This window comes from Eumetopias jubatus, unplaced genomic scaffold, assembly GCF_037043125.1.
Source record: "Eumetopias jubatus isolate StellerSeaLion01/CBP00866 unplaced genomic scaffold, mEumJub1_p1.0 scaffold_3, whole genome shotgun sequence".
In the NCBI taxonomy this organism is placed as follows: Eukaryota; Metazoa; Chordata; class Mammalia; order Carnivora; family Otariidae; genus Eumetopias; species Eumetopias jubatus.
In genome coordinates this window covers 23,297,238-24,361,803 of record NW_028274809.1, presented here as the reverse complement: position 1 = coordinate 24,361,803, position 1,064,566 = coordinate 23,297,238, and the positions used below count along the sequence as shown (strand labels likewise).

At 35.2% G+C, this 1,064,566-nt stretch overlaps 1 protein-coding gene, 1 long non-coding RNA gene and 4 pseudogenes across 3 annotated transcripts; 3 read left to right on the top strand and 3 right to left on the bottom strand.

Moving 5' to 3' along the window:
* The first annotated feature begins 72,776 nt into the window (after positions 1-72,776).
* Positions 72,777-75,174, top strand: LOC148164674 (uncharacterized). The gene is made up of 3 exons (XR_015767926.1): positions 72,777-72,968; positions 74,709-74,728; positions 74,918-75,174. It is a non-coding gene; the product is annotated as an uncharacterized LOC148164674 (long non-coding RNA).
* Positions 75,175-94,577: 19,403 nt separating this feature from the next.
* LOC114215969 (uncharacterized) lies at positions 94,578-95,375 on the bottom strand (annotated as a pseudogene).
* Positions 95,376-110,635: 15,260 nt separating this feature from the next.
* SPAG16 (sperm associated antigen 16) lies at positions 110,636-1,061,816 on the top strand. 2 transcript variants are annotated; one of them, XM_088022037.1, is made up of 17 exons: positions 110,636-110,762; positions 116,668-116,678; positions 120,846-120,890; positions 121,998-122,093; positions 124,673-124,791; positions 131,024-131,161; positions 147,622-147,729; positions 160,642-160,759; positions 166,400-166,469; positions 173,091-173,200; positions 254,486-254,613; positions 550,621-550,764; positions 591,531-591,716; positions 665,334-665,460; positions 747,294-747,359; positions 789,506-789,632; positions 1,061,641-1,061,816. In XM_088022037.1, exons 1-17 carry the CDS (start codon positions 110,636-110,638, stop codon positions 1,061,814-1,061,816), a joined length of 1,896 nt encoding a protein of 631 aa, XP_087878163.1. The 2 variants fall into 2 exon arrangements, with proteins under 2 accessions (XP_087878163.1, XP_027968016.1); XM_028112215.2 differs by lacking the exon at positions 116,668-116,678 and having other exon boundaries at positions 120,844-120,890.
* LOC114215978 (Parkinson disease protein 7 homolog pseudogene) lies at positions 232,435-233,004 on the bottom strand (annotated as a pseudogene).
* LOC148164673 (formin-1 pseudogene) lies at positions 420,324-421,661 on the top strand (annotated as a pseudogene).
* LOC114215938 (Y-box-binding protein 1 pseudogene) lies at positions 692,353-693,289 on the bottom strand (annotated as a pseudogene).
* Positions 1,061,817-1,064,566: the final 2,750 nt, after the last annotated feature.

The window sequence follows — 1,064,566 nt, the reverse complement described above, 5'->3', positions numbered from 1 at the left end:
AATAAATAATTAATTCAGCAAATAAATGTATTATTAAAACATGTATTATATGTCAAAGTGTCATGGTAAGGAATAAAGGAGTCAGGGTAGAGGGGTGCTACTTAGGTATCACGGAAGGTCTCTCAGAGACTACAACATTGATTTTTAGAGAATCTTCTTGACCCCAGCTCTCACCCCCAGCTACCATGGTCTACCAACTTTACAGCTATTTAAGATTCATATCCCTGGTTAGCCTTATTCCCAGCTTTTGTAATCAACAACTGGTCTCCCCACACCCAGTGATTTCCACCACTAAAATCTCCTTTCCTTTCCTGATTTATCCCTTATGTCTGTCTAGTCTCCAGGTCAGCTGACATCCTTAGCTGATTTATCTTATTGCCACTTAAGCCCTCATGATGATATTATGAGGGTGGAAGTTTGTTTTATTCAGAAGAACCCAAACATTCATAATAAATAAGCCCAAATATCTCAGTGATGTAACATTAGAAGTTTATCTGCTGCTCAAAGTGTTTGGTGAGATTCAGGACATTTCCAAACTTGCTCAATCATCCCTTTCGGAGATTGGAGTTCTCTGCTGGCTTCTCTGGATCTGCCTGACAGACAAGGAAAGGGAGGAAACAAGATCATGAGGGAAGTTTCTGTGGGTCAGCCACAGAACCATGGTGCAGCCTTTGTGCCCACATTCCATTCGACAGAACTCAGTCATATGGCATACCTAACAACAAAGAAGGCTAGGATATAGCCTAACTGTGTGCCCTGAAGGACAAAGGAAATAGGTTTGGTGAGTACAACAGTATATCTTTTTATTCACCAAAAAAAAGAAAGAGAGAAAGGAAAGAGAGGAAGGAAGGAAGGAAGGAAGGAAGGAAGGAAGGAAGGAAGGAAGGAAGGAAGGAAGGAAGGGAGAAAAAGAAAACCATTCCACTCTTTTTCCCACACAAAGAACTTAGTCCTCATCTCCCAAATGAGATCATCCAAGGCCCCATCCAGTCACTGAATCTGTTCAAAGCCCAGAATCTCCAGGCTCATGTGTATTGTGGCTCTCTCAAATCCAGGAAGGAATGGTCTCACAAGTGTGTGGTGTGTGTGGCTATATGAGTCCCCACACTCAGATGGGTCCCTGCAAGTTGGTTTAATGCTCTGCTCTCACTTCATGAAATTACTAATAATATTACTGTTGAACTTGTGTTTTATAAATGAAGTTCAATAGGATAATGGAGCATGCACATGAGCACAGCAGGTATGTGCAATATGTGTGTCCTTTGTTCCTTGCTGCCCCATTCATATGCAGTTTGTGTTGCTCATGAGTGCAGAATGCTGGAGGACCTATGATGCTTGGGAGTTTAGCAAGACTCAGTGTTGAGTACAAGGTAAGCATGCTATATCTTATGGCTGTGTAAGCAGGGCATTGATAGCCCTGAGAGACCATGATTTCCATTTGAACTAAAAACTTGCTTTGAACACAGAAAGAAGGCAATGGCATTCTAAGAAACACAGAAGATCCAGGAACTCTATTATATGCTTTTTCCTTATGCTATCTTTCCCTGTATTAGCCAAACACCTACACTAATATGATGTCTTAGAAGGAAAGAGAAAGATGGAACAACCATAGCTCCTTCTTTCATTCCTTTCTCACTCATCGGTAAGCCAAAGGTAGAGAGTATTGAAAGAATGTGCGCACATGGAGAAACAAATTAAAAACAGTTCCATTATTGTGTGCAGCATTTCCACTTCTCTCCTAAGAACAAAATGCATATGCATGCCACGAAGTAAGAATTATATAATTTCATTAATTCCACATTTGAATTCAGTGCTCTTATATTTGCATTTAAAACTGGCATAGCACACTAAAAACATTAATAGTAAAATTAAACATTTCTTTATTTAGAATGACATTAATCAGCAAATTTAAAATACCATGATAAGTCAAAACATACTGTAAAAGAAAGGATAAGGTACTTTCAATGGCAACTTTCCCCTGCTTCTTGAACAAGGATCCCAAATTTTCATTTTGCACTGGGGCATGCAAATCATGTAGCCTTCCCTGGGTCCCGTGCTCTGCATCCTTTTCCCACTATAACTGCAATAAAAGCTTCCAGTCAAAAAAGGGAAGAAGAGGATACACATAGCAGTCAATGACCTGCAGAAATTATTAAATCCTTCTGGAAAGGCCCTGTGTAGGGTGATTAGCCAAGATGTGAATAATTGCTTGTTCTGTCCCTGATTCTTCTTTCTGTGGCCCTTGGCTCCTCTCTGAGAGTTTCTTCATTAACCATTATCTTTCACAGAAATATCTGAAATGGTTGTTGAAGAATATCCTCTCCTTGTGGACTATGCAGCTTTCATATCTCTCTTCCTCTCCAAGGGTGATTTTAAGGTCTTTTTTTAGCCCTGGCTCATGGTTTCATTGGCACTACAATTTCTTTAAAAATTTTTTTGGTAAGTTTCTGATCTATTTACTTTCAGTTCCAGGTACCAAGGTTTTTTAATAGTTATTAAACTTGGTTTATTCCTTGTTTTCTGGTCCCCATATGTTTTTCTTCCACTTAGTGGCAATCTGAAACCATATGCTATGAAACAATATGCTAACCTCTCTGATGTTTACTGAAGGGCTGAGTTGTTTGAGAAATCTCACTGGCCCTGTGTCATTTGAGGCCATTTTTTTATTTCAGGTCCCAAAGCTATCAACTTTTCTACCAAGGAAGGCCCTTGATCCCTGAACTTTCTACTCTCACGATTCTTGGCTTGAAAATTGGCTCAAACTCCCCTGAGCTACAGGCTTTTCTTGCATAAGTGGTGGCCAACACACCATCAAGCTGACAGGTCCAGCTACCTCCCCCGAGCTACAGGCTCAGATTTGTGGTTTGCCTTCCATGTTCTGCCATGACAACTTTACTGAAAATTTCCTGAAGCACAGCAGAACTCTCTAGACATCTAGCCTGCTGTATCATATCCTTACCTTCTACTGGCTGGTCTCTAAACGAACGACACTTATCTTGGATTTGTTACAACAGAAGTACATGTCAAAGTACCAATTTCTGTACTTACCAAGGGAGGATAGCTCCTATAATCAGTGCCTTAACACACAAAAGTTTATTTTTGTTCACATTACACATCATTGTGTGTTCATGACCAGTGACGTACCACTAAATGATTAAGAGAACTAAGCTCTTTCCATCTTAAATTATTTTATTTTGTATTATCAAAGCTTATATTTTTTAAAATCTCTGTTTAAAACTCTGCTGCAATAATCAAAAGGTCTATTTAGAAGTTCAGTTTATTTTAATGCTTTCCTCTAATAACATATTATGAGCAACTATATGCCAACAAATTAGGCAATCTGGAAGAAATAGATGCATTCTGGGGTGCCTGGGTGGTTAAGCATCTGCCTTCTGTTCAGGTCATGATCTCCAGGTCCTGGGATCTACCCCCATGTCAGTTTCCAGCTCAGTGGGGAGTCTGCTTCTCCCTTTCCCTCTGCCTCTCCCCCTGCTTGTGCTCTCTCTGTCTCCCTCTCTCTCAAATGAATAAATAAAAAATCTTTTTTTCTGTTTTTATTTTTTTATTATGTTATGTTAGTCACCATACAGTACATCATTAGTTTTTGATGTAGTGTTTCTTTCTTTCTTTTTTTTTAAAAAAAGATTTTATTTATTTATTTGACAGAGAGAGACAGCTAGAGAGGGAACACAAGGGAGAGTGGGAGAGGAAGAAGCAGGCTCCTGGCTGAGCAGGAACCGCAATGCAGGGCTCGATCCCAGGACCCTGGGATCATGACCTGAGCCGAAGGCAGACGCTTAACGACGGAGCCACCCAGGCACTCCTGACATAGTATTTCATGATTCATTGTTTGTCTATAACACCCAGTGCTCCATGCAATACGTGCCCTCCTTAAAAGAAATGAATGCATCCCTAGAAATGTATGAACTACCAAAACTGAAAGGGAAAGAAACAGAAAACTTGAAACCAGCAAAGGAAATTGAAGTAGTAATCAAAAATCTCCTACTGCTTTCCTTTAACAACTGAAAAAGACCTCTCACAATTAGAGGTAGAACCAAATGGAAGAAATATTGGCTTGCACCAAAAAAAAAAATTATGATCCTTAGTTTTCAGTCCAGCTCAAGAGTTTACACAAAGATTTTGTTGAAATTTTTCTTGTAAATTTAAGTTTCCATCTTCCCTGATGTCAATTAGTAATTCTTATAAAGCAATCAAAAGATTGACTATTTTGTTTTTGACAAATACACTTCAAAGTCACTGAAATATTTTTAAGCAAGTCAGAAAATTCTGTCTTTAAATTTTCTAGGTATCAGGACATGAGAGATATTTTTAAACATGGCAGATTTACTCACACTGTTTCAGCTACAAAAAAAAAAAAAATTATAGTAAAAATCATCCCAAAAGTTCTTTTTCCAAATGTGTGCCCTCCACAGCATGAGATTTTTTTTAAAGTAACTACTATTTCAGTCATTGTTTAAATATTACCTCAACCATGAAAACATTGATTATATTTTTGCAAGTGTCTATTAGGCACTTTTGCCACTGGTTATCACAGATAATGTCACCAACCAGAAGCTGACAGTGTAGCCCACTAAGGTCAGTCTTTCTGGGCAGTGAGGAGAGTGAAAAGGATGAAGGTATAGCTGGAGGAGCGGAAGACACCTGGCATAGCCATAAAATCATACTCATACCCCTGTGAACTGCAAGAGCCTGAAAGTGAATGAATGAATGAGAGTACCATGGTCAAAGCATCTAACTGTGGAACTCCTATACCTCCCTCAGAAAAACTTGGTATTATCATGTGATAAAAGATTGTTGGGGTCTCTACTGGGGCCTCTCCTCTTCTTTAAACAAATTGTGAAATAAAATGATATGGGCATAGGAAGACAAATTATCATTTAATTACTAAAAATGTAGATTAAAGAATGTAGCTTAATATGAGAGCCAAGTGGACCAACAGGGCCCCAGAATTAGCAGACTTGCCCATTCAGTCTAGGCATTGCCAGATTAGGGCTGGCCTCCCCAAGAGAGAAGACTGCTCAGGTAAGTCTGCTCAAACTGGATCCCAGTGGTGGAAAGACTACAGGTTTGCCTAGGAAAGTCCCTTCTAATAGAAGCAAGATGTGAGAAAACAATGTTCTCTTTTACCAAAGTTCACTCAAATAGATCTAGTGAGGGTGTCACTGTCAACCCATATATTCAATATCAGTACATTTCAATGTACTTCTTTTTAGATAAAAATACATATAAGTACAAGTTCTAATGTTTTCTTCCTTTAACCCAAAGAGACTTTTCTGCAGACCCCTTAGGGTGCACCTACATCACTTCAAAACCACTGGGCCAAAGAATACACTGTTGGACCACTGTTGGTGAGTTCAGTCCTAGCTCAGTTCTTGGTAAGCATCCTGCCCCAAAGCGGGAAGAATTTCATACTTTGCGCTTAGTTTGCCCTTAACACTATTTTGATTCTCATCCAGGTGAACAGGAATCAGGTTTAGCCCCAGTCCCCCTCCTAGCCAGGCCTCATGCCCATCTTCCAGGGAATGTGTTCCCTGGCCCTTTGTAGATAACCCAGAATCCAGCTGTCACTAGGGCTCAGCTCTAAGCTGAGTGCTATTGACAGTATGTCAGCCTTATGATTATATATGAGGGACAACACATTATGTCAATGCACTTAAGTCTTTTTTTTTTTTATCTGCTATGAAGGTTAGAATGACTTTTATTTTTCTTTCTCGGCTTGACTCTCAGCAAATCAATTAAGAAGTTTTAAAAAGAAAAAGAAGAAACATCTTAAAAGGCAGTTTATACAGTGAATAGGATATTAGGTTCCTACCCAATGGCTTCATAGTAGAATGGAGTCTGAAGCAACAGAAAGACTAAAATGGGAAACAAATGACACCTCTACTCTCTTCTAGCATTTTCGGCCAGAAACATTTTTTTTTAAGTTTTATTTTACAAAATTTTAGATTTATGGAAAAATAGTTGCAAAGATGGTACAAAGAGTGGACTATTTAATTCTCAATAGGTCTCAAACTGATTTAAAAATTCTTTTGTTTATTTGGTTGGATTTGATTTGTTTTTTATTTTTTGAAATTGTGCATTTAATGTAACTTCAACAGCTTAGGACAATAATTCTAAGATTTGTGTAAGAAGATACCACTGCCATATTCCAGGGATTTAGTTAGAATAAGAATTCAGAGCTTTGATCTCTGGCCTCCGTAAGTAGATTTAGGGGAGTTGAAAACTGCCCCTCTGGGCAAATACTTTAGTAGGAGCTGATGAGCACTCAGCTTTGTTTAAGATACCACTCGTCATCAATATACCCAAGAGACCGACAATTTCTCTTTATTGCTTCTTGAGAGAGAACCTGGAGTCTACTGGAATGTCTTGTCAGCACAGGACAAGAAAAAAAGACACATCTTAAGGAAAAGACCACTCTTTGAGAGGCTAGAAAGGTCACCAGTCTTTGGATGAGTTTGTAGTAGCTTAGAAGCTTGCTGCCCAATCATCCAAAGAGAAGAATAAATAAACACAAAAGAAGGGAGTGAGTGTGGCCACCCCTTTGCCACTCAAACCTCATGCCTTTGGAACATAAGCTCCTTGGGGGCAGAGGTCCCTAATTCTCCATGTAGAAATAGGGCCTGCCACATAGTGGGCAGTCAATGGAAAAACTTGGTAACTTCTGCTCTGTGTTAAAGAGTAAGAAGAGGCCACTGAATTGTCAGCAGAAGAGAGAAACTTGAGGAGATAGAAATTCATGATTAGCTCCCTATTTTTAAACCTGTGGATTATGTAGGTAAAATACACTAAGGGTCCAAAAAGTGAACAGAATTCAGTAGCTCTTGCATAGAACATTGTAAACCATTTCTTACTGAAATCTAGAGCAGCTACTTGTAGTAGAGGTGGAACTTAATGTAAAAAAAATGCTTCTCAAAAAATGCTGGAGAATTCTTATTGTTTTACATCATGAGACCTGATGTCTTTGCAAACTACCTGCTGTAAAATATACATATTAATATTTCATGTAATAGTAATTGGCATGCCTTGGGGTCAGTGTGTACCAGTAAAGAGTATTTTTCAGTTTCTAGGCAGCCAACTAATCATATAGTAATTCATTAGAGCGATAGGTCTTCTTTATATTATGGATATCTGATAATAATAATATTTAATATTTCTTGAGCACTTAAGTGCTCAGCAGAGTACTTAACATTCTGCTTTAATCTTTAAAACAACCCCATATGGTTGGTAGCATTACAATCTCCATTTTAAAGATGAGGAACTAAGTCTTAGAGAAAAGTTAAGACATTTGCCCATCCTCACACATTTAATAAGCTTGGATTCAAACCTAGGTTTTGTTGATTCTAGAGCCTGCAAGCTTGATTACTACATCACATTCATGGAAAACTTAATATAATTAACTTGAGTGGTTTCTTTTTATATTGTTCTATTATTCTGTCACTAAACCATATAGTTTACACAAAATGTAGTATAGCCATCTGATAGAAAACCTGAATTAGGGTTTGCTGCATTAGAACCAAGTTTTTCTTCATTTACTTCATTCAACAGTCCTGCACTATGCCCTTCTTTTGCACTTAACACTGGGTAGAGGATACAACGAAATATGAGACATAAACCCTACCCTCAGGGATCTTATATTGTTGAGAATAATAGCACATATATACAAATGACAAATTCAGTAATCATAAAATCTATATGATAAAGTTCCAAGTGAGTAGTACAGACAAGTGCCATAGGAGTTCAGAAGAGAGGGGCCACTCTGCATAAGTGGGCTGGGAAAGTCATGTGGAGGTAGAAATTGAGTGATTCCTTAGAGAGTGAGTAAATTTGCATAGACATAGAAGTAGCAGTAACCTACTCCCACACCTACTTCTTCCTATAGGAAAGAGGGTGGACAAAGATTACAAGGTAAAAATAATCACTGATATGTTCAGGGGGTAGTAATTAAACCAATTTAGATAGAATGTGTAGTTTGTGTTGGAGAACAGGGAGAGAGCATGTGAAAATTAGAAACATGTAAGGAAAGCCAGCCAAATCTTCACCAGGGGGTGGGGCGTTGGGAGAGACCTGGCACTTAGAAGGTTGTAGCAAGAAGGGTCAACTGGACCAGGAGAAATAGAAGGGATCAAATGATGAAGCTCTGGATGAAGGGGGAAGAATAGATACTTGGAAGAGGGATAGATGGCAGGTAAATTTATGGGTCAACAAGAGAGGAACTAGTCTGAAATCCTGATGAGTCTGAACCCTGTGAGAATGCCATCTGTAGAGAGCTGGTCATGTTGGTGGAAAGCCATTATGGAGGAGATATAGAGCTTAGTGAATTTGAAGAAAGCAAAGAATTTGAAATTAATTATATAAGGTGAGCTTTCAGCAAAGAGTTGGAAATTGTTGAGAATGACACCCAGTTTTAAATACCAGGAGAAAAATATGAGCCCAATTCTGAAATTCCGAAAATAACAATCAAAGATCAGCATCTTTTGGGAGGTGGAGGCAGAGAAAAAGAAAGAAACGCAAAAATGTTAAAAAGTGGTTAACTTGGATATTTAAACATCAAAGGAAGGAAAATGGAATAATAATGATAAGTTAAGGATCTGGAGACCCCCCCAAACCAGTCAATTTCTCTTTTCCCCATTGAGTGATATGAGAAGGGCAAACAAGGTGTAATCATCATTAGAGGCTAAAAGTTGCAGTATTTTCTGAAGAAATGCAGTCTTGCTTAAGGTGAGTGGGAAATGAAGTAAGGTCAGGAAATGATGGCTTCACTTTGACATGTTTTGGTGACAACTATAAATAAGGAACTACAAAAGGAGAGTTTAAATAAGTGAAATAGAAATGTATAAGACATGGTAAAAAGAATGGACTCATTGTGAGAAATGGAAACTGAAGGATAGAATTTGTTTTTCAAACAAATTTGAAAGTTGGGAAGTCGTGGCAGGGGGAGTTTGGACTTCAGACAGCTAATGTAAATGTCAGGAATTAGGGGAAGAAGTTGATTCAGAGGCTTTTTGAGAGCAGGCACCGGATATCAGAAGAGGCAAGCCTCCCCACAAACATGGGCACACAAGGTCCAGTTTTAATATCTAGAAAAGAATGTCTCATAGCGCATTAAGCAGCCACCCTCACCCATAAAACTGGTCAAGTTTCAGTTTTGGAAAGCTTGACTTTGAGTGGTTACATGGAGAAGTGGGGAGCAAAAGGGGAAATTCTTGGTAAGATAGAAGCCAAAACAACTCTACCTCTAGGAACAGCTTTCCCTCTCTGAAATTGAATGATTACCCGGGAGACTTGAAAAACTGACATTTCATCATTTCTTCACTCCAGGAAATTGAATGTAATGTTGTCCTTAACTTATAAAGGTTTTGAAGTGCCTCATGAAATCATTAAGAAAAGAAAGCTTTGTATTCATTTTTCTATTCTTCGGTGGCTTCACCTCAAATGCCACCTCTTCCAAGAGGGCTTTTGTATGGGAAGGAGGGTGTGTATGGATGCATGGAACAGACTGCAGTGAACACAGCTGGCTGCCCCCTCATATTCTTTCTACACTACCCTCTTTGTCTAGAAGCCACATGGTTTGAGTGAAATTAAACCAGTTCAGCTCCTCTAAGATTGAACTCTGATTAGCTGTTGCCCACTTGAGTGATACAACCATAAGACCTGGTATAGTAGAGATTGGCTCATGGATGATGGGTCATGTGAGTCAAGGCCTTAGGCTACTTCATATATGGATTCCCCTGGTCAGAAAGATTGGCCAAGGGTCGGTAGAGGACTTCAGTGTTTCAGTTAGAAGGAAGTCCAAGACTTCAGCTGGTATTTGAAGAAAGAAAATCAGTCAATTATTTTCTCACTCTCTTTCTCCCTCCCACCTGCTTCTTGTCATTGTTGGTAACCATTTTGTAATGACAAAGTTAACTAGACTTGGATTAAATTTGCCGCACTAGAAAAAAACTGGAGAGAGAAATAAAAAAGCTCCTTGGTGAATGCCATAGAGCTTCTGCATCAAGCCTTACCTATGACTTCCACTACTAGTGATATTTTGAGTTTGTAAATCAATAAATTACCTTTATTGTCAAAGCTAGTTAAGTATCATAACTGAGACACCTTTATGAATTACATTTATACTCACCTACTAAAATATTTTATTTTTCCTGTTTATTTGAATCTTAGCACATACTGACTTGCACTGAATTTGCCTACATTTCTTATCTTTCTGCACAGATTTGAGCTCCTTGAGGGCAAGGACAGCAATTTACATATTTCCATGTTTTTCCTAGCTCTCAGAATACTGCCTTGCATATAATAATGTTAATAAATACTTGTAAAATGAATAAATCAAGTTTATGAACTTGTGCATTTAATCTCATTATCACCATGCTGTAACTAACACATATTAATAATTCTAAAACTGTTGACTAAACTAAGTATGAATCCATCATTGTTTTGTCATTTGAATTTTTTTTTTGCTTGTTTCTCTTCTTTGCTATTGGAAATGCTATAACATTATTTCTGTTTTTTTTTTTTTTTTCTTCCCCACGGACCACAAAAATTTCTAAAATGTCAGGACAGTTCATATAAAGTTCTAAATATTAGCAAAAAACAATCAGTGTTATCAGTTCTGTTGATGTAATTCTACCAAAAAGCTAAGTATCCTGAAATTTTAGTTAGCTAATGCAGATTCATCTTGGGTAAAGAAGAGATTTACATGAGGATTTGGATACACTGAAGGTAGCTGAAGACCAAAAGAATTCTGCCTTGCTTTTAATTTAAACCTTGACTCTTACTGGATATTTTGCCTTGGCAGAATTAATTTTTGTTGGTCTCAGTTTTCTTACCTATAAAATGGAGATAATTATACTATTAATCTTATGAGATTGTTATAGAAATCAAATAAATTAATAAAGCAAAGCCCTTAAATTGATGTCAGATATAAAAAATACTTCACAGGTGATAATTGGGTTTTTCATCTTCCTCTTTTTCTCCTCCTTCTTCTTCTTATTGTTCTACAATATTGTTCTAAAATTATTGTTGTTACCATCCACACTGGGAAGCAATTGCAGTTTTTTCCGATCACTTATTCTACTTTCAGGTGCAATAAAACATTGTATTTGCTGCTTCATAATTTTCCCATGTGCCCTGCTATAGATAAAACCTGGCTGGACTCTTTTTCAGTCACATGTCCATGCAACAAATAAGTCTACTTATGAGGAAATTAACAAATAGATGTGCCCTTAAAGAGAGTAACAAAGTTATAGAAAATAAGATAATTATATAAGTTACTTTCTCAATAAAGTAAACAGTGTGGCCTTTAAAATGAATTTAATACATGAATTTTTTTTAATTCATAAAATGTAGATTGTAAAAACTAATTTGATTTTTATTTCACTTTACTGTTTAATAAAGCTAATTTAAAATTAATTACCTTTTATTGAAATTTTCATTGAGATAATTATATACAGTCTGCACTTACTTATAAGATATAATATAATCCCCTATACACTTTGTTAGTTTTCTCCCAATGATAACATTTTGCAACAGGATGTTGACATTTTTACATTTTTAGAAATCTTATTCAGATTCCCCAGTGTTATGTGTCCTCATTTGTGAGTGTGTGGACATGCCCATGCCCATGTGAAGTTCTTTATAGTTTTCTCACCTCTGTTCATTCCTGTTTCTACCACAGTCAAGATACTGAACAGTGGCAACACCACATCCATCTCTCTCCATTCCTTTAGGTACTTATTTTTGGAACCAAAAATGAGTTAATGGAAAAAAGAAAAAGAACAAACCAATCTTGTGAATCAAGTATCCCAATACATGCTAGTCCTTCTACTACAAATTCATTCACAAATAGTCATGCATTTCTGATATAAATTTCCCAGAGAAACATTCATTAATAGGCACATCTGACTATGTATTTCTATGAATGTACATATATTTCTTTAGCATCTCTACACATGTTTTCTGTCTTTAGAACAAAATTGGGACCACAAGGACTCATTCATTTATTTACTCCATACTCAATTGTCATTTATTTGAATTGCAGAGATCTATTCAATATAATTAAAATCAAACCAGTGACTTTGCTATCTGACTTAATCACTCCCAGTGCTTATTTCACCTTTTACGTAGAGTATTTCACCCATGTTTATCAGATGTACATAACATTGGAGACCATTTATGGAAAATATTAAAATATAAATACATACTGTCTTTTATTTTAAGTAGACAAGGTATTACATGTATTTTGAATATAAAATATAAAATACAATGTATACATAGAGTATCGATATTCTCTAAAAGTAAATTTGTAACCAAAAGTACTTATTAGTCAGTAAATACATTAGTCAAGGAGTGAGGAATTACAGAAAATTTGAAATTTATGGCAGCAAAAGGGAAAGATAGGAAGATGAAACCAGAAGCTGTGTACCCTTTAAATAATTTCAGTGCAAAGAAACTAGGCATTCAGGAGCTGCTTTGGGGAATACTTGCCTAGCTGTGTTCCCTTCCAGTCCTAGGTTTCGTCAGCTGAGATCTCTGGAGGTTCTCTCCCCAGGAAATGGAAATAAGTCTATTTGGATGGAAATGGAATTCCATTTACAAATGGAAATATTTGTGAGATTAAATATTGATCACATTTTATACTTATTTCATATTAAAATCTATATGTATAAGTATTTCATTATTGAGTTCAGTCTCTGTATGATTGTTCAGTTCAAAAAGCAACACAATATAATCTGTTTCTATTGTTATATAAAATTAATACATCTCATATAAAATGATGGAGATAATTTTTTTTGTCATTTTGTGAGGTGTAATGTATCTGATGAGAGATTTAGCTCTCACCAAAATAAATAAATAAATAAATGTTGATAAATGAATGGCCAACATGATAAAATATTGTAGGCAAAATAACTGAAAAGAACAAGCAAAACACTTACTCAAAGCCCTGTGCCTCAGCTTCTTCCTTTGTAAAATGGCAACATAATAAAATCCACTATACAGAGTTGTGGTGCAAGCTAAATTAGTTGACTTGTGTATAGCACTTAAAAGATTCAGAACTATATAATAATTGCTCAATAAATGTGAGCTGTTGTTAAGCAAGACATATTTTTAAACTGTAATCTCAACTTTTATTCTGAGTATCTTCATTATGTACAATTAATGCTGAAAAAATGCATTTACAATTGTTAAAAAGGGAATGTCAGAGATCTTGCAATAATACTCTGAAACAACCATCGAAAATTAGCTTATTGGGGCGCCTGGGTGGCTCAGTCGTTAAGCGTCTGCCTTCAGCTCAGGTCATGATCCCAGGGTCCTGGGATCGAGCCCCGCGTCGGGCTCCCTGCTCGGCGGGAAGCCTGCTTCTCCCTCTCCCACTCCCCCTGCTTGTGTTCCCTCTCTCACTGTCTCTCTCTCTCTGTCAAATAAATAAAAAAATCTTTAAAAAAAAAAGAAAATTAGCTTATTTTGCTATTAGAATGACTACTTCTTTCTCATGAGAATTAACAATAAACGACACGATTCATTGTGTACAATACAGTTACAGTGAGACACATGTATAAGTTTGCTAACTGACCCCCCTCCTGTAGATGTTGGTAAGAAGTAACTATCAGAGATTTCAAAGTGTTGCAAAACTTTACAAATAAACTGTGAGTGTAGTGGGAAGATTGAGGTAGAATGATTACATGGGCTGTTAGCCTTGGTATGATATTTCTTTTCCCTTTCTTTTATTTCCGCTGTCATCATTTCTCTACTCGACATTTCCCAGCACCTTGCTATCTGTTATTGCTTATTTATCATATACCATATTTAATACCAAGCATGACATTGTATTGATCAACCCATTATGTCTTTCCAGCTTGTCCATCTACTCTGTTCTGATGGTTTTACACATTAGTTTTTTTGAATGATGGTGCAATTTGATTCACAGTCTCCTGGTACATACTACTTCTTGAGATTATATTAGGCACCTCAGTCAACTGTGTTAGTTCTTTCTGGGCAAACAACAGTAGGTTTTGCTTTTACTGCTGACCACTTCTTATTCTCCTTTGCAAGATTTTCTTCCTCTGCCTGTTTTGTACATGTTTTCTTCATGTTTTTATCCTAGATTCTTTTCAATTCTTAATCTTCATGGTTTGCTTGGATGATCTCTTCTTCAACAGCTCTAGTTATTAGCTGTAGAGTAAAATGGCTCCAAAGTCTACATCCCTAGGCTAGACCTCTGTATTACTGCCTTATGATAACTTCATGTAGATGTCCTACAAACATAAACTCAGCATGACCACACAGAACTAAATCTTTCCCAAGCCAATCTATTATAGAGAATGACACCCATAACCATGTAAATTATCCTTAACTCCTCACTCTGCTTACCTCCCACAGCTAATCAGTGATCAACTCCTAGGAATCCATCTTTAAAACAACTTTTTAATTAGTCCTTTTCTCTCCTTTTCTATGGCCACAACCCTATTCCAGGCCACCAGTCTCTCTTGCATAGATTATTGTAAATCTTTCTAAGTAGTTTCCCTCCCCATCCAAAATATTCTCAAGGATTCTGTCAAAGCAGTCTTTCTTAAGTGTGAATCTGATTGTGTCACTCTTCTATTTAAAACCCTCCATAACCTCTTGTTCTCAGAATAGAATTCAAGCTCTTTGTTTTGACTCCTAAGGCCCTTCATGACCTGATGCCATCTATGAGTGAAATTGTTTAATGGTGAGAGCATAAACTTTGAGATTACATGCCTGGATTTAGATTTTAACTGTCCATTTATCTATCCTTCCTTTCTTCCATCTAGCCATTGATCCATCAATCGATGGATTGATCCATCCATCCATCCATTATTGAGCAATCACTGTGTGCCTGGAACCTCTTACCTCTCTGGACACAGTAGTGAAGAACACAGACAAAGCCCACCCTTCTGGAGCTTTCATGCTAGAGGCACAAGATGAACAATTAACAAGAGAGCAAATAGAGTGTGTCAGATAATGATAGACTGCTCCAGAGCAGTGGTTGTGATGAGATTGATGTGCACATATAGTAGCATCAAGACAGATGGAAAAAAGAGGGCAAATCTCCAAGGTGGAGGAGCACTGAATAGTCTTTTTTCCCCCAGCTAAGATCATCTTAGGGCTAAAGTATCTGGGGCACTTTACATTTTATTTATTTTAGTACCTAAAAGAATCTCTAGTTGCTGCGTGAAGAAGAGACTATGAAGAAACAAGAATGAAAGCAGGGAGATAGTTAAGGCTATTTTCAATCATTCAGGACACAGGATAAAATAAGAGTAGTAATGATGGACAAGGGGAGAAGTGGTCTGATCCTAAGCATATTTCAAAAGTAAAGCCCACAGGACTTACTCATGGGTAGATTTAAGGATAGGAAAAAGGGAGAAGTTTCAAGGACTGCTTGAAGGTTTTGACTTGAGCAACCATACAATGGTGGAGCCATTCACTGAGATGGGAAAGAATGAGGGGAGATCCTATTTGGATTTCAGAAGGCAGAATCAAAGATAAGGAATTTCTTATGTTTGAGATTCCTCATACATTCCCAAGTGGAGATGTTAAACAAGCAGCTGGATATGACAATATGGAGTTCAGATGAATAGTTTGGACTGGTTTATAACATTGGCTGTTGTTCTATATAATGGTTCTAAAGCCATAGGCCTGAATGAGGATATTGGGGGAATGAATGTTGATCAGGAGGAATGTGCTAATAAATATTTAATGAATGGCTCTGCATAGAAAAATGTGTGTGTGTGTGTGTATGTGTGTGTATGTGTTTACACCAGCACATTACTCTTCTCCTTTAGAGTAGAGTAGAACTTGCTCTCTTTAATTTGTCACTGTCCCCACTACCCACTTGACTACACATATACACTTACACAGGCCCTAGTCTTCCATCTATTCATTCATCTGGCTCTTTTAACATTGGAGTTTGTTAAACAGCAGTAGTCCTTCTTTCTGGATCCTTTTCATTTTTTAAAAATATATTCTATGCCATATTACATGCTATCTGTCTCAAATGTTACATTTGCTGGGAAAATCATGTGTCATTAGTCCCAACTTTTTTAGATCCAGACCAGTGTCAGTTATGACAGTAAAAGGACAAGCTAGAAATATTCCACTTTCTAAATATGTTTTCCAATGCATGTAAAGATTATCTTTATTACCTTGAAATTCTTTAATTTCTTCTTGTTGGACTGAGAAGTTGGCACACTGTATGTAGCTGCTGGGGTGTGGTGGCTCAGGAGTCGTTTTTTCAAGAGACTACCAGGTTGCCTTGAATAATTATATACATGCTTTGGGTACCTTCTTGGGGAGGACAATAGTGGTATATAAGAAATATCAATATGTTAGTTTTGATCAGTCCTCAAAGTCAAGACTGACAGGTAAAAGGAGATTTCTAAAAATCCTTTTCAAGATATGGTAAGGAAGATTCATTTTACCTTAGTTTTTTTTAGTAAAGCAATAATTTCAGATGTAATAAAAAGAGCCACAAAAGTAATTTATTATGGAAATGATTCACTGTAGAAAAATCATATTCCGAATAGTCATGAACCAGATTTGTCAGCAGGTGAATGTAAGGATCACAGGGTTACAACTGGATGCTAAACACTGTCTGAATTAATTACCCTCTCACCGAGGGCATGAGGTTAGCTTTCAGCCATATGCCATCATTTTTTAAGTGATTTTTTTTTCCCCTGGAAGATGTATGAAATAAAACTAAATAGCAGTGAAAAATATTTCATATTGAAACCAGAACCATTACTTTATGGTGAAATAGAAGTCATAATTTTTTCTCTTTTTAAATTTTTATTCCTTTTTCTGTCCTTTTTGTTCTGTTTTTGCTCAATCTGACTTTCTTTTCACAGGTTTACTTGTCTTGTGATATTTTTCTTTCTCCTGCAGAGCAGAGATACAATTTCCTGTGGGGCACTCAATATCACCAAGACCGAGGATGCTCCTTGAGAGGCATGGTACTATTTTGAGGTAAGTTATAGCATAAAACTGCATTAGCTACCTCATTTGTGAAAATTATACCAAATTCCCAGATATGTGGTAAGCAGTTGCTGGTAAAAACACAATCCTAATGGTTTTCATAATTGATGTTTTCAAAACCAGAAATAATTCTGAACATGTTGCATCCTCCTTTTAGGACTTTAGTGGTGAGAAAGGATTCTGTGTTTTATGAGGCTTAGTATTTAGACTTTTTTACTGCTATATTTTTATAGCAGAAATTCTTAAGTTTTTTCTTATACTAGTTTGTGAAACACTAATGGAACATAAATATATATTTTTTTATATTAGTTGTAGTAGAATTCCAGGAATTCATTTTTGTAGCAGGCAATTCCACATAGAATATGAGCATTTTTCAGCTAGTATAATCCCTTTAAAAGAAGATATCATTGGGCGCCTGGGTGGCTCAGTTGGTTAAGCGACTGCCTTCGGCTCAGGTCATGATCCTGGAGTCCCGGGATCGGGTCCCGCATCGGGCTTCCTGCTCAGCAGGGAGTCTGCTTCTCCCTCTGACCCTCTTCCCTCTTGCGCTCTCTGTCTCTCATTCTCTCCCTCTCAAATAAACAAATAAAATCTGTAAAAAAAAAGAAGATATCATTGCATCATTCTGTTTACCTTTTTTCAATAAAATACACAATTCAATGAAAGCTCTTCCAGTTAATTTTTAAAGTATTTTGTCCTACTTTGCAATAGCTTTTGGAATTAAACGTTCTGCAGCGCTTATTGGTCTACACATTAATTATAAACTGCTTGACCTTAATCAATTTCTCTTCTGTCTATTAGTCCAAATTCATACTTAGTGTTTAAATAACTTAAGGAACATGATCTGACTCATGCAAAACTTCCATTGACCTTTACTGGAGTCAGTGAAATTTTGTCAGACATCCAGAGTCTAATTCGTTGCTATATCCCAGAATACAAAACTGCAAACGAGAAACTGGTGAACTTTGTGCCATATAGCAGGTTAATGTTCTTTTAATGTTTTTCCTGGTCTCAATGGGATTTTTTTGATAAATATGTAGCATTTATAATGACATTTAGATTCCTGGTAGATAAGTATTAATTTATAATATATACATACACTTACTGGTTTTATTATATAAAATATTAAGTTAACATTTATTATTATCATTACTGTTATTTTTCTTTAACGTTAGTTTCTAGGCACCTTAGTTAAATGGGGTCTGTGTACAGAAACAATAGATTTTTGCTGATTGCTCATTTCTAAAATATTTAGGCATATTTTCATGGTGATATTTGGTAGTTGAAAAATGTTCCTCATGTAGATACCAATAAATTAAAGATCACCTAGACTTGGATGAAGTAAAAAGAAACTCACAATTCCGGAATGATGGTGGCCTAAGGACACACATCCTACCCCCAACAAAAAAAGTACCTTTTGATCAAAATAAAGCAATCCCAGGGGTCAGGTGGAGGGGGATGAGGGGGGGGACGTTTGCTCTGGAAAGGATGTCAAACACACACCACAAATGACAAAGATTTCCTTCCAAACAGAGTAGAGTTTAGAAGCAAATTAAAAGAAGATGCCATTTCTTGAGAGAGTCCTATGGGAAGTGGAGGAAATTCTGGCAGCCTTGTGAATATCAAAGATCCCACGGGCTGCAGGCTGGCTTTGAGGAAGGATGGGGCCTCCGTGCCTCTCTCATACCAGAGTTCAACAGCATTCCAAGGCCCCACTGGCATCCCTGGAATGCAGAGTGAGCACCGGGGCCCTCCTCGCTGTTTCTCTGGGATCGGGCCTTTTGATAGTTCCCTGAGTTCCCTCAGAGGAAGGAGGGTATCCCATTCCTAGGAAGGGGTAAGTCTGAAATAGCGACAGGAATAAGGAGACCAATGGAGCTGGAGAAAACATATGGACCACAAGGCAAAACAAAAAAATAGAGGACACTGCATGGAAAACTGGAACCAAGATAACAGAAAAATCTCGCTCTGCATCAGGTATCCTGGGTCGCCATCCTGGGTCACTGACTGCTGGACGTGTGCTACTTAACAAGTTTCTTATCCTGTTTGTGCCTCAGAGTCCTCATCTATCATATGAGATGATAAACATCCCACATGTGAGGATTAAATGATAATATATCACTTCTATTAAAAGGGAATGTGATAGTACCTAGCACATACTAAGTGTCCCATAAATGCCAATTGCTTGTATGAAATGATTTAATGCGTTTCCTTTAAATTATTAAATCTAAATGAAAATGGGCTTAAACGACTCTTTTCTTTAAAAAGTGCACCCTCAAATTAGGTCGAAAACAGTCTCTAAAGTGTATAAAAGAGAAAACTGAAACAAAGTGACTCAAAAGTTGGTAAAGGACAGTGGGATAGAAAAGCTAATTGCTATTACCCGGTTACATTCACTCGGTACAATACTATCCCTTGCCTCCGGCTACAGCAGGTTGGCCCAGAGATGGACACCTAACCAAGAACAACCAAGCCATGCTCTGGCTGGTGACTAGTGGCCTGCACCGTGTCATGGCTGAAAAAGGTTTGGGAGAGGATAGGTTCATTTCTTAAGTTGGGGGATTAAATGAACCGAGTGGAAGAGCGTTGCTGGAGTGCCCTGGTAACTCCTTGTAGCCTTAAATGAAGTAGAGCAGAAGGGATACATAGAAGGAAGCTTGCCTTGGGCTTGGGCTACCCTGTAGGGAACAGACAAGAAAATGCATGGATATAGTACATTCTGTTGCAGGAAGTGGTTTCTACCCCTGCTTCCTTGTTGAGCCCACTTTGAGACAGCAGCAGAGTCCTCTGTGAAAGCTGTGGGTTTTTTTTTTTTTTTTTTTTTTTTGGCTAAAATTGGGATCCAGACAGGGGAATAATGTGATCCCGGAGAATAGGCAGAGCTGGGAATTCTTGGCACCCTAACCTCTACAAGGTACTTTCCAGGGCAGATCCCCTCCCAAGTGTGATGAGACTTCCCTTTATACAAATCCATCCTGTAACCAAAGCTTGGAATGCAGCGAGGGCTTTTGGAAGTAAGCAAACGCAGATTAAGGAAGAAAGGCCCTTTACTACTGATGTTTTCCTTCAGGGCCCTGAGGCTTAAGCCTTTATTTCTAGAAGAATGGGGAAAGGAGGAGCTAGTCCCATTTGTTGCTAAGCAACCAAAGCTTTGCAGGCCTGTTCTCAGGTCACGTTTGCAGCTACTGAGAATCAGTGACAAGGTGGATGTAGCAATGCAGGGAGAAGCCTCTCATTTCAACATTTCTGGTTCTGTATTTTAAAAGATGGCGCTCTCAAGAACAAAATTGATCGGAAGCTTATCGAAGTTCTCCAAGAATGATGTTTTTAGAAATAAGCCAGACCTAAGAAGGAGGGGTAGATTTCAGACTCACACCAACTCCGCAGGGCATCTCATCTTCCCATGCAAAGTCCAGGCCCTATACAAAGGAAACCAAGAATAAACTCAGCAAGAAATACATACAACCTGTATGAAGAAAAAACAAAAACTGATCAACTAAATGAAGGATCTCAAAGGGCATTAGAATGAAAGCAAAGACATTTCATGTCCTTTTGGGGAGCACAGATATTGTAAAGGCATGAATTTTCTATGAATTTATTTGTGAATATACCACAGAGGTGCCTTCTGTTTTTTGTTTGTTTGTCTTGTGTTTTGTTTTTACATGACAATATAATCCTCATTCATTTGGAAGAGGAAATATGTAGGATTATTTAGAAACATTCTGAGAAAGAAGAGTAATGATTAGGAATTTGCCAAAGACATATTAAACCATATTGCTAAGATGTGACAATTGAAACAGTGTGATAGCAGCATAAGAAGAAACAGGCATATCAATGGAAGAGATTAAGGAGTCCAAAAGCAGATACAAGTGGGAATTTAGCAAGTACTACAGGTGACATTTCAAATCAGTGCATTTAATGCATTCTCCAAAAATCTTTTAGAACAAATGGCTTAGCATTTGTAAAAATATAAAGTTGAAACCCTTCTCCCATTTACACCAAATACATCCCAATTTTATCTGACATTTAAAATTAGAGATTTAAACTGAAAAAATAAGATCATAAAGCATAAGATGAAAATTTAGATTAATAATATTCTAATCTTGAGGTGGGGAAATGTATCAGTCTGCTCAGGCTGCCGTAACAAAATACCACAGCCTGGGTTGGCTTAAATCACAGAAATTTGTTTCTCAAAGTTCTGGAGGGGAAGTCCAAGATCAAGGTACAGGCAGGGCTGGTTTCTCCTGAGGCCTCTCTCCTTGGCTTGCAGATGGCTGACATTTCACTGGGTCCTCAAAATTCGTATGTGGAAGCCTAACCCCCAATATGACTTATTTGGAAATAGGACTTTTAAAGGTGTATTTAAGATAGTGAAATCATAAGGGTGGGGCCCTAATCCAATATGATTTGTGTCCTTATAAGAAGAGGAAGACACACGAGAGATGCATGTGTGCAGAGAAAAGGCCATGTGAGGAAATAACAGGAAATGTTTTCTAAGTATTACCTCGAAGGCAGAAAACAGTCATTGATTTCACAAGAAATAAAAGGAATTCAAAGAAAATAATAAAAGCCTTATTTTTCATTAATCTGATTAAAAAAAAAAAAAAAGTCTACAACCCAGGATTGGTGAGACTATGGAGATACAATTATATACAAGTACTCTCCCACAGTGTTGTTCCAGGAGTAGGCTGATATAAATCCTGTGCAGGGTAAATTGGCAATTCGTAACATAGTAAAAGAATGTGTAATGCCTTTCCCCATCTTACACTTCATCCTGAAGATACAGTCTTGTGGGTGAGCACAAAGGTACGAACAAAAATGGGAGATTGTTTCAGGGAATGAAAATAGAAAACAAATTTGATGTTAGGAAATATGGGACTGGATGGACTAATTAAGGTATCAGTTATACAGTAGAATACTCTTCATTTTTTTTATAATTCTTTTTTTTAAAGATTTTATTTATTTATTTACTTATTTGAGAGAGAGAGAGAGAGAGCGAGAAAGAGCATGAGAGGGGAGAGGGTCAGAGGGAGAAGCAGGCTCCCCACTGAGCCAAGAGCCCAATGTGGGACTCAGTCCCAGGACTCCGGGACCATGACCTGAGCCAAAGGCAGTCACTTAACCAACTGAGCCAACCAAGCACCCTGGAATACTCTTCATTAAGAAATAACCAGTTCTCTGGGTTATGGACAAGAATTTCTAGGAGGTAATGTTAAATGGGAAAAAAAAAAACAGGCTAGAGTAGGTTCCCATTTTTGTAAAAAATATAAATAGAAGTACATATGTTGAAAGGTGGTTATTTATAGCCTGAACTGTTTACATTGAACATACATATTTTGCTAATCAGAAAAGAAAGTTATCTTTATTTTTTTAGAAATCAACTGTTTGTAGAAATTAAAAGTATATTAAAATATGTACTTAAAGGGCACCTGGGTGGCTCAGTCGGTTAAGTGTCTGACTCTTGATTTTGGCTCAGATCATGAACTCAGGGTCGAGGGATCGAGCCTGGTGTTGGGCCCCATGCTGGGCATGGAGCCTGCTTAAGATTCTCTCTCTCCTTCTACCGCTACCCTCTTCCTCTCTAAAAAAAAAAAAAATATATATATATATATATATATATATATATATATATATAAAGACCATGGGTTTAAACATTTGGGGACCAAAGACTTAAAGCTTTCCTGTGAAAGCTTTATGCTGTCTGTAGATGAAATGTGGTAACAGAGAAGGGCCCCCTTGACATTTATGAGAAATATTTTGAGAAATACAGCTGGGTGGCAGAGGAGAGGCAACTTGCCACCAATGAGGATTTGCCCCACAGTGTTTCTCTTGAAGTTTATGTCTATCCCTGAAGTGGAGAAGTGTGCATCAGATTTTCAAAGGTGGTAACACCAGCTATTAAGATTAAAGAAAGTTTTGAATAATGTCTCTCTTTCCCATTACATGAAGTATTGCTTGCTTGCTACATGAAGTATTGCTCACTAAGCAAGATTTTGAGTTCCTTTTTTTAAGGGACATATTTGATTTTAAAAGATCAAACATGTCCATATTATATACAGTATAGAAAGTTCTTTCTTGGTAATCTATTTTTAAAAATTTTTTATTGTTATGTTAATCACCATACATTACATCATTAGTTTTGGATGTAGTGTTCCATGATTCATTGTTTGTGCATAATACCCAGTGCTCCACACAGAACGTGCCCTCTTAAATACCCATCACCAGGCTAACACATCCCCCCACCCCCTCCCCTCTAGAACCCTCAGTTTGTTTTTCAGAGTCCAACATCTCTCATGGTTCGTCTCCCCCTCAGATTTCCCCCCCTTCATTCTTCCCCTCCTGCTATCTTCTTCTTTTTTTTTTCTTAACATATATTGCATTATTTGCCTCAGAGGTACAGATCTGTGATTCAACAGTCTTGCACAATTCAAAGCACTTGCCATAGCACATACCCTCCCCAGTGTCCATCACCCAGCCACCCCCTCCCTCCCACCCCCCACCACTCCAGCAACACTCAGTTTGTTTCCTGAGATTAAGAATTCCTCATATCAGTGAGGTCATATGATACATGTCTTTCTCTGATTGACCTATTTCACTCAGCATAACACCCTCCAGTTCCATCCACATCGTTGCAAATGGCAAGATCTCATTCCTTTTGATGGCTGCATAATATTCCATTGTGTATATATACCACTTGTTCTTTATCCATTCATCTGTCGATGGACATCTTGGCTCTTTCCACAGTTTGGCTATTGTGGACATTGCTGCTATAAACAGTGGGGTGCACGTACCCCTTCGGATCCCTACATTTGTATCGTTGGGGTAAATACCCAGTAGTGCAATTGCTGGATTGTACGGTAGCTCTATTTTCAAATTTTTGAGGAACCTCCATGCTGTTTTCCAGAGTGGTTGCACCAGCTTGCATTCCCACCAACAGTGTAGGAGGGTTCCACTTTCTCCACATCTCTGCCAACATCTGTCATTTCCTGACTTGTTAATTTTAGCTGTTCTGACTGGTGTGAGGTGGTATCTCATTGAGGTTTTGATTTAGATTTCCCTGATGCCGAGCGATGTTGAGCACTTTTTCATGTGTCTGTTGGCCATTTGGATGTCTTCTTTGGAAAAATGTCTGCTCATGGCTTCTGCCCATTTCTTGATTGGATTATTTGTTCTTTGGGTGTTGAGTTTGATAAGTTCTTTATAGATTTTGGATATTAGCCCTTTATCTGATATGTCATTTGCAAATATTTTCTCCCATTCTGTCGGTTGTCTTTTGGTTTTGTGGACTGTTTCTTTTGCTGTGCAAAAGCTTTTTATCTTGATGAAGTCCCAAGCGTTCATTTTTGCCCTTGCTTCCCTTGCCTTTGGCGATGTTTCTAGGAAGAAGTTGCTGCGGCTGAGATCAAAGAGGTTGCTGCCTGTGTTCTCCTTTAGGATTTTGATGGACTCCTGTCTCACGTTTAGGTCTTTCATCCATTTTGAGTCTATTTTTGTGTGTGGTGTAAGGAAATGGTCCAGTTTCATTCTTCTGCATGTGGCTGTCCAATTTTCCCAACACCATTTGTTGAAGAGACTGTCTTTTTTCCATTGGACATTCTTTCCTGCTTTGTCAAAGATTAGTTGACCATAGAGTTGAGGGTCCATTTCTGGGCTCTCTATTCTATTCCACTGATCTATGTGTCTGTTTTTGTGCCAGTACCATACTCTCTTGATGATGACAGCTTTGAAATAGAGCTGGAAGTCCGGAATTGTGATGCCGCCAGCTTTGCTTTTCTTTTTCAACATTCCTTGGGTTTTGGGGGTCTTTTCTGGTTCCATACAAATTTTAGGATTATTTGTTCCATTTCTTTGAAAAGAGTGGATGGTATTTTGATGGGGATTGCATTGAATGTGTAGATTGCTCTAGGTAGCATTGACATCTTCACAATGTTTGTTCTTCCAATCCATGAGCATGGAATGTTTTATCATTTCTTTGTGTCTTCTTCAATTTCTTTCATGAGTATTTTATAGTTTTCTGAGTACAGATCCTTTGCCTCTTTGGTTAGATTTATTCCTAGGTATCTTATGGTTTGGGGTGCAATTGTAAATGGGATCGACTCCTTAATTTGTCTCTCTTCTGTCTTGTTGTTGGTGTATAGGAATGCCACTGATTTCTGTACATTGATTTTATATCCTGCCACTTTACTGAATTCCTGTATGAGTTCTAGCAGTTTTGGGGTGGAGTCTTTTGGGTTTTCCACATAAAGTATCATATCATCTGCAAAGAGTGAGAGTTTGACTTCCTCCTTGCTGATTTTGATGGCTTTGATTTCTTTTTGTTGTCTGATTGCTGTGGCTAGGACTTCTAATACTATGTTGAATAGCAGTGGTGAGGGTGGACATCCCTGCCGCATTCCTGACCTTAGGGGGAAAGCTCTCAGTTTTTCCCCATTGAGAATGATATTTGCTGTAGGTTTTTCATAGATGGCTTTTATGATATTGAGGTAGGTACCCTTTATCCCTATACTCTGAAGAGTTTTGATCAAGAAAGGATGCTGTACTTTGTCAAATGCTTTCTCTGCATCTATTGAGAGGATCATATGATTCTTGTTCTTTCTTTTGTTAATATATTGTATCATGTTGATTGATTTGCGGATGTTGAACCAACCTTGCAGCCCAGGGATAAATCCCACTTGGTCATGGTGAATAATCCTTTTAATGTACTGTTGGATCCTATTGGCTAGTATTTTGGTGAGAATTTTGGCATCCATGTTCATCAAGGATAGTGGTCTGTCATTCTCCTTTTTGATGGGGTCTTTGTCTGGTTTTGGGATCAAGGTAATGGTGGCCTCATAAAATGAGTTTGGAAGTTGTCCTTCCATTTCTATTTTTTGGAACAGTTTCAGGAGAATAGGTATTAATTCTTCTTGAAATGTTTGGTAGAATTCCCCTGGGAAGCCATCTGGCTCTGGGGTTTTGTTTGTTGGGAGATTTTTGATGACTGCTTCAATTTCCTTGGTGGTTATAGGTCTGTTCAGGTTTTCTACTTCTTCCTGGTTCAATTTTGGTAGTTGATACATCTCTAGGAATGCATCCATTTCTTCCAGGTTATCTGATTTGCCGGCATAGAGTTGCTCATAATATGTTCTTATAATTGTTTGTATATCTTTGGTGTTGGTTGTGATCTCTCCTCTTTCATTCGTGATTTTGTTGATTTGGGTCATTTCTCTTTTCTTCTTGATAAGTCTGGCCAGGGGTTTATCAATCTTGTTAATTCTTTCAAAGAACCAGCTCCTACTTTCGTTGATCTGTTCTACTGTTCTTTTGGTTTCTCTTTCATTGATTTCTGCTCTGATCTTTATTATTTCTCTTCTCCTGCTGGGTTTAGGCTTTATTTGCTGTTTTTTCTCTAGCTCCTTAGGTGTAGGGTTAGGTTGTGTATTTGATACCTTTCTTGTTTCTTGAGAAAGGCTTGTATTGCTATATACTTTCCTCTCAGGACTGCCTTTGCTGCATCCCAAAGATTTTGAACAGTTGTGTTTTCATTTTCCTTGGTTTCCATGAATTTTTTAAATTCTTCTTTAATTTCCTGGTTGACCCATTCATTCTTTAGTAAGATGCTCTTTAGCCTCCATGTATCTGAGTTCTTTCCAACTTTCCTCTTGTGATTGAGTTCTAGTTTCAAAGCATTGTGGTCTGAAAATATGCAGGGAATAATCCCAATCTTTTGGTAGCAGTTGAGACCTGATTTGTGACTTAGGATGTGATCTATTCTGGAGAATGTTCCATGGGCACTAGAGAAGGATGAGTATTCCGTTGCTTTGGGATGGAATGTTCTGAATATGTCTGTGAAGTCCATTTGGTCCAGTGTGTCATTTAAAGTCTTTATTTCCTTGTTGATCTTTTGCTTAGATAATCTGTCCATTTCAGTCAGGGGGTGTTAAAGTCTCCCACTATTATTGTATTGTTGTCAATGTGTTTCTTTGCTTTTGTTATTAATTGCCTTATATAATTGGCTGCTCCCATGGTAGGGGCATAGATATTTATAATTGTTAGATCTTCTTGTTGGATAGACCTTTTAAGTAGGATATAGTGTCCTTCCTTATCTCTTATTACAGTCTTTGTTTTAAAATCTAATTTGTCTGATATAAGGATTGCCACCCCAGCTTTCTTTTGGTGTACTTTAGCATGGTAAGTGGTTTTCCACCCCCTCACTTTCAATGTGGGGGTGTCTTTGGGTCTAAAATGAGTCTCTTGCAGACAGCATATCGATGGGTCTTGTTTTTTAATCCAATCTGATAGCCTGTGTCTTTTGATTGGGGCATTTAGCCCATTTACATTCAGGGTAACTATTGAAAGATATGAATTTAGTGCCATTGTATTGCCTGTAAGGTGACTGTTACTGTATATTGTCTGTATTCCTTTCTGGTCCATGCTGCTTTGAGGCTCTCTCTTTCCTTAGGGGACCCCTTTCAATATTTCTTGAAGGGCTGGTTTCGTGTTTGCAAATTCCTTTAGTTTTTGTTTGTCCTGGAAGATTTTTATCTCTCCTTCTATTTTCAATGACAGCCTAGCTGGATATAGTATTCCTGGCTGCATATTTTTCTCGTTTAGTGCTCTGAATATAACATGCCAGTCCTTTCTGGCCTGCCAGGTCTCTGTGGATAGGTCTGTTGCCAATCTAATGTTTCTACCATTATAGGTTACATATCTCTTCTCCCAAGCTGCTCTCAGGATTTTCTCTTTGTCTCTGAGACTCATAAGTTTTACTATTAGATGTCAGGGTGTTGACCTATTTTTATTGATTTTGAGAGGGGTTCTCTGTGCCTCCTGGATTTTGATGCCTGTTTCCTTCCCCACATTAGGGAAGTTCTCTGCTATGATTTGCTCCAATATACCTTCTGCCCCTCTCTCTCTTTCTTCTTCTTCTGGGATCCCATTTATTCTAATGTTGTTTCGTCTTGTCGTGTTCCTTATCTCTCGGATCTTGCCCTCGTGATCCAGTAGTTGTTTCTCTCTCTTTTTCTCAGCCTCTTTATTTTCCATCATTTGGTCTTCTATATCACTGATTCTCTCTCCTGCCTTATTTATCCTAGCAGTTAGTGCCCCCATTTTTGATTGCACCTCATTAATAGCCTTTTGATTTCGACTTGGTTAGATTTTAGTTCTTTTATTTCTCCAGACAGGGTTTCTCTAATAACTTCCATGCTTTTTTCAAGCGCAGCTAGTATCTTTAAAGTCATGATTCTGAACTCTAGGCCCAGCATCGCACTAATGTCCATATTGAGTAGGTTCCTGGCAGACAGTACTACCTATTGTTCTTTTTGTTGAGGTGATTTTTTTCATCTTGTCATTTTGTCCAGAGGAGAAGAGATGAATGAGAGAATAAAATGCTAACAGGTTAACAACATCCCCAGAAAATATACTCTAAACAAATCAGAAAAGACCTGAAACCAGGGGAAAAGAAAGGGAAAGGAAGAAAAAAGAAAGAGAAAAAAAAGAAAGAAAAACATAAAAACAAACAAAAACAGAACAAAACAAAAAAAAAAGAATATGATCAAATATGATCAAGCTGGTGCATAGATCAGTGCCACACACTAGATTTTGTATGTATTTTAGTCTGTTAGAAGAACGTGCCTCCTAAAATCTTAAAGAAAGAAAGACTTATATATTTACAAAATAAGGGTTGATATGATGAAGGGATGGAATATGATTGTAAAGATGAAAAGTATAAAAAATTTTAAAAAAGGAACTGATAAGAAGATGTTTGAAAAAAAGAGAAGAGGATTAAAAAAAGGAAAGAAAGAAAAAAAAGTGGGGGAGAGAATATGATCAGGCAGGAGACTAGAACAAACCCATACACTAGAGATTTAGGGTATATTTTGATCTGTTAGAAGAAGCTGTATCTCAAAATTTTAACAAGAGAACAACTTATATATATATATATATATATCTGCCAAAAATAAGGGTAACTATTATGAAGGGATAGAATATGACTCTAAAAATGAAAAATTAAAATGCTTTTTAAAAAAGGGATTGATAAGATGTTGGTTGAAAAAGGGAAAAAGAAAAATTCAAAAAAAAAAGTGAAAAAATTAACTTTGAAAGACTAATGAATCAAGGTAAAAAAGCCATGAATTCTATGTGCAGTATTCCCCTAGCGCTGGAGTTCTGCCGTTCTCCTTGATCGGTCAACTTGGTCTTGGCTTGCTGGCTGTTCGTGCTGATCTTCTGGGGGAGGGGCCTGTTGCCATGGTTCCCAAACGTCTTTGCAGGAGGCGGAATTGCCCCGCCCTTTTCGGTCCGGGCTAAGCCATCTGCTCTGGTTTGCTCTTGGGAGCTTTTGTTCCCTGCAAGCTTTCGGTGCAGCTTTGGAGGACAACAGTGAAAATGGTGGCCTCCCAATTTCCACCCCAGAGGAGCTGAGAACTTGGGGCCCCGCTCCTCAGTGCGCCCCCAGAGAAAAGCAGTCACTCCCGTCTCCCCGGTCTCCGGCCGCACTCCGTGCTCACCCGGCCTATGACCCAAGCATTTCTATCTCTGGCACCCGACCCCGTGTGGAGTCTCCAAACCCAGCAGATCCCTGTGGTGAGCTCCCGCGCCGCTCCTCCCGGGGGAGGAAGGGGAGTCTCCCCGGCTCTGCCGCTTGTTGGGTCCCTGCTGGAGGAGCAGTGGCCCGACTGTGTCGCCGATCACAGTTTATGGCAACCCCGAGCTGAGAGCCTGCTCCTCGGCTCCGTCTCTGCAGCCGGCTTCCCCACTCCGATACCTGGGAGCTCTGCTGCACTCAGGTACCCCTGGTCTTTCTGTGACCCCGAGGGTCCTGAGACCACACTGTCCCGCGAGGGTTCCACCCCCTGCTTAGCCAGTGGAGCGATGTCCCTCCGCGGAGCCGACTTCTAAAAGTTCCGATTTTGTGCTCCGCGGCTCTATTACTTTCCAGAAGCGGCTGACGGAGGCCCCCTACCCCGCCGTCTATCCTCCCGAATATCGCCTCGGATTCACTTCTCCGCACATCCTACCTTCCAGTGGGTGGTCGCTTCTCTGTTCAGAGAGTTGTTGCTTTCTTTTTTTCGATCTCCTGTTGAGTTCATAGGTGTTCAGAATGGTTTGATCCCTATCCAGCTGAATTCCTGAGACCAGACAAAATCCAGTTCTCCTACTCCTCTCCCATCTTGCTCCTGAAACCCCTTTGTTGGTAATCTATTGCACCCTATATTATGTGACTTTTGTAAAATTTTTAAAAATCTTTTTTTTTTTTGCTTCCTAACAAGTATATTTAAAAATATGCAAAGTTCACTTTTTACGGACTTAATACTCAGTCTGTTGTGTTGATCCCACAACATACCCACGATGCTAAAAATTCCATGCTGGCATTTCAGATGGGAGTGAAACAGCATACTAAACTACTTTCAGCAAGCCTAGTGCCAAATAATGAAAAAAATGTTTTTTTATTTATCATGAGTCCATTTAAACACCAACATGTTTTTGCACTTAGTAGTGAAGAGGAAATAGACAAGAATAAAATGATTATTAGGTTTTGTTTACACATCATACTCTCCTACACCATTGTTTTTGTTTTCCTTCAAAAGTGGCATGTGCAGATGTGCAGCCCCATCTTCACGTTTTGCTTTCATATCTGTTGGATGAAGTGTTTTGGGAATAAGGATTCAGCAAGAAGAGGCAGGGGAATTTCTAACATAGAGAATGAAGTGCATAAGGGGCTATAGACCCCTTGGAAGGTGAAATACATATCCTGGAAGCCAGAAATAAAAACAAAAACAAACAAAAAAGGTTGGCAGATGGGAATTGATAAGTGCAAGGGAAGTTTAATATTTGGAAACTTCTTAACCACAACTACTGCCTAACGTTTCCTCTAACACATATCCAACAGAAGTGCTTTGCTTTTTCCTGAAGAATGTATCATTTTAATTCATGACATTTTGAGTCAAACACTGTACTGAAAAGTTCCATTATATATGTCTTACTTTTTAGAAAGATAAAAAATTGTTCCTTCAAATATATTATACATAGATCTAACATTAGCAAAGAGAGGCAGAAGAGAGACCAAAGAAATGTCAGTTGCTTAAGATATTAAGACATTTAAAAAGAAGCAAAAAATACAAAAGTAATTAAAGCAATCCAAAGTAGGATTTAATATGGGAAGAGGTATACATGTTTAGAAGATCATAATAGAAGGAAATCACAGGATTCATATCACTCTCTTGTTTCTTAAGTTATATATCAATTCTTAAATAAATCTTGCTCCCAATAAACTTATCATAACGATCTTGCATTAAAATAACTGTTAAGGAATTACAAAATAAAATTTATATAAAGGCAAGCATATACACATATATTACTAAAGAAAAATATTTAAAACCTTCAGCAAAATTGAATAGCCTCTATAAATCAGCTTGGTACACTTGTTAGTGTAAAAATTTGTCTTTAATTTTTTTAAAAGGTTTTAGGAGATCACAGTTTCGCAATCCATTTATACACTTCTTTTTAACAGGGAACTTAAAAAAATGTTCCACTCCATACTCCTTTTTTTTATGTAGTAAGAATGTCAGCAACTTTAGACATTTATGATCAGTCTTTCCAACTCCTCCTATACTTATTTAATACATGTAACTTGTTATTCAGAATGTGTACTTGCCCTTTAAAAGCACTCCCAAATGTATAATTATCCACAGTTTTCAGATTATAATATATGTTTATATATATGGTTTCTTCTTTTGAGGTAATTGATAAAACTGATTTAAAAAAGGTAAAAGATAACCTTTTAACAAAGGAAAGTTTCTAAACTTGAGAATGTTAGAAAATATAAGTGTTAGGTGGAAATAATGATAATTATGTACCCTAAGAACATTTTTAAGTAATATTGAAAAAAATCCCAAATAAAATATCTATGAACTCAAAATTATTCCCGAGAATCAATGGATTTTAAACAAAATTTGTAAATGATTACATTATCTTCTTTTTTTAGGAAATAAAAACTCTCTCACTCTGACCATTTGGGTGTATGGCTTTATATCTTTGATTCTCATCTTGTAATTCTATAACAATTAACAGTGTTCAAACCCCTCTCGTATGTTTATATAATTTTACTATTATATCACATTGTTTGGTTGAAATATCATCCTCATCTTCAAGATGTGAAAACTGAGAGTTATTCATCTTCTCAACCATCATATATTAACTGAGTTTTTTAAATATGCCAGATGCTGTGCTAGGTCCTTGACTCCAAAGATTTAACAACCATGATCATGGAATATGAACATATAAAGATAGCAGTATGTATGAGACGTACTGGGAATACATAGGAAAGAAAACAAATTCAAAGTTGGATCAAGAAAGGCATCTTAGGGAAGATGAAAGCTGAGCCAAGTATCATGAATAGACATTAGACAGGCAGACAACCAAGTAGAAGGATGAGACAATTTTTGTGGAGGTAGCAACCTGGGCAGAAGCACCCATGACAGAGTATATTGCCCGTTCTGGGAACAACTGAAGAACTACAGAGGCCCACTTTAGGTTGGGATGGGACAGGGGAATGAAAATGGTGAGGGATGGCATAGGAGACAAATCCAAAGGCTAGACTATGAAGAGTCTTGCCTACTCTGTTCAATGGAGTTCATACTGAAGGGTGTGGAGAACCAGGCAACTCATCAGATTTGATTCTTTAAAGAAAACCCTACAGCTTTGGAGAGAAGGCAAGATTGTAGGGTATTGATTCTTTTGGGGAGGCCACTGTAATAAAGCAGATAACAAAAATCCAAACTAACATAGCAGTAGTGGGAATAGAAAGAGACCATGTACAGTATATTCAAGACATTAAATACTTGTTTAATTTGGGAATAAAATTCACAGTGGAAATAAGTCAAAGTGAAAGATACATGAACATCTAGTTCAGATATCTGGAATCACTTGTTAAATTTAACATATAACTAGGTTTTTAGAAAGAATGATTGTATAAGAATAGTAAAGAAAGTTTTAAAAATGAATAAAGAAAATAGGAATCTAGTATTAGAAGATATTAATTAGAGCACTATAAAACTATCATAATAAAACAATATAATTTTGATACAGGAAGAACCAGATGAATGGGACAGACCTCTAAAACAACAACAATAAATGTTTGTAGGTCCAAAAGCATCATAAAGAAAATCAAAAGACAAAAAACTGGAAAAACGCATTCACCAAATAAGAAAGAGAATGGATTTATTCATAACTTTAATGAATAAAGATCTCTTGGAATTACATTAAAAAATGATATAACACTGTCAAAGCATATAAACTTTTCTAAATATAAACAAGTGGACAATAAGCATGTGCTTTTGAATAAAGTCTAAATTTATTCTTCAATAGAAAAACAAAAATTAAAACAAAGATATATCATTTTTTACACATAATTACAGAATAATAAAAAATAATGCCAATCATTAATGAGTATGTGGGGAAATGGCCGCTTTCATATATACCTCATTACGATGAGAATGCATGAGAGTGAACTGCAAAATCTTTCTGAAGAACAGCTTTGGCAATATGAATTTAAGTCTTAAAAATGTGCTTTGAGGGGCACTTGGGTGGCTCAGTTGGTTAAGCATCTGCCTTTGGCTCAGGTCATGATACCAGGGTCCTGAGATCGAGCCCTGCATTGGGCTCCCTGCTCAGCAGGAAGCCCGCTTCTCCCTCTCCCACTCCCCCTGCTTGTGTTCCCTCTCTCACTGTCTCTCTCTGTCAAATAAATAAACAAAATCTTTAAAAAAATAAATAAATAAAAATGTGCTTTGACTCAGCAATTTCAGATCTAGGAATTTATCTTAAGGAAACATAAATATATGAAGAAATTTAGTGTCTTTGCCTGTGTCCCCCAAAAGCAGACCCTGAAACAAAGTTTTATGGGCGAGTCCTTTACAGCAGTGTTACCCTAGGGAGCAGGAGTGAGGGCAGGGGAGCAAAAGAAGGAAGGAAGGAAAGCCAGCTTGAGGATGCAACATTAATTCAGTCACCTTTATGGGCAAGAGGTTGCTTGATGGTGCAAGGTCATCTGAGAAGCCATATGAAATGTGTCTCGGGCTTTCTATCTTAGGGGAAAAGAGGTAGCATGTATGTATCTGTTCCTATCTCTCATTGGGCAAATGTTCATCTCACAGGGGACTTAGCTCTACCACATTTCCAGGTTGCACATGTCCATCCATCCGCATCCTAGTGTCTCAAGTCCAGCTTGAGGATCACTCCACCTGTGTCTGAGGTGAGGTGCTGTCAGGTTGCACTTGTCTGAAGCTTATCAATGCCTTTGAATTGCCTGGAACGTGAGGCTGAGAGGATCTGATGTGGTGCATAGGAGATGTTTAACCAGACCCATTTCTTGCAACATAGATCTGCTCATATCCTCTATTACATACATCTCCCCTACTGTGACATGGGCCTTCTTTTTTGTGAGAATAGGTTGTCTTCACTTGTTCCTTGAAAGAGGAAATGTACAAGTCAAATTTGCCATAGGCTTTTTGAAGGTGAAGGACAGCTACATTTTCTACAAAGACTTTACAGAAGATGAGTGAAAAACAAACACACCACACAAAACCAAAGCAAAACACTTCACAATCTCCACTAATGCCACTCGTCTAGGGGTTGTAATAGCTATTTATCACTTCCTTTCTTCATCACCAGCTCAAGATTTCCCTGACCCATAGCCAACCCTTGGCCCTCGAGTGGAAGTGGACCCAAAGTAATCAACCTGTAATAAGCCACCAAGCTTATCTCAAGGAATGATGCTATATCATGTGTTGATCTCTGCTGCTGAAAGTTTGGTCATTCAGCAATACAGTATTGATTAAAGAGAGGCCATGTATAGTCTGTACCTCTCCACAATAGCCACTGAATTCCTAGCACTAGTATAGTGAAGGACAGAGTGGAGTTGATATTCACAGAATAAGTCATATATTCTTTGTGGTGGATGTGCTCTGGGGCACTGATGTCAGATACAAATCTTCATTCTTTGTGCCCAGTGCATAGGCCTTTTTCACAGATTTACTTGTCATCAATTTTCTAAACTTGTTTTTAGATCACTGAAAACCCAGCCTAGCCATTTGCCACTGCCTAGGGCTCTCTCTATATCCTTACCCTGGGTCACCTTTTTTTCTATTTGAATTAAACAACTAAGTATACTGCTCACTATCTTCCCACTGGGAGAGTTTCCCTTCACCAGTGTCATTTAGGTCATCCTGAGTGGTGCTATAATACGGCACAAGTCCATTTTTAGTTAACATCAGAGTATTGTGTTGACCCATCTGTGAACCAGGCCCAATTACTTTCCTCCTGCACCAGTTGCTCTATAAGACCTTCTACCCCTTTGAAGTCACAGGTTGGTGATGATAAAGAGGTATTGGTGAAACAGAGTGATTCACATAGGATGTCTGGTTCACATGCTCATGTCTTTACTTAAAAAGGTTACCCTAACATGCCCCCAAATCAATGGGCCCAACAAACTTTATAAATGTGACAAGATCCTGAATTTTTGTGGGTTTTATTGTTCAACCTTTGACAACCATGGCTCTCTCTAGGGAATCTAGGGAATCAGCTCTTCACCCATCGGGTCCAACTATACAGTTGGACCCGGTGGGTGAAGAGTATAGTACAGCAACTAGTGATGTAACCTCAGAAATCTTGTAATGTCGATTCTACTGCATTCTATTCATGGAAACAGTCACAAACCTGCCCAGATTCAAATGACCACCTCTTGATGGGAGGGTGGCAAGTTCCTAGAATCAAATGTGGGATAGGAGATAATGGTGTGGCCATTTGGGGGAAATATAATCTGTCACATGCATTCTCTGGATTCACATCATAAATTCATTTTTGCCTTCCAATCTTCATGAACTTTTTAACCACTTTCTTAATACCATTCCAAGAAAATTCTAACATTCATAATCATCTCATTTGCTTTAGTGCAAGCTTCAAGAATCCACCCCAGGAAAGTATTTAGGACCAGTTTCAGATATTCCTGATAAAACACTGAATCCTGAATTACAGGTTATGGCTACTACCCCTATGTCAAAAAATTTTCTGCAATCTCTATATTCATTCCAATACCTTCATTATTTATGCCAAAGAGCCATTCTTACATGTTCTCTTGATTCCTGCTTATACATATTATCCAGGTTCTGCAATTTCTTGGTGTTTAAGCTATTTCTCCCAAGAGCAGGAACTATACATGGTGGTCACTCGGCAGTTTGACCCTGGTTACCGACTTGGAGGCTAAGAAGCATTTCAGTGGCAGGTCTTGCTTCATCTTGCAAGGCACCAGACTCAGATGAGGTCATTGCAGATTCTCCATGCAAGGGAAGAGTCCTCTCTTCTGACAAAGGTGCTGCCTCAGCAAAATATCAAGTTGAGAATGTGAGAGTGTGTGATTCTTAGGCTTTTCCATCCAAATGTTCTCATTTTAGTTCTGAGCTCCAAGCCTTTCCCTATCAGGGCCCAACTCTGATATAGAAGTTCTCTACAGATGCTGCCTCATAATCTCATTTAAACTCTGCCACCTTTACAATTATACCTTAAGCCTGATTTTCAACCAAGTGGGCACTGTAACTGGAGGAGATGAGATTTTCCTTCAGAGCTGCCATAGAGGATCTCTGAGTTTCAGTTTGCTGGAGTTGACAGTTAGCTATTATGAGACTTCATTTTCTTTTTTTAAGATTTCCAATACAGTAAACAAAAGCTAGCCTATACCACAATCCTTACAATTATAACTGTAATTATAATTGCCTTCATATCTTCATTCAGATGTCTCACCTTCTAATTATACCTCATCTCAATCAACCAAAGGAGAAAGCCTTAGTAATTAGGATGCCATCAGTGTGTATGTGTGTGTGGGGGGGGAGGGGGGAGGTCCTTATTAGTGTCTGACCATTGAGTAATCCAGCTCCAAAATCCTATTGTGATGATCTGATTCTAGGGTCATTCCTAATACCATCTTTCTTGATTTTTTTCACCCAGAAAGCATAAAACAAAGGCTTATGTATACATGTTTATTTGGAGAGGTTTACACAGGGAAGCAAAGAAGAGAAAGAGGAAAATCACTATGGACAGCTGGTTGTTAAATACTGTAGACCATCTGAGAAGTTTGATAAAATTCTTATCGTGTCTGTCCATCCTGGGATAGAAAGGTGATAAGCCTATATCCACCAGGTTCATTCCTATTGATCAAAATTTCATCCCATGAGGCATGGGCACCAGGAGATTTCTTGGAATCCCATGCCTTCTAATCAATGGAGAATTCTTGGGATAGGAGTCAAGAGACTCATCACAGGTGCCTAAGGAAAGATGCTATCTGGTAGCATCTATGTGAAGCCGGTTAGACCTTGTACAGAAATGGTTGTCACAGAAGAGTCTGTGATAAAACAGGTAAGAATTAAAGGATCTGAAGGAGTGCTTAAGAGGTGTCCAATACTATGGTCATAAGAATATTTATCATATCATTAAACAAGGGAAAACAATTGATAAATTACTATCAATTCAGGATTTACTCAAAAATTGTGGTAAGTCTGTTCAGTGAAACACTGTGGATCCCTAACAAAAATTACAATAATAGAAGGATATACAGTGATATTAAAATATTCACAATTTTTTTAAAATTTATTCATTTGAGAGAGAGAGAGAGAGCCAGAGAGAGAATGAGCAGGAGGGAGGGGCAGGCGGAGAGGGAGAAGCAGACTCCCCACTGAGCAGGGAGCCCAACGTGGGGCTCGATCCCAGGACCCTGAGATCATGATCTAAGCTGAAGGCAAATGCTTAACCGACTGAGCCACCCAGGTGCCCCAAAATATTCACAAAAATATGAAATTTAAACTTCTGGTTATATCAGCAATGTATGACCTGATTTTATAAAATCAGTTCTGTTTTGTCTAAATCAATAATTTTCTCATTCTTCAGAATGACTAATGTACTTCTTTATTATTTCTTTTTTCCCATGTATTTTGCTATTTCCTCCTGGGGTTCTACTCAGGCTACAGAAGACCTCACTTTCTCTCCAGAAATTATTTCTAACTTCCTACTAAGAAAGAATTTCCACAACAGCAATAATTCTTCTCCTTCTCTTTCTTCTGCTTCTTTTCATTCTTGTTCTTATTCTTCATAGCACCTTCTTCTGCATCAGCAAGATGGAGAATTATGAATTAATGTTTCTTCTGGATAAAAGCCTCCTTCTCTGAAATTTATCAGTTATCTTACTGGTTGTATTAGCTTAAACAATAGGAATTTATTTCTCACCGAAGTCCAAGATCCAGGTGCCATTCAATTAGTCCCTTAGTGAAGGGTCTTTCTTCCTGGCTTGCAGGTGGCTTCTTTCTTGTGTCCTCAAATAGTGAAGAGAGGGAGGAAGCAAGCTCTCTGGTGTCTTCTTACAATGGCACCGATCTCCTCCCCACCCTCATGACCTCACCCAAACCTAAGTGCCTCTCAAAGGCCTCATCTCCAAATACCATCACATTGGGGGTTATAGCTTCAACATAGAAATTTTGGTGGGACACAATTCAGTACATAGCAGTTGTTATAATTAATTTTATAGAATCATAGATTCTTAGGCCAGGATGAAATTGAGAAAATCCAGTTCAACCTTTTACTCAAAAGGAGAGGTCCTGGCTATAGGATTCCTGAGCAGTGACGATGCTACTTTGTATTTATCTTAATGACTTTTTAGGGCAGGGAGTTTACTAGCCAGAAGAATCTTTTCAAATGGTATATTTGTTTCTTAGAATGAGCACAATAATAATAACAATAACAGCAAGCCCTTATATTGCTCTTACAACATGCCAGGAATAGTTCCAAGCACTTTTCAAATGTTGTTACATTTCATCCTTACTCTAACCCTATAATGTAAGTGCTATTAGTATCCTCATTTTACAGACAAAGAAACTGAGGCACAAAAAGTTTAAATAACTTGTCCAAGGTCACATGCTGAGTAAGTGGTGGAATTGGGGTTTGAACTCCAGCCATCTGGCTCCAGAGTCTGTACTTTTAAACATGACATCAAGAAAATAATTTCCAGAGCTCCCACTTTTATTTCCTCCATTCTCATTTGCCATTGCTCCTTTATTTTTCATAAGGTTTCTATGATCTCTAGGCCAAATGAGATTCCAAAAATAACAATTTTAATCTTCAAATCGAGGGCATGATTTCTAAATGGACCAAGTTATTTTTGTGAACCCTACATAAAATGCAGGAACAGAACTTTGGAAAGGAACTTCCAGATGGCAGTAAATCTTCACAGTTCAGTAATTAAGCCTTTTGAGAATGTTAGTCTGTTATGGAGCCACTGCCTGATTAACTGTACAATATCAATTATAACAAACGGCACTACTTTAATTCTGTCAAAATTTAGAGAAATCTGACATGCTGACACGAGACTCTGTGAAGTGTGATAATGAGCTGCCAAGTGTCATAAAGTGCCATGGGGGGGGGAACACCCTTGCTTTTAGAAGAAAGGTGGGTTTTTTTTTCTTTGTTCCTATTAGGGTATGCTTTATTAAATACCATGAACATCCAGAACATTACACACCTCTACTGTTTCAAATGAACAGTCTAATTTTTAGTTTTTATGAATGAGGTTCAAGTGATAATAGACAAATTTATAGAAAAAATAAATATAGCTTATGTTTTTGGTTGAGAGAGATTATATATCTAGGAAATTAGGCCCTTATACTTTTGTTCTCCCATTCCTGTGAAGAATGGTTCTCAGAAAGTTAACTGTAACTTTCCAAAAGTTAAAAGTTAGACTTGCCTAATTTTACAGTGACAGACACTTGTCTGGTCGTTAAGGACAAATCCAGGCTGTTTAAATAGCAAAGCTGGAGTTATTAAGTGACAGGATCTTTCAACGAAGTTTGGCTTTCTTGAAAAGAAATGTCTTTTTCATGAAGAATAGAAGGGACTTTATTATAAATATAATGGCTATCATCAAATGTAAGAGCTTAGAGTTTCATCAATGAAGGAATAAGAATAATTAAAAGGCATAGGCCACTCTGTTTTGATTTTTCCATCATTACTTTAATGCAATATTTAAATATTTAAATTTTCTTTTTGTGACCTGAGGTAGACAAAAGGAAACTTGCATTATGATTTAGAGAGATGTACGTGTATCATTAACGAACATTTACCATGGAGAATTTATTCCGTTTCTTATGTTTGGTGATCATCTCTTTCTGAACCATTGCCACATCTTTACTCCTTGACCTCCTTTTAACCTCCTTTCATGCACTTCCTGTTACCTTCTGGACTTTTCCATCTGGAAATCCCAGCACTCTGTGGAACTGCAATGTCCAACCCATCAGTTATCCCAGCCCCTCCCACTGACCCTCCCTGCCCCTTTCCCTTAGTTAGGAGAATTATCATCTTCCAAGTTGCCTGAAGTTGAAACCTCAGAGTCTTCATTATTTCTTCTTTGGTTCGTCCTCTTTCAGCATTCTGTGGATTTATAAGCTATTTCTTGCACCTTTTGAACTCAATAGTATACGAACACACAAAAAGGTTTTCTCTTATTTTTTTAAAATTACTGCCTTCTATCAATAGTAAAAACTTTGCCATCCTTAATGACATTTGGAGAAGATTCTATTTTCTGGAGCTCCCTGCACCAATAGGTTTTTCCTTTTCCAGAACACTTCAGCCCTTGTGATTATCCTCCATGGCTACTCTCTGCCGATCTTCCCCTTTCTTGTCAGGCTTTCCCTTCTTAGGTACCAGCTAGATGGAACAAACGTTACATCTGTGTTTCTTGGATCATAGGAAACCTAGCGAGCCCTGCAATGATAAATGATAGAAGAGTTGGCTGCCACATTCCCTTCTTGTCTTTGTCCAGTTGTCATTTTCCAATCATATTTTTCTTGGCTGTGGTAGGCTCAACAAAACAACAAATACATCAGCTGAACTGGATGGGGTGTCACTCTCCGATTCTGATGGGCACTTTCAATTGTTTATGAGTGATTTTCTTGGAGTTCCTCTCTTATTAGTCTTTGGGAAGCAAAGCACCCCTCCCACCACATTGTCTTCTTCCACCTAAGGGTTGGAGGTGGGGGTGGGAAGGGTAAATAAAAACCTTAGCACTCACTCTTCCTGTATTTTCTCTCTATATAGACAATAGGGAAGACTGCAGTTGAGATTATAGCAGGGGGAGGGGGAGGTTGCTGATTCAGATGCCTCTTATATCCAAAATAGGTATGTAGCTCCTACTATTTACTCAACTATTTGTTACTTTATTTAGAGTGAGCTTACTTGAGGCTACTTTTACCTGAACTTTGGGTCTTAGTAACCAGTTCTGGGGCAAAAGAAAGGGTCCTTCTTAAGATCTTATTACAAGTCACCAAATTGTCCTGATATTTCCCCCAAAGTATTTTTCACATTCATGATAGTGACAAGAATGTTATCTTAAGAACTAGCATCAGATTTTTTTGTGCACGTGTGTGTGTGTGTGTGTGTGTGTGTGTGTGTGAGAGAGAGAGAGAGAGAGAGTGTGAATGCGTATGGTGGGGGGTCACGGAGAACACTTTCTTGTTTAAGAAAACTCTCGGATGTCTCCAAACAGAATACACATTGCAAATAAGAGATATAGCCAATCTGTACCTCTGCTATCTACTAGGTAATTGTGTCTACTTAGCTTTAGGACTTCAAGATCCCATCATACCCTTGGAAATCAGCAAGTGCATTTCAGTGATGGTACTTCTCACTGACTGATATATAAGCTACTAATAAGGATGGAGACACAGGAAGATTGGGATTAAAACATTCTAAGTCTCTTGAATTGTTTGGGAGAAGAGGTACTGGTTAATCTATTTTAAATCATTATTGCTCTTTTTGAAAATCATATATGTGTTGTATAAAATTCAAATGTATAAAGGTATTCAGTGAAAATTATTTTCAATTCCCACATTTACTCCACATGTGGTGCCTATTTCCTTTCTCCAGAGGCAACCACTGTTACCAACTTCTTAGGTATACTCCCAGAGATATTTTGTACATTCATTCATTTGCATATGTGTCTGTATATGCAAAAATAGTAACACATTACTACGTAATTGTTCCTTCCTTTTTCTTATTAAACTGCGTAATTGGAGATTGTTCTGTATCAGTACATACTGGGATGCTTTTTAAAAAAACATTTATTATAACCTATCATTTGAAGTAAAATAAATTATTTAGTTGGTCCCCTCTGTATAATGATTACTTTTAAATTTTGTTAATCAATTAAGTATTTTATGTAATAAGGATAATCATTAAACATATAGAAATAGAATATATAAACTTCTAAACAAGTTAAGGGAAAATAGGGAGAAAGAAAAATCATCCACTCATTAGAAGGCAGTAAGAATGGAAAAAGTAAGAAAGAAAATGTATGATAAATGGAAACATAGGACATACCGTAATATAATGTAGTATAATAATATAGAAGAAACAAATCAAAATACACTGGATATAATCATCATGATGTATACTAGTAAAACTAGCAAGTTAAAAAAACAAAGCTTTTAAAGCCAGATTTTTTTGAAAACCCAACTAAATGTTGTTTATAAGAGATTCATTTAAAATGTGATTGCACAAGGGGCGCCTGGGTGGCTCAGTCAGTAAAGCGTCTGCCTTCAATTCAGGTCATGATCGCAGGGATTGGGATGGAGCCCCAAGAGCCTCAGGTCCCCCAGGTCGGCTCCCTGCTCAGCGGTGAGCCTGCCTCTCCCTCTCCCTCTGCCTGCTTCTCCCTGTGCTTATGTTCTCTCCCTCTGTGTCAAATAGAGAAATAAAATCTTTAAAAATATAAATAAAATGCGATTGCACAAAACATTCACTTAAAACATGACTGATGTATAGAGATAGAAAAAAGAATCACAAGGTAATTACCCAAATTAATCTGGCATAGGTATATTAATACCAGAGAAAATAGACCTTAAAGAAAAATTATTATTGACAGGATATGTATTTAATTATAAAGTTTCAACTCACCAGAAAGACAAAACATTGCTGAGTCTCTAGGTGTAGGCATATAGTATAACAACATTGCCTCAAATATATAAGGTAAAAACGGACAGAATTATAAGAAGAAATTGGCAGATCTACCACAAAATTGAATAATCTGTTTTTCTTTTTTTTAGGGGAGAGATCAAGCACACAAGCAGGGGCATTGGGGGTGGTTAGGGGCAGAGGAAGAAGGAGAGAGACTCTTAGCAGGCTCCATGCCCACATGGACCCACATAGGGCTTGATTTCATGACCTGGGATCATGACCTGAGTGGAAATCCAGAGCCCCATGCTTAACCAACTGAGCCACTCAGGTGCCCCCATAATTGGATAATTTTAACACCTTGCTCAAAAGTCAATAAATTCAAGCTAAGCAAAAAATGGTGATTATAAAGAAAATTTGAATAATAAATTTAGAAACCTGAACTGGTCAATTATAGACTCTCAAATAGAGAATACAGTCTTTTCAATTACATATTGGTTATAAAAATAATCCACTATTAGGTTCAGAGGAAATCTCTATAAATAACAAGAAATTAATATCATGTAGATTGCACTTTCAGATCAAAATGTAATTAATTTATAAACTAAATAAGGAAAGAAAGCTCATAGTCCTATCTTGGCAAACTAAAAACCTAAAATTCTAAGCAGTTGCGGGTCCAAAAAATAATTAAAAATATAAATTATGACGTTTAGAACTAGATTTCAGTGAATGCACTGTATTAGATATTTGTTGGACCCAGTAATAGAAGTTCTTAGAGAGACATTTTTAGCTCTTTGTATAAATACCTAAGGGAAAACACAAAAGATGGAAAAAATAGTGAGGTAATCATTGAATTTTGGGAGTTAGAACAATAGAATAAAAGCAAGACAGTAGAGAATAATAAGCAAATGCACAGATTGATGAAATAATATATACACAATGAAGAAGATCTATAACATAAAAACTAATTGAGAGTGGCAAAATTAAGAACAAAAGGAAAACAAATAACCGGTATTAGGAATGGAAATGGGGATCTAACTAGAATAAATTAATGATGTATATTTGTCATCTATATGAAGGTACAGTTAAAAAATAACCCTACATCTTATACTAGATTCTTCTTTGTTGTTCATTTGATTTATGCTTGTTTTGAAGCTATGAAGAACTGTCAGATTCTCTTTATATGGCACTGCCTCATTGCCCCTGACAAACTATCAGGCTTTTTGGACACACACATTAGTGCTGTCTTTTGGTATATCTTCAAATACAACTTTAATGTAGTGCAGTTGGGATTCTATATTGGCCTAGGGACAATTGAGAAGTGATTGAATTTTGTGTGTGTGCAGGAGATTCTACTTTTCCTTTTGGGGTCTATATAATCTTTCATGATGCCATTTTTCCAGTGTTGAAAGATTCGTCCGGTGACAACCATTCTCAGATAATTTATTTTGCTTTCAGTGTCTTCTTCCATTTACCAAAGACTTATCTCAAAGAATTGCACAGTTGAAAATAAAACAATAAAGTAGTTCATAACTCGTCATAGTTTACTATAATAACTCCTCTAAAATTATTTTCATATAAATAAGAGCCAGTGGTTTAAAATGAGATAAACTTTGCTTTAATGGAATTACAGGCATCAAACATAGTAAAATGGATACATATTTTTCAACATATGGAAGTTTTAAGTGCTCAGAAACTTTATGAAAGTTGTTTTAATTTGAGATAGGCTTTGTAAAACTGATGTAATGAGGTTCTAATGCAGTGTTTCTAACTCACCCCACTCCAGGTTTTATGACTTACAAATACAGAGAATTTATTCTTGGAAGAAATTATAGACGAATGAGTACAAATCCACCTACATAACTAAAAAAGTAACAGGTATAGTCCACATTAGAAATCAAGACCAGCTTAGTTTAGGTAATCTCCCGGCTGGCTAACGCAGAAAAAGGAACCACCAGAACCAGTTTGGGCAAGTCCAAGTGTTAAGTGAGTCACCAGAAGCTACAATGCTAATCTTTTTTTTTTTTTTTTTCTGAAATAACTGATTGTTTTCCATTCAGGTTTGTTCCAGGGTCAAGCAGAGTTTCAGCATTCCAAGAAGAGGGATGGAACTACCTCATTGTTGTAGAACACTTTGTCTTCATGTCACAAATATTCATGCATATACTCAACCAACTGCTATTTCCTGACAAGACGGTGTTTTAAGACTATCTTTTCTATTTACATTTCACATGAAGAAAAGAGTACTGTTCCTTGAGAAAGCTATTTCTTCATTAGGGTAGGTTCCATATCCAATCATTTGGTAAACTGTGAAAATAAAGAACAAGACTAAATAATGAAGCAATGTTTGTGCAGTAGAATAGACTCTCAAAAATTTCATTAGAGGTCCGTGACAGAGCTGAAATTAAAACTTGAGTATCTACATATATGGAGTAATCTTTAGCTTGAGAGGATCATATCCCCTAATTTTTTTTCTGCTCTATAATGCATTGCTGCTACTTTTGTGTTAACTAAGGGATCTTAGTAAAATATAATTGCTTAAAATGGAAGAATATAACTGCATATTTTTCTAGTTATAGGTAGCCTTATTTTTGGTATTTAGTATCTCCCAGCTATTGAAAACGCATCAATGTGTAATCCTCATACAACCATCATCATCATCTTCATGCTACAGATGGGGGACATGAGGCTTAAAGAGGTTAGGGAGCAGGACTTCCAGAATGACAAGAACTCTCTCCCAAGCAAATGAAAAAATAACTGGTGTATGTTACGAAAAACATTTATTTAAACTTCTGGAAATTGTCCTAAGAACATACAGCAAATGGGAAAGGATTTATTCAAGAGAGTCTTAAGAACAATGAGATTCTGTAATATTTGAACCATGACCCATTCTGTTACTTGGCTTAGTGTTGTAGAAGCTCTACCCCAGTGTGTAGAGCTCCCATCTGTCTCTAAGATGGGAGCTCCCTATTCCTCCAGCTCCCTGTTCGGAGCCATAAATCTTACCATGAGGAGCTGACTGCCAGAAGTTCTTATTTCTCCCGGAGCCATATTGTAGAAGTAGGCATGGCTGAGAGGACATTCCTCCCTACCCAATCCCCATTGTTAAAGCAGAAGCTCTGCTCCAGGGACAAGAGATTGAGAACATTGAAGTCCTGATTATAAACTTCCTCCTTCCTCCCACCACTTCTCCCACCTCACTCATGGAGCTGAAGTTCCATGTTGAGAGAGTCAAGCCGAGAAGAGCTGGGGCAGTCACCACTTGCCCCTGTGACCACTTGTAGGGTAGAAGTATCACTCCTGGAAAAGCAGACCCCCAACCCCAGCTCTGGTGCAATGGCACAGGGATTCTGCCCAAGGGGTAAGGCAGGCCATAAAGAGGAAGAGCTTGGCAGTTTTACCTGAGGGGACAATTCTTATTTGGAACAGAAAGAGGAGAACTCCATCCCTAAGGGTGTTGTCATGCAGAATGGCGATCCTGGTGGAGAGCAATTAAGAGGAGGCTGGTAGTTCTGATGCAAACAAAATTGCAGAGTAGTCAGAAGTTCACTAGACAGAACCAGTGAAAGAGACAGCCAAAAAAAGCCTTCCTGGGATCACACTCAACTGTGGGAGTCAGAAAGGTTGTGCACATATGGAGGCTGCACATACTCAGGAAAATCAATCTCAATTGCTTGGGACAGGTGACTCATTTCTTTCTTCCATTTGGTTACTCCTTTCTTTCTTCAACTTTCACCTTTTTTTGAATGGAAATGACAATAACTATTATCCTATGCCTGTCCCACCACAGTATTTTGGGAGCAAATAACTTGTTTTCTAGATACATAGGTCCAGACATAGAGAAGAATTTTGCCCCAGAATGGATCATACTGAACATCTTAATCATACCTGATTCAGGTGATTTAGATGATTAGACTTGGGACTTTTGAGCTAGTAATATTTAGATAATATTTTGTACTTTGAGTTAATGCTGTAATGGGTTGAGACTTTGGGGGATTTTGGATGTATTTTGCATGTGAAGTGTACTTGAATCTTTGGGGACCAGATGGTAGATTATGGTAAGCTGAATAGTGGTCCCCACAAAATGTCACACCTTAATCCCTGGAACCTAATAATATTACCTTATATGGCAAAAGGACATTGCAGGTGTGATTAAATTAAAGGTCTTGCAATAACAAGGTTCTCCTGGATTGTCCAGATGGAACCATATGCAGTCACAGTTGTCTTCATAAGAAGGATACAAGAAGATCAGACAGGGTGATAGGCAAGAGGATGTATAATAGAAGTGGAGACTGGAGTGATGGAGCCACAGCTCAAGGAATACGAGCAGCCTCTAGAAGTTGGAAGAAACAAGAAACTAATTCTCTCCTGGAGCTTCCAAAAGTAACCAGCCCTGCTGTCATCTTGATGTTGGTCCATTAAAACTGACTAGAGAATAAATTTGCATTGTTTTTAGCCATGAAGTTCATTGTAATTTGTTACAGCACCTGTAGGAATCTCATATGGGAAGTATGTAGGTATGTAGGTAATTATAAAAGAGAATGTAATTGCATATTTATTCTCCCTTCACCTCTTGCATGATTTTAAAAGGAATTGCATAATACAATAGGAATATAATTATATTTGGGGGTCTATAACAGAGAGATGTATTTGATAATAATGGCATAAAGGAGAAGGGTGTGAACAAAGCTATATCAGAGTAAGGAAGTGACAATAGATGATAATGTACATCTGGTAGAAAAAAAATGAAGAGAACCCCAAAAGATAAATAGGAAAGTTAAAATTACAAACTCTGTAATTAAATACTAGGTTTCTTTCTTCTCTAAGTTTCTTTAAAATACATAAGGGTATATAAAATAATAATTAGAACAATATATTGTTGGATTTACAACATGTGTACACTTAATATGTGTAACAGTAATAGCACGAGAAAAAGTGGAGAGAGAACTAAGCTACATAGGAGTGGGGTGTCTAGATTTTATTGAAATTAAGTCAGTATAAATCTGAAGTAGATTCTGATAAGATGCACTTTGTAGGCTCTGATGCAACTGCTAAGAAAATAACATACACATATAATTAAACATATCATTAAAGGAATTAAAATGTTCCAGTGGAGAATGTCCACTCACTGTAAAATAAGGCAATAAAGGAGGAATATAGGTGCAAAAAAGACATGAGATATATAGAAAATAAAAAAACAAAATGACATGTAAATCTAACCATATCAGTAACAACACTAAATGTGAATGTATTAAACAATCCAGTAAAAATAAGAAATAGGAAAATTATATTCAACAGAAAAACAAAAAAAAATCAAACTATATGCTACCTATGGGAGGTACTATTTGGATTTAAAAATAAAAAAATATGTTGAAGGTAAAAGAATGGAACACATACATGTAATGCAAACAGCAACCATATAAAAGAGCTGGAATGGCTAGAGTAACATCAGACAGAATAGACTTTAAAACAAAATATATTGCTAGACATAAAAATGGGTTAATAATGACAAAAGGGTCAGTCTCCTAAGAAGATACAATAATTGTAAACATATATGCATCCAACAGCAGAGCTCTAAAATACATGCAGCAAAACTGACAGAATTAAAAGGAGGAAATAGAAAATTCAACAATAATAGTTAAAAGCTTCCATATTCCATTTTCAATAATGGGTAGAACAACTAGACAGAAAATCAACAAGATAGAGAATTATTTAGCCATAAAAATAAATGAAGTACTGATCATGCTACTACTTGGGTAAAACATGAAAATGTTATGTAAGTGAAAGAAGTCAGGCACAAAAGGTTACATGTTATAGGACGCCATGTATATAAAAGAATAGGCAAACTTTTCTACTTGAAAGTAGAAAAGTTGCTTAGGGCTGCAGGAGTTGGGAGGGTTCAGTGGATTAATGGAAGTATTTGCCACTGGATTTCATTTGAGAGTGAGGAAGATGCCCTAAAATTAGATTAAGGGACCTGCATGACTCTGTGAATGTATTTAAAAACCTTGGACTGTATATTTTAAATGGGTGAATTGTTTAGTAGGTGATTTAAATATCAGTAATGCTGTGTTTTAAAGAAGATACAGGGGGAGCAGGGGTTGGTAAGCTTCAGCCTACCCGCCAGTTCTGTCCCTTTGCCTTTTTTTGTATAGAATGTCAAGTTAAAAATAATTTAATTCTTTTTAATAATTGAAAAAAGTCAAAAGAAAAATAGTATTTCATAACACGTGCAAATTATGTGAAATTGAAATTTCAATGTTCACTAATGAAGTTTTATTGGAATACACACATACACACAAAGATAAAATGAGATCTTTCAAGTTATTTAAATAGCAAATGGCAGAGTTGAGTTCAAACTCAGTTGGACCTAAATTAGAGCCCTGTAACCTAACCACAGCAAAAATCTGTTAGGCACAGAAAAGAAATGAGACTTGATTCAGATATATTCTGAGATTGAGAACCATCATCAACCACCATCACTGTGATGTGTGTTGGGAAAAGGGACGACAAAATGTACCAAGCGGTGACTGGCAGAAATTTTGTATAAGAGAGGAGGCAGGATAGTTTTAATGGCTTTATCTTCTACAAGGAAATTCTTGAACTAAAGAGTGAGCCAGCAAGGCTCTTTAACATACTGACCCCATGAATACACAGAACAGGAATACCCTTCACTGTGGAAGGTTGCTATGCAACTGTGTCTAGCATTCCTTTTTAAGTTGCTCCTTCATGTAAGGGATTTTTGCATATTCGTGAACAATTATGCACCAAATATCATGTTCTTTGTTTTACTTAACTGTGCATGTCTTTCCCCATCTCTGTTCAATGATGTCAGGTTGGTAGCTTGAACTTGGCTATGGCAGGAGTATTTACACAATGATAATTGGAGGGCTGTTTATCAAATGTTTACCAGCACAATACTGGTTCAGGGCAATGACCTATAAAATGCATTACTAGCCTTTAAAAACACCTTGCATAAGCCCTTCACATCCTTTCTTGCATCTTCTTCCATTTTGATATGGGGATGTGATGGTGCTGCTAAAACAGCCTTTTTTTTTTTTTTTTTTTTAATCCCACGAAGGTAGGAGGACACTGGGTCCTTGATGACTTCATAGAACCATATTATTTGTTGGCTAATGCAGTTGGTCTGGAAACCATACTTTGAGAATCACTATTGCTTTGGATTTTTTTAAAAGATTTTATTTTTAGTTATTTGACAGAGGGAGACACAGTGAGAGAGGAAACACAAGCAGGAGGAGTGCAAGAGGGAGAAGCAGGCTTCCCGCAGAGTGGGGAGCCTGATGCGGGGCTCGATTCCAGGACCCTGAGATCATGACCTGAGCCAAAGGCAGCCACTTTAACCGACTGAGCCACCCAGGCACCACTCTTTTTTTTTGTTATATGCAGCTGAATCAAATTATATATATATATTTTTTAAGATTTTGTTTATTTATTTTACAGAGAGAGAGAGAGAGACAGCGAGAGAGGGAACACAGCAGGGGGAGTGGGAGAGGGAGAAGCAGGCCTCCCGCCCAGCAGAGAGCCCGATGTGGGGCTCGATCCCAGGACCTGAGCGGAAGGCAGACACTTAATGACTGAGCCACCCAGGCATCCCTCAAATTATAATTTATACTGGTGGGAAATTCTGATGAATTAGAGAAAACATGCTTCATCTGAAGGCGTTCCTATTCAGTTTTTTAAAACACTGAGCTGACCAATAATACAGTTGACAAACTGGCCTCAGGAAGTTGTGGAACAGAGAAGGAACTTCAGCTTTGGCCTATCTGTAGCACTCTACTGTCAAGAATTTATATCCCCCCACTCCAGGATGCATAGAGAAGACCACATATGTGTAAATAACATTATTAAATTTTTAAAGAGTTTATTCATCCGTTTGACAGAGAGAGAAAGAGAGAGCACAAGCAGGGGGAGTGGGAGAGGGAGAAGCAGGCTTCCCGCTGAGCAGGGAGCCTGATGCGGGGCTCAATCCCAGGACCCTGGGATCATGACCTAAGCTGAAGGCAAACGCTTAACGACTGAGCCACCCAGGCACCCCTGTGTAAATACATTTAAAGAAGAATAAAGATAGGTATTAGGAAAATAAGTTGAAACAGTAATCAGCATGGAGATTGGAGCAGACATGGTCGGTGGTGGTCGGTGCACCACCATAGCTTGCTTGGATCCTTTTTCATTCCCGAGCGCACTGGCTCCAGGTGTGTTTCACTCTTAAGTGGCCAGCACTGTGTCTCTTAGGGGGTTGGCCTCAGGCTGCTAGAACTCATTTTGCTTCACTTTGTTAGAAGTACCTGGGAGTTGAAGATAGTAGGAAGAGAAATACGAAGGTGGGGAAATCGGAGGGGGAGATGATCCATGAGAGACTATGGACTCTGAGAAACAAACTGAGGGTTCTAGAGGGGAGGGGGTGGGGGGATGGGTTAGCCTGGTGATGGGTATTAAAGAGGCACGTTCTGCATGGAGCACTGGGCGTTATATGCGAACAATGAATCATGGAACACTACATCAAAAACTAATGATGTAATGTATGGTGATTAACATAACATAAAAAAAAAAAAAGAAGTACCTGGGAGTTTATATTGTCCCAGGGACAATTCTTAAACAATGATTGACAGGTACAGGAGAATAAATATTCCAGCTACTTTGTCTTGGTCAAGATAAATCTGAGGTGTGGCCTACCTGTCTTTAGACATTCTTTGTGGGACAGAGTCAAACTGACTCTTCATGAAACTTTGCTTGATAACATATCCCTCCTTAGTCATCTAGCTAGTCCCGTTACAACCCTCATGATTTTTCCTGGGAAAGCTTCCTATTAATTACCTTCGCATGAGTCCTCATTTCAGAGTGTTTCTGGGGAACCCAACTTAAGACAGAGAGAAGAATTTCAGTCTTCTCAGAAAGCAGAAGAATAAAAGGAAGGTCAATTATCCTGTCTATCTTCTTGCATTTGAGCTTTCTCCACTGACATGTCTCAGATATCCAGATGTGCTTGGGAAGAAAATCAACTCATTTTGGATACCCAGGTTCATTTAGGAAGTTGGAAATACATGTCTGGACTCCAGGACAGAGGTCAGACCCGGAGATATATTAAATTTAAACAAGCTGGGTTGTCAAATCATAATGTATGAGTTATGCTGATTTACTTTTCTATGAACTACTTTGTCCATTCTCATCTAATTTTAAAATTCAGTACAGCTGTGAGTTTCATTAAATGTTTATGATCCTATTATAGGATATATTTTTAGCCTTAATAAAAGGAAGTTGATAAAGCTTCATTATCTGTCGTTTCAGAGGAAGACTAAAAAATCTAACATCTACCAAGTGAGTCTATAATATGTCTTCATAAATCTTCTATTTCCCAAGCCTTTGTCTCTCTTTGACATCAAAGATAAATGACTATTACTAGAATTAATATCTCTTAAATATATCATGATTCTTCAACATTATTAGCCAAAAGGCTGTTATGAAAACTTCACTAAAATAGAATTTGATTTTCTTTGTATGAACTGTAAGGGTTACTGTGAATTTTTAGTACCCTGTAGTGGAAATTCTTCCCTATTAACTCAGCAGGTTTTCTTAGGGGAATAAAATTATTTTATACGTGAGAAAGGAAATTACAAAATATCGTGGCAAAATTATTGTTTTTTTATCTTTTGAAAATTGTGATCATTTAAATCACTTAGCAGAAGAGGTTAGTATTACTTTCAGAGTCTGAATCTTGCTTTAAAGTGACACAAGCTTGCTAGCAAAATAATACAACGTAACTGACCAAGGGAGAGTCCTTAAGAAACATCCTCGAGATACTTGAACTACTCCTATCTCTCCTACCAGATGCAAGAGATAATTTTAGTGTAAGTTTCTTTGCACTATTGTGAGTTCCAAACGTAATTTCTCTAGAAACGTGTGTCCATGTAAAAGCTCCTTTTGCAGTTGCTAAGGAACAGTTCCTGACACTTACATTATTAAGGCTCATTTTGGATTGGAAGGGAATACATCTGTGAGACATTAAAAACTGCTTCCATAATTTGGGGCTGAGGAAGGAAAAAAAAAATGGAGAGTGGCTGAAAATGACAGAAAGTATTTGTAAGTATCAGTTACATGAAGATTCTATGGTTTAATGGCAGGAGTGTCAGAAAAGCAAGTATTATACAGGATTATTTCCTACATCGGCATCAATGAACAGATATTTTAAGTTCTGGAATTATGAGATTTTTATCGTAGAAATTATATGATGATTTGGATATATAGTCAGAGCCTAAAAATACTGGCCTACATTAAGTTTTAGAGATTTGCTCCTTTCTTTTTTTTTTTTTTAGGTATATACCAGTGGAAACAAAACTGGAAAATAATTAAAGAATTTTACCTCCCTTAGTTATTTAGGGATTTTTTTATGTTTTCTCTACTCTTTTCTACTATGAAAACCTTGTCTCTGACAGCAGAGATGAATACGTCAATTCACACTAAGATGGGAATCATTGCCCGTGGAAGAGCTTATACCCAAATACAACACCATGCAATCTGTCCACCAACCCTTCCCCTGACTTCGTTTTATTTTTACTCTCCATATTTTTCCTCTTCTTCTGACTCTCCTACTTATTTTTTTCTATTTATTTTGGAAGCTGCCTCAAACTTAATTTGACATGAATTGAGTTATGAATACATAAATAAAACTAAAATGAATGAAAAATGAAGACTATGCAATAATTAGCATCAAATTAGTTTTATAAATGAGAAAATTATTAGAACAGAAAGGTAAGTGACTTTCCTCAATGTATTAGCAGTTTTTTATAGCTGCAAATTAGGACCTAGAACTCAAGCACTTCTGATTCTGGACCCAATATTCCTTTCCCTGGAAACCTGGCTTTTCTGAGGACATTTGTGAAGCCAGTTTGATCATAATGACCATAATAGCAAGTGTCTTCATTTCTTGTTTTAAAAAGTAAACTATTCACTTTCTGAAACATCCTTTTCCAAATTTGAAATCATAGGTCTTAAAAGTAGGTACTTTTAGTCTGCTTTAGTACTTCTACTCTGCCCTGAGGATAAGTCCCTTGTGGAACAGAACAAAGGTGAATCCTATCACATTAGGTGGCTGACAAGGAGGAAACACTTGTTAAAGTAGTTGACCGCCATTACAAAAACCCAGGGGAGAAATGCTGAAAAGAAATGGTTTTCTTTATGTTGAAATCATTACCTTTTTTTTTTTTTTTTGAGAGAGAGTATGTGCATGCACAAGGATGGGGAGAGGTAGAGGGAGAGAGAGAATTTTAAGCAGTCTCCACGCCCAGCATGGAGCCCAACTGGGGCTAGATCTCATGACCCTGAGATCATGACCTAAGTTGAAATCAAGAGTCTGAGGCTTAATTGACTGAGGCACCCAGGTGCCCCTATTTTTCTATTATGTCATTGTCAAGTCATCCCACAAGCCCCAGTTTGCAAATTTTTATTCTCAGAAATTATGTATATAATGTGCAATGAAATTTAATTTCCTTTGAGTTTACTTTTTACCTTTGAGTTTTATTTTCAATATGATATCAGATGCAGGAAAGGATATGCATTGGGTTATAATTAAAGCTATATCATATGTGAAACTTCAGGTTTTCCACAATTTTTAATTTTCTCAGTCTTCCCTGATACCCATTTTGACCTGCTTATGCAAATTTTTGTCATTAAATTACAGATTTTGAAAATGTTTCTTCATAATGCTCTGGTTTTTTTTTTTTAAGTCAATGCTTACATTTAAAACCAACATATTTTTTATGAAATGTATCAGTAAATTACACTTATGGCAAATACAGTCATATCTTGGAGATATTGTGGGTTCGGTTCCAGAACACTGCAGTAAAGCAAATATTGTAATAAAGCAACTCAAATGAATTTTTTTGTTTCCCAGTGCATTTAAAGTTGTGTTTATACTATACTGTAGTTTATTAAGTATGCAATGGCACTATGCCTAAAAAAAGTACATATCTTCATTTAAAAGTATTGGTGTGGGGGGATGGGTTAGCCTGGTGATGGGTATTAAAGAGGGCACATTCTGCGTAGAGCACTGGGTGTTATGCACAAACAATGAATCATGGAACACTACATCAAAAACTAATGATGTAATGTATGGTGATTAACATAACAATAAAAAACTTAAAGAAAAAAAAGAAGGGATAGATTTTGACAAAAGAACTGGAAGACAAAGCGACAATACTGATATTCCTCAGCAGCACAAAATTATTTGTAATTGAGATGCTTTCTGGTGAATGTAGTAAATGGATAGAGAATTATAAGCCAAATAAAGATGACCCAGGTTGGAAGCTAACCATCATCTGAGCTTTCAGCAAGTCACGATCACTGATCACAGATCACTAGAACAAATGTAATAATAATGAGGAAGTTTGAAATATTGCAAGAATTATCAAAATGTGACAGAGACACAAAGTGAGCAAATGCTGTTGGAAAAATGGCACCAATACACTTCATTTGCTTTGCACAGGGTTACCGCCAACTTTTAATTTGTAACAAACAAACAAAAACCAAAAAACAAACAAACAAACAAACCGAAACCCAAAAACCCATATCTCTGAAGCCCCAAAAAGTGAGGTATGCTTGTAATGAATTAAACAACCACGGGCAACGGTGTTACCTTATCAAATACAGTGTTACTAGAATGAGAGAAGAAATCTGTTCTATTTCCAATTCAGGAAAAGAAAAACTAATAGAGAAAAAGGGCTGTATGCTTTCCCACTGAATACATATTTCCTGTTGTTGAGATTGCTTTGAGAACAAGGGTTCTATTTTTATTATTCTCCTTTTGCCTACATTTGAAATTTTTAGAAAGGATTCTTCATTAGAAATGCTATAGAATTTTTATGTACACTGTTTTCACATTTTCACATGTATTTTCCAGAGCACATGCTGTCTAATTCCAGTAGAAGTTTTTACGTTACAAGATCTAGTCTTTCACCCATTCTGAATCTATCACTATGGATATAATTGAAACAACTATAGCCTTAGAAACTCAAAATGCAAAATAATAAAGGGATGTATTTTAAATGTACTACCTATTTAATTGGGAAAAAGATGTGGGAGAATGGTAGTTAATATAATTAAATTTAAAACCAAGTATCATTTTAACTATTGATCACTTACTGAAAACATTACTTTAGAAAAACAATTTAAGGAACTGGTTGTTTAACTATAGGCAGATCATTTAACATACGCAAGCATCATCTCTTCAAAGGTAATATAAAGTGTTAAATTAGATGAATTCCAAAATATCTTCCAACTTTAACCTTACAAATGACCCTTCTTCAGTATTTTCACTTTAAAAATATCTAAGATAAGTAATAGGAATATAAGGGTATACTCCTCCCTGCATTTGTCAAAACCCAGTATACTTTTGAGGGAGGTAGTTTAGATTAACTTGCTCAGGTCACCTTTTTTTTTTCTTCCCTGTGCATTACCTAGGGGCCAGAATAGTTGAAAAACATGATTAATAAGCAAAATGAAACAGATTGTGATATGAAAGTAAATATGATCTGAGAGGTGAGAAAGGATGGAATTCACTACTGGAAATGCACCATGAAAGGATATGATCATTCTTGGTTCAAAAGAAACAGAATTGTTATTAAGAGAACAGAGTATAACTGTGTGCCAAGAAGATATATTCCTTCATAAAAATCTGGAGAACTGAGGACAGTATTTGTGTGAAGATAAAAGAAGATTAGAAACAAAATTAGGTAGTGCCATATCATAGTGGTTTTAAGGCTGAACTTGGGAGCTGGATTGTCTGAGATCCTACCCTGAATATGGCACTTATAGTTGGGGACCTTGGACAATTTATTTAATCTCTCAGTGCTTCAAATTCCTTGTCTATACAATGTGGATTATGGTTGCTGTGAGAATTACATGAGATTAAACATAAATTTCCTGGCATAAAGGAGGCGCTCAATAAATATTAGCTATTATTATCACTGTAGGAGTGTACTACAGGGACCTGACTAAAGAAAGTGAATAAATTAAATTCACCTGGTGGGAATGACAAACTACAAGTACACATTCAATTGAAAATCTCATTTCTCAAAAGCAGAGCATTTGATAAATTCTTGTCTTATCTCACTGATAATTTCATCCAGTAAAAGGTAAAGAAAGTTATTAGGAAAATTGGTGCTAGCGAACTATGCATTTTGCATACTGGCTGCAAAAAAAAAAAAAAAAAAAAAAAAAGAACAGTGTTGAAAGAAACCAGTGTAACTTCCCAGGAACTTACTGACAGGATCAGATTTTAAATTGGTGAAACACAAGAAGAAAGGCCACATACTTAAATATTATGGTGATACTGACTGTCAGGATAATGTCAGAGGTGCTAAAGTCTAAAATGAACTATGATGTCTGAAAAATGTTAAGGTTAACAAAAATTTTAAATTATGTAAGGGGATTTCCAGGGAAGCAGAATTAATATATGTGATGTATATCCTTTGGCAGAGACTACTAATGAGCAAAACTTGAAGCCTGCTGGTAAAGAAGGTAATCAAGCCCAACTGTTATTTGGTAGGAAAAGGTTCAATACCCACACCACTTCCAGTTGAAATTCAAAGTTATTGAAATTTGCTAGGATGAGTTGAGGTAGCCTTGACCTTAGGCTTATACTGTATAAAGGCAATTGCTCCCTAAATTAAGGATAGGAACAAATGGGGGTGCTAGACTGACCCCAATATCAGGTCAGGTGAGTGAATGATGATTCTGAATCTATGAGGCAATGGAATTCACCAGGAACGGTAAACATATACTGTCCCTATTAACCTGGGGGCAGGTTATGTAAGGCAATCCAACAAGTATGAAGACTGATGACCCAGGCCGAGGATAACAATGGGCAAAGGGTGTTGGCAGTGAAGTTTTCAGAGAACTATAGGGGGCAGAAATCACACTTACCCTGACAGCCCTGGTGAGGTTTCATCAGGCAGGGAGAAGATGCTCTAGCATTAGTCATAGGAAAGCCAATGGAAGTAGGACTTCTGCAAGCCAGATTTAATATACAGCACCCGGGCTTTGTGTCTGGTGACCCTACCAGTATCATGGCCTCCTGTACTCGTGTGGTTACCCATCAAGAAGTGACCATGATTCCTCCAACCTCAAGGGGGCAGGTATGAGCTCTGGCTAGAGTGTTGAGAGAATAAAATCAAGACTGAAACTTTAAATAAGAATAAGCATGGGGATGGGCGCCTGGGTGGCTCAGTTGGTTAAACGACTGCCTTCAGCTCAGGTCATGATCCTGGAGTCCCGGGATCGAGTCCCACATCGGGCTTCCTGCTCAGCAGGGAGTCTGCTTCTCCCTCTGACCCTCTTCCCTCTCGTGCTTTCTATCTCTCATTCTCTCTCTCTAAAATAAATAAATAAAATCTTAAAAAAAAAAAAGAATAAGCATGGGGAGATTCCATTAGGGGAAGGAGAAGAGAGGCTCAACTTCCTATTAATCAAGGTATACGTAGCTTGGAGCAGTACCTCTCAAACAGCAACCTTTATAAAATAGTAAGAATGAATTACTTGAAAAATGAAATTTAAAAAAATATATAAAGCCCTATTTTTTGAGTTGGAATTCAATAAACATAATCAGAACAAACGCAACATAGGGAAAAATAATTACAAATCATATAGGTTGCTCATTGAAAGGGTATGTTCCTGTGTAGAGGTGATTAATATACTTACACATTGACCTAGAACAGTGAACAATGTCTTAGCCCGTGCCTCACTTGGGACATATGGTAGGTTGAAAATGAGACAATTTAGGCCACCTTAGGGTCCCCCTGGCGGTCCCAGGACTGAGAAACACCTCTAAGCCTGGGGGGAAAAATGAGACTAAGCTAGGTCTTGCAGTCACATAGAAAATATACTGAAAGAAAGCTTCTCTTGCTCTCTTTCTGTGTGTGTGTGCATGAACGTTATGAGAAAGAGCACTTAATTACAATCCTTATTCACAGTCTCACTCTCTGTGATCAACTAATTGCAGATGACATTGGAAGCCTTGAACAAATCTTGTTTTACATAATATAAATGGCTAGAAACTTGGATTAATTTGCAGATATGAAAAATTCTCTTATGAAGAATCTGTACTATGGAAGTGTAGGATGCTTAGCACAACCAGGAACCAATTTTTAATGTTGAAATTCTTTTGCTGTATTAAAATACACTCTTCTTAATATATTACCCTTTATGTTAAAAAAAAGTTAACATTAAATTTTATTTATGCAAGATTTTAATTTTACATTTAGTTTAATGAGCAGTATCAAATTTTACAGTCACTGTTTTTCAATTTTTAAGACTCAAAGGACATTGGTAATGTGCTGACTTGACATAAGGCGCTCCTCACAGCAAATGGTGTGATCAGGTGTGGAACTCTGGAATACTATAATCCCAAAGCAAAGGTCTTGTCAGATAATAAGAAATCAAGATCTTCTTTTATCCTCTTCCATGACTCAGTCTAGATGATGCCTATCCATATGACAAAAGAAGTCAAGGCTTTAAAATGCTGGGAATTGAGAGTAATAAAGCAAGTTTATGGATGCCGTCTGTGAAGCAGGGTAGATGAATGAAATGATCAAATGCACAGCCAAGTGAGAAGCACTGGGGGAAGATGCTTCAGAGTGTGTGCTCTACGGCCAGAGTGTCCGGATCTGTGTCCTGCCTTCACCTCTTCTTATGTTATTTATTAAATGGTGACATTATCCGTAGTGACAGCATCTTTCCTCATAGCCTCATTCTGAGAATTAAATACACTTAGAGCCTGGAGAACAGTAAATGCTCAATACATATTGGGTATTTTAACAACTCCAAATCAATGCAGGCCAAAATAAAATGTACAGAAAATATTTCTGATATCATTAAAATATATCTTATTCTAATATACTATTTGAGGAAAGATGATCAGCCAGAGGCTATTCCGTGATTGGCTGCCTTCCAGTATTGATAACAGAGAAGATAAGCAGTCCTCTGAGTGTGGGGTCCTTACCCAGGTCTCAAACAGCTGTTAGGCTTTCTGAAATAGCAAGGGCTGATACTTACTGCGCACTGGCTATGTGCCCTGCAGAGAACTAAACATTAACCTGCACCCCTGTCTCTTTTAATCCTCACAACAACCCTGTGAGATAGGAGTAATTTCTTTTTAAAGAGGAGGAAATGATAACCAAGATTTAAGTAATTTGCCCAAGGTCAAAAAGGTAACAAATTGCAGAGCTAGTATTTAAACCTGGTGGTCTAATCCTGGACTTCCTACTTTTATTCTACACCGTGTTGCTTCGATGAATCTCTTAACGTTTTCTTCTCCAAGATACGTTTTAGGAGTGAGAGCATGAGTTACCACTGGTCTCCACGGAGATATCTTTCCTCTCTTGATCCGATCAATCACCTGGAAGAATTCCAAGTCAATCCATATTTAAACAGAAACAGCTGAAGTATTAACTTTTCATTACCTTCAGGAATATGTCCAAAAAAACCCCGGGTTTTCACTTGGTAAGTCATGAAACCTCAGGTTTTTGTTTTTGTTTTGTTTTTACCTATCAACTGGGAACAACGCCTCTCTTGCGGGATCATTGTGACTACTTAAAACATTCATGTTAAGTGCCTAATCGTGTGCTTGAAATATAATAAGTCGCTGTGGTTATTGTCCTCCTCGAGCGTTCCATGTTTCCTTGGAGGGAAGGTGGCTTGGGGGGTAGAAAGGAGATGTGAAGGAACGCACAGTGGTTTGAAGGGAACACTTCAGACACACACATGCTTGTGCCATGAAGATTTCTACTCCATTTAGGGTCACACAAAGTCTCTCTTTTCTGCTACTCTCCTTGCTGAAAGCTGTGTCCTTTTAAAGCATATGGGTAAGCATCATATTGTGTGTGAAAATCAGAAAGGCAGGAGTCTAAAAATATGTAACCTGGATTCTATTCCTGGCCTAGCTGCAGACTCCCGTTAACTTATTAATATGTGTATGCCTCAATTTCTTAAACATATATATAGAATTAACTCTTTCTCCTCCCCTTCCCAGGAATTCTGGAGTGATGATTGAGCATCCTCACACCCCTGAGTTCTCTTAAAGGGAGCAATATGCATATACAAGGCTTATACTATTAAGTCACATAGGCTTCAGTTTGAAAAGTGCTTTGGTGACAGAAAAGGGGTTCTCTCTCTATGTTAACAGGAAACAGTGTTTTCTTCATTGGAATTTACTTTTTTGAAGAATTTTTAAGTTCTCACATGAAAAGTTTCTGATAGTTTCCTTTTACAGAATTGAAAATGGTTGCACGCTGGCAAAAGACACTTAGCAAATACTTATTTTACCATGGTGACCTTATGTTAGCTCAAAGAGGATCTGGATATCTAAAGGCACAATTCAGTGTATTGTTGCATTGAGTTTGTTAATTTCAGGTAAGTAATCTTAAGTCTCAATTTTGGAGTTGGGAAAATGAAGTATATACTTTTGAAATTATTCTTTTTCCACCGGGTACTTCTCTTTTTATTATCCTAGATTTCTCTACAAATATTTTATAATCAGGGCATGATAATCCCTTGTGGAGATTTAAATATGGACATATACTTAATATATCTATGTGCACTAGGACTTCACCCCCAGAAATTCTGATTCAGTTTGGCCTGCCTTGGTATCTGTAAATTCAAAATGATCCATAGGTGATTCTAAAGCATGTCCTTAATTGAGCTATCAGATGGCTTTCACGGACCTTTTTAACATAACAGTAAGAGTAAGGTTAGCTTTTCCCTAGCATTGGCAGCTACATCTGTAGAGAGAACATGCTACTGATTTCCCAGAAATGTTGTTTTCCAATTTTACGTATATTTAGATAGAGTGAAAAATAAGGATGTGGGAGAGAAAGAATAGCCATCTTGATTTATGTGGGCCCTAGCACCGAGTTCACCTGTGTGTAACTAGAGCTTCTTTTGTCTTACATTTATTCCTCATGAAATTTTCCAAAAGGGGTGAATCATTGATATACTTGAATCACTAGCATTTAGGAATCCCTCTTAGAGTTTGACAGCATTCAGTGGTAGCTCATTGTAAGGTAGCAAAACTATTTTTATGGTATGTAGTGTTTTCTTGGACTATAATCAATTTTCTTTGATTATAGTACTCCTTAAAATTAATTTAACATCCAATTCAGAGGACTGTCGTTGCAGAAAATGTGGTTATGAATGAGCAAAGCATTTTGTAATCTGGAAAGTGACATACAAAAGTTGAATGTAATTAAAAAATCACCATCATGAATTTAATGATCCAAAGGATGCTGATCCTTGAAGCACATTTTATTACGTAGTTACTTAAACACCACCTTTTATAAAAAGTTAAGGCAGTTTTTTTTAACTTACTAATCTTTTTTTTTTTTTAAGATTCTATTTATTTATTTGACAGAGAGAGACACAGCGAGAGAGGGAACACAAGCAGGGGGAGTGGGAGAGGGAGAACCAGGGGGAGTGGGAGAGGGAGAAGCAGGCTTCCCGCGGAGCAGGGAGCCTGATGCGGGACTCGATCCCAGGACACTGGGATCATGACCTGAGCCGAAGGCAGACGCTTAACGACTGAGCCACTCAGGCACCCCAAACTTACTAATCTTTTTATTCAGATACCACATGAAACTTTGCTTTTGTTTTTGGCAACAATGAACTGCATTGAAGAAAATTAATTGAACTTTGAAATTTTCAAAATGCTCTTATAGCAGAGGTAAATAAAATTGTTTCAAACTGCAAATTGTTTTACATAAAATCTAGGGCAGTTTTCTGAGAGAACAGAGTTTACCTTTATGAGAGGAGATTGTTCAAAGTAACTGTGAAAAAAAGGCTTTAAAAATAATTACCATGCTATTGTATGGTGATTGTAACAAACGCAAGCAGTGCAGAAATTGAAAAAGTAAAAGGAGTGGTTCCTACTCTACCCTGCACCCCAAGCTCTAGAGACAATAACTATTAATATATTGGTGTGTATTATGCCAGTATTTTATTTACACATATGGATGCCAGGGTGCATGTACACACACACACACACACACACACACACACACACACAGTCTCTATCTCTACCAGAAGTTTATTTTTCTTTTAACAAAGATTATCCCTTTTTACATATGAAAGGTGTTCTCAACTAATGTTTTAAGGCACTTCTGAGTTAGATGCCTAAAGCTCAGGTAAGGCTGTGCTTGTGCTAATTTTTTGACTCCGAGGATATCAAGAGTGAAAAGCTGTTCGTACACAGTTTTTCTAAGTGTCAGGGAAATGTACACCTGTTTTTATGTCTTTGCATCTCTGTGTCTCCCCAGGGGATAAAGCTTTTACTCAGGGGATTTCTGGTTGGGGAAAAGGGTCTGCACCACAGTCTCACTCTAAGTGATTATTATCACACCGGTAAGTTTCCACTGTGGCTGCTGGGTGCATGCTGTGAGCACATTTGAAGTCAGCAGGGGACCGTTAGAAACCTCCCCTTTGCTGAGAGGAGCGGTAGAAACCTCTGCTTCATTTAAGCACACTAGCAACCTGCGGTCAGTTGCTTCTTTTTTCATGCAGTGCTGTTTTAAACTGTCTTCTATCCCACAGAGCAAAAACACACTCGACAAAAAAAAAAAAAAAAAAAAAAAAAAAAAAAGTACAAACAATCCCCCTGAGTGTTTTTGCATTTTCCTCTGCTAATCTCATTGTTAATGGTATGAGGTCTCGCCAGGAACCCTTTGTGGTTTAGGCACACTAAATAACATAACATTCGCACACTTCAAAACAATTAATACTAAGTAACAAATCAAACGCTATTTGATACAAAACCTAGACTATGAAGTTGGCTTTCTGTCTTAGGAAAAGAATCTTTACAGATTGCTGAAGTCTATATGCGGAGGCATATTTAGTAACCTGTAGAAGATACAGGACACTCTGCTTAATGACATAGGTGCATAAATTGTATACTGTGAGGTTTGCATATTAGATCATCAGCAAACGATTATCCCGTTTAAAATAAAAACACTCTCCAGTAGTTAGTGAAAAGTGATGTAAGTCTACATCCCTTATCTATGCTTGTCCTTTACTGGCAGTGAACTTAGCAGCACTTAAATTCCTATTCAGTACAAATTGAAATGATGTTGTCCTTCCTTGAGAGCATTGACTTTTCTACCAAATGGAGTTTAGGTAGAATTACCATTTATAGTAGGAATTTTAGAACGAATTCAAAAGTCATAATAATAGGATCTCACAACTATTACCCCTAAGCCAGCTAGGACTAATTAATCTCCTATCAAAAATATTTTAAAGTTTGCATTGTATGCAAAACATGGTATTGAGAAGTCTGTGTCGTTACAGATATTATTCCTCCTCTCAAGGAGTTAAGAAACTAATGATAGAGACAAATCCCTTCAGCATATGGTTAATAAACAATTGTAGGTTGTGGTGATGAGGTACTTTCCCCCAGGCTATTGGCTTTATTTATTTGTTTATATATTTCTTGTCCTGTTACTAAATCATAATAATAAATTATAAACCTTAAAATATTGAGAATAGAAAAATTTATAGCAGTGACAATTTTATCACTTTCACTGCCTCAAGGGACACTAGAACCATTAGTTAAGTAAAGAAATGATTAATTTGAAAACAAAACTATCAAAAAATATTTTTGATATTTTTGGGGGCACCTGAGTGGCTCAGTTCATTAAGCATCTGCTTTTGGCTCAGGTCAAGATCTCGGGGTCCTGGAATCAAGCCCCGAGTCGGGCTCCCTGCTTCTCCCTCTCCATCTGCCTGCCACCGCCCCCCTCCCCAGCTCATGCTCTCTCTCTCTCTCAAATAAATAAAATCTTTAAAAAATAAAAAAACATATTTTTTCAATGTATTGGTTATTAAAGCTGATATTTGATTAATTTGATCTCTGGCATTTGCAATTAAAAGTACTAACTTCATAATTTGGAATGCTAAGGTTGATTATGAGGATTTAGAATTTCATTATCACTTTTGTGTGATTTTAGGCCAAGTATTCATCTTTCTGGGCTTTGTTGGTCTCCCCTGAAACAGATACAATTATTTCCATCCCATGGCTTTGCTTTAAGAATAAGGAAAGCTAGGGGCGCCTAGGTGGTGCAGTCGTTAAGCGTCTGCCTTTGGCTCAGGTCATGATCCCAGCATCCTGGGATTGAGCCCCGCCTCGAGCCCCGCATCGGGCTCCGTCCTCGGCGGGGTGTCTGCCTCTCTCTCTCTCTCCCACTCCCCCTGCTTGTGTTCCCTCTCTCGCTGTCTTTCTCTCTGTCAAATAAAATCTTAAAAAAAAAAAAAAAAAGAATAAGGAAGGCTTCTGAGCAAAAGAGGAAATTGTACTCCCTTCCCTCCCAAGGGGAGACAGAGGCCTCTATCCCAGAGGAGGAGGGACAGTTCTCTGACTGACCCTCTTTCAGTCATTCTTGATGTTCCTGATTCTTATGCTCCAAGTACTCTTTCTGTTTCTTCCCCCTTTACCACTGCTCTTCCTCTGTTGCCTCTGGCTCTGTTGGATTCCTGGAAGCTCCGCCTTCAAATAGTTGTAAAATATGCAAGATCTGATGCGAGAATAGGAGACAACTCTGACAATCTTAGCAGGCAATTCATGTATAAGATAGTATTTAGGTTTTTCTGGTCTGAGGGCTTGCATCTCTGTAGTTGGGGGTCCTTGGTGACAGGGAATAGCACGTGGGGAGAAAGAGGTCTCCGAATGAGCGGGCTGCTCCTCATCATTTCTCAGTTTATTTAACTCAGCCTGTACTAGGAGGAATTCCTTCAAGAGATGTTCAGTTAGCTGACAGACCTTCTTAATTTTCTGTGTTGTTGAGAAATTACATTGTTGTGTTTCCATGGATATTCCTTTGGGAAATATTTCACTGGAAAGGCAGGGGAGTTTGAATCACATATGGTTAAACCGACTGCCAGAATGAACCCAAAGTATCTTGAATTGAATTTAAAAATATATATTTTTAAAGATTTATTTTGATTTTAAGTAATCTCTACACCCAGCATGGGGCTCAAACTTACAACCCTGAGATCAAGAGTCACAAACTCTACCGACTGAGCCAGCCAAGTGCCCTGAATTAAAAATATTTTTTGACACAAGTAATACATATTTATTGTAGAAAAATTAAAGGACACAGAGATGATCAGAAGTCATAAATATATTTTTACCATTTTATACAACTATTGTTCAAATCTTGTTGTATTATACTTCTAGAATATGTGGCTTATAGGCCGATAGATAATTTATTTACATTAATATTATCCATTACTATTACATGTAATATTATATTACTTATTCTATGTTACATGACATAAATAGAATAAGAGACTCTTTGATAGGTCTTTAAAAATTTAGCAAAATACATAGTTTTTTCTATGTCAATAAATGCATTTTTATAGAAATATTTTTGTTATATTTCTGTTACCTATTGTTTTTGTTTTTCTCAACCTTGACATATATTTTTCAATTTATTGTTGATGCTGCCATTTGATTTGGCAATTATAATTAAAGTTTTAAAACATAGAGATTCTTTTTAATACTTGGATTCCTTGCAATAAATGCATGTCATGTTCAGTATCAGTATTTAATACATTATTTAATTTCTTTTTTTTAGTGGTATTAATACTTGCCTGTCCAACTTAAGCAAAGTGTGGGGTTCAGCCATTTTGTCATTAGGGATCTGCATGTGTATGTCTCTATGCATTTGCGGGTGAACTCTCCAACCCACACATTCCTGAAGTCAGCCTAAAGTCATGTTTGTTTTGTGCTTAACTTGAAGACCAATCAAAATGGATAGAAATCATATAAATCCTTACATATAAAACAGAATGAGGAAAAAAGCAAGTGTTTATTAAAATCAAATTTTTCTTTTGCACAGCTAATTGCTAAAGTAATTATAAGTAATTAGATAGGAAGGCTTTTTGCTGGTTCAAGTTATTATGCATGTGGATATATATTTCTGTCCCAAATCGCTGAAGTTTTTCACTTAGTCTTTAAGATGAAAATAAGTAGGTTTTTATCACACAATGAGTGCTATGAAAAACAGGGCTTCTTGCAGCATTTTGAGATACCTAAAGAGAAGACTATATCCATGAAATGTCGGATCTTGATTTATTCTCATTTGGTTCAACTCACCTCCCTCATGGCTCACTGAACCACAAGAGAATGGATTTCCTGAAATGGTAACTTTGGCTTTCAAGGAATCACTTTGTGTCAAATCATTCATTATTCTGAGACAACTTCTGGCCTTCTTCTGCTCTTCTCCAGTCCTATTGAGTGACCCAAACACCTTACTAGGGGTAATTCTGAGTAACTAACCAAAAAATTGGTTAGAGTAAATGGGTCTTTTCTTTTTGGAATAAGCAGGTGCTTTTAGGAACTATATTCCTATTGGAGGGAGGAATATTAACTTAAGAAAAATATAGTAAGTGTCATTTTTATTTTTGGTCATGAATTAGATTTCTTTTTCAAATAGGGATGGTTGTACAATTCTCACTTTTAAAAGGGGTTAGAGAGGTCATAGGGGATCATTTGAACACATTTGATGGTAAATTTAAGGGTCCATCTCCTCCTCCCAGCTCTGTGTTTATGCAACTAAGAGTGAAAATAGATCAATAAACACACAAAACCTTTTGTTTCTTTAATTAATCTAATGTTACTAGTGAGGAGACCTTGAATGCACTGAAATTCCTTTCACATGCTGATTAGTATACTTTTATATCCTAATATTCTCTTTTTTTTAATGGGGGGGGAATAGTGTCTCAGTTAAACCTGTGATATAAGAGGCTCTGATACAATTAAAATGAGCCAAACAGCTGTGGAGATATTTCTGCGCCTCCTTGATGAAGAAGTAATCTAGTTTGATGGATGTCTTTATTTCTATCTTAATCACAGCATGCAAGATTAGCAATACATGTGTTTCACTTCAGTTAATTACTCAGAATGCATGCACAAATACAGGGCTTTATTTCCATTAATTACTTTGAATTTCAATGAACTTAAAAGAGACCACACCAAAAGTATCCATCAGAGTCCTTAGAAAAATCTAATGAATGTTAGAGAAATTTTGTATTAACAGCTTCCTCCAAGTCTAGATTTTTTTGCCATCATATTGAAAAATCTGAAAGTATAAACATGTAGAACTTATAACATTAATCAGATAACTGTGTGACCTCATATCCTGTGTTTAGCTGCACTCATTACCTGAGGGTTCGAAGAACAGTGAAAAACTATTAGATTAACCGTGCCGTGGTTATAGGAAAAAATGAAAAGGCATAGGTTCTTACTCATACATTGATCCACCATTTATGACCCTCAACATACATTTTATTAGTGACTAATTCTGTTGTGCTGCCCTTGGAAAGTTTATGGGTTGAAGACAAGATTATTTTCTCATTTTCATTGTATAGACTAAAATTCCAAGTTCTAAACACGTTCTGATGAGAGGGTACTGTGTAAATCAACTACTGGAGTTCTCTTTATACTTAGAAACGATCCTTTGATGGACTCTGGGATTTTAGAAAAGGTTCAAAATTGAGAAATAATGATGATGATAATAATAATAGGATGTGGACTAAAAGGAAACAGGCAGAAAGGGTACACATAAAATAAAAAGCAGTGTAAGCCTCCAGTTTATTTATCAGAGACCAAGACTGGTAGCTGGTTAAGTATCCCCTGGATAGAAGACAACATGCCATCCAGGATGCTGGAGTTCACAAGAAAGGTACCTTGTAGAGACATAACACCCAAAGTAGCAGAATCATGTGAAAACCAAAATTTATTAGAAATAAGATTTGCTGGGGAAAGAGAAAAAGTGGTGAGAACAGCAGTAGAAAAGCTATTTAAAATTAGGTAAAGAAATCCGCTAAAATTTTCGGAAAAAAAAGTAGTGCCTGAGAAGAAATAATTTTGTGGCAGGGATACGGTTAATTCACTATAACAAAAAACTGAGAACTGTGCAAATATATGTATTATAAATGTGTCTATAACCAGCCTGATACTTTTCCGTGGGTGGCATTGTAGATGTCTCTATGAAAAAAGGAAGGACATATTTTTTCCTATTTTATTTTAAAATTTATTCCTATTTCTAGGAGAAGTGTCAAATCTACTGAACTGGGAGGAATCCATCAAGAATGCTACACAGATATATAGTCTTGGTGATTATTTGTCAGAGCTACTACTGAAAACCATTTGCTCTATAAACCTATGCCTGATACAGCATGTTTCCTTAGGCGCTGAAAGGTACTACAAAATCCAAGATGAGGAAACTGAAGCTTAGAAAGTTTCAGTAACTTCCCCAAGGCTACACAGCTAGACAGGTACTAAATACTCTACAGAAATGATCACAACAGCTCTATACCATGGATTTTATGGTTCCCATTTTAGAGAGGAAGAAACCAAGGCTCAGAAAGTTTTGACTTATCCAAGGTCAAGCTAGAGAATGGTGGAGCCAGAATTCCAGCCCTCCTGTTTGACAGCAAAGTCCTTACATGTTAATGGGACATTAATGAAACTACATTTTCTAATTCTGCTTTAGGCTTAAAGATCTCAGACGTTGTTTTTCAACCATTTAAAAAAAATTGTTCTATATTAAAAAAAAAAGAGTGCTACACAGAAGTTAGTATCAATTTCCCCTCTCTAAACTTCAGGCATTTTCATGATAAGTAAAGATGCAAAGGATGCAATGTTATACACACACACACACACACACACACACACACACACACACACACATATGCACACACATGTATTATATACATATACATTGTATATACATATATGTATAAATTTATCAATTTATACCTAGATAATCATATATAAATATATAATATACATATAAATATACATATAAAAGTATATTTATTTATTTAGTACCCTAGCAGCAAAACTCAATGGAGTTAGCTTAATTTCTGCACTTTGTTAGAGGATGTATCCTAACTCCATTTGTATCCTGTCATAAGGCAAAAATATTCACACAATAGGGTAAGAGCCACAGGAATTTTAAGTTTGGAAAACAGTCTTAAGGAATTGCCTTCCTAGTTCCAATTTGACTCTCTTGCTAAATGAACATTTAAAAGGTATTTTAAAAGAAAGCAAAGCAAAATAAAACAAAAGCAATCATCGAGAAGCCCCCACACCTTTCAAAAGCTCTACTGAAAAAAAATAAAACTATTGACAATAAACAAGGAAAAGAATAATTTGTCAAATTTACAACTTAACAGAGGTTAAGTTTACAATATAATACAAGTTCAAGAACCCCTTCTGAAAAAACTGAAGAGATGAAAATACTTCACACTTTGCTGGTATATTCTTGAGAAAGATAAGTCCAGTTGAAAGAACAGTTGCTTTCTGACTTCTCTTAGAAAATCTAAATTCCAACATAGTTGTTAGATGAAACTATATGGTCCAAACCTCCTCTTATTGACAATGGAATTTGGCTTTGGGTAAGTGATTTCATTACTCATCTGTTAGTTATTCTTTGAACAAAAGCAGTTTTGTTGCTCAACCTAGGATCTGAACAGATAAATGTCTAACACCCTTTTTGCACTGAGGCTTGGGTGGTGCCAAAGCCATCTCAAGGGCTCAAGAGTAAGCGCCACAATATTAGAGGATCTGAATATCAGATTCATTCACGTTTAATCAATGTCCACAAGCTGCAAAATACACAAATAATTGCTTCTCCTGAGATTACTCAATTTTAAACTTTTGTGTGGTTACCAAACTAGAAAGTTCAGTTTTTCTAAAGTCAATATACTCTATTGTCATGAGAACAATTAGAAATAACACATTATAAGAGTGGAGATTGTTCCAGAATATTTTGGAATGAGACAGAATGTAATGGATCATTTCTATCTCTGAATTATAATGAATTATCCAGGTAACAAATAAGACAGTTTGTTTTTAGTGTACAGTGATTGATAAATGAAAGAAAGAGTTGTAAACCAAGTCCTCATAAAGATGCAAAAAACAAGATGGATTTCCCATACTGTGTGTTTAGAAATCAGGGACATGTATGAAAGCTTATTGTTATGTCAGAACAATGTTAGTGGCTGAGGAATTTTGTTTTGATTTAAAACTAAGCTTTAGTTTTGATTTAAAACTAATTCCATATATCAAAACATGGAATAAAATAGACAAAAATAATTACTTAGTTGTTGGCTCCATTTCCATATGACTTAACACCTAACTTTTAAAGATACTGAGCCTGCAAAATAAATGAATGTTTGTAGCTAAAATTGCTCTCTCCTTTTGAAAAAACATTGTTTAGTACTGCCTATTTTTTTTGACTTTTCTACTTTAAAATATGGTTATTTTTGTAAACGTCCTGCTCATATATACCACATAGAATGTGGAGATATGCTTCAAGACACTGAAAAAGAGTTATTACCTAGAGAAACTTTTGTTAGGTGAAAATCAATGGGCGTATCAGTCCATATCTATGCACACACGTACACACATATATACATAATCCATATGTATATATAAGCTCACATTAAGCCAAGGGAGATGAGAAATAGTATGCATTTTTCAACAGAATCTGTTGCCATTCTATTTGTATCTGAAGTACCTTTTATTGAATAATAGTAGATATTCAATAAATATTTATTGAGTTTCCAAAATTATTTAAGTTTCATATACTGAAAATAATGCCCAGTATTCAAGAGGGATTTCATTTATTTTCAGATACCACAGATTAATTTTTAAAATGTGTTTCCTGTATTTTAAAACCATTGTGCCAAGGTAGCTCAGTCTATCCATAATTGAAAGGAAAACATTTTAATTGAAAGGTGATCCTTATTCTTAGATTTAAATAGCATTGGCCACTGACAGTCCAGCTTTGGATTTTCTCCAGATCAAAAAGAAAAGAAAGCTTAGTTGAACGAAGTAATATAAATTGGCGCAGTTGCTTGTCTACCTTATTTGTTTAATACTTCTCTGCAAATGGTAATGATCATTTTCCTGGGAGAGCTTAGGTCAAGGGTAGCAAGTTAAATGCCTCAGGCGCCAAGCTTGTAAGTACCTTCTAAAGTTGCTGGGTGGAGATGAGACTTGGCAAGAGACGTTGGTGTACTCTGCTTAAAGGTATTTAAGTTCTGTCTTCACTTTTTAAAACAAACAAAACCATTTGCCTCCCTAACATTTGGGGCAGAGGGGCTAAATTAAAATGAATATACAATAATGATTCTCCCGTGGCCTCTGTGGAAAGGAGGTGCAGGAATGGGAATGACTGGATGAGTTTGTTAAGGCAAATTCTAGTTCACCTTTGGAAATTTTAACTCCGTAGACGCGGGAACCCATGCTTTTATGCACAGACCAGTGTATATTTCTAAGACTGTATTGCTAAAAATACACAAACGATCATAAAAATCAGATGCACATTTCAAAAATGATCTGGTCATCAGAAATGAAAGCAAGTGACTGAAGAAGTAATGTTTGCTGAAATGAGAGGTACCAGATGAGAGGCAATCCTGGCATTTAATATTGGCTTGTTTTACACATTCTTATCTATTACATTTGTTCTCTTTGAGCTTTGCTTTTGTAAAATACAGGCAGAGTGTGCAGTAGAGGTCAAGGAAAGGAAATGATGTGAGTATATGGATTAATACAAGTAAGTCCTCAATGGTGTGCTGCAATTTGTTTCTGTTTTTCCTGTCCGTGTTTTCTCACTTATTGAAACAAGCGTTTCCTAGAAGATACAATGCTTATAAATATTGACACCTAACCGAGAAGCAAAAGTGGAATGAACTGTGGGGAGCTAAACTCTTTTCTATGATCTCAGGATTGATATCAGCAGGCAATTGTTTAAACTATGTTTGTTTTCCTAATCTCCTACTTTTCAGAGTGATTACGTTTGGTAAAGAAAGCATTTCGACTCAACTTTTTTCACCTGATCTGTTTGTCTTGCTGGGGTCTTCTCTTCAGTTTGTCACCCTCAGACCAACCACCATCTAGTGCCCCCCACTCGCAATTCCAGGTGAGTGTTAATTTAACACCTGTGTTGTTTTCATAGGCTGATTCCTGTGTGGGGCCTGGAGACCCTGCAAAACTAAGACTGGCCATGTGATGAGCAATGAATTCTTTGCAGTGGGTGGAGCCCAGGCAGATGGAGCAATCTCAGAATCCAGAGGATTTGGGCAAGAAGCATTAGCCCACAGCCCAGGCAGTTCAGAAGTCAGTGGGGAAGGTACTCTGGTCATGGGCATGGGGATTCAGAACAAAGTCCTAAGTATCAGCAGTGTGTTGGGGGTGATAACTCTGCGTTTCAGTCCTGGAGCAACTCCAGTCCTGAATGGGATCCAAGGCAGAAGCATGAGCAGCAAGGGAGAGACAAGAATCCTCTACCAGCAGTGGGAATAAGATGTTTAGTCTTAGAAGTTCTTAGACTCTTAATCTAAGAACCTAGTTTTCAAAAGCTGGGTTTAAGGTCAGAATGAGATTTGATTCTGAACTGGCCCTTGGGATTCTTAAAAATCCCAAGACTCTTGGGACTCTTGAAAAAATCTTCCTCCCTAGCATCAAAGATTTGTCCCAGAATCAGATACCAGAAGTCAGGGAATTTAGTTGACCTGTTCAAGATCATAAGCTAATTAGCTGCTGCCAAAATTAGATCCCAGGTTTTCAATTCTAGACCATTCCAGAAATGCATAAAGAAATATTTAATTGTTTTTGACATATTCACTTGTCATTGTTTTTTCATAACAATAAGTAGAATTAATAATTAGGGACAGGTTACTGGAGAGAAAACGAAGCAATTCACAGGCATATCTAGTAAAAATATATACAAATTTGTCGTGGATTTTCAGAAAGCCTCTGAATCGACTGATTTTTCTAATTATTATTTATATATATCTCTATGATTTGATTATAGATGGGTTCATTCTAGGTTATCAGCAATCATAAGATTGGAAAATTCCATTATAAGCTAATTACTGAAAAATATATAATTCCATGTATCTATTTTACTGATAAAATTTTCTTTTCTTTCACTCTCCAAACTTAGCATTAAAGACATTTCTTGAGGGGCGCCTGGGTGGCTCAGTCAGTTAAGTGTCTGTCTTAGGCTCAGGTCATGATCCCGGGGTCCCGGGATTGAGCCCCACATCAGGCTCCCCACTCAGCAAGGAGTCTCCTTCTCCCTCTGCCCATCCCCACACTCATGCTTTCTTTCTCTCTCTCTCTCAAATAAATAAATCTTTAAAAAAATAAAGACATTTCTTGAGATTTTATATTATCATGGTTTGAACATTCCTGGCCTTGAATTGACCTAATTACCTAATTTGAAGAAAAGTTTATACAGGGTAGATTTCTGTATTATTTGAAAATTCAGCCATTAATTTGAAGCTATTAACACTCTATCCAGTCAAAATTTCATTGATATTTTTGCTTTCTGTTCTTGCCTTATAACCTTCCAAGTTAGCAAAGACCCCACTTTTCATATTTGAAATCATTGTTTCCCCTCAGTCTTGCAGAACTGATATAAAAGGAAAAAAGGAACTCATATTAACCAAAACATAAAAACAAGTATATTTCAAAAATGTATCAGCTGATATTGCTCGGAGATGAGCGATGGTATTACAGCCCAGTTGTTTTAGATATCCCGGGGTTTTGTTTGTTTTAAGCAGAATTTTGATTTTTTTTTAAATAGCAGTATCATTGAGCTTTCTGATGTCCATGGGTTGAGGACATTGACATTACAGTTTCATTTACTCCACAGAATCACACTGAAAACTTCAGGTGAGCAGTAAGCCTGACATCAGGGGGCTTCTGACATCAGCGGGCCTGGGGAAGCTGCAGGTATGGGGGAATGGGAGGAGAATGGGCCAAGGCAGGAGAGATTTTTGAGCAAATTCCTGGCACTGACACTATAGATTCAAGCAATACAGAGTAACATGAGATTTTTATTTTATTTTTTTTACCACACAGGAAGAAAGAAAGAGTTAAAAAAAAAAATGAATGTCATGTCCAGGGATTGGGGAAAATATCTGGAAAGAGGAGAAAATATCATGTGGTATTTATAACAAGAGGAAGTTCTACACTCTTGCTCCTGAAACGCATGATTCAAGAACTAGGGGTGTCCGCACCAAACGGGAACCAGTTAGAGATGCAGTCTCCTGAGCCAGGATGGCCTTTTAACAATATGCCCAGGTAGACAGGATGTGATGAAATGTTTACGATGAGAATTTGGGGAGCCTGTTTTTTGACATTAAAATGAATAAAATATACATTCAAACACTATCAAAATTACTTAGGAAATTATTCTTTGAAATTTGAATTTCACATTTTAAACTACGGGAAAATACTAGAAATCTTACCAAATTTGTTTTTTACCCTGGTTCTGTCTCAGTTTTCTTCTTGTGGCATATTTAAGTATCAAGGTATTTATGAAGTATGCATGCAAAGAGTCCTTTAAGTGTTTTATTATAATATTAAAATATTTTTTAATGCATTGAAATGAATGATGGGCTTGCTGTTTAAATTGAAAATGGCATTCTTTCCCGGTTTTTGTTGTAATTGGATGCTGCATTTTTCTTTTACAACATTATTTTTAATAAGTGTGTGACTATAAAGCATTGAGATCGCTTTAAAAACTCTACTTACATGGTAATAGTCTCTTGATCTCGGTATAGGTGACATGGGTGTGTTAAGTTTGGTGAAAATTAATGGAGCTGCATGCTCGTTATATATACAATTCTGAACATGTGTGTGTATGTGTGTATAATTCAATTTCAATTATAAGAGAAATCTATACCAGCAGAGCACATCCACTACCTTTAAAGCAGGAGTCTGGTGAGACTTTATACATATTCCCAACGTGCTGAAATTACTCAAATTATTTGGGAAATGCCTCTTGTGGTGTAAGGAAAGTTTCAAAATAGCCTTTTAGTGTTAATTTGCAACTCCCTCACCGCCTCTATCACGCTTACTGGATTACAGTCCCACACATCTTATTTTATGTTGTTTTGTTTGGTTTAAATTTGTTCATTACCCAGCTTAACCCAATTACCCATTAGTCTTGGCTGCAAATACCTTTTAATGTTGTTTAAAAAATTCAAATCTACCACCTAAAGCAAAGTTTTGCCATAGAAACAGATATTCAAAAATGACAAGTTCCAAAAAATATTTCCAGCAAGGTCAGAATCAATGGGATAAATGTTAGTTTCCCTGGTGTCTGCTTTCAAGGAGTTTACATTTAAACCTATATATAGTTCTGATATATTTGATAAAATATTCATTTCATTGCCTTGAGAATATATCAAATAACCAAAGAAAGGGAAAACGCTAAATTCAAATTGTACCACTTTTCCTTAATTATACATGAAAACTTGAGTCAAAGGTAGAAACAGGGTAAAGCAGTTCACCATAAAAATGATAGAAGGTTCTAGGTCAAGTTGGCTATTGGAAATAAAGCCACTATCATGTTTCATCAAATATTAGGATTCAATGCCAAGGGTTTTCATTATATACAGGGTACAAAGTACTTTATAAATCACCATATCTGCTGACATTCAATTACATTCAGTCTTATTAATATGAACTGCAGAGTGTTTTTAGGTGTCTACAGGCAGTAAAACTGGCCTTTTCATTAAAAAAGCTTGGCATTCACACATGGCCCCAAAGTTCACATAACACCTTGAAACATCCAAGGTACAAATGCTAATTATTTTTAAATGTTTCAAACTACAGACTAATTACCTATGAACCTTAAAAATAACCACTTGTCCATATGCAGATTAAATAGCGTAGCAGACTTTGTACAAATCAGGTAGTGATTTTCCCAAGAAAATGTAATCCTTCCACATCTCTTTTTCTAGGATATTTATTTCGCACAATAACATTTTTTTTCTGAGTGAATCTGTTGCGTTTGTAAAATAGTCTCAAAGTCTCTAGGAGAGAAAGCGCCTGTCTCTGTTTTTGTAGTTTTGCGGTAACAGCCCCTGTGCAGAACATGTCCTGCTGAACGATCAGACTCAATATTTTACCATTCTCACACTTCCAGGTAATGTGCACTCATCTTTTGTTTCTATTTTATATATTATTTTCCAGCTGACGAATCCTTATGATGCCTTTTAGATCAGAGGTTTGAAACACTGGCTGTATTGGAGTTACTTATAAAACTGTAGATTCCTGCACCTTACCCTGGTATTTTGATTTAATGTTCTGTGGGATGCCCGGAAATGGTATTATTATTATTATTAATTATAATTATTACTGTTATTATTATTACTACCACCATTATTATTGTTGTTATTATCCCCTGGCAATTCTAATAGGCAATCCAAAGTGAGAACCACTCTGAGATCATGGCTGTTAGGAGATGAAAAGCCTCTATATAATTTTGTAAGTAGTAGAAGAGAGAGGAGATATTCTTAGAAGATGTTTTTGAGGCTACCACAATATTTATGGACATTTATATGAGCCAAATGATTTTGAGATTTATTTGCATGTATATATTATACTGTATATACATATATATACACACACATATATACTTGGATATATGCATATATGTACATATATCCATATATACTGGAATGCATGTGTTACAGCCCCTAGTTCCATAGAAATAAATATTTTATTTAAATTTAGCTTAATATCATCTGTTCAAAGCAAGGCACTTCAAACCTTAAAAGTACTCTCTCTGTTATGAAAGCACCTTGATTGAGAAATATTTATTCATGACCACAAGGGGGTGCTAATGATCTGCAAATGGGAATGGTGTAATTCAGAATTAAAGTAAAATTGGTAATTATATATGCAACTTGAAATCATTTGCTACCCATGAATTTTTCTTTTCCTGGAAATAAGTGTTATGATTTATAGTGACAGTAACAGAAACTGCTTCCTATGCTGTCTATATAATTTCTGCCTGCCCACAATGAAGTAAAAGATTCTTTCTGTGGAAAATATTTCCCCTCAGAGATGTTACTTAAGTTTTCAAATTTTAATGCTTAGCTATTGTTATAGTACAGATTTGTTAAATATATTTTAGGGGGACATATAGAAATGTTTCTAATATGTAATTTTCAAAATATTTCTAATGTCTAATTTATTTTCCATGAAAATATTATAGTTTTACCAGAATAAAAAGTAACACTTATTTTTCTTATGGCTATGAATGAAGCTGAGTAGATTTAATTCTTCATTTGTTTCCTAATTTGTAAAACTCAGAATGTGCTTAAAGTTGACAAATAGTCAAATTTTTTTTGTAGTTTTAAGAATTTGAGGAGATAAACAATTCACTTGGTTTGGACGTTAAATAGTTAACTGCTTCCCAAAAGTTAATATTTTAATGAAAGAACATTCTAAAATATAAACAAATCATCTATAGAATTTACACCAATAAACGTTATGCATGCCTTTTATTTTGAGGCAGAAAGTGTCAGGATTTCATGAATAAAGAAGGCAAGTTCCCTGTTCTCGAGAAATGTACAGTTTAGTGGATGTGAAAGTCTTACTATAGTGGAGATTCACAAATTTGTGATTTCTTCTCCTTTTCGTCCCTTCCCCCAGGACCATCTTGTTATGCCTCAGGATGACACAGCTTCCTATATGGGAAGACTCAAAGCCTCCTCCTTTTGAATAGAATTTCCATGCAGCATGGTGAGCTTGTAAGGCAAGCACGAGTTATATCTTCCAAAAGGAGATACTTGACTCTTTTACAAAATACAGCTCTGAGGAAAGCAGAGAAGTGCCTTTGAGCTAAACCATGAAAACATATTTTTTAGTATTCCAAAAAGAGTTTGCTTACTCTGGAACAACTTCCTAGCAACCCTGTCCTCCAGCAATCAGACTGAGTTTTTCACCAGTGTGTTCAACTGCTTCCCTGTTGAAGCCCTCCAAAGACCCTTCTGTTGGAGATATCAGAGCCCTCCATAGCATGCTCCCTTTATGGTAACACTTATCTCCACTGCGTACTTTCCCATTTTTCATCATGTGCCCATTTATGTGCGTTTCTATTTAGGAGGATGTAGGCTCAATTTACTCTGAGATCTGTCTATGCATCAGAAAGTTAGTAACATTAAAAGTCTTCAGAGATGAGGCTGAAGATAGTTATAATCATTGCTATTTAAATCAAGATTTTCTTGCTGCTGAGATTCTAAGACAATTGAGAAATAGCTACATGAATTTTGGTCACTCTTGTCTGGGACTCTTAACTTGGGCTCCAGGATTCTTATCACTGAGTCTCACTCACAAGCACCCTGTTATATGATGTTATATGGTGACTTGCCTAGATATGTTTCCCCTTACTGTTGAGTCTTCTGGTCGATGTTTTGACTTCATGAATCTGTTTTGCCATCCTATTGGATCCTATGGATACTGACACTTGTTTAACTTTTTTGACTTGAGTTATTCCTTCGATGCAGAAGCTCCCTCTAACTTGATTACCCAGTCTTGAATTGACGTGACTTCCCCAGTGACCGCGTGATGCTGAGACCTACCTGGTTAACTGGTTGCTTCTTGTCTTGCAGTGGGGCTTCCCCACCTTTCTCAGGCCAGGCTCTCCTTTGCTCCAAATGCAATGTGGTCATTCTCCTACCTGTGCTCGGATGCCAACATTTCCCCTTATTTCATCATCTGTCGAGAATGTAATTCGTAAGACACGATTTCCAACTCCAAAAGCTTTCATTTCACTAGGATCTTATTATGCATGTAAACACAGAATTTTCTTCTGCCCCAACATCTGGAAGATTCCTCTCTCTTCATATCTGTCTGTTTCTTTGTTGCCCAGTTTTGAGGCAGCTTTCCTTCATTGCTTTCTAGAGCTGATAGCCTTATCTTAGTGTCAATCCTGGGAGCAAGTTATTAACTTAACAGGAGTCAATTAGAACTAAGCCTGCTGCCTGCATTTGATTTTATTGAAATGAGATTTGTTTTAAACTAGTGAATAATCTTTTTTTTAAAGATTTTATTTATTTATTTGACAGAGAGAGACACAGTGAGAGAGGGAACACAAGCAGAGGGAGTGGGAGAGGGAGAAGCAGGCTTCCTGCGGAGCAGGGAGCCCAATGCGGGGCTCGATCCCAGGACCCTGGGATCATGACCTGAGCCGAAGGCAGACGCTTAATGATTGAGCGACCCAGGCACCCCAACTAGTGAATAATCTTGCAGATACTCGCAATCAGCGAGTGCACCAAGATTACGCTACACAAGTTTATAGTGGATAAAAATTGACAAGATAGGAAACAAACAAACAAACAAACAAAAAAATAGGAGGACTTTCTGGTTAGTTTCTATTATAGTTCAGGACAGATCCATGTGACCATAGAAGGTGATTTGAAGGATCAAAAATGTGAACCAAAAAAGTGAGATTGTAAAAAGAAATGAAGCTGTTAACCCTGCACACTAAGTCGAGTTGACCTCTGTGACTGGTGAGCCAGGGGAATTTTAAGAGAACCCACAGGGAATAAGTTTTAGTCTTAAACACCCCAGGATTTCTTTTTTTTTTTTTAAAGATTTTATTTATTTATTTGACAGAGACACAGCGAGAGCAGGAACACAAGCAGGGGGAGTGGGAGAGGGAGAAGCAGGCTTCCCGCTGAGCGGGGAGCCTGATGTGGGACTCGATCCCAGGACCCTGGGATCACGACCCGAGCTGAAGGCAGACGCTTAACGACTGAGCCACCCAGGTGCCCAACACCCCAGGATTTCTGAGTAAAGCTTTGGCTTGTGGTCAGTGAAGTCAGAGTGAAATAAAAGGAGAAAATAAACTTTGGGGACCCTCAAGCAAGGTAAAAACTGGTCTAAGGTTGTGGAAATGGGTCGAGAGATTTTATAACTCCTAGAATATCCAAGTCAAACGTATCTTCAGGTAGCAAAGGCAGGGTTTTCTGCTGTATATCAGCAATATTCCTATGTAGTTACGACTTACACTTCCCACTCTTTGCTGGATTTTCTATACCATAGTAAGTGAGTTTCTGAACTTTCATAATAGTGACTTCTTATGGTGTTTATGATGGTCTCCCAAAGAAGACTGGGATAAGTAAGGAGCATAACTGTGCTCTTTAACTGGCAGAGAAGGTCGTGACAATAGTCAAATTCATTCCGGCAGGGACATATGAGAATGTTCCCATCCCTCCTTCATCACAGCCTATTATACACCTTGTAAATATCCTGCATTTTAAAGAATATGGCAGAGTATTCTTCATCCCAAGTTTTTAAAAACAGACTTAAAGGCAACCAACTAATTTTCTTACTACTTGCCCAACTGTAACAACTATGATATCAATAGGTTTAGCAAGTATAGTATGCTACTTCAGGTCAAATTTTGTGTGTGTGTGTGTATATAGCTGATTGTTTTCTTCTAGGCCTGGTTAATTTTTGCTGTCCTCTAGGTCTATCTGAGCCCTTCATGACTTGTATAATAACAAAAGCAATTAATCTCTATACCTTTTAATTAAAATTCCATACGTGTGATCTGTTTATTCAGGGACTTCAAACTTTCTCTTTTCTATAGGATAGTTAATATAGAAAGTACATTAGGAGATTTACAATTACCATTTAAAACTCATTATTGGTAATGCTCAGCAGCAATACAGTAAACTTATAAACACATCTATGTGCTTCTTTTACTATCTTGCTTTGTGTAGTTGTCTCCCAAGCAAGTTCCTCCAAATTTAACAAGGAAAATTTCACTGCTAATTAGATTTAGAAAATAGTCTGGAAACTAATGAAAAAAATAAATTTAAGAGGGGGGGTAATTAGTCCAAAATTATCCACAAAATTTTTACTGCTACCCTGTAAGTTCTATTTTCAATTTACTTTTTATATGGTTTGTAAAACAGTGTTTTAAATAAGATATAAATGTATACAAAAATAACTGGTGGAAAAGGCATTGAATGAAGTTCTTGTTTATGTGGCATGTCCTTATAGGATTTACACTTATTATCACATAGTTTAAAGATTTTTATCACAGTACTTGAAAAAAATCTGCTTGTCATTCTGATATGAGTGATACCTCACTTCGACAGTAGATGGCACTATTGTCCTTTTCTAATAAAGGGCAGCTTCCAAGCAGGCAGAGGCTCGCGCTAGGGACACACTGTTTCAACTACCATCCAAGAATCAATCTTGAAAGTCATCATTAATTTGAAATGACATCAAAGTTTCATTTTTTTGCTACTCTCTGTTTTAAAAGACCAAAATATCCTTTATACTTTTGTTATTAACTGTTCCATTGGGGTAGCCTAAAATTCTTTCATGTGTAATGATTTTTTTTTTTTTAATGATTTCAATGCTTTTGCCAGCACAACAGAACAAAGTCTTATGTAAATGATGCTAAGGAAAATCTATCTCTTTATGATAAGGATAATAATACTCTTTATACCTCTTTGATATTTATTATCCCTTTTCAATAATATGACATGCATGACATGGCAATGATCATAAAAGTTAGTCAATACGGTTTTCATTAAGAAGATGCTCCATATTAACTTTTTTTTACAGATCACTGAAATTGCCCCCCACCAGCTCTTTTGTCAATCTCATATCCATTTACTTCTACTTTTTATCCGAAAACAAATAAAACAATGCAATAACAACAATAGAAACTTAGTTCACTATTTTTCCCTGCAATAGTTGTGATTTTTCTATTGTCCGGCTTTGTACCAAGTCTGCTGGTAGTCTCTAATGGATTAATAGCTTGAAAGGGGGGATGTTATTGACAGGCACAAATGGATTTCTAAGCATTTCTCTTAAACTCCTCACTAATGTTCCTTTCACAGGAGCCATTAAGCATGTGAATTCCTTCTTGGAATGTTTTGGTTTTGCTCCAACCAAAGAGATAGGGTTTGCCGTCCTTGGATTTTCATTTTACTTTAATTCTGGAGATCTAGTTTCTTTCCTAGGATTTTCAGGGTTGCTTGATGGTGTGAAATTATGCATTGATAAAAGAATAATTTGGAGACAACCACAGGGAGATCATCTGTATTTGTTTCATTTGCTGTTGAGCTTCTCGCTAACTCAGAAAATTGATGGATGACAATTATGTTTGGGCCTGTGTATATGTATATATAGTTTACTTCAACATGCTTGAGATGTCTTTCATCAGCAAAAAGATGTATTTTATTCCAGCAATTTGGGTACAAAGAGTGCACCCTATGATTCCCCCATTCATTACATCTCATCTATTATGAGAGGAAAAAAAAAGCTAATTTTTAAATATCTGATTTGTCAATCTCATATTTAAACAGAAATAGTGTAAATAAAAGTGAAACATATTTTCTAGGAATATGCAAAGATTTGGACATTGTGTTTTGTTTAGAAGCCTAGTGCCTTTCAGCTATACTCTCCTGTAGGTCTTGCTGAGTCAGGACCACATTACTGCTATCCTTTATATTTAGGATTGGTAGTAGATGCCAAATAGCCTGCAGTTGGGTGTTGAATGCTTCAGCCTTATCAGTAACTAGAGCTATTTGAGTCAAAATCATCTCTAATTTCAATCTCAATTTGGTTTATGTCAATCAGGTTCAAGGCTTTGACCTCTTTGTGTTCATCAGAATCCATATGAGACATGACTTTTATCTCTTTAGGTACTATACTGCAAGTAAACAAGGAAAAGCCTTTATGTACTTCTTGGAGTCAAGAAATGTTCTTATTTTTCTTTGTGTTCCATGATTAGTATGATGCCTTTACAGGCTAGTGTGTTGCTCAGCAAATATTTATTCAAGCTTTAAACAGGACAGCTGGCTCTCAGAAAAGCCTCACACTTTGCTCTTCAAGGTTTAATCTATCAGTGGCTTCCCAGTGGCTTCCCATGTCAGTCTGTCTCCTGGGCAGGGTATTGATTCTCTCTTCCTCTCTAGGGACCAAAAATTTCCCTAAAAACAGTATTCTGTTCTACTTGATTTACATGCCTTTCTTTAAAAAAATACCTCAAGATTTTTGTTGCTGGGTTACATTTATTTTTTCAATTAAAACTTCATCAAGACAATACGAAAGATTCGTTGAGAAGTACAGAACCATACATACATACACATGCAGTGTGACTGTGAACAAGCCATACACCCATAAGTGCAGTCATAAAACTAAACTTAGAAGCTGTGATCTAGTTATGTCCAGGCAATTTTAATTTAATCATTTCTGAGATTTCTCTTAGGCATTAGAGGTTTGAACTCAGTTAAACTCAGGATTTTACCTCCCTCTCTCCTTTCTGTCTGAATTTGATTTTAAATCATGGAGATTACACAGGCTACAGGAGGATGGGTGTTAATCAATTGTCTTCAGGCCTCCGCTGAAATGTACAACAACTCTCTGCCGTTCTCAGGTGGCAAGTTCCTTCATGATGACACGTGCTGAAACAGCCTAGACCTCATATGCTGCTGAGGGAGGGGACTGAAGCCTCTCTCCATTTGGTATCTCCTCCCCACATCTGGATGACATCTACCAGTTCTCTTCTGTCTCTCTCTCTCTGTTAACTCTTGTGCTTTCCTCATGGACACTGGAAAGGGACAGCCACTCTCAAGTACTCCTCTGGGGCTATGAAAAAGTTACTGGGGCTGCCTCAGGTTGTCTAGCTCTCCCTGCAGCCATTTTTGTTCTCCTGCTCCATGGCATGGTGGCATGTGTGAGAAGCTATAGCTTCTAGAAGTTTCAGGGAGACAATAAATCATTCTTCTTTCTTCTCGGATTATCAACCTCATTTAGAGGTCCACTCTTCTCTCTACATCTCCCTGCTCCATCATCACCCACTTGACCTGAAGGAGAAGACGACCCAGGACTTCCCAGAACAGTGTGTCAGTCTCTCAGTTAGACTCCTTTGGTTTCTCTTTTTCCATCCAGCTTAGAAGCTCTTCTCTGATCTACAACGTAAGCAAAAAGCAAAGCAAAGCAAAACAAACATCTCCCTCCATAGGTATTCTTTTAAATATTTTGCATCGAGCTTGACTTTTTAAAACTGACAGGTTAAGACTTTGCTCTAGGTTTTCTGGTTTTCCCACTGATGTCATCTGGCTATGTTGGCCTTCAGGGTCAAAAGCGAGTTGGGAGTGTAAGGCAGAAAGGAGAAGGGAGTTCATGCCTCACATATCACCCCCATCCTAACACAATATTGTGAACTCTAGGAGGAAAGGACACTCTGCACTTAAAAATAATGTATCATAATTCTATAAAGGATTATGATTTCCTTGTTAAGGTGACAAGCTTGAGATTTTGAAAGATAAAGATGTCATAAGAACAAATTAGATAGAGAGGCATGATGGCAGTGTGGTATCAGTAAAAATTTTAGTCACGAATGTCAGGCAAATAGATTTCCTAATTCTGGTCTAGTTGTCTCCTGCCATCACCCCGGATCTACATCATGGGCTTCGACAAGCTGGGAGGGTCCACAAGCTCATTTTGATTCATACTGATCCATGTCAGAATGGCTATTTCCTTGTCTCAGCACTGATCTAATAAGTGCAAGTTCATCTTCTGTCTGGCTTACTTAGTATAGGTCAGGGTTTCTCAACCTTGCCACTGTTGACATTTTGGACCAGATAATTCTTGGACAAATTCAGATAATTTGGAGAGCCGTGGAGGACTGTCTTGTGTATTATAACAGCATCCTTGACCTTTACCTACTAGATGCCAGTAGCATTCCTTCCAGTTATGATAATCGAACATGTTTCCAGACATTGCCAAATGTCCCCTGGGAGGCAAAATTGCCTGTACCTCATTAAGAACTACTATATAGGTTTTTTATCATCAATTTTGTGATCTGCTGTACTATACTGTTCCAGTATTATTTCTCTTCTTTACCCAAGACCTCAAAACTCTGTGTAAATGCTTATATATATTTGGGGCAGATTTCAGTTTTGTAGGGCTCTAAGCTTATATCATTTTGGAGTCCTTCCTTAAGAAAAGAAAAACAGGATTATGAATAAAGCTAAGCATAAAAGTTCATAATTATTTTGAATGAGAAAAAAGAAATTATAATAAATCACAAATTTTTAAAAGCTGGCAAATACAAAAAAAATCACAAAATCCAGGAAAAAATACAATATATTTATTAATTGGCTGTTTATAACACTCCTTTTGGCCTGTATTTTTGGCTACTGATTCTTTGCTAACCTCTTCCAATGATGAATTTTAACCTTATTTTTTATAAAGGGGATAGATAATTTAGGTTTTCTCTATCACGGTTAAATTGACATTTGTTTGTTCTTATGGATATTTCAGAAACGTTTATTTCAGCCTTGCAACTTGTCATGCTTATATGTATTGCAATGCACAAAACATACACTTTTATAAATAGGCATTTTTCTGCTTTCAGTTACTGCTACAGGTTGGTGTCCAGGACAGGGATTCTGATGAATTCTCTTTCCCATGATTGCCATAAAAAAGAGGTAAAACACAAAGAGTGTTTAATAGTAATTAATAACAGTAAATGTTGTATTGTTGAATTGATTCTTGAGAGGAGGACATTTCTGTTTTGGCTAGTCAACCACGAGAACTGAATCTTTTGCTCACAGTTTTACAGGTTTGATTATTGAAGGATTTTCCATAGACTTGCTTCTAGATCCACACATTTCAAACCTTTTTTTCTTCTTCCACTCTGCACATTCTTTCAATTCTTGGTGCCATAGGACACATTCATATAGAAATAAAACCTCTACCTTTTCACTTTACTGTTAGAATCCTTGGTGAGTAAACAAGGGGATGTAGCAAGCACAGTATACCAGAGAGGCTAGAAAGAACTTAATTATACACAGAAATGACTGTGAACTGTATAAACATAGACTGCTTTGCCCAAACTAAATATATTCTCAACTCACCTTGCCCTTAGTAGGATCCCCCAAATACCAGCGGCCCCTGTAATACATCTTCAACAAGACAGAAATATCACAAGTGGGATGTTAGAGTGGAAACAGATGTGTTCATTGGTGTTGTTAAAACATCTTATTTTTTGGCCAAGTTTACAAAAATTTACTCCAGTGAAAATAATTCCTTTGGTCTCTCTCAAGGCTTTGGAAGTGACATGCAAATGAGAGGCCCTGAAACATCAGCTTCCTTAGTTTAAAGCAAATGCATTTTAACTCTTGCTGCTGCCATAGGGGAAGATGATGGGCAGTGAAGGGGGAGAGCAGATGGAGGCAGATTGATATTGTGTCGCAGGAAACAGGAAGAGAACAAAGAGTTCATGTTTTCTAAAGAATTGGAAGGAATATTTTTCAGCAATAATCAATGTAGAAACTTTACTTTTCCTCCTTAAAGCCTGTAGACTTCCAGGAGGAGGTCATAGCAGTACAAAGACTTTAGGCAAGAACGATATGGCTTTGTCCACAGAACAGGACGAAGTTCACTGTAGCTGGATTGAATAAATGATGGGATGGGCGGACATCTTCCCCAACACAACCCCCAACCACCAAAGAAACAACACTCGAACTTGGAGTGTATGGGGAACAGTGAGGGGTGAGGTAGAAAAGGGGTTAGTTTGTGAGAGTGGAAAGTATATAACAAGAACTGTCTTGTGTGTTTAATGCAATTATTATAATGACTTTTTAATTCTTCCTTTCTGCTATTGTCTGAATGTTTGTCTCCCCCCACCCCCAATCATATGTTGAAATCCTACCACTCAAAGGTGATTACATTAGTAGGTAGGTGTTTGAGAAGTGCTTAAATCATGAGGGTTGAACCCTCATGAATGGGATTAGTATTTTATGAAAGAGGCTCAGAGAGATCCCTAGCCTCTTCCCCCATGTGAGGCCACAGTGAGGAGGCACCGGGCATGGACCAGGCCCTCATCAGAACACAACCATGCTGGAACCTTGATCTTGGACTTCCCAGCTTCCACAACTGTGAGAAATAAATTTCTGTTGTTTAGAAACCACCCAGCCTGTGGTATTTTATGACAGCAGCCTAATTGAACTAAGATACTCTCTCTATTAATTCAATGTTTCAACCCAATGATTTTCTTTACCAGCAATGGTTTCTTTCCTTTCCCATAAGTTTACATTCCTCAAGGCAAGTTCAAAAGTAGATCCTTCATGAAGCCTGATGAGTTCATCCTCTGAATTCCCCAGAGTATTTGGTTTGTACTTTATGCATCTGTTTTCTGTGTTTTCTAATTGTTATTCTCACAATGGATTGCTAGAAGGCAGCAATCCTGGACACAGCACGGAGAGATTGTGTGCCTGATAGAGAGTCTTTGTATCATGGGGTGTGCTCACGCCATGGTTGAAAAAAGAAGCATAGCTTCAACTTTGTCTCTCTGATGCTTAGCGTACTACCAGGCATACAGAAGGTGCTCAGAATAATTTTAAATAAATAAACCAGTTATCAGTATTATTATAATTTAATAGAAATATTGTATAAGGTTTAAAAAAATAATAGTTAATATGGAGAGGGTAAAAGTAGTAGTGATTCGGCATACTTCTATGTTTTCACATTTCATACGAGTGATTTTTGTATAGAAGATTTTATTATTTCCTAGAGTTAATGGCTTCTGTTGAACACTTTAGAATTAAAATTTAACTTGAGAATATTTTCTTAATATGAGATTTCATCTCAGCAATATTGCTTGTCTTATCTATTCTTATCATTTATTTATTATTTAGGGTAAATAAATTGCTGTTGTTATTAAAAATCAAAAGAATACTCTAATCACCAGGTCATGAGTTATATTAGTGCTGCATCTTGGCCACAGGTGGAATGTGGGCACAATAATTTCACACCTTCATCCTTTTAGGGCTAACATTTGGACTTATGGCCAAAACCACTTCAGGATTGTCTTCTTTAAAAATAACAACATATAACTGCCTGGATAATTTTGACTTGAATTATTAATCACTTTCATGTGAATTTTAAGTAATGATTTTGTAGTTCATAATTCACCCTGTAATCATTAGTTTTGTTATAGTTATACCAAAAACTTAGTGTATGCTCATGGGAGCAAAAGGATATTGTAGTTTCAGGAATAGCAACTGAAAGTTTGGAAAGAAAGAAGGAAGAATATAATTTGAGGAGTGATAGCTCTTTGGGGGATCCTTGAATAATCAAGGGGCACTGAAGCTGTTTTGTCTCATAGATTTATGTAAACTCTTAAGACTTTTACATATTCATTATAAGTGGATAGATTTATTGGGTACATTTAAGTGATTTAACATCGAAACAATTTCATGTGAAATCAGTATTTCAGTATTTTTTATTTTCCTTGATTGGCCCATTGCCAAAAATGTCATCAGTTTCTAATTCTAACAAGCTAGAAACTGATTTGTGGAAATGATACATAGAATGATGTGGGGGAGAAACTATCCATGTTAATCACAATTTGAGTGCTTCTCTAGGCCTGCACAGAGGCTTTCTAATATGCCAACCCATCTCCAACGGAGGCTGGTTGAAGGCTAAATTTAAGGATATTTCTTTCAAAAGATTTGGGAGGTTGAATTGGATCCCAATTCTTCAGTCCTTTATATGGCCTCATGGCAGGTGATTTTTTTACTTGATCTTTGGACTTCAGTTTGGATAGATTTTTGGGTTGGATTTTTGAGTTTTACTTTGGTCAATGGGGATTTTAAGAGATGTGACATTGTTACGTGCCACTCTTACCCTATAGATAATCAAGGCTGTGTCTGGGCTGGCCTTTGTCGGTCTTATGATTATGAGGCACCCTCAGCAATTGGCATCAAGAAACTTTGCAAAAAAAGTTTACAAGTCCTGGTGCCATACAGTGAGGTCATGGGGGAGAGAGAGAGAGAGTGAAAAATAGAGCAGGCCTGGAATTCTGCTTTTATTGGGGTTGAGGGTGGGGACCTAGGGTTTTTGGCTCACTCTGTATTGGTGAGTTTAAAACAGTGAACATTTAAAGCACAGGAAGAGATAAAACAAGTAGTCAAATAGTTATTGAAACCAACCAAGAGCTCTAAAATTAAGGAGCCTTAGGGGAGTGGGTGGACCACCTGGTTCTTTTTCTGGTCATGTGGCTGGCAAGGTGTTTATTGGAGACAGCCATCTTTGAAACAGGTGCCTTGGCAATCGAAACTTAAGTCAGGCACTTTCATTACAAAAAAGAGAAAACCCAACCATCAGGGTTTACACTACAAACACGCACAAAGACCTGATATGCTTGAATGCTTGAATTTGCCCTCTTATGCTCTTTCTTTTTTTTTTTAAAGATTTTATTTATTTATTTGAGAGAGAGAGAGAGCACATGAGAGGGGGGAGGGTCAGAGGGAGAAGCAGACTCCCTGCTGAGCAGGGAGCCTGATGCAGGACTCAATCCTGGGACTCCTGGATCACGACCTGAGCCGAAGGCAGTTGCTTAACCAACTGAGCCACCCAGGCGCCTTTATGCTTTTTCTTTTTACCAAGAGAAGAACATGTAGCATCTTGTCAAGGAGGATGAAAGACACCTGGAAAATACTTGGATTCAACCCAGACTTTGGAGTCAAGCTTGAGTAAGCTGAGCCTCGATCAGCTGAACCCCAGTTGACTCACAAATGCATAAGCAAAAAAGAAAGTCTTACTGTTGTTTGCTCCTGAGTTTTGGAGTGGCTTGTAAGGCCTCAATTTTGTGACAATAGCTGACAGATAGAGTTTAAGATGTTTTGACAGCCCAGTAAGAGCTTGGGCTTCATTTTGCTAATGAGAAAAACGAGACACTAACTGATTTAAGTAATTTTCCTGAGCTCAGACCAAATCTCAGAAAGTAATGTGAGACTATCTGTGTCAACATTACTTTACTTTGAGCCAGGAAATTTTAAATCAGACTTCAAACCCATAAACATCTTAGTTGTTTAAACTAAACAACTTAGTTGTTTTAAAACACTTGCAAAGCATTTTTTCTTGACAGTTTTCTCATCTGGGCAAATAACTCGTCAGAATACCAGTTTGCTCGCCTGAATAAAGAACTTACCTCTTACAACATCCATTAGTTTATTAAGACTACTTTAAGACTTTCACCTCAGATCCTAAACTATTAAGGCACGAACTTTGTCCAATTCTAACTAGATCCCCCTGCCTTGAAAGACTCACCTTAAATAACTTGAGAGAAGACTCCAAAACTCTATAAATATTCTTCCCTATCCTCTTTCTTTGAAATATTACTAAGACAAGATAATAATATCCCTTGCTGAAGTAAATTTAATGCACTTAGCTTTGCTTGTCAACAGCTTTGTTCTTGTTTTTATTTTATTTATTTAGTTATTTTTGGTGGTCTTTATGTGAGAATTGACAGTTGACATAATTAGGATTATTCTGTTGAGCATTAATTAATACATATATTAATAAGAAGAGCAAAAACCTAGGTGTAAGTTTATTGGTTTCCAGTTCTCTTTGCTCCACCGTTAACTCACACTTTGATCAATGCATCAGGCTGACATCTATGGAAGAAAGGAAGGAAGAAAATCATCTTTGAAGTTTCCATGCCTAAAACTATAATTTTAAGATTCTGAGATCAAACATACATAAAAAAATTACTGGAACAATTTTTTTGTTTGTTCTTGATCTCTCTTAATAAGTGCATAAGTTGTAACATAAATATGATTTTTTATTGTTTTATTTTTGTCTATAAGTGCATTTAAAACACTGGTATAATTTATCCTTTAAATTAAAGAGTTTTTTTGTTATATAAATTAGTCTACATTAAGAGTCTGAATCTAAATATATTATTTTTCTGATGCTAATTGTATTTTCCTAAAATGACAATACCTATTTGGAATTTACTGGTTCGCAATATTACCTAACCCAAATAGAAATTTTATCTCCCACTAAGTGGCAAATAAAGACAGCCTCCTGCTAAAGAAATAGCACCTAGCTTAATGCCACCTTGTTTCATTGGTCTTCCAGAAGATGTTTATTATTATTTTGCACACAATTCTGGCAGGTCTTCTGCAGATTAAACAAAATAAACTCTAGGATGATACTTTATGTAGACATGCTGATAGCATGTAGAAGAGAGAGCAATTTATCCTCAAAGAGGAAACCACATTACTACTGAAAGCTGTTGTAGAACTACAAAGTACAAAGTCTAGAGACATTTAAAATAGGCCAGTCTTACACGCCTTTGATTTACAGATAGTGAAATAGCAGATGTTCATAAAAATGATGTTCCATCATCTGGAAGCTGACTTAAAGTTTCAGCAAAATTCTTTATTTAAGGATTGAGAGAAATGCACAATACCTTTTTGAAACAGTTATGTACCAAAATTTTGATCTTTAACTTTCAGAGGTAAAACATTATATGCCTGTAAAATCTGAGGGTCCAAAATAATAAAGCATTCAAAGAGTTCCAGATAGCTGGGGTTTTATAATACTTAGCTTTTTGAAATATTCTCTAATGTTTTCTGGTTTGCTTTCTCTTAGCTTAACACCAAATTTCATTAATCCAAGGTTTGATTTATAACATATATTCCTTGACTATTTTGTAAACAATTAAAATTTTCACACTGGCAAGAATTAAGTTCTGCCTTTTAGTTCCATCACCAGTGTTATTTCTATACCCTCCTCTTTACCTTTCAAAACTCGTTATTTCAAATATATCAGGAGGATCTTATATGTGATTCACTGAGCAAAGGTTAACTCTAGGAAAATGTTCCACTTTTGATTTAATCAGTTTTTGGTGTGGAAATAAATTCAATTGAGAGATTTTTTTCTTCCAAGTCAAAAACTTTCATTTCTTATAAATAAGATATAGATTGATTACATTTTATGCTTCAGTTGTAATGACTCCATAGCCTGAGCAGAAAATAAGCTAGTCTCTTTGGATGGATGTCACATTAGAAGGTAAGTTTCAAGTCAGGTGTTGCTGGCTTTCAATATTTTTGGCAGCTTAACTGCAATATCTTTTATATGTGAAATAATTAGGGTGTTTACACAACTTACCAGAAGCTTTTCAATAGTGAGTGCTCATACTCTTTCCTGCTTAACTTAGCCCATGAAGATGAATATGAAAATGGATGAAAGAATAGGTAAGTAGAAACTTCGTACTTTCAAACAGATGATAGATGAGATGAATGAGAAAGGGAAGAAGTTATATTTTTGAATTTACAAATGGAAATTTTCTACACAGTAATGATGGCTATGTTAAAAGGAAAAATTCATCAATCAAAAACAGTGTTGATATATTTTGGTATAATGCTGATTTATTTTTTGACTTGTCTGTTTCAATTAACAATGGTTTGGGCAATTGATTTATTTTTTGAATTTTCTACAATAATTAAATCTTTTCTGACAGCCTGAATAATAACCTGATAAGCTCCAGTTCAGTAGCTCTATAGGTATACTGTTGAATTAGTTTGAGAGTAAATATACTTTAAAATAAATGAAACAACATACTAACTTCTACAAAATTAATCACTAATCCCCATTTTTGGGATGGTGTCATACTATACCTTTTTCTTTTCTTTTCTTGTCTTTTTTTTTTTTTTAGAGGGACTGGTTCTTTATTTCAAAAAGACACTTGTCAATTTTCAGTATCAAAACAGTTTGTTTGCACTATTGGTTTCTTTCTCTTTCTTTCTTTCTCTTTCTCCCAATCGGCCCTCAAAGAGAGCACACCAAGGAGAGTGCATTTTAAGCCAATAAGCTGCAGGATGCACACCTAACAGGTGCATCACAGAAACTTCACCAAAAAGAGGAACTGGGGAGGGAAAGAAACTTTAAAAGACCAGCACACAGTTAGCCCACAGACTGTAGAGAATTCTCAGCTAGACAGGATAGCTAATGTGCCCCAACCCTAAAGAAGCAAAGTTTCAAAATAATATAAAATTTAAAAACAGTTTTGTACATAAGCTATTCAAGATTTCTCCAGCACTAACTGATACAAAGCACGAGATGACACTTTTAGAGAGCAGCTTTGGATCTAGCAAAAGGTGATGAGATGAGTTTGTTTCATATGGCTAAATCAGTGGCAAACACATAATTTTCTTTTTTTTCCTTCAAGGAGGCAGGAGAGCAAATAAGTGGTCACCTCAACATAAGGGGAACATGATCCATTCTGTGGGCAGTTAGGGTAAAAAATAGGATAAGGGCTTGGTCTCAGAAGTCTCACCATCTTAATTTGTCACTTCTGATGGAAAAAAAATTACAAATAAATTTGCTCAAAGATACCTTAAAGCTGAAACCCTGAACCACACTTTTTTGGCCACTCCTTCTGGAATCACCTTTCTAATTTGGCTGGTACTTTGGCCAAAGCAATGAAGCCCCCAGAGTGGGTCTCTTTCTGGGCTCTGGCTCTCAGTAAGGCAGGCCCCTGTGGCTTTCCCTCCTCTGTGGAGAGGACAGTATGCACTAAACTGAAAGTTACTTTCCAAATGTGAGGAAGGGGTTAGACTGCTGCTTCAGACTGTGGAATTATTTGGAATGTTTTACAAATGGTCACTACCTCAACAACACCAAAGAAGGTAATTACAAAATGTGTACATCGCAACACGCTTTTCAAGATACTTTGCATTGTGCTCACATTCCCTTAAACATTGTTCCCAAAGGTGCTCAGCCTCAAGCCCAACTGGAATCTCTAGGGAGAGGCAGAGACAGTTTGGTGAAAAAGACACAGGGGTTGGGGTGGGAGAGGCGGCAAAAGGAGAAAGCAGCCTTCCAGTTAGAGATCAGCCCTCAGTTTCAAGGTCAGCTTCGGGCAGGGGCAGGCTGGCCTCAGGCAGAGTCTGGGTCAGAGGGACGAGCAGCGGCAGGGCCGGACTGGGGTGCTCGACATGTCATTCAGGTCAAGCAGAGCCTGGTCCAGCATCCTTTGTGTACAAAGGTGCTCTCCTTTGGTGCATTTCACTTATCTTCCAAATCATCAATTGTCTTCACCAGCTTGGCTACTGATCTCTCAGCAAACTCAGCACGGGTCTCTGCCTCCTTGAGTTTATCCGTGAGAATCTTTATCTCTTCCTCATATTTGTCTTCCCTTTGAGAGTACTTTTCTTCAGCAGCCCTCAGACACTTAAGGTTCTGGTCCGTCCGTCTGATCTGCTCATCCATCTCCCAGCAACGGGACTCTGCCAGCTTGGCTCATTCCTCTGGGCGTTCCAAGTTCCCCTCAGTAATCACCAACTTGCTAGCCACTTCTTCATACTTCCGATCTGCCTCTTCTGCAATGTGCTTGGCCTCTTTGAGTTAGATTTCCTGGAGTTCCATCTTTTCTTCATCTTTTAAGGCTCAGTTCTCAGTAACCTTCATACCCCTTTTGCTCTCATCAGCGGCTTTCTCCGCTTCCTCCAGCTTTTGCAGGGCAGTGGCCAGGTGCTCCTGGGCGCGGTCCAGCTCCTCTTCCACCAGTTTGGTCCTACGGTTCAAGGAGGCCACCTCAGTCTCGGCCTTCTCCAGGGCCTGCCTTTCCCCTTCCACTTCCCACTGCAGGCGCTCGGCCCTCTCCTCTGAGCCATCTCCTTGCTGCTGCAGAAACTGGATCCTGCGCTTCACCTCCTCGATGGTGGTGATCCCGGCCATGGTGCCCACCCAGCCCCTGCTCGCGCTCGGCTGCCTGCCTGCTCCACTCGGCACTGCAGCCGCTTCTCTACCCTTTTTTTTATAAGTATATTTTCTCCTTCTTATAACAAATACTGTTTGTGTGTACACATTTATTTAAATATCAAAATGAAGGGAACCCTCCTACACTGTTGGTGGGAATGCAAGTTGGTGCAACCACTCTGGAAAACAGTATGGAGGTTCCTCAAACAGTTGAAAATAGAGCTACCATACGATCCAGCAATTGCACTACTGGGTATTTACCACAAAGATACAAATGTAGGGATCCAAAGGGATATGTGCACCCCAATGTTTATAGCAGCAATGTCCACAATAGCCAAACTGTGGAAAGAGTCAAGATGTCCATCGACAGATGAATGGATAAAGAAGATGTGGTATATGTACACAATGGAATATTATGCAGCCATCGAAAGGAATGAGATCTTGCCATTTGCAATGACGTGGATGGAACTAGAGGGTGTTATGCTGAGTGAAATAAGTCAATCAGAGAAAGACATGTATCATATGACCTCACTGATATGAGGAATTCTTAATCTCAGGAAACAACTGAGGGTTGCTGGAGTGGTGGGTGGTGGGAGGGATGGGGTGGCTGGGTGATAGACATTGGGGAAGGTATGTGCTATGGCGAGTGCTGTGAATTGTGCAAGACAGCTGAATCACAGATCTGTACCTCTGAAACAAATAATGCAATATATGTTAAGAAAAAAAAAGAAGAAGAAGATAGCAGGAGGGGAAAAATGAAGGGGAGGAAATCGGAGGGGGAGACCAACCATGAGAGACGATGGACACTGAAAAACAAACTGAGGGTTTTAGAGGGGAGGAGGGTGGGGGGATGGGTTAGCCTGGTGATGGGTATTAAAGAGGGCATGTCCTGCGTGGAGCACTGGGTGTTATGCACAAACAATGAATCATGGAACACTACATCCAAGACTAATGATGTAATGTATGGTGATTAACATAACAGTAAAAAATTTTAAAAATATATCAAAATGAAATTATGTAGAAATAATTCTGTTTTTAGAAGATGACTATCAGAAAGAAAAATGGATCCTTCCTGGGGTCTCAGGAACTCAAGACTATGAGTTGATTAACTGCAACATTGTAATTCACATTTCTAATTTGTGATTAGATAATTAAATGTTTTCACATATTTCCAGTGTGATGAAATCCATGTTAAACTCAGTATATTTGCTCATTCACTGTCATTTAATTTCACCAAATTTGGAGATGTTTATTTGAGAAGTTGTGGAACTCTCACTGTTAGAATATTTTCTTACGGAGGTTTTAGCTCTATTGGGGAGAATTATCTTCTATTTTAGAATAGGTATAAATAGAAATAAAGGAATCATGTTAGTGAAATTTACTTTGATTGGCACACACTTTGAGAATCAATGCCCTCAGGCTTCCCGTTCTTGCTTGCTCAATTCCCCAAGAAGTTGAAAGAGAAACTCTAGGGCTACAGAAATCTAGCAGGAGACATCTGGGAGTGCTTCAGAGGAAATTTGCTCTGCTTTATCATTGCACCTGGTAGCTGAAATTTGACAGATCTGCTAAACCCCAGGAGGCATACCTGTCTTAGATTAGTCTATAAAAATAGTACTATATAAGATTTACTGAGCTCTTATAATGTTCCAGAAACTTTACTATATCTCCATATAAATTATTTTATAATCCTGTTTTATGGATGAGTCATTGAGACTCACAAGGGTTAAGTAACTATTCCAGTGTCACCCTGCTGCTAAATGGTTGCTTCAGAGGTTGCACTATTTATGACTATGCTGTAGTCACTAATATTCTCTTCTTAGTCTTGGGTTTTTCCTGAATTTCTTGTGCATTATGACACTGACAGGCATCAAATGCCAGTTCAAAAAGTTGTTTCTACATCTTCATTTGCCTTTGTCCCTCTTCATCTGGCAAGAAATGATGATGAAGCTCTAACACAGATGATAAAATTCATGGTTTGGTTAAGAGACATATATGCCTATATTTTTATTTAAAAATATGTATTTATTTAAAATATGTAAATTGTTTTTTAGCCTTAAAGTTTGTATTATTTTACTTAACACTCCTGAAAATTTTGCATGGATGAAATCAATTCAAATATTCCCTCTGCACTTATGTGTATCCTTTCAGTAGCAAAAGGATTGTTTGGGTTTCATTTGTTCTCTTGTTTGTGTTGCTTAGGTTCCCAGCTCTTGAGGAAGTGTCATTCAAGGCTGTTGAAATACATTCTCTGTGTGTGGGTATGTGTGTTTATGGACTACCCATTGCCATTTGTCTCTTGGACAGATACCCCCAGGGCACTGTAAACCATAACCATTTTGGAGGTGGAATTAAAGTCATTGTTTCACTTTGAAGGCAATGTCATTGAACCCTTTTTGGGGAGTAATTAAAGCAACAATGGGCATAGTTATCTACTGGGAAAAATTTCTGTGAATCAGAAGTAGAAGTTGTGGTAGATTATCCAGAGATCAAAATTTGATAAGGAGCTATCCTGAACATGCTGGTGACTTCATCAACTACTTAATGACTGGCCAGAGAAAACTGGAAAGCACTGTACCAAACACCTGTTTACAAGCACCAAGTTTTGCATCTTTACATGCATATACATTGAAGACACCTATTGGAAACTAGTTGAAAAATGTGATAAGGCAATGGTTCTTAAACTTCAGTGTCCAAAATATTTTGGGAAGCTTGTTAAAACACACTTTACTGGCCTCACGTCAGAGATTCTGATTCCGTAAGTCTGTGTTGGGCCCTAGAATTTGCATTTCTAATAAGTTCCCAAGTGCTGCTGCTGGTTTGAGCACTGAGCTTAGAGAATCACTTGCAAGAAAGAAGGTGGTTTTACACCTTGAAATTTATGACCAATTTACAGTTTTAAATAGAAAGTCAACTATGATACCATAATTTTTTTTTTAAGATTTTATTTACTTAAATGACAGAAAGAGAGGGAACACAAGCAGGGGAGTGGGAGAGGGAGAAGCAGGCTTCCCGCTGAGCGGGGAGCCCAATGTGGGCTCCATCCCAGGACCCTGGGATCACAACCTGAGCTGAAGGCAGATGCTTAACCGACTGAACCATCCAGGTGCCCTGACGCCATAAATTTTTAAAAACTTATTTTCAAAATGTATTCTATGTTGTCACACAGTCATGTACCATAGAATCCACTTTTCCTCTTTTCATTATTTGAATTTTTTTCTTTTTTTTAGTCTTTGTTTTATTTTTAACCTAAGTTGTGTCTCCTCCCCCTTCTCATTATTTCAGTAACATTTTCTAATTTTATGCTGCTATATATTTCTGGAACAGTCATTTTTTTTTCTTAAATAATTTTTCAAAGTAGAATTATCTATTAGATTGTAAACTCCTTGGAATAAGGAAACATGTGCTATTTATTTTTGAATCTCTAATCCACTCTTCTCACTGATGCCTAGTACTGAACATTGTGCATGGAAGAAATCAATAAATATGTGTTGCATTGAATATTGTGTTTTTTACTCTACTTTCCTCCCAAGACCAAAAAAGTCACATATAGAGTTTTAAATCATCTGAAATTTGAGTATTAGGAAGGCAAAGAAAAGAAGAAGGAAAGAATTGAAGGTAAATAGGAGCCTGTAGGAAGAAAAGGTAGTATGCAATAATCAAACCTGAATAAATTTGGATGTTAACCTATTAAATACTTTATTTGAATGTACCATGTTTCCTTATTTTTTGATATTTTCTGGTGCAATATATCAAGACAAAGCAATCAATACAAGTTTATTGATCGAAAATGAGTTAGAACAGTACAAAATATTAAATAGAATTTTATCTGAAAATTGTAGAGAACATTGATTAAATTCAATAACTATTAGATAAATCAAATAAAATGAAATCACAGATAATGCTTCACAAGACAAAATGAAGTGGTTTAAATCAAGGAACTCCTCATAACTGGGAGTTGTTTTATATAAAATATTTTCTTGAGTGAAGAATCATTCAATTTCTATAAAATGTATATAGTAAATAATTTATCATACTTTATATACCTTTGGAATAGTTCATGATATAAAAATATAAAATCTTATTGATGGACATAAAACAAAATTGAGCAAATGGAAAAGTGTACTATGTCCTTCCACAGGAAGACATTATTAGGAAGTCGATACTTCTAAAATTAATATACATATTCAATGCAGCTCTTGTTAGAATTCCAAGGTGGTTTTTTTTTTTTGGGAGGGAGGAGGCTCGTATAAATAATATGAATGTCTATTGCCCCAAATTTGCTAAGAAAAAAGAGGTATAGGAAAGAGGTTTGATGTTCTAGATATCCAAACGCTGTATCTGAAAAAAAAAAAAACACCACTAAACATGAATCGGTATGGCATTGGTATAGAAAAAAACAAGTTACAAGAATAAATATTTCATAAATAAATCTCAATATAAATGAGAATTTAATATATAAAATGATATATTCAATGGGAAAGGAGAAATTATTTTAAAAAGTTCTGGTATTATTAACTAGCCACCGGGTAGGAATCTATTTTATCTCTTATACAAAAATAAACCATAGATGAATTGAAGACCAATATGGAAAATAAAAAATAAGAACATTAAGAGTTTTTAGGATTTAGGAGAGTGTTTATAATATCTAAGATTTGGTAAAATATTCTTAACCAAGACTGTACACCCAGAAGACATAAAAGAAAATATAACCATAATTAACTACAGGAAAACTGAAAGTTTTTCATTTCAAAATATATTATAAAGTCAATAACAAGATGATAAATGTGGACAAATATTTATAATAGAATTTATAGACTAAAACCTAATATCAATAATTACAAACAGCTCTCACAAATTGACAAAAAATATAGAAAAGAAGAAAATAATAAAAGAGACTTCATATAAGTTGAAATGACAACAAACATAAAAAGACACTATAGTTCACTACTTGTCAGGGAATGAAAATTAATGGTTGAGAGTGCTGTGAGTGGTGGTGGGCTCAATGGCCTTCACAGTCATAAAATCATATAGGAAGAGGGATTTTCAGAAATATTTTCCAGATTACTTTTTACTCTCAGAAGCTAAAATTGTGAATAATCTTATGGAAAAGATTTTTTTTCACGACTGAAGTTTCTTAGAAAATAAAATATTTATTTCCTTCTAGATTCAAGTATACAATCCAGTAGCCATTGGACATTCTGATATATTTATTAAGAATTCTTGATCATCTAGTAATAATTCTCATCTGAGAACAATGGCCCCTACTTAATGTTCTCTTGCTGCTAAGTTCAGTCATAAGAATATTTTTATATTCTATTTGTTTTAATATTTCAAATGTTTCTATGTAAAAACAAAAAATTATTGCAAGGTATTGGCTGTTTATATAAATATGAAAAGTATTTTCTGGATATTGGAGTTGTTAAAGAACTTAAAAAATATTCTGTAAATGCAAGAGAAATGTTAGTGGATATTGGCAGGATGTCAGTTTCCATAGATCTCTACTTAAAGTATGGAAAATTAGAGCCTTCATAATTGTTAGCTTAGTTGTTGCTATCCTTGCTCAGATCCTGTTTCTCCTGCTATATTTTGTCATCAAGCAACTGTTGTCATTGAAATCCCTCTAATATTTTTGTAAAACATAGATTATTTTTCTCCTGCAGATACTACTAAAGCTTTAGAAGCACCTCCTTGTGCCTGATTAATTTTTAATTTATTGATTAGAAAAACAAAATATGTAAGTGCTCAAAATCATGGTGTGTCTGTGTGAGGTTGGAGGAAGGTGCATCTGCAATTTAGGTCAGTTTCTTATGAACACCAAAAAAAAAATCTAGATTAAAAAATAGATATTTTCAATGCTAATATTTCTGTAGCATAGAATAAATATGAGTATTTTTATATCTTCTCTTAAGCTTAGTGTTGTGCCTGACACAAAATAGTTCTCTAATGTAGGTATGTTCAATGAGTAAAATGCAATTAATTAGTTAGAAATTGCGATCTTTATTTGTTTATTTACAGTATGCCAAGCATTGTGCTTCGTACATATTAAGCTCCTCTGAATTCTTATAATAATGGCATGAAATAAGTATTCTTATTTACCATGATAATTGCAGTATTTACCAAAAGAGCAAAAATGACGGAACTGGGCGGCTGTGGGGGAGCAGATGTAGGGTTTAAAGCAAGCATGGATAGTGAACTGAAGAATTCATTTACCATAACATACACAACATTTTTCATTACAATAATTAAAATTTGACTCTTTTATGTCTTTTTTTTTTTAAGATTTTATTTATTTATTTGACAGAGAGAGATAGCGAGAGCAGGAACACAAGCAGGGGGAGTGGGAGAAGGAGAAGGAGGCTTCCCGCGGAGCAGGGAGCCCGATGCGGGGCTCAATCCCAGGACCCTGGGATTATGACTTGAGCCGAAGACGCTTAACGACTGAGCCACCCAGGCGCCCCCAAATCTGACTCTTTTAGAACTGACATATGTATCTTGGATTTTTATCCATTACCCTTCATTTAATCCATTATTCTCATTTTGCCTGAGTCTGTGATTTGCATGGCTCTGTGTCTTGTCCCTGGACACTCAGTTTACACTCAGCCCTCTAACTTTGATAAATCCTTTGAGACACAGCTCTCTATCCCAACATTCCCCCAGACTGATCATTCTGAATACAATACCTAACCGGCTTATCTACCCCCAGCCCTACTCTCCTAGTGGAGGAACAACAAACAATAAAGGGTTACCTTAAAAAAAAAAGGAAAATTCAAACTCTGTTTCCCATATTCCCCAAAGAACTGAGCATTGCAGGTGTATGTCTAAGAGGAAGGTTTTGTTTTATTTTCATTCTTTCCTCTCCCTCTCTCCCTCCTTCACTTTCTTTCTTTCTTTCTTTCTTTCTTTCTTTCTTTCTTTCTTTCTTTCTTTCTTTCTTTTTCTTTCTTTCTTTCCTTTCTTTCTTTCTTTCTTTCTTTTCTTTCTTTCTTTTTTCTTTCTTTCTTTCTTTCTTTCTTTCTTTCTTTCTTTCTTTCTTTCTTTCTTTCTTTCTTTCTTTCTTTCTTTCTTTCTTTCTTTTTCTTTCTCTCCTTCCTTCCTCCCTTCCCTTCCCTTCCCTTCCCTTCCCTTCCCTTTTTCCTTTCCTTTCCTTTCCTTTCCTTTTTTTCTTCCTTCATTATTTCTACTGGCATGGACAACTGTGGAATGCTAAGAAATATTATAACCAATCAGAGATTACAAAACACTTTAGATGAATCCGCTTCATTGTTTTTAGTTATGGAAATGTGGCATTTAAACTTGCAATGTCTAAAAGAAAGCTCCAACTAACAAGGCTGTCTTGGAAATTGTTCTACACCCCACTGAATATTGGACAAAGGAATTTCCACAGCAAGCTTCCATTGTTTGATGTGGGCATTAGATGTGCATTTAATGTTCACTGCTGGAATTGTCATGATGGTCTCCCATGTTGGACTTCTTTTCTTTTTAAAAATTTTTTTTAAAGATTTTACTTATTTATTTGGCAGAGAGATACAGAGAGAGAACAAGTAGGCAGAAAGGCAGGCAGAGGGAGAGGGAGAAGCAGGCTCCCCACCCAGCAGGGAGCCTGATGCGGGGCTCAATCCCAGGACACTGGGATTATGACCTGAGCCGAAGGCAGCCGCTTAACTGACTGAGCCACCCAGGCGCCCCGGACTTCTTTTCTACCTACCCCTTCTCCAAGTACTACTTCCAACTTGCACTGTCCTCTCCACAATTTCTCTTTCCAATCACTGCCATTGTTGTTGCCTTTGACTTGGCCACTTCTTTTTATTATTATTATTATGTTACATTAATCACCATACATTACATCATTAGTTTTTGATGTAGTGATCCATGATTCATTGTTTGCGTATAACACCCAGTGCTCCATGCGGTACGTGCCCTCTTTAATACCCATCACCAGGCTAACCAATCCCCCCACCCTCTCCCCTCTAAAACCCTCAGTTTGTTTTTCAGTCCATAGTCTCTCATGGTTCGTCTCCCCCTCCGATTTCCCCCCCTTCATTCTTCCCCTCCTGCTATCTTCTTCTTCTTCTTTTTTTTTTTTTAACATATAATGTATTATTTGTTTCAGAGGTACAGGTCTGTGATTCAACAGTCTTATACAATTCACAGCGCTCACCATAGCACATACTATCATATGATTTCACTGATAGGAGGAATTCTTAATCTCAGGAAACAACTGAGGGTTGCTGGAGTGGTGGCGGGTGGCCAGTTCTTTCTATCTTTCTCTTTTCAGTCCATAGATGAAGAAGTATGTGACCAGTAGACAAGATAGAAGAGGGTGCCCTGGACTTCTAAAATAGCTCATCAGTTTTCAACTATATCTGAGAAGAAACTGTGTTTTTTCCATCTGTGTGTTAAATGCACATAGATATGTTATATCAGACATTTTTTACAAAAAAAACCTCATAGTAGTAAAGTATATCTTTAAATAGTGTGAAAATAATAAAGATATATCAGCTCAGTCTTGTTGAATGGCAAGTGACAGAAAGCCCAACAGAAATTTGCTTAAGCAAAAGTAATTTATTGTTTCAAGTAACAGAAAGATCAAGGTGTGAGTTTTTTAAGGGCATTCATTACTAGAGTTATGATTTGAGTAATTTTTTAATGAACTTTTAATTTTAGAATAGTTTTAGATTTATCAAGAAGTTGTGAAGATAGTATAGAAAGTCCCCATAGACCCACACCTAGTTTTCCCTGTTATTACCATCCTACATGAATATGGTGCAATTACCATGTATAATGAATCAATATTGATATATTATTATTAGCTGACGTCCATACTTTATTCAGATTTCTTTAGTACTTACCTAAGGTCCATTTTTTTGTTACAAGATCTTACATTACGGTTAACCATCATGTCTATGATGGTTTTTCACATTTTCCTTGCTTTTGTTGATATTGACTGTTTTAGGGAGTACTGGTGTTTTGCAGAATGTCCCTTAACTGAGATTTGTCTCATGTTTTTCTCATAATTAGCTTGGGGTCATGGTTTTTTGAAGTAGTTTGCCAAGTTTCTCCATTGTAAAGTTACTCTTTCCACCCCCTCCCTTCCATATTGTATTCTTTGGAAGAAAGTCACCATGTGCATTACACACTTAAGGGGTGGGGAATTAGACTCCACTCCCATAAGGTGGCACATCTACATATATTAATTGGAATTCTTCTTGATAGGAGATGTGTTCATTCTCCTCTGTTTATTTATATAGGTAATCATTTATTTATATCAAATGGACACATAAATATTTGTTTTATACTATGGGTTATACTCCAATACTACTTTATAAATTTTGTTGTTCAAATTGTTCTAGCTTTGTATATTTTGGGGAACTCTTTCAACTTGCTCCTGTCCTCATTATTGTAAGTTTTTAGTGAAGGGCACTGTAAGATTCTCTAGGTTCATTACATACATTCTCAGCTCAGCCCTAGATTTGGCCATTCTCCAATGGCCATCCCTTTTATTGGAAAATGGTATTAGAAACCAAGATTTTGTGCTAGATGTGCTCATTTTTATAGGGGTATTGTTGTTTCTAAGTTCTCAGCTGACAGAACAAGGAAATATATATGGGTGTACTAGAGGTTCAGGTGATTTTATCTGGACTTGGGTTTTCTTTTTTTTTCACATTGACTCAATTCTTGGACAGAAACTTTCTTCATACTTGCAAGGTAGCTATGGTAACTCTGGAATGTGAGTCCCAAGGAACGGAGTAAGTCTCTCTACCAGAATTTTCAACAAATTCCCATCAAATATCATTGGCTACTTATAGGTCACATGCCAACTCAGGAACTGATCACTGTAGTTGAATGGAATGAAATATTCTTATGAGGTTAAACCAGGGTCATGTGATCCTCAGAGTCAGAGGATTGATCCTGTTTGACAGGATCGAGAGTACAGGAGACATGGATTCTCAAAAAGTTGATTGTATAAAAAGGGGAAATATAGCTGTATGCTTGAAAAATGATAATTTCACCACAGTCAATGACCACTACTTCTTATGAATTCTGAAATTCTAAAACTGACTACTACTTACTATGAAGTTTTGAAAGAAAACAAAATAGTTACTTTTATAAACAGATGCATCAGTAAATGGCTTGGGTTCTATTGGAAACACATTAACACTCATACTTGTGAAAATTGAATAGTACTTTATTATCTTTTTGAATATGAATATTTTCTCCTTTGAAACTACAAATAGGGAGAGTAAATCCATTGTCAAATTACTTCCTGGTTTTGCTTTTAAAAATAACTTCACTTTTACAAAAATGGAGCATTTAGGCTGGGATCAAATAAAATTTGTTGTCCTTTGTACTTGTTGCATTATATTGACTGTCTCCATTGGTTTTCTTTATTTACCTCTTTCAGGAACATATTCAAGAGGAAACTAGAGAGCTTGCCATTCATTCATCAAAATGTGAAGCTACTTTCTTTTTCCCCACTTCAAGGAAGCTTGTAAAATATTTTTTAAAAGGAAGGACTGTAGAATAGAAAGACCACATAACAGCATTATAACTGAAACCACTACTATGATCTGATGTTTTTGTTTTTTCTTAGTAAGGCATTCACACTCTTTTTAAATTAAACCAGCAATTAACAGAATAATTCCAATATAAAAATATTTTAAAAGTCATCCCTTGCAAAGACATACTAGTTTTAAGATATTAGCAGTTGCTACAAAATTTGTTTTTTATCTGTTTTTTATCCTGTTTTTTATCTGAAGGCAATTATTGGTTCTGTTTACATTTGTTAAGATTATTTTTGCTTTTATTTCATTGATTTAACAAATTACACATTTATTGTAGAGATCTAAAGGTTAAAAAATATTAAAGATGTTTCTAATTTGAACTTTTAAATATACTGTAGTGTATGTCCCTGTGAAATGTGTTCAAATTATATTTGAACCAAAAATATCTTGGGTGACTTCTCAATTTAAAATCCATGAAATTGACATAATCAAATTGGGAACTCTGAAGTAAAATTTTGGTTATTTGGAACTTTTAGAGAATGAGACTTCTAGATTAAAAAAAATTTTTTTTTTGAGGAGGGCAGTGATGATACTTCTTTGAGGTACAGTTTTTTTTAAAGAGCTCTTTTATCTTAAAGAAAATAAAAAATAAAAAATTCTTTGACAAGAATCTTTCCCAATTTTCCTCTACCTGAGGTGGTGGATAATGGCCATTATTTATTTACTTTCTTATGACTCTATTAAAACCTTCCCCTTTTTTGAGTGCTGTGTGTTTCTATAAAGGTTTTTTTTTAAGATTTTGTTTATTTATTTGACAGAGAGAGAATGAGAGAGCACATGTGTGCACAAGCAGGAGGAGGGGCAGGCAGAGGGAGAAGCAGGCTCCCAGCTGAGCAGGGAGCCCCATGTGGAATGTGGTCCTGGATCCCAGGACCCCGAGATCATAACCTGAGCAGAAGGCAGACACTTAACCAACTGAGTCACCCAGATGCTCTGAGTGCTGCATGTTTCTAAAAACATTTAAGTTTTGTCTTAAAAATGTTCCTATATATGTAAGTTTCTTACAAATATAATATCCAATTTGGGATCAACTCAACATTTTCAGTCAGTTTTATTAGCAATTATTTATTGAAAATATTTGATATACTAGATATGGGGATAAGTGCTTTTTATATATTCCATTTCATTTACTATTATGTATCTTTTTAAAGTTTTTCCTTTAAATTCCAGTTAGTTAACATACAGTGCAATATTAATTTCAGATGTACAATATAGTGATTTAACACTTCCATACACTTGTTGTGATGAGCATCACCTGTTTAACACATCTCTCCACCTACTACCATCTGATAATCATCAGTTTGTTCTCTATAGCTGAGAGTCTGTTTCTTGGTTTGCCCCCCTCTCTCTTTTTTTTCCCCTTTCATGTTTGTTTTTTCTTAAATTCCATGTATGAGTGAAATCATATGGTATTTGTCTTTCTCTGACTTATTTTGCTTAGCATAATACTTTCTAGCTCCATCCATGTCATTGCAAATGGAAAGATTTCATTCCCTTTTATGGCTAAGTAATATTGCATTGTGTGTATATACCACATCTTTTTATCCATTCATCAGTTGAGGCTGTTTCCATAATTTGGTCATTATAGATAATGTTGCCATAAACATTAGGGTTCATGTATCTCTTTGAATTAGTTTTTTTGTGTTCTTTGGATAAATACCTGTGTGTGTGTGTGTGTGATTGTTGGATCATAGGGTAGTTCTATTTTTAACTTTTTTGAGGAACCTCTATACTGTTTTCCAGGACTGTATTGGTTTGCATTTCCACCAACAATGCAAGAGGGCTCCCCTTTTCCCACATCCTCATCAGCACCTGATGTTTCTTGTATTATTTTTTTTATTTTTCACAGAACTAGAACAAACATTCCCAGAATTTGTATGGAACCACAAAAGATTCCAAATAGCCAAAGCAACCTTGAAAAAGGAAAGCAAAGCTGGAGGCATCACAATTCTGGACTTCAAGTTATATGACAAAGTTGTAGTGATCAAAACAGTATGGTACTGGCACAAAAACAGATACATAGATGAATAGAACAGAACAGAAAACCGAGAAGGGAACCCAACACTCTATGGTCAACTAATCTTCAACAAAGCAGGGAACAATATCCAATGGGAAAAAGACAGTCTCTTCAACAATTGGTGTTAAGATAATTGGACAGCAACATGCAAAAGAATGAAACTGGACCACTTCCTTACACCATACACAAAAATATACCTGAAATGGATGAAAAACTTAACTGTGAGACCTGAAACCATAAAAATCCTAGAGAAGAACACAGGCAGTAACCTCTTTGACATCAGCCATAGCAACTTTTTTCTAGATATGTCTCCTGAGACAAGGGAAACAAAAGCAAAAATAAACTATTGGGACTTCATCAAAATAAAAAGCTTCTGCACAGCGAAGGAAACAATCAACAAAAGTGAAAGGCAACCTACAGAATGGGAGAAGATATTTGCAAATGACATAGCTGATAAATGGTTAGTCCAAAATATATATAGAACTTACACAATTCAACACACCCAAAATGAATAATCCAATTAAAAAATGGACAGAAGAGGTGAATAGACATTTTACCAAAGAAGAAATTTCATATACTATTTATATTTTAGTAATGTAGGTATTAAAATATCTGTTTTAAAGAAAAGGAAATTAAAGCTCAAAGAGCTTAAGTTAATTAAGATTATACAGAAAAGCCAGGATTCAAACCTTCTGTAGAACATGACACATATTACATCTAAAAGCTAAGAAAAAGAACAGCCAAGAACCGATGTAATACACAAAAAAAAAATCAAAGTAAGCACTAATTGTTCAGAGAGGCCTTCCTTCCTGGCTCTCTTATGCTCCTTCATACCTTGTTGGGTGTGCAGAGCCCTCACCACTCTTTACCCAGGCCATTTCTCAGGCAAGTGTTTACAGAAGAAACTTGAGGGTATGAGGTAATGTCTTCTTTGGAACAAAGAGCAGACTTTCTATAAAAGCATTAGATTCTCTAATTTCAGAGCTCCTCTCCTGTATTTTTAGTCCCTTATAACTGTTCCTTGCATTTAATGAACATCGAGGATATGTTTGATGTGAGACATCAAGAGTAAGTTATTAAAATAATAGATACAAGAAATGAGGGAGTATTATGACTAATTGCGACCCTTGGCTATTCTAAAAAACATAACAAACCTAAGCAATTAACTTCAATAGAAAAAACATCTATTTCTTAGTGTCCACTTTGTGCCTGGTAAATTCTTAATTCTTTATATTTTGCCCCTGCAACAATGCTTTGTGGTAGATTATGTTATTATCCTCATTTTACAAATGAGGAAATTGAGGCTAGAGGCAGTAAGTGGTTTGCCCAAAGTTTCTTAACTAGTAAGTGTTGGAGCCAGGCTCTGAATGCAGCCTCTCTGGTTCCAACACCCAGGCTCTCAATCACCTCATTAGGAAAATACCACTATTATTTTTTTGATAATAAATGGGAGCTTTCATAATGAATTGCTCTTTGGCATCCAGTTTTTTTTTTTAATTTAAATTCAATTAGCCAACACATAGTACATCATTAGTTTCAGATGTAGAGTTCAATAATTCATCAGTTACCTATAACACCCATTACTCATCACATCACGTGCCCTCTTTAATGTCCATCACCCAATTATCTCCCCTCCAGGAACCCTGTTTGTTTCCTATAGTTAAGAGTCTCCCATGGTTTTTCTCCCTCTCTGATGGCTTCCCATTCAGTTTTCCCTCCCTTCCCCTAGGATCCTCTGTGCCGTTTCTTATATTCCACATATGGCATCCAGTTTTCATCAAGAAACATAGCATGGAAAAGAATCTACAAAGAAAAAGGCCCAGCAGATGCCTCCTATATATACACAATACAAAACTGAGGAAGAGTTTGTCATTGCAAAAGGAGTGCACATGATTGCGCAAATATCATTTATAACACATTGTGTTAGGACGATTTGTACCTCATAGTTCTTATGAAGTGTCTTTCTTTTCACGAGTCAACACTACAAATAGTCTTCCAAGCCCCAGTGTATGAAATCGAAGTCAAAACAGATGTCCAGATAAATATTTTAAAAGAGCCCAAGAAGGAAATCGACTAAGGTGACTACCCTAGGTCTTTATTGCTATGTGACTGAGGTTAGTTCCCCTGAGTCAGTCTCTCAATAATGATTTCTATAACTTTTTTATTTTTCCTCCTGGCTCTGAGGTTCTTTCTCTTTTCCAGAAGTCTTCCCTGGGGACAACTGGGGGTCTCCACACATCTAAAATTAAGGGGCTGATGATGGGCATGTAAGAACCAGGAGCAAGGCAACTTAGGGAAGAAAATGAAGTGAGAAAGAAATGCCAGGGTCGAAATGGACAAAAAAAGAAAAAAAAAAAACCCAAACTGGTTCGGCAAGAAAATGTATATGTAATCCAAGCCAACTTTCTTGCTTCTCCTCTCATCCACTCCAGGAACTGCGTTCCAGGATAACTAGGCAACAACGTTGCCGTGGTAACTTGTGAAGGTCAGAGGGCACCAACGCTTTTAGGGCGGGGGCAGCCCTTCGGAGCGCGGAGCTCGCCTGGTGGGAGCAGCGAGAGGAGTGTCAGACTATCGCGAGAGCTGCGTGCGGTTGCTTGGCAAGCGTCTTCGCGTTCGCTCTCAGGGAGGGATCAGGCTGTCCGGGGGCGGGGCTCGGGAGCGCCTCCGATGGCTGCTAAGCAAGGGACTCCCGCCTCCGCTCTGAGGGTGCTTGAAGAAGCGTTGGGAATGGACTTGACGGCTGCTGGGGACACCGCAGAGGCGGTGGCCGCCGAGGGCGCTTACTACCTGGAGCGTATCCTTACGTGTAGCCGCGGCCTCCAGGCGCTCCCTTTGGTAACGGGTTTGGGGGCGAGGGCGCGGGCTTCCCACCTGGGGCGCCCTACGCGGTTTGTGGCCTCCCAGCCGGCAAGACACCTGTTGGGCCTCAAGGTGGCGTCTCCGCCGCCGTGTTCCCCTGATGGCTACCCGCTGAAAAGACTTTGCCTTTTAGGAGTGTTAGGCTGCTGGGTTCCTGTTGGAAGAACCTTTGGGACTCGTACTTAGTAACCACTCTGCAAACTTTGGATGGAAGTTTTATGTTAAGGTGGCACAACAAATTAATTCAACCCTCCTTTCGCTTATAAGCTCCCAGCCTTCAGAATACCGTGGGAATCAATTCAGGAAAGTTAGGAGACAGGGAAAGACCTCTCTGCCTTTGGGCTTTAATGAGCTGAACCTCAGAGTGTTCAACCTGTGATTCTGTAGATGCTTCAGTTGTCCAATGCTTAAATGATTTGTAAGCATCAACTTTCTAGGTAGTTTTATTTTATTGTAAAGCCACTAAATGATGACCTGGTGAGCTGAAAGGCTCAGAGATGTTAGGAAGAAATGAGACAGTGATGAACAATTATCCATGGAAATATGAAAAAAATGGAATAGCAATATGTGAATAATTAGATTCACTATTTCTTGGTAAGGCTTTTGAGCTCACCTCCTCTAGGCATTTACACTTAATTGTACTGGAGAGATCGGAGATTCATGAGAAAAAGATACCTACTTTTTTCAGGCTGGTAGGAGAGAGACGATTATCTGTTTTATCTTAAAGATATCAAGGAAACTCCAAAATCTACCTTATTTTTTGTCCAACTATGAGTCCCCCAGTTTTAAGTCAAGACTTCAGAGATCTAACAGTGATTCATTTTCTGGGTTTTGGCAAACTTTCACCAGTCCTGACTCAGGCTCTGTACACATCAGTGCTTCAGGGAGCTTTGAAGAACTTAGTTGGAAAGATCAAAGAAAATATGTAGTATTTTATTCAATGCAAACATTTTTATAGGAATATAAGTTTGAGTAGTTCAAAATCAATTTAAATGAACTCTGTGGCTGCCTTAGTGTCTTAGATGAGGCTTTATACTCTTTATAGCTCTAAATAGCTGCCTTTTCCAGTAATATTCCTTTTTAAATTCAGATATGAGTCAACAATTCTTTCAGAACTTACATCAAGTATGAAGTTATCTAGTGTCCCTGGTAGTGAATAGTAACCAGGCATCTTATTTTTGTCTACATTAAGATGATTCCTGTAACACATAGATTAATTGTTGACATGAGATAAACACACTGAGTTAACTTTTTTGCAAGTTGTGGGACTTCAATATAGCACAGCTCTTAGGTTTAGTTAATTTTCAGGGAGATTACTGAGTCGCAACTGCCAATATATAGCAGTTTGCACAAAACTTGTCTTACAAAGAATTTTCCAAATAATCACATTTGTAAATATAAGCAACTCTAACTTCTTAGGATTTTATTATCCAATTTCTGAATTATCTGGCCCCTTTGCCTTTCTTCCATCTTTCTTTAGTTGGCTAATATTTTGAGTTTCAACCAAAGGGTAGTCAAGGGTTAGCAAAACTACATATTTTGCCAATTTTCCTACATTCAGTATTTAGGTAAGAGGTTTAGTCATGGGAGAGGCTTTAACTCTTAGTTAAAATGAAGTTTGAAGATTACTTTAGAATACCAATTATCCCTGTATCCCTGGGCTCTCTTAACATGCATAATTAAGAGTTGACTGTATAATGTTATTTGACATTGTTTCTTAAGGCAATTAGGATAGTTGCTGAAGTGAGACTTTCTTGAGTTTAAAGTCTTTAGCTCTCAGGTAATTTAATTGAGCTATCGCAGTGGATAAATAAAAGTTATAATATGCACAAATGAATCAGAAATCTGATGTTCTCTACCTTGCACATATACTTAATCACTTCTAATCTACTGCATTTGGTCTTGGGCTTCCCTTATTTATGACTGAACAGATGCTCCGTAGAACACTAGACAACAAGATATGAATATTAAATATTAAATCTTTGAAAGAGGTTGACTCTAATTCTGCAGGAAGTCACCCTTTTCTTTGCTGTTAAACATTTGAACATAAAGAACATGTGCAGACTAATAGGGCCCAAACCAGAAACAGCCAGGATCCACCATGAGGGGGATGGCTTCCTTAGTAAAGGCCCCATTATGAATTTAGAGAATGTGTTCAGGAAAAAGAATTCTTAACCCTGCAACATCCCTTCTTTGTAACCTGCTATCTGTAAAGGTAGAAGTTATCTGTTTCTCTTCTGAAGCAGTTCAGGATACCTTTGCTTTTATGTTTTAAACTTCCAAGAGGCAAGATACAAACAGGCACATAGTTCCTTTCTTAGCTATTTCCAGAGTCTTTAAGAAATATATTTACAGAGTATATGAGTTCTCTGGAGAACTCTTCATTAGAAAGATATTTGCAAGGGCGCCTGGGTGGCTCAGTTGGTTAAGCGACTGCCTTCGGCTCAGGTCATGATCCTGGAGTCCTGGGATCGAGTCCCACGTCGGGCTCCCTGCTCAGCAGGGAGCCTGCTTCTTCCTCTGACCCTCTTCCCTCTCGTGCTCTCTATCTCTCATTCTCTCTCTCTCAAATAAATAAATAAAATCTTTAAAAAAAAAAAGAAAGATATTTGCAACATTGTAAAATATAAGGCTAGGTTTTAACTATGTTTGTAAAGGGTCGAGTGTTTGTAAAGTTTGGTTGTCTTTTGTGAATGATTTCTGTATTAGAAATCAGTACCACTTGGGTAAAGTTTTCAGTTGCAATAGGAACTGCAGTTAATGTATGGCTGTGGACATTTGGGAATGCTCAGTCTAACTGGGAGATGCAGGCTGGAATGAGTTGTACTAAGAAAGCTAATTCTTAATTGATTTGGTTGCTATTTGTGGAAAGACTTGTTCAAGGAAGAATAATGGACTACATGGACTCTAGGAAAGTGGACCCCCCCAAAGTATTGGTTTACGTACCTCCTTTTACACTGATTCTCTTTTTCCCTAACTAGATTTTGATTATTTTATCTTTCAAGGCATTCCAACATTAAGAATTTGGCTAATTAGATCACGGATGTAAGTTTGCTGGCCACTGAAAAGGCCTCCTTTGGCCCCAACAGTAATTTCTGAGGGTTGAGTGAGTTTAAGCCAGTCCTTTGAAGCTAATCAACTCTGAATGCAGTCCCAAAGTCAATTGTTTATGAAAATGCAAAATTAAAGATTCCACTAGTCACTTGAAATATGGTGCTCATACTTAGATAGCCCACGTAATAAGGTGCTCATACTTAGATAGCCCATGTAATTAAATGACATCCTAGACAATCTTTCATTGCAATAGTAGTGTTCACTAATCACTTTGTTTAATTAAAATTGAATTTTTGTCAGGTGCCTGGGTGGCTCAGTTGAGCGTCTGCCTTTGGCTTGGGTCATGATCTCAGGGTCCTGGGATCGAGCCCCTCGTCGGACTCTCCACTCAGTGGGGAGCCTGCTTCCCCCTCTCTCTCTTCCTGCCTCTCTGCCTGCTTGTGATCTCTCTCTCTCTGTCAAATAAATAAATAAAATCTTTAAAAAAATTGAATTTTTGTCATTTAAAATTCTATTTATTATTTTTAACACTCAGCGATTTTTTCCCTCATCTGTTATATTACTTCTCTGGAATGTTTATAGTATCGCGTGAGAAGATATTTTTAAAAGCCTTAATAATCATTATGTACTCAGGTCATCTATTTCTTATTATCAGTGGAAAAATGAATTTGCCCCTGGTGCTTAGTTGCAGCCTACATATATTCAAATAAAAGGATAGACAGTCTGAATGTAGAATCTAGACCAAAAAACATATTACTAAACCTGGAGTGCTGAATTTTACCTGCATGAAAGAAAAAGTTGTATTTTGTTGTGTGTCCTCTAGTCTAGGCAAACTTTAATGTGCATACGAATCAAAGAATATGGATGTTTAAAAGAAGACTCTAATTCAGTAAGTCCCAGTCAGGGCTGAGATTCTGCATTGCTAACAAGCTCCCAGGTGCTGCAGGTGCTGCTGGTCTAAGGAATATAATTGAAATAACAAGGCTGTAGGCAAATTTCTTAACTACTAGCCTTATATTTTCAGATAAGAGGTATAATATGTAGAGTTCATATCTTTGGATCTCCTGGCTTAGAAGTTGAAAAACTTAAACCACCACCCACTATGAGAACAATGAGACTTACATTTTGAAAAAAGGTTATTTTCCAGCTTATGAGGCCGAAGATGGCAGTGGTGTCTGGGGCAGGAGTAGTCAATAAATTTCCACTCTTGCTGAGTCTGTTGAATTGATAGTGACTCTCTGGTATGTGGTGTTAATAAGAGTTCTGAAACCTCCTGAAGACTTGGTGGGAAAGACTGCAGAAAACAGACGATGGGGGAAGTGGAAGCAAGTCTGCCAGTTATTTGCCATCTCTCGTATATTATTCAGTTAACTTCCATTATTGAAACTGGCATTCCTAAGAAAGGGAACCCTGACTGTGATGTTTGCTATTTACAGTACTTTTATTTCAATTTAGTAAGTAAAATGTTGATTATGGAGGATCCAGGCAGATTTTAGATCGCCTCTGTGTGTATCGGCTCTGAAGTGATGGCAAGATTAGAAAGCGATTTCTGTCTATAGTCGCTTTGGGAAATCATGTAAAATATAATTAGCTATATGTTTCACTCCAGTTCTTTATAAAGATGCTGCTGCTGGCAGTGATCACTACCTCCAGTGTAGCAGTGGAAGAGACCAGTGTGTGAGGATCTTTGTATGGAGCTCACATCTGAAAATTGCTCATAGCTTCCTGGCTCTGGTCCATTTGCAGAACCTTGTTTGTGACCCTGATGTATCAACTGTGACCTCAAGCTCGGCTCCATTACGCCAGCTGAAATGCTTCTCTGAGGCTTCTTGCAGTTGTGTCTTCTGTGGTGCTGTGATAGATTTAGGGTTTCCTGGCAGTTTCAGTGTGGATGTATACTGGCCTATTTTCTGATAGGATCTACAAGGTCAGGATCTGGTACAAATTCTGCTAGTGCAGAAACTACCAATTAGTTCACCCATGGTGACCAAGTGCCAGGGAACGGATTCATTGTATGCAAAATCACAAATCCTACTAAATTTCTTCCGGAGCAAGTGGAGATGTGGAGTGAGACCCTTGGTCTGAGTGTTGTAGGCTCTGACTCTAGGATATGGAACCTGGCCTAGAAGCAGGTGCTGCTATGGGCTGTGGCTGCAGGTCAGGCAGGAAGGGGAATCACAGACTGTACCCTGGGCAAGCGCAGACTAGAAAACCAGGCACAATTTTAAATGTCAAGTTAACCTCAAACAGGCTGAAAGGCAATAACTATATCTGAAGGGAATAGAAAGGTTGGAAAAAATGAACTTTAGAAATGGAGTTCAACAATGTTCTTTGAAAGAATAGTTGGCAGATAATAAGAAGGGAGTTTTATAAGGGCTCAGAATCAGGTTGGCATTAGCAAACTGATTTTAAGCCAGAATTCTGGCTTATTCTGCAATGGAAAAAAAAATCACTTTGCCTGAGGACTGTGACCAGCTTAATTGTATGGACGTTTCCTGGAGAATAGGATCACCTAAGAGATTCGATTACACATGAGAAAGTTGTCCAGTAAAAGTAGATTGAGAGTGCAAACAATGAATCATGGAACACTACATCAAAAACTAATGATGTAATGTATGGTCATTAACATAACATAATAAAAACAGTGAAAAAAAAAAGAGTGAAGGGTTTTTATCATTCAAGCAATTCTTGGTCAATTGCTTATTCCTATGCTGGCAACACTACTTTAGAGCAGTGCTTTCCAACCTCTTTTACACATGGTGTTCATAAGATCTTGCTTCACTCAGTCTTTCTGGCTGTCCCAAGGGCCAAGGGAATCAATATCTGTATAGTCCACAGTGTTCTCTTTATGAGAACTGAAGAGTGTAATTTCTCTCAGGCTTCAGAACCAGAAATTGGTGTACATCTGCTGAGAAACTCATCTGTTTTCATTGGATGGATACTGAATTGGTATCTGATTACATTCCCCTCTTTACCCTGACTGCTGGGAAGCTTTGGGTCAAACCTGTGGCTTATATTTGACAAAGTTCATGAGACTTTATGGCATACACTGCAGCTTTACCTTTGTTTTATTTCTCTTCTTTTTCTTTCTCTTTTAATTTTCATACTTACTTATTTTTATATTTTGTACTATATGTGTATTTGTAAACTGCCATACAGTCGTCTGGGGATTCACTTGTGCATTTGTCCATGTGTTGCTAGCCAGCTAAGCCAGATAGACAGATGCATACAAACATACTTGCCAAAGTACATTTATTTCTTCAGTAATACTGCAACATCACATTTCAACTCAGTTGCTCCTGGGAAGATTTTCTGTACAAATCATTTTTGTGGATACTGAAAATACCAATCAAGGAAAACAGTGGTTCCTATTTTGGATGTTTGTCCTCTGCCTGACCTTTTGTCTCATTAATCTATTGCCCTTGGCTGATTTTATCTTTGGGTCTGTAGCCCTGTAGCTCTTTTATACCTCTCCCTCCTTTAGGGTCTTCAAATTGAGCTATTTAAATGATTTGATTTAGCTGTTGGTAATATAACACTTGAGAGTTTGGAAAATAAGTGAGGGTTCATTGCCTAGGATTTTGGTAGTATTGCACATTCTTTTTGTGTCACTATAGAACAGCATAGAAACTGTAGAAATATGATATTGTAGAAAATTCCTGATCTTTTTATTCCAGAAACTTGTCTTTGTCACTAATAGGTATAAGATTTTTGGTAAATTTCTTAATCTCCCTCTTTCATTTTCTTTCTTTTTTTTTTTAGATTTAAAAATGACTGTATCTGTGTTATTCAATCTTACAGATTGTTGTGAGAATAAATATGATAGTGATCCATATGACAATACTTTTTAAGCTTTATAAAATGGTATTTTTTCATTCTTTTTGATTTTGGGGAAACAGAATATATTATTAGGGTTTGAAGCTGTTGCCTCAAGTATTTTCTGGGTAGCGGTGTGGCAAGTTTGATATTTCCAAAGCTTTGAGGACAAATCACTTTTTTCTTCCTATATATTGCCATGTTTAACAACCTATGCTTTGGTGTTTCTTCCTCGCATTAATCTTATCAGTTGGCTTACTTACAATTTTAAAATCTATCCAAATGATTTTAGAATATTTACTTCTTGTAAAATTTATTATGGTATGATCGGTGATGAAGGATGGCATTGCTTTTCTGGAGACTTAAAGACAAGTGATTTCTTACAAAATCAAATTTTAGTAACTGTCATGCAGAAGAGGGCATTCCTTTCCATAAAAAAAGAGACCAATTCCCTCTAGCTAAACCTCAGGAAATTTTATCTAATTAAGTGAAATGTATCAGAAAAATATAAATTTAGAAAGGAGGAAGATTTAGAATGTGTTTTATTAATCCATTCATCTTAATGCATGGGGGAACTGGGCCATGAAAGACTTATGAGACTTCTCCATAGGTGCTCATCTCTTTCTAGAAAAGGAAAATAATAACAAATACTTGCATAGCATTAACTATAAGCCAGGCACCATTCTAAATGATTTACATACGTTAACTCTTTTAATACTCCTGAAACCCCTTAAGGTATTATGATAGCCAGCTTTCAAAATGATGCCCGGTGATCTCCACATCGTGGTCCTCATGCTCCTGTATAGTTCCCTTATGTATTGAAGAGGGTTGACTTACGTAACCAATAGGATAGTGAATAAATGATGATGTGTGACTTGGTCATAAAAGATATTGTGGCTTCCACTTTGTTTTCCTGTATTTCTTATTCTGGGGGTAGCTAGCCACTGTATCTTGAGAATGCTTAAGAGGCTTATAGAGAAACCCACATGGGAAGGAATTGAAACCTTCAGCCAACAATGTTAGAGCCATCTTTGAAATGGATCCTGTTCCCTCCGTTGAGCCTTCAGAAGACTGCAGCTTTGGCTGCCATCTTGACTGAGGCCTCAAGAGAGACCCCAGATCAAAATACACAAGCTAAGTCATTACTGAATTCTTGACCATGGATACTGTGAGATAATGGGTGCTTATTGTTAAGCCTTAAGTTTTGGGGAGTTGGTTATGCAGCAGTAATACGAAGTACAGATTTTGGTACCTGAAAAGTGCGATTCTAACATAAGAAATACTTTAAAGTATTGGAGTGGTTCTGGAACTGAATAAAGGACAGATGTTGGTGAAAGCTAAAATACCTTGAACAGACTATTAGTGGAAGCCTCATGGTCTTTAAGAAGACTGCTGGCAAGGAATTGGAGAGTGAGGTGAGGCCAATGCTATTGGAAAGTGTTCCATAGCAGTAATTAAGTAATGTAGGTAGGTATTCAGTCCTGGTATCCAGTATGGGTAAGTTCAAAGTTACAGGATCAGCTGCAGGTATGCAACTTTTTATTTCTGTAGTAGTTTAATCTACCACAGTAGTTTTTAATTAGTCATTTAATTAGTTATTTTAATTAGCTGTTTAATTAGTTAAATTGGCTAGTTATTTTAAATTAGTTTTCACCATATTTTTGGGAAATACATTCTTGTTTGACAGTGTCAGGTTCCTAAGGATTGGTCATAACTGAACTAGGCTTAAGTGTCTCCTCAAGTGGATAAAGCAAACAGTGAAGACTTACAGCTTATGATGGAGCTGAGTAACAAGACTGCATAACCTATCTTCTAGAGGTTTAGAACTGTGTGCAAGATAATTGGCAAATGCTTCAAGTGTTTACATAGTATAGAAAACGAACATGGGATAACAAAAGGTTTAGGTGTAGCGTCGTGAAACCTAACTTCTAGGGTTGATTCCCAACTGTGTTATGTCCTAGCTGTGTGACCTTGTGCCTGTGAGTCCTGATCTACAAAATGGAGATGATAATAGCTTGTAGGTAGGATGAAGATGAAATGAGTTGATTCATCATGTAAAGCCCTTAAGGACAGTGCCTGGCTTCTATTAAATACTTTTTAAATGATATCAGTTCATACTAGCATAAGTTGTCATATATGCTTTTAGTTAGCTCTTGGTAGAGGATTTCTCATAACCAGCAGCAAGATGAAAACTAGGCTAATCTCATCTTTGATTTTCATAACCATTACTGTATGTTAAAGTATTTCATACATTTTGAACTTGGCATAATCACGTGTGTACATTAGGAAAAAAATGTAAACCTACCAGCCAACAAAATAATGTTATTGGTGTATGTTGTGATTTCTTTCAAAATTAAATGTTATCTTGAAGTTTTCATTTGTAATTAAAGTAACTTGTAATTTTTGAAAGTCTTACAGCAGTGCTGTTAGAATTTTTTTATTAGAGTCATTTCCATTGGTATTTTAATGCTTATTTCTTGGTAATTTATGAACTACTGAAATATGATTACTGTATAGTTTACATTTGCTTAAAAATTAGGCTTCCTTTCCTGAGAACAAAATTTAATTTTAAAATTGAAGTATATAATAAAAAAGTAGAGATTAAAGTGACTTTTATTATGAAAACATTGAAATATATTTTTTGCTTATATTTAAATACTGTTGTGCTTTTGAAAAATTCATTATACTTTAAATAAAGAAGTCAGAGTGCAACTATGCATGACTCAGGAGCTCTGGAAAATTAACTTAGTTTGAGATGGATTTAAAAAATTTACTGCCATAGTTTTCCTGTCCATCATTTTTCTTATCTCTTTCTAATTTATGTTATCTTATTATACCATGTACATTTTTGTAAGCCTTAGAATCGAATTGGAAATCATTAGATAGTAAATAGACATATGGGAAGGTAGTTTTTCATGGGTTTGGGTTATGTAGAACAATGATTTAAAGTAATAATGAAAAATATTTTGTTTTGAAGTATCTTTATTTGTAGGTTGTATGGGGAAGAGAAATTTGAAAAACAGTTTAAATTACATTTACCAACTTGGTAAGATAAATGGATCTGATACTGAATTTTAACATCAAATCAATTTTAAATAAATCATTTTTTCCATATATCTTGAGATTGACACTTGACAAGATTTCAGAGGTCACCATAACTGAAGCATCTGAAGATGATTATGAATATGAAGAGGTAATTTTTTCATTTTAGGTATTTAGTCTGTAAATTCACTAGTCATTCTTATGAAACCTTCCTTTTATTTTATATTTTGTTTTCCTTAAGAGATGCTAGTTTTTCAGCTGAATTACCTGATACCAGCTATTTAAGAGTGAAATGTGAAAGTTCTGTTTGGGAGTTTGGATTGGTTAAGGCATCTGGCTCTTTTGGTTTTCCTGTTAGCTGTGTTTCAAAGGTAGCTCCTTCTCCCTTGCTTTGTAGGTCCTTACTCTAGACTGTTGTCTCTGTCCAGCAGGCACTCCCTAATATCCATTTTGCTCTTGGATGGGTTTCCTAGAGTTCCACTACTGGCTGCAACTCAGATCCCATGCTTCCTTTCAGCTTAACTGTAATTCTGTGTAGTGTAGTTCCTGTCTTAAATCTTCCCTTTAATTCACTGTTCAGATGGGACCTATCATTACTTCCGAGACTTGGTGCATAGAGTCGCTCCTAGGTGACAGACATAGTAAGTACAACTGTGGAAGCAAGCCAGGCACTTTGTGGCCTGGGCAAGTAAAAGACAGAACAAACAGTAGATAAACTTTTTATTAGTAGTAGTTAAATAGAGATAATATGAATATGTGCCACATGAAATTACTGAAGGTTTCAGATAAAAGGCATAGAACTGATCAGCACATAAGAAGCACGTGCTAAGTGTTACCTATCATTAATGTCATAGTCAATTGCATTCTTCCAAGAGCCTAACATCTAGGCAGTGAGTTTTATTTTATTTTTTTTAATAAACTAGAGATTGGCAGTTGCTAGTATTTATGAAAAAAGAAGTGGCCTTACATTTTTTCAAAGCAGAGTTGTTAGACTACATTTGTCTTTATATGTAAAAGCGAATACCCATAAGCTGATCTTGATCTTATCAGAGGTGACATTGAGTGATGTTTACAAGGAAGTCAGAAAGCCTCCTGCTTGTTAGTTATTCATTTGTCAGAGAACTTCAGAATGACATGGTGTCTTACATAAGGTGTGTTTTTTTGATTCATTGTTTTGTGAGAAAAATTATTTCTGAAATGAAGTAAAGTGTTTTTATCGTCCTGCTTGCTCTTCCTGTCCTTTATCTCTTTGATTTAGATACCAGATGACAATGTTAGCATTCCAGAAGGTGAAGAAGATCTAGCAAAAGCAATTCAGATGGTCCAGGAACAGGCTACAGATACTCAGATTTTGGTGAGAATTGAACACAACCTATTGTTTGTGTAGTTTGAACACAATCTATAGTTTAGCAGTGAGACTTGAAGTTTTACTGGGTGAACTTAAGTTTTACATAGTAAATGCTGTCCTATCACTTGTTATGCCTTTTTCTCTTCTGTGTCTTTATCATTACACCTTCACTTTATTTATTTTTTTAAATTTTTAAAAATTTTATTGTGTTATGTTAATCACCATACATCACATCATTAGTTTTGGATGTAGTGTTCCATGATATATTTTTTGCGCATAACACCCAGTGCTCCATGCAGAACGTGCCCTCTTCAATACCCATCACCAGGCTGACCCGTCCCCCCACCCCCTCCCCTCTAGAACCCTCAGTTTGTTACCCCAAAGATACAAATATGGTGATCCGAAGGGGTACGTACACCTTCATTTTAAGTAAGTAGTCATATTTATTCTTTTTTGGATTGTCATTTTCTACATCATGGTTACTCTTGCATAACTTCACAACAAATGACACCTTCCTTCAGAACTCTGCTTATTTAATCTCACTGGATATTAAACCAAGGATTTTTAACACTAATGTACAGAATTTGTTATTGGATACAGATACTAAAATGTGTTTTGTAACACATTAAATAAAAAGAAAAAAAAATAGTCTCTCTTTCCTCCCTTTCCTCCTGTATTCCCAATTCCTTCAACTGTCATCCATCTCATTCTAAATATCATATTCAAATTTATTGACCAAAAATGCCAAGGTAGCATTTATTATTGTGTAATGAATATTTACTTCCAGCCATATTATACCCTTATCAAGCAATTATATGTAATCTTCCACCATAATTCAGACTTGAAGGCAGGGATGCTGTATTCTGCTACCCTGGCATCTTCCATGTTTGATATAGGGTCCTGCACATAATCAACATTGTTATATAATCTTTTACGATGACCTTAGGAGGGGCACCTGGGTGGCTCAGTCAGTTAAGCGCCTGCCTTCGGCTCAGGTCATGATCCCAGGGTCCTGAGATCTAGTCCCACATTGGGCTCCTTGCTCAGTGGGGAGCCTGCTTCTCCCTTTGCCTGCCTCTCTCTCTCTCTCCCCCCCACCACTCTCTGACAAATAAATAAATTAAAATCTTTAAAATTAAATGACCTTAGGGAAGATATTCCAAATTATCTTGCTTGAGTGTTAAAATTTCATTTTAAAACCCTAGTCATTTGTCAGGAAATTTCGGTAGCCTCCCAAATTTGCTTCATCTGATCATTGTTTTGAATGTTGTAGCAGCTACTAGTAATTAAGATCAGCATTAAATTATGTATAGCACTTTTGAGAAGAACTTTTTAGGGCAAAAGAGATTCTTTCCTTACTGCATTTCTGTGTAACTATTACCAGGTATGTAACATTTACCTGGTCTGTAACCATTACCATGTTAAGAGGGGAAGGAGGAAAGAAAGTCTGCTGTTGAGTTTCTATATATGAAAATAGATCTGTCTGTCTAAATGATCAGCAGTTAGATTGGTAAGTTCTTGCCAATGAGAAGAAAATGAATGCACTCTGGAAACGATGCTTTGATATTTTTAAGTGTCTACCCATTATTTGACTTATTTTATACATTGACTTATGGTAGTTTTATGGCTGTCCTAATTTCATATCTCACTTGCTGAAATATCTCCACTTTTCTAGTTCAGGGGTCTGCAAACTTGTTCTCTGGGGTCATATAGTAAATATTTTAGATTTTGAAGACCATAAGATGTCTGTTGCAACTCACTTCTCTCATGTAGTATGAAAGCAGCCATAGACAATATGTAAGCAAATGGGCATGGCTGTGTTGTAATAAACTTTATTTACACAGTTAGCTGACCCCGATATAGCTGATAGACTTCCATTATGAAATGGTAGGATAAGCCACTCCATAGCACAGAAGAAAGCACATAATTCTTCTGTATCATAGTGTTTCTAAAGCTTAAGGCACCAAAATTCATTATATTTCTTTTTATAATGATAATAATTGAAAGAATTTAAAGGTCCATACTTTTTTTTTCTTTTTTTTAATGTGTTCTATGCTATTGAAAGGACAAGCTGACCTTATTGTTCTTTAGATAATCTAGTCACACTCTTACATCAAGGTCTTTGTATTTGTTGATGCTATAACTGAAACATGATTCTTTCTGTAGATTTATGCTCAGATTCCACTTTATCAGTGAAATCTTCCTTCATTACCCTACATATATAGCAGCCCAGCTCCACACACATATCTGCCCTACATTTGGCTCTCTCTCCCTTCAGTCCTCTGCTTTTTTTCTCCCAGGCACTTAGGACCATCTGCCATATTGTATATTTTTAATTTAGTTATTCATTTTCTTTCTCCATCTACTTGACTATTAGATATGAAAACCAAGTTTTATCTAGTGTATAAATTCATTACTGCTTTATCCCTAGTAATTAAAATAGTCCCTGGAACATAACACTCAACAAAAATAGATGAAAAAATGAACAAGTGAATGAATAAATGAACAGCTTATTTGTACCAATAATCAAAGCTTAGTGATGATTTTATATTTTCAAAATAAATAATTGCACATTTAAATTTCAGGAACAGAAAACAGTCCTTCCTTCAAAGCAACCAACACCTGAAGTGATAGAAGACTTTCTCTGCAATTTCCTAATCAAAATGGGAATGACCAGAACTCTCGATTGCTTTCAGTCTGAATGGTAAATTCATTTATTTGGATAAATAGTTACCTAGGGATGCTAACATGTACACTTTTAACTGTCTTAAAGGACTTGAAGTTGCTCAGCTTATACAAAATGGATGAAATGGATGGAAGCCTTTCCCATCCCTACCACACACACACACACACACACACACACTCTCTCTCTCTCTCTCTCTCTCTCACATAATTAAGATATCAATGTAAGAGAAGTTTTTATTAAAAATACTTTCTAAATATTCAAATCTGAGTGATTTTCAAAAATCAAGAAAATGGAATATCTCCCAGGATCACATAATACAAAGCTCTTTTATGAAATGCTTTTCTAATATATTCTGCATGATTATTAAGGGTAATATTTCCTGCATTAAGACATCCTACCAAGATTACTACTTCATTTGTTTTACTTCTAGTGTAATGGCCTGCCTTTCTCTACTCACACAACTGATTGATTCTTTTTCTATAAATATTTCTTCATTTAGAAATAAGCAGAATTGTGGTGCCTGGGTGGCTCAGTGGTTAAGCGTCTGCCTTCAGCTCAGGTCATGATCCCAGGGTCCTGGGATTGAGCCCCGCATTGGGCTCCCTGCTCAGCGGGAAGCCTGCTTCTCCCTCTCCTGCTCCCTCTGCTTGTGTTCCCACTCTCACTGTCTTTCTCTCTGTCAAATAAATAAAATCTTAAAAAAAGAAATAAGCAGAATTATATTTTCAAATGATGCCTAAACACAGATTTTCTTGTTATAATTGAAAATTTTAATAACTTATTGGTTATGAAAATCAGCATGTGGGGCGCCTGGGTGGCTCAGTTGGTTAAGCGACTGCCTTCGGCTCAGGTCATGATCTCAGGGTCCTGGGATCGAGCCCCGCATCGGGCTCCCTGCTCGGCGGGAAGCCTGCTTCTCCCTCTCTCACTCCCCCTGCTTGTGTTCCCTCTCTCGCTGTCTCTCTGTCTGTCAAATAAATAAATAAAATCTTAAAAAAAAAAAATCAGCAGGCATGCTGTCTTTATTTCTTTACAATGGTAGTAATGTCAGCAGGCATGTTTTCAGAGGCCCAACATTCCTTAATGAAATATTATTTAATAATTGGATATAAAAATATGTTTGAGCCATTTTAAAAGCCATTCCATATCATGGGAAGGGAATAGTATGATACAGAAACATGTTTGTAGTGTTTTGGGACTAAATCCTAATTTTAAATATAAGGAGCAATTTGTAATTACTACTAATCCGACTGTGATGTAATTTTTATTTGCTGCTCTTTTTGGTTCTCATCTACCGAGACCATGTACATAGACGAAATCACTTTTATTACTTTAAATTGCATATCTAAAGTTAATAAATTTAATGAAGAGAACCGTTTTTCATTAATACAGTTTAGGAAAAAAACAAATTTGATGGTAGTAAAATAATAGTGTTCCTATTAAATTTGGAAATTGCGTGAATGATTTTTATAAAAATGTCCCTAAGAAATAATTACAAATGTATTAGAAAATACATTTTTGTAAAAGTAGGTAGATGATTAATTTACAATACTAATGAAATGAAAAATTAATGTGGCTCAGTTCCTTTTTTCTTCTAAGAAGGTGTGTTAGGACATGTAGTACTCACATGTTTGTCCAGCCCAAAGTGTGAAATGATCATCCCATCGAGAAATCTGGAACCAAGTACACTCTTAACAATTAAGTGCTTATTGTACCATGTTATCCTTTTAGATTTAGCAGTTTGAATTGAGATGAAATTTCAGGAAACTATAATAGTATTAGGACTTATGGAACCCCTATATAAGCATGCCACTTAGTATATTACAATAGTTTTAAAGTAAAGTTCATATATCTCTTTATTATGTGGGTTTAGTAATACTGTGGTTCAAATGATTGTATCCTTGTCCCTAGCTGCTCGCTTGTTATAAACCTACAAACCGTTTGTAATAAGATTACACAGTACTGAGTATTTTTATTTCACACGAAACATTTTTTACTTTGATCCAAAAGCTTTGCTTATTCTGCATAGTAGGACAATAGGAATATCAAATATATTTTTTTATCATTTTTTATTATGGAGAAAAACATTTATAGTATTCATTGCTACGAATTCATTTAATCTTACAAAAGTTGACAAATAAGTTTTCCCATTGCTAGTTTGTAAAACAAAAACCTCAAAATTACCAAAAAACCTGGGCAGTAAAATTGGACTTGTTGTCTTTCAATCTTCAAACAGTAATTGCAGTAAATTCTTTAAATCTAAGGTCAGCAAACAAATCTGGCCTGCCTCTGTTTTTTAAATAAAATTTTGTTAGCACATAGCCATAATCTTTCTTTTAGGTATTGTCTATGCTGCTTTCATGCTATAACAGCAAAGTTAGTCAGTCACAGTGGAGACCATATAGCCCAGAAAGGTTTTTTTTTTTTTTTTTTTGCAAATTCTAAACTATTTTCTGTATGTTTCCAAAAAAAAAAAGATTTTGTGTGTGTGTGTGTGAATGTAGTAGGAGTTTTTTCAATGAACCATAAGAAAGTCTGCACTGTGGGTTAGCAGTAGCTAACAGAATTTTGTCTTTGTTGGTGAAGTATTTTCCCTAACTCTCCCTGAAAACATGGAGGAAAAATTCTCATTTGATATTTGTTATTATCTAGGTGATTGTTTTTCTGTCTTTTATATCCTATGCCTTGGGTGCCATCAGGAAGGAAAAATAACCCTTACTCTTATGATGCTTGATGTGTTTACTGAAATTCTCTCATGCTATTTGTCATTTGTGACAGTGGGCCTTAAACTCTTTTGGTATATAAACAAATATTATGAAAGCCTTTGTACTTTCTCCCTGAAATATGTGTATTTTCTGTTCCTATATAATTCTAAGTAGTTTATGGACCTTATGGTAAAAATGAATACCATTAATGTAATTTTATTGGCAGGTCTGTTGGTAGTAAATTTTATTTCCTGTTCCTAATAGTTATGTAACAATCTTTTTCCCATTTGAACACTTTTCAGTCTTATTCTAAGTGTGAGTGAATAAAGAGGAAGAAATAAAAAGGCCAGGATATTTCTTTAACACATACACACATGAAACAAAACCAAAAAATCTTATGTAGAAAATGCTGGTTTTACTGAGAAATGTATTAATGTATTTCTGGAGTTTGTAGATTGATTCCTAATTATCTAATAGTATTAGAATAGTTTTAGTGAGTTTGAAGTCATCTTTGCTATTTTTACATAGATTACAGAAATTTTTCTTGATAAATTATTTTTCAATATCCTCAGATATATGTGATATAGTATGTGATATGTTGTATTATGCTTGATTTGTTTTTATTTTACCACATATTAGTTTATTTACGTAGCATTTAATTTAGAGAAGGACTACATACCACTTTTTTCTTATCAAAATAATTTCTTTGGTGATTTTTTTCTTAAATAAAGCAAGTTGCTGAAAACCAATTTTATGGTCAGAAGAACTTTATGGTCTAATACTTTAATCAATCCTTGCATCTTCTCTTTTGAGATAAGTATAAATCACATTCTACATATGAATATAATAGTGAATTTATGATTAAATGTTTATCTATTTTATAAATTGTGGCAAATATTACTTAATATTGATTCTATTTTCTTAACATTTTGGATATTTCACAGAGCTTGTCTTGCTGTATTTTTTTTAATATCAGATAAGATATATAACACAACCATATGGATATTAATGTGTAATATATTAATAAAATTAAGATTTATAATATGAAAATGCTGATAATTAAACATTTTTAAAGAAATGTTTAGCTCATCTATAGCAAACTCTGTAGGGATTTCTTTGTTAATAACTTCTTTACTGAAATGTTTTTCTATGTTTGTACTGTTTTTTATTTAGTTTTATTGCTATATATATACATATCATTAAAATTATAATTATTTACAAATCTGTTAATGATTCTCTGATCTTCCTTCTTAATTCACTGAGAAAATGGAAGTTCTGTGACTCCTGCCTCCCTCTCTACTAACCTGCCACCTCTGTTCTCTGGCCTCCTTCTCCATATGTGTCACAGAGGCTGAGCCATGCATGCTGTCATCTAAGGCCAACCCTCCAGTTGTCTCCTGGAGCCCAGCTCCTCTTACCTACTCAAGGACATTGCTTTGGCAGTTGTCCCCTCTCTCTCTTTTTCTGCACTCTAAGCTTTTTCTCTCTCTGCTGGATCATTCCCGTAGGCATACAGATGTACAATATTTCATATATTTTTTAAAAAGGCAGAAGACAAAAAAACACCCTGAATGCCACATCCTCTTTTAAGTTCATCTTAGATTTCCTATGCTTCACTTTATCATGTCTCCTTGAAAGAGTATGTTGCCACTTCCTTATGTCCTACTTTTATACCTACTCTGATGGCACTATCATCTCCATGACTCTACTAAAAGTTTTTTCAGTGCTTCACATTGCCAAATTCAGCGACTGATCCTTAGTACTCCCCCATTCATCCTGTATGCAGCATTTATCACTGTTGTTCATTTCTTCCTTTTCGGAACACTTTATTTACTTGGTTCCTGAGCCACAGTGCTCTCATATTCACTCACTACTTCACTATCCCTTCTCATTCTTAGTCTCTATTTGTTAGTATTTCCTTATCTTCCCAGTCTTGAAACAGTCCAGGAACTTCACTTCTCTCTTTACTTCACTTCCTAGATGGCCTTGTCTAGTCTTCCCCAATTTGAATTCCAAGTCCTGACCTTTTCCCTGATCTCTGGACATGTATACCCAGTATTCATCTTCACTTGATTACCTGGTAGACATATTGCATGGAACAAATCCTTAACTTCTCCAATCACCCAAGTCCTACTGCATTCATTCCCATCTTTGTAAATGGGTGGCTGTTCTACCAGAAACCTTGGAGTCATCTTTGACCTCTTTTATTAACCAACTCTTGGCAGATGATTCATACGAAAATCTTCATTGGCTCCACCTTTATAGCATGTCCAAAAGGGACATATTTCTCATAATCTCTGCTGCTACCAATGTTGTTCATGCCACCATTCTCTCTCTTTTGGACTACTGCAACAGCCTCCAGACTAGTCTCTTTGATTCTACTCTTGCTCCTCTAGAGTCTGTTTCTTCAAGTAGATGCCAGACTAATCTTTTTTTAAAGTTTCGTTTTTTTTTTAAAGGTTTTATTTATTTATTTGACAGAGAGAGCACAAGCAGGCAGAGTGGTAGGCAGAGGGAGAGGGAGAAGCAGGCTCCCCACTGAGCAGGGAGCCCGATACGGGACTCGATCCTGGGACCCTGGGATTATGACCTGAGTTGAAGGCAGACGCTTAACCGACTGACACCGACGCCCCTTTTTTTATTTATTTATTTTAAAATTTAGGTAATTAACATACAGTGTAATGTTGCTTTCTGGAGTAGAATTTAGTGATTCATCACTTACACACAACACCCAATGCTCATCGTAAGTGCCCTCCTTAATACCTGTCACCCATCTACCTATCCCCCCACCTCCCTCCAACAGACTAATCCTTTTAAAGCAAATCTGACCAGTATCACTTGTTTCTCAAAAGCCTTCCAATGGCTTCAGTCTGATTCAGGTAAAACCACATTCCTTTCTCCTGCTTCCTGCTGTCTTCCTGACCCATTTCTTACCACTCTCTCCCTTCCTCCAGCTCCAGATACTCCAGATATATAGGATTTTTGCTTTTAATTGTACATGTCATACACTTCCTCTTTTCCGGGTCTTTACATTTACTTTTCTCTTAACCAAGAATGCTCCTCTCCTTCATGTCCCCATGACTTGGTTCCTTATTTCTTTCATTTCTCTGCTCAAATAGCACTTTGCCAGTCATACTTTCTGTGCTCAGCCTATATAAAATAGCACAAATGCCCCCATCACTCTTCACTTCGGTCTCCCCCTCTGATCCTGCTTTATTTTACTTCATAGAACATAGTCACTCTCCACACTAGAATGGACGGGGACTTGGGCTGTTTTGTTAATTTTACTAGTGTCTAGATTAGTGCCTGGAACATACGAGATGTTTGGTTATATTTTATGTACCATGATGATATTAGTACCTAGCAATGATTTTTTTTTAATTTTAAATATATATTATGAATTTTGACATTTTAATTTACAAAAGTAACACCACAACCTCATTTCTATAAATATCCCCTAGGACTTAACTTTTTGAATTGTACATAAATTAAGCCAATTTAGTAGAAAGAAACAACATTAAGCCTTTTGTTTGATTTTACCCTAGGTATGAGTTAATACAGAAGGGAGTAATTGAACTTAGAGATATTGGGAATGTTCCAGATGTCTACACGCAGAATATGCTTTTAGAAAATGAGAACAAAAATTTGAAGAAAGACTTGAAACACTACAAACAGGCAGCTGAGTATGTTACTTTTTAAATGACTTTTTTTTTCTTTTGGACTAAATAGAAGAGTTGAATGAAGCTAACTGTGGTTAATGTACCAGAGCTTTAATTCTGAATTGAATTATATTTAAATTCTAGTTGGAAAGAATGTGAAAGGCTTCGGTAGCAAATTAATTGAACAGATGATCAGAACTCTCACAATTGCAACGCACCAGGAAAAGTGGAATGAGGGGAGTTGTATAGGAGATGGTTAATTTGTTATGTAACACTCACTTTCTTCTGGTTTTGATAATCTTTTCATGGTTTGTGGAAATCTTCCCCTATGAGGATAAGCTAATTTCTGAAATAATAATAAAATTATAGAAGACAGAGGAAGGGAGGAGCTAGTGTATTCCTAGTTAGAGGAATTTTGGTGTTTGAAAATTCCCCATAGGAAACTGTTATTTCATCATCTCCTAGCATGAATTCATGCATAGAAGAGAAACTTAACAGAAGCCTAATCTTTCTTTCTGAAATTAATGGAAGACGTAGTTTTTGGCAAACAAATTTAGATAAACACTGTTATTCTTGCATAGACAAATATGTGAATGTGTTGACTAGGGATGAGTCTACTCATCTAAGACAATGTTAGATGGAAAATCAATGCTTAGATATGGAGTAGAGAAAGTTCATGCTTTGTTCATTATTTTTTATTAAACATACGTAAAGAGTGGTTTTTTTCTGTTAAAGAATCATATTAAGACAAAAAATTAGCTAAGCAGAACTACCATACAAGAACATAATATTTTTGAGGTCTTTGTAAAAACGTTTAATGTAAAGAAACAGGACTTTGTATTGCAAAGTGAAGGAAAATTTAAAAACTCCTACTTTTAAAAGGTGGTGGTAAATAAAAGATAATTTGTAAGATCATTTATTCACTTATTACTCAGAAATGTTTTTGCAAATTATACAAGTTTCATATTATCTATGGGTGTACTGTTTGACATTTTACATTTTAGAAAGAAGTGTATGATGATCCATGGAATGATAAGTTACTAGACCCAGCATTCTCTCTATTCTCAGTTCATTTCTCAGAAGTGGTTTGCACCATTGGCCCTGATGCTCACTGTGATATTGTATAGACACCTAATGGATGCACTGGGAATTTGACACAGCAAATTTTTCAGAGTGCTGTCTGGCATACTGTTTCAGTTCCTGATCTTCTTTGAATTATTGCTTGAGTTTGCTAATTTTCTTTTGAATAGATAGAACCTCTTTTTGCAATGAGTTTTGCCATACTGATATTAAATAATCATTGTTGATTACTGGTTGTTTATTGAATATTATATTTAATAACTAATCAAAATCATATAAACTATTACCTATGCAAATTATTATCCCATAATTAAAACAGATATCACTGAAATGAAATCTGATTCTTATTTGTGTTTACTAAACTATCAGATTACTAAATGTATATAAAGTTTACTATATTAAAATACAGTTTTAGTTTCAAAAGTTATGATTATTATGTCTTAAATATATCTTATTTGATATAATTAAATTTTAACAGATTAGAAAAGGAAAATATTTATTTGCTTTAATCTCCTTGACATGGAAAATTTGAAGGAAAGATGCTTGACCCTTAGTAGGTACCTACTATTTATATCATTAAATGAATATTAAGCACATCGGGCTCTCATGACACCTTTGGTGAAACATATCTCTAGATTCTGTTGGATACATTTTCGAAAATGAAGAATGAAGTTTTGTAAAATACTACCAAAACTACTTTTGTCATGCTATAAGTTTGCCCTACACTGTAATGTTTTATTGCACAGGTTTTTCAGTTTGACTTTTGAAGATATTTTTCAAATAGGGATTAGTAATAAACATGGGATTCCTTTTATAGAATTTACCATAAGGTTTTCCTTTTCGGGATTAAGACTGTTTCTTCAAGCAAGATAAGTGTAGATGTTAAGTACTTTTCTAACAATAACCAATATTTAGTATGTAAAAAGAGTGAGGTTTACAGATATGTTATATATTGTCCTGATTATACTGGTAGCATTTAATGATGTAGCTAGAAAAATCAGAGAAATCATATAGCTATAAGCTTAATATTTATCTAGAGAAGAGAATTGCCATGGAAAGAGTACTGAACTTAAGGTTCAAATACCTAGCTTCCAATATTCTGCTACTTATCAACTCAGTTTTCTTATTGTTAAACTGGGAGTAATTATACACACTATTAACTCCTAGGGAGTGATGTGATAATTAAATAAGACAATCTATATTAAAGAGCTGTGTAAATCACAAAGTGCTTTGAAAATGTCAGCTATTATTATCAATATCTCTAAAGGCTGTCATCCTTGGATTTTTTTTAGTCATCACATCATTAATATTTTCGAAATTCAGCAATGATGAAGCATAAAGGAAGACATGAAAAGGGAAATATTTCACTCTAAATTTCATTTGAATTGCTATAATTAAAAAAAATGGTCCTTTTCTCTTTTGTAAGCAATGCCTATTTTAGAACAGAGGTTTTCCTTATCTTGCTACAAGTGTTGATTATCTTATCTAAAATATAGTTTCATGTATGATATATGTATGCATGTATGGTATGGATGTTAACCATACTTATTGTGTTCGTTTTGCACTATATATGAATGTTGAGTCATTATGTACTTGAAACTGGTACAACATTGTAAGTAAATTATACCTTGATAAAAAAGAAAGTTTTAGAAATAAATGTTTGGAAAATTTCCTTATACATAGATGATTTAAGGGAAAGAATGTACTATTAAAAAGTGTTTATATTTACTTTGAATGTAAAAGTATATACTAGATACTGGAGAGGAATAATATAGGTAGTAGTTTGATAATCTTTTTTTTTCTAAAGTGTATTAATTAAAAAATGTTTATATACTGTTTAATATGCAGATTTTAAGTGTACAGTTCAATCTGTTTTGATTAACATATATACCCATGTAGTCACTAAGCCAAATCAAATATATAGAACATTTCCATCACCCCAGAAAGTTTTCCTGTACCTGTTTCCTTAGGCAATTATTGTTGTGATTTCTATCACCATATATTGGTTTAACTCAGTCTTGAAGTTCTTTTGAAAGGAATCATACAATATGTACTCTTTTCTGTCTACCTTCTTTCACTTAAGATTTTTGAGATTCATCCATAGTTTTGGTATATCCATAGTTCATTTTTTTATTATTGAATAGTATTGCATTATGTGAATATACCACAATTTGTCTATTCATATTTCTTTTGATGGAAATTCAGGTTGTGTCAAGTTTCTGCTTAATATATGATACAATTATGACATTCGTGTGTAAGACTTTTTATAGACACATAATTTCATTTCCCTTGGGTCATGGGGTAGTTCCATAAAAACTGTCAAACTGTTTTCCAGAATGGTTTCCAAGTTTGATAAACAGTTACAGAATATAACTGTACTTTTATAATAAAATGCAGACCATTTGTCATTTTATTTATCTATTTTTTATTGTACATACATTGGAATACTCAATTTTACTTATTTTTTATTCTTTTTAATACTCAATTTTAAAATTAAGGTCATAGTAGATAAACATGTGAAAATCCATTTTTGGAAACTTTTGACCAATTATGCAATCAATTAAGTTGAATAAATAAAGAAGAATAAATAAAAATTTATTTCTGAATTACACATTTGTTTGTAATTTGGTCATTGTGACCACTTCAGACACGTTAAAGAATAGGCAAAACATCCAATGCACTTACAAAATTACTACTGTATACTTAAATGTATTTTGAAACTCAACATCCTGAATTTAATTCACTTTCTCATTTTCTTGACCTCTGCTTCAATAATTCTTATATTTAGAATTACTCCTGTTTTTGATATTCCCCAATGGTTTCCTAATGTTATTTTTTATTAAGTTTTTATTTTAATTCCAGTATAGTTAATGTACAGTGTTATATTAATTTCGGGTGTATAATATTGTGATTCAACAGTTCTATAAACCATAACTCAGTGTTCGTCATGATAAGTGTACTCTTAATCTTCTTCACCTATTTACTCATTCACCCACCCCCCTGCCTTCTGATATGCTTTATTTTAAATGAGTTTCCTCAGTTAAAGTAATTATTATTATTTTTCAACAAGAACATTTTTTACTTGAAGCATACTTCAGAATACATGGTTCTAAGAATATATATGTGTGTGTATATATATATATAAAACATTCCTTCAAGAAAAATAGAATACACATTTTCTTCAAGTACACATGTAAAAAGAGACATAACGAATAACACAAATTTAAGAAGACTGAAATAATGCCAAGTATATTTTCCAACCACAATGGTACAAAGCTAAAGATCAACAATAAAACAAAATCTACAATGTTAAGTATTAAATATTTAATATGTAAAGATTAAACACCCTACTGCACAAGCAGTGGGCCAAACAAGAAAACAAATGGTACATCAAAATATGTCTCAAAACAAAAAAAAAACACAATATTCCAAAACCTATGGGATGCAACAAAAGCAGATGTTAGAGTGAAATTTATGCTATAAATGCTTGTATTAAGAGAAAAAGTTCAAATTAACAACATTACACACAAGGAACTAGAAAAAGATGATACTTAGCTGAAATTTAGTAGAGGAAGGAAATAACAAGGAAAAAATCAGAAATAAAATAGAGTCCAGAATAAACAATAACATAACATTGAAAGTAATGACCAGTTCTTCCAAAAAAATAAATAAAATTGGCAATGCTTTAACATTAACTAAGAAAAAAAAAAAGAGAAGACTCAAAAACCAAAATGAGAAATGGAAGAGAAAACAATACAACAGATAACCACAGAAATATATTATGTGGTAACATTGCTATGAACAATTATATGATAACAAATCAGATAACTTAGGAAAAAACCCAGATAATTTCTAAAAATGCAAAAACTATCATGATTGAATCATGAATCTTGGATCCAAGAAATAGGAAATCTTAGACCAATAACAAGAATGAAAATTGAATTAGGAATAAAAAATCTCCCAGCACAGAAATGTCCAAGACCCCATAGGTTCCATTGGTGAATTCTACCAAACATTAAAAAAAAAAAAATGGCAATCTTTATCAAAATCTTAAAAATAATGGAATAGAGGCCAGTACTATCCTGATACTATCCTGATACCAAAGCAAGATAAAACCAATATAAGAACAAAAAAGTCTAGTTTGTCCAATATAAATATTGCTACTCCAGCTTTCTTCTGACATCCATTTGCATGATAAATGTTTCTCCACACCCTCACTTTCAATCTGCAGGTGTCTTTAGGTACAAGAACATAGGGAAAAGTATTTATTTTCTCAAATGAGCTTTAATTCATGGCTCTGGATTGCTACCTAACTAATTTTTTAAATAATTTTTATTTGAGTATAGTTGACACACACTGTTGTATTATTTTCATGTGTGCAACATAGTGATTCAACTTTTATGCTGTGCTCACCACAAATGTGGCTATCATCTGTCACCATACATCACTATTACAGTATCATTGACTGTACTCCCTATGTTGTGCCTTTTATTCCTATGACTTATTCATTCCATAACTGGAAGTCTGTATCTCCCACTTGCACCCATTTTGTCCATCCACCCCACCGCCCTTACCTCTGGCAACCATCAATTTGTTCTCTGTATTTATAGGTCTAATTCTGATTCTTTCTTTATTACTTTGTCTTGTGTTTTAGATTCCACATATAAGTGACATCCTATGGTGTTTGTCTTTCTCTGAGCAATTTATTTCACTTGGCAGAATACCCTTCAGGTCCATCCATGCTGTTCCAGCTCATCCTTTCTTATGACTGTGTAATATTCCTCTGTGTGTGTGTGTGTGTGTGTGTGTGTGTGTGTGTGTGTGTGTGTGTGTGTGAGTGAGACATCTTCCTTATCCATTCATCTGTTGCTGGACACTTAAGTTGCTTCCATATCGTGGCTATTGTAAATAATGCTGCAGTAAACTAGGGGTGTGTTTATCTTTTTGAATTAGTGTTTTCATTTTCTTTGGGTAAATACTCAGTAGTGGAATTAGTGGATCATGTGGTATTTCAATTTTTTATTTTTTTGAGATTCCTCCATACTGTTTTCCACAGTGGTTGTACCAATTTACATTTCTCCCAATAGTGTATGAGGGTTGTTTTTTTTCTACATCCTTGCCAACACTTATTATTTCTTTTGTTTTTCATACTGCTTTCTTTCACACCTGCTTTCTGACAGGTGTAAGATGATATCTCATTGTGATTTTGATATGCGTTTACCTGATGATTAGTGATGTAGAGCATCTTTTCACATGTCCATTCGTATGTCTTCTTGGAAAAAAGTCTATTCAGGTTCTCTGCTATTTTTAGACTGGCGTTGAGTTGTATAAGTTCTTCATATATTTTGGATATTAACCCCCTATTGGATATATCATTTGCAAATATCTTCTCCAATTCAGTAGATTGCCTTTTTGTTTTGTTGATGGTTTCCTTCACTGTGCAAAAGCTTTTTATTTTGATGTAGTGTTAATAGTTTTTTTTTAAGATTTTATTTATTTGAGAGAGAGAGAGAGTGAGCATGAGCGGGGGAGGGGGCAGAGAGAGAGGGAGAGGGAGAAACAGACTCCTTGCTGAGCCGGGAGCCAATGCAGGGCTCCATCTCAGGACCACAAGATCATGACCTGAGTAGAAGGCAGATGCTTAACCGACTGAACCACCCAGGCACCCCTCAATAGTTTATTTTGATATAGTCCCAATTGTCATTTGAAATGGAGAGATCTAGAATTTAAGCAACCTGCTACACATTTACAGAGTTGGTTGAATGAAGACTAGAAGGCATCACTTGGGGTTATCATCTTTTACAGTTAAGACATTGTTTCATAAACCTTATTTTATTGGGTAGTTGACATGCCACAATATTCACCTCAGTCTGAGGTCCACAAAAGCTACTATGAGTTTCATTAATTAAGAACTTGTTTGCTTGATCTTGTTTTGTATCTTGACCTAGTGCTTTATGTCTTCCCGTAATGTAGACATTGAAAATATTCTCATTTGGATGGTTTACTCCTAAAAGCCTCATTGTACTTGTACATTAACATCCTGCAGTCTGGCTTCCACCCCACCTATTCTGCTCAATTGTGCATCCTATTCCACTCAATTATACATCTTATTTCATTCCTTTTTTCCTTCAGCTTCTGTGACAGCATGCTGTTCTACCTCTTCTTCTAACTCATTGACAAGCTTTTTTTTTCTTACCTCTGCACTGTTAACACTCTCTAAGGCTGTGCTGTCCAATAAGATAGCCACTAACTATATGTGGATGTTGACAGATATAACATGTGATGGCAAACTCGAGGAAGAAAAGTAACATGGTAAAGGAGACAGAGATAAATGGGGTGCAGTTTTATATAGGGTGGTGAGGGAAGTCCTGTCTGATATCTGAAGGAACTGAGGGAGGCCATGTATAAACTTGGGAAAAGGGAATTCCAGGCAGAGGTAAAAGGAAGTAGCAGAGCCCATGGTGGGCACAGCTTGGCTTGTTAGGGGGCCAGTAAGGAGACCATAGTGACTGGAACCAGGGGATAAGTGGTAGAGCCCTTTGTTAGAACTTTGTTTTTTTTCCTCTGAGTGGGATGTGAGGCTAATGGATAATTTTGAAGAGAAGCCTAATGTGAGCTTGTTTTTGTTGGAAAACAGACTAGATTGAGGGACATGATGGAAATATGGAATACGTTATATCCTGCTTAACTTTCTTGTAGGTTGACTTATCTGGTTACAGCATAATAATGAAGTCAAACAAACTTTTTATGGAACAGTTAGGTTCTTGAAAGGCCAAAATTTGCTGTTATCAAACTCAGCATTACTAACCCCAGTCAAACTTTAATTTAGAACAGATATTGATATCAGGTATTATGGAGAGAGCAACACAATTACATGATACCCTACCCTTTACTAGATATAATAATATAATTATCACTCAGTTTCCTCCTATGTAAGTGGGATGGTATTATCTGTCCTTGAGGGGAATCATTTTAAAGTGTTTAGCCAATGTCTGTCACATGGTGAGTGCTCAATAAAGATTAAACCAGTATTCTATATTATAGCACCCTTTTTTCCTTTCATAACAGTCACTAGTTTATGGTTATATAAGTTTATATTTTATTTCCTTATTAATATTCTCTATACTCCTGTGAACTTGATGAAGGCAACAATTGTGCTTGACTTACCCATCATAGGATAATGAACATAATACCTGATATACAATATATGTTAAGTAGGTAGAATAGCATCATCATCATTATCTTTGTCAACCTTATTATTAGCAATAGCAGCAACACTGAATAAACATCAAAAGTAGTATTTTTTCCAGAAGACATGTACATAGCAATTTATTATTTACATATATTAACCTAATTCTGAAAAAAATCAAGGATTTAGAAATGATCACATGGGCCTATCAGTTTTAACATCTTTCTGCCATTCTTAATTCATCTCTACCCCACCCACATCCTACTCTACATCTACTTAGTATAATGCATTATTTTTTATAGTTCTTTTTTTGAGTTATAATTTACATAAATTGAGATGTCCAAGTCGTAGCTACATAGTTTTGACAAACAGATAAACTCTTGTCACTTCCATACCCATCTTAATGTAGAACATTTCTGTCTATCCAGAAATTTCCATGTCCCTTCTTAGGTATCCCTGCCCCTGCAATCAGTGTTCTGATATATCAGTGTTCTGATATTTGATCAGTTTACCTGTTCAAGAGCTTCATAAATGGAATCACAGAATGTATGTTTCTTTGTGTTTGACATTTTACATTCAGCATAAACTCTGTAAAATATATCTGTGATTTTTGAATTTATCAGTAATTTGTTCCTCTTTATTGCTATGTAGTCTTCCGTTGTATAGTGTATGTCACATTTTGTTTATTATTTTTCTATTGGATTATTTTCAACTGTGGTACCTAATGAATAATACTGCTATGAAGATTTGTGTACAAGTCTTCTTGTGGGAATGTGCCTTCTTTCTTTTGGTTAAAAACTTAGGAGTAGAATTACTGGACCAAAGGGTAAGTGTGTATTTACAAGAAATTGACAGTCCATTTTCCAACATTTCGTTGGGTCATTTTACATTCTCAGTATCAGTCTATGAGAGTTCTAGTTGTTCTACATTGTAACCATCATTGAGTATTGTTAGTGGTTTTCATTTTAGCCATTTTAGTAATCGTATAGTAGCAGCTTGTTGTGGTTTTGATATGTATTTTCTAATACCTAATGATATTGAACATGTTTGTGTGTGTGTGTGTGTGTGTGTGTACTTAGTGATTGTTCATCTCTCTTACTTTCTGTGTAAGTCCTCCCCTTTTTTGGTTGGATTGTTTGTCTGATTGTAAGAGTTCTTTACATATTATGGATATAAATCTTTTGTCAGAACATTGTGAATATTTTCTCCCAGTTATAGCTTCACGCTTAAGTTTCTTTATGGTGTCTTTGGGTGAGCAGAAATATTAAATTTTGATGAAGTCTAATTTATTTTTTAATAGTATTGCTTTTGATATTTTGTCTGAGATACTATTGCCTACTCCGAGGTCTCAGAGATATTAGTCTATGTTCTCTTCTAAAACCTTTAAAGATTAAGAATTTTTATTTCAGCCTATAACTATCATTCATTTTTGTATATAGTGTAAGGTAGGAGCTAAAGATTAATTTTCTTCTCTAAAGGAATATCCAATTGTTCTAGCACCATTCTTAAACAAATTTCATCCATCATTGAATTTCTTTGGAATTTTTATTGAAAATCATTTGACTCTATAATTGTGGGTCTGTTTCTAGACTCTATTTTGTTCCATTAATCTGTTTGTTTGTCTTTATTCTAGTACCACACTCTTGATTACTGTAGCTTTAGGTAATTTCTTGAAGTCAGGTAGCATTAGTCCTATAGCTTTGTTGTTCTTTAAAGATAGTTTGGCTATTCTGGGTCCTTTGTATTTCCATATAAATTTTAGAGTCACTTTGTCAATTTCTATAGAAAGGTGGGGGTTTGAAATTGAATTGAATTTATAACATGACTTGGGAAGAATGTGTGTGGTGTGTGTGTGTGTGTGTGTGTGTGTGTGTACACCTATATTTACATATACATATATATTTTTAAGGATTGATGTATTCATAAATTTTAGTCTTCTATGGTATATCCCTCCATTTATTTAGATTATCCTTAACTTAATACTGTATATTTATGAAGGAGTTTGAAATTTATGCCTTTGCATCTAATTATCTAATGTATATATTTTGTTGTTATTTTGTGAGCTCTGTATAATGGGAGTATCTTGTGCTCAACATAACCCCAGGGTCTACCTCTGACAAGTAGGAGGGGCTTAAGTGAATGTGTGCTATTAACATTTTGGCTTTTTAGTTAAGCTTTTAATATTTTTTTAGAGTAATTAATTGATAATTTTGCCCCTTTTATACCATTCCTTTGGAGTAGGCATCATTTTCCCTTCATAATGGAATTTTTAACAGCTTTCCATAAAGTTAAGTCTTGCCTCATTTAGAGTATTGCTGTCCTTTGCTGGGCTTCTACATAAAAGAAATATGATGCAGACCAGAAAAGTTTTATTGAGTGTACTGAAGGTTTGACAGAAAATAAAAACTGACTAGGATTGCTAATTAGAAGATTAAAATGTACCATTTTAAAAATAATGAAATACTTTTTTTAAATCTTCTGCCAGAAAATATGGACATAAAGAAAATTAAAAAGCAATTAATATTGAGGAAAAATTAGGTGCTTTACTAAGCAGCCCTAAACTTCACTTACAAAATTCACTTCTACAGAAGGTCAAAGAGTATCCAGCTTTTCCAGAGACCCATTTAATTTAATGACTTTCAGAAACAAACACTGTGGAAATAGAGATAATAATGAGGCCTATAAAATTTTATGGTTTAGTGTTTAGGTAATTGCTTGTTAAATTAAGAAGGTATTTTTTTCTGGACATGGGTATACCCCTTTCTTTTTTGGTTAAGTATATAATGAAAGTTTTCCTCGAATATGATAGAACCCATTGTGGCTATCCAACAATTATTCAAGTATTAATATTAGTGAGTTAAATGAATTCATTTATAACCAGTTGAAAACAATGAAATAATTGGTTATTATGTAATACTGTTACCAGAAGTTACTTTGATTTTTGTTTGTGCATGAGAAAAATACATGACAAAGATGGCCTACTTTGGTGCAAATAAACAAGAAAATGTTTGTATGCTTCCTTTTAACAAATTATAATAAAATAACCCAATAAATCTATAATTAAGTGGTCACTTAAAATACTTAGTTAAAACTTTCCAGTTAACAAAATTGTATTACTGGGGGCATTCATTTAAAAATAATTTTTAAGAGCACACTATTAAATCAGATTCATAATTTGAAACATGGAGTTTTGGGGACAGTGCTTTTATAATATGATAAAAATAGGAGTATTTTAATATTTCATACTTTAATTGTAGATTTTGGTATGTTGGTTTCCTGAAGTGGGGAAATTAGTCATTCTGCTATCTCATTAAGAAAAAGCAGTAAGAAGTATGTTCTTTATGATAAATCTAAACAGAATGCTTCATTGAATAACTTTTACTTCATTGTGCTTAAATAGAATTTCTGGTGTCTTAGTAGAAGATTTATTTTTAAATCACAAAGGTGCTGTATTAATCAGAAAATATTGTATAGTTTAAAATATTAATTGCTTATAAGAATATTATAAATTTTATTTTTTAGTGCAATTTTTATTTTCTTTTTATTAAGCAGATGGGCAGCAGGAAGGTCGTAACAGAAGCATCACCATGAAATGAATCTAAATTGTTTTACTGAGTAGACTTCATTTGTGCAAATAGAAAGCAAGTCCCTGAAAACCAATTTAATGGTCAGAAAACTTTAAGGTCTAATACTTCAATCAATTCCTATGCTTTCTTTCCTGGGATAAGTACAAATAGGCCTATAAATGTATATTTAAAAAGGGAGCTGATGCAATGCTGCACATTTGTAGTTCTGCTTAAGAAACTTTTTATTTTTCTAAGTTTTTTTATCTATTATGGGTTTACATTTCAGATAAGAGAAATGAAACATTAGCTCATTTATATAACTCATCAAGCTGTTGAAAGTAAGACAGCTTTAGTAGACTCAAAACAGATGTTCATAAAAGTTTAAATCTTTTATAAAGTTTTACAGTGTTACTAATAAGCATGTATCCTGATATTTTTTGTCCATTAGAGGATATTTATCTACTGGCATGCCCCCTATTTTAGGTAAATAAATCAAGCTGTTAGAGAAATTGAATATATTTGTTCTGCTATACTAATTAGTAATAGTGATGTGATGATAACAGTAACATTTATTATTTTTATGTACAAGAAGATATGTAAACCACTTTACAAATGAATGAGAATTCCTGTGGTATTCTTGTGTTTTCACAACAAAATATCAACTCAGCCTTTTATCTTCTTAAATCACTCTACTTAAACTCTGTCCTCCCTCTTAACTCACTATTCATTAGGCAAATGGTGGCAGAGGGATTCCCTCACTTTTCATCTATCTTCATTCACACTGAGGATTAAAACCTGGACAGAATACATTGTTTGTTCATCTCCTAATTGACATATTCCTCAGATGATTTTTCAAGACTGAATATTTCAGTCAAGCATTTCTTGTACATTCAAAGTCGTTGGCATGGAAATGAAGTTGAGGGTTAGATGGTGGTAGTAGCCTGTGAGGCCTGTGACACATTGTTTATTTACTTGTGATAAAAACTACAACTTTGGCAGTAAAATAAAGAACATGTTCAGAAAAAGGTCATGTTAAAAAATGGGGGAGGTTTGAGGATTTGAGGAGAAGGGAAGAAAGAAACTTGGAAGAATGGATGAGACACTTTTACCATACGCCACATGGGACTTGATCTTGCAGAAGTCTCACTGATCATAATATGCCCCATCAGGGGCCTGAAAACCTAACCTCATCCAGCTTTTTTAGCAGCATTCCAGTCTCTGCTCCTCAGGGATTGCTTTGACATAGCTCTTCATGCAGAAATATGTATTTTTTGCACCTATTTTATGTGAATCTGTATTTTGAAATTCTGTGATACCTCTGATTTATTCCACTGTGACCTCTTATGAGATGTAAGCACCTGAATTCAGTGCACCCATTTTTCAGAACATGGGAATCTCAATGCAGTAGCACTTTGTCAGTTAACTAAGACTGTGACATAGCTACTTTTTCATTATAATTATATTTTACATTATTATATTGAAACTAACATATATTGAAACTAACAATTCCTATTAATTTTTTACTGACTAGGCTTAGAAAGAATACCCTTGTTTGCTTTCTATCAGGGGTTTGTGGAAGGTATATCCAGTTGAAGAATGCTTCTCTGTTACAACACTGGTACTAAAGAACCTTTCTCATCAAGTTACCAATTATTCTACTAATATGATCTACAGGTGGTACATATTTCTCATATGCATTACCAGAATAAAATCTGGGTTTCCCAGAACATATATGCTTTCTTTTTCACAATTATCAGAACTAAGTAACCCAATACATTGTCTTTTAACCATATATTCAAGCAAATTCAGAATTAAATTTTGTAAGTCTTTTCCTTTATTTGTAATTATTTTGAATTATCCTGTTTTAAATATGCATTTCAATTTTGTAAACAAATTCTTTTTGAAAGTAGATGGATTATACATTATTTTGGCAACATATATTTAATTTCCTTTTACTTAAATGGTGTGTGAATGAATATTTTTGAGCTATAGGTGGTGTCCCATTCATTTCCCAACCCCATATGCACTACGTTGCTTAGAATCCTTCAATGTGAATTAGAATGGAATCTTTGTTTTTTTAAATTATCTTTAGAATTGTTCAATACTGGATTTGAACTGATTACTTTTTTTCAGAAAGGAATAAGAAATGATTTTTAAAAAGTTTTTATTTAAATTCCAGTCAGGTAACATACAATGTAATATTAGTTTTCAGGTATACAATATAGTGATTCAGCACTTCCATACAACATCCAGTGCTCATCACCACAAACACACTCCTTAATTCCCCTCACCTATTTAACCCATCCCCTCACCCACCTCCTGTCTGGTAACCATCTGTTTGATTTCTATAGTTAAGAATCTCTCTTTTTTCCCCCCCTTTGCTTCTTTGTTTTATTTCTTAGATTCAACATATGAGTGAAATCATATGGTATTTTGCCTTTGTCTGACTATGTCACCTAGCATAATATTCTCTAGCTCCATCCATGTTGTTGCAAATGGCAAGATTTCCTTTTGTTTTTAGGGCTGAGTAATATTCCATCACATGTATGTACACCACATCGTCTATATCCATTCATCAGTAAACGGATGTTTGGGCTGTTTCTATAATTTGACTATTGTAGATAATGCTGCTATAAACATCACGGCGCATGTATCCCTTTAAATTAGTGTTTTCATATTCTTTGGGTAAATACCTAATAGTGCAATTGATGAATTGTAGGGTAGTTCTGTTTTTAACTTTTTGAGGAACCTCCGTATTGTTTTACAGAGTGGCTTCATCATTTTACATTCCCACCATCAGTACAAGAGGGTTCCCCTTTCTCCATATCCTTGCCAACAACTGTTGTTTCTTATGTTGTTGATTTTAGCCATTCTGACAGGTGTGAGGTGATATCTCATTGTAGTTTTGATTCACATTGCCCTGATGATCAGTGATGTTGAGCATCTTTTCTTGTGTCTGTTGGCCATCTGTGTGTCTTCTTTGGAAAAATGTCTATTCATGTCTTCTGCCCAAATTCTAACTGGATTATTTGTTCCTTAGGTGTTGAGTTGTATAAGTTCTCTATATATTTTGGATACTAACCATTTATCAGATATGTCACTTGCAAATATCTTCTCCCATTCTGTATGTAGGTTGCCTTTTAGTTTTGTTGATTGTTTCCTTCGCTGTGCAGAAGCTTTTTATTTTGATGAAGTCCCAATAGTTTATTTTTGCTTTTGTTTCCCTTGCCTCAGGAGACATATCTAGAAAAAAGTTGCTATGGCTGATGTCAAAGAGGTTACTGCCTGTGTTCTTCTCTAGGATTTTTATGGTTTCAAGGTCTCACATTTAAGTCTTTCTTCCATTTTGTATTTATTTTTGTGTATGGTGTAAGAAAGTGGTCCAATTTTATTCTTTTGCACGTTGCTGTCCACTTTTCCCAACACCATTTGTTAAAGAGACAATCTCCTTCCCATTAAATATTCTTTCCTGCATTGTGGAAGATTAATTGACCATATAGTTATGGGTTCATTTCTGAGTTTTCTATTCTCTTTCATTGATCTATGTGTCTGTTTTCATGCCAGTACTGTAGTTGGGATTACAACAGCTTTGGAATATAAGAAGTCCAGAATTGTGATGCCTCCAGCTTTGCTTTTCTTTTTCAAGGTTGCTTTGGCTATTTGTTGTCTTTTGTGGTTCCATATAAGTTTTAGGATTGTTTGTTCTAACTCTGTGACAAATGCTATTGGTATTTTGATGGGAATTGCATTTAATGTGTAGATTGCTTTGGGTAGACATTTTAACAATATTTTTTCTTCCAATCCATGAATGTATGGAATGTCTTCCCATTTCTTTTGTCATCTTCAATTTCTTTCATCAGTGTTTTATGGTTTTTAGAGTACAGATCTTTCACCTCTTTGGTTAGATTTATCCCTAGGTATCTTATGGTTTTAGTGCAATTATAAATGAGATCGATTCCTTAATTTCTTTTTCTTCTGCTTCATTATTGGTGTATAGAAATGTATGTTGATTTTGTATCCTGTGACTTTACTGAATTCATCTTTTGGTTCTAGCAGATTTTTGGTGGAGTCTTCGGGGTTTTTTGTCTAGAATATCATGTCATCTGCAAATAGTGAAAGTTTGATTCTTCCCTTCTGATTTAGATGTATTTTATTTCTTTTTGTTTTCTTTTTTTTAAGATTTTTTTATTTATTCATTTGTCAGAGAGAGAGAGAGAGAGAGAGAGAGAGAGAGAGCACAAGCAGAGGGAGAAACAGGCTCCCTGCTGAGCAAGGAGCCCAATGTGGGACTCGATCCCAGGATTCCGGGATCATGACCTGAGCCGAAGGCAGACGCTTAACCGACTGAGCCACCCAGGCGTCCCTTTTTTTTTTTCTGATTGCTGAGGCTAGGGCTTCCAATACGATGTTGCATAAAAGTGGTGAGAGTGAACATCCTGTCTTGTTCCTGATCACATAAAAAAAGCTCTCAGTTTTTCCCCAATATGGTTGATATTAGCTGTGGATTTTTCATATATGACCTTTATTATGTTGAGGTATGTTCCCTTTAAACCTACTTTGTTAAGGGTTTTTTATCATGAATGGATGTTGTACTTTGTCGAATGTTTTTCTGGAATTAGCAGTGATTTTTTTTAAATTATTATTTTCAGCAAAGCTAGAGAAGATCTGCTGAAAATGCAAAAAGAACGTGATTTTCACCGAATGCACCATAAACGAATAATCCAGGAAAAAAACAAATTAATTAATGACCTCAAAGGGTAAGCTGCTAATATTTGTTGGCATATTTATTAAAGAGTTATTTAACATTTAAGTAACTTGGTTATGGCATAAGGTTTGAGGTAAAATAATAATTCAACATTTACTGAGTCTCTACTGTATGCTATACTATGTGTTTGAAATATAAAGATAAGTAAGTTTAGGCCCTTGCTGTCAAGGTTCCCAGAGACTACTAGGATGTGTGATAGGGGAGGAGTTAACTGAAATATTCTGCATGTTGCTATGCCAACCAAGGGTGGTCACCCTAACCTTTAGACTGGGGTATGAGAGGGTTCAGAGACCTATTTCTAGGAATTCTGAAGTATAAGTTAACAGAGGGAGAGGGAGCAGGGTGTTCTGGACAGACAGTACATACTGTGCAAAGGCACCAAATCATGAAGGAATATGGCATATTCACCATATTGTATGCATAGAGAATAAAGTGCAAAAGCTGCTTGACAAGGGTAAGGTGGAGGGGGGGCATATGCTGAATGACCTTGAATTTATGCAAAGGTTTTTAGAAATTATTTAAAAAATATTCAGTTTTATTTTCCCTCCTCCCTTCCTCTCCTACTTCCAAATTAAAGAAACTCCCCCCAAAAATAAAACAAAAAACAAGAAAATAATTTATAATCCTTAATGAAAATTTTCCTTTATTTGCTCTAGGGCAGTGCTATCCAATAGAACTTTCTGTGATGTTATAAATATTCTATATGTGTACTGTCTAATACAATAGCTACTAAGTCACATGTGCTGTTAAGCACTGGCCATGTGACTAACACAATTAAGGGATTCGATTTCTAATTTTGTTTGTTTATTTATTTATTTAAAATTTTATTTATTTGACAGAGAGAGAGAGAAAGCACAAGTAGGAAGAATGGCAGGCAGAGGGAGAGGGAGAGGGAGAAGCAGACTCCCCGCTGAGCAGGGAGCCCAACGTGGGGCTCGATCCCAAGACCCTGGGATCATGACCTGAGCGGAAGGCAAACACTTAACCAACTGTGCCACCCAGGCAGAAGTTGCTGCGGCTGAGGTCAAAGAGGTTGCTGCCTGTGTTCTCCTTTAGGATTTTGATGGACTCCTGTCTCACGTTTAGGTCTTTCAACCATTTGGAGTCTATTTTTGTGTGTGGTGTAAGGAAATGGTCCAGTTTCATTCTTCTGCATGTGGCTGTCCAATTTCCCAACACCATTTGTTGAAGAGACTGTCTTTTTTCCATTGGACATTCTTTCCTGCTTTGTCAAAGATTAGGTGACCATAGAGTTGAGGGTCCATTTCTGGGCTCTCTATTCTATTCCATTGATCTATGTGTCTGTTTTTGTGCCGGTACCATACTGTCTTGGTGATGACAGCTTTGTAATAGAGCTGGAAATCTGGAATTGTGATGCTGCCAGCTTTGCTTTGCTTTTTCAACATTCCTCTGGCTATTCGGGGTCTCTTCTGGTTCCATACAAATTTCAGGATTATTTGTTCCATTTCTTTGAAAAAAGTGGATGGTATTTTGATGGGGATTGCATTGAATGTGTAGATTGCTCTAGGTAGCATTGACATCTTCACAATGTTTGTTCTTCCAATCTATGAGCATGGAATGTTTTTCCATTTCTTTGTGTCCTCCTCAATTTCTTTCATGAGTATTTTATAGTTTTCTGAGTACAGATCCTTTGCCTCTTTGGTTAGATTTATTCCTAGGTATCTTATGGTTTTGGGTGCAATTGTAAATGGGATCGACTCCTTAATTTCTCTCTCTTCTGTCTTGTTGTTGGTGTATAGGAATGCCACTGATTTCTGTGCATTGATTTTATATCCTGAGAGTTTGACTTCCTCCTTGCCGATTTGGATGCCTTTGATTTCTTTTTGTTGTCTGATTGCTGTGGCTAGGACTTCTAATACTGTGTTGAATAGCAGTGGTGATAGTGGACATCCTTGCCGCGTTCCTGACCTTAGGGGGAAAGCTCTCAGTTTTTCCCCATTGAGAATGATACTCGCTTTAGGTTTTTCAAAGATGGCTTTTATGATATTGAGGTATGTACCCTTTATCCCTATACTCTGAAGAGTTTTGATCAAGAAAGGATGCTATACTTTGTCAAATGCTTTTTCTGCATCTATTGAGAGGATCATATGATTCTTGTTCTTTCTTTTGTTAATATATTGTATCACGTTGATTGATTTGCAGATGTTGAACCAATCTTGCAGCCTTGCAGGTAAATCCCACTTGGTCATGGTGAATAATCCTTTTAATGTACTGTTGGATCCTATTGGCTAGTATTTTGGTGAGAATTTTTGCATCCATGTTCATCAGGGATATTGGTCTGTCATTCTCCTTTTTGATGGGGTCTTTGTCTGGTTTGGGAATCAATGGTGGCCTCATAAAATGAGTTTGGAAGTTTTCCTTCCATTTCTATTTTTTGGAACAGTTTCAGGAGAATAGGTATTAATTCTTTTTGAAATGTTTGGTAGAATTCCCCTGGGAAGCCATCTGGCCCTGGGCTTTTGTTTGTTGGGAGATTTTTGATGACTCCTTCAATTTCCTTGGTGGTTATAGGTCTGTTCAGGTTTTCTATTTCTTCCTGGTTCAATTTTGGTAGTTGATACATCTCTAGGAATGCATCCATTTCTTCCAGGTTATCTAATTTGCTGGCATAGAGTTGCTCATAGTATGTTCTTATAATTGTTTGTATGTCTTTGGTGTTGGTTGTGATTTCTCCTCTTTCATTCGTGATTTTGTTGATTTGGGTCATTTCTCTTTTCTTTTTGATAAGTCTGGCCAGGGGTTTATCAATCTTGTTAATTCTTTGAAAGTACCAGCTCCTAGTTTCATTGATCTGTTCTACTGTTCTTTTGGTTTCTATTTCATTGATTTCTGCTCTGATCTTTATTATTTCTCTTCTCCTGGTGGGTTTAGGCTTTATTTGCTGTTTTTTCTCTAGCTCCTTTAGGTGTAGGGTTAGGTTGTGTATTTGAGACCTTTCTTGTTTCTTGAGAAAGGCTTGTATTGCTATATACTTTCCTCTCAGGACTGCCTTTGCTGTATCCCAAAGATTTTGAACAGTTGTGTTTTCATTTTCATTGGTTTCCATGAATTTTTTAAATTCCTAATTTCCTGGTTGACCCATTCATTCTTCAGTAGGATGCTCTTTGGCCTCCATGTATTTGAGTTCTTTCCAACTTTCCTCTTGTGATTGAGTTCTAGTTTCAAAGCATTGTGGTCTGAAAATATGCAGGGAATAATCCCAGTCTTTTGGTACCTGTTGAGACCTGATTTGTGACCTAGGATGTGATCAATTCTGGAGAATGTTCCATGGGCACTAGAGAAGAATGTGTATTCCATTGCTTGGGGATGAAATGTTCTGAATATGTCTGTGAAGTCCATTTGGTCCAGTGTGTCATTTAAAGTCTTTATTTCCTTGTTGATCTTTTGCTTAGATGATCTGTCCATTTCAGTCAGGAGGGTGTTAAAGTCCCCCACTATTATTGTATTGTTGTCAATGTGTTTCTTTGCTTTTGTTATTAATTGCCTTATATAATTGGCTGCTGCCATGTTAGGGGCATAGATATTTACAATTGTTAGATCTTTTTGCTGGATAGACAAACCTTTAAGTAGGATATAGTGTCCTTCCTCATCTATTATTACAGTCCATGTTTTAAAATCTAATTTGTCTGATATAAGGATTGCCAACCCAGCTTTCTTTCCGTGTCCATTAGCATGGTAAATGGTTTTCCACCCCCTCACTTTCAATGTGGGGGTGTCTTTGGGTCTAAAATGAGTCTCTTGCTGACAGCATATTGATGGGTCTTGTTTTTTAATCCAATCTGATAGCCTGTGTCTTTTGATTGGGGCATTTAGCCCATTTACACTCAGGGTAACTATTGAAAGATATGAATTTAGTGCCATTGTATTGCCTGTAAGGTGACTGTTACTGTGTATTGTCTGTGTTCCTTTCTGGTCTGTGTTACTTTTAGGCTCTCTCTTTGCTTGGAGGAACCATTTCAATATTTCTTGTAGGGCTGGTTTTGTGTTTGCAAATTCCTTTAGTTTTTCTTTTTCCTGGAAAATTTTTATCTCTCCTTCTATTTTCAAAGACAGCCTAGCTGGATATGGTATTCTTGGCTGTGTATTTTTCTCGTTTAGTGCTCTGAATATATCATGCCAGTCCTTTCTGGCCTGCCAGGTCTCTGTGGATAGGTCTGTTGCCAATCTAATGTTTCTACCATTGTAGGTTACATATCTCTTCTCCCGAGCTGCTTTCAGGATTTTCTCTTTGTCTTGGAGACTTGTAAGTTTTACTATTAGACGTCGGGGTGTTGACCTATTTTTATGGATTTTGAGAGGGGTTCTCTGTGCCTCCTGGATTTTGATGCCTGTTTCCTTCCCCACATTAGGGAAGTTCTCTGCTATGATTTGCTCCAATATACCTTCTGCCCCTCTCTCTCTTTCTTCTTCTTCTGGGATCCCAATTATTCTAATGTTGTTTTGTCTTATTGTATCACTTATCTCTTGAATCCTGCCCTCGTGATCCAGTAGTTGTTTCTCTCTTTTTCTCAGCTTCTTTATTTTCCATCATTTGGTCTTCTATATCGCTGATTCTCTCTTCTGCCTCATTTATCCTAGCAGTTAGTGCCCCCATTTTTGATTGCACCTCATTAATAGCCTTTTTGATTTTGACTTGTTTAGATTTTAGTTCTTTTATTTCTCCAGAAAGCATTTCTCTAATAACTTCCATGCTTTTTTCAAGCCCAGCTAATATCTTTAAAGCCATGATTCTCTACTCTAGGTCCGACATCGCACTAATGTCCGTATTGGGTAGGTCCCTTGCAGACGGTACTACCTCTTGTTCTTTTTGTTGAGGTGATTCTTTTTGTCTTGTCATTTTGTCCTCAGGAGAATAGATGAATGACAGAACAAAATGCTAACAGGTTAACAATGTCCCCAGAATATATATACTCTAATGAAATCAGAAAAGACCTGAAACCAGGGGAAAAGAAAGGGAAAGAAAGAAAAAAGAAAAAGATAAAAACAAAAACAGAACAAAACAAAAAAAAAAACAGAACATGATCAAATATGATCAGGCTAGTGCATAGATCAGTGCCACACACTAGATTTTGGTTGTATTTTGGTCTGTTAGAAGAAAGTACCTCCTAAAATTTTAAAGAAAGAAAGACTTATATATGTACAAAATAAGGGTTGATACAATGAAGGGATGTAATATTACTGTAAAGATGACAATTGTAAAAAATTTTAAAAAAGGAATTGATAAGAAGATGTTTGAAAAAAGAAAGGATTAAAGAAAAAGGAAAGAAAGAAAGAAAAAAAGGGGGCAGAGTGTGATCGGGCAGAAGACTAGAAGAAAGCCATACACTAGAGATTTAGGGTATATTTTGATCTGTTAGAGGAAACTGTATCTCAAAATTTTAAAGAGATAACAACTTGTATATATATTTGCCAAAAATAAGGGTAACTACTATGAAGGGATAGAATATGACTCTAAAAATAAAAAATAAAAATGTTTTTTTAAAAAAGAGATTGATAAGATGGTTGAAAAAGGGAAAAAGAAAAATTCAAAAAAAAACAGTTAAAAAAATTAACTTTGAAAGACTAATGAATCATGGTGAAAAAGCCATGAATTCTATGTGCAGTATTCCCCTAGCGCTGGAGTTCTGCCGTTCTCATCGATCGGTAAACTTGGTTTTGGCTGGCTGTTCTTGTTGATCTTCTGGGGGAGGGGCCTGTTGCCCTGGTTCCCAGATGTCTTTGCCGGAGGCGGAATTGCCCTGGCCTTGCCGGGTCTGGGCTAAGCAATCTGCTCAGGTTCGCTCTTGGGAGCTTTTGCTCCCCGCAAGCTTTCCGTACAGCATTGGAGGACGAGAGTGAAAATGGCGTCTCCCAATCTCCGCCTGGGAGGAGCCGAGAACTCAGGGCCCCACTCCTCAGTGCAGCCCCAGAGAAAAGCAGTCAGTCACTCCCATTTCCCCTGTCTCCGGCCGCACTCCGCGCTCACCCGGCCTGTGACCGAGCGTTTCTATCTCTGGCATCCGACCCCATGTGGAGTCTCCAAACCCAGGAGATCCCTGCGGTGCGCTTCCACGCCGCTCCTTCCGGGGGAGGAAGGGGAGGCTCCCCGGATCTGCCACTTGTTGGGTCCCTGCTGGAGGAGCAGTGGCCCGACTGTGTCACCGATCACAGTTTATGGCAACCCCGAGCTGAGAGCCTGCTCCTTGGCTCCGTGTCTGCAGCTGGCCTCCCTGCTCCGATACCTGGGAGCTCTGCCGCACTCAGGCACCCCCAGTGTTTCTGTGACCCCGAGGGTCCTGAGACCACACTGTCCTGCGAGGGTTCCACCCCCAGCTTAGCCCCTGGAGTGACGTCCCTCAGCGGACCCGACTTCTAAAAGTTCTGATTTTGTGTTTCGCGGCTCTATCACTTGCCAGAAGAGGCCGACGGAAGCCCCCTCCCCCACCGTCTATCCTCCCGAATATCGCCTCGGATTCACTTCTCCGTAGGTCCTACCTTCCAGAAAATGGTTGCTTTTCTGTTCAGAGAGTTGTTGCTATTCTTTTCTTCAATCTCCTGTTGAGTTCGTAGGTGTTCAGAATGGTTTGATCCCTATCCAGCTGAATTCCTGAGACCAGAGGAAATCCAGGTCTCCTACTCCACCATCTTGCTCCACTACCAGCCTAACATGAGTTTCTTATGAATTTACTTATTTTCAGAATTATCAATATCAAAAGTTAGAACTTATAAGCAGATGGATTATGAGCTACTTATGGAACTTACAAAACAGACACACTCTTTCAGACTGACTAAACAGAAGGTTTTTGTTTGTTTCAAGTTTTTATTTAAATTCTAGTTAGTTAACATATAGTGTAATATTGGTTTCAGGAGTAGAATTTAGTGATTCATCACTTAGATATAACACCCAGCGCTCATCACGACACGCATCCTCCTTAAGATCCATCATCCATTTAGCCCAACCCCCTCCCACCTCCCCTCCAGCAAATTTCAGTTTGTTCTCTATAGGTAAGAGTCTCTTATGGTTTGCCTCCCTCTCTCTTTTTTTTCCCCCTTCCCCTATATTCATCTGTTTTGTTTCTTAAATTCCACATATGAGCGAACTCCTATGGCATTTGTCCTTCTCTGGCTTATTTTGCTTAGCATAATATACTCCAGCTCCATCCATGTTGTTGCAAATGGCAAGATTTCATTCTTTTTGATGGGTAATATTCCTTTGTGTGTGTGTGTGTGTGTGTGTTTATGTGTGTGTACACACATCTTCTTTATCCATGCATCAGTCGATGGTCATTTGGGCTCTTTCCATAATTTGGCTATTGTTGATAGTGCTGCTATAAACATCAGGGTGAATGTGCCCTGTAGAATCAGTATTTTTGTATCCTTTAGGTAAATAATAGTAGTGTAATTGTTAGGTCATAGGGTAGTTCTATCTTTAACTTTTTGAGGAACCGCCATACTGTTTTCCGGAGTGGCTGCACCAGTTTGCATTCAGACCAACAGTGTAAGAGGATTCATATTTCTCTGCACCCTTGCCAACAGAAGGGTTTTTTGAATGTTGTTTCCTTGTTATATTCTAGGGGTATTCTACATGATGCTAATTCTTGGGATAAAGGATTATCAGCTCATATCCCATGAATGAGTTAGATGCTAAAGTTAGTAATACAGGGAAAATTGTTCCATCAATAATAACAATCCTTCCATTTGTCTACAAATTACAGCACACATTGTTTTGTGTATATAACTCTGTAGCTGAATATGTGTTTATAAATACATAATATTCATGGAAGTGTGTAGTATACAGCAAAGTGTATATTTAGCACATTAAATGGAATGGGGGATAGAACTGTACATACTACTTACATTTTTATTTTATTACTCTCATGCTTTGCTGAATATGGTTGAATTTTAATACATATTATATATATATTAAATGTATATGTAACTTAACTTTAGTGCTTAGGTTTTATTGCTTTCAACAATCTGGTATAATAATACATTATGTTAAGATAAATATGACTTACAAATCAGTGACTTTTATAAATACTTTCATGAAAATATTGTGCAAAACAAGGACTCCTTTTATTTTTTTAAAGATTTTATTCATTTATTTGAGAGAGAGCACACAAGTGGCGGGGGGAGGGGAAGGGAAAAGGACAAGCAGACTCCCCGATCAGCATACAGCCCAACTTGGAGCTCCATCCCAGGATGCCAAGATCATGACCTGAGTGGAAGTCAGACTGAACCACCCAGGCGCTCTCTTATTTTTTTAATAGAAAAACATTTAAAACTATTTTGGGGCTGTTCTGCTTGCATCCATGTCAGAGTAACTGGTATAGAACTAGCTTTCCAACTGGTAATAGATGGGCTCTTCAACTGTAATGAACTGCAAAACTGAATAAAATTTTTGGCAGCTGTTTTTTTAGATGTTGGAAAATTGGCAGAGTAGGACTGTGATGCCTAAGAGAAGGGAACCATTCAGTGTGAGTGGCATGATTACCTCAGATTTTGGTCCAGAAATACGATTCTGACAATAGTGTGGCCACATAGAACACAGTCAGAACACAGTAGTCTTGATTAACTGATGAGGCAGGGCTGCGAGGGGGCCGGAATTTGCAGGATAGTGTACACAAAAGGTGGGAGGTGCCTGAAAGGAATTTAAGAAATATTTGTAGTCGTTCCCTTTAATCTTTGACCAAAGACTAAGTTTTGGAATAGTGAGAGAATGATGCCTATAAAGAACAGCTGCTGGGAAACGATGAGTTAAATGGAGATTCCAGAGTTTGCAGATGTAGGAATTCCGACCAGCTACAGTGGAGGAACCTCACTAAAAACTCTGAACGTTCAGTTAAGACCCTTGATAAACGTGGGTGGCTCAGTTGGTTAAGCATCTGCCTTCCGCTTAGGTCATGATTCAAGAGTCCCGGGATCCAGCCTCCCACGTCAGGCTCCCTGCTCGGTGGGGAGTCTGCTTCTCCCTCTGCCCGACCCCATTTGTGCTCTCTCTCTCTCTCTCAAATAAATAAATAAAATTTTAAAAAAAAAGACGCTTGATAAACCATGTCATAGGAGCAGAGCTATTCTAGCCCTAGAGAAGGAACTACTTTAAACTTGTCTTAATAAAAGATTAAAAGTAAGCTTCGAAAAGCTCAAATTGCCCATCAGTAAATTAACTCTCTGCCAGAACAAAACTCTTTAAAGAGACCAAAGTTCAGATAAATATATGTCCAACATATGATAAAATATATAACATATATAGAAGCAGGAAAATGTGTCCCATACATATCCAGGAAAAAATAGAAACAGACCCAGAAATGACAGAAATAACAGAATTAGTAGATGAAGACTTTTAAAACAGCTCTTACAAAATGTTTAGAATTTTAAAGAAAATAATGAATATAATTAGTGGACAGTTGGGAAATAGCAGAAGTGAAATGGGAACTATAAACAAAGAACCAAATGGAAGTTCTCAAACTGGAAAACATATTTGCAATAAAAAATTCACTAAGAAAGGAAGCTGAAAAGAGTTAACAGAACTTCAGAGAAAAAAAGGCTAAAAATAAACAGAATTGTGCCTGTGAGGCAATTTCAAGTAGTCTATCCTATGTCAGAAGAAGACACTGGAGTGACTTTCTCAACTTTGATAGCTTACTCCAGCTGCTTCATATATCAGTTAAAATTATTTATTCAAAGAATCTGGGAGTGATCATTGGGTGGGTACATGGACCAAATAAGCCCACTTTGAGCCAGACCTTAGCCATGATGCTACTTATTCTCTGGCTTCTGTAAATCCCCTTTCTAATATAGGGGCTGTGATGTCACTCTGGATTTGTGGATATTAATAATAACTTCTTAAAATATACTTTCCCAGTACATCGTCACACAAGTAAATGGCTATAGGTAATTTTGTGGAAGAACGGGGACTATCATCACGGTGTATAATTGCTGTGGTGTTATGGAGTTCCTTTTCTACTCTTTGTCACTAGGGCAGCTCAAGGCTTTTTCACTTTTCTGAGTGTTAGCTATGACTTTTTCCAGGTTTCCGAGAGTCACCTCAGCAGTGACTTTGTTGCATCCACTGCAGTACTTGTTTCAGTACTTGTAAAATCCAGTGTCTTAGGCAAATTATTGTTTATCCAGTCTTAGGTTATAGCCCTTTTAGCATCTCAAAATCCAGTCTCTGGAGTGCTTTTTTGGTTTCTGTTAGTATATGATTAATTCTTACAGCAGTTTGGATGTATATAGTCTCTTTTCTCCCTTACCAAACCATTAGCTTGGCAGTTAGGAGAGGAGGAAGTAGGGCCAACTTGAGGAGGGCATCATTTACCTTTTGGGGAAGATAGCTCTACCGCAGTTTTTAGCACCGCTGAAGTGTTAGCTCTCTCTAGGGAAGGAGAGCCACCTCTGCATGCCCACTGGGCCTAAGGAGAAGGGGTACAGAAACAACATCCTCAGTGTCATCCTGAGGATCAGAGAAAAAGAGGCCATTTCAGTAAGATAAAAAAGTCAATTTATCAGGAAGTCATAATATACATGACTCTAATGTAAGCACTTCAAAATATATGAAGCAAAATCTGATAAAACGTAAAAATAGATATTTCCACAGTTACAATTGGAGGTTTTAACATTCCTCTTTTTGCAATTATTAGAAAAAAAGGCAAGAAGTCTCTTAAGCCTATAGAATAAGGCCTCAGTTAATTGAGTGTAATTGACATTTCTTGAATTCTACTTTGGAGTTTTCATGTGCACAAAATAGATCATATGCTTAGCCATAAAACAAGTCTCTATACATTTCAGAGAATTGATGTCATACAAAATATGTTCTCTGACCACAGCCAAATTAAATTAAGTCAATGACAAAAAGCTCTCTGGAAAATTCCCAAATATTTGGAAATTAAGTAACATAGTTCTAAATAGTCCATGAGTCAAAGAAAGAAGTGAGAAAGTATTTCGATCTGAATGGCTGAAGATGCAGCATATTAAAAACAGTGGGATGCAGCTAAAGCAGTGCTTAAGGTAAAACTGATAGTTTTATTTTCTTAATTTTTTTAAATTGATAGTTTTGAATGCTTAGAGAAGAAAATTTTATACTAATAATCTAATCTTGTACCTTAGATGCTAAAAAAAAAATGCAGAGAAAGAAAAAGAAATGAAATAATAAAAAGATCAGAAACCAATAAACTAGCAAAGGGATAAACAAAAATAAACAAATACATAAAAATAAAATCATATTGGTTGCTTGAAAATATAATAAAACTGATAAAGTTGATAATAAAATTGACAAGACTACATAGACTAATCACCAAATGTTGGTCAGAGAGGTAGAGTAACCAAGGCTGTCATATATTGCTATTGGAAGTAGAAGTTAAAACCCAGCAATTCAACTCCTAGGTATTTTTTCCGAGAAAAAGAGAACCAAAAAATATCTTATATGACTTTGTGTAAGAATGTTCATAGCAACCTTATTCATAATGGCCCCAAGCTAAAATCAGTTCTTCATCAGCAGAATATTGAATAAACACATGGAGAATATACATACAAAGGAATACGACTCACAATAAAAAGAAATGAATTACTGATACGCACAACAGCCTAGAAGAATCTAAAATTATGCTGAGTGAAAGAAGCCAGTTTCTGGCCTCATGGAATGAATTTGGAAGTTTTCCTTCCTTTTTTATTTTTTGTAATAGTTTGAGAAGAATAGGTATTCTACCAAGTGTTTGGTAGAATTCGCCCATGAAGCCATCTGGTCCTGGGCTTTTGTTTTTTGGGAATTTTTTGATTACTGATTCAATTTCTTTGCTGGTTATCAGTATATTCAAATTTTCTATTTCTGGGGCGCCTGGGTGGCTCAGTCATTAAGCGTCTGCCTTCGGCTCAGGTCATGATACCAGGGGCCTGGGATGGAGCCCTGCATCGGGCTCCCTGCTCTGCGGGAAGCCTGCTTCTCCCTCTCCCACTCCCCTTGCTTGTGTTCCCTCTCTCGCTGTCAAATAAATAAATAAATAATCTTAAAAAAAATTTTTTTTTCTATTTCTTCATGATTCAGTTTTCATAGTTTTTATGTTTCTAGGAATTTATCCATTTCTTCCAGGTTATCCAATTTGTTGGCATATACTTTTTCATAATCTCTTATAATTGTTTGTATTCCTGTGATGTTGGTTGTTACATAAGAGAACATATTCTATGATTCCAAATATACGAAGTTCTAGAATCTCCTGAGGCATTAGAAATGCTCTATATTTTGATAACAATGTGGACTACCTGGGCATGCATGTTTCTTAAAACTCTAAACTGTAACATTTAAACTCTATATTTTACAACAGGTAAACTACACTTAAGTAAAAAAGGTTTAAAAAAAGTATTTTGAGGGCATTTTCAAATAAAACAGTTTCTTAAAGGTGCTTATATGTTGAGTTGAATTATTCCTCCTATGAGATAATGAAATATTTTTATACTTAATTTTCCTAATGTAAGTTAATTAGACTTGTTTTCAAGACCATCCTTTAGTTTATTTTGATGTGAATGACGCCTTTTCTGTTTAATCTTCCATTGTTTGCAGTCCTTGTCTTTTTGACAATTGTTTCTGAATTGATTAAAGAAACTGCAAGTTTTTCTCTCAATGAATAGCAATCTTCTGAGTACATGCTTGAATATAGCAAAACTGTTGGTAGGAAATAGAAAACTAGTTAACTCAAAAGAAATCTGACTTCCTCGTTCCTACCATGTTTAGAGAAGTAGCATACCAAGTAATATTTCTGGCAATTCTTGGCTTGTTATGTTGACCTTTATATGATTATTCATTTTTTATTTGACTGCAAAAAATAAGAGGAAGAAAAAGGTTTAGAAGTTAGATGGAAATCACTGATTTAACTCAATTACCCTTTAAGATGCCCTTTATTTTTCATAGGTTAAAGTTACATTATGCATCGTATGAACCGACTATCAGGGTGTTACATGAGAAGCACCAGGCTTTACTGAAGCAGAAAATGCTGACCTCTCTGGAAAGAGATAGAGCAGTTGGACAGGTAAAGAGGCCATTAAAGCCACCTCAAAATGATTTTTAACCATTTATTTTTTAATAATATAAGTAGAAATATTGGTTTTATTTCTGAGATAAATTTAAAAAGGTTTTCAACAATTATGTTGTTAAAGAGATTCATTTGAAAATATTCATAAAAATTATTTTGTTCATTTTAAACCTATAAAGATTATTATTAAGCTAAACATTTAATTAAAACATAAATTTATAGGAGATATAAAGTGTAGTTAGAGGAAAAAACTCAACTATTGTAGTCAAACTTGGGTTTATTTATTTATTTTTATTTATTTATTTATTTACTTGTCAGAGAGAGAGAGAGCACACAAGCAGGGGGAGCGGCAGGCAGAGGGAGAAGCAGGCTCCCCGCCGAGCAGGGAGCCCGATGCAGGACTTGATCCCAGGACCCTGGGATCTGACCTGATCTGAAGGCAGATGCTTAACCGACTGAGCCACCCAGGTGTCCCCAGACTTGGGTTAAATGCTAACTTTGACACCTCTAAACATCGACTTTAAACACTTTGAACTCAGATTTTTCATATAGTATAGCCACAATGACCTGCCTTTTTTTAATATTGTTGTGAAACTTATATGAGATAATGAAAAAAAACTCCCTGGAATTTACCTCCAAATGAATATTTGACACCCCTACTTTTGGATTTAATTTAATTTGCTCTATTGTTAACACCCTTTTCCATTCTTCCTAGGGGTTTTTGCATAGGCATAGGAACTTCTGGGATAGAATTCAAGGAGGGTAAAACAAAATGTTTATGGGCCATTTAAAAAATATGTAAGTTTATTAGAAAATATAAAAGTGCAACTATGCTTAACATTCTTTTATTGTTTTCTGTAGATTTTTATTTTTGGCCAGACTTTCAGAAACTACAATAGCTTGCATGATGGTTATATTCATTCTTGAATAATTTTATTGTTAAGACATGCTTTAATCAAGTTGTATTTTGTCTGTTTTTGAGTGTAATTCTTAGCTGCTAAAATGCAAAACATTACTTGTGTCTCCATGCTTCTTTGTGTTTGAATTTTAATTTTGTATTCTTGAATGTCTGTATTGTATTATTGGTAATATTGCATAAAATGAGTTTAATAATAATTTACATTTTTATGACATGATATGTCAAACCTTCAGACTTTCATCTCCTTGCTGCTTTTCATCTAACCCCTCTCCCTAGCATCCCAACAAAAGGCACAACTCTTGGAGTACTTCACGCTATATTTAGTTTGCTTCTATTTCTTATCCTGCCACAGGCCGTGCTTAGACTTTTGCTTACTTACTTAACTCTCTTTATTCCCTGGTCTCATGCTTATCTCACTATTGTCCTTCTCCAGGGAGGAATCCATCTGTGATATGACCATATAGTCCCAAAAGATCACGTATACTTTGATACCTCTGACAGACCACTCAGACTAAGTTTCACTATTCAAGGATACTAGAGTCTTCCAGGAATCCATGCTGGCAAGGGCTTATACTCCTCTCTCAATTGTTGAGTTCTATATCTGCAACCTGTCCTACAGTGGATCTACACTTATCTTATGTGTAATTAGGGCTAAGTTATCTTCCTGAAAAGGCCATCAATTCTCTATCTTTTTTAAAATTTAATTTAATTTAATTATGTTATGCTAGTCACCATTCAGTACATCATTAGTTTTTGATATAGGGTTCCATGATTCATTGTTTTCATATAACACCCAGTGCTCTGTGCAATACGTGCCCTCATTAATACCCATCACTGGGCTAACCCATCCCCCACTCCCCTCCCCTCTAAAACCCTCAGTTTGTTTCTCAGAGTCCATAGTCTCTCATGGTTCATCTCCCACTCCGCTTCCCCCTCCTTCATTTTTCCCTTCCTTCTCCTAATGTCCTCCATGCATTTCTTATGTTCCACAAATAAGTGAAACCATATGATAATTGACTTTCTCTGCTTGACTTATTTCACTGAGCATAATCTCCTCCAGTCCCATCCATGTTGATGTAAAGTTGGGGATTCATCCTTTCTGATGGCTGAGTAATATTCCATTGTAATATGGACCACATCTTCTTTATCCATTCATCTGTTGAAGGGCATCTTGGCTCTTTCCACAGTTTGGCTATTGTGGATATTGCTGCTATGAACATTGGGGTGCATATGGCCCTTCTTTTCACTACATCTGTGTCTTTGGGGTAAATACCCAGGAGTGCAATTGCTGGGCCATAGGGTGCCTCTATTTTTAATTTTTTGAGGCACTTCCACACTGTTTTCCAAAGTGGCTGTACCAATTTGCATTCCCACCAACAGTGTAACGGGGTTCACCTTTCTCCACGACCCCTCCAACATTCGTTGTTTCTTGCCTTGTCAATTTTTGCCATTCTAACTGGTGGAAGGTTGTATCTTAATGTGGTTTTGATTTGAATTTCCCTGATGGCTAATGATGATGAACATTTTTTCATGTGTCTGTTAGCCATTTGTATGTCTTCTTTTGATAAGTGTCTGTTCATGTCTTCTGCCCGTTTTTTGACTTGATTATTTGTATTTTGGGTGTTGAGTTTTAGAAGTTGTTTATATATCGAGGAACCACAGAACACTCTTGAAAGAAATTGAAGAAGACACAAAAAGATGGAAAAATATTCCATGCTCATGGATCAGAAGAATAAACATTGTTAAAATGTCTATGCTGCCCAGAGCAATCTATACCTTCAATGCAATCCTAATCAAAATTCCAATGACATTTTTCAAAGTGCTGGAACAAACAATCCTAAAATTTGTGTGGAATCAGAAAAGACCCTGAATCACCAAGGAAATGTTGAAAAAGAAAAACAAAGCTGGGGGCATCATGTTGCCTGATTTCAAGCTATATTACAAAGCCGTGATCACCAAGACAGCATGGTACTGGCACAAAAACAGACATATAGACCAATGGAACAGAATAGAGAGGCCAGATATGGACCCTCAACTCTATGGTCAAATGATCTTCGACAAAGCAGGAAAAAAATATACAATGGAAAAAAGACAGTCTCTTCAATAAATGGTGCTGGGAAAATTGGACAGCTATATACAGAAGAATGAAACTTGACCATTCTCTAACACCATACACAAAGATAAACTCAAAATGGATGAAAGACCTCAATGTGAGACAGGAATCATCAAAATCCTAGAGGAGAACATAGGCAGTAACCTCTTTGACATCGGCTACAGCAACTTCTTTCAAGATACATCTCCAAAGGCAAGTGAAACAAAAGGGAAAATGAACTTTTGGGACTTCATCAAGATAAAACGCTTCTGCACAGCAAAGGAAACAGTCAACAAAACAAAGACGCAACCCACAGAATGGGAGAAGATATTCGCAAATGACACTACAGAAAAAGGGCTGATATCCAAGATATATAAAGAACTTCTCAATTCCCCTATCTTTAATATAAGTTGAATTTCTGAGGTTAGATCAAAAGCCATTTTGGGGACATATTTAGGTCACATATACTCTGGGTTTCAGATTGCTTTTTACTGTTTTAGTTAGAAGAACTAAAGATTGGGAGTGTACGTATGAGTCCCAGCTGTGCTGCACAGTAGCCATATGAGTATTCAGGTCATTTTACTTATATATCTGTTTTCTTACCTATTAAACAGAGATCAAATTACTTGCCTTATGTTTGATATGTATCTAATGTGGAAACTTGTTTGTAAAATTAAATCACTGTCTGTATGAGGCAGGGTTGAATTTTACACTGTGTGTAAAATTAGCAAAGAATTGTATTACCTGCAAATTATTTTACCTTTGAACCCCTACTTCTGCTGAAGACAAAGAAAAAAGAACCTGCTATTAAAGACTATCCAGATCTCCCTGGGTTAAAATAGTTTCTTTGAGTTTAACCCTTGGTATCTCAATGCTATATTAACTATTGAGCTAAAACGTATCAGTGTTAATTTTCTGTCTTTGAATCACATCTTCCATCAAGTCTGGAATTGTGATGCCACCAATTTTAGTTTTCTTTTTCAACATTCCTTTGGCTATTGGGGGTCATAAAGACCCCCAATTTTATCATATGATTTCACTCATATGTAGAATTTAAGAAACAAAACAGAGGAGCAGAGGGGAAGGGAGGGAAAAATAAAACAAGACAAAATCAGAGAGGGAAACAAACCATAAGAGACCCTTAATCATAGGAAACAAGCTGAGGGTTGCTGGAGGGGAGAGTGGTGTGGGGATCGGATAACTGGGTGATAGGCATTAAGGAGGGCACATGATGTAATGAGCACTGGGTGTTACGTACAAGTGGTGAATCACTGAACTCTACCTCTGAAACTAATAATACACTATATGTTAATTAATTGAATTTAAATAAAATAATCAGAATAATAAAAAGAAGACATGATGACTAAATGTAAGGTATCCTGGATGGGATCTTGGAACAGAAAAAGGATATTAGAAAAGTCTTGGGGAGTCTGGGTGGTTCAATCAGTTAAGCATCCGACTCTTGATTTCGGCTCAGGTCATGATCTCAGGGTGATGAGATAGAGTCCCACATCAGGCTCCATGCTCAGCACTGAGTCTGCTTGTCCTTCTCCTTCCCCCACCCACTTGTACTCTCTCTCTCAAATAAATAAATAAATAAAATCTGAGAAAAAAAAGAAAAACCTTAATGAAATTAGAATGCAATATGGACTTTGTTAATAATAATGTATCAATATTGTCTCATTACTTGTGTCAAACGCACTATGGTAATGCATGATGTTAGCAGTGGGAATAAGGTGGTGGTACACAAGAAATCTATTACATTGCAACTTTTATGTGAACCTTACACTATTCTAAATAAGTGCCTTTAAAATTTTTATAATCCATTTTGGCATCCAAGAATAGATACACATTTTTTACTTTTTTTTTTTCCAGCCAGGCATTTCATGAGCACTAATCTATAGGTTACAATTTATTACCTGCTATTTTCTATTAATAAAGGAATCTTACTACTCAGTGATAGTAGGAAAGATGTGTATATCCATATATAATTAAACAGATGGTTTTTTGTGTTGGTATAATAACATGCAATGAGGGATGAGAGAACTCTGTAAGGTTGAGTTTTTAATTCAAGTCTATTGTTCAGGAAATATAGGTAAATGATATGCCACCAAACTAACAAATGTTCTTAATTATAAAACATGTTTAATAAAACAAAGAGTGTCCATGGGTGGAAAATGAGCTAAGAGTTTCAGGAAAAACAACAGTCTCTTCATATTTTACTTTCCAACTAATACTTTCCTCATCTTTTATAAACAGAAAGATGAATTAAGTTGTTGTGAAGTAATTTCAACAGAGGAGAAACTTCTCTCAAAGTAGAATACTGAATAATTATCATTCAAAGTGTGCAATAAGTATTCTTGATTCAGGAAATGGTGCTGTAAAATAAATGTTTCAGATGCTTATTTATAATGGATACCTAATAATTCTCCATGGAATTGAATTTAAACTTAAAATTATGTTTTTCTTTTGTTACAATTCATGTTTAAATTTTTTTAATATATAGGAATTAATCCAAGAGGTTAATGTTTTTATATCTTGCAGTTGATATTTAAACATTGCATTTTATTCAATCCTTTTGGGTCATTTTATATATAACCCCATGTCTTTTGATTTTATTTTTTAGATTTCTGGGCTTCAAGCAACACTGAAGCATATGGAAATAGGGCATAATCATCATGCTTCTGAAATTAGAGGTAAAAGTAAAATGTGATAAAACTAATTTAATATTGGCTGGTGAGTTTTAAATTTTATCAGGGCTCCAAATGCTAGAGATACTTAAGAGTAAATAAATGATGTGGTAACTATTTCATAAATTAAAATGCTAATGAAAATATCAAGAGGGAGTATAGATACAGTACTGTATAGATTAATTTTAGAGAAAAATATGAGTAAACTATGATGGGAGGACTTCTGTTTCTGGCCATGATGGAGTATCTGGTACCAGACTAACCTTCTTTCAGTAAAAAACTCTTAAAACTAACTATCTATAAGGCAGCTACTTCTAGGCATTGCAAAATAGCACAAGTCACAGAAGGTAAGTGATAGAAGGAAAATTTTGAAGTTGAGATCCACCATCACCATGGCTTTGTGCCTGCGGAAATTTCCAAACCAAATTCCATGGAAATGGAGGTCTAGAAGAGTATGCCAGTCCTGATGAACTGAAAAGGCAAAGATCATAGTTGACAGCTGTCAAAGCAACTAGAATCTGTAGGAAAGTGCACTAGATAAAAGGGTGCTGCAATGAGCAGTGGTCTGGTTTGTGAGGACGTTTACTATGAATCCTTAGTTGATAACCAGGCTGTACATATAGACTACCGGAGACTTACCAGAAAGAGAAGGCTTTATAGGGCTCAGAGAGGAAGAAGGATTCTAGAAATCAAACAGAGATGGGAGACGTTGAAACAGAGATGGGAGATGTTGCCATGCTTGGAATGGAGAGACCTCATTAACATCTTGGTAACACCTACTAACATTTAACATAATCATATTAACATAACACTTGTACTGCCCTATGAAACCAAAAAGCTAAGCTTACATAGAATTTCTAGGGAAGACAGAATTTGGAGTTTGAATCTTGCCAAGTTAGCCTTGGGAAAAATGTAGAGCTTTGCATGGATCCACCTTAATAAAGCATAAAATTAAGCCTAGAATTTCAAGGTGATCATCAAAAAATTAAACTGCCTGCTAGAATAAAAATCAATACCCTTTAAAGGAAGGCAGTTGGCCAGAGTCTTTATAATCTATTATCTATACTGCACAGTATGTAATTAAAATTTTCTATACATGTTATAGAAACAAGAAAAAGTGATCCACAATCAAGACAAAAATCAATAAATGGAAACCTACACTGAGATGGCCCAGGTGTTGGATTTTGCAGATAAAAATGCTAAAGCAGCTATTTTGAATATGATCAAGGACTTAAAGAAAAATATGACATTAATTGAGGAGATAGGGAATCTTAGCAGATACACAGAAACAAAAAAAGGAAATTGAAATTCTAGTACTGAGAAATATGGTAGCTTAAATGAAAATTTTATAGTTCACAACAGATTGGAGATGACAGACATGTCAGTGAATTTAATAGACATTAATTAAAACCTAGTCTGAAGAAGAGATAAGAAAAAAGGGAAAGATCTGTGATGTTTTGAAGTGGCTTTTGGTCAAAAGGAATAAATTTCAACCCAACACGAAGAAATAGGTTCTTTTAATTGCAGAGTCCCAACTACCTGAATAAAATTATTCCTTAAATTCTGTACTGAATAATTTTATGATCTTTATAAACATGCATTCTGGTGTTAGGTATGGGACTTGCAGTACCTTTTCCCAAGCTTCTGGTTTTAGCATTTGGCTGTGTCATGTCAGACTCTATCTCTCTGACTGCCTGATTAACTTGGAACCGTACTTAGCCAGGAACTCTAATTTGAAGAGAAGTTGATTTATTGGTTAACTGGTTGTCTCTCATAAATACTGTCATCCTTCATAATATGAATTAACTCCCCCTCCATTTGCTCAGTTTAGTTTAATTTTTAAAAACTTTGTCTATCTGTCATCCATATAAAAGTCTACCCATTTATTTTGGGCAAAGGTTGGTATGGCAGTAGAGATTCTTAAAATTAAATATTATTCACTCTGTACTTAGGGAAAAATGAATTGATCATCCTTTACTCTGAACTTTGGGAAAAAGACAAATTGTTATTCAATCCAAATTTAGGGATAAGACAAAAATTGAACTGATTTGGAGTAATCAAGTTATTTTAAATATACCATATTTTTTATTATAAAAGTGATATGCCTATTTTAGAAATTATCAAAATGACAAACTTTATTTTTTAAAACTATCCATAGTTATACTACCCAGAGAGAATATTAATACTACAGTACTGAACTTTTTCACCTGAAAATGGTTTTTAATTCTACATTTATTCTTATATGATATGTAGAATAATAGAAAAATTCCTAGGAGAAACTATGAAATAGTGAATTATTATTGATTAGATATTTGAAGTGACAATTTTGTACTATTTTTCTTTATTATGAAATATAATATATATCAAATATTTACAAGAAACTATTCAGAAAGCACATTAATATTATATATTATGAGATAAAAGTAGTTTTTGTACAAATTACTTAATTTCAAAAAAGTTTATGAATATGCTGATTTTGATATGTTTGTGTAAAAAGCAAAATATTCCATAAGGTTCTTAGCTTAATAAATTGCTGCTTTTTAAGTTGGATATTTTGTTGCTGCTCAGAATTGCATTATGATACCAGTTTCATATGACTAAATGGAATATATGGCCTAGATTAGAAAGTAAAATTAAAGTAAAAATACAGTAAATTTAAAGTAAAGCCTCTTCCCCTTTACCTCGATTGGCCTTTTTCTGAATTACAATTAGATATGTGCTTGATCTCCTTATTTTAGCTTACATGTGTCCTAATCTCTTAGATGTTTTCTGTTTAGCTCTCTGGGCCAGATTGTGGATAATTTCTTCAAAACCTTTTTTTCAGGTTTTTGTTGAAACATTATTTATGTTTGCATTTATAATTTCACAAAATCCTGTCGATAACTCTGTCAAGGTAACTACCTTTTGTTCCCCCTTATATATGAGGAGAATATATATATAGTAATATCTATAGGGAAGTAATGAGAAAGCAGTAGAGAAACCCAGGATTCCAGCAGGTAATTCTGAGAATATGAGCATATCTCAGGTAGCATGCAAAACATGACTTAAGCATCACTTCATAAGAGAAATAAAATAAAAATGAAGAAGCAAACAAACAAAATGTTAAGGATAACAAATGAAAGTCAAAAACCAAAAAGGCTTTGGTTTATAAGTATATGTAGTTTTTCCACAACAAAATGAAATTACAAAAGTTCACACTTAATCATGTTTAGGAAAATATTCAACATTTGTAACCAAAACATGAGAAGAAACATTGCAGAATACATGTGGAATTTATATTTGTTGAAAATTATTCTCTTTTCAGTTGGGTTTAATTTGTAAGTGAGTAAGTGGCACAATGTAGGTCCTTAAGTATTTATTTTGTTAAATGAATATATTCATGCATTTTTTTTATTGATATATACAAAATAGGGATATTTATTGGAGATCTGAAAATAAGGTTTGGAAGAATTGACACTAATGATATAGAGTCTTCAAATCCATGGGCACAAAATATATCTCCATTTATTTGGATCTGCTTTGACTTGCTTTATCAGTTTTTTGTAGTTTTTCGCTTACAGATCCTGTACATATTTCTTGGATGTATATGTAAATATTTAATTTATTTTGATGTTGTAAGTTTATTGTGTTTTAAATTTCAGTATCTACTATTCATCACTGGCATATAAGAAAGCAATTGACTTCAGTTTATCTGTGATTTCACAATACTTACTATAAGTTTCAGGAGATAGTTTCTGATTATTTTGTGTTTTCTATACAATCATGTCACCTATGAGTAAAGGCAGTTATTATTTATTCTTTTCTAATCTGTATGTCTATTTTTTTTCTTGTCTTATTTTACTAGGTAGAACTTCTGATACACTGTCGAATAAGAGTGGTGAAAGGGAAAATTGTTGTCTTTTTCTTGATGCATTTTTTAAATTTTTTTTATTTTTTATTTTATTCTTTTATTTATTTTCTTTCTTTATTATGTTCAATTAGCCAACATATAGTACATCATTACTTTTTGAGGTAGTGTTCAGCGATTCATCAGCTGCACATAACACCCAGTGCTAATGCCCATCACCCAGTTGCCCCATCGCCCCACCCTCCTCCCTATCTGCAACCCTCAGTTTCCCCAGAGTCAAGAGTCTCAGGGTTTGTCTCCCTCTCTGATTTCTTCCCACTCAGTTTTCCCACCCTTCCCCTATTCTATATTCATTCATTTTTGATGTTTAATGAGGGGCCTGAACATATTCAGTTAACACTGATTGAATGAATGTGTGCATACATAAAGGAATTGTTGAAGGATGAAATATAGCACTGGGGGTACAATAAACAAAATCTCTATAAGTGAAAATGTGTTTGATGTTTGCTTCATTTCTCTTAAGAAATTATACTTTCCTTAAGATGTTGATTGTGCCCGAGTAAAATCTAGGAAACTACACAGCACCAATCAGTAATATAGGCCTGTCATTAATAAGCACTGGGTGTGATAAACATAAAGATGCTATGATAGAGACATGGAATTCGCTAGGGTATTACTAAACATTAAGAAACACTATGTGGAATTTGAGAATTATATGCACTTAACCATGAATGTGATAGACATTTATGTCTGAGCCTATTCTTTTTTTTTTTTTAAGATTTTATTTCTTCATTTGAGACACAGAGATACAGAGAGAAAGAAGCATGAGCAGGGGGAGAGGCAGAGGGAGAGGGAGAAGCAGGCTCCCACCGAGCCAGGAGCCCAATGCGGGCCTCGATTTCAGGACCCTGGGATCATGACCTGAGCCGAAGGCAGATGCTTAAACATCTGAGCCACCCAGGCGCCCCCTATGTCTGAGCCTCTTATTTGTTCTGCAAATCTTTGTGCAAGTGAAAGTGATGTTTATCTGATGGAGAGTGGAAATCATGTTTGTACTTGCTACACCGAGAAATAATTGAGAAGTGTTATTTCTCTGCTAATTCCACATGTATTCTGCAATGTTTCTTCTCATGTTTTGGTTACAAATGTTGAATATTTTCCTAAACATGATTAAGTGTGAACTTTTGTAATTTCATTTCGTTGTGGAAAAACTACATATACTTATAAACCAAAGCCTTTTTGGTTTTTGACTTTCATTTGTTATCCTTAACATTTTGTTTGTTTGCTTCTTCATTTTTATTTTATTTCTCTTATGAAGTGATGCTTAAGTCATGTTTTGCATGCTACCTGAGATATGCTCATATTCTCAGAATTACCTGCTGGAATCCTGGGTTTCTCTACTGCTTTCTCATTACTTCCCTATAGATATTACTATATATATATTCTCCTCATATATAAGGGGGAACAAAAGGTAGTTACCTTGACAGAGTTATCGACAGGATTTTGTGAAATTATAAATGCAAATTGTTTAGACCAGTGGCTGTTATGTAGTAAAAGTCAATGAGGCATGAATGCTCATTATTATTATTTTAAATTATTATCATTATCAGGATGTCACTGTTGGTTGTTACAAAGGAGAATATAATAAAAGAGAACTGGAAGTGAAAATTTTTCCTTGATGTCAGGAAGCTGTAATTGTTGCCTTTCCCCCACACTTTGACTTCCTAGATGCTGTAGGGCTCTAACTTTTAGCACCATTCAGGGAGGATAGGCAGTCTGGATACCCAAGTGTTTGAAGTCTTTTAAGTACTTTCATGTAGAACTGTGTTATTCAATATTCTGTTTTTATGTTATTGTCAGTGTTATTTTGGAGATTTTCTCCTTTTTCTGAAACTGGTACTGAATAGGAAAAGTCAGATCAGAAAGAATCTAAATGCCAGCTATGTGTTTCCTTGCCTTTATTACCTCAGAATTCTTTAAGAACCTGGACTCATCCAGATATTTTTGTGTTTATCTTTTCTCTATTATAATCTAGTGTTATATTTAGAACATTTGGTTATTTCTTTTGTTTAAGGGTTAATGATTATAACTTTATTAGTTATTTGCAATTAGTTTCCTCTTTAGAAATAAAGGGGGAAATTATGTAAATTATGTATATATTAAGGTATATATACCTTAAGTAGGTATATGTATATGGAAGGATGTGTAAAAGAAAGAGACTTTCCCTGTCACTTTTGTTTTTCCCTCAGGTGGTTTTAGTAGGACTATTCTTTATGTCCAGAAGAGTTTGGAGACAAATGTTACAACTACATTGGAGTATTACCCAATGTTTTCCTTTCTGTTTTTCTCAACATTGAGAAGCATAAAGAATAATATTTTATTAATACAATATTCTTTTAAAAATCTGTTATTTATTATCCAATTCCACTTGGGAAATTGTGTCATTGCTTACCATTCTCTCCTTGACCCTTTTCACCTTTACTTGTATATACATTAAGCCTCATGACAGGAATTGGATATAATGTAATTGGAGATTGGCTCCTATGATCTCTAACTGGCTCATCATGCCATTTCACTTGTCATGACCTTGCAGTCATGACACTCCGAATTTGGGGGAAATGAATTTGACAGCTCACTTAAAACATTTTGGTGGCATTTTATTAGTTTAATACTTTAAAAAATACATGTATCATGACATTGGCTTTCATATGTTTGGTTAAAATTATATTTATTGTGGAGAAACAGAATAGATACTAAGAATAAATTGTGTTTTCTTGTAGTCATTCCTAATTCTGAAAAAGAAAACGCACCAGAAGGTCCTACTCAGAAAGGTCTTCGTGAAGCCAGGGAAAAAAACAAATGTAAAACAAAGATAAAAGCTAATACAAAGGTATGACTTTTTGTTCTTGTTTCCATTAATTCATACTTAGCTCTCAGATCTTCAGATCAATGAACTCATATGGTATCATTATTTTACTGGAAGAGGAATTTAGAGGTTATATATTCCAAGGCCCTTGGTTTATAGATAAAAATGGAGGTCCTCAAATGTTACTAATATGTGAGGGACATATGCTTATTGGTGGCAGAGACAACTTGGTGAATCAGTCTGCCACCTACCTCAACTTAATCACAGGCATGTGTGCTCACCTACTCAGTTTTCTGCTTACTCTATCCAAAAGAAGTAACTCCTACATCATCCCTTATTTCTTTTTTCATAGTATAACTTTAAACTTTTCTTAGTTTTCTTTAAAAGTAGAATGGGAAGAATTATGGCCCATTTAAGAATCTCCTTATATCTGAGTACCTTTGCTTTGCAATCAGGCTGATAGTTAAACACTTCTCTAATGATGAAAGAAAAATGGTATTTAAATGTGAGGTCAGAGATCAAAAATGAGGAAGAAAGTAAAGCACACAAAACCTGTAAGGTGTTTAATTTCTTGTTATGAAAATTGCATGAAGGTCTAGCTGAGGTAATGAGATTTCTTACAAAGTACATAGTTTTGAGTTCTAAAATATCTGATATTTATATTTACAAATTAAAATACTTACAATTATAATATTTTTAGTAGTAGTAATTCTATAAGAACAATAGATTTTTATGAATTAAAATAATGCAATAAGCCTTTTATTTAGCTAATAATATCAATAAAGTTTTTTCTTCAAAGGTATGCCTTGGAATCCAGTATCATATATAATATTGAATAAACTACAGACTAAATAATTTTAGATTATACTTAGGCTTTGGTAATTACTTTATAATATTCAGATTAGTATTTTACTGTTCCTCTATTATCACTATTAATTTAGGATTTAAGATGTTTGGGGTAGATCTTTTCTTGTCAGTGCCTCCAGCTTCCCTGTCCCAACAACCTCCCATCAGGATGGACCTTCCCTTTTTGCCACCATAAAGCTTTCTCACTCCTCTACCTACCTGCCTTTGAGTCTCAGCTGAATGCAAGTAGTGGTAGTGGATGACTCTCTTGCTCTCAACAAGTAATTCTTGTTCTCATTTGGGAACAGAGGAGCATATAAAGCACCCCAAATAAAGAAAAAAAAATCAGTTAAGGATTTTCAGTGTGTTGGTGGTGATTGTCATCAGGAATATTTTCATCTTCTAATGGCATAGGCATTCTCTTTAAGGTACTAAGTCATACTTAGGAATGATTTGTTGATTCATTCACTAAGTGTTTTCGGCTTGTAAGACTTTACATTAGTAATGCCAAGTTGGCTTTTTATGTGACAAAAAGCTACTAAAATATAGGACAAACACATTAAATATTTATGCATAGTATATTCTTTTTCAGTGCATTAAAATATTTAGCATAATACCTACAACATGATAGAAAAATTGGGGCCTTACAAAAGTGCTGAAGTGCAGAGTAAAGTGGATTCCTCCCCTGTTCACCAAGTAATCATTTTTACTAATATTTCTCTTTTAATTTTTTTCCCTACAAGTTTATACACTTTGACCAACATCTCCCCAGTGTCCCTACCCTCCAGCTCCTGGTAACCACCATTCTACTCTTTGCATCTATGAGTTTTTGCTTTTTTAGATTCACACATATAAATGATATCATACTATATTTATTTTTTGCTGACTTGTTTCATTTAGCATAATGTTCTCAGTGCCCATCTATGTTGTCACAAATGGCAGAATGTCTTTCTCTCTCATAGCAGAATGCTAATCCATTGTGTGTGTGTGTGTGTATACACACATCACATCTTGTTTATTCATTCATCCATTGACAGATGGTTAGGTTGTTTCTATAACTTGGCTATTATGAATATAGGGAGTGCAGATATCTTTTGGAGATCCTGTTTTCATTTCCTTTTGATATATGTTCAGAAGTGGAATTGCTGGATCGTATAGTAGTGCTATTTTTATTTGTTTTGAGGAACTCTCATACTATTTTCCATAGTCGTTGTACCAATTTACATTCCCATCAACAGTGCACATGGGTTACCTTTTCTTCACATCCTTACCCATAATTGTTATCTGTTGTCTTCTTGATAATAGCATTGAAACAGGTGTGAGGTAATATCACATTGTGGTTTTGATCTCCATTTTCCTGATGATTTATGATGTTAAGAATCTTTTCATGTACCTGTTGGCTATTTGTATGTGTTCTTTGGAAAAAATATGTATTTCATTCCTTTGCCCATATTTTAATTGGATTTTTTTTTTTGTTACTGAGCTGTGTGAGTTCTTTATATATTTAGATTATTTACCCCTTATCGGTCATGTGGCTTGTAAATATTTTCTTCCATTCCATAGGTTACCTTTTCATTTTGTTGATTGTTTCTTTTGCTGTGCAGAGGCTTTTTTTGATGTAGTCTCACTTGATTTTTGCTTTTGTTTATTGTGCTTTTGGTGTCATATCCAAAAAAATCATTGACAAGACCAATGTCAGGAAGTTTTTTTCTTATATTTTCTCTAGGAGTTTTATGGTTTCAGGTCTGATGTTTAATCGGTTTTGAGTTAGTTTTTGTGAATGGTGTAAGATAGGTATACAATTTAGTTTTCCTGTATATGATTGTCCAGTTTTCTTAAAACCATTTATTAAAGAGACTGTCTTTTCCCCATTGGATATTCTTGGCTCCCTTGTCAAATGCTAGTTGACTGTGTATATGGGAGTTTATTTCTGCACTCTCTATTCTGTTCCTTTGGTCTATGTGTCGATTTTTATGTCAGTACCATACTGTTATGATTACTGTAGCTTTGTAGTGTAGTTTGAAAATCCGAAGTGAGATAATACCTACAGTTTTGTTCTTTTTTCTTAGGATTGGCTAGTTGGGGTGTTTTGCAGTTTTATACAGATTTTAGGATTTTTTTTGTGAAAAATGCTTTTGGAATTTTGAAAGAGATTACATTGAATCTATAGATGGCTTTGGGCGGAATGGACATTTTAACAATATTATTTTCAATACATGGGCACAGAATATCTATTTTTTGTGTCTTCAGTTTCTTTCATTAGTGTCTTATAGTTTTCATTGTACAGATCTTTCACTGCCTTGATTAAATTTATTCCTAAGTATTTTATTGTTTGTGATGCTATTGTGAATGGGATTGCATTCTTTATTTCTTTTTCAGTGATTTTATTGTTTGTGTGTAAAAACACAACCAATTTTTGTATTTTGATTTATTTTCTGAAACTCCACTGAACTTGTTGATTAGTTCCAACAGTTTTTGGTTGTCTTAGGATTTCTATATATAAGATCATGTCATCTGAAAAGAAGTTAATTTAGCTTTCCTTTCTTATTTGGATGCTTTTCAGTCCCATTTATTTCTGGCTCTTGGGGCAGTGTCATCTTTTCAATATGAAAAAAGGGAGCAAATTCAATACAAAAATAGAAATCTGAAGCGTAGAATAGGATGAAACCAAGGGCAAGGAGGAAAAGGCAAAAGCAAAAGGAAGAGATGAGATGTTGCCAAAAGACAGAGGCTCTCCTGTCCCCTCTCCTTTGGGAAATGACTTAATTATTTAGGTGGCAGTACACACCTTTCCATATATATATATATATATATATATATATATATATATATAGCCGGGTTGGTATTTTGTGGGCAGAGGGGAGTGAGAAAATTTGAGGGTGGAGAAGGCCTTTCTAGAGGCTAGTCTCTTCCCACTCTTGACCAGCCTCTGGTCGATGAAGGAAGGAATCTCTTTGGATGCTTTCTATTTCTTTATCTTGCCTGATTGCTCTAGCTAGGACTATGTGGTGCAAATGGGCACCTTTGCCTTGTTCCTGATCTTAGAGGAAAAGCTTTCAACCTTTCACAATTTAGTATGATGTTAGCTGTGGGTTTCTTGTATATGACCTTTATTATGTTGAGGTATATCCCTTCTCTACCCAATTAGTGAGGGGTTTTCCACTATGAAAGGATGTAGAGCTTAGTCAAATGCTTTTCTTGCATCTTTTGAGATGATCATATGATTTTTTTTTATCTTTCATTCTATTAATGTGGTATCACATTTGTTGATCACATTTGTTGAACTATCTTTGTATCCCGGAATAAATCCCACTTGATCATGGTGTGTGATTCTTTTAGTGTATTGTTGAATTCAGTTTGCTAGTATTTTGTTGAGAATATTTGCATCTGTATTCATCAGGGATATTGGTGTATGGTTTTCTTGAATTTTCCTATTCTAGTTTTGGTAGGAGGGTAATGCTGGCCTCATAAGATGAGTTTAGAAATGTACCATCCTCTTCAATTTTTTGGAAGAGTTTGAGAAGGACTGGCATTAACTTTTTTTAAAATATTTGGTAGAATTCATCATCAAAACCATTTGGTCCTGGCCTTTTCTGTGTTGGGATGTTTTGATTACTGATTCAATATCCTCATTTATTATTAGTCTGTTCAGATTTTCCATTTCCTTATGATTCAGTCTTGGTAAGTTGTATTGTTTTTTGGAATTTATCTATTTCTTCTAGGTTATCCAATTTGTTTGCATGTAATTATTCTTTGCAGTCTCTTATGATCCTACGTATTTCTGTGCTCAGGTGTAATATCTCCTCTTTCATTTCTGATTTTTGAGTTTTCACTCTTTTTGTCTTAGTCTAGCTAAGGGTTTGCCAGTTTTATTTATCTTTTCAAAAAAGCCACTGTTAATTTTGATCTTTTTCATTGTTTTTATGGTCTCTATTTCATTTATATCTTCTCTGATATAAATGTTCCTGTTACTTTCTTCCTTCTGCTAATTTTGGGCTTAATTTTTCCTCTTTTTCTAGTTCTTTGAGGTATAAAGTTAGCTTGATAATTTGAGATCATTCTTTTTTCTTAATAAATGCATTTGTCACTATAAACTTCTCACTAAGAACTGCTTTTACAGCATCCCAAAGATTTTGGTGTGTTGTGTTTCCATTCTCATTTGTTTCAATAATTTTTTATTTCACTTTTTAAAAAAGATTTTGTTTATTTGAGAAAGAGAGAGAGCACACACAAGTGGGGGGAGCAGAGGGAGAGGGAGAAGCAGACTCCCCATTGAGCAGAGAGCCCAACATGGGGCTGGATTCCAGGACCCTGAGATCATGACCTGAGCTGAAGGCAGACGCTTAACTGAATGAGCCACCCAGATGCCCTATTTTACTTTTGATTTCTTCTTCAACCTGTTGGTTTTTCAGGAGTGTGTTTAGTTTCCACATGATTATAAATTTTCCAGCTTTCCTCTTGTTGATTTCTAGTTTCATACCATTATGGTCAGAAATGATACTTGTTATGATTCCAGTCTTTTTTAAATTTGCTGACTTGTCTTGTGTCCTATCATATGATCTATCATGGAGAACGTTCTTTGTGCATTTGAGAAGAATACACATTCAGTTTATGTATGTTAGGTATACTTGGTCTAAAGTATGATTCAAGTCTGATGTTTCCTTATTGATTTTCCGTCTGGATGATCTATCCATTGCAGAAAGTGAGATATTGAAGTCCCTTATTTTATTGTGGTCTACTTGTCCCTTCAAATCTGTTGATTTTTGCCCTGATTAGAGTTTTTTATCTGGTGAACTGACCCATATCTTTAATCTCAAAGGGTCTGAGTATTTAGTAACCCTGCTATCTTGAATTGTTATAGTTTTCCATTGACATCTACTAGTTAACATGGAAGTAATAACATGCGCCTCAGATTGTTTGCTGAGTTCCAGAAGGTCCTCTCCATATCCACCATTTAAGCAGCAATCCTGTCAGTGTCAAACTATTACAGAGATACCTGAACCACTAGATGGCAGACTTAACTTTTAATTTAATGGTGCCTTCTATATGTGCCACACTAGAAGCATTCTTCCCTTTTGAATTAAGCCATCCAATAGCAGAGTCCAAAGTTTCTGGACAGGAAGCAACATCTTTGCTGGTTGGTTATTAGATGTAGTGATGAGAGGGGCTACTTCCATTTCTGTGAACTCTTGATTTCCACGGACTATGTAAGAACAACTCTGCATGTTGTTGTTTTTAGACTAACACTGTAACCGAGTTTTTAGTAAACTGGAACTTAATAATTCCACTCTTCTATTTGGCCAGCTGTTTCTGGGGCATGGTCTACCAATTCCATGGGTGTTAGCCTATAAATATAGATCCTTTACTATAAAATGCATACTTTGGTCATAAGCATGTATTGTGTGATATTCCATGACAACGAGTAAGGAAATTTGTAAGCTCGTGGATTGTAGTGCATTCAAAACAGTGAAGATAAATATCCAATCTGTAATTATAGATTAGACTTTCTCAATTTTACAGTAATCTACATTGAGTTTCTAAGACCAATCAATTTTCAGCTAAGATCAAACAGGCAAGTTTCAAAGGGATGTGATGAGTCTCTATCCTCTATATCTTTAAAATGTTTCTTGTGGTACTAATTTCTATAATCACCACAGGATTATGCTTTGCTTTTGGTTTACTCTCTTGGTAGAGTTCAGAAAGTCTAGAGCTTCCACTTGATCCTTCCTACCATAGTAATATTTACTTTATAAATCAGGGAGCCAATGAGTAGATTTTACTAATTGACTAATATGTTTAGTCCAGGTATACAATTAGAAACTGGGGAAATAACCAGGGGATGGGTCTATAAACCCACTGGTCTTACTGTGAAACAGACATGGGGCAAAACACCATTTATTACAAGGCTATCATTAGCCCCTAATTTAACTGTTGGATATGTTTTTGTGTTCCCAGGAAAGGGTATCCTTTCAAAGCTAATGTCTAATTATCTTTAAAAGATAGAAATAAAATAAAAAGAGTTTCCCTTATAAATGCCTGCTGTCCCTTTGGGGAAGGCTTGAAAGAAGATTTATAGTCAAATTTTGGTTTTCTTGAATGAATCCTGCATGATATAATGAATATATATTTTGTTCAGTGTAAACAAATCACTAACCACTCTAAAATGTAAGAGGGGCGGGAGAGGGGCAAAATGGGTGAAGAGGAGTGGGAGATACAGGCTTCCAGTTACAGAATGAATAAGTCATGGGAATAAAAGGTACAGCATAGGGAATACAGTCAATGGTAATAGTATTATATGGTAACAGATACTAGTTACACTTGTGGGGAGCCTAGAATAACACAGTTGTTGAATCACTGTGTTGTGTGTCAAATATACTCAAATAAAAATAATTGAAAAATTTTAAAAATATAAAATTTTAAAAATCAAAATGGAGGGGCACCTGGGTGACTCAGTGGGTTCAGCATCCGACTCTTGATTTTGGCTTAGGTCATGATCTTAGGGTCCTGGGATCAAGCCCCACATCAGGCTTCCCACTTAGCAGGGAGTCTGCTCAAGGATTCTCTCTCTTTCTCCCTCTCCCTCTCTCAAATAAATAAATAAATCTTTAAAAAAATCAAAATGGAAGAGGTCCAAGGTAATAAGTCTAATATCAGATAACTGGCTGGTTCCTTGTGGTAAGATGCCATAACAAGGTTCCATGTTGACTTCTGCTGTTGGCAAGCTGGACATTCAGCATTGAGTGTTAGCAGGATCAACTTTGCTTAGGGAAAGTCCTATGTATAGTTTCTAAGCCTATGTATAGTTTTCCATACTTGATAGCTTCTTAGGCCAAAGCAGCTGAGGGTCCAAGGAAAAAGGACAATATTCACAGGTTAGGGCATATTTTTGACATAATTATTGAACATCTTATCTGTAGTGGATGTCTTTTAATGAGTATACCCATTGGACACAAATACTCTCATACTTTTCTAATTTTTTTTAAAGATTTTATTTATTTGACAGAGAGAGAGAGAGAGGGAACACAAGCAGGGGGAGTGTGAGAGGGAGAGGCAGGCTTCCTGATGAACAGGGAGCCCGACGCGGGGCTCAATCCCAAGACCCTGGGATCATGACCTGAGCCGAAGGCAGATACTTAATGACTGAACCATCCAGGCACCCCTACTTTTCCAAAGATTTTATTTATTTATTTGACAGAGAGATAGAAAGCACAAGTAGGCAGAGGGAGAGGGAGAAGCAGGCTCTCTGCTGAGCAGGGAGCCGGATGTGGGGCTTGATCCTGGGACCCCAGGATCATGACCTGAGCTGAAGGCAGCCGCTTAACCAACTGAGCCACCCAGGCACCCCAACTTTCCCAATTGTAAGAGGTCCAGCCACTAACCATTTCTCTAGATCTTATTGCAAGTCTTCCAATCTTATTCTTTCTGTAAATCCCTAACCAGTCAGCCAAACTGATAGCCACTATTTATAAGTACAGATCCATTCCCCATACCCCATTTCTCCTTCCAGATAATGACCAGATGACCAGATATACTGCCCAAATTTCTCTTCATTGGAAGGTTTTCCATTCACCATTGTCTTTCAGAGCCTCCCTTGGCGGAACTATATTCAGTGACTGTCCACTGGTACCTGGGATGGCATGTTGTGAAAGCCCATCTAGAAACCAGGCTATTTTTTTTCTTTCTCTGTTATCTGTTCATGATGAACTCCCCACAAGGCCATAGGTATAGTAGGACATGTGGTGTTAAAATAGGAATAGAAGTTTGGAATTCTAAGCTACTTGCTCATGCAATTTACTTGTGCTTTTCTGATGTGCTCAAGCACAATTTCAATTATAATTATTCCTTTTTAAGATTAACTGCTTTTTGCATGTCCAGAATCATGGCTTTTAGGACAGATAGCATTCCTGGTTCCTAAACAATACACGTCATATAGTCGCTTTGTATTATAAGTCCTCATTCTCTACAAGAGCTCAGGAGCATACTCAGAGCTGACTCCTAAAAGGAGAATATATAGGAATAGTTATCAAAGGAGATGGGCGTGGCTATTCTCTAGAAGTCTAGAGGTGATTACTGGAGCTTATTATCAGCTATAGAATCCTTATTTCCCACAGATAGTTTGAACACTGTTGGATCTATTGGGCTGTAAGACCCAAGAGGCAAATCTGATGTCTTATAACATGCTCTGGACCTGTTGCAAAACTTTTCTTGATCCAAATATCATTTAAACTATGTTCTTTCTTCATGATGGAGGATACAACATGTAGCAACTTTTTATTTAGAATTATTATCTCAACATGCTCTAGACATCAGGATTTTCTTAGTGTTTATTTCTTCTCTGGCACAATGTATCTTTTTAAGACATCTGGGATACTTACCACTTTCTGCTTACCAGACCCACTTAGGGTAATTTCAGTAATATAGTGGAATGTAAAGATGATTAGGATTAATATTTTGATAGAAAGCAAAGTTTACGTGAGCCTGAGGCAGAGGAGTTGAGTTGTACCACTGTTTCTGCCATGTAAGGGCAACTTGTTTTTTTTAATCTTTACTGATCTTTTGATCTGTTCTGACCCTACTTTCTTTTCTGATAAGACAAAAAAAAAAAAAACTCATCTTCAGATCAGTGGGGACACACTGTGTGCCTGAGGACATGTTAATCTGCCCTTGCAAAGATACCACATAAAGCAGAAAAGCCGCAATTGAGATTTCGGCTACAGTTTGGTTGAGTTTGCAGGAGTAGTCTCATGTCATCTTCTAGGATATCTGTTTCTGTTTTGTTTATTTAAGTTTAACTAGGAAAAGCATCTGATTGTTTTTATTGTGATAAAATATACAAAATGTAAAATTTACCATTTTAAGTGTATGGTTTAGTGGAATTAAGTACATTAAGTACATTTTACTTGGTGTTTTCCACTGTAGTACCTCTTATTCCACAGGTCAAGAACTAATGTAAGAGTTCATCAAACTATCAAGTATGTCCTTTTCAATTACTTATTTGGAGACTAGGGAAATGACCACAAGTTGGGTTCATGAATCCCATCTCACTGTGAGCCAGACCTAGACCAATACTCTGTTTATTATCTGGTTGCTACATTCCTCAACTCTTCTCATGAGGGGCATCATAACACCACAAGTCCCTGAGTATCAATACCATGCTAGAACCTATGTCAGTGGTCTCAAAATGTTTGGGTATTCCTTCTTCCCTAGTGTGTATAGTTACCTGAGTAAATGATTATATATACTTGCCATGGTGTTGTGTTGCAGGATACTTCTTCCTGGAGACCTGGCCACTTCTTCAGTCAGTAGGTTCAGTGTCTGAAAAACCGGCTAAGGTCTGGAAACCAGGCAAGAGATTGTGACTTTTTATGGAGTGGCTGCCCTTAGCATCCTAATAATTCATTGTTGATTTCATCTGGTTATACAGATTGGAATTACCCTTGTTGGCTTCCCATCTTTCTGGCCTTTGAGGTATTACGTTATATTAACTATCTCCCTGGCTCTCTGTGGATTAGGCTCTCCTGACAGCTACTCTACACTTTTTCATAATTGTGCCTACCATACTTTTGACCTATGAGTGCTCCCTCCCAGCCTCTCTTCATCAGGCTCCTATCATTCCTGTTGCTTTAAAGGAGCCTCATTCTCTAATAATATCTACCATCATTCAGAGGAGAGCCACAACTGAGCTTCTCAGTAATGTTACTGCCCCTCTTACAGTTACAATCTTTAATGCTTTTGTAGTTGGTGTATCTTTTGGTCATTCTGTGGCTATCTCGTGGGCTTTTCAGCCTTGCATGGTATATCCACTCTCTCATGCTCACTTCTCTTTTTTGATCCTTCTTGCATTATTTGTCATGCATGGTAGTTTTGGCATGTCTACTTCATTTAGTTAGGCTGTCATTTTTTTCAAGGTTTGTAAGAGCTATCCTAGCATCGTATTAACATGGGGGTCCTTGCCAGGATACTAATCCATAGGAGAATGCTTTACTATTAATAAACCCTCCCTTGTACAACTTTATGTTCTACCTCCCTCCTTTCAAAGCCTCAGGGTCCAGACCTGCCATATTCTCTTGACACCCACAAGTACATATTGGCTAGTTCCTGTAGTTCCTTTGGGTGTAGTTCTTTTTCTCTTGTAACAGAGGCAATACATCCCTGGCTAGATTTTATTGTGACTTGAATGGATTTCAATCAGTTAGCCAGAGAGGAAGTGGGGAATACATTGTAAGAGGAGCATGAGTTGTCTTGCAAGGCAGAGGATAAAATTGCCTTTGATCAAGGAAGGCATACTAGCCTTTAACAGGGAGGAACAGGTTATTTTTGCAGGTCCAGAGAGCTTAGGGAAATCTGAAGACTCAAGATTTTCTAGTTTCAGATTTCTCCGTAGTAATATCTGCTATTTGTTTTTCCTCATGCCTTTCAACAAAATTATGCTGTTGCTATCAAAATAAAACTTCAAAAAAGAAAATTATTTCACAAGTACTGTAGATGGCTCAAATTAAATTGGATTGTATTCTGAAACTCTTTTTTGGAACTCAGAATAAATTAATTTTCTCCATAAAATCTGTGTTATAATTAGAGTTGGTTTTCCTAAAATGAATTTCCTAACTTATAATCTATTTGCAATATAACTTCCTTGCTGATGATTTTCAAACGTTCATATTACTATATTGTAGCTTTATAGCAATAATTTAGCTATCTATAGGAATTTACATTTTGAACTATTACCATTACCTCAAAATTAACATGACTTAATTTACAAATCTCATCTTATTTCCCAAATAAGCTAATTTCTTCATTTTTGAAATGGCTTTTAATAGTGTCTGCATTTTACCAGTTCATTCCGTTCAAAATTATGGCATCACCTTTGATCCTGTCCTTCTGGCATCTCCCACGCTCTCATTAGTGTTGATCTCACATTACTTGACAAGTTCTGAGTTTCTCTCGGGGGATGGAGGTGGGGGGCGGAGAACTAGGAGTTCAAATCTTATTGCAAGGGGCCTAAGGAACTTATCCAGAAGTTTCACTTGCAGAACAAATTTACTTAAGTTAAATGTTTATTTTGGTTGGATTTGGGGGATCTGATGGAGATTATGAGGGACTTCCTTTTAAAACCACCAATTTCATTGCTTCTTTTTCCTTTTAATTTTCCTTCCCACCATTCTAAAACTGGTCATCATGGACTACCTTAGCAGCCTTCTAGGCTGTCCTCCAGTAGTCCCCTCTGTGTGGCATTAAATATTTCTTTCTGAAACTTGCTGCTATATACTAGTCTTCTGTAGACAATTGTATTTTTTTTTACTTCTCAAACTAGTTAAGTGTGTGGCTTCCTGATATGCCATATTAATTACATTATGTAGTTCTATAACATTATAAAATTCCTTCTATAAAATTGAGTTAATATGAGATTATATTTGGGGCACCTGGCTGGCTTAATCAGTGGAGCCTGTGACTCTTAATCTCGGGGTTGTGAGTTTGAGCCCCACGTTGGGTGTAAAGATTACTTAAAAATAAAACCATTTAAAATGAGATTATATTTTAAAGCTAATTCTTATGGTTTAAACTATTTTTTTTTAATTAAGGAAACAGTTCGAGTCAATACTGGGAAAGCAATTTTCTCTTGTCTTTAAGGTAATCAGTGAGTTACTAAGATAGTTGATGGGTTAGTTTTTGTAAAGATAACTATACATTATAACATAATTTCCTTCTATCTGTGAAATATATTTAACTCTAAAGGAATCAAGAGCAATTATACAATTAATTGGATACTTTGCAAACACATAAGTCACAGTTAAGAGAAAAATTACTACTTTATTGAGACTTTGAATGGTTATTACACATGTGAAACTTTCAACGTGCCAATGTATTTATTAAAGAGAAGTAGAATAGAACAATTCCGTGTAGATTTTAATAGTTCTGAAAGGTAATATTTATGTGTAGAATTTATTTTTCATTGTAGAGGGAAAAACAGTTATATGACATCCACTAAAGTTCAAATCTGTTGTTTTAATGACTCCCTGAAGCTTACAAATACGATTTTTATATATTATAATTTTTATGTATTAAAAACTTACTACTTACCTTGTGTCTTGAACTATGTATTCAGTGATCATTCAGGAAAAATGAAAAACAAAACAAAACAAAAACAATACCATTGAAAGTATTTCAAGAAAATGGGGAGTAAGTTAAGAAAGATAAGGGATTGCTACCTTGCTCCTTCCATCTTTTTACTACCTGATTTAATGCTTATTCTCTTTTGGATTGACGTACAGACATTCTTTTCTAAATGAAAAAATCCTATTTAGGTTATTATGCTTCTACATGAAACAGATTTATATGTTTCTGCTGGAAACCCTGTTTCAAAGTATTATAAAGATATTATAAAAAAAGTAGATATTCTCCAGATGGATAGGAACAGAAGATATGTTCAAAGTTAAGAGAAATTCTTATTGTATTTTGCAAAATAGTCACATTATCTTCATATTTAAAGAAATTTAAAAATTTTATTGAAGGAGTAATTTAAAAACCTTTGCTAAAATTATTTAGATTATTTACCCTGGCAACATCTGGTTTAGCAACAATTATTTAGAGCTTATTATAAGGAAAATCTTTAGATAAAATTTGTGTTTCCATTAAAATAGCTTTTAATTGCAGTTAACATTTTGTTACCTTATTTTTTAATCATTTAATTTATAAGTTTATTAATCAATAATACATGTTATAAAAATAGCTTTTCACAACTTAGCTTATACTACCAATATAGCTATTAAACTACTTTCTCATAAGATATGGATGAGTTTTCATATTTTCCCATTTGTCTTCTTTTGCGTCTTCAGAAATGAGATATATATATATATCTTCTGTTAAGGGAGCAAAAAGATATTTTTTAGCCTTAATTTAGTACTTTCATAACTATCCTTGCATAAGTTAACTACTGTAATCCTTTTTCCTCAGCATGGCCTCTATTAACATAGTGTAGTATGTACTTTGGCAGAAATGTTTTAGATTATGAATTATTTTGAAGCCTAATCTGTATCTGAATTTTAGGTCTCCCACTATATTACTTGTACAAACCTGGGCAAATTACTTAACTTCTGTGCTTCCATCTCTGTAAACTGGGAAGAATTCTATGTGCATCAAAGGGTTTTTGTCATGATGCAATAAAATAATATGTGTAATATACCTAGCACAGTACCTATTATAGAATTGATACTTACTAAAAATATAGTTTTAGTAGAAAAGATTATTTACCAAAGATAAATAATGATTAATTGTTAATACTATTTTATTCTTTTATGTTAAATATGATATTGGTAGCACTGAATAGAAGTCTGTCAAAGACTTCTAAATTCATTCCTTTTAAGAATTTTTCTCACTTCATTATATAATGACTAGAATAATTTTGCAGTGGCTTTCTATGATTGTCATTGTGGTTTCCCTAATTCAGTTTATATACAGAGATATGGAAATTAGAGCATGATGATGCTAATCCTGATGTTCTATTGTTTGCCTGTTTCCTGTTACATATTTGAAAGTGCTGGTATAGCCATAAAGATTATACACAACTCTCAACTTCTTTAGGGACTATTCTATATTTTGGTTCACTTAATTAAAAAATGATCTTAATTCATACCTTTGTCATAACATCCACCAATGATTATATAAAATAGATTATAGTTTATTAAATATAATGACAAAATGTGAAAAGGAGAGATAGGGTTCCTTTAGCTCTGATAAGACAGTGTGTGTCATCTTGTGTTATGCCACCCTGGGCATGCTAATGGTGCACTTCAAGAGCAGTTAGACACAATTACATGCAGATACCTGGTATTAATTAGAGTGAGTCTAGTTGCATTTTGTATAGTATTCTTGAATAATGCTATACAGTAGTCATTATTTTTTGCCTAAGCATCATTTTGACTCCAGCATTAATCAAGGATCTGGTTGACATTTTGCTAGTAATTGTGAATCTTACATTAGGATGTTAAATCAGTCTATTAGACATAAAGTTGCTAAAAAAGGAAGTCAGTTTTGCATTTTCTTTAAAGTTTAAAAATGTGGAAGGTATTAAAAAGTCTATAACCATGTGCAAATGGGAATTTTAATGCCTATAATTTGATAATGTTGAATGTCTTCAACAGTTGAAATAATTCATTAAAAATCCCTGAGGAAATATGTTAATCAAAATATTTATTCATAATACCATGCCATGTTAAATACATAAGGATTAAGACAACTTGTTTGTAATTCTGAGTAGAAAATCAAATAAATAGAAATACTTACATTATTACACTAAATATGTTCTGTTTACATAAAAAGAAATAAATGTGAATCAGAATAAAAACAGTTAAGAAATACCAGTTATTCTCAGGTTTTAAACTATACTATTTGTTTTGAATTATGCATAAATATGGATCATTTAGAAAATACAAAAATGAGATTACAATGAAAACATGCTTAGGATTTTATATTTTGAAAACTTCAGTCAATATCTGTATTATCTATATTTAAAAGTAACACTTTATGAAAAATTGTGAATTTGTGGATTAAGTATACCACAATTTTAAGTAATATTTAATTTAAATATATTATATGTATATTTGCTTATAAATATGTATTATATATTTATCTATAATATATGTAACTATATATTAAAATATATAAATAACATAAATGTAATTTACACACTATGTATTAGTCTTCTGCAAGTTGGTTTTTCATTTGGCATTTGTTTCTAAGATTCTTCCATGTTGCCATATGTAGCTGTATTTCATTCCACAATATTTACTTTTCTGTCCTGTTATTAACACATATTCAGTTTGTTTCCAAAGTCTTGCTCTAATAAACAATGCTTCCATGAATATTCTTGTATATCTCCAAATGCACGTATGCAAAATTTTCTGTAGTATACTAATATAGGAGTGGAATTGCTGTGTTATTGGGGATGAGGATTTTACTGTATAGTATCATATTCTTTTCCAAATTAGTTGAACAAGTTAACAAACCCACACACAGAGTTTCCATTACTCTTTCCTTTCCAGCACTTGGTATTGCCAATGTTCTTAACTTTTGTCAATCTAAATAGTAAAATATGTTACCTATTGAGTCTTAATTTTTCTGATTAATAGTTAAATTGAACATGTTCTCTTTTATTTATGGGTTATTCATATGTTAGCTTCTGTGAAATGTCATTTCATAACTTTTGACTTTTTCAATTAGGTTATTGGTCTTTTTAAGTGTATTTGCAATATTTCTTAGATAATAATTCCTTGATCAATCATACGAATGCAGGTATCTTGTCCCAGATGATGACTTCTATTTATTTCTTCATAGTGCCTTTTAACCAATAGTTCTTCATTTTGTCATGCTTTATATCTTAAATATATACAATTTTATTTAAGAAAACACAAAAAGTTCTTTATTTTAATGTAGTCAAATTTATTAATACTTTCTTTTATGGAAGACTTATTGACAGTGCTTAAGAGATTCTTTCCTATCCCAAGGTCAAAATGCTGTGCTTGTATGTTTTCTTTTATTTGCATATTATTTATTTTTCCCTTTACCAAATATTTCAGTATATATTTCTAAACACATAGACCCTCTATTTCATTAACACAATATAATTATTTAAATCAAGAAATCAATATTGAGGGGTGCCTGGGTGATGCAGTCAGTTAAGCACTGGACTCTTGGTTTTGGCTCACGTTGTGATCTCATGGTTGTGAAACAGAGCCCTGCTTCGGGTTCAGGCTCCACACTCAGCGTGGAGTCTGCTTGAGATTCTATCTCCCTGTCCCTCTGCCCCTCCCACTCATGTTCTCTCTCTAAAGTAAATAAATAAATCTATAAAAAATCAAAATTTAAACAATACTATTAATCTACAGAATTTATTTAAATTTTACTGTGTTCCACTAATATCTCTGTAATTTTTTTAGACTAACCTTTTTATTTTGAGATAGTTGTAGAATCGTGTGTACTTGTAAGAAATAATAAAGAGATCTTGTGCACTCTTTGTTTTCTTCCAGTGGTAACATCTTGAAAAACCAAAATACAATATCACAATCTGGATATTGACATTGATACAATCAAAATATGGGACAATTCCGCCACCACAAGGTTTCCTGGTGTTGCCCTTTGTAATCATACTTGTTTCCCTCCACCTTAGTCCCTCTAATTCCCAACTCTAGACAACCGCTAATCTGTTCTCCTTCTTTATACTTTTGTCATTTCAAGGTTGTTATTTAAATGTAATCATGTGGCATTTAATTTTGGGGGGTTGACTTTTACACTCAGCATAATTCCCTTGAGCTTCATCCAAGCTGTTGTATAGATCAATGATTTTTCCTTTCTTTATTGCTGAGTAGTTGCTAATTCTTTTAAAAATATTTGGCAGAATTCTCTAATGAAACCATCTGGGGGCGCCTGGGTGGCTCAGTCGGTTAAGCCTCCCACTCTGGATTTTGGCTCAGGTTCTGGGTCTCAGGGTGGTGAGATGGAGCCCTGCATGGGGCTCTGAGCTCAGTGTAGAGCCTGCTTGTCCCTCTCCTCTGTCCTCCCTCTGCTCGTACTCTCCCTCTCTCCCTCCCTCTCAATTAAGTAAAATATTTAAAAACCTTTAAAAAAAGAAACCATCTAGTCTTGAGGATTTCTTTTAATTATAAATTCAATTTCTTTAATAGTTTTAGGACCTCAGATTATTTCATTTTAATTGAATTTTGGTAGTTTGTGTTTTTCAAGGAATTGGCCCTTTCTAAATTGCTAAATTTATACTCAGCATAAAGTTCTTTATAGTATTCCCTTATTATACTTTTAATGACTACAGGATCTGTAGTGCTGTTCTCTGTTCCATTCTTGATATTGGTTATTTCTGTCTTCTCCCCTTTTATTTTTGTCAATCTTGGTAGATTATCAATTTTACTAACTTCTTAAAAAAACTAACTTTTTATTTCATGATTTTCTGAATTATTTTCCTATATTCAATTTTATTGATTTCCGCTATCATCTTTATTATTTCCTTTATTCTTCTTCTACCTTTGAGTTTCTTAATGCTCTTCTTTTTCTGCTTTCTTGAAGTAAAAACTTAGATTAGTGATTCAAGACATTTCTTCTTCTGTAATGTAAGCATATAGTGCTATAAATTTCCCTCTCAGCCTGTCTTAGCTGCCTCTCACATATTTTGATATGTTGCACTTTCATTTTCATTCAGTTCTATATATATTTTTTTATGAGACTTTTTTCTTGTGTTACTTATTTATTTTTTTTACAGGTTAAATATTTTATTTTTTATTTTATTATGTTATGTTAATCACCATACATTACATCATTAGTTTTTAATGTAGTGTTCCATGATTCATTGTTTGCGTATAACACCCAGTGCTCCATTCAGTACATGCCCTCTTTAATACCCATCACCAGGCTAACCCATCCTCCCATCCAACTCCCCTCTAGAACCCTCAGTTTGTTTTTTTTATTTCATTTGAGACTTCCTCTTAAACCCATGGATTATTTAGAAATGTGTTGTATAATTTCTATGCATTTAAGAGATTTTCCTTTTGTCTTTTTGCTATTGATTTCTGGTTTGAATTGATCATGATCAGAGAACATATTACCTTTTTTTGCTAGGTTGGGATTTGGACCTGTATCATCTTCTTTTCTCTGGGTGGGAAGTAATAAAATATCCTGCTGCCATAGTATTTCTCCAATCCTGGCATCTCTAACCATTTATCTCCTTATTTCTACTCTTCAGAGTTCCACTTTTGTTGTCTTGGATTATTTCAGGGTTTATAGTTGTACTTTGCAGGGAAAAATAGGAAGAGAGATGAATCTATACTTTCTAGTTTAGACTGGACATCTCTTCATAAAATTTTGCTTCCTAATTTAAAATATTTAATTACCTTGAAATCAGTTTTTTAAAAATGTGGAATGAAGTAGGAATCTAATTTTTTGGGGTTTCATTAAAATAATTGTTTGTCCTAGTACAATTTATCATATGTTTCCCCCCCCCCATGGTCTGCAGTATCAACTCTGTCATTTAACTAGTTTCCGTGGGTTTCTAGATATATGTGGCTTTGTTTTCTATTATGTTTCATTGTTTACTCCTGTGGAAGTACCATACTTTTTAATTATTGTACTTTTTAATAAGTTTAAATATATCTTAGAGCTTTCTCTACCTCTCAACCTTATTTTCTCAACCTTATTTATGTTCTTCAGAAGCATTTTAGTTATTCTATAATTCTCTGTACATTTTAAAATAGATTTGTCAGATTCCTAAAAAAAATTTGAGGGACTTTTGTTGAAATAACTTAGGTTTTATAGATCAATGTAATGATAATTAGCATCTTTATGGTACTGAGTGTTTTGATGCATGAATAAACATGGTTTATCTCCCCATATATTTAGATTTTCTTTAATATCTTTCAATAACATTTTTATACTTTCTTCAGATCTTATACATATTTTTGTTAAATGTAATTCCAAGTGCCTTATAATTTTTTGCAATTATAAATGACATTTACAAGTAGTTAAAATAAATAACCTGTCCCTTTGTTGGCTTTGAGGCCTCCTTCAACAGAAATCAAGAAGGAGCCTCTGAGCTCAGTGCAAGATCAACATTCTGTCCGACTCCATGCCTCCTCTATCAGCAGGAGTGGAGAGGGAACTCTCAAACTTGGAGTAAGAACACACCTCTGCAGGACACCATTGGCAGGAGACAACAGAGTGCCCAAGTACACAGAATAAGACTGCCCATCTACAGGATATGTTTCTGTCAGAAGGAGCCAGATGGGAGATTCTGAACAACACATGTTCCTGGCCTGCTCATCCTTAATCCTGTCTTTCTTCAACACTCATACCTTGTATCTGTGTTCTTTTTAGTGTTTATAAGGAGTTCAGAACTCCCAGTTCATCTGCTCCAGGATTATGATTTTCCTAAATTTCTTTATATCACTTTTTCTGACCCAATCTCTCCTTATTTTTCCTGACTCCTGAAACTTTTTCTCTGTACTGTTTACAACTCAAGATTACTGGTCAGCAAAATCCTCTGTATTTTTAACTTCTACTGTGAATGTTACCTTCCCCTTCTGTGATAATGGAAATCTAGAGTTTCCCTAGTTACAGTTTCTCCTGCAGCTGGTGGGTACTAGTAAATATTTAACAATCAGCTCTTTGGAAGAAGAAACAAACAAACAAAACCCTTAATTTGTTGTTTTTTCTAGTTTCTGTGCTATAAATACATCAAAATCATTCATCTCCCATCATAATTTGCCAAATGTGGAGTTGGAAATTGATGTCCACAGTCAGCAATTATAAGCCAGTGTGAGCTAGGGACACCTGGGTGGGCAGTTGGTTAAGTGTCTGACTCTTGGTTTGGGCTCAGGTCATGATCTCAGGGTCCTGGAATCGAGCCCCACAACAGGCTCCACACACAGCAGGAGTCTGCTTGGGATTCTCTTTCTCCCTCTGCCCCTCCCTCTCATGTTCTCTCTCTCTCTCTCTGTCTCAAATGAATAAATAAATCTTTAAAGAAAAATAAACCAGTATGAGCCAACTCCAGCTCACCCTGTCCTGTAGCATTCTTAGGGGTAAATGTTTTCTCTCCATTCAACCATAACACTGGATGTGGAGTTGAGATAAATGTCCCCTGTGCTTCTCATTTCTGCTTTCAAGTCCCTTTCTCCTCTTTCCTTCATCAATACAATCTGCCTTGACTCTCGTATCATCAGATTATCCTCCTCACTATAACTTTTAATACAGGCACTTCTCAGGTCATTTTTTTTTTTGGTAAATTAAAAAAAATCCCTATGACATTGTCACTTTCTTAAAAATGATTTCTGCTATAATTTTTCATGATTTATAATTCCTCATGACTCTGGACTTTCAGTTCCTTGATAGCCTCTGCTTTAGTGATCCTATTCCATTCTCAGTCATTCACTGTCTGGTTATTTCCTAGGCCTTGCTATTGGAGATAGGTGCCATAATTTTTCATTTCTTTTGCTGTTTGAACCTCATCTCCCTAACTCCTGCATGTTGAGGTGTTCCAGAGCTCAGTGTTCTAGGGTCTCTTCTGTTTGCTGTCACCACTCCGTAGGTGATCTCATCCAGTCTCGTGGTTTTATGTTACCTATATGTTAACAACTCCTTAATTCACATCTTATACTGATATCTCTTTCTGAACTCTAGTTTTGTATATCCAACTCCATATTTGACATGTGCAGTTAGATATCAATTCTCCACTAAAGTTCTGTCTTCTGGAGTTTTCTCCATCATAATTAGTGGAAATTCCATTCCTCTAATTACTTAGCCAGAAAACTCTGGAGTTATCCTTGAGTCATTTCTCTCTTACACACTTGACATCAGATATGAAAAGAAATTATTTTGGGTCTATCTTTTTTTTAAGATGTTATTTATTTGACAGAGATAGCAAGAGCAGGAACACAAGCAGGGGAAGCGGGAGAGGGAGAAGCAGGCTTTCTGCTGAGCAAGGAGCCCGATGTGGGGCTTGATCCCAGGACCTTGGGATCATGACCTGAGCCGAAGGCAGATGCTTAATGACTGAGCCAGCCAGGCGCCCCTATTTTGGGTCTATCTTTGAAAAATATCCACACTTCCATCTTTCCTTGCTACTAACACTATTGCTCTCTGTTCTTTAGTTTTTGTTTTCATCATCTCTAGTTTGGATTATTGTAATAGTGTTTTAATGGGCTCTCTGCTTTGTCTTTTTCTTTTGTCTTCTTTGAACATAGCTGCCAGAGTGATTCTCTTAAAACATAAATCTGTCCATAACATTTCTCTGCTAAACATTTTCTAGTGGCATTCTATCATAAGTGAAATTGTTATGGCCTCTGATGCTTTACATGATGTGGCCTTGTTTTAACTCTCTGACCTCATTTCCTACTATTCTTCCATCTTTGACTCAACTGTGGCCACACTGGCCACCTACCTGTTTGTAGAACACTCTACACATGCCCCTGCCTTTAGGATTTTTACTTGAGATTTCCTCTGCATTCTTTCCTAAGACATCCAAATGGCTCATCCCCTCATTTCCTTTAACTCTTTAATCAAATATCTCCTTATAAATCAGGGGTATTTATCTATTTTATTTACTGATATATTCCCAGTGCCAAAAGCATGACTGGCAAATAGTAAGTATCCATAAATATTTGTATTTGAATGAATGTATAAATGAAAAAAAATGTTACTTGCTGTTAGACATGCTATAGACATGAAAATGATTACTTTAAGTTGAACTTAAATACAGTGACCTTGCTAAAGTTCCCCTTTCAAAAGTTTGTCTCTGTTTTTTTTTATTGCTTAAAATGATATCATCTATGAATAATGATGGTTGTGATTTTCCTTTTCCAAACCTGCAAAATTTTATGTATATTTATCTTTGTGCATGGTCTAAGACCTCTAGAAAGTTGTTGAATAAAAGTAGTTGGAGTAGGCATTCTTTTTCTGTTCTTGATTTTAAAGGGAGTGAATCTGATGTTTCAACATGAACAAATAATATTAATTATAAGCCTTTGGTAGATATTCTTTATCAGGCTAAAAAAGTTAACCTTTACTTCCATGTTTGCTAAGTTTGTTTATTTGTGCTTTATCATGAGTTAGTGTTAATTTTGGTAAAAATAAATGAATGGTAATTTTTTTATTATGTTCATGTGTTAAAATTTATTTTATTATGAATGAATATTGAATTTTCTGCTTTTGAGATGATTTTCTCCATTAATATTTTAATGTGATAAATAACATAGAATTTCTAATGTAAACATTCTCTTTCACTCTTGGGATAAAACTGAACTTACTCATTATATGCTATCTGATTCATATATCATTGGATCTAATCCACTATTTTTTTTAAGGATGCTTACTTCTATTTTATGAATAAAATTGGCCTTTAATTTCTCCTTTTAGTCACTGTCTACTTATAACTTTAGTATAATTGAATGAGGTGGGGAATATTTCCTATTTATTTATTCATATATTTTAATTTAAAGTTCTAGTTAACATGCAGTATAACATTAGTTTCAGGTGTAGAATTTAGTGATCCAACACTTGCATGCAACATCTGGTGCTCGTCACAAGTGTACTCCTTATGCCCCATCATTTATTTCACTCATCTCCGCACCAGCCTCCCCTCTGGTAAAACCATCTGTTTGTTCTTTATTAGTTAAGAGTCTGTTTCTTGGTTTTCCTCTCTCTTTTTCCCAGTATGATCATTTGTTTCTTAAATTCCACATATGAGTGAAATCATATGGTATTTGTCTTTCTCTGACTTATTTTGCTTAGCATAATACTTTCTACCTCCATCCATGTCATTGCAACTGGCAAGTTTCATTTTTTTTATGACTGAGTAATACTACATATATATATATATTATATATATATATACATATATATACATTGTCTTTATGCATTCATCAGTTGAAGGATATTTGAGCTCTTTCCATAATTTGGCTGTTGTTGATAACGCTGCTATAAACATCAGAGTGCATGTATCTCTTTGAATTAGTATTTTTGTGTTCATTGGGTAAATACTTAGTAGTGTGATTGCTGGATCATAGGGTAGTCCTATTTTTAACTTTTTGAGGAACCTCCATACTGTTTTCCAGAGTGACTACACCAGTTTGCATTCCTACCAACAGTGTAAGAGCATTCCCCTTTCTAGACATCCTTGCCAACACCTGTTATTTCTTATGTTATTAATTTTAGCCATTCTGACTGGTGTGAGGTTATATCTTGTAGTTTTGATTTGTATTTCCCTGATGAGGAGGGATGTTGAACATAGCTTCATGTGTTTGTTGGCCATCTGTATGTCTTTAGAAAAATGTCTATTCATGTCTTTATTTTTATTTATTTTTTAAAAATATTTTATTTAGGGGCACCTGGGTGACTCAGTTGTTAATCGGCTGCCTTCGGCTCAGGGCATGGTCCCAGGGTCCTGGGATCGAGCCCCACATTGGGCTCTCTGCTCGGCAGGAAGCCTGCTTCTCCCTCTCCCACTCCCCCTGCTTGTGTTCCCTCTCTCGCTGTCTCTCTCTCTCTGTCGAATAAATAAATAAAATCTTTAAAAAAATATTTTATTTATTTGGGGGGGGGAGAGGGAGAGAGAACATGAATGGGGGAGGGGCAGAGGGAGAAGGAGAAGCAGGCTTCCCGCTGAGCAGGGAGCCCAATGCGGGGCTCAATTCCAAGATCCCAGGATTATGCCTGAGCTGAAGGCAGATGCTTAACTGATTGAGCCACCCAGGTGCCCCTTCTCCCCATTTTTAATTGGATTATTCAGTTTTTGGATGTTGCCTTTTATAAGTTCTTGATATATTTTGGATGCTAACCGTTTATTAGATATGTCATTTGCAAATATATTCTCCCATTCTGTAAGTTGCCTTTTACTTTTGTTGATTGTTTCCTTTGCTGTGCAGAAGCTTTTTATTTTGATGAAGTCCCAATAGTGTATTTTTGCTTTTGTTTCCCTTACCTCAGGAGACATATCTAGAAGGAAGTTGCTATGGCCGATATCAAAGAGGTTACTTCCTGTGTTCTCCTCTAGGATTTTTATGGTTTCAGGTCTCCCAGTAGTTTTTCATCCATCTCAGATTTATTTTTGTATATGGTGTAGGATGTGGTCCAGTTTCATTCTTTTGCATGTTGCTGTCCAATTATCTTAACACCAATTGTTGAAGAGACTGTATTTTTTCCATTGGATATTCTTTCCTACTTTGTTGAAGTTTAGTTGACTGTAGAGTTTTGGGTTCCTTTCTGGGTTTTCTATTCTGTTCTATAGATTTATGTGTCTGTTTTTGTGCCAGTACCATACTCTTTTGATCACTACAGCTTTATAATATAACTTGAAGTCCAGGAATTTTGAAGCCTCCAGCTTTGCTTTTCTTTTTCAAGGTTGCTTTGGCTATTTGGGGTCTTTTGTGGTTCCATACAAATTTTAGGATTGTTTGTTCTAGCTTTGTGAAAAATGTTGTTGGTATTTTGATAAGGATTTCATTAAATGTATAGATTGCTTTGAGTAGTATAGACATTTTAACAATATTTGTTCTTCCAATCCATGAGCATAGAATGTTTTCCCATTTCTTTGTGTCTTCTTTAATGTCTTTCATCAGTATTTTATAGTTTTTAGAGTACAGGTCTTTCACCTCTTTGGTTAGGTTTATTCCAAGGTATCTTGTGATTTAATGCAATTGTAAATGGGATTGATTCCTTGATTTCTCTTTCTGATGCTTCATTATTGGTGTATAGAATTGCAACAGATTTCTGTACGTTGATTTTGTATTCTGTGACTTTACTGAATTTGGTTATCAGTTCTAGCAGTTTTTTTGGTGGAGTCTTCGCGGTTTTCTATAGAGTATCATGTCATTTGCAAATAGTGAAAGTTTGACTTCTTCCTTGCCAATCTGTATGCTTTTTATTTCTTTCTTTGGTTTGATTTCTGTGGCTAGGACTTCCAGTGCTATGTTAAATAATGGTGGTGAGAGTGGACATCCCTGTCTTGTTCCTGACCATAGAGTAAAAGTTCTCATTTTTCCTCATTAAGGATGATATTAGCTGTGTTTTTTTCATATATGGCCTCCATTATGTTGAGGTATGCTCCCTCTAATCCTACTTTGTTGAGGTTGTTTTTCTTTTTTTTTCGTGAATGGATATTGTACTTGGTCAAATGCTTTCTCTGCATCTGTTGAAAGGATCATATGGCTCTTTATCCTTTCTTTTATTAATGTGGTTTGTTGCGTGGATTGATTTGCAAATATTGAACAACCCTTGCATCCCTGGAATAAATTCCACTCGTTTGTGGAGAATGATTCTTTTATTGTATTGTTGGATATGGTTTGCTACTATTTTTTTTTTTTTGGAAGATTTTATTTATTTATTTGACAGAGACAGCGAGAGAGGGAACACAAGCAGGGGAAGTGGGACAGGGAGAAGCAGCCTTTTTGCTGAGCAGGGACCCCAGTGCAAGGCTAGATCCCAGGACCCCAGGATAATGACCAGAGCCGAAGGCAAACGCTTAATGACTGAGCCACCCAGGTTTGCTACTATTTTCTTGATATTTTTTGCATCCGTGTTCATCAGGAATATTGGCCTGTAGTTCTTTTTTAGTGGAGTCTTTATCTGGTTTTGGTATCAGGTAATGCTGGCCTCATAGAATGAATTTGGAAGTTTTCCTTCCTTTTCTATTTCTTTTTGGAATAATTTGAGAAGAATATGTATTAACTCTTTTAAGTGTTTGGTAGAATTCTACTTTGAAGCCATCTGGCTCTGAACTTTTGTTTGTTCGGAGATTTTTGATTACTGTTTCAATTTCTTTGTTGGTTATCAGTCTGTTCAAATTTTCTATTTCTTTCTGTTTCAGTTTTCATAGTTTTGTATATTTCTAGGAATTTATCCATTCTTCCAGGTTATCCAATTTGTTGGCATATAGTTTCTCTTAATTTTCTCATAATTTTTTGTATTTCTATGGTATTGGTTGATATTTCTCCTCTCTTATTTGTAATTTTATTTATCTGGGTCTTTTTTATTTATGTTAAGTGTGGCTAGGGGTTGATCAATTTCATTAATTTTTTTCAAAGAACCAGCACCTGGTTTCATCGATCTGTTCTATTGGTTTTGTTTGTTTGTTTCCATATCATTTATTTCTGCCCTAATCTTTATTTTTTCCCTTCTTCTGCTGCCATTAGGCTTTGTTTGTTGTTCTTTTTCTAGCTTCTTTAGGTGTAAGGTTAGGTTGTTTATTTAAGATTTTTCTTGCTTCTTAAGGTAGGTTTAAGGTATTGCTATGTAGTTTCCTTTTAGGATTGCTTTTGCTACATCCCAAAGGTTTTGGACCACTGTGTTTTCATTTTTCATTTCTTTCCATGTATTTTTGTAATTTCCTCTTTGATTTCCTAGTTGACCTATTCATTGTTTAGTAGTATGTTGTTTAACCTCCATGTATTTGTGGTCTTTCCAAATTTTTTCTTGTGGTTGACTTCATGTTTTATTGTGGTCAGAAAATATGCATGATATGATCTCAATCTTTTGGAGATAGAAATCTGTAGTTTTATTTGAAATCAACTTTAATAATCAATACTATATTTCCTCCTGGTATTTTTATGCATATATTTATACACATATATAAAGTGTATATTTAAGTAAATGAAATTGGAGTAACATTTTATATAGTTTTTTCCAGTAAAAATCCTAATACATTTGACACATTTTATATACAGTCTTGTACATTCATCTTTTACATAGAATAACATAGGACTGTATATTCTTCAGAAAACTAGATTTGATGTCTTTATAATGCTTCATTATTTGTATAATTTCATAACATATTTTATCTCCTAGTATCTACTTGTTTTGGTTCTTAACATTGTTTTGTTTTCAAATAATCCCATGAAGCCATCTTTGTAAATAAAACTGTTCATAGCTCTGATTATTTCCTTGGGATAAACCTAAAGAATTGACATTATTGGGTCAAAGATTATAAATAAGTATTTGTTCTAGAATTTGTTTTGAAAGTGAAACATAAATCTTCTGTAAAAAGCCTCTTTAAAAAAATAAAAACTTTTTATTTTACTATACTTTGTATATGTATTTTATTGTACATATTTTTTCTTTACCTCAAATTTTTCTTTTTCTAGTAATACTTTGTCTTGTGGTCTGTTTTCTATTACATAGCTACTTCTTTCTTTGATTAGTATTTACTAGGTACATCTTTTCATTCCTTTATTTTCAACATTTTTGTGTTATGTTTAGTTGTTGTCTTTAGTGAAAAATAACATATAGGTGATAATCTCTTTTATTTATCTGGTAATTTTGCTCATTTACATTTATTTGTTTTACACTTTTGTGATTATTGATATATCACCTACCATCTTTTTTTGTGTGTTACATTCATCTTTTCATACTTTTATTTCTCATTCCTTGCTTTAAAATACATTGATTTCTTTCACCATGTATTTTTCCTTTTTTTTTTTTTTGGTGTTGACCCTTAAAAGTTTAACATGCATGTGTAATACAATCTAAAATTAATTACTTGAATAATGCAAAGATCTTCAAACTCTTTAACTCTGAATGAAACATTCCCAATTTACATACATATTTGGTCTGGCATTTAGTTCTGTTTTTTAACGTAACAAAATAGACAATATTCTTGTTATTTTATAAAGGCAATTTCTAAAGATAATGCTTATGTAGATATATTTACAAATTTATTTAATTTGTCTGACTGCTTTTAAGATTTCATCTTTGTCTTTTTTGTCGAGTAGTTTGTTCATAATAGGCATAATATTATTTCATTTTCCCATGGAATATGTTATGATTCCTGTATTTGGGTAGCATGTCTTTTGTCATATCTTAAAGATTCTACTCATTTATTGCAGTTAAATACTGCCTTTCCTGCATTAAAAAAAATTGTTCTATCCAGGGCTGCAATTAGATATAGGTTATGCCATCTCATTCTGTCCTCCATATTTCTTAACTTCTTCAAATTTTCTCTATCCTTATCTCCCTGTGCTGCATTCTCAGAAATTTCTTCATTGTAGCTTTCTCTCTATATATGTTGAATTTCTTTTAAAATCTATCCTTGTGTTTTTATATGTAAACAGTTTTATACTTCTGAAGGCTACATTTGGTTTTTTAAAGACTATTCTTGATAATTATTGCTAGTTCCTTGTTGCTTGCACTTGTTTGTGTGTATACTTTTTTTTTCTTTAAATGTTACTAAGATTCTGCTTCTCTATCTTATGTTGGTCCTCAAGCTTAGTCTCAGAATTGCAGTTCTGGTTTTGGCATTTGTCATCATAGCAACCCATCTTTTACATATGTTTGCTGCTAATAGCTTATATATATATATATATATATATATATATATATATATATATATATATATATGCTGTTTTTCCTGATTTTTACCTTATCTCATGTTGAGTGCAACAATGTAATAAAATTATGTTTTACTTAGGTTTTAGTTGTGTTTTAGTGGAAAAATTTTTCCCAAAGTATGTAATCATATATTGCTGCAATCAAAAGTCCAGTATTTAATTTTAGTAATTATGATTCTTTTTTTTAAGTAAATGGTAATCTATTTTTAATCTGTGAAGTAAAATCATAACAAATTTAAATGCTTTATATTTTATATTCCATGGATAATCTCATCTTTTCATTAGAGTTGTCCTAGAAAGGATAAGAGGAGAAAAAAAGATGAGTTTGGGAAGTACATCTACTTAGTATAGGGTCTGTAAGTGTTTAAGTAATGTCAAAAAGGAGCTTTAAATTTGGCTAACAAGAGGCATAATGTGAAATAAAGTTATAGGTAATCAAAAGGCAGCTTGCCTTATGCTCAATTTCTTTCAACTAATGGCAAAAGAATAGTGGATTAGTCTATCTGGTATATAGTATTAGTATAGTTTGTATATTAGTATATAGTAGATTATAGATACCATTTTCTCAACATTTTCCAGTAGTTTTCTATTTCCAATTTTTTTAACTTTTTCTCATGAATCAGATAGTGGAGGCTTAGTAGTAGAAGAATAAGTTTATAAACTGCATGCATTTACTTTATTATTTCATCTCTCATTGGAGGTTTATTCAATACATGCATGTGGGAGTTAGTGGGTAGGAATGGGGAAGAATGGAAGAATCTTGGTTTTGAGGATTTCACATGATAGATCAAATGGTTTTTATACTCAGGAAGAAAAATAATTTTATTTTCTTGATTCTAAACTGCCGGCTTCGGCATGTAAGTGCATATGTACTATGTGAAAGGTAATGTAGTATCAAAATATTTTATTTAAGCATATATTAATGTTTATCATTTACATTTAGGTAACTTATGAGTTAATTTTATGAACCAAAATAATTCAAAGCATTGGATTTTAGTTTTTAACAAATAAATTATCTTAATGATTTATCTTAATAATTTAATTAATAAATTATATCATAATAAAGTATTAGATAAATAAAACACCAAATTTAATATTTAGGTAACATCTACTTATCAGATAGAAAATTAAGTTATAAATTAGCATATTCACTAAGAAAATTTGGCATTTATTTAATGGCTCTAAGACAATTTTTAATATTAAATACCTTTTAAGACTTTTTTTTGGCAAAATTTTAGGTTCACAGAAAAATTGAGAGGAAGGTACACAGCTTTCCCATATATTTCCTGTCACAACACATGTGTAGCCTCTCCCATTATCATCATCCTCAATGTGAGTGGTATGTTTGTTAAATCAGTGAACCTACCTTGACACATCATAATTGGCCAAGTCCATAGTTACGTTATGGTTTACTCTTGGTGTTGTTTATTATATAGGTTTGACAAAGGTATAATGACATGTATCTGTCATCATAGTATCATACAGAATATTTTTACTGCCATAAAAAATTCTCTGTGCTCCACCAGTTATCCCTCCCTCCCCCCAACCCCTGGCCACCACTGGCCTTTTTACTGTCTCTATAGTTTTTCCTTTTCCAGAATGTCATGTAGTTGCAATCATACAGTATGTAGCCTTTTTTAATTGGCTTCTTTCACTTAATAATATCCATTTAAGGTTCCTTCATGTCTTTCCATAGCTTGATAGCTCATTTATTCCTAGTGCTGAATAATATTCCATTTTCTGTATATATTACAGTCCCTCCATTCACCCACAGAGGGACAGCTTGGTTACTTCCAGATTTTGGCAATTATTAATAAAGTTGTTATAAACATTCATGTGCAGGTTTTGTGTGACATAAGTTTTCACCTCCTTTGGGTAAATATCAAGGTCATGACCGTTGGATTGCATGGTAAGAGTGTATTTATTTTTCTAAGAAACTGCTAAAATATTTTCCAAAGTGGCTATACCATTTTGCATTTCTACCAGCATAGAATAAGAGTTCCTGTTGCTCCACCAGCATTTGGTGATGTCAGTGTTCTGGGTTTTGGCCATTCTAAGTAGTGCGTAGTAGTATCTCATTGTTTTAATTTGCTTTTTCCTGGTGACATATGATATGGAATATGTTTTCATATGCTTATTTGCCATCTGTTATTTTGTGAGGGATCTGTTAATGTCATAGGTTTATTTAATTGTGTTGTTTGTTTTCTTATTGTTGAGTTTTAAGAGTTCTTTGTATATTTTGGAGAACAGTTTTTTTTTATCAATGTGTGTTTTGCAAATATTTTTCCTCAGTCTGTGGCTTATCTTCTTATTCTCTTCACGTTGTCTTTTGCAGAGCAGAAGTTTTTAATTTGAATGAAATCAATTATTTTTTTTTCATGGATCATACCTTTGTTGTGTCTGAAAAACATGGCCATACCCAAGGTCATCTAGGTTTTTACGTTTGTTATCTTTTAAGAGTTTTATTGTCTTGCATTTTACATTTAGGTCTACTATGATACATACTGAATTAATTTGTATGAAGGGTACAGTGTCTATGTATAGATTCTCTTTTTGTTTTGTTTTGTTTTTTGCACGTGGATGTCCAGTTGTTTTAGCACCATTTGTTGAAAAGATTGTCGTTACTCCATGGTATTGCCTTTGCTCCTTTGTCAAAGATGAGTTGGCTGTATTTATGTGTGTGTATTGATCTATTTGTTTCTTTTGTGAATACCATACTATTTTGATTATTGTAGCTTTATAGTAAGTGTTGAAATTAGGTAGTATCAGTCTTCTAACTTTGTTGTTTTTCTTCAGTGTTGTTTTTGCTATTCTGGGTCTTTTGCTTCTCTGTATTAATTTTGGAATTAGTTTTTTAATAACTACAAAATACTTTGCCTGAATTTTGAATGGTGTTGCATTAAAGTTAAAGATGAATTATAAAAAAAATTGTTATAATTTCTTCCTTAAGTGTTTGGAAGAGTTTACGAGTGGAACCCATCTGATTATGCTTTCTGTTTTGGAATATTATTAATTATTGATTTGATTTATTTAATACATAGGCCTATTCAAATTGATGTTTTTGTGTCAGTTTGGCAGATTATGTCTTTCAAGGGATTGTTTCATTTCATCTAGGTTTTCTATTTGTTGAGCATAGGGTTGTTTGTATTAATTTTTATTACCTTTTTAATGTCCATGGGATCTGTAATGATGTCCTGTTTAATTTCATTTAGTAATTGTGCCCTCTCTTGTTTTTTTCTTAGCTTATTAAAGACTTATCATCATTATTCATCTTTTAAAAGAAACAATTTTTGGTTTTGTTGATTTTCTCTATTGATTTCCTTTTTTTTTTATTTCAATGCTCTAATTCTTACTTCTTCTGGTTATGTGGGATTTAGTTTGCTCTTTTTTTTTCTAGTTTTCTAAGGAAGTTTAGGTGATTCATTTTAATTCTTTTTCTTTTTAATATATGCATGTAATGCTGTTCTTTCTTTCTAAGCATTACTTTCACCACATCCTATAAACTTTGATAAGGCATTTTCAAATTTCATTTAGTTTAAAATATTTAAAAAATTCTCTTTATATTTCTTCTTTGACTCATGCATTATGTAGAAGTGTGTTGTTTAATCTCCATATATTTTGGGATTTTTTTCAGATTACTAATTTGTTTTGAAGTCATACTGTGTGCTGGTTGACTTTGGCATAGCAGTGAATAAATGAAACACAGTTCCTGCCTGTATTTGGCATATATTCTAAGCCTTAGAATCTAGCAATTGAGAGGGAAATAATTACAAAGCAATTATTGAAATTTCTCGGATGAAGAAATTAAAGTAATGTTAAAGGAGCACAGAGAAGCATACAATTCATCTACATTTGAGGGATCCCAGGTTTTCTGCATTAAGTGACAACTAGGCTGAGGCCTGGGGGATTAATAGAGCAAGCTAGGTAAAGAAGAGGAGAAATTCTGGTAACGTGTGCAAAGACCTAGAGGTCAGCCCCATACTTTTCAGTGTAGCCAGGAAAGCATGCAAAGAGCATGCAGTGTCCACAGCAGACCTTGGCCAGGCCATGGAGGCCTTTTGAAGCCATGCTGAACAGTTAGCACTTTATCCCAAGATAACCCCTCAGACTCTTACTGAAGAGGCTGTGCTTAGGAACTTTGTATCTGAAAAGATCATTTTTTAGCTCACACAAATTGAGTTAAAGTGGAGCAAATCTGGAAGCAGTGATGCCAGGTCAGGGATAAATGCAGTTTCTAGGTAAGAGATGGGTACAGTTTGGCTAAAAAAAATAACAGTGTAGGGAGAGGAGTTGACAGTTTTGATACTGAGGAGGCAAACTGTGGGTCTTCTTGGTTGGATTACTTATGTAGTTAGTGTGTGAGAACAAGAGAGGAAATTCCAAATATTTTGGCTTAAGTAGCAGAATTAACAGTGTTCTCATTCACTGGAAAAGAAGAGCAGGAGGAGGGGAGGATTTTGGAAGAAAGAATATTAGTTGGTTTGTGACATGATGAAATTTGGGTGTCTGTGAGACATCTGAGTAAAGCTGCCTAGTTGACTGTTATATACATGGGACTGGAGATCAGGGTAATAGAGAAACCTCAGAATCTTTGTGGTATGATGAAATAAAGGGCCTCCATTGCTATGAGAGAGGAGGGCCTATGGGTTGGGGGATTCGTTCCAGTTATGGCAGAAAACTAAAGGCAGTGCTTTGTGAAGTTGTTGAGGACATAGAGTTTGTTAACCACAAAATAGGAATGACCAGAAGATGCAGTGAGAAGGTTGATCAAACATGAAAGAGGATGATGAGGTGAAGAGAAGGAGAATAGAAGGCCAGAAGGGGCACACATCTCAAGTGGCCACATGGATGAGCAGGACATCATATGTAGTGAGTTTGCTGTCCTGAAGTTGTCCGAAAACATCAGTACCAGAAGCCCCTTACTTAATGGGGAAGCAGGGGGTTAGTGAGGGGAAGGGAAGTGGGAGAGACTTTAAGTCCTTTCAGGAGTCTGAATAGGTTATATTCCAAAGGCCTAGTCTGTAGTAAAGGGGGAGACTTGGAATATAGCCTAATTTTGTCACATACACATGAATTGTCTGTGAGCCATATACTTCTGTTTACACAGATTCTCAGAATACATTAAGGCCCAGATCTTTGTGTGATGAGGTTCTGGGGTAGTCATTATTATTTGAGCAAATAGTTAATTATTTATGTGGCAATATGTGTGTTAAAAATACACAATTATTGGGGCACTGGGTGGCTCAGTCAGTTAGGTGACTGCCTTCCGCTCAGGTCATGTTCTCAGGGTCCTGGAATTGAGCCCCACATCAGGCTCCCTATTCAGCAGGGAGTCTGCTTCTCCTTCTCCCTCTGCCATGCCCCCCAGCTTGTCCTCTCTGTCTCTCTCTCTCTCTCTGTCAAATAAATAAAATCTTTAAAAAAATACACAATTATTAATGCACAGTTAAACATATGCATTGCTTATTTTGGTTTTGCAAAAATGGGACCATATATATCATGCCTAATTTGCAAACACCTTTTTCACTTAATGTGTTTTCATGTGAGTAAAGGTATACTTGATTCTTATTTAAATCAAAGATCTTTCTTTCCAATGTAGTGGTTTTTTTTCTTTTTAACAGAGTGAACTTTGAAATTCATTGTTCAATTGTTAAATGGCTAGGAATTGGTAAAAAGACATGATGTAGAGCACTAAAATACTTATTATTTAAATAAATTTTATAGTATTATTTTAATTTTGATTTTCAGTGATTCATCTGTTTTAGAAGAATGCATTGGTAAATCAGACATGATATCAAATTAAAATTTGATTTCTTGGATTTCTTATAGTGCATGTATCTATTTTAAATTATTAAAATAATTTGAAGGAACTTATTCATTTGAGTGTTAATTATAATTATTACATTATATTATGAAACACAAGTTCAAATAGTACTTTTTGTGGTTATATTGACACAGAGGGAAATGCCACAGTAATCTATAGATTATGCATTAGGTTTTGTTTCTCTGAAATTAGATTATTTGGTAATTCAGAGCTGTCCTGTGGACTATTACTGAGCATAGAGAAGAAGGAATAAGTAATATTTTAATAGTTTGTAGTATGTGCCCAGGACCGAATTACATGCTTAGCATATATTATCTCATTTTAACTTTGCAAATAATTTCTATTTTAGAAATAAGCTCCTCTATAAAGAATATAAAACTTAGTTGGAAATATACCCTTACATACCAGTAGTCCCCACAAGTATGTGATTATTTTATCTAACTATATTATATAATATGTATATTAAGTATGTGTATTTAGTTGGCTTCATAGGCATATTATTTTATGTATAAACATAACATACAAATTATGAAATATTTATATTATAGTTTTGCACATTATGCATACACTGTTAAACATGAATATACATAAGTATGCCACACACACACACACACACACACACACACACACACACACACACACACACACACTACTGTATCAAGAGCATCCTCTGCTTTTGCAGGAACTGGCACCCCTGAAGGATGATCCCAACTCATTTTAGAAGATTTTCAGGATGTGGTCTGAAGGGTTTTTAGGAAGAGGTCCAACGTATTTTTCCAACTTTCTTTGTGCCTCTGTTTTTCAAGTTTGCTGTTATGCTGGGCATTTGGGTTTTCTGCTGTTAAATATTTTTGAGTGTTTTACTTACTCATGGGTTAAAAAAAAGAAAAAATGAATTGTACAGAAGAGCTTATAAATACCCTATACCCCTTTTAACTACCTCAAATTTTGCCTTCGAGAGACATTTATCTTTAAATATCTATATTTGTGCTTCTTTTTGTAGTTAACTCTCATTTCTTACTAATATTCCCATATTTTATTTTTTGATTTACCAACTTCAGATGTTATTTATTGACTTCCTGATATGTTGGTTTAAAATTTAGGTCATTTACTATTTTAACCTTTTTGTTCCTCTCTTGATATAGTTATATCACTATCTAGTTTTCCTTGTAAATGGAATAAAATACTTATAGTAGCTGATATACTTTAACCTTTATGTTTAGATTCATGAAATGGAGTATCTCATGTATTTCCTTTGTAAGATCACACTATTACAGCTCCTCTCCATTCTTTTACCTCTCATTCTCCCTTCCATTTCCTAAAATCTGTCAGCAGTGATTTTATATTTTTTTAAGATTGGTAACATTTGCATTCTAATCTGCAACCAATTTTTAAATCTTTTGCTCTCTGTCTCTAGGTTGTTTATAAAAATTGAACACTAGTGAACTCCACTTACATTGCTATCATGATGTAAATATTGTTTTTTTTTTTTTTTTAATAGAGCCATACGGTGTTTTGTGAATACATATTTTTTTTCTTTATTTCAAAGCTTTGGGGCTACTCAGAATAGAATGTCCACACATAGGGTCCTGTTTTCATGCCCCAGTAAATACTCAAAATTGAGCCAGGTATTAGTTTTCTTTTTAGAAAAAAAGAAGCATTAGCATGCTTTTTTTTTTTTTTTTGGTATAGATTTTCCACTTAAATCTGTAATTACCTTTCTAGTTTCCTGTAGGAAGAAGAAATGTATACTTATTTTCTGTACTTCTAATATTTATTATGTCTACTGCCTGGACTACATTACATTTTTCTTTTGAAGACCCCTGATTTTCTGTTCTAATGACAATTGGTTGCTTTATATTTTGACGCTGACTTTCCAATGCAATTTTCATTTTTTTTAAAGTTGCTTTTTGCCTTTGTATTTCCTCTTGTTCTGTTCTTTTATTATGTCCTAAAGTTTTTCTTAACTCTCAGTCATGTCATATTATTTATATAGTGAAATCTGTTCTCCACACACTCTGGTTTCAGGATTTTCCTGGAGATCTTTCTTCCAGCTCTGTCAGGAGTGGTTACTCATGGTTACTCTCTAGGTCTGTAGCCCAGATGTCATCCTGATATTTCCATTTGATGCTTTCTTGGGTGGATATTTTGTTTCCTTTTTACTGGGGTTCATTTTCATTTTGCTAATGTACTTTCTTACATAATTTCTTTTTTTTAAAAGATTTTATTTGTTTATTTGACAGAGAGATAGCACAAGTAGGCAGAGTGGCAGGCAGAGGGAGAGGCAGAAGCAGCCTCTCCACTGAGCAGGGAGCCGGACGTGGGGCTTGATCCCAGGACCCCAGGATCATGACCTGAGCTGAAGGTAGCTGCTTAACCAACTGAGCCACCCAGGTGCCCCTCTTACATAACTTCTTAAGAAAATATGCAATTTTTATTAATCTAAATTTTGACCAAAGATGAAATTCCAGATTGAAAAAATTTTGGCTGAGAACTTTGAAAGAATTGATCTGCTGTGTTCTACCATTCAATGATGCTAATAGTGAGTCTGAAACCAGTCTAATTCTCTTTCCTTTTATGATTCTTGGTTTTCTGAAATTTCACTGTGATAAGTCTAGATGCTAGTTTTTTTTTTTTTCCTTTTTAAGTCAAGTTACCACTCACTAGGCAATTTGATTTTGTAGATTCTTATGTCTGAGAAATATATTTTACATTTTTATCTGTTCTCTTTTGCTGGAACTCTTAGTTGTTTGTTAGTCTTCCTATATTAATCCTCTGTTTCACTTATACTTTCTCTTGTACTCCATAACTTCATTTCTACTGAAAATTTTTGAGAATGAGACATTTGATTTCAGTTAGTTCTTTCTTGTTTTGTAATTTTTTCCATCGCCTTTTATTCTTGCTTAGTTGATCTTAATGAATGCAGTATATTCTTCAGGGTAATTAGACTTTATTAATAATATCTTTAGATCCTGGCACTACTCTTTTATATGAAATCTTGCTATTATTTTTTAAAATATGTTTTGCCTTCTGTAATGGTACAAGATTCTCTTCTTAAATGGCTTCTGATTATTGATTATATGTTTGCTTTTAAGAATGATTCAATATAAAAGCTGAGTGGGACCTCTTGGTGGATTAGTTGGGTTTGAACTTTGGCAAGGCTTGGTATAGGATGCGTGGGTGAACAGCTGATCATTGTTGTATGGCTTTTAAAAGCCAGAATTTAGGGGGCTTTGCTTTGAGTACCAACATCTATACTAATCATACAAATTATTGGTTGACTTAGTCCTTACTTTTCCCAGCAATTTGATCAGTTCTTTAGAAAAGAACATTTTTTCCCCTCAAGATCTTAATTGTCTGGCTCCTGATTATTCGATGCTACAGGGATAGTATGGTAGGGAGAAGGATAGTGATGAGAAATGGAAGTAAAGGGAAGTTAACTGTTAGTTGTAAATCAGTGAGTCCTATATTTTTAGCCCCTTTTCTCACTGCTGGTCTAAAGCTTGCTTGCTTTTTCCTAGTCCCAGTCTCTCTGTGGATATACAGATCAAGTTAATTTTCTGAACTGTAACCCCTCCATGAAAATTCTATGCTGCAGTTCCCTTTCCTTCCTTTCTCAATGTTTTTCAATCACTCTCTCTTTTCTCAATCTCTCATTTTGTTTTCTTTATCTCTGTGGAATTATACCACTTAATTTTCCTTTATATTAAATATTTTAACTATTGCCCTTCCCACTTGCCTCCTCATTCTACCACCATTTTTCTCCTTAATATGCTCTTACAGAATATTATTTTAGTAGCACTAATTGAGCTCAAATAAAAATAAGGAGCGACAAGGAAGATATTTATAGAAAGAATTATATTCTGAACTTTATAATATTTGTATGGCCCTTGTGACCTGATGGGCCTTCAAGAAATAATGAGGTCCAATAACATTTAAAATGTGCATATTTTTTGAAAATGAGTATTATTTTTCCCTTTAAAATAATTGTGCATTAAAAAAACTTCACTACTATTTTTTAAAAGAGCCATTTACATTACAAATATGCTAATTGTTGTTGCTTATTGTTATATGGACTACATTGTGGTTTGGTATATTAGGTTATAGGTCTTGAACTGAAAGCATCATTTAAAAGAACATATTGAATATCAAAAATGAAGATAATTTAATAACATACGAGATCCCTTTAACAAGTCATGCTAAGGACACATTTTATTTCAACTATTGCAGTAACTTGGTCTCTATGTGGGACTTTTCACATTCAAAAGGATGGATTAGGGCAACTAATTATATGTAGTTTTCTTCCTGTTCCTAAAGCAGATTAACAAATGACAAACTGCATTTATAGTAATTCCTAAGGATAATATTGCTTTCTCAGCTGATACAGGATAAAGTTAAATTATACATTTATTTTATCGAACATTAAACAATAGTAAAAGTGATGTACATTAGTTAAAATTTTCACTTATACTGTGTCTTAGTTACATTATTGCCTAGCATGTGACATATCTCCCACTGACATTTGTAATGCATGTCAAAATGGCAGTGATGTTTATTGCCTTCTTTTGGAACTTACTCTTCATGGAAAAATAAACCCTAGATAAATGATGCATTTGATCTGATGATGAAAGATAAGAGCAGTTGTATGTATTCTTTGGAATACTCTATCACAAGACACTGTCAGATAATCGGTAGAGAGTGTGCTCATATTTTATATGCTGTATTTTTCTTCAGAGACAGATATTACCCATTTTTGAGATGACAAAAAGCAGAAGAAAATGGTTTGCTATGTGAAGCAAAAACGAGTGCATTATTACTCACAAATAGTGTTATTGTAAACTGTAAGACATATATACACACTTTTATTTTAAAAGACAAAGGCCAAGAAGGGATTTTAGAACTTACACAGCAATGAAGGATGTGAATATAGGAATAATATGGGTTGCTTTAATACTCTTGAAAGAATTAAATAAGTTTCCCAAAGTTATTTTGTGCAACTATATTATTGGATTATTCTGTGTTACATAAGGCTCATATAGTTCTTTCAATAAACTAATACTGTTATAGAGCGTCTGGAAGCATTAAATATTTACTATAGAATGGCTCCTGGGTTAATTTTAGTAATTTTTGGTTCATTTTTAAAAATTATTTTTGAGCGGCGCCTGGGTGGTTCAGTTGGTTAAGCATCTGACTCTTGATTTTGGCTCAGGTCATGATTTCATGGTCGTGAGATCAAGCCCTGCATTGGACTCCATGCTGAGTGTAGAGCCTGCAAAAAATTTCTCTCTCCCTTTTCCTCTACTCCTCCCCCTCTTGTGTGGGTTCTTGCAAGCATGCTCTCTCTCTCAATAAAATAAAATAAAATAAATTTTTGAACATTTAGTCATATTTTTCCATAAGCACTTAGGAAAAAAAGAAGGAAGCAATATACCTAAGCATACATGTTCACATACACAGAGAACCAGCTGGCCATTTATTTGGAACATGGATAGGAATACCTGAAATTGTACCAGATATCACAGAGCCACTTCCTTCTGTGACTGCCTCCATATACCCAAGTATGACATTTCTAATTTCTGACCCAACATAGAAGATTCCTGTAGGTTGTGCATTTTACTCCTTGGCTGACATGGAGTTAATGTTTCCTCTAGATCAAAGATTAGCCCTCTGGGTACCATCTTTCTCATCTTGGTACAAGCCTGAGGTCTAGCATTTGATCTCAGAGTCTAAGCAGAGGTGGAGATAACATTACCAACAGCAGTCTCAGTCTACGGTGACAGCTCACACTTCTCCTCCCTGCCCCAGCTCTTACCTATCACAGTAAGGCTATCTTCTTACTAGTCCTTCTCTCTCCAGGCTGTTGCCTCAAATGAGAGGTGTGTCTTTTAGTGACTTATTTCCTCATGAGACTCAGGCAGAGGGGTCATGGTTTGGTTACTATTGGTTTCATGTCTTTACCTCATTTGGGAGATAGATTAAATAACCTCTGGGTTTGTTTGCCCAGAAGAAAATTGTCCTATTTTTTGCTACATTTTGAGCTAATACATTCTTGCTACCTAAAACTTGAACATTTCTCTGGTCTTGGCTTCTATTTCTCCAAGGATAGAAATGAATATACAGAAGGAAATTCCCATACACTGACCAAACATTGCTTTACTTTCTTTTTTTTTTAAGATTTTATTTATTTATTCATGAGAGAGAGAGAGAGGCAGAGGCAGAGGGAGAAGCAGGCTCCCTGCAGAGCAGGGAGTCCGATGTGGGACTTGATCCCAGGACCCTGGGATCATGACCTGAGCCGAAGGCAGACGCTTAACAGACTGAGCCACCCAGGTGTCCCCTCACATTGCTTTACTTTCTTTATGTTCAACTCCCAATATTAGGCAAAAAAAAATAAATATTAAAATATTTCAATAAAACGCCAGGTTACCTTAAAATTAATGACATAGTATAGCTGGGTCTTGAAGAGCAAAGACTCTGGAGAGAGAGATAATGCTTGTACTCAGATACTAGACTGCTCACAGCTAGTAGTTGTGTGATCTGGTTTAATTAAGTAAATCCTTTGTGCCTTCATGTCTTCATCTCTAAAAAGGGGCTAGCAATTGTACCTACCACGTATTGTGGTTGTGAAGTTTAAACTGTTTAGAACAATTTCTATCTCCATTGTTAGCTATTATCAATAGAATTGTGATGCCAATATGAAACTATTGAAATATAGACAGTAAATAAGTTATTTAATTTTGGTTCTTTCAATAGTCATATTGAAATACATTATTAAAACACTCAAATAAAATGAGCAGTCTTCTCTTTATAGCCAATTTATTGAGGGAGTTATCTTTTTTAGATATTAGAGCTTATTTTAAAGTATACTTCTTTATTTAATAACCCATAGTTAACTTTGAACATGTTAATTTCCTGACACCTAAATGACTTTAATGACGTGAAAAATGCATGGTACATTTATGTACCAGTATGAGCTGGCTGATGTTCTGTTTATACAGGTGGGGACCCCCTCTAGAGATGCCATATTCCTCACAGTTTTTTTGAAGATATCCTTACAGAAGTTGACCTTTGAGAATCTGGGATTTCAGGGGTCTTGTTCAGGGTTTGTCTTCCTCCTAGACTCTGGGGCTTAGGAAAGAAACCTCTGGCAGGCTGAGAATCTGGCCTCTGAGTTTTATTGATTTCTTTGCCATGGACTTGGGGGAACATTTATAGTTTGGAGAGTCTTTGAAAACAAGCAGGAATTGTGGCCTTCGATATCAGGAATGTGTCTAGTGTTTCTGTCAGAAATAAGGGATACACTCAAGGCAGGAGGAGAATGTATGGTTGATGCATAAGCTTGTTGCAGCAAAAGCTCTGTTATCTCCACTTTTACTGTAATACCAACATTCTGTATACTATTCTATTAACATTTTATATGATTTCTCAATATATTAATTTCTCAGTACATTAATAAGATTTTAAAGGTCTATAATCTTATTTTATATGCTGATACGGTACTTTAATGTGTTAAAAATGGTCGTATCCATTCATCAATGTAAGGAGCAGGGAACATATATAATGAGCCTGTAGTATACTGTAGTGTCAGAAAGCAAAGGACAAAAACACGTGGGCATATCAAGGGGACATAGGACATAGAAGTTAACCTGAAGGAGTTACCAATGACCAAAGCTGTAAAGTTTGAAGAAATAACATGGTACTATAACTCCAAAAATAATAAATAGACATGAGTTAATACTAATATCAGTAAACTTAAACAGATGACTAACTAAATAAACATAAATAAGGGAGAAGGGGCAATTCTTTATTATAGAATTCCAAAATAATATAAGTACATCTTTCTATGTCAGTCACTGTCATTTCACAGAATTGTTCTTAGTGATTGCCCAGCATGTCATTATTCGGGTGTAGTATAATTTATTTAGAACATGCATCTTTGATATTTAAGCTTTCTTCTCTATTTCCTTAATATTGTAAATAATTGCCAATCAAATCCTTGCACATATGTCTTTAGTCAATTATTGATTTCTGTATCATGGCTTTGTGGTTATAAGCATCATGAACAGTCAACTTGGTGAAGAAATAACTATTGGAAGGAAATTAGTAAATCATACAAATAAAAGTTTGGAGGACTAGGTATTGGAAAGAAGAGAAGCCACAGTATTTTATTCTTGGGATGACTAAGTTCTGTTGTTTCTCAGTATTTAGGTCAACTGGCTCAGTGATAACTTTCTACAGAGAAGGTATCTTGGCAGCTTAGCTTAGGTCAGTCCTTGAAAGGCAAGGTGTCTTGGATGACTTCTTTCAAGACTGCTTGCTAATATACTAATAATTCTTTCAAGCACAACATGACTCTTGAAACTAGGAGAAGGGGAAATGGAGTTGAATGGCAAATATGAAAGCCTTTGCTACATTATCATAGCATAACCTCCCATAATTGGAATTTCTGTGTCCAGCAGTATATTCATGTAAAATATGCATATTCTGCAATATCTACCTTAGAAGATAAACCAGCTATACTTCCTCTAAAAATGAGGAAGTGCTCATTTTTCCATATTATCATCAATATGTGTTTATCATAGTTGCCAATAGGACAAAAGAAAAATATTTGCTATTGTTATTTAATTAGCATTTCTTTGATTATTAGTGAATTAAACATTATGTTTATTGGCCATGTGCAGATCTTATTTAATGAAATATCTCCATGTGTCCTTTATTTTCCTACCTATGTAGCTTATAAATATTAGTTATTCAATAAGGACACTAACTTCCTGTCTTCCATGTACATTGCAAATAATTTTGTTGACAGTTTTCTACTATTCTTTTAAATTGGTTTATGTAATGCTCACGAAGGAAGCTTTTAATATTTTGTTAAATTCACCTATCATTTTACTGGATTTTTTCTTGACATTTTCATAAAAATTCTTCCTCATCCAAATATTATAATAATCACAAAAATTTTCTTCTAGCACTTTTATAGTTTTATATTTTACAATTGTATCTTTAGTTTATCTGGAATTTATTTTGGCATATCTGGTGTGATGTTAAAATCCAGCTCTCTTTTTTCTTATGGATAATAAGTGGCTCATTTTTCTCCAGTCTATACAGATTTAGAAGTCTACAATCTATATAGACAAAAATGCTCTTAAATTTGTATTATGCATTAGCACTGCTGACTAGTTTCTATAATGATGATGGATATGATGTATCCATATTTTTACTTCTCTTTCTAGAAGGCAGATATTATAACCTTCTCTTGTACTACCATTATTTCTATAAATTGTCTCTGTAAGCTAATTTTTAAAAGGTTAGAACTGGTGTTCTAACCTATATACATATATGTATGTATATATGGGAATATATATATCTCCTACTTTAAAAAGCCACAGTCATTAAGATATTTTCTTTGATACTTTGCTCCTTGAATGAGTGGCCAAAATTTCTTTTTTTTTTTCTAGTATGAATGGAGTTAGATTAAATTTCAAATAATTCATATTGGATTTGTTTCCCCAAAGCAATGAAAGTAAGGACAATGATATTACTCTCCAGGGATAATTGCTATATTAAATTGTAGGGATCTATTCCATGGTATCTCAACTCTTGTTTCAAAACTGAGTATCTTGTCTGCTTTATAATGATTGTTTATGAAAGATTGTTCTGGCAAATGGCTATCATTAAAATATCCAGTGCAAATTTAATTTCCTTTGCTGAATATAAAATTGATCTAAGAAATAGTGCATCTTATTTTCTAGATAGTGATTTTGAGGGAAATAGTACAGAATGGAAAATAAAAGCCCATGTCTCTTATTATGTAGTTAAACAAATAATTAAAAGCTGATAGAGAAAAGCAATGAGTTAAAATGTATTTAGTGATAAATGATTGATTAATTTAGTTATTTGGGCATTGTTCATCCATATGGAGCTCAATATAATTTAATATTTATTAAATCTAAAAAGGCTGAAAATTGTATCACATTACACTAATTGTTCAGGACTGAAAACAAATCTGAGCTCCCTTGACTACATCAAATTATTTTAATGTGTTCCATCAGATAACAACGTAATACAATATGTATTTAGGGCCAGAGTTGGCAGTCTTTAAGATGTGTGTCGAGGCACTCTTTATAATTCTAGTACTACTTGCAAGCTCTGGAATCTTGGACAAGTAATTTAACACTGGTCTTTGAAACCAGTTCATCTTTCTCTTAGTTACCCTCTTTCACTTTTATGAAAGACAGATATGCCTTTTATTCCCTATATCCTTTATGTCTTTTAATTCCTATGTGCTGATGAACTTAGATTTCTGAGAACTAACCTAAGTCATTCTCAAATTTCTGGTCAGTCAGATGTAGCTGAAAGTACATTGTCTTTCAGTCGTAAGTCCTGAGTTTTAGTCCAAACTGTTTATCAGCTGTTTAAATTACTTAATCCACATTTTGCTGCACTTCATCAGTGATGTTTAGGATGTGAGGGGGACTAAATTGGGCAATTGATAACAATGTTAAGGGTTTTCATACTTGAGCTAGTGAAAAGAAATGTCTGTGGCTAGTGGAGACATTGAGTAGGAAGGGAAATGACACAAAAGATCAGTGTTGCTTTCTTCTGAAAACAGATTTATTTGAGCCCCATATGTCAAGCAATGAACATATTGGGCATTTAGAAAAATGTGTAGTATTGTAGACTTCTGGTACTGTGTCATTAAATCTATATAATTTAACACAAATAAAATTGTATTATTAGATTGTTTTACTCTTATCATGCCATTAAACTTAATGTCTTATTCAATCAATGAGTTATTTGAGGGTCAGAAGTACTATTTGTATTGTATTATATGTTGAATTTTCTCATGTTACCCACAACCAGCAAATCTTTACCTGAAATGACATTCCTTTCCTAATACCATTTAATTCCTTTTTAAATACCATTTAATTCCTGTTCTTTTATGGGAATATTTGCATTAATCATCACTAGTGGTACCCTCAGACTAAATCTTTTACGTTTCTTGATTTGAAGTCTTTTCATCCTCGGTAGAGCATGTAATACTATGCAAAAATGGAAACACTTAGTCTTTAAGCATTTCGATGAAAAGTAGATTTAGAGTCACATTGCCCATGCCTTGTTTCTTACTAATTTTAGGAGCTTGAGCAAATTAATTTCTCTGACCTTCAATTTATCACCTATAAAATCAGGATTATAATACCCTTTTAAATAACTTTTATTAGATTTAAAGAGTAAAATGTCTGCATAGCATTTAGTCAGGTGCGCAGCACATGGCAATCCTTTATATTATTATTATAAATAAGAATCTATACTTTTAAATTGTTTCTTAATATTTTATACCTTCATTTGGTAAGTCTTGTATTCTTTCTTTTTTTTTCCCAAAGATTTTATTTATTTGTTTGAGAGAGAAGAGAAAGAGAGTGCACAAGTCAGGAGAGTCAGAGGCAGAGGGAGAGGGAGAGGGAGAGGGAGAAGCTGGGGAGCTCCATGTGGGGCTTGATCCCAGGACCCTGGGATCATGACCTGAGCTGAAGGCAGATGCTTAACTGACTGAGTCACCTAGGCACCCCTATAAGTCTTGTATTCTTTCTTAAACCAAATTTATTCTACCACAGATCCTTCCACAATAAGGGTAACTTCAGGGATGCCTGGGTGGCTCACTTGGTGATGTTTCTAGGAGGAAGTTGCTGCAGCTGAGGTCGAAGAGGTTGCTGCCTGTGTTCTACTTTAGGATTTTGATGGACTCCTGTCTCACGTTTAGGTCTTTCAACCATTTGGAGTCTATTTTTGTGTGTGGTGTAAGGAAATGGTCCAGTTTCATTCTTCTGCATGTGGCTGTCCAATTTTCCCAACACCATTTGTTGAAGAGACTGTCTTTTTGCCATTGGACATTCTTTCCTGCTTTGTCAAAGATTAGTTGACCATAAAGTTGAGGGTCCATTTCTGGGCTCTCTATTCTGTTCCATTGATCTATGTGTCTGTTTTTGTGCCAGTACCATACTGTCTTGATGATGACAGCTTTGTAATAGAGCTGGAAGTCCGGAATTGTGATGCCGCCAGCTTTGCTTTTCTTTTTCAACATTCCTCTGGCTATTCGGGGGTCTCTTCTGGTTCCATACAAATTTTAGGATTATTTGTTCCATTTCTTTGAAAAAAGTGGATGGTATTTTGATGGGGATTGCATTGAATGTGTAGATTGCTCTAGGGAGCATTGACATCTTCACAATATTTATTCTTCCAATCCACGAACATGGAACGTTTTTCCATTTCTCTCTGTCTTCCTCAATTTCTTTCATGAGTATTTTATAGTTTTCTGAGTACAGATCCTTTGCCTCTTTGGTTAGATTTATTCCTAGGTATCTTATGGTTTTTGGTACAATTGTAAATGGGATCGACTCCTTAATTTCTCTCTCCTCTGTCTTGTTGTTGGTGTATAGGAATGCCACTGATTTCTGTGCATTGATTTTATAGCCTGCCACTTGACTGAATTCCTGTATGAGTTCTAGCAGTTTTGGGGTGGAGTCTTTTGGGTTTTCCACATAAAGTATCATATCATCTGCAAAGAGTGAGAGTTTGACTTCCTCCTTGCCGATTTGGATGCCTTTGATTTCTTTTTGTTATCTGATTGCTGTGGCTAGGACTTCTAATACTGTGTTGAATAGCAGTGGTGATAGTGGACATCCCTGCTGCATTCCTGACCTTAGGGGGAAGCTCTCAGTTTTTCCCCATTAAGAATGATATTTGCTGTAAGTTTTTCATAGATGGCTTTTATGATATTGAGTTATGTACCCTCTATCCCTATACTCTGAAGAGTTTTGATCAAGAAAGGATGCTGTACTTTATCAAATGCTTTTTCTGCATCTATTGAGAGGATCATATGATTCTTATTCTTTCTTTTGTTAATATATTGTATCACATTGATTGATTTGTGGATGTTGAACCAAACTTGCAGCCCAGGGATAAATCCCACTTGGTCATGGTGAATAATCCTTTAATGTACTGTTGGATCCTATTGGCTAGTATTTTGGTGAGAATTTTTGCATCCATGTTCATCAAGGAGATTGGTCTGTCATTCTCCTTTTTGATGGGGTCTTTGTCTGGTTTGGGGATCAATGGTGGCCTCATAAAATGAGTTTGGAAATTTTCCTCCCATTTCTATTTTTTGGAACAGTTTCAGGAGAATGGGTATTAATTCTTCTTGAAATGTTTGGTAGAATTCCCCTGGGAAGCCATCTGGCCCTGGGCTTTTGTTTCTTGGTAGATTTTTGATGACTCCTTCAATTTCCTTGGTGGTTATAGGTCTGTTCAGGTTTTCTATTTCTTCCTGGTTCAATTTTGGTAGTTGATACATCTCTAGGAATGCATCCATTTCTTCCAGGTTATCTAATTTGCTGGCATAGAGTTGCTCATAATATGTTCTTATAATTGTTGGTATGTCTTTGGTGTTGGTTGTGATCTCTCCTCTTTCATTCGTGATTTTGTTGATTTGGGTCATTTCTCTTTTCTTCTTGATAAGTCTGGCCAGGGGTTTATCAATCTTGTTAATTCTTTGAAAGTACCAGCTCCTAGTTTCATTGATCTGTTCTACTGTTCTTTTGGTTTCTATTTCATTGATTTCTACTCTGATCTTTATTATTTCTCTTCTCCTGGTGGGTTTAGGCTTTATTTGCTGTTTTTTCTCTAGCTCCTTTAGGTGTAGGGTTAGGTTGTGTATTTGAGACCTTTCTTGTTTCTTGAGAAAGGCTTGTATTGCTATATACTTTCCTCTCGGGACTGCCTTTGCTGTATCCCAAAGATTTTGAACAGTTGTGTTTTCATATCATTTGTTTCCATGAAATTTTTTAATTCTTTAATTTCCTGGTTGACCCATTCATTCTTCAGTAGGATGCTCTTTAGCCTCCATGTATTTGAGTTCTTTCCAACTTTCCTCTTGCGATTGAGTTCTAGTTTCAAAGCATTGTGGTCTGAAAATATGCAGGGAATGATCCCAATCTTTTGGTAGCGGTTGAGACCTGATTTGTTACTTAGGATGTGATCTATTCTGGAGAATGTTCCATGGGCACTAGAGAAGAATGAATATTCTCTTGCTTGGGGATGGAATGTTCTGAATATGTTTGTGAAGTCCATTTGGTCCAGTGTGTCATTTAAAGTCTTTATTTCCTTGTTGATCTTTTCTTAGATGATCTGTCCATTTCAGTCAGGGGGGTGTTAAAGTCCCCCACTATTATTGTATTGTTGTCAATGTGTTTCTTTGCTTTTGTTATTAATTGGCTTACATAATTGGCTGCTCCCATGTTAGGGGCATAGATATTTACAATTGTTAGATCTTCTTGTTGGATAGACCCTTTAAGTAGGATATAGTGTTCCTCCTCATCTCTTATTACAGTCTTTGTTTTAAAATCTAATTTGTCTGATATAAGGATTGCCACCCCAGCTTTCTTTTGGTGTCTATTAGCATGGTAAATTGTTTTCCACCCCTTCACTTTCAATGTGGGGGTGTCTTTGGGTCTAAAATGAGTCTCTTGCAAACAGCCTATCAATGGATCTTGTTTTTTAATCCAATCTGATAGCCTGTGTCTTTTGATTGGGGCATTTAGCCCATTTACATTCAGGGTAACTATTGAAAGATAGGAATTTAGTGCCATTGTATTGCCTGTAAGGTGACTGTTACTGTGTATTGTCTGTGTTCCTTTCTGGTCTATGCTGCTTTTAGGCTCTCTCTTTGCTTAGAGGACCCCTTTCAATATTTCTTGGAGGGCTGGTTTTGTGTTTGCAAATTTCTTTAGTTTTTGTTTGTCCTGGAAGCCTTTTATCTCTCCTTCTATTTTCAAAGACAGCCAGCTGGATATCGTATTCTTGCTGCATATTTTTCTCGTTTAGTGCTCTGAAGATATCATGACAGTCCTTTCTGGCCTGCCAGGTCTCTGTGGTTAGGTCTATTGCCAATCTAATGTTTCTACCTTTATAGGTTACATATCTCTTCTCCCGAGCTGCTTTCAAGATTTTCTCTTTTTCTCTGAGACTCGTAAGTTTTACTATTAGATGTCGGGGTGTTGACCTATTTTTATTGATTTTGAGAGGGGTTCTCTGTGCCTCCTGAATTTTGATGCCTGTTTCCTTCCCCACATTAGGGAAGTTCTCTGCTATAATTTGTTCCAGTATACCTTCTGCCCCTCTCTCTCTTTCTTCTTCCTCTGGGATCCCAATTATTCCAATGTTGTTTCATCTTATGGTATCACTTATCTCTCGAATTCTGCCCTCGTGATCCAGTAGTTGTTTATCTCTGTTTTTCTCAGCTTCTTTATTTTCCATCATTTGGTCTTCTATATCGCTAATTCTCTCTTCTGCCTCATTTATCCTAGTAGTTAGTGCCCCCATTTTTTATTGCACTCACTAATAGCCTTTTTGATTTCGATTTGGTTAGATTTTAGTTCTTTTATTTCTCCAGGAAGGGTGTCTCTTATAACTTCCATGCTTTTTTCAAGCCCAGCTAGTATCTTTAAAATCATGATTCTGAACTCTAGGTCTGACATTGTACTAATGTCCATATTGAGTAGGTCCCTGACAGACGGTACTACCTCTTGTTCTTTTTGCTGGGGTGATTTCTTTCATCTTGTCATTTTGTCCAGAGGAGAATAGATAAATGAGAGAAAAAAATGCTAACAGGTTAACAACATCCCCAGAAAATATACTCTAAACAAATCAGAAAAGACCTGAAACTAGGGGAAAAGAAAGGGAAAGAAAGAAAAAAAAAAAGAGAGAGAAAAAAGAAAAGATAAAAACAAACAAAAACAGAAGAAAACAAAACAAAAAAAAACAGAATATGATCAAATATGATCAGGCTAGTGCATAGATCAGTGCCACACACTAGATTCTGGGTGTCTTTTGGTGTGTTAGAACATAGTGCCTCTAAAATTGTAAAGAAAGAAAGACTTATATATGTACAAAATAAGGGTTGATACAATGAAGGGATGGAAGATGACTGTAAAGATGAAAATTATAAAAGATTTTATAAAAGGAATTGATAAGAAGTTGTTTTAAAAAAAGAAAGAAAGTTTAAAAGAAAAAAAAGGGAGAGAATGTGATCAGGCAGGAGACTAGAACAAAGCCATACTCTAGAGATTTAGGGTATATTTTGATATGTTAGAAGAAATTGTATCTCAAAATTTTAAAGAGAGAACAACTTATATATATATGCCAAAAATAAGGGTAACTGCTATGAAGGGATAGAATATGACTCTAAAAATGAAAAATAATTTTTTTTTAAAAAAGGGATTGATAAGATGTTTGAAAAAGGGAAAAAGAAAAATTAAAAAAAAACAGTTAAAAAAATTAACTTTGAAAAACTAATGAATCATGGTAAAAAAAGCCATGAATTCTATATGCAGTATTCCCCTAGTGCTGAAGTTTTCCCATTCTCCTTGATCAGTAAACTTGGTCTTGGCTGGCTGTTCGTGCTGATCTTCTGGGGGAGGGGCCTGTTGCCGTGGTTCCCAAATGTCTTTGCAAGAGGCGGAATTACCCCGCCCTTGTGAGTCCGGGCTAAGCAATCTGCCCTGGTTTGCTCTTGGGAGTTTTTGTTCCCTGCAAGCTCTCGGTAGAGCTTTGGAGGATGAGAGTGAAAATGGTGGCCTCCCAATCTCCTCCTGGAGGAGCCGAGAACTCGGGGCCCCGCTCCTCAGTGCGCCCCTGAGAAAAGCAGTCAATCACTCCTGTCTCCCCGGTCTCCGGCCACACTCCGTACTCACCTGGCCTGTGACCAAGTGTTTCTATCTCTGGCACCCGACCCCGTGTGGAGTCTCCAAACCCAGCAGATCCCTGCGGTGCGCTCCTGCGTGGCTCCTCCCGGGGATGGAAGGGGTGTCTCCCCGGCTCTGCTGCTTGTTGGGTCCCTGCTGGAGGAGCAGTGGTCCGACTGGGTCGCGGATCACAGTTTATGGCAACCCTGAGCTAAGAGCCCGCGCCTCGGCTCCATCTCTGCAGCCGGCTTCCCTGCTCCGATACCTGGGACCTCTGCCGCACTCAGGCACCCCTGGTCTTTCTGTGACCCCGAGGGTTCTGAGACCACACTGTCCCGCGAGGGTTCCACCCCCCGCTTAGCCACTGGAGCGACGTCCCTCAGCGGAGCAGGCTTCTAAAAGTTCCAATTTTTTGCTCTGCGGCTTTATCACTTGCCAGAAGCGGCAGAGGCCCCCTCCCCCGCCGTCTATCCTCCCGAATATCGCCTCGGATTCACTTCTCTGCACGTCCTACCTTCCAGTGGGTGGTCGCTTCTCTGTTCAGAGAGTTGTTGCTACGCTCTTCTTCATCTCCTGTTGAGTTCGTAGGTGTTCATAATGGTTTGATCCCCATTCAGCTGAATTCCAGAGACCAGACGAAATCCAGGTCTCCTACTCCTCCGCCATCTTGCTCCACCCTCCCCTCATTGTAGTTTTGATTCATGTTTCCCTAACGATCAGTGATGATAATCTTTTCATGTGTCTGTTGGCCATCTCTGTGTTTTCTTTAGAAAAATGTCTATTCATGTCTTCTGCCCACTTTTTTAAAAGATATTATTTATTTATTTATTTATTTGTCAGACACAGGGGTAGAGAGAGAGAGAGCCTGAGCACACAAGCAGGCAGAGCAGCAGGCAGGGGGAGAAGCAGGCTTCCTGCTGAGCAAGGAGCTCAGTGCAGGACTCAGTCCCAGGACCCTGGGATCATGACCTGAGCCAAAGGCAAACACTTAACCAACTGAGCCACCCAGGCATCCCTGCCCATTTTTTAACTGGACTATTTGTTGATTGGGTGTTGAGTTGTGTGAGTTTTTTATATATTTTGGATAACCATTGATCAGATATGTCATTTGCAAATATCTTCTCCCATTCTGTAGGTTGACTTTCACTTTTGTTGATTGTTTCCTTCACTTTGCAGAAGCTTTTTATTTTGAGGAAGTCCCAATAGTGTATTTTTGCTTTTATTTCCCTTACCTTAGGAGACATATCTAGAAAGAAGTTGCTATGGCTGATGTCAAAGAGGTTACTGCCTGTGTTCTCCTCTAGGATTTTTATGGTTTCAGGTCTCACATTTAGGTCTTTCATTCATTTCAAATTTATTTCTGTGTATGTTGTAGGATGTGGTCCAGTTTCATTCTCTTGCATGTTGCTGTCCAATTATCCCAACACCAATTGTTGAAGAGACTGTCTTTTTCCCATTGGATATTCTTTCCTGCTTTGTTGAAGATTAGTTGACCATAGAGTTTTGGGTTCCTTTCTGGGTTTTCTATTCTGTTCTGTAGATCTATGTGTCTGTTTTTGTGCCAGTACCATACTGTTCTGATCACTACAGCTTTATAATATAACTTGAAGTCCAGGAATTGTGATGCCTCCAGCTTTGCTTTTCTTTTTCAAGGTTGCTTTGGCTATTTGGTGTCTTTTGTGGTTCCATACAAATTTTAGGATTGTTTTTTTTCTAGCTCTGTGAAAAATGTTGTTGGTATTTTGATGAGAATTGTATTCAATGTATAGATTGCTCTAGGTAGTATAGACATTTTAACAATATTTGTTCTTCCTATCCATGAGCATGTAATGTTTTTTACATTTCTTTGTGTCTTTTTCAATTTCTTTCATCAGTGTTTTATAGTTTTTAGAGTACAGGTCTTTCACCTCTTTGGTTAGGTTTATTCCTAGGTATCTTATTGGTTTTGTACAATTGTAAATGGTATTGTTTTCTTAATTTCTCTTTCTGTTCTTCATTATTGTTGTATAGGAATGCAACAGATTTTTGTATGTTGATTTTGTATTCTGTGACTTTACTGAATTTGGTTATCAGTTCTAGCAGTTTTTTGGTGGAGTGTTTGGGGTTTTCTGTATAGAGTATTATGTTATCTGCAAATAGTGAAAGTTCGACTTCTTCCTTGCCGATTTGGATGCCTTTTATTTCTTTTTGTTGTATGATTGCTATGGATAGGACTTTAGCAAAGAAATTAAATCTGTAATAAAAATACTCCCAAAAAACAGTAAGTCCGATGGCTTCACAGGCCAATTGTACCAAACATTTAAAGAAGAGTTAATACCTATTCTTCTCTAACCATTCCAAAAAGTAGAAAAGGAAGGAAAACTTACAAATTCATTCTACAAGGCCGGTATCACCCTGATACTAGGGTGATGCTGGCCTTGATAAAGACTTCACTAAAAAAGAGAACCATAGACCAATATTCCTGATGAACGTGGGTGCAAAAATTCTCAATAAAATTCTAGCAAACCAAATCCAACAATACATTACATGAAGTCATTTACCATGATCAAGTGGGATTTATTCCTGGATTCAAGAGTGGTTCAATATATCACTATGATATACCACATTAATAAAAGAAAGGATAAGAACCATATGATCCTTTCAGTAGATGCAGAAAAAACATTTAACAAATACAACATCCGTTCATGATATAAAACTCTCAATAAAGTAGGAACAAATCTCAACCTAATAGAGACTATATATGAAAAACCCAAAGCTAATATCAGCCTTAATGGGGAAAACCTCAGAGCTTTTCCTCTATGGTCAGGAACAAGACAGGGAGGTTCACTCTCACCACTTCACTGTTATTTAACATATTACTCTAAACATACTTTAAGTATAATATGCATTCAGAACAATAGAACACAAAATTATAGCTAATTTCTCATGGCCCCTCCTAATTTCCATCTCCTTTCTTCTCCCTGACACTAACAGCTATCCTGCCATCAAACACTGTAGTCATGTTTGCCTATGTTTGAAATGTGTAGAAATACATGTAGTATGTATGCCTTTGTGTTTGGCTTGTCTTACTCAAAAATATGTTTGTGAGATTCCTCCATGTTGCATGTAACTGTAGTACATGTATTTCTATTGCAGCTTAGTATTTTATTATATGAACATACTAGAATTTGTTTTTCTGTTCCTCTGTTGGTAGACTTAAGTTATTTTCTCTTTGGGTCTATTAAACAGAATGTTGCTATGAGCATTTTTAAATATGTCATTTGGTTCTATGTCTCTTTGTGTCTCCTATAGTTTTGCTTCATAAAGGTAGTTGCTATGTTAATTTGTGCAAAGATATAAATGTTATATCTTTGCTGTGAATTGTGGCTTTTAGCATTAAAAAGTTCCTTTCTTTGTTACATTTAATGCTTTTCACTGAAATTTTACTTTGTCTGATATCAGGATCATTGTTCCTGCTTTCTTACTTTTTAGTTTACCTGTTATACTTTTGTTCACCTCTTTGAGTTTCCTGAATCACTTTGTATTAGATGTGGTAATTGCATATTGTGTCAATGTTGCATCTTGATTTGTGATCCAGATTGAAAAAAAAAATTAATGTAAGAGTTATGCCCATTTTTATATATTGAAATGGGTGATGTGTTTGATCTCAACTTTGTCATGATATGCTATAATCTTGCTATTCTTTCTTCTTTAGGAGATGTGTATTTTTTCTTTCAAAAAATATTTCTGTCTTTTTTTTGCAGTTTGTAATTTTCCCCTTTGAACTTAAAACTTTTTAAATCAACTTATTCCCATTTTCACATTTAACTTATTATCTTTTTCTTTTATTTTTTAACTACACCCTTTAGTTTTCCCTACTTCCTATACCCATTGTTCCCAAAATATGCTCTGGGGCACCACAGTAAACTCACAGGGACTCTGCCCTATATTTTCAATTTTTAAGGAAACTTAGTGACATTTCTTGGATTCTGCACAAACTGCTGGCATGTTCATCCTTAGATGATGGCTATAATGATTTCAATGATGCCATATCTTTGCAAAAGTACGCTCAGAGAAAAAGCAATGCCTGAAAATCAGTGTGCAACTGGAATTGAGTGTGGTAGGGTCCAACCTGATCGATCCAAGGTTTGAGAAGTGGTGTTCTCCCAATGGGCCCACAGTGCAATTACTAAGTCATAGTTGTTACTTAGGAATGAAACAAGTTTTTTTTTTTTCTTTTAGGCTCTGTGATTTTTTTTTCAAATGTACTATTATTTTGTTCAGACATAAATACTAAGTTGTTTGGACCTAACCTCTTAGTAAACAAACTATAATGTGTTTCTTTTGGTCTAGAGCTGCCTGAAAAGTTCTTGAGGCACTGAAGGAGCCACAAACTGAGAAACTTTGGGAACATCTGTCCCATTCAGCAATCAGTGTGCTTATTCTATTATCTTCTTTCTTTCTGTTCCTGTTCTCCATTTTTTGGTTGCTTCATTTCTACTTTCTCATTACATATTCTATTTATACATCAGTCATTCATTCTTCTCCCACTTTTATTTTAGTCTTGTATATATTAAAATACCACCTTCCCTCATTTTGCTGAAGCATTTCCAGTCATCTATTGGTTGACTGAAGCTCTACTAGATTCTTGAAAGGCATATGGGTACAGAATTCCCTAAATTCCTCTGTATTTAAAATTGTTTTTCTACAATCTTGATATTTGAAGGATGGTTTAGTTGCATTTTAAATTTTGGGTTCCTACTTACCGTTATTGAACTTTTTTCTTTTTTAACTTGCTGCACCATTGATATCTCACTTTTTCTTTTATTTTTTTAAAGGGTAATGCCAGTATACTTTTTTTTCTTTTCTAAGTTATTTGATATTTTTCCTGGGGACCTTGAAGTTTTTGTTTTTGTTTTTGTTTTGTTTTTGTGTGTGTGTGTGTGTGTGTGTATTTGTTTTTGTTTTTGTTTTTTTGAGTTCTAATAATTTTACTAAGATATGTGTCAGAGTTGATATATATTCTGGGTTAATATTTCCCAATTCTCATTGGTCTCCTTTCAATATGTAGGTTTGAGCTTTTTAAAAATTTATGGAAAATTGTTTTGGATTTTAGTCTTAAATATTATTTCTGTTCCATTGTTTCGTTTTACTTCTCTAGAGATGTAGTTATGCAAATGTGATTCCTTCTTTACCTGTCTTCCATTTCACCCACATTGTTTGAAATTTTGAACTACTTCCTTTCCCTCATTTTCATCCCCTTGATTGTTTCTCTACCTTTCTTCAATGTTTCTTAATAAATGTCATTTTGAATCTGTGTTCTCCTAGGTATCTTGTAACTTATTTGCTATATCTGAGGTAATTTTGTCCTTTTCTTCCATTTCTTCCTTGAGTTCAGTCAACTCTTTATATTTCTTTTTTTCATTTGTTTTTAACTTTCAAATTTCCAATTTAAGATGCTTTTCCCTCAAATTCTTCTTTGAATATATTTAGTTCAGTTTTAAATTGTGTCATGCAATTTTCTTTTGCTTCATGTTTGGTTTTTTTTGGCGGGGGGGGAATTTTCATCAGTTCAGATGTGACCAATCTTTTTTATTTTCCTGATTTTTTGGTAATAATCCTGTATGGATTAATTTTTTCCCCTCTCTTCATTTTTGTTGATTTGAGGTTGTTTACAAGATTTTTAATTTCTAATTCCACTAATGCCTTTTTCTATCTATACATTAAATCTGGTTTCTTTAGTGGATTTTTTTTTTTTTTCAGATTGTGGGTGGGGTTATGTGTCCTATATTTTGGTTCTCTTTGTGTTGTAGGATCCTAAATTTTTTGACTTGTATTTTTATCTTTTCATTGTTAATCTGCCAAAGGCCACATCTCCCTCTCTTTTTGGCCTTCTCTTCCCAGAAACATTGCCCTTTGAAAACCACTGCTTAAAGTTGCATGTTTTTCTAATTCTGTTCCCTGAGTCCCAATTCTTCACCAGAAACAGTTTTACTCTTTTATCAGGAAGGATGGACTCTATCTGAAGATGATTCTGCCTTATCAGCACTCCTCTTTCCTTGCAGTTTTTCTCAGCTTGCCCTTGCTCTCTAGGAAGGTTTACAACATGGGAGAAGCCGAAGAACTGGCTTGCTGGAATTTGGCTTTTTTGTCTTAATGCCCTAAAGTTATTTGTAATTTTGAGAAGATTGTGCTGAAGGTTTGATTTTTGTGGTTTCTTGTTCTTTGTGCTTTTCTGTATTGTTTTCGAGGAGATATTGTGAGATACTCTCTTGGGTATAATAGGTCTTTAAGTATTTGAGATTTGTATTTTGAGAAAATGTGCAGAAATCTTAGAATTATTATATCTACCCAATGAACTAAATTTATTAATACCATGAGTGTCTCTTTTTACTTGTCTTAGACTTTTGTATGAAAGTCTGCTTATAGTATCTTAGCCAGGCCCAATTTATTTTTGGTTTGCATGGTATATATTTTTTCTTTCTTTTCCACCATTTTTGTTTCCATATATTTTAGTTTCATATCTTAAGCAGCATATACTATACCTGAATTTTGCTTTGACTCTTGGTCTGACAGACCAAATTCAGATGTAGAATTTAGTGATTCATCACTTACATACATCACCTGGTGTTCATCACAAGCACCCTCTTTAATACCCATCACCTGTTTAACCCATCCTTCCCTCCCCTGCCCCCCTCACCTCCCTTCCAGTAGCCATCAGTTTGTTCTCTGTAGTTAAGAGTCTGTTTTTTGGTTTGCTTCTCTTCCCATCCCCCATGTTCATTTGTTTTGTTTCTTAAATTCCACATATGAGTGAAATCATATGGTATTTGTCTTATTCTGACTGACTTATTTTGCTTTTAGCATTATACTCTCTAGCTCCATCCACGTTGTTGCAAATGGTAAGATTTCATTCTTTTTTATGGCTGAGTAATACTCCATTGTATATATGTACCACATCTTCTTTATCCATTCATCAGTTGATGGATATTTGAACTCTTTCCATAATTTGGCTATTACTGATAATGCTGCTATAAACATTGGGTACACATACCATTTGAATAAGTATTTTTGTATCCTTTGGGTAAATACCTAGTAGCCACTGGAAAACAGTATGGAAGTTCCTCAAAAAGTTAAAAATAGAACCACCCTATGATCAAGCAATTGCACCACTAGGTATTTACCAAATCAATAGTAAGTGTTTTCTTTTCGCACTTTTCAGATACTGTTCCATCATCTTCTGGCTATCCTTGTTCTGTCAAGAAGTTGACTAATTCTTCCTATGTCTCTTTTCAGTACAATATATCTATATTTCCCTCTGGCTTCCTTAACGATTTTCTCTTTATCTTTGACTTTCAGCAGTTATATTATGATATACCCACATATGGTTTTCTTTTTTTTATTGGTATTTTATTTTTTTTAAAGATTTTATTTATTTATTTATTTGACAGAGAGACAGCAACAGAGGGAACACAAGCCAGGGGAGTGGGAGAGGGAGAAGCCCACTTCCCGCTGAGCAGGGAGCCCGATGTGGGGCTCAATCCCAGGACCCAGGGATCATGACCTGAGCCGAAGGCAAGTGCTTAACCGACTGAGCCACCCAGGAGCCCCTTCATTGGTATTTTTAACAGCACATTATTCAAATGGGAGAAAATCACAAGCTTCTTAAATCTTTGCCTTTACGCTTTTCTTCCTTGCTGTGTCAAATGTGTTCACTGCTAGTCTATCACAGTAGCTCTATCAACAGTTAACAGATGCAAGTGAGGCTGATCATGAATTTGGTTTCACACATACCAACAAGGGGAAACCAGCGATAAACAAAGTAACAGTTGGTAGTTTGCTAAATGCCATTTGCTCTGCCATCAAGGTTCAGGACCGTGGAGACCCGGGCGCAGGCGGGGAAACTCTGCACCGGAACCGCGCATTTTGCTTCAAGCGAACGTGGTGAGAATGATTACGAACGGCCTGTTTCTCTACTTCTGATCAAAGCTGTCTGCTCTAATCTTTAAGAACGAGCGGGGCCTTCACTTGGTCAGCCACGTCCTTGCCGTTCAGTGCCTCGACGATCGCAAGAGCGAACTCAAAGCTGGTTCCAGGCCCGCGGCTCGTGAGGATCAAGCCGTCCCTCTCCACACGGTTCTCGGAGTAGCTGTAATGACTTCCATTCATCATTTTGTCTTTAGCAAGTGGATGTGTTGTAACTTTGCTTCCAAAACCTATTTCATGAGCCAAAAGAGCCGTAGGACCTGCACAGATGGCAGCTATGAGGCCCTTCCTTTTTTCTTGTTCTTTCAGTATCTCCTTCACAGCAGCAGACTCAGATAAATTCTGCGCACCCAGATTGCCTCCCGGCAGAACCACTACGTCATAAGGTCCCTCTTTTTTTGCATCTTCCAGATGGGCATCAGGACAAATGACGTCGTCTCGGCTACACTGTACTGGGTCTTTCCCAGCCAGACCCGCAATGGTGACTTTAATTCCAGCTCGCCTCATGACATCTACGGGGATGACTCTCTCCATGTCCTCTGCTCCTTTGGCCAGGATGACCAGAGCTCTTTTTGAAGCCATTTTTATGTTGTATTTTTTAAAGGCTTACCACAGACAAGGAACCTCGGCCCCATCGGCAGCAATTCAGTGCTGGGGACGACGGAACCACAACCGGACTCCCTACATATGGTTTTCTTGATGTTGCTTATCAGTTCGGAAAATTCTCACCCATTATTTCTTCAAATATTGCTTCCTTACCATTTTCTTTATATTCCTATGGGATGCCATTTTACATTTTTGTAGATATTTTTCCTTTTTTTTTTTTTTTCTGTATATTTAACCTCTTCCTATGTTAGCTAGGTGGTTTCCTTTGGATCAGTTTCCCAGTTCACAAATTAACACCTATGACTGATTTTCTCCATCATCTGTATTCCCTGCAGATGAGTTCCTAATGTCCAGCATTTCTTTGGGGTTTTGGTCACATTGCCTTGAGTTTTATATGCCTGCTTTTGTTTCTTTGTCTTGTTTTTTTTTTTTTTTTTGAGCATCAGAAAATATTTCTTTAAAAAAACAGAAGTCTGATTTGAGGCACAGGAATGATATTATCTTTTTCCAAAGAGTATTTATGCTGACATCTTACAGGCAGCTGTACTGGAAACACTATTAATTGCATTATTACCTTATTCCAATTAGTAATTGAAATGATTCTAAGTTTAGCTTTAGTCTTTGGAATGTCAAGTCTATTTCTAATTCCCTCTCATTCCTCAGAGTTTTTACCAGAACCCATACTTGGGGCTCTCAGCTACATTGGTCTTCTTTGTCTCAGTCTTTTAGCCTCCTTTATCAAAATTATCTGAAGCCAAAGCTTCAGGAGGAAACAAACTCCAAATGCCAGGCTAACCTCCATGTGTGTCTCTCTTCTCTTAGATCTTGACTCCATTATTCTTCACTACATGGTTAAATTCTCTGATGCTTTCAAATACATTTTCTAAAAATCATATTTTTATCATATTTAGTTGTTTTCAACAGGAGGCTTGTTCCACATAACCTCGTTTGTCATTACTGAAACTCTCTTCTACTTTGAGGAGAAATATTTATAAGCTTAAATTTTTATGTTTATATACAGAATATACCACCTATCGAATAATTTAAAATGGAATATTTTTGTTGAAAAATGTGATATAATTTCTTAGATCATATTTTTGCCCAGAAATTTCAGTGCCTCCAGTGTCTGTAAAAGCTAAATTATCTTTTCTTCCTGTTTCTTCATGGTCTTCTGCCATTATCTTTCCAGCCTTTCCATTCTTACCTACTTATACCTTCCATTTATGTTTTCCCTACATTTGGGTTTCTCATTCCTGTACTCTGTCTCTAAAAATACCTGCAGAACTAGGTTTTGATTTTCTATGAGCACAAATTCTATTTTAGATTCATGCATGTTGTTTGCTACCATCTTTTTTTTTCTTTTTTTTCTTAACATATAATGTGTTATTTGTTTCAGGGGTACAGGTCTGTGATTCATCAGCCTTACACAATTCACAGCACTCACCATAGTACATACCCTTCCCAGTGTCCATCACCCAGCCACCCCATCCCTCCCACCCCCCTCCACTTCAAAAACCTTCAGTTTGTTTCCTGAGATTAAGAGTCTTTTATGGTTTGTCTCCCTCTCTGGTTTCATCTTATTTCATTTTTCCCTCTCTTCCCCTATGATCCTCTGTCTTGTTTCTCAAATTTCTCATATCAGCAAGATCATATGATAATTGTCTTTCTCTGATTGACTTATTTCACTTAGCATAATACCCTCTAGTTCTATCCACGTCATTGCAAATGGCAAGATTTCATTTTTTGATGGCTGCATAATATTCCATTGTGTGTGTGTGTGTGTGTGTGTGTGTGTGTGTGTGTGTGTGTGTGTTTATCACATCTTTATCCTTTCATCTGTTGATGGACATCTAAGCTCTTTCCATAGTTTGGCTATTGTGGACATTGCTGCTATAAACATTGGGATGCACATACCCCTTCGGATCACTACATTTGTATCTTTGGGATAAATACCTAGTAGTGCAATTGCTGGGTCATAGGGTAGCTCTATTTTCAACTTTTTGAGGAACCTCCATACTGTTTTCCAGAGTGGCTGCACCAGCTTGCATTCCCACCAACAGTAGGAGGGTTCCCCTTTCCCCATGTCCTCGCCAACATCTGTCGTTTCCTGACTCGTTAATTTTAGCCATTCTGACTGGTGTGAGGTAGTATCTCATTGAGGTTTTGATGTGGATTTCCCTGATGCCGAGCGATGTCGAGCACTTTTTCATGTGTCTGTTGGCCATTTGGATGTCTTCTTTGCAGAAATGTCTGTTCATGTCTTCTGCCCATTTCTTGATTGGATTATTTGTTCTTTGGGTGTTGAGTTTGATAAGTTCTTTATAGATTTTGGATACTAGCCCTTTATCTGATATGTCATTTGCAAATATCTTCTCCCATTCTATTGGTTGTCTTTTGGTTTTGTTGACTGTTTCTTTTGCTGTGCAAAAGGTTTTTATCTTGATGAAGTCCCAAGAGTTCATTTTTGTCCTTGCTTCCCTTGCCTTTGGCGGTTTCTAGGAAGAAGTTGCTGCGGCTGAGCTCCAAGAGGTTGCTGCCTGTATTCTCCTTAAGGATTTTGATGGATTCCTGTCTCACATTTAGGTCTTTCATCCATTTTGAGTCTATTTTTGTGCGTGGTGTAAGGAAATGGGCTGTCCAATTTTCCCAACACCATTTGTTGAAGAGACTGTCTTTTTTCTGTTGGACATGCTTTCCTGCTTTGTCGAAGATTAGTTGACCATACCATCTTATTCAAATACCATTTTCTATCTACAAGACTGTAATTCCCTGGAGCTTGAAATTAATAAGTCTATATCCCTAAAACAAGCCTAGTTATCGTGTCAGGATAGATCCATATCTGGAACCCCGTTCCTTCCTAGTTGTCTCACTATGCTGAAAATCATCTGGCTGTAGATAAGTGTGCTTCACACCCTTGTGTGTGCCTGCCCATGTTGCAGGGATACTCAAACAGGAATGAAATAACCTTTGGCAAAGTGATTAAGCTCATTTTGACCAGAAGACAAATGTTTGAAATCATTAAAACACAAATTATCTTGAATTATTGCTACTTAATCTTTGACTTTGTTCTGAATGCATAGTACATTTGGCATATGTTTGTATAGCTAGAAGTCAAAAGATAGAAGTTACATCAGAATCTCTGAAAGGTATCACTAAAATATAAATGTATAATGGCTTTAAAAATCATATTAACATGGTATTACTGTTGGTAACTGTAAATCAGCGATGCCTTTTTTGGAGGCACTAAATCTTTAACACTCATTATCATGCCAGGTGCAAAAATGAATGATATCTGCAGCTAGTCTTATATAGGATTTACCACCTGGTGACTGAATTAGGTAAATAAAATTCCTAGGTAAGTCCATGCATAGCAATATAAAGTTATTTTAATATCACGTCTACCTTCAAGAAATATATTGGCTCTGTTCAATGAATGAGATATGAACAATACATCGACTTTTGAGAAGGCCACTTGTTCACTAAATAGACATTTATAGAGTGCCTGTTATGTGTAAGATTCTATGTGAGAGAGACAAAAGTGAATCACGTGCCATACTTGTCTTCTAATAACCTCATAGTTGAATGAAGGGACTGTGCAATGACACAATAGCAATAATGTCTAATAAGTACATTTGTACATTGATAACAGATACAGCACAAAGAAACATATAAGGTGACATGGCTGTATATTTAGGGAAGCAGTGGAAGGTGAAGTTAGGGAGGCAGGCTGGGGTTATCCCCATGGATGACCTTGTATCAAAGGAGTTGAAACTTTACCCTGTGGACAGTAGGGAGTCATTTGATGGTAATACATAGAGGAATGATATATGATTTTATATGCCTTTTAGTAATGCCATTTTGTGTGGGGGCTTCCTTAAGCTGAGAGACATGTGATAAGCTGCAGCAGTCTCTTATGGACAGTAATAGAGACTTATACTATGAAAGGAACAAGAAAATACAGAAGAAGGAATGAATTTTTAAAATGTGGTTCAACAAATGTTAGAATGATGCCAAATTTCAGGCTTGCAAGTGAAAAATATTGCCATTAATCATGATCAGGAATTCAAAATAAAACTGATTTAAGTGAAAGAAGAAAAAATGTTTAGCACTAGACAGTGAGGCATCTGTGGAACATCTAGTTAGAGTTAATTGAATCTAGCAAACACATTATGGTAAACCTCAGGACTGGACAAAAATGCTTCAGGATTAGGTGTGGAATGAGAAAAGAGAAGGGCAGTATGGACTTTGGAGGAATTCAGTGTTTAAAGGGCAGGTCTACATATGTAGCCTTCTGCTGACTAAACTAAATTCAGTGACAGTGCCTGGAGAGGCCAGAGAAACTGATGGCTGACATTGGATCATCTGTCATAAATGAGGCTTTGGTAAATGTTGAAAAAATATTCCAAAACTTTAGATTCTGATGGTTGCTTAAAGTGTTGATAGTGAGATCCATAACAAATGAATAAGAGGCAAAGGCGTTCTGTGGTGCAGATTTTAATAGATCGACTTGTTATCCAGCCCCATGCTATCCAACGCCACTTCTAAAGAATTGATAGACTTTGGGGATGGCATATGGAATTCCTACAGTCAAAGGCAGAATTTTGCATCAAACAATACATCCAACTGTACAGCTAGTATGTGGAATTAATTTCAGCTGGACAGACTATATTCAGCCATTTATAATTGACACCCATAGCCATAAAACAGCCTCGGCACAATTCCTAGAAATTGATTGGCATCCCATTCTAGGCCTTTCTTAGAAGGTAGATACAAAGTAAAACCTGGATTGTATGTGGGGGAAATAACTCGTTAGGTGGGGTTATGTATCAGGAGTCTTATAAAGATTAAAGAAAACCAAATGAGTACACCTAATTAATTCATTTGAATTATTTTCTTGATGCCTGGCTTTTGAATGTCTGATCATGCTCTGTATAGTCACAACTGCAACCTTATTTAAAATTCAGTGATAAGAAGGATCACTGAAACATATATTAACAAAAAGAAGGTAAATATTATAGAGATCATATTAATTGTAAGTACCTTGAGTAACTTAGAGTGGAAGTTAGTTATTTTACTGTGGAGCCTCGTAATGTTGTAAGTCAAAAAAGCACAAGCAGATTATCCTTGTAGAACTCCAGGGACAGCGAAAAAGACAGCTAACATAATATCATTTTAGGCACAGGCTTGCATTTGTATCTGGACATGTAAAACAAACGGATGCCTATCAGTTGAGGCAGAAGTATTAGACACGCCTCCTTAGCTGCTAATGCAAATAAATTTAGCTTGCTACAACAAAATTTTGCATTGCCTTTGAGGAATGGAAGTGGATAAAACTAGTGAGGAGAGATGTCAATAATTATCCATACTTTCTATCCACAAAACGAATTGGAAAACTCTTGACATTTATCCAGAGTAATGCCATCAGTCCAATAGGTGAAAGTATGATTTAGTCATCCATTGAAAACAGAGCCACCATTTTCAGAAGTTGTTCCACTTATTGACATTTGCATAAAACATCGTCTAGCACTGCTCAGTGTCTGGCAGTGTCCGAAATGGTCACTGGTATCATCATTATGGTGCACCTTTCTTAACCTTCATGTGCTTTGTGCTACCTGTCTCTCCATTTCCTTCACCCTCCCTTTGAATGTTTTTGGGTTTACAACGGTTTTATGTGATTATATGGTGTTAAAATTTATAATTTATTGTCTAGGAATATTTTACATGTAATATATTATTGATGCTTTTTAGGTATTTGCATTATTGCATAACAAGCCTTATCAAAATGAAAAATTAGATGACAATATTTTTTTATTAAATTATAATGATTAATTTAACAACATTAAAGTCAGGATAAGATAGCTAAGCTAAGTGTTGCAATTTCAATTACAAAAATGCATACTTATTCTTCATTTTGGAAGCCCGCCAACTAGAGAATACATTAGGCAGTGAATGAAACTAGACAAGTCATCCAATTCAGCAATTTCTAGCTGGTCAGATATATCTTCAGGCAAATTTAACCTTTATAAGACTTATTCTTGGTCTCTGCTTCACAGAGATTACACAATTGCTTATTTTAAATGAAAATTATAGTGAAAGGGATATAATCTAAAAGTCATTGAAATTTCCATGTCTATCAATTTTAGTTTACATGAGGCTAAGTGAGGGGAATTAATAAGGGCTTAGAAATTCTTCATTCATTTTAAAATAAAACTGTTAGTGGAGAATTGCCTTACTTTACAAACCTAAATAGATTATGTTCTTTACTGGCAAATGTCCAATTCATTAATTTTTGTCATCTTGCAATTAACTGCTTATTTTTTTGTGTCAAAAAATTTTAAAAAGGTGTTATAACTATTTTCTTACAAGAGTAAACTGACCTGTTTTAAAACTGTTGGGAAAATAAAAAGCTATATTTTAATAGCTACACATAAGCAATAACTAGATACTATGAATGACCCCATGACCTCCTTTAATCCTGCTTGGATTTTGATTAGCATCATTTTTTAGCTTCTTGGGGACTATGGGAGTTACCAGGATGGCTTCCAGAGAAATAGAAGGATAAGAACCCAGCTGCATTTGAAAATGCAGAAATGAATACAAAATAAAATAAAAAGCATAAAGACTTAGTTACTGTTAATATTCTGACACACTTTCTTCTAGTCCCACTTTATTTGTATTGATATGTCATGCATAAACTCTCTAAATTACATGGATACTTGTCTATGTTTATAAATATTCTTTGTGAATACAGTTATTAATAACTATGTAGTATCCTATCACCTGGATGCATGGCATTCTGTAGTTCATTTTTATTACAAGTTAGGTGTTCTGAGTGTTTCATAATAATAAATAATGGTTCATAGGTATCTTCATGTATTTATCTTAGCACATTGGTTTGAATATTTTCTTAGAATATATTTTTAGAAAGAGACTTACTGATAAAAGGTATTTGGTCATTTTTTAATTATATTTGATATATATGGCTAAATTTCTTGAAAGTTTATATCAATTAATATTACTACTTGCAGTGTATGAGAGTAACTGCACCAATGCAATAATCTTATTTAAAAAAAATAGTTTGCCAATTTGCAAATGAATAACACCTCACTTGTTGTTTTAATTAGTATTTAATTATTAGTGAGACAATCTTCTCAGATGTTTACTGATGACTTTTTGGGTGATTTGTATATCCATAATTTCTATACATTTCTCTTCAAAAGAGTTTAGTTTTTATGATTGATTTTAAAATCTCTTTGTATGTAATTATATTGCTTTTACACACCAACATTTTTCTTGCGGTTTTTTCTTTTGTTTTAGAAGTTTAAAAACCTATTTAATCAAATATAACTGTCTTCTACTTCACAATTTTTTCCTTAATGTTATTGTTAAAAAGCGCTTCCACATTCCCAAATCATATAAGTATTTAGTTGTATGTCCTTTCTGTGGATTTTATGATTTCTTTTTTTTTTAACATTGAAATCTAGTTCATCTGGAATTAATTTGGAAGCAGGATAAGATGCAGTGTTCTATATTTTCTTCTCAAATAGTTAAACTAGTTTTCACAACAACTTCTGTTGCATAATTCGTATCGAGTCTTTTCTGGAGACTTGGTCATCAAAAATGTAGACTTACACTCCAAGGAAGCCAACAACAGGGGATCTCACCAGAGACAATGACCTGCATTGAAAACTATTACACTACTGGGTAGAAGGTCCTAATACAGAACCTTATTGGCATAGTTAAGATAATGTTCTTAATAGTGTTCTTAATAGATTTAGTTGTGGTATTTTGGGGCCTATATGCAGATTAGAAACAGCAGGAAAAGGGGATTAAGAAAAGGGCAGGAATTAGCATAATTATTATAGTTAGAAGACAGAAAAACTAAAAAGTAGGCAAAGTTGTATTACTCAGTGGTAGTGTTCGTAATGATTACCATGTTATTAAGATGTCATGATTTTTACACTCTTCTAATTTGATATGGATCAAAGTAAAGAAGGACTGAGTGATAGCTTTAACATGCATTAAAACTATTTTGCTCGATATAGTCATGTAGAGTAGAAACTTTAGGGGTGCCTGGGTGGCTCAGTTGGTTAGGCATCTGTCTTCGGCTCAGGTCATGATCCTGGGGTCCTGGGATCGAGCCTTGCACTGGGCTCCCTGCTCAGTGGGGAGTCTGCTTCTCCTTCTCCCTCTGCCGCCCCCCCCCCACGCCGCTTGTGTTCTCTCTCTCTGTCAAATGAATTAAAAAAAAAAGAATTATTAAAAAAAAAGAAACGTTAAAGGATAATTAGAAACTGAGGATATTAGATAAAAAATGCTTAAGTACAAGTGAAAACAGCATTTTGCAAGTATAAGCCTTCTCCCTACAATCTAAGACCACATAATACAAACAAATATATAGGTCAAGAAATTGAACAAATCTCTGAGTAAGGAGGGTTTTCCCTGACTCACTTCCATTTTCATACTTCGACTGTGAATGTCAATTAGCTTAATGTAGTCTTGCTGATAATGTCAGCTGTCAGTCATTACTAGATGATGAAGTGTGAAGTTTGTCAGCAGGCATGGACTATGTGAGTGATAAATAAAATAATGAGGGCACAGAAGCCTGAACAAAACTTCTCCATTTCGAGTAAATGCCTCTCCACATGGGGATTTAAAACAAGAAGAGAAAAAAATACATTAAAATCTGTTTTAATGTGGTGTTTCTTTAATGCAATGTCTACCTTAAAATATTCATCTTTTACCTTTAAATTTTTTTATTATGTTATGTTAATCACCATACATTACATCATTAGTTTTTGATGTAGTGTTCCATGATTCATCGTTTGCATATAACACCCAGTGCTCCATTCAGTAAGTGCCCTCTTTAATACCCATCACCAGGCTAACCCATCCCCCCATCGCCTTACCCTCTAGAACCCTCAGTTTGTTTCTCAGAGTCCATAGTCTCTCATGGTTCGTCTCCCCCTCCGATTTCCCCCCCTTCATTTTTCCCTTCCTACTATCTCCTTTTTTTTTTTAACATATAATGTATTTATTTCAAAGGTACAGGTCTGTGATTCAACAGTCTTACACAATTCACAGCACTCACCATAGCACATACCGTCCCCAGTGTCTATCACCCATCCACTCCATCCCTCCCACCCCCCACCACTCCAGCAACACTCAGTTTGTTTCCTGAGATTAAGAATTCCTCATATCAGTGAGATCATATGATACATGTCTTTCTCTGGTTGACTTATTTCGCTCAGCATAAAACCCTCCAGTTCCATCCATGTCATTGCAAATGGCAAGATTTCATTCCTTTTGATGGCTGCATAATATTCCATTGTGTGTGTGTGTGTGTGTGTGTGTGTGTGTGTGTGTGTGTGTGTGTGTGTGTCTATACACACCACTTCTTCTTTATCCATTCATCTGTCGATGGACATCTTGGCTCTTTCCACAGTTTAGCTATTGTGGACATTGCTGCTATAAACATCAAGGTGCACCTATCCCTTTGGATCACTACATTTGTATCTTTGGGGTAAATACCCAGTAGTTCAATTGCTGTGTCGTATGGTAGCTCTATTTTCAAATTTTGGAGGAACCTCCATACTGTTTTCCAGAGTGGCTGCACCAGCTTGCATTCCCACCAATAGAATAGGAGGGTTGCCCTTTCTCTACATCCTCGCCAACATCGTCGTTTCCTGACTTGTTAATTTTAGCCATTCTGACTGGTGTGAGGCATTATCTCATCGAGATTTTGATGTGGATTTCCCTGATGCCGTGATGTGGAGCACTTTTCCATGTGTCTGTTGGCCATTTGGATGTCTTCTTTGGAAAAATGTCTGCCCATTTCTTGATTGGATTTTTTGTTCTTTGGGTGTTGAGTTTGTTAAGTTCTTTATAGATTTTGGATACTAGCCCTTTATCTGATATGTCATTTGCAAATATCTTCTCCCATTCTGTCGGTTGTCTTTGGTTTTATTGACTGTTTCTTTTGCTGTGCAAAAGCTTTTTATCTTGATGAAGTCCCAAAAGTTCATTTTTGTCCTTGTTTCCCTTGCCTTTGGTGATGTTTCTAGGAAGAAGTTGCCGTGGCTGAGGTCAAAGAGGTTGCTGCCTGCGTTTTCCTTTAGGATTTTGATGGACTTCTATCTCACAGTTTGGTGTTTCAACCATTTTGAGTCTATTTTTGTGTGTGGTGTAAAGAAATGGTCCAGTTTCATTCTTCTGCATGTGGCTGTCCAATTTTCCCAACATCATGTGTTGAAGAGACTGTCTTTTTTTCCATTGGACGTTCTTCCCTGTTTTGTCGAAGATTAGATGACCACAGAGTTGAGGGTCCATTTCTGGGCTCTCTATTCTGTTCCATTGATCTATGTATCTGTTTTTGTGCCAGTACCATACTGTCTTGATGATGACAGCTTTGTAATAGAGCTGGAAGTCCAGAATTGTGATGCCGCCAGCTTTGCTTTTCTTTTTCTACATTCCTCTGGCTATTTTGGGTCTTTTCTGGTTCCATAGAAATTTTTAGAATTATTTGTTCCATTTCTTTGAAGAAAGTGTATGGTATTTTAATAGGGATTGGGTTAAATGTGGAGACTGCTCTAGGTAGCATTGACATCTTCACAATATTTGTTCTTCTAATCCATGAGCATGGAACTTTTTCCATTTATTTGTGTCTTCCTCAATTTATTTCATGAGTATTCTATAGTTCTCAGAGTACAGATTCTTTGCCTCTTTGGTTAGATTTATTCCTAGGTGTATTATGGTTTTAGGTGCAATTGTAAATGGGATCGACTCCTTAATTTCTCTTTCTTCTGTCTTGTTGTTGGTGTATAGAAATGCCACTGATTTCTGTGCATTGATTTTATATCCTGCCACTTTACTAAATTCCTATATGAATTCTAGCAGTTTTGGGGTGGAGTCTTTTGGGTTTTCCACATAAAGTATCATATCATCTGCAAAGAGTGAGAGTTTGACTTCTTTGTGATTTGGATGCCTTTTATTTCTTTTTGTTTTCTGATTCCTGTGGCTAGAACTTCTAATACTATGTTGAATAGCAGTGGTTATAGTGGACATCCCTGCCGTGTTCCTGACCTTAGGGGAAAGCTCTCAGTTTTTCCCCACTGAGTATGATATTCTCTGTGGGTTTTTCATAGATGGCTTTTATGATATTGAGGTGTGTACCCTCTATCCATATACTCTGAAGAGTTTTGATCAAGAAAGGATGCTGTACGTTGTCAAATGCTTTTTCTGCATCTATTGAGAGGATCATATGGTTCTTGTTCTTTCTTTTATTAATGTATTGTATCACACTGATTGATTTGTGGATGTTGAACCAACCTTGAAGCCCAGGGATAAATCCCACTTAGTCGTGGTGTGGTGAATAATCCTTTTAATATACTGTTGGATCCTATTGGCTAGTATTTTGGGGAGAATTTTTGCATCCATGTTCATCAAGAATATTGGTCTGTAATTCTTCTTTTTGATGGGGTCTTTGGTTTTGGGATCAAGGTAATGGTGGCCTCATAAAACGAGTTTGGAAGTTTTCCTTCCATTTCTATTTTTTGGAACAGTTTCAGAAAAATTAATTCTTCTTGAAATGTTTGGTAGAATTCCCCTGGGAAGCCATCTGGCCCTGGGCTCTTGTTTGTTGGAGATTTTTGATTACTGCTTTAATTTCCTTAGTGTTAATAGGTCTGTTCAGGTTTTCTATTTCTTCCTGGTTCAGTTTTGGTAGTTGATACATCTTTAGGAATGCCTCCATTTCTTCCAGATTATCTAACTTGCTGGAATAGTGTTGCTTCTAATATGTTCTTATAATTGTTTGTATTTCTTTGGTGTTGGTTGTGCTCTTTCCTCTTTCATCCATGATTTTGTTTATTTGGGTCCTTTCTCTTTTTCATAAGTCTGGCCAGGGGCTTATCAATCTTGTTAATTCTTTCAAAGAACCAGCTGCTAGTTTCGTTGACCTTTTCTACTGTTCTTTTGGTTTCTATTTCATTGATTTCTACTCTGATCTTTATTATTTCTCTTCTCCTGCTGGGTTTAGGCTTTATTTGCTGTTTTTTCTCTACCTGCTTTAAGGTGTAGGGTTAGGTTGTGTATTTGAGACCTTTCATGTTTCTTGAGAAAGGTTTGTATTGCTATATACTTTCCTCTTAGGATTGCCTTTGCTGCATCCCAAAGATTTTGAACAGTTGTGTTTTCATTTTCATTTGTTTCCATGAAATTTTTTAATTCTTCTTTAATTTCCTGGTTGACACATTCATTCTTCAGTAGGATGCTCTTTAGCCTCCATGTTTTTGAGTTCTTTCCGACTTTCCTCTTGCGATTGAGTTCTAGTTTCAAAGCATTGTGGTCTGAAAATATGCAGGGAATATTCCCAAACTTTTGGTACCAGTGGAGACCTGATTTGTGACCTAGGATGTGATCTATTCTGGAAAATGTTCCATGGGCACTAGAGAAGAATGTGTATTCTGTTGCTTTGGGATGGAAAATTCTGAATATGTCTGTGAAGTCCATTTGGTCCAGTGTGTCATTTAAAGTCTTTATTTCCTTGTTGATCTTTTCTTAGATGATCTGTCCATTTCAGTGAGGGGAGGGGGGTGTTAAATACACTATTATTGTATTGTTATTGATGTGTTTCTTTGCTTTTGTTATTAATTGGCTTACATAATTGGCTTTTCCCATGTTAGGGGCATAGATATTTACTATTGTTAGATCTTCTTGTTGGATAGACCCTTTAAGTAGGATATAGTGTGCTTCCTCATCTCTTATTATAGTCTTTGGTTTAAAATCTAATTTGTCTGATATAAGGATTGCCACCCCAGCTTTCTTTTGGTGTCCATTAGCATGGTAAATGGTTTTCCACCCCCTCACTTTCAATCTGGAGGTGTCTTTGGGTCTAAAATGAATCTCTTGCAGACAGCATATCGATGGGTCTTGTTCTTTTATCCAATCTGATCCCCTGTGTCTTTTGATTGGGGCATTTAGCCCATTTACATTCAGGGTAACTATTGAAAGATAGGAATTTAGTGCCATTGTATTGCCTGTAAGGTGACTGTTACTGTGTATTGTCTGTGTTCCTTTCTGGTCTATGTTATTTTAGGCTCTCTCTTTGCTTGGAGGACCCATTTCAATATTTCTTTTAGGACTGGTTTTGTGTTTGCAGATCCCTTTAGTTTTTGTTTGTCCTGAAAGCTTTTTATCTTTCCTTCTATTTTCAATGACAGCCTAGCTGGATATAGTATTCTTGGCTGCGTATTTTTCTCGTTTAGTGCTCTGAAGATATCATGCCAGTCCTTTCTGGCCTGCCAGGTCTCTGTGGTTAGGTCTGTTGCCAATCTAATGTTTCTCCCGTTGTAGGTTACATATCTCTTCTCCCGAGCTGCTTTCAGGATTTTCTCTTTGTCTCTGGGACTCATAAGTTTTACTATTAGATGTCGGGGTGTTGACCTATTTTTATTGATTTTGAGAGGGGTTCTCTGTGCCTCCTGGATTTTGATGCCTGTTTCCTTCCCCACATTAGGGAAGTTCTCTGCTATGATTTGCTCCAATATACCTTCTGCCCCTCTCTCTCTTTCTTCTTCTTCTGGGATCCCAATTGTTTCATCTTATGGTATCACATATCTTTCAAATTCTGCCCTCGTGATCCAGTAGTTGTTTATCTCTGTTTTTCTCAGCTTCTTTATTTTCCATCATTTGGTCTTCTATATCGCTAATTCTCTCTTCTGCCTCATTTATCCTAGCAGTTAGAGCCTCCATTTTTGATTGCACCTCATTAATAGCCTTTTTGATTTTGACTTGGTTAGATTTTAGTTCTTTTATTTCTCCAGAAAGGGTTTCTCTAATATCTTCTATGCTTTTTTCAAGCCCAACTAGTATCTTTATAATCATCATTCTGAACTCTAATTCTGACATCTTACTAATGTCCGTATTGATTAGGTCCCTCGCAGTTGGTACTGCCTCTTGTTCTTTTTTTTGAAGTGATTTTTCCATCTTGTCATTTTTGTCCAGAGGACAACAGATGAATGAGAGAACAAAATGCTAACAAGGTAACAATGACCCCAGAAAAATATACACTAAACAAATCAGAAGAGTCATAAAACCAGGGGAAAAGAGGGAAAGAAAGAAAAATTAAAGAAAAGGAAAATAAAAAAAAAAAGAATATGATCAAATATGATCAGGCTGGTGAATAGATCTGCCACATGCTAGATTTTGAGCATATTTTGGTCTGTTAGAAGAAACTGCCTCCCAAAATTTTAAAGAAAGAAAAGCTTATATATATACAAAAATAAGGGTAAATAAGATGAAGGGATGGAATATGATGGTGAAGATGAAAATTATAGAAGATTTTATAAAAGGAATTGATAAGAAGTTGGTTGAAAAAAGAAAGAAGAGAAATTAAGAAAAAAAAGGGAGAGAATATGATCAGGCAGGAGACTAGAACAAAGCCATACACTAGAGATTTAGGGTATATTTTGGTCTGTTAGAAGAAACTGTATCCCAAAATTTTAAAGATAGAACAACTTATATATATATATATACCAAAAATAAGGTTAACTACTCTGAAGGGATAGAATATGAGTCTAAAAATGAAAAATAAAAAAGATTTTTAAAAAAGGGGATTGATAAGATGTTGGTTGAAAAAGGGAAAAAGAAAAATTGAAAAAAAGAAAAAGAGAAAAAGAGAAAAAAAAGAAAATTAAAAAAAGTAACTTTGAAAGACTAAAGAATCAGGGGGAAAAAAGCCATGAATTCTATGTGCTGTATTCCCCTAGTGCTGGAGTTCTGCCATTGTCATTGATCGGTAAACTTGGTCTTGGCTGGCTGTTCTTGCTGATCTTCTGGGGGAGGGGTCTGTTGCCATGGTTCCCAAGTGTCTTTGCTAGCAGTGGAATTGCTCTGCCCTTGCTGGGGCCAGGCTAAGTAATCTGCTCGGTTTGCTCTTGGGAGCTTTTGTTCCCTGCAAGATTTTGGTACAGCTTTGGAGGACGAGAGTGAAAATGGCGGCCTCCCAATCTCCAGCCCAGAGGAGCCGAGAACTTGGGGCCCCACTCCTCTGTGAGCTCCCAGAGAAAAGCCGTCAGTCACTCCCAACTCCCCGGGCTCCGGCCGCACTCCGTGCTCACCTGGCCTGTGATGAGTGTTTCTATCTCTGGCACCCGACCCGTGTGGAGTCTCCAAACCCAGCAGATCCCCGCTGTGCACTCCTGTGCCACCCCTCCCATGGGAGGAAGGTGAGTCTCCCCGGATCTGCCTCTTGTTGGGTCCCTGCTGGAAGAGCAGTAGCCTGACTGTGCCGCGGATCAGTTTATGGCAACCATGAGCTGAGAGCCCATTCCTCGGCTCCATCTCTGCAGCCGGCTTCCCCGCTCTGATACCTGGGAGCTCTGTTGCACTCAGGCACCCCTGGTCTGTGACCCTGAGGGTCCTGAGACCACACTGTTCCAGCGAGGGTTCCATCCCCCGCTTAGCCACTGGGGTGACGTCCCTCAGTGGAGCAGACTTCTAAAAGTTCCAATTTGGTGTGAACGGCTGTATCACTCACTTGCCAGTAGTGGCTGATGGAGGCCCCCTCCTCCCGCCATCTATCTTCCCAAATATTGCCTCGGATTCACTTCTCCGCACGTCCTACCTTCCAGAAAGTGGTCGCTTTTCTGTTCAGAGAGTTGCTGCTATTCTTTTCTTCGATCTCCTGTTAAGTTCTTAGGTGTTCAGAATGCTTTGATTCCTATCTGGCTGAATTCCTGGGACCAGAGGAAATTTAGGTCGCCTACTCCTCTGCCATCTTACTACCTTTAAATAATGTAAATGGCTGATGATTAGTCATAATCATTTCCCAACTATATTGGTCAATGTAAACAGCATTAGCTGCTTCAAGAGATAAGATTCAAATCCAAAGCCCTTTCACAGCAAAGGTTCATTCTTAACTTGTGGATGGTGTGACTGTGTGGCTTTCCTCCATTCAGTGACGCAGGGATGTGGACAGCCATCCGTCATCTACACCGTCTGTCATCTACATGGCCCTCCAAAGTGATTGTGGCAGGAGAAGAAAAATGGTGAACTATGTCAGGATGTTTAAAGGCTAGGACTGTAGGTGGCTTACATCATTCCTGCTCATATCCTGTTTCAAAACTCAGTCACTTTACCTCAATTTAATTGTAAGGGAGGCAGGGAAATGCAGAGGAGCTTTCAATAGTCTCTGCTACACCTACCAAAATTGGTTTATTTAAATAGTCGTTTGAATCTAGGTATCATATCCAGGTAAGTGATGGTTTGAAAATACTTGGTACAGGGACACTTGGGTGTCCCAGTTGGTTGAGCGTCAGGCTCTTGATTTCAGCTCAGGTCATGATCTCAGTGTTCTGGGATCAAGCCCTGCTTGGGCTCCTCGCTCAGTGGGGAGTCTGCATGTCCCTCTTCCTCCCCCTCTGCTGCTCCTCTTTCTCTCTTTCTCTCTCTCAAATAATAAATAAAATCTTTAAAAAGGAAAATATTAGGTACAAATTAAAGAGTGTTTTATACGTGTAGGACTAGTTTCCTTATATACATTACTTTATTTGAAAATTTAAGAAAAAAAACAATACATGCTTATGGTAAAATATTCAAACAGTAAAAAATGATATAATATTAAAAGTAAATGATTCTCTTCCCTTTGTTCTGATATCCATTTACCACATCCATTCGTGACTACTGTTAGGTTTTTCTCTCTCTCTCAAAATGTTTTATACATACATTAGTGCTTACCTATGTAGATCCTTTTTATTTTATAAAAATGGGATGATTTTTTTAAAGATTTTATTTATTTATTTGAGAGAGAGAGAATGAGAGATAGAGAGCATGAGAGGGAAGAGGGTCAGAGGGAGAAGCAGACTCCCTGCTGAGCAGGGAGCCCAATGTGGGACTCGATCCCGTGACTCCAGGATCATGACCTGAGCCGAAGGCAGTTGCTTAACCAACTGAGCCACCCAGGCGCCCAAAATGGGATGATTTTATTTATATGCTATTGTGTACATTTCTTTTTAAGTTAATAATCTATCAAAGAGCTAATTCTCCATAAATACATATAAATTTAGAGTGATAGTCAAAATATTTAATAACCATTATAACATGGGCACTGACCAATCAGAATGGATGCTGGATGTGGAATGGGAGAAAGGTCCTGGAGGCTCAGGTGTGCTAACAATTACTTTAATTAAGGCATGATGGTGAATAAGTTGGGGGCAAGGGTTAGTACCCAAAGAAGGGGCTAGGGTTGGTGGAGAGAGAGGAACATGGAGGATATGCTCAGAGTTTCAGTTGTTTGCAAGTAGTATGAATATCTTTCAGTGTTTTAAGTATCAGCAAAGCCATACTGGTGCACTAGGGTTGTATCAGTCCATGGAATCTATCAATATAATGACAGTATCTGCAGTTAGTAATCTTAATTGCATATCTACTTCATAGATTTATTTGCTTATTTTTTCACCTTAATATCTTTTGCATATTTATACTCTAGCTTTTCTCAATGATGTAATTTTTCATTTATGCTGCTCCTTCATGAGATTGTGAGTCCTTCAATGGAAGGAGTGTATTCTACTTTTGTTTTTGGTCTGGTAACTAACACAGTACCTGATACAGAATAAACATTCAAATGTTGAGTCAGTAATCTTGAACTTCAGGTTCAAAATTGGTCTGTGTGATTCCCTTGAATGTTAGATCAATGAAAGCAAAGAACAAGATAGAGAAGCAAACGTGAGTTGAATGACATAGATACAGGACCTGAAAGACACCTGGGTGCCTAAGAGACTCCTGTGGAGGGAGGCCCAGAAGATAGTTTGGCTTCCTAATCAGGATAGATTCAGGGAATGCCTAACTGATTCATCACTGAAATAGCAAGAGAGTTACCCATCCGGTTTTTCATCCTTTGAATACATAGGCAGGGAGAATATATTTGATTCCTACTGGCTGGCCAGTGAAGCAAGAGTTCCTTTTATTATTGATCTTGGAACAGAGATAATCAACAGTTAACTAGATATGGGACCGGGATTCTGACAGGTGGGATCATACTAAAATCTGCCTTAATCAATATCCCAGGAGAATATTAAACCTGAAAGTTGAGTTGGATAAAATATTTTATAATAAATAAATAGAGAATAATATAAATCATAATGAATTTATTAACTGGCTGAAATTAACATGTGCCACTAAGTGCAGCAATAATAATATCTGCAGAAATAGCTAATGATTATTAAAGATTTATTAGGTGCCAAGAATGTGATTACTGCTTTATAGAGATTATCTCATTTAATACCCACAGCAGCCTATTAATCAGGTGTGATTTTGGTTGTATTTTACAGATAGAAAAATGCATCCTAAAAAGTTTGTTAAATAGCTTGACTAAATTCACATGCTAGTATGCGGTGGAACTCAATCCCTAGGGAAAGCCAGGATTTTTTTTTTTTTTTTCAATTCTGATTTTTATTTCACATGGGGAACTTTAAAATAAATACCAACGTCAGAGCCTTACCCTAGGAAATTATTACTTAATTGGTCTGGGGTGGGATCCAGTGATACTGGTATTTTCTAAAAAGCTGCCTGATGATTTCAACAGGTAGGCAGAGTAAAGAACTACTGACCTATCAAAGTACATTATTGGGAGTTTAGCTTTGCCCTCCGGTTGTACCTTGTCAATACAGAGAAATGATAATGGTATGTAGCTTAAACGAATAGTTTTTAAAATTTATTTTACTCTCTCTGTTCTCTATGCACAGTCCTTATTTATGTATCCCGCATTTGCCTCACTGATCCTGCCTGCCCATTTATTTGCTTTTGTTTCCCAGAACATTTCAGTATACATGCTGGGCGATGGAAGGGGTCTTACATTTTGCCTCTGCAAGTGCATTTATGTTTGGATAGGATTGCTGTTTCTAGGCCTTTGCTGCTCTTAAAAATCTTCCTTTAAATAGTTGTTCAGGTATTATTATGTTTTCCTGTATTCTCAGCTATACCAAAGAGGCTGTAGCTGATTTGGTTTTATTAAGCTTAGTTGATTAGATTTTATTAAATGTCTCATTGTTTTAGTTTTATATAATGATTGGTTTAATAGTGTTTGTAAAAATTGCTGTGGATAAATAGTTTATGGTTCTAGATTTTTCCATGTAGTCAAAAAATTATATCAGACTAGATTCTGATTCACCTTGCTACATTTTCTGGCATAATAGTTTACCCTCCCTCCATTTCCAACCCAAGAAACATTATTAAAATGAATTTTCAGGCGCCTGGGTGGCTCAGTTGGTTAAGCGACTGCCTTCAGCTCGTCATGATCCTGGAGTCCTGGGATCGAGTCCACATCGGGCTCCCTGCTCAGCAGGGAGTCTGCTTCTCCCTCTGACCCTCTTCCCTCTCATGCTCTCTATCTCTCATTCTCTCTCTCAGATAAATAAATAAAATCTTTAAAAAAATGAATTTTCATCACAATGATAGTAAAACGGACAAAAGGCATAAACATACATTTCAGAAAAAAAATGCAGTAAAAAAAAGAAAAAAGAAACACAAAAACTAAACCTAATCAATTTAAGAAATGTCAATATTGTAGTTTTTATATGAATTAGCAACAATTTTCCCTAAGACTTTTTACCTTATAGATATAATTTACATGTTTATCAATTTTATCATCCGTGGTGTCCTCATGCTAGAATGCAATCTCCAGAAGGAAGGGCATTTTGTCTATTTTGTTCAAAGACATAAGAGTAAAACCAGTGTCTGTCATGAAGTAGACATGCAATGATAAATATTAGTCAAAGAAAGAGTTTACTGAATGTATTATTTTATTTCAGTTATTTTTTTGTTTCAAGTTTTTATTTAAATTCTAGTTAGTTAACATATAGTATAATATTGGTTTCAGGAGCAGAATTTAATGATTCATCACTTACATACAACACCCAGTGCTTATTATAATACATGTCCTCCTTAATACCCAGCACCCATTTAGCCCATCCCTGAATGTGTTATTTTAAATGTAAGTGTGTGTCTGTATGTATGGATAGCATTAACAAAGTTGTGGCGAATTGCACACAGTATTATATGACGGGCAGTATATAAATTCCTATAACATTTCTAAAGAGCAATCTGTGAAGAGGAATCATGTTTTTTGTTAAGTATTTTATTCAAATTATTTATTTATACTTTTAGAATTGTGCTTTAAGAATATAATCAGTGAAGTGCAGATTTATAGACAGAAAAGTCTGTTCATAGCATTGATAATCATAAGGACAACAAAGATAACTGAATGTTAAATAAAATATGGCATTTATTCTTTCAAAATAGACTAAATAGAGTGAAAATATAGCGGTACAATGTTAAATGAAAAATGGAGGGTGGATAATAGAATATGGTCTCAATCTTATGAGGGACATATTATTACATCAAAGTGCTAATAGTAATTATATCTATGTGGTGAAAATAAGATTTCTTTTATTTTTGTTCTTTGTAGTATATGGAATGCATGATATTTCTATATGAATATGTGTTACCTTGTTAATCAGAAAAATACTTCATTCATAAAAATTGGTTTCATCATTTTCCAACTCTAATATAACCTCCACAGGGGCAAGACTTTTTATCTGCTTTGTTCATTGGTGGATTCCCTGTGCCTAGAATAATGTTTGGGATAAAGTAGCACTTACAAATATTTTTTTAATGAATGAGTACACAAACAAATGATATACCTCCCTCTCTAAAGGCAATTCCAAAGCATTAAGAATAAGTTGATTGATTACTTCCTTCTTTTGTAGCATTGAGCAATTAATCCATCCATTATTAAGTGTTAATTAAGTGCCTGTTTATAGCATATTTTCCTTCCACTGCTACTTTCTTATGGACTAAAAATGATCTTTGATCTCCAGTTACAATTACTTGGCAGATATGGATTCTACTGTATGTGAGATTTAAAATAATTATGACAAATATTTTACCTTTAGTAAGTGCCTTTAAATTAGCCCTGTGTTTTCAGGTTTAAGAAGAAAACTATAATTAATCCAATAACTTATGTTATTATTCTTTTTCCCAATACAGTGTTTTTGGTTCACCATTTATAGAAGACAGAAGGGGTATAAGAATAATCACAGATTTTGCGACATTACTGTTGGGGTTGGAAACTTATTGAAAAAGGACAATTGACCAATAATATAAGACAATACCATATTGTATTTCATTGTAATTTAATAGGAGGTGTTTTTAAATAATTTTTCCATGTATCATGCAGTTTAGACTTATGCAAATAGATATGTGCCTTATTTAACATTTTATCTTTTTTGCATGCTTTCTCAAAACTGGAATAGGAAATGAAGGACTTAGGGTAACTCCTGAGGGAATACAATAGTAATATTTATGTTGTAATTTAATATTAAATAAGATGGCATCAATGTGTAGTGTACAGTGATATGGCTATTTTACACATAGCTCTTGCTTTTTCTTTTTCCTCTAGGATTCAGAATTTCCCACAGATATGCAACCAAATCCAAACCTGTATTTATGTAAAGAAAATATTGGTCCAGCAAAATTTGACTACAAGCTGAATAACATTTTTAGACTTCATGAGCTTCCAGTGACCTGGTAGGAATCTTGATGTTTTATTAATGCCTTTGGGATTTTATTGTCACATCTAAATTGTGTTGCTCTTATAACCATTCATGGTCAAAGTGGTTTGTTCTTAGCCTGTTTCCAAATTGCTACTCATAACAGCAAAAGAATCTGCTTATAGCTGCTGCAAGAATCTTAAAACTAATTGGTTTAGGCACTTGGTGGCAGTGCAGACTAAGTGCACTATTGTGTGTATTTATTGTAGAGGTTGTAGTGTAGGCTTAAAGCACAGATTGTTTCTAGAGAGGTTTGTAGGATTTCTTTTAAAAGATGGGATCTCAGCAACTATGCATTTCATTTGATTATTTTACTTACAGTTTTACCAATTAATGTTTTTTCCTCATTAACAAATCATTTATTTTGTTTTTGAAGACTATAGTTTTGTGAACCATAATCACATCAGTTTAAAGACAAATCTTATCACTTGGTATTTATTAAAATGCACTATTTTATGAATCTGCATACTTATATATATATGGGAAACTTATTTTAAGTCTTATAAAATTTTTACTCATTGTTTCCAAGAAAAATATTAATATGGACAATCTGTATATATATATATTCTATCACATAGTTCTGTGGTATATTAAAATTTTAGGAGTAGCTTTTATATATGATCATGGATATATCATTTTAATTATGGTTTAGGTAAGTAATATTATTTTCTTACATTTGTTCATATATTCCCAAGTTTATGTCATCAATCTTCAAGAAATTTTAGATTTGTGAAAAATATGTGGCAAACGTAATTGCTCCTATTGTATTTAATGAGGACAAATGTCTCAGAATAAGATGTTAACCAACTCTAATAACTTACATACAGTAACCTGTGGCGAGTATTTTTTTTTCTTTTGCAAACTTTGCTCCCAATGACTGGATGTGTTATTTATTTTCTAAATCCTATGTGTTTGATTATTTCCATGTAGCAAGAATATTTATTGTCTGTGGTATCTATGAGTACAGCAGATATGATCTTATCTGCCCTGATCAAAACAAGTAAGTTAATTAATTGAAAGGGTCTGTTAGTAAAGGAAGCTATAAAAATGACATACTCATACCTGAAGTACTCTACTTGGACTTAAAACAATGCGTTTACATTCCCTCGCCAGTCTTGATGGTAAGGCCATGGCTTTTTCTTTGATTAAGTGACTATTGATTGGAATTCTACACCATATTTCTTGCATAAGCTATACAAATAATGTATTGTTTACAGTTTCAATTTTGTGATTTCCTTAATCTGGAACAAGAACTTGAGACACCCCGAAGAAGATCCTCTCACCTTTCCGTAGCATTAATTTAATTTTCATTGACAGCTCAACTTATCACCCTCATATTTCATCACCTTGATTAATCTTTAATTACATTACAATAGCAAGCACAACTGGCTTATAAGGAGGGTTAGTAAGAAACTCCTTGGAACTCTGTGTAATCGTGGACCTTAGCTGGTGGGCGTGGCCTGTGCTGGTCTCCGGGGGCATGGTCTGAGAATTCTGAGCAATCAAGTTGCAGTGAGCACAACTAGTGTGTTTTACAGAGAAAATAAGAAATACTGGTCAATCCAACAATTAAGTTGAGGTTAAGGGAAAAACTTCTATTAAATGAAAATGAAGAGAAGATAAGGAGGGAAATATTTAACTTTTAGTAAAAGACAAAATCTGGATTTCAGCTTCATCTCCAGCCTTTGGAAAGACAGCTGCCCTGGTAACTACTACTACAGCTACTACCAGGGAATAATTTCTCTGTCATAATTTTCATTAGTTAGCCCATTGGGAGAGAAGACTAACATTATAAGTTAGGCAGTAAAAAAAAAAATCAATCACTAGTAGAAAGAATAATCACTAATCTTCTAGAGTAACATACCTCAAAGGAGGATTAAGCTATGACTTTGGGACAACTCATTTACCTGACCCTTTTCTTGCCTGTCTTCTTCATTTCCAGTTTGTCTCAGTTGCTACTTCCTTATACCACCGTTTCTTCATTGTCACATGCTTGCTTCTCTCCCCACTATTTTATTCTACTTCTTTCTCTATACTGTCGTTCTATGCTACCAACCATTAACTAGCCCTAATATAAAATTCAGTTATAAGTTTTCAGTGTTGCTCAAATAACTTTGTATTCTCTATTAATTTTAAAACCAAATCACTCGCTCCCTGACCCCACATACACACACAGAAAGGTTTGGTACTTTATGGTTCTGTAATAAAATGTTTATTGACTTCTTGATATGTTTCTTTATGGAATAAAGAAAAGGCTTTTGTTTTATAAGTAACTATTTATTTTTGTTTGTGAGTTACCATCAACAGAAATTAAGTTCTTCCTCTGTGTGTATAGATTTCTTAATCAAAATAATAATAATAATAATAATAGTATCAGTAATAACATTAAGCATCTATAAATGCTAGAATTCAGCTGGTTTATACATGCTATCTTTAACCTTTGTATTTCTATAGGGCTTTTATTATTTTCCCACATCTCTCTCTCTCTCTTTCTCACACACACACACACACACACACACACACAAATGAAGCTCAGAGATTTTGAGAGTCACGGAGAAAGAATTTGTATCAGGTCTGGTTAACTCAAAAGCAAACCCCTAAACAGTGAATAAGCCATGTAATTATTTTAAAGAAAAATACTGAGGAAATAGTGTCTATTTTTACAATCAGGCATACAAGTTTGCCAGTAACATACAACCATATAATGTATGAGTTTGGCCAATATCCTCTTTTCCCCTGATAATTGCTTTGAACTTTGATACTAAAATAATTAATTAGATTGTGTTTATATGCAGAATTTGTTAATTACATGTTTTTTCCTTGAAAAACAGCTATATTAAAATGTATTTTTACTGTTTTTCTAACAAGTTCAAAATAAAATAAATGCATATTAAATTCCAGATAATTTAAAAATTCTTAATGTTGTACTAATTTGCATTTTTATAGAGTGCAATTTCATAGGTCGAAGAACCAGAAGGATTTTAAATCAGATTAGTTAAGAGAATTTTTAAGTTCTGATTTTAGGTAGAAGTCTTTTTCCTACTTTCACAGGGTGGTTCCTTTCAGCATAGAAAATGTCCTTCAGTAACTCCTGTTAGTTAAAAATACTTTTTTTTTTTTTTCTTGGCCAGACAACCCCCCACCACACCTATTCTGTTTCCTTAGAAGCTGCTCTGCTCATTTTCACCAAAAAGGTTGGCAGCAGTGTGGATGGAACTAACATCCTCTACTTGTTCTTTCTGTTCTCCCCTCCGGTGGAGTTTCCTTTCTTTCCTCTGCCCTGAAGCTACTTTTGTCAGGCATTTGCTCTTTCAGTGCCAACCACCAGTCCCACTTAACTGTTCTTGTTTTCTTTACCTCTCGGGTTCAGTCAATACAACCTACCACACCTGCTTTTCCTCTCCTGACTCCCATTATTTGTATGGTCCTGGTTTTCCTGCTGACTTCCAAGCTGTCCTGTTCAGCATCTTCGGGGGGGGGGGGTTCCTTTCTGCCAGACTTCTGGTTGATTGATTCAGCCTCCCTCCACTCCTTCCTGGCTCAGCCCTACAGCTTGCTCTTCTCACTGCTACACTTCTCCAGGTGGCCTCTCCCATCCTCAGGCTATAAATACTCTCCATATGGTGATAGTCCCCATGGTGATCTCTCTACCATTGACTTCTCCTCTGAACTTCGGTATCTAATAAATTTCTCCAAATTGTCATGCCCAGAAAGAATTCTTTTTCTTTTTCTGCCAGAAAACCTGGTCTTCTAATCTTCCTCATTTTTGTAAAAGCAAAATGTGAACTTCTGTGAATTTACTCAAGCTAAAGGCCTAGGAGTCACTGGGATTGCTCATTCTCTCACCTTGCATTTCCCACCATTAAATCTACCAGTAAGTCTGATAGGCACTTCCTCCAGCATACATTTACATATTTTATATCTCTTCTATTGCAAAAGCCTACTAATTCACCCTACCTCACCCTATAATAATTCACTCACTTCACAATAACCAAATAGATCTTTTAAAAATATAAATCAGGCCGTAAGATTCCCTGCTTTAAATACAATAATGTCTTCCCCTTATTTTAAAGTAAAATCCAGACTTCATCATGTGGCATACCAGGCTCTGCAAGTTGTCTCCTGCCAACCTCTGGCCAGATGCTCCCTCCCATTCCCTGCCCAGTACCCTCTGCTACCTCAGTCTTTGCACTATTCTGCAAACATGCCACATTTACTTCTGCCCCAGGTCTGTGTACTAGTTTCTTCCCTCTACTTGTGTTGTTACACCTCTCATTTTTGCATGTCTGACTTTTTCATCTCTAATATCTCAGCTCAAATATTACCTACCCAGAGAGGCTATTCTTAAAAAATGTAGCTAACACTTCTCTCTTCATTCCTCTAGTCATGCTCAATCCCATCATTCTACTTTATTTCCATCATGGTTCTCCATAGGCATGCCATGCATCATAAATTTTAAAGTACTTTATAAAAGTAAAAAAAAAAAAAAAAGATGAAATGTTAGTGCTTTTCTAGTGTATGTGTGGCAGACTGGCTAGATGCTCACCAACCCAGTTTTCTCTTCCTTGGGCCCATTAGAAGATTATATCTCCCAGCCTTCTTAACTAAGCTAAGCTGTGTGATACCAATTCTGACCAAAGCCAGTGTACACCACTACCAGACCCATCCCCTAAGGCTTCCATTGGTATTATGCTGTCTCCATCCTCATTTTCCTAGCTGGAATCAAAGGACTTTGAAAATGATGAATCACATGCTAGAAGGAACATGTGTTCTTGAGTCATCTGTTGCTTGGTGAGTTCCTGACCTTCATCAAGCTTTGTCTGTGGTACTGCTTTAATTGCCCTGACCAATGCACTATATTTCTGTGTAAACAGAGGAGTTAGGCTATGTAAGATGAATGAAATAAGATTTTAAAAGGCTGATAGTACTTTCATATTTACTCATTCATTCAAGAAAAATTTATTGAGCGTTTATCAGGCACTATTGTGGGCAATTAACTAAATACACAGAAATCTGTTCCCAGGGAGCTTGTATTTGTTCTAAGGAACAGGTAATAAACCAATAATGAACACATCTATGCTATGGTATGTTTGATGGCCATAAGTGCTGGAGAAAAACATAAAGCAGGACACAGGGAAATGGAGTGCAGGGTGGCTTCAGGTTTAAAGAGAGAAGCCAAGGCTGTTCTGAGAAGGTGACATATAACGGAAACCTGAGGTAGGTGAGGAAGTGAGACATGCAGAGAACTAAGGAGGGAAATCAGAGTTGGGGGTACAGCAAATGCAAAGCTCTTAAGATGGGAACATGTCCAAGATGTTCCAACAAGGAGACTAGGATAAACAGAGTAGGTGGGCTTAGGAAAGAGGAGGAGAAAATGAAGTTAGGTACTTGGAGACCAAAAAGGGTTTGACTTAAGGGCCTTCTAGATGGCAGTAAAGAAAACATTGAATTTTATTCTGAGAATGCTGGAAAGCTGTTGGAGGACTTTGTAAATTACCTGATTTGATTTACATTACAGGATCACTATGACTGCTGTGTGGATATTAGACTGTCATAGGGGTTAAGGGTAGATAGAAGCTGGCAGACTGGTTAGAAACTATTTCAATAATCCAAGAGAGTTATGAAGATTTTCTGGGCTAGGATGACAATGGTATAGAGACTAAATGGTAAGATTTTTATTTTTTGATGAGAAAATCAACAGGATTTTCTGATAGGCTGGATGTGGAGTGAGAGAGGGGATTTAAAGATGAGTCAGTCCAAGGTTTTTGGTCAGAGCCAAGGAAGATACAGTGGCCATTAATTTTTAAGGGAAAAGGTAAGGGAGGGGAAACTTTGGAATCTGGAGCTGGGCATTTTATGTTTGGGATGTCTATTAAACTTCCAAGTAGGCTTAGATTTGGATGAGACCTCTTAGAGTGTACTGTGAACACAATCACAACTGTGTGCACCATCTGGCAAGTGGTTAGATTCATGTCAGTTCTATTCCATGCCCTTCCATGAAAGCAGACACCAGAAATAAAGATAAAGTGACTAAATAACTTCTAATGCAAAAAAGGGGGCATTGTAGAAGTGTAATTTTTAGACATGGGTCAATATAAAGCTTAATTTCTCTTATTGTTTTGGCTATAAATTATATATGCTTATAAGAAACTGCTAGTTATATTTTAAAATGTGAGTTTTCAAATTAAATATTAAATTGCTTTTGTGACTATAAATTTAACTAGTATTTTATAACATATATTTAAAATAAATTTAAATGGTATTGTAGTGGGTATGGTGTTTATATTCTCCAAGCAGGCAAAGAACTTGCAGTTTTTTGAAGCTTCAAGAAAATTCTCCTTAGGAAGATAATAATTATATACAGATAAAAAATGTGTGTAATCACTATGTATAAGTAGTGTACAGAATATTTGAAAACACTTTTTACACTATGAGGATATGTTCTGCTGGTTTTGTAATTTACAATATAATAAGGTATTCCGTTTACTTCCATTAAATAATGATAATATTTATGCCATTACCTTTAAGAAGGAAGAGGTACATGAGTTTACAGTAAATGTAAACATGCATTTTAATGATCTGTTTATGTTTTTTGGGTGTGTTCCATGAATAAATATATCATCTAATTAGGAGATTAGATTTTCAATTTATTTCAGATTGTCTTTAGTGCCCTTGCACGTATCTGTCTTTAGCTTTAAACTAACTTTGTCTAGACATTTTGGGTTTGTTGAGCAGCTGTCATCTTCCAGAAGGTGTTCTGACTTGTTTTTTGGGTCAACTTACAGCTAAAATTATGGAAAGGTCTTTTTACTGGTCACAGATGACGCACAAAGCATTTTCAATTCTGGTGTTTCATAGACTCAGAGAGAAGACAGTTGCCCTTCTGGGGCTATAACAGTTTTTCATTCTGTTTTAATTATCTAGATCCATAGTAATAACCACAGTGACTTACAAGAAGGCATTGCTGGACATATTATAATTATATATAGCAATTGTTTGTAGTCCCAAAAATGTATAAAAATTCCACCTATTAACTAAGCTTGGTAAAAACAAAACTATACTTGTCTCCCTTAGGACATCCATGTTTCAGTTTTTAGAACAAGCAAGTCATTCAGTTTTTGCATAAAACTTTTCCTGGAATATATTATTATGATAAGGCAAGTCAAATTTCCATGAAATGACATTGCAGTAATAATATTCCAGTAAATATGGAAACCATGTCTCACTCCACTTTCTTGCTTAGCTAAATACTGGTATTGCCTATTACCTACTGTGAGATAGGGAAATGAAAGTTAAAAACAAAGGTAAAAAAACAAAAACAAAAACAAAAAAACAAAGATTAATCTTTGTAATGTAGAATGTCAGGGAAGATGGTTAGAACAAGTACCAATATATATGTTTGTTTTATTTAGTATTTTATTCAGATTTTCAAACTACATTATATTCACACAAATACTTGTAATTCAGTTTAATTAATTAGAGGTGGCAAGACTCAATGATGTATAAGTAATCAGTGGTTCCAGCAATTTCTGCCTTTACCTGATGGGTTGCCTCACTTAAACTTGCCAAGACCTTATCTTTAAAAGTTGATGCATGTGGAATGGTATCTAATAATTTATTTTTTCTTGCTGTTCACAATTATATGGTGAATGGGTTGTGAACATTAGTGCTTGTGCTGATGGGTTTAAATCTTAAACAATTTCAGCAATTTTTTATATGACCATGACTAGGTTGATATTGTCATATTCATTTTATATTATTACTTTTTTCATATCAATGGTATTTCACAATCTAAGAGTAAATAATAGAACTTTTTATTAGATTTATGCACCCAACATATTTAGCAATATTTATGCTCTGAATTCAGCTTCAATTTAAAATGACTGACATTATCTCAGTGTGATGACTGTTAATTCAGAGTACCTCATAAAATAGGACATTCCAACTTGCATGTTTTGTGAGCACCTCAAATTTAGCAGGTCTCAAAGCCAATTCCCTATTCCACCATCTCCTTCCCCTCCACCCTCACCTTCTTCTTTCTTCCATTTTGGTTAGTGACATTATCATCCATATAATCACCTAAGATGATCTGTGAATCTTAAATCCTTTTTACCACTTACTATTACATTCAGTCAGTCACCTAAGACTGTATATTCTATATCCAAAATGAGTTGAGCAGCCATTTATTTCAGTCAAAGTCCATCATTTGTCACTAAGTTCCCCTAATAGCTTCCTACTAGTCTCTCTGCCTCCAGTTGTTCCTCCAAATAGAACTTATCTCCTCTACTGCCATTATAGTTATCTTTCTAAAAATGACTCGATATTTTATTTGTTTTAAAATCTTTAACTGTATTTTAAGACCTCAAGACACATTTGGCTCTTCCCAATCTAGCTCTAGCCTATTTTTCTAGCTCTGTTGTACCCCTTGCTTCTATACCACTATGTTCTACATTCAGTGAAATCTTTCCACATGTTTATATCTTGGCTCACATTCCTTTGGCTGGAATGTATGTACCTCCTTTTCGCTCTTTTCAAATACTCAAACAACCTAAAGAAATCCCTATCTATAAACCAAAACTCCTTTCTGTTCTCTTGGTCCTAGATACATAATATAAGGGCACATATGTCCTGTTGAATCACATCGTATGTCTATTTCTCCCAACCTCTCATCAAGGACTCTTGAGGACATAGATCATGTCTCCTTGTGAATAGCACCTGACATATAGGACGTGCATAATATCTGTTGAAGGAATGAATGCATGGATTTGAGTGAAAATATTATGTGCAGTCATAATTCTCTAGCCAACTTTTAAAAATATAGTATCCACTTATAATCTAGGTATCACCTGATGGCACCTTGTTCTTTAAATTTAATTTCACTTGAATGTCCAGTGATTTCTGTGAATGCCTGTGATCTAAGTTTCCTACTTAAAGTCATACTCTGTGCAAACAGGGAGGCTATAAACACCACTCCCACAGTTCTTAGAGTGACTTTGGTCATGCACTCACAGATCAGTTCTCTCACATTTGGTAGGAGGTACAAAAGAGGCTGCTTTAATACAGCCTGCTTTATTTGCCGGACACTGGTTTCCTTGCTCTTGCATGTCTGTCTCCTCAACAGTCAGCCCCTTATGCTCATATGTACTTTCTTCTCCCAGTTCCCAGACATCTGCTTTTTTAGAAGTATTCCTAACACACTCACTGGATTCTTGACTCTTCTGCTTTTCCCTCACATACTTGGCCTCCTTGATTTGCTTCTGAAATCTGACAGCTGAGTAACTTTTAACCCTGACCTTGGTGACCCAGAACTTGTGCTTTCGCTCAGTCATCTTCCAGATCAATTCCTTAGTTGTCCAACCTGATTTTCGAAATTTTTCTCCATTTGAGGAGTGAGGATATTCCTGACAAATCTGAAGAATGCTTTTGTGAAAAAATTGAACCACAAATATAAATTTAGAATATATTGCCTATTCTTGTTTTTTAAGATTTTATTTATTTAAGAGAGGGGGGAGAGAGAGAGAGAGAGGATGAAAGAAAGCATGAGAGAAAGCACGAGAAAGGGGAGGGTCAGAAGGAGAAGCAGACTCCTGCTAAGCAGGGAGCCCAACGCGGGGCTCAATCCAGGGACACCAAGTTCATGACCTGAGCCTAGGGCAGAGGCTTAACGGACTGAGCCACCCAGGTGTCCTATATTGACTATTCTTAAATGATTCCATGTACTGAGGACTTTTCAATTGATAAAGAGTATGTGAGAAGGAACATTAGGCATTTTATGTATCCCCAACATATGAATGTCTTAGTACAGGGTAGGGGACAGTAAAAATATAGTCAAAATCTCCTTCCTTTTCCAATGAGATCATTACTGAGGAGGAGGGGAATTGATTTGGTCAAGGCAGAGGACATGATTGGGTCACATTGCTGAAACTTGGAGCTATATGTGAAAGGAGAATAAGCTGTTTTCAGTTGGGACCAACACACCCTTCCCCCTTGATTTTCTTCATTACTTCAATAATTATATAATCAATTCCCACCATGTATCAGACTCTGTTCTAAACATTGGGAATGAAATGGTGAGAGACAGAGAGACAGATTGATTTGTTTCCGTGTTTCTAGTTATCATTACAGCAGTAAGACCTAAAGACCTAATTATTAACTGTGAGCCTGGAAGAAGTGGATGGAAGAGGATTGGTGTTATTTTAGGCATTAGGGCAGAATTGCAGGGAGGACCAAAGGAGTCCAGCTGTCACATGTGGGAATAGAGATTAAATGCTTTTGAATTTACTCTGAGTGTTCTTTCTGAATATTTTCTCCAGAAGAAGGTACTGTGTGCCTGAGTAAGGATTTGGGCCTTCTAGTTTCCAAACAGCACTAGTCCCTGATCACATCAGAGCAATGTCAGGGAAGCGTGGTGGGGTGGGGCAGGGGTGGGGGGAGGTATGTGTAAATAGTGTGTGTCGAGCGTAATGAGAAATATGATTTATGATATAGAATGAAGGATTTTACTATATAAATACATGGGTAATTCTAGAGGAGGAGGGGGAGAGACCTTTTCCATAGGGAAAAGGTGACTTTAAATTTCTAATCTCAGCATGAAGTTCTAGATTAAATTTTTCAAACTTGTGGTGTCTGAAACAGTTCTTGAAACTGCCATTGCTATTGTGTAGGTCTTAACATTTTTATCCTATTACATTAAACTAGATTCATATCAAAGATTTCTTAAGGGGCCTCACAAATTGGTGATAAGTTGAGTAATACCTTGATTTACTAATAATATTGAACATTTCTTGAACTGTTATTAACTGCATAAGAAATTGTGTTCTAGGAATACAAAGAACTTATCTGCATTTGCTTTACTCTTATGCTTAAGGAAATACGAACAACCAACATATCACTTGGTGAAACAAAAAACTATATCTATTTCTAAAATTTTCCATCTTTTCTTCCTAATATTCTTTTATTTAAAATATTGTTAGGAACTACCATAATAATGCAAGCCAATTCCTCAAGAGGAAGCCAAATGTTCTGTGTATTTAAGCAGGAAGAGTGATTGCTAAATAACTGTATCAGAATTTCTTGGCAGTAATTTTGAAGCTTTTTCTTTTGGGAAGAGTATACTGCAGTACATTTAAATCTAGTTGTCTATTACATAACATAGAATATTTTTTTCCTTTTGTGCTTGGTAGAAAATATACCTTTATTTTTATTATTTTGGTAGGTATTGAAAATAGATATTGATTATACTAAATTCTTGTTATTCTAAGAAACTAATATTATTGATGTAAATTTTTATTGCTAGCTATCTTGAGATTTAGCTGTTTTTCATTTTAAAAAGAAACCAACAAGAGAAAAATGATGAAAATTGTTAACTCACAGATTTAGGTACTGGATTAGTCCAAATGAAATGAGGTCTTAAGCTGTAAGTGATTTAAAAATTATGTGAATTTATTTTTGTTCAGCTGGGTATTTCTAAAGTGACTCTTCATTTAAATAATGTCTTTTACCCTGGAGTGGTACATAGTAACCAAAATATTTTTTTTCGCATTTCAAAAGTTTTACCTTTTATACAAGGAGCCACAGTAAATAGTTTATTTTTTATTGATTACCTTACTGCAAAGTCATTTAGCTCAAAGTCTAACCTTCTAACTAATGGGTTCAATAAAATAATGGTTTATGAACTAGTCTCTCTTTACTGTAAATCAGCTAACATTTGTTCTTATATCTTGGATGCTGCCTATACAACAATACTCACAGTGAACATCTATTGAGAAGTTGAGCCCATCACAGTATTAAAGGCTTCTCACATATAGTCTCAATTAATCCACATTAAAATTCCTTAATACGGCACTTGTTACTTACCTGTTTTATAGTGGAGGAATCTGAGATGTCAGAATGTTTAGTACCTTACTCTTCATTGTTGCTGTGTGTTTGTTTCATCTGTATTCATGATTTATGTGAATCTTTTATTGTTAAAAAGCATAAACTTAGGTAAGCAGTACACGTAGTGGTTAAGATTACAAAGGCTAGTGTTAGCTGGCCTGTGCTCAAATTGTGGTTCTAGTCCATACTAACCCTGTGACCTTGAGTAAGTTACTTAACCTATTTATTTCTATTTCTTTGCAGTAACCCTATGACCTTGTACAAATTATTTAACCTCTATTTACTTCTAATCTAAAAATAATTATTATGCCCTATGCCACAGGGCTATTATGATATTTAAGTGAATTAATATTTGTAAATAACTCAGGACATTATAAATTTTAAATGTTACTTAATAATAAATAGTTTAGGGCACCTGGGTGGCTCAGTTGGTTAGGTGACTGCCTTCGGCTCAGGTCATGATCCTGGAGTCCCGGGATCGAGTCCCGCATCGGGCTCCCTGCTCGGCAGGGAGTCTGCTTCTCCCTCTGACCCTCTTCCCTCTCATGCTCTCTATCTCTCATTCTCTCTCTCTCAAATAAATAAATAAAATCTTTAAAAAAATAAATAGTTTAAAGATCTAAGAAGAGTGGCTAAATTATATCACTTGTATTAGGAAATTACTGAAGGTAGAACAAATTTTACAATTTTCAGTAAGGAACACTCTACATTTCAAGATGGCAGTTTTCTGGGTTTATTGAAGAATTTAGTCATATGAAGCTTGACTTAAAAAGAATTTTTTTTAGATTATTTTACCACAGTAGTTTAAGGAATTAAGAAATATCATGATCTTACCCAAACTAGTGGAATAAAAGTATACCTTTACTTATAGTCAACATTGTCAAAAATTATTTAAAAGAGTTAAAATATACATTTAATATAGTAATTAGTAAAATTTTTAAAAAGGAAAAGTTGGAATGATAGTTTTTTGTTCTTTAGGAAAAACTCGGTTTTTCTTTCCTATGTAGGAAGAAATCCAGTTCTTTCTACCATATATTTCTTCCCCACTGTGTGTTTCTTCCCCGTGTGTCTCCTTTACCTTTATAGAGAACACTTCATTTCTGGCAGTTCTGTCCACAAATTGTGTGGAGGTTTTTCCCCACACCAGGCAATTCTCTGTGACACCAGAGTATCCTATTTCAACTCAATTCTGACACTGTCTCCTCGGAGATAGTATCAGATTCCACAGGGTAAGTTTTCAGTCCTACAAGACTATTTTCCTCAGACCCCCACACCTACCCTACTCTCCAGTTCAGACACCAATGACAAGCCCATGTTGTTTGCCTGTACTTTGACTAGCTCACATTTGATTAATTTGCTAGGGTGGCTTACAGAACTCAGGGAAATACTTATATTTACCAGTTTATTAAAGGATATGATAAAGGATACAAATAAACATCCAGGTGAAGAGATACACAGGGCCAGGTCTGGGAGGGTCCTGAGAAAAGATTCTGTCTCCATGGGCTTGGAGTGCATCACCTTCCCAGCATGGGGAGGTGTTCACCAATCTGGGAGCTCTCTGAACCCTTTTAGGATTTTATGAGGGCTTCATCATGTAGGCATGACTCATCATTAACCGCATTTTCAGCCTCTCTCCCTTCTCAAGAGGACAGGGGGGTGGGAACGGTGGTGAATATTCCAAGCTTCTAAATATGGTTTGTTCTTTCGGATGACCAGCCCTCACCCAGGACCCATCCAGGAGCCCAGAGTTACCTCATTAGAATAAAAGACTGCTATCACCTAGGAACATGTATGTGTTCCTTGTGTCAGGAACTGGGATCAAAGACCAAATATTAGTACAAAAGATGCTTCTGGTATTCTTACCATGTAGGAATTTCCAACGGTTTTAGGAGCTCTGTGGCAGGAACCAAGGACAGAGAACAATATACATTTTCTATTATTTCACAATTATACAAAATCTATATCAAGTGACATTAACCATTTTCTGTAGATAGACCATAATTTTGACTTGATATTTTTAGCAGTCACCCATTGAAAAAAAGAAGAAAAGGTCCACCACCTTTACATTCTCACCTTTAGAATCTCAGGAAAAGAAGACATTGAATGGGAAATTCAGCCTTTGTCCTTCAGTTATAGGTTAGCTCTTATTAAAGAATCAGTTTCCATTAGGAGCCACCTACCCTAGAGTTGACAAACCTGGTTCCTCCAGTCTGGGGAAAATCCCATGTAGCTTAGCTAATTTGATTCTGGTTACATCACTCCATTCTAAAGGACCTTCTAAGAGTACCCATTGTCCACAGCAAAGAAGTTTAAACTCTTAAATGAAACTCCTAAGACCTCTTTAACTCTTTGTCCCTACACGCTATACATCAGATGTTTCAGCAACTGGACCTCTTCACATCTCAGCAGCTGAAACCAAAAACATTAGATTCTGTATATTGATTGGGCTCAGCTATCTGCTTTTGTTTTCGGTGGTTCAGCTGAGGTCACTCACTCAGCTACACTCAGCAGGTGGATGTAAATTTCCAGCTGACATGTTTGGTGTCTCAGTCTCCTATTCCCCCTCCTCCTCCTCTCTTCTCTTTCATTCTGTAGGATTTCTTTATGTGACCCCCATCCCTCAGCAAGGTTTTCTGGATTTGCCTTATAGTATGGTAGCTGGTTTCTAAAACTTAGGAAACAGAAGTTAGTGCTCCTCTTAGTATGTGGGCCCTGGACCTATAAGTCCCAGAGTGATTTTTGTTAAATTCTATTGGTGAATCACAGGCTAGCCAAGATTCAAGGGGTGGGAAATAGATACCTTTTGATGGATGGAGTGGCATATGCACACACTGAGAGATGGACTTTTGCACCATTTTTTAATGTTATCTACCCTACCAACCATACTGATTTTCATTAATTACATTCATTTCCTGAACATAGCACTCTTTGTCTTAATTTCAAGTGTCGTATAATCTGCTTCAGCTGCCTAAAGCACTTGTATTCATAGTTATCATGTCCTTCAAGAAACCTTACATTACCTAACAAATTTAGATTACCTTCTCCTCCCCATGGGATCCCACAAATGGTAGTCATTTTTTTAAATCAAAGTGTATATCACAGTTACCTACTTACACATCTGAGTATCTGAATCTCCTTCTGGTTATCAGTTTCTTGGGAAAAGGTCCAGGCCTTCTTCACCATAAAATCCTAATGCATAGTATATAGTTTGTGACACATAGATGTCACTTAAAACCTAGTTGTTAGAAGAATGAATGAAAAAATGAGTGAATGTCTAGAAAAAAGGAGAGATTACAGGTTTTCTGACCAAGTCATGTGCACTAGATATGGAGGATTTTTAAAGACTCTTCTGATAGAGATAGGAGTTAGCCAGTTTCTCCACCTTAGATATTTTTTCCCTGATTGCATCCTGTGCCTTATGAAATTTTAATCATACAGACACACTGTATATCTGTTTATACACTCTGGCCCTTTAGAGGTCCATAAGCCATTGTAATATCTAGTAATTTTTCACTCTCCCCCATGAACCAATTTTTGCCTTCTTGCTGGGGGACAGTATTACCCTTGTTGAGAATGCTAGGTAGGCAATGGGTGAAGACATTTCAGTGTTGATTCTCTCAAAAAGAAGATGGTTGGGGTTTTGCTCTTTGACTACCTTCTCTATGTATATTGCCATCTTACTTTCATGACAGTTCCTTTTAGGTCTCTTCATTGAACACATAAGAAATGTTATGTTGACGTATTACCTTAAAGTGTATTTAAAGGTACCACTTTGGGGCACCTGGGTGGCTCAGTCAGTTAAGCTTCTGCCTTCAGCTCAGGTCATGATCGCAGGGTCCTGGGATCGATTCCCTCATCGGACTCCCTGCTCAGCGGGGGACCTGCTTTCCCTCTCCCTCTGCCTGCCACTCTGCCTACTTGTGCTCTCTCTTTCTATCTCTCTGTCAAATAAATAAATAAAACCTTTTTTTTTTTTTTTAAAGGCACCACTTTGGAAGAATGTTTGATGGTGAAACCACCATTCTCATTGCTCCTTATCATTGTTTATTTTCCACAGATCTATTCAGGCCATAATTTCACCTATTCTGATGTGAAATTGGCTTTTTCTTTTTGGGGAAGCCTTTGTGAAAAGTCTGAGGACCCATTTATGGATGCCATACGAATGTTGCAGGGAAAGCTGAGGGACAAAATCTCTGGTGTCCCTTATTTGGAGGAAATTTTCCCATAGCTTAGTGCTATTTTAAAAAATAAATTCTAGGGACGTCTGAGTGGCTCAGATGGTTAAGCATCTGCCTTTGATTCAGGTCATGATCTCAGGGTCCTGGAATCAAGCTCTGCATCAGGCTCCCTGCTCACCGGGGAGTCTGTTTCTCTCTCTTCTTCTATCCCTCCCCCTGCTCGTGCTCTCTCTCTTGCATGCTCTTTCTCAAATAAATAAATACATTCTTTAAAAAAATTAAAAATAAATCCTAAAATATCAATTTTATAACAAGGAATAAAGGGGATTTTTAAAATGATAGTGAAATAGTAAAATTTAGAGGTTTAAAAGTTTAAAAATAAAATGTGGTGATAGAAACATAAAACATGTTTAAATTTCAATCAAGGAAAAATTTTAAGAAATAAAGATGAGAGATATTAAATAAAAAACCTAAAAGAAGAAGCCATAAAATAGAAAAGTTAAACTAGAAGGTTAAAAATAAAAATGATAAAAATGGTTTTCAGTGTGAAATTGAAGATAATTAGAGGTATTTTCTTTGTTTTTTTCTTTATAGGTTTTTCTTTATGCCTTATAAACAACAATATATGTTAGGTAAAGATAAAGAAAATCAGGTGGAAATAGGGAGACTAAAGATAAAAGATACAGTGAACCAGTTGAAGTTGGGGAAAAGAGTAATTTAAAACAACCAGTGAAAATCAAAGCAATTGGAAATACTAAAAAAAATAAAATAAAATAAAAGGCAAGCTGCTACTGGGTGATAAAATTGTACATTCTATAATGATGTAAGAAAACAAGTTTGACAAATGGGGAAAAATGGAGAGTGTATAAAAATTCCAAGATATAGGCCAGTGAAGTTGAATCATAGATAAATGTCCCTATGGATATGTTCAAGATGCACCTCTCTGTAAGAGCCTGTGCACAAACTGCCTTTTTACTTCACCCTGACCATCTATCAGTGAGACACAGACTTGTCCTTGTTGGCAAAAAATTCAGACCCTTTGGACGTGTCCACAGCAATGTGCTCACTGTCCTTCAATCTTTTGGCCTCAAACTTGCTCTACTGCCTAGATAAAAACTTATTTCCATTCAAAGAAGAGCATTAAACACTGCTGTGCATTTAAAATATCAGTTGTATCATCACCATTTCAGAATTCCTTACTATTTATAGCAGCAAGTGTTTTGTATAAACATAAGTGTATCTTTCTACTTACAATGTGACCTTTGTCACCTGGACAATATAGATTCTATATATTGGAGATTTGGATTAAAGATGTTATACAAATGAAAAGGAGGTATCAATTTCAAATGCACAATGTCAAAACTACTAGCTGCAATTGAAATGAAATTTGTGTGTGAACAGCATATTTTCTTATTATAGTTATACATACACATAATTTTCTTTTTTCTACTTTTAAGTTTTTTGGAGATTTGAGTAAAATTCTGCTAATCTATATCTCAATCATATCATTCTACATGACTTGATCGCTTTTTCTTGTATTTTGAAATGTTGTATAATTAGAATATTGGTTATTGACAATATGGATTTGTCAACAATAGTGTGTATGTATTATGTAAAACATAAAGTAGTGCTTGTTTGGTTATAGTGAAGGAATTAATGATAATAATGACAGTTTCTAATTGCAGGAGAAATCACTATGTATTACATAATTAGGTATGACTTTTGGCAACTTTGTAAGTTTAGGTATATTATTTTTTTAATGGAAATAGCTTTTTATTCTTTTGTTTTCTTATTCCAAGAATAATCATGTTCCCCCATGATCCAGCCCTCAAATATCAAAACAGATAAGCACTAGTAACACTTTAGGTTAACTATTATTCTTTCAGAAATCCTTTGAAAGCTCTATCTTCCCTCTCTCATCCCCCATCCCCATTTAGAATCATATTATAAGAACTGTTCTAGAACTTGCTTTATGCAATAAAGACAGTGTGGATATCCTTGTATATTAACTATTCCATCCTTGTTTATATATCCAATTAGTATTGATACCTCAATATATAATAATTATTTAATCATTTCATTATTTTATAAATAGCCCCACTATGATTATATTCTACATAGATCTTTGTATGCTTGTTTGTTTAATTTGAATTTTTATTATTGATATTTTGCATTTTTATATCTATATTAGATATTTATGAATGCAGTACATATTTGGGGTTAAATTATTTTATAGAGTTAAACTACAACCTATTTCTATGAGTTTTCCTTTACTACTCAAGAATTAAGGATACTAGGGGTGCCTGGGTGGCTCAGTCACTTAAATGTCTGCCTTCAGCTCAAGTCATGATCTTAGGGTCCTGGGATTGAGCCCTGTGTGGGCTCCCCACTCACTGGGGAGTCTGTTTCTCTCTCTCTCCTTCTGCCCCTCCCCACTGCTTGTACTCTCTCTCTCTCAAATAAATAAATAAAATCTTTTTTTAAAAAGAACTAAGGATACTAGACAAGAAACTAGTTAGTTATGGATGCAATAATAAATATTTTTATCTTAAATTATGAAAATTAAGTTTTCTTGATCTTAAAGTGAAAATATGTTACTTATTCCCTAATTTTCTTCTATGACTTTTTCACTCATGGACCAATTGATCTCCCTGCAAGGTCACTCAAACTCATGATAATTAGAAACCTTCCCCCATAATACCTCCTGCCCTTATCTCAACTTTTCCTGCACTGGGGCTTATTAAATATCTTTCCTAATGGCCGTTTTGGAGACTTTTTATCACCTGAGCCATGCTGTGATACCATCTGCTGCCAGTGTAAATTGGGACACTTTATGTTGAGAGTGACTGAAAATACAACATAAATTGGTTAAAAGATGAGAGGAAATATTGAATCAATTAACTGAAAAGCTCAGATGTAGGAGTAGCTTCAGATCAAGCTTGATTCACTGTTTTAAAAACATCACTAAGTGCCCGATTTCACTGTTTTTCTATTCTGTCTTTTGTATCAGCTTTATCCTTAGGCTCCAAGTTCTTCCTTCATGGTAGCAAAATGGCTGAAGCAGATCTAGATTTCATATTCTTTCACAATACCATCCAAAGATACAGAGAGTATCTCTTTCCATACACTCAGAAAAAGAGAATGAAAGTTCTCTTTCCTTATAAATTTAGGGGAATACTTATATGTGTTTAATTGACAGATTAGATTAAGTGCCATTCCAGAGTTAAAAGCTAAGATCAGGGAGAATGACCACTCTCTTGACATAAAACAATTAAGACCTAGAGTTGCACATGATAATAGAAGGAGGGCAGTTCCTAAAAACAAACAAACAAAGAAACAAACAAACAAGCCTGGGGTTTTTTTTTGCCAGAGACATTAGGAATGGATGTTAAACAAGTATCCACTGCAGCATACAGGTTTTTATTTCTGCTAGGCTTAACTAATAATCAGACAATGCTAGCCCCTTTTTCCCCAAGTTGTAGTATATTCCCATGTGTTTCAACTGGTGTCTCTGAATGTTTGCTCTGTTATTTGTTATGAAGGTCCCGTTTTGTAATATTTAGGATTGTGTAATAACAAACAAAAGCACAGATATCAGGCATTCAGCCCTTTTTTTGGCACCATTTATGTGCTGAGGACATTGTGTTATGTCTTGGACAGATCAAGCAAAAGAAAACACTTTTCAGGATTGCAAGATGGTAAGGACTAAAGGAAATGATTTACATAGTACTACATGACATGATTCCTGGAGCATGGTGTGTGCTCAGCAGATGTTGGTCTTTAATTTCTGCCCATTTGCAGTCTCCCTATTCTCTTATCAGTTCTCCTCCCACCAGTGTAGTGACCTGAGATAGTGCCTTTGTTACCTATGAATACATCTTTAAAATGTTCCCTAACTACTAATTTGGACCTGTGAGTATTGCTGTACCTGTTGAAACTCATCTGTGATTTCTGGTGATGTTTGGAGATTGAGTTAATTTGTGGATAGTACGACTTGCTCTCCCAAATGAATCTCTACTGCAATATGCTTAAGCTCTAACCTTTGTGATTCTAGAAGGCAAATATTTTTTCAGCTCTGACCATTCTCTATTCCTTCATTTCCACTAAGTAAACAGCCATGAATCAATAGTGTATTGTCAGAGATGACAATTCTAGATAAAGAAGTAGATTACTCATTTGGCTGGAACAGAACAGCTGGATCTTTAGCTACAATAAATTATTTACACATTAAACTTATTAAGTCGAAACAGTATTCATCACAATGTGTACTTTTCTTTTTTAGTTTAAATGATAAGTAAAAGTAGTAATTAGAAGTGTCCTATAGCCTTTGACTGACTGATGTTGATATCTTCTATAAATATTTCTGATTGGAATAGATCAAAATAACTTACCATATTATAAATATGCTTCATAAATAAGTCTGAGAGATTCACTATGACTTATTAAAACTTTGCCAGAAATCTTTAGTACACTTAGAAAGAATTAAGATAAAAAAATAGGAGAAAAAGAAATGAACAATTTTATCAAAGATAGAAATGATACATATTTTCCCTTTAATGGTTTATAGTTTTCTATTGGATTATAACGTAAATAATGTTCAGTAGATTTGCATGTGTAGTGGATTGGAACAACAGCCATGTTTTAGATACTGATGATACAAGTATACCCTTATTTTCAGAAAAGGTACATGCTTTTTGTTATATTATCTATAAAATATCAAATGGTTTGGTGTGGTATATTTCTTTGAGGGCAAAGTTTGGGTGGAGGTGGTCAATGTGATGCACATGAGTTATAGGTGCCTGGGAAATATTAAGCTGGTATGAATCTGGAGTTCAGAGGTAAGACTATGTGATTCATCTTCATATATGTGACAGTAATTCATAGAGATGGAGGAAATGTTTGAGGGAAAGAGTTAAAAGGGTAGAAGACCTTGAAATAAGGGTTGAAGGATAGTCAAATGAGTTTGAAAAAAGAAAGTAAAAGAGAAGTTAGAGAGAGGAGTGGATTCAGAAAGCAATATGTTATGGAAAACTAACTGGAAGGCATGGCTAACAATCTGGAATGCCATTGAGAAGTCATGTCAGTGTGGTTCAAAAAATACCGTAATATAACTGTAGGTCACTCAAAATATTACTGAGTCACATTTTCATGGAGATAACAGCAAAATGAGATTGGGCTTGTTTAATTATTTAATTGGAAATGAAAAAAACAGATACAATGAGCACAGTCAATTACTTCTAAAATATTGCCTTGGAAGACTATAAAAATAGGAGATAGTGAAGTAGTTGGATGGGAATGGGATTGGATGAAGTTCTTAGTTGTTTGATAGAAGAAACTTGAAAGTGTGTACAAGCTAAATGGAAGTATCCATTTTAGTGGATGTACTGGGTTCTGGTATTCACTCTGCTTCAAAACTTTGTTGCTTCTGTAAATTAATAAATATATGTATATATTACAGTGTTTATGAGCTGGGTAATGTAGATACATTGACAACTGTCTTTCTAAGCTAAAAAAACTGCAGTCTAAAGTCTGGAATCTGATGTCAGAGCATTTCTATGTTGTGAGCCTTTGTGCATCTATCTAGCTGTTTAATTTTCATTTTACCCAAAGGCATGCTGTCTGACTCATTCTGTGTTTAAAAAAAAAAAAAGGTAGTTGTTTTAAAGGTCTTAAAAATTTCCCTACTTTTTCTCTCTGATTTAGTGTATACGAATTTATTCAAGAGATTCACACACATACATTGGTAAAAGATGATCATAAGATATTAGGTTTAATAGAAAAATATTAGACAACAACTCATACATCCAATAGTAGTGAATTGGTTGAATGATGTTTTAAAGAAATTTTTAAGCAAGTGGGAAAACACCTATGGTATATTGCTACATGACAAAGTTGTTTTAATAAGCAGTATATTCATTATGATACCAATTTTGTAAAAGACAATGTGTATTTATGTGTATACACATATGTATATATGTGTGCACATATGCATCCCTCCATTCTCTATCTATCTATCATAGAAGCATAAACACCAGCATATTAATAATGACTCTCTTGATGGTAGAACATGTATTTATCATTGATATGCCAATTTTATTACAATTTGAAGCCAATAAAATGCCAATTTTTTTTGTTTAATTTTATGTGTCATGACCATAAAATGAATTAAAAAATAACCGTCATTTTTTTTCAGGAACAGTTTTTTAAAGAACTTTAAAAAGGATTATTTTTGTTGACTTGATAATGATTTTTATTGGTCCCTGAAAAATTTGGACATCCCTCCTATAGCATTTTATGAAACCTGACATCTGAATTATTCTCATATCATGTGGAACCCTTCCTAGAGATTTCTGGTCTCTCTATAACAGCACTAAGATTCTAGTGTAGTTAATGGTGATTTAATGCTCAACCATAGCCAAAGGACATAGGTACAGTTTGGCTTGATTTTATCCTGTTTTATTTAGGCATGATGGTCACATATATTACTGTAATATGTTGTCACCTCTTAGGCATACTATGCACTTTAAAGTTGGATTGTGATTCTTTAAAGTCTATGGAAGATAGAGATTTATATTATATTTGATATTAAACTTCAACACAATATGGAATATATTTGACTCTGGATATGTGTAACTGAAAATAACTTATACTTGACTATTTGTTGGTGCTCAGGGACTAGCATTATAGGTTCTGTTGTTACACTGCCTGGACTTTATCACTTGCTTTTGGTATGTATTAGGCTGCTCAGGCTGCCACAACAAAATACCATAGCCTGGGGCTTAAACAACAGAAATTTATTGCTCACAGTTGGGGAGACTAAAAGTCCAAGATCAGGGTTCTAACAGGGTTCAGTTTCCAGTAGGACTCTCTTCCTGACTTGCAGATGGCCATGTTCTTGCTAAGTCCTCACATGACCTTTCTTCAGTGCATATACACGAAGAGAGAGAAAGAGCTCTCTGGTGTCTCTTCTTTTTTTTTTCTTTTTTTAAAGATTTTATTTATGTGACAGTGACAGACACAGCAAGAGAGGGAACACAAGCAGGAGGAGTGGGAGAGGGAGAAGCAGGCTTCCTGCCAAGCAGGGAGCCTGAGGCGGGACTCCAGCCTAGGACCCTGGGACCATGACCTGAGCCGAAGGCAGACATTTAACCGACTGAGCCACCCAGGCACCCCTCTGGTGTCTCTTATTATAAGGATACTAATAATACTGGATCAGGGCCCCACCCTTATGACCTCGTTTAACCTTAGTTACTTTTTTAAAGGCCCTATCTTCAAATATAGTTACATTGGAGGTTAGGGCTTCAACATATAAATTTTGAAGGTTCACAAACATTCAGTCCATAACACTGTGCAGCCTCTGGTAAAAGCTGAATTTCACTCAGGCATGATTTTCTCACCCAACAAGTGATCTTGAACGTAGAACATCAACTTTACAGAATTATGTGTGAATTAGTGAGAAATATATTATGTGTCATATAATAAGCACTTAAAACAATATGCTTATGAGTATCTAGCTATGATGAATATGTAATGTTGCTTATATCCCTAATAATTGAATATATTTTTAATCCTGAAGCTCATGTATAGTTCATTTTATTGAAACCAGAGTTTAAAATATTTCTGTTCTTATTTAGTAATGCTTAAATTGCCATGCAAATAAATTTGGTTTATAAGAATGTCTCAGTCATAATAATAGCATTTTAATTTTAATTTTTAAAGCCACTTGAAAAAATTGCTTTTAATCATTAAAACATAAAAAAATAATAAATGGTGTATGGGTGTAAGTACATGTAAGTGTAAGGACTAATAAAACTTATTTTTCCCCCATTCTTACCCATCACTCAAGGTTCATCTTAAGTGTCACTACCACAAACAGAGCTTCCCTGACCCAGAAGGAAATAATCCACATTATTTTCTTTTAAACCTCAAAGCTCAACTTATTTTTAATAATTTGTCTCCTTCACACAAAGGTATCCTATTTGATATTCAGAAGTTTACACATTGACTTATATTCAGACTGACTTGAAGAGAACATTTTCATATGATGTTATTAACTTTTTATGTCAACTAAATGAGGGTAGACATCTCAGGTAGGGGTCTGGATTTCTTGAGCAGGAATGAATTTCAAATGCCACCACTTTTGAAATATCAATGAAAACACTCACATGATTTGAAAGGCAGTTTGAGAGAAAATACCATTGTTTCTAGATTTGGAAAATATATATAGATAAATAAATCACTTAGTGTCTTCTTGAACTATAATTCTGCATTTTTGGTAATAGTGTTTTGAAATAATTTGGTTCTAAAAGCAAAATCTGATTTAAGAAAATAAATGTTAGATTCTTATATTGCATAATTATTATTTATTTTATTATTTTATTTCTCTTTAACCCTGAAGCATGTTGGAAAGGATTGTTGCAGCTTAAAAGGAAGGGCCTTTGTATCACAATGAGTTTTTCTCAGAGATACATATTCTTGATATAACAATACCTTTCTAACATTATATTTTAAATTACAATTTTTCTACTATCAAGCTTAAGTGATTCTGGTGATACTTCCTACCTTTCAAAAGTATAGTATTATATTTCCTTTAGGGTCTCAGATTCATTCTTGTCTCATCTTTGATAGATATAAAGTAATAGTTTACACCTATGTATAAAATAGAAGACTAACATATAAATAATAAAATATAAAATTATGGTTTTTTTTCCCCTAAACTCATTTTTTAAAGAATATTTGTATTCACAATACTTTGATTCTAAGGCTTTGTCTTCTTTTCTTTAAAAGTTATTATTTTTTTAAAGATTTTATTTATTTATTCAGAAGAGACAGAGAGAGACAGGCAGAGGGAGAAGCAGGCTCCCCGCTGAGCAGGGAGCCTGATGTGGGACTCAATCCCAGGACTCTGGGATCATGACCTGAGCCGAAGGCAGACACTTAACGACTGAGCCACCCAGGCGCCCTAAGCTTTGGAAGCCTGACAAAACATAATTATAAGTGTGTAATTTTTCACCTTTAGGAGAAAAATGAGATAAAATATTACATTCTTGTTTTACAGAAGTGCAGATTGTATTTTAGTTTGATTAGTTAAGATGGTTATTAATGTATAAAAGTTATACTTAGAGTCTGTTATTCCAGTGATGAAATAATTTTTCAGTGGCACTGTAAGTTAATGATATTTAGAAATGCATATGAAGGGGAAAGATGGTAACTTAAATAACAAACTACACTTTTGGATAATGTCTCATATAAATTTACTGATTCTACTCCAAATATGTAGCATGATAAATGAAATTAAACAGAGAATGAGGGCAAGAGAGAGAGGTAGAGAGACTCTAAATAAAGTAAACTTCACTTTTAAATTATATTGCAAGAACAGGTTATTCTCCGGACTCAAGCTGCAGAGCCCTAAACCTATCATGTGAGAGAACTGCTTCATATATGATTACTGAAAAAAAGGATCAAGGATTGAGAGCTGTTATTTAGCATCTCCTGGGATAAAGTTTGTATGAATTGGCATTTTAATCTGTAGTTCTAGAAATTCTGATGGAAGGGAGAGCTTCCCTTGGTTGTGAGTACAGGAAGAATGGGTTTTGGCTACATAAACCAAAGGGGGACAGTCTAGTGTTATGCAGGCCAAGTTGACTCCAGTTTATTGTCCCTCGCTGTTTTACCAAACACTACCAGGATTTTCCAAAAGTAAGTATCAATCCCTCCTGCTGAACAGAACATGGGGCACCCTCTTCAGGAATTCCTTGTATTTGGTGGGACCTGGAAGTTTTTAACTTCCATTGCCTTTAAAGGGATGACTAACACGCATCCCTAGTCTTTATGGCTAGCTCTTCATTGCCCATCAAGACTCAAAATAGCCCCATACTGCTACTGGTAATTCCCAGTATCCTCAGCATTTCCCCTTCCATCTGCTTTAGTTATATCAGCAGGGGTAGTTCTTTGGAGCCCTCAGAGTGCTCCTGGAACCTGTTAAGGTTGGTTAATGGATTCTGGTTATAATGCCTTCAGCTAACTATTTTTATTTTCTTTAAATTTTTTATTGTTATGTTAATCACCATACATTACATCATTAGTTTTTGATGTAGTGTTCCATGATTCATTGTTTGTGCATAATACCCAGTGCTCCATGCAGAACGTGCCCTCTTTAATACCCATAAAAGGCTAACCCATCCCCCCACCCCCTCCCCTCTAGAACCCTCAGTTTGTTTTTCAGAGTCCATTGTCTCTCATGCTTCGTCTCCCCCTCCGATTTCCCCCCTTCACTCTTCCCCCCCGCTATCTTCTTCTTTTTTTTTTTTTCTTAACATATATTGCATTATTTGTTTCAGAGGTACAGGTCTGTGATTCAACAGTTTTGCACAATTCACACCGCTCACCATAGCACATACCCTCCCCAATGTCTATCACCGAGCCACCCCATCCCTCCCACCCCACCCCCACTCCAGCAGCCCTCAGTTTGTTTCCTGAGATTAAGAATTCCTCATATCAGTGAGGTCATATGATACATGTCTTTCTCTGATTGACTTATTTCACTCAGCGTAACACCCTCCAGTTCTATCCACGTCATTGCAAACGGCAAGATCTCATTTCTTTTGATGGCTGCATAATATTCCATTGTGTGTGTGTGTGTGTGTGTGTGTGTGTGTGTGTGTGTGTGTGTGTGTGTGTATACCACATCTTCATTATCCATTCATCTGTCAATGGACATCTTGGCTCTTTCCACAGTTTGGCTATTGTGGACATTGCTGCTATAAACATCGGGGTGCACGTACCACTTCGGATCCCTACATTTGTATCTTTGGCGTAAATACCCAGTAGTGCAATTGCTGGATTGTAGGGTAGCTCTATTTTCAACTTTTTGAGGAACCTCCATACTGTTTTCCAGAGTGGCTGCACCAGCTTGCATTTGCACCAACACTGTAGGAAGGTTCCCCTTTCTCCGCATTCCTGCCAACATCTGTCATTTCCTGATTTGTTAATTTTAGCCATTCTGACTGGTGTGAGGTAGTATCTCATTGAGGTTTTGATTTGGATTTCCCTGATGCTGAGCGATGTCGAGCACTTTTTCATGTATCTGTTGGCCATGTGGATGTCTTCTTTGGAAAAATGTCTGTTCATGTCTTCTGCCCATTTCTTGATTGGATTATTTGTTCTTTGGGTGTTGAGTATGATAAGTTCTTTGTAGATTTTGGATACTAGCCCTTTATTTGATATGTCATTTGCAAATATCTTCTCCCATTCTGTCGGTTGTCTTTTGGTTTGGTTGACTGTTTCTTTTGCTGTGCAAAAGCTTTTTATCTTGAAGAAATCCCAAGAGTTCATTTTTGCCCTTGCTTCCCTTGCCTTTGGCAATGTTTCTAGGAAGAAGTTGGTGTGGCTGAGGTCAAAGAGGTTGCTGCCTGTGTTTTCCTTTAGGATTTTGATGGACTCCTGTCTCACATTTAGGTCTTTCAACCATTTGGAGTCTATTTTTGTGTGTGGTGTAAGGAAGTGGTCCAGTTTCATTTTTCTGCATGTGGCTGTCCAGTTTTCCCAACACCATTTGTTGAAGAGACTGTCTTTTTGCCATTGGACATTCTTTCCTGCTTTGTCAATGATTAGTTGACCATAGAGTTGAGGGTCCATTTCTGGGCTCTCTATTCTGTTCCATTGATCTATGTGTCTGTTTTTGTGCCAATATCATATTGTCTTGATGATGACAGCTTTGTAGTAGAGCTGGAAGTCCGGAATTGTGATGCTGCCAGCTTTTCTTTTCTTTTTCAACATTCCTCTGGCTATTCAGGGTCTTTTCTAGTTCCATACAAATTTCAGGATTATTTGTTCCATTTCTTTGAAAAAAGTGGATGGTATTTTGATGGGGATTGCATTGAATGTGTAGACTGCTCTAGGTAGCATTGACATCTTCACAATATTTGTTCTTCTAATCCATGAGCATGTAACCCTTTTCTGTTTCTTTGTGTCTCCTCAATTTCTTTCATGAGTATTTTATAGTTTTCTGAGTACAGATTCTTTGCCTCTTTGGTTAGATTTATTCCTAGGTATCTTATGGTTTTGGGTGCAATTGTAAATGGGATTGACTCCTTAATTTCTCTTTCTTCTGTCTTGTTATTGATATATAGCAATGCCACTGATTTCTGTGCATTGATTTTATATCCTGCCACTTTACTGAATTCTTGTATGAATTCTAGCAGTTTTGGGGTGGAGTCTTTTGGGTTTTCCACATAAAGTATCATATCATCTGCAAAGAGTGAGAGTTTGACTTCTTCTTTGCCAATTTGGATGCCTTTGATTTCTTTTTGTTGTCTGATTGCTGTGGCTAGGACTTCTAATGCTATGTTGAATAGCAGTGGTTATAGTGGACATCCCTGCCATGTTCCTGACCTTAGGGGGAAAGCTCTCAGTTTTTCCCCATTGAGAATGATATTTGCTGTAGGTTTTTCATAGATGGCTTTTATGATATTGATGTATGTACCCTCTATCCCTATATTCTGAAGAGTTTTGATCAAGAAAGGATGCTGTATGTTGTCAAATGCTTTTTCTGCATCTATTGAGAGGATCATATGATTCTTGTTCTTTCTTTTGTTAATGTATTGTATCACATTGATTGATTTGTGGATGTTGAACCAACCTTGCAGCCCAGGGATGGTTCAGTTTTGGTAGTTGATACATCTCTAGGAATGCATCCATTTCTTCCAGGTTATCTAATTTGCTGGCATAGAGTTGCTCATAATATGTTCTTATAATTGTTTGTATGTCTTTGGTGTTGGTTGTAATCTCTCCTTTTTCATTCATGATTTTGTTGATTTGGGTCATTTCTCTTTTCTTTTTGGTAAGCCTGGCCATGGGTTTATCAATCTTGTTAATTCTTTCAAAGAACCAGCTCCTAGTTTTGTTGATCTGTTCTACTGTTCTTTTGGTTTCTGTTTCATTGATTTCTGCTCTGATCTTTATTATTTCTCTTCTCCTGCTGGGTTTAGGCTTTATTTGCTGTTCTTTCTCTAGCTCCTTTAGGTGTAGGGTTAGGTTGTGTATTTGAGACCATTCTCCTTTCTTGAGAAAGGCTTGTATTGCTATATGATTTCCTCTTAGGACTGCCTTTGCTGTATCCCAAAGATTTTGAACAGTTGTGTTTTCATTTTCATTTGTTTCCATAAATTTTTTTTAATTCTTATTTAATTTCCTGGTTGACCCATTCATTCTTTAGTAGGATGCTCTTTAGTCTCCATGTATTTGAGTTCTTTCTAACTTCCCTCTTGTCATTGAATTCTAGTTTCAAAGCACTGTGGTCTGAAAATATACAGGGAATAATCCCAATCTTTTGGTCCCTGTTGGGACCTAATTTGTGACCTAGGATGTGATCTATTCTGGAGAATGTTCCATGGGCACTAGAGAAGAATGTGTATTCTGTTGCTTTGGGATGGAATGTTCTGAATATGTCTATGAAGTCCATTTGGTCCAGTGTGTCATTTAAAGTCTTTATTTCCTTGTTGATCTTTTGCTTAGATGATCTGTCCATTTCAGTCAGGGGGGTGTTAAAGTCCCCCACTATTATTGTATTGTTGTCAATGTGTTTCTTTGCTTTTGTTATTAATTGCCTTATATAATTGGCTGCTCCCATGTTAGGGGCATAGATATTTACTATTGTTAGATCTTCTTGTTGGACAGACCCTATAAGTAGGATATAGTGTCCTTCTTCATCTCTTATTACAGTCTTTGTTTTAAAATCTAATTTGTCTGATATAAGGATTGCCACCCCAGCTTTCTTTTGGTGTCCATTAGCATGGTAAATGGTTTTCCACCCCCTCACTTTCAATCTGGGGGTGTCTTTCGGTCTAAAATGAGTCTCTTGCAGACAGCATATCCATGGGTCTTGTTTTTTAATCCAATCTGATACCCTGTGTCTTTTGATTGGGGCATTTAGCCCATTTACATTCAGGGTAACTATTATAAGATAGGAATTTAGTGCCATTGTATTGCCTGTAAGGTGACTGTTACTGTATATTGTCTGTGTTCCTTTCTGGTCTATGCTGCTTTTAGGCTCTCTTTTGCTTAGAGGACCCCTTTCAGTATTTCTTATAGGGCTGGTTTCGTGTTTGCAAATTCCTTTAGTTTTTGTTTGTCCTGGAAGGTTTTTATCTCTCCTTCTATTTTCAATGACAGCTTAGCTGGATATAGTATTCTTGGCTGCATATTTTCTCATTCCTGCTCTGCATATATCATGCCAGTCCTTTCTGGCCTGCCAGGTCTCTGTGGATAGGTCTATTGCCAATCTAATATTTCTCCCATTGTAGGTTACAGATCTCTTCTCCCTAGCTGCTATCAGGATTTTTTCTTTGTCTCTGAGACTCATAAGTTTTACTACTAGATGTCGGGGTGTTGACCTATTTTTATTGATTTTGAGAGGGGTTCTCTGTGCCTCCTGGATTTTGATGCCTGTTTCCTTCCCCACATTAGGGAAGTTCTCTGCTATAATTTGCTCCAATATACCTTCTGTCCCTCTCTCTCTTTCTTCTTCTTCTGGGATCCCAATTATTCTAATGTTGTTTCATCTTATGGTATCACTTATCTCTCGAATTCTGCCCTCGAGATCCAGGAGTTGTTTATCTCTCTTTTTCTCAGCTTCTTTATTTTCCATCAATGGTCTTCTATTTCACCGATTCTCACTTCTGCCCCATTTATCCTAGCAGTTAGTGCCCCCATTTTTTATTGTACCTCATTAATAGCCTTTTTGATTTTGACTTGGTTAGATTTTAGTTCTTTTATTTCTCCAGAAATCGTTTCTCTAATAACTCCCATGCTTTTTTCAAGCCCAGCTAGTATCTTTAAAACCATGATTCTGAAATCTAGGTCTGACATCGTACTAATGTCCATATTGAGTAGGTCCTTGGCAGACAGTACTACCTCTTGTTCTTTTTGTTGAGGTGATTTTTTCCGTCTTGTCATTTTGTCCTGAGGATAATAGATGAATGAGAGAACAAAATGCTAACAGGGTAAAAACGTCCCCAGAAAATATATTCTAAACAAATCAGAAAAGACCAAAAACCAGGGGAAAAGAAAGGGAAAGAAAGAAAAAAGAAAAAGAAAAAAAAAAGAAAAAGATAAAAACAAACAAAAACAGAACAAAACAAAACAAAACAAAACAGAATATGATCAAATATGATTAAGCTGGTGCATAGATTAGTGTCACACACTAGATTTTGCGTGTATTTTGGTCTGTTAGAAGAAAGTGCCTCCCAAAATTTTAAAGAAAGAAAAACTTATATATTTACAAAAATAAGGTTTGATACAATGAAGGGATGGAATATGACTGTAAAGATGAAAAGTATAAAAAATTTTTAAAAGGTATTGATAAGATAAGAAGTTGTTTGAAAAAAGAATAAGATGATTTAAAAAAAAAAGAAAAAAAAAGGGGAGAGAATGTGATCAGGCAGGAGACTAGAACAAAGCCATACACTAGATATTTAGGGTATATTTTGATTTGTTAGAAGAAACTGTATCTCAAAATTTAAAGAGAGAACAACATATATATATATATATATTTATATATATATATATATATATATATATATATATATGCCAAAAATAAGGGTAACTACTATGAAGGGATAGATTATGACTCTAAAAATGAAAAATAAAAATGTTTTTTTTAAAAAAGGGATTGATAAATTGTTGGTTGAAAAAGGGAAAAAGAAAAATTAAAAAAATACAGTTGAAAAAATTAACTTTGAAAGACTAAGGAATCATGGTAAAAAAGCCATGAATTCTATGTGCAGTATTCCCCTAGTGCTGGAGTTCTGCTGTTCTCATTGATCAGTAAACTTGGTCTTGGCTGGCTGTTCTTGCTGATCATCTGGGGCAGGGGCCTGTTGTCGTGGTTCCCAAATGTCTTTGCTGGAGGTGGAATTGCCCCGCCCTTGCCGGGGCCAGGCTAAGTAATCTGCTTGGGTTTGCTCTTGGGAGCTTTTGTTCCCTGCAAGATTTTGGTAGAGCTTTGGAGGACGAGAGTGAAAATGGCGGCCTCCCAATCTCCGCCCTGGCACACAACCCCATGTGGAGTCTCCAAACCCAGCAGATCCCTGCGTTGCATTCCAGCGCTGCTCCTCCCGGGGGAGGAAGGAGAGTTTCCCTTGATCTGCTGCTTGTTGGGTCCCTGCTGGAGGAGGAGTGGCCCAACTGTGTCGCCGATCATGGTTTATAGCAACCCCGAGCTGAGAGCCCATGCCTTGGCTCCATCTCTGCAGCGGGCTTCCCCGCTCTGATACCTGGGAGCTCTGCCACACTCACGCACCCCCGGTCATTCTGTGACCCCAAGAGTCCTGAGCCTACACTGTCCTGTGAGGGTTCCACCCCCCCGCTTAACCACTGGAGTGATGTCCCTCAGCTGAGCCGACTTCTAAAAGCTCTGATTTTGTGCTCCACTGCTCTATCACTTGCCAGAAGTGGCTGATGGAGGCCCCCTCCCCGCCGTCTATCCTGAATATCGCTTTGGATTCACTTCTCCGCAGGTCCTACCTTCCAGAAAGTGGTCGCTTTTCTGTTCAGAGTTGTTGCTATTCTTTTCTTCTATCTCCTCTTGAGTTCGTAGGTGTTCAGAATGGTTTGATCCCTATCCAGCTGAATTCCTGAGACCAGATGAAATCCAGGTCTCCTACTCCTCCACCATCTTGCTCCGCCACCCCTCAGCTAACTATTTTTAAAGCTATGCCAGGTTTAATGCTGTCTATTCCTTGACCCTTGTGTGCACTATCATCTCTCTCTCTCTTTTTGAAGTTTATTACCTAACTCCCTGCCCTTTTATTCTTGACTTACTGTTTTGTAAAGAACTTAGCGTATACATTTTTTGTCCTTCTCTGTGCTCTACACATGTACAGACTCATTCCAAAGCTAAAAACATCATTCACTGTGGCAGATTCATTCTCTACTTTCAAGGGATGCACCACTTTGAGGATATGGACCTACAAGCTCTCCAGAAGTCTCTTTTTATTTCTGCCTCTAAATATTTAATTGCTGTACATGTCCTTGGCAGTTTGAGGTTCAGAAACTTTTTTTTTTTTTTAGATTTTATTTATTTGTAAGAGAGAGAGAGCACACAATCAGGGGGAGGGACCGGGGGAGGGAGAAAAATCCCAAGCAGACTCCCTGCTGAGCACAGAGCCCTAGAGCCCAATAGGGGGCTTGATCCCACAACCCAGAGACCATGACCCCAGCCGAACCCAAAAGTCAGATGCCCAATGGAATGAGCTACCCAGGTGCCCCACCGACCGAGCTATCCAGGTGTCCTGAGCTTCAGAAAGTTATACAATAAAAGTTTATTTCTCACCTAAACCTAGTCAATGGAAGTTTTCCCATTGGATAGCTTTTCAGAGCATCTCTTTTCCAAGTTGTGACTCAGGGACTATCTCAGGGATGTAGATTTTTTTCTGTTTTTGTATAATACTGACATCTTTAACACATAGCCTTCAAGGTTCTGAGACAGGTGAGAAAAAAAAAAAGTGCAATATTCTCCTGGGAGTTTCATGGCCAGCCCCAGGAGTATCACACACCACCAGAACTTAGTCACATGGGATATTTGGCTGCCAGGGAGGCTGGGTAGTGTGTGCTGAGGTTAGTAAGCTCATAGCAGAATGTCTGTCATGTCATCTTTCTATTTTAGGCTGGTTCCCTTCATGTTTATGAGTGACTGCAGCAGCAAATGTCTAGTAGGAAAGAGAAAGACTCTCTTCTAACCATGGACAGGTCTTCCCTTACAGCTTTGGTCACAAAGCAAATTACTTTATGGCAGAGAGTTGAATACCTGAGAAAATCAGGATTCTATAAAGGAAGGAGAAGCAGTGAATAGAGACAAGACAGGTCAACTATGAATATGATATAGAGCCAGGGCAGGATGGTTTTTCAAAACCCAAGAGGAAAGAGAGATTTGAAAAGATAGTGTGGCCAGTCTTTTGCAAAGAGTTCAATAAGATGAGTATTTTAAAGAGGCTGACCTTAGAAATTAATCCTTAATAAATTCAGTATTAGTAGTCTAAAGAAACCATGTGATTATTTTTCACATTGTGGTTTATTGAGGAGTGCATAGTTGCTGAGGAAATGGGCCCATGGTATTCATTCATTATGTTGCCCTCCATGCAATTGACTTTCTTTTCTAAATGAATATTTCATTCTCAATGAAAATTTAAGCTAAATACAATGAACACTGAACTGTAAAGATAATATAAAAATATTATGATAATTATAGTTTACTTCATTAAAAAGTCAGTTCTGTTGAAATTCAGCATAATGGCAGTTTATTATTTGTACTTTTTAACTTTTTCAGTTCGCATAGGTCCAAAGAGAAATATCATTTATAAAATTGAAATTATTTATAATAGTGCAGATTCATGCCTATGCTAATTGCTCTAATAACCCAGATAATTAATTATTATGCATTCCTAAAATGGAATCCCATTAAGTTATTTTACTATGATAGATGTAATCATTTTGATAATATAAGTAATCTACACATTTTTCTAGATTAATCACAGATGCTGTTTTAAAGCTGTTTTAATGTAGTGAATTATAATAGTTTACTTATGATCAGCATCAAGTGTCTTTAAATGCTCTTAATCATATTCAAAGTTTATCACTTATAAGTAAATTGATTTTTTTATCCAAAGTAACATATCTAAGATGACTTATTTTCTACGAAACAGATAACTTGTATGTAATCATGAAATGAACTAAATAAATATTCAGGCTATTAAATAAATAGTTTATATTGATAAAAGCCACATTATCTGAGTCATTGTAAAGTTACTTAAATTAGGTCATTCTGATTTCCTACTTGGACTCAATAGGCTCCTACTAATTTATCCTATCTCCAATTCATTCTGTGTCACTAAATTCTTCTTCCAAAGCAGGAAAACCCACCATGTAACATCCCAATTTTAAAATCATATTGATAACTTACTTTTACCAAAGGATGAAAACCAAATTCCTCTCTACTTTGATTCCTACTTCCTTTGCTAGCTAGCTTCATGTCCCATTGCTCTCAAGCAGAGTGCTTCCTGAGCCATGCTTGTGCATCTGCTGTGTCCCCTAACACAAGCATAAGATATGAGTCAAAGATATTCTTGAAATACTAACTGATTTTTTTTTACCATGGAAATTCCTTTTTTCTGTTGCCTTTATCCATCTTTTTTTTTTAAGATTTTATTTATTTGCGAGAGTAAGCGAGAGAGAGAGAGCACGAGCAGCAGGGAGAGTCAGAGGGAGAGGGAGAAGCAGACTCCCCACTGAGCTGGGAGCCTGATGCAGGACTCCATCCCAGGACCCTGGAATCATGATCTGAGCCAAAGGCAGACGCTTAACTGACTGAGCCACACAGGCGCCAGCCTTCATCACTTGAAGTAATTTGGTTCTGCACTTATGCCAAGGGGGAAAAATATGACAGAAAAAGTAGAGAGAGGAAAAAGAAAATCTTCCTTACTTAGGAGAGATTGGACACTTAAGGGAGCAGAAAAGGCTCATGGCATAGTTAAAACACATCACAGAGACATAATGAGTTAAGAGCAGAGCCTACTCCCTTTCCATTTACCTCTAGATAGCTTTATAGGGTCCAAGAATATAAGAGATCTGCCCTCCATTTCCTAAGTACAGCCCTCAGGATAGGACAAGACCTCAGCAAAGAAATTGCTCAAGATGTGTCTAGACAGGTAGCATCACCAAGTGTCAGCCCTCCAGCATGGAGTATGAATTGCCAAATGATTCCTGTATTCCCAAGAATGGAATAGAAGTAGCAGAAAGAGAGCTACTGAACCGAAAACAGGCCACAAGACAAGAGCCAAAAGTTTTCATTGAAACTTTTGCAGACTATTAACAAATTATTTTAGTGATGCCTATAAAGCCAGAAGGTATTTAGGTTCTTAATGGTCTCATCCCCAGTGTTGATACAAAATGGGAAACCCTAAGAAATTATACTCAAAGGAGAAATTTAGTTATGACAAAGCAAGATAAAAAGGCTGCATTTCTTGTGCACTTTGAAATTGTACTCCGAAATTCACATCAGCTATGGAAATTTATGCCTAGTTCTTTGTGTATATTTAAGTAATTGTATAATAAAAAGAATCCTCTACTAAGGTCCAGTCATATTTTCCTTTAATAGGTGCCCATACATTTTATTAATGTTTGATAACAAAATGAAGCCTAAAATTTCTTTTTTTTCCCTTGTATTTTAATGCCTTTTTTTTTTAACTTTTAAAGAAAATGACATACATTTCTTACTTTCTTTGTAAGGAAAGTCTCCAGGTTAAATGTTGATCTATAACTACTCATAGGTCTTTCAGTCATTGTTTTATACATTCATTTATTCATTGATTCTAGAATACCTATTTAGTTATTAATATGTGTCAGGTATTATTATATATGATGCAATTATAGGAATAAGGGCAGTCCTTATCCTCAGAAAACTCAAAGTGTAGTAGGGTAATGTATTTAGAAAAACAATATAATAATCACATTAAGGGGTCCCTTATAGCAAACTGTGAGGTACTGTGGAATATCAGAAAAGCTCCCTTCTGAATTGGCCTTTGAGTATAATAAACATTGAGAAATGTGTACATTAGGTAGGGGAAATTTTTTCAAGAAAACGATTTGGTTGCTTTTTCATTAAATGGAAAAAATGGAAAAAAATTCAATGTAGTTGATTTTCATATTAATGAATTTATTTAATGCACTGTGATCTACTATCAGTTTTTTCACTAGAAACTCTCTTGAAATATTGAATATAAAGCTTGTAAATTTATGCCAACTCATCCCCTTACATTTTCTTATTGACTTAACCTTTCGTCCTTGAGCTATAATTAAAACTATGTCTAAGAATTTTAAGGTTTACTCCTAGGAGCAATCTCTCTTTACCAATGTAGAATGTCTTGATATTTAATTCTCCTGCAGAATCCATACAAGAAAATAAAATTAAACATATTTCTATAGCATAGGGTTTGTTTTGGGTTATATTATGTTCCTCAAAATGATATGCTGAAGTCCTAACTTTGGGTACCTATGAATGTGATCATATTTGGAAATAAGGTCTTTGCAGATGTAGTTAAATTAAAGTCATACTGGATTAGGATGGGCCTAATCCAATATGACGGTGGTTTTATAGAAGAGAAGAGATAAACACACACACACACACACACACACACACACACACACACACACACACACAGAATACCATGTGACAATGGAGGAAGAGATTGAAGTTACGCTACCACAAGACAAAGGATAACAAGGGTTCTGAGCAACCAACAGAAGTTAGGAGAGAATTATGGGGCAGTTTCTTCTGCACAGCCTCCAGTGGGAACTGGCCTTGCTTTCATACTTCTAGCCTCCAGAGAACTGTGAGAGAATAAATTTCTGTTCTTTTAAGCCACACACTTTGTGATTCTTTGTTATAGTGGCTCTAGGAGACTAATACTGTATTAATTCCCATTGCCTTGGTCATAGACTTTTTGGAAATGAAATTCTCCCCCCCAAAAAATTCCACAAATTTTGCTTTTATTGTTCATTTAAATAGCTTGTGATTATTATATATAACTTCCCATGTAAATTATTGTCACAGCAGGGTTGTTCGGAAGCAAGCACTCAGATGGAATTTCAGGTCTGTTTATCAGCAGCCGGTATCACCCTTCTAAGGGCAATTTGGTCCCCTGCTCTTGCCCTGTGCCTCGCAGGATCCTACCATTTAGAGTGACTCCCTTGAGAGTTTTAAGTCCTCTTCTGATATCTGGGAATGTCTGGGGCTGGCAGTGCCATCTCCTGGACAAAATAAGTGGCAGTGTCCATCCCCATTTCCTCTTTTGGGGGTCTTATCTGATCCTCTCTCCTGTGTGTGGATTCACCAGATTCCCCGAGGGGCTCCTGAACTTGTACCTATGAGGTCTTTTTAGAACCCTGGTGTCAGCATCCTGGTTCCAGGAAGGTGGCCTGGTCAACAAATTGCTCCTGCTTATTGGTATGGTAATTCTTCCACAGGATCACATTAGGATTGGGCTGCCAGAATGATGGTCTGGATATGCTGATTTAGGGTGACTTCTCACATTAAACATAAGACAATTTAGGGATCTGAATGAAGGCTCTCATCTGTCTATATGTGTGGTCTTCCCTGTCCATCTTCTGACTTGCAGTCCTAATTCCATTCTTTAGTATTCAAGGACATTCACCTCCTCAGGCTTAGAAGCATGTTTCAGGCAGTCTTTCAGGATAGCAGGGCCTTTCTCCTTTTGAAACTGCTTTTGAGACTGGTGCTGCACAAAATTGATAGGACCTTCCAGTAGATGACCCTTTTTTGTCCAATTGATGTGGTTATATTATGCACTTCTGAGTCAGCCTTAAGCCGTGTCAATAAGAGATAGACATTTCTTGCATGAGTGGAAATGTGCATGGACCCCTTGCCTATCCTCCCTGCTGCTGGTAGTATGTGAAAGGCCAGGGTCAACATACAAAGACATGATATTCTAGAAATGCAATGATTATTGCCTAAAAGTTCAACAGTAGTCATGTTTAAAAATGTGTTGCTTTACATTTATGCTACTCCCATGGTATAATGTGATGCTTTACATTTTTGTGTTACCATTCCAAATGGTAAAGTTAGCATGACCACAAAATAAGCTAATGTTCATGGTTTTCTGCATGCTCTGAGTAAGACTTGCATTTGTGGTCAGTATCAATGAAGCATAGTATATCCCTTGAGAGTGTCACTGGAAACCAGTATTCATGATGGATGATGCAGCGTCAGGAGCAATAATGTGAGCATCAAATAATAAATAGAATTAGAGAACGGCAGAGCCAAGAATATCTATATTTCTCAATATAAACAAGTTCCAAAGAGCAATGACATTGTGAGTAATAATAGCATAGCTATCTTTTTCCTGTGACTGGATAAAAGAAATTAGTCATGAATGGGGCATTTGAGAGTAAAGAAAAAAGAGGTGGTTCCAGAATCTGAACAGGAAGAGATGGAGCCTGGACACTGTGAAAAGTCTTTTAAGTTCACTGATTAGATAATAAATATATAAATACTTCTCTATTCTTCATTCTAAATCTATTGATAAATCATTGTACTTCACAGGACAATATATTGTAAATAAAATTGTTCATATAGACAGGAGCCTTCCAAAAAAATATTTGCCCTGGACCACATATCCCCTAGGGTGGTCTTGTCAGTAGCAGTGACAGGGAGGGGTTAGAGGAGCAGTATTGGGTCCAGGGAAAAGTGGACTTAACCTTAGCCAATGCAGCCGGTTATGCCCCTCATTTGCCTGAAACAGTCTTGCCTTTAAGCCCCTGTGTCTCTTAGTCACTGGCCCCAGGAAGGATAGGACCTTGGGCAAGATGGCCCTCTGCAGTGGAGGCAACCCCTGAAGAAGCCAATAGGTGGAGACCATATGTGTTATAAAAGAAATAAATAATACTTCAGTTAAAAAATAATAAAATAATATTTTTGTGCTCTAGTCCTCCCCACCTCAAATTCTCACTATCTGAAACCAAGCACTTTTACCTACTTATTTCCACATTTCTAAATAACCTCCTTTTAAAATTAGATTTTTCTATTTTAAACTTTGTTTATTCATTCTTAATATAGAAGATCTACCTTGCTTAAATCATTACAAGCTTCTTTCTCCTCCACCTGCCCACACACTCTTTCCCTCCAGCTTACCAATATATTCTGTATCCTATCTTTACAATAATTCAGTATTAAGTACTGACATCATCTGGCTATGAAATTTTTGTTTTCAGCTGAATAAAGTTGTGATGATATTTCCTTCTTTGTACAATCTTCTTTCCTCTTGGAGAAAGACATCATTCCTGCAATCCTGTGTTCTGTTCCCGTCTGGATCACATGCTCCCTGGGGTGGCTGCAGAACTCTTATCTTAGAACCTCCTTTTAGCAACATGCTAGGAAATTGTTTGGCCTGTCTCTACTGAATCCCATTTTCTGGACACCATATATACAAATGCATTCACTTTTAATATTGCATGCGCAGAGACATCACTGGAGAAAAGAAAGGGTGAGATTTGAGAACTTAAATATTGTCTCCATGTGGGAAGAGTCATGGAGATACAGGCCAGTTAGAGTAGACTGTAAATGATTTTTAGGAAAAGTGAATAGGAAATATGACAGTTTGTGACAAAGTTTGTCTGGGCATGGTAATGAGTTCTAGTCTTCTTTGCTGTGGTAAGTCAATCTTCTGTGTGGTTGTTGACATTCCTGGGGAGGGGATTTATGACACTTGAGTTCCTTTTGGAAGATCTGTCTTCAGGCAGATATGGGGAATTCAAAGAAAGCCTTCTTTCTGTATTTACTGTTTTCAGTGCCTTCAGCTCAAAATAATCCTTATGCCACAAAGAGGCATTATTTAGGTAGCTATTCTGCCACCCTCCAATGTTGGCTTTATGAGAAAGAAGACAAAGAAGAAAATTTTGAGAACTTGGAATTTTGAAAATATCTTTATTCCTCATATTTGATTATTTGAGCAAACTCCTAGGTCAAAAATAACTTTTCCCAGCATGTTGAAGTATTCCTGCAATGTCTTGTAAACTTGAGAATGTGTATTGTCTTGCCAAGAAGACCTCATCATAAAGGTGGGAAACCTCAAAAGATCAGTATTTACAGGTGTTTCTTTAAGCTGAGTTGTGTTTTCTAGAGAAGGCCCTGCTTTGGCTGAATGGGAAAAGATGACTAAAGAATCTCATTCTTCAAAATTTAATTTCAATTAATCCTTCTGTTGCCAGTGTAGATACTCAGCAGTACCTGGTATCCTTGAGTTCATGTCCACCATTGTTAAATGTAAACATTTTGTCTTCTGTTAAGGAGTTTGTACAGGCTGGAAAGGGACCTCAGGGAAACTAGGGAGTCTAACTCTTGCTGATGTAAACTTTCAACGACTCTGCCAATTTTCAGCTTTACTCAGTGCCTCGGATTCCCCCATATTTCAGTGTCTGGAGAAAAAAACAGTCTTCCTTTTGGGCCTGTTACCCCCTGCAAGTTGCTTGCTTTCAGCCTTCTTTGGACTGCTTCATCAGTTAACATTCATACGCTTTGTAGTTTCCAAAATTTCATCTTTTCTACTTTTGTTTTTTCATATTTTTTATGATTTTGTAGGATTTTATTTATTTCTTGTGATTTTAGTTCAGTTTTAGGGAGAGGAGTTAAGCGTGTAAATTCAACATGTCATTTAAATCGTATCTTCTGATGAACAACTTCAGTAACATTTCCATCATTTTTTCTCTCTGCTAAAATATTTCTCTTCCGGAAATGGCAAAATAGTACAAAAATTCTGATCACATATGGTAGAGTTAAGATTTTTATTTCATTTTCTATTCTAAAAGTAGTCCTAAAAAACAAAAATGATACATAAAAAACCATACAAACCAAAAAAGACACCAATTTTAATGACATTGAAATCAGCCACAACTCAAAAAGAATACTGTAAAGAAAAGCTCAGAAAATATAAGAAATAATACAGGAAAAATGCAAAAATTGTGGAAGTAAGGATGCTAAGAGCATACACATTTTAAAATTAAGTCTTGCAGTATGCACAATTTTCCAAAGGTAAACTCACTATAGAAACGAAAACTAAACTAGAGGCAGCAAAATATATCAAGTTCTGCTGAAATAAATTCAGGGATATGAGGTGAGAGGCTTGAAAAAATCAATAAAAATGTAAAAGTAAGTGAAGCTGATTAGACAAATGAAAGAAGAGTCATGCTATAAATACCAAACAAGGTGGATATTGATAGACTGTAGACTTTCAAAATGTGATAGAAGATATGTAGCCTTTGTAGGATTCTAATTTTTAACAAACCCAAATTTTTAATGGGATGACCATGGTTTTAATCTCTTCTGTGGTCAAGGGATACTCTATGTAGTGGGCAGTTTTCAGTGGGAATAAAAGTCCAATATTACATTGGAAATTTAGAGAAAAATAATTTGTTTCCTAAGATATTAAGACGTAGAAAAACTCATCGTTTGGGAAGGAAAGGTAAGAACTGAGTCACATTTGATGCTTGAAATGGAACTGTGATAAATTTTTAGGTATCATTTATTTTTTAGAGTGGGAAACCTGTTTTGGTTTACAAAAGTAATAAGCATTAACTTTCTCATTTATATACATATATATGTATATATATTTTTATATTATAATATAATTCAGTTTTGCAAACATCATAACCACCCTGAGTGAATTCTTTTATTATTTAATTGCTTTCTCAGTACATAAAAATTTAACTAAAAATCACATATGTATGTGATTTATATAGATTCAAAGATAATAAATATTTATATATTAAAATTATATATTATGTATATAAAACCATATATTTAGTCATATATATATATATATATAGACACACATATACATACACACACATTCACAAGTCACTTGTTTCCCTGCTGGAGACTAAGCAAATTTAGCCTCACTTTCCTGTTTTGTAACATGGGCAAGTTGGGCATCTTTCCTATAGTTCTTTCTTGCCTCTAAATGAAATAAATTTTAGAAATACTATTCTGAAATGATAGATACTTGGAAAATTTCCTTTCTTAGCAGACAAGAACGTTATGTAACATGTTACTTTGTATGAAGTTCTAATAATGAGGATATGTTTTAGAGTAGATTTAAATTGAACTTCAGATGCTCAAGCTGATAATATTTCTGTGTGGAATTTAACATTTTTATAGACACTTTAATAAAACTATTCTCTACTTCAGAGCAGTAGGAATGTAATAAGTCTGCTATTCTAAACCTTAGGATGCTTAAAATGTTTTTAACATGGTAAGTGCGGTTACCATAGATATTGTTCTTTATGTTCTGACCGCTTCAGAATAAATAGTGGTCTGCTGGTTCCCCTCACCAAAAAAATTTTTTAAAAATTTAAAAATTGTAAAAATTAAAAAATAAGCCCTGCTTGGTAACATTTGCCAATTTCTGTGGTATAAATCCTTCCATCTGACGTCACTGAAGGCAGAATTGGGAAGAGAAGTCCACAGTGGCTCTTTGGCTATATGAACCAGCACCAGAATAACACTGGATTAATATATTCATTTCATAAAATTTATGTTTTTACCTCAAAATTAATGCTTTTAAAAAATCAAATAGAACAGAAAATGAATGAAAAAATGAAAAAAGAAAAAGAAAAGATTCAAAGCTCACTCTCCTGACCCTAATCTTGTTTCCTGGAAGTTACTCCTTTGAACTGTTTCTGCTTGTAGTACTGCTGATTATTTCCCTCAAAATCTAAGTTACTTACCAATATGGCTATTTCTTTTTATTTTTACTTATTTTTTTATTATGTTCAGTTAGCTACCATATAGTACATCATTAGTTTTTGATGTGGTGTTCAATGATTCATTAGTTGCGTATGACACCCAGTGCTCATCACCACACATGCCCTTCTTAATACGCACCACTGGCTACCCCATCCTCCCACCCCCCTCCCTTCTGAAACCCTCAGTTTGTTTTCTGGAGTCCAGAGTCTCTCATGGTTTGTCTCCCTCCCTGATTTCTTCCCCTTCATTTTTCCCTCCCTTCCCCTGTGGTCGTCTATGCTATTCCTTATGTTCCTCATATGAGTGAAACCATATGATAATGGTCATTCTCTGCTTGATTTATTTCACTTAGTGTAATCCCCTCCAGTTCCATCCATGTTGATGCAAATGGTGGGTATTCATCCTTTCTGATGGCTGAGTAATACTCCATTGTATATATGGACCACATCTTCTTTATCCATTCATCTGTTGAAGGGCATCTCGGTTCCTTCCACAGTTTGGCTTTTGTGGACATTGCTGCTATGAACATTGGGGTGCACGTGCCCCTTCTTTTCACTACATCTGTGTCTTTGGGGTAAATACCCAGTAGTGCAATTGCTGGGTCGTAGGGTAGCTCTATTTTGAACGTCTTGAAGAACTTCCATACTGTTTTCTGAAGTGGCTGTCCCAGCTTGCATTCCAACCAACAGTGTAAGAGGGTCCCCCCTTCTCCACATCCTCTCCAATATGGATATTTCTTGATTTGGCAACAATATAGACACTTGCAACTCTTTCAACTAGGAAATTTTTCTATTGTTGAATAACTTTCTTCCTTCCATTTTCACTATTCTCTATAATTCCTACTAGCTAGTCATAATGAATGATAACTCTGTCTTTTCTTTCATAATTTTTTTAAAGATTTTATTTATTTATTTGAGAGAGAGAGAGAGAAACAGCATGAGAGGGGAGAAGGTCAGAGGGAGAAGCAGGCTCCCCGCTGAGCCAGGAGCCTGATGTGGGACTCGATCCCAGGACTCTGGGATCACGACCTGAGCCGAAGGCAGTCGCTTAACCAACTGAGCCACCCAGGCGCCCTCATAATTTTTATTTATCCTTTTTTACTGTTTTAATTCTTCCTTTGAGTTTTTTTAGCAATCATGTGATTTGATACTTGTGCTTTTTCTATTTTTTTTCTTAGCATTGTCTTCTTATTTAGTGGATAAAGTATACTTGAATCTTATGATTCTAACTAAAGATTTTTATAATATTTCATACTTCCTGAATTATTTTTTCTTTTAGGTTTTTATTTCTCAAGGTTTATCTTTTGTACTGTTGTTTTTCATATAGCTATTGACCTTCCTTGTCTATTTATATTCAGTAACCTGTGACTGGGTTGATTTGTCTACTGGGTGATTTGAGTGTTCTCTCCATTTCTAATATGAAGTTCTCACACTAGGACTTTCAGCAAGTCTTTCAGCACCTGTCAGAGGTGGGCAGAGTCTTCAGGCTTCAATTTGGGATCATCCTGGGGTACCCCTAAATGCCAGAAAGGAGAGAGCTTAAACCCCATCACAGAATCTTAATTTGGAAGTCCTGGTTCTGCTCAGGCCATAATTTAGAGAAGTTGTGTGTATTTAGAGGAGGGGAGTATGTGTATGATTCTCCTTGGCAGTGTATTCCAGGGTGCCTGCATTCTAAAATCGATGAGTTGGGGAGAGAGAAGAATGGATGGGGAGGAGACATCTGGGAGAGCAGACTGGTGCTGTTTGTTTCATGGGAGGAGACTGCCACCAGTCCCTTCTTCCTGCTCTCAACCCCAGTCTTCCAGACTTTTCATGGTACATGCAAATTCCAAATCCAGTGCCTTTGTAGAGTTCTGCTAAGGATACATGCATTTTTCTTTGGTGCAGACTGTTTCCATGCATTCTGAGTTGTGACTTCATTTTTATTTCATTCAATGAAGGCTTCAGTCTGCCTTTATTTTCCCAGAAATGTCTGAAATCATTTATCCACGAAGGATCATTCTTTTTTTTCCCCTCATTTTTGTGGATTTATTTCATTTTTTCTTGTTACAATATGGGTATGAATTGGAACTTGGAATGCAAACATCATTATCATTGGACCTATTGAACAGCGAACCCATTTGGAATCTTACCATCAATGAACCATCTCAATACCCTCTTTGGTTGCTATCCACATTGTACTTGTATCTATACATGGTGGGGTTTTTTGTTTGTTGGTTTGTTTATTTGATGTAACCACTAGCTAAATACTGAGCAATACAATCAGGGTTTTGTTTGTTTTGGTTTTGTTTTTAGGAAAATATCAGTATCAGGAAATTATTTTCCTCTATAAGCGTACCCATTTGTAAAATTCTTATTCTAAATTTTGGTTTGTAAAGTTCTGAACAGTATATATTAATTTGGGAATACATACTTCATTTGGAAGAACAAAACAAAATCTTATAAGTTATAATTTTCTGATGCTGGATCTGATTTTGAATTTTTATCACAATGAAAACATAAATTTGCACTCCTTACACTCCCTTTGGTCAAATAATCTTAGAAAATATTTATATATTTATAGTCAGATTATTTTAGCCCAAACTATAAGGACTATTTCTTTAATTCTCTATTATATACTCCTGTTACAAAAAATTTTTTGATTATGGAAGGAGCGTGGAAACCCAAGGCAATTGACATTATCAAGATGAATTCCATTCATTGACTAACAGTTTCACTTTATGTTGGCTCAATTGAATTTCCAAAACTTGAATGTTATTTTAAGATAATTTATAATTTTATCTGAGTATTTTAAGCCAGATAATACAACTCTTACTCTGCTATATTCTAACCATTCATAGTTATATCACTGATTAGTTATTTAAAGACTAACTCCGTATTTTAGTAATATTAAATAGTTTATGTAAGAAATACGTGTTCAAAATTTCCAGTGAATTATAGAACTAATACTACTGGACAAGAATATAAATATTATTTGTCTCATTCATTTTTATGTATACTGCTATGAATGCAACTAATTATTTCTAGAATTTTGGTTGTCTGTATTATAGAATAAATACCTGTATATTGTGTGTATAGCTTTAGTGAATGTGTACATAATATTAAATATATACATGCATGTAAGTCAAATGTAGTCACTAATGTTTCAAGTATACACAAAACATAACTCATATGTAGGTGTAGATAATGTATACACATGTTCTCTTTGTGTATATATGTATATGAGTATTTTCAAGACCAGATTAAGCAGAATGCTTAAAATCCTCCACCCACCACTCCATGCCTTATTATTCTGCACCGCACATTCAGTTATACTGAGTGGTTAGGGTTAGGCTGACACTTTTCAGGCTGAAAGGCAGAAACATTGATCTTCACTGACAAACAATTTGGGAGCATTTTCCTTGGGTTGCAAGAAACTTGATCTAACACAATTATTCTATTCTATTATGAAGCCCCTGCAACATTTGGCATCTTCTTACTGAATTTGCATGTAATGAACCAAATGGTGTCCATGGTTGATTGTAATATATGTTAAAAAGTTTATGCAAAATTTTCCATCTTTGAAATTTAGATTAATGTGGGGATTATTTTGTATACTTTTTTTAGGAAGAAACATTATTGATTTTCCTCTGAATATAAATGTAATATGTGTTCATATTAGAAACTATGAAAATATAAGAAAGTACCAGAAAAAATAGTAGTGCTTAAAATCTTACTCAATCTTATTATCAAAAATAATAGCTATTGATCATTTATGTGTCCTTTAATCATATTTATTCATTAACATGCATTATATATATTTGATAGATGTATTTGGAACCATGCCATTTATGTTTGCAGACTTTTTGCTTAATTTTGAATGACATTTTATGTCATTTGTTTTTAATGGATGCATGATATTCCATCCTATGTACATTCTACCATGTTATCACCCTCTATTGTTTGGTATTTATGTTATTTTCATTTTTTGCTATTAGAAATTACACCATGATAAAATTTATTTTCTAAATTTTTATGTATATCTACAATTGTCTTGGCTATTTTATTTATTTTTTGTGTGTAATCTGATCATGCCCTTAGCACATTTTTTATATCTCAAATATATGTCTTATTGATCTAGAAGGGTCATTTTTTTTCTATAATGGTATTAATTTTTGGATTATCCTATATGTTGCAAATGATTTCTCCTACTTCAATTGCTTTATAATAAGTGTGATTATTTTTGATATGTGCTTTAGTTTAAAATGTCCATTTTAGTACGGTTTCTATGGAGAAGTTGGCAGTTTCTCAAAAAGTTAAACACAAACATACTTTATTTATTATTCAGCAACTTTTCTCCTAGGAATTTATCTCAAATAATTAAAAACATACATCCACAAAAGACTAGTACAAAAATGTTCATTGTAACACTCTTCATAATAACAAACCATTGGAAGCAACTTAAGTTTACACCAAAAAAGAATGAAAAAAAAATTGTGGTATATTCATAAAATACTTAGCATTAAAATAAATGAACTACAGATTCACACAAAAACATAGAAGAATCTCAAAAACATTCTGATTGAAATAAGCAAGACACAAAATAATATATATACTGTGTGATTCTATTTCTGTGATGTTCAACAACAGCTATAAATAATCTATAGGGTTAGACATTAAAAGAATTGCTGGTTGGGGGCATCTGGGTGGCTCAGTCATTAAACGTCTGCCTTCGGCTCAGGTCATGATCGGCTCTGGGATCGAGCCCCACATCGGGCTCCCTGCTCCGCAGGAAGCCTGCTTCTCCCTCTCCCATTCCCCCTGCTTGTGTTCCCTCTCTCTCTCTGCCTCTCTCTGTCAAATAAATAAAATCTTAAAAAAAAAAAAAAAAAGAATTGCTGGTTGCGTCTGTGAAGGGGCAAGGGAGAAAGAATGGAAAGGGACACAGTGTTACTCTCAGAGGTTTTGGTAATGTCTATTTCTCATTTGGGGCATTGATTACATGGGTTATATTAGTTAAAACTTAAGAAACTCCACTGTCATGGACTGAGTTGTGTTCCCTCAAAATTCATATGTTGAGGACCTAACTCTTAGTACCTCAGAATATGACTATATTTAGGGATAGAACCTTTAAAGAGGCAATTAAGTTAAAACAAGGCCATATAAATGGGCTGTAATCCAATATAACTGGTGTCCTTGTAAGAGGAGAAGATTAGGAACAGACATATCAGTGGAAGACCATGTGAAGATATAAACAGAAGACAGCTATCAAAAAGCCAATGAGAGAGACCTAAGAAGAAACCAAACCTGTTAACACCTTGATCTCAGACTTTTAGCATCCAGAATTGTGAGAAAATAAATTTCTATTATTTAAGCCACCCAGTCTGTGGTGTTTGTTATGGCAGCCCTAACAAACTAATACATCTACCTTCTAGATTTGTGCATATTACTGCAGGTTATTTATTTTTTTAAATTATTTTTTATGTTATGTTAATCACCATGCATTACATCATTAGTTTTTGATGTAGTGTTCCATGATTCATTGTTTGTGTATAACACCCAGTGCTCCATTCAGTACGTGCCCTCTTTAATACCCATCACCAGGCTAACCCATCCCCCCACCGCCCTCCCCTCTAGAGCCCTCAGTTTGTTTCTCAGAGTCCATAGTCTCTCATGGTTCATCTCCCCCACCAATTTCCCCCACTTCATTTCTCCCTTCCTACTATCTTCTTTTTTTTTTTTTAAACATATAATGTATTATTTGTTTCAGGGTTACAGGTCTGTGATTCAACAGTCTTACACAATTCACAGTGCTCACCGTAGCACATACCCTCCCCAATGTCTATCACCCAACCACCCCATCCTTCCCACCCCTCACCACTCCAGCAACTGCAGGTTATTATATTAATAAACAAACAAAAACGTCAACTATTAGACTTCTATTTATGACCAACTTGCAATAGCAGGGAATAAATTGCTTTCCTGACTGAAATAATTAGTAAAGAACAGACAAACCATATGAATCAGTGATTTTCAAGATATTCATCATGAGCCAAGGAAGATGGTTATCATTAAAGGATAGGAAATAAATGAAGTGAGCCCTACAGTAATTTTCTGATTCCTGCTTGAAGAAAATTCCAGATAATTTCACAGTTTGAGGGAATCTATGCAGATCCTAGCAGTCTTCCTGAGTGGAAGAGATGGAGATCTTGAAATTCAGAGTCCAAAAGCAGCTTGGAGGTTAAGAGAGTTATACATAGAACTTCAGATATCTAAATAAGATCTCTGGAGAATCCATCTGAGTACTTATCAGTGCGTTATGTGTGAAGGAACTACTAAAGCTGGGAAGAGAACCACCCATATATTAGAGCAAAAAAATCCCTAGAGTTCATACAGAACTGGGAATACTCCCAGAATGGAAAACCTCATCTTTCACAGGGCATGTGGTGATCAGAAATGTTTTCTTTCATGAGTTGGGCCAAATTATTTTAGTAAACACTGCCTCTCTAACACAGGCTGAAAGCAAACTCCCCAAAGATAAAACTGTTCCAAAGGAATGTAGCCATATTCCAGAATAATGATCAAAAATATTTATCAAAATTTAAAACTATCCAGAGCCTAACAAGATAAAATCACAATGGCATCCAAACAAAAAATTAGAATTTATGCAAATAAGCAGAAAAACACGACCCCAAATTAGTACAGAAACATCAGTCATTTGAAAGTGATATGTTAAAAAAAAAAAAAGATAGTAGGAAGGGAGAAATGAAGGGGGGAAATCGGTGGGGGAGACGAACCATGAGAGACTATGGACTCTGAGAAACAAACTGTGGGTTCTAGAGGGGAGGGGGGTGGGGGAATGGATTAGCCTGGCAATGGGTATTAAAGAGGGCACGTACTGCATGGAGCACTGGGTGTTATACGCAAACAATGAATCATAGAACACTACATCAAAATCTAATGATGTAATGTATGGTGATTAACATAATATAATAAAATAAAATAAAAAAGTGATCTGATAATGACACAGGTGTTAGAATTAGTAAACAATGACATTAAAATGTTTATTATAATTTAATTACTTATGTTCAAGAAAATGAAAATTTAAGCATGTTAAGTAGAGATCTGGAAGCTATATAAAAACTTCTAGTGATGAAAAATTCAATGTCTGAGATGAACCATGTCAATTACATATATGTTTTCCTTAGCATTTTTGCTAAGATCATGTCCCGTTCTGAGAGAATATATTCACCCAAACTTCCTTTTAATTTCTTTGCAGTTTCAATTCCATATTGAAATGTCACCTGAAATGTATTCTGTGTGGTATGAAGTAGGATCTAATTTATTTTTCTATATTATTAAACAATATTCAGAACACTAATTATGTTACCTGTCATCGTATCATTGATTTAAAATCCCAGTTTTTAACATTTATGAGTGTGGGTATGTGTTAATGAGTGTCAGTCAGAGATTTTTCTTCTTCCACTACCTCTATTTGGCAGAGCCATCTTTTTTTTCTTTAAGATTTTATTTATTTATTTGAGAGAGAGAGAATGAGAGATAGAGAGCATGAGAGGGAAGAGGGTCAGAGGGAGAGGCAAACTCCCTGCTGAGCAGGGAGCCCGATGTGGGACTCGATCCCGAGACTCCAGGATCATGGCCTGAGCCGAAGGCAGTCGCTTAACCAACTGAGCCACCCAGGCGCCCCGGCAGAGCCATCTTTATCCAAGACGTTTTTCTGCATCTCTATTTTGGTTTGGCTAGTTTGCAATCTAGGTATTCATTGTAGTTGTGTTTGTTCTGCATCTGATATTATAGTCTATTCCATCAAAGAAGAGAATGTTAATATCATACTATCCAGTTGTCCTCTGGCTTGGTATTTGGTTTGGTTGTATTTGCTTGAGTATCTCAGGACAGATCTTCATTTTGTAGTTCACATACGTGGCAGTGGGTTTTCCTCAGCTCATGTTTAAATCTAGCTATCACTTCTTTAATTCAGGAAGTGTCAGTGGGGTTTATTCACTCATTCTTTCATTTTTTCATTCACTCCTGTGTTAGTTCAATACTGAATTAGATACAGATAATAAAAAAAAGATGCTGTCTCAGGTATATGAGGTTTTTAACTTTCACATTAGGCTCATGACCACAAAATAAATCTATAAAGCAGTATTTAATTCTAACTTATGGTGAGTGAACAATCTTCTTACAAACTTAAATCCACTTTGTCAGACATGGATATCTGGCAGTGACTCTAAGTGTTATCCTTCAGCGTGGTCCCAACCACCCTACATAGTGCATAAAATTCCTTGAAATATGTTAATAATAAATTTTTAGTTACCAGAGTGAATCAGAGTATTCCCTATTCAAATTCCTTTGATTATTTCAGTCAAGATTTAAGGAGGATGTAATGTTAGAGACTTATGTTCACATTGGCATCTTACATCAAATTTACTATATGTATTCTTAAGAAATTAGGGTATATTTTAATGAAAATCTTCCTGTCCTATGAGTGTATTTTATGACTTCTATGAGTAACTTCCATGTTTTAAAAGAAGACTCATTTTTTTATAATAACATTTTTTCTAATAAAACAAACTTAGAGAAAGTCATTGAACTTTCTGAAGGAGTAAATTAATAAGCACTTTTTAAAAAAGAAGACTTCAAGGGCACCTGGGTTTAGCATCTGCCTTTGGCTCAGGTCATGATCTCAGGGTCCTGGGATCGAGTCCTGCATCGGGCTCCCTGCTCAGTGGGGATAATATCCCTCTCCCTCTGCTGCTCCTCCTGCCTGTGCTTGCTCTCTCTGTCTGTCAAATAAATAAAATCTTAAAAAAATAAATAAATAAAAAGACTTCTGCATCAATGTATCCTACAATCACCTTAAGTCTTTTCTTCTTATCTTGCCTTTTCTTTGTTGACAAATAGCTTTACCATTGATTTATTTACTATAAGGTATTTTGCATTTTTTTATTTTTAGTTCATTCACAAAACCTACTACTTACCCTTCACAGGGTCAGAAATGTTTGTGTTAACAAACATCTTTTAAGATCTATCTGACTATCTATCTATCTGTCTATCTATCCATCATCTATCTATCGTCTATCATCTATCAATCATGTATCTATCATCTATCATCATCTCTCATCTATCTGTCCACACACAGACACATGTGCATAGTCATCATTAATATTTAGGACAAACTACCTTCTCTTTGTAGCCTTCTTTGGTTAGATCTCTCCTCTAAACATTTATCAGCAGAAATATACGATATAAATGTGACTGATATATAAAACGCATTTTATTTCATTCAGATTTTAAAATATGCATATATACTGGTGTCTTCTTTAGATTAAGACCAGTCGTCTGGTACTTTTAGGCAGGGTTTGAACAATGTGTTACCTGATTGAATTTGCAGTGAAGTGGCAGAAGTGCTCTTAAGTACTGTAAATTTCACAGATGCATAGCCCAACACACTCTACAGTGTAGGTAAAACCATCTCTTTAGAATTGTTGGTTTTAGTAATAGTAGTGATGATAAAATCTGTAAGTAGTTTTTCTTTTTCTTTTTTTTTTTTCTAAGTAGTTTTTCTTGTGGTAATGGGATACTGCCCCTTATGGCCACCTTCCAAATCTCCAGTATGCATTTTATCTGAAATTACAGCATGTGATGACAATGTTTAAATGCTTATTAAGCACACTGACTGAACATCAAAGTTCAAAGTAAAACTTAACTGGCTTAAAACACACTACTTGAATTTTTCTTCCACTTTATAGCTATTACTAGATGTTTATGAAACAAGTCCAAACAAGTTTTCACTATAGTAGTATTTGTTTCTTTGTACCCCTCAAGCCTATTTTGATGACTGGCAAACACAGCAGGCAATTGTGATTTTTTAACTTAAAAAAAAAAATGCATGAATGAAGGAATGACTTCCCACTACAAGAGTAATTTAGTGCTCCACTGGGTTGTAACCTGACAAAAAGTATGTGCTACAGTGGTCTTTTTTAATAAACCATACTATTAAGTATAGAAATGTTGTTAAAAGCTTGATTAAACAATTAATAATGTATACCATTAATGGAAATTATTTTTAGATTGTTACTGATATTCAAGAATTAAAGAGATTATAATTTTAAACAATTTGCCATAGGACAGAAGTTAAAATACTAAGTTTGGCATCATGAGTTTTTTTTTTAATTTCATCTTTTTACACCATTATTTTAATGCACTGACATATTTTGCATGTCAAAATCACCTTAGCACAATTCAGATAAATGAAGTGAAATAAATAGAGCTTTCCTATTAGCACAATGATATTGTAATGTTGAGAGCCGAATGAAACGAGGTCGTTAATAATAAGCCCACAAGCAACTTAAGTCTATTTCTCTTTCCAGTTTTTACTTAAAAAAAAAAAGCTACATTAAAAAATCATTTTTCTTCTCGCTGCAGCCTTTTATTGCACAGTCTGAAGTGATCCAAATGACACTATATTTCTTAAACTTGGGAATATGTGTATGTACATATATTTGTTTCTACATGAATATATATTTATGACATTATTGTTTATTTTCATAAATGTAAACATTACCCTGAAATGGTCTGTCTAGATTAACTTTTTATAAATCAATAACCATTTCACATTTTCTTATATTACATTTGTTGTCAATTTTTTTATCTTTAATTTGTAGAGGTTTCTTAGCTTTGAGTTAATTGTTCTGTTAATGATCTTTCAATCAAACAGAGGCATTAGAGGACTTTAATATTTAAAGGAATATTTTCATATTAGAAAATATAATACCTACTTCTAAAATTTTTTAATTTTATGATTCTTCACAATTTTGAGAACTAGAAAAATGTTCAGTAAACTAGCATATAATTATGCATTTTAAATCGTTGATGCTGATTTAAAAAGGGGAATATTATGTCTCCTTTGTTTCAATATTACAATATTATTTACCCAAAACTCAAAATAAAAACATATTTATCATTTAAACTTAGAACTTTTTTCCCCAAATTCTTATGCATATAATACAATGTGAATTATCAGGTTTAATAATAACACATTCATTTGTTATTTTTATTGCTGAAGACTGAAGTTGTGTTAATTTAAACCATGCTGGCCCAATTAAAAACCAAATAAAATTTTTAATTTCCCCAAATTAATATTCAAATGGTCTATGTGGAAAAGTATTTAATATTTTATTTTTTTAAAGATTTTATTTATTTGATATATATAGAGAGAGCGCAAGTAAGCAGAGCAGCAGGCAGAGGGAGAGGGAGAAGCAGGTGCCTCGCTGAGCAGAGACCCTAATGTGGGACTCGATCCCAGGACCCTGGGATTGTGACCTGAGCTGAAGGCAGACGCTTAACTGACTGAGCCATCCAGGTGTCCCAATATTTTAAATGTTTGTGCTTGCTCTTAAGTGCTCAGTCCTAGGAGATTCAATATTAATCTGTTGAAGGAAGCCTGGTTGTCTTGGTAGAGCATGTGACTCAATCTTGGGGTCGTGAGTTTGAGCCTCACATTGCGGGTAGGTTTTGCTTAAAAACAAACAAACAAACTGAAGTGTAAATATTATCTGTTGATTTATTTTTTGCTACTTATAGATGTAGCATAAATTTTGGGAAGTTATGTTCCAGGACTTCCCCAAACATTTCTAGCACAACAGAACCCTGGGGTAATGGTCATATTTACAGAGATAGTGATACCTGATTTGGGGGAGTCAGTTTTATAGTTTAGAATAAAAAATTATCAAGAAGGTGTAAGAATTATAGTGTGAGGAATTTAATCACTTATATTGTCTTCTTTTGGTTCTTTTGGTACCAAAGTAATTGAAGTGTTTTAAATCCCAAATGTTAATTTCTCCTAGTCATCCTTTCTTTTAGCTAAACTTTCTTCTAGCTAAATTCTTTGTGTTTCCAACACACAAAGGTATCCTGGCATGCCAAAAAAGGCATGAGTCTCCTGTTTGAAAACGTTGATTCCCAGGTCTACTCAGGAATCAGAGACTGAGGTAGATAGCAGTCCTAAGATGAAAATGAAACCATATTTCACCACTTTTTTAAAGACCATTTGATGACCCAACAAGGACATAAATGAACATAATAGCACCTGAGTAATTTTGGTAATTAAATAAGGATGTGTGAAATAAAAAAAAAATAAAATAAATGGAAGAACAGACTGGAGGGGTAGATCCTGGGGCTCTAATTTGAAATAGAGTTTGGAATATATCAAGTTGTTTCCATATCTCTCCCTAATTTTTTATATTCTCATTTTTTTGTGTGTACTCATAGAGTTAATTAAAAGTAAAGAGTAGAGGTGGCTAACGAATAGTAAAACCCTAAAGAAAGTACAGCTATATTAAAATAATTTTATTTACCCAGTTTGATGTAACAAAAAATAGAAATGAGGATAAATGACTGTTACTATGTTTGTCATCTGGAACTTCACTTTTGCCCTATTCTGTAATGGGATCTCTGAGCTTAGAGCTATACTATTAAATTTCCATAAACAATATATCTTACAACTCTTTGTGTGTGTTGAGGAATGGATGGGACCAAGGACTCTCAGATCTAGTGGCTCCTTAAACAGACTGAGTCAGTTCCACTGTATATTGGACCCTGCCTTTCCTTGAATCTTTTACTTAAACCTTTCTCCTCTTTGTTATCCTTCCCTGTAAGTACTTAGGTTTGCTATTCTCTCTGCTAAGTCATTGTCATTTCTTCATCTGTCTCCTGTTTCTTATATTGGAGGTTGAAATTAAGATGCCTCCTCTTTTGGGGCACCTGGGTGGCTCAGTCAGTTAAGCATCTGCCTTTGGCTCAGGTCATGTTCTCAGGGTCCTGGGATCGAGCCCACGTCGGGCTCCCTGTTCAGCGGGGAGTCTGCTTTTCCCTCTTCCTCTCCCTTTGCCCTTCGCCCTGCTCATGCTATCTTTCTCATTCTCTTTCTCTATCAAATAAATAAATAAAATCTTAAAAAAAAGATGCCTCCTATTTTCATCAAGCATAGTGTATATGTTATTGCTCTGCTTGCTTTTTTTAATTTAATTAATCTGACTTTTTAAAATTTAAATTCAATTAATTAACATATAATGTATTATTTGTTTGAGGGGTACAGGTCTGTGATTCATCAGCCTTAAATAATACCCAGTGCTCATTACAACACATAGCCTCCCCAATATCCATCACCCAGCTACCCCGTTCTCCCACCCCCCTCCCCTCCAGCAACCCTCAGTTTTTTTTCCTAAGATTAAGAGTCTCTTATGGTTTGTCTCCCTCTCTGGTTTTGTCTTGTTTCATTTTTTTTCTTTCTTCCCCTATGATCCTTTGCCTTGTTTCTTAAATTCCATACATCATTGAGATCATATGATAATTGTCTTTCTCTGATTGACTTATTTCACTTAGCATAATACCCTCTAATTCCATCTATCTTGTTGCAAATGGCAAGATTTCATTTTTGATGGCTGTGTAATATTTCATTGTGTTTGTGTGTGTGTGTGTGTGTGTGTGTGTGTGTGTGTGTACATACACACCACTTCTTCTTTACCCATTCATCTGTCAGATATCTGGGCTCTTTCCATAGTTTAGCTATTGTGGACATTGCTTCTATAAACATTGGGATGCAGGTGCCCCTTTTGATCACTGCATTCATATCATTGGGGTAAAAACCCAGTAGTGCAATTGCTGGGTTGTAGGGTAGCTCTATTTTGAGCTTTTTGAGGAACCTCCATACTGTTTTCCAGAGTGGCTGCACCAACTTGCATTCCTACCAAGAGTGCAGAAGGGTTCCCCTTTCTCTGCATCCTCGCCAACATCTGTTGTTTCCTGACTTGTTAACTTTAGCCATTCTGACTGGTGTGAGGTGGTATCTCATTGTGGTTTTGATTTGTATTTCCCTGATGCCGAATGTTGTTGAGCACTTTTTCATGTGTCTGTTGGCCATTTGTATGTCTTTTTTGGAGAAATGTCTGTTCATGTCTTCTGCCCATTTCTTGATTGGATTATGTGTTCTTTGGGTATTGAGTTTGATATGTTCTTTATAGATTTTGGATACTAGCCCTTTATCTGATATGTCATTTGCAAATATCTTCTCCCATTCTGTCGGTTATCTTTGGTTTTGTTGACCATTTCCTTTGCTGTGCAAAAGCTTTTTTATCTTGATGAAGTCCCAATAATTCATTTTGCCTTTGTTTCCCTTGCCTTTGGACATGTGTCTAGCAAGAAGTTGCTGTGGCTGAGGTTGAAGCAGTTGCTGCCTATGTTTTCCTCAAGGATTTTGATGGTTTCCTGTCTCACATTGAGCTCTTTCATCCATTTTTGAGTCTATTTTTGTGTATGGTGTAAGGAAATGGTCCAGTTTCATTCTTCTGCATATGGCTGTCCAATTTTCCCAACATCGTTTACTGAAGAGACTGTATTTTTTCCATTGGATATTCTTTCCTGCTTTGTTGAAGATTAGTTGACCATAGAGTTGAGGGTCCATTTTTGGGTTCTCTATTCTATTCCATGGAGCAAACCAGAGCCAATTACTTAGTCTGCTTGCTTTTTGATCATCTTTACCTTGCTGTGATAAAACCAGAAGTCAAAAACATGTATTTTCCATCATGCATTTCTTCATAGTGGTCATCTTTGTTTCCACACATAGGAAGCATTCTATAAATGTTTCAGATGAAGGTATATATATGATAACATAAACAAACACGTTGTAATAATAATTTAACTTAACAAATATTTTACCAAGTGTGCTAGGGAACAGGGGACTACATTCTTGTGGGTAAAAAATAAATAAATAAAAACTGTATGACATCTGAAATTATTGATAAGTGCTATGGAGAATAATATAGCAGATAAAGTCACAAAACAGATTGGAAGGCTATTTATTTTTTTAATTTTTTTAAAGACTTTATTTATTTGAGAGAGAGAGAGAGAGAAAGCATGAGAGAGGGGAGGGTCAGAGGGAGAAGTAGACTCCCCGTTAAGCAGGGAGCCCAGTGTGGGACTCAATCCAGGGACTCTGGGATCATGACCTGAGCTGAAGGCAAATGCTTAACCACCTGAGCCACTCAGGTTCCCTGGAAGGATATTTTAAACAAGTTGTTGAAGAGAGCCTCTTCCTTATTTAAAATTTCTTTTTTAAAAATATTATCTTAGCACAAGGATCAAATGAATCACTAAAAAATTCACTTAGAGATAAAAAAATACTTGTAATGGTTAATAGTGATGATAATTACTTAACAAGAAGCATATCTCTTCTAGTTTTCCCTGCTCTTGTAGAAGTGGAAAACTAAAGCTATTTAATGAATGTGTGGTTTAAATACCCGTTGGAAATCTAAGCTGCTATTGAAAAAAGATGTATAATGCAGTTACATTCCTTTGTTTATGGAGCTAGAGGAGAGAAGGAAAGAAACCTGAGGCTAATAGAAATAGATTACATCTCACTTATGGAACATAGTTTTAAAATGTATTTTATTGTGGCTCTCCCTTCAGAATTCAAACTGAATATCATTTACTTTTTCTATTTAAGTAATAGCCTCAGGGATTTTTTTAAAAAATCATTATCGGAAGACAACCTAATGTATCATTGATATAGTTTCTTATCACAGTTTTATTGACAGAATATCATGTTAGCAATATCACCTTTTATAGTTTTGAAGTGATAAAATAGAAAAAGTTTCCCCAAATGCATTTTTTCTAATAAAAGTAATCTTGGAATATTCTTTTGTCCTGTTGTGTCTTATTGAACTAGAAGCAATATCAAATACTTTCCTGTGCATTGCTATGAAAGTGAATATTTATTTGGCCTATTAAAGTAATATTTTATTATCTTTTGAATATTTTGTATTTATTATATAATAGTGGTTTAATTTAAAAGAGTTCTCCAGTATCAGTATTTTTCTACTAAAATAATGAAACAAAGATTTAAAGAATTTACCTTATTTTTATATCTATTTTTCAAGAACAGTGTATTTGACATATAGAAAGAGTGTGTTTTTAAAATGAAGAATATTTTTAAGTTTGGAATTAAATCAGACATATGGTTCCATAATTGAATGTATAAAACTAGGCACACAGTGAAATTCCATCTCCTTCTGTAGTCCTGCTGAAGGGACCTTGTGGAGGTAAACATTTACTGTATCTTTGTATCTTTCCAAAGGTTTTATTCATATACAAACAAGCTTGAAAGGTTTTAGTCATATACAAATAAGCTTGAATATATATTCTTGCTTGCCCTTATGTACCTAAAATTTAGCATATTTTAAAATTGTTCTGCATATTTTTTATCACTCTGTCATAAAGGTCTTTCTATATTGGTAATATAAAGAACTTCTTCATTTGTTTAATATCTACATAGTATTAAATTTTCTATTACACCAATATTCACTTATTTGTCTCCAGTTGATGCTTTTCTAACTTTCCCACAATCTTTTGCTACTGCAATAAGTGGCAGGAATTTATGATGTTTTACACATATAAATACATAGGGAATAACCCCAGCATTAGAATTCCTGAATATAAAGGTCCAGGCTTTTGTAATTTTGATGAATATTAATATTGCCACACTTGCCCCATTGTTTCATTTTGTATTCTCCACATCAAAAATTGAGAGAAGTTATTTCCCAGCAATATTTTTTCAGATTTTTGTGTTTGTACCAATATGATAGGTGAAAAATAATATTTCAGGCTATTTTCAAGTTTTACTTTTTATATTATAAGTAAGGTTGGGAATCATTTTAAAAGCTACTATTTGGGGGCACCTGGGTGGCTCGGTTGGTTAAGCATCCCACTGGATTTCGGCTCAGGTCATGATCTCAGGGTCCTGAGATTGAGCCCTGTGGGGGTGGGGCGAGCTCAGCAGGGAGTCTGCTTCTCTCCATCTCCCTCTCCCTCTGCCCCTCCTCCCACTTGTGCATGCTCGTGTGCTCTCTCTCAAATAAATAATCTTTAAAAAAAATAAAAGCTGCTATTTGTATTTCTTTTTCTACAGACTCTTTATTCATATATTTTCACCATTTTTCTTTAGGGCTGGTTTTATCAGTTTCTAGGAACTCTTCATGTATGAGAGAATTTATTTATATTTTCTGTGCTATAAATTAGAAATATTTTTCCCAGTTTGTTGTTTGTCTTTTAAGTCTGATTACGGTCTTAATTTTTAAATTTGGAGTCAAAAATTTAAAAGACTTCTCCTTCAAAGTTTTGAAGAGTTATTCCCATGACTTCTGATATTTTTATGTTCCTACATTTTACATTTTAATATATTATATGTTTAAAATTTATCCTGTTTTTTTTCAAATAAACTGGGGATGCCACTTAATTTTTTTCCAGATTCCCCTGAGTTCTTACAACACTATTTTTTCCTTCATGTATTTAAGATACTACCTTTATCATAAGCTATATTCTTATATGTTTTGGGTTTCTACCTAGGGTCAATGGAACCTATAATTCAGTTTTAATGTGACTCATTTTCTTTATAATCCTTTTTTTTTGCATTTTAAAAAATAATTTGAGAAAAGATCCATAATATAACATTTATATAGGAATTCCAGATAGGATAAATTTCAAGTAATTTTTCTATAATTTATTTTTAAATTTTATTATACCCTTTTCTCTAAATTATTAAGTTACAAATTTTATTGATGCATTATTAATGAAATCCTAAATTCAGGGGTTATTTTAACATTTTTAAAAATAGTTAATTTTGACAGATACCTCAAATCTCATCTAAAATTGAATTTATTATTCTCTCTTAAGATTATACCAGTGTCAAGACTCATATCTGGGAGTTATTCTTGTCTCCTGCTTCTCACTCACTAATCCTATAGATTCTGAATCCTAACAGTCTCTTTTCTCTAACTTCTCTTTAACGCCAATCTTCCTCTCTCCATCTTTGACGAAATTGCCATCGTCACTCACCTGTGGTCAACAAGTCCTGCATGAGGCTCCCTGTGTAAGTAAGTTCATTCTTCACATGGAAGCTAGAAGTCTTCTAAGAAGGCAGATGTCATCTTGTTTCCCACCACCACTACCCAGTTAAAGCCCCTGAATTGCTTCTCATATTTACTCTTGTGATAGTAGATGCTTTTAGGTGTTTTAATCTGTTCAGATCTACTAGTATCTTCCTTAGATGGTGAGTGTATGTGTGTTTTTCGCAGCTCTACTGAGATATTATTGACATATAACATTATGTAAATTTAAGGTGCACAACATGTTGATTTGATACACTAATATTGCAAAATGATTGCCATTATAGCATTAGCTAACACTTGCATCATGTCACATATACCATTTTTTGTTGTTGTTGTGATCTAATTTCTTAGCAACTTTCAAGTATTTAATACTGTATTAGTAACTATAATCACTATGTTGTATATTAGATACCTAAAACTTACTCATTTTATAACTGGAAGTTTGTACCCTCTGACCAGACCAGCATCTTTCCTTTTCCTCCATCTGGGAGCCCCTTGTAACCACCATTCTAGTCTCTTTCTATGAGTTCAGCTTTTTTATATTCCACATATAAGTGAGATCATACAGTATTTGTCTTTCTCTGACTGATTTATTTCATTTAGCATAATGCACTTAAGGTCCATCCATGTTGTGGCACAATAGTCTGTTCTAATGGCCAAACAGTATCCCATTGTATATACACAGACAACATCTTCTTTATCCATTCATCCATTAATGGATACTTAGGTTGTTTCCATATCTTGGATATTGTGAATAATGCTGTAGTGAACACAGAAGTGCATATATCTCTTTGAGATCCTGTTTTCCTTTGCATTCAATATATTTCCTTTCCATTCAACCCAAAAGTGAGATTCCTGGATCACACAGTAATTCTATTTTTAATATTTTGAAGAACCTCCATACTGTTTTCTCTCATGGATGCACCCATTTACATTCCTACCAACAATATACAAGAGTTCCCTTTTCTACATCCTTGCCAAAACTTGTTATTTCTTGTCTTTTTGATGATAGCCATTCTAACAAGTGTGAGGTGATATCTCATTATGGTTTTGATTTCCATTCTCCTGATGATGTGTAACGTTGAACATCTTTTCATGTTCCTATTGGCCTTTGTATGACTTTGGAAAATGTCTATTCAGTTCCTCTGCCCATTTTTTAATCAAACTTTTTTCTTTTTCTTTAATTGAATTGTATGAGTTTTTGGTATTTAAATTGGCCTCCACATCCTGATACTCCAAGTTTGGGTGCACTCCCCCCACCTCTTAATTTTTTTAATATCAACTCTTTGTGGAAAATAAGGAGGATGTGCAGAGATATCCTCTGCTTTATGGGAAGCTTCTTTCTCCTCTCTACTCTTTGTTTATTGTTTCAGGCCAAACATAGCTTAGGCACCCTTATTTGTCTGGCCTGACTTTTGTATTCATACACTCTGCACCCTATACCTAATGGAGATGAGAGTTAAATTTGCATTTTGGATTACATATCCTACAGGTTTAAAATTGCTTGATTTGCTCAGCACCTGCCAACTAACTACGGCAAGTATCTACTGTCCTTTCAAGCTTCTTTATGCTCTGTACTTGTTTTCAGAAACTGCTGGGAGTTTCATTCACTTACTTTCCTGGTGGGATTCCCCTTGTCATACACTCTAGTTAGATGTAATTCTTTCTTTCCTCAATTCAGTTATATTTCCATCTTGTATTATAGAAGTTACCATCCATTGATCAACTCTGTTTTTCAAAGCATATACAATTTATTAATTTAACAAATATATCTGGCTGGTATTTGGAAAGAAAAGAATAAACGTATAAGCTAAATATGCCATTTTTTTTATTTGAAGGGGCACGTGCACCCCAGTGTTTATAGCAGCACTATCCACAATAGTAAAAACATGGAAAGAGCCCAAATGTCCATCAACTGGACAGGAAAACAGGATCTCAAACAGATATCTGCACTTCCATGTTCACTATAGCATTATTCACAATATCTAAGATATGGAAACAACCTAAGTGTACATTAATGGATGAATGGATAAAAAAGATGTGGTATATATATAAAATAGAATATTACTCAGCCATTAAAAAGAATGAAATCTTGCCATTTGTAATGACATGGATGGAACTGGAGGGTATTATGCTAAGCAAAATAAGTCAGTCAGGGAAAGACAAATGCCATATGATTTCACTCATATGTGGAATTTAAGAAACAAAACAGATGAACATAGGGGAAGGGAAGGAAAAATAAAATAAAGACAGAGAAAGAGGCAAACCACAGGAGACTCTTAAATATAGGGAACAAACTGAGGGTTTCTGGAGGGGAGGTGAGTGGGAGGATGGGGTAATTGGGTGATGGGCATTAAGGAGGGCACTTGATGTAATGAGCACTGGGTGTTAAATGCAAATGATGAATCACTAAATTCTACCCCTGAAACTAATACTACACTTATGTGAACTAACTTGAATTGAAATAAAATCTAGAAAAAAAAAGATATACCTTTTTTAAAACAAATTTAAAACAAAAATGTTCCAATTGATACTTTTAATTCTCAAAAATATTTTGATTTTATGTGCTTATTTCAAAATTATGCCAGGAATATTGAAGGTAATCTCCTATAATTTTGTAGATATTTTCATATAAAAATTTAATTCACTTAACAACTTGTATCAAAATCCTTTACTCTGTCCCTGTCTTGCTACTTAAATAATTTTTTTTTTACTATCCAAGTCTCTAATTTCCTTTTTCCCAATATCTCTTTATTATAACTTATATCAATATATTTCATTAAGCAAAGAATGTGGCTGTTTTTTGAGGATTGATTCATTTATATTTATATCCAGTGGGACATCAGATGCCTTCCTTTACCATCCACAGCCAGATGCCCCATTCAACTCTGAAATAATGAAAGCCTTGCCTATATTTCTTTATTGCCTCAAGATTCCTTTCTTGCTTCGTTGTTTACTCTTGCCTAGAGTAATACCTCTCTTTAGTGAGATCATGTTTTCATGTGATATAAGTATTTATTCAAAACTCTAAGTGGCACAGACATAAACCTATTTATACTTTAGATCTCTGGTTGTACTTGTTTCATTTCTTCTTTCTCCCTTTATTTCTCAATTCATATATCTGCCTGATACAAAGTAATATTCCTGATAACATTATATCAGGAAATCAAAAACATATTCCACTGAGATAAAATAAAATCATGATCAGTGTATGTAAAATTAGTATAGCTTAATCTAAAAAAGTCATACTTCTATTATTGGTGGTTTTCCCTCAGCAAATGGATTCTCTTGCCAAGGTAACTGAGTAATGAACATTGTTAAAAAGGAAAATATTGTCTAAAGGAGAACATATCTCCTTTAGAACTCTCGAAATATACCAGCTGATGGTATCTCCATAATAATGATCTAACCATTTTCCTTTTTAATTTCTTAGTTGTTCTATGCTTTTTTCATTCTGTTTTTGTTGTTGTTGTTTCTTTCTAAATACATGTGTGCACACATGCATACCCAACCTCCATTCCCTTCAATTTTATGTATTTTGGGGCAGTTTTGAATAGTCGGAAAATTATCAACCTTTCAATACATTTTTATGAAATATAATGATATGTCTGTGGGACAATATTAATCATTAAGAATGAAATATTCTTTAAAAAGAAATAATATGATTAAAAAATGGGCAGAGGCCTTGAATAGACATTTTTCCAAAGAAGATATACCCATGGCCAACAGACGTATGAAAAGATGCTCAACATGGCTGATCATCAGGGAAATGCAAATCAGCATCATGATAAGATATTATCTCATACCATCAGAATGGCTACTATCAAAAAGAGAAGAAACAAAAACAAGGATGTAGAGAAAAAAGAATGCTTCTGCACTAGTGGCAGGAACATAAATTGGTGCAGGCACAATAGAAAACAGTATGAAGTTTCTCAAAACATTAAAAATAGAATTACCATATGATCCAGTAATTCCATTTATGGGTATTTACCCAAAGAAAACGAAAACACTAATTCAAAAAGACATATGTACCCCTCTATTTGTTGCAGTATTATTTACAATAGACAAGACAGGAAGCAACCTAAGTGTCCATCAATAGATGAATGGAAAAGATATAGTATATATACACAGTGGAATACTACTCAGGTAGGAAAAAGGATGAGCTCCTGCCATTTGTGACAACATGGATGAATGAAGAGAGTATTCTGCTAAGTGAAATAAATCAGAGAAAAGCAAATACCATACGATTTCACTTATATGTGGAATCTAAAAAACAAAACAAATGAACAAATAAACAGGAAAAGCAGAAACAGACCCATAAATACAGAGAACAAACTGTTGGTTGCTGGGGGTGGGGGACAGATAGGCAAAAATGGATGAAGGGGAGTGGGATGTACAGACTTCCAGTTATGGCATGAATAAGTCATGGGGATGAAAGACACCTCATAAGGAATACAGTTAATGGTATTATAATAGCATTGTATGGTGACAGATGGTAGCTACACTTATGGTGTGCATACTATAACATATACACTTACCGAATCACTATTGTACACCTGAAATTAATGTAATATTGTGTGGTAACTATATCTTAATAAAATATACATGTATAATATCAAAAATTATATATATATATATAATTCAAAAAAAGAATGGAATATTTTGAAAACTTAAAAATTGCTGATTCTTCTCAGGATATGATATATGGAAAAATCAGAATGGGAAGTAAGGACAAGGAAAGTATAAGTGGTAAAATAAAAAGCAGATGGGGCACCTGGGTGGCTCAGTCATTAAGTGTCTGCCTTCGGCTCAGGTCATGATCCCAGGGTCCTGGGATCAAGCCCCGCCTCGGGCTGCCTGCTCAGCAGGAAGCCTGCTTCTCCCTCTCACATTCCCCCTACTTGTGTTCCCTCTCTCGACCTGTCTCTCTCTGTCAAATAAATAAATAAAATATTTAAAAAAAGTAAAAAATAAAATAATAAGCAGATAGATTATACATCTTTCATGAGTATACATTTGAAAATTCAATAAAATCTGCATACTCACTTGTCTAATCCCACTAAATTAATTTTCTTCTCAAGCTTAAATGCATTTGAAATCCATTCTTTTGGTTTGTATGCACAAACATAATCCTACTATCTCTTTGCAGAAGTTTTTTTTTCTTTCCTAATGAGGAAGAAGTCAGAAGAATAAAGTGCTATTTATAAGTGTTTTATGAGTTTTTATTTCTAAAGAATATGTTTTCCACTTGAAATGTAAGAAATTTTCCTTTGAAAACAGCATCCAGTGTAACAGATTAAATAGTGATTATGTAACTTAATACTTTATCAATTGTAAAATTGTAAATTTTATCATTTTTTAAAGCACATTAGCACTTGAATAATATATAACATATTAGTGACTGATAAAGTAACAATGAGAATCAGCTCCACAGCGATTCCCTTTTACCTTCCATAAAGCATTTCCTGAGGGGGCTAGCTATTGTTAGGAAAAGGTCATTAGTTACTGTTGAGTAAAAACTCAGTCATGAGGCCCTTCGGATGTACATCAGTCGGCCATATGCTTGGAGGATGATTACTAACATATATCTTAGCAGGAAGAGATAAAGGAAGTTTCCAAAGGAATTTTCATATGTTAAAGAAGACTTAAAGGGTCCTGGGGGGGTTAGGATAATGTTAGCTAAGATTGCCTTTGCCCTTAGCAAAGTGTCAACATCAAGGCAGCTAAGTTCCTAGAGGAAGGTCTGTCTACCTGTTTCAGTGACTTGTCAGGGCTGTAGGCAGTAAGGAAATTTAATTTTTTCTTTACTTTTGTTTTCCACAGCACAATGAACCTCCATGTACCATTATTCAGCTTCAAAACTATTAGCTTTATGTCATTTAAATTTTTTGTCTCTACTCCCCTTCTATCCTTCTCTGTATTCCTTCTTTCCTGAAATGTTTTAAAGCAAATCCTGACATCATATCATTTCACTCATAAATACTTCATTATATTTATCTAGTAGATAATAACTTTAAACAATAACCATAATAGTATTATTGCATGAACAATAATTACTTAATATCATCTAAGATCTAGTCCTCATTCAATTTCCTTCAGCTGTATAGAATTCATTTTAGCTATACAAACTGTGAGTGAAATATTCAAGAAATAAGACTATTAATTTTATCCTTTTGTCAAAATAAGAAGAAAATCATGGATCCAGTTTTCTATGCCTTTATCTTCTAAAGCAAAATAACAACTGTCATCCTACAGAGATCATGTCTTAATTATCTACACAATTTCTAAATGGAATGGCTGTGTTTATTCTCATTTCAACTTAGAAGGTCAGCAAATGCATAAACTTCTTGCTTTGTGATTGCAATGTGATGTCATGCAGGTTTTCAGAGAAAGAATGCAATTAGTGTCATGTGCATCAAATCACTGCAGGTAATTGCCATCATTTTTAAGGAGAAGCAAAAGGAAAGAGAAGTCTCACAGACTTAAAAAAAAAAAAGTTAATTGCTATATGGCAGCTTACATGGGCCCTTGCTATTCAGCAACCAAATTACAGTGGAAGGAAAGATTATAACAAATTCAAATGTATTACATATCTAAAACTCATATTCTAATTTAAAAAAATGTGCTTGTCTGAATACTTACAAATTTATCTAAATCACAAATTATGTTTTATATTTTGAATGTTGGTCATATTTTAAAAGATTACCTCAATATATTTGTAAACCTATAGCACACATTTTAAGTTCAGTTATTTTCACAATAAGAAAGGTGGTGGTGTTGGGAAAATTGGACAACAACATGCAGAAAAATGAAACTGGACCATTTCCTTACACCACACACAAAAATAGACTCAAAATGGTTGAAAGACCTAAATGTGAGATAGGAGTCCATCAAAATCCTAGAGGAGAACACAGGCAGCAACCTCTTCTGCCTCAGCCGCTGCAACTTCTTCCTAGAAACATCGCCAAAGGCAAGGGAAGCAAGGACAAAAATGAACTACTGGGACTTCATCAAGATAAAAAGCTTTTGCACAGCAAAAGAAACAGTCAACAAAACCAAAGACAACCGACAGAATGGGAGAAGATATTTGCAAATGACATATCAGATAAAGGGCTAGTATCCAAAATCTATAAAGAACTTATCAAACTCAACACCCAAAGAACAAATAATTCAATCAAGAAATGGGCAGAAGACATGAACAGACATTTTTCCAAAGAAGACATCCAAATGGCCAACAGACACATAAAAAAGTGCTCAACATTGCTTGGCATCAGGGAAATCCAAATCAAAACCTCAATGAGATAGCACCTTACACCAGTCAGAATGGCTAAAATTAGCGAGTCATGAAATGACAGATGTTCGTGAGTATGTGGAGAAAGGGGAACCCTCCTACACTGTTGGTGGGAATGCAAGCTGGTACAGCCACTCTGAAAAACAGTATGGAGGTTCCTCAAAAAGTTGAAATTAGAGCTACCCTATGTATGACCCAGCAATTGCACTACTGGGTATTTACCCCAAAGATACAAATGTAGTGATCCGAAGGGGTATGTGCACCCCAATGTTTATAGCAGCAATGCCCACAATAGCCAAACCATGGAAACATCAACAGATGAATGGATAAAGAAGATGTGGTATATATATACAATGGAATATTATGCAGCTGTAAAAAACAAAAACAAAAACAAAAAACAAAATCTTGCCATTTGCAACAATGTGGATGGAACTAGAGGGTATTATGCTAAGCAAAATAAGTCAGAGAAAGACATGTATCATATGATCTCACTGATGAGGAATTCTTAATCTCAGGAAACAGAGGGTTGCTGGAGTGGTGGGGGCTGGGAGGGATGGGGTGGCTGGGTGATAGACATTTGGGAGGGTATGTGCTATGGTGAGCGCTGTGAATTATCACAGACCTGTACCTCTGAAACAAATAATACATTATATGTTAAAAAAAAAAAAGAAGATAGTAGGAAGGGAAAAATGAAGGGGGAGAAATCGGAGGGGGAGATGAACCAAGAGAGACTATGGACTCTGAGAAACAACCTGAGGTTTCTAGAGGGGGTTGGGGGGATGGGTTAGCCTGGTGATGGGTATTAAAGAGGGCACATATTGAATGGAGCGCTGGGTGTTATACGCAAACAATGAATCATGGAACCCTACATCAAAAACTAATGATGTAATGTATGGTGATTAACATAACATAATAAAATAAAATAAAATAAATAAAAACCATAGCTAAAGAAAAAAGGTGGAACATGATAAAAAACATCCAAAACCTTGTAAATTTTTATTGTTTTCTTTCCTCTAAAGATATAATTTCCCAGTGGGGTATTAAATTAAGGATTTATAGAGATGATCTTTTTCTAATCATAAATATGTAAATACATATTCAGTTACTTCAAAGACTAAAACCTGGGCTAATGACTAACAAGGGAACACTTAAAATGAGTCTTACATTCCTTTATGAGTGATAATAAGTATTTTAAACATAGTATTCTGCTAGGATGCTTATAATTCATAAAGGTATTTTCTTGCATTTTTTCTTTTATTAGGCCATAAATTGTACATACATTAAAATCAACCATAAAAGTTAAGTGAGATTCAGAGGTAAAATTGGAAACTGTTCTATAAGCTACCCAGTCTGGATATAGACACATATTGCTTATATGTTATAAATTTTGAATTGTGTATACAATATTCACTGAGGAAGCCAAATGTGTGAAATGATATCATCATGTCTATTCTAATTACCCTTTTATTTGTAATTTTTATTTTATTATGACATCTCTATAGGAGAAAAGGGATGTTGAATAGGTTTGTGGATCCCAGACAAAGTCTAGAACATAATGAAGTATTAGGATATGGAGAGTCAGAAACAATAGTGGAATGTTTATTTGAAAAAAAAAAAGCTAGAAACCATGTTACAAAATTTCTAATTAACTTGAACTAACAAAAGGAATAATGTAGCATTTTTTCCTTCATAGTGTGTGTGTGGGGGGATTTCCTCTACCCTTCAGAGTCCTTCCAGCTGGACTAAGAATTAAATTGACATGAGACAGATTAATAGGAGAAAATCAAATTTAATAGCCTATGTACAAAGAATCCACACAGAAATGGAAATTCCAAAGACAGTGATGTAAATGAGCTAAGGACTGGAGGAGGGGTCTGAGAATACAAAGGGGAGAAAAACCATTAGCAGGAAGTTAAAAGGAAATGTTTGGAAAACATGTGCAGATAAGTTTCTTAGGTAAAGAGGAATCTGTTAATAGATCTCTTCCTGATACAAACAGGCAGTTGAGGGGAAGATAAAGAGCTTTTTCTGAATCTGCTAGGTTTGAATTGCTTTTAACTCAAAATAATATCCATGCCAAAGTGGCCCATTTTAGGGCAGCCTGCACTTGGCCCCTATAATAGGAAAAAAAATCCACATATATCTCAAACAATTCTGGCATGATAAAGAGAATCTACTCAGGTATACAAGTAATATTAGTGGAATAAATTTCAGCCAACCTCAAAACAATTTTATAATTTTAATACATGAGATGCAAATAAAAATTTAAACAGCATTAAAGAAGAAAAAAAAGTAGTAAAACACTCCCTCTTAAGCCAAATAACCAGTTCTGTTAGAATAGGCAGTTAGTTAAGCTTTAACAGGATGCCTGGAGGCCAGCAAAGGGGTTTTTGAGGCCCATTATCAGGAAAGTTAGCAACCTGTCCTGGCAGCATTCCATAAACAAAGCCAGGAGAAGCCAGACAAAACCAGACAGGTCCAAGACAAAGAAGGCCGAAGACCTTGATCAAGTAAGGGAGAAAAGGTGTGAAACTCTGTTCTCAAAAGAAATCGCCTCCCCAAAATAATAAGTATCCCATCCCTTAGTTTACAATTGTCAATAAAAGAGACCCAAACCCCAGGTGCAACTCTCCCTTGAGTTTGCCTGTTCTCACACCTTGAGAGTGTACTCTTTCTTTAATAAACACTCCACTTAAGCCTCTCAACCACTGTCTAATCTGTCCTTGCATTCTTTCCTGTAACCTCTAGGTGATGTCCTGGAGATGGGCTGAATGGAAGCTTCAGGGCCCAGAGGTCTCCCCAGTTCACCCAACAGCAGTTCCTTTTCTTACATGTAGCTACTTTGGACCATCTCTATTTTTAGTTCTTTTGGTCATATAAGGTGTGTGTGTATGTGTGTTTCATGATATACCGCCTCTGAGCAAAATACACTGTTTCCAAAATGGAAGATGAGAATTAATTCTCTTTACTCTTTGCACTTTCTATCCCTTAAGAATTTATTTTTTGTTTTTGTTTGACCAGTTGGAGATAAATTTATAAATTCATAATAAATTTAATTAATAAAAGTTAACCTTTATTTCTGTATCCACCTATTTAAAAGTTATCTTTGACTTCATACAATGAATGATGAGGAATTTAGCATCTGTTAACTTTTTTCCAATCTCCCTCTACATCTTAAATTCTGCCTGATATGATAGTACTTTAATAATTTCAAGTATTAAAATATGTATCAGCTATAATTATCTTTCATTTTTACTGTAGATTCATTCTGAAAATGGATTTCAATAGATAGCATTTTGTAGCTACTATAAACTAGGTAATGTGGTTGTGTTTGTGGGTAAAGAGTATAATTCTTTATCTGTAGCCAAATTTTCTGCCTGCAGGGGTATGTATATGATTGCATATAGAACAATAGGAATCTCTTCTCTTAAATTTAATCTCTTGCTTAGAATTATGTCATACTTCCAATTGCTATATTTGAACAAGGACTTTCTAAAAACAATGTCCTGTTTTTCCAAGAATTTCCACCTACACTTTTATTTTTTTGTCAGGAAAAAAAATTTTTTTTTCTGTAATATTACTAATATACTCTGGTTCTTTTATCACATTATATCTTGAATGTGCTAATCAAATCATTTCTTACTAGATCCTTTGGTCAGCTGTCATTCTGGAATTTCTCTTTGTTTGTATTCCTGTCTTACATACAGTTTCTTAAATTTCAATTTATGCTTGTCAGTTCCTCTCTTGAGTTCCTCCTTCATTGTGTTTGAGTAAAAATGTCTTCCAGTAATTTAAAAGGAAAAAAAAATGGAAATATATTTTCTGAATTCCTACATGTTTGAAATCTTTTTTTGCTTTTGTATTTCATTGATAATTTCATTGCCAGAGATTTCAATATTCAAAATCATTTCTCACAAAATCATTTCTCATTGAAGACATTTTTCCTTTGTCTTTCAGAATTCTGAGTTGCTAATGAGGTATCAAATGCTAACTGACGTTTTCTTGGGAGGATGGAGAGGGGAAGGTTCTGTATGTTTTTAGAATCTTCTCTTGATCTTTGTTCTGAAATTTAACCAGATATGTCTAAGTACAGGAAGTTTTATTTTGCCCTTTGGGGCATCTTTTATTATGAAGACGCCTATGTTTATTTAGCTAGAACAATTCATACAATTTCTTTAGTTATTCCTCTCTTACCTCTGTTCCCTTTTTCTGGGAAACAAGTATGTTTATTGATGTTGACTTTCCTGAATTGATCTTCTGTGTCTCTCCTTCTTTGCATATGTTCTGTTATTTTACTCTTTTCCTCTACATTTAGGGGAATTTTTCATTCTTTAGTACTTAATATTGATTTTGTTTTTATATTCACAGTTATAGTTTTAATTTCTACAAACTCTTATTCTATGATTGCTTCTTCGAAATGATAGATTTTTTTTCACATATGCAGTATGTCTTTTTGAATCTCTCTGAAAATGCTGATTATAATGTTTCTGAACACTGAATTATTTGTTTCCTTTCTTACCAGTATGTTATCTTTGTCTTTTTGTTTTCTCTTGCTTTTGTTCCATTCATTTTCCTTAATGTTTATTGTTTGCACATATTTATGAATGAAGAACTAAATGGATTACTACAGGTGACTTGTTCTGGATTTCTCTGCCATTATGGTACTGTTCTCTGAGGGGTTGTGCTGATTACAGGGCCCATATATGTGGAAGTACATGTAGATTGGCAAACCTGCTCCTTCTGCTCTTCTTACCTGTCAATTAGGGGGAGAGGGGAGGAAGGGGAGCTTTGTCACTAAAAAGGAAACAGCATCCATCTTCATTAAGCCTTGCCTTCTCTTGTGCTGACCTTATGTATGACTCCCTTTGCTTGGGTTAATCTGCTGTGCTATCCCATTCACATTCTCTGCACTTGAACAAATGAATTTTGTTCTTGCTGTTATTTCAGTGATTAAAAGATAGGAGGAGGTAGCAGAGGGCAAAACATGTGCCCAGTCGATCATTATGAACCAGAAATTTAAAACATATTTGAGAATGTTATTAACTTTTTATATCATAAAAAATCTGTGAGCTAACTTAATATATGGGTGAAATAACTTAAGTGGAATTACTTGTAAATTATTGCAGTGACAATTTGTTACATAAGTCTTGCAGCACATGAGATAGAGAAATGGTTTGTGATGTAATAGCAACCATTGAATTCTAACATTTATTGAACATGTCTTGTGTCAAGCGTTTTTTGAGTACCTTGTATTTATTAGCTTTATTCATATAGACAAGACTCCTGTGAATTTTTACTATTAACGCTATTTTACAGAAACTGAACCTAAAACAATTAAGAGACCTATTCAAGGTGAAACAGCTACTACATGACAGAGCCAAGAGTCAATCCTGTAGTCTAGTCTCTGAGCCTGCATACTTAATTACATCACTACTGTGATGAAAATAGTATAATCACAAAAATAAAGTTATGTTGAAAATTAAAAATTTACTGGTTGTTTTATGGTCACTAATATAAAAATATTTATTTTCAATAAATTTGATAATAAAAAAATTTTTTTGGAAGAGTTGTTCAAATGTGAGATGTCAGTATTACTTTCTGTGGCAAGAACATTAGACCTAGATCTACCCCTAGTACTACCACATGCTAGTTGTACAATTAGTATCTATTTATTTACCTTTTTGCTCTTCAGTTCTCTTCTTTGTTACATGTTCATTTCATTCCTCATGAAATATGTATTAAATGCTACTTTCTGGGCTCTATTCTAGGAACATGGGAGATAGGATGAACAGAGGACAGAGTTATTTTATTCAGGGAATTTATAGTCTAGAGGGAAAAACAGTCCATTAGTCAATAGAAACAATATAGAATTCTGCTTTCAGCAGTGAAACTAGCTTGTTTCTTCTGAGCAATTCTTCCATTCAGAAATAGTAACCTGGGCAAAATATAAAATATCACTTGTTAGAAGGCATAGGGCAACTACCCAAGTAGCAAGATTTGCAGGAGTCAAATTCCTAGAGAGATGGGTACTCTAAATAGGGGAAACTGACAGTTGAAGCTGTTTTTCTTCTTGCTAATTTCACTTGTAAAGAAACTGTTAGGAAGCTAAGTAGCTGAGCAGGAAGTGGAAGCTGAAAGACTAAAAAACAGACCAAGGTTTTCAACAATCAGAAATTAGAAATAGGGGCACCTGGATGGCTCAGTCGGTGTAAGTGGCTGGCTCTTGATTTCAGCTCAGGTCATAATCTCAGGGTCCTGTGACTGAGCCCTGCATTGGGCTCAAGGCTCAACTGGGAGTCGGCTTGAGGACTCTCTCCCTCTGCCCCTCCCCCCAGCTCACCTGCTCATGCACATGCACGTGTGTGCTCTCTCTCTCCCTCCCAAATAAATAAATAAATCTTTTTAAGAAAATTGGAAATAATCACGGCCTCAAACCAACAAGCTCCCTTACAAACTCCGTGGCTTTCAGCCGAGACCCTGAAGAATTATAGCTTAGAAGTAAGAATCAACCAATAATAAGGCTTCACAAGGACTGAGACCAGTTCTGAATCAGCTCAGGGCCTTGAAGATAATCTATTCCTAGCCCAACTGAAGGCCAGAACTAAGGAGAGCATATTGATGGTTCTGAGCAAAGATAGAGATGTTTTGATGAAACAGAGTGTAGAAAGGAAAATTCTAGTCCTGTTGAAGGTTTGTTCAATTAACATGATTATATGAGATCTGTATTGAATTGGGGCGTGAAAGCAAGAGAGGATTCATAGACTGGGGATTTAGGAATGGCTTTTAAAATTGGAGGTCATGGTGACTGGATGCAGAAAGTTGTGATCAATAAACTAGTTTTCCCAACTGAACAGTTCAAGGACTAAGTGATAACAAACTTCAGATGGGGCAAATTGTTGCTGGGGTAAAGGAGAAGATAATTGAACAAGAAACCATACAGTTAGGTAGTTGGCAGAATTATCCAACTTGGATGATGTAGTTGCATGGAATGCTGGCAGGAATTAAACTGAGAGGAAGTCAAGGACTCTTGGAATCAGAAGTATTAAAAAAAGTTATGTAATTCATATCTTCTCTAAGGAGATTTGAACTTTAACATGAGAAACATTCAGAAGGGGGGGAAAACCCCAAAAGACCTTATCCTTTAGCTACTGATCATTTTTTCTTCCCTTCTCTTCAATATTTTTATTCTTCAATCCTTAATTTAAAAAAAATATATGATTTGAGGAAGAAAATTTTACAATTACTTTGAAATTTTAGACAAGTATTGAGCGGAGAAAAAACCTTAAATTTTACAGCTATTATTTTATTATAATCATAAGTGAATTGCTATTCTTCACAGTAATTTTTGACAATGGAATAATGACCTAAGCTCACTGTGTAACATCTCGTATACCTTCTGTTGACTAAAAATCAATTAGAATTTTTAATGATTTTTATGCAACATCTGCATAACAATCTGATCCAAACCCAAATTAAATGGTCTTTCTGGTGGTGGTATAGAAACATACATTCATGGCTTAAAAAACTGCCTTCTTCTATTTTTTTTTTTTAAAGATTTATTTATTTATTTGAGAGAGAGAATGAGATAGAGAGAACACGAGAGAGGGGAGGGTCAGAGGGAGAAGCAGACTCCCTGCCGAGCAGGGAGCCCGATGCGGGACTCGATCCCGGGACTCCAGGATCATGACCTGAGCTGAAGGCAGTGGCTTAACCGACTGAGCCACCCAGGTGCCCAAAACTGCCTTCTTCTAGAGTGTACAATTTTTATTTGGCTTATCTTTCCTGATTTTGTTATCAGATTTAATTTATGTGGTTAATAGTATACATTGCTGTATTTTAACTCTAGCACTTGATTTTCTTTTCAAACTGTTTTTAGAGTTTGCAAACAGTTTCAAATAATCCCCATACAATTAATTGCTGATGTTGTAATTTTCATCCTTCTGATTTATCTTGAGCCATTGCCATTGTTGTTGAAATCTTCTGATTAGGAGAGTCAGATGCAAACCAAAATAAAATGGAATGACCAAAAATTCTGGAGGCAAAGTTGGAAGCTCTTTTCTAATCAACACAGATTCTAATCAACTCAGATGTCATTTTTTTAACCCCAGATTAATTATATTAATATATAGCAATCATTTTTATTGCTCTGTGATAATTTTTGACATCTTTTTTTCAATAGGGTGCTATTATTTAAAAAGAAAATGTAAATAAAACTCACCAAAATTGACATTAATCTGTAGATGATTAGTGCATGATATTGACCTCTATTGCTCATATTCTAAATGTAATTGATTTTGATTAGTAGAAGCCATTTCTCAATGTGAAAAGCTCAGCCACTAATTTTGTTCTTAAATAAAATTCTCTTGACATATTGCAGTTTCTGCTGCTCTGATTGCTTTGGGAATATCCTCTTTATGTATATTTTGTAGATAATGTGTCTGTGGTCTGTGATATCTTCTACTTTTTCCAGAATTTTAAATTCTCATAATTTTGTCATAAATTTCTATGCATTTTTGTTTTGCTGGTACAAAAAAAGTACAAATTTTTTTTGATGATTTCTTAAATATTTCTAGAGGCTTTGACTAGTCTTAATAATAAGAGGAACATATTTATGAAATATATGAAAACTCCAAAGTTAAGGCTAATCTAAACCAGTGTATATCAAACCTTAATGTGCATACTTGTCATCTCGGGATCTTGTTAAAAAGACAGGTTCAGATTTAGTATGATTGAAGTGAGGTCTGAGATTATGCATTTCTAATTAGCTCTCCATGATACCTATGCTGCTGGTCCTCAAGCCATAATTTGAGAAAAAAGATATAAATAGCTTTATGTTTTGATATGCTTGATTACTTTTTCATCAAGTAAAACTTTGAATTTTAGCAAGTATATTAATTTTCTGTTGTGGATAATATACTATTCTTATATCTTTTGACTATAAAACTTCTTAGGAAACAATCTAATCTTGTTTATCCGGTTTTTCATCTACTCTGCTGGGACCACTTACAGTCAAATTTATACCCACATTACTTTCCATGACTATTCTTTTAATGTTTTGGATCATCTCACTTATCTCCAAACCAAAGTTATTTATGTTCATTGCTTATAGTGAATTAGGGGTAGAGGGCAAAACTAAGCTTTCAAGGAGACAAGGAACGTTCTATGTCAGAGTAATTGTGACAAGAGAATCTGTAGTGCAAGAAATCTTGGTATTTAAGGAGCTGAACATGGTGGGAAGAAATCCCATGTGCCAAATGGATATTGTGGAATGAACACCTTCAGTTTCACATGAATATGTTCTTGTGCTGCTAGATAATGTTAAACCACACTAGTTGGGTCCATATTAATACCTCACCCTTACTTGGGAGGGTTACCATATACATATTATGGTTGTGTATATTGTACATAACATATAGTTATCAAGGAATTTTTTTATTATGTTAATCACCATACATCATTAGTTTTTAATGTAGTGTTCCATGATTCACTGTTTGCGTATAACACCCAGTGCTCCATTCAGTACATGCCCTCTTTAATATCCATCACCAGGCTAACCCATCCCCCAACTCCCCTCCCCTCTAGAACCCTCAGTTTGTTTCTCAGAGTCCATAGTCTCTCATGGTTCGTGTCCCCCTCCGATTTCCCCCCTTCATTTTTCCCTTCCTGCTATCTTCTTCGTCTTCTTTTTTTTTTTTATTTAACATATAATGTATTATTTGTTTCAGAGGTACAGGTCTGTGACTCAGCAGTCTTACACAATTCACAGTTCTCACCATAGCACATAGCCTCCCCAATGTCTATCACCAAGCCACCGCATCCCTACCACACCCCACCACTCCAGCAACCCTCAGTTTGTTTCCTGAGATTAAGAATTCCTCATATCAGTGAGGTCATATGATACATGTCTTTCTCTGATTGACTTATTTCGCTCAGCATAATACCCTCCAGTTCCGTCTATGTCGCTGCATATGGCAAGATTTCATTCCTTTTGATGGTTGCATAATATTCCATTGTATATATATATATATACCACATCTTCTTTATCCATTCATCTGTCGATGGACATCTTGACTGTTTCCATAGTTTGGCTATTGTGGACATTGCTGCTATAAACATTGGGGTGCATATACCCCTTCAGATCACTACATTTCTATCTTTGGGGTAAATGCCCAGTAGTGCAATTGCTGGGTCATAGGGTAGCTCTATTTTCAACTTTTTGAGGAGCCTCCATACTGTTTTCCAGAGTGGCTGTACCAGCTTGCATTCCCACCAACAGTGTAGGAGGGTTCCCTTTTCTCCGATTCCCTGCCAATATCTGTTGTTTCATGACTTGTTAATTTTAGCCCTTCTGACTGGTGTAAAGTGGTATCTCATTGAGGTTTTGATGCGGATTTCCCTGATGCCATGATGTGGAGCACTTTTTCATGTGTCTGTTGGCCATTTGGATGTCTTCTTTGCAGAAATGTCTGCCCATTTCTTGATTGGATTATTTGTTCTTCGGGTGTTGAGTTTAATAAATTCTTTATGGATTTTGGATAGTAGCCCTTTATCTGAGATGTCATTTGCAAATATCTTCTCCCATTCTGTCGGTTGTCTTTTGGTTTGGTTGACTGTTTCTTTTGCTGTGCAAAAGCTTTTTATCTTGATGAAGTCCCAAGAGTTCATTTTTGTCCTTGCTTCCCTTGCCTTTGGCGATGTTTCTAGGAAGAAGTTGCTGTGGCTGAGGTCAAAGAGGTTGCTGCCTGTGTTTTCCTTTAGGATTTTGATGGACTCCTGTCTCACATTTAGGTCTTTCAACCACCTTGAGTCTATTTTTGTGTGTGGTGTAAGGAAATGGTCCAGTTTCATTCTTCTGCATGTGGCTGTCCAATTTTCCCAACACCATGTGTTGAAGAGAGACTGTCTTTTTTCCATTGGACATTCTTTTCTGTTTTGTCGAAGATTAGTTGACCACAGAGTTGAGGGTCCATTTCTGGGCTCTCTATTCTGTTCCATTGATCTATCTGTCCGTTTTTGTGCCAGTATCATATTGTCTTGATATTGACAGCTTTGTAGTAGAGCTGGAAGTCCGGAATTGTGATGCCGCCAGCTTTGCTTTTCTTTTTCAACATTCCTCTGGCTATTCAGGGTCTTTTCTGGTTCCATACAAATTTTAGGATTATTTATTCCATTTCTTTGAAAAAAGTGGATGGTATTTTGAGGGGGATTGCTTTGAATGTGTAGGCTGCTCTAGGTAGCATTGACATCTTCACAATATTTGTTCTTCCAATCCATGAGCATGTAACCCTTTTCTGTTTCTTTGTGTCTCCTCAATTTCTTTCATGAGTATTTTATAGTTTTCTGAGTACAGATTCTTTGCCTCTTTGGTTAGATTTATTCCTAGGTATCTTATGGTTTTGGGTGCAATTGTAAATGGGATTGACTCCTTAATTTCTCTTTCTTCTGTCTTGTTGGTATATAGCAATGCCACTGATTTCTGTGCATTGATTTTATATCCTGCCACTTTACTAATTCCTGTATGAGTTGTAGCAGTTTTGGGGTGGAGTCTTTTGGGTTTTCCTCATAAAGTATCATATTATCTGCAAAGAGTGAGAGTTTCACTTCTTTACCATTTCAGATGCCTTTTATTTCTTTTTGTTTTCTGATTCCTGTGGCTAGAACTTCTAATACTATGTTGAATAGCAGTGGTGATAGTGGACATCCCTGCCATGTTCCTGACCTTAGGGGGAAAGCTCTCAGTTTTTCCCCATTGAGACTGATATTCTCTGTGGATTTTTCATATAGGGCTTTTATGATATACACCCTCTATCCCTATGCTCTGAAGAGTTTTGATCAAGAAAGGATGCTGTACTTTGTCAAATGCTTTTTCTGCATCTATTGAGAGGATCATATAGTTCTTGTTCTTTCTTTTATTAATGTATTGTATCACATTGACTGATTTGCAGATGTTGAACCAACCTTGCATCTCAGGGATAAATCCCACTTGGTAGTGGTGAATAATCTTTTTAATGTACTGTTGGATCCTATTGGCTAGTATTTTGGGGAGAATTTTTGCATCCATGTTCACCAAGGATATTGGTCTGTAATTCTGCTTTGATGGGGTCTTTGGTTTGGAGATCAAGGTAATGTTGGACTCATAAAATGAGTTTGGAAGTTTTCCTTCCATTTCTATTTTTTGGAACAGTTTCAGAAGAATAGGTATTAATTCTTCTTTAAATGTTTGGTAGAATGCCCCTGGGAAGCCATCTGGCCCTGGGCTCTTGTTTGTTGGGAGATTTTTGATGACTGCTGCAATTTCCTTAGTGGTTATAGGTCTGTTCAGGTTTTCTCTTTCTTCCTGGTTCAGTTTTGGTAGTTTATACATCTCTAGGAATGCCTCCATTTCTTCCAGATTATCTAATTTGCTGGCATATTTACTCATAATATGTTCTTATAATTGTTTGTGTTTCTTTGGTGTTGGTTGTGCTCTCTCCTCTTTCATTCATGATTTTATTCATTTGGGTCCTTTCTCTTTTCTTTTTTGATAAGTCTGGCCAGGGTTTTATCAATCTTGTTAATTCTTTCAAAGAACCAGCTCCTAGTTTTGTTGATCTGTCCTACTGTTCTTTTGGTTTCTATTTCATTGATTTCTGCTCTGATCTTTATTATTTCTCTTCTTCTGCTGGGTTTAGGCTTTATTTGCTGTTCTTTCTTTAGCTCCTTTAGGTGTAGGGTTAGGTTGTGTATTTGAGACCTTTCTTGTTTCTTGAGAAAGGTTTGTATTCCTACATACTTTCCTCTTAGGACTGCCTTTGCTGCATCCCAAAGATTTTGAACAGTTGTGTTTTCATTTTCATTTGTTTCCATGAATTTTTTAAATTCTTCTTTAATTTCCTGGTTGACCCATTCATTCTTCAGTAGGATGTTCTTTAGCTTCCATGTATTTGAGTCCTTTCTGACTTTCCTCTTGTGATTGATTTCTAGTTTCAAAGCATTTTTGTCTGAAAATAATGCAGGGAATGATCCCAATCTTTTGGTACCAGTTGAGACCTGATTTGTGACCTAGGATGTGATCTATTCTGGAGAATGTTCCATGGGCTCTAGAGAAGAATGTGTATTCTGTTGCTTTGGAATGGAATGTTCTGAATATATCTGTGAAGTCCATTTGGTCCAGTGTGTCATTTAAAGTCTTTATTTATTTGTTGATCTTTTGCTTAGATGATCTGTCCATTTCAGTGAGGGGGTTTTAAAATCCGCCACTATTATTGTATTGTTGTCGATGTGTTTCTTTGCTTTTGTTATTAAGTGGCTTATATAATTTGCTGCTCCCATGTTAGGGACATAGATATTTACAATTGTTAGATCTTCTTGTTGGATATACCCTTTAAGTAGGATATAGTGTCCTTCCTCATCTCTTAGTATAGTCTTTATTTTAAAATCTAACTTGTCTGATATAAGGATTGACACCCCAGCTTTCTTTTGCTGTCCATTAGCATGATAAATGGTTTTCCACCCCCTCACTTACAAACTGGGGGTGTCTTTGGGTCTAAAATGAGTCTCTTGCAGACAGCATATTGATGGGTCTTGTTTTTTAATCCAATCTAATAGCCTGTGTCTTTTGATTGGGGCATTTAGCCCATTTACATTCAGGGTAACTATTGAAAGATAGGAATTTAGTGCCATTGTATTGCCTGTAAGGTGACTGTGACTGTATATTGTCTGTGTTCCTTTCTGGTCTATGCTGCTTTTAGGCTCTCTCTTTGCTTAGAGGACCCCTTTCAGTATTTCTTGTAGGGCTGGTTTTGTGTTTGCAAATTCCTTTAGTTTTTGTTTGTCCTGGAAGATTTTTATCTCTCCTTCTATTTTCAATGACAGCCTAGCTGGATATAGTATTCTTGGCTGCGTATTTTTCTCATTTAGTGCTCTGAATATATCATGCCAGTCCTTTCTGACCTGCCAGGTCTCTGTGGATAGGTCTTTTGCCCATCTAATGTCTCTCCCATTGTAGGTTACAGATCTCTTCTCCCTAGCTGCTGTCAGGATTTTCTCTTTGTCTCTGAGACTCATAAGTTTTACTATTAGATGTCAGGGTGTTGACCTATTTTTATTGATTTTGAGAGGGGTTCTCTGTGCCTCCTGGATTTTGATGCCTGTTTCCTTCCCCAAATTAGGGAAGCTCTCTGCTTAATTTGCTCCAATATACCTTCTGTCCCTCTCTCTCTTTCTTCTTCTTCTGGGATCCCAATTATTCTAATACTGTTTCATCTTATGGTCTCACTTATCTCTTAAATTCTGCCCTCGTGATCCAGTAGTTGTTTATCTCTGTTTTTCTCAGCTTCTTTATTTTCCATCATTTGGTCTTCTATATCACTAATTCTCTCTTCTGCCTCATTTATCCTAGCAGTTTTGCCCCCATTTTTGATTGCACCTCATTAATAGCCTTTTTGATTTTGACTTGGTTAGATTTTAGTTCTTTTATTTCTCCAGAAAGGGTTTCTCTAATAACTTCCATGCTTTTTTCAAGCGCAGCTAGTATCGTTAAAATCATCATTCTGAACTCTAGTTCCGACATCTTACTGATGTCTGTATTGATTAGGTCCCTGGCAGTCGGTCCTGCCTCTTGTTTTTTTTTGAGGTGATTTTTTCCGTGTTGTCATTTTGTCCAGAGGCAAATAGATGAATGAGAGAACAAAATGCTAACAGGGTAAGAACGACCCCAGAAAAATATACACTAAACAAATCAGATGAGACCTTCCAGAAAGTGGTCGCTTTTCTCTTCAGAGAGCTGTGCTTTTCTTTTCTTTGATCTCCTGTGGAGTTTGTAGGTGTTCAGAATGGTTTGATCCCTATATAGCTGAATTCCTGGGACCAGACTAAATTTAGGTCTCCTACTCCTCCCCCATATTGCTCTTCCCCCCATTTATCAAGGAATTTTAAGCTGTGTCAGATCACCCCTATTTTCCCCTTGGTCAGTTGTGAACCAAAGGATAACTTATGATGTGCAGCACACGTCAGCATCTAATCAATAGCTCTTTACACACACACACACACACACACACACACACACACTCACACATACACATGGTTGTATTTATATAATACACACTATACACACACCCATAATAATGGCTCACACCAGTGTCTGCAGCACACCTTCCCATTTGATTGGTGAGGTCAATGTATGTACTGTTTTCATGGCTATTACTTTTTATTTCTCCTTTGGCCTCCTTCTTATTAGTCCTGAGATTCCTTTGCATTGAAAAAGGGCTTAACCAGTATAGCCCTTTTCTTGCTTCTCCCATAAACCAAAACCCCACCATCAGCACAATGCTACTAATGTCTCAAATCCTTGAGCTATAACTGTTTATATGTGAAAATAACATGGAGAAGAGACTGACAAATAATACCCATATTCCAGATTGGATGCAGTAGTTTAGATATCAAGATATTACCCATGAAAGTGTACCTAAGATTTAATTGCAATTGAAATTGCTAGGTTATTTTCCCAAAGATTGTGGTGATTTACAACCCCACCAACAATGGATATAGTGCTATTTTTTTAATCATTGCCAGCATACATTTTATCGTTCTTTATAACTTTTTCACACTCAGAATGGAAAGTTATTCATTGTTGTTTTTAGCTTGCTTTTCCTTTACTAATAGTGAAATAGATCATCATTTGACAATTATATTGATGACATACATTTCCTCTTCTGTGACAGTCCTACTTATATTCTTGCTTAAATTTTTTTTGTTAGTTTATTTTTTTCATATAAATGTATAGGTATTTCTTGCCATACATTTATTTATATACCAAGGGTTTTTCAAATATTCTCCCAGCCTAACATTGTTCTCTTTTTTCCATTTAAACAAACTTCACGTAATTAAGTAAGCCTATTGTTTCCTTTATGGATTTCTTTCTGTTTTGCTTAATAAGATTTCTGCTAATTTAACTTTTTAAAAAATATATTTTACATTGAAATGTGAGGGTGTCATGCAGTTTTATAAATGAATACTAATTTTGTTGAGTCACTCTATAGCTCTTTTCAATTAGTAATCATAGTTGCTGTATTTATCATAACTATTGTAATATTGTATGGCATCTGCTTTATTGAACATCTGTTATCAGATGTCTGACAACCTTTTACCCTCCTGCTATTTAAAGGCCCTAAGTGTTCTTTAGTAAACCACCCTTTTTAGCCATGTACTGTTGATCTCTCTCCCATGGCTAAATTAATCTTGATTGGAATAAACCACTTATCACATCTCATTTCTAGCCAAGAGCCAGATCTCTAAATGTTGGGGTGGAAGTGGGAGAGTAGCAAGAAAGAAGCCTTTCAGTTTTCCTCTTTTCATCGTGCTCAGATGTAAAACTTAGAACATCTGCAGCCATCTTGCTATGATAATGGAAGACCCTGAAGATGGATCTAGTACCCAAAAAAGTATAGCTTAGACATAAATGCTATGATATGTGAGGTGGGAATTCAGCCCCACCTAAAGCTAGCTCTGTTAATAGAACTTTCAGTTAAAAGAGCCAAATAATTCCACTAAACAATTTTAAATGGCTCCTTCACCCTCCCCTACATAGAGTCAACAAAGACACTCTCCAGATATGAAACATGTACTGTGGAATGAAGGGAGTATCTCCTACTTAAATTTCTAACACTATCTGCCTTTTGAGTTTCCTTAATCTGAATTGTATCATTATATTTAATTTACAATATAAAAACTTGCCTTTCACTCTTAAAATACTTTTAAAGAGAGAATAGTTACTATGTAGAATCTATAAATGGTACTTGTGATACTATCCAGAACTTTCTCTAAGTCTTTCCACTTTATAGTTTAGATAATATGACTCTTCCTCCTATCGTGTATCCCTCATAAGTTATCTTTTAGCATCACCACAGATCAGATAATTTTATCTTACTTTTGTGCATAGCTTTAAGTTTTTAATGGTCAAGTGTGGTGGGAAGAAAGAAATAGTTGTTTTTAACAATTGGCCTGAATTATTCTTCATACAAAAGCATTATCTAATTGGAAGGTGCTTTATGCACTTTAGTGATTAACTATGAGGCCCTGAAGTCATGGCCTGAAAGACAGGAAAACAAAAAGGTAGTTGAAACTGTGCTGAATCTTAAGTTATAGCCATTGGAGATTAGGGAAAGAACCAAGAAAAAAGTGGAAAATAGGGGACTTTAAAAATAGGAGTTTTTAATATTCAGTTTTATTTTCTGTGCTAGATAAATATGTTTTAGAAAGGGCACTGTGTGCATAGGATGGCCTGTTGTTCAATGTATTGTAGTAAATTCACTTACAGGGAGTCATTAGGTGATTCCCAGTAGCCATTGAAAATCAGTTTTTTTTGTGTGTGGAGAGAAGGAACATAGGTTACTCTCTTTGGTTCAGTCTGCTTACATTTTGGTTGGAGGAGGCACTGTTCTGCAGTGAGTGCAATGTTCATTTTTATTTAGAAGTTCTTTGTTTAGGCACCAGTGACTAATTTCATAAATAGCCAGAACTTCAATTTCTGGGAGCAATCCTTAAATAACACTTAAGTTTTTTTTAAAGATTTTATTTATTTACTTGACAGAGAGAGACACAGCGAGAGAAGGAACACAAGCAGGGGGAGTGAGAGAGGGAGAAGCAGGCTTCCCGCCGAGCAGCGAGCCCGATGTGGGGCTAGATCCCAGTTCCCTGGGTTCATCACCTGAGCTAAAGGTAGACACTTAATGACTGAGCCACCCAGGCACCCCAATAACACTTAAATTTTTAAAAAGATAATATGAAACTGTAACTCCAATGAAAACACAAAGGAGGCATATTCATATTTATTAAATGTTATTTCATATTTTATTTAATGGCAAATTAATAGCTATTCATTTTATCAAATTAGGTCATTGTTTCTATATTTTATTTCTGTTTTTTCAAATATTAGTATGGTATATGCACCATAAAGTGGAGTATGTTTTAAAAGAAAAACTCAATACACTATATTGATATATAAATTAAACTGACAGCTCTATTTTTATTTTTTTTGCTAATAATACATTTTCCCTGAAACAAAACAAAACAAAACAGGCTACTTTTTTTTTAAGATTTTATTTATTTATTTGATAGAGAGAGAGATAGCCAGAGCAGGAACGCAAGCAGGGAGAGTGGGAGAGGGAGAAGCAGGCTTCCCGCGGAGTGGAGGGCCCAATGAGGGACTCGATCCCAGGACCCTGGGATCATGACCTGAGCTGAAGGCAGACGCTTAATGACTGAGCCACCCAGTCGCCCCAGCTTCTTTCCAGATGCAATGAAACACATACCAACTTGCCAGTGCATAAATAGTATAGATCTAGTTTTGAAAATAATTAGTTACACTGAATCCAAGACAAAAATATACGATATACTATTTAATATTTTCTCAAATATTTGATACTGGTTGGCAATTTTGCTTTAAGTATTTATTACAGATGCTGTTGGAAATATAAGTTGTATTGCAGTATTTTTCCAAATTCTTATTAAGCATTTTGCCCTTTAGAAATAATAGAAAGTAGGAAACTATGTTGCATTTTTCCTCAAATGCTGTATAATGCTTTATACATTACTAAATCTTTATGGAAGGCAGAAAATAAAGAGATTTTGTTGAAGACAATTACGAAGAATAGATGTTGGTATTTTTTCAGGTAACTGAGGTAAAAAAAAAAAACACAATCTTGTCTGAGGTTTTGCCTTTTATAAGGAAAGAGATGGGTTTTCCCTAAAGTTTTATTTTCCTCTAAATTTGATCCTAATTATAATCTCTTGGTTATTTTTTAAAAAGGAATACAAGTAGACAAAGAGAAAAGTTTCTTGGAAAATCTGAATTTTTCTGATTTTTTAAAAACAACTTGAGATTTTTATAGAAACTATTAGCAAGATGTTAAAAATAATTTTAGGTTTCAAAGAGTAGCAATAGATTACAAAAGATGAGTGCAGACTCTTCCACACATCACTTGGCTAACAGAAAAAAAAGCACCTGACATTCAAACATTTCATGAAAAATCATGGACTGTTCTATTTGTAGAACTGTAAATTTTAATAAGATTATAGTATCCTTGAAGCTAGGGATTATGTGACAGTCCTGTTCTGATGTCCTAAGTCACCCAGCAGAGTGCCTAGTCCTTAACATAGTCTTGGCTAAATCTTTTCAAATTATTTTTATCCTGTTAGTAATTTATGCTTTATTAGAGTTTGTTTGTTTGTTTGGGGTTTTTTGTTTGTTTGTTTTACTAGCATTTGAAGTCAACTTCTAGGAAATGTATTGGGTAACTGACCTTGGAGCCTTCCAGCTGTGATGGGAATGTACTGTGACTGGAATAGAAAATGGGGAAACAATGGTGAGGTTAAAAAGAAATTTGAGGTTGAAGTTCAGAGTTTTCCAGGAAATTATTTTTCTACTATATGAAAAACAACAAAAACAAAAATGGAGAGTCCAGAGAGTTTTAGAGAAAAAATAAGAATTTTTTTGCTCATTAGTATTTTCTACCCAAGAGAAAGTGTCAGAAAGTAGATAGTAAAGAAAAATGAAAGAAAGAAAGAAAGAAAGAAAGAAAGAAAGAAAGAAAGAAAGAAAGAAAGAAAGAAAGAAAGAAAGAAAGAAAAGGGAAAAAAAGAAAATTAACTGCACATGGGTGTCAGACAGGCCCTTGAAGGGGGGATTAGGAAAGGATATTGTATAGCTAGCTAGGTGATATATTCTTGGATGAAGGAATTTGGCCATTTCAACAACTCATCCATAAGCATTGTTCATTGATGTCTTCTCTTCAAGGATTTATTGGCAGCTAAGAAATATATTTTAAAAGTAATGAGTCCAGCTAGCATATGTTTTGGTGTGTTGGAGAAAACATGACTAAAGGGAGCTCTTATCCCATCTCTCTTTTTTAAAATTTCCTAACTGATTAATAATAGCCTTTAATGGGCTCTTAAAATAAAATTTCCTGACTTTTATTTGTGAATGTGAAAGATTTTTCAGAAGTGTAAAGACTCTGTTCAAGGACAACCAAATATGATCCTGTATTTCTTGCTAAACATAATCCATGCAACTCATAGCATTCACCTTTTTTAAAATATACCAAGGTTTCTATGCCTAGAGAGGTAAAATACAGCCTCTGTTAAATCAGTAAATATTTGTAAATATTTACATTTGCATGAGTTTACCCTGACGAATAATTTTTGGAAGTGACAACATTGTCAGAACTAGTTTGAGTTACAACTTTAGTCCGTGACAAGGAAATAGTATCAAACAGGATTAAAAGGGACTGCTTTTGAAACATTAATACCAACCCCATTCTTTTTTTTTGCAAGTGAAAGCATTTAATGTAATCATCTCCATAACATATTATGTCTATAGTGATGAATGTACTAAAGTATACCATACATTCAGATTTCTATTTTTAGGGATTACATAGAAAGAAATAGTACATATAACACAAATCCTTCTTAGTATAGTAATCTCTGTTATTTGAAATCTTATCCCAAGATAGTTTTTCAGTAGACAATTGGCTAATAATTGAAATAAAAATTTACATATTAAAAAGCCAGCATAATATTAAACCTAAAATTCTCTATTGATAGATCCCTTAAAAACTTTAAAGGGGTATGCAAGGATGGAAAGTTTAGAATGACTGATTGATCCAGAAGATCCTAGATTGCAATAAGATAAACATATTATTTCTCTAACTATATTGTGGGATTTATTTAATTTTATTAATGCTTTTTTTGCCTAATCTTGAAAAGATTTTCTATTTAATAAAAATGATATATAAAATGAAGTGTAATATTCGATTTGATTCTGAGATATCCTAAGATTAGTGGTTATTTTAGAGGGTATTTTAAAGATTTATTTGTTTATTTGAGACAGAGAGAGAGGGAGAGAGAGCACACGAGCACAGAGGGAGGGGCAGAGGAAGAAGGAGAGAGAGTCTTAAGCAGATGCCATGCTGAGTGTGGAGCCTGACCTGGGGTTCAATCTCATGACCCTGAGATTAGGACCTGAGTGGAAACCAAGAGTCAGATGAAACCAAGAATCAGACACTCAACCCCAACTGGGTTACCCAGGTGCCCCCAGTGGGTTTTTTTAAGATTTAAAAGTCCTCTCCCATTCCAGGGTATAACATCTGAATACTTTTTTTTTTTTTAAAGATTTTATTTATTTATTTGACAGAGACAAAGCAAGAGAAGGAACACAAGCAGGGGGAGTGGGAGAGGGAGAAGCAGGCTTCCCTCTGAGCAGGGAGCCCGATGGAGGGCTTGATCCCAGGACCCCAGGATCATGACCTGAGCCAAAGGCAGATGCTTAACGACTGAGCCACCCAGGCGCCCCCTGAATACTTTTCTTTTATAGCTCAAGAAAATTAGTCTTGCAGGTAACCTGCCCAGCTAGTAGGAGTACAAATCATGTTTGAATTGGTAACCTCCATGGGTACAATCTATTTATGCAAAACTACCAGAGGGTGCATAAGTACATGTTTTTTCAATTAGAATTAAAAGAAGTTAGTCTGGCCATAATGCTGTCAGTTCAAAATATTTCTCCAACTTAAATTATACTTTGGGGGAGGGGTGAAATAGATGATGAGGATTAAAGAGTTTATCATGATGAAAAAATAAAATTATATATATCTTGACAAATGATTGTACCTTATGGTTCTAACATAAATCCTAATTAAAATATACAACAGCCAAATATTTGTATTTTCCATCTAGAAAATTTAAGAGTTTTAAACAAGGAAAAGATTAGAAACAGGTAAATTCTAAAATGTATTGGTATAGGCAGTCTTTCAGCTATTTGTTCAATCTCTAGAATTATAACTTTAGAACACATCTGGATATTTATATTGCTCTGTTTATTAAAAAAATGGTACCTATAACTTAAACCCTTTCAATAGCTTCCAGTTGTTTGAGGCATTTCACCCTCTCACATTCATTCCAGCTGTTTTTCCTTACCTTCATAATGTGGCAGCCACATAAATCCATTTTGGAACCCTAAAATGGGGACCACTTATGAGAGTTGTCAAATACTTAAGCTATTGATACTAAATCAGTATATAATTTGTGATCATATGAACTGCACTAATACTGTTTAGATAATTTTAAGTGACACATTTAGCATAAGTTTTTTCCGATGAACACTTAGTTAACCAGAACATCCTATATCCATTCTGTAAACATCTCTTAAAGCAATGAACAAAATCGTCTGTTCTTTTATTTCAGTAATTCAAACTAGTATTTATCATTATTTTACGTTAGAATCTTCATAGCTGTTCTGTTTATAGTACTACCACCATGTAGAGAACGTCTATCTATAGATATGAAATAAAGATAAACTTAAAAATGGAATGATTATTAATGTTTGGGATAATTTTATGTTGCCTAACTTTTAACAAATTCAATAATTTCTTGAAGAAATTTAAACATTTTTAAGATTTTGCATTTATTAATATCCATTATGTACTGCTGAGTTCCATGCTAGCTTCTAGGTATTCAGACATCAAGGGTTTGGTCCTTGACCTTCAAGAGTTTATAATAGAAGTTTCAGAAAGATCTAGAAATGTTCAAAATCATGTTTATAGAGAAAATTGCAAGAAAATGAATATGTTGGAAGAAAACTAATTGTAAAAGAGACCTAAAAGACATTAAATATTATTAGAACAAAATGTAAATGTAAGAGATAGATTAAAATGGTGGGCAGAGGCCAAATCACATTGGTGCTATATGCTACTCATAAAAAGGAGTTTGAACTTGGAGTCATTCATTGATGGATTAGAAACAAGGGAATGACATGATGTCATACATTTTAGAAAAGGGGATGGGTTAGAAATTATTCATATTGGATGTAAAAAGACAAGATATAATAGAAATTCTAATGAGAAGCAGAGATCCTACACTAAGATAACTGTTTTGGGGATGCAAGAGCCTACACAATTTTTTTTTTAAGATTGTATTTATTTATTTGAGAGAGAAAGAGAGCATGCATGAATGGGGGGAGGGGCAAAGGGAGAAGCAGACTCCCCGCTGAGCAGGGAGCCCCATATCGTGCTTGATGCAAGGCTCCACTCGGGGCTCCATGGGGGGCTTGGTGCAGGCTCTGTGAGGGGCTCCATCCTATGACCCTGAGATCATGACCTAAGCCAAAGGCAGATGCTTAACCAACTGAGCCACCCAGGCACATGGAGCCTAGACAAATTTAAAGAGATTTTGGGAGAAGAATCAAATTGAATACTTAGAGTGAATATGAGGGAGAAACCTTGGTATCTTGCTTGGTTCATTGAGTGGATGGTGGTATCATTCCTTAAAATTAGAAGCACAAGAGGAAGATGGGATGGTGGAGGTGGGAAGAGAGATAATGAGTTTAATGAATGAAAAGTGAAGATTACTAGTAGAAAATTGAATAGATATATATACCTGAAGCTCAGGAAAAATGAGCTTTGAAGATGTAAATTTGAGATTCACCTAGTGTTCTTATGTTTATTCCTGTATATTTCTATTATTAGATAGGAAAAATTATTCTCCTGTGCAGGTTTAAAATTGTCACCTGAGTAATGTGTGAAAGGGATTTTTTTCTTTATTTAAGTAATATATTAAACATCAAAGGCACATGAATAATTTAAAATGATTTCAGTTAGTTCATTTCCTTCTTTTTATCTTTTTAAATAGAACATTTATATGTTGTCCATTACTTATCAGTCAAGAAGACACATCCTCATATGCTTATATTAACAGGAAATTGAATATGGACCATTACAATGAAGGCCTATAGTAATTTAATATAATGATGACTTAGACTGTTGGAAAACTTAAAAATTATTTTTAAGCAAAATACTAACCATCTCATATATTTGTGATTTATTTTGCAAGAAAACCGAAAAGTACAACATGATGACATTGCACTAAAACTTTCTATTCATTTTGAGGTCCTATAATTGAATGGCAAAGTATCAGAAAGTGCAAACAGTTCTTATATCCAGGTTCTTATATGATAAAAAATTGCTGGTTTAGGAAAATGACCTCAGAATTAAATGATAATCCTGATTTATTGTTTCTTGAAATGGAAAACCTTGTTGCTAATAATGATTTTTTAACATTATTTATTAAATTTTGTAGAAAAAATAAAAAGTATAGTAAACTGTTTATTAGATTCAACAATACTCTTCTGTGGACAAAAAAGAAAGAATGATACAAAGTACTTGCTTGATAATGTTCATATCAAGTTTCCTCAGTTTTGTTGGTTTCATGTAGATTGCCCAAACTTCTTCAAAAAGCAGAAAATTAGATTATAATGTGGTTGAGCAAACAGAATTATCTCTCCATTTTGACTTGATAAAACCAGAAGCATAAATAGACCTTCATATTTGAAGTATTTTGTCTACAATTTACTTTGCTAAATATTTATAGGTATTTTATTAATAAACAAAGGGAAGGTGCTAATTTTTCAAGTCAATTAAAAGATTTCTGAATTTTGATTAACTATCAAAGTTGACTTCTAAATCTTCCCAATATTACACCTTGTAAATTGCTTCAGATTTTGTAACATGCATTGGAGCAGATGGGACAATGATTATAGCTCTGAGTGCAGCAAACCTAGTTTTTTAAACATTTCTTGTGCCAGCTTCATCTTTCCTTAAAAATAATTTCCCTTGAACACTGGAGATGTTGGGTGCTCTTTTGAGTTTACAAATTTTGTCATCTATACCTCAAGAATAATAGTATTCCCTCCCATTTTTTTCAGATCCTGCATAGTTATGTTTGAAAGTATTAGTGCTCCTATCCTAATCCTTAACCAACCTGATAGCAGAAAAAGACACATTAACATATGAAAGGTCAGAGCATTTGCTATGAAAAACATACTAGAAAATGGCTGGTTTCTACAAAAGCTAAAACACCTGAATTTCAACAGTTTTATAAATGTGTATATTTTTGTTCCATATTCTGGTCATCTTTATCTTCTAGGCTATAGGAAGCCACCACCATATATCATTTAAGCTGTATTATGTTCTAGATAGAGTACAGTTTGAAAACCCATTCATTATTCACTTACGTTAAGGAAAGATCATTTAGTGCTGACTTTGAAAAGACCCTGTTTTAAACATTTTTAGTATTCATAATTCTAGGAATATTTCTGTACAAATCCTAGTTTCTATGTTCTTTGCGACTATCAATTAGTAGTAAGATTTATGCAACTTTTTAGTGATATGTTCCAAAGAAGAAAATACCTTTAAGATAGGAAGGCCATGAAGCTCAAAATTAGAGATTAAAATTCCAGTATATTATAAAATTTAAGAGTTAGTCAGTTATAATAGTTTTATGTCTATTAGGCCATTTTAAAAAAAATTACTACATTTAAAATTCCTTGCTCCATTTCTCTCATTTATGTTTGAAATTTTATGTATATTAAAGAAAGTAATGCAAAGAAAAAGATTTCATCACTACAAGGTTAGGGCTTATGCATGTGAAAACAATTAAAGAAAAGACCTCTAATTCTAGAAGTATGATAATAAAACTATGCTTTACTCTGGATACTGAAGTGTAACTATATAAAATCGGTAAACAGTCACATGCATCCATCGACACATATACAAAATCATAAAAAATGGGTCTACCTCCTTTAATCATGTAAAAGGAATCCTTTTACAAAGAGTCCTTGATTGAATCACTCTAGTATTTTAGCTTTTTGTTGTATTAGTCTGGTATTTTAGCTTTTTATTAGGAAAAATCAAATAAAGGATTTATAATTCTATATACTAATGATTGTTTTGAAATATCCGCTTAGAATTAAAAACTTTATAAAAGCTGCATGGCCAGTAAGTCAAACTATTGGTTGAAAAATGCAAATACACTTAAATATAATGTATGTATTCTTTCACTATCCCCTGATGTTCAATATTCTGTGAAGCATCTGGAAAATTTGATAATGAAGGTAATAGACTAGATGACTTTATTTTTCCCTTTCAGCTTTAAAGTTCTGTGGAGACCTGAAGGTAGACCATGTTTACAGGAAAGATCTTTGTAAGAATTGTTATTCATGTCTGTTCTTCAAGACTAGTGGAATTCCAGTGTTTGAATGGTGCTAATGAAGCCCCCTGCTGTGCAATGCAGAGCAAGCAATTTGAGTCTGTGGAGGTGAATGGTTCTCTGAAATGGAGTAACCACTTTGTCAAGCTGAATGTGCTGTTCTTGTAGCAGGTAGTACTCAGAGACCCTTTTCCCGTTTTCTTCCATTTGAAGGCTGCTCTTCTAACAGACAGGTAGAATGTATTGTAAAATATTCTAATGCTACTTAAAACTACATCACTCTCTAATAGATACCACCCCACCCCCATCACCACCATGTTTGTCTGACTTTTCTGTATTTCTGCTTTCATCAGATTCAGGAAAGCAGCCTCAGTTTGATATTTTTCTACCTTTAGAGAAGCACCTAATTTACCCATTTCTCATTCAAAAGTTAGTGTCTTCCTGCAAGCTGCCTCAGAAGTAAGAAAATCGGGTGTAACGCATTTGGAGCTCTATTTCATGGCATACATGCTTCTTGCTCTTGTTGCCTATGACTTCTAATATCCCTCTCAGATATAACACCTGGATATTTTCCTATAGGTCATGTCTTTTCCTGACACCTGACCAGATTCTGCATACTAAGTTGCTGTGTTGATGTTGGTCGAATTTATGAAATGATGATCACAGCTTTGATCATTTAGAAAATGCCTTTTTCCTTTTCTCTATTTTCCATCCAATCATCTTGTCTCACTTTTGCTCTAGTGCTCTTAATATGACTTTGCTCTTAAGTTAACCAACTAATTTTAAAGATGTTTTTACTTGCAAAATCTTAGGTATTTTACTTTCAAAATTCAAAAATGTGAGGTGTGTATTGTTTATATTTGGATACTTCCTGAATATTTGCTTCAATTTCGTAAGTCATCTTGTTTGCCAGTTTAATTGCTAATATTTTCTCTGGAACTCTTTAGAATGATTTCCTTCTAGCATTCGTGGTATAGTGGTAAGCATAGCTGCCTTCAAGAATGATTTCCTTCTCTTTTCTAGATCAGCTTTTTCTTCTATATTCCCAAACCAGAGAATCAAAGTAAACTCCTGCTTCATCACTCCCCTTAGGTCTTTTCAAACACCAATTCCTGTAGCTTTGAATCATATACATTTTTCAGTGTGTCACATTCTTTCCATGTCTACCAGCACTGCTGTGTGTCAGACCCTCATCATGTCTCACACATTATTTCAGGGATCTTCTGTCTCTCTACCTTCAACCCTTCTTCTTCTTCTTTAGTCTAATCTCTGCTTCTCACCTAGTGGCATCTCTCTCAAAGATCCTTCTTTCAAATAAAATCTCTTAGAGCTCCCCATCATCTACACATTTAAGTCCAAATTCCTCAGAATACCATATAAAGCTCTCTGTGTCCTGGAGTTGGGCTAACATAAGGTAACTCTTCCCTGTGCTTTGTGTTTCATTACCAGCCTCATGTTTGGTTATAAGACAACTACTTGGTGTCCTTCTCTATGACCATGCTGTTTCGCATTTTCTTATGCTTTCCTCTGCCTGCATCTCTCTTGCCCCTCTCTTACCTGGCAAGTCCCTACTCATCTTGTAAATCTCAAGTGGTGTTTCTTCCTGAAAATGTTTCCATATCCCTTTGGGTTAAGTAAATGATCCCTCTCCTGCGCTCCCAATAAATATTGCAGCAATTAATCATTTTACATTTCTGACAGTTTCAGTTCTTGAAGAAGGACTTGACATGTATGCATATCTGGGACCTGATATACGGCCAAACACATGGGATACAATAGCCAGATGTCTATTGAACTGAATCAAATGAACTTTTCCATTCCATTTAAACCTTCATCTTGAATATATATGCTATTTTAAAATATATTTTCTAGTGTTTTAATATACCTTTTATGTGTGTCTGAATAGCATAAAGATTATAATAATTTTTGTAATTCCCTTAATGTTATAGTATCCATATTCATGTCTATCTGTTTACCAACCTACCTACCTACCCATCTATCTAAATTACATCAAGGTTTTAGAGGGCTCCTTTGACAGTCAATGTTTGACACATATAAATGTAATGGCACTGGTAAGTTTAATAAATGGGTTTCCTGAGGGGGGCAAAAGTATACTTAAATTTTAGGTGATGATCTAGAAACATGATAAAATTTAACTTTTGAAGTGTGCAAATGAGAGGTTGCTATCCTATCAAAAATAAGAATAACAAACTTGAATAATCCACGTTCTCACCTATGAACTCCTCTTATCTCTGTCACACAATTAATTAAAACTCACTGGGATATTGTGGTAAAAATTTAACATCATGTGGTTAATTTCATTAATAATATCATTACTTTTTGTCAAGTTTAATAATAATTGAATTTATCCAGCTGGAAAATGTTAGACAAAGACAGATAGACAGGTAGCTGTTTATTGTCAATTAGTTTAAGAAAAAATGCTGCTTTTCTTTTAACATATATCAAACTTGACACATTTTGCACTTTCTAGGATTACTTTAAAATGTTTCCTGTGGTAACTGTCAGAAGTTTAGATAATTTAAGTTTAAAGTAGTTACAGAATGAATAGTTTTAGAATTTTCTTGTTTTACCACACAAAGATCTTTGTACCACCTATAAAGTTATGTAATGCTAGAGTAGAAATATGTATTTCTAGACATTGAATAAATTATATTGCTCTTTTAAGTGAAATATAGAACTTTCAATTCCAGCTAGGCTACCAAATTTTAGAATTTAAAATGTTCTGAGGTTTGTTTTACTATAGTCCCTCCAAATATTATGTAATCCTTGTATATAAATAGCAAACATCACCATTGTTCAAATAGATGACAATTTTTATTAAATTTAAATGTATTCTGCAAGTTATTGCATTTATTAATCATTTATATTCTAAAATGTACTCTGGTCACCATTGCGCACTTCATCAAAGTGCTTTTGTGCTTCATTAATTAGTAGCTGATTGAAAGTTAATGTTTATCATGTGTCAGTCTCCTCAAGATAGATCATTTAGCTATTTGATGTCAAATCACAAAATATTATACATTACCAGCAACATTCCTTAGTTTATTTCTTATTATAGCAAATTTAAAGATCAAACTGATAATATATCAGATAAATAGAATAATACATTTTAATTTAATAAGCAAAAGGCCGAGCATATTTCTCTGTGGGGAATAATAACTTCTCGACTGAAAGCAGAAGGACGTAGAAGCTTTTGGGTAAAGGTGTAGAGCTTTTATATGCTGATTCCAACCTTGAACAATTGTGTAGTAATCTTGTCTCTCTCTTAAAATATGATTTATTTTAAAATTTTGGTTTCTTTAGGACACTTAAGGGTTAACTTTTATTAAGTTGGCATTTTAGATTTCTATTCACACAGACTCGAGTTGGTTGTAATCTTCAACTCAGATCACACTAGCATCATGTCAGAACATTCTTTTGAGTATAAAACCTGAAAATATGAGATTGAAACACTCTAAATCTGAAGTCTCACCTAAATTTTGGATGATATTTTTAGGACAGACATGTAAAAATATAACTAAACAAAATTTCAGATGGAAACAAACAGAGTACAACATTTTTAGTAATTTTGGATGTTCATTTGCTTATTTTTGACACTGGGGAAATTATGGTAAATTATGATTAAGGATTCTAGGAGGTACCCAAGGTTTCTAGTGGGTTGTTTGGTATTAGAAATTAAGGAAAAGGAGATTTATGAAAGTCAAAGTCACAGAGTGAGCTCTCAGATAGCTATGCACCAATTATGGAGACAATGCAGTTGGCTATCCTAGTTAATGTTATTAGACCTTTAAAAATAAATACAGTTCTATCAATCTGATTCCATAGTCACTAAACAAACTTCTGATTATTTGACAACCCTCATCCCACTTACTTTCATTCCTTGCAGAGAATGTCTGGTCCACTAAGCAGTGGCTAGCCAATCACCTCCCTGTTTATGAAAGGGCTGGGAATTACAAAAGCATTTTGCTGAGACTTGTGAAAATAAAATTGCCAGAGTGCAAATATAAGACATTGCATTTCAAGATACCAGATACTGACTTTTTTATACAGGCACAAACTGAAATAAAATTGGTATGAGAATCTACCTCAGCACTCAGCCATGTTGCCTGGTTTTCCAAACTGAAGATAACAATTCAGTAGAGCCTTAATCACTGTAGAAGGTTTAGGTGCTTAAACTCTAATTTATTTTGAAAGGGATTCACTTATTCACTCATTTATTTATATCTTTATTCATTTATTAACTCAACACAATTACTGCCTGCATTTTTTTGTCAAGTCACTTTGTTGGTCACAGGAGATACAGTGTTATCTATACATTCCAGATCTCTGTCCTCATGAAGCTTATAGTCCAGCTGTGACATATGTAACATATAGATAAAATATATTTTTATGACTTCCTCTTCATTCTTAATTTACCTTAAGTCTTTGTACTTGGTAAGTACAGTTCTACAAATACCAGAATTTTAAAGAACTTGTTTCACAGTTATGAAAGATATACTGAACTTGTTTCACAGTTATGAAAGATATACTGAGGTACTAAAAACACACACAGAGTAATTTTTAAATTTTAGAAATTTGCTAAAAGTTAGTATTTTAATTAAAACCTTTATTTTCATTTATTAGATTTTTTCTGAAGTTAATTTGTTTCAGTGTCACTTTTGGCTAATTATATATAGTAATTAAATGAGCTTTTTTTTTTCTGAGATCTTGACAAAGGCCCTATTTAATAACCAGGAAGATATCATTACATATTATTTAAATGATTCTTATCAAATAGTTTCCAAAGACGAGGATTAACAACAATGTTTTATGTATACATGGGGTGGTCTTATATGGCTTTTGAGGTAATCAAATTAATCTTTACTAATAATGTGTCAAGCTATATGGTATTGGTCACAGAGCCAAGACTGCCAGATGCCAGCTTCACTAGAGTGTAAAATTTATAATACTCAGCACTGATGATCACCGGAAAGATTTCCAGATAATTGAACACTGTGAACCCAATTGACTTTTGATACTTAAATGTAGTGTTATAAGAATGATAGGGACTACTCTCATGAATTGCTTTTTTTTTATATTCTATATGGCAGTTTTTGGTTCAAAGAAAATTTGTCAGGCTAAAGTCAATTAAGATCTCAAATGAAATAAAATTAGAATTGTACATACTTTTTGTTTGTAGGGGTGGGTATGGCCATGTTTTGATAATGACACTAAAAATGAAACATAACTGAATTTTGGTACAAGTCATGATATTACATAAACTTTGGTGGGAAAACAAACTCTGTGGACAACCTAGTTACTTATTGTCTTTGAATATGAAATATTTGACTCAGAAAGTTGACCTTTAGAAAGCATTAGCTTTATGTCATCTAAATTGAGCAAATGTGTTTTAGGAAAGGTTATGTCTCTTTAGTGTCATTCTGTTATATTATCAAATACTTATGATCTGTTTATTCTTTAAGAAGAAATAGTCACAAGTAAAATATTCTTTTCAGAATTTAAAGACAGTAGACAAATATAATTTTAAAACTCAGTTTACTTGTAATAATATGAAAATGTAAATATCCTGATGATTGCAGAGTGAAGAAAAGGAGGAACAATTATTAATGAAATATTTCTGGAGAGCTGTGTGAGAATCTATACTTCTTGCTGCTCTCTTAAATATCAACTATTGATTACTTATAATTCCAAACTATCCCCAAGGCTCACTGAAATAAATGGCTGAAAGGTCACCCTTAAATTTTCTTTCTCTTTACCTTTTTCCTTCTAACTCACTTTAATTTGATTTTATATAAAACATTGAGGAAACTGAATAATCCTTGTAGTTTCTTAGCCAATCTCTTTTCCCCAACTTTCCATCTCAAGCATGTGTAGTAGCATTCTAGAAACAGAAGCCATAGGAGATATATGATTATGTAATTATATATATGTAAATATATATAATTTTATATATATATTACATAATTATATATATAAATAAAATAAACATAAAAAGTTTATTATAAGGAATCAAGATCTGGAGTCAGCAAGCTGGAGAGTGGGGAGAGCCAGAGATAAAATTCTAGTGTGAGTCTGAAGATCTGAGAAGCAGGAGAGCCTATAGTTTAAGTTCCATTGTGAGTCTAAGCCTCAAAGCAGGATAAAACCCATGTCCCAATTCAAAGACAGCCAGAGAAAGTGAATTCTCCCTTACTCAGACTTTTGTTCTATTTGGGCATTCAATAGACTGGATGGAGGCCCACCCATTTTGAGGTAGACAATCTGCTTCATTCCATCTACCCATTGATACCTGGGTATCTTGTGATCCAGTCAAGTGGACACATAAACTAACCATCACAAGTCCCCCCCCCCCCACACACACACAATGGAGTTTGAATTTCCAATATTCTAGTTTATTCTTCTTCCCTGAAGAGTGCTTCAGAATCTTGAAGATTTTCCAAGTTTCAGTAATATATTCTCTATATCTTTTTTTTATCTCTTCCTTTTTCCTAAGTGATTCAAAACTATCAAGGTTAGAATTAATTTTGCTTCACTGCCATGAAGACTTGGACTTCTGGGTAAGCTCTGAGGAGGCATCCCTCATCTATTTGCTTAACAAATATTTATTAAGTTCTTCATTCACCAGGCACTGGATCTGCTTTATCTGACTAAATGGAAGTGTAGAGAAGTTGTCTTTCAAAGCTAAGTGTCTTTCATTAATCAACTTTATATGTCTACTTGTTGCTATAATTTAATTGTTCATCACAATCTGGTAAATAGGAATGATGATGTACTGTTGGTGGAAGTATAAATTGCCTGAAGAACAATTTGGCAGTATTTAGTGAAATGAAGCATGACTATCCCTTGGAATCCACCTGTTGAATTTTCACCCCAGAGAAATTTTTGCACAAGCACAAAAACACACAGTCTCTCTCTGTGTGTATGTGTGTGTGTTCACCACAGATTTAGAAGCTAGATACAACTTTAAATGTGCAATGCTAAGATTTATGATGAACTACTATGAAGCAGTTAGACCTAAGTATTTGTAAAGCAACATAGATATTTCTCAATAATGTAGGTTTTTTTTTAAGATGATATTTACTTTATTTATTTATTAGAGAGAGAGATTGAACACTCATGTGCATGCTTGAATGGGGAGGGAAGGACAGAGGGAGAGGGAGAGAGAAAACCCTAACCAGATTCCTCCCTGAGCATGGAGCCCCACATGGGGCTAGGTCCCATAAACTTGAGATCATGACCTGTGCGGATAACAAGAGTGTGACGCCTGACCAACTGAGCCACCCAGGTACCCCTCAATAACATAGTTTTAAGTAAAAAGTATCATCCTCCCAATTCTGAGCACCTTAAGTCTGAAACAAATAATTTAAAAACAACAATAGAAAATTAAACTGCTAGGGTGCATGGGTGGCACAGTCGGTTAAACATCAGACTCTTGGTTTGGGCTCAGGTCATGATCTCAGAATCGTGAGATGGGGCCCCTAGTGGGGCTACCTTTTCAGCATGGAGTCTGCTTGAGATTCTCTCTCCTTCTCCCTCGGTCCCTCCTATGCTCACACTCTCTTTCTCTCTTAAATAAATAAATAAAATCCTTAAAAAAAAAAAAAAGAAAAACTCCTATTAGGTAACATTTTCCATTCAAAAGTAGGCAGAAAATAATTTGTACTAATTACCTGTATATTATTCATCTACTGGTGGTTTTAAATGTCATATATTTCTCTCAAATGGTTGCCCATTTCTTAGTTTGATAAATGGTATCCTTCAGGTACTTGCTTAAAAATACCTTCCCCTCTCTTAGGTTAAAATAATATTCTTCTCCATATTCTCTTGCATTTATGGCTTTCATAAATTCATATTTGTATAAATGTGCCACAAATATATTTTTTCCACAAAAAGTAAACAAGGACTTAAAACAGCAAACTTAAAACAGTTTCTTGTACATTTATATGAAGAGTGTGGGTCAGCCCTGATGGGCTCTGCCAATATCTTTTGACGTTGGGTCCCAGGCTGAAGGAGCAGCCTCTGTCTGAGGAATGGTGGTGGTTTCATGAAAATCTGTCTCCTTCTAGTCTAAGTTCCTTGAATTCAGGGACAGAGTCTGTATTTTCTCCTTCCTGTGAAATTCTTGCTTATATCTTTTACATTTTTTCCCACTCTTTTATGATTTTATTACTGATTTGAAGGACATTTAAAAATATGCTTTTGTTGTCATATGAGTTTTCCACATCTTCTCCCAAACTTGACTTGTCTTGTCACTTTGATTTTACTATGTTTTGATGAACAGTCATGAGTTTTCTAATGAGGCTGAATTTATTAGTAGTTTCCTTTGTAGGTTATAATTTTTATCTAATTGAAGGAATTCTTCAACTCAAAAGCAACAAAGATATTCTCCAATATTTTCTGATAAGAGGTTTAAGAAAACTTTCCTTTTCACACTTTAGTATTCTATCCTCCTAGAACCACTTATTGTTTAGCCATTTTGTTTTTGGTGTGTTTGTGTGTGAAATGAGGCAGACATCAAATAAACTATTTTAAAAAATAAATGGGTAATATGAGGTCCATTCTTAAAATGATTCATTGGTATCCCGTTTTACTTACAATAAAATCCAAACTATTTTCTTTGATTCTGCACTCTCTGGCCTACCTCTTTCACCGCATTTCCTTCCATTCTTTCCCTTGCTCATTCATTTCATTATACTGGCTTTAATTGTTTTTCATATATTAACCTCTTTCCTTTCTCTTTCTGTATTGTCCACATCTCACCTCACAAAAACTGTCTCTCTTCATTCTTTGTATGTCAGCTTAGATGTTATGTTTAGAGAGGCATTTTCTACCTGATCTATTTAAATTGGCTTTTCCATACATTCACTACAACATTTTGCTGTTGTTGTTGTTGATCTTTACAGAACTTATTTATTCTTTCATTTTTTTATTTGGTTATTATTGATTTCTCTTCCATCTATTCAAGCTTTGTAAGGGAGAGATTATATCTACTTTATTTACTACTGCTCTTTGGAGTCTATCTTAATTCCTGGCATTTATAAGTGTTGAATGAATGAATGATGGAATAATGTGCTCTGTTTCTATTTTTTACTTTAATCCAATTGATCACTATATTGTGTAGATTCAATATCTTCCATATTTTCACATCAGTACATTTTGTTACAAATTTATTTCTACTGCCATATTATAGATATGTATCATTTATTACTTTGTTCTTTATTTTTTTCTCTGTCATTTTTCCCTCCTAGAATTCTTTACACAATGGATTTTCCTAAAATTTTAATCAAATGGCTTCTCTGATCATAGTTCAACTCCTGTCCATTGACTTCAAGGAGAAAAACCCTAAATTTATGATATGCACACAATATTCCTTTAATCTTATATTTTCTTCCAGCTACCATCTCATTTTTCACTTCTCTTCACTGTAAAACTCTACAAAGAATTTTCTGTACACATTGTATTTACTTTCTCATCCTCAAATCTATCAGTCTATCTAGATTCTATTATGTAGTTGTTGTTATATGGTTTATTTATTTTTTTAAGATTTTATTTATTCATTTATTTATTTATTTTAAAGATTTTATTTATTTATTTGAGAGATAGCACGAGAGGGAAGAGGGTCAGAGGGAGAAGCAGACTCCCCGCTGAGCAGGGAGCCCGATGTGGGACTCGATCCCAGGACTCCAGGATCATGACCTGAGCCGAAGGCAGTCGCTTAACCAACTGAGCCACCCAGGTGCCCAAGATTTTATTTACTTATTAGAGAGAGAGCAAGTGAGTGAGCACATGAGTGGGAGTGGGGGAGGGACAAGTAGACTCCCCGATCAGCAGGGAGCCCAACAGGGCACTCAGTCCCAGGACCCCAGGATCATGACCTGAACTGGAGGTAGATGCTTAACCTACTGAGCTACCCAGGTGTTTTTTATTTATTGGTTGGTGAAATATTTCAAATATAAATGATAACAGCATAATACACTGAACTTCGTGTACTTACTAAGAGTTAGTGAAAACATGGCAAATTTTGCTTCAAGTATGCTCACTCAACTACCCCCACACACTAAATAATTTTGAAGCAAATAGAAGACAGATTGTTTCATCTATAAATATTTTGTAATATATATCTAAAAGAAATTTTACATATAGTAAAGTACACAGATATTAAGTATGCAGCTTGGTACACACACACACACACGCACGCATGCACACATTCATATAAACACAACTTTCAACAGGAATATAGAACATTGATACCACTCAGAAGTTTTCTTCATATATCCTCCAGCAGTAAATAATATTCTGATTTTAATGAACATAGTTTTGCCTTTATGAACTTAAAATGAAGCAATTGACTAGTATCGCTGTGGTGCCTGGTCTCTTTCACATAACATAGTATTTCTGAGTTTATCCATGTTGTTATATGGGTATTTGGTAATTCATTCTTTTTTTAGTTGTATCATTCCATTATATAAATGTATCACAATTCTCTTGAAAGCCATTCTTGTTTTTTTTTAGTTTTTGGTTATTATGAATAAAGATGCTGTGAACATTCATTTATGTGTCTTTTGGTGAAAATATGCTGGATCATAGGGGAGGGATATGTTCAAGTTTAGTAGATTTTAGTAAACCATTTTCCAATAATCTCACAAGTAATATATCAGAGTTCTAGTTGCTTCTCATCTTTGCCAAAAATTAATATTGTTAGTCCTCTTCATTATAACTATTTTATTGATGTATGTTGATATCTCATTGTGTTTTGACACTTTTCTGATAACAAATGATTTGAGCACTCTTTCATGTACTTTTTGGATATTATTTCCAGGCTTTTACTAACTACAAGTAATGTGGCCACGGACATTCTTGTAAGCGAATTACTGAATGTCCACCTGAACCTGGTTACTAACTTGTAGCTGGACCTACTACAGGTCATGATCCCTAGTCTCATTTTCAAACCTGGATTTCATTATTTGCATCTGATTCTAAGCCTTGCTTATCTAGCCTGATTTCAGCTGATTACTCTGTCTCTCAGTCCGTGTTTAGCAACAAACACTTCCCTAAATTTGGAATCATCGATATCCTCAGTGAGAAACAAAGCTTCATCTGCTTTGTAGCGCTACTGTCTTCATTGGAACAGAGATGATGGTGAACCAATTAATCCACAGAGTATCATAGGAATCATCAGATAAAAATAAAGGTGAGAGAAGGTATTGATAAAGAAGAACAGAATAGTCTCTGGGAAGAAAAATGACCATGAGCATATTTTACATTATAGGTTTTTTTTATTTTTAGAAGACATATTTGATTGTTAAAATTTTAAGTACATATACTAGTTAAATATTTGTGTACTTCTTTTTTATTGAACTTTCCTATTAAAAAACAACAAAAAATCCTTGAGCCATGTTTTTCTCAGTGCCTAAGTAATGAATTAGGTATGAGTTAACTTTCTAGATTAATATTGGTAGATTCTCTGCACCTGCACCTGTGAAATTTGGGAAGATTAAGTCCATTCAGCATCTGTGTTGGAACCTATCAGAATTTTCTCATTCATGGTCTAATTTAATCATCTACTTTTTGTACAAAGAAAGAATGCTATACCTGACAAAGAAATTATTCAAATTGACTTAGCTAGTAAGGGCCTAGCTTGAACACACACCTGAGTCTACTGATTTGAAGCCCATTCCTCTGTCCACTGTGAGTTGTCTGCTCTATTTACTAAATGATCTACACCTACATGCATTTTAAAATCCATCTAAGATAGAGTTGGTGTTCTGACCAAGAGGTGTTTGTTTTCTTTTGCTCATGGATTGCAAGGAATACTTACATTTTTCTCTGGAGAAAGTTGGTAATTTGTCAAGTGCAACTGCCTCCAGTTTCAGGAAATCATTTAAATTTCCCTTCCATTAAGGCTAATAAGCACCTTTCATAGTTGTTTAATTTTGTGCTTTCCAGACCCCAATCCATTTTTAATATTTTCTCAGGTACTAAATTTACTATGGTCCTTTATAATTTTTTCAGTGAGAAGTTATCTCTACTAATTCTTGAGACCACAGATTGAGATCTATGCCCATCAACTCTTCCTAATTTTGTTTTCTGAAAATGTGTGTGTGTGTGTGTGTGTGTGTGTGTGTGTGTGTGTGTGAGTGTGTGATAGGAGGGGAATAAGGAGGTGGGGTTCACAACCATGATAGATACTGTGCTTTTAAAGAGGAGATAAAATCCACTAGTAAATAAAAGTAGGCAACTTTTTTAAAAGAACGGCTCTTTAAAAAAATTATGTATTTTGCCATTTTGCAGAAGTGAGAATAAAACTGGTTATTCATTGATCTCAGAGGCTTGGCTACAGCAAAAAATCAAGAGCATGAACATTATCCAGTGAATTCATCCATTCTGAAAATTAAAGCCAGAAAAACCCCAGACCCTTAGCAGCTTCCCAGGAGCCTTTTTGTAGCTATCAGCTTGATTTCCTACATTTGTTCTAAATTACTGGAACAGTGGTTTATATTTACCATTCTTAACACTTACCCTTGCTTTTGACTAAATCTACACTTTACTTTAGAGAAATAGTAACCTCTTTGACTCTACATTCATATATTTTGTATATACCAATTCTTCTGTGCCACTGTTGCCATCCTAGTGTTCAAGGCTTTTGTTTTCTTCCCTGGATATTTTAAATATATCCTTCTCTGTTTCCCTATGTGTGGCCTTTTAAATTCATTGTGAATACTACATCTTCTCGTTGCTTGTTTAGTTTTCTCACACACCAGAGTGATTGGCCAGTCCTTCTCTTGGACTTCTCAATGACAATCTCTTGACTTCCATATCTCACCAACCATCTTTCTAAGTCCTCCAGTCAAACTCTGGTTATGTTAGCTGTCTTTTCACTTAGGGCCCTGTCCTCTCAGGACATTTTTCTGCCGAATCCCACCCCCATTATTTCCTTTTCAGTCCAAACTGACATGATTTTCATTATTCAAAGTGAAGATCAATCCTTATCATCCCTCAGACTTTCCTAAGAAAATTGAATGTTGCTCTTTAGTTTGGCTTTTAATGATAGCGGTGATGGTTGTATTCTGGAGGTATGTGTGCATGTGTATTTTTATTCATAGCCTTTCAGGTTCCAATCCTCTAAACAAAACTGCCTATTCAAAGTCCATTTAATGTAACTACCAAAGGCACAGAAAAAACAGTGCCCAATTAAGGCCTAGTCAGGTTGGCTCATGGTTGTCTGAGGCTCCTGGCTGGAGCTCCTACTAGCTCCTCTGTCATATCTCGGTGTTGTAATTATGACCAGTTTTATTAAAATATTCCTGCCACTTTTATTTCAAAGTGTATTGTCTGGTTTGTTTTGGCTTCCTTTTCTTCCTATTTTAATCACAATATTCTTAAATATTTTACTATTAAGTATATTTTTGGTTGGGATAAAATAGTCAAGGACATTAAGATGAAAATCACTGAGTATTTATTAATAGTGTGTCTTTTATTATATGATTTTATATTCAGGAATCTGTTCTAATACTATACTACTGGTAAAATAAATGTAATGGTTACCACATTGAAGAACAAAAAAAAGCTTAAATATCTTGATAAGCTATGTTAGATACAGTGTAAAGGATTTCAATCCATTTTTATTTGCTTTGTTTGGCTTAAATGGAGTGTTTAGTTAATAATACTATGAATTATGTCTTCTATTTTATTTACTTCACAGATATCTACACCATTAACCACCCCATTTTTTTAGGAAATTTGCTATGTAAACCACTAATAGAATTCCCATAAGAAATAGAATTTTCCACTATGAGACATATTTTTTTAATTCACATATATTCTATTATGTTAGGTAATGATATGTGGTAACCTATGCAAGTATATAAATGACGAAGCACTAGGTTTTATTTTAGAAATGTATAGAGATATTTGTTTCATATTCTTGACATTTTACCATTTTACAATTGAAACCAGGAATTATCTTGGTTTTTTTTTTCATTTAAAAGCAAGCTTCCCTACTTTGGTTCACAGAAAGCTCCCCATTTTTAATACTGCTTTCTAGGATGTTCCCCATAATCAATATTTTGTATAGGTGGAACACTGAAAGCAATGAAGCAATGGCTTGATGGTATACTCATAATGACAATAGTAATAAAAGTTGCAGTACTTTATATATACACACAATGACATTTGTTTATTCATCTCAAACTTATGTCCATGTATGTAGATTATACATTCATACAAATTAAATATCTACAGCAAAAATACACTGAAGGTTTGAAACAATTGGTAAGTTTTTTCATCTGAACTGTTATGTCTCTAGTTTAGATATGCTAATTGCCTTTATTTTTCTTAACTAACAAACATACTAATTAACTAGCAGGTGTTTCAATAATGTTCAGAGGGGGAAAATCAAGATTAATACATTTTGTACATAAGATTTATAAATATATAAAATTTTAAGTGCCTGATTGGAATTTTTCCTTTTTTCCCCAATTAGAATTATATCCACTCTTAACTTATTGATTTCAGATGTTTATCTTCAGCCAGGACATCTCCCCTCAACTGCAACTTCCACTTTACATCAATTGGATATCTAAAAGACATTTCAAACTCAGTATGGCAGATATAAATAACCCTCTGAACCCACTTCTTTCCTATTTCAGTTAGTTTCCTAACTCCATTCTCCCTGTTATTTGATTCAAAAATCTTGCAGTCATTCTTGAATCCTCTCTTTCTTCCATACTGAATAATATATTAGGGAAACCTATTGGTTTTCCTTCAGATTATATTCAGTATCTGACCATTCCTCACCATCTTCACTTATAGTTCAAGCCAACATTACATATCACCTAGATTATTATAATAGCTTCCAAACTGGTCTCTTTGTTTATGCCTTTTTTCCTCTTCAACCTCAGCCAAGTATATTCTCAAAACAGTAGCGAGAGCGATCCCATTGAAATACAGTCAGATCATTACCCTTCTGCACACAAAAACCATTGGCTCTTTAGTTAACTTAAAAGTTAGTCCTTAATAACCAACAAACTCTTACATGATGTGGAGCCCTGTTAGTCTCTGACATCATCTCCTGACCTTTTATTTCTTGCTCACTCTACCTAGACATATTGGTTTTCTTGACTTGCTTTGAATAGCCAGGTAATTTCTTCATCAGAGCCTTTGCAAATTGCCATTCTGCTGCCTAGAATAATCTTCCCCCAATTATCTGTATGGTTTTTTCCTTTGCCTACTTTAGGACTTATCTATATGACAGTTGTTCAATGATGCCTTTCTTGTCAAAATATTATAAACATCCTCTGGTAATTCTTACCTACTTTTTCTGCTTTTGTTTTCTCCTTAGCACATATTTCTCTTTAGGCTTTTATTCTCTGTCTCTCTTCTAGAATAGATTTTTTATAAAGGCCAGGATTTTTTTTCTTTTTTCTTTTCACTTTTCATTACTGTTCCCTACTGTTTGACACATAATAGATGCTCAGTAATATCTGGTGGATGCATGAATAGTTTTTCCTATTCCTCCGCCTATAGGGAGGAAAATTTGGATAGGGTGGGAGAGGATTGCTTAGTATAAACTAAGAATGGAAGTACTCAGCTCAAGGTTCTAAATAGATAACTGTGAGTTACAGTGATTCCTACCTTTCAATCTCTTTTTCACAGTGGGATCAAGGAGCAAGAGAACCTCTAGCTTTGAAAACAGGATAGCAACCCACTTTAAAATCCCATTCTTATGTTTTGTTGGAAGAATAATTTTTGTTTGAATGGCAGGTATGGTAAATAGTGTCTCCAAAACAGCTTACTCATTGAAATCTTGTTGGCTAGGGGATCTTTGGGATAGGGGAATTAACAAACCTGAAATTAACAAAACCAGGTTTGGTTTGCTAACGTAAAATTGTCATTATTCACTAGAATTTTTAATTCTAACATTTAATGCCCTGCGAAGCATTAGGTTCTCATAACATCTGGATTTTTATAACAAATTTCAGTGTGAGGGATGCAGAGATCATAATAAGATACATGGAATATCTCTTCCTTTTCCCATCTTATCCTAAACTAGAAACACTCAATGATGGGAATCAATAGCTTTGTCAATCTGAAGCAGAAAGTGTGGAGGCAATTGACTTAAAATTCTTCTCAGTTCAACCTTTCATGGCTGGCCTATTGTAGATGTCTGGACCTTTCTGTCATCAGTCCTCTGGAGGCACCAGAAAATAAATACCCATCACAACAGTCCTGTTATTTTCCTTGAAAACAGGATGACTGTATCTTGAAATCACAGTATGCAAACTATTGATTGGCTTGATCACAAAGGTTGGGAAGAGTCCCAGGTAGGTCATTACATAAATTTGACATTATATTTTGAGAAGATTTACTCCTCTTTTAGTTCAGGTATGAAATTTCCTTACTATGCTTTCATAAGACATTATGGGGCATTAAGATATGAAGATTAGTTAATATTGCACTGTCAGTGCATAATTTATGCTTATAGCAAAGAGAACTTATAGTTGAAATTATGTTAGAAAACACCAATACAGGGGTGCCTGCGTGGCTCTGCCTTCAGCTCAGCTCATGATCTCTAGGTCCTGGGATCCAGCCCCACGTTGAGCTTCCCAGCTTAGCAGGGTGTCTGCTTCTCCCTCTCTGTCTGCTTTCCCCCTGCTTGTGCTCTCTCTCTCTCTGTCAAATAAATAAATAAAATCTTTAAAAAAAAGAAAGAAAAAAAACACCAATACAGGAATTTTTGCAGTGAGTACCATAACATTTTACCCAATTATGGAGTAGAGGGTGGGGCAGAGAATCTGTGTTTCCTTTGAAATTCTCATTGTTGAAGGTTATGCTAAGTGTTTTTTACATTACATTAATTTTTAAAACCATTCTTCAACATTGGTATTAGAACCATTTTACTGACCAGTAACCTGAGAGTCTCAGAGTAGTTAAGTGGTTCCCCCAAGATCAAGCGGACAGTCAGACTATCAGTCTGCAAGTATTTATTGAACACTGGTGGGCATAGCTATTCTTGTAAGATAATACAGACAGTTGCAATCCTCATGATTTGCTAGGTGAGAAAAATCCACCAATAAGAATACCAAAATTGTTATTAGGAGTAAATAGTGTATTAGAATTTTTGAGATTTTGCTCATTGAAACTATCTTTAAAACAAAAGTTATTTTGCAAGTATAGACATGATACTCTAAAATCTTAAATAAAAGAATCAAATTCAGCTAAATGATTTATTACTTAACATTAGAAAATACTAGTTTGAATTGGGTAAATATCTACCCATTAAAGAAGAGAGAACAGAACTAGAATATAGCTAGCATATAACTAGATAATAGAATATGTGTTGTTATATGGTTTACAACATGATTGTTATTCTGTGCAATTATTACAATAATTCTGTGAAATTAGTTCCTTTTTCCATGGAGGAAATCTGAGATCAACCTGGTTAATGCATATTCAAAGCCACACAAGCAGTAAGTGGCAGAGTGAGGATTCAAACCCACATCCTCTAGTGCCATTTTTGGAGCTCTTTTTCAGACACCAAAGGAATATGTAAACTCACTTCCCGATTCTCTGTGTGTGGAAAGAAATATCCTCCAGCAAATTGTTCTGTTTAATTTTATTGCATAATTAAGCAGTTTATAGGATAAATTAATGTGTTGGCATAGTTAACTATTTCTTATTTACTTTTCTTTCCCTGTGGAGTCTGCTACTCTGCAGGACGCCTTTTAAATGGAAACATCCCATTAACTTTCTTAACACAGAGGTGGGGAGACAAACACAGCAACTAATACAAATGCAGTAGCTACCCATAGGCACCTTGAAAAGATGTCACCTCAAATATTAGAGAGCAGTAAATCATAGATGGAAGGTGACAGTAGGGGGAAGCCAGAAGATAGTCTTACTTATTCTTTTCTCAAAATGTGATCTGCTTCAGAATCCTGAGGGAGTTTATTAAATATGCAGATTCCTGGGCTCCAGCCTATACTACTGAATCTGAATCTCACAGCTGGGTCCCAAATGTGTCAGTTTTTAAAAGCCCCCTAAGTGATTTTTTTTCATTCAGGCACATTAAATATTAAGACTCTGATAATCTAGTTCATTCTGAGTCAACAAACTTCAGGTAGGATGCTTTGTCTGCACTAGGGTACTCTGGCTAATTTACACACGAATTTACTGAAAGATCTCAAAAGTTAATTGAAGCAGAAGAAGCAGTCCCAGGAAAAGGAAGGAACTGAGTTAATCCTTTGGGTCTAGGAAGAGCAAACCACAACATGAAAAATCTGTTCACAATATTGTAGCTCAATCTGGATAGATACCAACCATTTTCAGGGTTTTTGCCTTTCAGGATTACAACAGGTCAGAAGCAGTCCCTTATCTAATGGTAGCTGGCCCCCCAGACCAGGCTGGATTCAATGGGGAAAAGATCATCCCAGTAAGGAATCTGACTGCTATTAGAAAGGGGAATTAATGCTGAACAGTCTACATACAACTGCCCTCTGTATAGTACATACGAGTTTAGTTTCATTATTGACTAAAGCCTGATATGGCATTCTGCAGGCAACCCCAGTAAGATCTAGCTGGAAGGGGCCTCCACTTACAGAAACAATAGAAAACAATTTAATTTATATAACAATTTATAGAAAACAATTTAATTGCTAATTATGAACTCTCAAGCCATCAGGTGATGGTGAGTGCTGGAGCTTTAAAGGGTCTCAGTCTAGCCTACCTCAGCCCTTTTGTGATCCTTCATATCCTCAAAGCTTTCCTTATAGATACCTAATCATTTCCTTACCCTCACTACAAGGGAGCCTGTCAAATTCTAGGTGATAGCTCCCAAGTTTGATTAATTCAATAAAGTTTTGTCGTGAAAAGATAGAAGAAATGATCACTTTTTTATGGAATAGTACCCACTTTACTTACTGACTGAAGTTTAATTATTCATATAATTATAATCCCTGTGCCATCAGGTTTCCATTGTCTGCCTGCTGCCTAACATTCCTTCTACCTAGAATACTCCTCCAGATTATCACATTTTGGGGTCCTTATCAGCATTTACATTTTAGCTCAAAGGAAATTTTTTAAAGGAGCCCTTTCCAACCATCAAATCTCCATATACTGCTCTTACCTTCCACCACGCCCTCCCTGCCTGATCATTCGCTAGTTCATTACCAGGTGTTTCTTTCATAGCACTCATCATTATCTCAGATCATGTACTGGCAAATTGGTTTACCTGTCTAATATTATTAGAACATTAACCACCCCCTTCCTTGCCACACACATACCCAAATAAACTGGAAAGTACTTGCCTTCATTTTGGCATGCCTGAGACCACATCTTATTTTGAGTAGGATGTAATGAATTAATATTTCTTACTTGAATACAAAGTTCTCATAATGCTACTCTCCTTAGCAAGGGGCACGGAAAGCTCTTCTTTCCTCTCCTTTCTTTAACCACATTTCACCATCTACTCCATACTTTAAACACACCACTGTGATGTAGAGTTTGCTGAGTATTCGAGCTCTTCTGTTTTCTAGGAGGATGTCTGTGTTCTTTGCCTTCCCAAAGTGTTCACAGAGAGGGACAGGGAGAGAGAGGTCACCAGTTGGACTGGGTTGCTAGACCGTGTGACACTGCATGATTTGTCTCTTTTGTTTATCTTCTTTTTATTGCTAAATTTTCTTTCCAGACTTCTTTGTCTTTTCTTCTGTAAAAGTTTTGTACAATTGTACAAATTCATTCACAAAGCATTGTACAATTCAGTAACTTAAATACAACTGTTCTTAGTAACTAGTTCTAGCAAGAGGTTAGCTGGCTCACATCAATGAAGTTAAGCATGTTATTTTAAAACAAGTGTTATTTTCTGAGTGTAATCATTTTAAAATAACCTAAGTAATTTTGAATATATTGAACCATAAATGGAAAAATTATTACAACTGTAAAGCAAAATGTAAGTCCATTTCACCACAAGTCATGAGTGTTTAAATTTTAGGAAATGATTGGGGAAGATGAAAGAAGTTAGACCTGAAACATACTATGTTGATTAAAGTAGTATTTACACTTTTATTGTCAAATATAATTATATATGTTTTATATAACTAAATACATGTAAAACTAGTTTATATATCTAATATACAATTATATATAAGCATATAATTATAATATATTTAATAGATATATATCAATTATATTCAATTAAATATTTTATATATATTTTCATATACTTAATATCATTTTATTTTATTTTACTTTTGCTTATGGTAGGACCATTAAACTCTGCAGATAAATTCCACTGCCTATGAAATTCAGACAACCAGGGTTTTTACATTCAAATGCATTGGTCCTCCTTCAAGGGAGTATGTAAACCCCTTCTTAACTATTTGGACAAAAGTTACTCTCTGTTGATTTCTACCAAGTTTGATTTGTCTTTTATTTTAACTGAAAGCTAGTTTTATTATTTATCTCTAATCTTAAAAGGAAAGCTAGTAAGCTTGTTTAACTAACTTTATTGAAATGAATTTTATATGAATTTACAATTTCAAAAATAAAAAGAACTTAGATTTCATTACTTATTCTAAAAAAATTGATGATCAATATTAAATCTATCTTCATTTGTGAGTCAATGAGTTCTGACCATAAGTGATCATGAATTTCCAGTGGAAGTATTATGATAATAATGTGTTATTTTTTAAAATTTTTGCTATAAATATTTTATGATCCTGTGCATTTGTAAAATTTGGGCGAGAGATCAATGAACATGGTTTAAGTGTGCTAAGTTATCCTTAGATTTCTAGTTACTGACATAACCAGTATTTAAAATTTAATTATCATTTTGGAATGATAATTGTATTGAATTTTAATTATTACATTTTCAGTATCATGATTACTTTTCTCAAAGAAGAATATGAAGTAGATTATCATTTATCTTCTAAATGTATTAATGTTCTTGGGAGTGAGAAAATTAATATAGAAAGTATTTACTTCAATTTATGGAATTAGAACCCTATAGTGAAAATTGAGTACACTGACATTTTCTATCATAAAGAAACATACATATTAAAATGAAAGTAAATATTATAATCAGGAAAAATAAGACTGAGGACATTTAAGGCTAATTATGAGTCAAAAAATAATAAAATGAGTTAACCTTATCATACATTTAAAATACAAATTTTCATGTGTAATGTATGTATGTGTATTGGTGTATTTGATTTATAAGGTATATTTTTATTAATTAGTGATATTCTTATATTTGAAGAAGAGCTTTATTTCTATATTTAAGTCACTGAAGTTACAGAAAGATGCTATAGGATCATAAGCCTTTAGAGCTGACTATTTGGGCAACTGCAACATCCTCTGAAAAGATAAAAAACAAGGCAAATAATATTCTTCATAAGTAAGGCAAAATATTATATATAATGTCAAACTCTTTTTAGAAAGGAGGTGTTTTGTTATTAGAAGAGGCTACTGTTTGTTTGACTAGTTTGAAAAGTTTGAAAAACTTCATGATAGATGGATGATTTTTAATGGGCATAGAAAATTATTCAATATTATTAGGAGGCAGAATATTGATGGATGTGACTTTCAAGAAAGAGTTGATAGAGGGAGATAGAAAAGGAAATAAAAATGATCCAGGACACTGAGGGGCTATGAATATGACCAGACAGGATTAATTGTGTATAGAACAGTGAGATATATTTGAAAAGGTAATTTAGGATAGATTGTAGGGAATTCTGAAGAGTTTAAGTCCTGGAATTGTATACCAGTGGTGGGTCATTTAATAGATTTTCAATCTTTGGAAAACTGCTTGGAGAGAAATATTGGATATATTTGTTTTCAAAGTGTGTCTACAGATGGACCTCCTGATAAAATTATCTGGGGGTTGCTAAAAATGCACGTTCAAGGTCCTAAACCCCAGGCTTCTGATTCAGTAAGTCTCAGAGAGATCCAGGATTCTGCATTTTTAGTAAGATCTCCTATTTCTTATTTCACAATGAAGTCCCAGAACCACTGGAAGAGAGACCTAGCCAGTGGAGTTCTACTTTGGGGTTGCTAGAGACTCAGTATCTCATCCCCTTTCCAGGGCTTTTCTTCAAATGCAAAATGTCTCAAACATTCTAACTCAACAATATAGCTGAACAATAGAAGATTTTTCTATACTAAATCTGAAATGACCAGAAATTGTGATTCTCATCCAACCTGTGTTCAGAGCCAAGGTCCCCAGAGAACATCAGTGGTTACCTTTATTAAATTGTCACCATATTAATCAGGACTCTCTCGGTGACATGAAATAGAATTCATAGAATATGCCAACTCAGCAATTCTATTTCTGTTACTATGGTAGAAGAAAAGTTACTTCTTATGAATAAGTTAGGATTTTCACTGAGGATTTTGTTCTTAAGGGTTTTTATATTTGCATTTTTAAGTAGTGTAAGCTTAAAACAACATTTAAGAAAAGAAATGCAACTCCATACCTTTAACTTTTGATGCATCCATTTGAATCATTTGTATAATGCCATGTTAGTCAGTCACATGTGGAATGAATGTGAAGGATAATAAAGCCTTCAGTTTTTTGTTCAAGAATCTGTAAATCATCCTCCTTTATTTTTCTCCTTTGAAAAATCAAATCAGTGCCCCTTGGTATTAATCAAAAGGAGTTAAAAACATATGTCCACAAAAAACCTACACATGGCTGTTTATAGCATCTTTATTCATAATTACCAAAGCTTGGAAGCAACTCAGATATCCTTCAGTAGGGTGAATGGATTAATGGATTAATTATTAATGGATTAATAAAAGAGCTATCAAGCCATGAAAAGACCTGGAGGAAACTTAAATGCATATCGTTAAGTGAAAGAAGCCAATCTGAAAAGGTTACATACTATATGATTCCAACTATATAACAATATAGACAAGGCAGAACTATGGGAAGAGTAAAAAGATTATTGGTTGCCTAGGGTTGGGGAACAGGGTTGGGAAAGGGACAAATACATGGAGCATAGAGGATTTTTAAAGGCAGTGTCTAAAGGTGGATACATATCATTATATATTTGTCCAAATGCATAGAATGTAGAACACCAGAAGTGAACTGTAAGGTGAACTGTGGACTTGGGTAATTATGATGTCTCATGATAGGTTTATCAATTGTAACAAATGTAGCACTCTGGTGGGAGATTGGAGAAGGCTATGTACACTGGAGAGCAAGGGGGTATATAAAAATCTCTGTACCTCCTCTTAATTTTATTGTGAATTTAGATTGCTCTAAAAAATATATCTTAAAAAATTAAACTATTCTCATCTCTTGTATTTGCTAGATATTAATATTCAGTACTCAAAGTTTCTGTGCCCTGTGACTGATGAGTGTAAGTGATATGGAAGATGCCATGTACAGTTAAATGCTGAATTTGTTTTCTCTATGAATTGATTGCTCATGTAAAATCAGTTTTATTACTACGAATATTTAAGGCATAAACTGATCTGAACTGTTTTTACTCACAACAATTTCTGACACCAAGCGTGTGAGTTTTTTTCACATCAACAACCAGTTCTCCAACTCCCTGGACACTCTGGTTGTCCTATAATTCAATTCTATCTTGACCCTAAGTACCCAAGAGTTAGCGCTGACCCCACAGGATAAGGGTTCAGTCTCACAAGACTGCGCTCACTCAGATACCAGTTACAAGTCCCATGTTGCCACCTGTAGTTCTGACCAATTGGCTGTAAGTTTAAGGGGTTCCTATAATTCCCTCTTCAGATTTGATTATTTGTTAGAACAACTCTCAGAACTCAAGAAAGTGCTTTACTTACTACTGTTATTACTTACTGTTATGGTTTATTATAAAGGACACAACTCAGGAACAGCTAAATGGAAGAGATTCAGAAGGCACAGTATGTGGGAGAGGGGCATGGAGCTTCCATATCCACTACAGGTGTGCCGTCCTTCCACTGCCTTGATGTGTTCATCCACCCCGAAGCTCTCTGAACCCAATCATTTAGGGAGTTTTATGGAGTTTTCATTATATAGGCACAATTGATTAAATCATTAGCCATTAGTAATTAACTCAATCTCTAGTCCCCTTGCCTCTCCCAAGAGATCTAAGTGAGACTAAACGTTCTAAGCCCCAATCATGCCTTGGTGTTTCTGGTGCCCAGCACCCATCCTGAATCTATCTAGGGACCCCCAGACACCAGTCATCTCATTAGCAGGCAAAAGACACTCAACACTCTGGAAATTCCGAGCTTTTAGGGGCTGTGTGCCAGGAAGCTGGGACAAAGATCAAATAGATATTTGTTATTGTTTCAAACCCACCACTTAACTTTGCTTTTAAAAAAATGAACACTGGTTTCTCATGTGTATGAAACCTTTTCACTATGCACTACATTGAAGGTAAAATTTTATGGTTTTGCCTGAACTGTGAATGTTTATACTTCCCTTGAGATAGATAAAATAAAAATAGACAAGTAACATATTAGAAGACTCTGGAAAATATTCATGAAACTTTTACCTTTAAGCTTCTATGAAGCAGTCAGGGTTTCTTATTAGTATTCTACTTTTACATGATGTACCCATTTTATATCATGCTTTTTATTCCCTTGCTTAAATCTAAAGAAATGGTAGCTTTCTACCTAGCAATTAAACTAGTCTCCTTTTCTTTTATGGAGAATGTGCATTTATTTGATCTACTTTTATAAATAATAATTTAAATGGATGAAGAGGCAGATTGTTCTAGTAATAAATATTAATGAGTAGTGGGTTAGGTACTTTTAAAAGCTATAGTAATGCATAATTGAATAATATTTAAAAACATAAAAATCATAAATCCAAGACATACCGGAATAAACATCAATAAATCTGCCCTCTTCCAATCTTAACTTGTCTCTTGATTATCCAAATTCTGTAACAGTAAATATGCTCTCAAGGGTGAAACTTAGGCATTTGTCAGTTTCTCTACTAGAATATTATATGGTGTTATTCCATTATTGTACATATTTAACAGTGTAACAAATTAATAAAATTAAAAGGTAGTTTATTAGATTAATTACATGAGGCTGAATTAGTAATTATATTAACTATGGTATAACATTTATACCAATTTAAGAAAAATTTTTTTATGTATCTTTAATTTTTTTAATATATCTGAAAACCTTGTAGAATTTAAACTAGAGGAAATATATCTGCATTCTGGGTTTTGATTATCAGTATTCTAAATTACAAATGCTTGTGCTTGAACAAATTATATTATGGTAATTTTTTCCTTTAAAGGGAGAATATCAATGGTTGAAGAATAATTCAGGCTATTTATCATCATCTTTGAAAAAGTAAAATAACAAGAAAGCCCATTTAGGAGACACATTAATCTCCTGTGTGACTCTAGAAGCAAGCAGAATTTTTAAAAAGCATCTTCAAAAATTAGATGGAATATACCTCTTCTGTTGTCTAACGATATATCTCTAACATTCTTCTAAAAAGTTAAGACATTTAGGCTAAGGCAGTGCTAGATGCTGATGCTTCAGGAAGTGACAAAAAATAAAAGTTTTAATGAAGTTTCCTTCCTGGGGCCTTGAAAGGAAATCTGGGAAAATGTAAGTAGGGGTATAGTTAATTGTGAGGATAAAAATTATGTCTTCCTTTTGCACTATTATGTGAGAACACAGATTGCCAAGTGACAGAGCTGGGATTTGAATCCAGGTTTATCTGAATCAAGTCCCCTACACGTTTGACCACAATACCTTGATAGTAGTCCCCCTCTTATCTGTAGGGGGTTTGTGCCAAGACCCCCAGTGGATGGCTAAAGATGCAGATGGTACTGAACTCTATACATACAATATTTTTTTCTTATAAAATACATACCTTCGATAAAGTTTATAAATCAGTGACAGTACAAGACTAATAACAGTAACTAACAATAAAATAGAACTATAACAATATACGGTAATGAAAGTCTTGTGAATGTGGTCTCTCTCTCTCTCAAAATATTATATTGTTCTCACCCTTCTTCTTGTGATGTGAGATGCTGAAATGCCTACATGACAAGATGAAATGAGGTGAAGGATATAGGCATTGTGACAGAGCATTAGGCTACTACTGACCTTCTGCGGATGTCAGGAGGATCATCTTCTGGGCTTCAAATGCCCATGGGTAACTGAAACTCTGGAAGGTGAAACTGTGAAGAAGGGGGTCTACTGTATGGCTTAAGAAGGTGTTTTGTTTGCCAGATCACCTGGGTCCAAAGCCCTGCCCCCTTCTTCCCAGTGCGTGATTGTGGGCAAGTTAATTAAAGCCTGTGTCTCAGGTTTTCAGTTCTAAATGGAGATCATAATGATGATGATGATGATGATGATGATGATGATGATAGCACTAGTACTCACCGTACAAGTTTTTGTGACAGTGAAATGAATCAGTACATTTAAAGCACTCACAGTTGTCAGTGGGTCGTAAGAAGTGCTCAAGTAATTTAACAAGTCCATGAATACAGTTAACTAGGAGTACGTTTGCAATGCATCATAGAGTGCTTCCTGGGAATTTATATTGTTCATAGTTACATACTTCATTTTTTAAAAATGCATTTACTAGGGCGCTGGGGTGGCTCAGTTGGTTAAACGGCTGCCTTCAGGTCAGGTCATGATCCCAGGGTCCTGGAATCAAGCCCTGTGTTGGGCTCCCTGCTCAGTGGGGAGCCTTGCTTCTCCCTCTGCCTGCTGCTCCCCCTGCTTGCGCCACTCCCTCTGTAAATAAATAAAAAAATTTAAAAATGCATTTATTGCCACTTGAGTACAATTTCAAGAGGCTTCATTTTTGTTTTGTTTTTTGCATTTTTTTCTCTGTATGTTTTGCCATTTCATAAACCAGCAAGTACAAGTTTCTGGTTCAGAAATAAGTTTTTCTCTCTTGTTCTCAAAACAGTCCAAATTGTTCCAATTTGACTTGGCACAGGCTGTTGCTTTACCAGTAGTGTTCACCTTGGATTTTCATAAAGGCATCTCTCTCATCATTCAGTTCTCAGCTTCATGTCCCCTTTTTAGAGTAGCCTTTCCTGAGCATCCAGTCTAATATTCTGCGATCACCATAGCAACCTCATCTTGTCATCACTCTATTCCACTGCTGTGTTTTATTTTCTTCTATCATTTACTCTAAATGCCGTTCTTATTCATTTATTTGTCTCTTTATTACTTCTTTGCTTAGAGGACCCCTTTCAATATTTCTTTTTTTAAATTTTTTTATTGTTATGTTAATCACCATATATTACATAATTTGTTTTGGTGTAGTGTTCCATGATTCATTGTTTGTTCATAACACCCAGTGCTCCATGCAGAATGTGCCCTCTTTAATACCCATCACCAGGCTAACCCATCCCCCTACCCTCCTCCCCTCTAGAAACCTCAGTTTGTTTTTCAGAGTCCATCATCTCTCCTGGTTCATCTCCCCCTCTGACTTCTTTATTGTCTCATTTCCCTGCTTGAATGTAAGCTCCTTGAGGGCAGGGATCATGTCCTAGGGAGTCAGTTCAGCTGCCTCTTGAGGTGTAAAGCAGTACTTCTTTTTTTTTTTAAGATTTTATTTATTTATTTGAGAGAGAGAAAGAGAGAGAGAGTGAGTGAGTGAGCGGACAAGCAGGGGCAGAGGCAGAGGGAGGGGGAGAAGGAGACTCCCTGCTGAGCAGGGAGCAGGGAGCCTGATGCAGACTCAACCCCAGGATCCTGGGATCATGAGCTGAGCCGAAGGCAGTCGCTTAACTAACTGAGGCACCCAGGCACCCCATGTAAGGCAGTGCTTCTAATGGTCTGATAGGTGCCAGGGAGAAACATGTTACTCTGCTCCTTACTACTTACTTACAACTTTGTTGTATAGGAAAATACATTTTTGGAGGTCTCTGAATAGTTTGCAGTTCTATCCATTTTTCTAGATCTTCTTTATTTTATTGTCACTTGTTAACTAGCTGTCATCAAGCTGGGTGTCTGAGATCATTTTGCTACTGGTAAAACTGTAGAATTACTTTTACTGAACTGTGTTTTCATATTACGTCCTAGCTCAGACGGAGGTATCTTATAACAGACTATAAAATTTACCATTATTATTTCAGAAATGGTGTAATTGAGGATTTGACTTATGCTCTCAATATCAGTTAGTCCACGAAAACAGAAACAACCTAAAGTACTAAAAACAGACGGGAGAGAATTTCATGCAAGGCAGTGGTTTTATGGGTGGTGGAAATACTGAGAAGCCAAATGAGACAATGAGGCAGATGAAAAAACAGTGACAGAGTAGCTGCCACCCCCTAGGCTGGAGGAACAAAGTGAGTAAGTGACATTCCTGAGTCCAGAGGGTTTAAAAAAAGAATAGAAAGCTCAATCATATCAAGTGATTAAGAAGACGTGAGTCCTCAGGTCTCTTCTACATTGTTTCTTTAAACATAAATTGGTTCAAATGCTTTGGAAAACAGTTTGATATTGTGCGTAGTGTTCCTTACCTTATGATAAAGTAATTCTGGCTAGATATCCAAGGGAAAATCTTTCCTGTGTACACTGGAGACATGTACAATGATGTTCAGAGCAGTTGTCTTCACAAAAGCAAATAGATGGAAGCAAATCAAATGCTTCCATAGCAGGAGGGAGGCTGAATATAGTGGAATAGACTGTTACCAGGCAATAAAATAAATGAACTGTAATAGTTTGATGGTTAATATTATGTGTCAGTTTGACTGGGCTAAAGAATGCCTAGATAGCTGGTAAAACATCATTTCTGGATTTTTCCGTGTTTCTGAAACAGATTGGCATTTGAATTGATAGATTGAATAAAGAAGATTGCCTTCATATCTGAAGGTAGGCGTCGTCCAGTCCACTGAGGGCCTGAATAGAGTGAAAAGGTGGAAGAAGGGCAAATATGATCTCTCCACTTTAGCTGAGACATGAATATTCTCCTCTCCTCATACATTAATCCTTCTGATTCTTGGGCCTTCAGAATTGCACAGGGATTTACACCATCAGCCTCCTTTTCCCACCATTATTAGGCCTTTGGACTTGGGCTGGGACTTACACCATTGGCTCCCCTGATTCTCAACCTTTCCTATTCAGACTGAATTATACCCCTGGCTTTCCAGATTCCCAGTTTTCAGACAACAGATTGTGGGACTCCACAACCTCCATAATCACATGAGCCAATTCCTATAATAAATCTCCTCTTATGTATATCTATGTATGTCCTATTGGTTCTGGGCAACCTTGACTAATAAAAATGGTGTGTGCATAAATCCTTGTTATAACAACCTGATCAATTTAAACATAATATAATTTAAATTAAAATAAATTTTATTAAGAAATATAGATGGTTTCTACTGAGTCTAAAAATCTCTTCATATGTTTATTGCTAAATGAAAAGGAAAGAAGGGGAATGACAAATACAGGCTTTAAAAGGGTTATTTTCTTGGAAAAAGGAAGAGAGAGAATGGAATGAGGGAAGACCACGTAAGTAGATACAAATAATTGGTGAGAGCCTACTTTTTGCATTGTGTATGGTGATTTCTCAGTTGCTAATTACACTACTCAAAGAGATGAACGAATAAATAAAAACAGGGCCATGCATGGATCAGTTATGAAAGTGTCTCTCATCAAGGCATATGATTCATCAAATTTTGTATACCATGGTGTGGGACAAAAAGTTGCTATTTCTTTACTCCAGAGTGTTATTTTTCTAGAGACTATCCTTTCTGCTTTGTTTTGAGCCCTTGTTAGGAGTATGCTGCTACTTTCGTGCATTTGTTTAGGACTCAGGTCCAGCTGCTGGTGTGCCTTATGTGGCAATGATCCCTAGAGTGGTGAATGATGCATTGGCTCTGCTCCTTTGAGTCTTTGATTTAGCAATGGGCAAACTGAGAGTTCCTCACTGAGGCCCCAGAAGAAAGGCATCTCTTCTCACCAGTCTCCTTGTAGTTTCCTAGCCTCTGTCAGGTAGTGAACCTTGCTGCTCCTTTTTAAGCTCTGAAGACAAGCCAGACAAGGCATATTAATGAGACATAATGGCACCCCTCCCAACTCTGAGGATCTCTATAGACAAAGCACTTGCCAGGACCTGCCTCAGCCTAATCCAAACCATGGATTTCTCCATCACCTGGTTCCAGGCTCAGTTGGCCCTGAAAGATACAAGTCTGTCCCAACTATCTTTATCAAAACCAAAAGAGACCTGAAGGCTCAGTTGCCTCCTCTAATTTATCCCTCCCTTTGGCCACAGCAGCTTCTTGGCTCATAGGAAGAAGATGTCTTATACTTAGAAGAGGAGCTAGGAGATTTAACCATTGCTATTTGCCCAGAAAGGTCTACTCTCTGAAAAGAATCTTTTAGTTTGACTACAGTTTTCATTTCCATAGGATTACCAGCTCAAAATTATAGAAATTTTCTATTTTACCTATTTGTCTATTCACTCACTCATTCATTAATCATTTTTATTCTCCTTCATTTGCTGGACCTGAATACTTTTCCATTAAGATTTTGCAAAATAAAGGAAAGAAAAAGCTCCAGGAATAGCAAGTAGTTTTAACATTTATAGCTGGCAGAGCAGGTTTGAGAATAATCTAACTTTGTGAATGACTACAAAGGGTGTTAATTAAGTAGCAGGTGTTTTATCACCCATGTCTATTTGAAAAAAAAATGCAGCACAGATGTAGAAAGCTTAAGTACATCTATAGTTTGTATAACAAAACTCTATATTCATTGGGTTCCATCTGTCACACTAACCTCAAACTACGCTTAGTGCCAGCCAATTAACACCTTGATTAAGCTCTAGCCCACCTGCAGCTTCAGCAATGTAATGAATTTACTAACTTTTTTATAAACTCACTGTAATACCTAGATTAAAATAGCATAGAGAAAGGGGAAAAATTCACACTTCAGCATTGGCATGTTCACAAATGCACACACATTTACTAAGTCATGCACATTCGTTGTTTCATCTCTGCTTCTCTTCATTTCTTCATTCTATCAGACACGAGATATTTGGTGGAAGGCCTGTCTGGCTCACATAAACTCACAAACTACAGACAGAAAAAAACATCACATCCTATCCCTCAACTCAAATTTGAAAAAGCCCAGGGAAGTATTCCCGATTTGCTTAGCTCAGGTCACATGCTGTTCTGAATGGGATTGGGTACCCTGGTTGACCCAGTTTAGATTAGTTGCCTACTCCTGCGGCCACAACAACAGAAGCCCACCATAATCATGTGGGAAGAGCAGGTGACCAAAGTATTTTGGGGTTCAAAAAAAATAACATAAATGAACAATGTATGATAATTGATGCATGCATGTTAGATGTACAAAGTAAATTCTCAAGTCTTCATTTTTCTTAATAAAATTTGCATTGTCAGTTATAAACTGTAAAGTAGATTTTCTTGTCATACTAAGAAAAAACAGTGACTGTCCATTAAAGAAAACTAAGATATCAGTTAAAATATTTTTAAGCAGAAAAGTGACATTTTGAATAGTGAGTTTCATTACACCTTACCTCGTAGCAGCTTGCAGAATTGATTGGAGGGAGGAAAGCTGGAAAAATAAGATCATTTGGATGAAATGTTATAATGGGAGAATAATTAGAGTAGAAGGATAGGTCTGTGATTCTAGAGAAAGGTTCACAACCAGTGGGGAGGTAAATGATGACTAATCTATTCATTCTGCCTCAGTGGTTGCAATAGTTGTGGATGGATTTTTCTCAGTTCAACATGAAAAATCATGCTCCTTTATAATAAAAAAAATCGAGGAGAATGCTGGAAAATGGAAAACAGAGGAACAGCAAAATAAACTAGAGTAAAAATATATTTGACTTCGCACAGCTCATTTCATTAAGAAGTTCACTGCAGAATTAGTCATTCAGGACAAGAAGAAAAAGTTTCAGTTATTCAGGACTCAGCATCAGAGTGCATTCTTATTAACATGGCCCAGAGACTGTCATGACCCTAAGTATTATCATTCCATACTCATCCTTCTATAAAGAAAAAGAAAAGGAAGTTCCTGAGTTTTATTATATTCTACTTTCTGGAGAGAGAGAGTCAGTTTTTAGTTTAATGTATTTCAAGTCTAGTAAAAGTTAATTTAAAAGTCTTTTATTTACCTTGAAATCATGTTTGGATAAATGTAAAAGACCAAAAAATAGTCCCTGAAATGTAATGGAATAAAGGATTTGTAACAGGAATTTGGCCAGATGCAATTTTTGCAGTTAATTAAATAATCTCTATAAGTCTGTTGTTTTAGCATCTGATGTTGGAAGTTGGAGTTTTCAGGACAGTCAGTTGAAAAGGAAAGATGGATATAAATTGAGGGAGAACAAAAACAAGATAGAACACATGGGCAGGAGCTGGAACCCATGAGGATGGACAGAACATGTGTCAGTTTTCATTGCCTCCAGCCTTAATGATGTGGATGTCCTGCAAGGGAATCCAGCACCCTTTATCTCAGAGCTAACCAGGTACCTGGCTCAGAAATTGAAGAAGGATCCAAGGGAAGTTGGAGCAGTTGTGTGGTTGGCTGCCAACCATGCCAAATTGATGAGCAGCTAGATTGACAACAATGTGTATGACCTGCAAAGGTCTCTAGTGACCCTGACCTTAAATTGAGAGGGTAAGAATTGATATGACTGGAGCTTTTCTTCTGTCCTCAAAATCTTAGAGGAAAAATATACCTCTTGTGGTCCACCCTTTGATATCCTATAATGTATAGCAAGATATATTTTGTTAACTATGATTAACACAATGCATGTTAGATGATAGTTGAATGGGAAGAAACAGTATTTATTTCATACACATACACACACACAGCATTCATTCATATTAAAATAAGAAAAACTCAACAATTATAGCTTTGCAGTTGTAATTTCTGAGTTGCTCATGTGGTTGTAACAGATATTTCCATTCTCCTTCTTTCATTACCTATTCCATTTTCTCAGCTGTCCCTTGCAAGGCCACTACCTCAGGTGAGGCCATTACAAGTTCTGCAGGCAAGGCAAGACTAACTTTCCCAGGTTTGAGCAGAAGGGATGCCTCTGCTGGCAAAGCAGGCTTGACAGAATTTGAGTTCAGTGTTCTCATTCCATCCAAGTTTGCTATATGTCCTATGTTAATTTTCAGGGTCCTATTCTTTCCATTGAATGCCTTAACTTTAACAAAAATGATCCTGTGAATTCAATCTGCATCGTAATTAGTCATTGTGACTAGACTTTGGATTTGGTTTCAAATTGATCAAACTTGAGGCTACAGGAGATAGGCATTTCTTTTAGGGCAGGCTTAGAAGTTCAGGTCCCTTATATGAACTTCAGCTAGGAATTTAAAGCTCTGAAACCATTTTCCTTTGATACTTACCACATACTGTATTAGTTAGAAGCAAAATCACTGGAGGGTTGCGTGCATGTGAGCACACATACACACACACAATTTTGCAAGGATTTGACCACATGCAATAATGGAAGCTGGCTACAACAGTCTCTGTAAGCCTATTGATTTTGCATCTGGTGCTGGACCTGGCAGTCTGTAGGGTAGGCAGTCAGGAAGGAAAAAGAAGAAAGATGTAATGTGAGAGAGAACAAAGACAAAGTAAAACCCACAAGTATGAACTGGATTTCATCAGTGTCAGTTCTCACTCCCTCAACCTTAATGATATGGGTGTCCTACAGGGGAAACTGGTGCTTCCTTCTTGAAGATGAGCACATACTTATCCCCAGGGTGTGAGAAACTGAAGATATATCCAGGAAAATGTGGAGAGGTCATAGGCTCAGCTACTGCTCCATGCCAATCAGTTGAGCCAGCAGATGAGTGACATGTGTGAGCTATGGAAGTACCCCTTGACTCGGTCCCAACTTTTCTTCCAAGCATAAGAAACTTTTGGCTGCTGCTTCCCTCTAAATCACACCCAAAAATGTTTCTTATGGCCCATACTAATATGAAACATACAGGGAAGGGGATTATAGGAAATATAGAGTTTTGCCTAGGCAAGTCCATACATTATTAAGACCACAAGATATCTTTAGGCTGTTTAGAGTGTTTGTATACTGTGTGTATACAATTAATAAATATTTCTAAGTTTGGTTTTGAAAATTAACCTAATTTTGGTCAAGGTCAATTTCTTATAAGTTCAAACATTTAGAAATACTAGTAAGTTTTGGGACAAGTGCTCTTCATTGGCCCTTTGAAATATTAAGCACTATAACTTTAATAATTTTTCCTCATTGTTCTGAAAATTTGAACTCACATTGAGTTCCCTACCTCCTCCCTCTCTTACTACCTCCTTCCTCTACACAGATAGTAGCTATCTTTGAAGATATAATTCAATTTAGGTAATTTATGACAATATTTAAATTTTTTATTCTAATTTACACAGGTTGATACCTTTTCTTGATTTTTAAGGCTTTAACAAGGACTTGGTGTTGTATGAGCTGCTATTTATTGAGTAAAACCTAACTTTGAGAAAAAAATAATGAGTATAGTGGCAAATCCTAAGATTTATTCATCTCTCAAAATTGTGCAAAAAAGTATAGTAACTTTGTACTTCAAAATACAGCCAATCCTTCAAATTGGCTACGAGTGAATTTTTTTCTTTCTTTGGAGGTATAAATAATCACTGCTTCTGATTAATTTCTGTCATATAAATCACATTCTTTGCTTTGTACTAATTTCCTTGATATATTCTGTGAATAAAACATAAGTTTGAATGTAGTTACTATTTCCTTTCCAACTGATAATTGGAGGTATATTTGAACTATTAGAAAAACATGGCTAAGTGTGACTTAAGAGAACCTTACATTTTTATGATATTCTTTTTAATAGAGTTTCTTAATGATAATTTGAAACAATTTGAGAACAATAAAATTTGTCATTTTGTGAATATAAAAATCAATTGGTATACTCCATTTGATAATTGTAGGTTTGTAGTTTAAATTAGAAATTCTGCTGCATTTTCCATTCATATCTGTGACAATCAATATTAAATCAATAACTTGAGTAATATAAGCCTCCAAAATTGCCTTAATCCATATATTCACTTATTCAAACATCACTAGCCTGAATCTTAAATTACTGAGAACACAACCAAAACTCAGTATGTCAATATAAAGGGCTTTGAATGTCTAAATAACATATTTCAAAACCCACTGAATAATTCTCGAGAGAATCACTCAGGTAACCTGAAAATATAATGGACATCTGTTTTTCTAATGTTCACGAATTAGAAGTCACAATATAAAAACAGAAAAGGCTTTAAAAACAGGAACCCTCTTACAACTATATAAGTGGCACCACTATATTTATTATATTTGATGAGGGGGAAAGGGAATAATGCAAATATCATTGAAAATAATTTAAGAGGGCTCCTAGGTGGCTCAGTCAGGTAAGTGGCTGCCTTCGGCTCAGGTCATGATCCCAGGATCCTGGGATGGAGTCCCACATCAGACTCCCTGCTCAACGGAGAGCCTGCTTCTCCCTCTCCCTCTACCTGCCTCTCTGCCTACTTGTGCTCTCTCTCTATCTCTCTGTCAAATAGATAAATAAAATCTTTAAAAAAAAGAAAATAAGAACGTTAGCAGTTACAGAGAACTTAGTTTAAAGGGAAAATAAACATTGACACAGGGATTAAAGGTGAGGAGCATAGTAGAACAAAATATTTAATAGTCATAGTGACAACGTTGAATCATTACAAAGTACAAAGTAAACATTATATTCTGATTTAAAAAGCCCTGATAATTTAGTATACAGTTTAGGATGTTTGTTTTTGTTCTTAACCTCAGCTGATCAAAATAAGAACAAAGTACATTTAAAGAGATATACACAGTATTTAAAATGTTATTTTCCTGAAAATTTATCTTGACATTGCTACATAAATGAGTACTTAAGTAAATAAAGTTTAACACATAATCCTTATAATACTAATCTCATATAGTTGACATTAAAATATTACTACAAATCACATTTAAATTACTAGTATTGAAGGTATAAGAGAGCAAACCAGGCATCCACAATATGAAAGGTAAGATCTCAGAGAGGAAGGGAGTACATTCAGGGGAATTTTATATTCATGGCATCTTTTCCCCCAGGACCATTGAAAACCAAATATTAAGTATTTGACTAACCTGGTAGTCTCCCTAGATAAGAGTACAGGACCATGAAGAGAACCAAAACAGAAGGCCAAGAGCCTTTAGTAAAGGGAATCATAGAGTAGCAAGCTTAACATTTTACATGTAATTCTTCCCCAAGGATTTTGCTGACTCCTAAACTGCACATGTGTTAGGTAAACACTGAGTAAAAATGAGAGAGAAGCTGCTGAGGCCAAGACTTAGCCTTAAAAGTTAAGCAGAAATTTTTTCAGTCTCACAGCACTGAGGAAACAAAAATAACAGATAAATGCTTGAGAAATAAGAGGGCCTTTTTTAAAAATGCTATGGGCTTTTTAGTTTATAACGGGCCATAGCCTCAAAAATAGGGCAAAGAGGCAGTTGTCAGTATTATGAGTATCAAGATGACTGCCACAGGCTGTACTTGCCTCCCAGAAGAAAATCAAATACAAAACTTCTAATAAAAAAAATTATCAAGTATGATAGGAAATAAGGTCAAATGACCCCAAACCAAGAAAAAAATTAAACATTAGAAGAGATTCGAATGATGCAGATAATGAAGTTATCGGACTTTAAAATGACAATTTTTAATATGTTAAATGTGGGAAAAGATGCATAATTCTACCACAGCACTAGAGCTTTAAAACATCAAGGGAAATCCTGTAAATGAAAAACACATAACTGAAATTAAAATTTCAATAGATAGGCTTGATAGCAAATTAGACAAAGCAAAATGAAAGCTCAATGAACTGGAACATAGGTCAATAGAAAAATATTCAGATTAAAAATGATGGAAAATACCCTCCAACACAATAAAAGAGTTTAAGAAATCTATGAGATATTTTGAAGACCTAACATATTTGATACTGGATTCCCAAGAAGAGAAGAAATAAAAAATGTGGCAAAAGCAAGATTTGAAGATAATCCAACCCCCAAATAGCTCCAAACTGACAAAACACATTTAACATAACAATATATAATAAATTCAATAATGATCTATAATAAACTATAAAGGTTATATATAGCATACAACATGAATATAATATATAATGTATATTATATTACATGCATACATATATTCATGTATATGTGTACATACATGTGTATATATAAAATGTATATTACATGTGTGTATATATGTATATATAGTTGTCACCATAATAAAACACATTTTCCTGATGTCATCTATAACTATATAAAATGCATTGTTGTTGAGAGGGTGAGATTCGGATCTGAGTTCATAATACAATTCCTGCACTTCCTGGATATATTCTCTTAGTTTATTTACACACTCTAATCCTGAACCTTTTACTATTTTTATGGGATATTGTATATAATATGATATACAATATACAAAAATATATATATTATGTTATCTCAGAAATTGGTTGGCACACAGAAAACAAAATGATGGAGAAATAGTGTACCTCTGAAACAAATAATGCAATATATGTTAAGAAAAAAAAAAAGAAGAAGATAGCAGGAGGGGAAGAATGAAGGGGAGTAAATTGGAGGGGGAGACGAACCATGAGAGACGATGGACTCTGAAAAACAAACTGAGGGTTCTAGAGGGGAGGGGGTGGGGGGTTGGGTTAGCCTGGTGATGGGTATTAAAGAGGGCACGTTCTGCGTGGAGCACTGGGTTTTATGCACAAACAATGAATCATGGAACACTACATCAAAAACTAATGATGTAATGTATGGTGATTAACATAACAATAAAAAAATAAACAAACAAAAAAAAGAAAAGAATTATTATTTGAAGCCATTTGGGCTGGATATCAAAGGCAAGAAGAAAAATGAAATGATTTATCCTGAAGCCTTGGTCCCTAATTCTAGATTATGTAGTTATCTAAAAACAATCAACAAAAAAACTACTTTAGCTTATCAGACTGAATTATCTGTCCTCCAAATACTCCACAATTTTAGCTAGTAACATTGGATGGGAATTTGCTCCATATGTGGGTATAAATGACATACCGGGGATGGTATGATATACTATTGGAGGTTAGGATAGTGATCACTCTTTCAGGTATAAAGGGGCATCAGTCTCAGTGGTAATACTCTGTTTTTCAATCCTTGGGCTGGTCACATGGGTGTATTCAAATTGGGAATGAGCCTTCCCTCAAAATCTGTACTTGAATCCATTTTTTGCTCACCTTGGTTGATCAATTCCCATCAGCTGCTTCATAAAAATATCATTTAATTATGAAAAGTTAAATGCATCTTATCTTTGATCATATGTAAGAAAAGTAAATAGGACTTAACTGAATCTGAGCCAAGTTCCAATTTTATAAGTTGATGTTATGAAATGATGTTTCATTAGTTGATGTTAGCTTCATATTAAAAAATACACAAATAATTATTTGGAGGCTCCTTTAGAATTTCCTTGGCGTTTATATGAACTATTTGTGGTAATTTTTAAAATTAAATGTGGTTACAAGGCAGTATTTTTGGCCATGCAGTTCTTTCTTCCTAATAGCTAGTAGTCATCTTTCGAGATAAAATAGCTCAGATATTGTAAACTTTCTTCCCAGTCCTAATATGCTATCATAGACTAAAGTGTATATATTTAAGAAAATATACTTCATTCAAAAGCACATTGTGCTATTATTAGAATGTAATTATCGATTGAGTATATGCCTTTTTTATTATCACTTGAATGAATTATTGGACAGGTTTGCACAGTGTTTTGCCTTTACATACATCAGAAGAGCCTGGCTTTGTGATGTGTTTGTGTTCACACATGTTTGTATATGCCATTTCCATTTTGTTTGCCCAGCAGGCAAGGAAAGAAACTAGGCCTTCAGATAGTTCAGAATAGTTCGTGGAGAGTCTCTGAAATCTCAGAAAGTATCTGTTCCATATCAAACAAAACAAGTGGCAGATACTATTTTTTAAAATATTTTATTTATTTATTTGTCAGAGAGAGAGAGAGCACGTAACAAGCAGGGGGGAGCGACAGAGGGAGAAGCAGGCTCCCTGGTGAGCAGGGAGCCCAATGTGGGGCCTGATCCCGGGATCCAGGGATCATGACCTGAGCCGAAGGCAGATGCTTAACCGACTGAGCCACCCAGGCATCCCAGTGGCAGATACTGTTTAAAATTAGATTTAGTTAAGACTTTTTCCATGCCTATCTGGACTTTTTGTTTCTTTAGATCTTGACATCAACGGAATATTCATATTCTCCAACTCCTTATCATTTTACTGAAATTCCCAAATACTTGACACAATGAATTCTTTCAAGCCTAAAGGTATTTTAGAGACCTATGCAGTTCCTTTTCATTTTTACCAAGGCTATAAAATAGAGTTTGTTAGGTTTATGTTTTCTGTTTCTATATCATGTTTTCTTCATATTAATGTATTAGTTGATTCTATAAAATGATAAGTACAAGTGCAGTATTGAATATATTATATAACCAGTTGAATTTGTAAACATACACACATATATATTTTATATATATACACATATATATTTTATATATATATATACATACACACATATATTTTTTAGAACAACATTGTAAAATCCTAACAACATTGAGTTTTTTTTAAAGGTGTAAACTCCATGGTCATACTTCAGAGATTCAAATATCAGTTTAACCACTTATGAGTGGTGGCCTTGATCAAGTTACTTAATTTCTCTCTCCTTCAGTTCCCTTGTCTGTAAAATGGGGATGTAATAATGTCCACTTTACAGGAGATGAAGCAATATATTTACGATCTTAGCATGGTGCTTGACAGAAAAGTGCTTACTGAACATTAGCTATTTTGTTATTTGACAGTGATACTGAATATTTGACTATGTATATGATAGCTTTAAAAATACTTTTTTAATAAATAGAAGATCATAGGAATTTGAAGTGAGGCACAAAGGTTGCTTTTTTTTTTGTTTTGAGAGCATATGAGTGGGGGAGGGACAGAGGGTGAGAGAGGATCTTAAACAGACTACTGCTGAGTGGGGAGGCCAGCACTCAGGGGGCTCCATCTCATGATCCTGAGATCATGACCTGAACTGAAACCTAGAGTTGGATGCTTAACCGACTGAGCCATCCAGGTGTCCTACAGGTTACTCTTCTTAATTTTTTGTCTTTGTACAAGCTTTGGGTACTTTTAATAATTTTCCAAGTCCTTTCAGTAGCATGTTCCTGCAGAGTTATTAGTTTCAGGGTCCTGAAATCTTTTCCTTGGGAAAATCTTTACAGAAGGGAAGACAATGATCATAGAAATTTGTGATCCTAAAATTCCTCTTAAAACCTAAGTTCCCCTTTTTAATGATTTACTGTCACTCTAATCTTTGTAAAGAGAGAAAAGATATGGACCTGTATTCATCCTAGTTTCTCTGTAAATATTTCAGAAGGGAAAGAAACAGAGGAAGAGTTAGTAGAGGTTTCAGTATTGATAAAGATCAAGAATGAATCTTTTCACCTGAAATTTCTTCTATCTAGAAGAAAAATGTGTTGTACCATGAGAGTTACCACTCAAAATGCATTCATAGTTCCTTTCTCCTTTGTCTTTCATGACTTTACAGAGTGGAAAGCTGAAATTATTGATTTCCCCAGGTTCCTTACATCTAGGGTTACTCATTCAACACAATTCTGGTCATGAGAAGGAGTTTATTTGCTAGTTAAAAAGGCCATAGTTCACCAGGAGGAAAAAAAAAAAAATCCTTTGCCCTCTCTCGTTTCCCTGAGTTAGACTCTTACTAGACCACTTCTCCGATCTAAACTTGAGGCCTCTTCTCCTCTCTCTGACCCACAGGCTACCACTTTCTCTTGCTGGAGATATAACATGTGACCAGAATACCCTCCTCAGTAATCCCCACCTTCTGGTATCAGTTTCCTAGTTTCTTATTCATGATGCAACCCTCCTTCTCCCCCAACTCCTCCAGACTAGATCAGGCTCCTTCTCACATGAATTCCTGTGTAGCCCTCATCACACTTTCATGTACGTGATGAAGTATCTGGCTGCAAACCACAAGCAGCAGGAACATCTATCTTGTTTATTTCTGTGCCATAGGAGCCAGTATTTAATAAGCCAGGCATCGTAAGGCAGGCAAAATTGCAGCCACTGAGTATGTGCTAATTTATGCTGTGTTCATTACAATATCCTATTCTACCGGTGGAGCAACTGAGGGAGTGGTGAGTAGGTGGCAGAGCTAGATGCAGTACAGATAGTTTGCTTTGGAGCCTCTGTGCTTAACTACTATTATCTACTACGGCTCTAGAAATGTGAAGAGCCAGAGGGAGTTGGGGTATTTTTTATGAAAAACAGCACTAAGTTCCACTCTTGTGTAATTAAAGCATGTTTTAAATGATGTTTAAGACTTTTTCTGTACCATTTTGATTCATTCTTTAGTATAATATCTCTAAATATTTATTAATTTTACAAATTCTTTTGCTACATCTCTTGTGTTATGTTTGAAAACAGCTGTGCTCAAGTATTAAAGTTTGTGATAAACACCACAGAACCCATTAGAAAGTATATATATTCTCCCCCCTCCCTCCCAGATATTCTGATTCAGTAGTATTAAGATTGGAACCCAGTAATCTTGATTAAAAACAAAAAACAAAAAAAATGATAAACATTTAGATAAACAAAAATGCATTAATGATATGATAAAGGTAAAACATTTTGTGTCAATTAAAAAATTTTGTGATTATAAAGCTAGGATATTCTTACTATCAAAGTTTTAAAATATAGAACCATCTTTAAAATATATCAGAAGCCAGCTATATTTATTTTTAGATTCCCCTTGGATGATACAACTAAAAATGATACTATGAGTATTGAAAACCAAAGTGAACTAATGAAGGCTCCTAGGAAGTAATTTTTTGATTCACTAAGCAACCTGCTGAACTTTTAAAACATAGTTAAGCACAATAAACATACCATTTCAAAATGGAATTTTTCTATTCCAATAACAATATATTAGGTTTTTATCCATTGTCTATTGCACTTATTTTATTGATGTACTATTGATTATATTTAACTCTATAAATATGCAAAGCTAAACAAAAATAATTGTTCCTTGCTATTTATTTATGTATTTATATATACATTTTGAATGTATACATGTATGTGGGTCTGTATGTATGTATTTACATATGTGTGTATGGATTTAAGTGGTTTTAGTTCATGATGGTGCTAGGTCTCTAGGCAGTGTTTCACCGCTGTGTTTGTGCAATATTACATGCAACTTTCTATTTTAAATATATGTTTGGTGTCCATACAGACTACCTACTTATGAAAATAAAAGTTGGAAAATCTTTGTGGAATATGCCTCAATTGACTAAATGAAAGCCTTTATAGATGTGAATAAATATTTACCTGGGTTCTCAATGATACTGTAGATTTCTTTCTCACTGATAGAACGTTTTTCAGATTGGATAAAAACTGAAAACAAGTATATATGCTAATAATTATTGTAATGTGTATATTTTAATTAAGATCCACTTTTAATTTGACAGGTTGTATCCAAATATTTGTCCTTCTCTAGCATGAACATTACTCTAGAAATAAACTTGTTGGATTTCTTTATCATACCTCAATTTATTTTCAGTTCTAAATAAATTGATCAGTATGTAATGTGCCCCAATGTGTGAAAATAGGATATTTTGATTTGTTTCTTTTGATTTAAAAACAATGGATTTTGAAGATCTCATGTCAAATGAAGCCTTAAAGTTCTAATGCCACTTTAATCCCAAAATATCCTCCATCACTCAATTTTGCCTTTTGTTTGAAAGGTCATTTTAAAAGCAATGACATTTTAATGACAATGTAATTATTTTTCCCTGAAGGGTAATGCTAATTAATTAAAATCTTTAAAATATTCTAGCTTGTGGGAAATAATATTTATGTTCTGTTGTCAGTGAATAAAATACAGAAAAAAATACCTGAATTACCCAAGAGAACTTGATTTCCATATGAGGATATGTACTATCCTTCTTCCTTCTTCTTAAAGATGGTACTATTTTTCTATAAACATAATGGTTATGGTTATTATGTATTACTCTGGGTTATTTTTCCAGGATTTATAATTCATACATATATATATTATACTATATATATATATATATATATATATATATATATATATATATATAATCTGTGCTAGGTTTAGTGGTGCACAAATCAGATCCTCTCTTCACTCATCAACCTTACAGAATTGGTGGGGGATGGGTTTGAAGATAGACACCAGTCATTACAAGATTAAATATAGAACTGAAATCTGAAGTATGAATAGCACTTCATAATTTGTAGGAGGCAGGAGGGGGAGCTTAAGATCTCCCCAAACAAAAGGATTAGCCTGTGAAAGACCTGAAAGGCCATGTAGAGAATGAGCACAGAATATTCCAGGAATTGAAAGAAAGCCAATATGGAAAAGAGCCAAAAGACCAAAAGTTTCAGAAAGGGCTAACACATTAAGCTAGAGTGGCTGGCAGAGGCCACACCGTGCAGGTTCAAAGACACTGGATTAGGGATTTTGGCTGCTATTTCAATAGTAAAAGAAAGCCAATAAGTGTTAGTTAACAGTACAGTTAAAATCTTTGTGGTAGCAAATAGGAATATAATGATTGAAGATATGGTTACCCATATATCAAATACTAAATAAGGAGACATCATATGAAGTTTGAAGACAATACTTAGGGAAAATTAATTAATAATTTATATGTTCCTTTCATAGAACTCAGTAACAATTCTTTTTCATAAGGAGCTTGTAATTTAGTTTGGTAAACTGTGTACAAATAATTTAATAAGTGAACAAATATAAGAAATATTACAAATTAGCATCAAATAAATGTAACAGATTATGAGTTGCTGAGTGCTAGGGAGAGTTTGGAAACGAGGAATAAAATAACAGAACTGAATATTCCAACAGGCTGTACAACCTATAGTATATGTGAGTTCAAGAATGAGTGACAGGTTGATTCTGAGAAGATGGTGGAATGGGAATTACTGCAAATCTGTCTCCCCATGTATACAACAATTGCACTGGCAGAAACCATCTAATGTAACTATTTTGACAGTCTAGAGTCTGTTGAAGGCTTGCAGCTTCCAGGGAAAGGCTCAGAAGATAAATTGCATTTGATTTTGGTCAATTTCAACTCTTAGAATAGTAGCAGCTATCCATCCTCCACTCTCCAGCCCCATGGCAACAGTTATGCATGAATATTTTTATAATAAAAAAAGGAAATTTTATAGTCAGTTCTTAATTTCTCCTGTATACTATGACTATAGCTCCCATAATTTTTTTTAATCAAGTATGGTCTTAAGTTTTTATAGATGGAGTCAATTTAGGTATATAAGAACATATAAAATTGTATTAATATGATAGTATTTGACAATCTGTGCTTTTCAAATAAGTTAAACACTAAATAATGTTTAAAGATAGTAACCAAAGTAAATTAAACTGATGCATTTCATATATAAAATTAGGTCATATTTTTTTAAAATGAGAAAAAGGCTTTTATTATTTTAAACCTAGTGGAATTGGTGCTCTCAAACACTCTTACGTTGAGATTAGTAAACTTTTATGGAAAGCAATTTATAATATATGTACAAAGAATCATAAAAAACATTCATCTTGTTTGACCCAACAATTGCATTCTGATGACCTTACACAAGAAACATTAAAACATTATGATATGGATTTATTAATAAAAATGTGAATTATTTTTATTTTTTAAATAAAAGCTAACAACAACCAAAATGTCTAAAACTACAGAGCCATTTAAGAGAATAATGCTTCATACATTTGATGGGCTACTATTCAAGCCATAAAAATAGTGTGTGCAAAAATTTTAATGTCATAAGAAAAGGTTCATGATGTTAAAGTGATGGAAGAAAATAGGAAATTAAATTCTATTTATGACATGCATATTGTATCAGTTTTCTATTGCCATCACAACAAATTACTTCAATCTTAGTAGCTTAGAACAATAAAAATTTATGGTCTTACATTTATGGAAGTCAGAAGTCTAAAATCAATCTCCGTGGGCTAATAAATCATGGTGTTGCCAGGCTGGTTCCTTCTGGAGGATCTAGGGAGAATTTGTTTCCTTGCTTAGAGTTTTTAGAGGCTCTCCTCATTCCTTGAGTCATAGCCCCTCATCATATTGCTTTTTCTCCCTCTACTTCTGTTGTCACATCCTCCATCACTAACCCCTCAGCCTCCTTTTTTTAGGACTCTTGTGATTATACTGAGCTCATCCAGGTACTCTGGGATTATCTCCTCATCTCAAGATTCTTCTTTTTTAAAAAAGATTTTATTTATTTATTAGAGAGAGAGTGCACGCACACACAAGCAGTGGAAGTAGCAGAGGGAAAGGGAGAAGTAGGCTCCCTGCTGAGCAGGGAGCCCAACACAGGGCTCCATCCCAGGAATCTGGGATCATTACCTGAGCTGAAGGGTCTATATATGTATATATAGACCCTTTTGAGTAGGTTCTCCGTGTCTCTTTAATTCTTTTATCTTTTCTATGTCTTTAAAATTCTGATATTTATTCCATTTGATTTTCCTATTTACAAATTTATGTATGTCATCTTGGCTGCCATCTGGGGCTGTGGACTCTGATTATGAAGCATCTCGATGTTTTGCACAATATTTCCTATGCTATGGCTTCTCTTTAAATATTACAATATTTCCCTTTCCATATTTCAGCTCCTAAAAACTTATAAAAATTTCCAGGTCCCTGATGATGCTGTTTTCTGTACTTAGTTTTGATACTAATTTTTTAAACCTTTCTACTGTGATTTAAATTGAGTTTGAGGAACATATGTTATGTTTGCATTAGCTTTCTAATTTGAAGCTAAGTTATGGTGGCATATTATTTCACCATATGGCTAATTTACCCATGAATTTATTATAAGTTGGTTCTACTTTCTTAGCTGTTATAAACTATTCCATGATGGAATATATATATATATATAACTGGGAACACATCTAGATTATGTCCTTTCATTAAGGGTGAAAGATATGTTGACTTTAGGCCTTTCTTTTCCACAAGAAAGGTTTTACATTTTAAATTTCTATTAACTTGGTATGAGAATGCCTACACAGTTAATTCTCCATATCCATCATACTTATGTTCTATAAAGTTGCTGTGAATACTGAATTGGTGAATACTAAACTGTTGTTCCTAGGGGAAATACTGGGTTATGTTCCTGAGAGCCTCTGGTCACATTTTCATCAACTGATCAATACATAACCTCATTTATGTGTGTTTCTATTTAAAGAAATCATCTTATTTAATATAGATGGTTGATTGTTAACTCACTGTCAGCAACACTATAACTCTTGCCTAGTTGAAGCTTATCTAATACACATATTTTGTCTGTAAGGCACATTACAGCCTTCTTGCACATAGGAACACTAGCCAGCACTTCATCACTATGCCTGGAGGCTGAAATTGAACCATTTAAAACAGGGAAATCACCAACAAAAAGCAAAACTATGTAATAAGTGTGGCATTATAAAGTTTATGAAAAGAACATTTGTTTACAGTATTAGAACTGAATAAGGAGGCAAAGTGTTACCTTGTTGAACTTCAGCTGGGAGTATGTGGGTTGAGTGATTTAAAATTTTTGCTGTTCTTAGAAGGTCCATGAATAACCATGAAAGCACCAAGAGTATTGATTTGAGGTTACAAAAAGTTCTTAGTGAGTAGGCAAATTTATAAACATAGAATCACTAATAATATTAGGAAGATTTCTTTCTACATATTCCATAAGACAAATTAACTTGACAAAACAAAAATAAATCCCAAATACCTATTTTTTCCCCCAGGAAGTAGCTACTTTGTTTGTTTCAGGGAGGTCTCAAGTTTCTTGTTGCTATAGTCACCTATAATTAAATTTTTCTTTCTTGATCAGTCATAAGAAAATGTAAAGTTAGTACAATACTATATTTTCCCCATTTGTAATAAAATTACTATGTAATAATTTCTTCCTCAAAGGTATAATTAGTTACATACAAAATTTTTTTTGCCTCTTTTTTAGTAATAAAAATTGTTACTAATTGATGAGTGCTTTCTACATCTTCTCATATGTATATAAGAAGAGAAAATTAATTCCATTTTATAGATGTAGAAGCTGAAGAGTAGATATACTAAATAACTCATCCAAGTTCACCCAGTCAGTAAATAGTGAAGCAGAAGTCTTATCCAGGTAGTTTAATTCCACAATGTACCCTTCTTAAAGTATTACTGTTCTTTCTTCCTGGTGGAGCCAATTGAATTTTTACTTTTTTGAAATGTCTTTATTTTCTGCTTTTTTAGAGGAAAACTTTCTTTTCAAGATGACCAGGTTTCTTTGTTTCCTTGCTGAACATTTTAAGTCATACATGAAAAAACTAAATACTTGTCTCAAATGCCCATTAGGTCATCTGTTTGGTTTTTCTGTGTACTGGGTTAGGGAAGAAGAGTGAGTATGAGAGCAATATTTATTAAAATTTTATTTTGTGATGGATAACTAAGGTAAGGGCTTCATGAAGTTCTTTGGCTTAATCCCCATGATAAATTTGTGAGATTGATATTGTGATTCTCCATTTATGAAATAGGAAACTGAGGTTTTGGGAAATGTGGAACACCTAATTTCACTCAGATAATAAGTGCAGCTTCCCATTTGCATGCAGCTCCCTCTGCCTGAAGAACCCATGCACTACCTCCACACTTAGCATTACTTGGCAGTGCCTCTTGAGATTCTGCACTATACAGTAAAATGGAAATATCTGGAAAAGCTAATTTGTTTAGTAACTGTTTGAAAGCCAAATTATTTTTGAGCTGGAAGAGATTTTAGATATCAGCAGGTTCACTTCATTTTACAGATGAATAAATAGGACCAGAGAGGTTAAGTGTTTCATCCAAATTCACACAACATAGGTGTGGCAGGACTGGAATTCAAACTTCTTTCTTCACCATTTCATTGTTCTTTCTACTAAACTTTGCTGTCATATATAAAAATTAGAGTAATTAAATTAGTAAAATCTTAAAAATCCAACCTAATATAGGAGAATAATTAGTGAAAAAAGTTATACAAAATGACTATTACTCAGATTTTCATTCTTGTTTTACTTTTGAACTTTTGGATTTCTTTCTCCCCTCTCCCCACCCTACACTTTCTAAATCTTACCAGGGGACAACTGGGAAGTTAAAGGCAATTATGTTAATTGACAAACAGTGATAGGGAATGAAGTAATGGGGAAGGAAGAATTTCTCAACATCGAGAATAGAAGAAAAACAGAATTGCATGGCAAGTTTATGGAATAGGAAATCATTCAGTTAGACTGAAATGAAGATCAGAACAAAGATGGTACCCTGAGAATTAAGATATTTATTTTCAGGCTTCAAAAACAACACTCACCATGCTCAAAATACCAAGTTTTCTTTATCTGCATAACTGCTCTACACTGTCATTTATCCCCATACAGTTTACTTTTACTGTAATATAATTAAAATATTCAAATCATACATAAAAAATAAAAATTTGCAAGACTAGAAAAAGATAAGAATTTATTAATATAATTAAATTCACCTGGACATGTGTAACTATTACTTTGTGTAACCAAATAAAAAAAGTTGGCAATAACAGTAGGCTATAACTAATTGGATGATTGAGATTCTTCCACTAAGCACTGTCGTTGTGTTTTTCAATATTAGAAAGTTCTAATGGGTTTACTCAAATGGACACCAAACTGGAGAATAATCTTTTTCATAAAATGAAAAAAACACAAACATCATCATTGTGATTTAAAATTTTTTTTTATTAATGGCGCAGAGAGTGACTTTGGTTGCTGATTAGGAAATGGGAGTGATGTTGGGTGGGGCCTGGAACTCTGAGGGTGAGCAGGCTGAGTGGGGAATGTTGGCAGCTGGAGTCAGCACCGCATGCGAACCAAGGCTCCAAGCTTCTTGCGTGTTATTTTCATCCTATCAGACTTTAGTTGCAAAACAAAAATTCGAGGATAACATTATAAAGAATTTGAAGATGACAACCATAGAGCATTAACAGGGCTCTCTCCTGAATATGGGACTCTGTGTGAGTGTGCTAGTTGTATGCTTGTGAATCCAGCCCTGAGTAATAGATGCTTTTTTTTTTTTTATTCCTATCTGCAGGAAGTCTTTAGTGATTAAGGAAGTGTACTTTAGTTAGTGCACAAAGTTTCTTTCTGCTCCCATTTCTTAAAAATCATCTACCACAGGGCTGGTAAACTATCCTGTTTTCTAGTTTCCACCAATGATCTGATGGGACAGGATGTTATTTTTGAGTGGGGGAAATGAGGAAGCTACTGATGTGGTCCTTAATGCCTCGGACTGATGTATTTCCAGTACCCTTCAGTTGCTTCTCTAAGATTGAGTCCTGTGAATATTCCCCAACAAAACTTATCTGTCAATAAACAAGATATATATAGATATCTCAGACGTAGATGTGTTAGTGTTTATTAATCTATTTACTCTTTCATTCTTCAAGTATTTTTATGTATTGTAGTAAGCACCAGGGAAGCAAATATAGAAAAAAAGACATATAATATAGTGATGTTGAAAAACATTAATGAATCCAATATCCAAAAAATGTATACTGTAATTACACATTTCCATGAAAGAAAAAAAAAAGTGTTGCAGGTAATGAAAAAGTAGGATAATGACTAGAATTCGGTTGGTTCTAGGACTCTGAGAAAATACTGTTTTAGTATTAAGAGGGAGGAGCCTCCAGTCAAGGAGAGTTAGGGAAAAAAGTATTCCTAGTGAAAAAAAAAAAAAATCAAGTGTTAAAAGTCCTAAGATGGGGAGGAACTCAAGTTCGTTCAAGAAATAGAAAGAAAGAAAGCCAAATTTATTTGGACCATCATGATCAATGGGGAAAATGGTGAGAAATCATGTTGGAATGCAGAGAAGCGTCAGGACAGCTAGTCCATGTTATGGAAATTTGATTCATTCAAAGTCAAATAGAAAGACACCAAAGGTTTTAAGCATGAGCATCACATTGTTTGATTTTCACTTTATGATATTACTTTTGCTGTTGTGTGAGTGAATAAGAGGGGGCAAAATGGGAAGCAGGTAGACCGTTATAGGCTAAGGTAGCAGTCCAAACTTGACTAAATTAAGAATAGTGAGAGGTGGATGGATAAATTTGTTTTAGAAAGTAGAATTAATAGGATTTAGTGATGAATTTTTGAAAGGTTCTTCTAACTTGGTCAACTTGGTAGATGCCATTTATTGAAATCATGATGACTATTCAAAAAAACATTTTGAGGGAAGGATATGAGGTAATCAAGAGTTTAGATGGGGCAAGTGCAGTTTGAAATTACTGTTGCCTTACAGTTACCTAATTAATATAATATAATATAATATGGTACTGAGGGAATCCAGGAGAAGTTTTGAAACAGAGCTTAAAGGGTGAACTACCCTGGGAGTCAGGAGGTCTCAGAGACCCAAATCCAAACCAGGTTCTCACAGCTGCTCTGGGAAATTGAGCAAGTCCAATTCTTGGCTCTTCAGGTTCTTCATTTGTGAAGTGGCTTGGGTAAACTAAGTGATTTCTAAGACAGCCCTCTCATCTAATATTCAGCAAGCCATAGTTTTAATAGAAAGGTAGGAAAACTGTATTCTAAGTACCTGTCTTAGATACAATAAAGAATAAAGTGATAGAACTACAAAGTCAAGGACATTGACAATTTAGTAGTTCTTTATCACCTTAAGTGTCATCTTACTAAAACTAAGTTATAGGAAATACAAGTAGAAAGGGTAAAGGGAAATCTTTATATGCGGAATATAGCAATAAGTATTTGCAAATCATGCCTCACATATTAGGGATGAAAAGAAATGTGATCAGTGGGTATTATTTTTTCTATTTTTACAAAATTATTTCTTTAATTTTTTTCCAAAGTGTGGTGAGGTACATAGATAGGGTAGCGCATATAATTAATTTTATATAAGTATAATTGAACATATTTATTTAAAAATCCTATTTTTAGAAAAGCACATCTTATCCATATTTAATTTTCTATGTTTTAGTATTGATTTGGGTGTTTTCCTTTTTTTTTTTTAATTCACACACTATTGGCCTTAGAGACACAAGGACACATGCTAAATTCTATTAAAATAATTCAGGAACTCATCCATGCATGCAATAATTATGATCGTGAGCATCTAAGGAAAATTAGTGTGTAATGTCTTAATTAAAGCTAGGCAACACAATTTTATTTACAGATTGTATTCTATTAAATCTTTAGAGTGGTATATTTTCATTTACTCTTGTGTAATTAATATTTAGAATAGCTCTTTGGATAGCACTTTGCATTATTAATGCACATTTTGTGAGAAATTTATGTTAAAAAAGTCTCTTTGGAAGATAGCCCATAAATTTTGTTATTATATTAAAATGCAAATTTTGCCTCTTGCTTAACAGTTTAAAATACTTATGAGTTGCATATTTTCTGGTTTGGAGGTATTAGCTGAGAAAAATTGTTAAAATCTCTTTGATTATGTTTGGATGGGGATTTGTTTTCACATTTTTTAACTGGAGTTGGGAATCTTTCCCAGTGGCATTCTTAACTCACAGATATGATGTGAATATTGTATTTGCCTTAATCTGATCTTGTTTTCTTTAAGAAAACTGTGATTCATATTAGTAGCATATTACCAAAGCTACATGCCTATTAAAGTTCAAGCCTTGGGATAGAAAGTAAAAATTTCAAATTCTTATTACTGCTCTTGTCACAAGACGTTTTTGTTTTGGCTGTGGTATTCCCTCTAAGGCAGCCTCTAAGAAAAACATCATTTATCTTAGTTTAGCTATGAGAAGTCTGCAGAAATCCTTTTTTCATTTTTAAAAATGAGTTTTCAGAAATATCCACAAATAGAAAGCTAATAGTTAAGCACAAAATCCTGTGATGTTTGGTAACACCAAATAAATGTTCTGCTGAGCCTTTTTTATGAACAAAATAAATGAAGAAGAGAAAGGTGCTGAAAACTCCCCAAACTTTGTATTTCTCAGTATAGGACAACATAAATCCTCTACTGGTCCTAGTGGTTTTCAGATTAGGCATGAAAGGCCCCGGAGTCTAATGAGAGGTATTCTGTGGAATGAAAAGGAACTGGATTTCTTAACTCCAGGCAGTAGCTTATTAACGCAGTATGCTTCTCCCTGCAGACACCATTGCCTCATGAATCTCTCACTTGCTTCCCATCTTTCATGCCCACCTCCCACAAAAGAAATTGTGCATTGTTAGAAACTTACTGATTCTTATGTTCCTGGGTGCAACTTGAGGAAACCAGCCTTTACTTAGCAGCATCTGATTTTGTTCTGCATTCCTCCTGGTTGATTAGGTTTAGGAATCTGTGAAAATTAGATTCCTTACTTTTCATTTGGCAGATGTGTTTTCTCTAATTCTTAAAATTTATCTGAAAATGATTGTTGAACAGGTAATCATGTGTTGCATAGAGTGATTTCATTATTGGTAAGTAATTTTTTAAATTAATACTAATAATTTGCTTCATGTCACAAAAGTAATATCTCTCACAAATTGTTATAGCAGACTTATATACTCTAGAATTTGAGGAGAGCATTTTTTTTTGTTTTAAATTACTGTGGTTTTTTTCTAAAAGGATATTTTTCCAATGATATTTAGCTCTTTGAAAATCAAAGTTTTTCTTCTTGAGTTTAAATATTTAGTATGCTTTATGTGTCCTAGGAAAAATAAGAGACTTTTCGCATACTGATAATATATACATTAATATTCCAAAGCTAACTCTACTGCAGATTGATCATCGGAGCCCTCATTTGTTCACCCTATGCATGCAAATATAAAACTTCTCTCTTGTCTGTGTTACTTTTAGTTTTTAATGTGTTTGCAATATTTTAAAATGTTAGGGTTCATTTTGGAATGTCTCAAATCAGCAAGCTAAATGAAAGCCATTAAAAAACTAAAGCAAAATTGGAATTTCAAGACATAAATGTAGATCATTCTCATGTGATAAACCAAAGGATGTCAGAGTTGTTTCTCCAGTTATTTCCAGAAGGTGGCCCTACAAATTAGAAACCACCACATGGTTACTACAGAGTGTCTTGAATTACGAAAACAACTATGAAAATGATTCACTGCCCTCATCCATGATCAATTCCTAGATTATTTTCAGATTGAAAGAGGCCCAAAATTACATAAAATAATTTTAAGGGGTAGGGGACATGGAATAGTCTTCATTTTGATAATTGTGTCTTTATTTTAACATACTAGAAAAGTATGACTATTTATTTAAAAAGAAAAGCTTCGATTGACATTGTTTAAGATAAAGCTAAATAATATAAATGCAAAAGTAAGTCATTTTAAAGAAAACATTAAGGAAAATATAGGACAGTTGGAGCTGGGCTATGGTAGCCATTCTGAAGGTGGTACATGACTCTTGGAGGTCTTGGAGGTTCAGGAAGTGGTGGTCCAATGTAGCCCTTTCATCTCCAGAGATGTTAGTTGATTGTAAGGAGCCAAGGTTTCTCAAAGGACTCTTGGAGCAAGAAACCTTGTTCTAGGGAAGAAACACAGTATTGGGGTGGAGATTAGAATAGTAATCAAGACTTTTTGGAGCTGCTGGTTTTACCACCTCTTTGCTGAAAACATGTTTTCTCTCCCTGGTTTCTGCTGCCTCCCATTCCCTGTCATCTCCTCCATAAGATTTCTTTCTCTATCCACCCTTTCATTTATACAGTGAAGGATTGACTCATGTGATTATGGAGGCTGAGAAGTCCCAGTTTGTTGTTTGCAAGCTGGAGATCGAGGAAATCAGAGGTGTAGTTCAGTCTAAGTTTGAAGGTCTAAGAATCAGGTGAGCTGATGGCAAGAGAAGAGCAATTTCCCAACTCAGGCACTCAAGCAGAAGAGGCAAATTCTCCTTTCCTCTGCCTTTTGTGCTATTCATGTCCTCAGTGGATTAGATGATGCCTACCCACACTGGGGAGTACAATCTGTTTTACTGAGTTTATGGACTCCAATGTTAATCTTGTCTGGAAACACCCCCACAGACACACCCATAAATAATGTTTAGCCAGATATCTGGGGACCTCAGGATCCAGTCAAATTGACACATATAATTAACCATTACACTCTAAATTTAGATGGCCTTGAATTAGTCACCCACTCTTGAAGTACTAAGTTATGGCCAGGGTGCTGCAAGGATGCCAGATCTCTGCAGAGCCATGAGTAAGGCATATTCATTTAGACAGGCTGTGAGCTGAAGAGAACTGTTTGGTGTCATCCCTAGGACATCATTGATGTCACTGATGCGTCAAAAGCAAATGAGTGCAGATCTAAGACCTGAGCCCAGTTTTGATTAAGCTCACTGTGGATCAAATATTATCACCATTTATCCAAAACCATTTATTATAGATGAGCAGCACATAAAATATTAAGTGACTGAAAACAATTTAGACATATATGGGCTTTTCCCTTTGAGAAACTAATGTATGAAACGGACCTCAGTAATGTGGAGGGGCAATTAAAGGACTATAGGAAGGAATGGCCTCCTAGATGTTGTGAGGAGGTATTCAACATCAATTTCTGAATCTGTTGAATCACTCTATTTTTCATTTCCCTTTATGGTTTTCCTTTTGCTTCCAGGAGCCTATTATTATCCTGCTGTGCCCTGGTCTAGAATTCCCTTCTTTTTCTCACTCAATCCTTGCTCCCGATAGAATAAATGCTTCTTTCATCTCTCTCTTTCTCTTTTTCCCTTTTTCTTTTAACTTTTTTTTTTTTTTTAACCATTTGACAATTAACTCTTCTTAGGTTAAGACTTTCTTCCTTGGAATCTCTAGCACTACATTTGTTTTTCTTGTATTATTCTTTTGCTCCCATTTTTTTAGATTCCCTGTGTCATCTTATTGATTGCCTGCAGCTATTCTACTAGAGCTCTCTTTGCTTTTCTATCCTATTGTCTATTCTCATAGCATGCATTTTTGTATCTCCTCACCCTATAATACCTAATCCTAATCATATTTCCAATTCCTTGGGAAATACTTACATTGATGTCTAACTATTGCCTCACTTCATTATATTTAGGAATTAAAGCATCATCTGCCCACCTCACAGTAAGGCTCTTCCAAATGACGGATTCTCATCAATGATTAGGTCTATAACTTGCTCTTTTGTTTCCTCTTTCTCAAATTTCAGAGTTTTGCCACTTTTTGCCTTTACTGATAATGGTCATATACATATTTGTTTTGTGAAATATTCAATTTCTTTTCTTTTACATTCAAACTCATCCATTGTGTAAGGATGCAAATATCACAACACTCATGAAATTATCTGACTGGTACAGTCTTTTATGATCTTCATCTGTGACTGTATTTTACTAATACCATAGAAACTAGCAATTGTTAAAGAGGTACTTTAAAAATAGGAAGTTATATTTCTAGAAATAGAAAAAAAATTTTACAAAAGTTACTTTTCAGACTAATTAAATGTATGGTCATTATAATGTTACTGTAGACAGAGAGACTTGTTCTGCTAATACATTTTCAATTTCAGGTTCACTTTAACATATAATCATTGGGTCTAGATATTAGAGTGATGAAATCTAAGTTTCCATTAATAAGAGATTGGAAAAAATAAATTATGATACTTCCATGTAGTGAAACATCACCTAGTTGAGAAAAGGAAGGATGTACCCATACTGGCTTATGATCCACAATATTATTCAGTGTGGGGGGAAAAAAAGCATATTGCAGAGGAGGGTACACAGTTTAATATCAAGTGTATACAAAACTGTGCTCATACACAGATAAGGACACTATTTTATATATGTATATATATATATATATATATGTATACAGGGAAAGTCTTGAAAATTATTCACCAAATTGTCAACAGTGGTTCCTACTAGCAAGTGCAATGGCTACTTTATACATTTCATTAAATTTTGAAATTTTGTGATAGGCCTGGATTAATATTATATTAAAACTAATTTGTTACAAAACAACAAATCAAGGAAAGAAAAGAGGAGTTGAGAAATACGTATGACTTCAAAAGAAATAGTCATTCTACCCCAAGGTGTTGAATTATTGGAAAAGTGAAAAAGAGTCTCAAATGTTATAGTACATTCTATATAAAGTGCCCATAGCTTTCATATTTAACAGTTACAAGTGTCATTAACAAATAGAGATATTTTAAAAATTATTTCATTAAATTGTCCCTGTTTCTTAAGATTTCTAAAGTTATTCGTATTCACTAATAAAAAGTATGTAATATTTGTCTTTACCTAGGAAGTATTATAAACCTTAAACAAACTTAATTTACTATGGGTATTTCAGAACAGGGAAACTCAATCAAATAATAATAATAAACTCTGTATCAGTCCAAATGTTATAACTTTGTAGTTATAGTATTTTGTAATTTGAAATTTCATCCAATTCTCTAAGACAACAGCCTTGATTCTTTCGTGATTAGATTTTGGAGCAAATAAGATGTGATAATCATTCTTATAAGTCATTATAATCTAAAATTATTAGTCATTTTAATCTAAAATTGTCCAGACCTTAAACAACCTCAGTGTCACTTGAGGTCAGTGCCCAGTCACTGCTCCCAGAGCCACCTAGAGAGAATACTGTTTTCTGCCTATGGTTCTGTCTTTTGGCTCCCAGAGCTGCAAAACAGAAAGATTGTTACTGGCAGCGTTGCCTTTTGGTTTAACCTTACCAGAGCCCTGCTGTCTGTAACACAGAAATGGGCAGGGACACACTACTCATCAACTCTTCAGATCCGTTTATGACAATGCGTGTAAGGCAGTTCCTTTCCCTACAACCACCCTCTAGCAGGGCTCTGGTGAGGTTTAGGCAGAGGCTGCACTGGGAAATGTGCACCTTTCTGTCTGCTGCTATTTCCTTTTCTTACTTCCTGGCTCCCTGCTTGCAGGCATGCATCAAACATACTCTTTAGTCCTCCTGAATGAAGGATACTTTTCCTGGATGCAAATAAGCTTTTGAAAATGGATACCTGGAGGTATCTCCATTTTTAAGGTAGACCTAAATATCAATTTAAGCTTAGCCTGAAGTTCTGTGACATGAAACAGATTTATAAGTTTCCTTAATACTATCTACACACTATAATCATCAAAAATTGCTTTTACTGGAAATTTTACAAGAAACATTCTTTACTTACAACCTTGTTTGTTTGTTTGCTTTCTCTCAGAATTTGAATTGCTTTTTTCAAGAACCAGGTAGTAACTGAATATTTATATTCTTTTGTAGTCTTGCTACAGCCTGTAAATCTAGTACTCCAGAAAGTAAAATCAGCCAAATAAATAGTAAAATTTGATTTAAAATTCATCATTAGTCCTGATACTAAGAATAATTGTAATTTTGCCTTAATTTCCTTTTTTCACACTTACCAGATGGCATTGAAACTATAAATAAGTTTAAAAAGTATCTGTGGAGAACCTTTTTCACTTTCTAAATCTTTTGTCCCAACTATATTTCACAAGTCACTGTCCAGTGATTTATGTGTTTGCCATTTTATCTATGATGAAAATGTAAAGTTACCTTGGCTAGACAGACTATCCATTAATTTTATGGCTATATGTTACTTAGATCTAACATTTGTAAATGAATGTGATAAGGATATTAGGGAAATATAGACTATTTAAAAATTATTTTTTTTAACAAGTGCTTGTTAAAATTTTTAAATAGTCTAAATGGCAGGACCCTAATACACCAAGCCTATAGTGTTCAGATACATACACTAAAGGTTTCAATCCTTGATGAGAAAGGGATTCTCACTTGGATTATGAGGATGGCCAAAGACATGACATCCACCTGAGATCCACAGCAAATTAGCACATTAACTCATAGCCTAGGGAGGAGGGCACAGCATACAATTTTAGGCCACATGGGGGTTGTAATCTGGAACAGAGTGAACTAACAGGGGCTGTGGAAGGCAAGTTTTATAATGTTAAGAGGGTAGGGTGACCCCTGGTTCCTGAGGGAGGATGTGGTTGGTTTCTTTGAATAGCTAACAGGGAACTGAAACCCATGACTCAGGGCTAAGCAGAAACTGTACTTATCCCTTTGATAAGATTTGTTTGGCTAGAATACCTTATTCAGGGGAGCAGAGTTGGGAGGGGTGCTTACAAGTAGGCCATTCAAGGCCTTCCCAGTTTCACCAGATGTCATGACAGCACATGGTATCAGGGCTTAGTTTTAGGTTCTATGATACAAAGTGACACCATGTCATCTTCTGTTTGTGAGGAACAAATACCTCTCTGGTTGTTTAAAAAATGGTGTTTTATTATAAAGGCAAAACAGAGACTCAGGAAATCCAAGGCCCAGAATTATAGCAAGACACCAGGAACCAAATTTGTATTCTGTGTTCTTGAAAGATGGTCTCTCTTTCCCTTTATCATGGATTATCTATCTGCTCAACTATGTGTTTCTGATGTTTGCTCTCTCTGTTGACTCTACCTCTTCCTAATAATCTTGGATGCTCCTTAGAAGAGCTACTTTCCTCCACGTGGGATGTACTTGACTGTCTAGCTCTAAAGCCTGCTAACAACAGGCAACCTCTTTCTGTGCTTCCGGGTTGAAATTCTTAAGAGGGTATGTATCTTAAACTTTTGAATTCTTGCAGAGGCATTAACACCAGACTAAGTCATATGTTTACGGCAAGTTTATGAGTAACATAAATCAGGCATCCACTCTGATTATACTTAACCTTAGCTAATGTACATGTGGGGATATATGATAAAACATGGCTAAACAATTGAGCAGATACTGAAAGCAAAGATTTCCTCAGTGAGTAAAGGTATGGGAAGCAGGACCTTCCAGAATGTACATAGCAAAATACCTCACAGCATTAAATCAGGTCCCCTCTGCAGTTTTCTCTTTCAGAAAATACAACTGTAATATCTCATCCATCAAGTCAAATTAGTGAATCACCCTGCCTATTTGCTCTTTCTCCTGCCCTCTGCCTCTCCTTCTCTAAATGTTTTTTTTTTCTTTCTTAATATTTATCTCTCCTTTTGAAATATACAACAATTACCCTGGTCCAAGCTTCTTTCCTTGCAGCGTGGGTCTGTTACAGCTGTCCTCTGACTCCTCCAGACTGTCTCTCTGCCATCCCCTCCAATGCCCAGCCCAACTGATCCTAATGAAACACCAGTTTCAACAAATCCCTATCCCTCCTGAATTGTCCTCAAAGCAATACCTTGAATTCATTTTTATGTTATGTATCTGCCCTACCTCTTGACAAAAGGGAAAATGGCTGTCTAGAAAGTTCTACATCTACATAAAAGACTGAAATTACAGGGTAAGAGATCAAGATTTTAAAAGATAATAATAACCTTTAGGATTCATATATGTTTTGTTGTATTTGTCTGTTTTCCAAGCCAGATTATAACCCCTGGAGGGTAGGAATTAAGTCTCATGGCTCTTTTTATCCCCCATAACCCATTCAATCATATGATGATGGTGATATTGTTGATTTCTTTACATTTGGTTATTTGATTCAACTGCTTACAAGAAATTGAGTATAGCTATTATGTTTTATCTAATGGAATTACAGAGTAGAAAAACAGACTGGCTTAAATGTGACATCAACATCTTAAAGCCACAAACTGAATGGTGAGTCCCAATAATGAATTCATAATCTTTTTAGTGATATTACAAAGAGTTCACTTGTTGTTTAAAGTGTAGGCAATGACGTGGATGGAACTAGAGGGTATTATGCTAAGTGAAATAAGTCAATCAGAGAAAGACAAGTATCATATGATCTCACTGCTATGAGGAATTTGAGAAACAAGACAGAGGATCATAGGGGAAGGGAGGGAAAAATGAAACAAGATGAAACCAGAGAGGGAGACAAAATGAAACAAGATGAAACCAGACAGAGAGATTCTTAATCTCAGGAAACAAACTAAGGGTTGCTGGAGTGGAGGGGTGTGGGAGGGATGGGGTGGCTGGATGATGGACATTGGGGAGGTTATGTACTATGGTGAGCACCATGAATTGTAAGACCGATGAAACACAGAACTGTACCCCTGAAACAAATAATACATTATTTGTTAATAAAAAAATGTATTGAATATTCACAGTAATAAAAAAATAAAGGCAGTTATTGCCATTAAAATAAAAATAAAGTGTAGGTAAAACTTTTTATTATAGTGGAAACAGCTTTTGATTAAAAAAATAGGTTTAACTCATAGAATTAAAACAATAAAGTTATTCCTGGGGAGAAAAACTACCTAATAAGGAGACATGATCTAAAATATAAGTTTGAATTAAATAAGTAATTACTACTTAACATGCAAAGTGTGCATTGAAAGATACATATATGCCATTAACTATAAAATTTATTGAAATCAATGAATTATTTTCTATATATATACTTTTTCACATTGAAATGTATTTTATTCTTGTATCACCTTATTTTCAATTCAAAGGTGAAGACCATACATATGGAAATCATATCTCAGGTAGAGAATTTAGGGCCTTTTAGCTTCGTTATGTACTATTACTGATCCTGTATGCATGTATACATGATTTGGTAGATATTTAGCAATATTACATTTTGAGAAACTAGGGCAACATACTATGAAAAGTTTTCATTTGATTTTTTTCTTAAAATTTGAAAAAAAATCCTTAAATATTTCTAAATATGTCAGGATTAACATTTAGTTTATAGAAAATCTCAGAATATTCTAATTTCAAATCTAGGAAAGGATTCTGTTTTGTTCTAACCATAACTTCTTTCTTCAATTTTGTGTTTTTGTAAGTACATAAAAAAAATTCATCCTGACTCCAGACTGACAACACTGAATTGACAGCTGATAAAAGTTGTCAGCATTGCCTGTCATATTGAAATCTAGCAGAGTACAAAAAAGCTGTAAAAGCTTCAAGTTATCCTGTCAATACTGGCATTTCATTAAAGATTAATTAAGCCAAATTTGCTTGTTAATAAAGCTCAGAATATCAATCAGGTATAAGCACTAAAATGTGGTCCTAACTTGTATGTTATATGGTGTATATGCATATTCATGGGTAAGACATGAGATAGTATAGGTCTTTTTTTTTTTAAGTTTATCCTAAAGGCAAGCAGTATGCAAAGAAATGTGGAAGATTTTTAATTAAAACTAGATCAGAGCATACCCATGGCCAAGACTAATTTCAATATGGGCCACAACCAGAAAATATAGGGGACAATTGAAAACCATTCCAGAGTCGATTTTATACTTAACGTTCAAATTGATTCACATATTAGAACAAAATTAATTTCATTTGAAAAGTGAAAATAGACCACTTTGTATGTCCAACTTACTGCAGTATAATATAGTGAAAAACTTGTTAAAGTTCTATTTAAATTATATAATTAATTAATCAATGGATTAATTTGCCAGGCCCTCATGATTTTTCTGTTCTTTTACAGCAGTAATAGAAATATCTTTTAAAGCTTTTGTGTTACTTGAAATCATTAACTAGCAACTTAATTAAAAATAAGCTTATTCATTATATAACAAATATTTATTTATTTTTAAATTTTTTTTTATTATGTTTCCAGCAACTCTCAGTTTGTTTCTGGAGATTAAGAATTCCTCATATCAGTGAGATCATATGATACATGTCTTTCTCTGATTGACCTATTTTGCTCAGCATAATACCCTCCAGTTCCATCCACGTCATTGCAAATGGCAAGATTTCATTCCTTTTGATGGCTGCATAATATTCCATTGTATATATGTACCACATCTTCTTTATCCATTCATCTGTTGATGGACATCTTAGCTATTTCCACAGTTTGGCTATTGTGGACATTGCTGCTATAAACATCAGGGTACACGTACCCCTTTGGATCACTACATTTGTATCTTTGGGGTAAATACCCAGTAGTGCAATTGCTGGGTCATAGGGTAGCTCTAGTTTCAACTTTTTGAGGAATCTCCATACTGTTTTCCAGAGTGGCTGTACCAGCTTGCATTCCCACCAACAGTGTAGGAAGGTTCCCCTTTCTCTAGACATTGGGGAGGGTATGTGCTATGGTGAGTGCTGTGAATTGTGTAAGACTTGAATCACAGACCTGTACCTCTGAAACAAATAATACATTATGTGTTAAAAAAAAAAGAAGATAGTAGGAAGAGAAAAATGAAGGGGGCGGAAATCGGAGGGGGAGACGAACCATGAGAGACTATGGACTCTGAGAAAAAAACTGAGAGTTCTGGGGGGGGGGGATGGGTTAGCCTGGTGATAGGTATTAAAGAGGGCATGTATTGAATGGAGCATTGGGTGTTATATGCAAACAATGAATCATGGAACATTACATCAAAAACTAATGATGTAATGTAGGGTGATTAACATAACAGTCAACAAAACCAAAAGACAACTGACAGAATGGGAGAAGATATTTGCAAATGACATTATCAGATAAAGGGCTAGTATCCAAAATCTATAAAGGAACTTATCAAACTCAACACCCAAAGAACAAATAATCCAATCAAGAAATGGGCAGACATTTCTGCAAAGAAGACATCCAAATGGCCAAAAGACACATGAAAAAGTGCTCAACATCGCTTGGCATCAGGGAAATCCAAATCAAAACCTCAATGAGATACCACCTCACACCCGTCAGAATGGCTAAAATTAACAAGTCAGGAAACGACAGATGTTGGCGGGGATGTGGAGAAAGGGGAACCCTCCTACCCTGTTGGTGGGAATGCAAGCTGGTGCAGCAACTCTATAACAAATATTCATTGACAATGTACTATGTTCTCTGTATTCTGCAAAATGATAGAGATAAAATGGTAAGCAAACAGACACATTACCTATACTCATGGATTTAACAGTTTACTGAAGGGAGATGTACATATTTCAGTACATATTTCAGTAGCAAATTTGTAGCTCTGACAAGTGTTATGAGGGAGGGTTTCCAAGACTGTATGAGTCTGTGATCGGGGGATTTGACATATCGAAGGAAGTCAAGGAGGTCTTGAAGAGGTGACCCTTGAGTTTAATCTGAAGGATTGGTAGGAGTTATTGGTGGAAAGAATAGGAAAGGGATCTGCCGAGGCAGAAGAGCTGCATGAAGGCCCATTGACAAAATAGAGTTCAATAAACATAGAAACCATTACAGGTTGAATTGTGTTACCCCCAAAAATATGCTAAAGTCCACATCCCCAGTATCTAAGAATGTGATCTTATTTGGATATAGGGGCTTTGCAGATTTAACAAAGTTGAAATGAGGTTATTATAGTAGGCCCTAATCCAATATGACTGATGCCCTTATAAAAGGGGGAAATGTGGACACAGATGTGCAGAGGGAAGACTATGTGAAGAGACACAGGTAGAAGTCAGCATTTAAGTCGGGGAATGCCTGAGGCTCCCAGATGCTTGGAGAGAATCCTGGAGCACATCCTTCTCAGGCATTTCAGGGGGAACATGACCCTGCTAACATCTTGATTTTGGACTTCTGGACTCCAGAACTGTGAAACAATAAATTTCTGTTGTTATAAGCCATCCAATGTGTGGTACTTTGTTACAGCAGCCTTAGAAAGCTCATATAAGGGCTGTAAGCAGGTTAGTTATAGATGAAAGGGGAGAATAAGAGCAAATCTGAAGAAAAGATGGAGCAACAGGTAAGGAGGACCACATTGTGGAGAGTCCTAAAGGCCATTTTTAGGAGTTTTGTTTTTATTCTCAGAGCAAAGGATTTAAGCAGTACAAAAAAGAGATGATAGTAGCTTGGACAGAGTGATGATAATGGCTATAAAGAGATGTCAGTGGGAACAAGGAAGTGGATTTAAAATTATAAATAAACTACAAAAAAGCAAGCTTACTCAAGGACATACTCCAGAAGTTTTCTCCTCTCTTTTACCATTCATTTTTCAATCTATATTGGATCATTTCCTTAGCATCAAAGCATAGTGCTTCTTCCATCTATTTCTTTATTGATCTTTGGCAACAGATTGATTGAGATGTAGTTGACATATAAAGTACATATTAATGTAAATTAATTAATTAAACATGTAATGTTTAATAATTTTGATTGATTTACCATGAAACTATTACTGCAATCAAGATAATGAACATATCCAAGCCCCAAAGTTTTCCAATGCCCCTGTATAATGACATCCTTTATCTCTGGCAATATTTATTTCTCTGAAATCTATCTTGTTTAATACTAATATAGCCACTCCAGTTTTCTTTTGCTTATTGTTAACATGCATATTGTTTTCCATTGTTTTATTTTTCACTTATTTATATCTTTGCATTAAAGTGGGTTCCTTGAAGACAGCAAATAATTGATTCTTGCTTTCTTATCCAATCAGATAATCTTTGCCTTTTAATTGGGAATATTGAGTTTATATACATTTAATGTGATTATTGGCATAGTTAAGTATTAGTCAACTATTTGCTACTTGCTTTATGTTTGTCTTATTTATTCTTTGTATTTTTCTCTCTTTCTCTGCCTTCTTTTGGACTGAACATTTTTCTCCCATTTTATGTGTATTGCTGGATTATTAGCTATGATTATTTAGTTATGTTAGTGATTGTTTCTGTCTTCAAGTAATATAAAGTGATGTATCGCATCACAGACAGTGTAAGTAGCTTATTAAGAATATGTCACTCTTATATTTCTCTTCTTCTGACCTTTCTGTTATTTTTGTTATGCTTATTATTTCACACATGTAAAAAAAGCACACATCTTTGGAATATATTTAAATACCAAGTTCTGGATTGTTTTTGGCTGATAAGTTTTTCTCTTCATTATGGTTTAGATTTTCTTACTTCTTTGCATATCTGGTAATTTTTTATTGTATGCCAGGCATTATGATTTTTACCTTTGGGTCATGGATATTTTTGTTATCCTATAAATATTCTTTAGCTTTATTCTGGGAAATAGTTAAGTTACTTAGACACAGTTTGATTCTTTTGGGTCCTGTTTTTAAACTTACATAGAAACAGAACATTATTTAGTTTTGGGCTTTTATTGTCCCATAGGCAGTATCTCTCTGAGTATTCTGCTCACCTTTCCCCATGAATTATGAGTTTCCTTGCCTGAAAAACACTTACTATTCCCAGACCTCTGTGAGCTCCAAATATTGTTTCCTCTAATCCTTCAGGCGGTTATTCTCATAGGCTTGGGTTGTTTCCTCACAAACATGTGCTGATCAGTACCCAGCTGAATACTCAAGGGGAAATGTGTGCAAATTTCTTGAGTTTTCTCCCTGCTGTTCTCTTTTCTTCACTATGCTATCCTACAGACTAGCTACCTTGGCCTCTTCAGACTCCGAGGTCTATCTTCTGGAAAAATTGTTTATGCTTTCAATTACATAACTTATTTTCTCCTTTAAACCTCTTCCAATCTGACTTCACTCCCTCTGAACTTCTTATCAAGTCACCATTGACCATCATTGTGCTTAATCTGGTGGTTGATTTTTGCTCTGAGTGATCTGGCCCCCATAATGTTTGCTCTCATCTTACTAGTTTTCCCTTCACTCACTGCACTACAGTTCTCTTTAACTCCTTAAACCTGTTAAGTATGGTTTTGCCTTAAAGCATTTACACTGGCTGTTCCTTCTGCTTACAGGGATCTTTCTTCAGATATCTGCCTGCCTAACTCACTCCCCTTTTTAAATACTTAACTTTTTAATAAACCTGATCATCTTACTTAAAATTGCAACAACTTCTTATGATAACCAGTCTCTAAAGATGACCTTCAATGACCTTTGTGTAGCCTCCCCACCTTGAGTTTGGGCCAGCCTGTGACTTGTTTATAACTAATAGAATGTATCAGATGTGACAATCTAGAACTTCTGAGGCTAAATCAGAGGGAGCTTTGCAGCTTCTATTTTGGCTTCTTGAAATACTAGCTCTCAAGATGTTCACTGATAGCACTCTCACAGAATCCAGCCTCCATGTTATGATGCCACAGTCACATGAAGAGGCCACCTATAGGCTCTTTTGGTTAGTAACCTCAGCTTACTTCAGCTGCTGGCCATGTGATTGAGCCATCTTGGACCTCTAGCCCAGACAAGATCCTTGGCTAATATCTTTCTGCAAGCACATGAGAAACCCAAGCAAGAACCAACTAACTAAGCCCAGTTAAAACACGGTACTGTAGAAGGTAATAATAAATTGTTTTAAACCACTAAGTTTTGGAGTAGTTTATAGTGAAGAATAACTGAAAATCTCTTTTGTCCTGTTTAATTTCAAATCCCCTGCTCTATTTTTCCTTTTTCCTTTGAGCAGTTATTATTCTTTAACAGAGTGTATAATTTACCAATTTATTATGTTTCATATTCATTTTTGTCTGGTTTTCCCAACCAGATTAAAACTCTAAGAAGATGCCAATCTGCTTTCTTCCATAATATATGTCAATTATCTAGAACAGTATGCCTGGTACACAGTTGGGATTTGATAAATATTTTTAGAAAGCATGAAGGAACAAGGCAGTATTCTGTCATAAAAAGTTAAACAAGAATCATTCTAGAGATAATCACAAATTCAACTTAAATGTGGCACATTCTGAAAAACAAATGCTAAAATAAGACATCAACAAACATCACAGAGTGTCTTCTAAATTAGGGACTTACATATAGCAACCTGGAAGGTAATTGTTAGGAAAAATAGAAACTACTTGAAATTATTTTCAAATATTAGAACATTGTAAGACTCTTGGTAGTGATTTTATATTAATATAAAATTTTATAGAGTCATCATGAACAAAAGATGTATCTTTTTATTCAAAAGTATTCAAACAAAATTCAAAACAAAATTTAAAATGAAAAGCATGTAGCCATAATTTTTTAATAGAAGGCTTTGTTGCAGAGCCTTTTTTGAGTGATTAAAGAGTTAACATAATTTGAGTTATACATGTTTATTAACATCAGTTTGGCATTATTTAATGGAATGCCTGCTGGAGATTGACCGGCATTTGTGCTCAAAATACATAAAATATATATTTTTTTAAAAAGAGAAGGGGATAGACATTGATTTATTATGTTTGGTGTCCAAAAACAGCTCAAATTGCTTTTTGTGAAAGAGTGATGTCTTACTATTTCTTTAAAGACATTTTATCTTGAAAACTATATTTCAATTCTTAGTTAAGTAAGTGATAGGAAGAATGGCTGATTTTTTAAGGAAAAAGTACTTTTTAAGAATGTTCATTGAAAACCTTTTAAAACTACAGGGTCTGAATTTTAAAAACATTTAGGTAGATTTATTTTTGAATATATAGTTAGACTCTTTAATAGCACTGTAAAAGAATCATCAATATTTGACTTCTACTTCACATGTCAACATGCATTTCTAAGCAAACCAGAACAAAAAAAAAAGCCGAATATCCTTCTGTAAGCTTGGGATGTATGTAAATTTTATATTAATCCTCTTTGACTCCTTCTCAACTTGAACATCTTACAAGTCTGATTGGGCAATTTATCAATTCTCATGCTCAATGAATTTAGTCATTGGGCACATGCAACTTAAAGCGATGAGGCATAACTATTGGGGGTACGTAGAAACATCAGTTTGGAGAGATAGCACAGACTCAGCATACAGATTGAGATTCATAACGTGAGCAAAGGGCACAGGCTAAAATCTAGCCTTATATTTGGAGCAAAACCAAAGTTAAGACCAGAATTTACTGCAGCACACTAAAACTCACATTTTACATGTTTGCTCTATAGACAGGAACTATTTCTCATTTATTTACCTTTGCACCATACAACCTGCACGTTAAATACACACACACACACACACACACACACACACACACACACACACCAAAACAATGGCATTAAACAAGAATACATGATGTCCTTTGCTAAATAATTTAGTTATTTTAAAGTGCTGCTAGCAGATTCTAATCTAACATTACCCTTATCCTATATTCTTTTCCTTATAGAATGGAGTATCATGACAACTACATATTAAGTAAAGTCAATAAAGTGCCAAGTTGCCCCTGTGGAAATGAAGCTTTATACACAGAGTGACTTGAGATTATATAGTATTTGGTGGTAGAACACTTCTTTAGTGTGATACTAAATAGTTGCTTCTCCAGGTTTAATTCAGAGAAACCAAATGCACAGGGCCTGAGACAGGGTGAAATGAGTGAAGTGAACATAGTGGGCACTTGTAAGCCCTATCTAAATGGGGCAGCTACCACTCACCTCTACTAGATAGTTGCCATGCTAGAATGTGGGTTGAGGGATGCCAGGTATTTTATTCATGAAAGAAAACCTGGAAATATGTATTTATCATGTCAAATCTCTTAACTAATAAATATTGAAATTTACTTCATTCTTTTGTGCTCTATGTAAGGCAAAACAAACAAACAACAAAAAACCCAACACACGCACACACACACACACACACACACACACACATCTGTAGATTAAATTTGGTCCAGTTTACTAGTTGGAAGTCATGGTCCTACTCTAATTTTTTCCAAACAATGACCATCAGGAGAAACTCTCTAAAATTTCTTTAATTTCCTCATCTACCAAATTATCTACACTAATAAAGTAGCAAAGAAAAAAATGCTGTATTTGTACCTTAAGGCTAATTCCTTCAACCATGCTCAGTGTACCAGCTGCCAAAGCCTCCATTTTTCATTCTTTTATTTTATACCTATTTATTGTCTATTTTGTATCTGGTACTGGTTTAGCTTCTTGGCTCACAGGAATGAATAACACGTATCTTAGTACCTTATTTTCAGAAAGCTTATATTCTGTTGGAGGAGGAGAGTTGATAGAAAAATGTGATTAGTTTCATTTAGTAATAAATGCTTTGAAAAATACTAAGATATTAAGACAATCTATTAGATAGATTGGTCATCTATTAAATAATGGGTACCTGGGTGGGTCCTTTTATTTTTTTTTAATTTTTATTTAAATTCCAGTTAGTTAACATATAGTGTAATATTAGTTTCAGGTGTACAACACAGTGATTGAACACTTCCACACAACACCCAGTGCTCATCACAAGTGCACTCCTTATTTCCCATCACCCACTTAACGCCCCCCTCACCCACCTCCCTTCTGGCAATCATCAGTTTGTTCTCTACAGTCAAGAGTCCCTTCTTGGTTTGCTTCTCTCTTGCTTTTTTCCCCTTTGCTCATTTGTTCTGTTTCTTAAATTTCACATATGAGTGAAACCATATGGTATTTGTCTTTCTCTGACTGACTTATTTTGCTTAGCATAATACTCTCTAGCTCCATCCATGTCATTGCAAATGGCAAGATTTCTTTCTTTTTTTAAGATGCAATCAGAGTTAAGTTTTGGGCATGTTAAATCTGAGATGCTTATTAGACATGCAAGGGGGGGGGTTGTCTAACTGGCAGTAGGAAATATGAGTTTAGAGTTCAGAAGAGAGGTCAGCACTGGCCATTAATATTTGAGACCCAGTTGCATATGGGTTGGTAAGCCATGGGACCAGCTGAAATGATTTAGGGAGACATTAAGAAAAAAAGGGGAAAAAAAACATCCAGGGCATAGCTCTGGGACACTCCAATATTTAGATGAAAGAGGATTTTAGATAATAGAAAAATCAATGAAAGGAACTGAGAAATACCTAGTGAGACAGGGGAAAAGCCAAGGAAGAGTGATGCCACAGAAGCCAAGAAAAAATAGTTCAAGAAGAAACAAATGGTCAACTGTTAACTGGAGATCAAGTAAAATTAAAACAGTAAATAGCGGTTGAAATTAGCATTTGAGCATGGGCGTCATTTGTTCCAAGAGCTATTTCAGTTGAATGATGGAGTCATATGGGGAGAGACTGACTCTGATTGCAACTTTATCTTAAAATTACTCCTCTTTTATTCTCCTCAATTCAGTGAATGCTACCACAAAATTATTCAAGTGGGAAAAAAAAAAAAAACCTAGGAGTTACTCTTGTTCCTTTCTTTTACTTACCTCCTGCATCAAATAGATCAAGTGTTTTTGGTTCTATCTTCCAAAGTTATTCTTAATCTGTCAATCATTATTTTTCTCTTTCTCTGTGAAGGAGAAAAGATAGACAATAGACAATGTCTCCCAATAAGTGGACCAAGAAGAGGAATAATAGCTGCAGGGAAGTGTGCTTAGAAAAGCTGGTTTTCTAAAGTAAGATTTTAGAATATGTATGCTGCTAGGATTTGATTCATTGAAGATGATGCAAAAGAGCAGACAATTGCAGGAGCCAAGTTCATGAGAAGTGAGCAGCAGTGGGAGCTAGTGTACAAATAGAGAGGTTTGATATGAACAGGGACATTTCATTTATTGCAAGAAAAAATAGGGGATGGATAGAAGTCTAGTTGCAGGTAGACAGGTACATTTTGTAATGAAAGTGGGAAAGCTTTACATGGAATCTATTTTATCAGGGTCATCATTTGAGAAGAGAGAATAAGTGGAAAGGAGGTGAGGCTGGAGATAAGGGCATCACTGGACAAAGAAGATTTGAAATACTCATTTTGGATAGTGTCAGAGTAAGTATACAGTATAGTGGAATTGTGGAGTATTAAAGAATGCCATTTGTCACTCATGGTCATATATTTAGAGTGAGACAAGAGGACATTATTGTACATTATAAGATTTGTACCATGTGGTAGGCAGAATAATAGAATGGGTGGGTCCTCCCAGATATCTAGGTTCTAATCCCTGAAACCTGTGAATATTACCTTATATGACAAGAGGGACTTTGTAAATATGATTAAATTAAGGATCCTGAGAGAGATTATTTTGGATTTTCTGAGTCTGTCCTAAATGTAATCACATAAAGATTACAATGTAATCTTACAAGAGGAAGGCAGAAGGAGATTTTGTCAGAGAAGAGAAGGTGATATGATGACAATAAATTTATTTTATGCCACAAGGTTTGTGGTCCTTTGTTATAGAAGCAATGATAAATGAATATACTGCTATGCCATGAAGGCAGGGAAGATGATACAAAACTTAAATGGAAAGAAAAGCCTAAGGAGGTCTCTGGCTTTGTCTTTTATTTGGCCTCATGACTCCATTTTGAAGATGTGGAAAATGAGCATAAGGAGGATGCTGTTCAGGAAGAAGCCTGACCACAGCCCTACTGAAGAGGATGAAGGACTCCAGGCAGACTCCAAGCTGTCTGACCACCCCCAAAGACAAAAGACACAGAAGGAAAAGTGGGATTGAAGTACACCGAAGCAGAATACCAAACTGCAATTTTACACTTGAAGAAGGAGCACAAAGTTGAACTTTAGGCATTTCATACCCAGGGTGAGCCTGCAGTTGTTACTCATGGAAACCTCAAACAGAAGATAGACCACTGATGGCGAGGAGGATGTGAAAAGATGAGAGATGCGTGTATCTCCACTGAAAATAACAGTTCTCTAGAGACCTACGGAAATGTGTTCATCCAGACAGAGAGACTTTCCTCAAAACCTGTGAAGGTGAGGGCAAGATAACTAGAAGTAACCAGATAATACCCCAAAAGCTGAATATCTCCTCTTTAAGCTAACTCTGTCCCCCAAATGACAACAGAGCCGCCAGATATCACCAGTTCAGTCTGTGGAAGGCATCTCACTAAGTCAACAAAAGTCATCACCTCCCCTTCCTGCACCACCCCTACCAGCAGCCAGCCCTCCCCACCCCCTCCTTCTCTCCTACTGGGACTTGGACCTTTGCTACCAGTACCTCCACCACCACCTGTAAGTGCTAGACCGCCACCACCTCCACCACCTCCTCTGCTGCCAAGTGCTGGGCTTCCTCCACCTCCTCCACCACCACGTCCCAACTCCGCTGCTGTGCCCAACAGTGGGAGGCCTCCTCCTGCTCTAACACCCACAGGACTTGCATCCCCACCTCCTCCTGGACTCTCTTTCAGAATTGGCCCTTCTTCTAGCCAATGTCCTTGGAGGCCAGCCATTGAGCCAAGTTGTCCCATGAAGCCTTTTGACTGGACTAGAATACAAATAAAAGATAAAAAAAAAAAAGCCAAAATGCTACACCAACCTTTTGGGATTCCTTAGAAGAACCTGCTATTTCAGGGTACTAGTGAGTTTGAGTATTTATTTTCCAAAGACACAACTCAGCAGAAGAAAAAAACCTCTGTCAGAGATCTATGAGAAAAAGAACAAGGTTGAAAAGATCATCAAGTTATTGGATGGAAAACAATCTCAAACTGTGGGACTCTTGATATCTAATTTGCCTTTAGAAATGAAGGATATCCAGCAGGCCATTTTCAATGTGGATGACTCTGTGGTTGATCTGGAGACCATGGCTGCCTTATATGAAAACAGAGCCCAAGAGGATGAATTGGTTAAAATAAGAAAGTGTTAGAAGATGTCCAGAGAAGAAGAATTGAATTTGCTGGATAAACCTGAGTAGTAAAGACACTTGAACACTTTCCTGTTAGGCCAAAAGGAGAAATGCAATCTCTGCCTTCTTGCTTCCCAGCTCCAAATAATTGCACCAGAATTGTTAGGGAGCTAAGTCATAGCACCATCATTCCTGTGACCTATTGTATATAGCAGAATGAACTGACTGCTGGGAAAAGCAGTCAGGAGACTTGTGTTGCTGGATACGATACCTCTCAACCCCTCCCCCCCCCACCCGTCATGATTCCCGTTTCTCTTTTTAGCGGCTTGTTAATTCCTCCTAGACTAAACACTCTGGCCAAAAGGGTAACCGAGGAAGGAAGTCATGCTCTGTTTAAGGTTCTGCCGATGCAGTTAAAAAGATGTCAGAATTCAAACTGATTTTTCTAAATATTGTATCCAGTAAATGTAGCCTGAATGTGCCCGCTTTCCCCCAAATCCCTACACCTGCTCTGTCCAATTGACATGTGACCTTTTCATCCTCTTTGCGTGTGCTTATTTCTCTCTCCATTCACTGTCTAGGGTTGTTTGTTCTCTGGTTCAGGCTGTCGTGCCACAGCCTTTGAAAACCTAGAACTCTAATGAGGAACTGAATGACTCTTGCCTTGACTGGACTCTTGGGGTCTGCAAACCACAGATAAGCATATGGGGCACTGCAGCCCCTGGGCCCCATACAACCTTTCATGTCCCAGGACTAAGAATGTGGAATGGGTCCAGAATGGACAGAAAGATTCTTTGCCTGTTGTCACCTTGAGTGTTTCATGTCCAATTCAGGCCACTCTTCTCAGTGTGGAGATGAGGCAAGGGATAGAAACAAAGAAGAAACTAAGCAGTCAGGCTTAGGGTAGCATGTGAACCCTAGAGACATCCAAGTTGCTATGGCTTGTATTGAAATTTTCATGCCTTGCCCTTGGGTCCACTAGAATGTCCCCCTCCCCTTGGATATCTGGGCATTCAGGTCCAGAAAAATATTGCTAAATGACTGGGTTGGGGATTTCTAGGTTTACTTAGTTATTGACAAGCTTTCATGATAATTTTAGGAACCTTAGATGAGTTATTCTCACATGGAGCATAGGCCAGGAACAACTCTCTACCTCCCCCCGCCACTGCTCCCTCCCCCACCAGCTCTAAGTGAGTTTATGAAGCCTGGGAATATTGTGAATCAATGCAAATGGGGTATAATGTAATATAATATAATTAATTCCCACTAAAAAAAAGAAACTAACATATTCCATTAATTAAATAATTTGTCTTCCTGTGTATTTTTAGCATCTCCTTATTTCAGGCTATTTCCTATTAGCATGTAAAAACATATTTAAAAGTCTCCTTTAGAAAGCAACGATATTAATAAACAAGAACAAACAAAAATGTTTATCTCCACACGCTCAGCTTTAGCTACCAACCTATTTGATAGAGTACTTTTTACAACTACAGGCTTTTATTTTTACCTTCTCTTCATCACCTCTCATCCATTCCTTAATCTTCTGCCCACTGTCTTCAACATTTTACTCTAATAAACTACTCTCAATATTCAGCACCATGCTTTTATTCCTAATTCCAGTGTACTCTGTTCACTTCGATTTTTCTTACCTTTTGGTTCATCAGTTGACTTCCCAATTCTGGTGATATTCTCTCCTCTTGGGTTCTACGATACCACTTTTTTCCTAGTTACTATTTTCCCTTCTTTGTCCATTCTTTAGTCTTTTTTCATGGGCTACCCTTTTAAAATTATTTCCCTAGTGTTCTTAACACAGCTTTGTTTTCTTCTCGTTCTACACACTGTCTTTGAGTAATCTTGCCTTTTTCCAAAACTTTCATTACCACCTGTATACTGATCACTACAGATTTTCTATCTGACAGAATACTCACCTGGTCAAATATACTCTGTTCCTCTTTTCCTTGCTGTCACACTGTGGTGCCCTGAGTGGAGTGACAGCCTGGGTTGTCCTGCTACACAGCACATCCGTACTAGACTGCGGCAATTCAGTATATTGGATAATGTGTCACTGAACTGAATTTGAGTCTGACTTTGCTCCTTTCTTACCTGCAATTGCTTGGGCAAATGATTTGCCATCTCAGTCTATAAAATAGAACTCCTCTAAACTGTGATGATTAAATGAAATAAGGCACATCAAGTACAAGGGAGAATACCTGGCACACAGTAGGGGATTAATAAATGTTAGCAGTTATTATGACTGCTAGCTTTCTCTTTTCCTCTCTAGGTAATGCCGCTGCTGGTAACCACCACCATGGCACTTCTGCTGTGTATTGCAGTTGCTGTGGTAGTTCTCATCTCTTCCACTTTGGATGTTCATGGCCTGCCATTGCCACCCTCACTCCTCCTGCCTCTTGATCACTTTTCTTGTCACTCCTGCATTCTCTTTTCTGTTTTCTTTCACTTTCCTTGTCTCTACCACACTCTTATTATTCTGATAAATGATATTTATCTTTATTATTTATAGTAAAAATGGGAGGGGAATAATCAGTATAGGCCTGCAGGCCTTCCTTTACTGAGGACAGCCTGGAAATGAAATTTCTTTAAAACATGTTAGTGACAAGACGAACAGCAAACATTAATGGTATGTGCCCGTGGGAGAGTCATTATCTATGGACTGCCATAGCAAAATGACTTGGGTGCTTATGGAAAACAAACCTAAAATCTATGAATTTATGTGGCATGTCCCCGGCAACCAGAAATGTCATGTATACTATGTCACACTCCTTATTTAAAATGGATATGGTCCATGCTAAAATAGCTCCTTTTTGGGTAAGTCACATGATTGTACATATCTCTTAGAAACTTCATTTGATAATATGGGCTAGTGTGTCCTGAGTGATAAGAAAGGCCTGGGAAGTTGTATTAGTCATTCTAGATATTTCCCTGCTTTGCCTGTGCTGTTTGATTACATGTACCCTTGAAATCATTAGTAAAGCTTGTTACTGGGTAAATTTATGATTTGTGTGAATCTGATTTGACAACTCAAACCTTTGTGTTTTCTCAATATATATGGTGGGTTTTGAGGTGATTGAAGTTGCTAGAAAGCTTCTCTCTAGATATCTGAGTCAATACTAGGCTATGATTCCAACATAACTATCTATAATAGTTACAGTTCCCTTTCAGGCAATACATTATCACATGTAATTCAGCAAAGGAATGTGTAGACATGTGTATAATGCAATATATAATCAATATATCTCTGGGTCTGCATAATGCCGTAAGAGAGCAAATACCAATTTATCCAATGATCTGCTATTATAAAACTTGTAGAGTTTTTGACTATTAAAAATTAGAAATAATTAACCCATTTGGTCTATTTTTTTGAAGATTTTATTTATTTATTTGAGAGAGAATGAAAGAGCAGGGAGGGGTAGAAGGGGAGGGAGAGGGAGAAAGAATCTGAAGCAGACTCCACAATGAGCATGGAGCCCAACACAGGGCTCGATCCCACTACCGCAAGATCATGACCTGAGCTGAAACCAAGAGTCAGATGCTTAACTGACTGAGCCACCCAGGTGCCCCCTAGTCTCTAACTATTAGAGAAATTATTTCTATAGAAATATATGTATTTCTTCACTAAAATACATATGAATGAAATTTTAAAATAAGGTTAGCTCATTTTCAAAGCATCCCATCTTCTTTTGAAATATCTAACCTGAACTCTTTAGGTATTATTTATGAGATGTCGAAATATAACACAATATATTTGTGTCTTTTTCTAAAGTTTTGGCTGTTACAATGAATATTACATATTTCTCAAGTGTGTTATTTTCGAGACAAATATGTATTCCATCATATTGTAATTAGGACCACAACATTTCCTAGAACGTTGCTTACATCTTAATGAAAGGATAATCATGCTATGAAGCTTTATATTTTAGACATTACATTTATTTCTCTGTTCTTTCACTTTGTGGAAACAATTTTAATTCTTTTTCATTTTTAATGCATCATGTACCATATGAAAAAAAAAGTGTCTTAAATGAAACTGAATGTTGTCTGTTGATAACAATTCCAATATCTGCATGAAGCCCCTTTTCTCTCCTCTTTTTACAGATTATTTAAATTCTCCATTTCCTTTTATCGAGGATTTCTTAGATATTTCTTTAAAATTGCTTTTCTTTCTGCATCTTTTTCAAGATGATCTATATGTAGAGAGGATTACATCTGTAGGGACATGGGAATCTAAGAAACCATCTGGGTTCAAAAGAAAGTGCAATCAATACCAATTACAATGTAGTAACAGTAATAGTCCACCTTTGTGTAGTCCTTTTAAATTTTAAAATATTTTTCATCAGGGCACCTGGGTGGCTCAGTCTGTTAAGCATCTGCCTTCAGCTCAGGTCATGATCCCTGGGTCCTGGGATCGAGTCCCATATCGGGCTCCCTGCTCAGCGGAGAGTCTGCTTCTCCCTCTCCCTCTACCTCTGCTGTTCTCTCTGCTTGTTCTCTCTCTGTCAAATAAATAAATAAAATTAAATTTATTTATTTTTTTTAAATTTTATTTATTTATTCATGAGAGACAGAGAGAGAGAGAGAAGCAGAGGGAGAAGCAGGCTCCCAAGGAGCAGGGAGCCTGATGTGGGACTCGATCCCATGACCCGAGCCGAAGGCAGACGCTTAACCATCTGAGCCACCCAGGTGCCCAATAAAATTAAATTTAAAAATAAAATATTTTTGGGCGCCTGGGTGGGTCAGATGGTTAAGTGTCTGCCTTTGGCTCAGGTCATGATCCCAGGGTCCTGGGATCGAGTCCCACATCAGGCTCCCTGCTCCTTGGGAGCCTGTTTCTCCCTCTGCCTCTCTCTCTGCCTCTCTCTCTCTCTGTCTTTCATGAATAAATAAATAAATAAAATCTTTAAAAATAAATAAATAAAAATAAAATATTTTTCATCATATCATGATACTTCATCATGTATCATAATCTACAGCACACAGAAGCTGAGGTCTCCACATGTTACAATTTATTGAATATAAGGGAGAGCAATTTTACAAAACTAAAATTTCAAGGTGGATTTTCTTTTGATTCTTCTTTGGAAAAACCTACTTCCTTAGTTGATGTAAGTCAAGAAGATTTAAGATTGGCCCTAAATAAAATAATTCCCTCATGGGAGATGAAGTCTGACAATAAGAGATGCTGGCACCCATATGCACGGATGTGGGCTCTTCCCTGCGTTTTGTCATGGACTGTGTTATTGTTCACCTGTATGTTCTATCCTTCTCTGTGGAAAGATTATACCTGGCCATAAAATTGAACTCAGATATACCCATATGTTGTGTTTTGGTCAATGAAATGTGAGCAAAAGTGAAAGATGTTACTTACTGGTAGACTCTTTAAGATTTGGCACATGCTTAGCCATTCTCTCTTTTCGCCTCTCCTATGATGAGGGGACATATTGTGTCCTAAAAGAAGATGATGTGGCAAAGCTGCAGCCAACCAGCAGTGGACATGTATGATGAGTGAGAAATAAACCTTTGTGTTCTAAGTCACTGATATGTTGGAGTCATTTGTTACTGAAGCACAACCTAAACCGGCTTTGCTGCAACACAAGTGTGTTCAGGTTATTAGGGACTGCACTATCCTGTTCTCTAGTGCTATACTACTTATTTCCTTTGTAACATTCTGACCTAATGTGGTCAAATGGCACTCCTGTTGATCTTCCATTGCTGAGAGAACCAACATTTAAAAGACTTTACTAAAACTAGGTGTCAGAAAACTGTGAAACAAACCCAGAATCTAGTGTGATTCCTCATAGTTTTACTGATTTCCCAGTTCCATATGGAGCCCCAGGATAAAAACATTTTGATACAAGTCTAGTCTTTCATTCCTACTCTTGGCTAGCAATTGAGTGGCTCTTACCATCTGTGGCAGACACTGCAGACATGCAAAGATCAGCTCCCCCTTCAAGAAAGGACTCATTGCCCAGCTGTGAGAACCATCTGTTAAGATTTTCAGGTCCACCTCAGTTTGAGCTGGGGCCATCTCCTCCTCAGAGTAGCCTCAGTAAGTGACTAAGCCAAAATGTCCTGCAAGCGCCTCGTCATTTCCTTTCAACAGGGGACTTCATTAATGGGTGATCTCTGCTCTGAGGCTCCCAATTGGGCTGGCAGAGACTGTCAGATCTGCATTGCTGTCTGGCAGTTCTTCCTGCCCAATCCTGCTTTCTCCTGTTTCTTCACAGATACTACTTTCCAAGATAATTTGTACTCCTCACTTTGGCTTGGCATCTGCTTCTCGGGGGAACAAACTTGTGCAATATTTGCCTGCTTTATGAGAGTGCCTTCCTAGATATAAAGTCAGGACTGAACAAATAAACAACAACAACAACAACAACAACAACAAAACAAAAAGAATGCCCGCCCCATTCTCTTCTTCTATGGCTATTCTCAGTGCCTGTCTCCTGTCTGTGTTTATTCACTGGGCAGTTTTACCATCAGCAGGATAATCATGCCTTAACACAAAACAGTAACTTATATAAGTCATACAACAATATATCAAAGTGTATATGCTTGGTTCTGTCAAGATTTTGAAATGAAATATTCTCCTTGATAATTTTCTCAAGTGTAAAGTGAAGATAATAAAAGTAACTTCCCCATAGAGTTTCAGGAAGAATTAATAGCCACTGTTCCTTAAGTGCTCACTTTTTGTCAGATTTTCACGTGCTAATTTGTTTCACTCCCTCAGCTGGGGAAGCAGGGCAAAGAGGATTAGTAACACACAGCTAGTAATAGTTTAAGCTGGGACTGGAGCCTAAACAGTGACATCATAGCCCATCACTTAACCACATAGTTCTACTATCTCTCAGTGAACTTTGTAAAGAACTTAGCAACATGCCTGCCATGGATTTAAGCTCACCATTTGTTGCAGTAGACATTTGATAAATGTTAAACACTATGATTATTTATTCATTTTCAAAGTTGAAGGAAAAATAATTTGAATATAATTTGAAGGAAATAAAGGACATTAAAAGAAAAGCCAATTCAGTGAATTTGGACTTTATCTTGAGGGCATTGAGGAGTTATTGAGGAGTACTAAGATGGGACTGACATTCAGATTTATATGTTAAAAGGGGGACTCTACTTGTAGTATGGTCAGTGAATTGAACTTGGCCATAAATGTAGGCAAGGAAATGGTGGAATTTATTCAGACTAAAGATTAGGGCAATCTGAACTTTGGAAGTAGCAAAAGGAATTGGAAAAAAAAATTTGGAACAAAATTTAGGAAACTCCAATTTAGACTTAGCCTTGAGAGTAAGTTGATTCATGTTAGTCTGGATATTTAATCCATCTGGACTTTAGTTTATTTATCTGTAGAAAGGAGTCATTTGGATGAGGTAAATGCTAAAGTTTTTTAAATTGTGTGGTATCTATTTGGAGAGAATGAGGGGAAATTTAGGGGAAGGGGAGGGAGGGATCAGAGTAGGTGTAATTGTAGGCATGAATGTAGTGAAAGAAATTTGGAATAACTGGTTTAGAAGCTTTGTGCATTTATGGCTTTCTTAAGAAAGCACTTTTTTTTCAGGCAAAAATCTAAATAGAGGGTATTTAACATCCCACTTTATGTTCTTCTAGTCTTCCAATATACTTTTAAACTCCCTTAACATAATAAGTATATTTTTAGTCGAAAAAAAGAAAACTTATAACATCTTCAAACTGTCACTTAAATATGAGGAAAGAGGTCAATCATAGTAGGGATGTTTGGTACTTTATTGAAAAGCATTAAGCAAGCTCCCAATAAAACCAGCTTTCCTTTAAAAAAAAAGATCTAGGATTTATGCAAATCCCCAAAACACTGGCAATCAAAGAAAATAATTTGCCATAGAGAATAGTGAATTGAATCGATTTCTCAAATAATACAGATAATTGTAGGGAAAGTAAAGAAGCAAGCTCCACTTTACTCTCTTGTGCTTTGGCAAATTGTGTTGCATCTGCTACAGACCTGGCAAAGTAAAGTGTATCATTTTGGAAATTGCTGCTGAGTGTGGTTATTGCACACTACCACAGCAGAGATTTCCAAAGTCATTGCAGAGCTGAGGTGACAGGGTCAGTAGGTCTTAGCACTTTGGGGGCTCTTTGTCAGTCTGCTGAATAGCTCTGACATCAACTTCAGGAGGCAGAGTCTATTTTCATTTGGCAAAGCTTCGACAAATAATGGCTGAGCGAATAAAACTTTTGCTCACTTGTACTTTTATGATGTTTCTTGAGTGTTGAATTAAATGAGAAGTCTAAATGATAAATTGATTTTAAATTTTCATTTGTTATTCTAAAAATTGTCCAGAAAGAATCCATATTTTATTTTTAAAATATCAGTAAATGTAAATGTAGCAGTGAAGATAAATGCAATAATATTAAATATTTATCCTAGTTTAGGGCACCATCCCTTCTTGTCTGAAATACTAAAATAGTCTACTTACCTCACATTTTGCTTTTTTGTAGCCTTTCTACGCAATGTAGCCAAAGAGATTTTTCTGAAATTAAAATCTGATCATGGCATTCCATGTTTAAATATCTCATTGTCTCACCTATTTAAAAAACAAACAAAAACAACAACAACAAAAAAACTTTAGTAGGTTAATTCATTAACTAATGCTATATAAGAAATCACATCAAAACTTTGTTGCTTAAAACAACAAAAAAACACTTCCTTTTCTTCATCATTTCCGTGGGTCCAGGATTCAGGACTGGTTTGGCTGGATGGTTCTGGCCTGAGGTGTCTCTGAGGTTGTGGTGACTTGGCTGAAGCTGCAGGTAGATGAAAGCTTGATTGAGGCTAGGGTATCCACTCCTAAGAAGGCTCACTTATGTGGCTGTGAAGTTGCTGATTATAAGCTGGTTTCCCTCCATATGGCTGCTTGAATGCCTTCACAGTGTGATGGCTAGTTTAGCCCAGAGTAAGTGATTTAAGAAAGCAAGGCAGAGCTCTTCAATGATTTTTATGACCTAATTTCAGAACTTACTTTATCACTTCCACCATATTCTATTGTTCACATAGGTCAACATTGACAAATTGTGGGAGGGGATTTCAAAAGAATGTGAATAATAGGAGGTAAAGATCGCTGGGTATCATCTTGGAGGCTGGCTATCATAGTTGGTTTTCAGTTTGAGATAAAGTCCAAACTTTAAGACATTGCTTACAAAACCTTTCATGATATGACCATTTCTTATACCTTCATCCCTGCTACTCCCTGAATCATGCTCAAGCCATTAAAAAAAAAAATCCGTATTCAATTCTTCTAATATACCATACTATTCCCACTCTCATCTCAGTTCTCATATTCCCATCCTATTGATAGACTCATTCCTACTCATTCTTAATGTTAAGTTATTAGATATTACTCTTTTCTGAAAATTTCTCCTTGATTTCCTATTCACTGATGGGTGGCTTGGTTCTGTACCTCTATAATATCTTGTCTTTCTTAAATTATAATCTGTACCACAATTATTTTTAATGATTACTTTTTTTCTCCTCTCCATATATGCTAGTAGCCTTTGAGATCTATGAGGGAAGGGGCTTTGCATATTTTGTTCATCATTTTGCCTCACTGCCCATCCCATGCCTGAAATATAGAAATATTTATTGAATGAATGAACAATTATACAAATGAAAATAAGAATATCTTGACTCTCAGTAAGTGACATTCTTCTAATTTTATAATAAAATGGACACAATCTAATAGGTAAACTCATTTATAATTATTTTCTTTTTTTCATTTATAATTATTTTCATTTAACTTAACTCTCTTTATAAACATTAAAGACAGAAGAGAAAAATCTAATGTAATATATATATCAAGACTAGGTTTTGATACTAGGTTTGTCTGATAACACTGGTAATTTGTTGATTCCAGAGATACATGTCCTATATTTTTCTTCCAATGATCAATGAAAACTAATGAAAATGATTTTACCTTTCTCAGTTACAAATTGGTACTCTGACATGAGAATCAATGAAAGCCAATTAAGATTTTCTACCAAATTAAAATATTTTTTCTTTCAAAGTTTGAAATTACAATGTTGTGGTTAATATAGATTGTCAAATTTTTCATATCTGTGTAAATTTAGTACCACCTGTATATTATTTTTATATTCTAGTTTTAAGGATGAACAAAACATCATTTAACAAAATATAGTGTTATTAATTAACTGTACAAAACAAAGATCACTTAAAGACAACTCTATGATTTTGAAATGTTTTCATTAAATGTTACTAAACATGTCACTAAATGTAACCAAATCAGTATTCACCGTAAAATATTCTATTCAGCATAGCACTTACATGAATAGTAGCACTTAAGAAGAGTACTTAAATGATAAAGTTTCAGTGAATGTTTTTAATATTTTAACAGCATTGGGATATCTATTTCTCCTGAAATGTTAAATGATAGATAAATGAGGGGAAACATGGAAGGGGATAGTTCATGTCCCATATTACTGATTGGGGTCTCTGAGTAAGTTCTTCATGTAGATTGATGTGACATCTGTAATACCAGCTGACTGAGCAGAACCTGGCTGGTTACTTGTCTTGCTTGTACTGATGTTTCTAGTAATAATGGCTCTGGAGGTCACATTTATCCTTTGCTATATAGATGGACTTATGTAACAGACACTTTCATAAAAGTTCCCCAAACTAGAACAATTACCTTGAATTTTACCAGTGTAGCATTATATAGAGCAAAAATTAATACTTTATTTGATAACCAATTCATAGTAATCTGTGACCCTCTAATATATTGGCATCACTTACACATCACACAACCTGAATTTTTAAAAATTAACCTTTGATCATTTGTGGTTTGAGACATGGATATTGCAGGTATAACTGAAAAGGAAAGTATGAGCCTCCTTTCTATCTATGATACTTATATAAGTTCTATTTATAGGAGGGACCATTTGCTTCCAGATTTGAGGTATTTGTACATATTCTTGCAAATTCAAAAATAAGTTATGAAATTTTAAAAAAGGGAAAAAATCCAATATTTTGAGTTATGCCTCAGCTCATCAAATTTTAGACTATGTGTCACGTACCCATGATAAAAGTTTTAGCTGATTAAACAGGGGTTCATTTTACTCTTACCAACTTAATGAATATTACAAAGAAATCAAGATGCTAGGAGGAAAAACAATACTACCAAAAACTAATATCATGGACCTAACTCTCTGGCTTTTGAAGTTAAAAAGATAGAATTTTATTAACCAATAAAGAAAAGTTATAAACAAATACGAAGAATATAGGGATGAGTACACACACACACACACACACACACACACATACACACACACACACACAAAAATCCTCATCTTCCAGCTCCTTCTAAAGAATCAAGAGAGTGTTAACGTGCATTTCCTTTAAAAGCTGATAAAGTATATTTGCTTTTATCATTTTTAAGTGCATTTCTTGGAAATACTAATTAGTTTAATCATAGCCTAAATGCAAATTTTTAACTCAAAGAATGCATTTTATTTTGAAAATAAAATTTACTATATTTTGTGTATATTGTTTTGTTATTGAAACTACCAGTATGCAAGTTACTGTGCAAAACTTTCAAAGTTATAGGAGATGACATAAATATTGAGGACAATTACAGAATTATATTTAATTCATAAGCAGTTATTTCATAATTTTAGCCTAGTTTATTATATCTAAACTTAAGATCTCTTATGTCTTTAGCACCAGATTGTGAATATGTATGTATGTATTAAGTAATAATGTAACATTTGTCATATGCATTATAATTCAATATTCAAAAATGTACTTTGGGATGTGAATCACACTGTATGGATGTGCTGTGTTCATATGTTATTATCAGGACACTGACAAATTGCTACTGCAAATCGTTGTAAATAAATATGATGTAATTCTCTTAATAGACTCCAGTGAAATGGGTGTCCTTCTAAGGTCTAAGATTCAATAGTTTTTCTCTGAGGTGCTCTTAGTTTCATGGCAAAACTGCAGGGATCAATAAACTCAAAACTCAAGAAATCTATACTGTTTGTGTTAAGAGTTCATATTAAGTTCTGAGACGAGTATCGAAGTGACTCAAAATGTTGACAATGTGGTCAATTTTCTTTCCTCTCATCCTTATAGGATGTGATTGAAATTTACCATTTAGTAAGTTTTTTAAATCATTAACTAATGATCACACTGTTTCCTCATTACATGCTAGACAAACAGAAGGTAAATAAATAGCTTATTTTCAGGAACAATCTATTCTGGTGATTTTTAAAATTGCAGTGATACAAGAATTAAAAAAAAAAAAAGCTGTGAAGTGACCAGAAATGTTTTAGTGTGTTTGCAATATGCTAATTATTCTAGATATTCCTTATAAAAGACAGTTCAAATAAAGCTTCAGCTTCAATTTCAGTCAATAATTTTAGCTATTGATGTTTCCTTGGTGGTGCAGGATCATAAACAACTAAATTAGCATAGCCCAGTCTTCCAACTTATTGCCTGTCATCCAATTTTCAAGTTGATGGATTTTTTCTCAGGTGTTAGAATGTGACTCTTGGATAAATTGTTTCGGCTAAAATTATCTTTAAATATTGGGTGGTAAATATGTGTTGGCTTGATCTGAAAACTTAAAATATCAGTATCTTAAATAATTTAGAATGTGTTTATTTTTCATTATAAAATTCATGCATGCATATATAAAGAAATATTTAGAAGTAAACAGAAAAATAAAAACTCATTTCCAGTTATCTTAACAAAATAATTATTAGCATTTAAGTACAATTTATTCTAATTATTTTTCTATGTTTATATACATTTTTCATATACTTGTAATCACTTGTTTATTTTACATATCTCTGTAGACTTCTAACACCATCTGTATCATCTAACACTACTCCTAATATATAGTAGATATTTGACAAGTATGATAAATTAAAAATATGAAATATATCCAGATGCCAAAAGAATGCATACTTATGCATACAGGTAGTAGGTGGTCCAAGGGTTTTTACAATTCTAGGACATACTGTTCTCACTATTATCTATGTAAATAACATTTTCAAGACCACAATGTGAATGGTGTCTCCTAGAATAGTGTAACACTGTAGCCATGTATGCATATTGATGTGTAATACATGGACAGATATACATAATACATAAATCACATACATGCATACATACATACATACAATAGCCGTAGGAGTGTATCAATTTATTTATAAAACTATGGATAATAGCCTCAAAATCAAATCCATTTCAATTAATATATTATTTATTTAATAAATATTTTTGTGCACTCATACTGAGCCAAGGCCTAGGAGAACAAGGTACTAGCGAGACAAATACTATTCCAACGCTCTTGAAAATATCATAGGTAATAGTGTAAGAGTGTTAAAAGGAGACTTCCACTGATATTGCAGCTTTAAAATGCTTAGCAGCTCTATGACTTCAGAGAGTAGTCAGGATACTTATCCAGACTGATACATTCCAAACTGAGATGTTGAATCATCTCTGCCAGAATTGTAAAAGGTGATGAGAGAAATGGTTCTGGTAATATCACCCACTGTCCACACTTAATTAAAAGAAGACTGAGAATGCATTCAAATTTGAGATTTAGAAGAGAGGATATTTTTGACAGAAGTGAGAGTCCTGTGACATTTGCCTTCCTTTTCCTCTAAGTTAAGAGGAAGTCTCTCTCTCCCTTCCTGCTATACCACATGAGGTTATCTACAAGAAGATTATTCTGAGAATTTGATTGAGTCCTCTAGATGTGGAAGAACATTGAAGCTAGTTCGTGATTTACTAAAAAAAATAAAAATCAAAGTGTCTTGAGGCAAGAGAATAGCTAGCTGCCTTACTTATCTGATGGCAAGGCAGGGAGATACTGCCCTAGGTATGAAGGGACTCTTCTTGTGATGGAAAGGGAAGGGTCATATTTCTTGTAGCTTGGTTGTGGATGCCACACAAGAGAGATAACATGAGAAGTCTTGAGAAGAGCTTTGTCCTGGATGACCTTCTAAAGGGACATAGTGACCACAGCAAAAAGAAGCTGGAAACAGAATACTAAGGGACATTATAAGTTGCCTATATGGAGAGGAATCACAGTCTTAAAAAATAACAAATGGAGGTCACCAGTGGGGGACTCTGAAGAAATTACAAGTACCTAAAAGACAGAAAAAGAAAAAAACAAAACCAGATTTTGGATCAGTCACTACAGGGTGTCAATTACATGACAACTGTACCAAAACTTCCTACCTTGCCCATTTCAAGCCAAACTGAGAAAGAAAATTTAAAGTGGATAACATATCATGGTTTTTATATTAGAGTAGACTCAACTAGACATGGTATTTTTAATATTTTAAAACCATGAAGTAACTTGAGAAGCAATGAAATTTGATTAAAACCATCTATCACAGGGAAATTGTGAAAAAAGTATAGAGTTGTGTTATTCTTGCACTTTCTCCAGCCTATTTCACTCTAGTAACTAGTCACAAAAAACAATGACAACAAAATATCACAAACTCTGTGATATAGGAAATATAAGATGTTATAGGAGGACAGGAAGCTTTGTTTCTAGGTACCTAAGCTATTCTATGAGCAAAGAGTCCATGATGGTAGGCGTGAAGAGGAAGTAACCTTGGGTCCATAGTAAATCCTACATAAGATACTGACTATAGAGGTGTAGTGTCTCCAAGAACTGGGTGGAAAGACAGAAAACCAGGGGTTGATTGGGGTCAAAAAACTAGAAGGAAATCTATTTCTTATTCCTCGGAGGGTACAGTGGAATATTCTCAATGCATTCAACTTTCTCCCATGGTGTCTACCAAGAACTCACAAAAGCATCCATAAGGAGGAAGAAAGCTTTAAAAACTTGTCAGGCTAAAAAATTGCTAAACCATCTTACAATAATTCCAGTCATGTAAGAACTTTCATGCTCTTCTCATTTTTCCTTTCTTACTCCTCTTTGATCCTGGAAGGGAGATAGAAATAGTAGCTAACAAGTGCTAGGGGTGGGCAGTAAAAGATCTTACAGTTGAAAACAAACTTGGAAGCCTAAATTAATTGTATGGTATAGGGAATTTATAATTACTAAATCAGTGTCTTTGATTTTGAAGTTACCCAAATTTTTCCATTCCCTAGAGTGGGAACTAACACATGAGGTCCCTATTATATGCCAACATGGTTTTAAGAGCTTTTACCTCTACTAACTCTTTTAATCCTCACAACAGCCCCAGGATGTAGGAATTGTAATATTCTGAATTTTATAGAGGATAAAACAGAGGCATAGTTACATGACTTGCCCAAGGTTATATAATTTGTAAGTGACACACACAGTTTGGGAGTTAAAGCCAGGCAGTCTCGTTCCAGAGTACTGTACGTGATCCTAACCATTTTTTTATGTGCTAGAAGTAAAGATAAATGTCCTGAATCTGCTCCAATTTTCATCAAGTACCTGACATAGGGAACCCTGCTTTTCCCCTAAGCAGGTTTGAATATATAGAGAGAAACAATAATAAAGTGGTTTCTACAATTTTAATTCCTTATTCAATGTACAGATTGCTTACTGGTCCTTCAGCTGATAGAAGCTTTGAAGAGTTCCAAAATAATTTTTCCTATGATGGAATATGCTTTTTTGTGTGTTCACTCTGACTACTGTGTATTTTGGTTTGGAGGGGTACAAGAGTGGAAGAAAATAGGTAGGTTAGAAAGACTACTGTGGACTGATAAGTGTCTGAACTAGGTAATGGAGATGGATAGAAGAGGAGAGATTCAAGATATAAGTATGAGATAGAATAGATAGGACCTAAAGATTGATTGGATGATGTGGGGGTAAGAAAGAGTTATGTGTGTCATTGATTCTTTGGGTGAAAGAATACATCACAAAGTCAGAGTAAGGATTACATTAAATAATTCATGACAGACATTTAGCACCATGTACTATAAATGGCTAAGAAAGTTTGCTGAAGTGGGAATAGCCTGGGTTCTATCACCTTGTGCATGTCCTAGGGAAAGTGATATAAACCCTCTGGACCTTCTCTGCCTTTTCTATGAAGCACCAGTACCTTCCTCATCCTCTATAGAGGGATTACGTGAAAGGATTCCTATTAAAAAGATTAGCACAGTTCCTGGAATACAAAAGCTCTCAGTTAATGCTAACTTATTTTTTACTAGACCCTTTTCTTTTCATCTACCTAACATTACCAATATGGCCCTTTGAAGTAATTTCAACAAATCACTAAACCATATGGCTATTCTAAAAGAGAAAGCTGGTATCTCATCAAGATAGTTCATTGCTCTTATGTAAATAGGAAAGATCCTTTAGATTTTGTTGTCTACTGACAAAACTGTTGTTTTGGCATGATACAAGTGCAGAGGATACAAGGATGTCACCCATTCCACATACATAATGGATGAAAATAATTAGGTAAGTAGGAAGATAATCAACAACTAACTACAATGTGCAATATTGTGTCAAGTAGGAAGTGAAAAAAATATACCAAGAGTTAAAATTTCCCACGTCTGTCTATTTGAGGCCTCTGACAAAGGTGTCACATTCTGGGACATTTTTGATATTTTATTTTCTGTATTCCATACATGTTCTCTAATTTGGTCCTTTCCTTCATATTTAAACATACAGTAAGTATCCTGAAGTCAAATTAACACTTTTAATTTTATTTCATTTTTATTTCAAGTGTATGACATACTTATTGTTAAAACTTTGATTTTTATAATTATGTAATGAGTTAACATGCAATAAAATATTCAATTTGTTGCAGAAACACTGTTCCACATACCAAAATGGTGACAGAGATAAGTGACTTATAGATTGATACACAACTCCATCATATCATGACTTGAACCATTAATTAGCTGATATACAAGGTAATTTGTAGGTGTCAGTGAATAATATACAGAAGTGTAGGCAATAAACAAATCCCACAATTATAAGTTGAAAAGTGCTTGATTCTAGAAGAAAACCCCAAATTTGGATTCAAGGAAAAATTATAGGGGAGAAAGAGGTGACCAAAAATGTTTTCTTTAACCAAGATGGAGAACAAGAATCTTCCCCAACCAGGAAGTTGGTGTCTTAAATTGCTATTGTTGTGGCATCATTTATAATCATTTATAACCAACTGCCTTTTGAGGGTAAATCAGTTAATCTTTTGGTAGTAATTCGTGTGAGGGCAATTTAACTTCTTTTCTTATTTTATCATTCCTAATTACCTTCAAGATTAACTCTATACAACTTAAATTGCATTTTGCTACACTTTATAGATCCTGGGATTGTCTTGCCACTACGTTGTCATCCATATAATTCTGAAAATTTTATTTGCAATCTGTAGGACCTGGAGTAGTAAACACAGCCAGAATTAAAATGTATTGACAAGTGAATATGAGTTCTTTGATCTCAGTGGAAAAAGAGAAATGCAGTCATATATTCCTGAACTCCCCAGTGTTTTCACATTCTAAGCCTTTGAAGTTTGCCTTTTCTTTGCTGTACATCCTTTGGTTCATAGTTTGTGCTTTATTTTTTTTTCCTGGTAGAGTTGGTTGATATTCTTACAGTTGAAAAGACAGAGGTGTTGTTTACTAAAGATAGATTAATAAAGATAATTGTTTCTGCAAAGCCAAATACAAAAGCCAAAGAGAGTTCCACTCCATTAGACCAACTCTCCACATACTCCTATGGTGTGAAGCAGCCCTTTTTGAACTTCAGTGTGCATACAAATTCTGACTCAATACTCTGGACTCCTTGAATTCTGTTTCTCTAAGTTTCCAGGTAGTGCTCTGGGAATCATACTTTGAGCTGTTAAGATAAATAGGACAAAGGGAAGGCCAGGAGAATCCGAAATATTTTGCTTTACCGCTTTCACTATATCAGACATGTTAACATCCATTATCTGCTAATGACCTCCATAGTAATTCTAGGAAGTGATGTTATCCCTAAAATGTGAGAAAATAGGGGCGCCTGGCTGACAGTTGGTTAAGCATCTGCCTTTGGCTCAGGTCATGATCCCAGGGTCCTGGGATGGAGCCCCACATTGGGCTCCTTGCTCGGTGGGGAGCCTGCTTCTCTCTCTCTGCCTCTGCCACCCCCCCTGCTTGTGCTCTCTCTCTGTCAAATAAATAAATAAAATCTTTAAAAAAATGTGAGAAAATAAACAGACACAGATACAGCAATTCATAGTACGAAAGTGATCTCTCTATTCAGTAAGCAAGATGTGCACTGTTGAATTACATAACTTCTGAAGGTCTTAGTTTCCATTTTGTAAAAAGAGAATAAAATATTTACCTCACAGGGATGTTGGAAGGGGCTAAGATATATGTAAAGTATCTAGCCCAGTGCATGACCCAAGTAAGTCCTTAATAAGTTATCTATTGTTATTGTTATAACTCCAATTTTAGCAGTATATTTTGCCAATCGACCAAGAAGAAAACTTAAGTGCTTATATTTCATATTTAGTGTTGGCCATTAAGAGGTGATATAATTTGAATTATAGGTGTAATTGATAAATTTGTACTTCCATTGACCTGATTGGTTAAGATACTTAATTATATAATATCATTCTCCCTCTATAAATAATGAATCTTGGTAATAACCATTCACTGCAAATTATGAATGTCCTGACTTATTCATAGTTTTCATTAGTCAGCACTGAGGCTTACTAACTGTGTATTTTTTTCTTATCATGGAAAAGTACAAGTCAAGTAGTGAACCCTAGTATGCCAATCACTTAGTAATTTCAAGATTGCTAATTAGCGTCATATTGAAGTGGTAAGAGTATCAGGGTATAATGTATTCATTTATGTTAATGACCCCTTATTTGATCTTATACAAGAATCACAAATTTCCTTGGAAACAGAAAGAATGAAAGAACCACTAGAAGCTTTTAATAAAGTATTTGTGCATTTAAATATGTGATTGACTTACAATCATATTGCAATCCTTTATTTTAAAGGAAATGATATAATAAAATGTAAAACATTATTTATAAAAAGTAATTTTTTTTCTTTCTAAATGTAACTGATATTTCTTTCAGTAACTAAGATGGAAATTACCATAGTATAGGAAATGTCCTCTGCCCTCAAGGAGAAAAAAAAAATCACACAAAAGTGATTAGCGACTAATTATAGTTTAAAATTCTGTGAAAATAATTACATTCAAAGTAACAATTTTTAAAAATGGGAGATAGTGGGGAGTAATTATAGAACTGACGAGTGAGACTTGACCTCAGATTTGAAGGATAAGGTACAGGTGGTTAGAGGACAGAAATGAACAACAACTACTTAGAAAATCAATCCCTTCCTTTTTTGGAAGAGCATGGGATTAAGGATCAGAAAAGCTGCATTTAAAGTTGGTTCTAGTTTGAGCAACTGAGTATACATTTATTGGACTACATCATCTCATTTGTGAAATGTGAGATTTATAAAAGATGTCTTCCTAACTACTCCACAGTTCTTCACTTCTAAAATTTAGGCCTAGTTATCCAGGGCAAGAAATGGAAGGGTGTGCACAGACTGCATGTATTAGGCGTTAATAGGAAATAGGACTGTGGACAGAGAGTGGGCCAAAAAAACTGTGGCAACCTTTAGCACCTAGTACTTGTAACAGAATTACTACCTGCTGCTGAGAATGGCAATAAAAAGGTCAGCTTAAAAGGTCAAAATTGGAATGTGGCTGGACAGGGGAGTCAATGGACATCAAAAGACTGAGAAAGAAGTCAAAAATAAATGACAACATTGCAATAACTATATGAGTAACATGCAGAGATTGTCAGGTCAGTGTCATGTGTCATCCAAGCAGAAGAACTGAGCTCTGTGTGGAAGTTGCAGAGCTATAAAGGAGAAATTAACTGTCTAGACTTCAGTCCAGGAAACTCGACACAGTAAGGGTCATTACCAAGAGGCAAGGAAACATAAACTAAGTACTCAAGCAAAAGTCTAGGGTTGAGAAATGCTGAAATCCAGGCATGGAACCAATGACAAAGGTATTAATCCTGATCCAGTATTAATGTACTAAAAAGTTGGTGACAGAATCAGCAACAAAGCTAACCTAAATTTTGGATTAAGTTCCCCTGAACTAGTCCGCCTTATGCTTTTTCTCAGGTCTTGAACTGGGAGTGGGGAGCATTTGAATTAACTAGCACAGCTGACTCTTTGGGGAAGTGGTCATGCATTTGGAAGGATTTTGAAAAGAGGAACATTCCTGATCTTTTCCTCCACCCCTCACTTTCTCTGTATCCAGGGCTGAAGAATGAATTATCTGATTGGTAGTTTGAATTCCTTTCTTGCTCTTAATTTTATTTTCAGATAAGCTTTCTGAACTGCTCTCTCTCATTTAGTAAGGAGCCCGTCCCTGAAGAGTTGTCCTGTGATTGTCTAGTTTAGTCATTCAGTGATATTTCTTTTTTTTTTTGCATGATCTTTATCTTTTTTTTATTAACATTTAATGTATTATTTGTTTCAGGGGTACAGGTCTGTGATTCATCAGTCTTATACAATTCACAGCGTTCACCATAGCACATACCCTCCCCAGTGTCCATCACCCAGCCACCCCATCCTCCCCCCTTCACTGCAGCAACCCCCAGTTTGTTTCCTATGATTAAGAGTCTCTTCAAACCATGAGAGACTATGGACTCTGAGAAACAAACTGAGGGTTCTAGAGGGGAGCAGGGTGGGGAGATGGGTTAGCCTGGTGATGGGTATTAAAGAGGGCATGTACTGAATGGAGCACTGGCTGTTATACCCAAATAATGAATCATGGAACACTACATCAAAAACTAATGATGTAATGTATGGTGATTAAGATAACATAATAAAATAAATTTTAAAAAAAAGAGTCTCTTATGGTTTGTCTCCCCCTCTGGTTTCGTCTTGTTTCATTTTTTCCTCTTCCCCTGTGATCCTCTGCCTTGTTTCTCAAATTCCACATATCAGTGAGATCATATGATAATTGTCTTTCTCTGATTGACTTATTTCACTTAACATAATACCCTCTAGTTCCATCCACATTGTTGCAAATGGCAAGATTTCATTAGTCATTCAGTGATATTTCAGTAGGAACTCCAGATAAGGGATGAGGAAGCCTTTGTGTCTGTGTACTGTATGGAAGTCATGCTCTATAATCTAGGCTACTCTTTCTATCACAATGTTCTGTCCATGTTTCTGAAATCTGAGGGAAAGATGGGTGTTATTGTTGTGCCTTGAACTTGCACAAAAAGCCAGATTGTCAAATCAGATTTATAAAATCAGACAGTTATCCTAATGTCAAATTTTACCAATAGTTTCAAGGATATAAGCAATCAAGGACATGGACAAAAGAAAGAACAAAAAGAGAGAGAAAGAAAGAAAGAAAAAGAAAGAAAGAAAAAGAAAGAAAGAAAGAAAGAAAGAAAGAAAGAGAAGAAAGAAAGAGAGAGAGAAAAAGAAGAAAGAAAGAGAGAGAGAAAAAGAAAAAAGAGAAAGAAAGAAAGAAAGAAGAAAAGAAAGAGAAAGAAAGAAAAAGAAGAAAGAAAGAAAGAAAAAGAAAGAAAGAAAAAGAAAGAAAGAAAGAAAGAAAGAAAGAAAGAAAGAAAGAAAGAAAGAGAAGAAAGAAAGAGAGAGAGAAAAGAAAGAAAGAGAGAGAGAAAAAGAAAAAAGAGAAAGAAAGAAAGAAAGAAAGAAGAAAAGAAAGAGAAAGAAAGAAAAAGAAGAAGAAAGAAAGAAAGAAAGAAAGAAAGAAAGAAAGAAAGAAAGAAAGAAAGAAAGAAAGAAAGAAAGAAAGAAAAAGAAAGGAAAGAAAGAAAGAAAGATGGAAGGAAAGAAAGAAAAAAGAAAAAAAGGAGAGGTCTAGGACACACTATATGGCTTTCCAGGTCTTTATTTGTTGCTCAGACATGCATTCCAGTCCAGAGTAATAGATGAAGTTTCTAGAAAGGATTGAAAATCACCTCACCTAGCAGGGATTTTTAGGTTATAAAGTATCTATATTTTACAGCCAGATTATTATAGGGCTTATATGACATTTTCCAGAGAGCTATGCTTCAAAACCCCACAAATTCTAGGTTTGTCTATTGTAAACAAACCAAACCAGGGACATTCTGGTGAGAGAATTCTATAGATAAGAATTCTTTTCTAAATAAATGTCATTCTTTTATTTACCAGGAAATGATTTATCAACATGTTTATAAGAAGGGTAACCCAGGTCACTTATTTTCTTTCCCTGAGTGTGTCTCTTGGTAATTGGAGAGAAAGATAAATCAGAAGCCACTGCTTTCATACCTTCCTTCTCAGATCCATAAAATGTCCACAGATTGGGGTAGAGAAGTATAAGAGTAAGAATAGACATAGTGCAGTTTGTGGCTAAGCAAATAACTATTATTACTCATTATGAGCAGCAATAATATAAGGAAACTTTTGTCTCAGGAAGAAGAGCCTGATCAGACATTATAGAAAAGCTTAGGAGTGGTAAATGGGGATAGATTGAGCAATCAAAAGGCATCAGATAGCTAGTCTGAACTTTACAATAATAACAGCAGTGGGGAGGAAGGAGTGAAACCCAAAGATGTTTTAAAGAAAAATGGCAGAAGCTGGTAATTTTAACACTCAGAATAGAATAAAGGTAAAAGCAAAAGGTTTTCCTAAACTTCTAGTGAAGGGAGATGACACTGAAAGTGGTAAAATTAAAATAAATGGCATATTGCAGAGTAGGTCAAAGTCATGAAAAAAGGAATACTCTGAATTTAATTGATGAGTGAGAAGATATGATAGTCATCTAAAAGGAAGTAAGCCAGATATATTGGGGGAAAAATAAAAACAGGATTGAAGAATATGTGAAATTTAGGAATTAGTTAGAAAATTCTAATAGTGATTCAGTTAACAAATGTGCACTGAACACAATATTCTGTGTTATTTCTAGGCATAGGGAATATAGATGTGAGCAAAACAGCTACAAACAAAAATCCATGCCTTTCATTATTCAATTCTTGTGTGCCTTCCTAATCTCTAACTACTCCCAGACTCTGACCTCAGTGATCCTGTTAACCCCATGGGAAAGTCTGTGTTGTGTGGATGGAAGTCTTGGTTCTTGGGAACTCCCGCCAAAGAGTTACATGGGGATCTGTGCTCAAATAAAGACAGCCAGAAGGAAAGTGGGCACTCTCAAGGTGGGAGAGCTGGCAGGCCCAGAGGTAGCAACTGCTCTGAGGCTACAGGGGCCCTTTCTTTTTATGTGAGGGAGGGGGGAAGTCTTGCATCTCCGATGGCTTGCCCTCTAATGGATAGCCTCCAGTCTTGTGGGATACTCCTCCCACAGGTTGGGAAGGGAAGTTTTTGACCCAGAAGATTTGTACCAGAACTGTCATGGCAGCCTTTGTCCAAGGCGAGTGGGACTATAACTGCCATGCAAATACATTATAATGGATCTAGGGGTTACCCTGGGGCAGAGGTGGAAGAGGAGAGCATACGCTCTGCACCTGTGGCTCTTGGTCTGGTAGCCCCATGGTCTTATAAGCCACAAGGTCAAAATGTTGTGTCCCTGGGCTTCTAATGTATAACCTATTTATCACCATCCTTGCCTCTAGCTCATGTCTAACTTCTGCCTACTTCATCAGTACAACCCACCCATGTAGCAGTCAAGAAGTGATGGGGCATTAAGCCTACTAGGAGCAGCCCTCAATCAGTGATTGGCAGTAGTCAGTGCATAAATATTTCACTTGCCTCATCCCTAAAGTTAGATATCTCTGAAGGGAATGTGTCTTATACTGCAGAGGTTCTCTAGCAGAGTCCCCCACAGTGGCAGCTGGCTTAAGTACCCTTCATTAGCCACCTTTGCTTTCTTATCTTAGATTTACTATAGGCAAGGATAACTGAACACAACCTTTCCTACCCAAAATATAACTTACTGAATGTATTTAGCTATGGGAATACTTTAGAGATTATTAGTAGCTAATTTTTGCTTTGAAAAAAAAAACTAAGAATTTTAGCTGCTGAAAGCCATTGCAATTAATTATTGGGCAATATGAAAATTTGTTGGGATCTTGGCAGTTTCTGTCAGAAATGTGCCCCTACAGGCATCACATTACACTGGTCACTAATTGGCATTTGGCATTCACTTTGAAAGTTTCAGGAGTTATAACAGAAGCAGCCAAGTCAAGGATGTCAAGCAGTCATGACATCACACTACTCATGTCAAGATGAGTTGTGAAACTATTTGGTTTCACTAGTGTGATCACACTCAGGTTGTTTTAAAATGTCCAGTGCTGCTGGAGGAACTGATGAATCTGACAGAGGGAAAGCTCTTTATAGGGAAATTAGGAGTCTGAATGTCAGAGGCAAGTGTCAGATTGTTTTGTTCTAATTCACTCCTTTCAATTTAAGGATTCTCAGAAGATATTTGATGATATATGCATACACTAGACATCCTGCTCTGCAAGTTTATGTTTAACATATAATTGAGGCAGAATTTTATCTTTGGAAAAGTTTAGGGACATTTTTATGCATTTAATCTTGATATCAATCATAGTCTTTATGGTTGTTTTGATATGAATCTAATATTATCAAATCACTATCCTAAACTTCTCAGGACATAATGAACATACACTAAAATTTAAAATAAATTTGCTTGCCAGACATGCCTAAAGGAAATATGTCATTAGATTTTATATTATGTAGACATGTCAGTTTTCTAGCCAATTTCATTCACTTATTCATTCAACCAGTCATTTATGGGACACAGGTAGAAATACAGCAGTGCCTGAAACGTACAGTATAAAAACACCTGCCTTCATAGAGATTAATTCTATAGGAGAAACTGGCTGTTAAAAAATAAAAATGGTGACAAGTGCTGTGGAGAAAAGTATATAAATGAAGGGAGTGTGACAGGACATGGTGAAGTAGGTTTGGGGGCTTAAATAGTGATTTAAAATAAGGTGGTCAGGGTAAAACACCAAAAAGATGATTAAGCAAAAACAGAAAGAGGTGAGAAAGTGAGTCATGCCAGTATCTGCTTGTAAGCACTTAGCAAACAGAGGGAAAGTGATACAAAGACGCTAACATAGCAATATTTCTACGGAGCAGTTAAGCCAGTGCCACATGGAGAGAAATTAATGGGGAAAGGAGTACTAGGAGATATGGTCAGAGAGGTTGCAATGGGCCTGATCATCCCTTTCTAATGTCATGTGTTCTTAATGTGAGCTATGTGGGAAGCCAGTGGAGGATGCTGAGCAAAGGAATGGCATGAACTGACTTAAATTTTAGAATCATCCATCTGGCTAAATGTTAAGAATAGAAATGGAGTGTATTAGATTAGGCAAATGGCTGTAAAAATAGATAACCTTCAAGTCACAGTGGCTTAACATAATAGCAGTTGGTTTGTTTTTTTTGGGGGGGTGGTTGTGTTTTTTTGTTGTTTTTTTTCTTGTTCAAAGAACAAATAAATATGAGTCTTCAGCAGAGAAGCACTCAGGGTAGTCAATGAGGGACTCAGGTTTGGGTATCTTGCAGCTCCCTCAGTCCCAGCCCCAGAATGTCTGCTGCTTCTCTGGTAGTCAGAGGAGGAGAGGAGAACCCCTGAGAAGCATAGTATTTTCACTAGTAATTCCATCAATAATTCACTGGCTAGAACTCCATCACGTGGCTGTACCTCACAGCAAAGTAAGCTAGGAAGTGCTGTCTAAATCTATGTTCAGGAGGAGAAGGAAGTGGGTTTGGAGAACAAATTAGTCTCTGTCACAGGGAACAAGGGTGGACAAAGGGACCGCAGTTAGGAGCTTGTTGCATTTATTCGAGAGAGAGAAGATGGCAGCCTGGACTGCAGTGGTGGCAGTGGTTATAGTGAGAGTGAAGCATGGAAGAATTTCCAAAGCTCTTCTTACTCTGTTTTTGGTAGTGAGCAGGGGATATTAGTAGATGCTATATGACAGATTGTTTCAGAGATCAAATATGATTGAGAAGTGCTGGATTTTTCTACAGAAGGTTTCTTACAACTTTTATTAAGCTTGCTTAAGAGTTTTTTGTTTGGGGGCGCCTGGGTGGCTCAGTCGTTAAGCGTCTGCCTTCGGCTCCGGTGGTGATTCCAGGGTCCTGGGATCGAGCCCCGCACCGAGCTCCCCTGCTCCGTGGGGAGGGAGCCTGCTTCTCCTTCTCCCTCACTTGTGCTTTCTAGCTCTCTCTGTTATCACTGCAATAAATAAATAAAATCTTTAAAAAAAAGTTTTTTGTTTGTTTTATCGCTTAAAGATAAATGTAATAGGCAGTTGTTTAAAAGAATTCTCCAGTAATTTTTTTAATAGATAATGTCACATAGCTAATATTCTATAGAAAATTCTTTGGGAAGAGAAATGAATTATTGTTTAGAAGATAAGTGTTTGGTCTTTGATATATTTGGTCTTCCTGTGTGACTTTAAGTGACTCTTACCCTCTTTAAAAGTTACTCTTTTCTCTTTTTTTTTTTTTTGAGCACTATTTTTTCTTTTATCTTTCCATGATAAGTGCACTCCTTAATCCTCATCTCCTATTTTCCCCAACCCCCCACCCAGCTCCCCTCTGGTAACCATCAATTTGTTCTCTATTGTTAAGGGTCTGTTTCTTGGTTTACCTCTCTTTTTTGTTTTTGTTTTTTTTTTTTAACCTTTGTTCATTTGTTTTGTTTCTTAAATTCCACATGAGAGTGAGATCATATGGTATTTGTCTTTCTCTGATTTATCTTGCTTAGCATTATATTCTCTAGCTCTATCCATGTTGTTGCAAATGGCAAGATTTCATTCTTTTTTATGGCTAAATAATATTCCATCACATCTTTATCCATTCATCTATCGATGGACACTTGGGTTGCTTCCCTAGTTTGGCTATTGTAAATAATGCTGCAATAAACATAGGGATGCATGTATCCCTTTGAATTAGTGTTTTTGTATTTTTTGGGTAAATACCCAGTAGTGAAATTACTGGATTGTGGGGAAGAATTTACTCTTCTTGATTCTGAAATGGATATATTAACACTCAGATGGCTCTCCTTACAGAGTTATACAAATTGAATAAAACATTGTACATTCAAACAAGATAAACATAAAGGAGTGTTATTATAATTCTTGCTATAGCTAAGAAAGAGCAGAGTACATGGAGATACAGAGTTTTTACCACAAGCAGGCTGGATGCCTGATCATCAGGGAGTCTTGCAAGATACTATCATCTTGACAATAGCCAGGTGGTCCTTAGCCTTTTACACCTGGAATTGATTAAACTAGATTTGCAAAGCCAAACTCTACTTACCAGCTCATAATATAAAGCTGTATATAAACAAGACTTAAAACTTATAATTTAAAATAGTCTGGGACCACTATGCTTATGTTTACCATTCATGATACCCTCTTTCCAATATAAGGGTATTTAAGAATGCCAAGTAAAGAGTTAGACACTTGTTTAATGAACACAATGGATCACAGAGAAACAGAGTAAGTTTGCTATGGTGGATATTGTCTTCAGGCCTTGGTGAAAACTGAGCCAGATAGCCCTCAGCTCTAGAGTAAGCATACCCCCGACATGGTATGTCTAGATCAACTTTCCATTATTGGTCTGAGAGGATACCTCTTTTCTAAGCCACACAAACTGAGCAAGTTTTTCAGCTTAGACTGTCTTGCTATAAATTGGACAGAGAATCAATGATACGATTTTCATTTGATAAATCATAGTCTCTTTCTACTTGTGGTTTCTTGCAATTATATTGGGTCATCTGGGAATGCCTAGTGGCCTGAATCACTCATTCACAGTTGATTAATCTGTAACACCAATGAGGGAAAGACCCGGCCAAGGAGGAAATGGTAGTGGTCATGATTGATGCTAAAGTTAATGAAATATAAGAATTTTATACTGCAGGGGTGCCTGGGTGGCTCAGTTATTAGGCATCTGCCTTCGGCTCAGGTCATGATCCCAGGGTCCTAGGACGGAGCCCCACATCGGGCTCCCTGCTCAGAGGGAAGCCTGCCTCTCCCTCTCCCACTCCCCCTGCTTGTGTTCCCTCTCTTGCTGTGTCTCTCTCTGTCAAATAAATAAAAATCTTTAAAAAATTTTAAAAAAAGAACATTATAGTGCATATAAGGGGAGTCAGGAATCAAAATACAAATATAGAGCAATGATTAGCATACTTTGACTATAAAAGCAACTACCTGCCTTCTGTGCAGTATAATGTCAGACAATTGAATGGCTTGGCTGCATTCATTCCATCACTTCCATTTTATTTGTTTCCCTTTACTTTTAAAAATAATTTTACTGAATATGGAAGCATTAATTGGTGGCTTTTTCTTTCAACACTTTCAGTATTTCACTCTGTTTTTTTCTTGCTTGCATGGTTTATGACAAGAAATCTACTGTAATTCTTACCATTGTTCCTCTATAAGTAAAGCATTTTTCCCTCTAGTTTCTTTCAAGATCTCTTTGTCTTTGGTCTTCTACAGTTTAAATATGATATATTTATCCTATTTGATGTTTTCTGAGCTTCCTGGATATTTAGTTAGGTGTCTTTCATTAGTTTTGGGAAGTTCTAAGTCATTATTATTTCAAATGTTTATTTGTTCTGTTCTCTCTTTCTTCTCTTCCCAGTATCCCAATTATGTATATGCTATACCTTTTGATTGTCCCATAGTTCTTCAATATTCTGTTCTGGGTCTGTTTTTTTTTTTTTTTTTTTTTTTTTTTTCATTTTTCTCTCTTTTTGCATTTCAGGCTGAGAAGTTTCTATTGACCTATCTTCAAGCTCACTAATTCTTTTTGTTGCCATGCTGAATGTACTGATGAGCCTAAGAACTAAAACAAATAGGTATTTAGTGTAAGGATTTATATTATTCTGGCTAGATGTTGGGCTGTGTTTAAAGTTTGATGTAAATTATAGCCACTAGAGTACCAGAGACTTCAAATTCCACTAGAGAGTTCTTTTTTTTTTTTTTTTAACTTTGGACTTTTCTAAATACTCTCTTCACAGTAAGCCTGTGTTTTGCAACTTTTTCAGCTGTAATCCATTATTATTATTCTGAAGTCTTGTTGGTGTGATCATAATGTATGCAGGACGTAGTGCCTTCTGTAGTCTTTGGATTAAATCTCAGTTTTCATGTAGTTTTGTGTTTTGGGATGTGACCCTCACAAACAAGTATGTCTCTAGTGATGTAGGTTTTTTTATTCCCCACTTCCCCAGCCTGTTACTGTCTTCCTTGGCTGTCATATTCCAATATGTTTCCTTGAATCCCACCTCATCATGACTATGTTCCCCACTCTTTGATGGGACCAGAAAAATGGAAGAGGTTGGAATGGGAGGACTTTTCTTTCTCCACTTAGGATTTAAAAAAAGATCTAAGAAAGTGTTTTTCCCTAGAGAATAGACCTGAGTGTACTTCACAATGATTATACCTTCACTGTGGGCTAGAGGCATGAAGGGATTTTTCTAAAATCTTCACTGTGAGAACATGGTGATGATCCTGGAAGTGAAGCCAAAGAAAATGTGAATATATCTCTATAGAACTATGGCTCCCAGGAGTTTCTCACTCTCAAGCTAGTCCATACTTAGCCTCTAGCAATTGACCAATATTACCATTTAAGTGTTTTTAAAAATCAATTTATGGCTCCAGGGGCTTCTGTTTCAGGTGAGATTGTGGTTGTTTTCTTCTGGATGAGCCTGTGTCTCTGGATTTAAGTAGTTTGTCCTGTGACTTCAATTTTCTGATAGGCCCAAGAAAAATTATTAGTTTCAGTTTCTCCAACTTTTTCTTGTTGTAAGGAGGAATGATGACATTACCATTACCTCTTTACAAAACAGAGATAAAACCAGAAGTCTCTTATTCCTTTTTGTAGCTACTATTGTCTTCCTTGTTTGGGGAATGGGTCTCTAGAGAAAGAAAGAAGTTCCTTACTAATCCTGAGATTTACTAGGGATAGACGTTAATATCAAACTAGACTTGCCATGATTCTCTGTGGATATAACTTCTGTCTCTTCATCATCTAAATTCTGGGGACAGTCCAGTGTAGGCCTACATTTTTGACTTAGACATTTAAGCACCTGGTTGTCTAACAGGTAGGTTATCTAATAGTTTTTATTCTTGACTGAGCAATGGGAATGAGGATTGTAAGTATAATAAAAGGAAATTTGCCATAAACAAGGCCCAGCAAGCAAAGGGAAGAAGTGCTAGGTGAAAACTTTCATTTACCCTCAACATGTTAAATTCAGTTCTTAGCTGTTGGTTATCTATTCCTATAAGTGAGAAATTACGTTTGTCCCCCTCTTTTAAGTAACACTTCTTTTAAATGAGCTACTAAAACATAGGCAAATTAGAGATAAATTATATAAAGAGCCAACATTTTTCCTTCTTCAAAAAATGAAACTGAAATAAAATAGTATAAAATATGCTACTAAATATGGACATGTTCTTTTAAAAATACTAGAAATCATATGCTTATAGTATAAATCTTTAACTTTGCAGATTTTATAGAATCTTAAATTTTCAGTTATAAGGAATCTTAAAGGCCAGTTTCTTTTATGAATTTAAATCATTAGTTTTATCCAAGTTGTAATAAATGGGCTATATGCAAAAAAAATCAGTATGTTACTTATTCTTCTTTCTCATTATTTCTCATTCTTTTATGTGGATTTGATCATGCCTTTTTGATGGGAACATTCATTTCTTCAGTTTCAGTATCATTATGAGCAGTGTGCTACTGATTGTTCAAGTGATTTTTAAGTCTCTGGAAAAGTAGCATTTAATCCAATAAATTCTGTAGTAGTTAAATCAGATAAATAAAATTACTGACGAGTTACATATGATGTTAAAATTTGACTCTTCATCCTCTTTTTCAGTATGTCTCAGCCTTTTTTTTTTCATTATTACCCCATGATACCTCTCAAGATAGTTTTTCCTGATCACTCCATCTCCCATAAAGTTCTATTAGTACTACAGATATACTCTATATCTGTGTAGTATTGTAGACCCTGAGAGGCTCAGAAACCATTGTAATATCTAAGAGTTTTGTCTCCTTTCTATGAACGAAGTTTCATGCCCTTGTACATGCTATTGTCTTACTGAGAGTACATGCCCTATTTGACTAGTAATAATAATTCATTCATCAAGCATCTAACAAATTTTAAGTGCAGGTTCTAGAGTCAAGCTATTTAGCATTCTAACAACTAATTAATCAATGTGCCATCATGAGTGATTTATTAGCTCAATATTCCTCAGCTTTTCCAATTTAAAATAAAAATAATGGCACCCAAATTTGTTAAAATAACACTGACTGCTATAACAAAACATCTAAATGTCTGCTGTTTCAAATATGATAGAAGTGTATTTCTCACTGTTGTGAATTCTAAAAAGAGTTTTTCCTGAGTGTCATGTTAGCTCTGTGCCAGATACTGGCTTCTGCCATCATGGGCTCCACCCACCAATTTTAAGCCTAGACATAGCTTCCAAGATTGCCTTGGGAGTTGATATCCAGCCCTCAGTCAAGACAAGATAATTGAGAATTGCCCATAGGAAGTCTTATGGGTCAGTGTGGAAGTGGTACATGTTACTTTTGTCCACATTTTATTGCCCAGAACTCAGCCATATAATCACAGCTAACTGCAAGGTAGGCTGGGAAATAGGTTTCATTTCTATGTGCAAGGAAGAGAAGAGATGACTTTGGTTAACAGCTAGTCAGTCTTTATGATGGCAGCTATTTTATAGCATTGTGGGAGTTATTGAGCTATTTAAAAGATATATAATGTTTAGAAGAGTCTAGCATTGTAACTAGGTTCTTTAAAGGGATATTTTGAGAATTGTGGATGGAGTATAGAAAGTAAGTTTAAGTACCATCTGATACAGATGGAGTTGAGATTTATAAAAATTAGGTAATTTATTTGGTGTTACTAAGGTAGAATTTGAACCCTAGCTAATCGAACTTTAAAACTTGTGTTGTTTTTTCATTATACTGTGCTTACTCCACTCAGTAATTACCTTTATTTGCTAAAAGGCACTCATATTTTCACTAATAAATCAAGGGCTCCTTAATAATGTGACATAAATATTTAGACCATTTTATAAAATGTTTTGGATTATCATAATAAAGACAATGCAGATGGCATTAATTCTTGAGTTTCTACTTATTATAGGTACAGTTTTTAATAAGATAACAATTGTGGAGAGTATGTTCCAGAGAGGTAATACATAAAAACTACACATTTTTAAAAATGAAGGTCTTAGTACCAAATTGAGAAATAAAGTTCTCTGAGGATATAGAAATTAATCTGAGGTAAGCATGTCTTTAAAAATTCTGTTGATCTTTTTAAAAGTCTCAATATAAGGAGCCCTATAAGGTTACCTAACATTTTATCAGTTTCCAGTTGGCTCACTGTGTCATCAAGATGATATTTTGTTATAGATTTAATTTTACTCATTTTCTATAAAGATTCTGTTAATTATGAAAATTTTACAGCTGCTAACTTTTCATAAAAATTCTGATGAAATGAAACTTAAAGAATACATGAAGATAGGAAAAAAACTATACCTTAACAGTGATATATTTACCTTCTACTAGTTTTCTTCATACATACATGTTTCATATGTCTTTATAGTGCATTTATAGCACTTACCTCTTTGTATTCTTTGTTGTTTTCTAGTATACAATTGACCCTTGAATAATGAATGCAGGGGTTAGGGGTGCCACCCCCTGTGCATTTGAAAATCCATGTATAACTTTTACTCCCCCAAAATTTAACCAATAGCCCATTATTGACTGGAAGCTTTACCAGTAACATAAACTGTTGATTAAAACGTATTTTATATGATACATGTATTATATACTGCATTCTTCAAATGAAGTAAGCTAGAGAAAAGAAAATATTATTAAGAAACTCATAAAAAGAAAATATATTTACAGTACCATAAAAAAAATCCATGTGTAAGGTGGACCCATGGAACTTAAAATTGTGTTTTTCAAGGGTCAACTGTAATTCTGTATTTCTATAAGGTCTTTAAAATGGCCATTTTTAATGGCTTTAAAACATTCCCTTATGCTGTTGTATAATTGGGCACATTTAACAATTTAACCAATACCAACTTTTTTATTTTTCATCACTTATTCTCAAGTGTAGACTCTTTTCTTAGCATTAATAAACATAGTTTGAGAAGTTATTTTCAATTTGTGTCAGCATGACACTTTGGCTTAATTCCATCTTTACTCTTCCTAGGTATTGCTACCTACCTTATTTTTTTTTAAATAAATTTTTTGCTGTTTCTTTCCTTTTTTTAAATTTTATTCTATGTTAATCACCATACATTACATCATTAGTTTTTGATGTAGTGTTCTATGATTCATTGTTTGCATATAACACCCAGTGCTCCATTCAATACGTGCCCTCTTTAATATCCATCACCAGGCTAACCCATCCCCCCACCCCCCTCCCCTCTAGAACCCTCAGTTTGTTTCTCAGGGTCCATAGTCTCTCATGGTTCGTCTCCCCCTCCGATTCCCCCCCCTTCATTTTTCCCTTCCTACTATCTTCTTTTTTTTTTGACATATAATGTATTATTTGTTTCAGAGGTACAAGGAGGGTATTTGCCATGGTGAGTGCTGTGAATTGTGTAAGACTGATGAATCACAGACCTGTACCGCTGTTTCTTTTCTTAGCTATAATTAGTCATTCATGGAATTTCTTGTGTGATCCTCTCCATTGTAATTTTCATTCTGTTCTCTCTCCAAACACTCTCCATGAACTTTAGCTTTCAAACAATATCCTGTTTTTTGCCTTATAGTGCAGTATAATCTGGGTTGCACTAGTCATGATTTTGTTGCCTGTAAATTGATTACATTCCAGAATCTCACTGTTTATCATTTTGTAGAGCCGTTAGAATTAAGTATAACATGTTGAATTGCTTACAGAAATTGTTCAGAAGATAAATAAAACATGTAAGGTTGACAAGTGATTTACCTGTAAAAGATTTTTCACCTTCCTTAAAATATAATATACATAAAGATTTCACATTAATTTATTTTAGGGGTAATTTCATAATGGTGTTAACTTAATATTTTTGGCATATGAAAAATATAATGTTGGGAATTACCACTATAAGGTTTTAAAAAGTAGAAGGCATGGGATATATATCAGACCTTATACTTAACATAGAGATACCATAAAATGTTGATCTTAGAGCTTTAAAATTTTTATCATCAATTTCTGGTATTAGTTTACTATTTATTATTATTAGTTTGATGCAATTAAAAGTTAACCCAGTGAAAAATATGGTAGTTATAATGCTGCTCATCTATTATTGCCAACTCTCCATTTTCTGGGCACATGGTAGGATTATACTTTTTGGCTCCTTTATTATGGGGTAGGGCTATAAGACAGATTTTGGCCAGTGAATTTGAATAGAAGTAGTATGTGCCACTTCTGGTCAGATTTCATTGACAATGTGAGATTTTTATTTTTGCCTTTGACACCACAAATAACCTTGTTACAGAGCATGGTTGCTCTGTCATCATTGGTCTTTAGGCATTTATAGGATAAGCGAGAAATAAACCTTAGTTGATTTAAACCATGTGACTTTGGGATTTTCTGCTACTACAACATAACTAATGATTTTCTGCTTATTACAGAAAAGTCAATTGTTGGTTATTTTTGAATATGTATATATAGCATTTTGCTTATCTAATTATTCCTAGTAGCAATTTATGCCAAATGATTAATGTAGAGTTCAGATTTCAAATTATTGATTTCTTTCCTCTGTAATCTCAGTGAGAAAAGATGGTTTGGTTAATTTGCCTTCCTATAACTTATTCTCTAAGTTAATTTTATAACTGATTATTTTATAATATAGATTTCATTGTTTTTATAAACTTTGGAATTAAAATGTATCTTCTACCTAGCAATATTTCATTTGCAGAATAAATGCAATAATTTAATGAATGCACACCTATTGCTTTCTTTTTTAAAAAAATTAAATTCAAGTTAGTTAACATATAGTGTAGTATTGGTTTCAGGAGTAAAATATAGTGATTCATCACTTACATACAACACCCAGTGCTCATCACAAGTGCCCTCCTTAAGGCCCATCACCCATCTAGCCCATACCCCCCACCCACCTGCAGCAACCCTGAGTTTGTTCTCTATAGTTTAGATATGGTTTGCTTCCCTGTGTTCTTATTGTATTTTTCCTTCCTTTCCCCTATGTTCATCTGTTTTCTTTCTTAAATTGCACATATGACTGAAATTATATGGTATTTGTCTTTCTGTGACTGGCTTATTTTGCTTAGCTTAATACCCTCTAGTTCCATCCATGTCATTACACATGGCAAGATTTTATTCTTTTTGATGTCTGAGTAATATTCCTATATATATATATATATATATATATATATATATATATATATATATACCACATCTTCTTTACCCATTCATCTCTTGATGGACATCTGGGCTCTTTCCATAGTTTGGCTATTGTGGACATTGCTGCTATAAACATTGGGGCATGTGCCCCTTCAAATCACTGTGTTTGTATCCTTTATGTAAATCCCTAGTAGTACAATTGCTGGGTTGTAGGGTAGTTCTATTTTTAACCTTTTGAGGAACATTCATACTGTTTTCCAGAGTGGCTGTACCAGTTTGCCTTCCCACCAACAGTGCAAAAGTGTTCACTTTCTCCACATCCTCACCAACATCTGTTGTTTCCTGGGTTGTTAATTTTAGCCATTCTGAAGAGTGTGAGGTGGTATCTCATTATGGTTTTGGTTTATATTTCTCTGATGATGAGTGATGTAGAGGATTTTTTCATGTGTCTGGTAGCCATTTTATGTCTTCTTTGGAGAAATGTCTGTTTGTATGCCCATTTCTTAACTGGATTATTTATTTTTGATGTTGAGTTTGATGAGTTCTTTATAGAGTCTGGATACTAGCCCTTTATCCAATATGTCATTTGCAAATATCTTCTCCCATTCCTTAGGTTGCCTTTTAGTTTTATTGATTGTTTCCTTTGCTGTGCAAAATCTTTTTCTCTTGATGAGGTCCCAATAGTTCAGTTTTGTTTTTGCTTCCCTTGCCTCTGTTGAGGTATCTACTAAGAAGTTGCTGTAGTCAAGGTCAAAGAGGTTGCTGCCTGCTTTCTCCTCTTGGATTTTGATGGTTTCGTCTTATATTTAGGCCTTTCATCCATTTTGAATTTATTTTTGTGTATGGTATAAGAAAGTGGTCCAGTTTCATTCTTCTGCATGTCACTGTCCAGTTTTCCCAACACCATTTGTTGAAGAGACTGTTTTTTTTTCCATTGGGTATTCTTTCCTGCTTTGTTAAAGATTAGTTGACCATACAGTTGAGGGTCCATTTCTGGGTTCTCTATTCTGTTCCATTGATGTATGTGTCTGTTTTTGTGCCAATACCATACTGTCTTGATGATTATAGTTTTGTAATATAATTTGAAGTCTAGGATTGTGACACCTCCCACTTTGCTTATCTTATTCAACCTTACATTTGCTATTTGGGGTCTTTTGTGGTTCCATACAAATTTTAGAATTGTTTGTTCTAGCTCTATGAAAACTTCTGGTGTTATTTTCAGAGGGACTGCATTGAATGTGTAGATTGCTTTGGGTAGTTTAGACATTTTAACAATATTTGTTCTTTCAATCCAAGAGCATAGAATGTTTTTCCATTTCTTTGTGTCTTCTTCAATTTCTTTCACATGTGTTGTATAGTTTTCAGCATACAGATCTTTTACCTCTTTGGTTACATTGATTCCTAGGTATCTTATGGTTTTTAGTGCAATTGCAAGTGTAATTGTTTCCTTGACTTCTTTTTCTCCTGCTTCATTATTGGCATGTAGAAGTGCAACAGATTCATCCATGTTGATTTTATACCCTGAGACTTTGCTGAATTCATGTATCAGTTCTAGCAATTTTTTTTTTTTTTTTTTGGTGGAGTCTTTTGGGTTTTCTACATATCATGTCATCTGCAAATAGTGAAAGTTTGACTTTTTCCTTGCCAATTTGGATGTCTTTTATTTCTTTTTGTTGTCTGATTGCTGAGGCCAGGTCTTCCAGTACTATGTTGTACAACAGTGGTGAGAGTGGACATCCCTGTCATGTTCCTGACCTGAGGATGATATTCGCTGTGGGTCTTTCATATATGGCTTTTGTGTTGTTGGGGTATGTTCCCTCTATCCCTACTTTCTTGAGAGTTTTTATCAAGAAAGGATGCTATATTTTATCAAATGCTTTTCTTTTCTTTTATTAATGTGGTATATCATGTTGGTTGATTTGTGGATTTTGAACTACCCTGCAGCCCAGGAATAAATCCTACTTGATCATGGTGAATAATCCTTTTAATGTACTGTTGGATTCAGTTAGCTAGTATCTTGTTGAGAATTTTTGCATTCATGTTTGTCAGGGATATTCGTCTATAATTCTCCATTTTAGTGGGGTCTGTCTGGTTTTGAAATCAAGGTAATGCTGGCTTCATAGAATGAGTTTGAAAGTTTTCCTTCCATTTCTATTTTCTGGAACATTTCAGAAGAATAGGTATTAATTCTTTAAATGTTTCATAGAGATCCCCTGGGAAACCATCTGGCCCTGGACTCTTATATGTTGGGAGATTTTTGATTACCGATTCGATTTCTTTGCTGGTTATGGGTTTGTTCAAATTTTCTATTTCTTCCTGTTTCAGTTTTGGTAGTTTATATGTTTCTAGGCGTTTATCCATTTCTTTCAGACTATTCAATTTGTTGGCATATAATTTTTCATTATACTCTCCTAGGATTGTTTGTATTTCTGTGGTGTTGGTTGTGATCTCTACTCTTTCATTTGTGATTTTATTTATTTAGGTCCTTTCTCTTTTCTTTTTGATAAGTCTGGCAAGGGATTTATCAATTTTGTTAATTCTTTTGAAGAACCAGCTCCTACTTTTGTCGATCTCTTCTACTGTTTTCTTTTTATTTCTGTCATTTATTTCTACTCTAATATTTATTATTTCCTTTCTGCTGGCTTTAGGCTTTATTTGCTCTTCTTCTTCCAGCTCCTTTAGGTGTAAGCTGTGTTTGAGACTTTTCAGGCTTCTTGAAGAAGGCCTGTATTGCTATATACTTCCCTCTTATGACTGCCTTTGCTGCATCCCAAAGGTTTTGGACTGTCATGTTTTCATTTTCATTTGCTTCCATCTATTTTTTATTTGTTCTTTAATTTCCTGGTTAACCCATTCATTCTTTAGTAGGATGCCCTTTAACCTCCATGTATTTGTGATCTTTCCAATTTTTTCCTTGTGTTTGACTTCAATTTTCATAATATTGTGGTTCAGAAAATATGCATGGTATGATCTTGATCTTTTTGTACCAGTTGAGGCCTGATTTATGACCCAGTATGTGATCTACTCTGGAGAATGTTCCATGTGCAGTCGAAAAGAAAGTGTATTATGCTGCTTTAGGATGAAATGCTCTGACTCTATCTGTTAAGTCCATCTGGTCCAGTGTTTCTTTCAAAGCCATTGTTTCCTTATTGATCTTCTGCTTAGATGATCTGTCCATTGCTGAGAGTGGGGTGTTAAAGTCCCCTACCCATTATTGTATTATTATCAATGACTTTCTTTAAGTTTGGTATTAATTGATTTAAGTATTTGGTTGCTCCCAAGTTGGAGGCATAATTATTTACAATTGTTAGATCTTCTTGTCGAATATACCCCTTTATTATGATATAATGCCCTTCTTTATCTCTTATTACAGTCGTGGGTTTAAAATCTAGTTTGTCTGATATAAGTATGGCTACTCCAACTTTCTTTTCATGTCCATTAGCATGATAGATGGCTCTCTACCCTCTCACTTTCAATCTGGAGGTGTCTTTGGGTCTAAAATGAGTTTCTTGTAAGCAGCATATCTATGGGTCTTGTTTTTTTTTTTTTAAATGTATATATTCTGATACCTTATGTGTTTTGAATGGAGCCCTGAGTCCATTTACTTTCAGAGTAATTATTGATAGATACGAATTTAGTGCCATTGTTACCTTTAAAGTCATTGTTCCTATATATTGTCTCTGTTCCTTTCTAGTCTTTGTTGCTTTTGGTCTCTCTTTCCTGCTCAAAGATTCCCTTTTAACATTTCTTGCAGAGCTGGTTTAGTGTTCACAAACTCCTTTAGTTTTTGCTTGTCTTGGAAACTCTTTTTCTCTCCTTCTATTCTGAATGACAGCCTTGATGGATAAAGTATTCTTGGCTGCATATTTTTCCCATTTACCATGTTGAATATATAATGCCATTGTCTTCTGGCCGGTCAAGTTTCTATGGACAGATCTGCTGATAATCATATGTGTCTACCCTTGTGGGTTGAGGATCTTTTGTACCTACCTGCTTTCAGAATTCTCTCTTTGTATATTTTGCAAATTTCACTATGCTATGTCTAGGTGTTTACCTGTTTTTGTTGATTTTGAGGGAAGTTCTCTGTGCTTCTTGGACTTGAATGCCTGTTTCCTTCCCCAGATTAAGGAAGTTCTCAGCTATAATCTGTTCGAACAAACCTTCTGCCCTCTTTTCTCCACTCTTCTTCTTCTGAGATTCCTATGGTATGGATATTATTGAGTTTCATGGATGATTTTCCTAGGTCCGCCTTCATGATCTAATAGTTTTCTTTCTCTCTTCTTTTTGCCTTCTTTATTTTCCACTATTTAATCTTCTATATCACCTATTCATTCTTCTGCTTCATCCATCCGCATTGTGATTACATTCAATCGGTTTTGCATCTCAGTTTTAGCATTTTTTTTTAAATTATTTTGGCCTCACTGGTGTTTAGGTCTTTTATCTCTGCAGCAGGTTTTCTCTGGTGTCTTCTATGCTTTTTTCAAGCCCAGATGGTATTCTTATGACTGTTGTTCTAAATTCTTATTCAGATATATTGCTTATATCTGTTTTGAGAAAAATCTCTGGCTGTGATTTCTTCTTGATTTTTCTTTTGGGGAAAATTCCTCCATCTTGTCATTTCATATGTTTTCTGTTCCTGAGAGTAATGCTATATTAAAAATGGGTAATACACTGTCCACTGTCTGGCGCTTCAGGTAGTGTTTCTGGTATATGCTGTGTGCACTCTGCTGTTGTATTTTGGCTGCTCTTTCCCACAGGTCAGTCCTATTCAGAGTTCCTCCTTGCTTGCAGTGGAAGTGTTTGGACATTTACCAAGTGTGCTTTGATTTGTGTGTTAAAATAAGCCTGGTAAAGAATACCAAAAAAACCCCCAAAAAACCCCCGATCCAAAGAAAAAGAGAAAAATGACCAAAAAACCCAAACATAAAGACAAACAAAAAACTATAAAGTCTGATTCCAAAGAGAAAAAGAAAAGAAAAGAAGAGAAAAAAAAAAAAGGAAAGAAAGAAAGCCTGGTCCTATTTCCACTAGAACTGAAGCTGATGGTTTGGAGCGCTCTATGATCCGTAGACTTGGTGCCTACAGGGTGCCTGTGTCAGTGTTCTGGGGAGAGGCCTGCTGCTCCAGCTTATAGTCAGACCTGTCCTAGTAACCATGCACTTATAGGGCACAAGTGGGTGGGGTTTGGTGTAAGTGGTTCCCACCTCCTTGGGGGCACTGTGTTTTTCACTGAAGTACAACTGTGTTGGTGGTAAGGGAGAAAATGGTGCCACCCCACTCTCTCCTCTGTGGACAGGGGACTCACATCTGCTGCTGTTTAGGACCCGCTCCCCTCCTCTGGGGGAGAGCCTCACCACACTGTTTCTGGTGTTATTTTGTCCACCCCCAAAAACCAGTTGCATACCTGTGCAGGTGTCTGCGGTCTACGGTAAAGCACAGCAAAAAGCAGCATGTGCTTTTTGCACCTCTGCATGTGCCTCTGTCCCCTGCTGATGAATGACAGCTCACTGGCACCTACAGGGTCTTTTGTATTTGGAGAGGACCCTCTTCCAAATGTACTCCAGGAAGGGGAGCATTCTCTCCCGGTGTGATGCAGGGTACTCTTACACCATACTCTCCACTCCCAGGCCTGCACCCTTCTCATCCCCTAGAGCACATGCCATGGTTTATCTCTGGCAAAAGTCACACACTTCCAAAACCTCAGAAATTGAGCTCTACAATCTGCTCAAGATACTCAGTTCCTCTCAATGCCCCAGTCGGTGGTTTTAGGGAGGGGGTTTTTCTTGCCCGAACCCAACATGCTACTCTCTCTCCCCATCTCTTTTTCTCTCTCCACAGAAAGGGCTTCCTCCCCACGATGGCACCATGAATTTTCTGTCCCCCAGTTCATGTTTAAATGGCTCATACTCGCTACATTCTCTTCCTCTGAGATTGCAGATCATTCTCCCAATCCTCAGGTTGATTTACTAGGTGTTCTAAATGATTTGACCTTAACGTGTGTTCAAGGAACCAAGCAATCCCAGGGTCCCCCTACTATTCCACCATATTAACTCCTCTCTGCTTTATTTCTTAATTTTTCTTCTCTAATTTCCATTTCTTTGTAGTTTAATTTTATAGATATCCACAAGTTTATCAGGAATTCTTTACAAACCAATCTTTTATCAGTTCATCCATGAGAATATTCCAGGCATGTATTATTCAAGGAAACATATTATTCATGGGAAGATTTTTTTTGACACCATGTTACAGTGTATACTCATTTGATATATCTGCATATTACTTAAAACATTAAATATAATTGGAATTTATATTAATATATTGAATTTCAAATACACTTAGAAGATATTGCTTTTTAGGACAACATTACTATAAATTCTTTCAGAGAGCCAAGATTTATTTTCTTTGTTAAGATTTTATAAAGTGACTTTCCTTAGGGTGAAAAATCAGCATCATATTTACCCTAAAATTAAAGTTAGGATCAGAATTAAATTTAATATCTTGTTAAATCAGAGTTAAATCTGTAAGATGATTTATAACTAGAAATTATTTCTGATCATTTCTTCTGAATAAGAACTAGATTGGTAATCAATATCATCTCTATTTTGAAGTTTAAATATTTTTTCCAGGAATATAAAATCTAAGGTAAAGGCTATATTAGTTGAGCGAAAGTTTTCAGGCTCTATTAAGAGTAAAAACCTGAAAGGTATAATAGCTCTTTACCAAAAATGAGTGAGTCAAGGTTGTGACTGTGGATAGAGTCAAGTTTCTTTTCAAGGAGTCAATTTTAGGTCTTTTAGAAATGATGGTGATATAAGCACAGACCTTCAATATTTTCCTCCCTCTCATCACACTGACTGAAATGATAAAATGAAAATGAATAAGCATAGGGGAAAACCCATATCACTATGGAGTAATATGTCATAGACTTCTGTATGTAAGACATATAGACTGTTTAAAATGAAAATAATGAGGGTAACTTACTAATAACTTTAATGAGAAAGCTATGGAAAAAGTCAGTAAGCCAAAAGAAGGAGTCTTTGTTGGCTGAATACTTGAGTGTGGAGTAAGAGATAGGACCTGAAGGTAAAGATGGACTGTGGATGAAACAAGAGTCAATCACTTGGAGTACATTTCACCATTATATATTCACAACACTCTAATTGTACTCATCAGTGATTGCTGAGGCAATGGATAACATTTTCTAAAAAAAAATTGAGGGAGAACTAACTACTCTTTTAGTATTCTAAAAAGTTTCTCAGAAGTATTCCAGACCATAATAAGAATTTGATAAGGTTGGAGAAGTTTATGTGTAGAAGAACAGGTACTGAGTGTTAAACCATTCAAACATTAATTTAAAACCCTGTAATTTTAATTAATATAACAATTAAAGATGTGAAAATATAATAAATGTTTCTTAAAGAGAAAGCTTATTACTGTTTATTAAAAATAAAAGAAGAATAAGAATACAGTAAAAATCTGAACAAAGTCAATAAAAGTGCATGTCTATAGACACTTTTAAAAAAATTTTATATTTTATATAAGCTCATTTAATCATCACAAAAACTCTACTTATTATTTCCATTTTAAAAATCAAGGAACATGTCTTCAAGAAACCCACTTTAAATATAAAAGCATATATAAATTAAAAATAAATGGATTGATAAAAAATATAACAGCACTTTCAAAAGAGAAAATAAGTAGCTCTATTAATTTCAGACAGAGAAGACTTCAAAATAAGGAAAATTGTAAGGGATAAAGAAGAACATTACATAATAATAAAAGAGTCAATTCTCTAAGAAAATATAACAATTCTTAACATGTATGCACCTAATAACAAAGCATCAAACTACATGAGGCAAAGACTAATAGAACTGCAAGGGAAATTAGATGAACCCACTATGATAGTTGGAGATGTCAACACCCATATATCAAAAATAGACAGATCCAGCAGGCAGAAAATCATTAAGGACATAATTGAACTCAACACCACCATTGATCAACTGAATATAATTGGCGTCTATAGACTATTTCACCCAACAATAGCAGAATTCACATTTTGAATTCTCAATCACACATAGAACGTTCATCAAGACATCACATTCTAGGTCATAAGATGTTTTTTAAAAATTTAAAAGAATAAGGTACCTGTGTGGCTTAGTTGGTTAAGCATCTGCCTTTGGCTCAGTTCATGATCTCGGGGTTCTGAGATTGAGCCCCATGTCAGGCTCCCTGCTCACAGGGAGCCTGCTTCTCCCTCTCCTCTCTGCTCATGCTTTCTCTCACTATCTCTCTCTGTCTCAAATAAATAAATAAAATCTTTAAAAAAATTTAGAAGAATAGAAATCATACAATGTCTGCTCTTAGATCACAATGAATTTAAACTAGAAGTTACTAACAGAAATACAGTTTAACAATCCCCAAATATGTAGATATTGAGCAATATACTTCTAAATAATACATTGGTCAAAGAAGAAATCTCAAGATATATTAAAAAATAGTTGTGAATAAATAAAAATGAGAGCATAACTTATCAAAAATTCTGAGATGCAACAACAGCAGTACTTAAAGGGAAATCTATGTACTGAATGTATATATTAGAAAAGAAGAAAGATCTAAAATCAATACCCTACATTTCCACCTTGGGAAATTGGGGGCGGGGGGGGGAAGCAAATTAAATCCAAAGTGAGCAGAAGAAAAAAATAATTATAACAGAAATCAGTGATTGTACACACACTTTGGAAAACAGTTTGGTGGTTTTTTAAAAAAACAAAAACAAAAATAAACAACAACAACAAAATACCTAAACATACTCTGAACCAAATTATCCAGTAGTTATACTCCTTAGTATTTACCCAGAGGAGTTGAAAACATATCCACACATAGAAAGACCTGCAAATGGTTGTTTATAGTAGCTTTATTCATAATTGTCAAAACGTGGAAGCAACCAAGATGTTCTTCAGTGGGCGAACAGATAAATAGGCTGTGGTGCATTCATACAACGGAAAACTATTATTCAGCACCAAAAAGACATGAGCTATCAAGCCGTTGAGAGACATGGAGGAATCCTGGGGCATCTGGGTGGCTCAGTCGTTAAGCGTCTGCCTTCGGTTCAGGTCATGATCCCAGGGTCCTGGGATTGAGCCCCACATCGGGCTCCTTGCTCAGTGGAAAGCCTGCTTGCACTCCGCCTGCTTGTGTTCCTGCTCTCACTATTTCTCTCTCTGTCAAATAAATAAATAAAGTCTTTAAAAAAAGAGAGAGAGACATGGAGGAATCCTAAATGCATATTGCTAAGTGAAAGAAGCTGAACTGAAAAAGGCTACATACTGTATGATTCCAATTATATGACATTCTGTTAAAGGCAAAACTATGAAGACAAAAAAGATCAGTGGTTGATAGGAGTGGGAATGGGGAGAAATGAGTAGGCAGAGCACAGAGGAATTTTAGGCAATGAAAATACCCTGTATGATATTGTAATGTAATAATACATGTCATGATATTGTAATATCATGTAATAATAACATATATACTTTTGTCAAAACCCATAGAATGTATAACACCAAGAGTGAACCCTTTAGGTGATTATCATGAGTCAATGTAGGTTCAACTTTGTAAAAAATGTACCATTTTAGTGAGTGATGTTGACAATTGGAGAATCTATGCATGTGTGGGGCAGAGGATATATGAGAAATTTCTGTACCTTCCTTTCAATTTTTTTGTAAATGTAAAACTGCTCTAAAAATAAATTTTTATGAAGGAAAAATATCAAGGAATTTAGGTAAAGTGATAAGGTGATAAATTTGAGTGATATGCCCACTACTCTAAGTTAGAACTTGGATTTAATCCAAAGTTTTTTTTTTTTTCCTTCAGAAGTCTGAATATACTCTATTGCCTTTAAAAATAGAAACAAGTTCAAGCATATCTGTGAGGACCATAATTCTAAATGAGTTAACCTTACCTACTAAAAGATTTAGGGAAAAAAAAAAAGTAAACTCTTGACTAAAAATTATGCAGGGAGATTATAAATTAAAAGTTAGGCAAAGATGTATTAATCAAATGCAAAAAAAAGAAAGCAGAGATTACGGGCGCCTGGGTGGCTCAGTTGGTTAAGCGACTGCCTTCGGCTCAGGTCATGATCCTGGAGTCCCGCATCAGGCTCCCTGCCTCAGCAGGGAGTCTGCTTCTCCTTCTGACCCTCTTCCCTCTCGTGCTCTCTATCTCTCATTCTCTCTCTCTCAAACAAATAAATAAAATCTTTAAAAAAAAAGAAAGCAGAGATTATAATATTAATATCAGATTTAAAAAAGAGTTAAAAGCAAAATAAAATTAAATATTTCCAATAGGCCATTTTTATGGCAGTATAAAATCTGTAAGTATGCAATTATAGTAATTATAGGAATGCGCCAAATAGTTCAATATGTATTTTATAATTCTGCTTTATATATTTAGAAGTTATGTTATTAATTTCCCTCATATTTGGAATTGTATGTACCTGGTGAATTAGCCTTTATCATTTTGAAGTTATTCTCTTTAGGATTTCCTTTCCTTAAAATCTCTTTTGTCTGATATTAATATAGTTATACTAGCTTTCTTTGGCTTTGTATTTGCATGGTAGATCTTTTTTCATTCTTTTTTACAAACTTTCTATATAATTATGTTTTAGGAATCTTGTGTAAATTTCTTAGAGTTTTGGTTTTTAAATCTAGTCTTCAACTTTTTAAAAATTAAAACATTAAATTAATTTACATTTTGTATAATACTAATGTGTGGTTATAATCTGCTCTCTGGTTTTGTACTTGCTCTTTGTTTCATATGTTCAAGTTTCTTTTATTCTCCTTTCTTGGCTTCCTTTTTATTATAAAAAATATTTTCAATTACATTTTTCCCTAAGAAGTTTGGGACTTATATAAATTGTTTACTACCTTTGGGGGGATTACTTTAGAGATTATGTGTTTCATATTTAAAAAGCACTTAAAATCTAATATTAATAAATAATTTTATCCTCAAAAATACAAGGAAGTTAAAATAATTTAGCTACATTTGCACTTCTTCTAACTTATATGTTATCGTTGTATATTTTAATTTTATTCTATTATTATGATAACCTGATGAGACATTATTATTAGTGCTTTATTAAATTAATAGTGTTTAGATTTACTCATGTATTTACCATATCCACTGGTCACCTCATATAAAATAGCAAATATGTCTACATATACACTCTTCCTCCTCTTATTTTGGTCTATTTCTTAATTCTGTAATAGCTACCAATTTCTAACATGCCACATGATTGTCTTCTTAGAAAATTATTTTGTTTGTTATATCTCTTCTCCCAACTAAAATGTAAATTCTGAATGCAGTGTCTTTTGTCTCGTATGTTCATCACTTATGTTCATGGATTTGCCCCAAGCATCTAGAACAGTTCCTGCCCCATGTAATCAAGACAAATAACATATTTATTGAGTAAAATAATTAATTTATTTTAACATCTCTTATGCTCCATCCTGACATCTATATTCTTCTGTCCGAAGTACATCTTTTAGAAGTTCCCTTTGTAAAGATTTGCTGGTTTGCTCCCTGATTTTTCTTACTTTTATTCTTAATAGATATTTAGCAGCATATAGAATGCTTTTGTTATTTTATGTTAAAACTTTGAAGATATCCATTTTCTGGCATCTGGCTTCCATTTTTGCTATTGAGTAGTAGGCTTTCAGCCTATCTGTCCCTCCTTTGTGATAATCTCTATCTTATCTCTGGCTACTTTAAGAGCTTCTTTTCATATTTGAGACTCTGCCTTTTCACAGAGTTGTGTTTGGTATGGATTTCTTTATATTTATCTTTATCTTTTATCTTGTTTATTAGTTTTCTTGAATCCATGGATTGTCTTTCATCAGTTCTGAACAATTCTCTGTTGTTGTATCTTCAAATACTATTTCTATCCCATTTTTTTCTATGCTTCTTTTAAACTTTGATTAGACATGTGTTAGACCCCACTCTGGCCTTCATGTATTTTTTCTGTTGCTGCTGATTCATTCCTGATGGCTCTCTTTGACAATGTCTTGCTTCTTGCATGCGTTTTTACTCTGAGCTGCCCTTTTTCCTCGGAGAATTATTTGTGGGAATTCTTGAGGCTAGAATGAATGTGTATTCCTTCAGAAAGGATTTGCTTTTGCTATCTAAAGGGCATCACCTGGTCTGAGGGCGGTTTATGTTAAATTGGTGGCTGGAGGTCTTTTTTTCCTCTGCTTACTTGATGTGAAATTGGATTACACATCTATGCTAGTGATAGTTCAAGGATCTCTTTCCCATCTGCTTTACACTGTACCAAGGCATCTTTTGTCAGCCCCCTTGGGACTGAAGTGGAGTACATTCATTTCTGAGTCACCTGTGCCCTCTGAGAATACAACTCTATTACTGAGAATTTGTTTTTCCACTTTGGTTGGACACTGAGTGTTGCTTTCTTTCATTCTTTCTTCCCACCCCAAGCTCATTTGCTGCCCTTCTGCCTATGTAGCTGTGATAATGTAAGCTTGAATTTCCCAAGTATGGCAAGTATTGCCAACAAAACAAGCTTCCGTGTTTGCTAACTTTCTTGCATTTCTGTCTTTACTTTTTTACTAGGTCTTTGGTGAGATATTTATATGCCCAAGCACAAAATAATATATCATCAACCTCATGTTGAGTAGTTTTCAGCTAAAGAGTCCATCTGACAATTTAATCCACAGTATCACTGTTCCACTGTTCCTAGAAATAATTTCAAATCAATGGGAATATTAGAGATTGTTTAATGAATAACATCTAGGAGAAGTCGTTAACAGAGATGTGAAGACTGTGGGAGAGAACTGACACTTACGTGTTTGACTCTAGTTACTTTTCACATTGCAACTTGATACATTTTTTCCAACACTTAATATTTTTTTTGGTGACTAGCAGTAATATCTGGGATAAAATTCGAGCATTCATAGACTTTCGGGCACAAGTTCATGCTTACTTTTGAAACCATTTTGCCCATTAAAAAAAATGTTATAATCCTTTCTTGATTTTGTGTATTGTGTATTGATATAATTAGATCTTTCCCTTCTCAAAGATCAAACATAAATTCTCCTATTTTTTTAACTATTTCCACTTTCTTAATCTCTATTTTTAATTAATCAGGATATTACTTTTTTAAATATTTTATTTATTTATTTGACAGAGAGAGACACAGCGAGAGAGGGAACACAAGCAGGGGGAGTGGGAGAGGGATAAGCAGGCTTCCTGCTGAGCAGGGAGCCTGATGTGGGGCTCGATCCTAGGACCCCAGGATCATGACCTGAGCCGAAGGCAAACGCTTAACGACTGAGCCACCCAGGCGCCCCAGGAGATATTTTTTATGTATTAACATTTTCTTTTATTCCAAGGAGTTAACCAGTTGTATAGTACAATTTATTAAATACAAATATTATGTCACTATTTTAGAATTTTGCCAATAGCATAAATTAATGTTGCCTATTTATGACTGTCTATTATATAATTATTTCTACCTATTATTAAATGTTATTTTAGTTTTATACATTTAAATTATAGACATTAATTTTAAGGTAAATCTTACCTTTTTTCATAATTATTATATTTACAAATAGGTTTATTTTTTATTTTTTTAATGATTTTATTTATTCTTTTGAGAGAGAGAGAGCATGTGCAGGGGGAGGGGCAGAGAGAGAGGGACAAGCAGACAGCCTCCCTGCTGAACACGGAGGCCTCCATGACCCAGGGCTTGATCCCAGAACCCCCGATTCATGACCTGAACCAAAGGCAAACACTTAACCAACAGAGCCACCCAGGAGCCCCTACAAATAGTTTTGAATTCCACCTATATTTTTATTTAATTATGGATATTCCTTTAGTCAGTGGTGATTTATTTAAATGCTGCAGGTATAAGAATATCTTATAATCTTTAAAAGGAGACTTTCATTTGGTCAGGGGGAAAATTTCTTTTCCTAAAGAATCAAAGTGGGATAAAAGAAGTTATCTGAAATGGTAAACTGAGCAAGTCCATGTACCTTATATTTGAAAGTGAAGTTTTATCATACATATTCTCTGGTTTATATATTCACTTAGGTAGAGTCAGTAGATATGAGTTCTTTATGTCTTGAGTTTTCAAACAATTGATTCATGCTCTGATTCTAACACCAGGGTTATAGATCTTGCCTGGTTGAAATAAACGAATCAACATTTAATTGACTCAGTTGCTCATAGTATATGCAGGTTGACTTGTGAACATTGGACCTGGAGAAACACATCTACTGAAATTCTGAGCCCTCAGAATTTCCTTCATACATATATAGTCATTACTTGAAATGTATTTCTATTACACTTTATCCATTAAAGCACTGAAATCTTCTATAATATTACACCTTTTATGTAAATACCATATGTATACATCTATCTGAAATTGAGGAGTTCTGAAATTATTGAGAATAATGCTACCTGAAAGCTGTTTTACTGATTTGGCATGAAGGATCCTTTATCTTTAGCATTTGACTTAGCTTATCTGATTCTAAATTCTTACCACAATAAAACACATGTTATCATTCAGAAGTATACTATCCTTGAGATGGCTGAACTTTGAACTTTGCTGTCTATATAAAACTTAACCATATATAGCAACTAACTTATCCAAGTTGACAGATTATTGTTAGCAATCACCCATTTATATTATTTTTATATTATTATTTTATATTATTACTTTATATTATTTTATAATTTACCAAGTCATTTCTTATTTTTAATTCTTCCAGTACCTATCATAAAGTTACAGCATGGTTTGTATATGTCAGGTTACAGAATATGGATATGGGAGTCTAAAAGTTTTATTCAACAATATTTCATAAAGATGCTTAAAAAACATATCCCTAAATGAAATAATATTTTCTGGTACATGTTTCAGAAGCACTTTTATTCAAGTCTGCTTAATGAATAGAACTTGAGTGAACATCTATTTAGATGCTTAGATAAAACATAAATGGATTTAACTTTCCTTGGGAATATATATATGCTTTTGTAAAAATATCTAAATAAAATTGCATCGTTATGAATTTATATTTTTTCTTCCTTAAATTATATTTATTTTCTTTCATCAAATTTTTAGAAATATGAAACATACTTACACCGGTGTAGATATTCAGTGTGTTTATTCTGTAGCAAAATCCATGCTTATTGTCAGAAAAATCTTGGTTGAGATATTTTTAGTCTTATTTTGCACTCATCAACTCTTCTTGCCCCCTTAGGTTGCATCCTGAGACCTGGCATTACTCTATATTTTGTGTTACAGCACACCGAGTAGAATACTCTACTGTATCCTAGAAACAATAATCATTTTTGCTCTAATGTGTACTGATAGGACAAGTATTTCAACAAACCTGAGTTGTTAATGTGGTAAACACAAAAGATACTATACAAAGACTTTGTAAAGGTTAACATTGCTACAGTTTTGCAATGCAAGCACATATTTCCCCTAATAAGATTAGTAATACCAGCTGCCTGCATTCAAAGAGGAAGAAAAGGGGAGTATGTCAGAGGGGGAGACGAACCAGACGAACCATGAGAGATGATGGACTCTGAAAAACAAACTGAGGGTTCTAGAGGGGAGGGGGGTAGGGGGATGGGTTAGCCTGGTGATGGGTATTGAGGAGGGCACGTTCTGCATGGAGCACTGGGTGTTATGAACAAACAATGAATCATGGAACACTGCATCAAAAACTAATGATGTAATATAAGGTGATTAACATAACAATAAAAAATAAAAAAAAAAGAGCACTGGGTGTTATACGCAAACAATGAATCCTGGATCACTACATCAAAAACTAATGATGTGGCTCAGTCGTTAAGCGTCTGCCTTCGGCTCAGGTCATGATCCCAGAGTCCTGGGATTGAGCCCCATATCGGGCTCCCTGCTCTGCAGGAAGCCTGCTTCTCCCTCTCCCACTCCCCCTGCTTGTGTTCCCTCTCTCGCTGTGTCTCTCTCTGTCAAATAAATAAATAAAATCTTAAAAAAAAAAACTAATGATGTATTGTATGCTGACTAACATGACATAATAAAATAAAATTAAAAAAAACAAAGAGACAATTTAACTTCAATTTCAGTATTATATGAAACGCTGAATTAAAGAAAAACAATAATAGTTAAATTCAATTGAAATATGTACCATAATTACAAATAAAGAAATTAAAGCATACCTTCATGTTACCTGCTGTGACTGTTATAAATGAACAAAATGGAATATTTGAATTTCTATTATGGGGAGCTATTTGCAAAAAATTAAAATGATATTATAATGTGAAGTTTTTACAAATGTCTTTACACTGATTTTAATCCTCTTTCATGGTATGTTCTTTTGTTTGTAAATCCCAAGAGACTAAAAATTCATGTTCCTTCATCTAAGTGGTGGCTATAGTAGACTGATGCTCATTCACCTTCATCTTTTCCAACCTGTCTGATCTGTAGAGGCTGGAAAGTTAAAAAGCTACATTTTCCAGAACCATGTGAAACTTGAGTTCTGTATGTTCTTTGAGTTTTGCCCATTAGATCTATTTGAGTGAAACATGGAAGGTAAAAAAAAAAAAAGAAAGAAAGAAAGAAAAGGAATCTGGGCTATGCATATAAGATTTTTCTGCTGGTAAGCACCGGGTGGAATTAGCTAATAGTCTAGGGTACCTTTCCAAGATCATGGTTTCCTTGATCAGAATTGTATTCTTTTAACAACTTCCTTATCATGACCAGCTTTTTGATGGTCTGGTTCTGTGGCAAAGCCCTCAGGATCATTCTGTTAAATGCAGTTTAGTGTCTGGGGGCAGACTTCACTATAGTACTGAAAGTCATTTAAGATTCCATAATGCATCTTTTTTTCTCTCTATAGGAGCAGAGTATGTCCTCTGCATTTGAATTGACTGATATAATTAACAATAATATATTTTAAATTTTATTTACTTATTTCAACTGTTATTTTTTATCAGAAAAACATATTCATATGGTAAACCAAAAAAAGTAGAGATGATCCTATAGTAAAAAATAGAAATTCCTTAGCCCACCACTCCTACTTCTAGTCCTATAACTAACAATCACTTTTAAATATTTCAGGGTTTTGTACTTTGGTTACTTCATAACTCTGGGTAATCACAACAGTCTTGATTTGCTCCTGTCAGACATGTTCTGTTGATTTTCTGCTAGATTATACTTATACTTCTTCCCACCTCTTTTCCCCACAACCACCCAATATAGTTAATCACCATTTTTAACCCTTTATTGATTATATTTGTAACTTTAAATAACCTATTCATACTTTTAGCCCCTTTCCATCAACTCTAGAAATAATACTTTGACTTTCCTCTTTGTAAGATGAAGATATATATCATCCCTATGCTCCCTGACCTCTCTCCTCTCCCACTTCTACCTTCATCCTTTTTCTTCCCTTTATAGTTCTAACTAGAGTAAATAGCACATTTTCTTTCTCTTAAAAATTTCTGTTGAACCTCAAAGGGTTTTAAACTTTCTACAAACATATTGAGATTTAGTAATGAAGGTTTTGTTTCTCCTGTGCAGTTGTTCATGACTTTATTACATTTTCTCTTGGTCATTTAATGCCTCAACTTTCAAATCAGAAATTCCACTCTAGCCTATCCTTTTACTGAAATTCCTCTATTGCTTTGGTTTTTCATTTGCTGTTCTCTTAATCTTTTCCTCTGCTTTGCATTTTGTGAAGCACCAGGAACTACACAGTACACTAAAACATAACTAATTACACTTGTCCAAAAAGAGTAGGCTAATGCTTTATTCTGGGTTTCCCAAACTTTGATAACGTTATTTAGTTTGCAGCAGAATAACTTCAGGGAACAATACACACAAACTCCTTGCCCCCTTTCCTGGCCAATAGTTGAAAATTTACAAGCCATTATTCTAGGTTTGCATATTATTTTCCTGAAATATTTTACTGTGTACTTTTTTATATTGAGGCTCATTAGCCAATTCCATGCTAACTCACAAGAGTTATGATTTTTTTTTCCATCTTAACATCATTTAGCTTAGTATTCTTCTCCTAAGTGTTTATGTCAATTGACACTTTTGGCATTTCATTGGATTTTTTTTCATGATTCCTCCAGATATTTATGATTATACAAGATACTTCCACCCCTTTGTGAGGCAGTTTTAATATATATGGATATTAGTTATTGTATATATTATTTACAATTAAATACTGTATAAAAGTAGAATATAAATTTAGATAAAGGATATTAGTTTCCTGTAATATTAACTTTCAAGAATGCTGAAGTCCCTTGGGGCACCTGGGTGGCTCAATCAGTTAAGCATCTGCCTTCGGCTCAGATCATGATCCCAGGACCCTGGGATTGAGGCCCACATTGGGTTCCCTGCTCAGCAGGGAGTCTGCTTCTCCCTCTCCCCCTGCTCATATTCTCTCTCTCTGTCAAACAAATAAATAAAGTCTTAAAAAAAAAAAAGGAATGCTGAAGTCCCAGTAATTACAGGTAGGGAAGAGACAGGAAACTGGGGGCAGGTGGATTCAGAGTTAGGTACCTTACATAGCTCTAGGCCTAGTCCTGTAGGGAGGGTCAGTATATGGATGCCAATGTCCAGTGTGGCTGCAGCTTCCTCCAGGGTAGGTCAGGATACTTGTAGGTGGATTAGTGCCTCGTTTGTAATTATAAATGGTGTGAATGATTTGGATTTGACTAGAGACATGATGACATGTGTGTCTTTGAGAGAAGGGGATGGCAAAATATGTCCAGGTTATCAGGAACGAGGAAAATGTCCCATCTTTACCAAGGAGATGCACTACAATCAAGAAACAAAAACGTAAGTCCAGTTTCATATTTAGGAAGCCATGGCATAGGTCAGAAGAGTAGACTGCAACTCACTGGGCACAGAGGTGTCTTAGTGTTTATCAAAATGGGATTTATTATGATTCCCTGGAGTTCTGGCTGAAAATCAAGATATTTAGTCTTGTTCTAGTTGTTAGGCATGAGATAGGATCCATGTTAATCTGTATTAAACTCCCTGGGAGACTTTTACAAATCTTAAAATTTATAAACACATCGTAAGCATACCAGATACCGGGCTTAGGACAGGAAGACAAATACTAGGCATTTTATTTCACTTGGTCTCTCCCCTTCACCTAAGTGTTCAGGCCAGTGATCCTAACCCACTTTCAGCCTTGTCACTGTGGGCAAAGGAGTGCAAAGACTGTGCTTATAGTTTGAAAGCACTTGTACTTGCCTTGGAGGGGAGCTAGGAAAGAATAGGACTGAGAAAGGATTGTTCATATTTACTGTCTTTTCTGTACTAATTGAATATGGCTGTAACATGTTAATTCCCATTTTGACTTTATCATATTCTAGTATGCTTTCCATGGCAAGTACTTTAAGATTATGTCTAATGGGTATAGCTTCATAATCAATGTAAAACAATGTATGAACATATTAAACATATTGCAGTTTATGAAATCAAACTTCCGTTTGTAACCTTCATGGATACAAAAAATATCTGTCTTTTTCTTTAATAAACATGAGAGTTAGATTAGTCTTAAATTAGTAAAAAATAAGTCCTAAATATAATGTTGAAATAAAATGAAAATGAAGTTTCACATTCAATGACTAGGTTCTTTTCATTCCCCTGATGAATACAAAAAACCTGTTAGTTAGAGTCAAATCATCTGAAGTGTGCTCAGCTGCATTAAACTCCAGAGGCTTTAGGAGATGTTAAATGTGATTTTGATTTCACCTGCTGACTTTTTGAAGGCAACTTATTATAAGAAACAGTTGATAGTGATATCATGCTGTTGGCACTTGAGCTTTCTGCTGGAGGTTGTAATCTAGTCTTTGCAAGGCTATAATTACTATTTCCTAATAATTCTAGGTTTTCATTGTTGAATCTGGATATGTCTAAAAGGTATTGAGAAGTAATACATAAACAGACATAGTGATAACATGATAAAAACAATTTTTGCATCAATAATATTTATTTTTTCTTATGAAATAATGGCATGCCATCAGCAGGTTAAGTTTTGTTTTGGGATGTTATTATTGTTTTTATAGTACTAAATTTATTAGTCTTTCAACTTAGAAAGATGTTTTATTCCAGTGTTATTAATCTATACATCACAGTTTTTTTTTAAGATTTTATTTGAGAGAGAGCGAGAGAGAGAGAGCTAGCAAGCACGAGCGGAGGAAGGAACAGAGGGAGAGGGAGAAGCAGATTCCCCGCTGAGCAGGGAGCCAGATGCAGGGCTTGATCCCAGGACTCTGGGATAATGACCTGAGCTGAAGGCAGATGCTTAACCGACTGAGCCACCCAGGTGCCCCTGTACATCACAGTTTTGAGAAAGAAGTAAAAGATAGTGAAATTTTAAATTTAAATGTTTGTCCCTGGTTATTCAAAGTAAATATTTTAAAATAGTTTCCTATTAATAGTACTTTGTATGGAAAATATGGAAGTCATAACATTTCTGTAATGGAATGTGAAAATCTGAAAAAAAATCCTCCTGGTAGAATCACCATTTCTCCTATGAAATATATAGACAATATAAGTGATCCACTAAACATGTAAATACTCCAAATATTAAGTTGAATTCTGCACATGAAAACATATCAAGCAGAGTACCTTTTATAAAAAATCATTTCATTTTAATGTGTTCTAAGCATTGTCCTAGGCACAAAGAATAGAGTTGTGATAAAGACAAGGGGTTTGCTTTTGTAGACCATATATTCTGATGGGGGAGACAGAAAGTGAACAAGTGAACAACAATTCCATGCTGACATGATGATGACTTGGATAATAGTTGTCAACAGAAGTGATGATGGATAGTGGGCTTTAATAGATGTTTTAAAGATATGTCCAATTATATTGCATGTGGTATGCAACTAACAGAGAAGAATCTATACTAACTCCTAGATTTTGAGCCCAAGATATTGAACTTTATGGCCAAATCATTCAGATACATAAGATAAACTAACATAATCTAAGAATAGAAAAGGACCTTCATGGTCCATTTGGCTCTATCTATCTATCTATCTATCTGTCTGTCTTCTATCTATCTCTGTATACCCATATCCATATCAAATGAAATAGCTTAAAAATCTGCCCCAGATCACACGACTAAGTAGCTCTCCAAGTTTGGACTATATACTAGATGTGGGGACCCCTAATGTCAGTCTTATTAAGCATCAGTAAGCATGAACATGACAAACCAAAAGGCTGGGGAACTTCCAGGAAGGAGTTCAAATACTCAAGCACAAGTAATTTCAGCAACATGATGGCTGTACATAGTCTAATGTATAACCAGGAAAATTTTTGGACTGTCTAAGCAAGACCTTCAGGATACTATCAGTTTGGATTTGCACCTGCAGACCAACTTTTGCAACTGTTGCCACCTCACTACACTAAGTGAATGTCAGACTTTTCCAAAGGTGTCAATAGATTATAGGATCTCTCAGAATGGGAGCCTCAAATAGTTAATTTATATCAAATTAATTAAAATTTGATGGTCAGGCTATGGGTGTGTATGCATGTGTATTCATAAAAAAGGCATTGCGATTTTTTTTAAAGACAGAAAGTAAATAAAGTCTTGACACTCATGGGCTGTAATGATTTTTATTACAAGCCCACATCTCAATGATGACATCAAGTAGGTTGATAGCGGCTAGCCTCTATTAAGAAGCATTCTTAAATGCTTGGACATAAGGAAACTTTATGTGGTTACCTTTATAGAGGAAAGAGAGGATAAAGAAATAAACTGGAAATTTGGAATAGAATTCTGACTGTGATGAAGTATGATGTTGTGGAAAGAGCACTGTACTTACAATGCAAAGATCTGGATTTAAGATGTGTTTTTTTCCTTAGTAGTTATTTTACCTAGGACAAACTACTTCAGCTCACTGACTCTCTCAGGGCTATTGTGAGAATCAGATGAAATAAACTTTACAGTAGGAAATCTTAATCCGAGAAGCACTGACCTCAGAGATATACACAATTGGGCAGCAGCAGGTCTATGAACCAAATGAAAACAAATCCATATGTTAAGGGTGAGGATTCATTTCCCTCTTCACATCCTCAAATAGATCTCTATGAGACTCTTAAAAACAGAATTGTTCCTAAATGTCATATACTTTCCCTTTTACCTAACTATTCCATTTCTTTGTTTATTATGGGTACTTTTTTTCTTTTATAATTTTTGAGACAGAACACAAGAGATTGCTTAGAATTTTTTTTTTTTTTTGCTTTGTTTTGTTGCCCCATTTTATAGGGCTTATACTGGTATGTGAGGCACTGGGCACATTTGGGGGGAAAAAGCCAAACTAAATAAACTTTAGTTGTCAGTTACTAGATATGAGAATAATCTGCAGAAGACAATAAATTGACAGTGAGCTAGAATGTAACTTTAGATTTACATTTTGCAACCTAGTAGATGATATAGTGAATTCCAAATATTGTTTTTAAACTCTGAAAAATAGAGAACCTAGGGATAAAATAGCTCTTAGGAATTTCTTTTATTTAGATAGCTAAATTATTTCTTTTTTAGGGTTGGCCTGTCTCTGAATTCAGTTCTGGTGTTATTACTTTGAATAAAAGCAAAATATTTGAAACTGCTGAGAGGAAATTGGATTAGTCCATCCAAATCGAACATCTACCAAAGAGTATAAAGAAGTTGTAAAATACTGAATATAGATTATAAATGATAGTATATTTACTACTAATAAATGTTACATAATATATTTAATATTTTAATAAATACATTGCCATATAAAACACTGATTTATAACTTTTACATCTTAATATTTCTTTTCTCAAAGACTACTGATTCTGAGAAGAAAAAATATTTTAAGATAAAAGTCTGGGAGAACATAATGACATTTGTAATTGCTCAACTTGGGCAAAAATCATTGTTCCCCCATTATGTTTGAAATGACCCTTTCTTACTATTCCATGCTTTTTCCTTTTACTGTCATTAAAACAGATGGAAAGCAAACAACAAACAAGCCAACAAAATACAAAAATAAAAAAGTAAAACAGAAACATCATTGATTGTTTGATCAGTTTAGAAGAATGGAGGGGAAAACGTAAGCGGATTCCCAGTTAGGAAATCCCTTTATACCCTTCTGAGATAATCTATGTATTATTCTTTACCTGACTGCTATCTCACATATCTCCAATGTATAGTCATCCCCCCGCCTCTGCCAAACATCTTCTCTTAAAAATACAAGCCTCCTGCATACATTCTGCATGGAGCACTGGGTGTTATGAACAAACAATGAATCATGGAACACTACACCAAAACAAATTATGTAATAGATGGTGATTAACATAACAATAAAAAAATTAAAAAATATATATATATAAATCAGGAAATTTCAACACCAGTTTGTAAAAAGTATTTTGTTGTATTTTAAGAAAAATAAATGTAATTTTCAAATATGGATAAAAAAAATACAAGCCTCCTGCATGTATTGAATGGAGCACTGGGTGTTATATGCAAACAATGAATCATGGAACAGTACGTCAGAAACTAATGATGTAATGTATGGTGACTAACATAACATGATAAAATTAAATTAAAAAAATACAAGCCTCCTTCAAATTAAGATTTTAACAGAATTGTGGTAACTTCCAGTTAATTCACAAGAATTGCTTTGTTCCTAAGGTTGAAATGCTAGGGGAGTTCTGGGTTTGGTGGTGGTTTGGTGGTGATAGAGGTCTGATAGTGTTGGAATTTAATGCTTTAGTAGTTGGAGCTATTATAGATAGAGCAAACTTGAAATAGAGAGCTATATAGATGGGTTTAGGACAGTGGGGTCAGGGAAGGAGAGATGCCAAGCAATGGGAAAGTGTTATTCAGTAAATGGGAACAAGTTAAAGTCAACTGTGAGTGATTGTAACATTTGCCTGAAACTAACTTTGTACCGGAGTGCATAAGGTAACTTCTGCTTCCTGCTCCAGGTGCTAGGAACTCAGTCTAGTGGCCTTATCACTACATTTCAGCTGCCTTAGGGGCATGTGTGTATTCTGTATTGAGGGCTCTGAAAAACAAACTGACTTCCACATGGACTTTTACAGAAGGCCACTTATTGTATAATTCCATGTACACAAAATGTCCATAATAGGCAAGTCCATAGAGACAGAATGGAGTTTAGTAGGTGGGGTGGGGTGAGGAACATGAATTGCATGAGAGAATGGGGGTTCTGGCTAACCCTATGCTTTTCTTTTTTGGGTGATGGAAATGTTCTACGGTTAGATAGTGGTGATATTCACAACCGTGTGAACATACCAAACACCACTGCATTGTACATGTTGAAATGGTAAATTTATGTAAATTATATCTCAATACAAAGAAATCTAATCATGGGTTGGGAATTCTCTGCAGTGATCTCTGTCAGGATCTTAGCTAAGCTGGGGAGAGTGAGTTGAGCTGTCAGGTTCAGGCAGTTAAAAGCAATAAGCCAAAATGAAAGTTAAGCCTTTAATCACTTACATGGAATAAGCAAGAGGATAAAACCAGAGAAAATGCTGACTCCCCCTTTTCCATTTTCCTCCTGTTGAGAGTCAGGTCGATCAGTACAGACTTGGGGGTCACTTTACTGTTGAGGAAGCCCCAAACAAAAGGCTTTAGCAATCTTATGGATCTCTGGATGGGGTGAGGGAGAGTGAGGGTCCCGGAAGGTCTAGGAGTAGAGAAGTAAAGTACAGGGTACTGAGTTAGAGCGGGGAAAAGTGCCTTTATGGCCCCAAGTGGCCCCACCCCTCCCTACCCAATAAGGAGGTCTCAGCACAGCTGCCTCAGGAAGACCTCAGCCTAAGGACTCAAAGAGACCTAGGAAAGAAGATATGTGTCTACGAATGCAAATATGCAGAGAGCGTAGCGGCCAATCCTGAGTTCGTGACTACAGCTCTGTTCAGAGGCTGCAGTGCACTACGTACCAAGTCTGGTGTGGGGAGTGCAGCTTTCTCCTGTGAGGCCCACCAGATAAAGCCTTAGTAATTGCCAGTGGTCAGCCCTGAAAAATCATGTAAGTTTTTAACGGGGGAATCAGAGTCCTTAATCTCTGAATCACTGGTTATTTTGTGAACAGAGCCAGGCATATTTTTATCATTCCTTACATTATTTGCATTAGGTTGCAAGTAAGTTAGCATCTCATTCTTCTTCGGAGGGAAAAGAACAAACAGCTTTATTATCTTCTAGGCAGTAAATTAATTTATACATTGTTGGGCTTCTTTTTACCTTCAATAATTTAAGTTGTTTGAATATGACTTGTATGTTCTATTATCAAAGTATTAATTTGATATAAAAGAAAATTCAAAAAACAACATTGCACAAAAATGTAGATAGAAGATAAAGATTTGTGAATCTTTTAGATAACTAAAGGCAGAACTCTTAAAGTATTATAGATATTTGCCTACTTTCTCCTTTGGAATAAGTAAAATTAATATAAGTCAAATTAATACAATTTTTTTAGCAATTTATTATGAGCGTGACAGTAACATGGCTGTTAACTGATAAAATGGCAAAGAAGTAACTACTGTCTCTACCTTCTTTGGGCTTATAAACTAGCAGGGGATGTATACAAACAGGCAATTGCAGTGTATTGTAATAAATGCTCTGATGAGAGAAATGCAGTTTGCTAAAGGGATGCTCTGAAATAGCCCTTAACTAAGTTTTGTGAGAGTGAGGGAACTGGGCTGGCTTTTAAGGGATAGCTATCTGGATAAAGTAAGATTTTATCCCCAAAATAAATAATGATCATAGAAAAGTAAGCAATAAAAAGGAAAGAGCAGCTAGTGAAAAGGAAGAACATGTGCCAACACCCACGAAGTAAGATGTTATCTGGGACCTGAATGGAGTATAATGTGGCTTGAGTATGGAGTATTAGCTAAGGGATTGGTGAGAGCAGGAGTTGGAAAAAGAGATGAAGACTGAATAAAAAGGACTTTCTAAGGTAGATTAGAGAACAATTGAATGTCATTAAACAGGGTGATGACATAATCAGATTTACATTTCACAAAGAGACTTTGTTATTTCAATGCCAAGAATAGATTGGAAATGAGCAAGAGCAAAGACGAAAGTTATTTTGAAAGCACTGGAATTAATTCAGGCAATATGATGATGTTCTAATTTAGGACAGTAGCCATCTCAATAGAAATTGGTATATGGTTACAAAAAAACCTTTAGGATTTAAAATGCATGGGGGCAAGTGATGGATATGGAAGAATGGGGAAAGGGTCTAAGTTTCTAGTTTGAACAAATGGGTGGACAGTGGTGTAATTTACTCAAAGAGGGAACAAAGAAAGAGGAATAGGCCTAGGAAATAATAAATTTTAGATATGTTGAATTTGTAATACCTTAATATCTATGAGAAATCCAAGGGGAAATATCCAGCGATCAGTTCTGTGTGTGTGGTGGTGGAGTGGGGAGGCTCAGCAGAGAGCTGCATTGTGGCTGTAGATTGGGAACTCTTTAGTCTGTTAGTGGTAAGAAATGTATGGCAGTAGATACGGTTATGCAGGACAAATAAATATCAGAGAGGAATGCCTGGAATAGCAACCAGATGAATAGAAACTTTAACAGAAGAAAGTGAAGAGGAGGCAATAAAATAGAGAAAATGTAGGAAAGTGTCAGAGCGGTAAGAAGGGAAACCAGAAAAGTTGTGTCCTGAAGTCCAAAGACGATTACGAGAAGCAAGTAGTCAATGGTATTAGAAACAGGTCAGAGGTCAGCTAGGAAAAGGATTGGAAAGGAACCAATTTGCTCAGCAGCAAGGTCATTGCTAGCCTTGGCAAGAGAACTTTCAGTAAAATACTGGGACTAAATCCAAACATCAGTGACACGAACAAGGAATTAGAGTGAGTAACGTCAGCTCTAAAGAAATTAAACAGTGAAGGGTTCAGGGATATATTTGTCAATTTTGTATGGCCAATTCCATCTTGAGGAGCTCATTCTCCTTTTACATCTCAGTGGGCAGTACAAGTTTCCTTCCATTATAATGAAGGCTTCCACAGAAGCTGCAAATGCCATATCCTAATTTCAGTTACAATAGAATGTAGACATGAGATGCTCAAATAAACTGAATTGAGGGCTGTCGATAAAAAAGAGTATCTTTTCTGGCAGTGGCACTGGTGATAACAGATGGGGGTATCTCAGAGTGAGAAGTGAAAGCTGTGGAACCCATTCTCAGTAGCAGTAACAGTAGCAGAGACAATGACACTGGAGTCTTCATCTATGAGTTATCTGGTATGATTTTGAATATGGTTCTGAATTCATAATCTCTCTTAGTTCCTGCTGTTTTTCCCAGCCTGGATCTCCAGTCTTCTCAGAAAGAGCTAACTACCCAATATCTTTTAAATGTCTTTATCTGTTTAATTAAAAGTCAGTTTCTATTTATTCCACTTAAGAATTCTGGTTGATATACAATTTTGGGGGGTAATTATTTACATAAAGTGAAATGCACAGAGGTTAGGTGTACGGTGTGATTGGCTTCCACAGATTTATACAAACAAGTAACACCTATGAAAACAGAACATTTCTACTAATACACAAAGTACACCCCATTGACCACCCCCCCAACCCTGCCTGAAACAACTAATATCTGATTTATTACTATAGATTTGCCCGTTCTAAAACTTCATATAGATAGAAGCATACAATATTTATTCTTTTGTGTCTGGCTTCTTTGACTTAGCATAAAGTTTTGAAAATTAATCCATGTTATTGCTTTTATCAGCGCTCTGTGTCTTTTTATTATTACGTTTTATTTAAATATATGAATATAACACAGTTATTAATCCATATACTTATTGATGGACAACTGAGCTGTTTCCAGTTTGAGGTTATTATGAATAAAACTGCTGTGAATATTCTCATACATGGTTTTTTGATTATTTTAAGTTTTTGTTTTTTATAGACATGTTGTCATTTCCATTGGATATTTATGGTATAAAAGGGGAATTGCCGAAGGGCACCTGGGTGACCCAGTTGGTGAAGCACCTGACTCTTGATTTTGGCTCCGGTCATGGTCTCCGTGTCCTGAGATTGAGCCCTGCCTCTGGCTTGGGCTCCACGCTGGGTGTGGAGCCTCCTTAAGATTCCCTCTCTCCCTCCTTCTCCCTCCGCTCCTCCCCACAACCCCCCTTTAAAAAAAAAAGTGGAATTGCTGAGCATCAGGGTAGATCTATGTTTAACTTTTAAAAAGAAACCAAGAGGTAGTTTTTCAAACTTGTAAGATTTTTCATTCCCATCAGTAATGGATGAAAGGACCAGTTGCTCCAAATCCTTGAAAACATTTGCAATTGTCAGTTTTGTTAATTTTAGCTTTTGTTGTGGGTCTGAAGTGGAATCTCATTGTAGTTCCAATTTGCATTTGAGTGATGGTTAATAATGATACTTGTTCATGTGCTTATTTGGCATTCATTTACCTATTTTCAATAAAAGATCTGTTCATATCTTTTTCTGTTTTTTTTTTTAACAAAAACCTGGTTGTCCTCTTATTTTTGAGTTGTAAGAGTTTTTATCTTAACATATTCTAGATACAAATGTTTTGTCAGAAATATGTATTTAAATATTTTCTTTCAGTTTTTGAAATGTCTTTTAATATTCTTAACATTGTCATTTGAGAAGCAAATGTTTTTATTTTTTATGAAGTCCAATTTATCATTTTTTTCTTCCATGAAGAAATTTTGTATCTCATGTAGCAAATAATTCCCCAACCTGAGATCACAAAGATTTTTCTCCTGTGTTTTTACATAGAATTTTTATATATTTTTTTGCTTTTATGTTTAGGTTGATGTTTCATTTCAAGTTCATTTTGTGTTTCAGGTTAAGAGGTGAGGTTCATATTTTCTTCATATGAAAAATGAAAGTTCAGTTGTTCTAGTGGTAGGAAAGACTTTCTCTCCTTCATTGAACTATTTGAATACCCTTGTTGAAAACCATTTGACTATATGCATGGAACTATTTCTGATCCATTTAATATGTTAGTTTATTCTTTTACCAAGACACCATTTCTAATTTGTGTAGCCTTTATAGTAAGTCTTATAGACTTATGTCTATAAGATGTCTTATAGATAAGATAAACTTATAAGATGTCTTATAGATAAATCCTCCAATTTTTTCCTCCTTTTCAAAATTGTTTTAACTATTCTAGCACTTTAGGATTTCCATATAAATTTTAGAATCAACTTGCCAATCTCTATTAAGTAAAAAAAAGCCTACAGACATTTTGATTAGGATCACATTGAATCTATATTCAATTTGAGGAAAGTTGACATCTTAGAAATATGTCTTCTAACCCATGAACATGAGATATATTAACATTTATTTTTTGAGGTCTTCTTGAATTCTCAGTAGATTTCCATATTTTCATTATAGTGGTTTTGCACATTCATCATTAAATTTATGCTTATTAATTTCCTATTGCTCTTTTTTGGATTGAATTTTTCATTTACTTTTTCAATTGTTTGTTGACAACATATAGAAATACACTGGCGTTTATTATTGACTTTGTTCAGAGTTGTGATGAATTTTTCATTCTAACTCTTGAGGATGATTTCTCAGAATTTCCTATATATATATATATATATATATATATATATATATATATATATATAATATTGTCATCTGCAAATACAGACAGCTTTATCTCTTCCTTTCAAATATTTATGATTTTATTTCTTTTCCTTGACTTCCTGTTTTGGCTAGAAATTCCAGGACTAGTTTTAAAATAAGAATTATGTTGAATTATGTCATATGCTTCTTCATCTTCTGCAGTGATCATATGAAATCCCCTTGTTATTTTAGTTAAATGAATTACATTTATTTTCATGTGAAAAAGTAAACTTGCATTAGTGGATAACTTCACGTGGTCATGATGTATTTATTGTACTTTTTATATTGTTGGATTTAATTTGCTAATATTTTGGTAAAGGTTTTTGTGTCCATGTTCATGAAGGATATTGGTCTATAATTTTCTTCTCTTGTAATATTTTTGGTTTTGATATCAGGGTTCTATGACTTCATAAAATGAGTTGGGAATTGTTCCTTCCTCCTGTATTTCCTGAAAGAGTTTGCATTACATTGGTAAAATAATATTTTGAGATGTTTGATATAATTTACCCCTGAAGCGACCTGGGCCTAGAGTTTTCTTTTGGGATTTTTTTTGTGTGTGTGCATACACTGAAGTATAATTTATATACAGTAAAATTCACTTTTTCAATGAATTCAACCAGTTGTGACAGCTAAAATCAAGATAAAGAGCATTTCAACATTTCCAAATACATTTTGGAGCCATTGGTAGTCAATCCCCTCCCACATACCTCTGCTTCTAAAAACTACAGGCCTAATATCTTTCTATACATTTATTTTTCATTTTCCTGAATGTTTTAAGGGAGATTACATAGTATGTAGCTTTTGTGTCTAGCTTCTTTCACTTGGTATAATTATTTTTAGATTCATTCAGATTGTTGCATGTGTAACAGTTTATTTTGTTTTTGTTGAGCAAAGGCTCATTACAAATTACTTATGATCTTAGTAGTTAATGGATATTTGGTTTGTTTCAGTGTGGGACTATTATGAATAAAGTCAATACAAACATTTGTCTAAAATCTCTGTTTGGACATATATTTTAGTTTTATTTGTGTATGTATGTTGGAGTGTGATTGCTGGGTCATATAGGAAGTGTGTTTGACTCTATAATAAACTGCCAAATTGTCTTTTAGAATCACTATATAATTTTTTATTCCCACCAGCAATATATGAGATTTTCATTTGCTCAGTATCCTTATCAGTGAGTACATGATATTGTAAGCTTTTTAAAAAATTTTTTAGTCATTCTTGAGGGTGTGTAGCAGTATCTTATTTTTGTTTTTATTTGTATATATTTGTTTTTATTTGACTAACGATGTTGATCTTTTCCTGTGATTTTTGTTTTCTTTTGTATATATCTTTTTTTGATTTAAGTCTCTGTTCTAAATTTATGCCTATTTTTTATTGATTGTTTGCCTTTTATTATTAATGTAAAATTATTTATATATTTTAAAAACAAGTTCTCTAATATGTGTTTTGTCTTTATATTTTCTCAATAGTATATTTTCTTTAAAAAGTCTTTCATTTTGACAAAATCAAATTTTTCTTTTATGGCTTATGTTTTTGGAATCCTATCTAAAAATAATTTTCCTAACTTTAGTCACAAAGATCTTCTCCTTTGGTTTCTTCACATGGCAGTAACTTTTATAGCTGTAGACTTATATTTAGATGTATGATCCTTTTTACTTCAATTTTTGTGTAGTACTAGATAACAGTAAAGGTACATACACATAAGATTATCATGTCTTGAATAATTGCCCTTTTTTATCATATATAATATTTCTCTTTTACCTGATAATATTCTTTGTTCTCAAGTCAATGTTGTGTAATATTACAATAGCCACAGAGACCTTTTTTCAATTAGTGTTTTTATGGTATATCTCCCTGTGTTTTAGTTCAGATGATTTCTTTTTTTTTTTAAGATTTTATTTATTTACTTGACAGAGAGACATAGTGAGAGAGGGAACACAAGCAGGGGGAGTGGGAGAGGGAGAAGCAGGCTTCCTGCTGAGCAGGGAGCCCAACAAGGGGCTTGATCCCAGGAGGTGGGATCATGACCCGAGCCGAAAGCAGATGCTTAATGACTGAGCCACCCAGGCACCCCTAGTTCAGATGATTTCTATGACTCAATTTTAAAATCACTGATTCTTTTTTCTAATGGGTTTGGTCTTATTGTAAGTCTTTCAAAAAATTCTCTTCTGATGTATTTTTCATTTTTAGCATTTTTGACTCCTTTTTATATTTTCCCTTATTATGCTAAAATTTCACATTTGCTCAAGCATGTTCATGTCTTTCATTTAGCCCTCTAACATATAAACTGCAGTTATGTTAATTTCTTCTGTATGTCACCTTCCTTGAATCTTTGAGAAAACTTCTGTGGGAGAGAGTTTCTATTCTCTTCCAGAAGCAGATGACTTGCTCATATTCCTCTGTTAGTGGAAGTCTACCTTTGCAGGGAAATTGTGTTTCTTTTTGTGTAATTTGAATAATTTCTACTGATTTGCTTCAATTTACTGATTCTTCACTCTTTCATTTTTGGTTTATACCAACTAAAAGAATTTTCATCTCCATTATCATATTTTATGTTTTAAATATTTTCTTTTAGCTTGTCTTTATATCTTACATTGCTCTATTGAAATCCTCTACCCAGTTGTTCCTGTTCACTTTTTCAACTGTCTTATACTGTAAATAGTGTACTGTGTTTTTTGTAGTTATTTTAATATCCTTTTCAGATAATTTTAACATCTGTGATATCTTTTGGTCTTTTCCTCTTATTTTCTCTTTTGATCATTGGTTACTCTTTAGTTTCCTAATGCTGCTGTAACAAGATATGACAAATAGGGTGACTTAAAACAATAGAAATTTATCATCTTGCAATTCTGGAACCTAGAAGGCTGAAATCAATGTGTTAGCAGGGCCATACTCCCTTTGAAACCTGGAAAGGAATCCTCTCTTGCCTTTTCTACCTTCTTCTGGTTTGCTAAAATCTTTGGAGTTCCTTAACTTGCTGATGTATCACTCCAATCCTCTGTCTTCACATGGCATTTTCCCTGTTTCTCTGTCATGTTGGCAACAATGACAGTCATGTAGGGCTAGGGGTTCATGCTACTCCAGTGTGATTTCATATTAATGATGACAGTTGCATTTTCTTGCTGCTTCTTCTGTGCCATCATTTTAAAATTAAATACCAAGTATTTTGTGTAAAAGAGCAGTAGATACTTAAATAAATAATACTTATCTCCAGAAAAGGACATGACCCATCTTACTTGAGGCTATTAGTGTGATAGTCTGAGTCACTCTAGTGTATATTTGATCTCGAGCTGGCTTTGTTGTAACTTTAGTTGGATTAACTTCTCCTCTGACTTCAAGTTATTTGAGGGCAGAATTACAAGTTTTTCTTTAATATGTGCATGAGATGTAAATTGCTAGATGGTTTTTCTCATGTCTTCTGTCCAGCCCCCAGTGTTCAGTAGGCTAAATACAACTATACCTTGGAATAGATCTCTCTCTGTAATCCTGCCTTGTCCCTAAATATTCTTAAGAAGGCCTATGGAAAAGAGTTTGTGAGTGTAGTTGGATTCTCTTTGTTCAACTGTTTTCTTCTTGCCCACGGCTTAAACTTTCTCCTCTTTGCACTACTCTGCTAAGGATGAAAGTGCACAAGTCTCTTCTCTTCTAGATTGGACTCCTTACATTTTAGACCTTAGCATATTAATTTTCTTTGCATCTTCAGTTCTCTGATGAGCTTTATAAAACATGGTTTTTTATGTCATCTTGTATTTTCCTATTATTGGAATTGGGTTGAAGTGTTCTTACAACTTTCTATGTCTTTGGATATAGAAGTCATTTTTTTAGATTTTGTTTTTTTATATTTATTTGTCCAATAGAGAGAGAGAGCACAAGCAGGGGGAGCATCAGGCAGAGGGAGAAACAGGCTCCCTGCTGAGCAAGGAGCTCAATGCGGGACTCAATTCCAGGACCCTGGGATCACAACCTGAGCTGAAGGCAGACACTTAACTGACTGAGCCACTCAGGTGTCCCAGAAGTCATTTTTTAAAGACCTTTGAAAAGTTCACCTTTGCCTTAGATTTATTAAGAGGAAACTACAATTTTTTGTTCATATCTGGGTATACCATCACAGCTAAGAAACACCAACTACAAACCTTTAGTCAAATTTCCATAGCTGAGGATTATTGATAAACCTCCTATAAATTAGCCCAAAATAGCTGTGTTAGCTGCTTTCTTCCCATTACCACACTGGTATAAGTGTAAGGTTTATAAATTGTTAAATAGTAATAAATATAAAGCATTATAAATTATTTTGGGTGTAGTTATGTATAATGCAAGGACTGTGGTCCAAAATAAGCCCTTTCTCTACCTCAAAGATATCTACATCCTAATCCCTGGAGCCTATGAGTACGTTCCCTTACATAGCAAAAGAATTTTTGCAGATCAGATTCAGTTTAAGGGCCTTCATTTAGGTAGATTATTTTGTATGATCTGTTGAACCCAATCTAATCATATAAGTCCTTAAAAATAGAGAAATTTTCCCTGCTGCTGATGAAGGAAGATGGTACTAAAGAAGAATGGTCAGAGAAATACAATATGGCTGACTTTAAACATGGAGATCACCAGCCAACCCATGTAGGTGACCACTAGAAGCCAGAAGAAACAAGGAAGTAGAGTCTTCCTTAGAGCCTCCACAAAGAAATGTAGCTCTGTGACCTCTCGATTTTTGTTCATGAACTTCACATCAGACTTCTAACCTACACAAGTGTAAGATAATTAACTCGTGTAGTTTTAAGCCACTACATTTGTGGCGATTTGCTCTAGCAACAATAGAAAACTAATATAAGGCTTAGAACAAAACAATACTTTTTGCATATCTATTTTTGAAAATTGTGGAGGTAAAATGATAAAAAAAAAAACTTTTATTGTCTTACTCTCCTTTCATTTGCCAGGAGATTAACACAAGAAAGAAATTAGAACACTGGAAGAAATGTTAACATTTTTATAAACATTAAGTTTAAACTCTAGAGTATAGAAATATATATTTTTTAAATCTGAAGACTCCCAAGGAAAGGAGATCTCATAACACATTCCTTCCCTTTCCAACATTGAGAAGCCCTCAAAATCACAACGTAATTCTTCATATGTGGCTTATAAATGTTCCAAATAATGTCATTACTATAGTCTTAATGAAACATCAATTTTCCAGAATGAGGCATCTTTAAATGGATCCATAATGGTGGAAAAGAGGTAAATTTGGGATTGTGTAAGCGGGAAAAGGAGCAAAACAAAAGCAACTGATTTAATTTTAGAAAAATATAAAACTTAGTTAATAAAATTTCATAGGTTTGCTGCTTCACAATTGAGAACATTATACTATGTTTTATTTTTGTATTTATACCACTTGAAAAATATTTCCTAAGGGCAGTGCTATTTTTCCTGCTGAAAACTTTTCTAACACTGTGCTAAGCCTGAATATACCTATGGTTCTCCAAGTGGCCAGTTTTTAAGCATGATTTAATTGTACTCCAATTGTACCTAATTCAGTTGCACTCCAAATTTTCTACAACCAATCCAGTTACACTCTAAAATGTCATCTTCCTGAAAAGCAAAGCATAAGAATCCTTGAAAATCTAGCTTTTTAGTTTTGCTCTTGAGATTATAAATTTCCTGGCAAAGGTGCTGGCTATACCAAAACATTCTAAATATCACCTTTATAATCCAGTTATTGATGAGTTGTGAGAAAAAAATTAAATAGGATGATTTTTACACTGATATTAAAGTTTTATACTTTTAAATATCCTGATACTGGATGAGAATTGTATAGATACCTGTATCACCAGCTCACATGATTACTGTCATTTCCAGAAGGTACTTAAAGTCTTCAATCAGAGCTGATTTTTTAGCTTACAGTATATAATTAGCTACAGTTAAAATAAGAAAGTCACTGCTAAGACTTATTTTTTTTGACCTTGACTATTTTGAGAAGTGGTACCTGAATTCCTGACAGTGAGAAGAGAATAATGGGGTAGGGTGAAACTTAAGAAATAGACCCAATAAAGTCAAACGATCTTTGATTATTTATGATAGAGGCAAACATCTTTATTCCCTTCACTTCCCAAGGCCAGTATGCAGCATGCTTTGCAACTAACCATCTCAACCCTAGCACTTACATCTGAATTATATCTTCATCCATCTGCTCCAATAATTATGCCCTAGGTTTTGTCATTAACTCTTAATAACCGGTCCTCTGACCATAAGATAAGAGCTTGCTAAGTGATTATTACACATATTTTTCTTTTCCTCAATATACTTATTTTTTTCATACCTTCTCTTTTGTCCCTACCTAAATTCATGTCTCATCACTTCAACCAACCTCTGCCACTATCCTCACTCTCTGGCCCCATTGATCCAACTGCATTAATCTAGCTGTCTACCAAGTAGTTTTTCTTATGTAACTGGAAAGGCAAGAATTAATATTAATTAATGGTCTTCCAGTGTCATATCCAGTGTTTCTCAGCAAGCCTTCTCTGTCCTCATAGTCATTCTCCCTCTTCTCTGTCCAGTGAATTTCAAAACATGTCTGCTCTTTCCCAATAACATAAAAATCATCTTAAGTGAATGTACTCAATTAACCATTCTAACTGCATAAATGTCTCCATCTACTTAAACTCCCTGCCAACTCTCCTAGTTTTTTTCCCCCACAATAGAAAGGTGCTATCTTTTCTACTTAAAGTTCTACAAGGAACTTACACCACCTTTTTTCTCTCTTTTTAAGCTGTATCTAAAACTCCTTTTTCTCCATGCAGTCTTTATTAATTTCTACAATATATGTGTACTTCTTCTATACTAGAAGACAAGAGCAATAGTAATACACTCAAAGCAAATTTTCCCTCAAATCCACATTTTGTATTCAGGTGTATATCATTTAGTATGATATTAGCTGCAAATTATAATAAACCTGACTTAAAATAGACTAAACAATAAGAAACTTTTAGCTTACATAAGATTTCCAGTCTATCAGAACTCCGGTTCTATTCTTGTGATAATGTTCTGTTCTGCCCTCCTTGATATGTTGGCTTTGTTCTTCATGGTTAAAGATGGCAGTCATCCACAACTAAGGCAACATCTAACTTGTTAAGATGCACAGGGAGGGAAAGGAACTGTCTCCTCCGATTAGGAAATAAAAATTATTCCCTGGATGCATCATCTGCCTTACAACAGGATAACTGAACTAATCACTGCCAAGAAGGATGAATTTGCCATGTTTGGCTTAGTCTACTCACATTTCTTGTCTGGAGTTCAGGGTGGGGTTAAATTCTCCTGAGTCCTAAGGACTATGTAACAGAAGTATAGATACTTAAAAAAAAAAAAAAAAGTTGTGTGTGTGTGTGTGTGTGTGTGTGTGTGTGTGTCTGTGTGTCTGTGTGTCTCCCCATCCCCCCAACATAGAGGAAAAGGGGATGTTGGAAAAGCCAACAATGGGGTCTTGACACAAAGAAATGAAGAGAATACAATGAATCCAGATGTACAGAGAGATTGCACAGAAAGGTACAGATCTAGGATCCTATGAATACTCAAATCAAATTTCTAATTTACTACTTAAAACAGCATTCTAGGCATGCTGGCTTCTGCTCATTTACTCACTCTGTTTGAGGGACTTTGCCTGAGGTGGCTTTTTGTTATTGAACCTAGGAGCTACTTTTGAACCTTGTGCTCTTTGAGAATATTATCTATATTTGGCTTAGCATTAGCTGCTATTCAACCCCCTCTAGGACCTTTCCCCACCCTGCCTCCCACCTACCCTAAACTTTTGCTGAGAGGTTCTTTTACATGTATCACATGATGTCTCCACCAAATCCAAGTTCCAAATCCATAGAATATCCTTTGAGGTTTCTAGTTTTTCTGATTCCAGGCCTCTGCCCATTTTTCTCTGTTTAATGTGCATTATATATATATATATATATATATATATATAATTTTGGACTTTTAGGCATCAACCCTGTAACCCACCTCTTTGAGCTAGGCAAAATTTTTGGAACTTTTTAAATCATATCATATGTTCTACTTTTCATTTGTTGATATATATATCAACATTCATAAGATATGTATCTATATATATATAGATAGATATATATCCTTGATATTTAGTGTGTCCTCACCTCTTAAGTAATTTTACCTTTTTCTTCTGTTATTCTTGACTATTTTTTGGACCTAATATTTATTCAGCCATGTGGCATCTGATGTTGGGTTCAAATAGTCTTCCTAAATCTGCTCCTTTGCTAAGATAGATCCAAACTATTTACTTGTTCTTTGGAATAGTTCGGATATCTTGGGAAATGCCTATTGAATTTGGATTTCAGAACTGGGGGAAAGCATTTACTTCTTTGTGCATTTGCAATAGATAATAATTTATATAATGTTTCTTTTCTGACTCATGTTCTGAAGCCTAATAATTGTATTTAGTTTCCTTAAGGATGACCACCATATTCTGTTCTCTCAGAGAAGTATTCTTATAATACCTAACCATTTATAGTTAGGCAATCATGGATTCTAAAACAAAAGTTAACAATTATACATGTAACAGTAAAGGGTGATTTGCTCATAATCAATGAGTCATTATCAGCCAATTATATATCATGTACAATATGATACTAATTGTAACCCACATAAAGCTAGGCCTTTTTGTTCCTGGCTGAACACCTATCTCAGGACATTGTCATTCTAAAAAAAACCCTGAAAAACAATGTAGGCTTCTGCAGAATTGCCCCTTGCGGAGGTGACAACAGGAATGAAATCATATGCATTGGATAACCCTCAGCAAAACTTAAGGATCCTTCTTTAGTTTGGTTTCTCCTTGATTCCCCCATCACCCAAGGCTTCTAGCCTCAGAGTTCACATTTCCCTTCTTTGGTGACTCCCATTTTCTTATGCAAAGCAATCTGTTAGCCTTTGTCTAAGACTTTTCCCTTATGAGGAGGGGGAAAGAACTATTGAGGATTTTTACATAATATTTTGTCCTTATCACTCACTGAGAAATAATTTTCTTCTGATAAATGGCATTAATGGATATAAGACATTGTCTTAATTTAATAATAAAAAAATAGAAGCAAAAACTTGGTGTCCCCCTTCTGACTCTAATCTTCTATCACCTGTTATCTAGAGTTTTTATTCTCCCAACTTCTTCCCTGTCCATACCTTCTCATGGAGGAAATGGATACCTTCCTTTATATCTCGTAAATGACTAAAACATTGTAATATGACTTGTGTTCACAGCAGTATTTAAATCCAAACTGAAGGCAATATTTTATATTTAAGAAAAGAATCTTTAATTTTGGACTTTTAGGCATCAACCCTGTAACCCACCTCTTTGAGCTGGGCAAAATTTTCGGAACTTTTTAAATCATATCATATGTTCAACTTTTCATTTGTAGTTTGATCATGAGGAAAACTATTCTTGAATTTGTTTATTGAAGAGCTTTTTTCCTCCTGTGATTGTCTTTTGTGGTATCATGGTCAAAATAAACAAAGGAATAACAAAACTTAGTAAAAATTTAGATTATAATTCAAAATCTCTAAAATCTCTTTGATAAATAATTCCATTGTATAATTTATGACTAGAGAAAACAGAGCTAACAGAGGCATGTTTTCTGTAACAATAACTACCTCCTCTGTGTTTTCACCTCTTCAGAGGCTAATAAGACTGTCAAATTGAGGGAAAGCTTTCTGCTTACTAAATTATAGCACCTCAATTTACATTAGTGTAATATGTGTCAAAAATGAAATACTATCTCATTTCAAAGTCTGTGAATTTATTTTATGACTTATAGTTGATTTTCCTAGTACTCTAAGCTGTAATAGTTCCTCTTTAGGTCTTTTTTTTTTTTTAAGAAAAAAGTAAAGAAAGGGAAGAGGGAAAGAGGAAAGGAAGCAAGAGGGAGAGAAAGAAGAAGGGGCGAGAAATCAAAGAAAGAAGGAAAATAACTTGAGAGCATTAGTGTTCTTCCTCCCAACATGTTACATGACTAGTAAAATAGTATTTTTTTTTACCTTCCCTTAATTTGTTTGAGTTAGCCTGTTTCTTTTAGTTTCTCTTAGTTTGCAATGTCACAGCAAGTTATCTTGACAAAAACATTAATACTGAACAGTAATATGAGAGATCATAAAGGGACTTCTCCTATGTCACCTCCAATGCGATTTCATGTACGTGAGATGATTTGATGTATGCTGAGATTTAATTTTGGAAGTGTGAAACAAATCTGAGTAATAAATAAGATTTCCTGGAGATGGCAAAATAGAAATGTGGAGAGGCCTATTCAAAAGAGAGACTGTCATCTATGTCCCTATGGGAACATAGGGAAATCTTAAGAGGAAACTGAGCATTTAATACCATGCAGTGTGGTACTTAATCAGAATGCATCAAAGAGGAATTATACATTCCGAATGTGACAACTCAAAAGGAATGCATCGCTATCTTTAAAAGAACACCTTAGGGGTGCCTGGGTGGCTCAGTTGGTTAAACGTTCAATTCTTCATTTTGGTTCAAGTCATGATCTCAGGGTTGTGAGATCGAGTCCCGGGTCAGGCAGGGAGTCTACTTGAAATTCTTCCTCTCCCTCTGCCCCTCCCCTCCTCTAAAATAAATAAATCTTAAAAAATAATAAAAAATAAAACATAAATAATAGAACACTTTGTCTTATGCTGTCCACAATCCTTGTCAAAAAGAAAACCCCAAACCATTAATTGATAAAAAGATACTGAAGATGAGTGGAATTAAAGAGTGAAATTATGAATATCTATATTGCTTATAATACAGAACTTTTGAAAGTGTCACAACAACCCTAAAAAATAGGTTGAGTAGATTTTAGCCTATTTTACAGATGAGGACACTGAGGCTCGGGGGAGATTCAGTGATAAAAATGGTACAAGAAAGCTGGCAGTGGCACATTGATGCTAATATTCTAAGTTTAGTGAAATTCTCACTACACCAAACTTTTTTTTTTTTAAGTCAGTGGATGCTCTTGAAGTAAGAATTAAATTCTTTCATGATTGTGATTTTTTTTCTAGAGGAGACTTATTTCCTCATTCAACACTGGGGTGGCTCTGCTGTAAAGGACAGAGTGCTAAGAACAGGAACTCCATGGTAGAATTATGTGGTCTTTGCTCTCAAGGAGATTCTAATCCAGCAGAAAGGGAAGAGAGGCAATTATGCTAAATTTCCTACACTTCCTTCTGATCGGAAGCTTAGGCCTGTAATTTTTAAACAGCTCTTTATTCTTTCAGAGCTAATTTTTGTACTTATTTGTCCCCTAGAATTCTGTGTGTAGCACTATCCATAGTTTACATGTGTTGTAATTATTTGTGATTATATTTCATAATTATTTCTAATCATGTTGAATGTGAAGGTTAGTTGAGTGTGGACTTGTTGAGTGTGAAGATTAGTACCTACTCATCCTATTCATACAAGGTCAAGCTCAGGGCTTGGCATACAGTAAGTGCTCAGTAGATATGTTCGTTTATCATATGTTTATTATTAGAAAGGTACACACACCTTGTATAAAATCCAAGCAGTATAGAAGTGTATAGTGTAAAAAACAAAACTTTTTCATCTCTCTCACCCACTTCTATCATGTCGCATGATTCTGTCCTGCATGATGTAACTGTCAAACTTTACTTTGCATTAATTTTTTTTAAAAATTGAATTAGACCTTAAAATTGATCATTTTTATTCTAATTTTTAGTGGGACAGGTTCACATATGTCAGGCACATAGGTCATCAAACACTTTTGCTGCTTACCTGATTTTCACTTTGGTCTGGTTTATCATGTATCTAACCAGTCTCTGTCAGCTTCCTAAAGAATGTTTATAAAAGTTGCCTTTCTTTTACAAGTTGCGTAAAATTCTTGATCACCATGCCAGGTTTCAATACTATTGACTTTGGGGATGAATTGCTATTAATACTAAAAGGACAGCTCTCAAATCATTTCTCAATTTCCATAGGTAAAGTCTTTCCTTTTATATTAAATCTAGGTGATCAAATTTCTTCTCTCTCCTCCTTCAGTATCATGTTTGCTTTATAAAGATTGATGAAAAACAGAAGTCTGAGTATTTTTTCTGTTTTCTCTGTCACTGAAAGAAAAATATTGGTATACTTAAAGAGAAGAAATTGAATGCTAATACTTTGGAAGGGCCATTTTAATCACTATGATTGTAGTGGAGCACTTAAAATGCATGTAATGGGATCTAAAAATAGATTTAAAAATTTTTCAATAAGTCTACTCTCTCATTTGATTACTTTGTAGTTGGAAATAAAACTATCCTTTCTTTAGGCTATGGTATTTCACTTGGGTTAATTGCTGAATAAGATGTACTCAGTTCTTGACATTTAGTATGAATCTTGGTATTTTAGGAAGCATTTTAATAAATTTGACTTGGGTGATTTATATGGTTTCTCACTGAGATTTTCCCATAATAACATTCAACAATAAGAGTGATTAATCAGTAGCTATGCTTGTTTAATAAGTAAAACCACAATCCTGAGAATCATCGTTACTTCTTTGTTGTAGTGTGTCTGAGACTATGTCTGCCATCTCTCTTCATAAATACACAAGAGATTACTGGTTGATATTTGGTTAGAGATGTTGTTTGCAGAACTTAAATTTGTTTGTCATTCTATCTTTTGATTCACTAGCAGTTTAAAAAAGAACACCATTTCAGTAAACTGCATTCAATGTTGACCATTCTGCTCCGTGGTAGCTTTATTTATTCACATGACATAATGATCCCTGTTTCAGAGATTCTCCCTGCTTTTCTCATGTTTCCACCGTACTTTATCCATGGATTCTATGATGCTTGCAGTTCCAAATAGATTCATTTTCCAACTAAAATTGAATTTCTCATATCTACCTATCCACTTTTAACCCCCAAATATCCTATTTTTCCTGAAGATAAAAATAACATGTGAAGCCTTTATGTTTCCAATTTTTGATAATGTTTTTATCATCCAGTCCATTTTGCACCAAAATCTTGATATGATTTTTACTCTTTATTTGTCTAGATCTTTCTTAAGCATTCATATTAAAATCTGCCCTCCAAAAATGACCTTTAGCATTGCCTCTCTCATCTGTTCTGCCCTTTCCTTCCACTTGTTATTGCCTCTCAATATCATTTAACTTGGTGATTTCTATTGTAATAACCTTCTAATCCCATGACCACATCCACTCCCTTGTCCTTTCCCAACACAACACCCTTTTCTTATGACCAAAATGACCCACAAATCCTGGATTTCAGTATTTTAATTTTTAAACATCATTGGTAACTAATCACTGCCTATGAACTAAGATGCATTGTTTTTCTTTTGGCATTCAAGACTTTCAACAATAATTCCCCAAACTATTTTTTGAGCTCTAGAGTTCACTTCTATGTTTTTTAACTCCCCACCCCCTAACTCTCAGCTCTCAATATTTCTATGTTGGGTTTGTTTTGTTTTGTTTTTTGAATAAGCTCTACACTCAACATAGGGCCTGAACTCAGGACCCTGAGATCAAGAGTTGCATGCTCTACTGACTGAGCCAGCCAGGTACCCCTCTATGTATTCGTTTGATCCCAATGGATCATGTACCATTTCCTGAACGTTTTTTCCTAAAGCACTATTCTCATCAGCTTAAACTTTCTCTACAACTCAGACCATTATAACCAAAAGTAAATTTTTTGGTTTGATCTTAATGTTATCTTTTCCATGACTGTTTGGTGAGTTACTTCAGAAATTTTTGTCAATTTCTACCTCTTCTGCACTTGTGGTTTTATTAATTTGTTCAAAATATTGATGTTCTCTAATATATGTTATAACATTTGTATAATTCTGTTTTGTATAATGGGTGAAAAAAACACCTGATCATAAACAACGTATACATAACTAGGAATGTGAGTATATGTACTCATGCATGCATGAGCATGTGTGTGTGTGTGTGTGTGTGTGTGTGTGTGTGTGTGTGTGTAGACAGAGGTAGAGGAATGAAGATAGCCTAGGAAGAAATAAGCTTTGCTCATTTCATGATTTTGTCATGGTCCAACTCTGAATACTCTTCATCAGCTGAAGTTGCACAAGATATCTTATATAACTCTTTTTGCCTGTTCTGACCTTTGTTGTCTCACTTTAACTCATTATATAGCAGCTGTCTGAGTATTTTGCTCTAATCTATTCTCTATTCAGCTAATTTAGAAATACTGTTTTAGATGAAAATAACATACAAGTTTCCACTGAGAAATCCCTGGTGGTTTAATTATCACTGATTTTTTTCTTAGAAGCTATTTGAAATGGTTTACAATGGTGGTTAATTTAACAGTAAGTTTTCATTGGTGCAGAATAGCATTAAGTGTTAAAATATTAAGCCTTCATGAGCTTGGGGTAGTTTTGATTGCCAAGTTATTTTAAAACAAAACTAATATAGGAGTCCTTATACTCAAGCTTCTTTATGAATCCAAACCTTTATTGAATGTGTATCTGTGTGTTTGTTTGTTTTTAAGATTATGGTGAAAAATAAAATTCTCTTTGGAGAAAACCAAAGTTTGAAAACAATTTTCATCCTTTCTATATTCCTCTCAGTTTTGAATCATGAGATATGTTCAGTAAAAGTGGCAAGCAAATACTATCACTGATCTTTAATACATCTCTTGTTTATTTATACAAAGAAAGCAGATTTGAGGAACAAAATGTTACATTGGGTTCAACTACTGAGTAGGTAATCATAATTTTTAGGGAAAACTATATGACAACAGCTTAAAGGATACAAAAACAAGAGCATTAAACCGTGTAAAGGGATTAGACTAGTGTTCTCTCAGTAATGGGATGAGTTACATAAATCTGGAACTTGAATGGGAGAGGAAATGTTTTCATCCTAATCCTAAACATGAAAAACTTGTGCTACAAAAATTCCCATGCTTTCCAACTTAATTTTACCCCACACTGTTGACCAATGTCAATTTTTCAAGTCAGGTAGATTTCCCCAGTCTAAAATTACTGTTTTGAATATGTTCTACTTACCTCCCATCTCTGAGGGTACTCCTCTAGCTTTGACATTGCTTCCCGCTTCTCAGGGAAAATATAAAACTTATGGGAACTCCTCATATCCCACATCTCTAAAACTTAACTGCGTATTGCTGGTGTTTTCATTCCTATTAAAATGGTGGTGTAGTTCCTGCAGTCACAGGAGGTCTGAATCCCACCCTCTTCAACATTCTCAGAGTTCTAAGCAAATTTTTTCTTTCTCTATCTTGAATTTCACTGAGTTTGTGTCCTTTAGATTCTTCCCATCAATATTTAAAAGCAGGTTATTGATGATATAAAACAAAACACCTAAACATGCAAACTTTAGATTCTTCCCATCAATATTTAAAAGCAAGTTATTGACGATATAAAACAAAACACCTAACCATGCAAACTTTTATTTGTGTGGGTGTGTGTATATATTATCTGTGTATTTCAGTATATATTATTTATATATACATATGTGTATGTATATATACATGCTTCAGATATCATGTCTCTTTCCTCTCATTTGAAGTCAAACATTTTTTAAAGAATTTTCTGTACTTGGTCTCCCTTCTTTTCACCATGTAGTCATTCTGAATAAATAAATCGTCAGTCTGACTCCTGCACATGTACTTTACTCTCAAATACACTTTCAAGTTGCTAGCAACTAGTTGTTTGTTTGTATGGAATAACTTTAATATCCTTTGAGAAACACTTCAAGAGAACTGATTTCAAATGTCTATTTCTGTGATTTATGTAAGACTTACAGTTTACCTACATATGATACCATAAGCACTAATAACAATTCCAAAAGAAATTTTCTGAAATATGTTAAATAGATAAAGCAAGATTTTATTTCCAAGATCAGAAATAGACAAGATAATATTCATGTTGCCTTTTTAAAATGCTCATTTCTTCCCCCCTGTAGTCCCTGTTTGATGTCCCAGAAGTCATAAAGTATCACATGTTAACACCTCTATGTACGTCTTCTATACCTATATAATTTATTGATGGACTGTGCATAAATTAGACATTTCTCAGTGGATTATGAGTATGCACTGCTTCTCAAATGGCTTAGGTTGATTTCTCTTTTAAATACTAATACCTATGAATTTAACCAGATCTTTTGTTCACTAACATCACCCATTAAATTCTTAACACTTACATCAGATCAAAATTTAAACTCTTCAAGCTTTTACAATGTATAATAAAGACTTCTCACTACATCAATGAGGTGTGTTTAAAGGGCCAGGGTGTTTTGAATTAAAGTTCAAACTTTGTCCTTAGCTGTTCATTTTCTTCCTATTCAGAAAATTCTTAATATCAGGAAATTACTTTGATAATTTTCCTATTGTATTCTAAAAGGACTAGCTGAATTTGAAATGAAAATTATTTTAATTACAGTGACAGAAAAGTCAATATGATACTTCTTTTTGGCAGTTTGTCCCATAGGAGTTCATTCAAGAAGTAAAGTTGTATTGGATATAACTTATATGCACATTATGCAGTTTTAGTATGTAAATTATAGTTGAAATTACAATGGTAGCCCAATTTTATAAGCAGTATTTTAAAACAGAGTATCTAGGTTCTCTGCAAATAGAAAGGGCTACTAAAAAAAAGGTTCTTGGTTTTTCTGCATGTTTCTTTTCCTAGTCTTGTTGCTATTTTGCTTTGTCTCCTTCCATTTCCTTATGTTGATTGTATCATTTTCTTTTAAACTCTTTCCAAGATACTTATCTCCAAAGACAGTTATTGAGATGGGAGTAATAAAATTGTTGAACTCATCACATGAAGAAGAAACTGTGTTTTAGAAAATATACCTGATCTCTCACAAGTTAAATAGGTAAATTTTATTAGTGCCTTTCAAAGCATTATCTTATTTAATCCTAACAGCATCTCTTTGAAACAGACAATAAAATTATGCCTTGCATCTTATAAAGGAAGAAACAGATTCAGACTTCTAAGATAACTATCTCCTAAGATTACAGTTGATAAAGGATTTAGAATTGGAACACAAATCTGTCTTAAAGTAAATTTCATGCTTTGATTTCTCTGAAATTACTAAAGGACATGAACTTAAGCTTTTTAGATTATCCAAAATTCATTTAAATTTGGCTTTAGAACCTTAATTTTCTTTTTGGCCACTATTAAAATGAATGCATAGTTTCTATATACCACTTTCTATGCAGCAAGTTATGATAAAAGGCTGTTGTAATAATATAAATTGATGGGAATAAATCAATGTATATGTTTTTTGAAAATGCTGGTAAGCCCCATTTAAGTATTTTTTGGTAGATAATTGAGAATTAATTCCAAAGTCTAAGGAGGTTCCGTCCAATGTGGTAGCTGTGTGATAAACTCTGTAAATATTATAAGTAATGAGATTTTATGTTTAGCAATGATTAAACATTCATATTGGCAAATCCTAGACAAGAAATTATTTTCATGATATGTTTGTACCCTTAGATTAATGTTAGATATAAGCTATTTGTACAGTACTCAGTACGTAAAATTCTATTGTGATTGATCAGTACATAAAATGGATACTAATACTATTGATTTTTATACACTTATGTTTTTGCATAGAAGAGAACTATAAATCCTTGTGCTTTCAAGCCTTTTCTATTTAGCATCAATATATCTATCATAGAAGGCCTAATGTCTGCCTTCAGAAAATAAACTTTTATTAGAAATTATTGACAATTTTTATCTGCTCATTCTTGTTCATATTTCTAACACTGAAATTCCAGAATGCATATCGTGTTTTTTAAGAAAAATTGTCTCATGACTATTTTGTAGGACATGATACATGTTAGGAAACCATTTAGTATTTTATTCACCTCCCTCAAAATATGGTTAAAAATTTTATTAGAAATCTTTCTTTGGATTCTCAATTTTTTAACCAATTTATTGAGATTTTGTGGCAGTTTTCTTTCCATGAAATTTGATCATTTTAATCCTACAACTTAATGATTTTTAGTAAATTCAGAGTTACGCAGTCATCAATACTGTCTAAATTTAGAATATCACCATCATCTCCCCCTGCAAAAAAGCCTGTAATCATTATCACCAATCCCTATTCTCACCCCACCTCTAGGCAACAGCTAATCTACTTTCCATCTCTATATATTTGCCTACTGTAGACATTTTTTATAGAATACAGTCACGTATGTTCTTTTGTGTCTGACTTCTTTCATGGAGCATGATGTTTTTGTTTTCAGTATTGTAACAAATACAGATGTCTCATTTATTATTGTGGCTGAATATTCTATACACATACACACATAGCACATCTTGTTTATCCATCTACTGGATGATGGGCATCTTCGACTTTTCTGGCTATGATGAATAAAGGTTCTGTGCACATTCATTGAACAGGTCTTTGTGGGTACATTTACCTTCATTTCTCCTGAGTGGAGAGCTAGGGAGAAGAGTTGCAGGATGATATGATAATTTTTGTTTCACTTTTTGAGAAACTGGCAAGCTGTTGGCAGCAGTGCATTCCTGCCAGCAGTGTTTGAGTTTTCCAGTTTCTTCCACCCTTGCCATCTCTTGTTATTTTCAGCCTGTTGATTATATTCCAGTGGGTATAAAATGGCATATCATTGTGGTCCTTATTTGCATTTCCCTAATGATTAATGCTCTTGAGAAATTTTTCATGTACTTATTGGCCATTTTTATATCTTCTTTGGAACAATGTCTATTTAATTACTTTGCCCATTTGTTTAGTTACTTTTATTATTGGGTTGTTTTTATATATTCTGAATACCAATCCCTATCAGATACATAACTCACAAATACTTTCTCCCATTATGTGGTATATTTTGAAGCAGATATATATATATTTTTAATTTTGATGAAGTTTTTTTTGATGAAGTACAATTTATCAATTCTTTTTAAAATTTAATTTAAAATTTTTAATGACGTTTTTAATTTTGAAGTACAATTTATCATTTTTTATTTATTTTTTCTATTTTATCTTTTTTTTCCTGAATATTTTTGATTGTTATGTTATGTTAGTCACCATACAGTACATCCTTAGTTTTTGATGTAGTGTTCCATGATTCATTGTTTGCGTATAACACCCAGTGCTCCATACAATACATGCCCTCCTTAATACCCATCACCAGGCTACCCCATGCCCCCATCCCCCCCCCCAGGACTCCAAGAAATGTATCATTAAAAATCACTTGCACTTTTGGTACAATCTAAGAAATCACTAACTAATCCAAGTCCTAAGGGTTTACTCCTATGTTTTCTTCTAAGAGTTTTATAGTTTTAAGTCTGTGATCCATTATTAGTTAATTTTTGTGTATGATGTAGGGATCCAAATTCATATATTTTACATATGGATGTCTATTTGCACCACTTGTTGAAAAAAATATTCTCTTTAATTTTCTTGGCACCTTTGTCAGCAATCATATGACCATAAATGTAAGAATTTATTTCTGGGTTCTCAATTATATTACCTTCAGACAAAGTATACAAATCTGTTTGTTTACAGTATACAGATTTGTATACTTTGTGCACTTTATTTATATGCATGCAGTGATACTCACTCTTCTGAATACCTTAGTGGGGACTCTCTATATAGCTTTTATTTCTTCTCATAGGCCAGGAGTCAGAAAACTTTTCCTCAAAGGGCCAGATAAAAAGTAGTTTGGGCCACTCAACTCTGATGATGTATCACAAAAGCATTCATTGACAATAGATAAATGAATGAACATGGCTGTTCCAATACAACCTTATTTACTAAAACAGGAGGCTGGCCCATGACTCCTGGGTGCTGTCCACTTTACTAGACTCAGTCTTATAAGTAACCCTAGTTACCTAACAAAATTTTATTGAATGAATTAAAAAAATGTTTTTCATATCCCACATTCTTCATGTTACCCTCTTTTAGAAGCTTTTTAGTTATCTATGGCTCAAGTCTTAAGCTATGATTTTGATAGAACACTTTGACATGTCCAACATATAGTGGAATTATTGATAGTCCTGTTTTGGATAGCCATGACTTTAATGCAACCTTAGTTTTTATGCAGCAATATTACAGTTTGGGCTTATACTAATTTTGTGATCACATAATCTCTCAATTCTTTTTCCTTCATTAAATTTTGTTGAATCATGTTCCTCCCACTTTTCTTCTATACTTTTCATTTATCTTTCTGTGTGTCATCATGCTAACTTCATCCCATAGTAGTGTAGTCTTAAACAAGATTTCCTTACTTTATCTAGAAATGGAATTAAATTAAAAAGATTGTTTTTTAACCAAACCAGTCTTCCAAGTATGCTCCATCCATCCAATTCTAAATCTCACCAAATTTGCAAAGGTGCTTTATAAAAATGTAACATCCCAGTCCTGCTTGAACTGACTCTACACTTCCACAAATACAGTAGTCAGCCAATATTTGTCTATGCTTTCTACCAAGTGTATCATATGTTTTCAACAGAAAAAGAAATTTTAGTCAATTCCAAAAACAGTGAAACTCAAGAATTTCTAGCACTTGTCTCCCACTGACTCTATATTTTTGGAATTTTGATATCCCATTATTATCACCTGTAGCATAAAAGCAATAATGCCAACTGCTGTGATGAATACTAAATTAGGCACACAAGATTCTGTGGTTTATGAGCAAAACTTTCTAAGTATAGAATATCCCAACAAGGAGTTAAAGGGTCAGAGCTCCCCAGCTGGTAAATTGAATGTGTATGGATTATAATAAATAGGTGACACTTGGAAGTAAGTCTATATGTATGTGCTTCAGATCTGGCCTGGCATATTTAGAAAATAGTTACTGTCAAAGAAACCATAAGAGAATATTGAACTCTGAAACAGAGAAGTAAGGAAGAATCTGTACTTTTTTTGTGTGTATGTGGAGTAAAGACTATCTGTATTTCCTAATTTATAATTCTAGGAATCAGCTGTCTTCAAGATCAGTGCATTCCTTGGCAATATAAATCTGAAAGCTGTTAATAAATTCTGTCATTTATTCCCATTGTTTTCATCATGTATTAAAAGATAAGAAGTACAAAGCTGTATTTTAGAAGATTGACAGATTCTCCAGGCATCTGCCATATTAGCTACACAGTCAAATATATGTTTTGTAGAAGACAATGTATACAATCTTTAAGACTACAAAATAAGGAACAAATCTTTCCACACTGTCCATACAACCTTCCTGCAAGTCAAGAAGACAGATGGACTAAGGGTAAATTCCAAAGAGGGTAAGGTAAAGAAAACAAAGCCAGGTTCTGAGATATTGGGAGAAAATTGGGAGTTGAAAGATAGAGCTAAATGGTGGGAACAGAGGATTTGACTTGGAAACTTGAGAACACTGAGTTGCTGATCTCAGACTCATTTACTTATAGTCATCATCCCTGAATTTGGGAGCAAATTTGGGAGAGGATGACAGTATTCTAAGCTTGGGAATAATTGAGCTCCGAACAATATTGTAGGAACCAAATATTTAATGTGAATAATTAACTTATTTGATAAGATTTGCGTTTCTCTATTCATTTAACTATTTATTCTATTTCACTTATCAGAATGAAACATTTTGTAAATGCCAAGTCACAGTGTTAAGTATTCCATGTAAAACATGGCCATTTACTTAAATATTGTGTCATTTGTAGCAAATTACCTCTAACCTTGTCAGGTTATCAATACAGAAATAATGACTAAAAACAACATGAGAAAAGGCCACATTTTTGGTTTGCATTTTTACATCGAAAGGAAAAGCTTGAGATATTTCTTCACTCCTTTTCTCATACAGTTGCTTTTACCCTACCTGCAGTGGTTTTGAGGAAATGGACTTGTTGATGAGAGGGGTTAAGAGAGGAATGTTTTCGATCATGGTTCCTCAGCAGTGAGTAGACAGAGATGAGAAGAGGGAGAGGTCAGACAAAAGGGGAGGGTGCAAGCGTATTAGAGCTTCACTGACTTTCTTAACCATTTTGCCTATGATCAGTTGTCATCTGAGTTACAGAAGTTTCTAAGAAGTCAAAATTTCTACTAAAACATACCCCTAAATGATTCATGTTTTCTTACATACATGAACTTGGAGTTCAATTTCTTACCATGCTGATTGTATAACTCAGTAATTTTCAGAGATAGCCAGCTATTATATTTTTCTAGGCAAAGTGTGGAAAAGAACAGTTTCTTTTGAGAAAAGTGAAAACAAGCACCTACCTTGATTTTAGAGACAAAGACAATAATGAATACTTTTAATGTTAAAATAAAAGAGTCAACATTTGATTCCCTAAGAGGAATAATATTAAGAATACTCATGATTTTACAAAAGAAGCAAAGGTGTTAAGAGGAATAAAATATATAAACTGTGATTATTCAGAGTTTAATTTGTACGTTTTTCATTTTGTGAATTATTCAGACTTTTTGTTTCTCTCTCTTATCTTAATGCTTTTCTTTCACCACTTGTTATCACTTCCGGAGGGGAAAAAAGTAGACTAAAATTGCAGAAACAGAAGGAAACGTCCAAATGATAGCAATGCCTGTTTTCTCTCTACTTTTCAGAATAATCATTTTTAGAATAGAAAGTTCTAAAAAACTAGTACAATAGGAACTGAAGTTACCATATAAGATGAGAGTTCTGGGCTGCTATTTTAAGTGACTTGGTAGTCTTTTGCCTCAAATGGATTATACTCCAGTGTACTAATATATAGGAATCTTTTGTTTACAATTTTAAACCTGTATCCATAAAATAGATATATCCCTGTAATATCTGTAGAAGTAGAAAAAATTAAATAACAGAAAATTTGAGTAAGCCAGATAATTCCAGAAAAAGGAGGTACTCTACAAGTGAGAAAATGAACATATTACCTTTAATAATTGCCTGTAATAATTATATAGAAATAAGGTCCATTGGAATAGGGCAAGATGAGAGACTAGACAGGAATTACAGATCCCAGGTAGAGTAGATCTTTCATCTCCTGAGGATCAATAATTTAAGATGATTCTACCATCATGTAGTTAGATGATATGAGGCAAATAGAAAAGGGAGACAAAATCTGACAATGATTTGACAGTCTTGTGTGCTAAGGGGGAAAGTGCAAAGGTGACAGAGGAGTAGAGAGACAGTTTACTTTTGAATTTATTAGAAATCAGGCTTTCCACTGTTTCAGTCCCCTCTAAGAAACTGCACATAGCCTCAAGGGGCAAAACCTCAAGAGAGGAAAAAATCCTAAATATTTCCAGAGGCCCAACTGAGAGCCTGAGGTGCTTGCTAGGTTCCTACCTCCACTTTCTCCCAACACCACAAGACTTACTAAAAATTCTAGTCTGTTTTTCTGTTGCCCTCAGAAAATTTTGTGAGAGGAAACCACTGCCAAATACTGGCCTTACAACAGTGTGCCTTTCTTCTTTCCAGAATCTCCCCCTCTCAATTTTTGGTTTCTTTGGCAGCCTTGTACTTGAATTTATTATGTATAAATATTTATTGATTACCAATTATGGGCCAAGTACTGTGTTAGGTGTTAGAGAAAAATTGAGAGCAAAAAACAGATGTGGTTTTGCCCTTTTGCAATTTAATATCTACTCAAGGGCTCAGACATAATCAAGTAATTACATAAACACAAGTAAAACTGAGGTTGAGACAAGTATAGGGTGCTGCAAAACCATATATTAGGTGAATTTGACTTTGCTGGGGGGTCAGGAGATGATACTTCATCTCTGATTAAGAATGGATAATGGGTAAAGGGAGGAGGAGTGTGAAGCGCATTCCTGGAAGAAGGAACACAGATGCAAAAGACCCACGCAGCATAGTGAGACTAGACGGAGTGAAGACTGAGGTGTCTGAATGAGAGAACTTTGGGAACTATGACATGTGATAAGGCCAGATAGGATGCTCAAGGCCAATTCATGTAGTGCCTTTTAAGCCAAACTAAGAAGTTTTATCTTCATCCTCAGAGGAATGGGAGGTCATTGAAAGATTTTAAGCAAGGGACTAACAATGAGAAATGCTTATCAGAAATGTTAGCTGGTTGCAAGGTGACTAATGGCCTATATTTCATTAAATATTACAATACCAATTTTACTGTTGAAGAGTCTAAAACTTAAAAAGATTATAAGACATGTTCATGACCATAGAGTTAATAATTGTTGGAGTTGGGACTCAGATTCGTAATGATATTTCCTGGCTTGGTGCTCCTCTCTTTAATCCAAGTTACTTTATGTGTAAAAGGAAGAGCACAAATAGAAAGGACACAAAGGTAAACATTGGGTGGTGGTTTAGTTTCATTGTCAGATGACACCTGGAGAGGAGAGGTGAGTCCTGGGATTTTTTTTTTTTTTTGCACTGCTCTAACTGCATATTACAAATTTCAGTGCATAGCATTTTCATTAGCAATCAGACTCAAATATTTTCTAACATCAGGAATAATTTTTTGACTCATAGATAATTTAGAAGTGTGTTTTTAAACTTCAAAATGTGAAATTTTAGCAATTACCTCTTAAATTTTTAACTAAACCGTGCTATGGCCTGATAACATATTTTTTTTAATAAAAATTTTATTTATTTATTTGACAGAGAGAGACACAGCGAGAGAGGGAACCCAAGCAGGGGAAGTGGGAAAGGGAGAAGGAGGCTTCCTGCTGAGCAGGGAGCCTGATGCGGGGCTGGATCCCAGGACCCTGGGACCATGACCTGAGCTGAAGGCAGACGCTTAACAACTGAGCCACCCAGGCGCCCCGTGATAATGTATTTCATATGACACCCATTCTTTGAAATACATTGACTGGCTTCATAGATTAGTAGGTGGTCAGTTTTCACCACTGTTTCATATGTGCTTGAAGAGTGTGTGTATTGTTTCAGATACATTGTTCTGTATCCATTTGATCAAGCATGTAAACTCTTATCATTTAAATCTTCCAAATCCAGATGATTTTTGTCTGCCTAGTATATCAATTCCTAAGAGATATTAAAAATTCACACAATTTGTTTTCCTTCTAGTTGTGTCAGTTTTTGAAGCTATGTTACCAGTGTATATGTTAGAACTGTTCTACCTTCCAGGTCAATTGAAGCCCTTTTCAATATGTAGTGATAGGCTTTATCTTTAGCAGTCCTTTTTACCCACTTTGTCTGATAATGTTATATCAGCTTCCTTTTGGTTACAGTATTTGTTTCTTCACTGGCGTTTGGTGAAAATAATTTTTATTAACACTTTATTAAAATATTCACATGTCATAAAATTCACCTATCAATTTGCATTCATTTTGATTGCCTATATTTTTAAATAGAAGGAAAAAAGAGAAATACCAAGTTGGCGGAGGAATTGATATTAGAGCATGTGAGGAATAGTTGAAGGAACTAGATATGCGTATCCTAAAGAAAAGAAAACATGGTTGGAGCATGTCAACTGTCCTCAAATATGGAGGAATATGAATGTATTCTACAGGCCTCCAGAGATCTAGCCAAAGCCCAATGGGGGTAAGATGCAGGAAAGTACATTTTAGATTCTTAGGAGAATTCTCTGAGGACAGGTGTTGTCAAAACTGTAGTGGGGTTTTCCTATTATAGAAAGTATATAGTCAGAGCTGGATGATTACATGTTAATGGTATTGTGGAAAATATTTATCCTTTGGGCAGATACAGGAAACTCGTGATGTTTGAGAATTCTTCCAACTCTTCAATTCTGTGATTCTCTGGTATATAATTACATGTAATGCTTCCAATATATTAAATAATAAAAGAACCCAAGTATAAAACTATGGTAAAATGCAAATGAACTTGCTCATAGTTCAAGGTATTTTTTTATTTTAAAAATATCCTCATATAACAATGGTTATTACAGTGCCTAAGGCATAATTAAAAGTCAGGTTCTAGGCAGTGTGGCAAGTTAGAAATGCCAGATTATATAATACATTAATTCCTTTAAAAGCTTTCTCAAAATATATTGATCATTAATAAGAAAAATTTAGACATGCTAGAAATTGCTGTATATGTGATATAAATGGAGAATTATTATCAAGTTTTATGTCTAACTTGATTGTTGGTAAAAATTGATGGTCTCTTTATTAGCACAAGGTATTATTAATGTGCTCAGCATGCAACTAGCAGTGTTCCAAACAACCACAGCAAGCATGTTCTATTAAAAAACAAAACAAAACTGTAAATGTTGGAGTTTTTCAAGTGAAAGGATGATAACTGCAATCTGGGAGATTAATTTGTGATTCCTCAAGGAGGCATTTTATAACCTTGGTACTGAATATACCTTTTGTTCTGCCACCAGATGGCAGAAGTAGGCATTACTTAAGTGAGAGTTTACAGTTAAAGTGCTTTTAATAATTTTTTACATAATTAGATTAAATCAAAACGGGCAGCTTGAATATTTTTAATAGCTCTTATAACAAGTTTGGTAATGGTAAAGATGGAAAATATTAGCTAAAAATTACAATATAAAGTATTCCCTTAGAATAGTATTTTTCTTTATTAAAAATAGTCTCACAAGGAATTCCCACAGATGTGTCTTAAAGCATGAAATAAATAGCAGTAAATTTAAAAGTATTAGACACATATAAAGTACAAACCACAAGAGAAGTGTATAATATAGCTATTAAATTAAGATCTATATTATTTAAAAAAGAATTACTAGTGTTACAAATGGGATATAAACAATCACATGTACATTAATATAAAATTATCTGACTGGCTTAATAAGTTTAAAAAAGTAATGAAATTCATTCATATAAACCTTAGGCATTTTTAAAAAGTCATTCCAGAGGGATATACATTTCTTTTTCTTTTTTAAGAGTTATTTTTTTAAAGATTTTATTTATTTATTTGTCACAGAGAGAGAGAGAGAGAAAGCACAAGCAGGGGAGGCAGCAGGCAGAGGGAGAAGCAGGCTCCCCACTCAGCAGGGAGCCCAATATGGGACTCCATCCCAGGACCCTGGGATCATGACCTGAGCGGAAGGCAGACATTTAATCAACTGAGCCACCCAGGCATCCCAGGGATACATGTTTCTTTACTCAATAGAAAATGTTATGGCTATTCAAAAAATGCTTTTAAAAATCATGGATGAATTAGCTGTTTTCCCTACAAATTCACATTTTTTGTTCTGGTGTTTTTGTTCAGTCCTTTAAAAATTCCACTTCTTGTATCTCATTGATTCTTCAACCCTGTACATTTGATATATGACAAAGGAAATAGTCATATCAAGTAAGTTTGTCAGGTTAGAGTCATTTGTATGGACAACCTCTTCTTTGTCAACCCAGTAGACTACTTTGATCTTAAACTCTCAGTGGCATGTGACAAAGCTGACTGTGCTTTCCTTCTTAAAACATGATTTTCCCCTGATTCTGTAATACTACATTCCTCTATGTTCCACTTTGCACCCCTTTAAAGTTTATTTTTGGGGAGGGGGTTCTGGTTCTCTAACCTGCTTGCGGATGTTAGAGATCATAGAATCATTTGATTTCTTTCTTACCAACATTTCCCTACATGATGGCATTCATTCTCTCACCTCCAAATGTTACCTATATGATAAAGTCCCCCAAATGCTTATGCTCCACCCACCACTTCTCTTCATTGACCTCCAGACTCTTAGATACAACTGCCTCCTTGAATTAAGTCTCTTTTATTCTAATACATTCCCTCGTTGATGGCATTGGTTTCATGAAGGGGTTGGGCTAGTTCTCTTGCATAATGTTCTACCTTCTGGTAAAAAATGTCAAAAAAATGCTCAAGTAAAACCACATGTGACACATACTTATCACACATCAGAAAAAATAACCCGTGTAATAGAGGGGCCAAACTATCATCACTCTCCTCTAGGAGTAGGATATTTATAAAGAGTTTTGAAAATTTATTTCTGCTCAGGGCAGTAATAGCTATGCAAGTGAGGTATGATTTAATTTATAGAAGTGACCTCTTAGGACTAAATATAAACTTGAGCCAGGGTGTATTAATGCATAAATGTGTTAATTTTTAAGTTTGCTTAAAATGAGGATTCTTGGTTTATACTGTTTTATATTAAAATACCCGTCAACTTGAATATGCCTCCTCCCTCCATACTATACTCAAAGGGGTGCAGATGTGGGATCATATGCCAACTCCTCAAAGAAGGGAAAATCTGTTTGGCCAGTAGATGAGGAGAGAGTGTGAAGATATAGAGGTCATATCACAAGAGCTTGAGAGAAGGAAGAAATATAGCAGGAAGAACACAGGGCAAAGTATATCAAAAGAATGAAAGTTTTAGAAAAATGCTTGCTTTTAGCTTGTCAATAGAGGATTCCTGGGACTGGGGCATAGTTAACTGTATTTAGAATATTTGAATTCTGATTTTGGCAAATATTCCGATGTTGGCTTAAGATGTTTGGGTTACAGAACTGGCTGAGGGTCCCAGGCAATGTCTGGCTTGGTGTTAGAAATGTGGAGGTGATAATATTTCAGAGTTCTGGCCAGAGTCTTGTTTTGCAAAAGGATAGTTCTGCTCTGAAATAATGACCAGGGCCTGGGAAAGCAAGGGTTGCTGTGAGTATTGTGGTCCTTCCTCTGGGCCTGGTTTGTGTGTAATGTGGAGAACAAGAGAGAAGTAGAGATGAAGCTAGACCATTCTGGAAATCTTGTTTTCATACCAACTTTTATTTGATATGAAAAGTAAGCAACAATTAATACATACACTTCTAAGAATTATTCAAACATGCATTAATATTCAATTTTTATACTTCTGCTCATTTTTAAACAAAGACTTCTCTCCTGGTTTAGTAGTGTACATGTTAAGGCTTGTCATTCAATATACCTCTTGGAAATGTATAATCTCTTCCATTTACTAATGACTATAATTAAGATACACATTTTCTAAAAGACCAGTAATTAGTTTCCATAATAAACATACCATAGAGATTGTTACCTGTGACAGATAAACCATAGCAAAATAAGAGTTTGCTTCCCTTTCTTTTTCCCTCCAGTTTACGCTCTCTATTAAAATCTTAAACACCATGTGTGTGTGTGCACGTGTTTGCATGTGTGTTTTTTACATGTAATATAGTCATGGGAGCAAGAGAGTAGTGGGCTTTCAGACCATTTGCCAATGGTCTTGTTTGATGACAAGCTGGGAGTTTTCCTCTTCTTTCATTTCTCTTCACCATTCCTTCTCATCCTTCTGTGCTCCTGCACACTTCACCGCCAAAAGGCAAGGGGCTGAGATAAAAAGTAAGAGAGCCACCAGAAAAAGAACAAGGGGCAGATGTCCCAATTGTTTGCTGCAAAGGAAATGCAGGCTCCCTAGCTGTGGCATTTTGTCAGGCAGGTGGTTGAGACCTGAGATGATTTAACACTGATAATTTGTATATTTTCTTTACTATCCTAATATAAAACCAGCTGCAACTATCAATCAGGAGGCTAAGCACTAGTTTTAATATGGTAGGGCATGGGGGAAAGTCAAGCAGTGAGAGGTCAGTCCTGGAAACTACACTAGTGTGGCTTTCCAACATGGGGTACCTCAGCTGCAGGCTACTAGAAGAAGTTCAGGCAGGCAGAGGGTATGGAAAGAAGTAATAAATCAATCATGCTTGCAGAGTTAGGGGAAGGTCAACAAGAGCTAAGAAATGGGCATAACAGCAGGATTCAGATGTCTGTCTGTCTATATATGTATTTGCATTGACTGATATCATTTGGGGGGCACTCAAGTCCAAAATTTGCCTTCTAGGCTGAGAGGCTGAAAATTCAGGGAAGAGTTGATGTTCCAGTCTTGAGTCTAAACTGCAGACTGGAAACTCAGGTTGGGTTTTTTTTTTTTTTTTTTAGTGTTCCATGATTCATTGTTTGTGTATAACACCGCAGTGCTCCATGCAGAATGTGCCCTCTTTAATACCCATCACCAGGCTAACCCATCCCCCACCCCCCACCCCTCTAGAACCCTCAGTTTGTTTTTCAGAGTCCATTGTCTCTTATGGTTCGTCTCCCCCTCCAGTTTCCCCCCTTCATTCTTCCCCTCCTGCTATCTTCTTCTTTTTTTTTTTTCTTAACATATATTGCATTATTTGTTTCAGAGGTACAGATCTGTGATTCAACAGTTTTGCACAATTCACAGCGCTCACCATAGCACCTACCCTCCCCAATGTCTATCACCCAGCCACCCCATCCCTCCCACCCCACCCCCACTCCAGCAACCCTCAGTTTGTTTCCTGAGATTAAGAATTCCTCATATCAGTGAGGTCATCTGATACATGTCTTTCTCTGATTGACGTGGATGGAAGTGGAGGGTGTTATGCTGAGTGAAATAAGTCAATCAGAGAAAGCCAGATTGGGTTTCTATGCTGCAGCCTGGAGGCATAATTTCTTCCTCTTTTGAAAACTTCAGTGTTTGCTCTTAAGGCCGTCAATTGATCTGAAGATGCCCACCCCTCGTTGTGAAGGGTAATCTGTTTTAATCAATATCTACTGTTTTAAATGTTAATCATATCTAAAAAAATACAGCTTCACAGAAACATCTGGAGTGGTGTTTCAGCAGACAGCTGAGCGCCATAGCCTAGCCAAGCCAACATATAAAATTAATCATCACAATTAGGATCAGAAAAGTATATACCAGAAAAAGAAATCATTAACAGTGATAAAGAGGAACATTACATGAAGATAATGGGCATATTTTGGGGAATATGCATCTAGGAATTCAATGACTAGATCATAAAACTTACATATATTCAGTATTCTCCCACAGATTTTTCTCAAATGGAATTTATTTTTCTAAGTATGATATTTGTATTCCTTTGAAGAGTTAAATTGTGATTGTTAAAAATTTATAAATTTTTACAAGTGATTAGTACTACCACCTTTCTGCTTGGCATCCTAGGAGACAACTATGCCAATATCCAGAGCACATTACATCTTTTTGTAATGGAAAGATAGCCTTCATACACATTTCTTAGGTACATAATTAGTAAGACATATTATTTTCTAGGCCTCCAGTGGCACTTTACTTTGACAATACATGATAGCAGTGCTATGATTACAGACTAAAAATATGCATATTTTTGTATTTCATCACTCTAGGAGATGTTATCACTGACCTTATAGTGAATGCAGTAGTCAGCATTTCACTTGCAAACTCCAATATTACTGTAATAAATATTCTAGAAATGTCATGAGAGGCTTGAGTGCCAAGAAGAATTGGTAGTCAAAAAATGGCATGCAAGGACTGGCTTCCCTTAGGGAAATTTGCATAGGTCTTGGGTGAAGGATTTCCTTACAAAACCTGGCAAACTTAAGAACAGAGAAAAGAAGTAATTTTTGTGTATATAATGTGTAAATACACTCTAATTACATTTATATTATTTTCCAAAAATAACTTAGGAAAGAATTTCTAATACTTTTTTTTTAAAGATTTTACTTATTTGACACAGAGAGAGATAGAGCATGAGCACAAGCAGGGGGAGCAGCAGAGGGAGAGGGAGAAGCAGGCTCCCTGCTGAGCAGGGAGCCCAATGTGGGGCTCGATCCCAGGACTCCGGGATCGTGACCTGAGCCGAAGGCAGACACTTAACCGACTGAGCCACCCAGGCGCCCCTCTAATGCTTTTTATACATCACTCAATAATGCAATTTAATAGCGTTCTTTGTGTATATAGAACATATATATTATATATTTATACACACATATATTATAACATATGTTATATATGTTACACACATATATTATAAATTGATTCCTATAATTAAAATTTCTTTTTTCAAGAAATTAAAGGCATTCAAATTGGCAAAGAAGAAGTCAAACTCTCTCTCTTCCCAGATGACATGATACTTTATGTGGAAAACCCAAAGACTCCACTCCCAAGTTACTAGAACTCATACAGCAATTCAGCAACATGGCAGGATATAAAATCAATGCACAGAAATCACTTGCATTTCTATACACTAACAATGTAACTGAAGAAAGGGAAATTAAGGAATCAATTCCATTTACAATAGCACCAAAAATCATAAGGTACCTAGGGATTAACCTAGCCAAAGAGGTAAAGGATCTATACTTTAGGAACTACAGAACACTTATGAAAGAAATTGAGGAAGACCAAAGAGATAGGAAAACATTCCATGCTCATGGATTGAAAGAATAAACATTGTTAAAATGTCTATGCTGCCCAGAGCAATCTACACTTTCAATGCAATCCCTATCAAAATATCATTGACATTTTTCTCAGAGCTGGAACAAACATTCCTAAAATACAAGGAACCAGAAAAGACCTGGAATCACCAGGGGAATGTTGAAAAAGAATGCCTGACTTCAAGCTATCTTAAAAAGCTGTGATCATCAAGACAGTATGGTATTGGCACAAAAACAGACACATAGACCAGTGGAACAGAATAGAAACCCCAGAAATGGACCCTCAAGTCTATGGTCAACTAATCTTCATCAAAGCAGAAAAGAACATCCAATGGAAAAAAAGACAGTCTCTTCAATAAATGGTGCCTGGAAAAACTGGATAGCTACATACAGAAGAATGAAACTGAACCATTCTCTTATACCATACACAAAGATAAACTCAAAATGGATGCTAGACCTCACTCAATGTGAGACAGGAATCCATCAAAATCGTAGAGGAGAACATAGGCAGTAACCTCTTTGATATTGGCCACAGCACCTTCTTTCAAGACATGTCTTTAAAGACAAGGGAAACCAAAGCAAAAGTGAACTTTTGTGACTTCATCAAGATAAAAAGCTTTTGCACAGCAAAGGAAATAGTCAACAAAACTAAGAGGCAACCCACGGAATGGGAGAAGATATTTGCAAATAACATTTCAGATAAAGGGCTGGTATCCAAGATCTATAAAGAATTTATCAAACTCAACACCCCAAAAACAAATAATCCAGTCAAGAAATGGGCAGAAAACATGAACAGACACTTCTCCAAAGAATACATACAAATGGCTAACAGACACATGAAAAAATGTTCAACATCACTAGCCATAAGGGAAATACAAATCAAAACCATAATGAGATACCACCTTACACCAGTTAGAATGGCAAAAATTAGCAAGACTGGAAACAACAAATGTTTGTGAGGATGTGGAGAAAGGAGAACCCTCTTACACTGTTGCTGGGAATGCAAGCTGGAGCAGCCACTCTGGAAAACCGTATGGAGGTTCCTCAAGCCTTTAAAAATAGAGCTACCCTACGACCCAGCAATTGCACTACTAGGTATTTATTCCAAAGATACAGATGTAGTGAGAAGAAGGGGCACATGCACCCCAATGTTCATAGCAGCAGTGTCCACAATAGCCAAACTGTGGAAGGAGCCGAGATGTCCTTCAACAGATGAATGGACAAAGAAGATGTGGTATATATTTACACAGTGGAATATTACTTAGCCATCAGAGAGAATGAATACCCACCATTTGCATTGACATGGATGGGACTGGAGGAGATTATGCTAAATGAAATAAGTCAAGCAGAGAAAGACAATTATCATTTGGTTTCATTCATATGAGGAACATAAGGAATAGCACAGAGGACCACAGGGGAAGGAAGGGAAAACTGAATGGGAAGAAATCAGAGAGGGAGACAAACCATGAGAGACTCTGGACTCCAGAAAACAAACTGAGGGTTACAGAAGGGAAGGGGCTGGGGGATGGGGTAACCGGGTGATGGGTATTAAGGAGGGCATGTGTGGTGATGAGCATTGGGTGTTATATGCAACTAATGAATCATTGAACACTACATCAAAACTAATGATGTACTATATGTTGGTTAACTGAACATAATAAAAAAAATAAAGTTTCTTTAAAAAAAAAACAGGACAGATGTAAGGAAGAGAATATGCAGTAAAAATAATAACCATGCACATATGATGGTGTAACATACAAGTAACCAGGAAAGCTCAAGATATATGAAGGCATCCGCAAATGAGCACATATGAATTCATCCCTTTTTGTATTTATGACTTTTAAAAAATACTGATTTTGTCTTGTTTCAGTGAATTTTTTTAAATGAACATGGTGAATTTCTTTATAAAATTGAGCTCCAAGATGTGTAGGGACATTGATTAACATTGCTTTTTTACTTGCATGGTCCTTTATTAAAAGCAGACTCTACAATAGTATAGTATCTGAACATTCAATTCTAATCAGGTAGTTTTGCATTTCTTTCTATTTTCTGGAAAAGGCTATTCAGTGTATAATATGGAAAATGTTTGAAAGTTTGAAAGGCCTCCCTGATTAAATTGTGTTGACTCTAAGCCCTAATGTGGAACTAATCACTAGCCAACATTTTATTACAGATCTGTGTGCTAATCTTTTTAATGTTTGTTTTCTTTCTCAGAAGGTGGATGGGGGGACTATTTCTTGTTCTCCTTTATATTCTCAATTACTAACACAGAAGTTCAATTAATATTTGTAAATGGATTAGTGGAGAGATGAATAAGAAACATCATTTTTAGAATAATTTTGAAGATAGAAACTGATCTATTTATGTTTATACTTCTTCTTTGTTGATTTTTGGTGGCATATATTTTGCAAGAAACTTTATTTCACCAAAGTTTACAAGTTCCTTTGGTGATAAGCCCCGGAAATCTGAATTAGCATCTGGGTGATTTGTTGGAAGCCTCCCTAAGAATGGATGCATGAAAAGTCCTCATTTCAGTTTCCATAGGCACTTGGAAAAAAGTCTAATCTTGGTTTACTAAGCATAAAATATGAGAAACTCTCTGAGAACACTTTATTATTTAGATTATTATATGTCTATATTTATTTTTGTCTATTTAATCCTGAAAAGAGGTATAATAGTGCCTGAAAGAGGTATAATAAAGACTCCTAAATTGTTTTAGATTTGCTATATATACTTTGATGCTATCCCATCATATATATGTAGATTTATGACATTATATAACCATTGTGGGTTATATCTTCTATCAGTATTAAATGAACCCGTGTTACCCATTCTGTCTTTTAAGGTAATTACTAACCATATGAAATTAGCACTATCCACCTAATTCTATTTACTTTTCATATGTATAATGCTTTTATGTATATTTCATATGTAAATAACTATTAAATGTGTCCTAAGTTTGCCTACTGTGCAAGGATCAGGGCATAGAGCAGTAAATGGGTACAAGGAATTGCTTTCTGAATTCTGATAAATATATATATACCCATTTTTTTCTTAACATTTCTGTATTGTGCTTTTCATAAATAGAATATATATCGGCTTTCTTTTATCCAGTCTACAAATTCTTGTTTTTTAATAGACTATTTAAATCCTTTTGACAGAAGAAGTTCATATTGTTTTCATTGTTTTTATGCATTCATGCAAAGTATTGGCTTTATTTTCTAACTTCTGACTTAAGAGTTTCTCTTGCCTTTTTTCTTCAGTAAATTGGGAAGCTTGTAGCCTCCTTCTAATTCTACCAGGGGTTATGTTTACATTTTCAAAACATTATTTAACCAATATTTTTCATCAAATAAAAATAATTACAACCTGTGAATTTCATTTTATCATTATATAAAGGTATTGAACTTAGATTATCTTTCGCAAATTATTCTTTTATTGGTAAATTATTGCTTATTGTAAAATGTGCATATTCATTTAAAAATTATGATTTAATTTTTGTGTTCTATTTTGGCTCCACATTTACAATAATTATTTGACTTTATCTTATATTTGCTTTTATTTAGTACTTACTGTAATCTGTCTTACTTCTTTCAAGGCTCACTGCTTTGAATTCTCCAAACCTGAGTTCTTAATTTTGATTCATATTTTGTTGACTTACAAATATTTTTTAGTATTTCTTTCCAAGACGTTTATTATAAGTGCCATATTTTCTGAAATGCTGCATAGTTTCCACTGGTTTTGCCTCACATTTACCTATGACTGATAACTTGGTGGAATAAGGGTCTGATTTACAATTGTTTCTTCTCAAAAGTCTTTAGGTGTTACTTCAGTTTCTTCTAATTTATTGTTGAAAAGTGAAACATGACTTCTTGTCTTTGATTGCAGCTGATATTTTCCCCTGCTAAATGCTTTGAGGTTTTTGTTTAGTTTAGCTTTGTTTTGTTGAAAAATATTTTCAGAGTATTCCTTTGTTACATTTGTGTTGAATTAGATAAATACCGTTAGCCGACATTCACTGTTCTTTGTGGTTGTCTTTGTTGTCGTGAGTAGTTTTTGTTTTGATTTATATTTGTTTGCTTGTTTGTTTCCAGCTCAGGAAATTTTTCTTCATTTGTGTCTTTGATTTTCATTTCACTTCAATAATACAAGTTCCTTCCTTTTAAGGAACTTGTAACCTTTAAATCTGATACCTCTACCCACCACCTCTGTGAACTTTCTCTATATTCTAGTAGAGAGTATGAATGCCACATGCCATGTCACTGATTTGGTATTATTAATAATAGCTAACATTTATTGTTTTACAACTTTATAAGTATTAATTCATTTAATCCTCTTAATAATTCTATATTGAAGATGTTATTATTATTTCCCCATTGTATGGATGAGGAAAGAGAGACACAAACAGTTTTGTAATTTTCCCAATAATCACAGAACTGGTAATTTTTTGCTCCAGACCACATGTTTTTGACCAGTGGTCTACATTGCTTCTGAAGTACAAATTTTCCTTTTAACTACTTATAATACAAATTGTAACTCTGCTATAAAAGTTGTATGTATATTTATATAATCCTTTTTTTAATCTAAGTCCTCTTTGAATTTCAGTCTTAAATTATTATGCTGCTTTCCCCCCTCCTCCATCTTGATGTATTCTCTCTTCAAGGCATTTTAATCCTTCTTCCTGGAAACCACATCTTTAATATCTTAAGGTATCCTAAGCATTAATTCCTTTAATATATGCTGCCCTCGCTGTCCCCGAGGGATATTCTTCCTCACCTCAAATGCTGTTTCCATGGTGGTGTATTTCTCTAAGGTCTTAAACTTGTTGTTTTTATTGCATCTGGTGTTTTCCCTTTATCCATTTTTTATGTGGGGAGATCAACCAAACTATTTTCTAATAGAGTATATGAATTGTATTAACCAAATTCTCTGCCTCCCTTTGTCCTGAATAACTCCATTTTTTCACCTATTTCTGGAGGGCAGGGGGCACACATATGCATGTGTGTGTGAGTATGTGTTTGAGTGACAGCTCCTGGTCCTAGCTAATGTTCAGATGTCATTTAATGTGCCTCTGCTGGACTGACATGGGATTATCTACCCACACAGCTTTCTTCTGAGAAATTTAAACCAACAGACCTTGTGAAAACCTACAGACTTTTTCCTTTGTCTTCCAATCTACAGGTCCTTACACGTCTCCCATGCTGAACATTTCACAGGTACTTTGCCTTTCCCCTCCTTGTAGTAAATTAGACTTAATTACAGAATCTGAACTAATATAGAAAAAGTAGTATTTATGTGCTCTTTAGTGCTTTTTTAAGGGAAGGAGGACTGATAGGTTTTATGGTTGGTTGATATTCTTGAGTCTGATTTAGAGGGCAGATAGTTGGGTAGATCGAAATATTTTTCTGGCTTCTTTTGTTCCTAGGTTATTTCATTAGATATTATTTCAAGTTGCAGAATATCTTTGAACCCCTCCACCCCCACCCCAGACTTTCCTGGTCTCTGGTTATACATTGTTGCTAGATTTACAATAGAATATTTTGGGGAGTTTGTTTTTCTCTGATTTTATAAGCCAAATTTTAGTGGGAACTTTAGAAAACCAAACTCAAAGATATTTTATCAATACACAGAAATAAAACTTAGAGATATTAAAAACTTGCCACAGGTCCTAATCTTGAGCCAGAGTTGGAACTGCCATGTTATTTCCACGCTGGTGTCTGTGCTTGTTTTTACATTTATAGCTGAAAATATTTTTTTCTTTATGAAAAACAAAACTTAGAGTAAATCAAAGAATTCTGTTTTATAATGCAATAACATTAAGCCACAGTCCTGCACAGACCATTTGCCTTGTAATTGTTTTTGAGTGGAATAGATCTTAGTGAACCCCATGAACTATTCATTGTAAACCCAAAGCTCACTGTGAACTTTACCTCTCAGATGTGTTTTCCTAGAATCTGTATTATGGTCTCTCCTGTTTGAGTGACCTATTATCTTTTTTTTTTTCCAAAGATTTTCTTGTACCCTGCATTCTTTTCCCTTTCTTTTTCATAATTGTAAGTGATTGCATAATAAGAATCATCCCAATGGGAGATTTATGCCCTAAAATTTTAATCTCCATATATTATAAAATGTATTAATTTGGCATGTAAATATTTATATTCTCATTGGAAAAAAATATCAATTTGAAGTTTACAGAACAACAAACCAAAACCATATGAATTTACACATTTGTTCTTTATTTTAATATGAAAAGGTTATGATTTCTCACATGAAGCAGAGTAAAGAATGGATGGGTGGGAGTATTAATGGAATCTGTCAAAAGCCATCATTTATTCTGTGGTTTAAGTAAAGCAAAGTTGAACCTATAGCCATTTTTACTACGTGCTTTGAAAATAACTATGTTTGTGTATTCCAATAAATAGATTTCTTTATGAGGAACAGATTCAGTGGTAATTAGATTACCAAAGGATAACGTTATCTGTTACTTATCTGAGACCAGCAGCATCTAAAAGCTTGAGTGAATTAGTAGTACTCATTTTATCTCTGAGAGCAAATTCAAACTAAATACTTAAGGTATTTTTTAAGTATTTTTTTTCCTTTTTCTCTGTCTGAGAGAATAAAAACAGCTCTGAAGCTATCAGATATATAATTACTCCTTGCATTTTTTTCTCATTAGTGGCACAACCAAGGAATATATTAACCAAAAGGAACAGTAATTTCTCCAACATTTTTTTAACTAAATATGTGAGAAACATGCTTTAGTGGAAATTTTTGGACTGTCTAAATTAGAGAAGTATTGCTAATTTTTTATTTGAAAACATTTTATATTTATATGATGAAGTTCCATATAAATGTTGGACATTATCATTATATTGACCATGAAGACCATGTTTATGCCTAAAAGATAGATATAGGAATATAGTTGTATCTTTGTTTAAATTAACCCAGTAGACATACAGAGGACTTTCTAAAATATCCATATCTTATCCTTTATCTTCTTAACATTAACAGTGCCAGGCACATAGGAGATACTTAATAAATAGTTTTTAAATGAATAGATAATAGTCATTTTATAAACAGATTAACTTTAGGAATCTCTTAAGTTAAAAAAAAAGAGTCCCTCCCACAGTTAAAAAACAAGATTCAATTTTTTAAATCTGTCTACATGATTTTCATTTAGGGAGGGATTATACATTAACAGATGGGAAAAGCAAGAATGAAAGACTGCCGGAGTTTGATGCCCAAATCCACCACATATTAGCCAATCCGTGTTACTTAACCTTTTTCCTCTTTTGTAATATGGAGGTAATAATAACATCAACCTCAGTTGTTGACTTTAGCAGTAAGAGACTTCATCCACGTTAAGGTTCTAACATAGTGCCTGGATCATGGTAGATTCTTAAATAAAAGTTGTGATTGGTGTTTTAACTGCAATTGTTGTCCTTCTTGTTGCTGTTGTCATTCAATTCATCATAAAACGTGGGCTTCAGCAGAGGGAATTTCTCAGACCATTCCATGAATAAGTGGGCCAAACTTGATGTTTGGCATCACACTGACACTCATGCTCTCAAGACAAGAGGCTGGCTTTAATTGCTGTCCTGGACTCTTTCTTAGGACTGACAAGTACAGAGCCAACCAATGAACAATTGTCAGGCCTCTAAATAATTCTTCTGTTTTCCTTTCTTTTCTTTATTCATTCTCAAATCCATGCCATGTTGGTGACTACCAGATGCAAACTGCAAGACCTGTTCTTGCCACGTGATTTCTCTCATACATGGAATTTAAGAAACAAAACATGAGCAAAGGGGAGAAAAATAGAGAAGAAAACCAAGAAATAGAATCTCAACTAAAGAACAAACTGATGGTTACCTGTGTTGCTAAAGTTTTAACAAATATATTTTTATCTGATTTAGCAGTTATATTGGAGACTACAAAATTTTGCTGTTATTGTTTTGCATTTACATTAGGTGTTATGTTGCTTCAGAATTATTTTTATTAGAATTAATGAAGGCAAAGAGCTGTCTGTTCTTTTAAAAATTTCTCTTTGCCTTCTAGCAACTCTGGTTTTTATAATGGGAACTTTGTCCAAAATTAATATTTTTATTTCCCCAACAATGCTTTCCCCTGTGTAAATCAGTTGATATTAACCCTCCTTACTTTCTCTGGATCAGCCTCCAGAATCTCCCCAATGCTGACTTTGCCAATGACTCCTCATTTCAATTCTCCTTGCTCTTATTGCCACCACCAATTATTTTCTTTTATTGTCCTGAAGATTTTTAATGGCTTCCCTCTTTTGTGAGTATCATATAGGAATGAACCACAAAATTTATTTATGTGCCCATACAATATATTACTATCTACTTGCAGGATCACCATAGTAGATAATAGTTTATTGATGTGCTAGGGAGCTAAAGTACAGACAATTTTGATCTATTTACTATATAGCCCTTAAATCAAGTATAAAAAGAGTTTTTTTGTTATTTCCTAATACATGTTAAAATAAATATCATTTAGAGCCTGACAACTTCTATGTTCTTCCTAAATGAAAAAATCATAAATGATCCCAATTATGGCAAATTGTATCTGTGCTATGCAAGGGTCGCTTTTAAACATGCAAAAGTGACTTCTACTTTTCAGAATTTTTTGTAGATTTTTAAAATGTACTTTTCCTCACAGCACCAGCATAGTGTTGTGATTTTGCAGCTAAGGACATCGGATTATTTTCGTGGCAATGTTTAAATTACCGGCATTGTAATCTTTATTTTTGCTGAAGGTAAAAAAGAATATTGTGGTAGGTAGAGTAATGCCCCCTCCAAAGATGTCCATGTCCTAGTACAATAGAATATATTACAAGTATTGAAAGCCCTTGAACAATTTAGGTAGTCTTGGGCCCCATTAGTGATTCACTTTGAATGGTTTATGCTTCTCTGAAAGGCGCTCTGCCCAAGGGTTCTGAAGAAGCACAAGGCAGACCACCAGTGGCCAGAAGGCTAAGTCCATTTAATTGGCCACTAGTTTGAGAATAATGGCAACCCCGGGAGCAGTATCTTCCATCTTCCTTACTCAGTGGTGTTGCTCATTTGTATATATGGAGGTGTTAGAAATGTGAATATTGAATATCCAGCTATCCCAGGCTTGAAAGTAATTTTTAAAAATATAACAGGGATACAAGTATGTACCCACTGATGTGTCCTATTGATAAGTGTATGGTCTGCATATAGCATAGGTGGGCGTGAGCAAATGTTTCACCAACATATTACCAGCATTACTAACTCTAAAATTCTTGGGCCCTTAACAGGTGTCTTCTCTACTGCAGCAATTCCATATTTTAGGTTCTGACACTTCAGCAATGTATTTCTAAGACGCCAAACTGAGTATCAGTTAGAATGCATCCTGCTGACAAGAGGCAACAATGACTAACAGCCACTTAAACACAGGGATTTCTTTATCTCAGCAAAACTATTATGGCATCTGACGCCTTTATCCTTCTGAGACTGTAATCCTTAGTGTGTTGCTTTTGCTTTTGTCCTCATGGTTACAAAACATGTTGCTGTACTTTTAGGTCTCACGTCTGTGACTGGTGTGGGGTGGGTGGGGGGGTAGTTAAGGTCAAAGAGCTTTGTCCTTGTCCCTGCCTTTATATGTAGGAAAGAATGGCCTGTGTCTCACTGAGTAGAAGAACCATGCCACATGGTTACTGTTACTATTAAGATAGTGTAGGAAGGTGTATTAGCTTTCCAAGCTCTGAGTACAAAAAAAAAAAAGAGAGAGAGAAAGAAAAATGACATTGTTGATAATTGGGGGAGCCGGTCCTCAGAGACTGCAAAGGACACATTTAAATGAGTGATTTCTGTAAGATGGATTGGTTTACTACTATAGATTCCACAGTTTTTCAGCCGCTGATCCCATTTAAAGACACTGAACTGCATAGAGCTTCAGCAGAAAGATGGAGAATGGCCCCCAGATTTATTATTACCTGAATCTTTTGTTCGTATTTTTCTTTGATTCAAAAGGAAAATACTTGCAATGTAGAATTTTAATGACATTATTAAAAATGTATTCATTTTCTCTCTGTATATATGAGGAAACATTTTTCATGATCTCTTTCCCACTTTTTCCCGCCCCTCAAAAAAGTTTTGGAGCCACAAATAATTCCTAAGAAAATATCTATTACCCAATAGACTTTCCCTATCAGGATCTTAGACATAACAATGATTTCAAAGAAATGATTCTTACACTCTGAAGTCTGATCAAACTGCAAAATTCTAAAACATTTTGCAGGCTCTCTCACATATAGCATCTAGCCAAAGCCAACAGTTCTAAAATGAATTCTTTTTTATTATGTATTGCAAATTTCCTTAAAAGAGAACATATTTCACAACCTAGAAGGTGACATTAATTTTGCACAGCAGTAAAGTTGATGTGTACAGTGTGTGGCATGCATCCAACCGTGTCATCCATCAATGAAATTTCAGAGGTTGATTATACTACAGAACAATCCTATAGTAGAAAATTACCCACTTTCTCAGGAGCTACCATTTAAAACATCTCTTTTGAAATGAAATTTGCAACTTCCTTCTAACAGCTATAGAAGGGAGATGAGGGGGAAATGAAGGGGAAGGCTCTTCCTATAATCAAAAGGAAGAGAGAAACATAGAAAAGGAGGAAAAGAACATTTAAATTGGCAATATCTCTAAAGAGAAAGCCATATGTTCAGCAAACTTTCCATATTCATGTTTATAATTACTCTTGAGGTTCCTGACGACTTCTAAATCAGGCCATCTCTGAAAGAAGATGTATTTTTTGTTGTTTCAAACTGAGACAATCTCTTCACACTCAGAAATTAGGAATGCACATTAAAATGTTGATAGGAAATTGAGTAGAGAAAGAATTTATATTTTTAATTATCTGACTTTAATAATAATCATATTTAGTCCGGGTCTCTATTAGCCAGTGAAGAAAAGCATGGAGGCAATTACCTTGACAATTGTGACAAAACCATCTAAAGGATATTGTCCTGTTTAGTTAGCTGGATAGTGGATAAGATGCCTGAAATTGATGGTGCTTATTCAGGAGGCACTGAACTACCCAAAGTGGAACAGAAACTTTTATTTTTTCCAATCTGTGACAAGCTCTTGCATTGGTTTCCCTTGTGATAAGAAGTTATTTAAAAGATGAATGAGAAATGAAACAGTTGTTGCTTGACTTTTGAAAATCATCTAGGAATTTTAGATAACTTGATGACTGCTCATTAATTTGGGAGGGTAAAAGATTCCATTTAAGACAGAGTAAATTCCATAAATGTACATAATAAATACACTGGAGTCTCAAATGTGTAAGAGGACAACCAGTTAGAGGAAACCAGGAAAGCCTTTTTGGAAGAAGTAATCTTAAAAACAGGATTTCTAAGTCTTAAATAGGACGAGGATTGGTGAGTGGGAAGAGGGGTAGTGTGTGGGTTATGCAGGAACAAGCAAGATATCACTAGGCAGCCCTAGTGAGAACAGAAACAAAATAAGCTTGAAAAGTACAGTGTATGCGTTATTGTGTTTGTTTTTCGATCAGAGAGTAGTGTAGTTTGATAGAAAGATACTGGAAACTATGACCAGAAACTATAATAATAATCATTACAAATAAATAAAGATGTGCTTAGGGATGCCTGGGTGGCTCGGTCAGTTAAGCATCTGTCTTTGGCTCACATCGTGATCCTGGGGTCCTGCGATTGAGCCCCAGATAGGGCTCCCTGCTCAGCAGGGAGTCTGCTTCCTCTCTTCCTCTGTACCTCCCCCCCTTGCTTTCTTTCTCTCTCTCTCTCTCTCTCAAATAAATAAATAACTAAAATCTTAAAAAAAAAAAAAAGATCTGGTGAGGCTTAGTACATAGTAGATCCTGAAATGTTTCTCAGTCTGAAAACATAGCCTTTGCTTAAGTCTCAAATAAACTTTATGGTTGTGATGAAGTTCATTTACTGTCAACTAATTTACCTAGGTATAGAACATTTTCATTAATTGTTGCAGTTCTGTCATTATTATTGTGCTTTGTTTTTGTTTTTTTAATAGACTGTCCTTAATGGAAGAGAAAAAGACTTTTTGTTATGCCCCCTCACTCCTAAAAAAAATACCCATAAGCTTGACAATTGTGGATAAGAGCAATTGACAGGTAAAGACAGACTTACGTTGGCAAGATTGTTTCTTCACTTGGCTTGAAGCTGATTGGGGCACAAGAGCAGTTTGGTGTTATACATGGTGGTGCTAGGCAAGGAAGGGATTCTAGCATCTTTTTTTTTTCCAGGAGAAATATTTTCCTTAAAAAAGTGAGTAAAATAATCACTTTAATGGAAATAGACTTAAAATTTGAAAATCATTTAACTGCAACAATAATTTGCATGAGCTTAGCATTACTCTTTTCATGCTTGCATTTTTTACTTAAGCATTGATGTATTTTTAAGATTTCATTACTTTTCACATTTAAAGTAGAGTTACATTATAAAGTTAATGAAGTATAATGCATCTTATTTGGTAATTGAGGACTTATTTTTTAAGTACAGGGAATGCTCTTTCGTGTAGACTGTAATTGTAGGTTACGTTCATTGTGTCAAATTATTCATGCATTATTAGACCTTCAAACCCATAATAAATTATGTATGTTACTGTTTGGGGGCTTTTGCTTAGTGTCACAAATATTTATATAACCAAAATCTAAGTTATATTTATAAGAAAAAAAGAACTTCTCTGAAATCTCTACATTCTTTAGGATCTAACTTGTCTTAATGGTAGGAAACAGAATATTTTAATGGCCAAAATGGGATGGAATACAATTCCTAAACAATTTTTGAATTTACAATTATAAATTTATGTTAATTTCTAGATTTCTTAAAAGTCATTTGAGAGAGAGAGAGAGAGTGCGCATGAGTAGGGGAGAGAGGCAGAGACAGAGGGAGAAGCAGACTCTCCTCTGAGCTGGGAGCCTGATGTGGTTCTCGATCCCAGGACCCTGAGATCAGGACCTGAGCTGAAGGCAGACGCTTAACCATCTGAGCCACCCAGGTGCCCCAAAAATTTATGTTCATTTCTATAGTCTTATAAAATAGGTGTTTGGCATAAGACATTTTTTTAAAGCTAACAAAATTTGAAAGCATTATAACACTTCATATGAGTTAAAAATTGTGGATTTTGAATAATTTTGTTCTAAAGATTATAATTTTCTTTCCTGAAGTCACAAAGCTTTAGAATCTTACAAAATGTAATTCTTTAATATGGAGAAGTATCTACTGGATTAGTAACACAAGTAAGGGACTAAGAATTTAATCTGAATAGCATATATTATTATTGTGGTTTATATACTGTACATTTGGTTTTTTTGGTATATTTTGGAAGTAGATTTATTCTCTTGTCAGTTTCCACAGAACTATTTGGCATTTTTTTTGTATTGCTTTTGTGTTCTTTAGTTTTTGTTTTTATTATTCTCTTAATGGTAAGAAATTGTATGTCTATATTTTTTACCAAAAATTTATATATACAATCAGTATTTAGACATCTGATTGCATTGCGTATTAGATAAGGTACTTAGATAAGTTTACTAAGGAAATGAATTGTTAGAAATAGGAGACGGATATATTAGGTTTAACATCTCGTTTGCCAAAGTATAATTTTTTAATCTCCAAACTAGATATCGTGGAACATCATTAGATTGAAAAATGAGTCATTAGTGTAATATGCTCATCTTTTTCTGCATTTGAATGACTATTGAATGGGGAGGTAAACATTCCCCTGATGTTAACATGTAAGCTTTCTGTATTTCCAGAGAAAGCTGAGAGGGAAAACTAAAGTACCTGAAAAAAAAATCCTTATGTGACTTTAAGATTATTAGAGATGTTTATACAAAATAACACTCATCCCCACTCTTGACCATTATACTCTGTTAAAACTAGTGATTTTCATGATTAGCTATGACAAAGATAGGGAAAAGACATATTATTGTTGTCATAAGGGAATAGAAAACCAACAATTCTGTATTGCATTCAGGCAGCAAAGTGCTGATTCAGGCTTTGCCTAAGAACTAACTTACAAGGAGATCCAAAGTGATGGTTCTTTGGGTGGGTTAGAATAAAGCAAGAACCCATCAATCACTTTTTTCCATTAGAGTCTACATTTCCAATGAGCATTAAAAGACTGAAAACATCAGCTGGTAGCCATCTGACATTTCCTCCGTCCCACATTAAGTACTATATATAAGTGTGAAGAATTCAGATATTTTTAAAGAAATTGAAAAGATGTTTAAAATTCAATTATTATTTGGTTTAAAATTTAAAAATTAATTTGCTGAGAAATTTGAAAGTGATTCATAAGTGTGGAAATAATAAAATAATAATAACCAACATTTAATTGAATACCTAATATGTGGCAGATGCTTTCTTTAGTGCTTTCTACGTATTTTAATTTAAATTTTATTTAATGCCTCAACATTCACGTTCTTTAAATGAGGGAATAGATGTACACACAGGTAACCCAGGTTATTCATTTAAAGTATGGAGAACTTTATTTTAGAAGTCTTAAGAAAATTCTAGAAAGGAAGAGCCTGTTTCTTATACATCTCAAGAAAACTTATTTTTCAAAGGTAATTTCTAAAAAAAAGCTTATTTTTATTTATTTTTATTTTTATTTTTTTTAAAGATTTTATTTATTTGACTGAGAGAGAGAGACACAGCGAGAGAGGGAACACAAGCAGGGTGAGTGGGAGAGGGAGAAGCAGGCTTCCCGCGGAGCAGGGAGCCCGATGCGGGGCTCGATCCCAGGACCCTGGGATCATGACCTGAGCCGAAGGCAGACGCTTAACGACTGAGCCACCCAGGCGCCCTAAAAAAAAGCTTATTTTTAGAGTTTGATGTTTCATATTGTTTGAGAAATTATTTTGTGAAGCTAGTCATGGAGAACCACATGTTCCAGTGGTTACTAATCCATGTACTTGACCCACATCAGAACCATTTATAAGTCTGTAAAACCAGCAGCAAACCTAAAAGCACAAGGCACATTAGAAACTACCTGGGTAGATACTACTACTAGGATTAAATTAACTGTGCCCAAGATTATGAAAAACAAGATATTTTAGTCCTCCAAATGCTAATGTGTGCCTTTTTCTTAAGATCTGGAGTTTAGAGAATGTAAATACATACCCTTTTTTCCTTGGCCAAGTCAAGAACTCATTGCAACCTAAACATAAGACTCTGAAAGGTGGAGATAAAATTCTAGTTTTTACTGATAAAAGTTAAATTAGAGGGATATTTTGATATGTGGCCACATTGAGCTTTCTACCACTCCACTCTTGCATATAAGCTAACCTTTTGGGGCACAGGTAATGCTGAGTGATAATTGGCCTATCACACAAGGGCCTATCCTAACAATGTACAGCACATAAGAGCTGAAAAAGTGTGTTCAGCGCAGGCAGAGAAGAGGAGAGACAAAAGCTAGAAGGAACTGAGCACTGTAAAGCTACCTCTTTACTCCAAAGTTGCCATGTGGCCACACAGATTAAGTTTTTCCTGCAGCTCAGGAGTGAATGATGCTGTGGAGAGAGGCCAGGAATGTAAGCCTTAAAGGAAATTTCTCATTAAAAACACAAGACCTGGTGACAGCCTTCCTTCTAACAATATTTTATTATTATAGCAATACTTATTATTTGCTAATTATAATAATTTTAATTATTCAGAGCCATTTGTGAAAGTTGTAGATTTTTCATAGTTCCAGAGCAGCCGGTTTGGGTAACAGCCACATTAAGAATAAGAAAGCTAAAACCTAAAGGTCAAGGATCTAGTTGCTTTCGAATTGCTGTCCTTGTATCTGTAGACTGTCAGAGAACAGGAATAGAACAAGGAACACTCATTTTGCATAAAGATTTTCTACTTCTCTTGACATTTCCAACAACTCAGTAGCATGACCAAATGAAACCTGAAATAACGGATGGGAAAAGCTAGGTGGAAAGACTATCCAATGCAAGAGTTCTCTCTTAGCCTAATTAAGATTCAAAAATCAGATGGATAAGATGAAGTCAAATAAGAACAAAAATTACAAGGAAATTGTGGTAATTGATGAAGAGGGACTATAATTGATAGAAAAGAATGAAAATGGTGATTTCAGTTATCTCTGATTTCTAACAAGATTATAGGGAGTTACAGCAAAATGTTTTGAAATTTCTAACAGGTAAAAGATTATTAGGTCAAAAAAATTAATTCACATGAAATTTGAAAATCATTTTATACAATATTCGCAGTATTTACCAGTTTTTAGAAAACTAAATTAAATGCTTCAGATTACAAATCCAGTAACACAGGAAGGATATCTTATATTCTCCTTGTTCTGTTAATTAGTGAAATCTTGAACTCATACTAAGTAGTCAATAAATGCTAATTGATCATGGGTAAGTTGTAGGCTCTAAGAAGGATAGATTATTTTTAAAATTAGTTATTCAAATATTCAGAGCTATAATCAAGTTTTTGCTATTTTACCAATGAAGGGGAAGCAATGCAATAAATAGGAAATATTTTTAAAAAACAATTTGTATTCATCTACATGTTATGTAACTCTTCTTGAAATTGATTAGATTTCCAAATTAAAGGTTGTCATAGGATAATGATAAACTAATTTTGCATACATGGCAACACAGATCAATTGAAAACATAGGACAAGTTCCCTAAATATTTACTAAGTGGCAGTGGAGAATGATGCTGGAAGTCGGTGTTGTTCACAATGCATGTATAACATGGTATACATCCAAATGGGAAGCTTTCTTGGCTTTAAATGAAATGACTATGACTCTAAATGCTATGATTTATACAACAGCTTAAACACTTTCTCTTGTTCAAACTGCCACAGAAAACACATATGATAATGTGGGAAAAAAGTGTTTAAGTTGTTAATATTTTATTTTATTAAGTAGTTAATATTTTACTTTATTCTTAGTCATAAAGAACACAAAATTCAATAATAATTTCAAAGTTATTTATGCAAGAAATGTTTTTGTTATTTCAATAGCAGTAAATGGGGGAAATGTAAAAAGAAGCTTTTTTTCTGATTTCATAAAAAGAATGCTTCAAACAGTATAATGTATAAAATAATGCATCTGTATCAGTAGTTTTTTTCATCTTAATTTGGGTGGAGGGAAAACCATAAGCCCTAGGTGATACACAACAATAAGTATTTAATGCTCAGGCACCTGAGGTAGTCATCTAGGCAATTCTATTGTTCGTAGCTAGTTGTTGGTTCTTCTGGTCTTGATGGTACTCTCATGTGTGTGGGGCAGCTGATCCTGGTATGGGATGAAAATCAGGACATCGTAGTTCTGCTCCATGTGTCTCTCATCTCCCATCAGGCTGGGGAAGGTACGTCCTTCTCATGATGATGATAAGAGGAGAAAAGAGAGAGCAAGCCTAATGATGCAAACACTCTTCAAGCCTCTTGAATGTGCCACATTTACTAATATATCATTGGTTAATGCGAGTCACAGCATCAGGCCCAGAATCACAGTTTGGAGAGATACTACAAAGTTATATTGCCAAGGGATTGAACACAGGAATGAATGGTAGAGAAAACAGCAAATATCTCAAGAGCTGATGTTTATTTATGGTACACAGAAGTGAACATATTTCAGAAGAGAAATAAATGTAAAATTTAAATGAAACTATTTTTAATTTATTTTTATTTAAATTCAATTAGTTAACATATAGCATATTATTAGTTTCAGAGGTATTCAGTGATTCATCAGTCTTATATAATACCCAGTGCTCATTACAACATATACCCTTCCCAATGTCCATCACCCAGTTACCCCATCTCCCCACTGCCTTTCCCTCCAGCAACCCTTAGTCTGTTTCCTATGATTAAGAGTCTCTTATGGTTTGTCTCCCTCTCTGAACTCATCTTGTTTTATTTTTCTCTCCCTTCCCCTATGATCCTCTGTTTTGTTTCTTAAATTCCACATATGAGTGAAATCATATGATAATTAGTCTTTCTGTGATTGACTTATTTCGCTTAACATAATACCCTCTAGTTCCATCCATGTGATTGCAGATGGCAAGATTTTGTTTTTTGATGGCTGTATAATATTCCATTACACACACACACACACACACACACACACACACACACACACACACCACATCTTCTTTTCAGAGACAAAGTGAATGAAACTATTACTGTAAAGTTGCAGCTATATGAAAAGACCCAGTTTATTCTTATAGATATTTTTACTTTTATTGATGTTGCTAAACAAAAGTAAAAGAAAAAATAGTTTTAAGACTAATTCCTAGCTATATATAGTTTTTTTTATTTAGAGTCATATATTTTCATCATAATGAGAATAAGCAAAGGTTGTTTGGGGGGGGAAAAAGCTACACATTGTAAAACATAGTCATTAGTCAGATGATTTAAGTGTGGTAAATTAATGTGTCTTAATTACTTTTTGCAAGTTAAAATATATTAACCATCATAAATATAAAAAAATGTGATTCTTCAAAAGCTTGAAAGTTATTAAAAATCATGTCTATTTTTTAGGAAAAGAGAGCTTACCGTTGACAATCAAGTATTTTTCCAATCTAATAAAACCAGTTGAAGCTGTGAGAAGAAAAGATTTAGTACATAAAAACGTATACATAATATGATACAGCATAAAATAATATGTATCTATATATATTCCCACTAAAATTACCTGTCAGAAGGGCCTAAGAAACTTCTCTTAGAAGAAGATGGACTTTAACATTTCATTGGGAGGAAATTAAAGTAGCTTATTTTACATACCTTTCTTTGCCTACAGTTTTTCTGACTTAATTACAATGTTCTTGTGTGATTCAAGACTGATAAAAGTCTCAAGAAAATCAGTCCTGGCAAAAAACTGTGTCCCATCTAGAATTTTGATTAATTTGACACAATATAATATAAAATATTAACAGATTTGTTTTTGTTGGAAACAACTGATCTAAATCAGTGATACCCCTTTATATTAAATTTAAAATATCAGAAACTAATTTCATATTCTATGAAATAGACCAGTAATGTTTTAATTAAATTGAATTTCCTTTGTTACTCACTGTAAGACTGTGTTAGTTTTCTATTGCTGCTATCACACATTACCACAGCATTTAGTGACTTCAATCAGTATACATTTCTGATCTCAAGGTTGTATAGATCAGAAGTCTGGGGAGTCTCACTGGGTCCTCTGCCTAGTATCTCACTAGGCTAAAATCAAAACATCAGCAGGACTGCGCTTTTGTCTGATGGCTCTGAGGTGGAATCTTCTTCCAGGCTCATTCAGGTAGTGGACAAAATTCACTTCTAGGTACCTGTAGAACTGAGGTTCCTTTTTCCTTACTGGCTGCCAGGGTAAGAACAGTTCTTATCTTCTAGAGGTTGTCCACATTCCGTGACTCATTTTCCCCTTCCTTCAAGTTCAAAGCAAGTAAGGTGGGTCAAACCTCATGCTTTGAATATCTCTGACTTAATGTTTCTGTCTCATTTTTTTTCCTGTCTTTAATGGCTTCTGTAAGTCGATTAGACCCACCCTCCAGAATACTTTTCCTACTGGAAGCATATTCCCAGATTCCGGGGATTTGGACATTGTTGGTCCATAACCTCCTCTGAAGCTTTCCGGGTATAATCTGAATTCAGTCCCCATACTCAGAGGGCAGGAAGAGCCTGAATAAAGAGGTGGCCCACTCCAGAGTGGTAGGTGTTTTGAGAAGCAAGGGAACTTACATACAAGGCTTGTCTTGGGTGGCAGCGATATGAGTGGATCCCTGAGACCACCTGCCAAATCTTAAAAGTTTATATAGAGAACTTACCTGGTTCAGTCAAGTATACCATGCAAGTGTTCTCAACATCACATCACTGTCTTAAGGCCATGTCCTTGGAGCAGCTCTGGGAATGGGAAAGGAAAACAGAACCCACATTCCAAGGGCTGGAGAGAGGATGAGGAGGCTGTGATTGCCTGATCCAGCTCACAAGTCAACCCATGCGCATATCTTTTGAATGACCTCCCCTTCCAGACATGGACATTTTGGGCAGACAATTCTGTTTACCACAGTAACTCACGAAATATCTACTATATGAGAAAGAGCTCTCAAAGCTATTTAAAATAATAATTGGAATAGTTAATTTTATTGAACGCCAAGAATTACACTAAGCACTATTTATGAATTATTTAATCTAATCTCCTATATGAGCTAAAGACACTAATTCCTATTTTACTAAAGAGGAAACCAAGGCTTAGGTATCTTTCAAGTACTAAGTCCAGTTACACAGACCACAGAACCTTTATAGTAACTGCTCTATAGAGCTCCTTTGCTTAAACTGTTGCTGTGATTGTCTTAACCAAAAAAGAAAATTATCATGACATATAAAATTCCTTCTATTTCTGTCAAACTTATAACAGGCTATAACAAAAATAATTTCCTTTTGGCAAAATGTTCTAGAATCAGAGTGATTTTTATTAATACATTTGCAACTTTGTGTTCAGAATTTTCAGTGCCTAAGTTTACCCAAAATAAAGTATTTCCCATGATTATCTGCCCACATCATTCTTTTCTCCCCTTCAGTTTGAATTTTGCTTTACTGCATTAATAATATTGATATAGGTGTGGGGGGAGGGGCGTGGAAGCAGCTGATCTGTTGTATAAGAGGATGAAAAGATATCACATAGAATTATAATAAAATAAGTGAAATTATTAAATCAGATGTAGTTCAACAGGTCACTGAAACCTTATATTGAGAAGAGATAAAGCAGAGTGCACAAGTACACAGAACCTTAGACTTTTACGCATTCTTACACCTACATGAGTGAGGTAAAGAAAGGACAACAAGACACAAGGGAAGCTTGAATTAGCAGGATTAAGGGTTTGATAAACACTGCAGCAAACACTTACCACCTCTCCTGGTTGCTCTTATAGTGAGTTTCTTTTCCTTGCTAAGGACAGTATAAAACACTAAATGTTAAAACATAAACTCTACAGACGTACACATGCCCGCACACATGCATACACGCACATATGCATACATGCACACATAATGCCAAAAGTGGGGGAGGCAGAGCCACATTGCATAGGAAGGCTTTGAATAATTTTCAAAGAGTCTGTGCTGCAGACATTGAATGTTGCATAAAGAAAGTAACTTGAGTTATTTATAAAAGAAGAGTTGATTAAACTGTGTGCTTCAGAGAACTGAGAATAGTACATACCTTTTATTTATCCCACTGAATTGGTAGAAGTCAGGGTAGCTAATAAATCATGGAACTGAGTATCTCTGCTGTTACTCCTGTTCTTTTTGCAATATTGGGCTGGGTAAAAACAAGCTCCGGTGCTTATCTGGGATTGTAGCAGGTTGCTGCTGGGATTGCTCTCCCTGTCCCCTTTTCTTACCCAAAGTGGGTAGTTGGATATAGAACAAGTAGCCATACCTCTTCATTTTTGTTCGTTCACATGGAAAGGAAGATATCAGCATCATTTATGATGCAGAGATAAATTCATGGGAATAAAAGATAAAACAGCACCCTCCCCATGGCAAATTATCAGGACCCATTTCCTGTCTGTTCCTTGTTTTTCTTAATTTGTCATTGTTTGGACCTATTTCTGTCTACCTCATTCCCTCTTTAGGGTTTAAGTCCCACCATCTTATGTGTTTATCAGTTCTCACTTTGACCCAATCGGCCACCTAATTCCACCCTCTGAACTTACATTTTTCATTGTATTCATCAATTCTGGCTGTATACATCTGGTTGCCAACCCTGAACTTAACTTGTTTGTGCTTTCTAAATAGCTTTATTGAGATGTTTTTATAACTGAGTTTTACTCTTGTTCCTTCATCCTCACCCATTCACTGGGAACTGATCGGGGGCTCACTCACTACAGCTCCTCAGCTTCCCTCTAACATCCTCAGCTACATACAGAGAGTGCCAAACTCAGAGTTGAGTGCCCTCTCTTGTCCCCATCACTCCTGCCATATGGTCTCTGACACAAATGAGGCAGGGTGATTTAAACTGAATCAGTCATGGGGCGCCCGGGTGGTTCAGTCAGTTAAGCATCTGCCTTCGGCTCAGGTCATGATCCCAGGGTCCTGGGATCGAGCCCCACATCAGGCTCCCTGCTTGGCGGGAAGCCTGCTTCTCCCTTTCCCACTCCCTCTGCTTGTGTTTCCTCTCTCGCTGTCTCTCTCTCTGTCAAAAAAAAGTAAAAATAAAATCTTTCAAAAATAAAAAAATAAACTGAATCAGTCTTAGCACGTTTTAATCTAGAAATTGGAAGTCAGACTGATCTATTTAACCTATGATCATTTCAATATGTTCCTTAAATTCCAAAATGTATTTATAAAAAGTTCTGAATTTACTCACTGTTCTTCAATAATAAAATAACCATAAATAATTAATATTGACTTTCAAATTTATTTATCAAATAGGTACCAAAAAAGGTGTCAAAAGTTAAATATCATAATCCTCACATTGGCTTGGTGGTTACTAACAAATTTGGTCAAGTTCAGAACAGAATTCTGTACTATATCATGTAAATTTACCTTAATTCCATGTCTTAAGTAGTAATGCTTCCAATTATTCCTTGATTATCTATCTAGGTTATATTTTTAAATATCCTCCTGGAAAAGAGATTTTGTGATAGAGCTCTTGCCATGGGGATGTTTGACTTTAGCTTAAAAAAAGCATCTACTCTGTGTCACTAATATACTAAGATGTGAAATGGAAAATATTTATATTCATAGCTACACAGAGTTCTTGTAAATTGCTGAAACATGAAATAACCAAATAAACTTTATTATTGAAATGGGTTTCTTAAGAACATAAATGTGTGTAATGTAACTTTCAAACCTGTTAAACCATAAAGAACTACAACGATTTCATAACAGGAAGCACAGTGTGTATAAAACTATGTAGCATAAAATGTTCAGCTGCTAAAGTAACAGGAAGGTTCCAGGAGGTATTTTCATAAACCTGGAAACAGTTAACCTGTTTTGATGATCTCCCTCCTTCCATTTACCTGAATAGCAGGGCCTGGCTTCCTTTGTCTTTGGAGTTTATAAATTTAATTTAGTTGAATCTGTATTTTGAAATGATCTTTTATATATTCGAAAGTTCAACAACTTCTGGAGAAAATGGAATGGTATTATTCAGATTAAAAGTACCTTTTCTAAGTTTTGTTTTATTTGGTAAGTAAAAAAAGAATAAAGTGAAGGAGACAGAATAAATGACATCACACTTTTTATGTGAGGAAGCAGAGACATAATAAATTTAAATGACTTTTGTTCAAGGCCACTGGTCCCAGGCCTTAAGAGTTTTCTTTTTGAAAGATACTTCGGAAATGGCACCACTTATGCGCTCACCTGAGTGGGAATATTCCCCACCCTGTGAAACACGGACATCCAGCTGTGCAAATGAGGTCATAGGACATTTTTAAAGATTATTAGGCTGCATATTTGCATGTTTGTTGGCTTTTTCATAAATGACCTTTGAATTGAGTGTTAGTGGAAAATCTTTACCTTTGCATGTGATTTGGAGAATTCTTTTCATATTAAAACACAATGAATCATGGAACACTACATCAAAAACTAATGATGTAATGTGTGGTGATTAACATAACATAATAAAAAAAAACACAAATTGACAAAGCTCAATGGAGCATTTATATTAGTTTATAGACATTAGTATAACAAAAATAGTATTATGCTTATTTATAAGTAGCTGATTTAACTTAATTAAGATTAGCTAAGATTGGGCTTTAACCTGAAAACTTCTCCTAGAAAACTGATAATATTTGAAATTAAACTAATACTTTAGTTTAAAAATATACATTTGTGCCATGTAATTCAAAGAAAACAAAGATTTTGGGGAAGTTGTATGGAACTGCTTCTTCACCTGGGTTGAGAAAAGCCAATTTATATCTCGTTAAAAAGGCTTTGGGTTTAGTCGATGAACTGCTTATACGTGTGTTGTTACATAATGTGTGTGTGAATTCGTTCTTTTGATATATGGCTTTTTAAATATCTATTGAGTAATCTAAGTCACTGGTGAAGGCCTTTCGCCACTGATGACCCCAGAACACACATCCAGCCCTCCCTGCCTCTTACCTGTTGATGATCGGATTAGCACTACCAGCCAGGTAGCAGGACAAAGGGAAGACTATTTGATATGCCACTGTACTCCAGATTTACTGTACATATAAAGTTGAAAAAACATTGAACAAGAAAAATAAAAAGAATTTAGCCTTTCTGGCTACCATTCAGGGCATTATTAATAAAACCATAAACTATGAAAATGCCCCACCTATTTAGTAAAAATGAAAGGAAGTTGCTACTTTCCAGACCTCGACAATATAAATTAGACTTAGCTTTGAATAAACTCTATGGTATCACAGTTTTTAAACTTAAAGTGACAGGAAGTATTAAGATTTAATATTTTCACTTTCTCTTAGCTGACCTCTGAAAATGAATGTGACTTGATATCTTATTTTGACAGATTTCTGGGTTTTTTTTGCGCATATTTGTTTTATGACTTTTATTCCATTTTACTTTGGCACTTTTTAAAGTCCACTTAATTATTTAATATTCTTTGTTGGTGAGAACAACTATGAGTTGACTCTTCCTAAAGATAATGATGAAACTATTAATATACTAAAGTGATATCTGTCATAATAATGAGGAGCTATCTGTTAAATGGATCTAAAGCCATTATTCTTAGGTTATAGCTGTATATACTTCTAGCTAAATGTCCTGATTTCTTCTCTTGCTCTGTCCTTTTCATTTTCCACATAGCAACTAGAGAGAGCTTTTAAATACTTATCAACCACATACCATTCTCCTACTTAAAACCATTCGATGATCTTAGGATATATTTTAGTCTTCTTGTCTCAGTCTATGGGGCCCTACATCTTCTGGTCCTTGTCTTTCTACTGTTCCTCATCCATCCTCAACACAGTCCTGCTTGCCTGCTCTCTGCAGTCACTCTGACCTTCCTTCTAGTCCACTGAATACATCAGCTGCTTTCAGCCATAGTGCTTTTGCACATGCAGTCACCAGTACCTGAAACCACCTGCCCCTAAATCATCCTAAAGATGCTTCTTCCTTCTTGCCATTCTGATTTCAGCTTCTTGCCACTCTGATGTTGCATCTTCGATGAGGACTCCCCTAACCACCTCATCAAAAATAGCATTCCCCCCACAAATCATTGCCATATCACTTTGTTATATTTTTCTTATAGATGAATTATTTTGTTCAGTTATTTTATTGTTACTGTTTCCCTCCATTCACATGTAAATGAATGAAGTGATGTGGGTGATGCCCCTGTCTGTTTTGCATACTGCATCATAGGCTTTTGATATATATTTGTGAAATAATGAAAAAAAGTTGCACATTAGAGTTCTTTGTAAATCCTGAAGCATATCCAATTATAAGATGCAATTATTAGCTGAGGAACAATGAGACAAGTCTTTTATATATATTTGTCCTGGTAAGCTGGATAAAAACATGTGCGAGTGTGCGCTGTCCTAAAGGATAAGTAGATAAGCGGTCACCCAAAGTTTATGGGGCACACATTTTGATATTGATTCCTTTTCAAACTACTGTGCATCTTCTGTGATGGAAATAATTACAGCCTATGAATTGAAGTGAAGGAAACATTTACAATGCTGAATAACCTCAAGTGAAGACAGGGTTATCTAATTAGTCTTTCTTGTGACAATCTTTTTTTGGATTAATATTCTTCTCTTTGAAAAGTCTAACAGTGGTGCTTATGTCATCGACTCTACTGATAATTAATAGTGTTCGCCATACACCTACACATATTCCTTCCAAAATATTCTTGTGTAATGCCACTACTGAAAAGAGCAATTTCAATTAGAGAGGAGAGCTTTTGAAGTATATATCATGTGGTCTGTTATAAGGACTGTGTCCTATTATAAAAGAAAAATCTCCCATAGAACATAGTAGTTTATGTAACTTGCCTGGGATATTGTTTAACAAAACATTTTATAGATACTTCATCAGAACATGACTTGATAAAGAAGCAGGACTAGCATTCATCCACATTCTTCTTTTTTTAAATCCTTAAGATGTTTTCCTATACTATTTCCACCCTAGTCACAAGCTTATTAACTTGGGAATGCGGTGACAGGGCCTTTGTCTTCGAATCTTGTAATTATAATTAATAGTAAGTTAAAGGGAAGCAGAAAGCTTATATTCAAAGTTTAAAGTAAAATGACTTTGTGGCACTTAGGGCAAGTGCCAGGAAGATATTAATTATTCTTATTATTCTTATTATTATTCTCATTATTCTTATTAATTAGAACTTCAGGAAGACAACTTTGAGAAGCAAAGTCATTTTATGGTTACGAGAGGGACACCTATTTATGGGCAGAGCTTGGGGAGAGGAACTGTGTTGTTCTTATCTGAGGATGCCTAGGGCCTAGCAGAGGCTTTCCCAGATGGCCCACAACTACTTTGTGCCAGTTGTATACATGAAGACAGAGATAGGAGTCAGTGTATACATACTGTCTACTGTTTCCCTCAATGAATTTCTAAAAGTCATATCATGAAATAAACAACCACAAAAACATCATTATGTTTACTTGTGAAAGTATTATGTGTGGGGGCTGCATTTTCACCAGATGATTTATCATCAAATAAAGCCCAGCAGTGGCCAATGTCTGTCAAAGTCACATGGAAACATCATTTCTCTCTAAGTATCTACAATTTTAAATACTAAATTTACTACCAATGTTCTTTAAAAGAAGCATTGTGGTTTATAGAAATTAGCTACATGAAGGGCTGGTTTACAATGAAGTGCAATAGTGTTGAATAATAATTGCTAACTTTAATGGAGAGCCAACTATGTTCAGATATTGTTTTAACCACTTTACATATATCAACTTATTTTATCCTCACAACACCTCTATGAATGAGGCTTATGATTCCGTCCTTTTCACAAATATGGAAACTGAGACTGAGAGTTTATACAATGTAATTAGCTACTAAGGAATTTGTAGGTCAATATTCAAATCTAGGCATGCTGGCCTCAGGGACTCTGTCTATGCTGTGATAGTGTTCACTGAGTGTTCATTACTTGCCTACCACTATTCTAAGTCCTGTATGTGTATTTGCTTATTTAATTCTCAAAACAAATCTATGAGGTCAATACTATATTCTTCCCATTTTTCAAATGAGGAAGCTGAGGAAAAGGCTAGTGAAGTGACTTATCTGAGGATGCCTAGCAAATAAACACTGGGGCAAGAGTTCAAACTCACATCTTACTCTGGACCCTATACTCTTAAACACTAGGCTACTTCATTCATGCCATGCAAATGCTTTACATCAGGAGTAGGCAAACTAGGGCCCAAAAGCCAAATCTGGCCCACCACCTGGTTTTGTAAATAAAGTTTTATTGGAACACAACCTTACTTTTTCATTTATGTTTTGTTTATTGCTGCTTTCATTCTACAATGGCAGAGTCGAGTAGTTATGGCAGAGACCATATGGTACATAAGCCTAAAATATTTACTATCTGGCCCTTTACAGAAAAAGTTGTCCAACTTCTACTTTAGATCATAAGTAGTTCTTTCTCAATCATCTTTCATTCATCCCCCACCACTCTGAACCTAGCCAGTGCCCAATTTCCAGAAAATAACAAGTGATAGTAATTAAAGCCTTTCAAACACCATTAGAAAAGTGACCAAAGAAAAAAAAATCAGTTCCATAGAAACTTCAAGGTGCATCTCAATAAATCCTTTAGATAGAAATAAGACAACATTAGGGTTGGTTTCTTCCCCTGTTGTCATAATAAAAAAAGGAAGGAAGGAAGGAAGGAAGGAAGGAAGGAAGGAAGGAAGGAAGGGAAAGAAAGAAAAAGAAAGAAAGAAAGAAAGAAGAAAGAAAGAAAGAAGAAAGAAAGAAAAAGAAAGAAAGAAAGAAAGAAAGAAAGAAAGAGAAAGAAAGAAAGAAAGAAAGAAAGAAAGAAAGAAAGAAAGAAAGAAAGAAAGAAAGAGAAAGAAAGAAAGAAAGAAAAGAAAGAAAAAGGCAGTTGAGGTTCTGAGCTCACTCTACTGAGAGACATGGCTTCTGTAGACAGTCCACTCATATTCATGTCCTCACTCTACCACTTCCTGGCTTCATGACCTTGAGCAGATCACTTAACCTGTATGTGTGCCATTCCCTGATCTGCAAAATGGGTATAACTGTAGACCTAACTCCTAGGGGCATTATGACCATTAAATGAGTTAATGTTTGTAATTTTGTTATCAGAAACTGAATCCTATAAAGTGTTCATTATTTCTCCTGTTGTTCAACTTCTTCAAAAGACTAATTGAGAGATAAGCAGAATGATAAAACTTGAATATACTGGGGAAATTCTCAATGAATTAAAAGCCTGTGGAATCAATGCTTGCTAAACATCCTTCTACGTTTTTCTTTACAAAGTGCGATATGAAAATAGGTGGATAAAAACTCAGTGCCCTCTGACAGCTTGAAGTACAAGTCTCATAATAGTAGCACAAGAGAATGAGATATTTAATAAAGATCTTATTAAGTGCAACATATACTACATCAGCACAGAAGCCTAATGCAGACAGGACTGTTAGAGAATGCTACTCACCTGATTTCCCCTACAGCACCAGAGCATTTTAATTGTAAATGGTTGGGTCCACTAAAGCCTTTAAGACATTCACATGTCAAGTAGTACCCAATTCTGATATATACACTGACAGTTCCTAGATGTGTCACCTATCATCCCCAAAAGTTTCCTCCCACCCACATTATTATTATTATTTAGTATAAAATAACATCTACCCTCTTAGAAATTTTTAAGTATACAATACAATATTATTGACTGTATGTTATACAATAGTGTTATATGACATAGTGTTAATAGTGACTAAATGACTTAAGCATTTATGGGAAATGATAATATCACCAATTTCTGTAATAAGAATTGTTGATGTTTAAAATACACACATATAAATAATGAACTATGAAAGACTAATACTAAGTAGAAGTCGCTAAAATCATGAACCCCAAAATCATGAGACTATCTTAAGTTCAAAGTCAGCCTCCATCCATTACTGAATGTGAACTTGAACAACTTATATAATATATCAACCTCTGTTTACTTAGTCATAAAATAACAAAACTTATAGCACCAACGTCAGTCACTCAGTCAGATACTTGACAAAATTTATGGAATAACTGCTATGCATGTGCCAGTCGCTGTTGGGGCTGAGTATACAGCAAGCACACAACAAACAAACAGGCCTAACCCACTGCTCTCCTGAGCTTTTATTCTACATGTGATAAGTAAACACTTAGTATAAATTCTGGTGCACATTCAGTTTTCATACAGTGCTAGATATCATTACTGTTAACTGATGAGGAAGAGGAGGAAGATTTCAGACACCAGTGCCTCACTGTGGAGTTTGGTAATAACACTGAACTTAAGTATCTTGGAAATATTTCTGGTCCGTGGCCCTTAACTTGTGTTCCCAATCTTGATCTTCCACACAGAGTGATCTGAGTTGTGATTTGCCAGTCTTGATCGGGGGTCTTTATTACTATGACCCAGTCTTTGCTAATATACTTATTCAGTGACTAATTCAATAATAAGTATTGATTGTTATGAAAACATTCTCATCTATATATGCTGGGTATATTTCTGTTCACTTAAAGACCATTTAATGGATGGGGATTCCTGGGTGGCTTGGTTGGGTAAGTGATTGACTCTTGGTTTTGGCTCAGGTCATGATCTCAGGGTCCTCTGTGCTCAGCATGGAGTCTGCTTCCCCTTTCCCTCTCCATCTGCCCCTCCCTCCATTTATGCACTCTCTCTCTCTCTCTCAAATAAATAAATACATATTTTTAAAAAGACCATTTCGTGGATGAGGTAAAAAATTCCATTAAAAATGGAATATCTGTGCTTGATCAAAATTTGTCTGGAATGATTACAAGAAAACTCATTTATAGATAAGAGACACTTAAAAAAAAAAAGAATCATTGTTAGAAAAGGTTTATATGAGCAAAGAAACCAGAGACTGTGATGAGTAGGATCAGACCATACAAAGTGAAAGTAAACATTACAGGTGGTTTGGAGGAGGCCCCAAATTAGAAGGGATCAGAAGGAGTCTGGAAAAACACTTTCAAAACTGAAAAACACTTTCAAAACTGATTAACTACCAATGAGGTTGTGTTTATATTTTTTCCTTAACTTCTACAAATAACTCCCTCACAAAAGTCATTTTGGAAACTTATCTTTCAAAGTCCTTAAAGACATCAATGATTTTAGTTATCTTACTTAAAGAGGGTAATTTATCATATAGTCAAGTGTGCACGTGTCTGCCAGGAAAGCTTCAAGTCAACATATATCATACTCAGTAGCTTCAAGGATTTGGTTTGCCTTATGTGTGTTTGAATATAGAATTCATTTCAATATGACATTTTTTACCTCTCATCATATTTTTCTTCTAATTAAGTTCTATAAATGTATCCTGAGCCACATTTGAGCTGTAATAAATTCCTTTCCTGAAATGGCCTTCTGAAAGTCACAAACCAACATTGTGATAAATTACAAAATGACTAATTTCCCTTTTGTGTTTATTCTGAGCAGCAGAATGCTAGAGAAAAATGAAGCAGTGTTTCACTAGAAAGAAGGTCCTGCTTGTAGTGATTACATGCCTGTAAATTGAATATTTCCAACAGTGACTGACCCCAGCAGATTTCCAAAACTGTTGAGGTCTAATGCAAGGACATAATTTTGCAGCCCCAAATTTTGGGATTTAATGGTATTACTGGAAGGGATCCATAATGGGGAAAATTTTGCTCTCATGTAAGCCCTGGAGTCAACGATGTAGGTGTGGACTGAGACCATGATGTCATTGGGAAATTGATTTCCTAAATTCTGTATAGCAGAAGAAAGGAACAAGGCCATTCATAGAATGGACAGCAGGAGAAATTAATGTGTAATTTTTATTTTTTAAGTTATTTGTTTTACTTCACTATATAGGCAAGTAAATGCATTATGTCTTTGATATGAGATGGCTATGTTGAAATTGAACAATTTGTTGGTAATATATAGGCTGGTATTTTAATAGGTGCTTAACATTGGGCACATTTGTTCCTATTACATTATAAAGCATAGATGAAACTCTATATAAATAAGATTAAAGCATTGCCATAGATAAAATATAAGGCATTAACCTTGTAGACTCTTGATTTTAGAATGGTTTAATTCCAATATTGAAATAGCCACAATGATCATAGCCCAGTTCAAATAATACTGCTTAATGTGTTAATCATTAATTTTACATACTTCTTCTCATTTCCCTCTATGCCTTTATAGAGTGGGAATTGCCTTATGCATCCTGAATTCGTTACCGTAATTTGTGTACTGTGCATTGACTGAAGCCAATTTAAGTGGCAAAATTAGCTTAGAATTTGAGCTTCTTCACTTTGTGTAGATAGTGGGCCATGGAGTTAATGTTTCATTTATAGTATTTGTTATAGAGCTATGATAATGTGGTTATGATTCATGATCTTTTCCTAGATAATGCCTGATTAAGATACACTGTAGTCTGAAAAGTATCTTGATTTTCTATAATAAGCATGGCTACTGGTCCAAATATCCTAACACCAAATTATCACTGACATAAATTTTCCTCTGTAAAAAGAAAATCAGAATTATTGTTTTCAAATCAGGATTAAGATATTCACCTAAACGAATCATCTTATTTTGCAAATGAGGAATCTGAGATCCAGTGACGTTTATTGGATTGATGGTGATCAGAAACCTGTAAGCATTAGAGCAATAGCCAGGACATAGAACTTGGCTCTTCTGATTCCCGAGCCAACACTCAGCGAGCGGTCCTGCCTTGCTGAGACGGGATAACCCCTGTCATTTCATTTATTCGAAATGTGGAATCATTTGCTCTTATCTTCCCATAACACTCTTTTCTTGTCTCTCCCTCTGCAGCATCATCATGCACCCCCGCAAAGACATCTTAGTCACCTGTGGGGAGGACCGCCTCTGGAAGTTGGTGGGGCTCCCCAAAGGCAACGTGCTTTTCACAGGATTCGGCCACACCGACTGGCTTTCCAAGTGCTGCTTCCATCCCAGGTCAGTACACACAACTCCCTGAACCTGCCTACTCTTTCCAGGAATACACTTATTTACTCTGTTTTGTCACTCTACTGGCTTTTTTTTTTTTTTAACCACTCTATTGAAGTATGAATGACATACAAAAAATTGTGCAAAGTTAATGCATGAAACTTGGTAAGTTTGAAGATAAGTATACATCCTTAAACCACCACTATAATCTATGCCGTAAACATACCTAAAAGTTTCCTCCCACCCACATTATTATTATTATTTATTATAAAATACTTAATATAACATCTACCCTCTTAGAAATTTTTAAGTATACAATACAATATTATTGACTGTATGTTATACAGTAGATCTCTAGGATTTAGTCATCTTGTATAAATGAAACTTTATACTTTGCTGCTTTGATGACACTTTTCTCTCTGGAACCCCACACCCTCCACTGAATTTTGAGACACGTAGATAAATGCTTTTTTTTGGCTTTCATTATATTGACTTTAGATTGAATGCTTTTGATATTTGGAACATTTGGAACACATTTAACAAAAGTAGTAAGTATCCCAGGACAAGCACTATTAATGTTCCTTGTACACACAAGCTCTGACAAGGCACATGGACTTCTAGTCAAGAATACATGCCAGTGTTTGCTTTGCTTCTGTTAATCTTGCAGCTTTTCCTCTTAGAATTAAGTTATCTACCAAAAAGAATCAGAAGGCAGTGATCAATTTCTTTAAAAAATTTAATGACACTCAAGATATTAAAGATAACAAAGCAAAAGTGAAAGCATCGAACTCTGTAATTGCAGAATTCACTATATTTTGGTACCCAGAGGCCAAGGGCACAGAAGTAAAGACATTGTTAAACACATAGATAATGTTATTTCTAGTGGCAGAAAGCTCTGCCCACACTTGTTCCTGGGGGCAACTCCTACCCGCAGTCCTGACTGTATTCTCTTGCTCATCGTTCATTTAACATTTGTAAATACTCTTGCATCTGGCTCTAACACTCTCTGGTCTAGGTACTCTTGGAGACTCAGTTCTTGGTACAATTTCTAAACCATTCCATTGGGAAATTTTGTTCTTAGGAGGATTCTATTGATTTATTTTCAAATTTTCAAAATTTTCAATTTTGTTTTCACAAAATTCCCTTTCTTTTTAAACTGTCTTTGTCTTATCAAATGCCAATGAAATTAGATTTAAATAAAAATAAACTAAATTGTTCAGAAATTTGTGAGTTAATGAGAAAAGTGAGCTGATTTATTTTAATTTTTGAAATGCTCCTCAAAGTGTAATTTATTTTTGGTACTAGGTGTGTGAACCTAATTTTTAAACATTTCATATCTGGTATATAGATAAACAGATTCACACCACTCCTCACCCCTTAGGAACATAAAGCCCGTCTTGGCTAGCAGAGACAACGCAATTAGTAGTATAGTCTATCACTTTTGTAGCTGCTGGGCATGCTAATCAGATTTCCATAATACCCTGTTACCATGGCAGCCAGTGACTCAGAGATTTTCTCATTAGTGCTTGACCAGCACAAGGTCCTTTTAATAGATCTTCCTGTTTTCCCACTCAATTACTGAAATTGAAATGAGGTGAAATACATCATTATTCACTCATAATATGAATTTACATTCAGTACTTTCTTTGGCAGAATTGTAGTAAAATGCAGCTACACTCTTTTTTTTTCTAGTACATAGGGTAAAAATAATGAGAAACAAATATATTTAACCTTAAATGTTTTTAAGTGAGAGATACTGAATAGCCAGTGTTCTTTTTGTAGAATTAATGAAAAATAATAAGTGATTATTAGAAACAACAAGAAAACAATCTCTTTTATATTTGGGATAGAAATCAATTCATAAAAAGTTTATATTTGAAACCTCAAAAAATTTATAATGTGAATTAACACTGATGCCCATATGCACATAATATATGTATAATACATTTATTTAGTATATATATAATGTTTATGTTTTAAAATTTGTTGAAATTTATACTTTCTGAAATTTAAATTTGTGACATTTGATTTTTCTTATGGTTTAGGTAATTTGATCAGTAAAAAATAGTTTATTGTTGAAGGTAATTTTTTTTCTATTTCTCTATATACTCATCTATAATTAAAAATTAAACACAAAATAAATTTGATTCAAATAGGATACTTCAATATTTAGTTGGATCTTTGACTAGTGAATGCAATTATAGTCTTTCTCAGACCCCATCTGTGTGATCAGCTTGATTCTGCTCCCTTGGAAGAGGCTCAGAGTGGACACACTATATACTGACACATACCTGTGTCTTCACATAGGATAAGAAACTTGTACATTTTAATTTTTAATTGTAGTTGTTCCTAGCTGCAACTAGGAAATGTAACTTAATGTAACTTCTGGTTGGATGTCTTCCTGATTACTATGACATTCAATGCAGTGTCTCTTCTTCAACAGTGACATAACCCAAATTTCTTTTGGGGGTCAGTCCTCTGTGATATGACAGTGGTATACCCTGACTTACCCAAATTAGTCTTTGTTGTCCTATTTCCTTTGCCATAGTAGACCTCTTCAATGAATAAACGATAAAGGCAACAGTCATAGTAATGTTAATATCAGGCAAAGAAGGATTGACAGATGAAAAAAATAAAATGAGAAGATGACTTCTCACTTGAGGATTTAGATAATATGATACGGAAATATATAAAACAAAAGATCTGGTAAATATAGGAAGATTCTGACAAAACTATAGTCATCAGAGTCAAAGATTATCTCAGTTTTTAATCTGTCAAGTAAACAAAATTACAATGAAACTAGAGGAACTAATGAAATAGTAAGTGTATTTAGTAGTATATGTTGAACTTTATACTTTATGAAGAGAAAATATAGATTCTTTGAAATCATTTATTGTTGGTTTTTTTTAAACATATAAATCTTACACCAAAAATTTAGTGTAAATAAGTTCTTCAGAATAGATATTATACAATCTGTAATTTGTGAGCAAGATTTAATAAAAAGAGAAAATCAATAACTAAAATAAAATAAAACTTGCATTATTAAAAAGTAAATAAGTGAATATTGTGTCACAGAGGGACTGTAAACTGTTACTACCTAGTTGGTAAACAATCACTACCACAATACTTACCAAATGTATGAGATGTAACCAAAGCTGTAGTCAGAGTAAAATTCATAGCTTTCAATGCTTTAGTATTAAACACACACCAAAAAAAGAGAAAATAAATAAATTATATATTCAAATTAAAAAATACAACTGGTCAACAAAATGTAGAAGAGCAAAAGAATGAATAAATGAAAAATAGAAATTAAATTAGAATAAAAAGAGTGAATATGTATTAATCTAAAAGGTTTTTTGAGAAAAAATGGTAAAATAAGAAACTATAATAATATAAGTAGATACCTCAAAAAAACTACTGGAAAAATAAAAGTGAGGAGACAGAAATATAAACCTTAGTGATTTGGGAGGAGTTAAAGCCACAGAGATAAAATATAGGTACATTTTGTATATATATACATACACACACACACACACACACACACGTTTGGAACTTTTGATAAAATAATGATTTCTATAAAAGTAAACATTACCAACACTGAATCAATGGAATGTTAACCCAGAATAGATTAATAACAATGGAAAAAAAAAAAGAGTTCTGGAATTTCTACCTTACATTCCTATGTTGAGCAGTTCTCTTTGTTGAGTTTTAAAACTTTAAAAAAAAATCAATTTTTAGGTTCAAGGAATTCTTTGTAGGCAAGGAAAATAAGGAAATTTTATTGCTGGTTTTAAAAATATAGCAAATACATAACTCTAAACTGAACAAATGCAGTCCCCCCCATAACTATAGGCCCATTTCACGATTATAGATGCAAAACTTTTAAAGAGAAAGTAGAAAATGGAATTCAGTCATATGTTTAAAAAAAGCAATATATAATGACCAAATAAGATTTATATTTGAAAAGTGTGGAAAACATAAATGATTCAACTCAGGACATTTTAGTATGTTATAATAGTAGATAAATATTGAAAAGTATTTTAAAATGGTTGGATAAAAATCTAGAATCTGTACTTATGGCACACATGTTTGCAAATAGTGTTAAGCCTCATGTGTTGGAATTGGCAAGGAGAATAGATTTTGGAACAGCTGGGAAACTAAGAAAATCTGGTGGGTGAATGTAGAATCTGGATGCCATGGAGTTAGATAGATCAAAAGAGGAATGGATGCTTACAGGTAATAGGGCAAAGTGGGGAACATAAAAGTAAACAGTCAAAAATACCTAAAATACCTGGGTACCTGGGTGGCTCAGTTGGTTAAGCGACTGCCTTCAGCTCAGGTCATGATCAAGTCCTGCATTGGGCTCCCAGCTCAGCAGGGAGCCTGCTTCTCCCTCTCACCCTCCCCCCTCTCATGTGCTCTCTCTCTCTCTCATTCTCTCTCTTTCAAATAAATAAATAAATAAATATTTAAAAAAAAATACCTAAAATCAACATAGGAACAAGTCCTGTCGAGGCTCTCACGTATCTGTGCAAGCTTAGTTACTTGTTGGTGTTTATTCTCAATAAATTTTAGCCACATATTTTTCTTTCCTTTAATGATAATGATTATTTTTTATTAAAACAGTTTGAACACTGGCATTTTCTAACATATTTGTACCTCACAAAAGAAAATGTATATGGAAAACTTTTAATTATAAGCATTGGGCCAATATTATACAGACTATACAACTGATGGCATTTAAAAACTTTTGTCACAAAGGGCCAGTCTCCCAAAGGCTGTATTGTTTCAAAATAATACTATATACACACTGGTCATTACCATTAGTTGTTTACAGTAGAATTGATTTTGTTTGTATCTAAGTTTCTTAGTTCCTTAGCAGGATTTGTGTATCAAGACAATTTTTAGGAATGACATAGGTAACTAATCACTGTAGCACTGGCTATTATTACATATTTACCACTAGATGGCAATCATTCATTGGTAAGGTAAAGCACCCTTTGCAATTACAGGGTAGACTAAAGAACTAGCTGTGAAAGAGATTCATCAGTTACTGAAAATGGTGAATGAGTGGAACAATGCAGAGGATGTGTGTTGGTATTGCACCGTTGAAAGAGTGAAATGTACAGTGCCACAAAGTAGAAACTAAGCATACTTCAGTGCAGGGTAGACGTCCTACTCTAAATCACTGACACATGGAATCAGCTTCAGGTTGCCCATGTTAGAATCCCAGTTTCACCTTTGCTAGTCCTGTCAGTTTTCTCTGTGAAATGGGCATAGAAATAATACCTACTTTGTAGGTTGATAATGAAGGCTAAATGGTATAGTATGTTAAAAACACAAATACTATTGCCTGATGCATATATGCTCAATAAATATTACCTATTATTATTTGTTATTCATTTATTTCATGTATTTTGAGAACTTAGAGATAACTCAAAACTTTTTATAAAGCTGGTAGCCTTAAACACAATGGGATGAGAAAGGAAGAGTATGCTGTGATGTCTGGGTCTCACCAAGCCCCATTAGAAAAACACTATCAAACCATATTTCATTATGTCTGAAGTTCTTGCCAAGTTAAACATCAAAACATTTATAAATTTAAAAATAAACATACTGTGAAAAGATGTATGTATATCTACTCTTAGCTCTTAGAAAACTAAATGTTTTTTAAAATATACCAATAAACTTACCATATTTTGTTTTTAAAGAAGAGAGAAAGAATTCTGCATATTTCATAGGTATTTTAGGTTTCAGATTATGTTTTAGGATGAAAATATCTTTTGACTAGAAACACCAAAAACAAAAGCTTTTTAAAATAGCTTTTTTTTTTAGTTTGTTTTTTGATGAACGTAAAGCATATAGTGTTTGACCTATATCCACAGGCATTTTTTTATTATTGTTGGTCCATTTAGACTAGCTTTGGGCAATTGAAACACAGAATTGCATATCAGTCTCCAGGTTAATATTAATAGATCAATAAAACACACTATGCTACCTTAATAATATACTATTTACTCTTTTCCCAAACCAGGGAACTATACCAATGACAGGTAGTTTTGAGGCAAATACAATGTCCAGTTATCTGATGCTTAGGGTTACATTTTCTTTTGTATGCTCAGAGCTTATTACGTGAAACAGCATGTATCTTCCCAAATATCTCTATAAAATGAAAGTATTTGGGATTAGTGGTTTAAACAATTTCAGAGTGCTGCATTTTTTTTCCTGAGTTCATTGCCTGAGGCAGAAATAGACCTGAAAGCATCCTGTTAAACATAACTTCTACCCTTATAAGCTGATTTGTGAATTGTGAATAAATAGGCCTCTATAAAATCCCTCATACTCTCTCTTCCCTGTACAAGCTATCTATTTGTGTATTTATATGGTGCCTAAAACCATAGTGTGAAAGTTCCTCGACAAGTATATCATTTAGTTATTAAAAAAAAAAAGAAGCATGAATAACCTTTTTTATTTGCTGGAAACATGGAGTCAAGAGTTCAAATTTCAAAGCATAATGAAGAAGTCAATGTACAATTTCCGTAAGATTGTAGCGTCCTGCTTCTTCCTGAGCTTTAGAGGTAGATACTTTGATCATCTGGAAACCTCAGTAGATTTTTATCAAGATGATTTTGAGATATACCTGTTAAATGATAATGGTCTACTTTATATTCTTTGAAGAGGTATATATTATGCTTTCCTTCTTAATATAGTAAGTCATCTTTGTATGAAGGAGATAGGCTTTAGAAGTAATAGCACACTTATTTAATTTTAAACTAATATGTGATCAGCATAGAGAAAAGTGTTAAGAAAATAAAAATTTGGTGAAAACCTGACATTTAAAGTAACATGGAAAGTTTGGAAATCACATTTCCTCCTCTCCAGGGTTTGTCATAGTTGCTGTTTGTTGTTATTTGTGTTTCTTAGTGTCTTTCCTGAAATAATTCAATAAAGTGTATATTCTTTGTTGTGTATGGCCACAGAAGTCTGCTTATCTAGATAATGATGGGAAAGGTCCTGGTTAAATGCCTTGAATCAATAAGTCATCCAGTCTTTGGCAAAGGTCTCTGTATGATTTTGGGACACATCCTCAACACTGTGGAAGTTTACAGAATGCCTTAGCCTTTGCTTCCCGCTTGCACAAGTCCTCAAGGTCAGCCAGAGGTGAGAGATTAGATTCTCCTCAAGTCTTTTCTAGGTTCTGATGCACCTCTCCAAATGCATGTGTCCTTTGATATTCCTAGGAATATGGCAATATTTCAAAGTGCCTATGGACATTTAATTCTTCTGCTTTTCTGTTTAAGAATTTTGGTCAACCTCTTATTTGACTAACTTTTACTGCTGCCTCTGGCAGCTGCAATATTAAACACATAGTGCTAATTGTTTGTTATAAATGCCCTGGCAAATAATCTATTCAAACAGTAAGTTCTGATTCAGGTCAAATAAAAACAAGCTCTGCATAGAGGTATTTCCAGGGGGTTTCCAGAAAGTACAAATAATGGCATTTATCTGAGAATGGGGCTTTGTGATCTCCAAACTTGTTCTGCACCTCTAGTTGCTGGAACCATGGCTGATTTCATAGCCACCGTGATTGTGAGGCAGTTGATTTTCAAAGCTACTGCAGAGCTGGGGAGAGAAGAATGGGAATGGGGCAATTTTTCTCCAATAAATATTCCTTGGATGGGTACAGGCCTTTGGTTAAATTCTAAAAAAAAAAAAAAATGATTGTAGCAATTTTTGCCAGTGTTCTCTCTGCTTTTATGGAGGAGGAAATTTTTGAAGATTCTTATTCTGCCATTCTAGAAGTGCTTCCCCTTATGACTGGGCTTTGAGTGAAATTTATTCTCATGGTAATATTCAGAGAAAATTTGATATTTTACAGGTTCATGACAAATGAAGAATATTAGGCTTGGGGTTCTTTTGATAAGATGATCTCATTAATAATGAATGGTATGTGTGCATGTATGTATGTGTATGTTTGTGACACTGGAAGGAACCCATTTTTTTGATACTTTGACTTCAGTGCAATAAAACTTATTTCAGAATTCCAGAATTAGAAAATAATACATTTGTGTTATTTTTTGCCACTAACTTTGAGGTAATATGTTATAGCACAGATAACAAGAAAACTAATATACAGGTCTTGCACTAGTATTGTTAAATTGATTCCTAAGTATTTTATTCATTTTGATGCTATTGTAAATAAAATTGCTTTCTTAATCTTCAGATTGTTAAGTGCTAAGGTCTAAAAATGCAGTTGATTTTAGTGTATTCATCTTGTATCAATATGCAACCTCATTTATTAGTTTTAAAATTTTGGTAGAATTCTTTGCGTTTTCTATACATGTTATCTTCACATATTACCTGCAAAGATAATTTTCCTTTTCCAATATGGATGCCTTTTATTTATTTATTTTTCTTATCTAATTGTTCAACTAAAACCTCCAGAACAATATGGAATAGACATGGCAAGAGCAGAGGTCCTTGTCTTATTGCTGATCTTAGGGGGAAATTGTTCTTTTACCATTAAATGTGATGTTAACTGTGGATCTTCTGTGGATGCATTGATCAGATTTAGGGCATTCCCTTTTATTTTCAATTCTTTAAGTGTGTTTATCATGAGAGGGTATTGGGTTTTATTAAATAACTTTTCTGCAACTATTGAAATGGTCATGTAGTCTTTATCTGACTTTTTTATCGACTGATTTTTGTTTGTTGAACCACTTTACATTCCTTGAAAAAATGCTATTTGGTCATGATATGTAACCCTTTCACACATTGCTGGATTCAGTTTGCTAGTATTTTGTTGAAGATATTTGCATCTACATTCATAAGAGATATAGGTTATAGTTTTCTCATGATGTCTTTGGTTTGGAAATCAGAACAATATTGGCCTCACAGAATAAGTTGGGAAATGTTCCCTCTCCCTGTGTTTTTTGGAAGAGTTTGTGAAGGATTGGTATTAATTCTTTAAAGATTTGGCAAAATTTGCCAGTGAAGCCAGCTGGTCCTGAGCTTTTCTTTGTGGAAGGGTTTTGAACACTAATTCGATTTGAGGAATTTGTCCATTTCATCTAGGTTATTGAATTTGTGCCACATTGTTGCCATGTTGGTCATAGTTTCCCAAATAATCTTTTTAACTCTGTAATTTTGGTGGTAATACCCTTTCTTTCATTCTTGATTGTAATAATTGGATTCTTCTCTCCTTTTTGTTGATCAGTCTAACTAAAGATTTGTCAATTTTGTTGCTCTTCTCAAAGAACCAAATTTATTGTTGATTTCCTATATATTTTTCTCTATTTCATCTATTTCCACTCTAATATTTATTCTTTCCTTCTGCTCTCTTTGGATTTCTTTTGTTCCTTTTCACTTTCTTAATGTGGAAGGTTAGGTATCATTTGAGATCTTTATTCTTTTATAATGTACTATTTATATTTATGAATTACCTTCTAAGCAATGCTATGGGGAGCATTTCATAAGTTTTAGTATGTTATGTTTTTGTTTTCATTCATAGAAAAGTATTTTCTCATTTTTCTTATAAAATTTCCTCTTTGAGCCATTGGCCCATCAGTAGTATGCTATTTGATTTCCACCTATTTGTGAATTTCCCAAATTTCCTTCTGTCATTGTTTTCTATTTTAATTCTATTGTAGTTAAAGAACATACTTTGTATGATTTAATTCCTTTAAATTTACTGAGGCTTTTTAAATTCACTAACATGTTATCCTGAAGAATGTTTGATGTGCATATGGGAAGAATGTATATTCTGATTTTGCTGAGTAGAGTCTTTGATAGATGTCTGTTAGGTCTAATGGGTTTACAATGTAAAGTTTTATATTCCTCTGTTGCTCTTTTAATTATTCTATCATTAAAATTAAGGAATTGAAGTCCCCAAATGTTATTGTTGAATTGTCTATTTCTTCCATTAACGCTGTCACTTTTGCTTCGTGTATTTTGGGTCTTGTATTAGTTTTTTTATTGTTGCTGCAACAAATTACCACAAACATAAAAATTCAACAAATGTAACAAAAACAACACAAGTTTATCATATAGCTCTGGAGATCAGAAGTCAGAAATGGGAAAAAAAAAAAAGAAGTCAAGAATGGGTCTCACTGGGCTTACCTGGATTGTAAAATGCTGCAGCCGCATTGGAAAAACAGTGTGGTGCTTCTTTAAAATGTTAAATGTACAATTACCATACGACCAAGCACTTCCACTCATAGGTTTATACCCAAGAAAATTAAAAGCATATGTCCACACAAAAACTTCTATGCAAATGTTTATATAGCAGCATTATTCATGATAACCAAAAAATGGAAATAATCCAAATGTCCATCAACTGATGAACAGATAAAGAAAATGTGTTATATCCAGACAGTGGAATATTTTTTCAGCAATAAAAAGCTATGACATTCTGATACATGCTGCAACATGAGTGACTGTTGAAAACATTATGGTAAGTGCTTACCAGGAACTGGGAAGAAGAAGAAATGAGGAGTAAACTAATGGATTTCCTTTGGGGTGTGATAGAAATATTCTCAGATGAGGACACCTGGGTGGCTCAGTTGGCTAAGCGCCTGCCTCCGGGGCTCAGGTCATGACCCCAGGGTTCTGGGATCAAGCCGCACAAAGGGGTTTCCTGCTCAGTGGGGAGTCTGCTTCTCCCTCTGCCTCTGCCCCTCTCCACTGCTTGTGCTCTCTCTCGCTCACTCTCTCTTGAATAAATAAATAAAATCTTTTAAAAAAATTCTCAAATAGTGGTGACGGTTATACAATTCTGTAAATATAATTCAAACCATTGAATTTACCCTATAAATTGGTGAATTTTATGATATATGAATTATATCTCAATAAAGTTCTATTTTAATAAAAAAAAATTGTAGGTATAGTGCAAACGACATTTATCAAAACCCTGACCTGGTGGTATGATAGGCAGATACAGAGTCACTTTTATTAAATTTTAAAGGGCTTAACATATATCCTTCTTATAAAAGTTAATCATTTCTATTTAAAAAATATTTTAATAAAAGTAATGCTACACATTTGGTAATTTTAAATTGATAGTTAATATTTTGAACATATTCCAGACATAGAAGAAAAATGAAATAATTTTTGTGTACAATCCTTACCCAAACGGATGTCCAGTTTAATCTCTGCAATAAATACATACACACACACACACACACACACACACACACACACACACACACGTTCTACCTTATGTATAAACTACACTAGATATAGAACTACAGGTATATTAAATTAGAACATATATGTAATATTCTATTTGTACCAATTCATACTCCCTTCAATAGTATGTGAGTACCTATTCTTGCAAAGTCTGAATTTTAATTTTTTCACACTCTTGGATGTATAGTGAGTATGTTATTATCACTAAAAACTGAAATTATTAGTAAAACTAATCTTTTCTTGTAGATTAGCTGTTTGCATTTCTTCTTTTGTGAATAACTTCCTTAACATTTTTTTATTTTTAAAAATTCTGTTTCTTTATAAGAACCCTTTACTTGTTAAATATAACCATTTTATGTTAGAAATACATAAAATCTCCCACACTTAATTTTCAAATAAATTTTTGCTTATGAAGTTTTTTGTTTGATAAATATCTTTCTCTATGGTTTGTTGTTGTTGTTCTTGTTTGATATTAAATCTTTCCAAAAGTTTATGTAGCATTATTTACCAATCCCGTTATTCTTATGGCTCTGTCTTTGCCCTAATGCATGTAAAAGCCTTCACCTTACCATTTATTCTCCTGTTTAATGATTCTTGCTTTCTTAAATTTCACTATTTAAACTACTTATTTTATTCTTAATGTAACAAAGGGACATAACTATTTTTCTTTCCATTAAGAAACAACATGAGCTGTAGGTTTGAATCAAACTTCTTTTTTATTATTTATCTTTATGGCAGAGACTTCTTTTGATATCAGATGCTTAAACAACTCTATGGTCCATTGATGATATTGTTTACTGGTGGTATCATTATGCCAATTTTCAAGATATTCTTTTTTTTTTCACATCTTTGTGATTATTGGATTTTCTTCAAGCTTTGACCCATAGTACTTAATTCAATGACTCATTTTGTTGTTTTGTTTTGTTTTTGTTGTTTTGGAAGTAGGCTCCATGCCTGTGGCACTCCAGCATGGGGCTTGAACACACAACCCTGAGCTCAAGACTTGAGCTGAGATCAAGAATCGGATGCTTAACTGACTGAGCCACCCAGGTGCCCCAATTCAATGACTCTTAATAAATAAAATTTTTTACATTTTTAATGAAAAATGTAGACTCTAATCTTTGTGTCTAATTCAAGGCATTTTTTATTCATATTTTAATAGTTATTTCTTATGATTCATCTTTTTGTTCTTTGTTTCAGACATTGCTCCTATATTCTATTTGATTTCTCAAGTCTGTCATCTGTTTTTATCAACTTCATCTAATTTATCCCTTCACCGTTCTCTCAGGGGTGAAGTTAAAAAATATTTGTATATTTTTTTACCTTGAACTTCTTTTGTTTGTAGCTCCCTTGAAGATTTTAATTTGATAATTATAATTTTCATTACTCTATGGAAGAGACCTGTAATTATGGTTCTTTTACTAGTCTGTAAACAATGAAGTACCATACATGTAACTCAGTTTAGGGTTGATCTTCATATTCTCCTGAAGGTAGCAGTGGCCTCTGCTACCTTCTTTTTTCTCCAGGTCTCTAAGTTGTCTCCACATCTGTCACCTGCCACTGCCAGTGTTGGGGTCCACCCTCAAAGGGCTTTAATTGGGCCAATATGAAAATACCTTATTTCACTGCCATAGAGCTGTCATTGCATGCAATCCTGCTGTTTCTACTACACATCAAGGTTTGGTTCCAATCTGACTGGTTGCATGGCAGGCAAATATTCATTTTCACATAAATAATATATTTGGGTCATGGATTCATACTCAACAGGCCTGACAACACAGCAATTTACATCCACCTTTTTTCCCCCCTGACCCGGGATATAAGAGTGAGATAGCTCAAAAGTCACATTCTTGGTGCAGCCACTCTGAGCTGCACCTTGAGTCTTCAACTAGTTGCTGATGCATATTCAGGAAACTGACACTTGCCCTATCTGACCAATCTCAGAAGCTGCTACAGTCTTTCTCTTACAAACACTTCTGGATAGATGAGCCACAGATGGTATTTATCCACTTAACAGACATTTGAATACATGGAACTGATACATTCAACTTAACAATATACATATTCAACATATATAGAAATTATTTCTAGTTTCTAATTTCTTCCTTCAGTGGAGTTTATCATCCCCTATATCTCATTTTCATAAATGTCCCATCCCCTAATACATTGCATGATCCTCATTTTGGATTTTTCCTACCTTACTTTCTCTAACTTCATAGATGCTAAGTTGTTTGATGCTCAGTGGTCTTGAACATTTGGCAAATAGGATTCAGTAGTTATCTAATTGTTTTCTTCCTTTTTTGTTAGTGAATAGATTTTAGAGAGTGCTACTTTCTTTGATTCTTTACAATTGTCCCATTCTTCTGACTTTTAGCATCATTTTAAAGATCTTATGGTTTAAAGAAAAAAACAAGATGAAGAAGAAATAACTCAATGGGAAACTAGTCTAAGTATGCTGACTATCCACTTATTTTTGTATGCCCCTTCCAGAAAGAAGCCTTAAGGCTTCATGTGCTTTCTATTTCTCTTAAACATTTGCTAAAAAGGAATGCCTACTTCTGAGATTTTATGACCCATTCAGATCTAGAGGGAGCTCCCACTGGGTATTCTACTTATAATTTAGACACTTGATCCAGAAAAACATCCCTTGCTGCAATGACCTTCTGTGTATTATGACAACTAGTCTATAAATTCCTCTCTCCCTCTGAAGAGGTATTTGTGGGGTTTTCTAGGCTTTTTTTTTTCTAAGTACTTCTTAATGTTGTTGTTCTTTTATGGATGGGAAACTGCAAACCAGACTATTATGCGTTCTTCCAAACAATTTGGCGTGCAGTATATTTAGCAAATATTTTTTGAAATCTTGGGCATTTGATGACATTTCCAAGTCTTCAAACTTAGAGCATGTTGTTCTTAATTTTCATCCTTTCCTGGTCATTCTTATAAACTCAGGTTGGGGAAAGTTAGAAGCCTGATCCATGTCATCATCTTAACTCAGAAGCCCATATTTATTTTTAATAGATGATTAAAATTGACCTTTGAGGTCATTTTTATTCTTGAGTTTTTATATAAGCAAATTTTGCCCTGAGACTATTTTTGTAAGCAAGAAGTTTCTCAGGTCAAATAGATGCTGTCAAAATAATGACTCCAAGAACTGTTAAATGTCATTAGAAACTAACATTTTGCCTCTAGTTAAACCAAAAATCATTCAACTGTATCTAAGCTGTAAAGAAATATTAGCTTGTATGACCTAACCTTGCTGATTGATGGCCTGATTAAATTACAGAGGAAAGCTTGACAGGTTACTGCAGTCTTTAGAAAATTTTGTTGCTTCACAAATATCAGTAAAGCTCATAGTTCTTACCTCAGAAAGGCATTATAATATATATGAAAGCATTCTAATTGATAGGATCTAACACCTTGAAAGGCAACATAAGCCCTCAGGTCAAAAGTTGTCATTCTGCATCTACAATGTGCTTTGATGTAAATGTGCAGTGGGACTACATCCATATGGGCAAACTGGCCCATGGCATGACTATTCTATTTATTTTCAGCTCTCTTTAAAAACTATATCAAATGCTCAGCACAATCATAGAATAACCATAGCCGTTATAAAGGCAGTGACATGACTGTAGCAGGTTTTCATACTTAAGTATTGTTACTGATAAATTGTAATGTAAGCAATATAAAAGTCTTAGTGATATATTAAATATACTTCTATTTTAATTTGGTTGGCATCCTTGTTAAAGAGACTCTATTTTTTTAAATACCATTAGGGCTTAATCCTCTTACAAGAGCCCTGATGGAGAGCCAAGGCCCAGTGAGTGGTGATAGAAGAAAACAGTGACTTATAAAGATATACAAAAGATAGATTCAGTAAGAATAGCCCCTCTTATTGCAATTGGAAAAGAGTGAGAATTTAACTTGAAAAACTAGATTTATGAGATAAAGAATATAGGTAAAGGCATACATTTGTGGAAAATTTTATAATTTTATTTGGGGTTTATTGAGTTTGAAACATCTGTGGGACATTCAGGTAGATACTTAATGTGTGAATCTGGAATCTCGGAAGAGAGATTTTGAGCTAGTGTATGAGTTATCTACTGCCACGGTAATGTTGCATAATAAACCACCTCAAATATTTTTAGCTTACTATAAGAATTATGTATTCAATTCATAATTTTGTAGGTCAGCAGTAAATATTGCTCGTATCTGGGAAGATCTCCCTCATCTGGGCTTATTCATATATCTGTTTTTAGGCCAAGTCAGCTGGATGACTCAGCTTCTGATGGTGTCAGCTGGAGTGCCTTCAAAATCTCCCACCTGTCTCACCCCCTACATATTTCTCACATTACTCCCAAAGGCTAGGCTGGGTGTGTTCTCACACAGAGGCTCAAGTGCAAGGATAAGCGAGCCTAGCTATGCCAGAAAACCAATGTGTTTGCATTCTCTTGAAGATTAAGCTTGAACTGGCACAATATTATTTCCTTCTCATTCTACTGGCCAAAGCCCAGAGTGAGAGAAGGTGGACACTAACAGAGTTACAGGGTCAAGTCTTGGATACAGGAAGAGGTGGAGAATTGAAACCAGTTTTGTATTCCATCATTTTATATGGATGAGATGACCATGCATCCTGGTTTGTTCAGAAAAGTTCCAGTTTATTCCTATTTTCCTTATAGAATTATTAATGGCACCCCTTCTTACTGTAAATATTTTTCCAATTTGAGTGACAAGTTATTTGACAGCCCCATTTTTGGGAGGGGTAGGGATTGAATGGGGTTAGATGAACTAATTGAATCAGAATATGTGAAGTGAGTACAAGAGATTAGAGTCCATGAAGGAGGTGCCAAGAAGCAGGAAATGAGCAAAGACAGAATGGATCTGAGAAAGCCAGGAAGGAAGAGATGCGTGAAAGAGGGCTAAATTACAAGGTCAATACCACCAACTCATGAAATAAGATATGCAATCAATATGTCTCTTGCATTTAACAACTAGAAGTTTTTGTTGAACATAGTTAAGAGGTTGCAATGAATTAGAGTTCAACCTTTGTTCTTCCTCTCATACCAATTTAACGTTGGAATTTTTATTTGACACTTCTGGAGCTTAGATTTAAAACAAAAGGGACTGGGCTCAGGTATGAGGTCCTTCAAGTGCTAACATTTCCAGGGGTCTGAATACTAAATACCACCTCCAGACTAAAACCAAATGTGAAAGAACCAAGATCTATACCTTAAACATCTTCCCTATCCATCATTTTTGACACTAAATAAAAATGATTTGATGTGTATTCATTAGGAATTACTCTAATTTTATATTATTATAACTATAAAATCCTTTTTCTCCATGTATTTGATACCTTAGATGGACACAAAATTCATAAGACCTACTGTAGTTACATTAAATATTGACCAGGACATTATTTTGAAACATTTGGGAAAGTGTGATATCTGAGCCTGATCTGAAATCTTATACTAAGAATATTAAACAAGATAGCTTTAAGGCTCGTCAAGATATTTTTGACAATTGTCCTAACTTTGATGAACCAACTAAGAAAATACCACAGTAGAGTTTACTTTAAAAAGCTTTGCAGATTTGACATTGTGTAAAAGTATCCAACTACAAGCAGGTGCAGACTTAATGGCGGTAAATGACATTAAATTTTTTTGAAGAACAAAACTCTCATTTGAAATGTAGGGACATAGCTGATAATGGAATTGGCTAGCACATAAAAGGACAGAAAATCTGACTAGTATTGACTTTTCACCAAAGAAAGAAAGGGAGAGAGAGGGAGAGAGAGACAGAAGAAAAGAAAGAAAGGAAGAAAGGAAGAAAGGAAGAAAGGAAGGAAGGAAGGAAGGAAGAAAGAAAAAGAAAGAAAGAAAGAAAGAAAGAAAGAAAGAAAGAAAGAAAGAAAGAAAGAAAGAAAGAAAGAAAGAAAGAAAGAAAGAAAGAGAAAGAAAGAAAGAGAGAAAGAAAGAAAGAAAGAAAGAAAGAAAGAAAGAAAGAAAGAAAGAAAGAAAGAAAGAAAGAAAGAAAGAAAGAAAGAAAGAAAGGGAGGGAGGGAGGGAGGGAGGGAGGAAAGGAAGGAAGGAAGGAAGGAAGAAAGAAAGAAAAACGAAAAGAAAAGGAGAAACCCGTGATCATCTTGTTGTTGAGTCCTTTTCTTGGCTGCTACTTACACTTTACAAACCTGTTTTGTGTGAGTGGACATCAGATTCCCTTTGGGATTCAAGTTTACTTATTTTATCAATAATAAAGCCTTCTTGTGGAAAGAGGAATAAATCACATATAAATGAAATACAAGAGATTACACCAGGAACTGAGCTTTTACCTTGACGAATTCAATAGCTTTGGCCAGATATCTCAATGTCAAAAGCATTTTAAGTATTCTACAAGGTATGTCTGGCAAAGAGAAATCAATAACGAAGTATTGGATTTGATTAAAATGTTTATTTTTTCCCTCTCCCCCCCCCTTTTTCCCAGCTAAATAGTCCTTTCCCATACTAATCGGATCTCTATTATGGTTACTGGCTGGCTTTGTTTGTTGTCAAAATGCCACAGGCCTTAGAATTCATTTGTAAATGATACAGTTTTCTGCCTCTCCATAATTTCAATATTGGGGTTCATGCTCTCTTGTCATGCCATGTGTCATTTAACTTGCCAAGAGACTTCAAAGAGATTTTAAACACCGAATTTATACAAATTATTTTTATTCTGACAACTTTATAATGCATTTTATAATTCTTACAGAAGAGAAAACATGCTTAGCAGGATAATTCTGCTCAGGTTTGCTCAGCTCAACTATAGTTTAGTCTTTTCAATCATTTTGCTTATCAAAAGCTCTTGGACATTATAAAAAAATTCCAGAAAACTGATATTTATCTAGCACATCGGGGTCTTTACATGGTCTATTCTTTCTGCTTGGATTGTTCTCCAAACTCTTCCTTCCCCTTGTTCTCTATATGGCTAACTCTCAATCTACTTTTTTTTTAAATTTTTATTGTTATGTTAATCACCCTACATTACATCATTAGTTTCTGATGTAGTGTTCCATGATTCATTGTTTGTTTGTTTGTTTTAAATAATTTTTTATTGTTATGTTAATCACCATACATTACATCATTAGTTTTTGATGTAGTGTTCCATGATTGTTTGTGCATAACACCCAGTGCTCCACGCCTCAATCTACTTTCAGGGCTAAGGGTCTTAGTCATTTCAGTTCTGCTATATAGCAAATTACTACAGATTGGGTGGCTTAAACAACATTTCTCACAGTTCTGGAAGCTTGGAAGTCCAAGATCAAGATGCTGGTAGATCAGGTGTGTCTGGTAAGAACCCACTTCCTGGTTTGCTGATGGCTGTCTTCTCATTGTATTCTCATATGGTGGGGAGCAAAGAGAGGAAACAAGCTCTTTAGTGTTTCTTCTTAAAAAGGCTCTAATCTCATCATGAGCACTCCACCCTCAGGACCTTCCCAAAAGCCCCATCTTATACTTTTTACTTTTACTTCCCAAAAGCCGCATCTCTAAATACTATCACATTGGTGATTAGGATTCAACATATGAATATTGGGAGTAGGGGGGACACAAACATTCAATCCATAGCACTGAGCTTTCAGTCACTTTTAAGGTCATCTTTCTCTGATCCTCCTAGATTATGATAATATCCCAGATATACCTTTTCACCTAACATTTTCTTATGGAATAGCAGGACTGGGAACCACAATGTTTACTGCTGTATTCCCAACATCTTGTGCCACTGAAAAATATTTATTATCATAGTAATGGTCTAGTTGTTACTTTTTGACTTGATGCTCTCATTTATGGATCATGGCACAACTGCCTTTTCTGCCTGCCTCTCTCAAGTGCATATTGTCTAGCCCTGACTGATTTTTTTTTTATAAGATTTATTCATTTATTTGAGGGGGGGCAGAGGGAGAGAATCTTCAAGTAGACTCCCCTCGAAACGTGGAGCCTGATGTGGGGCTCAGTCTCACAACCCATGTGATCATAACCTGAGCCAAAATCAAGAGTCCGGCACTTAACTGACTGCCCAGGCACCCTTGATTTGTATTTTAAAATATTGTTTTTTACCATATTACATTCTAGTGCAACCACTCAGTCACAATCTGTTAATTATGACAAAAAAAAATAAAGATGCTCCTTAGAATAGCGTTTGAAGCCCTCTGTAATTTGATCTAGATCAATTGTCTGATCTTGGCATACCCCCTTTTCTCCAACACAAGCAATTAGTGCTAGCCAAAGTAACTGTGAGACTAGATTCAAAGTACTTATTCTTGCTCCTGAACTTTATTTTTACTGTCCACTTATTTCCTCACTCCCTTTGGATGCTCTCCACCTTCTTATTTGTCCATCCAGAGCCTTCCCCATTTTGAGGTTGAGGTATATGTCATGCTTTCTATGAAGTGTTCTATGATGGATTGAGTCTTCAGTGATTTTTTTTTTTCCTTCTGTTCAATTTCCATTAAATACTATTTTAGTTATGGGTCTATCACATACTACCAACTTACCATAAGGGAACATTTTACTTTTTCTCTATCATCGTCATATTTTAAATCTTTGAAAAACCAAACAATAAACAAATGCAGAAACTGTGTATATTATCAATAAATAATTTTCCTTATAAGATTGATAACTTATGACTGTAAATGCATACTTTTTTTAAAAGATTTTATTTATTTATTTGAGAGAGACCAAGAGAGTGAGAGAGAGAAAGCACGAGCAGGGTGAGGGGCAGAGGGAGAAGCAGACTCCCTGCTCAGTAGGAAGCCCAATGCGAGGCTTGCTCCTGGCACTCCGGGATCATAACTTGAGCGTAAGGTAGATGCTTAACTGACTGAGCCACCCAGGCACCCTAAATGAATACTTTTGATCAACATGGTGCTAACATGGCATCAACATGTTGTAACAGTTAATTAATATGATTTACAAAAAGAGAAGACATTGCCGAACCACTCAGGGATATTGTAGATAAAGGTAGATCAAATAACATTTCTCTTCTTTTGCTGGTTAAAAATAAACAAAAACAGTAATACATGGCAACATAGTCCCTTAGCAGTTATTGAAAAATGAAATGCATATAACTTTATGACACAAATTTCAAAAAAAGAGTAGCTACAGATATTCTGTTACAACATTTTACCTCTACAATACTTGCCTCAATCCTACCCACACTACTAGGAAAGGAGGAAAGGTATGTTAAAATGTTTTAAGATTTCTCAACAATAATCCACAATTTGGGGATATGTAAATAAAAGGAGACTCTAGGCATCTAGGGGCAAATAAAGGAAAAATCTTAGCAGAAATAATTTTCTGCCACCACAGGTTGTCTTTAAATGTGGAAGGAACAAACTAGAGACATCTCATCTTTCAGGACCCATATGAATTGGTAGGAAGTGTCTGAGTCTTGCTATCCATAGGGAAAAACAATACTCTAAATTAAAGAGAATGAATACTTACAAGAAATATTTTTAAAGGTCAGAAAAGAAGAGCACTTTCCAGGACATCTCCGCTCTCTACCCCTTCAAACAAAAATTTACGTGATCCATATAAGTTGCTCCCCCTACACTCACCCACCCTACCCCCACACACAGATATTAGTGGCATAAAATTGAAAAATATAAAATTATTGGCTCTTAGACTCTAGATTGTAAGGGAAGACGAAAAGATCACAGATAAACCAGCAAGAGAGTTAAGGAAAATTCACTCCCACCATATAAAAGCAAAAATTTGTAATTACAGAACTAGAAATAAATTTTAATCTTTCAAGGTAGAGATGAATAAAATATATATACATTCCAAGAGAGCTTGCAATAATCACTATAACTGCAGAGAAAATAGGAAAGTAATTGGGAAAAAAATTGGGGAAAAGTTAACATTTGTGGAGGACATAAACAACTGTCCCTATGTAAGAATAATTGGTGTCATTGATATGAAACAGAAAGCATATTTATAGATTTAAAAAAAATTTCCTTGAAATGAGGAAGGACTAAATCTACACAACATGGAAATTGTTCTAGAATACACTGAAACCAAGATATATTCTTGCTAATTATTGAACTTCAAGGAAAAATAAAGTAATCCTCAAACAAGCCATAGAAAAACTACCAAAGCAAACAACAACAAAAAAACAAGGTGATTTCAGACTTTTCCATAGCAACTATCAATAGCAGAATAATCAAGCAATATCTGCAAAGTGCTGAATGAGAGAAAACTATGATACATGTATATTATGTCTATTCAAACATTGTAAATTATTCCCAAATATTAACTCAGAAAGTACAGAATCCATGATCCCGGCCTTATTGAATAAATAAAAATAAAAATCACAGCAGCGGTAGCAGCAAAAACATGAAAATGTTATTCACCCAACAAATGAATGAAGATGAAGTGACAGAGGACCAGCATAATATTCCTTGCCAGGAAATACTGGAGCAGTGCTGACAAACTTCTGAGGAAAAACAAGCAGGACTATTACAGCGGCAAATTGATCTTCTTAAATATAGTAGACCTTGAAGTCATAGGACTTGTAAACCCTTCTTGAAGAAAGATACTTGGCAATAAAAATTATCTAACCAAAAAAAATGAATCAAAGAACATCACAAGAAAAAAGGTGTGACTAAAAAACTAGTAATCATTGAATCCATTTAAAATTAGAACTGTGGACAATATGTTTATCTTATTTATATTCTGAAACTTGGAAAGAATATTACAACTATCAGAATCTAGTGATCACCAGGACTAGAAGTTTAACAATTCTAATTTTCATGAGCTTCAGAGCTGGGAGTTGGCAGAAATGGTCTAAAAATGAAATAGAATATTTTTTTTCTATTTTTAAAAACTTAAATTTGATATAATTTTAGAACTCCAGGGGAATTGTAAACACAGTAAAGAGAGTTCCCTGATGGCCTACACCTGATTTACCCTAACAAATGTTAACACTTTGCATAACCACGGTACAATGAACAGAACTAAGAAATTAACATTGACACTCTTAGCTATAGACTTTAATCAGTTGTCTTCAATTTTGCCACTGTTGCCCTTTTTCTCTTCTAGAATTCAATCCAGGATCCACTGTTCCAATTAGTTTACCTTTCATTTCCAATCTATGGCAGTTCCTCCATTTTTCTTTGTCTTTCATGATCTTGACATTTTTGTAGGGCACTGGTTATGTATTTTGTAGAATGACCCTCAGATTGTACTTGTTTGATGCTTTCTGTGAAGACAGATGATTTCTGTGAAGAATAGCACAGAGGTGGTCTGTCCTCAACACATCACAACAAGGGATGAAACCTGTAACTTTAAAAATACTAACTACTCACATTTTTCATCTTTTTTTTCATAAACTGGGGTGGAAGAAAAATGTACTTGAAGCTCAAAAATTCCTGCAGTGCCATTCCTTTTTTCTTTGGGTAAATTCAGTTAATGGTGACTTTATCAAAACCTTAGGTTAATGTGTAGAGTATGACTCTAACTTTAATAAATTATAAGTTCTATTTATTTCTAGCTGCAAACATGTAAAGAGAGAAGTCTGAAATTAATTTTGGGAAATATTGACTATAGGTATTCCTGGACAGTGAAATTTTTGTGTGTATTATTAAATTATGCTCTTTTTTTCACATGTTCTTTGTATTTTTCTGTTTTATTTTTAATTTCCTTTTATAATGAGATTATATCATTTTGATTAAAGAAGTTACATGCTTTTGAGCTTAGGCTTTTTTTAGTCATCTGCATTAGTTGTCTCAGAAAAATAATTCTGGAAAAATATAACTAAATGAAGTGCTTATCTTGAGGGTATAAGGATTGTGGGTGCTTTGGATAGACGTTTATTTTCTTATCTGTAGCTCTTAATTTTCTACAAGGATTTTGTATTACTTTGGCAATAAATTACATATGTTACTATTCTCATGGACTAAGAACTGATAATTTCTGAATGGGAGCCAATATTCTCAAGTGACAGGCTTCAGTTACTAAGTAGAGTGTTAGTTTCTTCTCTATATTGTGACATTCTTGAGAGAAAGGACAAATGGTATCTTATTTATATTAAATCTTTGGTGGTTAGCAAGCTAGCTAGCACTCTAAAAGAATTCTTTAATATTTGTGAAATTAACTGATAGCCTTTGAAAAACCCCATACTTTGAAGGACCCACCATGAAGTGGCACTGTTCATTTAAAGGATCATATAAATACCCTGTTGTTGTTGTTTTTTTGGAAAAATTTAATATTTGGGTATATTATCCAAGGCTTAAAAATCTCTTCCTATAGTTAGTCCCATATTTGAGAATTTCCATGAAATCTCCTGATGTATGAACAGGATTATCCTGTTAAAGAACAACCACCAATTGAGCCAAAAGAAATCTGTAAGTCATTTTGGACTAAAATTTAGGGCTCTTAACTTGAAGAAATCAATTAGTTTGAGTCATCTTCTCTTATGTTGCTGATGGACGTTAGGGAAAGTGATTGCTGGATAGTGATTAATGTAAAAGAGTGTAAATAAAAGAGCCATATCAAGTTCATTATAACTTGTCTGGATAGAGTGAATGATAAGAGAAGAAAAGTGCTCTTCATGAAAATAGTAGAGCCAGAAGTTAGAATGTTTCAGTGTATCAAGCTTCTTCTAGAAGAGATGGCATGTGATGGGAACCTTTGCATAACAGTGAAGAGTGCAGCCACATATCCTAGATATTAAAACAACCCAACCCTTTGTCTCTAATTTCATGTCCACCAAGCAATATTCTACCCACAAATTGGCATCTATTTCAGACTTTTAAGATTGGGAGAGAATGTGAGGATTTAGTATTCTGCTTGCCAAACAGCTCTATTTTATACTAAAAATTGTCAGTATGCTTTATTTTCATCCATATCCTGTGAGTTAGTTTAGAACAAGTTAGTGTTGACTGCCTAAACTTCCCATGGTCCCCAAAGTGTCTTCCCCACACAATCCCTAACTCCAACAAATGCTACATTGAAAGGCTCATGAGTAGCGTATCAGGCTCTCACTGACCTGTTTCCTTTCAATAGACACCACAAAACTGTGTCAGAGTTAGCAAGATTCTGAAGTTGGAAATCCTTAACCTTTCAATCAACCATTTCCTTTTAATTTTTAGCTTTTCAAGCATTTTTCTGTCCTATACAAAGTCTTCTGGTTAATTGATACCTCTCCTGGCAGCAAGGCTCTCTTTGCCCTATCCTGAGGTGTGCTTCTCTAAAACACGAATGAGACATGGGTTTTTTTTTTAGTCATTTTAAGTTCTGTGAAATGCAAACTTGAGAAGATGATCATGTACCTCTTAATGCCCCACCATATTGTGTATCTGTCTATAACCTTTCCACTAAGGTAACAGGATCTTCTGTAAATTCCTTATTTTTCCCATAGGACTTAACAATGCTTTCATTTTCTGTCAGAGCTCCTACTGAGAGGCACCTGGGTTGCTCAGTCCCTTAAACATCTGACTCCTGGTTTCAGCTCAGGTCATGATCTCGGGTCATGACATAGAGCCCTACATCAGACTCCATGCTCAGTGTGGAGTCTGCTAGAGATTCTCTCCCTCTCTCTCTTTCTCCCTCCCCCTCGCACCTCCCCCCACTCATGTGTGCATGCTCTCTAAAATAAATAAATAAATAAATAAATAAAAAGACCTTTTTTAAAAAAACCTCCTACTGAGAATGATGTTTTAAAATTAATTCTTTTCTCTGTATTTAGATGTCTTCAGTGCAGTTATTCAAATTTTAATATTGCTACTATATATTTATTTGTGAGATAATCAATGGAAATATTTTATTCTTTTGTTTTAGCAATAGTATTTTTTACTACATTATTAATTTGTCCCTCAGTTATATGTTAGAGCCTTCAGATATTTAATTAGAACTGTCTTCAGCTTGGCCATTTCTGCATGCTTTTGAGAGAAGTTATATAAGTGATTGTCATAATAAAAAAATCAGATTACAAACTAGGTCTGAAAACTGTACTCAATTGAAACTATTTTTTGATGACTAGCAGTACAAGAGAATTGTCTTAATTTTAGTTAGTTCTTTAGACAAATATTTAATGCATATTACACATTATATATTATACAAGTACATATTTTATAATTATTTTACTCTGTAGTTCATATATATTTGCATAGAAATATAAATTAAATATATGAGTGCATGTATATATAAGTATGCATATATACATATGACCAGTTATTATTGGTATTTTTGCTATGTTATAAGACAGAAAGTTTGCTCTGAATTCTGTATTAGGGAAATAGTTCATTTCAAATGGGCATTTTAATATAGCTTTCAAAAATATATGTCATGTGACCTAAAATGAAATAAATTAAACTTAAAGGAAAGCCATGATTGGGGGTCAGGCATGAGAGAGAGTTTCTAAAGATAGGGGCAACTCATTCCTAATGATGCTAGTCAGATGCTCACTGGACAAGATTATAAAATAAGATTTGGAGGAAAACACTTTTTCCCTCACTTCTACAAAGGGAAAATGCTAATATATTCTTGAATGTGCACATCCCCTTCATAGTATTGAAATACTGCTGATATGAATGACCTCTGATGATATACCATATTTATTTTTTAACATTTGTTCTTTACATTCTTAACTGATTTTAAAGCACCATAAAATACTTAAAAAGAATGGTACAGGTTTTAAAGAGACTACACCTTAATTATCTTTGCACTATCAATTTCACAAGCAATATTTGCAATTGTTGAACAATTTTACAGTTTGATTACAATATCAGTAAATTGCACTGTGTAAAGATAAACCATTTGCATCCAAAATATTAATTAAAATTACCTCTAAAAATAAACAAAGCATTTTAACTTCAGGTATAAAGCAACAACTTAAATTACCTTCTCAGTATAGAACCTAAACTCCCTTGTTAACTATTTATTCTGCATAATTTGCCTGAGAAAACCTCAGAAGAATTATTCAGATGTATAGTTATTAAACTACCAAGACAAACTTGGGCTTATGGTTATATTTCCTTGAGCAGCAAAATAGATATTTTTTCAAACTAAGTATCTTTCAAGATAGGGGAAACAACAGTGCTAGAACAAAATGTTGTCTCATGAAATATACCTTTTTAAATTTTTTTAACATTTAACACCTACTTATCTGAAATTTGATAAATTTGAGAAAAATAATGACATAGAAACCTTTCCATGGGAAGCTTCAAATCTATGAAATATTTAGACATTATACCCAAATACAATACTATTGTTTGTAAAGTGTTTCATATCCTCTGAATATAAGAATATTAAAAGTTCCCTATATTATTTGAAAAACAAATTGTCAAGGAATAATTTTATAGTCTTCTATCTATACAGATAGAATAATTATAATATTTATACATCAATAACATTAAATAATTTGCCTTGTAATTATCTTCATGAAAGATGTATAATTTGAGTTTAATTTCAGTAGACCAATATCAGTCATAAAATTGGCATCATTCAAGCCACTTAAACAATTGTAAGTCTTATAAATATTGGCAAGTTTAGTGAGAGGCACACTTTTCAGAAGATTTCTAAGCCAATGACTTCAGTGGCAGTGTTAAATACACGTGGGTTGTGTGAGGGAAAATCCTGAATACAGCAATGTGAAATCAAATAGAAAAGCTATCATGTTAAATCCAAAAGGTTATATCAGTAAATGATACATTACTTTCAGTAATCTTACTGTATTTCTCAAAGGCTTTCAATTATTTGCACCAAGGAAGTATTGTTAAGGATTTGAAAAGTGTGCAAATGTGCATAAGCTACACAATTCGTTATTAGTAAATAGTCTTTTACACAACTGAGAAGTCTCAAAAGTTAATAGAATCTCAAGTATTCCCATTGTTCTCTCTCCAACTTCCAGTATCATCACAAAAATATCAACAACTTAATCATGAATAACAATAAGTTAAAATGACTTTCATTTGTTATTTTGGTAGACAGAACAGATGGCTTTACTTCTCTTTATATCTCTTCAGTTATTTTCTTGACCATTATTCTGTGTATAGATGAATTGCATTTTCTTGCTTGTTAATTACCTGTATATTAATTTATCTTATGGAATTATTTTCAATTTGAATAAGCCATTTATAATTCAAATATGTATCTTTTTTATGAAATATTAGTATTTTTGTTTTACTTTTAGTTAAATATTGGTATATTGAATTTTGGAGCTTGTAGTTTTTGTCAACATTTTGGGGAAAAATAGAATGATTTTTTTCCATGAATGTAGAACTTAGAAATTCATCCCTCATATCTACAATTTGATTGATATTCGATGACATTTCTTCTAGTTTTCTAGTGTATTTTTAAGACTTTACTTTTTACAGCAGTTTTAAGCTTACAACAAAATGAGAAGGAGGTACAGAGATTTTTAATATACCTCTTGCCCCATTAGCAACATTGCTTACCAGAATGGTATTTTTTTTTAACCAAGGATTAACCTACACTAATCTATCATAATTACCTGAAGTCTAAGGTTTACTATAGGATTCACTCTTGTACATTCTGTAAGTTTGGACAAAGGTTTAATGCATATATCCACAATTATTTATCATACAGAGTATTTTCACTGCTCTAAACATCTGTGCTCCTTCTAGTCATCTTTCCCCACCCCCAAACTCCTTAGCAACCACTGATATTTTTATTGTCCCAATAGTTTGCATTTTACAGAATGTCATATAGTTGGAATCATACAGTATGAGGCCTTTACAGACGGTTGTTGTTACAGACTGTTGTTTTTCACTTAGTAATATGCATTAAGTTTCCTCCATGTTTTTCCATGGCTCGATAGGTCATTTCTCCTCAGCACTGAATAATATTCCATTGTCTGGATGTACAAAGTTTATTTGTCCAGTCACTACTAAAGGACATCTTGGTTGCTTCCACATTTTTACAGTTATGAATAAAGCTGCTGTAAGCATCCATATGAAGATTTTTGTGTGGATATACATTTTCAACTCCTGATAAATACCCAGAATGCAATTGCTAGATTGTATGGTAAGAGTATGTTTAGTTTTGCAAGAAAGTGCTGTCTTTCAAAATGACTTTACCATTTTGCATTCTACCAGCAATGTATGAGAGTTCCTGTTGCTGTCATCCCTGTCAAGATTTGGTGGTGTTATTGCTCCAAATTTTAACCACTAAAATTAACCATTAATTAGGTGTGTAGTGATATCTCACTGTTGTTTTAATTTGTATTTCCTTGATGACATAAGATGCAAAACATCTTTTCGTATGCTTATTGCATATCTGTATATCTTTGGTGAGGTGTCCCTTAAGGTCTTTGGCCTATATTTTAGTTAGATTGTTTTCTTATTGTTGAGTTTTAGTAGTTCTTTGTATATTTTGACTAGCAGTCCTTCATCACATGTGTCTTTTGCAAATATTTTTTCCCCAGTCTGTGGATTCCCTTGACATTATCTTTTGCAGGGCAGAAGTTTTAATTTTAATGATATCTAGCTCATTTATTATTTCTTTTATGGATTATGAATTTGGCATTGTATCTAAAAAGTCACCATACCCAAAGTCATCCAAGTTTTCTCCTATGTTGTCTTCTAAGAATTTTACAGTTTTGTATTTTACACTTAGAACTATAATCCATTTTGACTTAATTTTGTGAAAGGTGTGAGATCTGTGTCCAGATTCATTTTTTGGTATTTGGATGATGTTCCAACATCATTTGTTGAAGAAACTATCTTTGCTCCATCGTATTGTCCTTGCTCCTTTGTCAAAGATCAGTTGGCTATAATTCTAGGAGTCTATTTCTGGGCTCTCTATTTTACTCTATTGATCTGTCTGTTCTTTCACCAATACCATAAGTCTTGATTACAGTAGCTTTAGTGTAAGTCTGGAAGTCAGGTGGTATCAGTCCTGCATGGTGTTTTTCTCTTTCAATACTGTGGGGGTTTTTATGCTTAATTCTTTTTTTTTCTTATTTTTTAAAATTTTTATTTAAATTCCAGGTAGTTAACTTACAATGTAATATTAGTTTCAAGTGTACAATTAGTGATTCAACACTTCTATACAACACCCAGTGCTCACCCTTAATCCGCATCACCTATTTCACCCATCCCCCCATTCACCTCTCTTCTGGTAACCATCAGTTTGTTCTCTATAGTGAAGAGTGTTTCTTGGCTTCCCTATCTCTCTCTTTTCTCCCCCATGCTCATTTGTTTTGTTTCTTCAATTCCACATAAAAATGAAATTATATGGATTTCTCTTTCTCTGACTTATTTCGCTTAGCATAATACTCTCTAGCTCAATCCATGTCATTGCAAATGGCAAGATTTTGCTCTTTTTATGGCTGAGTAATATTCCATTGTATATACACATAACACTTCTTCTTTATTCATCAGTCAATGGACACTTGGGCTGTTTCCATAATTTGGCTATTGTAGGTAATGCAGCTATAAATATTGGGGTGCATCTATCCCTTTGAATTAGTGTTAGTACTTCTGGGACTTTTACTTCTCCATATAAACTTCAGAATAAGTTTGTTAATATGCACAAAATAATTTGCTGGGATATTGATTGGAATTGCATTGAGTCTGTCGATAAGCTGGAAAGAACTGTCATCTTGATAATACTGACCATCCTATCTATGAACATAGAATATATATTCATTTATTTAGTTCTTTGAGTTCATTCATCAGAATTTTATGTTTTTCTTCATATAGATTTTGTACATATTTTGTTATATTTATACCTTAGTATTTTGTTTTGGGGGGTATCCTGGGTGTTTTTGTGTTTTCTTCAGAGTATTTCTGAATTTTAACAGGTTGTCTTTAATTTTTAGATTGTTGATATTTGTCTTTCTAGTTTAATTTTTATCTTTTTAAATATAATTTTATACATACAAAAATATAAATTAAAAAGCATGCTAACATAATTTTGCTTATGCCTATTTATGATATTAATGGGCCACCATTATGAGTTTCAAATAGTGCTAACATAAATAAATTTTTAAAATATATTTATGGGAACTTTGAATAGAGACTAACATGAAGAAGCTTGTCATTTGAATGTATACTGTAAGTCCCCAAATGTGTCAATACTCTTGTTATCCAGAGATGAGTATAATATTTAAGTAATATATTGCAGTTTTCAAAGAGCTTTTGTCATTGTTACATTTGGAGACACCAATCACATTACCCAGGTAGATAAATCTGTAGGTAAAACAAATCTGAGATGATCCAACCTAAATCCACGCAAGTCCAACCTGCAGTTGATCAGTAGAGGTCACTCAAATTCATATTCTTATACTCCAAATGAAACATGTTTAGAATTCCCTAGTTGGTATTTTAAAAAAAAGTGATAATTATGCATAATTTAATAAGATGAATAGTAAATTAACACTGATACGTATTTGACTACACTTTGCAGCCAAATTTTAACACCATTATTCTCTCAATAAATGCATAATAATAATAAACAAGTACTATTTGGTTCTCGTGCTGCTTCTTATGCCCCCTGTGTTTCTGCAGTCTTTACTCAGAATCTTGCAGTGGTATTTCAAACTTCCTCATCAGTTTCTCCATACCCAATCATTTTATACCTATGACTTGTTGTTTTTTAAAAAATCTTTAAAGATATGAATTCCTTTTCTTTTTGTTCCTACATCCACATGCATTTCCTTAAGCATTCATCATCATACTATTTTATTTTCTAGAGATTTCACTCTCCAAGTTTCAAGGTGTCTGTTGTTAGTCTCAGGCTAAAGCTTGTACATTGCTCTAGTGGGTCACTGCCAGACACTGAGCTCATTACACACAGGGCTAATCCATATCTCAAATGATATATATCTAATTTCTTATTCCAGGTTCTGCTGTAGCTAACTATTCCATAGCCAGTAATTTAGTCCTTACATGGAATGATTGTACAGTAGGGGTTCACATTTATTCTGCTTACAAAATTCCATCTTAAAGAAAGGGCTGACTTCCTAAAAGATGGCAACAAGAGCAATCATCCTTCTAAAAAACAATGCATTTCTTACCCCTGAGTTACCTTTTTTTATTATTATTATTATTTCTTTAAAGCTGTGTGCTCCATGCAAGTGACAACTCCTCAGAGCCTATTTTATGGAGATCCATAAGTTTTATTTCTTAGTGTTCATAACTGCTTTGTGCATTATATTTTAGCAAACATTCTTAGTTTGATCTGCATTAGGGAGTCACAGTAGAAAGGCGTTTCTTTCTTTTACAAATGAGAATACTAAGATTGAGAATGCTAAGTGTTTCATAAGCAACAAGGCTTTTAAATGGCAAAGATGTGACTGAAACAGAATTTTAACTTCTGCCAATACTATAGTTTTCCTTATTTCCAGAACAATCAAGAGCTATTATTGAGTACTAAATTTAGTACACCTAAAGGATCTTATTTATTTATACTTGTAAGCCTTGAGATGTAGAATTCATACAGTTAGAAAATAAATTAATACATACTGTGATGTTTATTAATTCCTTGATGTATGGTACAGCCCTGGTGAAGGAGATCTAATCTATGAAGATGTGGCAAATTCAGGTGAAATTTGTGCTATTTTCTGGAGTTTATTAGAAATGTGATGGAGAATCTGCTAAAATCATATCTATCATTTCCCTATCCACTCCACTGATTTTTTGGCGGAACAGATGATACTCCTAGAAAGACCAGTAAAACATTTTGGTGATTATGAAACCAGAGGAAGATAGAGGACTTGGGGATATATGTGTTGTTACCATTACTTTTCTCTCTTGCCTACATTGCAGGGATGGAGGGAAAGATAAAGAGCTGGCTTTAAACATGACTTAAAATTCAGAGGGGGAGAGGAACCATGAGAGATGATGGACTCTGAAAAACAAACTGAGGGTTCTAGAGGGGAGGAGGGTAGGGGGATGGGTTAGCCTGGTGATGGGTATTAAAGAGGGCACATTCTGCATAGAGCACTGGGTGTTATGAACAAACAATGAATCATGGAACACTACATCAAAAACTAATGATGTAATATATGGTGATTAACATAACAATAAAACAATTTTTAAAAATGACTTAAATTAATGAAATTTGGATTTCTGAAAAGTGGATTCATAAACTGAAATGTTCATTCAGTTAGGTTCCCAGACAGAAAATACAATATAGCTCAGGATATTAGAAACAGCTTTGTTTGTCCTGAAACAAACTGATCATATCAAGAAAACTTCACTCTGAATGCAAGACTGGTCATTATAAAAAATAGATCTGTTGTGGAAAGGAAAATAACAATTTGAAAATGAAACACGAAAAGTAATTAGTGAAAGGATAAGAAAGAATATCTCATGCCTCAGTGAATGGAAATTACACACTGTAGTCTCACATTTCAATGTGTGGAAATACAGATAATCTTATATTTATTACCAATATTTGAAGTGATAGAATACAAGGTTGGATTTGAATAATGCAAATATATGCCCTATTCAATAGAAATAGACCAGTTATGAGTCAAGTTTGAGTGGATGTACAGCTTCTAAGATCCCTGTATACCTCTAAAGTGGAAGTAGCATGGAAAAGAATATTTGGGTGACAAGGAAAGGAAATGAATGGAATATCACTTCCAGGATATGATCGTTTTTCTTCCTCTACTCTGAAAGCTATTGAGTGAAAGAAGGATTATTTGAATTTGGAGTGATGCCAAGCATTATAACTGACTTTAACGAGGGCAAGGTTTTTATATAGAAGAAAATAAGCTCAATAAAAGGAAGACTTTATAACAGAGCTACTTAAAACCCATGAACTGAGTTTCCTGTTACTCGAACTTTTAAATAGAGACTGGGCATTAAAATGATAGAATATCTGTAGAAATAATTAAAACAAAGGATGTGTGATTAGATTATATGGATTTAGGGTCTCTTCTAGCCGTGAGATTCTGGAATTCTGTGATACACAAATTCACTTTTACCAAGCTATTTTTAAATGTATATTAATTGTCAATATGATACTTCCAATTATGGAAAACCTCTTATTTTATGCGAGAAACAGAGGCAGTGCTTCTTCTGGAACCATAGAAATATCTTGTTCTATTTACTGTAAGGCTTTCAGACAGTACATTGGCTTTGGGTGATGAAGTATGTGTCCTGCCTCTGCTAACCTTAAATATTTTGTCAAATCAGTCCTCTGAAGACTTGAACTCAGCATCACACCCACATGTTTTGGTTACCATACCATGTACTCCTGAAAATCAGAAAAGAGTACATTGAAAATTTCTGTAATCCAGGACTAAGTTAGATCAGCAGTCAAAACAAGGTAAAGAAGTAGTATCATTATTGGGGACCTTTCTACTGGAAAATTGGCATGCCCTGGCAGTACCACTTAGACTTGGAAAAATCCATTAGCTAAGTAGAACAGATAGGTGTGAGGCTGACACTTGCCTTGAAAATCATTTACCAAAACTTGGGAATGACTGTGATTATACAAAGCATAGATCTGAAAATAACTAAATTCAATAATTAAGTGCAAGCCTATAATAGAAATCACTATTAATTCTTAAATGTATTTTCTGCTCTTCCTAAAAAAAAGAATCTGGTCTTGTTATGTTCCCAGTGTTAACATCCTAAAATTAATATCTGATTATTTTCCTAACTCCTTTTAAAACCCTTCAATCTTTCCTCATAGCCTACAGATCAATACATTTTAGGATTGTAGCGAAGGTCTTTTATTATTTGGCTGTTGTTTATTTATCTTAATTTTTCCATTACCCTTTTCTTCTTTAATGCAAAATACTTAAAAATCTCTTTATGCCACAATTTCCACATGCTGAACAATCATCCTTTCTCCTTTCCTGCTTTCACACTGTGAGCACCTGCTTATTATACATACAGATTTTGTTCGGGTGTGTTCGCCTTTTTAAAGTCTTCATAACCACCATGCAAGCCTAGAAAATGTATTATATCCTTCTCTGTCCTGTCACTATATCCTGTATGTCATCTATTAAAATGCTTATGAAAATATTATAATTGTTATATGAGGTACAAAGGGCAGAGTTTATTTCAGTCATCTTTATATCTCCAGCATGTTGTGCATTTTGGGAGTTTTAAGTTATAGTTTGTATCATTCATTTTCCAAAGGAATTTAGAGAACTAACAAATATAAGAAGATAATTTTTTGAGAAATAATTGGCATGAAAGATAACCTAGAATAGGTAAACTATGATGAAGCCAAGAGTAAAGTTAATACAGAAAATGCATGTAATCTACTTTAAATTTTTTGTATTAAAGTTTGGCTATATGGGCCTTCATTAATTAATAAAAGCCAAAACATAGTATTATTTTTGCTAGAGGAGGGCTTCAACTTTGTACCTAAGTGTTCTGACAATCAACAGGAAGAAGTAGACCTAGTTAGCTATGTGATTTTCATTGTCAGTGAGAGAAATCACCTCAGGCTGTTCAGCAGTAGCAGGCTAAGACCTGAATGGCATTTCACCATTGGGTCCATATTGAAAGTATTTGATATTCTTATGTAATGTAAAATCTAATGAAGAGTAGCCTCAACAACAACCTTTCAATAAGACAGATCTTCATAGTGTTGTGCTTTAACTTTATTACAGGGCTGTGGCACAAAAACACAGGCAGCTCAGTAGAAACAATTTTACGGTGGCAAAGGGGAAGTGAAAAAAGTGATCAGACTTTTTTTTTTTGATTTACATACATGGTTTATTTTTATTTTTTTTGAATGACATTTGAATGTCAGATCATTTTTCAGTACGATTTTTTATTTTAATTTTTATTGTTATGTTAATCACCATACATTACATCATTAGTTTTGGATGTAGTGTTCCATGATTCATTTTTTGCATACAACATCCAGTGCTCCACGCAGAACGTGCCCTCTTTAATACCCATCACCAGGTTAACCCATCCCCCCATCCCCCTCCCCTCTAGAACCCTCAGGTTGTTTCTCATAGTCCATAGTCTCTCATGGTTCGTCTCCCTCACCGATTCTGCCCCCTTCATTTTTCCCTTCCTACTCTCTTCTACTTTTTCTTTTTTCTTTTAACATACAATGTATTATTTGTTTCAGAGGTACAGATCTGTGATTCAACAATCTTACACAATTCACAGCGCTCACCATAGCACATATGCTCCCCAATGTCTATCACCCAGCCACCCCATCCCTCTCACCCCCCACCACTCCAGCAACCCTCAATTTGTTTCCTGAGATTAGGAATTCCTCATATCATTTATATATAGACTTCCAACTCTCATAATTTAAGCCAAAAAAATGTAAATAATTTGAGGCATACGTGTACTTCATATCCTTTGTATCTTTTGTATCTCTGGTAAATAGTGGACACTCAGGAGGAATTAGATAAGTTAATGAGCTTTAAAAAACTCAATAATGAATTATAGCATAGAACTGTTTTGGGGAGACCCAAGCACTAGAAAAGAAATTGGGTTGTGGAAATTCCTTCAGTGTGTAAGCAGTTTGAATATAGAGAAGTTTGAATATAGAGAAGGTCTGCTGCATATGGTAAAAATATCATTTTTAATAAAGAGTGGCTTCCCTGTCCCATGGACCATGAGAAACCAGGGCCAGAAATACACGAGGGGATTGCAAATGGAGAGCTCTTACCTCTGGTGTTATGAGAAAGAGGGCTGGGTCCTGGTCTGAATGAAAATGAGGAATCTTCTGGAACTTTGTGCAAAAAGGGGCAATAGCTGGGTCTTCACATTTTAGGCCCAGAGAGATGGTAATCTGAAACTCTGCAAGGTGATAGGATTTATGGTAAGTCCGCTTCTCCCTCTCCCTCCCTGTTTGTGTCCTCTGTCTCTCTCTGTCAAATAAATAACAAAATCTTAAAATAAATAAATTAAATAAATAAATAAATAAATAAATAAATAAATAGGACTTTAGGGACGTTGGCATATTCCTAATTGTGTTTCATGAATTAATTTATTGATTCAATAGCTATGTATTGAGATTCCCTATGTTCTAGGTCTGAAGCTGGCATTGGAGACATAGCAGTGAATTAAAAAAGTTCCTGCTCTCATATATGCTACATGCCATTGGCAGAGAGAGAGACAATAAATAAGTTATGTGTAGTTTAATAAATGATGATAAGTGCTATAGAGAAGAGTAATACAGTAAAGAGTAACAGAGAGGCAAAAAGTTAGGATGATACAGCATTTTAAGTGAGATTGTCAGAGATGCCCTCCATGATAAGGTGAAGTTGAAGAGAAGGTCTCTAACTGAAGTCATGGAGGAAGCCGTGGGAATATCCAGGGGAGATGGCCTCTTAGTGCCAGAGGAAGTGTGTGCAGATATCCTGAGGGAAAAATGGTTGGTGCGTTTAAGAAACACAGAGGGATGATGGATGGAGTTGTCTAGTACAGTGCCTGGAGCATGTGACTGTGAAATGAATAAATGAATCTCCTGTGTTTTGCAGAAATTGGGTCAAAAGAAAGAAAAGAAAAGAAAGTGTCAAATGTAAAAATTTTGAGATAGCCGAAAAAAATAGATTTAATATTCTGAAAATAACTTTTTCCAGAAAAAGTCATAAGGTGTGCAGAGAAACTTAATTTGAAAAAGGATGAGAACTATATTTTAGTACCTATGGATATATATCAAAATATTATAATTACCTAGGTTATGTTTTTCAAGAATACTCCATTTTAATGTGTCACATGCATGCATATGAATGACAACTAGAGAATACTCAAAAGCATGTTGGATACAATAAGAGAATTAATAAAATAATTCCCAAGATTGAAATAGGTACTTAAAAGTTTAAGGGCATTCCTGGGCATCTCTGTCTTATTTTCAGGATCACACCATTATTCATGATCTCTGCATAAAGTTTCATAAACTAACCTACCAATTTCTGTCCTTTTGTATCTATAACTTAAACAATAACGTAAGTGCAAAGGATAAACAAAATAAAAAGAACTAGTAACATGCTAGAAGTTTTAGAATTCCAACATTTTTCTCTTCTCTATACCAAGATGTCTTACTATACATAAACTTGTTCATATATATATACCCTAAATTATGTACGTTATTCCATTCTAGTAACACAGATCTATGTACAACTGAAATCTCTCTTTCCTTATTACATACATCATTCACGCATTCACACAATATGTCTTATAAATACTGTATACCAGGCATAGGAGAGTCCACTTGCCAGCATCTTGCCATTCCTATGTAAAAGTGGAACATCCAATTGAAGTTTCTCAAGCAAGTGACAAAGGTACACCTGCAGCTCCAAGGAATACACCCAACCAAGTAAGGGCAGTGGTTTGGCAACCAGGCAGGGAAGGCCTGCTCTTTCCTGAACACTCAATATTGCCTCTCTGCTTTTGCTAGAATTTGTAATATCTGCACAGAATGCTGTCTTCTGAATTCACATTACTTGTGATTCTTGGTTGATTCTAGATTTCTACACAAAGAAGGATAGATCATTTGAGAACAAAGGGAATGGCACTTGGATGTGGGTACTGTTTACTTCAAAAAAGACCATTCTCTGTGTGGGCTGGTGTTTGCTTTACTCTGTCATAGTGCCCTCACTCACCAGCCGGATGCAGCCGGCAGCTCTGTATCAAAGGCTCAGAATTTAGAATAACTTGGACGAAAGCAGTCTTAGCCCTTTTTGTTTCAACTTTTAACTTAAAGTTTGGAGGACTCACAAACTGGGCACATTAAACATAAATCAAATGTATCTTAATGTTTTTCAAGTAATCTAAATTCTAAGTTTGGAACTTTTCTGATATAATCATTTTATGAGCTCAGTGGAACCAAAATTTTTATCTTTTACCTATAAAAAATATGAGAAAACATTTTAATATAATTTGGTTATATGTTATTCTGCTACATAAAATAATACGTACCTATTCTATAGTAACTGAGAATATCGCGACTAATAGTCCTCTTACAAATTCAGATAATCCTGTTGAGCAGATAGACACAGCTATATGAAACTATAGTATAATGGCAGTAATTGAATTTCATTCTACTATTTATGGACATATGGATAAGCAATTCCACATAAAAACTGAACTGGAGATCATAAGAGAATATTTTTATTTTTTTATTTTTTATTTTTTTTAAGATTTTATTTATTTATTTGAGAGAGAGAGAGAATGAGAGAGAAAGCACATAAGATGGGGGGAGAGTCAGAGGGAGAAGCAGACTCCCTGCCAAGCAGGGAGCCCGATGCGGGACTCAATCCAGGGACTCCAAGATCATGGCCTGAGCCGAAGGCAGTCGCTTAACCAACTGAGCCACCCAGGCACCCAAGAGAATCTTTTTAAAAACAGTATCAAGTTTGAATATTACCCAGAATTAAAAATGTGCTGTCATAAGAATTCTCTTGTTATGATTTTTAAAACAACACTTTAAGCTATATTGAACTTTATTTTTAAATAAAGACAATGAATTTCAGAAATGTTAAGTGTTAATGTTAAGTGGCCTGTCCAAGGTCACGCGGGCTGTCCAGCAGAATGAGAAGCTAACCAAATGTAAATTAGACTGATTTAGTGTACTTGCTAACAACCTGGATATCTACTTTTTCTCTTTTTTGAGGATTTTGACTTCTCTTATTTGTGTGGAGCTAAGGGAAACCCTGACTTCTGCATGACTTAGAGCACCTTTTGAATTTTGGTTCATCATTCTTTCTCTCTTTCTTGCTCCCTCGCAGTCCTCAAGTGACTTTATTTTCTTGTGAGCCAAAAGCATACAGTTTTACATATTTCAAACCATGTCTTTTGAAAAGCCAAAACATTTCAAAGAAATTCAGAAATTCATATTCTATATATTTTGGGTTTGGTTGAGTTCATACATCTGAGCAACAACCTCAATTTATTAAAAGCTTATGAGAATATTGTTTATTGTTGATTAAATATCAGTTGATGGTATTCATAAAGATGATTGCAAGTGCTTCATTCCAGTTGTAATTATTACTATTGTGATTTTTGTTTCTTTCGTCACAAAGTTTAAAGCAAGAGAGAAGAATGTAAAACTCATCTGAGTTTTCAGCCAGACAGAAATACATTACCATAGTTCTTATCCTAGAGCAAGACTTATATCCATAATAGCACGATAGCCCATCAGAAGGACAGATTTGGGAAATAGGCAAGGTTAAATTATTTTTGATTTTTATGTTTGCTTGGATATTTTTTTAAGTAAGCTCTAGGCCCACTGTGGGGCTTGAACTCACAACCCCAAGATTAAGAATTTTATGCTCTATGGACTGAGCCAGCCAGGCATTCCTGCTTGGATATTTTTAGACAAATGTATTTTTAGGTCTTAAGTATTAAAAATTAAAATTTTGGTTGACAAATATATGTACAAATAAACAACAGCTGCAAAGTAAAAGACAGTTTTAAATAACTGTCTATTAGTGATGGACTACCTGTCAGAGTAATTTCTTTTTAATTCTGCTAATCTGAAAAGTAAAATGGATAACCTTTTATAACTTTAATGAGAACTTCTTCACTCTATAATCCACCTTTCCTTCACCACCTTTAAGCTCTCCCTCTCCAGTGGTTGTTTCTTCCCTGCACTTAAAAATGTATTTCTCTCAGCATAAAAAGAAGCAAAAAAAAAAAAAAAAAAGCAAGTAAGCAAACACTCATTTTGATCTTGCCATTCCCTCTCTTGGAAATACTGAGTACCTTTCCTTATTCTTCTATGGCACAACTTCATTCATTCATATATTTATTCATTCTGGAAGCATTTGCTGAGTACTTCAATTGGTCAATCCTAGTACTTTATGCCATTGAAACAGAGAGAAGAAACAGTTCTCAATCAAAATCACAGGGAAAGAGTACAAATAAGCAATTCATTATATTCAGGGAGAGAAAAGTTACAAGAGAACACATAGAAGGAACATGCAATGCAGAAGGATGTGAAGAAACTGATGGAATTAAGATTTTCTTGGAATTAATATTTTACCAAAAAGTCCTAGATGTTTCTGCTCATGTCATTAACACCCATTCATTTCTTAAACTAGCATTCATGTCCACCACTTAAGTCATTGCTTTTTTAAACATCTACCAATGACCTAAATAGAAAATCTAATGACGCATCCTCAACCACTCAACTCTTCAAAATCTTTCCTCTCTCAAGATCTAGATCAAAATCTCATTCCCGGTTCACTTCTTTCAGCATTGAAACTGCATTCCTGGAGTATTTAGTTAATCCAAACATAAACAATGCTGGCCTGTTGTTTTGTATTGTACTATGTTTTTGAAATTACCTTAGCCGATGTCTAAAATTTCATCATTCTGAGGCTACATTATCCACAGAACCTAACACATTGCCCCAAAACTAATACATACTAAAAAAAATTACTGATTTAGTGAATTAATCTAAAAGAATATAGAAGAATTAATTTAGAAAGTGTGCAACAGCAGTTTGTCTCATCAACTTGAATTACTAAACAATACAAATAAGTATCTAATTGTACGAAGTCAAATAATATTCAAGCATTTAGTATGTCATTAGAAGCAAAAACAACTCAGATATACACACACTCAAATTACTGATAGCATATAATCACTCATAAAAAATAATCATAAATTGACTTTTTAACAAATTGCCTTTTTATATTCTTGCAAATAGTGGCAACAAATTGGCTACCTCAAGTGGTGACACTACAGTTAAATTATGGGACCTGTCTAAAGGCAATTGCATTTTGACCTTCGAAGGACACAACCATGCAGTATGGTCCTGCACGTGGCACTCCTGTGGTGATTTTGTGGCTTCTTCCTCACTGGATACAACTAGCAAAATCTGGGATGTTAATAGGTAAGAAGTACTTTAAACATTTTTAACCCTCTACATTGATAAAAATACATGGGTAATGTTTCTTTTTCTCCATGCTACCAACAGGAAACATTAACAAAAAATTTGTTTGTTGATAAAATTATAGAAAGCTACTGAAATAATCTATGTGAAATCCATTTCTAACTCTATTAATCATTGTTGATATAATGAGTTCTTTCTAAATGTAAGTGTAAAGATCAAGCCTATATAATAGGATTAGAATTGTTTCATTGGAAAGCTGTTTGTTTTAAGCAGGAGAGAAACAAATACTTACTTTGAGGAGTTAGAATTTTAGTTCTCCCTTCCACAGGATTGCTTTATTATCAACCAGCAATTTAATAGACATGAATATGACAGATATAATTACTTGCTTTATGCTTAATTTTGATATACTATTTCCCAAATTAAATGCTTCCTGTCAATTCACAAATTATAAGAATTGATGTAATTTGATATATGCAAAGTCCTGTACAATACTGTATAGATATAGAAGTTTTTTTTTATTTTAATTCAAGACAGAAAAACATTATTTTACAGTGTCAAATACCTCTCATCCATGTATTTATGTATGATTATTATATCCTGTTAAGAATAAAAATAGGATACAAAAAGCTACTCTCAAATATCCTGACTGCTTCGGCTAACCAAAGAACTATAAATCAGTCAGACTTCTGATCACTTTAATTATTGAAATAGTGCCCAGATTCCAAATATAAATGATAATGACTCCTAAAAGTTTAGGTAAACAATTGTCACTGAGCTATTGTAGTTTATTTTGTAGAAGAAAAATTGCCTCACTGTGAAGGTAAACACTATTGATTTGGGGTTATGGGTAAAACAGTACTTTGAACAAACTCTACCCATTCTTTCTTGAATTCTGGGCAACATATTTAGGAGAGAGGGCAAGTAAGGTGCTTGCAAAAAGTCAACAGATTTTCTGGGAGGATTCATTGAAAGGGTATGCTCTGTCCTATGCATAAGTTGGCGTCCTCCTAAGTCCATGTACTGGTTATTAATGCTGTTTTTTTCTCAGCGCCAAACTTACCCTCCTATACCTGTTTTTGTGATGCTGCCACGGGAACTTTGCAGACTACATATTTGCTTTGTCAGCAGACTCTGTTAGGCTTTGGCAATAGGGGGTGCTTGTAGGAGACTGCAAGGCTGGGGGAGGAAGAGGGGATTTGCTTCTCCTTGTCTCCTTCCTATGGGCTTCTTCTGAACCTGTAGTTCCAGTGAGCATCACCCTAGCAACAATTCACCTCAACAATAGCACTTCGTTCTTATCACAGCAGATAAATCCAGTTTGCAGTTTTTCTGATGCTTGCATAAAAAGCTGCATCATGCTGTCATCAAAGACATTAGCTCCAGCAAACAGGCACCACCTTCTCAGAGGTCTGTGTTCCCATCTCAGCATGGCTCCTTTTCTGAGCTGAGGAACACGAATGCCAGTATACAAGTGCCCCCTCCTCAGAGGACTAAGTTTCAGTTCTACAGGCACCCCTCTTCAAGTTTCTAGGTTTCAACAATCCACCCTATTTACTTTATTCACTAAGTCCTACAGAAAGTAGCTCTTTCCTGCAGTGGCAGTTCTCTTTTTCTCTATTTAGTCATCCAACAACTTTATACATAGGTAACAATCCCATATATTAAATTCTTACTGTTAAAATGATAGGTACAGATTTTGTCTCCTGACTTGACAGATTCAGGACATTAATGAATAAATAACATAACCCAACTGAGTTATACAGATTCAGTTAAATAATGTTTGGCATATTCTGCATGGGAAAAGACGGCTCCTAATAATATAACTTAGATCTCTTTCTATCTAGTGACAATTTAAGATGTGTTTTAATTCTCAAATGTATACCATTTGCTTATCTGGAGTAATTAATCATATGCAATTCTTAATTTTATTATGTTTCTATAATGTGATCAGATTTAATAAATATTTATTATAATAGTATACTGGAATTCAAAAAACGCTTTATTGAGGTATGATTGACATACAAAAGGTTGTACATATTAATGTATACAATTTGATGATTTTGGTAATAATAATACCCATGAATAAGTATATACCATCGCCAATCTATGACATAAACATATCATCACTTCCAAAAGCTTTTTCCTGTCTTCTTGTGTTACTATAACTATTATTATTATTGTTATTATTGACAAGAACTCTTAATATAAAATCTAGCAAAATTTTAACTATACAATACAGTGTTGTTAACTATATGTACTGTGTTACACAGTAGATCTGCAAGACTTATTCATTTCCTATAATTGAAGTTTTAACACCAGGGTCGAATTTTAATTTTTATCGCTTTTGGCTTAGATGAGAATCCTAATAGGAGATTGTGGTGCATTCTAAAATATAATATATTTCCCAATGCTTAATCATTCAGTGTTTAAAAAACACTAGTTAAAAAACTGATTCCCAGTAGACTCAGCCCTACTTGGAATGATTTCAAACATTTTGATTTAATGACTTTTCTCCAGGACCCTGATATCCAGATACTGTCTTCCAGTTGACACCCAGTAGATGTTGATATAACAGATCAAAATTGCTTCTAAATGATGTCAAAAATTCTTTATATTTCAGATTTCCCATCAATGTCAAGGGCTTACTTTCATCACCAAAGACAAATATATGCCAATTTAGAAGCTGAGGTAGTGGACGAATAATTGATTGTTTCTATAGTGGCTATTGATATATCTTTGAGTAATATTCAGAACACTGGGTTGTAATTTAAAATTACTCATGGGTCAATACTTCGTAGATATGTCTAAAACTAGTATCTCTATCATTTCATAGGTTATTGGAACTGGTTAGTGATTTAAGGGGAGAAGTTATTTGCCTCGGTAAGATGTTGGTGGTAGAAGCTGTGCTATGCTGGGTCATATACTCTTATTCTGATGCCATAAAGTTTTTAATAAAATAAATCATATTGATAGATTCTACTGTTCACCAGAGAAGGAGGGGTTTAAACTATATTCTTCTCTTTTACAATTTGCTTTTATCTTTGAGCTCCTGGCTTAGTCTTGAGCATCCTTTAGTTGTGTCAGGTCCCTAGCCTTGCAACTGCTCCTCAATTGGACATTACTTGCCAAAACCATCCACTTAGCTCCTTATCAGAAAGTTGGATAATTGACAATCATAATTAACACAAAAAATCCCAGATCAAGAGCCACATTTACTAAGCGCTAATAAGAATCTCTGAACAGTATCTGTGGTATGACTAGTTTGGATGTATTGACACTCTACAAAGTTTCTATGAATAATTAACAGGAATATTTCAATGATCTTCTGAATGATTATATAAAGTGGAAATTTATATGTGTTTCAGTTAGTGATCATTGATTTCTACCTTAATTTTCAAATATATTTATTAAAAGTCAATCTTAAAGTACACCTGCACACTTACACACACACACACACACACACATACACACTCACACACATACACACCATTGTATCCTAAGTAGGCAGTGCTTGGCACATAGTAGTCTGGTTGCATGAATTATAAAGAAAAAATCAACATATACTTATGGAGAAAGTGCTCTCCCTGCTCCTATCTACATTGAAACTAAAATTTAATTGTTCCATCTTATCCTACGTAAGTCTATGAAGTGATTAAAATGGGATAGGAAAATCAGAAAAGATCTCAGGCAGCTATAAAAAAATAGCTTGTGTTTCTTTAAAGCATAAGATTATCAATAAATATTCATAAAATGAACAGTGTTACACTGTGTTACAGATATTAGAAAAATTTGACTCCATTACTACCGTCAATGAGATTACGAGTAATTTTAAAATGCAACAATATTGAAGCAATCAGAGAATATGCAATGCATCTGCAATTTATAATATCACGTAGGGTATTCTGGGTGACTCCTAGTTGCTTTTCTTCAATGGTAGCTGGGTATTTGGCTGAGTGGCTCTACCAGACTATCACTCTGATATTTGGAAAGCAGACCATGCCTGCTTAGCTTCTAGCTTGAGGGGAAGGAGTTGGAAAAAGCCAAAATGTTACTGACTATAACTGCCCCCACTGCTATAACAAGATATTATACTGCCAAGAATTGAGTGGTTTAAAACAAGAATGGAAGGACACAGAGGTATTTGTAACACTCAACAGCTTCTGGATCCCAAACAGTGAGATATAAATCTATCTTCCTTATATCCAGGAGTATTGTTTCAGATGCCCTTAAAATTAAGTTGAGTGAGAAAAATAAAGCAGGTTTAAGAACTATGTTTAGGAAAGTAATTTGTGATTACTGCTGCATTACATTGACTGGAAGCAAATATGTTGGAAACTTTGGGAGTTTTTGAGAGAATTTTATTCTATTCTTAATAACCCTGGCTCTTCAGACTCTTCAAACTGTAAAAGGTCCTCAGGGCCCTGAACTTGCATCCAAAGGAAGGTCACTTCTAGTATTTTACAGTGTACAATGAAGGCACAGACCGTAGCACCCACTTTAGATCTGGTCATAGAGGATAATGGACAAGAAAAAAAACCTTCCATGACAAAGTCAGAGGCCACAAAGAACCATGGGCACAGAAGCTCCTTTTAGGAAAAGAGACATGATTCAATCAAAGAATTTTCTTCAGTGCCATGGCAAAGTTCCTCATGATGCCTGCCCAGGATTCTATCACTATTTAGACTAGCGACTCTTGTACGTTCCCCATTTTTCTACTTTTGTATTGGAGTTTGTGTTGCAGTTATTCTGTCCTTGCTTCAATGTACATTTTTTGTGGTGATGGAGAAGGCAGAAAACGTGCCTGTTATTTGGTTGGTCACCAGAACATGAGATGCCTCCGACCCCAGTGGAGCAGACTGGGCATCATGCAGAGAGCACGCATTGTGAGATACATGCAGTAAAGGAGTAGCACTTTGTATTGTCTCCTTTGGTGCACAGGGTGGGAGATCAGTGAAAACATGTGGAAGGAAGGATGACATAGATGTTGGGTGGGCAAAAGGCCACACTGTGGCAGAGACTACTAGCTGTTCACCAGAAGCCACTCTCTCCTTCTTCCATTTATTAGTTGGGTGTCTGGCTGACTAACTTTTTTTTCTTGGCCTCCTTTTAGTTAAGTGTGGTTATGGTACTAAGTTATCTATAACAGAGTATTAGGTGAAGTGATATGTGCCATTTCTATGTTCTTTTCCCCTTGTGGTAAGATGGGCTATCAATGAGAAGGACAAGAGTAATCTTAGAAGCCAATTACTGAAAATGACAGAGCAATCATCAGTCTGCTTGAAGTAAAGCCACCCCCATGCTCTACCTCCAGTGGGCCTGCAACATGCTCTGGACTCTTAAGCAATAAGAAAATAAACTTCTCTTTTGTTTGAGACAAACAGAGTCTTTCCAGTCTATTTGTTATAGCACTTTAGCCTGCCAGTCCAAAATTAGTTACCCATGACTATTTGTCCAGTGATATGTTTTCCCCTCATGACATAGTAATAAGGCAACTAAGACAAGCCCTGCCACTGTTCTCAGTATTATTTGGATGGAGTAGTAATAGAAATTTAGTACTGGTAATAAATGCCTATTCAATTCCCTCTACTTTTTCTCCCTTGCTCTTTCTATTTCCCATCCTTAATTCTGTTGCAATACTGTTGGAGCCTCTAAAATTCTACATGCCAGTAACAATACTTGTAAGTCAAATAATTGGTTTGCATGGAAGTTAATGCCTGTAAAAATAGTAAATTATAAGACAATATGCAACTATTAAATGTTAGTGTCTCCATTAGTGGGAAACTGATCCAATAATAATGATTTCATTTAAACAATAAAGAAATACTGAGAATCTCAATTTTATAGTAGCGTTGACTATATTTACTGACAAGAACCAGTTTTGCTGATTGCAGTCAAGCTGATAGAATACAAATATTACCTTTCATGTAGTTGACCTTACAGGTTTGTTTTTCAAAATTTATTTTGAAGCAAATATGCATTGAGCACTCTGTTATGTGCATTGTTCTAGTTACCAAGCTACAGCAGTGAACAAAATTGACAAAAAGCTCCTGTTTTCATGTAGATGGCTTTCTACTGGGAGGCAGAAAATAAGTCAAAAAATAATTATGTATTTAGAAGTCTTAAGTTTGGTAGAGAAAAAAATAAAATATGAAAATTGTAAAGGAATGGTGGGCATTAGGAAGAATTGCAATTTTAAACAGGATGGTCAGGGAAATTCTCACTATAAAGTTGCTATTTGGGTAAAGTAAGAGAGCAAGCCAAGAAGATATCTAGGAGAACATTTCAAGCTTTCCTTAGTAGTGAGCTCCCCTCTGGTGGTAGCAAGACTTACTTGACTAAGGAACAGGAAGGGGGCCAATGTGTCTGGAGTAGTGTGAGCAGATGAGTAAATGGCAGAGATAAGGCAGTTAGTTATATGGGGGTGCACATATGACACAGGATCTTGTAGCTTATTTGAGTGACTTGACCTTTATTCTCAAGGGGATAGGAAAGCACTGGAGGATTTTGAACGGAACAGTCACATAATCTGTTTTACACTTTAACAAGATGACTCTGGTTACTATGCTGAGATGGCACTGTGGCAGGAGAAGGGTGGGGGAACAAAGATAAGGTAGGAAGACTCGCTGGGAAGCTATTGCCACAGTCTAGGCCAAAGACATTAAAGGTTTGCACCATAATGGGAATAGTGAGGTTAATAAGAATTTTTGTATTCTGGATAGATTTGGAAGACAAAACCAACAGGAATTGCTGAGGAATTGTGTATTGAAAGAGAAAGAGAAAACAAATCACCCTGTTAAATTTTGAGACCCTGAAAATCAAAAAGTTCATTCTCTTTATGCTGGAACACTATCATGAACTTTATAAAATATTTTTCCAAGCAGATTCATCAACTGACATTCCAGAAAAGGCTGTAGAATGAGGAATGCCTTCTCATTTTTCATCTAAGAGGTGATTTCAATTGAAGAGACTTGAATGTTCCTTCCTGCCCACTAGCATTGCTTCCTTCTTAATTTAATAATTCATTTCTAATCATAACCCTTGGGCTGGATGAGATGAGAGAAACAGAAGGCTATGGATGAAGGGAACAGCTAAAATTAAGAAAAGGGAAATGTAAAATATTAAGATTCTCTTATGGTGAGTTATCTTCTTTTAATAATATGTACCATCAATTTCTTTTGGGCAAATAATACACCCACATTGTAGACTCTAAAAAATGGGAAAAAATTATTTTTATTATAACAATTAGTAATAATAAGATAGCAGCAAATAAATTATGAAAATGGAGTGTAGTATTTATAACATACAATATTCATTAATAATATGTTCATGTTCTTTATGATTCATTTGCAAAGTTGGATATATTAGAGATGAAGGACATATTGTACAATATTAATGGTTTTAAAACATAATGTATGCAAACAATGAATCATGGAACACCACATCAAAAACTAATGGTGTAATGTATGGTGATTAACATAACATAATAAAAGAAAAGAAAAGAAAAGAAAAAACATAATGTAAGAAGTATTAAGACTCAAGGGCAAAGTTGGATATATTAGAGATGAAGGACATATTGTACAATATTAATGATTTTAAAACACAATGTAAGGAGTATTAAGACAGGGCCTGGATTATTGGTATATTAATACCTGCCTGGTATTGTAAAGCCCCCCAGTTTGCCTTCTTTTACTTGAAAAGGCACCCAAGGTATATATTAATAGGCTGCTAAAGGAATCCTTGAAACATAATTTTGTTACATTAAAAGGAATGGTAACATACTCAAATTGACCTCTTGTGATCAATTTATCCTTTTCCATGGATAACAAATCAATTATTACATGTTCTTGGATTTTTGTTTATATTTAAATGAATAGTTTCCCCTTAAAATATAGGCTTTAAATTATACGCACACATTATCGAACATATATATAGATAAGCATAAAAAATGAAAAAAAATAGTATATGTTTTTTCACTCTCATCTTCACCTCAAAACAGTACATAATTAATAAGCATTATTGAAGAAATATCTATTTTATGAAGAAAAATATGTTAGAGCTGAAGTTCAGATGTCATTTAGAAAATTATAGAATGATTAAAAAATCATGAAGTTTTCACAACTAATATGGCTTTGTGTGTATGTGTGAAGAATGATTCAAGCAACAGTGTCCACTGCAGTGAATTTGATGTCAATGTACTTTCACATCAATGTACCTGGGTTAACCAATAAAAGAGGTAGATGTCATTAAGATTTCAAAATTTGGCCCTATACATTTATAAAACAAATACCGTTTCATATAAATGAGTTCTATAATTTGTATTTAACTTGTGCTAAGTAAGGTGCACTCTCTGTTATCTTACAAACCAGATAAACTGTATATTAGAAATAATTTGGGGGGTGCCTGAGTGGCTCAGTCAGTTAAGGGTACAACTCTTGGTTTCAGTTGAGGTTGTGATCTCAGGGTCATGAGATCCAGTCCCTCGGGCTCCACGCTCAGCAGAGAGTCTGCCTGAGATTCTTTCCCCACACTCTTCCTCTCCCTCTGCTCTTCCCCCTGCTTGTGCTCTCTCTCTCTCTCTAAAATAAACAAAATCTTTAAAAAAAAGGAAATAATTTGGATGAGTATAGATGAAACTAAGGATATTCCAATAAGAGCAAATATATTGGGGCACCTGGGTGGCTCAGTTGGTTGAGCGATTGCCTTCGGCTCAGGTCATGATCCTGGAGTCCCGAGATCGAGTCCTGCATCAGGCTCCCCGCTCAGCGGGAAGTCTACCTCTCCCTCTGGCCCTTCCCCTTCTCATGTGCTCTCTTTCTCTCATTCTCTCTCTCAAATAAATAAATAAAATCTAAAAAGAAAAGAGTGAGTATATGTATGTTAAAACATATTTTAATACTTTATTACTACCAATCAAAGCAAACAATTTGACATATAAAAAATGCAACACCCCTTTTCCATACCCACCAAAAAAGATCTGGCTAATAGATGAGTCTTAGTTCTCCTCATTGCTAATGACTAAAAAAGTGTAGTATATTTCTTCATTAATATATATTAAATAAAAATATATATTAAAATAAAATGATCTATAGCCATAGTATACATGAGCTAAAAAACTAGAATCACATGTATTTTTATATTTAAAGTTTGATCATATATATGTGTGTGTATGTGTTTGTCTAGCCATTTTTTGTCTGTATACATTTTAGTATTAATGCAGTGAGTTTAAACATTTAGCTCAAAATTGAGTTACATAAATAATTGACTATCTTAAATATTTTATGTACCTAATCATAAAATATTTATTTATTTACCTATGCTTTATCAATGACTACAAAACCAACTTGTTTGAAACCCATTTATTTGAGACAGCAAAAACTAAGTATTATCATGCCCCTGAAACATTGTTTTGAAATTACTGAAATGGTTTTCATTTAAAGTAAACTCTAAGATTTGATTCAGTTGTTATTGAAATGAAATGAATGTCCAAGTGCATCAAATCAAAATAAAAGAAGTAAACCAGATGATGTAAAAATAGCAAGCAATAAAAATTTAGGTGGGATTAATCTACTTTCTTATATAAAACCATATTATTAGATGGGAAATACTGCCTATTTGAATAATAATGAATTAGTTTTCTTAAATAAAACACTAGAGAATAAATTTTCATAGAAATTTCAAATAATTTAATGTGTGTCCTGCATAGAAAATGGACCAGACCATCTTCAGTCAAGAACATGGAATGATTACCCCCTTGTCTGGCCTTTGGTCACCTTACAACCTAGAATGGGTCCTGCAGGAAGCAATACCTCTAGGAGTAATTTCACTTTGTAAAAAAGTCATTGCTTTTCACTTGGCTTACAACTTCTTAATTCATTTACTAGATTTAGACCACAGAATCAGTAAAAATTACTTTCTTACTTAAAAATTGATTATTTATTCTTTTTTTCAGTATTTACCAACTATGTACCGAGTCTGGGGATATAGCCCTGAACTGGACAGACAAAACTGTAGTCCCAGTAGAGCTTACATTATGGAAGGCGCCACTGATTATCCACACCTTATAAATTATTAGAGAAGCTCTCTACTTGACCATTAATCTAAAGATTAATTCCTTAGCTCTAGAGATGCAAAACGACTATTACCGAGAGTGACTGGGCTTCTGAAGTATTGTGTGTCCTACCTCTCTAATATTGGAAAGAACTATAGTCTGAGGAGTAATAGTCACCAATAAGGTGGACATTTAAAATGGTGTGGAGTCTTCTCATCTTTATAAGGATGATTTTTTCATTTGCATTTGAGTTTTATTAATAGCCTGTAGGTTCCCATAACACATAAACATCCCATTTAAGACAGTTTAAAGCAGTTTTCACTTGAAGAATGAACTTTTCTTTGATGATTCTATTTCAGTTTGGTTTGGGTTATTATGTCAGTTTGTTTTTGAAAGAGCACCAAATTAATTATAAAAATTGTTTAATATTTATAAAATACAATATTTTGTTAATATATTTCATATTCTTTATGATTCATTTGCAAAGTTGGTTATATTAGAGATGAAGGACATATTATACAATATTAATGGTTTTAAAGCATAATATAAGAAGTATTAAGACTCAAGGGCATGGATTATTGGTATATTAATACCTCTCTGGTATCATGAGGCTGAGTTAAGTGTAAGGAAGAATATGGTGAATTTTAGAATAATATTAGCAAGAAACAATCTAAAATGCATTCAGCAATAACAATTAGAAATAATTGTAAGATGTGATTTATTTATTTGTTTGTTTATTTTTACCTCTGGCTAGTAAAACCACCTAAATTATATAATTTCTTGAGTATATAGACAGATTCTGAAGCATCCAAAAATTCTGTTTTCTTACTCATGCTAAGTAATACAGTCACTTAAAAATTAAGCTTGAAAGTGTTGAATGAGTTATATATAGTTATTTTATGTATTATTCTCTAAATACATGTCCCAGTAAAATTTCTTATTCATAAATTTAAGATTTAAAGTTACTGTTGGAGGGGCACTTGGGTGGCTCAGTCAGCTGTGTGTCTGACTCTTGGTTTCAGCTCAGGTCATGGTCTCAGGGTTGTGAGATAGAGCCCCACTTTGGGCTCTGCACTCAGCACAGAGTCCGCTTGAGATTCTCTCTCCCTCTGCTCCTCTTTCTCTGTCTCTCTAAAATAAATAAATCTTCAGAAAATAATAAAGTTACTGTTGGAAATTCATGGTGGTTATCTAAATATGCATTTTAAAAGGTACAGCATTTTATTTTATTTTTATTTATTTATTTATTTGACAGAGAGAGAGACAGCGAGAGAGGGAACACAAGCATGGGGAGTGGGAGAGGGAGAGTCAGGCTTCTTGTAGAGCAGAGAGCCCGATGCGGGGCTCGATCCCAGGACCCTGGGACCATGACCCGAGCCGAAGGCAGACGCTTAACCCCTGAGCCACCCAGGCGCCCCAAAAGGTACAGCATTTTAGCCTGGAAACACAAAATATATCTTTATATGAAAGCCCTAACTACTGTAAGAGAGTGAGCATTTGACATTTTTTCCCTTAATTATCTTTGCCCAGATTTCTGACAATTTTATAAAAGCATCTGATGCTTCCCATTTTAGAGATGATGTAAAACTTATTTTGTTGTCTATTCCTATAGCTGTCATGTGACAAATTAAATTTGCTTTTTAGAGAATATTAATGTCAGTATCTCTAGAATAAATTTAACTTAATTATTTTACATATATGAACTAATGTATCATAGGTATATGCAAAATTACAATAAATTATATGTCCCTGCACCAAAGATGCTGCCTGCAGCATGTGTAATATTCATTATGAATTGTAAATTTCTTACACAATAACATTAACAAACACATATTAATTATGTATGCAGTCATCTTTACTCCTTGCTCTCTTTTCCTCTTACACATTTCTAGTCAGGCTACAAAGTCCTAGATTTGAGGCTTTCAGCAATCTCTCTAAAAACAAATTAACTCTTTATTATCTGAATTATCATGGCTCTTGTTATTTATATTCATATTCTTACCACTACAGTTTACCTAAGGATCTAATCCCCAGACTGGAATGGATTGTTCAGTGTTCCTTTAGAAGCTATTGGGATTAATTCCATTAGAGTAACAGCCCTGTTTATTTGGATCACCACAATAAACCAGCTATTATATTCTAGATATTGTCCATATATACACCAATCAGACTTGATCTCTCATTTACCTCTCTTCTCCCACTGTATGCTTTGGAATTCAATACCTGTTATCAGCAAAATATTCCATATCTTCAATATCTTCAATGTATTCTTTCATCTTCTTGCTTAAACTGACCTCCCTTGAGGAGATCCAGCCCCCTTTTTAATGGAGCCTCTACTTCCCTCCTCTTAATCCTTCCCCACAGATTTATATCTCCTCCTGAATATTAAGCATGTAAAATGTGTAGATCCTACTTTTGAGGTGCATACATAAAATGTACTTTAGAGTTTTGCCCACATCATCATATATTAATCCATCTATATAAAATAGTAAAAGTTAAAATTCTTTGGAGTACTGACACAAATACCACCTACCACAGGACCTCAGTTTATTCACTAATGTGTTCTCAGTACCCAAACAGAGCTTGGATCATACTGGGTAAGTAATAAAGATTTGTTTAATTAATATATAAACTAATGGTTTATGTTCCCACCATGCTCTTCACAGTCAATTCTAGATCACTTCTCCATACTCTCACCTTCCCCCAAACCACAGCTTTGTAGAAGCACATGCTTTGAGACTATACCATTAGCCACTTCTCCATTTTATGGTCATATACTTAACCTCCTGGTCATCCCTTTTATATTTTGAATAATTTAGTTCATGGTTTACTGCCTTCATTGAGTGCAACATCAGTATCCAAGCAGAAAATTCATCTAGTACCTTGGCCTCCCAGTTTCTTCATCCCCTTACTTCCAACAACTTTTAAATTTTGATTTTAAATTTTCTATTCTGTAAGCACCATCTTCCCTCTCTCTAGCTTGTATACTCCAATATTACCACTCCAAGAGTTCTTTCCAGTGGTATTGGTAATTCAGTGTCTCCATTGTTTTGTTTTTCTTACCCTTGATAATTGCCTTCTGTTTCCTTCTTACCCAGAGTGGATCCCAATGTCCATCAGAGTGACTTCTCCTTCCCATGTAGCTTCAGTTCCCTTGGTCCTCCCTTGCTCCATATTCCTTGCCTGTCAAAACCCCAATTCTGGTTAAGCCAAATTCTCTGCCTACTATACACCTGTACCCGGTAAGCTAAGCATGACTAGAAAAAACAAAAATAAAAACAAAACAAAATGAACCATGCTGACTGGTTTCACTTTATATTTATAACATCACCTCACAAGTTGAATCCTACTGCATCTATTCTGTTGATTAACTTTCTACCAGATGAGATGAATATTTCATATTTCCTTCTCTATCTGCAAATTCCTAACAGCTTCCCTATTCCTTTTTCCTCCAAGCTGATAATCTGGATTTTTTATATCACTAAGCAAATAAAAGCACTTGGAAGAAAGTCTTCTAATCTTCCCACTACCAACTCCATCAGTGATTTAGATAGATATGATAAATGATAGATGATAGATAGATAGATAGATAGATAGATAGATAGATAGATAGATATCGATGGCAGATTTTTTTTTTCCTCTTTCTTTCTCTCCAGGTGTTGGCAGGGTAGTTGTATTCTGGACTGGCTTGCCTGGACAGTGTGGTTTAAGATGGTCTTATTCACATGTCTAAAGCTTCAGCTGGGATAGCTGGAGTCACTCTCCATGTGGGTCAGCCCTTCATCTTCCAGCAGGCTTGCCTGAGCTTCTCCACATGGTGGCAATAAGAGTCCAACAACAAGAAAGAGCAATCCCCAGTGAACAAGAACTTGTTCAAATTTCCTTTTTCTAGTGTCCCATTGACCAAACCAAACAAAATCACATAGCCAAGACCAGGGTCAATGTCAGAGGAGACTACCCAAAAGTGTGCATATAGGGATAGGAATAATAGCAACTATTTTGTAAATAATCCATCCTCTTTGTAACTTTTTATTCCTCTCAGAATCATCTCCTTGCAAATATAAATGTAGTATCTATCATACTTATATTTTAGCTATATTTTATATCACAGAATTCAGTTCTTCAGTTGACCTAGCTATTTAAATAGACTTTTATGATCAGTCTAGGAGAAAATGGAGTCTGACTTTTTGTTCCAATTCTTACAGATAAATTGTTGGAAAAGTTCTTACAAATGCATCATTGGAATAATTTCAGCTTTCTCTGTTCAGTAAATTAAAAAAATTAGATTTTATTTATTTATTTGACAGCGAGAGTACAAGCAACTATTTTGTGTTGCTTGAGATTTATTCAACTATTTTGTGTATTGATAGTACATTCCTTTTTATTGCTAAATAATAGTCCACTCTACAGATATATCACAATTTGTTTATCTTTTTGCTTCTTGAAAGACATTTTGTTTATTTCCATTTTGGGGATAGTACAGATAAAGCTGTAGTGAACACTATTGTGTACAGATTTTTGTGTGAACATAAGACTTCAGTTTTCTAGGATATATGACTAAGAGTGCAATTGCTGAGTTGTATGGTAAATAGATATTTAACTTTATAAAAAACCGCCCAACTATTTTCCAGTGTAACTATGCTATTTTACATTCCCACTGGCAGTATATGAAAAAGTGCCTCTACATTTTCATCAGAATTTGGTACTACCAGTATTTTTTTATTATCTTAACCATTCTAACAGGTGTATAATAGTAGCTCATCTGGTTTTAATTTGTGTTTCTCTAATGGCTAATGGTGTTGTACATGTTTTCATGCACTTATTTTCCATCTATATATGTTTTTTGGTGAAATATCTGTTCATATTCTGGCTCATTTTCTAATTGGATTATTCATTTTCTTGCTGTTGAGTTTCTGTTAAAAGTTCTTTAAATATTCTGAGTGCATATCCTTTCTTGGAAATTCTGTGTGAAGTTTAGATTGAGGTTTTTTTGTCTGTTTGTTTTGATTTTTACTTATAAATTACTGATTATTCCAATACCGTTTGATGAAAATTCAGAAGCAAAAACACACAAAAATTCTGTGCCATTTATTCCTCCACTAATACCATACAGTCTTGATTACCATAGCCACATAGTAAGTCTTAAAATAATGTGATTCCTTCAGGGTTTTTTTTCTTTTCCTTCTTTCTTTCTTTTCTTTCTTTTTTTTTTTTTCCAAAATTTTTCTGGCTCTTTGAGTTCCTTTGTCTTACTAACTATTTTTCTTTCCCCACATCTAAAATCACTTTAGCTGGTTTTTCTGGTCAATAAGTTGCCATATTCCCTGTCTAGTTAATATCTGTAGTTTTTTTTTTTTCTTTTCTAACCCTCACTAGTGTCTTATTTATCCCTAGTTGTTTTTTCATGCTTCTCCTAAATTAAATTCCTTACAGACTCTTCTCTAATAATCCATCCTATGTTTTTCTCTTAAAATTTCAATTGAAGATTACTCCCTCCTAAGAAGCCTCCTGGCCTAGCTTCTGATGGCCACACTTTTTTTTCCTATTTCCTTTTCCTTATTAGAGTCAGACTGTGAGTTTTTAAGGCCTTAAGCACACACAAAAAAATCACTCCTCCCACATATAATTAAGAATGAAAACAACAATAAAAGATGTGTATAAAAGTCCATCAAAATTTTATTTATCCCCACAAAAACCCCTTCAATGCTACTCTATTTACTTATATTTCAAAATATAAAACTCTTTTAAAAATTTTCTCTCTATCTCATTTTTTTTTTCCTTTTTCTCTTTGCCCTTTATCCTCCTTCCCATTTTGGTGCAGCTGCTTTGCTGGTGCCTTAGGCACATGCTTTGTCTTTCTATTGGGTAATTCAACACTGGCTTTTATGAATAATTTGTTCTATGTCACAAAGCACTCATGTTTCTGCTCTAGTTGTCTTTATCTTTGTTGTCCTTCTGCCCAATCACAATCTCCTATTTTCTCCACCTTTTCAGATACCCTCCGGAGCCCCTACTAGTTAGCTAATGCCATGCCACCTCATATTCTGTCTCACCTTATCCCTCAGGATCTACTCTTAAATCTTTGCCCCTTTTCAAAATAAACAGTTACTTTCTACAGTCTCCCATATAGGTTTATTACAATTGTTCCATGGGTTGCAAATAGTTAAATTACACCTTTGTGACTTCTCTCTCCTTAGAAAGATGTGTATCCTGCCATGCCTGAATTTAAATAAATGGTTCCATACAATTTCTTTCCATTCATTACCTTCTGCAATAAGATATCTTTGGCCTTGTCCTCACATAGCTATATTGAATGGGAACTAAAGAAATCTGAGCACCTTTTGAAACTTTCTCTCTTTGGATAATTTATTAACATCTATAAGATAAGAGTGATGAGAGAATTAAACTTAGATGAAAATACTGCCTACAAATATTGTCTTTTCTGTAAGTGGTAACACCACTCAACTATAATACTCCTTTTTAATGTGCAATTTTTACTCAACACTAGGTGAGTAAATTCTCTAATCAATTAAAACATTTTGCCAAGATGATCACAACTCTTCACTTTCAAATATGTATTATTTGTTTGTATGTGAGGTCTTTGGTACTTAACCTTTCTCAACAAAGCAAATAAATTTCACTGTAGGATTGAAAGAATATTCTCACTGAATACTTAACTCCAAATATTATTTACCATGCCTACATGTGCGCCTCGTTTTGATTGCATAATGAGGTATATGAAAGCAGGTTTGAGTCTGACAAAATTAAAGACCCATGTCTATGTACATCTATGTACAAAGATGTCTCTACTTCTATATGCAGGTGAGGAAATTCTAATCAGCAGATCCAGATTATTTTCTAAAACTAACATTAATTAAGATGACTTCTTTCTTTCTGCCCCTTTAGCAAATCTTTGCTGAATAACTCTACTTCACTGAGTACAAGCATAACATGTGTGAACAAAATGTAGCCTTTATTCGGATGACACAGAAATATATAATGTTGGATCAGAAGCAACTGAATCTTCTTTCAATGCATATATCTGTAGTTAGGTGACATGAACTGCACATATTTCTTATTCATGAGTTCAACTTCATGACAAGGAGGATTCACCTGCATCTTAAATGGTTATAAGCCATTAATGTATTCTAGCTTGGAATTAGATAAGCTGATCATATTATATCAAAGAAAAAGTTCACGCAATGGCTGCTTCACACACATCAAGCCTTCTCATTTGGATTCCCGCTCCTGTGGCCTGCAGCAGTCTTTGCAAATGATCTTTATTTCCCTTTATTCTTCTGAAAATTAAGAAAAAAATGAGATTTTGAAAAACCATTTTTACACTAACAAATTACTTTTTTCTTTTCATATAGTCATAGATTTTTTTTGGCCTAACATGTATATGCTGTTGGAAGGGTCTATAAACAGAGACACAATCCTCTCATGTTTAAATTCCCCTTCCATCCCCTTCATCTTTGTCTGTTTCAGATGGAAGAAGAACACAGGACATACAGCTCTGTAACAATGTCTTCTCCTATATGGAAGGTCTCCAGGGCACTGCACTGAAGTCAGTAGCTTCTAATGAGTCTTTGTGCCTTCCCAAGGTGTTTAAAAAACACTAGGTAGGATGGCATCTTGCTTGCTTTAGAAATGAGTTGTTTTTCATTTCCCCTTTGACAGTTTTCTTCATAATACCTTTGGCATAAGTTGATTAATACTTATTCTTGGAAACACCTTTATTTTAGTGGCCAAGACTTGTTTTTTTATTTTTATTTTTTTTAATTTTTATTTAAATTTTAGTTAACCTACAGTGCAATATTGGTTACAGGAATAGAATTCAATGGTTCATCACTTACACACAAACACCCAGCGCTCATCACAGCAGGTACCCTCTTTAATACCCAATCCCCCATCTGGCCCATCCCCTACCCGCCTCCCTCCATCAACCCTCAGTTTGTCCTCTGTAGTTAAGAGTCTCTTATGGTTTGTTTCTCCTCTCTCCTTCCCCCCCTTTCCATTTATTCATCTGTTTTGTTTATCTTAATTTCCACATATGAGTGAAATCATAGGTATTTGTCTTTCTCTGATTGACTTATTTCATTTAGCATAATACATTCTAGCTCCATCCATGTTATTGCAAATGGCAAGATTTGATTCTTTTTGATGGCTGAGTAATATTCCATTATATATATTATACATATATTTAAAATATTCCATTATTATATATAATATTTTAAATATATGTAATATATATGTATATACCACATCTTTATCCATTCCTCAGTCAGTGAACACTTGGTCTCTCTCCATAGTTTCGCTATTGTTGCATGTTCCCCTTCAAATCTGTATTTTTGCATACTTTGGGTAAATACCTAGTAGTACAATTGCTGATTTGTAGGCTAGTTCTATTTTTAACTTTTAGAGGAGGCTTCAAACTGTTCTCCAGAGTGGCTTCTGACCAACAGTACAAGGGATTCCCCTTTCTCTGCTTCCTTGCCTAAACCTGTTGTTTCTTGGGTTGTTAATTTTAGCCATTCCGACAAGTGTGAGGTGGTATCTCATTGTGGTTTTGATTTGTATTTTCCTGATGATAAGAGATATTGACCATCTTTTCATGTGTCTGTTAGCCATCTGTATGTCTTCTTTGGAAAAGTGTCTATTCATGTCTTCTGCGCATTTCTCAACTGGGTTATTTGTTTTTTGGGTGTTGAGTTTGATAAATTCTTTATAGATTTTGGATACTAACCCTTAATCAGAAATATTATTTACAAATATCTTCTTCAATTCTGAAGGTTGCCTTTTGTTTTGTTGATTGTTTCCTTCACTGTGCAGAAGCTTTTTATCTTGATGAAATCCCAATAGTCCATTTTTGCTTTGGTTTTCCTTGCCTTCGTAGACATGTCTAGTAAGAAGTTGCTATGGCCAAGGTCAAAGAGGTTGCTGTCTGTGTTCTCCTCTAGGGTTTTGATGGTTTCCTGACTCACATTTAGGTCTTTCATCCATTTTGAATCTTTTTGTATATGGTATAAGAAAGTGCTCCAGTTTCATTCTTCTGCATGTGGCTGTCCAGTTTTCCCAACACCAATTGTTGAGAGACTTTTTTCCGTTGGATATTCTTTCCTGCTTTGTTGAAGTTTAGTTGACCATTGAGTTGAGGGTCCATTTCTGGGTTCTCTATTCTTTTCCATTGATCTATGTGTCTGTTTTTGTGCCAGTACCATACTGTCTTGATCACTACAGCTTTGTTATATAGCTTGAAAATAAGACTCATGATGCCTCCAGCTTTGCTTTTCTTTTTCGAGATTGCTTTGGCTATTCCTCAGGGTCTTTTGTGATTCCATACAAATTTTAGGATTGTTCTAGCTCTGTGAAAAATGCTGATGGTATTTTGATAGGAATTGCATTAAATGTGTAGATTGCTTTGGGTAGTATAGACATTTTAACAATTTTTGATCTTCCAATCCATGAGCGTGGAATGTTTTTCCATTGCTTTGTGTCTTCTTCAGTTTCTTTCATAAGTGTTTTAGAGTTTTGAGAGTACAGATGTTTTACTTCTTTAGTTAGGTTTATTACTAGGTATATGGTTTTTGGAACAATTGCAAATGGGATTGATTCCTTGATTTCTTTTTCTGCTGCTTCATTAATGGCATATAGAAGTGCAACAGATTTATCCACATTGATTTTAAATCCTGTGATTTTGTTGAATTTGTATCAATTCTAGCAATTTTTTGGTGGAGTCTTTCAGGTTTTCCACATAGAGTACCATGTCATCTGCAAAGAGTGAGTTTCACGTCCTCCTTGCTGATTTGGATGTGTTTTTTTTTTCTTTTTGTTGTCTGATTGCTGAGGCTAAGATTTCCAGTACTATGTTAAATATTAATGGTGAGAGTGGACATACTTGTATTATTCCTAACCATAGGGGAAAGACTCTCAGGCTTCATTTGATGTTCTTTTTCTAGCTCCTTTAGGTGTACGGTTAGGTTGTATATTTGAGACTTTTCTTGCTTCTTAAGGAAAGCCTGTATTGCTATATACTTCCCTGTTATGACTGCCTTTTTGCCTTTGCTGCATCCCAAAGGCTTTTTTTGTTTGTTTGTTTGTTTGTTTGTTTAAGATTTTATTTATTTGACAGAGAGAGACACAGCGAGAGAGGGAACATAAGCAGAGGCAGTGGGAGAGGGAGAAGCAGGCTTCCCGCTGAGCAGGGAGCCTGATGCGGGGCTCGATCCCAGCACCCTGGGATCATGACCTGAGCCGAAGGCAGATGCTTAACGACTGAGCCACCCAGGCGCCTCCCAAAGGCTTTTGACTGTCATGTTTTCATTTTCATTTGTTTCCACATATTTTTTATTTATTTTTTCTTTAATTTCTGGTTAACTCATTCATCTTTCATAGGATGTTCTTTAACCTCCCTGTATGTGTGGTCTTCCCAAATATTTTCTTGTGGTTGATTTCAAGTTTCATAGTGTTATGGTCAGAAAATATGCGTGGTACATTCTCAATCTTTTTGTATTTGTTGAGGCCTGATTTGTGACCCAGTATGTGATCTATTCTGGAGAATGTTCCATGTGCACTCGAAAAGAATGCGTATTCTGCATTTTTTTGAAATGTTCTGAATATATATATCTATATATCTATCCATATATATATAATCATTGTTTTAGTTCTAGTTCAGGCATCTTATATCTGTATTGATTAAATCCCTGGCTATGAGTTCTACTTCCCATTCTTTCTTTTGGGGTGAATTTCTCTATCTGGTCATTTTTTCCAGAAAAGAAAAAAAACGAAACAACAAAACAAAAAACAGGAAAACTAGATCCTGGGTGTGTTTTCTTCTGCTTATTAAAACAATCTAGATCAAAAAATTTTAAAAAAAGATAAAATAAGATGAAAATAAACAAAAAATAAAATATATATAATATATATAAATAAAAATTAAAATGATAATATTTTTTTAAAAAGAATTGAAAAAATAAGGAAAAAATTGAAAATAAATAATAAAACAAAAAATAAAAGTAAAAAGGAAGCTAGATCCTATTTCCCCTAAAATTGAAGCTTTGCAGTACTCTTATCAGTAGACTTGGTACAAAGGAGTTGTATGTGCTCATCTTCTGGGGGAGGGGCCTGTTGCACTGATTTTCAGGTAAACTTGCTTTAGGGAAAATGCACCTCCAGGGCAGAGGGGGGCGGGGCTTGGTGTAAGGGGCTCTGGCCTCCAATAGGTGGCACTGTTTTGCTCCCTGAAGGCTTTCAATGCTGAGGGGGTGTGATGCATAGCCCTGGAGCTGAAAGTTCACGCCCCCAACTCTTCAGGGAGCCCTCACAGAAGAGCAATCACTCCTCTTATGTCCCCAGTTTCTGTCAGAACCCTGTATTCTCCCAGCCTGTGTCTGAGCTTTTTTATCTCAAGCACACAACAGAGTTTCAAAACTCCAAATTCTAAGGACTCCCATGGTGAGGACCCATGCTTATTCTCTGGGGGAGGGTCCTGCCATGGTTTTGCCATTTGCTGGCTGTCCCAGGAAAGTGGTGGCACAATTAAACAGTGGTTCAGAGTTTATGGTGAAACAACAGAAAGTTGGCACCAAGACTCATTGCTCCCAACTGGTGTCCCCACTCCTATGCTTGGGAACAGTGCAGCATGTTGGTTCCACCCATTCTTCTTGTGACCCAGGGGATCCTCAGACCGTGCTGTCACTCCCAGAACTCTGTCCCACTTTGCCACCTCAGCACCTTTAAGCCAGGCATGTCCCCCACCATAGCAGACTTCTAAAAGTTCAGATTTTGTGCTCCTCTATTTATAATAATTTGCAGTAGCCTCCCTAAGCAGGGCTCCCTTCCTGCCTCAGTACCCACAATTATATCTCCCCCAAGTCAACTCTCTGCACTTCCTATCTTCCAAATGGTGGTTGCTTTCCTATTTGTAGGCTTGCAGTGTTAGTTCTCTCAGACCTCCCATTGATTTCTTAGGTGTTGAGAATGCTTTGATAACTATCTAGCTCTGTTCGAGGGATGAGATGAGCTTAGGGTCCCCCTAATCTGGTGTTATCTTAACTCCTCCTTGTTAATGGCCAAGATTTTTTAAATGCGGGCCCCATATTCACACATACAAGGCAATGGGGCTCAATTTCTTCTATTTCCTCTAATACAAATTCTTCTATTTCCTCTAATCTAAAATTCAAGATTATTTCATGTAAACTCTGAATAAGTAAGAAAATTGAGGAACATTTTGGAAAATATAAAATGTATTTTCCTTTATATTTACAAGAACCTATAGTATTTAAAATTTGGCTACTATGATGACACAAAATAAATATTCAAATAAGAAATGTGAATCAAAAGAAACTGAATTTTAAAATCATTCTAAGTATAGCAGAAATATAGAGTGTATATGAATTAAAGGTTACATAGTAACAGGTTCCTTTAAGATAGAGAAATGTTCAAAATCAAGATAGCAACATAGCAAGCCTGCCGTGATTTCTCCAGTTCCTAATTTAAATAGTTACACAATATACAAAATACAGAAGTACATAAAACACAGAAAATATGATAAGCAAAAGAATGTCTCAGCAAGGCTTAATTTCCACTCTTAATTTGATTTATTTATATTCTTATTTTTTCCAGAAAAGATTTAAACTAGCTTACAAGGATAAACAAAATATGACAAAGGGTATAAATTAAAGTTGAAAGAAAGGGTAAATATTGAGAAGAGAAAATGGAACCAGGAATATACCAGAATTCATGCTATAATAACTCATTTACTAATGCTGAGTCACAGTTTTAGCTTTAAACTTTCAAATAGTCAGGAAAGAATTTTTCTTTCCATTTTGTATAACTGAGAATGTTTAAGATGCACTCAAACCAAGTATGTAGGGAAAAAACTCCACACAATTATTAGTACTAAGGGAGGATTTTAACTAATGAAGCTCATCAGAGAACATAGGCAGGTACATTAAATGGTATTCTCAACAATATCCTTATAATAGGTACAACAATAAATTAAAAAGGGTAGCTCCTCATAATGCATAAATGTATTCTAAGACCATCACTTATGATCAATTATTTAGGAATCAGAGTAATCCAAGGGGTAATCCAAGGGATTACCAGTAGGGAAATACCAGAATTCTCTTCAGAAAATTGTTTTGAATCAATTTTAAACTATAGATAAATTCAAGAAAACCCAAATATGATAATAAAAGACAAAAACACATTGAAGATAAATTGAGTATAACTGATAGTGAAGAAAATCAAAATAGTGATATGGAGGACACAGACTAAAGGGCATGATACAATGAAAACAAATTCATAAAATGTTTCAAGGGATTATAATAAATAAAGAGAATAGAAAATGTGAAGCTCTAAACTCCAAAAAACAAACATTTTCAAGGAAGGTCTGGAGGTGGGGTATAGGGTAAATTTAATAGATTAATCATAAGGATTTCTGATAACAAAAGATAATTGTAAACTACTCATGGAACTCTTATGATTTCTAAAATTTCTATTAAAAGGATATAAAAATAAAATTAGATCGGCACTGGAAAATCCCATGTGCATAGTCCATTATGTGGATATACCACATTTGTTTATCTATTTATCAGTTGATGCATATTTGAAATGTTTTCACTTTTTGACCATTACAGAGTATGCTGCTATGGGACACTTGTCTCCAGGTTTTTGTGTAGACGTATGTTTTCATTTCTCTTGGATATAAACCTAGGAGTGGTATTGCCGGGTCACATGGTAATTCTGCCTATTTTTAAGTCAGATTTGTTTCTTTGCTATTGAGTTTTATGAGTTCTGTATACATTCTGGATATAACACCCTTGTCATGTGTGATTTGCATATATTTTCTCTCATTCAGGAGATTGCCTTTTTATTTTGTTGATGATTTCCTTGGTTGTGCAGAAGATTTTTAATATAATGTAGGCTCACTTATTTATTTTTGTTTTGTTGCCTTTTTTTGGTGGGGGGAGTCAGATTAAAAAAAAAAAAACTCATTGCCAAGACCTGTCAAAAAACTTTCAGGTCTTATGTTCAAGTCTTTAATCCATTTTGAGTAAATTTTTTGTATATCGTGTAAGATAGTGGTCAAGTTTTATACTTTTTCATGTGACTGCCTAGTTTCCCCAGCACCATTTCTTGAAGAGACTATCCTTTCTTCATTGTATATTCTTCATCATAAATTAATTGGCCATAAATATGTGGGCTAATTTCTGGGCTCTCTATTCTGTTCCAGTGATTTATGTGTACATTTTTATGCTAATACCATACTGTTTTTACTATAGCTTTGTAATATAATTTGAAATCAGAGAGCATGATGATTCCAGCTTTATTCTTTCTCAAGATTGCTTTGGCTATTTTAAGGTTTTTTGTTGCAAGATTTTAAAATTATTTATTCTATTTCTTTAGAAAATGCCATTGGAATTTTGATAGGGATTACATTGAATCTGTAGATTGCTTTGGGTATTTTGGACATTTTAACTATTGTTCTTCCAATCCATGAATATGGACTATCTTTCCATTTATTTGTGTCTCCTTCAATTTCTGTCATTATGTGTTTTAGTTATCAATGTACAGGTCTTTAACACCCTTAATTAAATTTATTCCTGGATATTTTATTCTTTTTGATGCAATTACCAATGAGATTGTTTTCTTTGTTTCTCTTTCTAGTGTATAGAAATGCAGCAGATTTTTTTTGTATTGATTTTGTATCCTACAACTTTAGTGAATTTATTTATTACTTCTGTTTTTTGATGAAGTTTTTAGGATTTTCTATATATTGTTATATGTAACTAGTGACAGTTTTACTTCTTTCTTTCCAGTTTGGATGCTTTTTATTTCTTTTCCTTGCCTAATTGCTCAGGCTAGGACTTCCAATATTATGTTGAATAAAAGTGGCCAGAGTGGGCAATCTTGTATTGCTCCTGATCTTAAAGGGAAAGGCTCTCAGCTTTTCACCTGTATATAATGTTAGCTGTGGGCTTGCCTTATGTGGCCTTTATTATGTTGAGTCATGTTTCTTCTATACTCCCTTTGCTGAGAGTTTTTATCATAAATGGATGTTGAATTTTGTGAAATGCTTTTTCTGCATCTATTGAAATGTTCATTTTTTTTTTATTCTTTGTTAATGTGATTTATCACATTGATTGATTTGTAAATATTGAGACATCTTTGCAACCCTGGAATAAATCCCACTTGATCATGGCTTATGATCTTTTTAATGTTGAATTCAGTTTGCTAATATCTTGTTGAGGACCGTTGAACATTTTCACATGTTCTTCAGGGATACCGACCTGTAATTTTGTTTTCTTGTGGCATCCTTGTCTGGTTTTGGTATGAGGGTAATGCTGGCCTCTTAAAATGAATTTGGAAGAATTCCCTCTTATTCTATTTTTTGGAAGAGTTTGAGGATTGGAATTACTTCTCTGAATGCTTGGTAGAATTCACCAGTGAAGTAGCCTCTTCTTGGACTTCTGTTGGGAGGTTTTTGATTACTGATTCAATCTTTTTACTAGTAACCAGTCTGTTCAGATTTTCTCTTTCATCATGATTCTGTCTTGGTAGGTTGTATGTTTCTAGGAATTTATTCATTTCTTCTAGGTTGTCTAGTTTGTTGTCATATACTTATTTTTGTTTAAAAAAAGATTTATTTATTTATTTGAGGGAGGGAGAGAGAGAGAGAGAGAGAGAGAAAGAGAGAGAAAACACATGAGTGGGGGAAGGGGCAGAGGGAAAGGTCAAATTCAATATTAAGTCCCATCAAAACAAAACAAAACTAAACAAAAAAGAAGAACAAAAAAACCCAAACAAGCAAACAAAACAAACAAAGTCTATATTTAAGATTTTTTGTGGTCTTTCTCTAGCTCCGGTGGAGTAAAACTTCTAGACGCAACCAGCATTTACATTAGAAACAAAAGTTTCTTTTGCTTCATTAGCATCCAAGTACACATCAAGGGATGTTTGCAAATTCTTTTTTTTTTTTTAAGATTTTATTTATTTATTTGACATAGAGAGAGACAGAGAGAGAGAGGGAACACAAGCAGGGGGAGTAGGAGAGGGAGAAGCAGACTCCCCACTGAGCAGAGAGCTGGTTGTGGGACTTGCTTGATCCCAGGACCTTGAGATCATGACCTCAGCTGAAATCAAGAGCCAGAGGCTTAACCAACTGAGCCATCCAGGCACCCTTGGCATATAATTGTTCTAAGTGGCCTCTTATGATCTTTTGTATTTCTGTGGTATCAGTGTAAAAACTCCTCTTTAATTTCTGAGTTTATTTGAGTCCTCTTTTTTGATTATTGTTGATGAGTCTAGATAAAGGCTTGTCAATTTTGCTCCTCCTTTCAAAGAACCGGCTCTTAGTTTCGTTGATCTTTTCTATTGTCTTTTTAGTCTTTATTTAATTTTTTCTGCTTTCATTTTTGATATCTCCTTCCTTCTACTAACTTGTGGCTTCATTTGTTCTTTTTCTTGTTCTTTCAGGTGTAAAGTTAAAATGTTTATTTGAGACTTCTGTTGTTTCTTGAGGCATGCATTTATCACTATGAACTTTCCTCCTGAAACTGCATTTGCTGCATCCCACAAATTTTAGTATGTTATATTTCCATTCTTTTCATTTTGCCACAGGTATTTTTAATTTATCTTTTGACTTCCTTTTTTATTTTTTGGTTATTCAGTGGCATGTTGTTTAATCTCCACATAGTTGTGAATTTTCCAGCTTTCTTTGTATAATTATAGTTTCAACCCATTATGGTCAGAAAAGATGCTTGATAAGATTTTAATCCTTTTCAAATTGTTAAGGCTTGTTTTGTGGCCTATCATATGATCTATCCTGTAAATGTTTCATGTGCACTTGAGAAAAATGTGTATTCTGTTGATTTTGGGTAAGATATATATAGACCTATAATAGACCTAATATATGTATGGGATATATATATTCCTGCCATTCTTTATTTAGATATTTCTTTAGTAAGGGGTATATATATCCAGCTGCTCTATCATGTCATTTAAGGCCATATTTTCATATTGATTTTTTTTTTATTTTCTTATTGATTTTTTTGTCTGGATGATCTATCCATTAGGTAATGGAATATTTTAAAAATCCTACTATTAGTGTGTTGCTGTCTATTTCACCCTTTAGGTCTGTTAATATTTGCTTTATATATTTAGTTGCTACTATGTTGCATGCATAAATATTTATAAATTTTATTTGTTATTGTATATCTTCTTTAGCTACATCCAATAAATATTAATATGTTATATTTTCATTTTTGTTCATCTCAAAATATTTTCTAATATCTCATGATTTATTACTTGAGTAATTAAATACTTAGGAATGTACTGTTCAATTTCCACATATTTTAAATTTCTCAAATTTTATTTTGTTGTTGAATTTTCATTTAATTTCTTTTGCAGTTGGAGAACATAATTTATAAATATTAGCTACTCATAAATATTTTACATTTATTAATTCATTAAAATCTCACAAGAACTCTGTGAGGTAGTAGTTTCAGCATCCGCATTTTACTTATAAGGAAACTGAGATGCAAAGCATGAAGGTATTGTGCAAACTCCTACATCTGTCAGCATCTAAGGGGAGCTGCAATGGAATCTAGCAAACTTCCTGAGAGCCTATTCTCAACCATTCTTTACTTAGACAATTTTTTAGTAAGACATGATTGGACTAATTTTAATTTTTTTCACTATTATTAGCAAAGATGCCACCAGTGATAATATTAATTAGCAGTAAATAAAATAGCAATAATAGATATTGATAATTGTTTATAGTAGAAAATCTTCTGAACTAGCTTCATTGTTTCCTAAGTAGCTGATTTCCATGTCACTTATAAAAATTCACTAAAAAAGTGTCCAAGTGTCATCAATAGAATATTACAAATAGAGCACATACACACATATGCGCAAACTATAGTAATCAGAGCATTCTATTACTGGTATAGACAGACCTATAGGCCAACAGAATAGAAAAGAGAACCCACAAATTCTTGCACATATGGTCAAATATTTTTTTTTACTAGGGTGCCAAGATTATTCAATGGGAAAAGCCCTATCTTTCAACAAATGGTGTTGAGAAAAGTGGATATCCACAGGCAAAATAATGAAATTCAACCCTTCGGTTACGAAAGTGAACTAAAAATGGAACAAGGTGTAAACATAAGCGGTAAAACTATAAAAATCTTAGAAGAAAACATAGGAGAAAAGTATCATGATATTAGATTTAGCGATGATTTCTTGGATATGACCCTAACAGCGTAGGCAACAAAACTAAAAATAGATAAATAAGACCTCATTAAAATGAAAAATTTCTGTACATCAAAGGACATAAACAACAGAGTTAAAAGGCAGCCTATGAAATTGGAGAAGATATTTAGAAATAATATACCTGATAAGGGGTTATATCCAGATTATATAAAGAACTCCTACAACTCAACAACAAATAAGCCAAATGACCCAATCAGAAAATGGGCAGAAGACTTGTATAGGCATTTCTCCAAATAAGATCTATAGAAATGACCCACAAACACATGAAAAGATGCTAACATCTCTAATAATTTGGAAAATAAAAAATCAGAACCACAATGAGATATTACCTCTCACCTGTTGGCATGGCTACTACTAAAAAAAAAAAAAATGAAGAGAAAAAGAAAAAAAGTATCAGTGAGGATGTCTAGAGAAATTGAAACCCTTGTACATTGCTGATGGGAATATAAAATTGTGCAGCCACTATGGAAAATAATGTGATGGTTCTTCCAAAAATTAAAAATAAAATTACCATGTGATCCAGCAATTCTGTAACTGATAGGTACCTAAAAGATTTGAAAGAAGAGTTTTAAAGAGTTATTTGCACTCTTGTGTTCATTGTAGAATTATTCACAATAGCCAAAAAGTAGAAGCCACCCAAGTGTCCACTGACAGATGAATGGATAAACAATATGTGGTAATACATACAATGGAATATTATTCAGTCTTAAAAATGAAGGAAATTCGGACATATGCTACAACGTGGCTCAGCCTTTAGGGCATTAGGCTAAGTGAAATAAGCCAGTCACAAAAGGATAAATGCTGTAGGGTTTTACTTATGTGAGGTACCTAGGGTAGTCAAATTCATAATGACAGAAAGTAGAATGGTGTTTTCCAGGGGCTGAAGGGAGGGTGAAATGAGTTGTTTAATGGATACAGAGTTTTAGTTTTGCAAGATGAAGAGTTCTGGAGATATGACTGCAAAACAGTGTGAATGTACATTATTGAACTATACATCTAAAAATGGCTAAGGTGGTAAATGTTGTGTTATATATATTTTACCACAGTTAAAAACATGCATCATTTTTATGCATAATTATTGGCTAGGCAAGATTCAGGTTAATTTAATAAAAAATTTGTTTTTGAAGGAAAAAATAGTAAATGAAAGGAACCCTGTATTAATCTTCATACTGGCCAGAAAGAATGGATAAAATACAACATAATTTTCTGATTTTAAAATTGTTCACAAAACAGTAATAGAAAAAATGTTACTTGAATAAAATATAATTATCTTTTTCAAACTCAGTAAGTAACTTTCTTAATGCTAAATATTTAAATATATAGCTCATAAAATCAGATGTAATATAAAGAATCTACTGTAACACATTACTGGAAGTTTTAACCCATGAACTATTTTTGTAAGTTAAGAAAACAAAATTGATTTTAATTTTTTCAGGCAAACAAAAACATAATAAAATTGACCAAAGGGATTCCATAGTGGAAAACAATAGAGTAGGAACTGACCCATTATCTATCAAATATACAATGTGATAAGTAATAAAAATGTATCTAAAGCTATTATAGGAATGCCTCGCTCAGTTGGTTAAGCGTCTGCCTTCGGCTCAGGTCATGATCCCAGGGTCCTGGCATGGAGTCCCGCATCAGGCTCCCTGCTCAGCGGGAAGCCTGCTTCTCCTTCTCCCACTCCTCCTGCTTGTGCTCTCTCTCTCTCTCTCTCTGACATATAAATAAAATCTTAAAAAAAAGCTATTATAATTAAAATGTGAACTTAGATAATTAGTGAATGTTTGGAAAAGAGTAAATTTAAATCCTAATTTTAAGGACGCCTGTGTGGCTCACTCAGTTAAACGTCTGCCTTTGGCTCAGGGCATGATCCCAGGGTCCTGGGATCAAGTCCTGCATCAGGTTCCTTGCTCAGTTGGGAGACTGCTTCTCCCTCTGCCTCCTGTACCCCCTGGTTGTGCTCTCTCTCTGACAAATAAATAAATAAAATCTTTTTAAAAAAATCCTTATTTTACTCTATAAACCAAAAATGTCAATGAATTAAATAATTAAAGTATATTTTAAGTATAATAAACATTAATTTGTTTCATAACAAGAAAAATGCCCGTAATATTAGACTAGATATAAAACAGAAACAAAACCTTATATATCATATAATCCTTTTGAAAAATAAATATTAATACAAACATAGCTGAGGGAGTAAGAGAGAGAGAGAGGATATTTTTACATACAAAAGGTACATATCAAGCAGTCATCAAAAATCTCCCAAGAAACAAAAGCCCAGGGCCAGATGGCTTCCCAGCGGAATTCTATCAGACATTTCAAGAAGAATTAATACCTATTCTCCTGAAACTGTTCCAAAAAATAGAAATGGAAGGAAAACTTCCAAACTCATTTTATGAGGCCACCATTACCTTGATCCCAAAACCAGACAAAGACCCCATCAAAAAGGAGAATTACAGACCCATATCCTTGATGAACATGGATGCAAAAATTCTCACCAAAATACTAGCCAATAGGATCCAACAGTACATTAAAAGGATTATTCACCACGACCAAGTGGGATTTATCCCTGGGCTGCAAGGCTGGTTCAACATCCGCAAATCAATCAACGTGATACAATACATGAACAAAAGAAAGAACAAGAATCATATGACCCTCTCAATAGATGCAGAAAAAGCATTTGACAAAGTACAGCATCCTTTCTTGATCAAAACTCTTCAGAGTATAGGGATAGAGGGTACATACCTCAATATCATAAAAGCCATCTACGAAAAACCTACAGCAAATATCATTCTCAATGGGGAAAAGCTGAGAGCTTTTCCCCTAAGGTCAGGAACGCGGCAGGGATGTCCACTCTCACCACTGCTATTCAACATAGTATTAGAAGTCCTAGCCACAGCAATCAGACAACAAAAAGAAATCAAAGGCATCCAAATCGGCGAAGAGGAAGTCAAACTCTCACTCTTTGCAGATAATATGAAACTTTCTGTGGAAAACCCAAAAGACTCCACCCCAAAACTGCTAGAACTCATACAGGAATTCAGTCAAGTGGCAGGCTATAAAATCAATGCACAGAAATCAGTGGCATTCCTATACACCAACAACAAGACAAAAGAGAGACAAATCAAGGAGTCGATCCCATTCACAATTGCACCCAAAATCATAAGGTACCTAGGAATAAATTTAACCAAAGAGGCAAAGGATCTGTACTCAGAAAACTATAAAATACTCAGGAAAGAAATTGAGGAAGACACAAAGAAATGGAAAAACGTTCCATGCTCATGGATTGGAAGAACCAACATTGTGAAGATGTCAATGCTGCCTAGAGCAATCTACACATTCAATGCAATCCCCATCAAAATACCATCCACTTTTTTCAAAGAAATGGAACAAATAATCCTAAAATTTGTATGGAACCAGAAGAGACCCCGAATAGCCAGAGGAATATTGAAAAAGAAAAGCAAAGCTGGTGGCATCACAATTCCGGACTTCCAGCTCTATTACAAAGGTGTCATCATTAAGACAGTATGGTACTGGCACAAAAACAGACACATAGATCAATGGAACAGAATCGAGAGCCCAGAAATGGACCCTCAACTCTATGGTCAACTTACCTTTGACAAAGCAGGAAAGAATGTCCAGTGGAAAAAAGACAGTCTCTTCAACAAATGGTGTTGGGAAAATTGGACAGCCCCATGCAGAAGAATGAAACTGGACCATTTCCTTACACCACACACAAAAATAGACTCCAAATGGTTGAAAGACCTAAACGTGAGACAGGAGTCCATCCAAATCCTAAAGGAGAACACAGGTAGCAACCTCTTCGACCTCAGCCGCAGCAATTTCTTCCTAGAAACATCACCAAAGGCACAGGAAGCCAGGGCAAAAATGAACTATTGGGATTTCATCAAGATAAAAAGCTTTTGCACAGCAAAAGAAACAGTCCACAAAACCAAAAGACAACCGACAGAATGGGAGAAAATATTTGCAAATGACCTATCAGATAAAGGGGTAGTATCCAAAATCTATAAAGAACTTATCAAACTCAACACCCAAAGAACAAATAATCCAATCAAGAAATGGGCAGAAGACATGAACAGACATTTTTCCAAAGAAGACATCCAAATGGCCAACAGGCACATGAAAAAGTGCTCAACATCGCTCGGCATCAGGGAAATCCAAATCAAAACCTCAATAAGATACCACCTCACACCCGTCAGAATAGCTAAAATTAACAAGTCAGGGAACGACAGATGTTGGCGGGGATGTGGAGAAAGGGGAACCCTCCTACACTGTTGGTGGGAATGCAAGCTGGTGCAACCCCTCTGGAAAACAGTATGGAGGTTCCTCAAACAGTTGAAATTAGAGCTACCATTCGATCCAGCAATTGCACTACTGGGTATTTACCCCAAAGATACAAATGTAGGGACCCGAAGGGGTACGTGCACCCCAATGTTTATAGCAGCAATGTCCACAATAGCCAAACTGTGGAAAGAGCCAAGATGTCCATCGACAGATGAATGGCTAAAGAAGATGTGGTATATATACACAATGGAATATTAGGCAGCCATCAAAAGGAATGAGATCTTGCCATTTGCAACGACGTGGATGGAACTGGAGGGTGTTATGCTGAGTGAAATAAGTCAATCAGAGAAAGACATGTATCATATGACCTCACTGATATGAGGAATTCTTAATCTCAGGAACAAACTGAGGGTTGCTGGAGTCGTCGGGGGTGGGAGGGATGGGGTGGCTGGGTGATAGACATTGGGGAAGATATGTGCTACAGTGAGCGCTGTGAATTGTGTAAGACTGTTGAATCACAGATCTGTACTTCTGAAACAAATAACGCAACATATTTTAAGAAAAAAAAAAAGAAAAGAAGATAGCAGGAGAGGAAGAATGAAGTCAGAGGGGGAAACGAACCAGGAGAGATGATGGACTCTGAAAAACAAACTGCGGTTTCTAGAGGGGAGGAGTGTAGGGGGATGGGTTAGCCTGGTGATGGGTATTAAAGAGGGCACATTCTGCATGGAGCACTGGGTGTTATGAACAAACAATGAATCATGGAACACTACACCAAAACAAATTATGTAATATATGGTGATTAACATAACAATAAAAATTAAAAAAAAATACTTAGAAGTACAAAAAAGCTAGAGGCATCACACTCCCTGATTTCAAGCTATATTACAAAGCTATAGTAATCAAAACTGCATTGCTGGCATAAAAGCAGACATATAGATAAACAGGACAGAAAATAAGAGTCCAGAAATAAACCCACGCATGTATGCTCAATTAATTTACAACAAAGAAGCCAAGCATAGAGGATGGAGAAATAGCAGTCTCTTCAATAATGGTGTTGGGAACAACTTGACAGCCACATGGAAAAGAACGAAACTGGGCCCTGATCTTACACTAAGACTTGAATATAAGTCCTGAAATGATAAAACTCCGAGAAGATAATACAGATTATAAGATCCTTGACATCAGTCTTGGCAATGAGTTTTTGGATCTGATCCAAAAGCAAAATCAACAAAAGCAAAAATAATCTACTGGGACCACATCAAACTCAAAAGCTTCTGCAGAGCAAAGCAAACCATCAACAAATTGAAAAAGCAACCCATGGAATGAGAGGAAATATTTGCAAATCGTATATTGGATGAGGGATTAATGTGCAAAATATATAAAGAACTCATAGAACTCAACAGCAAAACACCCTATTCTGATATTTACAATGGGGAGAGGATCTGAACATTTTTCCAGAGAAGACATCCAGATGGCCAACAGACACATGAAAAGATGCTCAACATCATTCATCATCAGAGAAATGAAAATCAAAACCACAATGAGATATCACATCACAGCTGTCAGAATGGCTAAAATCAAAATGACAGGAAATAATAAGTGCTGACAAAGAAGACAAATACTGTATGGTCTCACTTGTATGGGAAATGTGAAAAAACTAAAACCAAAACAAAAGAAGTTCACAGACACAGAGAACAGATTGGTGGTTGCCACAGGAAGGGGGTGCAGGTGGGGGGTAGGTAAAATGGGCGAAGGGAGCCAAAAATACAAACTTCCAGTTATACAATAAATAAATCATGGGAATGTAATGAACAGCAAAAAAAAAAAAAAAGGTACATATCAAAACATATTTCTGAGCTAGGTAATTAAGGGTGATTTTTATTTTCTTTGAATACCTTTACCTATTTTATAAGTCTTCTACAATATACATTTATTTCTTTAATAATTAGAGAAATAAGCATTATTAAAAATAATAATGCCTTTTTAAAACCCTGAAAATGTTTGAATGAATTTAATTAAGTGCTTCTTGAATGCTTGTTTGATCATTTTTCCCATCTTCTAACTCTACCTCAGCTTACTCTTCTTGGTATTTCATCTTGATTGATATAGTATGTGATTTGCTATGGCTTCCTCTTCCTCTATTCACTAAGGGAAGCATGAAGGGAAGATGAAATTCATACCTGAGAAGTTATTTTCTTCTGCTTCCTTCTGACTCCAACCTGCTTACAGCTTGTGCAGGTCACATTAAGCTCTGGGAGATTCTGTCAAAGCTCACTTTTTGAGTAAGAAATTTAATAAAACTCAGCAGGAGGTTCTCAGACTGTTTCAACTTTTGAATAACTTCGTTCAATCTGGTTCTACTTTTTCTGCCTGGAAATTCAAGTGGTCTTCTTTATTTTTGTGACTTTTACATTAGAGCCTATTATTCAACATATCTAATGCAGCTATTCTTAACTTACACTCCACTCTAGGAACATAAAAACTGTAATACATCCTCCCACTATTTCACATCAAACTGTACTCTGACAAAATCTCCCATCAGCACCTTTTTTCTGTTTAACTCATAAAATATGGCAATCAACAAAGCTATTTATTTCTCCTGAGGTATCCATTAGAGAAATGGTTTGAATTTTATCACTTTGAATTTTACCCAGAAAAATCTCTCAAATCCAACAAAGCCAAATCTCAAGGTAAATAAAAAGATCAAAGTATAGACCAAAAGAAAAACATGTTAAACTCATAGATGAAATAATTTATAAAATTTTAAAATATTCAGATACTACGTAGCTATTTGGAGGGCAAAAAAAGACCCTCTTTGTTTGTGATTCTAATATTAATTTTAAATGGTTTTCTTTAATACAGAAAAATGTAGAGACACATTAAAGTTTACACTTAAATATAAACTCTTGTGAAAAGAACTAAGATGTAAATTCTACTCTAACCTCTGCTCTGATTACTAAAAAAGTGAAGTAAGATAATTTTAAATTAAGTTGTCATAATTTTTTATGTTTATTAGAGCTAGCATCTTAATTTTAGGTTAAATATACATTGTAGGAGTATACTGTTTTATGGGCTTTATGAGTATTTTATTATACACTGAGGCTCTTTGCATAATCACTGTGGAACTTGAAGGACAATAGCATTATTTTAAATGACAACAGAGGTTTCTAGTTGTTGTGCTTCCTTTGATGGCATTTCAATGATTGAATTCTTTAATAGCCAATTATTAATGTATTTCAATGTATAAAGATAATCTACATCTCAATCCAGTGTGTTATATGAAGCTGTCTGCAAAGCTGTTTCAATCCATTGATTTATGTACAATTTCAAAATATCAACTATTTTCATTAAGGCTGTAGTATTAGGCTTTTGTTGATAGAATAGTAAATTTACTGGGTAGACTCAGAACTGAATTCAAATTCTATACCTTTGGGCAATGATTTAAAAAACTTTTTACTTCATTTCTCTTCTCTACCTAAGTTATATAAAACAATGAATTTAAAATGGAAAGATTTAGATTTAAATCTTGGCTCCATCCAGTGTTACTAAATGTTTTGACATTGGACTGTTTCTTGATTTCTATGAATATCAGTTCCACTTTGTGAAATTAGAATCATAATATCTATTGCCTTAAGAGAAACAAGTGAAATAATGAATATAAAAGTATTTTGTAAATTTCAGAGCTTCACTTTAAATTTTGTACATAGTACGTATGTATTTAGTGCCTATTTTTATGCTGAGTTCCCTTTCCCTTGAAGTGTTCCACATCTTAGTTGAGGAGGCAAATACAGATTCAGATTATATGCAGGCATACGAAGTATTATAGGAGGCTTGCAGAGGATCAAATCTCTCAATAACTATGGGAGACTTGGCAGAGGCATGACATTTGTGGTGGGGTTTAAAAGAGAAGAAAAAGAGCTCCAGATAGAGGTAAAATCGTGAGCTTTGAATGGGAGCAAGGACTACCGCAGCTGTGGAGTGGTGCAAAACTGATGTTAGCTACAGTGTAGGGTATACAAAGAAACATGGTGGGAACTGAGGTTTATAAAATATTTTAACAGAAGGTAAAGAGCCATGGAGGCCAAGTTAGGAATTTGGACTTTTTCCTTGGTTGAGTCAGGAGCCACTGGAACTTTTTAATGTTTCTTCCTCCAGATTATGCCCCATACCATATACACCTTTTTTTGTTGTCTTAAAATCTGGTGGCAGTAGAGGATGCCAAGTCATTAATTTCTAAGACCTGAAACCTGAACACAAGGGTTACAGTTTAATGAACTGAGTGTGGGTAAAATGTGGATGAAAAAACATACTTTAACCAATCTGATTATGATTATTTAACAGTAAAAATTGCACAGTAGTAAAATGTTGACAATCAAATAATGCTAAAAGTTTATAACAGGATACTACTGATGAAAAAGGCTGAATAACCTCTTAATTAATACGATCTGCAGGCACAGTGCTTTAGGAAAATGTAGATCCTGGCCTCATCGAAATATTGGTAGATGTCCTTCCCATTATATACATGAACCCAGACAATTCACTTAATATGTACACGCATATGTTTATCATGCAGAGTAAATGCTTTAAAAATATGCTGAATGAATATATGGTAAAGAGTATATTTATCCATTAAGCTTACATAATTACCGCTTTTGCTCATAAAACTGACAGAACTGGCCTAATTTTCATTAAGCATGACTACAGTTTTCCTACACTAATCATATTAGTGCCATACTTGTTTTGATACCCAAGAAAGTAATTAGGTTGTTTTTGATGATAGTGAATATAATATGTATATTAACAAATTGGTATATGTTTCATTTCATTTTTTATTTCAATTTAAATGTAATCAGCTGATAGTGATCCTAGTCAGCTAGCTAACAATTAAGATAAGCACACTTTACCCTAAGCTTATTTCATTTATTATTTGAAAACGTGGTTTTAATGAATTTTAAAAGACATTAATAAATTTTCAAGAAAAAGCAGGTTGTTAATAGTTTAAATCTGAGTATATTGAGTACCTTTACAGTCGTAACTATTCCATCATTGGTGCAAAATTGCATAGAGCTAAGTGGATTAAGCACTTTTTTTTTACTTTCATTGAGGGATAAATGTTAACTCCTTTAAAAAACTAATGACTTATGGAATATTTATATATCTGAATCTGAACTATACAAATTCTTAGAAATTATGTCTTCCATCTTCTGCTTATAGAACTACATATACTATGTGAATTAAAATTAATGTACTAAGAGTTTTTTTATGGTAAAATATATATAACATAGAATTTGCTACGTTAACCCTTTTTAACCATACAATTTTCAGTGGCACTAATTATAATTACAATGTTGTGTGACTATCACCAGAATCTATTTCAAATTTTTCAGTCATCTCAAACAGAAACTATGCCACAAAAGGTCAAAATTTAGGATTACCAAATGATCTAGCAATCCCACTTTTAGATATGGACCCAAAAGATTTGAAAGCAGGGATCCAGATACTAGTACATATACATATGTTTAACTTCTTGAGAATCCACAAAACTTTTCCAAAATGGCTATACTATTTTACATTCCTTTCAGCAATGTACAAGGGTTCTTCTAATTTCTCTACATCCTTGCCAAAATATATGATTTTCTTATTTCTTAATTACAGCCATCTTAGTAGATGTGAAGTGTTACCTTGGGGTTTTGATTTGCACTTTCCTAATGACTAATGATGCTAAGCCTCTTTTCATGTGCTTACTGGCTATTTGTATATTTTCTTTGAAGAAGTGTCCATTTAAGACCTTTTCCCCATTTTTAAATTTTGTTGTCTTTTTGTTATTGAGTAGTAGTAGTTCTTTATATATTCTGGATATTAATCTTTTGTGTCAATCCTTTAGTTAACCCTCAGACTGATTAGAACAAACACAATAATGTGTTAATAAGGTCTATTCTGGTCTCTCCAGATCCAGGGACCAGGGTCTCACACTGGGAACACAGGCTCCCATCTTCAGTACTGCAGCCAAGCCAAGCAAGAAAGAATGCCACAACTTTTTCCTACTATTTTCTTGCTTCAGCATTCTCTTGGTTGCTTTATACCTTTGACATTTTTAGAATTCTTACAAAGTTGAATCTGACAGTTTCTGCTTGTTGTTTAATCTTTTCTTGAAGAGATGAGTGTTTGGAGCTGTCTGCTCTGTCATTTTGTTGATGTCAAGCACTGTACTATATAGTTTTATATTTAACTAGAGTTGCTGAAATTAATAAGTAACCCTGAATTAGAAGACATGTACTAAGTACTGTAAGAAATATACAGGTGGAAAACTGACCCTCAGGGAATTTAGACACTGATATGATATGCATATAAATTCCTATTGTACAAGGTAATTTATGACCTACACTAAACCAAGGGAATAGGGAAAGGATTAATAATGATAACTTTTAAGGTAGACATTGGGGTTAAGTAGGATTTTTATAGTTGGTGATAACAAGGAGAAAACGTTCAGATGGAAGTGATAGCATAATACAAGGAATGAGAAGTAGAACAGAGACGAGTCCTGTTTTACGGGTATGTAGCCTATTTGTAGAGTTTGGTGGAGGATAGAGGCAGATGATAATTACCTTTATATTTTATTCAGAAGGCAATGAAAATAAAAGCTTTTAAGCAAAGGAGTGCTGTGATTAAAACTATTGCTTCAGAAGTTTAGCTTGACAATGATGTATAAAATGATTTGAGAACACTAAAGTACATGTTTAATTGAGATGGGTGTATTTTTCTTAGTAGATGAATCCTTGTATGTTATGTATGAGTATTTAAGAATTATTTCTAATTTGAAAATTTCAAATAAATAGCTTAAAATATAGCATAGTTTATTTTTTTAAGATTTTATTTATTTATTTGACAGAGAGAGACATAGTGAGAGAGGGAACACAAGCAGGGGGAGTGGGAGAGGGAGAAGCAGGCTTCCCGCTGAGCAGGGAGCCCGATGCGGGGCTCGATCCCAGGATCCTGGGATCATGACCTGAGCCGAAGGCAGACGCTTAATGGCTGAGCCACCCAGGCACCCCAATCTAGCATATTTTAAAAATGTAAAACAAATAAAAGCCATTCTCTAGTGTTTATTAGTTATCAATCTATCACACACAGATTTTCATAACGATAGAAGGTGTATTTTTCCTCTAATAAGTGTCTGTTCCATTGACTTTAAAGGCCAATACTGAAATGTGTAGATAATTCAATACCTGCTAATTATAGCATTTTGGCTCCCTATTTAGAAATAGCTAATATTTTCTATTTTTAAAAATTCCAAAATAATAAATTCTATTACATAGATCTATCAGCTAATAATGTGCTTTGTTTGTGGCATGACTTCTAATTCCTTTTTAATGCTCTGCCATATTTTACCTATACTGGATGTTTAATAAATGTTGCTTTCCTTTTTTTTAAGATTTTATTTATTTATTTGAGAGAGAGAGAATGAGAGATAGAGAGCACGAGAGGGAAGAGGATCAGAGGGAGAAGCAGACTCCCTGCCAAGCAGGGAGCCCGATGCGGGACTCGATCCCGGGACTCCAGGATCATCACCTGAGCCGAAGGCAGTCGCTTAACCAAATGAGCCACCCAGGCACCCCAATAAGTGTTGCTTTCTGACAGTCAAATATTAAGCAATCTTTTTACTAGAAAAATTCCTCATAGGTGTAGTGAAAATGATTCTTTGAATTTGATCCTTAAATCTTAATTAATCCAAACTACTCTCCAAACTAGCCCTATTCCAACCCTTCACAGTGCTAAGCAACATAGTACAACTACAACAAAAATGCTAAGTATCTATTCGGTGATCAAGGTTTTTTTTTTTTGCCTGTATTTTGTGACTGCCTCCCATCTCCAACAGTTTGTTGCAATACCTAATGAAGACTAAAATAGATTAATCTGTCTCTGAACAGACTAGAAGAAAAATATTTTCCAAGTAGTATTGACTTACAGGCCCTCCATTCTGGGAAGCCATTCAAAATTAGTAGAACGCATGCCTGCTATCGTTTATCACCAATAGTTAACACAGCTGAAACACCCTCCACAGAATGACACTTAGACCTGACCAGCGATAACCTGTATCAGTGTGTAAAAACCACATATCAGGACCTTATCTAGTGGAACCTCAGAAATCACATGTAAGTTAGGTACAAGTTCAAGATACTGATCAGGCCTGTGAATTTTACTCTCTGAATAAAATTTGTCTTTACAATGGAAAAGGATAAGGAAAAGAGAAAATATACATCTCCACAAAAAAACTAGGAGAATGCATCATCCAAGTGCTAGAAATCTTGAGGAGTTTTGTAAAATATAGCTCATCTAAAACCAGAGTGCAAGAGGAGCAACAGGGTGCGCTTGTACAACATTAAATACATATGAGTGTATGTATGTACATATATACAATAAAAACAAAGGAGTTTGGGACTCAGGAAGTCCATACCCAGTCTGTCCCTGGCTAAGTTACCTTTCCTTCCTGCAAACATCTCTAAAATATTCCATCTAGTAATTAAAATTAATAAGTCAATAAACATGTTTCACATTCAGGTCTTTCATCCATTTTGAATTTATTTTTGTGTGTGGTATAAGAAAGTGGTCCACTTTCATTGTTCTGCATGTGACTGTTCAGCTTTCCCAACACTGTTTGTTGAAGAGACTACCTTTTTTGCTACTGGACATTCTTTCCTGCTTTGTTGAAGATTAATTGACCATAGAGTTGTGAGTCCATTTCTGGGCTCTCTAGTCTGTTCCTTTGATCTGTGCGTCTATTTTTCTGCCAGTACCATCCTGTCTCAATCACTACAGCTTTGTCATAGAACTTGAAGTCCAGAATTGTGATGCCTCCAGCTTTGCTCTTTCTTTTTGGGGTTGCTTTGGCTACTTGAGGTATTTTGTGGTTCCATGCAAATTTTAGGATTGTTTGTTCTAGCTCTGTGGAAAATGCTGGTGGTATTTTGATAGAGATTGCATTAAATGTGTGGATTGCTTTGGGTGGTATAGACATTTTAATAATGTTTGTTCTTCCAGTTCATGAGCACGGAATGTCTTTCTATTTCTTTGTGTCATGTTCAGTTTCTTTCATCAGTGTTTTATAGTTTTCAGAGTACATGTCTTTCATCTCTTTGGTGAAGTTTATTCCTAGGTATCTTGTTTTAGGTGCAAATGGGATTGATTCCTTAATTGCTCTTTCTGCTGCTTCATTATTGGTGCATAGAAATGCCACAGATTTCTGTACATCGTTTGTATCCTGTGACTTTACTGAATTGGTAAAGATGTGGTATATATGTACAATGGAATATTACTCATCCATAAAAAAGAATGAAATCTTGCCACTTGCAATGACATGGATGGAGCCAGAGAGTATTATGCTAAGCAAAATAAGTCAGTCAGAGAAAGACAAATACCATATGATTTCACTTATATGTGGAACTTCAGAGACAAAACAAATGAGCAAAGGGAAAAAGAGAGAGAGAGAGGCAAACCAAGAAACAGACTCTTAACTATAGAGAAGAAACTGCTGGTTACCAGAGGGAAGGTGAGTGGGAGGATGGGTTAAATAGGTAATGGGGATTAAGGAGTACACTTGTGATGAGCACTGGGTGATTTATGGAAGTGTTGTATACCTGTTGTACACCTCAAACTAATATGATACTGTATGTTAACTAACGGGAGTTTAAATAAAAACTTTAAAAAAAGAAATTTAAAAAAGAAGTCAGTAAACATGTAAATGAAACAGAGAATGATAGAAACAAAAGAAGATAATACTAAGTTCATATATGTTATTAATATGAATATTCAATTCCAAGAAGATAATTTTTACTTTGAGCCAGTGCTTACTGAGACTTCCTATATGCCAGGCATTATTCTAAATACTTGTAAGTGGCTGCTCAGGTAACTCTCAGCAGTAGCCTATCAGTTAGGGATCATTGCTATCATACCCATTTTATGAATGAGGAACCTGAGATAGATAAATTAAGGAACTTGCTTTGCCATGTAACCAGCAATTGGTGGAGCTATGATTTGAATCCATTGACTCGGGCTCTAGAAACTTTGACCTTAGAAGTTACATGACATCATCTAAGCCAGCAAGCATCAAATGCCAGAGTAAGATAGCATTAAAACAAAAAAGCAATATTTGTATAAAGTAACATTGGGAAAACTACCATCATCAAAATAATGATGTTCATATAATAATGTTCTGTCTTCTAAGTCCTCAACAGATCAAAAAGATAAATAAAAATTCAGACTTTAAATATAATACATACTGACAAGATATCAAACTTTTATCCAAAAAAATTGTATATATTATTTTCAAATACCTATAGAACAGTTACAAGTGTGATAAAGTGATAATGTCCTAGGGCAAAAAATTAATATTGAAAATTTTCAAACATTAGGAATATGCATGTCACACTCTCAGGACGCTGACACAAAACAAGAATTTTTTTTTGAACAGTAATTTTATTTTATTTTTTATTATGTTTTTAAATTTTTATCTAACTTCAATTAGCTAAGTTATAGTACACCATTAGTTTCAGATGTAGTGTTCAGTAATTTATCAGTTGCATAGAATACCCAGTGCTCATCACATCACATGCCCTCCTTAATGCCCATCACCCAGTTACCCCATCCCCCCACCCGCCTCCCCTCCAGCAACCCTAAGTTTGTTTCCTATAATTAAGAGTCTCTCATGGTTTTTCTCCCTCTCTGATGACTTCCCATTCAGTTTTCCCTCCCTCCCCAATGGTCCTCTGCCCTGTTTCTTATATTCCACATATGAGTGAAGCCATAGATAATTGTCTTTCTCCGATTGACTTACTTCACTCAGCATAATACCCTCCAGTTCCATCCACATCAATGTAAATGGTAAGTATTCATCCTTTCTGATGGTGAGTAATATTCCATTGTATAAAAATACCACATCTTCTTTATCAATTCATCTGTCCATGGACATCTTGGCTCTTTCCACAGTTTGGCTATTGTAGACATTGTTGCTGTGAACATTGGGGTGCAGGTGCCCCTTTGGATCACTACATTTGTATCTTTGAGATAAATACCTAGTAGTGCAATTGCTGGGTCATAGGGTAGCTCTGTTTTTAACTTCTTGAGGAACCTCCATACCGTTTTCCAGACAGGCCATACCAGTTTACATTGCCACCAACAGTGTAAGTTTCCCCTTTCTCCACATCCTCCCCAACGTTTGTTACAAAACAAGAAACTAGTAACAAATGTTAACTAAAATATTTAATCATATTACCATTTAATTGCATACTCCTAAAATAGATCTAAGAGAATTTTAAAACTTAATTATATCAAATTTCAATTATATCACTGTCAGTCATTTTAAAACTGTGCTCCATGGAGTCACAAATGTTTTAAGAAGGTGACTTCAGTATAGCTTTGGTGAAGCAAATAGAGGGGGAAAGAAACCCACATCCTCCCCATGGTTCTAAGGCCTCTGACTCCATCTGTTGCTCTTCTCCCAGACCCTCTCTTCAGTCCAGATGCCACTGGCCTCTCTGCTTCTCCTCCAAATAAGCCTATGGCTCAGCAACCTTGTTGCACCTGGAAATCACTTTCTCAGATATGCACATGGCCTATTCCCTCATGTCATTCAAATCTCTGCTTATGAATCACCTTATCAGAAAGAACTTCCTGACTACCTACTTAAATAGCATATTGTGCTACTTTTATTTTTCTTTATTGTACTTACTACAGTAAGATATCTTAAATATTTTCTAATTGCCTCCTGCACACAAACACAAGAATGAGGGCTTTATGAGAAGAAGAGTTTATCAGAATTATACTGAAGGTCCCACTGCTTTGAATATTGTGTAGAAAGTAGGAGATCTTCAAAAAACATTTGTTGAATGAATACATGAAGAAGTGGTTCTTCACATCCATGTCAACCAGTTATTATTTTTTATTTTTCTGTTTAACACAAAGGGCTTTTAAGTATACTATCTTTGTAATTAAATCTCTGTGTCTGAAAAATTTTTGAAAAAAAAACAACTCTGATTTATTAAAACCTGTGATACTAAGTAGTATAAGTTCTCAGTATATTTTTGGTGCTACTGAAAATAATTCCATAAATTATTAAATCATCTTACAAAAATAAAATAAAAACAGTTTATAAACCATCCTTGTATCCAAAGATTGCCTTATCTATTTGCAAAGATAAACCCAATTTTTTGTAGTGTCAGTAGGCTTTGATAATAATTTATATTATTTATTTTAGTAGAAGATTCATATAAACCTGAATTTTGCATTGTGAATCACTTTGTCCCAATTAAATTCCCCCACAGAGCTATGCACAAAAGCACCAAATCAAGTGGACAGAATTTAGGAGCTGGATGATGCAAAGTTCTGACTGGATGCAAACTGGAACAATAATTAGCCCTCTAGGGTGTGTGAGAAAAGAGAGGAAATAAAGAGAGAGGTTACCAAAACCGAAAAGGTACTCTCATTACTAGAAAATCATTCTAGTAATCAATTTTAACATGTAAAAGAGAAAAGAGAGCCAGACAGGGAAATGGCAGAGGCTGCTGAGGGCAGTCCGTATCTTCATATTTCATGAGCTCAGGACTTAGGGAAGCAGTGGAGTTACAGATGACCCTCCAACATGTGTTGGCCTACATGCTAGTGAATCTGCTGTGTTTAATGTCCTGGATGCTGATAAATCAAATTAGCAACTTCTCTTTCTGTAAAGAGAAATGAAGAAAAGGAGTTGTATTTCTGCACTAAAAGATAATGTGGACATGTTATTCAATAAACTATGATGATAAATACAAAGCAGGAAGTAGTAAGCACTAAGAGAAAATAGTGAGGCTTGGTGGTCCTGTGGGAATATAGAGAAAAGGTCCTTTTTCTGGGGTGACAGGGGAAGACATAACAAAGAAGGCAGGGCTAGAGATGGGCCTTTAAGGTTGAGTAGAATTTGGATTGCCCAGAGCCCAAGAAGGCATTCATTCTAAGATGAGCAAAGATGAGCCGTGGAGCAGAAATATGTGAAGGACCGATGGGTAGATAAGACTAGCTAAACTATATTGTTCTCACTATTTTTATTTCTCTGACATGTTTTATATTAATTTAGTTAATAATAAACTATTCAATTCTATCTTACATATTTGTAAAGAGAAATATATATTTAACATACTTTTGTTTAAAAATTTTTTGAATAATAATATATATACATTACAGAATTGAGAAGAAATAAAATGGTAACAGTGAAAGATAAGTTTTTCCCCCTTTCCTCTCCCCCAACTATGCAGTTGTTATATTTCTGGAAATATCACAGAATTGCTTTATATTTAAAGTTTCTAAAAATAACCATATAATTCTCTGTTGATTCTATAGCAATGATGAAAGTACACAAGAAATATATAGGCTAGATATATTTCCATATCCTGGGGTTATTTTACAAAAACTGTTGCCAGACAGCATTATCTTGTCCTTATTATTTCTTTTTCTTTTTCTTTTTTTTTAATTTTTAATTTTTTTAAGTTTCACGTTTTTATATAAATTCCAGTTAACATACAGTGTAATATTAGTTTCAGGTATAGGATTTAGCGATTCATCTCTTACATACAACACCCAGTGCTCATCACAAGTGTACTCCTTAATACCATCACCTATTAAGCCCATCCCCTGCCCAACTCCCTCCAGCAACCCTCATTCTCTATACATAAGTTTCTGTTTTATGCTTTGCTGCTCTCTCTTTTTTATTCCCCCTCTGTTCATTTGTTTTGTTTCTTAAATTCCACATAAGTGAAATCATATGGTATTTGTCTTTTTCTGACTGTCTTGCTTCGCTTAGCCAATACTCTCTTGCTCCATTCACATCTTTGCAAGTAGCAAGATTTCATTCCTTTTTTATGGCCGATTAGTATTCCATTGTGTGTGTGTATGTGTTGTTTGTGTGTGTGTGTGTGTGTGAGTGTGTGTACCACAGCTTCTTTATCCATTCACCAGTCAATGGACATTTGGGCTCTTTCCAATTTGACTATTATTGATAATACCACCATCAACATCTGGATTAATGTATCCCTTCGAATCAGTACTTTTGTATCCTTTGGGTAAGTACCTAGTAGAGCAATAGCTGGATCATAGTGTAGTTCTTTTTCTTATCTTTTTGAGGAACCTCCATGCTGTTTTCCAGAGTGGCCATACCAGTTTGCATTCCCACCAACAGTGTAAGAGGGTTCCCCTTTCTCTGCTTCCCCTCCAGCATCTGTTATTTCCTTAGTTGTTAATTTTAGCCCTTCCAACAAGTATGAGGTGCTACCTCATTGTGGTTTTGATTTGTATTTTCCTGATGATGAGTGATGTTGAGCATTTTTTCATATGCCTGTTAGCCGTCTGTTTATCTTCTTTGGAAAAATGTCTATTCATGTCTTTTGCCCATTATTAACGGGATTATTTGTTTTTTGGGTATTGAGTTTGATAAGTTCTTTATAGATTTTGGATACTAAACATTTATCAGATATGTCATTTGTAAATATCTTCTCCCATTCCAAAGGTTGCCTTTTAGTTTTGTTGATTGTTTCCTTCACTGTGCAGAAGCTCTTTATCTTGATGAAATCCCAGTAGTCCATTTGTTTCCCTTGCCTTCAGAGACATATCTAGTAAGAAGTTGCTACGGCCAAGGTCAAAGAGGTTGTTGCCTGTGTTCTCCTCTAGGGTTTTGATGGTTTCCTGACTCACATTTAGGTCTTTCATCCATTTTGAATTTCTTTTTGTATATGGTATAAGAAAGTGGTCCAGTTTCATTCTTCTGCATGTGGCTGTCCCGTTTTCCCAACACCAATTGTTGAAGAGACTGTCTTTTTTCCATTGGATATTCTTTCCTGCTTTGTTGAAGATTAGTTGACCATACAGTTGGGGATCCATTTCTGGGTTCTGTTCCATTGATCTATGTCTGTTTTTGTGCCAGTACCATACTGTCTTGATCTCTACAGCTTTGTTATGTAGCTAGAAAATAAGAATCATGATGCCTCCAGCTTCGCTTTTCTTTTTCAAGATTGCTTTGACTATTCAGGGTCTTTGTGATTCCATACAAATTTTGGGATTGTTCTAGCTCTGTGAAAAATGCTGGTGATATTTTGATAGGAATTACATTAAATGTGTAGATTGCTTTAGATAGTGTAGACATTTTAACAGTGTTTGATCTTCCAATCCAGTGAGCATGGGATGTTTTTCCATTTCTTTCAGTTTCTTTCATAAGTGTTTTAGAGTTTTGAGAGTACAGATCTTTTACGTCTTTAGTTAGATTTATTACTAGGTATCTTACGGTTTTTAGAGCAATTGCAAATGGAATTGATTCCTTGATTTCTTTTTCTGCTGCTTCATTATTGGCATATAGAAGTGCAACAGATATCTGCACATTGGTTTTATATATTGTGGCTTTGTTGAATTCGTGTATTAGTTCCAGCAATTTTTTGGTGGAGTCTTTCAGGTTTTCTAAGTATAGTATCATGTCATCTGCAAAGTGTGAAAGTTTGACTTCTTCCTTGCCAATGTGGATGCCCTTATTTCTTTTTGTTTTTGGATTGCTGAGGCTAGGACTTCCAGTACTATATTAAATAACAGTGATGAGGGTGGACATCACTGTTTTGTTCCTGACCATAGAGGAAAAGCTCTCATTTTTCCCCATTGAAGATTAAATTAGCTGTGGGTTTTTCATATATAGCCTTTATGATGTTGAGGTAATTTCCCTCTATCCCTTCTCTGTTGAGGGTTTTTATCAAGAATGACTGCTGTACTCAAATGCTTTTTCTGCATCTATTGAGAGAATCATATTGTTCTTATCCTTTCTTTTATTAATGTTGTGTCTCTCAATGAATGATTTTAAAATATTGAGCCACTGTTGCAACCCATGAAGAAATCCCACTTGATCATGGTGAATGATACTTTTAATGTACTATTAGATTCAAATTGCTAGCATTTTGTTGAGAATTTTTGCATCCATGTTCATCAGAGATATTGGCTTATAGATCTCTTTTTTAGTGGATTCTTTGTCTGGTTTTGGAATCAAGGTAATGCTGGCCTTGTAGAATTATTTTGGAAGTTTTCCTTCCATTTCTATTTTTTTGAAAGTTTGAGAAAAAATAGGTATTAATATTTCTTTAACTGTTTGGTAGCATTCCCCTGGGAAGCAATCTGGCCCTGGACTTTAGTTTGTTGGGAGATTTTTTTACTACTGATTCAGTTTCTTTCCTGGTTCTCTGTCTGTTCAAGTTTTCTATTTCTTCCTGTTTCAGTTTTGGTAGTTTTTATGTTTCTAGGGATTGATCCATTTCTCCCAGATTGCACAGTTTGTTGGCATGTAATTTTTCATAATATTCACCTAGATTGTTAGTATTTCTGTGGTGTTGGTTGTGATCTTCCCTCTTTCCTTTGTGATTTTATCTATTTGGGTCCTTTCTTTTTTCTTTTCATTAAGTCTGGCTAGGGGTTTATCAATTTTATTAATTCTTCCAAATAACCAGCTCCTAGTTTCATTGATCTGTTTCACTGGTTTTTGTTTGTTTCTATATCATTTATGCCCTAATCTTTATTATTTCTTTTCTTCTGTTGGCTTTAGGCTACATTTGCTGTTCTTCTAGCTTCTTTAGGTGTAAGGTTAGGTTGTGTAGTTGAGACTTTTCTTGCTTCTTAAGGAAAGCCTGTTGCTATATACTTCCCTGTTATGACCACCTTTGTGCCTTCGCTGAATCCCAAAGGCTTTTGACTGTCATATTTCATTTTCATTTGTTTCCATGTATTTTTCATTTATTTTTTCTTTAATTTCTGGTTAACCCATTCATCTTTCATAGGATGTTCTTTAACCTCCATATATGGTCTTTCCAAATTTTTTCTTGTGGTTGTGTTTCATAATGTTGTGGTCAGAAAATATGCATGGTATATTCGAAACCTTTTTGTATTTGGTGAGGCCTGATTTGTGACACAGCATATGATCTATTCTGGAGAATGTTCCATGTGCACTCAAAAAGAATGTGTATTCTGCTGCCTTAGAATGAAAATGTTCTGAATATATCTGTTAAGTCTATCTGGTCAGTGTGTCATTCAAAGCCATTGTTTCCTTGCTGATTTTCAGCTTAGATGATCTGTAAACTGTTGTAAGTAGGATATTAAAGTCCCCTACTGTTATTGTATTATTACCAATAGGTTTCTTTATGTTTGTTATTAATTGTTTTATATATTTGGGTGTTCCCAAACTGGGGGCATAAATATTTACAATTGTTATATCTTCTTGTTGGATAGATCCCTTTATTATGATATAGTACCCTTCCTCATCTCCTGTTATACTCTTTGGTTTAAAATTTAGTTTGCCTGATATAAGTATGGCTATTCTGGCTTTCTTTTGAAATCTATTAGCATGATAGATCATTCTTCATCCTCTTGCTTTCAATATGCAGGTGTCTTTAGTCCTAAAATGAGTCTCTTGTAGGCAGCATATAGATGGGTCTTGTTTTTTTAATTCATTCTGATACCCTATCTTTTGACTGGAGCATTTAGTCCATTTACATTCAGAGTGATTATTGACAGATATGTATTTAGTGCCATTGTTTTACCTATAAAGTCATTGTTTTTGGAGACTTTATCCATTCCTTTCTAGTCTTTGTCACTTTTGGGCTTTCTTTCCCATTCATGAATCCCTTTTAATATTCCTTGCAGGGCTGGTTTAGTGGTCACATATTCCTTTAGTTTCTGTTTATCTGGGAAACTCTTTGTCTCACCTATTCTGAATGATAGCCTTGTTGGATAGAATATTCTTGCCTGCATATTTTTCACATTCAGCATGTTGAATATATCATGCCACACTTCTGGCCTGTCAAATTTCTATGGAGAGATCTGCTGCTAACCTTATTTGTCTTGTAAGTTAGGGACTTCTTTTGTCTTGCTGCTTTTAGGATTTTTTTCTCTATTTATATATTTTGCAAATTTAAATATAGTATGTCTTGGTGTTGGGCTGCTTTTGTTGATTTTGATGGGAGTTCTCTGTACCTCCTGAATTTGGATATCTGTTTCGTTCCCCAGGTTAGAGAAGTTTTTAGCCATAATTTCCTCAAGTAAACCTTGTGCCCCAGTTTCCCTCTCCTCTTCTTCTGGGACTCCTATGATACAGATGTTACTGTGCTTTATGGAGTCACTGAGTTCCCTAAGTCTACTTTTGTGATCCAAGATTTTTCTTTCCCTCTTTTGTTCAACTTCATTATTTTCCATAATTTTATCTTCTATATCACTTACTTATTCATTCCTCTGCTTCTTCCATCCTTGTGATCATTACATCCAGTTGGTTTTGAATCTCAGTTATTATATTTTTCATTTCAGCCTGTCTAGTTATGAGTCTCTTATCTATGTGGTAAGGGTCTCTCTGGTGTCTTCTGTGCTTTTCTTAAGCCCAGCTAGTATCCTTATGATTGCTGCTTTAAATTCTGGATAAGGTATATTACTTATATCTGTTTTGATTAGACCCCTGGCCATGACCTTTTCTTGTTTTTTCTTTTGGGATGAATTCCTCTGTCTTAGCATTTTGTCTAGGTCTCTGTCTTCTTCTGTGTGTTAGGAAAGTCTGTTATGTTTCCTGCTCCTGAGAGCAATGATTTTATGGAGAAGAGATCATATACTATCCAGGGCCTTGTGCTTTTTTTTTTTTTTTTTTTCAGGGCCTTGTGCTTTAGGCAGTATCTCTCGTGTATGCTGCATGCACTGTACTGCTGCATGCACTGTACTGCTGTGTTTGACTGCTCAATCCTCAAGTCAGTCCTTTGCAGAGTTCCTCCTTGCATCTCAGTGGGGAGTGTTTGGACCTTGGCCAGAGTGGGTAAGTATTCACAACGCATACTTTGGTCTGCTTGCTAAAAGAGATCTGATACTATTTCCACTAGAATTGAAGCTTTTCAGAACTCTGTGGTCAGTAGACATGGTGGATGCAGGGTTTCATGCTGGTTTTCTGGGGGAGGGGCCCACTGTGCTGGTTCTTAGTCACACTTGCCAGTGAAAAGCAGTACCAGCAAAGCGTGGGGGGTATGGGGGTGTGGGGCTCAGTGTAAGCAGATTAAGCAGCCAATGTTGTTGTTATGCTATTTACTGTAGTTTATGCTGAGATGCGAGGGAGAGAAATGGCACTAGCCAGCTCCTCTGTTACAGGAGATGCATGCCACCTCTCTCAGATGAGCTCCATGCCACCTCTCTCAGATGAGCTCCAAAAAGGGAGAACTGTCTCTCCCATCTCTCCCATGTGTCCCAAGTAATCATCCGTCCACAGGCTACCTGCCTGCCTTCTTTACAGGAACACTGCAGGACCTTTAGGTCTCTATACCAGTCACACCACAGACCTCTAAAACCAGTCTTTGAGCCATGCTGGTTACAAAAACTCACGAAAATCAGCTCCTCTCATTTTCCCAGTCAGTGACTTGGGAAAGTGTTTTCCTTGTGCAATTCCCTGTGTGCTCCTCTCTCTCTCTCTCTCTCCTCTGTCCTCAACCAGGGCTGCCTCCCCTCTGTAGCACTTGCAATCCATTTCTCCCCAAAACCACATCTCTACATCTCCTACTTTCCACGATGTGGCTGGCCTCTTCTCTCCCTCATTGTGCAGTTTGTTCTGTCAGTCTTCAGATTGATTTATTGGGTATTCAGAATGATTTTATATTTATCTAGCTGTGTTTGAGGTATGAAGCAAGCCTAGTGTCCTCCTAGTACTCTGACATCTTAGCTCTTCCTCCCCATTTAACATACATTTTAATATAATGATTTAAAAAGACTATATTTTATAATGTGTATATTTATATCTTAGCTTAGAGGTACACTGAAATCTGTGGGAAAAAACTATGGTATATGTTAGGTAAATAGTAAAATCAAACCTCATAAAATGCCTTAATTTTAAACCTATGAAATACTAGAGTGGTTACAAAAGAAACAAAATAGTTTGTTAGAATACTTCAAAGACAGAAATGTCTTTTTGTTTGAGAGACATGTCACACTGTTTGGAAAAACCTTGCCTCCAAACAGCTTTTTGCAAAATCTTCTGAAATTGAGAAATGCTGAAATTTTCATATTTCTTTAGGAGATATAACAGGTTTTAAACCATGCCATATTACAACTTGTGAAATTGGGAAAAAAGAATTTAGAATATGTATATAACTACAATAGTTTAATAAGACATAGTATAAGCACTTGTCTTCTTAATAATGCCAGTTAAATGAAGATAGTTTCTAGTCATTTTTTTCTGCTTCTAGGCAAAATACATACACACATACAAATCTAAGAATATATAAAAAAATTTGTTTATTTTATGATCAAAGAGGAACAAAACAAAAAATTATAAAGCATTTTTAAAATTGATTCTGACATCTGAGCATACTTATTTTGCATGGGAATCCCAGTGGGAGGAAATAGAACATCTAAAGTTTATCTGTCCAAGGTCAAGATAGCCTTGTTAATTGGTCATGCATTATATTCATTCACTCATTCATCACCCATTCATTCATTCTTTCATTCATTCATTCATTTAGTATAGTCTAAACTGCCACCATATGCTAGACATTGTAGCTTGATATTCAAACCCCTTTTCACCTAGCCCTGAGCCCTGTCTTTATTTCTACTCAGGCACTGATATGACCAAAGTTTTCTGCTTCACTCACTGCCTGTCTACCTCATCCTCAACTGAACTGGATAGCTGGCAGGAGATAGGCAGGCTGAATTTTGGATCCAATACCTTGTTTAGTGGCCCATGCTACCTATGCTTTCAGTCTTAGACTAATATTCTGATAAATCAAGTTAACTTTAAAACAAACAGGTTTGATAGGTCAAGTTAAATTTTGCCTCATATTTCTGGATTGAGCTCTCTAAATACTCTAACATGCCACTGTTCACTTTCTCACCTTTAGCTCTCTCTTTTGCCTGAGTCTAGGATCATAATCCTAGACAATTCTGGTTTTGCTACTTGACCTATATTTATGTCTCAATTAAGCAATATTTTTGACACTGTGAAGTAGGGATAATATTGAGATCTGCACATATTTAAAAAAAGATATGCACATTCTTTAACCATGAAGTCTTTAAATTCTAATAAATGGTATTAACAATAGTATGTAAGTAAGGAAAACTGTACTAAATGCCATAATAGAAGAACTATATGTAATTTGAGCAGATTGTAAAAAACATTCCAGTGTGAGTGGAAACTCTATTTTAAATACATACATTTCACACTGCTGAGAATTAGCTGACTGAAATGGGAGAAGGAAGGGGTCATAAACCTAGGAAGTTGAGATGATTGTACTATAATATACAAATAGATAATTAGTGGGATAAGTGCCTAAGCTGTTTCAAAGGGGTGTTCCAATCCCTTTATATAATATAAAGTCATCCATACAAATAATTACTATGATTACTTGATAGAACAAATAGACATAAAATCAGTAAAGATTTAGAAAATTTGAACAATACTACCAAGCAAATTCCCTAATTGAGATTTATAGACACTACACCCAACAATAGCAGAATATACTCTTTTAGTATACATGGAACATCACCAAGTTAGATTGTATGTTGGGCTATAAAACAAAATCAATAAATTTTAAATGATTTAAATCATACAGAGTGTGTTTCCTGTATAAAACTGAATTAAAGAGAAATCAATAACAGAAAAATATCTGGAATATCTCCAAATATTTTGAAATTGAAAAAAAAAACACATTTCAAATAACTCAAAGGTCAAAGAAAGAATCACAAGAAAATTAGAAATAATCTAATTGGATAAAGGAACAGCATGTCAAACTTTGTAGGGTAAAGTATAATAAGGTTGCAGAATACAAGGTCAGCATGCAAAAACAGTCTTATTTCTATATACTAACAATATAAAATTATAGCAAAGTTTAAAAAAAATCTATCTGGGGTGCCTGGGTGGCTCAAACAGTTAAGCATCTACCTTCAGTTCAGGTCATGATTTCAGGGTCCTGGGATCGAGCCCCACGCCCCGCGTTGGACTCCCTGCTCACTGGGGAGCCTGCTTCTCCTTCTCTCTCTGCCCCTCCCCCCACTTGTGCTCTTTCTCTCTCTCTCTCTCTCCCTCAAATAAATGAATAAATAAAATCTTAAAAAAATAAATAAAAATAAATCTATCAGTAATGTCTCCAAAAAAATGGAAATATTTATGTTAAATTAAACAAAAAACAAAAATGTGCAGAATCTATATGCTTTAACTACAAAACACTAAAAAATAAAATAAAATCCAAGAAGACTTCAGTAATTGAGAGACAAACCATATTCATGGTTTGGAAGATTCAATATAATGAAGTGCTAATTCTTCACCAATTAATATATAATTTTAATGCAATTCCTTTCAAGTCCCCAGAAATTTTTTTTTGTTAATGTAGGCAAATAATTCAATTGTGTAAAATGGTGGTGGGGTTGGGGGTCTTATTATAAGTTACTGAAATATACAGGGCAAGGCTGTGCAGCTAACATGCCAATAATTGCAAGGGTTTGGATGCTGTTTCCAAATTTATGCTGGGTACAAGGATGGTTCTGGGTTCTATGATGGGCTGATACTACTGGGACAGTAAGAGAATGATTCCCCTGTCAACGCTTGTTTTGTGGGCCAAATCTCTGCAGATTGGGCCTGGAGAAACTGAGGACACAGTATCCCTCCTTTTGTTTTCTCATTTCCCAAGAGAGAGTCCCCCCATGTGTACTTGGCTGTCCTCATTCTTTTCTCTCTGCCCCCTCCAGGCCAGCTTACAGAAGATAAGACCTATATTGAGTCCAGTCTGCAGGAAGCAAAAACAAATGCCAATTGCATTCTATCTACATTTGCTTTATCACATGGTGTATTAGCATGAGGATTTCAATTTTTGTTTAATCTCTTGTTTTTAAAGCTCCAATTTAAGAAATTCATTTAAGCATACCCTTGATAGAAATACCTACTCCACATGACCCAACTAATTCTCACCTCTTCATAGTTGACCCACCAGAAAGATTCACATCTGGACTACTACATCCAAATAAGATATAAAGGATAGCAAAAATTATTCTTTTTTAAAAGAAAAAGATTTATTTATTTATTTATTTATTTGAGAGAGAGAGAGCTCAGAGGGGAGGGGCAGAGAGTCCTTAAGCAGATTCCATGCTGAGCACAGAGCCAGTTGCAGGGCTCTATCTCACTACCCTGAGATCACGACCTGAGCAGAAACCAAGAGTCGGACGCTTAACCAACTGTGCCACTCAGGTGCCCCATAGCAAAAATTATTATTGATGGGAGTAATCAAATTCCAACCACCCTGATAGACAGATAAGCGGTATTAATTCTATTGATTAATATGTAGCCAGCCTTTATAATTTTCAAGTTGCTTCCAGACATTTTTTTTCATTTTATCCTGATTATACATAAATGTGGAGTATATGTGATTTGCTGATAGTCATGTAAATGGCAGAATTGGTTCATAACCCAAGTCTAACACTCTTCCTATATAACATTAGGAAGTAAAGTGTTATTAACAGTTCTATAAGCAATATCTAGTGTCAGAAAACAACAATTACCCAGGATGTTAGAAGAACCGTTTATTTTGAATAGTTTTCTTCTTTTATTCCCATGATTAATGAGTTATTAAATAATTTGCCTTACTTGAAAAAGGATTTGACATGGTATGTTCTTTTTGTTTACTAGAAACGTGCCAGATCTAAACTGAGTACTTTCCCTTTTACATTTCTGTTATCTTCATCTCTTGCCTTGACATAAGAGTCATTAGAAATATATATGGTCCCAAATTTCAGAATATATAAAAATAATATGCCTAGAAATGTGATTTATACTTATACTTGAATATTATTTTATTTGAATATAGGTGATAAATTTTCTTTAGTCAGAATACTAGATTTAACTGGGGGGAAACAGCATGTTAAAAGCTGAGAGGTTAATTGCTTTTTTTGCAATTTATCCATTCATAATTTCTCTGAGAAGCTACTCCAAAAGATACCCTATATAGAATTTCTAAAACAGCTGTATAGTTTGTTATGTGAGGCACTTTTTTGTGATTGATGGAAACAACAAAACTAATACCGTAATAAAGATGGCAGCAGATGGAAGGTTTGCTCAGCTTCTTTCTTCTCTAAATCCCCTGCTCCCACCTCATGTTTGGCATCCTCCCATTGCACTTCTTCATCTGACTCCATATATTTCCCCCATCTTGGTCCTCTTGTTTCTCCTTCCTTGTCTCAGGCTGCTCTGCCAATTTCTTCTCCCAAAACTCCGACTACTGGAACTGGAACAGTCATGAATCACACACCCAGTGGCAACCAGTTTATATTTTAGAGTGATTTAAAGGCGAGCGATAATAAATATAAAATTGGCTTTCCTGGAAACTTCAATGGATAGGTTTTAAAGTTTCCTTTTCTGGGCAAGGCATTGAGCAATAACAATAAACGGTAAAGTCAATGTAGTCATTAAGTCAGCAGTTCACCAGGGTGGTGGGTAGTACCACTCCCAAACAAACATTTTGATAATTCAGAGTGCTTTTTCTTGTTTCGTTTATTCACGGGCACAGTTGAAATGAAGTGTGTGGGGACAGGGATGCCATACATCTTGCTGAGTAGGGCACTCCTGCACAATGAAAAAAATTCTTTTGTGTACCACATGACTTCCAAAGGTCCCTATGTAGATCGATGAAGTTGAAAGAAAAAACCTGTTAATATCCTTTTTACATTTTAATTTTCTCTAGAAATCCAACTCCACATTGAAAATAAACACAAAGCGTTACTTACAAACTTTTAGTACATACTGTTTTTCAGAAATCCAACTACTTTGTAAATCAAGGGACTATTTAACTAAATTTTTATCGGAACTTTACCAAAAGTTGTTTACCATTGCAGAAATTACCTCGCAGCAATAAGACCACTAGAACTTGAGTCTCCTAGATAGTACAGTTTAACAATTGGCATTCATAGCAGTGACAACCATGATAATTCTATACCTAGGTGTGAGCTTCTTGGTTCCATCATTATGTCTCCTAATCTGGTTGGGCCTGAGCATTTATTTTTGAAAAACACATTATTTTGTTACAAATTACTTACTTTCTATTTCTTTTTCCATTACTGTTAGGCGAGTATATTGATTTTTTTAAAAATTATTATTATATTTAATTTCATTTCGATATAGTAGGTTTGTTTTTCAAAGGGACTGCTAGATCTCATAGAATTAAGAATTATGGTATGATGTAATTAAGTGGACAAATACCAATTAGTAGGTACAAAAATTACATAGTAAGTTATTTTGCTGAACATGAGAAGTACTAATTGTATAAGCCTGAAATCAAGATTTGTTGGGAATAATCGATACACATATATGCGTCGACTGATATTTATATTGTGTATAAATGATGCTATGTGTAAATGATAAAACAAAGTTGCATTAAAGTTGGCCTGATAATACAGATGTCTAATGGCATATGAGTCTCCCCTATCAACTTTCAGCAATGCTGACCAGTCATGTAATGAAAATGGATGGCACCTGAATGAGAAGATAATTATGTGGCTATCTGAAGGAGGGTGGCTGTACCCAAAGGATGAACAAAATCCTTCAAGCAAAACTAACAGCAACATAATAAGCTAAGAAGTGACAGGCACAAGCAGATCGTGTTGGCTTGAAGCAAGCAGGGCTTGAGCTGCTTCACTGCCTCATTTAAACAGAAGAGTGTGCTCAGCACAAAGCTAAGAGACAGCTCACGGAGAAGGACACCCTGCAGGTAACAGCTGCTGCTAACACCCAAAGGACAGAAGATATAGAAGGCATATTTATTTATTTTTGCAATTTGTGAGGAAGTGATTGCCTGACATGAATCAGCCTTTTCTGACCCAGTCTTATGAAGAGGAAGCACCAAGGTCAATAGCCCAATCACACTGTGCAGAAGATACTGCCATACTGATATACTGACATACTTTAGTGGAATAGCTGGAAGTAATTTTAACAAGACTGTTGTGATTGTGTCATTTCATAAATATAAATAATTTGCTGATTATGGTTGTTCTTAAGAAAAATAGACATTCAGGGGTGCCTAGGTGGCTCAGTGGGTTAAGCCCCGCATCGGGCTCCCTGCTCAGTGGGGAGCCTGCTTCTCCCTCTCCCTCTGCCTGCTGCCCCCCCGCTTGTGCTCACTCACACTCTCTGTCAAATAAATTAAAAAAAAAGAAAAATAGACATTCAAAACTAAACACCCCAAAGCGTAATTTTAATGGTATTTCCCCAGAGCCTATACTGTATTCAATCCCAATTTTTATTCTGAAAATTGTACCCATATTGAGTTCAGGCCCAGGACCAAGCCAAAAAGCAGAGGACATCTGACTTTAAGTGAAAGAAATACTGACCCCATAAATATCTATATCACTATTTAAGAAAGATATGCTTAATAGAAAAACCATGATTTCTCACATAAAATCCAGGTTTTGTTTAAAAATCCAAAGATAAAGTACAGTAAAAAAAATAAATAATAGTATGTGCTTCCTTATTGAAATGCTGGTAGTTTTAAATTTTTGACATGAATAATTGGATATGTCATATATGAATCTATCAAGGAATAAAATAGAGGTCATAAAATGTAAAGACATGATAGGACTTATTTATAACCTCATAAAACAAACTGGCATTTTTAATATCTTAAGCTGGCCATTTTACTGTATTTGTATATGGGTCCTCACTAAAAAGTCCTGTCCCTGATTTGAACATTATCACATATGAGAGGTAAAAAGCACAAGGTAGATGGCAGACACAAATGTCATTCTGTTTATAATTCTCATTTTAAGTTGGTGACATTCTATCATACAACCAAGGTGATGATATATCTTTATAATAATCTGTAGGGCGCTGCTGAACTTTTCCAACAACACTTAGATCCTAACAAATTAATTTTTGATGCAGTATCAGCAGATGGAGGTTAAGAAAAGTTAGTGCAATATGGTGTTATAAAATAAAGAAAACATGTGTGTCCTTTTTCAAACATGGTTTAATATATTTTTTAGAGACAATAGTTTTATTTAAAAGCATTAATATAGTTCAGTGTTTGGGAGGTGTTATGGGAGGAGGTGTGAGTAGCCATTGTGGTGGTGGTAAATGCAGTGAGCCCTAATATGGAACATAATATATAATTCATTGTAATAATGGTGAAGAACATACACTGGGTGACATATTTTAATGCGCTAGTAAGTGAATGACCCAAGAAAAGAGAGAATTTAGGGGCATGTGGGTGGCTCAGTCAGTTAAGCATCTGCCTTTGGCTCAGGTTATGATCCCAGGGTCCTGGGATTGAGCTGTGAGTGGGCTCCCTGATCAATGGGGAGCCTGATTTTCCCTTTCCCTCTGCCCCTCCCTGCTGCCTGTGCTCTCTCTCTCTAAAATAAATAAATAAAATCTTTAAAAAAGAGAGAGAGAACTTAAAAATAGAGGCCATTGAATAAATGAAGTGGAGGTAAGAAAACAGATTCTTTTAAAATATTTTTTAAAATCCGCTACATCAAATCATTCCCATGATATTTAATCCTTTCTGATCAACAGGATGATCACAGTTTCATTAACCTGTTGGTTACAGATCAAACAAGAGATTCTTTTACAGGTTATGTCTCTTTTAATCCAGCTATTATTTAGATAGAGAAAGACAATAAGTTACTTTAAGTTGTTTAGAAAACAAGGTGCAAATAGAAAATATTTACTGTTACTACTATTAAAACATCTGCTTCCATTCACCCAATTTGAGACAGACCTTACTGATTTGCTTACACATTCATGGCTACTTTTATTAAGTGCCCTTTATAAATTTGCTTTTCATATTACAATTACAGTATAAAAGAAATGAAAATGGATGCACTTTGTTTAAAGATATCAGTGGAGGTAAATTATTTCCATAATGAAGAACAGATCTAAACACAATTATTTAATCATACAATTAGAGGATATTACAAGGTCCTGCAAACCTTGAATATTTATTTTCCCAGCAATTTACTATTTTATATATTTTTTATATGGACTAAAATTCCTGCAACTAGAATAACTGCTTTTGGATGTAGAATAAAGAAAAGGCTTTACTGTGGTTTTATACAGTATTTTTATGATATTTAGAAGGTCCCAAGACCTTACTCAGCAGTAGTAATAAGGAGGCTTTCCTAGTCATTGGTTATCAGCCTATTGCTGGGATGCTCAAAGCCCCAGTTTGGTAGTGATGTATGTTACTTTGGTGTCATGCATGGAATATTTTTGGACAAAGAGTGAGCCTTGAGCCTGGGACCCAATCTGCCACATGAGCCGTGTGACCATGTCTGAGATCTAGCCACCTTTTCCAGGCACTGCAATGGAGTGATTCAAAATTCTTTCCTTCTCACAGAGCCTCACAAGCACCTAAACCCCCTTCCCACTTCAAGGGAATCCTTCTCACTCTTTCTCCTTTTCCTTAGAAGTTGTCCAACAGCTGCTTCTTCCCTTCAGAGATACTAGCTCGAGTTTAAGGTTTTAAAAGCGATAAGAAATACCTTTGATTCCAAGTAGTTTCTGCTCTCTGTCCATCTAACATTCTAGAGGCAAGGATTTACCAAAGTAGTCTCCCTGCTTAAACTGAGGGATAAGGGGGAAAATACCAGTAATATAAGTATGGCTTGATATTTCAATAAATTATACTGTCATAGAGAAATAACTTCACGCATTGATATCACCAGACACACTGGTAATAAAGAAATTCATTCCAAAATACAATTTTAAACAAATACCTAGTTACTAAATTCTGACAAAAAAAATTTAGTCTGACTTGTACATCATTCATGTAACTATTTTACAGACACGGAAAGTAAATCACATTTAAGACATATTTGATGTATTTTATTTATTGAAAATATAAAATTATACAAAATCTGGAATGTATACTGTACTCAGTATAAAGAGATATTGAATAAAGACAGCTGTATTCTAGCCATTGAATCAGAGGTACTTAAAATGAGAGAAAGTAATGAGGAAGCTCTCTTATGAGTTATTCCCAAGCTATTTGCCCTTTCTAGTTTTGCCTGTTTTTTTTTTTTAATTTTTATGTATTTTATATTCTTGTTTGGTGGGCAGAAAGCTCTGGGGTCTGGAGAGGGAGAACATCCATTAGGCCTTTAGGTAAACAAAGTTGGACAGATTGAGAAGAAATGATCCCTATTTAAATTGTGTTTACCATTTCCAGAATTTTCATTTCTAGGGTGGATATTAATAAAGAAATGTATCCTGACTTAGGAAGTTCAAGCTGGGTTTAATTGTATTCCTTCTAGAGTTTCACATAACCTCTGCCAGTAATCCCCATCTTTCACTCTTGCTTTCACTTGTTATAGAATTTACTGAAGGGGAAGAAGAGAATAGTAAGACACACCAGGGACAGGAAAGAGAGTGCACAGATAGTTCCATACCATTCACCCTCAGGTAATAAAAATGACTCTATGAGAAGTATCACCATAAGAGGTTTTTGTTTTTGTTTTTGTTTAACTCAGAAAGGTAGGCATAGCAGAAAGAGAGAGACTAATGGGGAACCGAACTTCCAAAAGTAAACTCATTTCACCATTTCATATCAAGCCACTCTGGACAGAAGATGGTAGCAACAACAGGATAAAGTTTTGAGGAGCATTGTGTACTAGACATGTTGTAGCACAGCTGAAGGTCCACTGATAGGCTTACAATATTTCCCCACATTTTCTTTACCTATGGTTCTATCCTCATTCAAACATTTAAAAATGATTATTTTTACTGACATTTTAAACTAACGCAGTGGAAAAATAGGGCCATCAACTTGATACCATCAAGGATGGTTACCATAAGATTTATCAATTTAACACTTTTAAGAAGCTTTCATTCCTAAGGGTAAGCTTGTGATTTAAGATCAGAAGTTTAAGCCTAACTAAATTCTACTTTTACATGACAAAATAAAAACTAAAATACTGGATGTTTCTATAGCTTTTTCAGGGGGGAATTAATTCTTAGATCATTTGTGTTGCTCACACAATTCTTTCTCTTCTAAGGTAATTGAAATCCACAAAACCTCAGTAAGTTTATTTTTAAACATAATCAGTATTTTTAGGTGAACGGGAAGGATATTAGACTAAGGGTTAAGTATTGAGAAGTAATGGTATCTCTTCACAGATCATGAAGATCTGCAGTTTCATTAATAACAATAAATACTTACTGAGTACCTACTCTGGTATTCATTAAACATGACAGATAAGGCCAGAGTCTTTACGGAGTGTATAACTCTAGTCAGGGCTGATGAGGGGGAGAGGGTACAATAACATAAATAAGTAATCAAGCTAATTTCACCTAGTGATTGGTTCAGTGAAGGAAATAACAGGATGATGTGACAGATGGGTGTTCTGTGTCCATTTAGTTTTCGCCTATTTATGGTCAGAAGACACTGAGCTTTGAATGAAAGCTCTGAGCGTAAAGAAACAGCTGGACCGAAATCTCTTTTCTCCAACAATCCAATCCCTGGATAATCTAAGGGTTTTTTCCTTTCATTTCAGCCCTTCTTTATCTACTTTCTGTTCTTCTCACTGGCATCCCTATTCTCCTAGAGCCAAACTTCTGTGTCTAGAAGTCTTGCCTTTCGCCATTAACTTTAACCATTCCTGATATCTGGTTTTTGGAATAGATCTCTTCCAGGAAGTTGACAGGGGAAGGAAAAGAAGTATAAGATTCAAATGTATCAGTGTGGTTACTTGTGATTATATTATGTTAAAATTTTGTATCCATTCATCTGTTCCTGGACATTTAGGTTTCTTATCTTGGTGATTGCAGATAATGCTGTAATAAACATAGGGGTGCATATATCTTTTTGAATTAGTGTTTCGTTTTGTTTTGTTTTTGGAGTAATCCCAGTAGTGGGATTACTGGATCATATAGTACTTCTATTTGTAGTATTCTGAGGAACCTCTATACTGCTTCCCACGGTGGTTTTGCCAATTTACATTCCCACCAACAGTACACTACGGTTCTCTTTTCTCCACATTCTCTCTAACACTTGTTACTTACTATCTTTCTCATACTAGCCATTCTGATTGATGTGAGGTGATATATCTCATTGTGGTTTTGATTTTCATTTCCCTGCTGATTAGTGATGTTGAATATTTTTTTCATGTGCCTGTTGGCCATCTGTATGTCTTCTTTGGAAAAATGTCTATTCAGGTCCTCTGACCACTTTTTTAAATGTAATTATTTGTTTTTTGGTGTTGATTTGTCTTAAGTTCTTTATATATTTTGGATATTAACTCCTTATCAGACATATCATTTGCAAATGATCTTTTCCCATTTAGTAGGTTGCTTTTTCTTTTATTGTTAGTTTCCTTTGCTGTACAAAAGCTTTTTATTTTGGCATTGTCCCAGTAGTTTATTTTTGCTTTTGTTTCATCCATAATTATGTTGCTAAGGCTGATGTCCTAGAAATTACTGCCTAGAAATTACTGCCACACACACATATATATATACACACACACAACATATAGTTATATACATATTTTGTTATATATATATATATTTTTTGTTGCCTGCCATCAATACCTTCTGGGTCATTTGGTACCTATTACCCAGTCTAAACTGATTTACATATTATTTCCTCTGAATATTATTATAAAAGACAGAAAGATCGTTTCTCGGCCTTTTGGCTAAGTCAAGTGTATAAAAGACAGAAAGAGCTAGAAATGAAATGTTATATATATATATTACTTAACCATAAAAAAAGAATGAGATCAAACTGAGGGTTGCTGGAGTGGTGGGGGGTGGGAGGGATGGGGTGGCTGGGTGATAGACATTGGGGAGGGTATGTGCTATGGTGAGCGCTGTGAATTGTTCAAGACTGTTGAATCACAGATCAGTACTTCTGAAACAAATAATGCAATATATGTTAAGAAAAAAAAAGAAGAAGAAGATAGCAGGAGGGGAAGAATGTAGGGGAGTAAGTCGGAGGGGGAGACGAACCATGAGAGACGATGGACTCTGAAAAACAAACTGAGGGTTCTAGAGGGGAGGAGGTTGGGGGATGGGTTAGCCAGGTGATGGGTATTAAAGAGGGCACGTTCTGCGTGGAGCACTGGGTGTTATGCACAAACAATGAACCATGGAACACTACATCAAAAACTAATGATGTATGGTGATTAACATAACAATAAAAAATAAAAAAAAAGAATGAGATCTTGCCATTTGCAACAACATGGATGGACCTAGAGGGTATTATGTTAAGTGAAATAATTCAGACAGAGAAAGACAAATACCATATGATGTTACTTATGTGTAATCTAAAATACAAAACAAAAGAACAAAATAATTAAAAATGGACTCATAAATACAGAGAACAAACTGGTGGCTGCTAGAGGGGAAGGGGTGAGGGATGGAGAAAATACGTGAAGAGGTACAGACTTTCAGTTATAAAATAAGTAAGTTGCAGAGATGAAAAGTACAGCACAGGGAATATAATCAATATTTTTTAAATGTTTTATGATGACAATTGGTGACCACACTTACCGTGCTGAACACTGAGTAATGCATAGAATAGGCAAATCGCTATGTTGTACACCTGAAACAAATATAACATGGTATGTCAACTATACTTTGATAAAAATATATATATATTTTGTAGAGAGAAGTTAAATAGATGATTTCAGAAGTGGTTTTAGATTTAAAGCATTTAATGTTACGTATTTTGATCAGCTTGCATTTAATAGTGAGTCGCAATCATCTTTGAGGCTGATTTATTTTCTTTTTTGTTTAGTTTTTTTAAAGAAAGATATGCTTCAAAATGACCCTGTTGACCTTTTGTGCGTGTATACACACACACACACACACACACGACATTTGTGTATATATGTATATATATATATATATGATATTTGATAGTTTTAAGTCAGAAATTTTAGAAGCAAAAATTCTTTTAAAAACTGATCTAACTACAGAAAAGACAGAAGCAGCACCATATGATTGAAGTGTATGAGCTTTCACTCCTTCTTATTCAGGTCTAATTCTCAGGCACATGAATTATTGGCTGTCCTCATTCCACATCATAAGACATAAGTTCTAAAGTATAAGTAACTATTTTCTTTAGCCCATTAACTTTTCAGAATCCCAGACCAGGAGAGTTAACTCAATAATGTGACATTTCGTTTCTAGCTCTTTCTGTCTTTTATAATAATATTCAGAGGAAATAATATGTAAATCAGTTTAGACTGGGTAATAGGTACCAAATGACCTAGAAGGTATTGATGTCAGGCAACAAACCTATGCTCTGAACGTAAAGGAAGAGTTCAAGTGTTTACTAAAGAAATAGTTTATTACTGCATCCTTAAGAACTGTGGCATTACGTTCATTCTCACAGTCATCCTTACTCTCATGAGTCACAGTATCAAATGTGTTGGGTTAAAACATAAAGAAAAAAACAAAACAAAAATAAAATAGATGTAGAGGAAACTCAACACATGCATTGAGGTGATACCTGGGTTTTTAAAGAAATCTTTAATTAATATAAATTTGAAAGGTAAATAAATTCTGGCTAAGCTAAGGATATTAACATCAGGCAGTGATGTGCTTATAAACCTATTCTCAGAAAAATGCAAGTCCTGACTTGTAGCATTTGCCAGTTTCCATGGTGTAAATATTACCACCATGACAAATTACAAGTGGTGCAAAGTGAAGCCACTGAATGTGGAATTAGGAAAATATAGATACCACTGTCTTATAAACCAGTACAAGTCAACTGCAATGGACCACTGTATCAGACCCGATAACATTTATCTAAAGTTTAAAATGTTTCTAATCCATAAAAGTTGACTTATTTGGCATTGTGGGGGATAAGTTAATATAAATTAATTTTCTAGGTAATGAATATTTCACCTTTAAGCATTAGAACATTTTGAATAGTAACTATTTCTTAATGAAAATATCTTTAAAGCATATGGTACATTTTTCTGCCTACAGAGTATAATTTTATCAATGGCTGATAACCAAGGCCCTCACTTAACATTATGCTGTGCATTGAGGAAGGTTGTGTAGATAGTGGTTAAAAGTACACAGTCTTAAGCCAACTGTTTGGGAAAAAAATCTCATCTCCACCACTAAATACCTGTGTGATATTAAGCAAATTACCTAGACTTTGTATACTTTGGTTTCCTTACCTTCAAACTGGGTAAATTATAAGTGCAGTTGGTTCTTGTTATTCAAGATTGCTATATCTTATAAAAACACCAAAAACATCGGATTAGTGAATATGGAAACATTGTACCTAGGAGAAACGCAGAGTTAGTTTCCTGCAAGCTGATTTGTCAATTAAGCAATATGTAACCTAGTTTTCTGTGTGTTTCTGTTTAAAGATAAATTATTTCATATGTATTTTTGATTCATTACCATTGAACTAATAGTCAAGAGCCCTATACAGCTGATGCATGCACAAAGTTTATCTGACCATTCTCTCCATAAGTCAGACCACAGGAATACTTGCACTTAGGAATGCTTGATAACACTACACTTGGGAGCCATTTTAAACAGCAAAATCACCAAAATCACCCCAAAAAAACCCACAAAAATGTGAAAAATATGGAACTAACTAGACTGCAAAAGAACACCGTTTACAGTAGGAGAGCTGAAACAAGAAGGCAGAGCTTTACCTAGTTTCACCTCAGCAGGGAATGTGCACATCCTGTGACTTTAAACTTTTTGCCACTGCTGTGCACACATCTGTGAATGTCTGCATAAACATTGATTTTGGGGTTATAAATAAATGTTAGCAAGCAGACAGTTCACAAATACAGAATCTGTGAATAAAGAGGGCCAAGAGTACTTCACAGTGTTGTTAATATACACAAATTGCTTACAACAGTAAGTGCTCAACAGATGTCAGTTTAAACTACAATTTTAAATGTAGGAACTGTTGAAATATAAAAAAAAATATGTATTTGCTTTTGCCTTTATGAATTTGCCCCAAGTTGCCATTTTTATTTTTTTTTCTATTATCCAGTATACTACCACGTGCTGCCAAGCTTCCACTTTTTTCTCACTGTTATCAGTGCACCCCAGTCTCTTAACCTTCTCCTTGCACCCTTGCCCTTTGCAAAAACAGTTGAATTGACTACTTAGAAAATCTGAGTGAGGACTTGAGAGTATTCTGAGTGAATCCCCAGCTCTGCTCTGGTCCTTTTTTATTTATTCGCCTATTGCTTCTATTCCCTAAATCCTGCCTGTGTTGCAAGTTTTTGAGCTTGCCCGGGATCTGCCCTATGTTTTCATACATGGAGTGGAGTTTTATTACCATTTAGGGCTAAGGCTCAGATTGTATGTTTATTGTCAAGGGTTTTGACCAAGAAATTTCCTAGTCTAGGAGCTATGGCCTATTTATGATCCTTCCTGGATCCGACACTCAGACCACAGGATAGATTATTATGTCATGATAGGTTATGGTGAACTTTAAGATAGGACTTACGGGTAGACTCCCTGGTAGATTTTATTTAAATATCACTCCCTCTACTAAATGTTCAGCTGAATTCCATGGTCACAAGGAACCTATTGCATGATGAAGGATTTTATACAATTTATAATAATATAAAACAAAAGGCTCTCATTATTAAAATGCTGTTAACTTTTGAAGTCAAATTTTGGATGTCACTGGAGGATTTTGCCTTGCTGAGATGCTAATTCTGGTGGGTTTTAAAATAGCTTATATATAAACTTTAAAAAACTAAACCAAGGGATGGGAGGAATCCCTCAGTGAACTTAGATGTGATGAATTGCAGTCTAAAGATTTAAATAAACCTATTTAATCACTTATGCTCATGTTGGATTCTTAGATTTAGGTATTTCCTAAAGAATTTCTCAGCTAAGCCCTGTGATAAATTTTATTATTACATGTTGGCTAATTACAAAAACACTATTTAAAATCTAGGTATTATTAAGGGTTAATAAGATAATGAATTCCAGTACTCTTTTTTAAAACAAGGATAGATTTTTTTTTACTTTTTATCTTCATATTCAGTTAGATATATATTGCTGTTGCCTTTTTGTAAATGTTCTATAATTCCATTAACAGTTTGTTGATCTGTAAATTCATATAAGCTTGAAGTTTTAAAGGCGCAATTTCATATCCAATATTAATAGCGCTAAAACAAACACAACAAAGGAAATAAAATCCCTAAAATTTAATGCCTCACAAAGGGAAACTGTGTTAAAATGTTGTCCTCTTATGAGTTAGCATATGTATAGGAAATACACTTTAAATGAAATGTATGGGCTCTAGAAGAGTAGATAACTTTGTTTTACAATGAGCTGAAAGTTCAGAGAACTAACATTCAGTTACCAGAGTAGTAAATTAAATCAAGGGGGCAAGGAAAGAGAAGAAAGGAAATAAAGGAAAAGCAGGAGGTGAGTTAATAAAGAGCTATCGGGCGCCTGGGTGGCTCAGTTGGTTAAGCGACTGCCTTCGGCTCAGGTCATGATCCTGGAGTCCTGGGATGGAGTCCCACATCCGGCTCCCTGCTCAGCAGGGAGTCTGCTTCTCCCTCTGACCCTCTTCCCTCTCGTGCTCTCTATCTCTCATTCTCTCTCTCTCTCAAATAAATAAATAAAATCTTTGAAAAAAAATAAAGAGCTATCACTTATGAACTAACTTCTTCCTACAAAAATGATAGGAAAACGGCAGAGGGCAACCAAGAGAAAATTGCATCAAGTTTCAGTGTTTATGTTTTTGATAGAAATGTACAAATCATTTCCATCCCTTGTGGTGCTGTCATGCTCCATCACTTTAGTCCATTTTCACCTTGCAAAGAAATTCTGAATGGGGCTCCCTGCTCTGGCAGCTAATTAATCTCTCACAAGCCTGCTCTTGTAGCCTGTCTGCCTGGAATGCCCCACCTTAAACCAGTGACTCCTGAGCAGATTTCTTTCCCCCTTGAGCAATTCTTCCTTTAACTATGTGAAGACCCAGTTTTTTCCTTTTCATCTGGGAACCTATGTGAGCTATATCACTGAGGAGTTCCTCCCTCTATCCCACCACCATAAGTGAATATATCCTCAAATAGCTGAATTGAGTTTTTAATGAGCAACAAAGCCTGAATATAAATTGTCAATGTGTACAGTGTTTTACCAATAATACATATATGCAAGGATACACATGACTAGAACAATACATTTTCTGTGTATATGTGTGTTTGTTAGATCTTCACTATAATGAAACACATATAACCATATTTGTAATACTGTTGTATTTGCCTTTAAAAATACTACCAAACTTTGCAATAGGAGACTTTTTAGTGTAATGACAAATTGTATATGTTAAGAAAAATCTTTTAAGTTAAAAGCATAATCCTTTATAAGTCAAAATGCTTCAATTAAAAATAATAAATACCATATTCAGATGTTTTCTATTTAATAAATATAGTCTTCTAAAAAGTTACCAGTAATGAACTACTTACAAATAGAAATGCTTAATTTTGTCACAGATAGGACTTTATTTCAGTAAAAGTGCATAGGAGGTTAAAAATATTAATCATACTTTTATTTCTTGTTCATGCTGTTTCCAGATCAATCCTTTTTTTCTCCAATATCTAATCTGCTATTTTGCTCACTCAATAATCTCTTTATTTCACATATTATACTTATTAATTCATCCATGTTCTTCTTTTTTATAGTCTCCATTTATCTTCTGAGATTCTTTATTCACACACGCATTATAACTATCTGGGCTTTTTTATTCTTAAACATATTTATAATAGATGGTTGGAATCTTTGTCTTCTGTTATAAACATTTGATTCATCCCAGAATCTGTTTCTATGACTGAAATTTTATTTTGATTATGGGTCACAGCTAGTACCTCTTTACATGTGAAGTAATTTTTTTAAAATTACATGCTGGTTGTTATTAATGGCAAATTATAAGGAGTCTATATTAGGTGGTCTTTCTATAAAAGGTAGTGAGTTCTATCCTAGTGATTAGTTAAATTATCAGCAGATTATTTTTGCCCTTTCTGTCTTGGATTTATTCTTTGGCAAGACAAGTTTACTTTGGTTTTGAACTTAGTTCATAAAGATGACACTTACTTTTATTGTGGGGTCTTTCTGGAGTCCCAGCTGAACTTGTGAGGTGCCCAGTGAGTTCTCTTCACACTCTGGTTGCGGTTTAAATACAGTGTCTTCTAGCAGTACCTGGACTCTGGTATCATTGTTCAGATCTCAAACACAGAGCAGGAAATCTCTGCTCTTAGTCTGTAGAATTGCCATCTATAACTTGACCAAGAATTCCTAGGAAATCCCCATAAAAACTACTGCCATTCCAATGAGTTCCCTTTTCTCATACCCTGTGCTGCAAATTCCAGGCATATCCGCAGCTCCAGTTGTCCTCACTGTCCCTTGTCTGCCTGAGACTTTGGTTCTACTGGGATCCTACTGCTACATTTGATAGCAGGGAAGTGCTTCCGAGCAGCAAGTCAGGAGGGTCATGGAGCTTACGTCGTTTTTTCTTTCTCTCAAAGATTACTGTCTTGTGCTGTGTTTAGTTTAATGCCAGAAAACAGTTGCCTTATGTAAGTTGTGTAACTTTATAGTCGTTTATTGTGTGGGAAGTACAGTACTGGTTACTCTATCATAGTTGCAAACAAAAATCCTAACAGGACATTTTTATTGTTAGATGAAGTATACAAGGGGGATTGCCATAGATGAGGCAAGTGGGGGGGTGTAAATGAGGCAGAAGCTTTAGAGTTAATACAGAGCTTGTGACTCAAGGGGTTTTGCAAGAAGCTGCATCCATACTTTAAAATACAAAACTGAAGGAGAGATGAACTTCCAAGATGGAGCCACTAACACACTTGGTGATGTCTTTGTGGAAGACAACAAATCTGATTAGAAATTAGAGGTGGGTCCAATTTCTCTCCTTCTACCATTTATATTTAGCAAGTAACTATCCCATTAAAATATAGGTCATAATAAAAAGAAACCAACCCCAAACTTATGAAGAATTGCAAAAATGGAAGAATAAGTTAATATAAACTAAATTCTACTAAAGAACTTATAGTGCATAAAGAATTACTTAAGCACAGTTATCAATAATTCATAGACAGGACACTGTATTTTCAAAGAAATTACAGAAATGCTATTTTTAAATTTATTTTATATAATAAAACATCAAAAGTTCTAAAGTATTCCATTATGATTTTATAAGAGAGTACATACATGTGAAAAGTAGACTAAGAAATATCAGGAAATAAGTGAAATAGAAAACATAAAAGCCTTTGATGGCTCACACACATACATACACAAATAAAAATAAGTACAATTGACAATTGAAAAGGTGTGAAAAATGAAAACTATATATATAAGGATATAAGTATCATAGACAAAATGTTAAATGTGGAGGCAGAAAGAGAAAAACTAAAAATAAAACATAGTTGGTATTTCTAAAGAAATCAAAAGTGAAATAAATGGAAGATAAAAACCTAAAGATATAATGGAGGAGACTGTCCTAGAATAACTGAAGTGTAAGAATAATAGATGGAAATTACCATCAAGTCATGCCATGATAAAATTTCTGAACTGCAGTGTTTGTGAAAGACCTATGAGAGCTATTGCACATAGAAAGCAAATAATCCACAAAGGTAGTTGGACAGAAATAGGAGGAGAGATTAGGTTGTCCTCAGACTTTGCCTGTGGTACAAACAGTGGAACATTTCTTCACAAAAATTTGAGAACTGATGATGTCAGATATTATAGCCAGTTAAAATTGCTTTTGAAGTACTGAATGATCAAGAAAATAGAAAAGATATGGGTGCAGAGGATCAATTTAAATATATATTTAATAAAAACTGGGAGGACGGGTTGGGAGGCACTAAGCAACTATGAGATTTGTGATTATTGATCAAATATGTGTTATGATTTTTGATGTAATATTAACCATATGATTTCAAAGAATTGGAAGGTGGGTAAAAGAAAAGTGGGAGGAATTATACATTTGTTCATTTCCTTTTTTAATTATACTTTTCTATAAGTGAAAAAATAATTTAAAATAACATAATTTTAATATTTTTTCTTACTGTTAGGATGTCTTTTAGAGAATATCTCATAATAATAAAATATTTACTTGACTGAGCAATGTCTTTAATTCTGCCTGTTTTGTTTTATGGTTAAATTCTTCTTTTTAATGTAATAATTTACTACTATTTTTTTTTTCTTGAGAGAGAGAAAGAGAGAGTATGTGCATGAGTGGGGGAAGGGGCAAAGAGAGACTCTTAAACAGGCACCATGCTCAGTGTGCAGCCTGAATTAGGGCTCATCTCATGACCCTGAGATCATGACCTGAACCGAAATCAAGAGTCACACACTTAACCAAGTGAGCTACCCAGGTGCCCCAATGATATACTATTTTAATAAGATAAATATGTACTTCTTATTTTTCTGTAAAATGTCTCTCTGTCTCTCCTTAAAGCTATGGAGAACAATTACATTTCTGGAACAATTACCCTAATAGTTAAAGGTGATTATTTCAATATAATTGGCTTTGGAGTATAAACCTTTAAAGAAATGTTTTGTACTTATATTTCGGGAATCATTAGAAAATAGCAGGAAAATTTTCTACAAATGAAACTGCATTTCATTGTTTTCTTTTCTTAGTATATTCCCTTATTAGATGGGGACAATTTTTATGTAGTCATTTCATGAGAAGGAGTAAATGCCACAATATAAAGATGGCTTTACCAAGTGACTTTATAAATTTGAGGTAACTTAAATTTAGTCAGTTTTATGCTACTAATTCTATAAAGTGCTTAGGATATAAGGTGACTATAGAATTTTCCCTTAAAATGTGGTTCTTATACATTTTTGCCATTTATAAAACAACTTTTTGCCTCAGATACTTAAATTATCTTCATTAGCATTGTGTAGATAGCATAAGAAACATTTAGGTGCTAACTCCTAAAATGTGAACTCTTCATTTCTCTCTATACAGTGAAAGATGCAGATGCACTTTGTATGGACATACAGATTCTGTGAACAGCATTGAGTTTTTTCCTTGCTCCAACACTCTTCTCACAGGTTCTGCAGATAAATCCCTGTCTTTATGGGATGCAAGAACAGTAAGCAAATTATTAGCCCTTTTTCTAGGTTTTGATAAGTCTAATCACTCTTGGTCATTCTTTAGGTGCTAAGTACAACTTATAAAGTAATTGTGCAAGAATGGTAGTAGGTTCCTATTTATAAGATCTTGCTTATGTACTCCTATCTACCCTGCCTCCTAAATGTAAGGCTTATAAAAATAATGCAACTACTTCATTAAACATTAATTCAACAATTACTTATTGAGATAGAAACTCTGCTGGTACAGGGAATATGAAAGGGGAACACATATCGCTTCTCCCTAAGGATCTTGTAGCAAAGAGAAACAAGAGACTATCTTAATACAGTGAGATAGGTTTTTAAATGGAAGGACATATAAGGTACAGGAGGAAATCAAGGAGAACTGTTATCTGCCTGAAAGAGTACAGATGGCTTCCAAGAGGAGTCTGTGCTTGAGCTGAGATGTGGATTTTAAGTAAGATATACCAGGTAGTCTTGAGAAGGGTGGATTCCGGGAATGGGAAGTGCATGTACAAAGCACTAGAAATACGAGGCTGTAATAGCATGTTCTAGGAATAATGATATGTATGAATAGAGCTTACGGAAGAAGAAAGAAATGGCAGGCAAGAGTATTCAGATAGAAAAGGACAAAATCATGAAGTATCTGACTCAGGTTTTATAGTGTTTCAGAGGGAAACTGTTAGAATGTGGAGGAAGCAGGGTGGCATAATCAAATTTGCCTTTTAGGAAGGCTAATATAATACAGTAGTTGACTAAGAGAGTCAGTTATATTGAGGAAGCTGGTACAACAGGCTATGAGTGGATGGGTATTTGAACTGGGGGACTGTAACAAAAAATGAGGGAGAATGAATTAAAGACAAGAGGTTTAACTCTCAGAATTTCTTTTTTTTTAATATTTTATTTATTTGAGAGAGAGAACACAAGCTGGGTGGGGGGAGGCAGAGAGAGAGAGAGGGGGAGAAGGAGACTCCCCACTGAGCAGGGAGCAGGACACAGGGCTCAATCCCAGAACCCTGAGATAATGACATGAGCCAGAGACAGACAAGCTTAACTGACTTAGCCATCCAGGTGCCCCAGCTCTCAGAATTTGAAGAGTGATTGGAGGTAGAGATTATGGGAGGAGAAGGTGTGTAAAGTGACCAGCTGTGTCAGTTTGTCCAAGACTGAGGAATCTCTTGGGTCATGGGATTTTCAGTGCTAAAACTAGACACTTCTAGCCCACTGTTGCTTCAACAAGGAAATAGATGTAAAGAAATGATGGGTATTAAAGAGGGCACATGTTGTGATAAGCACTGGGTGTTATATGCAACTAATGAATCGCTGAACAGTACATCAAAAACTAATGATGTACTATATGTTGGCTAACTGAACATAATAAAAAAAATTTTTAAATGGAGACAGAAGGTGAAAACTGCATTTTCAAAAACTTTGGATGTGAAGATGAAGAGGAGAAAAGGCTGTAGCTCTAGGGTCAAAATAAAAATAAAGGGTCCCCCTTTGTTCAGAGAGCAAACAGGCTTATTTGCATAGGGAAAGAGCAGGGGAAGAGAAAGGGATTGTAGGTGGAGGAAAGAAAAGATATAACACAGAGGCTTACTGAGCACAGATTTTAGTCATTTGAGAAATGCCGAGATATGCAAAACAAGGTCTCCATATCCTTTCTTAGCAACATTTGTTGAGGATAACAAAGAAAACAAGGACTCCAGGAGACTATACAAAAGAGAAGAAATATCCATAGTTTCTGGTCCCTGGGTCACTAAAGAAATACAACTTGTAATTTCTCCCATTTTTCTTCCCATAAAAGACACATGACTAACATCAATAAAGGAATGTAATAATGAACATACAAATGGTGGGAATAGCAATCCAATTCAATATAGGAGGCCCCATTTAGTCTTCTGAGACAAATTAATTTGAATAGATATGAATAGATAACAAGAAGTCCTCAGGTTTACATATTATAGAAAAAGGCTACAAATGTCTTAGACACCAACTTCACATGTTGGAGAAATTTAGACTTCTGATGAAGCAGAAGTCAAAAGGCACTGGGGGAAAAGAGTGTCAGACATGACAATAAAATCAGAATGATTTGTTGTTGAGTGCATAGGTCCCTCAGCCTCCTCCTTGCTTTAAAAAAGCTTGGACCCTGATGCAGCAGAGTTTACTCAGGCTAATGGAGCATCAGTGGAAAAGCAAGATTTTCAAATGCATTTAGCCTAAATACTTAGATGTGAAGTGCATATAAAAGCAACTGGTAAAGAAAAACCCACAGAGAAAATAATAATTTAGCAGTGACCTAAATTTTATGTTCATTTTCCCTTGATTTCATGTTTTTCCCCCCTCTCTCTGAAAGTTCTATAACTGAATGTTCTCAGAAAACATGTCTCTTATTTATTTTCTCTCATATGAAAAACTGAAGCACTAATGATTGGAAGTAAAACTGTTCTTATTAAGAGAAGTTGCCTCTACACATCTGCCTTAAATGCACAGAGTTGTGTACTGATGGTAACCTTTCTACCCGACGTTGCAAGCTCTTTTTGTTTTGTTCTTATTCCCCATGGTATCTCTGAGAGCAGAAAAAAGAAATTCAGCACAGAATAGGGCCTTTAGTATATACATTAGCATAACACTGGTTTAAATGTATGTGCATGGAAAGGTTGTGAATCCCAAAAGTATCTATTTAGTTCATATATAATATAAATATATATATTAAGTTGGTTTAATGGCAGATTAAAATTTATATTACTATGCATGCTAGCTTTAAATTAATTAATTCTAGGGGACTCCTGGGTGACTCAGTCGTTTAAGCATCAAACTCTTGATTTGGCTCAGGTCATGATCTCAGGGTCCTGAGATTGAGCCCCGCGCTGGGTTCTGCACTCAGTGGGGAGTCCACTGGAGAGTCTCTCTCTCCTTCTCCCTCTGCCCCTACCCCTGCTCCTGTGCTCATGCACTTTCTGTCTCTCAAATAAATAAATAAATAAATAGATAAATAAATAAATAAAAATTAATACTAGGAAAAGGACTCTAAAATATTTTGGTGTGAATGAAATGTTCATAAATAATAGTAAATGCATCATTGATTAGAAATAAAATTCATTTGAGCGCTCCCGCCTAGTAGTCCTGCTGCCCCTCCCCATCTCACTGGTGGCAGTGGTTGGAACAGGCCGGCCCACAGCCTCCGACATGCCCTGTTCTTTCAGGGCTGGAGGGAGTTCAGCTGAAGTGAGGAAAATCCAGATATTTCATTTTTTACAAATTGAAGTTTTGTGGAAACTCTGCATTGAGCAAGTCTGTTGGTGCCATTTTTCCAACAGCTTTTGCTCACGTTGTATCTCTGTGTCACATTTCGAATCTCCCTGACTGAGGAGGAGCAAGATAGGGGAGGAGTAGGAGACATAAATTTCATCTGGTTCCAGGGATTCAGCTAGATAATTATCAAACCAGTCAGAACACCTACAAACTCAACAGGAGATCGAAGAAAAGAATAGCAGCACATTCTGCATGGAGCACTGGGTGTTATACACAAACAATGAATCATGGAACACTACATCAAAAACTAATGATGTGATATATGGTGATTAACATAACATAATAATAAAAAAATTAAAAAATCAGGAACAAAAAAAAAAAGAATAGCAGCAATTCTATGAACAGAAAAGTTACCACTTTCTGGAAGTGCATATTTTTCTGGGGTTGTTGTTAGCATTGTGTTCTCTTATTCATCTATTCTCCTCTCGACAAAATGACAAGATGGAAAAACTCACCTCAAAAAAAAAAAACAAAAAACAGTATCAACTGCCAGGGACCTAATCAATAGGATGTCAGAACTAGAGTTCAGAATGAAGATTATAAAGATACTAGCTGGGCTTGAAAAAAGCATAGAAGACACTAGAGAATCCCTTTCTCGAGAAATAAAAGAACTAAAATTGAACCAAGTCAAAATCAAAAAGGCTATTAATGAGGTGCAATAAAAAATGGAAGCTCTAACTGCTAGGATAAATGAGGCAGAAGAGAGAATTAGTGATATAGAAGATTAAATGACAGAGAATAAAGAAACTAAGAAAAAGAGAGATAAACAACTACTGGATCATGAGGGGAGAATTTGAGAGATAAGTGATAACATAAAGCGAAACAACATTAGAATAATTGAGATCCCAGAAGAAGAAGAAAAAGAGGGGCAGAAGGTATATTAGAGCAAATTATAGCAGAGAACTTCCCTAATTTGGGGAAGGAAACAGGCATCAAAATATAGGAGGCACAGAGAACCCCCCTCAAAATCAATAAAAATAAGTCAACACCTGACATCTAATAGTAAAACTCACAAGTCTCAGAGACAAAGAGAAAATCCTGAAAGCAGGTCGGGACAAGAGGTCTGTAACCTACAATGGTAGAAACATTAGATTGGCAACAGACCTATCCACAGGGACCTGGCAGGCCAGAAAGGACTGGCATGATATATTCAGAACACTAAATGAGAAAAATATGCAGCCAAGAATACTATATCCAGCTAGGCTGTCATTGAAAATAGGAGAGATAAAAAGTTTCCAGGACAAACAAAAACTAAAGGAATTTGCGAAAACCAAACCAGCCCTACAAGAAATATTGAAAGGGATCGTCCAAGCAAAGAGAGAGCCTAAAAGCAGCATAGACCAGAAAGGAACAGAGACAATATACAGTAACAGTCACCTTACAGGCAATACAATGGCACTAAATTCATATCTTTCAATAGTTACCCTGAAGGTAAATGGGCTAAATGCCCCAATCAAAAGACACAGGGGATCAGATTGGATTAAAAAAACAAGACCCATCAATATACTGTCTACAAGAGACTCATTTTAGATTCAAAGAAACCTCCAGATTGAAAGTGAGGGGGTGGAAAACCATTTACCATGCTAGTGAACATCAAAAGAAAGCTGGGGTGGCAATCTTTATATTAAACAAATTAGCTTTTAAACCAAAGACTATAATAAAAGAGGAGGAAGGACACTATATCATACTTAAAGGGTCTATCCAACAAGAAGATATAAAAATTGTAAATATTTATGCCCTTAACATGGGAGCAGCCAATTATATAAGCCAATTAATAACAAAAGCAAAGAAACACATCGACAATAATACAGTCATAGTATGGGACTTTAACACCCCCTCACTGAAATGGACAGGTCACCTAAGCAAAAGATCAACAAGGTAATAAAGGTGTTAAATGACACATTGGACCAGATGGACTTCACAGATATATTCGGAACATTCCATCCCAAAGCAACAGAATACACATTCTTCTCTAGTGCACATGGAATGTTCTCCAGAATAGACCATTTCCTGGGTCACAAATCAGGTCTCAACCAGGACCAAAAGTTTGGGATCATTCCCTGCATATTTTCAGACCACAATGCTTTGAAACTAGAACTCAATCACAAGAGGAAAGTCAGAAAGAACTCAAAAACATGGAGGCTAAGGAGCATCCTACTAAAGAATGAATGGGTCAGCCAGGAAATTAAAGAAGGATTTAAAAAATTCATGGAAATAAATGAAAATGAAAACACAACTTTTCAAAATCTTTGGGATACAGCAAAGGCGGTCCTAAGAGGAAAGTATATAGCAATACAAGACTTTCTCAAAAAACAAGAAAGTTCTCGAGTATACAACCTAAACCTACACCTAAAGGAGCTGGAGAAAGAAGAGCAAATAAAGCCTAAACCCAGGAGGATAAGAGAAATAATAAAGATCAGAGCAGAAATCAATGATACAGAAACCAAAAGAACAAAACAGATCAATGAAACTAGGAGCTGGTTATTTGAAAGAATTAATAAGATTAATAAACCCCTGGCCAGACATATCTAAAAGAAAAGAAAAGGACACAAATAAATAAAATCATGAATGAAAGAGGAGAGATCACAACCAACACCAAAAAATACAATTATAAGAACATATTATGAGCAAGTATATGCCAACAAATTAGATAATCTGGAAGAAATGGATGCATTCCTAGAGACATATAAACTACCAAAACTGAACCAGAAAGAAATAGAAAACCTGAACAGATCCATAACCACTAAGGAAATTGAAGCAGTAATCAAAAAATCTCCCAACAAACAAGAGCCCAGGGCCAGATGCTTCCCAGGGGAATTCTACCAAACATTTAAAGAAGAATTAATACCTATTCTGAAACTTCCAAAAAATAGGAATGGAAGGAAAACTTCCAAACTCATGAGGCCAGCATTACCTTGATCCAAAACCAGACAAAGACCCCATCAAAAAGGAGTACTACAGACCAATATCCCTGATGAACATGGATGCAAAAATTCTCACCAAAATACTAGCCAATAGGTCCAACAGTACATTAAAAGGATTATTCACCACGACCAAGTGGGATTTATTCCTGGGCTTCAAGATTGGTTCAACATCTGCAAATCAATCAATGTGATACAATACATTAATAAAAGAAAAAACAAGAACCATATGATCCTCTCAATAGAGGCAGAAAAAACATTTGACAAAGTACAGCATCCCTTCTTGATTAAAACTCTTCACAGTGTAGGGATAGAATGTACATACCTCAATATCATAAGAGTCATCTATGAAAAACCCACAGCAAATATCATACTGAGTGGGGAAAAACAGAACTTTTCCCCTCAGGTCAGGAACACGGCAGGGATGTCCACTATCGCCACTGCTATTCAATGTAGTATTAGAGGTCCTAGCCACAGCAATCAGACAACAAAAAGAAATAAAAGGCATCTGAATTGGCAAAGAAGAAGTCAAACTCTCACTCTTTGCAGATGATATGATACTTTATGTGGAAAACCCAAAAGACTCCACCCCAAAAGTGCTAGAACTCATACAGGAATTCAGTAAAGTGGCAGGGTATAAAATCAGTGCACAGAAATCAGTTGCATTTCTATACACTAACAATGAGGCAGAAGAAAGAGAAATTATGGAGTTGATCTCATTTACAGTTGCACCCCAAACCATAAGATACCTAGGAATAAATCTAAGTGAAGAGGCTAAGAATCTGTACTCAGAAAAATATAGAATACTCACAAAAGAAATTGAGGAAGACACAAAGAAATGGAAAAACGTTACATGCTCATGGATTGGAAGAACAATATTGTGAAAATGTCTATGCTACCTAGAGCAATCTACACATTTAATGCAATTCCTATCAAAACACCATCCACTTTTTTCAAAGAAACGGAACAAATAATCCTAAAATTTGTGTGGAACCAGAAAAGACCCCGAATAGCCAGAGGAATGTTGAAAAAGAAAAGCAAAGCTGGTGGCATCACAGTTCTGGACTTCAAGCTCTATTACAAAGCTGTAATCATCAAGAGAGTATGGTGCTGGCACAAAAACAGACATAGATCAATGGAACAGAACAGAGAGCCCAGAAATGGACCCTCAACTCTATAGTCAACTAATTTTTGACAAAGCAGGAAAGAATGTCCAATGGAAAAAAGACGGTCTCTTCAACAAATGGTGTTGGGAAAATTGGACAGCCACATGCAAAAGAATGAAACTGGACCATTTCCTTACACCACACACAAAAATAGACTCAAAATGGTTGAAAGACCTAAACGTGAGACAGGAGTCCATCAAAATCCTAGAGGCAAACACAGGCAGCAACCTCTTCGACCTCAGCCACAACAACTTTTTCCTAGACACATCGCCAGAGGCAAGGGAAGCAAGGGCAAAAATGAACTACTGGGACTTCATCAAGATAAAAAGCTTTTGCACAGTGAAAGAAACAGTCAACCAAACCAAAAGACAACCAACAGAATGGGAGAAGATATTTGCAAATGACATATCAGATAAAGCGCTAGTATCCAAAATCTATAAAGAACTTATCAGACTCAACACCCAAAGAACAAATGATGCAATCAAGAAATGGGCAGAAGACATGAACAGACATTTTTCCAAAGACATCCAAATGGCCAACAGATACATGAAAAAGTGCTCAAGATCGCTGGGCATCAGGGAAATACGAATCAAAGCCTTAATGAGATCCTACCTCACACCAGTCAAAATGGCTAAAATGAACAAGTCAGGAAATGACAGATGCTGGCAAGGATGCAGAGAAAGGGGAACCCTCCTCACTGTTGGTGGGAGTGCAAGCTGGTGCAGCCGCTCTGAAAACAGTATCGAGTTTCCTCAAAATGTTGAAAATAGAACTACCCTACGGCCTAGCAATTGCACTACTGGGTATTTATCCCAAAGATACAAATGTAGTGATCCAAAGGGGCACCTGCACCCCAATGTTTATAGCAGCAATGTCCACAATAGCCAAATTATGGAAAGAGCCAAGATGTTCATCAACAGATGAATGGATAAAGAAGATGTGGTGTGTGTATATATATATATATATATATATATATATATATATATATATACATACATATACACAATGGAATATTATGCAGCCCTCAAAAAATGAAATCTTGCCATTTGCAATGATGTGGATGGAACTAGAAGGTATTATGCTAAGCGAAATAAGTCAATCAGAGAAAGATAAGTATCATATGATCTCACTGATATGAGGATTTTGAGAAAGAAGACAGAGGATCATAGGGGAGGGGAGGGAAAAATGAAACAAGACGAAACCAGAGAGGGAGACAAACCATAAGAGACTCTTAAGCTCAGGAAACAAACTGAGGGTTGTTGGAGTGGAGGGGGTTGGGAGGGAAGGGGTGGCTGGGTGATGGACATTGGGGAGGGTATGTGCTATGGTGAGCGCTGTGAATTGTGTAAGACTGATTAATCACAGAACTGAACCCCTGAAACAAATAATACATTATATGTTAATAAAAAATAAAAAAAAGAACTTTAAAGGAGTCTTTTAGAGAGAGGAAAGCAAACCATAATTCTCTTAAGAATAGAGAGCAAACTGAGGGTTGATGGAGGGAAAAGGGCAGGGGATGGGCTAAATGAGTGGTGGATATTAAGGAGGGCACTTGTTATAATGAGCACTGAGTGTTGTATGTAAGTGAGGAATTACTAAATCCTACTCCTGAAACCAATATTACACTGTATGTTAACTAACTAGAATTTAAATAAAAATTTGAAAAAATTAAAAATAAAATTAATTTAATGAGTATTTTCTGAAAACAATTTCAAAACAGACTGTAAAAAATATTTATTTCAAAGGGAAATTCACTTATTTTATTAATAATTAGAAAATGCAAGTTATGACAACAACTTTAGAATTAAACAGAATTGTTTTACTAAAGTTGCATTAGGCAATTCTGGTGATTTTGTTTCAGATCCACCTCATTTATTTAAAATATAAAACTTTGAAAAAACTAGATTTTTTAAAAAAATTACAGCTTTTTAAAGTACATGTTATATGTTGTGAATATCATTTGAAATTATTCACTGTCTGAACCATCCCAATGGTTCATGAAGGAGCTAAAAAGGAAATTTATTTTTATAGTTAAATATTAAGTGCTATTGAAAGAGAAAACCAGGGTAGCTATAGTATCTTCTATGTGAGAGTAAAAACTACACAACATTATCGATATGGATGGCATTGTTTGGACTTATAATACGAACTGCACCTGTAGTATGCCAGTGTACTTCTTTTTTATAACTTTTAGATTGTGTTAATTCCTTGATTAATGATAAACTATCTGGATACATTGAAAATGTAAACCTAAAAGGAGATGAATGACTTCCTTCTCTTCTTAGTAAAGCAAGGACAGCCCATTTTGTCACCTCAGTGTGATCAATTACTATTGAGACATCCTCTAAAATATTTTTTGATGAAACATGAAAATGACCAGTAGATTATAGTCCTATAAATTAAATTTAAAACCTCTTTCTCCCATTTCCAAACATATACTAGTCTTAAATCATTAACCTAATCTAACAACTTATTGTCAAAGATAATGAATGTAGAGACCTCTAAGTCAGTCTCTAAGTCAACTGGACAGATCAGCTCCGAATTTTGTGGGAGATGAGGAAAGGGATATAAATCTCTATAATTACCAAATGGAGGTTATTAAATAGCTTGCAGTTTGAAAACTCATGAACTTGCTTTATTTTATAGAATTACATGAAGAAAGTATTTTTCCCTCAAAGTTATGAAACAATGGAATTATTTTATTAAAATTAAAAAAAAGATTGTAACATTGCCAGAAAATGATGTATATTATAGGACATATAATGAAAACTTACAATGCCCTCTCAAAAAGTGACATGAAAAAAATCCCAACATACATCAGTGATTTGGAAGCCCATTTAAAATAAATGCTATGAGATGATTAGTCATTCACAAGTCCAATGAAAATATTAAGCTTTTTAATTTTTTTTAAAGAATGTGTTCCCTGTATAGTAAAACAGAATGGAATAAGTAATACATCTCTGGGTTGTTCAGAACTGGGCTGGCAACAGTCAGAGTTGCTGACATTTTGTCTCTTGTGAAGAAATGGACACCAGGAGTTCATGGCCAGGACTGCTTTGGTGGCTGTACCTTGACCCCAGAGTAACTGAAGGCTCTTATCCAATCTACAATGTTGTCTTGACTTAGCTTTAGCCAGAATATCCAGTAACTGATCACTGTGAATTACTGTAAAGTGGAGACACTAAGAACTCACCAAAAAAGTTATACTGTTAGGTCCTGTCTGGTGCCTAGCCCAGTATTGACCCCATAGTTCAACCTGCACCCTACATACACGTCTTGGTTTCCCCAGATGGGATCTGGTGAACTCTCAGAGGAGCCTGGCATTATTCAGAAGCAGAATGTAGAAATAAATGCAAAGCTTGCACCTTCGCTTTCTAGGTTTTATTCCTCAGGCACATTCAATTTAGCAGTCATTATTGAAGATCTTTGTGCCAGACAACATCCTGGGTTCAGGATTGTTGACTGTGACAGAGTCCCTGCCATCAGTGAATACATGGTCTATTAATTACTATGCAGTGGTAATAAAGATATAAAGACAAGTTATTTTAAAATAGTGTAGTAATTGCTATATATAACTATAGCTTTGGCTTTTTGTACCAAAGCTCACTATTCCAAGAGGTGATTTTATGACTAACACTGATTGGACACCTCCTATGTGCTATCACTGTACCTATACCACCTATTTAATGCTTACTGGAATTACCATTATTGTCTATATTGAAAATTGAAAAAGCAAAGTCTTAGAAGAGTAAAACGTGTTGCCCAAAATCAACCAACTGGCCAGTGGCAGAATCAGGAAGTAGGCTGACTCTCAAACCTCAACTCCGTATTGTTATTTTGTGGCCTTTAATTTTTGTTGGGTCTCACTGAAAATTAGAATAGCGTTAAAATGACATTTCAGTGAGAAAAGGTGATTTAATATGCCTATATTTCCCAAAATATTGGCTTACCACAGTAATTCAGTAATTCTCAAGTCAGAACTATTGCTTGGATTTAGCAACCATCAGAGTGGCAAATGATGCCTCACAGATACAAAACTCTAAGGGAAAAAGTGCATTATGGTCTGTAGCTATCAACCTGGATACTGGATTTTCAAATTCATCCACCAGTTATGCAAAGGCATTTTTGTTAAAATTTTGCTAGGCATTTTTTCACCATATTATAGATGAAGACAATGAAGATCAGAGGTGTTAAATAAGTTTTTCAAAGGTCCACAGCTAAGCGTTGGTCTTAAGATTGCAACCCTGGGGGCGCCTGTGTGGCACAGCTAGCTCAGGGTCAGACTCTTGGTTCTGGCTCTGGTCATGAATTCAGTGTTGTGAGACAGAGCCCTGAGTCAGGCTCCACACTCAGCACAGTCTGTTTGAGATTCTTTCTCCCTCTCTCTCTGCCCCTCCTGCTCATGCTCTTTCTCTCTCTCCCTCCCTCTCTCTCATGCTCTCTCAAAAAAATAAATCTTTAAAAAAATAAAAGATTGCAACCCTCTTCCTTCTGGCATGAAAGGTCATGTCCCTTTACTGTTACTTGTTATCTCTATGTTATTTAATGACATTAATAAAACCTGATTTTTGAAAGGCATTTGTAAATATCTGTCTGTGACACTGAGTTTGGTAGTGTCCCCAATAAAATGAAAACCCTCTAAATCTAACTTAGCTTCATCACCTTGCCTCCTTTATCATAATATATGTTCTTAGGGAAGAGTAAATATATGATAAAACATAATTATTTAGTTATCCCTGTATATATCCTTGTATATCCTTATAAAAATCATATAATACATTCTAAAGTTAAATAGAGATTTTTTTTTTCATTCCTCTTTTGGATAACATAAATGACTGTTTCTTACTTTTATTCAGATTGCCAGTGAAATTATAGGGATAGATGATTGTTTGGAAGTTAAGCCAAAGGAGAGGCATGGATATCATCTTTTTTAGATGTGATAGAACCTAGGTGTGGTCTCTTGGAAAAAAATAAATTTTTGGACCGATTTGAATTGAATAAGATATGGGGTTATCCTGCAAGAATATTGAGAGCAGCTTAATCAGAGTGTGTTTGACCAAAAGGAAATCCCAGTGCATTGCCTCTACCCCTTCTGCCTTGAGTACATTGTAGAGAAAATATAGAATTCTAAGTCAGATAGAATGGAGTTTGAATACAGATTCTGTCACTTTCTAGTTGTATGCAATAAGGCATGATGTTTAACACCTGTAAAGTTCAGCATTTTCTTTTTAAATGGAAATAATTAAATCACAGTTGTTAGCACTGGGGATATGTATTTCAAAGTCAAAAATGAAGTCATTTTTCCCTTGATTGGTAGCTACTGGCAAGTCTTCTCTGTCTCTTTGGTTGATGAGTTAAATGGTGCTTAATGAAATTGAACAAGTCCATTGAAGATTGCTTTACCCAGTGTTTTGTCTGTTGCTGTCACTTTCAAGACCTCAGTGACTATAATTCATTGCATCAGTTTGTAATTCCACCATCCCTATGGTGTTTATTTGACCTATCTTGCTTGTAGTCCCCTAATTTCAGTTTAACATATAGAAATTACTTAGGAATAAGCTTGTCACTTGTTATTTATTCTTTTATGCATTCAACCCATTAAAGCTTCAATAATGATGACTTGGCTGTACTTCAAGACAGTCTTGACTTTGAATTCATTATAGCACTACATGTTAATTATCATTTTTAGGTACCATTGATGAAACTAGAAATTAAATGCAGCATCTTTTGGCAAGTGTTTCTGACATCCTACTGTGGTTGTGATCAGCGTAAGGCAAAACTACATCTCTTGTTATGTAGATCTACAGCACCAGAAAATTAACAGTTAATTAAAATGCATTTCTAATGGATAATCATGAACACTCCATATAATAATTTTTTTGACCATTAATTATACTCAAGCCTTCTATTCAATGAAGAAAATACTGGAAAAGAAGACAACCTACCTTGTGTGCCCCCCTCTTTCTCACATACACAGATTACCTGGATTCTTAGAACATGATATAAATTCAGATACTTCAGTTTCTGGCATTTATGTGTTCTCTATTTAAAAGCAAAACCATTTCAAATTTAGTCATACAACAAAATTAAATTATAACGTTCTGTAAAAGATATAATCAAATGGGCATTTGTTATTTATTTGACTGCCTAGCAGCCAAAAAATATTCTTGTCTGGGGAAAACTAGCAATATATGAAATTTGTCATAAGGTAGGACTGAAAACGTCTATTTTTTTGTTTGTTGTTGTTCATTTTTGTTAGTTTGTTTTTGTGGTTTCTGGGAAGTTAGCAAGTGGGCGTGTCCATCTAGAACTTTGAATTTGGAGGGAATAATGCAAAAGCAGAGGGCCAAGTAGGAAATTGTTTGTGGTTGAAGTATTGCTGAAAGTCCATATTTAGAAGTGTCTTAGCCAGATGGTCTTAGGAATTTGACAGTGTTTACTGTTACTTAGCTTCCTTTAGTTTTTATATTTTTATTTTTTGACAAACTAATTTTTTTTCTCTTTTGGGGGGAGTGAGGGGGTAGTAGTTAGCAAAATAAATTTCTGATGCTTATGTTCATGAATCCTAAAGGATACACACATCAAAACCCAAATAATGCCAAATGGTTAAAGCTGACTTATTAGATACTGAATGAATGTAATAAGAAAGCATAATTCAACAATGAAAAGGAACCCACAAACCATAGTACTTATGAAGGCCTATAAACCAAAGAAAAACATTTAATACTTAAACATGTATATGTGTGTATGTTCCTCCTAAGTTATTTATGGGTCAAAGAGTAACAGCATCTTAAAATTACAATAAGGAGTTCACTTTATGATAAGATTTATGAGCAACAACCAAAAATATACTTAGGAGAAAGTCATAGTGTTAAATGATTTTATTACTGCTTAAGAAAGCCTAAAAATAAATAGTCACTTTACAATATTAGGAGTAATACAATGAAATTAACTAAAATAGCAGTTAAAAATAATAAAGACTAAAGAATAATTTAATGGGGGAAGAGAAAATAGAATTTGTTGATCTAAAACCTGCTTCTTTGGAAAGTCATTAACAAACAATACTAAGACCTGTTTTGCCTTTGCCTCACTATTATTTATCATTTTACTATTTCAGTAACATAGAAAAAATCTAGAGAGAGAGATTAAAAGATAATTATTTCCAGTAACCTATTTAGAAAATCCTGAAGAACCAAGAATCAACTCAGAGTTTTAGAACTAATTAAAATGTCATAAAGTAGCCCAATACAATTAAATAAAAAAGTCAGTAGGTGTCTTCTCTGCTGGCAAAACAAAAACAAAAGTTAAAAATGCAAATTCACCACATAAATAAAAAATATACCCTAAAAACAAAAATTTTGTGTAATATATAAGAATAAAACTGCATAATGATGAGAGGCAAATAAATGTTAACATACATATAAGGACATGCCAAGTTCTTTGATCACAAGAGACAAACATACACTTAACTTCTTTATAAACTAATATATAGGTTTAATGAAATTCTAAGGAAGATCCTGATAATATTTTTGCTTTGGGTGTTTTGGGAAATTGACAAAGTGATTCTAACCTTTATATCTGGAAGAGCAATTGATGAAACTGAGAAAACAACAACAAAGATTGATAAGGAAAACTAGCTTACTAGGTATTAAAATAAAATTAAAAAATACTATGAAATATAAAACTGAAGAAAGATTGACAATTCAATCAATGAAAGAGAACATAGAGCTGTGAAACAGATCCTAACTATGTAGTATACAACATAAATGCTTGATTCCAAAAGGGAAATCTCTTTGAGTCTTGTTAAAGGAACCAACTTCATTCTCCTTTTTTTCCACTCAGCCTTTCCCCATTTTGGTCTGTTGTTGCTAATTCCCAAATCCCCGTCTGTCTAAAGGCTGGGTATCTTTGGACTTTGGATATCTGGTTAAAGTTCCATCTACTTCAAGTAAGGGTCATGCCACTGTTCAGTCAGTTCTTGCTTTTTTTCTTAAATTTATTTTTTATTATTATGTTCAATTAGTCAACATATAATACATCATTAGTTTTTGATGTAGTGTTCAATGATTCGTCAGTTGCATATAATACCCAGAGCTCATCACCACACATGCCCTCCTTAATACCCATCACCCAGTTCTTGCTTTTTAATCTTTTTTCTTTATTATACAGGTAAAATATTGTTCAATATAGAAAATGTGGGCTTTTTAAAAATACTAAAAACAACCCTGAAGATAACTAATGATAAAATTTTATTATTATAACCTTTCAGATTTTTAAAGGCTTAAGATATTGTTTAAATTAAAATTCCTATAGTCATCATGGTAGCATTGTGCTATACCTAATAATGCATAAGTTAATTTGTCTTCACTCAGTAATAGATCTTGAATATTTTAAATATAAATGCATATATATTCTTATTCTCATTATTGATGTATCATAGATACATTATAATTAATTAAATAGATGCATCACTGTTTGCTTGGACAATCTCTTACTAATAGATGTTTGGATTGCTTCTTAAGTATTTGGTACTCTGAGTAAGACTTCAGAAAACATCCTCACAAGTGCTTTTTTTCACAGTCATCATCTCATTTCATTGATATATATTTATAGGTGTTATCTACATTTTAAGAAAGGATTTAAATCATATTGACAAAGACTCTATAAAAAGTCTACTTTTACATAGCTACTTATGTATTCCCTCCAACACTCCATGAGTGTGCCCACTTTCCCACACTCTTGTTACTTTGATTTTAACAATTAGATAGGCTAAAATTCTCTTGTCAATGTTTCAATATATAATTATTAGGACCATTGAAATGCTTTACATATTTTTAAACATGTTTGATATGCAGGCTACCATTGACATTTATTTCTACATATTCTGGAATTGATGTTTAAATTATCTGACATAGAATTTTGGACAAAATTTTTTAAATTTAGTTTGGTTAACTGATTTCTTTGTTTTAAAGTCAAAGTAGTTACTTTTTTGGCTAAATTTCAGTTATTTAAATTTTTCTTTCTTTGTCTTGGGAAATTAGTGCTTCTTGGAATTTATTATGATTCTCTTAATGCTACAATTAATGATTAAGTGTGTTCTTTTAGTTAACTAAGTATTATATATAGCATATGTAATTGTACATTATATTGTATATAATATTTTATATTTTATAAATATATGTGTAATGTATATTACAAACATATACTAGTTGTATATATTATACATAATTAGTTGTATTATCACCCTCCAGTTTCCCTACTTTCCTCCCAGCTGTTTTCTGGGATTTGTAGCATCTGCCTGTGGTTGGATGATGGTGTAAGATCAAGGGAACTATCACACTATTGTACTTCAGTTCTCAGATTACACTGAACCAGGCATGTCTTCCCCTTAATTTCTGCAGTTATTCTATGGAGTTTACAGTACCTGACTGTAGAAAATGATGGTGACTTTGTAAGGAATATGACATAGAATGCCAAGGCAGGAGTCACATATTGTAAATCTTGATTTGGCTTATGGGATTTGAATCACACCTCTATCAAATGTCTTAGTTTATAGAGACCATAGGACTAGGGGTCAGTGGGCAAATGGTGAGGAATGTAGGAAATATCTTCTTTGCCTTTTCAGTCACTCACTATTCCATGATGCAAAGCTACATCCTGATGTGCTAAAGCCTGAATAGAACTCCCAGCTTAGCAAATAGGCATTAGGTTGTCCATTAGTATTTTTTTCTTTTTTTATTATGTTATGTTAATCACCATACATTACATCATTAGTTTTTGATATAGTGTTCCATGATTCATTGTTTGCATATAACACCCAGTGCTTCATGCCGAATGTGCCCTCTTTAATACCCATCACCAGGCCAACCCATCCCCACCCCCCTCCCCTCTAGAACCCTCAGTTTGTTTTTTAGAGTCCATAGTCTCTCATGGTTTGTCTCTCCCTCCGACTGTTGAATCAAAGACCTGTACCTCTGAAACAAATAATACATTATATGTTAAAAAAAAAAAAGAAGAAGAAGAAAAAGAAAATAGCAGGAGGGGAATAATGAAGGGGGGATATTGGAGGGGGTGTCCATTAGTATTTTTTAATGTGTTTGCATGCTTTAGTCTCTTTCTGCATTTTTGTGGATACTTCATATATCTTGATATCCAATTATAGTTTCATATTAAGTGCCTCAAACCAAGATTTTGATTTAATTTGCATTTGATAAAATGTTAATACATATAAAAAAGAAGAGTATTCTTCAATAAGAATTCTCTATATCTCTGATGCAGTGAAACTGAAATTGCTTTTTCTGGTATCCTGGATAATTTTATTATTTCTATATTACATATGAAATGGAATTTTGTTATTTAAAAAAATCATGTGTATAGATATAGATAAACACACAAATTTCTGCTACTGAATGTAATATGGTCAATCAACACGTAAGTATTAAATGCCTACTGTGTAGCAAGCACTAGTCTAAGTTCTATAATGCAGAAATCAAAATATAAAAATAAAATAGACAAAAGTCTCTGCTGTGGGAGAGAGGCAGATAAAAAAATAAATGAGAAGGAAAACTAGTATGTTAGATGATGATACATGTTGTAGAGGAAAAAAATCAGAGAAATAAGATAAGAAATATTTGGCTGGTAGGGAAGAGAGTTATTGCAATAGCAATTAAGATACAATTTGAGCAAAGGCCTAAAGAAGATAGGGAGGGAGCACTGTAGATATCTGGAGGAAGAGTATTCCAGAGGAAAAAATGCAAGTACAAAAACCCTGGGGTGGGAGCATGTCCAGTGTTGCTTTGAGGAACAAGCAAGGAGTAACTTGGGTGGATGAGTAAGGAGAACAGCAATTTGAAAATATGAAATGAAGCCAGGGAAGTGTTGGTAGGCAGGGAGTGAGGGCAAGTTACATTATCTTGGAAGTCATTTTGATGACTTTAGTCTTTACTCAGGGTGAAATTGGAAGCTATTAGAAAATTTTGAGCAAAATAAATGATTTTACCTCTTATTAGTCTAAAGGTTATGGAGAGGGAAAAGCAGTGGTGGATGCAAAAACATCATGTGTGGCTATTGTACTCCACTTATGCAAAAGATGGCAGTAGCTTGGACTAGAATGATAGCAAAGAGGAGAACGTGCTTAAAAAAAAGAAAGAAAGAAACACACACATACACACAAAAAGGAAAAGAAAGAGAAGAGAAAATGAGAAGGAACTCGGAAAATGTGGAAATGCCCCACAGACAAGACTCACTCACATTTCACTCTAGCTTTTCCCTTCTAATCTAAATCTTCAAAGAGGAAACACAGTAGTCACTCAGAAAGGAAAAATAGAAAAACATATAATTTATTAATAACACATTTATTTTTATTTATTATTTTGGAATTATAGATTGACCTTGCAAATAACCTTTGTCAATTTGTGTATTATTTTACATGTGTTGTATAAAGAAGTGCTGGTTTCTTAGTGCCATGGTTATGAATTTGAAGTCTGAAATCAATACTAAAAATACAAAGATTTCTATCAATGACTTAACACTTTTCAAGTGAATTTGATTCTACCAGTGTTCATTGAACAGCTCTGTGTTCAGAGATGATGCATTTGTACTGGGTCAGCCAGTAAAATAAAGCTAGGAGACTGTAGCAGATGCCATTGCTGTCCTCCCCATAACCTCGCATTCACCCGCAGCCTTGCTGGACAGTTCCCAGGGCCGTTCTCAACTTCCTACCTCAAGAGTTCCATCCTCATCTCTCTGAGGTTTCCTTCTCTGAGGGTTTTTCTCAGATGCCACAGTTCACTAGGCTCAAGTCCATGCCTCTTGGGGACAGATGGAAGTACGGGATAAATAGTTTAGGATACTGTCCCCCAGTGGGACAGCTGTGAAGCATGTTTTATATGGTTCCTCATAGTGTCCTCAGTGGGACCTCAGGGTCCTGATCCTAACTGCTCACGGGGCACCCATAGCACATCCTTTCCTGGCTTCTCCCCTCTTTGTTTCACTTTCCCCATTCCCTTGTGTGTGCTTTCGGAATTCACATCCCAAGTAAATGACTTTCACAGTATTTGTCTCAAGGTGTGTTGAGCGGGAGACCCATACCAAGCCAAGTGGAAACCCTTGAATCAAGTTTCTCATGTCTGCTGGACAAAGCAAAAGGTCCAGGAATATTCCACAGAAATTAAGCAAGGGTGATTAGTGGCCTTTTGGCTTTAATCCACCCCTCTTGGCCCATATGTGTCTCACTTTGTCCAGCATTATAGAAACAGAACCTTCAAAAGTTAGCTCTTTATGTTCCCCTCCCAAATACACTGTTAGTGTTAGCATATATTTTACAAATGGTGAATCTGTTGCTACTTCCATAATTAATCATTTTTGTCAATAGTTACAAGTGAACAGAGCCATGAAATGCAGAATGAATAATAGGGAGCTGAAAATTTATGGGCATATTGAGGAGATATAATGATCACTTGTATCAGTAACAGAGAAGCAGTAATAACAGCTGCTTGGAGCCTGGGCCAGTTTAGAGAAAAAAAGGAGACTTTGCCAGAGGATGATGTGTTTCTACCATCTAGAGCAAAGCTAGGGAGAATTTAAAGTGCCACCATCATCTGGAAGCACAACTAGATTCACAGTTTGACAAAGTCTAGGGATATTACATGTTGTAAGCCCTTGGTAAAAATCAAATCCTAAAGTTATAAGAAAATGAGGAATTTAGAAAAGACAAAAATAAAATAAAACCCTTAAGTCTATATTAATTTTTTATGTTAATGTACTTTGAAAGTGTAACAAGGGTTTCTGGTTGGGCAAATTTGAGATATAAAGGCAATGGATGAACAAATATTCAATGGTTCTTTTCTTTCCTTCTTCTGGCATAATCTAAGCCTCAGGAACAGAAATATCCATGACACAGGACACCTTTCTTTTATACAAAGAATCAGAAAGGTACTACTTATTTAGAGATCAGAGAAAATATCAACAGGAAGCACATTTCTGTGCCATGAAAAGAGTTTCAGATAGATAAACATTTATGGAGTGTCAGGACTCTGGTAGGTGTGTAGGTATGGGCAAGGGGACATGAGGCAAGCATAATAAAATGTAATACTTTTCTTATGGAATTTACAGTTTAGTGGTTGAAAAAGATATGTGAACAAGTTATTTCAGTATAGTGTCAAAAGGGCCAGGGTCCTCAGTATAGCTATCTGCAGAGCAGTGACATGATCTGATTTATACTTTCAGAGAATTTCGCTGGCTATCCTGTTGAGAATAGCCTGAAAGGAGGCAGAGGACAATGATCCAGGCAGAAGACTTTGGTAGACTTGGAACAAGACGGTAGCAGGGGAGGTGATGAAAGGTTTTATTTATTCATTCACTCATGTATTTATTCATTCATTCATATAGACATAGTTTCAGTCCTCCTGAAAAGTTACAATAATAATACAATATACACTTCACCCAAGTTCCCCAAGTGAACATTGTACTGTATCTGCTTTATCCCTTTCCCTCTTTCTGAATATATACATGCATATATGTTTTTCCAAAACATTTGAGAATTGATAGTAGGCATAATATCCCTTAACCCACAAATAGTTCATTGTGTAATACCTAAAAACAAGGCTATTCTTTTAAACAACCGTAGGGAAATTATCCACATCAGTAAGCTGGTATTGATACAATATCTAATCTACAGACTTTATTCAAATTTGTCCAACGGCACCAATGCCTATATAACAAAAGAAAATTTAAGATCATGTGTTTTCATTCAGTTGTATTTTTAGTTCCTTTTCATCTGGAATAGTTTCTCATTCTGTCTTTGTATTTCATAATATTGACATTTTGGAACAGTACAAGCCAGCTATTCATAGAGTGTCCCTCAATTTGGATTTGTCTGATATTTCCTCTTGCTTAAATTCAGCTTATGAAACTTGAACAGGAATGCCTCAGAAGTAATGATCTTTTCAGAGAATTATATCAGGAGGCACATGTTGTTGATCTGTATCATTACTGGTGATGTTAATTTTGGCATTTGGACTCTGCTAAGTCTTTCGATTCTGCTAAGTCTTAGACTATTATTTTACTTTGTAATTAATAATTATCTTGTTATTTTGAGACTGTAAATATTCTGCGTCTTCTAAAAAATTCACTTACTCATTTTAGCATCCACTGATAATTCTCACTTTCTTTGATTGTTATTATGATGGTTGTTGATAGTGATTTCCTAACTCCATCATTTCTTCATTTATCAGTTCGGTTTCTACTGAATGGAAGACTTTTCCCTTCTTCCCTCATTTTTTAAAAATTTATATCAAAGTGAATTCATGTATTTCTCTTTTATTCAATGAGTTATATTTTTATGTCATGATTTTAATACTCAAATTGTTCCATTCTTGGCTAATGAAAGCTCCTCTGTGGTGGGCAGTGTCCTTTTGAATGTCCAGTATTATTCTCTGAGCACCTCCCTCACTTCTAGCACAAGAGATTTCAGGCTCATCTTATACTCTTCTTGCTATAACACTGGAATCAGCCTTTTCTTCTAGAAGCCCTGGTTACTTTTAATGGAGAATGCTATTAGAGATCAAGATCTGGGTTCTACTTGTTGTCATGACTATGGGGTGGGGGGAGGGGTCATTGCTCCTAGTCCTTCTCAGTAAACTGAGCTAGAAATAGATATAAAGATGATCATACGCGCACACACACAACCCTGTATCTATACAGCAAACTAACTATATTAAAAATTATGGATTCACACTGATATCTCTAATTCCAATCCAATGACAAAATTCATTCTATTTTCCTCCTTTTCCATGTCTAAAATTCTCTTATCGGCCAATGACAAACACAGCCCCAGGTATCTATAATATATTTATTTATATGTTCAATCTTATAATGTACAGAAAATAGTTTCACTATTACTAACCCAGGTCTCTAAGAAAGGAAGCCTATAATTAGCATTCAATATTTGTTTAGAGTTCTTTTTGTCTTTAGCCTGAAGGTGTATAGTCCACCTACTACCCTACCATGTTTAACAGTTATTTCAGTTAGATGTTTCCCATCTCCCATTAGTTGGTGTTACTTACCCAAATGTTATTTATTTGAAATATGCTGAGTCATTTCTTTCTGTTTGTGTTCAATAGCAGGATTTTCTACCCTTCCTTATTTTATTCATTTCTTTTTTTTTCTGAGTCTGTGAAACATTAACATTCTTAAGTCAGAACTGCATTAAATTCTACTTACCTTCTTTGTGTTTTCTGTTCGTTTAGTTTCTTTTTTCATATTTCTAGATTTTTAAGCAGAGAACTTATTAATTTAGACATATTCTTTGATTGATAGTGTTTAAGGCTATATAATTTATTGCTTCATGTCTCATAGATTATTTTATATATGTATATATAAACACACATATGTACCTGTGTCTTAGTGTTTTCATTTTTATTCTTTTTAATGTTCTTTAGTTTTATTTTGTATTTCCACATTCACTCAAGAATTGTTTAATAAACATTTTTTATTTCTAGTTACAATAATCTTTTAATCTTTAATATTTTAAACAATTTCTAGTTTTTATGTATTAAATTTTTACTTGTAACATTTTTTAATTATGAAATTTCTTTTTTGTGACTTAATATATGATCAGATTTTACGATTGTCCCATGAGTGCCTGAGAAGGCATAATCTTGATTTTCCAGGGTGTAAATTTCCATGTATACATAATATCTCCTTTATTGGTTAGGTTCTGTAGGACTTCTGTATCCTGCCCTTGTGTCTACTTCATTTATCTCACACTAATTCTGATGTATTAATATTTCCTAAGGTTAATATGTTTCTTTCTGTATCTTTTTATATCTCTTGTAGTTTTTGCTTACCAAGGCATTGCTGTATGATTTTGGTGCATAGATATTCACAATTATTAGTTATTTGCTGTGAACTGAGGCTTTTAGCATTAAAAACAATTCTGTCATATTTAACACAGTCTAGTTTGAAGTTTATTTTGTTTGATATCAGTATTGGTTTGCTTTATTATTATTTCTAGAAGCCTGGTTTGTCTTTGCCCATCTTTTTTATTTAGCTTTTCCAAAGTATTTTAAGTATGTGTCTTTCATTCAGAATATATTTGGGTTTTGCTTTGTCAGCCAAATTGAAAATTGTTTCCTTTTTAATAGATGATTTAAGTCATTCATTCATGTTTATTGATATGTGAAATGTTTAATTGCAACTCATCATATTATTTTATGTAATAATTACTATGTATATTATGTTATATTTGCTATATTACTCTATATGAAATGGTTTAGGGGCTCTTTTAAAAAAAATTCTTTTAGTGTTTAGGAAGGACTGTATTTTTGTTCTATGGGCTGGCTTTTTACTTATTTTTAAAATTCTTTAATTTCCCTGCTTTTTTTTTATCATGTTACTACATTGTTTGCAGTTTTAATGACATACTTTTAACTCCAAACTATTGTCTACACAACAATAACTTCCCTCTACCTTCTCTTCTCCTGTCATTTTTAGTTGCATTATTTCTACTCTGTCAGAACATACAACACATTCTAGGTAGCACATCATAAAACATTATTATTTCACCATCCACCTCATCTTTTAGTGTTAAATCTACAATATACTAAAAGCTCACCAGTAATCCTATTGCTGAAATGTCCCAATTCATCTCTTAGTTGGATTCCATGAGTATTTAAAACTGTTTTTCACTATTGATCCTTGAATGAAAACTTAGCTGACTATAAAATCCATGATTTACACTTTCTTTCCTTGGATTATTTTAAAATGCTGTTCTACTGGTGCATTATTTTGTATGGGGTTTTTTTTAGAAGTCTGATGCCAACTAATTATCTTGCTTTTGCTATCTATCTACCTATCTATTAATTATTGGCTGGAGTCCAGTCATCTTTTTTATTTAGTAAGATTATAAGACACTATTTTTACCATCATATCACTTTGAATTGATCATTACAAATCAATGTTCATGTTATTCAGTGAGTGTATAGATTCAGGACTTCTAAGTTTCTCCTCTAAATTGATCTATCCCAGTCCATCAAAGCGCTCAGCAGTAAAAAAGTCCTTCATATCCACTTTGTTAGAAGGCGGTTATGAAGAAATGCAGCCTGTTTTTACTTTGTTAATATAATGAGTTAAAAACAATCTTAAAATCTATACTTGTTAACAGAAAAATCTCTTGAGGGTAGTCAGCTAACATAAAAGAATGGATTTTCTAATCAGATTTAACAAGAATCAGAGATCTTACCTGGTATGCAGCTTTACTAAATAATGTCAAAAAAATTTCCTAGTAGAGAGAGCAGTGTCACACACCAAAGGCAGCTTCCCAGATCCTGTCTAAACACCTTAGGCATGTACGTCTAGCCAAGAATTGTAGACAAAGTCTCTGGATGAGGATCCTGGGATAAACCCCATGCCCTGGAAACATTTAAATTATGAAACATCTCCATTTAGTATCTCCAACACTGTATCACTGACTGACAGGGAGCTAAGTAAGCCTCATGGACCCTGGGTTCTATAGTTGACCCTTAGCTAGAATATCCTACGAAGTACATTTTACAGATAAATTCTCTTCCTCCTAGAAAATATCAATAGTTTACATGCCCAAATGTCTAGTTAACAAGGAACTTGGGCTGGGTCACTTGCCAACATTCTTTTCCCTAGGAGCACTCAACTCCATAAAGGGAATGCTATGGCCAGAAGATTTGTATCTCTCCCCAAAATTTGTATGTTGAAATTCTAACACCCAAAGTGATGGTATTATTAGATGGGGCCTTTAGGAGATTATTAGGTCTTGAGGGTAGAGCCCTCATGCACGGGATTAGTGATCTTTTAAAAGACTTTATAAAAAGTCCACAGTGCTCCGTAGCCTCTTCTATCATGTAAGCATACAACAAAAAGTATGTAAGCCAAAAGAGGGTCTTTCCCCAACCATGCTGGCACCCTGATCTCAGACTCCCAGCCTCTAAAACTGTGAGAAATGAATTTCTGTTATTTGTAAGCTACCCAGTCTGTGGTGCTTTGTTATAGCAGCCCAAACAGACTAAGATGGGAGGTAATGTGCTGTAGGCCAGGTGCAACTAGAGGAAAAAATAGTATAATGGAAGTGGGATGAATAGCCCGGTCATTTAGACCATGGGCTTAGAACCATTCATTTACCTGGTTGCAGCACTGGTCTGTGTTCAGATAAATTGCAGACATCATACCTGGAGATTCATTCACCTAAAGAAACAATGCAGTGCCCTAGTTGCTTAGATAATTGCTATTATCCATGGTATCAGAGGCAGAATTGAGATTTTTATTAAGTCCATTTGAAAATTAGAAAACAATGGAGATAGTTTATATGTATAATACTGAGATAGATATCTCCATGTGATAGACATATACATATACCCATGTAAGTTCTCTTATTTTTATTACAGTAAATCAAATTTCTAGATATTATATATGTATTGCTTATCTGAACATAAACAACCATTATACTTCTCTGTTTTTTAGTCCCTAATTCCATGTAGAATAAGAATTATGACATATACTTGTCCTATTTTCGGAGCAGAAGATGTATTTTTTTTAAAGATTTTATTTATTTATTTGACAGTGAGAGAGATAGTGAGAGAGGGAACACAAGCAGGGGGAGTGGGAGAGGGAGAAGCAGGCTTTCCGCTGAGCAGGGAACCCGATGTGGGACTTGATCCCAGGACCCTGGGATCATGACCTGAGCTGAAGGCAGATGCTCAACGACTGAGCCACCCAGGCGCCCCTGAGCTGAAGATGTATTGACTTACTCCCTTGGAGTCTTGTTTTCTCCGTGTCTTCTATTTCATGTCAACATTCTTTTTTTGATGTTTTCTAATTTCTTTCAAAAGAAAGTACCATCAAGTAAATAATAACAATCCTTACATTTATTTAAGTTTTAGTTTATACATCACTAAAAACTCTAGAAACTGCTCTAAATACAATTCTCTAAGTAATAAGATAATTTGGAGAAATTCTATAAATACCCCCTTAGCCACTGTGGTTCATAAGACACCATTTGCTTTTTCTTTCCGCTGCCAAGCTGTAGTTTCTCCCAATCAGTATCAGTTGCTTACTGATATTCCCTGAGTCACTATCAGCCCTGGACAACTTGATACATGGCTTTTATTTTTTTCTTTTTTAAGACTTATTAACAGATGCTTGCCATTTGTTGATTTTTTTAAAAAAAAATCAAGTTGTAAATTTTTATTACAAATTAAAAATGATGTTCTTAAAAATCTCAACTTGAGCATATATGAAACAATTTAAAAACCTTTAAAGATGTATTGAGAAAAAGCAGGCTTAAAAAAAAAAAAGTTTGTAGTTGCCGAAAGGAGATGTCTAGGTAAAAATAATAAAAACCCCAGGCAGCAAAGATAATGCAGATAATTCTATTTATCTGGTCAATGAGCACTCAAGGTCCTCAGCTCAAATCTTTTGTTCATTTCTTATTGCTTGAATTTCATTTCTTCTTATTGTATGACTAAAGCAGATGATAGTACAGTTGGTAAACCTCAGGAGCACATGAAGTCTCAGCTAGTGAACTGGCTGCTTTGTCTCTTTGCCATCTTGTGGTTTAGGGTTTTCTTGGTGTCTATGTTGGTAATTGAATTTCAGTGTCGATACTGACATTGAGGTGGCTGCTGACCTTGGGTCTTATCTCGATTTTCCTTACCTTCTTCATTCCTGTCCTCCCTAGGCTGTCTTTGGTGAGGAGGACGCTTGTGAAGTCATGGCCTACAATCCCAATGCATATTCTGTCTCAGTGGTCTACCTTGTTCTCCTGCACCCTGGTTGTCAGCAACTCCCATCACGTCTCCCTGCACAGCAGGATTGGAAGACTGTGGTCCAAGCCCACAGGGTCTCTGCATGTAGTAAGGTGGGAAGCGTCCCTGCCATGGGGCCAGCGCTGTTAGGCCTGGCCTTCTGGAGCACTTGCTAATCCCGCCTTTTTCCCCACTCTCACTCTTCTGGCAGTTCTGCTGGGAATTGTGTGGACCCCTGCTTTATGGAGAGTGTCTGTAATGGTTATGGTCTGCTGCATATTTACTGACTTGGACTGGAGCTCCACCAGGCCCTGTCACATTTCCTACCTTCAACAACATCAAACTCCACAGTCTCTCCATCTCCTACACTGTGAAGGTACTTCCTGGGGTCATTCTTCTTTATGGTGGTTGGATGCACAAATACATCTTCCTTGGTGTCATTCATATTGATGAAACCATATCCATGTCTTACATTGAACTCTTTTACTGTTACCAAAACCTTTGTTATGATGACCTTCTTCCCCACTACAGCAGGTGCTACCTATGTGAGGCTGCCCTGGCCTCTGTTCCTTGCATGACTGTGGGTGGTGATGGACTTGGGGTGGGCAGCACTGAGGGCGCAACTGGCTGCTGGGTCTCAGCCTCCCTGCTCATGGTTGTGGTGATGGTGACAGGCCGGCAGCAGCAGCTCCTCCTGGGGTGTGATGGTAACTAGGCTGGCGGTGGGGCTGCTCAGGGCTCCTAGATGGCTTTGAAAGAAACAAACCACTTACCCATTATTCCCCAATGGTAACATCTAAGGAGAATTTAGTAGTTTAGGCATTTTCTAAAGTGAAAACACAGCAATCTGAAAAAGCTTGTCTCAAGGACTAGAAGGGAACAGTTAAGAAATCAAATGAAGTTTTGTTATATTAAAGGTAGTCTTGATCTTGATCATTTGAACAGAAACTTCTCTCCTTTTCCTTCAATATTAGGCTTTTTTGATACGGATTATATGAATGATAGCCCATCTCCTTACCCAGATTCATTTAAGCTGCTTTTTACTTTTTAACCTGTCTTATGCTCTGTGATTTGTGACATTCCCTCTAGTTTTGTTTCAGAAATAATAATGCCATTCTATGGAAAAATCATATATATAAATTAATCATTCAGTAGAAATATATGTATCTGGTTATAAATATAAATCATTATAGATATATTCCTATTCCTAGTTGATGATGTTTATACTGATGTAAATTATGACCTTTAAAACACATGATTATAAGTATTTTCCATCCATATAGTATCATTTTTCTAAGTTGTCTCAAAACCAGATTTTGCAGTTGTACATTCTATGGGCTCCATGCCAGGTAGCTGGGGACTGGCAGGCTGCCCCACAGCCATTGTGAGTTTACTGCGAGAAATCTGGAGATAGCCATGCGGAGTCCTGAGGGCCAAAATCCCATGAGGGTAAGACTGGACCGACATAGAGTTAACTTTTTAAGAGAAGTTATGTAACATACCTCAAATTACAAGGAAAAAGGAAAAAGAATCTTTTTTTTATACTTTGGTAACATACATTTTATAGAAACATCATTTGAAAAATATATAAAACAGCTTTAAGGTATGTTCTATATTAAAGAATAGAGTTGATAGAAAAAGAATATATAAAAGTTAGATTTTACTTATATACATTTCAGAGAGAATTTTTATTCTTGAAGGGCATCAGCAAACTGACCTTTCTTCATACTTCAATTCCATGTTATCAAAACTTGTACCAATTGCATTACAGTATTTTATTCCTTTTAGTAAGAGAGAAAGGGCTGTCTTCCCTATACACAATATGACTGTCTCTGTCACCAAGAAGAGGGGTGAAGGAAATTCTAGTCAAATTTTCCTTAACTTCATGTATTTAAGAGTCATCTGATGAGGTTGGGTTTAAATGCAGACTCCTGGGCCCCATATCAAGAAATTCTAATTAAATTTACCTTGAAGATCCTAGGAATGTGTATTTTTTAACAAGTATGCCAAGTAGTTCTGGTTAATGCAATTTTTCTAAACACGCTTTGAGAAGCACTCTCCCGGTTCTTTCTATGTCAGCACCAATGTCTAAATGGTCTGATTCAAGGAACTTAGGTAAACAGCAGTGAAGCTTCAAGTTATCACATTCTTATCCAACACTTGATATAATTTGTATTATTTAAATAATTGATATCCATGAAATTAGAGAAAAAAATTAAGGACTCTTATTAAATCCCCCAAACAGTATAGGTACTCTCTCTATGTGTGTGTATATATAAACATTTTATATACGCATACACACATACACATAGTTTACCTCATTCTCATTACAATAAATCAGAATTCTAGATTTATGTATTGGATATCTGAATATAAAGCCTGACAGCAATTGATAACAGGAGTGTCAGAGGTAGAGTTCATCTGTGAGATAAAAAGACTAATGGGATCAGGGGAGATGAAAAGGGCACCAGCCTAGCAGGTGAATATCCTGGTAAGGAACTACGGAGTGAGGCAGAAGCATGGGAAGGGGCCTATTATGAGCTGGATTGTGACCCCTCCAATTTCATATGTTGAAGCCCTAACCCCCAGTACCTCAGAATGTGACTGTGTTTAGAGACAGGGCCTTTAAAGAGGTAATTAAGGTTAAACAAGGTCTTATGGGTAGGCCCTTAACCCAATGTAACGGGTGTTCTTACAAAAGAGGAACTTTGGACAGAGACACCAGGGATGCATACCCACAGAAGAAAGATCATGTGAGAACAGAATGAGAACATCTGCAAACCAAGGAGAGAGGCCTCAGAAGAAACCAATCCTGCGGTACCTTGATCTTGAATTTACAGCTTCCTGAACTGTGAGAAAATAAATTTCCACTCTTTAAGCCGCCCAATCTGTGACATTTTGTTAGGGCAACCCTAACATACTAATTCGGATTTTGGTACCAAGAAGGGGGTGATGCTACAATAAATGCCTAAAATATGGAAGTGGCTTTGGAACTGGGTAAAGAGCAGAGACCAGAAGAGTTATGAGGTGCATGCTAGAAAGAGCCTAGATACCTTGGAGAGACTGTTGGTAGAAATATGGATGTTAAAGGTGCTTCTGATGAGGTCTCAAATGAAAATGAGAAACATGTGTCTGGAAATTGAAGGAAAGGCAATCGGTGTTATATAGCAGCACAGAACTTGGCCAAGATGTGTTCTAATGTTCTGTGGAAAGCAGTAAGTGACAAACTTGGATATTTAGCTGTGGAGATTTCTAAGGAAAGTGTTGGTAGTGTGGCCTGGTTTTTCCTTGCTGCTTATAGTAAAACCTGAGAGGAGAGAGATTAATTAAAGAAGTTGTTAAGCCAACAGAAACGAGAACTTAAAGAGCTGGAAAATTCTCAGTCTATCCATATTGCAAAAAAATGAGAAAGTGTGTTCTAGAGAAAACACTAAGGATGGCCTGGACAGTAATTCCATAAGGTGATTGTGGTGTGACTCAAGGATCTAATCAGCCTCTCTGAGGAAGCCAGGGAGAGAGATGGGGTTACAACAGCAGAAGCACCACCAGCTTAGACGAAAGGGGACAGGGATGGGACAAAATGAAGAAAGGCCATTGAACTTCTGGGATTTTATGGGTCAGGACAATAGCACTGTCTGGCGATAAACACATGTGATCCTCCAGGAAAAGGGAGGAATTACCCTGAAGGCAGGCTGTTTTCCTCCTCAGTTCCAGAATGGGGCTACCTCTTCAGTTATTACTGCAATAATGTCTTAATCTATTCATATACAGTGTTCCTGATACTGTATCTTGTTTCATTTTGTAGCCCTAGTGATTTTCCAAGTACATTCTGATTTTGTATATTCATACCTCCTTCCAATCCTGTCTACTCCCATTTATGAGCCATAAATTACTTCACTTTGCTCTTAGAAAAAAATTTTAAAATGTCTTAATATAAAAAAAAAAGTCTTAATATAATCTCTGAGACCTCAAATGACCTGGCCTTTACTTGCCTCTCCAACCTCATCTTATATTATCCTCTTTTTGGTCCATCTGCCCCAATCCAGCTGATTTTCCCATAGTTCCCATGCTCACCATGTACATCCTCTGCAGGGCTTTTTCATGTCTTGTTCTCTCTACTTACAATGGACCTTCCCTTTGCCTACTTAACACCTACCAATTCTTTAGATCTCACCACTGAAACCACTTCCCGAGGGAAGTTTGACTATGTAAAATTTCACTGTTATGGTCACTCATAAAACTGCAAATTCTTCACACAACACTGTAAGCTCCATAGGGAGGGACCGTGCATGTGTCTGCTCACATTTGTTATCTTTATTAGATGGGCACTTCACTTCTAGCAAATATTTTTGAATAAATGCATGCACACATAAATGAATGAATGAATATAAAATTTCAAAGAGAATATGGTTTTGGACTATTATTACTGTCTGCTTTAGTTCTATCTAGCTTTGTTTAATGCTAATCTTAAAAGCCCATGTAAACATTTTATGAGTTAATTGGTTAATTTTAACCCTGTTTCACATTCACAGTGAATCTACAAAAAAAACACATTTATTCCCATAAATAAAGGAATTAATGTAAAAGTCATTTCTTGAAAAGGTAAGAGGCACTTGAAGTTTGGTAATCTATACTACTAAACATCTTCCCCCTTTTCTCTCCTCTGTTTTCCCCTCTGTCACCAGATTATTTCCTCTCCAGAGTTACTAAAACCAGATTCATTCTCCACCAAAATCATTATGTGCTTTGGGAAAAAGAAAAAAGAAAAAAAAAGTTCAATTCTGCAAAAGAGATTACAGGGTGTGAGTCAAACCGTGACAGTCACCAGAATATTATTACTCATTTTTGCTCTAAAACATGATTGTTAAGTGCTCAGAATACAGAAGGGTGATCCATGCTAGAAAAGTGAGGTTGCTTGCTTCCCTGAGGACTAGTTTTGACTGTACTTTCTGAAACATACAATCACAGCAGTGTTTTACCCTTTAATATTGATGACACAATAGTTTGTTATGTTTTAATTTAGCTTCAAGAATATCTCTAGCAATTTGGCATTACCTCTCCAGTGGCCTCCACCCAGAATTTACCCTTCCAAGGATGACAGGCAGTGCTATTTTGCTAATGCTAGTGTTTTACAAGCCAGTCTCTTACTCAGCTCATTGTGTTTTTTTCTCTCTGAAAATATTTTATAGCAGAGAAATAATAGCTCAAAAGGAAAAGACATTTATCAAACTAAGGGTAGAAAAAGGAAGACCAAGAAGAATTGCCAAGAAAAGCTTTTACTAATGCTCCGCCTGAGGAAGAGTTACAGAAGCACATTCTGTGCATGATGAAATGGCCAGATTCAGAGAGCCTTCAGAGAGAAAAGTTGTATTAAACTCCTTTGCTTTTTTATTTGCTATTTCCTTCCCCATCTCGTTCACTTCAAAGTTTGTGTTTCCCTTCCCTTGTGGGTGCTAACTTTCATTTTGCTTTTCTAAAGGATGTACTGTATCTGCTGAAACAGTCTAATTAGGCCTTTTCCAGTTATACTTAGAATAGTGTAAAATCTCAAGATACAACATTTCTTGCACCTAAAGAGTAGATGACCCATGATGGGGAAGTTCACATAGTTGTAATTTAATAGAGTCAGCAAGAATACTGACATACCCACAGGGGATCTGCCTTCCAGAGTCTGACAGATGACGTTGCTGAGGATGATCAGCCTTAAGGGCTGATGCACATTACTATCACTTTCCTTGGGAGGCTGTTGTCAGGCTCCAAGCAGCTGCATATCATGGGGTTTTTTTTCCTATGTTGTTAGATGTAGTTGATAAATTTTTCCCTAGAGGCTGACTTAATTCTTAACATATTCCTATTTACGTAATAAAAAATAGATTTCTTTTTTCCTATGTGATTTGTAACATGGTATATTGATATTAAATGGAACATATCTGTATATTGCTTTCAAATGTGAATATACTATATAAGCTCTATTCATGTCAATTAAAACAATGATTTTTTTTTACTATTGCAAAATCATTTTTATTGATGGAACTATTTTTACATGGAGTAGAGAAGGACAGCCAATTTAAAAAAGCACCTTAAAAAATGGACATTCTCCACCTCTAGTACCTCTAGTCCTTTGTAAGTGCTGGATAAAGTAAACTTAATTAACTGGTCCAAAGTGCTAGACTGGACAAGGAGCTTTAGTGTTCAGTGGTCAGCCATCAGGTGACTTCCTTTGAAGCAGAAGTTGACCCTCTAGAAGTCTCATGATCTTTGATGTAGTCACACTGCTTTTGACTTATTCTGGTTTAACTGAGAATATGGCAAAGAAAGGAGGAAATACCTTGTCCCTGAGGCACAACTAATTCATTTCAAGATCATTCATATCTGGTAAGTTCTGACTTGCCCGTATCAGCCACGACTCCAATGTTGACTGCGGTGTTGCTCACAGGTTATGTGGAGTCAAGGTCTAGGCCATTTCTTCCAGCCTTAGTTTTAGAGAACTTTTTCCTCTTTGCATCATATATTATAATAACAAGAGTATGAATTCAATTCCAAAGAGGTGTTATTTTTTAATAGTAAACAAAAATGCCAATTTTAATTATACTTTGGTTCCACCTGTGTCTGTTGATATTCTGTCTCCAAGAAAAACTGATTTTTTCTCATACTTCCCCTCTGCTTGCTCTGTACAGCAGAGTTCCATTTAAAACAACAACAATAAATAAGATGAACTAAAAATGGAACAGAAGGGGAAAACTTTATAACTTAGTTGATTTTCTATATAACTTATTTCATACTCTAGCAGTAAAGTCAAGGTGTGCTGCAGAAAGGCAAACATAGGCAAAAAATGAAAGCCACTTTTGTGAAAATGACAAGAAAATCTGCCCACAGCCAACACTGCATAGGTTTTAACTCCATTTCCTGTTTGAGACTGCAACCCAAGTGTTCCAGAGTTCCAATGAATGGAAAAAAATGATTTAAGACATGAAAACCAGAGCTTCTGAAGAAAGTGAAAGAAAACAAGATCATTTTACCTGAAGGAGAAAGACTAAGGGGAGATATAATTCAAGCATGAATGGGGACACTGCATAAAATATGGAAGATAGCTATTCCAATTGAATCAGGGTTTCAAATTTTGTTCTATTTGAGCTAAAATTAAATTTAGTTTTAATTTATACCAGGATGAATTTGCAATTCATATTAAATCTTCTTAACCAGACCAAAACAAAGGAAAATGAAAACTAAATATTTGTTTTGTGCTGGTCTCAACTATTGCTGTGGTTGGACCAGCTGTTGTGGTCCTTATTGTGATTGCGAGATTCCTTTTAGCAACAACCATCAGAAAGCTCTGAAAAAATAAAAGTTTCCTACTTACAAGACCTGGAAATTGCACAGCATATGTGAGGCCACATAACCAGGTGGCAGGTAGAGAGAGAGAGAGCACTACTGGCTGGGGTGGGGGGGGGGGCGTTCTGCTTTTATTGGAGTCAAGGGTAGTATCCAGGGTTTTCCAGCTCTTTCCAGCTCACTGTTTATTGGTGAATTTAAAACATAAAAGTAGGAATTTAAAGCACAGAAAGAGAAAAGGGAAGTGATCCAAAGGGTCAGTAATGGAAATCAACCAGCACCTTTAAAACAAAGGAGTCTCAGTATGGGGAGGTGGCCTGGTTTTTGTCTGGTTGTGTGGCTGGCCTGGCAATGTGTTCATTTGTCTTTAAAGTGAATGCCTCTTTGAAATGGATTCCTCAGCAATCAAAGCTCAAGTCAGGCACTTGCCTGACATAAAAACCAAACCAAACCAAAACAACAACAACAACAACCAAACAATTGTCAGGGCTTTACACTATGTCATTCTTTACTTATAATTAAGAACTGACCAAATATGTCTTTGATTAATGCTGCCTGAAGGCAGAAATGTGCTGTGGATGACGGTGGGTGTGAATGCGCTTAGTACTTACAGCATGTCAGACCTTCCGGAAGCAGGAGCGGGTTGGCCCTCTGTAAGTATGACTTCTCTGTGGTCACACTGCCTTTGACTTAAGAGAAACCTTGTCCCTTGGGGACAACCAGCCCATTTTCAGATAATTCATTCCTAGAAAACTGACTTAGGGCACCAGCTGCACACCCCAATGCTGAATGCATTATTGTACATGGATGACCAGGAGACAAGGTCCAGACTGACTCAGGTTTGCTCATGCAGTTGTCACAACAATACAAGTGTTGAAACAGAAGCCCAAAGAAGTCACATGACCAGACTCACATAGTCAGGAAATTGCAAGAAGGGATGAGAATTCCAGTCTACTGATGCCTTAGGTTATGTTCTTTCCATCATCCCACCCTATATACCTACATGAAGCTTAAAACTCTTTTTCAAACTTTGAGTTGTATTAATATATGTAACTAGTGGTAGAGATAAAAGTTTTAGTTTTGATTGAGGTATTAATTGGAACTCAAAGGTTAATAATGAAACAATGAAATAGCTTCTTCTTTTTTTTCTTTTTCTAAAACCCTTTATCTCTTTATTGCTAAATACAAACTGATAATTAGAAAATCCATAGGCAATTCTTGGTTCAAGGATTTATTTATATAATTGCTCCTATCAGAGGCTTTTCAAGTGTTTCAGAGAGCATATAAGAACATAAAAGAGAAAACGTGAGAATAATGTTTCCTTTGCAAAGTGTGATGTATTTTTGAGGTCTAATGGACCCTATTATTGATTAATTAATTACTAACTAAACCCATGGAAATGAGAACATCTGGCTTACTATTTCTGTCAACTTTTTGCTGAACATGGCCTGTTTTGATGAGCAGTGGCCTTGGACTCCTCACAAAGAATCCATGTCTCTAAAGAGTCCGTGTCTCTAAATCAGGATGTATTTGTGTTCCTCTTTGCTTATATTGCTACATATATTATTTCAGTCCAAAGAGATTTTTTTGTTGTTGCAAATTTAAGGTGATTAAAATGGCTTTTAATGGCAGTAATTTTGCAGTTATAATTACAGTGTTTATTATCATGAAGAATTAATATAAATATATGGCAATTAGCAGTGCTCTGTTGGGGAAGGCTGAAAATAATTTGTCCTAATCTAGAGATTTTCTGAGATCCATAATATGCATATACTAATTCCTTTGCCCTAACAATACCACTGGGTGAAGTAGCTCTAGGGATTTTTAAAGGTTAAAGAGATGTTCACAGCAGGAGAGTGACAGAGCATGTATGGGAAACCTAAATTCTGCAGCCATTTAGGAGGATTTTTCCCCATTGAATCATAGTCCCATAAAATTAGGCATATAAAATCTCTTCATTACATTTATTTTTTCACTAGAGTTTATGTATTTTTAAAGTTCTGGGAAAAACTCCCCAAATCCTCTTCTTGTACCATACTATGTTTGAATTCCTATGGAATTTCCAATTACATATCAGTGATTTCTATTTTTCATGGATAATTTGCATACAGTACTTTAAAAATATCAATCCTACAAAATAATCCTACTGCATGAGTAGAGTTACTTTATCCATTAGCCCATCCTGCATTACTAAATGGGTTACTTTTCTTAATTAACTTGGTAATTATCAGTATATAAAAAAGCAAACAGTAATGATTTTTTAAGATATTTCTGATTTTCAAGACTTTATTCCACTTCCTCAATTCTAACCTGCCAAAAATGAAGCAAATGCCTATGGAAAAGTAATTACTTTTCTTCTTCTTTAACTTCTTCTTAATTAACTTTTAATCTATGCTGTTACACAGGGAGCATCTCTTAATACTAAATGTGTGTAAAATGTAGAAGAGATTTAAGTGATTTAGATAAACATCTGCCTAGCACAGAGGCATAAAAATTACAAAATTAGGATATGGGTGGCTGAGTGCCAATAGTAGCTGCCAGCAAAAGAAAGATACTGTCTTCATTTTTTTTTAATCTTTTGCTTACTAATGAAGCAATTTAATAAATGCCTTCTAACCGTGCCTCCTTGTTTTGGAGCATGTTTCTTGGTCTATCCTACATAAAATTCTAAAAACTTTTGAATGAGAGGCATCAGGGTGGCTCAGTGGGTTAAGTGTCTGCCTTCGGCTCAGGTCCTGATCTCCAGGTCCTGGGATCGAGCCCCACATCGGGCTTCCTGCTCAACAGGTAGCCTGCTTCTCTCTCTCTCCTTCTTCCCCTCCTGCTCATTTTCCTTCTCTCTCAAATAAATAAATAAAATCTTTAAAAAAATTAAAAATAAAAACTTTCAGAAACTGCAGAAAAAATATCTATGTAATAATTTATGAAAGACATATTTTGTTAGAGAAAAATCAATAAATTGGAAAACATCAGTATGAAATGAAGCACTATTGTTTAGTTGGAGTGGATTCTGTCAACAGTAATTTAAAATAATCAGTTCAATGATATGATTCCTGGTTGGTGTTTAGATAATTACTATACTTATGTCTAGTAATTTTCATCTATTAAATGGAGCAGAGTGGCAAGTAAAGACAGGAAGCTTTGACTCTTAACACCTCCTCTACAGTATTTGTGTAATTTGTCTTTTAATAACTGAAAGAACATGACAATAAAATCCTCACATACAAAATGGAAAAAATCCTACATTCTGTATGCATGCCCAGTTAACCAAAAATATCTTGAATTTTTTTGCACAAAATGCAGAGAAATGTGTGTGCACTTGCATGCCTTAGCTTCTCAACTACTCTAGAGAGTTAGGAAGAATAAGGAACCAGAGAATAGAGCTTAGGTTTATGTTTCTTATTTTGAAAAGAAAGAGGCAAAAATATTCTTAATTGTGGAAAATATGACTGTTTACCTCCCAAACTCGAACCCAAGAGAATAAACTGAAATAATTTTTGAAAATAATAAGAGAATTTAATAAGATGATGGGTTAATAAATGTCCAAATATCAAACAGAAAACAAACCAGAAAACAAAAAAAAGGTACTATTTATAATAGCAATAAAACCATAAAACTTTCGGAATAAAATTAGTAAGTAATGTGTAATACTTGTTATAATAAAACTACAAAATGTTATCATGATAAAAAGGCTTATGTAAATGCAAAGGTTTTCTTTTTCTTGGATTGGAATATTTAGCATTGTAAAGAGGTCAAATCTCCCAAAATATTTTTTTGTTTTGTTTTGTTTGTGGTTTCTTTTTTTTTTTTAATGAAATTAGAAAAACTGTTCAAAATTCCAACAGGATTTCTTTTTTGAGGGGCAGGGATAAGCAGAGAGTTAGAGTGATAAAATACAAAATAAATCTCAATATCTGATATTAATATTGAGAAAGGCAGAAAATTCTTTCCCAAAATAAAATATACTGTTAAACCATGACAATTAAAGTGTTGCATAGGCAAAGGAATACATGGGAGAGGTATTGGTTTTCAAGACACTGGATATCAGGCACTAAAGATAGTGGCTCAGTTGGTTAAGCATCTGCCTTCAGCTAGTTGGTTAAGCATCCGCCTTCAGCTCAGGTCATGATCCCAGGGTTCTGGGATGGAGTCCAATGTAGGGCTCCTTGCTCATCGGGGAGCCTGCTTCTCCTTCTGCCTGCCCCTCCCTTTGCTTGTGCTCTCTCCCCCTCTCTCTCTGACAAATGAATAAATAAAATCTTAAAAAAAACGAAAACAAAACAAAACAAAAGCTGTGATACCTGAGAGACAGGAAACAAATGATGGAAGCCCTGTGAGGAGTGCCTCAGTTTACTTCCTCCAGAGAGTTTTTAGACAATGGCACTGTACACTATACACTAGTTGAAAGTCCAGGGATAACAAGGTGGCTAGAGTTTTCAGGACAGAGTACTAGAGATATAAGTGATACACAGAGAGCTTTAAGGATCTTCAAAGGTTTTCCCATGAGCATTTAGCAGAGTACTGATCAGTGCCTGAATCTGGGGAAAGAACCATAAGACAAGGTTAGAGGAGCAGTTTCTAAAGCTCGTATGGCATTGGGAATTGTGCCTATTCCAACCAGACTGGAAAAACTCACAATGTGTGGGGCATTGGGTTGAGCACTCAGGAGGGTCTTTGTATATTACTCAGTATATTAGGCAGAGTTCTCCAATGAAACAGAACCAATAGAATATTTACAGAAAGACTGGGGTCAAGGGGGCAGTAGATGAATTAGCAAATGCAAAATCTTCAGAGAAGCTGGCAGGCTGGAGACCAGAGAAGAGTTGTTGTAGCTCGAGTCCAAAGGTGGTCTGGAGGCAGAATTTCCTCCTTCTCAGGAAACTTCAGTCTTTTTCTCTTTAGCCCTTCAACTGAGTGGGTAAGTCCCACCCACATTATAGAGGGTAATCTTCTTTAATCAAAGTGTACTGATTTAAATGTTGAACACATCTAAAAATACTTTCACAGAAACATCTACACTGATCTTTGACCAAAAATTGGGTACCATGGCCCAGCCAAGTGGACACATAAAGTTAACCATCACACTCAGTATTTTACAGTACTCATGAATTGCCTCAGCAGTAGGGAATGAGCAGCCTTAGAGTGAGGACTTCTCTGGACCCATCTAACAAATTATGAAAGCAAGACCCAAAAGGGTGAAGCTATTTACAAGTAACTTCACTGCATCCCAGAAAAAAATGCATAAACATATTAATGGGAATAGGAAAAACCCAGCACTCAGGAGTGTAAAGTTCTCATTTGTTTTTTATTCAATTAAGGATTACCAGGCATTAAAAGCAGGAAAACACTACCTAAAATTGGGGGGGGAGAGAGGGGAGAGATTTCAAGCAATTGAAATCAATCAGAATTGTCACAGATATTAGAATTACATCCTAAGAACATTTGATCTAATTAAAACAGTTATAACTGCCTTCCATATATTCAATTAGATACAGAGACACATAGACCATAAAAAAAGACACATAAAAATTCTATAGATGAAAATTATAGTGCCCAAAATAAAATGTACACCGGATGAGATTAATGGCAAAATAGCCATCATAGAAGAAAAGAGACGTAGCAATAGGAACTCTCCAAATAAAATGCACAGTAAAAAGAATTGTAAAAATTATGAAGAGTCTCACTGAGCTCTGGGACAAATTTGAGTGCCTTACTATATGTGTAACTGGAATTTTTTTTTTCTTCTTGTGACTTGAGAGCTAATTTTTTCAAGTTCTTATTTAAATTTAAATTTTATTTTTGTTTAATTTAAATACAGTACAATATTAGTTTCAAGTGTACAATATAGTGATTCAACACTTCCATGCAACACCCGGTGCTCATCACAACACGTGTGCTCCTTAATACCCACCACCTATTACACCCATCCCCCTCCACCTCCCCTCTGAAAACCAACAGTTTGTTCTCTCTCATTAAGAGTCTGTTTCTTGGTTTCTCTCTCTCTTTTTATTTTTTCCTTTGCTTGTTTGTTTTGTTTCTTAAATTCCACATATGAGTGAAATCATATGGTATTTGTCTTTGACTGACTTATTTCATTTAGCATAATACTCCATAGCTCCATCTGTATCATTGCAGATGGCAAGATTTCACTCTTTTTATGGCTGATTAATATTCTCTGTGTGTGTGTATGTGTATGTGCGTGTGTGTGTACATATATACCACATCTTCTTTATCCATTCATTTAATCAGTGGACACTTGGGCTGTTTCCACAATTTGGCTATTGTAGATGATGCATGATGCTGCTATAAACATCAGGCCGCATGTACCCCTTTAAATCTGTATTTTTGTATCCTTTGGGTAAATACCTAGTAGTGCAATTGCTAGATTGCAGCGTACTTCTATGTTTAATTTTTTGAGGAATCTTCATACTGTTTTCCAGAGTGGCTGCACCAGTTTGCATTGCCACCAACAGTGCAAGAGGGTTCAGGTTTCTCTGCATCCTCGCCAGCACCTGTTGTGTCTTGTATTGTTGATGTTAGCCATTCTGACAGGTGTGAGATTACAGGTGTGACTGGAGTTCTTGAAAGAGGTTGGGATAGAAAAAAATACTTAAAGAAAAAATTTCAAGGTTTTCTGAAAATGACAAACACACAGAAGGAAAAAGCTTAATGAACTCCAAGCTTAATAAACAAACAATTACACATGCATTATAGTCAAATTGCTCAAAACCAGTTGTAAATGAAAATATTAACAGCAACAGGGAAAGAAAAAAATATATATGCTATGTTTAGAGGAATAAAAATATGTATTACAGCGTATTTTTAGTCAAAAACTATGTGGATGACAATGGGGCAGTATCTTAAAGTGCTGAAGCAAAATTCTGCCACTGTTGAATTAGTATCCAGTGAAAATATCTTTCAAAAACAAAGTTGTTTTTAGACATACAAAAGCTGATGGAATATATTACCAGAGAGCTTCACTTAAAAAAAATGTTAACAAAACTTCTTCTGACAGAAGGAAAATAATACTAGACTCAAATATGGTTTTATGCAAAAGAATGAAAAGCAATGGGGAGGGTAACTGCGTGGGTAAATAATTATTTTTAACCTCAAAAAAATTTTTATTTTTATTTTTTTTAAAGATTTTATTTATTTATTTGAGAGAGAGAGAGAATGAGAGAGAGCACATGAGAGGGATTAGGGTCAGAGCGAGAAGCAGACTCCCTGCCGAGCAGGGAGCCCGATGCGGGACTCGATCCAGGGACTCCAGGATCATGACCTGAGCTGAAGGCAGTCGCTTAACCAACTGAGCCACCCAGGCGCCCAAACCTCAAAAAATTTTTTAAAAGATAATTGACTATTTAAACAAAAACAATGACTATATTGTGAGGTTTATGACATGAGTGAAAGCTCCATGTATGATAATAGTAGCAAAGAGGTGAGGAGAGAAATGCAAGTATACTTTTTTAAAGTTCTTAAAGTATGTGGGAACTGTATAATATCACTAGATGATTAATGTGGAAAGATGTACACTATACACTACAAAGCAAACACTAGAATTAAAAAGAAACAGTTATACAAAAACAATGAATCATGGATCACTACAAAAACTAATGATGTATGGTGACTAACATAATAAAATTAAATTAAATAAAAAAATAAAATATGTGGAAACAAACAAGAAACATTTACTGCTAATAGAACAATAAAGTAGATAAAATGAAAGCATAAAATCTACTTAATCTAATTAAAGAACAAAAAGGAGGAAAACCTGAACCAATATAGACTAGATAAGTAGAAAACAAATAGCAAGATGACAGACATAAAGTAACCATATCAATACTGGTATTTCATGTAGAGTTTAAGCATCCCTATTAAAAAGCAGGAATTGTCAGATTGTATAGAAATCAAAACCCAACTCTATCCTGTCTTTATAAACCCCAATTTAAATATAGAGGCACAAATCTGTTCAAAGTAAAAGAATAAAAAAAGAAATACAATTTGAAGATAACTCAAAGAAAGCTGGAGTTACTATATTAATATTGAGGTAGATTCCACAGAAAAGAATATTATTAAAGAAAAAAAGTTATTTCATAATGATAAAGAGGTCAGTTAATCAAGAGGACATAACAACTCCAAATATGTTCACCTGATAAAAAAAAAAAACTTCAAAACCTTCAAGCAAAAACTGATAGAACTGCAAGTAAAAATAGACAAATCCATAAATATAGTCAGAGGTTTCAAGATCCCTATTTCAATAGTTGATAAAACAGAAAATCAGCAAGAATATGGTAGACTTAGCAGTTTTATCCACCAAAATGAGTGAATTGACATTTACAGAACATTCTACCTAAAAAACAGCAGAATACACATTCTTTTCAAAGGCAAATCAATTATTTACAAAGAGAGACCATATTCTGGTCCTCTAAACAAGTCTCAAAAACTTTAGATGGATTCAATTCATACAAAGTATATTCTCTGACCACATCGTAATTGAATTAGAAATCAGTGACAGAAAAACCTCTTTGGAAAACAGTTTGGCAGTTTCTAAGATAAACATTTACCTACCATATTATCCAACTATTTCCATTCTGAGGTTTTATTCAAGTCAAAGGAATATTTATATTTATTTTTTAAAACATTTCATTGATCGAGAGAGTGAGTGAGAGAGAGAGAGAGAGAGAGAGAAGGAGCAGGGGGAGGGGCAGAGGGAGAGGAAGAAGCAGACTCTCTACTGAGCTGGGAGCTGGACGAGGGGCCAATTCCAGGACTCTGGGATTGTGACTTGAGCTGCAGGCAAATGCTTAACCTCACCAACTGAGCCATCCAGGCGCCCCAGGAATATTTATATTTATACAAACACTTATACTTACATATATATAACAGCCTTTTTGTAATAGCCAAAAACTACAAAGAATACAAATGTTCATCAACAGTTGAACAGATAAATTGTGGTGTATCCATATAATACAATACTATTCAGCAATAAATTTTTTAATTTAAAAAATGAATTTTCAATACATGACAATCAATACATGACAATACATGATGAATCTCTAGATAATTTTTTTTGAATAAAAGAAGCAAGGCACAAAGAGTACCTTCTATTTTTATAAAACACTAAGAAAGGCAAATTTACCCAACAGAAAACAGGTCACTGGTTTCCTGAGGGAGGTGGAGGTGAGGAGGAACAAGAGATAGGGTTTACCAAGGGGTATATAGAAACTTTGCAGCTTATGGATATATTCAGTATCTTGAGTGTAGTGATAGTTTCATAGCAGTATTCACTGTCAAAATTTTGAAAATTTTTCTCTTTAATCATGTCTGGTTTATGTGAATTGTATCTAATGAACCTATTAGATAAGAGGCAACAGACACCAACAGGAATACTTAGAATAATAATAAATGTGAAAATATGACAAACATCAGCAGCAAAATAATGTAATAAAAAATCGATGAGAAACTTTTTTTTGCTTGTCATTTGAGCAAAGATTTAAAAGTTTGATAATAGTGCCTATTCCAAATGGGTTAGGAAACTGGCTTTCATATACATCATTGTTTGCAGTATAAATTGACATACTATTTGGCAATACTATTAAAATTTATTTGGGCACATTTTATACCCAGCAGTTCCATTTGCCAAGGACCTTTACCTTAACATTGTTGGTAGAAGTAAAAAATTGGAAACATTCCAGTTGTTCTTTAGTGGGAGGATGCACAATTAAGGATGTGTATCTATGTAGTTCTCTTCTCTCATATTTGTAAAATTCCTAAACTCCATCTACTATAACTTCTGCAGCTCACTGTTCAGCATTGGCACAATCTATTATAACTTTATTTTTTTTAAAGATTTTATTTATTTGAGAATTTGAGAGAGAGAGCACATGAAGTGGGGGGGGGGGCAGAGTGAGAGAGAGAGAAGCAGGCTCCCCCACCGAGCAGGGAGGCTGACAGACATGGGGCTCGATCCCAGGACCCGGGGATCATGACCTGATCTGAAGGCAGATGCTTAACCAACTGAGTCACCCAGGTGCCCCCCATATCTTTATTTTTTGAAGGTCACTTTTAGCTTCTTACTTTTCGCTAACACAGATATGCCCTTAAGACACCAAGTTCCCTGTAGACTTCTCAGTTGGTTGCTGATTTTACTTTCAGTCTTTCTCCCCTGAGGCTGGAGGTGCCCTATCTATAGACTGTACCACCCACCATTGCCTCACCCTGAAATTTCCTTAGTTCCTGAATGAACTAGCTTTTGGCCTAGAGTCACTTTGTGTAATTCTACGTGTATAGAACTTGTGATTTACATTAGATAGATAGAGAGATGATAGATAGATAGATAGATGATAGATAGATAGATAGGTAGATAGATGATAGATTAGATAGATAGACAGATAGATAGATAGATAATCCATCCAACACCATGACCTCTCAGTTTTTGGACCTCTTTCCACCAGTGATTTATCGTACACCCTACCTCAGTCACTCACCTCATGAATATAGTCTAGTATATTGGAATTACACCAACAACACTCTCTCCACAGAATCAGTTTCATGTATCCCACTTTGATTCTGCAGACTATCTTAACAACACTCCTTTCAATGATCCAGGACCTAAAATTCACTTAACCATCACTTTTACTGTAACTTGCCTGATAACCCCTCTCTTCTCCTATTCGGCTTACTTAAATTATATCCAAATTTCTACAAACTCTGCCTATTCCTATGCAATTAAATATGGCTGGGAAAAAACACATAACCATGCTGAATGATCTTACTTTAAACCTCAGTGGGTCCTTAATGAAGCCTAGTAACTATTCATTCTCCCACCTCTCCTGAAAAAAAATCTCCAACATTCTTCTCTTTTACCTCACTTTCATCTGATGTCTCTACTTTTATTTCACCAAGAAAATCAAAGCAACCAAATGAAAACTTTAACAATCTTCACCCATAACATCCATCCACTTGCAAAAAATGTATACCTGTGTGGGGAGGGATGCCTGGGTGGCCCAGTCGGTTAAGCGTCTGCCTTTGGCTCAGGTCATGATGCCAGGGTTCTGGAATCAAGCCCCACGTGGCTTGCTCAGCTGGGAGTCTGCTTCTCCCTCTCCCTCTGCTGCTGCTCCCCCTGCTAGTGCTCTCTCTCTCTCTCACCATCTCTCTCACTCTCTCTGTGTCAAATAAATAAATAAAATCTTTTTTAAAAAAGTACACCCATATACTTAGCCTTTTATTCTGTCTTATTTGTTGTCTTCTCTTAACCATAGAGTCCTGCAAAGGTCAGCCTTGGACCTCTTCTTTTTCACACTTACCCCTTTGGTGATTTCATCAAGTCTATGTCTTTCAATACCAAGACCTATATATATGTTGTTGATGACTCTAAATTTACACACACCCACATATACACAATATAGAATTCAGAAGAAAGATAGACATATATACCTTTTCTCTGATTTCTACACTGATGTATCCAAGTGCTTTCTCAACACTTTCATTTTAATAGTTAGTAGGCATATTAAACTTCAGATCCAAAACTAAGCTCCTGATCTTCACTACCACTTCCTCAAATCTGCATTTCCCACCATATTGCCCATATCAACTGATGGCAATACCATCCTTCCATATGGTCAGACCAAGAACCTTGAAGTTGTTTTTTTTTTTTTTACTTCTCTCTTCCTCTGATTCCACATCCACAAAATATTGTTTGTACCACCTCTCCTATCATAATAGCCTTCTAACTGTTGTTGTTTCAGTCCCTATTCCCTTAAAGTTTATTCTGGACATGGCCACCAGACTGATTCCTGCAAAACATAAGTCTAATCCCTTACCCCTATGGCCAACCTCACCAAAGGCTCTTCATTTTATAAAATGGAAGCCAATATCTGTCCAATGAGCTGCGTGATCTGCCCTTTCCCTCTCTCTCTGAGTACACCTCTTACCATTCCTCCAGCTCAACACTGTCCAGTAGTGATATAATGTGAGTCACACGTACAATTTTAAAGTTGTTAGTAGCACATTAAAAAGTCAAAAACAGGAGAAATTGATTTGATAGCATATTGTATTTAACCCAGTATATCACGTATATTATCATTTCAACGCATAATCAATATAAATATTTTTAATGAGATATTTTTTGATGGTTTCCGGTACATATCAAATTGTATTAGCTCAGTAGCCACATGTGATTAGTGGGTACCATATTGGACAACACAGTTCTAGCTGGTTCCTTTCTAGCCACACTGGTTTCTTTTATATTTCTAGAACATGCCAGTTATACATTTGCTTCATAGCCTTTGTATCAGTTTTTTTCTTTTTCTGAAACCACCTCCCGTAAATATGTACATGGCTTGTTCTCTCTAGTCCTTTTTCACATGTCACCATCTCAATGAGGCCATGCCAGACCACTCTTTTTAAGACACCTACTATCTCACTTACTCTTGCATTTCCTATTTCTCTTACCTGCTCTAGTTTTAAAATATAATTTGTCACCTTTTAATAACGTATAAATTACTTATCATGTCTATTATCTGTCTCTCCCCACTAGAATCTCTCCCATGAGCGGAGGAATTTGGATTGCTTTGTTCATTTATGTATCTCCAGCTTCTCAAATAATGCCTATTATGTAGTAGTTGCTCAATAAGTACTTGTTAAGTGAATGAAAAGAATAAATGCAGTGGAATACTATGTAGTCATTTAATAATGTAGATTCATGTGTATTGACTTGAAGAGAAATATTCAAGATATATTGGTAAAAGAAAAAAACAACATGTTGAAGAATTGTATAAACATGTATCCTTTGATGTTTCAAAATAGAAGTCTGCAGATATAAGTGTAGCTCTATATAAGATCGCTTATCGTATAACATTGGATATATCATATAACATTATCATATAACATTAGTGTTATCATATAACATTAGTGTAGGATTGGCAATAGCTATAAAATATTATGAGCACTTAGTACCTTGCTCTGAAAATTAACTGATTTAGGGTGCTAAAAATTTCTTAGAGGCCATAATTGCATAACCTTATAGGTATTTCTCTAGAAATACACTGAGACCTCAGCAATTTATGTATTATTCTGTCATCTTCTTGATTATATATATAGGACCATTTTAATTCCTGAAAGTGATTTGATAAACCATTCCTCAGTTCACAGTCTTTGCAATTAAATTGTAAGCTGACCTACTGACTGAATTACAGAAACCAGATATAAACAAATGAAAAAATTTTAGCTGTCCATTTGATATAGTGATTTGAATTAGTTTTAATGGGCCCCCTGGCAATTTTCTAGCCTGTAACTGCTATTAAACAGAATTCTATAAATTCACTGAAGATGTTTAAATACTCTGAGCAGTAATACAACTGATTTGTGTTTTACACAAGTAATAACTATGGCTTGAATTAAAAAGAAAATATGCCCTAAAGAAAAGAAGGACTATTTAATGCACTTTTTATTTTATTACTTTAGAAGGTGCACATTTTTAACTCAATTTTTCTTCTGAAAAATGAAAATTTAATACTATTCTCATAGTACCTAGAATTGCCACTATGCTAAGAGCTTTAAATGTTTATCCCAAGTGATTCTTACAATAAACCTATAAGTTTGTGTTACCAATATTATCCTGATGTTTACAGATGAGAAAGTTGAAATTTAAAGAGTTAAGATAACTTGTCCATGTCCATGCAGCTAGTAAGATTAGAATCAGCACTTAAATATCATATTTGTTTCACTCTAAAATCATGTTCTTAAGCACTGTGTCACTAACATATTTACCACAGTTAAACCAGTTGCTTTTGATTATCCTTAAAAATAGTCCTAATATTACAAAGGGATTTTGACCTGAAATCTATTGTAAGTCAGTTATATAAAATACATGTGTCATTATATCACATATGTCTTATATTGTGGCACTTAGATCAACAACTGGAACATAATCAGTACACAATAAATAATTTTAAGTTAATGAAATCAGGAAAGTTTCTGTCTCTTGTAACATTTCAATCTTTACAGTGAAGGAAAAAAAATAAAATCTTATAAAGAGGAAAGAGCAGAAGCAAGAGACATGGAGAATTGTTAGCTTTTGAGAATGGAATAGACAATAAAGCTAATTAAAATTCACTTGACTGGAGTCACGTAGAAACAACAGATAAAGAGAAAGCTGGAAAGTGCCAGGATATTCCACAACATGCCTATTTGAGGTGTCAGTACCTAGAGATGTATTTTTGAATGATTTAAGTAGATAATAATGCAGCTCTACTGATTTTTTAAAGAATGGGAGATCATATGGTATTTTCTTTGATAATATTATACATCTTGAAATCGTTAAGGGCCTTCTTAAAATATGAAACACTCTTTGAAGGCCAGGTATAATGAGTGACTCATTCTTCTCCATTAAATCAGGAGACTTTGTCTTAGCCTTTGAAGTATCACTCTGACCTAGTCAAGAAAACCGATAATGCTTCATTTTCTGTTTGACCCACTCCTCCCTCCAAACTTTGTTAACAACTTTCAAAATATCTTGTGATGTTGGTTTCCATGTATATAATGATTCTCAAGTTCACCTCATCTTTTCATCCTTTCTACCCTTTAGTGGTGCAGATCACCATTTGTTGCTAGAACTAATGAAATAAACTTCAAAATTATTTATTCGTGTGTTGGAAATCCACTTTACTTATCTTCCCTTCCTATGGTCACCAGATTTATCTTCCTAGAACGTGGATCTGTTCTTAAATCTCAAATCTTGTTCTTAAATCTTAAATCTTGTTCTTAAATCCATGTCATCTACAAAACTAAGATCTAAAACTTCCTCGTGAAATTAAAAAGATCCCAGAATCTTGCCCCAGCCACCTTTCCTGGCTCACCTTCACACAACCCTCTAATACACCTGAATTACAATCGTAAAGAACACCTTAAAACAGCCCCAAAGAGCCAAGCACCATCTCACACTAACTCCTGTTTCTAAAATATCATGACCCTCCCTTTGTCATTCCTCCTCAAGCATCATGGCTTAGGAAAAAATGCCACCTCTTTCATGATGCTTTTCCTTGTCTCCCCCATTTCACTCCCAACTTATAATTAAGTATTGCATTAAACTTTATTCATGCCTCTATTTACTGCTTATCTATTCTCCGTCTCTATTTTCATGTCAGTTCTCATCATATATTTCCTTATTGAGCTTGAATTCTTTGTGAGCACATACAATGAGTTAAGTTTTTTTCCTTCAGTGCCTGGAAGAGGGCAGTATTTACAGAAAAAAAAAAATCCAACACAATAAATATATACTGTCTACTGAAATATCAAATAAACACAAAAACTGCCATAAAACATTGTTTTAAATATGCAGAAAAAGGATAGCACAAGGGAGAAGGCATAAGCTCTATATTATAGAAGTAGAACATGATAAACCTGTATTGATAACTGGGTGAATTTAGATGGATGTCTTATTGAAAATGAGAAATAGAAAAGCAGAAAGGAAAATAAATCAAAATTATTCTTTGATGTCACTTTTTCAGGGAAAAAATTATTTTCAGGTACTAAGTTTGTCTGCATTGGGAAGGACTGATTTTGTAATTTTCAGAACTGTCATCCTTTGTTACACTGTTGTCCTTCACCTACTCTGTTCTCTGGGGGTTTTCCGTAGATTACACAGCAGGAGCTCTGGACACAATGGCACAGAAGTCTTGTGGCACAGGAAGACTCTGTAATCAATTCCCACCATCCAGGTGGTGCTATTTGGCTCCATTCACATTAACTTTTCAGCATTCTATGTGAAGAAAGCCTCCAGATAGTGCAGAGGGAGGGAGAGCAATAAGACCAGTGATTACAAATCAATCACTTTTATTGCTGCCAGCCCAGGTAGCAGAACACAGATGACAGACAAAGCAATGGTTTTGTTCAACAACTGAGTTGCTTCTTGGGTGGGGGGGAGGGAAATGGAGTATTTTCAATATCCCACTCTTTTAGAAAATATGTATATTGTTTTAAACATCGTGTGGCACACAATAGAAATGTTAGTTCTGATAGTGGACGTTTTGTGAACATCAAATGCTATAAGGCAGATTTGATTAGAATTGGGGGAAGCTCAGTTCTATAGCAGGATTACAGCCAAAATATCTGTGACACCTCTCCACATGAAAAAAGGAAGGTGCCCATTCCCTAGATTAGGGGAAATTCGGGGAAGGTATACTGCTAGTGAGTAAATTTATAAAATACACTCAAAACTTGGGCAAAGATAAGAAAAAGGCATATGTGTGTATTTCTTTCTGGAAAAAAATAAAGTTATGATCATGCTATCATAATGATATAGAAGTAAAATATCTGTCTGGATTTGAATACATCAGAGTCTCTTCAAGACGAACCTTGCCAGTACTTTGTTGAAATACTTTTTGTGCTGTCAAATATTGCAAATGAGTGCCATTTCGATGTTTCTGTTTGTTTGTCCTGGGTCCCTACTTTTTCTCTCATTCTTTCCCATCATTACCACCAAATGTAACACCCATATTAGTTACAATGGGACAGAGAGATAGCATAAAACATTCTTCAGTGATTTTGGAAAGATAGTATTTACTTGAACAAGAGGATATAAAACTATAATGTGTACCTTTGTAAATAGAATTCAAATTAGAGCGTACATCTCCACTATGTTGTTTGTTTGTTTGTTTGTTTCCTCTTTTGGAAAGGTATGAGGGAACATCCAATCTGTATGGAAGCCATGCACTATAACAGAATATGTCCTCTGGTACAAGGATGAAGTTCAGAATTTATTCCCACAACCATCACTGGCTTTTATAACAATAAACTGGTCACTTAATTTCTGAACTCTTCCAAACTTATCATTGGAAATGGAAACAATGACACAGATTCTGAACAAGAGATCATGAAAATATTGGGAGGACAAATAAGATAGGACTATATTTTAGTGGCTCAATATGCCATTTTTGTTATTATTTTCCTGAAAAGATCTACTCCCAAAAGGTAATTACAGAAAATAAGTACTATTGGCATCAGTGAGCTCTTAGATATTTTCACATAAACCATTATGCTGAACTCAGAAATAGCACATTTTAACTGGACATGAGGACTTTATTTGTTCTAATAAAACCATAATTTACCCAAGTTCTATCAGTAACGATGGTTTCCACGTAGTACTCATGGAAGTGGTCATAGTTTTAATTTTCTGGTGGTACAAGGTCTGACTCAGGGCTTTTTCCTAGGAATACAAAAGGGATACGTAAAAATGTAAAAGAGGGGCGCCTGGGTGGCTCAGTTGGTTGGGCGACTGCTTTCGGCTCAGGTCATGATCCTGGAGTCCTGGGATCGAGTCCCGCATCGGGCTCCCTGCTCGGCGGGGAGTCTGCCTCTCCCTCTGACCCTCTTCCCTCTCGTGCTCTCTATCTCTCATTCTCTCTCTCAAATAAATAAAATCTTTAAAAAAAAGTAAAAGAAAAATTACTAAACTGTCCCTTGATGACTAAATGGTTGATCATAAATTGGAGTGTCTATGCAAATGAAGTAAATAATTAAAAACTCCAAGAACAGCAATGACTAGGTGGTTGATGACTGGCAATTATAAAAGCTGAATTTTTAATATGCATACATCTAAGGAGCCAGTAAAAATTAGCTCCCAGACTAATGGACTTGCCTTTCTTCCGAGGCAGAATTTTAATGAGAGCATTATTTATAACAGAGAGCCCAAGAACCAGAGTATTCTTGCTTAGTCTCATTTTTTTATTCCCTGACACCTTATCCATTAAACTCTGAACTTCTTTACAGAAGAATAATACTTTATGTGCTAGGAAGTAAAGGTCAAAATGACCTTGGAAATTAGTCACACCATATATACTCTAAAGATGCACCACTAAGGAGAAAAGGAATTACAAAGCCTGGGTTTCTAAATACTCAAGTAGTATGCACTTTTCTTATACATCTCACCTGATTAAATTACATTTCATATAGTTTCACTCTTAATGCTACACAAATTGTTACTCTTTCACAGCTTTCTATGTGATACAATTGTTACTTACATAAGAGTAAAAAAACCTTCAGGATATCTAAATCATTTTGTATATACTTTTTAATGCTCAAGAATGGTTTTAATCTTTCTGATACCTGTATATTTCTTATTTGTTGATTTCTTTAACACTATTGAAAGAGTTGCATTTTTCCCTTGGCAGGCCATTTTACTTTATTTATTTATTTATTTATTTATTTATTTATTTATTTATTCTTTTTTTTAATTTTATTTTATTATGTTATGTTAATCACCATACACCATACATTACATCATTAGTTTTTAATGTAGTGTTCCATGATTCATTGTTTGCAAATAGCACCCAGTGCTCCATGCAGAACATGCCCTCTTTAATACCCATCACCAGGCTAATTCATCCCCCTGTCCCCCTCCCCTCTAGAACCCTCAGTTTGTTTCTCAGAGTCCATAGTCTCTCATGGTTCATCTCCCCCTCCAATTTCCCCCCCTTCATTTTTCTCTACCTACTTTCTTCTTCTTCTTCTTCTTCTTCTTCTTCTTCTTCTTCTTCTTCTTCTTCTTCTTCTTCTAACATATAATGTATTATTTGTTTCAGAGGTACAGGTCTGTGATTCAACAGTCTTACACGATTCACAGCCATTTTCTTATTGGCAGCCTGCATAATAAGCATCACAGAGTTCTTCAGTGCTCTCATTAAGGTTAGATTACTACTTTCCAGTCTTAACATTTCAACCAGAGATATCTCTGGTCTTGCTTCCATAACCCCTTCCCCCATAGCTGTGACTAAGCAAGGATTGTTTGGCAGACAGCATCTCAGGAAATTTTATTGGCTCTGTGACTTCCCCCATAAACTTATGAGTCAGGCAAAAGCCTGATCCAAGAATGAGTCAGAAGAGTGGTTTACTCAGAATTGCTCTACACAGAAATTCACCAGTCCCCTTCCAATTCCATCCCTTCAGCCTTACCCAGTACCAACCTAAAATCATAGGACCAAGGGACCAGGAGTAAAAGCATCATCAGGGGAAACAAGATATATGGTCTCTAATTTGTCCTGGCATGTCCCTTTCTATCTTCTTCTTCTTCTTCTTTTTTTTAAGTCCTCAGTATTTTGTAGGCTTCTGCATTTACTCAAAGATACTGAAGAATTTGGTTTTCCTAAGAAATCTCAGGTTTTATTAAAATTCTCAGGATGTAGGTTCTCTAATGGTCAACATGAGACAGACAACAGGCAAATGCACAAGACAGGATAACCTAGATGCTCTATATCAACCAGAGCAAAGCCAGAATGTTCTCCCTGGGAATCTCTATTTAATAAGCTGGTGATTGTAAAAATGCTTAATTACACTGGATTTTGAGTACAGTTAATGTTCCTATTGGGATTTTTTTTTCTGATTAATTTGAAAGAACTCATACATTAAGACTATTACTTCTTTCCTTGCTGTAATTTTTACAGCTTATCATTTGCCTTAAAATTTTTATATTCTTAATGCATAGATGTGTTTACTCTTCTCTACAATCAAATATGTCCATATTTTCTTTAATGTTTTGTTCCATATTTTTGTGTTTAGAAAAGCTGTCCCACTCTGACATCATTTAAATATTTACTTATATTTTTCTGTAATGCTTTTTTTTTAAACAACAAAGGTAATTCATTTTGGTGTATAGCATGGGGTAGATCATTATTATTATTTTCTATATACTTAACCAATTGTCCAAAGATCATTTATCAAATGAAATTCTTTCCCTGGTGTTTTGAAATATCTTATTTATAACCTAGTAAATAACTACATACACTCTGTATGATTCTATACTGAGGCTCCTTATTCTGTTCCAGTCTGTTTATTTATTTTTACTCCAATATTAGGAAATGTTCTAGTCTCAGAATACTGTAATATTTATCAGATAGATGCTCAATTTTCCCCATTTTTAAGCATCACTTGAGCTGATTGTATAATTTCTCTCTTTTGACATCCTAACGTTTCTAACATTTAACCATTCTTGCTTTTCTAGAATAAATCCTACTTGGTTATGGTTTTATTAACACATTACTAATATTGGGATTTCTACACATAAAATACAACTGAGAATGTCCTGTAATTTTCTTTTTACTTTGTCATTTCCCAGAGTTTTGTAAGATTTTCTTTCTTGATTTATAAAATGAATTGGAAACAACAGTTCTAAGAATATGGCTGAGTGAACTAAGACATCCAATGCTACCATTTCATATGTTCTTCCCATAAACTACAGAAACAACTAAAGCATTATAAAGATAGGCAAAAACTAAAAGCCTATACCAGTACCTGAAACTAGGGAAGGAGTTTGTCCACACAGCAGACAGTATTGAGTAATTTCTGCTGTCTGTGGTGCATATAGGAACAAATGAAAGAATTTCATGATAGATAACTCACAATTCTATGTCCCAAGAAAACAGTAGGATATCTCAGGGAAAAGGTAAAGAAAATCTAGGCAGATCTCCAATAACATCCCCTCATTTTAATGGTTGATGCCTGAAAACAAGGACAGGGCTGTGGATAGATGACATTTGAAATTTCCACCGCCACCACGATAGAGTGACTATGCCTAGTAGCTATATTAGACCAACAGTCTTCAGGCAGCTGGACATGTCCAGGTGTGACATTAAAAGCTGTAAACAATAAAACAATCCAGTAAGCCATATAAAGGATGTAGAAGACAAGCTTGAGATGATCATCCAAATTTCAGAGAGAAAAGGAAATGTAATGAAAAAAAGCCAGAGGAAAACCATGCACTTAGATAACTAACCATAGAAAGCTAAGGTATTGGTTCTCTGTAGGAATCGATATGAAGTGCAACAAGTTGGACATTGTCAGTAGATGTCTCCATGTTTATGCCACTAATTATACGGGAGATGCAACTGCCAGGCAGCCTTTCCTATTTCCCTTCAATTGTTGTAATGGATTGCTAAAATTCCATTAGATTTTTTTTTTTTTTTTGTAAGTAAATGGAGTCTTTCCCTCATTTTTAACTCCCATCTTTGCTATGGATGCCTTTGCTCATTGAAGTCAGGATCTAGGCTGAAGAATGCAACTATTGCCTTAGCTCAACATAACATTTTATTTCTGCCTATTTTTAAGGCAGAAACACCATCATTTAGTTAGAAATTTATCTCCTATACTCAAAAATTATAACTAATTTTGGAATCTTTTAGGTTTTAAAAATTAACATTATTTTCCTTTGGTTTGAAAGTTAATTCATCCTGGGCACCTGGGTAGCTCAGTTGGTTAAGGGACTGTCTTCAGCTCAGGTCATGATCCTGGAGTCCCGGGATCGAGTCCCGCATCGGGCTCCCTGCTCAGCAGAGAGTCTGCTTCTCCCTCTGACCCAACCCCCTCTCATGCGCTCTCTCTCTCTCTTTCATTCTCTCAAATAAATAAATAAAATCTTTAAAAAAAAGTTAATTCATCCTAAATATGTGTAAACTTTTTTTTTTGAGAAATAACTTTTTCTTTCTTAATCCCCTCTATTTCACCCATTCCCCCACCACCACACCCACCTCCTCTCTAGCAACTACCAGTTTGTCTTCTGTATTTAAAAATCTGTTTCTTGGGTTGCCGGGGTGGCTCAGTCATTAAGTGTCAGCCTTTGGCTCTGGTCATGATCCCAGGGTCCTGGGATCGAGACCCACGTTGGGCTCCCTGCTCTGTGGGAAGCCTGCTTCTCCCTCTTCCACTCCCCCTACTTGTGTTTCCTCTCTCACTGTCTCTCTCTGTCAAATAAATAAAAAAATCTTTAAAAACAAATAAAAATAAAAAATAAAAATCTGTTTATTTGTTTATCTCCTTTTTTATTTGTTCATTTGTTTTGTTTCTTGAATTCCACATGTAAGTGAAATCATATGATATTTCTCTGACTTATTTCATATAGCATAATCATAAATCCATCCATGTTGCCACAAATAGAAAGAGCTTATTCTTTTTTATGGCTGGTTAATATTCCACTGTATATGTATACCTCTTCTTTATCCCTTCATCTATAGATGGACACTTGGGAAGTTTCCATATCTTGCTGTTATAAATAATGCTGCAATAAAAATAGGGGTGCATATCAAATTAGTGTTTTCATTTTGGGTGGAGGGTAAATACTGGATCATATGGTAATTATGTTTTTAACTTGTTGAGGAACCTCTCATACTGTTTTCCAGGGTGGCTGCACCAATTTGCATTCCTATAAACAATGTAAATATTCCTTTTACTCCATATCCTTGCCAACAGTTGTTATTTCTTGACTTTTTGATTTTAGCCATTCTGAGAGATATGAGGTAACATCTCATTGTGGTTTCAGTTTGCATTTCGCTGATGATGAGTGATATCAAGCATCTTTCATGTGTCTATTGACCATCTATACATGTCTTCTTTGGAAAAATATCTATTCAGGTCCTCTGCCTATGTTAATCAGGTTATTTGCTTTTCAGTGTTGAATTGTATAAGTTCTTTATATATTTTGGTTATTAACCCCTTATTGGTGATATATCATTTTCTTGTCTTCTCCCATTCAGTAAATTGCTTTTTTGTTTTGTTGATGGTTTCCTTCATTGTGCAAAAGCTTTTTATTTTGGTGTAGCCCCAATAGTTTAATTTTACATTTGTTTCCCTTGCCTGTGGAGATAATCTAGAAGAATGTTTCTATGGCCAAAGTCAAAGAAATTACTACCTGTGATTTCTTCTAGAAGTTTTATGGTTTTGGGTCTTACATTCAGGTCTTTAATCCATTTTGAGTTCATTTTACTATGTGGTATAAGAAAATGATCCAGGTTCATTCTTTTACATGTAGCCATCCAGTTTCCTATCACCATTTATTGAAAAGACTTTCTTTACCCCATTGTATAGTCTTGCCTCCTTTTTTATAAATTAATTGACCACATAATTGTGGATTTATTTCTGGCTTTCTATTCTGTTCTATTGATCAACGTGTCTATTTTATGCCAGGACCATACTGCTCTGGTTACCACAGCATTGTAGTATATCTTGAAGTCTGGGGTTGTGATACCTCCATCTTTGTTCTTCTTTCTCAAGATTGCTTTGGTTATTCAGGGTTATTTTTGCTTTGGTTATTCTTTTGTGGTTTCATACACATTTAAGGATTATTTGTTCTATTTCTGTGAAAAATGATCTTGGTATTTTGATAGGGATTGCATTAAATCTGTAGATTGATTTGGGTAGTATGGACGTTATAACAACATTGTTTCATCCAGTCCATATGGACTACCTTTACATTTGTTTGTGGCTTCTTCAATTTTTTTCATCAGTATTTTATAGTTTTCTGGCTCTAAGTTTTTCACCTTCTTCGTTAATTTATTCCTAGGTACTTTATTATTTTTAGTGCAATTGTAAATGAAGTCATTTCCTTAGTTTCTCATTCTGTTACTTCATTATTAGTGTATAGAAATGCAACAGATTTCTGTATATTAATTTTTATATCTTGCAACTTTACTGAATTCACTTATCAGGTCTAGTAGTCTTTTAGGATTTTGTCTATGTAGTTTCACATCATCTGTGAACAGTGAAGATTTTACTACTTCCTTACCAATTTGGATGGTTTTTATTACTTTTTCTCATCTGATTGCTATGGCCAGGATATCCAGTACTATGTTGAAATAAAAGTAGTGAGAGTGGACATCCTTGTCTTGTTTCTGACCTTAGGGGGAAAGCTCTGTTTTTCACCATTGAGGATGAGGTTAGCTGTGAGTTTTTCATATATTGCCTTTAAGATGTTGAGGTATATTTCCTCTAGACCTATTTTGTTGAGAGTTTTTATAACGAATGGATGTTGCACTTTGTCAAATGCTCTTTCTTCATCTATTGAGATGATCATATGATTTTTTATCCTTTTTCTTGTTACTGTGATGTATCACATTGATTGATTTGCAAATATTGAACCACACTTGCATCCCTGGAATAAATCCCACCTGATTGTGATGAATGTTTTGTGTGTTTTTTTTTTTTAATGTACTGTTGGATTCAGTTTGCTAATATTTTGTTGAAGATTTTTGCATCTGTGTTCATCAGAAATATTGGCTTGTAGTTTTCTTTTTTTGTAGTGTCTTTGGTTTTGGGATCAGGGTAATTCTGACCTCATAGAATGAATTTGGAAGCTTTCCTTCTCCTTCTGTTTTTTTCATTTGTTTGTTTTTGTTTTGTTTTGTTTTGTTTTTGAATAGTTTCAGAAGAATAGGTATTAACTCTTCTTTAAATGTTTGATAGAGTTCACCTGTGATACCATCTTGTCCTGGATTTTTTGTTTGTTGGGATTTTTTTGATTACTGATTTAATTTTGTTCCTAGTAATTGGTCTGTTCAAATTTTCTATTTCTTCCTTTCAGTTTTGAAAGGTTATATATTTCTAGAAATTTATCCATTTCTTCTAAGTTGTCCAACTTGATGGCATACAATTTTTATATTTTCTTATAATCCTTTGTATTTCTCTGATCTCAGTTCTTATTTCTCCTCCATCATTTCTGATTTTATTTATTTGGGCCCTCTCTTCTTTTCTTAGTGAATCTGACAACAAGTTTATCAATTTTATTGATTTTTTTCAAAGAATCAGCTCCTGTTTTCATTGATGTGTTGTATTTTTTGTTTGCATATTTGTTTTATTCTCTAATTTATTTCTGCTTTTTATTGTTCCCTTCCTTTTACTGGTTCTGAGTCTTTTTTTAGAATTGGTTCAAACTTAAGCAGACATCAACTTAATATAGACTGCTATATGCATGTTATATATGTACCTTAAGGTAACCACAAATCAAAAACCTGTAATAGATAGATAAAAAATTAAGAGAAAAGAATCCAAACACATCACTAAAGAAGGGCATCAAACCACAGGGGAACAGACCAAGAGAAGAAGGGAACAGAAAAGAACACAAAAACAGCCATAAAACAAGTAACAAAATGGCAATAAGTATATACCTATCAGTAATCACTTTGAATGTAAATGGACTAACTGCCCCAATCAAAAGACATAGGGTGACCAAATGAGTAAGAAAGCAAGATCCATCTATATGCAGCTTACCAGAGACTCACTTCAGACCTAAAGATACACCCAGATTGAAAGTGAAGGGATGGTAAAAGATTTACCATGAAAATGGAACTAAAACAAAACAAAACAAAAACTGAGGTAACAATACTTCTATCAGACAAAGTTGACTTTAAAACAGAGACTACAACAAGAGACAAAGAAAAACTCTGTATAATGATAAAGGGAACAACCCAACAAGAAGATATACCAATTGTGAAAATCTAAACACCCCAAATGGGAGCTCCTAAATAAATAAAGCAACTATTAACAGACCTAAAGGAAAAAAATGACAGGAATACAATAATGATAGGGGGGCTTTAACACCCCACTTACATCAACGGGTAGATAATTGAAACAAAAAATCCATAAGGAAATATTGGCTTTGAATGACACATTGGACCCGATGAAACTAATGGATAAAATCAGAACATTCCGTCCAAAAACTGTGGAATACACATTTTTTTCTCCTAGTGCACATGGAATGCTCTCCAGAATAGATCACATGTTAGGCCACAAAACAAGTCTTAATAAATTAAAAAAGATTGAGATGATATCATGCATCTTTCTCAGCCACAACAGTATGAAACTAGAAATCAATCACAAGGATAAGTCTGGAAAGAACACACATACATGGAGGCTAAATAACATTCTACTAAATGATGCATGGGTCAAATAAGAAATCAAAGAGGATTGAGACATATGAAAATAAAAACAGTGGTACAAAATCTTTGGGAAGGTTATAGCAATACAGGCCTACCTCAAGAAACAAGAAAAATCTCAAATAAGCAATCTAAACTTAGACCTAAAGAAGCTAAAAAAAAAGAAGAAGAAGAAGAAACAACCTTTTAAACACAAAAGTCACAAAATCAGTTTTTAGAAAAGCATGATATAGGAAAAGTTGCTTTTTATCTTTGCTGTACTTTTCTAAAGATAAATACAAGACTTAACATTTCCAGTTTTCCAATTGTCACCCATCCTTAAAATGGCAAGCACAAAATTTGTACCTTTTATTTGAGAGAAGCAAATGTCCCTTAAGATACTCTAACAGATAAATTATAGCAAAGTAAAGAAAAGCAAAATTTTAGTCATATACAAAAAGAAAATAGAAATATCTAATGAAGAATATGAGGAAAGTTGTCACTATTTCTAGTCTGTCTTTCTAATGCTCAAAATAAGTTCCATTGTCTCAAAGTCTCAAATTCTATTAAAGAAAACTGTTGGAAGATGTGTTCTTGTTAAAGATACCACATCACACCACATCTACACCCACAACAATTCCACTCCCCTCACATACAAACCTGCCTCAAAATATTATTTGTCAGGAATTTTTCCTTCAGTTACTATCTAAGACTGGCACTAAAGGGAGATATTGCAATAGGGAATCTGTTTAGCGAAATCTGCTGTTGAACTAAATTGCTACAAATTTAATAACACAGGTGTTTGATGATAGAAATGTAGGTGTTGGAAATGGAAATTTTGGTGATGGAGATGGAAATTTAGGTGACTGAAATAAAGGTATTTGAAGATAGATATCTAAGGTATTTAAAAGTTGAATCCAAGGTGATGTAAAAACTGTCATTCTTGGAAAAAATAGAATAAAATGTATTTTAATTAGGAAGCCTAGGATTTTCCTTAAAATTTAAAAAAATTCAAATGTAATGCATTATGTTGCATTGTTAAATGCAAATGCAAAATGCAATGCATTTTCCCACTTGGGGGAACCCAATTTTTAGTGATAACCAAATTTGGATTTAGTTCCCATAACATTTTAATATTTGCTTTTCTAATATAGTCATATATGTATAACCGCTCAGCATATGTGTGACTATGAACAGAAACATATTAGGGCATTGTTAGCTTTTTTTCATTAAAGCAAAAATTTTAATGATAAATCCTAGCCCTTTATCCTTTTTAGAAAAGTTGCTGAAGAAAATAGCCAATAGCAAAAACAAATAGTAGTCCTATATACTTGCAACAAGCTATTACAAAATTAAATTTAAAGTGAGATATTACTTAAAGTAGAATTTTAAAAATCCCTAAATGCCTAGCAATTCATTTAACAAAGCATGTGGAATTACTGTACACTAAAGACTACAAAATATTACTGGGGGAAATTTTAAAAGACCTAAATATCTACAGGGATATTTCACATATATACATTGGAAGAATTCAGTATCATGTCATTTCTTCCCAAATTGGTTTATAGACTCAGTGAAATAACCATAAAAAAATCACTTTCTTTTGTAGAAGGACAAGCTGATTCTAAAATTCATATGAAATTCAAAGGGTCAAAGGGTACAAACTTGCAATTGTACAATGAAGTTCTGGGGATCTAACATACAGCCTGGTGACTATAGTTAGTTATGCTGTATTGAAACTTGAAGTTTGCCAAGAGAGTAGATCTTAATAGTATTACCCTCACCCCCCAAAAAAGGTAACTAGTGAGGTGATAGATATGTTCATTGGCTTGATTGTGATAATCATCTCATAATTTATATCAAATCATCACATTGTATACCTTAAATACATACAATTTTTGTCTGTTGATTATATCTCTGGAAAAATAGTGACATGGAAAAACAGGGAGAAATGGAATTTTTACAAATGGTGCAGGATCAATTTTATATCTATTTTGGAAAATAAGATTATAAAATACAATAAATTTTTATATAATATACATGAATTACTTATACAATAAAATTTATACAAAACTCTAAACATACAAAATGTTCATAAATTAATTCCAGATAAACCCTAGGCTAAAAAATAAAATTTCTAGAAGATTAAAAAACATATTCTAATCATTTTTGACCTTTAGGTAAGTGAGAATTTATTAAACAGGCCACAAAATGTATTGCTACTAAAAGAAAAGATTGATAAATAGGAGATTACAAAAATAAAAAAAAATATGCTCATTAAAAACACCATTATGAAGAAAAAACAACCAGAATGGGAGACTGTGTTGGAAGGGAGGGGCAAAACTAGGATACAGGGGGAAAAAGAAGTACTTCTAAAAGTGATAAGAAAAAGGCAGACAATTTCCAATTAAAAAAAATGGATAAGAGATTTGAACAGGACATATATAAAAGGAGATATTCAAAGAGCTAATAAATATATAAAAAGGTATTCAGCAGCATTAGTCATCAGGGAAATGCAATTTAAAATGCAATGAGAGCAGCGCCTGGTGGCTCAGTTGGTTAAGCGGCCGACTCTTGATTTCAGCTCAGGTGGTGGGATGGAGCCCCATGTGGGGCTCCACACTCAGAGCAGAGTCTGTCTCTCTCCCTCTGTTCCTCCCCCTGCTTGTGCTGTCTTTCTCTCTCAAATAAATAAGTTAATTAAATCTTAAAATAAATAAACACAATGAGATAGTACCATGCAACCACTACGATGAATAAACTAAAAAGATGGGAAATACTATTGACAAGGGTGTTGAGTACCTGGAAAAAGAATGTTCATAATAACATTATTTATAATAGCTGCTACCTAGAATAACTTCAAATGTCTATCAACAGTGGAATCAATAAATAAGCTAGTTTCATACATTGGAATACCACAAAAAATGAAAAATAATATAATTAATGAAATACTGGTACAGACAACACAGATGAGTCTTGCAAACAAAAATTTAAACATGCAAGAATATATAATTAATAATTTTATTTATATAAACTATAAAACTAGAAAAAAACCTAATCTGTGTGGATAAAAATCAAAATAATGATTACATTAGGGGGAGACAGTGATTGGGAGGGGCATGAGGAAGACTTCTGGGTGCTAGTGATGATCTATAAGTCCACCTAGGTGTTTTCACCTGGCATGAGCTCATCCATTTAAACACTTGTGATTTCCACACTTTGATATATGCATGTTATATACTTCAGTAAAAATGCTTTCTTACAAAATAATATAGAAATATGCAGAGAGAAACTGCACAGCCTCAGGGGAAAAATAAAACATCCATCCTTAAAACAGAGGCAAACTTCAAATGCAGCCCCGCTCATTAAGTCCAAGACAAGGAAATACGAACATGATGATAATAAGTGAAAATGATTTATTTTTATCTCGATATACATCTTCATAGCTCTTTATGTCTTTATGTGTTGTGCTTAAGGAAAAATGCATTCTGATGTCTGTAGTAAGAAAGAACAGATTGTAAATTCAAGAACCGCTTGAGTTTAGACTTTTCAAAAGTATGTAATTGTTGATTTTCTTAAGTAAAGATTTCTTCCTTGATTACAACTGATTAGTAAAAGGAAATATCTTTCAGTCATATTCCTTTATATGGAATCAAAAACTTATTAAGATAAGTTAAGTATATGTCTATATTTGCATTTTGTGTATCTAAATATGTATTTTATATAGCAGAGCATATATTTAAATACAGAGTTACACAAAAATATATATATTCAATCTTAAATGAATGGAAAATAATGGTAGGTATAATCCAAGAATCATTTTCACTTCTATTTGAATTTAGAATGCCTTGCATGATTTAAGGCATATTTATCTTCTTGATTAAAGTTTGTTTAGCTCAATATTAAAATTAGTCTACACTACTTGAAGGCACAACACCTGATCTTGAAGAATTATATCTACAATATATTGGTTAACAGAAAGAAGCTATCTGGGGGTTAAGTATTTTATACCAATTTTCATCCCAAAAGATCAGCAACATACTGATAAATGAGAAGTGGCTGTAAATTAAAATCAATCATTAAAATAAGGACATGACTGAAAGTAAAGTGAAATTAACAAGATGGTCTGAAGTAAAAATTAGAATATCTCAATTAGTTTTATTTTTCTTAGTTCTATTCCTGTATGTGTGTCTGTACATGTATGCGTGTGCATGTGTGTTTCAAGAAAGAGCCTTTGCCATAATAAAAAGATCACAGGCTTCAGATTCTGACAAACAAGTGTTCAAATACTGAGTCTGTTAATTATAAGATGCCTAAGCAAGTTACTTGGCCTTTTGTAGTTCTTATAATAGTGTATACCCTGGACTATGATTGTGGGATATAAGTTAATTGTTTTTTTGTGGGGCAAACTCAATAGTAAACAGCAGTCAGATCATGAGTTAGAGAGGTTTGTGCACAAGGTAATGAATTCAGTTTGTGATATAGTCAGTGTCATGGGATCATCCAATTGTACCATGATCAATAATAGCAAGTTGAATGTAGAGATCTGGGCTGGAGACATAAGTTACAGAGGCATCATATTATGCGGCAAAGAAGCTGTGGACATGAACCAAGGCCCCTTGGAGGAGGGTGTAGGAAGAGAAGAGGGAAACTAGAATCCCTAGAATCTAGAAACCTAAGAACAACATTTAAGGAGGCCAAGAAGATATTTCATTTATGAATTATAATCTGATGGTATGGATATACCATCCATTGCTTTAGATTCCATATACAAGGGAACAAATTTGAGCAAGTAGAGAGAAACTTATTTTTTTTAAGATTTTATTTATTTACTTATTTGGCAGAGAGAGCGAGAGAGAGAGAGTGCACAAGCAGGCAGAGCAACAGGCAGAGGGAGAGGGAGAAGCAGACTCCCCGCTGAGCAGGGAGCCCGATGCAGGGCTGGATCCCAGGACCCTGGGATCATGACCTGAGCCGAAGGCAGATGCTTAACCAACTGAGCCACCCAGGTGTCCCAAGAAAAACTATTTAATATGAACAACAGGTCACAAACGTCTCTGGGTACCTAAGGGCAAAAATACAATTGTACCTTGTAAAGGACTAGAACCAGCAATAAGAGGCCTCAGGGATCCTGAGATTAAGCTCTCTCTCTTGTCTCTGTTTCTACCTGCATGTCTGTTTTATTCTTCTACAGATACACTTTTATTTTTTTCCTCTGAACATGTGTTGGGAAGAGTTTATACCACAGATTTTGGGTTTTATGTCTCATCCATCCAAGAAGTGAACTCAACATGAAAGTACAATTTAAGTCCCTATTCTGAATTTTGGAAACAGGTATTATTTCAGAAATAAATCTTACACATTTTTCCTGACTGCACCAGCCAGAGCTCTTCAGTCACTTGTATGGGGAGTGCTGAGTTCTTCACTCCCCCCGCCCCGTGCCTGCCCCCTGCAGGCAGGCTCACTAGCCCTGTACCAAGAATACTGACTCCACTGACCACTTTCAGATACCACACTGGAAGGTGAGAATCAGGCATATTACATGACTGCCAAATTACCTAAGTGGTAACACCCCAGAAATATAGGGGACTTTGATTTCCAAGAAGCAAAGTTTAACTGAATCCTATTCCTTCTTCCATCCCATGGATTATTCATAGTTTTTTTCTACATCTGGTCCACAGAAATCTTGTATGTCAGGAAGCATAACCTGCTGTGCTTTCTTAGAAGACAATAGAGTAATGCCTCATATCCTGCCTGGCCCTCAACTACTCTGTTTTCTCATCTTAGCTGCCCTGGCTATGTACCTCCCAAATAAAGCATTAGAACATTAGGTCTTGCCTCAGGCTCCACTTTCTAGGGAACTCAGTTTAAGAGAGACAGCTTATTGTTTAGATGGACTCCAATATACCCTCTGACTCTGTCTGCATGGGGCAGGAAGGCAAAATACCCCCAGCATGTCTGCTAGGACCCATCTGTGTGATTCTGCGGCTAAGTGGGCACAGGGAAGCTTCATTTCCAGAAGAGAAAAAAAAAAAACAAAACACTTCCATCAAATCAGACATCCCAAAAACTGTCTGACAAGAATTAAAAGTGTAGTGATCAAAGATTATTCTGCTAGTTATTTCTCCTCCTCTGTGGGTCTGATAATTGCAAATGTTTTCATTTTACATTTTTCCCTCTTTAAACAGTTGAATGAATCTAATCATTTGAGGTATCACTAGAAATATAATATAATTATGTGAGAAAATAATATTGGGAAATTTATTATAACTTACAGCTTTTACAGATTGAGGTAGTGACATGATATACATAGATACATGGATATATAGATACAGATTTTTCTATATAAAATTAAGTATGTAATTAGGGGGTACCTGGCCGGCTCAGTTGGTAGAGTATGCAACTCTTGATCTCCAGGTTGTAAATTCAAGCTCCTCGTTGGGTGTAGAGATTACTTAAAAATAAAATCTTAAAAAAAAGTATGTAATTAATTTGTACCTTCAATGTACATAGAATTACTTTCAAATGTAACTATATGCCCTTATCAAAATAATTTCCTTATAAGGCATATCTTTTGGATTTCCAGACACCATACATTCACTTACTCAGTTCAATTTGCCGAGATAAAGTAGGGGGGATACTGGCACAGTTGCCTTCTCTACCATAGTGGAAGACAGCAGCAACCAATGAGAAGAATGGTTAGAGCTTGAGGATCCATCCATCTTTGTGTGACCTGTGGGGTCTGTGTTTAGATCTTTCAGTGCACCTCAAATCTATGCCCTTTCATTGCTCCTTTTAAGCCTAATATACATATATCGTTAAAAGCAAAGATAATCTCAGCAAAATAGAAAGTAATATAGAAAACATAAAATATTTCAAAATTAGCTCTTCTAACTACGGAGAAAAAAGTAAGTCACTAACTTTTCTTCATTTCCCACCTCACCATCAGAAGGCACTATTTAGCTTTCTTTTTCTTTAATGTATTCAGCAAATTGTATTAAGCATATGATATGTAGAGCACCATAGAAAGGCTATAAATATGAACCAAATTATATATCACTGCCCTTGGCAATAATAATCTCACAATCTGGTAGGGAAATCACTTTGTTTAAATAAAATTTGTTATGTTCTAAATTCAAGATGTTTAAAATGCTAAACTTTACTACAGTTATCATGTTCCCTTACTCATAGCAATTCTTAAATGAACAAGTTAGAAAGTTAGAATTCCAGGCGAGGCAGTAATGCAAAAACTTAATCATTGTGTTTAAATTCTCAGTAAATTTCAAGCAATACCTAGAATCTGGCAATCCTTGTTGAAATGACAATGCTTAGGGAAAATTAAGAAAACAGCTAGGACATTTTATATTGACTAGATGAAAGACAATATAGGGGCTCTTATATATCATAGTCTTTGTTACTTATTTTTATTAATTACATTATTTTAGCAGTCAGACTTCAGACTTAGAAAATCTAGGAGCTGGAGAACAGAGCAAAGATACTGCCTTTTTTTTAACCCAAACCCCGGCACCACACCTTTTGTGCTTGCTTTAGATGAGAAAAGAGAATAGAAAAGCAAATTAATTCTGACTGGTTTAAGTGGCTATTTAAGTTTCTAAATTACACAAAATAGTGTATGTAGTTGGAGGAATATGGGCTTTGCAATCAGTCAAATTGGATTTGAATCTATTTTAGACACTTCTTGTGTAAATGTGGGCATTTTACTTAACCTCTTGGTGTCTCTGTTTCTTCATTCTTAAAAAGGTGATAATAATATTTATGATAATATTTTTTGTAATAAATAAGTTACATCATTTAATATATGATACTCATGGGGCACCTGGCATGTGGGAGACTGAGGAGTATCAGCAGCAGAATGATCTGAAGACTTGAAGCCTTAAAACCACCAATAGGAGAGTCTAGTAGGAGGAGATCCTGGTCCCAGAAGTGTCTCAAATAAGTCTTACAGAACACACAAGACTTTTAAAAGAATGCTAACCACAGGAAAGATATTCTAATTTTTTATGAATGACTTAGGGTAACAGTGTTATACTGGTTCTCTTTGTTAATAAAATTCTTCAAGACACATTATTTAGGTCAAAGTACCCCAGCCCTCACCTAACAGCTGCTTCCCTAATCATAGCAAGTTTCTCTAAGCAGAATCACTTGGTGCTCACACCAGACTCACTAGGAAGGTTTGGGGGAAAACACACACACACACACACACACACACACACACACACAGGTGACTAGGCACACCCATGGAACTCTGTTACAGTGGGTCTGAAGTGCATTTCCAACCATTTCTCAGGCAATGTTGGGCCTGGGACCACACTTTGAGAATTACTACATAAGGAAAATTTTCTTAAATGTTTTCAAATATAATGTAAAATATAAAGTAAGATAAAATAAATGGAAACATTTATTTACATAAAAATTAAATGATAAAAGAACATGTATATATTTAGGATAACCAACTGTCTCCTTTATCCATCCCCTCACTGAAAACCACAATTCAACTGAGACATCTTCAGAAGTCAGATCCTTCCAGAAGTAGGATCACACCAAGACTCTAAGCTGCATACTGCATTAAATCCTTCAATTAACTTTCTAGTAATAGCAAACCACTTGTTGTTGGTTAAATTGTGTCCCCCCAAAAGATACGTTCCAGTCCTCACCCCCAGTACTTGTGAATGGTACTGGATTGTAAATAGAGTTTTTGCAGATGTAAGCGTTTAGGATAAGGTCATACTGGAGTAGGGTGGGGTTGTCCTTATAATAAGAGGGAAGCACAGATGGCAATGCCATGTGAACATGGAGGCAGAGGTTGGAACACTGCATCTGCAAGCCAAGAAATGTCAAGGATTTCCAGCCATCACGATAAACAGAGAGAGAGGCATAGATAGAATGTATTCTTCCTCAGAGCCCTCAAAAGGAGCCAGCACTGATGACACTTTTGTCTCAGACTTCTAGCCTCCAGAGCTGTGACAGAATAAATTTGTTTTAAGCCACCCTGTGTGGTACTTTGTTATGCCAGCTCTAGGAAACTAATACAACCTCTTTACACCAGGACCTACAGGATTTTCAGTCTACCTCTTAAATTTGCTTCAAATCTCAATATTTTTTATTGTGTTTCTCTCCCACTCATTTTATTTATTTATCCTTAGGAGGGCAGCATTAAAGAAAGGATGCGAGAAGAAGGTAGGGCAAGTGTGATCATCTCAGCCTGAAATCACTAGAACTCAAGAAAGTTGTACCACTATGGAAGTAGTCTTCTGACCATTTCCCTCTGGCTCTGCATCAGGTTTCTCGAGGTCAGGGCCCTCTTTTAATTATTCTGCACCCTTAGTTTCAACATCCTGGCTGGATTACTTACTTCTGGCTCTGATTTTTGGCTTTCCTCCTGGTTTCTCTTGCCTCTTGCTCTGGGCTTTGACATCTTTTGCAGTGTCCTGCAACTGGACTTGGTAAAACTTTCCACTTGCCTTTCCATTTTGGCTCTTGCCACCTGAAGTTATCCAGTTCATCCCTGTCTATTCCTGAGTCCACTCTTAACAATGAAACAATCTCCTCACCTAAGAAGTCCACTCACCCTTGTGTTTTCCGAAGTATTTCTCTTCATTGCAAGATCTTTCACATCCTTCTCTGCTACTTTTCTTCCCTTCTCCATGTCCCCTGACTTCCAAGGTCCTGCTAGGTTGACTCTTCATGTAACTTCAGTTCTTCTCTTTTCAGGCTGTGGTTCCACTGCCTCTGCTCAGTAATCTCCCTACATTTGCCCTTTGCTCTTTCTTGTCATGTCTTCTGTCTTCAGGACATCATCCCATATTCATCATTGTCTTTAATACTTATTCCACTTTGTTTTTCCTTGCATTGTTGCCCGACACAGCAGGTCTCAACTCTGACTTGTTTGCAATAACTATGTTTCCTGTAAACGCCCGACTTAAATGTTTTCCACATGAAAACTACATGAGGCTGGTGGTTTTACATACAGAGGTTTGTTTTATTAATGCAGGAAAATTTAGATATTTTGTCAAGGGAAAGGTATTTCTACAGACAACTTTGGTTCATTTGATGCCTCCTGTTCTACCCAGTCTCTGTTCTACTTAATCACTGTGATGGATATATTGTGACAAAAGCTCATTTTCATCAAAAGACATTCCCAGAGGGTTTGCTGCTTTGATGAAATGGAATAATTAAATACAGTCTAAAGGAAAGTGGTTGGAAATACATATAATAAAAATTTACTCAGTTTTCATGCTACTGGGAACATTTTTTCAAACTCTTGCTTCTAAATGGCACTCAGACAAAACTCCATGTGAAAGCTTTTTCTCCTTCTAGAAAAAAAGCTTGTTTCTTCAGCAGTTCAATCTAGAACAAAGAAATCAAAAATACTATGTACTAAAAAAAAAATCCACAGCAGAAATTATGTAGAGGCAAGGCAAACTTAACATTAATAAATGAAGCTAATTAGACTTAATTTGCATATTTAACTCATCTTAATTACACATGGATTCAGCAAACATTTTTAAAAGCTTCAATCAATCTTTCACAGACATGGTTAGTTATTTATATGAAATAACAAAAACCAGGTCTTTGTTAATGACTATTCTGTTTCCAATTTATATGCCAGTGAGATTGTTTCAGTAATAATAATGGAGTATGTTTTTCTTTAACAATTTGTAAACCTATAAGGTTAAATTTCTTTGGTTTCACAAAGTTATTAAAAAAAGATTTGCAGATGTAAATTAGAAATAACTAGAAAATTTATTAATAATTTTACTATGTATTAAATTAAGCCACGTGAAATTGCATATGAAATGATATTTTACCATTTGAACATACAAAAAATGACAACTCTATATGACCCAATGTGTTTATTAAAGGAGAAAAAAAGGTAAAAAAAATTTGCGGAAAATGTGAATGTTATATAAATTATTATATTAAATGTTTGACCCTGTTCAATTAAAAAAGGACCTTTATAAAATTCTTGGACATTAATTTTTAAACTTGATAACTAAGGCAGTAGCTATAATAGAAATAGCTACATCTAGCTGGTAATGGACACATTTCGCTTTGTTTTCTTTGATAGTAATTTTCCTTGGTCCTAAAATTTGAAATAAAAATGCATAAAATATGGGCGCCTGGGTGGCTCAGTTGGTTAAGTGACTGCTTTAGGCTCAGGTCATGATCCCAGAGTCCCAGGATCGAGTCCCGCATCAGGCTCCCTACTCAGCAGGGAGTCTGCTTCTCCCTGGGACCCTCCCCTCCTCGTGTTCTCTCTCTCATTCTCTGTCTCAAATAAATAAAATCTTAAAAAAATATGTGTTAAAAAATGCATAGAATACAATTACACAATATAATTCTCTTTAGCTTCAGTAAGTTTTATTTAGGTAATTTTTCTTAAACATTTTTAGGTATTTTACTTTAATTATTTTCTAGAAATATACACAGGAATACTACTATGAGGAGACAGTGCTTCTGTATTGTGACATGAGGGTGTAGCAGGACTGATGAGGTGACTGAGTAGAAAGGGTGCTATGGGCAGGGGCAAAACGTACATAAAACTTTATTCTGTGCAACTGTCAAATGGGTGTGAAACTCAGTGATGAGGGCTCCACTTCCTAGAGTCCCTCTCCATGAGGATTCTTTCATAAAATAAAAAATCGTGAGAGGTTACCCCTTTCATCTGAATTGCCTTGAAAAGGTGGAGGTCATGTGGTGAAGGAAAGAAAAGTTGGTGACAGGAAAACTTATCAAAACTGCTTAGTAACTTGCCTGGAAATGGCCCGTGTGTGTGTGTGTGTGTGTGTGTGTGTGTGTGTGTGTGTGTGTGTAAACTATTTCAAAAATACTTATTGTATACCTCTTATGAGCCAACTCATCTCTGTAGTTAACATTACAAAGTGATGAAGATAATAGATGTCATCTCTGCTCTCACAGAATTTGTAATCTGCATATTGTTACTATGTAATAATTATCATTTACTGAGCACTTGGCTATGTCCCAGGCAGCAATGTAAGCATTTTACATGAATTAACTTCAGTCCTCACAATGGCACCTTCATGTAGATACTCATATTATTTCTATTTTACAGATGAAAAACTGAGGCTCACAGTGTTCCAAGGACATATTAAGTGGCAAAGCCCAAATTCACATCCAAGCAGTGTCACTCCAGACCCTGTGCTCTTAACCATTATATTATATGCATGCATAATATTCATCTGCTTAGATATATGCTCAAATATGACATAAAATTCAACTTTTCATTTTGAAATTGCATAGTAGGTCAAAGTGCATTGATGTAACATATGTAAATTCTATATACAATATAATAAATACTATAAAATAATCTCAGTTTGACTCTTACAAAAAGGTACTGTCCCAATAGCTATCTATTGCACTCCTAAGATATTTTATAAATATTACAATAAAGATATCTCTGACCCTTTGGTTTGGGCTGAATTGTGTCCTTGGAATTGAAGTCCTAACTCTAGTACTTCAAAATGTGACTGTATTGGGAAATGGGGTCTTTAAAGAGGTAACTAAGGTTAAATGAGGTCATTGGGATGGGCCCTATTCCAATCTGATGGATGGTCTTAAGAGCAGATTAGACCACAGACACACACAGAGGTGAGACCATGTGAAGATATAGGGAGAACACAGCCTTCTACAAGTCAGGGCGAGGCCTCAGAAAGAAACTAACCTGCCAATGCCTTGATCATATTCGAGCCTCCAAAACAGTGAGAAAATACATTTTTGTTGTATAAGCCACCAGTCTATGGTACTTTGTTATGGTGGCCCCAGCCAACTAAAACACCCTTAGTCCTCTCTGTGGTGTCAAAGGATGAGACCACCAGTCAGTATCTGAAACCAAAAATAAATAAATAAATAAAAACTGAATTTATCATATACTTCAGTGAAAAAGAGTTATACTAATTGAGCAGATCCAATTGCTGATTTTATATCCAGTTTTTGTGGAGAGTTAATTTTGGAAAGTTGGTTACAGAAGTAGGAGTGGGTTCGGTCAGTCTTAAAAGAGTGGTTTGTGTTGGTTATAAAGACTTACTTTTTGTCTGTTATCGAGGTGGAAGAAGGTTAATATGAGCTTTAGGAACGTGTGCACTGTAGTGAATCTTTGGCCAGTTGGCTGAATTTCCAAATCATGAGTCTGATGCTATTTGGCTTTTTGAGAAGTGTTCACAGAAGTTAGTTGTCATTGATTAATTAGTTTTCAAACCAGTTCTGGTTGTTTACTTGTAAGCAGGGCTATGGAACTGTTACTAATTGATTGGACAAGTTTAAAACTAGTTCTGGTGTTTGTTACCATGACGATGAGTCTTTTCCTAGGAAAGTGGTGATTTTTTTTTTTTTAATTCTCAGTGGCCAACAAAATATAAGTAGAAGAAATAGAAAAGACTACAAATTAATCTACAATTGGTAATATCTCTTATTTGTGTAGGCATTGTGCTAATTCTTTATACAAATTTCTCCAACTATAAATGGGAATTTAATATATTACCAGTTTCATACAGTAGAGATTAAAAGAGTTACTCTGTGCAAAGTACTTAGTGTGGTGTTTATATAAATGAGAGAGATAACAGTCACTTTCCAATAAACTGAATTCTAAATGCTGCAATTTTATTCTAGTATCACATTTTTTCTCACTACAGTGTACGACCTCCCTCAATAAAATGCTCAATAGTGTGATTTCATTTATGTAAGAATTGAGGTAGATAACATGACACAGTAAAGAAAAGTGAATGTATGTGTACAGACTATCCCAGGAAATATGCAAAAGATACTATTACAGTGGTTGCATCTGGGATGGCCTGAGATAGGAGACTAACTTCTCATTAGATAATCTCCTGTACTATTTAAGTATTCAACCATATTCCTATATCCCTTTTCTCCAATACAGTAATGCTGATAAAAAAAAATTGTTGGGATGTTTTTACTAAGAAGGGCATGAGGGTACTTGCTGAGGTGATGGGAATGATCTATATCTTAATCTAAATGGCAGTTACACAGATACATACAGATAAAAATTCTATCTATGTATAATAAAAATTCATTGAGCCCCTAAGATCTGTGCATTTTCCTGTGTGTAAGTTATATGTTGTATGCCACTAAACACACTTTAAAACATCAAAAAGACATTTTAAAAGATAGCTTTGTTAAAGCTAAAAACAAAAGCAAAAGCAAAACAAAAGCAAACAAAACAAAAGCAAAAACTGTGAGTTGGGGAGGCTTACTTTAAAGTCTGCTTTGTTTTTTTTTTCCAAAAGAATATTGAATCCATTGGTCAAATAAATAAGTCCTTACAAGGAGAAACTAAGTTAGTGAATATTAGTTCTTTAATGATTTTAGTGATGGTATTTTTGGCTGCTTAGTTTATGAATATTTGTTATTTTATGTTTTATGATTATTTTATGATTTTATTGTAGAACTAGTTTTTAAGAGTTTTTAAGCTTTTCTTTTGTCTTGAGTATTAGGCTTCTAACAAGTATGATTTTAATATTTTTTCAGCTTTTCACATTGGCACTATTAATAGTAGAAAAGTTTCAATAAGATTAAACTTCCTGCATTGGGTTTATGTCAGTCAAGTAAGGCTAGATTGTGTTACAAAAAAAACATACAACCTCTAAAACACAGCAATATTTATATCTTGCTCTGGGTCTGTGTCCTCTGTAGGTTGGAAGGGGAGGTTCTGCTCACTGACTCACCTAGGATCCAGGATGATCTAGCAGGCACCTTAATTGCTTTGCCGTTAGACAGGTGGAGTTGGAGAGAACAGGAGAAGGTTATTACATGTCATTTCCACTCACAACTCTTGGGCCAGAAATCATTATGTGGCCCCACACAACCATGGGGGGGAGGGGGAGAGGGGCAGAAGGTGTACATCTACAGAAAGGAAAAACATTGGAAAAATTTGGCAAATGGCATTGAAAAGCTGCCTCTACCTTTCTCCCTTCAAATTCTTGCACATTGAGAGTTAGATGATTTTGTAATTACACAAAGAGGAGTTACTGTCTTGCCTTTGGCACTCTTTCTCTGCCATGATGGATTAGTGCTTCTGTTTTCTCATCTCTAGAATAGGTTACAATAGTACCCACGTTGTTGAATTGTTGTGAGGATTAAATGTGATAATAAATAAAGCACTTAGCACAAGGCTTTAGTTACATAATAAACACTGAATCAATGTAAAGCTGCCTCCTTCCCCAGGAGTCATCAACTATCTCCATGTACTTGTTTAGAGACAATGACATAGTCAATGGGTAAATATGCTACTGGGTTAGAACCATGTTGTGGGAAAGGAGTTGAGAAAAATAAGACTGTGCACATTATATGGCATGACTAATCAAAATGAAAATAAATATTGGGAAGAAGACCAAGCTATTTAACCAAAAATGAGGTATCTGGTGAGGGTAGATTTTTTTTCCAATTTTTGGTTGTGATCACTCTGTAACTGTTTACTTTTTTACTTAAAAACTGTTTATCAAATCCTACCACAGCTGTCTTGGGCTTTGGGGATAATAAGACTGGTGGGCAAGACAAATTTCTAAAAAGTTTCTCCTGTGGAACTATATTCTAGTGGGAAGAAACTAACAATAAACAAGGAAACAAATTCTTAAATGATTTTAGATCATGGTGAGTGACATGAAAAAAATAAAACAGGGTGGCCTATTCACTGGGTACCAACACCTGTGGGAAGCCCACTTAATCCCCAGAATTCAGGGGCTTAACACATTGGAAGCTTAGTTCTCACTGATGGAATGTCTAGTTGGAAAGTCCTGATTGGTGGCTTTTCTCCTTATGGTAGTTCAGAAACTCAGGCTAGTTCCATTTGTGTTTTTCCATCTTCCAGAACACTTCTGTGTAGAGTCTGCAAGCAGATAACAATAAAGAGCTTACAGGATTGTGTGGGGTATTTTAAGGGCCAGGCCTACATGCACTGGACAGAAGTCAGTCACGTTGTCACAGCTGACCTCAAGTCTGCCTGAGTGCCCAAGAGAAAAAGGAAAGGGATTTTATAAAAGTTTCTGCTACTATAGGAGAGGATATGGGAGAGGAGGCAGGAATATTAGATATCAGACATCACTGAAAATGTTGTGTTTGTGTTGAAAGCAGCATGGGAAGAAGGACAAAGACGTGTATTTAGCTACATGAAAACATCCAAGGTAGAGAAAAACAGGACGTTCAAAGTCAGGAACATCCTAGGCCTATTAGAAGAAGAGGAAGGCTAATATGATAGTGTTGTTTTTGTCACTAGATTTACTTATTTATTGATCCTGACAGGAAACAGGAGGTTTCTGGATCAGTGATCAGACCATTTACTCACTGAGCAGCTTATGTTGATTTGCCATTTCCGCATTCCCCATGGAGAGAAGCTGCGAGAGCCAGGCGTACCCCACAGGTGCAGTGAGGTCATGTATCATGAAAAGGAACCCCCAAATTATGAAAGTCAGAGCCCTTGTGCCCCTCCCAGGAGGCAAGGTGATGGGGAGAGGGAGAAATCTTTGTTGGAAATGTAAATAGATCCTCTCTGGGAAGAGAAGAGATAAGCCTCTAGGCTTGCAACCCCTGAAATGTAAATGAATACCTCAGAGAGAGATGCACCTAAATTTCTCCAGAGATCTCTGTCTTTATGGTTGGATTGTTATTCAATCATCCTTTAATCCAGGTGTCGTACTGTTTGCTCAGAAAGCCCTGACCATGCAGAAACATGAATATAGTCATGCAGCACCGTGCATGAGAAGGAAGAATGGTAAAGGATGAGGTGTAATAGGCAAACAGGAGCCAAACAGTATGGAGCCTTTGGAACAAAGTAAAGAGTTTGGAATTTAGGGTGCTGGGTGGCTCAGATGCTTAAGTGTCTGCCTTCAGCTCAGGTCATGGTCCCAGGGTCCTGGGATCGAGTCCCGCATCGGGCTCCCTGCTCCTTAGGAGCCTTCTTCTCCCTCTGCCTCTCTCTCTCTCTCTCTCTCTTTCTCTGTCTCTCATGAATAAATAAATAAAAATCTAAAAAAAAAAGAGTTTGGAATTTATTCTGAGTATGATGGTAATTGTTCAGGTGGCTGTTACCAGGAGCATGGCATGATCTGATCCAGGTTTTATTGATCACTCTACTGGCTATGAGAGGAATAGATGGGCAGTGGGGTGAGAGTAGAAGCAAGGAGACCAATAAGGATGCTCCTACTGTCTTTGGGCTCAGTATGATGGCTGATTTCCTGCACAGAGTAGTAATGGTAAAAAAGGGACAGAGGTGGGCATAGTAGGGCTTTATGTTGAAGAAAAAGCTGATGTGCTGGATGAGGGATGTGTAGGGGTGGGGGTAGAAGGAGAAGTATTCTAATTCTCAGATGTGTTATTGCCTAAGGTTTTTTTGTTTGTTTGAGCAACTGGTAGTGCCATTTACTTAGAGGGAAAGACTTGGCAAGTGTAAAGATAGGCAGTTGAGAAGTAGTAAGTCAAAAGGTCTTTTGCATATTCTGTCTGACATGCCGTATCACCAGCAGGAAACAGATGACACACGAAGTAAACCCAAGTCGAATGTTTACAGAGATGTGAATGGTGTTAAGGGAACAAACACGGCACCCAAGGGCTAGCAACAATGGGAAGCCTGAAGGGGCAAGGGAAGGAGAACATTACTGGATACGGCGGAGCTGTAGTCTTGGGAGAGGGCCCACATAACATGAGTGGGATTAGGTAGAAAACAGGACCACTGACAAAATCACAGCTGAACAGGAAGGGAGCTCAAGTAGTCATTTATCTGCCCTCTATATCTTTCTGCTTTTTCATATCCTGCTGGTGCTTCCCTCTGGCTGAATCCAACCAGACGCCAGAGGGCTTGTGTGCCCACGGTGATGTGATTGGTAGGAAGCAGGGCACAGACTTAGGGCAGTGCCACAGAGGGAGTGAATCTGATGGACAAGCAGAAAGAGCAGCACTGATGCCTCTACTTCTCTTTACTGGGCTCTTTAAAGAAAGAGAGAGCTAAGGGCAGAAATGGCCTGGAAGTCATCAGCATTTCCGTGGTTTATGTTGCAGCTTAAGAGCTAATGTTTGTTAAGCTCTTACTTTGTGCTAGGCATGCCACCAACATTTCACATGCATCTTCCAATTCAATTCTCAAAACAAACCTAGAGGTTAAATACCATTACCCTGAGTAATGGTATTTAACCTCTAGGTTTGTTTTGAGAACTAAATGAGGCAAATGACACACAGCGAAGTGAAGCAATTTGTTTAAGGTCCCACAGCTATCAGGTAGCAGATCCAAGAACTAAGTCCCAGACGTTTCTATTCCCAGGACCAGTGATAGCAATCATCACTGCACGTAGCTTCTCTGAGAGAATCAAATACTGGAGCAATGACATATTGGGTCACATGGGTTTTTTCTTATAAGACTCTTCCCTCTTTTACATTTTCTTTCCACTTCTTTGAAAGAAAACAATCCTGACAAGAATTCACCAAAGAAGATATTCCAAATTTTAACATCCTGGTTTGGGTATTGCTTTTGATTAAGGCTGTTTGCAGACTAGAATATTAGTAACCCACATATTCCCTGTACCACAAAAAGAGTAGATTCACTTTTATCTTGGGAACAAAGCTGGATAGAAAAGCTTTTTTTAACTTTTCTTAATTCATGAAACATTTATCTTCAAGTCAGGTTTTGTTATAGCAGCACAAATGTGGTCCGTCAGCATTTCCATTATAGCCCCATATTTCCAGGGCTTTTCAAGAGTGCCTTAGAGATTCCACTTTGAATTAAAACTTGGCATTCAGGATTTGAATCAGAAAACTCCATTTTCCTTAACAATTAATCAAAGAGTTTAGAGATTCTCACTTTAGCAGAGCACCAAATGTAAAACTTTTATAATGCAAAAAAACATTTTGCTAGTTTAAATATATATTTTTTTAAATATTAGCACTCACTATGCAGGTGTAATATTATACAACTATATATGATATTAATTCTAAAAGAAAATTGACTATAAAAGTTCCTAAGATAATATATGAAAACTTATAATATCTTACACTTTGCCTTTTTGGCTTTGTAAGTAATTTATTTCTACTTTGGTAATTTAGAGGATTTGAAGTTCTCAGCATAATTGGTTTAAAGTTGTAGCAGCGTCAAGATAGTGAACCAGAATAACATGGGTAGGGGAGATCCTGAAAGAGTGCCAAAGTATTTCAACATATTTTTGTGAAATTTAAATTCCTGTGGGGAAATTTTGCATTCTGTGAAAAGGGATTAACAGCATGTATTAATTCTGTAAATAAATATTTGAAGTTTAACTTGCTGAACACAATGGCGATAGTGAGGACTCAATAGAGCTTAGTTATAAAACCTTTCCAACTTTGCTTAGTTCCAAACTATTCCATGAATGTCCTATAACAATGAGGAGACATGCTGATGATCCTCTATCTTTCCGATCTCATTTTGTAATCTTTTATGTAATCTTTCCTCCAGCCGTAATGGTTTAGGACTAAGTAATCAGAGTAGATGAAGCGTTTTAGCAAGCCTACTCTACTTCTCATTTATTTGTCTCCATCCACATTGGCTTCCTTGCTATTGTAGAAACACACCAGGTAAACTCCGATCTTTGAGACATTTGCTCTACCTTTTCTTTCTTCCTGGAATAGTTTTTTTTTTCTAGATGTCTTCTTGGCTTGCTTCAATCCTTGTTCAAACCTTACTTTTTGAGTGTAGTCAAACCATATCATTCTACTTGATAATTTGGTTTGCCCTTAGCCCCTCAATCCCAAAACTCATAATACCCCTTACCCTGTCTGACTTTTCTTCTTTTCACAATACTTATGATCTTCTAACACACTTTATACCTTTCTAAAATATCTATTTCCACCCTCTCCCCTTATAAAATAAGGTTGATGGAGACACAGTTCTTTGTTTTATTCACTGACAGATCCTAAGCACCTAGAATTGTGCCTGACATAGATTAATTGCTCAAAAATATTTGTTGAATGAATACATTGTTGAATTAAATCTGAAATTTAGCCCATAACAAGAATCTACAAACAATATTCCAGATATAACTCTCTCTGGTTCTTCTACAAAATTTGTGTTATTTCCCTAAGATAATTAAGAATGCCCTTTGAACATTGGTGTCAAAATGAAAACTCCCCACATTTAAAGCCCCTGTGTAATGTGTTATGAGCCCAATTTGCTTGAAATAATTTAAACTGAAATTTGGAAATTTTTGTAGTTAATTTTAATTTTAGTTATTATTTGGAAAAGATGACCAGAATGGGTAGATGTGAAATATAGTTTTCATAAAAACAAATGCTTAGTTTGTGTTAAAAATGTTTTATAACATTTTTATACATATAATGATATTAATGCCAAACTGTGGAAACTCAGGAATTAAAACATGATCTCATAATCTAAAACAAACAAAAAAAGAACCCCACATCCCCACCAGTGATGGCAATGATGTGCTGAAAACAAGCACCCTCTATAAGGGCTTCACTACTTGGCCCCATGGCTTGAAAACTATGCTAATTGCAAGATGGAGTCATATGGTGAAATTTCACCACCAGCTCAATAGTGTAAAAGTGAGGATACTAGAGTTCCAGTGCACAGACAAGCAGTGATGACACACTTACCAACATAGCCTTGACTGATTCTGAATGGTAGCTGATAGCAAAAGCTAGTATTTTCAATCATGAGAATGTATTAACTTTATTATTGGACTAAAGCAATACTTTTTTTGTGGGGGTTGAGGGGTATAAGCAGTTTATTTGGTTGCTGTCCCAGGAAGTAGAAGTGAAGAAGCAAGGAGTGAGCTAAAGAAGAGAGCAAGACCCAATAAAGGATACATTCTTGATCCATTTGCCCTGTGGGCAACTAAGGCTAAATCCTGCTGAGGATTCTCTGATGAATAATTGTAGAACACACAGCCTTAGAAGCATTCCTTTAAACAGCACTGTCCAATAGGACTTTCTTGATGATGGAAATGTTCTACGTCCACATTGTCTGCTATAATAGCCACCTGGAATATGGCTAGTATGACTGAGGAATTGAGTTTTTAATTTTATTTAATTTTATTTATTTATTTTTTTAAAGATTTTATTTATTTATTTGAGAGAGAGAATGAGAGAGAGAGAGAGAGAGCACATGAGAGAGGGGAGGGTCAGAGGGAGAAGCAGACTCCCCGCCAAGCAGGGAACCTGATGCGGGACTTGATCCTGGGACTCCAGGATCATGACCTGAGCCGAAGGCAGTTGCTTAACCAACTGAACCACCCAGGCGCCCCATAATTTTATTTAATTTCAATTAATTTAAGTGTAAATAGTCATATAAATGGCTGGCTAGTGACTACTCGATTGGACAGCTCAGCTCTAAAGGATCAGATTTTCAGGCATTAATCACTAATTCCCATCCCCCATTTGTCAAGGTATATGGAGGAAGGGGTATTAACTCTGTCATACTTCCAACCTAGTCTGCATAGAGGCTAAGATATCTGCCAGGGTTGGGAGAAATCCCTAAGGAAGAAAAGTTGAGAGGAACACTGTCTTGATATAAGGAAACTTAACGCAATACTTTAAAACAAATAAAATTAATTACCTTTTGATTTCTTTCACATATTGAATGGAATTTATTTGATTTTATTTCTGCTTTGTCTTCCTAGGGTAACTGTGAGCAGTCACTTTATGGTCACATGCATTCTATCAATGATGCCACCTTCACTCCTAGGGTGAGTTCAGTTCTCCCAATGAATACTTTTAATATTTCATATAGACAAGTTAATTTTACTGAAACAAAGTACCAGGAGAAAATGGTAAGTTAACAGGGCAAGGAGAACAAATTCCAGAATTAATTATGACAATGGAAAAAATATATAGATAGTTTCGGTTGTAGAAGTTTAAAAAACACACACAATATACAGTGGTAGGAACAATGAGGAATTCTATCTTTAACTCCACTTAAACACATTTTTAAAAGCATCTTGTCTAATGCGGGCTCAAGAAAGTAAATGGGATATAAACTTGTAAATATTAATGTAGAATCATAAAAATAATGAAAATGCTTGAAAGGAAACCCAAGAATAAAAAAGCCATCAAAGAAAAATAGACTTTCTTCAGGTTAAAACAGAGCAACCTTAATTTGACAGCTTTTCAATTACTCATTGAAAGGTTTCAAATATATCTTTTTCCAAATAAACTGATGACATAGCAGAAGTGTTTATCCACAGCTTGAGGTATTCAGATATCAGGATGATTTCACCAACTATGAAGATTATTAAACACTGCTTTGAGTCACTAAGCTAATTGAGGTTGTCTTTAAAACGGTACAGATAATACTCATGGAAGGATGATTTAAGTTTGTTCTTTCTCAGATGAAAGCTACTTGACTGATAGATGACCTCTCAAGTCCTTTCAAACTCTATGATTTAATTATACCTAACATTTTAATTTGTCTCTAAATTCCCAGTAGAGTGTAAATCTTAATTCCATACCCCTCTTCTTTCCCAATTAGCTAAAAAATCAATCTGATAGATTACCTACCTCTAACTTCAAAATGACAGCATCGTCAAAATTCTGATACTATCATGCTATTATTATTCTTTTAGGCAGAAGAAAAATGTTCACTAAAAGTATTTCTTCTAAAGGAATGTTATTTGCTCCAACTAAAATTATACTGGTGGCATTGTGATTGACACCTGGAATGTTAGTGATGGGCTCAACTACAATTATATTTTAACAAATTCATCTTATTAAGTAATTTCCATTTAATTGACTTTGTTGAGCCAATATATTATGGCTTGTTTCTAGGTACCAAGTAAAATTTTATTTTTAGCAGAGTATAGAGTCATTTAAGCACTGTGAACCCATATGATATAGGATATTTATGCTAAAAATCTATTAAATGGCTTATAGTTTCACATACCCTAAGAAAATTCAATGGAAACTAAAATGAAATAAATTATTTTGTGAGTCAGGCAGTTTATTTTGGTAAGCAATAACATAGCTAAAAAAGACATGCCATTTAACATCCCAAATAATAAAATTAATAAATATAAAATTAGCCAAATTAAATTTATTCATTTAGCAATCAAGGGACACATACATTAAGTACATATAGTTAAAAGGCAAGATGATGTATATGAGGTCCAGGTGTCCAACATCAAAGTGGCTAACCTGTTTTTGTTTATACACTTTGTCCATACCAAAGGACTATTACCACATTATTCCAAATCAACATCCCCAGGCCCCATTAAATGCTTCCATTAACTTATCTCTTCTTTGCTGTAAATGTTTAATAACTATTAAGGAAATTATATTTTATGATGATAACTGACACGGGTGAAATTTTTGGTCACATATGTTAATTGTTTTGAAAACTTTTATTTCACATACTTGCCAAAGAATGTCAAGAGATTAGGAGGTAGCAGTGACTGAAAGAGCACAAAGACTTTTACTCAAGGACGTGGCATTGTGACACAGTTCACATTCAAACAAACTATCAAACAAAGCTGTCATAATAAATGCATTATACAGTGCATATATAGCAGGAAGAAATTTGAATATTTAGAATTAGACTTGCTAATTATTTGATGCTTTAGGGAAATGACTTCAAGTTGCATTACTAGTTAAAAATGCATTTAGCTATTTATGTAAACATAATTTAGGAAAGTTCTACAATTTTAGATTTGTAAGCAGAAATCACAAATGTAAAATTCAGTGTTATGTAGCTAGCAACCAAGAATCACAGAAGCAAATATACAACATATAATGGTTTTGTATGGTCCTAAAAAGCTATGTAAATTGAATTGTATTTCTATGTTGTATTATTAGGATTCTGATATTTTTATTTCTGACTAATCTTCCCATTGGAAATAGATACTTATTTAAAACTTCTTTTTTTAAAGTAAACAGTTAATGAAACATTTTAAGGAATTATGAAAGGGCTTTACTAAGTCCATTTTGTGAAGCAAAAACAAAAATTAAAAAAATTGACAGTAATCGCTGGACACAGAAAATTCAATATAAATTAAAAACAAAACAAACTAACAACTACGTAAAAACACATAGCAAGAAAATGAGTAAGGTATCCCTATCAGAGTATCCTCCACATTTAATTTTCCAGGAAGTAGTCTGACCTGCTGGAGATTCCATCAGGCCTTCTAGTAGCTCTTGTTGCATCCCCCAAGAGGGATGTGAGAGATAGGAAGGGTATTGAAATCAGATTAGAGGACAGACATAACTCTCTGGGAATGCAAGTCTAAGTAATAAGGGAAAACCTGCTGGCTTAGAATGTCTATCCATAACAGAAATAAATATAACACATTTTGTATATCAAAATGGCCATAAAATCAAAATGAAAACATCAAAAAGCCAAATACTAATAAAACATAAAGGTACGGAAAAAGGTTAAGTCCAGTCTGCATTTTCTATCCCTAGGTATCTTTCCCTGCACTTTCTACCCTTAGGTGTCAGAGGTTATGGATCCAAGTTGTTTGATAAGGAGTGCCCCCGGAAATCATGTCTAAGTCAGCTTCGGTTTAAAGGTCATTAAGGAAAAAAATTGACTTTCAGAATTGATTGAGGGATCATGGATCAAATGAGAGGTATTAAACTCCAAATTACACCAGCATTCCACTGAAATCCTAAAGTAGATTCACTGCTGGGAACAGATTTTACTGCTTAGAACCTCCCAGCCACTTTCCCTCATTCTTTGAAGACTAGAGTTCCTAAATCATTGTCTTTCTCTATACATGTGGCCCATGCGCCACTCTGACCACTTCCTTGACTGCATTTTCTCCACCACCCTTTTTTTCCTCAGCTACGTATTCCTAAAGTCAGACTCTGAACACCTTGTCATTAACTGTAAATGTATCATGTCCAAAATCTCAATTCCAAGCACACTTTTCTGAACGTATCTGTTTGTCTTTCCACGTCTTAAGTAAATCCAGTACAACAAATTTTGTCCCTCACTGAGGGCTCTAATCTGTTAAAATCTTACTCACCATCTTATCACCCCTTCTGCCTTCACTTAGCATTTTACCCCAGCTTAGGTTCTTTAGTTATCGTTCTATCAATTCCATTGCAAAGGACTTTAGTTCAATTTGATTTCATTTCCTCTACATAGCATACTTGGCAAATCTACATTCTTTATAGAAAAGATTTAAAAATGTGGAGATTTTAAAATACTATACCATCAAACTGGTTGTTTTCTGTTTTTTGTTATTTGAATATAGTTGACACAAAATGTTACATTAATTTCAGGTGAACAACTTAGTGATTTGAGAAGTTTATACATTACGCTATGTTCATCACAAATATAGCTACCATCTGTCCCATTACATTGCTATTAAAATGTTATTGACTGTATTCCTGATGCTCTGCTTTTTATTTCCATGTCTTACACATTCCATAATTGGAGGCCTATATCTCCCTCTCCCTTTCACTCATTTTGCCCAAACCCCCACCACCCTCCCCTCTGGCAACCATCAGTTTGTTCTCTGTCTTTACAGTTCTGCTTTTTGTTTGTTTACTTTTTTTTTTAGATTCCATTTATGAGTGGAATCATATGGTATTTGGCTTTCCCAGTCTTACTTATTTCACTTAGCAAAATCCCCTCCAGGTCCATCCATGTTGTCTCAAATGACATGATCTCATCCTTTTTATGGCTGTGTAATATTCCACTATGTATATATACCACATTTTCCTTATCCTTTTGTCTATTGATGGACACTTGGGTTGCTTCCATGTCTTGGCTATTTTAAATAATGTCCCAATAAACATAGAGGTGCATATATCTTTTTTAGTTAGTGTTTTGGTTTTGCTTGGGTAAATACACAATGGTGGAATCATTGGATCATATAGTATTTCTAAACATTGCACAAGGGTTCCTTTTTCTCCACACCCATGCCAACACTTATGTCTCTTGTCTTTTTGATTTTGGGCATTCTAATAGGTATAAGGTGATATGTCATTGTGGTTTTGATTTGCATTTCCCTGATGATCAGTGATGTTGAGCATCTTTTCATGTGTCTGTTGGCCATCTGTATGTCTTCTTTGGAGAAAGGTCCATTCAAGTTTTCTGCCCATTTTTTAATCAGATTGTGGGTTTGTTTTTTGTTTTTTGTCTTTTTGGTTTTTTTTTTTTTTGATATTGAATTGTATGCATTCTTTATATGTTTTGGATAACCCCTTCTTGGATATATCATTTGCAAATATCTTCTCTGATTCAGTAGGTTGTCTTTTTTGTTTTGTTGATGGTTTCCTATGCTGTGCAAAAGCTTCTTATTTTCATATAGTCCCAATAGTCTATTTTTGCTTTTGTTTCCCTTGCCTTGGGAGATGTATCTAGAAATATGTTGCTATGGCTTATGTCAGAGAAATTCCTGCCAGTGCTCTCTTCTAGAATTTTTATTGTTTCAGGTCTCTCATTTAAGTCTTTAATCCATTTTGAATTTATTTTTGTGTATGGTATGAGAAAGTAGCCCAGTTTCCTTCTTTTACATGTAGCTCTCCAGTTTTCCCAGAACCATTTATTGAAAAGACTGTCTTTTCCCCATTGTATATTCTTATCTCCTTTGTCATAGATTAATTGACCATATAAATATGGGTTTATTTCTGGGGTCTCTATTCTCTTCTATTCATCTAAGTGTCAGTATCATACTGTTTTGATTACTACAGGTTTGTAGTATATCTTGAAATCTGGGATGTGATATCTCTAGCTTTGTTCTTCTTTCTCAGAATTGCTTTGGCTATTCAGAGTCTTTGGTGGATCCATACAACTTTTAGTATTATTTATTCTAGTTCTGTGAAAAATGCTGTTGTTATTTTGATAGGGATTGCATTGAATCTGTAGATTGCTTTGGGTATTATGGGCATTTTAACAATATTCTTCCAATCCATGAGCATGACATATCTTTCCATTTGTTTGCGTCATCTTCAATTTCTTTCATTAGTGTTTTATAGTTTTCAGAGTACAGGTCTTTTACCTCCTTCTTAAGTTTATGACTAGGTACTTTATTCTTTTGGTGCAATTATAAATGGTGTTTTGTTTTGTTTTTAATTTCTCTTTCTGTGACTTTGTTGTTCCTGTATAGAAACACTATGGATTTCTGGGTATTAATTTTGTATCCTGACACTTTACTGAATTTGTTTATTACTTCTAGTAGTTTTTGATAGTATCTTTAGGATTTTCTATGAATTGTATCTTGTTATCTCCAAATAGTGACAGTTTAACTTCTTCTTTACCAATACAGATGCCTCTTACTTCTTTTTTCTTGTCTGATTGCTGTGGCTAAGACTTCTAATACTATGTTGAATAAAAGTGATGACAGTGGACATTCTTGTTTTTTCCTGAGCTTAAAGGGAAAACTCTCAGTTTTTCACCATTAAGGATCATGTTAGCTGTGGGTTTTTTATATATGGTCTTTATTATAATGAGGTGTATTCCCTCTAATGTATTTCTTCTTTTATTCTTTTTCTTTTTAATCAATGAGAATCTATAGTGTTTTGTTTGGCTTTCTTTCTTTTTATTTTTTGGGGTTTGTGGTTACCATGAGGTTCATATATAACATTCTAAGTAAATAACTGTTCATATTAATTTGAAAATCAAGTAAGGTCAAATACATTCTAAAAGAAACACCCTTCCCCATTTTATGTATATGTTTGTCATATTTTACATATTTTTATTCATATTTTTCTTATGTCTAATTATGGTCATTTATTTTCCATTTAAAGAACTCCCTTTAATATTTCTTATAAGGCTGGTTTAGTGGTGATAAACTCCTTTATATTTTGTTTGTCTGGGAAATTCTTTATCTTTCCCTTAAATCTGAATTATAACCTTACTGGGTAAAGTATTCTTGTTTGTAGGTTTTTTTCCCTTCAGCACTTTGAATATACCATGGCACTCCCTTCTGGCTTGCAAAGTTTCTGCTTGATAGCCTTATAAGATTTTCCCTTGTAGGTAACTTTTTGTTTCTCTCTTGATGCTTTTAGGATTCTCTATCTTTCACTTTTGACATTTAAATTATTATGTGCTGTGTGTTGACCTACTGGAGTTCATCTTGTTTAGAACTCTCTGTACTTCTTGGACTTGGATGTCTATTTCCCTCCTTAGATTATGGAAGTTTTCAGTTATTATTTCTTCAAGTTTTCCACAACTTTCTCTCTCTCTTCCTCTTCTGTGACTCCTATAATGTGTATGTTTGTTCGTCTGATGTTGTCCAAGAAATCTCTTAATTTACCCTCATTTTTTAAAAATTCTTTTTTTTTTTTTTTTTTTTTTGCTGTTCAGCTTCTGTGCTTTCCATTACCCTGCCTTCCCAATCATTGCTAGTTCTTCTGTGTCCTCTAATCTACCATTGATTCCCTCTATTGTGTTTTATCTCAGTTATTGTATTCTTCAGCTCTGCTTCTTTTTAATATTTTCTATCTCTTTATTGAAGGTCTCACTGAACTCTTCCATTCCTTCCTCCAGCCCAGTGAGTATCTTTGTGATTATTACTTTAAATTCTTTTTCAGGCATATTGCTTATTTCTATTTCATTTAATTCTTTTACTGAGTTTTTTTTTTTTCCTTGTTCTTTCTTTTGGAGCATATTCCTCTGTCTCCCCTATTTTACTTTACTTTCTGTGTTTGTTTCTATGGATTAGGTAAAACAGCTACTTCTCCTAAAATTGAAAAAGTTGTGTTATGTATGGTGACCCCTATGCAGGCTGTATGTGCTTGGTGACTTTTGGTGGCTGGCTGGAGCTGTGGCTATATATACTAGTTACTCTTTTAAATTTTTTAAAATTTTTATTTATTTATTTTTGAGAAAGAGAGAGAGAGCATACACAGGGGGAGGGGCAGAGGGAGAAGCAGACTCCCCACTGAGCAGGGAGCCTGATGCAGGCTCAATCCTAGGACCTGGGATCATGACCTGAGCCGGAGACAGATGCTTAACTGACTGAGCCACCCAGGTCCCCACTAGCTACTCTTTTAAACTGTAACATGTCTCCATCTCTCCTGCTATTATCTTGCCATTCTCTCTGTCTTTGGTTGCTCAGTAACTGTTTAGTCAGCACTCAGTTCTTCTTCAGGAGAAATTGTTATATTAATAGGTTTAATCTGGTGTGTTCTGTGGAGGAGGAGAGTTCAGAATCTTCCTATGTTGCCATTTTAAACTGAAATTTTTTTCTTTAAATTAACTTTAAATTTATGACTCCAAAGTACAAATAACCACTCACTATTACTTAACATTTGTACGTATGTATGTATGTATGTATGTATGTATGTATGTATGCATGTATGTATGTATTTATATTAGTGAGAGAGAGAAGGAGGTGGGGGAAGGGGCAGAGGGAGAGAGAGAATCTCAAGCAGGCTCCATGCCCAGCATGCCCAGTGCAGGGCTCAGTCTCCCAACCCTGTGATCATGAACTGAGCCAAAATCAAGAGTTGGATGCTTGAGCAACTGAACCACCCAGGCGCCCCAATATTACTTAACATTTAGATTATATTTCTCTAGGGTGTTCACTTTTCTATTCACTTAGATTACTTTTACAACTGCTTCTTAAATATCCTCATGCTCCCACTTCCCTCTCTTCCACAAACTCTCTTCCTATATCCTTGACTCATTCTTTAGTGATAAAATAAAAACCTTCAGAGAAGAAATCTCTTGTTCCTACTTCTACATCTCTAAATATATGGGCATCTCCACTCATTGTTAGTGTCTCACCGTCAGTAATCTTAGAAGGAGTTTTTCAGTTCCTAAGAAGTTTTAATTTTTTAGTTGTAAAATAAGTTTCATTCCCCATTCTTCTTTCACTCTCTTCATAAGTTTACATTACAATTATTTCTTTTTCCCCCTTTCTACAGGACTATTTTTATCTATATATAAACACGTTCCAAATTTGTCTGTTTTTTAAGTTTGAATTTCATCTCTCAATCACTTTCTGTCTTGCTTTTCCTTACCTTCCTTCCTTACTTTCCCTCAATATACTCTTGTTTTTTGTTTTGTAAATTTGGACTTATTTAAAATTGCTTTTAGTACCAAATCTATGAAATATTCATGGAAAATTTGAGAGCTCTCTTTGAATTGCTGATTTATAATTTGATTACATTATTGTCAGAAAAAAATATCTGCATGATGTCAGTTTTGGAGATTTGGTAGGACTTGTTTGTGGCCTTGTGCATGATCATTTTTAAAATGTCCTATGGAGGCTTAGAAAAAAATGTGTGTTCTTGTTTGGGACACATAGCTGTATATTTTAGATAAAGATTGCTGTAACTATAACTGTGCAAATCATACAAAAACATGATTTTTTGTCTGTTTAAAATTTTATATTATGAAAAATATTAAAACTCCCAGCATTCTTATGGATTTTTAATTTTCAATTAAAAAGAAATCATTTACAGATTTTTATATATTCTATTTTCAAATGCCATTTTGCTTTATTGAGACTCAGTTGTTAGATGCATGTAAATTCATGAGTCATATCTGCTTCATGAAAACTTCCTTAAAGACTTATGTAAAATAGCCCTGTTTGACACAATTAAAACATTTTGCTTTATATGACTTATTTTGATCATATTTACACAATGTATCTTTTATCATCCTCCAATTTCCTTCCTTTTTTATGGTTTCATTTTATTTCTCTTATAATCGGTTTATACTGTTTTAATTTGTGTTTTTAATAAAATCTGAGGCTATTTAATAACTGACGTTAATTGGTCTACATTTGTTATAATTATTAATATATTTAGGTTTACTTTTACTATCTTATTTGGTTTATTCTATTATGGAATTTGCTTGTTTTCTTCCTTTTTGTCTGTCAAAATTTGTTACTCTTACATTTTAAATATGCACACATTTTATTTCTCTAAAATGTCTACAATTAAATAATACTGCTATTCTCCCCAGAATAGCACAAAGAAATTAAAACACTCAGACTTTTTTCTAGACATCAGTTTGCCATATTACATGTTATTTTTATTTTATATTTTGATCCCACCCTGAAACAGCTGATATTTATTAGAGCTACCAATATATTTTTATTAATTCATTGTTTACAATTAGCTTATTTATTTTTTCTCCTTCTTTCAAGGTTTCATTTTCTTCTTGCTGAAGAATACTCTCTACTAGTTCTTTCAGTGAGGGTTAGTAGGCAGTAAGTTTCTTGGCCTTTGCATATTTTATTTTCATTGTGATATTCCATTTTCTTCTGGATTTATTTTTGCCATGAAAGTCTGCTCTCAATCTAATAGCTGATCCTATGTAGGTAACCTGTTTGTTTTTTCTCTCTGATACTTTCTAGTACATTTAATATTTTATTTTCAATATCTTTGTGATGTGTGTACATGTGGATTTATCTCCTTTTTTCCTTCAAAACTTGATGTGCGTCCTCAGTATGAGCACCCTTGTATTCTGCAATCCCAGAAAATCTTCAGCCATTATTTCTTTAAATATTGTTTCTTGTCAGTTCCCTCTAGTCTATCCTTTAGACTCCTTTTATCCTTAGGTTGAAACCTTTTGTTTAGTTCCCCAAGTTAATTAACTTGTCTTTATATTTCCCATGCTTTAGTTCTCTATGCTGAATTCTGCTGGACTTCTTTAGATCTCTTTTATAATTCACTAAATTTTATTTGGCTGAATCTAGTTTACTATGTAATTTTTTATTGAGTTTTTTCCCATTTTATTTTATTATGTTATGTTAATCACCATACATTACATCATTAGTTTTTGATGTAGTGTTCCGTGATTCATTGTTTGCATATAACACAAAGTGCTCCATTCAATATGTGCCCTCTTTAATACCCATAAGCAGTCTGACCCATCCCCCCAACCCCCTCCCCTCTAGAACCCTGTTTGATTCTCAGAGTCCATAGTCTCTCATGGTTCATCTCCCCCTCCAATCCCCCCCACTTCGTTTTTCCCTTCCTACTATCTTCTTCTTCTTCTTCTTCTTCTTCTTCTTCTTCTTCTTCTTCTTCTTCTTCTTCTTCTTCTTCTTCTTCTTCTTTTAACATATAATGTATTATTTGCTTCAGAGGTACAGGTCTGTGATTCAACAGTCAGACACAATTGACAATGCTCACCATAGCAAATACCCTCCACCAATGTCTATCATCCAGCCACCCCATCCCTCCCACCCCCCACCATTCCAGCAATCCTCAGTTTGTTTCCCAAGATTAAGAATTCCTCATATCAGTGAGATCATATGATACATGTCTTCCTCTGATTGACTTATTTCACTCAGCATAATACCCTCCAGTTCCATCTATGTTGTTGCAAATGGCAAGATTTCATTCCTTTTGATGGCTGCATAATATTCCAGTGTGTGTGTGTGTGTGTGTGTGTGTGTGTGTGTGTGTGTGTGTGTGTGTGTGTATCACGTCTTCTTTATCCATTCATCTGTCGATGGACATCTTGGCTCTTTCCACAGTTTGGCTATTGTGCACAGTGCTGATATAAACATCAGGGTGCACATACCCCTTCAGATCACTACATTTGTATATTTGGGGTAAATACCCAGTAATGCAATTCCTGGGTAGTATGGTAGCTCTAGTTTCAACTTTTTGAGGAACCTTCATACTATTTTCAAGAGTGACTGCACCAGCTTGCATTCCCACCAACAGTGTAGGAGGGTTGCCCTTTCTCTGCGTCCCCTCCAACATCTGTCGTTTCCTGACTTGTTAATTTTAGCCATTCTGACTGGTGTGAGGTGGTATCTCATTGAGGTTTTGATTTAGATTTCCCTGATGCCAAGCAATGTTGAGCACTTTTTCATGTGTCTGTTGGCCATTTGGATGTCTTCTTTGGAAAAATGTCTGTTCATGTCTTCTGCCCATTTCTTGATTGGATTATGTGTTCTTTGGGTGTTGAGTTTGATAAGTTCTTTATAGATTTTGAATACTAGCCCTTTATCTTATAGATATGTCATTTACAAATATCTTCTCCCATTCTGTCGGTTGTCTTTTGATTTTGTTGACTGTTTCTTTTGCTGTGCAAAAGCTTTTTATCCTGATGAAGTCTCAATAGTTCATTTTTGCCCCTGCTTCCCTTGCCCTTGGCAATGTTTCTAGGAAGAATTGCTGCGACTGAGGTCAATGAGGTTGCTGCCTGTGTTCTCCTTTAGGATTTTGATGGACTCCTGGCTCACATTTAGGTCTTTCAACCATTTTGAGTCTATTTTTGTGTGTGGTGTAAGTAAATGGTCCAGTTTCATTCTTCTGCATGTGGCTGTCCAATTTTCCCAACACCATTTCTTGAAGAGACTGTCTTTTTTCCATTGGACATTCCTTCATTCTTTGTCGAAGATTAGTTGACCATAGAGTTGAGGGTCCATTTCTGGGCTCTCTATTATGTTCCATTGGTCGATGTGTCTGTTTCTGTGCCATTACCATACTGTCTTGATGATGACAGCTTTGTAATAGAGCTTGAAGTACAGCATTGTGATGCCACCAGCTTTGCTTTTCTTTTTCAACATTCCTCTGGCTATTCGGGGTCTTTTCTGGTCTTTTCATACAAATTTTAGTAATATTTGTTCCAGTTCTTTGGAAAAAGTGGATGGTATTTTGATAGGGATTGCATTAAATGTGTAGATTGCTCTAGGTAGCATTGACATCTTCACAATATTTGTTCTTCCAATCCATGAGCATGGAAGGTTTTTCCATTTCTTTGTGTCTTCCTCAATTTCTTTCATGAGTATTTTATAGTTTTCTGAGTACAGATCTTTTGCCTCTTTGGTTAGATTTATTCCTAGTTATCTTATGGTTTTGGGTGCAATTGTAAATGGGATCAACTCCTTAATTTCTCTTTCTTCTGTCTTGTTGTTGGTGTATAGCAATGCCACTGATTTCTGTGCATTGATTTTATATCCTGCCACTTTACTGTATTCCTGTATGAGTTCTAGCAGTTTTGGGGTGGAGTCTTTTGGGTTTTCCACAGAAAGTTTCATATCATCTGCAAAGAGTGAGAGTTTGACTTCTTTGCTGATTCAGATGCCTTTTATTTCTTTTTGTTGTCTGATTACTGTGGCTAGGACTTCTAATACTATGTTGAATTGCAGTGATGATAGTGAACATCCCTGCCACATTCCTGACGTTAGGGGGAAAGCTCTCAGTTTTTCCCCATTGAGAATGATATTTGCTGTGGGTTTTTCATAGATGGCTTTTATTATATTGAGGTATGTACCCTCTCTCCCTATACTCTGAAGAGTTTTGATCAAGAAAGGATGCTGTACTTTGTCAAAAGCTTTTCCTGCATCTATTGAGAGGATCATATGGTTCTTGTTCTTTCTTTTATTAATGTATTATATCACATTGATTGATTTGCAGATGTTGAACCAACCTTGAAGCCCAGGAATAAATCCCACTTGGTCGTGGTGAATATTCCTTTTAATGTACTGTTGGATCCTATTAGCTAGTATTTTGGTGAGAATTTTTGCATCCATGTTCATCAGGGACATTGGTCTGTAGTACTTTTTGATGGGGTCTTTGTCTGGTTTTGGGATCAAGGTAGTGGTGGCCTCACAAAATGAGTTTGGAAGTTTTCCTTCCATTTCTATTTTTTGGAATGGTTTCAGAAAAATAGGTATTAATTCTTTTTTAAAAGTTTGGTAGAATTCCCCTGGGAAGCATCTGGCCCTGGGCTCTTGTTTGTTGGGACATTTTTGATGACTGCTTCAATTTCCTTAGTGGTTATAGGTCTGTTCAGGTTTTCTATTTCTTCCTGGTAGAGTTTTGGTAATTTATACGTCTCTAGGAATGCATCCATTTCTTCCAGATTATCTAACTTGCTGGCATATAGTTGCTCATAATATGTTCTTATAATTGTTTGTATTTCTTTGGTGTTGGTTGTAATCTCTCCTCTTTCATTCATGATTTTATTTATTTGGGTCCTTTCTCTTTTCTTTTTGATAAGTCTGGCCAAGGGTTTATCAATCTTATTAATTCTTTCAAAGAACCAGCTCCTACTTTCGTTGATCTGTTCTAATGTTCTTTTGGTTTCTGTTTCATTGATTTCTGCTCTGATCTTTATTATTTCTCTGCTCCTGCTGGGTTTAGGCTTTATTTGCTGTTCTTCTCCAGCTCCTTTAGGTGTAGGGTTAGGTTGTGTATTTGAGACCTTTCTTGTTTCTTGAGAAAGGCTTGTATTGCTATGTACTTTCCTCTTAGGATTGCCTTTGCTGCATCCCAAAGATTTTGAACAGTTGTGTTTTCATTTTCATTTCTTTCCATGAAATTTTTTTAATTCTTCTTTAATTTCCTGGTTGACCTATTCGTTCTTTAGTAGGATGCTCTTTATCCTCCATTTATTTGAGTTCTTTCCAACTTTCCTCTTGTGATTGAGTTCTAGTTTCAAATCATAATCTTTTGGTACCAGTTGAGACCTGATTTGTGACCTAGGATGTGATCTATTCTGGAGAATGTTCCATGGGCACTAGAGAAGAATGTGTATTTTGTTGCTTTGGGATAGAGTGTTCTGAATATATCTGTGAAGTCTATTTGGTCCAGTGTGTCATTTAAAGTCTTTATTTCCTTATTGATCTTTAGCTTAGATGATCTGTCCATTTCAGTGAGGGGGGTGTTAAAGTCCCCTACTATTATTGTATTGTTGTCAATGTGTTTCTTTGCTTTTGTATTAATTGGCTTATGTAATTGGCTGCTCTCATGTTGGGGCATAGATATTTACAATTGTTAGATCTTCATGTTGGATAGATCCTTTAAGTAGGATAACTATATCCTACTTCCTCATCTCTTATTATAGTCTTTGACTTAAAGTCTAATTTGTCTGATATAAGGATTGCCACACCAGCTTTCTTTTGGTGTCCATTAACATGGTAAATTGTTTTCCACCCCCTCACTTTCCATCTGGAGGCGTCTTTGGGTCTAAAATGAGTCTCTTGCAGACAGCATATTGATGGTTCTTGTTTTTTTTATCCAATCTGAAAGCTTGTGTCTTTTGATTGGGGCACTTAGCCCATTTACCTTCAGGGTAACTATTGAAAGATATGAATTTAGTGCCATTGTATTGCCTGTAAGGTGACTGTTACTGTATATTGTCTCTGTTCCTTTCTGGTCTGTGTTACTTTTAGGCTCTCTCTTTGCTTAGAGGACCCCTTTCAATATTTCTTGGAGGGCTGGTTTGGTGTTCGCAAATTCTTTTAGTTTATGTTTGTCCTACAAACTTTTAATCTCTCCTTCTATTTTCAATGACAGCCAAGCTGGATATAGTATTCTTGGCTGCGTATTTTTCTCATTTAGTGCTCTGAATATATCATGCCAGTCCTTTCTGGCCTGCCAGGTCTCTGTGGATAGGTCTGCTGCCAATCTAATGTTTCTACCATTTTAGGTTACAGATCTCTTGTCCCGAGCTGCTTTCAGGATTTTCTCTTTGTCTCTGAGACTCATAAGTTTTACTACTAGATGTCGGGGTGTTGACCTATTTTTATTGATTTTGAGGGGGTTTCTCTGTGCCTCCTGGATTTTGATGCCTGTTTCCTTCCCCAAATTAGGTATGTTCTCTGCTATAATTTGCTCCAATATACCTTCTGCCCCTCTCTCTCTTTCTTCTTCTTCTGGGATTCCAATTATTCTAATATTGTTTCATCTTATGGTATCACTTCTGTCTTCTGCCTCATTTATCCTGGCAGTTAGAGTGTCCATTTTTTATCACACCTCATTAACAGCCTTTTTGTTTTCAACTTGATTAAATTTTAGTTCTTTTATTTCTCCAGAAAGGGTTTCTCTAATATCTTCCATGCTTTTTTCAAGCCTAGCTAGTATCTTTATAATCTTCATTCTGAACTCTAGCTCTGACATCTTACTAATGTCTGTATTGATTAGGTCCCTGGCAGTCAGTACTGCCTCTTGTTCTTTTTCTTTGAGGTGGTTTTTTCCGTCTTGTCATTTTGTCCAGAGGAGAGTAGATGAATGAGAGAACAAAATGCTAACAGGGTAAACAACGACCCCAGAAAAATATACACTAAACAAATCAGAAGAGACCTGAAACCGGGGGGAAAGAAAGGGAAAGAAAGAAAAAAGAAAAAAAAAACGGAAAAGAGAAAGATAAAAAAAAAGAATATGATCAGGCTGGTGAATAGATCAGTGCCTTACATTAGATTTTAAGTGTATTTTGGTCTGTTAGAAGAAACTGCTTCCCAAAATTTTAAAGAAAGAAAAGCTTATATATGTACAAAAATAAGGGTAAATATGATGAAGGGATGGAATATGAATGTAAAGATGAAAATTATAAAAGATTCTGTAAAAGGAATTGATAAGATAAGAAGTTGGTTGAAAAAAGAAAGAAGAGAAATTAAAAAAAAGGAAAAGGGAGAGACTGTGATAAGGCAGGGGACTAGAACAAAGCCATACACTAGAGATTTAGGGTATATTTTGGTCTGTTAGAAGAAACTGTTTCCCAAAATTTTAAAGAGAGAACAATTTATATACATACCAAAAATAAGGTTAACTACTATGAAGGGATAGAATATGACTCTAAAAATGAAAAATAAAAAAGATTTTTAAAAAAGAGATTGATAAGATGTTGGTTGAAGAAGGGAAAAAGAAAAATTCAGAAAAAAAAGAAAATTAAAAAAATTAACTTTGAAAGACTAAAGAATCAGGGGGGGAAAGCCATGAATTCTATGTGCTGTATTCCTCTAGCACTGGGGTTTTGCTGTTGTCATTGATGGGTAAACGTGGTTCTTGCTGATCTTCTGGGGGAGGGGCCTGGTGCCGTGGTTCTCAAATGTCTTGCTGGAGGTGGAATTGCCCCACCCTTGCCAGGGCGGGCTAAGTAATCTGCTCGGGTTTGCTCTCAGGAACTTTTGTTCCCTGCAATCTTTCCATACAGCTTTGGAGGATGAGAGTGAAAATGGCGGCCTCTCTGTCTCCACCCCAGAGGAGCCAAGAACTCGGGGCCCCACTCCTCAGTGAGCCAAGCAGTCAATCGCTCCTGTCTCCCTGGTCTCCCAGTCTCTGGCAGCACTCCATGCTCATGCGGCCTGTGACCAAACGTCTCTATCTCTGGCACCCGACCCTGTGTGGTGTCTCCAAACCCAGCAGATCCCTGCGGTGCACTCCTGCACCGCTCCTCCCAGGGGAGGAAGGAGAGTCTCCCCGGATCTGCCATTTGTTGGGTCCCTGCTGGAAGAGCAGTGGCCCGACTGTGCCGCAGATCACGGTTTATGTCAACCCCGAGGTGAGAACCCACTCCTTGGCTCCGTCTTTGCAGCCAGCTTCTCCGCTCCAGTACCTGGGAGCTCAGCTGCACTCAGGCACCCGTGGTCTTTCTGTGACCCCAAGGGTCCTGAGACCACACTGTTCCAGCGAATGTTCCACCCCCTGTTTAGCCACTGGGGTGAAGTCCCTCAGCGGAGCGGACTTCTAAAAGTTCCGATTTTGTGTTCCGCTGCTCTAGCACTTGCCAGTAGTGGCTGACAAAGGCTCCCTCCCCCCCAGTCTATCTTCCAGAATATCGCCTCAGATTCACTTCTCCGTGGGTCCTACCTTCCAGAAAGTGGTAGCTTTTTTGTTCAGAGAGTTGCTGCTATTCTTTTCTTCGATCTCCTGTTGAGTTCATAGGTGTTCAGAATGGTTTGATCCCTATCTAGCTGAATTCCTGGGACCAGATGAAATTTAGGTCTCCAACTCCTCTGCCATCTTGCTCTATTGAGCTTTTATATTTCTGTTACTACATTTATCATCTATAGAATTTCTGTTGGGTTCTTTTCAAATTTGCCTGTCTTTGTTTCATTGGGTTTTTTTTTTTTGAGTTTAGATATATGTTAATTTATTTTTTTAACTCCTTAATCCATAATTTCTTTGAAGTTTGAATGGCAGTGTTATTTTTTTCATTATCTTATTCCTACATGTTGCCCTGAAATCTCTAATATCATCTTTTCCTCAGCCATTCAGGTATAAACTCCAAGTCAAAAACTCCACTGAAATTGCTCCTAGTTTTCATCCAATGGTTATTTCTCCATTATTATCAGACTTTATTCACTGAAAACATTCTTCTTGAATCCTAAGAAGTGAAATCTCCATGGTCATTGCTTCTCAATCTACTATGCTGGATCCTTCTTTACCACTTGACTGCTAAATATTAAAAGTGTCAAGATTCAATCTTAAATCTTGTTTTTTTAGCAAATTTTCTCCTTATATCATTTCATACAATTCTATGACTTCTAATTTTGCCTACATTTGATGATTTCCAAGTAAGTCCCATTCTGCTCATTATTATTAGATTCATCATTAGCTATTTTGCTTCTCAGCCTAAATATCTATAAGTTGTCTTATTTTGTCTTATTTTAACATGCTAAAAATGAAACTCTTGCTTTCCCTTAATCCTAACATTTACCCATCTCTTAGTATCTTTGTCAGTGTCACCCTCTTCTCCCAAGGCAGAAGGTAGAGGATCAGTCATAGTTCACCATTGTCTTGGGGCTTTTTGTCAGTTCATTAAAAAAAAAAAAAAATCTTTCAAAATTGGAATACAGTGAAAAGAAATTTAAAAAAAGAACATTTTAAAATCTTATTTGACTTAATATCTCTAACATCCAGTTTAGTTTATTTTATACACTTAATGTTCAAAAATGTGATGAATGAAAGCAGAGTTCTGAACAAATGAAAAGTACAAGGATTTCATTATAGCATTGTATCATTGCATCTTATTTATTTCAACGTTATTGGCCTTCCAAGTTCTGTGGATATTAAACCACAAGCCATAAATATAAAATGAAACTTATTTAATTATCAGGATAGATTAACTGCTCCTTAGAAAGCTTCTATAGAATCATTGTGTCCTGTCACTTTGGAGCACTGGAAGATTATAAAATTTCAATTATACTTTTGGATCCTGGTTTTGCCATTCACAAGATATATAATCTTTAGCAATCATTCAGTTATTTTGTGAAAATTAATGATAAAAAGAACAGTGAGTATTAGATAATATGTGTAATGTATTTAACCTAGTGCCTGGAAACTAGAAAATGCTACCACTCCCACTCCCATTCCTACCACTGCCTCCCCCCTCCTCCTCCCCGGTGCTGCTGTGGCTCCTTCTCCTCCTCCTCCTCCTCCTCCTCCTTTTTCTTCTTCTTTTCTTCTTCTTCTTCTTCTCCTTCTTCTTCTCCTCCTCCTTCTCCTCCTCCTCCTCCTCCTTCTTCTTCTTCTTCTCCTCCTTCTCCTTCTCCTTCTTCTTCTTCTTCTTCTCTTCTCCTTCTCCTCCTCCTTCTTCTTCATGAAGCGAATGTTCCTTTTAGCATTTGCATTCAAATAAGTGGAAGTAAATAAAAGAATACACACACACAAATATGTAAGATGAATTTCTTATATCCCATAATTTAGTTGTATGTAACATAATATCAATGTTATAAACATAAATCTGCAATACATATTTTGCACTTTAACAGATATAAGAAAATGGAATTCTGAAACTATTCCAAATAAGAAACTATGCACTATACTAAACTTGAGCTGAATACTACTAAAAAAAAAAAAAAAAATGGATATAAATCTCAATAGTTTTTTTTTTATATCAAAACATACCATTTAGGAGTGCCTGGGTGGCTCAGTCAGTTAAGCATCTGTTTCAACTCAGGTCATGATCTCTGGGTCCTGGGATTGAGCCCCACAGTCGGGTTCCCTGCTCAGTAGGGAGTCTACTTCTCTCTCTTTCTCCCTCTGCTCCTCCCCACTGCTTGTTCTCCCTCTCTCTCTCAAATAAATAAATAAAATCTTTTTAAAAAATGAAACCTTTTAGTAATTAGGTAGTTAAGAGTTTTAAATTTGATCTGATATAGATTAATTGCTTTTCCTTAAGTTGCCAGTATGTGGACATAAGTGCATTAATTCACATTATCTTTTCTTTAAATCAGGAAATAAACTAATACCTGCATTGCCTATTTAAAAAAATATATATACCCTCAATCCATTTTAGCAAAAGAAGCTCAATTTCTTATTTTCTGATTTTTGTTATCCAAGCTCAAACAAAAAGTACTTTGTATCAGCCTCTGGCCATTTTATATAAAGAAATACAAACAACATTTAGGTCACGCAGCCATTGATCCTCTGAAGGACAAATGATGTCAGGCAGTACTTATACGCCAAAAAAATTTCAATTTTGTTTACTTCTTTAGCAATCCAATTTGATGTCAATTACCATTTAGCTGGGCCAATAATATTGATATTTGATGTCAGTTCTTATTCATTACTGCACCTAGATGATGCATAAGTCAAAACTTTTAGATGTGTGGTAAAAAACACTAAAGCACATTCTCTCTACCTGGGCAAATTGGAAACAACAGCAGAATAGAAAATTAAGGGACACGTAGCATGCCATTTTTATTTTATATGACATTTGAATTATTTCCCTGCTCCTAATATTCAAAAATTAACTTAATATTTTTAAACTAATCTAATGCTATATGATATTCTTAAACTAAATCTTAACACTTTGCAAAGAAAATAACTTCTGATAGAAAAATATGACACTTAAAAATAAAAGGGGAGAAAAAGGAGTTGTATAAGCAGACATTCAAAAATTTATTGGAAAATTATTTTCTAAATGTAATGAATTTTTAGAGGTTTTCTCCCTGTGTTTCTGCTTTGTTTTGTTCTTAGAAATTTAACACAGTAAATGACAAAGAAATAGTACATTTAATATTATATCACTCTGCCCTCAAAGTTTAACCTTCAGTAACTTCTACAGTTGAATAGTGATGATTTCATGCATTTGTAATTTTCTTGATAGTTCCATGAAAATTAGAAGCATTGTTATGTCGTACTTCTTAATACTTCCTCTTTGACTATAAAACTAATAATTTGTTTTTCAATGTATACATTCTTTGGACGGCTTAAAAATTTGGGACATATATGAAAAATTCAATGAAATTTCTACGTGACAACTCTGCTGAGCACCTCCTATGTCCTGGGCACTGCTCTAAATATTGAGTGTTCAGCAGTGAACGATGTCAAGTCCTATTCTTATGGACTTTATATTCTGGTAAATACCAAAAACAATAAACAAGTAAACAATAGTCTCAAGAATAATACGTGTTATCTAACCATAATCAATTAGGGTAAAAAGAGTAATGAGGTGGGGGTTGGGTTTTATAATGGAATGGGTCAGGGAGGACTCTGTGAGAATGACATTTGAGAACACCATGCAATGAGGGGCGCCTGGGTGGCTCCATCCGTTAAGCATCTGCCTTCAGCTCAGGTCCTGATCCCAGGGTCCTAGCACGGAGCCCCATGTGGGGCTCCCTGCTCGGGGGGGAGCCTGCTTCTCCCTTGCTCTCTGCCCCTCCCCCCACCTGTGCACACACTCTTCTCAAATAAATAAATAAAATCTTAAAAAAAAAAAAAAGAAAAGAAAACCTTGAAATGATCTTAAGGAAGAGAACTCAAGTAGAGGCCACAGCAAAGTCCGAGTTCCTGAGGTGGTAGTTGTGTGGGATAGTGGAGTAGCAGGACACATGGGCTGGACTAGGATTAGATGAAGTGGGTGGAACACTTTGCATCTAATAGAGAACTGTTAACTTAAATTGTTGTCATTAACCGTGGGATGGTTGAGGCCATTTTAGGATTCCAGAATGTTTATTTATACAAAAATACCCCAGCGATGGTGTGTAGTACAATTTTTAGCTGAGTAGTACCTTAACTTTTTTTTTTTAACCCCATATCACTTGGCACAATTCTTGGTGGAGAAGTTAATCAGTAAATATTCTTTGATTAGGAAATATCAAAAAATCCTGCAAGTCAGAACTCAAGAGGCATTTAAGAGGACACAGGACAGATTTTGCTGTCACATTATTAAATTTCCTTTATACTACCAATCTTAAAATATTTTAAATTTAATACACCTTTCAGACTTTCCATGTTTGTTTTGAGCATATGGCTACCAAAAATAGTTCAAAATGTATTTAGTACTTTTAATTTTATTTAAAAAAAAATTTAAAGATTTTATTTATTTGAAGGAGTTAGCATGAGTGGGGGGTAGAAGGGAGGAGCAGAGGGAGAGGGAGAAACAGACTCCCTGCTGAGCAGGGAGCCCCCCTGCAGGGCTCAATCTGGGACTCAGGGATCATGACCTGAGCCGAAGGCAGATGCTTAACTGAACCACCCAGGTGCCCCTATTTACTACTTTTATAAGAAATGATGTCACTTCTCAGAACATATAGTCATTTAGGCAAGTGGTGTTCCAATACAAAGAAGTCTCATTTAAATAGTTTTTACAGTACAAAATTATTTTAAAGAATATCAACATATTGATATAAAATTATACATTTCTTTCTAGTCATGATTAGTTGTAGTCAGTCTAAGCTTGCCTGTGATTTAAAAATTTTGAAAAACTACATGTATGATAAACAGCATGAGTTTTCTTTTTTTTCTTTTTTTTTTTTAAAGATTTTATTTATTTATTTGAGAGAGAGAGAATGAGAGATAGAGAGCACGAGAGGGAAGAGGGTCAGAGGGAGAAGCAGACTCCCTGCCGAGCAGGGAGCCCGATGTGGGACTCGATCCCGGGACTCCAGGATCATGACCTGAGCTGAAGGCAGTCGCTTAACCAACTGAGCCACCCAGGCGCCCAACAGCATGAGTTTTCTAGAGATTGTTTTACATATAGGAATAATGTCTAATGCATCATATATTATCCCCGAATCACATAATTAGAGCAAAAAGAATTGTCACACCAATTTACTCATAAGCCTAATTACAAGAACATTTGATTATTCCCTTTAATGTAATTTTCCCTACTTAATTTTGTGTTCATCGGTGAATGTGACCCCGTGAATCCATACTTCAATAAGTGACTACTAGTTAACATACAAAACTATAGGCAGAGCAGGAGAATCTGTCCTTCTTCTTCAGAAGATTTAATTTGTATATCCAGAGTGGCTCTACCGGTAAAATGTTTTAAAAGTTCCACCCCCAGCAGATGGTCTGGAATTCCCTGTGGCGGACTACAATTCCCTTCCCTTGGGCCCAGCAGGTCAATCACTACCATGCTCTGCCTTTCATCCCATCCCATTTCAACAACTATATCAAAAAATTCAACAGTTTTCTAACTAAAGGAATTTAAGCTCCTCTATTTAAATTGCACTCAGAACTAAATTTATTGCATTTTCCCTAAAATATTGAAGTTTGCATACTAATTTTTTTAAGAATTTGTAAACATCCCAAGGGGAGCCTGGGTGGCTCAGTTGTTAAGCATCTGCCTTTGGCTCATGTCATGATCCCAGGGTCCTGGGTTCGAGCCCCGCATTGAGCTCCCTGCTCAGCAGGGAGCCTGCTTCTCCCTCTCCCTCTGCTATCCTCCCTGCTTGTGCTCTCTCTCTCGCTAGCTCTCTCTGTGTGTCAAATAAATAAATAAAATATTTTTAAAAAGAAAGAAATTGTTGGTTTTGGGACATCTGGGTGGCTCAGTTGTTTAAGCATCTGCCTTCTGCTCAGGTCATGATCCTGGGGTCCTGGGATCGAGCCCCGCATCGGGCTCCTTGCTCAGCGGGGAGTCTGCTTCTCCCTCTGCCTGCCACTCCCCCTGCTTGTGTTCTCTCTCTCTCTCTGACAAAATCTTTAAAAGAGAAGCAAGCAAGCAAGCAAGAAAGAAAGAAAGAAAGAAAAAGAAAGAAATGGTTGATTTCAAGTGTACATACGTAACTACAAATTTTATAAAAGAAACCAAGTCATTAAATAATGGATTGCTTTCTGATTATGTTATGTTTTGCATAACTAAAAATGGTAAACATAGACTGTGCCTTTTGGGGATTGTAATTTTCTTTCTCCAAAGAGTATTGTATAGATACAATTTTAATTCTTTAGGGAAATATGATTATTTTAATAGAAAACAGAAACACAGTGTAGTAAAGCAGTAGTTCTTAAAAAGGCTATGAGTTTTAGCTAAATATATATGATTCTACCCTCTAATCTGTTTCTATGAATCAAGCTATAGTTTAGGAACTATTTTATCCAATCACTTCAATATAGCAGTGGGCAAATATAGCCTATCATCATAAACATGAACTTTATTTTTTTTAAGATTTTATTTATTTATTTGACAGAGAAGAGCGAGTGAGAGAGAGAGAACATGAGTTGAGGAGAGGGGTGGAGGGAGAGGGAGAAGCAGGGTCCCCACTGAGCAGGGAGCCTGCCATGGGGCGCCATCCCAGGACCCCAGGATCACAACCTGAGCCAAAGGCAGACACTTAACAGACTGAGCCACCCAGGCGCCCCAAACATGAACTTTAATAATGTAAATATTACGGTAACACAAACCTATCCATAAATTATCATTTTTTATGTATATAGTGGAACTACCCTGAATTTATGTGACTGTACTTATGTACACGTTAAGAGAAAATAAATTCATCACAGGTTTTCCTGACAGTGTTATTGCAGTGAACACTGTATTAATCAGTAATAATTGGCCACTTTAAAAGAGACTTCTGCCAAATAGAGTAACAACTTTGGTTGTTTCACAACAGATAAAACAGATTTAACAGAATTTGTGTGGTCTACATGTAATATCATCAGCAATTATTAAAAGACAGAAGGGCAAAGAGAAAAAGGATTGTTACTAAGAACAGTACTAACATGTTGCTGCCATTTTTGCTAGATGATTTGCTTTATTTCACAATAAAGTGTTAAAAAATGCATACTTTTAAAAAGCTACATCTAAGTACATATGAAATGATTATTTTGAAATTAGTAAAAATATGAAGTTGTACCTTGTTCATAGTAAGTAAGTCATAACTGACTTAGGTGAAATAAAAAAAAATTATCTTTTTTCAACAAGGAAAGAAACAGATTTGACTGGAAATTTTACAGTCTGAACCCAAGTCAGCTGCTAATGTGGACATCTGGGTCCCAAGCCCCTCTCTGACCTCTAGTCACTGCAGCAGAAGACTAGAGCTTCTGTAATTTTCATTCTCTGCCCTGCCCTCTTCATTACTCTGGGAATATAGAAGAACTGACTTTCTTCCTTGATAAAGGACAACAGATTAATGAATTTAAGTGCCTGCATCATTAAAATTGTCATCCTTGCATACTATTTCAAATGCAATTTCAACTGTGGCTAGCTTTTACTCTTCAGGGGGTCTTGTCATCTCCAGTTTCTCTTGTAAATTAATGCAAAAACTGCTCCAGCAGTATCACATGCTGTTTATTTCAAACTCCAAGTAGATTGTTCTGTTTCTTGATTTGGTAAATGGAAAGACCAAAGTGGCAGTGTGCTAAGTTACAGGTTAGCAAACAGAATATTGGTCCAAACAAGAGGTCAAAAGCTTTGGGGAAAAAAAAGCACAGTATGTATTTTCAAGTGTTTTAAACTAGAGATTCACCTGTATTTATTTTGCTCTCAATTATAAATGTTTCAAAAATATAAAGCTACCAGACAATATATTTCATTTCACTTAGGAGGTTTATGAATTAGTTTGAACAACAGGACTCATAGCTTAGTAAGGTCCATGATCATGTAGTCCCCATATCTCCTGTCCTCTCCCCCCTTACCACATTCCATCACCTGGCACAACAGCATTCTAACAGCGAATGCTTGTCTGTTAAGTATCTAATGAATGACTAATAATTTTATCAGACTCCTTTAAAAAAGGAAATTTCATTATTTTAAAAAATGATGTACAAATGTCTTTGTTTAGCTCATCATACAAAAGAAAGTAGACCAGTGGAGAGACAGAGATGTATTATTCTAGGAAAACGATGGGTTAGAGCAGCTTGATTAAATGGATCAAAAAGGTAGAAGTTTAGCAGTTGAGAAATTGGTTTTTAAAAGAATTTGAATGTCTTTTAATTCTCAAATTGGGTTACACATCATTGTGGGTTGTTTTAAAAAGTAGGATTATCAGTGTAAGTTTCATTCAAATGTAAGTAAATATAGCATACATGCTTTATTTAAAGGTGGTTGTTTAGAAGAAAATAAGTCGATGTGCAGAGGCAAAGATCTTTCAAGTTATAATCACTTCAGGAAAATATATGCTCTCTGTGTATGTGAATTACTTAGTTGGGTGATCACATTAATTCTGTAACTGTGCCATATTATAATTGCTTAAAGATTGGGGGGAAGTCTCTTGGCATGTTTTAGTTAAATCTTCTATTTCCCAGTTTAATGGAAAAAGTAACAAGAAAAATTTTAAAACTCTAAGCTCTACTGAGGCTTTTCATTGTCTGGTCACAATCACTAATGGCCACATCACCCTTCCTCTCCCCCAGCATCTCTTATTTTCCCTCTTAATTTCTAATACCAAAGTCACCCCAAAATCAAACAATAATGTACATCAAAATTAAATTAAAATGCTGTAAATAAAGACCTTTTATCTGATTTACATATGAATTTATTTCTGACTTTCTTCTAGTTTTTCTAGTGGATTTGAACTCAATTGGATTGAGTTTCAGATCCCAGCTACCACTTACCAGGTATGTGAATTAGAAGTAGCCTCAATTTTCTCATGTATAAAATGGCAATATTACCATGTACCTCATAAATTCAAGTTAATCAGTTGGATGCTGGATAGTTTTGTATTCCTATAAATATTCTTGAGCTTCATTCTGGGATGCTTTTATGTTACTTAGAGACTGGCTCTTTCAGGTCTGCTTTTAAGAGTTGTCAGGTGGAACTGAAGACATGCTCAATCTAGAACTAATTATGTCCTCATTACTGAAGCAAGACCCTTCTTTGTGCTCTAATCTACCCAGCACCCCGGAATCTTGAAATGTTTCCATCTGGCTGCTGAGAAAGGCACAATTCCTTTCCCTCATCCCTCTAATCATTCCAGGTGGTTCTTTTCAGGATTGTAGGTACTTTCCTTGTATGTGTATGCGAGTCAGTACTCAGCTAAATACTGGAAGAAGTTGCCCTACAGATCTCCAGCATTCTCTCTGTGAAACTCTCATTTCTCCTGTGCTCTACCCTGCAATCTCGAGCTGCTTTCGTCTCCCTAGACTGTCGGCTCCATTTCCTCAATTTTGTGAGTCAGCCCTGCTCCGTCTGGGTGCCCTCTCTTTGTGCTGTGGCCTAGCAGTTGTCAAGGCCGTATGTCACAGCAGTCTTCCGTGACTCACTCATTAGCTTCCTGTCTCTCCATGATTACTGTCCTTTGTTGCCTTATGTACAGTGTCTTGCAAACCATGTTTCCTATAGCTTGACCACTTTTTTTTTTTTTTTGGTTGTTTCAAGTAGGAGAGTAAACCTGATCCCTATCACTCCACTGTGACTGGCAATAGAAGTCTTTTTATCATCTGTGTTTAACTGTCAACAAATTTAACCAGAATATATGTGATTATAATGATAATAATGTTATTTTTAAAATTTATAGTTAGCCTTTCCTCCTATAAAAAATAAAGGTTGACAGTGTGAATCTGAATTATAGCCTTGGTTGGACCACAGATTTCATTTGAAGGCTCACACAAGTCCTTTTAATTTCTTAAGCCTTCATTTATTTTTTTAGTCTGCAGGAAACATTGATCTAGAGAAACTTTATATTCTCTTTCAGAAATGTATCAGTAGTCACTAATGTTTTCTTTAGAAATTGAGAAAAGCTATTGAATTTGAATGTATCAGTAAGAAGTCTTTTAAGGTAAAAAAGAATATATTTTCAACATCTGGTCTTTCTGAATTTGAAAGATTCTTTGTGACTCAGTGCTTACTAACAAACCCAACAGCAATACCAAAATCTTTACTTGGACATACATAGCAATGCCAAACTGAAATAATTTAACACTGGTCTCTCTTTAGATATTCAGTACTAAGCTTTAGTTTTTCTCCTTATCTCTTTGTTTTATTCCTTCATATTCCAATAATCCTATTGTCTTACTTTGACATTACAGTATGTAACTATGTAAATATATCATGGAAGACTATTGCAATATGACAAGCCACATCAGAAGAAAACACTAAGGGCCTTCAAGACAAAGATTTCATACATGAATATCTGAAATAATGCCAATAATGACACTGAAAATGAAGTAAACTCACATACGAGTCAGAAAATTTATCTTTAGTGCTTTTAGAAGAGGCTCATTGCCAGAGGCAGAATGCATTAATTTCATATGCCATGTTAGGAATTTCCATTTCTCCTTGACTAAAATGTTAGTCTCAAAAATTATCTTTAGAGTAGAAAGACTCTCAGTGATTTATTAAACCTTCTTTCTCCCTTTACCTTCAGAAATCCACCAATTTACACCATATTTGGCAGGCAGGGAATTAGGCCAGTCTATTCTCAATTCTATCAAAACTGTGTTTTCAATTTGTTTAGCATTTGCAAAATGAAAAGCATTATGCTAGGTTTTGTGGGAGATTCAGACAAGTAAGATATCTCATCCTTTTCCTTGAACTAGAATATAATTAAAGAATCAAAATCTATACAAAAATAGATAAACTATATCAATGTAAGGCAAAAATTGTAAGTACCAAAGATGGCTAGCTAAATATCAGTGACATTATCTGGTATAATTTTTGAGAGAGTTCAATCCCAACCATAAAGAAAAGCTTTGCTGACCATTCAGCTATGGAAATAATAACTCATTAATTCATTTATTTAAATATGTACTAAATATGTAGGCCCAAAACTGTGTACAGATGGTTTAGAGCAGTACTGTCTAATAGAATTTCTATAATGGTGGAAGCATTCTTTTTCTAAAACATCAGTAAGGGGGTGCCTAGGTGGTGCAGTCAATTAAGTGTCTGACTCTTAGTTTCAGCTCAGGTTGTGATTTCAGGGTCATGGGATTAAACCTTTTGTCAGGCTCTGTGTTGAGTGCAGAGTCTGCTTGAGTTTCTCTTGCCCTCTCCCTCTGCCCTTCCCCTCCTTTCTCTCTTCTCAAATAAGTAATCTTTAAAAAATAGTAATAAATAAAAAAAAGTTTGATATGATAGTAACTAACCACATGAGGAAATTTTAATTTTAACTAGTTAAAATTTTAAAAAAATTAAAAATTCAGTTTCTCAGTTTTAGTAGTTATATTTCAAGTAATCAGTGGCCACATGTATTGTATAATATAGGTCTAGAAGGAAGATAAGCACAGATACAGAAATTGCAATTTGTTGTGTAAGTTTTATAACATGGTTCTTTGGGAGCAACGAAGGAAAACTTTACATTCCTTAGAAATTTGTAGAAGTTGAGTTTGAACAAAGTTTTAATATTTTTAATATTTACCAGAGAAAGAAATAGTCAATCAAAATGATAAGAAGAAAAGCATGAAGGCATATGTATTATAGAGTAGAAAGCAGAGTAATATATAGGAAAGTTGGGGGAAATGGTAAGGAAAAAGGTGGCAGGTCAAAGAGGGGCTAAAATTTGCATTTGAGAAAAATAACTACTCTGCCATTAGTTTGTCAACTATGGCATTATTGATATTGTGGACCAGATAATTTCATGTTGGAGGTGGGGGTGGGGATGTCCTGTGCATTGTAAGATGTTTATCAGCATCCCTGGCCTCTACCAACTGAATGCCAATGGTAGGTACTCCAACAGTGACGCAGATGCTTCTAGACATTACCAAATGTCCTCTGGAAGGTAAAATACCTCCATTTGAGAACCACTGTCATGAAACTGGTCTGCAAAGATGTCAGGTTGAAGGCAGGGAGTTTACTACATGTGTTCATATGTGAGATGAGGAGGACCTGATATAAGGGATTTGTGTAAAGTGGAGGCCTCCTTCAACTAAACAGGATTGGAGAGACGAGAGATGGAGACTAGGATAACAAGCTCTAGTGAGGAGGTTACACTCTGGTGACTGCATGGAATGTGGAGCCTTTTACTGAAATGGAAAATACAGCTGAAGGGTCAAGTTGATGATTTTGGCTTTGAGCATGCTGACTTGTGGTACCTGCGGAACATCTAAATGGAGACGTTCTGTGGGTAGTTGGAAATAACATCTGGAATTCAAAAGAGAGGTGTCAATTGAATATGTAAATTTGGGAGTTAAAACATCTAGATAATAGTGGAAATCATGGGAATGTTTCTTCCTGCCCCCAGCAATCTAGACTCAATAGCAACTCTCATCACTTGAGCTGATCTCCAAATATAGCCCTATTCACTCCAGTCAATGCATAGCACCAGTTTTCTTTGTTGTTGTTTTTTTCCTGATTTCATGTAGAATCAAGGATTTTGAGGTCCAGCTACCTGCCCTATTTATTTTTAGTACTTCTGCCTGGGGGCCCTTGATCACTGTTCCCTTTTCCTGGATCATTCCTCTTCTGTAAACAGCTTATTTTCACAAATCTTTCTGCTCTGAAAGGCTATATTCTTAGTGAGACCCTCCCTGATCAGGCTATTTACATTTTAACACCCTTTTTTGCCAAACATTCCTTATCTACATTTTTTAAAAATATTTATTCATTTATTTGAGGAGGGGCACAGGGAGAGAGAGAGAGAGAGAGAGAGAGAATCTCAAGCAGACTCCCCATGGAGTGCAAAGCCTGGTGTGGGGCTTAATCTCACAACCCTGAGATCAAGACCTGAGCTGCTGAAATCAAAAGTCAGACGCTCAACTGACTGAGCCACCCAGGCACCCCTACATTTATTTTTATTCCCCATAAATCTTATTAACATTTAGTATACTGCATATTTTACTGATTTATATAATTTATTATATGATTCTCCCCAGAAGTATATAAGTTCTATGAGGCCAGAACTTCTGTTTTATTCACTCCAGTATATCCACCACTTAAATCCATGCCTAATAGCTAGTAGGCTCAATCAGTATTTCTTTGATGAACGAAGTGATAGATTTCCTACTGGTCCACACAAGTTTGCATGGATTCAGTCAAACTCTTGCTTAGACTTAAGGCACCACTAGAAAGCCACAGGAAAGTAATGTTCATTTATTTTTCAGGGTGTCAGGTATACAACTTACTATTCGGCAGTACCTGCTTAACTCACTGAGACTACTGGCCTTCAAATGTTCTTTTTAACATATCAATATTTATGTTCAAAATATATAACAACCTTTTTACATCATATACAAAATTCGTATTTCTCAGTGTGAGCTCCATAAACTTCAGAATTTTTACACATTGTTAACCTCATCATAAATTCATCATATTCCCCATAGTGAAATATGTTCATTTCTGCTTTTGTGCTCTGACATTGTGCCATTTTCAATAATAATGATTCCCTCCCACCTTTTTTTCACTAATATCTCTTCCTAATCTTAATCTATTTAAAATGCTGTCATTTTTTAAGGCACCTGGGTGGCACAGTTGGTTGAGCAGTGCACTCTTGGTTTCTGCTCAGGTTGTGATCTCAGGATCATGAGACTGAGCCCCACCTTGGGCTCCACTCTCAGTGCAGAGTCTGCTTAAGACCGTCTCCCCCTGGGACACGTGGGTGGCTCAATCGGTTAAGCATCTGCCTTTGGTTTCGGGTCATGATCCCAGCATCCTGAGATCAAGCCCCGCATCGGGATCCCTGCTTGGCAGGGGGCCTGCTTCTCCCTCTCCCTTGCTGTTCCCCCCGCTTGTGCTCTCTCGTTCTCTCTGCCAGATAAATAAATAAAATCTTAAAAAAAAAAGACTGTCTCTACCTGCCCCTCAGCCCCTACCCCCTGCTCTCTCCTCTCTCTCTCAAATAAATAAATCTTAAAAATTAATAAAACAAAATAAAATGCTATCATTTCTAGAAAGCTGCCTTCACTTGATGTGCCTATCCTAGGGCTACATTCCTGTAAGGAAACTCTGATGCCACAGGCTGGGGTTAGGTGTTCAATTTGTACTCTAAACAACCTTTTACCTACTTCTAGCATTTAACTTTGTGTTATAATTGCTTAACTATTTCTCTCTCAAATAACTATAAGCTCTTTGTGAGCTTATATCTGTTGTATCTCTTGCTCCTGGCTGCAAGCCAGAGACCTAGTACAGCTTGATAATTATGTGTTTCTTTATATACATTAATTATCTTCATCTATTTCTAATTATTCTTCTGCCTTATACATTTAAACACCTCCTTGCTCAATTTGTTCTTTGCTACTCCGTATTTGTTGATATTCTGTTAAAGCACTATTAACTCTTTCAGGGTGTTCTACCTCAGTTACAGAATATGCTCTTCCAGCACTTTAGTGGTACTTTACGGGATTCCAGTCCCTAAAGCAACTAAGTCAAAGCATGCAAAATATATATATATTTTTAAGAGTTTAGGAGCTTGGACACTTGAATCAGATTGGCTGGATTTGACTTTAAGCAAGTTGTATAACATTGTAAATCTTGGTTTTCTCATCTGAATAAAAGGATGGTATAACCTACCCACACAGAGGAATGATCAAATCAAATAAATATATATCACTTTGAAGAAGTTATGATGATTATGTAGTGTAGCATTGTGTACTCCAGATGCTATGTAATTATTTTTGCGATGTCCAGCTCCCCAAACCTGGGGCTTGATTAGTGTTTCAAGTTACTAATGCCTGACAGATTGACAATGGAAGACATCAGGAAGAAGCATATAGTGACAAAAGCAATCTTATCTTCATCTTTCCAATGTTTTACATTCCCTCCTTGAGCATTCCCAAATTTTACCTTCACTTTCCATTTTAATTCCACTTTTTTTTTTTTTTTTGCCTTATTTGTACCATTAGGGTATTGAGGAAATGGTCTAATGAGCTAATGCTTAATGCTACACAGGCCTGTCCTCAGAGACACACTAATGTATTAGTACTAAAAATGTTTGAAATACTAATTTTCCTCCTAATGAGCCTAAACATTTTATTATAGTTATACCTTAATACCAAGTTGCAGGTCATTACCTTCACATATTGAAAGCAGCTAATGTTTCTAGGGCTTAATGCTTCTGCCATTTGCTTGATGACCCCTCCTTCTTGCCCATTTCACATAGTAGAATTTTAGGAAATGAAAATTAGATCACTTGATGGGTATTGTGTATGATGTTTTGATTTCATTATTTATTCATTTTAAAATATTTTTTCTGATTATAAATTTATATATGCTAATTCCATGAAATTTACCTTTTGAAAATGTGAAAAGGAACAAATAAAATAAAAATGATTCATCCTAAAGATAATTAGTTCTAATTTAGTTCCTACCAATCTTATTTTCAACATATGCTTTGTGTGTGTGCATCAGTGTAAACAATTTTATTTTCTGCTTCTTTCGTTGAACTACATATGTATGTTTTCCCTTGTATTAATTGCCTTTGGAAATGCCATAATAATAGTTAAAATAAAAAAATAGTTAAAATAATAGTTTAGTTATATAATTATAGGTTACAGTTTTATGTATATACATATATCCACATGTGCGTCTGTCAATCTATTTATCAAGAATTGACTTCCTACATTTTTACTGCCCCATCTTATAAATGATATTGTGAGGAACATCTTTGTGACAAAGATTGATCAGAGTTACTGACTTATTTAAATGTATCCTGATGGGGGATATACTCAATATATTTAAACATTTATGCTATATTAGTTTCAAGAAATAGAATGTAATATATCTGTTAAAATCTCAGACTCTAAAGTCAACCATACCTATACTTGAATCCTCAATCGAAATTATTTTACCTACATAATTTTAGGAAATTTACTCGACCTCTTTAAACATTATTTTTCTCATCTGTAAAATGGGATTGTTTCACATAATGAAATATTATTATAAATAGTACTTAAGTATATTTCATGGCAATAAAAACTGCTAATTTTCACTATCAACTTGTATACCAGGAATGTAAGTCTATTTGTTTTTCTGACCCCTTATCAATATCATCATTTAAAAAATCTGTTCTAATTTGATAGGAGAAAAAAAAAAGATTCAAGTGAAAAATCCAAAATCAGAGCACCTGGGTGGCTCAGTTGGTTAAGCATCTGAATGTTGATTTGGGCTCAGGTCATGATCTCGGGATCATGAGATCAAGCCCTGTGTTGAGCTCCATGCTCAGTGCAGAGATTGCTTGAGATTCTCTCCCTCTTCCTCTTCCCTTCCTCTTCTTTCTCCCTCAAATAAATAAATAAATAAAATCTTAGAAAGAAAGAAGGAAAGAAGAAAGAAAGAAAGAAAGAAAGAAAGAAAGAAAGAAAGAAAGAAAGAAAGAAAGAAAGAAAGAAAGAAAGAAAGAAAAGAAAAACCCAAACTCAAACTAACTTAAGCAAAACTAGGATGTTCGTTGACTCATAAAACTGAACTCCAGACAGATCAGGTGGTATCTGACAATTAGATTTAGCTAAAACCAACACTCAAATGCCACCAGACTTCCTAAATCCTCTTAATCCTATCAATGTATTCACTGTGCTGGACTTGGATATTAGAACTAAGATTATGTATGTATATATAAATTACCCATTTTTAACACCTTTTGATTGGAGAGGAAAGAACTTATTTCTCTCAACATTACTTTGAAAAACATGGGGAAGTATTCTTATTATTCCTACTTGAGCCAGATGCCTTCACCTTAGGCAGTTACTCTATCCATGGAGATGGGTTTCCCTGAGGAAACCAGTTACAGTGTAGGGATAAGAGGAAGTTCTACAGAGATCACTAAAGATGGTCACTAGAGTGATCTTGGCCTGGCATGTCAAGCTAACTGAATGTACTCCATCCATAACCACTGAGGTTTTAACCTGCTATATTGAACTATATTACCAGGGTTGGTGAAAAGATTTTCAGGTGTCTCGTTAGTTTTTCCCTTGTCTTTTGGTCTCTTGAAGAGCAATTTTTCTACTGGTTTAGTGCTTTTTTTCTCTTAATTTTGTATTGTTTTTTGCAGACTTTATGGCAATCTTTTCAAAATTTATATATAAAATTTACACAAATTTTTAAATTTATATTGTTCTGGAAACTCCATTTTGCTGGAGCATTCAAAATTAATATCAAGTCCTTTGTAGCATTTTGGTGTGGTTTCTTTAATCTTTACCATATTTTAATAGTCCCCATTTCATTTCATAATGTTGCTTAATTATGACTTCTTTTTTCTTTGTCACTATTTCTTTTTGTATGTTTTTGACAAATATTTCCATTTGTCTACATGTTCTTTGCAAAGACTAACTTTTGATTTAGTTGCTCTCTCATTTTGTTTACTATTTTAATAGTTTTGTTTAATTTTGTTTTTTCTATCATATTTTAATTTTGTTTTTCCATCATATTTTAATTATTTCTTTCTACTTTTTTTTTACAATTTTGAAATGCTTTATTTTTGTGTGTGTGATGGTTATTAACAAGTCTATTTAATAAAGTTAGGATTTCAATGAAAAGAGGTGTTTTCATGAAAGCCTTCGGGGATCTGTTGTATGTCATAGGGCGGGGAGTAGCACTGAATGTGGCATTAAGACTTAATGACCTTATTTACAGCCACCAAGAAATCCTTTTCAGTAGCAATTTTTCACCGTGCTCTGATGGCAAACATACCAGCTTCTGTGCAGACACTTCCAATCTCAGTTTCTACTTTTTACAATTTCTTCTGTAGTAAAGAACATTCAGTTTCAACTGTATATTTAATATATATATTTTAAATATTTTAAAAATTCATGTAAAGTCATGAATTTCCACTGATGATGGCTTTAGCTTTATTCAACAAACGTAATATAAATTCCTTCATTTGAATTAATTCTAAACTTATAAGTTACATGTGATTTTTTTAGCTTTCAAACTTTTTTTCAATTTTAGTGTAATTTTTAATTTCTAATTGCATCAATGCAAGAGAATGTGACCTTTGTGACATCTCTTCTTTGACATTTCTTGAGACTTATTTTGTGGCTTGTCATGCTGCTAATTTTTGTAAATATTTCACATACTTGATATTACATATTATGTATATGATAAATATTGTTTTCTGTTTTAGGTCTTTTTTGTTTTTTAGTTAAATCTTGCTTTAGTTTTTTGTATCTATCAATTCTGGTAGGCATGTATTAAAATCTTCCCTCACTTGGGTAAATTATAATTTATCTTTGTAGTTAGGCTAACTTTTGTTATACATTTTCAGACTATTTTTAGTTTCATAAAATTTTATGATTGTCGCATCTTATTGATAGAGTGCCCCTTTAATTCTCAAGTAATTAGATCTAGTAATTCTTTTTTTTTACTTAAATCTCTGTTTTTTTGATATGGATACTCTTGTACCAGCTTCTTATTAATTGGTATTTAATAATTTAATTCTTTTATTTTTAAGGATAAATATTTTGTTTATTATTATTGTTTTTGTTGTTTGTTTTTAATGTTTCTCTTCTAAGATGCACATAGTTGTAGTTTTTTTATTTTCTTAACAATTTTAGTTATCGCTTACTTTCAGTTTCTATGCAAGTCCCATTTATGTGTGTATGTGATTATCTATTCATTGGTAATTATTGCTATCACAACTTATTGTGTTTTCCACTAATTTTTTTCTTTATTTTTTTCACTTATTTCTTGGGCTTTTTTGTTTGTTTTTTCTCAAATTAAGAATAAAGTTAAAGTTGAATTAGGGTTAGAGTTAGGATTTGGTTTGGGCATTTTCTCTTTTATATCAACAGTTAACTAACTTTGGTTAAAATACTTTGACTTTTCAATATCTGTGCTCACCATTATATCTTCTTATAATATGATTATTAATATTTGTGGTATTTTTTTGGCTTAACTCTGTCTTTGAGACATAGTATAGCTCAGTGGTTAGCACAGATTCTAGAGCCAAACAGGTGCAATCTTGACTCTTCCTCTTTTAAATGTATAAGCAATGGGAAAGTTAATTAAGTTTCCTGTGGCTCACATTCCTCATCCATAAAAAGGGAATGATAATAAGCCTATTCCACATTGGTATTTTTACTTTGTTCTGTTTTGTTTTGCTTTTTTAGGATTACTTGATATTTGTATATATGTGTATACAAATACAAATGCTTGGGACACTGAGTAGTGCATAGTATATGCTCAATTAGTGTTAACTATTATTTTTTAATTTTCTTATTTTGTAGCTCTATTTTTAAAATCATGTTGACCAGAAGTCCTTCAATAAATTGTTTAATTCTTCTAAAATTTATTTAGCCACAAATTATGAGATAGAATTAAATTTTGGCTCAACCTGTAGTTGTGAGAATCAGCTGTGACATTACTTATGTGTATATTATAAAATAAACTATTAGGTACTATGCCTAAGTGTATGACATCCTGTATTTATTTTAAAGTATTATAAAATAAAAAAATAATGTATTTGGCAATTAATTTGGAATAACATATAACTCTGATCTTTAAATAATGTAATTATTTATAGTTATTGTTCACATTATGGCATATGGCATAATGTGAACAATAACTATATACATATGGCAAATGTGTGTATATATATAAGGATGCTCCATATCATATTTCATGAGAGTAAAGTTAATTAAAATGAGAGATCACTATATACCAATTAGAGTGGCTAAAATCTGGAATACTGACAGAACCAAATGCTGGTGCAGATGTGGAGCGACAGGAACTCCCATTCTATGCTAGTAGGAAAGCCAAATGGTATAACCACTTTAGAAGATATTTTGACAGTTTCTTACAAAAGTAAACATACTCTTACCATACCATCCAGCAATCATGTTCCTTGGTATTTATCCAAAGGAGATAAAAAATTAGGTCTACACAAAAACCTGCACACAAATGTTTATAACAGCTGAATTCATATTTGCCAAAACTTGAAAGCAACCAAGATATCCTTCAGTAGGTGAATGGATAAACTATGGTACATCCAGACAATGGAATACTATCCAGCTATAAAAAAATGAGCTATCAAATCATAAGAAGACATGGAAGAAACTTAAATGCATATTACCAAGTGAAAGAAGCCAATCTGAAAAGACTACATATTGCATGATTCCCACTATATAACATTCTGAAAAAGGCAAAGCTATGGCGATAGTATAAAGGTCAGTGATTGCCAGAGGTTGAGAGGGGAGTGCTGTGGGAAGGTTGAATGAGCACAGAGAATGTTTAGGGCAGTGAAAATACTCTTATGATACTATAATGATGGATTCATGTCATTATATATTTGTCCAAAGCAATAGAATGTACAACACCAAGAGTACCAATGAACTTTGGGTAATTATGATATGTCAATGTAGGTTCATCAGTTGTAACAAATGTACCACTCTGGTAGTAGATGTAAATGGGGGAGGCTGCGTGTGTGAGCGGGGAGGGAGTAAATGGAAAAACCTCTGCGTCCACCCCTCAATTTCACTATAAACCTAAAATTGGCCCCCCAAAAAATAAAGTCTTAAAAAAATACAGGGCAGTTTTTATAAACATATATCTTCACTTAATCATTATACATATGTATTATATATTTTCAATCAGTGTAATCACAGTTTAGCATAAACTTTTCCATGTTTTACACTGTTTCTTTAATTATTATTTTTATACCTGCATAATAATTCATCCAGGATATTTATTCTTTCATACGTCAATCATTTATTGAACATTTACCAAGTGCTACTCAAGATCATTGGAATGTACTCCTAAGCCAAGGTGCATTTACTTACAGAATTTATAACATCTTCATGTGCATAATTGATATATAATCATTCATTTGACTTTTATCATACTGTATAACTCTTTGAGACAAGAACATTATACATATCCTGTTATTCAGCCTTGAAGAACCTTTGCAGAAAAGAAGTAATGTCATGGACCTAAACATATTTTGATTATTTACATGCTGTTGTTATTGTTCTGTAAGTTGACTTTCCAAAAGAAAAGGAGACAAATAAAGGTATAAAAGTATATATATATATAACCTAGTGAATTGAACCAAGAAACTACTTATCTGATTCATCAGGGTGAAGATCTAGAGCGCAAATTGGACCTGTGTTTTCCATAATAAATTGAGACCCTCTATATTTCTTCCTGACATGCAATATAAAGATCAGACTTTCATATAGGATACTTTTTTACTATATGACATTTCTTACCCTACTTGAAAAGTAGCCTCTTAACCCCAAACTGATGTTAATGCCCAAGCTTCTAAAATTTGTTTTTCGAAGTTATATGAAGCCATAAAATATCTTTATACGAAGGAATACTATTGGTTTATGAAAATAGTTTCTAATTATACATTTAAATTAGAAATGATCTCATTAGCATCCCAGTTTTCTCCTTTTCTTTCTTTGTTTTACAACATATAAATATGCTAGAAACCTCTGTGCAGAGAGATAGCAGTTCAGTCTGCTTGTCTTCTTGGTGCTGTTGGTGTCAAGTTTGCATAAACGGTGCCTCTAGCAGTTTTCTGGGTCCGCGAGGCACAAGGCTTATTTCTTCCATATTAGGTTATTACAGGTTTCACTTGTTTCCATTTTATTTACTTATAAATAGTGCTACATTAATTTTTATCCTATCTTTTTCTAATTTTATAATACATCTCAGAAGTATGAAAAGTTTCAAAAGTATGAACACTCGTGATCCTTAAGACATATGCTAAATGTTCTCCAATATATTTCCCGCAGTCTAGATGAAGCTAGTTTGATTTTATGGTGCTATACTCTAACTTATAATTAACTTTATGTCTATATGGCTTTTCCCACTATAAGATCTTTAAAGTGGAGGTAGAAAGGCTTTAGCGGGGCAGTAAGGAGTCATGACTATTCACTTTCACCTCAACTACACGCTTTGTCCGCTTTGCTAAATTCTACCTGCTTTATATAACTATTTGAATCTGTGATCACAAAAAACCTTTTCTTCTGAGTTTCAGCTCATTTAACGTTTCTATATTGGGGGGAATCCTTTTAAATTACATACAGTCAACATTAATTGCTCTCTGTTCCCCTTATATTCATTCATTCAATAGTTTATTCAAGATCAAATGTCAAACATGTTGCAGAAACTCTGCCAGGTCCTACAGATTCAGTGTCACAAAAACAGCCATCTATCTGAATCTGAGTGTTTTTGAGAGCTTTCTATGCAACCACCTTTCCTACCTTCTCTTCCTCAGTATCAGTACTGGTAGGAATGACAATCAGAATTCTATTTTAGCAAGGTTCCCGAAACTCCTGAGTCTTTACTTTTCTTTAAGATTGTCATACAATTCCACCTCTCTGTAAAAAATATTTTCTACAGAAATGATCTTTCTTTGTTTAAGTTAAGGACCTAACTATAGCAGACCTTTACTTTCTTACCTGACATAAGTTGTAGATGTCTGCTTTTTCCCCCAGGTTGTCAGGTAATCCCTTTTCCCCATTTCTCCAACTTCAGATCCCTCAATGCTCACACTATGCAGTTTGGCTAGGCAGTGTTTTAGTATGTTCTTCTATATCATGGAAAGAGATAGGCAGGTGGGACTCCAGTTCTCCTGAGATGGGAGGAGGAGGGATATAAGGTTTTCAGGATAATTCCAAGTTTTTGGCTCTGGGATTCTCTGCTTTTTTTTTCTCTTTTTTTTTATCTAAGTGATTCAAAACCATATGGGTTAGAACTAATATTTATCTTGAGAATGCTATGGAAGAACTTGGACTAAAATAAAACTTCTAGGTAAGCCCCAATGAGGCATTCATCATCTGTTGATTTAACAAATATCTTTCAAGTTCTACCAAGCTCCTGCGTTGCGATAGGCACTGCATCTGCCTCACTGGCTAACAGAAGCATAGTTAAGCTGTCCTTTCACTACCAAGAATCTCTCAGTTATCAAATCTAAACACAAACTTACTGCTACCACTTAATAAGTCGTTAAATTTGTTTTACTGTAATGTATACTTTGTCCTGACTTTTAAGTGCCTTGGGAAATGTAGAAATTTGCCTAAATGATGTTACTCAAAATTGTTTAAAAAGTATGTACTATTTACTAATAAATCATTTAATATAGTACTTGGTTCATTAAAAGCATTTAATAAATATTGGCCCTTACTATTTTAATAAGGGCCAATTAAATAAAATTTGATATACATATCAAACTGATATGTATAAATCAGTTGGCAGCAGTGGAAGTTAAATGTAAAAAATATTAAAACTAAACACTCATTTTCACCCCCCAAAATGATGGAACTAATTTTTAGTGTATTTCCTCACATTTTAATATTTAGTGATATAAACCACACTTTAAGCTTTTTATAACCTCCCTTATTGTGAATGAGAAGGGCCTCCAAATTAAGTTACCATTATAATATATCTATTCTGTTCTCAAAGTTGAAAAAAAAAAAAGATTTCATTCTGTCATCTCTGAAAGATATTTGAAAACCCTTATATCTGGAAAGGGTTTTTTCTAATTTCTAGCATTAATATTTCCTGCTAATACTGAGAACTCGTCTTTTCTGAAAATTAAATTCACTGATTCTTCACAATTCTTACAATACATGTTTACATATTTGAAAACATTCCAAGTTCTGCATGTTCCTTTTAAGTCATAAAAAAGATTAAACATCCCATTTATTAGACTGGAGACAAGGTTGTATTGCTTTGCCAGTGACAACTCTTTAATTTTAACACTGATGGCATTTGTTGCATTACTGACTTGTTTAGGGAAAAACAAAGAGTCCCCTTGGACTGTAATACAAAATGCACATTTTTTTCCCCAGAAAGGATAGAATCAAGAAGCAAATGAGAAAAAAAATCATGTTATCTAGTTCAAAAGGATAAGCATAATTGTACAATAATCAAGTTATTATTTTTAACATTTTAGAATATTTAGGAAAAAAGCGAGAGGATGCTTTTTGACTTGAAATTAAAAATAATTAAGCTCGGGGCACCTGGGTGGCTCAGATGGTTGAGCGTCTGCCTTCAGCTCAGGTCATGATCCCAGGGTCCTGGGATCGAGCCCCACATCGGGCTCCTGGCTCAGCGAGGAGCCTGCTTCTCCCTCTGCCTCTCTCCCTGCTCATGCTTTCTCTCTCTGTATCTCTGTGTCTCAAATGAATAAGTAAAATCTTAAAAAAAAATTAAGCTGGAACTGAAAAGGAAACTCTATATCTAATTGGAAACAATATAAAGTGTAATCACTTATCATAAACGTATGTATGAGCCTAATATGGCCAATATTCATTTTCAGCTGGACAACAAAATTAAATGATACTATGATAAGAATGAGTAAAGATTATGAGCTGCTAGACAGCAGAGACCCCTTTTACTCATCACTATATCCCAGTTTCTGACGTGAAGTGGATGCTCAATAAACATTTCCTGAGAAACCAGCAGAAAGGGTAGAGACAGACCTTGACCTTCAAACTGATGGACCTGAGCTGCTACTTCTATAATGAGAAAATATCCGCCCCTATTCCCATTACACTTGAATCCATCCACGATTCCTTTTCTATTCCATCCCCTTTAGCCACTTATCTTCTTCCTTATTCCATTGCACATTACCAAAATAGCCCCAAATATTTCTAATAATTTTGTCTCACAGATCACAATATGTACTGCTTCCTTGCCATAGATTTCACTTGGCCCCCATTCTTCTCCCACCATGATAAAAACTCTCCTTTCCTTGTGTATATTTGTTTTCCTACCTCTGTTTTATTTTTACTGTATCTGAAGTATATAAATCATCAGTGCTAACAAACTGCAAGCATATAGAGTGAGGTGCACTTTTAGTGCAATATTCTCATGTATGTAGTTTTATGTATAGATCACATATATCATAAACATTATACATATGTGTGTATATATTAGAGAGAGAGAGAGAGGAATTACGTGGGTATGTACCTTTTTATTTTATTATATATTCTCATAGAATAATCAGAATGATTTCCTGAAAAATCATCTTCCAAAATTTAGTATAGGATTTTATGTATATGTAAATTATCATTTTATAACAATTTTATGTCCAAGACAAAAATACAATGAACACTTTAGTTTAGAAGAGTGCATTCTCATGGATTTAATAAAACTGTAACACAAATCTTCCTTGTTGACTAAGTCACTATATATATATTTATATATATGTAATATATATGTGTGTGTATGTATATAATTTCTTTTTTAAATACTTTAAAGGGTCACATGATAGCATCCTGTGATGCTTGTGGAGTAACAAAACTATGGGACTTTCGGAAGCTCTCACCAATTGTGTCCATTGATATAGGTCCAAGTCCTGGCAATGAGGTGAACTTTGATTCATCAGGTAGGATCTTTTTTGTTTAATGTTTGTGACCAAGCTAACAACTTTAACATTTGTTCTGAAACTCTTTTCTGTTTCCACTCTAATTTTACTGTGTTTCCCCCTATGTAAATTTTTGTTCTAATATTATATTCGAATATATTTTATTTTACATTATATTTCTTATTATGTCACATTATGAAGACATTATATTTATCATATATATAAAGGAAGAGATAATAGAGGAGATAAGTGTGTAATGATATAGATAACCCAAATTCCTAGCAGTGTCATGAAAAATTTGGAGTCTATATCCTTTAGAATCACCATCCAAGGTAAGTAAATTGGGTTTTTTGAAGGCAAAATGGCTAAGAGTAGAAAACAAAAGTTTGGCAAAACTTAAAATACATTTTAAATGGAATATTTTAGTCTTATAATTAATAAATTATTGTTTATCTCTTAATTTTACAATTAATTCAAGATGTACATTCATCTTATTGTTGCATCCATGTGCAACAATAATTATAACTGATAATTTTAATATTATTATTTCATTATGTTTAGCATTTTTTCTGTAGTAATATAAACACTGTCAAACAGATAAAATATTTTACACTTGCTGTTAATGAATAGTGTAGCAACATACAGTGTTTCCAGTTATCTATTTAAAAGATTAAAATTACAGTTACAGCTGTATCTTTAATGAGAGTTTATGCTAGATAATGTGTATCTATTATTAGATAATATAACTTTCCTTTGCTAGCATCGTACATGTTTTAAACCTTGTGAAATTTTGTGAGTTTTTTAAATCTTTGATATTTATTTGTAGTAGATCAAAATTATAGAAATGGTAATTTTAGATGAAGAAATAAAGATAAAATACATATAAGGGAAATAATGATGTTTTATTTAAAAATTGTACATACTAATTCAATAGTCCAGAAGTATATATATACTAGGAGCAATTCTAGAGATATAAGATAATTGTGTGTGTTTTTTTAGGACTGGTTTCATAGGACTGGTTTCATGTCATCACATATCTAAATTTTAAAATTCAGTGAAGTTTGTTTTTTTAACAGACTTTAAGTTGTGTTCCCATTACATATTGGTATATGAACCATACTAATAATACTGGCTTCTTTAAAAATGTTTTTAGTAATGTTCTTGACATTAAACCATTTATGGTCTGCCAGAATTAAAAAAAAAGAAAATATTCTATAGCATAAAACATCCCATCTATGAGAATTTCATTTTATAATGTGAAGGCCTATTAAGATTTCAATTCAGGAGCGCCTGGGTAGCTCAGTCAGTTAAGCATCTGCCTTCGGTTCAGGTCATGATCCCAGAGTCCTGGGATCAAGCCCAGCATCGCACTGGGCTCCCTGCTCAGCAGGGAGCCTGCTTCTCCAGCTCCCTCTCCAGGTCCCCCTGCTTGTGCTCTCTGGCTCTCTCTCTCTCTTTCTCAGTCAAATAAATAAATAAAATCTTAAAAAAAAGATTTCCATTTATATTTACCAATACAGTGAATCTGCATTGACATCATAGTTGTAAAGGAACTTAGTTTTATTATATATGTTTAACAAATAAAAATTTACTGGTCAAAAAAAACCCAACTTTGCTGGTCATGTATTCTGATGTGAAATATCTATCTATGTATCTGTACATAGATATATAAATATATAGACATATATGTATATAAATATATATATGTATGTATATAATACTATTATTTTCAATGACAACCAGCTTCTACTTTAAGACATCCCCCGCCCCCGCCACAGGTTCAGCAATTAAAGTTAGTTAAATTAAAACAAAACAAAACAAAACACCTATGGGGTACCTGGGCAGCTCAGTTGGTTGAGTGTTCTACTCTTGGTTTTGGTTCAGGTCATGATTTCAGCATCCTGAGATGGAGCCCCTTGTGGGGCTTTGCACTCAGCGGGGAGTCTGTTTGAGATTCTCTCCCTCTCCCTTTGCCCCTCTCCCCCACTCACAGGTACACATGCACTCTCTCTCTCTCAAATAAATAAATAAATATTAAAAAAAACAGTTTTAATAAACATTTTTACATCCTTAAGTCCCTTTTTATTATTGTGAGCTACAATTCAAGTGTTCATGTCCTTGAATTTTGAATTACAAAATTCAAAAATTTTGGCTATACTTGATAATAATAGAAGTTAAAGAGTACTTTGAAATGCTGTACAACTAATAAGAGATATGTATTTTACTGTAATTAACTGTGTTGCTACTTGCTTTCTCCTGTCCTTGTCATCAGCCCAAATCTCTTTTCTATGCATAGTCAGGCAAACCTAATTTAAAATTACCTTCATACAAATCAATATCATCTTAAAGTCCTTGGTACAACAAACCTAGTTTTTCTCTATGTGACTGCTATACTCTTGATTATACATTCATATTAAGAAAAGCATAAGAATCAAGGGCAGAACAATGAGAAACATAAAAGACAGAAAGTGTAAACTAGGGACCCTGTTAATGAAAACCCTTATCAGTTTGAGGGAACATAATTTTAACCTGACCTTCCCATCCCTTTGACCCTTTCTTCAAGGAACATACTACAATTAACTTTAATTCTGTGTGTTTGAGAAATTAATGTCATAAGCCTTTTACTCATTGAATAATAGGAAATTTGTACTTCTGTAGAGGAGAAGTCTTCAGTGACTTTTCATTTAAAAAGGTTGAAATATATCAAAAGTTGATATAAACATATCAAAAGGAACTAGGGAAAACAAACAAAGCTCTCAGTCTGAGGATCTGAACAGAAAGGTGAAAATCATAAAGTAAAATGCCAGAAGTTATGTTGGTAAAAAGAGAGTAGAGAATAGTGAAGTCAAGAGCAAAACAAAATCAAAATAAGGATAAGGACACATAGTGTCTCATATGAATTTATTCAAGAAAAGATTAAACAAAAAGTATAAAAGCATATCATAAAAATATTTGGACTATGAGGATAAAATCAAATCTAACTTAATAAGCTCAAAATACACATTAATTTGACATACTTTTATCTATTCCAAGCAGCTAGCAAATAAAAACATATATAATACAATTATTTTCCACAAAAAAACAAGAGTATATTGACACTATTGACAGCAATTAACATTTATCGAGGCTCATGTTAGGTAGGTTGTGCCAAATCATGTTTTTAAGTTGAAATTCTGTAACAGAATTAAATCATGCAATTATATACAGTTAGGACTCAACTAGTATGAGATAGGCTCTGGTCTGCTATCTCAGCTATGTCCTTGGACCTAAGGAAAAGATATTGAAAACATACATGTAATGTCATCATAATATCATAAAATAAATGTAGAAGTATTGATAGCGTTCTGTTCTGTGATATTTAATACGAGGAATGTGAGTAGTTGTTAGATATTCTAAATAATCATAGAAACAAAAATTTCTAATCATATTTCTTGTCTCTGGATCAGTTTAATTGAAAGGCATCTTGAGATCGTGAGGTGTGCTGTTTAAAAAGAACTGTTTCCATATACAATGATGTATCTTTATAAATAAGGAATTTCTTGTCATTGCAAATCCAACACCATATAGAAATAAATTGGAGTAGAGGTCACTGAAAGGCTGAAACTGTTGTCCATAACATTTGATTTCAAATTTTTATGGATATCAAAATTGCCTCATGATTTATTAACCTCATAAGTAAATATTTTCATTTTGAATTTATAAAAGTAAATATGTACCATGAAATAGCACTTTCTCTATTTTAAAATTGAGATTCCTCATAGTGTATCATTTTAAAAACATATCTTTGATAAAAATATTTGAAAACCAGTCATGTAGGAAAATAATATAGACTATAATTCAGACCCTTAGTTCTTCACCACCTTTTAGGTGTTAAGCAAATTTTTTAATTTCCTTGAACATCGTGTCCAAAATAATGGAGGAAATACTTGTCTTACAGTGTTCTAATGTGTTTCAAAGAGATAATGTATATCCTATAATGAGGAAATCCTAGTCTAGTCACCTATCATGTTTTATCTTAGCTGGGAGAGGTTTAGAAGTCGTCCCATTTTAGGGGTAAGAAAAATGTGTGAACACACTGGTGTGCAAGTAAGATGCCTAAGGCTGTGTGGTACTGTAGGCAGTTTGTAGTGAAAGTATAAACACCAGTGAATGCTAAAAGAAACAAGGGCCATAAACTCCTTTTCATGTAATATTAAAAATAATTTAAATGGTTAAGAAGTGAAGTTATATGAAATATTATATATACATATAATTAAAACCAAAAGATTTAAAGATGTATGACTCATCATTTAGAATTTAGCTTTTCTGCTGCTGTAAGAAATCAGCTTCTCACACATTTAAAAGAGGAATTGTATGTGGCACAGTATTATTTACATAATTTTTTGTTTGCAAATATATTTCTTGTGACATACACAGATTATCTGTGTTTATAGATACAAACATATATTGGTATTTGTAAAGGAATAAGTGTTCCTTTCTCATTAAACTGAGTGCATCCTGGTAATATAATGCTACATATTTTTGTGAATATTCACTATCTAAATAATATCTCTCACTTGGCATATTCAAATGCCATTTGTTTTACCATTCAAAAATTTATGACTATTTCAGAAAATGTTAAATGGGATTGTGTAGTGAAAGTAATAAAAATGAAATGTAAGAGTTTATACATAAACTTGTCCACATCTCTCATTTCATCATGTTTTTATGTAGTTTAGCAATATTTTTCCCTCCTTTGTAAAAGATAATTCCAGTACATTTGCAAAAAAGTCACATCCCTAGAAAATGCAGGAGCTGAAGTTTAAGCCAGCTGGGGACTTTCCAGTAGGAAGCTTATCAGTATCACATCATCAAAATGGGCAAGGTTTCTCACCATTTGGAGACAATCCTAAATACTCTCCATAAGCAGAACCACAATATAAATGCTAAAATAGAACAAATGACCCTACTGGAAAATATGAAAAGCATCAGATCTGTCTGAAAATTTTCAAACATAATAAAATAATCTCAGAATCTTTGTTTCACATTGGATTTATCCATTTCTTTTAGTAAAAGCTACAGTTCATTGTTCTGTATTTAAAAAACAGATTGTGGTTAATTTCTTCTGATGAAAGTGGTGTAGCCTAATGGAGAAAGAACTCATATGGAAGTTAGAAGCCCTGGTTTTGAATTTTCTCTCCACTCCTTACTAGCTGAATGGTGTTGGTGAGATTTCTTAATATTTCTGAGCCTCAGTTTCCTTGTAAGTGAAATATTAAAAACCTATTGGGACTTCCACTTCAAGCCAAGATGGAGTAACAAGGAACAGATTACCTTACCCACCTGAAACAACTAAAATATATGAAACAATGGTTTTCAGACATGGAATATTGAGCAGTGAAAGAGAATAATACCTGAGAGAGGGAAAGTAAATAAGATGAACCCTATGCCTGCCCCCAGAATACTCATGGACCAATAGAAACCAAAATGAAACCTGGCAGTCTTTCAGAGTTGAGGAAACAGAGTGGGCAGTTGAGGGAGGCCAAGCCAGCTCAACTCTGCAGCACAGAGAGAGGGTTCTGGAGATTTGCAGAAGATCCCCTCCAGTCTTTAGCTAAGTAAGGATCAATACCTGACAGACTAAGGTCAGGGGAACATCTATCTGAATACTTAACAGGAAAAATCCAGAGATCATCCAAGGCTAGGAATCATTTGTATATCCACCAAACAAACTGGAACAACCTTGCAATTCAGAAGAACAGTAGGTAGAGCAGAGATTGGCGACCTCCTGCCCATGGGCCAGATTGACCTGTATTTATATACAGTTTTAATGGAACACAGCCACACCCACTTATTTACATATTGTCTACGGCCGCTTCCGCACTACCAGATCATAGTTGAGTATTTGCAACAGAGACCATATGGCCTAGGAAGCCTAAGATATTTAATATATAGTCCTTTACAGAAAAAAAATTGCTGTACGAGAGTGATTAGAAGGGTATGACCTCAGTAGTGAGGCAACATCAGCCCACACCTCTGGTTCTAGTCCCTTCGCCAATGTTTTTGAACCCTCTGAGTTAGCTCATATAAAGACCTGTTTAATCTTCTCTAAACTCAATGAAATTGTTTCAGTTGTCCCTTTTTTAAAGATGAGAAAACTGGGACATAAAGAAGTTAAGAACAAGCCCAGTGACACCTAGCTGATCAAATGTGGCATCAGAGTTAATATCTTGCAAGTCTAATTCCAGAAACTAAAATTTAAACTTTATATTATTCTGCCTTTCCTTTTACTAATAATATTCAGTTTCATACTGATATATGACATTGTTAGAGAAATGATTCATTTGCTATGAATATTGAAATAATTCCAGTGATGACCACTTAGCAGTGTTTGACTCAAAGCTGACTAAGGCACAGAATCCTGTCACTGGTTGTCAATTTGTGGTCTCTGAAAGAAAAACCACCACCACCACCACCACCACCACCACCACCACAGGAATCTCCCCAGAAAAACAACCTAGTAGTAATAACCTAATAATAATCTGCCAGGTTCCTGATGTGTCTTCTGCACAAGGGGATATCTTAAGTGCCTCTATCTTCCTAATGGGTACTAGAACTCCAAACCCACACTTCAATATAAATTCTTTTCAGAGAATCAGGCAGGGCTTGATTATGGGAGCACCTGCAGGACCTCTCTTTCTGCCATTTATTTAAATCCTGGCCTGATTAGAAACTGAAATAAGAATGGAAGAAAACAAGCTAGCTTGTTTTATCTCTAAGACACATGGCAGAGTTAACCTAAGTTGTTCCTCCTAAGAGCAAGCCCATTCTACCACATAATTTTCCCAGTAAAGAAAGCCACAAGGAGAGAGGATAAGTTATGAGAGAAGAGGTGACCAGATGACCCTACTCAATTATTTATAATCCCATTATTTTCTCTCCTGCTTGCGTGGCTCTATTGTGTATACAAATCCATTTTGTGCATAAGTAGAATATGGACCTCTCTGATACTGGAGAAAAGAACTGGGAGAACTGAGGAAATCAGATTATGTATCCCCCTTGGAGACCCAAGTGGATGATTAATGCTTGGAATGAAGTATACTATACTCTAGGAACTGGGCAAGGTGCTTGTTCTTTTAGTCATCACAACACTATGAGTTTGGTTCCATTTCTCCTATTTTAAAGGGTTTTGAGAGCTTTATTTACCCATACCTATTAATAAATATACATGTTTGTACAGTCTTGTGAAAACCCAAATTGCATTTCATTCAATCTTTAGCTCTAGGAAATTGTAAATAAAAAATTTAGAGATTCATAGAGACTGGTTATACTTTATCTGTAGGGGAAAAAAAAGAAATCTATTTTTTTCTTTTTTTTTAATGCTATTTCCTATATTAGAAGCAATTTTATTTACCCTATAGCAAGTATGGAAAATAACATGCTAATAAGTGGGAACACCTCGAAAACTTTAATTAAAGGCATATTGACAAAGATATATTAATTCATGGATAGCATTCATAGTTGTACAAATTGTTATGGCCATGAACTTTTCCAATTGGTCTACCATCCACTCTGATTGGTGGCAATGCCATAGAAGTTGCTAAATTTAGATTATCATCCCCAAAATGGACCATAAATTCTGAGAACTAAAATGCATTTGAATTACATAAATTACAACAGATTAATATAAATAAATGTTAGTGACTTTTTCAAAATATACTAGAATTTATATGTGTTACAAAGTCTTGTTCTTTCAGATTGTGTTTGAAAGGTTGTATAATCTAATGACAACTTCATTGCACAAACTACAAAGCCTCCCTAATGGAATTGTACCCACAGTTTTAAAAATAATGTTTTCAGATCACCAATACTCACCAATAACTGAATATGGATTGATTTTTAGAAACATCTAGAAATTATTGTCATCTTAAGAGTCAGAAAAGAGCATTTGAGTGAAGCACAAGATGAGGCTCTAAAAAAATCATCTATGATTTGTAACCCGAAATTGAGCAGGACACTTAATCTCTGTTGACTTCAACTTTTGCCATCTCTAAAATGAGAGGTTTGGGTAGGCGACTTAATCACCTAGGTTTATAGCCAGAGTTTCACATTATATTTCCTTGTATTCATTAGCACATGGTGTCGTGAGATAAAAATAATATTCTAAACTAAAACTTAAATGCATTTTATACTACTTAAAACTTGAAAATAAAATATCCAAAGATAAGTGAAATATTCCACTCTCCTTTGATCCAAAAGGGAAATATAATTTGTTATAGAAGTCAAGATTATTTAAAAATTGAGCCTCAAATTTAAATGAAAGCTGTATTTCTCAGCAATACAAAACTTTTATTCTTGCACTCCCAGCAATACATTTGGTCTCTGTAGCAATAGGAATTTTGGCAAAAAATGCCTAAGTCCCAACATTTTAATAAATTAATGACTTGACCAAACTCTTCTTACAAGACTATGTAAGGTAATAAGAATCTGGCCCGTTCTGGTTAAATCAGAGCAGAACATAATTAATCGTACCAATTACAGCATTATATAAGTGCAATCAGCAACTGCAATTGCTCGGATACAAAAAAGTCATATTTGTGTTGTTAATTTCTTAATTTTGTGCAGTATTTTTAAAATAAGAATAGTTATAATTATTGCTTAGCTCTGGTATAGTTGACTACATAGAAGTATAAATGTAACATTATAGGCATGTCAAAAAGGCACTTGGAAATGTTTTCCTATGTAAACAAAATGTCTCCTTGGAAGTTGTTACAAAGCTTATATACATAATTATATACAAAGAATTTAAATCTGGCACATGTCCAAATAATGACAAATTCTTAATCAGTATCATCATATTTAATGATTTGTTTTGTAGTATTAATGTAAGAAGCATTTTTCAAACGGATTTATAGTAGTTATATACATATTACAATTAATGTGCTAATGCCTCATTATTTTTCAATACATTTAAGAAATCAAAAAGATTTGTATCTGTGTAGCAAGTATGAGAAATTAGTTGCATGAAAAGCTGTATCTTAATATCATCTAGGCAGTAATATATCCCAATGCCTATAATTAGCTATGCCTGTATGTTTGCAGATATAATAAAAATCACATGTATATGCTAGCATAGATCATTTTGAAATATGACTAATGACATTTTTACACATATTTTAACCAAGAAAAATGTATTTGTATGAAGAAATAAAGCATAATCAGCCTTTGAATTTTTCTAAGGGTCACACAATTATAGTATTAAGAGGAATGTGTTATTTTAATCTAATAGCATATAATAGTGATTAGATTTTAAATGAAACAGTTAAAATTTGCAATCTACACATATTTAATGGCCCAAAGTCAAGTAGCCCAAGAATTTGTCTTCTTTTTAATAGGCTGTGTATACAAAATTGAATAGATAATCATCTTTAATCTGCCAAACTGATACTTTTTAATAGGATAATCCTTTAAGAGAAGTTGCTGTTCAACAGATGTGCAAATCAACCCAGAACAAATAGCATGCTACTCTTGGAGATGGAGCTGCACAGTTGGTACTTGTGATAACTCGCAGTTATATTTATCTAAAATTGAATTTTGAACAATATTCAAATATGATTTACTCAAATCTGATTGACCTTAGAAGTATCTTTTCTCACTTGTAATATGAGGAGTATAAATTAAAATTGTTTAAATTCATTTTCATGCAGCATCCTTTACTATGTACTCTTCCCCACCAAAAGAAAAAAAAAATTTAAAGGAAGATATAGTGTAGTACTGGTATTAAGAAAATCAGTACTCTGTTAATATTTTGAAATAATGCGTTTGATAAACACCTTGGAATAATAGATATGCATTTCAAGCCATGCTTTCTATTATCCAAGTATTTCATCATTCCCTCTCTTGTACTTTTGTTGGTCTAATGGTAGATATTATCTTAGGGCAGTTGACAAATATTTAGCGTAAGCCTACCAAGTGCCAGGCGCTGTTCTATATTCTGGGATTTGTGAAAATAGGGAAGATTGTATTTACAAAACTGAAGCAACGGACATGAATCTGCAGGTCATAACTGGGAGTGCTGAAAACTCTAAGTCAAACTCTTCCTCGTACAATATGCTACATGTGCCATCAGAGTGTTACTGATAAAGAATAGTATCCTGTAGGTGTGTATGGAACTGGAGAAAAAAGGCAGTCCCTCCTATAATGTTAACGATATAATTATCCACCTATGTTCTCATGGCCTTGGCTTAATTTGAAGTTTTGATTACTGCTTCTTCCTTTTGCTATGCCTCCCCTAATGTTTGATTTGTTCCTTCATCCATGCTGCATTAGGATCCATTCACCCCTATCAGAATTTAACTGTGACAATGAATACTTTTGCTCCTTCTGCCTTTCTTCCACTTTTGTCTATGTCCTTCATTTTTTTTTCCTCTTCCTCTTGTTTTTCTCCCTTCTCTTCAGTCATTTGATCCTCTCTTTTCTTTATCTTCTTCTTCCTCAAGTACCAAGAGCAGAGGTAATCAAACTTTTCAGTGTAAAATAATTATCATCAGAGTCCATTATTTTTCTCCTTTCATGTCCCCTCCCTACTGTCACTCTCCCCCACCTTCCATGGAAGTTTTTAAATGTCTTTGATATGTTTCCTTAGATTTATAGGTTATCTTTGAAGAATATGTAGAAATATTTTGTGACTATACATATCTATGACTTCTAAAGACTATATTTTGTTATACATTCCATTCAATCTCTTGCTTTTTTATTCTATGCTATGTTCTTAAGTTTTATTCATATTAATATATGTCTATCAGGTTTATTAGTTCTGTCTACTGGATACTATTCTATTTTATTCATCTTATCGTTTTATTTGTCCATGGTACTAGTGATGGGCACCTAAGTTCCTATAACTTCTGCTACTTCAATGTATGCTGTACTAAATATCTTCCTACATATCCTGGTGGTGGGCTTCCGTGAGAGTTTCTCTAGAGGGGACTTGCTATGCCACGGAGTATACCTTAATTTCATAAGCACTGCCACACTGCTCTTCAGAATCACTCCGCTAGTCTACTGTCCTTCAAAAAATCTCATTATCAACATTTAGTAGTACTATGGACTGATTTGTGTCATCCTTCCCCCCCCACCCTCCACTGCTAAATTAATAATGTTGAAGCCCTAACCCCAAATGTGACCGTATTTGGAGGCAGGACTTTTAGGAGGTTAGTTAAGGTTAAATGAGGTCCTAAGAGTGGTGCCATGATCCAGTAGGACTGGTGGTCTTATAAGAAGAGGCGTGCACATACACAAGGAAGGGCTATGTGAGCACTCAGGGAGAAAGCATCTATAAGCCAGGAAGAAAGCTTTCACTGGAACCTGACCATGCTAGTACCCTAATCTTGGGCTTCCAGCCTCCTGAACTGTGAGAAAATCAATTTCTGTTGTTAAACTACCCAGTCTATAGTATTTTTTTATGGTGGCCCAAACAGACTAAGGCAGGAAGTTATTCGATTTTCTAATTCTGCCAGTATAGCAGGTACTGTATACATTGCATTTTCCTAACTACTAGTGACATTGAACATCTTTTTACACATTTTTCAGTCTTTCAGGCTTCCTCATCTGTGAATTAATTGCCCTTGCCCATTTTTTCAATTGAGTTTACTTTCTCTGGGGACCTATGATTTTGTAGTAATTACCTGTATATTAATTTACTGTTAGTTTTAACTGTAGATTTCTCCCCGGGAGTTTGCTGATTTCATCTGTGGTATCTTTTATTGAATTAAAATCTTTAAATTTCATGGAATCAAAACAATTTTCTTTTTATCTTAGTAATTTTTCTTCTTTTGGGAGATTACTTAAGAATATTTTCCCCACTGCTAGGTCACAAAACTATTCTCCTGCATCTTCCTCTTTCTGTCCTTACATTTACATTTCGGGGCTTTGATTCAAGGTGCGAGGAGGTGTTATCAGCCAGTGTCTCCTGCAATAATAACAAACAAATGAAAAATAAACCCAGGATCTTCCAAAGGATTTGCTTTTTGCTCATTTACAGAGAGTTTCGGGTAACTCAGCCCGATGCATTTTTCCTGGGCTCAGCTGAACTCCATGTGTGTGCTCACTCTGGACCTCAAGCCCTCTGTGGGACATATAATCCTCAAACAGTAAGCACAGCAGGAAATAAAACCAAATAATGCAATCACTTTTAAATCTTCTTTCGGATATGACGAATATCATCTGCTTAATATCCTATTGTCCATAGTATGATCATAGCAAGTTATAAGCTAAGCCCAAAGCCACTTAGATGGGGCATATACTAATACTACAGAGTTTAAAGAACATGTCTCATGTTATTGGCTGGGAATTTTAAATCCCATTACAAGAAAGAAGCAAGTAGTTGGGAACAATAATTCAATGGCCATAGTGAGAGACTCAACGTAATTTTTCTATCCAGTAAGACAGTTTTCCTAATACCAGCAACTATACAATTTAAACCTTACCTCACTGTTCCTTGATATTACTTCTATCATTTATCAACCTCATATGGATAAATAGGCAAAATCTTTTTTCTAATCTTTTGGTAACATTATTTTTGAGCTGGTACAATTCTGTTTTTATTACTGGATGTTCTAGTATTAATATATGAATGTGAAACCACTCTCTTTTCTTTTTCAAAAGTATTTAGTGGACTTCCTGTTTCCTGGGATTTTTGAGTTATCCTTTTCAAAATTTCAAATTGTATTAAATTATATTAGAGAACGTGGCTAACTTTAGTTGATCTTCTGTGGCCTCTAGTATGGACAATTTTTCCTATGTTCCTTGTGTAATCAAAAAGAATGCATCTATGTGTATCTTTTTGGGGTTCAAACATTTTTATGGAACTCTTAGTTTGAGCTTATTTACTGGTTATTTAAATCATTTATGACATTTCTTATATATTGACTACTTGAGCTCCCAGTTTCTGAGATGAGTATGTTAAAGTCTTTAACCACAAGTGTTAATTAATTTATCCTTGTAATTCTTTCAGTTTTTGCTGCATATATTTTGAGGCTATATTTTTTAGATACATATGTTCATAATCACTATATCTTATTGATCTTGTCTTCCTTTTATCAATGTATAACACCACTTTCATGGTGATTTTTCCTTAAGTTCCATTTTGTCTCACAATAAAAACTGGTACCCTCTTCTTTTGGGTGGGGAGAGATCATATTCCCTCATAATCTTTCTCTCTGTACTTTAATGTTTTGTATCTTTTTGTGGGAATTTTTTATTTGTTTTTATTTTTTAACTTTTTGCTTTTTTTTCAATCTGACTTGTGTATCTTTGGAATGATGAGTTTAATCTACTTATTATAGTGATATATTTTTGACATCAATATGCTTGCATAGAAAATGCCTATATTGGGGCGCCTGGGTGGCTCAGTTGGTTAAGCGTCTGCCTTCGGCTCAGGTCATGATCTCAGGGTCCTGGGATCGAGTCCCACATCGGGCTCCCTGCTCAGCGAGGAGCCTGCTTCCCCCTCTGCTTGCCACTCCCCCTGCTTGAGCTTCCTCTCCCTACTAAATAAATAAAATCTTTGAAAAAAAATGCTTATATTAGTCAGGAGTATCCAGAGAAACAAACTCAATAAGGGTGTGTGTATGTGTGTGTTTGTGTGTGCAGCTTGTGTCCAAAGTCAGTATGAAGGCAGATTCCTTTTTTTCTCAGGGACCCTAGTCTTTGTTTCGTAAAATATTCCCCTGATTGGATGAGGCCTTCCCACATTATGGAGTGTTACCTGCTTTACTGAAAGTCTACTGATCTAAATATTGACCACATATAAAAATACCATCATAGTAACCTTTAGACTGGTGTTTAAAAAACACCAGATAAAAAACTGGGTACCATGGGTACCGTGGCCTAGCCAAGTTGACACATAAGATTAACCATCACAATGCCTTTCTGATACCTGTCTGGCCCTTGTCTCTTTTGATGATCTTAATTCTTTCAAGAAATATTTATTTTCCCCTATTCTAGATGCTGAGAACTGAGTGATGAATATAATATATACTCATAAATTATATATACTTATATATATATTTCTGCTCTCATGGAACTTTCTTTCTACTTGGGGGGAAGGCTCAGAAGGAGACATGATAAATAACTAATAGAATCAACACCAACATATATGCCAAATGGTGATAAGTACTATAAAAAATTAAGATGAGAGTGGAGAGTGATGAGGTGGACTATTACTTGAGAGAAGATATTCAGAGATGATTAGACTTGAAGGAATTAAGAAAATAGATTAGGTGGTTATAAAGAGGAAGAAGATTCCAGGCAGAAAGAACAGCAGTACAGTCTCTACATCAGAACCATATTTTCTGTGTGTGAGGTCATGTGAAGAGAAATATGAGGTCTGAGTTAGAGTGTTAGCCGTGGATGGTCTTGGAGGTTATGGTATAAACTCTTTTTAAAAAAGATTATTATAATAAATTATCTTAATTTTTTAAATGCATGCACATTAGATAGGGTATAGATTAATTAAAGTTTTGCCAAAAGAGAATAACACATGAAAATTAAAAGAGCCAATATAGGGGAAACAGTCAACAAAACCAAAAGATAACTGACAGAATGGGAGAAGATATTTGCAAATGACATGTCAGATAAAGGGCTAGTATCCAAAATCTATACAGAACTTATCAAATTCTATACCCAAAGGACAAATAATCCAATCAAGAAATGGGCAGAAGACATGAACAGACATTTCTGCAAAGAAGACATCCAAATGACCAACAGACACATGAAAAAGTGCTCAAGCATCAGGGAAATACAAATGAAAACCTCAATGAGATACCACCTCACACCAGTCAGAATGGCTAAAATTAACAAGTCAGGAAACGACAGATGTTGGCAAGGATGCGGAGAAAGGGGTACCCTCCTACACTGTTGGTGGGAATGCAAGCTGGTTCAACCACTCTGGAAAACAGTATGGAGGTTCCTCAAAAAGTTGAAAATAGAGCTACCCTATGACCCAGCAATTGCACCACTGGGTATTTACCCCAAAGATACAAATGTAGTGATCTGAAGGGGCACGTGCACCCCAATGTTTATAACAGCAATGTCCACAACAGCCAAACTATAGAAAGAGCCTAAATATCCATCGACAGATGAATGCATAAAGAAGATGTGATATATATATACATATATATCACACACACACACACACACACACACATACATATACACACACACACACACACACACACAACAGAATATTATGCAGCCATCAAAGAATTGAAATCTTGCCATTTGCAATGACATGGCTGGAACTAGAAGGTGTTTTGTTAAGTGAAATAAGTCAATCAGAGAAAGACAATTATCATATGATCTCACTGATATGAGGAATTTGAGAAACAAGACAGAGGATCATAAGGGAAGGGAGGGAAACATGAAACAAGATAAAACCAGAGGGGGAGACAAACCATAAGAGACTCTTAATCTCAGGAAACAAACTGAGGGTTGCTGGAGGGGAGGGGAGTGGGAAGGATAGGGTGACTGGGTGGTGAAACTTGGGGAGGGTATGTGCTATGGTGAGCGCTGTGAATTGTGTAAAATTGATGAATCACAGACCTGTTCCCCCTGAAACAAATGATACATTATGTTAATAAAAAAAAAGGAAAAAAAAAGAGCCAATATAGGGGCACCTGGTTGGCTCAGTCAGTTAAGCATCTGACTCCTGCTTTCGGCTCAAGCCATGATCTCAGAGTCATGAGATTGAGCCCCACATTGGGTTCTGTGCTCACTGTAGAGTCTGCTTATCCCTCTTCCTCTGCTCCCCTAACCTTCTCTCTTAAATAAATAAATTAATTAATTAAATATATTTTTAAAAAGAGCCAATATATTTGATCAAGTTAAAGAATAATCAGTAAATCAGTTTACTATTAATTATGGGTGATTAAATCACAGCAAAATTATGATCCTTATTTATGTCTAAAGACAGAGTGAGATGTAAGTCACAGACTCAATTATATAAAATATTACAGAAATCTAAATGTTGCAGACATTGCTAATAGGCAGCAACTAATGACATTATGATCATGGGCAATTTGATAAACTATTGTTACCTTTGCAACACTTTCTTCCTTAAAAAGCAGGAATGACATTTATATGAGCGTTGCTGAATGTTCTGTTGAGGAAGAGATAGTTCATGGTCTTGTTACACTCCACTTTCATACAATAGAAAATTTACTCATTACTGCTATGAAAACATATACAGAGACATTTTGACATCAATAACATTTAGAGGTGCTTAACTTTTACTACTATCAGACTAACAACAATATTTTGTGATTAAATTGGTTTGGTTTGTTTTTCAGAATCTCCTTGAAGATATTTGCTTCTCTGTAAGCTTACATGGGGAAAGTGTTTTCATTGTAGGGTAAAAATTATATCAGTGAGAATTTTGGAGTATTTTGGTATGCATTCTGGAACAATGAAGCAATGGGAAACTGCTCAGAGACCTCATCTCAACATAAGAGGCCTATTAGAATAATATCCTATATTTGTTTGATACTTCATCAATCTTAATATCATTCATTTCACCAGCATACCTTCTAATGCTTAGTCCTATGGGTTTTTCATGAGCAAAAATTACTTTTCTTTTAAAATATTTTACTTTGTTCATCTGCCATAGTTGACCTCCAGCTTGTTTTGAGACATTTGAATTCAGTTATATTTCTAGATTTGTCACCTCCATTCTGCCTAGACCCAAAATATCCTGTAACTTTTCTGTTTTGTTTTTTTTTCCTTCCTGAAGTTGTAAATCCAATTAAACATTGCTACTTGTAACAAAGGCTCATCCCAGCTTTGGAGTTTAGAACAACTAGTTGATTATACTGTGATGATATTGTGTTGACAGTAGTACTCAACAGCCTCATCATGTCTCAGTTAACCAGATTAAAATATTGCTCTGCTATTATCAGTAATAAAGGTAGAAGTTGTGTTAACAAAGCCATATTTTTTTTAAAGATTTTGTTTATTTATTTGACACACACAGAGAGGGAGAGCACAAGCAGGGGGATCAGCAGAGGGATAGGGAGAAGCAGGCTTCCCGCTGAGCAGGGAGCCCGATGCGGGGTTCGATCCCAGGACCCTGGGATCGTGACTGAGCCGAGGGCAGACGCTTAATGACTGAGCCACCCAGGTGCCCAAACAAAGCCATATTTGCTACAATTCAAAGTCAATTAGATTTCTCATGTGATGAAATTGTTAGATTCTCATTTTCAGTGTGAATGAAAAAGAGAACATTGTTCATACTAATTATAAAATAATAGTCAAAAATAATTCAAAAGGGCATCTTTGAACAGCAACCATGAAAAGATAAGAACTAAAAACAATTTGAAAATAAGCTTGAGCTTAAACGTGAGCTTAAGACTTGCTTAAATAGCTCATACGATGGAATACCATGTGACCATTAAAATGTCATAAATGTGTATGTAATGAAGTACAAAGGTAGATTTTCATGATGCTATTGAGGATTAAAATAGTGACAAAACAGAGTATAGGACATGATTTCACAAATAGTATCCAGACAGATGATAGATAGATAGATAGATAGATAGATAGATAGATAGATAGATAGGGGCAGGTCATTCTCCATTGGCTCTGTCCCTCCACTCATTCATTCTGTGCTCTTCTGTGCCAGCCTTTATTCCCCTGGGAAAGCTGACTTGCCCATTGACTTATATTTGGAATTGACCAATGAGAGGCACTGACAGAAGAGGCAAGGGTAGGAGGAGAGATTGGAACATTTATTCCTTCTGATCCCACCTTAGGTACATTTGTGATGATGGCTGCATTGTTGGCAGCTATAGCCCCTATCAGGCAGCCCTACTTCCAGGGCTCCAGTTCTTAGCCAGGTACCACTTAGGTCATTTCCACCCTTTGCCCTTTCAAGCCTTGTGTAGTTGATCATTTTCTACTGCTCCTAATTTATGTGTTTATTTCCTTAATTTTTTCCTCTATTTTTCCCCTTCTGTAAATAGTCCATTAATAAGTTTTTTAATATTCCAGTCTGGATATGGGTTCTGTGTTTCCTGCCAGGACCCTGACTAATACAAATGTACATGAAAAACCTGGCATTATAGCCATCAAAATGTGTATAGGCATTTTCTGTGAGGTGTTTACCCTATTTTCTAAATTTTCTAAAGTAAATACATAATATTTTTGCAATATAAAAAAGGCAGAATAAAAATATCCTTATACATGAGACAGAAAAAAAAATAACAAGCAAATAAATAACAGTGATAGGAAACAATGAAGAACTGGTATCCTTTAAACTCCTTATTGTAGTTTGCTAGATTAAGCCTAATGATTTTCTACATCCAACCCTACAACCTACACAGCTTTTCCCGAAATGAGCCAAAAAGAAAAGAGAGGGAGGGCAAGTAAAGATGATTCATCTGAAGCCAAGTTAAAGATGGAATTAATACTTATGAGAGGTTAACACTTAATCCCCTAGCCTTCACTTTTACATGAAGAAAGAGACCTAGAATATTCATAGCCCCTCTTTATTCCATCTCTGCCCCTCTATCCTGTGCAAGGGGTGGCTTGCTTAACTGGAGTTCAGAAGGAACTGAACAAGCCCCAATGAATAATTTCTCCAGCAGCCGTCTCCTTGGAAAAGTCCATCCTCTGACTACACAGTTCTTTCATCTATGGCTGCCAGCAGACTACTCTACTAGCAGAAGCCTGAATTGTTGCGACTCTGTCAATAACTGTTTGGGTAGGCTCTAGTAATTGTAGGAACTAGTAGGACACTGATGAGGCTGCATATTCATGTCATATATTTAAATTTGCCTTTATTTACATAAAGGTAATATTTTGATTTCCATTCCTATAATTCTTGTGTCTACTCCTCAGGCAGTTCCAATTGGAGTGGGAAAGGAAAAGGTACTTTACTGATGGTCTCAAATCACAATAATATTTATATTCCTTTTATTATGCCCACAAGCGGCATTATTTTTTAAGATGTGTATATTTTGTTATTCTAAATGTCTTATGTGATTATTGCTGACATTTTCAAAAAAGCAATGTAGAAATTACATAAAAGAAAAATAAATCATATGAAATCACAAATCAGAGTTAAAATATTTTATATTTCTTATGAAAACGTAAAATTACTCTAATTATATGTATAATGTAAAATTACTATGTATATCACTAAAAATAATAAAAATAATACACATATATATAGTATTTTACATTTTATATTTATATCCTAACGATCCCCCATCCAACTTTATGTCCTACAGTGTTCTAATAAAAGAGTACTTTACACTTTACATTGGGCCCTTTTCATTTTAATTATATACAGAGGCAGTAGAGCAGTTAAGAAGGCAGCGTCCAGGGTGACAGGGATTGGTTTTGAATCCATATCCTACCACCTATTAGTTCTGTAACCTTGCGCACGTTCCTTAATCTTTCTTGTGCCTAAATTTCCTCCTCTGTAAAATGAGGATAACAAAACAGTACCTGTTATGTTTTTTTGTGAGCATTCACAAGATAATCCATCTCGACATGGTAAAAAGGCTTAAGTCTCTATCCTCCCATGTTTATATTCTAATGGGAGAAGAAAAAAATTAAGTCTCCAACCGTCTCTGTATCTCTCTCACACACATGCACAACACACACCGACACACACACACAAGACATGCCTAAATTGTATAAGAAAAATAAAGCTATGCTAGGTGTGTCGAGTGAGTGGGTGTAGAGAGTTGATATTTCAGGTAAGATATTCAGGGAAGACCTCTGAAAAAGAGCAACCTTCATGAATTGGGGATGTAAGTCATGCCAAGTCTTGGGAAAAACCATTTTGGGAAGAGGGTTCCAAGGGCAGACCTTGAGTTACAATAAGATCAAAGATATCCATGTGACTAGAGCAGAATGAATAAGGCAGAGATGGGCATGAAATAACTTTAGAGAGATAAGCTGGAGCTAGGTTATGAAACTCCCCCTAGGCCCTGGTAAAAAGGCTAAATATTATCTGAGTATGACAAAAAGACTGGACCATTTTAAACAGTGAAGTAATGGAACTTGATTTTCATTGGAACAAACCAACAAACAAAAAATAGTTAGCATGGGTGGCTCAGTCAGTTAAGCGTCTGCCTTTAGCTCAGGTCATGATCCAGGGTCCTGGGATAAGTCCCACATCAGGCTCCTTGCTCAGCAGGGAGCCTGCTTCTCCCTCTGCCTGCAGCTACCCCTGCTTGTGCTCTCTCTGTCTCTTTCTCTCTCTCTCTCTGACAAATAAATAAATAAAATCTTTGGGGTGCCTGGTAGCTCAGTCGGTTAAGCATCTGCCTTCAGCTCAGGTCATGATCTCAGCATTCTGGGATCGAGTCCCACATCGGCTCCCTGCTCAGCGGAGAGCCTGCTTCTCCCTCTCCCTCTGCCTGCTGCTCCCTCTGCGCGTGCACTCTCTCTTTCTCTGTCTTTGTCTCTCTCAGATAAATAAATAAAATCTTAAAAAAAAAAAAAGAACAGTTGGCAACTATTATAAACAAACACTCTATCCAGGTAAGAGTGGAAGCAGAGGGAACAGTGAAGATGTTCCTGCTATGACACAGAATTAAACTTAGACCAAGGCAGTGGGGCTTTCAGAGAGCAATGGGGTAACGGGGTGCATTTTCTGCAGAGAATTTCAAGGTAATAAAACCATCACCATACTTACAGCAATTCTAAACATCAGTGATTAATCACTTGTCCCCCAAAAGGCAAACTGTTCCAATTGCCCCTCCACACCCTGTTTATGCCAGTGGACCTAGATGACAACTAAGAAACTGTTAAAATACCATGATGTATTTTGAAAATAGAGTCAATAGAATCTGCTGATGAATTGAATATATGTGACAAAATGCAATCTCAAGCATATTTCCTGCAGCATTTAGGTGAAATATGACTGTCCGTGATGCTGTCTTCACTATGTACACTGTGTAGTATATAATAAACTTTATATATGGTCTATGTTAGTAAACTATATACTCCACTCCATTAATTTTTCTTTCAATTAGTTTGCTAGTTGTACTCTATGATAAGGGTGTTTATTTATAATATCTTTTAATATTAGGTAATTTAAGTACCATTTAATTAATGTTGTTTTTCTAAGAGTTCTTAATTATTCTTGTTCATTGATTAATATATTAGTTAAGATGCTTTTGGCTATAAGTATGAGAAAACCCAAGTGGAACTGACAAAAAGGAACCTTATTATCTCACATAAGAGAAAGTCCACAGGTAGGACTGCCTTCAGATTGGGTGAGCAAACCTAAGGTGTTTTTAAGGTATCGAGTTCTTTCTTTCCCTTTGTTCTGCCATCCTCAGAGTCAGCAGTAAGATGACTCTTGCATCACCACAGATCATATTGCAAGAAGAAAACAACCAGGGGAAGTCATGAGACGGTCTCTTCCTGTGGCTCCTGGAAGAGAGAACACTGTTTCTTAAAGTCCCAAGTAGACTTCCCTCATGTCTTTTGGGCCAGGATTGGGTCATGTGTCGTCTCATTATGAGGCCCTAGAAAAGGGAATAATTACTTTTATATCAGACAGTGGTGTCAGTTTTCTCCTGTGCACATGGCTGCCAATGTGTGTGTTCAGAGAGGGAAGGAAGGAAGGCAAGGGGAAAGAAAAAGAACTAGACAGTAGGGAAATGGCTCTAACTCGAGCAATATGAAAGTAACTCAGGAGGCAGAGAGTATCTACTCCTGGAATTTTGGGGAGAGAGTGGAGGAATATTGCTTTGGATTGGAAAGGGAAAAACAAAGCATCAGAATGAATTTGAGCTAAAGCAGAGGCTTCAGAACTTTATTTTAAAAACAACCCACAGTAGGAAATTCATTTTATATCACAACCCTGAAACACAATCTAAACATACCTTATGTGTGTGTGTACACACATATATAAATACACATGTAATATATATTATATATTTATCATTTTATATGATATATGATATACATTATATATCATTTTCAACCTGTACTACATTACATTTTATGACCCAATTATTGGTTTCAAGCTGCAGTTTGGAAAATCCTGATCTAGTAGATCTCTTGGGCCAGTGTCTACAGCATCTCAAGATGCATACTCATCTTCCCTCATGCTGGTAATCCTTTGTATCAAGTTTATATTGTGAGTAGTAGCTTGATTTGCCTCTTTAATATTTACTCTGTGTGGCTTGTGAGGGAGTTTGGCTGAGGAAAGTTATGCTGGGTGAATTGCCTGAGAATAAAGGGAAATGAGCCCCCCCCAGGTAAGTCTAGACTCAGTTACCAGCAAACTTCTAAATGATGTATTGCTCCTGGTGAGAAATCAAAATCATGGGAAACTGACAAGTCGGCCTGAGCAAGTGTTGTTACACCAAATGCAGCTACTTCACCAGAATGATTATGCCTTTAGGATACCACACTTACACATTTTACATCACTTTAAAACTAAATAATCATGGTTTTGTAAGATGTGTTCCAATTTTTTCTATTAGTGGTTTCCAGAAACTTCTATCTTTTTGTAGGTTAGAACACTGAGTAAATTGTCATATGAAATAAGATGTGTAGAAAAAAGCCTAGTTGTATCATGTAACTCATAATTTGATAATCCTTGGGCATGTCTGATTATATTGTAAAAGTCATTATTTCTTGGACTATAGCAGTATCTGAGAGGTAAATCAATCTATTTTTTGATGCAGACCAATAGTTTAATTTTGTTCCACTTTAACTCCTCATTTTGTATCAAGAAAGGATGGGTTCATAGTTTGACTCCTTTATTCTAAAGAAGTAAATTAAATTTCAAAGTATTTAATTCAGAAGTGAGTTAGTGAATGTTTATTTTAACTTTCTTTTGAACATTTCTGTCTCAAAAGCCAGGTAGTATTTTACATTTTGGTCATTTTTCTTTTGCTGAGATAATGAGGGTGGGGACTTTTTACAACTGCAGGCAATTGCTTTGAGCTCTAAGCACTTTGAAGAGATTAGCCCCATTGATATTCTCTTTATTTTTTGGAGAGAAATGCTGCTCTCCCCTGAGTATAGGAAGATGGACAGCTATTGAATAGAAACTGCTTTTGTCTAGAGGATAGTATAGTATTAAATATTCTATTCTCAAAGACATATATGCAACATTAGAAAGTTCTCTAAAATGATTGGGAGCCTCCTTACACTGACTTGTTAATTTTGTCAAATTTAACCAAATTTAACCAAAGTTAAAGTTGGTATCATTTGCCTGAAAAATCTTGTAATATTGTATTATTGTATTGTATTATTGTATATTATATTGTATTATTGTAAATATTGTATTAGTAAGCCAGCCAACTTGGTGATGAGCAAGTTAATTATCCTGGGCAATAAAAGGGGGGAAATGGCATGATTTCTGCCAGCAAAACAGTGAAAAATATGAGTGAACTATTTGGTGGTCTGCTCACCTAGTTGGACTTAGCTGGACAGTGACCTGTCTCTCCTGTGTGAGTTCGATCAGAGATATTTTTCTTTGATTTAAAAATGTTACACTTTGCTAGAATTGAAATGAAGCCATACAAATAATGTTTTATTCCAGATGACTCCGTATCCATTATGTTATTGTTATTTCAGACAGGTTCAATTAGCAAAAATCTCAATTCAAATGACTTTTCTGTCATTAAAAAAAAAAAAAGTCTTCTGTGGGAGAGGGGTATGCGTATGTGAATATATATATATTTTCCAGGGCTGCAGTTCTATCCAGTGTCTGGCTTAAATACAAGAGCTTCCCCTACTGATTAGCTTGCTCCTGCAGACAATCAGTTAGATACTAAAATCTTTTTTTTTTTTTTAAATCTTTATGAAGGTCATCATATCCTTCCTTTTCTGAAAGAATCCCTTGAAGTTCAATGGCCTAGCAGTTTCTGTTGCCTTGTGTTCCTTGCTTTGTTATATATACATAAAAAAGAATGTTATTTTCATTCAGAGAAGGTAGTAACAACCTGCGATTTAGCAAACAGGGTTATCATCAAATAAATGTTTTATTTATGCTATTCAGACTGCCTATCTTCAGGATATCACAAGTATTGATGAATTTCAGGTCAATCGGATATGTGAAATAGAAGTGTCATACTATAAGCTCATGATTATATCCTGTGGTTTAAAACAGTGAATTTGATTACATGACATGTTGCTGTACCCTCTGTGTTCTTACTGCCTTTGCACTTGAGTTAATCTGCCTTTGCAAATTCTAAGAACCAGTTCACTGGGAAAGGACCTGTGATGTAATTCTATCCATTTCTCCATGATGTTAGAAATTAAAAACTCCTACCACCTTCATTCCTAGAACTTCATAATTCCAATCACAATAGCATCATCAAAGATCCTGGGCAGGCTCTCATTTGGCACGAGGACAGAAAAATAAAGACAGGTATGGGATTTCCTGAAAGATGTCTAGGATCAGAACATTGAAATTCTGTTTTATCTCCAAGAACACCTCACAGAACCCCAATATTCTGTGACTTCTTAGTCCTGTAAACTCGAGTAAATGAGATTTTTCCAAGATCATTAAAACTTTTATGGTGGTAAAAACCTGAAAGACCAATTACAGGCTCCTTTACATTGCAATAAGTTGTTTCCGGGTGCCTAGAATGTAAAAGTTCTCCTTTTTCAGTGTACTTGTCTCTAATTTACAAAATATATTTTGTTCCTTTGTTCCACTTTGTTGAGTTTGTTGTTTTGTTTTTTTTGCATTTGCCTTATAGATACATTTAAATAAACATTTGTTGATTGATAATTATACAGAAAACATTTCTTGAGGGTCTTTGACCCTAGTCATTATCAATGCTTTTTTGCAAGATTTTCAGATGATTTCTGAAAAGCACTCATTAAGCTGTTTGAAAGTTTAAATTTAAGCATATTTTTAGTACCTTTGCTCCACTTTTAAAGGAGAAATTTGGCTCCTTGTACTTACAAAGTGTACCAGCAAATTATCTCTACTCCTATGTTGTAAAAAGATTTTATTTTGTCCCATAGATTGAGCAGTTCCATAAATGACTAAAGAATCAGGCTTAAAGATATGGATTTACAATTGATGCTAGTGTATCAAGAGTTACTAAAGTTCCTTGAGATCAGTCAATACCATAAGTGAAAATTTATTAATGTTGAAAACATTCAGTTAATGTTACTAGCAGTATTAGTAGCAAGTAGCAGTAGATAGCACATGAAAAAAAATCAATCCCAAAAATCAGTGGCTTAACACAAAGATGTTGACTTCTCACTCACATCAGTCCAATGTGAGGAGGTCTCTACTCCAGGTGGCCATGGCCCAGGCTGGCAAAGTCTCTTCCATTTTCACCACATTGTTTCAAAGTTCGCTCTGAGTATCAACATCTAGCCAGTAGACAAGAGAAAGAAAGAAGAAAAGAAAAGCATGCTTCTTATTCATCCTTGCAGGCATAAAGAATAAATCTTTTCTACTACTAGGGCCAAAGGCCTTCAATAAATGTTCACTTCATTCAGCTAGCCAGATACATGGCTCTGCTGGATACAAGGAGAACTGAGAACTGTATTTCTGACATAGAGCCATTTTCCACCAACTCGACTCTGTGGAAGGGGTTCTAAATCTGGTGGAGAGCCAACAGTTGCCACTGCACTGTGTCAGTTACTATTTTTGCAATCAATGGAAACACTGACTCTGCTAATTTAGTTTAAGAAGGAGTAAATTAGAAGAACATGATGTGGTTTGCAGAATCCAAAAGAAAGTTTAAACTGAACAGCCAAGACTGAGAAAATACTGGAATCGGAGAAGCTACAGAGATATTAGAAATTGGATTAATGGACATGGTCTTCAGAGTACTGTCAACAAGATAAGATGGCTCCAGCCACTCTCAGCCCAGGTGTTGATTCAGTCAAGATTCAGAAAGAATCTTTGAGAGAAAAAAACATCACTTTCTCTCCCTGTGGCTGGTAGAAAGTGGGGTGCTTTGATTAACAGTTCTCCAAGATTATATTCAATGGAAGACAGGAAAATTCCCAAAGCCAAGACAATGTACAGGCATTGTCAGATGAAGGGATAATAGAGGACAGGAAGATTAAATGATATATATACTTTTAAAAAATCAGATGTTTCAGACTACTTTTAGTTCAGTAAATTCAAAGGCAAGTAACAGTTTCTGGTCTAAACAGCAAGGAGAAATAACTGATAAATCAACATCAAAATCCAATAAAAGACTTCATAATCTATCAGTTACAAAATCCTTCTCCCTTTTTTTTATAGTTCAATAGATAAAATTATGAACTCTCAGAAACTAAGTTGCTCTTTGTGTAAAAATGAAGGTGAGATGGGGCACCTGGGTGGCTCAGTTGGTTGAGTGTCTGTCTTTGGCTCAGGTCATGATCGCAGAGTCCTGGGATCGAGCCCCATGTCGGGCTCCCTGCTCAGCGGGGAGCCTGCTTCTCCCTCTGCCTCTGCTGCTCCCCCCTGCTTGTGCTCTCTCTCTCTCTGACAAATAAATAAAATCTTTAAAAAATAAATAAATAAATGTGCAGGCAAGGACATTTTCTGTCATGTGAGGCAATGGGGTTTGGCTGTGGGGATTCTTGGGTTGCAACCAACGGAAACTAACTGGGGAGTTATGGTGAAACAGCAATGAGAGTTAATATATTCATCATTTTAAGTGTTGTGATTTCCTTGGAATATTTCATAATAAAAAAGATTATTACTGTTTGTAAATAAAGCTACAATTTGCCAAAGAGATATTTGAATATGCTAATTTGTATTCCACCAAGAAATACATTTTTGGGGGGTTGGGAGGGATGGGGTGGCTGGGTGATGGACATTGGGGAGGGTGTGTGCTATGGTGAGTGCTGTGAATTGTGTAAGACTGATGAATCACAGACCTGTACCTCTGAAACAAATAATACATTATATGTTAATTAAAAAAATTAAAAAAAAAAGAAATACATTTTTTAACCTGTGTTTCTAGGGTGCCTCCAGATTATACATAGGCTTATTAAAGGATTTTTTTTTTATGGCAGCATACTCAAATATAACATTTACCCCTGCTCCCCACCAAAGAACTATGGGATGAAATAAATCCAAATGAACAATATCTAAGTGAATAAATGTTAAGATACTCTATAGGATAGAAAGTTGTTCATTTTTTTAAAAAAAGAGTATTACTAGGGTTAGAATTACTATAGATAGTTATCTCTAAAAATGAAGACAAGGTTTGAGAATTACAGGATAGACCTGTAGAAACTAAAAATTACAATGAAAAAAATCCTTCAAGCAGATATTAATATACCCCTCTAATCAGTTCACTCTACCCTGTAGTTGTAATTCTCCAAATAGGCTACTAAGTTGTCTTTCAAGGGTTTATTTCAGCAAATGGCTGCTTTGTCTATGCACAAAGAAAAGGAAATAACCCTATAATTTTGTAGATTTTTAAAAAATCAAGCTAACAAAAAGATTCTTTTCCTTTTCCTTTGAGTCCAAAGAATGTACAGTTGGGAGCTCAGTAAGACAATCTTCCTCTCACTCTTTCTTCAAGTGTCTGATATAACAATAGAAGTACAGTAATGGTCCATTTTTTTAAAAAGCTTCCGAGGCTGGTGTACTCTCCAGTGAGACACTCTAGTAGGATTTACTCTGTGTGTGTATGTGTGTGTGTTTATACATATTTTTTTTAAAAGAGTTCTTTACAAAACAATTTTTTTCTTTGAAGTTAAAGTGGTTCTTCTAGACATTATTAGCAGATCACTGGAGTTAGAATTTTATGCTCGCTTATTTGTTTCTTTAAATTTCTATTTGTGAAATATCTCTTATTTGCCTATAATTAGAGCTAAACCCTAATTCCAGGAATGCTCATAAATGTGGGACAATTATTGGAAAATTAATTAAGGTCTCATTTCAAGTTTAATGTTTGGATGCTCTGTTAATGGCAACTCTTGAATATGTTAGCATATTACATTTATATAAAAACTAGAGCAATCTTTCTTTTCAAGGCATATGAAGTTATTGTCCTATTAGACACATGTATCCTATTGCCTGTAGAAAGGAACATCCTCCACACTGTTGCCTGAGCTCAAAACCCTTGAATTTTCTTCAACTTTTTTTCTTAACATATGGAGTATCACTGAGTGCTATTTTGCTTGAGAAATAACTCCACATCCCCGCCCAACCTAGAAATGTCTTTTAAAAGGCTGACCTGATCATAGCAGTTCCCTTCTTTAAAATACTTGATGGGAACTACTGTTCTACCAGCCATTTCTTTAGATTGCAGGCATTCTCAGGACTCTACATCTTTGCCCTCTGGATTCCTGCTTTCCCCGTTTCGGCCTGGAAAATTCTTATTCATTCTTTAATGTTCTATTCACATAGTACTTGTTTTCTAATATCACTCTCTCACTTATACTCCTCAGCTCCAACCCTCAGGCAGAATAAATTTCTTCCTCATCTGTGTTCTCTCACTTTGTACAGATCTCTATTGCTTATCAAATCACATTAGCATTGATTTTTGTTTCCTCTGGCATCTCCCTTGCAGGACTGAATTCATGAAGAAAGGGATATTTGTACACCCTTGTGTTCCACATCTCTGACATTCCCCAGCTTATTGTAGGTGCACAATAAATGTTTATGGAACCACTTTGTAGTTAATTTTATGCTGAAATAGACATGGCTAAAGCAGAGAGAATTCTAGACTATCTGTGGCCCAACACATTTGCATATGATAATCAACTTTACATACAATTAGATTATAAAGTTTATCATCATTATTGCAAAATCTAAAGCATGAAAACATTAATCCTTCAACTTCAGAGCTCCTCACTTAGCCTGCCCTAAGGAGAAATAGAAGTTTGTGTACCTCAGAAGGCCAGATCACTGGGCACCCAGTAAGAATTATGTCAAAGGAGGTCTTGTGTCAAAAAAAAGACATGCTTATAGAAGTTATTATATTTGCTTTCCAGTTTGTGCTGGTGTTTTTATAGTATGACTAAATATTATATTGTGGTTTATTGAGTATTGATATTTCTGCTAGTGTCAAATTAATACTACAATTAAGTTTCACGATAACTGACAAAACCACAAGCTTCTTCTTGTAAACAGAAATATCCTCTGACTTAACAATAATTCCTAATTATTCAGAAATGTTCAAGATAAATTTTAAGTAAAAAAGCAGGATATAGATATGTGTCTCCCAATTTTGTAAAATACATATACATATATATATACACACATATCATAATAATATATATAAAGTATATATATAATATATATGCTTAAGTATATATATTTAAGTATTAAGTATATATACTGGCATATACAAACATACAGGAGAAACTGAGGGGAAACATAGGTAGTTATCTTTTCTAAATTTTCTATAATGGCCATATTTAATTTTTATTATCCATAAAAATATTATTTTTTAATGTTATTCATTGTAATATAATTAGATCTAATGAGGCTATTTTTGGAATAAAAAGTTCTTGTTTGACTGAATTATCTTTCTTTAGACAGAAGATACTAGATTCCTGCAAACACTGATATATTTTTATAATAAACTAATCTAGAAAATTGGGAGGTAAGAGTCTTGTGGTTGCTACATTATGTAGTTTGTAAAATAATGGAAGTGATGGTAATCAATGTAGAAAACTGCATATGTAAAATTGAAAACAGATGCTAATACACAGGTGGTTGAACAAAAAGTAATATGGCCCTAGTTCAGCACTCTTGTGCTGAAGGAACATCTGGTTGTGTGTGTTTTAACCCAGAGCTAGAACTTGCTAACCAGAAATAAAATTAAGAAATTGTTTGAATGAGTAGCGTTGAATAAAAAAAAAAAATGAATTTCAAGGTGATCCTTAAGTCCATGTTGCTTTTAAATGCCTGTAAATTCATGAGACTGATTCACATGAGCCATGCGTGAAGATATCTTAATAAAAAAATCTTACAGATATATCACATGTGTACATGCAACTAAGTTTGTTTTATAGCACACAGTATCTGAAGTTAGACACTCCTACACAAATATTCTGATGATTTTTATGAACAAGAGACATTATCTGGAAATATATTCTTCTAAAAGTCTTTCTTCTTGAAGTATGTTTATTATCTGTAATATGTAAATAAAACCATAGCTATGTGTCATATGTGGAATGCTTATAAAGTTTTCATTTGACTAATGAACACTTATTTAAAACCTAAGATGACCTATATGCAGATCTTTTTAAGCTTCCACCAAAACAAATAATATATGTGTCCAGGACAAGACATTACAGCCATAGAATCTGAATAGTGAAAAATATTCTAGGCTCCAATCACTTGTTTACTTCTAGAAAGTAAACTCCAGTAAAACAAAAGTTAAAAGGACAAGGAAAAAAAATTATCTCATCCCTAGGAATTTGTTGTAATAGTACTTGGCCTTTGCCACTTGCAAAATTAGAAAGAACAGATGGACCTGTGTTCAAAAAGAACCCATTCTCTGGTTATGTTTTTATAGCCGGCATTGTTTCCATTGAGTTTTGTGCTAACAGTTTGTATAATTATTTTTCCTATTTGGCCATAATATTGTGAGTGTATGAAATGGGCAATATGTCAGGAATAATTAGGCCCCATGTGCTGAAACCCCAGTGGAAAAACCCTCTTTTATAGAAGCAACTCATTACCTGTAGACCTGTCAATTTTACTTAGCAAAGGCCATCTGTTTGTAGCCACCTCTTTTCCCAGAGGAGAAATTCCTCTTCCACAAAGAACTGCTCCATGATGTCAAAACACCTTTCTCCATAAAATGGCCTCTCTTGTCTTTACATCTTTCTGTGCCCTCTAAACGGAGTTATACAACCAACGAAGATGGCTCTATATAACTTAAGAGCTAAAATAAAATTAATCTAATAGACAATGCCATCAGAGAATGGGTATATTATAAATGTGCTTGGGTGGATTTATGGCTACAGGAAGCTTTCTCATGGACTATAACTATTACAAAATATTCACAGGTACTTTAACTCTGGGTTTATCAGCATCAGTAAGCCAACTGGTAATTGTCAACCACATTAAACTGGAATATTCCAATTTCAACTTAATTTGGTATTATAAGGAACATTATGAATGAAAAGAAGTGGTTTCATGTGCCTAGAATTTTTTCTTATTATTATTTTTCAGGAAAGTGCATAATTGATGTTGGAATAGTTCAGATATTAGTAGACCACTCTGGGTTAGCGTCTGTCAGTTTTAGAGATATCCTCCTGGATCAATACTATGGAGGAATATAAAGCTGTAAATGTTCGGCATCCTCCAACCCCCACCCATTTCACAACAAACTAATTTCAATTTTACCAAGTATGAGGATGCATGTTTTAAAGGTACCAGAGACTACGGTACCTACATTGCCTACAGTTGGAGAGTAATTCAGAGGGACATTAGGAATTTACCAGCAGTCTGTGCTCAAGTTTGCATGTTTATACACATAGTGAGGGAAGAATGAAGCAGGACTGACATTTCTGCATAAGTCTTGTAATTCTCCGCCATTGTCATTGCATATTTAGATTTATCCAGAGCAGAGTAGGATTTTTTTTTTTTGTCTTAAACCTCTTTTCTCATATGATGCCACAGTGATCTGCAGTGAGTTAACAAGTAATACCTGCAGTATCTCAGTGTAAAAGGACAGATGACCATAAAAATTACCCAGAACTCAGAATCAGTATGTACTCCTGTTATAATCCCTGGAATAGCATTCAGGGGTCCTGTATTCCCAAGATGAGTTTCAATAAGCTATAAATAGATTATAATGTTCTTCCAATTTAATTACCAGCAAACTTTTTCTAGGAAGTCAGCACTCAGCCTTCTCTAAATGACAAGTTAATGCACTAAGAACCAGGCATCATTTAGAAACCAACATGCACCACAGTAATAAAGAATAAGCACAAAAGAAAGGGCAAGAATATCTGGATACTCAGAGTTGGGCCAACCATCCATATGTTGCTGTAATTAGGTACAAATTGTGCACGGTGTCTGCAATGTGGGCTCTTATAGTGGTTCCGGGGATTATATTTTTCTTATACCTAAAGAACTTTTCTGGAATAATTAATAACTCAGGCAGTGTGTGAATATTCTAATATTGTACAGTGCAAAATGACCTTTGACTTTCACCTAGTCTAAACTGAAGCTAAACCTTCCTGAATCCATTTTGGGATTTGAATGAATTTCATTTAAAAATTTGTGTTCTCGGGGCACCTGGGTGGCTCAGTCATTAAGCGCCTGCCTTCGGCTCAGGTCATGATCCCAGGGTCCTGGGATCGAGCCCCACGTCAGGCTCCCTGCTCTGCGGGAAGCCTGCTTCTCCCTCTCCCACTCCCCCTGCTTGTGTTCCTGCTCTCGCTCTCTCTGTGTCAGATAAATAAATAAAATCTTTAAAAAATAAAAATATGAATAAATAAATAAATAAATAAATAAAAATTTGTGTTCTCGCTCAGTTCAAGTCATCCTTGATTGCTTTAGTTATCAGTTTTATTAAAAATATAAGTATTCTGTACAATCTACAAGTAATTTACTTAGCATTAGTTTATGTTTTCCAACTAAATTTAGAAATGATTTTATAAAAAATCATTTCCTGATTTGACATGGCGGAAAATATAACATTTTTTTTCTCTGTCAAGGTGATCCCAAAGGAGGTTTTAGCATAGCTTCCTGTTTTATAAGCCATCTCCTTTCTCATTTCCCTACTCTAATGGCTACCAATCCTGCTATATGAACACAGTGAGGAGACATAATGGAGACGCATATAAAACTGCTCCACTCATAGACACTCTTTATATATAAAGGGCACAAGAATTATAGAGCCTGGTTCTAGCTTCACATACTTCATCTTTCCTTCCTCCACTTTTACTTATTTTTTTCACACATCTAATTTTAAATTTCATAAAACAAAAAGTCTTGTAATCCTCTGCCACTGTCACTTCCACAAGATGTAAACCTGTATATTTTAGTCCAGGCAAATATCCAGCAATCAAGCAGATGGGTTTAAATTTTGTATTAAAATATAAACAATAGGAAATGCTTAAAAGATGATTCTGATCTAGTCAAAGTAATGACTGAAAGCTTCCATGCCTCTTGCATCTCAGTGACTTGAAGTATATTTTCAGATGGCCCCTAAAACCACAACTAAATGCTATTGAATTCCACCCACCACCAACACACACATACCCCTTATACACACACAAACTCACAGAGAACAGGAAATGTAGCAATGATTTAAAACCCTACGTTATCTAAGAACTTTCACAGTCTTTAATGTTCTATATACTTTCCACTAGATTGATCATGGAGTAAAATGAACTGACAGTTTATCTCTTTCTCCTTTCTACGTTTTGCTGGAGATGAAAAAAACAAAACAAAATAAAATGATAGCGAAAGAAGGAAGAAAATAACACTGAAGATTCTAGATATATTTTATACTACATAATGAGCTCTGTAGTTATCAAAAATTTACTCAATTTCTTGGTCTTATATTTTTGAGACTATGGGTAATCAGTTTCCTCATTTTAAAAGTAAGTATACCAGTGCTTCTGGGAGTAAGCTGGACATTCATATATGGTCTTTGCCTTTTTAGAGAGTGCAATCTAAAATAGATGTGAATAATTAACAGATACACTATTTAACAGATAGACTAATGTGTGTGTTATACAACCAAGATTAAAAAATAATAAACATTTCTTGCAATTCTTTCTTCTGTTCAGCGTTAAGTGCTACAAGATGAAAGACATGTGCCTTTGGTATACATATCTCATGATAAGGATAAAAAAGACTATAAATCTTTAGTCAAAAGCCTAGTAGTTTTTATTTTTGTTTTTTACTTTTAATCTTTTCACAGCTGCTGAATAATTGTATAAGCTGTAAGGATACAGATTTACAAGAAATATAGCTGTGTGGCATATCGACACTAAGACTGAATCAAGTGCTCCTATGGATTTTGTGATTTTCATACTTGCTTTGCATTTTAGACATTTTAGGGAAATGATCTCTTTACAAGGTGCCAGAATCATGGGCATAAATACTAGATCCATTGTCCAGATTCCTTCCAAACCTCTATACAAAAATTTTGAAAAAATGAACATAATATACACTTTAAAAATTATTAAATTATTATATATATTATATAAATCATTAAATTATTATTATTACTGTGACTGTCAATTGTAAATTTCTCATATCCTAAACTATCAAGAACTCTACAAGAGATCATAGCAATTAAGTATCTGGCATATAGTAAATATTCAAATACTTGTTGGAGGAATAAATGACTAACTTTTGGATATTTTGCTAGTATAACAGATTGGTGGTAATCTTCAGTTTCACTCTTCTTCCTCCTTTAAAAACATTTCCTTGCACTTCTAGATGTCCCATCACACTGCTGTCTGCTTCTCTCAGTTTGAAAATCTAAGTGTATACTCCATATTTACAGCTGTGGCTATCTGAGCTTGGGCTTGACCATAAGTGGATCCATTTTTGTCTCTGTATGTTACCTGAATTTTCTTCTTGAGATTACTGTGCCCTAGGATCAGAAGGGAATTCACTCAGGGACAAATAGTAGAATATTTGGTGAAGAGAAGTATAAATAAATAGGAGTTATTTTTGTTCTATAACAAGCAAATAGCTATAGGTGTTCATGTAGAGGCTCAATGATCTCAGGGCATTCAGTTCTGCAAGCCCCTGGGCACTTCTCTCTTGGATGAAAGGTGGTTGCTACAGTTCTAGACTTGTTTAAGTCAGGAAGCAGGGGTAAAGGGGAGGTATTAGCAGCTTCTTTCCCCTCAGTAAAGAAAGCAAGAGCTCTCCCAGAAAAAAACCCCAACAGGCTTCTGCTTATACCCTATTGACTTGAACCCTGTTGCACAGCAAGCTCTTGCTGAAAGGGAGGCAGATAGAAGGTTGGAGGGGATAGGTTAGCTCTCCATTCCTCCCTCATTTTAGCTCAGAAGGCCATCCCAGTTGTTTGGATTTTCTTCATCCATGTAGTCAGTGATTGTGGTATCTGCCCTCACTGACTTTTTTTTGTTCTAAGAAATAAGATTTTCTCATTGTTTCTCTAAATGTACTTTTATGAAGCCCAAAGTTTTCATTGACCGTCCATGAATAGAATGCCCCATCTGAGATTATAAAGAAACAATAGCAAGTGGCTGAAGCTTAGGCCTGATGAAAAGTATATCTCTTAAGACATTTGAGGGTTTTGACATAAAAGCTGCCACATTATGCCAATATAGCCTATGTCCATTCTAAGTGTGGTATCTACTACACATTTATAGCACAAATTCTCCCTCTTTTTTTTTTTTTTTTTTTTTTTTACCTATTTATTGTAAGGAATTGGCTCATGCAGTTACGGAGGCTGACAATTCCGAAGATCAGCAGGGTGAATTGGATCAGCAGGAAAGCCAAGGTATAATTCTAGTTCAGATTTGAAGGACTGAGAACCAGGAGAACCAATGATGTCTTTCCAATCTGAAAGTCAGTGGTTAGAGACCAGGAAGAGCCAATTCTTAAATGCTTACTTTCAATTTCTTTACTTATCTCGTCATGGACCAGTAATAAAGAATGGACATATCAGCACTAGTTTGCCAACCACATGTCACATAAAATAAATATGCTAGTATTATGACACTTTGCTCTTTATATTTACACATGGTAAACATCTCTCTCTGTTTCTTTTATCTAGATGATAAAACGTATGATTTCTGGTGTACTGTTTAAACAAAATTTGATCATAATTATCTGATACTAAAAACCACCAAGGCTTATTTATGTCGCATTAATGTAAAGTTAATCGAAACCCTTTCAAGCTTTATTGATAATGCCAGCACATCCCAACAGAGTCTCTCTGTAATTGCTAATCTCCACTAGTTTACTGTAAACATAATTGTGATAGCTGGGCTAACCCATAACAGATTAATGTTTAGACTCATTTCCTTTGCCTTACATAACAGAAAAAATGTAAGCATTTCTTTTTTACCCCACAATGTTCTCAGGAAGAACTGCAGTACATTATAAGGCCAGCTATTGGTTGAATATTACTCTTGCACATTTCTTAAGGGTGACTCTGCAACCAGTTTCAAAGCCAAAAACAAAAGGGCATAATTTGATAAAAATCTTATTGCCTGATAGCTTGCAGACATCTGTCAGCAGTTTTGGTTTCTTTTAAAGGGCAACACATGGCTGACTGATCTCATAGTAGAATTTATAAGAGTAATTATTGCCATATAATTCAACAAATCACTTTTATCTCTGAAAACTTAAAGCTTTCAAATTTTCACTTTTTAGTTGTGGAGTTCCTAGGGAGAGAGGCTTCTGCAAAATAAATTTTAATTCCAAAAATAGAAAGCCTTCAGTAAAATTTAAATAATTTAATGAAAAAATAGAAATAATGATTACAAGTCTTTTTATAAATTTAGTTTTTGCTTTTGCATTTAGAATATTGCTATGGATATAAAAATGGCAGCTGGACATTTTAGGATCACATTGCTTATTAACATCAAAAATTAGATGTGCTTATTAACATCAAAAAATTAACATGCATAGCTGATTGACAATTAAAGTAGATTTGCACAAAAAAATTGACTTATGCAGAGGCTGAAAAATGCTTCAAAAAGAGTTATACAGGAATCAGAGAGCAGAGTGACTTAACCACTATATTAATAGCAGTTCTAAAACACATACACAACATGATTTCACCCCTTTATCCCTTCAACCTGTTTCTTTCTTCATATCAATTTTCACATTCTGTAATTATTTTGTTTTTCTATTTATTTAATTTACAATCTCTCTCCCCAACTACAATGTAAGTTCTATTAGGGCAGAGTCCTTGTCCGTCTTCTTCAGCATTCTATTCAGACATACCTAGCACTATACCATACATGAAATAAAAGTCAATGTTCAAAAAAGTAGAAATTGCATTAAAAAATTAATGAATGTAAACTAAAAATTAAATGATTAGTTCTTTTAACAAACTTTACTGGGTAAATTGTGAAATGGCATTGGCAAGTATTACCCAAAGAATTTCATGCTATGTTCATCCTACCACATCGTCTTCTGCCCTAGAACTGTTCTCAACTGTTCTGCCACAAGGCAGAATCATTGTTGCCCCAGGTGAAGCCACAGTATAAAGCATCATACCATTCAAGTGTAAATCTGTGGCCCAAGTGTAAGAAAGAGAGATTTGTGAGAATCTAATCATTTGGGTTTTCTTTCTCTCCTCCAAGCTAAATAAAGAATCCATGGACTGGGTGGGGGTCGGGTAGTGAAGGAAGAAGAGTATAAGAACGAAAGACAGGTTACTGGGGATTGAGACCCACAGGGAGAGATGATGATTAAGTGATTTACCAGACATACAAATTACATGGCCAAGGAATTAAATGATTTTCAGATGAATCAGGAGATGTTACTGTGGAGGAAAAACGGTGGCCAAGAACCACACAGCTTCCCCTCCCTCCTATTGCAATAACATTATGTAAGTTCTCCGTAACATATGTGCCGACTGGAAGAAAAGGGAAGGATGGAGGGAATGAATGCTAAGTTGACTTAGTATACTGAGAATTGTCAAAATGGAGTGTCCCTTATGGGATGGGAAAGAGCTTAATACAGAAACTTGTGCAATATGCAAATAATTTCTATAAAAGAGACAATGGAAGCTTTTCAAAGTTTACTCTCTCAGGAACTGCTATGATGGCATAAATTTAGTAAGTAAATTTAAACTTAAATAAGTAAGTAAACTTAAACTTAAATAAGTAAGCATACATTAATATACATCCCCACAGATAGACACAAAGTTCCTGTATATTTCTGTTCTAATCCATAAGAAACTTCTCTTGCTTTAAATACTTTTCAATTATTTCTTGACCTTGACCAAGCTACTTATCAGGTAAGGGGTACAGATTGATAACTTATGTTGTAACTTATCTATCAGTATTTTACACTGGCATTTTGGTGTTGTAAATCACTCCAGAATGGGAAAATAAAATCTTGGCAACCCAATTTTACCATTTGTTCTGATCATAAAGCCTAAGCACTCATCCTTCCACCCATCATCATTGATTCAACAAATATTTGTCTCTTTTATGAGAAAACAAGAGCTTTTCCAGGAATTATCAGCAAAATAAGTCTACATCTCATTGGCCAGATATGAACAGTATGCCTCCCCTAGATATAAGGGAAACTGGAAAAGAGTCCCTTCCATCCTCTCTAGCAGAAAGCAGCAAGGAAGAAGAAAGTTGGGAATTGTCTGGTAAACAACAATATCTACCAAAATAAATAATGGAAAGAACCTCAGGTTAAGAAAAATCTACCTAACTAAATCTTAGCTGTCTCAGATTACTCATGTAATTCCATATCTCTTAACCTTCCCCATTTTCCTGCTGAACAAAGGGGAAAAAAATGCAATCAGAAAAAAAAATGAGGACAACGTTACAGAGAATGTTATGGTTTCTAAACTTTTGTACAAAGTACAAAGTCATACTATGAGCTCTTTCCTCTATCCCCACCTCCTCTCTTTTATTATCACAGTGCATTTTTCTCTATTTTCAAGATTTTCAAACTGGAGAGATATTTAGGACATATGACTTTGAAAGCTGAGACTATATTCCAGCAACTCCATCCAGAACCATTAAGAAGCCCACAGGAGAAATTGAAGAGGTTAGAATTTCTGCCCCACTACCTCTGCCCAGACCACCCCCTTCTTTTGTGTCTCCACTTCTTCCTGAATATCTGCCTCTCACACAGCTCAGTCTCTGACTTGACAATGTGAAATTGGTTCACTAAAGCTGGAGAATGAAAATCTGCAATTGAAATTTGAGAGGCACTGCCAATAAGCATTGACTAGACATGCCATTAAGTATATTTGAAAGTATAATGAGGATCTATAGGGAGACTTATTCTTGTCCCATACAATCTCTCAAAGACATTGTGTATTCAGTCATTCAACACATGTTTATAAAGTGTGTACTGTGTGCCAAGCACTATATAACAGAGTATGTGTTCCCTATACTTGGTTTTTGTTTAGGCAGAGCCATAATGCAAACATCTGAAAATTAAGTTTAGATGCAGTTATTTTAATTATCTTTGATTCTTCAAATCATAAAATAATTGAAATTCTATATCTTGAATGAAAGGATCACCTTAAACTAGATATCAGGTTTTCTTTTTTTTTATATTTCAAAAACTAAACTTTCTTTGGAAACTAATGCACATGGAGTATTTCTTCATATTCATAAAAATGCAAACTCTTTGCAAATGTAATTGCTCAGTCTTCAGAGGCAAGATAGCTTTACTTCTAAGTCTTTCCTTAGCCTTATATTTATCTGCTATGGTCCTGAATACTAATTTTAGGAATATTGAACTCCCGTTGGTCAACATTGTTCAAATATGAAAATGTGTTAATACAATTAATCCCACACTTCTTAAATAACACATCCATCGTTGTAACTTGCCTTTTACTCATATCAGAGTCATTGACTAATTTCATGATAATCATTCCTTAACTCAAATGTGGGATTCCTCATCTCTCTCTGTGCTTCATTTAGAACAGGTTGTGAAAGTCTGAGTGTGATTTAGGAGAAAACGAATAATAGTGTTTCATACTTAGCAACATCACTTGACCAGGAAAGAGCTCAAATCTTTACATGGCTTTTTCTCTTTTAGTCATATGAATTTTAACTTTCAGAACTAACAATTCATATAATTATCCTGTATTGCTTAGATTTGTACAGTACTCCTCACAATAATGCCCTGTGACTCCTTCAAGCTTTTAGCTGGCGAATGACAGACTCACAGCTATTCTGCTTCTTAGATTAACATTAGAATGCAGAATTTGCATCTGGAAACTAGGCCTTTACTCATCAAATCAGCAAATGGAACTAATGTGGAATAATAATGGAGAGGTAGCTTTTAGAACAGAAGACTAAAAGGGATTTTTATAGAACATGCAGTTCACTTTTAAAAAAAAAATCACAAAATCCATTAAACACTGAATATATCTTATTTTTCACATCAGTTAAGGTTATCATTGTCTTTTCTAGGACATTCATGATTCTCATGCTACAAGTAATGTTGCTGAGAATTTTTTGATAACCATTTTAAACGCCAGTCATGTAAATAGTGTTTCTTGTCTTTGGATAAAATCCTATGCTCTATCTCTGCATTTTGCACATTTTAAAATATGGGCTTGAATTGGAGAATTTTTTGAGTACAGTGAAGTGTAATCCTAGGAGACAATCACAAAAACAGCAAATGCTAAATAGGACTTTTCTGTGTTAAATTCACAAATAGTTTTTTAAATATTTTTCTCTATGATTTTTTGATAGAGTGATTAAAATACTCCAGTAAAGAAAGATATTTTTAAGAGGTTCTTTTAAAAAATCAACTTTGTTATACAGTTAACTTCTTTATATGTAAATTAATTTATGGTGACTACTTGAAGTAGATGTGTGTGCTATCAAAACTGAACTAACATAGTTTATCTTTTGAATTTCCAAATCTGCCAACAATCTCCTTTAAGAACTAGTTAATACCACTTAGAATTTTCACAAATTCAGATTTTTAGTTGGAAATAATAGAATGATTAAGAATTTTAATTGAGTGAACCAATCTTCAAAATGGCCACCTACCCTGAAATTCTCTTTTATTTTCCTCTAACACATCATTTTTCTCCACCTTGATTCATGCATATAGATAAATTCAGTCAGTACAAATTACTCTCTAAACGCTCATGCTACAGTGTTTCTGGAGTTTCCTCCAGAACTTTTCTGTGTGTCTGGCTCAGTACAGACTCTACTTTTTGGTACTCCCCTTGAACTCAAAGGTAGATAAAAATTAAAAAGGAGTTTGAGTGGGACCTTTGTAGACTTCCCTCTCTTCCTCACTTGCCAGATTGTATTGTTTGCTTTGGAATTTATCTAGAAGAAATAATTTGAAAAGTTTAGAGTACCATACATTATTATTTTTTCTTCATGTATGCCCCCAAATTTTGAAAAATAATATACACTCTTCCACAAAGTTGATATCTAAAATTGCTTCATAAAATTAAGTCCTCACAAAGGGTGTTATCTCCAGCATGCTGTGTGTTGTATTTGTGCTATAAATATATTTTTGCAAAAAGCTTGTAGCTGTAGATTTAACTTATTTAACTTATGGTAAATGGTAAAAAGCCAGTCCTTATTATCAAACCAGTAAGTCAAATCAGGCTTACTTCATTATCAATTCAAATAAAAATGTCACTGTACGTTCTCAAGGTGGCTATCTCTTCTGAACTCTAGATAGGAAGATAACAGATAATAAATGATAAGTAGATATAGAGAGGATAGAAATCATCTAGGAGGGCGCCTGGGTGGCTCAGTTGGTTAGGCGACTGCCTTCGGCTCAGGTCATGATCCTGGAGTCCCGGGATCGAGTCCCACATCGGGCTCCCTGCTCAGCAGGAAGTCTGCTTCTCCCTCTGACCCTCTTCCTTCTCATGCTCTCTATCTCTCATTCTCTCTCTCTCAAATAAATAAATAAAATCTTTAAAAAAAAAAAGAAATCATCTAGGAGAAGCCTTGTACCTTGCCCTGAGATTTAGGTTTGTTTGGTGACTTTGGAAAAAGGCATAGCTACCTTCAATATCGCTTGCCAAAGCTCTTCGTTTTCCCTATAAGACTCTTCCATAGGAGGCCATGCATTTTCTAATTGTTCCCTTGGCTTGGCATGTCTGCCTTGGTTGTATCCAGACAAGTAATATACTTCTCTTTTAGCAAGGAAAGAGAAAGATGATTGAGAAAAGGGAAGTTGGAAAGGAAAAGCCAGGATGCTGTGAGCCAGAATGGTGTGAGCCAATTTTAAGAAGAATTCTGTATAGAAGCTGAGGTTCTAGAAAATGATTATCCTATAGCAGTGTGCCCATGAACCCATAGGAAGTTCTGTGTGACTCCAAGGTTACATGTGCACCGATTTTGAAAACCATTGTTTAAAGGGCCCCTTAGCTTTATTGAGATATAATTACCGTAACACTGTGTAAGTTTAAGGGCTTAAAGTGCTTTTATTTTTTAAAAGATTTTATTTATTTATTTGACAGAGAGAGAGCACAAAAGCAGGGGGAGGGGGAGAGGGAGAGGTAGGCTCCCCACTGAGCAGGGTTAGGGGCTCCATCCCAAGACCCTGGGATCATGACCAGAGCTGAAGCCAGATGCTTAACTGACTGAGCCACCCAGGCGTCCCCTTAAACTGCTTTTTTTTTAATTTTTTTAAAAGATTTTTATTTATTTATATGAGAGAGAGAGAATGAGAGATAGAGAGCACGAGAGGGAAGAGGGTCAGAGGCTAAGCAGAATCCCCGCTGAGCAGGGAGCCCGATGCGGGACTCGATCCTGGGACTCCAGGACCATGACCTGAGCCGAAGGCAGTCGCTCAACCAACTGAGCCACCCAGGTACCCCCTTAAAGTGCTTTTAATGTGCAGATTCCTGAGCTTCAAATTTAATATATTCTTATTCAAGTAGTCTGAGTGAATCCTTGGATTGACTTTGAGAAAACAAGACTGAAGAAATAAATGGCAAGAAAGAAGATAAATAGTACTCTAAGAGAAACTATGTTGAAGTATTCACCACACAGGTTGAAAGTCTGTGAAGGCATGGAAATCTATGATTCCTTACTAAGCAGGAATTTATGAAAATTTGGACAAAAAATAGAGGACTCCAAGAAGCCAGGCATCTACCTTCCCAGTGACAGTGTTTATGTTGGTGATAAATTTACAAAATATTAAGGAAGGCATATAAATGATTAATGTAGAACAAAGTAGTCATTTTCTCCTTCACTGCTTTAATGTTTCTTTTTTCCTGATGCTTTAAGAAAATAATGCCGGTGTGAAATAATTAATGAATAATGTTAAATTTGCTACTGAGTAATTATACAATGTGGTAAAGCACTCTATTTTCTATTTCTTAAAGAGAAACTAAGATGTGTGTCTTCTATTAAAGATTGGTCCTGCCATCCCCAGGGGCAAAAATCAAGGAGAAAATACTATTTTGTTTGCACAGTTTATTTAGCCACATTTAGCTACTATTTTTGTAATATATTCCACCAAAAACTGTTTTCTTCTCTCTTTGTCATGTACTATAGTTTGTTCTATTTATTGCATTTAATGGCATTATATGATCCTTTATATCTTTTAGTTTTCCAAAGAGACAGTTTTAGTATTTTGTGCTATTTGGGATATTTAAGGTTTTTTCATATATTTCTTCTCTTTAACAAGGACTCACGGGTAAGCAGGATACTCTGTTGGCCAAATTGTACCTGTATAAGATTATTGCCTTGTTGCCATAATGCATTTTCAAAATTAAGTAGTGAAAATGCAGTAAGCTTCTGTTTTACATCAGATTCCTTTAAAAGAAGAGCTTGACCCCTTGAGACAGGGATTCTTAGGCAAGAGAGTACACTTAGGAGAACCCGTAATGGAGTGAGGGAAGCAGGATCCAAGCAGCAGTGAGGTTTCAGCTTAAGTCTGGCATCAACCTGACTCATGGGGAGCTCTGGAGCATGATTAACACCGGAGCGTTGTCCAACCTTGAGGCAAAGGCACAAAGCTTTGTGTCCCCGTTTCAGTCAGTTATTCCCTACAGGGGGTCACGTGGGTATAGAAGGTGAGGCATAATTTCTCAGATATTTCCAGGCAAGATGACTTCTAGCAAAGATTTTTTTTTTTTTTTAAAGAAAATTGCACCTATCAACAATTAGCTGTCAATACTCCCAGCAGCTGGGAGATGGCTTCTGCACTGACTAGGAAAGGGGACCTGGCAGAAGCCAGAACAGCTTCTGCTGTAGCTGCTAAGCCAGTTGAATATATTTGTATAATCAAAATGTTCAGAGCTTTCATTAATTATTTTTTAACACTCAATCCAAAGTGAGATCTTCTGTGTGTGTGTGTGTGTGTGTGTGTGTGTGTGTGTGTGTGTGTGTGTGACAGAAAGTTAATTTGGTTCATTTGGTAGAGCTCAAGGTTACTACTGCCAAGATTCCAGGCAGAGTGGCTCAGTTAAAAAAATAAAGTCCTCTGACAGTAATAGATCTGTATGATTTATTTGCTGTATAACCTTGGATAGTTACTTAACTTTTCTGAATTCCGTTCATCATCTCTGCAATTGCAGTCATAATATCTACCTGTGGATTATTGTGAGAATATGTGTAAAGGTTGCTGACCAGAGGGAGATACTCACTAAAGGGTGGTTCCTTTTTTATATATTGTACAGATTAGTTTATTTTTCCCCATTTCAGGACCTCAAACACTTGTTTTGGAAGACAAAAAGTAGATCAAGTGCAAAGGTATGGCCGCATTCATGCAAATATGATCTCGGCTAACAACAACAACAAAAAAAATCCTAACACTGGGTGTCACCTCTATGCAAAAAATCAGAACATTAGTTTTATCTTTTTATTTTAAATGACAAAGTTCTCCTACACTACTGAGGGGAATAAAGAAATGCACCATTGAAATGCACATTGCATCAGCAAAATTGGTTGGCATTCTATAGATATCTCTAAAGAAGTGTTACGCCTTATATAATACTCATATATTATCACCAAACGATAAACACAACTTATACAGATATTTAAGATACTTAAGACAGTCGCTGACACATTCTAAAGCAGTGCATTATTATATAACCTATAGGCATGAATAGATGATAGACCTACACGGAGCTTTAGCTTTTTCTGCTGGTCACCACTAGTTGGTGATATATGAAAGTTCAGACTTGTTTGAAGATAAAAGTAACTCTATGGGAGTGTGTGGGTGGCTAAGATTGTTAAGCGTCTGCCTTGGGCTAGGGTCATGACCCCAGGATCCTGGGATCCAGCCCCGCATCGGGTTCCCTGCTTGGCGGGAAGCCTGCTTCTCCCTCTCCCTCTCCCACTCACCCTGCTTGTGTTCCCTCTCTTGCTGTGTCTCTCTCTGTCAAATAAATAAAATCTTAAAAAAAAATAAATAAAGTAACCCTATGGATCTCCAAAATGAGATACAGGCAAATCCATCTACCTGGATCATAGTAGTGAAAAAGTACATGTACTAATACACATATGAATAAATCTTGCCAATTACTAGAGTACTTACTAACTCCCCTACCTCATTCTCATTCAGTGGCACTATACTCTTACTTTACAAACTGTTATAGCAAACTTTGGATATCTGGTGTCTGAAACTGTAGATAAATTAGAAGCAAGAAAATGAGATAAAAGAAGGGTACCCACAAACTATACATTTTCAAATTGACCTCTAATAACTGCAAAACAATAATTTTTCAACTTTGTGTATATTTTAGTAGAACAAGACATATATATATATGCACATTATCACTTTAGATCTACACTATAGGATTTGCTGGTCAAGTGAATATTCTTATTTTACATGTGAAGAATGACCCAGAATGTTTTGTTTTGCAAAGTCACAATACTGAATTTCAGATACATATATTAGATCTACTAGGCTGTATGCTTATCTGGATTTTTTAGAACGGAGAATTTTTTTTTTCATAATTCAGGAAGCACTGCTCCTGGATCCATTTGATAAAGAGGAAAAATACTGCATGTTTACTACTGGGACTGGAATATATGTCCATATCTTTGAGTCAATACATATTTATTTACATAGCATCTGCATGTGGTAGCCACTGTACTAGACAGTGGGAATGGGAATTTGGTGGTGAATAAAACAAACCTGTCTTACCCCCCATAAAACTTAAAACTTATAGTGTAACTTGGCAGGCAGACACAATGTGAGTAAATACAAAAATAATTATAACACATTTCTGATGCCACGAAATAGAATAGAGAATGGAAGAGAGTACTTGGCATAAACTATAGGGATGGGCTCCTAAGAAGTAACATTTAAGTTAAGACATAAAATGTGAGGAAGAGTCAGCCAGGTGAAATGGTAACAATGAATTATTTGTAGGAAGGCCCTGAGAGCAGAAAATACTTTGCAAATCTTAGAAAGAGTCAGAAATGAAGCGTGAGAGTTTTAGACTGACCAGTGATGGGTGCTAAAGTAGGGGAGGTGGAGATAGAACTATAGACAGGTTGCACATTAAAGAGTCTGGGTTTTTATTCCAAGTTCAAATGAAAGCGTGATGGTTTTCAAGCAGGGGGAAGTGTTAAGACCTCATTTACATTTTAAAAAGATCACTCTAGGGGGTTAGGAGTGGAAGTGGGCTACTGTGAAATGCAATATCAGACTACAAAGGAGGCAATGGAGGTGAAGAGAAGTGAATAATATATATTTGAACAAACTTTGTAGGTAAAATTGACAGAACATGGTAATGGATTGTAGATAGGAGTGGGGGGTGTGCAGTGAGTAAGTGACTTAACCCCTAGATTTCTGACTTGTCTCAGTGACTAAATGATGTGATATGCCACAAAGGAGAACTGTTTTCCTAAATTTAACCCCATGTTGTATGTCATAACCACAAGCATTCTATGCTCAGGGAAGGTGGAAATACAGAATAAAAGAAGAAACTCTATCAGAAAAGACAAAAATGAGCACGCCATTGCAGTTTTTCCCCTTTGCCCCTTGAGCTTCCACTCTTTTCTCCTCCTGAGACCTTGGCATCTTATGATCTTTAGCATCAGAACTTAAACATGAAAGGATTTGACATCTTTTTTTTTTTAATTGAGTATAGTTGACACACAATGTTACATTAGTTTCAGGTATACAACATAGTGATTGGACAACACCATATGTTATACTTTGCTCACCACAAGTGTAACTACCCTCTGTCGCCATGCAAAGTTATTATAATAACATCGACTACATACCCTATGCTGTACCTTTCATCCTTATGACTTATTCATTCCATAACTGGAAGCCTGTATCTCTCACTCCCCTTCACCTATTTTGCCCATTTCCCCACTCCCTCCCCTTTGGCAAATACCAGTTTGTTCTCTGTATTCATAGGTCTCTTTCTTATTTTTTGTTTTTGTTTTGTTTCTTAGATTCCACATATAAGTGAAAGCATATGATATTTGTCTTTCTCTTTCTGACTTATTTCTTCTAGCATAATTCCCTCTAGGTCTATCCATGTTGTAACAAATTGTGAGATCTCATTCCTATTTTTATGGTCAAGTAATATTCCATTGTATATCGATAGATAGATGATAGATATAGATAGATAGATAGATGATAGATAGATAGATAGATAGATGATAGACAAATCATTTTTATCCATTCATCTATAGATGAACACTTCTGCCATGTTTCTTCTGTATCTTGAAGAGCTTCATGATGATTTAGCCACCACTTAACAAGTAGGATAAAAAGGAAAACTACCTTAAAACTACATTAAGATAATGGTGATTATTTAATAGTTAAGGAAATGCAGATAGAGACAAATATCAATACCTAATTCAGAATGGTAGAATGGTAAAATATGATTTAGCCCCAAAATATTCTACTAATTCCAAATTACAAACCGCAAAAAATGAAGAAAATGGTTGCAAATTATATAGAAACATTTTGGAGAAGAAGGATGAAAAGATAAATCCAGTCTATATACCTATTACATTATTAGGAGTTAAATAAAAACAAAATGCACCATATTCAAATTAGGTAAATTCCTTAATTTAATTCGATTTAATATTTAAGTATCAAAACCAGAACGCTAATTGAGGCTTGAGCTAAAAGTAATGTAGGGGAGAGCTAAGGGTTAGTATAATGTAGTGAATCATATAGCACAACACAATCTATCAACACTACAGAACCTATGATTTTCTTCCTTTATATTAGATTGAAAAATGACTGGAATATATGGTTATAAGGATAAATAATGAGAAATCTAAATTGAGGGAAACTATGTGATGTTATCTTTCTATGATAGTATATAAATCTAACAGCCACAATTAATAATAAAGGCTTAAATGGCCCTGGGATATATAGTTAACCAAAGACAGGTACACCTGTCAATATGAAGCTTTGGAACATTACTCAGATAAAGTTAGGGCAATTAACCTGACAGCATTCCACTGAATTTCTGAGCACAAATAAATGTAATTAAACTAATGTAGGTCAAAACTTGACTTAATATTATTTAGCATTCTGACACAGCATATTTAAACGATCATTATTCAATCATAACTTAGAAATAAATGAATAAATCTGAGTATACAATTAATATAGACAAATAAATGGAAAAAATCCTTACTGAATTTATATTCATATTTTTACATTACTATTATTTTAAAACACTGTTAGCTTTGTTTAGAAATTACAGAATTTCTGAATCAATAAAGTTCAACTTAAAATAAAACATTCTTTTGGAAACATTTTACAATATGTATGGACTAAATAGCAAATCCCCATGGTGAATAATACCAAATATCCTACATTTTTAACTGAAAAAGTTAAAATATCATTGTCATTATTAATAAAATTTTTCTAGGTACTCAATATAATTTAGTGCACAAAACTTTTTTTCAGATCTATGTGTCATTAGAGCTCTACTTCTATTATTTATACTTTAGTGCATTTTATTGACATTCATATGACAGCTTTCTGTGGTAATATTAGTTTATGTGACAGTCATCTGTGTATTTTGTGTATTTTTCTTCTGTTGATTTAACCCACTAATTGATGAAGTACTTATGAAGATATTGAAGACCATGATTAAAAAAACACAAATTATATATTACATATATATTTATAATGAAATAGATATTATCACACTTTTGTCAGTAGAAGATAATATTTGGGCCACATTTACTATTGAGTTCTACCTGGCTATTGGTTGAAAATAACCAAGGTTTTCATATTCTATGATTCCATGTGTATATCATGTGTAATCTAGTAAATAACTTACTTTTACTTCATTTCTAATTTGGCAGTAGAATTGACCTATTATTTAATTTTTTTAAATGTAGAAGATAATCCAACTAAACAAGTGAAAACCTAGAATAATATGCTAACTAAAAATTCTTAAAAGCACAAATCAATTTCTAATTCACTCAAATCTTATATTTGTAAAACCTGAAATGTTTGTACTATTTTACTTTAAATCATAAGTGAAACAAATTAAATTGATTTAAAAAGAGTTACTTACATATTTCTTTATAATTCTTTGAAAGAGCTCATAAAAATATAAATTTATAAAATATAACCTTATAAAAATATAAAATCTTTCAGAGTTTTGACAAAAGATATATTCTAAGATTTCTAAAACAAATATAGGACATGGATCCACAGTCAATATTATATGACTCCAAATTCCTGTCCCTTTCTATAGTAGCCCATTAGCATTTTTCAATATTTATTGTAGTAAAAGATGTATAACATAAAATTTACCATCTTTATCATATTTAAATGTATAGTTTAGTGATATTAAGAACATTCATACTATTGTGCTTTGCCACCATCCATCTCCAAAACTTTTTTCATGTTGCAAAATTGAAACTCTATACTCAATAGGCAAGAACTCGGCTTTTCTCTCTCCCCCTTAGAAACTGCATTTCTTTTTCCATGATTTTGACTACCTAGAGTAGTCATGCAGTATTTGTCTTTTTGTTTTTGTTATATTTCACTTAGCATAATGTCCTTAAGGTTCATAAGGTTGTAGCATATGCTAGAATTTCTTTTATTTTTAAGGCTGAAAAATATTCCATTGTATGTGCATACCATCTTTTGCTTATCTATTCATCTGTCGATGAACACTTGGATTACTTCTATATATTAGGTATTGTAAATGATGTTGCTATAAACATGGAGGTACATATATCTTCTTAAGACTCTACTTTCAGTTCTTTTGGGTCTATACTCAGAAGTGGAATTACTGGACCATATGGTAATTCTATTTTTAATTTTTTGGAAAACTACAATACTGTTTTCCACAGTAGCTGTACCATTTTGCATTCCCACAAAGAGTACACAAGGGTTCCAATTTCTCCATATCCTCACCAACATTTTCCATTTTTTGAAAAATAGCAGTTGTCAAAATGAATGTGAGGAGGTATCTCATTCAGGTTTTCATTAGCATTTCCCTCATGATTAGTAATGTTAAGCATCTTCTCAGAGGTTTATTGGTCATTTTTTACCTTCTTTGGAGAAATATCTATTCAAGTATTTTGCCCAGTTTGGAACTGGGTTGCTTTTTTTTTTCTTTAAGGTGATATTTCTCATTATTTTTTTTATTTTTTTATTGTTATGTTAATCACCATACATTACATCATTAGTTTTTGATGCAGTGTTCCATGATTCATTGTTTGTTCATAACACCCAGTGCTCCATGCAGAACATGCCCTCCTCAATACCCATCACCAGGCTAACCCATCCCCCTACCCTCCACCCTCTAGAACCCTGTTTGTTTTTCAGAGTCCATCATCTCTCATGGTTCGTCTCCCCCTCTGACTTACTCCCCTTCATTCTTCCTCTCCTGTTATCTTCTTCTTTTTCTTTTTTCTTAAAATATGTTGCATTATTTGTTTCAGAAGTACAGATCTGTGATTCAACAGTCTTGCACAATTCACAGCGCTCACCGTAGCACATACCCTCCCCAATGTCCATCACCCAGCCACCCCATCCCTCCCACCCCCAACCACTCCAGCAACAGTTTGTTTCCTGAGATTAAGAATTCCTCACATCAGTGAGGTCATATGATACATGTCTTTCTAGGAACTGGGTTGCTTTTTGTTATTGTTGTTGAGTGTTGGAAGTTCTCTATGTATACTGTATATTAGTCTTTCATCACATTTATGATTTGCAAATGTTTTCTAACATTCTTTAGTTTGCTTTTTCATTTTTGTAACAATGTCCTTTGATGTACAGGTTTTTTTAATTTTAATGAGGTACAGTTTATTTATTTTTACTTTTGTTGCCTGTGGTGTCATGTCTAAGAAATAATTGTCAAATCTAACATCATGAGGCTTTTGCCTTATGTTTTCTTCTAAGAGCTTTATGATTTTAGCTCTATATTTAGGGATTTCATCTTTTTTTTAGATTTTATTTATTTGTTTGAGAGAGAGAGTGAACACAAGCAGGGGGAGCAGCAGGCAGAAGGAGAGGGAGAAGCAGGCTCCCCACCAAGTGGGGAAGGGAGACGCTTAACAACTGAGCCACCCAGGCGCCCCTATTTCATCTCCTTTGAATTAATTTATATATATGGTGTTAGGCATATATGTATGTATGATATATATATATACATATATATATTTCTTATTGTTGATATTTCCCTCTTGTTCATACATTTTTATTTTCTCCATGTTTTCCTTTATTTCTTTGTTCATATAAAGAATATACTAGACACAGTTCTACCTTCTGGTCTTTCTCAGAGATAATTTCTGGGTTTTTTTTTCCCCCTTTGAAGAGGCCATACATCACTGTTTCTCTGTATGCCTTGTGATTTTTTTGTTGAAAATGCATTTGAATTGAACAATGTGGTAACCCTAGAAATCAGATTCTCCCCTTCCCCAAAAGTGCTGTTTTGTTTTTATTTTGTTTTGTTTTGATTGTTGTAGGCTTTTTTCCATACCAAGGATCAACCTGAACCTGAGGTGTAAACTTAAGATATTCCCAGGTATTTTTTGAGCCTGTGTCTTTCCCTGGTCATGCGTGGTAACTTTCCAATTTCCCTATTATATGCAGTTAATTTTAAATGTCCTACTCTTTAATATTTGCTTCCAAAAAGGGGACCAAAAAAAATGAAAGGCCAAAGGGGAATGGGCACCAACTGTTTAAATCCCCTGGACGGCCCTTCATCTGGGGAGGGAGGATTTGCAATAATGACTACCTGCTTCTGTATCTGTACTTTTATGATCAGATGCAGCAATTAGCTATTAGAACACAGATCCCCAATATATGCCTTCCCTGGATTTTGCAAGCTGTGTGCAAGCTGCTCCAGCGACATATGCATTGCTGATTTCCATGGGGCTGGAGGGTAGGGGATCAATAGCTACTGCTGGGCTAATTGCTAAAATGGACTAAAATTAACTTTAATTTACCATGTAAGCCTTCCTCTGGAAGTTGCAAGCCTTCCAAAAAAGTTATATCAGACAGATTCTCCCTCTTCGATAGCTGTCTGGGAGGAGAGAGCAGATTTCTGGTGCTTCTTACTCCAGCATCTTCTCAGAAACTTCTTTCATTGGCTTTTTTTTTAATTGAAATATAATTGACATATAACATTACATTAGTTTCAGGTGTACAACATAATTATTCAATATTTTATATATTGTACATTATCACCACAATAAGTCTAATTAACATCTATCAACACACATAGTTATAATTTTTTTCTTGTGATGAGAACTTTTAAGTTCTCTCTTAGCAACTTTCAAATATACATTAACTATTACTATTATTATTAACTATCATCACCATTCTGTACCCATTATTTAAGATTTAAGAAAATAAATCAAATTCAAACTATTTGAATCAAATAATAGTTATAACATAAGACATTGAAACACATAGTAACACCGAAGATACTTGCTTCTTCCAGACAATTAACAGGTGACCCATTGGATCAATCTAGCTTTTGTCTTTACCCAGAGACTAGAAAAAAAATCTTCTGAAAAGAATGGTGTCAATATTACAAGATTACAGATTCATACTCTTTTGTGGATAATAATTAAAAATATCTTGGGGCGCCTGGGTGGCTCAGTCAGTTGAGTATCCGACTCTTGGTTGTGGCTCAGGTCATGATCTCAGGGTCTTGGAATCAAGCTCCATGTCAGGTTCCTCACTCAGCACGAATCTCCTTGTCCCTCTCCCTCTGTTCCTCCCTCTACTGTCTGTGCTCCTCCTCTTGCTCTCTCTCTTTCTCCAAAATAAATAAAATCTTTTAAAAAATAATTAAAAATATCTTTTTTTAAAGATGGAGCCAAATTTGTTTATAGGCCACAATTAAGTACAATAAATTGTTACTTCAGAGATTGTTGCTTTGGCATCAGCATATCAGGAAAATCTGAACAGAGATTCTGATACACCTATTCTTCACTCAACACATTTAATTCATTCTTGAAAAGCTCACTGCTAAGCAAAATGCTCCAATAATACATTTTTCTTACTTTTAATGGGAAAATTATGGTATAATTTTTATGATATGTTCTACCCCAACTAATCAGTCCTCTATATATTGAATGCATGAGAGACACCTGCATCTTCCTATATGTTTTTTATGAATGCATTCAGACCCCGTTAATTCATAGTCTGTGACAAGATGTACATAAGTGTGGTTTAGAATTTATGTTTATAAAGCAGTCCATTGGAAAGAAAAGGCAATAGCATAAAGAAGATGTTCAAGCTCCTAAAAATAGCAAACTTTTCATATTCTTTATAAGCATTTATTTCCATACTGTTACCTAGCTCACTACTTAAGATATATACAAGTTAGGTCACTTCACTATGTTCTTTACAATGTCGAATAGGCTCCATTTTAATGACACAGTACCATTAAAAATTCTAGAGTAGGCCATATAATATTTTCTAATGGTAAACTTTTGGGTTAAGTAAATTGATGAATCTACTGTTGCTGGAACTGTAATGCCAAAATATCACATTTCTTACAACACATGTTTTAGGGGGGAAGTAGTTTATACTAACAAAAGCAGTCATTTAATAAAAATAATTTAACATTTAAAAATTTCTTAAGACCAAAAGATGTTAACCTGACAGTTGCTTTATGATATGTTTAGATACACATTGAAGACAAAATTATCTAAGGAAAGATGATATGGCTAAAAGATGGTTTTTTGAACAATAGGGCAAGGTTGCTAATAACTTTTAAGAACATAAATGATTAATATTTAATTTAAATTTTCCTGCATTATAGAATATAAAAACTTTTAATAAGGTAAGATATGCCTAAAAAGACCTCAGGTGAGTTTTTAATAAAAATCATGGAGAGCGGATAAATTCTCACTATGGTCAACAATCAGAGCAGAGGTAAAGAAACAGATTTTGTTTTCTGCTATCTGCTAAGCTGCTAAAGAATATGATCATAGAAACAGACCCAAGAGAATTACATTCTCTTTTGGTACTTAAAATATTCCTAAAGTTCTAGTTTTAAGAAAATTTCCCACCAGGTGAAGTCAGTGTGAAAATTCAAAATTGAGATTTTTAGATATAGCAATTTAAATTATTCTCTTTTATGTTGCCAACAAAGATGATTTATTCAAAGTAAATGAAAAAGCCTTTATTTCCCTATATATGAGAGATTTATTATTGATGATAAGGATAATTAAATCACGATGAATATAATTGGGTGATGTCTAATTTCAAGATAAATCCCAATATTACTTTTAGTGGTGTGTTTTATTTAATTTTCTAATTATGTTATATCTCAAAGAGTTATTTTATAAATTTAAGTGGATAATGTATTACTTCAGATGCTGAGTTGTTTTTATTAATGTGAGGGTTGAAAACCTTAAGTCATTGACACGTATAATGATATCTTTTCTTTTTTTTTTTAAAGATTTTATTTATTTATTCATGAGAGACAGAGAGAGAGAGAGAGACAGAGGGAGAGGCAGGCTCCCAAGGAGCTGGGAGCCCGATGCGGGACTCAATCCCAGGACTCCAGCATCATGACCTGAGCCGAAGGCAGACGCTTAACCATCTGAGCCACCCAGGCGCCCTAATGATATCTTTTCATTTTTATATTATAAATTTCATATTTTAAGTATATTTTTATAGTTTAAGGAAATATTTCTAGGCATATAGTTAGTACAGAAGTATTAGTTGCATATCAATATAGCCTACATTAAAAAATATATATATATATTTTATAAGTACATCTCACCTGAAGACATTTTTACTTTCACTGAAGATACAAAATCTATAGTCACGTAATAACTTGTTATTCCTATAAATAATTATAATACATCAACATATGCTAAATAAGGCTTTACATGTTACATTTTTTGAGGGAACATTGAGAGACTGGTCTAAAAAAATGAATCCCAGAAAATTTATAAAGATTGAAGTCAGAAAAACCATTGCCAAACTTTTGGTCTCAATCTCAGCAAGTTGATTCCAATATAATAGAATGTTAGAGTCTAAAAGAGGTAGTTTCACTAGAGCTGCTGGAAACCCTAAACCTCCAGTGAGAACTTGATTCTACCGGGAGGACTTGTATCATTACCCTGTGCACATAGGCATTCTGGATGCTTGGAGCTCAGCCCATGACATTTAAGGATTAGGCCTGTTTTATTAGTCCTTGTTCTTTAACATTCAAGTCTCTAAAATACCTAATTGCTTCATAGCCCATCAGAAAAAGATGACTTTCCTTTCAATGATCCCCATTAACTTCTACAACATTTGGACTTCAGCCTATCTAGACGGATGAGTCATCCTGCTTCTTGTATCTATTGTGTAGCATGACAAACCCACAGACCAAAATATCACCTTCAGATTATAACTTTGTAAGGAATATGATTTGCCTATTTCTGCCTACACTAGACGGTAGAATTCTGAATCTAATTTTTACATAGGGTCCACCCAGTTCAGAGGCTTGTTCTTTAACAATTCCTGAGTAGATTATTTTATGTGGAACTTGCCAAAGCAGTGGAAGATTTACTGTTACTTTCTTCCACACTCCTTCCTTCCTCTCCCACCACAAAACTGATAGTTTATTCTACTTGGTTATGTATTCAGTAAAGATATACCATAATTTCTGATTCCAAGTTTTAATTTTTGCTCATTAAGAAATGGATCCTATTGGGATGCCTGGGTGGCTCAGTCAGTTAAGCATCTACCTTTGGCTCAGGTCATGATCCCAGGGTCCTGGGATCGAGTCCCGCATCTGGCTCCCTGCTCAGCAGGGAGCCTACTTCTCCCTCTGCCTGCCACTCCCCTTGCTTGTGCTCCCTCTGTCTCTGTCTCTCTCTGACAAATAAATAAATAAAATCTTAAAAAAAAAAGAAATGAAGTGAATCCTATCATTTCACCAGTGGGGTTGATCAATTGATACGTTTCTAGTTGCTCTTCTTAAATACCAGCTCCAAAAGGGTGGCTTTATTTTCACTAAAGATTCTTATTTGTTAGTTTAGTTTTTCTTCATAAACATGCTCAAAGTAGAAGCTTTAAGTACCTAGACTTTTCAAATCATTTCAATTGAAGATTTTATTTTGCATAATGGGCCCATTAAAATACTGGTTATGGTAGACTAGCTTAATGGTTAAGAACATAGGTTCTAGAGCCAAATCCTAATTCTGAATTCTGAATCCCAGTTCTTCCACTTACTAACTAGGTTAATAGCTGTATGACCATGAGCAAGGTACTTAATCTCCCTGTGCCTCCGTTTCTTCTTTTGTAAAATGAAAGTATAATAGTACCTTTCTTGTCGGTTTGTGGTAAGGAAGAAATAACTGATAACAACATTGCCTAGAATATAGGAAATGTTCAGTAAGTCAACACTAGTTGTTATTTTGTTTTTATAGCTATGGGATGATGTTTTCTATTTCTTGAACCCAATTGCTCTGTTTTTATCATTTGGTTTTTATTCTCTTTTCTGGCTGCTGTAATACCTACAAAAGTATTTCTTTTTCCAAAAGCTATGACAAAATTTTAAATCCCATTAGCTCAAAATAGATCTCATCTTAAGTGCCTCTACATTTCTGAATATAGTACTTTGTACCCACTATGCTAACTGAGGTTGCTGCTATTTCACATGCCTAATAACCTGGGCACACATCTCAAACCTCTAGGTAAGACCAAAGAGCAGAAACTTACAGGCTAATGGTAGAGAAACCTACAGCAACCTATCAAAAATAGGGATTTTTGTGCCTCATACTTGCACCACCACTGTCTCCTGACCCATAAAATAACAGTAGACAAAGCTATGATTTATTTGAAATTTTGAAGAGCTGCTTAAATAATCTGAGAAAACTGAGGAAACAAACAACATAACCTCATGAAATAAGCCACAGGAGATGACTCTGCTCTTCCCTCTTTCTCTTCAATACGTTGAAAAGAATATTATGCTCCATAAAAAGGGATATGTCTTTTGCAGCTGAGCTAGTCTTACCACAATAGTAGTGAATCCTGACTCTTGGTTTTAGGTATTGCTACCAATATGGTTAATGCCTATATATGTTAGTTACTGGCACTAATGCCCAAGGCAATGATGTCTTGGCTTTGCTTAGAATATTAGCACTTTCAGGGCGCCTGGGTGGCTCAGATTTTTAAGCGTCTGCCTTCGGCTCAGGTCATGATCCCAGGGTCCTGGGATTCAGCCCCACATCAGGCTCCTGGCTTGGTAGGGAGCCTGCTTCTCCTTCTTCCTCTGCCTCTCCCCCTGCTCGTGCTCTCTCTCTGTATCTCTGTGTCTCAAATGAATAAATAAAATCTTTTTTTAAAAAAGAAATATTAGTACTTTCACTTTGTATTAAGACTAATTGAGGTCACTAACTTGCAAGCTTCCATAGTCAGTGAATTACATAATTTATTAATTTAACACCAAGAGCCTGTACTTCATTAAGCACATGTATTAATTTTTAATATGATAACCACAAAGAAATTCTTAAAAAATTTTGTTTGTCGCCTGACATTTACAACCACACTCTTGCACTTGTCCTCCTTGTCAAGAAAAATGGAGAGTTTAAAGTTTGCAAGAAATACCAGATGTTGAACAGATCACCATCTGAAATCAATACTCATGCCTACAGTTTTCTTGATCTGTTGATCAGCTTGAATAAGTGTGATTTGTATCAGCTGAAACTCCAGGACAGGGTTAGAAGGTAAGGAAGAAAGAAGGGAAAGGGTCGTATCTCTAGTCAATATCAGAAAGAATTTTTTAAAGTATGCATGAAAGATTATATTTTCAGATCTTCATGACAGTTTTGAATATTTGGTAATATGATTTGGGCTGCATAGGATACTATCTCTGTTTTAACAAATCCAAAAAAATGTTTTCTAGGATCTAATCAGAACATTACATAAACATGTTTGAATAGAAATGAACATATCCATGTGACCTTAAAAAATACCTCCCAAGCATTACAGATAATTGGGAAAAGGAAGAATTATTTAATAAATGATTTGAGGACATTTGGTTACCGCTCTATGGCAGCAATGATCATGGTGATAGTAGTGATGATTTCCTAGGTTATGCCATTCACCAAAAGAATTACAAGTGGAGTAAAGACCTAAATATAATAGTCTAGAGAGATTTAGAAGAAAATAAAGGTTAATACTCATGTTGTCTTAGGTTGGTTATTCTAAAAAAAATAATTATATGTATATGTGTGTGTGTATATATATATATATATAGTAAGCATTTAAAAAGTAACAGATATACCCACATACAGTTAAAATAAATGTATTTCAAACAATACAATAAAAATAAAAGTAAAAGCAAAAGCCACTCAGAAAAAAGTATTTGTAACATATAATAGAAAAAAATGACAATCTTTAATATATAAAGAGGTGAATGTTCCTAACGTACAAAAACACTTTATGAATCAATGAGAAAGAAAAATGCAGTAGAAAAAAATAGGGCAGTAGATAAATGGGTCACAGAAAGGGACACAAATGAGCCGTGTATATACAAACTTCAACTTTAGTATTAAAAATTTAAATCCCAGGAGCGCCTGGCTGGCTTGGTTAGTGGAACATGTGACTTTTGATCTCAGGGTTGGGAGTTTGAGCCCCATCTACTTCTAAAAAAAGTTAAGTCTCAATGAAATTGTAAAAGGTTTTAAAGACTAATGCTACTCTGTTCCTGAAAAAAAAAATTAATGCTTTTTTTCACTACTGCTAAGTATTTTAAGATAATCTTTCATTGATGGGTGGGAACCGGTCTACATCAAAAGCCTTGTAAATACATATTTCTTTGACACAGGAATTCTAGTCTTAGCATTTTTTTCCAAAGGCAATAATCAAGCATAATATATGGTTTTATGTAGGATGGTCATTATTTGTAATAAAGAAGCAACAAAAAGAATCACAATTTGGAATTTGTAAATGTGTGTGTATACATACATAGATATGTTATGACAGTCATATTTAAACACTATATGATTGTTTAAAATCATATTGATGTAGTACGTTTGACAACAAAACGAAGATGTCATAATATATTTAAGTGGTGAACAAAGGTAATATGTGTTGTGTCATATCAACCTTGAAGTTGATAATGACTATATGGATGATATTGCAAGAAATTTGTTTTATTTTATTCTTTGATTCTCATGCATACATTTTTCATTTTTCCCACAGTTACCATGCAATAGTTTTAATTGGGAAAAATATTTTCAACAAAGAGGAAATAAACCTGTATTAGAATTTATTAGCCTGTATCATTTTGGCTGTATATTAAAATCACCAGGGAGAATTAAAAAAAAAATTCTGATGTACAGAATTGTCAAATCACTGTTGTACAACTGATACTAATATTGTATCTCAAATAAGTAACTATAAAATGTACAGAAGAGTAATAATGAAAGTAAAACCCACCTGAAATGTCTTCATCCAGAAATATCCATTCTTGAGCTTTTGCTCCAGATTTCTTTGTGTATATACAGACATATATGAAGTCTATACATTTTTCTATAAATGAGATCAAATTCTAAAAAAAAAAAAAAATTCTGACACTTGCCCTGATTTGCTGAATCAAAGTATGTTTTTTTGCTTATTTGGTTGGTCATGGTTCTGAAGTGATTCTTAAATGGTCAGGCCAGCATCTGTCCACAAAATGGCATTTGATGAAAATAATACTAAATTCTCAGGATATTGTAAGAATCAAGCAAAATAATGTGAGTAAGTGATCAAAGGATGATAGATAACTAATTCAGTCATGGCATATTTCCTAGTAAACTTAACCCCCATGAGATTTACTTCTTTTGGAAAAGATTACTGGAAGCTCTATTGTAGTAATTATGTCCCTCTAGCACTACTCCACTCCCTTCTTGTGGTTAACAGACCCCAGCTACATGATCAGAGTGAGGGCCTGTGATCAAAGTTGGGAAAGCCAAGGTCTCCTACCTCTCCAGTAGTCCTACAAGTGATTGAGGCTTTGGCCAATCATTACAAAGGATTTTTCTGACTGTGGCCAGCAAATTGTAAATAATAATAATAATGAGTCTGCTTCATCCCAGCCTTCTCTGTCTGAAGTTATTTCTCTGCACAGTTATTCCCCTTACATGATCACAGTAAAAAACTCTTTCCTTAATACCCCTTACTCAATCCATCAGCAAGTCCTATTGGCTTTTCCTTTCCAGTACATCCAGATCTGCCACTCCTCCTGGCCTCCAAGGTTACACTTTAGTTTTGGGCTACTGTGTCACTTGGTCTTGTGTTCCATTCTTGTCTTGTTAAAAGCCATTGTCCACAGAGCCAAATATATTTTTAAATCACAAATCAAATCATGTAATTCCTCAGCTCATAATTATCCAATAAAATTCCATTACATTTTTTTTAATTTCAATTTAAGGTTTTATTTATTTTTTTTTATTTTTTTTTTTATGTTCAATTAGCCAACATTTAGAACACAATCCACACTTCTCTGGTCTGACATGCCTATACGTGATTTGTCCCTTGCTTACCTCCCCAAACTCATCCACCTAACTGCCTTGGGTCTAACATTCTTGCTCTTCCTTCAACATGGCATGCTTTCCCTGCCTTTATAGTCATTCTTTCCTCTGCCAGATTGATCATCATCCAGACCTACCAATGATTACTCCCTTATTTCTTTCAAATTTTTTTCTCAAATATTTCCTCGGAGGAAACATCTTTAACTGCTCTGGGAATATAGCTCCTCCCTCTCATGCATGCCACCTATCAATCTCTGTGCCTTATTGGTTCACAGTACTTAGCATTCCTTCATAGTTGTATGTTCATTGTCTCACTTTCACTGAAATGAAAGCTCCACAAGGGCAGTGAACTTCTCTGTCTTGTTTATTGCTCTTGTGCCCAGGGCCTGGACATACATTGGATTAGATCTCCACTACATGGAGATAGTCAGGCTTCAGACAGACTGATGCCACCAAGAGAAGGAATAGCAGAGGGAGAGAACTGGTAGAGCTTTAGTTTCCAGAATTGTCTCAGCTAGCTCTACTCTTTACCTTTTTCATCCATTGGTTAGGTGAACCAAAAACCTCCTTTTTTTTCTCTTTAGTAATTTGAATATGATTTCTGTCACTTGAGACTGAAAGATCCTTCACTAATAGCCAGTTAAAGATTCAGTTTCAGGACTCAAGGCATTTTTGAAGGAAATCCATAAAACACCATAACTCTGTGCCCAGAACACCGTAACAAAGAACTCGATATAACACAAACTTTTCACCTCCCAAGTTAGTCTCTGGATGCACAAAGGGCCATTATTGACTAGTCAAAGACCTTTGCCTCCTCCAGTGAGTATTTTGTTCTTTGTATAATTGTGTATTCCCTTCATCTGTGGGCTGAACAACTCAGCCTTGGCTGCTTCTTACCCTTCTTAATCTTTCCCTTCCCTTCCAGTTTTGCAGATCATTTCAGAGTTGTGAAGGAAATTCTAATCAAAATTGATTTCACTTGGCTTCTATCTCCCACACACTAAGCAAATAATACATAAACCATATTCTTTAATACATTTATCCCTATCCAATTTTAAAGCAGACTGGTTATCCACCTATTCATACCCCTGATTTTGCCTGATTTTGTTTATACAAATGTTCACATAGAGCTGCCACTTATTCCTGCATTCCAAGCAAAGATGATGACTTCACAGAACTCCACATGCCTGAACACACTGAAAATACCCCTGTAGTGATGAAAGGCAGTCTACACAAGCAGGGTAAGTGCCAAAATACTGCATCAAACTCAAGGAAGCAAGTACATGTCTATGGCTGACTTCTCAGCTGTAGCACTATTATTGACATTTGGGGCTAAATATTCAAAACATAAGAGCTGTTCTGTGCATTGTATCATGTTTAGCAGCATCTCTGACCTCTATCTAAATGCCAGTAACACCACTTTTGTAACAACCAAAAACAGACTTTAACAACTGTCCCCTAATATGTGTGTGTGTGTGTGTGTGTGTGTGTGTGTGTGTGTGTTGGGGAAAGGATTGCACTCAGCTAAGAATGATTTGTGTACATAGAAAGAACTTGTCTTGCAACTCAAAAAAATTAGTTCCATCCATTGAATAAACTATTATCCCTTAAAAATAGGCAGTAAGACAGGAAACAAACTGAGGGTTGCTGGAGTGGTGGGGGTGGGAGGGATGGGGTGGCTGGGTGATGGACATTGGGGAGGGTATGTGCTATGGTGAGCACTGTGAATTGTGTAAGACTGACGAATCACAGACCTGTACATCTGAAACAAGATAGTAGGAAGGGAAAAATGAAGGGGAGAAATCGGAGGGGGAGGTGAACCATGAGAGACAATGGACTCTGAGAAACAAACTGAGGGTTTTAGAGGGGAGGAGGGTGGGGGGATGGGTTAGCATGGTGATGGGTATTAAAGAGGGCACATATTGAAGGGAGCACTGGGTGTTATATGCAAACAATGAATCATGGAACACAACATCAAAAACTAATGATGTAAGGTATGGTGACTAACATAACATAATAAAATAAAATTTAAAAAAAAATAAGCAGTAAGAGGTCCTAAATAGGTGAAGGTCCCAGTTTTTTAGAGAGTTGAACCAGTTTTCACAGTCCTGGATTTTATCCCTGATATGGATATGAATCTATGGATCTATGGATCTATCAGGATCCAATATGGATCTATCAGGAATGAAACTGGTAGGTTAACGTGTTCTGTTTACAGATTTGAATTTTTAAAGGAGACCTATTGTGACTTCATTAAGATAAAAAGCTTTTGCACAGCAAAAGAAACAGTCAACAAAACCAAAAGACAACCGACAGAATGGGAGAAGATATTTGCAAATGACATTTCAGATAAAGGGCTAGTATCCAAAATCTATAAAGAACTTATCAAACTCAAAACCCAAAGAACAAGTAATCCAATCAAGAAATGGGCAGAAAACATGAACATTTTTCCAAAGAAGATATCCAAATAGCCAACAGACACATGAAAAAGTGCTCCACATCACTCGGCATCAGGGAAATCCAAGTCAAAACCTCAATGAGATACCACCTCACACCAGTCAGAATGGCTAAAATGAACAAGTCAGGAAACAACAGATGTTGGTGGGGATGCGGAGAAAGGGGAACCCTCTTACACTGTTGGTGGGAATGCAAGCTGGTGCAGCCACTCTGGAAAACAGTATGGAGGTTCCTCAAAAAGTTGAAACTAGAGCTACCATACGACCCAGGAATTGCACTACTGGGTATTTACCCCAAAAATACAAATGTAGTGATCCAAAGGGTCACTGATGTTTATAGCAGCAATGTCCACAATAGCCAAACTGTGGAAAGAGCCAAGATGTCCATCGACAGATGAATGGATAAAGAAGATGTGGTGTGTGTGTGTGTGTGTATATATATATATATATATATATATAATGGACTATTATGCAGCCATCAAAAGGAATGAAATCTTGCCATTTTCAATGACGTGGATGGAACTAGAGGGTATTATGCTGAGCGAAATAAGTCAATCAGAGAAAGACATGTATCATATGATCTCACTGATATGAGGAATTCTTAATCTCAGGAAACAAACGGAGGGTTGCTGGAGTGGTGGGGGGTGGGAGGGATGGGGTGGCTGGGTGATAGACACTGGGGAGGGTATGTGCTATGGTGAGTGCTGTGAATTGTGTAAGACTGTTGAGTCACAGACCTGTACCTCTGAAACAAATAATACATTATATGTTAAAAAAAAAAAAAAGAAGAAGATAGTAGGAAGGGTAAAAGGAAGGGGGGGAAATCCGAGAGGGAGACAAACCATGAGAGACTATGGACTCTGAGAAACAAACTGAGGGTTTTAGAGGGGAGGAGGGTGGGGGGATGGGTTAGCCTGGTGACGGGTATTAAGGAGGGCACGTTCTGCATGGAGCCCTGGGTGTTATGCACAAACAATGAATCATGGAACCCTACATCAAAAACTAATGATGTAATGTATGGTGATTAACATAACATAATAAAATTAAAAAAATAAAATATAAATTAATAATAAAAAAGGGGGACCTATTTTCTTCAGAGCCCCATTACTTTCATAGTTAAGGTTAAAATTTTCACTTACAGTACCTTTTGTGATAGAACTCAGGCTTGCTTCTCAAGCCTAAGTCCTTGCTATTCCTTTGCATAAGTCCTATGCCGCACTGTATCAATTTTTTTTATTCTATAGGGAAAGGATATGCTTTCTAATATCTCCACTTCATTCACACATGCTGTTCCCACTGCCTGAAAGGAGTTTCCAACTTTCCACATTTTCTCTGAGATATTAATTCCTATAACATTGAAAAACTTTCTTCAACTCTTATTCTTTCCTGACACTTTCCCTTCCAGGCTAGTAGGCTTCTCTCTCTGATACCCCAAGCCTTAGAGGTTATTCCGTCTTGTAAATAACAGTTGTTTTTTTTTAACTCATCTCCCATGAAGTACTTGAGAGTTTACAAGTATTTGTAAATTCTTGTTTACAAGGATATTTAATTTAGAATTAGGAAAGGAATTAAAACAAATGACTGAACTTTAAAGATTCAGGCTCCTTTTCTTCTAAGATCTGTTTAGGCAATTTATCAGAAATGCTTACTTAGAAATACTTTCTAATAGCAGCCTCTGCTTTCCCTGCCATCTAGAACACTCTCTGACTCTCACCATCTCACAAATTTCTTTGTAACTGAGGGGTCCCAGAGCTTACGATTCAGTGCCTTTATGGTAAATCTCCTTTTTAAAATGTATTTCTGTGCCTCAATGACCAGTGCAATGTTTGGACCATAGAAATAATTTAATACATACTAGTGGTAGCAATGTTGAATTTTACTTAAAGATTAAGAAATCTTCTTACCTTTTATGTGTTCTAGAATAAGACTTACTTCAGAGGAACCACCCTTCCAATAAGACTTTGCTAAGACACATGGATACCCCCACCTTGTAAAACAAGGTCAGACAAACTTGCCAATTTTCATTTTTTGCCTCAGAAATGACTAGCTGAACCTCTTGTCTCCACTGATAGAACAAAATGCTTGCAACCAAACTTTGGTTAAGCTTCTCTCCTTCCTCCAGGGCCCTGAACTTTGACTCACTTTTAGCCCAAGTCAATATTCAGCCCCTCCTAAGAACAGACTGGACTCAAGAGTGAAAGATCCTGTGACCTACTATTCTCCCATGCCACCTTTCAACCCACTTGCCCACTCTGGTTCTTTCTAGCTTTGTACTTCTCTCTGTAAAAGAAAATCCCTTTTTGTCTAACTCTTGAGAAGCTTGCAGTTCTTATGGTCACCAAGGTCTCCCTTTCCCTAGCCTTGAAAGAAATCCCTTTCCCCATACTTTTGAATATCTCTCCTTACTAAGTCCAGGTTTGTTTTTAACTTGACAATAGATTTAATAGGGGGCGGGGGGAGAGGGGAAGCAAAAAGAAAGAAAAGAAAAAGAATGAATTAAGTGAACTCCTATCAAAACAATCAGCTTCCTTTGTCTTTATAATGCAGATGCTCTCCTCCTGGTCCCCTGTGCTTTCTGGTGTTTGATACTGTCCACCTGCCGCAATCTACTTTTCTGTGAGCCGTAACTAAAAACTTAATTTGTCAATATTATCAAACTGTTCAGATCTCTAATTTCCTGTTGGTTTAAATCTCACCTTCCACATGACTCAGTCTGCATCCTAATCCTTTCAAACTTTTTCCTGGCTTAGTTCCCAAAAAATCTGACCCCCTTACTGCAGTTAAAATTGAGGAGACAGTTGGTTAGGCATCAGACTCTTGATCTCAGCTCAGGTCTCAATCTCATGGTCCTGAGTTCAGGCCCCACACTGGGCTCCACGCTAGGCATGGAGCCTACTTAATAAATAAATAAAAATAAATAAATAAATAAATAAATAAATAAATAAATAAATAAATAAAAGATGAGACAAGTTAGTTTTGAAAGGCCTAATAGGTTCCAATGGCAAAAAGTTAGAGTAAGGCCATTCCAGATGTAGACAACTGTATGTAAAGTCTTGGATATAGGAATTGGAAATTCATGCCTGAGTAAAATATAATTCCTATTTTTAGTTTAACTTGGTAGAATTAATAAAAGAGGGTTGGAGATAGTCATGCAATAGCCTTAATTGTTAGACAAGAGTAATTGAACTTGATATAAAAGAGCAAAATAGTAAAATATTTTATTGTGATGGGGACATGATAAAAGTTTTTAGGGTATTAAATTAAATGCAGGTAGGAAGAAATTGGAAAGCAGGAGGGGGAAAAAAAGACAGACTAAGGAAATACTGCAGACAGGAGGTGATCAGGATTCTGATTCACAGGTTTCTGTAAGAAAGAAGCATGTTAGGAATGGATATTGATTGGGATGAAGAGCATGAGCTTTGTGTTTTATGTGTAAAATTTCAAATATTGGCAAAATGCACAAACAGTACTATCCTATAGTGAATGAAAAGGTGCTGAAAGTATAATTTGGGAGACATTTGAGGTCTATCATTCAAAACCTTTGAACTTGTCCTGTGATTCTCAAAAAGAAATTCCAGAATACAGTACACCTTTGAAGTACAAATGTTTTTCCCAAATTTGGGGTAAAATGTAGTATTTTTTCTCTTTTATAAAATATATTATTTGGATTGTCAAATGATTTTATAATTTTGTGTTAATTGCAGAATGCAGACAGGCATATTTAACACTAAATATTTTGAACATTTAAGTAGTTAACATTTGAGAACACTTAATGTTAAGTACAGTTTTTAACTTATTCTTTCATTTGTTGAAGTCATTGTGTTCAAGAGACATGGATAATAAAATTCTGCATAGGTACCCTACATAGGTACAGGGTATAGAAAAATGTGATTAAGATAGTGTTAAATTAGAGGGTCATTTTTACAATTGTTATTTTATAAATTAACAAATCAAACTTCATCAGTTATTGAAATCCATTATTTCAGATAAAGAACAATGATTTATAAGAGCCAAGTGGCAGATTTAATACAACCTCAATTTTAATAAAAGTGTTACAAAGTTTTAGTTATTAAAAATTCAAAAAGGTTAGCATTTTAGATATAAAAAGAGCAAGGCACCAATCGATTTAATGGGAGATAAAGGGTAAAGTATGCAATGCTCAGACTTTAAAAATCCAATTATTCCTATTACTGTACATACATTAGGCAATCATATTTTAGTGCTATCCCATGCCTCACTTGTCTTGCTGCCTCTTATCAAACCTCGTGTTTGCATTTTAATTGACGTGGGGAAAAGCAAAGGGAAAAAGAAAAAGAAGTTGTAAAATTAAAGAAAGTGCTCTGCATATTTGAAAGCATATAAGTGACCCTCTCTGACTATGTTATGCCAATGCTTTAACCACCACTATGCTCCAAAAGTCAAAGCCCTATCAGTCTAGCTGTTTAAAAAAAAAAAAATTGTTGCTTCCAAACTTAAATACCTTTTTTGAAAGTTTATGTCACCACTCTTAAGAGTGCTTAATATATACAGGAACCATATCAAACTTACTTGAATAAATTCCCACTAGGCTATACACACTTTCCACTGGGTAAAAGAATAGGCACAAAATTGTTCAGTCATGTCTCACAGTTAATATAAACTTCAGTTTTCTCTTCTGAAAATGGAGATGGCAAGAGTAACTTTATAAGACATCCATGAGAATAAAGGAAAAGTTAATGTCTGAGCTTGCCCAGTGACATATTCCCTGTGGGCTCTCTGAAAGTTGACTCATGGTGTTTTGGCATGACTTCTGAAGTGGTTTTGAAGCTGTCTCTGGGCCAGTGGTTCTCAGACTTCCTGGTCTTAAAACCCTTTTATACCCTAAAAATTATTGAGAATCCCAAGGACCTTTTTCTCATTGAGAAAATATTCTTTTAATCCTTACTATATTTTAACTTAAAGTTAAATGTATAATTTTAAAAATATATACTTATTAATTTATTTAAAATACCTATAAAGAAACTAATTATATCCTAACATAAACATTTTACAAAAATCCACATTTTTCAAAACAAAAAAGGAAAAGATTGGTGTTGTTTTACATTTTTCAAACCTCTGTAAGAGCTCTAGATTCTAATATCTGTTTCTGCAATCAATTTTTTGTGATACTTTGTTTTGGTTGAAGCATAGAGAGAAAATCAGGACTCACACAGATCTGTGGCTTAGAAAGGGAAGACCTCAAGGTATCCTTGCAAAGGTCTTGGGGGACTCCCAACATCTTGAAGCCACACTTGGAGAATTGCTATTCTGAGAAATAGAAGCAAAGGGGAGGAGAGCAGATGGTTTCCAGCCTTGGCTTCATGTCAAATATGGGGAAATTGCATAGGAATATATTGGAGACCTAGAGACCTACCTTTAGCCTTCAAGCTCCCTTTAATCTGGTTGTCTGTATACTGCCCTGGTATAATCCATGTGCACTTTGGTCCTGCCAAGATGATCAGAACTCTAGGTGCATTCACTTGACAAAAGCTGGGAAGAGAGAACAAGAGCTGCTTGTGTAATAACACATTCATGCTGTGGAGGTTTTACTATATTACATTTTGTGGGGGAATGTGCTTTGATTTATTATTGAATACTGTAGATCCTTGATATATGCAGATTTAAATTTGCTGCTTCACAAGAGGTCCTGAGGTTGTATGGCATGTAATATTTGTAACTTTGTTGAGGCAGAAGTTTGGAACAGGCCTCCAGGCAAGTATGCAAGGGTGAGTGAGTCAGGTGACACGTGGGTGGACAAGTCCCCAACATCTCCATCCCAGTGGAATTTACTGATGGCCACTCTTCTTAGGAAAACTTCTAGAATAATTGAAGTCACTGTTACAAGTCTTGGGATTTGGGAAAGTATTACTGTTTTGTGAAAAATGGCCTTGCAGATTTGAAAAGCCAGTACCAGTCTTGGTAATGGAAACAAAGAAGTGAAGCTATCTATCTAAAGCATGGTACCTCTGAAACTATAACTCTACATTTTACTTTGGTCTAACATTTATGAAATAATTAAGGTTACAGCTATATCACTTGAAATTAAGCTTTATTGCATTTTATAAGGAAAATTAGATATAATTGTTGTATTCACAAATTTGGGCATTTGAAAATGTCAGAGATGTACTATATTAAATCAATATTTAAATTCAATGTTAGAATAATCAGTGTTGTTTTTAATTCTCAATTTGGTATAGTTTTGGAACCTTTGGTTAATATCTAATCTTTAGGAAAAGCTGAAAAACATTAATTATCATGTTGTATAGTATTTATAGAAACTTCATAAAGTAAGGTAGAAACAACTTATCAGATAGGGATATTGACAGTTTTTAAATATGTATGAAATACATACATATATATTTATTTTTTCTGTTTATGTGAAATTTCTATACTATCTGTGATTTAAGATAATCTCTGAAGGACAGTATTTAAAAGGTTTAAAACAGAGGCTCCTGGGTGGCTCAATCGGTTAAGTGTCTGCCTTTGGCTCAGGTCATGATCCAGGGGTCCTGGGATCGAGCCCCGCATCGGGCTCCTTGCTCAACGGGAAGCCTGCTTCTCCCTCTCCCACTCCCCTGCTTGTGAGCTCTCTCTCTCTCTGTCAAATAAATAAATAAAATCTTAAATAAACAAACAAATGGTTTAGAACAATTACCTGGCAAATATAAAGTGTTATGTGAGCTTTTCCTATTTTTAGAATTTCTTACAAATACCAATTATACACACACACAAGAGATGACAAGAAAACAACAAGATAATTTATTGAGTGCGTGCTCTGTGCCAGCTACTGTTTTAGGCATTGGGGATACAGTGCCTAGAATAGAACTGATTGGTGTACATCACACGGCACAAATTTTTATTCCATAGAAGTCTTCAAATTCTCAGAAAAAAATTATTGCTAGTTTCCCTCTGGGTGTTTAGTATAACTTATATGAATTTACTCTCAATGAAATAAATTATTCCATGTGGCAAGCTCACAGATGATTACTTCTGTCTGAAATAGTAGGCCAACTATTCCTTTAGTTGCCATTAACTGATGATAGAAGATTAAAGAATATAAACCTTATTAATAAATTTCATGGGTATGAACAAAAATAAATTAAAAAAAAACAATTAGGAGGTTTACCTCTAGAGAAACATTATATTTTAATTTTTTTTTACTGATACTCATTTTTGATAGATTATTTTATAAGGAAATTTTATACATGTTGATGGAAACAATGCATCAATATTGACTTTAGAAGAATACAAGATTTATAATGAGATATTTGAAAATAAAAGACTAATAGGATTTCATATCATATTTAGTTTAACTTTTTTTTGAGGTGATTATAAAGACTATTTTTTTGTAATTTTTTTAAAGTTTTTATTTTGATTTCACTTAGAACACACAGTGTTATATTAGTTTCAGGTGTACAATATAGTAATTCAACACTCCCATATATCACTCTGTGCTCATCACCTATTAAACCCATCCCCCCACCCATCTCCCCTCTGGTATCCGTACTTATGTTCTCTATAATTATCTGTTTCTTGATTTGTGTCTCTCTTATTTTTTTTCTCTTTGTTTGTTTTATTTCTAAAATTCCACATATGAGTGAAATCATAATGGTATTTGTCTTTCTTTGACTGACTTCTTTCACTTAGCATTACACTCTCTAGCTTCTTCCATATCATTGCAAATGACAAGATTTCATTCTTTTTTATGGCTGAATAATATTCCTGTGTGTGTGTGTGTGTGTGTGTGTGTGTGTGTGTGTGTGTGTGTATGTTTATATATACACCACATCTTCTTTATCCATTCACCAATCGATGGACACTGGGGCTGCCTCCATATCTTAGCTATTGTAAATAATGCTAATATAAACACAGGGGTGTGTGTATCCCTTTGAATTAATGTTCTTTTATTCTTTGGCTAAATACCCAATAGTGCAGTTGCTGGATCATAAGGTAGTTCTATATTTAACTTTTGGAGAAACCTCCTTACTGTTTTCTAGAGTGGCTGCACCAGTTTGCATTTCCATCAACAATGCACAAGTGTTCCTTTTTCTCCACGTCCTTACCAGCACATGTTGTGGCTTGTGTTGTTGATTTTAGTCATTCTAACAGGTGTGTGAAGTGATATCTTCTTGTAGTTTTGATTTTCATTTCCCTGATGATAACTAATGATGAGCATCTTTTCATGTGTCTGTTGGTCATCTGGATGTCTTCTTTGGAGAAATGTTTGTTCATGTCTTCTGCCCATTTTTTAATTGAATTACTTGTTTTTTGGGTGTTGAGTTTTCTAAGTTCTCTATATATTTGGGATAGTAACCCTTTATCAGATGTGTCATTTGCAAATATCTTCTCCCATTCTGTAGGTTGCCTTTTAGTTTTTGTTTTGTTTCGTGTTCATTTTGTTTTTGTTTTCCTGTGCATAACTTTTTATTTTGATTTTGTCCCAATAGTTTTTGTTTCCCTTGCCTTGGGAGACATATCTAGAAAAAAATTACTCCTGCCTATGTTCTTCACTAGGATTTTTATGGTTTCAGGTCTCAATTTAGGTCTTTTATCCACTTTGGATTTTTCCTTGTGTATGAATGAAACTGGACCACTTTCTTACACCATACACAAAAATAAATTCAAGTTTAGTTTAAACTTTATTATCAGTAACTATCTAAACTTTATCTTATAAGGCTTACACATTTTTAGAAAGCCTTAAGCCCTTGGTCCACATGGTCTTTTATCTAGCTGTTTAGAACCTTTACCAAAAAATTAGCCTTGTCTCTCAGTTTGCCCACAGCTATCTAGGACTTCCTTGATTCTTCTGACTGGTTATAGACATGATTTCAGATATTGTAGATTATCAAAGTACTATCTGCTTGAGATGTGGGATCACATAATGTTTTATTAATTTCAATTGCATTTGAGCTTGTTGATTTTTTATTTGCATTTTTTTTAATTTTATTTTATTATGTTATGCTAACCACCATACATTACATCATTAGTTTTTGAGCTTGTTGATTTTTAGTATATGTGCCGCCGAAGTGAGCGCAGGCTTGTTGATTTTTAATCAATGAAATTCTCCACATTCTATTAGGGAAAGACTTATAAATCTGAAAGTTATGCCACTGACATTCCAACCCCCACCCAAAGCCCTCTCCAACTCCCCATTCACACCTCTAACATCCAGTCAGAATTAAAAATGTTTTCTGCGTTCTAACAACACTTGCACAGACTACTATTATGGAATTTGTCATAGTTGAATATGCTAAATCTGGATTACAAATTTCAGGGAACCAAAAGCTTGTTTGTTTTTTGAATGCTTAAGATTGTGCCAGGGAAATAATGAACTCTCAACAAGTGTTTATAGAGATTAATGAATTAATCTTCAAGTAGATTTTTACTTAAAAGCAAAATAAAATTAACATGGTGAAAAAGATATTATATGTCATGTGGTGGACATCTTTTATTTTCTACTATTTTTTATCTTCTTTATCATTTGGAAGAATATTCCCTCCACAGTCTTTTTCCACATGGTTGAAAGAGAATGGCTCCATCTCCATACCCTAAGGGTAAGATATGATCCAGGACTTTTGGAGCTTCTTCTGTACTCCAGATATTTTAATTATAAGAGCCAATCTATTTCTTTATTTTGCTTTAGATAATTCTGGTTGGTTTTCATACATATTCAACAGCATCCTAGCTAGAACAGTCTGTATTTTAGAATTCTCTTATCAGAAATATTCATTTTTACATTCTTTAGTGCTTTCCTAAAGAAAATATATATTCTATATATTACACACAGACACACACACATGCACAAACACAGCTCTATATGCATATACAATGCTATGTTTTATTGCCTCTTATCCTACATAAAGTTTTCAACTCCCACAGCTAGTTTTTATTTATTTTTCTTTTCATAGTGCTTCAAATATTTTGGGCACAGTCAAACTATTTTTAACACATTTACAGAATGGTGTTTTCTTTGTAACTTGTCTCATTTCTTCCTTGAGTGTCTAATATGTGGGAATTTTTTTCATTTTCATTCTCTTTCTCATGCTTCAAATTTGTCTCTTTTTTCTCCAATGATTTTATTTTTCAGCCTATTTTTCTTACTCAAGAAAAAAAAGACAAAGGTGTATCTATATCACACTTCAAGTATTTACATTTCAAAGAAACCCCACAAATGGTTAAAGTAAGATATCTCACTGTATCTCATGGATATTGACAATGGCTTATCTTTCTTTTTTAACTCTATTAAAGTTAGAACTCTTCATGCAGCAAAAAAGTGCTAAAGAAAGTAAGAGAAAGTATTTCATACTATCTTTAGTGTTTTCCCTTTAACATTTTAATTACATGTGTATTAGCATGCATTCTTATGCTTTGGGTCTTGTGTTTGTTTTTAGAGCAGTTTTGGTTCACAACAAAATTGAAAGGAAGGTACAAAGATTTCCATATAGACCTTCTCACAGACATGTACAGCCTCCTCCTCATCAATATCCCCCACCAGAGTGGTATATTTATTACAACTGATGAGCCTACATTAGCACATCATAATCACCCAAAGTCCCTAGTTTACCTTAGTTCGCTCTTGGTGTTGTGCATTCCATAGGTCTGAACAAATGTATAATGACATGTATCGCTCATTATAGTACCATACAGAGTATTTTCACTACACTAAAAGTACTCTGTGCTCTACCTATTCATCCCTCCCACCCAACACAACCCGGGACAAACCCTGCTCTTTTTACTGCCTCCATAATTTGGCCTTTTTCAGAATGTCATATAGTTGGAATCATACAGTATACAAGTTTTTTCAGTTCAGCTTCTTTCACTTAGTAATATGCATTTAAGTTTCCTCCATGTCTTTTCATAGCTTGATAGCTCATTTCTTCTTAGTGCTAAATAATATTTCACTCTCTGGATGTACCACAGCTTATTAGTCCACTCACCTACTGAAGAAGATCTTGGTTGATACCAAGTTTTGGCAATTATAAATAAAATTGCTATAAACCTCTGTGTGCAGGTTTTTGTGTAGACGTAAGTTTTCATTTTCTTTGAGTAAGTACCAAGGAAAATGAATGCTGGATTATATGGTAAAATTATGTTTAGTTTTGTAAGAAACTGCCAAAATATCTTCCAAAATGTCTGTACCATTTGACATCCTCAACATAGAATGAGAGTCTTTGCTGCTCCACATCTTCACTAGAATGTGGTATTGTCAGAGCTCCAGATTTGGAGCATTCTAATAGGTACATAGTAGTATCTTGTTTTAATTTGCATTTCCCTGATAAAACATGATTTGGAACATCTTTTCATATGCTTATTTTCTATCTGTGTATCTTCTTTGGTGTGGGTCTGTTAAGTCTTTGAACCATTTTTTAAATCATATTGTTTCTTTTCTTATTGCTGAGTTTCAAGAGTCCTTTGTATATTTCAGATAATATTCCTTTATCACATGTGTGTTCTGAAAATATTTTCTTCTAGCCTGTGGCCTGTCTTCCCATTCTCTTGACATTGTCTTTCACAGAGCAGAAGTTTTTAATTTTAATAAAGTCCAGCTTATCAATTATTTCTTTCATAGATCATGACTTTGGTGTTGTATCTAAAAAGTCATCACCTTATTTTTGATGAATGTAGTACCATGATAATTTTTTTAGAATGTTAGTTTGATTTAAAAATCAGCCATCACTATGTAAGAATTATTTTAGAATTAGTTAAGTGCTATTGCAGTGTATATATATTATACTATTAATATCATTAATATTAATGTTAATATATATATTATATATTAGAAGAATTGGGAACTATCTGAAAACTCCTTTGAAATAAAAATATATGTTAATGCCTTACCTAGTGTGACATTCAGTAACACTGAATGTGACACTGAATGTGTCAAAGCAATAAAAATAACATCCATTTCTCATAGCTAATAGTTTTATTTACCAACTAAAAGATCATTATATGTAAGAGTTTAGTTTCCTTGCTGCAATGAACTAAATGTTTATGTCCTCCCCACATTCATATGTTAGAATTCTAACCCCTAATGTAATGATACTAGAATTAGCTTTTGGGAAGTAATTAACTCATGAGGGTGAAGCCCTCATGAATGGGATTAGTGCCCTTAAAAAAGACCCACAGATCTCCCTCCCACTTCTGCCATGTGAGGTTATAGTGGGAAGACTCTATGAATTCGGAAGTTCTTCACCAAATGCCTGTTCTCTCAGTGTGGTGGGTCCTTGATTTCCCAGCCTTTAGAACTGTGAGAAATAAGGTTCTGTTGTTTAGATGCCACTTAGTCTATGGTATTCTGTTATAGAAAGATGAACTAAGACACTTGCTATTCATTAGGATCATGTGATAAAATGACCTATTTTGAGCCAAAAATAATCTAGCCATCTACACAAACTCATTAACCTTTTTCAGTCAAATTATAATTTGACATTTTTTCTCAGAAAAAAAAATATAATTCAGTCTGTGAAACACAGAACACAAGGAAATACTTATTGTTTAATATAAATATTTTTGTTGTGTGTGTGTACATGACATAGTTGCTTACCACGTAGAATACCTACTACTATTAATGCAATTGTCAGAAACAGTTTTGGAAATACCTAGCTTTAATTAAGTGATATGACTACACTACCTAAAACATATATTTTCAAGAGATTCACCCAGGGTTATTTACTCTGGGATTTTTTAACATACTACACCTTAGAAATACCTGGAGCTTCCATAAAATGCCCAGTGGACATGCCCCAAATCAATTAAATGGAAATTTTTAGAGATAGGGCCCTGAAAGCTCCTCAGATACTTCAGGTATAACCATGGTGAAATACCATTTATTTGGACCAAATGGATGTTCAAAATCATATTATTCAATTTTTAGTTATTTGTTGAGAACCATTTCCTTGACAAAAAGACTTTCACTTAGTGTTGATGATAATGTCAAATGTTTTTCCTTTTATTTTTAACATGAAATATGCTACAGAAACCCTTGATAATCACAAGCATCTGCATTTTAAAAGATTTCCATTGTTGTGAACTAGTTTTGCTCATTCAGATCTTCCTGGGGGGAATTTATCTCACTGGGAGGTAATCTATGTTTAGTCTTAACTCAAAAAATGAAAGCTCTTCAGAAAAGCTTAGGGCATACAGGTCATTAGCAAAAAGCTGAAATTGAAGTATTTACTGAAGTATCCATTAAAATAATGAATACTCCATTATTATGAGATTTATTTTCCTGGAATAGTAATTTTCCCACATGGGTACTGCAATATTTTATTGTAGTAAGTTCACTTTTAAACTTACTTCTGAATAAATATAGTATATAAACAAAATCAAATAGATAATAATAAACATAGAACAAGAGAAAGATTTAAAAAAGAAGACAAAAAATGTTAGGTTCAACCTTTTGCTTTAGAACAACAAATGGAAACCATTGGAAAGGAATATTTGGTTAACAGTTTAAGAAGTAGTTATTCAGTAGCAAAAGTCAAAGCAATAAAAATAACTTCGGTAATAATATTTAAAATAACTTAAGTATTTTTTATAGTATTCTATTTAGAATGTACTATATACACCAAGAATCTCCCTATAGAAACAATATTTCTATTACAATAAAATATCTTTTCACAATGACAATTTTTAAAATATTTACTAAGGTCCAAATTTATTCTAATACTGTGCAGAAGAGATATATGAGTAGAGATGATTCCCACCCTTAGATGGCTAACCATGTGTGGATGATATAGGTATACGCATAAAAATTGCAATACTATACTAAAATACTATACTAATAAAGTGTAAAAATCAGAAGAGGGCATGTTTTAGCCCTGAGGCACTAAACCAGGGTGTCCAAAGGAAGAGGCATTTGAAATAGGTTTCAAAGGATGAGGAGAAGTTTTCCATAGGGAGCAGAATGAGTAAAGTGAATCAATAAAACTTAGAGCATGCTTGGGGCGCCTGGGTGGCTCAGTTGGTTAAGCGACTGCCTTCGGCTCAGGTCATGATCCTGGAGTCCCGGGATCGAGTCCCACATCGGGCTCCCCGCTCAGCGGGGAGTCTGCTTCTCCCTCTGACCCTCTTCCCTCTCGTGCTATCTCTCATTCTGTCTCTCTCAAATAAATAAATAAAATCTTTAAAAAAAAAAAAAAAAAACTTAGAGCATTCTGCAGAAAGGCAAGCTGGTCAATATGTTCAGGAACAAACAGTTGCCTTCCAGATATATTTTGAAGACATGAGAGGCAAGGATATCAATATGTGAAATTGAATTACTGTCTACTGATATATTAAAAATATCTTCATATATGTGGCAAAGTTTTAGTAGTACCAAAACCACAATGATCACAGAGAATTTCTCACCCTTAGAACAGACCAGACCATATTTCATACAGTTTTCTTTGACTTCAAACATCAAAAAGGAGAGAAGTAAAATTACTTTTGTAATTGGTAAGTATGTAATCTGTGTAGTGGCCCATACATTAGTTCATTTTGCTTATAATATAATATCTGATTAAAAAATAAATGAGGATAAATATCAGGTAAATGTTTTTTTTCCCCCATTTAAACTATGGTATTGAAATCAGGTGCACCAACTAAAAGCCTATGTAGATACTCAGAAGCAATTACGAATAAGTTGATGACATCATTCCTTACTTTTGGGCATTTACAGTCTAGAAATTGCACTTTTTTTCCCCCCAGGTAGGAAGTCATCCTGACTCAAGGATTCTTACTACTTGTGGAAGAAAGGCATCAGCAGGACTTAGTCCTTACTGAAATGTAGGCTGGAGACAGAAAATAAAAAGGATTTGATGTGCAAATCACTGCATAACAAACCACTCCAAATTTATTGGCTTAAGACAAAAGCGCTTATTATTTCTTATAAGGCTCAATGGATCTCAGCTGTCCTTCACTTATCCACAGTTTGCTGGTGGGTTGACAGGGGCTGGCTGGTCTAGGATGGTCTTAACTGGGACGTTCAGCTCTTCTCCTATGGTTTGTTGTCCTGTAGGAGGTTTGCCTAAGCTTCTTCCAGTGATGATGGTGAAAGCACAAAAGAAAAGTAAAAATTGCATAAGTGCTTTTTGAAGCCTCTATGTCAAGTCTGATAACATTCTATCGGCCTCGGCCAAGCAAATTATATGGCCAAGCCCAGATGTAAAGAGTAGGGGAAAAGGCTCTGACCATTTAGTGAGAAGAACTTCACAGTCACAGGAAAAGGGCAAACAAAACAAATGGCATTAACCACAAACACAAAAGACATCACAGCACCATTTCTTTTTCAAGTGTCACGTCTGGAAGACAAGCCACATTGATTAAGGCCTTATTCCCAGTCTTGATGCTTTGCTGCTCACTAAAATCTCGTTGCTGTTACCCAGACCAACAAAATGATTTAAAGGCTAAATCATGTACACACTTGTACATACTTCCCTCACAATTTACCCTAGTAAATACATTAATGGAATCACATAAGGTCATATTATAAGCACTTAGTTGAAATATAAAAGATAATAAACCATGAAATTCAAAGATTATTCAGATAGCAGTTCAGTCTTTAAGAGAAGAAAAGATACTTTCTGGCTGGGACCGATTTCCTGGCTTTTAAAATGTGTTTGATTTCTTAAACTTTTAATAATTGGATCTTTGAAAGTTTCACTTCATGCATCCTTATAACTAGGCTTTTATACTTATCTTCTATTGACATCAGACAATAGCTAAATTAGCAATAAACTATGAATAACAATAATTCAAAGATAATTAAAATCTGAAGGACATCTCAAAGGCATAACAATACTCAATCTAGAGAACTAGTCCAGAAAATGTAAATAAGTCTGATAAAGGGTTTTTCAGAAAGGGTTTTTAATATAAATTATTATTTTAAACTGAGTAATAAAAATCATATAAAACTCAGGTCTAAAACTTGTTAAATTCTGTCTTCCTCCTGATAATTATTCCAATTAATTTTGGTCAAATAGTGATTATGGAACTTTTAGAGATTCTGTATCTTCTGTATAACTTATTCTGACTATAAACCCTGATCTGGGTAATTTGCTGCCTCGATAATGTCAAAATTAATAAGCTAAAGTCAGTATTAGGAGCTGTTTCAACATTTGCTGCCAAACATCCCTAAAATACTTTTCAGGACAAGATAGGAATAAATAAATAAAAGCCAATGATATGAATAATTTATTTAATTATTCCCAAAAGCTACATATATTTCATCTCCTGTCATCCTTGCTTTAACTCCTTTCTCAGTCAGGACTGCAATACATACTCATCATCTCCCAGAGACTAACATGTTGACTTTGCACAGCCCCACTTTTTCTGTATCATGATGCAGCTTCCTCTTCTTTTCCTAGTTAACTCTAAGGATTGTTGTAGCTGACCCCTAGATCGGTTCTCTTCTTTCTGCTATAGATGGCAGACATTTTGAAAATTCCAGCTTCTCATTGGGTAGCTAGGAATTTGTGCTATTAATAAAATTTGTTCTTGTGGAAACTGTGTGTACTTATATACCCTAAAACCTTTCATTTTTCTACCAAATTATCTTTTTCCTCATAAAGACCAATCTGGGGTTGTCATTGTTTTATGCAGAGTAGGAGGTAAGAATAGCAACTAGTTTAGAGATGTAAGTCTGGCAAATTCCTCTATTTAAGCAATTAACCTGGAATGTCCTTTCTTTCTACATGCCTCTTGCTGAGATTCTGTGCTGTGTCTATTTGTAAATATAAAAGCTGCTCCTGGAGACAGATGGTTATTTACAGTGTTTTCTCTATTATGCAGGATAAATTATTAACAAGAAAATAATTGAATATTGAATATGCCCTGGTAAAGAAATAATCTTTCACCAAGTCTGTCACATAGTATGCTGCAAGCATGCATTCCAATTAGTAGAGTGGGCCAAGTAGATTAATGTATCAAATTGTTTAAATTCATGATCCAAACCTACTTTTTAAAGAACTTAGTACAATTGGGAGTTAATTGTTATTCAAGTTTGCTAACTTCCTGCAAGTTTGAACTATATTTTATGACCTGTGGATTTATATCATCATTCAAGATGCATACCATTGAAAAGTTTTCCTGAAAGCATTTTTCTTTTTTTTTTTCATTTTGATGGTATTATACCATAGCTGATCAAATAGTTTATCATTTTAATATATTAAAATGTATGAGTAGGAAATTTTATCTCATTTTTTATAAGTTTCAAACTACTAAGTACTGACATAAAAGAGAATATATTCAGCTAGGAAAGAAGAATGACTAAAATATTTGAATAGTAAAGGATTATAATATCAGTATAGGAGCAAACAAAACTGTTTAACCATTATAGAATAACAGTCCCCTCTCTATGGTTCTCAGAGTGTGTTCCTTTCATTGGCAGCATTAGCAGTTAATGGGAACTTGGAAAAAATGCAAGCACTCAAGGCCCCAGAATTCTGAATCAAAAACTCAGGTTGGAGTCCAGCCATCAGCATTTTATAATGACCTCTAAGTGATTCTCATGAACACTAAAGTTGGACAACCACCGTCCTATCAAGTTATTTATTCTTTTCAAGTATTCTTACAATCATACCTTTTCATCTGTATTAAAAAGTCAAAGTATTATTATCCACATTTAACAACTGAGGAAACTAAAACTCAGCAAGATTAAGATTAGTGTCTTCAAAATTCCATAGCTAAATTGATGACAGAACCAGTACCTGATTTGACTTTCATTAACACTTGTCTCCATTAAAAAACTCATATTTTCACCTTAATTATACCAAAAAAATTAAAGGAAAAGGAAAGACTAAGTCAGGCAAGACACTGGCTTTGGCATGATATTGAAAGTAGGGGAAGGATAATCAATACTCTAATATTCAGTGAGTCTGCACTACAAGGAGGAATTCCCTGGTAGAATGAAGGCTGCAAAGAATTATGTTATACAGTTCCTGCCATGGAACATTCTTTCATTCTTTTAACAAATCATATAGCATTTAGGCATGGAAGATACAACCATAGGCAAGACACAGTCCTTGCCTTCAAGGATCTTCCAGTCTACTGGGAGAAACAGACCAAAAACCAGGTAATTTCAATACAAAACAAAATATGCTACAACATATAAAGGATGCCATTATGAGCACATAAGAAAACACTTCTGGCTCTGAGTTTGAAAGAGAGGTTGCCAAGTGATTCAAAGACCACTTCCTGGAAGATTATAGAATCCTACAGTGGGGTAGAGGAAAAAGTATCTTAACCCATAAAAATAGCTAACAATATGAGAAAGAATGAATGGCATGAATTCTTATCATCTTGCCAATTTTATATAAAGAAGGGTGCATAAATTTTCAAGTGTCATTATTCTAATGAACCATCGTCCATAGATACATTTGAAATCCAGAGAAAAGTTCTTAGTTGCTTCTTTATTAAAATACAATAATTTAAATATTTCACAACATAAAAATTAAGCATATACTCATTCTGTTTAAAAAACACTATAATTTAGAATATTAAAAAAATGGTAATAGTTTAATGCTTATTTTTTATTTTGGGGGAATCAAATACAAAGGGTAACTTGATGCTGTTAGAAAGTATTTATAGGGATGCCTGGGTGGCTCAGTCAGTTAAGTGTCTGCCTTCAGCTCAGGTCATGATCCCAGGGTCCTGGGATCGAGTCCCACATTGGGCTCCTTGCTCAACAGGGAGCCTGCTTCTACCTCTGCCTGTTTCTCCCTCTGCCTGCCACTCCCCCACTTGTGCTCTCTCTCTCTCTGACAAATAAATAAAATCTTTAAAAAAATATTTATATAGTTGGTGCAAAAGTGGAAGACATCACTGAACATGTTATAGAATAAATTATAATAAAAGATCTATAATCTGTATAACCTTCTGCTCTGCTACAGTTATGTTAATCAATATAGTTCCTTTTTATAACAATATCATCTAAGTTCAGCACAATAATGTTGAACTATTCCATTTTTGCTAATTTAATCTCACACTGAGCTTTCTTTTACTTTCTAACATTATACATGATGAATGTATAAAAACAGGCAAACACTTAACATATTGGAGCAGATGGAGAAAAAAAAACTAAATCAGAATTATTTCCTTAAATTTCCAGTATGTGAGAAGACGAAAATGAAGATTTAATATGCAACAACCTTTCCGTTGCAATAATTCTACAACAGTGAACCCATGATGATTAGGGTATTTTGTGCAATAAATTATATTGTTTGGCATTTTTGCTACCTGATTCTGGGTAATATTTATATCAGCTAGCTAATTTTTACATTAACTGAAATGAAAGGCTATACTCCATTTAATCTCATAACAATATTGCAGATAAAATTAATATTCCAAGAGGTCAACTGATGTTCCCAGGCTTCACAGAAGATAAATGCCAAAATCAGGATTTCACTTCAGATTTACCTGATCCTACTATAGTAGGGTATCATGCCCCCCACCCACCTCCTACTCACAGACATACACACATACACATACAGAGGCAAATATTAACTTTTTTGTTGTTGGTTGCTATCTTTAATGTGCCAAGGGAAGAAAAGAACCAACTAATGACCCAGAAACAGTTTTTGGAAATATTTAGATCATAGAAAATTATTTTAAAAATTCCTTATCATTTTGGGTAATTTGGAAATAAATTTATTTTATATTCAAGTGCCACTGATGGATTAATAAATCAGTGTATATCTAGATGTTGTTATATTCGTAAAAAGGTTGCACCTGTTCATGTAGTATTAATTTAGATGGCTTTAATTGGTAGCAAGCTAAGAGTTCAATGGCACATTTAAAAAAAGCAAATTTCTACAACTAGAATAAAATATCAGTGATATTATTAAATCAAAGTCTAAATTTAACATTTTCCTGATTTAAAAATATTTTCCCAAATAAATATTGCATTGTACTTTCTCAAATAAATGTTATTCAAATAGGTGTTGCACCCTACCTCTCTCAAATAAATATTGAACTATACCTGTCCTTTAAGCATTGAGTTGTCATGCACCAAGTACCTAAAATTCTATAAAGACCCCTTTCTGCCTCTTGAATGGAATCAATTCAATAGTAAGTGTTGCATGGAATTAAAATGTCTATCTACCTCCCCTTTTATGCCACTGAAGATCTTACCATTCATTGGTAGGACAGAGGAGTGTTCTGTGATCACCAAGATTCTAACAATTACTAAGAATTCACTCTCTTTCATCCTTATGCCCATTGGCAAAGTAACACAAATTACAGTGTTTAAGCCATTTAGATTTTGTTTGGTGTTCTTTTGATCATAGCAATAACATTTATTTCCAACAATACACTTTGTTGTCTTTATGTATTAGAGTTACTATAGCGGTACAATATATACCCAAATCTGTCATTACATTCTTCACTACTAGTGCATATCATTTTTATTTGTCTATTCTTTAGCTTTTTTTTTTTTTGAACTAATTTTAAGGACATAGCAGTACGATGTATACAGTGAAGTGAGGTGCGAATTGTTTGTTATTCTGAAGGAAAAACATGCACATTAAATTCTTTATCTTATATTAAAGGAATATGATAGGAGTGTAAGTATATTTACTTCATTCATGACTTAGATAACTAGAACCTAACCATATGTCAGATCATATTCTGTAAATAATTCCCATCAGGTGCCTACTAGCAAACTCAGATCAATTAGTACTTGTAATGGAAGCTGAGTAATAATTACAGCTACATCTAGTAAGCATTTATTTCCTGTGTGACAAGCATAGTGATAGATACAGTTTAAGCTGTTCAAGTGCAATACAATGAAAATTATATTGAGTGTAGGGGTATTATAAAGAATTACTAGTAAAAGGAAACTGGGTATGGATAAAGTCTTCAAAGATAGGTAGGAACTCACCTCCTATATTTTGATTGCCTAGCATTTGTCATCATGACTCACCAAATAAGGTGATGATCATGCATAGATATTTTTCAATCACGAAACTTTAGGCATCCTCTGGATTCAAGTAAGTCCCCTAAACATGTCCTACATCCTGAGAGTGGCTATGGAATAAGAAATATCCATAAGGCTTATGCTAAGCTGAGAATGACACAGAACTTATGCCATCTTCCATAGAAAAACAGCATGATGCCTATTTTGAGCCCTCCACCTGGCATTTCCCCTATTTTATTCCTGGAACTTATTCTCCTCATTGTGACCCTTTCTTCCCATATTCATAATGTGTACTTTTAATCTTTGAACCTCATCATGAAGCTCGGGTAGAATTTTATTTTAAGAAAAGGATATTTTTTCATAAAAATCAAGAGTCAGAGTATTGTGAGTGCTTATGGGGTTCAGCAATAATGTAGCAACAGGGAAGGACAATTTTATCACTTTTGTAACTACATTGTTACTCTTCTCTTTATGCTCTGGATTTAGGGTGCGTTCTGATATGACATAATATTTCTAAAGATAAAGAATGCACTTCTTTAAAGCATTCTGAGATATGATCCATAAGAGACTGGGAACATTTTTTGCATTAATAGTGTTTAATGAGCTGGCCACCAAACATTAAAAACACAGATTTTAATTCATTAATTGCTGTTAGTATTTTATTCATAAGATAAGTAGCATCATATAATCATTAATGATCTACTTTCATGGAGAATGTCTTTATAGCATGGTATGTCTGAGATGTTTTCAGAATTAATTCTACATTACTAGATTTCTGAGAACAACGATGAATTTACTTTAAAATGTTAATGATAAATTTACTTAAATGTTTAACATAATCCTGGGAAATGCAGGAATTAAATTAAATTTAAATTAAGTTGCAAATTGTACTTATCTCTTACATCATTGTAAAATGCAGTAATAATCTGGAGTCAATAATTTGTGGATTCAACTTTTGTCACTTACCAAATCAAATAATAGTATGCATAATTTAATTATTCTTCTATGATTTTATAATCCCCTTCCTGGGACTAATCTTATCTTTAGTTCATCTAAGTTTCTTTATAAAAACTCATTTGGGGGACACCTGTGTGGCTCAGTCGGTTGAGTGTCTGCCTTCAGCTCAGGTCATGATCTCAAGGTTCTGGGATCGAGCCCCACATCGGGCTCCCTGCTCAGTGGGGAGTCTGCTTCTCTCTCTCTCTCTCTCTCTCTCTTTCTGTGCTCTCTCTCTAGTTCTCACTCTCTCTCAAATAAGTGAAGAAAATCTTAAAAAAGTCATTTAGGATCAAAAAGTATAGTGTAGAAGTATGTTTTGAAAGAACATATAGAAGGAAAGAAATCTAATATGATTTAGGATCCATATATGAAGATTAAAACTGATAGTTATAGTAGTTTTCATTGCTGTTTTTCACATTTAGAAACTATAGTATGATTCTTCTAAACCTACAAGCGTTTTTGCTATAGATTCAGAGATTAAAGCATTATATCTAATTCTAAAACAAAGGCTGGAATCGTAAATAGGATCTTATGCTGTAGAAATCAATTGTAATTTAGATCATCATATTGCATTAATAACCCTTAATAAAATTAATCATAATTTTGTTTTTGTAATCATAATCATAAATTTTTTTTTATTTCATAAAATGTAACATTTCCATATATGTTAGCAACTCAAATATACTATTTCTGGCTTTTTTTTAAGATTTTATTTATTTATTTGACAGAGAGCGAGATAGCAAGAGCAGGAGAACAAGCAGGAGGAGAGGGAGAGGGTGAAGCAGGCTTCCAGACGAGCAGGGAGCCCGATGTGTTGTTCGATGTGGGGCTTGATCTGAGGACCCTGGGATCATGACCCGAGCCAAAAGCAGACGCTTAATGACTGAGCCACCCAGGCGCCCCTCTGGCTTTTTTTTTTTTTTAAGTTTTTATTTAAGTTCCAGTTAGTTAAAATACAGTATAACATTAGTTTCAGGAGTACAATTTAGTGATTCAACACTTACATACATTTTTAATGTTACCTCAAAATCAAGTTGTCAATAGTAAGACTGTGTAATCTGAATAGATATGATAATAAGATATCTTGTGTCTAACTTTCCCTTCTTGAGTTATCACTCTTTCACCACTGTTCATTTCAAAGTATCCAATTTCCATGGAATTTGCCCCTCCATTCTTATCAGTCCCTCGAAATCAAGCTGTTTTTTATTCTGTAATTATTCTCATGCCCAGGACCATCTTGTAATTATTTCATACCATCATAAACAATCCTACTGTTACCTTCTCAGTGGTGTAAGAATTAGATTTCCTGGTGTTAATTTGTTCCATCAGTAACAGTGACAAGTTCAGATGGCAAAATTGTAATTGCATTTTAATCAGAAAAATGAATTCAATATATGCTGAAGATATTTCGTTAAATGAACATTATAGCTGTTATTAAGGCATTATTAAGTGAATATTGCATAAATTAAATTAAATTAAATTAAATACTAGATACTTGAATAGTTTAGGATTTCATGTGCTATCTAGTTTCCTCTTCCCACAAAATCCATGTCCTAATATGTATTTGACTTACCAAACTTAACTCACGTGGCTACGAAACACTGTAAAAGACTATTTTCTCTGATAGAAATATTTTTGCTCCTAACAATAAACATATCTGCAGCTAACATCTCTTAGGAATAAATTATATTTGTTATTTAAACAGTGGCATTCAATTGCCATACCTGGCTGTTCACCATAAAACTCTATTAAGAAATTGAATTTTGAGATCTTCTTTGAGGCTACTAGAGTCATAGCTCTGATGTAGTTACTCACTGAACTGCATTTTGCTTATTTATCTGAATTGTGGTTTAAAAAATATAGAATTTACCACCTTAGCTATTATTAAATGTACAGATTAGTAGTGTTAACTATGTCCATATCACTGTGCTGCAGCCATCTTGCAGAACTGAAACTCTACCCACTGAACAATAACCCATTATTTTTTTTTTTTTAAGATTTTGTTTATTCATTTGAGAGAGAGACAGAGACAGAGAGAACACAAGCAGGGGAGAGGCAGAGGGAGAGGGAGAAGCAGGCTCTCCACTGAGCAGGGAGCCTATTGCGGGCCTCGATCCCAGGACCCTAAGATCATGACCTGTGCCAAAGGCAGACGCTTAACCATCTGAGCCACCCAGGCGCCCCCAACTCGCTATTTTTAAAACCGGATAGGTTTTCTGGATTTGGAAAAGCTCTCTCCTTCTTCATTTCCCTTTTCTCCCATGAATGTGGACTTTAAATTGACTTTGAGAAAACAAACATAAACACTCATTTTAATGGACAGGTATTAAGATTATTTAATAATAAGACTGCTACAGGATTTCTTCTCTTCTAAGTGCCCCCAGTTCCTGGTCATGCCGCTTCGAAGAATGAAGAGGTAGACCAGACACAGTGGTGGGCAGCAAAGCAAGGTGATAGCAGAGCTCCAGAAGAGCGGACCCAAAAGGGTTGCCACTGGAGTTGCTAAGTCTAGGAGTTTTTATGGGCTTGTTGGGGGGGGGGGCTGTTTTAATCTGATTAACCCTCCAGGCACCTGTCATCCAATCAGGTTTTTGTCATCCTATCACATGGGAAAGGGTGGAGGGCTCCTTGTAGGGTGGTATAAAATCCTTTTAAGGGTGGTTTCCTCTTAGGGCAGGGGTCCCTTGTCCCTGCCTGCCTTTCTTCCAACTACCCTTCATCATGACCAAACTGTAATTCATCTAGCTATTTGGCAGACATTATTTCACTGCTTTTTCCCTACAATCCATTTGCCATGGACTGTATCAGCATCACACTAAAGATGAGTAGAGGATACTCAGGTTGTCATGTCCCTGTGTAGAATCCCTGAGAGAGGGAAGTTGTCATTGTTGGAAATGTGATGGATCTAGTTACTATTAAATACTTTAAATCAGCTACATAAGTGGGAAGCATAGGCATGCTTCTGTTTCACTATGATACTCTGAAACCATTTAAAATTCATAAAATTCTCATCGAGGGAAAACAAACAAAAAATGGTTGGAGCTGCCACCCACTGGTACACCCTCCACCACCCAGTCCAAGGAGACAATACCAAATCCAGATAAGCACTGTGTACCTATGTGGGGTGGTAATTACAGAAAGATGAGGAGACTGTATCACAGAAACCAGTTAGTTTCTTCCCAACTCACATGATTACCAAGGGGCATAAATGGGACTAATGTCCTTACATCTCTCGATGTTCTTTCCACTTTGCCATGTTGGAGAGGTTTTGCCTTATCACTGCCAATTTAGGAGTTTCCAAGCAGTATAAAACTGCCCTCAGGAGACTGAATTATTGTTTCTGATTTCCTTCATATAAATGCCATGGAAAACAAAACAAACAAACAAACAAACAAAAACAACTCCAAAGCCAAATAATTCAAATGCTAAGTTGTATCTGGCTTTGTGACTTTATTTGTTTTTAAGCACACTCTTGAAAAGAATGTATACTGTTTGAGGGCAGGGTCTCTGTCCTATTCATCATCATATCCCTCAGGCTCTCTTAGGATCTGGCTTATTGTGGATAGATAAGAAAGTTTGAAAAGTAAGTGGAAAATTGGCTTCTAGTTAGAATACCTTAGGAACTACCTGATTTCTGTTCCAACTGTGCAAGTTCCACATCTAGCACATACCACCACCAAAGCAATGGTTAGGAGGGGTGTCTTAGAATGGAAAGCAAGCTGGAAGTCTGTAAGTTAGAAATATGAACTTTTCCTTTTTATTTCTTCTATAAATTCTCTAAGGATTGATAAAATTTACTTATGTAATCTACTTCATATAATGACTTCTAGATGCTATTTAGAAATTGGCCAGTTGTGCCAGATAAAAATTATCTGAGATCATAATGCAAATCAGTCATCAAAAATGTATAATAAAGCCTTAGAATTTATATAAATTCTACTAAGCCCTTATTTTATATTAGAGGAATACATTCCAAAGCACATACATAATTAAATGTAAATGTATGCTGAAAAAGCTCATAATCATGAAAAATACATATCCTGATGGACTACTTTTATTTGGCAACCTTTTCCTTCCAATATCTGTCTTAATATTCAAGAGTAGATTAGAAATTATATCTACAGTCCCAACTCTTTCCATGAAATATGTATAAGAGTAGGTATAGATAATTTATTTTCCTTCAGCTGTCCATAGAAATTGATAATTGCATCTTTCTGAAAACTTAGTGAAGCCATTAGGTCTCTTCTAACCTTTAACTGTACCTTTATAGACTCTAATATCATCAGCTAGTACAACTTAGTTATGCACTATTATTTGATGGTGTTCATCCCATTTCTCTAGCACCTTTTATGTTGTAACATTTACACAAAGTATCAGTTCATATGGCTTTATTGCTTGACTTAAAGTAAATTCTTTAGTGACAAAACTTTCAAAAGAATAAGAGTTTTTACTATTTAGTTAAATAAATTGATGATGAAATCTCTCTTCCATTTTTCTATAATTCTAAAACTACTCTAAGAAATAAAATCAATTAGTTAAAAAATAAAATAAGTTGATGTAGAAAAGATTTTAAAGTATTCTCAAACTGGAAGAGAAGTGGGAGGAGAATGGTTTAATAGTCTCACAGTTAATTATTTTACGAGGCACGTTAACTGCCTTTTATCCTCCCTAAGTATAGGACAAGGAAAAAGATTTAAACTGCCATAAGGGAGAAATAAGTTGCATAAAAGAAACATTCTAATGATTAGAGTTTGTTAGTAGTATCGAAGTAGATTCCTAGCTGAAACTTGCAGAATTTCATATCCTAGAGAGTTTAAGGATAGATGCAGGTAATCAATTGCCTAGTATAGCTTAGCTTAATCTTGCCTGGAGGCAAGGAGATAAATTAGTCAAAACTAGGGAAGCTGATCCGACCTCCTGTGGCTATGATACTGTATTTCCTGAATTGGATTGCTTAGCCCATTAGAGAATGAGGGCTTTAAGAATTTAAGGTCACACATCTAATTCTTATTTCAACCTGTTAGTTTCCCTTTCTTCTGAAATCATGGACTCTACCCTTACCCTTGACAATTTATCTTGAAACTTTCACCCGTTGACAAAACAAGGTAATCCAAGTGGCCAAGTACCCAATCATCCCCACAAGTCTCTAGCAGATGCCTCATGAGAGCTGGACTCTCAACACCAAAGGAAGATGCAAAGAAGAGTTGGCTCATTATAATTTTTGATTGTAAAAACATAGAGAGGCTAAAATTAGCCTATCAAATTCTGATTCACCTTTATCAAGAAAAGAGAGAAACTTAGAGGCTTGTTCTCTTTTCTCCTACAGTGACTTATGCTGGGTGATTTTGTATTTTTCAATCTCTTCATTCCTGATGAATAAGAAACTTCTCAGCCGTCTTAACTGAATCTACCAAAATATTTTGTTTTGAAAAATAAACAATTAAGAAAAAAATAATGTATTTCCATTTATTTTTTAATAATAGAGTTTCCTTGAACACTGGCTGTAAGAAAATGAAAACACATGAACTGGTTAATATTATAAATAATACCATAAATCCCCACTGTGTAAAATAATGCAAAAATCTATATTTCATGAAGTCACCATAATTCAAATACATATATCTCTTATATTAAAAAATAACTTACAAAACGTGTGATGACTTCTATCAGCACGTAGTCAGAATCTTTTACTCAGATGCTAATTGTGATCTATTAATCATCATTTGGGTAGGTGTGGCCATACACTGAGTGTTTTATTTTGTTGATAAAATAAAAATTTACCTCAGGAATGACTTGCTGATTAGGAAAACTGAATTCTCTTCAGCTTGGGACTTGGAAAATCAATAATTGGAAAGATAAATGTTTAGGGTCTTAATGAAAAGCAAGTATAATAAAATCCTCTATAAGATCCTGAGGCATCGTCTAAATTTATAGAAGTGGTAACTAAGTGTTCAAAGACTGAGACTGAGGAGAGCCTGAAAACTTGGTTCAGTGCCTTGAAATATTTGTCTCTTTACAGTGATAAATGAGTTTTAATCAATTTGTAGAAATAGAACCAGAAGGAGAATTATTCTAAGTGGTATCAATAATCAAGGAAGAAAATCCTGATATTAAGTGCTCACCATCTTTCTCAGTAGTCACTTGAGATGAACTCAAGATAGGAATAGAAAGAACTTGATTATAACATACAAGTTTGCCCATACTTATTTAAAAAATTGTCTCGAAATATAGTTTATTTTTGGACAAAACTTGTCTCCCTGAAATAAGATTCCTAAAATTCATCTACAGAAGCTGGCCTAATGTTTTATGGAGCCATATGTTAATTATGTTAATGTGAATAACTAATTAATTAATCCCCTATATTGATGAATATAATAAATCACATTTTTATAATATCCTTGATATACATATAATCACATAAAAGGCTATAATATATTGTAACAATGAATTTTGTCTATACTTTATATGTCCCAAGTGTCTACCTTAAGAATATATATTTATATATATCACTTTCTATTTGAGAGGTTTTTTTTTTAAATGTCAATATTTACCTTCAAGAGTTTACCAATAACATATAATCAATGTGTATAGACAAATAATTTCCTAAGAATTTGAATGAAAAAATATTTTAAATTATGCTTATAAAATATCAAACAATGTGGTATTTGGATTGGCACCAGTAAATAGCACAAACTACTTCCCTATTTCCATAGCCCTTCTCTACAGATTTTCTCTTCAGACTCATTATGTCTGTTCAGAGTTCCAGCATATTGACTGCCTCTAGGTAGCCTGTGACTAGGAATGAAAAACTTCTCAAATCTTCAGTCACCATAGGACTTCGGTCAGGTTTTGCCCCCAAGTCACATATAAGGCAAAACACATGAAATTATAATGTGATCACTAGTAATGTTTCTGAAGTTCCAATTTAGAATTTTCACAGCCATTTATTGTTTTATAAGTATAATGTTAATCCTAATGCACCGTGTATTGTACAAACTCCTACTATAATGGAGTTTGTATATTCCTACTATAATAGTTTCTTGGAAATCTACTCAAGCATTTGTATTTGTAAAGAAAGTAAAGACTTCAGATATTATATATATATGTATATATATATATGAAATATATATGAGAGAAAAACATTTAAATTGAATATATTTAAAATAACTACTCTTTTATATATTAACACCCATGTATCAGAATCCATATGAAAATTGGAAACATGTCCTATATTAATCAGCTAATGCAGTTATAAATAGACTTAATTGGCATTGGGATAAAGCTTACTAGTGTGTAACTAATTAATAGAATTTTCAGCTCACTCAGCATATGACTTCTTTAACGATAAGCTGAAGTTCTGAAAATAAATATTTAAAATGACTATGCATATGATTTTTAAATTACTCTCCTGGTTTTTGGAGAAATTAGGGAATGACACATAGTACCTAAGGCTCTGATATGAAGCAAAATAAGGATGTAATATGGTAGGAAAAAAATGATCACAGGTTAAAATAGTGATACAATAAACAATTACTATAAGTGAACTTTTACACTACTATAACTTTTCAGAATGTAACTAAAAATTAATTTTTAGAAAACTTTTCCAAAAAGTTACATGAAAATATATGCTATTTTGAAAGGTTTATTTTGATGCCCAATGCTCTATTGCTTTGCAATAAATAACACTGGAATTCAATTTTTTATCATAATGATCCTCCCTGCTAACTGATAGAACTGATTGCTATCATTACACTTTAATCAATTTCCAAATTCTGTATCTATTTTTTATTCTTTGTACTCTAAATACAAAGTTATGTTTGAAAGTTCTGTAGTCTTATCCTCTCTACCTCTTCTCCAAAAAGATGACTCTTTATTCCAAATAGCTCTTTTTAATCTAAACTTTCTTAATTATCTTCCCAAACCTTAAACTAGACCTAGACATCTTTCAGTTTCCTTGAATGATTGGCTGTTCTTCTTGTGCTGCAATTCCCTGCAGCGACTGTGGTCTGAATTTGCATTCTAATTCTCAATTATGCGTTTTCCTCAAACTCCACCTATAAACTTCTACTTCTTGGCACTGTTCCATAATTGCCAGATTACTGCACAAGAATATTGTGACTGTACAGCAACATTCTGAAATCATGGATTTAAGATTTATGTAGATTCTTTTAGGTGTTTTTAATATCTACTCTAACCTCAGTACAGTTGCCCTCCCTACATCCTACAATTCCCTGATTACCTCGCATTTCTCCATCATCTCTTACCTCTACTCGCCAAAGATAACTCAGTTATCTTCAGCCAAAGTGCTTTAGGCACCACCTTTTTTAGGGCCTAGTGTCACTTAATGATACATTTTTCCTCTATATGACCAAAAGAATTATTAATATATTGGCTGAAAGCTTTAGAGAGAAACTTGGGCCAGAGTCTGAAGCTTTTTTTTTTTCCATTAAAAAAAAACCCACTATTTTGGATTTAAAAATAACCTATTTTTCACACAAAAAGAAAATATCTTTTTGCTTTCTAGATTATACTGAACACAGTTTCTATTGCATATGTTAAGCAGAATCTGACTATCTACTTTTAAAATCTAAGGATATTTCAGGGTCATTCAAGCAAACAATTTTCAGTTCTCCAAATTAGAGATTTATGTCAATATTATATTTGACCTTTGTACTTTTTTTTAATCAGTAAAACCCTAAGCAGAAGAAATTTCTTTAATTTACTTGATATGTGTTCAAATCCCCCCCCCCCAACTTCAAGGGCCTAAAACAATTTTGAATGAATCAGTAATTAAATGCATGAATTTGCAATGTAAAATTCATATGTTCAGTTAAGACATTCCATGTACAGACAGATTTGTAGCCTATGTTCCCATTGCATGTGTATTTTAGTTTCTCCATGCTCAGTAGTCATTTTGAATCAACCATGATTCTAGACACAGATTTTCCTTTTGGTACCCTCTAGGAGGCACTCTGCTGACAAAGGAAAAAAAATGAGACTGGAGGTCAGAAGATAACATGTTTTGTTTCGTTTTCTAGTTCTGCCACTAACAGAGGTACTTTGGACAAATCATTGGACCCTGTAGTTTACAAAGTCATAAATTCAGAGGATAGGATGCTGTTTAGTTCTTAATGGCTGTAGCAGACTATATTTTCCAAAAATAGTTGCAACAATATCTCCCATCCAACCTGCTCTTCTACAACATGATCTAGACATTCCCCTCAACAGGTGGGGTCTAGGGTCCCTCTCCTTGAATCTGGGTGGGCTTGAGACTTGCTTGCTACCAGTAGACATTGCAGAAGTAACAGTAAGTAACATGTGAGGCTTGGGGAGAAAAGGCCATGTAATTCAGGGTTGGTTTCCTGAAACACTTGAGCTGGAGCCCTGAGCTATCCTATAAGCTCTTGCCAGCCCTGAGTCCATTATGCTTTAAAGAAGACCAAACTAGATCACATAGGAAGATCATGCAGAGAAAACCAGGCAACCCTCAACTGCTCCAGCCTCCCATTGTTCAGCTTTGGCCAATCTAAGAATTCAGACACATAGCTAAAGTCATGTGAGAGACCCTAAGCTAAAGTCATCCAACCAAGACCTTCTTGAATTCCAGAGCCACAGAAAATATGAAATATAATAGAATAATTTTTGTTTTAAGCTACTATATTTTGAAATGATTTTTAAGTATTCATGAGGTAAAGAAAACTATTTTGTGCCACAAACTGTTTCTTTATTCTTTGAAAAAAAATAAAATACAATCTTTTTAGCTGATTATGTAAATGTTTTTGGTATGTATATATTATTAGTTAAGTGCCTTGAATTGTTTCAGGGAAACATGCTATAATAATCATCTTGTTTATTAGATCATGGGTTCTTTGAGAAATAGAATATGTATTTTAGTATAATTACGTACAGTTTCCAACACAGCGTCATGAGAGAGAACTACCTTTGAATGATACCTAAAAATATCATTTCCAAGGGCTACAGACAGTGTGTATAATCTGATTTCTACTCCTTTTGTAACTTTCAATTCTGACCTCCCTGAATCTTTACCAGTGAAATCTCTATTAAGAGTTTCATTGTGTATCTTAGAAGAGTCATGAGCTAAGTATGACTGAGATGATCTATTCCCATCATGCTCCTCCCAAAAAAATCTAAATAGAGTCCTCTGAGATCCAGTACTTTTATTTTATTTTTTATATATTGCATTAATGGGGCTCTCTTATACATTAATTATCTCCTGAAGGATATAACTGTCATATTTATGAATGAATTCTTCCTGCTTACCAAATATCTTCCTGCTAGTGGATGCTCAATAGATGTTTGATGACTGAATATAAGCTTATAAGAAACTATGATTTATTAGGGTGTGACCTTAACAATTAATCACACAGAATATATAGCTATTAAATTTTGGTCAAGGGGATACAGTAAGTTAAAGTTTGAGACACTGACTTCAACTAATGCCAACCCACTGTCTGTCGGCAAGCATTGGACTGGGGATGTGGGAGGACAGACACATTTTCATAAACCAGAACTGAAATAAGACAGCATCAGTATCTCAAGACAATAGTTCCAAAATGCTGTTTAAAGAGCTAGTTTCAAATAGAAGGTGCAGAAGACCAGACAAAACAATTAGAATTGAAAAGATTAGCAGAGGAGAAAAAGGGAAAGGGTGCATGGGAGATCACATTAAAAATGAATCTAAAAAACCCAAATTCCAAAATATTTGAACATTTTTACAACAAAAACATACAGATGTTAAACAAGTACAGGCTGATATAAAAAGCAATCAATAAGAAATCATAGAAATAAAATTTATAGTCATAAAAAAGTAAACAGAGTATACTCTAGACTAGATATAAGTTGATATTAAGGAATTCATCCAGAACACAGCAAAATATATATATATAATGAGATATAAAAATATTGAGAGATACAAATACATCTAATAATAGTGTCAGAAATAAGTTAGAGGAAATTTCATTGACTCTGAAAATATTGACTGAGTACCTACTATATTCTAAACACTTGATATAACAATGAAAAAGCAGAGAAAAAATCCTCATTGGATTTGAATTTTAGGATGATAAAGTGGTAAACAAATGGACAAATAAATATATAAGGTGTAGATGTAATTGATACTGTGAAAAAAATTAAAGCAGTGTAGGAGAGCAGAAGTGAGAGAAGAGTGATATTTGAGAAGATGGTCAGAGAATGACTCTCTGATACAGTGAAACTTTTGGAGAGACTGGAAAACCTTGATGATGTAAGCCCTGCAAATACGTGGGAGAAGACTCTTCTGAAAACAGAGAATCACAAAAGGCAAAAAGTTTAAGGCAAGAATAGTTTGGGTATATTGGAGAATAATAAAAGGGTCTTTATGTCCCACAGAAACAATATTTGAAGAAATTATAACTAAGAATTTCCAGAATTGAAGAAAATCAGAAGACCACAGATTGATAGTGCCCTCTGAAGGCAAAGAAGTATAAATTCACACCTAGACACACTGTGAAACTGAAGGACTTGAGCAATAAAAAGAAAAATCCTAAAAGTAATCAGAGTGAAAATCCAGACTGATTATCCTCAGTGAAGTATCAAATAGAGGACTGGACCCAAAGCAGAACTATTTTGAAAGTGATGATGGAAAAACTGCAACCTAGATTTTTATAAAAAATGAAAGTACATTTTTTTATTCAATGGTGAAGACAAATTAAAGTTATTTTTCAGCAAAAAAGTTAGGATTTGTTTACCACCCACAGATGTACACTAAAGACAGGAGGAGGAGGAAAATAATAGGATATTGGAAACAATAATACATGCAGCAATTTTCAACAAATTCAATTAACTAATTCTGAAAAAAGATTTATATGAAAATATAAGACTAGAACTATTGATAGTAACATGATAGAAAATTATTTCACATTATTGTTTTCATTATATTTAGCAGGAAAATAAAAATAATGAATGAGAAAAGCACTTAAACGTTTTTTTAAAGTTTAAACTGGTTCACATGAAGTATATGAGTATATTTTAGTAGTAGTAGTAGTAATAAGTTTGATGAAAAGATTTAACTTATCATAAATATTGTTGATTTAGGGCCTTCTAAATATGTATTATTTGGGGAGAAGTAGCTTTAGGTACAATATTAGTTAGAAGAGGCCTAGCTATATCACAGTAACACTAGACCCTAATGTCAGCGGTTAAGCCCAATGAAAGCTTATTTTTCACTCATTAAGTGTCCACTATGATGGGGGTTCTTTTTGGTAGCTTTCCTTCAATGATGATTCAACAATTCAGTCTACACTCATTTTGCAACTCAACCATCTTGAAATCTGCTTCCAGCCACAAGGTCAGGAGAGCTCAAGGTCAGGAAAATTTGAACTGAAAAACAGATACAGACAGATTCTCTGGAATACATCTAAGGCAATGAGTCAAACTAATCAAGAACATTATAGGAGTGCATTTTTTGGACACAGAGCAAGCCCACAGAATGACACTGTTCATGAAATATATGAATGAGGAAACCACAAAATTCAGTAATGTGCATCCTTAGACATGACTATAAAATGAATTTGCTGATTAACAGTTTTGAAGTTAATTTTTTCCATATATGGAGTCTTGACTACAATGGAATATAACCACACTATCTATCAATAATCTTTATCAATAGTACTTAGTCATTATGGTTACTAAAGATTTTCAGGAAAAGTTCATTTTTGTGCCATGGAAGTAGAGGTGAAAGTAAGAGAACTCTCAGTTCTTCTAATATTTGTTCTCTTTTGCTTATTATTATTTTTTAAATTTTTGAAACTGACCACATACGCCAGTTTTGCAGTGACTTTTGTCTTTCTTTCTTTCTACAACACAGTATCCCTAAATTTGCTCAGGTCCCAAAGCCTGAAAAATGTGTGTGTGTGTGTGTGTGTGTGTGTGTGTGTGTGTGTGTGTGTGTTTCAAAATAGATTCACCCAGGTCTTGGGAAATATTTATTCATGATGTTATAATTTACATTGCAACTTGTCATATGAATATGCATTTAAAATGAAACATTTCAGGTAATGTTTAAATATTTTATTAAATGGTACTCATTTGATATGCTAAAATAACAGTGTTCTATGTACCCACTGGACAAAGAAAATTTTCTTTTTTTTTTGAAGGTGGAGGTAGTTTGAAACCAAACTTCCTTTTTTTATGTGCTATATCGTATTTTTCCAACCTAATAAACTGGGGCAAACCATCAAAATGATAAATCAAAATCTAGGAGAATCACACAATCTATTTAAGAGAAAACATGGAAAAATCCCTTTGATTTAAACTCTGCTAATCTTTCTCAACTTTTTTTAAATTATTGTTATGTTAATCACCATACATTACATCATTAGTTTTGATGTAGTGTTCCATGATTCATTGTTTGCGTGCAACACCCAGTGCTCCATGCAGAACGTGCCCTCTTTAATACCCATCACCAGGCTAACCCATACCCCCCCTCCCCTCTAGAACTCTCAGTTTGTTTCTCAGAGTCCATAGTCTCTCATGGTTCGTCTCCCCCTCCGGTTCCCCCCCTTCATTCTTCCCCTCCTGCTGTCTTCTTCTTCTTTTTTTTTTAACATATAATGTATTATTTGTTTCAGAGGTACAGGTCTGTGATCCAACAGTCTTACACAATTCACAACACTTTCTCAGCTTTAATATTTGGCCATTTATATATATTTCTTTCCAGAGAAGCCTTATATATTTGTTATATTGCAAAGCTAAATGGCATTGTGTTCTAATTTATGAAAGGTTAGTGAATTAATAACAATAAGATAGATTATAACTTCTGTTTTCTTGTTTATAGATATTAAAATCAGCAATTTTTTCAACATGATTAAGATTAGGAAACAGTTATTAACTAGAGAATTTGTGAAGTCATTCATTTTATTCTTTTCTGTTCTTAGTATTTAACATAAAATATATTAAAATGGAATTTATATTTATTTGAGAGCAAGACTTGGTCTCTGTTAGTACCAGCCTTAGTTAGACTTAAAGATGGCATAGTTTGTCTTTAGGACTTTCAGATTCCTAGTTATCCACAATACTACCCCTCAGAATGGTTTCTACTTTTTTAGCACAAATTGCTAAAAAGTAGGGTCTAAGTAGACAGATGTTTATGTCTGCCTGCTAAAATTTTAGGACTAATGTGGATAAAGTAACATAATGCCTTTAATTTACTTATTGTTTCCCTTTAAAATCTGGGGAATGACATCCAAATAATAATCTTTTTTAAAAGTTTTTATTTTAGTCATTCAGTGCTCATTACAACATGTGTGCTCCTTAACCCCCATCACCTATTTCACCCATTCCCCACCCACCTCCCCTCTGGTAATCATCAGTTTGTTTTCTATAGTTAAGAGTCTGTTTATTGATCTCTCTCTCTCTTCCTCTCTCTCTCTCTCTCGTTTTTCTCCCTTTACTCATTTGTTTTGTTTCTTAAATTCCATGTATGAGTGAAATCATGTGGTGTTTGTCTTCCCCTAACTGACTTAATTCACTTAGCATTTTATTTTATTTCCTTAAATAATCTCTACAGACAATGTGGGGCTCCAATTCACAAGCCTAAAATCAGGAGTCACATGCTCTACTGATTGAGCCAGCCAGATGTCCCTACTTGACTTAACATTGTACTATCTAGCTCTATCCATGTCATTGCAAATGGCAAAATTTGATTCTTTTTTATAGCAAAATAATATTCCTTTGTATATATTCCACATCTTTATCCATTTATCAATTGATCAACATTTGGGCTACTTCCATATCTTGGCTATTGTAAATAATGCTGCTATAAACATAGGGACACATGTATCCCTTTGAATTAGTGTTCTTGTACTCTTTGGGTAAATACCCAGTAGTGCAATCACTGGATTATGAGGCAGTTTTATTTTTAACTATTTGAGGAACCTCCATACTGTTTTCCAGAGTGGCTGCATCAGTTTGCATTTCCACAAACAGTGCACGAGTGTTCCTTTTTTTCCACGTTCTTGCCAGCACATGTTGTGTCTTGTGTTATTGATTTTAGCCATTCTGACAAGTGTAAAGTGATATCTCTTTGTAGTTTTGATTTCATTTCCCTGATGATAGGTAATGATGAGCATCTTTTCATGTGTCTGTTAGCCATCTGGATGTCTTCTTTGGAGAAATGTTTGTTCATGTCTTCTGCCTGTTTTTTAATTGGATTATTTGTTTTTTGGGTTGTTGAGTTTTGTAAGTTCTCTATATATTTGGATAGTAACCCTTTATCAGATGTATCATTTGCAAATATCTTCTCCCATTCCATAGGTAGTTTCATTGATTTTTGTGTGTGTGTGCATAAGCTTTTTATTTTTCATGTTGTCCTAATAGTTTATTTTTGCTTTTGTTTCCCTTGCCTTAAGGGACCTATCTAGTAAAAAGTTGCTACAGCCAGTGTGAGAGAAATTACTGCCTGTGTTCTTCTCTAGGATTTTTATGGTTTCAGGTCTCACATTTAGGTCTTTAATTCATTTTGAATTAATTTTTGTGTATGGTATAAGAAAGTGGTACAGTTTCATTCTTTTGCACGTTGCTGTCCAGTTTTCCCAACACCATTTGGTGAAGAGTCTGTCTTTTTCTCATTGGATATTCTTTCCTGCTTTGTTGAAGATTAAGTGACCATATAATTGTGGGTTTATCCATGCACCTGTGTGTCTATTATGTCCAGTGCCATACTGTTTTGATTACCACAGCTTTGTAATATAACTTGAAGTCCAGAATTGTGATGCCCCCAGATTTGCTTTTCTAAGATTGCTTTCACTATTTGAGGTTTTTTGTGGTTCCATACAAATTTTAGGATTGTTTGTTCTAGTTCTGTGAAAAATGCTGCTGGTATTTTGATAAAGATTACATTAATCTGTAGATTGCTTTAGGTAGTATGGGCATTTTAACAATATTTCCCTTTTCAATCCATGAACATGGAATGTCTTCCCATTTCTTTGTGTTGTCTTCAATTTCTTTCATCAGTGTTTTTTGGTTTTCAGCGTACAGGTCTTTCACCTCTTTGGTTAGGTTTATTCCTAGGTATCTTATTATTTTTGGTGCAATTATAAATGAGACTTAACTCTTAATTAATTTCTTTTTTTGCTGCTTCATTATTGGTATATAGAAATACAACAGATTTCCATACATTGATTTTGTATCCTGTGACTTTACCAAATTCGTTTATCAGTTCTGGCAGTTTTTTTGGTGCAATATTTTGGGTGTTCTATATATAGTATTATGTCATCTGCAAATAATGAAAGTTTTACTTCTTCCTTACCAATTTGGATGTCTTTTATTTCTTTTTGTTTTCTGATTGTCATGACTAGGACTTCCAGTACTATGTTGAATAAAAGTGTTGAGAGTAGACATCTTTGTTTTGTTCCTGATCTTTGGGAAAAGACTCTCAGTTTTTCTCCATTGAGGATGATATTAGCTGTGGGTTTTTCATATATGGCCTTTATCTTTGAAGTATCTTCCCTCTAAACCTACTCTGTTGAGGGTTTTTATCATGAATGAATATTGTACTTTATCAAATGCTTTCTCTGTGTCTACTGAAATGATCAATGGTTCTTATCCTTTCTCTTTTTGTTATGATGTATCATGTTGATTGGTTTGTGAATATTGAACATTTGCAACCCAGGAATAAATTTCACTTGATCGTGGTAAATGATTTTTTAATGTATTGTTAGATTCAGTTTGCTAGTACTTTGTTGAGGATTTTTGTGTCTTTGTTTATCAGAGATATTGGCCTGTAGTCTTTTTTATTTATTTATTTATTTTTCATGGTGTCTATCTAGTTTCGGTGTCAGGGAAATGCTAGCCTCATCAAGTGAATTTGGAAGTTTTCCTTCCTTTTCTATTTTTTTGAATAGTTTGAGAAGAATAGGTATAGTTCTTTAAATGTCTGGTAGAATTTGCCTGTGAAACCATCTGGTCCTGGAGTTTTGTTTGTTGGAAGTTTTTTGATTGCTCATTCAATTTCTTTGCTGATAATTGGTCTGTTCATATTTTCTATTTCTTCCTGTTTCAGTTTTGGTAGGTTATATGTGTCTAGGAATTTATCGATTCCTTCTAGTTTGTCCAATTTTTTGGCCTATAGTTTTTAATAATATTCTCTTATTATTGTTTGTATTTCTATGGTATTTATTATTATTTCTACTCTGTCATTTGTGATTTTACTTGTTTAGTTCCTCTCTTTTTTTCCTGATAAGTCAGGCCTAGAGGCTTATCAATTTTATTGATTTTTTTCAAAGAATCAGCTGTTAGTTTCATTGATCTGTTCTATTGTTTTGTTTTGTTTTAGTTTCTGTATCATTTCTGCTCTAATCTTTATTATTTCCTTCCTTCTTCTAGTTTTAGGTTTTGTTTGTTGTTCTTTTTCTAGCTCCTTTAGGTGTTAGGTTAGGTTGTTTATTGAAATTTTTCTTGCTTCTTGAGATAGGCCTGTATTGCTGTAAACTTCCCTCTTAAATCCACTTTTGCTATGTCCCAAAGGTTTTGGACCACTGTGTTTTCTTTTTCATTTGTTTCCATGTACTTTTTTGTTTCTTCTTTTATTTCCTGGCTGACCCATTCATTGTTTTGTGGCATGTTATTTAACCTTCATGTATTTGTGGTCTTTCCAAATTTATTCTTGTGGTTGACTTCTAGTTTCATGGTGTTGTGGTCAAAAAAGATGCATGGTATGACTTCTATTTTCTTGAATTTGTTGATGCTTGCTGTGTGTCCTAATATGTGATCTATTCTGGAGAATGTTCCATGTGCACTTGAAAAGAATGTGTGTTCTGCTGTTTTAGGATGAAATGTTCTGAATATATCTGTTAAATCCTTCTGGTCCCGTGTATCACTCAAAGCCATTGTTTTCTTATTGCTTTTCTGCTTAGATCCTCTGTCTATTGATGTAAGTGGGGTGTTCAGTCCTCTACTATTATTGTATTATCATCGGCTGGTTCCTTTATGTTTTTTTAAATTGTTTTATGTATTTGAGTGCTCACCTTTGGATGCATAAATATTTACAGTTGTTTTATCTTCTTGTTGGATTGTCCAAATTATTATCATGTAGTGTCCTTCTTTGTCTCTTGTTACAATCTTTGTTGTAAAGTCCATTTTGTCTGATACAAGTATTTCTACTCTAGCTTTCTTTTGACATACACTTGCATGATAAATATTTCTCTGTCCCCTCACTTTCAATCTGCAGGTGTCTTTAGGTCTGAAATGAATCTCTTGTAGACAGTGTATAGACGGATCTTTTTTTTTAAATTTTTTTTATCCATTTTGTCACCCTCTGTCTTTTGTTTGGACCATTTATTCCATATACATTCAAAGTTATATTAGTATGTATTTATTGTGATTTTATTATTTGTTTTGTGGTTGTTTCTGAAGATTTTCTCTGATCCATTCCTGTCTTTCTCCCTTCCGTGGTTTGCTGGTTTTCTTTAGTGATATATTTGGACTTCTTTCTCTTTATTATGTGCATATTTATTAATGGTTTTTGATTTGTGGTTGCCATTAGGTTTGTGTATAACATCTTTTGCATGTAACAGTATATATTAAGTTGCTGGTCATTTAAGTTTGAACCCATTCTTTACTCCTCCTACATTTTACATCCTTTTATTTTGTGAGTTCCTTAACTTATTTTTTATAGAAATATTTATTTTTACTGCTTTATGTTTCCTATCTTCATACTGTCATTTTTGGTCTTTCCTTTCCACTCCGAGTCCCTTTTAATATTTCCTGCAGTGCTGGTTTAGTGGTTATTAACTCTTTTAGTTTTTGTTTGTCTGGAAAACTCTCTTCTATTCTCTCTTCTATTCTGAATGATAGTCTTGATGGATAGAGTATTCTTGGTTGCAGGTTTTTCCCATTCAGCACTTTGAATATATCATGTCCCCCCTTTCTGGCTTGGACAGTTTCTGCTAAAAAATCCACTGATAGCCTTAGGGTTTCCTTTGCATGGAACTGTCTCCATTTATCTTGCTGCTTTCATGTTATTCTTTTTCCCCTTATCACTCTCTTTTGCCATTTTAATTGCAATATGTCTTGCTGTGCGTCTGCATTTGTTGATATTGTTTGGGTTCTCTGTGCCTCCTGGATCTAGATATCTGTTTCCTTCCCCACATTAAGGAACTTTTCAGCTATTCCAAATAATAATCAAATGAATTTATTTGGTGTGTTCAATATTGTCATTTTCCTTTTACATGACTGATTTTAAAATTATATTATCCATAGGTCATAAAAATATTCTTGGAGGACTATATTTCCTATTTTTAGGCAAAATCTATTAAAAAAATAAAATTCCTTATAATTTTTGGAACCACCAGTATTTCCAAAAAGCAGTGTGAAATGATGATACAAAGAGCACTAGATTTGAAATAGAAAACTTGGGTTCATTGCAGATTTTGACACTTGTTGGCCTGAGAAATAATAACTTAATAATCCCTTAACCTTTTGCATCTATAAAATGGTAGGAAAATACATTTTAATACACACAACAAATTAATACATTCTATAATTTAAAATGCTAATTATCAAAAAATGCTAATTATCATTGTTGTTTTAACTTGCGATAGTGTTTTGTTACATCAGACTTAATAGTATGAAATAAATCATCAGTAAATTATTACCAATATAACCAGAGACTATCTGGCATTTTTGTCTCACACACACCCACTTCCTTCTTTTGGAACTGTAACAAGCTCTTTCTTGTGAGTAACACATTTTGTGGCTTAGAGAGCTTTGACCTTTATTCTCTTGCCAATAGTAAAAGCATCAGTTGGAGTGCCTGTCACTATGGCCCCAGTGTTTTCTAATGTAGAGAAATGCTTTGATTCTAACCTTGAATACTCATATATCCACAATATGCATTCATGAATTAATAATTCACTATACTTAATTTATCTATCTATCTATCTTCCCTGTCCTGGCATCAATGAATCTCATTGTTTGATGCATTTAAGTTACAGAATCATTACAGTTACTCACAATATTTTAACATGTATATTATTTGAATGGAGTTCAGCATTTGTTTTGCACAAATCTTGTGTGCCATTGGTGACTTCCAATACATGCATAAAGCAATGTAACTCAAACCTCTTCCATCAGATATGAAATGTTATTATCCCAGAAAATTATTCTCTCATGTCCCTTCCCATTCATTATCCACCTATATCCTTCAACAGTAATCACTATCTAGATATTTTTAACCACATGGTAGTTTTTATGGATGAACTGAAGTTTTTACTTTTGATGAAATCTAAACTATCATTTCTTTTCTTTTATGGTTAGTGCCTTCTATGACCTTTCCTAAAACCATCTGTTTATTCCTAATCTGCAAAGATATTCTCCTTTGCTTTCTTCTAAAATCTTTATAGTTTTAATGTTTAAATCTAAGATTCATCTCAAATTATTTTTTCAGTATTATGTGAATTTGGGTAAAGGATTTTTTTTATTAATTTGTTGTTTTATTATCTAATTGTCCCAGCACCACATAGTAAAATCTTTCTCCATTAGTGTTCTTTGGTGTTTTTATAAAAATGAAATAGCTGTGAAGGTGTGGACCTATTTCTTGTCTCTTTTGTAACATTGAACTATTTGTTAATTCTTATGTCAGTAGCATACTATGTCTTCATTTACCTTGCATTAGTAAGCCTTGAAGTCGAGTAGTGTAAATCCTCCAAAGTTTTCTTCAAGATTGTTTCAACTCTTACAATTTCTTAACATTTCATATAAATTTTAGAAGCATGTTGTCTATTTCTATAAAAAAATAATTGTTATTGTGTTTAATTTGTATATTAATTTAGGGATAATTGACATATTAAATATATTGTTTCTTGCAATCCATGAACATGGTATATCTCATAATTTATTTATTGTTTGATTTCTCTTGGCAGTTTTGCAGTTTTCAGTGTAGAAGTCTAATACTGTGTTAAATGTATTCTAAAGTATATTATATATTTTCATGCTTTTATAAACAGAATTGTTTTCTTAATTTCATTTTCCAACTACTTATTGCTGGGATAGAAAAATATAATTGACTTTTGTACATTTAACTTATATCCTGTGACATTGTTAATTTCACTCATTAGTTGTAATCATTGTTTGGTAGAGTTCTTAGGATATTGGACTTAAGCAATCATGGCATCTGCAATTAGAATTTCACTTCTTTCTTTATAATCTTTATGCCTTTAATTTACTTTTCTTGCCTTATTGTACTGGGCAAGACTTCCAATAAAATGTTGAATAGAAATTATGTGAATAGGCAGCCTTGCTTTGTTCCCAATATTAGATTAAAACATTGAATATTTCATTATGAAATATGATATTAGTTGTAGTTTTTAAATAGATGTTCTAGTTTGCATCATGAATAGGCAATGAATTTTGTCAAATGCTTTTCTGTATTCATTGAAATGATCATATGATTTTTCTCATTTATTCTCTGAATATGGTGGATGATAATGATTTTTATATGTTAAATCATTTCTGAATTTGTGTAAAACAACAAAAACAACATGATTATGTTGTATCATTCTTTTTATAAATTACAAGATAATATTAATAGTATTTTCCAAGCATATGAGGGATATTTATCTCTCGTTTTATGTTTTATAAATTTTGTATTGTGGTTATATTGCCTTTATAAAACCAGTTGGAGAGTATGTTCTCCTCCACTATCTGATGAAAGAGTTTGTATTGGATTGGTGTTATTTCTTCCTTAAATGTTTAATGGAATTCACTACTGAAACTATATTGGCACATAGTTTTCTTTGTGGGGATTTTTTTATAATAAATGTACATATAATAGCTGTAGAGCTACTCATATTTTATAATTCATTTTGTGTCAGTTTTTTAAAGTTTTCTTTTTTAAGGAATTTGTTCATTACATCTATGTTGTAGAATTTGTTGGCATATTTTGGATCTTTTAATGTTGTACCACAGGTTCCTAAGACACTGTTCAATATTTTAATTTTTTTAGTTTTTTTGTTCTTCAGATTAGATTATATTGGTCTATCTTCCATCATATTCCTTCCTTCAGTCTTTTCTTACCTCAGTCATCTCCATTCTGCTATTAATCCTATCTAGTAAATTTTAGATTTCAGATAGTATATTTTTTATTATACAATTTCCATATGGTCTTTTTACATATTTTCTACTTTTCTAATAAGATTTGACATTTTTATTCTATGTGAGCATATTTTCCTTTATGTCTGATCATAATTATAGGAATTTAAACTCCTTTGCCAGTTCTAACATCTATATCATCTTGGGGTTGTAGTCTATTAATTATTTTTTCCTCTTAAGATTGAGTCACACATTTCTTTTTCTTTTTATGTTGAGTTGTATCTTAGATTTGCTTAATAATAGGTTATAGCTACTCTAAATTCTGTTACTTTTTTTTTCCAAGAGTGTTGATTGTTTTTGTTTTAGAAGGCATTGTACTTGGATGAATTTAGACTACAAAGTCTGTCTCCCCTAAAAGTGGCCAGCAATTCAAATCTCACTTCAGTTCTTTTAACTATAGCTAAGCTGCTTGGAGTCTGCCTTCTGCATGCTTAATTCAGGGGTCAGCCAGATATTGGAGTGGAACTTTCATACATATGTAAAGTCTTCCACGTTCTGGCTATCTTCCTTCTTGGATTGCCTCTCTCTCTCCCTCTCTCTCTCTCTCTCTCTCTCTCTCTCACACACACACACACACACACACACACACACACTTTTCAATAGATATGTTTTGGACTTAAATTCTATTATTTAATTTTTTTTATAAGACTGTAGGTTTTATGTTTTAACCATTCCCATTTTGCAGACTGGGACCCCCCCTTTTGCTAAATTCAGAAAAATGTATAATATATCTTGAACCACATTCTTCTTCCCAGTGTTCACTTTCCTTCACTGTTTATCTGCCTGTCAGGTTTTTTTGTTGTTGCTTCACTTTCGAGTACTTTCAAATAATTGTGTGTGTGTGTGTGTGTGTGTGTGTGTGTGTGTGTGTGTTTAGTCTAAATTTGGGGGTTTTGATAGAAGAAATCCCAGAATGCATATTTGGATGTATTTTCTAAGTGAATTTCTGAGTTGTCCAGATGAGTTATCTACATAGAGGGCCAGAAAATGTGTCTTAAGCAGTTTTTATTTTGACCAAGTCTTTCTATTATGAAAGTTCAGAGACAATAAGATAGTTTTAAAATCCTTTGTTGAAGAATTATGCCATTTTACCAAGATTATGTAATTTTTAATGTTCTAACACAAAGGAATAAAATAAATTCATTTAGCAGAAGATTAAACTATTCTGTTGTGGTTCAGTAACTAAATAAAATAAATGAATAAATACTTATGATAAAGATTCCATTCTGATTACTGGACAGTGTTATCTTTATACAAGAAGCAGATAAAATCTCAGCCCATCACCCCAGGGGTGGAAGAATGTAATTTTGAAAAATTTTCTAAAATCTACTTAGCTTCCATTATAAGCCTTTGCCACCAGGTGAGGAAGTTAATTTCAGTTATTCAGCATCTTCTCCATCCTTTTCCCAGAGGTTATTTTCACATTTTAGGGGGCTTATAGGTACCAAAGGAGAGAGAAAATTGTTTAGTCCTTGGGCTAATGGGAGAATCAAGGCCTATCTTTAAAGGAGTAAGATTATAAAGTGGATAGGAACTGGAGGTGGAGAGGTAGAGTATCAGTTAATAATTTGGAAAACTATCTCACCACATACATTGGTATTTATATATTTACTATTTTTGCTATTCAAAGAAAATTAATAATCCAAATATTTCACAGAACTTATTTTTTATGTAGGTGTTTATTAAATCACATTTTTCTTTTTTCTAACAATTTGAAGATCAAAGTCAGATATAAATATATTTGTACATGTATGTATAATTATAGTCCACATTTTAACAGATTATAGCTACCTCATTTATAAAAGTTATGCCATATAACTTGTTTCATGAGTGACCTCTATGCAATTTTGATGTAAATATCAATAATGACAAAAAATGCTGGCGACATAGATAATGACATAATGCTGAATTGTGAGACAAGCATCTCTATAAGTAGATTTTTTTTGTTTTCATCATGAATAAAGGAAAACTTATAGTTTTATTGTACTTATTCTTAGACACCATATGCTGATGTCTAAATATTAGATATATATATTAGATATCTAATTAGATTACACATCTAATATTCAAATAGCCTAATGAATTTAATTATCCTTCTGTAATTTTTCATTTTTCCAACTCCTTTCTGTTTTTTATAATTGGCCTTTATTTATTCCAGCATCCTATGTATTTTATGCAAGAAAGTCTTCTCCAGACTATCCTTACCATGAGAAAAATACCACGAATCTCAATGGGGAATTTTAGAAATGAAGATAGGTATATCAAAACTTTTAGAGTCAATTTCTTGAATGAATTTTTATGTTTAAAAATGTGCCATTTTTGGAAAATCATTTGAATTACCTAAATTTTATAATATAGTTGACTTTAATGTGATGTGTACTTTTTAAATTTTTTAAAAGTTTCAAGTACTTTGAAAAAAGTATTATCTTAATAATATGATATTCCTGTTTTAGTGACTAAGAAAAAGCAGCCACTACAGAATGAAATGAATCTTTCATGGTCCCTATGCTATTTATATAAACTGGTCATTAAAATTTTTCTTAGGATGGTAAAATTTTGAAAGAATCTTGTTAAATTAACTAAAATTTTAACAATAAATTATGTCAAACTGGCTATCTTTTTGTCTTTTCTTTCAGTCTCCCTATTTACTCTCAGTCCCCTCTACAAAATGGGTGTAAGGTTGACTCTGTAATCCTAAGATTTTCTCTCTGACTCCAAAAGTATTTGTTTGTAATAAATAATTACATAATAACAAAGAGTATTAAGTGCAGTTAGTATCAGATCACATAGTGTAGTACTCACTATATAAATCTTTCTTTGTAGTAATCATTTCTGACCTGCTATTGTGAATCAACAGAGTTTTGATGTTAAATTGTGCTTGTTGACTGAATGGTTCACCAAGGGCGCAGGTGCAATGGCCCCACACATGCATAAATTTCACATTTGCTTTTCAGCTCCTTGACTCAGCATAATCTCCCTACCTGTCCTCTCTAGTAAATTCTTAATTACTGATCATTTGTCTTTACCTTCTTTGTATTGTTTGCAAGGCTTGCAATAAATTCTGCATATCATTATACATGTGTGAATGTGTGGATATGTAGAAATGAAATCATTTATGTTCCAAGCACTTGATAGAAGCATATGTTTTTATATCAGCCTTGCAATTTCAGGGACTTTTGCATACATGAAAGATCCTGCTTTATTTTATTGCATCACATTGCAAAATAACCTTGGCTGTTACACTTCAAGGTCTCAGGTGTTGAGTCATTAGCAACTATGAGATAGATCAAAATTGTATTGCAGCTGCATGGATACAAACTACGGGTAATCCAAGATCTTTCAGGCTTAACATCAGCATATGGACAACTCCTCAGTGCTTGCCTGGAAAGACAGTTAATTTGGGAATTTTGAACTAGATTCCCTCAGGATGACTTCAGATGATTTTTAACTTCTATAAAGCAAATAAAAAAGCATGTGAAAATAAGCAGCGTTCGGTTAAAACAGAGAACATCTTCCAAAATTTTATAAAGAATTGTATTTTAACATATTTGATTTCTACTTGCACGCACTTGGAGAATATTTATTCCACTGACATCTTGGGTACAATTAAAGTAATAATGGAATCAAGTCTGTGAACAATTATCAGCATTTTTAAGTCTGTACTTAAAAATTAAGGATAAAGTGGCATCTATAAGAATTAGAAATAAGGAATTCAGTTGCAAAACATTTAAACTACAGAAATGTACATGACTGGGCTACTGAAACCACCTCCAAACTGTTCTTTTTGCTTAAACATTTCCCCAACTATACTCCCATCCATATCCCTGAAATCCATGCTCTTAGTAGCAAAATGAATTTGGGGGAAATCAGATCAAGTATTCCATATAAAACTCCAGAATAGTTTCCCATTGCATCTTGAATGAATTAAAAATGTCTCCATGGCCTCTCAGAACTTTCATGAGAGCATCTACCTCATGGATGTCATCTCAATCCATGCCTCTCTCCTGGACATTCCAGTCACACAGGTTTGCACATATCATGTGTATTTCTGCTATCCTTTTGCCTAGGATGCCCTGCCCCTGACCATGGAACTTCTAATGATTTTTTCTTTTAATTAATGGACTTCATTTTCAGAGCAGTTATAGGTTTATAAAAAAAATGGGCAGAAAATACAGTTTCCATATATTCCCTCTTCCTCACACCTCCACACTCCTTTACAGTTTCCTCTATTATTCACATTTTGCATTAGTATAGTACATTTGTTATAACTGATAAACAGATATGGATGCACTATTATTTAACTAAAGTCCATAGTTTGCATTAGAGTTTACTCCTTGTGTTGAATAGTTTTATGCTTTTTTGACAGATACATAATGTCATGTATCTGTCTTAACAATAGCATATAAAATAGCTTCATTGCTCTAAAATTCCCCCATGTTTCACCTATTCATCTCCTCCCTCCTCTCAAACCTTTGGCAACCGCTGATCTTTTTACTATCTCCATAATTTTGATTTTTCTAGAGTGTCATATGGTTGGAATCGTATAGTGTGTGGGCTGTGCAGACTAGCTTCTTTCATTTAGTGATATGCATTTAAGGTTCTTCCATATCTTCTCATGGCTTAACAGCTCATTTCTTTTTATTCCTGAATAACATTTCATTGTCTGGATATACACAGTTTGTGTATCCATTCACCTATTAAAGGATATCTTAGCTGCTTCTGTGTTTTGGCAATTATAAATAAAGCTGCTATAAACGTCCATATGCAGGATTTTGTGTACACATGTTTTCAGATCCTTTGGGTACATATTAAGGAGCACAATTACTAGATCTTATGGTAAGAGTATGTTTAGTTTTATAAGAAAATGCCAAAATGTCTTCTAAGGTGTCTATACTATTTGGCATTCCCATCAGCATAGAATGAGTTCCTGGTTCCTCAACATCTTCACTAGCATTAGCTGTTGTCAGAGTTACGGATTTTAACCATTCTAACAGGTATGTGATAGTATCTCATTGCTTTTTTTTGCAATTCCCTGATAACATTGATGTTGAGCATATTTTCATATGTTTATTTGTCATCTGTATATCTCCTTTGGTGGGTCTCTACAAATTTTTTGTCCATTTTTATTTTTTTTAAAGATATTATTTATTTGAGAGAGAGAGTGAGCAAGCATGGGTTGGGGGGAGGACAGGAGAGAGAGAAGCAGAGAGAGTCCCCACTGAGCAGGGAGCCCAAAATGGGGCTCGATTCCAGAACCCCAGGGATCATGACCTAAGCCAAAGGCAGACACTTGATCAACTGAGCCACCCAGGCGCCCCTCTTTTACTCATTTTTAAATTAGGTTCTTTGAGTTCTTACTGTTGCGTTTTCAGTTCTTTGTGCATTTTGGATACAGTCCTTTATCTGATGCAAGTTTTGCAAGTATTTCCTCTCAGTCTGTGGCTTATCTTTTTATTCTCTTAAAATCCCATTCATAGAGCAGAAATTCTTTCATTTTAATGAAATTCAACCTATCAATTTTTTCTTACATGGGATAGTGCTTCTGGTGTTTTATCTGAAAAGTCACCAACAAACCCAAAGTAACATAGATTTGCTCCTATGTTATATTCTACAAGTTCCATACTTTTTCACTTTGCATTTAGGTCTATGATCCATTTTGAGTTAATTTTTGTGAATATTCTAATGGCTTTTTATAGCTCCTTCTCCTCATTTGTATTCTCCTTTTAATGTACTCCCTCAAAGAGGCCTTTCCTGATCACATTAGTTAAAGCAGTCCTTCACAAACAGTTACTGACTAACCCACTATTCTGCTTTTTCCCTAGCATTATCATTATCTAAAGTCATATTGTCCTTTATTCATTTGCATGTTTACTTTCTCTTTGGGTAGAATATAAGTTCCATGGGTGTCAAGACTGAGTCCATCTTGTCCAATGCTCTATCCTTAGTGCTTAACACAATGTATAGTACATATCAAAGTTTGCAAACACTTGGTAAATATATAAGCAGGAAATATACTTAACCAAGCTCTCAAGCACATCATGAAATATGTTAGAGACCTTGAATGTGAGTGCCTTTAAAATTAACAAGGACAGAAAATTTATAGGAATGAAAAAGGAAGGTACAGGAATCAAGATTAGAACAAAAGTTTAGCTCTTTTATTTGCTCTGCCTGTAACATATATTAAGCCCAACTAAATCTAAAATATGGTGCCACAAGAAGAATGTGACTCTTAGGGAAATTAAATGATTTGCATGCAAGTGTTTAGAGTCCCTGGTCAATTGCCAATAGATTTTATTTTTGGAGAAGATCTATTTAATCATTTTGAACAATCAATAGAAGACTCAGATAGATTGCTTCTCCTTTCCACAAAATGCAAATTAGCTCCAACTAATTTTAGTTGAGGTTCTATTAAGCAAATAATGAAAAGAATGTATTTGTAATATGAGTTAGATTAAATGATAATTTATCATATTTTTCTCTTACATAGAGAAATAATCATGTGACCCAATCTTTGTATAGTTTCTACTGAATCTTAGAAGAAACCAAAAGCCAAAGAGATTTCATAACTGTGTCCTTAGCGGCAGATGGGCCATTATGTAAGGATTTCTTGAGTTTTGAAAGTATCTGTAGTCAGATTTACCTGCCATGGACCAAAGATGAGTGTCTGGTTTAAACTAGAGTCATTATTATCAAGGTATTAATATATCTCTTGGGATCGGTTAGTCATTTATCTGTTGGATCTTTCTCATCATTTTTTATAGTGCCTGACCCTTAAAAAAGAAAAATTCCAAATTATTTTGATCTTTCCTACTGGGTGATTATTAGTCACTCAGCACATGTTTGTGAAGGAAGTGAGGGAGAAATATTTATCTTTTCATACTTTGATCAAGCATATTAGATTCAACAATACTTTTTAGGCAAACTACTATATGACAAAATGACTCAAAGCACTGTGGTGGTTACCAAGAAATATATGACACAAGTTCTGCATTCAAGAAGTTTACTGTCTTTTTGGAGAAATAAGATTCAGTTACTTAAAAATTAGAAAGAAACACCAAAAATGATTTAAAGGAATACTTGCCAATTTATTTAGCCTTTTAATTTGACTAATTGCCTTCTGTTATTTTATTCTCAGAGTAGTTTTTTGAAGATGTCATTACAACAATTTTTAAAATGGGCAAAATAAGATACAGAGAGGATAAATGACATCTGCCCAAAGGCCTTCAGTGATGGAGACAGGGCTAAATCTAAAGCTAGGTTGTAATCTTTATGAAGGCAGAAATTGTGTCTATATACATATACTAAGCATTCACAGCGTATACATCAGAGCCTGGCACATTATGGTTGCTGAATAAATATTTGCTGCTAAAGAACTCAAGTTTTATACAGTGGCAATTTGTCTAATTGATTCTGCAACCCCTGGATGTATTATGCACTGTATTGTATTTGTCTTAGTTTTCCCTACTCTAGCCTTAATGGTTTGCCCATTGTGGGTGCACAATAATGTTAAATAATAGGCAAAAGAGTGTGGGTTCAAGCCATGCATGAGAATAAAAGAGAGAACAGAGTTTACTAGAATTTTTGAGAATGCCTTATAAAAGAAAAATATGTACACTTGAGTGTTAGGGTGTGGATAGGAGATAGAAAGAAAGGGAAGGGCATTCCTAGTGGAAAATGATACAAGAACAATAATATCATTCCAAGACTTATGTCTTCTCTTCCTGAGGCTGGGAAGAAAGAAGTCACCTTGGTGACTTAAAATAAATGAGTGGCCTTTGTATTTATTCTAAAAATAAATAATGGAGAAATTATGGTTTAATGAATATGAGGAAAGGCAACAAGAGTCTGAAGAGTGTGTGTGTGTATATGTGTTTGTGTGTGTATTCTTCATTACGTATTTATGTGCTGTTAGATGTACCATTAGCTTCTAGTTTCTGCCCTGTTACGCTGATACACTGATACATGCATGCCCTGGGTGCAAGAACAGTATAGAACTTCTTTTCTTATTCTATTCAGCAGTACTTTTTTTTTAAAGTAAGAGAGTGCTACATATAAACCTTACTAATTTCTTCGACTGAAATTTGTGATCTAGCAAATTAACTATGCTGATTACTTTAGTGCCTAAAATTTGGTATCTTATCATTAAAATGATAGAACCAATCCCTAAGTATTACATTTAATAATCATTTGCCAGATTTTTCATTTATAGAAAGAAATATTATGCTGTTACAAATACAACCAGGGCATTGTCTTTTTTTTTTTTTAAGATTTTATTTATTTATTTGACAGAGAGAGACACAGCAAGAGAGGGAACACAAGCAGGGGGAGTGGGAGAGGGAGAAGCAGGCTTCTGTCAGAGCAGGGAGCACTATGCGGGGCTCAATTCCAGGACCCTAGGATCATGACCTGAGCTGAAGGCAGACGCTTAACAACTGAGCCACCCAGGTGCCCCCAGGGCACTGTCTTTTTAATAACATATCTTCCAGGAACAATTTGGAAATTTTGAAAAATCCACTTGATAAATTTGAATTGTAATGGTGGAAATTTTGGCTTTTAGGATATCCATGCAATATATCCAGTAAAATATATTTGTTTCAGCTTAAACAAATATGGATATCCTGAGCTAGTATATCATAATAAAAAGAACTGTCTTCCTGAAGAAAAATGATATTTAAAAAAATTTTATTGTAAAATGTTATAACATTAACGTTTTTAGAGAAAAAAATAAATCATGCAGTTTAATCCCACCCTTCAAACACATTAATTATATTTTTTTTCATTTTAGATTATTTCTTTTTGCTCTTTAAACCTGTGCATGTTCTTTGCATGATTATACTGCCTGGAATTAGTGAACATAGAATCATGTGGGTGTACACTAATATGTATGTTTTGCTTAAATAAATCACATTACTATTTAGTTAGTTAAATGTCTATATTTTATGAAGAATGAATTCTTATTTAATGCAGGAAATTTAGTATACATTTGACTTTAAAAACTATTTGAATCCACTCTACACCAAACTATAAATTGTAATGGCATAAGAATTACATTACATGCATTTTATTACTCCAATCTATTTATTGGAGGGGATGGGGTGGTAAAATACATGTCATGTAGCTGTTAGAAGATTTTTTTTCAGGTACTTAAAAAGAAAATTTTCATTCAGTAGAAAATAATTGCAACAAAGGGAAAGTCTGTTTGAAAAGTCTACCTCAAGCACTTAAGCTGAAACCAAAAGTCCAAATATTGACCTCTGAATCATGAGGGGATCTCTTATCCTCTATTTGCTTTAAAATTAACATTTGGTAAAGAAGTTTATCCTGAAGTGTTTGCTTAAGGGCAGATGTCATTCCTGATTAAAATCCTATAATGAATTAGTATCAGAGAATTGCTATGGTGAGCGGTGTGAACTGTGTGAGACTGTTGAATCACAGACCTGTACCTCTGAAACAAATAATACATTATATGTTAAAAAGAAGAAGAAGAAGAAGAAGAAGAAGAAGAAGAAGAAGAAGAAGAAGAAGAAGAAGGTAGGAAGGGAAAAATGAAGGGGGGAAATCAAAGGGGGAGATGAACCATGAGAGACTATGGACTCTGAGAAACAAACTGAGGGTTCTAGAGGGGAGGGGGGTGGGGGGACGGGTTAGCCTGGTGATGGGTATTAAGGAGGACATGTTCTGCATGGAGCACTGGGTGTTGTGCACAAGCAGTGAATCATGGAACGCTACATCCAAAACTAATGATGTAATGTAATGATGTAATGTATTAACATAACATAATAAAAAAAAGAAGAAAAAACAATTTGGAAAAGAGAAAAGAAAATGTCTTTTGATTTTCAGGTCCACTATCATTGATATGTTTAGTCTCATTGTTTCTTCACATTGGTCTCTAAATCCCTATAAGATGAGAACTGTCATATTCATTTTAGTATCCCTCAGAGCACCAGGTACTATATCATGCACTCAAAAGTGTACTGAATTGAATAACTTTCCAATGGAGTCTACTGATCTGTATAAATATTCAATTGGCAGATTAGACTTTGAAATGATAGTGTTATTGGACATTGGCTCCCTCTTGACAACTGCTCTGTTAATTCCATTTGCATAGTCTTTGTTCGAGTGTTTTACAGTTTAGAGCTTCATTTTGGACCATAATCCAAATGTATTTTAAAAATAAAATAAAGCCCTTTGGGGTATTTTTGATATTTATAAGAAGTGTGATATTAAACTATTAGTTGATAAAATGGAAGGGATATTTTGGGATATGAGTTTTTTTTTTTTTCTGAATGCCAGTTTGAGCATTCTGTCCCTTTCTGCTTACAACATATTATACTTATTATAAAACCAAATGCCTCAAAATGATACACATAAGCTTCTGTGATAAGGCTCCTGATTACATGTTTATCTTTCCTCCAAGCAACCGACCTCTTTCTGCTTATTCAGCTTATACTAGCTGTCTTTCTGTTCCTAGAACATCTCAACTCTATGACATCTTAGGACTTTTCTTTTGCTTTCCCATCAGCCTGGAATGTTTATCCTTTGATTATCCCATGATTGACTCCATAGTCCTACAGGTCTTAGATCAAGTATCCTATCCTCCAGATGTTTTCTGACCTTAGGCAAAGTAGCCCCCCACCAAAGTTTTTTACTGTTACATCACCTTTTTATTTCTGTCATAGGACTTATCACAATGATGATGATAGTCATTGGCTATCTTCCCCAACAGAGTGTAAATTTCATGAGTAAAGGAACCTTTTTCAAATTTTTACCCAGATATAACTTTTTAGCTGATATACCTATTATGCAGAACACAGTGTCTGATAGACAGTAAGAACCTGAGTAAATAAGCAATTATTTCCTGCAGAAGTACATTTTAATATAAGCAAAAAATTAATTCTAAGAGTGAGGCATAATTCACATTTTTGTTTGTTTAAAACCAATTACTAGTTAGTATTTCACATTGTGAGTCAGCCAAACTGTATTATTATTTCAACAATTGAGACTCTGGGATACATGAAGTTAGGAAATTTTCCAAAGCTAATGATAGGGATGAAAAAGAGATCTGTGTACTTTGTTTTTATTCAGGGAAAAAATAACTAAATTTGCTTTTAAATTTTTTTAATGTAGATAGGTGCCCTGTGATATCAAGTATTTTCAATTCTATGTATTGGTTTTAATAATTAGTTTGGGCAAACGTTCATAAATTTAGAAGCTTGTTAGGAAGTTGTTACTTTATAGAGTTGAAAGAAAATGATGACTTCAAACAATATATTGAAACTTTATTAAAATAAATCCTAGGAGACTGAAAAATATAAGAAATAAAGCAGGATTTTGTTTTATATGAATTTCATTGAGTTTAACAAGCCTAAAGTTTGAACTTTGAAGAGTTTTCTCCACATACGTGATTCTCATAGTATCTATCCCACTTCAAAGGAATTCAATGAGAATAATTTCATAGAAAATAAGGAAATTTGTGATCTTAATACAGTGTTATCAGGTTGACAGTATTTCATAGACATGCTGATTATTTCTTGCTTTTCTTTGAAAATTTTAAATCATACTGAACCATTTTTGTCTGTATGTATTTTTAAATTATAATCAATATTTACCAATTTGCCTTTCTTAATGTGGTACAGTGTATGGGATAGTGTCAGTCTTCTTTTGCTTAAGAGAGAGATTGTATCAGTATAATAGTATATATCAGTTACTATGATACTGTTACAGTCTTTCTATATGTGGTTAAAATATAAAATTATCGAAATGACTTATAGAACTTGATATTTTCCTAAAAACACCATCTTTGGGGAAAGCATATATTTTGGTAAATAAATTGAGGGAATACAAAAGGGCAAAGATGAGAATTTTCAACTTTCAATTATTCTCTTTTAAGTTCATATTCTATTTCAGGTTTTGCTAAAATGCACACATAAAACTCCCACTTTTCAAGTAAAATAATTTATTTTCTTTTCTTTGAATGTTTTGTTTCAACCTAGAAGTGAAGTTTTGTTTCAACCAGTTGCATTTCAAACTTCAGAAAACAAAATTTACCAACTAGAGAGTAATTGCTACATTTTGACGTAAATGTGGACCTTTGATTATAGGCATTACCGTAAGCAATTCATTCAAACACTACTTTTTCTGTATTGTGTTTTATGCACTTTTCCATAGTTCTTGTTTTGAGAGTGGTACTTGGCTTCTCTTTCCAAGTAAGATAGAGAAACAGTGATTGAATTTATGCTCCTGCGTGAAATAATAGCAATAACAAAAACAACAACAAAAAACAGATAAAAGGTATGACACGAGCATTTTTAAGACACTGGACATTAGTAAATGAAGTACAGTGATTCCCAGAGAGATGATAAACAAAGTGATCCCTACTTTTGCATTAGCTTATTGCCTTGCAAAAGTTTCTAGGTCACAACTCAAGGAAAAGAGCCTAGATGGAACTTGGTAAACTCTATAAGGTCCGGATATGGAAGTGAAAAATTTAGGGATATCAAGGCTTCAAGAATTCACAGAATAAAGTTGTAGACAGAAGATACATATACAGAGAACCCAAGAAATTTCCATAGGGTATGCATTCATCAAAGTACTGATGAGGCAATGCATATGAGGAAACTACATGAGGTGAGAGAATCATCTGAGAAGATTAGAGGAAAGTGTTGCCAATAGTCACGCAGAGTTAATAATGCCCGTTTCGACCAGTCACACTGAAAAATCTGAAAATCCATGAGGCCTTAAGTAGGGCAGTTAGAAGGATTTCCTACTATACTATTTGCTATAGTAAGAGTATTATCTCTTACTATACTAAGAGAAATAGTATTGGAAGTATTGTAAGGTTCTTATACTATATGTGAAGTGTTAAATCCTAAAGCTTCCACAACAATAACAAAACAGTTTTAGAATAAGCCAACAAAGAAAATAAATAGAAACATAAAATACATTTAATTAGTTACAGTGCTACATTTTTTAAATGTCTAGCACTTAAGAAGGTAATATTCACAATGTCTAGCTTTCTTATCCAAGATAACCAGAAATAAAAAGAAGCATAAAAGCACACCTGTAATTAGGAGGGGGAAAAAAATCAACTGAAACCAACACAGAACTGACACAGATATTAGAAGTAGCAGAGATTTAAAAACCTATTGTGAAACCATATGTTCAAAATAAACTGGATGGGATTAATGAAAATGTATATGTAGCAAAAGAAAATCAATTTAAATTTGAAGACATAGCAATAGAACTGTCTCAAATGACACACAAACAGGAAAGAGAATCTGCTGACCAGGGCATCATCAAGAACTGACACAACTTTCAAGTAGCATAATATACGTGTATTTGGAGTCCCTAAAAGAAATGGAGCAGAAACAGAAAAAATATTTGAAGGAATAATGTCCAAATATTTTCCAAATCTGATGACAGTGACATCATAAGACACATCATAAGTAACAAATAAACCACCATATCCAAGATGCTCAATGTACCCCAAAGACAAAAAGTGTGAAGAAAACTATACCAGTGCATATCTTATTCAAACTGTTCACTGGTAAAGAGAAGATTTTAAAGCAGAAAGAAAAAAGACACATTATGTAGAGAGAAACAGAATTAAGGATTATAGCAATCTTATTGTCAGAAATGGTGTGAGAAGACACTGGAGCAACATCTTTAAAGTGTCAAAAAAATAAACCTGGCACCTTAGAATTCTAAGCCTGGTTAAAAAAAAAAAAAGAAGGCAAAATAATGACTTTTTCAGCTATACAATCAAAAGGAAATGATAGAAGATGGGATTTGGGATATCTATATACACACACAAAAAGAAATGATTAGCACCAGTAATGACAACTATACAAGTAAATATGTAAGATTTTTTCTGTGTATTTAAATTCTTTCAGGAGCTAATGGACAAAATAAAACAATGTATTGTGGAATATAGACCATGCATATGAATAAAATATGTGAATATAATAATATAAAGGCCAAGAGAAGAGAAATAGTATTGGAAGTATTGGAAAGTTCTTATACTATATGTGAAGTGTTAAAACCTAAAGCTTCCACAACAATAATAAAACAGTTTTAGAATTAGCCAACAAAGAAAATAGATAGAAACATAAAAGATATTTAATTAATTTAAAAGAAGGAAGAAAAAGATGAAAAGGCAAATGAAGAACAGATAGTAAGATAGAAAATAAATAAGTTTGTAGATTTAAACCTGGCCATATCCACAATCACATTAAACATAAATGGTCTAAATACAACTAAAAATCAGTGATTATAAGATTGAATTTAAAAAAGAACAAGACCAAACTATATTCTATTTATAAGAAAACTTAGAGATACAAGTAGTTAAAAGCAAATAGATGGAAAATGATATATTGTGCTAACACTAATCAACAGAAGGCTGGTAACATTAATATCAGACAAAGTAGCTTTCAGAGCAAAGTATAGCATCAGGTCATTTTATAATAATATTAACAAGTTTGTTAACAATAAATTATTAAAAAAACATTATAATCCTAAATGTTTTTAAATTTAATTATATAGCTTCAGTATACATGAAGCAAAACTGATAAATATAAATCCACAGTTAAATTTGGAAAAGTAAATATGCCTTTCTAAATAATTAATAGAATAGAACCAGAAATAGTAGATAGAAACACAATAAAGACATAAGAGATTGAATAGATAGTATCAACCAACTTGACCTAAATGATCTTTATAGAACACTCCACCTCAAAACAGCACAGTATATATTCAAGTGTACATAAAGCATGTACTGAGATATATCACATTCTGGACAACAAAAATCAGTCTCAATGTATTTAAAATGATTCATGTCACACAAAGTATTTCACTGAAATGGAATTAAATTAGAATTTAATTCCCAAATATTTGGAAGTCAAATAACCCATGGATCAATAAAACAAAAAGGGAAATAATAAAGTACTTGAACTGAATGACAGTGAAAATGTGAACATATCAAAAGCTATTGAATGCCATTAAAGCAGTAGAGAGGAATTTAGAGCACTAAATGTTAATATTACAAAAGACAAAAAAACTCTCAAATTAGTAACCCCAGATTTCACTTTAAGAATCCAGAAAACATGCAAATTAAACTTAGCATGAATAGAAGAAAGGAAATAACAAATATCAAAGCAGAAATCATGACCAAATAGGCATGATTCTAGTAATGCAAGGTTGGTTTAATATTTGAAATCAAGCAGTATAATTCACCATATAAACTAACGAAAAAAAATACATATAAAACATTGCAGAAAACTTAAGTAGAGAGCTATACTTTATCAATCAAAAGACAAATAGTTAAAATGTCAGTTCTCCCCAAACTTATCTGTACATTAAATTCAATGCTAATCCAAATCCTAGCAGGTTTTAATTGAAGAAATTTACAAGCTGATTCTAAAACTCATATAGAAGGGACAGAGCATCACCAAAACAACTTTGAAAAAGAACCAAGTTGGAGTAATAACATTACCTGCTTTCAAGATTTATTATGATGCTGCAGTAATAAAGACAGTGTATAATTGACATAAACATAGACAACTTGGCATAAAGGTAGACAATTTGGCGTAAAGGTAGACGATGAAACAGAGTTTACATTCCAGAAATAGATCTATCTATCTATCTATCATCTATCTATCTATCTATCTATCTAATCTATCTATCTATACAACTGATTTTTGACGAAGTTGAGGATGTGGAGAAAATAGAACTTTCACACACTCCTGGTGGGGATGTAAAATGATATGACTACTATGGAAAATAGTTTCACAGTTTTTTTTTTCAAGTTTTTATTTAAATTCTAGTTAACATGCAGTATAATATTAGTTTCAGGTATAGAATTTAGTGATTCATCACTTACATACCAAACTCAAGAGTTCATCACAAGTGCCCTCCTTAATACCCATCACCCATTTAACCCATTCCACCCCCCCACCTACCTCCCGTCCAGCAACGTCAGTTTGTCAGAGAACAAATGGCAGTTTGTTCTCTATAGTTAAGTCTGTTTTCTGGTTTGCCTGTCTTTTTATTTTTTCTCCTATGTTCATCTGTTTGTTTCTTAAATTCCACATATGAGTGAAATCATATGGTATTTGTCTTTATCTGACTTATTTTGCTTATCATAATATACTCTAGCTCCATCCACATCATTGTAAATGGCAAGATTTCATATTCTTTTTGATGGCTGAGTAATATTCTATTACACACACACACACACACACACACACACACACACACACCATATCTTCTTTATCTAGTCATTCATCAGTGGACATTTGGGTTCTTTCTATAATTTGGCTATTGTTGATAATGCTGCTATAAACATCAAGGTTCATGTAGCCCTTTGAATCAGTATTTTTGTATCCTTTGGGTAAATAGTAGTATAATTTCTGGATCATAGGGCAGTTCTATTCTTAATTTTTTGAAGAACCTCCATACTGTTTTCCAGAGTGGCTGCACTGACAGTTTTTTTTTTTTTTAATAAGTAAGAAACCATATGATCCAGCCTTTCAAATCTTAAGTATTCATCGAAAAGAAAAATCATATGTGTATACAAAGAATTGTACCCAAATATTAATAGCATATTTATTTGCAATAGTCAAAAATTGGAAATAACCCAGATGTCCATCAACAGGAGAATGGATAACCAAAATTGTGATATGTCCATATAATAAAATGTAATGAATTACTGATAGACACAACATGGATGAATCTCAAAACAATTATACTGAATGAAAGAAGAGTACATACTGTATGATCCCATTTATATAAAACTCAAGAAAATGCAAAGTAATTTATATGACTAAAAGCAGAGCAGTGGTTTCCTGGGGGTAGGGAGTGGAGGAGAAAGAGGGGAAGGGGAGGTGGTTTGGAGAGGCAGATTACAAAGGGGGAGGAAACTTTCGGGGGTGATAAGTATGTTCAATATCTTGATTATGATAATGTTTTCAGAAGTATATACATATGTTAAAATTTATCAAATTGTGCATTTTATATATGTACATTTTATTATAATCAATTATGGCTCATTAATGCTATTGAAATATGATTAAAACATGAAAAAACTTTAAGCAATCCAGAAATATCATAAATGAAGTAGAAATTATGAATTATTCAAATTGGATCAATTCTAGTAAAATTGATGGGAGAGTTTATAAACAAAAGGGAAAGAAAGAAAGAAAAAATAAAATGGTATTTTCATGTGGTCACAATAAATCTAGTGAGGAAAAAATTTAGATAGTACAGACGAAGACCAGTGGTGAGATAGATATATATCTATCTATCTATCTCATATATATACACATACATATGTATGAAATCATATACATATGAAATATAGATGAAGACCATCTATATTTTTGTTTCTGATTTCTTATTCTGTTAATTTAATATTCCATGAGTTTAATATTAATCTATTTTACAAAACATTCATGTTTAGACATCAGGTTTTTCATTTCTTCTAAATGCAGAGGAAGTTTTATATTGGAATTGTGTGATTTCCAAGTTATCTTGGCTACCTATCTGACAGGAATGGTTTCCCAGATATATTCTTGATTTTGACTAAGGATTTAAAGAGACACAGTTGTTTAATTCTTAAATTTACTTTTTCTACAACTTAGAATCAAAATTTTAGAGCTGAAAAGATCACGGAAATCTTATAGGCTGTCACCTCACTATGCGAAGGCCAAATGTGAAACGAATTTAAATGGCTAGATTAGGATCTGAAGAAGGATTAGTGGCAGAGTGAGAACCAAAATTCAAGTCTCAAAATATCCACTCCAAAACTCTATGTGAGACATTATGCAGGCCACTTCAACTTGACATATTATGTATGGTGGCATAATGGTTTTTCTAAATAGGTTGAACAAAGCCTTTACATAGAATGACAGATTATTTGAGAGAAGACAAAAATTATCACAGCAGGTTCAGATGAAAAAAATGATAGGAGTTATCAACTAAATCTGATACTGACTCAGTATGAGATGTATAGAGGACAGGAACCAATACGCTAAAATATTTGTGGCATGGGAAAAAAAAAAAAGATTCAGCCTAGAAAAAGTACTAAAGTATATGGTGGGTGATTATTAATTATTATTAAAAATTCCAGTGATTGCCACTCTTCTGTCAGTAAATTGATTTTATTCTGCTTTCCTGACTGGATAATTTGTTTGTCTTGCCTGCATCAGTTCTTTTGTTGAATTATTATCATAATTATATGTGTTAATCATTTTTCTAGAAAGTGTAAGGACTCTCTTCTTGTTAATTTATGGTTTAATAATAATAGCAACAACAAAAAGTAGCAAATACTTATAGGGTGTTAAATATATGCCTGCTACAGATTTGCACTATATAACAATTTATATATTTTCCCTCCCTTAAATACTTTAGACATTTCTAAATGCATGACATATTTTAGCTTCTTTAATTGTCACAAAACTTTTAAGTTTGGTGCTTTTACTAACTCCATTTTACAGATGAGTAAACCAAGGAAGATATACTAAGGTATGGAGCAGGATAAACTCTGAGATAATATTCTTAACCACTTTTAAAACATGTAAAAATTAGCTTAAAAAAAAGGTTTGACACATTAACCAAAATTGAGAGGAAAGGTTGCATTCCAAATTAATAGTTTCTGCTGATATTGGCAGGATTTTTGCTGCTCCAGTAGTTTCTGTTTAATGACCAACTTGCTTTAAGGACTCATATACCACTGTGGCACTAAGAATAAAAATATTTAGTCAATTTCTCTCTCATTTGTGATAATTCCAATGCTGCCTATTTGTACGAAGGCACTCTGAATTTAACCTGAAAAAATATAACACTTAAGAAATTAATATTATAAACTTAAAAAACTAACACATAAAGGGAACAATAAAATCAGTAATTTATTAAATAAAACACAATAGAGGTATCCATTACAATGTTATGAAAACAATGATTAATAATCAAAATCTATTTTATTGATTTGAGAGCTCATCAGTAAGGAGACTTTCAGACAACATGTAAATATAAATAAACATCATACATATGAACAGAGGGATTTTAATGAATGTCCATAACCTCATAGAGCAACCCTCTTTTTTCAGGGAGTTACATCGGTAGTGAATGTCCTCTGAAAGAGTCAGTTCCATGCATGAAAACACAAAAATGCCTTTCTATGCCACTAATTAATCTTCATTATTTTATGTCATATTACTTTTTCTTCTCCCTTTTGTCTTGATGAATTTAATCAGTCCTCCAAAACCCAGTTTAATTATCTCATCTCTGAAGTTTTCTTTTAGTTTAGTTTCTTCTGTGATTTGTGCACAGCACTGAGGTGTATACACCACATCTAGTACTCAATTATATGGTCTTTGTGATGTTAATTATTGATTCTAAATACTAGACTATGTATTAAATGATACACATCTTGAGGGTAGTGTCTCTGTCTTATGTTTCTTTAACTCCCTAGCACTTACCACACAGCCATAGGTAGGAGACTCTCAGGAGTAATCTGATCCTTTTGTCCATTCAAAAAACAAAAGAGCATATTGTATTTCAATCTACAATAGCATCTTAGTAGGCTCCTGAAGTCACTTCCTTCCAGACATACCAAATCTACAGCTGCACATAACAGCAATTCCCTCTGAAAAAAATCCAAAAACTAGCTGAGCAATTCCTATACATCAAGTTAATGAGGAAAAAAAAAAAAAACACATGGAAACAGGTAAGAAAAACTGAAACACACTCTTGCCATAAACCTTACCCTTAGCACAGCAACATAAAATCAAAAGGGAACTCACAACTCCCAGCTTCTTCCTGATAAGTGAAAGGTTTGGATCCCACATCTAACACCCCAACATTTAAGACTTTCACCTGAGGACCCTAGGGTTGTCGTCCTTTCTTCCATCCTGTCTTCTAATGAATCATGGAACACTACATCAAAAACTAATGACGTATTGTATGGTGGCTAACTCAACATAAACCAACCAACAAACAAGCAAACAAAAAAAAAACACTTTCACCTGAGGGATGGGCAACCAAAACACCTAGGTCTGAAAGCCAGCAGGGCTTGTGTCCATGAAACCTACAAGATGATAACATTAGTCTTACCAGGACTTGCTGTGGCTGTTCCCCAGGGCTCAGCACAAAGGAAGATGAAAGAAATGCCTATGCCCCAGTCTTTCCCCAAAAGAGGCCTATTTGCATACTTTAAAAGCTGAGAATGCCATCTCCATATTATCCTTCTGGCTTACTCAAGGTAACCAGTGTCTCCCTGGAAGGAGCTTGTGAACATGTCTAGCTAGACTTACCAAGAAAAAAAAGAGACAGGACTCAAGAAAATAAAATTAGATATTAAAAAGGAGATATTATATGTGATACCATGCAAATACAAAAGATCCTAAGAATCTACTATGAATAATTATATGCCAACAAATTGAACAACCTAGAGGAAATGGATAAATTCCTAAGAATACCAGCCTACCAAGACTGAACCATGAAGAAATAGAAAACCTAAACATAATAAAGGCAGTGTATGATAAGCCCACAGCTAACATCATACTTAATGGTTGAAAACTAAAAACTTTTCCTCTAAGACCGGGAACAAAACTAGGGTGCCCGCTCTCACCACTTCATTTAACATAGTACTGGAAGTCCTAGCCAGAGCAATTAGGCAAGATAAAGAAATAAAAGGCATCCAAATTGGGGGTAAAAAGGAAGTAAAACTATCTCTATTTGCAGATGGCATGATATTACATATAAAAAACTCCAATGTCTTCACCAAAAAAGTGTTAGAACTAATAAACGAATTCAGTAAAGTTGCAAGATATTAAATCAATATACAAAGGTCATTTGCATTTCTACACACCAACAACGAGCTATTAAAGAAATTAAGAAAAGAATTCCATTTACAATTGCAGAAAAAAAAAATTAAATACCTAGGATTAAATTTAACAAAAAGGTAAAAAGATCTGTTTTCTGAAACCTGTAAGATGTTGATGAAAGAAATTGAAGAAGATAAAAATGAATGGAAATATATGTTATGCTCTTGGATTGGAAGAATTAATATTGTTAAAATACTACCCCCAAAGAGTCTAACAGATCCAATTCAATCTCTACCAAAATTGTAATGGCATGTTTCACAAAAACAGGGAAAACAATTCCAAAATTCATATGGAATCACAAAAGACCCTGAATAGTCAAAGCAATCTTGAGAAAAAGAACAGACCTAAAGGTATCACACTTCCTGATTTCAAACTATATTACAAAGCTATAATAATCAAAACACTGTGTTATAGCATAAAAACAGATACAAGATCAGTGGAACATAGAGAAGGCCCAGAAATAAACTCACAAATACATGGCCAATTAGTCTATTACCAACTATGTAAGCATATACAACAGGGAAATGATGGTGTCTTTAATAAATAGTGTTGGGAAAATAGGACAGCCACATACAAAATAATGAAATTGGATCCTTATCTTACACTTTACACAGAAACCAATTCATAATGAAGACTGGAATCTTCAAACCATCAAACTCCTAGGAGTTTGTATAGTGGGTAATTTCCTTTACATTATCCTTGGCAATGATTTTTTGGATTTGACACCAATAGCAAAGACAAAAAAAGCAAAAATAATCAAGTAGGAGAGCATTAAACTAAAAGCTCTGCACGGCAAAGAAAACCATCAACAGAATGAAAAGGCAACCTACAAAATGGAAGAAAATATTTGCAGATCATATATCTGATAACAGGTTAATATCCAAAATATATAAAGAACTTCTACAACTCCAAAGCAAAATACAATCTAATTAAAAAACAGAAGAACTGAATAGGCATTTTTCTAAAAGACATATAAATGGCCAATAGATACATGAAAATGTACTCAACATTACCAATCGTTAGGAAAATGTAAATTGAAACCACAGCAAGATATGACTTTACACCTGTTTGAAAGTCTATTATCAAAACAGAGATAAGTGTTGGTGAGGATGTGGAACCCTTGTGAAAAAAAGGAACCCTTGCACACTGTTAGTGGGAATGTAAATTGGTACATCCACTATGGAAAACAGCATGGAGGATCCTCAAAAAATTAAAAATGGCAATACCTTATGATCCAGCTATCCTACTTCTGGGTATATATCTAATGGAAATAAAAACAGGATCTTGAAAAGATATATGCATTCCTATGTTCAATGAAGCATTATTTGTAACAGCCAAGATATAGGGACAACCTAAGTGTCTGTCAATTGATGAATCTATAAAGATTTATATATATCCATCCAACATGGATGACCCTTGATGGCATTATATGAAGTGAAATAAACCAGATAGAGAAAGACAGATACTGCATGTTATCACTTATATGTGGAATTTAAAAAATAATAATAAAAAAATAAGAAAAGTTAAATCCACAGAAAGAGATTAGTAAAATAATTGCTAGGGTTGGAGGGTAGAGGAAATAGGGAGAGGTTGATAAAATGGTACAAACTTTCAGCTCTAAGATGAATAAGGTCTGAGCATCTAAAGTAAAACATAGTGACTACAGTTGATAACTACAGTTGTACAACTGTACAGTTGATAGAGTTGATAGAACTACAATTGTATAGTGGAAATTTGCTGAAAAAGTAGAACTTAAGTGTTCTCACCAAAAAAAAAAAAAAAGATAAATATGTAAGGTGACAGATGTGTTAATTAACTAAATGGGGAAATCCTTTCATAGTGCATAGGTATATCAAATCACCACAATGTACTCTTTAAATATCTTAAATTTTATTTGTCAATTATATCTCAATAAAGCTGGATTTATTGATTTATTTATTTAGTTACTTTTACAGTTTCTAAATTCTTTTTAATCTCTCATTAATCTGCAATGTACTGTATATATTAGCCTTGCAGATAGTTTTACAAAATTATTCAGAGGATGCCATTTTGGGTTTTTTTCACAGTATATAATTTTATTTTATTTTTAATTTTTTTAAATTTTATTTTATTATGTTATGTTAGTCACATACAATACATCATTAGTTTTTGATGTGGTGATCCACGATTCATTGTTTTCGTATAACACCCAATGGTCCATGCAGTACTTGCCCTCTTTAATACCCATCACCAGGCTAACCCATCCCCCACCCCCTCCCCTCTAAAACCCTCAGTTTGTTTCTCAGAGTCCATAGTCTCTCATGGTTCATCCCTCCCTCCGATTCTCCCCCTTCCTTTGTCCCTTCCTTCTAATGTCCTCCACGCTATTCCTTATGTTCCACAAATAAGTGAAACCATATGATAATTGACTTTCTCTGCTTGACTTATTTCACTTAGCATAATCTCCTCTAGTCCCATCCATGTTGATGTAAAATTTGGGTATCCATCCTTTTTGATGGCTGAGTAATATTCCATTGTATATGGACCACATCTTCTTTATCCATTCATCTGTTGAAGGGCATCTCAGCTCTTTCCACAGTTTGGCTATTGCGGACATTGCTGCTATGAACATTGGGGTACATATGGCTCTTCTTTTCACTACATCTGTGTCTTTGGGGTAAATACCCAGGAGTGCAATTGCTGGGTCATAGGGTAACTCTATTTTTAATTTTTTGAGGCACCTCCATACTGTTTTCCAAAGTGGCTGTACCAACTTGCATTCCCACCAACAGTGTAAGACGGTTCCCTTTTCTCCACAACCTCTCCAACGTTTGTTGTTTCTTGCCTTGTAAATTTTTGCTATTCTAACTGGTGTAAGGTGGTGTCTCAATGTGGTTTTGATTTGAATTTCCCTGATGGCTAATGATGATGAACATTTTTTCATGTGTCTGTTAGCCATTTGTATGTCTTCTTCAGAGAAGTGTCTGTTCATGTCTTCTGCCCATTTTTTGACTTGATTATTTGTTTTTTGGGTGTTGATTTTGAGAAGTTCTTTATAGATCTTGGATACCAGCCCTTTATCTGTAGTGTCATTTGCAAATATCTTCTCCCATTCTGTGGGTTGTCTCTTTGTTTTGTTGACTGTTTCCTTTGCTATGCAGAAGCTTTTTATCTTGATGAAGTCCCAAAAGTTCATTTTTGCTTTTGTGTCACGAGCTTTTGGAGAGGTATCTTGAAAGAAGTTGCTGTGGCCAATGTCAAAGAGGTTATTGTCTATGTTCTCCTCTAGGATTTTAATGGATTCCTGTCTCACATTGAGGTCTTTCATCCATTTTGAGTTTATCTTTGTGTATGGTGTAGGAGAATGGTCGTGTTTCATTCTTCTGCATGTCGCTGTCCAATTTTCCCAGCACCATTTATTGAAGAGACTGTCCCTTTTCCATTGCATATTTTTTCCTGCTTTGTCGAAAATTATTTGACCATAGAGTTGAGGGTCCCTATCTGGGCTCTCTATTCTGTTCCATTGGTCTATATGTCTGTTTTTGTGCCAGTACCATGCTGTCTTGGTGATCACGGCTTTGTAATATAGCTTGAAATCAGGCAACATGATGCCCCCAGCTTTGTTTTTCTTTTTCAACATTTCCTTGGCAATTCAGGGTCTTTTCTGATTCCATACAAATTTTAGGATTGTTTGTTCCAGCACTTTGAAAAATGTCATTGGAATTTTGATCGGGATGGCATTGAAGGTATAGATTGCTCTGGGTAGCATAGACGTTTTAACAGTGTTTACTCTTCCGATCCATGAGCATGGAATGTTTTTCCATCTTTTTGTGTCTTCACCAATTTCATTCACAAGTATTCTGTAGTCCCTAGAGTATAGATTCTTTACCTCTTTGGTTAGGTTTATTCTGAGGTATCTTATGATTTTCGGTGCTATTGTAAATGGAATCATTTCTCTAATTTCTCTATCTACAGATGCATTGTTAGTGTATAAGAAAGCAACAGATTTCTACACATTGATTTTGTATCCTGACACATTACTGAATTGCTGTATGAGTTCTAGTAATTTGGGGGGTGGAGTCTTTTCGGTTTTCCATAAAAAGTATCATGTCATCTGCAAAAAGAGAGAGTTTGACGTCTTCTTTGCCAATTTGAATACCTTTTGTTTCTTTTTGCTGTCTGATTGCTGTTGCTAAGACTTCTAGTACTATGTTGAACAATAGTGGCGAGAGTGGGCATCCTTGATGTGTTCCTGATCTTAAGGGAAAGGCTCTCAGCTTTTCCCCTTTGAGGATGATATTCACTGTGGGTTTTTCACAGATGGATTTTATGAACTTGAGGAATGTTCCCTCTATCCCTATACTCTGAAGAGTTTTACTCAGGAAAGGATGTTTTATTTTGTCAAATGCTTTTTCTGCATCAATTGACAGGACCATATGGTTCTTCTCTCTCCTCTTATTAATGAGTTCTATCACACTGATTGATTTGCGAATGTTGAACCACACTTGCATCCTAGGGATAAATCCCACTTGGTCGTGGTGGATGATCCTTTTAATGTATTATTGGATCCTATTAGCGAGGATTTTGTTGAGGATTTTGGAATCCATATTCATCAGGGTTATCAGTCTGAAAGTCTCCTTTTTGATGGGGTCTTTGCTTAATTTGGGGATTAAGGTAATGCTGGCCTCATAGAATGAGTCTGGAAGCTCTCCTTCTGTTTCTATTTTTTGAAACAGCTTCAGGGGAATAGGTATCATTTCTTCTTTGAATGTTTGGTAGAATTCCACAGGGAATCCATCAGGCCCTGGACTCTTGTTTTTTGGGAGGTTTTTGGTCACTGCTTCAATCTTGTTACTGGTTATTGGCCTATTCAGGTTGTCAATTTCTTCCTGCTTCAGTCTTGATAGTTTATAGGTTTCCATGAAGGCATCCATTTCATCCTGATTGCTCAGTTTATTGGCATATTGTTGTTGATAATAATTTCTAACAATTGTTTCTATTTCCTTGGTGTTAGTCGTGATCTCTCCCCTTTCATTCATAATTTTATTACTTTGGGTCCTTTCTCTTTTCTTTTGGATAAGTCTGGCCAGTGGTTTATCGATCTTATTAATTCTTTCAAAGAACCAGCTTCTAGTTTCGTTGATCTGCTCTGCTGTGTTTCTGGTTTCTAATTCATTGATCTCTGCTCTAATCTTAATTATTTCTCTTCTAATGCATGGCTTAGGCATCGTTTGTTGCTTTTTCTCTCGTTCTTTAAGGTGTAGAGTTAGTTGGTGAATTCGAGATTTTTGAGTGAGGCTTGGATAGCTATGCATTCCCCCTTAGGACTCCCATAGGTTTTGGACCAATGTGTTTTCATTCTCATTGGTTTCCATGAATTAAGTTCTTCTTTGATTTCCTGGTTGACCCAAACATTCTTGAGCAGAGTGGTCTTTAGCTTCCAAGTGTTTGAATTTTTGCCGAATATTTTCTTGTGATTAAGTTCCAGTTTTAAAGCATTATGGTCTGAGAATATGCAGGGAATAATCTCAGTCTTTGTGTATCGGTTGAGACCTGATTTGTGACCCAGTATGTGATCTATTCTGGAGAAAGTTCCATGTGTGATCGAGAAGAATGAGTATTCTGTTGTTTTAGGGTGGAATGTTCTGTATACATCCATGAGGTCCATCTGGTCCAGTGTGTCATTCAAAGCTCTTGTTTCTTTGTTGGTTTTTCTACTTAGATGATCTGTCTATTGCTGAGAGTGGAGTATTGAGGTCTCCCACAATTAACGTATTATTATCAATATGACTCTTTATTTTGGTTAACAGTTGGCTTATGTAGATGGCTGCTCCCATGTTGGGGGCATAGATATTTACAATTGTTAGATCTTCTTGTTGGATAGACACTTTAAGAATGATATAGTGTCCTTCTGTGTCTCTAACTATAGTCTTTAGTTTAACATCTAATTTGTCTGACATAAGAATTGCTACCCAAGCTTTCTTTTGAGGTCCACTGGCATGGAAGATGGATCTCCATCCCCTCACTTTCAACCTGCATGTATCTTTAGGTTCAAAATGAGTCTCTTCTGGACAGCGTATGGATGGGTCCTGTCTTTTTATCCAATCTGCAACCCTGTGCCATTTTATGGGAGCATTTAGGCCATTCATGTTGAGAGTGATTATTGAAAGACATGAATTTATTGTCATCATGGTGCCTGTGAAGACGTTGTTTTTATAGATTGTTCCTGTAAATTTCTGTTGTATATCACTCTTGGGGTCTTTCTCCTTTTATAGAACCCCCCTTACTATTTCTTGCAGGGCCGGCTTAGTGGTCACATATTCTTTCAGTTTCTGCCGTTCTTGGAAGCTCTGCCTCTCTTCATCCATTCTAAATGACAGCCTTGCTGGATAAAGTATTCTTGGCTGCATGCTCTTCTTGTTTAGTACCCTGAATATGTCTTGCCAGGCCTTTCTGGCTTGCCAGGTTTCTGTGGATAGGTCTGACGTTATTCTGATGTTCCTCCCTCTGTACGTAAGGAATCTCTTCCCCCTAACTGCCCTTAAGATGGTTTCCTTGGTTCTAAGAGAGTTTTACTATTACATGCCGGGGTTTTGGCCTGTTTTCCTTGATCTTGGGAGGGGTCCTCTCTGCCTCTAGGACACGAATGTTTGTTTCATTCCCCAGATTAGGGAAGTTCTCAGCTATGATTTGCTCAAATATATCTTCTAGTCCTCTCTCTCTCCACCCCCTCCGGGATTCCAATAATTCTGACATTGGAACGCTTCATGGTGTCACTTATTTCTTTGATTCTATTTGCATGAATTCTGAGTTGTTTTTCCCTGGCCTCCTCTTTTCCCTTTTTATCTATTAAATGGTCTTCTAGGTCACTAATTCATTCTTCTGCCTCACTTACCCTAGCCGTTAGATTATCTAGATTAGATTGGATCTCATTGATAGCATTTTTAAATTCTGCCAATTCAGCTTTCATTTCTGCCCTTAGAGACTCTATGTTGCCATTAATTGATTTCTCCATTCTAGCTATTGTCTTCACAATTGCTAGCCTCAATTCCATCTCCGACATCTTGGTTATATCTGAATCCATTCGTAAATCTGTGGCATAAATCATAATCTCTGAGTCTTTCCTATTTTGGGGGTTCCTCCTCCTAGTCATTCTGTTGATGGGTGGTTGAGGGAATGTATAGAGTCCAAATTATTGACCACAATCCAAGCAAGATGCACCTATTTTCTGGGACCTTAGGGTTGATGGCCTCTTGTTTTCCTACCCTATTTTCTGGGGGAGGGGCCTGCCATGCTGTTACTCAGGCAACCCTGTTTGGGTAGAGTTGCCCTGCCCCCTATGGTGGGTGATGGGCTCAGAGGAAATGGGTTTTGGGGGGCTTTTGTTCTCTGGCAGCTTTCCCTGGCCGCTTTCTGCATCTCTTCCAAGAGTCAGAGTAGAAGAGATAGTTTCCAACCCTCTGCCTCAGAGCAGAGAGATCACAGTCTGTTCTTCAGTGATCTCTCCAGACCACACTCTCTCCGTTTCTGTCTGTGCTGCTATAGACTGCAGTGCTGGGTTGTACGCCCCTCAGCAGGGCTCCCAGTCCTCACCTCCAGGTCATGGCACGCCTCTGCCTTTTGTGCTTCTAAAACCACCAGCTGCCCCCAGTTCGTATGCATGACCCTGCCACTATGGGTTTCCATCTGGGGGACTGCCCTAAAGTCCTTTCCCCACTGCTACCAGTCTGTGAGTCTATGCCCCATCCCCAGCACGGGAGGCTATTGCTTACTGGTGGTGTAGGATCCCCATGGCCAGGCTCCCTCCTACCACCATTTACTCTCTGATATCACAGCTCCCTGCTTCATATCTCAAAACCAACCACCTGCAATATTCTCTTTGTAGAGATCCAGATCTTCTTACATCTCAGGCTGATTTTGTGGGTGTTCAGAGTGGTCTGGTAGATATCCAGCTAAATTCTGAGGACCAGTTGGAATAGGGTCCCTTACTCCTCTGCCATCTTTTCCTAAGCCAAGCTGAATTTTTTTTTAAAAGTGCATATTCATCTGGAGGTGAGTGTGGTACTAATTTACATAAAGGAGCATCAAGTGAAGAGCTTTCTTCCTTGAAGGGCTTTGGATCATGCTCTGTTGAGATCTATAGAAGCAGATATTTTAAAATCCAGTCAAATGTTATTAGGTTGAATGTGATTGAGGCCTTCATTGGTTAAGAAAGTCTGTTAGTTCTTCCAATCTAGTCCAAATTCATTACCAAATGATTCTTTATCAAAGAATTTCCAGTGATCTCAAAACCTTTATACCAGTGCTTATTTAATTTATTTCTCCAAAATACACATAAAACCTCAAATAATACTATAAAAGGACTAAATAGTGTTTTTTAAAAACACTAATGGTGACTTGTTCTAATGTTCCTTGGCTGAATGCTTTAGAACATTAAAAGTGATTGAAAGGCTGTGAAAGTATTAATGCTCCCTATAATAGGCTAACGGTAGATCACCTTCTTGACTCCCATCTCCCTTGTCTCTCAAGTTGAATTATAACTGCCTTGAAAGATTGTATTTTCTAATTATTTTAGAGTTACTGAATTAGCTAAGAATTAAAGCTAGAAAGATGAATTTACTGATTAATAAAGAAAGCCCTTTGCAAAGGGTGTTTTTAATCACATATTCATTTTGGTTTAAGATTTCCCAAATCCTATGATTATACCCACAAAAATACAAATCTTAGTTGTTTTTTACTTGTCTTTCCTCCTTACATATTTAGCAATGCCAGGACCTTGCATGGTCTGCTATTACCTTCTAAACCATTTCCTATTGATTGTATTCATCAAAATCTTGACTTTGAATGATTTCTGAGCTCCATCCATATATGCGCTGAAAGTATCTGAAAGTAAAAATAACTCTACTCTTCACATTGTTTCTTTTATCTTTTCTCTATTATAAGAACTTATCAGTGATTTCTTTCTGTATCCCATTATAGGAATGGCATCATGAAATAAAATATATGCTGACAGTTCACAGATTTATTATTGTATATCATATATTCACATTTTAAAGAGTGATGTTTCTCAGTTAAATGAATCCAAAAAGATTAAATCTTTTTAAAAGGAATCAATTCCCTCAGAGTAGTAGTACTTTTTTGCCAGCATGTCTTTATCAAACTATAATTGGGTATGGGCTTTCTGAGACTGCAACACTTTTCATCTGTTCATCTACTTGAGGTAGAATTTTTTTTCAATCCTAATATATTAAAATATTGATTTTCTGTCTAATCATTACAATCGAATGCATTCACATTAGTGCATTTCAATGGAAGTATCAACATCAATAGAAAATTGCATTTTGGAAGTAGATTTGAGTCACATTCTTGAAAAATCAGTGTGTGTAGAAATTAAAAAGTCCAATTTTCATAGATATTAGCTTAAAGTGTTTCAATTGAAATGCCAACTAAACTTCTGGGAGAACCTAACTCTAAGACAAGCTGTGATCACCTGTCTACTTGAGTTTTAATATTTGCCACTTCTCACTTGTCATCTATCAACAGTGATGGGTAATACCCAACCTGAGCCAACAACAAATCATGGAGGTAGTTACAGGTACTCCATTGAAAGCAGGATGTTTGGCTATATATACTCCACCCTTATATGGCTATAAACAGTCTACTTTATACCTACATATGCCCCCCCCAAAGGGAGTTTGTCAAGCAAAACATAATAATGCTGATGTCTGATCTTACTGTCATTCCCAAGGTGTTTGTCTGATGCCAAACTACAAATCTAGCTGGATCTTGACTATGTAACCAACATTAATGGCTGTTCTAATACAGACTTAATTGTATTATTGCACAGGAAGGAGAATGCTTTGTGTATTGTAGACTTATGGTTGTGCCCATATTCCTGTGTCAGTTCTGGATCTATAGTCATGATCACAGTACCATCTATACAGGGTTTGGTGAAAACAGATGCATTGACTCTGGTGAAGTTGAGGGTAAAAGAGAGGGTACCTAGATCTAGCATTAAGAATTAGTTCATGTACAGGATTGATAGTGCTCTGGTCTACCACTTCACTGCATTTTTGAGATCAGAATCTCTATTTTCATCATCGTTTTCTGATGAGTCATGCAGTTGTCATCCAAGGAGGGAAAGTAGGCAGGGCATTTTATGGCTGATGAATCTGTGTGGTAACTACTTGATCAATGCATGCTCTATTATGCAACAGATTTGTTGTTCATCCCCATACTGTGATGAATATATATTTTTTTATTCTAAATTTATTTCATTCTCTAATGAAATACCTTTTTCTAACTAACATTTCTTAAGTATATATATTTTTGCATCTTACCCACAGTAAACAATTCCTAAGGAATTCTGAATACCCTTCTTCACCAAGACCCCCTTAATTGGAAAGAAGGTATGTAACATCAGACCAGGGCAACCAATTTGGAATACATTCTCAAACCATTGTCTTGACCATCTTCAGTTAACTTATCTTTCTAAAAATGTCCTTTTAATTAGGTAGGTTCAAAATGTGACATTCTCCAAGAAATAATGATATTCTGAAATGCACAACTAAACTTCTCAGTCTACATAGTATACTTATAGTGTGAAAACTATCCTCACATAGCTCTACTTTTTTTTAATTAAAAAGAATGAAATAGAAATTATCACAAGAAAGATTAATACTGATTGTGTATACTTATAAATGAAGAATTGTAAACTTAAAAAAATAAAAGTATTTCCATACTAATAAGTTGAATTATTAAAAAATAAAAATAAAATATTTTGCATGGGTTTTAGTGGGTGAATAATTTCCTTTATGGTGAAAATGATCATGTTTAATGATGTGAATCATATCTTTTAACAGTTATGGTAAATCTTCTACATCCAAACTGAAAATTGTGTGTCAGAGGCTTCCAAATAAAAACAAAAGAAATACCCTCCCAGAGTACGTTAGTAGTTTTTAGAAATACGCTCTCTCTCAGTTTATGCATTTGAATAGCACTTAAATTCACCTGCTGCATTAATGTGTACTTTGGTCTCATGCAGAGATAAAGATAATTCATTACATCCTTTTAATAATTTGAATCCAAATGGCTATGGAAAAAATAATTTTCATCCTGGGTAAATTTAGTTGTATCCTCAAGGTGTTCCTGGCCTGATTTAGAGTCATTTGCTTAGGTATCTCGATATCATATTTGTCTAGTGTAGGACTAGGACTTTCCAGATTAGATGAATCCTCCTCTAAGTCTCAATTCTCATGAACAGAAATCTGTATCCTGGCCTCCCTCCATATGTCCTAGCCTAGTGAGATGCACTGATTTGATTTCTGGAAATTTGATCACACTAATGATCTTTTATTATTTGACTTGAACAGCAATCTGTCCTTACAATATAAGTAATTTATACTTATTTTTCAGAAGTATCATTCAGTTATTCTAACCGACAAGTTTTATACAGTGGAATATAATTATTACCCTATTTCTGTACAGTCTTTGCATTTCTTGCTTTCTTTCAGGCAAATTACTTCAGCTCATTTCTATTGGGACAGATCCTGCTGACAAAGCATTCAAGTCAGGGTTAATCACTATCAAAGTAAAGTGGAAGATGGAAGCAACTCTTTTTTTTTTTTATAAGCAAAAAAAAAATCAGCATAAAAAAGCCATGACTACAGAAAAATAAACTACTATAAATATTACATGATTATTACATAACTTGAAATGACTAAATTATAGCTAAAATGGATTCAAGTAAACAAAATACATTTAAATAAAAACAGTTGAATCAGACCAAATATTTAATTCAACGAAACCATCACCTACCTATGTGTCATCTTCAAGAAAATGGATCACCACTAATATTTGTGAATGGTGCAAATATACACTTGCTATTCCAACTAATAGTAACATGTGCATCCCTGAAAAAAAACCTTTGTGAATTTAACATCACTTGTTACTTAATTTTAAGGACTTTTTTCTCCTAGACCTTTCTTTTATCATCTGCCAAAGGATTCTCAAGAATTCAATTACATCTTATTTATTCAGATATTTTCATAAGATGTATTTAGGAAAACTCTAAAATATCATTTTATTTTTAGTAAAATTGAGAAATGTTATGCCAACCTTGGCCTTGTTGTAAAGCTTAAATAAGACAATACACAGCTTCAATACGTAAGAGTTCCATAAATATTAGCTATTTTGAAAAGTTTTTCATTATTCCTGATGATTATCTCTAGCATTCACTAGTTTAAAAGGTCTCTCCAAATTAAATAACTTTTCTTTTTTTAGCTTATTTAATATGACTTTTTTTCCAATTCCTCTATCCATGATTTTTTTCCAGGTAATTTTTGTTCATTTCCAAAATAAAATTCCTGAAATGAACAATCAAATATGAATTCCACATTCAGGCTGATGACCGAGGAATGGCAACATACCATTTAATGTCTTTATTTTTTAATTTTAAATACTTCTTGATATATGATCAAGGTTTGTTTTTGATATTTGTTTTCTCTTTTCTTTTTGCTTTTCTATATTATTAGTTATTAGTCAATGATCCCTGTCTTTATTAAGTTGCCTATAATGATTTTTTTAGTAATTTAAAGAGATTATGGCTAATAAAAAATATATCCCTATGCAGTAATAATTATTAAATTAAATCTATTCCATAGTGGCATTATTGATTTGCCTACTTGGGTTGTATTTTTATCTAGGCCTGATAACTTTTACTGTATTAAAACTTTTCCTGTGGTTAAAATTCAATGACTAACACTCCATTTTCATTATATTACAGATGGATAGATTGAATATTAGCAAATACTTGGTCAAGTTATTTTATTTCATTTCTGCAAATAAGTACATAACTCTATCTTGCATTAGATTACACTTTCTTAAAAATGAAATCATTACTGAGCCACTGAGTGGCTCTGTTGGTTAAGCATCTGCCTTCAGCTCAGGTCATGATCCTGGGATCCTGGGATCAAGCCCCATGTTAGGCTCCCTGCTCAGCAGGGAGTCTGCTTCTCTCTCTGCCCCTCCCCTGATTGTGCTCTCTCTCTCTCGCTCAGATAAATAAATAAAATCTTTTAAAAGATGAAATCATTACTATTCCATTAATAACATTTTTCACCTTTTTAAAATATTTTTTCTTCCTAAGTTAGTTCCATTTATGTAATTATGGTTATAGTTGCATAATGCCAAAACTTATGGATGACCTTATTAATATCGAGTTATTATTTATTTATGTAGGATTTCTAAAATTGTTTCAGGAAGCCCAAAGTTTACATTAAGTGCTGACTTAATTGTCTCCAGAGTCTAGAATATGACTAAAGTCCTAAAGTTCCATTTTGAATTTTTAGTTTTAATACTTCTTTAACAGTCAGATGCACAGAATAGAAAGTCTTTCCAGATTTGAAACTAAGCTCTACCACTTGCTAGGGAAACCTTGAGTAAGCTACTTCATATCTTGTTGAATTTGGAAGGATGGCTGCTTTTAGGGTAAGTGGAAGTAGGAAGAGAGGGAATTCCATTGCACTGGAACAACATAATGAAGACATGAACAAGAAGTGGTTAAGAGACCCAGAGAAGATTTGACTAAGCCAGAGGAGACACATGTTGGGATGAGTTAGGAAATGTTAGGAAAAGGTAGTTGGGTTGGGTACATATTATGGAAGACCTGAAACATCCAGAAAACAAACCATGGGACAGAAGGGTGCCATGATGAGAGGTGTTTCAGTAGGTAATTCATGCATGCAGAAAGAAGAATAAACAATGAGTGTCATTAAAGCAAGAAAATAGGGGTGCTGCATTATCCTAATGTATAGTGAAAAAGGTTAAACCAAATGTGATTGTGTAAAAAAAATAAAATAAAGATTGGAAGTCTGTGAGAGGATTCTCATGGAAATTGCCTAATGGAGCCTCCTGAGCCCATTACCTCCCTGTCACCATTCCTAGTTTCACTTATTTTTTCCCCACTGTTTTTCAATAGCAGGAAAAAAAGATTTAAAAACTGAGTGGGGGAAGCATCAGCAAATGGGCAGGCAGCTGTGGGAAAGGAACAGTCAGGAGATAGGATAATGGTAATGCTATCTTGAGTAGCTTCTTTTGTGCAGACACTGAAGAATACAAACCTATATCTCCTATTTTTCAACCTGTTAGCAACATTTCTGAAAACCAAGCCTGCTGTTAAATTTATGAATAGGTGTATTTATTATTAAACACATTAAACTGATTTAGAGACTATTATTACTTATTGTTGGTTCAGTTGTCATAACCTCAGTTTAGAAAATTAAAAAGGTTGCCTTCCAAATAGAAGTAAAGCATGAGTGATTTCATCTTGAATATAAGGTCATCTAGGGAGACAATGTGGTTAGCTTGAGGTGAATACATTTTTTTTCTTCTTATCAAATCATGCATAAATATTTCTCTTTTTGGTTTTGGCTATTTAAACCTTAAATATGGAAAGGTACTTTTCAAGATAGTACAGACCTCTGGCTTATAATCCAGTAATAATGGTAAATGAAACAAGTTTAGAAATATCTTGTCATATATCTTCACTAGTTTGTTTTGTTCATGGAGCATTAATAACAAAGAGGTGATTGTACTGATTTTGTAGTCTTCTGTATACCCAGCTTCTTTATTACACTAGCCTTGATCACCTTGGTGATCATGTTGCCTTTCTGACCTTTTTTTTCTTTTAAGAAGATTTTCTTCCCAGCTTATGAATCCCAAGTGCCTTAATGAGAACCGCTGTATGTAGCCTATCATGCATGGTTGCAATAAAGCAAAACAGTGCACTAGAAATGCAACACAGCAGCAATCCTATTAGCAAAGGCAGCCCGTGTCAGAGATAACATAAAAAAAGCAGTTTTAGTGAGATGGGAGGGCATTCTGGCTTATCCATGGGCTGATGAATAAGGAACTCTCTTAACCTCACCAGCAGGTACCTGACTATGGATCCTAATTTTCATTTAGGGATTGAGTCCCTTGCTTATCATGCTACTATTCAATGACAAACTGTTACTCTTGCCTGCTTTGTTGCTAGCACCTTATTTGGGACTCTTTTAACAAGGACCAGTAATGAAAGTTGAAGGCAATCACCGTGAAAAATTCTCTCCTCCCACCTTTGTAGGCTCTGAGATTTGAATAAAAAAATATTTGAGGAAGTATTTCCTGCATTAATTTATATGTAACTCTAAACCAAAATTCTAGATCCTCAATCTTAAATAAATAAATAAATAAAGCTTTCTTTAATTGTTCAATTGGATATTTTGTTTCAAGATCATATTAGTGTTACATGATATAAATCCTCATCACTGACCCTCATCCAATAACTTGAAAAGCAGATGCTATACTGCCCATGTCTTAGCCATTCTTCTCAGTCTTACCCTCAAGCTTATATGTGCTATATCTAGCATTTCACCTAATGGTCAGTAGGCCTGATTTCACCAGACCCTGCACAGAGAGCACTGCAATCCAAATTAGTTAATAAAAGAGCTCTCAGATTATAAGAACTCTCAGAGTTATAGGATTAATAACAAAATTTAATGTGATAAGCATGGATATATAATGCAACACAGAAAGTAAAAAGTGTAAAAAATACATCCCCTTGTTAGAAACGCCCCAAACTGTAGTGCCTTCTCCTGATTCCCAGATGCAAGTTGTTTTTTCTGTAGAAAATTAGAGCCAAACTCCATTAGAGATCATTGAGTGTAGCCCCCTGACTTAGCTGTTGAGAAAACCACATCCAAGAGTGTTCCGTTTTGTCACCAATGTCACACAGAGACTGTGTTAACATAAGGACAAGAATCCAAGTGTTCTGATTTCCACCCCAACGTTCTTTCCACTTCATTTTACTGTCACAAAGTACAAGTCATTAACATTAACATAAAAAGTAATTTGAGCACACGCTTCATTGAAAACAGACTGTGTTATAATATCAAAGATGTTCCAAGTCCAGAAATATAACCATTATAGTGTGAACTGAACAACGGGTCTCCCAAATGAAGTGAGCACAACTCTTGACTCATTCTCCTTTTTGAGAGATGCCTGGCAGTCACTTAAGACTCGACATTCCCAAACCCACATCAGTATATTTCTAGAACATGCTTTAGACTCTAAGTATCCCAGTGGTTACTTTTAAAATTGATATAAACAAGGGGTTTATTAATTCACCAAACAGGTAGACCAGAGGTAGGGAAGTTACAGAGTTAGTTCATCAGTTTCACGAGGTCAAGATTCTCCTCCCTGATTCTATTGGCTTTGCTTCTAGTACCACTGTTTTCCCTGGCATTATGTGCAGCCATAGGTAGGATTAAAAAAAAAAAAAAAAGTGGCTAATCTCTGCATGTGTGTCCTTTCCAGAGTAGAGGAAAACTTTCCCACTCTCCCCAGTAGATTTCCCCTTATAGCTCATTAGTCAGAATTACACCACATGTCCTTGTCTAAACCAATCACTGTCAAGAAAATGGAATTACCACAATTGCCTTGGAACTCCAACCTTCATTTCCCCTGAAAAATAAAACCTCCAAGCATCTGGACAAAATCAAAGTTCTGTTGGAGAAAAAGAATTAGAAAGTATTTAAGGGAGGATGGTGATTGATTCATATAATTTGGGTATATTTCTTAATTACTGGGCATGTGTTTCTTTTAGAAGATATTTAGGATGTAAGACATTCTCAGAACCCAGGATACATCAGCATCTGACTACTTGCCACAAATCTGGAAACATCTGATGCGTGCAATAACATGGCACCTGGGAATACGTACTTCTGTGCCAATTATGATTGATCTGCCATACTTGGAGGAATCATTATTCTACTCACAGAAGCAGGAAACAACAAATGTTAAAGAACAAGACTTTTAACTTAAGCAATAATGGAAGATTTGATTCACTTCCCTGACCCCACTCCTCAAATAATCTCATTGACTCTCCCAGAAACTGCACTTGTGGACTCTTTAAATATCAGGCTCCATAATGGCTCAGAATTTAGACCAGACCTACTGTAGAAAGGTAATGTTTTAGTCTGTGACTGGGACGGGCAAAGGTAAGAACAGGCATCTTGTCTTCAAAGTACACTGAATAGACTCACTTGACTCTGGCAAAAAGCTCCTGACATAGGTGTTTTCAGAACCTAACCTGAAGGGGAGGCAAGCCTGAGGTGAGGAGCTGGATAAATTATGAGCAACTAAAAAGACGTCACTCTTTCAACTTTCCTTATCTCAAAATCTTGTTTTTGACATTGCTTCTTCCAAAGCACTCTCGTTATGTTGCTAGAAACCTCTAAGTGGACCTATTACCTTAATATACTTTTGAAACAATGCCAACTATGACAATTTGTTCTGGATGATGGATCGCTTCCCCTCCTCCCAGTTATGCTTCAAAGTAGAAAAGATTTTAAAGATAAGGTTGAGTTTGGATTGTGAGGGGTTCCTTAATGTTAAGCTAAATTATTTGGAGTCTATATTCATGAACTAAGGAAACCAGAGAAAGTGCTTTAGAGTATGGAAAGAGAAATCAGGGTTTCAAGAGACCAATGTAGTCTGTACTATGCAGGACAGGAGACTGGAACACGCAAAGAGACTAAAGTCAGGGAATCAGCTAGTGAAGTACAAGATGCTTCAAATGGAAGAGATAAACTCCCACACCAAGGAGATGACTCAGGCAGAAGGAGCCATTACAAAAGGACAAGAGGAGGACGACTGGGTGGCTCATTTGGTTACGTGTCTGCCTTCAGCTCAGGTCATGATCCCAGGGTCCTGGGATCGAGTCCTGCATCAGGATCTCCTGATGAGCAGGGAGTCTGCTTCTCCCTCTGCCTTGTCCCTCCCCCCTGCCTGTGCTCTCTTTCTCTCTCTCTCAAATAAATAAATAAAATCTTAAAAAAAAAAAAAGAATAGCGAGGAATTAATGGAGGACTATATGTGGAAAACTCAGTGGAAGTAAGAAGTAGTGGCAGAAATTGACCCTAATGGCCACGGCAGGGTGACAGAGGCAATAACAGAAACGGAGATTTCATTTTATTTTATTAGCTTATGTGTCTCTTCAAAAGGTCCTGTTCCTTTCCGTTCTTTCCCTGGGACAGCCAACCTAGACAAAATTGTCAGTCCCATATAAAAATAAACTTGAAATCTCCCACCTCACATGAGTTTTATAATCAAGCCAGCCAAATACTTCCTAAAAACCTAGCATATAGGAAATAAATATGGTTCCTGCTCTCAAGGAATCCAGTTCAGGGAGATAATACTAATACATATAAGAATAAATATGAATCCTGAAAATAAACCCATTTTAGTGCTGGTTTATAGTGTACATGGTATACATGCAGGAGACTGCTAGATTCATGAGGAGTAAAATAGTCAGGCAAGGCCATCTGGAGCCTATGTTTGCATATTTAGCCATTTTGACCACTGAAGATATTAGTAGGTTTTTATGTAGAGGATAAAGCAAGGATTCTTTGTCAATATTAATATTTATATTTGCAAATCACTGTTCTTGGCACAGTTCTACCTGGAATACCAAGTATGGCTGCTCAAACCAACACCATCAAAGGTGGTGACCCTGGTCCTACCTTCATTAGGTTAAACTGATCTATTACACAAACGCTTTAATTTATTTAAAAGTACCATATCACAAAATGTAAATGTCATGAATTTTAACATTTATCCTGCTTATTTTAGACTACGTTTGTTTAATGTACAGAAATACTAACATAAAGTCCAATAATAAATCTAGGACATGGTTTTCTGTATTAGAATATAGTTGTTTGTTTTTTAAACTGTAGTATTATTGGAAATTAAATAAATGCTACAGATGGGCTATTTTTTATATTTGCATAAATATTTTAATGATTAAAAATTTTAAATAGTTTTCAAATTGATTAATAAGTAAAGGGTCCAAATCATTCCACTTATCCTTAAGGTTAAACTTGTGCTTCCTTTGGAAAGCCTTCTATGACCCCAACCTGGATTAGCTGGTTTTTTCTGTATTTCTGTAATACTTTGTGTATATATTATTGCTATTTCAACCTTCTTAATGTATTGCTGGCTTTTAAGTTTCAAAAGTAACACCTTTTCTTTTGAAATAAATGTATGCATACAGAGTTGTATAAAGCAAGAACTAATAACCTCCTGTTCATCTCTGCCAAACCCAGCTATCCTGAGTTAATAAGAAAAACAATTTTGTGGGTTTTCTTTATCTTATATATATATTTCCATCAATGCTGCTACCACATTGATGTGTAATTATTTGTTTTCAGTTTATCTCTTGCCCTCTTCCAATGATTCTCAACCCTGGCTACACATTAAAATCACCTAGGGCATTTTTCAAAAAATTCAAATGCCCTGATATTCCCTCCTCAAATTCTGATTTCACTGCTCTGAGGTGAAAAAGAGGTGTCACATTTTAAAAAGTATTAATGACATCTTATTTATCTTGGGTCCCTACCCCTCCTCCTTCTTCATCTTGAAGTCTCATAAGAAAATGGTACCCATGGCTGTTGAATACATTGATTAATTTGTTTTTAAAGAGACAAATTGCCTTGATTAACTGGAATGGAGAACACTGAAAATATCTCACCTTATGGAGAAAATATATCACAGAAAGATATTTCCATCTTATAATTAATGGAATATTTTAATTATAGTGCATACATAGACATATTCCAAGGTATATTTCCAAAAAATAAATTACAGTTCCATATAGTTTTATAGAAAGTTAGTAGATAGAGGACCATTTGTCTCTAAAAGGTTTAAATTATAAATTTTACTGAACATTTCAAATAAAATATGGCTAAAATATTAACCCTCCCACTTCATATACCACCAGGAAAGTGTTAGCCATTATTTGTAAAAATTAAAATTACACAGTGAGAGTTACTTCTCCAGGGCAGAAGGGGTTGATAATAAGCCATGCCCCACAGTAACCTTATTATGCTCACAATCCCAACATGAACTCACAGCCTGGAGCCAAACTGTTTCATGGAGGTACTGACTGATCCATGTGTGGACCAAGCCCAGGGCTCTAGTTTTGTTTAAAACTTAAGCACAGAGAGTCCCTACAAATCCAGTTACTGACTGATGTGAGAATTCATTTTTCAAATAACTAAACGCTGTGAAGTCTTTCTTGGGCACTCAGTCCATTATTTTTAGCTCTTTCATCTAAAGGAATTTATCGTGCACTTTGTTGCTTATTCTTGACTGCTGTTTCTTGATTATTTGTTGAGGGATATCTGTCCTGTTGAGGGCGGCTGTTGATATTGTTTATTTAGTATCTGTCCTATGGTTTTTATACAAATACAAAAAGCCTGGCCTTTTTTCTGTGTTCTGCTCCTCTCCTCACCCCACTGAGCTTCAGATTGCTTTTAAAGGGTGATCAAGCAACCCCTGTGTGCACTGGTATTAAAAAAAAAAAATGTGCTTTCCTCTTTTATTTGTGAGATTTTTTTAAAAGACTATTATTTAAATGGATTATACTTGGTATTTAAAAAAATAATTTATGTCTATATATTTAAAAAAGGATATCCAGACCAAGTATTAGGTCATATTTATCTCAAGCAGGGAATAGGAACATATTTTAACTTGTTGAGTAGAGAAATAAGTTGTTCAAACTCCTGTTTTTTCGAGCTCCCATGTAGCCACCCCTAAATGTATTAAATCAAGGATTTTTCTCCCCATGGAAAGTTAAATAGCAGGTGTAGTATTTAATGAACTGCAGCAACTTGGGTTTATTGGTGTGGCAAATAGATTGTGATATTCATTTCCAATTAAAGTTCCTTTGCAAAGATCAATGAAGCACATTTTCACAAATTGAATCACACTAAACTAATAAACAAAATTCTCCCATCCCTGGTGATGGCAAATTGTTATTTCCTTAACATTTAACATCCCATCACACTATTAATTATAAGATGCAAGTGCTAGGAAAGATCAAGTATTTATTTACCCCTGTGTTTGTGTTTTATTTCTAATTTTATATATAAAAAAGGAACATTAATTATTTCTAAGGAATCTATGTAGGAATAATTTTCCAAACTTAATTTTTTTGGTCTTTGATCCATAAGCATTTTTTATTTATTAAATAACATGCCTGTCCTAATGATTAAAAGGTCTGATCTTTGGTAAATTAGAAAAGAATCTGTTATAGAGTAACCTTTAATTAATGAATGCACAGTGTACATTTACATTAGAAACAATGGGGTGTGTCAAAAAAGGAAAATAGCTTGGGACTTTGCCTTTAGAATCACTGAGTTGCTTCAGAAAAAAAATAAAATATTAATTTAGCAATCTTAAATGTCACTAGTTTATTCAAAGAATGAACAAATATTATGATATTCAATTTCAAGGACCTTCTAACTTTTCACCTCCCCTTAATATTTCTTGCACGGTAAACTTTTGAAAAAATGTTATACATTTGCAGTTTTCATTTAAAATTTTTTTTAATTTTAATTTTTTAATTTAATTTTATTGTTATGTTAATCACCATACATTACATCATTAGTTTTTGATGTAGTGTTCCATGATTCATTGTTTGCATATAACACCCAGTGCTCCATTCAATATGTGCCCTCTTTAATACCCATCACCAGGCTAACCCACCCCCCCAACCCCCTCCCCTCTAGAACCCTCAGTTTGTTTCTCAGAGTCCATAGTGTCTCATGGTTCATCTTCCCCTCTGACTTGTCCCCCTTCATTTTTCTCTTCCTACTATCTTCTTCCTTTTTTTAATGTATAATGTATTATTTGTTTTCAGAGGTACAAGTCTGTGATTCAACAGTCTTACGCAATTCACAGCACTCACCATAGCACACACCCTCCCCAATGTCTACCACCCAGCCACCCCAACCCCCCCACCCCCCACCACTCCAGCAACCCTCAGTTTGTTTCCTGAGATTAAGAATTCCTCATATCAGTGAGATCATGTCTTGAAAGACATGATACATGTCTTTCTCTGGTTGACTTATTTCGCTCAGCATAACACCCTCCAGTTCCATCCATGTCGTTGCAAATGGCAAGATTTCATTCCTTTTGATGGCTGCATAATAGTCCATTGTATATATATACCACATCTTCTTTATCCATTCATCTGTTGGTGGACATCTTGGCTCTTCCCACAGTTTGGCTATTGTGGACATTGCTGCTATAAACATCGGGGTGCACGTACCCCTTCGGATCACTACATTTGTATCTTTGGGGCAAATACCCAGTGGTGCAATTCCTGGGTCATAGGGTAGCTCTACTTTCAACTTTTTGAGGAACCTTCATACTGGTTTCCAGAGTGTCTGCACCAGCTTGCATTCCCACCAACAGTGTAGGAGGGTTCGCCTTTCTCTGCATCCCCGCCAACATCTGTCATTTCCTGACTTGTTAATTTTAGCCATTCTGACTGGTGTGAAGTGGTATCTCTTTGAGGTTTTGATTTGGATTTCCCTGATGCCGAGCAATGTTGAGCACTTTTTCATGTGTCTGTTGGCCATTTGGATGTCTTCTTTGGAAAAATGTCTGCAGAGGTGGCTCCATTTCATTTATCCTGTGTCAATATTAACACATTAAAATCTCACTGTGTTGGACACCTGAAACTAATGTAACATTTTGTGTCAACTACATTTAAATTTTTTTAAAAAAATTGTAGCTTCAATGAATTAAGCATATGACTATTCCCATATTCTTTTTAAAAACTTTTTAATTTAAATTCCAGCTAATTAACATAAGTGTAACACCCAGTGCTCATCAGAACAAATGCACTCTTTCATAGTTTTCGTTTAAAAAAATTAAAATTTTCTAAAAATTTATGACTTGTGTCATAAATGAACATAAACCTGCAGTCCACCTTTTGAGAACTCCTATAGCAAATGCCTTGTTTCAACATGTTGCATTACTTGGAGAGAATATAATTAACTTTTCCAAAATGTAATGTACGTACTGTTTACCAGGGATCTTGTTAAAATGTACAGACTGGTTTGTAGGTCTGGGTGGAGCCTGAGATTATGCACTTCTAACAAACTACCACATGATAATAGTTCTGCTGATCTGTGGACCATACTTTGAGTGTCAAGGAACAAAATTATTTTCTCCCAAGTGTTAATAACTAATCTGCAAGGCATGATCCTTTCTAGAACTTTTCAGGTAGGGGAGAGAAGTTTATATTATAACAAAAATCCTTAAAGACACAGAAAAATTAATCTGTAATGATGATGTAATTGAGGCATCATTTGGGGAGGATGTTACTGTCTTTTTTTTAAAGATTTTTAATTTTTATTAGAGAGAGAGGGAGAGTATGAGCAGGGGGTGCGGCAGGCAGAGGGAGAGTGAGAAGCAGTCTCCCCGCTCAGCAGGGAGCCCGACGTGGGGCTCAATCGCAGGATCCTGGAATCATGACCTGGGCTGAAGGCAGCCACTTAACCGACTGAGCCACCCAGGCGCCCCAAGATGTTACTGTCTTAATCAAACTTTATTCACTTATACATTATTTTGTCCTTGGGTCAAATCTTGCCACATTATCATTACTTTTACTCTACTTGGAAAACATCCTCATCAACATGTGTTTCTGATTGATGCTTCCTTCAATTATTCCCAGGCAATTTCCTATTATTGATTAGCTTCCTTTAACACGTAGTGACAAATGAAGAGTAGCATTGGTGTGACGTCCAGTTCTTTTTCTCTTAGCATACTGAGGCAAAAAGCAGGAAGAGAAATGGAGATATTGATTTTAAAGGGATAATAACAACTTCCACTTTTATAGTATTTTCTAATTTCCAAAGTTCTTGCATCAACTAAACTGCCCTCTACAAGCTTGAAGATCATGCTTGTTTCTCTGAAAGGAGACCCAGCATCCAAGCCCAGTACCTGGCAAATACTAGGTATAATGGGTTGAATGGAGAACCCCGCTAAAAGATTTGTAACTTCCTGGAACCTGAACTTTATTTGAAAGGGTCTTTGTAATTAAGTTAAGGATCTTGAGATGCGTGCATCCTGGATTACACAGGTAGGCCCTAGATACAATAACACATGTTTTTATAAGGAGCCCACACGGATGCACAGAGGGAAAAAAAACAATGTGAAGATTGAAGCAGAGGTTGGAGTGTTAGAGCCACAAGCCACGAATGCCGGCAGTCAACAGTGATGGAAGAGGCTGAGAATATAGTTTCCTCTGGAGAGGAGCAAGCCTGCTGATATCTGCTTTCAAACTTCAGGCCTCCAGAACTGTAAGAGAATCAATTTTTGTTGTTTTAAGTCACGAATTTTTGGTAATTTGTTAGAGCCACCACAGATAACTAATTTAGAAAGCAAAACCAGCAAATGTTCATGGAATGCCTTAATAACTGAAGGACAGATATTAGAATTTTAATATTAAAGATAAAGAAAGAGAAGTCTAGAGTGAAGTAACTTGCCTAAGTTTGTTCAGCCCAGCATGATAGAAGCGTCAAATATCTTACCACTTCCATATGTTAGCGTTGGTATACAAAACTTACATTTGACTTACAGTTGTCAAATTGTTACAAGTTGTCCATAGAAAACAAAATGTTAAGTAAAAATATTGAATATTGTATAGCAATAAGATTATGATAATCTTTCTCTAGAATAAGATTGTTTTTATAAATATCTTTGTGACATCTAGTTTTACAAGTTTAAGAATTATAAAATGTTCATATTATAATCAAACTAGATCATGTTTGTGAGATATCGATGCTTCCAATCAATTAAACTAGTTACTCTAATGATAAAGAGAAAGCAGTTAAGAATTAAAGTTAAATAGAGAAAACTTGGCCAATTTACTTAACCTCTTTTAGTCTCAGTTTCCCAGGGATAAAAATTGTGTTTTCGTTAAGAAATGCGAGGATTAAATGAGAATTTTTTAAGGTCCAGATCACAGACTCTGGCATACTGTGGTCCTTTCTGTGTGGTGTCTGGCACGCAGTTGAGTTTAATCAGTAGGGCACCTGGGTGGCTCAGTTGGTTAAACGTCTGCTTTCTGCTCAGGTCATGATCCCAGGGTCCTGGGATTGAGTCCTGAGTTGGGCTCTTTGCTCAGCAGGAAGTCTGCTTTTCCCTCTCCGTCTGCCCCCACCCCCCATATGCACTCACTGTCTCTCTCTCTAATAAAATCTTAAAAAAAAAAGAGTTCAATCAGTATTTGTTGAATGTATTTACTCAGTCCGGCAATTGGACTACAATCAAGATATTTTAGCTCTGAATTGTTCAAGTAGCCCTATAGTCATCATGTACTTTTTAAAGTGTATTTCAAACTATGAACTTAGCTATATGAAGTCATAAAAGCTGCCAATTCTAGATATCAAAGAAATTCGCTTTTTTTTCTTTACATCCCTTTATGGGTCATGAGATTTTCAAAGATCTGCTATTAGGAAAGCCAGCATTTCCTTGAGAGTAAGAAGATAAAATATAGTACAGATTCTCTGTATATATATTTTTCCAAATGTTCATTTCTCTGAAATTGATTTCTCCTTCCTCATTGAAAAAGTGTGGAATTTGTTGGCCTGCAGGGGATTTTGAAAAAGCCCATCTGGTTAATCAGTCACTTCTCTGATTGATACTAGAGCAGCATCACGGTGGGATATAGATCATAGAATGAATGATCTGGAAGTCAATTAATTTGATGTCATCTGTGTGCATGTTCCTAGAGATTCTATTGTAGGAATAGGTTTATAAGTAAAAAGCAAAGAGAGCTTATTTGTCTAGCTTTAATTCAATTTTATTCTGAAGCCATGTTGTACCACGAACATGAGGTATTTGATATTACATAGGCGTCCTTAAGAAAATCTTTGTTGAATGATCTCCTATTGGATCGCAGTATACTTTGGAACCCAAGGTTCCCACAACTCCCTTGCCTGAACTTACTAAAAGGTGGGCATTACACTGGGCACTTCAATTAGACACGTATGTACTTAATTAAACCTGATTGCCCACATATTTTAAACCTATTTCATAAAAATCAAAAGTTTAAAATTCATGTGAAAAGAAGTGTCTATATTAATCAGAATTTTCAGTTTATCTTGATGGTGTCATAACTGTTCAAATCCAGTTTTGGTTGATAACTTCTATTACAGCTTCTTTACAAAAGCTTCAATTCATGCAATAATAATAGTAAAAGTTAACATTCATTGACTACTTATTAGGCCCTCAGCAGTGGTGAAAGCACTTTATACATCTTCTCTGTCCTGTGTATGTGTGTGAGCTTGAGGTGACTACTCAGGAACCTAGCCTAGATTCTTCATTATGTAGATAAGAAAAAAGAGCCTCAAAGAATCTAAATTACTTGCTCAACCAAGGACACCAAGGTGATTAGAAATGTATCATTGTAGCATCACATCACGTATCTATGACAAAAAGAACAATAGCAAATCTATGATGCAGAAACAAAGATTTCTCATTCCATTCTGTGAGAGACAGAGCTGCTGGAAGAACAAAGCTGCCTTTGAAGCACAGGATTCCTCTATCTCAAATCAACTTTGTGGGGTGCAGAGTAAGACAATGTGGCCAACATAGCAAAAAATAAAGTTCAAAAAACCTCTAAGATTATTTATAGTCCTTTGGTGCTAATCTTTAAAAGAATCATTATGGTATTTTATGTATATTTCTAACTTTGCCAGCTTTTCTTTGATATTTTTGGCAAATCAGTTTAACCTCCAATATTCTTCTTTCTATTTGATTAAATCAAACAACTGAAGAGATAAACTAAAAATCAAATAGCAATATTTTCTGTGCTGAGAAAGCAGCAACCCAAAAGGGTAAAAAAAATGCAAATTGAAGTCAGTGGATGCTTATATACATTACTTCATAGAATTTCTAAAATCCACCAAGGCTTGAATGGTTGGGGGGAAAAGTAAAGTTTCTAGGATAGGCTATTGAATATTTGACCTGCTGTGCATGGAAGGTTAAAAAAAAAAATCCTACTTAGAAAAAACTGAAAAGCAAAAATTTGAAAAGGAAGTTTCAGATCATGGCATTTTTATCTTATTGCTTCCTGCTGAATCCCTCCCTTCAGGTAGGACTTTCTTCCAAGTACTTTCCTTGGAGTGTATAAATCAATGCAACACTTCCCTGTAATGGTATTCTAACCTGGTGAAATATCACAAGGCTTTAATAAAAGACTGCTTTTAGCACAGGTCCCAACCTTGCCCCTACATCACTGAGATGTCAACTTGAAAGTCTAGGTATGTTGGAGCCATTAGAGAGAAAAGGAAGGGAAGCAAGATAAAAGAAGCCAGAAAGTGGACAATTTAAAATGAAAAGTTTATGGGACAAGCACAAGTAGATCTGTTAGCTCCACAGGAATAGAATTGAAGATAAATTAGGAAAATGGAAATGTTATGAGAAAATAAAAGGGCATTGCCTTATGTCCAGTTCCCCCAAGAATGTATTCTGAGATGGAGGTTTATTGGAAAGAGCTCTTGGGAACAGCTGTAAGAGAATGAAAGAACAGATTTGGACAGAGGGAGGAATTGCATTGCATTGGCAAAAGATGCCTGAGTTGAATCTACAGGAAGTTCTGGATCTGGAATGACCCTTCAGAGTTGTCCCAAATCAAATCAAAACAAAGAAGTGGGGTGTTTGACCCTGTATCTATCAATCAGTCATTCCATAATAAATGGCAATAGGAAAGGGACAAAATCTTAAGCAAGGTAACCTCTTCTAGCCTGAGGACTATACCTGGAACTGGACCCAGCTGTGGGTTATAAGGAGCCAACACTCTTAGCAGCTGTGGGAATGAGTGTGTTAATCCCTAATGGGGATGCTGGTTGGTTATCACAGCATGCACTAGAACTCAGTCCTGTGCTTCTTAGATCTCTTTGGTTCATATCCTAAATCCACCCCATCTAAGAACACCTCAGATTCCAGTTGATCTTTTTACTGGAGAAACTTAGAAGAAGGCTCTCTAAGATGAAGGATGGCCTCTACCAATGTAGTTGTTCCTAAGGCTGCAACTGATACTCAGCGATTCTCTTTACCACCGTTCTATATTTTCATCAACTTTAGTTAATGTCTCTGTACATCTGGTAGGTGACCCAGACCCTCCTTTCTGACAGGTCTGAGTACCTGCTCACCATGCTCTCTTCAGGCTGCAGTAGCTCAACTTGTTCATTTATCGTCAAAATTGGATAAGGGAAAAACTGTGGAATGCCAAAGTAGATCAACTGGGTCCCAAACATATTCTTTGCTGATTACCTATATAGCAGATCTTCTGGACTATCAAAGTCAATTACTTCAGCTGAGGTGGTGGCTCTCGTGAGCACAAGGAGTTCCTTAGCTCTTAGCACAAGAAGCATGAAGTGACCAGGTAGCAGTCCTAGCTCAAAGTTTAATGGGACTCTAACTGTGCTCCCTAATTGAAGAGTTTTCTGATGGGAACAACATTTGCATTGCTTAAAGTTGCAGGGACCAAAAATAAAACTCTACAGTGGGTTCCTGGGAGTAATGTTCCCTCCCATTCATGCAGAGTATCTTTTCCAAGCTGGCCTCAGCTGCAATTTTAAAAGGTCATTCATTAACAGATAATTTTGGCATGGTGGAGCATATGATAGGACATATGGATCCTATTATCTCATGCCCATTTTCACACCTGCTTTGCCTATTTTCAGTTCCTGGGTCTGAGATTATTTTGTATTCTACCGTGTTGCTTGAACAAATAGTCTGCAAGCACTCTGATAGTGGAGTTGGTCAAATTCCTGTGGACAGAAAAGGCAAACCCATACCTGGAAAATGTATCCATTCTAGTGAAAAATGGTACTTCCATGGTAAAATGGTACCACATGGTCAAGTGCAAACATTTGCTTTGATCTAGTTTTGTGGGATTCTTCGACGAATTTTGCTGTACTAATGATAATATTGGTTTCTTTCAATAGCAGGTTGTACATTCAGAATGACAGTAGCTAGGTCACCCATTAGGGATGGAATTATAAGATGTTTGGTCCACACAGGTCTCCATTCTGGACACATGGCTCCTGGGGTACTTGACAGATACTGGCTGACATCAAATGGCCAAGTCAGTCTGTGTGTTTATGTGTGCTTTTTTGTTTTTGGTGCTGATTTGATGGTAGATCCTGTCTTGGTGGCATCGTCATCATCACATTTGAAGGTGATAGTGTATGCTTATTTACATATATCTTCTCCATTCTCCTTGCCCCCAAACTTCTGGTCTTTCTCCTTCCAGTATCTTGACCAACTGAGCCATGTGTCACTGCCAAAATCTTGGTGTATTCCTATTTCCAGCTATAGGCTACTTCTATATAAAGTGGATAATTGGGTACACTGCCCAAATCTCTGCCCATTGTGGGGATTTCCCCTCACGATTGACTTTCAGGCCCATCTCTGTGTTGGGCCACATCATCAGTCCATTTTCAGTTCACACCTGTACACTGGTCTGATGGATCAATGGACCAAGCTTACACTGTTAGCCATTTCTGTTACTTACTCATAAGGGACCCCCATGTGGCCATATGCCTCAGTTAAAGACGAAGTGCTAGCACAATAGTGGTTGATAACATGGTGGTTTGGGATACTTGTGCAACTTAGTTGTGTTTGTGTCTTCTGATCCCACTGATGACTAAATCCAGAGCTGCTGACTACATCCAATCTTACGATTTATGGTTATGATGGAAACCAGCTTGTGATGGGCAGTTTGGGCCACATGGTGACCTGATGTCCCAGAGACTGTGACTTGTTTCTACCAAGGCCCCAGGCACATTGACAGCTATATTTTGAGTTGTTTCTAGTTCTTTGAGGCAGATGGTATGATGTTGCTCCAAAACCCAAGCTATGTGATGATTCTCCCATACAAGCTTGCCTTAAGTCCCAGAGACCTCTTTTCTAACCACAGATGTCTGTTGTTATAGGGCCTGTACGGTTGTATGGACATGCTAAAGAGCTCTTTCTTTCTCTGGAACCCACTGTAAGCTGTCAGCTGTCCATATCACTCAGTAAATGGGACATAATATTCATAAGAATAGAATTTGCTGCCTCTAGAGCTCAAAGGGCCTTACCAGGCATTATGTTTCCTTCTTTGTGGCAGAAATTATAAAATGCAATAATTTGTCCTTTATTTTGGAAGGGGATACCCTGACAAGCCTCAGACCAATGGACCTCTGAAAACTTCACTGATGTGGCAGACTTCTATATATTCACAGGATATTTTTCCCATTCTCTGGAGTGCTTGTGTTTTACCAAAGCCTCTGACATTCTTGACACTTGTTGCTCCATTTGTCTAGAGGAGTCATAAGTGGATCAATGTATCCAAGTAACCAGACCCTTTCAGACTATATTATGACAGAGAAGAAGAGTTAATATAGCCTTGGCCAAGACCATGATTGTGGTCTATCTAATACGAATGCAAACTGCTTTTGATCCTTCTTTCTGATGGGGGTAGAAGAGAACACAGTAGTTGCATACCAGGTATTGAAGCTGCATTCATTTGCTCTATCTGATGCCCCAGATGTGGTAGAACATATACTTGTTTAAGTTTTCAGTAGTCTACTGTAATTCATCAAGATATGTCTGGTTTTTATAGGGACAAGACTGCTGATTGGGGATATTATGCGAACTACCACATTTCATCCTTTTAAATCTTTAAGAGTGGTAGTAATCTCTTCAAATTCTCCCGACTTGACTTTCCCCATTATGATAGCTTTTACTCCACAGGCCAAGGAATAAATGTAGGTGTTCTATCAGCTACCATGTAAGTTCATCCAGTTATACATTTCAGTGACCAGAGAAATAATCACCAGAGGAGCCCATAGAACAAATGTGACCTGGAACTGGGATAGGATTTTCTTAATTACCTTGCTTGTGTCTGTTCATGTGCTCCAACAACTCTAATGGGGTCATGATGTGCTGCTTCAGTCTCCAAGTATCGTGTCCACAGTCCTCTAATTGTCAAGATATTTCCCTTTCCTTAATGATATCTGAAAAATAGCCACAGGTCTCTTTGGAGAGGGAGAAAGTGAATGATTACCCACAGACGCTTTCTATGATGCTGGAACATCTTTCTTCAAGAGGATCCTGCCTTTCCATCAGTAGGTTCTAGATCTCAGGTCTGGTAACTCTGATCAAGGGATCTTGACTTTTATCAGTACAGCTGATTTCAGCATCCTGATTGTGCATATATGATTTCTTTAGGTTATATAGATTGAGCAGTATTCTTGTAAGCTACCTGTCTATTTTGTACCTAGGAACTCTGTGTTCTAGCAACTATCTCCATAGTGTTCTGCATGTCAGGCCACCCTCGCTGACAATCTGATAGTTTCACTCTTTAACCCCTTAAGTAATATTTTACTTAAACTTTAAACATTCCCAATAAGATTAAAAGTAAGCAAAATAGTTTATGAATAATCTAAGAAGATTAATGTCAGATGTCAATTTGCCAATAGTAAAGACAGATGTAGGAAATCCTCCTCTCCGAGATCTAGGAGATGAATGAATCTCCTAAACTGCCTCATTTCTTTCAATATAACTAAACACAGGTCTAAAGAGACAGAAATTATAGTAATGCAGACATTTGCCTGCAAATTCTTAAACCTTTCTCCATTTCTGCAAGAACAATATCCTAGTATTGGAACTTTTAAGAAATCATGGTTCTGACCCCATCTATATAAGTCTTTGGGAGCATACTTCTCAACTTGTAGACTCAGTAAAACATGCTTATTGGTTTTTGCCTGCATCTAACCTCATTCCCTGCAAAATAAATTTCCCCCATAAAAGTCTTAAATTTTTGTTTCTTCCCTTTTAGGAAGTGACATTTCCTATGTCAACAAACTTTTTTTTTTTTTTTTTTACCACTGAGGTATAATTGACCTACAAAGAGATGTGCATATTTGATGTATACAACTTGATAAGTTTGGAGATAAGTATATATCTATAAAACCACCACCACATTATATGCCATAAACCTATCCAATCTACTAAAAGTTTTCTCCTGCCCTCTTTGTTTTTTATGATAGAAAGTTAATATAAGTATACCCTGTTGGCAAGTTTTAATTATAAAATATAGTATTGTTAACTATAGTCACTATGTTGTATAACACACCTCAAACTTATCTTGAATAACTGCAACTTTGTACTCTTTGACTAATATCTCCCTGTTTTCCCTTCTCCCAGACCCTGGAAATGACCATTCTACTCTTAGCTTCTATGACTTTGACTATCAGATTCCTCATATAAATGGTATCTTGTAGTATTTGTCCTTCTGTGTCTGGCTTATTTCACTTAGCATAATATCCTCCAGTTCTCTCCATGTTGTCACAAATGGCGGGATTTCCTCCTTTAAGGTTGAAAAATATATAGCCAGCCAAAGTATTAACTTGAAGGAATATCATGACAAAGATATCTTTAGACATGGAAGAAAGTTTACCTTCAGTGCATTTTTCCCTTTAGAACTTGCCTAGATACGTACTTCAGCAAAAGAACTTAGTCTTAATCAAGAAAAGGGAAAGAACAACCAGGAAACAACCGTTCATACCAGGATAGCAATGGAGGAATATTCTGGAATAACAGTCTTCAGACCTAGGGAACATGTTCCCAGGTCTAGGGGCTCTGACAGGAAGGTCTCCAGGGCAAAAAGTGAATTCAACCATAGAAAATTAGTAAACCTAAATAAAAGTTTCAATTTTTAATTAGGGATATAATAAAAAATGATATAAAAGAAAATTAGAAACTCTAGGAAAATTGCTCAAAAAACTCATGATCTAAATATGATGTAAACTAAAATTATTTTAAATTATTTTAAATAATTCATGGTGTCCTTAAAAAAATAATTCATTTGACCTTAATGCTACAGGCTGTAGTATGCTAAAGAAAAAAATCAGTTTACCTGGCCTGTCATTGAACAATATTTATACCTTCACAGAATAGTTTTAACAACATAGATACTCCTCAATGTTATCAACTTCTCGCCCAACATGTGAAGAAAGCTGGGGATACTATTTCAAGTCACAGGATTGAATGTAACCACTAACAACCCTGACAATATAGGAGGTTAGCTGGCAAAAGATAGGATTTGGGAGATGATGGGAAAGGGGGTTGGGGTCTGGAAAGGAATCGAAGGAGAGTATTGTTTTAAATATGTACATTGTACAAAATGGCAAGTTAAAAGATATTGTCAAAAATGTCTTGTTATGAAAATCAAAGCCCAGCAATTGCCATTTAAAAATTTTGAGGTATACCAAACATTAGGAGAATGAGAAAGGAGAAAATGGTATTGTAGGGGGAAAAAAGTCATCTTTTAATATAGACAAATCAGTAGAAATGGAACTGTACATGGGTTAACTAGAGTTGCCATACTAATTGTAGAACTAAAAGCAGAAACAAAACTCTGGTATCTGTAGGAGAGGTGTGAGGAAACTTCTCATCATAGATTCTTCTATATTATTTGGTTTTTCACTAGCATGAGTGGCTTTGGTAAAGCATATTATTTTAAGTGTGATTGTATTGGACCATTAGGAACTAATGTTACGGAACCTGGACTGGATCGCTGGACAGAAGAACCAAGCGCCACTCTGAGATCTTGGAGGATAGGAGGTTTATTTAATGACGGCAGGCTCAGAGAAGAGTGGTCTCCAAAGGTCTGATCCCTGAGCACAAACAAAGGGGATGATTTATATACTTCTACTTCCGCATACTGGGCACTTGGTGGGTGCATGAAACGGGGCAGGGAGAGGAACCCGGATTGGCACGCGCAGGAAGCAGAGCAGAGAGAAGAACCTGGAAGAGCCCCAGGGCAGGGGCTGGGACTCCCTTGCTGGCTCGGTTGGTCATCTTAGGACACAGATTTTTCCTTATCACTAACAGGAAAAAAGTTTGAAAGCCAAATTATAAACTACATGGCCAGACACTACAAATACATGTTTGTATGTATTTTTACAAAGAAGTTATATTCGACAAAGTTTTTTTTCCCAGCTTTATTAAGCCATTAATGACATATATGTAAGTTTAAGTTATATGCAATGATTTCATATGTGTATATATTATCAAATGATTACCACAATAAGGTTAATTCACATCTCCATCACCTCACATATTTACCATTTTTTTGTGGGTCATGGTAATAATATTTAAGATCTACTTTCTTACCAACTTTCAAATTTTTAATACAGTACTATTAATTATGGTCTCCATGTTGTACATTAGATCCCCAGAATTTATTCATCTTATAGCTGGGAGTTTGTACCCTCTAAGATTTCCCCATTTCCTCCACCTCTCCTGCCCATAGCAAATCACCATTTTACTCTCTAATTCTATTGCATTGGCTTTTTTAGGTTCCCCATGCGAGAATATATAATATTTGTCTTTCTCTATCTGACTTATTTAGCATAATGTCCTCAAGATCCATTCATATTGTCATAAAAGCAGGATTTCCTACTTTTTATGACTGAATAATATTCCATTGTACGTGTGCATGTGTGTGTATGTACACACAGTGGAGTATTATATATATCATGCCTTTTTTAAGGGTCCAATGACAGATGAATAAGTTGTTTCCATGTCTTGGCTATTACAAATAATTTTGCAATGAACATGAGGGTACCATTATCTCTGAGACAGTAATTCCATTTCCTTCAGATATATACTCAGCAGATCATATCCTAATTCTATTTTTAACTTTTTGAGGAAACTCCATACTGTTCTCCATAGCAATTTACATTTCCACAAACAGCACATGGGATTCCCTTTTCTAGACAGTCTCGCCAATACTTGTCTCTTATCTTTTGGATAATAGCTATTCTAACAGATGTGAGGTAATACAGCAGTAAGGCTTTGATTTGCATTTTCCTGGTAATTACTGATGTTGAGCATCTTTTCACATTTCTGTTGGTCATTTGGATATCTTTTTTTCTTTTTGAAAAAAAATGTTTAAGTCCTCTGCCTATTTTTTAATTGGATTGTTTGGGTGTTTTGGTTGGTTGGGTTTTTGTTGTTGCTGTTTTGCTATTGAGTTGTATTAACCCCTTGTCAGATAGATGGTTTGCAAATATTTTTCTTCTATTCTGTAGGTTGCCTCTTCATTTTGCTGATTGTTTCTTTTGTTGTGCAGAAGTTTTTTAGTTTGACGTAGTCCCATTTGTTGATTTTTACTTTTGTTGCTTACATTTTTAATGTTATATCCAAAAAATCATTGCCAGGACAGATGTCAGGGAGCTCTTTCCTGTTTTCTTTTAGTAGTTTTTTCCAATTTTCCTAACACCATTTATCGAAGATACTATCCTTTCCCCATTGAGAATTCTTTGTCAAATATCAGGTATTTTGTCAAATATCAGTTGACCATATATATGAAGGTTCATTTCTGGACTCTCAACTCTGTTCTATGTGTCTGTTTTTATGACAGTACCACACTGTTTTTGAAGACTATAGCTTTGTGATAAAGTTTGAAATCAAGAAGTGTGATACCTCCTAGTTTTGTTTTCTTTCTCAGGATTGGTTTGCCTATTTAGGATCTTTTGAGGTTCCATGTGAATTTTAGGATTTTTACCATTTATTTGTAAAATGCCATTTGGAATTTTGATAGGGATTATAGTGAATCTAGAGATGGCTTTCGATAGTATGGACATCTTAATAATATTCTTTTGATCCATAATGTGATATCTATCCCTTTATTCAATTTCTTTCATCAGTGTCTTATAATTTTCAGTGTATAGATTTTTAACTTTCTTGGTTAAATCTAATCCTAAATATTATTTTTGATGTTATTGTAAGTAGGAATTTTTTCTCTGTCAGATTCTTAAATGTATAGAAACATAACTGATTTTTGGATGTTGATTTTGTAGATAAGGTTTTAATATGTTACATGTCAGTAATTATGCCATTATTCATAGAAGGCTATAGAGTTGACACACATTTAAACCAAGAAGATAAACTTAGATACAATGGGTTATTAAATTTAAAAAGTAATTTCTACTCCAGAATGCCCTCTAAATTAATTTCCAAATTTCAAATAAACCATAACTGAAATAATTAATAAAATTGACTGTCTGGCTTACAGAGCTTGAATAAGAGAGAATGAATGATGAGATAGAAAGAAACCAGCGATGATAATAAGGTGAGAGTATTCAGAATGCAGTTGTGTCTCAAATTCAACCATATGCAAATGGATTGTGAAGAACAAATGGATTTTTTTCTCTTACCTTAATAATACTGGGTTTCCATTTCTACCATAGAACTTTTCTTTTTCTTAACCCATATACTTTCAGTAAAAGCACATTTATCATCAAGTACCATTTATTGGAAATACTGTTATATATTCAAGAAAGTATCAGTATGTATTGAAAAAAGGAGATATGTGTAGATGCTGTGCATTTGAATGACCTTTCAAAACCTGACTTTCTTGTTTAGAGGAGATAACACTTAATAAAGTCAAAGTCTTCTCAATTGTTTAACTTTTAAAAATCGGAATGTCGTAGCTTTGAAGTATTTGAAATAAAAACTGGCTTTCCTAGTACTATGGAAACTTCAACTTGACTCTGCTTTTAAAGCTTTTAAAAAAAATCAAAAGACTTAGTTTGGGTATAGAATTCCTTGCTTTTTTATAGATATGAATTGCTTAGAGAAATTATCATTTTTACTACTGTAATATGAACTTTTGACAGGTTCCTTTGAAAATCTACTTTATTCAATATGATTCTATGTCTTCTTTAATATTAGCCAGAAACAAGGTCAATATTTTTATTTTTTTTCAATTTTTTATTGTTATGTTAATCACCATATATTACATCACTAGTTTTTGGTGCAGTGTTCCATGATTCATTGTTTGTTCATAACACCCAGTGCTCCATGCAGAACGTGCCCTCCTCAATACCCATCACCAGGCTAACCCATCCCCCTACCCCCCTCCCCTCTAGAACCCTCAGTTTGTTTTTCAGAGTCCATCATCTCTCATGGTTCGTCTCCCCCTCTGACATACTCCCCTTTTCTTCCTCTCCTGTTATCTTCTTCTTTTTCTTTTTTCTTAAAATATGTTGCGTTATTTGTTTCAGAAGTACAGATCTGTGATTCAACAGTCTTGCACAATTCACAGCGCTCACCGTAGCACATACCCTCCCCAATATCTATCACCCAGCCACCCCATCCCTCCCACCCCCACAAGGTCAATATTTTTAAAGTTTAATGATTCTTATTTTTAATAAATAATGAAGATCACGGTTGAACCTGAATTTTTTAACATGATCTTATCTAACGTGTCATGCAAATTGCAATTCATGTATGGTTTGTAACATGGGAATTTAAGCTATTTCTGTATGCATGACTCCGTTCTTGCAGCTGAATTAGATACAAAGCTGAAACTACTGAAAAGGTACTTGCAGCTTCAGTTCAGACTATCCTTTGACATCATCCCTATTGACAAAGAAGTAAATAAACACAATCACTAGCTCCAAACCACTAGCTCCAAATGACTTTATTTCTCATCTGCTATAATTTTTTCCCTTTGATCTAATAACTGGGATCTTAATTTATGCACATTTGACAAAGCCCTCCCCTTGAACCTCAGTTCAAGTAAATGAGTTTTTTTCTTATTCTCAGTCATATATTTATTCATTGACTTATTTATCATTTTTTACCTGTTTATTTTATTCTAGGCACATGTCACTTTGTTAGACTATCATGAGGAATAGTAATCCTTACCTTTAGTAAACTTAAAGTTTAATGGGAGAGTAAAATAGATCTGTAGCTTATTTGACTATGAACTCAGTATCTCAGTTCTGCCCTTAGAATCATATCCCCTCTTTTTGGATCTGTGCAAGCTTGTGATTTCTTCAATAATAAAATAGGAAATAACGCTATGTGATTTCTGAGTCTCGGTCATAAAAAGCCATTCATTTTCCACATCATTCACTGGAAAACTTGTTTTTGGAGCTATGTACCACACAGAATACCCAACTATTCTGAAACTATGGTCCTAAAGGGGCCATGTGTAAGCATTCCTATCAACAACTAAGTCCATTTTTTTCAGCCATTTTCAACAAGACACTAGATGTGTGAGTGAAGCTGTTCTGGACCCTCAAAATGACTACATTCTCCATCTAAAACCATTGAATGATACCATCAATACCAACTGAAACAGAAGAATCATCTAGGCACAGACTGCCTAAATTCCTGTTTCATAAAATCATGGCATGTAATAAAATGTCTGTTATTTTAAGCCATTACATTTTAGGTTAGTTTTTCATACAGCAATAGATAAATCAACATTTTACCCAAAAGTGGGATGCTGTCACAATAAAACCAAAGACATGTAGCATTCATTTTAGAAATGGCCAGCAGTCTTGAGGAGGCCATTGGTGAAACCTTCAAAGAAAACGAGGAAACTGTTACTAGAGCTGGAAGAGAGGGGACCTTGTTCTGTAGCCATGAAGCTTTGGCAACATTGTTCCCTGTGATAACATGAAAAATGGGTAATAAACTGAATAATCAAGCTCAGAAGCCTTCCGGGCAGAGTGTTGATCAAGCTGCCTGACCTCTTACCTCATGTAATAAAATGGGTGATGAGATAGATATAGATGAATAAACTAAAGAATAAGCTGTTCAGTTTTTTAGTAAACTTTGAAGGAAATATAAAGGCCCAGAATAGTCTTTATATTCATCAAAATATCCCTAAAATAAGAGATAGTGTCAAAGCAAAGATCAAATCCTGGACTTTGCCAATGAAACATTGTTTCAGGAAATCCAGGTGTGACTAAGAATTTTTTGTTAAAATTTCAGAAAGATTTAAGCTAGTGCCTCTTACTTTCTCAATTAAACAAAAATAATGTTAGGGGTGTACTTTAAGACCCTTTCTGCTAGACCATAGTGCTCTATGGTAAATCAAGGTATTGTCACAGTTAGACTTGAGTAGAAAGGGTTTAATCTCAGATATTCGTGAATGAACCTTTTGTCTAAAGGACTATTTTACAAATTGATACATAAGCACCCCAAAGGAGTTATATTAGCTTGGACTGGAGGGAATAGATGCAGTACAAAATGAAAAGAGGCATTTGAACAACAAACTCTCCTGGACCAGAAGCAGGCTGAGAAAACTACTCAGCTGTGAATATAAGCTACTCTCTACAGAAAAAGCTGACTCAGAGGGAAGAGTCAGGATCCAGAAGGCAGAGCCAAAAGCCACAAAGAATCATTCTCAGTGGGGCAGGTCTGAGCCTTAATTAAGAAATGGGCAACACATGCTGTGCTGATTTCCAGGATCACTATGGACCATTGATGGATATATACCATTTTGAACAAAAATGTCTATTTTTCTTATCCTATGCTGTCCCACCGTTCTCGGCAGATTGTGTTGGAGCAGACAATTGCCTATTTATTTCATAGGGTGTCAGATGCAGAGGAATCATACCCTAGAAACTGAACCTAAGGAGCCTCTTCCACACATGGGCATGATTCAAATGATTAGATTAAGTCTATAAACCTTGACTTACTGGCATGAATCTTTGTGGGAGTGAGGGCCTTTAAGGAGGGATGAGGGTATTTTTCATGTGGAAGGAATGAAAGTAATTTGTGACCAGATGGTGGGCTCTGGCAGTCTCAAAACATGGCCAGAAATTCTTTGATACTCCTTCAGTTGAGTAGCAGGGTCAAAGCTTCCTCTCCTTATATCTTAGAAGGCTTGTGACAGGTTTGACCAATAAAGTACAAGTAAGAAAACTCTATGTGATTTCCAGAACTAGACCATAAAAGGTCATGAATTGTCTTCTTTATGTGTTGAAAAGTTCACTTTTGGGGCCTCAAGGTATCACATATTAAGCCTAATTACCCTGAGAATACTATGCTGGACAAGCCAGGCCTATGTGCCCCATCCCAGCTGGGTGACAGCTTTTCAGCGATCTCTAGAAATGTGACAGAGATATAAGTGAACCTGTTTTGGACTCTCCATACCAGCTAATCTGCCAACAAATGCCACCAAGTGATGCCATTTATGCTATGTGGGACAAAATAATCAGCCACATTCTGCCCAAATTCCTGACTCAGAATATCATGAAATATATCATAAGATGATTACTGTTATAAGCCTCTAAGATTTGGAGCAGGGTGTTACACGGTAATACATAAATGGAATTATCTTTTTTTTTTTTTTACTGATTTGTAGGAGTTCTTTATATATTTTGGCTGCAAGCCTTTTGCCAACAAATGTTTTGCAATATCTTATTCTATGTTTTATTTATAATCTTAAATATGTCATTTGGTGAACAGATACATTTAAATTTCAATGTAGTTTAATTTATCGATTTTGTACTTCAGTGCCGTTTCCTGTTTAGAAATTTTTGTTTACTACAAGGCATTTTTCTATGTTATCTTCCAGAAACTTTGTTTTACTTTTACAATTAGATTTACAGTCCATGTGATCTATTTTTTATACTGCACTAATTCAACACTATCTTAATTATTGCAATTGCAACTTAATAAGTGTTGCTGTCTTGAGTCCTCCCACTTTATTAATATTCTTCAATTTTACCATGGCTTGTCTTGATCCTTTGGTTTTCCATATACATTTTAGAATAAGCATATTTATATATATACAAAAACCCATATACACCCAAACACAAAACTATGCTGACATTCTAATTAAAATGCCATAATATATACATCAATTAGGGGGAAATTGACAGTAATCTCACACAGATCTTATATATCCCTCACTTGCCTCCCAGCCCCTTGATGCTTTCCTCTGTTTCTGCTACCTACCATAAGAATAGATTTCCTGAGGCACCTAGGTGGCTCAGTCAGTTAAGCACCTGCCTTCAGCTCAGGTCACAATTTCAGGGTCCTGGGATCAAGCCCCGCATCGGCTCCCCACTCAGTGGGAAGTCTGCTTCTCCATCTCCCTCTGCAACTCCTCGTGCTTGTGCTCTCTCACACGCACTCTCTCTCAAATAAAGAAATAAAATCTTTAAACAAAACAAAACAAAAAAAACTTAAAAAATAGACTTCCTGTAGGTCAAATCTGGGGATCATCATTTGCAGTAAATATGATTATATATGTAGAAAATCCACAGATTTTGCCTAACAGAATTCATGTAAATGGAATTATGCATTGTGTCACCTTTTGAGTAAGTCTTTCACTCAGCATGTTTTTGAGATTAATCCATGTTGTTTCATGTATCAGTAGTTTTACTTTCTAGTTGCTGAGACCCTTATATGAATATATTGTGGTCTGTTTATCATTCTCCTATGATTGACACCTGGGCTGCTCCAACTTTTGGTCATTATGAATAAAGTTGTTATGAACATTCTGTAAAACGTTTCTGTAAACATATTTTCATTTCATTGGGATAAATGCATAGAAGTGAAATTGTTGGGTCATAGGATAGGTGTATGATTAGTTTTATAAGAAATTGCCAGACTTTTTTCCAAATTGTTTATATCATTTTATATTCCCACCAATAATGGATGAATTATCCAGTTAAAGGCCCTCCTCACCAACATTTAGTGTTATCGATTTTTTTTGTTTTAGCAGTTCTAATGGGTATGAATGGCTTCTTATCATGATTTCAACTTGCATTCATTTTAAGGCTAATGATAAGCACTTTTTTTTCATATTTTTAGTGAGCATTTGTATGTCTTTCTTTGTGAAATATCTGCATAAATCTTTTGCCATTTGCTATTGGGTTGTTTGTCTTAAGTTGTAGAGATACTTTATATAGTCTGAAAACCAGTCCTTTGTCAGATTTTATAGATTTTGAATTTTTCTCCTCATCTTAGTTTATTCATTTCTTAGCAAATCTAATTTATTAATGTTTTTATTTATAATTATTATCTAAGAAGAGATTGCCTATCCCCTAGGCATGATGTTCTCTTTGATTTTCTCTAAAATCTTTATGGGAATTATTTTTTATGTTATTGTCTTCTGTTTTTTTTGTTTTCTGGCTACTTTCAGGATTTTTCTCACTAACTTTTGAGTGTCTGCAGTTTGACTATAATGTATCTAAGTGAGGTTTCCTTTTTATTTATCCTGCTTGGAGTTTACGGAGTTTCTTGATTCTGTAATTTATATTTTCCAATGAATTTGGGAAATTTTCAAACATTTCTTCAATTACTTTTATGCCCCATTCTCTTTTTTACTCTCTTGTCTTCTCCTCTACTCCAATTACACATATAATAGATACTTTAATATTGTCCTATAGGTCCCTAAAGCTCTGATAGCACCTTTTTGGTATCTTCCTCCCACAATCCTTTGGATCAGATAGTTTTGTTTTCTTTCCACGTCTCCTGCCTCTTCCCTCTATCCTCTACACTTTACCTTTAAACCCATTTAGTGAATTTTTATTTTCGATATTGTATTTTTCAGTTCTAGAATTTTCCTCTCTACTTAGGCCAAGAAAGCAGCTTTAAGAGTGGATGTCTTTTGTCAAGTGAGAGACATAAAAATTGTCTGATTCTACCTGGAGAAATCTGAAATTGAGAAGCTATATGCAGTTGGCAGAAAAAAGAAAGAAGCCTGGGTTGGAAGTGAGCTCTACTCCCCATAAATAGAGGCAATGGTGCATATTTCCCTTGGTGTAGATGTTGTCTTCCTGCAAGGCTCAATTCATCTTAGGATGGACTCTACCTAAGAAAATGTCAAGAAGGCCATGCGATCCCAACTTACTAATGAACTTTTGGCAAGTAAAGGCAATGCCAAGTCAGTGGATCTGCAGGAGGCATTCTGAGCCTAGCAGGGGATCTCTAAGAAATCTCCTAAGGGGACCCATGAAAGAAAGCTATGCACTTCTGAGCTCAATCTGTAGTTGCCCCAAAAAGTCAGTTAAGAGAAGAAATGGAGGAAGAAAAGAAATAAAACCAGACAAGATACTCCTCTTCCTATATAAGCATCTAGCATGTTGCAGGTCTGAGCTGGATTAGGGGGAGAAACATTAATTGGATCACAGAGGAGATTTTAATACTATATGGGAACGGTGATATGAGATTAATAGACTGGGATAGAGTTTACTGTTAATCTAACAATGACCAGAAAAGCTATGGGATTTGTCTAGTATTTCATTTAAGAGCTGGGAAAAAAATGCACAAAGCAAATGTGAAATCACAAAAGGAGAAAGAATAAAGTTGGTGTCTACCTCTGTGTCTGTATCTATGAATACACATAAGCACATGCATTCCACATCACTTCAATCAAATTATATCCAAATAGTAATCAATCATATATGTTCATGTTACATTTCCATATACATATAGTATTGTTTATATACATATAGCACTAAAATATGAGCAGTGATACATGAGATAACTATTATCTTTTTAGTTTTCTACTTTTCTATAATTAACATGTATTCTATTTACATCAGGAAAAATAATTTTTTAAATGGTGTGTGGATTAGTATTTTTCTGTTAATCAAGTATTCTAGATATTCTAATGGGTACTTCGTTATCGTGATTTTCAAGGTTTTAATTGTAATGATTTGACACATTAGAGTGACCAAGTATTTTGTCATTCCATATTTGAAGGACAAATCACACTTTAGTTTCCTTGATTAAGTAATACACTTGAGAATTCACAAATGGTTTCATAGTATTCTCCTTAGAGACTTTGCCTTTATTCTGACTTTCTCCAGTCTTTTTAAATACTGTCCTGATACTTGGACCTCAGAGTTGTAACATTTGTCACACAAGAAAAGTAACACCCTTTTTTTTTCCTGATCCTGTCTGTGTATATTTGTGTATGTTTGTCACCTAACCTTCCTGACACTTTTTCTTCTCTTCTTCGGATATTGCTTATAGCAATTTGATTTTCTTCTAAGTTTTTATTTTTGAGACTTTTTGACATTTTAAAGTATACTTTTCAAATCCTGGTAAGTCGATGTGCTTTACTTCTCCCTTTTTATTTATATTTTTGCCTTTTAATACTGGTTATACAAACTATTTACACTCCCTCAGTTTTTATGCTGCCTTCAGGCTAAAGAACTTTAACATACATTTTGTCATTAAATTTGCTTTTAATTATTTCCTAACTCTTACAGAGAGACTTTAAATATGCAAATAATTACTGGGCTACTACACTTGTGGTAATAACTTCTGTGATTCTGAATCTAAATGGATGTGTTAGGATCCCCTATTTTTCTTCCCTTATAAATTCTTTATTACATTTAATATGTGACTAGCTGCCCTTTGTACATACATTTAGCCTGGTTCTTTTTTATGACTGACATACAAGAAGCAGTAAATATTTAAAGTATACAACTTGATGAATTTGGAGATAAATATAAACCTGTGAAACCATCAACAGAATCTGTGCCATAGACATACCCATCACCCCTAGAAGTTTCTTCCCACCCTCTGTCCTGCTACTGCTGCTGCTTCCCCCTCCTCCTTATTACTATTACTAATATAAGAACACTTAACATAAATCTACCCTCTTAACAAGTTTTTAAGTATACAACAGTATTATTAACTGTAGGCACTATGCTGTGCAATAGATCTCTAGTATTATTCATCTTGTATAACTGAAACTTTGACCAATATTTCCTATTTCCCCCTTCCCTCAATTCTTGGCAACCACCATTCTATTTTGTTTCTATGAGTTTAACTATTTTAGATTCCTCATATAAATAGCATCATGTAGTATTTGTCCTTCTTTGTCTGGCTTATTTCACTTAACATAATGTCCTCCAGGTTCATGCATGTTGTTGCAAATGACAGAATTTCCTGGTTCTTTATTTGAGGAGTTCTATAGAATTCTTCTGTATCATCCTGTTAAAAATGGGGCTCAATCTAACTATTGATTTCATCCAACTATCAATGTTGTTTTTTTTTAACTGCATACAATTCATGCAAAACCATAGAGAACTGCAGGCAAAAAAGAGGGAGGCATCTTTACCAAAAGAATAAAATCAAGCTGATTAATTCAACATTACTTAAATTTACTATTAATTATATATGAAATTGCTGAGAAAAAAATCAACTCTAATTTCATTTTCTAAATCCTGTGACAACACTGTGCATAGAGAGATCAGTATAATGAATTTCCTAAGCCTAACTACCATGCTCAAAGGATAATCAAGGATTTTAAAAAGTCACATTTCCAAACCTACAATTTAGGGTTTAAATTGTAGATTGTACCAGTACCCAAAATCTATCTGTGAGAGATGTGGGCAATCTTTGATGAAGGTCTGAGCAAATTCATTCTTTTCTGCAAGAGAGAGGTCCACAGATCAGATACTCTCTTTATAAATTAATCCCTGAATTTCATAGATAACAAAATACCCAGGAATGAAAGATGCAATTGCATAAAGACATAACACCTCCCTTAGAATTCTAAGATATTTAGACTTCCCCTGAATCTTAATTTAATCACATGAAAATCATGTTATTTTTTTTCCACCATATTTATATGATCAGTGATAACCTGTGATTGCAGTTATTGTCCTATAAAGTATAGCAAAGCCACTAATTTCTAACTATTATATTTGTTTCAAGCATAGCAGTATGTCTCTTAGCTGTGATTGAATTATGTTAATGAGAAATATACATCTGAAAATATGGGCTGGGGAAAACAAACATTTCTATTGATGGTAATCTCTTTCTGTTTACATTCTTCAAAAACAATATACATTTTTCCCCTGGAATAAGCATATCCAATAAACATATTTCCTGTCCTTTTGAATAGTCAGAAATAATGGAGAAAAAGGAGAAAAATTTGTCCTGGGCTATGACTGTGTATGTAAGTGTTCCCAATCCACATAGAGTGGAAGAAATTATGTAAGTATCTTCTCCCATAATCTATCAGCCTTTTCTGTGAAGAGCAAAAAGGTTATGAAAAAAACATTTTTATATGCATTTTTCTTTTTCTCTTCTTTTGGCTGTACTAAAAACCCCCACCCCAATCCATATTTCCCTTTCTCTTACTCAAAAGTTATATACTTGATGTTGAAATCCTGAGAAAACTTCAAATAGTTGAATTCAGGAGTTTTCAGGTCACACATTTGGTATAAATTTGGGGTCCAAATTCAGACGTCTGAGTTTATGATTAACAATTTTCAAGGTTTTAAAAAGAGAAAAGAAAAATCTTTTACCTAAAGCCATAGTTGGAACATGCACATATCCCTCATGTATCCTTCTGAAATGCAGGTTTTTCTCTAACACATTCAGTGTCGGTGTTTCCCCGAGCTGCAACATACAACTGCAATGGGTCATGTTCACACTGTGGTCCATGCACAGAGCATTTCTTGGGGTTGTTCACTGCATTATGTTTTCAACCATATGTGATGGTCTTGGTATCACCATTTGGGCATCCTAGTTTTAAATGAGTCTCTTACCTAACTGTTCACCTTGCTTGGACCCAAGCTTGTTTGTCCCCTACTAGGTCACTTGGTCCATTAAAGCACAAGCTCTACTATGTCACCAGGAATGAACAGATAGATCCCTAAGGCAAACGGTAGCTTTAACAATATATCTTTCAGAATTTTTGCTTATTAGTTGTTTTTTTTTCCCCTAAACTACAGCCCACTCTTCCCTGCAAGCCACGTAATACATTTTAAAATATATTTTTAAGACAGCCTCTATGATATTGCTTTTATGTTTTCTACTGGAAGGAGTTCTCTGGACATTTTGGTCTATCATAGTGCCAAAAACAGAACTTATAGAACCTACTCTAACATCACAGACCTAGTCACTGTTATCACTGCTGCTCACACCACTCCTATGAGCAAGGGATATTTATTAGCTATGGCTCCAGATGTAGGAGCTCTGATTATTGTAGTCTTCTGAACTCTGGTGGTTTTATTTCACCATGGAGAGTGCACAGAGACTCTAATAATGATTGTTGGAAAAGAGGTAGCAGGAGGAAGGACACACTTCTAACTTATCAGGCTGATAAGTTGACTCTCTGTTGGATTTTTTTTTCCAGTTTTCTCTTGCCAAGTATTTTATTTCATATTACTACAATAATTTTTGCCTACCAGTTTAGAATCTATGGCCTTATAACAAGGAACCCATTGATATCAATTTGCTGCTTTTTTTCCTTATAAAGAAAGGACTGATTCTTGTCACAACCTCACTGAGGTGGAGGGGAAAGGAAGGACCAATAATTAAAGACTTACTACAAGCACCTGCTAGTGCTACCTATGAGCTGCTATTATCTCTAAAACAGGAATAGTAAAAATATCAACCACAAAAGTAATAGTAATACAAGCCTATGTTTATTGGGACCTTAGTATATATCCAGCACCATTCTGTGTTTTGCCTGTATCAAATTTTTTAAGCTTCACAACAACGCTATAAAGTGCCATTTCTAACCTCATTTTATAGATGAAGAAATAATCTCAGAGAAGTTAATTTCCTAAATTCATATAGCTAGTGAGTGACAGATCTGGGTTTAAACCCAGGTCTGCCTCACTCTGGACTTTGTGCGTCTAATGGGCTACTGTCCTTAAATCATATTGGGCATTTGGGAGGCAGTATTTTTATTTGACAAAGCAACAACAAAAAGGCATTTCAGTGATGCTAAAGAGTTAATACAATGTTAGAGCACAAGAGAATATTTTTAACAACAACAACAACAAAAAAGCTAATGCTTTGGCCTTTCAAAGAGCTTTTAATTCTCATGGCTATGCTTGTCCTGTATTTCTACATCAATTGCAGATGAACTATTAACTTTCAAATTAGTCACTCCAGGATTCTATTTACATTTTTAATAGAGAAAATATCAGAGGATCATAAGGCCTAAGTTAAATTCAAGAGAATTTTCAAGAGAAATAAGTGATCAGAGCAACAGAATATATCCCAATGCCCTATATATCATTAAAGAGTTCATTTAATGTATTAAGGAAAATGTAGTGTCAATTTGCTCTAATTGAGAAAATTTGGGGGAGAACTTATTAAAACTGATTTAAATGAAGAAGGCTTGGTCTACATAATCTGCAGGAGACTTGTTTGACCACTAAAGACTCTTTGTTAATGAGCTCTGACTTGGTAAAGCCCCTCTGAGGGAGAGTATTTATTCTACAATTGGCTTGCTAATGAGCACTGTCAAAATGTAGATTAGTCTCAGGTGCTCTACTCTGAAACAAGCAGGAAGTTTTCCTCTCAAGTCAACTTCTTGAGCTAGACTTGGTATGCAAGCTTACTCTGTTACCTTGGGCCTGCCAGAAGTCACCACAGCTGTGTCATTTGGGGTGGACAGGACACAACAATTATCATTAGATGAGATGATTTGTAACTTGGGGCATCAGTTATTTCCCCTAAAGGGTTCTCCTAGCCAAATAACTGATGGATTGTGAATTTTTAAAAATCAAATATGACTTGATATTTTAATATATTTAAAGTATACTGTAATATTCATTTGGACAAGAGAAACAAATATTTTAGACATTCAAGCATGTTTAACTCTTAAAAAGCTACAGACAGAAAAAGTCACTAAAAACACTCTGGTGTTGACACCTTCACACCTTTGCAAATTACAATTTTGGCATTTTATAGCAAACAAATTAAAAAGCCTAGGTATTTTATAACTTTTCATCAACTTCGTCTTAATAAACCATAAGATAATACATACATTTTTGAAAGTTCTAACATTTTCACAGAAGCAAGATTCTATAGCTCCCTTATATCGTTAAGGAAAATTTCTATTGCCTTTTACAGGATATTCCAAAGGTAGATCCACTTATCCTAAAAGTCCATCACTATGGAGTTACATACTTAAGTTTTGGCCTTAGGAGCCTACTTTATCAACCTAAATGAAACTACTTCAGTGTAATACGGTTGTTATAAGTTAAAATTATCTTTTGCTTTGTACTAGTCAAAAACTGCAAACAATTCAGTATTGATCCATAAATTAAAACCCTTCATCTCTGATGTGTGCTTTCTTGGTTTGCTGAAACCTTGTTGCTCAAGTGGTCAGGACACCAATAATAATATCATTTAGAAATGTAAATGTCAAGTAAAGTAGAATTCTTGGGCTAAAACACTCACTCCCACACCCACAGGTACATGTGCACACATACACTCTGATTTGTTTTTGCCTTTGTTGCTAAATTCATCATATTATTAGACAGTCATACTGAATGTGAATTGCTATTCCAACCAGAAGATCATGCCTAATCTAATCTTAGGGTTTTTTGTTGTTTAAGTGGAGAACTAATACGAAAGAGTAAGAGATGTTCAGACTTTCAAAATTAGAAAATTTAGGAGACTGAACATTCTGGACATGAAATTCTATATTTATGAGACAACATTCTCATTCTTTAGCTCCTTCCCTTTATATCTTTTAAATCTCAACTGCAAATGCACTTCTTTTGCATAGCCTTTACTCATTTAGCCCACCTACTTCCAGTCTTCATGCACAACTCTCACAAATCCACTTCAAATTATATTATATTCCATCTAGAGATAATTATATTATTCTTAAATTATTTCATTTGTGTATCTTTTCTGCAGCTAGATATCTCAGATGAATTCCCAAAGAAGGGTTCTGGAGAGGAGAAAGTGTCAGTTAGGATTGTTTATTGTGGTAGCAAATAATCTCAAAATGTCAGTAATTTACTGGAACAGTTTTATTTCTCAGTCACCTAAATGCCCATTGTGGCTGAGGTTGTGCTCTATTTCGTCTTCAGGACTGGACACAGGGTGAGGAGTAGCCATTAATCTGGGGTATTGGCAGTCTCATGGCAGAGGCAGAAAAAAGAAAATTGTCAAAACAGTTACTTCCATGCTTTATTGGTCAAATCAAGTTACACAGTCCTTCTGAGTTCATCAGTTTGTGGATGTATACCTCTCCCATATGGAAGAGCAAAAGCAACTCTTATGGACAAGCCTGCATTCAGTGAGTAGGAAAATATAATCCTTGAAGAGAGGCAGCAACTATTTTAACAATAATATGATATATTGATGCAGCCAGGCTGGGTCTAAGGACCCAGAGGGTTTCCTGCAAGACTAGCGGAGAGGGTCCTTGGCTTTGTGCAGGATACAAATCAAATACAAGCCAAGAGGAAGTGAGAGCAGAGTTTCCTGAAGACAGAGAGGGTAGATACAGAGCATCTGGGAGATTCAGAAATGATAGGAGAGTGAGTCTCATCTTTGCTTAGGGTCTGGAGTTTTTACTGGGGATTGTGGTCCAGTGTACATGTCTTCTCAGGCATCCAGGAATCAGTTAAAACAAAGGCAAGTGTTTAGGTGTTTTTCATAAGTCAGTTATGCCCTGAAGCCAGGGATCTTGGTGAACCAGTGGTCTGGAAACTGTAGGTGAGGACTTCTCCTGGTCACTCCTTAGATGTTATCTATTGTTTGAAGACTCCAAGGAACTCCTTGACCTTTTATACATTATCTGAACCGTAAGGCCTGAGTAGGTCAGGGTTGCAGGTCATAGCAAGAATTGAAGCAAGAAAAGGAGGGGGGAAAAAAAAACATTTTTCATGGGGTCCCTTTAGTTTCCCTGTTCTACTATCATAGAAGGAAAATATGGAAAGAAAATCAAATATATCAACATGATGTTTTCTCACTGGTTGTATTGTGTGGATGGATCCATTTGATATCCCATCTTTCATAAGTCTTCCTGAATGCAGAGAATCCTGACAATCTTTCATTCTTCTCCAGTCTCACAGCCTAATGTTATGCTTATGTTTTCCTCTTCCCAGTAGCTAGCCAATAAAGAATTATTTATGTAATGAATATAGTTTAACTATTACTAATGAGATAGCTACAAAAACACATTATATCTCTTCCCACAAAATTGTAATTTATCAAGAACTGCCCTAACAGCATCTAGGAAACACAAAAAAACTAGATATGGTACCTGATCTTAAGCATCTTACAATTTTATTAGGAAGTTAAAATACAAAAATAGCTGTTATTGAGAGAAGAATGTGATGAATGCTTGCGGAGCCTGGGTGGCTCAGTTGGTTAAGCACCCAACTCCTGATTTTGGCTCAGGTCATGATCTCAGGATTGTGAGATCAAACCCTGAGACAGGCTCTGTGCTAGGCATGGAGGCTGCTTAAGATTATCTCTTTCCCTCTCCCTTTGCCCCTCCACCACTTCTCTCCCTTTTAAAAAAAAAAATGTGATGAATGCTTTAAAAAAATACAAAATAGAATAACAACACAGTGGGACTATTTACACACACACACACACACACACACACACACACACACACAATTGAATTCCCCTAATTTTACCCATTTCTATCTCCAAATTTAACTAAAGTGATATCCATCCTTACTGATGTTCCTCCTGATTTCCTAGACCACTTTCCACCAAGACTGTTAATTCCATTCCCTCCCTCCTCTCCAGAGTCAGATCCATCATTTCTTCCCTCTCTCCCATAACTTTAATCTCCACCTTTTCATTACTGTTTTCTTCAATTTATTAATTTACCCAAGTTTTCTATACCATCAAATATAACCTCTTTTCCTAACATATATTTTAGTTAACCTTTTAATTTTACATCTTCTTGAGCTAGAAATCTCTACTTGCTACCTGTACTTCCTCATTTTAATAAAATTCAACCCACCGCAATCTGCCTCTGCCCTAATCCTTTTACAACTCTCAAAGACCAAAATAAAAGGGCCACTTGATCAAATCCAATAATGTACATGAGTGTTACTCACCATCTAAAGGGGTTGACTACATCCTATATCTCTGAGCAATATTTTCTTAGTTTCTGAGATACTGCCTCTAAGTCTCAAGTAATGTCTTTTCTTCTTTTTTTATCTATTCCCATGCCTTCAAACATTATTTAAATGTTGACAAATCCTATAGATCCACATTTTCATTCAACACATGGACGTCTGGCATATAATTAAAACTTAGTAGGCTGAAAAATGACCCAGATATATTCTTTCTCTGGTACTCTCTAATTTGCTGAAGGCTGAAAAATGACCCAAATATATTCCTTTTCTGGTACTCTCTAATATGCTGAATGGGTTCATCATTGCTCCCAATCAAGAAACCCACAAGTCTTAGTGGACTTTTCCACCTTCATACCTTGATACAGCTAAAGAGTAACCATTTTGTTTTCGTTCTATGAAGCCATGTCTTTTCATTCTTCCTGCTTCTCTTTGCCCCTCCAACTAGAGTATCCCCAGTAACTAGAATCTCTGATATATAGTAGATTCTCAATGTTTGTTGAAGAGATTAACTATTTACTGCTCTGGATGCTGTTTCCCCCATGTGGAATATTCTTTCTTTGTTGTACTTATAGAAATAGCTCAATTCACATTTGTTCTGTAAAATGTCCCTGATTCTCCAGTGAAGAAATACTCATTCCTCTGTGTTTCCATCATACTTTAACACCTCTATTATAGTACGAGTTACATACCATTTGTTATACTGATTTTACTCTTTGTTCTCTGTAGCAGATCTGCTATATACAGATATTATATACATATGCCCTATATATATATGATATATAAATATACATATAACATATACATATATATTTTTTAACTTCTGGAGAATAGGCATCAGAGTGTTACTTATTTTTTACATCCTCACCTTCTTTACAATGCTTGGATGAATCAGTGTATGGTTGGATGTTTGGATAGATATGAGTTACTAAAACTTCACATATGAGACCACATTTGAATAGGGCTTTAAAAGTGGATTCTATTCTGGTATGATGAGAGTGACTTTCTGGTTAAACTGAAAGTACAGAGTATTCTCTAAGAATACTCAGAAGGCCAACTCAGCTAAAATGTGGGGACATTTTAGAGGAAAGATTCATGGCAAATGAAGCTGGAGGGTAGATCAGAGATGATTATGGGGTGCGTTGAATGATAGACAAGTGTATTCTATTTTTTTCCCTCTGAGCAGAGGTGAGCTATGTATGGTTTGTGAACAGAGAGGAATAAGCTTATTCAAATTTATAACTTTAGGAAGATTACTCTGATGTTAATATGTCTTATGGAATGGAATGTAAGCTGTAAAAGCTACTAGAAAGATATTGCGACAGTCCAGAAAGGAAGAAATGTGTAAATGAAGAATGAAAAAAAAGAGAATGGTAGGAGACACATTGTAAAGGTACCATCCAAAAGAATGAGGAATGTGGCTGCTAGAGGATAAGAGAGAGAAAAGATAAGTGAGGTTTCAAGCCTGAGTGACAGAGGGGAAATTCCTGCTTTTAACAAGAGATAGGAAATATAAGAGGAAGCATAAGTTTATAGGAGAAGATTATGAGTTCAATTTTGGGCATAGAGAGTTTGAAGAGCAAATATGAATTTAAACTTGAATATCAACACTTACTTAAACTCTTTATATCAGGATTGCTTTCCTTTTCCTATTAAGTAACTTAGGAAACTGTCACTTGGTAAAATATTCAAGACCAAACTCTTGCTAACAGCAGCCTTCAATGAATGAATGCCATTTTGACTGATTGGAGGTTGCCATCAAAATGTAATCTAACAGTTGAAGCATGAAGCACCACCACCAATGAAGTGAATTGTAAAATTAAAACAAGACATAAGAAACATAACCTTAAGAATTTTAAATAGTAGAAAAACCATGCCTCAGAAGTATTCTTTATATAATATAGAGTAGAATTAAGAACTGATTAATGAAAAAATCTTAGTTGCCCAAAGTTGATTAAAACTGTGATTTTTCCGTGTTTCCATTAAAAATATGAAGGTGACTGATGCCCATTTCCTACACTTTATATCTTTTGAAATATATTAATTTTCCCTGCTGTGAAAAATGACATTTAAAAACAGGATTGTAGGGAGAGATGACATCTTTATTATTCTGTCATAGAAAACTAGTTCTTCATTCCCTTCAAGGTCTGTTTCTTTCTAAAAGTGACAGTCTGATGTATTCTATTATCAAATTCTAACTAGCCTTGATAAAGCACCAATAAATTTATCCTTACAACTGAAAATAAAAAGGAATTCTATAAATGCATACCTAAGAAAAATGTGAGAGGCTGGTCATCAGAACAACTATATTTGTCAGATATCTTTAAAAGATCTTTATTCTGTGTTTCCTATGCATTACTAAAATTGTGACTATGGTCAGATAGTGAGTATACAGTTTCTACTAAAATACTTTTCCACTACTTAGTGATAGTGTTTGTATGACCTACTTTTTCAAAGTATTACCAAGACTAGAAATATTTAAACGTTATCCAACATAGTGTAAAATAAAATTTGTGTGTATATTATATACATATGGCATATCTAGCACATATGTATCTAGGACATACATATATCTATAGCACATGTATATAATATCTCTATATAGCAGATCTGCTACAGAGAGAGCATAAGCAAGTGAGCACAAAGACCTATAACTGAAAATTCCAATACCCAACTCAAGGGAATTTGGAATTTAATGAATATGTATTGTATTAAATTTTGTGCATTGTTATCATCTATACGTTGACTATGTTTTAGTTTCCATAAAATCAACCAAAGCCTGATTTGATTGCTGCTTCAGTGCATTTTCAGGGGTTGGAAGGAAACAATTAGAGTGTTGGTGAATACACAAAAAGGTAAATAATAGTATTACATGCCAAGAGTTCAGCTCCCCATCATCTACTGTAATTTAGATTACTTAGAGCACCTAAACAGCTCTATGTAGTTCAGAAAAACACATCGGTATGCACGCTCCCTGCAAGGCTTAGTCCTTTCTAGCATGCTATATTCCAAAGTCTATTGTAAAGATTCTTTTCAGATTCAAAGCCTTAAGTTCTCAAGTTCAACCAAACAGAAGTGGTAAAGGAGAAAACCTTTTTTGTTGTTGTTGCTCTTAGCCTCTCTTCAGCTGCTTCTCTTTGGTCTGCCTAGAGAGAAGTGTTTCTTTTGGAAATCAGTGGAAGAAAGAACTGGAAAACTGGCAGAGAAAAAATTCTTGTTGCCTTCAAATGCCATATGAAAGAATTAAACCTATAATATCTTAATGCTACTGTGTGTAGGAAAGATTAAGAGTTAGGTTAAAATAAGTTTTTTTAAATGGCTTCAAGAATGGAAAATTTGCAACTTGCTTTAACAATCCACGTAGCCAGTAAACTTCACATTTATTATCACAAGGCAAACAACCCAGAGTTAACTATACTTACATTGACTGTAAAAGCATGCTTTCATTATCCTTCATGTGCATTGGAAACCACATACACTAGTATGGTATTGAGAAAAGAGTTCCATGAAATTAAAGAAACTCCACATCAAATTGAACTGACTTTAATTAGCCTAATGGATTAATAACTTTTTAGTATTTAGGATTCTCTTTTAGTAAACAGCTAAAAGCAGGAAAGGCTTCTAGATACAAGATTACAAGTACAATTCTACAGAGAAAAGAGAAGAAATCTCTTTGAACTCAAAGAATCTTCTTCAGGGAATATGAACTGAACTGAGGCATGTAAATAAAATAATACCTTTATTCCCAACATACTTTTTAAAATTATTATTATGTAGACAAAATGGTACTGCTGTCCCATATGAATACACTCTCAAGTCTTTTGTGTCATTTTTCCCTGCCACTTGTTCCAATGTGACATATTACCTTCTAATTATAATCTGTGTAAACCACCTCTACTTTTATTCTTCAGAAATTCTGTTACTGGATAGTTACCTAAATGTTTTGATTTTATTGATTTCCATCTCTTCCCACAATAAATCTGATTCTTATGTGAATATTTCCCCTCAAGTCTCTAACCCATATCTTGAAGACCAGAAAGATGTAAACATAAGGCGAAAAACCTTGAAAGTTTTTTTGTGGATGTGGTGGAAAGAAAAATGTTCTCTTTCTAAACACTAGTATCTCAGTATTGAATTGCTCCTATCATAGCTGCAATTCTATAAAGCATACAGAGTCCTCTAGTTACCTAAGTATATTGTGAAAACGCTCTTTATCAATCCCTTATCATTAACATATTTTTATATCACTTTTTCTTGACCGCTCTAGATACATTTTTCTTCCTTAAACTGTCACATCTGTTTAGACATGCCATATTCTTCTCTCCTCACACATTCAAACACATTCTGTTCTGCTTCCTGCCCCATCTTTTCCCTTCTCCTTTTTCTGACCCCATCAAACATTTCTATTTAATACTTCCTCTGACTTTCTAGTTGGTGGTCAAGAACATCTAATATTGTCTCCCTCTCTTAGGAACACTCCATCTCTTTGCTTGATTAAAACAGTGTTTTCTTGGGGCAAATGCGTGGATCAGTTTGTTAAGTGTTCGACTCTTGATTTCAGCCCAGGTCATGATCTCAGGGTTGTGAGATCAAGGAGCCTGCTTACAATTCCCTCTCTCCCTCTGCCCTTCCCTCCTCCCTTGCTCATATCTAAAAAAGCAAACAAACAAATACAATAAATGATAAAAAATAAAAAAAGACTTGGTGTTTTCTCATAATAATGCTTTTAATGTGGCGTGTTCACAAGTGGAGACTATTAATTTTTATTTTCTCTGTATGAGGGTAATGAGGATAAGTTTACAAATATTTTGGCTGCAATTTATCTTATCCTAGACCACTTGTTTCAAACCAGCCTGGAGCAGTCCATCTTGCTTTGAAACAAAGGTTCTGTTCATATCAACTTAATTACACTTTAATCAACAAACTCTAAGCCATCCTTCCTAATTCTTAGAAGACTGAGTACCTAGTTCACAGTTACCATTTCTCCACCATTACCATCATCCTGAGCAACTCTCAAGATGGCTCACCTAAATAAACAACTTCGTAGTCTTTGATTCCTTGTACTCCTATAACAAAATTCAAGTCACCTTAGAAACCATTTCACATGACCACACCATGGACTTGGGTTGCTAGCTAAAATCCTTATGCCTCTTAGAATTTAAATTCTGAAATTCCTATCTCTGCCTATACAGTATTTTAGCTTTCTAATTTTCTACTACCCTTACTCCTCTTAATCTGCTCTTCATCTGATAACTTCATCAGAAATCCTCAATACTCCTATTTTTCATCTTCTTCTTTTTGTATTTACTTCTTAACTTCCACAACAGAACCCTGTGATCAATTATTTCTTCTACTCTTGTCTGGACCCTGAATCTTCATGTGTTCTTTTACCTTCTGCCACACCCTGTGTCACCCTCAGAACTGTCTGAACTAAAGACTGTATACAAAGAAAAAGAACAGGCTTTGGAGTCTACTTGGACCAGAATCATCTTCTAACATCCACTAGGTTTGTGATGTTGAGAGCTTTAGTTTTCTCATTCATAAAATGAAAATAACTTTTCTTATTATAGGGGTTTTATGAAAGCTATGTGATGTAAATACCCTGGCTCTGAGCCAACAATAAATGATTCTGCCTCCCTTTCCATTGAGGGACTATTACCTATTTACTTTTCAACTTTATCTCAATATTGATCCTTGGTTAACTCTACTCATACTCTATAATAATTTATTTCTTTTTTTTTCTAAGACATATACTCTATACCTGGTTCCTGATTCTCAACAGATGACATGTTTTTGTTTGTTTGTTTGTTTTTAAATCAGGAGACTATAAATGAGGTTGTGAATGCCTTCATTTTTTCCTTCCAAACTTATCTAAGGGGCCACCTATGCTATCTCAGGAAAGCAGTAACTCTTTTCCAAGGCCAACCACTCGATCAGTAATAGCGATTTCACTGTCTTTTGCTTCCTCTGAGATACTACTCTATCAAAATTATTTCTTCTCTGGTATCATTAATCTTTCCTCTCTGGATCATTTTTCCACTCTGCCCATTAATTTTATCCTTTAAAATATTTTTAAAAAGACAATATACTTTTCCACCTTCACCTCAGTATTGGAATTCTGTTTTCAAAAGTCAAAAATGACCTGGTGATTGGCAAGCCCTAACACTTGACTTGATCTTTTTATCTGCAACTCTTGACATTATTACCCAGACGCTACTTTTTGGTAATACTTTCCTGTGATGTCTGTAATGCCTCCATTCTAGTCTTTTTCCTTCTAGTTTTCTGACTACTCGTGTTTATCCATTTTTACCAGTTGTTGTTCTTCAATAAAACTCTCCAAATTGACTTTATGTATGCCCATTTTTCAGTAAATATGCTGTTTTTTAGAAAAAGAAGTCACAACAGAATTCTTTTCTGTTTGCTGTAAAATGTTTAATTATATCATTGTGAATTTCACCTCATAAATTTTTTTAAAGATTTTATTTGTCAGAGAGACACTGAGAGCAGGAGCCGGGAGCAGGGGGAGTGGCAGCCAGAGAGAAGCAGTCTCCCCCTGAGCAAGGAGACCAATGCAGGACTTGATCCCAGGACCCTGGAATCATGACCTGATTTGAAGGCAGACGCTTAACCAAGTGAGCCACCCAGACGTCCCAAGAAATTTTTTAAAACGATATTCTACAATTTATCACTTTGTTACCTGTTTTTTTTATAGTGTATTTTTCTGAGCCTCCTTCTATGCCAATATAATTGAACATCATTATTTTTCATAGCTGCATATTGTTCTGTTGTGAAAATCACCATAATTTATGTCACAGATCTTAGTATTAAACATCTTTCTCTATTGTTAAAAGCCCTGAGATTAATATCCTTGCATATATATTTGTAGATTCTTAAACATCTTTTAATTTAAATTCAATTAATTAACATATAATGTATTATTGGTTTTAGAGGTACAGGCCTGTGATTCATCAGTCTTATATAATACCCAGTGCTCATTACCTCATGTGCTCTCCTTAATGTCCATCACCCAGTTACCCCATTCATCCATCCGCCTCCCCTCCAGCAACCCTCAGTTTGTTTCCTATGATTAAGAGTCTCTTATGATTTGTCTCCCTCTCTGGTTTTGTCTTGTTTCATTTTTTTCCTCTCTTCCCCTATGACCTTCTGTTTTGTTTCTTAAATTCCACATATCAGTGAGATCATATGATAATTGTCTTTTCTGATTGACTTATTTCACTTAGCATAATACTCTCTAGTTCCATCCATGTCATTGCAAATGGCAAGATTTCATTTTTGATGGCTGCATAATATTCCTTTGTGTATATACATACACCACTTCTTTGTTCTTTCATCTGTAGATGGACATCTGGGCTCTTTCCATAGTTTGGCTATTATGGACATTGCTGCTATAAACATTGGGGTACAGATATAAATAAAAACTTTTTAATAAATAAATATATATAATATATATAAATAAATAAATATAAATAAATATATATTTTATATATATAAAATATATATTTACATATATAATATATAAAATATATTAAATAAATAAATAAATATAAATAAAACTACTTTTGTATCTTTGGGGTAAATACCCAGTAGTGCAGTTGTTGGGTCATAGGGTAGCTCTATTTTCAACTTTTTGAGGAACATCCATACCGTTTTCCAAACTGGCTGCACCAGTTTGCATTCCCACCAATAGTGTAGGAGGGTTCTCCTTTTCCCCATCCTCACCAACATCTGTCGTTTCCTGACTTGTTAATTTTAGCCATTCTGACTGGTGCGAAGTGGTATCTCATTGAGGTTTTCGTTTGTATTTCCCTGATGCTGAGTGATGTTGAACACTTTCTCATGTGTCTGTTGGCCATTTGGATGTCTTCTTTGGAAAAAAATGTCTGTTCATGTCTTCCGCCCATATGTGGATTGTATTATTTGTTCTTTGGGTGTTGAGTTTGATAAGTTCTTTATAGATTTTGGATTCTAGCCCTTTATCTGATAAGATATTTGCAAATATATTCTCCCATTCTGTTGGTTGTCTTTTGATTTTGTCAACTGTTTCCTTCACTGTGCAAAAGCTTTTTGTCTTGATGAAGTCCCAGTAGTTCATCTTTGCCTTTGTTTCCCTTGCCTTTGGAGACATGTCTAGCAAGAAGTTGCTGCTGCCAATGTTGAAGAGGTTTCTGCCTGTGTTCTCCTCTAGGATTTTGATGGATTCCTGTCTCACATTTAGGTCTTTCATCCATTTTGAGTCTATTTTTGTGTGTGGTGTAAGAAACTGCTCCAGTTTCATTCTTCTGCATGTGGCTGTCCAATTTTACCAACACCATTTGTTGAAGAGACTGTCTTTTTTCCATTGGACATTTCTTTCTGCTTTGTCAAAGATTAATTGACCGTAGAGTTGAGGGTCCACTTCTGGGTTCTCTACTGAATTCCATTGATCTATGTATCTGTTTTTGTGCCAGTACCATACTATCTTGATGATTACAGCTTTGTAATAGAGCTTGAAGTCCAGAATTGTGATACCACCAGTTTTGGTTTTCTTTTTCAACATTCCTCTGGCTATTCAGGGTCTTTTCTGGTTCCACACAAATTTTAGGATTATTTATTCCAGCTCTGTCACAACAGAATTTTTAAGCTACTTCTGTTTGACCTCTCCCACCCATGCCTGAACCACCCCCAGTCTCCAACATGCTTCTTGCTTCAAATGCTGCTGCTGCATATTACAAAGCTGCAGTGCTCACCCCAACATGCATTGATCTTTATTTAAAAATTTGTTTTTTTTCCTAGGGAACTTGAACCTGCTGCACATCTAAAGAACATGGGTTAGAATACATTGTAATAATAGTATTATGTTGTGGGAATGAACACACGATGTTCCATATCAATCAAGTTTTCTATGCTAGTTCCAAATTCCTTGACACTCTCAGGCCTGTTTGCAGCTGAATATTTTAGCTTCCAGGATTTCAGTCCCACCTGCCATGGCTGTTCAGAGTCATTATGGAGCTCTGAAGGGGTTTTTTATTCTATTACAGTCATTGTCAGAGTCACAGACTAAGGTGGACTGTTACTGGGGTAATTCACCAGGTCTGACTAAAGCTTCCAAAATATGGGATAACTCCAAGATTATGATGAGGTGGCATTAAATAAGTACTCTATGGGGAAAATCTGTTGTTCCTATGTAATGACAGCCTAGTCAATTATTTACCAAGTATATGCTGCACATTAGTACTATTCTTCTGTGCCAGAACCTGTGCTAGAGGTTATCTGTAAAGGCAGTCAAACCTCAAAATCTTATAATTAATATTATTGGCTTATATGAATTTATTTTCCTGTAAAGAGTAGAAGATTCTGGTATCTGTGTATGTTTATCTTGTGTATATTTTATTAATAGACCTTCCCTTCTCTTTGAGATATATCCCAGTCTCATAGGTCTGTTCTATTAGGTGTCCCCTATTTTGAATAAAAGCAATATACCATGTAGCAGATTCATACAGCAATCAAATGTTAGTGATTCTTCACATACTGGCTTTGAAGTTAGAGAATCTTATATAAAACTCATTAGGGACCTACATTCCATGCTGTTTACCCTTCCTCTTTATAATAGAAATAGTATAAACAGCCTGTAGTGTAGAGCCAACTGGGACAAATAGTAATCTCTGCTTTCCTTGAAACATTATAACAGAGTAACTAGTCTCTATCATTTAAGTTTCAAAATTAAACAAGATCAGACTTCCTTTCCTCAAATAAAAAAAAGCAGTCAAGGATACAACAAAAGCTTGAAGTTAAAAGAATAAAAAACAAGTAACTTTCCTGTTTAATGTCATTTGAAATATATCTCTGGGAATTGTTTTAAACAGAAAAAAAGAAGTCAATTTTTTGTCAAGGATGGAGAGGTGGGTGTCAAAGCCTGCACATAAACCCTTTCTCTTTTTTATCCATTCCTCTAGAGAGGATTACATGAATTTCATAGACTTGGTCCCAAGAAGGTTACAATTTAGAGAAAAATAACTTTTCATTCTTCTATTTATAGTGTTTTATAATGACATAATTCCTAGACAAAAGGAATAAGGAAAATGGAATTTTTTTGGCCAACTTGTAGTAAAAAATCCTCACTCTTCCTCTGCTATCACTGTCCATACCCCCACATGTGGCATGAGATTCTGTTACCAATCTGTTAAGATTAGAAATAAAACTTCTACTGAAGCTGAAATATTCACATATATGTACCAGCGAACAATGCCACCTACATTTAGTGATATTCTTGGAATGACAAAGCAATATTCAAGAGAAAAGGAAAATCATGACATATATTTTAGGTAACTAGGTCTATGAGAAAATCAAATATTATGTCAAAGAATATAGTAAAATTGTAAGAGTTTCTGATTTATGAAATTCTGTTGAGGTTAAATATGTGTCCAGGCTGGCACTTTTTTTTTAATAACTAGAAGTAATTGCTTCAGAAAAAAAAATTACTTTCAGAATAAACTAATAATACTAAAGAATTTCTTTGGGTAATTTTATAACACCCTTAATATAATGTCCCTTTCTCACCACCAACAGATATGAAAATGATAGGGAGGTGCTATATGCCAAAGGAAATATATAGGATTACACTTCCTTTCATGATACTATTGATTACATGAGACATGCCTATAAAGCAACAAAACTGATTACAAGAGCCACACATTATATGCTTCAACCTTATAATGCAGCTCATCCTTTCAGAACTATATAAAATCTAGTATATTTGTATAGGACAAAAGTCAATAAATTCTTTATTAATTTGCAAAGTAGAAATATCTTAAATTTTTACACCAGCAGTCCATGACTTGCAATACTCAACTTACTATCAATGTATAGAAGTTAGGAGCAGAGAAATCTTAGAGCAAAGCCCCACTCCACTAGGACAATAGCCCTTACTTTGTAATTTCAAAGTTCTGGTAGGGGAAGGCGTCTATGAGGGAAGGAGAGAGATGACTCTGTGGATAAGAGTGTAAACTTGAAGGGAGAGGACTTCTTCCATGAAGAGGCAGAGGTGGAGAAAGTGTTGCCAAAGTAAATTACATCTTCTGTCTCCTGCCAATGATGAACGAAATAGAATTTCAGGTTTTACTTTACATAGCAATAGTTTCATAAATCGTGATTATAATTGACATAATGTGAAATTGTTCATTTAGCAGTACTCCTTTGGACACTCACTATGTGCACAAAACTGACCGTGTTCCAGGAACATGGAAGCAAATAAACCAGATAAGGTTTTTACCCTTGAGCTTTTCAGTCTACTGAGAGCCAGAAACAAGTAAAATTGGAATGTAGTAGGATAAAATGCTAAAACAGAATAATGCAAAATCAGTTAGGAACAGCTGGACACAAAGCTAGAGATAGGGAGAGGCCAGTGTGCAAAGAACTTACCTGGAACTGTAGGCTAAGAATTTGGATTTTATGGACAACTTATAAACACTGCCTTTATGCTAATTATTTTACATGAACATCCAAAAGAGTCTGCTTGGCAGCAATATAGCAGGAAAGGATCTGGAAATGACTCTAAAAATATCCAGAATGATTTTCTTCAGGTCAAATTCCAAGTAAGCCAATTTGTCCAAAATCTATCTGGCAGATGTTAAAATTAATCCTTACAATGAACTATATCTGATTATGTATTACACAGAACAAGAAATTTGAGAGCCTACCAGCACAAGAACACTAACCACTCTGGATATTTAGCAGAAATTTTTTTAAAAATCTGTTCCTACATTTAAATTGCTTACTAGCTTATTCCTCTAGCTCTTCTGCCTAAGAAACTCTCTCTTCTAAAATATTTGGTAACATAAAATCTTTACCAAATAGACTAGAGCCAAGCAGAACATCAAAAACTAAATTTCTCAAAATGTATGCTAGAGAGGCAGCCTGCACCTGCAGACCCAAAAGCAAATGTGTTGAATCATCCGGGACCCCAAACAGAGCTGCACTAGAGTAATTTACTCAGTTAATCATTATATGGAATAGAACATTTGATTTCTGCACCAAAGTTACATTGAAGTAAATGCATACCTCACTCGATTAAATAAAATGCCACAAACAAAATCATTTAGCTTTGTGGTTCTTAGTAAGCACTCAATAAATCTAAGTTCCTTCCTTAGAGAGGGCACAATGTCTTTTTTTTTTTTTTTTTTTTGGTGCATGTACTTCCTAGCACAAGGTCTGAATGATTCAGAATCCAGTTAGGTGACTGATGCATGTCCTGAGTATATTGTGGGAAAGGTATACCATGCTTTAAGATAATTTAATATCAAAAGCCTGCAAGGTAAGCATGGTGTTAGTTTGTTAGTATAATTTTAAATCTAGGTCTTTGAGCACACATGCCAAAACAGACCTTCTCTCCTTTAATCAGCCATAGAACTAACATCTTCAGGCAGATGAGTGGTGAGGATTAAAAGAGGGACAACAGCCTCCACTCACTCCCTTTCTCTAGCACTTGCTGGCTTTTCCCGACCTCAGCTAATTTTGAAAACGAGCTTTAATTTAAATGGTTTTCTCATGTAAATGAAAGGGCTTGGGTTTACAAGAAAATGTAGAATTGTTATAAAATATAAAAGTTAAAGCATCTCTAAGCTACTTTGGTTTCTCGAGAAACTTGTTAGGGAACAGTTGCCAAAAACCAGTTGACAAAGTAGGGCAGAGATTTTTCTTTTCTATTTATTTTTTTCTTACCTCGGCTTTCACATTCTCTCTTCATTGCCTGAGACTAGAATATAGCTTTTCATGACCTATTACCTCCTATACTGGGTAGACTCTCAACCAGCACTCTCCTCCCCTCTTTTCCCTTAGTGCTACATAGCAGTGCATCCTACAATCTATGTGCCTTGGATTCTTCAAAATATTCTATTTTTAAGGCAATTGTATTGTAGGTGATATGCTTTGCTGTGATCTTCAGTGTTTTAAAAATGTTAGATAAAAAAAGGAGACAAAATGAAAAATAATAAATGGGAAAAAATGAAAAGAAATGCTGTAAAACAAAACAGAAGCTGATAATGGAGCGATTCATGGCAAAATTAAATATTATAAAATGTACTAAATGTATTTTAGTTACTGGTATACCTGTCTTGTCTCTAATTAGAGTTCAAGAGATCATGATATCTTAATTACCTCTAAATTGCCTCTGGGATACAGCACATTTCCTAGTAACTTAGTAACTTAGTAACATTGGTTGAATAAATACATTATGAAGTGAATTAAATATGTTGTACAAAATCATCTGGACCACATTTCTCAGATTTGTTCGGCATTTTCTCAAACTATGCCTACTTGACCTAAGGAAACCAAATCTGTAGAAATCTTTAAAAATAATAATAATAGGACCAAATTGGAAATGATTAGTTTAACACTATCTTTTCTGGAAGATAATCTTGTATTTTGGTGATATTATCTTCTACATCTGTGGTTAAAAATACCTTATTACAACCAAACAGCCTATCCTAGCAGTTAGAAGCAAGGATTCTTCTCTGTTGATGTTCAGTGTTATAGTGGAAGGTACATTTTCTATTAAGATCTCTGGACTGTATTCCTTTTTTGAAGAGGGACAATGCCTTATTTATCTTTGTAAACAAGATACTTAGCACAATGCCCAGCATGTGGTGTTCTATAAATTTTCATTAAATGACAAGACTGTATTACAGTTTTTTTAAAGACTTTATTTATTTATTTGAGAGAGACAGAAGGTGCACAAGCCAGGGGAAGGGCAGAGGAGCAGACTCCTCACTGGGCAGGCAGCCTGACGTGGGACTCTATCCCAGGACCCTGGGATCATGACCTAAGCTGAAGGCAGACACTTAACCAACTGAGCCACCCAGGTGCCCTGAATGACAAATTTTAAAAAATGTAAAACTTGATAGTGGTAGCACTTCTGGGTAGCCGACCGCGAAGATCTGCCTTAGGAATGTAGCCATGTGATTATGTTAAGCACATAGGGCAAACAGAATAATGTCTCCCCTCCCCCAAAAGATAGCACCTCCTAATCTCCAGGATCTGGGGAGTTGTTGCCTTGTAGGGTAAAAGGGACTTTACAGATATGATTAAATTAGGGGTCTGGAAATGGAGATTATCATGGATTTACGCAGTGGGCCCAATATAATCACAAAGGTCCTGGTTAGAAGGGGCAGGAGAATCAGAGTCAGAAAAAGAGATGTGACAGAAACAGAGGTCATCTACAGTAGACAGCCCCTAGGAGCCAGGAAAGGCAAGAAAATGGATTCTTCATTAGAGCCTCCAGAGGTAAGGCAGCGCTACAGACCCATTCAGAATTCTGGATCTCCAGAACTGGAGATCAAACTGGAAGAAATAATAAATTTGCGTGTTTTGGTAATATGTTACCAGCAGCACTAAGAAATTAATACAGCAGGTAAATCAGGAATAATAGCAGGAAACCTAACCCAAACTGGTTTAAAGAGTAAGAAAGTGCACAAGTTTACATATTAGGAAGTCCCATATGAGGCAGAATGGGTTGCTTCACTGTCTCTGTGATGACATTTAATTTCTTTCTGTATCTCTGCTCTGTGTTTCTGTTTTATTGGCTTCATCCTAAGACCAGTTACCTTTTAAATTTGGGAAGGCTGCCAGTAGCAATTGGAGTTAAATGCTTCCTTGTTCATTTTTAGCATGAAAGAGCCAGGCTTCTCATAATTATCTATTTTGATAGACCCGGGCTAATCAGGGCCCATCCCTGGAGCCTTCCCTCAAGAGCTACCTGTGACAGGGCAGATGCTTGAACAAAATCAGAGTTCTATCAGGAAAGGGAAAGAGGAGAACGCATCCAGATAAGATACGAACAGTGCCCCACAAAGCATATCACAAAATCTTGTGATTAGGAGAGTGTAGGTATGAAAGTGGTCAAACAAGTTCCAGGAATGTTGTATCCTATGTCCCATGTGTAGCAAGCAAGCTCCAGCTTTTATTTGGCAATGGTTTCCCTTGCTCTGTAGGGACAGTTGTATAATAGAAGGAGCAGCAGCAGTTAGTAAAAACTCAAGACTCATTCTGCCAAGCTCAGACTGGCAGTTAGGCTGGACTTTCTTCTACCTGGGGAATGGCAGCATGCCCAGCACCTTGGCTCATCATACCACCGTCTGGCAGACCTGCTGCAGGTTGCTGAACTCTGGATTAGATTGACACTAGATAGCCTCTTGTGAATCATCCCTAAAAATGGTACATTCCCTTTGAAAACTGGTATATTCTTTTATATACATCACTGCATCAAAATCTGCTTCTTCATGTATATTTTACAAGTATCTGATATAATTCTGAGGAATTCCCTAGCCAACCAGCTCTGTAGTCAAGCAAATAGAGGGAGAAAAGAGGAGACAGAAAGGATGTTAATTGAGTAGTTATAAGGTATGTATTGAGCTGTTTGTATTTTGTAAAAAATTTCATTTAATCTCCAACTTTCAGGGCATTATTTTCTCCAGCTTTACAAAAGAGAAAATTTGAGAACAATTGCAAAGCTTGTAAATGTCAGAGCTGTTATTAACCTTAAGGGAGGCATTATGATTCCCAAGCCCATGGTCTTCTTTTTGTACTGGTAGGGGTCACTCCCAAAGTTGGAGATCTGTGAGTTGCCCCATTCTAACACTATCCCTGTGCTTTAAGAGTCATCCTGGAACTGGTCCTGATGTCCTATTGGGAGGCTGAGAAATCTGAGCAAACTTTCCCTGTTTGTTATAATTAGAGATAGAGATGAGGAAAGAGCCCTCTAAACTAGTTCCAGAAAAAAGCTAGAATTAATCTAGTGGTTTAGCGGCCCCTTTAGGTCTGCTCTACCCCAATTAAGTCTACATGAAACCTGAGTGCAAGAACATTGATTATCAGGATTGATTACAGTAATCTGGCTTGGCAGGTGTGGGCATATTCTTCCTCTGTCGAAGTCCTAAGCATTTGATGATTAACATCAAAGATGGAAGAAGAATCATTCTTCAATATCCTTGTTTCTGGGCACCCATTCAGAAACAATATGCAAATTACCCCAGCCATATCTACAGCTCAGGATTGCCCAGGCATCCAGGAAACAGTATGAATGGGACAGACTAAGTTTCTTGAGGGCAGAGAGTGAATCTTGTGAACACTGCTTCTCCACTTCTAAGCACAGTGCCTGACCCACAACAAATTATTGTTATAAGGAATAAATGAATGAAAGAATGAACAACTCAGAAAACATTTTGTCAGCAAAGAGGAAGGCAAAGATTAGAGCAAGATGGTAACGTGGTGGTGAATGGGGCTAGGTTAGTGTCACTATCCAACAAAAATTATAGAATATTTTTCCTTAAAGCAGATCTCAAAGTCCCACACCTATAGTGATAACCTCTAAAATACTGCAGATTTCACTGTTGGTATTCATGAAGTAGAAACAAAAGATCTTTTTACCCAATAAACATCACATGAATTTTCAGGCTTTGCAAAATTTTAGTGTTTGAAAGCATTTCTAGTTACTGGCAATCTTCAAGAAAATGCCTACAAAAATTTTCAGAAATTCTTCTATTGAACTCTACTGAAATTACACTTTATGTAGTCCTGTGTGATTGCTTCTGCTTTATTGTTCAAGAACTGTTAATAATGAGTGAAGGTTTTGATATGGAAAAAACAAGCAACAGAATGGGACCCAAGGTTCTTTTATTTTTTTTTAATAAAAAAAAGTAAAGACCTTGTTAGAGTCAGTTTCCAGAGATAATTTACTGGCATAAACCTTGTTTAATTTATTTCTAATTTAGAGACAAATTAGTATGTAAAGAAGTTAAAGCAGCATACCTTCAAAATGAGATAGCTCAGAGGTTCTCAGGAGCCACAAAACATTCTTTCATGACAACTGAGACTTGAAATCACAGAATGGAAATGACAAGCACCATAGCATATAACAGGAAACAGCAGTGAGTTGAACACGGTCACCACTGTTTCCATCCCTAGTTCCAGTGGATGTTTTCCATGATGTGAAGTCAATTGTTGCTTTTACTTCTACATTAGTGTAATTGGTTCTTGCTCTCCAGAGAAGAATTTATTAAGGCAATTTCAGTAACTAAAGGGATCTACTACTAGATTTGAATCTACTGGGAATGGATAATCCTATATTCCTTTAGATCCTAAGGGAATTCTTGGTATTGCAGTGTCTATAAAACCGTGCAAGGGAAAGCAGAATGGCACTTTTTTTTTTTAAAAAAATTGGTATGCTTAGGACAACAATTCTAAGAAGCAGTACCTTTCAAAGTATTGATTATCACATGTTTTAAAGAACACTCAGTGCATTCAGAGGATAGTTCAAAGGAATGTACAAAGCATGTGCCATTTCCAAAAACTAATAGTTAAATTCCCAGTTGCTATTAAGAAAATGCATGCCAAAGCTAAATTTTCAACAGTTCCTGCACCAAACTAGAGCTTGGGTAACTTAGCAAAATCAAGAGGTGCTTTTCTTCTGGGAAAGTTATTCCAAGTATGAAGGAGTGATAATGTCTTTCCGTGTGGGCAAGTTCTTCCTACACTCAGTGTGAGATATGGAGAGGCATAATTCCCAAAGATGGTTGCCTTTATTTTTGTCAACATTTTTCATTTTGAGTAAAATATTTTCAGAATGCCCAAGAAATATCATTATTTGAATACGGAACTGGAACATCACGTTTATAGCATATTTGGCAAATTTGGAATGTAGAAATCAGAACCCTCTATGAAATTATTGATGCATTCTCCACACCTTCTGATGTTGAGTGAAGCCAGATGTTATGGGTGAAGCTAGATCAGGAGTCCTCAGGTGAGGGAGAGTATCTCATCTGTACCATCTCCAGTGGGACAAGGGTAACTATAGTTTTTCTGGCCTTAGAGAACCCAGATTCAAAGCAGTAGGCAATTTATTACTTCATACGATCTAAACAAAACAAACAAAAACCACTCTATTAAATGTCCATGCAAATATACTAAAGGCTGGAACAATCCTTTAATTCAGGTGAGGACAAGCAGTTCTGCTTCTGTTATCTGGATTGTTGCCTTAACCCTCAGCTTTGCTTTGAAAATCAGACCTTGCTTTGCATCCTCAGAGCAACATTAATTCAGAACTGATGTGGATTTGTTCCTTGGGCAAAGGTTAAGTGATCCATAAATTTATTTCCCTGTAGATTTGGAAAAAGAAAAGTAAATATCACAGTGATTTGTTAGCCAGGTTTTGCAGCAACAGAATCATTGAATATCCCTCCTGCCACCAGGGCCCATGCCATGTGGTGAACAGAAAATAATTAAAATATTTATGGCCTACCCACATGAATGATGCCAGTGACCAGAAAGATCAAATCCTCAAAGAAATATGATTAATAAGGAATGGGTTTAACCTGTTTCATGTTTGACTAAGAACTAAATTCCATTACAAATGTGCAAAGAAGCATAATTTATCTCTGCAAAATGGCTTTTTGTTAATATAACTTAACTTCACTGTGAAAAAATGCTCAGTATCTTAAACCAAAACATATTTGTTTCAAAATTGAACCTACATTTTTCATGACCTAACCTTAGATTTTGTGTTTCCCTATCCAGTGACTCAATATTAGTATTATAACTACCTTTGTAACTCATGGCAGGTGCTTATCTGTGCATCAGATTTTGTGATTGTAGGTAACAGCCTTCAGACTTAAACACTCTCAGGAGGAGGGTGCTCAAAATAGTAATAGTGATGGAGAGATTCTCAGAAATGGCACCATCTTCTCTTGACAACAGTAGCTCAGTTATTGAGTATCCATCAAGCACATGACATTGGTTTATGCACTCCCTGAAAGTTTTCATATTGAATTTGAGCCTCTTTTTCTAAATGAAGAGTATTATCATCATGTCCCTTTGTCTCCCAGTAATTGTTCAATATGCAGCCAGAGACTAGGCTTATTCCTCTGGCAGTTGTGAAAAGATGTGCCAGCTACAGAAACTCCTAGAGTAGAAAAGGGACCCATGAGGTCAACTTGTTTGGCCTTCTGCCTCTTCAAACATGACTACTGCTAAGATCTTTCATAAGAGAGTACTGGGTGTCACAAAGCCAAAGACTTGCCATGTGATTCCCACCTCTGTGTCTTTGCTCATCCTGAAGCCTCTACCCTACCTTAGTATACCTTCTTCACTCTCCTGTCATGTAACATGCAACTCCATTCCATCTGCAAACTTCTCATTGAGCACAATACACAGTGCTTGTCCCTGGTAATAGAGAGATGAACAAACAGACATATTCCCAACCTTCACAGAACTTATAGTTGAGTGGGGAAGATAGCCCTTATTTAAGATGATCACAAATAATAATTAGTTAAGTAGTTGGGGGTAAAGTAAATGGAAGGGAGATTATGTAAATCATAAGGCAAATGAATAGCCATCAAAACTCACTCTATTGTGTGGACATTTGTTTAAAGAGAGAGAAGAGGAAGATGCTGGGAGACCAGAGTGGAAGCTGTTGCAATAATTCATGCACAAGGCAAACCCTCTATCAATCTCTGTTGATAAAAACAATTTTGCCCATCCACCTATTATCTCTGACCTATTTCTTCTGTCCTCCAGGTGGTTTATACGTATTTAAGATACCAGATCTAAAACTTCTAAAACAGCATCATCATTTAGAATATGAACTGTTAACCTGTCCCAAGACCATCTCAGAGCATTTCAGTTTAAAACCAAGTCTCAGTTCTTTCATGAACATATCAAATGGACCAAAATTAAAAGCATTATTAAAATATAATAGACTTTGCCTTCCCTTGATCGTGACCACAAATTTGAATTGTCTGAAAGCACTTGCTCTTCACCAAGGCATGACAGTCACCTGAACTGTACTTGTTATAATGCTTTTTTCCCCCAAATAATTTTCATTTTATACATCAATTCTCCTTTTCCACTTAAATAATATTGGTGTTTGTTAGCTTTTTTTTTTTTGGTCTAAAGGTAATCTTGTGACACACTAGGTTATAGAAGTTAAATAAGACAGTATGCATGTACTGCTGACTATGACTGTTTCTTGGATATGATCTTTTACTCAGGAAACTGTGCTGTTTTTCAGACTGGTGCCATATTTCTACAAAAGAGAAATTTGAATAATTTTCCTCCACACAACTGCTATCTCTACTTTCCGCCTCCCTATTGCACTTACAATATATGTAAATGTCTTAAGTAACCTTGGATGCCCTCCTGATAAACACTGTGCATTCCTTTCCAGGCAGAAGGTAGGTACTTACATGCCATTGGCAGAATATGTTCTTCAAGCAGGAAAACTTTTTCATTTCTTCAATTTATGCAATAGGTCTCCAAAAATGCCATCTGCTGATCTGGTTTCCAAAGCATATGTTGCTTCTTCAATCAGCAATGTAGAAGACAAACTAAAAGAAGTCCTACTTAGGAGAGAGTAACTAAAGCATATACAATCCAGTCACTCTTCTAAGTGTTCTAAAGTCTATTCCTAGGTCAAGTCCTCATACTTGGAACAAATTAGATTTGCCTTTTGCAGAATTGCTGCCACTAAGTTCCATTTTAATTTAATTCTTTTGACGTAGACAACAAGAAACAGCTATAGAAACTTCATGACTATGTTTGCCTTCAAACAGTATGAAAATGTTCTCTGTCTTCTATTATAACACTAATAGCCATTAGATATTAAGCACTCATAACGTACCAGTCACTCACAGGTTTCATTGTTTTAGAGGACAGCATAGCCAGTAGTTCAGAGCCTGGCTCCAGAGCCAGGCCACCAGGGTTCAAACTCTGGCTCTATCACTCTTATATGCTCTTTGGTAACTTACTTAACTTCTCAGTGCCTCATTGTAAAATGGGACAGAAGGTAGTCGCCAATGTTGAGGTTTTGTGAGGATTAAATGACTTAATATATGTAAAGTACTTAGATGAGTTAATAACACATACTAAACATTATCTAAGTCTTACCTATTAACATCTCATTTAAACCACACAAAATCCCCCTTTGATATATGAAGAAACTGAAGCACAGAGAGATTAAGTAACTACCATCAAGGCATTCTGACTCTAAGTAGTTAAGATCTCTAGTCCTCATATACTCAAGGAAAAAACGTTTTTAGACTTTTTTTTTTTAAATTAAAACTATGAACTTATTTTTAGACTCAGCTACCAGCAAACACAGATTCAAATTCGCAGTTCAGTAATGAAGACATTGTGTTGAATTTTCTGGTTGCCATTTGTATGTTCTCTATTTTCATGATCCTGATTTTCTATTCTTTTGATTTAGCTCTTGAATTATATGTACCTTTGTTAATAACCACCTTATATCATGGTCCAAAAAGGGGAAAAAGTATGAATATTGTTTTTTTAAAATTACACTCTGTAGAGAAAAAAGTCAACTAAATATGGAAAACAAAGTTCATGCAATAGAGAAATTTTGTTCCAACTGGGACCACTGAGGAAAGAAAATAAGGGCACAGTGTAAGAATATGAAATGGAGAGAACTACTTGCCTTTGGGCAGCTGCCAAACTTTTCAATCCCAGCTCCTATCAGTCATAGACAGATACCCTGTACTCCAAACCCAGTTAATTTAACTTCTCCAAAAGTCAAATTCCTTCCCACATCTATGCCTTTTTATATACCACTTTCTTCTACCCAAAATGTTCTCTATTCACTTTTTTCCCTTCAGCTTCTTATTTTTACTTATTTTTTTTTTTTTAAAGATTTTATTATTTGACAGAGAGACAGCGAGAGAGGGAACACAAGCAGGGGGAGTGGGAGAGGGAGAAGCAGGCTTCCTGCTGAGCAGGGAGCCCGATGCAGGTCTTGATCCCAGGACCCTGGGATCATGACCTGAGCTGAAGGCAGATGCTTAATGACTGAGCCACCCAGGCGCCCCACAGCTTCTTATTTTTAAAGATTAGGCTCAAACATCATATCCTCTGTGAAGCAAGCATTGTCTGACACACTTAGGTAATTAATACCTCTCCCTCTTTTGTGCTTTCAAGATGCCATATACATAATACAGTTACAAGATTCTTTTGATTTACTTGCTTATTCTCTTTTCCCCAGTCTTATTGAAGTATAAGTGACTTACAGCACTGTATAAGTTTAAGATGTACAGCAAAATGACTTACATACATTGTGAAGTGGTTACCACAATAAGTTTAGTTAACATCCATAATCTCATACTAAATACAAAAGAAAAAAGCTTCTTTCCTTGTGATGAGAACTTTTAGGATCTACTTTCTTAACACATTTCAAATATAGCACACAAAAATATTAACTATAGTCATCATGTTGTATAATATATCCCCAGTACTAACCTGATTACTAGAAGTTTGTACCTTTTGATTTCGTCGGATTCTAATTCCAAACCCCTTCCCTACCCCACCCATGCTTCTGATAACCACCAATCTGATCTCTTAATCTTGTAACAAATATTCATTAAGTGCCTGCTATCTGACACTCTGCATTGAACTGAGATTAGCATGCAAATATTATTTTAAAATTGGTGCTCTATTTATTCAACAGCACACCTGAAACAAAGCAAGTTCTCAAACATGCCTGAATGTTGAAATAAAGAGCTGGCCAAATAATCCCATGACTTTGTACTCAACTTCTAAGTTATTTTGATACATATTTATAAAAACATATTTTGAAAGCATGATATTAGTTGTGATTTTATATTAATATACTAAGTAACAAGTCTTAAGAATTACTCAAATTTCTAAGTCATGCTGAGAGTAAACAATAATTTCTAGATATCTGCAAACTGCAATGTTCTATAAAAATACCTATTTTAATTTTTTTAATTTAACTTGAAGAATAGTAAACATATATTAGTTTCAGATGTATAACACAGTAATTCAACAGTTATAAGCGTCATGAAATGCTCACTATAAGTGTAGTTACAATCTGTCAAGATACAGAGTTAATATTATTGACTATATTCTCTATGCTATAGTTTTTATCCCCATAACTTATTTTATAAATGGAAGCTTGTACCTCTTAATCCACTTCACCTATTTCATCTGTCCCTCCAAGCCCTCCCCTCTGGCAACCACCAGTTTGTTCTCTATGTTTATGGGTCTGTTTCTAGTTTTGTTGTTGTTTGCTTTGTTTTCACAGTCTACATATAAGTAAAATCATATGGTATTTGTCTTTATCTATTGGCTTATTTTACTTAGTCTGACACCCTCAAGGTCTATGCATATGTCACAAATAGCAAGAATCCACTCTTTTTTTATAGCTGAGTAATATGCCACTGTGTATATATACCGCTTCTTGATCCATTCATCTATCAATTGACATTGGGGTTGCTTCCATAGCTTGGCTATTGTAAATAATGCTGCAGTAAACACAGGGGTGCATAGGATTAGTGTTATCCTTTATTTCAGGTAAATACCCAGAAGAGGAATTATTGGATATTATGGTTACTACTATTTTCAGTTTTTGAGGAACTTCCATACTGTTTTCCATAGTGGCTGCACCAATTTGCAATCCCAACAACAGTGAGTAAGAGTTCCTTTTTCTCCACATCCTCACCACACTTGATATGACTTGTCTTCTTGATACTAGCCATTCTGATCGATGTGAGGTGATAGCTTTGTTTAAAATTTATTTAAATTCAATTTAGTTAACATATAGTGTCTTATTAGTTTTAGGGTCAGAATTCATTGATTCAGCAGTTGCATATAACACCCAGTTCTCCCTATGTCAAGTACCCTCCTTAATGCCCCTCACCTAACTATCCCATCCTCCCACCCTCTTCCCTTCCAGCAACCCTCAGTTTACTCCCACAGTCAAGAGTCTCCCATGATTTACCTCCCTCTCTGTTTTTATCTTATTTTATTTTTCCTTCCCTTCTCCTATGTTCATCTGTTTTGTTCTCAAATTCCACATGTGAGTGAAATTATGGTATTTGTCTTTCTCTGACTGACTGACTTCGCTTAGCATCATACCCTCTAGTTCCATCCATGTTATTGCAAATGGCAAGATTTCATTTTTTATGGCTGCATAATATTCCAGTGTGTGTGTGTGTGTGCGTGTGTGTGTGTGTGTGTGTGTGTGTGTGTACACACACACATACCACATCTTCTCTATCCATTCATCTGTCAGTGGACATCTGGGCTCTTTCCATAGTTTGGCTATTGTGGACATTGCTGCTATAAATATTGGGAGCAGGTCCCCCTTCAAATCACTATGTTTGTATCCTTTGGATACATACCTAGTAGTGCAATTAGTGGGTCATGGGGTAGCTCTATTTTTAATGTTTTGAGGAACAGCCATACTGTTTTTCCAGAGTGGCTGCACCAGTTTGCATTCACATAAACAGTTTAAAGGATTCCCCTTTCTCTTCTTTCTTGCCAACATCTGTTGTTTCCCGAGTTGTTCTCTTTAGCCATTCTGACCTGTGTGAGATGGTATCTCATTGTGGTTTTGATTTGTATTTTCCTGATGATGAGTAACATTGAGCATTTTTTCATGTGTCTGTTAGCCATTTGTACGTTTTATTTTTTTTAAGATTCCATTCATTTATTTGTTAGAGAGAGCGTGGGCGAGAGAGAGTGAGCAAGGGTACAAGCAGGGGGAGCTGCAGGCAGAGGGAGAAGCAGGCTCCCTGCTGAGCAAGGAGCCCCATGCAGGACTCGATCCCAGGGCACTGAGATCATGACCCAAGCCGAAGGCAGACGCCCAACCGACTGAGCCACCCAGGCATCCCTATTTGTATGTTTTCTTTGGAGAAATATCTGTTCATGTCTTCTGCCCATTTCTTGATTGGATTATTTGTTCCTTGGGTGTTGAGCTTCATAAGTTCTTTATAGATTTTAGATACCAGCCATTTATCTGATAAGATATTTGCAAATATCTTCTCCCATTCTGTAAGTTTCCTTTTAGTTTTGTTGATTGTTTCCTTTGCTGCATAAAAGCTTTTTATTTTGATGAAATCCCAATAGTTCATTTTTGCCTTTGTTTCCCTTGCCTTAGATATGTCTGGCAAGAAGTTGCTATGGCCAGCATCAAAGAGGTCGCTGCTTGTGTTCTCCTCTAGGATTTTGATGGATTCCTGTCTCATATTTAGGTCTTGCATACATTTTGAGTTTATTTTTGTGTACAGTATAAGTGGTCCAGTTTCATTCTTCTGCATGTGGCTGTCCAATTTTCCCAACACCATTTGTTGAAGAGAGCGTCTTTTTTCCATTGGATATTCTTTCCTGCTTTGTCAAAGATTTGTTGAACATAGAGTTGAGGGTCTATTTCTTGGTTCTGTATTCAGTTCCATTGATCTGTGTATCTGTTTTTGTGCCAGTGCAATACTGTCTTGATGATTACAACTTTGTAATAGAGCTTGAAGTCTGAAATTGTGATGCCTCCAGCTTTGGTTTTCTTTTTTGACGTTCCTTTGGTTATTTGGGATCTTTTCTGGTTCCGTACAGATTTTAGGATTGTTTGTTCCAGCTCTATGAAAAATACTGGTGGTAATTTGATAGGGATTGCATTGAATGTGTAGTTGCTTTGGATAGCATAGATATTTCAATAGTATTTGTTCTTCTAACCCATGGGCATGGAATGTTTTTCCATTTCTTTGTTTCTTGCTCAATTTCTTTCATGAGTGTTCTATAGTTTTCTGAGTACAGATCCTTTACCTCTTTGGTTAGGTTTATTCCAAGGTATCTTATGGTTTTTTTGTGCAATTGTAAATGGAATTGATTCCTTGATTTCTCTTTCTGCTGCTTCATTGTTAGTGTATAAAAATGCAACTGACTTCTGCGAATTGCTTTTATATCCTCTCACTTTGCTGAATTCCTGTATCGGTACTAGCAATTTTTTGGCGGAGTCTTTTGGGTTTTCTACATAGAGTATCATGTTGTCTATGAAGAGTGAAAGTTTGACTTCTTCCTTGGTGATTTGGATGCCTTTTATTTCTTTTTGTTGTCTGATTGCTGAGGCTAGGACTTCCAGTAATATGTTGAACAGCAGTGGTGAGAGTGGACATCCCTGTCATGTTCCTGACCTTAAGGGAAAAGCTCTCAGTTTTTGAATATAATTTAATATTTTTGAAAATATTAGCTGTGGGTCTTTTGTATATGACTTTTGTGATGTTGAGATATATTCCCTCTACCTGTATGTGGTAGAAGGTTTTTATCAAGAAAGATTCTGTATTTTGTCAAATGCTTTTTCTGCATCTATTGAGAGAATCATATAGTTCTTATCCTTTCTTTTATTAATGTGGTGTGTCACATTGATTTTTGTGGATGTTAAACCACCCCTGCAGCCCAGGAATAATTCCCACTTGGTTGTGGTGAATAATCCTTTTAATGTATTGTTGAATCCTATTAGCTAGTATCTTGGTGAGAATTTTTGCATCCATGTTCATTAGGGATATTGGTCTGTAATTCTCCTTTTTGGTGAGGTCTTTGTCTGGTTTGGGGATCATGGTAATGCTGGCCTCATAGAGTGAGTTTGAAAGTTCTTCCGTCTCCACTTTTTGGAACTGTTTTAGAAGAATAGGTATTAATTCTTCTTTAAATGTTTGGTAGAATTCCCTGGGGAAGCTATCTGGGCCTGACTCGTTTGTTGGGAGATTTTTTTATTACTGATTCAATTTCTTTCCTGGTTATGGGTCTGTTCAGCTTTTCCATTTCTCCCTGTTTAAGTTTTGGTAGTTTATATGTTTCTAGGAATTTATCCATTTCTTCCAGATTACCTAATTTGTTAGCATATAATTGTTCATAATATTCTCTTATAGTTGTATTTCTTTGGTGTTGGTTGTGATCTCTCCTCTTTCATTCATGATTTTATTTATTTGTATCCTTTCTGTTTTCTTTTTGATAAGTCTGGCTAGGGATTTATGTCTTGTTAATTCTTTGAAAGAACCATCTCCTAGCTTCATTGATCTGTTCTACTGAATTTTGATTTCTGTTTCATTGATTTCTGCTCTAATCCTTATTATTTCTCTTCTCCTACGGGGTGTAGGCTTTATTTGCTTTTCTTTTTCCAGCTCCTTTAGGTGTAAGGTTAGGTTGTGTATTTCAAACTTTTCTTGCTTCTTTTTTTTTAATTATGTTATATTAGTCACCATACAATGCATCATTAGTTTTTGATGTAGTGATCCACGACTTTTCTTGCTTCTTGAGGAAGGCCTGTGTTACTATTATATAGCAATGTCCCTCTTAGGACTGCCTTTGCTCCATCCCAAAGGTTTTGGACTGTCCTGTTTTCATTTTAATTTGCTTCCATGTATTTTTTAAATTCTTCTTTAATTTCCTGGTTGACTCATTCATTCTTTAGTAGGATATTCTTTAATCTCCATGTATTTGTGGTCCTTCCAAATTTCTTCTTGTCGTTGACTTCAAGTTTCATATCATTGTGGTCTGAAAATATCCATGGTATGATCTCAGTCTTTTTCTACCCATTGAGGCCTGATTTGTGACCCAGTATGTGATCTATTCTGGAGAATGTTCCATGTGCACTTGAAAAGAATGTGTATTCTGCTGCTTTGGGACGAAATGCTCTGAATATATCTGTGAAGTCCATCTGGTCCAGTGTGTCATTCAAAGCCCTTGTTTCCTTGTTGATCCTCTGTTTGGATGGTCTGTCCATTGCTGTGAGTAGGATATTAAAGCCCCTACTATTATTATATTATCAATGAGTTTAATTTTCTTATTAATTGGTTTATATATTTGGCTGCTTCCAAGTTTGGGGCATAAATATTTACAATTATTAGATCTTCTTGTTGGATAGACCCTTTTATTATGATACAGTGTCCTTCTTCATCTCTTATTACAGCCTTTGGTTTAAAATCTAGTTTGTCTGACATAAGTATAGCTACTCCAGCTTTCTTTTGATGTCCATTAGCATGATAAATGGTTCTCCATCCCCTCACTTTCAATCTGAATGTGTCTTTGGGTCTAAAAATGAGTCTCTTATAAGCAGCATATTGATGGGTCTCTTTTTTTAATCCATTCTGATGCCCCATGTCTTTCGATTGGAGCATTTTGTCCATTTACATTCAGAGTAATTATTAAAAGATATGAATTTAGTGCCATTGTATTACCTGTAAAGTAACTGCTCCCTTAGATTGTCTCTGTTCCTTTCTGGTCTTTGTTACCTTTGGGCTTTCTCCACTCAAAAGATCCCCTTTAATATTTCTTGCAGGGCTGGTTTAGTGTTCATAAATTCCTTTAGTTTTTTTTGTCTTGCTTTGGTTATTTTTTGTTTTGTTTTGTTTTTTTGTCCTGGAAACTCTTTCTCTCCTGTTCTGAATGATAGCCTTGCTGGATAAAGTATTCTTGGCTGCATATTTTTCCCATTTAGTAAGTTGAATATATCATGCCCGTCCTTTCTGGCCTGCCAGTTCTCTGTGGTCTGGTCAGCTGCTAGCATATGTCTATCTTTGTAGGTTAAGGACCTCTTGTTCTGAGCTGCTTTCAGGATTTTCTCTTTACCTCGGAAATTTGCAAGTTTCACTATTATATGTTGAGGTGTTGACCTATTTTTATTGATTTTGAGGGGGATGTTCAATATGCTTCCTGGACTTGAATGCCTGTTTCCTTCCTCAGGTTAGGGAAGTTCTCAGCTATAATTTGTTCAAATAAGCCCTCTGCCCCTGTTTCCCCACTCATCTTCTGGGACTCCTATAATATGGATATTATTTTGTTTTATGGAATCACTGAGTTCTCTAAATCTACCTTTGTGATCTAATAATTTATTTCCCTCTTCTTTTCAGCTTCCTCTTTTTCCATCATTTTATCTTCTATATCACTGATTCACTCTTCTGTTTCATTCATCCTCATTTTTATGGCCTCCACTTGGGACTGCATTTCAGTAATAGCATTTTTAATTTTGGCCTGACTAGATTTTAGTTCTTTTATCTCTACAGTAAGGGATTCTCTAATGTCTTCTATGCTTTTTCCAAGCCCAGTTAGTATCTTAATAATTGTTGTTTTAAGTTCTAGTTCAGACATCTTACTTATATCCATATTGATTAAATCCCTGGCAGTGAGTATTACCCCCTGTTCTTTATTGTTGGGTGAATTTCTCTGTCTCATCATTTTGTCCAGAAAAGAAAAGAAGAAAAAGAAAAAAACAAAAACAATAACAACAGAAACAAACAAACAAACAAACAAACTAGATCCTGGTTGTGTTTTGGTCTACTTGTTAAAAGAAACTAGATCCCAAAAGAAGAGAATGAATAAATAAATAAATAAATAAATACACACACGCACGCACACACACACGCACACACACGTGTATATATATGAAACAAAAAATTAAAAATGTATGCATATATAAAAGTAAAAAGAAAAATGAATAAATGAGAAAATAAATGAAAAAAATGATATTAAAAGACCAAAGAATAAAAATACAAAGAATGATATATACTGTTTTCCCCAAGAGCTAAATCTTTGCAGCCCTCTATGATCAGTAAACTTTGTGGGAGTGAGTTCTTTGTGCTGGTCTTCTGGGGGAGGGGCCTCTTGCACTGATTCTCAGGTGGACTTGCCCTAGTGGAAATGTGGCTCCAGTGTGCAAGAGGCAGGGCTCAGTGTAAGTGGCTCCAGACTCCACTAGGTGGCGCTGTTTTGCTCCCTGAAGGCTTTCAGCACTGATGGGTGGAATGAATATGGCTACACCCCACTCTCTAGCCCTGGACCTAAAAGTGTGTGCCCCCACTCTTCAGGGGCCCTCACAGAAAAGCAAGCAATTACTTTTGTCTCCCCAGTTACTGTAGAACTCTGTGTTCACCCAGACTGTGACCAAGTGTTTTTATCTCAGGCATGTGACTGAGTTTCAAAACTCCACATTTTATGGACTCCTGCAGTACAGACTCTCACTGTTCCTCTGGGGGGGAGGGGAGGAGGGTCTTGCCACACTTCTGACTTTTGCTGGACCCTTCCCAGGAAAGCAGTGGCACGACCGTGCAGCAATTCAGTTTATGGCAACACAGAGCAAAAAGCCAGCACGTAGACTTGCTGTTCTCAGCCAGGTTCCCTGTTCCTACACCTGGGAACTCTGCCACACTCAGGCACCCCTGTTCTTGCAACCCTGGGGATCCTGAGACCATGCTGTCACACCTGGGATTCTACCCCACTTTACCACCTGAGCACCTTTAAGCCAGGAATTGTCCCCCACTGTAGCAGACTTCTAAGAGTTCTGATTTTGCACTTCTCTGCTTATAATACTTTATAGTAGCCTCCTTAAGCAGGCCCCCTCTTCGCCGCCATATCCTCAGCTATATCACACCAGATTCAGGTCTCCACACCTCCTACCTTCCAAACAGTCCTCACTTGTCTACTTGGAGACTTACAGCATTTGTTTTCTCAGATCTCCAGTTTATTTCTCAGGTGTTCAGAATGACTTGATAGCTATCTAGTTGTATTTGAGGGACAAGACAAACTGAGGGTCCCCTTAGTCCTCCACCATCTTTGATGTGAGGTGATATCTTATTGTGGTTTTGATTAGCATTTCCATGATTAGTGACGTTGAGCATCTTTCCATGTGTTTGTTAGCCATCTGTATGTCTATTCAGGTAGCTCAATTTTAATGAAATTATTTGTCTTTTGGTGTTAAGTTGCATAAGTTCTCTATGTATTTTGGATATTAACTCCTTACCAAATAATAGATCATTTGCAAATATTTTCTTTCATTCAGTAGGATGCCTTTTCATTTTGTTGGTTTCCTTCACTGTACAAAAGTGTTTTGTTTTGTTTTTTTTTGTTTGTTTGTTTTAGATTGATATAGTCCCAATTGTTTACTTTTGCTTTTCTTACCCTTGGTCTGGGGAGACAGATCCAGGAAAATATTGCCAAGGCTGATGTCCATGAATTTACTGTGCTTTCTTTTAGGAATATTATGGTTTATATATATATATTGTGCCAGCACCATGCTGTTTTGATTATTATCACTTTATAATACAGTTTGAAATTTGGAAGTGTGACACCTCTAGCTTTGTTCTTCTTTCTCAAGATTGCTTTGCCTATTCAGGGTCTTTTGTGGTTCCATACAAACTTTAGGATTATTTGTTCCAGTTATTGAAACTATTATTGGTATTCGATCGGGGTTGCATTAAATCTATAGATTGCTTTGCATAGTATGGATATTTTAACAATATTCTTCCAGTCCAAGAGCATGGCATAATCTTTCCATTTATTTGTGTCACCTTCAGTTTTTTCCATCATTGTCTTATAGTTTTCAGTGTGCAGGTCTTTTGCCTCCTTGCTAAAATTTATTCCTAGATATTTTATTCTTTTTGATGCAATTTCAAGTAGGATTGTTTTCTTAATTTCTCTCTTCTATATTATTAGTGTATAAAAACAAAACCGATATCTGTATATTAATTTCGTATGCTGCAACTGTAGTGAATTTAGTAGTAGTAATAGTTTTTTAGTGGGGTCCTAGGGTTTTCTATATATAGTATCATGTCATCTGCAAATAGTGAGTTTTACTTCGCTCATCAATTTTGGAGACTTTTATTTCTTTTTCTTGGTTGATTGCTATAGCAAGACTTCAGTACTATGTTCAATAAAAGTCTTGAGAGTTGGCATTCTTGTCTTGTTCCTGACCTTGAGTATGATGTTAGCTGTGGGTTTTTATACATGGTCTTAATTATGTTAAGGTATGTTTGTCCTATACCTACTTTGTTAACATGCATCATGATATAAACTCTTAAGTTTTGTCAAATGTATTTTTTTCTACATCTATTGAAATAATTATATAATTTTTATCCTTCATTTTGGTAATGCAGTATATCACAAAGATTTTATGTTTATTGAACCATCCTTACATCCCTGGAATAAATCCCACTTGATCTTGAGTGATCTTTTTGATGTATTTTTGAATTTGGTTTGCTAATATTTTGTTGAGGGTTTTTCCATCTGTTTCTTTTTTCTTTTTTTGTAATGTCTTTGTCTTGTTTTGTTACTGGGGTAATGCTTGGCCTCATAATAAAGTTGGAAGTGTTCCTTACTTTTCAAATTTTTGGAGTAGTTTGAGAAGGATAAATATTAACTGTTTTTTTTTTCATTTTATTATGTTACGTTAGTCAACATACAATACATCATTAGTTTTTGATGTGGTGATCCACGATCCATTGTTTTCATATAACACCCAGTGCTCCATGCAGTACATGCCCTCCTTAATACCCATCACTGGGCTAACCAATCCCCTCTCCCTCCCTACCCTCTAAAACCCTGTTTGTTTCTCAGAGTCCATAGTCTCTTATGATTCATCTCTCCCTCCAATCCCCCCCCATTTTTCCCTTCCTTCTCCTAATGTCCTACACACTATTCTTTATGTTCCACAAATAAGTGAAACCATATGATAATTAACTTTCTCTGCTTGACTTATTTCACTTAGTATAATCTCCTCCAATCCCATCCATGTTAATGTAAAATTTGGGTATTCATCCTTTCTGATGGCTGAGTAATATTCCATTGTATATATGGACTACATCTTCTTTATCCATTCATCTGTTGAAGGGCATCTCAGCTCTTTCCACAGGTTGGCTATTGCGGACATTGCTGCTATGAACATTGGGGTGCATATGGCCCTTCTTTTCACTACATCTGTGCCTTGGGGTAAATACCCAGGAGTGCAATTGTTGGGTCATAGGGTAGATCTATTTTTAAATTTTTGAGGCACCTCCACACTGTTTTCCAAAGTGACTGTACCAACTTGCATTCCCACCAACAGTGTAAGAGGGTTCCCCTTTCTCCACAACCTCTCAACAACATTTGTTGTTTCTTTCCCTGTCCATTTTTGCCATTCTAATTGGTGTAAAGTCGTATCTCAATGTGGTTTTTTTCTTTAAATTTTTTTATTGTCATGTTAATAACTATACATTACATCATTAGTTTTTGACGTAGTATTCCATGGTTCACTGTTTGTGCATAACACCCAGTGCTCCATGCAGAACATGCCCTCTTTAATACCCGTCACCAGGCTAACCCATCCCCCCAAATCCCTCCCCTCTAGAACCCTCAGTTTATTATTCAGAGTCCATCGTCTCTCATGGTTCATGTCCCCCTCCGATTTAACCCGCTTCATTCTTCCCCTCCTGCTATCTTCTTTTTTTTTTTCTTAACATATATTACATTATTTGTTTCAGAGGTACAGATCTGTGATTCAACAGTCTTGCACAATTCACAGCGCTCACCATAGCACATACCCTCCCCAATGTCTATCACCCAGCCACCCCATCCCTCACACCCCACCCCCACTCCAGCAACCCTCAGTTTGTTTCCTGCGATTAAGAATTCCTCATATCAGTGAGGTCATATGATACATGTCTTTCTCTGATTGACTTATTTCATTCAGCATAACACCCTCCAGTTCCATCCACGTAGTTGCAAATGGCAAGATTTCATTCCTTTTGATGGCTGCATAATATTCCATTGTGTATATATACCACTTCTTCTTTAGCCATTCATCTGTCGATGGACATCTTGGCTCTTTCCATAGTTTGGCTATTGTGGACATTGCTGCTATAAACATTGGGGTGCATGCACCCCTTCGGATCCCTACATTTGTATCTTTGTGGTAAATACCCAGTAGTGCAATTGCTGGATCATAGGGTAGCTCTATTTTCAACTTTTTGAGGAACCTCCATACTGTTCTCCAGAGTGGTTGAACCAGCTTGCATTCTCACCAACAGTGTAGGAGGGTTCCCCTTTCTCCACATTCCCGCCAACATCTGTCATTTCCTGACTTATTAATTTTAAGCATTCTGACTGGTGTGAGGTGGTATCTCACTGAGGTTTTGATTTGGATTTCCCTGATGCCAAGCGATGTTGAACACTTTTTCATGTGTCTGTTGGCCATTTGGATATCTTCTTTGGAAAAATGTCTGTTCATGTCCTCTGCCCATTTCTTGATTGGATTATTTGTTCTTTGGATGTTGAGTTTGATAAGTTCTTTGTAGATTTTGGATACTAGCCCTTTATCTGATGTGTCATTTGCAAATATCTTCTCCGATTATGTGAGTTGTCTTTTGGTTTTGTGGACTGTTTCTTTTGCTGTGCAAAAGCTTTTTATCTTGATGAAATCCCAATAGTTCATTTTTGCCCTTGCTTCCCTTGCCTTTGGTGATGTTTCTAGGAAGAAGTTGCTGTGGCTGAGGTCTAAGAGGTTGCTGCCTGTGTTCTCCTTTAGGATTTTGATGGACTCCTGTCGCACAGTTAGGTCTTTCATCCATTTTCAGTCTATTTTTGTGTATGGTGTAAGGAAATGGTCCAGTTTCATTCTTCTGCATGTGGCTGTCCAATTTTCTCAACACCATTTGTTGAAGAGACTGTCTTTTTTCCATTGGACATTCTTTCCTGCTTTGTCGAAGATTAGTTGACCATAGAGTTGAAGGTCCATTTCTGGGCTCTCTATTCTGTTCCATTGATCTATGTGTCTGTTTTTGTGCCATTACCATACTGTCTTGATAATGACAGCTTTGTAATAGAGCTGGAAGTCTGGAATTGTGATGCCGCCAGCTTTGCTTTTCTTTTTCAACATTCCTCTGGCTATTCGGGGTCTCTTCTGGTTCCATACAAATTTGAGGATTATTTGTTCCATTTCTTTGAAAAAAGTGGATGGTATTTTGATGGGGATTGCTTTGAATGTGTAGATTGCTCTAGGGAGCATTGACATCTTCACAATGTTTGTTCTTCCAATCCATGAGCATGGAACGTTTTTCCATTTCTTTGTGTCTTCCTTAATTTTTTTCATGAGTATTTTATAATTTTCTGAGAACAGATCCTTTTCCTCTTTGGTTAGATTTATTCCTATCTCATGGTTTTGGGTGCAAATGTAAATGGGATCGACTCTTTAATTTCTCTTTCTTCTGTCTTGTTGTTGGTGTATAGGAATGCCACTGATTTCTGTGCATTGATTTTATATCCTGCCACTTTACTGAATTCCTGTATGAGTTCTAGCAGTTTTGGGGTGGAGTCTTTTGGGTTTTCCACATAAAGTATCATATCATCTGCAAAGAGTGAGAGTTTGACTTCCTCTTTGCCGATTTGGATGCTTTGATCTTTTTGTTGTCTGATTGCTGTGGCTAGGACTTCTAATACTATATTGAATAGCAGTGGTGATAGTGGACATCCCTGCCGCGTTCCTGACCTTAGGGGGAAAGCTCTCAGCTTTTCCCCATTGAGAATAATATTCACTGTAGGTTTTTCATAGATGGCTTTTATGATATTGAGGTATGTACCCTCTATCCCTATACTCTGAAGAGTTTTGATCAAGAAAGATTGCTGTACTTTGTCAAATAATTTTTCTGCATCTATTGAGAGGATCGTATGGTTCTTGTTCTTTCTTTTGTTAATGTATTGTATCACGTTGATTGATTTGCAGATGTTGAACCAACCTTGCAGCCCAGAGATAAATCCCACTTGGTCCTGGTGAATAATCCTTTTAATATACTGTTGGATCCTATTGGCTAGTATTTTGGTGAGAATTTTGGCATCCATGTTCATCAAGGATATTGGTCTGTCATTCTCCTTTTTGATGGGGTCTTTGTCTGGTTTTGGGATCAAGGTAATGGTGGCCTCATAAAATGAGTTTGGAAGTTTTCCTTCCATTTCTATTTTTTGGAACAGTTTCAGGAGAATAGGTATTAATTCTTCTTTAAATGTTTGGTAGAATTCCCCTGGGAAGCCATCTGGCCCTGGGCTTTTGTTTGTTGGGAGATTTTTGATGACTGCTTCAGTTTCCTTACTGGTTATAGGTCTGTTCAGGTTTTCTATTTCTTCCTGGTTCAATTTTGGTAGTTGATACATCTCTAGGAATGCATCCATTTCTTCCAGGTTATCTGATTTGCTGGCATAGAGTTGCTCATAATATGTTCTTATAATTGTTTGTATTTCTTTGGTGTTGGTTGTGATCTCTCCTCTTTCATTCATGATTTGGTTGATTCGGGTCATTTCTCTTTTCTTTTTGATAAGTCTGGCCAGGGGTTTATCAATCTTGTTAATTCTTTCAAAGAACCAGCTCCTACTTTTGTTGATCTGTTCTACTGTTCTTTTGGTTTCTATTTCATTGATTTCTGCTCTGATCTTTATTATTTCTCTTCTGGGTTTAGGCTTTATTTGCTGTTTTTTCTCTAACTCCTTTAGGTATAGGGTTAGGTTGTGTATTTGAGACCTTTCTTGTTTCTTGAAAAAGTCTTGTATTGCTATATACTTTCCTCTTAGGACTGCCTTTGCTGTATCCCAAAGATTTTGAACAATTGTGTTTTCATTTTCATTGGTTTCGATGAATTTTTTAAATTCTTCTTTAATTTCCTGGTTGACCCATTCATTCTTTAGTAGAATGCTCTTTAGCCTCCATGTGTTTGAGTTCTTTCCGACTTTCCTCTTGTGATTGAGTTCTAGTTTCAAAGCGTTGTGGTCTGAAAATATGCCAGTAATAATCCCAATCTTTTGATACCGGTTGAGACCTGATTTATGACATAGGATGTGATCTATTCTGGAGAATATTCCATGGGCACTAGAGAAGAATGTGTATTCTGTTGTTTTGGGGTGGAATGTTCTGAATATGTCTGTGAAGTGCATTTGGCAGTGTGTCATTTAAAGTCTTCATTTCCTTATTGAACTTTTGCTTAGATGATCTGTCCATTTCAGTCAGGGGGGTGTTAAAGTCCCCCACGATTATTATATTGTTGTCAATGTGTTTCTTTGCTTTTGTTATTAATTGCCTTATATAATTGGCTGCTCCCATGTTAGGGGCATAGATATTTACAATTGTTAGATCTTCTTGTTGGATAGACACTTTAAACGTGATATAGTGTCCTTCCTCATCTCTTATTACAGTCTTTGTTTTAAAATCTAATTTGTCTGATATAAGGATTGCCACCCCAGCTTTCTTTTGGTGTCCATTAGCATGGTAAATGGTTTTCCACCCCCTCACTTTCAATTTGGGGGTGTCTTTGGGTCTAAAATGAGTCTCTTGCAGACAGCATATCAATGGGTCTTGTTTTTTAATCCAATCTGATAGCCTGTGTCTTTTGATTGGGGCATTTATTCCATTTACATTCAGGGTAACTATTGAAAGATAAGAATTTAGTGCCATTGTATTGCCTGTAAGGTGACTGTGACTGTATATTGTCTGTGTTCCTTTCTGGTCTATGCTGCTTTTAGGCTCTCTCTTTGCTTAGAGGACCTCTTTCAATTTTTCTTGGAGGGCTGGTTTCGTGTTTGCATATTCCTTTGGTTTTTGTTTGTCCTGGAAGCTTTTTATCTCTCCTTCTATATTCAATGACAGCCTAGCTGGATATAGTATTCTTGGCTGCATATTTTTCTCGTTTAGTGCTCTGAAGATATCATGCCAGTCCTTTCTAGCCTGCCAGGTCTCTGTGCATAGGTCTGTTGCCAATCTAATGTTTCTACCATTATAGGTTACATATCTCTTCTCCCGAGCTGCTTTCAAGATTTTCTCTTTGTCTCTGAAACTCGTAAGTTTTACTATTAGACGTTGGGGTGTTGACCTATTTTTATTGATTTTGAGGGGGTTTCTCCGTGCCTCCTGGATTTTGATGCCTGTTTCCTTTCCCACATTAGGGAAGTCCTCTGCTATAATTTGCTCCAATTTACTTCCTGGTCCTCTCTCTCTTTCTTCTTCTTCTGGGATCCCAATTATTCTAATGTTGTTTCATCTTATCGTATCGCTTATCTCTCGAATTCTGCCCTCGTGATCCAGTAGTTGTTTCTCTCTCTTTTTCTCAGCTTCTTTATTTTTCATCATTTGGTCTTCTATATCACTGATTCTCTCTACTGCCTCATTTATCTTAGCAGTTAGTGCCCCCATTTTTTATTGCACCTCATTAATAGCCTTTTTGATTTCAACTTGGTTAGATTTTAGTTCTTTTATTTCTCCAGGAAGGGTTTCTCTAATAAGTTCCATGCTTTTTTTCAAGCCCAGCTAGTGTCTTTAAAATCATGATTCTGAACTCTAGGTCCGACATCATACTAATGTCCGTATTGAGGAGGTCCCTGGCAGACGGTACTACCTCTCGTTCTTTTTGTTGAGGTGATTTTTTTCGTCTTGTCATTTTGTCCAGAGAAGAATAGATGAATGAGGGAACAAAATGCTAACAGGTTAACAATGTCCCCAGAAAATATACTCTAAACAAATCAGAAAAGACCTGAAACCAGGGGAAAAGAAAGGGAAAGATAAAAGAAAGAGAATAAAAGAAGAAAAAGACAAAAACAAACAAAAACAGAACAAAACAAAACAGAATGTGATCAAATATGATCAGGCTAGTGGGTAGATCAGTGCCACACGCTAGATTTTGGGTGTATTTTGGTCTGTTAGAAGAAAATGCCTCCTAAAATTTTAAAGAAAGACTTATATATGTACAAATAAGGGTTGATACAATGAAGGGATGGAATATGACTGTAAAGATGAAAGTTATAAAAAATTTTAAAAAAGGAATTGATGAGGTGCTTGAAAAAAGAAAGAAGAGGATTAAAAAAAGAAAGAAAGAAAAAAAAAAGGGGGGAGAGAATGTGATCAGTCAGGAGACTAGAACAAAGCCATACACCAGAGATTTAGGGTATATTTTGTTATGTTAGAAGAAACTGTATCTCAAAATTTTAAAGAGAGGACAACTTATATATATATATGCCAAAAATAAGGGCAACTACTATGAAGGGCTAGAATATGACTCTAAAAATGAAAAATAAAAATGTCTTTTTAAAAAGGGGATTGAAAAGATGTTGGTTGAAAAAGGGAAAAAGAAAAATTAAAAAAAAAAACAGTTAAAAAAATTAACTTTGAAAGACTAAGGAATCATGGTAAAAAAGCCATGAATTCTATGTGCAGTATTCCCCTAGCGCTGGAGTTCTCCCATTCTCATTGATCGGTAAACTTGGACTTGGCTGGCTGCTCGTGCTGATCTTCTGGGGGAGGGGGGAGGGGCCTGTTGCCGTGGTTCCCAAATGTCTTTGCTGGAGGCGGAATTCCCCCACCCTTGTCCTCCGGGCTAAGTAATCTGCTCGGGTTTGCTCTCGGGGCTCCTGTTCCCGCAAGCCCCCCGCACAGCCTTGGAGGACGAGAGTGAAAATGGTGGCCTCCCAATCTCCACCCTGGAGGAGCCGAGAACTCAGGGCCAAGCTCCTCAGTGCGCCCCCAGAGAAAAGCAGTCAGTCACTCCCGTCTCCCCGGTCTCCGGCCCAACTCCGTGCTCACCCGGCCTTGACCGAGCGCCTCCATCCCTGGCACCTGACCCCACGTGGAGTCTCCAAACCCAGCAGATCCCTGTGGTGCGCTCCCGTGCTGCTCCTCCTGGGGGAGGAAGGGGAGTCTCCCCCGGATCCGCCACTTGCTGGGTCCCTGCTGGAGGAGCAGTGGCCCCACTGTGCTGCAGATCACGGTCTATGGCAACCCCCGAGCTGAGAGCCCAGGCCTCAGCTCCACCTCTGCAGCCGGCTTCCCCGCTCTGACACCCAGGAGTTCTGCTGCACTCAGGCACCCCTGTCCCTCCGCGACCCCAAGGGTCCCGAGACCACACTGTCCCGCAAGGGCTCCACACCCCACTCAGCCACCGGCGTGATGTTGGTCAGCAGAGCCGACTTCCAAAACTTCCGACCCCATGCTCTGCTGCTCCATCACTTGTCAGAAGCAGCCGAGGGAGGCACACTCCCCCACCGTCTATCCTCCTGAACATCACCTCAGACTCACTTCTCCACACATCCCACTTTCCAGAAGGTGGTCGCCTCTCTGCTCAGAGAGCTGTTGCTATTCTTTTCCTCGATCTCCCATCGAGTTCGTAGGTGTTCAGAATGGTCTGATCCCTATTCAGCTGAATTCCTGAGACCAGATGAAATCCAGGTCTCCCACTCCTCTGCCATCTCGCTCCACCCCCTCAATGTGGTTTTGATTTGAATTTCCCTGATGGCTAATGATGGTGAATATTTTTTCATGTGTCTGTTAGCCATTTGTATGTCTTCTTCAGAGAAGTGTCTTTTCATATATTCTGCCCACTTTTTGACTTGATTATTTGTTTTTTGGGTGTTGAGTTTGAGAAGTTCTTTATAGATCTTGTATACCAGCCCTTTATCTGTAGTGTCATTTGCAAATATCTTCTCCCACTCTGTGGGTTGCCTCTTTATTTTGTTGACTGTTTCCTTTGCTGTGCAGAAGCGTTTTATCTTGATGAAGTTCCAAAAGTTCATTTTTGCTTTTGTTTCACTAGCTTTTGGAGATGTATCTTCAAAGAAGTTGCTGTGGGCGATATCGGTGAGGTTACTGCCTATGTTCTCCTCTAGGATTTTGATGGATTACTGTCTCACATTGAGGTCTTTCATCCACTTTGAGATTACGTTTGTGAATGGTGTTAGAGAATGGTTGAATTTCATTCTTCTGCATGTGGCTGTCCAATTTTCCCAACACCATTTATTGAAGAGACTCTTTTTTCCATTGCATGTTTTTTCCTGCTTTGTCAAAGGTTATTTGACCATAGAGTTGAGGGTCCCTATCTCAGTTCTCTATTCTGTTCCATTGGTTTATATGTCTGTTTTTGTGCCAGTACCATGTGGTCTTGGTGATCACTGCTCTGTAATATAGCTTAAAATCGGGCAACGTGATGCCCCCAGCTTGTCTTTCTTTTTCAACATTTCCTTGGTGATTTGGGGTCTTTTCTGATTCCATACAAATTTTAGGATTGTTTGTTCCAGCACTTTGAAAAATGTCATTGGAATTTTGATCGGGATGGCATTGAAGGTATAGATTGCTCTGGGTAGCATAGACATTTTAACAGTGTTTACTCTTCTGATCCATGAGCATGGAATATTTTTCCATCTTTTTGTGTCTTCAATTTCTCTCATGAGTGTTCTGTAGTTCCTAGAGTATAGATCATTTACCTCTTTGGTTAGGTTTATTCCGAGGTATCTTATGATTTTTGGTGCTATTGTAAATGGAATCGTTTCTCTAATTTCTCTTTCTAAAGTTGCATTGTTAGTGTATAAGAAAGCAACTGATTTCTGTGCATTGATTTTGTATCCTGCCATATTACTGAATTGCTGTATGAGTTCTAGTAATTTGGGGGTGGAGTCTTTTGGGTTTTCCACATAAAGTATCATGTCGTCTGTGAAAAAAGAGAGTTTGATGTCTTCTTTGCCAATTTGAATACTTTTATTTCTTTTTGTTTTCTGATTGCTGTTGCTAGGACTTCTAGTACTATGTTGAACAATAGTGGCGAGAGTGGGCATCCTTGATGTGTTCCTGATATTAAGGGAAAAGTTCTCAGCTTTTCCCCATTGAGGATGATATTTGCTGTGGGTTTTTCATAGATGGATTTTATGAACCTGAGGAATATTCCCTCCATCCCTATGCTCTGAAGAGTTTTAATCAGGAAAGGATGTTTTATTTTGTCAAATGCTTTTTCTGCATCAATTGACAGGACCATATGGTTCTTCTCCCTCCTCTTATTAATGTGTTCTATTACACTGATTGATTTGCGAATGTTAAACCACCCTTGCATCCCAGGAATAAATCCCACTTGGTCGTGGTGGATGATCCTTTTAATGTATTGTTGGATCCTATTAGTGAGGATTTTGTTGAGGATTTTGGAATCCATATTCATCAGGGATATCAGTCTGAAATTCTCCTTTTTGATGGGGTCTTTGCCTGGTTTGGGGATTAAGGTAATGCCGGCCTCACAGAATGAGTTTGGAAGTTTTCCTTCTGTTTCTGTTTTTTGAAACAACTTCAGTAGAATAGGTATTATTTCTTCTTTGAATGTTTGGTAGAATTCCCCAGGGAATCCATCAGGCCCTGGACTCTTGGTTTTTGGGAGGTTTTTGATCACTGCTTCAATCTTGTTACTGGTTATTGTCCTGTTTCAGTCTTGGCAGCTTATAGGTTTCCATGAAGGCCTCCATTTCATCCAGATTGCTCAGTTTATTGGCATAGAGTTGTTGATATTAATGTGTAATAATTGTTTCTATTTCCTTGGTGTTAGTCGTGATCTCTTCCCTTTCATTCATAATTTTATTAATTTGGGTCCTTTCTCTTTTCTTTTGGATAAGTCTGGCCAGTGGTTTATTGATCTTATTAATTCTTTCAAAGAACCAACTTCTAGTTTCATTGATCTGATCTACCATGTTTCTGGTTTCTAATTCATTGATCTCTGCTCTAATTATTTCTCTTCTAATGCATGGCTTAGGCATCATTTGTTGCTTTTTCTCTAGTTCTTTAAGGTATAGAGTTAGTTGGTGAATTCGGGATTTTTCTTTCTTTTTTTTCTTTTTTTTTTTTGAGTGAGGCTTGGATGGCTATGTATTTCCCCCTTGGACTGCCTTTGCAGTATCCCATAGGTTTTGGACCAATGTGTTTTCGTTCTCATTGATTTCCATGAATTGTTTAAGTTCTTCTTTGATTTCCTGGTTGACCCAAACATTCTTGAGCAGAGTGGTCTTAAGCTTCCAAGTGTTTGTATTTCTGCCAAATTTTTTCTTGTGATTGAGTTCCAGTTTTAAAGCATGGTGGTCTGAGAATATGCAGGGAATAATCTCAATCTTTTGGTATCAGTTGAGACCTGATTTGTGATCCATTATATGGTCTATTCTGGAGAAAGTTCCATGTGTGCTCCAGAAAAATGTGTATTCTCTTGTTTTAGGGTGGAATGTCCTGTAAATATCTATGAGGTCCATCTGGTCCAGTGTATCATTCAAAGCTCTTGTTTCCTTGTTGATTTTCTGCTTAGATGATCTGCCCATTGCTGAGAGTGGTGTATTGAGGTCTCCTGCAATTAACGTATTACTATCAATATGACTCTTTATTTTGGTTAACAGTTGGCTTATGTAGATGGCTGCTCCCATGTTGGGGGCATAGATATTTACAGTTATTAGAGCTTCTTGTTGGATAGACACTTTAAGAATGATATAGTGTCCTTCTGTGTCTCTAACTACAGTTTTTAGTTTAAAATTTAATTTGTCTGACATAAGAATTGCTACCCCAGCTTTCTTTTGAGGTCCACTGGCATGGAAGTTGGATCTCCATCCCTTCACTTTCAGTCTGCATGTATCTTTAGGTTCAAAATGAGTCTCTTGTAGGCAGCATATGGATGGGTCCTTTCTTTTTATCCAATCTGCAACCTGTGCCATTTTATGGGAGCATTTAGGCCATTCACGTTGAGAGTGATTATTGAAAGATATTAATTGTCATCATGTTGCCTGTGAAGACGTTGTTTTTATAGATTGTCCCTGTAAATTTCTGTTGTATATCACTCTTGGGGTCTTTCTCCTTTTATAGAACCCCCCTTACTATTTCTTGCAGAGCCGGCTTAGTGGTCACATATTCTTTCAGTTTCTGCTGTTCTTGGAAGCTCTGCCTCTCTTCATCCATTCCAAATGACAGCCTTGCTGGATAGAGTATTCTTGGCTGCATGTTCTTCTCATTTAGTACCCTGAATATGTCTTGCTAGGCCTCTCTGGCTTGCCAGGTTTCTGTGGATAGGTCTGACGTTATTCTGATGTTCCTCCCTCTGTACGTAAGGAATCTCTTCCCCCTAACTGCCCTTAAAATGGTTTCCTTGGTTCTAAGATTTGCAAGTTTTACTATTACATCCTGGGGTGTTGGCCTGTTTTCCTTGATCTTGGGAGGGGTCCTCTCTGCCTCTAGGACGTGAATGTTTGTTTCATTCCCCAGATTAGGGAAGTTCTCAGCTACAATTTGCTCAAATACATCTTTTAGTCCTCTCTCTCTCTCCACTCCCTCCGGGATTCCAATTATTCTGACATTGGAATGCTTCATGGTGTCACTTATTTCTCTAATTCTATTTGCATGGATTCTGAGTTGTTTTTCCCGGGCCTCCTCTTTTCCCTTTTTGTCTATTAAATGGTCTTCCACGTCACTAATTCGTTCTTCTGCCTTACTTACCCTAGCTGTTAGATTATCTAGATTGGATTGGATCTCATTGATAGCATTTTCAAGTTCTGCCAATTCAGCTTTCATTTCTGCACTTAGAGACTCTATGTTGCCATTAATTGATTTCTCCATTCTAGCCATTGTCTTCACAATTGCTAGCCTGAATTCCATCTCCGACATCTTGGTTATATCTGAATCCATTTGTAAATCTGCAGTATAAGTCATAATCTCTGAGTCTTTTCTATTTTGGGGGTTCCTCCTCCTAGTCATTCTGCTGATGGGTGTTTGAGAGAATGTATAGAGTCCAAATTATTGACCAGAACCCAAACATGATGCACCTGTTTTCTTGGGACCTTAGGGTTGCTGGCCTCTTGTTTTCCCAGCCTGTCTTCTGGGGGAGGGGCCTGCCGCACTGTTACTCAGGCAACCCGGTTCAGGCGGAGTTGCCCTGCCCCCCTGTGGCGGGGGATGGGCTCAGTGGGAATCAGTTTTGGGGGCTTTTGTTTTCTGCGGCCGGTCTCTTCCATGAGTCAGAGCAGAAGAGACCGTTTCCAGCCCTCTACCTCAGAGCAGAGAGACCACAGTCTGTTCTTCAATGAGCTCTCCAGGCCACAGTGTCTCCGTTTCTGTCCATGGTGCTATAAACTTCAGTGGCCTGGGTTGCACACCCCTCTGCAGTGCCCCAGTCCTGCCTCCAGGTCGGGACACGTCTCTGCCCTTTGTGCTTCTAAAACCACCAGCCGCTCCCAGTTCTCACACGCGACCCCGCTGCTCTGGGTTTCTGCCCCGGGGGCCACCCTAAAGTCCTTTCCCTGCCACTACCAGTCTGCGAGTTGTGCCCTGTCCCCAGAGCGCGAGGCTGTCGCTCACTGGCGGTGTAGGATCCCCACAGACAGGCTCCCTCCCACTGCCGTTTATCCTCTGACATCTGCCTGCGGAATCAGGGCTCCCCATTTCGTACCTCAAAACCAACCACCTGCGATATTCTGTTTGGAGAGTTCCAGATCTTCTCACATCTCAGGCAGGTTTTGTGGGTGCTCAGAGTGGTCTGGTAGGTATCCAGCTCAATTCCAGGGACCAGTTGAAATAGGGTCCCCTACTCCTCCGCCATCTTTCCTCTCCCCCCTCATATTAACTGTTTTTTAAATGTTTGGTAGAATTAATTTGTGAAACTATCTTGTCCTCCACTTTTGTTGGGAATTTTTTTTAAATTACCATCAAATTTGTTATGAGTCATCAGTCTAGTCAGACTTTCTATTACTTTCTGACTCAGTCTTATAATACTGTGTGTTTCTAGGAGTTTATCCTTTTGTTCTAGGTTGTCCAATTAGCATGATTTTTCAGAGTAGTGTCTATAACCATATATTTTTCTGTGTTGGTTGTAACTTCTCTGACATTTCTGATGTGATTTATTTGAATCCTCATTCATTTCTTCTTGATTTGTCTGGCAAAGGCTTATCAATTTTATCCTTCAAAGAACTAGCTCCTAGTTTTATTCATCTTTTCCTTTTTCTTTTTGTCTCCATTTATTTCTGCTCTGATAATTAATTTTTCCCCCTTCTTTCCACTAACTTTGGGCTTTGTTCTTTTACTAGTTCCTTTAGGTGAGAGGTTAGGTTGAGATTTTTCTTTTTTGTTGTTGTCGTTGTTTTTGTTTTGAGGTAGGCCTGTATCACTGTAAACTTCCTTTTTTAACTGCTCTTGCTATGTCCTAAAGAATTTGAACCATAGTGTTTCAATTTTTGTCTCCTGGTTTATTTCCTCTTTGATTTCTTAATTTACCTATCGGTTGCTTAGTAACATTCTGTTTAGCTTCCATGGAGGCAAAAATTATGTTTCTTCCAGTTCTTTTCTTGTAATTGATTTCTAGTTTCATATGATTGTGGTCAGAAAATATGCTTGGTATGATTTCAGTCTTATTAAATTTATTGAAACTTATTTTGTGGCCTAACTTGTGATCTTTTCTGGAGAATGTTCCATGTGCACTTGAAAAGAATATGTATTCTGCTGGTTTGGGGTGTACTCTTCCAAAAATATTTGTTAGGTCCACCAGGTCTAATGTGTCATTCAAAGCCACTGTTTACTTATTAGGTCGGGATGATCTATTCAGTGATGTAAGTGGGCTGTTAAAATCCCCTCTCCTATTGTCAATTTCTCTCCTTATGTCTATTAATATTTACTTTATATATTTAGGTGTTTTTAAAAAATTGAATTTAAATAAGAAAATTAACATATACTATTTGTTTCAGAGGTAGAATTTAGTGATTCATCAGTTGCATATAACACCCAGTGCTCATTACCTCAAGTGTTCTCCTTAATGCCCATCACCCAATTACCCTATCCCCCACCCACCTCCCCTCCAGCAACCCTCAGTTGTTTCCTATAGTTGAGTCTCTTATGATTGGCCTCCTCTCTGTTTTTATCTTATTTTATTTTTCTTTCCCTTCCTTTCCTTATTTTATTTTTCTTTCCCTTCCCCTATGTTCATTTGTTTTGTTTCTTAAATTCCCACATATGAGTGAAATCATATGGTATTTGTCTTCTTCTGACTTTAGGTGCTTTTATGTTGGGTGCATAGATATTTATAATTGTTATGTCCTCCTGTTGTATTAGTCCCTTTATTACTCTGTAATGCCCTTGTCTCTTTTTAGTCTTTCTTCTAAAGTCTATTTTGTGTGATGTAAGTATTGCTACCCCAGCATATTTTGTTTTGTTTTGTTCTGTTTCAACTTGCATGGAATATCTTTTTCTGTCCTTCCACTTTTGTTCTGATGTGACTTTAAGTCTGATGTGAGTCTCTAGAGGCAGCATATAGATGGTTCTTTTAAAAAAATTATTTAAAAAAATCTGTTTATGTCTTGATTGGAGCATTTAGTCCATTTACATGTAATTAGTAATTGAATGGTATGTACTTACTGCCATTTTGTTAATTGTTGTCTGGTAGTTTTTTTTATTCTCTGTTCCTTTCTAGTTCTCTTGCTCTTCATTAGTGGTTTGATGATTTTTAGTGTTATGTTTAGACTCCTTTCTCTTTTTTTTGTGTAAGTTTTTGGTTTGTGATTACCATGAGGTTCATATATACCATCCTGTTTATACAGCAGTCTATTTTAATGGTCAAATTTTTTTTTCTTCCAAGTTTTTATTTAAATTCCAGTTAGTTAACATACTGTGTAAGAGTTTCAGAAGTAGAATTTAGTGCTTCATTACTTACCTGCAACACTCAGTGCTCATCACAACATGTTCCCTCCTTAATACCCATCACCCATTTAGCCCATCCCCTCACCCACCTCCTCTCCAGCAACCCTCAGTGTGTTTTCTATAGTTTAGAGGCTGTTTTACGGTTTGCCTCTTTTTGTTCCCTATATCCATGTGTTATGTTTCTTAAATTTCACATATGAGTGAAATCATGGTATTCGTCTTTCTCTGACAAATACTCTCTAGCTCCATCCATGTTGTAGCAAATGACAAGATTTCATTCTTTTTTATGGCTGAATAATATTCCATTGTGTATATACCACATTTTCTGTATCCACTTATCAGCTGATGGACATTTGGGCTCTTTCCATAATTTGGCTACAATGCTGCTGTATATCAGACTGCATATGTCCCTTCAAATCAGTATTTTTGTATCCTTTGGGTAAATACTTAGTAGTACAATTGCTGGGTCCTAGGGTGGTTCTATTCTTATCTTTTTGAGGAACTTCCATACTGTTTTCCTGAGTGGCTGTACCAGTTTTCATTCCCACCAACAGTTTAAGAGGGTTCTCCTTTCTCTGCATCCTCACCAACATCTATTTTTTCCTGTGTTTTTCATTTTAGCCATTCTGATAGGTGTGAGGTGTTATCTCATTGTAGTTTTGATATGCATTTCCCTGATGATGAATGATGTTAAGCATCTTTTCATGTGTCTGCTAGCCATGTGTATGTCTTCTTTGGAAAAATGTCTCATTCATGTCTTCTGCTCATTTTGTAACTGGATTGTTTTTTGGGTGTCGAGTTTGATAAGTTCTTGATAGATTTTGGATACTAACCCTTAATCAGGTATGTCATTGCAAATATCTTCTCCCTTCTGAAGGTTGCCTTTTAGTTTTATGATTGTTTCCTTCACTGTGCAGAAGCTTTTTATCTTGATGAAATCCCAGTAGTCCATTTTTGCTTTTGTTTCCTGTGCCTCCGGAGATGTGTCTAGTAAGAAGTTTTGGCCCATGTCATAGAGGTTGCTGCCTATGTTCTCCTCTAGAATTGTGATGGTTTCTGTCTCATTGTTAGATTTTTTTTTAAATTTTTTTATTGTTATGTTAATCACCATATATTACATCATTAGTTTTTGGTGCAGTGTTCCATGATTCATTGTTTGTTCATAACACCCAGTGCTCCATGCAGAACGTGCCCTCCTCAATACCCCTCACCAGGCTAACCCATCCCCCTACCCCCCTCCCCTCTAGAACCCTCAGTTTGTTTTTCAGAGTCCATCATCTCTCATGGTTCGTCTCCCCCTCTGACATACTCCTCTTTTCTTCCTCTCCTGTTATCTTCTTCTTTTTCTTTTTTCTTAAAATATGTTGCATTATTTGTTTCAGAAGTACAGAACTGTGATTCAGCAGTCTTGCACAATTCACAGCGCTCACCGTAGCACGTACCCTCCCCAATGTCTATCACCCAGCCACCCCATCCCTCCCACCCCCAACCACTCCAGTAACACTCAGTTTCTTTCCTGACATTAAGAATTCCTCATATCAGTGAGGTCATGTGATACATGTCTTTCTCTGATTGACTTATTTCACTCAGCATAACACCCTCCAGTTCCATCCACGTCGTTGCAAATGGCAAGATCTCATTCCTTTTGATGGCTGCATAATATTCCGTTGTGTATATATACCACATCTTCTTTAGCCATTCATCTGTCGATGGGCATCTTGGCACTTTCCACAGTTTGGCTATTGTGGACATTGCTGCTATAAACATTGGGGTGCATGTACCCCTTCGGGTCCCTACATTTGTATCTTTGGGGTAAATACCCAGTAGTGCAATTGCTGGATCAAACGGTAGCTCTAATTTCAACTGTTTGAGGAACCTCCATACTGTTTTCCAGAGGGGTTGCACCAGCTTGCATTCCCACCAACAGTGTAGGAGGGTTCCCCTTTCTCCACATCCCCGCCAACATCTGTCGTTCCCTGACTTGTTAATTTTAGCCATTCTGACGGGTGTGAGGTGGTATCTCATTGAGGTTTTGATTTGGATTTCCCTGATGCCGAGCGATGTTGAGCACTTTTTCATGTGCCTGTTGGCCATTTGGATGTCTTCTTTGGAGAAATGTCTGTTCATGTCTTCCGCCCATTTCTTGATTGGATTATTTGTTCTTTGGGTGTTGAGTTTGATAAGTTCTTTATAGATTTTGGATACTAGCCCTTTATCTGATATGTCATTTGCAAATATTTTCTCCCATTCTGTCGGTTGTCTTTTGGTTTTGTGGACTGTTTCTTTTGCTGTGCAAAAGATTTTTATCTTGATGAAATCCCAATAGTTCATTTTTGCCCTGGCTTCCCGTGCCTTTGGCGATGTTTCTAGGAAGAAGTTGCTGTGGCTGAGGTCGAAAAGGTTGCTACCTGTGTTCTCCTTTAGGATTTTGATGGACTCCTGTCTCACGTTTAGGTCTTTCAACCATTTGGAGTCTATTTTTGTGTGTGGTGTAAGGAAATGGTCCAGTTTCATTCTTCTGCATGCGGCTGTCCAATTTTCCCAACACCATTTGTTGAAGAAACTGTCTTTTTGCCATTGGATATTCTTTCCTGCTTTGTCAAAGATAAGTTGACCATAGAGTTGAGGGTCCATTTCTGGGCTCTCGATTCTGTTCCATTGATCTATGTGTCTGTTTTTGTGCCAGTACCATACTGTCTTGATGATGACAGCTTTGTAATAGAGCTGGAAGTCCGGAATTGGGATGCCGCCAGCTTTGCTTTTCTTTTTCAGTATTCCTCTGGCTATTCTGGGTCTCTTCTGGTTCCATACAAATTTTAGGATTATTTGTTCCATTTCTTTGAAAAAAGTGGATGGTATTTTGATGGGGATTGCATTGAATGTGTAGATTGCTCTAGGTAGCATTGACATCTTCACAATGTTGATTCTCCCAATCCATGAGCATGGAACGTTTTTCCATTTCTTTGTGTCTTCTTCAATTTCTTTCATGAGTATTTTATAGTTTTTCTGAGTACAGATCCTTTGCCTCTTTGGTTAGATTTATTCCTAGGTATCTAATGGTTTTGGGTGCAATTGTAAATGAGATTGACTCCTTGATTTGTCTCTCTTCTGTCTTGTTGTTGGTGTATAGGAATGCCACTGATTTCTGTGCATTGATTTTACATCCTGCTACTTTACTGAATTCCTGTATGAGTTCTAGCAGTTTTGGGGTGGAGTCTTTTGGGTTTTCCACATACAGTATCATATCATCTGCAAAGAGTGAGAGTTTGACTTCCTCTTTGCCGATTTGGATGCCTTTGATTTCTTTTTGTTGTCTGATTGCTGTGGCTAGGACTTCTAATACTATGTTGAATAGCAGTGGTGAGAGTGGACATCCCTGCCGCGTTCCTGACCTTAGGGGAAAAGCTCTCAGCCTTTCCCCATTGAGAATGATATTCGTTGTAGGTTTTTCGTAGATGGCTTTTATGATATTGAGGTATGTACCCTCTATCCCTATACTCTGAAGAGTTTTGATCAAGAAAGGATGTTGTACTTTGTCAAATGCTTTTTCTGCATCTATTGAGAGGATCATATGATTCTTGCTCTTTCTTTTGTTAATGTATTGTATCACGTTGATTGATTTGCGGATGTTGAACCAGCCTTGCAGCCCAGGAATAAATCCCACTTGGTCCTGGTGAATAATCCTTTTAATGTACTGTTGGATCCTATTGGCTAGTATTTTGGTGAGAATTTTTGCATCCATGTTCATCAAGGATATTGGTCTGTAATTCTCTTTTTTGATGGGGTCTTTGTCTGGTTTTGGGATCAAGGTAATGCTGGCCTCATAAAATGAGTTTGGAAGTTTCCCTTCCATTTCTATTTTTTGGAACAGTTTCAGGAGAATAGGTATTAATTCTTCTTGAAATGTCTGATAGAATTCCCCTGGGAAGCCATCTGGCCCTGGGCTTTTGGTTCTTGGGAGATTTTTGATGACTGTTTCAATTTCCTTAGTGGTTATAGGTCTGTTCAGGTTTTCTATTTCTTCCTGGTTCAATTTTGGTAGTTGATACATCTCTAGGAATGCACCCATTTCTTCCAGGTTATCTAATTTGCTGGCATAGAGTTGCTCATAATATGCTCTTATAATTGTTTGTATTTCTTTGGTGTTGGTTGTGATCTCTCCTCTTTCATTCATGATTTTGTTGATTTGGGTCATTTCTCTTTTCTTTTTGATCAGTCTGGCCAGGGGTTTATCAATCTTCTTAATTCTTTCGAAGAACCAGCTCCTAGTTTGGTTGATCTGTTCTACTGTTCTTTTGGTTTCTAGTTCATTGATTTCTGCTCTGATCTTTATGATTTCTCTTCTCCTGCTGGGTTTAGGCTTTATTTGCTGTTCTTTCTCCAACTCCTTTAGGTGTGGGGTTAGGTTGTGTATTTGAGACCTTTCTTGTTTCTTGAGAAAGGCTTGTATTGCTATATACTTTCCTCTCAGGACTGCCTTTGCTGTATCCCAAAGATTTTGAACAGTTGTGTTTTCATTTTCATTGGTTTCCATGAATTTTTTTAATTCTTCTTTAATTTCTTGGTTGACCCATTCATTCTTTAGTAGGATGCTCTTTAGCCTCCATGTATTTGAGTTCTTTCCGACTTTCCTCTTGTGGTTGAGTTCTAGTTTCAAAGCATTGTGGTCTGAAAATATGCAGGGAATAATCCCAATCTTTTGGTACCGATTGAGACCTGATTTGTGACCTAGGATGTGATCAATTCTGGAGAATGTTCCATGGGCACTAGAGAAGAATGTGTATTCCTTTGCTTTGGGATGGAATGTTCTGAATATGTCTGTCAAGTCCATTTGGTCCAGTGTGTCATTTAAAGTCTTTATTTCCTTGTTCATCTTTTGCTTAGATGATCTGTCCATTTCAGTCAGGGGGGTGTTAAAGTCCCCCACTAATATTGTATTGTTGTCAATGTGTTTCTTTGCTTTTGTTATTAATTGCCTTATATAATTGGCTGCTCCCATGTTCGGGGCATAGATATTTACAACTGTTAGATCTTCTTGTTGGACAGACCCTTTAAGTAGGATATAGTGTCCTTCCTCATCTCTTATTACAGTCTTTGTTTTAAAATCTAGTTTGTCTGATATAAGGATTGCCACCCCAGCTTTCTTTTGGTGTCCATTAGCATGGTAAATGGTTTTCCACCCCCTCACTTTCAATCTGGGGGTGTCTTTGGGTCTAAAATGAGTCTCTTGCAGACAGCATATTGATGGGTCTTGTTTTTTAATCCAATCTGATAGCCTGAGTCTTTTGATTGGGGCATTTAGCCCATTTACATTCAGGGTAACTATTGAAAGGTATGAATTTAGTGCCATTGTATTACCTGTAAGGTGACTGTTAACTGTCTGTTGTCTGTGTTCGTTTCTGCTCTTTGCTGCTTTTAGGTTCTCTCTTTGCTTAGAGGACCACTCTCAATATTTCTTGGAGGGCTGGTTTCGTGTTTGCAAATTCCTTTAGTTTTTGTTTGTTCTGGAAGCTTTTTATCTCTCCTTCTATTTTCAATGAGAGCCTAGCTGGATATAGTATTCTTGGCTGCATATTTTTCTCGTTTAGTGCTCTGAAGATATCTTGCCAGTCCTTTCTGGCCTGCCAGGTCTCTGTGGATAGGTCTGTTGCCAATCTAATGTTTCTACCATTGTAGGTTACATATCTCTTCTCCCGAGCTGCTTTCAGGATTTTCTCTTTGTCTCTGAGACTCGTAAGTTTTACTATTAGATGTCGGGGTGTTGACCTATTATTATTGATTTTGAGAGGGGGTTCTCTGTGCCTCCTGGATTTTAATGCCTGTTTCCTTCCTCATATTAGGGAAGTTCTCTGCTATAATTTGCTCCAATATACCTTCTGCCCCTCTCTCTCTCTCTTCTTCTTCTGGGATCCCAATTATTCTAATGTTGTTTCGTCTTATCGTATCACTTATCTCTCGAATTCTGCCCTCGTGATCCTGTAGTTGTTTCTCTCTCTTTTTCTCAGCCTCTTTATTTTCCATCATTTGGTCTTCTATATCGCTGATTCTCTCTTCTGCCTCATTTATCCTAGCATTTAGTGCCCCCATTTTTGATTGCACCTCATCAATAGCCTTTTTGATTTCGATTTGGTTAGATTTTAGTTCTTTTATTTCTCCAGAAAGGGTTTCTCTAATAACTTCCACGCTTTTTTCAAGCCCCGCTAGTATCTTTAAAGTCATGATTCTGAACTCTAGGTCCGACATCGTACTAATGTCCGTATTGAGTAGGTCCCTGGCTGATGGTACTACCTCTTGTTCTTTTTGCTGAGGTGATTTCTTTCATCTTGTCATTTTGTCCAGAGGAGAATAGATGAATGAGAGAACAAAATGCTAACAGGTTTACAACGTCCCCAGCAAATATACTGTATACAAATCAGAAAAGACCTGAAACCAGGGGAAAAGAAAGGGAAAGAAAGAAAAAAGAAAGAGAAAAAGAAAAAAAAAGATAAAAACAAAAACAAAACAATACAAAAAGGCAGAATATGATCAAATATGATCAGGCTAGTGCATAGATCAGTGCCACACACTAGATTTTGGGCGTATTTTGGTCTGTTAGAAAAAAGTACCTCCTAAAATTTTAAAGGAAGAAAGACATATATGTACAAAATAAGGGTTGATACAATGAAGGGATGGAAGATGACTGTAAAGATGAAAATTATAATAGATTTTATAAAAGGACTTGGTAAGATAAGTTGCTTGAAAAAAGAAAGAAGATTTAAGGAAAAAAAAAAGGAAAAAGGGAGAGAATGTGATCAGGCAGGAGACTAGAACAAAGCCATACACTAGTAATTTAGGGTATATTTTGATCTGTTAGAAGAAACTGTACCTCAAAATTTTAAAGAGAGAACAACATATATATATATGCCAAAAATAAGGGTAACTACTATGAAGGGATGAAATATGACTCTAAAAATGAAAAATAAAAAATGTTTTTTTTTTTTTAAAAGGGATTTATAAGATGTTGGTTGAAAAAGGGAAAAATAAAAATAAAAAAAAAACAGTCAACAAAAATTAACTTTGATGAAATAATGAATCATGGTAAAAAAAAAAAAAAAGCCATGAATCTATGTGCAGTATTCCCCTAGCACTGGAGTTCTCCTATTCTCCTTGATCGATCAACTTGGTCTTGGCTTGCTGGCTGTTTGTGCTGATCTTCTGGGGGAGGGGCCTGTTGCTGTGGTTTCCAAATGTCTTTGCCGGAGGCGGAATTGCCCCGCCCTTGTCGGTCCGGGCTAAGGAAGCTGTTCTGGTTTGCTCTCAGGAGCTTTTGTTCCCTGCAAGCTCTCAGTACAGCTTTGGAGGACCAGGGCAGAAATGGTGGCCTCCCAATCTCTGCCCGGAGGAGCTGAGAACTCGGGGCCCCGCTCCTCAGTGTGCCCCCAGAGAAAAGCAGTCACTTCCGTGTCCCCGGTCTCCGGCCGCACTCCGTGCTCACCCGGCCTGTGATCGAGCGTTGCTATCTCTGGCACCCGACCCCGCGTGGAGTCTCCAAACCCAGCAGATCCCTGCAGTGTGTTCCCGCACCGCTCCTCCCCGGGAAGGAAGGGGAGTCTCCCCGGATCTGCCGCTTGTTGGGTCCCTGCTGGGGGAGCCGTGCCCCGACTGGGCCGCAGATCACAGTTTATGGCAACCCCGAGGTGAGAGCCCGCGACTCTGCTCCGTATCTGCAGCCGGCTTCCCTGCTCTGATACCTGGGAGCTCTGGCGCACTCAGGCACCCCCAGTCTCTCTGTGACCCCAAGAGTCCTGAGACCACAGTCCCGGGAGGATTCCACCCCCCGCTTAGCCACTGCAGCGACGTCCCTCCGCCGAGCCAACTTCTAAAAGGTCCGATTTTGTGCTCCGCGGCTCTATCACTTGCCAGAAGCGGCCGGCGAAGGCCCCTCCCCCGCCGTCTATCCTCCCGAATATCGCCTCGGATTCACTTCTCCGCACGCCCTACCTTCCAGTAAGTGGTCGCTTCTCTGTTCAGAGAGTTGTTGTTACTCTCCTGTTCGATCTCCTGTTGAGTTCGTAGGTGTTCAGAATGGTTTGATCCCTATTCAGCTGAATTCCTGAGACCAGACGAAATCTAGGTCTCCTACTCCTCCGCCATCTTGCTCCGCCTCCTAAATGATTCTTTTGTATACTTTCTATTACTCCGTTGAAGTTCTCACTGAGTTACTCCTCTCTTGAATCTGGTAACTATCACCATTACTTTGAACTCTTTATCGAGTAGATTGCTTATCTCTGTTTCATGTAGCTCTTTTTCTTGGTTTTGTCTTATTCTTTTGATTGGAACATATGCCTCTGTCTCCTCATTTTGTCTCATTTTGTGTTTGTTTCTATGTATTGGTGGGTCATTTATGTCCCCCCATCTTGAAAGTAGTGGCCTTATGTAGAAGACATCCTGTGGGACCTAGAAGCTCCATCCCTCCTGGTCACCAGGACCAGGCACTCCAGGGGAGTCCCCTGTGTGGGCTACATGTACCTTCCTGTTGTGGCTTAGCCATAATTGCTGTGGGCACCCTGGTGGGCAAGGCCTGGCCTCAGTGTATCTTGCTGAGAGGCTTGGTTGAGCTACTGTGGACATGGTGTTGTGTAGAGTTAGCTCTCCTCCTCCAAGGGGCAAAAGTCTCTCTGAAAAGACACCAGTCCCAGCCAGGACTGCTTGTTGGGTGTAGTAGGGGGGAAGCCACCTTGAAGGGATGACTGCCAGGGTGCACAGATTGGTTGGGGTGGATATACAGGGAAACAATGAGGCAGGGCAAGTGGTGCTAGTAAGGTAGATGAATAGTGTCAGACCTGGCTCTTATGAACATCCAGCTATCTAAGCTGAAGGAAAGCAAGAAAAAGGGCACCTGCCAGTACTTCTTTTCTTGGAGAAATCTCCTGCAGATACTTGCCCCTCTGGCACAAGTACTAAAATTAGTCAATAAATCTCCTTCATGTATAACCCAGGCACTTTTCAAACTGCTACTACTTTGCTGGGTCTCTCATGAATGGAATAGCATGCTGACTCTTTAAAAGTGGAGAATTAGTTTCCTATAGCCCTCTGGCTTTCTTGGAGTTAATACTCACTGATTTTTAAAGCTCCCAGAATTAAGCCCTGATGATTCTCAAAGCCAGACAGTATGGGGACTGTATTCCTAGTGTATGTTCCCAGGGCCTAACGTGCCCAGTGTGGGGTTTGATCCCACTGCTCCTCTGTGCTTGTAATAACCCTCCTGCTTATGGTTATCTACACTGGCAGTTGTACCTGACCATGTCCCTGACCTCCTACTTTTTGATGTGGCCTTCCCTTTATGACTTTAAATGTGTAAAATTTGTTCTGCCAGTCTTCCAGTCATTTTCAGAATGAGTTACACTACATATAGTTGTTGCCCAGTGTGCTGTGGGAGGTGGTGAGCTCAGTATCTTCCTCCTCTGCCATCTTCCCTCCACCCACCAAACATCTGTCCTCACATTCTAATTGTTTACTAAGGTAATACTACTACAATTGCTCCTCTATTTTCCACAAGACTCTGAATACCTTCTGAGCACTTCAAAAATCAAATCCATCCTTAGAAACCAATAATTTGCCATTTTTTAGTAAATACAAAAGCACATGCTATATTCCAAAGTGTGATTGTACCATAATTGTAAAAATTCTCCCCAAGTGATAATAAAGCAGTTGTCATATTTTTAGTATCTTAAAAATGCTACAGTGATCCTTGTCTTTCTTTGTATATTTGGCAGTTCCTTCCTGTTAAAGAGATTTCCATTTGTGAGAATGCTAGAACAAAAAGAATGTATGTGTTCCAGATCTACTGACCTAGAAAGATTCCCAAGCTCAGGAGCAGATCCAGATTTTGTGAAGCCTAGCAGATAAAAGTCAAGGACCTTCTCTGAGAAAAAAAAAAAAGTACAAAATTATGAATAAAAGAATTTCTAAAACCTCCCCCCTCCCAGGGACTTGGAAGGGTCCCATACAAGTAGTGGACCCTAAAATTCATGGTTCCTTTCCTGGTAAACCTGCCTATGAAGTGATATATTACCAAAAGGAAACGAACAAGTTTAAGAACATATATGATCTACACATTCTCCTTTAAAAATTAAAGCCACTATATATTGTGTATATGTTTTTATGAGCAAATGAAAACTATGGAATGATACAAACCAAATTATTAAATTCGGCTTCATCAAGGGGGAGTTAAGTCAGGAGATAGGGTAAGGTGTTGGGGGGGGTGTGTGCAAGAGACGATCATTTTTATTTTAGACACTTTTGTTCATTAAAGTGATAATGTGATTTTTAATTACTAGTACCAAAATAAACTTTATTAATTAGAAAACAAAAGCATGTGCTGCTCTACATTCTGAAGGTTTTCCAAAGAAGATAATCTACCATTGTCTTTGGGATAAGTCCACATCCTCCCAAGGTGAATATAAGAATACACCACAGTACTGGGTTTAAAAGTTCTGTTTTCTTTGTTACAAAAGAACATCCCTCATATTAATAGACTGCTCCTCAGGCCTCCCATAAACATACACCACAAGAGAACCAGATAGGAAGAGAGAACATAAAGGCTCAATGACCTACCAATGGGGTTCCAGGAAAGCTGTCTTTGACTTAAGTAATTCAGGAGTGATAGTCTGGACAGTCTAATTTAGCAATCACCTTTTTAAACCAAGAGAAACATTCTTCCTCAGATAAAACAAACTTAAGATGAATGTGGTGGCATATATAATCCACATGAATAGAATAAAATCAAGATAAATCAAGCCAAAAATATTTTGTTTGTTTGACTTCTATGCAGGTACTTGATTGTGGCAAAGGAAAATCCAATATACATTTCAAAACAACTCATCATAAAAAGAAATTAAAGCAGATTCACACTAGAAAAATTTTTTGAAATAACTAGTTCTACCAACATGTGTGCAATCTAACTTGCATGATAGATTTATGCCAACAGCATTCTCCAGCAAGACATTCTATGGTTCCAAAAGGCAGAATTTCATAGCAGCATAAGGCTAATGATTACAGTGTATATGATGGTAGTTGCAGTCTCAGCTCCAAGCATGAAAGCAGATGCCTTTCTCTTAGGTGTTCTGACAGGCTGAAATTAAAGAGCAGCATGTGTCAGAAGATGTAGAATATCAACTGGCCTTTTTGACAGATTTTACAGTGGAATGTTTGTACTGTCAGGGTGGTGGGTATGACAATCCAGAGAGATGACAGTAATAGGAGTGTTTAGGTAAAAGAACAAGCTTAATAGAGATGCCACTGTTGACAATAACATGCTTATGTTAAAAGAAGAGTCCTTGCTTTCATTTTCTACTGGAAATTCCAAAGCCCATTTTTTGGTGTTTTTTTTTCTTTTTTCTAAATCTTACAAAATACCTTTTTAGTTAGTTGCAGGGACAGAACATTGAACTGCCAGTCATATTTTCTCATCTGTTCTTAAGGATACCTTAGACATCATATCACTGACTTTCTTTAGTCAGGGTATTAGTCTGGACTGAAGCAGAACTTCTGTAGAATTCCAAAGTGACTGTGAAATGATTGTTCTTCTGGAGTGCACTTCAAATTAATCCTGGAGCCCAAGCTCAGGAATTATTATTACCCAACATTTGTATTGAAGGCCAACACCAGGCACAGGTACCTTGCAATTATTTGAAGCCAACTATCCCATTATTTTGTACCACAACTGAAATGTATGAAACAATATAGTCTTCCTCTTCACAGATACATATGTTTTACATTTCTTACAGTCCTATAGATATTCAAGTTAATTATAGTGTCCATATCATATCTCCAGCAATGACCTACTTCCAAGTTATTTGAACTTCTCCAGAAATATTTTACTCTAACTCTGCATGCTCAGTGATAGCACATTTGGGAGAATGGACTGCCAGTTGTGAATTGATGCTAAATGAATGGGTATGCTTTAAAAAATAGAGTCCTTTTTCACTTGTGGGCTTTAATACCCAACTAATTATAATGATTTCAAATTCTCTCTAGGCTAAAATTAAACTTGGCTTCCTGGATAGCCAAACAAGTGACTATTCTTCTACATCATCCAGCTCCCATTTTATCTTAGGCTCACTTTGAGCATAAATTAGTTAAAAACAGTCATATTCTGAATTCTAAACTAAATATCACTAAAAATATCATTTGGAGAGGCAGTTAAAATCCAATACCATCCAATTAGAATGACAGTGGAGCATTGTCCTTCCCCTCCCTGATGAAATGGGAGAGGCAGGTGGTGGTCAGGGCCCACAACATTAGTTCTAGAGGGAAGTGTTGATTATGGTGCTAATGTCCAACTAGATGAAATATGTGAAGCTAAGGGGAAGTTATAAGAAGCACAGTTCCAATGAGAGCCAGGTCAGACTCAAAATGATAGTCCAAGATCAAGCTGCCAATCTATTAGAGGCTTGACAAAAGACACAAGCCCACATGTCTATTGGCATAGACAGGAATGCGCCCTAAGAAAGGAGTCTTGAAGCGAGTGCAAAGTTCAAAGCTATTCCTTAAGTAGTGATCAGTAAGCTAAGGAAGACACTTGAATAGATGTCTGTGGCTTTAGACATGGTAGTTCTGGGGAGTACTTAATAAGAGGATATTATTATCACATTAGAGATCATGAAACCATGATCTGAGCTTACATGGGCTGTAATCATACAGTTAGTTAAGAACAGAGATTATGGACCCAAACTGTTTTTTTTTTTCTTTTTGACCTAGGCATTTCTATTTTATTTAATTTCCCCCGGTTCTATTGAGATACAATCGACCTATAACAATATATTAAAACATACAACATAATTTATGTATATTATAAAATGATTACCATAAGCTTAATTAACATCACCTTATATAGTTACACATTTTTTCTTGTAATGAGAATTTTTAAGATCTATTGTCTTGGGAAATTACAAATATATAATACAGTATTGCTAACTTAGTTATCATTCTGTACACTACATCCCCAGAACTTATTCATGTTATAACTGGAAATGTGTACCTATTGACCACCTTTATGCATTTCCCCCAACCTCTTGCCTCTGACAACCACAAATCTGTTGTGTTTTGGATTGGTTTTTTTGTTTTTAAGATTTCACATATAGGTGAGATCATCCAGTATTTGTATTTGACTTACTTCACTTAGCATAATGCTCTCAAGGTCCCAACATGTTGTGGCAAATGGCAAGATTTCATTCATTTTATTGCTGAATAATATTCCATTGTCTATATATGCCACATCTTTATCCGTTCTTCTGTCAGTGAACACAGGTTGCTTCCATGTCTTGGCTATTGTAAATAATTCTGCAATGAACATGAGGATGTGTTTATCTTTTATAATTAGGTTTTTTTTTTTCAAAAGTGGAATTAATAGATCATGTGGTGGTTCTATTTTTAATTTTGGGGGGAACCTCCACATAACTTTCCATACTGGCTGCACCAATTGGCATTCCCACCAACAGTGCACGAGTGTTTCCTTTTCTCCACATCCTTGCTAACACTTGTTATTTCTAGTCTTTTGACAATAGACATTCTGGCAAGTGTAAGGTGATATCTCATTGTGGTTTGGATTTGCATTTCCCTAATTATTAGTGATTCTGAGTACCTTTTTGTGTACCTGTTGTCCCACTGAATGTCTTCATTATGAAAATGCCTATTCAGATTCTGTGCCCATTGCCTGTTTTTCCCCCTCTATAGAGTTCTAGGAGGTTTTTTTTTAAATATATTTTGGATATTAATTCATCAGATATGTGATTTGTAAGTGTTTTCTCCCATTTGGTAGGTTGTCTTCTTTTCATTTTGTTGATGATTTCCTTTGCTACTCAGAAACTTTTTAATTTAAATATAGTCCCACTTGATTATTTTTGCTTTTATTTTCTTTGATTTTGGCATCAAATCCAAAAAAAGTCATTGCCAAGACTGATGTCAAGGAGCTTACTGCCTATGTTTTCTTCTAGGAATTTTATGGTTCATGTCTTACATTCAAGTCTGTAATCAATTTTGAATTTTGTTTATGGTATAAGATAGTGGCCCAGTTTCATTCCTTTCCATGTAATCAGTTTTCCCAAGAACATTTATTGGAGAAAGAGTCCTTTTCCCATTATATACTCTTGGATCCTTTGTAGTAAATGACCATATACTTATGGGTGTGTTTCTGGGTTCTCTAGTCCATTAATCTGTGTGTCTATGTTTATGCCAGTGACATACTGTTTTGATTACTATCACTTTGCAATATAATTTGAAATCAGGAAGTGTAATGCCTCCAGCTATATCCTCTTTGTTAATATTGCTTTGACTATTCGGGGGCTTTTGTGGTTCTATAAAAGGACCCAAACTTTTTGTATGTGAATGTTGGCCCTGACTAAATGTAACACAGGCAATTTGCTCAGACTCTGTGGGTTTAATATTGGGATAACCATTAGCATGATTTTGAGGAGTAAATAGGTTAAGGCCTATAAAATGCCTATGGAAGGGCACCTGGGTGGCTCAGTTTGTTAATCGACTGCCTTCGGCTCAGGTCATGATCCTGGAGTCCCGGGATCGAGTCCTGCTTCGGGCTCCCTGCTGAGCAGGGAGTCTGCTTCTCCCTCTGAACCTCTTCCCTCTCATGCTCTCTATCTCATTCTCTCTCTCTCAAATAAATAAATAAAATCTTAAAAAAGAAAAGAAAAAAGAAAAATAACATATAAAAAAATGCCTATGGAAGGTGAAGGTCAAATAAGGAAAATATATTTGGGGGCTTCATCTCTAATTTTTTTAAGATTTTATTTATTTATTTGAGAGAGAGAGAATGAGAGATAGAGAGCATGAGAGGGAAGAGGGTCAGAGGGAGAAGCAGACTCCCCGCTGAGCAGGGAGCCCGACGTGGGACTCGATCCCGGGACTCCAGGATCATGACCTGAGCCGAAGGCAGTCGCTTAACCAACTGAGCCACCCAGGAGCCCCATCTCTTTAATTTTTAATTAAAATTTCCTAAGATCTTGTAGATAATTTGTAAAAGTATATAATTAAAACTTAGAGTATCTAATTTGTTGATATAATATAAACAGGTAAATTGGCACCACCTTTTATTCATCTAAATGTAAATATCATCTTGCAGAATGTATTAAATGTGGTAGATTAAAGGCCAGAGTCCCACTACCTTGTCAGTAAAGAAAAGGGGTATTAAGTACACAAGGACAGAGAGAAAGGAGAGCATGCTACAAGTGGGCTAGAAATGTCAATGAAAACAGATGGAGGAGTGGTAACTGACTTAAGCAAAGCAGGAGAAGCAGGGACCTAAGCCTAAAAAGAAAAACTTCAATATGAATGAACTAATTTTTACCAAAGAGCTTCCTCATGATTCTGGAATTCATTACACCTGCTACAAAGAATTCAGAGATGAGGGGCACCTGGGTGGCTCAGTTGGTTAAGCAACTGCCTTCAGCTCAGGTCATGATCCTGGAGTCCCAGGATCGAGTCCTGCATCAGGCCCCCTGCTCAGCAGGGAGTCTGCTTCTCCTTTTGATCCTCCTCCCTCTCATACTCTCTGTCTCTCATTCTTTCTCTCTCAAATAAATAAATAAAATCTTAAAAAAAAAAGAATTCAGAGATGAGGGATGGATTTGACCCATTTATATAAAGAGCAGTTTAAAACCCCTGAGCTCTTCTTTCCAACCTTGTTCATCCAGACAACCATCCCTCTAAAGCACAACACTTGAGAGAAAGAAGTTTCTTCTCTAGAAAAGTTGAATAAGAAGGGGTTCTGGATTCAGGAACACACGGCACAAAAGCAAGCACAAACAGGGATTTTGACTACAAAATTCTCTGCAGTCTTTCCTCATCTACTTCCTGAAATACCACTAATCAGGATTCATTTTGGGAGAAATTGACTAGGACCCAAAGAAAATACCTACAATTAAGGATCTGGCATTTAAGAATCATACAGTGAAAATGTCAGTTTGCTTTCCCACTTTCAGAATTTTACCATTATACACTATTGCTCAGAAATCTCCAAAGAATGGACTTTTCCTATGCAACAAAGCTCTTGTTTTGGAGGTATGGTCTCCAGGAAATAAGAATCCAAAAATAAACTTGACCATGAGAAGAATAGTACTGAAAGAATTTCTATAGTTCTAATGAGTTTTAGGAGTGATTACTGATAGACATATAGAAAACTAATCCAGAAAAGGAAGAAAAAAAAAAAAAAAAACTGGCGAGTAAGTTTGTACAAGGGATATATAATCAGACCACTCTAACTGGCTCAGCAGGGAACCATATGGATAGATGTCATCATAATGTAACTACTAAATTTGTTAATCCTGAACCTGAACTAGTAACCTAATTGTGATCTAAACCAGTTAAGAGTGTGGAGAGGTGAGAAATGGGAATTAATTACATAAGAGGCTAATATTCTCCCTTAAGGAGAATTCCATAGAAAATGTCTGAAATTGATACACTAATATATGCCACCACCTAATTCTTATTGTTCAATACTTAAAAGAAGGAGCTAAAGGTGTATTTAAAATAAATACTTTCGGGGGCACCTCTGTGGCTCAGTCAGTTAAGTGTCTGGCTCTTGGTTTCTGCTCAGGTCATGATCTCATGGATCTTGAGATCAAGCCCCGCATTGGTCTCCATGCTCAGTGGGAAGTCTGCTTGAAGATTCTCTCTCTCTGCCCCTCCCCCATTCACTCTAAAATAAATCTTTAAAATAGGTATTTTCAGCTGTGCAAAGCTTTTCATCTTGATGAAGTACCAATAGTTCATTTTTGCCCTTGCTTCCCTTGCCTTTGGCTATGTTTCAAGGAAGAAGTTGCTATGGCTGAGGTTGAAGAGGTTGCTGCCTGTGTTCTCCTTTAGGATTTTGATGGACTCCTGTCGCACAGTTAGGTCTTTCATCCATTTTCAGTCTATTTTTGTGTATGGTGTAAGGAAATGGTCCAGTTTCATTCTTCTGCATGTGGCTGTCCAATTTTCTCAACACCATTTGTTGAAGAGACTGTCTTTTTTCCATTGGACATTCTTTCCTGCTTTGTCGAAGATTAGTTGACCATAGAGTTGAAGGTCCATTTCTGGGCTCTCTATTCTGTTCCATTGATCTATGTGTCTGTTTTTGTGCCAGTACCATACTGTCTTGATGATGACAGCTTTGTAATAGAGCTGGAAGTCCGGAATTGTGATGCCGCCAGCTTTGCTTTTCTTTTTCAACATTCCTCTGGCTGTTTGGGGTCTTTTCTGGTTCCATACAAATTTGAGGATTATTTGTTCCATTTCTTTGAAAAAAGTGGATGGTATTTTGATAGGGATTGCACTGAATGTGTAGATTGCTCTAGGCAGCATTGACATCTTCACAATATTTGTTCTTCCAATCCATGAGCATGGAACGTTTTTCCATTTCTTTGTGTCTTCCTCAATTTCTTTCATGAGTGTTCCCTAGTTTTCTGAGTACAGATCCTTTGCCTCTTTGGTTAGATTTATTCCTAGGTATCTTATGGTTTTGGGTGCAATTGTAAATGGGATTGACTCCTTAATTTCACTTTCTTCTGTCTTGGTGGTGGTGTATAGAAATGCCACTGATTTCTGTGCATTGATTTTATATCCTGACGCTTTACTGAATTCCTGTATGAGTTCTAGCAGTTTTGGGGTGGAGTCTTTTGGGTTTTCCACATAAAGTATCATATCATCTGCAAAGAGTGAGAGTTTGACTTCCTTGCCAATTTGGATGCCTTTGATTTCTTTTTGTTGTCTGATTGCTGTAGGACTTCTAATACTATGTTGAATAGCAGTGGTGCTAGTGGACATCCCTGTCGTGTTCCTGACCTTAGGGGGAAAGCTCTCAGTTTTTCCCCATTAAGAATGATACTCACTGTGCATTTTTCATAGATGGCTTTTATGATATTGAGGTATGTCCCCTCTATCCCTATACTCTGAAGAGTTTTGATCAAGAAAGGATGCTGTACTTTGTCAAATGCTTTTTCTGCATCTATTGAGAGGATCATATGGTTCTTGTTCTTTTTCTTTATCAATATATTGTATCACATTGATTGATTTGTGGATGTTGAACCAACCTTGCAGCCCAAGGATAAATTCCACTTGGTCATGGTGAATAATCCTTTTAATGTACTGTTGGGTCCTATTGGCTAGTATTTTGGTGAGAATTTTTGCATCCATGTTAAAAAGCTTTTGCACAGCAAAAGAAACAGTCAACAAAACCAAAAGACAGCCGACAGAATGGGAGAAGCTATTTGCAAATGACATATCAGATAAAGGGCTAGTATCCAAAGTCTATAAGAAACTTATCAAACTCAACACCCAAAGAACAAATGATCCAATCAAGAAATGGGCAGAAGACGTGAACAGACTTTTTTCCAAAGAAGACATCCAAACGGCCAACAGACACATGAAAAAGTGCTCAACATCACTCGGCATCAGGGAAATCCAAATCAAAACCTCAATGAGATATCACCTCACACCAGTCAGAATGGCTAAAATGAACAAGTCAGGAAATGACAGATGTTGGCGGGGATGCGGAGAAAGGGGAAACCTCCTACGCTGTTGGTGGGAATGCAAGCTGGTGCAGCCACTCTGGAAAACAGTACGGAGATTCCTCAAAAAGTTGAAAATAGAGCTACCCTACAATCCAGCAATTGCACTACTGGGTATTTACCCCAAAGATACAAATGTAGGAATCCAAAGGGGTACGTGCACCCCAATGTTTATAGCAGTAATGTCTACAATAGCCAAACTATGGAAAGAGCCAAGACGTCCAATGACAGATGAATGGATAAAGAAGATGTGGTATATATGTACAATGGAATATTATGCAGCCATCAAAGGGAATGAAATCTTGCCATTTGCAATGACATGGATGGAACTGGAGGGTGTTATTCTGAGCGAAATAACTCAATCAGAGAAAGACATGTATCATATGACCTCACTGATATGAGGAATTCTTAATCTCAGGAAAGAAACTGAGTGTTACTGGAATGGTGGGGGGTAGGAGGGATGGGGTGGCTGGGTGATAGACATTGGGGAGGGTATATGCTATGGTGAGTGCTGTGAATTGTGTAAGACTTTTGAATCACAGACCTGTACCTCTGAGTGCTGTGAATTGTGTAAGACTGTTGAATCACAGACCTGTACCTCTAAAAAATTATATGTTAAAAAAAAAAGATAGTAGGAAGGGAAAAATGAAGGGGGGAAATCGGAGGGGGAAATGAACCATGAGAGACTATGGACTCTGAGAAAGAAACTGAGGGTTCTAGAGAGGAGGGAGATGGGGGATGGGCTAGCCTGGTGATGGGTATTAAAGAGGGGAGGTACTGCATGGATCACTGGATGCTATACACAAACAATGAATCATGGAACACTACATCAAAAACTAATGATGTAATGTATGGTGATTAACATAAAAAAATCAGAGAGTAATAAAAATAATAAATAAATAATAGGTACTTTCAGGAATGACCTCTGTTGAGAGAAGATTTAGGGTAGAGGAGTGTTATTTATCATTATAAACCTATAGTAGTTATGGTTAAATCAGTATTATATGTTGCCTCAATAAAAAAATGAAAATATCTCCTATAGAAGCAGTCTTGCCATCTCTCTTCTGGAAGTTAAAGACATTTTCATGAATCTCAGATGGCTTAAGGATTGCTTCTCCTTGTCTTGGTTGGATGTTATAATACAGTTTTCCTACAATCATGCCCTGTTCTTTGGCTGGCAACCCCTGAAGGAAATATGCAAGATTTGGCTTAGTCTTGCTGTGTCCTTTCTCTCACCAGGCGGAAAAGCTTGGTTCAAGAATATCGAGTTTAGGAAAAAAGTTCTTTCTTTCTCTTTGACTAGTTCGTTGAATAACAAACATAAAAGGTAGTGATAAGATAGTGATTGCATTAAGTATGTAATAGATGGGAATTAGTATTTTTAGGTCTAGGAAAAGGACATGTTTTTTATAAATGCTTTTGCCAAAATTATAAAATAGTTATCCAGCAAAATAGGTTGTCATGTATATCAGTTAGGATCAGGTAAGTCAAAATGTATGTGCGTCTTATGTCCAGAGTTAAACATGATTCTATACATCTTCAGAGACATGTTCACATTTGATTGAAAATGAAAATATTTGGGTGCCTGGGTGGCTCAATTGGTTAAGCATCTGCCTTCAGCTCAGGTAGTGATCCCGGGGTCCTGAGATCAAGTCTTGCATCAGGCTCCCTGCTCCTCTTTCTGTCTCTCATGAATAAATAAATATTTTTAAAAATGAAAATATTTTAGAAACTTCAAGCCTTATAACACGCATAGCATAAAGCTAAAGAAATGGAAAAAATGTGAGAAATATTGAAATATTAATTCCTAGAAAAGAGAAACATCAAAGATTCTGTTATAGATTTCTCTAAAAATAACTTTTAAAGGCCTAATATTGTGCTATTTTGGAAGAGAATACTAATTTAGAAAGTCAAAATCATGTCTAATTTATTTTAAATGGAATCTCTTTTTAGTCATAAGAAATGTACCACCAAGACTGTGTAATCAATGTGACATAGCTTGTGGAACAATTATCTGATGTATTTAGGCACTACCATTGGCCAATTTGTAGTATAAGCCAGGAAGTTCATTCTGTTTTTTTCAATCTTCTTTCTGGGTATGATGGATAATGCCTTTTAATGAAAATCTTTGTGTTATTTTAGTCTCTATAGTACAAGGGGCATGTACATAGGCAACTCTTTTTAAGTCTAGTTGGAGCTATACAGTGATGACTCTAGGAATCAAAATTTTGAGTTTGAACTTATTTTTTAATATCAGCGTGGCTTACTGTCATCAATTCTTTGGGTAAATAATTGTTCCCTATACCAGCCTACAGATTTTAGTATTTCATTTAAATACTTGAAATCATATGGTATGATTCATAATTTAGAGAAACTAATTTTGAATTCTAATTGAGTTATGAACAAGAGTTAAAGACAAAAAATTTAAGGCACCTACTTTTTAACACTTAGTAACATCTTCTTAAGTGATATATATATACACATATAATTACAATTGAAAAGGATCTATTGATCTCATCATGGTTTCATTTTTCTAAGACATTTTTATATTTAGTATCTTTATAACTCTCTGGCTCTTTAGATGCTAACAGCTTTACTTAGACACAGGGTACATATATCTAGTTCTAAAAAAAGGTTGCACTTCTTAATAATTTAAATTCTAAATATAAGATATGACTATAGAATAATGATGATCTTATGTGACTATTTTTAATTTTTGTTTTTTAAACATGTAATAGTAGAGAAAACAATATAATGAGCCTTATTTGCTCATCACCTGGGTTCAACAATTATCAAGATTTTTGTCATTTTTGTTTCATCAATCCCCTCCCCTCATTTTCATGTGTTTTACTGAGAAGTGATTTCCAAACAATTTTTTTTAAGTTTAAACACTATAACAAAAATAGTATAGTTTCTTAAGATAATGACTTCATAAAACAACCTTTATCTATTGGGTTGTATATTTTTTTAGTATTCAGAATTCTTAAGAACCATATCAAGGTCTTAAGAATATGTGCAAGATTGTCACTGAAACTTAAAACTCTCCTTTTAAGGGCTCTTCTAAGTTAATTTTTTTTCCTAAAGACACTGAGGCCTTACAAAATCTGTGATATATTTTCTAACTTTAGAGAGTATAACAATCTTATTCTCTATTTGATTTAAAAAAAATTCAATGTAACTTACTAGGATGGTGTTTCTTTGGGGAGGTATATTCTGGTATATGAATGTCACTCAGATATTAATAATCATAGTATCTATAAATGCAAAAGAGCCTTGAGTTTATGGAATATTTTTCATTTTCTAACACAGATTGCTCGTCAACAGGTGTTCAGTTCTTTGTGTTCCTTTGCAGTGGTAATTCCCACTTCACCCCCCCCACCCATTCTGCAGTTTTCTTTATGATTTTGTTGCATTTTATAGCCTTACTGCAAATCAAAGGACCCCGAACATTGGCAAACTGTTTAATAATTGTGCTGATTTCTTTTTTTTTTTGGTTTTTTTTTTTTAAACTTTTTATTTATTTATTCATGAGAGACACAGAGAACGAGAGAGAGAGAGAGAGGCAGAGGGAGAAGCAGGCTCCCAAGGAGCAGGGAGCCTGATGCGGGACTCGATCCCAGGACCCTGGGATCATGACCTGAGCTGAAGGCAGACGCTTAACCATCTGAGCCACCCAGGCGCCCAATAATTGTGCTGATTTCTTAATAAAGCCAGATACTATTTATGTGCTTAAGAGCCTTTTAAGAGTCAAGGGTATGGAATGAGGTGGATTGCCAAATAGAAAAGCAATGGAAAGTAAAGCATTGTTTCAATGGCCCAGAATGTGGTTAATTTTCTTTAATGAAAAAATTGGCTCTGGTTTTACACACCTAGAATGACTATCTGAAGATCTTTTTTTCTATGCAGCATTCCTCTTTAATAACAACATCTTGATCTCTCTTTAGGCAATTCTACTTGTGCACTCTTCATGGTTGTATGGGCACATAGTCCTGGCCTGGTCCATCACACCCTTCCACCTGCCATTCATATAATTGGTTCAGAAATGATCCAAGCACACAATCCAAGCTACCTAATCAGGGACATTTTTACCCAATATGAAACTGCTGGGCAATAGAGGTACTGGGAGGCTATGAACCTGAATCTGCTGGGAACACCAAGAGGAGAGAGCCTGCCTGGTTATGAATTCACACTGCAGAAAGCAGAGCTGAGAGACAATGAGAGATGGCACTCTTATAACATCATTTTAGCCTCTTGTTCCAATTATTTCTGGGTTATAAGTATATTTTTTAAACTGTTTTTTCTCTTTGACACTTTGGGTTGATTTTCTTTCACTTGTAACTGAAAATGTTCTAACATTCCATCTATTCAGACAAATCAAACTATTTTTTAAAATAACTTTTTAAATTACCTTTTTTAATGCCTCATGTATATATCTAAATCATTATATCTCATTACTTAAACCCTAAGTATTTATCAGTGCCTTTAATCTCAAATTGTCTTCTAGCTCCTTGCAAAAGCCCATTTGATGCAAGTTGAATGCCAGAAAAGAGGGTAAGAGTGAAAACATGTGATGGAGAAAGACTGATAAAGGAACTAATTTAACTCACAGGAAGATGGCAAAGGAGGAAGATCCCAACCTCACCTCCTCCCATGGACCCACATAGGGTTCAACTATATATAAAGCAGCTCTGAAAATGATGAGAAAACTAGTAGAATAGTTCCATAGTTGAAGATATAAAGAAAAGGCCACATCAAGAAGAGTAGGAGGGGCAGAAATGCACTCTGATCAGGAACCAAATACCCGGCGTGGCAGCCCACAAACAGGAAGGAAAGCACAGGCATGGGGGTCCTCATTTAGAGCAAAGGATTCAAGCCCCTCATTGGGCACCACCCACCCCAGGGATCTGAATTGGGAAGACAAGCACCCATAATGCCTGGCTTTGATAAACAGTGGAGCTTAACTCTGGGAGCTTTGAAAATCAACATTAACTCCAGGAGAGCCAGAGAGCGATAAGGAACAGACTTTGTTCTTAAAGGGCCCCCACAATCTCCCTTGCTCTAAGACTTATCACAGAGAAAGCAATTTGAAAAGCATCTGGGCCATGGTGCCAGTTTTGACACTCTTCATTTACCTTGCTGGCACTGTTTGCACAGCCCTGGCATTCTCCTGTGGACCCATTCCACCCAACCTTCTGCCCTGGCAGATACACCTCCAGAGCAGCTCCTAACCCTGCCACACATGGCAGGCAGCCTTGATCAGGACCAGCACCCCCCAAAGTGGCTACCAACCCAACATATCCAGTTCAGTCTCAACCAGGACCAGTGCTCTTCCAAAGCAACTCCTACCCTAGGAAAGGGGTAGCCAGCACTGCTCACTGCCATCACAGTTCAGTCACAACAGGAGGGTGAAAGCAGCCTACACTGGAGACCTCACTGGAGCATCTGGTAGCAGGGAAAATTGTGTTTCTGGGCCCCACAGGAGGCCTTCAACATTTGGCCACTACTTTCAAAACCAAGAGCTGTGATGATTTACCTGATACATACAAATACAGTGTCAAAATAAGGAGACAGAAAATTATGTTCCAAACGAAAGAATAAGACAAAGCCACAGAAAAAGTGCTAAATGAAATGGAAGCAATGTATCTATGAAAGGTAATGGTAACAGAAATACTAACCAGACTTGAGAGAAGAGTAGATGAACTTCGTGATATCAACAGAGTGCTAGAAAAAATATTTTAAAAAAAGAACCAAGCAGAGCTAAAAAATACAAACTGAAATGAATACAAGAGAGATAGAACAACAGATTAGAGAATGCAGAAGAATAAACTGTCAATCTGCAAGACAGAGTAATGGAAAACAACCAAGCTGAAGAGCAAAAAGAAAACATTTAAAAAATGAAGATAGGTTAAAGGACCTCTGCAATAACATCCAGTGTAATGACATTTGCATTTTAGGAGTTCCAGAAGGACAAGAGAGAGAAGAAGGGGTAGAAAACTTTGAAACTTCTCTCATCTGGGGAGGGAAGCAGACATCCAGGTCCAGGAGAGGAGAGAGCACTGCAATCAAGATGAACCCAAGGAGGTCTACACCAAGGCACATAATAATTAAAAAAAATTAAAAAGTAAAGACAAAGAGAGAATCTTAAAAACAGCAAGAGAAAGGAACTAGTTTTGTACAAGGGGGTCCCCATAAGGTTATCAGCTGATTTTTTAGCAGAAACTTTGCAGGCCAGAAGGATGTGTCCATGATAAAGTCAAAGTGCTAAAAGGAAAAAAAAATATACAACCAAGAATACTCCACCCAGCAAGGTTATCATTCAGAAATGAAGGAGAGTTTCCCACAGAAAAAGAAAAGGGAATTCATCACCACTCAACCAACCATATAAGAAATGTTAAAGGGGCTTCTTTAAGCAGAAAAGGTTATAACTAGAAAATAATTATGAAAGATAAAATTTCACTGGTAAAAATAATATATAGTAAAAATAGATCAATTACTTATAAAGCTAATATGAAGGTTAAAATACAGAAGTTAAATCAACTATACCTAAAATTATTAGTCAAGAGATACACAAAATACAAAGGCATAAAATGTCAAATACATAAAAAATGAAGAGGGAAAGAGCAACAATATAGTGCTTTTAGAATGTGTTTGAACTTCAGTGCCTACCAACTTAAAATAGACTGCTATATACATAGGATGTAATGTATGAACCTCATGGTAACTACAAACCAAAAACATGTAATAGATACCCAAAGAATAAAAAGGAATCCAAGCATACTACTAAAGATAGTCATTAAATCAGAAGGGAAGAGAGAAAGAGAATTTCAAAGAAACAGAAGAACTGCAGAACAACCAGACAATTCAAATGGCAATAAGTACATAGCTTTCAATAATTATGTTAAATGCAAAGGGACTAAATGTTCCAATAGAAAAGTACAGGATGACCAAATTGGGGAAAAAGAAAAAAAGAAAAAAACAAGACCCATCTATATGCTAACTACAAGAAACTCACGTCAGACCTAAAGTTAGATACAGACTGAACATGAAGGAATAAAAAAAAAAAAGATGCCATACAAACAGAAGCCAAAAAAAGTTGAGGTAGCAGTACTTATATCAGACAAAGTAGACTTTAAAACCAAAGCTGTAATAAGACAAAGAAGGGCATTATATAATAAGGGATTATCCAACAAGAGAATAAACAATTATATTTATGCATCCAATAAAGGAGCACCTAAATATATAAAGCAAATATTAACAGATATAAAATGAGAAATTGACAGTAGTACAATAGTAAGGGCTTTCACACTCCACTTACATCAATGGATATATCATCCAGACGGAAAATCAATACGGGAACAGTGGCTTTGAACAACACATAAACCAGATGAACTTAACAGATACATACAGAAAGTCCACCCCAAAATAGCCAAACACATTCTTTTCAAGGGCACATGGAACATTCTCCAGGATAGATCATGTTAGACCACAAATTTCAGTAAAATTGAAATTATATTGAGCATCTTTTCTGACCACAATCATATGAAACTAGAACTACAAAAATAAACAAGAGGAAAAAATCTAGGCTAAACAGCATGCTACTAATCAATCAATGGGTCAACAAAGAAATCAGAGAAATAAAAAAAAAATACCTGAATACAAATGAAAATGGAACCACAATGGCTTAAATCTTTGGAATGCAGCAAAAACAGTTCTAAGAGAGAAGTTTATGGAGATACAGGCTTACCTCAAAAAAAAAAAAAAAAAACAAAAATTTCAAGAAATCTAACTGTATACCTAAAGGAACTAGAAAAAGAATGACATAACAAAACTGAATCAGCAATCAAAAACTCCCAATGAACAAAAGTCAAGGACCAAATGGTTCACTGGTGAATTCCACTAAACATTTAAAGAAGACTACTTCTCCTTCTGAAACTATTCCAAAAACTTGAAGAGGACCATTTCCAACTTTATTTATGAGCCTAGGATCACCCTGATACCAAAACAAGACAAAGACACTACAAAAAAAAAAAAAAGAAGAAGAAGAAGATTACAGACCAGTGTCACTGATGAATATAGATGCAAAAATCCCCAAAATATTTGGTTAGCAAACCAAATTCAAAAATATATCAAAATGATCATTCACCAAGATCAAGTGGGATTTATTGCAGGGATGCAAGGATAGTTTAATAAACACAATGTGATATACTTCATTAACAAAAAGAAAAAGAAAAATTATATCTGAATATGCAGAAAAAACATTTGACAAAATTCAATATTCATTCATGATGCCAACTCTCAACGAAGTGGGTATAGGACAAACACATCTCAACATAATAAAAGCCACATATATAAAAACCCACAGCTAATATCACACTCCATGATGAAAAGCTACACATTGTTCCTCTAAGATCAGGAAAAAGACCAGGATGCCCACTGTAATGACTTTTATTTGGTATAGTACTAGAAGTCCAAGCTACAACAATCAGACAAGAAAAAGAAATAGCACCTAAATTGGTTAGAAATAAGTAAAACTGTCACTATTTGCAGATGACATGATAAAGTAGCAAAAAGAGAAATTAAGAAAACCAGTTTAAAATAGCATTAAAAAGAATTTTTTACAGTATTTTATACTGGGGGCACCTGGGTCACTCAGTCATTGGGCATCCCCTTCAGCTCAGGTCATGGTCCCAGGGTCCTGGGATTGAGACCCACATCGGGCTCCCTGCTCAGTGGGAAGCCTGCTTCTCCCCTCCCACTCCCCCTGCCTGTGTTCCCTCTCTCGCTATGTCTCTCTCTGTCAAATAAATAAATAGAATCTTAAAAAAAAAGAATAAAATACCTATGAATAAATTTAACCAAGGACATAAAAGACCTGTACTCTGAAAACTAGAAGACACTGATAAAAGAAATTAAGAACAATACAAATGGAATGATATACCATGCTCATGAGTTGGAAGAATATTGTTAAAATGTTCATACTAAAAACATTCTACATATTCAATGTAATCCCTATCAAATATCAATAGCATTTTTCACAGAACTAGAACAAATAATTCTAAAATTAGCATGGATCCACGAAAGACCCTGAATAGGCAAGCAATCTTGAGAAAGAACAAAAGTGGAGGTATCACACTTCAGATTTCTAACTATACTGCAATGCCATAGTTATCAAAACAGTATGGTACTCACACCAAAATACACAGATCAATGGAGCAGAATAGAGGGCCCACACCTATATAGTCATTAATCTATGACAATGGAGGCAATATATACAATAGGGAAAAAACTGTCTCTTCAATAAATGGTGTTGGGAAAACGAGGCTACTTCCTTTCACCATACACAAAAATCAAAATGGATTAAAGACCTAATTGTGAGACCTGAAACCACAAAATTCTTGAAAGAGAATATCGGCAGTTAACTCTTGAACATCAGTCTTAGCAACATATATATTTTTTTTGGCACCTCAGGCAAGGCAATAAAAGCAAAAAAACAACTAGGATTATACCAAACTGAAAAGCTTTTGCACAGCAAAGGAAACCATAAAAAAAAAAAAAATGAAAAGGCAACCTACTGAATGGGAGAAGATATTTACAAATGATCTATTTGGTAAGGGTTTAATATCCAAAATATACAAAAAAAATCATGTAGACCAACACCAAAAAAAAAAAAAAAAAAACTTTAAAATGGGCAGAAGGGGACATGAATAGACATTTTCCCAAAAAAGACATATGTAGATGGCCAACAGACACATGGAGAGAAAAAAAAAAACTAATTTGAAATAATATATGCACCCCCATGGTTATTGCAGCATCATTTATAATAGCCAAGATAGGGAAGCAACCTAAGTGTCTATCAATAGATGAATGGATTAAGAAGATGTGGCATACACATACCACACACATACACAGTGGAATATTTAGCATAAAAAAGAATGAAATCTTGCCATTTGCAACAGCTTGGATGGACTTAGAGGGCATTATGTTAAGTGAAATAAATCATACCAAAAAGGACAAATACTGTATGATTTTGCTTATATGTGGAATCTAAAAAACAGAACAAAACAAAACAAAGGGTCATAAATACAGAGCAAAATGGTGGCTGTCAGACAGGTGGAGAAGGATGGGTGAAATAAGTGAAGGGGATTAAGAGCTACAAATTTAGTTATAAATAAATCACAGGGATATAAAATACAACATAAGGAATATAGTCAATAGTATAATAACTTTAAGATGACTACATTTATCATGGTGAGTATTTTGTAATACATATAAAATGTTGAATTACTATGTTGTACACCTAAAACTAACAATGTCAACTATAGTTCAATTAAAATAAAATTTAAAATTTTATTTAAAAAAAAGAATAAACTAATCACATGTTGCTTTAAATTTTCTATGATGTATAAAGCCAGGTCATCCAAATGTAATATACTAGAATATTACTTTAGATATTCATAAAGATGCCTTCATAGAATTATGAGTTAATATAAATTTAGCCCTTCATGTAGCAGCCAAATTAGCTTAGCTTTCTAGCATAACTACTTTCCTTTCTCCCCAGGATGTAGAATAGAAAAAGTTTCTAGACATTTGGGTTGGCATTCTTGCACTAACAGCTCTGTTACTTTGACGATGTTACTTACCTTCACTATGATTCATTATCTTTACCTATAAAAGTGAAAATGTTTACTTCACATGCAGTTTTTTAAAATCACATAATAGAAAATATTCAGAAAACAGTAGATATTCATAAATGGAAAGCAGTGATTTTATCTTTTATTATCAACCACTTCAAACCATTTTAAAGTTAACTATCAATTAGGTGTTAGGTCTGTATTTCCTCAGGTAATGAATTGTGAAAGATTTGGAATTTAGGCAGTCTCTCTATGATTTCAGAGAGTTTAATGATTTTCTAAAACCCAGCAGATTATTCTAGCTTTAAATATTTAGCCACTCTAAACTTACTCAGGATTTTCACATTTGATTTTCTTTTCTTCTTTTGGGGAGAGGCGATATCATCTTGGCTGTAATTCTTATCGCTTAGCCACTTTCACCCAATGCATGATGTTGCCCTGCAGAAGGAAGAATGAAGTTCTAAAAATAAGGATACAATTATTACTAATTCACCACCTCAACATTAACTAATGGAAGCTGACAGTATTTTCTTCCCCACAGAAAAAACTCCTTGCTTAAGTAGTGCTATTTCTTCATAATGAAGTTAGTGCTGACACAATGTCCATGAAGAGAAAAACTCCTAAAATATTAGAACTCTATAAGTCTGAAATGTAGTAAATGTTATGGTTTAAATAGTGAAAAATGAGAAATACTAAAGGTGGTTTTACTACTTTATAATATAAAAATTAAAGTTTAATTAAATTTTTATTATAAAATATAAGCCTTTGGGTCCTTTCTCAACTCATGAACAGTGGGGAAGAAAATATCAGTCTATGACTTGCTCTGAATCACACTTTACCATAGTTTTCTGATCTCCAGAAATGAACCAAAACTAGATTTTCCTCTGACATCACTAAGAGATTTTCTGAAATGTTTGCAAAGCTCCAGGTGCATGGGGTCCCTGAATAAATATTATTTCAACACTGATCAGCTGCATAGGTGAGGACCAAGTTAGGAAACAGGTCTACAAGGATTTCTAAATGAAAGCAGGTGGCTGTTGATATTCTAAATAGATTCAATAATTAGTTAGAACATTTTTAGGACTTTAGGTGCATCTCACAAGGGATTTCTATAATATTCAGAAGACAGATCATGTAGGAAAGCACCTGTTCAAGAAGATATTCATTCATGCTCTCTTATTAGGGGAAAATTTATAAGACCAAAGTTCTGTTCCTAGCAAGGAAAGACTTTACGTTTTGGATTTATTCACCTGCTAAAATTTAGGAATTTCTGTGGTGTCAAAGAACTGCTTTCCTAAACAAGATGTGAATTTCATGTAAAAGACAAACATAATTATTATACTTATTTAAAACTGCATATTTAGAGCAAACATATAAAACATACTCCGTGGGGAAAAATTTACTTGCTTAATAACATTCCATACTAAATTTAAATAATGGTAGATTTTTATCTTCAGCAACTGTTGTAGCCATTACATATTATCTACTCCAAGTAAGATATGCATATACGCTTGACTACAGTCCTAAAACAAGATAGTGAAGACTTCCCTGCTCTCTTTGTTGTCCTTTTTATGGCACAAGTTTTAGCTAAAGAAATTTAAAGTGCATTTATTTATTAACATGTTTATCTTTGACACAAAGAAAAGATAAGGTCCTTTAGCAAGCATATACATAGTAAAAATACTAGAAAAGTTTATAAATTGTTACAGGCATTTAGGAAAATTAAATTCCAACTAATTTTTTCTCTGAAATTTATTGATTAGCAATAGGATGCAAAATAAACTAATTCAAATTTCATATCTCCTTCAATGGTGTTTTTGAAATTCTAATGACCCAGGTTGAGCCTTTAATGCAAATCCTCAAAACTTAGTTTCTTGATACTTTTCATTTTGAGGCATCTTTTAAAGAAACAACAGATTCCTCTCCACATGCATTACAAAAATCAATACAATTAATCAATAATACTCTCCACAGGTAATAAATGCTGAAAAGCATTTCTGCCTATCTATATTGATTGAGAGAATTGCTTCAAATTGGTTCTGATGTGTATAAAAATCATTTCCTTATTGATCAAAGCCTCTTTTCTCTGATATGTTATAAGTGGCACACAATTTTTTTAGATTTCACTTTTGTGTATTTGTGATAAACAAATTTCCTATGATCTGTGTATGAGACTAATTTGAATGAAATGTAAAATGGGTATTTTTGTTTCTTTGGGGGAACATATCCAAACTTTAGGCAAAGCATGATTAATCATGAGAAAATACTGGTTATTTTAATGAGAAATGCAGTGATGTATTTATTATTTTCATTATTTTTTTAAGATTTTATTTATTTATTTATTTGAGAGAGCAAGAATGAGAGAGAGAGAGAGCACATGAGATGGGGGAGGGTCAGAGGGAGAAGCAGACTCCCCACCGAGCAGGGAGCCTGATGCGGGACTTGATCCCAGGACTCCAGGATCATGCCCTGAGCCAAAGGCAGTTGCTTAACCAACTGAGCCACCCAGGCACCCTATTTTCATTATTTGTAATAAAAGTTTTGAGTCTGCTTCTATTTCTTATAGCAGAATTTCATTCATGCAGACATATGTGTTTAATCCAGAATGATGTTATTCCTTCTTTTTTTAAGCTTTTTATTTATTTATCATAGAGAAAGAGCACAAGCAGGGGAAGTGGCAGGCAGAGAGAAAAGCAGGCTCCCTACTGAGCAGGGAGCCCAATGTGGGACACAATCCCAGGACTCTGGGATCATGACCTGAGCTGAAGGTGGACACTTAACCAACTAAGCCACCTTGGTATCCCAGAATGATGTTATTCCTAATGATATAATAGAAAATTGCACAGTTTTAGTCAACTGTTGACTCTTAATATTGCTGTAAGTGTACAGACACAGGGTAAAAAGAAAAGTGTGTCTTCTAAATTAACTTCCCAAACAATAAGTTTATAGCTTCAATATATATGGTGTTTAATGAATCTCCTTAAACAGTATTCTATTCTCTTTACCCAAACAATATATGAAACCCCAGTTGCCTTAGCCAAAAGTACCTGATAACTGATGGCTCATTGGGCAATGGAAGATTTTTCCAAAGAAGCTCAATTTTCAAAGCTCAACTTCTGATACATTTATTAGTGTGGTGAATTATTACTCCAATAAAGAAAAATCAAAGATTCCTGTCAACATAATTTAGAAATTTTAAAATCTACACTACCTCTTTTCCTTATTTAGATGTTCCATTACAAATGGCATCATTTTGGCCAGTGAATATACTACTTTGGAAAGTGTTGAAGCAGAATCTTCTTAAAACTTGACTACCAATTTATTTTATTAAACTGTTATATGTGAGGGAGAGAGAGAACAGGGCAGAGTAGGAGGATCCTAAGCTTTCCTCATCCCACAGATACAAGTAGATAACCCACATCAGTATAAATGACGGGCAGAGTGGACTCTCCACAGCAAAAGGTAGAGGAGAGGTCACATTGAAGAGAATAGGAAGGGCAGAGATGTGGTCAGGGGCTAAAAGGACCTGTGGGACTGTACACGGGAGGAACACTGAGGTTGTGAAGAGGGGACAGAAACAGACCTTCACACCAGGCACACAGCAAGGGGAACTCACACAAGGAAGATGACTCCCCATAACTTTTGACTTTGAAAACCAAAGGGGGATAATTTTGCAAGTTCTTATAATCAGCAGGGTTTAACACCTGGAACTTCAAAATAATCTGGCTTGGCTCTGGGAGAGCCAGGAGGGCAATAGGAAGCTGAGTCTCTGACCTTAAAGAGTATAGCTGGCAGCCCCACAGAGATACAGCATAGAAACAGCAGTTTGAAAAATACTTGGAGTATATGGGAAGGAGATTTCTTTACTAATCTCAGAGTGTGTGCTAGAGAGACAAGAATTGTTGGGGAACTTCTCCAGGAACAAAGTAGCTGGTGGTTGCCATTTCCCTCCCCCAGTCCCCAGTCTAGATATAAGGACCCCTATGGGAACCAGCACAACACCAACACTCTCCACCTAATTTGCTAACTTCCTTGCTAAGACTGTGCCCTTCCCCTGCATTCTCCTGCAGACACTCCCCCTCCAGCCAGGCCTTAGCTCCAGGTCTCCTCCCATAGCAAACACTGCTAACACTGCATGCCCTGCCCCTGTAATCTTTGGCTGATCTGTCTCCTCCAACCCTGTCTGCCCCAATCAGGCAGTTGCAAATGCCCTCCTGCAGCAGACCACTGCAGACCTTGCTGGCAATGTGTATTCCAGCCCCACATTCTCCTACATTCTTGGCAGGAGACCATCCAAAATGGTGCCATGAGCTGACAGTGTGCAAGCAGCCCCAACAAGGGCCAGCACCCCTCCAAGTGACTCCTGCCAGGAAGAGAAGATAACCACACACTCCCAGCAGTGGACAGGGGACAGACAACTGGTCTGACTGTAGGTCCTGCCCACCAACAAAGGCTTCTCAGGGAAAGCACCCTTCAGTTCTGTGTTACTTCATCTCTGGCAAATGCCTGGTTGGACTCAACTCAAGCCCAAGGTAGCCCAGACTGGCCCACTAACAACACAGGGAGACAAAACCCTACCTATGACAAACAAAGAAAGTCATTGCTGATGACTGGACTGAAGGCAAATGCAGCTGAGCCACTGTAGTATGGTGCATGCAACACACATAGGAAACACCCTTAAAGCACTAGGTTCTGGTGAACAGGGGACACTGCACTTCAGGGCACTATAGGACTTCTTTCCATAATGCCACTATTTTCAAGAGCAGTAGATGTAACCAACTTTCCTTACACATAAAAGCAGACACAGAGAGTTAGACAAAATGAGGAGACAGAGGAATATGTCCCAAATGAAAGAACAGGGCAAAATCACACCAAGAGAGCTAAACAGAACAAAGACAAGTAACATGGCTGATAGAGAATTTAAAATAAGGGTCATAAAGATACTCACTAGACTGGAAAAAGAGTGGAGGACCTCACTGAGATCCTTAACAAAGAAATAGAAAGCATTAAAAAGGACCAATCAGAGATGAAAAAAGGAATTCATGGCCACTAAATCAGCCCTGTAAGAAATGTTAAAGGGAACATTTTGAGTGGAAAGGAAAGACCATTAAGCATAAGAAAAATAGGAAGCACAGAAACATAAAAAAGTATATCTATAAAAATCCATCAAGGGATTCACAAAATAAAATGATGTAAAGTATGACACCACATATCTAAAATAGGGGGGGAGAGGAGTAAAGAATGAAATGACCATCAACTTAATTTAGGCTGCTATATGCACAAGATGTTATATACAAACCAAATGGTAACCACAAATCAAAAACCAGTAATAGATATGCAAAAAATAAAGAGAAAAGAATCAAAGTACATCACTAAAGAAAACCAGCAAACTGAGAGAGAAAAAAGCAAGAGAACAGAGAACTACAAAACCATCATAAAACAAGTAACAAAATGGCAATATGTATATACCTATCAGTAATAACTGAATGTAAATGAATGGACTAAGTGCTCCAATCAAAATACACAGCGTGACAGAATGGATAAAAAAGCAAGACCCACTTATATGCTGCCTACAAGAGATTCATTTCAGAAATAAAGACACATTCAGATTGAAGGTGAAGGGATGGAAAGGCATTTACCATGTCAATGGAAGTGAAAAGCAAGCCAGGGTAGCAATATTTCTATCAGACAAGATAGACTAAAACAAAGACTGCTACAAAAGACAAAGAAGGACACTATATAATCATAAAGGAAAAATCCAACAAGATATAACAATTTCAAATATTTATGCACCCAACAGGGGAGAACCCAAATACCTAAAGCAGTTAATAACAAATATAAAAGAAGTAATTGATAGTAATACAGTAATAGTAGTGGATTTTAACACCCCATTTACATCAATGGATAGATCATCCAAACAGAAAATCAACAAGGAAACAGAGGCTTTGATCCTCTGTTGAACCAGATGAACTTAACAGATATATTCAGAACATTCCATCATAAAACAGCAGGATACACATGCTTTTAAAGTGCACATGGAACATTCTCCAGAATAGATCACATATTTGGCCACAAAACAAGTCTCAACAAATTCAGGAAGATCAGTCATACCATGCATCTTTTCCAACCACATTACTATGAAACTAGAAATCAACCACGAAAAAAAAAATCTGGAAAGAACACAAATATCTGGAGATTATATAACATGCTATGGAACAATGAATGGTTCAACTAAGAAATCAAAGAGGAAATAAGAAGATACATGGAGATAAATGACAATGAAAGAACAGCAGTCCAAAATCTTTGGGATGCAGCAAAAGCTGTTCCAAGAGGAAAGTTTATAGCAATACAGGCCTACCTTAAGAAGCAAGAAAAATCTTAAATAAATAGCTGAACTTTACACCTAAAGGAGATAGAAGAACAAAAACAAAACTCAAAACTAGTAGAAGAAAGGAATTATAAAGATTAGAGCAGAAGTAAATGAAATATAAACTAAAAAACGATAGAACATACCAATGAAACCAGGACCTGGTTTTTTGAAAAGATAAAGTTGATACACCTTTAGCCAGATACATTTTTAAAAAAGAAAAAAGAGAGATGACTCGAATAAAATTAGAAATGAACAAGGAGATATAACAAGCAACATCACAGAAATACAAAGGATTGTAAGAGAATATTATGAAAAATTATATGCCAGCAAATTGGACAACCTAGGATAAAGTTCTAGAAACAGGACCTTCCAAAACTGAATCAGGAAGAAAGAGAAAATCTGAACACACTGATTACCAGCAGTGAAATCAAGTCTTTAATAAACAAACTCCCAACAAAGTCCATGACCAGATGACTTTACAGGTGAATTCTAGCAAACATTTAAAGGAGATTTAATACCCATTCTTAAACTGTTCCAAATATATAAGAGGAAGAAAACCTTCTGAATTCATTCTATGAGGCCAGCATTGCCTCGTTACTAAAACCAGATAAAGACACAACAAAAAAGAGAACTACAGGGCAATAGCTCTGATAAACATAGATGCTAAAATCCTCAACAACATATTAGCAAACTGAATCCAACAATACATTAAAAAAAATCACTCGCCAATGATCAACTGCAAGAGTGGTTCAATATTCACAAAGCAATCAACATGATACATCACATCAATAAGAGAAAGGATAAAAACCATATGACCATCTCAATAGATAAAGAAAAAGAATTTGACAAGTACAACATCCACTCATGATAAAAACCCTCCATGAAATAGGTTTAGAGGGAATATACCTCAACATAAAAAAGGCCACATGAAAAACCTACAGCTAACATCATACTTAATGGTAAAAAACAGGATTTTCCCCTAAGATTAGGAACAAGACAAGGATGTCCTCTCTCAACACTTTTATTCAACAGAGTACTAGAAGTCCTAGCCAAAGCAATCAGAAAAGATAAAGAAATAAAAGGCATCCAAATTGGTAAGGAAAAAGTAAAACTTTCACTGTTTGCAGATGACATGATACTATATATAGAAAACCCTAAAGATTCCATCAAAAAACTACTAGAACTGATAAATGAATTCATAAAGTGACAGGATATAAAATCAATATACAGAAATCTCTTGCATTTCTATACCCTAATAATGAAGCAGCAGAAAGAAATTAAGAAAACTATCCCATTTACAATTGCACCAAAAATAATAAATACCTAGGAATAAACTTAACCAAGGAAGTGAAAGACCTGTACTCTGAAAACCACAAAATATTGATGAAAAAACTGAAGATGACACAAAGAAATGGAAAGACGTTCCATGCACATGGATTGGAAGAACAAATATTGTTAAAATTCCCATGATACCCAAAGCAATTTACAAATTTAATGCAATCTCTATCAAATTATCAACAGCATTTTCACAGAACTAGAACAAATAATCCTAAAATTTGTATGGAACTACAAAAGACCCCAAATAACCAAAGCAATCTTGAAAATGAAGAACAAAGATGGAGATATCACAATTTCAGATTTCAAGATATACTACAAAGCTGTAGTAACCCGAATGGTATGGTACAAAAATAGACACATAGATCAATGGAACAGAATAGAGAGCCCAGAAATGAATATATGGTCAATTAATCTTCAACAAAAGAGGCACAAATATGGAGTGGAAAAAAGACAAATGGTCTTGGGAAAACTGGACAGCTATGTGCAAAAGAATAAAACTGGACCACTTTCTTATACCATACACAAAAATAAACTCAAAATGGATTAAGGACCTAAATGTGAGACCCCGAACCATAAAAATTCTAGAAGAGAGCACAGGCAGTAAGTTCTCTGATGTTGGTCACAGCAACATCCTTTTAAATATGTCTCCTGAGACAAGGGAAACAAAAGCAAAAATAAACTACTGGGACTACATCAAAAAGCTTCTGTACAGAAAAGGAAACAACCAAGAAAACTAAAAGGCAACCTACTGGATGGAAAAAAAATATTTACAAATGACATATTCAATAAAGGGTTAGTATCCAAAATATATAAAGAATTTATACAACACCAAAAAAAAATCTAATTAAAAATGGGCAGAAGAAATGAACAGACATTTCTCCAAAGAAGACATACAGATGGCCAACAGACACATGAAAAGATGCTCATCATTAATCATCAGAGAAATGCAAATCAAAACCACAATGAGATATCACCTCACACCTGTCAGAATGACTAAAATCAAAACACAAGCAATAAATGTTAGCAAGGATGTGAAGAAAAAGGAACACTTGTGCACTGTTGGTGGGAATGCAAACTGGTGTAGCCACTGTGGAAAACAGTATGGAGGTTCCTCAAAAAATTAAAAACAGAACTACCATATGATCTTGTAATTCCACTATTGAATATTACTCAAAGAATACAGAAACAGTAATTTGAAAAGATATATGCACCCCTATGTTTATTGCAGCATTATTTACAATAGCCAAATTATGGAAGCAGCCCAAGTGTCCACTGATAGAAGAATGGATAAAGAAGAGGTGCCATATATATAATGGATTATTACTCAGCCATAAAAAAATAAAATCTTGCTATTTGCAACAACATGGATCTAGAGAGTTTAATGCTTAGCAAAATAAGTCACTTAGTGAAAGACAATACCATATGATTTCATTCATATGGGAAATTTAAGAAACAAAACAAATGAACAAAGAAAAAAGAGACAAACCAGAAAACAGACTCTTAACTAAAGAGAACCAACTGACAGTTACCAGAGGGGAGGTGGGTGGGAAGATGGGTAAAACTGGAAGGGGGGATTAAGAGTCCACTTCTCATGATGAACACTGAGTAATGTATAGAATTGTTGAATCACTATATTGTATACCTGACACTAATATAACACTATATGTTTACCAGAATTAAAAAAAAAAAGTTTTATGCATCGCATAATTTTTATTTGGAATTTTAGGGAATATCAATTTTCATATTAATAACTGAGTTTCCAATAACTCTCCCTTAGATAATTTTATCACTATAACAATTTAACTTTGTATTTAATTCTAAAAGAATCCTTTATGCAAAACAAATTAAGATGAAATCTTTCAACAAAACAAGAACTCTCTCTTTTAATGAACACTCAGTGTAAGGAATTGGACAAAATGTATACTGTATTCAAAAATATTGTTTAGGTGAGTCTGAGAGGATGTTAGTCAATGTTGAAAGTATAAGCATTGGAAGGATGATATATTCCAGTTTATTTCCCCTAGAGCAAAAAATGACAAATTTTTATAACATCTTAATATAAAACACTTATCTAAAGTTGTGGAGGTGTTTTGTTTTTGATTTGTTTTGATTTTTGCTAAGGCACTGTTGAATGTTGGGTACATGGATGGGCTCTTTGAGTTCTAAAAGAATAAAAGCTGCTTTTCTAAGGCCCCTCCTTATTCCCAGGAAGCTAATTGCACAATAAGATTCTTGGAGTCAATAAGTGCCATTAGGGTAACCACAGAAATGAAATTTTGAAATATTTCTTGTACTTAAACAGAAATTAATTTTAAAGTATTCCTACGAGCAAGCACAGATTTAGCTGGAAACTGGAGCTGCACACCCAAGAGATGTTACTCTGACTCATATTGCATTTTAGTAAGGGCAGCTTAATCACAGTAGGAGAGACAACATTGAGCCAATCAATAAAAATTCATCTGGAGGTTTTAGGGCATGACATAGAGGATAAGACCATGAGATTTGGAGTCATATAGCCCCCAAGTCAAGACTCCAATACTTAAGTTGTGTGGCCTTGGAGAAGTTGCTTTCATCTCTAAGCCCAGTTTTCTTCTTGTATGAAGTAGGATACGTGCTAGCACTGTCCAATAGAAATATAAAGTGAACCACATATGTAATTTAAAATTTTTAGTAACATTTTTAAAAAGCAGGTGAAATTGATTTTAAAATATATTTTATCACATGTAATCAATATAAAATTATTAATAAAATATTTTGTATTTTTTTCCTAAAGTCTGAAATCTGGTGAGCATTTTACAATTATAGTGTATTTCAAGTTGCACCAGCTGCATTTCTAGTGTTCAATAGCTACATGTGAGTCATAAATGCCATAATAGTATAATGCAGTTATATATCTACCCCATAGGGTTGTAGTAAGGATAAAATGAGAAAACATGTATAAAGGGCTTAGAGCAGTGCTTGGCAAATAACAAGGACTAAAAAAAAAAGTAGTCATGAAAACTGTTATTACTACCACTGAGGATTACAACAGCCTATGTATTAAGCTGGGGGGGAGGCGGTAATGCAAAAATATGACATGCCCGTTTTCCAGTAATTACAAAGTTAAGAAGGTAAGACAAATACACAGTTAACTATAATTTATGGTATCTTATTACCACATGAATTGTATCAATAAAATGTAATGAATGTGCAGAATAGGAAGATCTCTACTAGGGATGCCTTATACCAAAAAGATGAAGAAAATAATTTTGAACTGGGGCTTAATATATGGGTTGACTTTTACTAGGAAGATATAGTTGAGGACTATGGAAATAGCAAAGAAAAATATTTCACGAGACAGAATAACAGAAGCAACAATCCAAAGATGGGGAAATTTAAAATATATTCAAGAAATGATGACATATCATTTGATAGAGAACATAGGATTCATGTAAAAGTGTAGTTGGTTGAGTAAATGCTGATTTGTATGGGAGTGCAGAGGTCTTGAAAGTCTTATTAAGATACTAGAACATTATTCAGTGTCAGAAGCCAATAGCAAAAAAAAAAAAAAAAAAGCACAGATTTGGTAGTCAGAGATCTGATTTCAACCAGGTTCTTTAACTGCCATAAATACATTTTCTTACCTTGGGCAAGGCATTTCATCTCAGCTGTTTGTAAAATGAGGTGGTTGGATCTAAAACAAAACCTGAGAACGTCAGAGTTGTAAGGAGCCTCTTTGCTGCTGTTATTGTGGCTGCTTTTGGTGTTGTACTATTCAAATTTATGGTATTTTAAAATAGGAGTGACATAATTGAAGAAACACCTTAGGAGTTAATATGTAGATTTTAAAGTAAGGAAATTATAATAAAAAGATCATTTGGTGTACCATCTCAATAGTCCTTCCAAATTAAAACAAGGACTTAACAGTTTTAAATTAATGAACTATAGAAAATTAGTAAAAAAGAATGGATAGAACTTGGGCTAAGGATAGAGAAGGAGGAAAGGTGAGAAATGAATGTCACTATACTTTGAGGTCTGGAAAACAGAGATAATATAGTATCCAAAATAGAAATGGAAAAAACTAAAGAGATAATTTTGCTAGAAATGTGAGAAGGGATTTAACATGAATCTTTATCAGTTGGGTCTGATTTTTAATATGTACAATATATGCCTTAAAAGGTTATGTATTTAAGAATTAATGGAGATACATATATCTCCTGCAAGAATATGGATGTTTTAGTTTCCGAGTTCCACAAAGTAGTAAAATCAACACTGAAAAGACTTAATGAGATTAACACAAGTATTAAGCTTAAGAGCCTATTTACCTATGAAATTCAGTGGCATTCATAGAAAAGCCCCAAAGTGTCACACTTATCTGAATTTTAATTTATGAAAGACACACTCAAGTGAGTAAATGAAGCCAGATTTCTTGAACAGTAAAGATTTTGACCCAAATGCCAGATTTACCTTTTCTGAGTCCCTTTCTCCATTAGCTAAAAAAGGGAGAATCTCTACTTCTGAGGGTTAAGTACAGAACATATGAAGTAACATATGGAGCTGTAGATGCCCAATAAATGATGGTTACTATTTCAGGTCATTCTGATAAAACTGAAAGACAAAGAAATATACTCATATCCTAACTACTTTAAAAATGTTGTAAGAGTCTTTGTACTCCTACTTATATCACACCTTAACTCCTCACGATTGGGGTCAAAAATATTGTAACCTTGAGGCACCTAGGTGGCTCAGTTGGTAGAGCAAGTGACTCTTGATCTCAGGTTGTGAGTTGGAGCCCCATGTTGGATGTAGAGATTACTTAAAAATAAAGTCTTAAAAAATATATATATTGTAATCTTTTTTTAAAAAAAAAGATTGTATTTATTTATTTGAGAGAGAGGAAGAGAAGATGAGCAGGGGAGACGGGACAGAGGGGAGGGAAAAGCAGGTTCTCCACTAAGCAGGGAGCCCAATGCAGGGCTCAATTCCAGGACCATGAGATCATGACCTGAGCCTAAGGCAGACACTTAACCGACTGAGTTACCCAGGGCACCCCTATATATTGTAATCTTAAGAAGAATTTGTCTTGGTTAGGAGGTAAGTGTTGAAAAGTTTTAAATAATTCTTGGCTATTCTAGGTGTGTATTCTTAAAATCAAATTGAATTTTCAGACATATGTGTATCTATAATGAATTAAAAACCCTTCACTTTGAAAAAGTGCCAATATTTCATTTGCACATTCCATTAGCATGAGATTAAGACTTTCCAATTTGTTGGTTTATCCAAAGTGATTACATATAACCAGATAAAATTTTATGACTTGACTTTAATGGGCTAATTCATTCTATAAACTTCTTCAAGAGATTCTATTGTTAATGTGCTTAAATCAGCAAATATATTAAAATATTCAAGTTTTTATTCCAAATCCAATTGAGACAGTTTTGCTCAAGATATTGTTAAACACATTTTTCAAAAAGTTTCTTTTTAACACAAAGCAGTAAGAAGCTGTATCATCTTAAGATAGTTATAAGTATAAGTTTATTTGGAGCTAAAATTTCAGAGACCTACTAATTTTCAAAGGTTGGCTTTCTCACTTACTGGCAGAGCAATACTTTGGATAGATGAAATTTACTGCTTGTCTTCTAAGCCAAAATAAATGGCAAATTCATCCAATAGAGTAAAATAGAGAGCAACACATTTAATTTTCATTCAAACCCCATTGGTCATCAAAAAAGATGCTGATTTAATCAGTAAAGTATTTTGAAATCTTGGTAAATAAAAACAAGAATTGATTAAGTTTTTCAGAGATATGTGAAGAGATAGTCATAAGCACTTGCTGTTGATATACACTGAGTTATTTATATGAAAGAATAGCAATCACAAAATTATGTTACTCTTCTCCCCAGCCTGCTTATTTTGTTCCCATTCTGTGAAGTTTGGTTATCCTAATAACTTAAATGTTAACAAAAGAAGAGAAGCAAGTCATTTTTTATATAATATTCAAATATTTATAGTTTATTGTAAAATACATTTATGAATCAACTTGGCTATTTCTATTTTTAAATCAATGTTGATTATGTTTTTTAATCAGATATTTTCAGTCTATGTGATATTAATGGAATATGTGCATTCATACCTTGGTATAATTATTCTTGTTAGAATACTATGCTAAATTGCCTTTTAAACTATTCAGTAATTACATGTTACAAGACAATTGTTTTGGTTAAATTGTGTTATAACACTTTAATAAAATAAAGTATAAATATATAACTTATCACTTATTTTTTGTTACTTCACATTTTTAAGGAGGCATATTAACTTTAACATAAACATTAGCACAAGTTTTTATAAATTCTCATGGTACTGCTAAAAATTTTATCTGTACCAGATTTTTATTCCATTGACCAAGTTGTAGATAAATGTTCTTCTTCAAATTTGTCATTAAGACTACATTGGGATGACAAATGATTTATATTCTGATTTATTTTTCATTGTCAATCACCAGGATATTTAGAGAGATACCTGTAAACATGTCTGTAAATACTCCACTTTCTAGAGATGCTACCAATAATAATACTGTAATTTTTTTTTGAGAGTGCCACCTCTCTCACACCCACTAGATACTAATATAGTAATTGACCCATCCTGGTAAGTAATTCTGAAAATCTTCTAGCCTAGAAAGGGTTTAGCTCAGTTCCCAGTAAAGCTAATTTTAGGTCAGACATTGTATGCCATGTAATAATCCCATATACTTTAAATAAAGTTGAACATGATTATAAATTTATATACATTTTAGGAATAAGTTAATATATATATAATCACAATCTTGCAATCTTCTGTAAATGAGTTCAAGTAAACCTGAAAAACCTCACCATTAACTTACTAAAGTCTGTTCTATCAAATACAAGTTTTTGAAATACCTGAGGCATGGTGCTGAATTATATAATCCTATCATTAGGTTCTAACATTATGTTCTCTATTTTATTGAACTTTCAGAAATTACCAAGAACCTTTATAAATGTTTACAATTATGATTTTTACAGATTTGACTTCAACAAAAGATAATGGTTTAAAGCTAAATCTTCCTTTTTATGAGCTTTGGTTCTGTTTCATTTCAAAAATAGAAAATAATATTTACCCCCTTCCTATCTGTTGTATGAAAACTACAAGAAAAAAGGTATTTGTTTGACTCTTAGGAAAGTCACAAACAGCAGTTGTCTATAGAATGAGGCTAGAAGTAGAATCCATATGTAATGCTTCTGTCAGCAAAGACTTAGTAGAAGAGGGTTTATAATAAATATTCACATTTGCTTCTTTGGACACTCTAATCCATCCTAAGGATCTTTGCTGTGTCAGGTTTTGTTCTAGATGAAGAAGCCCAGTAGTTATAAAGGTTTGCAAATAGGCCATATTTATCATGGTTAGCTTTACTTTTATAACTTTTCTGTTTTCAAAATACTCATGATATTTTGGGGTATAATTTGTGATTAAATATTTCACTGTGACTTTGATGACATCATTAAAGAATTTTTACTGTGAAAGCAAATTTTATTTTCACAATATATCACCTACTTAAAATCTGTCAAGAAGGCATCATTGATAACAATACCATGCTGGGTGTGGAAAACACAAGACTAAAAGCCCAGGCTCTGGATTCAAAGTGACTGTGATTTAATGATACCTCCCTCGATACCTCCATATCATGCATACCTCCTCTTGAGCAAGCTACTTCACCTTTCTAAACCTCTCTTTGTTCATCCATATAATGAAATTAATATTATTTTATCATTAGATCTTGTAAGGATTATATGAAATTATTCACATCAGGTACAAAATCTAGTATCTAGCATGTTGGCAGTTTAATCACTTTTAAATATTATTACTGGAATGATAATATGCCTTCTAAGTATGATTAGATAATCCCATGGATAGTCCTATTCTCATACTTTTTTGCCCCACACACTGACTTTATGTAAACATATTTCATTATTTTTGCTTATCTCTAAATTCCCTGATAGTTTGCTACCAGACTTCCTTAATAAAAGCATTAGAATTGGATTGCTGATATATTTTTCACTTGAAGGAAATTATTCACTAAAAATTTTACAGTATAAAAATTGAGAATACTCTGTACTATATTTAGCTCTTATGTAATATAAACTTAGTTTAACAGAATTTTGAATTTTAAATTAGAGTAAAAAAACCTAAGTCATCCTTGAACTGGAGGTATTTATTTTCACTTCAACTCCAAAAAAAAGTTCATAAGTGTCATAATTTTAAAGCATAAATGTATATTATTATAACTAAAGATTTAGCATAATTATAACAAGTCAAAGTATAATGCAAAATTTAACATGTAAATTGCCCATTATATAGGGACATAGATTTTAAACCTATGCTTTGGACATTTTTTCACAAATAATTCACTTGAAAAAGAAACTTCTATTACTTAGCTGCTTTCCCCCTCATCTTCTCAAAATTAGTTATTAATCCCAAATATAAGGAGACTAGGAGGGCATTTGATAAAATAGGTGGGGCATTAGGCTTTACTTCCTTATTTTAAATTTTTATAATCATTGACATGTCTTAATTTTGACTGGAATTACTTCCTATACAAATGAGAGCTCATATTTAACGACTGACATCTAATATAAGATGAGTCTATTGAATTACAATTGAAACAAAACTGTGTATTCCATTGCTTAGAAACTGGGACTGCTTGAAATTAAACTTTGATATTCTCTCTCTCTCTCTCTCTCTCTCTCTCTCTCTCAGGTCGAGTTTTAGCTCAGGCGAGTGGCAGTGGGGTTATCCATTTGCTAGATCTTAAATCAGGGCAGATTCACAAACTGATGGGCCACGAGAGTGAGGCTCACACAGTCGTGTTTTCTCATGACGGAGAGTATTTGTTTTCCGGAGGCTCTGACGGCACTGTTCGAACGTGGTCTTGATGGTCAGCATATCTCACTGCCGAGGGCATTCCCTTTAAGGCTTGAAAATACCTTATGTAGTCAGTCCCAAACCAGGAAATATCTGGTTAAATATGCCAGCAGGTAACATTTACAGTTTGCTTTAAAACATGCTTTGGACATGTATTTTAGTGCTCATACTGTTACCAATAAAAAAATAACTTTTTGCTCATTTATTTGTGTCTGGGTCTTTATTTCTTTTTCATTTTGATAAGAATTTAGAGACAGAGCATCTTTGCTAGGGGCTTGAAAGAAACAGCTTTACAATGACGCCTAATGACAGACTAGATGAATTACAGGAGACTGATTTTGAATGTTAGAGAACAAACTGCAGGAGAACAGGGCTACTTTTTTTTTTTTTTTTAATCAAATCCAAGCTGCAGGAAGACCTGAAGTTTAATCATGTAGCATGGAGAAAGTCTTTCTGCAACCAAAGGGTCAAATAGAATCGGGGAGCATACATTTTCACAGATTCTTTGACAATGATTATGCTTTATCTATTAATAATAATCAAGACTGCAGATGGCTTAAATCTAAATGCAATGCTCTTCCAGAACTTTCATCTCTGCAGCCCACCTAAGAATGCTTTAGGTATAATTACAATGTCTTGTATTTTTTATTGTAATTTCAATGTCAATAAGTATCTCATGTGTAAAATGTCTTTCCCACTCTTAATGCATGCATCGGCTGTATAAAGTGCAACTGCCTTAGAGAACACTCTAGCCTCGTCTAAAGAAGCAGCTCTGGATTTCGACCGAGCTGGTCTCAGAAGCCAGTTGTTGGCGCTGTCCGTGGTGCTGAGGAATTCCCGGCTGCCTGCGAATGAGCTCCAAATCAGCAGTCTGCAAACTGCTCTCAGTGATGCAGAAACCCAGCTAAAGTTGCTCCTTTCCTTCACGTCCACAGTTAGTATTTTCTGGTGTGTAAGAGGGGATTCAAGCAACATATTGTGGATGATGCTGATGGTACTGCCAGCGGAGTGGGCTTTAAGCTACAGCATGCTATTGCTGTTTGTGATCCTCAGAGCCTAGCCAAATCACCTCTACTGCCGTACCAAACACTGTGTAAGTGAACTCATGTGTGGAGGAGGCGTAATCAGCCGGTAAATTTCATAGAAGGATCTGAGAAAAATGCTAAAAATAAGTTCAACATGATTCTGCTACTGGGGTCTGGATTTCTACAGGACCAGCATCGCTTCTTGCTTTGAATTCTGAAGACAGGTCCAAAGCATATTTCTTATGTGTGTCTGCTGTGTTTCTCTCTGGAAGGGCGGGAGACTGCTTCTTGACTGTGTTTTGAAATGGGAGGTAGAGAGAATGGATTACCTTTAATTCATGCCTGAAAATGTGTTCTTTGGATAATTAAAGAGGAACTGCTTTCCTAAAACATACCTGATCTTTTAGTTTATATTGGTCTATGACTCCCACCACCACCATTAACCTCCAGAGTGATTAGGTAAGTGTATCTTATGACATGAGTTATGTTTGTTTTCTCAAAGAAACAGATGCAGTCATTTTAAATCATATGTAGCATATGGGGAGGGGGGAAAGTTTAGCTGGAAAGTGATCCTCAGTTTAGCAATGTTTGCTTACTTATTAAAAATCTTCAGATAAACATTTTATTTCATTTCTCTAATATTTCTTCTCTTATAGAGTGTTTTTAACTACACTAGAGCAGCTCAATTATGAAAAGGGATTTTTTAATAGCCTAAGAACTTTGTTATATTAAAAAGAAAACCTTGTTTTCTCCATGCATATTTAAAAATGTATTTCATATAATAAAAGCATATTTAAGGTTTATATAAAGTGCATATTACACCCTTATTTTTACCTTTAAGTTTACATTTACCACAACTTGGTATATTAATGCCTACCTGTAGCTTGCAAAGAGATCAATTTCTGTCTATGTCCTTTTGAAGCAGAATGATATGTGTATTTTATATGGCTTATCTCGCATGTATTGGCAGACACTACTGGCATATTATAAGGAAGCACAATAGCTTCCTTGCTTCCGAGATAAACTTTCTAAATATGTGAGAGATGTATAAATGCATGGCTTAATCAGTAAAAATATATTTATGCTTTTGTCGGAAGCTTCTGTTATGTTTGTGGCCTCTGTAGTAATTTAAGAGAAAAAAATGCTTTGTCAAGGAGCTTCCAGCTTCTCAAGTAGAATTATAGGTTTGCATTTGTTTTTGTTCTGTCATGACTCATTATTTTTGACATATTTTAAAATAAATCTATCCCTTTTATCATTACCTACCCAAAAGGAATTCTAATATCATAGAGCAGTTTTCTCTAAAGGAGGGCATAAATATACTACCTTCCATTTTACTATTACTTTGCATAAGATAATTTGCATATCTTACTTAAAATGCAAAAATAATAGTTGAAGTGTCCTTATGCCATCTTTATCTTGTTTTTTAATTATCATCTGTATGTTATACTGAAGAGATGATTTATCATTACTCATTATATTCTGAAAATATACCAACAAACAACATTTTTAAATTATCTGAAAATGTCCTATATACAGTCTTAATAATATTGGCATAAAGCCAATAGCATTTAAATAGACAGATGAACTATCTGACAACACTTTTTCTTATCTATTACTCTCTAAAGTCACAGTTTCCCCAGAGCCTTTGTATGAGTTAGTCACTCTAAACATTTAAATAAGAGCCCACTACCAATATTCCACACCAAGCACTAACACTAAATGAAGCTTATAAG

Excerpts from the sequence above, each read along its gene's own strand:
- SPAG16 (XM_088022037.1), top strand. The coding sequence starts at position 110,636 with ATGGCTGCTAAGCAAGGGACTCCCGCCTCCGCTCTGAGGGTGCTTGAA. Across the intron at positions 591,717-665,333 it reads AAAATCTGGGATGTTAATAG|TGAAAGATGCAGATGCACTT; the intron begins GTAAGAAGTACT and ends CTCTCTATACAG. Across the intron at positions 747,360-789,505 it reads ATGCCACCTTCACTCCTAGG|GGTCACATGATAGCATCCTG; the intron begins GTGAGTTCAGTT and ends AATACTTTAAAG.